This window comes from Lissotriton vulgaris, chromosome 10 (genome assembly GCF_964263255.1).
Source record: "Lissotriton vulgaris chromosome 10, aLisVul1.2, whole genome shotgun sequence".
NCBI classification, from domain to species: Eukaryota; Metazoa; Chordata; class Amphibia; order Caudata; family Salamandridae; genus Lissotriton; species Lissotriton vulgaris.
The window spans coordinates 451,718,325-452,744,454 of NC_141698.1; the positions used below are offsets into that span (position 1 = coordinate 451,718,325).

The window sequence follows — 1,026,130 nt, forward strand, 5'->3', positions numbered from 1 at the left end:
CTGTTGCACGTCCCCAATAAAGGATGAATGAATATGAAGAACGATAGAAGATGTGTAGAAGCCTGCGCATGGGCACATCAAACTGAGGTGACTGACATATAACAGGCCAGCAAGGTTAACCGGTTCAGAGTATAAAAGGAAAGCAAAATCATTGGAAATCTACGAGAGGCAGACCAACAGAACGGTGCAGGTTAAAGCCATGTGGTTAACGAATGTATGATGTTACAACGCGATCATTTTGATCGCGGTACATTACATCGCTGTTTTTGCAATGCAAGTCGTTACAACGACTTGCGCTGTAGGGCGCTGAACTTAGGAATAGTATGATTTACTATTCCAACTCCAGCCTACGTACAGTAGGGAAGGTGTTGCAATAGTAAATCACACTATTCCTTAGTCTAGAGTGCCCTCCAGTGCAAGTTGTGGTAACAACTTGAGTTGTAAAAGCAACAATGTAAATGTATTGCAGTGTTTTGACTGCATTGTTTAGGTCGTTTCCCATGGTTAACAAGTGTACTATCATGGTTGAAAGAATGATGTGGTATCGGTAATATGCAGCTTGTCTTATTCGGCGGGATTCGCCATGATCTAGCAGGAACTGGCGGCAGAAAAGCTGCACCGATATAACAGCTTCTAACTGAGCCCCAGAGTGTCAGTCGACTGGAGCCATGCCTTCCAGGATGGAGCTTGAGCCCTGTTCTTTTGGGCTAGGACTTGGGGAGGATTGGGAAGAGTCATTGGACCCTGAAGAATACCAGCCACTAGATCCAAACATGGACTGGTATGAGAACTTGGCAGAGGACAGTGGACTGGATACTTCCACAGATACTGCCATAGTTTTTCCCCTTACCATGGTCCTAGACCTTAGTTACTAGGCATAAAGGGTACCTCTTAAAGGACCTATATTGCTTTTACCAAAGGAATATATCCAAAAAACATTTACATATGAAGGATGATAAAGACAGGAGCCAAGACTTATAGATATTACTAAAACATATTTTTATTTATCTTTTTTTGGGGTTTTGATTTAAGCTAATACTTTATAGAGATTTATGCATCTGTACATCTTATTTTGTCACATAACATCACTGACAGAAATTCGTAAACATTCATTATACATTTTATGGATTTCAAACAGTGCAATTAAATAAAGTGCGATTAGGAAAATGTGGTGCCCCTAACAATATAGTATCTTACTAACATACATACACTCTCACATACCAGTCATACCCCTACATTCATTTAAAAATACATGACAACATATAAACAGAACTAAACAAAATAAGACAGTAACCCGAAGGTACAGTTGGTGGTTCACTGTTGGAACATAGATTTGAAAATTCCACCAATTAATCTTTGATCTGTGTGTTGTTGACCAATCTTTGATTCATTGTCCAGGTCTTATTTGGATGTACGGCCTACGTACGTTTCGGTGACAGTGTGTTATTGGATCACCTTCCTCAGGGCCAGGAAAATTAAACAATAAAAAACTAACATATATACTCGATCAATATATAAAGGTTAAAAAAGCAGGGGCAGTGCGATTTTTTCTTTTTTCTATTTTTAGTCACATATGTACAGATGACATGTACATATACAAAGGCGGAGGTTCTGTTACCCTCTTACTGCTACAGGTAGAATAATGTCTGCTATACAAAGTAGGTCGATATTACGCTGTGCGGACACGCCTGGGACCCATTGCTGCAGTGACTGGCTAAACACCAAAGGTGAAGAGGTCATTCTTCTTTTTCTGGCATCTGAATGTATAAAGCCAAATGTCCAGAACCACTTGAAGAAATAATACTACTAAAAAAGTACATTGTTCCATCCACAAAATACGGAGTTCCTTAACCCACAACCAACTCCTGGATCACTCTATAATATCGACCTACTTTGTATAGCAGACATTATTCTACCTGTAGCAGTAAGAGGGTAACAGAACCTCCGCCTTTGTATATGTACATGTCATCTGTACATATGTGACTAAAAAATGAAAAAAGAAAAAATCGCACTGCCCCTGCTTTTTTAACCTTTATATATTGATCGAGTATATATGTTAGTTTTTTATTGTTTAATTTTCCTGGCCCTGAGGAAGGTGATCCAATAACACACTATCACCGAAACGTACGTAGGCCGTACATCCAAATAAGACCTGGACAATGAATCAAAGATTGGTCAACAACACACAGATCAAAGATTAATTGGTGGAATTTTCAAATCTATGTTCCAACAGTGAACCACCAACTGTACCTTCGGGTTACTGTCTTATTTTGTTTAGTTCTGTTTATATGTTGTCATGTATTTTTAAATGAATGTAGAGGTATGACTGGTATGTGAGAGTGTATGTATGTTAGTAAGATACTATATTGTTAGGGGCACCACATTTTCCTAATCACACTTTATTCAATTGCACTGTTTGAAATCCATAAAATGTATAATGAATGTTTACGAATTTCTGTCAGTGATGTTATGTGACAAAATAAGATGTACAGATGCATAAATCTCTATAAAGTAATAGCTTAAATCAAAACCCAAAAAAAAGATAAATAAAATATGTTTTAGTAATATCTATAAGTCTTGGCTCCTGTCTTTAGCATCCTTCATATGTAAATGTTTTTTGGATATATTCCTTTGGTAAAAGTAATATATGTCCTTTAAGAGGTACCCTTTATGCCTAGTTCATTTTTGTCTCCCCCCTCTGGACCTTAAACTAACTGGGAGAACTTTCCTGGACCTTTCCTTACCTAGACCTTAGTTACCCCTCGGTGGCAGTCAAAACTAATGTCTTGGCATAGGTGCTTCAGCCATGAGTGACCCCCTCAGAACCGCTTCTCCAATTTAATGAAGCCCTCAAAGACGTCCTGCTTTGGACTTGGCCCAAGCCCAGCAAAGTGGCTCCTTTGAACAGAACTATTGCCCCAGTTCCTCACGCTACACCCTAACCCAGAGAGATTTGTCATCCTAGCCTCTACTACCTGTGAAAATCCTGGCATGTCCTCTACCACCCCAGCTGATGGGGAATCCAAGAGGCTGGACACCTTAGGTAAAAGACAAACGGTCTGGGCTTCTGCTTGCTCCGCCGAGATGTCGCCATTGGGTGTCGGAGTTCCTCAGGGCTCAGTATTGAGCCCAACTCTATTTAACATCTTCATGACCCCTCTGGCGGCTATGGCGGAGTCTTTCGGGGCTCAGATCGTTTCCTACGCCGATGACACCCAGCTCCTCTTCACCTGTGAGAGGGGTGCGGATTTCGATGGAGGTAGGATCCAGGGTTGCCTTGAGGCTGTGTTTCAGTGGTTCCAACATAACAGCCTCAAGTGCAACTCGGATAAATCCGAGGTCCTCTTTTTCGGGTGCAGTTCGGATCCGGACTGGAAAGTGTGGTGGCCTGAGAACATGTTTCCACCAGCAAGTTCGTCCCAGGTGGCAAAAAACCTTGGGATTAAGATCGACAATGGCCTCACACTGCGCTCACAGGTAATCGGTCTCACTGGCACCTGCTTCGGCCTGCTCCGGATGCTGCGTAAGTTCCTTCCTCTGTTATCAGAGGAACACAGGAAGATCACAGTGCAGGCGATCATAGGCTCGAGAATTGACTACTCTAACATTCTATATCTCGGCCTGCCAGAATACCTGCTTCAACGGTTACAGGTGGTCCAAAATTCTGCAGCACGGGCCATCTTTGGGTTATCTCGCCGTGCCAGAGCCTCTGGCCTCCTGGAAGCACTGCACTGGCTACCTGTCCGGAAGCGGATAATTTTTAAGACCCTTACTCTGGCACACAAAGCCTTGCACGCCTCTGGAGCGAAATACCTCCAAAAAAGGCTGACCTTCTACCATCCAGCCAGGTCGCTAAGGTCAGAATCCCTTTTTCTTGCGGCGGTGCCTCGTGTGAAGAGAGCACGTATTGGAGGCCGCTCTTTTAAATTATTGGCGCCCCAGTTGTGGAATAAGCTGCCTGTGTCCCTGCGCAGCACTCCAAACCTGTTGGCCTTTAGGAAGGGGCTCAAAACCTGGCTTTTTACCTCTTAGTTCTCTGGCCTGTCTGGTTCCCTTTTTCTCTGCCTTTTATCTGTTTTTTCCTGTTATGTTATGAGTTTGGTGCGTAATGCAAAGCGTCGGGACACTCTTCCGAGTAGCCGTACGCTATATAAAACCCCGGTATAACATAACAAAAAGATGTTTTTATTCCACCACCCTGGCATTGCGGGCTGTGAACACTGCATGCCTTTTCCGTCTTTACTCCCATGCTCTATGGGATTCGGTTGCGCAGGGTATGCCCATGGTTTGGGAGGAGGCCCGGGTCACACATTCCTAAGGTGTTGCTGACGAGAGAGATGTAGCTGAGTTCACGATCAGCCTTCTGGAGCTGTGGGCGATCCGGTTAGAATTGTAAGCCTTTCTACCCTCCATCAAGGGAAAGCTAGTGTAGGTGTTCATGGACAACACCACCGTCATGCAGAATTGCAAAAAACAGGGCGGTGGAATCGTGGGCCCTTTGTCAAGAGGCCAGGTGTCTTTGGACAGGACTGGAACCTCTGGGCATATCCCTGGTGTTTCAACACCTGCTGCGCTTTCTGAATGCCAGGGCGGACAAACTCAGCCGCAGATGCCCAGTGGACCACGAATAGCTTCTCCATCTGGAGCTGGTGCAAGGTCTCTTTCAGCTGTGGGGACAGCCTTGGTTAGATCTGTTCACCACTGCCGATAGTGAGCAATGTCAGCAGATCTGAGTGCTGGAGTTTCCAAGGCAGCTCTCGCTCAGAGAGGCTTTTCATCGCAAGTGGAGCTCAGGCCTCCTATACACCTTTCTGCCCATACCACTCCTGTCCAGAGTTCTCAAGATGATCAGGAATGACCGAGCCCAAGTCATCCTTGTTGTTCCCGACTGGGCTTGGAAAGTTTGGTATCCCAATCTGTTGAGAATGGCTATTGGTTTCCCGATTAGTCTGCCCCTTCAGGAGGGTCTTCTGTCACAGTAGCAGGGGAAGGTTCTGTACCTGAACCTGTCAACACTCCACCTACTTGTGTTGAGATTGAGCAACGTCAATTGACAGCTTTTGACCTTTTGCCCTAAGCCTGCAATGTTATCTTGGCACCCAGGCGTCCCTCTACCAAGATGGTATACGCCTGCAGGGCAATTTTGTGGCGTGGTGTGCTGAGAAACAGGTTGATCCTATTTTTGCCTCCCTCTCTCAGGTCCTTCTCTCTATCCTTTCCCTTGCCCAGCACGGTTCTGCTCAGGGAACCTTAAAGGGCTACCTTTCTGCTATGTCATCCTTTCTGTAGTTGCCTGACCCTCCATCCCTCTTTAAATCGCCTATTTTATATCGGTTCTTGAAAGATTTGCAACATATGTTTCCTCCTTCACCCTTCATCTTGCCTCAGTGACACCATAATCTAGTCCTGACGTTCTTGATGTGTACTCCCTTTGAGCCCTTGCTCAACTGTCCTTACAGGCTCCTTTCCATCAGGACGGTCTTCCTGGTGGCAATAACATCTGACCAGAGGGTCAGTGAGCTTCAAGTTTTGGCATTCAAGCCTCCATACTTGAACATCTAACCAGACAAGCTGGTTCTACGAACTAGAGCTTCCTTCCTCCCGAGCCCTGACTACTTTTTGTACTCCCCCGCATCCATCTAAGGAAGAGGGCCGAATCCATAGACGGGGTGTTCTACCTTGACCGCATGAGAGAGTTCCGGAAGGATGACCAACTCACTGTGGGGTATGTTGGAGTGAAGAAGGGAAAGGGCTAGCAGAAGCGGACCATTTCCCCATGGATCGTGCTCTGCATTAAGGTCTGCTACGCATTGGCCAAGAAGTAACCCGCTGAGGGTTTGCACTCTCATTTCAACAGAGCTAAAGCTGCGACCACTGTGTTAGCATGCAGAGTTTCCTCCTGGATATCTATCAGGCAGCATTATGGGCTTCTTTACACACATTAATGAAGCATTACTGATTGGCGGTCAAGTTCATTGGAACGGTCATCATGCTTGTTCGATCCTGCAGGACTGTTTATAGTGAATTACTTTCGCAGACCCACCTCCGGGGAGCTATTGCTAGGATATCTATTCCAAGGTACAGAATCTGCGACTAAAAGTCTCAATCAGATGAACAAGTTACTTACCATTGGTAACACCTTACCTGATAAAAATTCTATCTAGCTGCAGATTCTTTAGTGATTCACCCATCCTCCCCACTCTGCAAACTGAATTCTAAGGACAGGGCTGTTACCCTTTCAGGGCCCCAGTTTTCCACACCAGTGGTCAGTGTTCTTCGTGGTGCCGCATGGAAAGTCATGAAAAGAAACTGCGTAGGGGTACTGCTCACAAAACATTTCCAGATCCACTCTGATGCCTGAAGTTCATAGTTATTAACGGAACCTAACAAGGGCACCTTCTTGGAATAAGTCATCCACCATTGCCTAATTCTGTTCAACAGCAAGGCTCTTTGTTGTGTGGGAAGACCTACAAGAGGTATGGTGGTAAGCATGGAGTCACCTTCTTTGTAAAGCTACGGCTTCTTTTCAGGCATGACAGTGCTACGCTTACTCCTCCCAGGAGGCCAAAAGATGTGTTCGAGTTAGGGAAGAAAATCATGTGCAAGGTCCCGTTATTAAGCTGAGACTGCATTAACCCAGTTTCCGAGACTGAATGGCCATCAGGCAGCTGAGCACCCAAATATAATTCAAAATCTAGTGATCCAGACCTCCCTGTTCCACATGTAATTATAATTTGGTTAAAGCCACTCAATGTCTCTTAGCTATATGCTAAGTTGTTCAGCGGCTAATTTCCTTGGTAGTAGTAGGGGCAGACTGACAAAGTTATAAAGTAGCCAGGGCAATACAATAGTTTTTGTTAACTCCATGCATCCTATACTGACAGGGGTGGCAAAGACCAGAATTTGATTCATGGTTTCAGAAATCTCACCAAAACCCCTGGGTTAATGACAATTATATCAAGTTTAGTATGAAAAATATTACCTTTTGTCAAATGTCAAAACATGTTGGGCTTCTATTATATGCAAATTTCTCATAGGTCATTCTCCCTTGGATGGAGAAGAGGGTTCATGGGAAATAAGCAGGATTTGGACAAATTAATTCTCAGGCCTGACAGATATGTTCCTCACAAAGCGAAACAACAATTGTTGCCAGTTAACAGGATCTCCCATTCCATTCCTTACTACTCGGTCTAACTGCCAATGGTTCAATTGCCAGAGCAAATAACAGAGGTGACGGGGTACATCCTTGGCACGCCCCTCACCATCTCCATATGCAGTTTATATATTTGGCCGCATTTCGATTCTAGACGTAGTACCAGTGTAAAGCACCTTGCATCCATTGTCTCATGTGCCTTGCATGATAATTTTATTAAAATTCTTTCAGCGTGAAGGGAAATCAAGGGCGTCAAATGTTTTTTGTGTTTCCATTGTAAGACAGCGGCTGGTGGCCAGCGGTGAGGAGCAGACTCAAGTATTCCAAACAGCCTTCTGATGCTTAACAACGAGCTGTGGCCAGGGAGGAACCCATTTTGGTCTGTGTATATCGGTTTTGAGAGTTCAGCAAACAATCTAGATACTAATATCTTGCTTAGGATTTAGTAATTTGCATTTAAGGTAGCTAAAGGCCTATTAGAAACCATATCCTGTGGTTCACAATCTGCTTGGGGCATTGAAATTATAATGGTTTTGCTACTATTGGGGGGAGGCTTCTATCCTCAAACACAGTTGCATATACTTTGATCAGTTTAGAGAATAACTGGGCTACAAATGCTAAATGAAATTGTGTGGGGATCTCATTTGAGCCTGGAGGTTTACCAGCAGCTCCATGAGGGCACATCTGACTTCTTGTTCAGTGATAGAGACTTCTATTTCTCAGACAGCTCTGTGGTCAATCTATTGAGCATTACTTTTTCCAGAAAAGTATATGTTGAGCTTGATCCCTGGGCCTTCTTGATTAGTATAAAATTTCTTGTAATAATTAAAGAAGGCTTTGGTATTCTCACCGGGTGTACACACCAATTTCCCCTGTTGTTCTCTCATTGATATGATTAAGCTCTCGCTGATCTGACCCGCCCAATTTACAGTTCGAGCAGTCCTCAACAGTAACAGTTCCCAGTAACTTGTCAATTTCTCCGCTGCTTCTAATAAAACCCTCAACCACCCAGTCCAAGCCAAAACAAATGAATGAGGACATCTTCTCAGCGGTAAGCAATTTAGGGTTATTGGATGGGAGTGTGATCCGATGAATGCACTATTCTGAGCTCTTACAGCCCACTTTATGTTCACTCTTAGGATTTGGATGTGTCATGCGTGTGACATCTAGGACATTCTTGTAACTCCAGCAATTCCCGACTAGAGGCATCAACACAATGTAGTGATGTTGGAGCGAAACTATTCGCACCCATCAGACATTGCCAATCGTACTGTTGACAGCGCTCTATGTAAGTCAGTACGCAGGTCACTCTGACTCCCAGCGTCTCTGAATTTACAACAGGTATCTAAATGCATTCAATTTTCTGTGTATTCCGACCCTTTTGAGTTAAGTCAGGTCATCTGCTGTTTGTGGGGGGACTGCTGTTGTCCCATCAGTGTCCATGTCTGATGAGGATTCCACCTCTTATGTCACACACTCCATGCTTACGGGTAAAAACAACCTGTATATGCCCCTGAAGGCAGCCGTTGCCACTATGGCTTCTTCGCTCCATGCAAGAAACCCTAGAGGGCCGCAGTCAGGTGACGTATCATTACCTGACCTCTCGACAATTCCTCTAGCAGCTTCAATATCCTCAGCCTAGTCCCAATGCTTATTCAGGCACCGTAAAGAAGTGTCAACACTAGTTGGCAACAAACTTAGTTATGCAGAGAATATCAATGTGTATTTAAGGACAAGAGGTTTCAGATTATTTTTCACATGCATGAAGGAAGATGTCTACTGTTGTACCGCAAGTGGGTAATCTGCGAAAATCAAGATGCTTGCTGTGAGAAGTTGGCCTGATATGTGATGTTTCCAATTCTGGAACCACCTTGTATCAGTCCAAACAATCCCTTATGGTGTCTGGTTGTGAGTCAACCTTATAGACAAGCTATCCTAGTGGTAGCATGGACTAAGCAGCCTTAAAGGCTAAACTCAAGAGGTTGTGTTAAGCGAGCTGTTTTACCAATCACAATACTTCAATACCAAATGAAAGGACACCACACAAGTATATATTATAAAAATATATGTATTTATTACTAAAATAATCCCCAGTACTCTTTAGAGCAAAGGGGCACAAGCGTTAAACAAAAGCACAGTTAAACATATAAAAGTTGCACAATTATGGATGAGGGCGGGTGGCCACTCAAACCATATATTAAGAAAGTGGTATAAGTGATACCAATCGAACAGTGGTTAGGCCTAGGGCCTAGGGAATCGCTGGGAGCAGTCGGGACTAGCAATGCTGAAGTCGGGAAAAGCCCGCGGGATTCGGGTGCAGCGCTTAAAGCACACGCATGCACCAATGCAAAGTCAAAGGGGCGTAAAAGTTATAGAGTTACTGTTTAAGGAGACTTCCGCTTAACCTAGAAGGACGAAATTCAAGACACATACACTAGAGGTGTGTACCAGTGTGGGAACACCGGCGTTGTTGAGTTACCTCACCCACAGGAAGCGGTGCATAGGGTCGAAGTTGAGTCGGGTTTCGTCACGCAGGTTGTTGGTGCTTGAAGCTGAAGATGCTGCAGGCGATGTGAAGGAGAAGTGTCCGGTGTGATCCAAGGGTGGATCAGAGTTGTAGAGTACCTGAAAGCAGAGGGAACAGAGTCTGGGTCACTCAGTAGTGACCAGGGTGGAACCAGGACGGAACCAGGCAATGTCGGGCGGAATAAGGTGGTTGTCAAAGAGCTTCTCTCTGCTGCCACGTGGGCTCTAGGGCATCTGCGATGTCCAGGAGAGGATCACAAGCTGTCCCACAAAGGCTCTCACCGTCGGCGCTGTCGGCTTCAAGATCGGAGCAAACAACACTTGGCAAGAGCAATCCATGCAGGACTGGAAGATTGCTTCTCACTCAGACCAGGAGGGTCAGAGCGGGTGCTCCTTTTCAGAGAAGCGGGTGCAAGTCTGGAGCAACCAGAATCACAAGTCTGATTTCAAGTTTTGTCGGCACAGGGGCCACAAGCCAGCGGGCAAGTGACCGGGCCAACGCATTGAGCCAAAAGAAGCTGAAGGGTCCCATGCAGCACTCGGTGAGTGTAGAGGGGTGAGCTTCGGTGCAAAAGTGGCTCAGGGCTGGGGCTTCTCAAACCCCGGTGTACAGCTTCGAGGGTCACTCATGGGCTGCACGGTCAGCGTCTCGTGGTCTCTTCAAGATCGCGTGCCCCACGCTTCCGGTCGCCTCCACGGGTCTCAGCTCTGCAGGGACTGTGGATCGGGCTGGTAGAAGGCAGGCAAGCTTGATCTCGTCGATCTCTGTCGCTCGAGTTCCGGCGGGAACTGCAACAAAGCAGACGTCGAGGTGCTGGATGGTGCCTGTTTGCACAGGGTGGTCACTCCTTGACCACAAGGGAGATTCTTCAGTCTTCTACGTCGAGTAGGATGTCGAAGGGTCCAGAATTTTGTTTCAAATGTTTCATCAGGATAATCTGAGTGCGTTGGCACTGCTCCCATTCTTATACCAATCTAGGGGGCTAGATTACCTGCTAGGTCCCCTCCTATGGGTGGGACCCAGGAAGGGGGTGGATACACCCCTTTCCCTTTGATCCAGGCCGCGCTGGGACTGGGGCTGGTGTGCCCCAGAACCGGTTTGGCCGAATTATGCAAGGGGAAGCCTTGTGCTCCCCAGGCAGTGTCTGGATTCTTTCAAACCTCCCTGCTACAATCCACTATCTCCTGTCTGGTGTGGTGTAACACCTCCCTGCAACAGGAAAGCCTTTGTCCAGGCCTCCTCGGCTGAGTTTCAGTCAGCAGCAGGAGGTCAGACTAGTGTCTGTGGCAGAAGCATCCATTTTGTGGATCTGAGGCTCTTTTAAAAATCAACCGCGTTTCAGTAAAGTAACATGTCTTCTCCCTCTAGAAGGGTGGAATGCTATCCCCGTCGACAGGACTGTCGAGGGGATAGTATTCTAAATCGTATGACACCTTACACGACATGTTTTGATAAAGCCAAACCAAAGTTGACATATAACCGCGAGGATTATAATGCACTTAAGAGTATATGGTATGGCATTATCCCGGAACAGCTTAGGGAGTTGTTCCTGACAGCTGCAGACAGGCTCAGCTCATGCTCGAGCTCCATCTCACATTAAACCACGCACTCTGCCTCCAGGATTGATAAGGCCTTCCATAGGAGTGGCTCACAGGTTTATATGTGTCCAGATATAGGTTTAGATATAGGGATACTATATCTAAGCAAAGGGTGATTACACCAACTTGCCCCAGCTGAGTGATCAGCCAGTTGTGTCAATTTAAGAACCAGCCAGGGGTGGCAAAAGCTATGCTGCAGCCCCTGGTAGGCCTTGGTGGCACCTATACCCTGAGCACCTATAGTGCATGGTACAGGGGCTGACAAGGAGTCCAGTTCCAATTGGGTTATGTACCTATAGTACATGTATGTGAATTTAGAGAGAGAACAGCAGGCTGGGGGTCTGATTAGCAGGCCCACAGCCTCAGTAAGTCAAATAACAGTGAAGCAAAAAGCAAATATTGGGATGACCATAGGACAGCAGACCCTACTCTCCTACACAACCCCCCCCCCCACCCAAACGCAGGGACATTAAACTTAACCTTGACCAGATACGTCTTCATGTTCTAAGTGGAAGTACCTGGAGAGACCATCTGCATTACCATGGTCAGTCCCTGGGCGGTGCTCCACTGTAAAGTCCATCCCCTATAGGGAAATGGACCACCTGAGTAGTTTTGGGTTTTCACCCTTCATCTGATTTAGCCATAAGAGGGGCTTATGGTCTGTCAGAATTAGGAAGTGAGTTCCAAACAAGTATGGCCTCAACTTCTTCAGGGCCCAAACCACAGCAAAGGCCTCCCCCTCAATAGTTGACCAACGTTTCTCCCTGGGGGTCAGCCTTCTGCTAATAAAAGCAATGGGCTGGTCATGACCATCTGTATTCAGTTGTGAAAGCACAGCTCCCACCCCCAACTCAGAAGCATCTGTCTGTACAATTAACTGTTTGGAGTAGTCAGGACTCTACAGGATAGGTGCAGAGCACATGGCCTTCTTCAGGTCATCAAATGCCTTTTGACAGCTAACCGTCCACTGAACCTTTTTTGGCATCTTCTTGGATGTCAAGTAATTTAATGGTGTCACAATGGACCCATAGTTCTTCACAAACTTTCTGTAATACCCAGTCAGGCCCAAGAAGGCTCTGACTTGTGTCTGGGTAGTTGGAGGAGCCCAGTCCTGTATGGTCTGGATCTTGCTCTCCAATGGTTGAACCTGACCCCCACCTACTAGGTGGCCAAGGTACACAACCTTGCTCTGCCCTATCTGGCACTTAGTAGCCTTGATAGTCAGGCCTGCCTTTTGCAGGGCCTCCAGAACCTTCTTCAGGTGGATCAGGTGATCCTCCCAGGTGGAGCTAAAGACAGCAATATCATCTAGATATGCTGCACAAAAGTCATCCAACCCAGCAAGGACTTGATTTACCAGCCTTTGGAAGGTGGCAGGTGCATTCTTCAAACCAAAGGGCATTACCACAAACTGATAAGGTCCACTAGGGGTAGAGAATGCTGTCTTGGCTTTTGACTCTTCAGCTGACCTGATCTGCCAGTAGCCAGCTGTCAAATCAAATGTGCTCAGAAATTTGGCAGAAGCCAATTTATCAATGAGCTCATCTGCTCTTGGAATGGGATGTGCATCTGTCCTAGTGACAGCATTGAGACCTCTGTAGTCCACAAAAACCTAATTTCTTTCTTTCCATCTTTGGTATAAGGGTGTGGCACCAGGACTACTGGGCTGGCTCATGGGCTCTCTGATAGCTCAATCACTCCAAGCTCCAACATTTTTTGCACCTCAGCCTTTATACAATCCCTGACATGGTCAGGTTGCCTGTAGATTTTATTATTCACAGGCAGACTGTCACCAGTGTCCACCTCATGGGTGCACCAGTTATTTTGACTGGGTGTGAGTGAAAACATATGTCTGTGGGCCTGCAACACCTGTCTGCAGTCCACCTGTTGCTGCTCAGTGAGGCTGCCTACCAAGGCTACTCCATCAACTGAACCATCATCAGGGTTCTGGGAAAGCAGGTCTGGGAGAGGGTCACTCTCTTCCTCCTGATCCCCATCTGTGGCCATGAGGAGACTCATGTCCTCCCTGTCAACAAATTCTTTCAAACGATTTACATGGAGCACCCTGTGGGGGCTCCTAGGGGTTCCAAAGTCAACCACATAGGTGACTTCTCCCTTCTTTTCAACAATTGGGTAGGGTCCAGTCCATTTGTCCTGGAGTGCTGCTGGGGCAACTGGCTCCAACACCCACACCATCTGCCCTGGTTTGTACTCCACCAGAACAGCCTTTTGGTCATGCCAAGCTTTCTGTAATTCTTGACTGGCCTCCAGGTTTTTGGATGCTCTTTCCATATACTCAGCCATCCTGGAGCGGAGACCAAGTACATAGTCCACAACATCTAGCTTAGGCTTTTTGAGAGGTAACTCCCATCCTTCCTTCACCAAACATAGTGGACCCCTCACAGGGTGGCCAAACAAAAGTTCAAAAGGGCTGTAGCCAACCCCCTTCTGTGGGACCTCTCTGTAAGCAAAGAGCAAGCAGGGTAAAAGGGTGTCCCATTTCCGCCTAAGCTTCTCTGGTAATCCTTTTATCATTCCCTTGAGGGTCTTGTTGAATCTCTCCACAAGCCCATTGCACTGTGGGTGATAGGGTGTGGCAAACGTGTAGTTTACTCCACACTCCTTCCACATTGCCTTTTAGTATCCAGACATGAAGTTGGTACCTCTGTCTGAAAGAACCTCGTTTGGAAAACCCACTCTTGAGAAAACTGCAAGAAGGGCCTTTGCCACAACAGGTGCTGTTGTGGTCCTCAGGGGAATTGCCTCTGGATACCTGGTGGCATGATCCACTACCACCAGTATAAATCTGTGCCCAGATGCTGTTTAAGGATCCATGGGACCCACAATGTCTATTCCAACTTTTTCAAAGGGTACCTCCACCACAGGGGGGCCTTTGTTGTGCCACCTGACTTACCACTGGCTTGGCAAGTGACACAGGAGCGACAAAACTCCTTGACATTTTCTGACATATGAGGCCAGTGAAAGTGAGGGACAAGCCTGTCCCAAGTCTTGTTCTGGCCTAAGTGTCCTGCAAGGGGAATATCATGGGCCAAGGTAAGTATAAATCTGTGCCCAGATGCTGTTTAAGGATCCATGGGACCCACAATGTCTATTCCAACTTTTTCAAAGGGTACCTCCACCACAGGTAGTGGTATCAGGGGGGCCTTTGTTGTGCCACCTGACTTACCACTGGCTTGGCAAGTGACACAGGAGCGACAAAACTCCTTGACATTTTCTGACATATGAGGCCAGTGAAAGTGAGGGACAAGCAGTGGCGGTGCGTCCATTGGGGGCGTTGGGGCGTTGCCCCACTAGCCATGGACGACCGCCGCTGGTGCCACAACATGCATAAAACAAAGTTCAAAGTCAAACACATTTTATAAATCCGAGCGCACTGACTCAGCGCTACAGGGCCGGGACGAGCCCGACAGAATCGGGCATTGCCTATGGAAGTGGGCCGTGGGGGGCGGGGCTGCGGCAGAGAGTGAGTCACTGTGAGTGACAGCGCACAGGCAGGCCAGGCAGGCCAGGCAGCCAGAGAACGTAAGCAGCTGCAGCGGGGTCGGGGTGACTAGTACTACGCACGCATGCAACAGCCAGGAGTACTCATAATTGAGACTGGCCTGCGCATGCGTAGTACCTATTAGACCTCGCCCCCCCCCCCCCCTGTAGCACTGAGACACAATGGCAGGGACCCGGGGTCCCGGTCTCAATATGGGCAGATTTTCTCCTGCTCGTAGCCCAATCCTGGCGCAGTGGCGCTGTTAAGCCTGCGCCAGGATTGGCTGAGACAGCAGGATCATGGTGCCGCGCGTGGTGTTTGCTGTTCTTCAGTATGGCCAATCACATATGGCTATATCAAGCCATGTTGAGGTGATTGGTCATGAAAGCTGCAGACAGTGACGTTGTGACCGCGCGTGAAGTCGAAGGTTCTAGAACTGAACTGATTTCCAGACCAGACCAGCAGTACTGAGAGTCCAGTCCAGTAGTCGATCCAAGCGTGTGACTGTCACTGACTCCTCCTGACTCGTCGTCGTGTAAATGTAAGTAACGAGTCTGTGTTGTTAGAGTTTCAAATATGCCTCCCATCATTTAATTAGTAACCTTAGAGGAGATAGTGGGGTGGGCCTATAGCAGTATACGACGTTACGTTACCCAAACACTCCACTGCCCTAGTGTCGGATTATTATAGCCCACGTCTCACTCATACTTTCATATACGGTATATGAAAGTATGAGTGTGACGTGACGTGGGCTAATAATCCGACACTAGGGCAGTGGAGTGTTTGGGTAACGTAACGTTGCCTTGGCCCGTGGTCCGTCGTCCGTGGAATAGTTCTGCCTTGCACCGGGCCACTGAGAACAGTGATGATCAGGCCACAGTCAGATGTTTTCTATAGCCCTCCATGCGAGGCACACAGGACAGATCTGACTGTGGCGAGCCTGTGCTTTAACGAATCATGAAAGATATATAAATACATGAAAACCACATGAAAGTAAGTAGGGACAGACTTGCAACAAGGACGAATACACAAAGCCTCCTTGATTATGAAAATACCTTAAAAAAATAATTGTATGAGCCAGGTCAAATGGTTTCTATCTAACAGAGAGATGTGCGCCCTCATTGAAAGGTCTGTGTCGGGGTTTTCAGAGGCCCACGCAAAATTAGTTTTTGCTGTTTGAGTACTTTCCCTCTTCAAGCAGCAAGCCCATCGTTTGGCCATTTGTTGCATTTGTCTTGTAAATAACCAGGGACGCAGGGCAGTCTATGTAACATTAACAACATAAAATCTAAAAATACCGGCGACATAATTGTCTCATCCAGCCTATGCAGTGAAAACGAATGCACCGCCGTCCTAGTAAGGAAACAGAAGGGCATGTTCCCGTCCCTATAAAACAAGGGAGAAATCCGCCTATTTTCGCAAATTCCATTCGAGGTGAAACTCGCCGATCCGACAATAGTGCCGCCTGTGCCCTCAGGAAAGAGACAGGTGCATTAGAAAAGGGCAAACAGAGAAATGCGAGATCCGCCTCCTCATGCGAGAAGGCAAGAACTGAGAAATGTGAGCTACATTTTAAAAGCAAGAATCTGATGGCTGAATGGCCATGACCTTAGATACATGGGAGAGCTATTAAAAAAAAAAAAACTGAAATTCACGATAATGAACGAGAGTGATCGGTTCCAGGGTTTTGTCAAAGGACTCTAGCAAGTTTGCCATGGTGAGGTCACGCTGCTTTGTTTTTTATGTTTGTTGGCAGGCTAAGGCTTCCTTGCTTTTTCAGGATAGTGTGTATTTGTAATTAAATAATCATGCACATTTTGGGAATGTTCGCAATGTGGTGAATCGGGAGGCATGGAGAAAAACAGGTTCAGTCCATGGCTGTAGTAACATGCCTATATAATGCGCAATGTAAAACTTTCCAAGCCACATTCTACAAAGGGCGCAGAGAAGGTAGTTTCAGTGGGTACTTCTGTTCTGGTGAAGTTGACCCACATTGGGCTCTGCCTCTGCAGCTGCTGCTACGTTGCCTCTAAATCCCTGAGCAGTTCAGGATAAGGCTCTGAGCAGGGTAACTCTGAAGCAGAGGGAGAAGGCAGCCGGGCCCTCGGCATCTGGTTGAGGCAGAGTATTCCTCGAGGGAGCCGCCGCATTACTCTCTTGTTTCATACTGGCCTGCTGCTCCATGAGCTGGCGTCCGAGTGTGTGTGTGTGTCTGTTGTGGTCCCTGTGGCTAGTGTTCGAGACGAGTGCTGCCTGCACCAGTTATCAGCTTTCGAGTGCTGCACCTTGGCTTGTCGGCGCAGTAGGTAGGGTGCCTGGGCTTCTACGGTGATGTATGGATGGAGAATGAATGTATGAGTGTGGTATGCTTCCTGGCTCAGGTCTTTTGAAGTTCTCTGCATGTGGCATATTCCTGCTTATATGTTGTCAGTGTGTACAAGTGGCTACACGTATGCAGGGCTGGCCCCGTGTCTTTATACAAAGGTTGAGCTGGGGCCGTGCACTGCCTGTCTTCTGACTCTACAGTAGAGCTGTGTGCTCTGGTGTTGTGCTTTGTGCCTGCTGGTTGGAGCTGTATGCTTCTAACCCTATACCTGAAGTACACAGTGCACTTGTGTTCGAGGTATCTATAAATATTGCTGCACTGTGCATGAGTGAAGCTGCGCAGTATATTGCCTGCAAATGTATGCAAGGGAGAAGCAACTAAAATGAAATGCCCCCCACTTGGAACCAAATCGCACCACATAAATGAGCGACATATGCATTCCCGACCCTTTTAAGAATGATCCAGTGCATTTGTTCTACCAATTCGTCCTTTCTTCCCTTTGCTTCTTTCCATGTTTATTTCATTCTTTGCATTCTTTCAATCCTTTTTCCGCATTGGAAATCCATATGGCTCTTGGTTATTTTTTCTGTGCTCTTTCAGGTGGTTGCCTTGCTAAACCCTTGACTGTATGTAAGGTATTCATTGGCTTTGCAGATTTATCTCGGTTTTCCTAATCCTACACATGCATAATGGGAGCATTACATGCCGTAACCATGGTTATGGTTATACGTTATAAAAGTAAGAAATATCTTTCTGTGCTCTTTTCAATCAAAGTAAAAATGCCCTCATTAAGCGTCCCTGCATTCTCACACCCAGCATAATATTTCTTTCAGCTTTTTGGTGCATTTTCCCATAGTTTCATCAACATTTTTGCTTGTGCTATTAACCGGCAAGTTAGGCATACAAATAATTGTAGGAACGTTGGAAATCTGACCAAGAGTAATTAATAGTGCTATAGGACTCGAGCTGTGCCTCACTGATGAGACCCAACAAGGTTAAAATCAGTCTTGGTTTGCTTGAGTTCTTGATCAGAGAGGATGTTGCCTGGTAGTTTGGTCTAGACAGTTCCTAATGGAACAGGACCAACGCTAATTTGTGCATGGTTGGTTCCTGTTTGTAGTGGAGGAGCGAACAAAATTCATTTTGGGCTGAAATGTGGGACAGATTATTGACATTGGTTGAGATTAATACTAGAATTCCATCCAGCACTTTTTTTCTCAGCGAGATGCTCAAAATGTATTTGACAGGTATGTCTAGAAGTAGGTCTTTTAACTCACTGCATCATAAGAATTGAGCTGCTCTTCCCTGATGAAGCCTAAGAATGCTGTAAGTGTCTGGGGTTGCTTGTGTTTCAGTTAATATGGGACAAGGCACAGTCGTTCTGGCTGGAGTATTCATAATTGAGATGGACCAAAGCTGAGTTGTATATGTCTAATCCATATCTGTAGTGACACAGAGGTTTAGATTAACTGAAGCATTTCCTTTCCATAACTTTTTTTTCTCAGTGAGACATCCTTTGTGGGTCTGTGGATAGCTCACTGTGCTATAAGTCTTAAGCTTCACGCCACTGATGAGGCCCAACAATGCTGAAGGCTGTGAGTGTTGACTTTTTAGGGGGTCTGGCCTAACAATTTGGGCTAGACTGTTTCTGTTGGAGCAAGACCAAACCTGAAATGCATAAGATCTGATCCTGTCGGTAGTGGCACGTTGAACAAAAAAATTATGGACTGAAAAAGGGGCCGAGTAATTTGCCCAAAGAAATTACCAATGACTGAGATTCATTTAAGTATTCCATCCATTACTTTTTTCTCAGTGAGGTGGTGTAAGTGTGATTTAGTATGTCCAATCCTGGTCCCTGTACCTCTCTGCACTATAAGACTCGAGGAGCATCTTAATAATGAGGTCTATCAAGGCAGAAAGCAATTTCACTGCTCCATAGAACTCAAGATGTTCCTCACTGATGTAGCCTAACAAGTCTGAAAGTGGTCTGGGGTTCCTTTTCTTCCTGTTGAGAGTGGATGTGGCGTAGGTATCTTGGTTGGGCTTTTTTCAATTAAGCAGTGCTAACGTTGATTAAGCTCTGCTTAACACCCTGACTATAATTGCACAGTGAAAAAAAGCTGAGGCCTTGAATGTGGCCCAGACAGAGTAATTACTAGCACCAGTTTTGAGTGTGCCCAATGGAACAGGTCTAAAGCTGATGTGTATGTGTTTATTCCCTGTCTGTAGTGGTAGTCAGCAGCAAAGGCAGACTGTAATATGGGTGATAGTAATTGTCAGCAGAGATTGATGCAAGCATTCCACAGATAACCTTTTGCTTACTACAGTGAGATGCTCTTAAGTGCCATAGGTATACTGATATTTGTCTGGAAAAACTTGTAACACAGTGCACACCCTCTGGGAGAAAGTGGACCAATACATGCATTATATCTGCCCTGGCCTTGCCCATGAAAAGCTCCAACTGCTTCTCCTGGGTTGCTTCCAATTTCATTTCCACATTCAACGAGTGTTCCAGAGAGCTAGGCTCACAGCTCTACTTGACCGTCCTACCAGGTTACAATTGCATCAACTTGCAATCATGTGGTTTAAGGGCTAGAGTGGCCGACTTGGCAGCTGGCGAACTATCTTCGAGTCTGTCAACTCGCTGAAACAATTTCTGTGATTCTGGGCAAATCACTTAATCTCCCCCCCTACCTAACAAAAAAATATGAACCTGTCCGTCTGTAATGCAACTGGTGCTCATGTAAAGTTCTCTGAGTATGATACCTACTGGTCGAGGTCGCTCTGTGTAAAACGGCAAAAAAAGGCCATCCTAACTTCTGTAACAAGTATTTTATGCTCTATTAGTAGGTGTGTTGTGATTGGAGTGCCATGCCATATACAACCAACCCACCAATATCAGATCTCTAGCTGTTACCAGTGGCTGCCCTCCATTTATTGTGTTGATTCAATTACTCCTGGTATGTTAAGTGTACATTATTTATGCAATACTTTCTAATCTTTGGTATATTTCATATGATGGGAGTATTCACTGGAGGCCGGTAGATTAGTACGTACAGTAAAGCTGGGTTTTAGACTCCTCTGTAACATTATGCTTAGGATTCTCGCTGTTCTGTGGTCATTCTTTGGCAGTCCAAAGTGTAGTCACTGTCTGACCCATTCCTTCATTGGGTTCAGTGGATTGAATTTTAATTGATTTTGCTGTATGGGTGACATGGGTTCTTGTTACTGGCACAAGCAAATTAAATGTCCGATTTTTTCAGTTGTGGACTTAAGGCTGAGAATGTATTGCTATTACGTTAGTTTCTTGTGAGAAGTCTGCCATGATAAACATCTCGCGATTGTTCTAATATAGGGGGCTCTTCATTTATTAGCATCATAGTTATACTGAATAAGCAGCTACCTATGTTATATGACAGCTCTTTAATAATGTAATACCTGCACTTTCACAATTGCTTTATTAACCTTCCTGCTTCCTCAAATTTCCTTGAAAATGCACCATTTTTCCACTATTTTTTCAAAATTTTCTCGGGGGGAATTCCCCCCGAACCCTCCTTAGGGGGTTCGGGCTCGCTCGCTACGCTCGCTCGCTACGGTGCAGTATGCTGACGAGCTTCTGCCCCACCACTTTCAAATGTCACCAGCCGCCACTGGGGACAAGCCTGTCCCAAGTCTTGTTCTGGCCTAAGTGTCCTGCAAGGGGAATATCATGGGCCAAGGTAAGAAGGAAGCCCCTAAACTTCAAAGGTATAACCAACCTCCTGGTGGCACCAGGCTTGGGGTCTCTAGCCTCTGAGTAAAGGAGCCCATCATCCCAATAAACATTATGGGTACCTTGAGCATTCCCTGCAGCCTCAGCAGCAGCTTGCTGTCTGAGGGGGTTCAAGTGAAGGGCAATCTAATTGGGCCTGCCCCAGGTCTGCCCTTGAGGGTCCCCCTGTCCCCAGAAACTCAACCTGATCAGGTTCAAGTTCCTCAGAGACAGTCTCCTCTTGGAATGCAGAATCAGCTTCCTGTGAAGTCTGATCCTCAACCTGGGGCAAGTGGGAAGGCACAGCCTTAACCCTCTTGCTCTTTCTCTTGGGTTGTGGTTGGTCTATTGTTCCAAGATCCACCACTGGTTCAGGAAGGCACTTCTTAGACTGAGTCCTTGTCACTGCAAGGACATGTGCTGAAATCCCTAGCATTTCTGCATAAGTCCTGTACCCCACTTCTGACCAAACTGAGCTTTCAAGATCATTGCCTAGCAGACAGTCTACTGGGAGGTCTGCACTTACCACAACTTTCTTTAGGCCATTTACCCCTCCCCAGGAGAAGTTCACAACAGCCACACTATGTGTAGTAGTGGTGTTGCTTGCATTGGTCACTAGGTAATTTTCACCTAGTACAATCTGACCAGGGTCCACAAAGTCAGGTGTCACCATAGTGACACTGGCACAAGTGTCCCTGTAGGCCTGAGGCAGTTTCTCATTTATCAAAGGCATCTGCCTATACTTGCCCAGGTTACTGGGACTCACAGTAGTGGTCAAAGAGAAGTCCACATCATAAAGCAGAACTGCCTGAGTAGGGACTCTGACTAGGCCAGATTCCATCTCAGTACCCAGGGTTAACCCTACTATCCCCTTAGGTTGTGCACTACCACTGCTGACTGTACTAGGGGGTGCAGGTGCTTTAGGAGCTACAGTGGTAGGAACTGGATTTTTCTTGGTGCATTCACTGCCCCAGTGTGAAACTGATTTGCAGGTTTTACACCAAGGTTTCTTTGGGCCATCATTCTTCTTCTTTTTGTTACCATTTTGGGAACCACCCTCCTTGTTAGAATTTTGTGGGCCTGAAGAAGACTTCTGGTCTTTTTCTTTATCTTTCTTATCCCCACCCTTCTGGTCTGTTTTCTTCTGGTCACCACCATGGTTACGGGGTTTCTGCTTATTCCTTGTTCTGATCCATTTGTCCGCCTTCTTTCCCAATTCTTGGGGAGAGGTCAGATCAGAGTCAATAAGGTATTGATGCAACAGCTGGTTCTGACAGTTATTAAGGATCTGCTCTCTCATCATAAGATTGTACAATCCTGTACAGTCTGAGACTTTACTTCCCTGCAGCCAACCCTCCAGAGCCTTAGTGGCACAATCAACAAAATCAGTCCAGTCCTGAGTCTGTGCTTTTTGGGTGTCTCTGAACAACAACCTGTATTGCTCAGTGGTTAGGCCAAACCCTTCAATAAGAGCACTCCTCAGGACAGAGTAGTTTTTGGCATCCTCAGGTCTAACTGTGAGGAGCCTATCCCTCCCTTTCTCAGAAAAGGAGTACCATAAAATTGCAGCCTACTGATCCTGAGGAACCTGCTGTACCATGCAGGCTCTCTCAAGAGCAGTCATCCATTTGTGGATGTCATCCTTTTCCTTGTAGGGGGCACAATTTTTGTCAGATTTCTATTGTCATAGCCCCTGTCTTTCTCTCTAGGAATATTGCTGCCACCAGTGGCATCTAAGCCACACAACGTCTGTTCTCTTGCTAAAGAAAGTTAAGCTTGAGCCAAGGCTATCTCTTCCCTCTCTATCTGGAGTTGGACAGCCCTCATCCTGGCCCTATGCTCTTTCCTCTGGGGGGAAGTCATTCCCCTTTGAGATTCCCTTGAGACACTAGAAATATGAGAGTCCCCTGATGGGGATCTCACCGTTCTGTTGCCTGTGGAAATTGTGTTATAGGATCTGGGGAGGTGCTGGCCCTCTCCATTCCCATGTAGGTTTAAGTTGGTCTGGTTAAGCCTGCCAACTATAACCTGGTTACCCCTCTGATCCTGATCAGGTTCATCTACTTCTGAGCCATCCTCCTCCTCTTCCTCTTCTTCTTCCTCCTCCTCTGGAGTGTTCTCATTCTCAGGGGTGTTCACTCCATCTCCTGTGTCTAAGGGAGCTGCACTTGCCTTATCTAAGTCATCCTTTTCCAGGATAGCTATCAGGGAAGGAATGGTGGGGTTGCGACCCCTTTTTAGCCCTCTTGCAATGCATAAGGCACCCAAGTCTTTATGGCTAAGTTTGTCATAACTGGAAGTTGCCTTGGTAGGGTCAACTGTCACAGGGGCAGAGCCTGAAGCTTCCTCTGTGCCAGACATGACTGCTAGTGAGGTGCAAGTGGTGCACTTACCTACACTAAGTGTTTTCCTACTGTACCTTGCTAGTGAGTTGTAGGCAGGGTGTGCTAATCCCTTTGATCTACAACTACTAAGTTCAGTAGAAGTTAAATATGCTAAGCTTTTGTTTATATGTACCTAAGGTACTTGATGTGATCTTTCAATTTGATAAAAAGATTGCAATGGTAAAAACAATAGCAAACTCAAATCCGCACCGCTGCACTCCAATGTGAGAAGTTGGCCTGATATGTGATGTTTCCAATTCTGGAACCACCTTGTATCAGTCCAAACAATCCCTTATGGTGTCTGGTTGTAAGTCAACCTTATTAGACAAGCTATCCTAGTGGTAGCATGGACTAAGCAGCCTTAAAGGCTAAACTCAAGAGGTTGTGTTAAGCGAGCTGTTTTACCAATCACAATACTTCAATACCAAATGAAAGGACACCACACAAGTATATATTATAAAAATATATGTATTTATTACTAAAATAATCCCCAGTACTCTTTATGAGCAAAGGGGCACAAGCGTTAAACAAAAGCACAGTTAAACATATAAAAGTTGCACAATTATGGATGAAGGCGGGTGGCCAGTCAAACCATATATTAAGAAAGTGGTATAAGTGATACCAATCGAACAGTGGTTAGGCCTAGGGCCTAGGGAATCGCTGGGAGCAGTCGGGACTAGCAATGCTGAAGTCGGGAAAAGCCTGCGGGATTCGGGTGCAGCGCTTAAAGCACACGCATGCACCAATGCAAAGTCAATGGTGCGTAAAAGTTATAGAGTTACTATTTAAGGAGACTTCCGCTTAACCTAGAAGGACGAAATTCATAACACATACACTAGAGGTGTGTACCAGTGTGGGAACACCGGCGTTGTTGAGTTACCTCACCCACAGGAAGCAGGTGCATAGGGTCGAAGTTGAGTCGGGTTTCCTCACGCAGGTTGTTGGTGCTTGAAGCTGAAGATGCTGCAGGCGATGTCAAGGAGAAGTGTCCGGTGTGATGCAAGGGTGGATCAGAGTTGTAGAGTACCTGAAAGCAGAGGGGACAGAGTCTGGGTCACTCAGTAGTGACCAGGGTGGAACCAGGACGGAACCAGGCAATGTCGGGCGCAATCAGGTGGTTGTTGAGGAGCTTCTCTCCGCTACCACGTGGGCTCTAGGGCATCTGTGACGTCCAGGAGCGAGTCACGAGCTGTCCCACAAAGGCTCTCACCGTCAGCGCTGTCGGCTTAAAGATCAAAGCAAACAACACTTGGCAAGAGCAATCCACGCAGGACTGGAAGATTGCTTCTCACTCGGACCAGGAGGGTCAGAGCGGGTGCTCCTTTTCAGAGGAGCGGGTGCAAGTCTGGAGCAACCAGAATCACAAGTCGGATTTCAAGTTTCGTCGGCACAGGGGCCACAAGCCAGCGGGCAAGTGACCAGGCCAACGCGTTGAGCCTAAAGAAGCAGAAGGGCCCCAAGCAGCACTCGGTGAGTGTAGAGGGGTGAGCTTCGGTGCAAAAGTGGCTCAGGGCTGGGGCTTCTCAAACCCCGGTGTACAGCTTCGAGGGTCACTCGTGGGCTGCACGGTCAGCGTCTCGTGGTCTCTTCAAGATGGCGTGCCCCACGCTTCCGGTCGCCTCCACGGGTCTCAGCTCTGTAGGGACTGTGGATCGGGCTGGTAGAAGGCAGGCAAGCTTGATCTCGTTGATCTCTGTCGCTTGAGTTCCGGCGGGAACTGCAACAAAGCAGACGTCGAGGTGCTGGATGGTGCCTGTTTGCACAGGGTGGTCACTCCTTGACCACAAGGGAGATTCTTCAGTCTTCTACGTCGAGTAGGATGTCGAAGGGTCCAGAGTTTTGTTTCAAATGTTTCATCAGGATAATCTGAGTGCGTTGGCACTGCTCCCATTCTTATACCAATCTAGGGGGCTGGATTACCTGCTAGGTCTCCTCCTATGGGTGGGACCCAGGAAGGGGGTGGATACAGCCCTTTCGCTTTGATCCAGGCACGCTGGGACTGGGGTTGGTGTGCCCCAGAACTGGTTTGGCCGGATTATATAAGGGGAAGCCTTGTGCTCCCCAGGTAGTGTCGGGTTTCTTTCAAACCTCCCTGCTACAATCCACTATCTCCTGTCTGGGGTGGTGTAACACCTCCCTGCGACAGGAAAGCCTTTGTCCAGGCCTCCTCGGCTGAGTTTCGGTCAGCAGCAGGAGGTCAGACTTGTGCCTGTGGCAGAAGCATCCATTTTGTGGATCTGAGGCTCTTTTAAAAATCAACCATGTTTCAGTAAAGTAACATGTCTTATCCCTCTAGAAGGGTGGAATGCTATCCCCGTCGACAGGACTGTCGAGGGGATAGTTTCGGTCAGCAGCAGGAGGTCAGACTTGTGCCTGTGGCAGAAGCATCCATTTTGTGGATCTGAGGCTCTTTTAAAAATCAACCGTGTTTCAGTAAAGTAACATGTCGTATCCCTCTAGAAGGGTGGAATGCTATCCCCGTCGACAGGACTGTCGAGGGGATAGTATTCCAAATCGTATGACACCTTACACGACATGTTTTGATAAAGCCAAACCAAAGTTGACATATAACCGCGAGGATTATAATGCACTTAAGAGTATATGGTATGGCATTATCCCGGAACAGCTATGGGAGTTGTTCCCGACAGCTGCAGACAGGCTCAGTTCATGCTCGAGCTCCATCTCACATTAAACCACGCACTCTGCCTCCAGGATTGATAAGGCCTTCCATAGGAGCGGCTCACAGGTTTATATGTGTCCAGATATAGGTTTAGATATAGGGATACTATATCTAAGCAAGGGGTGATTACACCAACTTGCCCCAGCTGAGTGATCAGCCAGTTGTGTCAATTTAAGAACCAGCCAGGGGTGGCAAAAGCTATGCTGCAGCCCCTGGTAGGCCTTGGTGGCACCTATGCCCTGAGCACCTATAGTGCATGGTACAGGGGCTGACAAGGAGTCCAGTTCCAATTGGGTTATGTACCTATAGTACATGTATGTGAATTTAGAGAGAGAACAGCAGGCTGGGGGTCTGATTAGCAGGCCCACAGCCTCTGTAAGTCGAAAACCAGTGAAGCAAAAAGCAAAAATAGGATAGCAGACCCTACTCTCCTACACTTGCATTATCTATGGTGCAGAGGTCAACTTTCCTCACAGCTTGCAGTATTGTGTCCCTGTCTCAACAGTTGAGTATATCAGTCAATATGGCTTTTGGGCAGAATGAGAAAGAGGTCTCATGGTAGGCCCTCTGTGTGCTTGTTTTACTGTGAAGTGGGGAACAATCCCTGGGGAGGTAAAATTATGTGTACTCTGTTGTATTTCATCCTTTGATGCTTTTAGATAGTCCTACAATGCACAAGTTATTGCACCTTGCACATCCTTTTGCTTCCTCTGCTCTTCTTTCAAATAACACGATTCATTCTCTAGCTCTTGCATCTGACTTTTGAGATCTGCCATTTGGAGTTGTAGCTCTTCTATAGCCGTCTTGTTGCTGTCTATTCTTAAGGAGAGCGTGTGTTTATTTTCTCTAAGCAGTTTAAGTTCAATGCTACAGTGTCTACCTTATTTTCTCTTGTGACCAGCGTGTCAACTAATGCTGCTAGGATCATGGCCAACTTGTTACGACTTGGGACTTCTCCTTCGCATACATATGTGCACTTGATTTAGCTTGATACATCCTCACAAGGTTCAAGTCTTCAAAATTCCATCTCTCTCAGTTGCGGGCTCTTCTTTAATTGTTAATGTGCCCATTGGGGTAGCCAGTGGTTTGAGGGATTTCCATATAAAAGGGCCCAGTGATACAAAGAGGTGCGCTCTTCCCGCATGGGGTAGGTAGGGCCAGTTTTGCTAGGACCACCTCTATATATAACAATTGTTCATGCAAGAACAGTTGTCTCGAATGTGGCGAGTATAGGTGTCAGACCTGTGTTAAGTTGGTGCTGTGAAAGAGAGTGGGAGGGGGGACCCATTTTGCGCAGTTGGTACACTTCGGTAGGCGCTGCCGCAGTGTTTCTTCTGACAGGACTCAGAGTTGTGCCATTGGTTCTCTTTCTGCTGGCCCTTATTATTCCACTTTAGACTTGACCGGTTGGCAAAACTGTCCTTATAAAGTTAGTGCCTCATCGACAATCCTTTATCACCCATAACCTATTATTTTAATCTATCACTAAGAAAGGGTTTGGCCCAAAATCAGTAAGGCTAGGGCCATAAATACCAAACACCAAAGACAATGCTAGCACTGATTATCATTCAATCACTCATTCACAAACATGATCACACAAATCAATTGCTATGGTCAAATGAATTTATTTCAAGAATCAATTCTGAATAAAAAATATTTTCTTTGTGTATAAGAAATTTTTGATTGAATTTTGTAAGTTCATTGGTATTTTGATATACCAAGGGGATCACAAAATTGCAAATTTCAACAATGTGTACCCACCATACAAATTGCATGACGTATACACAATACATATACAAAACACAACACAAACAATTTTGAGCTCAAGTTCTGCACAGTTTAAACTACAATATTATCATAAATACCCCTGGTACCTACCTACCTAAGGGATTTGTACCTACTTTAACAGGGGCAATAGCCAAATAGTGACCCTACTGAGCTAATGGGAAATTCTTAGAAAGCAAACTTCTTGAAAACAATTTACGAGCAACAGTGTTTGTGCATATGTAGAACACTTATTCGACCAAAAAGAAAGGCTGTTGACGTGTTTCGAACCCTGAACAGTCTCTTTAAGGGTTCTCCTCAGGACACAGAACGCTGAAAGAGCTTCATCTGATGTCTTCTCTCATTGAATCACATGGACTAGATTGTCGATTCTTTGCGTCCTTATTTTCGTGTAGTTTTTGGAAAGCTCTCCTTCAGTCCAATGTATGGTTCTCAGAGTTCCTTTGTGAATGAATGAATGATAATCAGTACTGGCATTGTCTTTGGTGAGACGGGTATGCCCAGATGTGGATTCCATGCATTCTGTGCTACTAGAACCAAGCTATACCTCGTGTATGAGCGACACCGGTGCTGTGTCGCTTGTGTTCCAGTTCTGGGAACACCTACCTGGCAGTTCAGGCTTGACTGTTCCCACTAGAGCAAGGTCAAGACGGATTTGCATATGGCTGGGTCCAAACTGAGGTGGGATGGTGTGCAAAATAACGATGGAGTCGGATGCAGCCCGAGTAATTACCAGTGGCTGGGATTTATTCAAGCATTCCATCCCTCCCTTTTTGTATATTTCATGTTCTCATATATTTCAAATGAAATCTCTATGTGTGCAACTGAATGTTTGTTTTATTATTTTAAAACAATAAAAATATATATAAAAAAGAAAATACGATTTGGCAATCAGGTGTCTTTGACCTACAAATATCAAAATGTTGTTTATACTTCGCTGTAAGAAGCTTGAGAAACAAATGTTATGAGTTCCCATATGTACTGATGATGGTTCCATAAAGTATTGTAGAATCGATGGAAATGTTGACCTTTTTCACTGTACTATCTTATATCGTTGTAAGTTTTTAATCTGTCCTTATGTTCAATATAGTATAAACCTACAACATTTTAGTTCAGTTTGTATAAATGCTTGTTTATATTCTGTAACTTGATTTGTAATCTCTATTTTTATGTCTGTGGCTCCTTCCTCGTTATTGTATTTTTGCTGTGCATGATAAATGATATGACTATTTGACTTCCTCTGAAATAATAAAAAAAATATGTATCCAGTTCTTGTTGTGACACCCCCTAATTTGATTCACTCTAGTTTGCTGTATGCATTATCAAGTGAAGCCATGTAAATACAAAGTGCTCCCACTGGAGCTATTTTTTTGTATTGAGTGAATACCCAGGCTTCTTTAACATTAAAGACCGAATGCACTCTTTCGCTCTCAAATGAACAATCTTGCCCTCAAAATTCTTTTTTTTACTATATTAATTTTTGTGTTAATTGAGTTCACTTAGCAACAGCACTGCTATAACTACAAAATTCATTCCAAGAGGTTTTAATAAATGAGTCCCAAGGACCGACTGTCCTTCAATTGTATGAGTTACCCAGGTTCCTGTTGGGCATAAGGACAAGTTCTGTTACATTCCTGCTGATCAGACAAAAACTGTCCACAGGCATGTCAACTCGGGAGTATCTGCATCTGTGTTTTGAAGATGTTTAGGCTCTGGTAGTCCACGCAAAAGAGCAGTTCTGTGACTCTTGGCTTGAACAGGTATCAAAGGACTAACCAATTGACACAATCTAATCTGGTCCTACATGCATTCATCATCCGACTCCATGTGTGTCCTGCCCTTCACATCCTATCTATACCGCAAAGCTATTTCATGGACAAAAAAGGGTGTCAACTCTGCGGTGAGTGAATAAAGGTAGGCAAACTGGTCTAATACTGCCCACTCCCTCAGCACCCTGGCTCAACAAATCCCTCTTTGAAGAAAGGAAGCAGCTAAGATTCCTGGAGAAACAATGGAGGCAAGCGCCCACCACCGATAATTTGGCCACGCTTCGTTCAGCAAGATCCAAGTACCACAAGAACATCTTCCTTGGGAAAGCGTCACCTTCAGAACCCTCCTTGACTCAGCCAAAAATAGACCCAAAAAACCATTCGATCTCATCAAGATTCCTAACTGCTCTCCCCCAACATCCAAGCTGGAGGATTCTACAAAGAAAGCAGCGGATTTTGCTATATTCTTTGACGAAAAAGGGAAATCCCTTGTGGCTCAAGTCGCTCATCCTACCCCTCCAGAGGAGCGCAAATCCTTAGCCATTTGGCAGAACTTTGACCCCATCTCTGAAGATGTCCTCCTCAATTGCATCCTCGAAACAAAGCCCTCCAACCATTCTCTTGACCCCATCCCCAGTGCCATTGCTATTGACTTCTATTCCCATTCTCTTTCCTATTGGACCACTCTGGTCAACATCTCCCTCTGTCAAGGCTCCCTTCCTGTCTCCTTCAAAACTGGGCAGGTCACCCCTCTGCTTAAAAAACCCACTGCTGATGTGAATTACCTTAACAACTTCCGCCCCATCACTAACCTACCCTTTCTTGCAAAGATCACAGAAAGATGTGTTGCGAAACAACTCTCTTGTCATATCAAGGACAATGATCTTCTTGACAATTGTCAGTCTGGCTTCATCCAAAACTGCAGCACTGTAACAGCCCGATTGCAAGTGGTTGATGACGCGCTGAGGATACTCGACTCAGGGGGGGTCCTGTCTTCTAATTCTCCCTGACCTTTCTGCAGCCTTTGACACTGTCAATCACAACACTCTCCTCAACGCTCTGCAACAGAGAATGGGCATGGAGGGCACTGTGCTTAAATGGTTTGCTTCCTTCCTCTGTGATAGATCCCAAATGATCAAAATAGCGAACAGTCTTTCATCTCCTTTGGTGGTAGGTCAAGGTGTTCCTCAAGGCTCTATACTTGCACCCACATTGTTCAATCTCTATCTAGAACCACTGGGAAATCTCCTAAGTAAATCCTGGATCCACTATCCTCTCTACGTAGATGACACTCAAATCTACCTCTGGTTGCCTCCACTCACGATCTCTCCATCCTAAGCTCAACTCTTGACTCCATTCATAACTGGATGTCAACTCATCAACTGATTCTGAATCCCTCCAAAACTGAATTCCTCCTCCTCTCCTCCTCACTTTCTCCTCCCCGGTTCAATCATGGATGGATCAGATGAATCTACTTAACAATAAACCCATCATTGTCGACAGCGCAAAATCCCTTGGTGCCATGCTCGACAAAAACTCAATCTAATCCCCCACATCAATTCCATTGCAAAGTCTGCTCGATACCAACTGCGCCTTCTTTGGGGAATTCGTCGCTTTTTTCCAGAGCAAGACCGTAAAACCCTGGTGCTATCGCTGGTCCTCTCCAGACTGGACTACTGCAATTCTCTTCTTACTGGCCTCCTCAAATCCCACCTGTCCCCCCTTAAATCTGTCCTCCACTCAGCAGCCCGTTTCATTTGTGGGGCCAAAAGAAGCGGCCACATCACACCGTTGTTATCCACCCTTCGCTGGCTTCCCATCGAGGCTAGAGCTATCTACAAGACTGCCTGTATCACCCACAAAGCCTTGCACTCCTCCTCTCTACGCTACCTGGCGAATAAGCGGAAACTCTCTGGAGGCTCTAGACCATCTCGTAATGTGGAAAATTTACTGCTTGAACCCCCACTTTCAAGAAGGAAAGATCGATGGCCCAATCCTTTTTTAGGCAATGCAGTGAGAATCTGGAACTCACTTCCACCTCAGCTCCGGACCACCACTTCCTCCCAGGCCTTCCAAACGGACCTCAAAGTTCTCCTCCTCCAAAGACACCTCCAAATTTAATTCACGCCCTCTCTATTATCTGAAGGAAGTCCTCCTATTATTGAAAATTCTATTCTCCATGACTATGGAAGTGCCTTCCCAGTGTGTTCTTGTGGTTGGAGTGTTTAACATTTATTGCTGTATATCCTTGTCCGTGTTTGGTACCCTTTTGTAACTTGCACACGTCACTTTTCTCTTGTAACACACTGTTTGCTACCTCTCACATTTTGTTTGCTCTGGATACTTGCACAAGTGCCACCATTGCCTACGTAACGTTTGTTCTTGTGCTGGAGTGTCTGCCATTTATTGCAGTATTATACCTCTACTTGTACTTTGTAGGCTTTTGTAACCTGCACACACTTTTCCTCCTGTAATGTACCGATTGCTACCTCTTGTATTTTGGTTGCTCACTATTGTCACTTTTGTCTCATGTAACTTAACGTTTGCTTTTGTAATTTGTTCACTTGTAATTTTTTCCTCCTGTATCATTACTGTTCCTATTGTGAAGCGCACTGACACCTTCGGGTAAAGTCCGCGCTATATAAAATCGCATAAATAAATAAATAAATAATACACTCAACCTGCTGAGCAGGTGTAAGATGAGAGGTAATTTTGATCCTTGCCACCGAGCCAACTTTCTTTTCTACTTGTAGTAAGGAATGCAGATCTCACTGCTGCTGTTTTTGATCTCTTCGGTGACTGTTAGTATAACAACTTGGTACTCCCTCCGAAGGTACAGATTCAGCTAATTTACACAGAAGAGGCACTCAAGTCAACCATGTAGTTTGCATCTGAAACCTTATTGACAAGAGTGTGTAGGCCACACAGTTGGTCTTTTAGAACACATGGGCAAATAGGTTTAAAGATGTAAAGTTCCCGACTGAATTTTTACGGAGGCCCAGTGTGAGAAGTTGGCCTGGCATATGATGTCCACTATTAAAGTGGGCACCTTGCACCAGTCCAAACGACCCTTATTGTTGGTAGGTTTAGACAACCTTTATAGGAAGCTATCCTAGTGGTAGCTGTGGAGAGCAGCCTTCAGGCTAAGTCTTGAAGGAATGTAAAGCAGCGTGTTTTACCAGCCTATAATCTCTTGAATGATCAAATGAGAGAGCACCACACCAGGTATATATATAAAATACTAGCATCCCGTCCCGACATTGTCCGGGTATAAAAAAAGAATGTCAGGCTCTGCATTCAATAATGACGGCGCCAACGTTCAGCGTGTGTGGCCTCACAGTGTCCCAAAGTGGCACCGCTATGCTGTGCTGATGCAGATGCTGTGTGTGTCTGTAATCCCCCGCAATGACACAGTGCGGAAACGCGCCTTACCCGTTTTGGCCTGCACAATGTTCCCGGGTGCCTCTGTACGCGATGCTGTGTGTGTCCCGAATTTACCTCAATGACACAGTGTGCACACGCGCCTCATCCATCTTGGCCTGCACAATGTGCCCAGGTGCACTGAGACGCCGTTACCATCTACGTGATACGACGCTATCCGCACACACCATGGGATGCTCTGCCACGTCATAGGACGCTATTCTCACACCCCTGCACAGACGCTGTTCCCTGCACAGACGCTATTCCCACGCTGCAGGCGGCGTATGCTCCTCAGAGCCGGTGCTACTTCCAGTAGGACGCTATTCTCACACACCTGCACAGACGCTATTCCCTGCACAGACCCTATTCCCACGCTGCAGGTGGCGTATGCTCCTCAGTGCCGGTGCTACTTCCAGCGGACTACTTTGTCCCACAATGTGCTTTGTCCCTTGCAAAGTATATGTTGCGCTGGTGGTGCTTTGCCTCACCTTTCCAATGCTGCATGCGGTGTCCCGGTTGGCGCTGTGGTTCCTGAGCTTACCCGCCTCAAAGGTTTGGGCTCTCTCTTTATAATAGTAGTATAGATATGTATTTATTCTAAAGCACACCCCCTCTAGTCTCCTTATGAGGGTAGAGGCAAAATTACAATACAAGAACTTAAATAGCACACAGTAATCTAGCACAGTATACGTTTTGCCCTAAGGGCCTCACAAACTATATACTAAGAAAGTGGAATAAGTACCGCTGTAAGAATAGAGACAAAGCCTAGGGCCTGTAGAACCACTGGGGCAACCAGGAACCACCCAAGGTAGGGACACAGGAGACCGACGGGGGACGCGTGCAGTGTTTAAACACAGCTGTGAATCACTATTGACTTCTATGGAGAAAGTTTAAGTTACAGTTTTAAAGTTTAAGGACACTTAGGAGTGAAATGCGAGGAAACCTCTTCAGTACTGGACACTTCGAGAGTCAAGACCCATGGGAGCACCGAAGTACTCGTGTTACCTCACCCAGGGAAGCCGGGTGCATAGATGTCTTTTCGTGTCGGGTTTCGTTGTCGATTCCTATGGAGAGCTGCAAAGAAGTGCTGCAGGCGACCAGGAGAAATGTGTCCGGATGGATCCAAGGGTGGATCGGAGATCAGAAGAACCTGAAAGCAAAGGGGACAGGGTCTGGGTTACTAGCCAGTGACCAGGATGGCGACAAGGAGATGCCAGCCAATGTCGTGTGCTTTCAAGTGATGCAGATGAACCTTGACTCTTCAGCCACGAGGTCCAGGAGGCGTCAACGATGACCAGGAGCTGGATTCGAGCTGTCCCACAAAGGATGTCGAGTGCTGCAGCGTTGGTATCCGGATTGGACCCAACAAGCCTTGGCAACAGCAACCCACGCAAGATGACAAGATTGGCTTTGGTGCAGACCAGCAATGTCTGAGGGACTCACCCTTTGGAAGGAGGTCAGGGCACCTCTGGAGCAACCAGAAAAACCCAAGAAACAAAGGATTGTCCTTAGTGGGGACCCACCAGTCGACAGACTAGGGATCGAGAAGGAGCCTCAAGCTGAAATGCAGGAAGCATGCCCACGGGACACTCATGAAGTGTAGGCCTCTAAGCTTCGGTGCAAAAGGTTCTTGGGCGAGGGTCACAAATAGCCCAATGCACAACTGAGGAAACTTCGAGAAGTAGGTGCATTTGCAAAGTTGCAGGATGCCCAGGAGTTCTGGTCCCACAGCTCTCTTGATATCTACAGGTCTCAGCTCTGCTGGGGACTCGTGTCAGCCTCTGAGATGTCTGAAAGTCTGTATCCTGTGTCGCAGATTCTTCGGGATCCGTCGGGAGCTTTGAAAATGCAGACCGGCAAGATGCTTCTTTGGTGCCTGTTTGAAAAGGGGAGCCACTCCTTGACCCTAAGGGAGATTTCTTCTGTCTTCCAGTCGATATGGAATGTCGAAGGTCCAAGATTTCTGTATCAGAGTTTCGTCCAGGGTAATCTAAAGTCCTAGGGACTGGGTTCCTATACTTTTTTTTTGTTTAAATTTGTTTATTGGGTTTTGGCATTCATTATGACAGTTATGGTTCAGTACATTAGTGCAATGCTGTGAAAACACAAATACAATAAGAACCAGATATACATTTCCATACATGAGCATTGTGTTGTCGGACCGTTTTTGAACTGTTTGGTCCATGGTTACATACATCATGTTCCTGCAGCGTCAGTGTTGTGCACCTTATAAGAAATACCTGTTGGGGAAGTTGACACACCCCTCTCAGCGCAATAGCTACCCTGCGTCTCAATTAGGTGTAATATGTGGTTCTGGGTGTACCGGACGGGGTCGTCGTCATGTGCATCCCTTGGTGTAGCAGTGTCAATATTGGCTATATGCGTTCTCAATAAATGTCTTGGGCTGGGATACCACACCAGTTTGAACTTGCAAACTTTTCTAACCATTGGATCAAACCATAGGGAGGGAGGAACTAAAGGGTAGTGGGAGTTTTCCAACTGTGCTTGGTGGGATTTTCTCTTATCCCTGGAATCCTGCTTCGGTTAAGTGTGGAGATGCGGTAGGGTGTGCGGGGCGTAGGGGGCCGAGGGCTCAGGTCTTTGTGGTGATCCTTACACTGTCGAGGGGTGACCACTCTGTGCGGGACCACTCCAGAGTGGGCCCGGGGTGGCTGATTTTGTTGTGGCGCCTCTGAGGTAGGGGGCCAGAGCGGCCAGCTGGGTCTGGGACTGTGAGGCTGTGGGTGTCTCCGGTGGGTTTGTTGCCTGTGTAAATTTGTGCATTAATTGTGCCCATTCTAAGGGAATAGGGTGTTTGCGGATTCCCTTCAATTCTTTCTCCCGGAGTGTCTCTTCCTAAGCTTTTCCCCATTTGGTCATGGCGCCTATCCAGGCTGCTTCTGGGGGCCCCGTAGGGGACCTCCAGTACATGGCTATTCCCCTTTTTGCCAAGAGGATGGCTAGGGACATGAATCGATATTGTACTTTCTCGGTTTTCCGCCTGCGGAAGATTCCGAGCGCACATGCCTCCCATGTGGACATAGTCCTGATGTTGGTGACTACTTCATCTGATGAACCCGGTCCCAAAAACCATTAAGTGTGGGGCAGTCCCAAAACATGTGTCTGAAGTCTGCTGCTGGGGCTTGATAGCGGGGGCATGCAGTGTGTATCGGGGAAGAATTGATGGAGGGGGTGCAGTGTAAGGTAGGCTCTGTGGAGGATATTAAACTGTATGTTCCGTAATCGTGCATTCCTGGAGACTTTTTTGGGGTACTCCAGAGCTGTACTCCATTCTTTGTCATGGACTACCCTTCCTATGTCCGTTTCCCACTTTTGACGTAAGGGCTGAAGGGATTGGAGGATCAGCTCACGCACTGCCTTGTAAAGCCAAGTGACCAAATGACGCCCCACTCCCATGTGTAATATCGCGTGGATCACTTGATGCGTTGGAGGTTCCCCTGTGTTAGGATTCCAGTACCTACGGCTGCTGTCTAGAATCTGTCTGTGTATTAGAAATTGCCCGGGTGGGAGATCGTACTGCTCCATCATCTGGTCATATGTCTTCAACTGTCCCTCTTCAAATAATGATACCACCTCCGTAACTGCTAGATCTGTCCATACCTGGAGGGCACCCGTTGTTTAGTACGTGTCCCCTTTTGGAAAACCCACCAACGGTAGTAGGGGCGAGTACGGCGGCCGTGTTTTAGACATACAATGTATTCTCATCATTCAGGTGCGGGCTATGGACACCTGTAGTGGCCGCGTGCGTATGGATTTAGTACCGGGCAGTAGCATTCTGTGGATTGCCGGTTGTGGCATGAGACCCTCCATGGTGACAGTCTCCCCTATGTGGGCCCCGCCGTCCAATACGATAGCCATTGGAGCTGTGCCACTAAGAAGTATGCTTCGAATGCCGGCGCTCCCAAGCCTCCCTCAATTGTGGGTAGGTATAGTGTTGACAACGCGACCCGTCGCCTCCCTCCTCCCCATATAAGCTCAGTAAGGAGAGTGTCTATCTGTTTAAAGAATGGTCTCAATGGAACCACTGGGAGGTTGGTGAAATGGTACAATAGTCGGGGGACCATTATCATTTTTGCCAGTGCCACTCAGCCTATGGGGGCCAGAGGTAACGTTTTCCAAAATCCCACTGCCGACCTCCGTCCTGCCAGTGCTTTACAATGCTTCCCCTCATCCAGATCCTCAGGGGTGTGGTACAGTCGCACTCCCAGATATCTAGGGGCCTCTGCGTTCCATATGAGAGACTGGGCATCAATCTGGGCCTCGAATGGGGCCAAGTGGGGGCTCAGCGGGTAGAGCGAGGATTTCTCCTGTTCACCTTGAGGCCCAAGACTTCTGTGAAGTCTCCTAGTGATCTCCAGATGGCCGTCAGGTCTTTGGTGGCGTCCCGGACATATATTAATAGGTTGTCCGCATACAAGGACACACAGTGCATTGTACCTGCTAGGGGAATTCCCCAGTCTTCTCCCTCCCGTCGCAGGCGAATCGCCAGGGGTTCTACCGCTAGGGCGAACAGGAGGGGTGATAGTGGGCATCCCTGCCTGGTTCCCCTTTCCACTGCGAACTCTGGGGAGAGGTATTTGCCCATCCGGAAGCGAGAGGTGAGGCGCATGTGGAGGAGCGTTGTGTATGCTATTAGACCCGGGCCGATATTGTTTCTTTGAAGGACCTCAAATAAATACGGCCATAATAGGGTGCCAAATGCCTTTTCAAGATCTAAAATTAGGCATACCGCATTGGGAAACTGCCCCCTGTCCTGTACGTATATTTTGCGACGTGTTACGGCGTGGAACGAAACCACATTGGTCTGGGTGCACCAATGGGGTCAGGATTTGGGCAAATCTTTCTGCCAGAATTTTACCCAGGATTTTGCAGTCCGCATTGAGTAACGTTATCGGTCTGTAGGAAGACGTCAGTGTAGAGTCTCTGTGTGGTTTTAGAAAGGTAACTATAATCGATTCCCTAAGGGACCCTGGTTATTCCCCTCTATCAAGTGCATCGTTATACATGACAACCGTACGTGGGACCAGGTGGGCCGAAAAAGTGCTATAATATTCAAGTGGGAAGCCATCCAACCCTGGGGCCTTGTTCCGAGCCAATGCTCTTATCGCCTGTTTGACATCCTCCGGTCGTATCCTTTTCTCTAACAATTTCTTATCCGCTTGCGGGACCTGGGGGAGTGTCAGTGCATGGAAACATCTGTTGATTGCTTGGGGGTCTCCCTGTCTCGGGCCTGGTAAATACTGGAATAATATGTGTGGAAGACTTGTAATATCGCGGGTTGGGAGGTCTGGAGCCGTTCTGTCTGATCCCTCACTTCCGTGACTGGTTTCAGGTCGCGGTCTTGCCTAGCGAGCCAGGCCAGAAGTGTCCCTCCCCTGTTGCCCTCCCGGTGCACCCTGGCAGCGTATGCTCTAAAATTATATTTGCGGAGGTCCATCAGTGTTTCCGCGTATCTTGTTTTGGCTTCGGCTACTTATTCCGGGGTGGCCTCACCACAGTCCTCTTTTTTCAGTAGGGTTGCTAAGGTGCGTTCCATGTCTTGTAGCACCTTCTCAAGTATTTTGCACACACCCACTACTTGCTGTATACAGTGACCCCTCGCCACCACTTTGTGTGCATCCCACTCCAGGAGTCATGAAGATGCTGTTCCCGCGTTTATTGTGAAGTGTTCCTGCAAGTGTTCCCAATGGTCAAGCGGGAAGGCCTGATCCGTGAGGCATTCCCGTGGTAGTTTCCACGTGGGTACTGGGGGGTGAGGCGGTCTCCACCTAAGGGTCAGCGAGTGGGCGTCGCGATCTGATAGCACCCTCCCCAAATAATCTGTGTGTTGTACTTTGGGGTGTAAGGCTGCCGAGCATAAAAATCTGTCTAGGCGCACCCGTAGATTATGGGGAATGGAATGAAATGAGTATAGTTTAGTGGTGGAGTGTCATGCCCTCCATGTATCTATCAATGCCCAGTGTTTTACCCATACATTGAAGAGTTCTGTTTGCCTATAGATTGGTGAATGTGCCGGTGGGGGGCGGGAACGGTCCAGGTCGGTGTCTAAAACACAATTGTAATCTCCACCTAATATCCAGGAGGTGTGCGGATGTTGAGCTTATGTTTTCGTGAGGCGGCTCCAGAATACATCTTGCTCTACATTAGGGGCATATATACTGCCTATCAGTACCGATTGCCCATCCAATAATCCCTCCAGCAGCGCATACCGCCCTTCCTTATCCACCACCCTTGCCTGTTCTTAAAAAGGGGTACCTGGTCTGATCCAGGTTAATGTCCCTCTGGCGAATGCTGAGTACCCAGTGGCACAAACTGTGCCCCTCCATTTCCTCTGCAATCGTTCCACCTCTTGTGTCGTCAGATGGGTCTCTTGTAGGAGGGCTACGTGTGCCTGCTGTCTCTTTAGATAGGCATACACTGAGTAGCGTTTACTCTTTGTGCAGTCCCCTCACATTTAGTGTAACAAATGTAATGTCTGTGTTAGGGGTTCTCGTCATGTCTGTAACTACTTACATAAGCCACATTTCTTTTCCGCCCCATCATACAGTCAGGACCTCCACCACCCGCATAGCCACCCTCCACATGTCTGATAACATTCCAGTTGTTTGCTCCCGCAAGGTTCCCAGGAAAGTGATGGGGAAGGGGGAACTTAAAAACAACTTTCGGGAAACATTCCCAATGTTAGGGGCCCATTGCTCGATACAATAAGTCCAAACTGTACATCTCGTACTGTCTCCAGTTCGTTTCGTGCGGGGGGTGTTTTGGCGTCGCCACCGGTGGTCAGTGTTCTGGCTACCCACTTCATAGTGTATCTGTGAGTGTGCCCGCATCTGCCATTACCTGTCGTCTTTGGTTCGCGGTGCTTGGCGGTGTCCATCTTCATGAAATATCTTGCCCAGCAGTGTGTGGGGTCACCAGTGGTGGTGTGACTGAGCCCTCTCTGGAGGTGCGAGTGTCGCTGAGTTCCTCTTCTGACGTGAAGAGGTGTGGGCAACGTTCACCCTCCGAGCTATCTCCCGTGCGCCGGGCTCCCGCTGCCGCCTGCAAGGCCCTTCTTCAGTCCGCTATTATTTGTTCCAGATCTGGGGAGTTTCTGGTACCGGGGGCCGACGGACTACTCAGCTGTGTAAGGGTGACTCGTTTAGTGCGCAGTCGCCGCTTATTGGGGAGTCCATGATGTGGCATGGCTCTTCGTTCAGGCAGTTCATAACTGTGTTGCTCCAACCAATTTCTCGCCTCTGCTGGGTCTGTGAAAAAGTGCGTAGATCCTCCATGAATAATCTTAAGGCGGGCTGGGAAGAGGAGTGCATACTGCACGTTGTTTTGACGTAGGGTTTGTTTCACCGCGAGAAATGTGGCGCGTTGACGTTGTACTGCCTGGGAATAGTCTGGGAACAGCATTACATGTTTGTCTTCAACTCTGAGTGTTCTTGCTTGTCTGGCTGCTCGCAGTACCGCATCCCGGTCTTGAAAATGCAGCAGTTTGAGCAAAAACAGCCTGGGTGGGGAACCCGCAGGCGGCTTCCAGACTGGAACCCTGTGCGCTCTCTCTACCAAAAAGAATGGTGATAGGTCCTGGGTCTGGGTGAAGGTTTTAATCCAATTTTCTATATATCATATGGGGTCCGTCCCCTCCACACCTTCCGGCAAGTTGAGGACTCGTATGTTGCTCCAGCGAGAGCGGCCCTCCAAATCATCGGTTTTGCGCTCCAGGGATTTCACTTTGTTCTGTAGCTCTTTGATAGCCTCCTGGTGTGTCTGTACCTGCGGCCGCATTCCCTGTAGCGTTTTTTCCCCTTGGTTTACTTTTTCAGCCAGTTTCCTGTGATCGTCCCTCAATAGGTTGAGGTCCGTGGCTAACTCGCCGAATTTACTCTCCATAGACACCCGGGAATGTTCTATTGCTGCTAGTACTTTGTCCAACTTGGCCGACATATCGTCCGCTTGCGGTGGTTCTCCATTCGGTTTTCTCCCCGATGGCCCTGGCGAGGGCTGTCTCCTCGTTACCGGCGCTGGCGTCGTGGTCATTGTTCGTTGTTGTCTCCCCATTTCCACCCCGGCTAGGTAATGGACTCCAATGGCGAACCCTGCGTAGTCAGGTCGCGAGGATCTCACACGTGGGGGCGCGATCTGTCTTCTCCTCCCCACTTAGCAGATTTCCTGGTCCCGTGTAATGCAGAGGACCCCTGCGACTGCCCAGTAGTTGGTGGTCCCCACTATCACCGATGTCGGGGTGCGGTCCAGAGCCTCTGCACCTCTGGGGGTCCCGCGGCGAGAAGGGGATTCGAAGATCTACCAGGGGTTCTCTTGTGCCTGCTGTCCTTGTGCGTCTCTTGAGCCCGTCGTCGGCACGTGCAGCGGGGTCAGCCGCTGCACGTAGACCCCCCCTGAGTGGGATTCCCGCGACCGTGCCGGTCAGGTACTTCGGTGGGTTCCCTTTGCACGGTCTGGCCTCTGGTCTGCCTCGCTCCCTTTAGTATCGGCCACTGTGCACCGCCATTTTGTGCAGGTCCAGTGGTGTATATGCTCGACCCTTCAGCAATCCATCCCCCACAGCACCCCGGGTCTTGGTGTCCTGGTCCTCAGTGCTGATCACTATGGGGGAATCGGAGGGCTTTGGGACCACTCGCCGTTCACGGGACTGTCCCGCGGGGCCCACGTCCAGGCCGCGAGCCCACCCAGCTGCTGACATGTGTGGGGGTGGCAGGATCCCACCCAGATTACCCTCTGTGTCTCTCCCCACTGGTGGGGGGTGTTGTGTCAGCGTCTTCCGGTGATATGCGAGTCTATGGGGACCCTCTCCATCTGCCTCTGCCACAGCAACGAGTAGGACCCGTCTTATGAGATCGACTGCACGTCCTTCTTCTTGGCAGCTTGCAGGCACCGATGCGGACCCCCGCACTTGCCGTAGAGCCCTCTGTCTCAGTGCAGGCAGCCTCTGGGCACCCGGGGTCTCAACTCTCAGCGTTCACCACCCAGGAGATTGCAGCGGGACCCGGAGCAGGTAGGGCGCCAGTACTCCCTCTTTTGATGGGTGTAAGGGGGGGTTGTTCTCCTTGAAAGGGGGGCTACTGCCTCGTTCCCCACTCCGCTACCTCATGTTCGCTGCAAGGTACCCCTCCGACACACACCCCCGTGCCTCGAGTACCGGTGTTTCAGCTCCTGGCGCTCGCCGCCTCAGTCACCCAGGGCCCCTCTGGTCGGCAAGGATCTCCCACACCGTGAGCCCGCGGAACCTCCGGGGATCTCCTGGTGTACTCACGGTGGTGTCGGGATGACGTGGGCTTAGCTCCGGTGCAGCCTCCTCAGTGCCAGCGGGTCCCACGCGGCGGCGTGGTGCTTAGGGTCGCCGGGTTCCTCTCCCCCAGCCTCACTAGTAGCGGTCGATGGGCGCCGCCATTTTAGGTGGGCTCGGGCGCCGGTGGGCTGGTCCTGTAGCCCCGCTCCCGTGTTAGCTAGGCGAAAGTCTGGAGCACCGCTGACATCCTCGCGGGCTCCCTGCTTCACCGTGAAGCAATCTGGCACGGCTTTGGCATCCTGTGCATGGCAAGGGGATGTTCATGTGGGCAGGCGATCGAAGCACTAAGAGAGTGCGTCCGCCATCTTGGCTGGCTTGGCCACGCCCCCTGGGTTCCTACACTTACACTTAGTTTAGGGGTTGGACTAACTCTAGGGTCCCACCTATGGGAGGACCTGGGGAGGGGTGGTTACACCCCTTCCCCTTTGTCCAGTTTCGCTCCAGAGCTGGGGCTGAGTGCCCCAGCAACGGGTTTGAACTGGGAAATGCATGGGACACCTTTTGTGCCCCAGGCAGTGTCTGAAAAGCATTCACTGAATGCAACTCCCCATGCCCCAATACACTAAAGCCTGTCTGGGGAGGTGCTGGCACCTCCCTGTATTGTGTTTTTATCTAGGAACCTGAATCAATATTACCATTTTATGCCCTTGTACGGCTATAATCAATAATATCCCTATAATGGCATAAGAATCAGATCCATATTTCAGTAAATCGCCCTTGCAGTCCAAGGCACGGCAAAAGCTACTTCCTTAGATTCCTAGAAAGCACAAAGAGTTCTTTCAACACACCAAACCTCCAGCAACCTGGAAAATCCCCGCTTGCTTTGTTTTGATTTGTAATAGAACTCCTGCGAGCACTGTAAGAACTGCCAGTTCTTAGTGACATCTTTATTGATGTCTTATGTCCAAACCTTACGTCAAACTCGGCACCTTTCAGGTATAAATATACCAACGTTGCCTTAAGCAAACACACGGTGGTGGTTTTGGAGCAGAGCAGCTATCTACTTGCCGAGAGCCCAGCAGACGGGAAAAGCCCACGGACGCTGCCCCTCCTCTTTGACGCGCTGAGAAAGACGCTGACTTTTCGCCTGCCGAGAAAATCTAGCTCCGGCGTTTCCAGCCTACCCTTGCGGGTGACTGGGATATCGAGTCCTGAGAGAGAGATACCAGACCTCCTACATTCTATTCCCAAGGTACAGTGCTGACTAAACCCTTAGAGAGAATTCTTGAGTCAGATTCTTGGCAAACCCTACTTAACTTAAACTGCTACTTACTTACTCCTTCCCACGTATTAGGCTTAGGTCAGGTACACCGGGGTAGGCGTATTTTAGAAGCACCAGTTGAGCACGTTAATCTATGTATATATGTATATATATTTGATCCATTTTAAAGTGTCTTATGGCTAAGAAAGCATATCAATGCATTTACAGTATTATTTCATAATACTCCTTTTACTGTACGTACTTTACTTTACATTAAGTATTGCGATTGTGGCAATTCATTTCTCTTGCATGAGAAGGAAGACTGCTCAATAAATAATACCTTCTTTTTTTTTTTAAACCTTTATTATGATAAGTAGAGGTTAAACAGCTTTGTCGCCTACAACCTGTATGAGCAGGCCGGCAGCTTCCGCATCATTTTGGGAGTGTACTATACTTCAGGGGAAGATTAGATTGACACAGCAAGCCGCCTATAACCCATCAGGGCCGGCCGCGAAAAGGGCTAGTGGGAGCTGTATAAGGAAGCATTCGCAAGGTACATAGAATAACATTGGATACAGGAAGTCGAATGCCTGAGGTTTCACATTTTTTTCAATTTTTCTTCCCTTCCATGCTAACTAAAACTACATAACCGTAACCAAAAAATCCGACAAACTCAACGGCCTGTATTGGGTCGTTTTCCTGCCCGTAAACTATCCCATTAGCTGCATCCTAAACTGCTGTGTGAGAATGGGGATGGGTGGGTGCACCGAGTACTACTGTATGCAACGTGCATGTCAGGGGGGGTCACAGCGCGCGTGTATAATCAGCTAGGTGGTTCTGAATACTAGGACTGCCACGGAGGGTGCAACTCGCACGTGAGAGAGGACTGCAAGTACCAGATTGCACGGGTAGGCTACTCTACTGTGGAGGCGCGGGGCAGGAGCCTCAGTGTGTTTGGACATAGGAGGGGTTGTGTATTGAAGGTGCGGTACTTATAGTGGGGAGGGCAGTATCGTACATGGTCATTTAGGAGTGGTGTGTTGTGCCTGGTGCCGCAGGAATAGTCGCTCGTTCTGGTTCATCGTCTTCCGACTGAAAGTCGGCTTGCAGCCGTTGAAGGTACGCAACAAGCGGACCCCAGATGTCCTTGGGCCTCGACTTGTGTGGTAGTAATTCCGCGTAGTTGTGTAGCTGGTCTTGCCATGTAGTCATGACGGTAAGCCAGTCCTTGAACTTAGGTGCTCGACCGCGACCCCAGCGGCACGCCACATGGCGTTTTGCCAGGAGAAGGCCAAGTGCAAAGAATTTGCGATTTGTGGTCAGTGCGGGGCAAGCCTGCCCCTGCAGCGCAATCCTAGGGCAAGGTGACACAGGTACGCCAACCATATCGGACAAGGCACCAAATACTGCCTCCCGGAACTCAGTCACTGCCCGGCATGTCCACGCGAGGTGGAAAAAATCCGCGCCCTCGGCCTTGCAGCGGAGACACCTGTCATTGTCCCGGAGGTGAAAACGGTGCAGTTTGGCAGGAGTGTAATAGAGCCTGTGTAGGAACTTGTAATGTACCAGCCGGAGGCGCGCGTTTCCCGTAACCGCGGTAGTGTGCGCGCAGCTTGCCTCCCACTGGTCATCGGACATAGGGGATCCCAGATCGGTGTCCCAGTCCCTCCTGGTCCTAAGAAGAGGAGGGGACGAGGCGGCCTGTGTATGTTTATAGAGCATAGAGACCACATGCTTCGGAGTGTCAGATTGGAGTAGTAAGTGGAGAGGTTGGACTATATCAGGCTCATCTGGGAAGGCTGGTGTGACCTTCTTGATTCTCTGCCTCAGGCGCACGTATAGGAATGTATCCATGACAGAGGGAGTTCCGTCACCGAAGAATTGCGCCGATGTGCAGAAACTGCCCTGCATGTATAGATCCCCCCACGTGCGGTATGCTAATCGTGCGAGTAATTTACGGCCAATTTCCTCACAAGTGATACTAAGCCGTGGATCGTTCGCTAGGATCATGAATGGAGAGTATAAGAACTTCGTCCCCATGGCCGCCGCCAAGTGCCTCCAGGCCAGTACTGTACAGTCGACTGTAGAAGGGTCGCTGTCAGTAAGTTTAGCTTCTGAGTAGAGGTAACCCGATGGCTGCATCGGTCTCATGTAGCCATCTTCGACCGCAAATTGTGCCATGAAGGGGGAGGATGGAGCCAGTACGCGGCAAAGTGGCCTTGCGCACAGTCATAATAGCGTCTGAAGTTAGGGACGTCGAAACCTCCCTGATGGTACGGGAGCATTAGGGACCGTAAGCTCATTCGGGCCTGCTTCCCGCCCCAGATTAGTCGTGACAGTAGCGAGTCTAATGTACAAAAGAAATTCGCGCCTGGGTTGTATGGTATATTATTGAAGAGGTATAGTAGTTTTGGTAGAACTACCATTTTGATAAGTGAGATGCAGCCCGCCATGGACGATTGGGAGGTGTATCCATTTAGTGACATTGTCCGTCAGTTTGTCAATGACTGTCCCATAATTAGCTCTGATGAGCGTGTCGCGTTTTCTGGTCATTGTTATACCTAAATATTTAATCTCCTCTGCCTCCCAGACTAGGGGGTAATCTAGGGGAAACTGCGTGGTCTTGTCGGTGAGTGGGAAAAGAGCAGATTTCGACCAGTTGATTTGTACACCCGAAATCCCCCCGAATTTGGTAACCTCACGCAGCAGGGGGTTCAAGTTCTCTTGGGGTTTGTGTACATAAAGGGTCATGTCGTCAGCATAGAGGGCTATGAGTAACTGCCTGTCCGGGTAGATGAGAGAGCGGTGATTGTGGTGTTGGCGCAGTTTGGCCGCTAGTGGTCCGATAGCAATAGCGAATAGAACTGGGGACAATGGGCATCCCTGCCGTGTGCCACGCTGGATTTCGAAGGGAGCCGATCGCGATCCATTCAGCACCACGGAGGCCAGAGGTTGTCGGTATAATAACCGAATCCAATCCAGGAAGCTGAAGGGAAAGCCTATTCTTTCTAGGAGCGCCAACAGGTAGTCCCATTCTAGCGAATCGAACGCTTTCGTGGCCTCAAGAAAAATAGCGGCAGCTTCACAGTTGGGGGTTATGTCCTGTATCACCGCGTGAAGGGTACGTAAATTATGGGACGTCGCGCGGTTCGGGACAAAGCCCGCCTGGTCCGGCAGTACCAGTCTTTCCATTAACAAATTAAGGCGCGACGCCAGAACCTTAGCCAGAATCTTAGCGTCCGTGTTTAACAAAGAGAGGGGACGGTATGAATCGCAAGATTCAGGTGGCTTGCCCGGCTTTAGCAGTGACGTTATTAGGGCCTCCCGCATAGTAGTCGGTAGAATGTTTTCCTCAAGCGCAGCATAATACACCTGCTGCAGGATCGGGGCTAAAATATGCATGTATGCTTTATAAAAATCGATCGGTAATCCGTCGGAGCCCGGCGACTTACCCGACTGCATGGACATTATGGCGTCTGTTATTTCTTCCAGCTCAAGTATATGATGAAGGAATTTCTGCTGGGAGGGGCCTAACCAAGCGAGCGCAGTGTCTGCCAAGTATGTGTTGAGGTCTATCGGAGTGGATCTATGAGAGGAGTACAATGTAGAGTAATGTTCAGTGAGGACCTTGAGTAGATCCAGCAAATTTCTGTGTGGGATGCCGTGGTCATCCAGAAGGGTAGTGATGTAATTGTGATATCTAGGGGGATTAACAGCGGAGGCTAGCGCTCTGCCCGGTCTATCTCCCTCCCCATATATACGCGCAGCAAAGGGTTTCCCTCGGAACCTGCATTCCTTTTCTGAAAGTTCAGCATATTCATTGAGTTTTTCACGCATTGTGGCTTTTACAGAGTGTTCCCGCGCAGGGTCACCCACTTCCCTCTCTAGCTGCTTCAGTTCAGATTCCAATTTTCGCAGCTCATCGCGCAAGGATCGGAGGACTCCACCCCCCTTAGCAATACACCAGCCTCGCACCATGACCTTAAAGGCCTCCCAGACCGTGGTAATGCTGGACACAGATGATATGTTGCGGTCAAAGAAATCTTTTATGTCCTGTTCTAATTCCGCCCTGAAGGCCAAGTCTGTTAAATGCGCCGGGTTGAGGCGCCAGCTTAAATAGGGGGAGGCTTCAAGGGGGACGCGCAGGGACACTAACACTGGGGAGTGGTCTGAGAAAGTGCGTGCCAGGTGGGTAGCCTTAGCAAGCCAGGGGGAGAGCCCAGCCGTACAGAGGATGTAGTCCAACCGCGCCCAGGTAGAGTGCACGGCTGAGTGGTGCGTGCCCTGCGCTTGCGTGGGGTGGAGATGTCTCCAGGTGTCTATCAGGCGATGTTCCTCTACTATGTCTGATAGGGTACGCTGCGTCCGTGTGTAGTGCGTAGCCTGGGGGTGAGATCTATCTGCCGATGGTCGTAGTGTAGTATTAAAGTCCCCCCCCCCAGTATGACATGGGCAATCCCCAACGACTGAATTTTACCCCACAGCGTGAGAAGGAATGAGGGGTCATCTATGTTCGGCCCATAATAACACGCTAAAAGTATAGTGTGGGAATACAATCTGCCCCATACAAAGCAAAATCTGCCTCCCGCATCGGTCTCGGTACCCGCAGGGGTGAACTGTACACCTCGTTTAACAAGGATGGTGACCCCCCTGGCATAGTTGGAATATGATGAAAATACTCTGCTAGGTGCCCAGCGGGATGCAAACAGTGGGGAACCGCCTGGACTTAAATGTGTTTCCTGTAGCATAGCAATGGAGACCCCCTGTCTATCTAAGTAACCTAGAATCTGCCTCTTTTTCCTCGGGTCGTTTAGTCCTCTTACATTCCACGAAACCAGCTGTAGTTTTTGGATTGTCTGCGTATTTGTTACGTCCCCCATCCCAACCAACGGGAAAATGTGCTATACACAAGCCTGATAGTACAGTATATACCAGAATCAAGGGTAGCAGCGGACCTAGCAGTTTCAACAACCAGTGCCTTAATTACGATCCAAAAGTCTTCCGGAGCTGTTTGGGCCGTGAGTATTAAATGTCGGAATTCTCCCCACCCACACCGGCAGGCCCAACCCGCCGGGGAAGTAGCACCCACCCGCCCACCCCCCCCAACAAGAACATTAAGAAACAACATTGCCTTAACATAAAAAGCAGTGCACATATCACTACCCTCAAAGGAGCTGTGAAACGTAGGGGTTCGCCCATTGGGGGTCAGAACTAGGGGCACCAGACCTGCCCACCACCTCCCTTCTTGCACCCACGTAGGACCGGGTTCCCCCAGTCAGTACATGTGGGACGGAGGTGGGTGACCGAGCACATAGTGAGCCAGAAGTCCTACAGAGTTTTTAGGAGAGACCAGGGGGGGGTCTCTCGGTTGCTCTCGGGGGAAGTTGTACATTCCTGGCAATCAGGGAGCTGTGCCTTCCCAGGGCACAGAAGATCAATGCATTGAGTTAGTCTTGCTGTGATAGCGGTGATGGTGACCTAGAGCGATGGCGTGGAGATTCTTCCGAACGTCTGTCCTTCTTGTGCTGTTTTAGGAAATCCTCCACCTGTTGGGGGTTCTGAAACAGGTGTTGCTTGCCCTGATATGAGACTTTTAGTTTCGCTGGGTATAGCATGGCATAAGGGAGCTCTGGAGCTTGCAGCTTCTTTTTGACCCCGGTGAATTTGCGTCGGGCTTCTTGGACAGATGGGGTAAAGTCAGGAAAAAAGGACAATACTGCATTGCCATGTTGTATGGTCCCCAGCTCTCTCGCGCGTCGCGGTCCCTATAGTTCAAAAAGCGCGCGATGATGGGCCTTGGCTGGGATCTGGGAGGGGGTCGAGCCGCCAAGGATCTGTGGGCCCTTTCCACTATGAGGTGAGGGGAGAATGAGTCGTTTCCGAACAGATCGACGACAAGTTTTTCAACAAAGGGCTCCATTTTCCCGGTGTTGGTTGTTTCTGCCAGGCCTAAAATGCGAACGTTATTGCATCGAGACCTCGCCTCCAAATCCTCATTCTTGTCAGCAATTATTTTAAGCAACCTGTCCATCTGAGTGACCTGCTTGGAGGAGGAGGCAGCCCCGTCCTCCAGCGTTGAAATCCGGTCTTCTGCTTCTTTTATGCGCGTGTCGTGCTGCTCCAGTTTAGTTACCACACTGTCCATACGCGCATTAATGGTGTCAATCTTAGAATCTATGGTTGAGAGGCTCTGTTTCATGCCCAGCAAGAGGGTTTTCCAATCTTCCTCCGGCGGGGCCGGCGTGGTGGGGCTGCCGCCGTCCTCTGGCGCTGTTTTAGACGTTTTCCTGGTCTCGAACTGTATTTTAGACTGCGTCATTGCGGCCCATGTCTCTTCTTGGCGTCCGCGACGCAGTGGAGGCAGTTGCCGCCAGGTTCGAAGAGGGTTAGGCCGATGAGGGAGGGGGGGGAGCTGGCACCGGCAGAGCTACAGATCCAGGTGTGAGCCGCTGAGCAGTGCAGCCCTCCCAGCCACAGGCAAGCAGGTAGGCGAGGACAAGGGTCGAGTCCTACGGCCAGAGCAGAAGAGCTAGAGGTGGGCGCAATCTAGATGTAGATGACCAGGGTCATTTATGTATAAGGTTGGTGTGCAAGTCCTCTGCGTTCCACGGGAGAGCGTCGGCGGCAAGCCGCAAAGATCACGGGAGGTGGTCACCCCACGGACCGATGTCCCACACGGGGGCCACAAACCACGCTGGAGCTAAGTGCCTGGAGGTCGGAGCAGGGGAAGGCCCAAGACTGCAACAACAGTGGTCCGGCATGAGGGGGGATCAGCAGGCCCCCAGGAGCAACAGCAGCAAAGTTAAAGGAGGGCGGTGGCGTCCACACGCTCCGCCAAGAGTTAGCCCGCAAAGGTCGCAGCCTGTCCACATAGGCCCTATAGGCCGCGCCACGTGGGGGGCCGGGTAGGCGCACCGATAATGTATGTGTCCGCGGCCGCCCACGAGGTCCAGTCCCAAAAGCAGGGATCAGGAGCGCTGCAACAGCAGGCAGCAGGCCACGACTCCCACGTCCGCTCTCCCTACAGTTCAGGGCCCAGGCTCCCCCGGCCGCAGAGAACGCCCAGCAGCCACACGCGGGAGGCGCACACAAAGTCCAGCCGGACACCAAAGCAGAGCGCCCCCGCTCCCCTCCCGATACAGCTCACCACTACAGGGGGCCAGGCTGGTCCAGCGTCGGGTCCGATTCCGCTCCGTTGGCGCTCCGCGCCAGATGCACACAACGTCAGGAGGGAGAGGCAGGTCACGCTCCACCGCGCGAGTAGGCCCTCGATCCCCGGAGTCGCCTGGCGCAGCAGTCCGCCTCAGGATCTCAGGCACCTCCGGGCGCCGGTGCGGTGCGGACTCACCAGCAGATAATTCCGCCCCAGGAAGTCCGTCGGTCACAAGAGAGGTACCGCTGGGTGCAGCGCGGCGTCCCCGACACTTTGGGAAGGCGAGCGCCGTAGTCTAGCTGGTCAGGATGAATGTAGGAGCGTTATAGTGCCCGGTCAGGCAGGAGCTTCACTCCAGTGCGGCCATCTTGGTCTGGCACCACCTAGCCCCCCAATAAATAGTACCTTTTATTGAAAACGCCCGTGTCTCTATTCTCTGCACTCTGGTGAACCTAAGAATGCACATCTGACTGAGTGAAATAGCTGTCTATTGTTTTCACACGACTCTAGAGATTTACTCTTATTCTGAGGGAGCAAAGTTGTCATGTTTATGCGGTTGTCGGAAGCTGAATCCCTTCTTGTCTGAGCCAGAGAAGCTGATCCCTTCCTATTCAGTCAAGAAAGCTTCCAGTGACCTCTGAGCTAGCTGGCGCAAACCTAAATTAAGTCTAACATAGTCAGTAGAGACCTAGAAGACCTCAGTCTTACGTCCACACTGCTGTTTATGTTATTCCAATGCGCAGAGCCTATTGGGAAAATAGGAACTACACTACATGGCGCCCAACGTTTGGTAAGGCGATAAAACTAACGCAAGACGTTAGAGTAACTCAGTTGTGCTTTTTCACACAGACACTTTTTCCAGTAAATACTCCAATAGTGGGTGAAAGGTTAAAATCCACTGGAACTTAGTAGGAAGAGATTCCTATGTAGAGTTTTTGGTTTAGTCAACGTTGAAGGATACAGTGTTCCAAAATATTGTGCACCTAATCTTTTGTCTCCTTGAAACTTGATCTGCAACAAAAAAAACTTTCTGCCAGTAAAAATGCTAGAGAGTGAAGACGAAAGGGAAGCAGCTATATTAGCAGCCCGACTAATGGAGGGTGACACGAGTCTCCTACAGAATGACCAGAATGCTATACTCATTCCGGTCAGCATAAGAAAAACTATAACTTTAAAACTTATAGAAAACGGACTGACATCACGTGGTGGTACAGTCATTTTCGTGATAGAGGCACACGAATATCGGCAGACAGAGGGATTCTATTCATGGATAAACTTTCCAGCGGCAAACGCTACAACACACGAATTCCACTATTACAAAATAGAGGAACCTCCGGATGAATACACTCCTTTTGAGGATGTGGAAATTCCACTAAATTACCAAGAGCACCTGCTCTGGTTTAAAGGCGCCCTAAAACATAATGATCACATCACCAGGCTCGGTCCACTAGGTAGACCAGGAGCAACGTGGCCGGTCCTAGCCAGCTACACACCACATCCTGACATTGATAAAATGTCAGACAAGGAACTTTTAGCCCAGCTAAAATTACTAATTAAAATTCACAGACAGTTAGTCCAATATGTAATGCGGACTGCAACAGTCCAACCAGCTGTTAACATTCCACAGCTGACCCCTCATCAGGGGAACACAAATAAAATTACACCACAGAACATACAATCATGTCTTGTTAAAACACCTGCAAAACGGGAACAAATTCCATTCTGGCTAGCACAGAAAATAACTCAAATAGAGGCAGTATTCCCAAATACTACCCCTATTGAGAAACACAGGATTCTGACTATCTGCCTTCCAATGGGGGTCGCACCACATGTGGAGGACTGTGACACTTGGGGCACAGTCTTTGCTTCCATTTACACAAAAACACATGGTGTTCCGTCTCTGGCGGTAATACCAGATGTGCTAAGACAGATTCAAAATGAATACGGTCCAGAACCTGCTTTAACTCTTGGTATGAAATTACTGAAAGACTTCAAGCAGGTCTCAGCTATATTATTAGCCAACATAAAAGGAGAAGCAGCATCTGTGGCGATCCGCCAAAAATTGAAAGAAACAGATATAACAGACCAACCAATTGAACGTGCCAGAATCATATAAAAATCCTATGAAGAACTAGGTAGAGATAGTTTGGGTGGGAAACCTGTAAAACCCCAACTACTTGAAAATCCTGAAAAGATATTTAATAAAAATAATCTAAACACTCCAAAAAAGAGCTGGGATGGAAATAAACAATCCACTCCCAAAGAAAAAAGATTCCAGTCCAGAGGAAGGTCTCCTCAGCGGAGAGAAAAAGCTCTGAGCCGAGAACACCAGTCTCCACAAAGGGAGCCCTCTGAAAAAAGATACAACCTTAGAAATAGGGATAATTTGAAAAAGCCTGATAGATATCAAGATATTGATACACGTCCCTCTCGATCTTTTTCGCAGAAATCGGAAAGAAGAGGACGGTTAGAACACAGGGAAGAGCACGTCAAGTCCAAAGACAAGGAACCTGCTCAAAGTAAAAAATTACAATTTCCAAGAAAGAAGGTAGCCAGTATTAAAATAATCGACATGCCGAGGATACTGAGGACACAGCTGAAAAACAGAGAGTGGGCACAGACAATGCTAGACTGCGCAGCAGAAGTCATCATAGCTCGCAAGATCCTGATGAATCATCTGGAGACAGTGGACACGAATGAATACATTCAGGTGGAAACTGCAGATACCAGAGTTAGCGAACCTCATAAAATATACGAAATAACATTACGCATAGAGGGAGAGAAGACTTGGAAGGTAAGGGGTCTGTTTTGGGATAACCTCTCAAAAGGCTATGACATCCTGTTAGCTGAGAAAGACTGGCCACCAGAGTTTGTCAGGGAGTGCCCTCATGGCAAAGAAATGATTATGCCTGCCTTCTCAAATCATATTCCAATACATCGAAAATATATATATTTGCCAGAAAATGGGCAGTAGCTCAAGCACCTGCATTATATAAGAATCATGTAGGATGGGATGAGGACTCACCTCCTCACAAAATCCAGTTAAAAAGTCAACCAACTGCACAAAGGCAGTACCCAATTAAGCAAGAAGCTAAAAAACAGGTCAGGGAGATCTTAGATCAACTTGAATACCAAGGGGTGATTGAAACATGCACCTCTCAAATGAACAATCCTTTGTTTCCTGTCTCCAAACCAGACGATTCATATCGTCTAGTCTTGGATTACAGACACCTTAACTCATGTTGCAAGACATTTGCGGTACAAAATTCGCACAGTGCGGCACTAATGAATAACATAGTTCGCAAAAAATACAAAACAACATTAGACATCTCTAATGGATTCTTTTGTCAAAATATCGCACCGGAAAGCAGGTATTTAATTGCTTTCTCAATAATGGGGTCACAGAAAAATTTCTGTCGACTCCCACAGGGATTCAAGAATAGCCCAGGATTATTCTCAGCAAGAGTAACAGAGTTACTACAAATGTATGATGATGAGGCATTATCTTATGTCGATGACATCTATCTCAGAGACGACGACTTGGATACTCACTTGAAAAGAGTGAACACCATAATACTTGGGTTTGCAACAGAGGGTTACAAATTCAACTTTAAAAAGTCACGAATTGCCCATCTAACTGTCCTATTTTTAGGATACGAATTATCAAGTGAAGGCAAAAGCCTAGCAGACAACTTCTTAGAGAAGTGCGCTGTACTCCAAGCACCAAAAACGCTGAAGAACTTACAATCGATACTAGGCTTCCTGAATTTTGGAAGAACTTACATTCTAAATTATGCAGAGAGGGTTAAACCACTCTACGAATTAATAAAACCTGATTTCAAACCAATAAATTGGACTCAAAAACACACAGAAATTTTGAGAATACTGCAAACAGACATGTTAGCTAAAACAAAATTAGAAACTTGTGACAATACACGCAACCTTGTAATCCGAGTCATCCCAGGAAGATGCGGATTCACGTACCTGACCTCTAATGAGGGAGAAACGGTACCAATAGCATACAAATCACATTTGTACACAAAAGCAGAAAAAACGTTCAGTCTTACAGAAAATACTGTGAAGGCGGTTCAGACGGCTGTTGCAAAAGAAAGAGCCCTAGCCCAAGGCAAAAAAATAACTGTTTTTACAGCAGAATCAGCCTTTGAGGCATTATTCAGCCCAGTTAATCTGAAAACGGTGGCACTGGATCCAAAATGGACACAGTGGGAAAATTCTCTTGCTGCAGAAGACGTGACATACTATTTTGTCCCGAACATGAAAAAACTGAATGATTTGAAATATGAAGAAGAATATCCTCTGCCAATCGAAATTCTGCCTCTCCAACAGTACTCTTGTATAATTTATACGGACAGATTTGTACAGCATTACAATGTAGATGATAAATCCTACAATGCAGCATGCGCGATTGTTAAAGGTCGCTGGCGCTGTGGTAAATTCAGACCAAAAATAACAAAAACTGAATCACTGAGAAACTGTTCGGCTCAGAGAGCTGAAATCAGATCTTTGAAGATGGCGCTTGAAAATGCCGATCGTGAATTCCCGACACTAATAGTGTGCGATTCGCATTTCTGTGTCAAATCTTACAATAATGATTTGCAGAACTGGGTTCAAAACGATTACAAAGCTGACACAGGTGCCACAATCAAGCATAAAATGCTTTGGAAGCAGGTAGTTCTTTTGCAGAAAGAACTACAAAAGACTCACGTGATACACACTCTGAGTCATCAACGAGATGGCGTTCACGTTGCAGGGAATTCATTGGCTAATACAGCCACAGCGGAAGTAAACCGGCTTCGTAACGACACAAAAAAGCGTTCAGAAAAATACATAGACGGGGAAACCATGCTGGCGGTAAAAACGTCTTCAAAAGGCAACTGTGCAGCACTACCCATAAACTATCCACTCAATTATACATACGTAATTGACGCAAACTCCGTTCCTTTTGCTCAAATCCCTGGAGTGGGGGATAGAGTAATTCCAAACATGAACAGGTGAGTCTTATTAATAGCAGACGCACACATGGGTGAAGGTCCGAGGCATAAACAGATGAAGGAATCTCTGACAGAATTACAATCAGAATACTGGTGGCCGGGGATGAGCCTGCAACATTATAAATTTGCAAAAAGCTGTCCAGACTGCAACAGAGATTATAGGTAACGACCCAACCGGAGTATTGCCATGGCCATTTCTGTAGTTAGCATAAGGCTATCTATACGTAAAATCCAGCGTCCCATTAATTTCTTTTAAGACTAGATTCACTTAGAAATATGGCCCCAGCGCTCGGCTGAGGCCAGAACTGTTATAAAAGATTTGCGAGTCTTTATCGGCACATACGCAATTGCCATGCTTCATTCTGACCAGGGTCCTGCTTTTAGCTCTCGAGCATATAAAGAGGCCATGACCAGCATGGGCATTGGGTTGCGGTACTCTTGTCCCTTCCATCCTGAGGGAAACGGGATTGTGGAAAGAAAAAACCGAGACATAAAGCAATCTATAACGGCAAAGGTACTAGGTTCGGGTGATGGGTGGGTCCAGCATTTAATAAGTGTCCAACGTAGTCTTAACAATCTGCCAAGAAATTCTCTAAAAGGTTTCAGCCCGTACGAACTATTGTTCGGAACTAGAATGTATATTCAGGATTTAGATAGTCAGACTTCAGTGGTAGAAGATAAGAAAGAATGCTTTGACATCAAAGATCGTTTGGCTGTTTTACAGGACTTAAATGAAACAAGAAAAGCCCTGAGCAACATAAAGTTAAAACAACAGCCAACAACCACTGAAGATACACCACCTGTCCCAGCAAGACCTGTCTGGATTCCAAAGATTGGGGATCTGGTCAGAGAGAAAATAGCGGTGAAGAAGTAATTTGGGCCTTCTTACAGAAAAGCAGTACCTGTCTTAGCTGTCAACGGAACAAGATCAGTTGTACTACTGCCCCTTGCTGGTAAAAAGGAGAACCGAGTTGTATCCATCGACCTGGTAAAACCACAATCATGTGGCCAATAATAAGTAGCAGGCCCAGTGGACCCCCAAGAAATAGCAGAATACCAAAATTTGCTACAATCCAAGAGGTTCAAACTGAGAGACTAATCACATTTGATAAACCTGCAGTGAATACAAAAGGACTATGCAACAATGCCATGATGGAACTTGTGCCTCTTGAAACCCAAATTGAAACAGTTCGTCAAGAAACACCAGTCTACAACGATGTAGCCTCAGACTGTGCTAATGAAAGACAAATTGAAAAAGAAATCCCAACAATTGACAGACTGCATCTGGCTACTTCATCAATTTCGATAACTTTTCTGAAGATCAAAGCGACCCTGAAGTAACGCCAGCAACAAAAACTTTTAAAGACAAAGCAACAGACCTCTTTCATCAACTCAAAGAAACATATCTTATTTCTCCATGGATAGAATTTTGGATTGTGTTAGGTATACTTTTCCTCCTACTTTGGCTCATCATGGTACTTTGTTTTGGAAAATTCATTGAGGGAAAATACAGTACAATGGACACAGCAAGTCAGAACATCAACTTGGTCCTAAAGCCACACAAGTCATCTCACATTGAGAAAAGAGAACTGTCATCAGTGAATGTCACAGCCATTCCAATACCCGGCGGGGTAGTTTGGGACAAAACGGATTACGAAATATATGGCCCGGTCGAACTCTTGAAATATCCTCATCAGTTTAAGGTTTTATTAAGTGACTTTGTAAAACCAAGTACATTCTCTGATGATTGGGACTTTGAAAGCATAAATAATATGATGTCAGATTTAGTAATGTCAGCAAAATTTACAGAACATGATTATTTACAGGGTTCATTGAACTATGAACAGATGTATTGCTATAATCACTATGCACACCACTACTTGCATAAATCGGCTCAACCTAGAAATGTTTTTAAATATAATCAATGGGAACATTGTGCTACTCCACCTAAAAGCAGTTCGAAAACATTCTATGAGAAATTCCCATACTTCTCAGGGTTTAACACAAGTGATGCAGAAACATTTTATTACAAACTGGTAGATAAAACAGGGACAAAAAACATGCTGACAAATACTAAATTGATTTATTCGGAAACATTTTATGAAAAAATGATTACATTTGGTTTTGATTTCTGGAAAAACAATATTGAAACAAAAACCATCTGGGGTACAAAAGAATGGCAAGTACGAGGCCTAGAAGCATTATTTCAAGCCTGCATGATCCCAGAAAAATAATGTTCTTGAATGACACCATTCAACAGACTACCTGTCTTGGCCTAGCCAAGATCAAAGACTTAAACAACCCGTCTATTCCAAAGCCAATACCTGATAATACAACCACAGATATTGAGATAGACTTATCCCAAATTTTACATCAAAACAGAACACATCCTGATTGGAAAAAGTGGTTAATCTGGCCAACAGACACAAATAACTGTCAAGATAGATTTCTGAACAAAATACAGGGGTTAAAAATGACCAGACCAGACCCTAGATACTCCCAGAGACAACATCCAGGGATAGTAACAACATACAGTGTAGGGAAACTATGCCTTGAATGGCTACAAACATCCACACTGGCAGAAATTAAGCAACACTTGACTTTACTTAAAGACGGTGCTGACTTGCGCGATTTCATAATGGGACCACGCAAACAGCGTCAAAAACGTTTCATAGCGGCCAGTATATACGCTGCGTACAACGAAGCATGGAAAGTGACTCAAATTGAGACAGCTGAGAAAATACGAGAAATTGATTGTATTAATTTGGAAAAATCACTTTCTGTTGTGGACAATGGGTTAACGACTCCAGAATATATTCACTGGACAGTATTGTATCATCTGCTATAGTTGTAATAGATCAGGACTTGCTAATGTTACAACATGGTCAGTCCCAATTACGTTCTATTGTACAGTTAGGCTGGACGTTGCAAAATCTGCGTTCAGGCTATGTGCCTTGGCGTTTAATCAACACAACGTCATTGTTCTCTATCTTTAACCTTACTGATAAACAAATCAGTTTGGCACAAAAAGGAGCAGACTATACGATTCTGAGCATTGAAAAACTTGAGAGATTACCATTGACAATGTCAGAAAGACCTGTCATTGAATAGATAATACACAGAATAATCACAATTCCGATAACAACTTTCCAATTTAAAAAATGCCAAGAGTATATACCGGGGGGGGTAGGGGGGGGGGGGGGGGGAGCCAAGCAGGCATTCGAAATGGCCGCATAGTCGCTCGGCTCCACGAGCCCTTTCGCCCCACTCATCTATCCTGGCGTCTATCCTGAGCTGCGAAGGCATAATCTGATAGGAGAAGGAAACGAGCACCTACTGTTTGTTCCCGGAGCTCCGGTGTGCAGCGGATCCTGAGAACTGTCCCCGTCTGCTCCGCGGCCTACGCGGTAATGAGACCGGGGCGTTGACTCGGCGGGGCTTCCGGCCGCAGCTGTACCATCAACGGCCGTTGATGGCGGTGAGGGGCCTGCCGGTGGGTGCCGTTGACGTGAAAGACGTGAAAGACCGCTTCTGGCGGTGAAGACCCGGTCCGCTTGTCGGCGACCCTTGAGGAGCAGTGGGGTGGCACTGGATCGGAGGGGGCGCATGACTTCTGCCCCCCTCCCCAAACTTTGTCACCCGGGCATAGCCAAGGTCTGCCCCCGATATAGGGGCCGTTTGAGGACCGGGCTCCCGTGCCCGTGCGGGCCGACTCGATTGCTCGTCTGGATGTCTCCTTGGGACACTTGTTCAGCTGGCGGCTGGGGGTCGAGCGCTGTTTTTCCTCTTGGACTGGCCTGGTCGTGTCGCAGCGGTGGCTGGACTGTGTGACTTTTCTCTCCTTGATGGCGTTGTTGTTTGTGAGCTTTGGAAGGATCCCGGGACCGGCGTTGACATTGTCTGATCTTTGCTGTTTATACTTTGATGGGCTTGGATTATTGTACTCTTCCATTGCTGCGCCCCAGCCGGACCCGCTCATACTGTTTGGACCCTCAGGATTGTGCTCTAAATTAATTAACGAGAGGACTTCTGGCGGTGCCACTGCCAGACAGGGTCAGGGATGATGTGGTTAATGGTCTATTGGTAATATTATTGACAGACGATGTAGTGGGTATGTTCGATCGATATTTCATTGTGCTTCTACTCGGGGTTTGTTATTCTCCAATACAGTATTACTTCCATTCTGGGATTTCCGTGGTGTAGGGGTGAAGGGCGGGGCCGGGCAGCACGATGAGGGCCCTCCTCCGCTTACTTTCTTCGCTTTCTTCCTCTATCTTTCTAAATTTCGGGTCTCTATTAGGGCGACAGGCACGCTGCTGGGGGGGTAGGCCATGGCCTTCTGCGGGTGTGCAGGGTGGGGGTTGCGGGATGGGTGTTTCGATCGATATTTGTTTCTATGGCCCTTTAGTCTTTCTTTCCTTTTTAGTGTTGTCGTCGCTCATGCTCTTTGCGGTATGTTTGATGTTGAGGGGCGGGGGTTAGACTTGCTACCCGATGGGGCTGTGCCTACCTTTCTCCTGCTTTGCATATCTTGCCCCCCCGATGATTCCTTCATATCACTATTATTTGCTGATATCCTGATTTGCACATTATTGCGGGACTGTGTGCGATTGTGCGACACCTTTCCTTAGTTTTTAATTTGAAAAATGAACCTCTTGAATCCTGATTTTCTGCAGTTGTGTATGATTACAAGCTATGCACTGTTATTTTCTTATCCTGGATTTCGAACTGCTATAACTACGCATAGTGCTTGCTTTACTCCAGCTCCGTTTAGCGGTCGGCCGGGATGGTTGTAGGCCCATACCTGTAACTGCATGTACTACAAACAAAGGTTAAAAAAAAAAAAAGAGTATATACCAGCAGGCAAGTATGAAAGGTTGGGTAAAGGCTACATTAAGTCATCATGGGAATTACCTTATACACATACATGTTATAGCGACAAAAACCAGAATGTATTTCTTAGTGGTAATAATTGTAAACGATCACTAAGCGGTATACTTCTGTGCCAAGGTATTAATTTACATGGGGCCTGTGAGGGAACTTCAAATAACCTTTCATGCCACCAGCACGGCACACCTGCAGCACAAATAGAGCCATTCTTTAGACAACTTTCTAATGGGAGTTACGTTCTAATAACGGACCACAGCTGTTGTGGCATGGTGCCAGGGAAAGCATATCTCGTAAGCGTTAGTTCCATGGTCACTTGCTGTATGCAAGCATTGTATCCAAACGTCCCTACTGATACTGAGGCGACGATTTGGCCTCCCTTGAATATCTCTTCTATACGAATTGATACTTTAAGCAGAATGAAGTCTGTGCTTTTACAGACAACAGTGCCTATTACGTCATCAAAAGAAACGTATGATTTTCAAGTTGCAAGGACAACGGCAGAGATACATACACTTTTATCAACTAATTGCCCTGTGCATTTCGTAGAAATGCTAAGCCAAATCCTAAATATGTCAGATGCCAGTGGTATCGCACATGTATTTAAGACAATTTTTTCGGGACTGTTAACACCCTTCGAAGCAGTCCTGGGCATCTTTCCCAATTTTGTCCATTCGGTCTTTGGCGGCCTACCACTACTTTTGGGACTCGTAGCAGGAATTTTATTTTTGACCCTTCTGCTCCGATATGGCAAGCCAAAACGCAGACATGACTCCAGCAACAATGGAAGAAACGATCCTAGCAATACGCTACCGGGACCGCATAACTAAAGTCCTTGGATTAGCCCGGCTAAGAGATCTGAATATGACCTGGTTTCTTTCATTCAGACCTATATGGCAGAACTGCATCTTAGCTGTGCTTCGATGTATGCTCTGAGGAGAAGAATGCATGTTGGACACCTGTCTTACACTACAATCAGCAGTACCAATGGATATAGATACTTTGCTAAGTCCTGTAACGGCTCATGCATCGTGTAGTCCCCAGCGGTTACCAATCCTGATGACGGCATTCGTTGAAACTTCACCATTACGATTAGGTGGGAGTGAAGCAAGAAATGAGAGCAACATCACCCAGGTACGACCTTCTGTGAGCATTGCTGTTCCCGACACCGATGATAGCAATCATTCTCACGACTGCCCGGTTACAGCATTATCATCCTTGGTCGAACTTTCACCTGAAGCTGTAGACTGTTTTTTTTAACATCTGAAGTAATGTTCTCCCCTGAACCGAAAGAATAACTTTTAAGAAAACCGGCACACAGCGTTCCCCTGAACTCTGAATTCGGCCTTCAGCTTTGATAAACAAAAGCTACTGAAAACATTTGGAACTATTTTTTCCCCTGAAAACGAAATTATTTACCTTTTTTTGGCACATGTACTCTGCTTACAGTAGAACTATTCATAAAGAACAGAGCTTCTATTTTTAGTAATTCTAGAGACAAAATATTACCTCAGCCTCTAGCACACTTACAAGTAATTTCATTTATATGTGATGAAATAGTCTCAACCTTCTTTTCTGTAATTAAGAGACATTTCATGTGTAATTTTCGCAAATCGTTCAGCTAAATATATATGCATTTTTTTGAATGATTACACTGCTTAAAAACGTACAGTACCTATAATCGTTCGTGTATTTCGCATACACCATTTTGAATGCAAAAATGTATTTTGGGGTGGGTTGGAATACACATGCACCTTTATTGCTTAGTTTTTAGTAATTGATGGACATTAGATCGTGGAGTGGGTATTGTGTTTTTATCTAGGAACCTGAATCAATATTACCATTTTATGCCCTTGTACGGCTATAATCAATAATATCCCTATAATGGCATAAGAATCAGATCCATATTTCAGTAAATCGCCCTTGCAGTCCAAGGCACGGCAAAAGCTACTTCCTTAGATTCCTAGAAAGCACAACGAGTTCTTTCAACACACCAAACCTCCAGCAACTTGGGAAATCCCCGCTTGCTTTGTTTTGATTTGTAATAGAACTCCTGCGAGCACTGGAAGAACGGCCAGTTCTTAGGGACATCTTTATTGACGTCTTATGTCCAAACCTTACGTCAAACCCAGCACCTTTCAGGTATAAATATACCAACGTTGCCTTAAGCAAACACACGGTGGTGGTTTTGGAGCAGAGCAGCTAATCTACTTGCCGAGAGCCCAGCAGACGCGAAGAGCCCACGGACGCTGCCCCTCCTCTCTGACGCGCTGAGAAAGACGCTGTCTTTTCTCCTGCCGAGAAAATCCAGCTCTGGCGTTTCCAGCCTACCCTTGCGGATGACTGGGATATTGAGTCCTGAGAGAGAGCTACCAGACCTCCTACATTCTATTCCCTAGGTACAGTGCTGACTAAACCCTTAGAGAGAATTCTTGAGTCAGATTCTTGGCAAACCCTACTTAACTTAAACTGCTACTTACTTACTCCTTCCCACGTATTAGGCTTAGGTCAGGTACACCGGGGTAGGCGTATTTTAGAAGCACCAGTTGAGCACGTTAGCCTATGTATATATGTATATATATTTTATCCATTTTAAAGTGTCTTATGGCTAAGAAACCATATCAATGCTTTTACAGTATTATTTCATAATACTCCTTTTACTGTACGTACTTTACATTAAGTATTGCGATTGTGGCAATTCATTTCTCTTGTATGAGAAGGAAGACTGCTCAATAAATAATACCTTTTATTGAAAACGCCCGTCTCTCTCTATTCTCTGCACTCTGGTGAAACTAAGGATGCACATCTGACTGAGTGAAATAGCTGTCTATTGTTTTCACACAACTCTAGAGATTTACTCTTATTCTGAGGGAGCAAAGTTGTCATGTTTGTGCGGTTGTCGGAAGCTGAATCCCTTCTTGTCTGAGCCAGGGAAGCTGATCCCTTCCTATTCAGTCAAGAAAGTTTCCAGTGACCTCTGAGCTAGCTGGTGCAAACCTAAATTAAGTCTAACATAGTCAGTAGAGACCTAGAAGACCTCAGTCCTACGTCTACACTGCTGTTTATGTTATTCCAATGCGCAGAGCCTATTGGGAAAATAGGAACTACACTACACCTGGACAGGAAACCTATTGTCCAGGCCTCTCCTGACAGAGTTTCGTCCAGCAGCAGGAGATCAGACTTGTGTCTGTGGCAGCAGCATCCATTTTGTGATGCTGAGGCTCTTTTAAACATTTACCGGGTGTACCAGTGTGTACTTGGGGGGGTAGGATTCCAAAATGTTTGACACGAAACATGACATGTTTTGATGCAGCCAAACCAAGGTTAGCATTTACCGCAAGGTTATAATGCACTTAATATTATATGGTATGGCTGTATCATAGAACAGCTATAAGGAAGGGTTTCCAAAAGCTGCAGAGGGGCTCAGCTCATGCTAGGGTACCCTCTCACACAAAGCCAAACACTCTGCCTTCAGGATTGTCAAGGCCTGCCATAGGAGTGACTTATAGGTTTATATGTGTCTATATATATAGATAGATATAGGTATACTATATCTAAGTAAGGGGTGCTTACACCGCCTTACACAGGCTGCAAGTGCAGAGCTGTTGTGCCATTTTGGAAGGCTTCCCAGGGGTGGCATAGTACATGCTTTAGCCCCTGGTAGGCCTCAGGGGTACCTATGCCCTTGGTACCTAAGGTACCATATACTCGGGGCTCACAAGTGTGACCCAGTAACCAATCTGGTATGTACCTAATGTACATGTAATCAATTTAGAGAGAGAACAGCTAGGCTGTAGCCTGATTAGCAGGGCCACAGCCAGACTAAAGTCGATAAACCAGTGAAACACAGCAAAAAGTGGGGGTAACCATAGGACGCAGATCCTACTCTGCTACACCCAGTACATAATCCAACATAAAATGTTCTAGGGTTACCCTTTCAGCCCCTCCTTAGGAAAAAGTAAATAGTAAAATTACAGACATGGTACTACAAGAGAATATTTTACTTCATCTTGAAGCAGTTTTCTATCATCATACTCCTCAGGTTCTTGTGGAAGCACTTCACCAGCCCATTGGTCTGGGGTGGTAAACTGTGGAGATTTGGAAGTTCACACTAAAGTCTTCCCTGATTCCTTTCCTAAAGGATGATACAAAGTTGCTCCTTAATTTAAAAACAACAGTCTTCAAGAATGCTACCCTGGTCAAATAATACTAAGGGCAGTCCCCAGGTGTGGGAGTGCTCTACTGGGGCACCACCGCAAGGTATCTGGTTGCGTGAGCCACCCAAACAAAATGTTCCAGTTAGTGAGAGAAGGTGAAAGACAACACAAATGTTAATTGCTAGCCTCTCAAAGGGTTCGATGACTACTAGCAAGGGTCCCAGCAGTACCTTGGTTTAGCCTACAGCCTTGTTGCTGGCTTGAAAGGCCATGTAGCTCTGACATAGTCATAGTACTTAAAGTAGGCCTCTAGAAGACAGGTGACAACTCTTTTTTAGTGTTCTTGATGCCAAAGTGCCTGGCTAAGGGTATCTCTTGGGCTGAATGCATCAGGAAATGACTGGGCACCTGACTACCAGCTTCCTTATAACTCCTGGGTCAGGATCAACAGGCTCAGTGAGGACTGGTCATAAGTAAGGCTCCTGGTTTTCCATTTAAACAGATTTTTGCACATAAATGCAGATGGAAAACTTTTTTTCCTTCGACTGTGTTTATAAATATAAACGGAAAAATACTGACAAAGCAGACAAAGTGCTTCAGCTCAGGGTTCCCTAATCTGATGCATAGCGGAATGCAGGCTGCTCTCTGCACAAAAGTTTTCAGATGAATATATTGTGTTTACTTAATTTGATGTATATATAAATATATCTAAACCTATAACAACGTGTCCACAACTGGTCACTTAACAGGAATTAGCCATTGGAGAAGAGGCTGGAAAAGTTGGCAGCACAAAGTACATTTACCACACTTCCTCTTTTGGCTAGAAGATGTCCAATGGGACTGACTGGACTTCCCTTGGCCATTCACAAAAATGTCCTAGACTTTGTAGCACCAGCCCAAGAGGAGGGGAAACAGATCTTATCCCTGACATAGGGAAGAGACCTCATCTAAATAGGAGATTAGTTTAGGAAGAGCCAGAACCTATTCTGTTGGAAAAAGGAGTTCGTCATTTTGGATTTAGGGCTTTTGGGAATTTTTACCTGAAAGCTAAGATGAAGGGGTGCAAAAGAAGGTGGGCCCAGGGTGACACACTTGAGTGGGAACATTCTCCTTACAGTAGCTTGTGCATAGTATAAGACTAACACTTCACCACCTCTCCTCAAAATATTTCTGATTCTGAGAAGACTCTAGTTGAAGAAGCAAAGCACGGCTGGATCCCGACAGCACTCAGAAACTGGAACTACTCTCCAAGGGTCAGGTGACTGACCTCCTGTTTGGCTGGTGCAAGGACCAAAATGAAAAAGGACTCCTGACTCCAAGAGGAGCCACCTGACCACAGGGGCCCTGAATAGTTCGGGCTGGACTGTTCCCATGAGGCACAGGGTCAAGACTGATTTGCATATAGCTGGGTCTGAACTGAGGTGGCGAAGTGAGCTAAAGAACGATGATGGATTCAACCCAGATCTGTGTCTGGGGGTGAGTGTCTGAAAAGTTTCAGTGCTCCGTCCATCATCTCCTTGTGTTTGCTTTGTTCGCCTTAAGTTGGCAGGGTATGCCCAGACGTGGGTCCCTTGCTCACTTTGCCACTGGATTCAAGCTAGCCTGGCTGATGAAGGGTGTTACCCAGAAACCGGTCCCAGGATGCTTATTTCCAGTTGAGGAAAGACCTGGCGTGGCAGTTCGGGCTGGACTGGTCCCATGAGGCACAGGGTCAAGACGGATTTGCATATAGCTGGGTCTGAACTGAGGTGGTGAAGTGAGCTAAAGGATGACGATGGATTCAACCCAGATCTGTGACTGGGGTGAGTGTCTGAAAAGTTTCAGCGCTGCGTCCATCATCTCCTTGTGTTTGCTTTGTGTGCCCTAAGTTGGTAGGGTATTCCCAGACGTGGGTCCCTTGCTCACTTTGCCACTGGATTCAAGCTAGCGTGGCTGATGAAGGGTGTTACCCAGAAACCGGTCCCAGGATGCTTGTTTCCTGTGGAGGGAAGAACTGGCTTGGCAGTTCGGGCTGGACTGTTCCCATGAGGCACAGGGTCAAGACTGATTTGCAAATAGCTGGGTCTGAACTGAGGTGGCGAAGTGAGCTACAGAATGATGATGGATTCAACCCAGATCTGTGACTGGGGGTGAGTGTCTGAAAAGTTTCAGGGCTCCGTCCATCATCTCCTTGTGTTTGCAGTGCAATGGTTGAGGACAGTAATGCACGGTATCTCAGAGATACAACACATTCCTGCCCTTTTCTTTTGACATAGGGCAGCACAGCCAAGTGACATTTAGCACTGCCCTGTGTCCAATTGTTGTAAATGAGGCCCAAAGTTTTTACCTTCTAACTTAGTCGCTTTTTTACTTCTCTAAATTCAGTAGTAGGCCAGGTTGGAAACAATAGGTGGAAAAGCCTCCACAAGGTCAGATACCCTCACACCAACTTCCCACTGAACCAGAATCGGGTGTGGCAAAAAAGGTCTGAGCTGGCCTAATCTGGTTTTCTTGCCCAACTTGGTAACCCCTCCCTGGGCAAGCTTCAGAACCCTTTACTGGTCTTCGGCAAGTGGAAAATATGTATTTTCTCCAACTGCTGGTAAACTGCTTTATAGTCCCTCCTGCAGCCCTCAGGCCTACATGAAAGCCTTCTAGGCACCATGTTTTTCTCTATTTAGGGCCCCTGTGGTCAAGTGGGTCCTCTTCGAGTCAGGAGTCCTTTATCCTAGCTAAGAGAGTCTTAAAGGAACAAACTACACTTAATGCCTGGGACATCAAACTATGGCCTTTCGCAAAACCAAGGTATCCAGGCCCTTTATTGGCTAATTCAAAGAGGTGTGAAGAACAATATCCTAGTTCTGCACAACAAAGCACACAATTATTATCAGTACTGCGAGGGGCTTGCAGCAATAGCCTTGAGCACAAAGAAACCGGAGAACTCAATGAACAAAGGAAACACTCGACCAGAAGCAGAACTATACAATAGTGGGGCTGGTTATCCAGGACAATAAACACCAAACCTGAAAGACCGTGACATCCCAAGCTTGACGCACCCGCAACTAAAAACTCCCTAAAAGTCTGTTCCTGGAATATCAATGGGCTGGAAGAGGAGACCTCCAATCCGAAACGGCAATCTTATCTACAGAATTTTTATATTATTTTGCTCCAAGAAACATGGAGTGAAGTACCAACTGCACTGTATGGTTTCAATTTGCTCTACTTACCAGCAATAAAAAGCACCAAATTCGGCCACAATAAGGGAGGCCTTGTGGCTTACAGCTCTATCAAGAGTATCTACGCACAGAACTAATGCCATACAATCTAGCTCCACCTAACGCAATGCAAGCACTACAAATTACTTTACAGGGGACGACAAAAAAAGAGCATATAATACTCATAAACCTCTATCTGCAACCAAGCAACAAAACCAGAGATAATCAACAATTGAAGGAAGAACTGGTGAAAATAATAACGGAGGAGAAAGCAAATAGCTGGATTATCACAGGGGACTGTAACCTAAACATGCTTAATAATAGAGCTGAGGACAACTATTCAGAAGAGGATCCGTTTGCATGGGAGGAAATACTTCAAGATAACAACTCAAATAGAAGATCCACAAAAACTTTGCAAAAGCTTCTGGCGTTTTTAGAGCAACTGGGCTTTCGTGCATTAAACAGCAGATTTTCAGGTGATCGCCCACAGAGAGAAACATTTCACAACACAGTAGCTAGGTCCACAATCGACTACACATTTTGCTTGCACTGCATTTTCTTAAAAGTAAAGGACTTTTGCATAGGAATGTCAGATTACAGCGATCATCTGCCTCCGGAAATCACGATAGAAGAGCCATCAATATGCAAATTGCTCCCAGCAAATACACTCTGCCCAGAATTTACCAATAACGAGAAAAGAGTGAAATGTGGAACAAACGACCCAGAAGGCCTCTTTTCCCTTGCAAAACAACTCCTTGAAGAAGCGCAAGTAGCTGATCCCGATAGAAGGAAGCTGGGAGGCGTTCACAAAAACTCTATAGAATAGCTACAGAGACATAAAAGGACACTCTCGAAACAGGAGAACCGCTCACACTCAAAATCAACGTTTATGCCACAATTCATGGAGTAATGCTGAATTAAAAAAGCTAAAAGTGCAGATAAATCACACACTACGGAGGCTGAAGAAAGACCATGCGGCATTACAAGATTTGAGGCAGCTAAAAGCCACCCGCAAAAAACTAACTTGGCGAATTGAAAAAGAAGCTGAAGAGTCTCTTTGGGCCAGACTACTGCACAACATCAAAAAACAACAATAGCGCGTAATTCTGGCAGAAGATCAACACTCTGTCTAACCAGCGGAGCCAGGGCATCAATTCACATGTTACAGAAGAAGCATGGACAGCCTACCTCGAATCACATTTTAATAAAGAGCAGACTATTCAAACCTGCTAAACTAAGCTCTCGCCTACCCGGGAAACTCAAACGCCCCAGCTAAACCTCAACGCAATACTGGGACAGGATTTTACTATCACGAATATACAAATATGTAAAAGAATCCTTAAAGGCAGGCGTGAGGGAGCTCCTGGCTCAAGTGGGATCCTGCCCATACTATTTAAACAAGATCCAGAATTCTTGGCTTCAGTTCTAAAACCGATCTTCGAAACAATTTTGCAAACATCAACAGTATCATCATAATGAAGGGGCTCGATTATTTCACCCATTTACAAAAAAGGCAAGAGGAGTGATCCAAAGAGCTATCGGCTGGTAGCTCTTCTGGACAATGAAGCCAAATATTATGCAGGTGTACTTCTCCAAGAATTAACGACATGGGCCACAGAAATCGTAGCAATACCTTACAACCAAACCGGTTTTTGAAAGAACATGAGCACTGCTACCAATATTTCAGCCCTTTCACTAACAATAGAAGCTGCACTTGTATTAAAACAGCCCTTGTACCTGCGCTTCATCGATTATAGCTCGGCCTTTGACCATAAAAAAACAACTAATTATTTTGCATAGTACCACCTGGGTGCAAGTAAAGCTGGGGGCAGGAGACCATTTAACAAAAAATATAAACACAACCTCAGGATTAAAACAAGGCTGTGTGCTTGCCCTGACACTCTTCAATCTTTTTATGGCCGAGCTTTCAGTCCAACTCAACGGAAGCAATTAACACGCCCCCAAGCTAGGAAGCCATCAGTTATCCAACCTTCTATATGCAGACAACCTGGTGCTTATCAGGCGGACACCCATAGGTCTACAACGCTTGCTCGACATCACATCTCAATACTCCGAGACCAATAGTCTAAGCATCAATCAAGAAAAAACAAGTCATGTGTGTAAACTTCCGGAAGACAAAAACGAAACACAACTGGTTCCTGGCAAAATCCAAACTGGTAATCGTACAAGAATATAAATACCTGGGGGTCATCATTGATAATAAAGGCAACTATAAAGCGCACTGTGAGGCAATAAAAAAGAGGGGATTAATGACAGCAGCGGCATTAAGAAATCTGAAAAATAAGACCGTTGGACCAAGTTTTCTCCCCCTGACCAGGGTGACACCGGCTAAACTAATTCCACCAATCACCAATGGAAGAAAAGCCATGGGAGGGAGAGATGCTGAAACACTGAACGGCACAATTGCAAGAGCCTTGAGAATGATCTACGGATAGCCAGGATATACATCTCCGGCACAAATTATGCTCGAATTTGGGATGCAAAGACAAGAGCTGGTCCGCAAAGGAGCTTTAATTAAAACCTGGTACAATATCAAAAAGGGCAGTCTGAACCGTTAAACCCTTACTTGTGGAAGGAACTAGAAGCCTCAGAGACCTGCCCAGCTAGACATTTCATAGACACTGCTTTGGACCAGCTGGGGTTACGGCAACTTTGGGGATCATCAGGGTACCTGGCAAGCTAAAAATAAAAGTACATAACACTGTCAAGAATTAATGTATCATACAAGACAAAGCTGCTTTGTCAGAACGCACAAACGACTGCCTCACTGTACAGTCCTACAGTAAAGCGACCTCCCATAAGCTTACCTCCAATCTAATTTCTCTAAAATCACAAAAGAAAAGTTAATGAGATTCCGGTTAGGCATATTGCCATCTGCATATCACTTGCTTCCGTGGTTACGCCCTCCGAAGCCGGCAATTTGTCGTCTCTGCGGGAAAGGAGAGGAGGACATAGTGCACATCATAACTATATGCAGGGAATTAATGCAGGAGCGCTGGTCACTACTTAGACCATTCTTCAACAAGAAACAAATACGGTCCTGTAGGCAAGCGGTGCTAGCAAGTTTCTCTGGTGAAGATATTCAACTAAGCTGTTGCCTGGTAAAATTCTTAACTGCTGCTGACCTCAGACTAAAAAAGATACAACTAGGTTACCTGAGAAAGGGCACTAGAGCTGGGTTGGATCTGGCCTGCTGAAGCGCTAAGCAAAAGTCTCAGACAGCACCTTTATTACACGAAGTACTAAGCACTCTTGCACATCCAAGCCTTGAAGAAAAACATCACCAGGTCATTCTCGTCCACTTTGTACTGAGCCAAAAAGGTTGTTGCTGCACTACGCACTTTAATCTGCACTCAATCGTCTCCCTCACTTTGCTGCTAAGACTCTAAGACCAGGGAGGTTATCCTACTTTCTGAATTTGTGCTAAATCTCCGCTCTAAAAAAAAAATGAAGAATCTGGACTGTGGCTCACCAAGGCTGGGGGACTTGATCTCTTTGTAATTTTTTTTTACTGTGCTCTTAATTGTGGCTACTAGCCTTTTTAAATGGAAATTTTACAGTTTTATAAGAGGTGGTTGTTTTAGTAAAGATTTTAACTAACTGTACAATAAATATATTACTTACTTAGTCAGGGATAAGATCTGTTCCCCCCTCTTGGGCTGGTGCTACAAAGTCTAGGAGATGTTTGTGAATGGCTGGGAGCAGTCCAGTCAGTCCCTTTGGACATCTTCTGTCCAAAAGAGGTAGTGTGGTTAATGTACTTTGTGCTGCCAACTTTTCCAGCCTCTTCCCCAATGGCTAATTCCTGTTAAGTGCCCAATTGTGGACAACACCCCTCACTTCCTGGGCCCTGTGGCCAATCCATTACCCTCTGGATAACTTCAGCCAGGAATGTGTATTGAGCCTCTGGAAGTGAGATGAATGGCAAAAGGGGTTCTAACCCATTTTGTGCAGAGGCAGAACAAAGCACATTTTCAAGTTACTTTTCCTTTAAATGTATCAAAAATATCCTTCACCATGAAATTTGGTTTTTAAAATGGAGTGGGAAATAACTTTGAATCATTTTGCTAGAATTTTCAAGAAAATATATACATTAAGGATGTTAATAGTATCTATTCCTTTTCAATGAGAATCTGGATTAAGCTATCCTATGAAAACATTTTTTGAATACTAAGTAACTGTGAGGGCTCACTACTTTCAATATGTAGCAGGCAACTTTTTATACATTAATAATTCAGCCTATGAACTAACAAGGTACGCTTTAGGAGTGACATATTAAAATAGTTGTTTTACACATGGTAAAGACGCTTCTCCTTTCCATATGTTGTTGCAATGCTCTTAAACTGCAGCCCAACTACAGCATATTGGTGTTCTTGGTACCCATACAGGTTTGTCATGTATATGGGTGGTATAAATGCACACTGCAATTCCCACATGACATTTTACTCCTAAGTAATTGGTATATTTTTTGAACTGGCCCTTTCTGCAGGTTTATTCCCTTTTGCCTCCTATTTTTCTGAACTGTTTTTGTTGACTTTAAGGCTCTAAGAACTTTACCACTGCTGATAAGTGCTAAAATGCATATGCTGTCTGCTTAAATTGTAATTATGAGTGGCGCACTGGAGAGCTGTCCAACCTCCCTTGCAAATAGGCTGGCTACATAGGCTTTGGGCGATCCTGGGAATGGAGAAACTTTCACTGGCTAAAGAAGGGCGGGGGGTAGACTTTGCAGCACTTTGGCAGCCATTCCTGACCCTGCTGACAGGAGAATTTCGAGAGCTGAGCTGCCCTCAATACCTGCGACTGCTACGCCTTGCAGACACCCCACTCCCAGAACCTAAGGCACAATCGCGCAAGCGCAAATTCCCAAATAGCTCTGCACTCGATGGCACTGGTTAGACAGACGGTCCCATATGGTCTCTGCCTTTGCTCTGTGGACAAGGAGAGGGGTGGCTGTGGGAGGAGGGGGGGGGGTGGGGGTTTGTTGTTCCTTTCCCTTTTTTTCTTTCAGTTCTCTATTCTACCCATGCTCATTATTACCGCCGAATGCACTTACCTTTCAGCCTTAAAGACGCGGCCGGCCCGGATGGGTTGTAGGCGGTTTGCTGTGTTAACGCTGGCGACAGGAACATTTATTGGCGATGCTCACGCTATTGAAATGTACTTGACCGCTCTGTGCCCCGGCAGGAGTGCCTTGCTGTACAAGATGCTATGTTTCCTTTGTTGCTCAATAAAAAGATTTAATACTAAATTGTAATTATGATTTGTTATCCATGATTTGCATATTTGATTTACTGGTAAGACCCTAGTAAAGTACACCTTTTGTGCCCAAAACCAAATGCTACTAGTGAGCCTGCAGTACTGGTTGCGCCACCCAGATGAGTAGCCCTGTAAACTTGTCTCATGCCTGCCATTGCAGTGTTTGTGAGTGCAGTTTTAAACTGCCATGTCGGCCGAGCAATTGCACCCACTTGCCATGCCCAAACCTTCCCTTTTACTAAATATAAGGCACCCCTAAGGTAGGCCCAGTGTACCCCCATGGGCAGGGTGCAGTGTGTACAAAAGGTAGAACATGTACTGCTGTGTTTTACATGTCCTGATAGTGAAATACTGCCAATTTAGTGTCATTGTAACCAGGCAGACGACCGGAGCAGTTCAAATTGACAGATTAATTCCAAAGAGTAATACTATCCCCGTGGCACGATTGGTCCCGTAGCCGGTTCAATTAAATTGAAGAATCTGCTCCATCACTACTACACTAAGTGGGGGTCATGCACTTCTGCCATCTACCACGATTGAGCAACCTATGATTAGGACAGTTTTTCAGCCCACCAGTTTATCTCTCATACAGGGCACCTGACCGGGTCTCCGTGTGAGTATTCCCTTTTCCTCTCTCACTTTAACGGTGTCTCACTTATTTCACTGTCTCACGAGGCTGAACAATCGCCATCAGATTGCCCCCATATCCCTTGATTCTGAAGAGACCCTGCACTGTAAAGGGTTGAAACGCTGTCAACTGTGTTTGAAAGCGAACCAGTTTAACAGCTCTGACTATCGTACAGAGAAGCTGGAATCATTACTGAGTTAATCTTTGGTCGCCTTTTTAAAACATTGTGGAAGCCAAGCTGTACACGTTACATGTTTTTCACTGTCTGTTTTATGGTTCCATTTCACTTGGGGACACAAAAGCACTATTGTTTTTCTTGGTCTGTGTATGTATCAATTTGAATTTGACAAATCTGATAAAAAGAATTAATGTGAACATAAAGTCTGCAAGGCCCTCTTTTTTCCTGACATCACCTTAACCCGTTTTTGTGACTGCGATTGTGCATTTGATTATTATTATAGATTAGCCTAACTTTCCGCTGTTTCTGTTACACAAGACATACCCTGGTTCCTAGTGAGTAGGGGGCCCCTTGTTCTTGTTTTAATCCCAAATAGGGTGGCACTTCAGACACCATTTCCACCTGGGCCAGCTCTCCCAGAAGGGTTTTTCCAATGGTGAAGCAGGCCACATTCTGTAAATGAGGTGGGTGAATACATAGGAGGGTGGAAGGGACAGTCACCTTTCATTGGCGGATATCCTACTATTGCCCTCTTCTACATGAATCCCTTAATCAATAAATCTTAATGCTTTATATATTGCTTGGAATACATATATACCACCTTGCATTCTGTCTGTAGAATTACTTTAAGAAAGCACAATAGTAATTAAACAATTAAATCGGCACCTATTTTATGAACCTCAGAAGTGTGAAAAGCTGAGTAAAACTTGGTTAGGGATTGAACTCTACTTCCTGGTAACATCTGCTTCCAAAGTGAGGCCTTCTAGCCTAAAGGAAAACAGAAGAATTACTCAAAACGTCAGTATTTCTGAACGGCCAGGACCAATTGGGTTGGAATAGAGCCAGTCGGCAGCACATGTATGGCTGAATGCGTCCATTGAGCCTTTTCGTGGGATGCAAACAGTGAAGAAGCTATACATTGTTTACATTACTTGCATTCCAGTGCTCTAGCCTGCGGGTCCACATTACTTCACCTGACTCTGGGCTAGCAAGTGAATAGGTGACGTTACTTTGCATGCGTTTACAATGCATGCCTTTACAACGCGGTCAGTACAACGACCACGTTGTTACATCGGGTACCATTACAATGCAAGTCATTACAATGACTTGCTGTAGGGGGCCCTGGAGTTTTGAAAAGTATAATTTACTATTCCAAGTCAGTCTGTGCAACAGTAGGGAAGGTGTTGGATTTTAAATCCAACACCCAAAGACCCCTACAGCAAGTTGTTGTAATGAGTTGCGTTGTAATGATATGAGTGATAACAACGCAGTTGTTGTACTGACCATGTTGTAATGGCACTCCGTTGTACCAACAGTGTTGTAAACGCTGTTTTCCCTAGCAAGTGAGATAACCTACCAAATTAAACACTTGTAGGTTACATCTATATGCAGTAGCGGTTGGTGGTGGGAGTAGCTGCCGGGCGGTGATGTGGGAAGCGGAAGTGGCAGGGTGGGGGGTAATAATCTATGGATTACAGAGGATTTCAGGTAAGTAAACATATAAATAAATAAAACGAAGGGGGGCGTGGCTAGGGCGCCGATGGTGGAGGTCGCCTGAGCGCTCGGCTCCGCGATCGAGCCGCCATTAATCCTGTTTCCCGGGCGTGAAGGGCTCCCCAACACCCCGATTATTGAGTGAGGTGGGACGCTGAGCCGGGGGGCGACATTGGAGAGCCGCGGCGAGGCACGGTTGAGGAGAACGATGGCCGAACGAGTGCCTACGGACCGAGCGGCGCCAAGCTCAAAATGTCGCCCGCTCAGTCTTGGTAATCCTGAGGCGGCCCGTGGACCTAGGAGGCCGGAGAAACCGGCGAAACCAGCTTTCTCTTTCCCCTTAATGGTGGAACGACGTAGGTGCCAGCTGCCTGAGTGAACGACGGCGCTTTTGAACTCTTCGAGCGGTGCCCGTCGAGACCGCCGCTCGGCTGGACCCTTGGAACACTGCGTGGCGCGGAGCTGAGGAGAGAGGGGGGAGCTGACCAGAACCCCATCGAACTCGGGACGTCATCGGCCTCCGCCGCTTCGGATCTCGAGTACGCTGACTCGCGTGCCCATCCGGACCACGCTGGGAGGAAACCGAGCCCAGTGCAGGGAGTTGGAGGCTGAGAGAGTGGATGGAGAGTGATCGGCCTAGCCTTTGGGCCTTCGCGTACCGGTGACGGTGAAGGTGGAGGCCTGCAGTTTGAGACGGAGGTGGAAGTGGCTCGGGAGGATCGCTGCCTCTGGCCGTACACTACGAACTGGTGGTGACCCTTCTCCCCCCTCCCCATCTTTTTCTCCGAGGGAGTGTGCCGCCGTCCCCCGCTTGGCCCCCTGATACCGCACCCTGGCAAAGGGACGATTTGAGAGACCCACGCCACGTGGTACCTACAGCAGGCGCCATTGTTGCCTGATCCGAGCAACCTCGGCGAATCTACTAAAGACCCACCAACAAGTATCATTGGACTCTGATATTCACTACGAGCGGAGCGACCCGAATGGGCGAGCTCCTGGTTCCATGCTCCTGGACCGCGAGCGGTTGTGACCCACTCCGTCGCCACACCGGGGGCTGGCCGTCGGGCCGCGCTGATACACGGGCTGAGATGGGAGCTGACAGCGGCTTGATTGATGCTCCTCATCTGGGCGATTGCCCGATCCACCGCCGGGGACCACGGCCACCATGGTGAAGCCGAATGGCACTAAAGGTGGCGCGCAGGCCACCTCGGACGCAGAGATGCCGGACAAGGGAGACCAGCTGGACCCCGAGACGTCGAGGGACCCACACCTCCAGCACCAACTGGACAAGATCCTGGCGGCGATAACCGATACGAGATCAGTACTCCAACAAGACATTGCCCAGGTCGCGACGAGCCTGGGATTGCTCAGAGCTGACCATGGCAAGCTCTCGGACAGAGTCAAGGAGGTGGAGAGCTCGGTTAGAACCCTAGAGCCGGCGCAAAAAACATTAGCTGACGCCATGAAGGACGCCCTGACTCGGATCGATGCACTGGAGAGGAGGGCGGAGGACGCGGAAGGACGCAATAGAAGGAACAACATCCGCATAGTGGGGCTACCGGAAAAAATCGAAGGTGGGGACATGGTGGCCTACCTAGAGGACTGACTAAGGATGGTGGTGGCGGCCGAGGGGCTCTCCTCTTTTTACACCCTGGAGCGGGCCCATAGGGTTCCATCCAGGCCACCGCAACAAGGCCGACCTCCGCGTCCGGTCGTGGCGCAGTTGCTGCACTTCCGAGACAGAGACCTGCTCCTCAATAATGCCAGGATGAATGGACCCTTTCAGGTGGAGAACAGTAAAGTGAATATCTTTCCGGACTACACCTACGAGACCCAGCGCAAAAGAGCCTCCTTCTTAGCAATCAAGCGTGAACTGAGAAGTGAGAGTATTCAGTATTCATTGCTATTTCCAGCGAGGCTCCGAATCATACTAGATGGCACAACTACATTTTTTGATACCCCGGATGACGCGTGTAGCTGGCTGGAACTGTATAGAGCTGGCAAGGATGGCCCTGGGTCTTCTTTCTCGGCTACCTCGGAGGTCGGACTACAGCGGAGGTCTAAGAGGATCCGGAATCGCCAGGGCAGGCTTGGTCGGCCCTAGACTGTGGAGACCACGGCGGAACGGCGAGGTGTGTTGGAGATGGTATCCAGTATGTCAGGATCTCAAGGTGGGCCCATAATCGAGGACTCGGAGCCTGGCGGTGGTGAAGACCGCACAGACACGGAGGACTCCAAAACTGATAGTGTGCCCCTTCCTGTGATCACCCCAGAGACGGCAGAGGGACTACTTGATGGACAAGGGTGATTTCGGGTGAGCCGATTCCAACAAAGGAGTGGGTGGTGGGAAGGGGGGCGAGCCCTCGCGGGGAATGTTGGCTAATTGGATGATGGATGGGTTGGAGATAAGACCTATGTTTGCCCTCGATATTTATGGCTCCATCGCAACTAGGTATCTCGGACGTGGGGAGGCCCCCTGTCGGTGCTCGACCCCCATATTGCCCTTAAGGCCCGCCTACGGTGGCTACCTTCAGGATAGTCTTCGATTTTCTGGGTACAGTTTGGATGGGAACTAGATTGCGATCTTTGGGACCTGTTCGGGGGAGGGTGGGGGGGAGACATGGTTTGGGGTTGAACTGTTGTTGTTGGGGGGTGGGTACGCCATCGGTGCAGAGCAACTACTGTGTTTGATCTTACTGGAGCACGATTGGGGGAGAAATGGCAGGACGCAATGGGACAATGGCTGAACTATCCACTTTGAAATGCATTACCTGGAACGTGCGCGGGCTGCATTCCATGTCCAGGCGCCACAAGATACACGCTTACCTAGTGCGTAGGGGAGTACAGATTGCGCTATTGCAGGAAACGCACCTCACGAAAGCAGAGGGACTAGCCTTACAGCGCAGGTGGAGGGGACAGGTATACAACACCACATACTCGGCATATGCTAGAGGCGCGCTAATTTGGATACGAGCTGGGGTCCCCCTGCAGGTGACGAAACATACTGTGGACCTGGAAGGGAGGTTTGTGACCATAGCGGGTAAATTGGGGGGAAAAGACATAAATATTTGCAGCATTTATGCGCCAACGTGGACCAGCTGGGCCTTCTTCGCTGCGCTATCGGGTTCCTTGGCCCACTATCTGACAGGGCCACTCCTGATCGGAGGGGACTTCAACTCGGTGGTGGACATAGATCTTGATAGATCACACCCTCCTCTGGCGGACTCACCAACATGCCGGGTAGCCTGGGGTAGACAGGAATGGCAGACTAAATGGGGACTGACGGATATCTGGCGAGCCCAACACCCGTATACCCGGGACTACTCTCATTTCTCCGGTATGCATGAACTACATGTGAGGCTGGATGGGTTCTTGGGATCGACGGAATTGGAATCCTCGGCTGCGAGATCCGAGTATTTAGCGAGGACTTTTTCCGACCACAACCCTCTTCTGGCCAGCTTCAGGTGGTTCCCGGGTACCCCCTGTGTCCCAACTTGGAGGTTGCGCCCCGAAATGCTAGAGGAATTATTGTTTCGGAGCGAACTGGAAGACAGAATCACCGCCTACTTCGCGGAGAATGAGAACACGACTGGGGCAAGGGCCACAGAGTGGGACGCCTTTAAGGTGGTAGTGAGAGGCTATTGCATAACTAAGAAAGTGGGGATGCGACGAGTCCTTTTAGAGGACCTCGGAAAGGCAGATCAGAAACTTCAGAGTTGGAGCAGACCGCAGCGGCGAAAGAAGCCGTAGCTGTTGAAGTTGAAAGACTACGCAGTTTTGATTATACAACTTACCTGACCAGATCACTAGTAGAGGGTGACAAATCGGGGGCGCTCCTGGCTTGGCTAGCTAACCCCACGAGGCGCACCTCTCCCACGGTTTCTATGCGGGACGCTGAGGGAGTAGAGGTTTATACCCAGCCCGAAATCCTCAGTTGTTTTATGAACTACTACGAAGACCTGTATCAAAGTAGGATGATAGCGGACACTACCCCCATTGATAACTTCTTACGGGATTTGCCCATCCCTACTCTGGAACCCGAACAGGCAAAGGACTTGGGGAAAGACATAGAACTAGGGGAGATCCGCAGAGCCATAAAACGTATGGCACGCAACAAAACTCCGGGATTAGACTTGCTTCCAGTAGAGTTCTACGCCACCTATGTCGACCTCCTGGCCCCGCGGCTGTTGATAGTATACAAGGAGGCGAAACGCCTGGGGCGCCTCCCAGGCTCGATGCGTGAGACCCTAGTAGTCCCCCTGCTTAAGCCCGACAGGGAGAGTGGCGACCCGGCGTCTTATAGGCCGCTTTCGATGCTCACGGTAGATTACAAAATATTAAGCAGCATCCTAGCGTCGAGACTACTGGGACACATGGGCTCCCTGGTACACAAGGACCAAGCGGGGTTCATCCCCAAGCGAAACACTACAATGAACATCGGTCGCCTACTCCGCCAGTTGGAAGAGGGCCACGACCAGGCTCCCCAACCCATGATACTTTCGATTGACCTGGAGAAGGCTTTCGATAGTCTAGAGTGGGAGTACCTCCGTAGAGTGCTTAGTTGTTATGGGGTAGGAGAGGGATTCTTGCGCTGGACAACAGTGCTCTATGCCTCTGCAATGGCGAGGGTAAGATCAGGACCGCTGATCTCCCAGCAATATCCGGTGGAGGGAGGTACGAGGCAGGGCTGCTCGTTATCCCTGCTGCTCTTTGCGCTGGCGGTGGAGCCCCTGGTGTTGTCGATTCGCACCGGGGCCCACTACGGAGGACTGAGGACCTTATCGGGGCAACAGTTTATTTCCCTTTATGTCGACGACCTGTTGCTTTTCCTGGAGGATGCTGAGGGGGCCTTGGCTGGTGCCGACGCTGTACTCACTTCTTTTGGTGAATTATCGGGCCTCAGGGTAAACTGGTCGAAAACTTGCTTATTCCCAGTTCGTAAAGGAGAACCCTAGCCCGACACACCCAGGGCAATCAGATGGGCACCCAGCTACCTGAAATATTTGGGGGTTTATATTTACCACTGCCCTGCTGACGTTCTGGCCGGCAATATATCCTGTAGCGTTAGGGCACTAAAGGGTAGCATGTCCTTTTGCGATACCCTGCCGTTGTCGGTGGCAGGACGTATAGCGCTGCTAAAGATGGTGGCGCTTCCCCGGCTACTCTATTACTTCAGGACGCTTCCGATCTTGATCCCACCTGCCGTATTCCGGAACCTGAGATCACTAATTGTAGCTTTCCTTTGGAGACCGGGCCGCCGTAGAGTTGGGCTTAAGACCATGATGAGACCTAAAGCGGAGGGTGGGCTAGCTGTCCCTGATTTTGAAACATACTACTTACCTGCTCAGCTGCAGATCTACACTCAGGAGGTAGCACTGGAGTTTCGAGGTCCAGAGGAGGAGCGGGGGCTGGGAATACCCAGACACGTTCTCTCTTATATCGCACTGCAGCAGAGGCTAGCAATAAGGGACCTCACGCAGGAGGAACGCACTATCAGATCGTGCTGGAACCGCATGCAGCACAAGACAAGAATGAACCACCCCTACCCCCCCGAAATCCCATTGGGAATGCTTACAGTGTTACCATATGGTGGGGATTGGTCGCAATTACAAGCTTGGGAGGACACGGGCATACAAGTTATTGGCGACCTGTACGAAGACGGAGCGCTATTGCCCTTCCAAGCAATCTTGGACCGCTTCGACATACCCAGGGGCGATTTCCTGTTACACGCGGCGATCACGAGGGCACTTCAGGCACACTGGCAGAGCGGTCTTGAAGAACCACAGACGTCTATGGCATGTCAGTATGTCATGATGGCAGCGGGAACGGTTAAAGCTGTAACGTGTTTATACTCCAGGATGGTTAACGAGAGGCTGCCTCCATTGGAGACACTCAAGGCCAAATGGGAGGCAGATATAGGGAGGGACATCCCGGAGACCACGTGGGCCCAATTTATGCGCCGAGCTTGGAAGAGCACGCGCAACGCTCGGTTCCAATTGGTCCCCTTTTATATATTACACCGAGCATACCTGACCCCGGAGAAAATACAAAAGTACTTCGCTTCTGACACTGCGGCCTGCCCTAAATGCCGGACGATCGGAGCAGACCTAATCCACATGTTATGGACCTGCCCCGCTTTGTCCTCCTACTGGACAATGATAGGGGACACCCTTAATAGGGTTACAGAGCGGACCCTGCAATTTGACATGGCAGTGGGGATCCTACATTGGTTTCCGCATACCCCCAAAACGAAAATTACCAGCAAATTCATTGACATGGGATTGCTCTTGGCAAAACGGGAAATAATGCGACACTGGAAGGCACGAGTTGGTCCAACGGGCACTAAATGGCGCAATAAGTCCCTTAAATGGGCTGAGGGTGAGAGCACCTTGAGATATCAACTAGCGAGGCGTCAGCAGAATGAGAGGGCGTTGGAATCAGCGCAAGCATGGGAAGCATTGGTGCAGGCCTTTCGCGATCATAGCACGCCGAGCGACACGGACAGTGATGCCAACGAGCAGCCTACGTCCCCGTAATACAACAGGTATAATGCACTTCCCCCAGACTGCGAAAAGTTTCCTGCCGTATGCTTTCTGATAATCTAACTATGCACCGATGGCGTGGGGGGAGGGGGTGGGGGTGGAAAGACGGAGGAGGGAGCACTTTCAAGCTTCTTAATAAGCTCTTGATAATTCGAACCTGTTGTCCAGCCACTAGACCTCTGGGAGTGTTTTGTTGGGTTGGGGGAGGGGGGTTTCTTTCTTTTAGAAAAGCAGGTGTGGAATTTTACTCCATAACTGGTCGTGACTGGTTGACCACAGGACCCACGTTCATCTTTAAATTGAAAATTGCCGCCCGACCCCCGGGTTGTGGCCTGAATGGCCGTGTAACAGTACTACCTTAACCTTGGTGCTACCATCACCAATTGCATTATTGTTGACCTATGTACAACTGTGAATTTTATCTGCAATAAAAATATATTTACAAATAAATAAATAAATAAATAAATAAAACGAATTTCGTTGCGTGGACTGCATCGCATTTGGGGATGCAGTGCGTGCAACCAAATTTGTTTTATTTATTTATGTTTACTTACCTGTAATCCTCCATAATCCATAGATTACTACCGCCCGGCAGCTACTCCCACCACCGACTGCTACTGTCTATATGTAATCTGCAAAACACAGGTTCAAATCCTAGCATGGCCAATTCAGCCTGTTATGTTTTTAAGAGCACCAAAAAAAGTACACCTGAGTTTGGTATTAGGAGCCCATGTCATTTTTAGAGCTATCAAAATAAAAAAGAAGTCAGGATTGTAATTGTAATTGTAAAAATATTTGTTAAGCGCGGTTGCTGCCCATAGGCGTCCAAACGCTGAGTTGAAGCAGAGAAGTGACGAGAAGAGGAGCTAAGGTACACAGGATTTGGCAAACAGCAGTGTCTTTTGGTTTTTACGGAATAAGAGAAGGTCTGGGTTGGACCGGAGTGAGAGGGGGAGAGCATTCCAGAGCCTGGCGGTATTCAAAGAGAACAGCCTACCCCCAGCCCTGGCTCGCTTCACTCTGGGAACAACGGCGAGGAACGCCTCCGTCGACCGAAGGTTCCTGTTAGGGTGGTAGGGGATGACAAGGTCGTTGTTAATGGCTGGGCCCGTTTTCCAGAAGGCGCGGTGTGCCACGCACAGCGCCTTGAAGGCCACTCTCTGCCTCACTGGCAACCAGTGGAGACTTTTTAGAGCAGGTCTGGCAGACTGGGTGCGCGGAATTTTCAGCAGGGAACGTGCTGCACAGTTTTGTACAACCTGCAATTTTCGGAGGGTCATCTCAGGTGCCCCCACGTATAGGGCGTTGTTCGAATCCAGGCGAGACTGGATGAGACCTTGTACCGCCACCTTTTTGGCCTCTAGGGGAAGTAGCGGGAGAACCTTCCTCAAGATTCTAAGTAGGCCAAAGCATGTGGCAGACAGTTTTGTGGCCTGGGTGGAGAAGGAGAGTTTGTTGTCCAGCCACACTCCCAGGCTTTTAACACTTTCCTTAGGGGTGGGGGGGGGGCCAGTGCACTGGGCCACAAGGAGGTGAAAGGCACAGGATCGAGTGCAATATATAGTTACATTTTACTTTTTCTGTTCTCAGTAGATTTGGTAATGCAGGTGATATGGTCCTTTTGTTAGGCTAGGTAGAGCCAATGCCTTCTCTTTGATGTATTTACCTTTCTCAGACAGTGATGTTTTATATGCTGTTTTATGACGTTTTGGTTTAGGAAGTGCTTGCTGTTTGGATGCCTTAGCCATAAAGGCACAGTGCTATTTATCAGTAGCCCTTGCACATTTATTTATTTCACTTTGCTGTCCTAATAATGTTTGATTTACAACTATTCTTGTTAACAAAGTGGACATGTATGCACATAGTCTTCCTTAAATATGCAATACAAATACTGGCCCTTTATCAAAATTATCCTTTATGCTAGATGTCGCTGTTTATGCCTTGTGTAGTAAGAGTTAACACCACTTAAAGTTATAACTAGGGCTTCCTGTTTTCCATTTTTACTGATTTTTACAGATAAATAGAGACAGAACCCCATTTTTTTCCTGTCTGTGTTTATTTTTAAAAGTGGATAAAAAAGGTAATTCAGTTGTTTTTTGAGTGATTCTAAATGCAGTCACTCTTGGTTGCCAAGTAAATAGCTATGCGGATTGACAGGCAAGGGGGATTGAATTTTTTTTTTTTTTAGTAAAGAGGCTTAAAAAGAATTTGATGTGCACACGGTTGATATAAACATTTGTATGTTTTCAGATAAGTGCGTTGATTTATTATTTGTGGGTTTTCATATCATTGAAACCTCTTGGGCATTTAAGAATGAGTGCACATTTATCAGTTAAATAAATATGGAAATATACAAGTTACAGCTTTTTTTTCACACAACCCCAATTAAATCTGGATAAATACAGATACAATTCGTTAAAAAAAATATGGATAAACACAGATGGAAAAGGTTTTTTTTTAAATACCATAAAACCGTAAGTTCTACTTATAACACAAGCTTCATCTTGCTACTCAATTTCAGAACACTCTTTGTTGGAGGTAGACCTTAACTCTGCTAATGCAGTCTGTTCAGGAAAGGTATCCTACTGAGCTGTGGGCACCATAAACAAAATCACCCAACTATTAGCCAACACTTTCCCTAAAAAAAAGCAAGCCCTATTGGCTTTTTCAATGCTTGTGTTGCAAAGGAGATTCCCTCACTTTGATATGTCCATAGTTCGGGGAAGACGCCTCAGTTAGGGAAATATTAACTTCGCCACAGGGAAGAGCTCATCGGGTTGAGAGACGTGTTCTACATTTGGGGAAGACATAGACATTTTGGGCATGATGGAAAAGTACTCCTATTTTGGGAAAACTTCCTAATCTAGAAGACAATACCTTCCTTTTGGGCAGGCGCCTTTGGTGTAAGAAGACACACTCCTTTTGAAGGAAGTCTTTGTTTATTTGGAATCCTTTACAGTTTGGGAAAAGACTCTTCCAATTTAAGTGGAAATCCCATTGGTAAAAGAAGGAGTCACCCTCAATTTGAAGGACTTATGTGTTTGGGGTACTTTGTTCTGTATGGGTACAGAGACTTTCTGCCTTCAGCAAAATACTCCCCCAAGTTGAGAAGATTGTTGCATTTTGTTGGCATTGAGGCCCGCGAGTTGGTGAAGATGCCCCAGGTTATAGGGAAATTCATTTAGTTGTAGGTGCCCTTTTGGTTTTCGGGTACAACATTCACAAACAGCGGGCAGTAAACTCGGTCATCTTGCAAGACAATGCCTTGGTTGGATGTAGTACTCTAACTATGAGGGAAACTCTCTGTCTGGCATGAGAAGCTCTCACTTGAGAGGAAGACCTGCAGTCTGGGACAGATGTCTTCACTTCGGTGAAAATTCTTTCACTTTGGGGGTGACTTGTGTTAAGCGGGTACTTTCCGAATGTGTGAGGCCTTCCAAATGAAGAGGCACACTTATTTGGGAGCAATGACTCAGTTTGGCAGAGTTGAAATGCAACACCACCAGCTACGGGGAAGCACCTACATTTTGGGGGAGGCCTCACTTTGGTAACACCTTCAGTTTGGGGAAGGCACACTCAATTTTTGAAGACTCCTTCAATTACACCTATGCTGCCTCACTAAGGATCAGATTCCCTCAGTTTGAGGGAGACTCAGTTACTAAAAAGCTTCATCATTTCAGGAGAGTCACCAATGGCCCTTGGAGTGATGCCCTCAATTTAGAGACAAATGTCATTGTTTTGAAGGAGACACTCTCAGACAGTGGGGATTTATTATAGTAAAAATGTTTAGTCATGCATGGAATACCCCTTACTTTTGGCAGACTCCCCAGCTTGGGGGAGGATACTTCAGCTTGGGGGTGACAGCCTCAAGTGTGGTGAAGCCTTATTAGTTTAGAGAGTAGGTGTCTTCAGTTTAGAGAGGTGATCTCAGTTTGGGGGAACTGCTCTCGGTTTAAGGAGGAGGGTAAATACCCTCATATTGTGGAGAGATACTCTTAGGTTAATGGGAGGCTATTCCAGCTTGGGGGAGACACCATCAGTTTGCTGGTAGTTGCCATGGATTTTGAGGGTAGGCCTTTACTTAGGTGGCGATGTTTGTAGTAAGACTCACTCCTATGAAGATGCCCTCAAGTTGAGGCAGGACTACCTGCTGTTAACGGGTTCAGAGACTCCGACAGTTTTGGGGAGAAGGCCTTCGGGATAACTTCAGTTTACCTGTGTTTTTGTATGTTCTGCTATATTTCTAACATGTAATTGTTTCCTCTTTCCCCCTAGCACAAAAAAACCTATCTTTTCATTGGTCGCAAAAGAAAGATACCTCTTCAGCGGCCTCCAAATCTGCCTTCTACAAATCCAAAAGGGGGTTTGGTCTTGGAGGGGGTGCTGATATCAAACTGAGATATGTTTGAGTGAGACTTAATTTACGCTTTTGACCAATGGGGCCCTATCAGTGATGCTGGCCCTGTGTGAATCACATTCAAAGACAAAAAGAAGTTTAGACAGTTTTTGCCTACTCACACGGTGCCACCCTGTGACACACGATATCGGCTCCCATCACACGGACTCGCCCAGCAGGGAGCCGATATCACACCATGGCAGGGAAAACGAGCTGAAACCCACTGTAAATAGTGGTTTCCCAGCTCGTTTTCCGAGGCTTCGAACTGCTGACGTCTACTAATGGGGTGAAAACACCACACGATGTCCATTAAGGGGTGTGAAAAACACACCAGGACGTCGCCACCATCCTCATAGTTACTCGGCACAGAGTGCCCGCCCCTCCCCACACGGTGAGATTGTTCTTCACGTTGGCAGGTTTGAGACTGGTGACGGTGACGGGGCGCGATGCGATGTTACCTTCACTCCAGCTTCGGGCCTCAGGCCTCGCCGCTCAGCTTTCCACGATGTCCGAGTCCCTCGCAACCGCAAACTCACGCCTCGCCTCTGCTCCGGGGTCAACGGCCGCGGGGGGCAGCGTTCCAAGCCCGGTTTGAAGGAGCACACGCGGAGGATTTAGCGGACTAGAGGGTCGACGGGGAGGGGAGGCGGGTAGGGGTATCATATGACCTAACCATGCCAGGGTCATATTACTCCAGTCGTGGGACGTTATTTAAAAACCTCGTGTATTGTGGCCCTTGTAGTTATGACCACGTTTAAACCAGCTGTGCTAAACTATCGGACTACAATGGCGTATAAAAGGTTCGTCCAGGACTCCTGTATGGAGTTAACTGGTGACCTTGGTGGGGGAGTGGGTTAAAATCTAAGCAACACAGTCTCAAGCATCTTTCATGAAAAAAAAAACCACGAGAGCCCCATTCCCAGCACCAATTTTCACAGGCCATGCATACGTACATAGCTGTCTACATGCCTTATGTTTACTTCTTTTTTTCAAACGCCTCCCTTGCGACAGTCTTGCTGTTAGGTAGCCCTCCAACTAGAAAATGTTATTCTTTCTGACCTCTCCTACTGGTGCGATCGGCCTTCGAAGGGTGGAGGGTTATACTGACCTAAATACATCACGAGACCAGGACCTTCAGATTATCTGCAGATTTCCATAGTAAGTACATGAACACACTGAGCTGTCTTAATGAATATATCTCTGCGAGTAAGATGACTGACTGAACTACCTTCATTGGTACATCTCAACTAGTAAGATAGCTCAGTGGGTAAGACAACCCGTGCGGAAATGGGCACCGTCAGCAAGTATCGCATTTTGGTGAAGTAGTTCAGGTGGTTAACTTGCCAGTTGCAATGCACTTGTGCCTAGGTCCCGGGGTTTCAATCCTACACTGCGTCACAGGGGGCTCGGTCGTTTGTTGAGCTGCAGGTACGACCTTGCTCAGAAGTCTCAAAGCTGCTACAATAAGTAACCCCGTTAGTTGTGTACGCGATCAGGGGTGGCTCTAGGCTCATGGCGGCCCTGGGCAGGGAGCGTTGGTAGGGGGGCCTGGACGAGGGGGTCCGGGCAAAGCCCCCCAGAGCTCAGGAACTAGGAGGAATGCAGGTGCAGAGGACAGTGAAGAGGGGGGGACTGGGGTCAGGGTGTTTGGAAGTGGAACAGAGCCGGAGGCTGCCAAATCCCAGCATGTGACCACTTCGCAAATATGTATCCATCCTCAGAGGATTATTATATTAAGGATATATATTGGTGTGGAGGCCCCTAGGATTTGGTGGCCCTGTACAGGTGCACAGCTTGCACATGCCTAAAGCCGCCCCTGACGCCATGCAAAGACCAGCACGTCATGTGCAGCACACAAGTTCGACCTTGTGTGCCTTTTCATTTGGAAGATAATTAACAACTGTTTTAGGCACCTGTACGCAATTGTTGGTGTTGTAGTGCGTCGCATACATTGTGCATTCAGGAGTGTCATGTTAGGTACCGTGCTTGCCCTGATGACAGACAGGCTGTCTCTCCTTCTGGGAGTGAGCTCATTTACCACTTCTTACAGCCTGTGAGAACATGCCTTCCTTTCATTCTCTAGTCAGTTCAGCCAGGCTCGCAACACCCATCGGGCTCACTGGGCTTCAGCCCCTCCCTCCCCCCCCCCCCCCCCTGTTGTGTATGGCAGCGCCATCCCGGGCACACACAGAGCCGCACCCGAACGTTTCACAGGTCTTTAAAAGACCATTTGAATGTCAATTAGGCCTTGCTGTTGTTTCACCCCTTCTAAGACCCCCTGCAGCTCCACTCTGCCTACTGATTAAAGGTTCAGTCCCCCACCCACATTTTTTCTTAGCCCCCCCCCCCCCGAAATTTGGCTCTAGTTGCGCCTCTGAGTTCAGCTCTTTGCTAACTTGTGACTTGGAGTATACTGCTGTGCTCCTGCCCTCTGATCGCTCACACATCCCCCAAAGCCAGAGCACTTAACCCAAAATAGAGGTGACACATGATGTTATGTTATTGTTATCACGTGAGAGATTACAGAGGTGACCCACGGCCCTCTGTCATTATGTACACTTGAAGGTCAATAGCTGTGCCTTGTAGACAGTGATAGGCTGACAAGGGCAACCTCCTACATTCATGGACTTCCTTTGACGTTGAGCCTTCAGCCATTGGCGAGCGATCTTGGATCAGCTCTGAGGAGTATTTTCAGGTTTGACATGTTCTGTACAATATTCAGTACTTTAGAGAGCTTTATTTCAGCCTTTTTTAAGACATTGACTTGTTGGGCCATAGCTATTGGCTTGCCACACTGTCTATCAATCAATCAATCAATCAAATAACTTTATTCGCATTTGGTATGTGTATAAAAGTACAGATTACAATTTTCATAGTGCAATTTGATCGAAGAGGAATTTAAAATCAATGGATAATTAATTTTAGGTTTTAACCTTTTAAAAAAGCAATATTTGCAAGTAACCTAGTTACTAAAACTAACAACTATTCATTATAAAAAGAATGTATTACAACCGGCAGTTAAGATGACACCACCCCCATAAAAATTCCAGTTAACATATTTAAAACCTAACAGCAATTCATTTCAAAGAATTGGAGGAATGGCAGCAATTAGTAAAAATGGTCAAATAAAACAACTCGGCTATCTGTAGTTTCCAGGGAATTGATAACTGCAAAAGCTGAAGAGTGAGAATATAGTCTCAATTTTGTTATCAAGGGGAGGATATACTTGTTCCTTTTCGTTTTATAAAAATAAAAGCAGAATAAAATATGGGACATAGTTTGAGTAGACAATCCATCACAAGGACATGGCGCCAAATTATTTAATGAATGCTCATATGCTGGGTATCCTACCATCAAGGGAAACAAAATTAAACTCATTTTTTTTTAAAAGGTATTGGCGCATATTATTAGTAGCAAAGGAGAGATAAGAGACATGGCCCATGGGCACTCTGGGCAGGGTATGGTAGTAGATAACTGTAACTTTTCCTTAGTCTTGGAAAAAGCCAAACATTTATGGGGTGTTGTATGCTAACAAGCTAAGCTCAAATCTGTGAGGTTAATTAATTCTTTTATTATATTTTGATTTAACCCAACCGTGTCCCTTTTCCAGATGCACAACCATAAAAGGAGTGGGGCCAGTTTAATTGCGTCAGTAATAAAAGGAAGGGCGAGTTCTTTACGAGCGATCAGATTCAAACAGGCTGGTTGACCTGATAGCAATTTTTTAGCAAACTTATCCTCCATTTTCTGAAGAGCACCCACATCAACTGTGCCGCATATTTCTGCACCATAGGTGGCTATGGCTTCTAATTTTGCCACATATATTTCTAACATTTCTCTGATTGATTTTTTCACCCAGTTTCAGTTAAAAAGCTTTTATTCGATTTGTACAACAAACCATACAAGCAGAACAAACAAATACATATATTACATTAGTTCCTAAAATTTCATCAGAATGCTAAATCTAAAAAACCAAAATAAACATGATGTTTATAAAAACTTAAACTGACCATTAAAAATTAGGATTTGGATGATGCCCAGTCTGTATCCTGATATAGACAAAGTTCATTTAAGGTGCATACAGATATACAAATCAATCCACAGACAGGAAGCCATGATTAATAACAAAACACGATCAAATGTATCAGAGAACTATGGCTTTCCTGGCAGCTGTACATTTTAGTATATATGATGCTACGAAAAAACAGATATCCAGATCCTTTAGGGAGCATAAAAGTTGTAAAGCGTTCTTCGTAGAACGAACATTATTTTTTAAAAAGATGGGTTTTAAATATAATACCCTGTAAGAATGATAAAATTTACAAAATAGTAAAAAATGACAACAGCTCTGGCGTGAAATGTTATCGCAAGGGCATGCGGTATCAGATCTGGCTTTCATTATAGGGAATAAAACGAGGTGATGTACGATTCCCAACCTTAGCCGCGTTAGAACAAACCGATGAGAGTTGCGTGTAACACCAGAAAGGTAATGTTGGAAACCGGGGATTTAAATTGCAGTCCCGATAAAACATAACAGATTGTAGCGTTCCAGACACCCTGTCGTGGCACTCCTTCTTATAGCTTAGAAACCGTTTTTTTATGTCTTTTTTGGAAATAGAAACAACAGATTTAGGGTCGAGGGGTATATCAATCTGGAATAAAAGATGGAACCAGTAGTGTATGTACTTGATCCACTTGATACTTGGGGAGTGGTCCAGCCTGAGGCAATCAAGGATTATCTCCTGGGTAAATAATGTTTCAGTTTTGGCCCAGATTGAGCGCCATAACAGCAGGGGACGTAATGCAGCTAGGTCCGAGATGCGATTGATTCCGACTTCTTCATGAATCAGTTCTACTGATGACGAAGTCAGTACACATAGCAATTTTCTCAAAAACTTATTTTCATCTCTCTGTATGGAAGAACCAATGCAATGTCCCCAATTTAGAGGCTAATTTCCACAGGGCGGCAATGCTTCTTTGAAATTAATTAATTCTGTTTGCAACCATGGCCGCCCAGTAAAGTTTGGAATCAAAGTAGAGGCCTAAATACATGAAGGACTGTACTCTACTCGCTCCAGCCCTGTCTAAATGAAATGAAATATACTTTTTCTTTCTCATTCCCGCTATCATAATATAGGTTTTCGATCTTTTAACTAGCAAACCCAGTTCAGCTATAAACTTTGAATAGGAAATAATTAGGCTCTGTAAGGGTAGGGATGTCCTGGCTAATAGAATCGCATAATCTGCATAGAAGAGAGTGGGCAGCAGTAAGCCGCCCGCTGATGGAACATCTATGCAAGGTGCGGTCAGAACTTCGTTACATTTGTTGGTGTCTATCACATCTTGCATCAGCCCACTGGAATATTTTTAGGTTTGACGTCTACAGTGCTTGTCCACTTAATGGGAACTGTATATTCTATACGTACTATAAAGGTCTTTACATCCGTCTCATTCAGCTTTTGCCTTCTTTTGCTTTAGAACCTTCAGTCATTGTCTTGTGACATTGTCAAACACATCTTGGATCAGCAAAAAGGAGTATTTTGTTGTCATTTTTTTCCATTGACTATTTAGGTGTGTCCAGTCGACAGTGGAATGCATGAGGGACCATGCTACAGTCTGTGCGCCGTCCTGTGGAGACTTGCTGCTCGACTGTGATTATAAACATGTCGGCCATCTTGGAATTATACCCCTTTCTATAACAATTTATACCCTCATACTGTCTGTGTCATCTCACAATCTGTTGCCACAGGCTATAATATACATGTGTTACATTTATCTGTAATGGTAGTAAAAGTAAAGTTTCTAAAGAAACATAAGTTCAGATAAACATCATAGCAACAACAATAAACCAGAAGCACAATAATTAAAACAGGCATTGATAAAAATATCTCATAAAACACAAACTCCGAGTGCATGCATAAAACATCATTTCAAGACCTCTACCACAGTTGTAATCTTTTTCTGTTTAAACAGAGGTTTCACATAGATTTTATGCTCTTGAAGATATGACAGAGTAAAAATATACAAAGGAAGGCATCTGCACTGCTCCTTTTTTCCCGCTGTTCCCGCCCCTGCTCCCGCCTCCCAGCTTCACGTCCCTCTCCCCCCCCTACTTAATGGTGACCGCAGGCATGCCAAAGGTAAGCCTGTCTGCCCCCGCCCGTGACCCAACTGCGACCAGCGCCAGCAACCCTGGATCTCCGACCATCCGCCTCTACGACGCCATAACTCTCCTCGCACTCAACCCTGGAAGACTCAGAGACTGCCAACAGGCCTCACCGGACACGACCCAATGCTAGTTCTCCTGCCTCCACTGTCGCAAGACCTTCACCTCCACCCTTGCCCCCAACATCTTCAACGCCAGCACCAGCGACACCATAAGATGCATCCTCCTCAACGTAGGCTCCGTACACAGACACAGCGTGGAAATCTGGAACCTCCTCAACTCACTCTCTCCCGACATCGCCTTCTTTACGAAAACTTTGACCGACGCCTCCTCTGCCCCGACATCAACAACGCCATCCCAAATGGATACAAAACCCAGAGGAAGGAATGCTCAAACCATCCAGGAGGGGGGCTCGCCATCGCCCACAATAGCACCCTAGGACTTACCACCTCCAGCGATACTTTCCTTGCCTCCGAACACCTGCACTTCCAGATCCAGACCAGCCCCAACACCACTCTCAGAGGGATCCTCATCTACAGGCCACCTGGCCCCAAACACCCTTCGCCACCATCATCACCCATTTCATCGCACCCCACGCCATCGCCTCAATGAACTACATACTCATCAGTGATCTGAAATTCCACCTCGAAAGCCCCAGCGACCACCATTCCACCACCCTCCAGAAAAACCTCACTGACATTGGACTCAAACAACTCGCCAACACACCAACCCACAAAGCAGGGCACACCCTCGACCCAATCTTCGCTGCAGGAAACCACGCCCAGTTTAACCACACAAAACACAACCACCATGAACCAACCACCACTGCATTCACTTCACTGACGACAAACCGAAAGCACCCAAACCCGCCCTACGCCCGCCATGAACAAACTGGAGCAAAGTCACAGACGAGCAATTCAGCTCCACCCTCACCCATGACACACACACCAGGACATCCGACACAAACAACACAGCCAGTGGGCTCCACACCTGGATCTCCAACTGCGCAGACGAGCTCACCCGCTACACAAACCCGACAAACAGCGGCCCAGGAAAGCCGCTTGGTTCACATCCGACCTCCAAAAAAAACCAGACAATTCTGTAGAAGCTTGGAGCAGAACTGGAGAAACATCAAGACACCCGAAAGCTACTCCACCTAATAGGACGCCATGACAGACTACCACAACCAAATCAGAACAGCCAAGAAGAATTTCATCCACAACAAAATCCGGACCAACTCCACCAACTCCAAGGAACTCTTCAATGTCATCCAGGAATTCACAAATCCTCGCAGCAGGACCACAGACATCACCTCATCCCAGGACCTCTGCGACAAACCCAGAACCTACTTCCACCTCAAAATGAAAAACCTCTACAAAAACTTCACAGACCACCCTCCAGATGCCACAGATGTACCCCGCCCCCTAGAGACACTAGCCATCCCACCATCGCAAACTGGACACCGACCACAACCGAAGACATCGTCTCGACAATGAAAGGCATCCACTCCGGGGCCCCCACTGACCCCTGCCCTTCGCACATCTACCACAGAGCCGCAGCCACCATCGCACCTGAACTACAGCACACCATTAACACCACCTTCAAAACAGGCACCTTCCCCGATGACCGGAAACGCGCAGAAGTCAGGCCCCTCTTCAAGAAACCCACAGCCTACCCCACCAACCTCAAGAACTACCGTCCCATCTCGTTACTCCCCTTCGCAGCCAAAGTTGCAGAGAAGACAGTCAACAGAAAACTCACACAATACATCGAAGAGAACTCTGTCCTTTACCTGTCCCAATCTGGATTCCGAAGCATCCACAGCACAGAGACCGCCCTACCCGCTGCCACAGACAACATCCGTACCCTCCTGGACCAAGGCCAATCCGCAGGCCTCTTCCTACTCGACCTATCAGCAGCCTTTGACACCGTCTCCCACCGCACACTACTCGCAAGACTACACGACGCCGGCATATAAGGAACAGCCCTGGACTGGATCCGATCTTTCCTCACCGGAAGAAACCAGAGGATCAGACTGACACCCTTCCTTTCCGATCCCACGAAAATCACCTGCAGAGTTGCACAATGGTCATCCCTGAGGCCGACCCTCTTCAACATCTACATGGCCCCCCCTTGCTGCCATCGTCCGACAACACGGCCTCAACATCGTATTCTACGCTGACCACACCCAGCTCATCCTCTCCCTCACTAAAGACCCCACCACCGCCAAACTCAATTTTCAAAAAGCAATGCAGGATGTTGCAGTCTGGATTACCAACAGCTGCCTGAAGCTCGACGCAGAGAAAACAGAGGTCCTCGTCCTCGGAACCACCCCCACGGCATGGGACAGCACCTGGTGGCTTAGCGTCCTCGGAAACCCACCTACCTCCTCGGACCACACCAAAAACCTAGGCATTGCACTCGACTCATCACTCACAATGAACCAACAGATTAACGCCGTCACCTCCAGCTGTTTCAACACACGCCGCATCCTCCGTAAGACCTTCAAGTGGATCCCCCAAGAATCAAGGAAGACAGTCACCCACGCACTCATCACCAACAGACTGCGCTACGGGAACACACTCTACGCCAGCATCAACAGGTCCTTACTTTGCAAACTCCACACCATACAGAACACCGCCGCCAGACTCATCCTTGGCCTCCCCGACATGAACACACCAGCCAACACCTACGTGGACTCCACTGGCTCCCCGTGGAAAAAAAGAGTCACCATCAAGATCCTCACTCACGCTTACAAATGCCTCCACAACAACAGACTCAAATACCTCAACGACAGGATCAACTTCCAGGTACCCAAAAGAAACCTCTGATCTGCCTACCTCGCACTTGCCGAAACCTTGCGCATCCACAGAGCCAGAACAGGCGGAAGATCCTTCTCCCACATTGCAGCCAAGACATGGAACGAGCTTCAAGCAGACATCAGACGTGCCCCCTCCCTGAGCACCTTCAGGAAGACCCTTAAGAACTGGCTATTCGGCTAAGCGGATCTGCTGACCCCTCCCCCAGTGCCTTGAGACCCTCGCGGGTGAGTACAGCGCTTACAATTCCCTGATTGATTGATTGATTGATTTATACAAAAACAAAACGACCTGTGCAGGCCATGATTCATCAATAAGTGTAACAAAGGAGAAGGCCGGTACAAAACAGTTACATGTAGTAATTGCAACATACAAGCTTTGATATTCTGTAATGTATCAAGACCTTTTGTGGCCAGGAACTGGTACCTACAACTCGTCTCTGATGTGATGGAAATCGCGATGGGGGAACAAACAATACATAACAAGGTGGATAGGGGGATGAACGTATCAGAACGTGTCAGCTTTGGTGGTGTGAATAATGTTAAGGACAGCCAAGTGGTAGGCTTGTGTCAGGGGGAGGAGCGCATTCGCACAGGTGGGCAGGGGAGGATGAGTATTGGATATCATGCCTAAGATGGCCCATTTCATGTATGAGGGGGATTTCGACTTGTAGAGTAGTGTGTGTCAGGGCACGAGTCGGGGGTACATGCAGGTACATGGTGTCCACCCACTATTTTCACAGGGTGGATGCCATCCCCTTGCCAGGTAGTTGGGTCCCACAGAAATATGTTTATTTTGTCCCAGAATAAGACACCGGGACACATTCAGCAGCAGGCAGCAGGTGGCGAGGGGGCTTTTTTTCCACCTCCAGCTAGGTCTAAGTGAAAGGGCCATCAGGCCTCCTTTTTAGGTTTCGCCTGGGGCCGGAACTCCTAGCTCCGCCTAGGAGAAAACTATTGTCCCTACAGTGTGGGGCTTAGTCTCGCCCTCTGTTCTATTGGCTAGCTCCATAAATGGAGGCTAGCCATTGGAACAGAGATCTGTCCGTCGAGGCCGGACCAGATTCGGGGGCGTTCCCGCGATTTTTTCCCTCTCCACCCACTTCTGATCGTCATCGCGGCGGTGGGTGTGTGTTATTTTATTTTTTTGAGTCGGCCTGTTTTCTTCTTTTTACAAGTGTTTGTTGTTGGAGTTGGCTGCAAGATTCGAGTTCCCACGAGGCGATCAGGTAAGGAGCATTTTGTTCATAAATGTGTTTTCACTTTGTAAGTGTACGTATTTTGTCCTGTGCCCATTCCCGGCCCCCCCCCTCCCGCTGTCCGTGCGCCGTTCCCGCCCCCCCTCCCGCTGTCCGTGCGCCGTTCCCGCCCCCCCCACTCCCGCTGTCCTGTGCCCGTTCCTGCCCCCCTCCCGCTGTCCGTGTGCTCGTGGTGCTTGTTGGCATTCCTGGAGGCTGAGCAGGACATCCGGGAAGGAGGAGAAGAAGGGGGACAGTTCAGGAAACGGGGGCAAGAGGAAGAAGAGGCGAAGCCGGGATAAGGGTCAGGAAGAGGAAAAGCAGGGTTAAAGGGGAGAGGACAAGCCAGGACTCAGAGACAGGAAGAAGGAAAACAACGAATGGGAAAGGGGCAGAAGAGGAACAGTTGAGTATTAGGGTAGAGGGGGGAATATGGTGGGATAGCCGAGGTGGGGGAGGGTGTCACAGGAAAGGACCACGATTGACAGGTAGAGTCCAGGTAGGAGAGGAAAACCCTAGACGTGAAAGGGGCTAACTACTGCAGAGAGGGCAGCTGCTGCGTGGGGAGTGGGTACCCCAGAGGGTAGCTGGTGCAGGGGGCCTGGCTAGCGTAGACTGTATTATCTGGTGCACAAAGGGGAGGGGGGCCATGCAGAGGTGCCCGCAGCAGTTCATTTAAGAGTGTAGTCGGTGCGTGCAGAAGTGGCGGCAGCTGGTGAAGGGGGTGCCTGTGAGTGTGGTGAGGCACTGGTGTCCCGGCACAATGACAAGCCCAGGCAAAATGTTCACCAGATAGAGGAAGCCTTGGCGCACAGGCTTCCTTTCTGTCCGAATCCCTGAAATTGAGGAAGTGCCGAAAATCAAGCCTTGGTTCGGAGAGGACCGGAAGAAATCCCCCTCAGCCCCCCTCAACCTCGGATCCGTGATGGACGACGACGCCCCTGAGGAAGACTTGTGCACCGTGGAACTGGAGCTGACTAACAGTACTGAGGGGGCGGGTGTCCCACCTGGCCGAGGCACGGAGCACGGGACAAGATGCTTTTTTGTGGGGGGGGGCAACTTAGTTGGTGGCGTCGGGAGAGTGTGATTTGTGCACCTAGTTATGAAATGGCTTCTTATCATAGGGGTTACTTTAAGCCAGCTTGGATTCAGTTGCCAGCCCATGTGCATGCTGGGACTTGTAGGCTACAAGTACCAGCATGACAGGTGCTGTTCAGTGAAAAACCGTGGATGGCTGAAGTCTTCTCTCCTGCCCCCCCCCCTCCTCCCTCGACAGCTGCGCCATTACAAGAGTTTTAACTCTGAAAAGCCCTCTGTGGTAAGCAGGCGGTGTAAATCACAGCTGACACTATTACTCAACTGTTCATTTTCATTTTATCCACCTCTTGAGTCAGCCAGTCACGATTTAATAGCGCGCAGGAGGGAGGCGTGTGCTGGTAACACACGTCCAGGGGCCCACACAGCGCGTGGGTGGGATGTCATTACAGCGACCCTCCTCGGCAGAATCGCTCCAAATGTAAAGTTACCAGATAACCCCATGTCACCAGGGCAGCATTTAGAGCCCTTAGAGTAACCGGATGCATTTTAGGATGTGTAGTGTCTCTCGGTTCATGTAATGCTGTATCGAGAGAACATGCATGAAAACATGATATGCAAAATGAAAGCCCAGGGCTAGAACATGTTGTCCCTGATGACAGTCTCTTGGTAACCTAACCTAAATTAAATCGCTGCCCTTTTCGCCACTCCGTCTCTATGCTACTTTGACAATATTTTACATGGGATTCATGGGATTCAATGTCTAGAACAGAAGATACATGTTTGCAAACCAACTCCGTCAGGGTGACAGAGTGCCAGAAAGAGAGGTACACAGCTCTGTGTCGGTCGTTCTCTGTAGTGGTGTGCCTGACTGCGCCTGCAAAGCCTGTCAGATGTCAGACCGTGAAGACCAGTTTCCAGGAAAGCTTTTCCAAAATTGCCTTTCCCCAGAAAGCCATCGCCCATACAAGAACACAGGGCCTTGCCAGTCGAAAGATATACTTTAGCGTGCCCATTGTAACCTGCTTTTATATAGCCCTTACCACCTCTGACCAGGCGCTGAAGCGCTTTGTGAAAAGTAGCACCCTACTTCGGAACCCAAGATTAGTGTTAAATAGTTAGTTGATCAGTAATATGCGCTTACTTTTTTCCTTGTGGATTGGTTGTGGTAGGTTTGTGTCTCATGCGTTTAGTGGTGTTTTGAGTAGAGATTGAGGAAGGGAAGTGGATTAGAAAAGGAAGTTGTGAATTGTTATTGGGAGTACGGGAGACGTGCACCTGCTAGCTGTGTGAATTGGATAAAATGGGGGTGGATGTTTGAGAAGGATGATTGGTACTTCAAAGTAATCCGAAAGGTTTGGTAGGAGTCGGAGACGGGAGGGATGGGACAAAGGTAGAAGGGATTTTATTTTTTTCTCAATAAAGATCTAAAATTAACATATACGAGAGACACGCCTACACATATAAATATGTAGTGGTATGCATGTACAGACATACATATTACATGACATCTAGTAAAGTTCTATTACCAGGTGTAAGTTCCTCTATATATTTACCTAGAAGCAACAATATTTACATGGTCTGGTATGTTCATGTACGTTGTGGTTAAATGTGCAATTCCTCATAGATTTTTATGAGATCATAAAGGGAAGCGTAGTTCCATGTACCAGACACATGTATGACAACCTCTTCTCCATACTTTGACATCCATATTGTTTGATATATATCTCCATCTCCTACTGGCAATCACCAGTAGGTAGTTGTAGTTAGCAGCTAGTTTTATAGGAAAAGTGTTTTTGTTTTGCGAAAAACATTGGTGCCTTTTGACAAATCTTACCTACATTTTTAAGACAGTTTGCCACTCACTTCAGCTGCTGTCTGTAATATTTTGGGGTAATTTATCAAGCTGGGGCTGAGAAAAAAGTTGGGGTCCCAAAACATGTTTCCCCATGGCATTTTAGACACAACTAATATTTAGGTGTACACTTGCACCGTCAGTTTGATACCAGTTTTGTGTTTGTTGCGTGCTCCTTGGGTGTGCACTCCGTCGTGCACTTAATTATATTATTGAAAAGTGTACCCCTGGATTGGGGAACGTCCCCTGGTCACTGCTGTGTCCCCAGTTGGCGTTCTTTAGTTCAATCCTTAGTTTCTACTAGAAAAATTAAGATAGTCACCCGCTATTTCATTGCTCTAAATCAGTGGTTTTATTCACTTGTTTTCATAATTCGAGTTGACATTCACTCCAATTCTAAATTATTTCATTATCCAAATACATGTTGTTACTTGGTCCAATGTAAAAAGAAGCACCAAATGAAGCACCAAATGTAATGTCACCAGGGAGAAAACGACAATTATAAAGCACAACAATCAATTAAAAAGCACAACATTTTGTTTATTATTAAGTATATATACTCAGGATAAAAACATTTAAATTCAGACACATAATAAAAATAAGACACATAACCTATTCTAGGTAATCAATGGAATACAAAGTAAAACTGTTAATAACACCATTAATTCCAAATTCATAAAACAGTGGCGGACAATTATAGTCTTCGACGCGCGTTTCGGCATTTTCACAAGAACGCCTTCTTCAGGAGCCACATACACAAACTGAAAAACATATAGAGCAAATTAAAAATCATACTTAGGGGAGTTATACTCGCCTATCATACATACCTCAATACAAGTACATATAGATATATTTCAAAACTGCTTTATATATCGAAAACTCCCTAGCCAAACTGTAGAGCTACACAAGGTACAAACTATATAATGTTATATTTGAGCAGTGGTGTAGTCTATACCTGGAAGAGCCTCATAAGGTAGTTGGACCCTTAACTCAAATGTATGGCAAACTCAAAGAGCTTGATAAGCTAGAGTCATATTACTAAAGGTGGCAGATTTGTAGATTTTTCTTCATATAAACAGATATATTCTCCTAATTGAACAATGATAGCCTTAGACAGTTTATTAACCTAGTTATCTTTGTTCTTATAGCTGAACTAAGTGAAAGAGTAGTCTTATAAACACATCTCCTGAAAATAGAAACAGGTCTCACTGAACACTACTTGCAAAATGCAGTGATACACATATGCCTAGTAGGAGTATATAGTTGTTATTAGTTCAGCTAAAAGGGGTAGTCAAACTGTAAAGTAGCTGCCTATGGATGCTTATGTTGATCAGATATTGCAGCTATGCAATAAATTATATGCGTAATTTCCTTACCCGAAACTGGATATTCTGTATACTTCCAAATGGTAAATAGAATACAGGAGGGAGGCCTGTTCTCAGTTGTGGGAGTGGTTGAAAGGACCCAGATTCTTATAATTGTACCCAACCATCAGGCCGAATTACTAAACAATAAGGTGATATAAAACATTTTAAGCCCTTTTAATTATAGATTCAACTTATTTATGAGTGCGACAATATTGTATCAGGCTGTAGATGTATCCATTCTTACCTAGTGTTTAACAAGTCGATACATCTAGCTTAGTACTCGGAAGAACCTCCAATCGATTCCAGTACTATAGGTCAAAAAACATAAACATAGACCGGATAATTTATTTAACAAATGTCGAGTGGCCTAGAACCGCCAAAACATTATTAACGATAGTTCCACGACTCTTACCTAATGTGCGAGACAAGGTAGTTGCTGATATCGAAACGGGACAGCTGCTCATGGGTATAGCGCTCGTTTCTGCTGATAAATTGTTCTCGACTGCGGGCGTAAAAAAATGGAGAAGCCTACTGTTACTCATTTGCTGGATAGGATTGGGACTGGGGGCGGATGTAAGAGGTAACAGACACATACGGAATGAGCGGGACAAAGGCATTTGGCAACTGTCTCCACAATAAGGTTGGTTCTAGTGTTATCAACTATAGGTGTCGACTTACGTGAATTTTATTCAGTTGAATCAATAATTTTGAAGTAACCAGGGACCGCAGTCAGTATATGTGCTCCCTTAGCCTTGTCTTTAATACTGGGGGACAAAAGAAAGGTACAATGACCTTTACTTAAAAGAGCCGAAATAAAATAAATGAACTAAGTTAATCTAAGACAGGATACCGAGAAAAGGGTGGGGGTTTTTTTCTGTTCGCTTACCGGTAATTAAAATGAAATATGCAGGAACATCAACCTGCGGGCGTCACGATCGATGAATCTAAAGGCGTCCCGCAGCCGTTGGGAAAGGTGATCAACTTGTAAGTGCAACCACCCTTTCTTAAAAAGACACAACCTGATTGCCTGTGTTCAATGATTGGTTGACCGTGGATACTATTACACGGAGGGAGGTCCCGGAACAGGGCAAGCCGATGACGCACTCCAAGGCGCGTGTAACAAAGTTGCTAGCGCCAAATACAAAAAACGGACTGCACGTCGCGAGTAATAAAGTAACGTTGTCACTTACGCGAAGATTCAGAGTCCTTGTTTGGAGAAGGGATTCATATCACGAGCTGCAATTCACTTAACGTAGCATAAGTAAAGGAGCAACATATTTACGTGTGCAGGGTAGGCGGGGTTACCGATAGCTCAATACGGATAAGCAATGTTGTTGCATAAAGATTAATAATAATTACAGCACTCCTCCCAATATGTTTGAAGGTATTTTTGGATATTCAAAGGTGCACTATAATGGTTTGTGTACAAAACCGTGCATTATTATCTTTGACCAGATATTAAAACTGAGAGGGATTCTGACACTTAGGAATGGATCAATGACGGTACTACCCAGTGGGCAGCACTACCATTAAGGACAGATGGCGTTCTCCCAAGGGATTTCATTATTTAGTCCTTTTTTATGTGTGTCCAAAACGAAAATCCAAAAAACTTCACGTTTTTTTCTTATGGCGCATCCTCCTTTGCTATCTGGGGTCTTGATTCTTTCAAGGATGCGCCAGTGTATATCGTCTGGTTTGTGATTTAAATCCAGAAAATGTTTCACTAGTGGTGCGTTCAGTTTCTGGGTTTTAATGGCTGATCTATGATCGGTGAGACGTGTTTGGATGGACCTACACGTCTCACCAACATAGCCCATACCACACGGGCAACCAATGAAATAAACCACATTCGTGGTTTTGCAATTCCACAGATCATGTGCCTTAAATGTAAAGCCATTGTGGGTGAACGTCTCGCCACCCAAAATGTTCTTGCAAGATTTGCAGGAGGAGCATGGTACTGTGCCCCGTACCGGTAGATTCGTTAATAGTGATCTTTGATTTTGATCACCATTCTGTTGTTTGGAGCAGAATTTTGAATGAACTATTTTGTCTTTCAAGTTCCTATTTCTCCTGTGGGCAAATAGGGGTTTAGTTAGGGCAGAAGTGGACGATGGATTGCAGTTCAAGATGTGCCAGTTGGCATTGATGATTTGCCTAATCCGTTCGTTCATGGCCGAATGGGTAGTGACACACACGATTCGATCATTTTCCTGTTTTTCTCTAGGGGTGAGTAACGCGTCACGATCAAAGAATCTAGCACGTTTGTATGAATTCCTTATTAGTCTATGCGGGTATCCGCGTTCACAGAATTTTGTGCGCATAATTGCTGCTTGCTTGTCATGATCTTGCAGATTAGTGCAATTCCTGCGGACCCTGAGGAATTGCGAGAAAGGGATACTTTCTCTTTGGCATTTTGGATGGAAGCTACTAAAATGTAATAGGGTATTTCGTGCTGTTTTCTTTACGAATAAATCCACCTCCAATTTATTAACATTGACTCTAATGAGAAGGTCCAAAAATTCGACTTGGTTCTCATTGTAATGTGCAGTGAATTTCAAATTGCTATCTGTTAAATTAATCCACTCCAAGAACTCTAGAAGAGCGTCTTTCCCATTGGTCCAGATAAAAAAGATGTCATCAATGTATCTGGACCAATGGGAAATGGACTCGAAAAAGGGTGCTTCTTCGTTGTCTATGAAGCGTTCTTCAAACCTCGACATGTATATATTCGCTATCGATGGGGCAACTGAGGCACCCATACTGACGCCTCTCAATTGGCGGTAGATATTCTCACCAAATTCAAAAAAGTTGTCTGTTAGAACAATGAAGAGACAATCTATTAGGAATTTTTTGGGGCATGCGATATTGTGTTTCTCTATAAACCAATCTGTAGCCCTAATGGCTTTGTCAATGGGAATGTTACTGTAGAGGGATTCTATGTCAAGGGTTACAAGAATATCCCTCCCTGGGGTGATTTCTAGATTTTCAACTGTGTTAATCATGTGACAGGTGTCCTTAACATAAGATTTGATTTTTGGCATGTGGGGTCGTAAGAAATGATCTACAAGTTTTGATAAGGGTTCTGTGGGGGTACCTAAGGTGGACACTATTGGTCTGTATGGGGGATTTGCCGGGTTCCTATGAATTTTGGGTAGACCATAAATACAGGCAGTCTTAAATTTATTTGTATTTAGAAATTCATGGTCTTTAACGCTGATTTCACCATCGGATAGAGCGCCATTAGTTAGAGTAATGATTTTTAGGTTTCGCCTATTACCATTCGCTTGCGAATGGAATAGGCGAAAATTCATGGGCTCGATCGAATAGTGAAACCACTGCCGTTTCCACTGCGGTTTCTTTACAGTGCATGTGAGGTCACGTGACCACAAAAGCGGGTCACGTGACCACACACGCACGAGCATCTCCCTAATCCGCCTGCCCCCACCAGGCTCTCCCGCCCCCATCCGGCTTCCCTCCGCGCATCTGCCTATCACACTTCTCCCCTCGCACGCATTCCCGCCCTCCCCATCAGGTTCTCCCGCCCCCATCCGGCCCATCTGCCTATCACACTTCTCCCCTCGCACGCATTCCCGCCCCCCAACCAGGCTCTCCCGCCCCCATCCGGCCATTTGCTTTTTCGAGCCGAGCATGGCGGAATAGTCTTGCTTTCATTTACCAAAAACATACATTGAACTGGTGAGACAGCGTGACTGTAACACGCTGTTAGCACCCGCTGTATAAGGCGAAGTCGCCCATCACTCTTTTTTCTAAAATATTGACATATGCGAGGCGGAGCTATTTATTGTATAGGAGGCTCGAACCTTCGTTTACATCACCAAGTCGGCAGCGCTAGCCGTCAGACCATATCCTCTCCATGTCATCAAGGCTGTAATTATAAGATATGTAGCCTGTTATGGCATCCCTGTAAATATTTACACAACTTTATTAAAAAATGTGGACTTGTAGGCTTGTTGTCCTAAAATGGTACGTGAATTCCATGTAAAGCAGCAACTTTATTCAAAGTGGACGGAATGTAATTTCAGCACATGAATGCGCATGGACTTCTTGTCCTGTCATCCATCTCTCTTTTATGAAAAGATGTCATATTTACACCAAAGATGTCGTCCAACATGGACTTGCCGGATTGTTGTCCTAAAATGGTGCGTGAATTCCAGGTCAAACCGAGCATCTATTTACACGTTGGCATCGCTAGTCACCCATCACTCTTTATGCTAGCGCGATGTAATCGCTAGCGATGTACATGTGAATGCGATGTAGTAGCATGCGTCTGGATAGCATGCGTTGTGAAGCCGGTCGCGATGTAATAGTCGCGTTGCGCTGGCATCATGATGCGGTACATCCGTTGTAACGGTTGTTTCCCATGACTTCCAGCGCATGCTCTGCTCACCCACAGACTGGGCTTTTGCCCATTTCTGGTGAGACAGCGTGACTGTAACACGCTGTTAGCACCCGCTGGCCAGTCCTGCCTTCTGCTGTCATGACAGTTACCGAGTCCATAAACATGCCCGATGTCCCCCACCTCCTGACCGACAAGCAGTCCTGCTTTCTTTCTAAAACCGCATAAAGGCAGTATGCTTTCCCCGCCTGGACCGAGCGTTAGGAATTCATGAAATATGCTGCTGCTTCGGGTGATTCACAAAAGATAACAATTTGTTTGTTTGTGTTGTCCTGCTTTTGTTTGATCTCAAAGATGCGGCTGGTGGGTTTGAAACGGGGTAAATTACCAGAGGCCATGTGAGGTTTGAGCTACCCCGCCCCCTCATCCACCCAACACGACTTTGCCGTGTTATGCAGCACAACACCTCTTTCTGTGCGCAAGGCTTCCGGTGATATGTTGATTTCTGGTGATAAGCAAATGCCCCACCCTCTTCAAAATAGTGTTTGGTTTAAGGCAATCCATATGCTGCCCAGTCCTGCCAGGTACCATGCACCATGGATTAGGGTAGCTAATTTTAGTGTTGGTTCCCGCATTACCTCACTAAAATGTAACTTCACGCTTTTTGAAGCTCCCCTCTGACAGAATCGCTCTGGCACTTCAGCTTGCTCTTAGCTGTACACCCAGAGTCTTCTCTGCTGTGTTCCCCAGGCAGTGTGAGCCACAGCCCATGGTGGGGGAGAGGTCACTGGTTGCCATACTTACCAATCATTTTTGGCCGCTTTTGTAAAAAACAAAAAAACACCTTTGTGTTAGCATTATAGTTTATCTGTATTTTGAATCAAATGTGCTCAAACGCATTCCTTCGCCCCGTAGAACTGTCTCCCAGTTTAAATGTATTAACTCATTCACACACATGCACTAATCACAGGAATTTAAATCTAATCAATGACACCTGATCCTCCTTTGGACATGCACCTTTGTTGTTTGCTACTTACATTGGAAAACACCTCTCTAGCTTTATGGGAACGGATAACATATTTTCCTTCTAGAATTTTCTGTTTTGTCAGCTATGCTAGTTTCAGTAGTGCAATAACTATATACTGGCATATAACATTTTTAAATGGAATTGCAATAAGTTCAAGTTGTTTTTCTTGTTTGACATTTTCGTCTGTGTTGCCACCATGCATCTGTGAGCCACTTTGTGCGCCAGCCGGCTCCTCTCCGCCCCCTTCCTTTCATGGCCTTTTGTTCTGCATCGGTGAGCCACTTGTGCACCAGCCGGCTCCTCTACGCCCCCTTCCTTTCATGGGCCTCTGCATTTCGATCTTTATCTTTGATGAGTCTTCCTTCCTGTGCTCCGTCACCGCCACAAATGCCTGCAGTCTCTTCCACCACTCCACAGAGCCACATTAAACTATAAAACAGCCCGAAATACCCACAGTGAAAAAAACGCGTGCCACAATTAAATACACACAGTGAAAACAAGCACTGGCGTTGCCAATAGGTTTCGCATTTGGAAAGTTGGAGCTATTGGTTTTGTAAATGACATTTTATATTTATATATCGTTATTGGCATTGTCGATAACAATATATAAATATAAAATGTCATTTACAAAACCAATAGCTCCAACTTTCCAAATGCGAAACCTATTGGCAACGCCAGTGCTTGTTTTAATAGTGGTATTGATGGGATTGCATTTAATCTGTAAATAGGTGGAACTGTCACTTAACATTCTTTTCATATTGTGTTCGTAATCATTGGAGTTAAGTACCACAATGCCTCCTCCCTTATCTGCACTTTTGATTGTCAGTTCTTTATTATCAGAGAAGTCCTTGAGGGCACGAGATTCATTCATGGTAAGGTTGTATTTGGGTTTGGGTATATATTTTAACGTTTTCTCCAATTTTTTCATTACAACTAGTTCGAAAGCTGCGACTTCTGGTCCCAATTGATCTAACCCTGGTGTAAATGTGGAGGGTAAAGAGATAGCAACCTGTCTATGAGTTGTAGAGTTATCCACATCGTCCTCTTTATTAGAAAAGAATTTTTTTAGTCTAATTTTCCAAAAGAGAGCAATTATGTCTTTGTGTAGCTCAAAGGTATTAACAAACGAATGGGGGACAAAGGAAGGTCCTTTCGATAGCAAATTTTCACTATAACCATCCAATTTTTTAGAGGACAAATTGAAGATGGGGATTACATCCCCTGTCCCCAATATTGCCTGTTGCGAGTTTCTCTGATAAACTGCGGTTCCTGTTGTTGATGTTGTTGGTGTTGGACTTGTTGGTGTGTGGTTTGTTGCTGGTGTTGGTTCAAATGGAAGTTCCCTCGGGTTTGTCCCTGATTCTGGAATCTTACCCTGGGACGACCCCGGCGAGGCCCCCTGTTCGATAAAAAAGGGCGTCTTTGAGGTCTGGAGTTTGAATATGCATTAAAGCCACCATCTGATTCGTAATAGGCATTACTAGTGCCTTCTCCTTCTGAATCTGAAGAGTCAGTAAAGTTATTAATTCTTTGTTGTACATTTCTGGACTCATCAGTATAATGATTCTGTTGATAAAAATCTTTATGTAAAAAAGGATAAGCAACTTCCTCTGAGTAGAATCTTTTATCTTTATTTAGTTTATCTGTCTTACGTTTAATGAGATAGTTGCTGAATGATTCTAAATCCTTATTATATTCTTCTATTTTTTTGATGGCGTCATCAACTCCAGTCAATTGTTTTAATTTCTCTTCCAATTCATCTATTTCTTTTTTTATTTCTAAGGCTAGTTCCTTTGATGTTGCCACAATTAATATCATCAGATCCCGAGAGCAACGATTTGCTATTTGACTCCATTTTTCTAAAAATGGTCTATGGTGCACAAAAAGACCCGGTATGTTTCGCACACGCAGCCCATTGGGGATAATTCCTGTTTTCAAATATGCCAACATGAATTCCCCATGGGCTTCCATACGGATCAGTTTCTTTTTGAGATCTGATAATTTCTTACCTTCATCTTGGCCTCTACTAGATATATTAGTGTTAGTGGTTGGAATTGTTGTACCAACTAAGGTTTCGAATTCCTCGTCGGTGAATCCGAAGGTTTTCATATTGGCCATGACTATAGGAAGTAGATGAAATTATAGAGAGAGAAAAGAGGTTACTACACACTGCTCAAATATAGTACAATCAATAACAGTCACGTAGATAGGAGGTAAAGCCCTGCACAGACAAGCTGTGGGAAAATTGGCGCAAATAACAAGGACCCCCTGTTAGAGCAACAGAATATGTTTTACAGGGACAATTAGACAATGTAAAAAGAAGCACCAAATGAAGCACCAAATGTAATGTCACCAGGGAGAAAACGACAATTATAAAGCACAACAATCAATTAAAAAGTACAAAATTTTGTTTAATATTAAGTATATATACTCAGGATAAAAACATTTAAATTCAGACACATAATAAAAATAAGACACATAACCTATTCTAGGTAATCAACGGAATACAAAGTAAAACTGTTAATAACACCATTAATTCCAAATTCATAAAACAGTGGCGGACAATTATAGTCTTCGACGAGCGTTTCGGCGTTTTCACAAGAACGCCTTCTTCAGGAGCCACATACACAATCTGAAAAACATATAGAGCAAATTAAAAATCATACTTAGGGGAGTTATACTCGCCTATCATACATACCTCAATACAAGTACATATAGATATATTTCAAAACTGCTTTATATATCGAAAACTCCCTACTTGTGTAGCCAAACTGTAGAGCTACACAAGGTACAAACTATATAATGTTATATTTGAGCAGTGGTGTAGTCTATACCTGGAAGAGCCTCATAAGGTAGTTGGACCCTTAACTCAAATGTATGGCAAACTCAAAGAGCTTGATAAGCTAGAGTCATATTACTAAAGGTGGCAGATTGGTAGATTTTTCTTCATATAAACAGATATATTCTCCTAATTGAACAATGATAGCCTTAGATAGTTTATTAACCTAGTTATCTTTGTTCTTATAGCTGAACTAAGTGAAAGAGTAGTCTTATAAACACATCTCCTGAAAATAGAAACAGGTCTCACTGAACACTACTTGCAAAATGCAGTGATACACATATGCCTAGTAGGAGTATATAGTTGTTATTAGTTCAGCTTAAAGGGGTAGTCAAACTGTAAAGTAGCTGCCTATGGATGCTTATGTTGATCAGATATTGCAGCTATGCAATAAATTATATGCGTAATTTCCTTACCCAAAACTGGATATTCTGTATACTTCCAAATGGTAAATAGAATACAGGAGGGAGGCCTGTTCTCAGTTGTGGGAGTGGTTGAAAGGACCCAGATTCTTATAATTGTACCCAACCATCAGGCCGAATTACTAAACAATAAAGTGATATAAAACATTTTAAGCTCTTTTAATTATAGATTCAACTTATTTATGAGTGCGACAATATTGTATCAGGCTGTAGATGTATCCATTCTTACCTAGTGTTTAACAAGTCGATACATCTAGCTTAGTACTCGGAAGAACCTCCAATCGATTCCAGTACTATAGGTCAAAAAACATAAACATAGACCGGATAATTTATTTAACGAATGTCGAGTGGCCTAGAACCGCCAAAACATTATTAACGATAGTTCCACAACTCTTACCTAATGTGCGAGACAAGGTAGTTGCTGATATCGAAACGGGACAGCTGCTCATGGGTATAGCGCTCGTTTCTGCTGATAAATTGTTCTCGACTGCGGGCGTAAAAAAATGGAGAAGCCTACTGTTACTCATTTGCTGGATAGGATTGGGACTGGGGGCGGATGTAAGAGGAAACAGACACAGACGGAATGAGCGGGACAAAGGCATTTGGCAACTGTCTCCACAATAAGGTTGGTTCTAGTGTTATCAACTATAGGTGTCTACTTACGTGAATTTTATTCAGTTGAATCAATAATTTTGAAGTCCAATGTATTTCGGCTATTTAAAGCCTTCATCAGGGAACATGTGTTTGGAAAAGTTTTCTGTTTCAGGTCCCATTCACCATGTGCGTGAAGGAGAATACTCTATTTTAGACACAACTACAATACGGACCGCTTAATGGAATTACACCAAATTTGGCAGATAGGTAGATCTTGGTCCAGAAAGAGAGCTTTTTAGGTTTCGGCTACCGTCGCACTGCGTAAGCAGTGGGCGGAGCCAAAATCGTATGTGTGTAGTATGGGGGCCTGAACACGCCCCTCTTCTCCATTGGCTGGCCTCGTAAATGCTGGCCAGCCATTGGAGAAGAGGAGCGTCACTCAGTTCAGGGCCCGCCTTGACGCGATTCAGGGGCGTTTCTGGGTCTTCTTTTAAGTCCCGCCCTCTCCTCTTCCCATTGGCTGGAATTTTACCTTCCAGCCAATGGGAAGGGGAGAGGGCGAAAAACACGCCCCAAATCTCAAATTGACCTTGTTTCTTAATGTACAGCGCAAAAAAATCTGTAAACCCAACAATTGTATTCTAAAAAAATCCTCGGATGTTTTAAATTATCACTCATGAAAAAGCCTATGTGTGCCTCAATTCGGTCAACATTTGTTTGCGGAATTCTTTGTACCACTATAAAACATTTTTAGAAGTGGGTGTGTCATTTTTATAAACAGGTGCGCTATTTCCATGGACGTGAGGAGCACACACTTAAGGAAGTTTCCCACCAAGACGCAGGCTGAGGATCTGTACCCCTGCAACCAGCTACATGCATTGAAAGTGAAAAAGTACCAGTGTAGTAAGCGTCAGAGGCGCTAGGTGGCACTACTCTTCCGCACTTGCAGGCCGTGGGAATGAGTGCACCACTCCTCTTTTCCTGGCAGGGACAAAAGCATTGGAGCTGTTGCCGGGAGAACATGGCCGTGCGGTCGCCGGCTCAGTAGCGAGCAGCGGCAGGGAGCGGGCCCTTTGCAGGTAAGCGCTTCCGACGTTTCACGTGTGTCTGAATTATGTCCGTTTTGGGTAGGCGTCGTTGGTGACTTCTGTCCGCCATGGCTCCCGGGTCAGATTCATCCAGCAGCATTTCCAAGTGCCCTATCAGCAGCCGGCCGCGGTTTGTTTTGATTTTTCACATCATGTTTATGAAGGCGCAAGACGAAAATTGCTGCGGTTTTTCACGAAGCCTCAGACTATAGAAACACCACAGTGCATGGGCTCTTGCCTGCGCACCCGGGAAGCCCGGCTCCCCTTTCTGTTTTCATCGCCCTGGCTCACAGCTGTGCTGCTCATATGGGATTATGCACTGATGTAATCACGTTGGCGAAGCAAGTGTCCGCCATGGGGGATGCGCTTAAATTTGGAGTGGAAAAGTTGAGTCGTTTCAGGGAATAGGGCATGTGAAGAGTGTCCTGTGTATGTGTTGAGAAGTTTGGGTTCAGGGAAGTGAGCAGCGTGTGGTAACAGTTTCTATGCCTCTGCTGGTAAAAGCTCCAATTGACCAGTTACAAAGAGGCTCTTTGTGATCACAGTGGCATTTGCTGTTTGAGCGTGTAATGAACTGTTTTTTATTCAGTGCTCTGTGATCGTGGTGGCTCTGGGTGGGTGTGTGTGTTGCTCTGGGTGTGTGTGTGTGGCTCTGGGTGTGGCTGGGTCTGTGTGTGTGGGTCTGTGTGTGTGTGGGTCTGTGTGTGTGTGGGTCTGTGTGGCTCTGTGTGTGTGTGGCTCTGTGTGTGTGTGGGGGGGGGGCTCTGTTGGTGTGTGTGGGTCTATGTGTGGGTCTGTGTGTGTGTGTGTGGGTCTGTGTGTTTTTGTGTGGTGAAGGACTGGGTTATTTAAGACCCAGCGGTGCCAGGGGACAACACCTGAAACCTTCGTGGGTAACCTGTTCCGGCGTACAAATGACAGAGACACGGGACACTTCCTTCGGCGTCAAAGATTCGAGGTTTATTTACTGCAGGGAACACAGAAGTCACGTGAAGTACACAGCATGTAAGTTTGCGGGATCTGATTCAATTTGCTACTGTGGATCGCTCCTTTTATACACATTTCTCTCATAGGCTAACATGGTACACAAAGGTTTACAACTTGGTTCCCATCATTATCCCCGAGAGGGGTTGCTTTGATGTATTCAAGGTCCGGAACATAAGTACAGAAACATTTGGCGGTTCCCAACTGTAAAAACCCATCTTCCCACCATTAGTACATTCCAATCGGCAGTAAACAGATCGAAGAAGGAACAAGGACAGGTGCAGAGGAAGACGGAAACAGTGGGGAGATCGGAAAGGGTGTAAAAGGGGTGGTATCGGGAAACACGAGCTACAGGCATCAAAGGGACGTGCCTAATGAGATGCACGGCTAAGACAATAGACCGGCACGGCAAGATGAGCCTCGAGCGGGGCCATCTGCCTTACAGTGTCATCCCCCTCATCATAAAGACACTTTCAAAGGAAATGTGTCTTCCGCAAATGTCTTGGGAATCCCAGGGTCGCGAAGCGGACAGCGTCCGTTCGCTGGCTACTTGAGGGCAAGAGACAAAATGGATGCCGTATCTAAGATGGAACCCGTGGGTACAGATAGATAAACCCACGAAACAGACGAGCGGTTCGGGCTAGTACAGCGAAACTGCGTACACCCACTAAACTCGTCATTTGCGGTTCATAGATACCAGACTCGACCATATTCGTGCGAGTCGAAAACACCACTTACAATCGTCACGGAACCTCAGAGGCATTTGCCAGAGATTAAACTATTGGCATTGTAAATGGCAATGCCATTTATTTATCTGTTTTCAAAACCAACACATAAATACAAATGTTGTCATTTACAATCCCAATAGCTCAAACTTTTCAAAAGGCGAAACAATTGCATTATAAATGCTTCTTTTTAAATATCTTGACTGGAGGCAACTGGAACCGCACACTAAAAGGAAGTGCCACAGAGGGGAACCAAAGGCACACAGCTTGCTATTTCTTCACAGGTATTTAAGAGATGCAGCTTTTGTCTTTGTTCTGTCACTGTATATAAGTGCAGGCACTGTAAGACTGTCAGAGGGGTTGGTGTGTCCCAGTATTTACACAAATAATTTAAATAGCACTAGTTTATTTCTTTTATAGCGCTACGTTGTAACATCATGTGCTGTAAAGGCACGTGTCATGATGTCAGATGTATAGTGTCTAACTTGGTCAGTTCCCCCACTTCATTTTACAGGACTTGTGCACTGGTGTGTGTGATGGGGTTTACGGGGGAAAACTGTCACTGCCGGCTAGCCATCGGAAAGGGGCAAGGAGAGCTGGCCACAACTGGGAGATAGGCTGCTGGCGGATTCAGCAAACCTCTTCATTGCGCAAGGGGATCCTCCTCTGCAGGGTCCCATTTACGGAGCGCATCTCTCCTTGCCTCTGTTGGAGCGGCTATCGGTGAGCGCTAGTGGAGTGTAAAGTATGCTTAGCCAAAAGTAGTGCAAGGGCTGCGAACCGCACATGTGCTTTATGCTGCCTTCTCCTTTTGATTATGCTGATGGAACATGCCTCCCATGTGCTGATATGAGAGAGTCCAGTGACTTCGTGCAGCACAGCATGTATGAAACGCCAATGCTCCTGGAGAGCTGGACACAGCCACAACATGTGCATAAGCGCGCCATCCGTGTCCTGACAGCAGGGGCACACACACTGTGTTTCCGGGAAGTAATGATGCGGTTGTGTGGGCGTGAGGTAGGTTCATGGCACTATAAAGAACTGTATATTCTTGAACCATGAATTGTGGGAGACCTTTTTCGGAAACTCAAGCGCTCGTTCCCATTCCTTATCATACAGTTCTCTTCCAAACTCATCCTCCCATTTGTGGCGGAGTGAAGTGAGTGTGGTAGCTGTCAGCCCCCGAATGGCTTTATACAGCAAAGTAATAAGGCGATGACCTGGTCTCATAGTCGGAATGGCCTGAAGGACTGCGTGTGTCTCAGGTTTCCTGCTAGGAAGATCCCACAGGGTGCCGCATACTTGAACAAGCTGTCTGTGCAGGAAGAACTGTTTCGGTGGGAGTCCACCCTCCTCAGCTAATCAGTCAAAAGGGAAAAGGTGTACCTCCACTTAAAGGTCCCCCCCCTCGAGGAATGAATGGTCAGGCCAGACCCGCAGTTCTCTCAGAGTGTAGTAGTCTTATCCATGGGGAAGGAGAATTAGGGTGAGGTTTGGGGCGTAGAGCATGATCGCTCGGGAGAGGAGATGTATCCTAGTCATGCATGTTCTGACCACCGCCACTTGTAAGGGCCAAGAGGATGCGAGTTGGGCAGGAGGAGCAATCTTCGGAGGGCATGTATCAATCAATCAGTCATAGAATTTGTAAAGCGCACCACTTACCCGCGAGGGTCTCACGGCGGTAGGGGAAAAAAAGGGGGGGCGCTACTGGTCGAACAGCCAGGTCTTGAGTAGCCTCCTGAAGGTCAGCAGGTCTTAGGTCTGTCGTAGGCTGAGTGGGATGGTGTTCCAGGTCTTGGCGGCAAGGTGGGAGAAGGTTCTGCCACCCAAAGTTGTTCCACGAATGCGCTGGACGGTGGCGAGGGAGAGGTCGCTGGAGTGGAGCTGGCGGTTAGGGACGTAGAAGAGGAGTCGTCTGTTGAGGTAGGCTAGGCAGGTCTTGTGGAGTGCCTTGTGTGCGTGGATGAGGAGTTTGAAGGAGATTCTCCTGTCGACAAGGAGCCAGTGCAGGCTTCTCAGGTGGGGGGTGATGTGGCTGTGGTGTGGTACGTCGAGGATGAGGCGTGCAGAGGGGTTTTGAATGCATTGCAGTCATTTGCTGAGCTTTGCCGGGGCTCCAGCGTAGAGGGCGTTTCCATAGTCGAGTCTGCTGCTGACGAGGGCCTGGGTGACTGTTCTTCTTGTATCTGTTGGGATCCATCTGTAGATCCTGCGGAGCATGTGGAGGGTGTTGAAGCAGGAGGAGGAGACTCATTGGCCCCTTCAATCAACTGGTAGCTGCAACTTGGTCAGGGCCAGACATCAACGGTCAGACCCCCAAATGAATGCACGAGAAGTACATCTAGTTCCTTAAAAAGGAACAGAGGGTTTAACTGAGAGGTTCGTTAAAGCGGTAAAGGAGGCGCGGCAGGGCCACCCATTTTAGCTTAAGCGATCTTGCTGTAGGGGGTCGGGGGAGGGTGTGCCAGAATTGTATTGGGACTGGATACCCGCCAGGACCCTGCAGAGGTTCCCCTCATATAGATCCAGACTAGAATGATGGAGATGAATCCCCATGTATCGGGGGCCTGGTTTTGCCTACAAAGGTGGGTTGCGCCAAAGTACACCTCACAAGGTTTTGCCTGGGGTGGTGTGGGTTGATGACCGACTTAGCCCAATTGACTTGAAAGCCAATTATGGAGGCAAACTCTGCCAGTGTATCCCCAAAGGGTGGAAGGTCAGCTGGAATGTTGCAAACATAGAGGAGTAAGTTGCCTGCATACATAGACACTGCGTGTGTCCTGTCCACTAGTGGGATGCCCCATCCCAGGCCTTCCTCTCTCAGTCGTATCGCAAGGGGCTCCTTAGCGAGCGCAAATAATAGGGGAATAAGGCATGGTGCCTGTGAGAATCACCCTGTTATTTGATCTTGCACATGAAAGAGGTGGCAGAGGTTCTGTTAGGTGCTTCGGCCTGCGATGAAGCCATTCTGATCAGAGTTTACTAATCCCGGGAGGATCTGGGGGTAACAGACAGCTAGAGTCTTGCCCAAGATCTTGTAGTCATCCCTGGGTATAGCAAGGGTCTGAACAAGGCTAATTGCATGGGCTCCTTGTCTGGATTTAGGATGGAGACCAGAAGGTACTTGCGCAGGGAATGAGGGAGTTCACCACTGCTCAGCGCGCTTTGTACATTGCAGCTAACCTGGGCATTAAAAGGAACAAGAAAGTGTGGTAATATTCCAGGGGTAGACCATCTAACCAGGAGACTTATTATGAGCAAGGTTGCGGATCACCTATTTTACGTCTGCAGGGGTGACATCCACTTCCAGGGCAGTTTTGGTAGAGGCTGGGATCCGGGGGAGCGTGATACCAGCCAGGAATCCATCTAGGGATTCCATTTGTGAGTCTTGCGGCATGCGGTATACAACCAAGAAATGATCTTAGCAGACCTGCAGGATATCAGCCTGAGCGCGAAATGTGATGCCCGCGACTGTGAGGACCTCAGTTATAGGGTGAGTCATCGAGTCCTGTCGGGCAAACCACGCCAGGAGTTGACTGGGTCTACCACCCTATCAGTGAACTCTAGTGGCGTAGGGTACAAAATTGTAGCATCACAAGTTCTCCAGAAGGCCTGCGTGGGTGAGTCAGGTGTCTTCCAGTTTCAAGGCGAGTGTGGGATCGACATCTGCTGCTTTACTAAGGCCTGCCAGGAAGCGTTCAGTTCTCTCTATATCCCTCTCATGATTCCTGCGGACTCAGGCAATCTGTTAGATGCATGTTCCTCGTAGAACCACTTTAAAAGCATCCCATTCCAGCATCCTGGTGGTTGCTGTGTTGTGATTATCAGTGAAGTATTGCCTGGTGCAGACCTCCTGCTCCTTCCAGAACACTTGATCTTCGAGGCAGTCCTGTGGCAGTCTCTAGGCGGGTGTTGGGGCTAAGGGAGGCACCCATTTAAGATCCATTGAGTGCTCATCATGATCCGAGATTATACTGCCCAGGGAGTCTGCATGTTGAAGGAAGAGCACTAGTGCCGGAGAGCAGAGAAAGTGGTCCAGGTGAACACAGAGGTTTTATGGGTAGAGCCGGGACATAGGGTGGCGAGAGTGCCACATGTCTGTGAGTGCCCAGTGATGTACCCAAGTTCAAAGGTGTTCTTTCTGGGTATGTGTGGGGGTCCGAGGCAAAGGAGAATGGGACCTGTCTAATGTAAGTTTTAATATGCAATTATAGTCTCCACCTAGAATCCACAGTGATGCTGTGCTATGGGCAAGTGAGGTCGAGAGGGTGTCCCAGAATGGTCATTGGTCAGTGTTGGGTGCATAAATGCAGTCCAGATGGACGGGCCGTCCATTTAGACAGCCCTTCAAAAGGGCATAGCGTCCATCTTTGTCAGTCTCTTTGTGGATTTCTTGAAAGTGGACACCAGGACGAACCCATACAAGTGCATCACGTGCGTACGATTAGTATGTTGTGGAACAAATTATACGCCCCTTCGCTGTAATATGTGGCTCTTGTAAAAAGGCTATCTGTGCCTTCTGCTTGTGTTGGGGCTTCAGAGGGGGGGTCATCATCGATGAGGGCCACCAGCCCCCCCAGTCACTCCCTACCACGCGGCTTCTCCAAGCCGCTTTTACCAGGTGCTGAGGAGCGGGCCACCTCTCTCGGGTCACCGGCATCAAGTGCTCCACTGTCCCCTTGATGTGAGAGCCTTGGGATCATTTGATCTCGACCACAGCACAGTACTATGGTGTACCTGTCAGAGCGTAGGGCTCGCGCCGCTAAGCGTCCTTCCATATAACTTGAGGGTGGCCTCCTCTCAGTCCAGGATCATGAGGTTTCCGCCATGCCACTAACCCCTGCACCGCTCTTGGGTCTACAGCCAATCTGGGGCAGTTGCAGCCACTCCTGGAGCACCGTAGCATAGGCGGGGTCCTGACGGGTGCCACCGCTTCATTATGCCTTCATTCTGCTGTTCTTTAGGCTGCAGAATGTCAGGCTGCGTGGCGGAGCACTACTGAGTTACGTCCGCCATCTTGGCTGACTTAGCCGTGCCCTGACCTACCTGCATTGGTGTAATCATTCTATGATTGATAGGTTAGAAAGGATGTAGCAAAAATTTGACATATCAGTGCACACTTTAAATGTAACCTGGTACTGCCATGTTTATATTGGTACAAACATAGCTTTTATCAAGAGAAAATTATGGAAGTCTTACTCTCTCTTTTAGTGTCTCTTTCTTTTGGAACACAGAAAGATTTGCAGGAGTTTGCTTGTATAAGTCAGTGGTTCTTAACCGGTAACCTGAGGATCCCTAGGGGTCCGCAAGGCCTACTCAGGGGGTCCACAACTGTTTTACAAAATTAAATGATATTAAAATGAATACGTTTCAATTAATAAAGTCTATAAAAATAAAGAAACAAACCTAAAAATTCGAACACTTTTTAAATATTTGACTGTGAAATAATCAAAATATTTTAATATATGAGCATTTGTTCGGTGTATACTTGTTTTTGTATTTTTTCGAGGTTTAAATCATAAAAATTGCTTACATTTGGCAAACAAGTTAATCAACCGGCTTCACCAGTCATTTTCTTTTCAGATTGAAGGAGGCCATTCTAGCACAATAACGCAAACAAATAGTCCTCACTTTAAACTAAAATATTAACACACTTGAAGTTCAAAATTCAGCATCCACATTTACTCCCTGTAAGCCAGACTCCAGTATTAAGGCCTCAAGTGGAAGTTTGGATGGCATTTATTAACAAATTTAAAATAAAAAATCCACTTTCAGTTTTTTAGAAATGAACCTTCAATTCACAGATTAAGACAGGCGCATCATATAATCCAATGTTATTACTTTGTTGAAGATACACATTCATTATTGGTTGAAGTGTAAATCCATCAAACAGTTGGTTGTGTCTTCACAAGCCCTTTGTGCTGCTAAGGTATTTTTGGTCTTCACACTATAATGCACAGATCTATTAAGGCAGATTCACATGGAACCCTCATATACTTAGAACTCTTCTTTTTTCTGTCTTTTACCACCTACCATCAACACAATGTATTTCTTTTTTGAGGTTCATTAACATAGTCAGCTTATTCATGTCACAATAAGACTCTAACGTCACTTGCTGACTTTAGAAACCAATGGACGCGCAGTCCATTAAGACCAGGTCAGCAGCATACATAAAACACTGACGGCACATCAATCGATTCTGGGCGGATTTTTAAAAAAAATTTTTAAAGAAATTTTTATTAGTCTTTTTTTAAAAAGAGAAACAATACACAAGCCATATAGATAGAGATGAACTACAAAAGTACATGGAATATATGACAAATGTAATAATATTGAAGTAAATGTAGAAAAGAAGAAGGAAAAGGGGGAGATGAGGAGGGGAAAGAAGAGTTGAAAGAAAAGGGGAAAGAAGAAAGGAAAGGAGAAGGAAGAGAAAGTAAAGTTGAACATGTGGGAAGAAAAACCAAGCGATCAACTAGGAGAGTTGTGAGAAAGATAGGCAGTAAAAGGAAGCCAAAGGAGATCAGATTTAATTTTTAGGGAAACAGAGGAGGATGAAGCGACAGAAATCCTGTGTTCATCACAAATGAAATTCCACCATGTATGTACAGAAGGTTTAGAATTATCCTTCCAACACGATAAAATTACTTTAAAGGCAAGAGCAATAAATAGATCTAATAATCTAGCAGAAGAGGATACAATATCAATTTCAGTTGATAAAGAACCTAAAAAAACATTCAATAATGATAATGAAGTAGAACAGCGAAACATTGGCTGCTAATATTCCAAACAGAATTCCAAAAGGATAAAACAGAGGGACATTCGTATAATTGATGTTTAAGCGTGCCTGTTTCTATAGAACACGACTAACATAGTGGAGAGGAAGTCTGAGAAAACTTATGAATACTAACAGGTGTAATTATAACTCTATGATATATAAAAAAACAAAGATTGAGTAATACCTGCAGCAATAGATTCTTTAAATAGTTTAGACCACAAACGATCCCACAACGTAACAGGTAGGGAACAGAGAGGTCAGTTTCCCAAGCAGTCTCTATCGTTGTTTTAGGACGATCAATAACATTTGATAGCAAAATTGTATAAACAAGAGCAGCTTTAGGTTGGTATGTTGAAAATAAAGGATAAAGTTGAGTAGTTGGAATGAAAGAAGGTAAGACATCAGGGATTGAAAGAGTAGACAGAGGTGATTGAATGGCAGACGTTATGATGGTGTATTCATTAAGACAAGATGAAGGCAAATTATATAAATTTTGCAACACATGAAAAGGAATAATAGAATTGTCACTAAGAAACTGATGGACAAACAAAATATCCTTTTCCTTCCAATATTTGAAGTAAAACGATTTGCCTTTGTATTTAAGGAATTTGTTATACCACACAACAGATGATAAAAAACATTGAAGGGGGAGAAGTTTGAGGAAAAAACATTGTGAAGCAATGTTTGGGAGTATTTTAACACAGGATATTTGGCCAAAAAGAACAGTTTGACATAAAAACAGTATGTTGGAATGAAAAATCTTTTAAGAGGGAGCCTTCAAGAACAACCCATCTGGGCACAGGATTGTCTAAAAAATCATAGGCTAAAGAAAAGGATTGCTTAATCAGGAAGGCAGAGTGGTACTTTTTAAAATTAGGGAAACAAACGCCACCTTCATTTTTAGGACAAGTCAATTTGTTTAAGGCAATGCGAGGGTGTTTATCATTCCACAAGAATTTGGTACAAATAGAATTTATGCGAGAAAAGTATGAATTAGGAATTTTTAGAGGCAGCATAGATACAGTGTAAAGGACATGAGGAGTAATCATCATTTTAATCGTGTCCAGTCTACACCACCAGGACAGAAATAAGGGAGACCAAAGTTGGAGGAGGGATTGGATTTTCTTCAAAAGGGAGTCAAAAGTAAATTTAAGTGTATCAACTAGGGATGACGAAAGCCAGATACCAAGGTATTTAATTTTGGAAGGACACCATGCAAACTCGGTATTACTAAACATATGTTGGTAACAAACCGAATTTAGGGGCAAAACTTCAGTTTTGGATAAATTGAGTTTATAACCCGAGACAGAGGAGTACAACCGCACTTCATCCAAAAAATATGGAAGGGATGCAATAGGATCGGCCATATAAACCAATATGCCATCCGCATAAGCAGATAATTTAGTTTCAATAGATGAGATTTTGAAGCCAGCAATCTTGGGGTTGGAGCGAATCCGTTCTATAAAAGGTTCAAGGCACAGGATAAATAATAAAGGAGAAAGAGGGCATCCTTGACGTGTACCCCTAGATAAAGAAAAAATCCTGGAAAATTGATTATTAACAAACATACTGGCTCGGGGAGAAGAATAAAGGAGTTTAACCAATGAAATAAAAGAGGGACCAAAACCAAACCATTGGAGGGTATTAAACATAAATTGCCAATTAATGCGGTCAAAGGCTTTCTCAGCATCTAAAGACAGAGCCGCCAACGGGACTTTAACATTTTTACTATGCGCAATAATATTAGAGAACATACAAGCATTATCTGCAGCTAGTCTACCTTTCACAAACCCCACTTGGTCCATTTTAATTAGAAGGGGGATAATGGAAGCAAGACGTGAAGCCAGAATTTTAGCAAAGATTTTGCAGTCATAATTGATTAATAATATAGGACGGTAAGTTTTACATTGCGAGTGATCTTTGTCAGGTTTGGGAATTATGATAATAATGCATCCAAAAAGGACCCAGAAGCTTTGACATTTGCAATAAAGGAATTCAAAAGTTGTAGGAGGTTTGGTGCAAAAAGAGCATGAAAAGTAGAGTAAAATTCAACAGGTAGTCTGTCAGGGCCTGGTGCTTTCAATTTTTTAAGGGAATTAATGGCCCGAGTAACTTCCTGAAGGGTAATATCTTTCTCTAATAGTGCTAATTCATCCGGAAGAGACGGCTGAGGGGAGACCGCCAAAAAAAGAAGCTAGATTCTAATCAGAGGGGTGTGTGTCATAAGTGTATAAGGATTGGTAATAATTATGAAACACTTCTGCAATTTCTTCATCAGATGAAACTAGTTTATTAATAGAGTCATTAACGATAGGGCCCACATTTTTACGTCCAGATTTGATTTTTAGATAATTTGCCAACATTTTACCCGCTTTATTTTGACCACCATGGAATTTGGATTTGACTTTAAGTAGGGTGTTACACGCTTCATTGGTGATAATTTTATTAAGATCAGTTTTTGCTAGGATTAAGTCCTGAAGGTAAGAGGTAGATTTAGAGGTAAAATAAGAATGTTCGAGCCGTTTAATTTTCTGATGTTGGTCTTCATATTTACTTCTATTAAATTTCTTTTTTTTAGAGACATAAGATATAGTAAAGGCCCGTAGGGCAGCCTTAAAAGCATCCCAATTATTAGGGATAGAGGTATCTGATGGATTGTTAAATGTGAAAAATTCAGCAAAAAACCCTTCAATTTCTTTCATGAAAACAGTATCAGACAAAAGGAATGTGTTAAATTTCCAACAACTAAATTTAGAAGAGGCAAGGGAGAGGTCAAGGGTAGTATAAACAGGAGCATGATCAGATATAAAAATGGAACCAATTACAGATTTCTGAATAGATGGGAGTAAAGATTTGCTAACCATAATATAATCGATCCTTGAGTCAAGTCAAGTCAAGTCAGGAAATTTATATAGCGCGCTACATACCCATAGGGTCTCAAGGCGCTAGAGCATGGGTACTCACAAACTTTCTCTCGGGGGCCAAATTTACACTGTGAATTGTGTACGAGGGCCGCACCAGTGGGGGCGGGGTCAGTGGGGGAGGGGGCGGGGCTAGAGCAATAAAAAAAAAACTGACCATGAGGTTGATCACCGGTCCCTGCAGCGGACACTTTCATGCACTGAGCCACCAGACCCGGCATACACACATCTCTCTCTCTTGCTCTCTCTGTCTCCCTCCCTCCCTCTCACTCTCCCTTGCTCTGTCCCCCTCCCTCTGTCTCCCTTTCCCTCTCTCACTCCCTCACTCTGTCTCCCTTTCCCTCTCTCACTCCCTCACTCTGTCACTCCCTTCCTTTCCCTCCCTCCCTCCCTTTCCCTCTCTCACTCCCTTTCCCTCCCTTCCTTTCTCTCCCTCCCTTTCCCTCTCTCACTCCCTCATTCACTCTGTTTCCCTTTCCCGCCCTCACTCTGTCTCTCTTTCCCTACCTCACTCCCTCACTCTGTCTCCCTTTCCCTCCCTCACTCCCTCACTCTGTCACTCCCTTTCTCTCCCTCCCTTTCCCTCCCTCCCTTTCCCTCCATCCCTTACCCTCCCTCCCTTTCCCTGCATCCATTTCCCTCTCTCACTCCCTCACTCTGTCTCCCTTTCCCTCCCTCGCTCTGTCTCCCTTTCCCTCCCTCACTCTGTCTCCCTTTCCCTCCCTCTCTCCGTCTCCCTTTCCCTCCCTCACTCCCTCACTGTCTCCCTTTCCCTCCGTCGCTCGGTCTCCCTTTCCCTCCCTTACTCTCTTACTCCATTACTCCCTCACTCTGTGACTCCCTTTCCCTTCCTCACTCTGTCTCCCTTTCCCTCCCTCACTCGGTCTCCGTTTCCCTCCCTCACCCGGTCTTCCTTTCCCTCCCTCACTGTCACTCCCTTTCCCTCCCCCTCCCTTTCCCTTCCTCCCTCTCCCCCCTACCCTTTCACTCTCTCGCTCCCTCACCCGATCTCCATTCCCCTCCCTCACTCTCTCTCTGTCACTCCCTTCCCCCCCCCTTACCCTCCCTTTCCCTTCCACCCAGGGCACAAGTCCTAAAAAAAGAAGTGGGGGGACGCTGACGTCACAACAAGAAGTGATGTCACGAAAGGTGGCTTGCACCTTCAGATTCATTGCCTCCTCTTGCTCGCCCCTTAGATGCGATTGCATCAGAGAAGCCAGTGCGTGAGCAGCATTCTGAATGAGCTCCAATCTCACCCCAGAGAGGCCAAATAGTGAATGTGCTGCTCCATGTGCTCCAGTTATCGAGCTCCCGGTAAAATAAGTGGGGGGACCTTGACTTGAGCCCTGCTTCCACCCTCCCTTTCCCTCCTTCCCTCTCTTAATTCCTCACCCGTTCTCCCTTTCCCTTTCTCACTTAGTCTCCTTTTCTTTCCCTCTCCCTCTTTTCTCACCCTGCCTCTGTGTCAGCCCGGGCTGAGACAGCTTCGGAGCACACACACACACAGATGCACCGAGCGCATTAACAGGTCTTTAAAAGACCATTAGCATGTAAATGAGGCTGTGTTGTTCACCTCTGCCCCTGCAGCTCCACTCCAACTTTGGCAGGAATCCCCCGGCCCCCACAGAGCAGCAGAGTCTAGGAGTCGCGCTGCTGTAACTTAGTTTGCAGACACTCTTTAAAAAAAAAAAAAATTCAAACACTGGTATGTTATATACGAAATTTTATTGTTCGGAGGAGCTAAACTATCGTGGAATGATTCTTGGTGGCCACCGGCTCTGGGAACAGCCCCCGCCCCGAAACAATATGCCAGGAATCTGGGCATCATGATGGATGACGCACTATCCATGAAGGACCACGTGCGCACACTTTGGGGTAAGGGATTTGCAATCCTGAAACTCCTCGCTAAGATCTTCACATGGATCCCACTTGACTGTCGTCGTACGATCACCCAGGCCCTCCTAGTCAGCCGCCTGGATTATGGCAATGCTCTATTCGAAGGAATGAACGAGCAGTTGTTCTCCTGCCTTCAGGTCCTGCAAAACCAGGCTGCCAAGCTGGTATGCAACAAAGGCAAACGAGACTCTGCATCGGCATGTCTAAAACAACTCCACTGGCTGCCGATGCGCCAGCGCGCCACATTCAAACTACTTTGTCATGCGCACAAAGCCCTCCATAAAACAGGCCCTACAATCCTGCAAGGGAAAATCGAATTTTACATTCCAAACAGGAACTTAAGATCCATTAACTCAGCCCTAGCAAAACCCAAGCGTATCTACAAAACAAGAACAGGAGGACGAGCCTTCTCGCATTTGGCGGCCAAACGATGGAATGAACTACCGATGGATCTGAGACACACTGTGAACCTTCTTTCATTCCGGCAAAAACTCAAAACACATCTCTTCCCCAAATAATAACCCCCCCTGCTCAACCTCAGCAGCCCTTTCTTATTTAGCACCTTGATATCCCCTGGGATGAATGCTGCGCTCTACAAATACCACAAATAAATAAATGTGTGCAAGGTCCGCGGGCCGCCAGGGAAGGCTTGCCGGGCCGCCACCGGCCCGCGGGCCGTACTATGAGTACCCCTGCGCTAGAGGGAGGGTGGGGAATTATTTGTCGAATATCCAAGTTTTAGGTTGCTTTCTGAATGCTAGGTGGTTCTGAGTAAGGCGAAGGTGAGTGGGAAGTGAGTTCCAGGTTTTAGCTGCCAGGTAGGAGAAGGATCTACCTCTCATAGTGGTTTTGTTGATGCGAGGTACCGTGGCAAGGGCTTGGTTGGAGGATCGCAGCTGACGGGAGGGGGTGTAGAAGGACAATCGTGTGTTGAGGCATTCGGGCCCAAGTTCGTAAAGTGCTTTGTGTGCGTGGGTTAGGAGGCGGAAAGTAATCCTCTTATTTACGGGGAGCCAGTGGAGGCTTTTCAGGTGACCAGAGATGTGTTCTTTACGCGGGATGTCTAGTATGAGCCTGGCTTAAGCGTTCTGGATGCGTTGGAGTTTATTCTGGAGTTTTGCGGTGGTACCGGCGTATAGTGTGTTTCCGTAGTCCAGGCGGCTCATGACCAGTGCGTGGGTGACCGTTCTTCTAGTTTCGGTGGGGATCCAGCGAAATGTTTTTTTGAGCATGCGAAGAATGTTGAAGCAAGATGATGAAACGGCGTTGACTTGTCTGGTCATCGAGAGTGAGGAGTCCAGGATGACGCCCAGGTTCCGTGCGTGGTCCGTCGGGATGGGGGCTTTTCCAAGGGCTTCTGGCCACCAAGAGTCATCCCAGGCGGAGGGGGAGGTGCCTAAGATGAGGACTTCTGTTTTGTCTGAGTTCAGTTTCAGACGGCTGTGCTTCATCCACTTGGCTACTTCTTTCATTCCTTCATGTAAGTTGGTTTTGGCGGTGTTAGGGTCTTTGGTGAGTGAGAGGATCAGTTGAGTGTCATCCGCGTAGGAGATGATGTTGAGATTGTGTTGGCGAGCGATGGCCGCAAGGGGGCTCATGTATACGTTGAAGAGGGTGGGGCTGAGTGACGATCCTTGTGGCACGCCGCAGATGACTTCAGAGGACTTTGACTTGAATGGTGGGAGGCGGACTCTCTGTGTTCTTCCGGTGAGGAACGAGGTGATCCATTCCAGTGCTTTTCCTTGGATTCCTACGTCTCTGAGGTGCTGTAGAAGGGTGCTGTGACAGACTGTGTCGAAGGCAGCGGAGAGGTCGAGGAGGATGAGGGCGACTGTGTCTCCATTGTCCAGTAGAGTTCGAATGTCGTCTGTTGCTGCGATGAGGGCGGTCTCAGTGCTGTGTTTGGCTCGGAATCCGGACTGTGAGGAGTCAAGGGATTTGTTGGTTTCGAGGAAGGCGGCGAGCTGGTTGTTGACAGCTTTCTCAATGACTTTGGCCGGGAACGGAAAAAGCGAGATGGGGCGGTAGTTTTTGAGTTCGGTGGGGTCAGCTGTGGGTTTTTTCAGAAGGACGCTGAGTTCTGCGTGTTTCCAGCTTTCCGGGAAGGTGGCGGAGTTGAGGGAGCAGTTGATGACATCTCGGAGGTGTGGTGCTATGATGGAGTCTGCTTTGTTGAAGATGTGGTGAGGGCAAGGGTCAGTTGGGGATCCTGAGTGGATGGAGTTCATCAGGCGGATGGTGTCCTCAGTGGAGATTGGGTTCCAGTCATTAAGGATGTTCAGGGGGGGTGAGGGTCCTGCAGAAGATTGGGTGGATTGGTCTTCGGGTCGGTTGTCGAAGCTGTTGTGGATGTCTGCGATTTTGTTGTGGAAGAAGGAAGCTAGGGAGTCGCAGAGGGCTTGGGAGGGGGTGATGTCGTTGGAGTTGGCTGATGGGTTGGTAAATTCTTTGACGATGTTGAATAATTCCTTGCTGTTGTGGGCGTTGTTATCTAGACGGTCTTTGAATGCGGCTTTCTTGGCAGACCGGATTAGTTGGTGGTGTATGCGGGTGGCGTTTTTGAAGGCGTCCCTGGTGCTGGTGTTAGGATCTTTTTTCCAGGCCTTTTCGAGGGAGCGACAGTGTTTCTTCGATTTCTTAAGATCATCGTTGAACCAGGATGCGTTTTTGCTGCCTAGCTTGATTTGGTGTTTTTTCAACGGTGCTAGGATGTCGGCGCTGTTGGCTAGCCATTGGGTGAGGTTGATGGCTGCTTGGTCGGGGTTTGAGGTGTGGGCGGGGGGGTTTAGTAGAAGCGATGAGGAGATCTGGTCGCTGGTGATTTTGTTCCAGTTTCTTTGCAGGGTGGGTTGAGGATGGTTGTGGATTGTGGTCTTATTGTAGGTGAAGTGAACGCAGCTGTGGTCCGTCCAGTGATGAGCTGTGGTGTGACTGAATGAGACATGTTTGCTGGAGGTGAAGATAGGGTCGAGAGTGTGACCTGCAATGTGGGTGGGGGTAGTGACGAGTTGTTTGAGTCCGAGGTTGGCGAGATTGTCCAGAAGGGTGGTGGCGTTGCTGTCGTTGTTCTTTTCCAGGTGGAAGTTGAGGTCTCCCAAAAGAATGTATTCCTTGGAGGGGAGGGCGTGTGGGGTGATAAAGTCAGTGATGTCGTCACTGAATTGTGTACGGGGTCCTGGAGGCCGGTAGAGGAGGGTGCCTCTGAGTGTGGTCTTGGGGTCGGTGTGGATCTGGAAGTGAAGGTGTTCGGCGCTAGCGAGGTTGACGTCTGAGCTGGTTGAGATGGGGATGGAGTTCTTATGGACGATAGCGATGCCTCCTCCTGTATGCTTGATGCGGTCCTTTCGGATGATCTTGTATCCTTCCGGGATGGCAATGGTGATGTCTGGGGCAGAAGAAGCATTCATCCATGTTTCTGTTAGGAAGGCTACGTCCGGTGAAAAGGTGTCTAGTAGATTCCAGAGGTCGATGGCGTGCCTGTGGACCGAGCGGGTGTTGAGCAGGATGCATTTAAGGTGGTTGGTGTCCGGTCTCTGTATGGTGTTGGTGGATGAGGAGTTGTTCTTGGTGCCGTCGAACTTGCAGGAGTTGCAAGAGAAGGGGCCATGGGTGTGTCCAGGAGCGGCTTGGACGCAGTTGGGGGAGCGGCCGGGGTTAAGGGCTAGGAGGGTGGTGGCATCGTAAGTGATGCGAGTGGGCTGGGCATTACGGGGAACAGGGGGTCTGGCGCTGGGCGCGGTCCAGGCGCGGACGGGCGTAGACGGGCTTACCTTTGGCGCACCTTCGGCGCGAATGGGGCGCGATCGCTGCGCGTGAACGCTGCGCGCGGGGGCAATGGTCATAAATGGATGGTGGAGGGGGCGGAGCGTGGGAGGGGCAGCAGCTGGGAGGCGGTAGCGGGGAGGAGGGGCGGCCCAGGGAGCACAAACACAAACAAAATGGAGGGTCAAAGTAAAAGTGAGGCAGGGGCAGCAAATGGCATCAAAGCGCCTACAACAATGCGGAGCGGAGCGAGCAGCGCCAAAGGCCAATCCAGGTCAGTTAAAGTCTCTTCAAAACGAGCCACAATGTGATGCACAACACTGCGCCACCACAGACAAACACAGCGCTACACAGAGCGAGTTAGGGTGAAATGCACACACAGCGCTATCACAGTAGTACACAGCGCTAAACAGAGCGAGCTAGGGTGAAATGCACACACAGCGCTATCACAGTAATACACAGCGCTATACAGAGCGAGCTAGGGTGAAATGCACACACAGCGCTATCACAGTAATACACAGCGCTATACAGAGCGAGCTAGGGTGAAATGCACACACAGCGCTATCACAGTAATACACAGCGCTATGCAGAGCGAGCTAGGGTGAAATGCACACACAGCGCTATCACAGTAATACACAGCGCTAGCAACGATACCCAAATGCGGTCAGTAGCAGTCTCAAAGCGTGGGACCAGGGAGTGGGAGAGGGAGCGACCGTTCTGGAGCAAGTCCGGGCGGTCACAGTTGGTCAGGAGAGGTGGAGAGCCCTCTGTTCGTGTGTGGGAGGGGCAGCAGCTGGGAGGCGGTAGCGGGGAGGTGAGGTAATTTGAATTTTTGGTCAATTGTGTCCCCTAACGTAGACCCCAACGGCTCCATGTACGTGCTTCAAGTACATGTAATTTCCCTCCATGACCAGCTATGAAGACGCAAATACATTTGCGTCCAACGTTAACATGTCCTCTTTCAGATCCACCATGAATGGATCGATAATTCAGTTCCTAAGTATGCCTTGCCACCGTCTTTACATGGTGCACTTTCACGTTTTCCTGGCTCTGTTGAGTTAGGCCCTGATTTCTGCCATCGAGCCCTTTCTGCCTTCTGCCTCCTGTGAGCTGCAGCCTGGATCCGCATCCCTGACCTTTACCTTACTCCCTGCGCGGTGAGCGGTGCCCGGCTCGGCCTGCTAGCCTGCCAAAGACAGTGTTTTGCTTTCAAGTTATCTGCTCCGCTCCTCGAAAATACATTCCTGTCTAGTGATTTAGGTAAACATTTCCCCAGCTGCAGAGCAAAGGGCCCGGCCTTTCTGTCTCCATGCAAGTAATTCATTGCTCCTGTTACCATGGTAGGCCCATGGCCCCTCGTCCTACACGCAGACACGTAGACGCATATGCACGCACTAGCAGTCAGTATAGAATAGCCTTTACCCAAGAGACCTTTCCTTCTAGATAATACAGTTCCTCAAACACAAGATATCAGATATGATTGGGTTTAGATTGTTCTGACACGCCAGACTTCTGTCTCCTCTTTCGGAGCTAAATGTCAAGTCCCCTTCACCCTCCAGTTCCACGTCAATCACACGTCATGTTGCCTGCGCGCGCATCCAGCCATATATTTCTGCTGACACTGCAAGATTCCTCTATGAATCCACCCACTTGTGACACTTTCATGTGACGTCTCAAGCACACACCTACGTGTACGCCCTCGTGCACGCCTTCTGTTACGTACATGTGTTCTTATCTCGTTTCTTTCAGCTGTTACGCCTTCTGTATTCCATCACCATTGTATGCATTTACTATATTTATTTTATTTATTTATTTATGCATTTTTATATAGCGCGGACTTTACCCGAGGGCGTCAGAGCGCTTCACATTAGGAACAGAAATGAAACATAATGAGAAACATTACAAAAGAGCAGATTACAAAAGCATACGTTACGTTACATAAGGTAATAGTGACAATTGTGAGCAAACAAAAACATGAGGTAGTAAAAATTGTGAGCAACCAAAAATACATGAGGTAGTAAGGGTAATAATGACAATCGTGAGCAAACAAAATACTTGAGGTAGTAAAAATTGTGAGCAACCAAAAATACATGAGGTAGTAACGGTAATAGTGACAATTGTGAGCAAACAAAATACTTGAGGTAGTAAAAATTGTGAAAAACAAAAAAAATACATGAGGTAGTCAAAAGTGCACAAGAGGAAAAGTGACAAGTGTGCAGTTAAAAGAGAAAACTGAGTATAATTTGAGGTATAATACTGCAATAAGTGCTAGGCACAAGAACAGGCGTTACGTAGGCAAGGTGGCACTTGTGCAAGTATCAAAGGTAAAAACATGTGAGAGGTAGCAACCGTGTGTTATAAGGGCAAAGTGTTATGTGCACGTTACAAAAGGGCACCGAACACAAGTACATGGAGAATACTGCAAAAAGGCAGACACTCCCACCACAGGAAAACACTGGGAAGGCACTCCCATGGTCATGGAAAGTAGAAAATATCAGTAGTGGGAAGTCTTCCTCCGAATAGCAAGAGGACGTGAATTACTTTTGGAGGTGTCTCTGGAGGAGGAGAACTTTGAGGTCCCTTTTGAAGGCCTGGGAGGAGGCGGTGGTCCGGAGCTCAGGCGGAAACGAGTTCCAGATTCTCACTGCGTTGCCTGAAAAGGATTGGGCCATTGTTCTTTCCTTCTTGAAAGTGGGAGGTTCAAGCAGTAGATTCTCGGCATTGCGTGAAGGTCTAGAGCCTCCAGAGAGTTTCAGTTTATTCACCAGGTAGCGGTACACTGTTAATAAAGCATTGTCTATCCCTTCCTGAACCTTCGCGGTGATGGAACATGATACCATGGTTCGAACCATTCCATTACATGGAATAAAACCCTTATAAACTCAGATTCCACGGACTCTGCCTCTCATTTTGATTGAGCTATTTTATTGAACTTATACCGCATAGAAATTAAGCATACGGTAAATCTTTATTTACCACAGAGGAGGGGCGGCCCAGGGAGCACAAACACAAACAAAATGGAGGGTCAAAGTGAAAGTGAGGCAGGGGCAGCAAATGGCATCAAAGCGCCTACAACAATGCGGAGCGGAGCGAGCAGCGCCAAAGGCCAATCCAGGTCGGTTAAAGTCTCTTCAAAACGAGCCACAATGTGATGCACAACACTGCGCCACCACAGACAAACACAGCGCTACACAGAGCGAGTTAGGGTGAAATGCACACACAGCGCTATCACAGTAATACACAGCGCTAGACAGAGCGAGCTAGGGTGAAATGCACACACAGCGCTATCACAGTAATACACAGCGCTATACAGAGCGAGCTAGGGTGAAATGCACCCAGAGCGCTATCACAGTAATAAACAGCGCTATACAGAGCGAGCTAGGGTGAAATGCACACACAGCGCTATCACAGTAATACACAGCGCTATGCAGAGCGAGCTAGGGTGAAATGCACACACAGCGCTATCACAGTAATACACAGCGCTAGCAACGATACCCAAATGCGGTCAGTAGCAGTCTCAAAGCGTGGGACCAGGGAGTGGGAGAGGGAGCGACCGTTCTGGAGCAAGTCCGGGCGAGTGTGGTGTACATTTGAAAAAAAAGTATATTCAAGCGAATCAAGGTTACACATTTTCCACGAGTCATATAATGGACGAGAGGCAATGGCAGATTGAAAACTCTTATGGGATTTGTCGGGTTGAAATTTACTTGAGGAGAGTCTATACGAAAATGGGTCAATCCAATGGTTAAAATCACCAGCAATTACAATATCCGGACAGTCAATGGAAGAAATAAGGAGTTTAATATCTTTCCAAAATTTTGGATCAGGTCTTACCGGACCATAAATGTTTAGCAAGACCAATGGCTTATTCTGTATTACAACCTTAGCCATTGCCCAACGACCTTCATCATCATTCTGAGAAGAAAGAATTTGAACATCTAGAGCTTTATGAAACAAAATTTAGATGATTCAACATCCAAACAATGTGTTTCTTAGAGAAAAACAACTTGTGAATTAAGCTTAGATAAATGGGACAGTACCTTTTGACGCTTGACTGGGTGTCCAAGACCTCGAACGTTCCACGAGACAAAATTACACATGATGAGAGGGAGGAAGGATGGGCGACACATGGAGTAGACACACTTCAAGGAGACAACTACAAAAAGGGATACAGCAAACAAATAGATTACGTGAGGAGAAAACTCCCAACACACTCATAGTACTAAAATATACTGCACCTAGAACTAGAAAGGGTAACAACATGAAGTACAAAAAGAGAAGAAGAGACCGTTCAGGAAGAGAATAACACAGGAGTAAGCAGGACAAGCAAGAAGAACAGATAGAGAAAGAGCAAGAGATAGAGAAAAAAGGACGGATATAGAGGAAGACAGCAGGAGTGAAGAGATGCCAAAGAGGGGACGGATCCCAGCGAGCAGCCGAAGAAAGGACATAAAAAGAAAAGGATGGAAAAACAGAACCTCAAAAAAAAAAAAGAATCGTAACTAGAAGGAAAATTCAAAAGAAGCCAAAGTGAAGACAGGAAAAGCTACAATGAAGGCCAAAAGGAAGAAAGGCATCAAGTATTAGTGTCCATGCTAGAAGAGGAGACACTCAGCAAATAAGTGGGTACGACCATTATGCGTGATCTTGCAAAAACAAGGATGGAGGATACCATATTGAATGTTCAGCTGTCTCATTAGGGGACGAAGATTCAAAAATTCCTTGTGTCGGGCATTTGTGGTGGACGAAAGATCCTGTGAGATAAAGATATTATGCCCAGACCACTGGAGACGTTGTTTAAGCCTAGCAGCCTTCAGGACATTCATTAACTCTGTGAACTCAAGAAACAGCATAATAATGCCGCAAGGCTTGGTAGCATTGAAATTAATACGACCTAGACGATGAGCTCTCTGAATGTTGAGAGGATGAGACGAAGGTTGAAGATCCAAAAGTTCATGTAGGAATTTCCGTAGGAAAGACACATGTCCAGGCCCTCAACATTTTCCGGAATCCCATAAATACGTAGATTGTTCCTATGATTGCGTTTTTCAAGGTCCTCAGTGAGTAATTTCAGTTTGTGTATCTCCTGTTCCAACACAGGGATTTTAGCGGAGACATCCTGGATATCACTCACGCGTTGCTCCAAATTCAGAACCTTACCTTCCATAACAACCCAGTGCTCTTCAATTTGTTTGAGTTTTTCATTAGTGGCAGACATGAACGGTTGGAGACCACGAACCTCCTCTAAAATGGAGTCTAGAACAGGATTTGAGGAGGAAAGAATGGGAGAAGGCGGGTCATTTTTAGGTCTCTTAGGCTTGGCTCCAGTATAGGACGTTTTTGGTTTGTTTGAGTCATGAGCCATGTTGGAAGCGTGGAAGTGCGCCATAAAACAATGTATTAATAGGTATGATGAGGTGTACACTTCACAAAGCTATGAAGGCAAATAACAGCTGGCACGACCTTCACGGGCTCAAAAAATATATAAAAGAACGGATGAGCTCAGTCCAAAAATACAGGGCAGCATAATACAGGACAAAAGCACGAGCAGTACTGGAGCAGACGTTAAAACTGTAGCAGAGGAACAGAAACCATCAGAGGAACAGCCTTCATGAGTTAGCGTCATCCATAGCAAAAAATTATAGCAACCCTCACTCTGGATATTATACTCGCAGAAATAGCGGAGGTAGAATAAACCTTCTCTTCATTTCATGCACACCTAAAATGGCGTCCGTTTTCCTCACAGAAACTGGGAAAAGGAGGCATTAAGCTAGGAGACAGCATGAAGCATATGAAAAGCATTGCGATTTATGCCATAGTGTGCAGTAACAAGGCAACGCGATCAATGTGGGGTGAAGAGGAGACATTTAACAGCGGAAGGGGTAAAATGCAGATTGGAGATAGATAAGACGCGGGCTCGGCGGCACAAAATGGCGGCCGCCCGCGTCTAAAAGAGGAAAAAATTACCGCTGTCCGAAAAAGCTTATGACCGGAAGGAAAGCATAATTCAATGGTCCTCACTCGTTCCAGACACCTTCCGCCGGTAGCACGGTTATAAAATTCACATGAATAGGTGCTGGAAGAGGTTCTCGCGGCATCAGCGGGTCCGAACCTCCACGGAGCTCACGGAGAAGCCGTCCTCGCTCCTCGGCGTGCAAGCCACGCCCACCGGGCGGATTTGTTTTAACATTAATAAAATCGGAAGGAAGTTCCTCTAAAAATAGCGTAAATAACAATGGAGCTAAAACACAGCTTTTCCTAAGTCCATTTCTAGTCTCAAACTTATCGATTACCACCCCCACGAGGTCTATTTAAAGTGTAGCCCACATTTTATTATAGAGACCTCGAATATTAGCTAATATTCCTGATGATATCCTCAAACCGTGAAGCTTCTCTGGCACAAATTTGCGAATTATGCGGCAAGAGCCACACTGGAGCCCACAAAACAAACAAAACTATTTCCCTTAGCAGAGAAGATCTGCACGGTATAATTCATGGGAAAGAATTGATGCTTCCTACCAGGGCCAGGTCTAAAATCTCAATTTATTCCACCAATAATATAAAACTGAAGTATTTAGAGCAGTGACAGTCTAAATTTAGTTCATTATTTTAGACATCATTGACTAGACCTCGCCTAGGATACTGTGTCCATTTCTGGGTGTTGCATCGGCCAAACCTTACAAATAGATCAGTGACTTCCAGAAGTTAATAGCCAAGTGGGCATTAGCACTGCACCAGAAATGTTATGTTATGTTATGTTATGTATAAAAACTTATAAAGCGCACTTTCACCATGCGGTTTCTTGGCGCTGGTAAGCATCCAGAGAACAAAACGCTTTGAGAAACAAAAGGTGAAGGCAGCCAAAAGGAAAGGCTAATCATGGGCCTTGCGAAACAAGAGGGTCTAAACTGAGTATAGGAAGATGTGAGCCTGAACTTAGCTGAAAGTGTATTTCAAAATGAAGGTGCAAGGAAAGAAAATCATAGCCCCCCATGTTTCTAGCGTTTGAAGGAAGGGATAGTGAGCAGGGCCAGGCTGGAAGACCTGAGGTTGCGGGAGGGGACATAGCTGCACAAGAGAGAAGAAATAAAAGCAGGGCCGAGGCCAGCCAGTGCCTTGAAGACGATGCAGCCCAGTTTGAAATAACAGCGCTCGGCCACCGGAAGCCAATGTAAGGATTTTAGCAAGGGACGGACGTGCTGATGTCTGGGCTGGTGAAAGATCAGTCGGGCCGCCTGGTTCTGGACCCTCTGGAGCCGGTTCAGTTGGTAGGCCGGGATCCCGACATATAGGGAGTTTGCGTAGTCAACTCTGGACATGACCAGGGCCAGGAGGGCCAGGGTAAGTGCCTCAGTCGTGAGAAAGTGGGCAATCTTCCGAATAGTTCGAAGATGGAAAAAACTGGAAGACACCACAGAATTATTCTGCGCCTTCATTGACAGGTCTTTAGAAATAATCACTCCGAGGCTTTTGGCAGAGTTGACAGGGCAAGGGGGACTGCCGAGGTCAGAGGGCCAGAAATTGGAATGCCATGGATAGGAGGCCCCCCGATAAGAACCAGCTCAGTCTTATCGGGGTTCAGTTTCAGGTGGTTTGCTCCCATCCAGTCGCTGATGTGGCGCAGAGTCTACTGAAAATTATCAACTGATTGGACCGAGGGGTCGATATTAAAAATAAGCTGGATGTCATCTGCATAATTGAAAGCAGTGACATGGCTTCCTCGCAGGGACCGAATCAGAAGGGTAAGGTAAAGGTTAAAGAGGAGGGGGGAGAGGGAAGAGCCCTGAGGGACGCCACATGACAGCCCAACCTGGCCCGCGGTAAATTGAGAGAGGCGGACGGCCTGGTGACGATTGCTCAAACATGAGCGGACCCAGTTGAGGGCTGTCCCCTGGATACCGGCCTCCCGACACGGCCGACCAAAATATCATGGTCAACCGTATCAAAGGCCGCCGATAAATCCAGGAGCACCAGAGCCTGACTGATGTTAAAGTCCGCTCCTCTCCGCAGCTCCTCCATCACCGAGAGAATGACCGACTCGGTGGAATGGGCGGGACTAAAACCGGCCTGTTGGGGGTTGAGGTACTGCAAGTGCTCGATGAAAGGGGTCAGGACAGCGGTGACTTGAGCCTCTAGGACCTTGCTCAGGTAGGGGAGTAAGGCGATAGGGCGGAAATTACTCCTTAGCGAGGGATCAGCGTTAGGCTTTTTAAGGATGGGGACTACTTCGGCGGTTTTAAAGGAATTAGGGACCAGGCCTTCTCTGAGAGAGTTATTGAGAAGGGTCAGAGGTGGGGCAGGACAAGCAGAGAACACCTCTCAAAAGACGTGAGGAGGGCAGCAGTCAGTGGGGGAGCCAAAGGCGACCTTATTTAATAAGGGGGTATCTGAGTGATGCTTTGAGGATTAGATTTAGCAGATGTGGTAGTGGGGGTGGTTGGGACCGGGAGGGGGGTGCAGGAGATACTATTTTTAATTTTTATTATTTTGTCAATAAAAAAAGAATTCAAGGAATCACTGAGGGATTGGGTAGGGAGAGGCTTAAGAGTGACCCTGTCTGGGTTAGAAAGTTCAGTGACAATGGAAAAGTTATCTTTAGCCTTGGAGGCCGAGTCTAAGATTTTTTTAGAAAAGTAAAGTGTTTTGGCTTGTAAGATGGCTGATTTGTAGTCCTTGAGCAGGGAGGTGAATGTCAGCTTTATGTCGGCGGCGTAATCGCGCCGCCAACACCGCTCTGCCTGTCTAAGTTTGAGCTTCCGATCTTTGAGCTCCCCCGAAAACCACCTCTGCGCGTCGTGGAGGCGTTTAAGCCTAACTCGCTTAAGAGGAGCCACGATGTCACTGGCGGATTCGAGCCAACACCGCAGGTTGGATGCCTGGGTGTCCAGGGAATCACACCCTATGGGGGGGGGGGGCTTTGAGAAGGGAGACAAGTTCTCCAAGGTCAGCCCTATTCCAATTTCTGGCAGGAAGGTCGCCCTCTAAAGTGCGGTAAACATGGGAAGGAATAGAGAAGGAGAAGGAAATAATAAAGTGGTCTGACCAAGTGCACGGAACAATGCAAGGTGTGGTGATGTCCAGGTTGGACGTCCAGACCTGGTCAAGAGTGTGGCCCTTAATGTGCGTGGCTGAGTTGATATGTTGGGCACAGTTCATGCCGGTCAGAAGATCAGAGAAGGTGGAAGAGCAAACAGTTTCTCTGTCATCAGACGGCCAGTAGTTGAAATCTCCAAGGATCAAAATTTTGGAGTTGTTGATGACCAGTTGAGATAGTAGGTCACCAAACAAAGAAGGGAAATTGGGCATGGTCTGAGGGGGCCTGTAAACCAAGATGCACAGAAGAGGGGCCACAGGGGAATCCAGCCTAATTATAAGACAATCAACTAAGGGAATACAAATCCCTTCTAGGGCAGAGAATCTAAGGGGATGTTTAATGAAGGCTGCGACCCCCCCGCCTGGCTTACCAGAGGCTCTGTTGGTTTGCAAGACATAGTAGCCGGGCGGAACCGCAGCTAGTATGTCCGGAGAGGACTCTTCATTAAGCAAGGTTTCACTGATAAAAAGAATATCAGGGTGTTCTACGTGAGGCAACTGAAAGATCTCTAACTGGTGCTTGACCAGCGACCGTGTGTTGAGGTAGCTCACTAGGAGTTTGGGGCTAGTAGGTCTAATGTTAGGTGCCAGGGGAGCAGCTACCAAAGGCCAGCTACCAAAGGCCGGGCAGCCGGAGTATAAGGGGGCGCTGGCAAGGGTTCGAACTCAGGAAAAGAGTCACGAGGGCAATAAAGTCCAAGCGAGTCTAATCTAGGGGCGATCATCGTGGGGATGGGCCACCGGGCATGCATGCTAAGTAGATCAGAGGCGGCAAAGGTGGTAGAATGAGCAGCATGGCCGGCCCCTAGTCCCGGCCGGTCGCGGACGGGCGCAGACGGGCTAACCTTAGGCGTACCTTCGGCGCCTCCGTCGCGTTCGCTGCGCTTGTCCGCTGCACTTCCGGCCGGTCATTGCAATTTATGGTTGGGCCCCACCCCCAGCTAGACAGCAGGCAGGCAAGCGGCACCGCCAAGATCCAGGCCCTCACTCAAGATGGCGCCTACCCTCCACAACAAGCGGCACGTCAGCAGTGATGGACTGGGGCAGGGAGGCACATCCAGGGGAGGGGGCGGGTATTAGATCACCCGCGCTGCACCCGGAGTAGTCAGGCCAGAGATGAGGTAGGTGCAATGAGTTTTAAAAAGATGTGCAAAGCGCAACAAAATTGATCGTAATTATTTAAAATCACAAAAATAAAAAGAGGCAGAGGAGGAGCTGCGCGTTGCTTCCCAATCGCAGTCTGACTCGTGAGTGCTCAAGCGGGTCTTCAGGAGTGCTGCCACCACCCTCTCCGATACCGCAAGGCACCCCGCGCTCTGTGGACAATTTATGGATGAGCCCCACCCCCAGCTAGATCGCAGGCAGGCAAGCGGCACTGACAAGATCCAGGCCCTCACTCAAGATGGCGCCTACCCTCCACAACAAGCGGCACGTCAGCCGTGATGGACCGGGGCAGGGAGGCACATTTAGGGGAGGGGGGCGGGTATTAGATCACCTGCGCTGCACCCGGAGTAGTCAGGCCAGAGATGAGGTAGGTGCAATGAGTTTTAAAAAGATGTGCAAAGCGCGACAAAATTGATCGTAATTATTTAAAATCACAAAAATAAAAAGAGGCAGAGGAGGAGCTGCGCGTTGCTTCCCAATCGCAGTCTGACTCGTGAGTGCTCAAGCGGGTCTTCAGGAGTGCTGCCACCACCCTCTCTGATATAAAGAGAGAGACCATGTATTCCCTTGGAGCAAACAGATTGTCACTGCTCAGTGTCTATATTAGGATTGGTGCAGGTGGGACACACTAGGCACCAATTTGTAGCCTCGGTCCTATCCACCGGAGCCTGTAGGGTTGTGTGCACTCTTTCAGATGTTTGTCAGAGATTAGAAGGTAATGCTATTTTGTGCCCGCAGGGAGAGGCAAGCAAAAAACAGTTCCACTCACACTTCAGCAACCACACCCTTTGCAAAGAGGCTGTGATTTAGATGTTCTGCTTTCTCAAGCCCTCTACAAAGATTAGTCTTTGTATCTTCATATCAAAGCCAGCAGACGTATCAACAACATTTAGTGCATTCCTGCCTAAAGATTAGGGAAGGGAAACAACCTGCCTGGTCAATGCACGTTATATGTGAAGTCTATAATTTCAGGAATGTCGTGAGGCATGAGCCAACGGCTCTTCCCAAGAACCCCATACTAGTATGAGTTCTCTTGTTAAGATCTTGTCACTTGCAGGTCTGGCTCTAATATATTCTACGGTCATTTGTGCCCAAAGAGCACACATGCTAGGAGACCGCAGATGTTTTTCAATTGCCTTAGATGTTTTTCAAATGCTTTTCCATGTGTCTGTAGAGAGAGGCCTCAAGTTGCACACCTAACAGGCAAGCTTGTTAGTTTGGAATGGTTCTTAACAATGCAATGTTAACAAAAATACCTTTACTGAAGCACGATGAAACATGTCGCGGAGGTGTGCAGGGCAAAGGTGTTCCGAAGATTGCACCAAACTCCTCTTCTAGGGATAGTCTGGTCCCAGCGAGGGATTGATGTCCAGGGTGTGGGGTTATCAAAGGTAAGTGGCTCACTGGTGGTCAAAGTTGGAACTTTTGAGGCCAGGTCTCAAAGGGCTGTGGAACGTAAGTGCACCCAGGAAAATCCTTGTAAAAAATATTGCTGTTGTCCCTGAGCTCACAGCAGTCTCTGCAAGCTCAGTGAATCACCAAAGCTTTAGTCTTTTACTTTCAAGGGATACGGATAGGAAGGTCAAACAAAAAAGGTGTACTCTTGAACGTTGGTTATGAGGTAGAACTTTAGCTTCAGTCAGCACACATATCTGGCATAATAACTTAAGTGTCCAGGCACAATTGTTAACTTGGTGATCATCATGAGCCTCAGTTTCAGTGGAAGGATTCCTATAGGAGTCAAATACTCCTGTGTCTTCAGGCTCAGTCACTCACAAGGACATAGAAGTCCACAAGAGTGAGGAATGATAAGTTGTCTGCACAGGTGAAGGCACGGTCACAGGGTGCCCTTGCAGGTGACAACTGGGCTAGGCCGGTCACAGACCTTAGGGGAATTTACCACCGAGCATGACTCTGTGGACGACACTTGGGCTTGAGATGAAGCCAGGAGAGAAGAAAGGCCTTGGGCAATCCACTCCATGGTCAGCAATCTGCCATGATGGCTTCTCGACTCTAACTGCATTCGCTGCAGGGTCAGGCCGTGATGCAGCAGTCATTAGTCTTGGATCTTCACAGTGGCTTCAGGTCAGAACTACATGCAGGTTATCTACACACAGAATGATCCACCTCCTCCCCCTTTCTAGCTTTAGCAACAACATGCCTTTCACTCAGTCTTGAGGTATATTCTTTACTCCCTGAGGAGTGGCAACCTAAGTAGCCTATCCTCTGGCCCAGTCCTTTCTCTGTAGTGTTATGCAAATATTTTCAAGTGAAATGGTGAACTCTCAACTTATCTACAGGACAAACCTAAATCCAGAAACACGGGCAAATAGGCGCATGCCATACGTTTTTCCCAAACACTAGGAGAGGACCTATCAGCCATATGTGCATTTTGTAGGGGCTGTACACGTTCATGGTATCCAGTTAACTAGGGTGCATTGTCACTATGATTCGAGGATGTGTGAATCCCATAATGCTCACTCGCTTGTTTATTGGTGCCAGACAAACTTCTTGTCTATCAGGAGCTGTTGAGGGCTTTCTTCTCAAGCAAATGAGGACACAGGATGTTGAGGATGGGCAAGCAGTCTGCATTCTTTGTGTAGTGCTGCATCAGTGGCGGCAATGGCCTTGGATACGATCCGTTGTTCATATTTCTCGTCTCTCTGGCCACAGAGAGGTGAACACACAAAGAAACCTTCTGAATCTATTGAATATTAAGCAAATCCAGGCCAGTTACTAGCTTGGCTTTACAATGGCTGCATCAGGAAGGAAGAGCACAAGAAGAGCAATGCAAGGGGACATCAGAGCAATTAGAGGGAGCAGACTTATGACCACAACTAAAACTACAAAGTACCCTAAAATATTTGAGCCTTCGTACCTATGCCGGGACCCCACGTGGGTGCCCCACTCCTCATGCATCAAAGCCTAACTTCATATACTGTGAGGGTATTGGTGGGCAGTACTGCCAGACTGCAACTAGGCAGCCTCCCAACTGATATACAGGTAAAAAGCATGGATCGCCGACTATAGATTAGCTTTCACCGACCATTAGTCATGTCATGGCCTGGATTATGGGGGAAAATAGTTACTCATGATAACAGAAGTACCTTATGGGATGTAACCGTATAGTGTCAGTCTATAACCCTATTGGTGAACAGTAACTAAACACTTGTAGAGCACCTACCAAGGGGGTTTCTGAAATGAGTCTTTTAATTAAAAAAATGTGGAAAGTTGATGAAAACAATTAATTGAGGAGCACAATAGCAATTTTATTGTGTCCGACACCTACTACCCTGCAGAGCCCTTGTAGAGACTTATAGTGTCCCTTATTTATCTGGTGTATCTTAGGTAGGTTATACAGTTTAGGACTAACTGCAGTGTCCAAGTCTCTGGAAGGCTGTCGGAAGCAAAGGGAGCGTCTTGGTCCTCCGACTGTTTAGAATGTGCAACCAGTGTGAATAGAGGGGGTCATAAATGTGGCAGAAGTAAGTCCCAATGAATTAATGAGAAATGGTTGTGAGAAAGTGCCCTCTTTCTGCATGGTTGCTCACACTTTTTGCTGAATTGCTTATGTGCTTTGACTGCGTGTGCCCTGGGCTCCTGCTAATCAGGTGCACAGGGCCTATGTTATTTCCCTAAAACTGCATTGAAGCCTAAACCCAATTGGCATCTCTGGCCACAGGTCAGCCCCTGGCATATGGTACCACAGGGACCCAGGGCACTATGGCCAGAGAAGGCCTCTAAAGGCTGCAGCACTGATTGTGCCACCCTTAGAGGCCCTGTACCTTCACATTCACACACTGCCTTTGCAGGCTGCGTGTCTTGGTGCAGAACAAAGTGAAGAGTCGACATGGCACATATCTGTGCCATGTCTACAACCCACTGCCCTGGGATATATCAGTCCCCCTCTAGCTGGGTGCACTATACCAGAGGTGAGGGTAAAGTTGCATGCACCCTGTACCCCTACAGTGTCTAAGTCCATTCTTAGACATTGTAAGTGTAGTGTTGTCATTAAGAGTATATGGTGCTGGGAGTTTGTCTTTATAAACTCCACAGCACCGTAATGGCTACACTGAAAACTAAGAAGTTTGGTATCAAACTTCTCAGCACATTAAACCCACACGGATGCCAGTGTGGGATTTAATTAAACATTTGCACAGAGGGCATCTTAGAGATGCCCCCTGGAAACTAACCTACTACTAGGGTCCAGACTGAGTGGCTGCTTTCAACCCTGAGGAAGGGCTTATAGCAGCCCGAAATGCAGTGGGAAAAATACGATGAATCACTTATAAAGATCAACCATTAAGGATAAATTATGTATGGCTCATGTGACAGAAAAAAGCCTGGATGGGCATATCTGCCGGATTAGAAACCGTTTATACATAATGTGACTCACATGTAACAGACATAAAGAAGATGAACTTTGGACAATTTGTAAAAAAAATAAATTAAACATGAATAAATTGGTGGTATTTTTGGGAGGAAATTTCGAGGATCTGTGGGTCCGGTCTTCGAGTGAAACTTCGCTTCAGCTTTGTTGTGTGCTTTCAGCTGCCACCACCAGATATGTTATTGGACACCTGGGTCGAGAGCCTGCTGCTCTCAGGGGCTTGAGACAATGAACATCCTGGGACGAGGTGCCAAGCCTCATCCTCCAGGATGGGCAGGGTCCACAAAGGGGAAGCTTCCAAGGCTTGCGCCTTTGTGAGATTCCCCAGGCCAATTGCTGCTTTCAGCAACTGGTCCCACTGGTTCTGACCTCCCACTTTGGGTGGGAGAACCAGCAGGAAAAACAAGTGAGGAAGAGAGGTGTGCGCGCCTCTGCCAACTCCACCTCTCAGGTGGGGGAGGCAAGATGAAGCACAACTCTCAGTCCCTGCCATCTTGCAGATGGAGGGACTCAGCCAACCAGGGAAAGGCTTATGCCCCCTCCCACAGGAGGGTGGCATAACAGGAAGTGTACCCACCCCAGGGAAGGGACCCATTGGTCCCAACCTCTTACCTACCTGTAACACCCCTAAATCTAGTATTTAGGGGCACCCCTAAACCTTGCTTCCTCAGACCGGAAGAAACTACAAGAAAAGAAGAAGAAGGACCGAACAGCCGTGCCGAAGCTAACAAGAGGAAGACGCCCACTGGCTTGGCCCCAGCACTACCGGCCTGTCTCCACCTCAAACTTTCTCCTGCGAAATCCCGGTGTGTCCTGCAGCCAGAAAACTCAAAAACCCAGGAGGACCTGCCTGCCTTCAACTACAAAGACTGTGTCTCCCGTGAACACCGGATTTGTTCATCTACAACCTCTAGCCATAGCCAGAAACCGCAAATTCGCACCACTCTACACCTGCCGTCTGGGGCCAGAGCTCAAGTGGGCAAACACCAAGCGGAGGGCTCTCCGGCAATCCTGACCAGAGATCCGGGCACCCCTGACCTGCCTCCAGCCGACGCCTGCCGCCAAATCCGGAAGATCCCCCCAACCGTGCCCTGGAGCTGTTAAGAATATCCAACCTTAACAGGCACCCCTGCACCTGGAGCCCCACGGCCTTGTGTGGCCAAACAGATGGTGCCTAACCAACCACCACCATCCCAACTTGCCTCTGGAAGTGGTGGTCACACCCAGAAGACCTTCGTCCCCGAGCCTGCAGAGCCTTTGCAAACCGGTCATTCCCCATTACAAACAACAGGGCGACGGACGTCGAAACAGCACCCTGCACCCCTGAAGGTGTACCTTTGGTGCTACTTTGTTTCCCCATTTGTCCAAAGCTAAAGTGGCCTTCTCGTCAGCAGCCACCAACGGGAGGCCCCCTATCCCTCATTGGATAACATTGGGCCTCAGCACTATTTACCCGGGTGACCTAGTGCCGCTAAAGGTGTAACGAGAGTGCATCCCTGGGGGACCCCTGAGTCTACCCCCAGAACCTCAACTCCCACTACTGAATACTTAGCCTAAAACCGATAACACTATATTCCTCCGTAGGATAACACAGACTGTTTTTCCTGGAAAGGTTTCTAAGTGTTGAGTTTGAAAACCTAAAGAAATTCTTTAAAATTGTATACTAACAAAAATGATTTTACTTACCCGTTTACAGGAAATGTCCCAGTGTAGTATCCTAGTATACTACACTGTGTAAGAAAAGTGATCTCAAAAGTAGCTTACCCGTATTTTTACTCAAAATCCCATACAAAGCATATGTACTGTTTTCTAGAAAGCATTGCATTATCACTAATACTAGTGTAATAAAATCATAGTACATTTACAATTGCAATCCAAACTGTGTTACAATCTGTATATTTACTGCAAAGTACTTATCACTTACCTGTGCTAGGCTTGCTTGGTTCTTGGGAATAAAATAACTAAAAGAATATTTTTATACAAAAACAATTGGTCTGAAGTTCAGTCTTTGAGTGTGTGAAATCATTTGCTGATTGAGTGTGTACAACAAATGCTTAACACTGTCCTCTGATAAATGGTTAGTGCTCGACCACACTACCACAACTAGAGAGTAAGGTGCTATCTAACTTTACCTCTGACTACCTTTGGGGTTTCACTCGACTCTGTGCACATTATACCTCACTTTGGTATAGTATATACAGAGCCAGCTTCCTACAATGGTTCAAGGTGTGGGTTCCTCAGCCGACTAAGGATGAGAATACAGGAGATGCTGTAGAAGTAGAGGTGAAGGAAGTGACCCGACTAGGGTCACCCGGGCCACTCTCGACCTCCTCTTGCCTTCCAATGATGAAGAGTCGATGGCGCAGTAGAGAATATAAGCAAAACTAGTTTATTCACAAAGTACACTGCCGCAGAGTCTAGTCTGACCAGCCTCCTATGATGGCTGACTAGAGACTGAATCTTTCCAGCATAAAGGGAACAATTATACATTTGAGCTCAGCACAAGACACACCCATCCAGTAACTTTCCACAGAGAGCACAGAAGAACAAAGGGCACACAGAGATGAGTTAAGAGTCTGAGACCGGGCACACACTATCTCTTGGGCAAGGTCATACAGTCTCCCTTGCAGCTGGAATAGTGGGAGCACCCTCTATCCCAGGGAAAGGTATGCGTTAACAAGCAACCTTTTCATGCTTCATTGAGGCCTAACCTTGGAGTTGCAAATGCATCCCAGCAGCTTTCTGCGGAGGCAAGTAACACAAGACAGAAGCTCGATCCCAGTTACAGAACAAGATGGCGCCAATAAAGATTGCACCATGGTTGCTAACTTAACAGAGTTTGAGAATAGCAAATGGAGCATTTCGATTTGGTGCATTACGGAAATTACATTTCAAATCTAACAGGCCTTCCTTTTGGCATACATTTATTGGAGCCATTAGGTAAGGGTCTTTACAATTCTAAAAGAAAAGGCGGGAAAACTCTTCAATCACAGGCTACTGTTGTTAACCTATGGACTATCTGTCAGAACTAAATACTCTATGAGGCTAGACACACGTGATGTCCGCATTGATACACAGCAAGCACAACAGGCAGGGAGACCGTATATACACAGAATGATACTTGCTATGGCAACCAAGAAATTGATACTCCTTCAACCCCAAAATACGAATAGGCCTCAAACCCACCCGTGAGTGACCATGTGAATCTTATATTTTGTATCGTATGGATGTCCTTTCTTAGGGGTCAGGGTACTTACACAGCAGGCAAACGAACTAGGAACCAAGAAGTATCTTCCAACCTCAGGTCACAAACAAAATCCAAACTCACCCTGATAATGTCCATGTACCTGTTCCTTTGTACATTTTGGCTGTTAGAAAGCATTTTAAATATAGGACAATCTGGGCTTATGCAGGGCCTACATCACAAAAACATGTTCAGACTGTGAGGTTGTTGCACCAACCAAATGATGAACAGACTATTTTCTGTTTTTGAACCAGCCCGCTCTAGACGCAGTGCTGCAAATGGCTGTTCTTCTTCAATAATGGGGCGACCAAAAGGATACATGGGGATTGGGAGAGAAATGCAATGCAATGGAATTGGTGACCAGGGAACAAAAGGATGGGCAAAACTCTTCTTTCCAGTGTCCTTCAGAGAGCCTTCACTGGCAGGCTTCTAGAGTTTATCAAAGTGATTCCAAAGGGGATGATGGACGGAGAGTTTGAGCAGATCAAACACTCACCCCCAGTCAACTGATCTGGGTTTAACCCATAATCATTCTTTAGCTCACTCCACCACCCCAGTTCAGACATGCCCACATGCAAATCAGTCTGACCCTGTGCCTCATGGGAACAACACAGCCCAAACTGCCAAGCCATGTCTTCCCTGGACCGGAAGATTAAACCCAGATGAGTTGACTGGGGTGAGTGTTTGATTTGCTTACGCACTCCGTCCATCATCCCCTTTGTTACCCTATAGTTTATCAGGTGTAGGCGATGTTGAGCACCGGCAGTGGAGCTGCCCGTCCAACTCTGATCCATATCCCACATTGCAGGGCAAGGTATTTCTTTATTTAGAATCACAGTCTATTTGCCCTGTTCATCGACTGTCCAAACACTGCACCAATCTCCCTTTCTCTAAACTATCTTTGGTACCACAGGCAGGGTACATGCATCCTATTCTTCAGCAATACAGTCCATCCCTACTAATCTGACTTTCCCTTTGGTGCACTGTTCCTCATTCGGGGCATAGACTGTACCTTAACACTCCAGGCACAGAGGGGTCAGGAAAAAAGGGGCCAGACTCAAAGGGACCAAGGGGCAAAAGACTCAAACACAGGCGAGCCCACAGACCAGGGCTCAATGGGCTGGGACTCAAGCACAGGTGGACCTACAGACTAGGGCTCCTGGAAAGCCCCTCTTTCTTTCCCTTCTTTTGGTGGCCCTGCCTCGTCCAGCACTTCTTTGCTCTGCAGCTCTGCCTCAATCTTATTCAAGTGGGTGGTCCATAACGAGCTGCCAGGCTGTGCATCGCGCCTGGACCCCTCTGATGTGACTGCAGGGCGTCTCAGACCTCTTAGTGAATAGAATGCAAACTTTCAGTTAACTGGCAAAGATAAAACTTTATATAATTTTTGTTTGTTGTCTCTTAACACTAAACAGTGGGGTAAGCCTCAATCCCTTTGCCAAACTCTTGAAGAACAATCAAGACATCCTTTGAATTACTTTATCTGTCTGTTCCTATATTATTCATCTGAAGAACTTCAAAAGGCAAAATGTGTGGTGCAGAATTACCGGGGGCATCTGGATACCCCTTCCAGAATTGTGCGTCAAGCGCACCATACAGTACACTGGCTGAACAATGTCTCATCATAACCACAGGAAATAAGTTTGTATCTGGCAACATTCTTCTTTCTTCCCTGGCCTATTAATTCACCATCCCTTATCCCTTCAAATGTGCCATACTTTCAACTTAGACATCGTGACTTCCGGGACCCACCCAGCAGGGCCTGTGACAAACATTCTTTTTATTTAATCCTCGTCATTTTCCTTAGCTGTCTGATCTGCAAACACATTAATCCTTTCCACATCATCTGTTACTTTCTATTGTGCACTACACTTACTTACAATTCACAACCCAATTACTCTGGCTAACTCATAAGGGACTTGTGATGTCTCTGCGACTGTATGTAGTATTGCAGTAACATGAGCAATAGTGGTGGTGTTACCTGGGAATTTAAACAAGAGCCATCAACCTATAGTTCCCCTGAAGGTCAGATAAGGGAACATCAGTGTAGTCTACCTGTCCTTTCATCTCTTTTTCCTTTCCAATTCCATCAGTTAACAGAAGGGAGGGGCAGTAACATACCTGACTTCAAGGTGACACAGCTTTTAATCATGACATTTTTGGCGAACAATGCTAATTTATAACCTGTTAGACGTGCACTGGTGAGGTGCTGTGTCTCTGTTTATTCAAGAGCATGTTCACAGCATGGTGTACCATAACTGTAAGATCAGTGGCCAAAACGAGCCCCATCGATTGTCTTATGGAGACGGCCATCGTCATGACCACCCCCTAAACAGCTCAGGAGCTCTCTTGTGGTAGCATCAAAGACAGAAAGCACACAACAAGTTGTCTTGTGTACTTACAATACAAAACAACACGCAAAAATATATCTACCAAGCACAGAAGCCAAAGAAAGCACAGTTTGTTAGCTGTTTGTTAGACTGTTTCAGGCATTCAGGGTAAAGGCTCATGCAACTCTTTTGATGTGTTAGTTCGCCAAGCAGCTAATCTCCTATTACCCCCCTTTGACAGTAGGTGACCTAAATGGGAAACCTCCTGTCGACAATACTTGCCCCTTTGAAAAGCATATTCCCTGGCCATTCAAAGTTAAATGCAAAGCCTATTTGTTGGAAATGGGGTCTCTAGTTGGCAGAGGTAGGCACTTTCGTCCAAATAGGGACCCCTCCTTCCAGGCAGGGTAAGGAGGATGCACACTTTAGATAACTCCCGCTCACCCCCTTGGTAGCTTGGCATGAGCAGACAGGCTTATCCCAAAGGCAATGTGTAAAGTATTTGTACCAACACTCACAGTAACACAATGAAAACACCACAAAAGAACACCACCCCAAATGCACATCCTTGGTCTCTTTCACACTGAATCCACACAGTCAATCCATAATCAGGCAGAGGCACACAGAAATGTTGAACAAGAAAATAGCCACTTACTAAAAGTGCTATTTCCAAACACAGACTTTAAAACCATCCTTACTAAAACAATGTTATCAAATTTTGGGTTCAGGGATACCAGACCCCAATTTTCCATTATCCCTATGGGAAGATATGCTTGTTAAATGTTACAAAGCATCCCCCATTCTGTCCTATGGGCAAGATAGCCTTTCAATAGTGAAAAAAATGAAATTGGCAATATTTCGCTATCAGGACATGTTACTCACACAGTACACATCTTACTTTTCACATATACTGCATCCTGCCCAGGAGGGTACCTTGGGCCTACCATAGGGTGTGCTACGTATAATCTGCACGCAAGCACTGTGGTGGCAGGCCTGAGACATCTTTTCCGGGCTACTCATGTGGATGGGACAATCAGCACTGCAAGCCTACTAGTAGCAATTTTATTTAACAGCCGTGGCACACTCAGTGCACTTAACTAGGGATCTACTGGTAAAACAAATATGCCAATCTGAGAGAACCAAGCACGATATCAACTTACACAGAGACCACTTCCACTGTGCCACTGATCAGTAGCTGGAAAGTTCCCAAAGCAACTAAGCCAGCGAAAAACTAAATCCAGCACAACATCGAGCACATAGGAGGTAGAGGCAATAAGTCAGGGAAAACCACACCAAGAATGCCAGGTCTAACACTATTGAACTGTACTGTCCCTACAACTTTGCTGTGTGTCTGAAACAATAAGCTGAAACAATAAGCAAGTAACTACCCGTTAATTTTTTTTTAATGGATGCTCTGACTTTCTGCATAGTCCTAATAAGCGCAAAGGAGCCTATGACTCCTAACAGTTAATATGAATCCAGACAAAGACCTATTATTGAAATAAAAATTACCGCCAAAGAATGTATGGTAGATGAGTGATAGGAAAATATTGAGCAGCAGAAAGAACCAGAAGCATAGCAATGGCTAGAATAGCAGGATGTTGGAAAATCAAATTTTCATGAGCGGCACACTTATCAGTCACAGAATTGTAAACACAATAAAATAATGGGTATATTACTATTTAACAACCATCTCCTCACCAACACCTTTCTCAACCACATCTTGTATCATACCCAACAAGGCTCGCTGCCACGCCCATTGTATCTGACAGTAAGGGATACAAGGCAAGACAGCATTGTCTATAGCTGAGATCAAAACCTGGGATATCTGTAACAATCCCACCTCTGCATCGCCTGTTGCCTATAAAGTGAATGCGCATCTGCAAAACCCAAGGGGGGGCAAACACTATGTACTGCTTACATTAAGATCCAGCATCAGACATTCACTTGCTGAAAGGCAATAATAGTAAGATACCAAACCCATCACAGTCTCGCCACAATTAGACATGAGCGCAAACGGAAAACTCACGGTAAAAAGGACCAATAATCAGAACAAGAGGGCGCAAAACATGTGCTACAACTAATACGTCTGAAACACCCACCAAGACACTCATAACACTGTGCTATGTTAAATACGTAACAGAGAGAGGCAATGCAGACTGAATACTTCCAAATGCCTTCAACTAAGTCGCTATTGCAAAAAACACAGTAAAACCGAATCTGCAAACAAACAATCAAATCCCCCTTTTAAGACACACATCCTGCACACTAAAATCTAGAAACACCTTCACTCTCTCATCTTTCCCCTGTGGGCAGCAACTGAAATAGCTTGTTCCCTCTTTACTGCATTTCCCAACTCAGATCACACACGTTCTTCCATTTGCATCCAGTCTTAATCCTCAAATCCACATACCTGTGTCCCAGTACACACTAATATCGGGGGATGAAAAACCACAGTGGAAATAGCACAGAAATAACAGACATTAACATCGCTGCTGGCTGTGTCGCATAAGAGTATAAGAGTTAGCAAAACTGGATGCTGAGGCAATAGGTGTGCCAGGGGCACTTAACAGTCATAATGGCTGCAGGTGGCAGAGACAAAGAAAGAGCAAGATGTGCCATAGCCAACGCAGCCTGAGCGACATAGCAGGAGCAGAAACAGCAGAAATAGAAAGAACAGCTGAATATTTAAAGAAATAAAATCAGATGGTAATGTGTCAACTGTCATTTATGAAAACAATGCTACAGCTGTCTCTTGTTGGGCCATTTTAGACTGTACATCCTCATCAGGAATCTGATATTTAACATCATCTGGTGTACAGTAATCTGTGCTTTATAATTCGCATAACAAATCTTTTCCTGTCAGGCCTGAGTCACAAAAACAAATTGGTAACCTTTCTCAAATGAACCTATTGTTGCTGCAACCCTCTCTAAAACTGACTTTGCAATGTCTCTTTTAAAACTCCTACAACTTATATATTCTTTCCTAAGTGGGGAAATCTGGACCTTCCACCGTTGCCACAGTGGACTTGGTAATGCCAGAAATGTTTGAACCAGAAACCTCATCTTCAAATACAGTAACCTGTTGAAACATGTTTTTATTTTCTATCTGAAAAGAATTCACATTTGCTCTGAACAACTTATTAGAAATAAATGTAGCATTATCCATATTTTGAGGGAGCATCTGAGCTTGAAAAGCTCCTGAGCACCTTTTATTTCTGCTTGTGAAACAACAGATTGTAACTCGCTGTCATTCTCTGCAAACAACTGTTCTTGGCAAACTCCATCTGTACCATCATATATATATATTTTTTAATCTGCCTGCCTTTCAAGCTCATTTCCTTCTTTTCTCACTTCTCTGTCTGCTGCTCTGCATGTCCCACAGAAACTGCCCAAATTAGCCCCTCTTTTTCCTTCTGCAGCTAAGACTGTGTATTTCTACATGAGTCCTTTTCATGAAAGGTCAAAACAGAAACCGCTAGAGAAATTCCATCCTTATCTCAAGGCCAAAGCCCCGAGTAAGCCTGCCAAAACAAACTGAATCACAAACTGTGTTTTTCAACTTTGAAAATCCTTTTCATTCAGCATAAATACATGCTGCCTGAAATGCTTGAAACACCTCTTCCAAAATAAATACAGGTTATAGTGCGAGGTCAAATCTAAATTAAACACACTCACTCAAATCAATCATCAATTAATTATTTGAGCATTCCTTATACTACCCATCAAACTAAAAACATCAGTATCTGAGCAGGGCTCATTCATTCATTTTTCCTTGCATGCCACTCTCCAAATGCAACTTCATGTCTGTAGCTCAAAACAGATTTTGTCATTTTGCAATGTGCGAAGCCAAATGTGAGATCTGGGCGCCATCAACGCACCCCTGCTTTTCTCTTTTTTAATTTTTTTTATCACAGCATGCTCTTTAACTGTCTTATTTCACATTCTCCTCCATTACACATTCCTTCGTCCTTTCTCAAACCATTCATCCTATGCAAAAAACAAACATATATATATATATATATATATATATATATATATATATATATATATATTTACAACATTCCCTTGTTTTTACTCAGACCGTACCAAAAACAAACTGATGGTGCACCATGTTCACAAAAAAACCCAAACATTTCAAGCGCTTGTTCCAAAAACGATCATCAAATCAAGACAGTCTTCAGAGTATACCAAAACAAGACAGTCCGGAGACTGCACCTGACAGTCCGAAAACTGTTCCAAGACAAGGATACAGGCTCTAGCCCCAGGCCTTTTCAAGAGTAAATCGAATTCTATTGGTGGCTGGCAGAGCTTTTGCAAACACTCTGCGTCTCAAGGGTCCACAGACCCGCCAAGTTAACCAAGACAGTGCTGCACTTACCAAAAATCAAGATGAACTCACCTGGTGCATACAGGTCAAACAAGATTATTCTCCACTACTGACTCTTCGGACCAAACTGTCAGATCCCTTGGTTTCGCCTTTTCAGGACACCAGCCGAGTTGACTACTAGGAGCCGCCCGATCAGACAGGTGAGGCATTCGCGAGAACAAAGCTCTATCAAATGGGGATCCCCGATCCAACCGGACGCAACCTCGACCTCCTCGACCCGATTACGGGTGGGATGGGTCACCTGGTAGAGTCAGTGTTCGGGCGCCAACTGAAGGAAGTGACTTAACTTGGGTCACCCGGGTCACTCTCGATCTCCTCTTGCCTTCCAATAATGAAGAGTCGATGACGCAGTAGACAACACAAGTAAAACTAGTTTATTCACTAAGTACACTGCCACGGAGTCCAGTCTGACCAGATTCCTATGATGGCTGACGAGGTACTGACTTTTTCCAGCATAAAGGGAATAATTATACATTTGAGCATCAGCACAAGACACACCCACCCAGTAACTTTCCACAGAGAGTACAGAAGAACAAAGGGGCACACAGAGATGAGCTAAGAGTCTGAGACTGGGCACACACTATCTCTTTGGCAAGGTCATACAGTCTGTACTTGCAGCTGCATTAGTGGGAGCACCCTCTATCCCAGGTAAAGGAATGCGTTAACAAGCAACCTTCTCATGCTTTAGTGAGGCCTAAACCTGGAGATGCAAATGTTGTAAGCAAACCTCAGCTAGGCCTACTTAGTGCAAGGGTTCGCCATTCTCTGCACAGAGTCCTCAGACATTAGGAAGAAGTTGGCAATGAAACTGGAAAATACAAAAGCAAAGTTTATTAAACCTTTAAAGGTGGTACTACAGTCCACACAACACCCTTCGGTATTGTATCGAGTAGCACACCGAACTAAAGCACATGGCCCCTTTTATACACAATGAAGGGGCTCAAGAGAAGGCGGTACAAAAGACAAGAGCAGTTTTATGACCATACAAGGACATATTGGAAGGCACAATCGATGAGTGGGCGGAGTTAACAGTCTTCAGTAACTGGTAAACACATTCCTATCTGGAACCAATTAGTAATGGTCATTGACCCTACTGCGCATGTCTGGACATGCTGGAAGCGGGGAATACTAAAAATAGTCTGTTGCCGGGCAAACTTCAGGCGCGGTGAACAAGAAGGTAGGACTAGGCACATGACGAGCACATGGCAATGCATGGCATACAAAATGGCCGCAGCAAATACAAAATGGAGTCGGCACATTTGTTACAATAATGGTCAAAACGAAGCATGTCTTCTGCTAATGCTTAACCTAATCGCCGTTGATTTACAACAGATGACCCTTTCAGCATTAGCTGAAGACATTCGACTTCCTGGGAAAAGCCAGATACTCATCTCTTACATCAATGGCCATCATACTAGCTATTTCCTTTTTCAGATCATTCTGCACTTTGACTTCTGCAATATTACTTTTAGTTGGTATACAAGCAGTGACACACATAGAACAAATCGTCGGGCCGCATTGAATACATACACAGCAGTTGAAAATTATTACAATTATTATACATCGGGCTGTTAATACTTTCCAGCCCCAGGCAGAAATCAGAGTCCAAAGCCACCCTGTAAAAGTCCATGTACCATTTTCTGTGTGAAGGTCTGCAGCGATTTTATGAAGTTTATTAATCGCTTTATATACTGATGGGGTGTGGTCAGGTATGAACATGCAGCAGCTACTACCTATAACACGACATGCACCACCTCTATCTGCTAGCATGACATCTAATACCATCCTATTCTGCAAAGCCACAATTCTAGCAATTTGCAATTCTTCAGTAATATTTCCTAAGACTACAGCTGTTTGATCGGTAACAGCTTCTACTACTCTAGTCAATCGTCGCACTTTTCTGCTGTTTAATGCAGCACCTACAAAAAAGAACAATCCTAAATTAAAATCTATATATTGTTGTAGGCTAGTGTCAGTCTGATCAACATTATCAGTAGTCAATGTTCTTTTATATCTATTTAGAGTAATATTGTTGAACAATTTAAGATTTCGGTGATACAATGGAGGTGCCAGAAACACAGGGGGCAACAAAAATGATACATAACAAATGCCGGTACAACCGGCTGGTAATCGATAATATCCACGATTTCCGCACACAAAATAAGTGTTGTGTGAAGCTAAAAAGGTACTGTTATTTAGACCGTCTATATTCAATACAATCACTGACCCCCACAGGGATATGTCCAATGCTCTGTACACATAGTTCTGCTTGCGTTTGAGTAACAGAAATGACAAAATGTTCGGCATCAGATGAGTCTCTCGTGTTGGTGAAGATATATGGCATTGAAATATTGTCCGGTCGGTATTCCTCCCACTCCCATTTAGTTCCATTCGCTTGGGGATACCCATCTTTATCTTGATGGCACTCTTTATTTAACCGGAAAAGCAGTCTGCCCACTGTAGGCTTCCTAGTCACAAAGAGCAAAGTATACCAGGCCCGACAAGAGCCATTTTGCGAAAAAGGGAGAGGTATAAACGGTGTACCTCCTTTCTTTTGATGTGCAGGCATCATCCCACAAATCCAACAGTTTGTAGCGTTCGTAGCGATGTGGGTGTGATGCAACATTTGAATGAAGATATTATTAAGATAAGATTGTCGATGTTTCAATTCTTGATATGGGAGCGTAAAGAAATAATGCTCCTCTTGTGTAGCTGTAGTAACAACAAACAACTCACGAGCAGGAGTTGTCTCCTCAACAGACCATGTTATTGTTGCCACAATCACCAAGGCAACAACAAACCCTACAGCACAAAAAATCTTCTTCTTCTTTTCCATTTCAGTCACAACACAAAACATATCTTCCTGAAACTAAAGTAGTTGTCAGAGCTCTTACCCCTGGGTAGCCGTTGATTTCTTCACCACGGGCCAAGACGGGTGTCACTACTCTAATGCAGGGCTGACCCCCCCCCCATTGCCACATCGGCTCTCTGTTTCACTGACCCAGGGAATGCTCAGACAACTTTCATAATGCTGCAGATTTCTCTCTCGGTCTCAAATTATATCTTGTTGCTCCAGAGACTGTTTGGTCCGGGAAGAACTCCTCAGATCCGCCAGGCATCACAGCACAACCTCTCTTTGCAGTCAGAACCTCTCGTGGTCGGTCAACACAGCAGGCTCCACCAAAGTAGGGAGTACTCGGCGACAATGGGTACCATGGACCCAATTCTTCCGATTCGTGACTCGAACTGCTGTTCTTGTAGCAAGTAGCACTTGCTCTGGCCCACGCCACCTTGGCTCTAAACTGCTCAACCTCTCGAAGGATTTTAGAAGGACGAAGTCACCAGGCCGGAGGTTATGGCCCTCACCTGTGGATCTGTCAGGAAGTGCTTCTCGAACCTGTTGATGAATAGAAACCAAGTTATCAGTTAATTGTGCCAAATAGTCAGTCATTAAGACACAAGGTACATCATACACAGAACTTGGTTTAGGAATTCCCCAGATATTCATTGGCCTGCCGAACAGAATCTCATAAGGTGTGAGACCTGTTCGAGAATGAGGCACTGATCTAATTGACAACAATGCCAGTGGCAACGCATCTGGCCAATTCAAAGAAGTAGAAGCCTGTATCTTAGCTAATTTCAGTTTCAGAGTAGCATTGTATCTTTCCACCAAACCTGCTGATTGTGGGTGGAACACAGCATGAAAATTCTGTTTAATCCCTAATCCTTTCAGGACATACTTTATAACGTCCCCTACAAAATGAGGTCCGTTGTCGCTCCACAAAAATCTACAAACACCATAGCGAGGAAAGAATTCCTTCAAAAGCACCTTTGCTGTAGTAATTGCATTATTGTCTTTGGTGGGGTACGCCTCAATCCATTTACTGAAGGCACATACTACCACCAAGACATACTTAAAATTATTACAGCGTTCAAGCTGAATATAATCCATCTGCAAAACTTCAAAAGGCGCAGTCGGTGTAACAAATCCTCCTGCTGGAGTTCATGTCCCTTTTCCAGGATTAAATCGTAGACAAATCATACAGAACTGTACTACTCTCTTACCTGTGCTAGCAATTTCTGGATGCTCCCAAACTTGTGTAAGCAATTTCACTATTGCTGAAGCTCCAACATCTGCTAGCCCATGTGCCATCTTTACCATAGGTTGTACAAAAGCTATAGGCAACTTCCATCTATCCATCTGTTTATTTCTCCAACAACCTTCATCATCCAACTCTCCATCCTTGGACCATTGTTCCCGTTCTTTGTCAGAAGCGGTCCTCTGTATCTCTAGTACTTCCTTCCTGGCATCATGCCACCGCTCAGCTTGTGATTTCACTACATACATAGAAGTAGTATCAGGCTGCATTGCAGTCTCACGTGCCACTCGATCTACAAAAGCATTTCCTTGTCCCACCTTATCAGTCACTTTCTTGTGCGCACTACATTTCACTATAGCTATTTTCTTTGGATATGTTAATGCAGTCAAAAGATTATGCACTAGTTCTCCATGCATTATTTGCATCCCGTGTGATGTCAGAAAGCCTCTTTCCTTCCAGAGCAGGCCAAAATCATGCGCCACTCCAAAAGCATAGCGGCTATCTGTATACATGTTCACACACAAACCTGTACTAAGCTCACACGCTTGTGTCAAAGCTATCAGTTCTGCTGCTTGAGCTGATTTCTGTGGTATGCAAGCTGTCTCCACTATTGTGTGAAGCGTAGTAATTGCATATGCGGCTGAAGTTGTACCATCCGGTAACTTCAGACAAGACCCATCAACCCACAGTTCTCAATCCACATCTGGAAGGGGCATATCTTGCAAATCAATACAACCCTTTGTCTGTTCCTCAGTCAGAAAAATACAATTGTGTGTTTCCTGCGCCTCAGGCTGAGTCGCCGGAAATGGCAACAACGTGGCTGGGTTTAGTGTTGCACTTCTCTTCAATGTAATATGAGGAGCTAACAACGTCAGCTCACATTTATTTATTTATTTATTTATTTATTGGCATTTGTAAAGCGCAGCATATACCCTGGGGTGTCTTGGCGCTGAATAATTTGCCGGCTGGGTGAAACTGCCTTGCTCTGATGATTATTCTATACCTGGAGTCATTTAGAAGTTTATTTATTAAACAGCCAAGTTTTTAATTTCTTGCGAAATTGGAGTAGCGTGGGACATGCCCTAATGTCCTGGGGTAGGGTATTCCAAAGTTTGGAAGCCGCCACTACAAACCGTCGGTCTCCCCACATCACAGTTTTGGTTCGAGGTACCATAAGTTGGTTACTGTTAGTAGAGCGCAGTTGGCGTGTGGGTTGGTATGGTCGCAGATGGTCTTTAAGGAACTGTGGACCCTGTTTGTTTAGGACTTTGTATACAATGCACTGGGATTTGAATCTGGCTCTATTCTGAATCGTCAACCAGTGTAGTTTGGGGATGGCATTGGATAAAGGAGCAAATTTTGGAATTCCCAGAATGAGACGTGCTGCTGCATTCTGTATAGTCTGCAGTTTTTTTAGGACTCTTGCTTGGGCGTTGATAAAGAGCCCATTGCAATAGTCTAAGGATGTCAGGACTAATGAGCTCACCAGAGTTTTAATGGCGGTGGTTGGAAGATAGGGACTTATCTTTCGGATCATGCGCAGTTTATGGTGGGCAACTGATGCCACTTTGCTGGCATGGTCCATAAAATTAAGATGATTGTCAAAAATTATTCCTAAGTTCCTTACTTTGGTCACTGGATTAGGGGGGGCGCCAAAGGTTTGGGGCCACCACGAGGTAGGCCATTCTGGTGAGAGTTGCCCAAAAATCATAACTTCGGTTTTTTCCGAGTTTAGTTTTAGGCAGTTTGCTGCCATCCAATCCCCCAGTTCTGTCAGTCCCCTCTGGAATGTTTTAGCTACTTCCTCGCCATCACCCCTTATAGCCAACACTAGTTGTGTGTCGTCCGCGTAGGAGGTAAGGCTCATCCCGTGTGCCTTGATGACATTGGCCAGGTCCGACACATATATGTTAAAGAGTGTCGGACTCAGGGATGAGCCTTGAGGAACCCCACACGGTTGTGACAATTTGGCAGATTGATAAGGGCCCAAAGAGACAGCCTGCGTTCTCTCCGAGAGAAAGGAGGCGAGGAGATCTCTTGCCGTGGAGGAGATGCCTGTTTTTCCAACACGGCCGACCAGAGTGCCATGGTCGACCGTGTCGAAAGCTGCTGAGAGATCCAGCAGTACCAACACCGCTGTTCCGCCTTGGTCTCTTATTGTTCGTATGTCTTCGGTTGCTTTGATAAGGGCAGTTTCAGTCCCATGGTATTTCCTAAATCCATACTGAGTATCGTCTAGCTTCTTGTGGGTTTCTATATACTCAGTTAATTGTTGGTTCATGGCCTTTTCCACCACTTTGGCCATGAACGGAAGACTGGCAATGGGTCGGTAATTTTTTAGTTCTGACTTATCAGCTCCTGGTTTTTTCAGCAGAGGTTTGAGCAGTGTGGTTTTTAGACTAAGGGGGTATGTCCCAGAAAGCAGAATGGAGTTACAAACTTGAGTCAAGACTGGTATAATCGACTCCATTACCGGTAAGAGAGCCGATAGTGGGCATGGATCTAGCTTGGATCCAGCTTTGATTGTCGATACAATTTGTAGTACTTGATCTTCTGTCAGTGGTTGAAACTCTGTAAAGGATGGAGTCCCTGTAGGTGTTGAGTTTTCCTGACTAATATCGGTTTCGTTCGAATGCGTGATTTTTGCCAGAAATGGTTGATAAATATCATCCACCTTCTTAAAAAAGAAGTCGGCTATGGCGTCACACATGTCTTGGGTTTGGGGTGGGGTCAAGTCAGGAATATTACCCGAAAGCACTTTAGTTATATCATACAATTTTTTGCTCGAGTTCTTCGCCTGCTCAATTTGAAGCATATAGTACTCTTTTTTAGCCTTTGTAATCATGGCTTTGTATATTGTCAGAGCCTCCTTATATTTAGTTTTGCTTGTAGGATCATAAGATTTTCTCCATTGTCTTTCCCAATATCTGTTCTGTAATTTTTGTGTTTTTAATTCGTCCGAGTACCATGGTGCGGTGGGGGTAGTCCTATTTGTGGATATTTTCTTTGTGGGGGCTAATGAGTTCATAGCATGCCCCAACCAGTCATTGAGTTGTTGTATAGCCAGGTTGGGATTAGCGGAGATTGATGGGCGAGAATCGTCCAGAAAGGTTTTTAGATCCTGCTGATTAACATTGTGCCAGGCTTTAAAGGTTGTAGGCTGGCGAGGGGGGATGTCAGTGATGGATTTTTGTCCATAGCCAATGTGCAAAAAACTGCATAGTGGTCTGTCCAAGGTAATGGGCGAATGTCATTTACTTGAAGCCCTTGGGCACTTGAGAAGATGGCGTCCAAAATATGTCCCGCTTGGTGAGTGGGGGAGGTAACCAGTTGATGTAACCCCAAGACTTCCATATCTGCAATGAGAGCTTGGGTGTCTTTGTTGTTGTTATCGTCTAGGTGAAAATTCAGATCACCTAAAACTGTGATCGATTCTTCTAAGGCTAGAGATTCCAACTGAGTACTAATACTTGTTAAAAAGTCCGCTCTAGCTCCTGGGGGCCTGTATATGAGAAGCCCTTTAAAGTTAAATTGTTGGCTAAGTTTAATGGAAAACATCATGGCCTCACACGAGGTGTCTTGTATTTGAGTCACTGATACCTCCATGTTTTCTCTAGCTATAATGGCGATCCCTCCGCCTCTCTGTCTAGGTTTATCATTCTGTTGTGATCTATCTTGTCTATGTACTTTGTAGCCTATAGGAGTAGCAGATACCAAGTCCGGGCCAGATGATTCATCTGTCCAAGTCTCCGTGATGAAGAGTATATCTAGCTTAGAATCTGTGATTAAGTCAGCAATTTCTTGGCTATGTTTGCATAGGGACCGTGCATTAATAAGGGCTAAGGATGCTGTATTAAATGTTGCTATTTGTTTTAAGGGATTCTTTACCCCTTGCGGCAGGGTTGTAAAAAGACAGTGAGGACAACAAAGTTGGATTTCTGTCTGCATTTTGCCAAGGTTAAATGTGGCACAGTCATGGTTCCTTAGAGTTCTAAGGTTAAGGAGAGCATCCTTGGGGTAGACCAAGCTTGCACCTGTCAGAATCGGGCCAGGGGTCGTGGCCCTCGGCCCGGTCCCGGCGCGGACGGGCGCAGACGGGCTTGCCTTAGGCGCGCCTTTGGCGCGCCGTCGGCGCGCCCGCTGCGCCCGCCCGCTGCGCGGGCGGGATGGTGCTATGTTAATATTCATGATTGGGCGGAGGAGGGTGGGAGGGTTCTATCGACTGCAGCGCTGACCTTCCCTCACCAAGATGGCGCCTCGGGAGGGTCAGGTGAGGTCAGGGCGCCTTCTAGCAGCGCGCTCTGCCTGGCAGCTGAACGGCGACCTCTGGTGAATTAATCTTACCCACGAGGTATTGTAAAGTTAAAAGTTGCGCTTTTTAAAATATGGTACAATTTTTAAAATACGTTCTATAGATTAGCGAGGATATGTGATAAATGTCGTTCTGATAGGTAAAGAAAGATTCCCCCGGCTTCCGCCTCAGGGGAGAGCAAATTGCAAATTACCTTGCCAACCCGGTCCTGCCTTAAGTATCCTGGGAGGGCGGGAGGGTTCTATCGACTGCAGCGCTGACCTTCCCTCACCAAGATGGCGCCTCGGGAGGGTCAGGTGAGGTCAGGGCGCCTTCTAGCAGCGCGCTCTGCCTGGCAGCTGAACGGCGACCTCTGGTGAATTAATCTCACCCACGAGGTATTGTAAAGTTAAAAGTTGCGCTTTTTAAAATATGGTACAATTTTTAAAATACGTTCTATAGATTAGCGAGGATATGTGATAAATGTCGTTCTGATAGGTAAAGAAAGATTCCCCCGGCTTCCGCCTCAGGGGAGAGCTAATTGCAAATTACCTTGCCAACCCGGTCCTGCCTTAAGTATCCTGGGAGGGCGGGAGGGTTCTATCGACTGCAGCGCTGACCTTCCCTCACCAAGATGGCGCCTCGGGAGGGTCAGGTGAGGTCAGGGCGCCTTCTAGCAGCGCGCTCTGCCTGGCAGCTGAACGGCGACCTCTGGTGAATTAATCTTACCCACGAGGTATTGTAAAGTTAAAAGTTGCGCTTTTTAAAATATGGTACAATTTTTAAAATACGTTCTATAGATTAGCGAGGATATGTGATAAATGTCGTTCTGATAGGTAAAGAAAGATTCCCCCGGCTTCCGCCTCAGGGGAGAGCAAATTGCAAATTACCTTGCCAACCCGGTCCTGCCTTAAGTATCCTGGGAGGGCGGGAGGGTTCTATCGACTGCAGCGCTGACCTTCCCTCACCAAGATGGCGCCTCGGGAGGGTCAGGTGAGGTCAGGGCGCCTTCTAGCAGCGCGCTCTGCCTGGCAGCTGAACGGCGACCTCTGGTGAATTATTCTCACCCACGAGGTATTGTAAAGTTAAAAGTTGCGCTTTTTAAAATATGGTACAATTTTTAAAATACGTTCTATAGATTAGCGAGGATATGTGATAAATGTCGTTCTGATAGGTAAAGAAAGATTCCCCCGGCTTCCGCCTCAGGGGAGAGCAAATTGCATCCTGTCAGACGAGCACTAGTTAAATGCTGCGTCTTTGTTTGAGTCAAAAGAGCATCAACAGCATGAGGCACCAGCACCAACAACTTATGTGACAAGACTATCCCTTCACTCTGGCGTATTGACACAGCTGTTGCTGCTACTGAGCGAAAACAACCAGGCAACGCTCGAGCAACAGGATCAAACACTGCTGAAAAATATGCACAAGGGCGTTGCTTATCACCGTGTGTCTGTACCAAGACTGACAATGCACATCTATCCCTCTCGTGTACGTACAATGTAAAGAGATTCGTGTAATTTGGAGTACCTAACACTGGTGCTGAAGAAAGGGCTTGTCTTAACTGTCGAAAAGCACTCTCACATTCATCTGTTCAAGGGAGGGGTATTAGAGTATCTTTTGTCAAGAGTGCTAACAAAGGTTTAGCGATATATGAAAATCCTAATATCCATTGCCTCCAAAAAGAAGTAAGACCTAAAAATGCTCGAACCTCTTTCTGTGTGGAAGGTACTGGTGTGTCTAGAATTGCTTGAATGCGATCTGATGTGAGTGCACGCCCCTCCTTAGACAAAAGGTGACCTAAGTAGGTTACCCAGCTGCCCCGCCCACCCGCGCACTTGGCCTTATATGGCGACCGTGCGACGCAGGTGAGTTTGACCCACTTGTGGGACACCCCCGCGCCGCACGGCCACCAGCTGCTGCGTGTGCCCCTTTGCCTGCCCTCTGCCTCGCTGCCTGCCTCGTTGCCGGCTGCCGGCTGACTCCGCTGTTGTTGTTTTTGCCTTGTTTTGCCTTTCATTTGTGCCTGTTTTTTCATCTGTGCCCGTGTTAGCGTCTTATTCCCCTTTTACTCTGTTATTGTTTTTGTTGCAGTTTCCGCGTTTTGCTTCCTGTTTGCCCGCCTACCTCGCCGCCCTCCGTCTTCCCTCCCCGCTCCCCGCTTCCCGCCACCTCCGCAGACCCCGCCCCATTTTTACTTCTGTTCCCTCCCCGCTCCCGCCTCCCAGCTGCCCCGCCCACCTGCGCACTTCGCCTTATATGGCGACCGTGCGAACGCGCAGCGGGTGCGCCGATTGTGCGCCGAAGGCGCGCCAAAGGTAAGCCCGTCTGCGCCCGTCCGCGACCGGATCGCGCCCAGCGCCAGGACCCCTGGCCCACGAAGACCCCGACCTACCCACCTGACGTACTCCGCCGCCACCCTCATCGCACTCAACACCGGCCGACTCCCAGAATGCCACCAAGCCACACCACGACGCACCCACGGACCCTTCAGCTGCCACGCCTGCAAATTCACCTGCATCCGGACCTGCCTCGCACCAGCACCCGCCAAGTCGAACACCACCAGCACCCACCTCAAGTGCATCCTCCTCAACACCCGCTCCGTCCACAGACACGCCATCGAACTCTGGAACCTCCTAGACGCCACAGCCCCAGACGTTGCCTTCCTCACAGAGACCTGGATGAACGCCTCTTCAGCTCCCGACATCGCCATCGCTATCCCAGAGGGCTACAAGATCGTCCGGAGGGACCGCAACGCCAACCAGATGGGAGGAGGCATCGCCATCATCCACAGGAACACCATCTGTCTCACGACCAGCACCGACAACACCCTGACCACCGCCGAACACCTGCATTTCCAGATCCACACCGACCCGAACACCACCCTCAGAGGCACCCTGATCTACCGACCCCCGGGACCACGCACACAATTCAGCGAGGACATCGCCGACTTCGTCAGCCCGCATGCCCTCCCCTCCGCCGACTACATCCTCCTGGGGGACCTCAACTTCCACCTGGAGAACAACAACGACCGCAACACCAGCACCCTGCTCGACAACCTCGCCAATCTTGGACTCAAGCAGCTGGTGTCCACCCCCACCCACCTCGCCGGACACACACTCGACGCAGTCTTCTCTTCCAGCACAGACATCGACTTCAGCCACGCCACAGAGCTTCAATGGACGGACCACAGCTGCGTCCACTTCACCTTCAAGAGAACGACGACCCACCACCACCAGCAACAGGCCGCCCGCAGAAGCTGGAACAAGATCACAGCAGACCAGCTCGCCACCTCCCTGAGCCAGCACCCTCCTGCCAGCTCAGCGAACCCCAGCCAGGCCGCCGACAACCTCACAAAGTGGATCAGCAACTGCGCGGACGAACTCGCCCCGCTGAGGACCCCGCCCAGCAGACCCGGCAGCAAGAAAGCCCCGTGGTTCACCGACGAACTCAAGAGCTCCAAGAAGAACTGTCGAGCCCTCGAGAAAGTCTGGAGAAGGGAACCTACACCGGACAACAGGACCACCCTCAAGCTGGCCACCCGGAAGCACCACCAGCTGATCCGCGCCGCCAAGAAAACAGCATTCAAGGACCGGCTGGACAACAACGCACACAACTGCAAGGAACTCTTCAACATCGTGAAAGAGCTATCCAACCCCAGCGCAGGAAACAACGACATCACCCCATCGCAAGACCTCTGCAACTCCCTCGCTTCATACTTCCACAACAAGATCGCGGACATACACAACAGCTTCAACAACCAACCAACGCACACCAAGACCGAACAACCACCCCCCACCACCACCCTCCACGCCTGGACCCCGATCAGCACCGAAGACACCATCCGCACGATGAACTCCATCCACTCCGGATCACCGACCGACCCCTGCCCTCACCACGTCTTCAACAAGGCTGACGCTGTCATCGCACCCCACCTGCGAGACATCATCAACACATCCTTCGACACCGCCACCTTCCCTGAGAGCTGGAAGCACGCCGAACTCAGCGCTCTACTCAAGAAACCCACAGCGGACCCCACCAAACTCAAGAATTACCGCCCCATCTCGCTCCTCCCGTTTCCAGCCAAAGTCATCGAGAAGACCGTCAACAAGCAGATGGCCGCCTTCCTCAAGTCGAATGGATCCCTCGACCCCTCACAGTCCGGCTTTCGAGCCAATCACAGCACCGAGACCGCCCTCATCGCCGCCACCGATGACATCCGAGCCCTGATGGACAACGGAGAAACAGCGGCCCTCATCCTCCTAGACCTCTCCGCGGCATTCGACACTGTCTGCCACCGCACCCTAGTACAGCGCCTCAGCAACGTTGGAATCCAGGACAAGGCGCTGGAATGGGTCATCTCCTTCCTCGACGGAAGAACACAGAGAGTCCGCCTACCACCGTACAAGTCAGAAGCCACCAAAGTCATCTGCGGCGTCCCTCAAGGATCCTCTCTGAGCCCCACCCTCTTCAACGTCTACATGAGCCCCCTCGCGGCCATCGCACGCCAACACAACCTCAACATAATCTCCTATGCCGACGACACCCAGCTGATCCTCTCCCTGACCAACGACCCCGCCACCGCCAGAGCCAACCTGCACGAAGGGATGAAAGAGGTAGCCGAGTGGATGACGACCAGCCGCCTGAAACTGAACTCGGACAAGACGGAGGTCCTCATCCTGGACCCTCACCCTCCGCCTGGGACGACTCCTGGTGGCCTCCCGCCCTGGGCACCGCACCCAAACCGACAGACCATGCACGCAACCTGGGCTTCATCCTGGACTCCTCCCTCTCCATGACCAGGCAAGTCAACAACGTTTCCTCGGCGTGCTTCAACATCCTACGCATGCTACGGAAGATCTTCTGGTGGATCCCCACCGAGACCAGGAAGACCGTCACCCAGGCCCTCGTCACTAGCCGACTGGACTACGGCAACGCCCTCTACGCCGGTACCACCGCCAAGCTCCAGAAGAGACTCCAGCGGATCCAGAACGCCTCAGCCAGACTCATCCTCGACGTCCCACGAACCAGCCACATCTCCGGACACCTGAGAGACCTTCACTGGCTCCCCGTCAACAAAAGAATCACCTTCCGCCTCCTCACCCACGCACACAAAGCCCTACACGACCAAGGCCCGAGCTACCTCAACAGCCGAATCAACTTCTACGCTCCCAAACGCCACCTCCGATCAGCCAACCACGCCCTCGCCGCCGTCCCCCGCATCCGAAGAGCGACTACAGGAGGAAGGTCCTTCTCCTACCTGGCCACCAAGACCTGGAACTCCCTCCCGACCGACCTGCGCCTGACCCAAGACCACCTCTCCTTCAGGAAGAAGCTGAAGACCTGGCTGTTCGAGCAGTAGCGGCACCCCCCCCCCCACCCCCAGCGCCTTGAGACCCTACGGGTATGTAGTGCGCTTTATAAATGTCATTGATTGATTGATTGATTGATTACCTTTGGTCTACAATACTGCAGTTTCTTTCTTGATACCTTATGGTGATGTGAGGCAAGGAAAGAAAGCGAAGACAGCGTGCATTTCTCACATTGTTCAGGGGTATCGGCTGCTAACAAAATATCATCAACATACTGAATGAGCGCTACACCCTCGGGTAGAACAAAGGAATCAAGTTGTCTTTTCAATGCTTGGCTGTAAATACTAGGACTCTCAGTATAGCCTTGAGGAACTCTGCAAAATCTATATGATCGATTATTCAAAGTGAAACCGAACAAATATCGGCTATCAGGATGAATAGGGATCAAAAAGAAAGCGTTCTTCAAGTCTATAACAGAGAACGTGGTTGCAGTAGGTGGAACTAGGGTAAGAAGTGTCGTAATATCAGAAACCACTGGATATTGCGGTACCACTATCTTATTGACCTCCCGTAAATCAATAATAAATCTGTAGATCCTAGTATCAGTGTCTTTCTTCAAAATTGGGAGGATCGGACTATTACAAATGTTAAAGAGAACTTCCTCAGCAACTCCAACTTCAATAAGATCCTGCACAATTCGTATGAGTGCTTCCTCACCCTCCTGTGAAATTCGATTTTGAGGCAGGCGTGGCAACACAGCTCCCTCCTTTACACTAATATGCACTGGTGGAATAACCATCTGACCCACATCGGTATCTGAAGTAGCCCACAGAGTGTTAGGTAGGGAAGCTAATGCAATATCTTCTTGAACAATACAAACTACTATTACTGTATAATTGTCATTCAAAATCACATGCACTCCTTCAGTGGAACATCTTATTGTGGCTCTAAAATACTTGAGCATATCAATACCCACAATATTATCTGGAGTGTTTGGTGAAAAGCAAAAACGGGCATGGAGCAGCAAACTTATCAACATGAAATGCAAGTGGTTGTGACAATGGGCTAAGGGAAGGTGTTCCATCGAACCCTATCGATGTAATCGTTAAGCCAGACAGGGGAGCCCTCGGAACCAATTGTTTAGACAAAGCGCTACAAGTAGCTCCTGTATCAACCAGGAACTGATCAGTAGAACCCAAAACATGTGCTGTAACATAAGAACCCCTCTGACCTACTGGAACTTCAACTGGTTCCTTACCCCATCCTACGCAATCCTATGTATAAGCAGAATCATGCGACTCAGGTTGCACATAATCAGACATCTGATATTGATTGCACCGATCAAAAGTATTGAACCCATTTTGTACCCGCACAATAGAATCAAACCTAGCATGATCATTCATAGCACCTCTAGGTCCTGAGCTCCCTGAGCGGTTCCGCATGGATCCTCAGCCACTGACATAGTGCTGTGAGCGCAACAATGGACACTCTTCTGCCCAATGACCAAATTTTCTACAATACGCGCATTGATCAATAGCCAAAGAGAAACGAGTAGAATAGGAATTAGAAAAGCCGCGCCCGCCTCTATCGTTACCTCGAAGAGGTGGACCATAAACCTGAGATAACATAACTTTTGTTTTTAATTCTTTAGATTTTTTATCCTCATTGCTCTTCGCTTCTAGTTTCTGACGCTCGCAATATTGAGCCATTGTCAGGACGGATGCCGGAGAAGAGGTGGTCCAAGAGCTTTCGCTAGCTTTCAAGCGGCTAGCCACTCCCGGTAATAGATTCGTAGCATACTTATCTACAAACAAGTGACGGCCCATATCGTCCGTTAGCGACTGGCCACTAAAATCATGAAAAGCTTCCTCAAAACGTGTGAAGAAATCTAAAACCGATTCATCTGTCTTTTGTTTACAAGATGCTAAAATAGTCCAATCAATCTTTTTAGGGGGAATAATCGTTTAGCTAATATTGCACAGGGAAGATCTAAAATCAATTGACATGGCTTTTTCGCTGGTTCCCTGTCCACATCTTCCCTCTCTATCTCCTTCCACAATGACCCATACGCTGTGCTATCATCTATTTTACACACGGATCTCCACATATCGGGCGGCAATATGAGCCCGAAAAATAAATCAATATCAGCCAGCGTCATGGTACAAGAATTTAAGGCTCCGTCGACTTCCTCATAAAAAGCAGCAGGATTTTTACACGGATCAGGCAATGCAGCTTTAAGCGCCATAACATCTGCTCTATTCCAGGGAGTATACACCCAATTATAAATAAAATACCCTTTTGCATCTTCAGAATATTTATCGTCACTGGTACCCACTCCTTTAGAAGGAACATATAAAGGCGCGGCCTCTCGCATAGGCTTTGTATGCACTATCACGGTCTTATCTGTTTCTAAAATAGATGATTGTTTCCCGTCGACCAATCCCGCTCGTTCATCTGTTTTAGCTTTCCGTTTCTCCTCCCGTAGCCGAAGTGCCTCATTTCGAAGTTTAACCAGCCGCCTGATCGTATCAGTCACCTGGGAAAGAGGAAAAGGACCTTTACGTAATTGCTTACAATCGATTGCCACATCATCAGGTTCGAGAACATCAGATACTTTTCGAAACATATCAACAACTTCTTCTGCAAAATGTTCAGTAAAATATATCTGCTCTCTATCTTGCCATCCCTTAAAAGTCTCTAAAATATCCGAAACAGCAACAGTATCCTTAATTCACTGCCGAGCCCTTTTTCTAAGTTCAGCCGCACGATCGACCGGAATCATGGAGCGGATATCTGGTTTCGTTCGATCTTCACCGGAATCCTCATCTTCGCCGGATGGAGCGGACGGAACGATATACGGAGGCGGAGGACGATCTAACAAAGAAAAATCATCTTGCGATTTATTAAGGACATGATAAAGAGGTTGTCGAACAGCATATTGGCCAGATATCTGTAATCTGCGCTCCTTCTCCTGTCTCTCTTCCAACTCAATCTCCTCCTTCTTTCTTAGTTCTTGCGCTTTTTCTTACACATTCTTCCGTTGCTCTTTCTCAATCAGCGCTTGCTCACGTTTCTCAAGCTCACGTACTTCTTTCACCCACATTTGCACACTCTCAAACATATCTTGTCTAGATTTTTGCTTAAGCATACACTGTTCCACATACTCAATTTTCCGCATATGAAACGACCCATACTTCGGCCAACGTAACTCAGGATCCTTTCGCGTGTATTTCCTCCACAATGTGCTGTACATTATAGAAGAAAGACCATATTTAACATACATCTCTCTATGAGGCGTCCCCTCTGGGGGAGCCGGCTGCGATTCCTCAAAACTTAACCGGTTATTTCCACAAAAGAAGCACATCCTACGAAGTGCGCTAAAAACAGGCATGCCAAAAATAGTACAGAATATGCAGTATTATAATCAAAGTAGCACTTAAGGTATCTGTAATACGTTGTGCCGTTCAAATCAAAATCGCATTATGGAGAAAAATCTCATTACCTGCCTATATGTGTTGCAACACATATATTACACATACACATACACATACACATCATTGACTAATCATTCCAAAATTGCCACAGAAAGCGTATCCTAAAACTGCCTTGCCACTCCCAGGCTTCCAAAACCCACAGCAAGTACCGTACAACGGTTCTTACCACTCACAGGGTGTCCAGATTCCTACTGCCAAGTTCTAAATTCGACCAAACGGCCACTGCACGGCAAGCCAACAGAAGAGATCTCAGTCGAGGACCGGCACCACCTGGATGGTCAGATTGGAAAGAAAGGAAAAAGCGCCTTGGATGCCAAGACTCGGGTCTCCACTGGCATGCGTACCCGTCCGCAGCGAGATTCCAATCCTTGTCACGACCGCTCCTTTCGGGCATCAGAGTCGCCGATAAGCCCCACGTGTCGGGCGCCAATTTGTTGTAAGCAAACCTCAGCTAGGCCTACTTGGTGCAAGGGTTCGTCCTTCTCTGCACAGAGTCCTCAGACCTTAGGAAGAAGTTGGCAATGAAACTGGAAAATACAAAAGCAAAGTTTATTAAACCTTTTAAGGTGGTACTACAGTCCACACAACACCCTTCGGTATTGTACCGAGTAGCACACCGAACTAAAGCACATGGCCCCTTTTATACACAACTAGCCCGTCCCGACGTTGTCCGGGTATGAATTGCTGCTGGACAGTAGTATATCGTTTTGTAGGATTTCGTTTTGATAGCATTTCTTATCTGTGACAGGCCTGTGAAATGCTCCGATTCACAGTGCACTGCTGATGCACTTAAGAGTGCGCGTACAGTAGTGTGTGAACTTGAGTTTCCCTACTTTATTTTTCCTTGCAAAATGATATAGCGCGAACTCGACAACATGGCATGAGCACAATTTACTTTACAGAAGAACACATTCATTTGTGGTAGTCACGGGGAGAGAAAGCGATTTGCCTGGAATCACAGGATGTTGAGCTGATGCCGAGATTCGAACGTAGCTCCCCAGCTCTAAAGTTCGCAATTCTAGAACTTCTGGCGGGAGGTGTGTCTAAAAGTGTATGTCGGTGCTGGCCATCAATGAGAGAGACCTGTGCATTTTTAAAATCGGTGGTGAACATATATGAGTATGTTGCTGGAGATGTGGGCCGCCGTGCCACCAATGTACTTACCGGGGAGGGTAAACACTCATTATTCCGCAACTTTCTTTCCGCATACCATCACTCCACATACTTTCATTACGAAAGTACCATGACTCCGCAATGCCATTATAACGCATGGCATTGCATTTTATATACTTTCAACACGCATACATTTACAACAAAATTCGTTGTAAATGCATGAATGGTAAAAGCATGTTTTTTTTGTAATGTTTGGATAAGGTAAGTATGGGTATAGGGGTATATGTTTTGGGGTACTGAGGTATATGTTTTATGGTGTTTGGGTATTTTAAGGGTTCAGATATAGTTTTGGGTTATGGGGTACGGGGTAGTTTTAGGGTTTAGGGATAGGTATGGGTTTTGGGGTACAGGGGTATTTTTAGGGTTCAGGGCTAGGTTTGTGTTTTGGGGTATAGGGGTATTTTTAGGGTTCTGGGGTAGGTTTGGGTTTGGGGTACAGGGGTATTTTAAAGGTTCAGGGCTAGGTTTGGGTTTTGGGGTACAGGGGTATTTTTAGGGTTCAGGGCTAGGTTTGGGTTTTGGGGTATAGGGGTATTTTAGGGTTCAGGGGGTAGGTTTGGGTTTTGGGGTACAGGGTTATTTTTAGTGTTCATGGCTAGGTTTGGGATTTGGGGTTCAGGGGTATTTTTAGGGTTCAGGGGTAGGTTTGGGTTTTGGGGTACAGGGGTATTTTAAGGGTTCAGGGCTAGGTTTGATTTTTGGGGTACAGGGGTATTTTAGGGTTCAGGGGTAGGTTTGGGTTTTGGGGTACAGTGGTATTTTTAGGATTCAGGGCTAGGTTTGTGTTTTGGGGGTTCAGGGGTATTTTAGCGTTCAGGGGTAGGTTTGGGTTTTGAGGTACAGGGGTATTTATAGGGTTCAGGGCTAGGTTTGTGTTTTGAGGTACCGGGGTATTTTTAGGGTTTAGGGATAGGTTTGGATTTTGGGGTACAGGGTATATTTATAGGGTTAAGATGGGTTAGTGTTTAAGGGTGTTGGGGTATTTTAAGGAGTAAGGGTGGGTTATGATTATGGGGTGCAGGGGTATTCAAAGGGAGCAGGGTGGGATTAGCACTCAATATGAGACCTGGCATGAAGGGCGGAACGTACCACACGCCCCCAGCACACGCCCACAGCACAATACAGACACGCCCACGAGGACTACTTTGCTGGCAAGGTTCTTTTACCTTTTAAATGTATATGGTGGGTGTCTGCATAGCCTATGTCCTTCTGCTGCAACTGCCCTTTCCAACGCTGTATTGGGTGTTGTGATTGGTCCTGTGGTTCCTGAGATTACCCGCCTCAAAGGTTTGGGCTCTCTCTTTATTATATTAGTATGGATATGGATGAAGGGGCTCAAGAGAAGGCGGTACAAAAGACAAGAGCAGTTTTATGACCATACAAGGACATATTGGAAGGCACAATCGATGAGTGGGCGGTGTTAACAGTCTTCAGTAACTGGTAAACACATTCCTATCTGGAACCAATTAGTAACGGTCATTGACCCTACTGCACATGTCTGGACATGCTGGAAGCGGGGAATACTAAAAATAGTCTGTTGCTGGGCAAACTTCAGGCGCGGTGAACAAGAAGGTAGAACTAAGCACATGACGAGCACATGGCAATATATGGCATACAAAATGGCCGCAGCAAATACAAAATGAAGTCGGCACATTTGTTACGATAATGGTCAAAACGAAGCATGTCTTCTGCTAATGCTTAACTTAATCGCCATTGATTTACAACACAAATGCATCCCAGCAGCTTTCTGCTGAGGCAAGCACCACGAGACAGAAGCTTGATCCCAGTTACTGAACACGATGGTGCCAATAAAGATGGGGCCATGGATGCTAACTTAACAGAGTTTGAGCAGAGCAAAGGGAGCATTTCGATATGGTGCATTACGGAAATAACATTTCAAATCTAACAGAGGGCCCCTTACCCCTGCCAAAGACTGAAGAGGTACAAAATGTTTTTGTGTAAGTGCAAAGGGTGTACTGGAGCTATGTCCATTCAAATATAGTCACTAGGTCCTGGAGTGAGGGAGTCTTTGAGGTTGGGGACAATTTGGAAAAGGCTCACATCTAGAATTGTGTTGTTTTGGGAAATCTGCATCATGTGGATAGCCAATCTCCATTGGCTATGGTACGATTTTCTAGGATCCCACCTGTCCTCTATGGTGGCGATGGGAAAGCAGAACAGTCTTAATTGTGCATTAGGTAAGCTGTCCCCTGCTAAGATGATGGAATTGACGATTTGCAGATTCTCACCACTAAGATTATGTGGATATATTGAGAAATGGGCTGCTCCCAAAGCCTGGGCTGCCTGTGTCTCTCCCCTCCATGATGTGGGTTGCTGATAAAGGTGGGCCTAAGCAAACTATATTGACAGAGAAGCAACAGCTCTTGTCCGATCACATATTGGAAATTGTGAATATTACTTAACGTAGTTGTAATACATGACAACGCTTATTACAATGTGGATGTTCTAAGATCTGATGTCTAGATGCACTGCATCCCGTAGGACTCAATGAGAGTCTTGACTTAATCTGTTTCTTGTAATTGAATTCTTAAAACTATGGCAGAAACTGTGGAAAGACATTTGATCACCTGTAGGATCGTGTACTTAAAGGGATTGTGGGACATGACAGAAACAGTGTTGGCTTCGAGGAAAAATGATGAAAGCATGTGAAAATGGCGTTTCTTAAAACAGGCAATAATATACTTAGGGTAAGACCTCTCTAGTTAACATAACTGTAAGTTAAGGTATGCATTGTTCATAGAAATTGTAAGGTTTTTTCTTGGGCCATTCAAGAGTACATTTGGAATTTAGAGACTGCGTACCACCTGAAAAAGTGCTTTTGAGTGGCAGAAAATGAGTGGAAAATATATTTCTTGCAATCACTGATTTTTCTTTTGTGGAGTGAATTTGTAGGTTTACCAGTCTTGATGAATCAGTGGTGAAATTACCAAAGCCTACAACTCTAAATTTGGACAACACTTTGTAACAATTCTGTTGATTTTTTAAAGTTTGAAATAAAAAAAATACAATTGAAGAAAGTGATCTTGTGGCAGTCTGGTTCTCATATTCGTTATTCTCTCCTCAGGGATGACTGTCGGCAGTAACAGCTAGTCAGAGGGGAAATTCAGATTTTCAAAGATTTTGCAGTTGGTAGATTAGTACCACACTCAGCTTCCTCATCCCTTCCAGATTTTCAGATGACTGTCCCCGTAGCAGAGCATCTGACTCTGAAGTGTGGTGATCATCCTCTGTTCCTAAGGAATTCCATGAATACATCATTAAATATTGGAACAGTGGAACAACACTACCTAGAGTAAAATATATTCTCCTGAATCCTGACAAATTTGACCAATTTAGAACACAAGCAGCCTGTATATGAGTTAGGCACAGTTCTCACTCCTGGTTTATGAAGTCGCGGAAGACTTACCTGATTTTGCGATCGACTGAGCGAAAGGTACTGATACTGTTTCCATGATCCCTGAAGGATCAAAGGTTGTCATGTTCGATGGTTGCCAAAAAACGTTTCGCTCCTTGGTAAAATTAGGGGGTAAAATTAGGAGGCTTATGGTGGCACTGTGAGCTAGCTGGTCTATAGGTTGACATATCCTTTGACGGTGTCCGGAATCAGTCGAGACCCCTATCACTTAGTTTATGTCACCTACAAACATGCAGATCCTATGTATTTTTAGGTACTACACAATACTACAAACTTTTAGTGATTCGGAACAGCAACCAGTCTGGTGTACAACATTGCTAAAACATATTGGCAAAGCCAGTAGCTCTTGCTTAGGCGAGATCTAGTGGCTTTGCAATGTTCTTTTAGAGTGTGAACATAGCCCAATGGCATTAGAGTGCTTTACGTGACTCGAGGTCAGATTTATTTTTTCAAAGGCCAGGAAGATTAAGTGATTTGCACAGAATCACAGTATGTTCACCAGGTGCCAGGACATATAGTGCCAACTTGGCCCAAGGGCATTGGAGTGATTTACATGAGCGATCAGATTTTTTTTTCTATAGGGTCAGATAACATTTTTAGGTCGAAGCTACCAGACAGTGCAGTTGTCTGGTTTGCTGACAAATTCTTGGGGACATTCAGAAGTTTTCCTTGGGAATGCATTCCACCTATTGCTTACCGTTTGGCTTTTTCGTTTGTAACTCACATCTTCTTGCTTTCTATTTGCTGAATTTATTTGTTTAAGGCTATCCATGTTCAGTTAATCCCTTCCCTTGCTCAAACCTTATTTATCGTATCCTTTCAAGTGCTCACTTTCTGTGAACCAGCCTTCAAATCTTGTTCTTATCTTGTCACATTTGCTGTGTGTTCAAAAATAGAGATCGAATGTCGGGCTCTGTCTTCCGAGGGAGCTTGGTGTTTACTTTTCTTTCTCTGGCTTCAAAGTGAGAGGATTTAATGACAATCATGTTGGCTACTGGGGTTAATTCTAAAGTGTGCTGGAAAGACATTTTTGAATACCATCAAAACAGATCAATACACTAGGTGATGACATTTCCACACATTATCGTTTGTGCGCTGTATGCGTTTATCAGTAAAACTATATGTCTGTGCAAATGTAATGGTCATTTCAATTGAAAATGTGTTGTCTGTAATGACAGTGCACTACCACATCATGCTTACTCCACTGTACCCCATTGCACTCTACTCTGCACCACTCACACTACGCTACTCCACACTGTCATTGCATTCATTCTGCACCATTCCCCTTTACGCCACTTCAGTCTACGCCTCTCTACTCTGCGTCACTAAATGTCAATGCACTGTACCCCACTCTACTCTACTATGCAACTCTGCACACTATGCCACTGCAGTCTACGCAAATGCACTCTACTCTGTGCCACTCCACTCTGCACCAGTGCACACTATGCCATCCACTCTACTCCACTCTGCACTACTGCACTCTATGCCATCACCACTCCAATCTACTGTCCACCATTCCACTCTATGCCACTTCACTCTACTCTGAAACAATCTACTCCGCACCATTCAAATCTACACCACTGCAATCTAGGCTGCAACAGTCTGCTCTGCACCACTGTACTCTGTCACTGTGTGGAAATGTGTGTGTTGGACTTGGCCCATTTTCCCCCAAATGTTTTCGCTTTTCACCCCCTGTTTGAGGATGTGTCTCCCCCATGGTAGAAAGTCGTATTGGCCATGTGTGGTGTGAGATGCCCTAGTAAATGTAATGCAATGGTGTGCACACTTGTTAAACCCCATTGTAGGAATGTACCCTGGTAACATGCTGCGGTTAAAATGGATGCCATGGCTGTGTGTGGTGCCACCTGACTACAGTGGGTTAGCAGTCTAGATGTTCGGTTCCCAGCCATCCCAGCTTTTGGAGGGAAAGCCTGGCACCCAGGGTGCTGTACTCCTCCCCCTGAGCCAGTTAGAACCAGTTTCCCCAGAGGCTTATAGAAGCATCTGGCACTGTCTAGTAGGTGGGGTGAGGGGCGTACAAGTAGGGGGGCTGGGCCACCATGTGCCCAGACAGAGCAGGGACATGAACGTGAGGGGACCTGCTACCAGGGGATACCGCCACTTGGGCCTTTGTGCTGGACCCTGCACCCAACTGAAACCCCTCCGCTGTCCACAGGGCTAGTGAAAGCCCCACCGTAGGAGTAAAGGCTGCTATACAGGAGGAGTGCCACTCTACAGTGGAGGATGGTTTGTAAAGCCTACCGCCCTGTCTTGATGAGTGCCCAATGACCTTGCCCAGTAGTGCCTGCTGCTTTGCTACCTGGCCCCTGAAGAAGGAAGGAGCGCTACTAAAAGTGCCAGGAGAAGAGGAGTGTCTGTCCTCTGCAGCATGGGCTGAGAAAGTGCTAAATTGCACTGGACTGCGCTCCCTGGAGGTGAGGAACTAGCACCTACCGTGCTGTGCTGCGAGAGCGCAAACATTCCAGTGACTGTGCCCTGCTGCCGGCTCCCTAGTACCTCGGGAGGGCTATCTGTCATTGCCCTAAAGAAAAGCATTGTGTCTGTGCTGGCCAGAAGAAGAGGAACACTGCCTTTGGCCCCTGAAGCTGGTGGGGCTGCCTAGCGCCTGGTAAGCGCTATACTCCACGACCCCAAAGGAGGTGAGAAGTGTGCCGCCAGGGAGAGCTGTGTATTTGAAGAAAACAGTGGAAGCCTACCCCGCATTATTGCTGCCATCACAGGTGCCCACCCCGCGTGTGGAGACTGCCTGCTTACTTGGAACCAGCGGGAGCCTACCCTGTGGTTTTGATGTTGATTTAACGGGAGCCCATGCTGTAATGGCGGCGCCTGTGCCGATTTAGAACTAGCGGGAGCCTATCCCGCGTTGACACACTTAATTAACCCAGGGGGGGCCCACCCCGCATAATTGCCGCCTGGAATCACCACCGGCCTGGTAGCGCCGCGCGGGCTTTCCTATGATGCCACGGGAGCCGCGCTGGGATTGGCGCAAGCCGGGAGCCACCCCAGGAAGTCCCACCTCGCGGAAGCAGGAAGAAGCCGGGACCTCGAAACAGGAAGCCGGGCGTGAATTGTGGCGTTGTGGGGCTCCCGTAGTGACGAGGGAGCCCCGGGTTAGCAGAGAGACCAGGTGGGAGCCTACCCCGCGTTGGCCCAGCAGCACACCGAAAACGTCGGACGCCTAGCGGAGGCCGTATCGAAGTCCCTGGTCCCAGGAGGGGGCTCGGGCGAAGCCTGGAGATGTGCTGATCTTCGCAGGGCTCTCATGGGGCAAGGGAGAGCCCCCGGGTGCTCCCCGCTCCTGTCGCCGCCTGGGAAGAGCCAAATACAGAAGAGGAGCCCAGTGATTGGGGCTAAGTGGTACACCGGTTGGGGGGGTGTCGGGGCACGTATCGACGGACCGAATATCGAGTACAAAAATTATCGACGTAATTTTATCGAGTACAAAAATATCGACTCCCAATACTTAAACAAAAAACTACTAAAATATCGACTCAAAAATATCGCAACAAAAAAACATCGAAAACAACATTATCGACCCTAAAAAATATCGCAATTAAAATATATCGACTTTCAATACACATAAAGACATAATCAAAAATATCGAAAACAAAAATATAGACCACTAAAATATCGATAAATCAAATTATCGACTGCACTATACATAATAAATATACGAATATATCTGTAAAAAACACTTTAATCGTAACATAAATCAGCATACTTATATAAAATATAACATACTACAATTAAACAATAAACAGCAACATTTATAACATATAAAAAAATTTATAATACAATAAGTTCACATGATATAATCATATAAAACATTATACAGCTCACATTACAAAACAATATTAAATAAAAAATATGAAAAATAAATGCACCACAATATAAAACCATTACCTACCATCTACAAAACGAATCACTGAACTACCAAAAAAAATCAAAATATCTCAAACAACCAATAAAAAACACCAAACAATTAAATCGACCAATCAAATCAACCAACACATAATTCAAACACTATATAAAGAAAGAAATCACACAATTAGATACCACTTGGTGCTACAAAACGTGAAGAAGGGGAAACTCTGCCAAATTTTCACCAGAACAGAAAACTGTTACCATCAAACAAAGGATAAAGAAAACCAAAGTAAGTACCTGACATTAACTATTAGGCTTAGCACTACAAACTACAAATAATAAATTAAACAATAAACTAATCTTTTTTTTTCATTTTTACAATATATTGCAGATATACCACAATCAAAGAAAAAAAGGCCAACATTTACAAACCTATCAACTCTAAAAACAAAGTAAGTATACAACCTGAAATAACAGAGACAAGTGATAAAACGAAACTTAGAAAGAAAACGTCCAAGTGAAAAGGAATACAATACTTGTAAACAAAACATATACAATAAATTATTTTTCTTTTACCAACAGACCCATCAACAAAAGAAACAGAGAAGAAAACCATCAAAACACAGAGCACAGCCCTCCAAACAACTGAAAAACTGGTAAATATACTGTGAAAATGTGATAAATGTTATGATAAACGTAAAACAAATCTAAATTTCTCTATTTAACATTTATTTACTGTAGAAAGAAACCAGAACAATGACAGAAGAAGCTAAATTTGTAACTTCACAGAAAGGCAAAATGCTTCTTTGTTATATGGGCTACACATATACCCAAGAAAAACAACATCAATTGAAAGTGTTTTGGAAATGCAGCAAATATTACAGTAATAAATATTATGGTCATGCTATAACTCAGGAAACAACTCTAACTAACACAACAGAACATAACCACCCTCCCAACGTTACAGAAATAGAAATTAGACAAATGCTTGACTCACTAAAAGAAGCAAGCACTAACACAGACCGCCCATCTACAACTATTCTTAAAGACCATCTAAGAACTATCCCCCAACATGCATCAAGTCAAGTCCCTTCTATAGATTCTCTAAAAAGGACAATAGCTAGGCAAAAAAGAATAACTACAGCTACACCACCTGCCCCAAAAACATTTGAGGAAGTCCAAATACCCCTTGAACTAACAACAACCCATAATAACGAACCTTTAATCATATATGACAATGCATGTAGAGAAAAAAGAATTATAATGTTTGCTACAGCTGACAATATGGTGAAATTGCACCAATGCGAAACATAGATGATGGACGGCACATTCTCAGTGTGCCCAAAACCATTCTACCAATTATACACCATCCATGGACACTATTAAAACTGCAATATCTCCTTCATATATGCCCTACTACCCAACAAACAGAAAACAACCTATACTGAGGTACTAAATAAAATAAAAGACCTAACAAATAATTACTTCCTCCAAAAAAGTATCATTGACTTTGAGAAAGCAATGATAAATACAATTCTAAAAACCTACCCTCACACAGCAATCCAAGGTTGCTACTACCACTTTAACAACTGTATATGGAAACATATACAAAAATCTGCCCTAAGCACCCAATACAGCACTGACAGTACTTTTGCCTACCAGGTAAAAAAATTAATTGCACTGGCCAACGTTCCAGTTACAGACATAGCGGAACATTACAACTTATTAATAGACATTCCCTATTATAAAAAAAATTAAACTAAACTAAGCCCTCTCTTAGATTATTTTGAAGATACATGGGTAGGGAGACTACACAGATCTGGACACATAAGGCAACCAAAATTCCAAATCCCCTGGTGGCACGTCTACCTAAGTACACTAAATAAACAAGCTAAAAGCAACAACGCTGTCGAAGGATGGCACAATGCTTTTCAAGCAGGTACAGGCAGAGGTTCCCTAACCATACATAAACACCTTCAAGCATTACAAAAGGAGCAAAGCTACCAAGAACTCCGAATGGAGCAATCTATAACACAAATAGGCCTGAAACTAACTAAAGAAATGAAATAAATGTACAACACCTTACAAAGCCAAGTAACCCTTTACCCAACTAACAGAGATCTACCATACCTATCTCCCATAGCTAAAACAATTCTTTAAACATAAGTCACATACCTACAATATTCAAATAGTAAACATAAAATATAGATATTAAACACATGTTAGAAACTGTAACAAAATTATTGAAATATATTTAATATATTTATTTAAATATATCTAAATAATTTCCTTACAATTTCTAACATATACCATAAAATTACATAAAAAATAACATAACAATCCCACCCAATAAAAAAAAGAAAAATACTTACTTTTTTGACTTTGTTGCAGAAGAGAAACCTTTGTAACCAAATAAGTCATTCCTTCGAAGTAATCCACCCAAACAATCCAAACGAGAACATCCAAAAATAACACGAAATCAAAAAAATTCTGCTCCAACACAATCCACTCGGAAACCCTTAAAAAACCCGAAAATAGTTCACAAAAACAGAAAAAGCGCTCCATGGAAATGTAATAGAAATAAAATTAAAAAACAGATCCATAACGATTCTTCTCCATAATGGATTCAACGATAAGCCATTAAAGACCCGAAAATAGTGTAAAAGATAAAAAACGCTCCAGGAAAAACCGAAAATGTTAGAAAGTGTGTATCTAATGTATTAAAAAATAATAGAGACCCTTCTTACGAAAACAAAAACGCAATCTTCTCCCAAAAACGACATCCACATAAAGTACCTGTAAAATAGAAAAAATACATACCCACCCGCACACAATACACCCAACATAAAATATAAAACATTATTAAACACAATACAAAACATTACGTTACATTTCTAACCCTATTCCTACCTCATCAACATACTAACCGAAAACTAGTAAACCGGAACCAAAACGATAACCGTACCTACCGCCTAAAACACACACATCCTACAACTACCAAACAATAGAAAACTTACACACACTCCACAAACATTCAAACTAAACATATAACTTATATAAAGTACTTAAAATTAAACTTACCCTTCCACACACGAAGCAGGCTCCAACCGCGAGCTCTTCCAAATCGAAATGAGCCAAAATAACATGGCGCGGTTACAAAATAGGCCCAAACAAACAAATAGTCCCATTTATATTAACATTAAATAACATTGTAAAATTATTTTATACATGTTACAATATACATTATGTAACTATTGTATTTTTTTCAATTAAACAAAAATGTAACATTGTTATAAAAATTATTCTAATGTACTATGTTATTTTCAATGACTTTAGATTAAATAAACAAACATTTACCTTATTAAAAATTACTTACATGACTGTATGAATATACAATACTGTTATTATTATTACTATTATGTACTGTTTGTATAAACCAATATTTTACCTAAAAACATTAGCAATGTATCTGTAAAAATTATTATTAATATTTTATATATTAATAATAAAAATGTATTTAAAAAAACACAAATGTTAATATTATAATAATGTTAACAAAACCTACCTTTTTGTATTAATGTTTATAAATATGTGTACTACAAAAAATGTTTAAAAATACTACCACAATGTTAAAAAATGATAAAAAAAAGTTGTTGTATATGACTTGTCAAATACATTTTTATTTTTACATTAAAAACTGTGAAATAAACAAAGAAAATGTATACTTAATAAATATTACTTTACTTCAAAATAATTGTAATACATTATGTTTGCAATAATAATTTTTGAGACAAATGTACAACTGTGATGAAAATGTAAATATTTTTAATGTATTTAATGAAAATAAAAATGTACAGATAACATTGAAAAATGTCAATAAAATTATTTTCTGATTTCTTATTTTACAACCTACTTTTTGAAAATAATAAAATATTTAAAACATGATGTGACTAATTCATTTTTTAAAAATTACTAACAATTACAATAATTAATTAAAATTGTTATAATCATTTTACCATACAACATGAGTTCAACATAGTTAATATCATTATATTTACTCTCACAAAATACTAAACATTCATATATTATAATTTACTATTCCCACTGCATCAACTATATATTCTACCAAAATGCTGAACAGTCAAGCAAAATAATTTATCATTCCCACTCCACCAAGTATAAACTCATAGAAGGTGCTAAACCCTTAACCCAAATAAATTACTATTCCAACTCCACCAAGTATAAACTCAAGGAAGATGCTGGACACAAAACCCATATAATTTACTATTCCAACTCCACCAACTATAAACTCAGGGAAGGTGCTGGACAGTCAAACAATATAATTTACTATTCCAACTCCACCAAGTACAAACTCAGGGAAGGTGCAGGACCCAAAACCCATATAATTTACTATTCCCACTCCACCAAGTACAACGTCAGGAAAGGTGCTGGACACTCAAACAATATAATATACTATTCCCACTCCACAAAGTACTAACTCAGGGAAGGTGCTGGATACCAAACCCATATAATTTACTATTCCCACTCCACCAAGTACAAACTCAAAGAAGGTGCTGGACACAAAACCCATATAATATACTATTCCCACTCCATCAAGTACAAAGTCAGGGAAGGTGTCAGGGAAGGTACTGGACACAAAACCCATATAATTTACAATTACCACTCCACCAAGTACAAAGTCAGGGAAGATACTGGACACTCAAATTCAAATTCAAAAAGAACTTTATTCGGTTTTCATTATGAAAGCCATAAAAGTACAAATATACACAATAAGAAATAAGAAAAGTTATTAATAACATTAGGTTCAAAAAATATAAAAGATTAATCTCTCACAGAGAGCACTATACTGTCTCTAAAGTCCGTATTTAATGCAGCTATATGATTTTCATAAGTTCGTGCGATGCCTGAGGCACAGTTTTAAATAGTGTACAACAGATTTAGTTGCTAAGGTGTTTTCCAAAAACTGCAGCGCCAGGTACGCTGGGCGGCATCTGCGGATCTTCATGACTTTTAAAATTGGTATAATCCACCTTTTGCGAAGTGGCGTGTAAAATCTGCAAAAGAAGAGAACATGTATCGTGGACTGAGATGAGATAGAGTCACAGGGGCACGGTGTTGTGTTGGGTGACCATATGTTCTGTGACGGAAATGAGACCATAATATGAAAGAGATTAAACCTGAAGCGGGTGAGAAGAAATTTTTCAAATTGCGTCAGGTCGTACTGCAGATACGGTTGAATAGATGGAATCAATTGTATCAGAAGGCAGTGTTGGACTGAGGGCTTTCCTATTTCGGACATCAGTCGCAGTTGTGTTAGATGGGACAGGCATAACTTTTTTAGGTCTTTCTTTGGTAAGTCTGTTACTGACAGAGGTTCTTCGAAGAACCTCGAGAGACCGATATCCTCAAGGAAGGATTTTACGTAACTTAGCCACTTAATCTTGTTCATACAGTCTAGTTTCATACAGTCCTCGATGATTGCTCTTGTCAGGTGGCATTCATCTGTTGCCCATATTCTGCGCCACAGCATGATGGGTTGGATCTTAATGAGGTCTGAAATATGATCCAATCCAAGTTCCAAGTGGCAACCGAAAGTAGTTGTGGATTTGGGGACTGCTAGTAAGAATTTTAAAAAGAGGTTTTCAATTTTCTGTATTTGTTCAGCGTTAGCTGTTCCCCAAACTCCTGCCCCAAAAATGGCAGTACTGATGCATTTTACGTTATAAATTTTTAGCATCTCTGTTATAGGTCTTTTTCCCAGACGGAGGGAGAACGCTTTTAACGCTCCAATTGTTCTTGAGAGAGACAGCTTACGTGAGATGATTGCTTGCTTCCAGTTAAACTCTTCGTCAATGGTGATGCCGAGGTATGAGTACGTTTTAGTTCTTTCGAGAGGGATTTTGTCCACAAATATTGACTTTACTTTTTTCCTTTTGGTACCTGCGTGCATCACGAAGGTTTTTTTTATGTTGACTTTTAGATTGAGGCTTGCCATGAATGTACAGTAGTTGTTTAGTGCTTTTTGTAACTGGATCGGAGTTCGTGCCAGGATCACCGCATCCTCAGCGTATAACAATGCTGGGATTGGTCGCCGACCCACTTCTGGCAGATCTTTTACGCCCTGTAGCATGGCAGCTTCTAGTCCGTTTGTGTATAGCGTAAATAGGAAGGGGGCCAGTTCACACCCTTGCCTGACCCCCTTCTGTACTGGAAAGCTGTCGGTGAGTTGGCCCTCCAGTCCGTATCGAACCTTTCCCGTGGCTCCACAGTATAACTCACGCAGGAAGTCTATGATTGCAGGCTCGATCCCCATTTGTAGCATTATTGCCCAAAGTTTTGAATGTTCTACACAGTCAAACGCTGCCATAAGGTCAACGTAGACCATGTGTAGAATTGATTTTTTTGCTGAGGTGTATTTTCCAGCCAGTAGTGTTAAATTCAAAACTTGGTCCACAGTGCTCAGGCCTGACCTGAACCCATATTGAAGATCTGATAGTACATTTTTATTTTTACATTAAAAACTGTGAAATAAACAAAGAAAATGGATACTTAATAAATATTACTTTACTTCAAAATAATTGTAATACATTATGTTTGCAATAATAATTTTGAGACAAATGTACAACTGTGATGAAAATGTAAATATTTTTAATTTATTTAATGAAAATAAAAATGTACAGATAACATTGAAAAATGTCAATAAAATTATTTTCTGATTTCTTATTTTACAACCTACTTTTTGAAAATAATAAAATATTTAAAACATGATGTGACTAATTCATTTTTTTAAAATTACTAACAATTACAATAATTAATTAAAATTGTTATAATCATTTTACCATACAACATGAGTTCAACATAGTTAATATCATTATATTTACTCTCACAAAATACTAAACATTCATATATTATAATTTACTATTCCCACTGCATCAACTATATATTCTACCAAATGCTGAACAGTCAAGCAAAATAATTTATCATTCCCACTCCACCAAGTATAAACTCATAGAAGGTGCTAAACCCTTAACCCAAATAAATTACTATTCCAACTCCACCAAGTATAAACTCAAGGAAGATGCTGGACACAAAACCCATATAATTTACTATTCCAACTCCACCAACTATAAACTCAGGGAAGGTGCTGGACAGTCAAACAATATAATTTACTATTCCAACTCCACCAAGTACAAACTCAGGGAAGGTGCAGGACCCAAAACCCATATAATTTACTATTCCCACTCCACCAAGTACAACGTCAGGAAAGGTGCTGGACACTCAAACAATATAATATACTATTCCCACTCCACAAAGTACTAACTCAGGGAAGGTGCTGGATACCAAACCCATATAATTTACTATTCCCACTCCACCAAGTACAAACTCAAAGAAGGTGCTGGACACAAAACCCATATAATATACTATTCCCACTCCATCAAGTACAAAGTCAGGGAAGGTGTCAGGGAAGGTACTGGACACAAAACCCATATAATTTACAATTACCACTCCACCAAGTACAAAGTCAGGGAAGATACTGGACACTCAAAAAATATAATGTAGTATTCCCACTCCACCAAGTACTATCTCAGGGAAGGTGCTGGATACCAAACCCATATAATTTACTATTCCCACTCCACCAAGTACAACGTCAGGAAAGGTGCTGGACACTCAAACAATATAATATACTATTCCCACTCCACCAAGTACTAACTCAGGGAAGGTGCTGGATACCAAACCCATATAATTTACTATTCCCACTCCACCAAGTACAAACTCAAAGAAGGTGCTGGACACAAAACCCATATAATATACTATTCCCAATCCACCAAGTACAAAGTCAGGGAAGGTGCTGGACACAAAACCCATATAATTTACTATTACCACTCCACCAAGTACAAAGTCAGGGAAGGTGCTCGACACAAAACCCATATAATTTACTATTTCAACTCCACCAACTATAAACTCAGAGAAGGTGCTGGACACTCAAACAATATAAATTACTATTCCCACTCCACCAAGTACAAAGTCAGGGAAGGTGCTTGCCACAAAACCCATATAATTTACTATTCCAACTCCACCATGTATAATCTCAGAGAAGGTGCTGGACACTCAAACAATATAATTTACTATTCCCACTCCACCAAGTACTAACTCAGGGAATGTGCTGGATACCAAACCCATATAATTTACTATTCCCACTCCACAAAATACAAACTCAAGGAAGATGCTGGACAGAAAACCCATATAATTTACTATTCCCACTCCACCAAGTAGAAAGTCAGGGAAGGTGCTGGACACAACACCCATATAATTTACTATTCCCACTCCACCGAGTACAAAGCCAGGGAAGGTGCTGGACACAAAACCCATATAATTTACTATTCCAACTCCACCAACTATAAACTCAGTGAAGTTGCTGGACACTCAAACAATATCATTTACTATTCCCACTCCACCAAGTAGTAACTCAGGGAAGGTGCTGGATACCAAACCTATATAATTTACTATTCCCACTCCACTAAGTACAAACTCCGGGAAGGTGCTGGACACAAAACCCATATAATTTACTATTCCCACTCCACCAAGTACAAAGTCAGGGAAGGTGCTGGACATAAAACCCATATAATTTACTATTACCACTCCACCAAGTAGTAACTCCAGAAAAGTGCTAGACAATCAACCTATATAAATTACTATTCCCACTCCACCAAGTATAAACTCAGGGAAGATGCTGGACAATCAAACAATATTAATAAGTAATCCCACTCCACCAACAACAAACTCAGGTAATGTAGTGTACACAAAACCAATATATTTGACTATTATTATTATTTTTTTAATTTTATTTTAATTGTAACATTTTAGTAATACATTTTACAAATTCAAATTTTTAAAACACTTCACACCCTGTACCCATAAAAACCCACATCCCACTCTTACATTTTAATTTTAATTTTTTAAATTTTTATAAACAAATTAAATTGTAAAAAATGTATAAAAAATTAAATTTATGATTACAAATTTTAACAAAACTACCCACCCTATTCCCATAAAAACACAAATCCCATTCCTAAATTTAAGTATACATTTTTTTTTATTTTTTTATTTTTAATATTTTTTTTAATTTAAAAAAAATATTACTAATTTAAAATTTTACAATCCCCACCCTATTCCCCTAAAAACCCACATCCCACTCCTAAATATTTTTCTAATTTTTTAAAAAAAAATTGTAAAGTTTTTTTTTATAAAATAAAATTTAAACTTTAAAAATTCACATTTTTTAAACAATCTCAACCCTATTCCCTTAAAAACCCACATCCCACTCCTAAATTTGTTTCTAATTTAATTTGTTTTTTTTAAATAAAAAAAATAATTAATTTCACTTTTTTAAAACACTCCCCACCCTATTCCCCTAAAAACCCACATCCCGCTCCTAAATTGTATTATATATTTATTTAAATATTTTTTTAATTTATAATTTTTTATAAAAAAAAATCTAAAATTACTTTTTTAACACTCCCCACCTTATTCCCCTAAAAACCCACATCCCGCGTCTAAATTTTATTATACATTTATTTAAATATTTTTAATAATTTTTAATTTTTTTAAAAAAAAAATCTAAAATTACTTTTTTAACATTCCCCACCTTATTCCCCTAAAAACCCACATCCCGCTCCTAAATGTTATTATACTTTTTTTTAAATAAATATTTTTTTTAATTATTTAGTAAAATTATATAACATATATATTTTTTAATAACTTACATTTCATATTTAACAATCTAAAAAACAAATATAAATATTCTTACACTCTATATTTATAATTTCGATATTTTAACTTTCTATATTTTTACATTCGATATTTCAACACTATATTTTTACATTCGATATTCTGACACTCTATATTTTTACATTCGATATTCTGACACTCTATATTTTTACTTTCGATATTAGTTAATTACTAACATAAACAATATTTTACACACTCGATATTAACAACTCGATATTACTACCTTCGATATATTTTTTTTAATATTAAAATCGATATTGCTTACCTCGATATTGTTGCAGACTCGATATTCCTGACACGATATTATGTCCATTCGATAAAAAAAAACACGATATTTAGACTGCATACCGATACTTTGGGTTGCGAATTCTGCAAAATCGTGTCCACTGAACAATGGTCAATTATCTGTGTTTATGACTTTGGGGATGCCCTATGTGTCAAATGGTTTATTTAGGGTGACACTACCACAGATGCACTGGTCGATGACAGCTGTCTGACCATCTGGAATTGTGAGTACTCGTTCATTACTACTATAAGGTATTTGCTTGACATTGGTTGTCTGAAAAAGTCAACTATCATTTGACTTCAAATGCTGGCAGATAGCTCCGAAAATTATTATGGGGGTAGTTTTTCTTTGGGCCAGTCACTTAACAGGCGTGCCACTCTTTTAGGGTCTCCTCCACTGTTTGGTTCAGTATTGGGAACTACACTTATACTCTTAGTGCTCTTTTAGTAGCCACAAGCCCTCCATGACTCTCATGTGCTAGGTCAACAACCTACAAGTGTGAACACTTCAGGATGATAACCCATCCCCCTTTCAACAAGGTTCTGCAGCTTGTTACTGCTATCTTCTCGCTCACATGCTTGAAGGCTGCCAGTTCTTTGTGATTTATTTCTGTATCGTATGTCAGGCTGTCTTTCTGTTGCCGTTTGTGTTGTCATCCCCTTAGGGTCCCTTCATGTAGTGGGGCAACTGTTAGTGTTCCCTCAATAATGGAGGCGACAGGCAGTGATGGAGGTGGAGCCTGTTCCTCCAGCAAGTTGATTGTTGGTGTCAGTAGGTGTTGAGACATATAGTTGGCTGGGCTTTTATCCTTGCCGAATTTGTGCTTTATAACATAGGTATATTGCTGCAGTCAAATTCCTCCCCATTCGATTCATGGTGGCATCTATGCTCTGGGGTTGCCAAATATTTCAAGTAACACTTTTTTCTTTTTTTTTGGAGTTCAAAATCTGCTTTATTGCATAAGAGTAAACTTAGTACACAGCTTTTTGCGCCTACAACCCGGAGGCCGGCAGCATATTAAGGTGACTATAACACAGCCTCGAGGCCGGCATCCCTGAGGTCCGGCGGCGAAACACATGTGTAAGCGAAGGTGGTGACACAGCCGGTGTTGTGGTGCGTTGAAGGATGAGCAGCAGCAGAACAGTGTTTTTAATTATTGTTCATTTTCGTAACAGTTAAAAGAACTTCCCAACAGTGAAAAAAAAAACTAAGAGGCATTTCATTCTCGTTCAGAAAAAAGGTATCAAGCCGGTATGGCAACCCAGATAGGCAGAAACATGCATGTCGCAGTAGCCGCAACCCATTAATCCCTACAGCTAATCATCAGTGCCATAAATAGCGACGTGTGTGGTGTCATGGAATGTCATTTAATAGAAGAAAGTGCGAGTATATGTCGGGTGTGGCTTAGGGGATCCCCGAATAACATAGGGGGGGGATAGACGATATCAGGAGGGAGGTCTTCGGTGTTGGGTACTGTGTGGGGTATGTCAGGCAGGCCGAATCGTCGTGGCCTGAGGATATTAGGTCCAGTTGAGGGCTTCCCGAAAGGAGATGTGGACGTATGAGTGGGAATAATGGTCTGAGTCTGAGTTCTAGCCGTATCATGAAACAGCAGCAGGACTCTCTTCAGGCGTATCTACGTCATCTGAACGTGCGAGCAGATAGCACACTAGAGGACCCCAAATGTCGCTGGGCCGGCTTGAGATGGGTAATAGTTCAGCAAATGTGGTATGTTGTTCCTGACAGTAGGTCAAGTCCGCCAGCCAGTCCTTAAATTTGGGCGCCCTGCCTCGACCCCAACGGCACGCCACACACCTCTTGGCCAAGAGTAGTGCGGTATCGACGAATTTCCGACAATATCTAGGGATCTGCAAAGTATATCCGAGGAGTGACACCAAGGGGTCTATGGGCACGGCTTCCCTCTTCATCTCTGCAAGGGCGCCTGTTACCTGTTGCCAGTAGCGCGATATCTGAGGGCATTCCCATGTCAGGTGCAGGAAGTCCGCATGTTCTGCACGGCAGCGTCCGCAGCGTTCATCTTCCGCCAAGCCAAATCTATGTTTTCTCACCGGCGTATAGTACATCCGTTGTAGGAATTTATAATGTGTGATTTTCAATCTGCTGCTAGCGGAGATGCGAGAGGTGAGAGCACAGCAGTAGTGCCATTGCTGGTCAGTAACGTCAGTAGCCAGTTCAGTAGTCCAACGCGCCCGAGCATTAGATTCTGGCATCGGAGCTGCGCCCCTGAGCTGACGGTAAAGGCCGGAGACCAGATGGGCCCCATCCTGTGAGCATAACAGGAAATGGAGCGGAAGTAGGACTTCAGGTTTGTCAGGGAAGTCGGGTAGAATGTTTCTCATCCCCGCTCGCAGGCATATGTAATAAAAAAGCTCGAGAGGGGTGTGGCTGTGTGACCAAAGAAAAGTTCCGCAGATTTAAACTGACCGTTAGAGAACAAGTCACCCCAGCAAGTGACATGAATCCTAGCACAAAGGCTGCGAAATCCTTGTTCCCATAGTAGGGTGAGATTAGGATGATAGGTTAGCGGCAACCTGGGCGAGTAAGGTATGTGACATGACAAGCTACTGGCTATGCGGCGCCACGCATCTAATGTGCATGAGACCGAAGTGTTCGGCGTGGTGATGGACGATTCCGGGCAGTGGAGCAACCCATTGAGCGGAAGGGGGTGCACTATCTAGTCTTCCACCGCAATATGAGGCATGAAAGGTGTAGGAGCCATCCAGTGGTAGGCGAAATGTGCCTGTGCGCATTGATAATATGCCTCAAAGTCAGGGACATCGAAGCCTCCTTTGTCATAGGGAAGGGTAAGCGTGGACCATTTGAGCCGTGGGTTCTTGCCTCCCCAGAACAACCTGCGCAGCTCCATCCTCAGGGTTTTGAAGAAAAAAGCGCCGGGGAAATAGGGAATGTTGAGGAAAAGGTAAAGGAAATGGGGGAAGATTACAATTTTTTTGAGGGAAGCCCTCCCGGCCATGGAGAGCGGTAGGGTGATCCAGCGATCCACTGAAGCGGTCAGCTTGGTGATTGCCACTCCATAATTGGATCGCAATCTCTCTTCCCTATCCCGGGAGATACGGATCCCCAGGTATCGGAGGTCGGTCCGGCACAACTCCAGTGGATAGTCAAGGGGAAAGTCAGCAATCGCATCCGTTAGAGGGAAGAATTGCGACTTGGACCAATTAATATGTACACCTGACATCCAGCCAAACGTAACAAACTCCCTGAGTAAGGGATTGAGGTGCGTCTCGGGGTGCTTAACATATAACGTGATGTCGTCCGCATAAAGGGACACATCTATTTGTCGCTGTAAGCATTGCACCGCCCCGTCCCGTAGTTGACGCAGGCGACAAGCAATAGGTTTGACAGCTATAGCAAACAATAGGGGAGAAAGTGGGCATCCCTGGCGCGTGCCTCTGGTAATGTCAATAGGTTGCGATAGGCGACCATTGATCAGTACTCTCGCCGTGGGACGAGTATAAAGCAGGCGGACCCAGGATATGAACAATTTCGGGAATCCCATGCTAGCTAACACAGAGAATAAGTAAGGCCATTCGACTGAGTCGAAAGCCTTGGATGCATCAAGGAAGACGGCTGCGACAGGTACGTCGGGATGTATTGTGCGAAGCAGAGAGAATAGGCTACGGAGGTTATGTGAAGTAGACCGGCCAGCCACAAACCCAGACTGATCGGGCAATACAATTCTAGTCATATGCAGCGACAGACGAGTGGCCAGTACCTTAGCGAGTATTTTAACATCGCAGTTTAGGAGGGAGAGCGGGCGGTAAGAGTTGCAGGAGCTGGGATCTTTGTCAGGCTTCAAGAGAGAGGTGATTACCACCTCGCGCATGGAGCAGGGAAGAGCACCGTCACATAGTGATTCCGAGTAGACCTCACAAAGGACAGGAGCCATGATATCAATGGATGTTTGGTAAAACTCGGCAGGGATGCCATCGAGGCCGGGGGATTTGCCGTTCTTGAGGGACATGATGGCCTCACGAATCTCGTCTAACTCGAAAGGTGACGCTAGGAACGCCCTGCCTCCATTGCTGAGCCAGCATCGCGCCACATCTTTCAGATAATCAGCATAAGACGTGCCGGACCCGGTGTTGGAAGTATAAAGCAAGTGGTAGTGTGCCGTGAATGCAGTAAGTATCTCATCCGAGTCCCTAATTGTGGCTCCGTATGTGTCTATAAGTTCAAGTATGACATTATGCTCTCGTGGAGTCTGTGTGAGCGTGGCGAGCACCTTTCCGGGCCGATCTCCCTCGCAGTATTTCCTGGCTTGCCAGTGTTTTCCACGGAACTTAGTCTCCCTAGCAGCCTCCTCCTCATACCTCGGCAGCGTATCTCTAAAAGCAGCGTGCGGTTCAGGGCCAGTCTCCGCCACCAGACAGAGTTCCAGAGCTCGCAGCTCCTTCTCTAGTGTGCTAATAGTGTGTAGGATGTCACGCAGAACACCATAGCTCTTGGAGATGCAATAGCCCCTAATGGTTACCGTGAATGCCTCCCAGATGTGTTCGACCGAGTCCACTGACCCCTTATTTCTGGGGAAAAAGGCAGCTATCTCTTCCCCCAGCTCAGTGCCAAACAGATTATCCAACAAGATCTCAGGGCGGAGTCTCCAGTGTGGTCTTGGGCTATCCCACCCAGGTGTGCGAAGGTGAAGTAGAATGGGACTGTGATCAGAGTATGTTCTCGGCAGGTGCGCCACCCTTACCATCTCCATGGCGATCCCTCTGGTGACTAGAAAGTAGTCTAAGCGTGCCCATGATCCCGTGTGTGAGGTAAAATGTGTGCCTTCCCTCCCATGTGGATGCGAGTATCTCCAGGCATCTATCAGCTCGCCCTCTGCAATCACCCCCTCCAGCGCCTCGCGCGCTCTAGGCTTATAGGAGCATACTCCGTCTGCCCTATCCAGCGGAGGTACCAGCGCCAGGTTGAAATCACCACCCCAGATAACGTGTCGTGAGCCAGCAGTCATGATCTTGCCCCACAAAGTGGTGAAAAAAGCAGGTGTATCTACATTTGGTGCATAGGTGACAACAAATGTGTATGTGTCTCGACCCAGTCTACCCCACAGCAATGCATAGCACCCCTCCTTATCAACCAGCTCCCCATATCTATGAAACGGTACACTGCGGGCTATAAGGATGGCAACCCCCCTCGCATAGGTGGAGTATGAGGAGAAGGTGCGGACCCCAGCCCATCTACTCGCGAAGTTGGTCCTACCATGCGGTGACAAATGGATTTCTTGTAACATGGCCACCTTAACGTGGTGTCTATCGAGATAGGCAATGACATTTCAACACTTTTTAGCATTATTCAGCCCTCGAACATTCCATGACAGGTAAGTCAATTGTGTGTTAGCATTCAGAGCAGCCATAAGTAGGTCAACAGCAAATGCAGCAGTGCCAGCCTATGTAATGAAGTAAGGCCCGCTCCGCCCCGCCAACATAGGTGCACATACCAGTGTAGTGTTTGCATATACATTCCAAGCGATAGAAGCCTCTTCATAAAACAGCCCAGCCCCCCTCCCACCCCAGCATCCCAATCATGCCAGTAGCCATTGAACCCCACACAGTGTCCCTACCCCCACCCCTTCCCCCCAACCCCTGCAACAACTTCAAAAACAGTAGCAGTCTTAAGGGGAATACCCTGTAGGGGTATAGCATAAAGTACGCACAGCCACTTCCCGGTCCATAGCTCCAATTCTGTACCGCCCTTGGTGGAGACTAGGGCCAAGAGAGTGGTCCTTGCTTTACGTTACCACAGGAATGATGAGGCAGTGCAGGTCCATCACGCGTAGCCATCTCAGTATCTGCGCTCAGAGCAAGAGTCAGCATTTAAACAGTGCAGGTAAAACATGTAGTTCAGCTGGTGCCAGCAATCAGTGATCGTTTAGTGCCGGAGACAGGTCCCCGTCCTCCAGTTCCTCTGCAGCATCGCGCTCTTCCCGACGTGCTCTCCGGAGCGATTTCAGGAAATCCTCCACTTTCTGCGGGTTTGTAAAGAAACGTTGCTTTCCCTGATGTGTGATCCGCAGCTTTGCCGGGTAAAGGAGAGCATAGTCCAATTGGGCTTCTCGCAGCTTCTTTTTCATCGGGAGAAATTTGCGTCGTTCTTCTTGTACCAGCGGTGTGAAGTCCGGGTATATGGAGAAGGTGACGCCATTGTACTGCAATGTCTGTTGAGACCGGGCCGCCCTCAATGCAGTGTTGCGGTCCCGATAGTTTAATAATTTAGCAATAATTGGCCTAGGCGGTAGTCCGGGCTTGGGCACAGGTGCTAAGGAACGGTGCGCTCTCTCTACAATGAATTGGGGAGAGAAAGCGTCCTCCCCAATTGAGCCTTTAAGCAGTTTGTCGATATAAAGTTCCACCCTGCCTGTGTCTGCGGATTCTGGCACATTCGTGACGCGTATATTGTTCCGGCGGCTACGGGCTTCTAAGTCTTCATTCTTAGCCGCTATGACTCTGAGCAGGTTGTCCATTCTAGCTAATTGCGTCGTGTGAGTCGAGGCAACATCTGCGTTGTCAGATACGCCTGGTCTATCGCATGCAGCCTCTACGGGGTATAGTAACAATATGCCACAACTTTTGTGAGTGTCTCCGTGAGTCCCATATGGTACGCAGTGTCGAGCCCTATAGTATATCCCCTCCCATTCTTTGTGGCTGAGCGTCCGACCAAGTTCCCTCTCCCACCGCTCTCTGCCCGGGTTATATGTGTTCACTCTAACCGTGGTCGTAGGGAATTTGTAGCAATTGAAGATGAAGGTATGGAACTTCTCCCCCATCCCCACCCTCTCCAGCACCAACTCCAAATAAGTACCAATAAACCCGATCAAACGCCTTTTCGGCGTCTGTAGCCAGCATCATATATTCCCTGGGTACCCGGGTAACCTTCTCTATTAGGTGGAGGAGCTGCTTGGTGTTATCTGACGTCTGGCACTCAGGAATAAAGCCCGCTTGCTCCGGGTCTAAAAGACCGGGCATATGAGGGGCCAATGGCGCAGCGAGAATCCCCGTATACAGTCTTAGTTCAACATTGAGAAGGGATATCGGGCGATACGCCCCGCATTTGGTTCTGTCCTTCCCTGGTTTAGGGGAAGATCACTTGGTATTGCTCCCTGTTCTGCAAAGGAATTGAACTGCCGTGTAAGGAGCGGGGCAAGCACAGCACAAAACTTTTTGTAGAAGAGAGCGGGAAAACCGTCCGGTCCCGGGGCTTTCGCCAGCTTGAGGCGAGATATGGCGGCTATAACTTCCTCCAACTGGATGTTTTTATCTAGGTGTTCACCTGAGCCGCTGTCAGAGATGGCAGGGAGACCGAGTCCAGAAAAGCACCTCCTGCAGACCTGTCCGACAGGACCCCAGCGTATAGAGTGGCATAAAAATTGTGAAATGTTTCTGCTATAGCAGCATCTTCAGATACACTAGTGCCATCAGGCCGGACAATCTCCCGGACCCCTTGGTGTTGGCAGCCTTCCCGCAGCCTATTGGCCAAAAGGCGCCCGGACCTATCTCCCCCAGTATAGTAAGCGTGTCACAATCGTAGCGCCGCAAACTCTTGATCAAGTGCCGCTAGTTGGTGACGCACAGTCTTAAGCTGTCTCCACACCCTCGGGGCGCCCGTCCTCTGGTACATCTGCTCCAACTCACGGACACGTTGCGTGAACTCATCCCGTTTGCGTTGAAGTTCCCTATTGTCGGCAGTCGAGGCCGCGATGAACTCCCCCCGAACTACGGCTTTTTTTATCGCTGCCCATTGAGTTGTGAGGGTTGTATCCGAGTTCGCATTAAGGGAAAGATAGTCAGTGATGGAACTGTGTATGCATTTTACTATATCAGCTCTGTTCAAGAGAGTGTCCCTGAGGCGCCATATCCTTGTGGGCCTAGATGTAGGTGACAAGGTAAGAGTAGCAGATACCGGAGCATAGTCTGATAACGAGGCCACCCCTATCTCGGCGGTGGTTGTAAGCGCGCGCACCGGGGCAGAAATCAGTAAATGATCCAGCCTTGCGTAGGTCTTATGTGCATTGGAGTAGTAAGAGTATTCCCTATCTAGAGGATGGAGGCTGCGCCAGAGGTCATGGAGTCCTAGGTCATTCAACTGCTCGAGTCCCTCCGCAGAGAGGGCACCCACCTGGTGAGTGCGTTGACTAGACCTGTCTAGAATGTTGTAAAAAACTAAGTTGAAGTCGCCCCCTAAAATGAAATGACGGTCTGGCGTGCTGTGGCCTCAGTAAAGGCAGTGTGTAGGAACCTCTCCTGTCCTTCATTCGGGGCGTATATGGAGCCAACAGTAAACAACATCCCTCTCAAGGCACATCGGTAGGTCAGAAGTCTCCCCTTAATCTCAGCACCTTTATGCAACACCTCCCCCTGAAACCGTTGGGCCACCAGAATCGCCACCCCGCCGTTTTAGTAGCGCATGAGGAGAAAAACTGGGTCGGGAATTTACGAGACCACATCCTATGACAGTCGCGCACCAGCAGATGAGTCTCCTGAAGTAAGCAGAAATCGGCCTGCGAAGCCTCTAAACACGACAATACTGCTTTGCGTTTCACCGGATTGTTAAGAACCCTCACATTGAGGGTTAAAATCCTAAGGGTGGTAGCAGGCATGGGTAGTATCCGGCAGGGAAGGGCCTATATGTAGGAAACTGCGTGAGATGTTGCTCGCGCGCATGATCACTAGACAAGGAAGGGTAGCGAGGACTTGCAGGCCTACACTAGCACAGAAGAAAGGTCTGACTCAGAGCACTAGATATCCCCCTCCAACCCCCCCCCCCCCCCCAACAATCCCCAAACTAGGTAACCAGCACAGGCATTGCTGGCAACCAGGACCTCAGTGAAGGCGGAAGCCCTGAGATGAATTGTGTACCCCTGCCACTGTCTTGGGCGAAAGACGGGGTCACAAATCAGAAAGGAGAAATCATTGATCAAGTTTTTGATGCCCAGCTGAGAGTCACAGAGCGACCAGAATGGCGAGGAGGCTTTGCTTGAGGTGACCCCTTTTGAAACAAGGGTTGCTTCAGAGATCCTAGCATCAGGCCTCTGAATCCTGGTACGTGAATGCAAGTTTGCTCCTTTGTATGTTGGTCAAGAGATACGTGGGCACACTGGATGCAATTGTGTGGCCCCAACGAATGAGCAGTGCGCCAGCAGAGCAATACAAGAGTTAGGGAAGGACTTGAGTTTAGGGTACAGGTGCTGTGTCTCTGGTGCCTGTTAGATTGAAGTGAATAAAACTGGTGCACTGCCTGAGACACTGGACAGGATAGTTGAGAGCATTTGCCCGGTGGGTGACTGCCCTAACCTGAAAGAAGAGACTTTTTCCTTGAAACTGGGCTGTGATTCTTGAGTTGCGAGCTGTGCAGCTCCACCGTGGAAACAACAAGAGCCTGCCTGTGAGGCTCAAACGGACACAGGGAGAAGACTCCCCTCTGGTTGGTTGTACAGCGGCTTCAATCTCTCCAAGGACTTCTTCTTTTTCTTGTTAATAATGTACCCCTTTAGTCGTCCCGTTTTTGAGGAGTAGCCCTTTGCAGCTCTTTGTCCTAATTCCTATGGCTCTGTGTGGTCCTCCTGGTCCCAAATATGATTAATGTTCTAGCCCTCATAAAGGGAACAATGGAAAAGTTTACTAAAAATGTTTTTATTAGATATGTCCTGTTAGCTATTCTGAAACAGAAATGGATGGTCACTGAAATGCATAGGAGCCCTGAAAATGTTTTTACTAGACTGTTTTAGGATTTCCTTAGGACTAGGAGAACTGATAATTATGTTTGTAATAGTGGTCATTACTCTCTCCTGCAATCTGAATGTTAATTAGGACCCAATGCTTTGTTCCCTTTGTATTTGTGCTTATACCTCATATATACCTGCTTAATTAAATGTTTAGAATGGAAAATCCCCACTTAGCAATGAATTAGGATATTGATAAATTTATGAAATTAAATGTGCAAATATTTTTCTGTGTTCCTACTGGATCATAGAAATGTATTTAGCTCATGCTAAACGACCATCTGTTAAAGATTGGGAGGATTTGTTAGCATGAGCTGAAAGCCATTTTGTATTTTGGCAGCCATTTTAGTTAGCCATGTGCAGTTTCCCTCTTCAGAGCCTTGCACGTGCTCAGAAGGGCCTAGCTAGTAGAATGCACCTGCTTCTCTTTTACAACTGTCAGGCTATTATTGCTGCTGTATGGAGAAGTAACTCTCCTCCCAATTTGTTGAGCAAGCAGATCTTGCATGCCCATATTAGGCATTTTGCATGCTTACATGTGCCAGGACCTCCCCTTGGTCTTATGCGGACTATGTAACCCTAAGCATATATATTGCGCCCCAGTTTTCTGTACTCCTTAGACTGCCTCATTCATTTGCTAAGGCTTCTGTGTGACGTAGTCTCCCTCATCTGAGGTGAATAAATGCATTCTTTTTATATTTCAGCTTCTGTGCCAATTTCTTCTTTGTTGGTTTAAAAGGACCAAGTGTCAGTGAGACCACTGAGAAGGTTTCTATGTTCTTCAACCGTCCCCTGCTGCTGCGAAAGAAGATCCTCCTGAAGAGGCAGATGGATCAGGGGATCGATGCTTATACTGAGCAGCTCGGGATACCATACTCTTCAAGCCCAGTCCAGAGCCACAAGGATGACTTGGGCCCGGTCGCGCCTGATCTTCTTCAGCACTCTGGACAGAAGTGGTATAGGCGGAAAGGCGTACAACAGAACGCCACTCCACTAGTGACGAAAAACATCACACGCTAGTGCTGCCTTGGAAATTCCAACACGCAGAAGTGATGGCATTGCGCGTTCTCTTCGGTGGCCAATAGATCTAACCAGGCTCCCCCCATTGCTGCAAGAGACTTTGCTCCATGTCCGAGTTCAGACACCATTAGTGATACTTCATGCACCCGCGGCTGAGTCCATCCGCCCTGGCGTTCAGAGAGCCTGCCAGGTCAGTCATGATGTGGAATTCCTTCGGCCGTGAGAAGTGACAAGAGTATAAGAATAGCTGTTAAAAGATGGCTGCCAACCTAGTATTAGGTACCTTTACAAGATGGCCTCTGTTGAAGTTATGAGCTGAGAAAAGAGGAGGCTGTAAGAGTGTTCGTAGCCGTTCCAAGTTGGCCACCGGTGTTGGGGTAGTCCTTACCTAAGCACATTGTAGATAGGTAAGAGTCAGAAAATCAGCCATTTTTAGGTAGAAGTGAGGTAGTGAGGGTTAGAAGCTTGGGGTAAAATGGCTCTCCTCAGTTATGGCAAAAAAAGGAGTCTGTGAGAGTGTTCGTAGCAGTTCCAAGATGGCCACCGTGTTGGGGTAGTCCTCACCTACGCATACTGTAGATAGCCGAGAGACAGAAAATCAGCCATTTTAAGGTTGAAGTGAGGTAGCGAGGGTTAGAAGCTTGGGGTACGATGGCTATCCTCAGTTAAGGCACTATCCTTAAAGACACGTTTTCCCCAGAAATGATTCCAGAAGTAGCAATCAGCGAGCTGTGCTCAGAAATAATCCCCTAGCATATGGTTACTCACAGTTTTGCCTGGGTCCAAGGATCTTTGCGTGATGTTTGTTCCTCCTCCGAGTATTAGGAACTTGCCCGGGGGAGTTAAAGCCTTCCAAGGCCAGCCTTCGTGTTACGTGGCGTAGGGGAAGAGTGCAGAGGGGCCGATCCTTTGTTGTTCAGCACCTGGCCGGGTGACGAAAAGTTAACAGACTCTCAGGTCCAGCCTCTGCGTTCGGTTGTATCTGTCTATCGCTATCTATCTATCTATCTATCTATCTATCTATCTATCTATCTATCTATCTATGTATCTCCATCTATCTATCTATCGACCTCTATCTATCACCATCTATCTATCTATCACCATCTATCTATCTCCCTCTATCTAACTATCTATCGCCCTCACTCTATCTATCTATTGTCCTCTATCTATCTATTGCCCTCTATCTATCGCCCTCTATCATCATCTATCTATCTATCACCATCTATCTATCTCCCTCTATCTATCTATCTATCTATCTATCTATCTATCTATCTATCTATCGCCCTCACTTTATCTATCTATTGCCCTCTATCTATCTATCGCCCTCTATCACCATCTATCTATCTATCGCCCTCTATCTACTATTGTATCGCCCTCTATCTATCGCCATCTATCGCCCTCTATCTATGTATCGCCCTCACTCTATCTGTCTATCTATCGCACTCGCTCTATCGCCATCACTCTATCGCCATCACTCTATCACCCTCACTCTATCCTATCTATCTATCTATCTATCTATCTATCACCATCTATCTACCTATCGCCCTCTATCTATAGCCCTCACTCTATCTATCTATCGCCCTCCATCTATCTATAGCCCACCCTCTATCTATCTATCGCCCTCACTCTATCTATCTATCTTATCTATCTATCTATATCTATCCATCACCCTCCCTCTATCTATCCATCGCCCTCCCTCTATCTATTTATTGCATCACCACAGAATCACTCAGCACCAACCACAGCATCACTCAGGGGCACCACAACATCACTCAGCGCCACCACAGCATCAATCTGTGCAACTATTCAACAACAACTGGTTCAAATATATTCTCTCAATGTTTCAAGCTTTATTACAAATGTCACAAAAAGATGTTAATATTTCACTTCTGTTCTTGGATTTTCGTCACAATATAATACACTGAACATAATCTTCACAAAAGTTATTTACAAAAGTTTAAGCTATTGCCATTATAAATTACAATAACTTTTATTTAAGTATTAATTATTAAAAAAAATTAAAAGCCATTGTTATTTGTAATATCAATACATCTAAGTCACGTAAATACAACACATATTGCATTACAAATGCTATAGGTGTCACATTTGCGAAAGTTAAAAATATTGGCATTGTAAATGACAAAGCTATTAATTTTGCTATTTTCAAAACCAACACATAAATAAAAAATGTGTAATTTACAATACCAATAGCTCAAACTTTCCAAATGCGAAACCTAGTGCATTGCAAATGCTTGTTTCTTTGCCAATCTACTCATAATAATTTCTTTCCCCCCATTCTTACCTCTTTATTACTTTCCCTCCCCCACTCACTTTCTCAGTTTCCTACGGTCTCTTTCATCCCTCATTTTCATAAGGTCTGTTTCTTCTCACTCATTTGCCAGCCCTAGGTCCACACCCCTCATCTCAGACATGGGTTCCCCGACTGTGTCATTTGTTAACATTGTTTAGCAGACCGGAGAAACCTGTTAAGAACTAGTCAACAGTTTACCAGGACAGAGCTTACCAGCCTGTGAAGCCCCGGACTAATCCCTTCACCCCTTCTCAAGCTGCTGGGCAGGGGTTCCTGCCTCCACAACCTTCCTGGTAGCAGGCACCCGGTCCGCCAAGTCACTTCTGGGTGGAACGAGGCGATAGATGGCACTGCGCTGCACTCCTATACATGGGCAAGACCCTGTCCCTCATAAGCCGAGATGGGCCTTGCAAAGGATGTCCCCTGGAGCTGGCATGTTTTCCTAGCCCCCCTCAAGATGCCAGTTTGTGCCTGGCATGCGGTGGATTCTGCCTAAGCCCTAATGTCCTTCCAGATGCACCTGTGGGCATTCTTTCATTTACTTGAAGTGCCAGCTATGAAGTATGGATTGCATGAAATGGAGAGTCATGGTTGATCAATTAAATACACATTTGTCAATTTTACTCACTTAAAAAAACTCCCCTTCGGAATGAGGTTTGAGGTATTTAATTCTGAAGAAAACATTTTACCGTCCGTTTCAAAAAGTAAGGGATACAATCCTCCCCATTCAAAGCCTTATCTGCAGCCTTGCACAGAGGCCTTTAATTCTAGTGTTTAGCTTGGCATAGCATGCGGCGGGACAGGTGCTTGAAAGCATGAACTGGAGGCGCTGGACACGGGCCTTTCCTCCTCTCCCCCCCCCCACAACCCCCCCCCATGTGAGTGCATTTCTTCCGGGGTTGATGAGGGGCTCCCAGAGTGTTTTTTAGGTCAAGGACCGTCGCACTGCGAAGCAGTGGTCTGAGTCCGAAGATTTTAAGTTTTTGAGTTAGGGGGCTTGAACCCGCCCCTCTTCTCCATTGGCTGGCTTCCTAAACGGAGGCTTGGACGCTGTTTTGTCGTCCTGGGGTCGCCACGTTCTTGGTCTGGTGTAGGGGTTACGGTGAGTGTTGGGCACTGTAGCCAGGGTCTCTTCCTTTCGGTCTGCGGGAGTAGGTTGCCTGGCTGTGGGGTGGGGGCTGTGGATGCCCGCGAGACAGTTGGCCTGGGGTGTGTGGCAGAGGAAATAGCTTGGTATTGTTCGGCATGTTGGTGACTGTTTAAAACGCCTGTGTCCCCAGCAGCTCTTTTGTGGCATTTGGTGTGGCAGTGAAAGCAGCTTAGTATTGTGCGGCGTGTTGGTGACTGTTTAAAACGCCCGTATCCCCAGCAGCGCTTTTGTGGCATTTGGTCCTGCCCCAAAAGTTGTAGTGGCTCGCCGGGGCTAGTGAGGAGTGGGATGGGGACCCTCGTGTAGTATGCAGGTTTATCGGTATAGCGTTCCGATATCTTTGGCGCTTTATAAACCTAGACCTGGCCGCAACGTGGTTTGGTGTGTAATTGGTGTAGTGGGCGTAAGGTTGTGGTCTAGACGGGGGAGCGTCGCATGCCCGGTCACGGGGGCACACAGGAATGGTGGTTGGTACCGGCGGCGCTATTCGCAATATTTTAAGCCGAGGGTTAGGTCGCAGTTGCGCTCATCCTGTATCAGGGAGAGACTGCTGCAGATCTATCTTGGGTCTCCTGGCCAGCTGCTCACTGTGATTAAGGAAGCGGTGTGTACATGGATTTAGGGTATATATTTTGAGCGGTCATATCATTGAGGCGATTTTGTTCTGGATTGGTGCCAGCCTTGTGATGTCTTACTAGCCTCTAGACTTTGGACGCTTCAGGAGTTTCGGTTAGCATGGGGGGTGGCAGCCATTTTCTAGGGGTTCCTCTACACGTTAGAGGTATTTATTTATTTATGCGTTTTCATTAGCGCGGACTTTACCCGATGGTGTCAGAGCGCTTCACAATAGGACAGAACTGAAACATGAGAACATTACAACATTACTGGTGAACAAATTACAAAAGCAAAAGTTACATTACATGAGACAAAAGTGACAATCGTGAGCAAACAGTGCATTACAGGACGATAAAGTGGCAAGTGTGCAGGTTACAAAAGCGAACAAAGTACACGTAGAGGTATAATACTGCAATAAATGGAGGACACTCAAACACAAGAACAAACGTAACGTAGGCAATGGTGGCACTTGTGCAAGTATCGAAAGCAAAAAAATGTAAGAGGTAGCAAACAGTGTGTTACAAGTTGTCGGTTGTGCTGGCACACGTAGGTCTAGTGTCGCAACAATCGAGGGATGGGTGAGACCGCATCTCGTGGGTTACCGCATCTCGTGGGTAGCAACAACTAATATGTCCCACTGAGCCATTTTCAAGAGATTCAACAACATGGAAAGGGGCATCCCCAACATATAAAAAAGGAAAAAAGAATTCCAAATATAAAGCCAACCAAAAGCACCCACAGAACAGCTGTTTTAATTTTCAAAATGTATTTTTATAGTCATTTTAAATAATACTCACATTATGATAAGCACAGAAAAATTCATTTTGATCATCTCATTACATTTAAAATTTTAATTTGTTTGAACAATACAAAAATAAAAGAGCATCAGCCTGGAACCATATTTAGCAATAAAAAAATGACGCACAATTCAATCATTCCATCAATCAACCACCAACTCACTACCACACAATACATACACTCAAACTCAAACGGAGCATCATTTCATCATACATGTGAAGAAAAGCGCTGACGCGCGTTTCGGAAAAAAGTCATTAGGGAATTCCTTCATCAGGGCGCTTATCATGAATCAATTAATCAGCACGGTCTCTTGAGATCCAAAATGTAATTTAAGACCAATTCATCAAGAAAATCATAGTCTCCATCGGGGCTGATGAAGCATATCTATGAGCATAATATTACTCGGTACTCCTCAAGGATTAACGGAAGTACACAAAACAGTGGGACTCATAAAAACGCGGCTGTAGCAGGAGTAGAATTGACAAACAGAAATCTCCGCAACTCTGTCAATAGTATCAAGCAGAGCTAGTGAAAACGGTCTCAGTCCAGCGCACAACGCTTTCTGAGTATTCGCTTTGCTCAATAGTATATTCAGAAGCTAGAGTCCAGGTGCATCGTCCCTGGTAAAGTCTGGAGGGACATAAAGTATTCTTTAAAAATGCCGATCAGGACCAGCATATCGATGCTCCCTAATATGTAGAATCCTGTTTAGGGTTTCGGCACGTATCCCAAATATACCATGTGGCGTGCACCCCCCGTGGGCTCGGAGGCAGAAATGCAGCGAGATATATTGGGGATGCCCCTTTTGATGTTGTTGAATATCTAATTCTCCCTGGTGGGTTGTTCCCCTTGCCTTTATCAATTTTAGGTTTTCAGGGTCCCTCTACTGTTTTTTCCATTTTCAAGAGATTACTTTTATAACATAATCGATCAGGCTATATTACATGTCATTTCTTGCAAACATAGAACCGATTTAGTAGTAGTAGTGGGGGCAATCATGCATTCCCTGTGACAAAAACAACTTGTATCTGGGCATATCAGGCATCCCCATGTGCAATAAGGGAATGTGTTCTGTGTGTGTGGCTCTGTGTGTGTGTGTGGCTCTGTGTGGATAGCTTTTTTTGTTGGTGGCTCTATGTTTGGGTGGCTCTGTCTGTGTGAGGGTGGCTCTGTGTAGGGGTGTAGCTATTGGCATTGTAAATGACAATGCCATTTATTTAACGATTAAGCTATTGGCAATGTATATAACAATGCCATTTATTTATGATTAAAAAAAAAAATGTCATGAGCAATGCCAATAGCTCTACCTTTAATGATGCCGAGACCATTGCATAGTAAATGCTTGTCTGACGTGCGCCCGAGGGTTTCTTGGCACAGTAGAACATATGTTTATTACACCACCATCACTAATTGCTAGTGCGTGCCTACATTGGCTAAATAATACAATCATGCCATGATCTGTCTCTCCCAAACCACCATTACAGTGCCTGAAAGAGTCCAGTTTGAAAACAAACTTGGTACTGTTTCAGCACTTCCAAACATTTACACTACACAATGTTGGGTATTACAAATAGCAAAGATCGCTAGTCTTGATTTTGTCTCATGGTTCTTCCATCCACCATCCAAAACTCCCTGTCCCTTTATTTCGCTCTTATACAGTTTTTCTCCTCCCTGTTTTTTGACTTAGTCATTGAGTTTCCAAATTTCTCTTCCTCCTTCCTCCTTCTTTCCCCCTATGTGTTTTCTTTACTCTTGCTCGAAGATGGATGAGCAATAACAAGGGCCGGTCCAGAAAAAAAAGCATTGAAAATGCAATAGGTCTCGGCTTTGATTAAGTTAAATCCATTTGCTTTGCTAATGGTATTGTACAGCAAAGCAAATGGCTTTAACTTAATAAAAGGCGAGACCTAATGCATGTTCTTCTCTGTTGCTCAAACATTTCAATAAAATATTTTGAATAAAAAAAGAAAATCACCATAATTACATGGAGATGAAGAGCATTCAAAAGACAAGCCCACAGAGAGCAGGGTTAGGAATAGTACAAGTAGTAATATGAATAATCTCAACCAGAAAGAAATAAAAATCCCCATGGGTGGGGACTTTCCAACAAGGGGCTATTTACAAGGTTATGACAAATATGAATTGTAAAGAGCAAAACAGTTATGTAGGGAACAGATTAGAATAAATTGTGCGTGCATAAGATCAATTAAACCATTATGCTATGTTTTCAATAGCACACCAGAGGGCGGGATGGAGAAGCACTAAAAACAATGTGTGGAAAAATGAATGATTGATTATAAACATGAAGAAAACAGGTTACTTACCTGTAACTTTAGTTATCCAGTATTGGAACCTTGCATAGATTCACATGCTTGAATCATTCCCCGCCGTCGCGATGGGAGCCCCCGGTGTATATATATATATAAAATAGCAATGCAAAGCCATTACAAACTAGAAACCAGCCTAGGCCCATTCCACTTTTGTAACATATCCACCTCTTTTTGTAGAAGAGACCAAATAAAATCAACAACCAATCAGATTAGCCTCACCCTCTAGAACCCTCCTGAGAGAACCTCAGACCTTCAGATTTTCGTGTCCACAGTGTCACAGGATAACCATAAAGATGCCGAAGGTCGAGCTTGCCCAGGGGAGGAGGGTGGGTCGCATGTGAATCTATGAAAGTTTCCAATACTGGAGAACTAAAGGTACAGGTACCTTGTTTTCTTACTCCAGTATTGGAACTGTCATAGATTCACATGCTTGAATCAGAGTAGCTAGCAGTCATGAGCACAATTTTTGTTTTCGATATCTTAAACAATTATTAACAATGCCCATACCAGATTTGGGAAATAAAATCATCATCAACATTATATGCAAGTAACATATTTAAGTATGCATACCAAATAGCCAAAAGCAATAAACAGTATCAAAGACTGTGCGAGGAACTAATGAAGAAAAAGGAAGGAGGGATGAAAGGGAAAGCTCACTGCTTACTGAAACAGGTTCCTCAGGACTGCTTGGCCCACTGCAGCGTTGCTGCGTGTCGAAGAATCAAAGCAGTAATGTCTGGTGAAGGTATGGATACTTTTCCAGGTCGCTGCCCTGCAGATGTCCCGGATAGGTACCCCAGCAAAGAGGGCTATCAAAGTGGATACTTTTCCAGGTCGCTGCCCTGCAGATGTCCCGGATAGGTACCCCAGCAAAGAGGGCTTTCAAAGAAGGCATTGCCCTCGTGGAGTGAGCATGGACCTTCCCCTAGAGGGGCTTTCCAGCTAACTGATGACAATATTGAATAGAGCTGGAAATCCAACGTGCAATCACCTGTTTGGAAAGGGAAAAAACGTTTCAAGGAGCGCTGTAAGTCACAAAGAGCTGAGGTGAATTCCTGAAATCTTTAGTTCTTTGATGATAGAATTTCAGGCAACGCTGAATGTCAAGTGAGTGAAGTGATCTCTCAGCCGGAGTCTTTGGTTGAGGGAAAAAAAGTCTTCAGGACCACAGGTTCATTTAAGTGAAAATCCGAAGGTACCTTCAAGATGAACTTAGGGTTGGTACGAAGTACTACTGTCTCATTTTTTTTAAATGAAGAAAAGGCTCCTGGATAGTGAGTGCCTGCAATTCACTAACCCTCTCGATGATATTAAAGCAAGAAGAAGGGCAAACTTCCACAACAGAATTTTAGGTCCGCTTTATGTATCCGCTCAACGGGATGTTTCATGAGCTGAGGCAAGACCACATTAAGATGCCACGGCGGTGGAGGAGGCTTCACCGGCGGGAAGGCCCGAAATAGTCCTTTCATGAATTGCTTAACAGTTCTTGCTGACCAGAGCGAAGGGCCTGCAGATCTCTTTCTGAAGCGAGAGATGGCCGCGAAATGTACTTTAATAGATGAGTGAGCGAGGCCAGCCTTAGCCAAGGAAAGGATGTAAGGTAGGATTTCCTGTGCACCAGAGACAAAACCTCTTCTACTTCATCCTGTAGATTTTGTTAGTACTTGGAGCACGAGCCTGAGAAAGGATTTCTCAACATTCCGTGTAGAGCTTCAAGTTGAGTACTTCTCTGTCCTCAGGAGTCACGCTGATAATTGCAGGGATCGGGGATCCGGATGTAGTACTTGGCCCTAGGACATAGTCAGTAAGGACGGAATAGAATTCAAGGGAACCAGTTGCTCCAAGGATAGGACAAGAAGCTCTGTGTACCAGTACGGGCGAGGCCAGGATGGTGCCATTAGTATCAACTTACAGGGTTCTGTTCTCAGCTTACTGAGAAGCCTCTGGATCAGAGGAATGGAGGGAAAAGCATAAACAAAGGTGCCTGAATATGTCATTGAAAACGCATTCCCTGAGGATCCCAGATTCTGATGCCAGCTCGCAAAGAACCAACATTTCTTGTTCTCCGGTGTAGCGAAGAGATCCATGGACAGTTTGCCCCATAGATGGAAAATGTCCTTTAGTGTCTTTTGGTCCAACTCCCACTGGTGGCTGACTGACTTCAGTCTGCTTAGTGTGTCCCCTAACTTGTTGAGATTCCCTGGGAGTTGCTCCGCCTTCAGCGAGACCCCATGTAAGATCGCCCATTCCCAGATAGCTTGAGCTTCCGCCGACAGCAGATAGAACCTTGTGCCGCCTTGCTTGTTGATATCATGCATGGCCCTAGTATTGTCTTTCCTAACTAGAACCGACAAAACCTTTATCCTTGGGAGAAAAGTTTGTAAGGCCAGGCGAATCACTCTGAGTTCCAGCAGATTGATGTGCTAAAGATGATGATGGTGCAGCCATCGACCACTTATTTGGAGGTCCAGCAAAACTGCTGCCCAGCCCTCCAGAGATGCATCTGTTGTAATTATCTGAGGAGCTGGGCTGACCATGAAGGACAGACCCTGGGAAATGTTCTCCTTGCGAATCCACCATGAAGCGGTGTCTTTCATGGGCACAGTGATCTTGATCATGTCCTCAAAAGATCTTTCCACTTGATGCCACTGTAAGTCCAGCTGCTCCTCAAGAAGATGCATACGTAGCCTGAAAGTGAGCGATTAGAGGAATGCAGGATGAAATGGATCCCTGAAGGGACTTGTAGAGGCAAACTGAAAGTTACCTTTTTAGGACTAGATGGGATATCGACATCAGTTTGGTTTGTTAAGGGACGTGTCCAGTATGGCTCTCTGAAATTTTGAGTTTTGGATGGGCACAAATTTGACTTTTCTCTGTTGAGGGTAAGACCCAGACTCTGGAACAGTGTTGTTCAAGCTTCCACTGACTTGTCAGTTCCCGACTTTGTAGGAGCCTTTAAGAGCCAGTTGTCCCGGTAGGGGAAAATCTGGTGCTGTTGTTTTCTTAGGAACGCTGCTACGGGAGCTAGCATCTTCGTAAAGATCCTTGGTTCTGACCTGAGGCCGAAGGGGAGAACCTTGAATTGAAAGTGGCTCCTGCTACTGTTAAGCGAAGGAACTTCCTGTGCGATAGATGAATGGGAACATGAAGATATGCGTCCTCCAGGTCCAAAGAGCCCATGAAATCTCCTGAATTTAAAAGTCGAAGTATGTCCTGCAAGGCAATCATTCTGAAAGAATATTTGATGAGACAGGTATTGAGCCCCCCTCAGATTTAGAATAGGGCGCTACTTTGACAGTTTTTCGAACTAGAAAGAACCAGGAGTAAAAGCCCTCTTCTATTTGGGAGAAAGGGACCGTTTCCATTGCCCCTTTCTGCAGCATTTGTTGGAATTCTAGACGCAGGAGACGGAGATGTTTTGTTAAGCTGGAGCGAGGGGATTTGGTTGGGGCAGGAAGAACAAACTCCAACGCGTGGTCGAATTGGACTATTTTGAGAACCCAACGATCGATGTTATTTGTTACCAATTTTGGAAGTATAGGGATATCCTGCCCCCCACAGGTGTTTGATGAGGGGGAGGAACAGTAGTCAAAGCCAGCAGGCCGCTATTGACGCCTAGAGGAATCCTTCCCCTGACATCCTTCTCCTCTGGGTGCCGATTCTGAATATGTTGTGGACTGACCATGTCGCTGGTTGTATTTGGACGGTAAGACTGTGAGGTAGGTGTATACGAGAAGTACCGATATTGGTGGTAGCCTCCTCTTTATGAGGGAAAACCTCTACCCCTTGCTCCCTGAAATGGGACCTTGCAGTATGGAAGCGTCCCTAAAGACCTCACTGTGTCTGTGTCTTTCTTGATGTCTTGGAGCGCATCATCTATGTGCTTACCAAAGAACGCCTCTCCCTCAAATGGAAGGTCCAAAAGTTTGTTCTGAAACTCAGGTCTAAACGAGGTTGCTCAAAGCCATCCCTGGCGATGAAGGACCGCTGCTCCAGCCAGGGAACGGAACGCAGTTGTTGCAATATCCAATATCCATTGCGCAATCAATCACCTCAGAGGAGGTCCTCTCTCCTTCCGCCTTGCTGTCTTTATGCAGTTGGTCTAAGTAGGGAGAGAGGTCATGCCACATCTGGTGGCCGTAGCGCCTCAAAATGGCTAAAGCGTTAGCCGCTTTAACGAGTAGGCTTGACATAGGTGAACATCTTTTGCTAGCATTGTCCAAGCGTCGGCTTCTTTTTCCAGAGGCGTTGTTAAGAGGAGCTGCTGGATTTTTTTACGAGTCCGGTTTTGGCTGACTCACAAGGCAAGCCAGGCTATTCTCCGGGTCTTTACATTTTTTCTCCAAACAAGGAAGCCCTGTGTGCAGAGTTCTTCATGACTTTCAGCCCCTCTTCTCATACATGACTGACAATGGGAATTGTTCTAACCGACTTCTTAAAGGGCTCCTTAAAGTTGTATAAGAAGCACTCGGATTGCATAGAAGGCATAGGCAGACCGAACCTTTTGGCTGCCCTTTCTAGCAGATTGTGGAACCCACCTATGTCCCCAGGTGGAGAATCTACTGGAACCGGTGAAGGGAAAGCCAGTGTAGAAATAATATAATCATCCTATTTGTTAGAACCGGCTGTTTCTAGTTGGCAGAGGTATACACTTCTGACAAATAGGGACACACCTTTTCCAGTCAGGGCAAGGGGATCACAACCTTTGATAACCCTTGCTCACCCCCTCGGTAGCTTGGCAGAGCAGATAGGCTTATCTCGGAGGCTGTGCGTTAAGCATTTATGACCACATACAGTAATAAAGTGAATACACTACAAACGGACACGATACAGTAGTATTATAAAAATAGGTATTTTTGTATAAGGCTTAGCACAAGACCAAATAACGACAAAAATGTACACAATCTTAATAAATACTCTGGGAAGGGAATAATGGTTCAAGGTAGTTTCTTCGTTAGCACAAAGTCTTTAGTATCAAAGCAAATCTTCTTCTTGGCAACACAGTTCTTAGCAATGAGGTAACTCACACGGGAGCTACACGACGTCGAGGCAAAGTTAATCCAAAGGTTCGGCGTCGACCGCGAGGAGCGCTATGTCGAGCCCGGAGTCACACGGACCCCCAACAACACAGTACCTTGGAAAAGGAAGCACACGATGATCAGCGGCGTCGAGCAATTCGGCGTCGCGTCTTCGGTGTCGATCAGGCCTCAGCAGGCGTCGTCGTCGGTGATGCTGTTGCAAAGAGTGAGCAGCGCTCACGGCGTCGAGAGGGCACGCAGTTGATGCGATCAGCAGCGGTGCAGACACGAGGTCCCTTGGAGCTGGAGCCGAACTCACTACTCACTGGCGTTGCTGCTGGCGTCGGTCGGGCCCTGCGGCCGGCGTCGAGGAAGCGGGACGCTTGAGCCGTCACTCACGGTGTCGAGCTGGATTCGGCGACGTCCATCGGCGTCGAGATTGCTGGCTCTTTCAGAGGTGCTGGATTCACAGGTTCCAGCAAATAGCACTTTAGCAGATGAAGTCCTTTAGCCCTGTGACTTCAGCAGGAGACTGGCACTCTTCCAGTCCTTGGAGATTTTCTTAGCAAGCGTGAGAGTACACACACAGTTCCTCTCTCCTGGTTCCTAGGCAAAAATAAAGAAGCACTGCAGGATTACCCCCAGCAAACAGCACACTGGCAGAAGGGGTAGGCAAGTCCTTAGACCAGCAGGCCTCTCGTCCTTGGTACAGGGTTCCTTGTCAGAAGTGATCTGATTTCTTGGTTCAGGGGTCCTTCTCTTATACCCCTTTTCGGCTTTGATCCCTTTGTCCATGCAGGGGAATTCCCCAACATCCTGGGTCTGTTGTGGGTGGAGCCAGGCAGAAGCACCTGGCTTATTCACTGAGCAGGGCTGAATCCTCAGACGCCCAGCAGGAGGTGGAGCCAGCATTGACACTGGCAGGAGCAGAGTTATCGGCCTCCTGGCAGGAGGTGGGGCTAGGATCGTCCATGGCAGGCACAGAGCCATCAGCCGCTTGGCAGGAGGTGGAGCCAGCATTGTATCAGGTATGGCAGGCTATCAACAACTACTCTCCCCCCTACTCTCAACGCAAATGTCCCACTCATCCCACACTGACTCATCCAGACCTGTGGAGCCACCCAGCTCCTGTCACACACACGCAAGACCAGCAGAAACCAGAAATGGTTAGACAAGAAAATAGACACTTTCTAAAAGTGCTATTTTCAAACCCAGAGTCCAAAAACCATCCACACCAACGGATGCGTAATTAAACCCCGAGTTCAGGGATACCAAACTCGACATTGCACCATGCTCCCCGAGCCAGCTAGGATCATAGCCTTAATAATCCCGGCGGCCCATTCTAACTAATGGAGAGCAGGCTACCTCGCAATAGTGAAGAACGAAGATGGCTGTAATTCACTATTAGGACATGCCAACTTGGTCAGGCGTGTCCTACCTTATACTTACAATGCACCATGCCCGTGGGCCTACCATAGGGGTGACTAACATGAAGTTAAGGGAAGGTTTGAGGGGCTGGCAAGTAGGTATACTTGCGCAGCCTGCGTGACAGCACTAGGCTGCACGTGGGTCTCGCAATGACCGACCCGTAGACATTCTTTTACGAGGCCGCTCCTGTGGGTGGCACAACACGTGCTGCAAGCCCACGAGCGGCATTTGTATTTACAAGCCCCGGCACTCCTGGTGCACTAGACTAGGGACTGATAGTAAACCAAATAAGCCAAACATGGATACAATCGATACATCAATTTAACATAGGGAGCACTTGCGCTGTGGCACTGATCAGCAGCGGCACAGCGCCCAAAGCATATACCAGCAAAAACATCGTAAAACAGTGGAGGCAAACAGAAAAAATGGAGGAGAGACTCAAGCCAATGATGTCAGGTCTAACACGTGTCCCCTCCAGCTGAAATGTGGGGAGAACTACCCTTGACCTAGGGAGTCCTCTTCACTAAGGCGGAAAAATCTGAACAGACCATCAGCATTGTCGTGATCTGTATCAGGGCGGTGTTCCACCGTAAAGTCCATCCCCTGTAGAGAAATGGACCACCTCAACAGTTTTGGATTCTCACCCCTCATCTGCATCAACCATCTGAGGGGCCTGTGGTCTGTCTGAACCCGGAAGTGAGTCCCAAACAGGTAGGGTCTTAGCTTCTTCAGCGCCCAGACCACAGCAAATTCTTCTCTCTCTATCGCACTCCACCTCGTTTCCCTGGGAAGTAACCTCCTACTGATGAAGGCTACAGGCAAGTCTCGGCCCTCTTCATTCACCTGAGCTAGAACAGCCCCCACGCCATGCTCTGAAGCGTCTGTCTGGACAATAAATTCTTTTGAGAAGTCGGGTGCCTGGAGTATAGGTGCTGTGCACATTGCAGTTTTCAGGGTGTCGAAGGCCGTTTGACAGGCATCAGTCCAGATCACGTTTCGTGGCTGCTTCCTGGAAGTCAGCGAAGTCAAGGGGTGCACAATGTTACCGTAATCCTTGACGAACCTCCTGTAATAACCCGTGAGTCCTAAGAAGGCTCTCACCTGAGTTTGGGTTTTGGGCGGCGCCCAAGCCAAGATGGTATCAATCTTGGGTTGCAGGGGGGCAACCTTGCCGCTCCCTACTTGGTGCCCCAAGTACACCACCGAACCCTGCCCAATCTGGCACTTACTGGCTTTGATTGTGAGGCCTGCTCTGCGCAGGGCCAACAACACTTCCTGGAGGTGGCGCAAGTGTTCCTCCCAGCTGGCGTTGAACACTGCGATGTCGTCCAGGTAGGCGGCACTGAAATCCTCCAGTCCAGCCAAGACCTGGTTGACCAACCTCTGGAAGGTGGCAGGGGCATTCTTCATCCCAAAGGGCATCACCCGGAACTGGTATAGCCCATCTGGTGTGGAGAATGCGGACCTCTCCTTTGCCCCATCAGTCAAGGCGATCTGCCAGTACGCAGACGCTAGATCAAACGTACTAAGGTACCGGGCAGCCCCCAACCGATCTATGAGCTCATCAGCTCTGGGGATGGGGTGCGCGTCAGTCTTCGTGACCGAATTGAGTCCTCGGTAATCCACACAGAACCGGAGTTCTGGTGAAGCACCAGGCGCTGCAGCCTTCGGGACCACGACCACTGGGCTGGCCCAAGGACTGCTAGAGGACTCAACCACCCCTAACGCAAACATTTTGGAGACCTCCTCCTTAATGTATGCTCGAACCTTGTCAGTCACCCTGTAAGCCTTATGCTTTACAGGAGGGCTGTCTCCGGTGTCAACGTCATGGACACACCAATGAGTGACACCCGAAACCAAGGAAAACAGATCCGGGAATTGTCCCAACAGGTGGCGACAGTCCTGTTTCTGCTCAAGGGTCAGTGTGTCAGAGAGGACCACACCATCCACTGACCCGTCTTGCTCTTTAGCACACAGGAGGTCAGGAAGAGGCTAACTCTCCTCCTCCATTCCAGCATCTGTAGCTAGGAGCATGCCCACTTCGGACCTTTCTAAGTGGGGCTTCAAACGGTTGACATGCAGGACCCGCAAGGGGTTCCTGGGAGATTTCAAGTCCACCAGGTAGGTGACATCGCTCTTCTTCTCCACAACCTTAAACGGTCCAGTCCACCTGTCCTTGAGCGCACAAGGTTCCACAGGGGACATGACCCACACTTCTTGACCAGGCTGAAGCTCTACCAGAGTGGCATTCCAGTCGTACCATCGCTTCATCTCCTCCTGGCTGGCCTCCAGATTTGCCTGAGCAAGTTCTCTGAAGCGCCGAGTCTGGTTCCGAAAGGCCAGCATGTAGCTGTATACATCCTGGGGAGGTTTCCTGGGAGATTGCTCCCAGCCTTCTTTGACCAGACTCAAAGGCCCTCTTACCGGGTACCCGTACAAAAGTTCAAAGGGGCTGAACCCTAGAGACTTCTGCGGCACCTCTCGGTAAGCAAACAACAGGCATGGCAAGAGGACGTCCCATTTCCGCCTCATTGGTTCTTCAAGACCCATGATCATGCCCTTAAGGGTCTGGTTGAATCTCTCAACCAGCCCATTTCCTTGAGGGTGGTAAGGAGTGGTGAACTTGTAGGTTACCCCACACTCCTTCCACAGAGACTTCACATAGTTCGAAATGAAGTTGGTGCCCCGGTCTGACACCACCTCTCTGGGGAACCCCATCCGGGAGAAAACACCCATCAGTGCCCGTCCCACCACGGGGGCCGTCACTGTTCGGAGAGGGATGGCTTCCGGGTACCATGTGGCATGGTCCACCAAGACCAGGATGAACCTGTTGCTCAGGGCTGTCTTGGGGTCCAGGGGCCCAACAATGTCAATACCCACCCGGTCAAAGGGGGTACTGACCACCGGAAAAGGTAGGAGGGGAGCCTTCTGCTTCCTTCCGCTTTTCCCACTTGCCTGGCAAGTGTGACAAGTCTTACAATGGATGTCTACATCCCTGCTCATCTGAGGCCAATAAAAATGGGTGACAAGCCTGTCATAGGTCTTGTCCTGCCCGAGATGTCCAGCTAACGGAACGTCATGAGCCAAACCCAGTAGGAAGGCTCTGAAGCGCTGGGGTACCACCAGCACACGGGCTGACCCAGGCTCAGCAGCCTTAGGCTCGCTATACAGGAGGTCGTTCTCCCAGTACACAAAATGTGACCCTGACTGATCACCTGAGGATTGGGCTGAGGCCTGCTGCCTCATACCCACAAGAGAAGGGCACACCTTCTGTTCGGCACAGAATTCCTCCCTGGAGGGACCACCATCCTGCTGCCAATGGGTCAGCTCGGGCAGGTCTCCCAGTTCGGCAATTTGTTCCCCTGTGGGCTCCAGGGCATCCCCCTCAGGGTCTACCTCCTCCTGGACCACGGGAACTATGGGGGCCGGCTTCCCGCACCTCCTGCCTCTTCTCTTCACAGCTGGGTCCTGGGCCGTACTTTCAGGCTCCGGGACCCCATCAACACCCTTACTCGCTGTCATCGATCGAGTGGTTGCACACACCCACTCTGGCACGCCCAACATTCTCAAATGTGTCTCCCTCTCCACCTTAGCCCAAGGGGAGTCTTCTAAATCATTGCCCAGGAGACAATCGACAGGCATGGTGGGCCTCACAGCAACTTGAAGAGTACCTGAAACTCCCCCCCATTCAAAGGAAACCTGAGCTACCTCACACTCTTTCTGGGAGTTGTCAGCAGCTATCACAGGGTAGAATGCGTGGGGAACCACCTGCTCTCTGGGCACCAAGTGACACTTGACAGCTGTCACACTCGCTCCGGTGTCTCTGAGAGCTTCCACTCTATGGCCATTAATGGCCACCCACTGCCTATATTTACTAATGTTACTAGGCAGAGGGGGTGGAGGGACCATTTCCATGTCTCCTAGCGAGACCAGGGACATTTCTGCGGGACCCCTCCCACCAGGGACAACCATCTCCTCCCCTCCCAGGGCTACCCTCGCCAACTGACGGGGGGCTGCACGCGGCGGTGCATTTGAATCCTTCTTGGGACACTGGGGGTCATAAAACCAGTGTCCCACCTGCCCACAACCGTAGCAGGTTAGGGGGCCCCTATGAACAGGTTTACCCGTCGGGGCCCCTGGCTTCTTCTCAGGGGGAGGCTGGGAACCTTTCCCTTGGTTCCCTTGGGGATTACTTTGGGGCCCTTTCTGAGACTCCTTCTGTTTACCCTTGTCCCCCCCACTCTTCTGCTGGGGACCCTGCCCACCTTTGGCTGAGTCTCCCACTGGACCCTTGTGGACCCTGGTACTGACCCAGCGGTCCGCCTCCTCAGCAAGTTTTCTAGGGTTAGATATCTTGCTATCAATAAGGTGCTGGCGCAGCTCTGGAAAACAGTTATTAGACAAATGCTCCCAAGCAAACAAATCATAAAGAGCTTCATAACTTTCCACTTTGCTGCCCTTTACCCAACCATCCATGGCTCTGCAAAAATAAAACACATATTCAACCCACGTCGTACCAGGCAATTTCTTACATTCTCTAAAAGCTTGTCTGTACTTCTCGGGGGTTAGGCCATACCGCAACATTAAATCATCTTTCATATGAGCATACGACATCCTATCCGCAACAGGCATGTCTAACAGGGTATCTCTCCCCTCATTCACAAAGCGACCCCACAACCCCGCTCCCCAATTCTTCTCAGGGACCTGGTGGGCCAACAATGCTAGCTCATATGCTTTAAACCACTGACCAATATCTTCGTTCCTATGATAATCTTTTATCACATCTTTGGGAAAATAAAACCTACTTTCTGCAGGCTCGGATGGGATGCTGCCACCAGAGGGATTCAATTCTAACTTCTTAGCTTGGATGTCCAACTCCCTCAACTTGGTATCACGCTCCAAAGCTAACTTTTCTCTTTCAAAATCTAACCTTTTGGTCTCCAAATCAGCTTCTCTTCTACCTCTTGCATTTTCTAACTCCAACTGCCCATTTATCTTTAGTCTTGCCATTTCCATGTTGTATGCACGCTCCTTCGCCCTTTCTTCTCGTTCTTCAGGGGAAAGACCTTTGGAGGAAACACTGCTTCCGGGAGAGGACTCAGGCCCATTCGCTGGCGCCTCCTCTTCCCCTTCCACTGGCGGTACCACCACCGGATCAGTGGGATCTCTGGACTCTAACCAGGCCTGCAATGCTTTGACATATCCATCCTTTCTTGAGAGGCCTGTGGTAGGAACTTGGAACTGCTCGCAAAAGTATTGCAGCTGCTTCTTCCCGTATGTCTTCAGCTTCTTCCTATCAAACTGCTCCACAACAACAACAACAGGGGTAGTGACTCCGTTGTCACTCATGGTCAAAACTGGCAGTGTTCAAAAAATCAAGCTTCAGAAAAGCGGAGAACCAAAAATAGGATCCTTCCAAGTGGATTGTGACTGCGCTATGGTCTGCTTTCACTATGTAGCGCACACTAATCACTGCACATGGGTCATAAATGCAAAGTTCAAATCCTCACCGTTGACCCACCAATGTTAGAACCGGCTGTCTCTAGTTGGCAGAGGTATACACTTCTGACAAATAGGGACACACCTTTTCCAGTCAGGGCAAGGGGATCACACCCTTTGATAACCCCTGCTCACCCCCTCGGTAGCTTGGCAGAGCAGATAGGCTTATCTCGGAGGCTGTGCGTTAAGCATTTATGACCACATACAGTAATAAAGTGAATACACTACAAACGGACACGACACAGTAGTATTATAAAAATAGGTATTTTTATATAAGGCTTAGCACAAGACCAAATAACGACAAAAATGTACACAATCTTAATAAATACTCTGGGAAGGGAATAATGGTTCAAGGTAGTTTCTTCCTTAGCACAAAGTCTTTAGTATCAAAGCAAATCTTCTTCTTGGCAACACAGTTCTTAGCAACGAGGTAACTCACACGGGAGCTATACGACGTCGAGGCAAAGTTAATCCAAAGGTTCGGCGTCGACCGCGAGGAGTGCTACGTCGAGCCCGGAGTCACACGGACCCCCAACAACACAGTACCTTGGAAAAGGAAGCACACGATGATCAGCGGCGTCGAGCAATCCGGCGTCGCGTCTTCGGTGTCGATCAGGCCTCAGCAGGCGTCGGCGTCGGTGATGCTGTTGCAAAGAGTGAGCAGCGCTCACGGCGTCGAGAGGGCACGCAGTTGATGCGATCAGCAGCGGTGCAGACACGAGGTCCCTTGGAGCTGGAGCCGAACTCACTACTCACTGGCGTTGCTGCTGGCGTCGGTCGGGCCCTGCGGCCGGCGTCGAGGAAGCGGGACGCTTGAGCCGTCACTCACGGTGTCGATCTGGATTCGGCGACGTCCGTCGGCGTCGAGATTGCTGGCTCTTTCAGAGGTGCTGGATTCACAGGTTCCAGCAAATAGCACTTTAGCAGATGAAGTCCTTTAGCCCTGTGACTTCAGCAGGAGACTGGCACTCTTCCAGTCCTTGGAGATTTTCTTAGCAAGCGTGAGAGTACACACACAGTTCCTCTCTCCTGGTTCCTAGGCAAAAATAAAGAAGCACTGCAGGATTCCCCCCAGCAAACAGCACACTGGCAGAAGGGGTAGGCAAGTCCTTAGATGAGCAGGCCTCTTGTCCTTGGTTACAGGGTTCCTTGTCAGTAGTGATATGATTTCTTGGTTCAGGGGTCCTTCTCTTATACCCCTTTTTGGCTTTGATCCCTTTGTCCATGCAGGGGAATTCCCCAACATCCTGGGTCTGTTGTGGGTGGAGCCAGGCAGAAGCACCTGGCTTATTCACTGAGCAGGGCTGGGTCCTCAGACGCCCAGCAGGAGGTGGAGCCAGCATTGACACTGGCAGGAGCAGAGTTACCGGCTTCCTGGCAGGAGGTGGGGCTAGGATCGACCATGGCAGGCACAGAGCCATCAGCCGCTTGGCAGGAGGTGGAGCCAGCATTGTATCAGGCATGGCAGGCTATCAACAACTACTCTCCCCCCTACTCTCAACGCAAATGTCCCACTCATCCCACACTGACTCATCCAGACCTGTGGAGCCACCCAGCTCCTGTCACACACGCAAGACCAGCAGAAACCAGAAATGGTTAGACAAGAAAATAGACACTTTCTAAAAGTGCTATTTTCAAACCCAGAGTCCAAAAACCATCCACACCAACGGATGCGTAATTAAACCCCGAGTTCAGGGATTCCAAACTCGACATTGCACCATGCTCCCCGAGCCAGCTAGGATCCTAGCCTTAATAATCCCGGCGGCCCATTCTAACTAATGGAGAGCAGGCTACCTCGCAATAGTGAAGAACGAAGATGGCTGTAATTCACTATTAGGACATGCCAACTTGGTCAGGCGTGTCCTACCTTATACTTACAATGCACCCTGCCAGTGGGCCTACCATAGGGGTGACTAACATGAAGTTAAGGGAAGGTTTGAGGGGCTGGCAAGTAGGTATACTTGCGCAGCCTGCGTGACAGCACTAGGCTGCACGTGGGTCTCGCAATGACCGACCCGTAGACATTCTTTTACGAGGCCGCTCCTGTGGATGGCACAACACGTGCTGCAAGCCCACGAGCGGCATTTGTATTTACAAGCCCCGGCACTCCTGGTGCACTAGACTAGGGACTGATAGTAAACCAAATAAGCCAAACATGGATACAATCGATACATCAATTTAACATAGGGAGCACTTGCGCTGTGGCACTGATCAGCAGCGGCACAGCGCCCAAAGCATATACCAGCAAAAACATCGTAAAACAGTGGAGGCAAACAGAAAAAATGGAGGAGAGACTCAAGCCAATGATGTCAGGTCTAACACTATTGAATGGGATGATTATATTATTCCTACATAATAGGATCTATGCCCTATAATAGGACCTATATAATAGGACCTATTCCCTATGTGGGTACGGGAGATCCGTGTCTCTCAGGTCGTCAACAGAGGTATCATCCTGGATAAGGGAAGCAGCCGGTGGTGGATCCACTATCAATTGCAGTGGCGTTAATGGCAGCAGAGTGGTGGAAGGCCCTGCAGATGGACCAGCGGAAACTGATACATGTTCCTGAGCAGAAGATGGTGTCAGAAATCTCCTTTTATTGTCGGAGAGCATGAATTGCAAGTCTGAAATGAAGGAGGAAGGCATGCAGACCATCTCCTCCTGATAACCTCTATGCTAGTCCTGGGGAGGATTATATTCTTGTTCTTCACCATATCAGTCTTCAGAATCCAGATCTTGGCATGCAATTCTGGAGAGCTATGTGCGTACCCAAAAGGACTTTATTCCTCTGAATCTTCCTCCTTTAGGAGGTGAGTAGGTAACAGAGGTGTCACTTTGCTAGGAGAAGTGAGCTCAGGAGTTATGCAACACTTCCTGATAATCTCCCCAGGAATGTTTTTCTCTTGTCCAAGAGGTGGTAGACTGTGTTGTTGACAATGTAGATGTTGCCATCGTCGGGGACGTCGCTGATACCGTCGTCATTACCATCGACACGGTTGCCAATGTTGTAGTCGCCGTAGTCACCATTGCCGTCGTCATTCTAGTCGACAACGTCGACATCTTTGCCGTCACTGCTAACCCCGTATCCGTCGTCGACGACGATGGCTGCTGCACAGTGGTCGATGAATGCAATGAATAGGAGCCGGAGCAGACTGAGGAGACTGTACCTTATCACTGCACGTCGACGATGATAGTTTCTTCATCAACAGCTTTGCTGACGGTGGGACATTTTTTGCTTGCTTTCCCTAAGAAGGAACAGAGGAGGACTTTTTGAAGGCTTTATTTCCCCCGGAGGAGAAGACAGAGGTACCGAGCTCGATTTCCTCACTGTAGTCTCTCCTGCAGTCAGTCCTTCCCTCTCCTATACACCTCGGTGAGGAGATTTGCTTGGACTTGGCCTGTCAGACCCATGAGATGTCTTTTTAGAGACTTTCCCAGGACAGTCTTCTGAAGAAGGGAGGGGGTCAGATCTACCCCTTTTCATTAATCTACTTGAAGACGAAGCTGATGAGGCCTCATCACTATCGTCACTGGAGACTGGCTCTCTCCTGAACTTTAGCTTCTGCAGCCAGGTCAGGAGGCGTCCCTCGCGGTCTCTCAAGGTTTTGGTATAAAAGGTAAGGCATACTGTGCAATCTCTGGCCTTATGATCTGGATACAGGCAATAGATGCAGTTCTTGTGAGGATCATCCAAGTCAAGACTCTTTTTAGAGCAAGTGGCACAAGCCCTAAAAAGGCCTTTCTTCTCTTTATCAGTCATGTTGAATTTGAAGTTGAAGAGGTTGTGGAAGAAAACAGTTGAAAAACTCTCAAGAGTAATATAACAAGAAAAAAACTGAGCAAAGCCCAGGGGAGACTCCCTAGTACAACCAGCGGTAGACAATCTGAAGGTCTGAAGTTCTCTCAGGAGGGTTCCAGAGGGTGAGGCTAATCTGAAATAGGCCTATGCTGAATCACTGGAAATTAAGAGGGCGTTGTTGCACAAGTTACTTACCTTCGGTAACAATATATCTGTAAGAAACATTAGTAGTGATAGATTCATTACCTTAGAATTACCCCCAGGCGTCAGACTGGATCCGGAAAGTTCTTCGTCAGCAGTACCCCTGCACGTCGGTAGGCCCCGCGGGCGTCGTTGGCACCGAGATGACGTTGCCGGAGCTACTTGGACGACTTGGACGACCACTGGTGCCATGAAACAAGGGCCCTGAAAGGGATAACCTTAACCCTAGAAATCGGTTCGCATAATGGGGAGGATGGGTGGGGCAGTAAGGAATCTATCACTACTAATGTTTCTTACAGATATATCGTTACCGAAGCTAACGAGCATCTGAAAGAAACACGTAATGATCGATTCCTTACCTTAGAATAGATACCCAAGCAATACCAACCCCGGTGGTGGGTCTGCAAACCAAGATCACATCAGAAAGCCCTGGAGAACAGAACGGCGAAAGAAGCTGTCTCTCCGGACTTGGCTGTCCAGGCAGTAGTGCTTGGTAAAAGTGTGCAGCGAGGCCCACGTAGCTACCTGACAGATGTCATGCACGGTAACTCCCCGCCCCAGAGTAGTAGTGGCTTCCAGCGCCCTGGTAGAGTAGGCACGCAACCGCCCCGGAGGCTCCTTTGTAGTCAAGGAGTAACAAGCCTTTATGTACATAACCCACCGAAAGATGGTCCGCTTGTGCACAGCCCAACCTTTCTTGGCACCCACGTAGCCAACAAAGAGCTCGTCATCCACCCGGAACTGTTATGTGCGGTCCAGATAGAAAGAGAGCGCACGTTTTGGGTCCAGGCGGTGGAGCCTCTCTTCCTCTATTGAGGGATGCAGAGGCAGAAAGAAAGTGGGTAAAGTGATGGTATGCCCGATGCGAAAGGCAGTGACAACCTTTGGCAGAAAAGAAGGACGAGTCAGTAGAAAAACTCTGTCCGGATGGACAGAGAGAAAAGGAGGATTAGAAGAGAGAGCCTGGAGATCACTGACCCTTCTGGCAGAGGTGATGGCAACCAGGAAAGTAGTCTTTAGAGTGAGGAGACTAAGAGCGCAATTGTGAAGTGGCTCAAAGGGAGACACATCAGAAAAGTAAGAACTAGATTCAAGTCCCACTGAGGCATCATGAAAGGAACAGGAGGAAACATGTGCGTGATGCCTTTCAAGAATCTATTTACCAGAGGGGACATGAAAAGGGAAGGCTGATCTGGAAGCCTTAAAAAGGCAAAAATGGTCGAGAGATAGCCCTTGATAGTGCCCAAAGCATAGAGCCCTGCTGGGCCAAAGAGAGAAGAAAAAGAAGAACCTCTGAAAGATGGGCAGAAAGGGGATCCACAGCCTTTGCTGTGCACTATGCCACAAACTTATTCCACCTGCCCGTCTTAGTGGAGGGACACTTGGCTGCCAAGATAACATTATAGACTTCGGGAAGCAGGTCGAAAGAAGTCAACTGCCGCCGCTCAATCTCCATGCAAGGAGGTGGAGACTGGACAGGTTCAGGTGGAAGACTGTGTTAAAGATTGGAGGGATTTGTTAGCATGAGCTGAAAGCCATTTTGTATTTTGGCAGCCATTTTAGTTAGCCATGTGCTGTTTCCCTCTTCAGAGCCTTGCACATGCTCAGAAGGGCCTAGCTAGTTGAATGCACCTGCATCTCTTTTACAACTGTCAGGCTATTTTTGCTGCTGTATGGAGAAGTAACTCTCCTCCCACTTTGTTGAGAAAGCAAATCTTGCATGCCCATATTAGGCATTTTGCATGCTTACATGTGCCAAGACCTCCCCTTGTTCTTATGCGGACTATGTAACCCTAAGCATATAGAAGGCCCCAGTTGTATGTACTCCTTAGACTGCCTCATTCATTTGCTAAGGCTTCTCTGTGACGTAGTCTCCCTCATCTGAGGTGAAAAAATGCATTCTTTTTATATTTCAGCTTCTGTGCCAATTTCTTCTTTGTTGGTTTAAAAGGACCAAGTATCAGTGAGACCCCTGAGAAGGTTGCTATGTTCTTCAAATGGCGCTCCAACGTGGACCTCATCAGAGAAGTGGCTATCTAAGGGAGTGTTCTTGTCAGGAGACAAAAATCTACTGAGGACAGGATTCTACTAAGGATGTGCTCTGTGCACGGAGATTCTGGAGATTCTTTGTCTCTGCAGCCCAGTATATTTCTGATCTTCCTAATTTTGATCCTCCACGTTTACCACTCCTGACTGAGAACCTTTTTGGCGTGAGTATTCAAAAAACGACTGTTAGGTCATTCAGAACTTGGCAGTTAGAATCTGGACAACCAAGGGATTGGTAAGATCGTTTGATGCGGCTTACTGTTGGTTTTGATGCCTGGGACTGGTAGGGTAGTTTAGTAACACTTACTGTGGCTTTTGAATTTTGGGATTTGAGTTGGCCAACTTGTAATTGTAATTTATATTTATATAGCGCATTATCACCAACGGTCTCTAAGCGCTTGCTTTGGGAACCCGTCCTGGTCTTTCCCTGTGAGATTACCCGTACTGGGCACCTCCAAGGTGAAAGCCAGACATCCCGCCGCGGGGGGCCATAGTGGAGATTAAGCAAGCTATTGCCCGGAGTTGCAGAGTGTGAACCCGTGATTCGAGCAGGCACCGAAGCAAGAATTATCGAGTCCGTGGACATTTTGGGCCCAAGACCCTGCCGCGTTGGGAATTGAACCCTGGTCCCGGGTCTGACCTCTGCTTCATGGTCAGCTTCTTCTAACCATTGAGCCACACTTCTCCAACTTGGATTTGTATGGGATGAATATATGAATTGCAATTTGTATAGGCAGGTAATGAGGAGAATTTTCTCTGTTTTGAATTGATTTGAACGGCACACAGTACAAGAGTACCGTAAGTGCTACTTTGGTTATAATATTTGCATATGTTGCAATATTTTTGGCATGCCTGTTTCAAGTACACATCGAAGAATGTGCTGCTTTTTGGAGATACCATAGTGAGATGTGAAGTGAATTAGCCGGCTCCCCTAGAGGGAATACCTAAATAGGTTTAGGTATAAAAACATGTTTTTTCCTTGATGATTCTGTATCCCCATGGAATTCAAATATGGACATAAAACAAACAAGGATCCTTTTCTGCGCACTTTTATAAATGGAGATATGCAGAGCGATATTTAGTTGTTCTGCCAGCCAAAGCTAGTGAATTGAGTGTATTTTGGCTTCTTGAAAATGAAACAGTCTGTTGGGCTGTTTTTTGCAGTCTTTTGTAATACTATTGAGAAGCTCTTCTTGTAAATATGACTTACTAGTATTTACAAATGGTTTGGTTTAAGCACAGTCTGTGGGCTGTACTTTGTTTCTGTCTTAAGTGTTGATCTGTGGGTTAATAGTGTGTTTAAATGTCTATGTGGTTTGTGGTTTTCCCATTAGTGATACTTCTGTGAGTAAATAGCGATTGCGCACTTTTGTGTACAAATGGCTAGCCTTAAGCGCGCTGTATTGTGTGTTCTGAGTGTTTGACCCCCCTTCTGTATATGTCTGGAATGAGCTCAATGTGTTTGTATTTTTTCTTGCTGTCATCAGTCTGTTATGCAAAATGTCATTTAATTAATATTAAATAAATATTAAATAAAAATCCAGAAATGAACCATATGATATGCTAAATAACTGCATGCTACTATTAAATTGATAGAGTAGCCAACTATGCACATGTAAAAACTGCTAATGCTTAAAAGATGAAATTAGAATTCACATTGAATAGGAATAAAATAGGCCTAAAATACGAAATTGTGTGTTTTGCAATAAATAAACAATTATAAAATGTTACAACATTTTCCTTAGATGCATTGTGTTAGATATAAACAGGCAAACACATCATCTGAGTAAATTGGATGTTTCTGAACTAAACACATTATAGAACATGCATTGAAATGCCTCAGTTTTAAATAGACTGCCACCATGCTTACATTTCAACACTAAAAAAGCTTTCCAACAGCTGTGTTTTTACTGCCGCTGAGAAACAGCTGTTTAGATTGTAGGCCACGGAGAGACAGGAATGTTGACTCAGCTAGAATTTTGTCAGTTAAACACAGGGTAAAATCCTGCATTTCAGACTGCTGTTTTAAAAAGTTACAAAAATGAGGTTCATTATTTTGGATAACAGGAAAACATTTAAAGTAGGGATTTCCTTGCTTAAGGCCTTTTTACATAACCACATTCTTGGTTCTGACGTTAAATAATGATTGCCCTTTTAAAAAAGTGGCGCAAAACTTTTCATGTTTCAAGTTAGGCTTCTGTACTTAGGCTTATGAATGAATGTGTCTAAATATGATAGGTAAGGAATGAAGCTTGCTTTTCCTATGTGGAATTATCAAAATGATTGGTTTTATTAAAAACAAAAAATATGGAAAATACACTATTAAAAAAATAAGTGCTTTTTAATTCGTTTTTTAATATTTATAAAGTTTAATAATCATACTGTGACCTCCTAGCATTAAAATTTTATTTAAGTTGTGTTGTTCCGCATAATGAGGAAATTTGCATATGAAATATCACTCTGCGCAGGCGTAAAAAACTTATTTTTATAAGGGTATAAATGAGATATTTCTAATGTCCAATCTCTGGAATTTGTAGAGAACATTCTGAGGATGACTATTATTCAAATAAATTATAGGATATTCATTTTTAAGTGCCCCAAATATCAAAGTCGAAATTGGGCAAAATTCACTAATTTAAAAACAAATTCTGCATTCAGAGCAGCTTTTAAACTGCCTTAGGCTTCAGCAAATGCATACATTTAGGTATAATACAAATAGCTGACTTCTATATTGTTAGACAAGTCTATTGCACACAGCTTACAATTGAAAATAAATATAAAAAAACAGCAGAAGTTATTCTTTTAACTCTAAACTGACAAACAGGGGGATAAGTGCTTTCCAGCTTTCTGTCTCTAGGGTGACTTTGAATTGGGCAAGCCACATGGAACCCCTTTGCACACAGAATAGGACAGCTGGGAAGAGGTAAAAGTCAGTTCTATATTTAGAAGCCTGGCAGGTCTCCCAGACCAAGGTCTGCTTTGACATTTTGACATCTGAAACTTTTTGAAAGACAAGATGGCAGCGTAGGGAAAAAAGGAGGAGTTGTACTTATTTTTTGTTGGCAAAAGCAAGTTTTTATGCACTCATATGAATGTACCACAAAACAATTGTATATGTGAGCTTGGCCATATATACACAGCACTAATGCTTTTAGTTTGGCGCTTACTAGGGCTGAGGCAATGAAATTTAGTTTGACTTCATGTGCCCTCATGTTACACTTGTACATTTACTAAAAGGATTGGGGTATTCATTTTTTTTTAGCTCTTTCAAAAGTGCTATGTACCTCCTATAACTTTGTTTATGCCCTGTTGCTACAAATCGGGGTTGATAGTGTTGACAAAAGTGAAACCTTTTTCAGGTTTCCTACTGTCAAAATGGGGAAGGAGGCTAGCTCCTTTACAAATTAAGGCTAGGTAAAATGTATGTTGCTCTCTCTTTTTCTCAATTTTTGTTTTTAGCCTGTTTAAGCTGTCTGTGAAATAGCAATGAGACATTTAATTGGCTATTCAGTAATACTGTTTCAAACATTGTTAGCATTAATAAAATGAATAAGTATATATGTTATGTTACTGGCCATCCTGTTTGTTGAAATTATGACAGGATAAATAGTCTAGATTGTTGTTCCCTTATTTGACGTTTAAGGGAACTAGATGTGGGTAGTTTTTGTTCTACAAGTCTTAGGTGATAACACCATTATTGTATGTTATTCTCATGCTACATAGTTTTGCAAGGGCATTGCTAGTTTTTATTAGCTAGTCTGTGTAAATAAACTGACAGTCCTTATTAGAGCTGATGTTGCATAGTTTGGATCATGAAAAGTTGAACTCAGGGAAGATACCCATGTGATCCTTAGCAAAAAATGTTTTGAAGGAAATGTTTTATAGATAAGAAACCCTGTTAAATTAGCAGTTTTAAATTTTCCTGTTACTCCTATAACATGAAAGCATGGTCCTAAGCGTACAATGTAGGTGCTTTTATTAAGAAGAATCATTTTAGAAGTATCTGCAGTTCTGTACAAGTAATGTAAAGTTTATGAGCAAAAGTGTAGAACATTTCCTTTTTTTTAGGGTTTTCAGATTAGTACACAGGAATACACCAATGTAAGGATTTAGGGTATGTCTGTGTTGTTTTTGTCTTTTCCTCTGAGTTTAATAAATGAACACATACTTCCTTGGCTGCTTGGGATTGGGTGATGTATTACTCTTGTCAGTTCACCAAAGAGTCCCTTTTATACTTGCCAATCGGTCTAGGCTGTTGTTTTTTTTACTCTCACATAGATAGATGGAAGTGGTTCTTGGGTGCCTTGCTAATATATGGGGTGTCCCAAGACTAGGACGTATTCTGAGACTATGCTCTCTGTTGACAGACTGTTTTTGTGCCTTGTCTAAAGACCTTTTGTTCTAACCACCAATAGATATTTGCTGCCTTACAACCATTGCCAGAGGGGCCTGGACATCAGATTCAGCCTGGGGATTCAGTTCAGTTTTTTTTTTGTTTTTTTCTTTTCAGTTCACAAGATGTTTATTTAGACCATGGTCTTTTAAACAATACAAAACAAAGCACAATCAGAGTCCAAAAAGTACGAACAGACAACATTTCTACTACATCATAAATAATTAAAATTCAATACCGGTTTAAAAAGAAGGTTAAAAGAGGGTGACTCCCTCAAGCACACAGTTCATTAAACCCCAATTTTTTGGGATGTTCTCGCATATCTAGAGGAATAAAAAACAAACAGATTTAAATTTTATAAAAAGGCTTAAAAGGACTTAAAATCAGTGTCCCTCCTTCGATAGCTCCCTTCCAAAATATTTTATGGCCTTCAGGAATTTACCCAATCCAATTGCAATTTCTAACGAATGCATATCGGTAAGTAAGCATATAGTCTGGGCACGTGAAATTATCTCATGTGATAGGAATATAGGACGTAGAAACAGTTTCCTTAAATCATGTACAAATGTGCATCAAGCAATATGTGCAACATGTCGTTTCTTAGTCCACGCCCACAATTACAGTTACCTTCTGGGCCAATCAGTACGAACTTTAATTTCCCATCTATCTTCCAGGGGTTAATCCCCACCCGGAACCTTAATATTTCATATCTTAGCCCTTGGTTAGGCAGTATATCCAGATATGGGACCAACCTTCATTTACCCAGGAGTTCTTTAACCACTGGACCAATTTTTTTCTCCAGCATGTAATCCAGGTCCTGTGCCCTTGAAAACGACTGGCCTTGTTCCCTAAGTGTTCTCTTCGTAAAGTCGACTATCTGAGCGTTCTGGGTAAATCTCACATTAAGGCGCCCAGATACTTTCTGGAGTGTTTTTCTCACATCCTTTGCCCAGCCGCGATTACTTGTTTGGATTTCCTCTCCACACCATTGTGTGACTTAGGTGTCAATCCTGGGTCTTGGCGCTTCCAAAATCTCACCAGGGCCATTTGGGATTGTACACTCCAAGAAGTTAACCCTAGTTCCATTCTAATTGCTTGAACCATTGTACAATTAGGTAAATACAATAACATTTTTAAAATGTTTCCCTCTTCCTGATCCCACTCATGTTTACCGCTCAAGTATAACACTTCTGCCCCATACAATACTTGGAGGGGGATCATTGCTTCAAATGCCTTTATCATTGGTTTGTGTCTCATGTCTCAATATTCTTTATTAAACTTTTTTAGGCCGCATGTGGATGAAAAAGCTTTTGCTTTTTGAGCCTCCAGATGGGTACGCCATTTTAGTGCACTATCAAACCAGAGGCCTAAGTATCTATATTCCTTGACTGCCTCTAGTTTGTCATCAGCTAAAAACCAATTGAAATTCTTCTTACTCTTTCCAAAACACAAAACCTTGTTTTTTTCCATATTTACAGTCAGTATTTTCCTATCACAATAGTGTTTAAAAGCAGTTAATTTCCTTTGGAGTCCTATTTCAGTTTGGTCCAGGATCACTAGGTCGTCAGGATATAAAAGGCAAGGCACTTTATGCCCATTCATTCTTGGACTTGTGCTTCTTTCCACTTCAAGTGCCGTGGGAAGATCTGCCAAAAAGATTGAAAATAACAGGGGTGCCAAGACGCACCCCTGTCTAAGACCATTCCCTACTTATATCTTATGAGTTAAAGTCCCATGCAAATCTCTAATGACCTGGGCCCAATTCCCACTATGGAGCTCTTTTAGGATCATCAGCAAGCCATCCGGTAATCCATATTTTAGCATATCTTCCCAAAGTTTATTACGATCCACAGAATCGAACGCAGCCAGAAAATCAACAAACAACAATGTAGCTTCCCATTTTGTTCTATTGATTTCCGAGCCAGGGCCCATAGGGCGAAGCAATGATCTATTGTGGAGTGGCCTTCTTTGAAGCCACCTTGTTCCACTGGGATAATTGCTCTCTCTTCTGCCCAAATCTTTAATCTACCTAGTATTATCTTGGCAAAAAAAAATTCTCCAATATCGAGTAGATTAATTAATCTATAATTACTTGGTGCGTTGGCGTCCCCTTTTTAATGGATAGGTCTGATTATCACACCCTTCCAATTACTAGGTATTGTCCCTAGTTCTAGGATTATTGCAAACATGTTGGAGAAAAAAATTCAGCCCACCAAGGTGTACATGACTTAATTATCAGGGCTGGCAGGTTATCCTGGCCAGCAGCTCTTGTTAAGTTAAGGGTCTTTAGCGTATTAAATACATTTTCAACTGAGAAGTCTGGTTTTAGATCTTCTACTAGACCTCTCCAGTCCCCCTACACTTCCTCTTCAATTTCTCTCCCCGCTGGGTATAGTTCTTTCAGGTAAACCTCCCAAGCACCCTCTTCTACCAAACAGATCATTGAAGCGGCTGAGGTCTCCGATACTGATCGGACTAGATTCCAGAACAGCCGTATGTTCTTGGATTCTATTGCCTCCAGCAATTTCCCCCAACAAATATCCTTATGGGCTCTTCTTGTGCTATTAAGAAGCATGATATAGTCTTTCTTTAATTTGGCGAGGTTCTCTCCTCAATTCTCTTTTCTTATTTAGACAGTCTGTATTAAACCAGTTACCTTTCTTGGCCTGTGTGTTTTGGTTACTCTTGCTGGCCTTTACGTCCGTTATAAGTTCAACCTTTAATACTTTGTACCACTTTGTTTATCTTATCTATATACCAGGCCAGATCTGAACCAGCTGCACATCCTAAAGGTATGTTTTGTTGGAGCCTGGTTAACTTTTCTATATATTCTTCAATTAGCCGTGTTGAAATTCGCCGAGGATAGTCCATCTGTTGTATAATTACTTTCTCGGCGACAATTTCATGGGAATGTACCAGCTCCAATTCTAAAATAGTGTGGTCCCTATCTTCTATATGATTGACCTTGAAGCCCTTTATTAAGTTGAAATTCCATGCTGGCATAAAAACATAATCTGTGGGACAATTTTGTGATCCTTGTTTATAAATTTTCTTTGCCGGGCGGTCTTGTGGAAACCTGCCATTCAAACAGAAAAAACTCTTGGTCGCTAAATAGTTACCCAAACTTACGTCATGCGGAGAGCATGAGCTTTCGGGAAACTCTGCTTGGATTATATCGTTGGATTCTAAAATTTCCAGATACATGAGATCATACTGCTTAGGGTTGAGTTTATGATTAAAATCTCCTACTAACAAAATCCAATCTAAATCGTACTTTTCACACAAAAGATCTACATCATTCTTAAAATTTCCCATTTCAGCTCCATATTCCTCCTGGGCACCCCATTGAATGTACACATTTAAAAGCAACACATTTTCTTTCTTATTACCAACAGCAATTAGGGTTATTCTACTGCAGAGCAGCCATTTACATGTTATAGTGAGCTGGGATACATTTTCCACCGATTTTGTAGATAACGTCAATAAACCCCCTGCCGGGTGCCCTGATCTAGATTTTACTGACTGAACCCTTCCACTATATGGGGCTCGCCACATAGCCAGGTCTCCTGGATACAAAGGATCACATTGTTTTCTGCAAGTTCTTTTAACCGTTGAAGCTTTATTTGATTTCCTAACCCATTTATATTCCAGGAGACTACTTAGGCCAAATGGCTGCCCTGATACCTATTCCACATCGCTAAGGGGCCCGTACCTATTTGATACCTCTAAGTACAGCCTGGAAGGTCCTGGAGGGCCGGTACTACTAAGGCTCCAATTGTTCCATGAGTCCTCAGGGGCAGAGTTATTTATTATAATATTAAGGTTTCCCGAGCCTAGCCCTACACCACTTTCTAACAATCTTACTTGCCTTTTTCCTAGCCCTGCGTGATGCTTTAAGAAAGCTTTGCCTTGCAGTACCCTTTCTTCTGCTCCTACTTCTTCGATAGGTACTAACCAAATCCCTGCTTTTAGTATCTCACTTTCTGCTCTCTCGATGGCGATTTTTACCAGGTCAGAATAAACTTGGACTTTGGTAAACTCTTTTCCATCGGAGGTTGCTTGAAAACCCACCTGGCGGAGATCCTCTGTGCCGATCCTTTTCAAATTAGGGCAGTGGGCGAATGAGTGAAGAAGTGATCTATTTAAATACAAGCTCTTCTTCATTTTTTTCCCGCCCCTTCCCATTTTTACTTGCTAAAAATACAGCCATTGGTTTCCTTTAAGAGCCATTCCTTTTGATTTTGGCCCCCTAAGTAGTTGTTGTGTATTAGTTCTAACTTCGATAGCTTTCTCGTTATATTGCTTCCCCTTATTATTTTGTTCTCTCTTACCCATACCTTTTATTGCTTGCTTCCTTGCCGGATTCTCTGAACTTCCTATTCTTACTCTACTCGTTCTCTCTCTTATTTTTTGGGGACTTTAGTTTTAACACATGTTCCGTTAGACTTATTGATTCCTCCAACTCACTCGTTTTTCCCATTACTCTACTTTTGCCCTTTCTTTGCACTCTTTTCCTAATGGGTCTCCCCTGTCCTAATAGAGTATGTCTCTTATACGCGCCCCTTCTTTTTACAAGGGTAGTCCATTTTGAAATGTAAACTTCATGGTTTACAACGGGGGGTTCTATATTCCAAACCTCTTCCCCCAATCCTCCCCCCCCACAGTTGGTGTTACATGCTCAAGGGCAGGAACTGGTCTTATCATTGAGGGTATTTGGCCCCCGATTCACTCTGAATTTTTGAGAGGTGCGAATTCTGTGTTTTTAAGATATCATGATTTAACATGGTCACTTCCAAGATTCCCTGGAGTGTTTTTTGCAACATTAATATCCGATCCAACATAGAGGAGACCGGGTTTGTTGAAGTTTCTGGATTAAGCTGTAGAGATTGATTACAGTCTTTGGTACCCTTGGACCCTGTAGTGTGCTCATCATACACCTCAAGTCCCTTCGAGATTCCATTCTGGACAGAACAGTCATCAACTCCATTTCCTTGATTTTCACTATTTGTTCCCTTTGAATCGAGGAGTATAGATAATTTTGGGGACGAGGATAGTCGGGGTGACATTATAGGTCCATTAAGAGCAGTTTAAGACTGTAAAGATTGGTTAATTAAGTTTTCAGAGTCCACCATTTGTTCATCAAATATAATAGAGGTGCCGTCCTTCCAGGATTCCTTCCCGGCTGTTTCCCGATACATCGCAAGGGACTTAACTGGTGAGAAACCCCTTTTAAAGTGTTTTCCCACAAAGTCTTTCAGGGAGTTTGAAGCTATACCCCCTTACGTCCCCCTTGCGACGATTCCTTGAGGGATTTCTCTTTTTTCTTTAGAGTGCGTTTGGACCTTGGTTTTGGTTTTGGTCCCAGGTCGTCAGGGCTCCAACCCCCCCCCCCCCCCCTCCCCGAGATGCTTGGATCCATTGGGGGGATTTTAAAAGTTTTTGCCTGTACCAACGCACTTTTATTCTTCCTCGGTGCCATCAAAGGAGCTTTTTCAATAAGAATTGAGTCTGCCCGTAAACCCCAGCTGTTTCCGCCCCTTAATCCTAGATACTGTCCTCAGGACTGGGGTGGTCGGTTTTTAGGGTAGATAGGGGTAGTAAGAGAAAGGGGGGAGGGGTAAAACACCCTTCACCCCACTTACCTCTGTTGTGCTTTTTATAGATACGCCTGCGCCGTACCCGTGCTTGTGCCCTTTACAGCATTACACTCGAGAGGCCCTTGCCTCTCCTTGCTTATCTCTGCCCCGAACCTTGTTTTCACGTCTCTTGCTCGGGGCTTGTCCTTGTCAGCGTCAGCACCAGTCCAGCTTGAAGTCAAAGTGAAGGTAACCAGCACAAGCATAGCTGGCAACCAGGACCTCAGTGAAGGCGGAAGCCCTGAGATGAATTGTGTACCCCTGCCACTGTCTTGGGCGAAAGACGGGGTCACAAATCAGAAAGGAGAAATCGTTGATCACGTTTTTGATGCCCAGCTGAGAGTCACAGAGTGACCAGAATGGCGAGGAGGCTTTGCTTGAGGTGACCCCTTTTGAAACAAGGGTTGCTTCAGAGATCCTAGCATCAGGCCTCTGAATCCTGGTACGTGAATGCAAGTTTGCTCCTTTGTATGTTGGTCAAGAGATACGTGGGCACACTGGATGCAATTGTGTGGCCCGAACGAATGAGCAGTGTGCCAGCAGAGCAATACAAGTGTTAGGGAAGGACTTGAGTTTAGGGTACAGGTGCTGTGTCTCTGGTGCCTGTTAGATTGAAGTGAATAAAACTGGTGCACTGCCTGAGACACTGGACAGGATCGTTGAGAGCATTTGCCCGGTGGGTGACTGCCCTAACCTGAAAGAAGAGACTTTTTCCTTGAAACTGGGCTGTGATTCTTGAGTTGCGAGTTGTGCAGCTCCACAGTGGAAACAACAAGAGCCTGCCTGTGAGGCTCAAACGGACACAGGGAGAAGACTCCCCTCTGGTTGGTTGTACAGCGGCTTCAATCTCCCCAAGGACTTCTTCTTTTTCTTGTTAATAATGTACCCCTTTAGTCGTCCCGTTTTTGAGGAGTAGCCCTTTGCAGCTCTTCGTCCTAATTCCTATTGCTCTGTGTGGTCCTCCTGGTCCCAAATATGATTAATGTTGTAGCCCTCATAAAGGGAACAATGGTAAAGTTTACTAAAAATGTTTTTATTAGATATGTCCTGTTAGCTATTCTGAAACTGAAATGGATGGTCACTGAAATGCATAGGAGCCCTGAAAATGTTTTTACTAGACTGTTTTAGGATTTATTAGGACTAGGAGAACTGATAATTATGTTTGTAATAGTGGTCATTGCTCTCTCCTGCAATCTGAATGTTAATTATGACCGGATGCTTTGTTCCCTTTGTATTTGTGCTTATACCTCATATATACCTGCTTAATTAAATGTTTAGAATGGAAAATGCCCACTTAGCAATGAATTAGGATATTGATAAATTTATGAAAATGAATGTGCAAATATTTTCTGTGTTCCTACTAGATCATAGGAATGTCTTTAGCTCATGCTAAACGGACCATCTGTTAAAGATTGGGGGGATTTGTTAGCATGAGCGGAAAGCCATTTTGTATTTTGGCAGCCATTTTAGGTATTTTTCAACAAAAAGAGAGGTAGGTAGAGGTGCGAACACTCTTAGTCCCCAAAGGATTAACAGAAAATAACAACAAAAGAGTGTTCTGGTGCAGATGGGGAGGGGGTCTGCACAGAGCACAAGGAGTCAAACACAAGCCCACTTGGTTTGTTATTAAAGCCCTCACTCACCGACCTTGTCGGTGACTTGCTTCATCATCGGGCCCCACCGGGTGTGACCGAATGTCACCCCGGTGTGCTGCAACGCCAGAGTTACTGCGGAGCTGGTCTTGTGAGGATGGAGGGGCTATGTGATAAGTAACGTGTGAAGTGAAGAGTGGTGGTTTAAAATGGCCTTGTATGTATCAAAAATTATTTAATAGGTGATCATCAAGGACAAAGTAAAAAATGTGTTGGTAAACAAGGCCAACTAATTGGATGGTCTTGTTCCAGTAGCATTAAGTGAAAGTGTGGTTGGTCAACATGTTTCTGCCCAAGCGGTATAGTTAACCTGGCATTCGTCAGGACCTAGAGTGTAAACCCCGGCGGTATGAGCACGCTAAGGCCCACCCGACCGTAGGCCTTGAAAGTGAAAAATCGTGTCTGTGAAGTAAAAAAGAGGAGGGCTCCAACAACCAAAAGGCGGGAAGCACACAGCCTCAAGTCTCCAGAAATATAGAGACAAAAATTAAAACTTCTCGCCGATGACCCGGTTCCGAGGGCTGATCAGGTGTATCAACGGGAGACTGGCATAGTGGGCGATGTGCCAAAAAACGCTGTCCCCCCCCCTCCCGAGGTCTATGGGGTGTAGTATCATCCCCTGTGAAGTTTTAATTTTTGTCTCTATATTTCTGGAGACTTGAGGCTGTGTGCTTCCCGCCTTTTGGTTGTTGGAGCCCTCCTCTTTTTTACTTCACAGACACGATTTTTCACTTTCAAGGCCTACGGTCGGGTGGGCCTTAGCGTGCTCATACCGCCGGGGTTTACACTCTAGGTCCTGACGAATGCCAGGTTAACTATACCGCTTGGGCAGAAACATGTTGACCAACCACACTTTCACTTAATGCTACTGGAACAAGACCATCCAATTAGTTGGCCTTGTTTACCAACACATTTTTTACTTTGTCCTTGATGATCACCAATAAATAATTTTTGATACATACAAGGCCATTTTAAACCACCACTCTTCACACTTCACACGTTACTTATCACATAGCCCCTCCATCCTCACAAGACCAGCTCCGCAGTAACTCTGGCGTTGCAGAACACCGGGGTGACATTCGGTCACACCCGGTGGGGCCCGATGATGAAGCAAGTCACCGACCAGGTCGGTGAGTGAGGGCTTTAATAACAAACCAAGTGGGCTTGTGTTTGACTCCTTGTGCTCTGTGCAGACCCCCTCCCCATCTGCACCAGAACACTCTTTTGTTGTTATTTTCAGTCATTTTAGTTAGCCATGTGCTGTTTCCCTCTTCAGAGCCTTGCACATGCTCAGAAGGGCGTAGCTAGTAGAATGCACCTGCTTCTCTTTTACAACTGTCAGGCTATTTTTGCTGCTGTATGGAGAAGTAACTCTCCTCCCAATTTGTTGAGCAAGCAGATCTTGCATGCCCATATTAGGCATTTTGCATGATTACATGTACCAGGACCTCCCCTTGGTCTTATGCGGACTATGTAACCCTAAGCATATATATATATAGCGCCCCAGTTTTCTGTACTCCTTAGACTGCCTCATTCATTTGCTAAGGCTTCTGTGTGACGTAGTCTCCCTCATCTGAGGTGAATAAATGCATTCTTTTTATATTTCAGCTTCTTTGCCAATTTCTTCTTTGTTGGTTTAAAAGGACCAAGTATCAGTGAGACCACTGAGAAGGTTTCTATGTTCTTCAACCGTCCCCTGCTGCTGCGAAAGAAGATCCTCCTGAAGAGGCAGATGGATCAGGGGATCGATGCTTATAGTGAGTAGCTCGGGATACCATACACTTCAAGCCCAGACGAGAGCCACAAGGATGACTTGGGCCCGGTCGCGCCTGATCTTCAGCACTCTGGACAGAAGTGTTATATGCGAAAAGGCGTACAACAGAACGCAATTCCACTTGTGACGAAAAGCATCACAAGCGAGTGCCGCCTTGGAAATTCCAACACGCAGAAGTGATGGCATTGCGCGTTCTCTTCGGTGGCGAATAGATCTAACCAGGCTCTCCCCATTGCTGCAAGAGACTTTGCTCCATGTCCGAGTTCAGACACCATTCCTGATCCATCATGCACCCGCGGCTGAGTTAATCCGCCCTGGCGTTCAGAGAACCTGCCAGGTGTTGAACCACCAGGGACATGCCCTGATGTTTCAGCCAAGCCCAGAGGCGCAGAGCCTCTTGGCAAAGGGTCCACAACCCCACCCTGCCCTGTTTGTTGCAGAATCACATGTCGGTGAACACCTGCACTACTCTCCCCATGACAAAAGGAAGGAATGCCTTCAGTGCAAGTCGGATCGCCCGAAGCTCTATAAGGTTGATGTGGCCGCCCCATCCCAGAATGGACGCATTTGTCACAACAGTGTGTTCCGGTTGGGGAAGAGAGAGGGATCTGCCATTGATCCAATCCTAAATCGTGAGCCACCACTACAATTGCCGTACCCTCCGAGATCTGGACATGATCGGACAGGTTGCCCTGGTGCTGTGCCCACTGGAACTTTAGGTCCAACTGCAGAGCCCGCATATGCCATCTGGCATGATCCACCACAGGATGCAGGAGGCCATTAGACCCAGTAGTCGAAAGGTCATCCTGAACGAAACCCGGGACAGAGGCTGAAAGATCAGAATCATAGCCTGAATGTCCCAGACTCGCTGCTCGGGAGCATAAACCAGAAACTGCACAGAGTCCAGAACCGTCCCAATGAAAAGTAGCTTCTGTGAGGGAATCAGGTGCGACTTCGGCACGCTGATGGAGATGCCCAGCAAATGCAGGAGGTCGGCCGTAGTCTAGAGGTGGGAAGACAACTGCCTGGGGCAAGCCCGCCTTCAACAGCCAGTCGTCGAGATAGAGGAAGACTGAAACCCCTGATCTGCACAAATGAGCTGCAACCACTGACATAACTTTCGTGAACACAACCGAGGGCGCTGGTAAGGCCAAAGGGGAGCACAGTGAACTAAAAGTGCTCGTGGCCTACCGTGAATCGCAGGTAGCGCCTGTGGGCAGGCAGGACGGGAATATGGAAATAGGCGTCCTGCATGTCCAACACCACCATCCAGTCTTGCGGGTCTGGGGCAGAAAAGACCGGAGCAAGTGTAAGCATCTTGAACTTCTCCTTTCGGGGGAAGTGATTGACGTTTCGAAGGTCTAAGATAGGAAGCAGGCCCTTTTCCTTCTTTGGAACCAGAACGTAGTGGGAATAACAACCATGACCTACTTCCGGCATCAGAACACGCTCGATGGCTCCCTTGGCCAAGAGGGCCGCAACTTCCTGCTGGAGAAGCGCAAAGTGATCCCCTGACATGCGGCGGTGCTGAGGTGGCATGGCTGGAGGGGTTGTCTCGAAGGAGAGGGAGTAGTCATTTCGGACAATTTGCAGCACCCACTTGTCCAAAGTGATGTTGCGCCAGTGGTGGAGATGATGGCGTATTCGCCCACCCACTGGTGTCTTATGGGCCTGAATGGTTGGACTAGGAAGGCTTGGAAGTGGATGCAGCGGGGTGGAGGTGGACTGACGAGCCCGCTGGCCGCCTGAACCGCCTCAGCGGTTCCCATGTCCACGACCATGCTAAGGTTGTTGCTGCTGTGGTCTGTGGCTTTGTGAACGCTGTGAGACGCTCCATCCGTGGCCACGAAAAAAACGAAAAGCAGAAGGCGGAGGAGGCCGAACAGCCGACAGGCCCAAGGACTTGGCCTTAGCCCGGAAGTCCTTGAAGCGCTCCAACGCACTATCTGCCTTATGGCCAAAAAGACAAATGCCATCAAAGTAAACTGTGTGATCGAAGAACACTCGCACTCCTTAGTTAAGGTTGTGGGTAAAAAGTTGATTGATTTGTATGTTGGTGCTATTTGGTACTCCTTTCTGAGGCAAAAGGATTCAAGATACACTAAGTAGAGTTATTCCAAACGTGGGTAATGTCTCCAAATACACACAAAGAAGAAAAGTTCCAAGAGGGTGTTATCTGTTTTTGTCAATAATGGTTTTATTGATAAAGTTTTTGTTGAACTGTTTCTTTATTTTATATTCATTGACGTTGTTTTCACATCAATATCTTTTCAAACATAAATTTTCATTGCCCAATGCATTTCGGGCACTTGTCCCTTCGTCAGGGGATCTATGTACTGTCAAAAAAGGATAATACACAACCATTAATTCATATAGTCTGAATTGTGATACCCACAAAATATTCTACAAGAACATGGTATCCATTGTCCACCAGTGGGACAGATTCACCTTATATACCTCAATTTGCATAATGCATTCACATATTATATACATTATAACAGTAATATAGCATAACCGTGTAACAAATCGTGTGAAAAAATTGTCATGTGTATACCGTATACAGACTTATGAATTGAGTGATCATAGTGACGTGCGGAATGCACCGTCCCAAATGCAGAGTGAACCCCTTAGTGATCAGAAAAAAGTGTCAAACATAGGTGAGCTAGAAAAGGTACACGTCAGTCATAGGGTCCTACCTTGGGACCTGTTCATAAAAACGAGGTCCTATTCCGTTTTTTTGGTGTCTTAATCGTGGTAACCTGAACGCGGTAGTAAAAAATGAGAACAGCGTGAGGGACTGTACGCATGTTTTCAAACGGTCACACAAAGCGCCCAAGGCGCGTAACTCTTTAAAGTATGGCTACATGCGAACAATGATGCGAGTGCGTGAAAGTCGTACCTGGTAATTGGTGGGTCGCGGAGTTTGCGGTATTAAGGTTCACCCATCTGAAAACAATTAATAGAAAAATAATCTTAGCCCCAGGGAGCCAAGGGTCGTTTCAGAGGTAAAAAACGAGGAAAGCTCAACAATAATCATGATCTGTTTCTTACCGAAAAGTGAAGTCCGATTTGCCGGCGGAATTCCGTGGGGTTCTGTCGGCGTGACGGAGGTGAACGCAAAGCCGTAACTAAAGTGTACGGAACGGGTCACGTGATCGGAAAAAATCAACGAAATACTATAGGAAAAAAGACTAGGAGTAAACAAAAGGTGATACGTCTGTAAATTAATCTAGCATTCCAATGAGTACCGTATAAATACCGAACGGTTATGGTGGCATAAAAAATGCCGACAAAGGATTGTTGGGGATCCGGTGGTAGAATATTCAGTTGAGTATTCAAGGATACCAAACAGAGGAATTAAATTCCCTGGGTACTTGTCAAAGAAGAGTATAGCATTGAATAGGGGGGTGGCGTACATGTAAATATGAGGTGAATATTGTCGATCAAACTGTGGTGCTCATGGTCATATGTGTATATCACGTATGCTGGAAATTAGAGATGAAAGTCTTCACATAAAAACCTGACGTAAGAGATTAGGTAAATCTGCATATGAGACACGTGCAACAACATTTATAAAAAACAATTTAGATCAAAACGGTCATTGAGTCCCTTAGGTTGGATCGTGTTCAGATAGTTGATCCAGAAGTTTTCCCGTCTCAATAAGTGTTGACTGTTTTCTCTACCGGGTAAAATGCTGGGTTGCTCAAGGACAAGGAACCTTAGTTGACTGGGGGTGTGATTACAGGCGTTAAAATGCGTTGCAAAGGGTGATTTCTGGCTTTTAGTCCGGATATTGCTCTTGTGCTCTGTCAATCTTGTCTTTATTTTTCTTTCGATTTTGCCCACGTAGGCTAAGCAACAAGCGTAATTTGTGTGCATTTGGAGACATTACCCACGTTTGGAATAACGCTACTCAGTGAATGCCATCAAAGGGCATGTTCATCAGTGTGTTCTGGAAATCCCCTGAGAAGCCAGTTGTCCTCAACCTGGCATGGTGCCGAAGCCCCACAGTAGTGGAAATAGACCTGCCCTGTGAGTCGGCTTTGTCCAGCCCACACCGTATGGTGAACTTTGCTGCGTCTCTCTCGGCCGCAATCGCATGGGAAAGAACTACCTGGGCATCCTCCGGGTAGTTAGGCAGCACCTGCGCAACAGTGTCCCACAGAGAGTGGGTATGACGGATGGCCCAAGAAGCATGCGGTGTTCACTGACCGCAGACCTAAACTGGCAGATGAAAACACTTTCTTACCAAACTGATCCAGCTTCTTCGATTAACTATCCGGAGGTGCGTTAGGGAACATGCTCTGGGATGTAGAAGCTTGGACAACAAAGCTCTCCGGGGTGGGGTGTTGGGTAAGAAAGAGGGGGGTCGCCCGGAATCGGGCGATGGCGTCGGGCCACATTCCTATCCACAGGAGCCCCTGTGTTGGGCCTGGACCAGGTGCCCATAAGAACGTCAGATATTGCTTCATTAAAGGGCAGCAAAGGCTCCGAAGAGCTAGCCGCCGGTTGGAGCACATCTGTCAGGAGGTTAGTCCTGATGGCCACCGTAGGGAGTTTGAGGTGGAGAGCCTCGGCCGCCCTACGCCACACCACTGCATAACTGGCTCCCTCCTCTATAGTCACGGTGGGAGGAGACAGCAAGTCAAGGTCAGGTGAGGTGTCAAGACCACTGGCCTCTTCCAAATCCTCTGCCCGGTCCTGATCATAAGCACAGTCCTGTGCCAGAGGGTCCTCAGACCCCTCCCAGTCCTCCCCTTCCTCCGAAGTCTGTGGAACAGGCTCAAAATAAGGAGGAGGGACATAGGGCACATAAGGGCCCATCGGCATGAATATCGGGGTTGGGCGACGTTGATCCGGCACAGTGTCTGGGTCAGGGCTGAACCTGGGGACGATGTCGTCCCGAGGAGTGGGCAATGTCGGGAGCGTTGCCGGGGAGATCGGCACCAGTGGAGATGTCACTAGGTCAACCAGAGTCGATCGGGATCCGATCCTGGATCCTTGGGGTCCTGCAGCGCCAGAGCCATAAGAGATGGCAAGGCAAGACCCCCAGTCGGGCCCTGGGGGCCCGCAAGCGCATCAGCGGGCCAGACTGCCCAAAGAGTCAGGCCTTGGCAGCAAGAAACTCTTGCACCTGAGCAGGCGTCGCCCGCGCACACGGGAAGGGGGGTAGACTGGGGGGCGACGTTGCAGGCTCTGCCGGAGCCACAGGGGTGGCACCGCTCTCAGCCGTGACATGCGAGGGGAAGTCGAAGAGCGACAATGCTTCTTCGACTTCTTCTTGGAATGCTTCGACTTACCTGTCCCAGAGTGGGAAGACTTAAATCCAGAAGAATGATGGTGACGACTCTGCAACCGGTCCCTCGACCTCCCAAGGGACTGGGACCTCGAGCGGCGCGGAGCAGACTGCCGGACTTCAAGCTACTTTCGGGACCGCTCCCACAAAGTCTTCGGCGCCATGGCCCGGCAGTCAGGGCACGACTTGGAGTCATGATCGAGCCCCAGGCAGTAGAGACACACACGGTTTGGGTCCGTCACCGACATCATGAAGGGACAGTCTCCACAGTTCTTGAATCCGGGCATCCCTACGACACCAGGAGTCGATCAACTTGAAAAGATGAGGTAAAAGGCCTAAAAAAACTCAGCCAAAAAGTGACTGGGGTTACTTGCTCTTCCCGGATCTGCGCTTGCTAGTGCGGAAAAAGAAAGAACTGACGTCAGCGTGCTTGGGCACGTCTAAGTAGCTCCCGAGACGTCCTCCGGGCGCCAACGACACACACGGAGCCGCAAGACGATGCCTAGAGACGCGCAGGGGTACTGCTGACGAAAAACTTTCCGCATCCAGTCTGACTCCTGGGGTAATTCCAAGGTAAGGAATCTATCACTAAGTGTTTCTATCAGAATACTGTGACTACTTGAACATGAAATACCTCAACAAAACAAGAGGCGTTTGGCAAAACAGGAACAGTTTGCTTAATTAAACAGAGCGGCCAGGAGAAGTTAAAGGTGCAAGGTCAGAGGAATGTCTCCATTTACAATCGGTCTGCGGCCTACTTTTATACAGTTTATCTTAAGTAATAAAGAATTTTGAGGGGGCGTGGCTTGGCCGGCTGCAAGATGGCCGCACTCTGAGTGGGCTCTGCCGGCTAAGCTCCTAATCCGATAAGATCCTGCAGCCTGCGCTGTCCTCGTTACCCTACGCTATCTCCTACCCGCTTGCAGGGGAGAGGGGATCTGCCTGCTTCCCTTCCGGCGGATTTTGGATCTGCCGGTGCGGAGATCAGGACCTCTGGGCTGGCGCTGGACCCACGCCCCGTGACTACCTGCATTCCTCTTGAGGCTCCCGACCGCGGACCGCAATGCTGGGGAGGTGTCCGCGGTGGAACATCGGCCGTCCTGCGGTGAGTGGAGCCCTGCGGGGGGTGGGGGGAGAGCGGGCTGGGGGCTTCTTGCCGCCTGACCCGTTCTTGCGGGGCTGCAACCTAGTTGGGGCCTGGCTCTCACCTCGGCCGCGGCCTGGTGTGCGGCCGGGTTCCGCGAGTCCACTAGGGTTGGGGTGGCGGCGTGGTGGCTCTCCTCGCCCCCCTCCGGGTGTGTCTCTTCCTTGTGGGGAGCTGTCACCCGTACCTTGCTGGGGGGTCCGCCATCATGCTGATTTGGCGGTGGGGGCGACGTGATCCCCGCTGTTGTGCTGCGTCACCCAGAGGGGTACCCGGCCCTGCTTAAGAGTGTTCCTGAATCGCGGAGAGGCCCCATTCTGACGGCAGTGTGTTGCGCTGGGCAGCGCCTGACAGCATCTCCCTTCCTGCCGCCACACGCCTTGGGGGACGTCTGCCGGATACCCTGGCCTGGTTGCGGTCCGGGCCTGGTGCTTCAGTTGTTGGCTTTCTGCTGCTGCCTGCCCTGTTGACGGCCGACGTCTGCCACTAGTGACTTTTACACCTCGTCATCTACCGCCTGGACCTCCTGCTCTGCTGCTGTGCTTGTCATCGCCGTCCGCGACTTATACCTAGAGGCCCTTCAACTGTGGCATCTTTCCTCTGCTCTGTGGCTTCGACTTCACTACAGGTGCACCCTCCGTGAAGCCGGGGGTGGGGACGCCTTTGTAAGTTCACTCTCGATACCGCATCCTCTTGTCGCGCCTGCTGCTGCTTTCCTGTTGAGGTCTGGCCGGGTCCCGGGGCTGGCGTCCTGGGTGCTGGGCCTCCTGCGGTCGGCGGTGACATTGGCCTGGTATGCATATCCGCCCCCACACAGACTGCCATTGTGCCCTCTATTTTCACCCACTGCCCCGACCCGGGGTCCCCGGCGCTGTGGTGCGCCCCCCTGAAGCGGCTGGCCGTGCGTGAACGGCTTCGCTGGATTGGTACATCTCCTACTTACCTACACTGATGCACTGCGTGACGAGGGTTGTTGCTCTGCTGGTGTGCTCGTTTCCCGGACCTCTCAGTCACTGGTGTGATGCTCCTGCACTTCCCCTTCCACCGTGGGCCTGGTTGTCCCCTCTTTGCCTGCTGGACCTACGGCGATTTGCTCCGCTATGGGGAAGTCAGACCCCAAACAGCCCAAGATCGCCTTTGAACTTCGCAGGTCTTCCAGTCAGGATAGCGCAGGCTCGGAGGGGGCGGACTCTGCTGGGGTTCCAGACGCTCTCCCCGGCCGCAATGATGATCTTAAGGCTATTATGCTGGAGGTGAAGACGGCCGTCACCGATATCGCCTGTCAACTGGAACAGCTCTCCGCTCGCCTCGAACAAGGCCCGGGTTGATTCCCACGACAACAGGCTCCTCCCTGTCGAGACTAGGATCTCTGATGCTGAAGATGCGGCCACCCAGGATAGACAGAAGCTGATCCAAATGGACAAAATCCTTGCTATCATCCTTCGAGAAAAACGAGGACTTGGAGGCGCTCTCCCGTCTGAGCAACCTCCGCCTTACGGGCCTTCCTGAGTCCACCAATATTTCTAAGATGGAAGACTTCATGGAAAACCTCCTACGGGAGATGTTTGGGGACGTCCTTTCGCCTTTTTTGTGGTGGAGCGAGCTCACCGTTCCCTTGGCCCGCATCTCCGTCCTGGTATGCCCCCACGCCCCATAGTGGCTAAAATTCTGAACTTTCGCGACCGAGATGCCATCCTCCGGGCCGCAAAAGACAGGGGCACCATCACACACCAAGGCAATACCCTCTCATTTTATCCTGACTACACTATGACTGTCCAGGCCGCGAAGAGGGAATTTCTACCAGCCAAGTGAATCCTCCAGAAACACGACATATCTTACTCCCTGGCCTTTCCAGAGAAGTTGAGGGTCCGCCAGGGCTCCAAGACGCTGGTCTTCCCCGACCTGAGAGAGGCTTTCGCCAAACGCCTGCCTGGACAAGGAATCCAGAAACTCCCCCTCTGGATCCTCACAATGATTGATTGGTCTGTCTGGGCACTACTGTGTTTCCTTTGTGAATTGGTACCGGCCATGGACTCCAGGTTTTTTTTTCTTTTCCTCCTGCCGTCTGTGGGGGCCTCCATTATTGCGTATTGTACAATGAATGTTCTGTGATTTAGTACCGATCCCAAGGGTTGTCCTTTCGCAATTCTCTCTCCTCTACACAGTTGGTATCTGTCCTTGCTTATTTCCAGGATTGCTGTGTAGTGTAGACACATTGTTTGTACTTTACTCTTTTTCAGGAGGCTGTCGTTAATTTTGAGCTTGGCCACCATGCCTTACCGTAGGAGTGTCAGCTGAGTCCTGCCATGCCCCACCTGGGATGATTCCCGCTCCTTTTGTTTGGTTGCCCTGTCCAAGTTCTGGGTTCCCTGGGTGGGATGGGGAGTCGTCTCAGCCTGATTTGGGGGGTTGGAGTGGGTGGGTGGGGGTGTGACACTGTGGTTTTTTTTGATCGTTCTGTTTTGTGCCAACCTTGGTCTGCGAGCTGTGGGGGGTGGGTGTTTGGTTCTGTTCCTCAAACGAAATGGAGGTTTGGCTGTATTGTTTTTTATTGATGTTTTGTGTCATTGCACCCTTCAATGCTAATGATGTGCCATGTTTGAGATTCTGTATTCCTGTGCTGCGCAACAATTGGGTTGGTAAGAGAGGGGGGTTGGTGGGGTGGGTTTGTTTTCTTAGCGGGGTGGTGGCTTTGTCTTGCTGCATATCTATTGAATTTGATTGTCTATGTATGCTCCTTTATAGACGCTTTGCTATGCCTGAAGCTTTGTTTTTTTAACTTTTGCGCAAGGTGCTCCACTATACGTCTTGGCGTATGCTCACTGCTGTCGCCATATGGCCTTCTCAATTTGTCAGCTGCATTACGATGGCACATTTGTTGCATCATTAGACCTCCTGATCCTTGGTGCGCGAGTCCAAATTCCCTAGGCTGGCTTTTGCTCCCCTGGGCTGCTGCCTGTCATACACCCTCCATTAGGTCTCCCGACCGCCCCGTTGTGACCGGGTGTTGGGCACGGCTGGGTCCCCTGCAGCGTCCCCCGCGCCTCGCTGCCTTTTATTTCCCCTCTTATGGCTATCTAACGTGCTAGACATATAATGTCCGTGGCCTGAATGATTACCGCAAAGCTCGCCTGACCCATGCCCATTTACAGCGCTACTGAGGGGACATTTGTCTTCTACAAGAAACCCATTTGACACCCAGCTCCGTCTCCATGCTCCATGCGTGTCATTGGGGGGAATCCCACTCTTCCACTTATTCCTCCTATGACAGGGGGGTTTCAATTCTGCTGCGCAGTGGTCTCCCTTGGCAGACTTTCAATGCCCTCACAGACCCGGAGGGTAGATACGTGATCTTGCATGGTCACCTGTTGGCACAGTCGGTCACCATTGCCGCGGTGTATGGCCCGAACTACGACGATACAGATTTTTTCCACCACGTCTGGCATCTGATTTCCTCCTGCGGTCCCGCTGCCGTGCTCTGGGGTCATGGGTGCGAGAGGCTGCTGGTCGAGAATCGATCTTTGGATCGCCTCGCCAGACGTCCTGTCCTGGACCATTGATGCCACCCATATGGCCCGCACCCTTTCCATTCATGCGACGGTTCGGCTTCTCATTCGGCCCACCTGTTCTCAGCGACTGGCCTTTTCTTGGCGTCTTTCTCTTAACGCCCTCAGGGATTCTGTATTTTTTGACGAAATCCAGGACGCCATCACAAACTACTTCGAGCTTAACGTGGGATCTGTTGACTCTGCCTCCACCCTCTGGGAGAGCTTTAAAAAATGTATTCAGGGTGAGTGCATCTCTAAGCAATCGGGTGTTCTCTGGTCTATTCGCCCCGCGCTTTGCAGGTTGGAGAGAGAGGTTTGTGATTTGGATGCTGCTCTACTGATTAGTCCTAGCCCTGACGCGTTGGCGCTCCTGCGCCAAAAACACACCGAATTCTCGGACGAAGCTGGCCGTGAGATGTCCTTTCTGGGCAGGGAAGGCCGAGCCCTCCGTTTCGGGGAGGGGGATCGCCCGGGTCGTACACTTGCTAATTTTTTGCACCCTCCGCGGGCTACTTCTTACATCACTGCCCTCAGTGATGGGGGCCCGGATCGCACCACATCCTCGGAGATCAGGGCCCGTTTTGTTGCCTTCTACTCCAGGCTCTACTCCGCGGGTTCTCCTCCCCCTTCGGTGGAGTTTGAACAATACTTTGAGTCCATTGCCCTGGTCTGGCTGGCAGATTATCATCGTAAATTCCTCGACGAGCCCTTCTCAAAGGAGGAGATACTGGCAGCAATCAGCAGCCTCCCGAGCGACAAGGCACCGGGCCTGGACGGCCTACCTGCCTCCTTTTATAAAATGTTTGCCTCTCTCCTGGTTCCGCATCTAGCTGCCATGTTCAACGAATCCTTCGATACGGGCACTCTTCCGCCATCTCTCCGCGAGGCCTCGATGATCCTCCTTCTTAAGCCTGAAAAACCTGCTGATCGTTGTGATTCCTATCGCCCCCTCTACCTTATTAATATAGATAACAAGATCTTCGCTAAGCTGATTGAATCTCGCCTTTTATTACTAATGCCCACCATTGCCCTCCCCGATCAATCTGGCTTTATCCCTGGTAGGGCTACCTCCCATAATCTCTGCACCATTTTCTCTGTATTACACCTAATTAACCCTGATCTTCCAGCCGTGGCGGCATTGCTTGATGCCACAAAAGCGTTTGACACCCTGGAATGGCCCTTCCTATTTTATGTCCTGTCTCGAATGGGTTTTAGCGACCATTGTTAGCAGAACATTCGACTCCTGTATACTGAACCCACAGCTCGGCTTCGCATAAACAGACTGGTGTCTGATCCCATTGCCATTTCTCGTGGAACCAGGCAGTGGTGTCCATTATCGCCCATGCTTTTCGCCATCGCTATGGAACCCCTAGCTGCCCGGCTGCGGCAACACCACACTCACAGGAGTATTGGTTTTTCATCCCGCTCCCTCCTGGTCTCCATGTATGCGGATGACGTGACTCTTTATGTTCGTCATCCCCAGGACAATCTCACCCCCCTGGTGCGGGAGGTTATTCGGTTTGGCGGGCTCTCGGGCATCCAGATCAACTGGAGTAAGTCTGTGCTCTTTCCCTTGACAGATGCCACTCACCCGTTTGCGCCTGACTTTCCTTTTGAGTGGGTGTCTAGCCCCACGCGTTACTTGGGTATTTCGTTGAGCAGAGACCCGGACGAGCTCTGGTGATCCAATTTTGGCGCGTGGTGGAACGGTTTGAGTCTAGAATCCCCCAGTGGAGCCGATTGCTGCTATCCCTGGCGGGTCGTGCTGCTATAGCCAAGATGGTGGTCCTCCCCAAATTCCTTTATCTTTTCTCTAACATACCTATCCCTGTCACATCTCATTTTTTCCGTCGGCTTTGCTCGCTGGTGGTATCGGTGGTCTGGGCCGGGCGACAACCCAGGATTGCTTACGACATCCTAACCCAGCCTATGTCGGCCGGCGGGTTGGGTGCCCCAGATATTCGATTGTACGCTCTTTGTGCTCAAGCAAGTTTTCTTCATTTTTGGCTGCATCCCACCCCTTACCAACCCCACGTCGCTGTGGCATCGGATGTTGCCTCCCCCTGGCCCTTGTCCACAGCATTATTCGCTCATGCGGTGCGGCCCCGGGCGAAGTAAATACTGTGGAGATGCTGCGATGGGCGTGGTCATATCTGCGCCGCCTTTCAGGTCTCTTTTTTGTCCGCTAACGCCGTACCCATTGTAGAGCACCCGGATTTTCCACCCCTGCAGTCCTTTAGCATGTCTCGGCATGCGGCATTACGGGGCCTCGAGACCGTTGCGGATCTGTACCCGGATAACTCCTTTTACTCCCTTCCTGAGTCTTATTCCCTGATGGAGACACTCCTTTTTTAGGTTTTGCCTGCAAGTGCGCACGTAGTGCGCATGCGCTAAAAAACCTTATGAGTCTTACTTGGGATCGATGACCCGCCCCCGGCTCCCATTGGCTAGCTCCATAAATGGAGGCTAGCCATTGGGAGCCGGATCTGTCCGTCAAGGCCGGACCAGATTTTCCCTCTCCGCCTCTGCGATGTCATCGCAGCGGTGGGCGGAGTTTCATTTTTTTTCTGTGTTTGTTTTTGTCATTGATGTCCCGCTCTCCGTTTCCACCCCACCTCCCGCTGTCCGTGTGCCCGTTCACCTCAGGGCTCTGAGTGACATCAGAGACGACTCGAGGTTTGAGGTATTGAAACAAAAGCCAGGATGTAAGAGGTGACATTTGTGTAACTTGGTCAAATCTCACAGAAGAGGCCGCCTTGCCATAGGCGCGTTTGTTTACTATGAGTAGTAATTGCTAGACGCAATCTGTGCATTAGTACAGCTGCTGCATATAAGGTGTGATTGCGCCTCGTTTATTTTCCGTGACATTTCATAAACTACCAATATATCAGAGAGGACTTTAAAAAAATAATTAAACAAAGCATTGGCTGAAGCAAAAGTCAAGACACGACTTTAGAAAAATGTTACTGAAACGAACTTAGCAAGGGCCTTTTCACAAGACTTGAGTTTGGTAACGTTAAACAGAGATCACAGCGGGGTCTCAAGTGTGTTTCTAGGAGGCCTTTGGCCGAGGCTGCTTGGAGGGGCCCCTCCGATGGCACATGGAGGGCCCCTGGTCGGAGATCTACGCTTCTGCCCTCCTTTCAGTCAGACCTGTGGCGTGTCCTCTCCAGCTGCCCCCACCCCCGACCACCCCCGGCGCAGGAAGTATCTTGAGATTACAAACTCACGCCACCGGGGTCGTGCCCCACGGTCGTGCACAGGTGTTTCACGGCCGTGGTGCAAGCGCCGTTTGACCACTGGACGGTTAAGCCCGTTGCTCAACCTTTCAACAGAAGCTGTGGTGGGACTCGTGCCCGCCGCCCCTCTTGCCACACTGGCTGGGGTCGTGCCCAGGGGCGTGCACAGGTGTTTCACGGCCGTGGTGCAAGCACCGTTTGACCACTGGACGGTTGAGGCCATTGCTCAACCTTTCAACAGATGCTTGGGGTGGGACTCGCGCCCGCGGCCCCTCTTGCGACACTGGCCAGGCCGTGCAGCGGGGTCGTGCATAGGGGTCGTGCCCCGGGGCGTGCACTGGTGGTTAACGGCCGTGGTGCAAGCGCCGTTTGACCACCGGACGGTTGAGGCTGTTGCTCAACCTTTCAACAGATCCTTGGGGTGGGACTCGCGCCCGCGGCCCCTTCTTGCGACACTGGCCGGGGTCGTGCAAGGAGAAGAGGGGTCTGTTGTGCAACACCAACCGCCCAAGAGTGGTGGAGCGCCCAGCAGGAGGGCCAGCAGCGCTTCTGGGCTCTATGTGTCGCCTCGGTTCTGTTCATGCTCCAGTGCGCGGACCAGGTCTGTCTCGGGCCCCCCGTGAGCAGTGAGGGGCTCGGAGGGCCACACTCTGCTGGTACCGGGGTCTGCCGGTGTCCCATCCAGAGTGAACGCGAGGGCCCCAGTTCCTCCCGGCAGCTGGCATCGGCCCTTTCCTGTGTAGCAACGTCCTCTCTGCCCCTTTGCCTCAACGTCTGCACCCTGGCACCAGAGCAGCCGGGTCTGGCGGCTCAGTGGACTAATGCGCGCCCTGCAGCTGCACGGGGCCGGTGCTCGACCTCATGGTCACAGTTCAAACTTCGTCAGGCGGGTCCAATCAGCTTTTTATCCTTCTGAGGTCGATAAAGTCCGTTATTCAAGCGGCTCAGTGGACTAATGCGCGCACTGCAGGGGCCTGTGTTCGACCCCATGATCACTGGTTCAGCCTCCGGCGGGTCAACTCAGCTTTTTATCCTTCTGAGGTCGATAAGGTCTGTTGGCCAGCAGCGCTTCTGGGCGCTATGTGTCGCCTCTGTTCTGTTCATGCTCCAGTGCGCGGACCAGGTCTGTCTCGGGCCCCCCGTGAGCAGTGAGGGGCTCGGAGGGCCACACTCTGCTGGTACCGGGGTCTGCCGGTGCCCCATCCGGAGTGAACGCGAGGGCCCCAGTGCCTCCCGGCAGCTGGCATCGGCCCTTTCCTGTGTAGCAACGTCCTCTCTGCCCCTTTGCCTCAACGTCTGCACCCTGGCACCAGAGCCGCCGGGTCTGGCGGATCAGTGGACTAATGCGCGCCCTGCAGCTGCACGGGCCGGTGCTCGACCTCATGGTCACAGTTCAAACTTCGTCAGGCGGGTCCACTCGGCTTTTTATCCTTCTGAGGTCGATAAAAGTCCGTTATTCAAGCGGCTCAGTGGACTAATGCGCGCACAGCAGGGGCCTGTGTTCGACCCCATGATCACAAGTTCAGCCTCCAGCGGGTCCACTCAGCTTTTTTATCCTTCTGAGGTCGATAAGGTCTGTTATTCAGTCCAAGATACCCTTCTGAGTGAACGCGTGCTTTAAAAATACAGGTTATGTAAAAGAAGTACCCCTCAACTTGTACCCTGTTTATAAAGGAGCGAATGGACCGCACGCATTTTAATTCACTTAACTACGAGAGAGGTGAGAGTAAGTTGAGCCTGCGGTAACGCTCTCTCCTGCTCGCAGCGCTGGGAAGCCAGCCCTTGGACAGCTATGCTCTTTACAAAACATATCAACATAAGTTTGAAGCAAAACCAGCCTGCTTTTTTTTCTATAAAACATGCACAGTAAATACAGACTTAAGGTGCCTCCTTTTGTGAAAACAACCTGACTAATGAAACGTTTGTTGAGTCGTGATATTGATATGAATATGGCCGTCCATTTTTTGGAGCAGTTTCCCACTCTGTTTCCTCGCTTCGTGCTCTGGAACAACTAGTTTGTCTCTTTCCCTGTCATAAAAAGTGCAAAAATTTGCTGGATTTTTGCACCAGCGTTTTATTCTATGTTTTATTCTTGCCCGGGCATTGTTTGGTGTCACCAAAGGAGCTTTGCAGGCACTTAGAAAAAGAGGGCGTGAATCCCTGTATATCAGGGTCACTGTGCGGCCAGTCACTCCCTGTCTGAACAGCACTAGAGACTGTAATCAACGCACCCCCACCTTGGAGAGGCCTGTAGGGCTGGGGCAGAGCCAGTCATGTACTATCCACCTGTCGGGCACTGCAGAGTGATGGGAGAGCAGGGTGACTTTGACCCGGACCTGCTGGCCTCTCAGAGGCCCTGGCCTGTCAGCCCCCCTGCCCCCGGTGCGTGGGCAGCGATGACCCACGTGTCCATGCACCCCACCTTGGAGAGGCCTGCAGGCCTGGGGCAGAGGCAGTCATGCCCGATTCACCCGCCGGGCAGTGTAGAGTGATGGGCCGGACCTGCTGGCCTCTCAGAGGCCCTGGCCTGTCAGCCCCCCGCCTGCCCCCAGTGCGTGGGCAGCGATGACGCACGTGGCTCGTAAGACTGTCCATATACTCCACGCTGAACCGTCTCTTGTCACGTGAATAATCACTGGTGTCTTTGTTGGCTCTGAAATGATGAACGCCTGGCTCGACCCCTGCAGACTCCATACCTGCCTAAAAAGGGGGCGCCTCCCCAACACGCCCGAGGGCATTGAGTGGCCACAATAAACCTTCCCAGAATGCTCCAGCCGGCCATGCTGTTGCTTCAAAGCTGCTGTGGTCACTTCTTTGTAACTTTAACTGCTGAAAGTTCAAACTTGGCAGCAGCATCGCCCGGGTCCTTCCTGTTCTGAATTTATTTCAAGTGGGAGCACCTGTCCTGTTCTGTCCTGCCCCATTCTTTCCTGCTCTGCACTGTCCTGCTCTACCCCGTCCTGCCCTGTTCTGTCCTTCCCTGACCTGCTCTGTCCAGCCTTGTCCTGTCTTTCCACACTCTGTCCTGCCCTGTCCTACCCTGTCTTGCCCTATCCTACCCTGTTCTTTCCTACCCTGTCCTGCCCTTTACTGTCCTGCCCTGTCCTACCCTGTCTTCCCCTGTCCTGACCTTTCCTGCCAAGCCCTGTCCTCCTCTGTCCTGTCCAGTCTTTTCCTGCCCTGCTCTGTTCTGCCCTTTTCTGCCGTCTTACCCTATCCTGCCCTTTCCTACCATGCCCTGTCCTGCCCAGTCTTGTCCTTCCCTCCCTGCCCTGTCCTGCCCTTTGCTGTCCTGTCCAGTCTTGCTCTGCCCTGCCCTGTCCTGCCCTTTCCAGCCCTGTCTTACCCTATCCTATCCTGTCCAGCCTTATCCTGCCCTGTCCTGCACTGTTTCTCAGTAGAGCACACTGTCTACTCATTTTTAGGTTTCGCCTCGCCGAAAGCTGCGCAGCAGACTTTCGCGCAGGGCGAAATGTTATGTATAGAGATGTGTACTCATGTCACGCCCCTCTGTTCCATTGGCTAGCTCCATAAATGGAGGCTAGCCATTGGAACAGAGATCTGTCCGTCATGGCCGGAGCAGATTCGTGGGCGTTCGACATTTTTACTCATCCCGCCCTCTTGCGATCGTCATGCGGCGGTGGGCGGTGTTTATTTATTATTTTTTTACAGCTTTGTTTTCCACCATTTCGGAAGTGTACTTTGCAGGGGTGGGTTGCGCGATGTCCCGCTGTCCGTTCCCACCCCCCTCCCGCTGTCCGTGTGCCTGTTCCTGCCCCCCCATCCGCTGTCCATGTGCCCGTTCCTGCCCCCCCTCCTGCTGTCCGTGTGCCCGTAGGTGCTTGTTATGCTGCTCTGGCAAAAACAAATCCCTGATGCCTTGGTAATCTGGTGCCGTCAACAGCCCTCGAGGTAAAAAGTCGGGTTGGCACAAAATCAAAGAAGTGAAGCAAAACCAGGGCGCTATTTGTTTAGGGGTGTGGGAAGTTTTTACTCAATCCTGTAAAGCTTCCTTAAAAATTACGCAACCTTTCTGAGGCTGGTAAGTGATAAATTGCTGAAAATAAAAATCTTAAATAGCAGGGTTTGTAGGATAAAAACAAACCGAAGCAAGCATTTAGTGAGAGATTTTTTGTAAAATGCATTTTGTTGCAAAATAATTCTTCTGCGAGCAAGGTTATGCAAACTTTGCACAACGTTGTAACTTTAACGATGTGCAAAGTTTGTAGACCCTGGGGCAACGTAAGTATCGCCCGCCCCTGGATTGTGACGAAGCGAAGGCAAAGTACAGACAGTTGGTGATCTGAAGTCAGAAAGGCAAATCTCTGCGTGAGCTCGAGCGCCGAGAGCACCTTCAGTGAGCACGTGGCTGGTGAAAGGGAGAAACTAGCAACGTGAGGCAGGCAGTTGGTGCAGAAATGTGGGTCTGCTCGTAGGTCTAGACTCTAGAATCTACTCTAGACCGACCATGTGTTTATTCAAAATAAGGAACTTTGAATTGACCGTAGGCTAGACGTCTGAAACTGACCCCATGTTTAGGCAGTAACTAATCTACGCCTTTAACGAATGTGCTTCAGATGCCTGTGTAATCAGTATATTATACGTCATATTGTTATTGTGCACGCGAAGTTGCCACTTCATCTGATGCGAGCCATAACGTGTAGGTTGGAAGTTTTTGTTATGTCACTTGTTTTTCCATATTATTAATTAAATGCAATGGCTGCCATGGATACTGTCCTAAGCTAGCAGAGCAGATTGTGTCTCCGCATCGTGGGTTTCCTTGGGTGAGAGAGAGAGATAGAGCCTTGTGAGCCGTGGGGTTTGCACCCTTCCCCAGCACGCGCACCCTTCTTTAACTATATACTAAACGTGACCTCTGAAACATGTTGGAGCACTGATCAAATGCATAATGGTCGATCACGTGCCGACAGCGGCACTATCCAACACGACACCCCTTTCCCCAGCACGCAGTGGCACACGACAAGACAGGCCGACTACCTGGCTACCAATGCACGGAGCAGCACTTGCTACCACCCTCTGCTACAATGCACAGGCCTCAATAAATTGAACAAACATTCGCTTTGTGCCAGAACTGCAATGGAAAAGTTTGGAAACTTATAGCCCGGACTGCCTAAATGTGCAGTAAATACCATACTAATTGCAATGGTGCCCTATAAACAGTGATACCAGGGCCAGACTGGCCGTAGCGGGCATCAGGCGTTTTCTCGGGAGGCTGGAAGGGTGGGGACCGCTTTGGTGGGAGGTGGGGGCTGGTTTCGCATCAGTGCTGCAATTATGGGCGCCCAGTAACAAAAGCAGAAGTGTTGGGTGACTGCATAGTGCTAGGGAGTGCAGAGTGCTAGGGAGTGCAGAGTGACTGCAGAGTGCTAGGGAGTGCGGAGTGGCTTGGGAGTGCAGAGTGACTAGGGAGTGCAGAGTGACTAGGGAGTGCTAGGGAGTACAGAGTGACTAGGGAGTGCAGAGTGCTAGGGAGTGCAGAGTGACTAAGGAGTGCTATGGAGTGCTAGGGGGTGCAGAGTGACTGCAGAGATTAAGCTAATGGCAATGTAAATGACAATGCCATTTATTTTTCTGTTTTCAAAACCATCACATAAATACAAATTTTGTCATTTACAATGCTAATAGCTCTAACTTTTCCAAAGGCGAAACCATTGCATTGTAAATGCTTGTTTATCATCTGCGTGCCACCTGTCGGAAGTTGCACCCGACCTTTCCGCACCCTACGCCTACTTTCCCGGCACTGGATTTCGTGTACACTTAGGCGTCCCCACACAAGCTCGTCACCAGATTGTATGCCTTTGCTTTGGTGGCCTCTCCCATCTCCTCGACTAGGGCATGCGAGGCGTGGAGTGCGGATCTCGGCATGGATATCTCGGACGCCGACTGGCTTTACTGCTGCAATCAAACTACCAAGCTCTCCTCGAACTATCGGCTCCGCTTGATTCATTTCAAGTTTTTGCACAGGTTCTATCGCACTCTGGTGCATCTTCATCGCTTGGGGCTTAGTCCGGAGAACTCCTGTAGGCGATGCTTGGCACCAGCTGCAGACTTTGCTCATCTGTCCTGGCTCTGCCCTAGGGTGCAGGTGTTCTGGCTAGAAGTCTGTTCCATTATCTCAAATTACTGGTGCAGCTGTGCGCCCGGACCCCTTTCTCTGTCTCCTTGGCTTTGTCAAGCCGTGTCCCGACCCTTCCAGCTGGCTAGTCGCTATGCTCCTGGTGCTGGCAAGACGCAGGGTTGCTATGTGCTGGGGCCGTCGACCCGCCCCTGTGGTCGCAAGCTGGGTGTAAGGATGCCTCAAGTTGACAAACGCTCCTTTCTGAGTTTTGGAACTTGATGCCTTCTAGATCTCAGCCTGTCGATATTTGGGGCCCCTGGTTGCTTACCTTCTTTCCCGCTCCTCTCCTAGCGGAGCTGCCTCCCCTGCGCTCCCCGCCGGCCCTGGGCCCGCGGCGGCCATGGTAATCAGGCCGCCGCGGCGGCCTGATTACCCACCTGATTACCCATTTAGCTCCCGCCCTATGACTGCGCTACCTGTAGATTCCTCCCGGTGTTGCCTCCCCCGCAGGCCCTTGGCCCGCAGCGGGCGCTGGTGCTGGTTTCTGCTAAGCCCCCGACTATCTTATTCCTGACTGTTTCTGCGCCTTTGCTCCTGGGGCTCCCGCCTCCCATGCTAGCCAGCCCAGGTGACTTTCTTTCCAGGGAGCACAGCGCTGCCACATCAATAGTTCAGGACTTGTCTGCTGCTTTTTCGCCACCTACTGTACTGAACATGGCTATGTTAAGATGTGACCTGCTACTTTGCACAGTGTCTTAATATGGAGCTTATATCTTGCAATGTGTTGTTGTATTGCACCTTCTTTAACCCCTTCACTGCGGCGGCTATTCCGCCGCAGCGCTAAAGGGGCGGGGGGGCCGTGTGGCGGCCGCATGCTGGTGACAGAACCGCTCCGTCACCAGCCGCGGTTGAGCTATGCTGGTGACGGAGCGGTTCCGTCATGACCCGCCCCGCTCATTAGAACGCCCGCGCAGGCGCGAAATCAGCGCCGCGCAGGCGCGGCGGCTGGGCCATGACGGAACCGCTCCGTCATCAGCACAGCCCAACTGTAGCTGATGACGGAGCGGTTCCGTCATCAGCAGGGGAGGGGTTAAGAAAAATGATAAATAAAAATAAATAAAAAATAAAAAGTAATAAAGAATTTCCGGTGATCCATGTATGGTAAAGAATGTAAGTTGCTGCCTTCAGAGCCATAAAGTGTCTAATGGAAAGTACAGGTGGGTCTCGACCATGCATGGACACCATGTGGCCAGTGGATAAAGTGCCTAGATGTCTGGCATGGGGAGCGCATGATCACTCCATGTGTTGTGTCCTAATTGGCTATATGTTCCTAACTCATGTAGCATCAGACTTTACGGTGCTTAGGAAGTGCGCATACCCCTCCAGCCATGTGCGCTTTATTGGGGCCAATATCGCTGGACCATTGTAGTTTGCGCCTATCTGTGAGAGCGAACTAAGGTTTCCTGTTCTTGCGTTTTTCTACCGGCTACGTGCCACCCCACCTATGTCCTATCAATCAGTGACCTTGGGCATAGGTCTCAGAGTGTGCCTGACTACTTATTTGTGAGTCAGGGTTGATAACGGAGTTCACAAAGGGTGAATTTGTTAATAAAGACGCAATTATTTTCTCATAAATTAATGCTTCCTTTTTCATAGTATCAACTTTTTCCATATAAACATTGTGATGAATATAATTTTAAGAGACTACAGATCTTTAAGCCCGTGGTAGATTTTTGACTTACATAAGTGTTCACATGACTCAATCACTATGGTGAAAAGATAGTGTTAATGGACTACATACTAATTATGACCAAGACCCTTCGTGGTTGAAATGCGTTGGCAGTTTGTTGTGCATGGTGTGTTAAATCGATTTTACATTCATTTTCAAGTTCACCCTAGCTAAGCTATGATCTGGGTCCAAATATAAACCTAAAATACCCTTAAATGTGCCAGTTATGGCAATGCAAACTTAAAATACAGTGAGATTTGCCAGTTATGGACTGCTTTGCATACCATAACTAATTTAAAGATATAATATTCAAGCAAAGAAATGATACTGTGTCGAAATTGATGTAATATTGTTTATGGTAATATGATATGCATTATGACCAGTGATTACATCTGCCTCAATATGACATTTTGGGGGTGGTGAGGTGGTCTGAGTTATGCTTTGCGTAGGGGGACCATAAAGAGCAACATTCTGGGGTTTATGGGGTTTGATTTGGTACCACAGGATCACCAAGTCTATTTTCATTTTTTGCTTATTCAACTATTCCTAACCTAGCTTGACTGCATAGTTATTTTATTAGTGTATCGACATGTTAGCTATACAACCAGTCCTCCCTTCACACGTCTCAAATACGCCTATTGCGGTGCAGGTGGCAACAGGGGGCAAATCTCTTATCACACCAAATTAAAGGTTCTCTCAGAGATTAATAAAAAGTCAATGCCAGAAACGATGTAGAATTTTTGGGGAAATGGTGCCTTATTTTAAGCATTCCCCACAACCCACCGCCCAGTGCCATGAAAGTAACATTATTTAAAGTCAGTGAAGCAAGACACTACATTTACTTTTTTAAGTGCAAGTAGACTGTGGTGCACTTGTTTTATTTTACAAACTGAAAACTGCGTAAGACAGACGTACATATGGAAAACAACAAATATATATTTAACCGAATAAACACAGGTACAGAGCTTGCTGTTGCCCACACAGCTCCAGCATTATAATTTTAAAACATACGGTTAAGAAGATATAGCGTACATCGATGAATTAGACGGGCATTAATATATGATGTGTTTTGGAGCTCTCGTGTTTTAATGCATGCGAACTGACAGATCCAATTCTCGGGTAACAAAAGCAGACAAATTAGTCTATATCACACAAAAAGAGGTCAATAAAAGATTTAAAAACCTGGACTGGGGAAATTATATCGATTTCATTGTTGACATCAACGTAGCAATCATGATTAGTAGGAACAGAGTGAGGTAACATTTACTTTCAGTTTAACTCAAATGGTAGTTAGTGGTTCGACATCTTTGTTCTAGAAAGGACTTGGACCAACTCCCAAAAGTAGGACAACTTGAACAGTATTCATTTGATTATTGAATGCAATTTTAGAAACCAGTTCTAGCCAGGCAATTAAAATGAGTGTGAGAACAAACGGATACTAGACCGAATCAGGCTTGTAAGCGGTTCCATACACTTTCATTTATGAGTTACAAGAGGTGTTGTACAGGGTCCTACGTGAAATGCTCTCACTGATAATACCAACGGTTCCCAAACTGGGTCTACATTTATTGGAACAGTATCAGTAATAATTATTTCACAAGATACTTTATAATAGGCCTGAGCATCTGCCACAAAGATGCTAAGGCAGTCTAGTTACGGGGAGAACACTCGTACTTTTGATGGATTCCCAAGTTAATTTGATAAGATGATGTCCATAAGATATCGAGACGCTTCTTCCGACATTTGCATATCAAGCTACGGGATGGGTGAAACACAAGCATGTGGATTCATGTAACTATCAGTACATCTGTACTACAAGCACGTAGGGTGTTGAACACAGGTGCCTTGAATCTGCTCCTTTCCTTACTCAGGAAGCGAATAGTAACGGAAACGCCACGTTCTCATCAACATGTTCCAAGTTGATTCAAACAGCTTTAATTGGCAACTTAAATATTTAGACAACAATGTTATTTATGTCAAGGTACAAATCGTGCTCGCTGAGACACCGTTCATTATATTTACGGACATGAGGTCATCGAAAACATACGCACACACGTTTGCAGTTAATGAAGTCATTTCTTAATTGTGCAGCAAGCAATGCTGCAATATAGGATAGTGGCAGGAGAGCTAAAATGAGCAAACGGTATCTAACCAAGGAACATGCTTGACAGTATTGTACACTAGAGGCTCTTGCCACTCACTCCCCGGGCAGCAGACAGGGGAGTTAAGCACCCATGAGTACAAAGCTGCAGCAGCCTCTCGAGGAGCCATATTCCACCAGTATAGCGTCTACACATGCAGAGGGTGCATGACAGAAAGGAGAGTAGCTGTGAACATCCAAGAAACTTTTCGAAACAAAATAACATAACGCAATTGAAGGGGTGTGATAGTACTGAAAACTACAACTGCAGTTATATTGTCAAGGGAAGGAAGCAGCTGGAAGAGTCCGCTTTTAGGGATTTGTTGCAGAAGGTGTCCACATGCACGGAGAACCTGGAAACCCAACCGGCACATCATTACATTGCAATGCGTGATGTAGGCCTTATTCATGACTGTTTCCCCGGTCTGAGCGAGCCCTGCACATGGCTCCTTGATATGGATTATGCCGCAGTCGTACAAGATGATGGCCTTCACTCTTGGAAGCAGTATTAGGTTATAAAATATTCCTCTCAGCAACCGCTTTGCAATGGAAGGGGATGAGCCCATTACTGGTTTCACAACTAATATTTGGCCGCCGCCAGTTTAAAAAAGAAACATCCAGCACTCACCCATGAGGTTTTTACAGAAGAACATTCATTTGGGTGCCCCGTGAACGGCCAAGTGTGGTGTAAGGACATGACAGTGAGGCCAAGCACATTTGTAGATTCAGAAGACAGAGTGGCAGAAGTACTTCTATGTAGTGATGTGTCCAGACAGGACATAGTTGTGGAGTAGGGAAAAAAATCTCTAGCAACAGAAAATGGGTAACTCCTCCAAAATGCTATCACTTTGAATGCAAATGTAATCCTATTCCAGCCTTGAACAGCTTCCTGTGTCTTACGTGCTCTCTGCACATTCGGTTTCTTTCAATGTCACGTTCTTCAGCTGCAGGAGACGCAATCTTTAGAAACCTAGACAGAGGACTAGGGAAGCTCATGGCCAGCACAAGCAAGAGCCGGAGATGAACATGTAAGGCATGGTACAGGCCGGGGGCTCACTGAGAATGTCTCTGGTACAGGGAGCCCTAGCCTGCCACAACTGGTGCAGCTGTGCTAAAGTGCTATGCGAGACAGAGGGACTCAAGGCTGTTAGTAATCCTCTACCCAGCCGTTCTCTGATATGAAGGCATCTATCACTTCTTTCATGGCCAGATTGGGGATCAGCTGGTCCTGAGTCAAAGGGCTCCGCGTCACAGGATCAAAGTGGCCAACTCGCTGCAAGATTAGAAAAAAAAATGGTGAGGGGGACAAACACAAAAAGCATCAACCAAACACATAAGAAAAGCTAGATGAGAATACACCCTTAAGGAACACACAGACAAATTAAGCTTCTATATATGTGCTACATGGATAAGTTACTTACCTGTAATCCTAGTTCTCTTCCAGGGGTATCCTCATCAAAGTCGTAAGCACTGAATATTCCCGCCCATGTGCGGGACCCCGGAAACAATATAAAAATATATATGTATAAAACACATATATCTCGCTCCACATATATGTATGTACATATATCATTTTTCTCACATCAATGCAGCCCCAAAACTGAGGCTAAACAATGCAAACACATATACACGAACTGCAATTAGTAAGGAATCAAAAAACACATTAGGTCAAAAAACCCTTGAACTTTGTGTTTTAATGAGTCAAACCACTCATAAATCCTGAAAATTGCTTATAAATAGACATTGTTAGCCCTCAGGCTGCACTGCAAAACAATATCATAGAAAATGAAACCATTTTCACAATAACTGGCACTGTGCCTTTAAGGCAGCCATGACCCCAGGCTTCCCATCATGCCTCAGGGGTGACAGTTAGGTCAGTTGTTCTTTTCATAACCCTGAAGACAGGGCTCAACCACAAGATTGAAAACAGTACCCAATCTCATTTACCTGGGGAGGCGAGTGGGTTGCTTATGACTTTGATGAGGATACCCCTGGAAGAGAACTAGGATTACAGGTAAGTAACTTATCCTTCTCTTCCAGGGGATCCTCATCAATAGTCATAAGCACTGAATAGAATAGCAAGCCCATCAACCACCTGCAGGTAAATGAGAAGTACATGACCCAACCAATCATAACAGCCAAAAGAAACTTTAGCTGTTAAACAGATTCCTCAGGGAGGCCTGGCCCACCTGGGTATCTGCTCTCGTGTCAGAATCTAGACAGTAATGTCTGGTAAATGTATGGACAGACCTCCAGGTCGCCGCTTTACAAATCTCAGACATGGGCACATCCTGCAGGTAAGCCGCCGTGGCTGCTCTACCTCTAGTAGAATGCACCTTAGGGGAACCCCCTAAAGTCTTCTGTGCCAATTGGTAAGCAAGCTTGATACACGAAACGATCCACCTGGAGATAGAACGTTTCGAGGCTGCATGACCAGTCCTGATCGAACCGTAGTTAACAAACAATTGATCAGAATGTCGAATAGACTTGGACCTGTCCAGATAGAACTTTAAAACCCTTTTCAGGTCCAGAGAGTGTAACGCCCTCTCAGCTGGAGTAGAGGGATTAGGAAAGAAAGTGGGTAAAGAGATAGACTGATTGACATGAAAATCAGATACCACTTTAGGCAGGAAAGAAGGATGCGTTCTAAGCACCACTCTGTTCTGATGAAAAAACCGTATACGGTTCTTTAGTACATAGGGCCTGAATTTCGCTCACCCCACGGGCTGACGTAATCGCTATCAAAAAAGCCGCTTTCCAGGAAATATGCTGTAAAGAAGCTTTATGAATAGGCTCAAAAGGTGAACCCATCAATTTTGATAGGACTAGGTTCAGCTCCCAAGGCGGAGCAGGAGGCCGAACAGGAGGGTACACTTTCTTTAGACCCTGCAGGAAATCTTTTACTGCAGGAAGCTGAAAAAAAAAAGTTTGTGAAGGTGATCGCCTATAAGCTGTAATAGCGGCTAAATGCACCTTAATGGAGCTAAACTTCAAACCTGCTTTAGTCAGGTACAACAAGTATGGGAGAACTGCTTCATCCTGACTTTTTACCGGATTGTGACCATTCTGCATGCACCACATATAGAATCTCTTCCACTTGCATGCATACGAATGTCTAGTGGAAGGGCGTCGTGCTTCTTTCAGAATGGCCATGCAGTCCTGTGGCAGCCCTAGATGGCCGTACTGTATGACCTCAGGAGCCATGCTGCCAAGTTCAGTGACGGAAGGTTGGGATGGTGAATCCTCCCGTTCATCTTCGACAACAGGTCCTGCCTGCATGGAAGCCTCTTGTGAGGAGACACTGATAGGTGAAGTAGGTCTGTGTACCACCATTGTCTCGGCCAGTCGGGGGCAATCAGGATCATCGTTGTGCACGAGTGGTTCAGCTTGCTCACCACCTTCGGGATCAGCGGAAGGGGTGGGAAGGCGTACACAAACTGCCCCGACCAGTCCATTAACAGAGCATTCCCTCTCGTTCCTGGTCGATAGAACCTGGAGGCGAAGCTTGGGCATTTGGTGTTTGTCGTCTGCGAAGAGATCTATTGAAGGACGACCCCAAGACTGGAAAATGTCGTCTAGCACTTCGTCGTTGAGAACCCAGTCTTCTCTGTCTTCGAAGTGCCGACTTAGAGCGTCCGCCCTCACGTTCTGCTCTCCTGGGAGGTGGACTGCCTGAACAGACAACTTGCGAGCTAGAAGCCAATGCCAGATGCGCTGAGCTTCCAGAGACAGAGTCCTTGAGCGTGTTCCTCCCTGCTTGTTTAAATAGTACATCGTGGTGGTGTTGTCCGTCTGTACTAGAATCATTTTCTCTTGAAGCGAGGGAAGGAACGCTTTGAGAGCCAGGTCAACCGCTCTCAACTCCAGCAAGTTGATATGATAAGTGCTTTCCTTGGGAGACCACAGACCCTGCACTTGTAGGGGTCCCATGTGCGCTCCCCATCCTTGCAATGATGCATCTGTGATGATCGTTTGTGTTGGAGGCGGCTGATGGAAGAGAACTCCCATCTGCATGTTCTGTCTCTTTGTCCACCACTGGAGGGAAGATTGAGCAACCTCCGACAAAGTGATCCGATCGTCCCACTGATCTGAGTGTTGGTCCCATTTGTCCTCCAGATCCTGCTGAAGAGGACGCATCCGAAGTCTGGCGTTCGGTACTAGGAAGATGCAGGAAGCCATCGACCCCAAGAGCGAGGCTATCTTCCGCACCTTCTGGGACCTGTGGAGAAGAACTTGCTGGCACTTGAGGGCTATCGAAAACTGTCTCTCCTCTGAAGGAAACACTTTTCCTACTTCGGAGTCTAGCAGAGCTCCTAGGAAGTGGATCCTCTGAGTTGGTTGCGAGACAGACTTGTTGAAATTGACATGCAGACCTAGACGTTGACAAAGTTCTATGCATGTCTTGAATTGATTGCTTACATTGCCTGGAGTTGGACCTTTCAACAGCCAATCGTCTAAGTATGGGTATACGAAGACTCCCCTGCAGCGTAGAGCTGCCGCCACCACTGCGACACACTTGGTGAACACTCTGGGACCCGACTTCAACCCAAACGGGAGGACTTTGAACTGGTAGTGAGAGGTCCCCATCCGGAACCGAAGGAATCTTCTGTGATCTTGCCTTATTGGAATATGGAAGTACGCATCTTGAAGGTCCATCGAACACATCCAATCCCCCTGCCTGAGATGTGGAAATATCTGATGAAGCGCCAACATGCAAAACTTTTCTTTTCGTACATGCAGATTGAGTGTTCTCAAGTCCAGAATGGGCCTGTATTCTTCCTTCTGGCCCTTTTTTCTGACCAGAAAATACCTCGAGTACACTCCTTTCCCCCTCTGGGACACCGGAACTCTCTCAATGGCTTCTTTCTCGAGGAGTGTAGCTACTTCTGCTTTTAACCTTTGTAGCTGGTGACTTGATGTTGACATCGGGGAAACGTGCGGAGGTAGACGATGGAAACGAAGACAGTACCCATTCTGCAGCGTAGACAACACCCATTGATCTTTGGTGATGGCCTGCCACTCTGTCCTGTGATGCGCAATGCTTCCCCCCACTGGAGTGGGTAACGGCGCTGGGGGAAGTGAAGACTCATTGCTTCTGCTGCGCTTTATTGAAGTTGTTGCCTTGGCGCTGATTTCCATTTCCCTTGGAATTGCCCTTGCCTTTGTACTGTGTCTTTTGTTGGCCTTGTTGGTTCTGGCCTTTCTGCCATTGAGGGGTTTGAACCCTCTGCTTCGAATAACCCTTGTTGTTCGAACGGAATTTCTTCTTAAATTCCTTTTTCTTCTCGAGTCCCACCGCTTTGAGAGTGTCCAACTCGGTCTTCATCCGCTGCATTTCTTCATCCGCACTCGCTCCAAAGAGAGATGTGCCTGAAAAAGGAAGGTTCAGGATTCTTGCTTGAGCCTCCGGTTTTAATGCTGTGAGGCGTAACCAAGATGTTCTTCTTGCTGTTACTCCGTGCACATAGCCATGTGCCGCCAGAGTTGCCCCATCTGCTGCCGATCCTATAATCTGGTTGGAGACTTGACTGCCCTCCATCAGAACCTCCTCAAAGGCCTTTCTGTCTTCTTCAGGGAGCTTTGCGGTAAATCTCTGAAGAGAGTCCCACAGAGACCTGTCATACCTGCCGAGCAGGGCCTCCGCGTTAGAAACCTTGAGGAAAGAGGCTGAGGTGTTACACACCCTTCTCCCCCATGAGTCCTGCACCTTGCTGTCCTTATCCGGAGGTACCGTGGATGAGGAAGACACCGCATTGGATTTCCTTGCCGCCGTAATGATCACTGAATCTGGCGGGGGATCAGCTTTGAGGAACAGAGGATCCTCTTCCGGAGGACGATACTTTTTGAGAATCCTCGCTGGAACGGACTTCACCGTTGCCGGAGTGAGGAAGACTTCATTCACATGTTCCATTATACCCGGAACCAGCGGCAACAACGGTTTGGGTGCTGATCTGTGTTGCAGGGTTTTGAATATGACAGTCGTCTTGACTTGTGGAGCTGTCATCGGTACTCCCAGTTTCAGGGCTCCCCTGCCCAAGATATCTTGGAACGAGAAAATATCCTCAGTTGGAGACACTCTTGAGCGTGGACTGTTTGTAAGAGTCGGGGAGTAATGCCTGTGAGATCGTGTTCTCGACGAACTTGAAGAACTACTTGCCCTCCTGGACCTAGTTCTTCTGCTAGAACGCGTCTTGGAACGAGATCTCTCTCTGTGACAAGAATGTCTCTTGCTTGAGTGTTTAGAACGAGACCTTTCTCTGCGGGGAAGAGGTTGGTCTCGATATCGCTTTAGGCGCTCTGCCGTCTCCTTGTCCTTTGCCCAGTGGTGAAGAGGTCTATTCCACCTTGGGGAAAGATGAACAGAAGGAGACTTGTGGACGGGATTCTTCTCAGGTGTACGCGACCGTTGAGGTCGTTCCGTTCGATCCTGTTGCGATCTTGCAGGGGATTCGGACCTCCCCCTATTAGATGCGCCGCTCTGTCCATCTGAGGATCTGCCACTCCGAGATGATGAGGATGATGAGGAAAGACTCACCAGAGATCCAGAAGGAGACCTTGAGCGAGATCTTTCTTCTGCAAGTCTCCGTCTCTTGGCGGGGGGATCCTGCACTGGAGATTGTTCCACCTCCGCAGCCGATGCTGAACCTGGAGAACCCAAATGTGGCTCTAGGGCATGAGTCTGGACTAACAAGTCACTTCCCTGGTCTCGAACCACCTCCTTTGATTTTGTAGGAGTAACGTTCTTTGTTTGCGAAGAACTTCTCTCCCTGGATCTTTGCTGATCCCTCGACTGTGGTTGTATCGACGCCGAGCGCCGAGCAGGAAGACGCTCCCTCGACGTCGACCGTGATTTCTCCGTCGACCTCGGGTGGCGATGGCTGTCCTTCGACGTTGAAGGCTGTCTGCTCGACGTCGATGGAGGCTGTTTCGACGCCGATCGCCGTTGATTTGACGGCGACTGGGCGTGCCTCGACTCCAAATGCCACTCCGACGTCGAACGCTCTCGTCCAGGCGTCGACGTTGGCTGCATCGACGTCGACCGATGATGTGTCGACAGAGGCTCCCTCGACGTCGAACGACCATGGCTAGTTGTCGACGGAGGATGGCTCGACGTCGATGGACCGACGTCGACGGAGAATGCCTCGACGTCACAGCATGACGATGCTGTTTCGACGTCATACGGCTCGCCGTCGAGCTCTTCCGCTGCGACGGCGACCTGTCCCTCGACGCTGACTGAAGCGGAGGTACCTTCAATGTAGACGCTGAAGACATCTTCTTCGTCGCCGTCGACTGCTTCTCCAACGCCGATCCCGACGTCGAATGTGAACCAGTCGGGGCTCCTCTCGACGTCGACCGCGTCTTCCGACTTTTCTGCTTCTTGGGAGATCTTCCTCTCTCAGAAAGCCCATAAGCTCTAATCCTCTCTCGATCCTTAAGAGTCCTGGAAGATAAAACCTGGCAGTGTTCACAGGTTTTAGAGGAATGAGAGTCTGGTAGACACAGGATACAGACTGAATGAGAGTCCGTCTTTGCCTTTTTCCTTACACATGAAGGACAGTTGTTGAAGAGAGAAGGCATCTTTGACAGGAAAAATACCCTTTTTAAGCACAAAAAGTGTTCAAACAGCACTCTATGTCTAAAAGACGTCGAGTGAAGTCAAAAATTCTAGTAAAAGCTGAATATTTTTTGACAGAAAGTCAAAAAGAAAGGGAGCTGTTTCACCAGGGTCCTGACTGAAGGAGCCGGAAAGAACAACTGACCTAACTGTCACCCCTGAGGCATGATGGGAAGCCTGGGGTCATGGCTGCCTTAAAGGCACAGTGCCAGTTATTGTGAAAATGGTTTCATTTTCTATGATATTGTTTTGCAATGCAGCCTGAGGGCTAACAATGTCTATTTATAAGCAATTTTCAGGATTTATGAGTGGTTTGACTCATTAAAACACAAAGTTCAAGGGTTTTTTGACCTAATGTGTTTTTTGATTCCTTACTAATTGCAGTTCGTGTATATGTGTTTGCATTGTTTAGCCTCAGTTTTGGGGCTGCATTGCTGTGAGAAAAATGATATATGTACATACATATATGTGGAGCGAGATATATGTGTTTTATACATATATATTTTTATATTGTTTCCGGGGTCCCGCACATGGGCGGGAATATTCAGTGCTTATGACTATTGATGAGGATCCCCTGGAAGAGAATTTACTCTAGCCAAACTCTGCAAATCAGGATATACCCGTAGCTGGTGAACCATTTTTATTACTTTTTAGTTTTCTTTACTTGCCAATACCGTAGCTTGTACTCTTAGGATGTCTACATGTGGAATAGGTCAACTGTGGGTCTGTAAACTGGAATTGTGCCAAGACTAACAAAGGGAGAATCCCTGGCCTACCATATCAATCCATAGCTAATTTCTTATTTGCATATCTCATCCTTGGCCTATTAATAAACATTGAGCCCTTAGCCCTCCACACCAATTTCTCTGGATGAACCCAACAATGATGAAGATCAGGAAATGCACAAACCGGTGTTCCTATCAAAGTGAATACATTTCCCCCAGTCTTAAATACAATTCTCTTGATTACCAACTCGTGGGAAAACATTTCATATTATTCTAAATGCAAACCACAGTGAAATTTTCGAGCACAAATGACAGTGTATGGCCTCTAAACTGAAAAATGAGTGTCTTGAAAGTATAATAGAATTGTGTTTTTTTCCTTTCTTTGATTCTGAAGTGCAGTGAGCTCACACATCAGTACATATATTCTTGTAATATTGAATAATGCAAAATTCCAGAATAATATATATTGTGAATATAAATTATAAATAGAACTGGTCTGATTTATGGTCCTTATTAATGTTTTTGGAATTTTCTCTCTTGAATTGATGGGAGAAGCTAACATCGAGTTCTATTTTTAATGTTGTTTCCTCTGGGTTGCTTCTCCTTTATTTTATATGGGGACCACTTTTGTTGAGCACTGATCTTTTGGGCAGCCTGCTCGCTCCCTTCAGTAGTCTAAGACTACTTTCCTTTCAGGCTACAGTGTCCTTTCTCAGCCAATCTGTTGGCTCGAGAAAGGTTTCAGGCCCCCATATCACCCTGGGATAGTGCTCGGTCCTCCCTTGGAAGACCATGACAGTCTGCAGAAAACTGCAGTTAAATGTATTTACTCCATTTTCAAGGCTTCCTTTGCTTATCCGAACCTAAAGGTATTCCTCTCCTTTGCTGGGGTTATCGCTCTCTGCACTTCTCCTGCTGTCTGCTGATCTCTTGTGGCATCTTCTGCCTTCCTACCGCTACTCAAGCAGTTACCAGACCCAGACCCCCATCTTGTAAGGATGCATGCATGCGCTTTTTACCCAATAAGTCCCGTCACAGTTATACCTTTTCCTGCACACGCAGTACAATTCATGCCCATTTACATAAGTCTCAGAAGGACTGCTTTCTAGAATCTGCAAGGATCAATTATGAGATTTACCAACAACTTACCTGTAGATGCTCTTCAATATCCTTTCGGTCATAGGTGATACCACTTGGAGTGATGCAGGGCTCTCTCATCAGCTCAAAGCTTATCTTGCCACATAGGTAATCTGGAATATCACGCCTCTGAAACCAATAGCGCCTGTGTTAGTAATATCTTAACCTCTCTCTTGCAGCAGAATATTCCACCTTATATTAAACATGGTCTACATTCTACTAACGTCCCTCTGCTAATCCCCCAACCCATCAGGAACAAATAATCAACACACAAGAAGGCAGTGCCGGGATTCGATACCCCTCTCACCATCTCAAAATACTCGGAGCAGCTATGAAAACGCAGCTCGTACAGCAAGAAATTCTCTTCGCTCTTTCCACTGGAAGCAGCAGTCCAATACGCACTCCATATCTGACCCTCAAAATTCCCTCCGTCCCACCTTCCATGCTACTTTTGACTTTTTTACGTCTGGCCTAGAAATAGCCAGCTTCATGTTTTCCAAATAAATAAAAAATATATATATACTCATTTATAAATGCATACAGGAACTTCCGCTCAGGCTTCTCAATTCACTGAGGTATACCGCTGTCATTCAGGTGGGTCAGTCTAGTTCAGTCATTGGCTCTTTTCAATGTGAATGAAGACATTTTACTTGTTCACCTACGCCTGAAATGTAGTCCATTTAAACACCAATGCTGGCGGGCCACTCTATTAATTTTTTTAATTTTTTTTACCATGGGTCATTTTTTTAAAATCTTTTTTTGGCAAACATAAGCACTACTGCTTCAGACTGCTACAGTTTTTAAATACGATTGCATTTGTCTGCAAAAAATACAAAAAAAATAAACTTGGCAGGCTTGAACAGGCTAGAGCTATAGGATTTTGTCATGTTTATTTTACATGTTAGCGTCTTACCTTTCGCTTCTCATCCACCTGCGAGAACAGCTCATCCATTTCCGCAAGGTGTTTGTCCTGTAGGTCAAAATAAGAAACAAGTGTAAATATCTCAACATTTGTTTTATTAGTGCTAAACCTGTACTGCAATTGTCATACCGGACTTTTAGAAGAACAAAATTACAGTAGTCCTAGATGTCACGATTACAAAAAATTAGGTCCACATAGCAATATCAAAGCTGGGGCTCCATAATAGCCAGTTTGTCTGCCTTTTCTAAAAAGCAAAAGAAATTAGGGTGTTGAGAAAGGAATGTTCCATGTCTCTCTAGACAGCATACATCATCATTTATTTTTAGAATCAGAGCAGATGACCATTATGCATTTACGTTGGGGGTCCACTCTCATAAGAGTTGCGATCAAAAGCTGAACTCTGGTCTGTAGAGGCAGTCTTCCTTTACAGAGTAGGACTACTGTCAGTTTACCGGGCGGCAGCGACGGATTACCATAGCAGCATAGTTCTTTTTTTTACCAGTGCTTGCACAGGGAGGGTTGATAACTTAGTCTCTGCGCCTGGGTATCTCAATTCATTCCATTTGTGCATGAATGTCGCATTCAATGTGTGTACAGTGTTTAAAGATAGAAGGGCAAGGGCCCCCCCGATGTCTAAGCTTACTCTCCGAACCTGTCCTGCTCCTTTGTTTCCCCAGGTGTCCACCACCCCCTTCCACCCCCCAAACAACGTAAGAGGTAGCAGAAGGACTCTGAATCCAGTGTGCCTTTGTCCTGGGTCTTTGTTTTTTTAACAGGAAATTCCCAAAGCTCCTCACTAAAGGACAACATCTGTGGTTGGACCAGTCTTGAAGGAATACACAAAAGGTCAGGAGCTACATGCAACTAGTCCCAGAGGGGAGCTGGAGTACCCCGCAACCTCTGCCTGAACATAGAGTACATGTATGGGGATGAGATCCCAAGTCAGTGTTCTAAGAATTCACACTGCCTGGTTCCCCTGGCGACACCCCAAAGGATACTGGAAGAGATTTTTGTGATACAGAGCTGGTGTCTAACAGCATCATAACCAGATTAGGACACATAACTTGGAATCGAAGGACTATACCGGAAGTTCTAAAGAGAGAAGCCTGCCATTGTCTACTGAAATAGAAGTACTGGAGTTACCTATGTGGAAGGAAGTTTCCTGGAAGAGACTCCAGCCCAGCTGTCTGAAAGCAGAGGAGCTGATCACTGTGAAGCCTAAGGGGAGATAAACAAGGAGAGATGCAAGGTGAAATCTTACGAACTTGCTTCTAAAGTGTGTTCAACGTTGCTCCCAATATAGCCTTGAATTTGACTTGGCTCTCCTCACTGGCCTTACAGTTCTGCGGGGTTGCCAGAGCTGCCAGAAGCTATTGAACCTATCTCCTTCTATGTTCTGCATTTCCTGATAGCTGGAGAGGACTGCTTGTGTGGATGCTAACCTGTGGAACGTGCTGTGAGACTAGTTCCACAAAACTCCTCCGAAGTGCAATAAGCTATTGAAATTGAAACCATGGCTGAACAGTTTCCTTGATTCTGTGCATGCAGCAGGGCAAAGTGAGACTTCAATGTATTATTCATTTAAAAGGGTTCTGGTGATGTTTACAACCTATAAGGCAGAGTGGTTTACTAATGTCACCTGAACCTAGAGAATGAAATGCATTACCATATTGCATGTAACTCGTTATGTATTTCATTTATATTCCATGATATATTAACTGCTTTTAGTACACTGAGCACATCCTTTTAGTATTCATTGTTTGACTGAGACCGAAGATGCATCGGTCACCGTATTTTTAGGGATGGTAATGTGCTAATATTTAAAATTTGTTTATGCAACAATGCGTATTCCTGTAAATAAAATGTTAAATGCAAAGCGCATTGTAAGGGAATTAAAAACATTCATTTTTAAAAGTGCTTTTCTTTAATAGCAGGTGGACTATATAAAGTAGGTTTAACAAGACGAATAAAGAAAGAAAAAGTACAACATGGGAGAGTGCAACTTTTTTGATGACTGGGTCCTGTATTTAAAATGTTCTTCACAAACTGTAGAGGATTTGCTAGAAGACGCATGTTAAGGATGGACTTCCAATGGTAAGCTTGTCACGTACACTGTCTAATGGTCTACCAGTGATAAAAAGAAAACAATGCAGGTCAACTTTTTATTTATTTATGCAGGTTAAATATCCTGCAAATGAATTAAAAACTGTGAATTATATCCCATAATCAATAGTCAGACTGATCTCTGTGAAATACAAGCTTTACGACCACTGGTACACATTCAATAAGAAGGCTTACAGTGTGTTGTGGCGTGTGTGTGTGGTAGTCTAAATACAGAAATACGAAATCTGAGACTGCCAATATCCTCTCCCTCCTTCGAATATCTCAATCATCTGAGATCATTGAGAAATAGCTATTACAAATGCATTAGATGCTCTAAAGCTAGTTACTTCAGAAACCAACTAGTGCAAGCCAAAAAACGACCGAAAAAAACCTAGTTTGAACTCATACAGCTTCAATCAAATAGTCAACCTAACCTTCTCTCAGTGGGATTCTGTCCTAAGCATAACTGTGAGGAATTTGCTGCCTACTTTCGTGAAACAGACAACAAAGATTGACTCTGATTTGCGGTCTGCTTTGGGGCACCTACTGATCTCACTATCACCATCCCTCCTCGATTTGGTGTGCCCCCGCCGCTCCAGTTCTCACCCCACACCACAAAGCTTCTTGGATCCTATTCTTTGGATGAAAGCACTATTCTCAAACCTCTTGCTGCACCGAAATTCTACAACCACTTTAGTGACCCCCTTGCCATTGAACTTCTTCAGTGGGATCAGATCATCCATACTCCCACTTTGTACTAAGATAGTTAATGCCTCACTATTTCAAGCCTCTATGCCGGTTTGCCTAAAGCCGGGGAAGGTCACCCCAAATCCAAAGAAAAACTAACTGCACATCACACAGACCTACACAATTTCTGTCCAATTTCCAAGATTCCCACTCTGTCAAAGCTCCTCGAGAAATGTGCCCATGTCCAGCTATGAAACCACATAAAACAATTCTGACTGCTAGAACAATTCCAATCCGGCTTGTCAAGGTCATAGCACTGACTCTGCTCTCACTCACATTGCAGTTGATGCTCTAAGAATGATTGATCAGAATGAATCCTGCTTTTTGACCCTCCTCGATTTATCATCAGCTTTTGATATGGTTAAACGTTACAGTCTAATCGACGTATTGGAACACAGAATGGGGCTTTCTAGGCCTGTTCTAAACTGGTTCTCCTCATTAATACACAACAGAACCCAAAGATTCAATGTGAACCAGGGGCTGTCTAATCCCTCAACGCTCACTCTGGGGGTACCACAGGGGTCCACACTTTCACCTATTCTCTTCAACTTGTAAATGGAGCCTTTAACAGAAATTCTGAAACTATCCAGCATTCACGGTCACATGTATGCAGATGACACCCAACTGTACCTGAAAGTCTCCCCTGAGGACATTAGGTCCCTCAACTCAGCATTACAGAAAACCCAAATTTGTTTGACCATTAATCACCGGAAATTACACGCTCTTAAAACAGAATTCCTCCTAATCACCCCATCCAAACAGTCATCAGCCATCGAAGAATCGATGAATTAACTAACAGCTCATCACTGCATGCCAAACATCATTGATTCCACAAGGTCATTCATTGGGAATAATGCTAGATAAGAGTTTGAACATGCAGAAGCACATCAGTGCTCTCCCCAAAGGAGCACATTTCCAATTGAGCAAATATTGTGCTGAAAGCTGAAGATAGGGTTTGAAAATAAAGCCACTCTCTAAAGGCTCAGTATGTAGTAGAACCTCGTTGAAGGTGGCAGCTCTGCCCATCAAGTCATGGTAGTTAGTGGTGGCATCTGGGGGAGACGGTTTAGCAGGATACAGACCTGGGTCTGTATCAGCAGGTTGCTCCGCATCCTAGGAGTCCTACAGGTCATCCTGTGGTACCCTGGAGTAATATTCTGCATCTCTATCTCAGAAACTGAGCAGTTGTCAAGAAAGAAGGTGCCCTCACCAGTGGCCGATGGGTGGGCTTGTACGTCCTGTTGAGGGTCTTTGGAACAAAAGAGATCTGGTGTGTCTTCGGCAGAACATCTTGAGGCATCATGCTCTAATGTCAACCAGAGTCTTCTTCGATCTAAAAGACCTGCAGCCTAACAGGTCGCTTCCTCCTGTTCGGGGAGAGGCACAAGTTACACATCTGATGAAGATCAGTGCATGGGAACTTGGCATAGCAACAAGGATAGAAGCGGAAAGGCGTTAGTGCCATCACTGGGTGGACATGGCATGAAAGGAACTTCGAAGATAAAGACCACCCCGAAGGGGGAGGGTCCACACAGGCCACAGCGACTCGAGCCTCCCAGAAATCAGCCTCGATGTACAGACTAGGGAGACAGAGAACTGCTGTGATTGAAAACAATACAGATGGTAGCATTTGGAAAGAGTAAACAATGAGTGTCTCGAACCAGAGGAGTCCTAACTAGACGGTGGTAGAAAACAATCTAACAATAGAGTTGATGATCATCCACATTACCAGGAAGAGGAGGACTCACTATACTTCGTGACTTGAACAACTTGCACACATCCTAGCCCAACACTAGATGGTGGGATTGTGCTAAGCATGTGTATCTACAGCCACACATGCCTCAAACAAAAGGTTACCATATTCTGGTCACAAAACTTTCTGCTTTTTCATTTTCTTATGAGGAAGATAAGTCATTGTGCCATACTTTGCAGGATAAATTATGATGGGTAAAACAAACAAAAAAACACACCTTTTCCACTGTGTAGTAATAGTATTGCTAGTAGCCTGGGTTCAACGCGTCACTCTTGGCTAGGAATACAATGGGACTGCAGGCCACCCTGTTTCCTCAGTCCAGATACCATTTGCAGACATCTACACAGGAATTTTCCAAGTGGTCAGAGTAGTCTCTCTGCTACAGTTCTTCCCCCTAGTTCTGTTCAGTCTTATGCTCAGTTTAGCAAATTTGCAGTCACACATTATCATCCCACACAAACACGACTGCCATACTGTTTATTCTGCATCCCCTCCAAGCTTGCACAGCATTCTACTTAATAATTTTGTCTCTTGAACAGACTTCCAGGTTTGTTTCTACTAGGATAACTATTTCTGTGATGTATTATCTCTTCTATTTGGTAAGTGTCTTTACTAACATGAGCGCTAGGGTTTCCCAAACCCAAATTAGTATTGCTCAGAAACAACAATTAAACACTCTTTCCTTCCATGCATCTCCTAGTTTTGCCTCATGTCAAACCTCAGGGGGTCCCAGACTGTTTCATCAAGGCCTGCTTTTTTGTGACAAAGCTGTTCCTGTCTCCAATTTACAACTGGAAATCATCCTGACCATTGCCAGCAAAGCAACAAACAAAATTATAAATATCCTAGCCCAGTTGAACGGAAATTAATGACATGAAGCAGTCTGCTTAAGTCTGGCAGCAGCTGAAGCTCTTCTATCTTTAGTCATTTCTGTATTTCCCCCTTTATGATGGCAACGGTTATGCTCCTACAGCCAGGACCCATCCAACCCTATTTATTGTTTCACCTTACCTGACTACTTTATTGGCTCTTGGTTGATTCTGATTCTCCTGTTACACTAATGTAAGACTGGCATACATTACTGGCTGTCCTTTACTTTGATTTAAAGTTACTCTCTTGATAATGCTTGAGTAATGTTCATTACATGAAACTGCAGCAATGGTCCTGCCTGTCCTTCATACACGAAACAGTAGCTTATCATTTTAGGAATATTATATTGCTTTAATATAAAGTCTTTTTTAACCCAGTGCAAACCAAGGCATAATGGCTTGTATAGATGGTGATTAATATTTTCATGTTTTAAAGTCAATATTTGTAATAATGTTATGATAAAAATGATGTATTAAATGCAATATAAATGCTATGGTTTTAAATACTATGCATAAATATATTGACTTGCTTTTAATTCAACTTTTTAAATAAAAATGATTTTTTTTATACTCCTGTAAAGTCACAAAACAGCATACATGAAAATTATACATTCAAAACATTAGGGAATGACCTTCAGTACAAGATAATGCACCAAATATTCTAAAGAGAACTGTTTTTATATTCGCTGTACATATTGTAATTAAAAGAAACATTGAATACATTGTGGTCATTGTGCAGACATTTTTAATTTCATTAGAGAGAACTCTTCATCTCAATTAAAGGTGCTCTGGGATTCTGCACCTGGGGATGTGTGTATCTTTATTAAAATGTTACACCCTAAATAAGAGAACTGAGGTCACAGGTAAGGGGAACCTTTTGCTTCTATCATCTCATGACCACCTAAGTGATAGTCACAAGTCAATCTGATCAGCAGCTACATAAACAAGCATTTGCAATGCAATAGGTTCTCATTTGCAAATGTTTGAGCTATTGGCATTGTAAATGACAAACCTTTTATTCATGTGTTAGTTTTGAAGACAGAAATAAATGGCTTTGTCATTTACAATGCCAATAGCTTACACCCTCGCAATGCAATAGGTCTCGTATTTAGGCAAGTTTGAGCTATTGACATTGCGAATAACAATGACTTGTATTTTTGGTTTGGTTTTTAAAACATAAATAAAAGGCATTGTGATTTACAATGCCAATAGCTTAAACTTGTGTAACTGCGAGACCTATTGCATTACAAATGCTAGTTTTATAGGAAAGCGGAAGTTTTTTGAGTAATCCGTATTGTTTTCTGTGGAGAACATACCGCTCTTCTATAGGGTTAGGGGGCATAGTTTCATCCCTTTTTAGGGAGTGGAAAACCCCGCTTTCCAATTGTAGATTAGGCACCACTTTCTTGAGGATGGAAGCAGAGGTTGCATTTTGATGCCAATGTTGGGGGTCGGCCCTTGTTTTCCATAGGTATCGGTGTGCGTTCAGGATTTCCTCAAATGAGAGCTGCTTTCAATGCATAGTCTCATTTTACTTTGAATGGGGGGCTAGCTAGACATTGCTGTGTATTTTAGGCAGACTGATACATTGATGCAAAGGGAAGTTTAATGACACCAACTGGTCACTTTGAAAGCCTGCCTCCACCATATATTTCTAAAATGAGAATTGTTACTAGTATAATATCTGAGCATTATTTTTAATGCAAATGTAAAGATTATACACGATTAATTGGGGATGTGCAACACTACTATATAGACAGGTGGTACTGGCCACGAAAAGAAATACCCAATACCCATTGACAAACCTTTTTATTTTGTACTGGGGTGAGAAGGGGAAAGGGTTATTGTTCCCTGCAGACAGATCTATCGAAACAGACTTCCAGTTTCAATCGATACCCAGTATACAATACAAGTAACCAAACAAGGGATGGAGACGCACAGACGCCCAAGCTGCTTCAATGAGAACGGTGAGATTTTATTTCAATAGTCTTTTTCATGCTGGCAGATTTGAGCAGTTTCACGGTTAAAAAATACAATTCTAAATCCAAGGAGAGTGACGTTTTTGCAAAAATACACAAATAAAAGCACCATAGTCATCCGCCCACCACACAGGACTGAACAAAAATAAAAACAGAAAAACAGCACAGCGTGACACTTAAAAACAAAACCATGTGTTACACATGCCTACCTGTGTTTATGTTATAGGTCTTAATAGTCTGCGTGGTTGTGTAATTTTACTCTAGCAAGCAGTGTTTTGTTGTCAGTGCCTATTACCTAACCACTTTGTAACATGAATTAGGTACCTGCTCGTTTACCAATATTTACCCTCGAAAGAAAAGGTATGGCCCAAGCACTATAATGCCAGATGATTAGAGGTCACGTTAGTAACCACATGAAAGTAGATTGCAACCACTTCTCAAGACTCAATATCATGTGCACATATTCTCTAGTGAGAGACGGACAAAATAATCTTCTACCCACCCACCCTAGTGACTCCATCACATACTTCCACTCAACAAAAGCACAACAAATCAGAGCATCGCATCTGGGGGTGACCATAGCATCACCAGCCGACACCCATGGACCCTTCAGCTGTCACCGCTGCCGGCACACCTGCAGCACCGCCAAGAACACGGATCCAGCACAACCCGTCCACAAGAACACAACCGAACCGAAGACCCTGCAATGCATCCTCCTCAACGTCCGATCCCTCCACAAACACGCCACAGAAATCTGGGACCTCCTCGACAGCACCACCCCAGATGTAGCATTCTTCACCCCGGCCTCAATCCCAGGCTCCACTTTCATCTCTGTAGCCAATCCCTTTTACTAGCGCCAAGAAACCGTTCGGTGCACGCTGCGCTTTATAAATGTTTTAAATTAGAAATTAGAAATTAGAAACCTGGACCAACACCACCTCGGGACCGGACATCGCCATCGCCATCCCCCAAGGATACAAGATCTCCAGGAAGGACCGCCCCACCCACCCAGGAGGAGGAATCGCCATCGTCTACAAATCCAGCCTCCGCCTGAGCACACTCCCTGACGAGTCCACAAAACTGATGGAACACCTCCACTTCAAGATACTGGCCAGCCCCACTGCCGCCCTCCGAGGAACCCTCATCTACCGACCCCCTGGACCCTTCGCCAACTCCATCACGGACATTATCTCCCGGCAGGCCATCGCATCCACCAACTACACCTTGCTGGGAGACCTCAACTTCCACCTCGACAATCAACTGGACCCCAACACCACATGCCTCCTGGACAACCTCCACAACATTGGACTCCGCCAGATCGTGACCGAGCCCACGCACTCAGCAGGACACACCCTCGACCCCCTCTTCACTACAGGAAACTCCATCACCTTCAGCCACACCCCGAACTCCCATGGACCGACCATCGTTGCGTCCACTTCACCTTCAGAACACCCACCATCCACAGACACCAGCACCTGCTTCCACAAAGAAACTGGACCAAAATCACCGATGACCAGCTCACCTCCTCACCCAACAACTCCACCCCAACACCGCAGCCCGAAGCCTGCATAGATAGATCTCGGACAGCACCAACACCATAGCCCCCCTCAAGAAAAACAACAAAACCCGTGCCAAGAAAGCCAGATGGTTTACCACCGAACTTCGAGAGTCCAGGCGCACATGCCGCCACCTCGAAAAGACCTGGAGAAACACCAAATCCACAGAAGCCCACAACAACTTCAGAGCCGCCACCAATGCCCACCATCAACTCATCAGAGAAACGAGGAAAAAAGCGATTGAAGACAGAATCTGCACCCACGCACACAACAGCAAGGAACTCTTCAGCATCATCAAGGAGTTCGCCCAACCCACCAGCGAGTCTACCGACATCCCTCCCTCACAAGACCTCTGCGACAAACTCAGCATCTTTTTCCACCACAAAATCAAGAGCATCTACGACAACTTCGATGAAGACAACCAACACACTGAACCCTCACCAACCACCCCCGACACCCGGAAACCAGCGATTGATGACTGGACAGCCCTCACCACCGAAGACACACTGAAGACAACAAAGTCAATCCACTCAGGGGCCCCCACGGACCCCTGCCCCCACCACATCTTCAACAGAGCCGCCAACACCATCGCACCCATGCTCTGCCACACCATCAACCGCTCCCTGGAGACCGCCTCGTTCCCCGACGACTGGAAACACGCCGAGGTCAACCCCCTCCTGAAGAAACCCTCAGCGGACCCCACCGACCTCAAAAACTACAGACCCATCTCCCTGCTCCCGTTCCCAGCGAAAGTCATCGAGAAAGCCATCAACAGCCAACTTGCCACATTCATTGAAGAACACAACATCCTCGACTCCTCCAATCTGGCTTCAGAAAAAACCACAGTACGGAAACCGCCCTCCTCGCCGCAACAGACGACATCCGCACCTTACTGGACAAAGGAGAAACAGTAGCCCTCATCCTCCTCGACCTATCAGCGGCGTTCGACACAGTCTCCCACCGCACCCTAATACGCAGACTCTACGATGCAGGAGTCCAGGACAAGGCCCTTGACTGGATCTGCTCCTTCCTTTCCGGCAGGACGCAGCGGGTCAGACTCCCCCCTTTCCTCCCGGACCCCACACCTACCACCTGCGGAGTCCCCCAGGGCTCCTCCCTCAGCCCAATGCTCTTCAACGTCTACATGGCTCCACTTGCCCCCATCGTCGGAACCTACGGACTCAACATCGTGTCATACGCAGACGACACCCAGCTCATCCTCTCCCTATCCAACGAGCCCAACACCGCCAGACGCAACTTTCGAGAAGGCATGGAAGCCGTCGCCAAATGGATGAAAAACAGCTGCCTACAACTAAACACCAACAAAACAGAAGTACTCATCATGGGCCCAAACCCCGACGCCTGCAGCGACACCTGGTGGCCCACCGCCCTCGGAAACCCGCCAACCCCTACAGACCACGCACGCAACCTGGGAATCATCCTGGACTCCGAGCTCAAAATGGACCGCCAGATCAACTCTGTCTCATCTTCCTGCTTCCACACCCCCCGCCTCCTTCGTAAGACCTTCAAATGGATCCCCCTCGAACACCGAAAGACAGTCACTCACGCCCTGGTCACCAGCAGACTCGACTACGGCAACACACTCTACGCCGGAATAAACAAAAACCTCATCCGCAAGCTACAGAACATCCAGAACGGCGCCGCAAGACTGGTCCTCAACCTGCCAAAACACTGCCACATCTCCCAGCACCTGCGCACACTCCACTGGCTCCCCGTCGAGGCGAGAATCACCTTCAAGATGCTCACCCATGCACACAAGGCCCTCCACGGCACCGGACCAGCATACCTGAACAGTCGACTCAAATTCCACGCACCCCAAAGAACCCTACGATCAGCCCAGCTTTCCTACGCCGTGGTCCCTCGCACCAGAAAGACCAGATTGGGAGGCCGCTCCTTCTCCTTCCTCGTGGCCAAAGCATGGAACGCCCTTCCGCTCCACCTCAGACAGACAACATCGCTCCCCATCTTCGCAAGAAACCTCAAAACCTGGCTCTTCGACAGACCCCCTCCTTGATGGAATGGAACCTGGACCCCCCTCACCCCTAGCGCCTTGAGACCCTCACGGGTGAGTAGTCGCGCTTTAACAAACTCCTGATTGATTGATAGCTGCCAAGAGGCCCAAGACACACAAAACTTCCTCATTCAGGCAGCCCTTGATTTTTAAACCACCTCCACTTTTCACGCTGCGACAAGTAAAACTACAAGTCACACAATGCAACATTTTCTACAGTACAAAAAACAGTTACTTTCTGATGCCACGCATGAACCGTGGCACAGATATTGCCCACTTTGAAAGCACCACACTCAGTTTTAAATGAGAATAACATGCTCCCCCCCTGTCCATCTAAATCCATTTTCTCCTCCCACAAGCACGCCCCTCGCTTTGCAGCATCCTCTTGTGCCTCCTGCCGTAGTTCTCCTTTATCTCCTCGTGTCGCCGGGTCAGGCGCTCTCACTCGGTCGGGTCTCGGTGGAGAGCAGCAGGTAGACCCGCCACTTTGCCGAGTCGAAGCCTCAGTGGCAGGTGCGGTTCTCCTGGGCTTGGTGCGACTGAGTCACGAAGCGCTGCGGTGGGAAGACCAAGCACTGCACACAGGCGCCCCCTGGGGGCCCGGTACAGCTTGTGCACCAGCAGCCTGCGCGCCCGAAACACTTGTGGTACACGCAGAAGCTGCGCTCGTTCACTTCCAACTCGAGGCCAGGTGTCCCGCCGGCAGTGCCATCCGTTCAGTTTTTCTTGGGGCACCTTTCCGATTCTTCATTTAGAACTCTCTTTTCCACACACACCGCACTCTTCTTTGGTAACAACTCTTCTGTTTATTCCTATTCTGCTAGCTTTTCTCCTGTGCCAGACGTCAAGAACAATTCAGTAAAAGCTGCTCTTTCCATTGAATCCGGACAATTCAGTAAAAGCTGCTCTTTCCCTTGAATCCTCTGACCGATGGTTGTAAACTGCGCTCTTGTACTAATTTCCTGTTCAAACAAGCACGCAAGTGGTGCGCGCTCGACACACACACCTAGACATCTGTTTAGCATTATCGGCCACAATAATACAAAACCGATGTCAGCCGTGCGGGTAACAGACACCAATAGGCCGTGGGTGGGGCAAATGCGGGACATGCGCCCGCATTTGCCCAATTGCGTGCTGTCTTTGATAGAAAGACACACGCAACGCCCAATAGCCTGCAAGGATAACAAAACCACACGCTCGTTTCCAAAGCCCTTTTACTGTTTACATAAAGTCTTGTGCTGCGCACTGCAACGCTATGCGCGAGACCTAAAAAACACAATGTCAAAAAAGCATTTACTCGATCCTTTTGGGAAGCAGAGTGAGGTACGTTTTGCAGAGTTTAAGCAGTGAATGCAAGTATATGGATGAGCAGCGGAAGGTTCTTACTGTAATGCAATGCTGTGCTTGCATAAAAGGCTCCCTATCTTCCTTCAGCTTTGGGACTCACCTTCTTGAGGACCTTTTTAGGAATATTTTTAATACACCTAAAAGGGGGAGGATGCATGAAGCAATCGGTCGCAAAAGTCATTTAAAACTCCTAAGTCACAGTAGCAAACCTATGCAGATGTCACACATAACATAGTAAAGTTCTGTGCATAGCATGTGTTGCTGTAGATGCACATACTCTGCATACTCCTGCAATCTAGTGTTTGGTTCAGAAATTTGCAAGTTATTTTTCTTCAAAGAAAGACTTGAGTCATGCGATGCACTGTGACTCCACCCTTAGAAGGCAATGCACATGGACACCAACTCCATATTAGTTTTTTTTCTTTCCACAGTCCGATTCGGACGTGTACCGACTGGGGTCCTGAACTCAACATATTCTTCAAGTTTTTTTCTGGCCCACACAGTAAATCTTTGATGTCCACACTTGCAAAAACCTTTGTCGCCTGCGTTTCTTCTCTTAAAGACAATATCCAGAGACCAACACCATTGATCGAATGCAGAAAGTCGCATGCTGCTTCGCATTGGAAAATGTCTGCACCGGCGAATGCAGACCACCACAAGGTAATGGAAAGAACGCCCAACCTGTTTCCGGTGCCACGTGAAGTACCTATGGTCAGATCACAGTGAGATTTGTAACCGCTGTATCTCCCCCAACCAGAACAACACCTTGTGTGAAGCTTGCCTTGCCTTCCGGTCCTAGAAAACTCTATAGTACTGAAGGAAAAGGTGCTAAGTGCATTGAAAAGTGCTTCAGCAGTCTACTGCAGACACACTTGACAACTTCAGCAAATCCCTCCAGCGCAGAGGAATGTGAGGGTGCCTGCCGTCCATTCAGGCATTCTGCCCGATCACCTATCAACTGGCCTAAAGGCCATCCTTTTCAGAAGCTCTGACTGGAAGAAGTAAAAGGGGGCTTCCACGATCTCCTAGACCAGTAGCCCTTGAATGAAGAGCTCTGCCAGGGGTGTAAGGACAATCAGTTCAAACAGCCACTCCAAACCTCCCAAGAGACCTCACACAGAGGCAGAGACCCTTTGTCAAGGGAGTCTGTGGTGGAGCCCCATGCACAAGAGCACCACAGCCTCCAGGGCCTCCACAGCCTTCGGCTTCAGTAGGACCAAACAAAGGCCTCTGACCCAGAAAAGAATCTACCCAAGAGCATCAATCCCTCTTGGCTGTCAAGCTCAAAGACTACAGAGACACCTCATTTACACTCAAAGACAAAGGCCCTTTCAATGTCATTGTTGCCGCCGAAGCTATTGACAAAGTAGAGTTTATACTCAACAACCGGCTCCAAAGATCAAGACAGCAGATTTTCTAAAGAATCCAGGAGAAGTTCAATGTGAGGAAGAAGTGCCTCTATACCCATTTCCTTAATAAAAAGATTTTGGCAAAGCCTGGAGTTCACTATGTTACCATATCCCACCACAAATTCCTCCAGGTTCAACCCTTCCTGCGGCCTGTACTCGATGCAGACACAGGAAAGCTTACCCCAGCCAGCAGAGGCTTTCCACAGTTCTTGCCTCTTTTTTCAACTCACAGCCAGAACTTTCAACCATCTCCTAGAGATAATAGAGCACTGTATCACCAGAGTACCTCATGCCGAGCTCCACATGCAACTGTTGCAGGGATGCCTCGTAGGTCACTGGCCACAAGAGGAGGGTCACTGAGAAGATCTAGTGTTGGTAAAGAACCAAATCCATTGCGCTCTGCAATGGTGGAACAGCAACAACCTGTGGCAGAGCAAGCCTCTCTCAGACCCCCATTATGCAAGTCCTCATTACCATGAATGTTTCTGTCACCAGCAAGGAGACAGTTCTCGACCATATGATAATATAGGGGGTGCAGAGCTACTAGACAGCGCATACACCTTACGACGAAATACCTTTTGGGCGTGGACAATGACTTGGCAGACATGCTTGGCAGGACACACCAGCAAGTCCATGAGTGGGACCACCACCGCAACTTTAGAAGTTCCAGCAGTGGGGCACCCAGAGATAAACAGGTTTGCCACTACTGAAAACGCAAAATGCCCAAACTTCCCCTTGGGGTACTGTTAGAAGGGGCGATCCCAGAGGTCGGGTTAAGCCTACCCAGCTCCTCCGTGACCTACCTCTCCCACCAATAATGCCGAGCCTTGTGAGGGATCTCCACCGGGGAAGACCTCAAGTAGCGAAACGTACACACGAGGACCACACCACACTTATGAACAGACACAACACCGAAGGATAAGTTATCAACTTCTTTATAATCACGAAGAAAAGTAATATCACACTTATGTACAACGATCGAGGGATCGCAGAGAGTATCAAGTCTTTCAGGGATGGGGGTAGCGGGACAGTCTTAGGTTCGTAACCCAGCACGTGGCGTAACCTGCACACAGCTCTCAATCCTCGAGCCGGGGGGATACGGAAGATGGTAGTCGCACTGGTGATCCTACTCACTTGAGGATAGTCTCTTTGGGATGGTGACTTCGATAGTCCAGCCAGACTAGAATGTTCCTCGAGCCGCGACAGCGTCAGCAGGGCTCGCTCTGTAGGAAGTTCAGGAGGAGCCGCGACCACGTCAGCAGGGCTCAGAGAGTTTCGTAGATGTCTTCAAGATTCAAGCTCGAGCCGCGACGAGGTCAGCAGGGCTCCGATGTTTCAGTTCCCAGAACGAGCCACGACAGCGTCAGCAGGGCTCAAGAGTTCACGAGGTTCAGTCAGCCGCGATCAGATCAGCAGGGCTTCCTTGTCCAAGATACAACTGCCCGCTAGTTCAGGGGCGACCCTTGATATAGTTTAGTGACCCTTTGATGTCCGGACCTTGGCAGGCGGGGGTCCGAGGCTGTGGGAGCGGTCCGTGGGTGAGGTCCGGCGGTTAGTTCTTTGATCCTTTCAAGGATGCGTCCGGGAATTCCCAGACGCCCAGCAGGTCTGGAGCCAGCACTCGGGGAGCCAGAGGTGACATCGAAACTGGCCCTCAGGGGAGGATCAGAGGTGTGATCGAAACCGGTCTCTCAGGGGAGGCCGGAGGTGCCATCGAAACTCCTCGCCTTCTCTCACTAGGGTAGCCCTCACCCTCCCAACGGGGGCTTGCGCGTCTGGAGCCTACGCTACGCTGGGGCTGGGGTCGTGCTAAGCCCACGGCATCAGGGATCTCGGGAAGGGAAAATGGCTGCCGATGGGCCTAGGGGGCCTTGCGGGTCTGGGGCGTGCGGCTGAAAGGGTGGCCGGGAACAGGCCGATGCGGGCAATGGGCATTTGATCAGATATGGTAGGGCAGCTAGGGAGTCCCTATGTACGGATAAGGGCTGACGGGGAGCTGTTTCAGGGGGGGGGGGGGGGGGGGGGGACACCACGCCACGAGGCCGGGTCCAACAGGTACCCAGACCAACAGTCATGGGCCATGCACAGCAATGTATGCTATGAACAGATGCTTATAGGGTAAGTAAACCTTTCCTTTCTGCATGTGATCAATCAAGAGAGGAAACCATGTCAAACGCAACCACTGCAGACAAACAGAAAGCAAGGATTTAACTGTCATGGGGAAATGAGCCACTCTCTTACCCAGAAAAGACTAGTTCTAGTAGTGTCCGTTGTCACCTTAGTCTAGAGGCCCTGGGCTGCCCCATTGACTAGCTATCTCCTGACTTTCAATTATTATTCCAATAGAACAGTTGTTTCTGGGATAAACGAGTGGAGCATCCCTATTGAAAATGCCCAGGGACGTTTTAGCAGGGAAGGTATGAGTGGGATCAAACTGTACAGTCACTGACACGTCTCTTTTACAGTTAACAGTTATGTGAGCTCCAGACCTTTGCAAGTACATTCTGTATGCACGCTGAATACATATATGCACAGTGAGCGTGTGGCACATGCAGAGTAATAGGACTGTGTGATGTCTGAGCACTGGTACCACTAGAATCCATTTTGAAATGTCATTCGTTTAGCATGGCACCGAATGAAGTGTGAATACAGCCTCCCCAGACAGAGGAAGTGTACTGACTACACTCATAGCTGTAGGGTGGAGACCCAGCCACAGAGAGGGAAGATGGAGACAGGGCTCCCCGTAGACTTTGTTAGCAAAGAGCTGCAAATTAGTTTCCACGAAGGGCAGCCGTTTAGTAGGTGGTCGGATTGAGAGGAGCGACGATAGTTTCAGTTGATCATGGTCATGGCGTTTCTTGGCAGGACTATTCTTTTGTTTGTCCTTGAATATTGCTCAGGAAGATAGATGGCAGCCAGTTACAGATAGCTAGAACTTCCTTGTGGTCTTGTTTTGGATACTTCTGATTGAAATTATTATTACCAACAACAAGAGAGTGTTAATGCAAACCTTTCATTAGTCCAGGAAAATTATCACGTTTTCCAAAACACTGTTTTTAATAGAGTTAGAGCTACCCTCCTATTAAAATAATTTCGAGGAGTAGCCCACACTCTTTTTAATTCACCGTCACTTTCCTTAGCTAACAAAGAGAGCCCAATGAAGACAACTGGCTACCAGTGTTCCACTGGGGCCTGAGGGTTCTTTTTAGCTAGGTCTTTGAGCACGTGCACTCTATCTTTTCCTACTGTTAATAATTTTCTTTTCTTACAGTTCAGTAGTGCCTGTTTAATTCATTGCTTGCCTACTGTGTTGGATGTTTGCATTAACACTCTCTTGTTGTTGGTAATATTGATTTTTATGAGGGGCATGGGAGTGTTTATTCCGACCCTTACTCTCTTGTTGATTGAATCATCTTACTTCTGATTGAAGCCAGGATCACTGCTGCCTGCTGTGAGTGCATTCCTCTTGTACAAATTACTGTGTCTTGTACAGAGGCAGACACAGCCGGAAATGACAAAAGTGAACCAACTCAAACCTGTATCGACAGCTTGGACAGTAGATCCACATCCCTCCTTTGGAAAACTTATATAAAAGTGGGATCCAAACCATTCCACTTTGATCTAGTTCCTTCATGACCGAAGGAAGGGACTGCTCTGCAGGGTACTCAAAGGACTTCTGTAAAACTAAGGCTGATGTATGCATGGCAGCCATTCTCAGATGTGTGTGGACATCACCTGAGGTATGTACTTACTGCTGGAGAAGTGGAAGGTTTTCCTCATTTCCTGTCTGCTGGGAGCAGGAAGGAGTGTGCCTGACCCTGCAGGAGGAGAGGCTGTCCACGAGAAGAAGACTGCCTCATTCCCAGTAGGGAGAATAGCCAGAGAAATATGAGTGAGTATGAGACAGTTAAGTTACTAAATATGAGCTTGTAGGATTAAGGAACTGAATAATATTAACAGAATACATTGTTCTCTAACAACAAGGCCTCCCGGCCTTCTACTGGAGCTAGTCATCTTGTTTCAGCCATAAATAACAGCCTCTTCTAAATCCTTCACAATAAGCTGTTGATGTTTGTAGAATAATGTGGACAATCTTGCATGCATATCACTGTTCGCTCATTCTTCTGAGATAGATATATATATATATATAGATATATATATATATCTCTATCTATCAGCTCCCAAGTTGCCCAAAGCAAGAACAGCACTCAAACACCAGCAAGAGGCTGTAAGCCTTTATTCAGGTACGCACAGTGTCCAGTCTGCCAATTCCTATCGACAGCGATTCCATCATGTTAGGCCTGACGCATTTCAAAGGTTAATCCCTCCTTCCTCAGAGGCTGTAACTTGAAAGGTTTGCACGTTTGTTGTCGGTCTCAATTTCACCTTAGTTATGCTCGATTCCACACCCCGTGATGCGGCAGGGAATTAGTGCAGCCATCTGTGGCAAAAGTGGTTTCCGGGACTACATTCCCCATAATGCCCCACAGACTTCAACAAGCAGCCCAATCAATATATATATTACAGCTCTGCAAGGACAACACTGTGCTAGTCCTATGCTTAAAGACTTTGTCCTTTTCTATCTCGGCGTGGATAGCACTGTGCTAATCCTATGCTTAGAAACTTTGATAGAAAAACAGACATTTGAGGTGAGCAGATCTAGAGTGTCGCTGGTGTTGAGAGTGCTCTAACAGGAGCGGCTTTCCACCAAAACTTGAGAACTACCCAGAGTGCTCTCCTTCTTTTTTGCATAATTTATGCATCACTCTATGTCTGAAAGGGTTTTGTTTTGATATATATATATTCATTCCCCCTAGGCAATCTAGCATTTCCTGATCCAGAAGTTCCCAAACGTTTAGCTGCCACATGACCACCCCGGTGAATGAACAATACCAATAATTATGAGGAACAGGAAGTGGTCAAGAGTTCTCACTAGTCATGACGTTTTTGTGTAATACTAGGAATGTACTACATTGTTATGAAAAGTAATTAATCTAGAATAGGGGAAATGACCCTTGAATAAATGGAGGCATTTTGTTTAATGCCACGCGTCTCGCCATACATCGGTCTGTCCCAATGGCATGGCAAATTTAGCTAGACCAGTGGTACAGATCAGCACTATGTATCTACCATGTTTTACATTCATAACCTCATTAAAGTCACCATCCATAATAATAGTGGAGTCCTCCGTTTCTGTCAAAGGGTACCTTATTTCTCTCAACATTTCTGTCTGATTTTTAGGGAAGGCATGCAAGCACAGCCACATTATCACAACCTTGTTAAACCAGGACTATGACAATATGATCATAAGGGGCTATCAAATTATTTTTCATAATTAAAGGAAGAATAGATAGACATCTGCACCCCCACCGCTCACCACATAAACCCATTCTGAGCCAGTTGTTTATATGTAGCGCTCCCTAAAAATTGGGTGTTATTGGGGCACCATCTAGTATATCGTGGAGCCTATTTCATATTGCTCTAGGGTATGAATGTCTGTGATTCAACAAGAGAGAAATTCACAGAACTATGCCTAATTTCATACCTTCCGGCTCCCAGACATCACCCACCTTGGATATTCCAATCAGATTCCACCTTTGAAAGCCGTAATACATACATTTTTTATTAAAAATATAAAACCTGATTTTTTAGTTGGGGTGTGTTTACTGTTCCTTTTTAAAGTGTTCAGTAATCCAGCACAAACGGAAATCATACTGTGTAGCAAGATCTCCAACCTATTAAAGAGATTACCTTGAGCATGGACAGTTGCTTCCAACTGTCTTACCTCCACTGCAGACACAAAAAAATCCTTAGGATGGGCAATAGAAAACCACATTTACCTGGTCACTAAAAAGATAATCTGACCCTTTTAACAGCACAGAGAGAATTGGTGTGCAAACAAGATATGGAGAAAAAAACAATTTGTAAACGCAAACAATTCAGGACAGAATGGTTTGTGCTGTTCCACTACTAGGAGGGGGATGTACAATCAAATTATAACTTATAGGTAGAGCAACATTGCAGTTTATGTGCATTCAGTGGAATCTATGTGTGATCATTTCTACTACGCAGAGCCTTAGACACCGACTCTCAATAGGAAACAGACAATGTTAACCACCAGCGTGATGGCCAGTAATCGAAGCCTTATAAATCAGTTGGGAATGACAGCACCTCACAGAGTGTAGGGTGCACTTCAGGTTGTATGAACGTATACAGTACATTCATATGTGGTTCACAATAGAGTTCAGATATGTCAAAATTCAAACATCACCAGGTGGCACTTATGTGGAATGCACTGGCTGAAAACCCTCTTCTTTCCCAGCAACACAAGCTGCAGAGAAAATCAGGATGCCTCACATGTTTGCCTTCGATGCTGGCGAGTTCAAGACGGCTTCTGGTCTCTTCTATCTTCTCCTCATTCTGTTTTCTCTTACACTGCTCGATCTCTCTATGAGAGAATCAGAAAGGAAAAGTTACTCACTGAATTAATTCCAGAAGCCTGCCTCTATGGAACTGAGAACAAGTTTGCTACTACACTCCCTCATCCCTCCCCTGCTTGAGACGGTGCATGTACTGGAGACATGAGCAACCCAGGTCCACCTCATCCACTCCACACACACCTACTCTGCCTCCTCACATCTACAAGGTATGCATGTGCATATGTAGATAAACAACATGTTCGACAGGGTGCATGAAGGAAAAGGAGATGAAAAGCTAAGAAACAAAACGGTTACAAGAGCAGGCACTGAATCAGAATCAACACCACAATCATTCTGTCAGCAGAATGTGGAAACCTCTGAAAGGCCTACAAAGCTCCTCTTAGTTACTATAGTGCACCTTCAATCATCTTTCTCTAAGCTAATGTTTCTGCAGACCTCAATCAAAGTACCCACGAGCCTAGTTTCATCAAGTTTACGCCTTATTTCTAGATGGCGTAGCATTCGCTCTTTCACTCATTATCAGAGGACTGTCAAAATAGTACTAGTTCTTCACTATAGTCCTATTGTCCAGGCTAACTGTCAATCGCCCGTAATTAAGCCACACTGTATGCCATTCTCACTGTTTATACTGTTTAAATGAATTTGGTCTGCTTCACTAGTTTCGTGATAACGCTCGAGAGCAATTCATAATTGGCGCCTGCATCACTGCGCATTGTGTAAATTCTCAGGCGTTTTTTTTGGGGGGGGGGGGGGGGGGATGTCTGTCTACTAATAAAATGTTGGGGCATTATTTTAGACAGAACTTGCACTTTCATAAAAGGAGGGCTGCACCGCGAGTCAGTTCAGACTCCCTTCTGCAAGTTTGGCTGCTATTTTAGGGACAATTAGCGGTCTAATTGTGGGCGGGGGATATCCCTACCCATTTATAGGAAATCTGGTGCACGGTCACGCGCTGCAGGCGTGCTCAAGGCAAGTCAAGTCAAGTCATAAAATTTGTATAGCGCACTACATACCCAGAGGGTTTCAAGGCGCTTAGGAAGAGGAGGAGGATTATTTGTCAAATATCCACGTTTTAAGCTGCTTTCTGAACTCTAGGTGGTTCTGGGTGAGGCGGAGGTAAGCGGGGAGTGAGTTCCATGTTTTAGCAGCCAGGTAAGAAAAGGATCTGCCTCCCATGGTGGTCTTGTTGATGCGAGGTACAGTGGCGAGGGCTTGGTCGGAAGAGCGTAGTTGGCGGGAGGGGGTGTAGAAGGACAGTCGAGAGTTGAGGCAGTCTGGTCCGATGTCGTAAAGTGATTTGTGTGCGTGGGTGAGCAGTCGGAAAGTGATCCTCTTATTGACGGGTAGCCAGTGGAGGTCTTTAAGGTGACCAGAGATGTGTTCGTTGCGTGGGATGTCTAATATGAGCCTGGCTGAGGCGTTTTGGATTCGTTGGAGTTTCTTCTGGAGTTTAGCGGTGGTACCTGCGTAGAGGGTGTTTCCGTAGTCCAGTCGGCTCGTGACCAGGGCGTGGGTGACTGTTTTCCTTGTTTCGGAGGGGATCCAGCGAAATGTTTTTCTGAGCATGCGAAGAATGTTGAAGCAGGAAGAGGATACGGCGCTGACTTGTTTGTTCATTGAGAGTGAAGAGTCCAGGATGACGCCAAGGTTCCGTGCGTGGTCTGTCGGGATGGATGCTTTTCCGAGGGCTTCCGGCCACCAGGAGTCGTCCCAAGCAGAGGGGGATGTGCCTAGGATGAGGACTTCTGTTTTGTCTGAGTTCAGTTTCAGACGGCTTTGATTCATCCATTCGGCGACTTCTTTCATTCCTTCGTGCAGGTTAGTTTTGGCGGCGCCGGGGTCATTGGTGAGAGAAAGGATCAGTTGAGTGTCGTCCGCGTAAGAGATGATGTTGAGGTTGTGTTGGCGTGCGATGGCCGCGAGGGGGCTCATGTATACGTTGAAGAGGGTGGGACTGAGTGAGGATCCTTGAGGTACGCCGCAGATGACTTCAGAGGCCTCGGACTTGAATGGAGGAAGGCGGACTCTCTGGGTTCTTCCGGTGAGGAACGAGGTGATCCATTCCAGTGCTTTTCCTTGGATTCCGATGTTATTGAGGCGTTGTAGAAGGGTGCTGTGGCAGACTGTATCGAATGCTGCAGAGAGGTCGAGGAGGATGAGGGCGACTGTGTCTCCATTGTCCAGTAGAGTTCGAATGTCATCTGTTGCTGCGATGAGGGCGGTCTCAGTACTATGTTTTGCTCGGAAGCCAGATTGTGAGGGGTCGAGGGATTTGTTGGCTTCGAGGAAGGGGGCGAGCTGGCAGTTGACGGCTTTCTCGATGACTTTGGCCGGGAATGGAAGAAGCGAGATGGGGCGGTAATTTTTGAGTTCGGTGGGGTCCGCTGTTGGTTTTTTCAGAAGGGCGGTGAGTTCAGCGTGTTTCCAGTCTTCAGGGAAGGTAGCGGAGTTGAAGGAGCAGTTGATGACGTCTCGAAGGTGCGGTGCTATGACGGAGTCTGCTTTGTTGAAGATGTAGTGAGGACATGGGTCTGTGGGGGATCCTGAGTGGATGGAGTTCATCAGGCGGATGGTGTCCTCAGTGGAGATTGGCTTCCAGTCGTTAAGGGTGTTCACGGGGGGAGGATGGACAGCAGACGGCAGGGTGGGTTGGTTTCCGGGTTGGTTGTCAAAGCTGTTGTGGATGTCTGCAATCTTGTTGTGGAAAAAAGAGGCTAGGGAGTCGCAGAGGGTTTGAGAGGGGGTGATGTCGTTGGAGTTGGCCGAGGGATTGGAAAATTCCTTGACGATGTTGAAAAGTTCCTTGCTGTTGTGAGCGTTGTTGTCGAGTCGATCCTTGAATGCTGCTTTCTTGGCTTTTCGGATTAGTTGGTGGTGAGTGCGGGTGGCGTTTTTGAAGGCGTCCTTGGTGCTGGTGGTTGGGTCTTTTTTCCAGGCCTTTTCAAGGGAGCGGCAGAGTTTCTTGGACTTCTTGAGATCATCGTTGAACCATGAGGCCTTCTTGCTGCCAGGTTTGTTTTGACGTTTTTTCAGAGGTGCTAAGGTGTCAGCGGTGTTGGATAACCATAGGGTGAGATTAGTGGCGGCTTCGTTAGCGTTGGAGGAGGGGGCTGGGGTGTGTTGAAGGAGCGATGCGGAGATTTGGTCCGTGGTGATTTTGTTCCAGTTCCTTTTCAAGGTAGGTTGGAGGTGGATGCTGGGTTTTGGTTTGTTGTAGGTGAAGTGAACGCATTTGTGGTCAGTCCAGATGAGGTCCGTGGTGTGGCTGAAGGAGACATGGTTGCTGGAGGTGAAGATGGGGTCGAGTGTGTGACCTGCGATGTGGGTGGGGGAAGTGACCAGTTGTTTAAGTCCGAGGTTGGTGAGGTTGTCCACGAGGGTGGCGGTGTTGCGGTCGTTGATCTTATCGAGGTGAAAGTTGAGGTCTCCCAGAAGGATGTAGTCTTTGGAGGGGAGCGCGTGAGGAGTGATGAAGTCTGTGATGTCTTCACTGAATTTTGCGCGGGGTCCTGGTGGTCTGTAGAGGAGGGTGCCTCTGAGTGTGGTCTTGGGGTCGATGTGGATCTGGAAGTGAAGGTGTTCGGAATTGGCGAGGTTGGCGTCAGAGCTGGTTGAGATGCGGATAGATTTCTTATGGACTATAGCGATTCCTCCTCCTGTGTGGCTGGTGCGGTCCTTGCGTGTGATCTTATATTCATCAGGGATGGCAATGGTGATGTCTGGTGCTGAGGAAGCATTCATCCATGTTTCTGTAAGGAAGGCGATGTCCGGAGAGATGGTGTCTAGTAGGTTCCATAGGTCGATGGCGTGCCTGTGGACTGATCGGGTGTTGAGAAGGATGCAATGTAGGTGGTTGGGGTCGGGTATCTGTGGTGAGGTTGTAGCGGAGATGTTGTCGGTGCTGATGAATTTGCAGGAGTAGCAGGAGAAAGGTCCATGGGTGCGACCAGGAGCGGCTTGGACGCAGTTGGGAGCGCGACCGGGGTTAAGGGCTAGGAGGGTGGCGGCATCGTAGGTAATGCGGGAGGGCTGGGTAGCGCGAGGGGCAGGGGGTCTGGCGCTGGGCGCGGTCCAGGCGCGGACGGGCGTAGACGGGCTTACCTTTGGCGCACCTTCGGCGCGGGTTGGGCGCGGTCGCTGCGCGTGGACGCTGCGCGCAAAAGCCACTGTCATAAGTGGATAGTGAAGGGGGGAGGGGCGAGGTCGGCTCAGCTGGGAGGCGGGGCGGGCTGCTTACGACAACAACAAACAAAATGGAGGAGGGGGGAGCACAACAGAGCGCTTGGGGAGAACGCGCTAATGCAGTAAACAATAAATCACGTTAAGGTTAAAGCGCCTACTGAACAAAGCGGCAGCCAGGCACAGAACGCTAATGCAGCATAAAAAGTATCACGTTAAAGCGCATACACGGCAAGGCGGCAGCCAGGCACAGCTGAGGCTGAAATTATAAAGCACAAATCTGTAAGAGCGCTGTTAACGATACCACAGAGGGGCTGGGGGCGCTGGGAGCGACCACTCCGGCCAAAGCGTAGTCTGTCGGCACCCGTACCCAGAGCCAGCCATGCGGCCCGATCTCCTCCCAAGTCAGGGTAGGTGTTTAGTCTTCTCCTAGTCAGAGGTCCATTCTCTACATTCTGGTTCCCACTGCCCAGGTCTGTGCTCTACTCCGATTTCTTCCCTCTTCCTGGTCTGGACATATTGTTCCTGTGTCCTGCCATGTACACACAGCCGGAGAATCCCATCCATTTGCCTCCCGGATCTACCATGAAATCTGTTATTGCTTTAGAGGTCCGGGCAGTGCTACCTAATGTTCACTCCCTCCATAAAAATGCACATCTTTATGATTTACTTAGGGAGGAACAGCTAAACATCCTCTTTCTCACTGAAACCTGGATGTTGTATAGTTCAGCACCAGATATCGCATTAGCGTTTCCCAGAGGGTACTCAACATATCATTGTGAAAAAGCAGACAAAAGAGGTGGGGTGTAGCTATAATTTTAAAACAATGCTTTAAGCGTACTTCCTTCAAACTAACAGAACTCCAGGGAGCAGAATCACTTGGCTTCTGCCTCACACATCAGTTAAAACATTGTTTAGCAGAAGTTTTAGTGTATTGCCGACAAGCCTATGCCTGGGAATTTTTGTCACCTCTGGACGACTGTTTAACTAGATACCACCTTAAATACTCTAACTTCTGTGTTTTGGCAGATTTGTACCTCCATCTTGACAATGCTGATGGCCAACATGTACGCCTTCTCCTTGACAGCATGGAATCTGATGCAGTTTGTTGATCAACCCACCCATTCCGCAGGTCACATTCTGAACGCAATCTTTGCTATTTGTATGGTTGACGTGTCTGATGTCATAAGGAACGATTGGTCAGATCATGCAAAGGTATATTTCACTTGCAAGTTGGAGCAGGGTCCTTCAGGTAAAAGGACTACTCCTTTTCTACCATATCAAAACTGGGCAAAAAAAACAACTTCAGAGATTGATTCAATTCTCCTGAAAAAATACAGTCTCCGAGTGGAGACGTTGAGGCTGACTCTCAGATGTGACTAATGGCTGATGGTATCGCTTCCGTAAAAGAGAGGTCTGGTCTTTCTATACACAGGTGCCCGTCTGCTCCTTATTTGACAAAGAGGCCAGGCAATTGAGTCAGTATAAAAAACTAGAAATGATTTGCAGAAAGCATTACCTGCCCCCTGACAAGGAAGGATAAGGAATATGCTACTCACCAGTATGCATCTGTTCTTGGTATGTAGGGCTGCTGACATTCATATCTTGTGCATAGATCACCGCCTAGTGTTGGGTCCGGATGATTGCACTTATTGTCTTGGAAGAGTTTTCGAAGTATCGCGAGATAGGTAACTCCTCCCCTGGACTACAGTGCGCATGGGCATCCTCTCCATCCTCAGATTGTTTTTCGCCATTGTGGCAGAGATGGAGATAGCAAAGTAAGAGATGGCCATGCCAGAGAGAATGCTGCAGCTGCTACAGGCACCGGGGAGGAGGGCGGGCGATATGAATGTCAGCAGCCCTACATGCCAAGAACAGATGCATACTGGTAAGTAGCATATTCCGTTCGAGGCATGTGGGCTGCTGAATTCATATCTTGTGCATAGACTGTACAGCAGTATCTCCTCTAGCGGTGGCTACCTGTGCCAGCTGCAGCAGTTTGAAAAAGAGTTTTGAGAACAGCCTGGCCTACAGCAGCTTGCTGTTTTGGTTGTACATCTACACAGTAATGTTTTGTGAAAGTGTTTATGGTGGACCATGTGGCTGCCTTACAGATGTCTTCAAGAGGAATATTTCCTAGGAAAGCCATGGATGCCTCCATTTTCCTAGTGGAGTGTGCTCTTGGGGGGGACGGTTAAAGTGCGTTTTGCGTTTTGATAGCATATCTGAATGCATTTAACTATCCATCTGGCTATTCCTGATTTTGAAATTGGATTCCCCTTGTGCCGTGGTGCAAATGCAACAAACAGTTGCTTTGTTTTACAAAAGGATTTAGTTCTGTCCACATAGTAGAGTAGAGCTCTCTTTACGTCTAGTGTGTGCAGCGCTCTCTCAGCTACTCACTGTGGATTTTGAGAGAACACTGGCAGTTCTATTGAATGGTTGTTATGGAAATTGGATACAACCTTAGGCATGAATTTAGGGTTTGTTCTAAGAACCACCCTGTTGGCGTGTACCTGCATGAAAGGTTCTTGAATTGTAAGCGCTTGTAATTCACTCACTCGTTTGAGTGAGGTGATGGCCACTAGAAAAGCAACTTTCCACGTTTGGAATTGTATTTTGCAAGAATGTAAAGGTTCTAAAGGAGGGCCCATGAGTCTGGTAATCACTATATTGAGATTCCAGACTGGGGAAGGGGGAGTCCTAGGAGGAATCACCGTTTTTAGACCCTCCATGAAAGCTTTGATTGCTGGTATTCTAAACAGTGAAAGGTGTCTGTTTTGAAGGTATGCTGCAATGGCAGCAAGGTGTAGCCGTATTGAAGAGTATGCTAAGTTACATCTTTGTAGGTGCAGCAGGTAACATATAATGTTTTGTATTGATGCGTCTAATGGATTGATTTGGTTATTGTTGCAGTAAATAACAAATCTTTTCCATTTAGCTGCATAGCAGGCTCGTGTGGTTGGTCTTCTTGCCTCCCTAATGATATTCATGCAATCTGGGGGCAAGTTAAGATATCCAAACTCTAAGACCTCAGGAGCCAGATCGCTAGGTTCATTTGGTTGGGATCTGGGTGTCAGATTTCTCCATGGTTCTGAGTTAGAAGATGAGGCACAAGGTGTAGTCTTTGATGGGGAACTACTGAGAGTTCTAGGAACGTTGTGTACCAGGGTTGTCTTACCCATGTGGGAGCAACTAGGATCAGTGTGAGGGAGTGTTGCCGCAGTTTGCGTGCCACCAGCGGGATCAGTGGTGCTGGGGGAAAAGCGTACGCAAATCTGCCTGACCAGTTCATCCATGTCGCATTGACCTGTGACAATGGATGTGGGAACCTGGTGGCAAAGTATTGGCATTTGGAGTTTTCTTTTGTGGCGAACAGGTCGATTTCTGGGTGACCCCACTACTGGAAGAATGGTTGGAGGACTTGGGGGTGAATCTACCATTCGTGTAATTGCTGGCTGTGCCTGCTGAGCAGGTCGGCAACTTGGTTGTCCTTCCCTGGGAGGTGTTCTGCTAGGAGAAAAATGTTTTTGGGAATCGCCCACTTTCAGATGCTCTGTGCCAGATGGGACAGCTGTGGAGAGTGCGTTCCTCCCTGTTTCTGGATATAGTACATTGCGGTCATGTTGTCCGTCCGGATCAACACCGGCTTGCTGTACAAGTAGTTTGGAAATGCTTTCAGGGCTAGGAATATCGCTAGCAACTCTAGTTGGCTGATATGCAGCCTTTTCTGCTTGTTTGTCCAGAGCCCCTGTACCGTGTATTGAAGGAGATGGGCTCCCCAGCCTGTCAGGGATGCGTCCGCTGTGAGTACTAGTTGTGGAACCGGCTCTTGGAACAGTCGCCCCTTGGAAAGGTTTTGTGTGTTCCACCACTGCAGAGAGTTGTGAGTGCGACTGTCTATCAACACTAGGTCTTTTAGTTGTCCTTGAGCCTGGCTCCATTGCCATGCTAGGCATTCCTGTAATGGGCGCATTTGTAGTCTGGCATGGGGGACAATGAATATGCAGGAGGCCATCATGCCTATGAGCTGCATAAAGACTTGAGCTGGAAGAGAGTGTTGTGGCTGGAATTTTCGAATGAGCGTCTGCATACTGGCTATCCTTGCTGGGTTTGGATACGCCTTTGCCACTGAGGTGTTTATGGTAGCTCCCAGGTACTGCTGTATGTGGGATAGTTGCAGCTGTGATTTTGTGTAGTTGATTGAGAATCCCAAGCTGTGTAACAGCTGGATTGTTTGAGACATGTGTTGTGCGCATTGTTGGTACGATTTTTCTTGTATAAGCCAATCATCCAGGTAAGGGTACACACGGATGTGCTGCCTCCTGAGATGTGCTGCCACCGTCGCTAAGCATTTTGTAAACACTCATGGAGCCGTGGTAACCCCGAAGGGCAAAACCTTGACTTGGTAGTGTTGACCTTCTATTGTGAACCTGAGGTATTGTCTGTGGGCTGGATGGATGGGTATGTGGAAATACGCATCTTTGAGGTCCAGTGTTGCTAGGAAATCCCCCTGTTGTAGCAACGGGAGCACTTGTTGTAATGTGATCATATGAAAGTGCTTCGACAGTATGTATTGATTTAGGGGTCTGAGGTCCAATATTGGCCTGAGAGAGCCGTCCTTCTTGGGAATAAGGAAATATAGGGAGTACACTCCCTTCCCTTGCTGTTGGAAAGGGACTTGCCCTATGGCCCCCTTTTGCAGCATGCAGTTCACCTCTTGTTGTAATAGGTTGATGTGTTCTCTGGACATTGGACGAGGTCTTGGTGGTATGTTTGGTGGTGTAGAAGTCAGTTCTAGGCAGTAGCCAGGCTGGATAATTTCTCTCACCCACCTGTCTGTGGTGATAGTCTTCCAGACAGGTAGGAACTGTTGTAGTCTGCCTCCGACTGGTGTTATGTGGTCTGGAGGTAGTGTGATAGAGTCACTGTTTTGAGGCAGCGGAGGCTCTGGTGTTATTGCCTCCACGTCCTCTTCCCTTGCCCCTGTAGCCTCCTCTGGTGGTATTCTTAGCAAAGGAACTTTGTGCGTTACCTTTATACGAGGCCATTGTTTGTGAGGTATATCCTTGTGTGTTTGCCCTATATGAGGAACAACGAAAGGAGCCCCTTTGTAGCTGAAATTACAATGCCCCCATAGATTTTGCTGTCTCCGTGTCCTTTTTCATTTGATCCAAAATGGTATCGACAGCAGGGCCAAACAAAGTCCTGGTTAACAGGCTGTAGGAAGGTGGCTACCTGACTATGGTTACCCCAGATTTTTTGCCCTGTGTTTAGCTGGTTTTCGACTTAGTTGGCCTGGTTCCCTGCTAATCAGGGCCCCAGGCTATCTGCTCTCTCTGTAAAATGGATTCCATGTACCCTAGGTGCATAACTAGATTGGCTTGGGTCACCTTATCAGCCCCTGTACAGAGCACTATAGGTGCCCAGGGCATAGGTGCATCCAAGGCCTACCAGGGGCTGCAGCATATCTTTTGCCACCCCTGGCTGGCTATCTAAATTGACACAACTGGCTGATCACTCAGCTGGGGCAAGTGGGTGTAATCACCCCTTGCTTAGATATAGTATACCTATATCTAAACCTATATCTGGACACATATATAGCCTGTAAGCCACTCCTATGGAAGGCCTCATCAATCCTGGAGGCAGAGTGCGTGGTTTAATGTGAGATGGTGCTCTAGCATGAGCTGAGCCTGTCTGCAGCGGTCGGGACCAATTCCCTTAGCTGTTCCGGGATAATGCCAAACCATATACTCTTAAGCGCCTTATAATCCTCGCGGTTATATAGCAACTTTGGTGTGGCTTTATCAAAACATGTCGTGTAAGGTGTCATACGAATTGGAATACTACCCCCTCGCCAGTTCTGGCGACGGGGGTAGCATTCCACCCTTCTAGAGGGAGAAGACATGTTACTTTACTGAAACGCGGTTGATTTAAAATGAGCCTCAGATCCACAAAATGGATGCCCCTGCCACAGACACGGGTCTGACCTCCTGCTGCTGACCGAAACCCGGCAGAGGAGGCCTGGACAAAGAGTTTCCTGTCACAGGGCGGTGTCAAACCACCCCAGACAGGAGATAGTGGATTGGAGTAGGGAGGTTTCAATGAAACCAGACACTGCCTGGGGAGCACAAGGCTGCCCCTTGCAGGATCCGGCCAAACCGGTTCTGGGGCCTCCCAGCCCCTGTCCCAGCGCGGCCAGGATCAAAGGAGAGGGGTGTAACCACCCCCTTCCTGGGTCCCACCCATAGGAGGGGACCTAGCAGGATGTCCAACCCCCGAGATTCGAATAAGAGGGGGAGCAGTCCCAACGGACCTCAGATCATCCTGAAGAAACATAAGAAACGAAATCTGGACCCTTCGACTTTCTACACGACGTGAGAAGACTGAAGAATCTCCCTTGTGGTCAAGGAGTGACCACCCTGTGCAAACAGGCACCATCCAGCCCTCGACCCTTGCTTTGTTGCAGTTCCCGCCGGAACTCGAGCGACAGAGATCGACGAGATCAAGCTTGCCTGCCTTCTACCTGCCCGATCCACAGTCCCTGCAGAGCTGAGACCCGTGGAGGCGACCGGAAGCGTGGGGCACGCCATCTTGAAAAGGCCACGAGACGCTGACCGTGCGGCCCACGAGTGACCCTCGAAGCTGTACACCGGGGTTTGAGAAGCCCCAGCCCCGAGCTCCACTTGCACCAAAGCTCACCCCTCCACACTCGACGAGTGCTGCGTGGGGCCCTTCTGCTTGTGTGCGCTCGACGCGTTGGCCCGGTCCCTTGCCAGCTGGCTTGTGGCCCCTGTGCCGACGAACTTTGAAATACGACTTGCTTTTCTGGTTGCTCCAGATCTGCACCAGCTCCTGTGAAAAGGAGCACCCACTCTGACCCTCCTGGTTCGAGTGATAAGCAATCTCCCGGTTCCGCGTGGATTGCTTTTGCCAAGTGCTGTTTGCTACAATCTTCAAGCCGACGGTGCTGACGGCGAGAGCCTACGTGGGACAGATCGTGACCCGCTCCTGGACGTCGCAGATGCCCCAGAGCCCACGTGACAGCGGAGAGAAGCCTATCGACAACCGCCTGATTGCGCCCGACATTGCCTGGTTCCGTCCTGGTTCCACCCTGGTCACTGCTGAGTGACCCAGACTCTGTCCCCTCTGCTTTCAGGTACTTTTCTACATCGATCCACCCTTGGATCGCACCGGACACTTCTGCTTCACAGCGCCTGCAGCTGCAACAGCTCCAAGCACCAAGAACCTGCGTGACAGAACCCGACGCCACTTCGACCCTGTGCACCCACGGCCTGTGGGTGAGGTAACTTTGCAACGCCGGTGTCTTTACACTGGTACACACCTCTAGGGTCTGTGTCTAAAGTTTTGTGTTCCTAGGTTCAGCGGAAGTATCTTTTTATTCACTTTAATTGACTTTTACGCACCATTGACAGTGCATTGGTGCGCGCTGCACTTTCCGTGCTGCACCCGTCTCCTGTGGGCTACTCCCGACTTCTTCATTGCTTGTCCTGACTGCTCCCAGCGAATCTCTAGGCCCTAGGCCTAACCATTGTTCGTAAAGTGTTACTTATACCACTTTTTTGATATATGGTCTGAGTGGCCACCCGCCCTCATCCATAAACGTGCAACTTTATATGTGTAACAGTGCTTTTTGATTTAACGCTTGTGCCCCTTTCCTCATAAAGAGTACTGGGGAGTAATTTAGAAATAAATACATATATTTTTATAATATATACTTGTGTGGTGTCCTTTCATTTGATTACAGGATTGTATGTGGTAAAACAGCTCGCTTAACACGACCTCTTAAGTTAAGCCTTTAAGGCTGCTTAGTCCATGCTACCACTAGGATAGCTTGTCTACAAGGTTGACTTACAACCTGACATCTTTGGGGTTTGTTTGGACTGATAACCAGTGGTTCCAGAATTGGAAACACTACCTATCAGGCCAACTTCTCACACAGGCTGGTTAAGGATAGTGGACTGTATCTCATTTTTAAAACCAGAAATACGCAGCCATGCATGTCTGCGGAGTAGAACACTAGTGTTGATTGACCTAGCTGCAGTGTCTGCTGCGTCAAGCGCGCATTTGATGGAGGCGTTTGTTATGAATTTTCCCTCCTGTATGAGATCTTGGGCTTGTGCTTTGAAAGGCTCAGGTAGGTGTTGCATTAGGGTCTCTAGCTGGTCGTAATGTGCCCTGTCGTACCGACCCAGTAGAGCTTGTGTATTAGCTATCCTCCACGAGTTGGAGGCTTGTGCCGCTACTCTTTTCCCTGATGCCTCTAGTATTGTTGACTCTTTGTCTGGGGGAGGTGCTTCTCCGGTTGTTTGGGAGTTGGCCCTTTTACGTTCGTTGGCCACTACCAGTGAATCAAGTGGTAACTGCCCTTTGATGTAAGTAGGGTCTATAGGGGCCGCCCTATACTTTTTCTCTATTCTGGGGTTGATTACCCGTGCCCTGGCTGTGTCCTTAAATATGTCAGGTGCATGTTTCAGAACTCCCTTTAACATGGGAAGTGTTTTGACACTTTTTTCAGATGTAGGGAAGGTGTCAAACAAGAAGTCTTCTTCAACGGGGTCATTATGCATATCCACGTTGTGGAACTGTGCAGCCCTATCTATGAGCTGATTAAAAACTACTGTGTCGTTAGTAGGAGACGGTTTAGTAGGATAATAGGACATGTCAGGGATGGGATGGGTGTTATAGGGGTCAGTTGGCTCTTCCCATGGCTCCTGAGGGTCAGTGTCCTGTAGGAAGTCCTATTCAGGCTGTGGCTCATCCCCCGTGTTACCCTTGTCGTCCCCGTGATGAGAGGAAGCGTAAGGAATATAAGGATTGAAAGGAGTAGTAGGTATAATAGGTTGAAAAGGAATGAAGGGTCTAGAAGGAGAAGTCCCAAAGTCTTTTTTCTTCATTGGAATAGGGGACTGAGGTTCAAAGTCCAAAGGCCTCTTTTTCCTATGCAGGATGGTAACTTTACCAGTCTGTGGATCAATAAAAAAAAATTCTTAGTCATCTGAGGGATCTGGGTGGAACAGTTCTGCCTCAACAGTCCTGGGTTGAACCGTAGGCTTTGGTTTGTAGACGACTTTAGGTTTAGGAACCGGCTTTTTCGGCTCGGGCCTTTTTTCGGGTCGACTGTGTCTTTCGGGTCAATGCGTTTTTTGTGGTCCAAAGGCTTCTTCGGAGAAGTGGTATCTCCCGAGTCGATGTTTTTGGTGGTATCCACTGGAGTTTTTAGTTTTTTTGGCTGAGCATCTTTCCCGGAGTCGATTGTCCTTTTTGGATCGACTGGCGTCTTCGGATCCGGTGCTTTTGGTCCGAGAGGACGTTCTGGCTTGGACGCGTGCTTCGGTACAGCGCCTTTTGTAGGGTCGACATTTTTCAGTGCCGAAGGCATGTTCGGGTCGGCGACCTTCTTTGCTTCGGCGCCCTTGGGTTGCGTGGCCTTGTTCTGGTCACCAGCGTGTTTCGGCTCGACAGTGTGGGGTGTGCGGCCTTTTTGGGGTCAACAGTCTTTTTCGGCTCAACGCTCTTTGGCTGTACGGCCGCTTTCGGATCGACGCCCTTCGGGTCGGCGACGTTCTTTGGCTCTGGAACCTTCTTCGGGACGATGTTACTGGGCCCTGGGGTTTCTGAAGGTTTCGGTGCCGAGCCGGATGGCGGGGCAATCTAAACCTTTTTATGATCTTGGCTAAGGCCTTTTGGCGATGCCTTGACCGGAGCCATTGTTATTAGGGTAGATGGTGTCGGGGGCAGGGTACTCACGATTTGCCCGGGCGGGATCTCGTCATCGGAGTCCGAGTAGTCCTCTACGGTGACGATCTCTAGGTCAGAGTCCGGCGCCTCTTGTAGTTCCTGGTCGTCATCGAAGATGTTGTCCGGGTCTGGTGCCTGTCGCTGCATTTCTTGCCTGGCTGTACGTCGGTTCCGAATAGTTTTCTTGGATCGAAACTGTGCACAGGCTGGACAGCTTTCTTCTTTATGGTCTGGGGAAAGAAACTTGTTGCATACTGAGTGCTTATCAGTATGTGGGAACTTGGCGTGGCATTGCGGGCACCTTTTAAATGGGCTTCTTTCCATCGGCGGTCGGCTCACGTGGCGTCGAAAAGGCCCAAAGGCCCGCGTCGACGACCGCTTGGAGATGGAAGGCTGGATCGAGTAAAGAGGTACCGATCGAGAACAATACCGAACCGAAGGCCTTTTGGCCTTTAGAAAAGTTTTGTTTTCGCTTCCGAAGTTGGAGTATAGGAGTTTGCATCCGAACCCAAAGGCGGAAAAAAACAATCTGAGGGTGGAGAGGATGCCCATGCGCACTGTAGTCCAGGGGAGGAGTCACCTATCTCGTGATACTTCGAAAACTTTTCCAAGACAACAAGTGCAATCATCCGCACCAAACACTAGGCGGCGATCTATGCACAAGATATGAATTCAGCGGCCCACATACCTCGAACATTACTTATCTGTAATCCTAGTTCTCTTCCAGGGGTACACTCATCAAAACCATAAGCACTGAATAATCCCCACCCATGTGCGGGACCCCGGAGCATATACAAAAATACATATATATGTATGTTTAGAACCTATAGTACTTCCAAATAACATATATATATATATACACACACACACACACACACAGATATGCAGCCTATAATATGTCCAATACACTGAACAGCCAAAATTACATGGATTTCTGCTGTAAGAAAATAATATCACATGTAAATAAAGTAACATAGAACATACCCTGCAGTAGTGTTCAACAGAAACCCTTTATTTTCATAAAGAAAAACAGGTAATTGCAGGCAATTTGTTCTTAGGCTGCATAGATAAAGAATTATCCCTGTATAACAAAAAATTGTCACCTTGCCTTTAAGGCTCCAGAGAACCTAGATACCGTGCCTTTAAGACCTCCAGGAGCCCCCTGCTCCCATCATGCTCCACAGGTGACAGTTAGGTCAATTCTTTTTGTACGGCGTACTAACCTGTATGAACCAGGATATCAGATGCAAATAACACATCATACTGCTGATGCTCATCTGGGGAGGCGGGAGGGTTGCTTATGATTTTGATGACTATACCCCTGGAAGAGAACTAGGATTACAGGTAAGTAACTTTCTTCCAGGGGATACTCATCAATAGTCGTAAGCACTGAATAGGTAGCAAGCCCATAACCACTCGCGGATTAGCAGACAGTTACAATAATTTTAAAAACATAGCATCTAACACGTAATTATCCAAACAGATTTTTGAGTGAGGCTTGCCCGAATTGGGCATCCACCTGTGTATCAGAGTCCAAACATTAATGGCGTGTGAAAGAATGCACTGAGCGCATTGTGGCTGCTTTACAAATCTCTGCCATAGGAATGTTTCTAAGGAGAGCTGTGGTAGAAGCCTTTCCCCTGGTAGAATGGGCTTTAGGCTTGCCAGGAAGGACTCTATTGGCCAATTGCTATGACAAGGATATACAAGACACAATCCACCTAGAGATAGATCTCTTTTAAGCGGCAGAACCAGTATTTATGGACCCATAGTTTATAAACAGACGGTCAGTTTTTCTCAAGCTTTTAGTTATGTTTAAGTAAAATTTCAAAACCCTCTTAAGATCCAAAGAGTGGAGGGACCTTTCCGGAGGGTTTGAAGGATTCGGAAAGAAAGTGGGGAGAGCGATTGTCAGGTTAATATGAAAATCCGAGACTACCTTTGGTAGAAAACTGGGATGCGTTCTTAGAACCACTCTGTTTGCATGAAAAAAAATGTAGGGCTCTTTGCAGCATAATGCTTCAATTTCACATACTCTGCGAGCAGGGGTGATAGCCACTAAAAAAGCAGCTTTCCATGTCAAATGTTGTAAAGAAGCTCTATGAATAGGCTCGAAAGGAGCACTCATCAGTTTTGTTAATACAATGTTGAACTCCCAAGGTGGTGATGGAGCTCTAACTGGAGGGTAAACCTTGTTTAATCCCTTGAGAAATTACTTAACCACAGGGATTTTAAAGAAAGAAATTTGATTAGGTGATTTTCTATACATTGTAATAGCTGCAAGATGCACCTTAATAGATGAAAACTTCAAACCAGATTTGGCCAAATACAATAAATATGGTAAAAGCACCTCTTCCTGATCCTGGAGGGGATCATGTCCATTGTTCGCATACCATAAGTAAAACCTCTTCCAATTAAAAGCATAGGATTGTCTTGTGGAAGGCCTCTCAGCCTCTTTTAGAATGTTCATATATTCTGGGGTTAAGTCTAAATGTCCGTATTGAAGGACTTCAGGAGCCATGCCGTCAACCGTAGGGATGATAGATTGGGGTGGAATACCTTCCCTCCGTTCTTAGTTAGTAGATCAGGCCGGCATGGTAACCTCCTGTGTGGGACTTCTGATAGCTGAAGGAGATCCGGATACCACCACTGACGCTTCAATGAGCCATTTGATCTTCAAAAAAATAGTAACAAAATCGACTAAGATTATATCTGCTATCGAGGACAAGAAATCAGTATCCAAGAGAGCTCATGGCTGGATCGTGCTTAACAACTATGAAGACTTAAAACCTCAGCCCTATCTCGAGGCTGGAATCAAGCTGGTGACCAAAGAAAAATGTTTTAAGGCTACGGCTGGGTGTCGGCCCGATCAACCCGTTTTTGCCACCGTGGGAAAGAAGAGGGGCTGATCACTCTTGACGTCTGTGCGCGAATGACATTGAGACTTTGATTCATATTATATGAATATGCAAGAAGTTAGATGACATACGAAGAAGTCTGTTAAAACCACTATTTAAGCTGCATTGAGTAAGGTCCTGTAGGCAGGCAGTGATGCTGTGTTTTAATCCCTCCCTAGTGCAGCTAAACTGTCGCCTAACAAAATTCTTTGATCTGATAGCACTGAGACTGAAAAACTCTAGCTCTTCTCAGTAGAGATACACTAAAGACTACAGTAGATACTGAACTGGACCACTCTGTCAGTTTAAAAATATGCAGCTTATTAATAACTTGAAACAGGCCTGCAAACCGGAGTCAGCAGTGCTATTATAATTGGACAAATTTTACGTCTCAAGATTCCAAAACAAAGTTTGTTTTATCCTGTATCTATTTTTTAACTGTTTTATCTAATGCTATTCTTTTTGATAACAGCCTGCAATGTTTTGAATGCAACGGTTTTAATTAATCATGCTTAATAAATGACTTACTTACTTACACGGCCTTTCAGGAGCTATCAAAATCATTCTCAAATTGGTTCTGTAAAACTTGTTGATCACTGTGGGAATCAATGGAATTGGTGGAAAGGCGTACAGTAATGACTGATACCAGTTTATCAAAAGGGCATTGCCCCGAGATCCCGGTTGGGGAAACATGGATGCGGAGACGGGGCATTTTGCGTTTACCGCGTCTGCAAACAGGTCGATGTCTGGCGTTCCCCATTCCTGGAAGATGCTTTGAATGACTTTGTCCTTGAGAGACAAGTCATGCGCTTCAACTTATTCTCTGCTCAGGGCATCCGCTTGGACATTGAGAGTCCCTGGAAGATGCATTGCTAGAATGCTCAAGTCTCTTGCAAGAAGCCACTTCCAGATACTTTGTGACTCTAGAGAAAGAGACCTTGATCGGTTACTTCCCTGTTTGTTTAAGTAATGCATTGTGGTTGTGTTGTCCGTTTGAATCAGAAGGTACGGAGATTGAAGTGACGGGTATAATGATTTGAGAGCTAGGTGCACTGCTCTCAACTCCAAGAGATTGATATGATTAGTTTGTTCCATCTCTGACCATAGGCCTTGAACTTGAAAACCCCCATGTGAGCACCCCATCCCTGGAGTGAGGCATCTGTGACTATTGCTTGTGCAAGAGGGTCCAGGAGAAAAAGAACTCCTTTCATGAGGTTGGATCTCTTCATCCACCATTTGATGGAATCCTTGGCCGATTGAGAGAGAAGCACCCGATCGTCCCAGCGTCCTGGCACTTGCATCCATTGATCTTCCAGTGATTGCTGCAACAGACGCATGTTCAGCCTGGCATTTGGAACGATGAAGATGCAGGATGCATGATGCCATCGATCCCAGCAGTGATGACACCTGCCTGACTGCGGGATACTGTGTGAGAAGGCAGTTGCAGCATTTCTCCTGAATTGAGGACAACCTCTCCTCCGAAAGATACACGCTTGCTTCTGCGGTATCCAGTAAGGCACCCAGATAATGGATCTTCTGAGATGGATTGAAGATTGATTTCTTGTAGTTTACACGGAGGCCCGATCTTTTTAGCAACTGCAGACAGTACGAGAGATGACTGAAGAAGAGCCGGTGACAAGCTCTTCAGAAGCCAGTCGTCCAGATAGGGGTATATGAATATCCTTTGTTTGAGAAAAAAGCTGCCACTACTGCCGTGCACTTAGAAAATGTTCGGGGGGCTGAGTTGAGCCCGAATGGGAGAACTTTGTTTTATGGACAATGGAATGTGAAAGTATGTGTCCTGCAGGTCTATTGCACACAACCAATCTCCCTGATGAAGCCAAAATTTGATGTAAAGCGAAGATTTCAAAATTTCTCTTTGCGAATGTACTTGTTCAGCAGCCTTAAGTCGAGTATTGGTCTGTATTATCTGGTGGGACCTCTTTTCTGAAGAAGAAAATAGCGCGAGTAAATCCCTTGATCTCGTTGTGGAATAGGGACCCTTTCTATGGCATGTTTTTGTAGGAGCACTCTTACTTCTGCTTGTACTAGGTGGTGTCTTTGAAGAAGGTTTTGCTGTGGAGGAACTGATTGTGGTGGGGATTTGAACCTGAGCAGATAGCCATTCTGCACAATATTCAAAACCCACCTGTCCTTTGTTAACTTCTCCCACTCCTCCAGGTGTAACATAATACTTCCTCCCACCGGAGTGGTCAACTGGCATGGAGGAAGCCATCCCTCATTACTTTGCTGATGGTTTAGGAGCGTTGAGTTGCTGCTTCGTAGATACTCTGCCTCGTCCAGGTCGTCTCTGTTGATAATTGGTCCTGGATTGACCTTGACCCTGATTTTGTGTGTTCCAATGAGGGGTTTGAACCCTATGTTGAGAGGAACGTCGATCATAAGGACGGAATCTACGCCTAAACTATTTTCTCTTTTCTAAGCGAACAGCGTTCAGAGTGTCCAAATCGCTCTTCATCTTGGACATTTCGTCGTCCGCATGTGCACCGAACAGAGGGGATCCGTTAAATGGGAGGTTTGTGATCCTTCTTTCTGCATCAGGTTTTAGCCCCGTAAAGCTAATCCTTGATCTCCTTGAGCAGATGCCAAGCGAATATCCATGGGCTGCCCAAGTCCAATGCATCTGCCGCTGCACTTATAACCTGGTTGGCTACCAGTTCGCCTTCTTGTAATATTTCTTGGAAGTCTTGTTGATCTTCCTTCAGGAGTTTGCTTGAAAATCTCGCCAAGGAATCCGAGAAGGACCTATCGTACCAACCCTGCAAGGCGGAAGCACTAGCCACCTTCATCATTGATGCCGAAGTATTGCACATTTGTATCCCCAGAGAGTCCATATTCTTACTGTCCTTCTCTGGTGGTGCAGTAGAAGAAGATGTTGTAAATGTGCCTTCCTGGCTGCAGCTACAATCACTGAGCCTGGAGGAGGTACTACACGAAGAAAAAACTGATCTTGTTAGGGGCCTTATATTTCTTGGAAATCCTGGTGGGAACTGAACCCACAGTGGCCAGGGTAAGGAAGGTCTGCACTGCAGGTTTCAACAGACCTGGAACCAAAGGAAGCAGAGGCTTTGCAGAATACTTGTGATGCAAAGTTTCAAAGATCACTTATATAGAAACTAGTGGAGTATACATAGTGATATTGAGCTTGTTGGCACCCAGTTCCAAGATTGTCTATCGGAGACACCCTAGATGGGGGTCTAGTGGACAGAGTGGGTGAATAATCTCTAATTGAAGATCTCGTTGACGCAGTTGTTGTTGGAAATCTACGTCTTCTTTTAGGTGTAGGAGAGCGGCGAGAAGTTGAACGCCCTCTTGACCTTGAACCCCTTCTCACAGGTGATCGAGACCTTCTTGGGGAGCTGTGTGGAAAGGATCGCCTGAGGTTCTGGATGGTGATAGAGATTTGGAGAATCCTGCTCCAGGAACTGTAGGTGGCACTTACCAGTGCCAAATACTCTCCCGCCATTGTGGCGATAAGTTAGTAGGAGATTTCTTTATTTGAGCCGGCGATTTCTCAGGTGTGACTTGAATAATGTGAAGTCCAGGAGAAGATGACACTTCACTCGACGTCAACCAATGAGTCCTCAATGTCGACCTTGGTTTTTCTGGTTGCCGTAGAAGTGGTAACAATTCTCTCCCTCGATGGCGACAGTTGCCTCGACATCGAGCCAGGTAACGCCACCACCTGTAGTGTACCTCCTATATTCCGAATAGGCTTTGCGCATTGGAATAATATATCCTATAGATATGACGTAGGACTCCGGTCAGTAGGTCTCTATCGACTATACTAAACTTAATTGTGAGTGCCAGCTAGCTCAGAGGTCACTAGAAACTTTCTCGAATTCACAAGAAGGGATTAGTTTCTGACAACCACATAAACATGACAACTTTGTTTCCCTAGGACTGGAAAATATCTTCAGTCGTAGAAACAATAGATAACTATTTTTACTCAGTCAATCATGCATGCTTCGTTCCTACAGAGTTTGCAGAGAAATAGTGAGACGGGCGTTTTCAATAAAAGGGTTTATTGAACAGTCTTATTTCTCAAACAAGCGATATGAACTGCTACAATCGTTAAGACAGAATACAAAGTATAATGCGTACAGCGAGAGTAGTATTATTAAATAATACTTTAACAGCAAGGTATGATTTCTAAGCCATAAAAATACATACATAAATAACACAGGCTAAAATACTCAACTGGTGCTTCTAAAATCCGCCTACCCCAATGTACCTAACCTAGGTCTAGTACGAGGGAAGAAGTAAGAGTTTGTTTAGCATAGGTTTTAGTTCTTGCTAAGAATCTACCAAAGGTTTCTCTAGGTTCTAATCAGCTCCATACCTTAGAATGAAGGAGGTCTGGTATCTCTGTCTAGGGACTCTATTTCCTCAACACCCTGCAAGGGAGTCAGAAACACTGGAGCTGGATTTCTCAGCAGAGGAGGGCAGCATCCTGATCAGTGCGTCAACTGGAGAGTCAGCTTCTTTCGGCACTTGCTATAGCGAGCTGCGTCGGGCAAGTAGGTTGTCGATCTGCTCCGAACCACCGTGCTTTGCAATAGCAGGTGCAGTTATATTTATACCTTGAAGGTGTTTAGGAATGCCATGTTTGACGTAAAGTCGGGCATATGAAAATCATGAATGAACCCTTAAGGAATAGATGTTTATTGAAAAACTGAGTTCTTGGATAGATCAATATTCAAGCAAGGGAAAGTCCCTTACGGCTTAAGCTAGTTTTCCAAGAAATCGTTGTGACGTTTGGTGAACGGATGGAAGTAGCCATGCCTGTATTTGGGTTGCTTGGGCTATGCCAAAATAAGGGCTTGATTTCTATGCCTATATAAGGGCAACGTGAATTGTACATATATAAGGGCATGAATCGGGAAAAATTTAACGGAACCTAAAACGCCACACAACACACCGACTTTGAACGCTGTGGAGACATACTGGAAGAGTCATGTCTCTGATGATATTCTCAACGTCGGTCTCTTCGATGGTGATCGTGACTGTCTTCTTGACGTCGAACATCGATGGGTGTATGGTACCTTCGACATTGATTTCCTCGTCGTCGATGGTGCCCTCAACGTCGACCGTCTACAGGTTGGAGAGGAGTTTCTAGTCATCAAACTTCTCGACGCTCAACTTCGAGAAGGAGGCGGCGATCTTGACATCGATCTGTGTCTTGTCGTCGACTGATGTTTCGACTTCGACCTGTCTTCGTTCACATGCTTCGAGTCCGAAGCATGCCTCGACATCAACTTACTTTTTGTCGACGTCAGTTCTTGTCTCCTCGACGGCTATCTGTCCCGACGTTCTAGAGTGGCTCCCCCGCTTTACTGACGCCGATTTTGACACAGACGGCAAGCACTCAGGAATCTGCTTTCTTCTGGAAGCAGGTGAAGGAGATCTGTTCTTATGCTGTCCATAAGGGGAGGGCCTCGTATAATGAGACGGATATATGTTGATACCACGCATACTTTTAGCACGCATACCATTACCACGCATTTTTTACAACGCAGGACCCTTTACCACGAATACCTTTACAACGCATTACACTACAACGCAGGTACTATTACAACCCATACCATTACAACGTAAGTATAGGTAAGTATATAATATTTTAAAATAATGTAATTAATAATAAATTAAATATTTTAATTAATTAATAATTATTTTATTATTAAATAATTTAATTAATTATATCAATTATTATTTATTAATTTGTAAATATATATGTTAAAAATACCCTGTACCCCAAAACCCAAACCCAACCCTGAAACCTAAAAATACCCCTGTACCCCAAAACCCAAACCCAACCCTAAAACCTAAAAATACCCCTGTACCTCAAAACCCAAACCCAACCCTGAAACCTAAAAATACCCCTGTACCCCAAAACCCAAACCCAGCCCTGAAACCTAAAAATACCCCTGTACCCCAAAACCAGCCCTGAAACCTAAAAATACCCCTGTACCCCAAAACCCAAACCCAACCCTGAAACCTAAAAATACCCCTGTACCCCAAAACCCAAACCCAGCCCTGAAACCTAAAAATACCCCTGTACCCCAAAACCCAAACCCAGCCCTGAAACCTAAAAATACCCCTGTACCCCAAAACCCAAACCCAGCCCTGAAACCTAAAAATACCCCTGTACCCCAAAACCCAAACCTGAAACCTAAAAATACCCCTGTACCCCAAAATCCAAATCTAACCCTGAAACCTAAAAATACCCCTGTACCCCAAAACCCAAACCTGAAACCTAAAAATACCCCTGTACCCCAAAACCCAAACCCAGCCCTGAAACCTAAAAATACCCCGTACCCCGTACCCCAAAACCCAAACCCAGCCCTGAAACCTAAAAATACCCCTGTACCCCAAAACCCAAACCCAGCCCTGAAACCTAAAAATACCCCTGTACCCCAAAACCCAAACCCAGCCCTGAAACCTAAAAATACCCCTGTACCCCAAAACCCAAACCTGAAACCTAAAAATACCCCTGTACCCCAAAATCCAAATCTAACCCTGAAACCTAAAAATACCCCTGTACCCCAAAACCCAAACCTGAAACCTAAAAATACCCCTGTACCCCAAAACCCAAACCCAGCCCTGAAACCTAAAAATACCCCGTACCCCGTACCCCAAAACCCAAACCCAGCCCTGAAACCTAAAAATACCCCTGTACCCCAAAACCCAAACCCAACCCTGAAACCTAAAAATACCCCTGTACCCCAAAACACAAACCCAACCCTGAAACCTAAAAATACCCCTGTACCCCAAAACCCAAACCCAATACCCCTCATAAATGTTTTTAAAAAAAGATAAACTTACCTATACTTACGTTGTAACAGTATGCGTTGTAATAGTATCTGTCTTGCAGTGTAATGAGTTGTAAAGGTATTCGTGGTAAAGGGTCCTGCGTTGTAAAAAATGCGTGGTAATGGTATGCGTGCTAAAAGTTGCGTGGTAACAGTTACATACCAATGAGACTCAAGGCCACTTATGGTTCTTCGTCTCTCCATCGACATTTCATGCAGAGTTCTTTTAGAAAATTGTTGGCAGTAGTAACACTTCTGTGGATTGTGTGAGGATGGTAAACACACAATACACACAGAGTGAGGGTCGGACTTCGCCATCTTCTTCCCACAGGAAGGACATTTGTTAAACAAAGCTGGCATTTCTGACATAAAAAGATAGTAAAAATGTCAGAAAATAGTTAAAACTAATACCAGCTAAGAAAAATGTCTAATGAAGTTGTAGAAAATCATCATCAATTAAGCTTTATTCAACAGTTTGTCATAAAAGCATAAACCATAACATCAGCTCCCAATAAAACAGATAAAATTAGGTAAAATGAGTAGCATCTTTCAGTTAAAAAACATCTATAAAAAAAATTATAAAACAGTGCAACTAGAGCAATAAACACACATGGAAACCCAGCTCATAGTAACAATAGAAAAGGAGCAGTACAATGTTGCTAATTTGGGATCTGTGATCATGTATAAGTTCATATATATACACAAGTCTCTATAACAATTAAAGACATGTTCACTAAGCACATTAATCATGATGCCACAGTAGCTTTGGCTCATATAGTCCAATCCCAGCCTAAATATTTGGCTGCAGCGATATTAAGTGGCAGCCATGTTTCAGAGCGAAGCAATCTTAGCGCCTCATCGCATTTCCTTGTCCCCAGATCTTGACAAATAGGGGCCAGTCATATTCGTCTTGGGCGACTATAGGCAGGACAGGCAAATAGCAAATGAGCCAAAGACTCAGAGGTTTCCTTGCAACTAGGGCAAAGAGTGTCCATTGAGGCCTCCCACCTTGAGATAAACAGTTTGACTGGGAGAGTACCTACTCTCAATTGAAACAGGAGCTTTTGATCTTGTTGCTTTGTGATAGCATCCCAGTAAGGTTTTAAGTTTTGGACTGGTTTAACCATGAGGAATTGGCCCGTCAAAGTCAAAGGGTTACTGTTCCTATATGTATTGGTATCCACCCATCCCCAGTATATTTCCTTATTTTGTTCTCTGGATGGGAACTGGGCGTTCTCAGGGTTTTCCCACAGGGCCACCAAACCAATGTTTAGCATAAGTGATCTGTAGAAAATCAATTTCTGACTGAAAAATGCAAAAAAAGACCAAGCTCCAGGATCCTCACAGAAGGAGCCGGAAAAATAGCTGACCTAACTGTCACCTGTGGTCAGGGCCAGACAGAACAGAAACCGGCCCTGGCAAACTGCTCAGCTGGCCCCCCTGGGGTCAGGGGGAGTGCAGGAGAGCAGTTTGCGACTTCCGGTTTCGGACAATTTTGTTACCGGGGTCCGACATTGCCGACCCTCGGTAACAAAAACGGCCTCCAGGGGCCCAAAACCGCCCCCCACCCTAGCAGCCTACCGGGGAAACGCCCAGTGCCCGCTATGGCTAGTCCGGCCCTGCCTTTGGTGCATGATGGGAGCAGGGGGCTCCTGGAGGTCTTAAAAGCACTGTATCCAGGTTCCTTGGAGCCTTAAAGGCAAGGTGCCAAAGTTTTGTTATATGGGGATAATTATTCATCTATGCAGCCTAAGAACAAATTGCCGGCAATTACCTGTTTTTCTTTATGAAAATAAAGGATTGCTGTTGAACACTACTGCAGTGTATGTTCTATGTTACTTTATTTACATTTGATATTTTTTTCTTACAGCAGAAATCCATGTAATTTTTGCTGTTCAGTCTATTGGACATATTATAGGCGGCATATCTATGTGTCTATACATGTATATATGTATGTTTTTTGGAAGTACTATGTACTTGGGGTTCTAAACATACATATATATGTATTTTTGTATATGCTCCGGGGTCCCGCACATAGGCCAGGATTATTCAGTGCTTATGAATATTAACGAGTGTCCCCTGGAAGAGAACTCTATAAAATAGAGTTGAATATCTACCATCAAGGAATTAAGAGGGCTAAAGTGGATTAAGTTGCCAACCAAATTGAGGAATCTGACGACAAACCAAGAAAGAGTTTTAAGATTGTGAAAAAGTTCTTTCATCCGAATGCTTTATTACAGCTTCTTGAGGCCTTCCCTAAATTATGTACACAGTTCTCTGACTTTTACAATAATAAAATGAACACTGTGGATGCTCTTAACCTTTCTGGACCAGACAGTCCCTTGGGCACAAGCTGATCAGTGGATCAGCTGCCCTCTACCTCATTATTCATGTCTTTTTCTTTTATCTGATTTTTCTCCTATCTAATTGGACGAATCGGGGAGAGCCCTAAAAACTTTTAAATCCGGCTTATCTGATGAACCATGCCCCCCTGATATTCTGACTGCAAACTAAGCGGCCATCAACTCAACTGTCTTATAAAAAAATCCATTCTCCAGGCTACAATCCCAATGTGTTAGAGGCGAGCTATATTAATCCCCCTCTTGAAAAAGCAATCAGCTGCTAAATCTATTTTGATTCATTATAGGCTCATCTCCTTGCTGCCTGAGTAAAGATTTTGGAGAAACTAATTAATGACCAACTATCCAGGTATTTAAAATCTCACCAGCTGTTTCATTCTTCCCAATTGGGCTTTCGCCCTGGTCACAGCACAGAATCTACTCTGGTGGAAGTCTCGATCATCATCAAGCTGGCAGCTGACCAAGGGAAACTTAGTGGTACTGCTTTTGGATTTATCACCATATTTTTCAGCAATGATTGGAAAAGATAGAGATAGGATAGAGATAGGAGAAGCCGCCTGGTACTGGTCCGTTCGGCCTGACAGAAGCCAGGCAGTCTTGATGGCAGCCTACGCATCGGACCCTAAGCCTTTTAAGTTTGGTGTTCTTCAGGGCTTCACCCTGAATCCAACACTGTTTAATGTCTACATGACTTCACTAGCAGATTTGGTGAAATCTTTTGGCGTGAAGATGGTGTCCAACGCTGATGATCCACAGATTCTTCCTATTTGGGACAGCTATATCCCAAATGCCCCAAGTAGATTTGAGGCTTGCCTGACTGCAGTATTTCAGTGGATGTGTTGGAAGCAATTTGCAATGTAATGCGAGCATAACTGAAATACTAGTATTTGACACTCCCTCTCCCACTTGGGATGGAGAATACTCGCCCAGTTCTGTTCCGTTCCCACCAACCCCTGCCACTGTCAGTCGTAAGTTGGGATAATATTTGACACTAGATAGTCCTTTGGCCCTAAGGTGGACAGTGTAGTGGGTGTTTGTTTCGGTCTATTGAGATCTTTAAAGACGTTGTTGTTCCTGCTAACTATGTAGTGCAGAAGTTGGTAGTGCACGCCCTTATCACTTCTTGGATGCACTATGCTAATTCTCTGCATTGGGGCCTATCAACTTAGAAGACTCTAACTGGTGCAGAATGCCGCAGGACGTCTCCTATTAAATCTATAGAGAAGTCACCAATATCCAACATCATCACAGAGAGCTGTATTGACTGCCAGTGAGAGAGATAGAGAGCTTGGTTCAAGGGCCTCATGCCGGCCCACAGAGCCTTTCATCAGACCGGGGCACCGTATCTGGCTAACAGGCTTACACCCTACCTTCCTGCAAGAACCTTGCGGTCATCAGATGCCATGTTGGTGGTTTTTCCTAAAAACAAAAACAAAAAAATGAGGCGGCTCATCCTTCCCGTTTCCTGCCATCTCTGCATGAATTCGCTCTCCTTTCATATACAGGCTATGAAGGACGAGGGCTCTTTCAAATGCAGCCTCAAAACTTGGTTGTTTGGCCTGGCATGTCAGTCATTTCTTTGATCTGATGGTCAATTAGCTTTAGTGCCAGGACACTCCAAGTAGCCGTGTGCTCTATAAAAACCTAATTGTAGTTGTGACTCATGTATTTGTCCATTACACGGCTGATATGATGGTGCGTCCACATGACATTGTGAAGTAACATGTTATAAAACATTTTTAGCATAGCAAAAAAGTTGAGCCTGAAAATGTGTGGAAGGGTCAGGCCCATATGAACTTAACAGCTCTCTTGACCATGTTTCTCTCAGTCTGTCCATGAAGAAGAAATCAAAAACACTTAAAAGCTAGAAACAGATTCCAGGAGCACACAATCTAGTAGCTTAGGGTTAGGTTAATAGCTCTGCATTTCTAGAGCATGTCATCTTAGTTTAAAGCCAGCCCCTTAGGACCCATTGGAAGAGGTCTCCCTTAAACCTTAATACATCTGTCGCCCAAGAATCTATAGGCACCATGGCAAATAACAAGAAGCGCACCTGTTCCTTGCTCAACCATCACTTATCTCTATGGTTGAGGGATCTACAGAAAATCGATTATCAATAGAAGGAGCAGAAGGTTCTGTCTGCAGACACTGTGTGGTGTGGTTGGAGGGGGAGCGACAGAGCTCAACCAACTACTCTTTTCAAACCTCTATCAGGCATGATATACCCAGCCCCCACAAGAATTGCTGCCTTAGTTTTTTTTAACTGTCTGGTTCTAATCCCTCTCACTGCTCTACATGCCTTTTTAGGTCTCTGACTACGAAGGCTGCGCTTGTGCAGTCTCGCTCCGAGACTTTATGTCTACAGTATGGGGGCTTGAAACCGCCACTCTTCTCCATTGGCTGGCTTCCTAAACGGAGGCCAGCCAGGGGAGGAGAGGGGTATCACTCCTTTGAAGACAGGATTCGGGGGGGGGGGGGGGTGTTTTTTACTTTTTCTGTTTTCTTCTCTCCTTCTTCCCATTGGCTGGAATTTTACCTTCCAGCCAATGGGAAGAGGAGAGAAAGAAAACCACGCCCCCCGAATCCGAAAATGACGGTAGTTTCTCCGAGGCATTTCTGCCTCGCCTCGGAGAAACATGGTGGTGTCATGGCTGGTCCGCTTTTAAACCTTGGCACTATGGTAGCTTTTCAAAGCTTTTTTGAATTAATTAGAAAAATAACATTTGGTCGGAGCTAAGGCCCTCTCTCAGTAGTGTTTCAATAGCCTTTACTTGTTGATCGCATAAAGATAAGTATATGCCCTGTAACATCAGAACGAGCACGTAGAAAGCATGGAGGCTTCAACTGCCTAACATGAGGCGCATGCTCTGCAAGAGACCAATCAGGAGAATCGTAAGAAGCGTGTATCGGAAGTACAGTCCTTCCTACTACTGAGTCGTGTGCGAGTCTGCGACTATATCGTCACTGAAATTCATTTTGACCTTTGTTGTTAATAATTATGTCCAGTTCCGTCAATTGGTTTGTGTGTTGTCCCAAACTGAGGACGAGAAAAGAACAGAGGCGGCGGGCGGTATGGTCGGGCCTGGCGCCTGGCAGTGGGAACCTGTGCCCACATATAGACTTGGGCGCAGCGGTGGAGCCAGCAATAACAGTGGAGGGCATCTGTGGACTGGTGCACGCCTTTGCGGCTGCTCCCGGGAAGGCACAGGAGCGATTGCTGCAAGAAGAAGGTGCTTAAGCTGCTTGTAACATCGCTGCTGTCAGGGCTGAAGATCGGAGGACTGCCGGCACTGCGTTGGGAGGTGGGGGGGGCTTTGAGGTGACGCTGTGGCCCGCCGGGATGATGTGCACTGAGCTGCGGCGGTATGGAGCAATTAATGAGTGGCTGGATAATGTTGTAGAGGGTTGTGCTCCAACAGGTAGCAGCTTACTGTGAAGATCACGGACAAGACGCCTCTAGCAGAGCCCTGCATTGCATACCGGTCCTGGAACTGACATTGCTCCTCTTTTAAACCTTGCCTGCGGGAACAGTGCACAGCACATGGGGTGGGGGGGGTGGTATTACAGAAGTTTGTCCATTCTAATGCTAAACTTGCTTTGGTCCTCTTGAAACAGGCAGCATCGGAAGCTCGTTAGCCGCATTATAATGCGGGGTTGGGGACGGAAAGAGACTACCCCGCCTCTGAAGTCTGATCGCTCCCCACTTCTGATGTGTGGCTGGTAAACATGCAGCCGGGCTGCCCTGAGCCGCAGCCCTGCCTTTTCCCCAGGGGGGATGGTCTGCCAGACTGGGAAACGATGGCTGTAAAATGGCGGCCGATCCTGTGTGGGAAACATCTTGGGGTGTGGATTCTGCTTTCACTGCCCGCTGCAGTAGAACCTGCAACAGCCCATACAACCTGGGGCAAATGCTTATTTTCGATTTCTGGTAGGCATGCTCTGCCCTTAGTACTTCTACAGGGCTCAAGCGTGTGCCCACCGCCTGCTTATCAGAGCGAGCGAGGGCCTGGCTACCCTGGGGCCTTGTTGGGACTGCCATAGCACTTTAGTAATATTTCTTTTACACTGTGCCTGGTACGGGTTCGCCAGTTGCTGGCAATGGAGCCTTCTACTTTCCATATATGTCCGAAGTTGCCACGTTACTGTTGCTTGGAGTTCAATCAATCAATTAACAAAATTTGTATAGCGCGCTACACACCCGTGAGGGTCTCAAGGCGCTCGGGGGGGGGTGTCGCTACTGTTCGAACAGCTAGGTCTTGAGTTTCCGGAAGGAGAGATGGTCTTGGGTCAGCCGTAGGGGAGTAGGGAGGGAGTTCCATGTCTTGGCTGCCAGGTAGGAGAAGGATCTTCCTCCGACGGTAGATTTCCGAGCTCGTGGGACGAGGGCGAGGCTGGCGGATCGGAGCTGGCGGGCGGGTGTGTAGAATGTGAGGCGGCTGTTGAGGTACTTTGGGCGCATGTTGTGGAGAGCCTTGTGTGCGTGGGTGAGGAGTCTGAACGTGATCCTCTTGTTGACGGGGAGCCAGTGAAGGTCTTTCAGGTGGGCGGATATGTGGCTGCGGCGAGGGATGTCCAGGATGAGTCGTGCTGAGGCGTTCTGAATGCGCTGGAGTCTCTTCTGGAGTTTGGCTGTGGTTCCAGCGTATAGGGTGTTCCCGTAGTCCAGACGGCTGGTGACGAGGGCCTGTGTGACCGTTTTCCCGGTTTCGGTGGGGATCCATCGGAAGATATTTCGGAGCATGCGCAAGGTGTTGAAACAGGATGATGTGACGGCGTTCACTTGCTTGGTCATCGTGAGGGAGGAGTCCAGAATGAAGCCCAGGTTGCGTGCGTGGTCCGTTGGTTTGTATGCGCTGCCCAGGGCAGGGGGGAACCAGGAGTAGTCCCAGGCGGAGGGAGATGGTCCGAGGATGAGGACTTCCATCTTGTCTGAGTTCAGTTTCAGACGGCTGATCTTCGTCCATTCTGCGAGGTCTCTCATTCCTTCCTGGAGGTTGGCTTTGGCGGTGGCGGGGTTGTTGGTGAGGGAGAGGATGAGCTGGGTGTTGTCGGCGTAGGAGATGATGTTGAGGTTGTGTTGACGGGCGATGGCTGCGAGAGGGCTCATGTAGATGTTGAAGAGTGTGGGGCTGATCGATGATCCTTGCGGAACGACCCAGATGACTTCGGTGGCCGCGGAGCGGAACGGGGGTAGGCGGACTCTCTGGGTTCTTCCGGCGAGGAACGAGATGATCCACTCCAGGGCCGCTCCTTGGATTCCGGTGTTGCTGAGGCGTTGTATCTGGGTGCGGTGGCACACGGTGTCGAAGGCTGCTGAGAGGACCAGGAGTATGAGGGCAGCAGTTTCTCCGTTGTCGAGCAGGGACCTGATGTCGTCGGTGGCTGCGATGAGGGCGGTCTCGGTGCTGTGGTTTGCTCGGAAGCCAGACTGTGAGGGGTCGAGGGATCCGTTGGTCTCGAGGAAGGTGGTGAGTTGTCTGTTAGCGGTCTTCTCGATGACTTTGGCTGGAAAGGGGAGAAGCGAGATGGGGCGGAAGGTCTTGAGGTCCGTGGGATCCGCAGTGGGTTTCTTCAGGAGGGCGCTCAGCTCGGCGTGTTTCCAGCTCTCCGGGAAGGTGGCGGATGCAATGGAGCTGTTGATGATGTTCCGGAGTTGGGGTGCGATGATGGAGTCGACTTTGTTGAAGATGTTGTGTGGGCAGGGGTCGGTAGGGGAGCTGTGAAGAGCTCAGATTAGAAATGCACCTCAGTGTATATTCACTTTTCCAAACATGGATATGGACCTACAAGTGTGTACACTGTTGGATTAAAACAAACTCTTAAGGCGAGGCTGACGGGAAGTGGCCATTTGGCGGTTCTGTCGCTGGATATCCGTTAATCTCACAGAACACACAATGTATCATCTGCGGATAGCAACTCACTCTTGCAGGCCACTGACTTTGATGAGACGGATTCATGGGGCTGCTTCCAACGATCTCACTTTCAGACCGAATTTGGTGTAATTTGAACCATTCTGGGGGGGCAGGAGAGGTACCCCGCATCAAAATATGAATGTGAAAAATGTGCTGTTAACTAATTTCAAAGCGCGTCAATGTCTCGCCTCCTCAGCGGTAGTAAGCACTAGATAAATGACATTGCAATACCATAATGTCCTTCCGAGGAGAGTTGGGGGTAGGGTGGAGCAGAAGGAGGTAGGGGAGGACAGGAAAGCCTTTCGGGGGTAGGCATGGGTGGAGGCCGGATTTACCCAGTGGGCGCAGACTGCACCGGAAATGGGCTGTGAGACAGCGAACGGGGTAGCGGCCGGGAGTGCCAGGGCTGGAGTGCACTCAGGCAGGCAGGGCGGGGTCGTTGCTGTCGTAGGGCACCCCAGGCTTGGGCTCTTTTGTTGTGCACGGCACGCGCGACTAACTGACGAGCTTCCCTGTTTTCTTAAGACTCGCATTATAGGAACCACCTGGGCAGAGGGCACGCTGTTGTTCCCAGGGTACCCCGGAGCAGCAAACAACTGGCGACGAGGGCGCGCAGTGAATGCACGTTCCATCTGCTGCTTCTAGGGGCCCCCGGCCTGGACCCATAGAAGGGGTGTCGGGATCTGAAGCACTGTGACCCAGTGATGACCCTGGATCAGTGGGCACAACAAAGATCCTGAGTGGAGGCCCTAGGTGATACCTGATCTCGACGACACCCTGCAGACCTTTTACAGGGACCCCTCCTGAATTGGGTCATGTAGCTTCCAAGTGCCGATTTCTATTCAAAGGTGAACCCCCAGCCAATTAGGCCATTTCCGTTTTCGTGAGTGTAGTATTGTATTTCGATGTTCCCGGTTTTCGTGCCTCTGTTCCCGGTTTTCGTGCCTCTGTTCCCTGCTTGTGATCCGGTTTTCGTGCCTCTGTTCCCTGCTTGTGATCCGGTTTTCGTGTCTCTGTTCCCTGTTCGTGCCTCTGTTCCCTGCTTGTGATCTAGTGTTCGTGCCTCTGTTCCCTGCTTGTGATCTAGTGTTCGTGCCTCTGTTCCCTGCTTGTGAGCTAGTGTTCGTGCCTCTGTGTGCGTGGCTCAGTCTGTGCGTCTGTGTGCGTGGCTCAGTCTGTGCGTCTGTGTGAGTGGCTCAGTCTGTGCGTCTGTGTGAGTTGCTCAGTCTGTGCGTCTGTGTGAGTTGCTCAGTCTGTGCGTCTGTGTGAGTTGCTCAGTCTGTGCATCTGTGTGTGTGGCTCAGTCTGTGCGTCTGTGTGCGTGGCTCAGTCTGTGCGTGTGTGCGTGGCTCAGTCTGTGCGTCTGTGTGCGTGGCCCGGTCTGTCTGTGTGCGTGGCCCTGTCTGTCTGTGTGCGTGGCCCTGTCTGTCTGTGTGCGTGGCCCGGTCTGTCTGTGTGCGTGGCCCTGTCTGTCTGTGTGCGTGGCCCTGTCTGTCTGTGTGCGTGGCCCTGTCTGTCTGTGTGCGTGGCCCTGTCTGTCTGTGTGCGTGGCCCTGTCTGTCTGTGTGCGTGGCCCTGTCTGTCTGTGTGCGTGGCCCTGTCTGTCTGTGTGCGTGGCCCTGTCTGTCTGTGTGCGTGGCCCTGTCTGTCTGTGTGCGTGGCCCTGTCTGTCTGTGTGCGTGGCCCTGTCTGTCTGTGTGCGTGGCCCTGTCTGTCTGTGTGCGTGGCCCTGTCTGTCTGTGTGCGTGGCCCTGTCTGTCTGTGTGCGTGGCCCTGTCTGTCTGTGTGCGTGGCCCTGTCTGTCTGTGTGCGTGGCCCTGTCTGTCTGTGTGCGTGGCCCTGTCTGTCTGTGTGCGTGGCCCTGTCTGTCTGTGTGCGTGGCCCTGTCTGTCTGTGTGCGTGGCCCTGTCTGTCTGTGTGCGTGGCCCTGTCTGTCTGTGTGCGTGGCCCTGTCTGTCTGTGTGCGTGGCCCTGTCTGTCTGTGTGCGTGGCCCTGTCTGTCTGTGTGCGTGGCCCTGTCTGTCTGTGTGCGTGGCCCTGTCTGTCTGTGTGCTTGGCCCTGTCTGTGTGTGCGTGGCCCTGTCTCTCTGTGTGCGTGGCCCTGTCTCTCTGTGTGCGTGACCCTGTCTGTCTGTGTGCGTGGCCCTGTCTGTGTGTGTGCGTGGCCCTGTCTGTGTGTGTGCGTGGCTCTGTGTATGTTTGTGTCACTCTGTGTGTGTGCGTCTCTGTGTGTGTGTGTGTCTCTCTCTCTGTGTGTGTGTCTCTGTGTGTGTGTCTCTCTCTGTGTGTGTGGCTCTGTGTCTGCTAATACTCTCTACTACTCTCTAAGGCTCACCTATTGCCATTGTAAATGACAATACCATTTATTTATGTTTAAAAAAAATGCCATTTGCAATGCCAATAGCTCTACCTTTAACAAAGCCGAGACCATTGCATTGTAAATGCTTGTTTTTTTAGTTGCCAGACACCCCAAAGTACATTAGATCAAAACTGTTGGGTTTCATAAGAGGAAAGACGTCCTAAGTACCAGTAGCTGAGTCCCTATGGGGAGTAACTTATACTTTGTTTGCATCAAATGCATCTTTTTTCATTTTAAAGCACCCCGTTGATACACAAGTTAGGGAAAGAAAGTGCCCTTAACATGTGGGCAGCTATTTCATTATATTGCTTTTGCTTCACTATCTTGTGGTTTATTCTCAATGAACGTGAAAACCTAGGTTTTTAGAGGTTCTGTCAATAGATTACAATGCTGCTCTGCTAGCAAAAGGTTACACATTGTTTCCTACCAACAAAGGATAAGTATTAGGCCCTCAGACTGTAAGGAGTCTAATGGTATGCAGCTGAGATTTTAATGAAAGGCACAGGCTTTTTATCCATAACTCAGAGAAGAATCTACCTTTTTTCTAGAGGAACTTACCTATCCATTCACTGTAAAATCAGTCCACTCCACTGTAAGGAATATGCTACTTACCAGTATGCATCTGTTCTTGATATGTAGGGCTGCTGACATTCATATCTGTGCATAGATCGCCGCCTAGTGTTGGGTCCGGATGATTGCACCTTGTTGTCCTGGAAGAGTCTTCGAAGTATCACGAGATAGGTGGCTCCTCCCTTGGACTATAGTGCGCATGGGCATCCTCTCCATCTTCAGATTGTTTTTCGCCATTGTGGCAGAGATGGAGTATAGTACCGTAAGAAATGTCCATGCAAAAGAGAGAATGCTACAGCTGTAACAGGTACAGGGGAGGAGGGTGGGCGATATGAATGTCAGCAGCCCTACATGCCAAGAACAGATGCATACTGGTAAGTAGCATATTCCGTTCGAGGCATGTGGGCTGCTGAATTCATATCTGTGCATAGACTGTATAGCAGTATCTCCTCTAGCGGTGGTCACCTGTGCCAGCTGTAGCAGTTTGAAAAAGAGTTTGAAGAACAGCCTGTCCTACAGCAGCTTGCTGTTTGGAATGTACGTCTACACAATAATGTTTTGTGAAAGTGTGTATGGTAGACCATGTGGCTGCTCTACAGATATCCTCAAGGGGAATATTCCCTAGGAAAGCCATGGATGCCCCCATTTTGCGTGTGGAGTGTGCTCTTGTGGGGACTGTTAAAGTGTGTTTAGCTTTTTGATAGCATATTTGAATGCATTTAACTATCCATCTGGCTATTCCTGACTTTGATATGGGATTTCCTTTATGTTGTGGTGCGAACGCAACAAACAATTGTTTTGTTTTTCTGAATGCCTTTGTCCTGTCAACATAATATAGCAGAGCTCTTTTGACATCTAGGGTGTGTAGGGCTCTTTAAGATACTGACTGTGGATTTTGGAAGAACACTGGCAGTTCTATAGATTGGTTGATGTGGAAATTGGATATGACTTTTGGCATAAACTTAGGGTTTGTTCTAAGTACTACCCTGTTTGCGTGTATTTGCATAAAGGGTTCTTGAATAGTTAGTGCTTGTAGTTTGCTAACTCTTCTAAGTGAGGTAATAGCAATAAGGAAAGCCACCTTCCATGTGAGAAATTGCAGTTCACATGAATGTAGGGGTTCAAAAGGAGGCCCCATAAGTCTGGTGAGTACAACATTTAGATTACAGACTGGTGAAGGTGTTTTTTTTGGAGGAATTACTCTTTTGAGGCTCCCCATGAACGCTTTTATTGCTGGTACTCTAATCAGTGAAAGGTGCTGTCTGTTTTGGAGGTATGCTGCTATAGCAGCTAAGTGTAGTCTTATAGAATAATAAGCTAGGTTGTACCTTTGAAGGTGCAATAGGTAGCATATGATGTTTTTAGAAGCATCTAATGGATTGATTTGGTTATTGTTACAGTAAATAACAAATCTTTTCCATTTAGCTGCATAATATGCCCTAGTAGTTGGCCTTCTTGCCTGTAATGTAATGTAATGTAATGTAAAAAGGATTTGTATAGCGCTGCGTTCACCGGACGGTTTCTTGGCGCTGCCTCCTTAATGTTCATGCAGTCTGGAGGCAAGTTAAGGTATCCGAACTCTAGGACTTCAGGAGCCAGATCGCTAGGTTTAACTGATTGGGATCTGGGTGTTCGATTTCTCCATGGCTCCGAGTCAAAAGATTGGGTGTGAGTTTTAGTCTTTGATGAGGCACTACTGAGAGTTCTAGGAACGTTGTGTACCATGGCTGCCTTGCCCATGTTGGAGCAACTAGGATCATTGTGATTGACTGTTGCCTGACTTTGCGTGCCACTAGTGGAATTCGTGGAGCTGGGGGAAAAGCGTACGCAAATATGCCAGGCCAGTTCATCCATATCGCATTGCCCTGTGACAACGGATATGGGAACCTGGCGGCAAAGTACTGGAATTTTGAGTTTTCTTTTGTGGCAAACAGGTCTATTTCTGGGTGCCCACATTTTTGAAATAATGGTTGGAGGGCTTGAGGGTGAATCTCCCATTCGTGTAGTTGCTGGCTGTGTCTGCTGAGTAGACCCGCTATCTGATTGTCCTTCCCTGGGAGGTGTTCTGCCAGGAGAAAGATGTTTTTTGGAATTGCCCACATCCATATGCTTTGCGCTAAGTGAGACAGTTGTAGAGAGTGCGTTCCTCCCTGTTTCTGTATGTAGTACATGGCTGTCATGTCCGTCCGGATCAACACAGTCTTTTTGTACAGGTGTTTCTGGAATGCTTTTAGAGCTAGAAATATTGCTAGCAACTCCAAATGGTTGATATGCAATTTTTTCTGCTGGGTTGTTCAAAGCCCTTGCACTGTGTATTGGAGTACGTGGGCTCCCCAACCTAACAGTGATGCGTCCGCTGTTATCACTATTTGTGGAACCTGCTCTTGGAACAGTCGTCCTTTGGAAAGGTTTTGTGGGTTCCACCACTGCAGAGAGTTGTATGCACGACTGTTTACCAACACTAGGTTCTTTAATAGTCCTTGAGCTTGGTTCCACTGTTTTGCTAGGCATTCCTGCATTGGACGCATGTGAAGTCGGGCATGAGGGACAATGAAAATGCAGGAGGCCATCATGCCTATGAGCTGCATGAACACTCGAGCTGACAGGGAGTGTTGCGGTTGGAATTTGCGAATCAAGTCAAGTCAAGTCAATATTTATATAGCGCGCTACATACCCAGAGGGTCTCAAGGCGCTTGAAGAGGGGTGGGGAATTACTTCTCGAATATCCAGGTTTTAAGTTGCTTTCTGAATGCTAGGTGGTTTTGAGTGAGGCGAAGGTGCATGGGAAGTGAGTTCCAGGTTTTGGCCGCTAGGTAGGAGAATGATCTTCCTCCCATGGTGGTTTTGTGGACGCGGGGAACAGAAGCGAGGGCTTGGTTGGAAGAGCGCAGCTGGCGGGGTGGGCGGGGGGGGGGGGGGGGGTGTAGAAGGAAAGACGTGTATGGAGGCATTCGGGTCCAAGTTTGTAAAGAGCTTTGTGTGCGTGGGTGAGGAGGCGGAAAGTTATCCTCTTATTGACGGGGAGCCAGTGGAGGTTTTTCAGGTGACCAGAAATGTGTTCTTTACGCTGGATGTCTAAAATGAGTCTGGCTGATGCGTTCTGGATGCGTTGGAGTTTTTTCTGAAGTTTTGCGGTGGTACCGGCGTAGAGGGTGTTTCCGTAGTCCAGGCGGCTTGTAACCAGTGCGTGGGTGACCGTTTTTCTAGTTTCGGTGGGGATCCAGCGAAATGTTTTTTTGAGCATGCGAAGAGTGTTGAAGCAAGATGAAGAGACGGCGTTGACTTGTCTGGTCATCGAGAGTGAGGAATCAAGGATGACGCCTAGATTCCGTGCGTGATCTGTCGGGATGGGTGCTTTTCCAAGGGCCTCTGGCCACCAAGTGTTGTCCCAGGCGGAGGGGGAGGTACCTAAGATAAGGACTTCTGTTTTGTCTGAATTCAGTTTCAGACGGCTATGCTTCATCCATTCGGCTACCTCTTTCATTCCTTCATGTAGGTTGGTTTTGGCGATGTTTGGGTCTTTGGTGAGTGAGAGGATCAGTTGAGTGTCATCAGTGTAGGAGATGTTGTGTTGGCGTGCGATGGTCGCGAGGGGGCTCATGTATACGTTGAAGAGGGTGGGGCTGAGAGAAGATCCTTGTGGCACGCCACAAATGACTTCAGTGGCCTCTGACTTGAATGGTGGGAGGCGTACTCTCTGAGTTCTTCCGGCAAGGAATGAGGTGATCCATTCCAGTGCTTTTCCTTGGATTCCGATGTTTCTGAGTCGTTGTAACAGGGTGTTATGATAGACTGTGTCGAAGGCTGCGGAGAGGTCGAGGAGGATGAGGGCGACTGTGTCTCCATTGTCCAGTAGAGTTCGGATGTCGTCTGTTGCTGCGATGAGTGCGGTCTCAGTACTGTGTTTGGCTCGGAAGCCAGACTGTGAGGAGTCGAGGGATTTGTTGGCTTCGAGAAACGCGGCGAGCTGGTTGTTGACAGCTTTCTCGATGACTAAGGCCGGGAATGGAAGGAGCGAGATGGGGCGGTAGTTTTTGAGTTCGGTGGGGTCAGCTGTGGGTTTTTTCAGAAGGGCGCTGAGTTCGGCGTGTTTCCAGCTTTCTGGGAAGGTGCCGGAGTTGAGGGAGCGGTTGATGACGTCTCAGAGGTGTGGTGCTATGATGGAGTCTGCTTTGTTGAAGATGTGGTGAGGACATGGGTCTGTGGGGGATCCTGAGTGGATGGAGTTCATTAGGCGGATGGTGTCCTCAGTGGTGATTGGGTTCCAGTCATTAAGGATATTCAAGGGGGGTGAAGGTACGGCAGAGGGTTGGGTGGGTTGGTCTTCGGGTTGGTTGTCGAAGCTGTTGTGGATGTCTGCGATTTTGTCGTGGAAGAATGAAGCTAGTGAGTCGCAAAGGGTTTGAGAGGGGGTGATGTCGTTGGAGTTGGCAGTGGGATTGGTAAACTCTTTGACGATGTTGAATAATTCCTTGCTGTTGTGGGCGTTTTTGTCTAGTCGGTCTTTGAATGCGGTTTTCCTGGCAGTCCGGATCAATTGGTGGTGTATGCGGGTGGCGTTTTTGAAGGCGTCCCTGGTGTTGGTGTTTGGGTCTTTTTTTCAGGCCTTCTCAAGGGAGCGACAGAGTTTCTTGGATTTCTTAAGATCCTCGTTGAACCAGGGGACGTTTTTGCTGCCTAGCCATTGAGTGAGGTTAATGGCTGCTTGGTTGGGGTTCGATGAGTAGGCAGGGGGGTTTTGAAGAAGCGATGTGGAGATCTGGTCGATGGTGATTTTGTTCCAGTTTCTTCGCAGGGTAGGTTGAGGATGGTTGTGGGTTGTGGTCTTATTGTAAACGAAGTGAACGCAGCTGTGGTCCGTCCATTGGAGAACTGTGGTGTGACTGAAGGAAATATGTTTGCTGGAGGTGAAGATAGGGTCGAGAGTATGTCCTGCGTGGTGTGTGGGGGTATTAACAAGTTGTTTGAGTCCGAAGTTGGCGAAATTGTCCAGAAGGGTGGTGGTGGTGTTGTCGTTGCTCTTTTCCAGGTGAAAATTGAGGTCTCCCAATAGGATGTAGTCCTCGGAGGAGAGGGCGTGTTGGGTGATAAAATCAGTGATGTCTTCAGTGAATTGTGCACGGGTTCCTGGTGGCCTGTAGAGGAGGGTGCCTCTGAGTGTGGTCTTGGGGTCGGTGTGGATCTGGAAGTGAAGGTGTTCGGCGCTAGAGAGGTTGACGTCCGAGCTGGTTGAGATGTGGATGGAGTTCTTATGAACGATGGCGATGCCTCCTCCTGTTTGGATGGTGCGATCTTTTCGGATGACCTTGTAGCTTTCCGGGATGGCTATGGTGATGTCTGGGGCTGAAGAGGCGTTCATCCAAGTTTCTGTTAGGAAGGCGACGTCTGGAGAGATGGTGTCTAGTAGATTCCAGAGGTCGATGGCGTGGCTGTGGACCGATCGGGTGTTGAGTAGGATGCATTTTAGGTGGTTGGTGACAGATCTATGTTTTGTGTTAGTGGGTGAGGAATTGGTTTTTGTGCCGTCAAACTTGCAGGAGTTGCATGTGAAGGGTCCATGGGTGTGTCCAGGTGCGGCTTGGGCGCAGTTGGGGAGTCGGCCGGGGTTTAGTGCAAGGAGGGAGGAGGAACTGTATGTAATGCGGGTGGGCTGGGACTTAAGGGAACCAGGGGTCTGGCGCTGGGCGCGGTCCGGGCGTAGACGGGCTTACCTTTGGCGCACCTTCGGCGCAACTGGGGCGCGACCGCTGCGCGTGAACGCTGCGCGAAAATGCATCTGTCATATATGGTTGGGGGAGGGGCGAGGGAGGGTCAGCATGGAGGCGGGGCGGGCTGTGGGGGTCAGGCTCTGAGGCACCAACAACAAACAACAACACGCGTAAGATGGCGGCAGCGTGGGGAGAAAAGCAACTGGAGGTAGGCTGGGGCTCAGGTGACTGACTGTGCTAGCAGTAGGGTCGCGCTATGTCAATTAGCGTTAGAAAATCGAGCGCCGTACAAACAATGCCCTCAAAGCTTTCCTTTCTGTGCAACAGTGAGCGCCGTGTCAGCAGTCCCCCAGAGGCTTTAGAAATGTCCCAAAAGGAGTAAATATCCCTCGCGCTGCAGCGTTAACCAGAGTAGTGGGTTAAATAAATATCAATGGCAAAGGCAAATCACACAACAATGCGGCTCTGAGCAACGATACCAGGCAGGAGCAGGCAGCAGGGTAAAGGGAGCGACCGCTTCTGAGCTCTTCAGGAGTATTTGCATACTGGCTATTTTCGCTGCATTTGGATATGCCTTTGCCAGCGAGGTGTTCATAGTAGCTCCCAGATATTGCTGTATGTGGGATGGTTGTAGGTTGGATTTTGGTAGTTTATGGAAAAGCCTAAGCTGTGTAGCAGCTGAAATGTTTGAGGCATGTGGCTTTTGCACTGTTTGTACGATTTTGCTTGTATCAGCAAATCGTCCAGGTATGGATAAACATGAATGTGTTGTCTTCTTAGATGTGCAGCTACTGTCGCTAGACATTTTGTGAACACTCTCGGAGCTGTGGTCACCCCAAAGGGGAGAACTTCGAATTGATACTGCTGGTTTTGGATTGTGAACCTGAGATACTTCCTGTGAGAAGGATGTATAGGTATGTGGAAGTATGCATGTTTGAGGTCTAAGGTTGCTAGGAAGTCTCCTTGCCTTAGCAAAGGGAGGACTTGCTGTAGAGCGATCATGTGGAAGTGCTCCGAAAGTATATACTGATTTAGGGGTCTGAGGTCCAGTATTGGTCTGAGGGACCCGTCCTTCTTGGGAATGAGGAAGTATAGTGAGTATACTCCTGTTCCTTGGTGCTGAAAAGGGACTGGTTCTATGGGCCCCTTTTCCAGCACACTTTTCACCTCTTGTTGTAACAGAGCGATGTGTTCCGTGGACATTGGACGGTGTCTGGGTGGTGTGTTGGGTGGAGTAGAATTCAGTTCTAGACAGTAGCCATACTGGATAAGTTGTCTTAACCACCTGTCTGTGGTAATGTTGTTCCAGACTGGTAGGAACTGTTGTATTCTTCCTCCGACCGGTGTTTTGTGGTCTGGAGGTAGTGTATTGAAGTCACTGTTTTGTGGCAGTGAAGGTTCTGTTATTGCCTCCACGTCCTCTCCCCTTATTGCCATTTCCTCTGTATCCACCTCGATTGGGATCTTTATTGAAGGTGGACTGAATATTGGCTTTATATGCCGAGGCACCTTGTGACGTGTTGCATCGTGCAGCTCCTATGTATGATGAGCGCCGAAAGGAGCTTTTATGCTGTTGGAACTGCAGCGCACCAATTTATTTTGCAGTCTCAGTGTCTTTTTTCATTTTATCCAGAATATTATCTACTGCTGGTCCAAAGAGGAAGTCTGGATTGACCGGCTGGTTTAGAATAGTAGATTGCACCTCGCTTTTAAAGCCTGAGATGCATAGCCATGCGTGTCGTCTTAGCAAGACACTTGTGTTAACGGATCTTGCTGCGGTATCGGCTGCGTCTAATGCACATTTAATGGAAGCATTTGTGATGAGCTTCCCCCTCCTGAATAAGAGCATCGGCTTGTTCTTTGAAAGGCTCAGGTAGATGTTGCAGTATGCTCTCTAGTCTATCGTAGTGTGCCCTATCGTAGCAAACTAGTAGAGCCTGCGTGTTAGCTATTCTCCATGAATTGGCTGCCTGTGCAGCTACTCTTTTTCCTGAGGCTTCAAGGATTTTTGATTCTTTATCGGGACGGAAGTGGTGCTTCTCCAGTTGTTTGGGAGTTAGCCCTTTTACGTGCATTAGCTACAACTAGTGAATCAAGTGGTAGTTGACCTCTAATGTATGTGGGGTCTGTAGGGGCACGCCTATATTTTTTCTCAACCCTAGGGTTGATAACACGTGCTCTAGCTGTATCCCTAAAGATATCAGTGGCGTGTTTTAGTACACCCTTTAACATAGGGAGTGTTTTAACTGTGCTCTCAGAAGAGGCAAATTGTCAAAAAGGAAATCCTCCTCTATTGGGTCACTATGCAGATCAACATTGTGGTATAGTGCGGCCCTGTCCACTAGTAGGTTAAATGCTACTGTATCATCTGTGGGTGATGGTTTAACTGGGTAGGAGGAGGTGTCAGGGATGGGATGTGTATCATATGGGTCTTGTTGGTTGTCCCATGTGCCTGTGTCTCTTGGTCCTGTGGATAGTTATAATCCTGGTCAGGATCCTCTTCTTCATAATCTACATTATACTCTGACTGTGTTGGAGAGTAAGGGGCATAAGGCGTGGTAGGCATAGTAGGAGAGACAGGTTCGAAAGGTCTAAGTGGAGAAGTGGCAGAGTCTTTCTTTTTCTTTAGAGGAATTGGTGAAGAAGGTTCAGTGTCCACTGGTCTCTTCTTTTTGCGGTAAACTGTTACCTTGCCAGTCTCAGGGTCTATACACAGTTTTGATTGTTCCTCTTCTATAGGATCAGGGTGAAAGAGTTCTTCTTCAACTGTCCTTGGTTTTGGAGTCGAATCCTTGGGTTTTGTCTTTTTTGGTTCGACTTTTGTTTTTGGATCGACAGGTTTTGTCTATTTGATAGGCTTAGGTGTCTTTACAGCCTTCTTCGGGTCGAGGCTTGGTTTCGGATCGACCGGGCTTGTAGGTCTGTCGGTTTTTTTAGGAGTTTCGACCTTCTTTGGTTGTTTGTCCTTTGTCGAATCGATTGGTTTGTTTGGTTCGACTGGGTTCTTTGGAGCAGTTGTGATCGGCTTTGGTGCAACCTTCTTTGGTTGGACTGCTTTCGGTTTGTCGACTTTCGGTTTCGGTTCGACCGGCTTTTTCGGTTAGACGTTCGAGTCGACACCCCTTTTTGGGTCGACGACCTTTGGTTGTAAAGGCTTACGCGGTACGTCGAGTCTCGGCTCGGCGGCCTTTGTGTCTGCGACTTTCGGTACGATGACCTTTGGTCCGACAGCCTTCGGATCGACAACCTTTTAGTTTTTTGAGAACGTGACTTGGGCCTGGAGTGTCAAAAGGCTTTTTCTTGGTATTCGTAGCCGAGCTTAAATGCGGGGCTATTGAATCAGTGTCTTGATCTTGGCTAAGGCCTGTTGGCGATGCCTCGACGGGAGCCTTTGTTCTCTGTAGAGTTGGTTTCAGGGGCAGTGTACTCACGGTTCGGCCGTGCGGGATCTGTTCGTCTTCCGATTCGTCCTCGACGGCCACGATCTCTAGATCAGAGTCTTGTACGTCGACGAGCTCTTGGTCGTTGTCGAAAATGTTTTCCTGGTCTGGTGCTGGTCTTTGCATCTCTTGCCTAGCGGCCCCTCGATTCCGGATCATCTTTTTGGAACGGAATTGGGCACAAGCCAGGCAATCTTCTTCTTTATGGTCCGATGACAAGCACTTGTTGCATACTGGATGTCTGTCAGTATGCGGGTACTTGGAATGGCATTGTGGGCAGAATTTAAATGGACTCCGTTCCATCGACGATAGGCCCACGTGGCGTTGATAGGCCCAATGGGCAGCGTCGACGACCGGAGATAAGAAAAAAGTTTATCAGAGGTAATAGGCACAGAGCGGAAACAATACCGTCGATTCCGAAGGCCTTTTGGCCTTTAAAAAACTTTTGTTTCGATCCCGAACTTTGAGTGTAGGAAAAACATCCGAACCCAATGGCGGAAAAAACAATCTGAAGATAGAGAGGGTGCCCATGCGCACTGTAGTCCAAGGGAGGAGCCACCTATCTTGTGATACTTCAAAGACTCTTCCATGACAACAAGGTGCAATCATCCGGACCCAACACTAGGCGGCGATCTATGCACAGATATGAATTCAGCAGCCTACATGCCTCAAACCTGGTGTTCTTAATGCTTCACTTCATTGTATGTGGTCAACTTTAAAACATATGTGCGTCACATTCACCTCTACTGCCGAAGAAAGGACTGACCAAAACTGTCACAGGAGCTCAGCAAACAAATGCCTAGCAACAAGCTACTCTTGATTGTAGCACTGAGCCGTCACTCATCGAAGCCACATTACGAATTCATCTGTTGCGCCTGCCTGCCCTCCTGCATTGGGATGTGCCTGAAAATGTGTGAGACTCCACTCCCCACTTAGGAAATATGTAGTGCCCCTTTCGCTCTGGAATATACATTCTAGAGACTAAGTGGGACGAGTCAACACACTTCCTTTGTTGAGACCACAAATGGAGGTTGTACCTTGTCACAAATGGGCTCGGGGTTTGATCAAGGTACATCATAATGGCCCTGGCTTCATGACAGTGCAATGCCTGATCCCAATCCCTCAGGAACAGTAAATTGTATTAACGTGCAAAGCTGGCGAAGTACTATTGCACCAGTAGATTGAGGCATTTGTCCATGAACAGAAATCTAGGCCGCTGATCAGATCATTCCACTTCCTCAAAACTCGCCCTTAAAGACGGAGAACAAGCTTAGGACCCCAAAGGAAGCCCTGCTGCTGCAATGTGTCCCAGAAAAGGAGGAAGCTGCACTGTCTGATTTGGAGAGTAGCCAACATTTAAAAAAATGTCAAAATCAAGGTCAGTGGGCTGAAGCTTCAATGGAGCTGTAGTGATCTGCTATGCAAGAGGGCTGAGGACCATTAGGAGATAAACAAGGTTGAAATGTGGGGGCGAGTGTGTAATGCTCTGATCCACCTTGTACAACCACAGGCTTAATGGAGCCCATTCTTCATTTTACCAACCAACAGGAAGCTAGGGATTTTTTCTACCATTCAGCCTAGTTCTTCAAATGGTGTTTTTTTAGTTAAGTCTGTTTTTCAGATGAACACAGCATGCAGGTCACCTCTGTCAGCAGGTCTATCAATCCAAGAAGAGGGAGAAAAAACAGGTGGGATTTTGCTTGCAAGTCCACTGAACTCAAGTTTGCCCTGGGCATTGCACACTGCCAAGTTTCATGCGTCTCAGAGATCATTGTTACCAACAATCTGCTGGATTGTTTCGGTGGCCCTAGGAGGGACAAAAGCGTTTTAGGACCGGACATTGGCTCAACTCACTTTCCCACTGACACTTTCGTCTGCAACCCATGGAAACCCTATTCTTACATAGGCTAGATGAAGGAATCCCTCAACCGCTTGAGAGAGTGAGTGAGTATACACAAGTTCCAGTAGGGAGGAGAAAATTAGGGCAAATAGAGGTAACAATAAACAGTGATGGATATATGGCCTCAGCCGGAGTGCTACACTCAACTGCAGAAGGCCATAGTTCAATCCTTCAGTTACACAGAGCAAATTAGCATGTTCATTCAGTGACACAGCTTGTGCCTCATTGTATTGCACTTTGTAGTAGTGTGGATAGATGACCAGGTAGCTGACCTGTTAACTTTTACTAAAGAAATACTTCCAAAGAAGTATTCATTTGCCTAGTGGAATGTCCTCTTTATCTTGCACATTATCTTTACCGCTTAAGAGTAACACAACTAAACTGCTGGTTGTATCAGTCTTGCAATTGTTTCTTTGTTGACAGATGTACCCAATACAATGGATGCACTACAGTGAAGGGCCTCTGATAGAAGTCTGGCAACTGATTTGTCTCGGAGGCAAATGAAAATGTGTAATCACCTTTGGTGTAAAATCTGGATGTGTTCTCATCCTCACCTTATCACAACGTAACATTTAAATATGGCTGTTTAAATATTAGTGTCTGAATTTCAGTAACCCCGTACAAAATGTTAATAGCTACTAAAAACAACTGTTCATACATTTTCAGTTTCTTTAAGCTATGGTTTAACAGGTGGGAAGATTAACCCACATAAAACTGTGTTACAGTTTCACATTGGATGATATGTATGATATGGTGAATAATTCACTCGCATAGTAAAGAGGGATTTCCTTGGGGATCCTTCTCATACAGATACGGCTGCCAGGTTGACTGGGAGTGGTGTAATTAAAGTGAGTATCAAGGAGATGACATTTTAAAATAATAATACCTTCATGAACCTCTTACAATCTACTGACTTCCTGGAGAGTATGTGTTAGTGTCAAACGTCTAGGGCTTCAGGAGCTACTCTAAGGTTCAGTGACTTCGGGGGTATGAGTATTTGGAAGCAGAGTCCTGGCATTTTGCAATTAGCACTGTGACATGTAAGTCTAAGACCCACGATTCTCAAACATCAAGACATCTTCTATGAACAACAGATGTAGCTCCCATTCCCGGGACATCTATCTGTTTGCTTAGTGTGTATGCAATGGCATTCATCTCTTGCGGTAGGTGGACCCACTACAAAATCTTCAGTGTCAGCTTCAAGAGAGCATATGATATTAACTTTCACTGCTTCTTTAGAGAACGTATAGTTTCTTACCTGTCGGTGTAGTTTTGTGGCTTAAAGACTTTTCAGGATTCACTATGCTGTGCATTATTCCGCCATCTAGTGGTTGGGTCCGGAATTGTAGTATTGCTTCTTTTTTTTTCTGTGACCTGATGGGAGTCGACATAACGCACAAGTCACTACTTGTGTAATGATATATTTATTTATTTAATGCCATTTGTAGAGCGCGTACAATTACCCTTAGGCGTCTCGGCGCTGAAATTGCATTGAAGTCTCACCCTAAACAGGAAGTGCAGAGATGTGGGTTACTGATTGAAAAGCCATGTTTTCAGTTTTTTTCTGAACTGAAGAAGAGTAGGGCTAGTTCTTATGTGATTAGGTAGGGTGTTCCAGAGTCTAGGGGTCGCGATTGAGAAGCGGCGATCGCCCCAGGAAGCTGTTCGGCTGCGTAGAACCACTAGTTGGTTAAGAGAGGTGGATCTGAGCATTCTCGGGGGGTTATAAGGAATCAGTTGCTTTTTGAGAAATCGGGATCCTAGATCCTGTAATGATTTGAAGACTGTGCACAGAGATTTGAATTTGACCCTGTTGTGGATGGACAGCCAGTGGTATTTTTTAAGCGTGTCCGAGATGGGTGCAAATCTAGGTTTTTTTGAGAGTACGCGGGCGGCGGCATTCTGCACGGTCTGTAATTTTTTGATGACTCTGTTCTGGGCATTGAGCAACAGACCGTTGCAGTAGTCTAGTGAGGAAAGCACTAGAGAGGAAACTAGTGTTTTTGCTGCTGACTCTGGTAGGTAAGGTGTAATTTTTCTTACCATCCGTAGCTTAAAATGAGCGTTGGCAGCCACCTTGTTTACATGGGCCATGAAGTTAAGCTGGTCGTCGAAGGTGACACCTAGGTTTCTAACTTTGACCGTGGGGCAGGGAGGAGTGCCCATGGCCGCTGGCCACCAGGTTGCCGACCAGGCTGGGGAGAGATTGCCGAAGATAACCACCTCCGTTTTATCGGAGTTAAGTTTCAAGCAATTCCTTGCCATCCACTCACCGATAGCAATCATCCCGTCTTGGAATCTCGCCGCCATCCTCTGTCCATCGCCCTTTATGGCCAGAACCAACTGAGTGTCGTCGGCGTATGAGGTCAGGCCCATCCCGTGGGCTTTGATGACACTAGCGAGGTCCGACACGTATATATTAAATAGTGTCGGACTTAAGGATGAGCCTTGGGGGACCCCACACGGTAACGACAGGTCAGCCGACTGGAAAGGGCCCAGTGTAACCGCCTGGGTTCTGTTGGCCATCTGTAAGAGACATTAGTTAGTGATAGATTCCTTACCTTAGAATATCCCCAGGCGTCAGACTGGATCCGGAAAATTTTGTGTAGCAATACCCCTGCGCACCGGCAGGCGTCGTCCGCGGCTCCACGTCAGTCGTCGGCGTCATTAGCGCCGGAATGACGTCTGAGTACTTAGACGCCGTCCATGCGCGCTGACGTTAGTTCTGATACACAGCTTTTCCGCGCCAGATACGCAGAGCCATGATAGAACTAACACTGGTGCCATATAACTAGGGCCCTGAAAGGGGATGACCTAAACCCTAGATATTGGTTCGCAGAACGGTGAGGATGGGTGGGTCGGTAAGGAACCTATCTCTAACTAATATCTCTTACAGATATAACGTTACACAAGTAAAAAATTGTGCATCTGAAAGAGACACGTTAGTGATAGATTCCTTACCTTAGAATAGATACCCCAGCAAAACCAACCCCGGTGGTGGGTCTGCGAACCAATAATAACACCAGAAAGTCCTCGAGGACAGAATGACCAAAGAAGCCATCCCTCCGGACTTGGCTGTCCAGGCAATAGTGTCTTGCAAACATGTGCAGCGAGGCCCACATAGCTGCCTGGCAAATGTCCTGCAAGAGCACTCCTCGGCCAAGGGCAGTGGTCGTCGCCGTGGCCCGAGAGGATTGAGCCCCTAGTCCAACAGGAGGTTCCTTCTTAGCCAAGGAGTAACACGCCTGGATACACAAGATGATCCACCGCAAGATGGTCTGCTTGTGCACCGCCTTTCCCTTCTTAGCGCCCACGTAACCAACAAAGAGTTGGTCATCCACCCGGAACTGGCGTGTGCGATCCAGATAGTAAGAGAGCGCATGTTTTGGGTCCAGACGGTGGAGCCTCTCTTCCTCTTTCGAGGGATGCGGAGGCGGAAAGAAGGTGAGCAAGGTAATGGACTGCCCGATGTGGAAGGCCGTGACAACCTTAGGCAGGAAAGAGGGTCTCGTCCACAACACAACCTTGTCCGGATGGACAGAGAGGAAAGTAGGTGTGGAAGAAAGAGCCTGGAGCTCACTCACTCTCCTGGCAGATGTGATGGCAACCGGGAAAGCAGTCTTCAAGGTAAGAAGACGGAGAGGACAGTTATGGAGCGGCTCAAAGGGAGCACACATTAGGTAGGTAAGTACAAGATTCAAGTCCCACTGGGGCATCACAAAAGGAACAGGAGGAAACGTGTGTGATGCCCTTCAAAAATCTATATACAATCGGGGACTTGAACAAGGAAGGCTGATCAGGGAGCCTTAAGAAGGCGGAAAGAGCAGAAAGGTAGCCCTTGATAGTGCCCAGAGTAGAGCCCTGCTGGGCAAGAGAAAGAAGGAAGAGAAGAACCTCGGAAAGAGGGGCAGCGAGAGGATCCACAGCCTTTGCTGTGCGGCATGCCACAAATCTGTTCCACCTGCAGGCGTATACCGACTTCGTGGAGGGACGCCTGGCTGCCAGAATGACATTACAGACTTCGGGAGGCAAGTCAAATGGCCTAAACTGCCGCCGCTCAATCTCCAAGCTTGTAGGTGGAGACTGGACAGGTTCGGGTGGAGGACCATCCCCTGCTGCTGCGACAGAAGGTCCTCCCGAAGAGGCAGACGAATCGGAGATCGACTGACATGCTGAGTAGCTAGGGATACCAGTATCTTTGTGCCCAGTCCGGAGCCACAAGGATAACCTGGGCCCAGTCGCGCCTGATCTTCTTCAGCACTCTGGGCAGAAGTGGTATAGGCGGAAAGGCGTACAATAGACCGCAATTCAACTCGCGACGAAAAGCGTATCCGAGCGAGTGCCGCCTTGAAAATTCCAACGCGCAGAACTGATGACATTGAGCGTTCTCTTCTGTGGCGAATAGATCTAACCAAGGCTCTCCCCACTGCTGAAAGAGGCCTTGCGCCACGTCCGAGTTCAGACACCATTCGTGATCCATCATGCCCCGACGGCTGAGTTCGTCCGCCCTGGCGTTCAGGGAACCTGCCTGGTGTTGAACCACCAGGGTCACGCCCTGATGTTCCAGAGCCTCCAGGCATAGGGTCCACGATCCCACCCAGCCCTGTTTGTTGCAGTACCACATGGCGGTGGTGTTGTCCGTGAACACCTGCACTACACTCCCCCGGACAGAGGGGATGAATGCCTTCAGTGCAAGTCGGATCGCCCGCAGCTCTAGAAGGTTGATGTGGAGAATGGGACTCCGCCGGAGACCAGAGACCTCTGATCTCCGCCTCTCCCATGTGGCCCCTCCAGCCCAGGAGGGACGCGTCCGTCACAACTACGTGCTCCAGGTGGGGTAGGGAGAGGGATCTGCCACTGACCCAATCGCAGTCCGTGAGCCACCACTGCAACTGTCTTGCAGTGCCCTGCGAGACCAAGACATGGTCGAACAAGTTGCCCTGATGCAGGGCCCACTGAAACTTCAGGTCCAACTGCAGAGCCTGCATCCGCCACCGGGCGTGATGCACCAGAAGGATACAGGAGGCCATCAGCCCCAGAAGCCGCAGCGTCAACCTGACCGAGACTCGGGATAAAGGCTGAAAGATCGGAATCAGAGCCTGAATATCCCGAACCCGCTGTTCGGGAGGATAAACCCGAAACTACGCCGAGTCCAGAACCGCTCCGATGAAGAGGAGCTTCTGAGAGGGACACAGGTGTGACTTCAGCACGTTGATGGAGAACCCCAGCAGATGCAGGAGATTGGCCGTAGTCTGGAGGTGGCTGACGACTGTCTGGGGCGAGCCCGCCTTCAACAACCAGTCGTCGAGGTAGGTGAAGACTGACACCCCTAACCTGCGCAGATGGGCTGCGACCACCGCCATCACTTTGGTGAACACCCGTGGGGCGCTGGTAAGGCCGAAGGGTAGCATGGTAAATTGAAAGTGCTCGTGGCCTACCGTGAACCAGAGGTAATGCCGGTGGGCCGGCAGGACGGGGATGTGAAAATAAGCGTCCTGCAAGTCCAACGCTATCATCCAGTCTCCGGGGTCCAGGGCAGCTAGGACCTGAACCAGAGTCAGCATCTTGAACTTCTCCTTTCGGAGGAAGCCGTTGACGTTCCGTAGGTCCAAGATAGGGCGTAGGCCCCCTTTGCCCTTCTTGGGTAGCAGAAAGTAGTGGGAGTAACAACCACACCCTACGTTTGGCCCAGGAACACGCTCGATGGCCCCCTTGGCCAAGAGGGCCGTGACCTCCTCTTGCAGAAGTTGCAAGTGATCCCCCGACACGCGGTGGAATTGCGGTGGCATTGCGGTGGCATGGCTGGAGGGGTCGCCTCGAAGGAGAGGGAGTAGCCCCTTCGGACGATTTGCAGCACCCACCTGTCCGACATGACAGTGCGCCAGTGGAAGAGGTGATGGAGAACCCTGCCCCCCACTTGCGTCACATGGGCCTGAAAGCACGGACTAGGAGGGTTTTGAGGCCGGTGCTGCGGGGGAAGGTGTGGACTGGCCTCGCCGTTGTCCCCGACCGCCGCCACTGCGGTTTTCACGGCCGCCACCGCACAGTTGAGCATTCTGCGGCGCGTGGCTGGCAGCACGTTTGGGGACGCACCATCCGTGGCCACGAAAGGAGCAAAAGGCACCCGTTTGCTGGCGTGGGGCCGAGAGGCCCAAGGACTCGGCCGTAGCCCTGGAGTCCTTAAATCGCTCAAGCGAATGGTCTGCCTTGTCGTCAAAGAGACGACGGCCATCAAACAGCATGTCCAGGAGAGTGGCCTGGACATCGGCCGAAAAGTGGGCGGACCTCAACCAGGCGTGGCGTAGAACCGCCACCGTCGTTGCCATTGCCCTGCCCAGTGAGTCCGTGGTATCCAGCCCACACCGGATGGAATACCGCGCAGCATCTCGACCCTCTGCAAGGGTTTGGGTGAATTTTGCCAGGACCTCCTCCGGACATTGTGGCAGCAGGTCCGCAACGGCGTCCCACAGGGTGTGGGTGTAGCGGCCCAAGAGGCATGCAGTATTGACTGACCGCAGTCTCAAACTCAGGGACAAGAACACCTTCTTCCCGAACTGTTCGTACCTCTTGGAGTCCTGATCGGGCGGAGCCGTCGGGAATGCGGTCTGGGAAGTGGAGCCTGGCTGACCAGGCTCTCGGGGGTGGGCGGGTGGACAAAAAGCAAGGGTCGCCCGGGGCCGGGCGGTAGCGTCTGGCCACGTTCCTATCCACAGGCGGATCTGTGACGGGCTTGGACCAAGTGCCCACAAGAACGTCACACAAAGCCTCATTAAACGGCAGCAGAGGCTCATTGGAGCTTGCCTGCGGTTTAAGGACCTCAGTGAGGAGGTTAGACCTCACGGCCGCGACAGGGAGCTCAAGGTTTAAGGCCTTGGCCGCCCGCGTCAACACTACACTAGAAGCAGCCCCCTCCTCCGTAGCCACAGTGGGAGGGGAGACAAATCCAGTGTCTGGCGAAGTGCCAAGTCCACTGGCCTCCCAAAGTTCATATGTCCAGTCCTGTAGAGACCGGCACTCCCGTGCCAGAGGGTCCTCAGACCCCTCCCAATCAACCTTGTCACCCTTCTCCTGTAGTTCAGGGTCAACAGATGGGTCCTGTTCATGGAAATAGAAATCTCCAAAGGCCGTCGGGAGCGGCCGCTCCGGCACCAGAACCGGACCGAGGGTAGGATCAGGGCGCCCATAGCAGGAGGGACGAAGTCGCCGGCGGCGCTGGAGCTGAAGCACCCCATGGCGTCGGAGCCGAAGCACCCGACCCGCTAGGCCCTCCAGCCGGGGCCGTTGGGCCCGGAGGCGCCACGGAACCCGGCTGAGGAGGGAGGGACCTCATGGCCATGAGGTACCGCTCGATCTCCTCAGGCGTCGTGTCTTGCCCAGGGACCCGAAGGTGTGGGGCAGGCGGCGACGACTGCGACTCCGTCGGAGCCGCGTGGTTGGTGTCTCCCGGACGCATTGCGCAAGCGTCGGGGTGGGTCGGAGGAACGATGATGTCTCTCCGACCTCTCATGCCTCTTACCTGAGGACTTGGATCCTGACGACCAATGTCCACTCCCTGAGCTGCGAGGGCTCTGACCCCGCAACCGGTCCCTCGACCTCCCGTGGGACCGGGACCTGGAGAGGCGCGGGGCCGACTGCCGGAGTTCCAGTCGCTTGCGGGACCGCTCCCGCCTAGCTTTAGAGGCACCGGCGATGGGTGTCGGTAACCGACATCAGTCGGTCGCACTTGGAACAGGGTTTAAACCCGGGCATCCCTACCGGCACCGTTGGAGTCGAAGACTCGAGTAGAGAAATTATCAAAAGATCAAAAGGTTTAGTCAAAAAAGACTAAGGGGTAGAGCTTCTCCGGATCTGCGCTAGCTGCCGCGGAAAAAAGAAGAACTGACGTCAGCGCGCATGGGCGGCGTCTAAGTACTCCGATGATGTCATTCCGGCGCCAACGATGCCGACGACGGACGATGCCTGCCGGCGCGCAGGGATATTGCTACGCAAACTTTACCAGATCCAGTCTGACGCCTGGGGATATTCTAAGGTAAGGAATCTATCACTAACATGTCTCTTTCAGATACCATTTGGTGTCCTTCTGTGATGTCAACGTGCTTCCTCCGGAAGCCCCCACCTTTGGTTGCCATCTTCGAATTTTTTGCTTTCTTCTTTTTTCTGGGTCCGTTTGCTTATTCCTCCTGTGTCATCTTCTTGGTGGAGGTGGGTGGGTTCGCTAGTAAATCTAGAAAAGTCTTCAAGCTGCAAAACTACACCTACAGGTAAAAATCTATACGTTTTGCAGTGTGAATCTTCTCTGGATTTATTATGCTGTGCATAGACTTGTTAGCGGATTGCTAGTCCAGTGGTGGCTGGGTGGAAGATGAACGCTGGTTTGTGAATAAATGTTGCAAGACCTTCTGTCCCACTTGGGCTTCTTTTTCCATCTGAATGTCCACACAGTAGTGCTTTGTGAACATGTGCACTGAAGACCATGTTGCTGCTTGGCATATGTCCTGAATTGGTGTGTTTGCTAGGAAAGCCACTGTTGCTCCTTTTTTCCTTATTGAGTGAACGTGCTGTGCTCCTTGCAAGGTTTGACCTGACTGTTTGTGGCACAACTGTATGGCTTGTACAATCCATTTTGCAATGGTATTCTTTGTGACTAGTCGTCTCAGAAAGCGGTCTGGAAATGAAACAAAGAATTGCTTTGTTTTTCTGCATTCCCTTGTTCTTTCAATTACCGCCCTTCTGGCGTCTAGGGTGTGCAATGCTCTTTCTGCTTGTGTCTTTGGGTTTTGGAAAAAGCGTGGTATTTGAATGTTTTGGTTAATATAGAATTTTGAAACCACCTTTGGCAGAAAGTGTGGACCTGTTCTCATGAGGATTCTGTCACTATGTATTTGGAAGTAGGGCTCTTTTGGAGTTAGAGCCTGCAACTCACTCAACGTAGTGATGTTACTGCCACTAAAAACGCTGTCTTTAGCGTGAGCATGTGTAAAGTTGCCTTGTGTAAAGATTCGAATGGCGCCTTCATCATTTGAGCGAGTACCACGTTGAGGTTCCATGTGGGTGGTGGCATCCTCTTTGGTGGTGCTATCCTCTTTGCTCCTTCAAGGAATCTCTTGACCACTTGTGATGTGAAGAAACTTTTCCCTGTTTGTTCTCTTGTGTAAGCTACGATTGCTGCCAAATGTACCCTTATTGATGCGTAGCTTAGTTTCTCCTGTAGCAAATATGTCAAATATTTTAGTACAGTTGACTCCCTTGTGATATTCCTTGACCGTTTTTCCCTATGGCACCAAAGTGAAAAGCATTTCCATTTTGTAGTGTAACACTTTCTTGTTGTAGGCCTTCTTGCCTCTGTGAGTACTGCCATTGTGCTCTCTGGTAGTTTGAGGTGAGAAAATTCTAAGCCCTCAGGAGCCATGCCGCCAGGCTTAGGTTTTCTGGTTCTGGGTGTAGCACCTGTCTGTTTTGCAGAGTTAGAAGGTCCTTCCTGTTGGGGAGCTTGTGCGTTGTGCTTTGCGACATTTCCATTATCAGTGAGAACCAGGTTTGCCTGGCCTTCTGTGATGCTATGAGGATTAGTGTCATGCGGCTGGTCCTGTACTTGTTGAGTACCCTGTGTAGCAGTGGTATTGGGGGAGACGCGTAAGCAAATGTCCTCGACCAGTCTATTCATAGCGCATTCACTAGGGACTGTGCGCATGGTTGTCTGGATGCGCAGTGTTGGCATTCTGGGGAGTTGCAAATAGGTCGATTTGCTGAGTCCCCTATTTCTTGAAGATTTTTAGATTTTCGGATTGATTCATCTCCCATTCGTGGGATGCTGGTGTTTGTCTGCCTATACATTGTCCTTCCCCGGAAGACGGATTGCTAATAGGTCTATATTCCTTAGGATAGCCCATCTCCATAGCTCTTGGGCTAGGGTTGACCGTGTTACTGACTGTGTTCCTCCTTGTTTGTTGATGTAAAACATTGTGGTTGTATTGTCCGTTTGAATCGACAACCTTTTTCAGTAAAGCTCCTTCTGAAAGGCCTTTAAGGCTAGGAACACAGTTTTTAACTCTAGGAAGTTGATGTGCTTTATTGCATCCTGCTGTGTCCATAGACACCTCACCTTGAGGTTGTTCATGTGGGCTCCCCACCCCAGTTGGGAAGCGTCTGTTGTAATGGTCTCTGTCGGAGTTGGTTGTGTCAAAGGTCTCCCCTGTGTTATGTTCTTCCGGTTCAACCATGTCATCTCCTGAATAACTGTGTGACAACCAATGGAACCTCCCAACTCTGTTGCCTGTGACCATTGTTCCTAAATCCATTCCTGGATGTGCAGTCGAATGTTTGGGACTAGATGAATGCATAAAGCCATCATCCCTAGTAGTTTACCCACTGTCAGAGCTTGCCCCTTGCGGTAAAGCGGAGTACCCTTCAGAATTGCTACTGTCCTTTTTGAGCTTGGAATACCTTTCCTACTCTTGTGTTGATTTCGGCCTCTAAGAAAATCTTCACTTGCTCTGGTGTTATTTATGGTTTCTCCCAATGTATTGAGAAACCTAGTTCGAACAAGGTCCTTATGACCCTTTCTATGTGCTAATTGCAAAGGTTATATGTGCTTGCACTTACTAACCAGTCTAGGTATGAGTAAACCTGTATTCCTTGCCTTCTTAGGGGGGCTGCTACTGCTGCTAGACATTTTGTGAACACTCTTGGTGCTGACTTGAGCCCGAACTGTAGCACTGTGAATATGTTGTGCACCTTGTTGATTACGAATCTGAGTAGGTTTAAGTGTCTGTTGTTCATGGGGATGTGCAAGTAAGTATCCTTTAGGTCTATAGTAGCAGGGTAGTCTCCTACCTGTATCCGATGTATCACCTCTTGTAAGGATGTTGTTGTACCTGTCAGCCCTTTGGGTGGTCCATCCTATCTTTCCTTTTGCCTCCTAATTTTTCTTTTTATTATTTTTTGTGTCCACTACAAATTTCTGGTGTTGTTCTTAGAGCTCTGGGTGCCTCATTATTTTTTAACTTCAAAAGGGGGCACATGTTCTTATAAAATGGAGGTGGTAGTGAGGTGAGTCTTCACACAATAGTGGCTGCCAACTGACAGAGAATTTTACCTCAGGGACTGGCCCATAAACTTATATGTGGGATCTAGAACCTTATGGCCTGTTCTGGACACTTGGGACTAGGGGTATAAAAGGCCAACTTGAGGGCGGCCATTTTGTCATACTGAGAGCCAGTCGGAGTACAGGCTGTGGCGCCAGGGGGTTAGGACACTCAGAGGGTTGACTTCTTTTTAAGGGTTGACTTCCGACCCCCTTCCTGCAGACCCGGCCCTGCTTAGATTGCGCTCCTGATGTCCCTGGACAAAAGGTCCTCACGAGTCAAGAAGGACTAACCCCTAGCCTGGGGTGAACTTGAGAGGCCATAGGGGAGTTGAGCTGAGTGGAAGTTTAGTCCTGCTGTTCAGTGTATGAGAACTGACTAAGAACCGTAAGAAGCTCTGCAGGGGTAGAGGAAGGACTGAGAGAACTAGTCACCCCCCTCCAATACATATACCGCCTGCGCTTGACCCATCTGTCCTCCCCTCACCTATGCTTAGAAGCGCTGCTGTATAGACGTCTTCCACACTTAGAAAACTTGTTGATAAGTAGTGTGGCCACCGTGGTGTGAACCGCCTGTCCCGCCGCCCCATTTCTGATAGAGTAACCAGGGACAGTGGGGTTCTGGGTTGTGGAGGTAGGAAAGAAGCTGGTGACGGAGATGCCCGGAAGCTGCTCAGGTAAGGGCGGAGTAGGTGGCAGGGTGAAGCTGTGGAGGCGCGATTCTGCGCAGGCCCGGTGGAGCGATAGCTAACCTCAAAAGGGGGGGCGGAGTGGCATCGGGAAAATAGCTGCGAACACGCAGGTCCGGAGGAGGGCCACTAGCTGACTGAGGAGAAGGGGGCAGCATCAGTCTAGAGCCGCTAATCTCCCGCGTCTGCCCAGTGGCGCAGCTTGCCAAGGAGACGACGGAAGCGCCCCGCAGAGAAGCGGTGCTGAGGTGAATTCAGCAGAACCACTAAACCAGTGCGACCTCCCCTCGGTGCCGGCTCTGTTGTAGATCGGCCTGGCCTGCGAGGGAGGCGTAGCTGGGAAGAGAGAGACTGGAGGAGAGCTCCGGTCTTCCTCAACTGCCCAGGAGACGGCTGAAATGGACATAAACACTATTGGCCGCAAGTAAGGAGGGATCTGGGGGCTGGTGTGGGTCCCGGGATCATAAGCTAAAGGTCCTAGAAGGGAGACCCCCCCCCCCATTAGGATACTGGTATCACGGTCGTGCTGGCCAGAGAAGCCGATCTGGCAAGACAAATAAACAGACTGGGAATCCACCTGATCTCGAACTAATGCTGAACAGTAAAGTAAAATAGGGTGCCAGAGCAAAACAAGACAACTAAACCAATATAATCCTGATACTGACTGAGATTGATGCCTACTCTTTTCCTTACAGAGGGGGAAGGGGAAAAATAACTCAGGCATTTACTCGTCAATTACCTAATTCGATTTAACTAAGCTGGTTGTAGTAAGTGATCTTCCATCTGTTTGAATGCTTGAGGTTTCTTCCCTGTTCCTATGAAAGTGAAAGATTCTTTCTTCCTAGGGTGCCATATCAGATCAACCAAGAAATTGCCTTTAATATAAAGTACATAATGCTCTTGTTGAACCCATTGAGTTTAAGGAACGATGTATTGCTGAATTAACTGTGGGAGAGGTGCTCAATGTGAGTAACTTTAAACCAACTGATGGAATAAGAAAGCTCAACTTTATAAAAGTGAACCGTATTTTTCTAAACTGGTGTAGTGCCATTTTTAAGTGGATGGGCGCTGGGTTCCTGTGAGGGTGTGACGCAAGCTTTACACAAATTTTGCCTTCGGGAAAGACCTTCCTACTCTGTGTCAGGCTACCCTATGTGGACTGGTAACCCCAGGTCTAACAGATGTCATTTTGAATTTGAGTTTTTACAAATTTGTTTAGGAACCACTAGTCTAGTATAGGTCTTAATGTTCCGTCTACCTTTTATATGAGGAAGTATGTTGAGTACACCCCTTTGTTCCTTTCTTTGTAAGGCACCCTCTCTATGGCACCCTTGTGTAGAAGTTCTTGTGCCTCTTTGAACAGTTTTCTCTTTGAATGAACTTTGTTCTTTGTTTTTTTGCATGGTGGTTGTTATGCCAGTTCTATGCAGTATCCGTATTGAATTAAGTTTAATATCCACGTGTCGGATGTAATCTTCTTCCACTCGTGGAAGAAGTTTCCTTTTCTGCCTCCTACCGGTGTTGCATGTTGGAGATGTTACTTGTTGTTTGTGATTTGATGTTTTTTTAATCTTTATTGGCTGTTGCGCACTCTGTGATGTTTTTAGAGTGTGAGCCCAAGTTGTAGTGCAGTCACTTAGAGGTGGGCTGCTGTCCCCCTGTCTGTTGGCCTCTTCCTCGAGCACGCCCTTGAAAGGATTACCTCCCCTGTTGGTATTGCCAACCTTGCTCTTGTTGAGCCTGGTGTTGACCCTGGTTGCCTCCTTGGTAACCTTGTTGAAATGTCTAGTGTGAGGTTACCAGCTGGTGGTTACCCCTGCTTGTTGGTTTCTGCGATGGTGTACCCTTACGCATACTTCTGACTTGTAGAGCCCACATGGACCTGGCGGTTTCGTTTTCTTTCTTCAGCTGAGCAAGCTTGTCGTCCACAGCTGTTCCGAACAGTTGTATCCCATTGAATGGAGTGTGCAAGATGTTACTTTGAACCTCTGGCTTGAACCCTGAGATTCGTAGCCAGGCATGTCTTCTTTCCGTAACTTCGATCATCATTTGCCTGCTTGCTGTCTCGGCAGCATCTAGGGCTGATTTTAAACATGTATTGGCCATGTTTTTCCCCTCTTCCACCAAGTGGCTTGCCCTTCTCTGGAACTGTTCTGGCAGATTTCGGAGCAGTTCGCCTACCTCCTCCCTGTGCTATGCGCCACTGAATCGCGGCACTTCGATCCATTCTCTCTCCTTGTCTGGTGGTGGGCCCACATTAGTGGGTACATTAGCCCTCTTTCTGGCTGTGGAAGCTGTTATTGAGTCAGTAAGAACTGAAACCTTGGTGTACATTAGATGCTTGTATTTTTTCTCTCCCTTTGGTGTTACTGCCTTGCATGTGGCAGGTTCTTTGAAAGCTTTTTTTCTCTGGTCCAGCACACTTGGAAGCATGGGCAGGAATTGGCTTCTTGTTTGTGTGGCAGCAAGGTTTCTAGAAGAAAGCATGACTGACTTCTCCTCCTCTAGCTGTACTCCATAGGTGTCAGCAGCCTTTTTTGTTACCTGATACTTCGGGGGGTGAGGGCCTCGAAGGCTATGTGTCTGCCCCTTCTTCTGGCGAGTCAGCGTTGAGATCTTGCCACTAGGTGTCTTGTGTCTCTGAGGTCGCCAAACCGCGATAGGTTTGGTCCTCATCCGCTCCCTTGGCTACGAAGTAGTATTCCTCTTTCTCCTCTTCGTCAGCCCGTTCAGGGGTTGTAGGAACCTTTAGTTCCTCGAGGTCTCTTTTCGGGGAGTGTTGAGATTTTCTGCTGGACCTTGAATTGCTTAATTGTGTCTTCGAAATCTTTCTTGCGCTGCAAGATGCTTGCTATTTCAGTCTTCTCCTTTTCTTCTCGAGCTCAGACGCTTGTGCTTCGGCGTCGAAATCTTCTGTCTTTCTCTTGACATTGAAGTCGAAGGTAAAAACAACAATTTATGGACAGACTGCAGAACAATGTCATACATTCCCCCCAGTACAGAGATCTGGGCCTAAATCCATCGTTTTTTTGCACTCCACACCACCCCAGTTCAGACATGGCCATATGCAAATCAGCCCTGACCCTGTGCCTCATGGGAACAGTCCAGACTGCCAAGCCATGTCTTTCCTGGACTGGAATCAAGCATCCTAGGACCGGTTTCTGGCTATCAGCCGTCTTCAGCCAGGATAGCTTGACTCCAGTGGTGTGGAGAGCATGGGACTCACGGCTGAGCATACCCATCCTACTCGGGGTGACAAATGCAAAAACAACAATTTATGGACAGAATGCAGAACAATGTCATACATTCACCCCAGTACAGAGATCTGAGCCTAAATCCATTGTTTTTTTGCACTCCACACCACCCAAAGGTTACTTCACCCTCTCTTTCTTCGACGTCGGGGAGTCTTCCTCGTGACGCTCTTTGACGACTTAGCCGTATCAAGTGTTTTCGACGTCTGGGAGTCCTTGTCAAAGGAACAGACAGACTGTTTGTTTGTCCTTGGACGAGCTCGTGGTCATCGAAATGTTCGGCGCCAGTGCGGTTTTTGAGGACTTAAAGTCACTCCTTCAGGGTTCGGTCAATTGTCTCGGAATCGCTGTCTCTCTTTCCTCCTTCGGAGCTCTTTTTTTTACGTCATTGGGCTGGACATGCGAGTCCTCGTCGTCCTCGGGCCTTTCGGCGATGTTGTCTTCTTCCTTGATAGACAGGCCCAGGTCTCGAAGCAATGGTGGTGGTATTTGACCCTGCATGTTATAATTAGCCCTCCTTTGCCTTTCCCTCACCCTCAAGGACTTCGGGGTGAACGCCGAGCACGCGTTGCGGTCTTCGGGGCGGTGGTCGAGCGGCAGCCAAAGGTTACAACACGGGTGCTGGTTGTTCTGCGCGTACTTGTGGTGGCAACTGTCACAGATCTTGAATGGTGTCTTGTCCAATACTGTTACCAGGGAGCCCCCTGTGTGCGCATTCTCTGTTGGACGTCAACGTTTTGGTGTTTTATCCTCTTCTCTGCGTCCCGGTTTGCTGGTTCGAAGCCTGATGTGTTAAAAGTGGTTTCCCTCTTCATCTAGTCAATTTTCGTGGATTCTTCTCTTCAAAGTTCTAGAGCTCCTCCCATCTCGATCCAGAACCAACCGCGGAAAAAAATAACTAAGATGGCGCCCAAAGGTGAGAGCTTCCGGAGGAAGCACGTCGATGTCACAGAAGGACACCAAATGGTGGTATGTCGTCGCCCACCAGGCGACAAAAAAAAAAAAAGAAGAAATACTACAATTCCGGACTCAACCACTAGATGGCGGAATAATGCACAGCCTAGTGAATACAGAAAAGAAAACATTCCACTGGAGTGGTCGGTTAGAACCCTGAACAAAGCTCACTGAACTTGAGTGACAAAATCCTTTAAGGCTATATGTATGTTCTTGAACTACACACACTGATGAGTTGTTCAGCTTAGTCTGGAGCCCATATCTCAGTGAGTATTTAAACATACTGTAAGCCCATGAGAGAGGAATCTGCGGCAATTGTCACTTGGTAACATTCTGTAAAAGATCTACTTCTTGCCACATTCGGATTATTCTACCTTTGTCAAAAGTGAAAATAACTGCAACTTCCCAGTCCCCCTATGACTGAGCAAATTCATTCGAGAGCTTTTCCTGACTTGGTCCCATGTGTAGGCAAACCTTAGGCATGAGAAATAAAAGATTCCTAGCAACTTCTTCACAGTTCTCAAGTCAGATCTAGTAAAACAGTGTGTTATTAAAAGCCATTAATCTCTTCAAAGTAGAAATTGCTAAAACTTTCAGTGTCCATTTCGTCTCCGAGAAACTTCCTCAAGATAGTAATGGTGAACATGAGTAGTACACTGAAGGCGTTGACTATGTGTACACGGGCAGAATTTGTTTGGGTAGTAAATGTCCTTACAGCTTGTTCCTTATGTTGACCACCAGGCTATAGGAAAGGAGGTCAACACCTGCCACATAGCTGGCATTGTACTAGATATCTTTGATGCCAAAGCTTTCCTTAGCATCAGCCCTCTGCGAAATCGGAATCCTGGTATTGTGGTACGGTCTGTAATTTCTTTGAGTTAAGGGCCAGGTGGTCTCAGACAGTCGTGCAATTGAGGAAGAAGCTCCAATACGCTTTTTAATGGGATGAAAACAAAACAGCAGAGTCTCAGGGAATGCATACCTTCTGGATTATCTTCCCCTCTTTTGACATTTGGGTACGAAATAGGTAGGAAGAAGGTATAAAATACAATAAGATAGTTAATAGGTCTCCTCCAGATTATCTAAGTCATTTGCTGATGGTGTGCAGCATAGGCAAAAAAAAGTTATGAGTGATCAAGAGTGATTTGGGGCATCTTTATTTGGGTGTACTTTCGTCCATATTTGCTGTAGATGACGAGGCACCGTTTTGTCAATGCCCATTCAGACTCTGAAAGAGCACGAAAAACACCTCAGCATCACTTTCCTCATTTCATAATTTCTCACCGACTTATACAACTGTACTTGGGGTAATTTTCAAACCCAATTTAAAGTTGTGCACACTGTCTATTGCTCTTTCATCATCGCGCTCACGGTCCCCAGGAATTTCAAACACAGAGAAAAAAGATGCTAGAACAAAAGTAATCAAGGTAAGGGGCAAGAGACAGGAGAAGAGTTATCACATCCCATCCATGGTTCCAAGACATCAGCAGGGATTGCAGCCCAGTTGTACAGAAACCAGGTGTGGATCCCTTAGAGAAAGCTTTTTCCTCACCAGTATCTGATTATTGCTGTCTGGTGTCAGAAGTGCGAGTCCTTCACATCAATTGAATTATATTGCTATGGGAGTGCAGCAGTGGAGGTTTCTTCCCAGCACTGGTCTGAAATCACTATAAGGCACTAGCAGTGTGAGATACCTGCCAGCTACTGTTTAACAAAAGTTAATATGCAATACTGCCAGTCCATCTGTACCTTTCTTTTTCAGCCAAGATGAGCTTGGTGAGATAGGCATGCAGTTCATTCTCCTGGTTGATTCGTTTCTCCTCGATATTGCTCCATCTTTTCTTCTTTGCAATTCTTAGGGCACTAGGGATATCGTCACCAAAGTTCAGTCGCTGTTCTCTTGCAAGGTTGTACGCTAAAGAAAAATTAAAGCATTTTCAAAAAACGCACAAAGAGGGAGATGTATGACTGAATAAAGGCTGTTTTCATCAACATCATTTTGGGACGAAAGCTTGCATTCATTCTAGCTCACAGTCTGAGCAGTTTATGGTTATTAAAGAACCCTTAAAGTAAAATCAAGAGGGGCATGGAAACAGATGTTTTTGGTTTTTTCTAAAGGAAAAGTATATGATAAATAGTACAACCAGAAAATGGTGATTCCACATCCAACTCAACTACATTAAAAAACACTGAATGAATAGGAAAGGTCTGTGCAAAGCTCCTATGGTTTCAATGGTACAATGCAAGAAATGTAAAAGCGGAAGGGGGCAAACACCACATACTTTTCAGTTTTGTGCACAACTATAGGTTTGGAAGAGTTGTTATTTCTGTTAGGTACACTCGCACAATGACTTATGTGGGATCTACGTTTTCAACCCCAGTGAACCATTTGTACATTTACTTAGTGGTAAGCCAAAATCTGAAGTGTCTGTCTGTAAGTTACTAGCACGGTACCTTAGAACAAGGCAAACTCAGTACCTTTAGAAAGTCAATTTCAGGGCACTGAAAGAGGAGTTCCATACTCCAAGATTCATTTTAGTTCACTTTTTTTCGTTTGCTCGAGTGTTGCTAGGTTTTTCCAGTGATTTTTGAGGTTTGTCCAGGCAGATTTTTGAGGTTATAAAAATAGTTTAAGGGGATGTGGCCAACCATCAGGGTCGCGTTGACATGATCCGCTGTATTCCCAGCTGAATTCTTGGGAGACTGGCACAGTTAGCCAGCCAACGAGCAGTGCGGACATCGGAAGCGCTGCTAGGGCTGCCTTTTCTTTGTGGCAGGAGCCAAGAGACCCGAGTGGAAGCAGGGGCAGCTATGAGCCAGGTGGAGCCAGTTTTTTTTAAAACTTATTTTTTTGCAAAAGAGAATAGAATTGACATAGGCATACAAAGATGATAATATCGAAAACCAAGACGAGTTGATAATGGCCATTTGGTCACAATGTACAAATGTAACAAAAAGGGATAATTACAGCCAATGTATGCCATTCAGATTGTAACAAAGTTGCTGATGCCAATGGATACGCAATAAACGTGTAGAGCGAATAACTCACGCTCATGCAAGAGGTGTCATAACTTGTAGGGGAGACAAAAGTCTAGGAGTTGTGAACTGGAAAAGAGGGGGAGGGGCAGAGGGGATAAAGATACCTATGAAGGTCTTCTGTATAAAGCAAGATGAGCAGAGGGCCTGGCTTGAATTGAAGGCCACGGTGTAAGCGCCTCATGTGGAGGTGGCGGACAAGGGGGTCCAGTGCAACCATGAAAATTAACTGGGACAGTAGGCATCCCTGATGCATGCCTTCCGTTATAGAGAAAGGAGCTGTGAGTGAGCCACTGACTTCGAGTCACGCAGTGGATTGTGTATATAGAAGGTCGATCAGGGAGAAGAAACCAGGAAGGTATGCCCAGTTTCCGAATAAGGAGTGAGGTTAGGACCTTTCTAAGACTGCAATTGCACCAGGTGTATCTGGAGAGATTGTATGGAGTACTGAGAACACTGCCCTCAGATTTAGTGATGTGGAGCGGTTGGGGACAAATCTAGACTGCGCAAGTATTATGATTTGGTCCATCAGTAATGAAAGATGTTTGGAGAGAACTTATGCCAAATATTTTATTGTCTATATTAAGTGAGAACGGCCTGTAAAAAACACAGTGTAGGGGACTTTGCCAGTTAGGAAGGAGGGTTATAACGGCCTTACGCTTGGATAAGGGCAAAGTTCCAGTTTGGAGGGATTCTTCATAAACCACAAGCACTTTCGGTGCAAGGATATGTTTAACAAGTTTATAGAACTCCCTAGAGTAGCCATCGAGACCAGGTGCTTTACAGCCATCAATGGAGAGACTATGGCCTGTGTTATTTCCTCACAGGTTATGGGTTCACTGAGACACTGATGTTGAGGATTAGAGGATCAGACTTTGGCCACCTCCTCCGGTCATGTTGCCTGGGCCGCAGTATCACCAGTAAGGCGGGAGGTGTAAAGTTGAATGTAGGGGCGTGGCCAAGTAGCATGGCCGTCAGGACGTGAGCTCCCTTAGCTCCCGGCCGGCCGAGCTTACAAATCCTGAAATAACCTATATCCTGGGGAGCTCGGACTGCCAAACTGCGGTCCGGGAGATCTGTCCGCCTTGGGTTCCCACTGGCGCCGGAGGGTGGAGCGGCGGACCTCAGCTGACTGGGCTGCGGTAAGCCGGAGTAGTGGTCTACGCGAGGCCGGTGCTGCGGCCCTCTCATGGCCACCGGCCGAGGCTCCTAGCGGCCGCACCAACCAACTGCGGGGGCTAGAGGAGGAGCCCGGACACAGCTGGACTCTCCAGAACAGCTCGGATCCGGCCCGGGGTGCCCACCGACCGAACTGGGGGCTGCGGCGGCGCCTTGAAGGGGAGCGGAGAACCGGGACGGGATGCTGGGGCCTCCGAGATCTGCCGCTTGCAGGAGCTGCCGCGTGGGGGGCACCTAGTGCGTTCCGGGGCCTCTGACGCTGGGGAGCCCCGGGAGACCCTGGGTGCTGAAGATTGCAGAGAAGCGGGGCGGCCGCCAGCCGGAGGACGTGGCCGAGTTGAGTCCTGACGGAGCCAAAATCCACGTGAGCCCGGTGCTGCGGCCTAGTCGCGGCCTATCGGCCGAGGTCTCTCAAGGCCGCAGCAATAGACTGAGGACTGGAGGAGGAACCAGCGAGCATCCGGATCCCCAAGAGTGGCTTTGGTCCTGCCTGGGTGCTTGTCGGCCGGGCCGTGTGACTGCGGCGGCGCCCTGCGGTGGAGCGGGGGCCTGACTAAGGCACTGGAATCCCGAGGGATCTGCGGCCGCCGACCGGGGGCCCTGGTGACTGGTCCTTGGACCTGGCGGTTGTGGGGGTCCCTGTTGCCATTGGGGGCCTCCCGCCGCTGTGGAACCCTAGTGTTTGCCCACTGCAGAGGAAGAGTCGTGCCTGTGGCGGTGGTCACGATTGCATCGGGGGAGGCGGCCTGTGGACCAGACGCCGCTGCCTGAGCAAGGAGGGTGATCCGTGTGAGACCGGGGGGGGCCTCTACACCCGACGGGGACCCCCGGCATAACTACTTAGCGCCAGTGGCGGTTTTGCGGAAGAGCGGCGGATGGAGCGATCCGGGGCCCCATCTGCCCGGTCCTCTGGGTGAGCCTGCTGCCATGGAGGGACCACCGTCTCGAGGGGCTCCCGGGGCTTGCCTGGCCCTACAGTGTCCGGATACCATCACCACAGCATCACTCGTCGTCACGACAGCATCGCTCGTCGTCACCACAGCATCGCTCGTCGTCACCACAGCCTCACTCGTCTTTACCACAGCCTCACTCGTCTTTACCACAGCCTCACTCGTCTTTACCACAGCCTCACTCGTCGTCACCACAGCCTCACTCGTCGTCACCACAGCCTCACTCGTCGTCACCACAGCCTCACTCGTCGTCACCACAGCCTCACTCGTCGTCACCAAAGCCTCACTCGTCGTCACCAAAGCCTCACTCGTCGTCACCACAGCATCACTCGTCGTCACCACAGCATCACTCGTCGTCACCACAGGATCACTCGTCGTCACCACAGCATCACCTGTCGCCACCACAACATCAATCTGTGGAACCATTCAACAACTGGTTCAAATATGTTCTCTCAATGTTTCAAGCTTTATTACAAATGTCACAAAATAAAAATTAATATTTCACTTCTGTTCTTGGATTTTCGTCACAATAAAATACACTGAACATAATCTTCGCAAAAGGTATTTACAAAAGTTTAAGCTATTGCCATTATAAATTACAATAACTTTTATTTAAGTATTTTAAAAAAAAAAGCCATTGTTATTTGTAATATCAATACATATTGCATTACTAAGGCTATAGGTGTCACATTTGCGAAAGTTATAACTATTGGCATTGTAAACGACAAAGCTATTAATTTCGCTATTTTCAAAACCAACACATAAATAAAAAAATTGTCATTTACAATACCAATAGCTCAAACTTTCATAATGCGAGACCTATTGCATTGCAAATGCTTGTTTCTTATGGGTATTGTATTTCTTTTTTCTCTTGTACATTGTTTGCACTGGAGATTCCTTAGTTGAACATGTATTATGAAAAACTGCTTGTTACCCAACCTTTACGTGTTCACCCACTACCCTATGCTTATTCTGTGGTCCACTTCAGAGTCCAACCCATATATAACATTCAAAATAGAATTGTATACATGAAGAGATACTCACAAGATGCACTGATGTTTGAGTTCACCACACTAAGTCTCTCATGGTGTAATACGACATTGGATACTTATGTGTTTCTTGCATTGCGGACTTAAGAAAAACTGGTTGTGAATGGTAATGAGATGTTGAACGTGAAACTTATTTACAATAAACAGATTCCAATATTAATAAAACAGTTGATTACTGGAACGCGGTTGGCAATACTCTATAGCAAGTACTGAATGCCAAATCACACTGATGCCAAAAAGCGCTCTACTAGGACTCCTAGATGGCTTGGGTTACACCAGAGGTGACAAAAAAGTGGTGGGCAAGGCTATCCTGGTGGCAAAGAGACACATGGCCAGAGTATGAAATCGCCCACCTACACTGACCATGTGGCGTAAGGGGGTGGACCAGTGTGCCCAAATAGGAAGTCTATGAAAATGATGGGATACTATGGTCTACACTTGAAAATGCAGACTTTCTTGATATCTAGCACTGATGGCTCTAATTGGATTACTGCATGATGCTTGGTGTGGCAGGCGCCTTTTCTATTTATATTTTTTCAGCTTACTGGCCTTACTTGTAAAGAAACCAAATAAAACTGGTTATTTTTTTTAAACCAGTTTGGGAACCAGTGATCCAGACAATGTTGAAGTCTCCTGCTGTTCTTGGGAATGAGGAAGTAAACTTAATATTCCAAGTCGCCACCTGGGTGTCTGTTAAAGAAGCAAACTCTTCTAGGTGTAAAGGAGGATGCTATTACTTTATTAAGTCTTAGGTGGAAGTAAAGGTAACTATTCAATTTAGAGAAAGGACACTTCCACTACAGTCAAAAGTACCCATCTCAATTAATTCCATCCACTTGTGTGGACACCTCTGCAGTTTTCTTCAAGTAAGAGTAATATGAGCGGGCTGGGGGAAGGGCTAGGAGAAGCAGGGTCTGGTTTTACCATATCGTGCCCCAAGCCCATTCTGCTCTCATCTGAAGCATGAGTCTACAGAGGCAGTAGGCGACTCCCCTTACTGTAACTTCAGATGTATCTATCCTATGAAGGCCAATAACCTCACGTTACTATCTTTCTGATGAAGAAGTAGATGAGCCCCTGTCCTCTACGTGTACATCTTTCTGAACATCAAGAAGATGTAGCATTAACAGGATGTATCTGTCATCTGGAAGAACAAAATGGGCTAAGAGTAGGAGTGGGGGCCAACTGGGATTTTCCGCAGCTTTGGAAACTAAAATAGCAACATGGCTTAAAATAAACAATAGCTTTATACGGAGATTCCACCTTAAAGCTTCCTAGAGGTGACACAAAGCGTTTTTGATAAAAAGTACACCCTTTTGTTATGTTCTGCGGTCAAGCATCTGCCAAAATGAGATCTTGCGGTCAATAGTTCCTCATTAAAACTGTATAAAAGAACTGCTTACTCTCCAATTCGTCGACCACCTCTCACAGTGTACTATTTTCATAACAGAGGTGCTCCCGGTTAACCATTTTAGTTAGCATTTTGATTGAGGTTCTAATGCTTCATTGTACTTTGATATACATTTTCTCTCTCTGTTTGGATTACTGTGATTTTAAACTTACTAAAATGCATGTTTTGTTCCTGATCTGGGATGTGTCTTGGACACTAGTTAATTGCTGGATTGCATGGTGTTAGTTTTGATTAATGATGTGTGACATTTATTGTCTTAATTGTTTGAATCAATAATGCCACTTGACTCAGTTCCTGCATTTCGCACGTGTGCCTTATTTTAGATAGCATATTTCTGCGCTAAATTATGTGGTCAACAACCACACTCTAACGGGGCAAAGGCGGGGAGGAGCAAACTGAGTCCCTTATTTTCGCGGTAGGGCACAATTAATCAAGGACCTCAAGCAGTGTCCGGCAAATTCCCAATAGTATATTTATTAAGCTACATGAATTGTTGCTACTCAAATTGTAGGTATGCCTGAAGGGCATGATAGGGTTTTGTGTCAGGTCAGTAGCCTCCATATCTAGCCCTTCTACAGATGTAGCACCTGTAGTTATATTATATATATATATATATATATATATATTTTTTTTTATTTCATTGATTTTGGTCAGAATAAATACTTGCCATCAAAAGGCATACTTAGGTGTTTTTGAAGCTCTGGTCTGAAGCCAGAAATCCTAAGCCTTACATGGCTTCATATCAATGAACACAGTATTTGTCTATAGGCTTTATCTGAAGCACAGAATGTGCAGTATATTCCTGCACTTGAATGTATTTTTACTCTACACCTTCCTGTGATGTGGGCCATGGGGAAGGTTGACAAATTTCCTCGAACTGCATACCATCACAGCAGCTCAACAGTGCCTGTGAGTTCGCACTGCCCAAGTCAATGACAGGCATCACTGCTTCTCTTTTCCCTGTTTCATTACTACTCCTTATATCTTTTGCTAGGGGGATTTCCATGCCCTGCATGCTCTTATGAATATATTAAACTTTTATGAGAGGTAATGTGGGCAATATGTAAACCTCCTTTGTTCTACTCTTCATGTCACAGTTCTGATACTAACAGGATTTTAACTTCTTCCATACGGATTGCAGAGTACTTACAATTTTGTATTTATTTATTTATATCTTTTCTTTTTAAGTCAGCAGTTATTGGTTGACTTTCTCTGTGCTTGACCGTTTTAATCAAGAAAGCACCAGCCTCTTCTTCTTTGTGCATGGTCAACACTGGATGGAAGGTTGCCCTCCATCATGGGATTCATCTGGTACTTATTACAGGTATGAGCCTGATTTCATTCTACATCTTCCTGCTCTGACTCAAAAGGAGCTACTGGTGACTGCGACCGGACCATCGTTGGCTGTAGTAAGGGAACTGTACTTTCTTTTCCTGCACTCACTTTTTTAGGGATTGATCTGTTCAGAGATATTCTATCACCTCTTTAAAAGTCAGCTTTATCTTTCTCACCTATGCCAATACATATACTCAACTGTCTTCCTGGAGATTGGGCAATAAAACGCCCCGTTTCCTGGTTGAATAAATCCAATTTTGGCATATATAAAGTAGATTTTCCTCATCTATGCGGTGTACCATAGAACTTGACATTTCTTTTTTTCAGCGTCCAATTCCATTTCGGAGTCCATTTGTCAGGAGGATATCAAAGTTTCAAGATCGACACAGAATATAGTTTCTCATGCCTCTTTTCAGATTCAGAAGTATTCAAACCCTGATCTGGTGCTTCAAAGCCAATGGCCCTTTTGTAGACTATCTAACTTTTCAGTTGTCTAACTCCCTTTTTAGTTCAGTCCTAATTTTGAGGTAGACTCTTGTCTTGTGGAGTCAAGACTCCTTTTCTGGATGATTTCTTGAGGTAGGTCTCCACACTGTCTTAGAGTAACACTTTCAACCCAATGATGCATTACATGGAGTTCTGGCTCCTTAAATGAACGGTCCTGTTCTGGTCGGTGAAAACTTCTGTTGGTGTTCTAAATAACAACATTTTCCTGCAAGGGAATCTTCAGCTTCGGAATGGAATCAACTCAAATCATCACAGCCTAAATCTAGAATTCTGGACCGTTCCATGGTTACACTCTTTACCGCTCCTGTATTCTTCCATGAATGTTCCTTAAGGTCTTTCTGGAGAGCCCCATACTTGCATTAAACAATGGCGCACCCACCATTTCCGGAATATGGTTAAAATTTGGAAAGTTTTTTTCTTTATTACTCTTAGCGTGCGGGCCGAGGGGAGTGGTAGGGTTCCCCCATGGCACCAATTGCAGTGCATGAGGAGGGTCAGATTAGCCCCCTGTCTTCCATTTGTCTAAATCCAAACAGAAGGTACATATAGAAAATGGACTAGTAAACGGATTGGAGGATCTGGTTCTGTTACATTCTGACGGAAGAATTATGGATAAACTTTCAATTGGAATGACGGTTGAATCATTTACAAATAATTGGTTGTTTGATAACTGCTTACTTAATTGAATTCTCTACTACTGTGCTCCGAAGAAGTTCATCTGTATATCGACGAAACGCGGTGGCTGTTTTCCGCTATATAATAAATATGAAGCACTTTAATGGAAAAAGAATAAATGGAAGATTCATAGTGCTTATTGAATGTTGTGGAAATATCTCTAGAATCTCGTAATTGTTGTAAAATTGGTGCACCTCTGCAAATTTATTTTTTACAGATTTTCCCTAAGGTTAGGGTGGCACATTGGCAGCGGGTGTCTACAGGGAGTGCACACAATCAAATATTCAATTGCATGATCTTCGGATTTTAATTTGTTGTGATCTTTTGGAAAACATTAAGCTACAGATATGATGTTTAGCACAAGGTAACGGGGCACCAAACTTTGAAGAACATTTACAGGGCATACTATCAATGACCCCCCCCCCTTAAAAAAAACAAAAAAACGCAGGGCATTATCGTACAGCTACTATAACTATGCGATGTCTCTGGGAGAAAAAAGCTCTACTACTGCTCCAGTACAGTTGTCTGATTCTCTTTACTGTGTGGTGGGCAGTTTATTCATGAAGCCCCAATAAACACCTCTGACCCAAATGGTGAAAAAATACTCTAAGGTGGGCTTAGTGTCTTTGCGAATTTGGAGTTCCAGTGGTTGTGATCATAAGCAATTTGATGTATGTCTGAAAATGAAATCGGAGTTGTAATATTCCAACCCTGACACTAGTCTGCAAGAGAGGGGGGGGGGGGCAGTGTGATTTCTTTAAAGAGACACAAAATATTTTAAACTGAAGTTATGATTCATAAAGTAAGCAATGGTGCCTCTTGAGGGTTACATCTGTACCATCACATTTCCTAGAATGGCTATTAAACAGAATGACTTAACAGGGGATGGGGGTCTTACTAATATGTCACTACTCAAATCTCCCTACGACAAAATCTCAGACGCCTGTGTAATGTCCACTTCTGGTATGAGAAGTTAAAAGTTCAATATTTAGCGCAGTGGTAATTTGCAAACATGAGGATTCAATGTGTTTTATTGTGTATTTTTAACTGGGCAAAGATACACTGACCTGGATAGCGTGCAACTGCGTAGGTTAAGAAAAACATTTGTAAAGTAGGTTTGGAAATAATGTAAAGGCAATTTCAGGAGCATGCCTGCCTACTTCATTCACAATCCAGGTTATTCCAGATTAATGATGGGCTGGTTGAATGAGCTTTATTGGAGAGTGGGAGCTTAGAAGAAATGGTGAGGGCTTGAGGTCAAATTTATTTCAATTTGTAAACACCTTCCCAAAACTGGTAGAGAGCTTTTTACTTAGAAGGGGCTTAAGTTTCACAAAGAACACATACATCGCAATTCCTAATGAAACAGGGTGAAGAACTTTATAATAGGCACCCATCTCTACTGATGAATGTGCCACAGACTGCCCCATCGTGATTTTTCCTTGGGAAATGAAGTCCCACATAAGATACCCATTCTACGGATTTTGGTGGAAAGAGAGTGGCCACCAATGCCATGGGAAAAAGTGACAAAGCCAACCGACTGTCTTCTAGATGTTAATAATGGCATAAGTCACTATAAATGCTGGGTAAACATAGCAAACCTACAAGCTAAAGGTCTTGCAGATATCTGACAAACCTAATTCATGAGTAGCATGTACCCTAACAGTGTATACCCATAATGGCAACCTTGGTACAAATCTCAAGTGACTAGTTCAACACAATCTCAGTAGTCACCAGCGACCAGAGAAGAGAATAATACCTTAAACAGAAATGCATATTCCAAAATATGTATTTTGAATTACCTCTCTGAAGGTTAGCTATGGCTTCATCATAGTTCTCGAGCTCGAGCTGGCACTGCCCCAGGAAAAAGTGTGCTTTAACAGACTGGCTATCCAGCTCCAGGGCATGCTTGCAGTCTGCCAATGCCTTATCATGCTGCTGCATCTTCAGGTGGCAGAGGGCCCGGTTGGTGTAGTACACAGCCACAGATGGGTTTCGGTTCTGCAAGACAATGATACAAATTATTAATGAATGGGTTTCACATTAAACCGGAAGCCCTGTTACATCCAGATGCAATTCCCTAAAAAGCCCCTTTCCTTATTCCATCTATATTTCAGATTGCCACACATCAAGGTGAAAATTTTCCAGAAAGCACTTACAGGAACGTTAGCTAATGTCAGAACTGCATTTTGGATAAAGTTCAAGGCAGAGATTAAATGCCCTGTGTGAATTGTGCAAGATTAATTAGCATTTCCATGTCTCAGCTTTCAGCATACAAAACCAAACATATATCCTAAAGCTCAAGTCACAAAGGAGGCAGAAATGAGTTTTAAAAATCTGTTAGTACGTTCTGGAATGTTCTGTTCAAGAGCTTGCATGGAGCCTTTTGACTTGCACAGCCCTTCAGTCGTAGTTCACATGTAAGAATGACTAACTTTCTAAGCAACCAATAAACAAATCATCTTTGAACTAGGAATGAGATTACTGAACACAAAAATAACTACTGACCACAGCATGCCAATCCAGAGGTTTATAAAAGCTATCCTGCCACTACCCCTGCACAGTAGCTGTTTTCTGGTGCTATACCGTACCTTTATGGCCAACCCAAATGTTGCTTTATTTTATTTGGTGGTTTCTATAATGCTTTACCCTGATTAGTCTCTTTGAAGGGGCACCTGCTTTCGCATCAAACTATACAAATAAAAGTGATTTACTCCTGAAGACTGGGCAAAAGCTGATGCATCACTATTAAAAGCTTATACTAAACTAACGAAAGATGGTCCAACGCCACAAAACCACTTGTGTTACTAAGTCATCACCCTCACTTCTAACATCTCTGGAAAAAGCAAGGTCTTTCTCCATCAGGCTTACGTGAAATCACAGGGACGACTTATCACAATATTGCTTTCCCACTGAGGTCAAGTCAAACTTACCGACTCTTGAACCTACCAGCTAACTGAGTACCATTCTGGTGCAGTTGTTGGGAAATACAGTGGATAAAAGTTTGGAGAGAGCTATTGAAATAAATGGGCCAGAAGATAGCAAGACTATAAATTAAAACAGTTCATGACAGAGAAAGACTTCTTGAGAATACTGGGTAGGATTTGAGAGGGAAAGCTTTCGCACTATCCTGTACAAACATAATAAATACACAAAAAATACAGTGCAAACACTCATCCGTTTCATACTCTATACCTGGTCAACCGATACCACTGTGAATGCTCTAAATGTACTACAAATCATAATATTCCGGTTTTGGAGCATAAAAACTGAAACACGTCGATAGCCTCCCCAACCTACTCATACTCCAAGCCAAATCAATCTACCAATGAGCCATAAAAACAACACACACTAAAATTAACAGCCCTCATACATAAAAAAAGCTCTGTCCAAACATTCTCTACAAGGCTTTCCAGAATTCACCCTCTCAATTCACATCACGCCCAGGTAACCTTTGATGAACTATAACTTAGTGCTACTACAGTAACTTCAGAATTACATCCCCATCAACATTTACTTAACACCTTCGCCGCAATGCTAATTCGCCCGCAGCGCTGGGGTTAAGGGGGTGGAGCGCGCAGCGCCACGGTGCTCGTGACGAGTTCGGCTCGTCACGCTGCACGGTGGCGCTGTGCTCATGACGAGCTGAGCTAGTCATGACCACGCCAGTTTTCAAGAACGTCCAGTACAGTGGGGGAATTAGCCCGCGTGTGAGCGCTGCACGTGACATGACTAGCTCAGCTCGTCATGAGCACACAGCTACCAGGTGAGTGTTAGGGATGAGGGCATGGTTGAACTATTGAAAATCACCTGGGCCACCTGTGTCTTCTGTAGTCTGGTAGTGTAGAGTAGGGGTGAGTCTTCTTGGGAGTTGTGAAAATGCAGACGAGGGGAACATGCAAGAGAACTAAAGGTGCACAGGATTTGTTCAATGAGAAGCAGCTAGATGGATGGTACAAGGGATCAGTTATGTGTTTGGTATGTTAACTGTAGGGGGTTTAACAGGACAAAGACACCAAAGCAATCTGGGTGCAGGACCAATAACTGCAGTGTGCTATCTACATCAGGACGAGAAGTTGACTAATATACCGGTCACTCCCTATCTTAGTAAAAGAAGCAAAGAGTGGTATTTGTGACGGACCAAAGTCAGCCCTCTGCACCTGACAATGTGTGGGGGAAAATAGGGAGTAAGGATTAGGGCACTTGAGACATCAGCAGTAAGCCCTGTGCAGATGTTCCTTGTGTATTATTTACAAACTTTTATAAAGGCACTAATTAATGCTTCTGTGCTGGTAGAAGAAATGATAAATCTTTACTAGAAAAGCATTGAAATCCTGAAGATTATAGAAAAGAAAATGCACATTGGAATTGTATTTATAAAGGGCGTACTACCCCCAACGAGTTGTTGAAGCGCTTTTCTGCAAGAAGAACGTTACTCCGGAGTCCTAAGTATTAAAGGGAAATGCGAGCTGAAATTCACCGTTCACTATCCAAGAATTACTGTGTGTAGATGTTGAGAAGCATGGGTGGGATGATCGAGCCTTCAGGGTCCCCCTCTTTTGTCAAGTATAGTCTGGATGAGAAAGGGGGGGAGTATGGGTGACATTTGTCCTGTTTTGAAAGTAGGATGTGATCCAGTCGAGAGCAGTCCTCTCTATGCCGGCTTCATAGTGTATTTGGAGTAGGGTGTTATGGTCAACTGTAGATGTCATGAGGCAACTGAAAGGTCCAAAAGAAAAAGTGCAGCAACTCCTTTCCAGTCTGCTGAGTTTTTAAGGAAATGAGGGAAGATTCTGTACCTCTTCCTGGATGAAATACTGTTTGGAAATCGGATATTATGCAGTTATCTTCAATGAATTGTGACATCTGTGCAAATGCTGCTCTTAATCGGTTTCTCCAAGAAAAGGTCAATTTTTAATCAGTCTGGAGTTGTTTGGGTCATGCGGGTCCAGGTTTGTTTTCTTTAATAATGGGCGTATGTATGCTATTTTCAAGTCTTCTGGAAAGATTCCAGTAGTTAAAGAATTATTGAGGATTTTTCTTTCTAGTGTGGCAGCAGAGGTAGTTAAAATACTGTTCATGATGATTTGCCGTGGACAGGGGTCAGAAGGGCAGCCAACTGGCCTTCTTGCTTTGACCAGATACATAAATACACTTTGTGATAGTTGATTGAAGGAATGCAGAGGCTGGATTAGCCTACCCTTGGAAGGGATTGTTGGAAATGGGTTAACGTTTGTGGTTGTTCTTAGTTTTAATTTGGAGTTCAACATATCTGCTTTGGTTGTGTAATGATTTGCTAGTTTGTTAGTAAATTCTTGAGTAATGAGAGGAGTTTCTTCTGTGCATTTAGGTATAAGAAATTCAGTGAGAATTCTATAAAATTCTTTATTAGCATTCAATCTGAACAGGACCTTTTTTAATAGCTTTTTTGATTGTTTGCTTGTATATTCTGTTAATTTCGTGTAGGTGAAGTTTGTCTTAGATTACTATTTGTTTTGAGCCAGATGAATTGCAGCTTTGAAATATGTTGTTTTATCTTTTTTAGTCCAGCATTCCCCAGAGGTGCTTGCTTTATGTTTGTCCTTTTTTGTTGTTTTAAGTGATATTAGGATATCGAGCGCTTCTTGGAGCCACTCAAAGTTTTTTAATGGAATTTATTGTGGCTAGATCTGTGTTGGAAGTTAGTCTGTTTCTAAATGCTCAAAACCGAGTTTGATCCATGGTCGATAATTAAATAGATGAATGTAAGGTGGACTTAGGTATGTTGCTTTTTGTAGTGCTTTGTTTTGGAAAGCTACCAGATTGGGGTCGGACCATGTGACTGGAGTAAACTTATGAAAAGTAACAAGTTATGGATTTGCGAAAATGGCATCTAGGATGTATCCAGCGATATGTGTTTGTGGACAATCTCATGTACGCTCATTGTGCCTAGGCCAGTGATAATAGTACTTGGATATGGCATATTAGGTTTGTCAAACCATATGTTTAAATCACCAAGGATGCAAGGTGTCCTAACATTTGAAACTGGGTCTAGAACCGTGACTGGGAATTTTGCGTAGCTGCTTGGTGGTCTGTAAAGAAGCAGAAAGTTATAGGAGGAAGTTGGTGTAGTGTTAGCATCTCCTCTCGAGGGCCTCACAACCTTTGTTGAGATTTGTTGTTTCCTTAAATATGACATCTGTTTCACCTCCTCTTTTGTCTATGCAATTTTGCGTGATCTTTTGATACCCTGAAGGAACAATTTCATGCCAACCCCGATTCAATTATGAAGAGTAAGTCCGGTCATGTGTTAGTTAGTAGGTCGTAGATGTGGTGCTTGTTTTGAGAGAGTGATTGAGCATTTATTAGTAGGCAGTCTAGAGATTGTGCTTTGGTAGTGATGTGACTGTTAAAAAAGCGAGTAGTACTCTTTGAGCTTGTAGCATGTACATTATTAGTACTGATATGCCATAAGGATGTTTGTTTAGATTGTAATCCTTGTCCAGCAGGCTTATAAGTTACTTTGTTAAGTAAGCATGTGTAGGGGGTGGAGATGGTGGTTGAGTGGGTTGGTGAGCTATGTTTTTGTAGAGTAGCCTTGTTGTGTAATAGACATGGAGATGCAAAGTTGTGAAGAGTGCAGTTTATTTTGTTGCGTCTGCATAGGTAGACGCTGTAGGGTTAGGGGTGGTGGTGGCGGAGCATGTGGGTCATGTTTTAACATTCTAAACTGTGTAACAGATGAGAGGTGGTGAATGACTGTTGTAGTGTGTGTTGGTAAAGAAATAAGATTTGGGAGCAAAATGGGTAAAGATCCGAATTATTTGTGTAGTCACTGGGGTGGCAGTGGTTGTTTCTATTTTGCAACTGAATACAGAATAATTTTTTATTTTTGTTGTTGTCATTTTGTATGTGTACAAACAATGTGACAGTCATGGGCATCCAGTTACACAGTTACGGTCTGCGCTCTCTTCCTCCCAATATGTGGGCCCCTGTCTTGTTGAGAACCAGCAATATGGTGCTCCGATAACAGGGCTTGCCCGCTTCACACACAATCCAAGGAGAGAAAAATAGGAAAGCTACCTGTTTGCATGTCCCTGACTGCCAAGACAGGCCCAACTCTTTTCAGTCCATCAGCTCCCGGTGCAGCAATGCATCCCAACATTCCAATAGGATCTGGAAGCCTTTATTCCACCGGTATGCAGCTTGCAGCAGTGACCTCAAGGTCCAACCCCCATCACGTGCATGGGAGGCTAGCACCGCTCCAATTTCTCAGCGATAGGCTAGGTCACCCAGGAGAGTCACGCTGGGGCAGTACAGACAACCAGCAGTCTGCTCCCTAAGGCCACACCACAACGAGTGCCACATCCAGCTTTGGCTCGCAATCACTGCCGCAGAGAGGGGCACAAAGCGAGATAACGGCACGGCCCAGCTGGCGGAACCCAGCGGCCAGCACAAGAGCATCTAACACAGCCCAAGAAGCCGGTCCAGCAGCCCCGCCAGGCCCAAGGTAGGCCCCACTTTGCCCTTCTCTGAGCAGTGAGCCCGGAAACAATCCGCTGAACAGAGTGCCCGCCGCAGCACCCCACTCACTTGCCAGCTCAAAGTCCTCGCTCCACCTGTCTCCGGCCTCCCCCTGAGCAGCACGATCCACACCACCAGTGTCGCTGCCCGAGCAGGCCTCATGGGCCACCCAGACAGCCAGAATTAAAAGCGGCTCACGGGGATGGTTGTCAACGAAACCAACACGTCTCTTGGGTAGCCCAAAACCTGTAGAGTTCAGTGCAGCCCTCCAAGTCCTTATATTCGTTGCGATATGGAGGGATTCTGTAGCAGGGATGGGGATTCCTTTAGCCCGACTCCCGGGTCATATTGTTTGGGGTCAAGGGCAACAAGTTATGTGTATTTTGTCCTTGGGACAAGTAGGCCAACCCCCTACAGCACAAACCCTCTGGCTGCCAGTTTACAGAACCACATTATTAATCAGGAAAAGACATTGCTTGCAGTTAAGGTAATAGTTTTGTCCATGTCTTAATGCTGTTTAAACTTTTATTCAGGTTCATTAATGCAAACCGTTAATTAATAGGGTGAGCGCACTAAATAAATGTTATAAACTCAGACTGCATTACTGACAGTGGTTCCAGTATAACAAGCATTGGCATAGCCAATACGTCTCGCCTATGGGACCTTATAAGTATTTATTTATGGAGCACAGTAGCCTTGGTGCAATATCATCAACTGTTTCATTGCTTAACACTTATAAGGTCCGTAAGGCGAGACCTATTGGCTATGTCAATGCTTGTTTTTTTATTAGACTTGTTATTAACAGATAGTAATACAAATAAGCCCCACCCTTAAAATCAGGTAGTGATGCACTTCCTGTGCACTGGAAGGTGGGGGGAGGCTTAATGTTTTTGTCTATATATGCGAGCTAAGGGATTGCTCATCTTGCCTGGAATGTAGCGAGGAAAGGATGGCTCTGAGCAATGAAGATTACCGGTAAGTAACTCGGTAATTTCTCTACCATAGCAAAATATCAATTAAACGTGTGTATACCTTTTCCTTGGTAAAACTATGCATGAGTTTCAAAAATACATGCACTGTGAACATTTTGAAATAAGAAGGAGTACTTGTGGATCTGAGGAGTACGAGGATATTGACTAGAGTAGATATTTTCCAATTTCATTGGTGGCGTTCCTATTCGCTGGCATAGTTCAAAGCAGAGCCGTCCATAAGTAGTAGCGAAAGAGTGCAGGAATGCATTTCCGTTAGAAAAACTGAGATACCTGGAAGCGCGCGTTATGAGGCCAACCACACCTCAGATAACAATGAAGATAAAAGCAGCCAGGGATGTGCACAATATGGCTGTGAGCTTCCCCACCTGTCACCCGGGATCTCATTTACTTTCTGCAGATATAGTGGTACGCAGCACCTCTCGCCGTAGAAAAAAAGATTGTTCCTCTTCTGTCAGGTTTTGAGCGATCTCTCAGTTGTTTGAAGAGCGCACGTCTTTATGTAAAATGGTCCTCCGAGGCCTGCATTTTTCAACACACAGCATTTCATGCATGAAATCAATCAGAGTACTTGTAAAGCGTGCTACGTACCCGTGAGGGTCTCAAGGCGCTGAGGGGAGGGGGTGCCGCTATTGCTCGAAGAGCCAGGTCTTGAGGAGTCTTCTGAAGGTGAGTAGGTCTTGGGTCTGCGGTAGGTGGGTAGGGAGGGTGTTCCAGGTCTTGGCGGCGAGGTAGGAGAAGGATCTGCCACCAGAGGTTGTTCGTTGGATGCGGGGAACAGCGGCAAGGGCGAGGCTGGCGGAGTGGAGCTGGCGGGTGGGGGTGTAGAAGAGGAGTCTGCTGTTCAGGTAGGCTGGTCCGGCGTTGTGGAGTGCTTTGGGTGCGTGGGAGAGGAGCTTGAAGGTGATCCTCTTGTCGACGGGGAGCCAGTGTAGGTCTCTCAGGTGGGGGGTGATGTGGCTGTGGCGGGGGACGTTAACGATCAGTCGGGCTGAGGCGTTTTGGATGTGTGGTAGTCGGCGTGGTTGTTTGGCTGGGATTCCTGCGTAGAGTGCGTTGCCGTAGTCCAGTCTGCTTGTGACCATGGCCTGTGTCACCGTTCTTCTTGTTTCGGTCAGGATCCACTTGTAGATCCTGCGGAGCATGCGGAGGGTGTTGTAGCAGGAGGAGGAGATGGCGTTGACCTGTTTAGACATGGAGAGGGAAGAGTCGAGGATGAATCCTAGGTTGCGTGCATGGTCGGTGGGTGTCGGTGCTGTTCCCAGTGTGATCGGCCACCAGGAGTCGTCCCAGGCTGAGGGGGTGGGTCCGAGGAGGAGTACCTCCGTCTCGTCCGAGTTCAGCTTCAGACGGCTGTGAAAAGAGCGTTCCCGAGCCGGCAGAGCGAGGAGTTTTCTGTGGTACATGTAGAAAGGCCTAGGATGGTTTAGCAGATATGAGGCGAATAGAAGATGCACTTGTTAAACATGTAAGGATCTCACATATTTGCAGTATTAAAGTGAAGTTTTAAACATCGCTTGCTGCTACAGTCTTGCGACATCAAGGCACTACTGCAAATGAGATGTGCTGCATTTGCATGCATATAGCGTTTCACAGAGAAGATGAGACATCAATGTGCATTTACGGACTGGAAGCACATGTTAAACCTTGGAGATGTACTTGGTTCAAGGAGAGCAAAATGGAAATGTGGCCTGTTTTGGAAGCGTTTTGGTGTCACGTGTTTTGACTAGAATCACTTGCCTGGGGTAGCAGCGCCTACGCTTTTAGTGGAGGGGAGATCAGTGAAGAATTTAACATATGTGATTCACTTTCACTTACAGCTCCATCTGGTTGAAATGGTGTGGGTTGTGAGTATGGCCTATGCTCTACAGTTGTGGTGTCACGCATGATGCGCAGGTCTTGTTATTTGCTAAGTGAAAGGTGCACACTTTGTCGACATGGGACGGATGACAGGCTGAGTTGACCACATTAGATTGTGAACTGTGTGCACTATCGATTGTACAACCTAAATGTGGAGCTGAGCCTCTAAGCCTCCAAGATATTGTGCAAATTTGTTTAGTCTCAGAGGTCTGCATTCTGTGTCTGCTAGCCCTGAAGCTAAATGATTACAACCCTATGGGTTAATAATGCTTGTCGTACTTAAATAGCTCCATGAGCACTGAATTAATATTGATGATGTATAGGAAGGAAAAGGCCTAATTTGTCAACTGTGTTTGTAATAATAACCTATAGACTGCATTGAGCACCCACAGTCCTCTTGACAGACAGAAATGCCTTTGAGAACTAGTCTTATTTGAACAAATGTGCACACGGAAAACCCCGCCCAGCAGGCAATTTTGCCATACTTTCTCATTCTTTGCATTTCATTAAAATAGATGAATACCTTTGTGAAATTGGAAAAGCAGGTCCCAGAGAAGGAGTCCCGCCAGATGACTGTATTGCAATCTAAGCAGCAATGACAGGGAGGCAAGTGCAGTCCGTGAAATTATATCGGCGTTGCGGCTTCCTGGGCCGGTGCTGGAGGTAACATGCGGACAGCTCTGACCACGGCTGTAAAAAGACTGAATATCTTTCGGGCCTTATTAAGTCCAGACTGCATTGGTGCAAAATAATGAGCACATCCTTTTTGAGCTTCTGCTCTCCTTTTATATCACTATGATAATATATATATATATATATATATATATATATATATATATATATATATATATATATATATATATATATATATATATATATATATATATATACACACCTAAATACTGGAAGTATTTCTACCTCACCAGACAAATACTCCGGTGCCTTCCTTCTATTTGCACATATGAGAACCCTACAGCCATAACAAAAACAAGCATTGGCCGCGCGGCCGTAAAAGTAACGCCGCACGGCCACGAAATGAAATAATAAAAAAAATGATGACGCGAGTTGTGCGCAAGCGCGTGACGGATAAAGTGTTGTGCACGTCGCGCGCGCTTGTGCGCGTAATAGCAAGCTGGTGGCGGGCCTGAGTAGCACTTTTAAACCACCTACAACATTTCTCGCAAGAGCAGCACATGAGCTGACTCTAGCGAGACCTAAAAATGTGTACACATGTTTTTAAATTTAGCAATACAAGGCTATGTATAATGCTCCCATAATGCTCTCAGATGCAAATATTTGCAGAAGCTTGAAAGCAAGATTGATGATTCTTTGCTTTAAAAATAAAATGTTTACAAAAAAATGCAAAAACATTTCACTAAACTACAGTAAACTGTTGGTTAACGTTCCTTTGCAGAATCATTTAGTAAAACGTGTTGATGTATGCTAGTATTTCCCAAAAACATTCATGATGGAAAATCAGTGTAACCAGTTTTAATAACATTATGGAAAACATAAAAATAAATAAGCATCAGTAAAGCCAGTAGGTTGAAATTGCTGGTGAGCCTTTTGGCTTTGTCAATGCTTGACTTGTTTTGGCTTAGTTTTAGTAAACCCTTAGTGGTGTGGGAGCTGCCGGGCTTTCACCATTATAACAAACATTGGCAAAAGCACAAAAACAAATGTGGCTCAAAAAGCACACACTGCCACAGTAGTTCCTGGCACTGAACAAAACAACTGTGTTGATCTGCTCTTTGTGAAAGAACAGAATGCTGTCACTCACAGTGAAGCTAGCAAAATGAGAGAGAGACAGACAGAATTTTAATAAACACAAACGGCCATGGTTAAAGCCGGACCCAATAAGGGGCTAAATTATTAAATGAAGTCTCAAAGGTGTACCCATGTCCTTGCATTGAGTGCAGATATACAGCTTTCAAAGTTCACAATACGTTACAGAAGTAGGCCAATAAATAGTACTCCTAGAAAATATTTATGAACTGCATTTTAGCATTAGCTAATGTGCAGGTGTATATTTGCTCATGTGAAAATTTGAGTGTTTGCAATTTTGCTTTCCCTCCAACCACATTTTCCCCCAACCATGGAAGAAGTTTCATGCCTGCCATTGCCAGGATTACATTTCCAACCTCTCTCAATATGGTGCTCTAAATTTAAAGGAGAGATGGTGACAACCCTTAAAACATGCAAGGTAGTAGGTTTGCACAGACTCAAAAGGGCATTCCAATCCTGGAAATGTTGCTTATTATTACATTCAGCCCCAGTATTTAGAGCTGCAGAACTTGGCAACATACGAAAATTGCTAGTATTCAAACCCTACTAAGGTATGAGCCCTGGCATATTCAGAGAGGCGATTTCAGAGCTCTTATATAATGAGATTGCTGACATAATGTATTGCCGTATTACACTGCACAAACAGCACAAGTGGATTTTGTAACAGGATAAGTAGATTTATGAAGCAACCTGCTCCATGGACAAGTAGATATTTTATTACATTTCACACCCTTGTGTAGAATAGTGCTGACAGACTCAGGAGCTCGCCTATATATCATCTGCCATCTTGCAGTGTCGGCCATTCCCCACAGGGCAAGATAATTGTTTTTACATCCATTCCATTGGTAATTTGAGACTGGTCAACCGCTCCACCTATTTAACAAAGTAGGAAAGGCAGATAGGAACAGATTTGCAGGAGCAAACTTATAGTACAAATCACACATTCCAAACTATGCGATGAATAACAGATGCTGAAGCACCTGAGAGAAAACTTGTGTTTTGTGAAGTTGTGATGGGATGGGATTTCCAATAATATTTTTAGTGGGTTTGCTTTTCTTCACAACCTTTAAAACATGCAGAATTTATTTTGCAGTTTAAAAAATAAAAAGGAGCTTGGAAGAAACTTAGTAACTCATTTTGTAGCCCCAGCTTCTCTGAGCCGTAAATAGCCCAGTGAGCATAGACAAAGAAGGTGGTTCAAAAACAGACTTTGTGCTGTGTATTTTAATACTTTAAAACTGTTTTCTTCTACCCGTGACTGTTTAAAGTTCTCTACTGGTTTTCCCCCTATACTGTGCTAAGGCCTCTAGAACACAATCACCTGCCCCCATGTAGTGTCTTGTGATTTATAGAGCGCAGGACCCATATGTTCCCTAATGGACTCTGTAGTCTAGTCACGGAAGTGTCTGGGTGTGGTATATAAAATTCATGACGCAGTACTTGGCAGTTACACTCTAGAGAGTAACAAGCATTTGCAATGCAATAGGTCTCGCAGCATTAAAGTTTGAGTTTTTGGCATTGTATATGACAATGGGTTGCATTAAATTTTTAGCAAAGTCTGTATTGGTGTTACTAATAGCAGAAGGATTGGGCCAATCAGTATTATACGTTAATATGGTTTCAAAAGAATGTCTTTGTTGAGGAGATTTGGAAATCAGGTGAGTTTCCCTTGAAGAGGGTAGGACCGGATAGTGGTGGGTAAGGGTGAGGCCCTCAATAAATGGTCGGAAGTCCTCTTTCCCTGCTTTGTTTTTGTGCTTGTGTTTGTGGCCCCTGAGATGCTATATTCTTTTGGATGATGTCACTGAGGTTCAAGACCCTAAAGAGTGAGGCAAAAATCTAACCTCTGTTGATGTACCAAAGTCTAAGAATGTACCATTGAAGTATGGGTGGTGAGCAGAGATGGAGGCTCAGGAGACCAGGCTGAGGGCAGTTGTATCTGAAGGGGAAAGGGACGTCAGGACAGAACTTTCCATGGAGAGAGGCTGGGGTGGGAGCAGAAGCAGGGGGTTTTGAGGATTTGATCGACTCTTCTGCCTGTGCCTTGGGTGTTTCCCAGTTTGCTCAAGCCTGTATTAGCTTTGCCAATTGCCTTTGGTGGGGCTGCAAAGCATTGAGATGCTGCCCACAATCATCAAAATAAAAATGTATAACAAAATGCCCACACAATGGCTGTGCAGTTATTCCACTGTCAAAAGCATGCATCAGAATGTATGCGCACTTCGCTGACATTACATAGGTGTGTTTTGCTCCAGTTTTCTTTTTTTTCCAATTCAGTTTGGAAGACGGCAAATAGAAAAATAAATATTTTTTAGCACAAAAGCTCCAATTAAAATAAATAAATAAAAAAGCTGGTGTGAGGTAGAGCGGTCGTAATGTAGGAGCGGGTGGGAAACGGAAACAAGTCAGCCCAGCACCATGTGACTCTGGGCAATAAATTGCGTAATATTCCTGACGGCCCCCAACGCCGGGATGCCTCCGGGTAACTGTTCGTGCTTTACAAATACTGGATTTACAACCCCCCTTGACTGTCTTCAGCTTGGGGACAGGGGAGAAGGGAAAAGTATGTAAAAGGAAGATGTGGAAAGACCGCGAAGAGAAGGTTAGGTGTGGTAAGGGGCAAAGAGAAGGTGGGGTGAGGGGAAAGTAGAACAGAAAAGGGAGAACACTGAAGGAGCAGAAAGGTGGAACACGGATACAAGCACTGTGGAGAGAGAGGAAAAAAACAAACGAGAAACCACACAAACCCGGGAGGAGCACATGAGACAGGAGGCATAGAGAAAGAAGAGGTTGAAATGGAGAAGAAGAGAAGACAACTGGGCAAAGAATGGGATGAGAGGAAGAGCGTGACTGAGTGACGCTGTGTGCACACGCCTAGGTGCCTTGAAGCGAGCAGCAGCGCAGTGCCTGGTGACTCTCCTTGATGGCGGCAGTGTGTTTGTAAGCTGGCAGGGCACACTGCACTTAATTACTACCTCTAGGCGCGGTCTAGTGTGTGTTGCGGCTTCCAATGCACACTGAGGTAGTGACGCTTTGTGCAGCGCCGAGAGTGCATCTGCCATTACTGCAAGGCGCTGTCCATACCACGGGGCCTGCGTGAGGGTGCTACGAAGGCAGAACTGTCACTGATGTCAGCACAGCGCTCTCTGCTGCTGCCAGGCACTTTATCGCACATGACCTCCACTCTGCTTCTCTCCAAAAGTCATCCTCTGTAAATTACATGCCCCGCCCACATGCATTAGACACCCCCAAAAAGTAAGTCACGTAGAACTTGCCGCTCCCTTACCGTGTAGTACGACAAGAGACCCGCGTTGTAATCCAGCACGAACCAGCGGTACTGCCAACTTTTCATAACGTTCGTCCATTTGCTTAGCGGACCTTCCATGATAGACGCCATATTGGGACAGAATAACAACACCACCAGCGACGTCACGTGGCACGTTTTCTGTCGGGCGAAGTGATGACGTGATGACGTGGACTGTGGCGCGCGAGGAGAGGGGATGCATAAACTGGTGTCCTGCGCAGCTTGTGCACGAGATGAGGGGAAAGACCGGACTGGCGGTAAGTGGGATGGGGGGCGGTGCGCTTGTGTGTGCGAGCGTGTGTGTGTGTGTGCAACGGAGGAGCGTGTGTGTGTGCGCGACGGGGGTCTCTGTATGTGTGCGTGCGTGTATGTGTGCTTGTGTGTGTGTCTGTGTGTGCGCATGCGTGCAGAGGGTGCCTGTGTATGTATGCTTTCCAGGAGACAGACACGGCGAGCGCGTTCGCGCGCGCGCGGCCGGCGGAAAAGGCAAAGCGCGCGACCCAGACTGTCTCCTGGGAAGCATGCTCCCTGACATAAGATCTCGGCGAGTACAGCGCTGACGCGCTGTATCGCTACGAGACCTAAAAACGTGTAACACTGAGAACTGTGTATGGCATAATTCATTTGCATACTATCAGGCTGGGGAGGATGCTACACCCCCTTTTTTAAAAAAAAAAAAAGGTGAAAAACGCTTCATAGCCTATCCAGATGGTTTTTAAGAGACTGCTTATCTGTTTTGGGGTTAGTGTTTAGAAACTGTATCCAGCATGTGTTTTTGGCTAGAAAAATATATGTTTCAGTGTGCGAAGAGCAGTATTTTATTGGCTTTAGATTTGGGCCATACCTGCAGAGTTGTACAGTAATTACAAAGTCTGAATTGAGGTTGTCTGTATACAAGGAGAGTGACTTCAGGAGCACCTCACAAGTTTGTCTTTAAGGTCATACCCCTTTTGTATAACTCTCTTAGTGGTTATTGTGTCTGTGCTCTGACTGGTTTCAAGTGCTAAAGTTTCTATTGGACTTGGGGCTAGAATTCGGATTGGCTTGTAGGGCTAGGGTTCTAATTGGTCCCTAGGGCTGGGCTAGGGTTTATGTTGGACCTAGGGCTCTTTGTTTGGCTTTAGATTGGTTGATAGGGCTGTGATTGGTTCAAAGAGGTAGGTCTCCCATAAATTCTAGGGTTTAGGGCTAGGGTTCCCATTGGCCAAAAGTCACCTGACCGAGGGCTGTTTAATTCTAGGGCTCAGTGTGTCTCAACCTGGGCATCAAGCTAGGGGCAGTAGCATATTTGGACCTAGGGCCAGAGATGCTGCCCTTTTTACCATTCACCAGCCACCATGCTAACACATTTATAAACATAACACACTCAGCAGATGCACACTAATCATTTGAAACCAATAAACCCTATCCACACTTCAGTGTCTCAACATTAACAAAACAAAAAAACCCATAAAGCACATTTATACACCCTTCTACCCTAAGTGCCACACAATGGCACCTTCACTCTCACACAAACCACCACTCTGTCCTATACCACTTTCAAATCCACACATCACCAACACAACCCAAACCCACATAACCTTGATCCCTACAAACACACACTTCCTGCTCTTACCAAAACACCAGCTCTACCGTTTACTTACTCCCAATAGACCCCTTTCCTTCACCTATACTCAACCCGCTCTCAAATCATCCACCAACATCCTCCTCTTTTTACAAAAACATGCAACTAAACAATCCTTACACTCTACCACACACATTACCTCAACCTGCTACCAAATGTAGCACACACAGATACACACATTCTCTCTCACACACACAACCCTTGTCCACCCCTTCACAAACCACATACGCTCCGCTACAATGCACATCACTACCCCTTTAGCACTCAACTTCAACTCACCAACAATACTTTACCTTCATATCATTCACAGAAATTCACTACATTAAACAAACCCCAACACATCAAAATCTCCCACACCATTTTGTACTTTTGAGGGGCGCCCAAAATCGTCCACTATGTTGCCTCTGTTGTCCAATGGAGCTCGAGAAAGCCATGTGTGTAAGCTGGCTGGGGCTTCCTGGCTGCAGCGGTGTGGCACCAGGCGTTTAGTATGCTGAGGGAGGTGTGGAGGCTGCACTGATACCTCAGCCACACTAGATTGCCAGTCCCACAATATGGCCACTAGGCCTGGGCGTTAAATTCCGTTCCGCTTGCGGAATTTGGGTAATTTCGTGTTCCGCGGAGAACGCGAAATTGATCAAAATTCAGCGTTCTGCCACAATTTTTTGCTTGTTCGCGTTCTCCAATGCATGTTCGCAAGATATTCCCCCCCTGAGCACGCAAACAGAAATTGCGAACAGTAAAAACGCATCGCAAACAAGCAATTCAGCGTGTTCGCGGAATTTCTGAGTGTTCGCGGAGATTTTTTTACCATTTCGCGGACATTTGCGTACTGCGATTGTGCAAAGCGATTGCGCAAATTCCGCCCACCCCTAATGGCCGCCTTCCAGTGGTGGGCCAAGGCTTGGTGGGTTATGCTATGGTCATCCTGTGCCTGGTGAATTGCTGGCTGTCAGTGAGGTGGTAGGGTGTAGAACAACGATCTGACACCAAAATGATGGCTGTGCAACTAGGGGTCCTATCGGGCAGCCTTGCTGATTTGCCATGGGGGACAATCTGCAGTGCATAGCGGAAGACGCTCTGTGTGGCTTCTATGCCTGACCACGACGGCCGTGGATTTTTATCACCCAGGTGTATGACATACTCCCCCCGAAGCAGAGACACATCTAAATGTGTGGTGGCTCAAGGAGAAGTTTTTTTTTTTTCAGAACAAAATTTTATTCAAGTACTGACATAACACAGAATGGAGGGACATCGTCCCGCATCACAACGCAGGACCAATGAGCTTAAGCATGAAAAGGGTATGCATTCAGTACAAGCAGTATTGTATTAATTACCCGACCCCCCCCAACCCCCAACTCCCTACCCCCCCCCGGCCCCACCCCGCCCCCCACACAGTGTCTGTTAATCTCAAGGCATAAAGTATGATAATACCAAGTGTGTGCACTCCCTGTCGCCCAGGATACAGCTGTTAAAGATCCTCTCCAGTGTCCTGGGCCATCGGTGGTTCCAGCCACAATCCCCTGTAATCCGACCACCTTTTCCATATCTTGAAATGTTTCCGGGGGCATCCCCTGGCCTCAAAGATCGGGCGCTCAAGTCCCATGCAAAAGTCCAACCCCCGTCTCCAAACTTCCAACAAAGGGGCCCTGGGGTCCTTCCAGGCCCTGGCTATATCCCGCTTGGCTACAGTAAGGCCTAGGACCAGTAGGTGACGCTTGTATATGTTACCTCCCACCTGTTCCATAACATGGAGCAAGCCGAGTTGCGGTGATCGGGAAAGGTCCCAGCCCAGAACCTCCGCCAAGCAGTCCCAGACACCCACCCAGTACCTGGCCAGTTCGCACACGACCACACAGTATGGACAAACGTCCCAACCTCCCGGCCACACCTCAAGCCCTCGGGGGAGGCAATCAAACCTGCTTTCCACAGCTGCTCTCTGGTAAAGTAGGCCCTATGTAAGTATTTAAACTGAATAAAGCGGAGGCGCATCGCAATGGCCGGCCCCCTAGGGGCCTCCAGGGCCTCCCTCCAGTCCTCCTCTTCGAGAGCACCAATATCTCTCTCCCATGCAGCACGCAATCCATCGAGGGAGGAGGAGCAGTGCGTGACCAGGGTCTGGTAGATATTGGAGATCTTCTTTTCCTCCAGTTCCCCCATAAACACCTTGGCCTCCAGGGGGCTAAACTCGGGCAGAGATTCCAAGCCCACCAGAGAGGGAGATAGTGCATGACGCAGCTGCAAATATTTAAAGACTTGGGTTTTGGGCATGGCATATTCCTCCCTCAACATCTGGAAAGACTTAAGGGTGGTGCCCCTCATGACGTGGCCGAGCGTGGAGATGCCAATATCATCCCAGCCCTTGAATCCCTGTAGGGACGCCAGCGCCGGGAGACGGCCGTTCTGCCACAGCGGGGTCTCCCTCGTCAATTTGTTCCACCAACCCATGCGACGCAAGGCAGCGCGCCACACCCGGAAGACCACCTGAGTGACCATGGGGAGCCGTTTCCTGATAGCCGCCGAATAAAGAATGGTGTGGATTGTGTCCGGGTCCATCAAGTACCGTTCCAGGGCATAGGTCGGGTCACCCCGATCCCCATACCACCAGTCGTTAAGCACCAGCAGGTGCGCCGCCTGATAGTAAGATAAAATGTCTGAGGTGGCCAGGCCCCCGCAGTATGTAGAGAGGAAGCAAGTGCGGAGAGCCACTCTCGCCACTCCCCCAGCCCAAAGGAACTGACTTAGTGCGGCGTTCACCTGACGAAACCACTGTAGTGCTATAGGGTATGGGTGGTTCTGCAACTGGTATAGAAGGCGCGGCAGGGCCACCATTTTAAAGATCGCCGAGCGGCCATATATATTTAGTGGCATTCTGGACCAGGTTTTTATGTCCGAACGCACTCTGTCCCACACGGGCACCACATTGCGCTCCCATGCCAAGTCCGGAGCATCCGTAATAAAGACGCCCAGGTACTTGAGGCCACCCGCCGCGCTCTGTAACGGCGAGGCCCAATCGCCCAGCTCCTTACCGCCGCCTAGGACCCACAGCTTAGATTTCCGCACATTCAGATGCAATCCTGCAACCTCCCCGAAAATTCTCATTATCTCCAGAACCCTGGGTCCGGACCTATCGAGGGCCGTGAGGAAGAATAGGACATCGTCGGCGTAGAGCGCAATACGGTCGGAGGGGCCCATTTCCCATTCCAGCCCCCAGAGTTGCGCATCCATCCTCACCCACGCCGCCAGAGGCTCCATGGCCAGGGCGAATAGATAGGGGGAGAGAGGGCATCCCTGCCTGGTGCCCCGTCCGATGGGGAAGGGCTCGGACGCCGCTCCCGCCACCCGCACCGACGCGGTCAGGTCCGTATAGAGCAGGCTCAAGTACGAGAGGAAGACCGGCCCAAGATTGAGGCGGGACAGTAGTGCCCTAAGGTACACCCAACTGAGAGAGTCAAATGCCCGGTCGATATCGGCCAGAAGGAGCGCCGTTGGGATCCCGGCGGCCCGGGCCGTCTCCACCACTACCTGTGCCCGGCGAATGTTGTGTCGAGTTGCTCTATGGGGCATGAACCCCGCCTGATCAGGGTGTACCAAATCAGTTATATACGGGAGAAGGCGGTTGGCCAAGGCCTTGGCCAATATCTTCGCCTCAAAATTTAAAAGGGAAATCGGCCTGTACGAGGAATGCTGTTCCGGGGGCCTCCCGGGCTTACAGAAAACAACAATTTCCGCGTGTCGCCAGTCCGCTGGTAGGCGACCACCCTCTCTGGCTGCCTCCAGTGCCAACCGATAGCGCCCCTCCAGCTGGAGGTGAAAGGTCTTCATAAATTCACACGGAAACCCGTTTGGTCCCGGGGCTTTGCCAGTGTTCAATTCCCCAAGTGCCGTGCCTAGTTCCTCCAATGAAAGGGGAAGGTTCAGCTGATCCCTGGCCTCATCCGGGAGCGCGCGCGGCGGGATGTCCGCCAAAAATTTTTCTACTTCCTCCGCAGGGAGGACCTCCCGGGGGGCATAGAGATCCGCATAATACCGTGCAAAGCTGGCAGCTATGTCTTCAGGGGCCGCCAACTGGTCAACTTGGCCATCTCGAATGCCCGGTAGAGCCTGAGGCCGGAAAGTGTGCTGGCAGAGTCTATATAGCATGGTGCTGGATTTATCCCCCCACTGATAGATTCTGCTCTGGGTGGCCAGCCAAAGCTGGCGCGCCTCATTGTGTAGTAGGGAGGAATATGACTGCTGTGCCTGCAGGAGCGGTCCCACCGCCTCGTCCGTGTCACCCACGGCACAGTCCCTCTCCAGGTCCCGAACACGCCCCGCCCCGCCCCGCCGCCACATCCACCTCGCGCAGACGGGTCCTGCGGGCCTCCGCACACCAGGCAATGTCCACCCCCCTGAGCACCGACTTCATCGCCTCCCACTGGGTGACGGTGTCAACCTCTGGCCCGTCGTTCTCAGTCCAATAATTGGAAATAGACTCGCGCAAACGTGAACGATAGCCATCCTGCTGTAGGTGCCACGCGGACTGGCGCCATCGAAAGGGCTGTCGTCTCTTGTCCAACAGCAGATCAAGGGACACGGGGGAATGGTCCGAGATGCCACGGGGGAGTACGGCCGTGGAAGCGACCCTCGCCAGCCAGGGAGACGGTACGAACAGGTAATCCAGCCTAGAGAAGGACTTGTGCACAGCCGACACATAAGAGTATTCTCGGCTAAAGGCATGCTGGTAGCGCCATGTATCGATCCAACCCATGCCCTGCGCCAGGCCATGAAGCCTCGTCGGCACCGCGGTCTGGGGTTCCCTACCGGGTCTGTAGCGGTCTATCCGTCCATCCATCACATCATTCCAGTCCCCCCCCACAATCGCCAGTACATCCGGGATATCAGTCCACACTTCGAACAGCTTCTCGATAAGGGCATCTTGCAACGGGGGCGGAGCATACACACTACCAAAGACCATCGGCTCATCTCCAACCATACCTTTAACAAACACGTATCTACCATGAGCATCGACCCAGTTTGTCTCGTGTACATAGGAGAGCCTACGGTGTATCAGGACCGCCACCCCCCGGGACACCCTCGCAAACCCGGCATGGAACACTTGTTGATAGCCATATCTTTGTAAACTGAGGGTCTTGGCGCCTTGAAGGTGCGTCTCCTGGAGGAGAACATCCGCCCCTTCCCTCTTCCCCAGCTGTAGCACCGCCCCTCGCTTAATTTTATCCAGCATCCCCGGACATTCCAGCTCACCACTCGTATCTTTGCCCTTGGTAGGCCTGACCGTTGGGGATCAACCATAGTCAATGGGGAGGAGATGAAAAGTCCTGGGCTCCTGGAGCCACACACATACACAAGAAAGTCGCCTAAGTAACGCAGACACTGTGCCACCCTCCCCCGCCCCCCCCCTACCATCTCTCCCCCCAACCCCCGTCCCCAATCCCACCCAGCCATTCCAACCACCCCGCTAACCCCAACTCCTGCCCCAACCTGTCCCCCAACCAAACCCCCCAACTGCCCCCCTCCCCCCTATACCTCATAGAACATTGAAGTATCTGTCGCGATATGGGCGGCCTCGGGCCCAAAACAGAGCGCCCAAAGCCTACCATACCAATGGATCCCGAACACCCACTTACGCTAAAGCTTCACCCCTCCCCCTAACCACTCCCAACCATGTAGGAGGCTAGTAGCCCCTGTATCGGAGCACCCCGAACCCGTCCCATAGTCTGAACCTGTAGTGGGACAGTCAACAAACGTAACAGTTAACACAGTGTGTAGTCGTCTGCTATGCAAGGCACCAGTGGATCCACCTCCACCGCTGGAGCAGCCGGTATCCGTAGGCGGGCAGGACCACCCATTGCACCTCAGCCACTTCCACCCGAGATGTCCGGATCAGCTGGCTCAGCAGTCTTACGCTCAGTGTTGGAGGCATTGCGGCGCCGGGACCTGGACTTCCTACTCCTTTGGCTTCGGGCGTGTTGGTCACTCTGGGTTTGCGATGAGTCACTCGTGTGACCTGGATCGAGGCCCGGCTGGGGATGCGGCCTGACCCTCACTGTCTCATCAGTCCATCTGAAAACGTCTTCCGGCGTCTCGAAAAAGTGAGTCCTGGACTGAAAGACCACTCGTAGGCGGGCCGGATAGAGTAAGGAGTACTGTATCTTTAGGCCCCGAAGTTTAGCCTTGGCGGCTAGGAAGGAGTGTCTCTGTTGTTGCACCATCTTGGTGTAGTCGGGGAAGATCATGATCTTGTGGTTTTCGAATGTAAGGGAGTCTTTGGCCCTCGCCTCCCACAGGATAATGTCTCGATCATGAAAATTTTGAATTCTGGCGATCACCGGCCTGGGTCGTTCACCTGCCGGCGGTTTCTGCGTCAGGGCCCGGTGCGCGCGTACAATCACGAAGCATCGGGACAGGGTATCCGGAGGGAGCCAGCTCTCCAGCCATTGAGAAAGGAAGCGTCCCATGTCCCTCTTCTCACAGTCCTCCGGAAAACCCACAAAGCGAAGGTTGTTCCTGCGCGCCCGTCCTTCGGCATCCTCCACCCGAAGTGCTAGACCTTTCTGGACACTCTCCATCGCCGCCATTTTCTTCTTCAGGGTCCCGACATCATCCTCCACTACAGAGATCCTGGACTCTGCCTCTGTTATGCGCGCCACTGCGTTGCGCAGGTCCTGTCTCAGGAGTGTCACATCAGCCCCAACAGCCCCAATCTTGGCATCCAGCATATCTCTCGATTGGGTGATAGCTGCCATCAGCGCCGCGTTGTCCGGCCCCGGTCCTTGGCCGCCCTGCGCTCCGGGGCCGCCATGTGGCTCTGTGAATTTGTTGATGGGCCCCTGCTTAGCGGGTCCACCCCCCCTCTGGTCATGGCCAAGGCTGAGTCCGGCGCAGCTGTCTTCAAAGCGCCGGCGGCTCCTTACGGCAGGGCAACCCTCACTCCAACGGCTACCAAGGGCAGGGCACCCTCACAAGCGATGGCCTCCTCACACACCCCGCCGCCGTTCACTCCAGAGGGTAAGGAGGGGGGGTCCCCAAACTCGTCTCTGCTGACCCTCGCAGGCCAAGTCTCAGCGCGTGCAAGCTCCGCCCGGGGCACCTCTCCCTATATGTCAGCCTGCTTCGGTGCACCCCGCGAGCCCCAACAACAGCCAGGGGATTCCTCTGGCCCGGCAGTCCAGGCAGGGCCCCCAATGACCCCGCCCGGGCACAGCGTCTCTCAGCAGTCACCGCAGCACGATTTGAGGGGGGGGGCCAACACTCACTGTTCGTCGGACCCCACCGCGGGTCGGCGCCAGGTCCACGCCGGGTCTCCCGGCACCCCCAATGCGGCACGGGCCACTCCAGTCCAGTCCACAGGCCCTCCGGCCACCGCTCCGGCGACCCCCGGAATGGGGAAGGCAGCAGACCAGGCAGGGCGCACGACTGGCCCCATAGCTCCCGGGGCTCCTTTGCGCCTGCACCTCCGGGCCAAGGATCTGCGTTGGTGACTCCGGGCGGGGGCCGCCAAACTCGAGGCCCCGGCTCCGCCAAGGCCAGGTAGGCCGCAGGTTCTCCGATGCGCTCTCCAGGCACAAGCCCTCCTCGCTTGCTCGACGAGGAAAGGCAGGGGAGCCCGTGGTGGCTCGCCCGCAGCAGGCAGCTCCGGATCGTGGTCAGAAAATGGCGCCGCAGACCGCAGACCCCAGGACGACCTCTCCGGTCCGGGTGCGCCAAAATTGAGGCCCCGGCTGCTCCAGCTCGCCACACCGCCTGGAAAGGTCACGGCGCGCCGGTCCCGGCACCGGATGTCTCCCAGAGTCGTCCGCTACCTTCGCCCCAGACGTGATGCGCTTTTCGGGTCCGGGGGCCAGGAGAAATTAAAGGATAATCGTCGGGCAGGCGGGAGCTTTAGCAAGCCACGTCCGCCATGATCGCCCGCTAAGCCACGCCCCCCAAGGAGAAGTCTTTTGAGGATCTTTTCTGAGAGGTTATGGGAGACTACGTTGAAATTAATCAGGCCTCTGTAGCATCCCCAGGGAGTATGTGGGAGGTCTTCAAGACAGTGGTCTGCGATACAGCTTTCACAGAGGTGCATTATGGGTGAGAGATTGCCACACTGGAGAGGCAGATTCTCAGACTGGAGCATGCAGCTCTGGGGCACCGACCGAGGAGACTAAACGACAACTGAAGGATCTCTCAGAAACAGTGAGGCATAGACTTGACACAGCTAGTATTGCTGGGTTCTTTCTCCAGTGTTGACTCAACAAACAGGCAACAAGGTGGGCAAACTGCTTTACTAGTTATTTCAAAAAGAGGAGTGGTCCTGAGCGTTTCCCTCAGTTCGTGCTTCAGATGGCCAACTGGTATTGGACAGCATGAGGAGCTTGACTAACCCTTGTCTTTAGCCTTCAATATCAGCCTCCCCTTCAGTAAAACTTCAGGGCATAATACGTCCACATCCATTTTTTTTTTTATTCTCCTCCCTCCTCCTTTTCAAGGAAGTTGGGTTCTTTGCCAGAGGAACTCTGATGTGCCACGATCTCAAATATTCTCAAACTCAATAAACCCTTTAGGTGTTCTGCACTTACAGACCTATTTTCCTTTTGAACGTAGAGGGTAACCTCTTTGCACAATTTATGGCTACGAGTCTGGCAAAGGTCACTGAAACGCTAGTTCACGAGGATAAAATTGGCACCATGGCCGGTAGAGGCACAACACCATGCTTGCAAAAATTGCAGGTAGCATTCTCAATGGTTGACGTCCTGCAGCTTTATTTTTGACAGATTATGAAAAGGCCTTAAACACCATCCCCTCGACCTTCCAGTTCCAGATGCTAAGCCAAATACATTTTTGCACGATATTTATAAACCTGGTGGAGGCCCTATATGATTCCCCGAGAGCAGGAGTGCAGATTAATGGGGTGCTCTCCTCTCCCTATTAAACCAGGCACACAGTAAGGCTGCCCTCTCGCTCCTTGCCTTAGTAACAGAACACTTAAAATAAAATTGTTATTGAGTTTTCAGTTTAAAAAACATACAATAACCACATTTGCTTGCCCGGCAGAATCAATATTAATACATCACAGATTTAACATTCCGACAGATCATGACATAATTTGGCAATACAGATGTTTTGCTATTCTCAAGCAAACTCTTATTACTGCGTAAGCGTCTGTCACACCCTTTTCGGCTACTTTCGCGACATCTTGGCCACACGCAGGCACATAACCCAGTGGATCCCGCAGAAATGCATTTAGTTTCCAGGGACCAAGGGCTAGCTGATGCAAACAGTTTTTACAATATCATTTCAGTGTTAATACAAACAGAAGTATGTTGTGCGGATCAAACATTCGCTATGACACATTGCTATTCAGTTAGCAGAGCCAGTGTGTGAATGGGGACCAGATGTCTTTTGGACGAGATCTGGCCGGCCTGAGATCCCAGTAGCATGTCAGTTGTTCTTTGCAATACGCAACATCTATTAACCAGGTTTTTATGTCGGGGGCAGTCGTCTTCCCCCAGTGTCTGGCCACCAGTTGTTCGGCCAGCAGGAGCAGCATCGCTACAAGCCACCGGCTCGATGTGGGGGCGTCTGGCACATAACCCAGGACCGCCATCAATGGCGATCTCGCCAGCCCCCGACCTGTTATGTGTTCATGTGTCTGAACACCGCCATCCAGAACCCGGCCACTCGTGGGCAGTCCCGAGCCAGATGTAGGAGGGTCGCTTTTGGTGTCCTGCAGCACCAACATTTAGCATCTGGCCGAATGCTCATGCAATGCATTTGCACTGGGGTACAGTATAATCTGTGCAAGAATTTGGAGTGTATTCATCTGAGGCGGTAGTTCGGTGAGAGCTGCTCAATTGGCTGCTGCAGAAATTCCATTGAGAATATAGGATGGGAGAACCCAGTTCTGTATCCCATACGCTGCGCGATTTAGAGAGAATAATTGGGTATGTGCGCTGTGTGATGGTGTAGATACGCGCAATTAATTTGCGTGCCAATGGCTCCTTATGCACATGCTCCAATCCTGGAAGCAGCAGTGGGGTGGCAGGGACTGAATCATGTATTGTTCTGAAAGCTGTCCGCAACTGGAGCATACATGGACACTATCAGTCCTCTGGTGGTGAAGCCCACACCCCTGTTCGCATGGTGCGGCTTCAGCAGCGTCGCCAGAGGCTCTGTGTCGATGGCAAAAAGCAAAGAGGCTAGAAGGCAGCTCTGGCGGGTGCCCCGTGAGATTGCAATAGGATCAGATATAAACCTGTTAACCTAGACTCTGGCGGTGGGCGAAGTATATAGCAGTTGGACTTGCTTTATGAATGTGCGGCTCAGCCCCAGCCGGGCCAGGAGCGTGAAAAGGAACTTACACTTTAAGGAATCAAATGCCTTAGTGATATCTAGTAGTGCGGCTACCACTGAACGTGTGAAGCGAAATAGCGCATCAGCGCAAACATGGTCCTGAGGTTGTGGGATGTGGAACGGCCTGGCACGAAGCCAGACTGGTCCAGCCGAACAATAAGTGGGAATAATGGTTGCTGCGTATTTGTCAATAATTTGGCAAATATTTTATTATCTATGTTTATTAGTGACAACGGACGATATGAGTCATAAGATGTGGTATCTTTGCCTGGTTTAGGCAATGTGATGATGACTGCCTCTCACATTGATGGTGGTAGTGACCCTCTTTGGAGCGCCTCCCAATAAATCTCCAGCAGAAGAGGAGCTGGGAGTGATGGATATTCTTTGTAGAATGTCAAAGTTAGCCCATCAGCCCCCGGGACCTTATCTCCTGGTAGGCGATGTATGACTAGCTGTATGTCCTCAGAAGTGAAAGGCTCGTCTAGGTAATCGCGGTGTGCCCTATCCAGCCACAGAAGCTCTATTGTGTCTAAGTATTCCAGCAATTCTGAGTCTGGAGGAGATTACATTGTGGTGTATAGTGGGTGTAAATGTTTTTCATAGTGTCTACTACGTCAGTTTGTGAGTGAACCGAGTCGGGTGTGTGTAGCTCAGTGATGTAGGTGTAGGCCCTGAAAGGGTTTAACAGATTCGCCAATGTCTTGTCAGGGCGGTCGCCCTCCCTGTAACTGCGGGCCTATGAGAATTTATGTAGGATATTGGTATCTCTTTCGGCTTCCTCCTGGAAGGCCGCAAGCTTTTCCAGTATTTGAGCCAGTAACTCGGGTTCCAGCAACTGAAAATGTTGACACACTAAGGCACGGATGTCTCTCTCTAGGTTTGTTGGGGTGTTGTCTCTACCTTTCAGAACCCCAGATTGTAGGGCTATGCAAGCCCCACGTATCACAACCTTGAAGGCCTCCCATAGAGTGCCCGCTGAATCCACGGGGTCTGCATTGAGCTCAAAGAATTCTGTAATATTTTTCCGTATCTCAGCTTTAAATACGGCATCCAGCAATGCATGTGGAGGAAGCTGCCACGCAAAAGGCTGCGCAAAGGGCTGTGGGATTTGAAGTTTAAGTAGCACTGGCGGGTGGTCCGACAGCATGTGTGGGAGATGTGTAGCCTCTATGGCCCAAGCGGGCATGTCTTTGGATGCGGGCCAAAAGTCTAATCTGGACCTCGCGCCGTGCCGCTGCAACACACAAGTGCCCTCTCTTACATCAGGTGCAGTAAACACCAGGTATCCACTAGGTAGTTGTCATCCATCAGGGTACGCAGCGTAGCAGCCGCCTTCGGATGATGACTTCAGGATGAACGTACCCTGTCTGTGTGTTCTGACAGGATCACATTAAAGTCACCTTCCCCAAAGTATGGCAGAGAGCCCAAGTGACTGGATCTCCGACCATACATGATTAAAAAAATTCTGGGTCATCACTATTAAGCCTGTATGTATTGGCTATCGTTACCTGTTTCCCATATAGCCCACCCTTCAGTAGAATGTATCTGCTTTCTGGGTCTGTTATGTCATCTGTATTCCACAGGAATCCTCTAAGAAGTAGGATCGCTACACCTCTTAATTAGTTAGAATAGGCTGATGCTAATATGTCCCACCCACCCATCTGCCAGCTTTCACCTTTGACTAGGAGGCGTTCTTCAGACGAGTCTCTTGTAAGAGACAAATGTCTACTTTATGTCTTGTCAGGTATGATTGTATCAGCCTCTGTAGTCGTTTAGGCCTCTAACATTCCAAGTGAAGCAGTTTAGAGACACCATGCTAGATGATTGGGGACTGCTTCTGTGACCCGATGGATGACACCCTATGCGATGGGCGGATCAGGCAAATATGTTTGCATTGTCGTTGAGCATCTGTATGAGTCGGCTTCTCATGTATTGTGACTCGGTTTGAACGTGCAGTGTGAGCAGCCACAAGAAGACAATTTGTGTAACAAGCAACAACAACTTAATCCCATCCAACCCCACACAAAGCCCCCAATTAGGTTGAGCAGTTGACCCCCCATATGAACCCAACAAAGCAATGAACTCAGATAGCCAAAAGATTACAGGAGAATCATCCCAGGGGTAAGTAGGAGTTACCAACGTACAACCCTGCCAATTAAGGATGGGTGGCAGAGCCATACTATATTTTGAGCAACGAAACTATCAGTGCAATAAGTACTGACACAGATTTGTGATGATCTAACGGCTTACCATGTGATAAATTTAGACTTTAAGGGAGACACAGTAGAGAACATGAGTTAACAGGGAGATGACCTGCAAAATGTGGTACATAGGAATCATGCAGTAATTGAGAAATGGTATGTGCAGTAATTGTAGCTCAAGTGACCTTCTGACGATGCTTTATCTTCCGACTGCGCAGATTTCTTTGAACACCCGCTTACTTGGCGAATTTCAACGCCGTCTTTGCGTCTGTGAAAAAGTCAGTCCTGCCCTCTAGTAGTATCTGCAGCTTTGCTGGGTATAGAAAGGGTACTTAGTTACTGACTGTTGGAGCAGTTTCTTGACTAGGGCAAATTCCGTGCGAGCCACCTGGACCAGTTGGGTAAAGTCCGGATAAAAGGACATTGTATTGCCTCAGTATTGGACGGAGCCACTTTCACGGGCTTGCCCGAGGACTGTATCGCGATCACAATTGTTTAAGAGGCGGGCGGTACCCCCACCGGTGGTCTGAGACCAACAGAACGGTGGACCTTTCGATCAGGAAATTGGTTGAGAGTTGGTTCCCAAAAAGTTAGAGCAGCATGGTTTCCACAAACTTCTCCATGTTTGGTATGTTGGTTGTTTCCGGTATTCTTGTGATTCTAAAATTATTACGCCTGAATCTAGCCTCCAAATCCTCATTTTTGGCTTTTATTAGGGAGAGTATTTTGTCCATCTAAAGAAGCTGCTCTTCAGAGTGTGTGTTGATCCTCTGAGTCAGAAACTCTATTTTCGAGGGCATAAATTCAGGTCTCTTGCTTTTCGACCCTCTGCTTCACCTAGTTCAGGAGGGTGGTGAGTGAGTTTAGTTTAGAGCCTGTAATGAGCAGGCTAGCTTAGAAATCCTTCAGCATGGTATGCAGATCCTCCTCCTGTGATACGCCAGTCTTGTCAACCCCCGTCGCAGCATCAGTCGTGGGACGGCTGTCAGTTTAGCGCGTGGGTCTTTTGCCAAATGTCAGATTTAGTTGCTTTGCGTCCTCTCCCCCATGGCTTTAGTCTCTAGCGAGGGGCGCGCAAGGCAGGTTAGTGTGCAAGAGCCACAAGTAGCAGTGTTCCTCAGGCTGTAGAACCGGTAAGCCCAAGGCGTATCACATCTGTTCCAGCCACGGCAAAAGGCCTAAAGTGAACTCTCAAGCTCCAGCCAACTCTGGCAGGAAAATCGTATGCACTCTTCGTTGTAGAACCTGGGCCGTGCGGTGCTCCTAGTTTACTCAGCGGTCGTGGGCTCGGATCTGCCGCAGCACCCGAGGTCAGCGCTTGGCTTGGACATATGCCTGTTCGTCTGCATTGGTTATGGGTCTCACTCCGCTTTGTTGCACGCTCGTGTAGTGGTTGGTCCCCCCCAAGAGGGCAATGCCTCCAGCTTTTTATGGGGATCAGCCTTCTTCACACACGCCCGATACCCAGTGTGCGCAGCACTCTTGTGGAGCACCGGCCCCTCCCACGGACCACGCCAGTCAGGTGGAGTGGCGATGAGAGCCCCCGCTCCTCCCTGGGTCGCGCCTCTCCATTGGAGACTTTCACCAGCGAGGTCGCCTGGCTAGTATCGGGAGGCCATGTCCGGGACTCACCGGAACGATGGACCCGGCTTGTCCTCCCAGCAGTCGCCACTGCCTCCGGCTCAGTCCGCCACCATCAGGGTCCTGGCGACACAGGGGCACACCAGGAGGAATCTCGATTGACGCTGCTGACCCTACGGCAAGACAAGCGGGACGCTGAGTAAGCAGCAGCGCCTGCCTGCCGTTCAGGATGTAAAAGTGCTTTGAGTCCTCCCGTAGCAGGCCGCAACAGGCCTGGATCGCCGCGCCTCGGGAGCAATGCAGGCAGTTTTCCCACGATCACAGATCGTGGGAAGGTTTAAAAACCTGGCTGTTTAATATGTAGAGCCTATCTTTCTTGTCCTTCCTCTGCCCTGACAGGCGGCGCCAGGCAACCCTTGGGTAGCTGTGCGCCTAATAAGACTAAATTAACAATAACAATAACAATGGCTTCGTAAACCCATGGCACAGACTCATTTATGGCCTAGGACATGGCTGAACAAGGATACCAACTTGCAGGATTTCAGGAGTAGGACGGGATTAGAATTTCAAAACTAGGAGATTAACTGGACTATGATTACATAGATTAAAGTTTTAAAAAAATATCGACATGGCGACATCACCCTGTCAACATAAGAAGGCCTTTGAGGAAGTGGCGGATTTTAATGCGCTCTAGGCCAAATTAACAATGGGCCTGCTGGGAGGTAATCGTATCACACAACTTTACAGGTCTCTCCTCTTTAATATCCCTAACCCACACAGAAGCTGTGATCCGATTGATAAAAGACATACTGACGACGACGACTGGCAGGAGGCAGCCTCCAGTATGCCCGATATTGCATCTAACCTCAGATTAGTGCAATTTAACTATTTCCACCAAATATACCCTAACGTCGCATACATGTGGCGATCCAGGAGGGGGCCTTTAATCACACTGATGTAAATAATTAATTTACTCTCTTAATTTCTATGCAGGTAAGTACTTAATCAATGATAACTCAATCAGAAGGAAAGAAAACAGAGTCCGTGGTGTTAGAGTTTCTAAGGGTTTTATTCCTCATAAAGGAATCAGGATATCATGTTCTGACCACCACAGGGGTGTCAGAAGGGATAGATGAGCGCGCTGTCGTTTATTGACAATACATAGCTTATATACTTGATTTACATCATAAGGTTCAATGTAAGAGGCGTAACAGCTGAGAGAAGACAAGATAACAGTATACACGTGGTACCAATACATCATCAAGAGGCGTAAACTAGGCGTGAACTAGAGGTGTGTGCTAGAAACGTCACTGATAGGTGACGCAAGTGGGTGGCACCAAGGGGTGGTGCTAACAGAATGTTGCAATGTCAGCAGAAATCGGAAGCTTGGATGCGCGCGCAGCTGCATGACGTGTGATTGACGGGGTGCAGGGGACTTGACATTTACACTGACGGAAAAGAGACAGAAGTCTGGCATGTCAGATCAACTTGTACTTCTATCATCTCTGATATCTGATGTTTAGGAACTATACTATCTGGGCGGAAAGGTCTCTAGGGCAGAAGCTATTCTATGCTAACTGTGGATGCGTGTATGAGCGCCTGAGTGTCTACATGTAGAGCGTGGGGGCACGGGGCCTTCCTTGGAAGCATGGCAACGGAGGCTATGAATTACTTGCATTGAGACGGGTCGGCCCTTTTGGCTCTGCAGCTGGAGAGGATGTTTACAGGATCTAGTAGGCAGGAATGTATTCTCGGGCAATGGAACAGATAACTCGAAGGTTATAGTCAGTCTTGGCAGAAAGCAGGCTTGAGCTGAGCGCGAGGGGCCGCGCTGAAAGTAGGACAGAGTTCATGAGTACAGAGGTAGCCTGGGCAGAGTCAGGAGCCACAAAAGAGGTTCAGATGGCAGGAATTCAGGGCCTACTCTGGCTAGAGCAGGAATACATGAAAAGCGTACTACAAAAAGACGGTGGCATAGCATACTTAGGAACGGACTATATAATCCATTCATGGTGGATCTGAAAGAGGACAAGTTAACGGTGGACGCAAATGTATTTGCGTCTTCATAGCTGTCACAGGAGGGAAGTTACATGCACTTTAAGCTGGTACATGGAGTCGGTGGGGTACGCGCTAGGGAACACATCATGACCAAAATTTAATTTTCCTCATTCCCTCCTTGTTCCCTACGGACCCTTCATGAAATATCGATCCTCATGAATCGATCAGTCTGTTCTTGTAACATCATTTGTTCTTCTTTCTTTCGGTTACGTTTTGAGTGGAAACTGGAATGCTCAATACAAGAGGTGGCACACAGTCCACAAATCGCTGGCCCACACTGTAGGCACAGGCAGCAACTGAATACTAGGACTAGGCCAATGCCTAGGAAGGATAGGATCTTCCATCCCCAAGCTGTTAACGTTGTCCAGAACCAACCGGACCAAGTCCAGGTGCCTGGAGTCTGATGTATCTGATTTGCAATCTTATGTAGACGTGTGATAGCTTGATATACAGAGGGTGCATTTTGTGGAATGAAAACACAGCAGCTTGACCCGATGACCTTACAGGCTCCACCTCTATCTGCCAAGATGACGTCAATTACAAGACGATTCTGAAGGACAACAACCCGCATAGCGGACTGCTCTTCTGTTAAGTTACCTAAGGCGGAGGTAGTTTCATTTACTACGGCTTCAAGTGTTCTAGTTAATCTGCGTATTAATTTACTATTCTGGACAGGGCCTAAAAAGAAAAAGAATCCTTTATTAAAGTCAGTGTACTGTTCCCATGCCGTTTCTGTGTAGTCGATAAGGGGGGCATCTCTTCTGGGTCTATTCTTTACTAGATTGCTATTTCTATGGTAATCAGAAGGAGCTAGAAAAACAGGTGGCAGAAGGAATGCAATGTAACAGGTACCATCCCAATCTGGAGGTAGACGAATGTATGCGGTATGACCACAAACAAAGTAAGAATGACTGATAGCTTTGAACGATGATTTTCCATCATCACTGAATTCGACCACAGCAGTGCATTTACTATGACCTAAGTGTACTGAACCTTTCTTCTTGATACATAATTCACCAGTGACTGGCAGTACTGACATAATGGGTAGAACTGGTGTGGCTTTGGATTCGACAGTAAGAATCATAAGGCTAATTGTGTAATTACCTAATCCATATACTTCATTTTCTAGATCAGTTCCTATTCTAATGGGGAGTCCCTCCTTATCTGGGTAACAGACGTCTAGTAGGACCAAGTTCAGGTTTCCCCAAACCCAACCCCCATCGAAAACAGCAATGTCGGGATCTAAAGAATTAATTATCTTAAACCATGCTCCACAGGAGCCATTGTGAGTGAACGGATACGGAAAGAGAGGCAGCGCTCCCTTGTAATTCTGGTAGGGAGGGAGTCGGCCACATATCCAGCAATTTGTAGCATTGTTAGTTTGATGAGAATGATGTAACATACTAATGAATGTATTGTTGCGCAGCGCAAGTCTGTAAGAAAGTTCATGAGGAGGTAACTCACTAAAAGTGTGTTCAGCAGAGACATTGTAAGCAGATTGTTCACTCTTGAAGATAGGATAGTATATAGGTAACAAGATGCTAGCAATAATAATTAATATACTGAGAATAAACATTATTATTAGTGTCACTATGCAGTGACTACGAAGTGATTTGCAGTATGTTCTTTTCTTTTCCTCTCTCTCTCTAACTCGATCTAGGGGATACATGTCAGAAACTATTTAACCGATTCACCTAGGGGAGGACTTAAACAATTAAACTGTCTGACTTGCTAGATCGTAACTTCATACGGTATTGTTCTTGAGGAGTCTTTTCTCTTTTAACTTCGGTAAAGTCTTTGGGATCACAGTCTCTGGTGGGGGTGGGTGTGTCTTGTTCCGGTTTCAGTCCTGGGAATGTTTTGATATGGCTTAGGTGAACCCACCCCTTTCTGCCTTCCAACTTGACTGCAGTCTTTGTTGTAAGAAGGACGGTCTTCGGAGACTTCCAGCGGGGCTCCAACGGACTTTTCCTGTCGAAGTTTCGGACTAAAACAACATCTCCGGGGCGGACGTCATGCTCCTTCACATCGGTGTTGTCAGGGAAGGCTGCGGCAACCTGTGAACGACATGATTGGAGTGCAGACATCAAGGAGGCAAGGTAATCTGTCAACATATTAGAATCAACATCGGTGATCTTTTTAGGAATGGGCGTCCCCCACATATTCGGTGGTCTTCCAAAAACCACTTCGTACGGAGATAGCCCTGATCTCGAATGGGCGACCATTCTCATATAGAATAGTGCCACTGGCAGGGCGACTATCCAGTCAACCCCTTTGTCCTGACATATTTTTGCAAGGCGGATCTTTAATGTCTGATTATGCCTTTCTACAAGGCCTGCTGCTTCTGGATGTCGGACACAATGGAACTTCCACTGGTATCCTAATAACAAGGAAACTTCTTTCATTAGGGCAGACGAGAATGGCTGACCGTTATCTGAGTACACGACACGAGGCAAGCCGTACCGTGGGAAAAATTCACGAACCAACTGTTTGGCAGTGGTCGGAGCAGTGTAATCTGGGACTGGGTATGCTTCGGTCCAGCGGGACAGAGCACAGACAACTACGAGAACATATTTGAATCCTCGACAACGGTCCATCTGGATATAATCCATCTGGAGGACTTCAAAAGGGTGATCGGGAGGATGGAATCCACCTTGCTCTACAGGGACGCTTTTACCTGGATTGAACTGACAACAGATCATGCAAGTACGCACTTTCTGTTTTGCGGCTGCTCGTAAGTGTTTATTGTACCAGAGATTTTGCAAACTGTCTAGCATGGCTTTCTCTCCCAGGTGGGCAGGACTATGTGCTGTATTTATCATGACTTGAACCATAGAGTCAGGGAGAAACCATGTAGATTTTCCCGTCATCCAACCTTGATCTGTCTGGATCCCTCCTAGTTCGATCCATTTCTTTATTTCTTCTGGAGTAGCATGTGTCTGAATGTCAATAACATCTAGTGTGGGATCTCTGACTGTCATGCAGTTTGTCGGATCTGTTGTCTTTATCGTGTCAGTTGTCTGAGTGTGAGTCAGTGCTGTATGTTTTGCTGTCTGATCTGCCAGGTCGTTACCCTGGGAAACAGAATCTGTGGCTTTAGTATGTGCTTTACACTTCATGACGGATATGGCTGAAGGCAGATGTATTGCTTCTAGCAGTGCTTGAATGAGAGGACCATGCTGTATTTTTGTACCATGAGAGGTCAGGAAACCTCGTTCCTGCCAGAGCATGCCGAAGTCGTGTACGACTCCGAACGCATAACGGGAATCAGTGTATATGTTAACATTTCTGTTCTTGGCTAGAATACAGGCTCGGGTCAGAGCGATGAGCTCTGCTGCTTGGGCAGACAGTGTATCAATACGATGTGTTTCCTTAACTTCAGTTTCAGTGGTCACGGCATACGCGGCCACTAACTCTCCTGTACTTGTTCTCATGCATGAACCATCCACATAAAGTGTCAGGTCTGGATTTGTCAATGGAACGTCTGTTAGATCTCGTCTGGGCTTTGTTACTGCATTAATAATTTCTATACAATCATGTGGAGCTGGATCTGTCATAACTGTAGGTAACAATGTTGCTGGATTCAAGATACTGCAGCGTCTGATTTCTATGTGTGGCTGGAATAATGTCAATTCGTAACCTGTCAGTCGTGCTATAGTCAAGTGTTGAGTCGGGGTTCTGTTTAACAGAACCTCTACAGAATGTGGAACTTGTACTGTTAACTGATGACCTAAAACAATTGAATCGCTTTGTCTGATTGCTAACGCTGTTGCTGCTACTGACTTTAAGCATGCAGGGAGTGCCTGTGCTACTGAATCCAAAGTACTTGAAAAATAAGCGCAAGGCTTATGTGAACCTGCTTGATCTTGAGTGAGGACAGACAATGCTGTGCCGTCACGTTCTGTAACAAAAAGTGTAAACGGTTTGCTGTAACATGGTGTTGCTAAAACTGGCGCTTGGCATAAAGCTTTCTTTAATTCCTCAAAGGCTCGTGTGTGTTCCTGAGTCCAAGGGAGGACAGTCGAAGTCGCTGCCTCCTGTGTCGTTAATTGAATAAGTGGTTTGGCTAGAAATGCATATTGAGGAATCCATTGTCTGCAGTACGAGGTGAGGCCTATGAAGGCCCGCACTTCCTTTTGCGTCTGGGGTCGTGGCATGTTTACAATTAACTGAATGCGATCGGGAGTGAGCTGTCTCCCCACTTTGGACAGCAAGTGACCCAAGTACACAACTTGCTGAACACAGAATTGTAGCTTCGAAGGAGACACCTTGTGTCCCTTGTCGGCCAGGAAATGCAAAGCTATCAGAGATGCTTGTTCACATTCGGGCTCACTTCGTGCGGTGATCAGCAGATCATCGACGTACTGTAGTAAAGCGGTATTAACTGGCATTTGAATACAATCTAGTTGTCTTTTCAGTGCTTGACTATAGATGCTGGGGCTTTCTGTAAATCCTTGAGGTGCGCGGGAAAATTTGAAACTTCGTCCATTTAAACTGAATCCGAAGAGATATTGGCTCTCCGGGTCAATAGGTACACTGAAGAAAGCGTTCTTGAGATCGATTACAGTGAAGAACGTTGCTTCTGAATCAATAGCAGTCAATAGGGAGGAGATATCGGGGACCACAGGATACTGTGGTACAATACATTTGTTCAGTTCTCGAAGATCAATCACCAGCCGATATACTGGCGGTGCATTGCGGTCTGTACGTTTAAGAATCGGAATGATGGGTGAATTACAGATATTGGAGTCGGTCTCTACGACCACTCCTTGGGCAATAAGCTCTTCAATGATTTTCAGTAAAGCCACTACAGCATCGGGTGGTAACTTGTATTGTCTGATTCTTGGTAGAACAACTCCAGTCTTGAGTGTTACACGGTATGGTGTGATATGCATACAACCTACATCAGCTGGGCCTTTTGCCCATAAATGATCTGGTACATTTTTCAATCTGCCATCAAAGTCACGTAGAACATAATGACCCTTGAAATCCCGTAGAAAGAGTCTGACTCCCTCCGGGGAACAGCAAATTATAGCTCCTAGAGCCTTCAATGTTTTAATTCCTAACAGATTTTCGGGACATGATTTCGTAAGTAACAGATCTGTAACTCGAGATAATGGACCCACAGCTAGTGGTACTGGTTCTGACACTTCATTTACAATAGGCTGTCCTGAAAAACCAAGGGAAACATTCTGTGAGCCTGAGAGGGGTGCCCCTGGAACTTCATTATGACTTATAGTAGTGCGACTTGCCCCTGTGTCAATTAAAAACTTTCTGTCTTTTCCTAATACGTGACTATGTACATAAGGACCTTCTTGATCTACAGGAATTTCAATAAGAGGCAAATCACTTTCCCTCCCTAGGCTATTTCATGTATATCGCTGATAATCTGGATATGCCGATTGGGCATACTGGTACATCTGCTGTGAGACTTGTCGTGTTGCGGCAGCGGGCTGTGTCTGAGCGTGCTGTGGCTGCGGTACTGCTACTGTCTGTACTGTATGGGACTGATCATGCATAGGCTGTGTATTCTGCATTGGCTGTTCGTTCTGTGAGGTCTGTTGTTGACCCTGTTCATGTCTAGGCGGACGCGGTCTTTCTTTAGTTTTACCTGTCTCGATGTTATGTTTCAGGACTGGACATTCATGTACATAGTGACCTGGCTGTTTACAATAATTACATGTCCCTTTAACGGGAGGGGCAGAATGATTGGTCTGGGCCCCACCTTTTCTGTGACCCTCGGCTGGAATCGTCTGTGCTACTAACATTTTCATTTTCGTGTCTTTCATACGTTTCTGTTCCTGGTCCTGTTCTTCCCTTATTCTGTTCTGGTGATATTGTAACATTTGTAACATCTGTGATGGCGTATTTGCCTGCCAAGTACTTTCAACCTTGTACACTCTATTTTTAACTAGTGGTAGGGCGTTCTCTACTAATTTTGTTACAAAAAGGTGTGGATATGACTCGCTACTAGTTTTTAGGCCACTATTGATAATGAAACATTTCTCGAATCTTGAATAAAAGTCACTAGTATCTTCATCTTGTTTCTGTTTACAGGACGATATTGCGTCCCAATCTTCCTTTCTAGTTGTCAATAATCTTGGCAGAACCTGTACTATTAAACCTGGTAATGCTTTAGTCAGATCCCCAAGGCCTAACCCTGGGACTCGTTTCTTTTCTTCGTCTTCTATTTCCGCCCATGCTATCTTTGACTCTCCCACTTCCCAATCCTTTTCCTTTAATTTCTCGTAAATGCCCGTGGGCAACAGTACTTTTAACATTTTCATAATATCATCATACGTATAATCTCCCATCAGTAACATGTCTTTAAGCTCTCTGTGAAAACCTGCAGGGTCTTTATCATGGCACGGAACTAATTTCTTCATTTCTAACAGTTCCAACTTAGTCAGTGGTGTGTGAACATACACACGTTTCAGGGTATTATCGGCACCCATAACTGGATGTACTTCTCGTAAGGGATTCTGGCTTTCAATGCCGCCACCGCATTGCATGTGGTACGTTTTTCTTTCTGGAGGCGGGGCGGGAACATATTCAGAGCTCTGGAAGTTGTTATACTTACGTCGTTGTTCTAGAATTATTTGTATTAATTTGGTACTAAAACCTCTCCATCTATCCATGATTAGCGCTTCTAATGTTTCGTGTAAGGGACCTGGATCAGAATGATGGTTTCTGAACTTGATAAGGAGGTGCTGAATCATGTATACACCTGCTATTTTCTGCTCTTCCGGGGAAAGGTTCAAGAATGTCTGCACTAACGTGTCATCATTATATATGTCTGCGTTTTCAGCCCACAATACGGCTGACCGGGCTAGTTCCTGTTCGTCCATAGAATTGAGTATATGGTACCCTACTCGATCTCGAAGCCTTTTATCAGTTTCCTGGAACTGATGCTCTGAAGAATTCGGATTTGTTAAAGCGGAGAAAAGAACTCTCTTGCTCTCCGGACGGACACCTTTCCTAAGGTAGTTTCCCCTACCTACATATGCTATTATATCTGTAGACTTTCCTGATGTTTCATCTTCATCTTCCTCCTCGGAGGAAGTTTTATCAGTTTCTTCCTGATGTGCAGTTAATACTGCCTTTCTAATTTTCTGGGACATAGTGGCTATGCAAGTCCCCTTGTCATGTCTTCCGTCTGCTATATTTTGACCCCACTTGTTTAATGCGTCTAACTCACTTTGATCTGTCCCGGGCCTGTCTCGTTCTCTTATCACACAATTTATGAAAAATCGTAATATCTGTGCTTGAATGTCAACTTTCTGTTTATGCATGGCAGCTTTAACGCTTTCGGGGTCTTTCCCTGTCAGTACGAACTTATATAGTCTGTCGAGAATTTCCTGCATTCCTACATAGCATAGCAAGTTATCGGTGGCAGATCTTAAGCGCAGTGATGCTAATACCATTAAATCGTCTTTTCCGGGTACCGGATCATATCTACAAACTGACATCCTATCTTTGAATGCGTCAAGCCGGGATGAGTAGGGGGACTGGAAAGGATTCTGCGTGTCCCTTAAATGCAATCTGTGTGTCGGTGGCGGGGTCTGTAGACCCGCTGTCGCACCTCCTGAGGCGGATGCTTGGGCATGGGCTTGGGCATTGTCTCTTCGCGGAGTCTGGATTTGGACTTGAATCTGTCTTTTAGTAAGATCAGGTAGTACTGGTTTCGGTAGATCCGTCTTCAGTGGGGGAAGTGGCGGAGGTATCGGAACAGGGGAGGTCTGTCGCGGTACCGGCGGAACTGGATCTGGGGGCGTAGCGCCACCCCCATCCCTGTCAGTAGGCAGGGCACGAACAGGCAGATTGGTGTAAGCTGGTGCTACATCCTCTAGATATGAATTCAGGAATATGTCTTTAGTAGTCTTGTGCATTACTTTAGTTGGAACTAATGGTGTCGGTAGGTTTTTCGGTATTTCTGATTCAGTTTCAGATGTGCCATCTGCTGCAAGATACATACCGTTTACAATATTATTTCGGGCACGGTTTATTTGTTCTGTTTTTACTCGGATCCCTTCAGTAACTAATTCGTTTTCTTGCTCTTTATCTGATTCTTTAAGTCTATCCTCTCTACGGAGTGCTTTGTCAGCACGCTTACGTGATTCCTTACGCCAAAATTCTATGGCGTCCTTCTGAGATTGTCTAGCTTTCTTTTTCCATAATGCTTCTTCTACCCTCATGATGCACTCGGCATCCCACGTTCCGGTAACAGGCCATCTGTGTCTCTCATCTAGGTGCTTGGTGTAATCGGCCCATAAATCTAGATATAATATGGCATCTATGCCATGTTTCTGATACATAAAATTGCCTGGAGTGTCCCTAGGGGGGATAGGAATTTCTTCCTCCAGTAACCCTTTCCTAGTTCCTATCTGTTTTAACTTGTTAAAGAACGGCATCTTGCTTACTTATTACTGAACACTAGATCTTTATTCCCTAATACGAGTTTACAGCTAGTTGATACAAGAAACACAATAATACACGTTTAAACAGTCCCATTCATACCACAACATTAATCACATAAAAACATTAAAGACATAGCTAACTACCCCCTACACTGAATGTACCGCTCAACGGTACGGATACACTGGTGTAACAGTGCAAAAATTCGGAATACTTTATATACTGCTAAACAGTACAGATACACTGCCTAAAAACAGTGCAGACCGGACTTGCGTACCCAAACCCGTCTAGATACGACCCAGCAATGGTACTCACCGGGAAGCACGGAAACAGAAGGCCTCGGAAAACTCGACTGGACTCGACTCGGAAACTTCGGAAAACTTCGGAAAACTTCGGAAAACTTCGGAAAACTGGTGGGCCTCTTCACACCTCGGACCTTGCTTCTTTCGGCTGGGCTCTGGTCGGGATCCTCCGCACTCCTCACCGCCTCGTCTGGGCACTGATCGCAGTCTTCGTCACCTCCGTGGGTCAGAGGGGGATGCAGGAAATCCTGTCAGTACACGTGTAGTCCGTCTAACTGATGGCAGGGGACACGGATTGCAACGCACCTTCCGGCGCGTGAGGTGGGGGAGGGGTCCCTGTTCGGGCGCCAAAATGATGTAAATAATTAATTTACTCTCTTAATTTCTATGCAGGTAAGTACTTAATCAATGATAACTCAATCAGAAGGAAAGAAAACAGAGTCCGTGGTGTTAGAGTTTCTAAGGGTTTTATTCCTCATAAAGGAATCAGGATATCATGTTCTGACCACCACAGGGGTGTCAGAAGGGATAGATGAGCGCGCTGTCGTTTATTGACAATACATAGCTTATATACTTGATTTACATCATAAGGTTCAATGTAAGAGGCGTAACAGCTGAGAGAAGACAAGATAACAGTATACACGTGGTACCAATACATCATCAAGAGGCGTAAACTAGGCGTGAACTAGAGGTGTGTGCTAGAAACGTCACTGATAGGTGACGCAAGTGGGTGGCACCAAGGGGTGGTGCTAACAGAATGTTGCAATGTCAGCAGAAATCGGAAGCTTGGATGCGCGCGCAGCTGCATGACGTGTGATTGACGGGGTGCAGGGGACTTGACATTTACACTGACGGAAAAGAGACAGAAGTCTGGCATGTCAGATCAACTTGTACTTCTATCATCTCTGATATCTGATGTTTAGGAACTATACTATCTGGGCGGAAAGGTCTCTAGGGCAGAAGCTATTCTATGCTAACTGTGGATGCGTGTATGAGCGCCTGAGTGTCTACATGTAGAGCGTGGGGGCACGGGGCCTTCCTTGGAAGCATGGCAACGGAGGCTATGAATTACTTGCATTGAGACGGGTCGGCCCTTTTGGCTCTGCAGCTGGAGAGGATGTTTACAGGATCTAGTAGGCAGGAATGTATTCTCGGGGAATGGAACAGATAACTCGAAGGTTATAGTCAGTCTTGGCAGAAAGCAGGCTTGAGCTGAGCGCGAGGGGCCGCGCTGAAAGTAGGACAGAGTTCATGAGTACAGAGGTAGCCTGGGCAGAGTCAGGAGCCACAAAAGAGGTTCAGATGGCAGGAATTCAGGGCCTACTCTGGCTAGAGCAGGAATACATGAAAAGCGTACTACAAAAAGACGGTGGCATAGCATACTTAGGAACGGACTATATAATCCATTCATGGTGGATCTGAAAGAGGACAAGTTAACGGTGGACGCAAATGTATTTGCGTCTTCATAGCTGTCACAGGAGGGAAGTTACATGCACTTTAAGCTGGTACATGGAGTCGGTGGGGTACGCGCTAGGGAACACATCATGACCAAAATTTAATTTTCCTCAACACTATTTGGTCATAAAGTCAGGAATTGCTTGACATTACTAAACAGACATGTGAACATATGATTACTACTACAGAGCAGTACAAATGATAAGAAGAGACAAAAAAGAACCACAATATAAAGAGGATAACGTGGTATAGTTGTCAAGCAAGATCAAAAATAATTCAAACTGAAATTTGTTGGACTTTAATATCCTCAAACTAATCACTGCAGTTAATTTTTGGTTGCAACTGCAGACATTTATGATAATACAGCTAGTGTTCCACACATCTCTCCTCCAACCTGTCGCAGATAAAGAATGTCCCCATCTACCCTGTTTTTGTCAGCGAGTCCCCAGAGTATCAAGTGAAGGGAAATAAGGACATGCGCTATGGTCAAATCTGGTATCAGGTGTCCTGGTCTGTGTGGTCCAGAGAACGACTCTTGGGAGCTGGACCATTCGATTAGAGCTTCTCATTTAATTCAGTGGATCTCTCCTGCCTGCAGAAGCTATCGTGTGGTAGAGGCTGGGGGAGAAATGGAGGTAGGTGGTTACTGTCAGTATATGTCCATCCCATGCTCCCGCATGTACGAGCGATGTCCTCTTTATGTGAAAAATACTATGCTTTAGGAGGCAGTCAGTGGTGGAAATACTGGGAGAATCGCAACCATCACTGATGCTGTGAATGCAACTTCACTATAAGATGGCTGCTGCGGTATACCCACAGTTAATGGAGCACGCTCCTGGGCATGGTGAAGTATGAGCCTGCTTGCTGATACAAGAAAGTCAGGAACGGTACAAGCGTCTACTCTTAGGACCTTGCAGAGTGAGCAAGATTCCGGAATTCCTTGTCACTGGCATCTCATGTCACTGTGCCTGGGCCGCATTCTATCAGCGGTTCTGCAGTGAGGGAAAAATTGCAGTTTGCAGCGCTTTCAATGAGCACGAGCCACCTGTATTACTTCAGACTGTGATCTTTCTGTAGCACGTTGCGTGCAGAGAAGGCATTGCGGGCTTTCCCATTATTTCCCTCTAGTGCACTGCACACTCGGCGCACTGTGTATTGTTGAGAGGGCTTTAACTGAGTTGCATAGTATTTAGTGGCGCCACTTTCAATAATCAAATGCTCATTTGAGGGGTGATTGAGAGTGGCATATTTATGAGACCACTATGTGGAATTTTTTTAGTTTGGGTTGAATTTGTTATTGCTCAAAGTCCTGTGTATGAGGAGCACATTTCTAGTTTGTGCAAAGAATGCACGGTGTTAAGTTGTGAGGAGGTGACAATTCTTGTAATTTCTTAGATTTGTGAAATGAATTTTAAGTGAAAATATGCCATAGTATTTTCATTGAATCATGGATGATGAAAACAGATCTACATGAGCTTGGGAGATTCAAAGCATTGGCTGGTTGGTAGCTTTTGTTTTGCAGGTCTCCTTCCTTGGTGCACCTTCCCCAATTTGTCTTTCCCTCGTCTAGCCACTCTGATCCTGTTCTTATATAATCAGAGCCGGTGCTGCTGGAGGGTGGGCCTCAGGGGAGTAATGTTCGCGAGGATCTCAGGCTGCGACATGCCTGGTTATCTTCACTTACTTGCAGAGGGCGCATGACACCAAAACACGCCTATTACATATACCTACGCCTTGGATCCTAAGACGATTCGGTTGGGGTCATGGAATGTTTGGGGAATTCAGGATACATATGCTTTTGGCTACCCGGTGGCCATTTAAGACATCGCTAGATATTGGAGGTCACCTGAAACCCCCTTTGCTGCCTGTTTGGATTCAAGAGATGGACTACTGCTTAAAAGTGGAGAAGGAAATATGCAAGTGGAGAGGTTATCCCATCAAACATCAGAAAAATGGGGCCTGTGGTTTTCCAGTTCTCTCTACTGCTGTACTTGAAATATTCAAGATTTACTCATGTAAACTAAACCCTCAGAAACAGAGTCCATCTGCTTTCTAACCCAGTCTGCACTAGGATTCTATCACCACGCTTTAATCCTAGCCAGTTATCATTTATTACACCAGCTGTGGGTGATAGGTTTAACAGACACATGCATATATAAAATATGGTCATCCAGACCCAAATCCAACAGAGGCTTATGAGAAATATGAAACGCTACATCCCTGAGAACAATTTCAAGACAAAGGTACAGGCCCTGGTATGGTCAAGATTACATTACAGAAAATATCACCTCACCCAGGATACTTATATTACATCTCGTTCACCTAGAAGCTGCTCTATATGCTTCAGCCTGTCTCATCTCAGGAAGCCATTGTTTTACCACATAACATTCTTCCTTGGTGCAATGGCTGCTGTCAGGGCCTTAATGAAGGCCCCTGGGGTAAGTGGGTGGGGCAGACTTCCAGGGGACCCAAACACTTCAAGGGCCCGTCTTCAGCCCAAAGTCAATTAATATCTGTGAGATATGGGGGACTCAGGGGTTCCTCGTCACACTTTGCAGGGGGCCCCTTCATTTTGCGCTGAGCCACAGACTGCTGATTAAAACACAGTGCATTTATACAAAAAGCTTACACAAGACTCTCCCCATTATCTGGCGTATGAATCGAAATTTGCCTAGCTTACGTAACGGTAAGTTTCAATTCTATTAAGGACACGGAGGCGAGGATTATGCTATATCTTCCTTCGCTTTATTAACATAAAGAAACCACAGCAGCTTAGGAAAAGATATAATAAGAACAAAAAATGCTTTAAACATAAAGCATTGACGTAATGTTCAACAAAAAATCAACAACAACTCCCAAGAGTCTCTTTGTTATAATCATAGTCCACAGTCCTTTGTCACTGTTCATCATCCCTATATAACCGGACTTCCCATCATCTTCCTCCTCTTTCTTCGCGCAGATCACGCTAAGCCTCATTGGTCCTGTTTAGCCCCGTCGTTTCCTGCCAAAAAAGGAACAGCATCAGCGAGGTGGCCCAGGAAAAGGTTACAACAAGGCGAGGAGCATTCAGTGAACAACACAGTACAGACAACGTAAAGGAAAACGCTTTACTTACTGCCATACGGGTGGGTAGAGACACCACCGTAGTCCGGGTGGGATAATCCTCGCCTCCGTGTCCTTAATAGAATTGAAACTTACCGTTACGTAAGCTAGGCAAATTTCGATTCTATGTCAGGACCGGAGGCTTCAGATTATGCTAGTTTAAAGCTTACTTACCACCAACTGAGCTAAATCCACCACCGGCTTAAAATAAAACCTCTTGAAGGCGGAATCCGAGGACCAGTCCGCCGCTCGCATAAGGTCCTCCAGACGAGCACCCACCGAGAATGCCTTAGAGGCCATGGCCCCCCTGGCGGAGTGTGCTCCAAAGAGAGAAGTATTGATGCCCGCTTCTTGCATGACCCAACGCACCCACCTAGCGATAGTGGGGGAGGAGACAGCTTTGTGTGGCTTCCGCAGGGCAATCAACAACTGACGCTCGCCCGGAGGGCGAAGATCTAATGTCAGGTCTTCATATGCTTTGAGGCATTGCACAACACACAACTTAGGAGTGTCAGTAAAGGCTGGATAAGAAATGGAACGCGACGACGTCTTAGTGCGTCGACCCACCGTAAAAGTAACCCCCTCCGGGGAAAAAATGCGTGCAGAAACATCCAGCGCGCGCACGTCCGAGACGCGCCTACAAGAGACCAGACATAACAACATGGCTAATTTCGCCGAAAGCTCCTTCAGAGACAGATAAGAATTCGCTGGCCACGATAGGAACAGGTTCAGGACCAAATTGACGTCCCAAAGGACGGAGTACCTGGGCTCTGGCGGCAGCGCGAGGCGAACCGCTCGCAGAAGCCGGCACACAAAAGGGTGTTCCCCTACCGGATGGCCATCGATGTTATCATGGCCCGCAGAAATCGCCGACCGGATAGCATTGATCGTTCTATACACCAAACCCTTGTCGGCCAAATGAGCCAGGAAATTCAGCACGGGAACAAGGCCGGCGACCATGGGATCCAAATCCCTTCGTAAACACCAACGCATCCACTTAAGCCAAGCGGATCTGTAACGCTTCGTCGTACTATCGGCCCATGCTTTGGAGAGCAAGTGCTCAGCCGACCCCGAAAGGCCCGGGAGCGTCCAGCGTCTCCTGAGAGCCTCCACGCCACGAGGCGGAGAGTGTTCTGCATGACGAGAGGGTGAGGTTCCCGATCCGGGCTCGTCAGGAGCAGAGGAAACAGGGGGAGTAGGGTTGGAAAATCCCAGGAAAGTTCCAGAAGAACCGGAAACCACACTTGAGACCTCCACAGCGGTGTAACCAACACCAGGTCCGCACCCTGGCGGCGTATTTGAGCCGCCGTTCGCATGATCATGGAGAACGGGGGAAACGCAAACGGCTGTTCCCGACTCCAATCCTGCAAGAACGCGTCCGTGGCCTCCGCCAGAGGGTCCGGCCTCCAGCTGTAAAACCGCGGCAGCTGGTGGTCGAGACGGGACGCGAAGAGGTCCACCGAGAAGGGGCCCCAAAGGGAGTGTAGCCACCGGAAGACTCCCGGATCCAGTTTCCACTGGCTGGCATCCCTGAGATGTCGAGAGTGCCAATCCGCTACTTGATTGGACTGGCCTGGCAGATACTCCGCCGTCACCGCAATGTGACGAGACAGGCAATAATCCCAGAAGTCCTTCGCTAAATCCGCCAAGGCGCGGGACCGAGGACCTCCCAGGTGGTTCACATATCGGACCGCCGAAACATTGTCCATCCGGAGCAGGACACAAGCCTTGACCGAATCCTTGGTCCAACAGCGAACCGCGAAGGAGCCCGCAAGGAGCTCCAAACAATTGATATGCAATTGTTGTTCTTCTGACGACCAGGCGCCGCCGGTGGAAAAATCCCCGCACCGGGCGCCCCAGCCCGACCTGCTGGCGTCGGACTCTATAATTAAGTCCGGAGCCGACCCGAAGATCGCTCGCCCATTCCATGCCTCCATGTGAGACAGCCACCATGACATCTCCTCCTTCACTTCGTCCGTGAGGGGAACCCACTGATCGTAACACATCCCACGGCGCAAATGCTGCGCTTTCAGGCGCTGAAGAGCCCTGTAGTGCAGCGGGCCCGGGAAAATCGCCTGGATGGAGGACGACAGAAGACCCACCACCTTGGCGACATGGCGCAGTGACGTCCGATCCCTCGCGATCGTCTGCCGAAGCAGGTGCCGTATCTTTGCGACCTTCCGGCTCGGTAGGCTCAAGACCGCCTGCACCGAGTCCACCACGAAACCTAAAAAGGTGATCTGCTGAGTGGGAACCAAGATCGACTTGGAGCCGTTGACGACGAACCCCAGTCTCTGAAGCAGGCCGACCGCTTGACGCAGTTGTCCTGCCAGCACCTCCGGGCACTGCCCCATGAGGAGGATGTCGTCTAAGTAAACTATCATACGGACCCCCTGGCTTCTGAGAAACTCCACCACCGGGTGAAGGACCTTCGTGAAGCACCACGGGGCCGAAGAAAGGCCGAACGGCAGGGCGGTGAATTCGAACACCTGGCCGTCCCACAGGAATTGTAGGAAGCGACGATGAGGGGGGTGGATGGGAACGACCAAGTAGGCATCCTTGAGATCCAGTCGCACCATCCAATCCCGAGGGAGGAGCACGTCCCGAAGGAGGTGGATCCCCTCCATCTTGAAGTGACGGTAGACCAACCACCCATTGAATTCCTTGAGGTTGATCACAGGCCTCTTGCCCCCATCCGTCTTGTCTACCAAGAAGACGTTGCTGAGGAACCCATGCGGGTGGCGCGTTGATAGGCGGATGGCTCCCTTGCGCAGCAAGTCCGAGACCTCCCCGTCTATCAATCGCGCGTCGGAATCTGAGAAAACCATTGGGCGCGGGGGCCTCACCTGAGTTGGCTGGTCGTGAAACTCTATATGGAAACCTCTCACAGTTTGCAAAACCCAAGCATCGGCAGTGAGCAACTCCCACTCCCCGTAAAAGCTTGCCAGCCGCCCCCCAATCGGAACTTGATCCAAGCAAAGTACACTTACCGGGGGCATTTCCTTGTCCGGACTTCTTTTGGAATCCTCTTCCACCATAGCGTTGTCCCCTTGTGGGGTAGAAATTGGTGTAGTTGGCCGAGGTCTGGTACTGACCTCTTCCGGAGCCTTGTCCACGGTTGTTGGTCTGCTGACCACGGCCGATCGCGCGGCCCCTGCCGCGACCGGCCCCTCCAGAAAAACGCTGGTGAAACACCCTCTTGATGCTGGACTGGGCCTTGTCCAGCGACGTGAACGTGTTCACGAACTTTCCAAGCTCGCGGATGAAAGGTTCACCGAAGAGGCCACCCTGGGCCACTGCACCTGCCTCCGACGAGGCCAGGTCCCCCAGCTTCGGGTCCAGTTTAATAAGGAGCGACCGCCGCCGCTCCGTGGACAGGGCACAGTTGGCGTTGCCCAAGACGATCACCCTCTGGGCCCAGTTGGAGAGCACCTCCGGTGAAATGGCGGTGCCATTCGCTCGAGCCTCCTCCGCCATATCGAGGATCTTCGTGGCGGGCCCGACCGCATCCAACAGCTTGTCCTGGCAGGCCCGCCAGGACCGATCGATCCCCTTCCTGGGGTCCTTCATGAATTTCGCCAGGAAGGTGGCCATTTTGGGGTCCAATTCTGGGGTCATAGCCACCTTTCCCTCCAAAGTAGGCCGAGGGCATTCCCCGCGCAGGCAACCCCTCGCCTCCTTCTCCAGGGGCTTGCGCAGCCGGCCCGCGACAAACTTCGCCACCGTCTCCCCCGGGGCCCAGGCCGCGGATCGGGGGTGGACGATCTCGTCCGGGTCCAGCATGCCCGACTCATCTCGGGGCATCTCCTTTCCCGAAGGCGCCGGGAGCCAAGACCGGGTCGACTCCCCGTCGTCATCCGTGTCCGGAGAGTCGTAGATCGGGGAAGCGGGCGCCGTTGACAGACCGCCCGAAGTGCCAGGGTCCACCAAGGGCGTCGGAGGCACCGCCGTCGCCTTGGCCAGGAAGGCGTCACGAAGACGCTCGAAGGCGCCCTTATCCACGCCTCGGGGCTCCGATGAAGGCCCCTCACCCCGGGGTCTCTTCGGAGCGGGCGGCAACCCGCCGGACGTCCCCGGGAGCTCGGGGGCGGCGGCACCTGCGCCGCTGCCAGCTTGGCACACTCCTCTACGATGCGGGCCGAAAGGCGGTCCTCCATGGGCCCTACCACCTCCGTCACACAACGATAGATGGAGCTGTCCACTGCCTGATAAAACTCATCATCCTGCAGATAGGGGCAGGCCTCCTCATCATACTCCCCTTCCATGTCGGAACCAAGGGCAAATGCGGGGCACCCAAGAGGGCGGCAACCGAGAAAGTTCTCGAATGTGGGCAGGCCCAGCGGCTGCGATCACGTTTTGGGCCAGCTGACGTGGCAGGTGGGCTGCACCAACCCCCAAGCGCGCAGACCCTCCTCGCCGGGACCGGGTCTACGTACCCCTCAAGCGCGCTAGGCCACACACGAATAAAGAGGTGCACAGATCTCGCCCGAAGGCGATTCACGCGGTCAAACCGCCATACAGACCCCAAAGGGCGTCAATTTGTGAAGTACAGACCCGGAGCACCAGGTGTCAGAGGGGTACGCGAGGGTCGGCCCCTGCGCAAGCAGACCCCACGGCGCGGCTCCTCGCACCGCGGAGGCGCGCCGGAGGGTCGGCGAGGCGACAGGCCGCCCCCTTGCGGTCTATGTACACACCGCACACAAGTGGGAAAAAAGTCGCGTAGGAACGGCAGAACGTTCCCGCAACTAGGGGACTCTGAAAGGAAATAAACCATGCAAGGAGTCCCCAAAGACCGCAAGACACAAGTACAATACAAGAAGACAAATAGAAAAGCACTTATCTGGCTGCGGGAGCAGCGAAGAAAGAGGAGGAAGATGATGGGAAGTCCGGTTATATAGGGATGATGAACAGTGACAAAGGACTGTGGACTATGATTATAACAAAGAGACTCTTGGGAGTTGTTGTTGATTTTTTGTTGAACATTACGTCAATGCTTTATGTTTAAAGCATTTTTTGTTCTTATTATATCTTTTCCTAAGCTGCTGTGGTTTCTTTATGTTAATAAAGCGAAGGAAGATATAGCATAATCTGAAGCCTCCGGTCCTGACATAGAATTGAATATCTGGGTGTCCCTTCCAGCATGCAGAACTCCGAGACACTTTTTCGATACCCTGACAAAATCTTCCGAGGGCTGACCCCGAGAATACGTCTCACCCTACCCCTTGACCTACAATAACTACTTCCTGAAAATCCTACTGCATAAGAACCGCTTCACCCATACACAATTTTACATATTGTTCCTCCATGCAGTCTTGTATATTAGGAGCCTGTAGAAAACTTGCACATTTACAGTGACACTAGTACTAGCATGTATTCCTGGGTTCTTTGCACAAGTTCATTTATTGATTGATTCATTATGGTAAAATTCATATAAGCATAACACCTCATTATTATGAACTGGAGGACATCCTAGATAAAACATCAAATTGTGACAATACAAGATATGTCTCTCCATCTTTCAAGGGTTATTAAATGTCTCACAAAGATGCTGTGGGGCAAAGAGAAGTAGAAAGTGACAGGCCATCATCTGTGTAACTAGGGGTTTTACTTATGAAGCTAAAGTTATATAAACTGATTCTTTGTGTGAAAGTATGTTTAACTAGGATGTGGGTTGATTCTTACAAACTCTCCTGTCGTGATATCATAAAGGGGACAGATTGTTTTTTAGGAAAAACAGTTTCTCTTAGAAAAAGGTACGTTTTGATTTAGAATAATCCAAAGATTGAATGCCATTTTAGCAGGAGGAAAAAGTATCCAGAGTTCAGTGCTAACAGTATCTATCAGTAGCAAGAAAAGCAATTCAACCAACGTCTACAGTATAAAAAGACGATCAATTCAACGAACATCTACAGTGTCTATTAAATGTAACCAATGTTGTTTACTTCCGGTACAATGTGCTACGTAGGCAGATGACAAGTGCAACTTTATAAGTATAACTTTACTGGACAATTGATACCTAAGCATCTTGTGTAGCACAAGACTTGTTTCATCATAACAGCCAGCCAAGGTATCTGTTACATGTCACTAAAGTAGTGACTAATGAAATTTACAGTCTTTCCAAATGTCAGATTGTAAAGGCTCTCTAAAAGAGCTTGCACTAGGATTTGAAAATAATCTAGGAGATCAAGGTTTTTGACAAATTGCATTGCACTGTAATATTTATATAGCTTGTACTACCCCTATGTAGGGTGAAAATGTGAGACCAATTTGGTAATTGAAATGGGAGTTAAGAGAATGTATTTCTGTGGTAAGACTACGCACAAGTCTGGGACAGAGATTAAACTTCACATACTTTCATAATTACGTGGTATGGAAATCTGAGCACAGTTAAAAACAAACCCTGCCACTCTTATCTATTCAGTACCATGAAAAGGGTAATAATACAAGTGAAGAATCAAAGGGTGCTCCTAGTTTAAAAATATTTTTTTACCCTTAGAACAGGGAGAAATTATTCAAAGGGCAGAAAAATGTTTTCCACTAAAAAGTATTACAAATCAGTGTAAAGAACATTGAAAGTCAGCACCTTCCGATACCAGTGGTCGTACATTTTGGGAAACATGGTAGCAACCCCGCTTGTATAAAGACGCAGACAACGTAATATGAGAGCCTTGGCTGTAAAGTGGGTAGCCTACTCTTTAATGCACAGATACCAGTACAAATATGAAGCACAATATCTAGGGCAACTCATTTTGATTCAGAAAAACTACAAACAAATAGAATCAAAAAAGCTGTAAGTAAAATGCTTGAATTACTTGCAACCACTGGTAATTAGTCAGACCACATTCCAATCAATCATTATTTGCCCACTATGCCCCTCCAGAAAGTGACTAGATGTATGCAAATAAGACTGTGAACTATTGAGCCTAAAACGGCTAAATGCCTTCTAGAAGGGAACACGGTCAACCCCAGACCACTTAATGCTTTGCTTAGCCTCTTCAATGGGGTGCAGCTTGAACACACTGGATTTATCATGGTCTACTTAGCTGTGGCATTTTTCATACATCTTAGCTTTCCATACCACTCAATGTACGTCCAATTTCCTAATTGTACAACATCAAGATTTTTCCTTTACCCAGCATTCTCCGTTCTTTTGGACCCCAAGATGTGTGTTTGCCTTCCAAAGATTGCCTTGCACACATTATTATTCTCCATTTAATATCTTTCTGCATGAGAAGAGAATAGTCCAAGTCTCCCTTTACTGACTAAAACATACCTGCAAAAAGCATCTGGACCATAATGGTCACGTATATTAGGGGTCGATTGAAGCAGGAGAAGGAGCACAATAATTTCAGGAAAAGTCTGAATATGCGAATATGTGAGGTTGCTAAGATGTCTCCATTTGAAAATAAGACAGTTTAAAACTCCCTTAGCCATTTTGGGATGGTGACGATATTGGTGTGCTAGACACCAAAGTCCACATTGATATTTGAAAGTGAACTGGGGCTATGTGTAGAATAATCTAAATGTGTATAGTATCACTGTAGCCTGCCTCTGCCAGGTTACCTTGACGTCAGTGGATATCCCCCTCGCCAAGCCTTAGATGTGCGGAGTCCTGGCACCCGAGATGAAAAAGCTTTTAAAGTAGGTTTCCCAGAAGAACTGTGTACATTTTGGTTACTTGTAAAGGCCATTCACTCATTTTCATGACCACAGGTAGGAACCAGCTTATTTCCTAGGTGGCAGCTTTGTCATGTGCTCAATACCAAAAGTGCATGTGTAGTATGGTACATATTTGAGCTCTGCCTTGCCTCATTCCGCAGAAGAGCCAGGTGAAAAAGTAACATGTTACAAACCGGTTATCACTGAGCCGGAGCTAGTAATCTAAAAACAAGCATTGGAAATGCAATAGGTCTCGCATTAGGAAAGTTTGAGCTATTGGTATTGTAAATGACACTTTTTTTATTTATGTGTTGGTTTTGAAAGTAGCAAAATTAATAGCTTTGTCAGTTACAATGTCAATAGTTTTAACTTTTGCAAATGTGACACCTATAGCATTTGTAATGCAATGTGTGTTGTATTTACGTGACTTAGATGTATTGATATTACAAATAACAATGGCTTTTAATTTTGTAAATAATTAATACTTAAATAAAAGTTATTGTAATTTATAATGGCAATAGCTTAAACGATTGTAAATAACTTTTGTGAAGATTATGTTCAGTGTATTTTATTGTGACGACAATCCAAGAACATTGCATTTGCACCTACACACACAGAGCCACACACATGTAGATGTGGTGGTGGTGGATCTGGGGGATATGGTGGTGGTGGTGGTGGTGGATGTGGTGGTGGTGGTGGTGATGGTGGTGGATGTGGGGGTGGTGGTGGGGGTGGTGGTGGATGTGGTGGTGGTCGATGTGGTGGTGATGTGGTGGATGTGGTGGATGTGGTGAAAGTGGTGGTGGTGGAAGTGATGGTGGTGGGTGTGGTAGATGCGGTGGTGGATGTGGTGGTGGTGGATGCGGTGGTGGATGAGGTGGTGGATGTGGTGGTGGTGGTGGATGCGGTGATGGATGTGGTGGTGGTGGTGGATGTGGTGGTGGTGGTGGAAGTGGTGGATGTGGTGATGGATGTGGTGGTGGATGTCATGGTGGATGTGGTGGTGATGGTGGATGTGGTGGTGATGGTGGATGTGGTGGTGATGGTGGATGTGGTGGTGGTGGATGCGTTGGTGGATGTGTTGGTGGATGTGTTGGTGGATGTGTTGGTGGATGTGTTGGTGGATGAGGTGGTGGATGAGGTGGTGGATGAGGTGGTGGATGAGGTGGTGGATGTGGTGGTGGTGGATGCAGTGGATGTGGTGGTGGATGTGGTGGTGGATGCGGTGGTGGATGCGGTGGTGGTGGTGGATGTGGCGGTGGTGAAGTGGTGGTGGATGTGGTGGTGGTGGATGTGGTGGTGGTGGTGGATGTGATGGTGGATGTGGATGTGATGGTGGATGTGGTGGTGGATGTGATGGTGGATGTGATGGTGGATGTGATGGTGGATGTGATGGTGGATGTGATGGTGGATGTGGTGGTGGTGGATGTGGTGGATGCGGCGGTGGTGGTGGATGCGGTGGTGGTGGTAGTGGTGGATGGGGTAGTGGATGTGGTGGTGGATGTAGTGGTGGTGGTGTATGCGGTAGTGGTGGATGTGGTGGTGGATGTGGTGGTGGATGTGGTGGTGGCTGTGGCGGTGGATGTGGAGGTGATGGTGGATGTGTTGGTGGATGTGTTGGTGGATGTAGTGGTGGTGGATGTGGTGGTGGATGTGGTGGTGGATGTGGTGGTGGATGTGGTGGTGGATGTGGTGGTGGATGTGGTGGTGGATGTGGTGGTGGATGTGGTGGTGGATGTGGTGGTGGATGCGGTGGTGGTGGATGTGGTGGATGGGGTGGTGGTTGTAGTGGATGTAGTGGTGGTGGGTGTGGTGGTGGATGTGGTGGGTGTGGTGGGTGTGGTGGTGGATGCGGTGGTGGTGGATGCGGTGGTGGTGGATGCGGTGGTGGTGGATGTGGTGGTGGCTGTGGATGTCATGGTGGATGTGGAGGTGATGGTGGATGTGTTGGTGGATGTGGTGGTGGATGTGATGGTGGTGGTGGTGGATGTGGTGTTGATGGTGGATGTGGTGGTGGATGCGGTGGTGGTGGTAGTGGTGGATGCGGTGGTGGTGGTAGTGTTGGATGGGGTGGTGGTGGTAGTGGTGGATGAGGTGGTGGTTGTAGTGGATGTGGTGGTGGATGTAGTGGTGGTGGGTGTGGTGGTGGTGGTGGATGCGGTGGTGGTGGATGTGGTGGTGGTGGATGTGGTGGTGGATGCGTTGGTGGATGAGGCGGTGGATGAGGCGGTGGATGAGGCGGTGGATGAGGCGGTGGATGAGGCGGTGGATGAGGCGGTGGATGAGGCGGTGGATGTGGTGGTGGTGGATGCAGTGGTGGATGTGGTGGTGGTGGATGTGGTGGTGGTGGATGCAGTGGAAGTGGTGGATGTGGTGGTGGATGCGGTGGATGGGGTGGTGGTGGTGGATGTGGTGGTGGTGGATGCGGTGGTGAAGTGGTGGTGGATGTGGTGGTGGTGGATGTGGTGGTGGTGGATGTGGTGGTGGTGGATGTGGTGGTGGTGGATGTGGAGGTGGATGTGGCGGTGGATGTGGCGGTGGATGTGGATGTGATGGTGGATGTGGTGGTGGATTTGATGGTGGATGTGGTGGTGGATGTGGTGGTGATGGTGGATGTGGTGGTGGATGTGGTGGATGTGGTGGATGTGGTGGATGTGGTGGATGCGGCGGTGGTGGTGGATGCGGTGGTGGTGGTAGTGCTGGATGGGGTGGTGGTTGTAGTGGATGTGGTGGTGGATGTAGTGGTGGTGGGTGTGGTGGTGGTGGTGGGTGTGGTGGATGCGGTGGTGGTGGATGTGGTGGTGGTGGATGTGGTGGTGGATGTGGCAGTGGATGTCATGGTGGATGTGGAGGTGATGGTTGATGTGTTGGTGGATGTGGTGGTGGTGGTGGATGTGGTGGTGGATGTAGTGGCGGTGGGTGTGGTGGTGGTGGTGGATGCGGTGGTGGTGGATGCGGTGGTGGATGTGGCGGTGGATGTGGAGGTGATAGTGGATGTGGTGGTGGTGGGTGTGGTGGATGTGGTGGTGGTGATGGTGGTGGTGATGGTGGATGCGGTGGTGGTGGATGTGGTGATGGTGGATGCGGTGGTGGTGGTGGATGCGGCATTCCAACCCGTCACACAGCTAGTACTTGTTGTTTAGAACAACAGACATATGAACTTCGATTATTTCAAAAGCCAATTTCCAACATGAAAATATTACCTTGTCTGACACCGACTCTTCTCACTGTGGTAAGTGTAATGCCAATAGTTAAGCAGCGCGCAGGCTCCTGTGATTATTGTTGAGCACGTTTGGCCCACACCTTATCAATAAAATACACCAAGAGTGTCGTGGCTGACCAACTGCCCGACACAACAGTAAGGGCACATAGTTAACTGAATATCTTAAAGTGAATAGATTATCATCAGCGTAAATATGTTAGCCCAGATTGAAGCTATTGATCATGTTTAAGACTGGTATAATGTAGGCATTTAAGAGAGTGGGGTTACATCACGGTGCCCGCGGAGGCAGCACACACAGCCTGGTGACACGAGAGACAAGGAGAAACACGAGAGACGGCCTGCGGCCGTCAAAGTGAAAGTACGGCCGGCTGAGGGCATTGCTGTGGGGAGGGGGGATGAGAAATGCGACACGGCGGGCAGGGGAGGGGGCGGAGCGGGGAGAGCAACATGAGGGTGTGAAGCAGCAGGGGAGGAGTGCTGCTGGCGATTGACTGGCGATTTGATGATGTGCACGCGCATTTTAGGTCAATGCGCTTGCGCATTGACCTAAAAGCGCACGGGCACAGCATCAAATCGCCAGTCAATCGCCAGTCTAGGTAAAGCTTATTTAAGCTCCTATATATCTTCGCTCCCGCTCAATGCGCATGCGCATTGAGATAGGTCGCTCGATCTAATAATGCGGCACCATAGCTGTAACCACAGCTTCCAAATGGCAATTAGAATTACTACTGTACTGTCCACTCACAATTTGATGCTCTTCACTAAGGACTCCCCCGCTATTCTGCTTAGTCTGGAGAAAATCCTGACGAGTTTTGGGAGGGATTTTTGGGTACTTAATTAATGCCCAAAAAACAAATTATGTTGTGGAATACACAATCAAGTAAGGTAACACTTAAACAGCAAATCAGATATCAAGGCATACAAATTAAACAAAACATCACTAAATTAGCCCAAGTAAATCTCGACTTGAAAAGGAAAGAGGTGGTCGCATTATTAAGATCTTGGAGCGGTCTTCCATTGTCTATCCTGGGCCGCTCTAATCTGATCAAAATGTCAATTTGGCCGAAGTTCACATTTATCGTCGATACGATGCCCTTATCCTTTGATCACTTATATTTCAAAGATTTGCAAGGGGTCATAGCTAGTTTTCTCTGGTCCAACAACGGGGTGAGGATTGCATGGAGGAAGTTGCAATGTGCAAAGTTAGAGGGGGTATAGCTAGCCCTGACATTTGTTTCTATTGTTATGCCTATCAATTAAAGCATATATGGTCCCTCTTGGTTAACTCCACTTGCTTTCCTCCCCTGTTCCTAGCGATGTTCAAAAATACTCCTCAGGGCGGCGATAGCTGTTTGTTTTAGTTTGGGAACCCAGAATATTTAAAAAAAATCAAACTTACAGTCCTAAGATCTGCTTGTGATGTTTGGTACTATGCCAGGAAAATTCTTAAGATTCCATACTATAGCCCGGGTGCTCCTATTTTGAACTCTCCAGGCACTCCTGTGTGCCTTAAAGATAGTTTTTCGATTCTTTTATTGGAAGAAGGTATCCTGAAATGGGGGAAACTGCTTCTAGATAATAAACTTCTTCCATGGGACAAGGAAGTGGAATTCCTATAGCCCGACGCCCAGGACATATTGTTTGGGGTCAAGGGCAACAAGTTTTCATGTATATTTTGTCCTTGGGACAAGTAGGCCCCACCCCATGTAGCACAAACCCTTTAGCTGTTAGTTTGCAGTACCACATTTTGGATCAGGAAAGGGCACTGTCTGCAGTTAAGTCATCTTTTTTCCCGTATGTTAATTCTGTACAAACTTGTATTTATGGTTCATTAATTGAAAGCCTTTATTATTAGGGTGAGCGCTGTAAGTAAATGTTGGAAGTTCTGACTGCACTACGGACAGTGGTTTCAGTATAAAAATGTGTACACACATTTTCAATGTTTAGCAATATAAGGCTATGTATAATACTCCCAGAATGCTCTTAGATTTGATAAAAATATTTGCAGAAGCTTGAAAGTAAATAAAATGTTCATACAAAAATGAAAGCAGGAAAAAAACATTTTGCTAAACCAGTGTAAAATGTTAGGTACTTTGTCTTTGCAGTATCATTTAGTAACATGTTGATGTGTGCTAGTATTTTTCAAAAATATTCATAACCGAAAATCAGAGTATCTAGTTTCAATAAGATTATGGGAAACAGAAATTAAACAAGCATTGGTAAAGCCAGAAGGTCTCAAATTGGTGGTCAGCTTTATAGTTTTGTCAATGTGCCTTTTTTTGGCATGGTTTTTGTAAAACCTTACTGGTGCAGGAGCTGCCGCACCCTCACCATTATAACAAACATTGGTAAAAGCAAAAGCTGTTTTTTTGTCTCAGAAAGCACACACCTCCACAATTACTGGCACTAAACAAAATTACTTGGTGTGCCGATAGGCTCCTTCCATCAATTGTGTGTCTTTTGCTTTCTCGCCCTAAGTGCGCCAGTTATGCCCAGACGTGGGTCCTGGGCTCACTGTACCACTAGAATCAAGCTATCCTGGCTGATGAGGGGTGAAACCCCGAAACCGGTCCTAGGATGCTTGTTTCCGGTCCAGGGAGGACCTGGCTTGGAAGTTCGGGCTGGACTGTTCCCATGATGCACAGGGTCAAAACGGGACTGGGGGTGACTGTTTTGATTTTTTCTGCATTCGGTCCATCAATTGTGTGCCTTGTGAAAGAGCAGAATGCGGTCACTCAGTGAAGCTAGACTATACAGAGAGAGAGACTGAATTGTAATATACTCAAAAGCTCACGGTCAACGCCAGGCCAAATTAAGTACCTAACTATTAAAGTCTCAAAAGTGCACCCATTGTATGTGTCCTTGCATTAAGTGCAGCTATACAGCTTTCGTGAATTTTCAAGCATGGATGCACAGGGTCAAAACGGGACTGGGGGTGACTGTTGATTTTTTCTGCATTCGGTCCATCAATTGTGTGCCTTGTGAAAGAGCAGAATGCGGTCACTCAGTGAAGCTAGACTATACAGAGAGAGAGACTGAATTGTAATATACTCAAAAGGTCACGGTCAACGCCAGGCCAAATTAGGTCCCTAACTATTAAAGTCTCAAAAGTGCACCCATTGTATGTGTCCTTGCATTAAGTGCAGCTATACAGCTTTCGTGAATTTTCAAGCATTTACAGAAGTAGGACAAGAAATAGTACTCCTAGAAAATATTTGTGAAGTGCATTTTAGCATGAGCAAATATGCACGAGTAGATTTGCTCATGCGGAAATCTGACAGTTTGCAAGTTCACTTTCCCTCTAACCACTTTTTTCCTAACTCTGGAAGAAGGTTTACGTCTGCCATTGTCAGGAGTAAATTGCCACCAGTTCTCAGTATGGGAACAGATTAGAGAATAATAATAATAATAAAGAAATTTGTAAAGCGCACAGCTAGCCCGGATGGGGTGTCCCGGAGCTAGCACGGACATTGACAGAGATAGTGGTCAGTATACCTTAGTCATTACGACTAAAGAGCCAAGTTTTCAGGGTCTTTCTAAATTCTTGTTCGGACTGCAATGCGAGCAGTCGAAGAGGGAGATTATTCCAGCATTTAGAGGTCCCCACCTCGAAAGTCCTTCCACCCCACCCCATTCTGGCTTTCGCGAAACGTGGGGTGGTAAGGTATCGTTTGTGGTTAGACCCAAGAGATCTGTTCTGCTGGTAAGGACGAAGTCTCTTCCTCAAATAGTTGGGCCCCCTTCCTTGAAATGCCAAAAAAGCAAACATAAGGACCTTAAATTTGATGCGCTTGGCCACAGGTAGCCAAGAGTTGTTGAAAACCCTAAAAACATGCACGTTAGTAGGTTTGCACAGAATCAAAAGGGCATTCTAACCCTGGAACTATTGCTCATCACTACCTTCAGCTCCAGTATGTAGATCTGTGGAAATGTGGCAAAATATGGGGATTGCAAGTATTCAAACAATACTATGGTATGAACCCAGGCATATTCAGAGAGGCTGTATCAGAGCTCTCATATAATGAGATTGCTCCCATAATTTGTCGCCAAACTACATGGCACCAAAGGGACAATTGGATTTTGTTACAGGACAAGTAGATTTATAAAGCAACCTGCCCCATGGACAAGTAGATATTTTATTAAATTCCACACCCCTGATGGGATGTACTCTGTAACACCATGAATCAAAGACTCTCAACATTTAAGTTTTATCACCTATCCAGTTGGGCCGCGAAGTTGGATAAGGAGGGAGAGGTAAAGAAAGAACATATTCTACGAGGCCCCCTCCATCAACGTAAAGAAGTTTCCAAATGGTATTGGCTTTTGGTTAAGGGAGAGTCACCACTAGTACTAGAGAAGAGACCTGCCATCGTTCAACGTAACACACTTAACGCAAGTATTGATGCGCACTTTATGTAATGTGGTTGAAGCTGCCCATCTCAGGAGAAATCCTATGTTTACACTCCATAGGGCATGCTGGACCCCGAAGAAACTTTCAAAATTGGGAGGTGAAGGGCAGAAGGTCTGCCTGAAGTGTGCCTCGGGTGATGCGGCCGACTAGTGAGTGAGTGTACACTTGTAAAGTGCATGGCTACCAAAGACCTCCCAGCGCTAAAGACAAGCCGACTCAGGGGAACAGCATAGTCTTTAGAAGTTTGCGGAACCACAAGTGGTTGGTCTCAAGCCTGATGTGATTCGGCAATAGGTTCCAGCATCTTGCAGCAATGGCGGTGAATTGCCTGCCCCCACTCTGCACTCGGTTCACTCTGGAAATGATGGCAAGATGTTTCTTCTCAGAGCGCAGTGACCTCGGGGGAGATACCGGGGGATGATGGAACGAAGGATCGGAGGAGCAGTATCCGAGAGAGATTTGTGAGCAATACACAGTGCCTTGAATTGAATCCTTTCGGCAACTGGCAACCAGTGCAGAGAAGAGATGTGTGGTTTAGCAGATTCCCTGTTGTGGACCTGCATCAGAAGACGAGCTGCACAATTTTGGACTATTTGGAGTTTGCTGATGGTCGTCGCCAGGGCGCCGAGGTAGATCACATTGGCGTAGTCCAGCCGAGAAAGAATCAAGGCTTGTACCAGCAGTTTCCTGGCACTGAAAGGCAGAAGAGGTAAAACCTTTCTTATCATTTTGAGGATATCATAGCAGGTGCCTGCTACTTTACTCACCTGTATCCCAAAATTCAAGTTGTTGTCCAACCAAACCCTGATACTTTTGATATGGTCTTTGGGGGGAGGCATAGAGCCTGGGACGTTTGGCGGCCAAAAGGCGTCGGGGTCCAAGTTAATATGTTACCCCAAGAACATAAGCTCAGTTTTAGCCGCATTCAGTTTTAAAAAGGAGCTATCCATCCATGCGTACACTCTTTCCAGGCAATTTGCCAGGCTGGCAAAATTATTGTTTGACTAGCACATGTTCTGGCAGTGTTCTCCTATCCAGGGCTTCTGTCACAATGTTGGTAAGACTGTTTCAGAGGTCTTGGGGCGAAAGATTAAGGTAAGCCTGATTTTGGTTATTTATGGGGTCCTCCCAGAGGAGAGTACCAGCCATAAGCTTTCTAACTTTCAAGCATCACTACTATTTCTTTTTTTTTATTGGAGTTCTCATTTTATGCAAGAAGAACAGAACACAAATAGGAACAGAAAACAAGCACTGGCGTTGCCAATAGGTCTCGCAGTAGGAGAGTACGAGCTATTGGTTTTGTAAATGACAAAGCCCTTTATGTTTTTAAAATGAAAACAAAAATAAAAGGCATTGTTATTTGCAATTGTAATAGCTCCAACTTTCCTACTGCGAGACCTATTGGCAACGCCAGTGCTTGTTTCTTCTTCTGTTTTTATATATGGGTTAAATCTGTATAAATGGAAAATAAGGAGCCTTATCCTGGTAATTAATGCAACTCAAGGTTGCTCTCTTTCACCCCTATGATGTATAGTGCTTTAACATCCACTTAGATAATATCCGCGCTATATAAAAATATATAAAGCAATACATATGAACAGAGAAGCATGGAGTGATAATGTAATGCTTCATGCTTCTTTAGAGTTTAGTGGATGAAAATGGTGGTAAATATGCTTAGAAAGGCATAGTGTCAGTATGTGACGCGCCCGGTGTCACAAAAGCACTCAGTGCATGTCTTGGTGCTTGTGGTGAGTGAGGCGTGGTGCAAGCCTGGGACACACCACTTGTCGCAGTGTCACTGACATGCACGGGGCGTGTCTTGGTGAAGTGTTCAGTAAGACGTGGTCAGTGCTTCATTTGAGCCGGTGGTTTCGGAGCTCAGCGCCGGAACTCAATTGGCAGCACATATGACAGTCTGCCACATGGTGAGCTGTTTGCCTGATTTACGATGAGCACAATAAAAGTTGTTTACTAATTCAATACATGTTAAAAATGACTAATATCGGACGTCCTTGCTAATCTTGTAGCTTTGGGGGGCTGGAATAGTCTGAATTGTCACACTTGTAGGAGTGTGATGGTTAGGTGCTGGTTTGGTACTCTCATTGGCAGTGCTAGTAGGGGCAATGGCTGGTGTAGGCTGCATTGGCCTCCTAGGAGGGCCCTGGCACTTTTTTTTTTTTTTTACAAATTAAGCCCTGCGTGGTGCAAGCATGTGGCACACACCTGTGTCAGTGTCACAGACGTACTCGGCGCATGTCTTGGTGGACGTCCTCAGAGAGGCGTGGGGCAAGTATGTTACATACACCACCTGTCGCAGTGTCGCTGACATTCTCGGGGCACGTCTTGGGGATCGTGGTCAGAGAGGCGTGGTGCAAGTATGTGACACGCCACCTGTTGCAGTGTCACACTCACAGACGTGCTCGGGGCATGTCATGGCGAGCGTGGTCAGAGATGCGTGGTGGTGCAAACTGTGTAATGCTTCCGGAGTCTCCAGATGTGCTGTCAATGAATTAGGTCACAGAAACATTGCGTAAGTCCGTGATGCTCCAGACGTGTGAACATTCACTTCAGCGCAAATCTGACTCACCAGGACGGTGAAATGCTCTCGGTGACTCTGAAATGTGACTGGCACCCCTATTCTTTTACACCCTGAAGTCTGCCAATCAGCAGGTACGTGGGGAACGCTGGACTCCCAAAGGCTTAGATCCTCTTTGGGTGTAATAATTGAGAGTGGGAAATAGTAGAAGAAAAACAACATGCTGGGGCAGAAGCTCGCAGTAAAATTCCAGCCAATAAGGTGGCCAAGGCTATCCAGTTAAGACATTTCCTGCCGGCTCTTTACTGGTAGACTGCCATGGTCTCTGCCCTTGCTCTGGACCCTCGACACAATTCTTTCCATATTTCCATTGATACAAAAAAGTGTTCTACCTAACCCTGTGTTAAATCCCTGTCCTGTGTGTTCTGGACAGGCTTATTGACGGTCACTAATTGCACGAAGGAAGTTCTGACATATGTGCCCCGGCGATTCCTAATATTGGACATTTTAAAAATATCCCAGAAAATGTGCGTGAATCACGACCTGCAGATTCTGTTGTAATTGATGCAGGGGTAGGGGGGGGGGTATGTGAAGGGGACGTAGTAACTGGTTAAGGGCTGAGCTGCCGACTGACACTGGGTAAGCAGGTCCGAGTTCCCGGCGTCGGCTCACCAGCCCGTGATTCTGGGCAGGTCAATCAATCTCCCCGTGCCTAAGTACAGGTCAATGTGTCTTTGCGTAAACGGAACTGGTGGTCATGTAAAGCGAATATATTCGGGGAGGGTGTCAAGTTCGCGCAATGTGAACCTGCAAAATCCCTACTCTGTTATTTGCATTTCTGCCGAAATATTGCCCGAGTGGGCACACTGCCTACCCGTGAGTTCAATGCCACAAACACTCGCGAGAGTAAGGAGTGGTTCTCCATACCTCAGTCATGTCTGCTTGGATCTAGTTTAGAAGTTTGTCTATTTGTTTGAATTAATCGTGGACGATTCCAAAGAGTGTGAACCCTAGTTACAGGTAGAAACCCTCCAGCGTGACCTGCTCTGCATAAACACACCCTCTGTGGTACATAACAGCAACACATCACAAAGTCCTCCTGATGCCTTCCCTTGATTTCACTCTAAAATCAAGGCACTGTCGACTTTGGAATTGGGACCCCAGGTTCTAGTCTCGGCGTCGGCTCCACAAAGCTCAACATCTTGTGATTCTGGGCAAATCACTTAACTTTGGGTCCAGATCGGGCAATATAAAAATGCAAAAAGAAACAAAGGGATAAAAAACGAGTCAATGACATGAAGCGGTAGGGAGAGTATGTCGGTGGAAGAAAGAGGCAAAGGTGAAATATGGACTTACTATTCGGCAACCCCGACATTCTGTATCGCAGTAGTGGGATTCTGAGAACATTTGGGCCCCGGCATAGATGATTCTTCTAAAACAAGACGGAGGGAAGGCAGAGAAGGGGAGGGGGGAGGAGAAATGCGACACGGTGTGAAGCAGCAGGGGCCTTTGAAGTGAAGCTAAGCTTCACTTCAAAGGTGTGGGAGGAGTGCTGCTACGGCCTGGGGGAAGCTGGCTGGGGAGGAGAAATGCAAGTAAGGCTGTGTTTGCGGGGAGAGAGAGGGGAGGTGCTGGAGCTGGAAAACAGAGTTTATGGCCCAAAAGCGTGTGCCTGTGGCCACGTGAACTTAATGAAAACCGCAGGAACTAAACCCTCGGTTTGACGAGCATTTCGAGAACTTGAATTCTCGCTCTGCTCAATGCGCTTGCGCGCATTGATGGGTCGCGAGACCTAAAAACCATGTCATCACAAAAAAGACAGAGGTCAGATCTACGCAGAAAATAGCATCATGGAGTAACATTATTCAAATTCAGGTGAAGGAAATAAACAAACCAACAAAAGAAGATTTATCATGTATCACAAAAATAATATAAGAGCAAACTAAATAAAGCGACCTGGAAAATCCATATAATTAATCCAGCTCCCCTTGAATCCAGTGCATTACCGGTGCCCAGATCTTCATACCTAAAGCTCTTTTTTTCCGGCCCTTCGTTCTATATATGGAAGATTCTATATTGTATGTAGCTAAAAGGCGGGGTCTCCATGTGTCAAAGGCCGGGGGAACTGGATTAATCCAATCTTGCGTAATGCATGCCCGTATTAATGCCATACAGATAAATAGTTGATTTTTTTTCTCTTCTGCTAAGGTGTCGGAGGTTACCCCTATTAAAACTAATTCCCCTGTCAGTATAACTGTCAAGCCAAACAGTACTGCCAAAAACTTCTGAACTGCAGAAAAAAATAGAGTTAATTGAGGACAAAGAAAAAACATGTAGTGCATCAGCTGCAAAAGCCCCACATCTACTGCACGATATGCCTGGAGACGTCCCCCCTTTGGAAATTTTTGAAGGCGTATAATATAAATCAAATATGGCCATATAATGCTGTGAGCGTGATCTGCCAGTGATCAAAATGCTTTTCGCCAGAGCAATTGATTCCTGTAGATGAATAACATCCCTAACCAACTTTTCAGCCCATTTCTTTTCATGAGCCTCTATGTCATCTGGACAAGAAGAAATAAGCAAATTCTAATAATGCCCAATCGATTTTTTGCTGAACATACTATCAATAAGAGGAATCCTCCGTAAACCAGAGCGCAACTGTACACCTAAGGTATTGAAAAAACTGTGGATCTGTAGATACTTAAAATAATCATTAGTAGTTAAATTATATTTGCCTTGAAGATCCACAAAAGAAACCAGCTGCTCGTTCTGCCACAGATCACCCACATAATGAATTCCATAATTACGCCATTTATTCATAACGTGATCTTGAAAAATCGGGGGGAGAGTCCCTGATGCTGAGAGAGGAGTATACACCGAAATTCTCCGAATACCTAATTAACGCTTAATTATTCTCCAAACCCCGTACGTTGCTTTCCAGGTCTTAAACTTAGTTTTTTTAAGTAACTGGGCTCTATGGTTTTATTCAAGCATCCACTGCACTCTTCTCCCAATGCAAATTTATATATTGATGGTGAATGTTTCACTGGGAATCCGTGCCTTTTCCCCAATTATCAGTGGACTAATAAACTGTAATACAGATGCCAGATAATAATACAGAAAATGGGGAATACCCCAGCCTCCCCTATGCTTTGAGAGTATCATCTTTTTTATATGCCCTTCGGTGGCGTTTATATCCCCACAAGAATCTGGTGGCCATCCTTTCTAATTGTTTAAAACAACTAAGGGGAAATTCGAGAGGGATAGCTCTGAACATATATAAAAACTTAGGGAGTATCATCATTTTTAGAACATTAGCCCGCCCATGTAAGGATAGGTGAAGATGATCTATACGCTCAAGCGATGAATTTGCGGTTTTCAAAACCATATTTTAATTTAACTCTGGGATAACAGACACTGGAGATGTAATTTTGCTACCCAGATATGTGGCTACGGACACTGTTTTAATCTGAGCAGGCGGATTCTGACCAACAAATAATATTTGAGTTTTTAAAATGTTCAGTTTGTATCCTGAGAAGGCTTCAAACTGGATCGCTAAATCCTCTATTATTGGCAATGCCCTCTAGATGTCTGTTGTAGCCACTACAATATCATCCGCGTAAGCGAGAGCTCTATAATTCATGTGTGCCACTTGCACTGGATCAATATCCTCCGCTTGATTCAATTTATTTTTTAAAATGTCAATATAAAGAGCAAACAAAAGCGGTCGGGTACCCCGTGAAATAGGAAAGGACGCATAATTTTGCCCTGCAAGTTTAACAGATGACATTGGGAAACATAAAGAGCTTTTAAAGCTGATATCATGTGAGGACCAAAGCCCTTCAACATAAGCAAATCCCATAGATAAAGCCAAGCTACCCTGCCGAATGCCTTCTCGGCATCCAACAGGGTAATACTAAGTGCCGTGTTGGTCTCATGAGCCTAGTCCATTAAAGCAATCACAGGTCGAACATGGTCTGTGGTATCCCGATTAGGGATAAAACCATGTTGCCAATGTGAAACAATTGATGAGATTATACCTAACAATCGGGAGGCTAAGATTTTTGAGAATATATTGCTGTCAGCGTTGATTAAAGATATAGGTCTATAGGAGGATGGCAAAAGGGGGGACTTGTCTTTTTTCAGGAAGGCCATGATGATCGATTGCCGCCAGGATTCTGGTGCAATCCCTTTCTGAGCTTCTAAAAAAGTTAGAAGCAAGTCTTTTTTTAACAAGTGCCGAAATACCCTGAAAAGCTCCAACGGAATGCCGTCCGGGCCCATAGCCTTACCAACCGTGAGAGAGGATAGCCGTTTCTATTTCTCCCCATGTAATGTCTTTATCTATCACTGCCGCCTGTGCTGGAGTTAGTTTAGAGATATTTCCAGTTCCACAAAAGTTCAGGTGAATAAGTTGTTACTTCCTCCTAGTACAATTTGCAATAAAATAGACGAAAAACCTCTAACACTTCAACCAGTTGTTCATGAACTTGTCCCATCTCATCCTGTATAGTATTAATGCTATTGTATACTTCTTTTTGCCTGATCTTTTTAGCTAGGATAAGTCCTCTATTTTCACCTACCTCGTACACTTGTAAACGAGAAACTGCAACCTGTTCAGCTAATTTCTTAGCAAAGATCTCGTAAAGCCTAGATTTATGTATAGCAAGACTTTATTTTATGTGTTCAGTATCTTGCGAAGAATTAATAGCTGGTACTAATTTGGCTTCCCATTCCTGTACTTTCATATAATAAGAAGCCAATTTATCCTGGGATATTTTTTGCTTATTTATTGAATAGGATAGAGTCTCCCCGCGTATTCCTGCTTTAAAAGCATCCCATACCATTTGGGTTGATGCAGAACCTTGATTAAACTCAAGAAATTCCGGTATCCATTTTCCCATATGCTCAATATATGATCAATCTGCCAGCAATATACGCTCAAATGTCCATGAGCTCCCTTTGGACGAGGGATTCACATCTATTTTAGTCTCTATCACTATTGGATTATGGTCAAATATTATTTTAGGAAATATCTAATAAGTAATATCCCCAGCGAGCCGGGAAGTAACAAAGAAATAGTCCAAGCGGACAAATTTCTGATAAGGGGCTGAAAAAAAAGTATAGCCCGGAACCGCAGTACGTTTAACAAACCCAATATCACATAACCCAAATTCCTTTACTAGACCTCTTATGGCTTTATAAATCATCTTCTTTGAACCAGCATATGTCAGATCACTCCTTATATCAAAGTATCCCTCGAGATGAATATTGAAATCTCCGCATAGTTTTAAGGGAGCAGGCCAGCCAGCTAACTCTATGCTAAGAAAATTCAGCATTTCAGGATCATCCAGATGTGGGCCATAAATCGAGCAGATAGTCCAGAAATTACCCGCTATACAGATTTAAATTATTACCCACCTACCATATTGATCAGTTTTAGTACGTTTACAGCACCCCACTCCTCTTTTAATCAGAATTGCCACTCCCCTTGTGGTAGTGCCTTGACGAGTACACCCCAATACTTGCATACCTAAATCGTTAAGCCATCGTCTATCATTCCATGTCAAATGTGTTTCCTATAAACAAAGTATATCTATCCTCATGCTCTAAATTATCTGTGAGCATATCCCTCTTTTGTTTCCTGTTGTTAAGCCCACAGATATACTAGAAGTGTAGGGTAGAGCACAGCTGTTTGAACTGAAAGGTAAATGTAGTTTTCGTGCCTCCGGAGCTCTCTCCCCGTCTGGAGAGATATGTTTGCAACCTATGATAGCAGCTATACCTGGCTCGGTATAGCTGTCCCTCCGGGCACCGATATGTGCTAACACAGCTCTGAGTTTCCTGTTATTTAAGTGTTAAGTTCATTCAGGATCAATGTTTCAAAATAAAATGGTTACTCCTTGTTCTTGTGTATTTCATTTATTTTTCATGAAATTATTTTTCGCAAAAATCGTTTTCCATTATTTCACATGAAATCCAATGCATTTCGGCAGTATCATTCTGCCTTCATCAGGGAAATAGTAAATCTACAAATTAAAATTAAAAAAACACAGTTTTAATCCATTTGCTTGTATGGTTTATATCATCTATTTAAACTAAACATTTCAAGATTTACCAGCATTTCATAATAACTGAATCAACAAGCTATCTGTGTAAACTCATAGAGCCTTTAAATTCTCCTTAGCGTTATGGGAATCGTTCGACCTTAATATATGCTGTGTCTAACGGCGGTTAGTTCATTGCTCGCAATTGCTGGTTGTTGCTTTCTGCCGTTCGTGCGGCGCTTTGTTACAAAGTGTCTAGAAAAGCCTCGCGTTACGCGCTGGCAGGATCTTTCCACACCGTACTGAAAGTTATGATACGTAAATAAACTACTGCTAAGCAGAATGTCATGGCTAAAATAATAAAAGTTTTACGCGCTTAATCGCCTAAGTTAGTGGTCTGCTTACTTTCTCGGCGTTTCTGTTGCTCGCGCCATTCCTCTGCGGACTGATTGAGGTTACTTCCGGTATTACGCCCCTGGCGCCTGCGCTCTATTATGCTCGCTCTGATCCGTTTTTTTAAATACTTGTTTGGTTTCCCTAGCTTTATTCGTGTTCTAGTCTAGGGGATCTACGCCAGTGCTCGTTGCCACTATGTTAAAGTGCCGCAACTGTGCTTGCACTATGCAAATATGCTCAACTGTTACCTATACGTTGAGAATGATTTACTCAATATAGGTGATTCAAATGTTTATAAACAGCAAAGAAATTCTGTTCTTTCGTTGAGTCCCCCGGGCTTCAAACTGCCCAGGTTGTAAATCCAGTAATTCTCCTGTTTTAACAGCTTGGTTTTATTCATGGATCCTTCCAATTTGGGCAGTATTTCGAGTACGCATACTCGTAATTGGCTGACATTATGTTGCTTTTGTGTGAAATGTTCCGCCACACTGGTTTTCTGGGATTTGAGTCTGATGGTGCTCTTATGTTCATTTATGCGGACTTTAAGTTTTCGTTCTGTATGTCCTACGTAAACGTCTCCACAAGGACATTTGATCATGTAGATTAAGTTGCTTGAATCACATGTTGCGTTCACTTTTAATGGTATGGGGTGCCCCCTTTGTGGATGTGTTATGCTTGCTCCTTTAATGATGTTGTTGCATGTGTTACAGTTATAACACGGGACTGTACCCCGAAATGATTTTGCAGTGTGCTTTTCTTCCTGTGGTTTTAAAAAATCCGCTAAATTTTTTGCACGGGTATGTGCAAAGATTGGTTCCTCTGAAAAAATTCCTTTAAAGTCTGGTTCCATTGTGAGCATTGGCCAATGCTTCTTGATTATTTGTTTAAATTGGGTGCTGACTGTAGAGAATTTACTGACGCATGTTATGCGATTGCTGGATGCGGATGTTTTCCGGACTAATAACTCTTGTCTGGATTTCTGTTGAGCTCGTATTGCTGCAGTTTGTGTGATGTCTGGAGGATATCCCCTTTCGATGAATCTTTGTTTCATTTCGTTCATTTGTTCTTTACATTTGGAAGCTTCTGAGACCACTCTCTTCACCCGTAGCATCTGAGAGTATGGAAGGTGTTTCTTGAGGGCTGGGGGATGGTGACTGTTGTATTGCAATAGGTTATTCCTATCTGTTTGTTTGCGAAATAGGTTTGTGGAAAATTCCTCCATTTCTTTCGTTATTTCCACATCAAGATATTGAATTTTAGATTCTTGGATGTCCCATGTGAATCCGATTTGGTCAATTTGTCTGTCCATGATTTGTAGTTGTTGTTGAAGTATGTTCTGGGAACCTTTCCATATCAAAAAGATATCGTCTATGAATCGTACATACGTGACTATGTTGCTGTTCCAAATCGTGTCTTGAAACACGTGTGTTTCTTCGAATGCTGCCATGAACAGATTTGCGTACGCCGGGGCGGCGCAATTTCCCATGGATGTTCCGCTTTGTTGCATGAACCATTTCTTATTATGTTCAAAGTAACTGTTATGCAGTGTGAACTGCATGAGTTCTAAAAGGAAAACTTGTTGTTCTTGTGAATATTCGCTTCTCAGGAGGGCGCTTTCAATAGCTTCCAGACCTTGTTGATGCGGTATTGATGTGTAAAGAGCTTTTACATCGATGGTAGCCATTATCATGCTTTCATCTGGTCGAATGGAGGATAATTTGATGAGGAAATCTGTGGTGTCTTTCAAATATGATCTGGTTGAGCATATTTGCATAGTGCAAGCACAGTTGCGGCACTTTAACATAGTGGCAACGAGCACTGGCGTAGATCCCCTAGACTAGAACACCAATAAAGCTAGGGAAACCAAACAAGTATTTAAAAAAACGGATCAGAGCGAGCATAATAGAGCGCAGGCGCCAGGGGCGTAATACCGGAAGTAACCTCAATCAGTCCGCAGAGGAATGGCGCGAGCAACAGAAACGCCGAGAAAGTAAGCAGACCACTAACTTAGGCGATTAAGCGCGTAAAACTTTTATTATTTTAGCCATGACATTCTGCTTAGCAGTAGTTTATTTACGTATCATAACTTTCAGTACGGTGTGGAAAGATCCTGCCAGCGCGTAACGCGAGGCTTTTCTAGACACTTTGTAACAAAGCGCCGCACGAACGGCAGAAAGCAACAACCAGCAATTGCGAGCAATGAACTAACCGCCGTTAGACACAGCATATATTAAGGTCGAACGATTCCCATAACGCTAAGGAGAATTTAAAGGCTCTATGAGTTTACACAGATAGCTTGTTGATTCAGTTATTATGAAATGCTGGTAAATCTTGAAATGTTTAGTTTAAATAGATGATATAAACCATACAAGCAAATGGATTAAAACTGTGTTTTTTTAATTTTAATTTGTAGATTTACTATTTCCCTGATGAAGGCAGAATGATACTGCCGAAATGCATTGGATTTCATGTGAAATAATGGAAAACGATTTTTGCGAAAAATAATTTCATGAAAAATAAATGAAATACACAAGAACAAGGAGTAACCATTTTATTTTGAAACATTGATCCTGAATGAACTTAACACTTAAATAACAGGAAACTCAGAGCTGTGTTAGCACATATCGGTGCCCGGAGGGACAGCTATACCGAGCCAGGTATAGCTGCTATCATAGGTTGCAAACATATCTCTCCAGACGGGGAGAGAGCTCCGGAGGCACGAAAACTACATTTACCTTTCAGTTCAAACAGCTGTGCTCTACCCTACACTTCTAGTATATTACTTTACCCGCCGCCAAGGATAGAAGCACGCACACAAAACCATTGAAGAACAAACTAAGAATGCAATACGAAGAAATCACAGCCTCCACAGACAGGAGGGCAGAAACATTTGCATATGCAACAGACGCAAGTGAAAAAATGTATTCATTAATTCAACCATCAAATAAAGAACCAGTTTACTCTAAAAATAAGGAACAGCAATTAAGACATCTACTATACTTAACTCGCAAGGAGATCAACCAGAGAATGCACGCATCCACTATGATTAAATACCACAAAGCCCAAAGGATACCTAGAGGCCTCAGGATAGCTCTCAAACCCAGTTTATGTAAAAATTCCAAAACTTTCACGGAAAAATGGTTCGCAATTTTGAACAAATGCAGCTTAGACCTTATTCTACTAATCATAGAAGAGCTGGCATTAATATTAGAAGAACTTACCCACGAAATAGAACAAACCAAAGCAGAAATGGCCAAACTATGTACACCAGAAGAACTAGCAGCAACCTTAGAGGACATTAACACCCAATTAATAAAGCACACCCAAGAAATCAATGAGCGCAAGTTACGCAAGTATAAACGAGATACTTTGGATTACAAATTACAAGAAGTCTACACATGGGCTGAAGTGTATGCAAGAAAACGACAATCCAAAGGATATACTTCCCACACCGACACATCTTCCACGGATAGCGAAAGAATAACCCAGACGAAAAACATTCCTCAAAAAACCACACAAACCAAGGAACAAGCCTCAACATCAACAGCGGTACCTTTTTTAGAGGAAGGCCGGATAGAAACAGAAGACTCCGGAGGGGACGCAGAAAGAGAAACAGGATCCAACCAACCACAAACACGGTCCACACTAACCAAGAAAGAGAGAAAGAAACAACAACAGACCAACAAAGCTTAGTGCTGAACATATCGGATTATAACTTCAGTAAAATCCAAATAGCAACTCTTCAAAAAGGACTATCTTTCGTTCCAACAGCCCACACAAATACTTTAGAGTTGGAAGTAAGTCTATTCAAACTCACAAGAAAACTTCGTCTCAGACATTTCTTCGAAAACATTGTGGAAAAACAACCCACAATGGAAACAGATGAACTAAAGGGATTAAAGGTCAAAAGTACATACATGCCCCCCATTAGCCACAAAACTATAGATTTATATGAACAACTATGCAGTAAGGACCTAAAACAACTGAGCACCAAACAAAAACCGCACAAAATGAATACTTCCAAGAAAGAATTTGGAATCCTGAAATCCATAGCTGAGAATCAAAACATCGTATGCCAAAAGGCGGATAAAGGGGGTGCAACAGTTATCCTCAACAAAACCTATTATCAAGACTCAATGAATGAACACCTAAGTGACACAAACTTATACATGGAGATTGGAAGTAATCCAACAACAGAAATCAAAAAAGTCTTGTTGAGCATAGTTCAAAAAGCCCATGATCAGGGAACCATCACGGATAAAACACTCAAATATCTTACTCAAGAACATCAAAAAACTCCAACCATCTACCTAGTGCCCAAGGTACATAAAGACTTATTGAAACCACCATGCAGACCAATCGTGTCCACCAAACTAAGCATCCATGAACCAATAGGGAAGTACTTGGACAGATATCTACAACCTTTAGTGTTGAAAACCAGATCATATTTGAAAGACACCACAGATTTCCTCATCAAATTATCCTCCATTCGACCAGATGAAAGCATGATAATGGCTACCATCGATGTAAAAGCTCTTTACACATCAATACCGCATCAACAAGGTCTGGAAGCTATTGAAAGCGCCCTCCTGAGAAGCGAATATTCACAAGAACAACAAGTTTTCCTTTTAGAACTCATGCAGTTCACACTGCATAACAGTTACTTTGAACATAATAAGAAATGGTTCATGCAACAAAGCGGAACATCCATGGGAAATTGCGCCGCCCCGGCGTACGCAAATCTGTTCATGGCAGCATTCGAAGAAACACACGTGTTTCAAGACACGATTTGGAACAGCAACATAGTCACGTATGTACGATTCATAGACGATATCTTTTTGATATGGAAAGGTTCCCAGAACATACTTCAACAACAACTACAAATCATGGACAGACAAATTGACCAAATCGGATTCACATGGGACATCCAAGAATCTAAAATTCAATATCTTGATGTGGAAATAACGAAAGAAATGGAGGAATTTTCCACAAACCTATTTCGCAAACAAACAGATAGGAATAACCTATTGCAATACAACAGTCACCATCCCCCAGCCCTCAAGAAACACCTTCCATACTCTCAGATGCTACGGGTGAAGAGAGTGGTCTCAGAAGCTTCCAAATGTAAAGAACAAATGAACGAAATGAAACAAAGATTCATCGAAAGGGGATATCCTCCAGACATCACACAAACTGCAGCAATACGAGCTCAACAGAAATCCAGACAAGAGTTATTAGTCCGGAAAACATCCGCATCCAGCAATCGCATAACATGCGTCAGTAAATTCTCTACAGTCAGCACCCAATTTAAACAAATAATCAAGAAGCATTGGCCAATGCTCACAATGGAACCAGACTTTAAAGGAATTTTTTCAGAGGAACCAATCTTTGCACATACCCGTGCAAAAAATTTAGCGGATTTTTTAAAACCACAGGAAGAAAAGCACACTGCAAAATCATTTCGGGGTACAGTCCCGTGTTATAACTGTAACACATGCAACAACATCATTAAAGGAGCAAGCATAACACATCCACAAAGGGGGCACCCCATACCATTAAAAGTGAACGCAACATGTGATTCAAGCAACTTAATCTACATGATCAAATGTCCTTGTGGAGACGTTTACGTAGGACATACAGAACGAAAACTTAAAGTCCGCATAAATGAACATAAGAGCACCATCAGACTCAAATCCCAGAAAACCAGTGTGGCGGAACATTTCACACAAAAGCAACATAATGTCAGCCAATTACGAGTATGCGTACTCGAAATACTGCCCAAATTGGAAGGATCCATGAATAAAACCAAGCTGTTAAAACAGGAGAATTACTGGATTTACAACCTGGGCAGTTTGAAGCCCGGGGGACTCAACGAAAGAACAGAATTTCTTTGCTATTTATAAACATTTGAATCACCTATATTGAGTAAATCATTCTCAACGTATAGGTAACAGTTGAGCATATTTGCATAGTGCAAGCACAGTTGCGGCACTTTAACATAGTGGCAACGAGCACTGGCGTAGATCCCCTAGACTAGAACACCAATAAAGCTAGGGAAACCAAACAAGTATTTAAAAAAACGGATCAGAGCGAGCATAATAGAGCGCAGGCGCCAGGGGCGTAATACCGGAAGTAACCTCAATCAGTCCGCAGAGGAATGGCGCGAGCAACAGAAACGCCGAGAAAGTAAGCAGACCACTAACTTAGGCGATTAAGCGCGTAAAACTTTTATTATTTTAGCCATGACATTCTGCTTAGCAGTAGTTTATTTACGTATCATAACTTTCAGTACGGTGTGGAAAGATCCTGCCAGCGCGTAACGCGAGGCTTTTCTAGACACTTTGTAACAAAGCGCCGCACGAACGGCAGAAAGCAACAACCAGCAATTGCGAGCAATGAACTAACCGCCGTTAGACACAGCATATATTAAGGTCGAACGATTCCCATAACGCTAAGGAGAATTTAAAGGCTCTATGAGTTTACACAGATAGCTTGTTGATTCAGTTATTATGAAATGCTGGTAAATCTTGAAATGTTTAGTTTAAATAGATGATATAAACCATACAAGCAAATGGATTAAAACTGTGTTTTTTTAATTTTAATTTGTAGATTTACTATTTCCCTGATGAAGGCAGAATGATACTGCCGAAATGCATTGGATTTCATGTGAAATAATGGAAAACGATTTTTGCGAAAAATAATTTCATGAAAAATAAATGAAATACACAAGAACAAGGAGTAACCATTTTATTTTGAAACATTGATCCTGAATGAACTTAACACTTAAATAACAGGAAACTCAGAGCTGTGTTAGCACATATCGGTGCCCGGAGGGACAGCTATACCGAGCCAGGTATAGCTGCTATCATAAGCCCACAGATATTCCATGAGCATATCCTTAATTTACCCATGTTGATATTTTGATTGATTAGTCAACAGTAAAGCAAAAACAGCAGCTTTCACTCTATTAACCGCTACCGTCCTCACAGCAGAAAAATATTTACAAAGCAAATTATAGCAAATGCTTAACTTAAAACAAACAGTTCTGTCCTTACTTGCCCCACCACCATTCCACCCCCACCCCCTCTAGTGCCCCCCCTCTTCCCACCCACAACCACCCTGAACCCCACCCAAAAAAGGCAAAGGGATTGAAAAGTCCCTAAAGATGATGGAAAGAGAAGCATAGTGCATCTCGCTGTTCGCTACCCATCTCCTTAATATATCACCCTACGCATATTATCATAGAGAAAAGACGAAAAAATGAAAACTAACAATAATGCATTAGACAATTACATCTAAGTTGAGAATATCAGTTCATGAATTATGATATAGTATCTGATTAAATAGCCGCTAGTAGTTCTTTCGCTGCACTCTCCACAGTCAAATAGTATGTTTTCTCTTTCTGAATTATTTTAAGTTTTGAGGGGTTGAGAAGGAAGGCCTGAGCTCCTTTAGCTTGAAAAGATGGAATAAGTTGACGAAACTGCCAGCGCTGTTGTACCGTAGCATGGCAATAGTCCGGGCGGACAAAGAATTCGACTCCCCTTTCGGTCAGGCCTAGCCAAATTATACAATGCCTCACGACCCAGGAAGTTGTTTAAGCAGATTAGTATGGCTCTTGGCTTGAAATTTGAGGCTGCCCTAGCGTTGTTTTGTTGAAAGAGGAATCTATGAGCTCTTTGCAGCTCCATATCCCACTGCCACTGGGTTAGTTCGGGAAAAGCTTCCGTGAAGAGCTCGGTAACAAATTGTCCGATGTTAGACCCCTCAGTCCCTTCTGGTATGCCCAAAATTTGCAGATTATTCCGCCTGGATCTATTCTCTAGATCAACCAACTTCCAGTTGACGTCTTCCCGTAGTGTTTCCAAGGAGGAGATCTGAGATTTTTGTTGCGTCATTTCGTCTTCGATTGCGGCGATCCTTCCTTCTGCCTCTAGTACTCTAGTTACCATTTCGTTGCAGGTTTTAACAACTCGCCGCACATTATTTTGAAGCCTTCGCAGCTCCTTGCGTGCGCAAGTTCTCAGCTTTTGTTTCTTCGCGATGTTGGAGCATAACTTGGTAGAGAGTGCTTAGAGTAATTTCGGGCACGTGAGGTTGACCTCCCGCACTTGACTCACCGGAACAGATCAGCACTGGAGAACCTTGACTGTTACCTCCACCTGGATTTGAAGGAGTGGGTCTGCCAATACCCACTGGAATTTTACGGACTGTGTTCTCTTCAGCCCCACACTCCATTCTAGCGGGAGGAAATGTCTCATTCTCCCCATTCTCTCCATCTACTGGATTCTCGTCATCCTCTAGCTCCGCCGAACTAGTTAAACTGGTTACACTTACGTCATCTCTCCGTTCCCCTTCCAGACTCTCCGACTCCAGAGCATTGGACAGGTCCGACATCGAATAAAAATTGCCTGCTGAATCAATCGACTCTGTATCCCTAATTACTTCAAGTGTCTCTTGATTTATAGTAGCAGCAGAGCTAGGTAGATCAGCTGGAGCTTCCAGAACAGTCGACATATTAGCAAGATTAGGTGCAATATTAGGTGCATATTCTAATAAATCCTGCCCTGGTTCAGTCACCGGTAATAAAGCAACACCACCCGATTGGCTGCTCCATGCGCTTTACCCATACAATTTCGAGTTTCATTTCCATTACTGGTGCCAGCATTAGCAGCATTAACAACAGTAGCCTGTGAGGAATTCATGCCTGCAAGAGAGCATTGCCCGACATTAATTACATTTAGATTCTTTTTTTTTAACATACCAGGTATTTTCAGGATAGCCCCAGTCCTACAATTCCTAGCATTCAGTATTGATGTAGGTGTTGCCGCGGCTGCTAGTAGACTGCTACTGGCATTAACCAAATCAGAATCAGGCACCGTGTTCGAAATTACAATCATACCGGTATTTTGAAGTCCTTCAGTCTCTGCATTCCCCTCCATAGCCGCTCGTATCTTTGGTTTTGATCCCTTCGCCACCGTAGTGGCATTCAGGTTCTTCGGCGCCATCCCCGAACAGCGTCTCCTGCCCGTCCGTCTGTTCCACAAGGTCAATCTGCAGTCAGGCGCAGCCTCCGTCCGAGGTTTTCGAGCAGTCCTGCACAGTCCCCTGGCCTAGCCCACAAGCCGGTCCGAGGTAATAACTGGGGAATGCCAAACAATGTACAGCAACCGGCGATAATTACGGTGTAAGTCCAACAGCATTTCCCAAACGTAACAACTGGCACCGTTATCCGGATTCAAGGTACAGGCATCCCTTCCAGCAAACGAACAAGGTAAGGACTACCCGGCAGGTGATGGGAAGCGAAGCATTAGCGAGGCACAGTTCAGCTGCTCACTCGGATGCAGACGCATCCGCCATCTTGCCTCACTACTATTTCTGTTAATTATTCTTGCAAGGAGGGAAATTTGGTTAAAATGGATTTCCTCTCACCCCCAGCATTACTAGATTGGGTTGCTTCGGTAAAACAAATTCATAGATTGGATCTTGCTGGTTACTCGAGAAAAAGAATCAGAATGTGGAGGGCCTGGGATGGGTGGGTTATTGATCTTGATAATACAATATACTGAAAATTCACAACACTCACAAGTCCAATGATTATGAAATATGTAAGATTAGAGGAAGGGGCACTATCTTGGGAAGGTCATCATTCCGCTCCACTAAATACCTTCCCTAGGTTCTTTGCAGCTGGTTGGGACAGGTCCCTGGAGGTGCCCAAGTAATCAAACGGTACCGTTACCCTCCTCCAATGAAGCAAGAAGCAAATGCTGGTCTGTTTAAAGATTATCCACTTATTTATAAATGAGGACACATTTTCTTTTTTTTTACAAAAAAAACCCACAGTTTTGGGGTTTGGTCTTGCTGCACAGTCAAAAAGGGGCAATTAACTATTTTGACTGATACGTGAGACCAAGATTTGTTTTCAAGACAGAACGGGCAGAATACAAACTCATCCCTAGGCAGGAGAAACAGAGTTAAGTTGAGGCAAAAGAGCCAGGAAAAGACATCCATTTCATAACCTTGCAACAGCCTTTTAAATTGTCCAGGTCAACCCACCAGACCCAGCTCAATTACCTTCACACCCTTCAACTCCCCCATCCATTGGACCACTTACCCTGCACCTCCCCCCGAATTTCGTGTCCTGCTACCCCCCTCCGCACCCAACTTCCTCTCAGATACAATCTGTTCTACCGTGTGATGAGGGTCGTTTCTCATTTATACTAGGCACACGCCTATATTTTCACTTAAAAGACAGTAACTTCATTGTTTTTTTTTTAGACTAGGTTAAAAAGTTGAGGGGGGGGGCAACAGTTCAAGGGAGGCTTTAGTCAAAGGTCCAGTGGTTTCTGCATACTTACAAACCCAATCAACTTAGGCGCAGGATTAAAATCTATTCTGCAGCCCTACTGCCTACCAATTTAAGTGGTCATTCTACTACCTTTTGTGAGGTAATGGAAGACCTTGGCAATCGAACTGTACAAAGCTAATAAATAAGACAAGGGGCTAAAACAAATTACCAAACGGCTAGCACTACATTATGCGCGGGAGTGTTTGGTTGTAATATGTTGTCTTCCAGTGTGGTCTATGTGGGAAGTATTTTGGTGTTGTGTACGAGTAAACAGAACAGTGCTCATATCCTACATAGGGTCAAAGAGCGCCATAGCATAGTGGTGGGAATATGAGTGAAAGATAAAGCATATGCAGTTCACAATCATCAGTTGATGGAAATTAGCATGACAAGTGGATCTCTTTTTGCGCTGGATGTAGGATCCCTTAGCAAATGATAGAAGCATGGTTACATGAATAACTAGGTGCTTCACCCTGGCCTGATTAATGGTTGTATTGATAATATTCTACAGGCCAGCAAAAACTAAGCTCTGTTTGCACTGGTTACAGGCAGCTAGGACAAGGTCTTATCAGACCGTACTGGTGTACTGCACATTTAGTCTATAACACGCTCGCTATAGTCAGCCATGACTGTGCACTATTTCTGTCATGTCTGTACATATCTTTTAAGGAGCCCCATATGCTCAATTGTTCTGGTGCCCATGTGTCAGTTAGTTCTGCACACTTAGTTTGAAGAAAAAAAAAAGAATTCTTCACTGTATCCTTTAACTTGCGGTGAATGTGTATATTTCATATTGTGGCTGGCAAGAAATTCCTAAGTTTTGCTGCCTGAACTGACAAACATTTTCCCACAAATTCTCTTGTTCTTACTGGTGGGGGGGGGAGGGGGGCAAGGTGGGTAGTTCGTTTTGAACTGAGTACTTTGACGTTGGGCTATCTATGGAAGTTAGCTTGGAGGAAGAACTAACCTTTCCCTTGGATAGAACTAAGCAGGATGCAGAGTGCCCTGAAGACAAATCATACAGTTATATATACCCAGCAGAGTACAGGTATGATTCAATTCCAGTTTATTTATCACGTGTTAGCTAATTAAACCCATACATACAGCTATAATAATTTACTAGAACAATTTGAGGAGTTTCAGATATTTCTCCAAGTGGGATGCAATAAAATTCTACAGGCGAAGTAAGAAAAAGCAAACAAACATTTTACAAATATTTTAAAAGAAGATTTCTCAGAGATAGAAAAATTCCCCCCCCCCCCGTGAATCTTTTTTTTAGGTTTTGCCTCGCCAAAAAGATGCGCTCTGCGCATCTTTTTCGCGCAGGCGAAAACCTGATGAGAACTGTAGTGTGGCTTTGGGTCGGCCCTCGTCATTCATTGGCTGGCTCCATAAATGGAGCCTAGCCATTGGATGAGGGGCCTGTCCGTCAATGCCGGACCAGACACGGGGGCGTTCCCGACATTCTTTGGCTTTTGCCGACGTCACGCGACGTCAGCCGAAAGCCGGGAACGCCCCCGAATCCGGTCCGGCATTGAAGGCACCCGGAAGAAGTCCAGGTGAGTGCTTGCTTTAATTTCCCGCTGTTCCCACCCCCTCTCCTGCTCGCAGCGTCTCCCGTCCCCGTTCCTGCCCCCCTCCCGCTGGTGACCGTGCTTTCCTGTTGTCTCAGCCAGGCCCGCTCCCCGCAGACTCCCCTCCCCCTGGTCTCCGTTGTTCCCACCCCCTCTCCTGCTCGCAGCGTCTCCCGTCCCCGTTCCCGCCCCCCTCCCACTGGTGACCAGTAAACATATGGCAATTGCAGATAGTTGGTCACCATAATGGTGGGGACTTCAGCAGCATCCATTCCTTTTCCAACATGGCTGCCACACTGCAAAGCACAGATCTGTGATACAACCAATACTTTCTGCCTCGCAGCCCTTGTCTACACTTACCCAGTAGTGTTGTCCTAGCGGATCCTAGGCCCTACTAACCCAAAACAAAACAAAAAAACCCTGTTTATTTATATGTAGCGTGAACGAAGCAGATCAGAAGTCAAATGATGCATTCTCTGATTTTAAACTCAATGGATTCTGCTCCGAACAAGCATCTTCTAAACCGTCCACGGCGAGGTTGAAAACCAGAGTTCCTGCTTGAGGCACGCACGGGAGGGAGGCTCGTGCGTTGCCTCTTAACGGATTGTTTTGGATAACAGCCCCTGACAGCACAGCGCTAATTCCTTCTGCTTTAAACGGGCGCTTTAGCTGGGCTGACATTTTATGCCGTCTCGGGAGATTCCATTTGACATTTTAAAGGGCTTCCAAGCATTTTATAATACCCTAAAATCTGGTTTTCATAAACCATTCTGCAGAAATTGTTAACATAAGGAATCGCCTTTTTACTGTTTTGGCCCCAGAACAGCCTGATAGGGGGACATCTTTTTCCGATTAAATGTACAGTAGTTCGACCGCAATGTGCAAATTCACTGCAGATCTGGCGGAGGTGACAGACAGTGCAGCTCGGCCCTAAACCCAGGAAGCTGATACAGTGAGTGCAGATAGTGCTTACTCTGTGAGAAGAGGTGCTGAGCCTCTGAATACTGTTTTTGAGAACCGAAGGGCTAGTTGGGGTTATGTGCCTTAGCTCCTGACATCTTCCTTAACCTGGTTCACGTTGTTGTATGTGATCCCCTGTCACATAATTTGTTGCTCCACTGTCACATAATTCTTTGCTCCCCTGTGATGCTGTGTGTGTGTGTGTGATGCTGTGTGTGTGTGATGCTGTGTGTGTGATGCTGTGTGTGTGTGTGTGATGCTGTGTGTGTGTGTGATGCTGTGTGTGTGTGTGTGTGATGCTGTGTGTGTGTGTGTGATGCTGTGTGTGTGTGATGCTGTGTGTGTGTGTGTGATGCTGTGTGTGTGTGATGCTGTGTGTGTGTGATGCTGTGTGTGTGTGTGATGCTGTGTGTGTGTGATGCTGTGTGTGTGTGATGCTGTGTGTGTGTGATGCTGTGTGTGTGTGATGCTGTGTGTGTGTGATGCTGTGTGTGTGTTGTGTGTGTGTTGCTGTGTGTGTGTGTGTGTGATGCTGTGTGTGTGTGTGTGTGTGTGTGATGCTGTGTGTGTGTTGCGGTGTGTGTGTGTGTTGCTGTGTGTGTGTGTGTGATGCTGTGTGTGTGTGTGATTGTGTGTGTGTGTGTGTGTGATGCTGTTTGTGTGTAGGGCTGTGTGTGTGTGGGGGTGGGCTCTGTGTGTGGCTCTGTGTGCGTGTGGCTGTGTGTGTGTGTGGGGGTGTGGGTGCAAATGCAATAGGTCTCGCATTTGCAAAAGATTAAGCTATTGGCATTGTAAATGACCATGCCATTTATTTATCTGTTTTCAAAACTAACACATAAATAAACAATTTGTCATTTAAAGTGCCAATAGCTCTAACTTTGTCAAAGGGAAAACCGTTGCATTGTACTTGGTATCGAATCCAACAGCGGCCATGATGCTATGGAAAGAAAGGACAAAGCATATTGACCCACTGTTGACACTATGGAAAGAATGGAGGAAGTATCAAAAAAAGACAGGTGGAGCATAAGAACCGAGCTAGGGGATGCTCATCCATGAAAAAGGAGACTGCTGTTCTTTCCATGCCCTCAGAAAGTTCTCTTAAGGCCACAGCCCCCTAGATTTGAAATGGCTTGCTACCTAACATTTTCAGAACAAAGAAAGGGGTGTGGCAGTTATTTTGATGAGGAGAAAAGATAATGGGCCAGAAGGTGTGTGTGTGGGGGGGCTCTGTGTGTGTGTGTGTGGGGGGGGCTCTGTGTGGGTGTGTGTGTGGGGGGGGGGGGTTTGTGTGTGTTGGGGGGGCTCTCTGTGGGTGTTGGTGTGTGTCATTTGCGAGAGATAAAGCTAGTGGCATTGTAAATGACAATGCCATTTATTTATGTTAAAAAAAAACATAAATAAAAATAATGTCAAGAGCAATGCCAATCGCTCTAACTTTAACAAAGGCAAAACCATTGCATTGTAAATGCTTGTTATATAAACCCTTTCAAATCCATTGACGGCATTCATAGAACAAACTGGTTGTTTGAATAGTTAGTAAAAAAACTGCACCAGTTGCGTATTCAGCATAGAATTGTTTGGGTTTTGGGCCTGTACGGTCAGTTTCCTGCAGGACCTAGCACATAAAGCTAAGAACTCCTTATGCAACTATGAACTCCAATGTACTAGCAGGTTATGTAGTTTTATCATCCAACCTGCTTTTCTGTTGCATGCATTTATTCACAAGTTTCTTAAATGTATCATCGCTGGTGTCAGTTGCCATAACTCTAGGATGCCAAGATTCTTTATAATATGTAGTTGGGGAATTATTGATCAATATCCCAGAGCCACCTAAGAATTAATTAAAGGGTTAGAAGATCATGAGGAATAGCCCATTTAGGCTCACCGTTAGATGCTCTGATTGCACATCAAAAGATACGTTTACACAGATGGAAAGAATGCTATCTTTGCACAACCGCATTAATATTTACACCCAAGACCCAAGCCTATCAGGCAGATAGGGTTGTGTTAACAAGTTTGCCTTTTTGCACAGTTACGCCAAATGCTGTCACCAAGCACTTTGACAATCCTATTTTACACAATTGCATTACATGTGTTATGCTGTACAATTGCTCCAAGCTTGTTGCACTATGCACGCTTGACAAACCATAGTGCGCATAAACATGCATTTGCATTGTGCTGGTTTTATGTTTATGGTTTTATTAAATAAAAAACTACATTTTGATTGATTGTTTTATCAAATCTATATTGACAGTCCATTTAATTGAACAAATTCATGGAGTGTGTGTAAAATACACCGGAGCCTGATTCTGGACATTAAAAGTGCATTGTCAGCATACAGAAAACCTGTAATAGGCTAGGTACCAAGCTTGGAAGAGTGTACATTGACCTTCCCTAGTTCCTTTATTAGGTCTGCAATAAAGATATTAAAAAGTGCTGAGGCCAAACACAGCCCTATTTTAAGCCAGTTGTGGTGTTTATTTTACGAGTAAGGGTACTGGCATTTCCGATATTAACTTCAAGCCAGGTGTCCACATATAAAGCCCGACTACATTTTTAAAGATTGGGCGCAATACCTCAATTAATTTCTGTGGTGTACTTGTGGGTTGCGTACATGGATAAAGGTGAATCCTTTGAAATTTGCAAAGTAGGAAAAGGGGCACGTTGTTACAGGCCACTTGCATAATTTACCTGTTACATCAAAGAATGACAATGACATCCAGTTTCTGTGGGTATTCTCGTGTGGGAAGATGGGTTGCAGTGTTTCCATTGTGTGAAAGGACTTCTTGCGACTCCATTCACATGTGGAAACAGGGATACGTTGGAGTACGTAGTCACTCCAAGAATTCTTACCTCACTTGATGTAGAGCAGGTGAGGTCTCTTTTGCTTTGGGACAGAGTGTGGGTTAGCATATTTATTAAAATTTTAACAGGTAATAAACCCAGTTTTGGGACTGCTTAATTTAAAGATGATGGAACACTCATTGAGTCTAGACAAGTCTTAGCATTTAGGATTTTACAGTTTCAGAATAATGTGTTTATCTGGTGTAGTTGTAGCCAGTTAGGTTTAATTAACGGATTAGGTGTTAGAAAGGAGTCAAATGCTGAATAGTGTTACTGATACAATAATTTGCCGACCTTTGAGATAGCAGATGGCCTAGTTTTGTTGTGTACCATTTTAGGACCCTATTGTAATTTTCCCGATTCATGACTTTATATAGGTATATATCAACCTTATCCTTATATAGGCATAGAAATCATAACCATATTTAGACATAGCTCATGCAGTCCAAATACGGCAGGGCTACTTCCACTAGTTCCGAAAATCTACAACGATTTCTTGGTAAACTGCTTCAGCAGCTAGGGACTTCCCTTGCTTGAATATTGATTTATCCAAGAACTCATGGAGTTTTCAAAGAACTGAGACTCTTTGATGGCGTTATTATGTCCACCTTTACATCAAACTCTGTACCCTCAAGGTATAAATATGCCCACACTTGCCATAGCAAACACCCGGGGGTTTGGAGCAGTTAAACTATCTACTTGCCCGACGCATCCTGCTACAGCAAGTGCCAAAGGAAGCCGACCATCCAGCAGCCGCACTGAGAGAGACGCTGTCTTTTCTCCTGCCGAGAAATCCAGCTCCAGTGTTTCCATGCTACCCTTGCGGGTTGGTGGGAAATCGAGTCCTGAGCCTGACCTTCTTCATTCCAATTCAAGGTACGGAGTTGATTAGACGCTAAGAGAAATCTTGGACAGATTCTTGGCAATGAATAGTACATTTCTGCTACACCTCACTTACTTCTTCCCTCGGACTGAGCTTAGATTAGGTACATCGGGGTAGGCGTATTTTAGAAGCACCAGTTGAGTACTTTTAGTCTCTGTTATTTATATGTTTATCTATGGTTTAGGAACCATACAATGCTCTTACAGTATTATTTTATTCTACTCTTTCTACTGTATGCATTATATTTTGCAACCATTTTTACGATTGTAGCAGTTCATTTCTTATGCTTGAGAAAGAATACTGTTCAATAAATCCTTTATTTGAAAACGCCTGTCTATCTATTTCTCGGCACCTCTGTTGAAACGAAGCAGGCACGAGTGACTGGGGGAAATATCTATCTATTGTTTCCACGACTATGAAGATCAGTTTTATCTTGGGGAAACAAAGTTATCATGTTTATGCGGTTGTCAGAAACTAAATCCCTTCTTGTTAACTCGAGAAAGTTTCTAGTGACCTCTGAGCTAGCTGGCACTCACAATTAAGTCTAATATATTCGATAGAGACCCAGTAGAAATAAGTCCCACGTCACATCTATAGGATGTATTATTCCAATGCGCAAAGCCTATTGGGAATATAGGAACTACACTACATGGCGCCCAACGTTTGGGAAGGCACTAATTTAACGCTAGATACTAGAGTAACTCAGTCGTGCTTTTCGCAGAGACCCCTTTACCCCGTAAAATACTCCAATAAACGTCTGGAGTGAGTTGAAGGATACAAAATCTGTCATAACGGAGTAGGACGAAAAATCCTACGTATTGGTTTTTGGTTAAATCAACGTTGAAGGATACAGTGTTCCAAAATATTGTGCACCTTATCTTTGTTTCCTTGAAACTTGCTCTGCAACTTTCATTAAACAATGTTGCTTAACAGCGACAACGCAACCGGTACAGCTCCAATAAATGCAAATCAACCGGGCTTTGACGTTACAGGGTTTAATGAAGATGACGATGATGTTATGTTATGTTAAATTAAATTTATTGAGCGCACGTACGCCCGTAGGCTTCATGGCGCTGTGGAAGACTGGCAAAACATAACATGTAACAGAAAGAAACGGAGTTAACTAAGGGTAAGCTTGCTTAAAGAGCCAAGTTTTAAAAGCCTGTCCAAAGGCTAACAGGTCTTCATGAAGCCTTAACATCAGTGGCAGAGAGTTCCACAGGGAGGAGGCCAAGAAGTGGAAAGATCCGCCTCCCTGGCGTTGTTTTCTGATCCGAGGCACCACTAACAAGTTCTTTTGACCTGAGCGGAGAGCACGAGAGGGGGTGTAACTGACAAGCAGGCTGCTAATGAATTCAGGGCCCTTACCTTGTAGAGCCTTGAAGATAATGCATCCCGCTTTAAATGCTGCTCTCTGCGCTACTGGCAGCCAGTGGAGACTGGCCAGTCCCGGTCTGATGGACTGCCACTTGGGAATCTTACAAATCAGCCTGGCCGCTTGGTTCTGAACCAGTTGAAGTCTCTTGAGCTGCCCCGCTGGAAGACCCAAATACAAGCTATTGGAATAATCCAGGCGGGACAGCACAAGAGCAATGATGACCTGAATCAGAGCAGGGTGGGTTAATAGGTGGGCGATCTTCTTAATCTTACGAAGTTGGAAGAAACTTGCAGATACCACGGTCCCTACCTGACTTAAGCGAAAGATCTTCGTTGAAAGTGATTCCTAGGCTTTTTACTGTTTGGGACTTAGCTGGAGGGTTTCCCATTTCAGGAGGCCAAAAATGTGGCCCCCAGTACAGTTCACTCTTCCCAGGCAAAATCAATTCAGTTTTGCCTGGGTTGAGTTTCAGGTGATTTAGGCCCATCCATCTTTGAATGTGGACCATGGCCTCCCGAAATTCGGTGGCCGCACCAGGGGAGTCCAAACAGAAGATCAGTTGCAGATCATCTGCATAATTGAAAATTAAGGCTCTAAACTTTTTTAATGAAAATAGCAGGGGACGTAAGTACAAATTAAATATAAGTGGGGACAGGGACGAACCCTGAGGGACTCCGCATTCGTTTTTGATTTTGGGGGCTGTAAAGGTTCCTAGTCTCACTGCCTGGGTGCGTTCCGAGATAAATGACTTCAGCCATCTCAGTGCCGAGCCTCTCAGGCCTGCCTGTTCGACACGGTCGACCAAGATGGTATGGTCGACCGTGTCGAATGCGGCCGACAGGTCAAGAAGTACCAGTGCTTGGTGAATGTCCTTGTCTGCATTGCATCTTAGTACATTCTGGACCGCCAGTGTCACCATCTCAGTAGAATGCCCCGGTCGAAACCCTGCTTGATTGGGCTCTAGGTATCCAGTGGTTTCAACGAAGCTAGAGAGACAGCTAGCAACGTGTGCCTCCAGAATTTTTGAAAGGAATGGCAACAAGGATATCGGGCGATAGTTAGATGGATCGTGAGGATCAAGACCGGGTTTTTTAATCAAGGGAATCAGTAGAGCATGTTTAAACCCTGCAGGTACCTTTCCCTGATCAAGTGAGTCATTAACCAGAGGAAGGATCCCATGAGGGATGGAGTGCCCTATCTCTGTAAAAATGTAGGGTGGGCAGATGTCGTCGGGTGAGCCAGACTTGACCCGTGCCAGGAGAGTGGAAAAGGTTTTAGGGTCTATAGCAGGAAGGGCATCTAATGTAGTAGGGTTATTAAAAATATCATCCAAAGGAGAAAATTTAGGAGAACTAGCAATGTTGCGTTTTATAGTTACAATTTTCTCTCTGAAGTATTCATTCAGAGAGTTACACAACTTCTGGGTGGGGGCTATTGAGGGAGCTGTCCTATCATCGTCGCAGAGCGACAATTGACTATGTTAAAAACATCTTTAGTTTTGTAGGAAGAGGTTAACATTTTTTGGGAAAAGTAGTTGGTTTTATGTTGGAGCAAGATTTTTTGGAACTCCTTTCTTGCGGTACAGTACACTTTCCTGGCTTGAGGGGAGTAACTTTGTCTCCATTTCCGTTCCTTTTGTCGAACCCCCAGTTTAAGTTCTTTCAGTTCTTGGGAAAACCATTTGTGGGCTTCATTCCCTCTAATACTAGGGACCAGTACCGGGGGGCTGAGAGGTCAGCTGCGTGGCGTAGCCAATTAGACAGCGCTCTCTCGCCAGTGTTCAGGTCATCGTGCGGCGGTGGTACGGTTTTACTTAAAACATCAATGAATCCCGGAAGGTCCATAGATTTCCATTTGCGGAATTCTTTGCTCTTGCATGGTCTGGACTTGGCATTTCCTCGTATTTCTAATGTGAAGTAAATGATAAAATGATCCGACCATATACATGGACTGATGACAGGGTTGGGTAGTGATAAGTTATGCGTCCAGATCTGGTCAAGGCTGTGGCCTTTCTGGTGGGTAGGTGCATGAATGTGCTGGTTTAAATTAAGATCTGTAAGCAGGTCTTTTAGTTCAGCAGCTTGAGTATCTGTGTCTGTGCTGTCGAACCAATAGTTTAGGTCCCCAATAAGGATGATTTTAGAGTAGCTGACTACGTATGAAGCCAGCTGCTCCGCCAGAAGAGATGGATACTTGGCCATGTATTGGGGAGGCCGGTATATCAGGACCAGGATGAGGGACCCACTTTCAGTGTCAAGATTAATCACCAGGTTCTCGGTGTCCGGAAGGATCAGAGAAGGTAGTTCCCTAACATGAAGGGATTTCAAAATTATAGCTGCTACAGCGCCTCCCGCCTTCCCGGATGTACGGTTAGCTGTCAAAATATAATATTCTGAGGGAAGTGCTACAAGTATATCAGGGAGGGAGTGAGGGGTTAGCCAAGTTTCAGCCAGTAAGAGGATGTCAGGTTTTGCCTCCTTCAGGAAAAGAAAAATGTCTATCTGGTTTTTAACCAGGGACCGAGTGTTGAGGTAATAACAGCACAAGCTGTGCATTACAGAGGGTACAGTTTGAAGCTCAGAGATAGATGGTAGGAGAGGCTGAGCATGAGGCACAGGGTTGAGGAAGGGAGAAAGTCCTAGACGTTGAATGCAAGTCAATGTACGTGGAGCTAATGAGTGCTTGCAGGGACCATGGGGAGTGTGAGGACGTAGATTTAAAAGTTCCAGAAACGAGTACTTAATAAAATGACATGGGGGGGTAGGCCCGGGTCCCGGTCGGCCGCGGACGGGCGCAGACGGGCTTAACTCAGGCGCAACTCCGGCGCGCTTCCGTCACGCCCGCTGCGCTGACACATATTGGCCCGTTTAAGTAGGGGCGGTACTCAGGGGGGGGGGTGTGGCGAAGATGACCGTGGCCTCGCCTCACCCGAGCAGCCCAGTCCAAGATGGCGCCCCCAGCCGCTGCGAGCCCGCCGCTGCGATCAGCGCTGAGCCGTGCCGGTGCACTCAGGAGGAGTGAGGAGGTAAGCGTCCAGGATTCCGGGTGAAAAGAAATAAACAAAGAGTTTTAAAAGCGTGCCTCTGCGCTTTGTGCAGGAGCGCTATCTAAAATCAGCGTCTCTTCCTGGATGTCACGGAAGAGACGCTGGATGCTATAATCATCCCGGAAAACTTAAGGAAAGCCATAGCTATAAAGCTTATAGAAAATGGCCGATCAGCAAGAGGTGGTAGAGTCATATTTGTCATAGAGGCACACGAATATGGGCAGACAGAAGTATTCTATTCATGGATTATCTTTCCGCAAGCAAATCCAACAACACGTGTTCCACTTCTACAAGATAGAGGAACCTTCAGCGGAATACGTTCCTTTCGAGGACGTTGAAATCTCACTAACTTACCAAGAGCATCAGCTCTGGTTTAAAGGCGCCCTGGACCATCAAAATCACATTACCAGGCTCGGTCCATTAGGTAGACCAGGAGCAACATGGCCAGTACTAGCCAGCTATACACCACATCCTGCCATTGAACAAATGACAGGTCTAAAACTATTAGCTCAGCTAAAACAATTAATAAAAATACATAGACAATTGGTACAATATGTCATGCTATAAGAATTCCACAGCAAACCCCTTATCAGGTGAACACAAACAAAATTACACTACAGACTATACAATCAGACATTGGTAAATTGCCTGAAACAAGGGAACAAATTCCATTCTGGTTAGCTAAAAAAAATGACTAAACAGAGGCAGTATTTCCCGATAGTACATCTCATGAGAAACACAGGATTCGAACAATCTGTTTACCAATGGGGATAGCACCACGCGTGGAGGGCTGTGACACTTGTGGTACAGTCTTTGCTTCAATCTACACAAAAACACATGGTGTTCCATCAATTGCGGTAGTACCGGACGTCCTGAAACCGATTCAAAATGAATATGGACCAGAACCTGCCTTGAATCTTGGTATGAAATTACTAAAAGATTACAAACAGGTCTCGCTATATTATTAGCTAACTTTAAAGGTGAAGCAGCATCCGTGGCAATCCGCCAAAAACTAAAAGAACTTGATGTAACTGAGCAACCATATGAACTTGCCAGAATAATAGAAAAATTCTATGAAGAACTAGGTAGAGATAGTTTGAGAAGGAAACCAGTAAAGCCCGAACTAACAGAAAATCCTGAAAAGGTTTTTATTAAAAACAATCTCACCACTCCTAAAAATAAATGGGAAAATAGTAGACGCTCACTTCCTAAAGAGAAGCGTTCTCAGTCCAGAGGTAGATCTTCTCAAAAGGAGCAATCTGAAAAGAGGTATAACCTCAGAAACAGGGATAATTTGAGAAAATCTGATAGATATCAAGATACTGATACACGTTCCTCCCGTACCTTTCAAACTTCCTCGTAGAAATCCGAAAGAAGAGGACGATCAGTACACAAAGAAGAACGCGTGAAGTCCGAAGACGATCAACACGTTCCAATAAAATAAGAAAACTCAATTCACCAAAAAGAAGGTAGCAAGTATTAAAATCAGACATGCCGAGGATCTTGAGGACACAACTCAAGAACGGGGAGTGGGCCCAGACAATGCTGGACAGTGCAGCAGAGGTCACCATAGCTCACAGGATCCTGAAGGATCATCTGGAGACAGTGGATCTGAATGAATGCATTCAAGTTGAAACTGCAGATACCAGGGTTAGTGTACCACACAAGTTATATGAAGTCACACTCCGAATAGAGGGAGACCTAGCTAGGAAAATAAAAGCACTCTTTTGGGAAAAACTATCAAAGGGTTATGACATCCTTCTGGTTGAAAAAGACTGGCCACCTGAATTTGTCAGGGAGTGCCCACATGGCGAAGAGATCATTATGCCAGCTTTCTCAGTCATATTCCTATTCATAAAAAATACACCTATGCCAGAAAATGGGCTGTGGCCCAGGCTCCAGCATTATATAAAAAAATCATGTGGGATGAGGATTCTCCTCACCATAAGATCCAGTTTAAAAATCAACCAACTGCTCAGAAGCAGTATCCGGTTAAACATGAATCTAAAAACCAAGTCAGGGAGATCTTAGATCAACTTGAATACCAAGGGGTGATTGAAACATCCACCTCGTCCATGAACAATCCTTTGTTTCCTGTCTCCAAACCAGACAATACATATCGCCTAGTCTTGGATTAACTTGTGAAACTGGTGAAGGCCGAGCTCACGAACAGCATCATTATCTCAGGGGATTTTAACCTAAATTTGCTGAGCGAAGCAGTCACGGGCACCAAATACGGCGAGGACCCATTCGCTAGGGATCCCAATCGGCAAGACTGCACCTCGGGGGGCAGAAGCACAAAAACCACAAGGACCCTGCTGGCTACACTAGAGGAGCTAGGACTCAGGGCACTTAACGGAAGATTTCCAGGGGATCAACCGCAGTCAGCAACATTTCATAGTACCCAGGCAAGTTCCACCATTGACTTTACCTTTGTACCTCGCAGCCTATACTATAGAGTTACAGACTTTAGAATCAGTCTCACTGACTGTAGTGATCACCTGCCTCAGGAAACAGTAATGCACATATCAGCGATACTAAAGCCTTCCAGCTCGAACAACGTAGGTACAGACTTGACATCAAATGAAAGACGGGTACAATGCAAAGTCTCCAACCCAGAAAAATTACTAGAGCAAGCGATACGCTCTCTCAAAGAAGCTCAACGCATTACGCATAACCCGATAACAAGCTGGGAAGCGTTCGTAAAACAAATGAGACATCGCGCAGAGAAAAAAACTTGTAACACGAACAAGATACAGCTGTACCTGGAAACAGAAAAGATGCAACAACTTCCGAAACACCAGTAGGCTAAAAACACTGAAGACAATGATTAACCGAACTCTACGCAGAGTAAAAACAGATCCGTCCCTCCTCCAAGAGCTCAGACAGCTAAAAGGAGAGCGCAAGAAATTAATATGGCAGCAAAAAAGGGAAGAGGAAGAGGCATTTTGGGGAAAACTCCTACATGACGCCAAAACAAATCGCAGTGCTCAGTTCTGGCAAAAGATCAATGCTCAGATCCATGGGAAGAACCGAGGGATTGATTCCCAGGTGACAGAAGACGACTGGATAATCTACTTCAGCACTCACTTTAGTGAGACTAAAGAATGGGGGAAAGAAACAGGCACTGACAATGGAAAGATGGACGAATACCCGTCCCTACATCAAGAATACCTGAGAATGAATAAATCTGTAATAATCACGACGGAACAAATAATTAAAAGGATCACAAAAGGTAGAAGAGACGGAGCCCCTGGTCCTAATGGTATACCACCAATAATATTTAAGCAGGACCCAAAATACTGGGCAACTAACCTCAAACCAATGTTCGAAAAAATCTGGCAATCATCTACAATCCCACAATATTGGAGGGGGGCAATAATATCCCCAATCTATAAAAAAGGAGACAGAAAAGATCCCAAAAGCTATCGGCTAATAGCCCTTCTAGACAACGAGGCCAAGTACTATGCTGGCCTCCTACTTCAGGAATTAACTCTATGGGTAGCCGAAACTTCAACAATCCCGTTTAACCAAACCGGTTTCAGGAAAAACATGGGGACATCTACCAATATCCTAGCCCTGTCACTACTGATCGACTCAGCGCAAGAGGGAAATTATCCCTTGTACCTGTGCTTCATAGACTATAGCGCTGCATTCGACCGGGTAGACAGAAACCTGTTGTGGAAAAAACTGAAAAGAATGAACATCCCAGACGATCTACTGAACCAGCTAATTCTCCTGCACAGCGTCACGTGGGTCCAGGTCAAACTAGGCCCCGGAGAGTTCTTAACTAAGAAAATTCGAACCTATACAGGAGTAAAACAAGGCTGTGTGTTAGCGCCAACCCTATTCAACCTCTTTATGGCCGAACTATCCACAAAACTAAACGCAAACAACTCACATGCTCCAAAATTAGGGGGCAAACAGCTTTCTTGCCTATTTTACGCCGATGACCTGGTGCTGATCAGTCGTACACAGATTGGGCTACAACGGCTCCTCGACATCACTGCGGAATTCTCCAAAGCTAACAAACTCTGTATTAACTACAGTAAAACAAAAATCATGCCCCTTAATTTCCGCAAGAAAAAAAATCACCATTTAGATGGTACTTGGACTCGAACAAACTGGAGACCACAAACAAATATTGTTACCTGGGAGTGATTATAGACGAAAGGGGTAGCTTTAAACCACAACTGGAGGAGATTAAGAGGAGAGGCCTAATGATAGCAGCATCACTTAGGAACCTCAAAAATAAAATCGTTGGCCTAAACCTCGCTCCCCTCCTACAAGTGATCCAAGCCAAGCTGATTCCATCTATCACATATGGAAGTGAAGCAATGAGAGGGAGGGACACAGGAACTCTGAACAGAGTAGTCTCAAAAGCAATGTGGATCATGTTCGGTCTTCTGAAATACATCTGACCGGCGCAGATCCGCCTAGAATTTGGGTTGGCCAAAGAAGAACTTGCACGAAAGGGAACCTACCTTAAGACCTGGCACAAAATAAGCAGATGAGAGGAAAACACGCTTAACGCACTCCTCTGGAAAGATCTACAAAGTAAAAGTGAATGTCCAGCAAGACATTTCCTGGAGGATGCCATCAACCACCTTGGGGCAAGGCAGCTATGGGACCTTCAAGGGAGCCCGACTGGTTTCAAAAAACCATAAACAAAATCGTCAAGAAAGAATCCCTCCTGCAAGACAAAGCTTCATTAGCTAAGAGAGCACATGGCTGGCTGACTGTGCAAACATACAACAAACTTACTCCACAGGCGTACCTGGTGAATAGTTTCTCCAAAACAACAAAATAATTGTTTTTAAAACTACGACTTGGAGTGCTACCAGCAGCGGGCCATATGGCCCCATGGCTGCGGCCATCAAAACCAGCAAAATGCCGCCTGTGCGGAATGCACGAGGAAAACATCACACACCTCATAACCATCTGCAAAGAGCTGCAGCAAGACCGGAAGAACTTACTGAGACCCTTATTCTTAAACAAAGGAATCAGGTCCTGCAGAGAAGCAGTCTTGAGCTGCTTTAGAGGAGATGACGTGCAAATGGCCTGCCGACTTGTAAAATATCTCGGAGTGGCAGAATCCAGGCTCAAAACGACGAGAGCACAAGTGGACACCAACATCACCTATACAACATCATCTGCCTCTAGTCCTCAGACCGGGCAAGAGACCCACACTGACCAAGAACATTAAAGTACTTTTCCCAAGAGGCACGAACACTCTGGGAGATAACCGGTCCGTCCCCGGAGGGGAAAGAACAACCCACTTGCCGGAAGCAAGCGCTTGGACAGATACACAAATCTTTACCTAAAACAGAAATTTACTTGTACTTAACGCTGGATGAACATCGTCCCACTTTTTATGATTTTAGACCGACCTTTTTAACCGTTTTTTTTTCTTTTATTAACTGACCATTTTCTTTTATTGCTAAAAGCTATTTGTAATGGTTTTTATTAACTGTACAATAAAGCATTTACCCTAGTCTTGGATTACAGACATTTAAACTCAGGCTGCAAAACATTTGCAGTACAAAATGCACACAGTGCAGCACTGATGAATAATATTGTGCGCAAAAAATATAAAACAACATAAGATATTTCAAACGGTTTCTTCTGTCAAAACATTGCACCTGAAAGCCGGTATTTGACCACTTTCTCGATAATGGGGACACAACAACATTTTTGTCGTCCCCCCAAGGGATTCAAGAACAGTCCTGAATTATTTTCAGCCAGAGTAACAGAGTTACTACAAACATATGATGATGAGGCATTATCTTATGTCAATGACATTTATCTTACAGATGATGACTTGGACAGGCACTTGAACAGGGTGAACACCATAATACTTTGTTTCGCCTCTGAGGGGTACAAATTAAATTTTAAAAAAATCAAGAATTGCCCACCTCAATGTCCTATTCTTGGTATATGAACTTTCAAGTGAAGGCAAAAGCCTGGCAGCAAACTTATTAGAAAAATGTGCGCTGCTCCAACCTCCAAAAACACAGATAAATTTACTATCAGTTTTAGGATTCCTGAATTTCGGAAGAACTTACATTCTAAACCACACAGAAAGGGTTAAACCTCTACGAACTAATAAAACATGATTTCAAACCTACTAATTGGGCTCAAAAACACACAGAAATTTTGCGTTCAGTGCAAACAGACCTGTAAGCAACAACACATTTACAGACATGCGTAAACAAACTCAACCTTGTAATCCAAATCATCCCAGGGAGATGCGGATTCACATACCTAACCTTTAATGAAGGTGAAAACGTACCAACAGCTTACAAGTCACACTTGTACACAAAAGCTGAAATGAAATTCACTTCAACAGAAAAAATTCTGACAGCGGTTCAAACTGCAGTAGCATAAGAGAGCCCTTGCACAGGGAAAACGTATAAAAGTGGTTACGCCTGTACCTGCCTTAGAGGCAGTCACAAAGGCAAGCATTCCAAATGCAAAAGCTTTACATCCAAGATGGATATAATGTTTTAATTCTCTTGCTGCGACAGACGTTGAATACGTTTTTAATACTTACTTGAAGACACAAGAATTTCTCTAATACGAACAAGAATGTCCTCTGCCCACTGAAACTCTGCCTCTAGAACAATACGGCTGTATAATTTATACAGACGGATCAGCATAGCCCGCAATTGGGGGAACACAAGCTTATAGTGCTGCGTGCGTGATTGTTAAAAGGTCGCTGGCGCGATGGTAAATTCAGACCCATGGTAAAAAAAAAACTCAATCCCAACGAGCTGAACTACAGGCTTTCAAGATGGCGCTTGAAAACACCGTTCGCGAGTTCCCCACACTCAGTGCGCGATTCGTATTATTGCGTCCAGTCTTATAATGAAAATCTGCAGAACTGGGTTCAAAATGGTTTTAAAGACGCAAAAGGTGGCACAATCAAGCATACATTGCTTTGGGAACAAGTAGTTCTTTTACAGAAAGAACTACAAAAGACTCACGTGATCCATACACGGAGTCATTAGAGTGATGGTGTTCACGTTGAAGGGAATTCATTGGCTGATGAAGCCGTGAAGGCAGCTGTGCAAACGGCTTCCGTAGTTGCAATCACTCATTCAAAAACAAAAATAGACGGTGAAACCATGCTCGCTGTCAATGCCATGAGCAAAGGCAGCGGAGCTGTGTTACCTCTAAATTATCCACTCGAATATACATACATAATTGATGCAAACTCTGTTCCTTTTGCTCGAATCCCTGGGTTGGGGGATAGGGTAATTCAAAACAGGAACCGGAGAGGTGCTCTGATTCACGAAGCACATATGGGAGAGGGTCTGATACATCAAGGGATCTCAAAATCTCTATTAGAATTAGAAAAGATGTACTGGTGGCCAGGGATGAAAGCTCACATATACAAATTTGGAATTAATTGCGATGACTGTTACAGAGATCACATCTTTCAGCGCCACCAGATTCCTGACTACAGTGTATCCAGCCCAGTACAGACACCATTGTTAGATAGCATTAGACTATCCACGCTCAGACGTCCCCATGGACAAAAGCGGACCCACAAATATTCGGACGAGATACATTTGGTTATGGCCTCAGCGCTCGGCTGACGCCCGAACTGTTATAAAAGATTTGCGAGTCTTTATCGGCACATAGGCAATCAGCACGCTACATTCTGACCAGGGTTCTGCGTTTAGCTCTAGGGCTTACAAAGAGGCCATGGCCAGTTCGGGCGTTGCATTGCAATTTGAGTCCATTCCATCCTGAGGGAAATTCGGTTGTGGAGAGAAAAAAAACATGACAAAACAATCTACGCGTAACAAGAAGAGAGGTAGGGAGAGTAGGCAGACACTCTTGTTCCCCGGTCAGTAATCAATAATCAAACAAGCATTGGAAATGCAATAGGTCTCGCAGTAGGAAAGTTTGAGCTATAGGTGTTAATTATTTTTTTGTTTTTTATTTATGTGTTGTTTTTTCTAAATAGCTAAATTAATAGCTTTCTTCTTTACAAAGCCAATAGTTATAATTTTTCTAAATGTGACACCTCTAGCATTTGTAAAGCAACATGTTTTGTATTAACGGGACTTATATGTGACATATGTATTGATATAAAAAAAATCAATGGCTTTAAAAAACAATAATTAATACGTAAATAAAATGGATTTTATTTTATATTGCCAATAGCTTAAAGTGTATTAAATATATTTAGTGAAGATGCTGTGGTTGCGCTGAGTGAGGGTGAGGGGTTGAGGGTGAGGGTGGGTGAGGATGAGTGAGGGGTTGAGGGTGAGTGAGGGTGAGTGAGGGTGAGTGAGGGTGAGGGGGTGAGGGGGTGAGGGGTTGAAGGTGAGTGAGGGTGAGGGGTTGAGGGTGAGTGAGGGTGAGGGTGAGGGGTTGAGGGTGAGTGAGGGTGAGGGTGAGGGGTTGAGGGTGAGTGAGGGTGAGGGGTTGAGGGTGAGTGAGGGTGAGTGAGGGTGAGTGAGGGTGAGGGTGAGTGAGGGGTTGAGGGTGAGTGAGGGGTTGAAGGTGAGTGAGGGTGAGGGGTTGAGGGTGAGTGAGGGTGAGGGGTTGAGGGTGAGTGAGGGTGAGGGGTTGAGGGTGAGTGAGGGCGAGGGGTTGAGGGTGAGTGAGGGTGAGGGTGAGTGAGGGTGAGGGGTTGAGGGTGAGTGAGGGTGAGGGTGAGTGAGGGTGAGGGGTTGAGGGTGAGTGAGGGTGAGGGGTTGAGGTTGAGGGTGAGGGGTTGAGGGTGAGTGAGGGTGAGGGGTTGAGGGTGAGTGAGGGTGAGGGGTTGAGGGTGAGTGAGGGTGAGGGGTTGAGGGTGAGTGAGGGTGAGGGGTTGAGGGTGAGTGAGGGTGAGGGGTTGAGGGTGAGTGAGGGTGAGGGGTTGAGGGTGAGTGAGGGTGAGTGAGGGTGAGGGGTTGAGGGTGAGTGAGGGTGAGGGTGAGTGAGGGTGAGTGAGGGTGAGTGAGGGTGAGTGAGGGTGAGTGAGGGTGAGGGGTTGAGGGTGAGGGGTTGAGGGTGAGGGGTTGAGGGTGAGGGGTTGAGGGTGAGTGAGAGTGAGGGTGAGTGAGGGTGAGTGAGGGGTTAAGGGTGAGGGGTTGAGGGTGAGTGAGGGTGAGGGGTTGAGGGTGGGTGAGGGTGAGGGGTTGAGGGTGGGTGAGGGTGAGGGTGAGTGAGGGTGAGGGGTTGAGGGTGAGTGAGGGTGAGTGGTTGAGGGTGAGTGAGAGTGAGGGTGAGTGAGGTGTTGAGGGTGAGGGGTTGAGGGTGAGTGAGGGTGAGGGGTTGAGGGTGAGTGAGGGTGAGGGGTTGAGGGTGAGTGAGGGTGAGGGGTTGAGGGTGAGGGGTTGAGGGTGAGGGGTTGAGGGTGAGGGGTTGAGGGTGAGGGGTTGAGGGTGAGGGGTTGAGGGTGAGGGGTTGAGGGTGAGGGGTTGAGGGTGAGGGGTTGAGGGTGAGGGGTTGAGGGTGAGTGAGGGTGAGGGGTTGAGGGTGAGTGAGGGTGAGGGGTTGAGGGTGAGTGAGGGTGAGGGGTTGAGGGTGGGTGAAGGGTTGAGGGTGAGTGAGGGTGAGGGGTTGAGGGTGAGGGGTTGAGGGTGAGGGGCTGAGGGTGAGGGGTTGAGGGTGAGGGGTTGAGGGTGAGTGAGGGTGAGTGAGGGTGAGGGTGAGTGAGGGTGAGTGAGGGTGAGTGAGTGTGAGTGAGGGTGAGGGGTTGAGGGTGAGTGAGGGTGAGGGGTTGAGGGTGAGTGAGGGTGAGGGTGAGTGAGGGTGAGTGAGGGTGAGGGGTTGAGGGTGAGTGAGAGTGAGGGTGAGTGAGGGGTTGAGGGTGAGGGGTTGAGGGTGAGTGAGGGTGAGGGGTTGAGGGTGAGGGGTTGAGGGTGAGTGAGGGTGAGGGGTTGAGGGTGAGGGGTTGAGGGTGAGTGAGGGTGAGGGTGGGTGAGGGGTTGCGGGTGAGTGAGGGTGAGGGGTTGAGGGTGAGTGAGGGTGAGGGGTTGAGGGTGAGTGAGGGTGAGGGTGAGTGAGGGTGAGGGGTTGAGGGTGAGTGAGGGTGAGGGTGAGTGAGGGTGAGTGAGGGTGAGTGAGGGTGAGTGAGGGTGAGTGAGGGTGAGTGAGGGTGAGGGTGGGTGAGGGTGAGTGAGGGGTTGAGGGTTAGGGGTTGAGGGTGAGTGAGGGTGAGGGTGAGGGGTTGAGGGTGAGTGAGGGTGAGGGGTTGAGGGTGAGGGTGAGTGAGGGTGAGGGGTTGAGGGTGAGTGAGGGTGAGGGGTTGAGGGTGAGTGAGGGTGAGGGTGAGGGGTTGAGGGTGAGTGAGGGTGAGTGAGGGTGAGGGGTTGAGGGTGAGGGGTTGAGGGTGAGTGAGGGTGAGGGGTTGAGGGTGAGTGAGGGTGAGGGGTTGAGGGTGGGTGAGGGTGAGTGAGGGTGAGGGGTTGAGGGTGAGTGAGGGTGAGTGAGGGTGAGGGTGAGGGGTTGAGGGTGAGTGAGAGTGAGGGTGAGTGAGGGGTTGAGGGTGAGTGAGGGTGAGGGGTTGAGGGTGAGTGAGGGTGAGGGGTTGAGGGTGAGTGAGGGTGAGGGGTTGAGGGTGAGTGAGGGTGAGTGAGGGTGAGGGGTTGAGGGTGAGTGAGGGTGAGGGTGAGTGAGGGTGAGTGAGGATGAGGGTGAGTGAGGGTGAGGGGTTGAGGGTGAGGGGTTGAGGGTGAGTGAGGGTGAGGGTGAGTGAGGGTGAGGGGTCGAGGGTGAGTATTTATCTAAGGCTGTGTGGGGCACTCTAGTGTTGTAGCGAATCAGAGCGTAGTTAGGTAACGCTGTACTTTTTGGTGATTTGTTAAGCAATACACTGCGATTACTGCTCCGTTTCTATGCAGTTTGGATATGGGGAGACGGAAAGGCCGTGATAGTTAACCTACTTGGTACACATATAATGCGCGTTCTTAAAACGGAAAACACATGAAATACATCAAAACACTGGCAGGGAAATGCACTTCAGGGCACAGTTCTTTAAAGCGCCAAGAACAGGTTTGAGGAATGCAATATTTGATGAGTGTGTACACAGTGGCGCTAATGTAATGCCTTAAACAATATAAAAGAGGGACGTTGATTGATGGGATAAAGTCAAATAAAAGCAGTAAAAGGGGGAGAAGGTGCCCGCAGGTCTCAAACTCTACAGAACCGGCGGGGGCGCGGCAGGGGTTAAACATTTCGGTTTCATTAAGATGCTTGATGATCAATGGATCGGCCCCTCAGGGAAAGCCACTTGGGTGCGGGACTCGCATAACATTTATTCCTTAATAAAATATTCATTAGACAGGGCTTGAAATAAACAGTGCGCGCTGCCTGTTCGCGCGCTGCATGTCCACGCGCAGCGCGACCCGCCGCGGCAATGCGCTCTGTAGCCACGAGCCAGTTCCGAGGGAGCGCAGCACTGCGGATGCAGGAACTGCACGGAATTACAGGACAGGGAGGGGCTAACGGGGAGACGGTGTGTGACAGATGGAGAAGGGAGGGCATAAGTGTGCGGTGCAGGCAATGCTGAGCGCGCATCCTGCCACCAGAGGCCTGGGCTAGGATTGGAAACCACTGCACGAAGCATAAGACGACGAGATACTCGCTTACAAGTTGTAACAGAAAACTAAACAAGCGAAAGGATCGGAGACACGGCGGGTAAAATAAACAAAAAAGAAGCCGGAGGGAAGAGAGGGGAGGGGGGAGGAGAAATGCGACACGGCGGGAAGGGGAGGGGGCGGAGCGGGTCAAATAAAGAAACAAGCCGGAGGGAAGAGAGGGGAGGGGGGAGGAGAAATGCGACACGGCGGGAAGGGGAGGGGGCGGAGCGGGTAAACAAAGACGGACGTGCACGCGCTTTTAAGCTCAATGCGCATGCGCATTGAGCTTAAAAGTCACGGGCACTGCAAGGAATCGCCACGATTCCTTGCAGTGTGGATAAAGAGCGGATAAGTCCCAATACTCTCGCCTTGCTCGATGCGCATGCGCATCGACAGGCGAGACCTAAAAAAGAGTGTCTATAGGACAGGCTAAGCCGTTCTAGGGAGCACAAACACAACCACACTGGGATGTAGAAGAAAGCCCTCACTCACCACCTAGTGATGACATGCTTCATCATCGGGCCCCACTAAAGAGACCTAGTGTCTCTTTGGTGTGCTGCAACGCCAGAATTACTGCGGAGCGGGATAGTGAGTTTAGGGCGTGTTGAGTGCAATTAGGACTAGTGAGTGTTGGGGGTATTAAAAATAGTCAGTAGTGTATCAGAGATAATGACTTTATTAAATGATCACTAAAGACTTTGGAGTTAAAATATGTGAGGAAACAGTCCACTTTAATTGAGTGGTGGGTTGCTAAAAGTTAGTCGACATGTTTCTTGCCATCGAAACGGTGTTAATTTACCCGGCAATTCATCAGGACTGTGTGTGGTAAAACCCTGGCGGTATGGGCACGCTAAGGCCCACCCTTACCTAGGGGCGTGAGAGTGAAGAAATGTATTGTTTTAATCATTTTGGTCATCATTGTTTGCACAATCTGCAAACCCTAGAAATGTTTTAACTTATAATCAATGGGAACATTGTCCAACACCTCCAAAAGGTAGCTCTAAAACATTCTATTGAAAATGTCCATACTTTACAGGTTTTAATGTCACAAATCCAGAAAGCTTTTACTTTAAAAATGTTAATAAGAAAGGCATGAAAATTATGTTGACAAATACTAACAGATTTATTCTGCAGCCTTTTATGTTCAATTGTCCACATTAGGCTTTGACTTTTGGAAAGACAACATTGAGACAAAAACTGTTTGGGGCAAAAAATACTGGAAGGTACAAGGTTTAGAAGCATTGTTCAGAGCCTGCCTCATCCCAGAACAAATACCGTTCTTAAATGAGACTGTACAACAGTTATCTTGTCTTGGCCTGGCTAAGATAAAAGATTTAAACAAACAGTCCATACCTAAGCCCACACCTGATAGTAATAGAACTACAGATGAGGAGGTAGACGTAAATTACATTTTACAACGAAACAGAACTAATCCTGAAGGGAAACAATGGTTAATCTGGCCCACAGACACGAATAACTGTCAAGATAGATTCCTAAACAAGACACAAGGGTTTACAGTAACTAGGCCAGATCCAAGATATGTCCAGAGACAACATCCAGGGATAATAACAACTTACAGTGTAGGAAAACTGTGCCTTGAATGTCTACAAAAATCCACACTCCCAGATATAAAACAACACTTAACTTTACTTAAAGATGGCGTTGACTTGCGAGAATTCTTACTTGGACCTCGTAAACCACGTCATAAACGTTTCATATACGCCGGTATTTACGCTGCTTACAATGAAGCTTGGAAAGTCATGCAAATGGAAACAGCTGAACGAATACGAGAAATTGATTGTATTAATTTAGAGAAAGCTCTCTCTGTAGTTGATAATGGGTTAAAAACTCTGTCGTCCAGAATTTATTCTTCGGACAGCATTGTATTCTTTGCCATATACATAATGGAACGGGACTTCCTAATGTTACAACATGGCCAGTCTCAATTACGTTCTATAATGCTGTTAGGCTGGACGTTACAAAACATTCGTTCTGGCTATGTGCCTTGGCGTCTAATCAACACCACGTCATTGTTTACTGGATTTAACCTTACAGATAAACAAATCTGTTTGACACAGAGGGGAGCAGACTATACGGTGCCGAGCATAGAAAAACTGGAGAGATTACCATTGACTGTTTCAGAGAAACCATCAGTTGAATGGATAATACATGGCACAATCACGATACCAGTGACGATTTTCCAGTTTCAATATTGCTTAAAACACATACCAGCAGGCCTGTATGAAAGGTTGGGTAAGGAATACATAAGGTGGACCTGGGATTTACCATACACACACAAATGTTGGAGTGGGGAAAAGGAGGTATTTCTTAGTAGTAGAAACTGGAAAACCACATTAAGCGGCACACTTCTGTGTCAAGGCATTAATTTACATGGAGCCTGCAAGGGTTCTTCAAACAACTTATCATGCCACCTGCAGGGTTCCCCAGCAGTGATGATAGATCCAATTTTAGGCCGCTTTCCAATGGTAGCTACATAATGTTGAATGATCACAGCTGTTGTGGAATGATGCCAGGGACAGCCTATCTGGTTAGTGTGTCAGCCAGGGTCACTTGTTGTATGCAAGTATGGTTTCCAAAAACTAAGACAGATGGGGAGTCGCCACTATGGCCTTCACTGAACATCTCTTGTATACGAATTGATAATTTAAGCAAAATGAAAGCCATTCTTTTACAAAAAACTGTGCAACTGACCTCGTCCAGAGAGACGTATGATCTGCAAGTTGCAAGGTCCTCTGCAGAGATACATGCATTATTATCAACAAACTGCCCCATACATTTCGTAGAAATGTTAGGTCAGATCTTAAACAAACATGTCTGATTCCAGCGGCATTGTAAATGTATTTAAGACGATTTTTTCTGGACTGTTAGCACCCTTTGAAGCAGTACTAGGTATTTTTAATAACTTCGTGCACTATGTGTTCGGCGGCGGCCTGCCTCTCATCTTGGGACTCGTAACAGGGATCCTATTTTTATTCCTCCTGCTCCGTTATGGAAAGTCCGGCCACCAGCGATACCCAAATGACCATGGAGAATGCTCTCCTGGCAATGCAGTATCGTGAAAGAATAACACAGATCCTTGGCTTGGCTCGTTTAAGAGATCTGAATACCACATGGTTCTTGTCATTCAGACCGATCTGGCAAGATTGCATCTTACCTGTTCTACGATGCCTGCTTTGTGGAGAGGAATGCGTGTTAGATATCTGTCTAACACTTCCATCAGCAATGCCAACGGATGTTGACGCTTTACTGAGTCCGGTAACGGCTTATGTATTGTGTTGCCCCAACGGCTACCAATCCGGATGACGGCATTCGTTGAGATCTCACCGGCAATTCCAGCTGAAGGTGTGATACGCGGACAAACAGTCACACAGGTACCATCTACTACGAACATGGCTGACGGTGATACTTCACATCTGTGTACAATTGATGTTCTTAATGAAGTGGTTCAACTCTCATCTACTGTGGTAGACTATTTCTTTGCCAGCCTTGACGACTTAATGTTTTCTCCCGACACCGAGAATAACTTTTGAAGTTAGCACACAGCGTTCTTTTGAAATCTGAAGTTCGACCTTCACTTTTTTCAACACAGAAAACTTTGAACTCTATTTTTTTTTCTCATTCTACGATTTGATTTGACTTTTTCCAAAACACAATGAACTTTGGTACAAAGTAATCTGCTTAAAGTAGAACTATTCTTAGAGAACAAGAATTCTTTGAATACTTCCTGGGAACAATATTGACCTAATAAGCATACCAAACCCGAAAATTTTTGTATATTCTGCTATGGAATGACCTAGACTTTTTCTTTTGTAACTAAGAGCCATTTCATAAATATAACTAGCAGCCCGTCCCGACCTTGTCCGGGAGCAATCAGGCTTCAGGGCCCCCGCCCGCCCCGACATGGTCTGTGGGTCCCCCGGAGCCTTACCCCATCCGCCGCACCTCCCCGCGCTCCTGAGTTCACCGGTCCGCCGCTCCTCACCACCGCTCCTCTCAGCCTGTCCGCCTCTCCTCTCCGCTCCTCCCAGCCTGTCCGCCGCTCCTCCCAGAGTGTCCGCCGCTCCTCCCCACCTGTCCGCCGCTCCTCGCCGCGCTCATGTCCGCCGCTCCTCCCCGCGCTCCTGGACGCCGCTCCTCCCCGCGCTCCTGATGTCAGCACGCACGTCACGGCCGGCGCTACTTCCATGGGACTACTTTTTTTTCTCATAAATTTTTTAAATAACTTATATTTTTTTAATTTATATAGCCTATGTCCATCTGCATACCCTGACAATTACAATGATGTAACGGGTGTGTGGATTGGCTCTGTGGTTCCCGAGTTTACCCACCTCAAATGTTTATTTATTTATTGATTGACATTTGTAGAGCGCGGCGAATACCCGTGGGCGTCTCGGCGCTAGTTAAGGGATGGATCAGCAACTGGGGTAAAGAAGATATACAAGGCTATTGGTCAAATAACCACGTCTTTAGCTGTTTGCGGAATGTGAACAGGGAGGGACTTGCTCGGATATGTGCAGGAAGGGTGTTCCAGAGTCTAGGGGCGGCAACCAGGAAACGCCTGTCGCCCCAGGTGACTGTTCTAGTGCAAGGCACAGCCAAAAAGTTCTGAATAGAGGAACGAAGAGATCGGGTTGGGACATGATGGAGAAAATTCTGTTTGAGAAAGTGGGGACCTTGATTATTGAGTGACTTGTAAACAATACACAGCGATTTGAATTTGATACGGCTGCGTATCGGGAGCCAATGGAGATCCCTAATGATGTTTGTAACTGGTGCGAACTTGGGGATCCCAGCCAGCATTCGTGCGGCTGCATTTTGGATTGACTGCATCTTATTTGTCACTCGGACTTGGGCATTTAAGAATAGAGCGTTACAATAGTCCAAGGAGGACAGGACTAGTGAGCTGACCAGTGTTTTCCCGGCCGTGTTCGGTAGGAAAGGTAGTATTTTCCTAATCATTCTCAATTTCATATGAGCTGAAGCCGCAGTTTTATTCGCATGTGCCATAAAATTGAGGCCAGCATCGAAGATGACGCCTAGATTTCTCACTTTGCTAGCTGGACTCGGCGGGGGACCGAAAGATGGTTCAAAGTTCTTCCTTTATAATAGTAGTAAAGATATAGATAGATAGATTTTCGTGATTCATTCAGTTAGCATTGCTAATATCATATCATATGCTTACAATGAAATCATTGCTTTTAAATGCGATCAGTACAAATGCGCATTTTTCGTGTACACCCATTTTCAAATACATTTTATGTGTTTTTGGGTGGGATTGTAAACACATGCTCTATATTATATGTTTTAGTGCTTCATCTTAGATGAACATGATAACTTAGAGTGGGTGTTGTGTACCATTTTAGGACCCTATTGTAAAGTTCCAGATTCATGCCTTTATATAGGTATAAATAACCATATCCTTATATAGGCATAGAAATCATAACCATATTTAGACATAGCTCATGCAGTCCAAATACGGCAGGGCTACTTCCACTAGTTCCGAAAATCTACAACGATTTCTTGGAAAACTCTGCTTCAGCAGCTAGGGACTTTACCTTGCTCGAAAACTGACTTGTCCAAGAACTCATGGAGTTTTCAAAGAACGGAGACTCTTTGATGACGTTATTATGTCCACCTTTATGTCAAACTCGGTACCTTCAAGGTATAAATATGCCCACACCTGCCATAGCAAACACACGGTGGTTTGGAGCAGTTCGACTATCTATTTGCCCGACGCATCCTGCTACAGCAAATGCCGAAGGAAGCCGACCATCCAGCAGCCGCACTGAGAGAGACGCTGTCTTTTCTCCTGCCGAGAAATCCAGCTCCAGTGTTTCCAAGCTACCCTTGCGGGTTGGTGGGAAATCGAGTCCTGAGCTGGACCTTCTTCATTCCAAATCAGGGTACGGAGCTGATTAGACCCTAAGAGAAACCTTCTTGGCAAAGAATAGTACATTTATGCTACACCTCACTTACTTCTTCCCTCGTACTAAGTTTAGGTTAGGTACATCGGGGTAGGCATATTTTAGAAGCACCAATTGAGTACTTTTAGCCTCTGTTATTTATATATGTATTTATCTATGGTTTAGGAACCATACAATGCTCTTACAGTATTATTTTATTCTACTCTTTCTACTGTATGCATTATATTTTGCAACCAGTTTTATGATTGTAGCAGTTCATTTCTTATGCTTGAGAAAGAAGACTGTTCAATAAATCCTTTTATTGAAAACGCCCGTCTATCTATTTCTTTGCACCTCTGGTGAAACGAAGCATGCACGAGTGACTGAGTGAAATATCTATCTATTTTTTCCACGACTCTGAAGATCAGTTTTATCTTGGGGAAACAAAGGTGTCATGTTTATGCGGTTGTCAGAAACTAAATCCATTCTTGTGAACTCGAGAAAGTTTCTAGTGACCTGAGCTAGCTGGCACTCACAATTAAGTCTAATATATTCGATAGAGACCTAGTAGACATAAGTCCTACGTCACACCTATAGGATATATTATTCCAATGCGCAGAGCCTATTGGGAATATAGGAACTACACTACAGTTTAGGATACGCTGTCATAGCTTTTACTGCCTCAATAAATGTGGTGATCGAGTTTAGGATGCTTCCTTCTAGCTTTTCTTGTCTCTGTAATGTGGCTTTGTGGTGGTGGTGGTGGTGGGGGGGGGGTCGAAATCCAAGCACTACTGCAAAAGTTATATTGGTGTCCACAACTATTTTTCAATGCCTATTTCAGAGCAGCCCAAGTGGATACCAAAGTGGACCTATGCCTCTGCCTGGAAGTAAGACAGATTCCCAGTCAGGGAGTATACCACCTACTCTCTTCAACAAAGGTAGAGATCTAGGAGCAGGCAACATTCCTCCCCAAGAATGGGGAATTAGAGGGTAGCTTGTATTGGCAGAGTCAGAAAAGGTAGATGGGAATCCTTCACCTGCATGAATAAAAATATTTTTGCATCACCTTTAACTATCTCTACGGTCTTTCTTTGCGTGTCAGTACGTTTGGTTAAGAGGACATTTTCCAAACACATTGAGTTAGCTCAATGGTTTCATAACTAATAACACTTAAGCTCCAAGAAGATAATCAGTCTGTGATGTATGCTATACAAAGGGCTACTACAACTGAGCCTGTGTACATAGGGGGCCACTTGATGCCAATGAAGAATCTTGGGGTGCACCCCGCTGCATACTTAAAGAGACCCCAGTCCAATGCATTTTCTGTTTTCTAGACTAGACAAGTCTCCTACCTATTGTAGCCTCCTGCTCTCTGGGTTGCAATTGTTTCCTCTAAAATACAACCTTGTGCTCTAAGAAGCTGACCCCCACTGACATAGTATTTTGCTGCATTGTTCCACAACTATATACATAAGGTTCAGCGATTTAGCGACATGTCTGGGGGAGAGGGGGTTCATTGTTTGATGTTAATTGAGGATTGGCAATCCGAGGAATCTCTTATCTATTTGTGTGCTTCAAGCAGCACGGCAGAGAGAAGAACCGAGGGCCAGACTGGACATTTGCCGCTTTGCTATTAAAGTGATCCTGGCGATCGTAGGGGGATAATATCCTTGAACTATCATGTTTAAATGCACTATGATGTATAATGAGACTCGCATGTACTTATGACAACATAAGTGAGATGTACTCTTATGGTTTTCTTTGTTTTTAAAAGCAATAAAAATCTGTTTTAAAAAACCACACACTTGTGCTCTAGTTGGCTCCGTAATACCGTCCTGCTCTTCAGGTTGTGGTGAGGACTCTCCACTGTATACTTTACTCTTCCGACTATATTGAAATTCTCTTAGATGTGTAGTCATTGCCTTAGCAGGTTGCACATGTCTCTGGTGACTTGAAAATAAAAGTGGCAAAAAAATAATACGCGCTAGTTTAGCAAAGCGGTGTCTCATGAAAACTATTTCATGAATGTGGAATGGTAGGGCAGCCAATACCGTTCACTCAAGATGCATATACTACTGCTCTTTTGACAACACAAAGGCAATTACTGAACTGCTTGTGTGTGTGAATGCTAAAGACTGAACCTGTTAAAAAGGTGCAATTTACCGCATGAGCAGGTTCTTAAAGGTGCGTGGAGGTCTGAAATGATGGCCTCGCAGCTGCTGATCGGACTAACTGAAAACACTACAGTGCACAGCTAATGTATCCTGGAACAGAGATGCGTTAGCAGGGAAATAACTAACCAGACTGTACAAGGGTCACTACTTTATGTCATGGGCTTTATATATCATTAACTCTGAATCAAGTCCCTAAGTATGTGACAGCTCACAATAAGAGAGGCAATATACTACTGATTGAGGTATGCAGGACACCTGAAAAAGACTATACCGCCAACTAGGCAAGAACAACATGGACTCGTGATGATTAAGGTACTTAGGCGTTACCGAAATCGAACTATTTGAGTTGTCGGTTGAAATTGGTGAACACTGCAAAATCGTTGTGTGGCACTAACATGATGGATCTTCTAGTACAAAACACTGTGCACGTATATACCCATACGATCCAAAGCAAAAAACCATATCACACTCACAAAGCTCTTTTTCTGCATTTGCATTGGCTGTTAATTCAGATGTTCAGGATGTCGACTACAGGAAAAAAATGTACTTATATGGGTACAACCTTAAAAGATGTTCTTGTGGACTGGTAGTCAAGTCAATTTTATTGTATAAAAGTATTAAAAATGATTACAAAAACATTTCTAAAAAGTTAAAAACACATATGTAACTATTACTTAAATTAGAGTCTGTTGATCATATGAAGAATAAAATGAAATATATTTCAGTTTTTTGCTATAATTCCCTGTTCGGCTTGCTGTAGGAGGGATTGGGTTTTCATCATATATTAAACCCCCCTACATGCCAACATAGGAGATGAACCATCTAGCCATCGAATTACTGCTTGCCTACATGTCCAAATGTTCAATTTGTTAAAAATGTCCTGAACTGGTAGAAAAAGTGTGATACAAAATTGGACAGTAAGTGCATTTTCTTTCTATACTGCTGTCCTGTTAGTGTGCTGTTGTTCGTTTGGACTGTGGACATGAAGATGGGCCATTCTTGAGCAACTCAGTGGGAACTGGCTGGAAAATGGGTAAACTAAGCTTGAATGCCAGCTGTTGCCAGATTAATTTAACAAAACATGAGCCAGTGCGGGATGACACCACCATGCTAATTTGTGTCATCAATCCTGCTGTTGTGGTCGCGCAATCCTTGGCAACCATGACTCCTCCAATAGACTTAGAGGACTCCCCGCAGTACCACTCTACAACAGAGAACAACTTCACTCACAATTGCTCTGCCATAACAGGCAGCCGCCTCTTGGTACTTGCGGGTGGTGAAGAGCCGGTTGCCTTGCTCTTTCAACTCCTGCGCACTCGGGCTTTTTTCGGGTCCGACCCCGACCTCCTTCTCCTCTTTTCCCTTCATCCTGGGACCGCCGCAGCACAAACCGGAACCTTCCCCTAGTCAACTTCCGGCTACGTCAACGGATTTCGTCATATTATAATAGGTCCATTTTCACTGTGGCTGCAATGCGCACAGCCGAATTGACAGCCATAACGTAGTCAGGCTTATTTTTTTGCTATTTCCGACATCAGCACGATGACTGGTACTCCTCGTCATACAAGTTAAAACACGCGTTTTTTTCCATTCATGTTTCTTCCAAATTTTCTAGTCCCCTGAACAGCGTCTCGCCGCTATACAGAACCGGAATGGAAGACAGACGTTCTAGAAAACTGTCTCTTCGTGGCGGCCATATTGCAATCACAATGATTTTAATTCGAACGATTACGGTTAAATTATTATTGAAGGAGTGGGGTATATTAAGAATATAAACTATTTTGAGATTTTCACCTTGATCGTTAAACCCCAATTTAAAACCTGGGGGTAGTTGGGGCTGCCCCTTTTGTATATGTAATACACCGTAAACTTGACTGCAAGAAAGCAATCAACAGGCTAACAACAGCTCTAATTATAAACACTAGACCGCGCAAGTTTGATGACAGCGGCCTCCAGTGTTGGTAAGCCAATTACAATCCCATGTGTTTCTTTGGTGGCTTCCCTAGGAGGAGCAATTGCCACTTGTGCGAGAGGCATAGATTCCCGCGCGCAGTATTTGGTTTGTAACGCCAGCCTCTCAGCTTGTCGTTCTCACTCCCTTGAAACTACCTCCACATTGACGCTGGTGTTTGTTGAGTCCTCTGTTGCTACACCCAACGCTCCTTTTTGTAGGCAACAACACTGGAACGCGTTGGTTGGTCACTAACGTCACAAGGCCATGTCAGAGGTTACTGTGGTGAGTGGCATTATCACAGATATGAGGTTCTCTGGAAATATGATATACTTTACTTAAATTTGCTTGTTATAACAAGAAATATGAGCTTAACTTTCCGAACCGGCTATTAATACGTTGTATTTTTGCCATATCCCTCTACCTGCCTTTCTTTTATTTTGTTATGTCTCAATTCTTTATTGTTTCTTCAAAAAGTTATACATGTAACATATACAGAAAGTTTTCAGAAAATAATTCAGCGATCTCTCCGGTACTTGCCGTTCGTCGACAACCTGCCTTTTGTTTCAGATTCGTTTTCTTTGTGAGTAGTTTAAACTTAATTTCAACAAGCATTGGAAATGCAATAGGTCTCGCATTAGAAGAGTTGGAGTTATTGGTCTTGTAAATGACATATTTTATTTATTTGTTGGTTTTTAAAATTGCTAAATTGATGGCATTTACAATGCCAATAGTTATAACTTTCGCAAATGTGACACCTATAGCATTTGGAATGCAACATGTTTTGTATTTACGTGACTTAGATGGCAGCTCTGGTCGTTAGGCCACATCTCTAGAGAGCAGGAGAGTGCAGCAGGGGAGAGAAGCACAGCAATGCAATAGGTCTCGCATTAGGAAAGTTTGAGCTATTAGTATTGTAAAGGAGACATTTGTTATTTATGTGCTTGTTTTGAAAATAGCGAATTAATAGCTTTGTTATTTACAATGCCAATATTTTTATCTTTCGCAAATGTGACACCTATTGTAACACAATATGTGTTGTGAGGGTGAGGGGTTGAGGGTGAGGGGTTGAGTGAGGGTGAGTGAGGGTGAGAGGTTGAGGGGGAGGGGTCGAGGGTGAGGGGTTGAGGGTGAGTGAGGGTGAGGGGGTGAGGGTGAGGGGTTGAGGGTGAGTGAGGGTGGGTGAGGGGTTGAGGGTGAGTGAGGGTGAGGGTGAGTGAGGGTGAGGCTGAGGGGTTGAGGGTGAGTGAGGGGTTGAGGGGGAGGGGTTGAGGGTGAGTGAGGGTGGGTGAGGGGTTGAGGGTGAGTGAGGGTGAGTGAGGGTGGGTGAGGGTGAGTGAGGGTGAGGGGTTGAGGGTGAGGGGTTGAGGGTGAGGGGTTGAGGGTGAGTGAGGGTGTTGGCTATTGTGCGCCGGGGTTTACACTACTTCAGTTAGGGCCGCACACTGCATGTCAGAGAAGAGAGAGAAGGGGAGGGGGGAGGAGAAATGCGACACGGCGGGCAGGGGAGGGGGCTGTGTTATCTCAGCAGAGTCGAATCAACAAACGGAACAGTGCACCGCCGTTAACATTCTAGAAGTGGACATCCAGAAAAAATACAGGGATGGTTGGAAAAGGTTAATTAGCTCGTAGCCCACACGCTGGAGTCAGAGCAAAGTCTTCAATGTTTATCCAGGCGTACTTGACATTAACATACCGTATGATGTTTAATATCCGCTCCCCTTTTTAAAAAAAAATTCAGCCACAAAACAGCACTTGGCGCTTATGATATATCAGTGGGTTGGAAACATTACCGGCGCGCTGGAGCACCGCTGCGGCGCGCAGCGAAGCACTTGCCCCACTAGGTTTGGGGGAGAGATTGAAGCATTGGACAAGCTGTCAAAGATGCATTTTGGGAATGCTACAAAACGTGCAATTACCCAGCAGCTCACGGCTGCCAAGAGGCACTTCCGGAACTGAGCTCTGAAATGGGTTGGGGAATGAGAGGGGGTGAGGGGAGGGAGAGAGAGGGGGGAGGAGAAATGCGACACGGCGGGCAGGGGAGGGGGCTGTGTTATCTCAGCAGAGTCCAATCAACAAACGGAACAGTGCACCGCCGTTAACATTCTAGAAGTGGACATCCAGAAAAAATACAGGGATGGTTGGAAAAGGTTAATTAGCTCGTAGCCCACAGGCTGGAGTCAGAGCAAAGTCTTCAATGTGTATCCAGGCGTACTTGACATTAACATACCGTATGATGTTTAATATCCGCTCCCCTTTTTAAAAAAAAATTCAGCCACAAAACAGCACATGGCGCTTATGATATATCAGTGGGTTGGAAACATTACCGGCGCGCTGGAGCGCCGCTGCGGCGCGCAGCGTAGCACTTGCCCCACTAGGTTTGGGGGAGAGATTGAAGCATTGGACAAGCTGTCAAAGATGCATTTTGGGAATGCTACAAAACGCGCAATTACCCAGCAGCTCACGGCTGCCAAGAGGCACTTCCCGAACTGAGCTCTAAAATGGGTTGGGGAATGAGAGGGGGTGAGGGGAGGGAGAGAGCGTGGGATTCGAAAGACAAAAGGGGGAGAAAAGACAGGGTAAGGGAAAAGAATAGGAGGAGAGGAGGGGAGAAAGAGACGAAAAGCGAGTGAATAAAAGGGTTTTTTGTGACAAAGAGGGAAAGTGGTAGTAAAAGGAAGGAGGGGGGAATTTAAAGGGAGCGACAGGAGAGGGAATGGAGGGGGTGAAAGGCAAATGGTGTACACGGTTTAAGGAGGATGGATTTGTTGCAAACTACAGTGGGAAGGAGGGGAGCCCGCAGAAGAGTTGGATGAGAGAAGAAATATGTCAAACAGCACAAAATGAAGGAGTCCAGAGTGGAGTGGTAAAGGAGAATAGAAAGGGAGAGTGGGCAGGGGAGGGGGCGGAGCGGGGAGAGGGAACAGACGGAGCGAAGGCAGATAAGGGGAGGGGGGAGGAGAAATGCGACACGGCGGGCAGGGGAGGGGGCGGAGCGGGGAGAGGGAACAGACGGAGGGAAGGCAGATAAGGGGAGGGGGGAGGAGAAATGCGACACGGCGGGCAGGGGAGGGGGCGGAGCGGGGGCCTGGAGTGCGGCTGAGGGAACTGATGTGCACGCGCTTTTAAGCTCAATGCGCATGCGTATTGAGCTTAAAAGTCACGGGCACTGCAAGGAATCGCCACGATTCCTTGCAAGTTGGTTAAAGAGTGGATAAGCCCCCATAGTCTCGCTTGCTCGATGCGCATGCGCATCGACAGGCGAGACCTAAAAAGGAATATCAACGTCACATTTAAAAATGCTTTTAAGATTTTGGCAGTTTAATTTCCTCTGAGCTGTGTGTCCTGAGATATGGACTAGAACCACCACTTGTTTCTTTATAGAATTTGTGAACAAAAATGTTCAGTTCTATTAAGGAAACGGAGGCGAAGATTATGCTTTATCATCTTTGCTTTATTTGTAAACAGTAGCCATGTAAACAAATTATGAATCAAAGAGATGTATAAGTATAATCACAAATCCCAGAAAGCCAATAACTGCATATGTCATAATAGAATGTCCAGTAACCAATCAGCACTCCTATCATATTTAAACTGCTGGATGAACATAATTAACTCTGCCCATTTCTGCTGCTAGGATTCATTTCTTGGGTATATAGCGTTATCGGCCAGTCTTCCTTCTGGTCTGAAACAGAAAAAAAGGACTAATCTGTCTTATAACCTGGTTGGGGTTCAAACTTTACATAACTTGGAGATGCCGTACACAGCAACATCAGCATAGACAGGACAATTGTTATTTTAATTCACAATTCCGTGTGGGATAATATCCATCCATCCATTCATACTTAATTTCGGCCTCTAGGGCCATAAAAGTGCAAACAATAAAACAGTTAATATACAGTTATGGTTAAAGACGGGAGAGACTGCCAACCATCTTCATATACAATAATCATCTCACGAGTACAAGAAACACAGTGCATGAGTACAGCAGGGATGTAAAGAAATGCATACTACTAACATATGCCGGTTAAAAAACAAGTAGAAACAACCATCCTCAGATAAAAACTCTAAAATGTATACAAGAATAAAATTGTGGGATGACGATGCAAAGCCCAGGGCATGGGTAAAAATATGCTCAACCTACGCAAGTTCATACCTTCAATCATCCCCATACAATCTGCTTTAGGTAAGCCCGGCGCATGTGCCACATGCAGTTTAGAAAACGTGATACAGCAAAGACAATTGGTGGGTGAGTGTCATACTTTAAAACCCTGTAAGCCTCAACGCAGCGCACAAAGCCTAGATTCTTACATAGTTGGATTAACCAACGCTTGTGCGACAGCCAATAGGCAGGACAGAGGAGCAGGACGTGTAATTCAGACTCCTCCTTATATTTACATGCAGGGCATTCAACTGTTTGATCTCTTACCCATTTGCTAGTATGTGCTGCTAGTGGAAGGGTCGCCAATCTCAGTTGCACATACAATTTCCTAGCCAATGGGGGTTGAATGAAGTCTGAAAAAGTTTCCTTGCTGTATACGTCTTTTACTAGTAGAAATTCTCCTGTTAGACTACCTGATGAGGCACTTTCTCGGATGGCCGTTAACTTAGCTATTCTATACAAATTGACTAGGTCCAACCTAGAGATCTTGGCACATGCTATCTCAGGTGTTCTCCAGCGGTCCAGCTTGCCCAGCTGAAAGGCAAGATCCCTTATATGACACAGCCAGTGGATTTTCTTTGAGGTACAAATGGATAAGAGCTCGGTTAGCTCGGCCCTGTAAACAGACAGCTCTGGGGTCACCCACATCCTCCGCCAAAAAATTAAAGGTCTCAGGGTTATTTCTTCATCTAAGGGCCTCATTTCCAAGGGGTGTAGGGGGGGGGGGGTGCTGCGGGGTAGGCCTAAGAGCTGCTGCATGAATTTATTCTCCACCTTTATCAAATTAGTGGTGAGGCAGTGCCTCCATAGCTCCACCCCGTATAGTGTGGCACCCCTCGCTTGGGCTTTATAAATTTCCACCACAGGGGCGGCTGGTTTAAAAACTGAGGTTCTATACAATTTCATTTTGGCGTCCACTGACCGTGTTAACCTGAGCCTTGCTTTATCCAACTGTGGAACCCATTCACAGTTCTCTGACAGGGTAACTCCCAAATAATCAAATATCTGGACTCTTTCCAAGGGGGTGCCTTGCAAAGAAGGGTTCGGTCGGGTCATGTGAGGAGGGTTGAAGACCATATATTTAGTTTTTGCTAAATTGATCCACAGCCCTCGTAACTTGCAGAAATTTGCGAAACCATCTAAAATGCGCTGGATGCTCATAGGCGATTTTGAAAGTAGCAGGGTATCTGCAAATATCAGCGCAGGGACCTACCCAGAGGCTAACTTGGGGGCATCGTTGTCCTCGTTTTTTTTTTAAGATGGTCGATAAGACAATTAATAAAAAGGCAAAATTAAGTAGTGGCTAAAACACATCCCTGCTGTACCCCCTTTTGGACAGGAAAGCAGTAAGTAAGTTCCCCCTGCTTTCCACAGCGTACTTGTGCGAAATTCTCCAAGTGGAGCCTCTCTATGACATTTAGAAGGTATGGAGGGATCCCAAGGTCGCTCGACACCTTCCAAAGTTTTTCCCTGGGTACGAGGTCAAAGGCAGACTTCAGATCAACAAATATTAAATAGAGGCTGCCACCCTCTATAGTCACCGTTTTTCAGTAGAGTAGTTGTAGTCTAAATATCTGGTCTACGATTGCCATGTTTGCTCTGAAGCCGGCCTGGTAAGGAATTAGTATTTACTCTTCTTCCAGCCAGCCCTGAAGGCGGTCCAGAAGCAGCCGACCAAAGAGTTTATGGGCAATATCAATTAAACTGATCGGCCGATAGTTGGAGGGTGAGAGGGGACCGCCTTTTTTGAATATGAGTACAATCTCAGCCCTGCGCCAAGTATCGGGGGGATTCATGCCCTTCAGTACCGCGTTAAATAAGGCACACAGGTATGGAACCCATATTGTGGGTTCTTCACGAAAAAGATCCCCCGGTAGTTTGTCTAGACCTGGGGCTTTGTTTCGGTGGAGCATGTTGATAGCGTTTCTCACTTCGATCATGGTGATCTCTGTGTCCCCCTCCAAGTGGAACTCCAGTGCTGTGCTACTGCTGGGTAGGTTGGCAGGACCAGTATCCCTGAGCGAATACAATGACTCAAAACAAGTCTCCCAGGCTTCGGGGGCTATGTTTGGCTCGATTGCCGGTCTCCCTTTCCCTATCACCCGAGCTCACTATTGCCCTAAAGGTTTTCAGGTCATTGTCATTCCTTCAATCCTGAGCATTTCCCACCTCTCAAGTTCCCAGTTTTCCCCCCTGATGGGTGAACCATTTGTACCTAACGCTAGCAAGTTTGATTTGCGGCCTGTCATTGGCCTTGACCGCATCCAATAGACCCTGCTTGGCCTTACAACACTTGGCGTTAAACCAGGGCATTTATTGTGGCTGTTTTCGCTAGCACCCACCACAGGGGAAAAAAACATCCGCCAGCTTCAAGCAGAGCTCTGAGTGTGTTTTCCCTACCTTGTCTAGATCCATGGTGGGGCCCTCCACTTGGGCTGCCTCCCACATTTTGGCTATGGATGGAGTTGCCAACTGGTAGACTTTAGCCACTGTTGGATGTGACCCAATCTAACATTTCTTCTATTGTTTGTCACTATTAGTGCACTATGGAGATTAGGGAGCATAGGGGATGATTTGTAGATGCCAAGATCCCATGATTTTAGGATCAAAATCAGGGCGTTATGGTCGCTATCCTGCCTTTGTGTGATGTGAAAGTCAAGAATGTTATCCCCAAGTCTTGCTTTCACCAAAATATAATCCATAAAGGAAGCTTGTCCTACTCTATTGAATGTGGTCTGCCCTGGCTGGTCGGATTTAGTCTGGCTATTAAATGCCCTTAGCGAGAAAGTTAGGGTAAGTGAATTTAGCTGGATAGCCAGTGGGGACCAAACTTTGATAGGAGTAGTGAGGGGACTGGGAATAGACCAGTAAATATCTTCTTCCGTTGGGGCCGAGTGTGAAGGATCAGTAAGGGGTTCAAAGTTGCAGTTAAAATCCCCCCCTACAATCAGCTGTGTCTCTGGATCCAAAGTGGGAATAAACTGTCCCAGATGGGCAATGGTGGCAGATTCTTGGCTAATGTTAACAGGGCGAGAATACACGTCGATTAGGGCAATGTTCGTCTTTGTTGGGAAGGAGAACAGGACGCACTGGATGTCGTTTTTGGGTGTGGTTATCTGCACCGCCCTACAGCCAAGGTGGGAGCCTACCCAGATGGATAAGTCACCAGAGGGACTCCCCTCCCCGTGGTAGCTGAGATGTTATAGGTGGCAAACCCCACCCTTTAAAGATCTTCCCTGGCCCAGGTCTCTTGGAAAATACAGATGTCGTGTTTGTTGACAAAATCAACCAATTCAGGGCAGGGCAATTTATTTTCAAGGCCTGCCACTTTCCATGAGAGTATCCTCATCCCGCTCTCCCCATTCATGACCCCTATGGCTGTAGCGCCTTGTGTTGGAAAGGCACCAGGGTCGACCACACAACACACATCTTGTTTCCTCCTCTCTGCACCTTCTCTGCTTATGTCTCCCAAAAGGGCAAGGGATTGCACAGCAAGGACCTCACGTGGTGTGGTTTGGTTTTATCGCCTTTCTGGATAGTCAGGTGGGAGTGGCATAGACCAACAACCTCAGGGGTTCGTTTCGAGCCACACCTTGCTGCTCCCTTGGGGTCGTGTCTTGCAATTTGTGAGTGCCCAACCCCGGATGGTCCCTCTCCCAGTTCAATTCACCTCCTCCAAAGCATCATATCTGTTGTTCACCGGGATGTTGAATGGGGGAAGCCTATTGTGGGGAGCCCAACTACCCTCGTGTGGGGGCCCTGGGCGAACGACTGGAATTAAGGGGGGAACACAGCTTCTGGGAAATGGCCATTGTTGTGCATAAAAGAAATTCAGGGGATGCAGACTCATGACTGTTGTAGCACTATGGCAGTTAATGGGGGATTTAAATAAATTGGTCACCGTATGGGGATTTTTACAATTTATAACTACACACTCACCTCATTGCTTTTTCTGCAGTTTCCCACCCACCCTACTCTTCAAACCATTATATTCTCTCCTGCCCTGGCATAGTCGAAGTGCTTGTGTCTTGAAAGCCAGAACAGGCATTTATTTCTCAGCCCCAGGTGAGTTTCCTTGGTGTTGGGTTTGATGGGCGGGACGGCTGTCAGAATGGCTACATACGGGGAGCAAGCAGGCGGGAGGTTTATGTCTGGAAGGTTTGGGCTTGGGCGAACGTTCTTCCCCTCGCTATCACACTGTGCTGGTTGTCTGCTCTCTTTTCTGTTAGTGGCTCGAGCTAAGTGCATCTCAGTGACTTGGTCGAGGTGACCTGTTGTTAACTCTATTTTCTAGGCCAATGCTCCTATCCCTCTGAGGCCTATGAACACTTTGGTTCCCTATCTCATACCTAGTCGCGGGGCCCTTGTGTGCTTGCCCCTCCAACCCAAACGTGGGGCTAAAACCCATGCTCTCCGACTGGCAACATGCATCGATCCCTCTTTTAGGCTTGGAGGTGCGATCGTTAGGTGGGTAGGTTAATCTGGCCTCCCCTGTCGCCAGACTAACAAGGGGTGCCAGTTCTTCTTTGATGATAGCCCTCAGATTATTCTGCAAATCTACCATTAAGTTTAGTGCCCACGATGGATATGTCTTGTCTGTGCTAGCTGGTAGCAGCCTACCCGCACTGAGTTCTCCCTCATCACCCCCCTCTATACGAGCAGTGTTGCCCTCACAAGGTTTCTTTTTTTTAGGTCCAGCCACGGATGTTAATTTGCGCTTTCCATTCTTGGGGATTCTCGTAGTGTTTCTACTCTTACACAGTGCTTTTTTGTGGGTTTCTACCTCGGAAGGTGGAGGAGGGTGAACTTCTGGCTGGATTTGGAGTGAGTTTGGCTGCGTAATCAGATAAACAAATCGGGGGTGAGTGATAACCGCCTTTGTTAACTCGATCTCAGAATCCACCACCCCTATAGCCCTCTGAAACATTTTGTCTATTGATGTTGGGGGGAGTGGGGGAGTACTTGCCGTTTTGGCTCGAGCTAGGCCTGCCCTCCTCCCCATTTTGTTGCCTAGTGTCAGTTTAGTTCCCTATCTTACTGCGCTCTAAGTTACAGTGACACTCAACTATCGCCTTGCAGCTCTATGCCTCTATTAGCTGAGAGGGCAACCAGAAATTATACGCTAGGACAAGGTACTAGCCCCCTCGTAAACACCCCCACTATAGCACAACCAGCCCGTTTTGCAAACGGTAACAGTCACTACAGTCTACAGATCCTTAGTGCTCCTCGAATCACCGGCGGAGGCAGTCAGTGGCAATGGTGACCCAGAGGAGTGAGCTGGGTGCAGTAGTAGTGAAGGGAAGCAGTTAAGATGATAAAAGTCTTGCCAACTGATGTTTCTGGAATGTTGGTCAGTGTTAGACGGACCGGGAGGGTCGGCCGAGATTACGGGGAGAGGTCTCCAGGGAGAGCCGTCTCCAACGACTGTACAGATAAGTAACTTCCCCCCCACAGACGGACACCACACAAGATTGAAGGTTAACGAGACTTTATATGCACTTCTTAGGTTACGTTGATAAAATACAAGGAGGTCTGGACTCAGGGGTCCCCTCGGTTCTGATCTCTGGTTGAGGAAAAGGGTAGCGGGACAGTCTTAGTTACCAATGAGTTCAATAGCTCTCAATCCTCGAGCTCGGCGTGGTTGCTGATCGGGCCGTGGAGGAGCCAAGCAGGTCCCGAGATGGATGAAGGGTGGTCGACGGGCCGTGGAGAAGCCAAGCAGGTCCCGAGATGGATGAAGGATGGTCGACGGGCCGTGGAGAAGCCAAGCAGGTCCCGATGCAGATGACAGTTACAACGGTCCGCGGCCTCGCCAGCAGATCCGGACGACGGTGAAGGATGAAGGTTACGACGGCTGTGGCAGCGCCAACAGGCAGGACGATGGTGCACAGGACAGAGCTACGGCAGCGCCAGTAGTCCGTCCAGGATGAGTTCCTCTTTACGTCTCTCGACTCCAAGATACAACTGCCTTCCTGTTCTGGAGCTGCCCCAGTTATAGGGCTGGCGTGCTTTGATGTCCGGACCCTCGCACTTGGAGGTCGGGAGGTCCGGGATGAGGGAGTCCAGACACCCAGCAGGGGGGTGGAGCCAGCGCCCGGGGAGGCGATGGGCGAGCGGCACTGGCCGGGGGAGAACCATCGACACCTCTTTCTCCCATTGACTGGCCAAGTAGCTCGCTCACCTCCTGGGTGGAGGGTGGTGCCGGAATGTCTGAGGCCGGGCTAGGCCCAGGGTTGAGGTCGATCGGGGGCCAGGCGGCCTCGTGGCGAAGTGTCCAAGATGGCGGCCCGGGCTGGGCGCGTGGGTCGGCCGTGGATCGGACCCACGAGGTTATCATGCTCGGGGGCAGGTGTCCCTGAGGGGACGTAGGACGTGCAATGGTGGTGTGTGGTGCTTGTATGACTGGCTCGGGCTTGGTCGAGCCGGGGGAGAGCGGCCCGTCACGTGGCCTGTCCAACATGCGTCCCCCCCAGCTGAAGGCGGGGAGAGTTACCCATCCTCTTGGGGACTCTCTTCGTCGAGGCGGAAAAACCGGGACAGGCCATCCGCGTTGGCGTGGTCAGACCCAGGCCGGTGTTCAACGGTAAAGTCCATACCTTGCAAGGAGATGGACCAGCGTAGCAGTTTTGGGTTTTCCCCCCGCATATGCATCAACCACTGCAGGGGTCGGTGGTCAGTCTGCACCCGGAAGTGGGTGCCAAAAAGGTAGGGTCGGAGCTTCTTGAGGGCCCATACCACAGCGAAGGCTTCCCTCTCTATGGTGCTCCAGCGTTGCTCCCGTGGTAGGAGTCTCCGGCTGATGAAGGCCACCGGTTGATCAAGGCCTTCGGTGTTCACCTGGGACAGGACCGCCCCAATGCCCTGGTCGGAGGCGTCCGTCTGGACGACGAACTCCCGGCTGTAGTCTGGGGCCTGGAGTACAGGAGCGGAACACATGGCGGCCTTTAGCTGTTCGAAGGCCGCTTGACACTCTGGGGTCCAGTTCACCTTCTTGGGCTGATTTTTCGACGTGAGTTCGGTGAGAGGCCCCACGATGGTACCATAGTCTTTCACGAACCTTCGGTAGTAGCCCGTGAGGCCCAGGAAGGCTCGCACCTCAGTTTGAGTGTTAGGGGGTTGCCAGTTCTGGATGGCGGCAATTTTCAGTTGAAGAGGGGCCACTAGACCGCTTCCCACTTGGTGTCCGAGGTAGGTCACTGACCCTTGTCCAATTTGACATTTGCTGGCCTTGATCGTGAGGCCAGCTCGCTGAAGGGCTTGCAACACTGCTTGGAGGTGGTGGAGGTGCTCGGTCCAGTGGTGGCTGTACACAGCGATGTCATCCAGGTAGGCGGCGCTGAACTCTTCGAGCCCCGCCAGGACCTGATTGACGAGCCGTTGGAAAGTCGCTGGGGCATTTTTCATGCCGAAGGGCATGACCGTGAAGTGATAGTGGCCATCGGGGGTGGAGAAGGCAGAACGTTCTTGTGCTCGGGGTGTGAGGCCGATCTGCCAATAGCCTGCCGTTAGATCGAAGATGCTGAGGTAGCGGGCAGCGCCCATTCGGTCGACCAGTTCATCTGCCCGGGGGATGGGGTGTGCGTCCGTTCTGGTGACTTCATTCAGGCCCCGGTAGTCGACACAGAACCGGAGTTCGGGTGTGGTTCCGGGGGCGGCTGCTTTGGGGACCAGTACGACCGGGCTGGCCCATGGACTGTCGGAGGGCTCGATGACCCCGAGCGTGAGCATCTTAGTTACTTCCGCCTGGATGCAGGCCCGTACCCGATCAGGTACGCGGTAGGCCCGGTGGCGGATAGGAGGGCTGTCTCCGGTGTCCACATCGTGCACACACCAAGAAGTGACACCTGGGGTGAGGGAGAACAGGCTGGCAAATCGTGATAGGAGGGCTTGGCACTCTTGGCGTTGTTCCTGGGTGAGGGTCTCCGAGAGTCGGACCCCATCCACGGAGCCGTCTTGCTCCTGGGTCCGCAAGAGGTCAGGGAGAGGCTCGGAGTCGTCCTCAACCCCGTTGTCTGTGGCCATCAAGAGGCTGAGTTCTGTTCGTGCAAAGTGGGGTTTCAGTCTGTTGGTGTGGAGGACTCGGAGCGGATTCCGGGCAGACTCCATATCGATCAGATAGGTGGCGGGTCCCTTGCGCTCGATTACCTTGAAGGGTCCCGTCCATTTGTCTTGGAGAGCGCACGGTTCTGTGGGGGACATTACCCAGACCTGTTGCCCCGGCTCGAATTCAATAGATGAGGCGTTCTGGTCATACCATCTCTTCATGTCCTCTTGACTGGCCTCTAGGTTGGCTTTCGCTAGGTCTCTGAACCGCTGGGACTGGTTGCGGAGGGTGAGGAGGTACCGGAAGACATCTGGAGGACTCTTGGCCGGAGGCAACTCCCAGCCTTCTTTGATCAGGCTGAGTGGCCCCCGTACTGGGTGCCCATAGAGCAGCTCGAATGGGCTGAAGCCTAGGGACTTCTGTGGGACCTCCCGGTAGGCGAAGAGGAGGCACGGCAGCAGCACGTCCCACTGGCGACGGAGGGGTTCTTCCAATCCCCCGATCATCCCTTTTAGTGTGCGATTGAACCGCTCAACAAGTCCGTTTCCTTGGGGGTGATAGGGGGTCGTGAAGCGGTAGGTGACCCCACACTGTTGCCAGAGGGACTTCATGTATTTGGAAATAAAGTTCGTGCCTCTGTCACTGACGACTTCTCGGGGGAACCCCACACGGGAGAAGATCCCCATCAGGGCCCTGCCGACCACTGGGGCTGTGACGGTCCGGAGAGGAATAGCCTCAGGGTAGCGGGTGGCGTGGTCCACTAGTACTAGGATGAAGCGATGGCCTTGTCTTGTACGTGGGTCTAGGGGTCCCACAATGTCTATTCCGACCCTCTCAAATGGGGTCGTGACTACGGGAAAGGGTTGCAGGGGGGCCTTTAATTTGCGGCCGCTCTTCCCACTGGCTTGGCACGTGGGGCAAGATCGGCAATGCTGGTGCACATCGTTTCTCATTTTTGGCCAGAAGAAGTGGGTCACTAGGCGGCTGTAGGTTTTATCTTGTCCCAGGTGCCCTGCCAGGGGGACATCGTGGGCCAGATTTAGCAGGAAGTCTCTAAAGCGGAGTGGCACCACTAGTACTCGGTTGGCCCCCAGCTCGGCGATTCGTTGCTCGCTGTACAGTAGGTCATTGTCCCAGTAGACCCAATGAGTTCCGGAGGTATCCCCTGCGCTTTGGGCGAGCGCTTGTTGTCGGAGTCCCTCAAGGGAGGGACAGGTCTTCTGCTCCTGACGAAATTGTTCTTGTGTGGGCCCCCCTTCTTGAGCCCACTGGTCGAGATTAGCAAGGTCGGAAGGTTGAGCAGGTTCGAGGGGGATGCCCTGGTCGGGGGTCTCGGCGGGGGCGACCGGAGGCGGAGGCGCCGGCCATTCTGGTTCTTCCGGGTGATGGTTGGCACGGGCGGCCATAGACCGGGTGGTGACGCACGCCCAGTCTGGGACGCCCAACATCCCCAAGTGTTCTTTTCGCTCCACGGCTGCCCACGGGGAGCTTTCCAGGTCATTTCCGAGGAGGCAGTCCACGGGGGCGTCGTCTCGGACCGTTACTTTCAACATGCCGGAGACCCCTCCCCACTCAAAGGGGACGCAGGCCATCCGACACAGACTCTCCGAGTTGTCGGCTGATCGTACGGGGCAGAGAATGTTCGGTAGATATTGCTCTGGGGTCACCAGATGACAGCGGACGGCTGTCACACTGGCCCCGGTGTCTCGAAGGGCTTCGGCCCGTTGTCCATTGATGCTCACCCATTGGCCGTACTTTTGGGTGTTAGCGGGTAGGGGGACCCGCGGGACCATGTCTCTTCCTCCTAAGCACGCGAGAGTCATGGCGGCTGGCTCCCACCCTTGATACTCTTGCTCGTCTGTTTCTTGTTCCTCGGAGATCTGTTCTTCCCCTAGTGCCGCGGCGGCCACCTGGCGGGGTCTTGGGCTCTGATACTGCGGGCAGCTTGGGTCATTTGCATAGTGGCCGACTCGTTGGCATCGGTGACATGTAACATTGGCTCTGTATCCCGGTCGCGCCGGGGTGCTGCCCCGGTTGGCCGGGGGGGTGGTGCTGGTAGTGGGGGCGGCCGGAGTGTTGTCTCTTCCTCGTCCTTGGCCCCCTCCTCCTCCTCTGGATCGGTGGTGACCATTGTTGTTCCTGTTCTGCTCGTAGGACCCATTCCGGCCCACTCGGGTGATCTCCCACCGGTCAGCTTCGGCTGCGAGCTGCCGGGGATCGGTTAACTTGCTGTCGAGGAGGTGTTGGCGTAGTTCAATGAAGCAGTTGTTGGACAGATGCTCCCATACCATCAGATTGAACAACTGCTCGTAGGTCGTGACGTTGTTCCCTCTGATCCAGCCTTCGAAGGCTCGGCTAAAGTACGTTACATAGTCCACCCAAGTTGTACCTGGAATGCGTGTGCAGTCTCGGAACCTCTGACGGTACATCTCGGGCGTGAGGCCATAGCGAGTGAGGAGGGCCGCTTTCATATGGTCGTAGGAGGTCATCTGGTGGTCTGGGAGCTGTAACAGAGTATCGCGGCCCTCATTGAGGAATTTGCCCCATAGGCCGGCTCCCCAGTCGGCTCTATCGATCCGGTGCGCAGTCATCGCGATTTCATATGCTTTAAACCATTGCTGGATGTCGTCTTCTCGAAAATATTCTCGGACCACATCCTTGGGGATGTGCACTTTTTTGTCCGTGGTCCCGGGGGTGGACGGTCTGTCGGGCACCCCTAATTCTTTATTCTGTTTGCGCAGGTTGATCTCGGCTAGGTTCCGCTCGTGCTCGTACGTTAGTCTTTTTTCCTCGAGCTCCCTTTGCCTCTGTTTCTCCTCTCTTTCTTCTCGGAGGCGAAGGTGCTCTAAGTTTATTTTTTGCTCGGCCAACTTGAGTTCTATGTCCATCTTGAGTCGGGCCATTTCAAGTTCGTGTAGTCGGGCTTTTTCTCTTTCTTGGATCTCGTCTTGCGAGAGACCCGTTCTTTGCTCTTCAGGGGCCGTGTTGGTCTTTTTCGCGGTGCTTTGCTCCGGGGCTTCGACATCCCCGGTCTCTGCCCAAGATTCTAGGGCATGCTTAAAATCGTCCTTGGTACTTAGTCCGGTGGTAGCGATACCTAGTTCGATGCAGAACTGCTTTAGTTCACGATGGCTGTATTCCTCTAGCTTTTCCATTTGGAACTTCTCAGTTGATCCGCTCTCTTTAGTCGACATTGTTGTTCGTTGTGGGGTGAGCTACTCTCTGTACGTTATGCGGTGATTCGGATCGCGCCGCTGGCCACCAATGTTAGACGGACCGGGAGGGTCGGCCGAGATTACGGGGAGAGGTCTCCAGGGAGAGCCGTCTCCAACGACTGTACAGATAAGTAACTTCCCCCCCACAGACGGACACCACACAAGATTGAAGGTTAACGAGACTTTATATGCACTTCTTAGGTTACGTTGATAAAATACAAGGAGGTCTGGACTCAGGGGTCCCCTCGGTTCTGATCTCTGGTTGAGGAAAAGGGTAGCGGGACAGTCTTAGTTACCAATGAGTTCAATAGCTCTCAATCCTCGAGCTCGGCGTGGTTGCTGATCGGGCCGTGGAGGAGCCAAGCAGGTCCCGAGATGGATGAAGGGTGGTCGACGGGCCGTGGAGAAGCCAAGCAGGTCCCGAGATGGATGAAGGATGGTCGACGGGCCGTGGAGAAGCCAAGCAGGTCCCGATGCAGATGACAGTTACAACGGTCCGCGGCCTCGCCAGCAGATCCGGACGACGGTGAAGGATGAAGGTTACGACGGCTGTGGCAGCGCCAACAGGCAGGACGATGGTGCACAGGACAGAGCTACGGCAGCGCCAGTAGTCCGTCCAGGATGAGTTCCTCTTTACGTCTCTCGACTCCAAGATACAACTGCCTTCCTGTTCTGGAGCTGCCCCAGTTATAGGGCTGGCGTGCTTTGATGTCCGGACCCTCGCACTTGGAGGTCGGGAGGTCCGGGATGAGGGAGTCCAGACACCCAGCAGGGGGGTGGAGCCAGCGCCCGGGGAGGCGATGGGCGAGCGGCACTGGCCGGGGGAGAACCATCGACACCTCTTTCTCCCATTGACTGGCCAAGTAGCTCGCTCACCTCCTGGGTGGAGGGTGGTGCCGGAATGTCTGAGGCCGGGCTAGGCCCAGGGTTGAGGTCGATCGGGGGCCAGGCGGCCTCGTGGCGAAGTGTCCAAGATGGCGGCCCGGGCTGGGCGCGTGGGTCGGCCGTGGATCGGACCCACGAGGTTATCATGCTCGGGGGCAGGTGTCCCTGAGGGGACGTAGGACGTGCAATGGTGGTGTGTGGTGCTTGTATGACTGGCTCGGGCTTGGTCGAGCCGGGGGAGAGCGGCCCGTCACGTGGCCTGTCCAACAGTCAGAACAACCAAAGGGGGTGGCCCTGCCCTGCCTCTTCCTGGCGATGACGGGCCCGCCCTTGGCCCGGGCGCGGCCTGGGCACACCTGCGCGCGTCCCGCTCTGTGGGAGGTGGCCGAGTCTTTTGTCCTGCCCCAAGGCGCGAGTGCAGCATCAGTGGCGCAGGGGCTGCTGGGGCATGAAGTTCTGCCATTGCCCTCATGGCGCGATTTGCAGCGTGCTGGCCGTTTCCCTCACGGCGCGATCTAGAGTATGCTGGCCGTTTCCCTCACAGCGTGTGCTGATGCTGGAAAGCCGTTTCCCTCACGGCAGGAAGGTAAGGCCAATATAGTCCTGGAGCATCCCGCGCTGCGGGAGGTGGCCAAGCCTTTTGTCCTGCCCCCGGGCACGAGTGCAGTTTCACTGGTGCAGGGGCTGCTGGGGGAGGGAGTTCTGCCGTTGCCCTCACGGCGCGATTTGCAGTATGCTGGCCATTTCCCTCACAGCGCAATCTGGAGTATGCTGGCCGTTTTCCTCATGGCGTGTGTCAATGCTGGAAAGCCATTCCCCTCACGGCAGGAAGGTAAGGCCGATATAGCCCTAGAGCGTCCCGCGCTGCGGGAGGTGGCCAAACCTTTTGTCCTGCCCCCAGGCGCGAGTGCAGCGTCACTGGCGCAGGGGTTGCTGTGGGATGGAGTTCTGCCGTTGCCCACACCGCGCGATCTGCAGCGTGCTGGCCGTTTCCCTCACGGCACGATCTGGAGTATGCTGGCTGTTTCCCTCACGGTGTGTGCTGATGCTGGAAAGCCGTTTCCCTCACGGCAGGAATGTAAGGCCGATATAGCCCTGGAGCGTCCCCAGGGCTATATCGGCCCTGTGGGATAATAATAAAATCTGTGTCCTTAATAGAATTGAAGTTTCTTGTTCATGAATGGTATACAATTTTCAATTCTGTATCCGGACTATAGGCTTTAGATGATAGACTATGCAAGATTAAAGCATATCAATCAATTAAACTTTTATTTGATTTTGTAAAAAATCATAAAAGAGTGGGAAAACCACTGTTGTACATAATAATTTGGAAAGACGTTTATAATAGCTAAAGATAAAAATACAACACGGTCCTATCCTCAGAGAGTCATCAGCTAATTAGACTAAGGAACTATCTTAAAAAGTATAATCAGTGCAATTGAAAAATGTGCGAACAATTCAGTAGAAAATATTTAAAAATGTAGACTGCAATCGGCAAGTGTGCAAACAGTTCAACTCAAGGATACTCATGTTAGATCGTTTTTTTGGCCAGTTCTTTTGCCGGAATTTTCCAGAATTTTATAGCTCTGCAGGACAATTGGATCGACAAGCCTCCAAGACATTTTATGACCGCTGCTCTACATGTCCTTATTTGTTCTCTGCTTAATGACTCACGAAGGACAATTTTTCGAATTTCCAGTAATGAAGTGCAAGTGCATAGGAGATATCTATCACCCTGACAGCAGAGGCAGCATTCTTTTGTTGGCCAGGTATGCTTCCATTTCGGGGTCAGATCCTTCATCGGGAATGACCCCAGCCGCAGCATTGTCAAATAATGCTTTTTTTTCATATGAGAGGTGTTCAGATAAGTACGGTTGAGGTTTCAGTGTCTGGTAAGATTGTGCTCACTCTGCCACTGGATTCAAATTAGCCTGGCTGATGAGGGTTATAGACCTGAAACCTGTCCCAGGATGCTTGTTTCCGGTCCAGGGAAGACATGGCCTGGCAGTTCGAGCTGGACTGTTCCCATGAGGCACAGGGTCAACTGATTTGCATATGGCCATGTCTGAACTGGGGTGGTGGAGTGAGCTAAAGAATGATGGTGGATTAAACCCAGATCAGTTGACTGGGGGTGAGTGGTTGATTTGCTCAAATGCTCCGTCCATCATCCTCTTTGGTATCGCCAAGATTTTATCACTGCCCATGCATGATGTTTCTTTGAAAAGACTGTTTTATCCATTAATAACAAGATCCGTTTGATTGCATTATTGACAACAGTTTTAAATCCGGAGTATGTGGTAATAGTGAGCCAGGCCTCCTCTAGCTGTAATGCAGAGAGAGATTCTTTTAATACTGTTAAATAGAATTGTTTAGCAGGGATGTGGAATTCCTATAGCCCGACTCCCGGGACATATTGTTTGGGGTCAAGGGCAACAAGTTTTCACGTGTATTTTGGCCTTGGGACAAGTAGGCCCAACCCCGCCAGTTTACAGTATCACTTTATGGATCAGGATAGGGCAATGCCTGCAGTTAAGGTAATATTTGTGTCCATGTGTTAAATGCTGTTCAAGGTTGTATTTATGGTTCAGTAATGCAAAGCCTTTATTATAAGGGTGAGCACTAAAAGTAAACGCTGTAAGCTCGACCTGCACTACTGGCGGTGGTTTCAGTATAAATGTGTATACACGTTTTCAAAGTTTAGTAATATGTATAATGCTCCCAGAATGCTCTCTGATTATATGCAAATATTTGCCGAAGCTTCAAAGCAAGAGTGATGATTCTTTGCTTTCAAAATAAAATGTTTAAAAAAAAAATAAGCACTGGGGGGGCGTGGCCAAGATGGCGGCGGAGTAGGACGCCTTTTCGTGCCGCTCCGGCGCTGATCCGACAAAGCTTCTAATAGCACGAATCTGAGGGAGCGCACCCGCCTCAAAAGTGGTGGGGAAGTCCGCCTGACGGAGCGGTCGGCCCTGGTGTGGTCGCTAGAGCGGTGTAGCCCCGAGCTTGCCCCTGGGATCGAGCGCACTCCGCGGCCTGCGAGACCCCGGGCTTTCCTGACATCGGAGCCCGGCACAGGTGGTGGGCGGGGCCCTGAGGCTCGCTTGGAGGGGTCGGAGCTGGCGGAAGGTGGAGGGTCGCTGTGAGCCGACGATCAGGAAAACTGGCGGCAGTTATAATATCGACTTCACTGGCCCTCGGGGCGTTGCCGAGGGGGACATCCGAGACATCTGCACTCCGAGGGTGTAGACCTTGAGCGGGGGCGCTCTCCCTGCCCTGGCTTGGAGTAGGTGAACGGTATCGGCCCAACGGATTCCGGCGCAACTTGCATCGCGCGGAGGGCTGGAAGGAGCTTGGGGGCAGACGGCGGCACCTAGACTTCGTCCTGCCTAAACGCCGGTGGGGCCCACGGATCGTACTGCTGTACACGTGGAGCTAGACGCAGCTGTGGACTACAGAGCGAGATCTGGTGTGTATTTGAACTGAACGACGCGGCCCGACATTGTACTTGGCCACGTGGCGCTGGGCGGGAGCGCTGTGAGCCGCCATGTCTACTGTGCAGCGCAAGCGGGGCCAGGGGAAGGATAATGCCCCGAAATCTTCCCAGCAGCCGGCTTCCCCTGGAGCCAGTGGGTCAGCGAAGCAGTCGGATGATGAGGCTCCAGCGACAAAAGCCTTTATGTCCGAACTCTTTGCCTCCATTAAGGAGGACATCTCTGAACTCAGAGCGCAGCTAGCCTCCGACTTGCGGGAGGTGCGGAGAGATGTGGATGGCCTAGGCGAGAGGGTGGCAACCCTGGAAGATCGGGATCTGAGTGTGGCCACCGACGTCCACCTGCTACAGCAGGATATCATTCGCCTCACAGAGCAAAACCTGGATCTGCAGTTGCACACGGAGGACTTGGAAAACCGCTCCCGTAGAAACAACATCCGAATATGGGCGGTGCCAACGGACGGTGAGGCTGGGGACCTGCCGGGATATGTCCAGGACCTGTTCCTTCACATATTGGATGAAGAGGATACGAAGGAGATCCAGATGGACAGAGTACACAGGGTTGGGCTGCCTCGGCGCGGAGGGGGCCCTCCCCCCGACATCCTAGTGTGCGCCCATGATTTCCAGCTTAAGGAACGGATCCTACGCAAGGCCAGAACCCTCACGTCGCTGCAGTTCCGGAATCATCGCCCCCAGCTATACCAGGACTTGGCGGCCTCTACCCTGCAAAAGCGGCGGGAGTTCCGCCCGGTGACTACATTCCTGAGGGAGAGAGGCATCGCCTATTCCTGGGGGCACCCTTTCAGGATCATTTTCAGGTGGCAGAATTGTCTTGCTCAAATCCGCACGCTTCAAGCAGCAAAAGAGCTTCTAGGCCTTGAGGATGTGCCGCCTTCGCAGGCTGCAACTGCTTCTCCGTCTCGGAGGCGCCGCCGTTCATCTTCATGGCAAAGGGTGGGTGATTCGCCTATCCGACAGCGGCCGGATCTCTCTGCCAGTTTGCAAGAACGGGGCGAAGCAGTGGCATCGGTGGCGTCGGCCACGTTGGCCGACACGCAGCACAGCTCCGGAGCGGCGTGACCTCGAGGGATTGATGGATCGGCGCCGGAGGGGCCCGGGCCTTCTGGTTGGGGGGTATGAAAGTACTCTTGGAGGAGACACCCTCGACTGTGGCCATGGGGGATAGTGTGTTAGTCCCCCCGGCCTGCTTCCTGTACGGGAGGCTTCCTACGGACTTCGGCCTTCTGGACATGATGAGTACTGTTTTTGCACTTTTTTTAGGTCTCGCCTGTCGATGCGCATGCGCATCGAGCAAGCGAGACTATGGGGGCTTATCCACTCTTTATCCACTGCAAGGAATCGTGGCGATTCCTTGCAGTGCCCGTGACTTTTAAGCTCAATGCGCACGCGCATTGAGCTTAAAAGCGCGTGCACGTCCGTCTTGTTTTACCCGCTCCGCCCCCTCCCCTTCCCGCCGTGTCGCATTTCTCCTCCCCCCTACCCTCTCTTCCCTCCGTCTTCTTTGTTTATTTTACCCGCTCCGCCCCCTCCCCTTCCCGCCGTGTCGCATTTCTCCTCCCCCCTCCCCTCTCTTCCCTCCGTCTTGTTTTTTTTGTTTATTTTACCCGCTCCGCCCACTCCCCTTCCCGCCGTGTCGCATTTCTCCTCCCCCCTCCCCTCTCTTCCCTCCGTCTTGTCTTGCCAGTAGCCAAGATCACACAGTACACCGAGTGAAAAGTGCGGCGTTCCCAGGATACGGGGCCTTAGCTTTTGTAACCTCTGTCAACAATATTGCATTCCCAAAGCCTCCGTGTATCCAGGACCCCCCTCAAACTAGATAGGCTCTGGCCCAAGGCCATCTCTTGCTCTTAGCTGGCAATAAATGTGCATATATATATTCTCCCCGCTTTAGAGGGCTTCTTGGAGCTGAAGCCTACCCCCGGAGTTCCTCGCAGCGCTGGAGAGATACATCGAGGGTGTCCATCATCAGAAACGTCACCAACTCGCCACCGGGGTCCCGAAGCCCACTCTCGATCCGCACGTCTGCTTTGCAGCCCAAACTTTGCCCGAGGTCCCTAGAAGTCTTGGAGCACCGGCCACCGAGCAGGCGCCTCTGCTTCCAAGGACTTATTTTGATACTAAACTTCTCCCCTGGCCCCCTCGCCCCTCCCCTCTGCTCGCTATCTTCCCACAGCCCTTCTCTTTAATAATCTGCACTCCTTCCCTTGTGCCTCTCCCTATCGCCTCCTTCCTTCCCTCCCTCCCTCACCTCTCCTTTTCCCTTTCCTCAACACACCCACCACAACCCCATCCCCATCCCCCCTTTATTTAGACGAACATCTCCAGTGTTTTATTTTCAAGTGTAGGATCTCGGTGCAACAGCTCGATGTTTAGGAAACCTTGCGCAAAATGCCAAGTAGTGTCAGAGTTGATTTTAAGAGGTCTTGTTTTTTTTGGCGTAAATGTTCGTCTGATGTCATTGGGGGCGTGGCTTCAATGTTTTTACTTATGCGACATCTCGACCACCATCCTGGACCTTCTGGGCTTACGTCCTGTGGAAGCTGCTGCACAGCACGCATTGGATGGTTGGAGGGTCCATCTGTAACTGCCTTTCTTTAATTAACTGTATTGGTATTTGTAATGTTAACACGTGATGGTTCGTGAACGAGACACTTATCTCAAGAGTTAAAAAAAAAAAAACTTTATTACCGTGCACTTTTGTAATGCCACGTCGAATTATACTGTATTCGGTCAGGCAAACACAAAGTATCCAAGGGGGTCACACGAGCGATACAATCTTTTGGTAAACTTTTACCACAGCTCTTAAAGAGTAGCTCACCCACTTAAAACTTTGCAAATGTCGAGCCACATGGAAGAATGTAGCACGTTCCTACCAGACTTCATATATTTAATGCGCCCTCGTTGCATTTCATTCAACCTTGGAAATACAAAAGTTAAAGCGGCAAAATGTGCTTTTTACATCTCTTTATAGCTGTATATTTACACACTCGCGCGTTTATAAGCATTCTGCGTGAAATGGATATGCATGGTGGTTTGATCATTTATAAACATTATCCTTTAAAGCTTTTTTTTTTACATACCATTACATTTTTTAGAGGCTGTATAAAAAAAAACTTTGCAGTGCATCTAAAAGACCCTCAACCCCTCACCCTCACTCAGTTAGAGCTTTTAGAAATGTTTATGGCTTTTTGTTTTAATTTTTTAGCATTGGCTACAGGAAACAAAAATGCTAAAGATTTACAAAAAAAACCATAAACAATTCTAAAAGCACTAACTCTAATGCTGCGAGACCTATTGCATTTCTAATGCTTGTTTCTGTTTCTGCCCCGGTTTTTGATTGCATATCATTTGGGGCGGGGTTGGGAGTTGGGGTGTTCGGGATGTTGGGGGGGGACCCGTGACGGTGGGCCAAGGGGGTTGTTTGTTGTGTGTCTGCTGCTGTGTGTGTACTTCACTGTTGGGGATGTCATTCCGCGGATGTTCTGGAGACTACTGGTCATCTATTGCATATGGGCTAGGCTGGATGTGGAGTTGGGGGCGCTTGGCGTACTGAGAGCAGTTTCTGGGATTTATACTCGCTATGCCGCTTAGCGTAGGAACGTGGAATGTTAAGGGCATGAATTCGCCACAGAAGCGGCAGAGGGTTCTGAAATATGTAACGGATCACCACCTTGATGTAGTTGGATTGCAGGAAACACACTTGGCACGGAAGGATGAGTTGAGGCTCCGCCATAGGGCATACCCCATTGTTTACAGGTCCTTTGCTGTCACGAAACACAGGGGGGTGGCACTCCTCTTCAGGGCTGCGTTGCACTTTCAACCGGTGGAAGTTCGCCAAGGCAGGGAGGGCCGTTGGCTGATGGTTAAAGGGCATATACAGGGTCGATTGTGCACATTTGTGGTGGTGTATTTGCCCAATGCGGGCCAGAACAAGTATTTGCAGGACCTGTTGGTAAAGGTGGGGGACTTTGCGGAAGGGCTCTTGTTCCTGTTGGGGGATTTCAATTTGGTGTGGGACAGGGATTTGGACAGCTCGGGGGGGCGCAGGGCGGATACAGGGGTTTTTTCTGGTTCCACACAGCAAGGGGTGGGGGAGCTGGGTCTAGTAGATGGCTGGCGATTTTTTCACCCTACCACGAAGGATTACACATTCTTCTCACACGTGCATCACTCCTACTCTCGCTTGGATCACATCTTCCTTAGTCAGTCCCTCAGAGGGAACATACTGGATGCAGCCATTCTTCCGATCTCGGTGTCGGACCACAGTCTCTTGGTGCTTACTCTCCGTTGGTCGCCACCTGACACCGCGAATCGAAAATGGTACTTTCCGGCGTCGGTGGTTAGGGACGAGGTTTCCAACCAAGCCTTGCGCCTGGCCATCCGTGAATTCTTTGACCTCAACCTCCCGTCGGATACTTCTTTGACGAACACGTGGGACGCATTTAAGGCTACAATAAGGGGGACGTGCCTGGGCCTCAATTCGCAGCTTAACACCCTGCGTAGGAAGGAACGTGAAGCCCTGGAGGCTGAGGTGCTCGAGCTCGAGAGGGCTCACAAGCTTAACCCCTCGAGAGTGACCCTCCGCCCGTTGACGGCGGTCAGGGGTAAGCTGAAGGCACACTATGCCAACAGAGCCGAGCTTACTCTCCTGAGGCTGGGGCGGCATTCATACTCTAGTGGCAATAAGATTGGCAGACACTTGGCCCGACAGTTGCGGGACAAGAGGGAACGAGAATACATAGGGGGGATCAGGGACCCCGCGGGAGTGCTCCACCATCGCGACGGGGCGGAGGCAGACATCTTTGGCCGCTTCTACGCCGATCTGTACACGGGCGACACGCTGGATGCTGCGTCGCAGCGGGCGTTCCTGCAGCGTTTGTCGCTCCCGCGGGTCTCTAGTGCGTGGAACACCCTGTTGGAAGTGCCGATCTCGAGGGAGGAAGTTCTCTCCGCCATCAAAAATTTGAAATTACATAAAGCCCCCGGCCCGGACGGGTACACTGCGGTCTTCTACAAGACATATGCGAATGAGGTGTGCGACTTTTTGGTTGCTCTCTTTAATGACATGGCGATGTCCGGTGTGAACGCAGGGACCCTGGCGAAGGCGGTGATTACGGTCCTGCCGAGACCGGGGAAGGACCCGGAGCAATGTGCTTCATTCCGTCCCATAGCCTTACTTAACATTGATGCGAAGCTGTATTCGGCGATTCTGGCAAGCCGTCTCCAGGACCTGCTTCCGGCGATTATACATCCGGATCAGTCCGGTTTTATTAAAGGCCGCCAGACACACGACAATACCCGTAGGGTGGTTCATCTTATTGAGAAGGCAGACCGGTTCCACATTCCAGCTGTGCTGGTGGGCCTAGACGCGGAGAAGGCCTTCGACCGTGTGGACTGGGGCTTTCTCTTTCACACATTGCAAGCATTCGGTTTCTCCGATAGGTTCATCACCATGGTGAAGGCAAACTTCTGTAGCCCGCACTCGAGAGTGGCGGTGAACGGCCACCTGTCGGCCTTTTTTCAACACTCGCGAGGCACCAGACAAGGGTGCCCCCTCTCCCCCTTGCTATTCGGGCTCAGCATTGAGCCCTTGGCAATGGCAGTGAGGGAACATGAAGGGGTGAAGGGGATACCGTTCACGGGGGAGCAACACAAAATCTCTCTTTGCGGACGACGTCCTGCTTTCGGTGGCTGATCCCGCTAGCTCTCTTCCTTGTGTTCGGGATATTCTGCTAGAATTCGAGGGGGTGGCTGGCTTCAAGGTTAATTATGGCAAGTCTTATGTTCTGAACTTAACCTTATCACAGGCCGAAGTTGCTCAGGCGAGGGCATCGACACCATTGGCTTGGGCCTCGGGCTCGATTCTTTATCTAGGAGTCCACCTGACCCCCACGGTAGATAGGTTATTCGCGGCCAACTTTCCGCCCCTGCTGGCTAAGACGCGGGCTGAATTGGAGAAGTGGAAGCCCAAATTCCTGTCCTGGCTCGGTAGGGTGCACGCCATTAAGATGGTCCTTCTCCCCAAATACTTGTATCTCTTCCAGGCCCTACCCATTCCACTGGGTACTTCATTCTTTCGACAGCTCAAAACTTGATCCTGAACTATGTCTGGCAGGGTGGTCGGGCGCGTCTCTCGTTTGCACTCCTGCGACGGCTGCGATCTGACGGGGGGGTCGGCCTCCCGGACCTACACCTCTATTATAAGGCTGCCCAACTCAGAGTCATGGTGGAATGGTCGCAGCAACTATCCGAGAAACACTGGCTGCATATGGACCGAAGCGTGGCAGGTCGGTCCATCTGGGATTTGGCCTGGAAGCCGAAGCGAGATCGCCCAGTGAATGCGTACATCAGTACGCCCACGGGGACTACGCTGAAAGTGTGGGACACTTTGGTAGGGGATGAGCGGTGGACGACCTTCCCATCTCCGTTCACCCCATTGCATTTCAACCCGGCGTTCCCGCCGGCTCTCGCCGAGGGCCCCTTTGACGCTTGGAGAGAGGGAGGATGCCGGGCGCTGCTCCATCTGTTTCACGGCCCTGATACCCTGACCTTCGAGAATTGCATGCGGGACTACCAGGTGCCGCAAACTGATAAATACAGGCATTTACAACTGCTTCATTGGGCCACATCGCCGGGAATACGGGAGGCGGCCACGAGGCCTCCCTCCAAATTCGAGGCTTTCCTGCTGAAAACATCCACCATGAAGGGAGCCATCTCCTTCTTATACCAACTGCTGCTTCAATCCGCCTTATCCCCTAGACCGCGTTACATAGAGCAGTGGGAGGAGATGGTGGGGAGGGATATCACCGATGGTGAATGGTCGGCACTATGGAGGGATCTGACTCAATTTAATCACTCGATCCTCCTGAGGGAGGCGCATTTGAAAACTCTCACACAGTGGTATATGGTACCGGCCCGGCTTCATCGTATATACCCGGCTGTCTCGGATAAGTGTTGGAGGGGCTGTGGCCTTCTGGGGGACTTCCGCCACATCTGGTGGGACTGCCCAATCATCAAACCATTCTGGGATGAGATTCTCTCACATATTAAAGATATTTTGCGGTATCCTATTGACAACTCTTTGGCATTCGTACTGCTGGGCCTGAGGGACCCCGGCCTTGAGCACCAAACACGCGCGGACAAGAAGATTCTATGGCTTTGCTTGGGCGCTGCCAAGCTCACGCTGGCTGCAGCCTGGAAGCGGAAGGAGGCATCGGCGATTTCACTCTGGCACGCGAGACTGTGGAGGCTCCTGAGTCTAGAGAGAATGGCGGACATCTTCCTCGGCAATTACAAAAACTTTAGGCACATATGGGGTCCCTTGGTGTCCTTTCTTTCTACTGGTTTGCCCTCGGCAGTATGCCCAGCATCATTGAGGACCTTACATCTCTTTCAGCTTTAAGTATGCGTGATGGATGAATGGGGAGTGAGTGTGGCGCCGTCACGGGGGGTAGAGGGTGGGACGTGGGAAGTTATGTTTTGTTCTCTTCGGGCTGCAATCGGGATACCTATGCTTAACGGACGAGGCCCCTTTTTCATTTTTGTGCCTCTTGGCCTATTCCCAGCTTGATTTGCAGAAACTACCAGCTATGGAGCTACATATAAGACTGCCCCTATCCTGCGACTGTTTGGGCCCATTGTCTGCTCTTTCTTTTAGCATTGTATCACTGCCTCGTCCTGATCTACTGTTTTTCCCACTGTGTGGGATCATCTGTGCGCCCGATGTGGTATAATTTGTTTATTGTTCTTTTTGTGCACTGCAAAATAAAAATTTTACAAAAAAAAAAAATAAATAAGCACTGGCGTTGCCAATAGGTTTCGCATTTGGAAAGTTGGAGCTATTGGTTTTGTAAATGACATTTTATATTTATATATCGTTATTGGCATTGTCAATAACAACATATAAATATAAAATGTCATTTACAAAACCAATAGCTCCAACTATCCAAATGCGAAACCTATTAGCAACACCAGTGCTTGTTTTTATGCCTAGTGACAAGATGCATTTTCAGTGAGTATTGTGCTGTTCCACAGATGTCACACCCACTCACTTGTACTGCCTCCCCCCCCCCACACTTGCTCGAAGTGACGGGTGAACGCCGTTCTCGTGCCCCGTGTGACACAACACCTTCCATTTACTTTTCAGCCAACAGCACTTTGCTTCGGGAGTAAGGTAGAACAAAAAACGTTACACACTACAAGTCACATGAATGCAAAGTGTGGTTGGCTGCACACACGGTTCTCTGGGGTGAGGTTAGCTATACACAGGGTCCTCTGGGGGAGAATTCTCCAGTTAGCTGATGCGTCGTGTGTCAAAGGGGGGCAGCCATTTATCAGCTGTGCTAGATGCGCGTGGCATAAGTTCTCGGGAATGTCTGCTTGTCTACTCTATCCGATGTACAAGGCAGGTGACTACACAAAATGGATGCTGTTGAGGTTCCGTGACGATCGTAAGTGGTGTTTTCGACTCGCACGAATATGGTCGAGTCTGGTATCTATGAACCGCAAATGACGAGTTTAGTGGGTGTGCGCAGTTTCGCTGTGCTAGCCTGAACCGGTCGTTTGTTTCGTGGGTTTCTATCTGTACCCACGGGTTCCATCTTAGATACGGCATCCATTTTGTCTCTTGCCCTCAAGTAGCCAGCGAACGGACGCTGTCCGCTTCGCGACCCTGGGATTCCCAAGACTCTTGCGGAAGACACGTTTCCTTTGAAAGTGTCTTTATGATGAGGGGGATGATACTGTAAGGCAGATGTCCCCGCTCGAGGCACATCTTGCCGTGCCGGTCTATTGTCTCAGCCGTGCATCTCATTAGGCACGTCCCTTTGATGCCTGCAGTTCGTGTTTTCCGATACCACCCCTTTTACACCCTTTCCGATCTCCCCACTGTTTCTGCCTTCCTTTGCACCTGTCCTTGTTCCTTCTTCGATCTGTTTATTGTCGATTGGAATGTACTAATGATGGGAAGATGGGTTTTTACAGTTGGGAACCACCGAATGTTTCTGCACTTATGTTCCGGACCTTGAATACATCAAAGCGACCCCTCTTGGGGATAATGATGGGAACCAAGTTGTAAACCTTTGTGTACCATGTTAACGTATGGGAGAAAACTGTATAAAAGGAGCGATCCACAGTGGCAATTTGAATCAGATCCCGCGAACTTACATGCTGTGTACTTCACGTGACTTCTGTGTTCCCTGCAGTAAATAAACCTCGAATCTTTGACGCCGAAGGAAGTGTCCCGTGTCTCTGTCATTTGTACGCCGGAACAGGTTACCGACGAAGGTTTCAGGTGTTGTCCCCTGGCACCGCTGGGTCTTAAATAACCCAGTCCTTCAGTTGGCGCCCAACGTGGGGCTGCATCAGTGGTACCGGTCCAAGCCCGACGATCGTGAGGAACTTCGTGTGAAATCTCCGAGGGAAGGTGCACCCCGCTTCATCGATCCTGTTGTCGAAATAAGTGGCCTGACGACTTTTCCCGCGAAGATTCCCGCCTCCTGGCGGCTGCGACGGACTGCTGCCCTGACTGTAGACCTGTTTTGGCGCCCGGCGTAGACCTTGGTACAGCGAGATGATTGACGGGCCTTCCTGGTGACGCCATCGATCTTTGAGTTAAGTATTTGTGGGTCGCTCCCAGAATCCTTGGTTGTGGTTGCTTAGTTGTTGCATGGTTCCATTGCATTTGTGGTTCTTCGTATTTGGTTCTTTGTTGTAATATTTGACGACTGTAGCCGCCAAAAACCGAGGGTTTTTGCTCTTTGCAGGGACTTGGTAAATCCCGTAACCCTTGAAGTTTGTGAAACTCGGCTAGTGTGCAAGATGCCTGGTCGTAGTACTTTGTTCAGTTGTTTCAGACGTTGTGGTACGGATTCCCGACTGGAGGACTCGTGTCCGATACCTCCGGTTGGAACTCCCACTTATGAGCTTTACAGCAAACATGGGTTAGGTCCGATTACCTTTAATGAATATTGGATTCGATACACCAAAAAAGATGGTGTCCTTAGTTGGCCACCTCATGGTAGTTTCGAGACCCCGATTTTAGATAATCTTGAGGCTAAATTGTTTAAGAAAAAGTCATGTTTGATGCCTTTCGGTTATGGCGCAAAGAAGCCAGACAGAAAGAGATCAGACAGACAAAACGTAATCAGAGAGATGGTGTTGCTACCATTGTAAAGAAAGCAGAGCAGTTCCAGCGTGATAAGGAGGAAAAGGAAAAGGAAGTTTTTGATAGACTTCAGCGTATGACTATAGATAAATGTTATCCCGTTTTGCCAACGGAGTCGGATAAGAAGGAGGAATTAGTTGAGGATCCCTTAATGTCCGATCTTATGAAGTCACCACCTCCGTATGCACAGGGTACCGCAACTCCTGTGGTTCCTCCTGTACCTGCTCCTGTACCTGCTCCTCAGCCTGCTCCTCCGACTGTTCCTATTCCTTTGCCTACTTCTGTTCCTACTGCTCCTCCGCTTGTACTTCCTCATACTCCTGCTCCCGCTACTGCTCCTATTCTACTTACTCCTGCTGCTTCTTCTGTCCCCGATTCTTCTCTTGTTACTACTCTATCGTATACTTCTCCATCTACCAGACATCGTACCCCTTTAGTTGCTGCCAACTTTGTTAATTCTCTTGGACCTATTCCTGAGTCCGCTGGTTCGGACGGTCCACAAAGACGTAGTCAGCTTCCTGGTAATAGGGAACGTGCTGCGCTGTACAATATGGCGATGGCATGGATGCTGCACCCCTATAGGAATCCTCCACGTTCGGTATTAAATACGTTTAGTCAATTCAACATACCGACACAAAGATATGTTTTTGAAGAAATGTGCAAGGCTTTACGTGATCAAATATCGGCTGATGCATCGGAGGATGTATTAACTGCTTTGACCAATCTACAACTCCAGTTTTCGAGCGGAATGATAGTGGGTACTAATGTTCGACGTGCTGTCGAGCAATAATTGGCTCTTCGCCCCTCTATGATGCCTCTAGCATTGTTTGTCGAGGATGTTGAGAGACAGTTAGATGCGTCTGGTCAGTATCCCATGCGCGAAGTTCCACCAGTGTGGATGCCAGGTGATGCTGCTCAAGTTCCACCGATCCTGCCACATTTCCAGAGAGTATGGATACATCTCCCATGGAAACGATCGGAAGTTTTACAGGTGAAGCAATCTTTGCCTGACCCTCGCAAAAATCCTGCAGGGTATTATAAGGAATTGTCGCAGCTTGTAGATGCTACGATAATGAATCTTGCCGATATCGATATGCTGTTCGGCAATGTCGTACCGCAACCGGTATGGGCCAAGATTCGTCAGGAAGATCATGCAAACGAATTAGGTGCTGATTGGGCTGCTCTTACTGCAGCAGATACACGACAAATTGGTGGGGCTAAGCCTGAACAGATTATTGCCGCTCTCCCTCAGAGAATTATTACCCTAATGAAAACGCTTATGCCTGCTATGCGGGTGAACTGGGACAAATTGTCAGCCTGTAGACAGAAGAAGGACGAGAGTGTCTCCGACTTCTTTACGAGATTTGAGGAGGCATTTATCGATCACAGTGGTCAGGATATGAGTACCGAGGGTGGTCAGCGGTTGTTTGTGGATAAATTTGTCTCTAACTTATTGCCCGACTTGAGCAACAAATTGAAAAATTCTGAGAGTGCGTGGGCTGTCTCTACTTCTGCCCAAATATTGGCTACGGCACAGTATTATGAAAATAGGGAGAAAGAAGAGAATGACCGCGCTGATAAAAAGACGAAAGAACTTAAAACTAAAGTGTTGTTGCAGCAGGCGTATCCTCCGCGTTCGAACCAGAATGAGTCGCAACAATGAAATCGATCGCAGTCGCAATCTAATAGGTCGCAATCGCGAAATGACTCCTCTTCGCAGAGATCTTCGTTAGGGTACAATCAGTGTGCCTATTGTAGACAGGAGGGTCATTTAAAATTCAACTGTCCAGTCCTCAATGAGCGTAACAGTGGTAACATATCTAGAGGAGGTCATGGTGGTTCTCAGCAGACGTCACGTGGTAGGGGTCGTGGTGCTCAAAATGATCGTTCAGACAATTCGTTAAATTCCAATAATTGTTTTGATCAACGTGGATCGTCGCAAGGACGATCTGCGCAGTACAACGTAGATGACTATTACGTCGATCAGGGAACTGACGACAGTAATTACTAGGACAGCCATAGACAAGGAGAGGGAGTAGTATCAGTTCTGTTTGATCAGAGAGGGCCTTACGTCGCAGTTGCCACATCGGGCGTCGTTGAGCCTTTTCTGTTGGACACTGGTGCAGCGAAAAGTTCCATCATGCATTCGAAACTCCCTGGCGCACCTTTGTCTGGCTTAACAAATGTTTCCGTTGGATTCTCTGGCGCCCCTGTTAGCAATCCGGTTTCGTGCCCTTTGTCACTTACAATTGGGCCTCGGGAGCTGAAAGCTCCGTTGATTTTGACCACTGGCTGTGGTGAAAATCTTTTGGGCCTGGATTTGCTAAAACGTTTGTATGCGACTTTGTACTGTTCTCCTGCGGGAGTGAAGCTTACTTTGGGTGAGAGAGTGATCTCTCCAATGTACTTGTCTCTCGATAAGCTTCCACCGGAATTGAGTTCTCTTCCTGCATCTTTGTGGGCAACAGGTCCCAATGACGTGGGCCTGCTTGACATCTCCCAAGATGTTGTTCACTTGAAATCTAATGTGCGACTGCCGCGTATTCCCCAGTATCGAATCTCTCTTGACGGTGAACGGGCGCTGTTGGCGATCATTTATGATCTGATCGAGAAAGATGTTATTGAGGAGACCCGGGGAAACGTGTGCAACAGCCCTGTACTGCCTATTTTGAAACGTACCGATCCTTCCAAACCACCTGTTTATCGTTTTGTTATCGATTTACGGGAGGTAAATAAAATTGTGATTCCTCAGTTCCCTGTTGTGCCTGACATCACGGCGTTACTGACTCTGATTCCAGCCTCGGCTTCATGGTTTTCAGTGATCGATCTGAAGAATGCGTTCTTCAGTATTCCGATTGCTGAAGAAAGCAGAGACCTTTTCGGTTTCTCTCTTGGTGGTCGTAGCTTCCGGTTTAAACGTGCTCCTCAGGGCTACTGTGAGAGTCCATCGATATACAGTCAAGCCTTGAAGGGCCAACTAGATGCATTTGTGTTGCCGGCTGGTGCAGCCTTAATCCAATACGTCGACGACTTATTGGTGGCCGCAGATACTCAGGACATTTGCAAAATTGCCACGGTGTCGTTGTTGCAACATCTCTGTGACTTACATCACAAGGTGTCACCTTCTAAACTTCAATATTGTTGTCAAGAAGTAACCTATCTAGGTCACTTATTGTCAAAGGAGGGAAGGAGGTTGACCCCAGAGAGAATTGCAGCCATTGCGCGAATATCTGTGCCAACAACCCAAAGAGATGTGCGTGCCTTTCTAGGTATCCCGTCATACTGCAGACAGTGGATTCCGAATTTTTCATTGTTAGCGAAACCATTGGTGGCTCTTACGTGCAAGGATGTTCCAACTCCTTTACCATGGACGGAAGAATGTCAGAAAAGTTTTTCTGAACTGCGTGACGCATTGTGTTCGGCTCCTGTGTTAGGTACTCCTGACTACAGCAAGCCGTTTACACTATACGTTCACGAGAGGGAAGGTTGTGCGTTGAGCGTCTTAACGCAACCCTTCGGTGATAAGCAGCGTCCATGTGCATATTTTTCCTCAACCTTGGACCCGGTAGCTAGAGCATTGCCGAGTTGTTTGAGAGCAACAGCGGCAGCTGCGGTGTCCATCCGACAATCAGCAGGATTGGTCATGGATAATATGCTTACGGTGATGGTTCCGCATGCAGTTGACACTCTTTTGAATCGTACGAAAACCCAACACTTGACGAGTGCGAGGTTGGCTGGGTACGAGTTGACGCTGTTGGCAAGTCATATTCAGATAAAACGTTGTAATGTCCTAAACCCGGCGACCTTATTGCCAATTAGTGCAGAGTCAGATGAAGTAGCAGCGCATGACTGTTACTTAAGGACTGAGGAGGAAACAAAAGGTCGAGTGGACCTTAAAAACACTCCTTTGGAAGATCCCGATGGAACTTTGTATGTGGATGGTTCATGATTTAAATTGCCAGATGGTGATGTGACGACTGCGTATGCTGTGGTAACATTGAATACTGTTGTGGAAGCTGCGAGATTGAATCAGAACTCTGCCCAGGCTGCAGAGCTGATTGCTTTAACTAGAGCGTGTGTGTTGGCGAAAGGGAAACGAGTGAATGTGTTTACCGACAGCCAATACGCTTTTGGCGTCGCCCATAGCTTTGGACGGTTGTGGAGAGAGAGAGGTTTTATGACGTCGCATGGTACAAAGATTCAGCATGGACCGCTTGTGAATGATCTTTTGGATGCACTTACGTTGCCTAAGCAGGTAGCGATTGTTAAATGTAGTGCGCATCGTAAGGTGACGGATGATGTTGGCCGTGGTAATGCGTTTGCGGATGAGACTGCTAAGGAGACTGCCCGGAACCTTAGCACTAGAATGTATGTGATGAGTTCGGTTAGGTGGCCTACAGAGACTGGTATGTGTGAGGATACTATCCAAAGTGTGAAAACGATTCAGAATGAGGCCACTGATACTGAAAAGACGAAGTGGAAAGAGAGTACGGGAAAGTTGGATGCGAATGGTTGTTGGGTTGATTTGTCGGAGCATAAGAGATGGATGTTGCCAGATGCGTATGTGCTGGCTGTTGTGACGATGGCACACGGGCTAGCACATATTAGTGCGAAAGGTATTTGTAAGTTGTTGTCCCCTGTGTGGAAGAATGATGGTATTACGAAATGTGCTGAGAGATTGGTTAAGAATTGCATGATATGTATGTTGTACAATCCTGGTAAGGGAACCCCTACACCTCCTGGCCATTTTGCTCCCCCTTCATATCCCTTTGAAGTGATACAGCTAGACTTCATCCATATGGAGCGATGCAATAACCTGAAATACGTTTTAGTTGTGGTTTGCGCATTCTCCCGATGGATTGAAGCCTACCCTCTCAAAGACAATACTGCCCTGTCTACTGCGAAAATCTTACTGAATAAATACTTTCCTCGGTATGGAATGCCCCGAATTGTATGGTCTGATAACGGAAGTGAGTTTGTAGGGAGTGTGAGGAAGAGTGTGTGTAAGGGCCTTGGAATTAATCAAAAATTCCATAGCGCCAATCATCCCCAGTCAGCAGGTTTGGTTGAAGGGTATAATGGCACCCTTAAACTCAAACTAGCGAAGATTCAGGCTACGACTGGTCTTTCGTGGCCTGACGCTTTGCGCCTTGCTTTGTTGTCAACAAGGGCGACCGTACACTCCCGAGTAGGGCTCAGTCCCTATGAAATAGTGTTCGGCCGTCCTGCGAATGTTTGGGGGGTCCCTAGACCAAGTGTGTTTTCTGATCTTGAGTACCCAATGTTGATTGATTATCTTCATGATCTGACTGCTAAACTGAGGTTAATTCACCAACAGGTTTACGAAGCATTGCCGACGCAGACGGAGGGTCCAGGCCACCAGCTCCAACCAGGAGATTGGGTGGTTACTCGAAACTTCGCTCGCAAGAAGAATCTTGAACCCTGCTTCACTGGCCCCTTTCAAGTCCTCCTCGCCACGAGAACTGCTGTCCGTTTGGAAGGACGCAAAAACTGGGTGCACGCCACCCATACGAAAAAGGTACCTATACCTTTACCGGCGGACTCGTGGGTGAGGAAAGGCATTGCTTCGTCTGAAACGGAGAAATTCCAGACCTTTGTACCTTTTAGTGACGCTGAACCTGCTGGAGAATCCTCAGTGCAGCAGAACGACATTGTTGAACATTTGTCATCAAAAGACTCAAGATCTGAACAATTGACTGATCAACAGAACTCTGTTCCTTCATCGGATCCATTGTTTGATGAACAGACACGTCCTGGGAAAACTCGATACTTTTTGCGATCCAGCACCAAAGACTAATACATTTTCGTTTTGTCCCTCGACATCTACATTATCCCATTTTGCCACGATCAGTCTAAAACACCCGTATAACTGTGATTATTTTTGTAAATATTGAGTTTCGTTCCATATATGTGTTTTTACTTCCACAGCTAAGAGACTTTGTACATATTTGTAAATAAGATACCTTGCATCCAGGTGTACTGTAGGGCCGCGCGTGTACTTCCTTCTGGTTAGTAGGTCTTGACACTAGGTCAAAGGCCGTCGGTTCCTGGGAACTCCTAGGGATTGACTACTGCTACACAGAACGAAGTGCGTCAAGAAACGTTGCAGACGGTTTTAGGGGATGGCGTTTTCGAAGCTGATGGATTTGGAAGAAGCTCAGGCGCAAAGATTCAAACTACAGCAGATAACTCGTACCAAATGTTTTATGTTTCAAGTGTTCCTTCTGTTTCTGGTTCTTTCTTCGTTATTGGCGGGTGGGGTGTATTACATGATACTGTACTTCCTACCCTCTGCCATACCTACTCCTACTTCTGAACCTAAATCTACCTCCACTGCATCCCCTCATTCTTTCCATATCTTACCCGAACACGAACAGGCTAGACGTGCGGAATTCAGAAATAATTCCTTTATTCAGCTCCTTCATCAGCATCAGTTAGTGGTTAACACTACTAATTGTTGGGTGTGTAGGTTAATGCCACATACCACGGATAAGGGAATTCCATATCTGGTCCTTCCTTATAGTTCCCAGGGTTCAGCTCGAGCATTTCAGACAATGTTTCGAAGTGCACTAGATTCTTACCCCAATCGAGAGCCACATCCTTCCCACTCTGGTCCTGGTTCGTACCAAAAGCCTTTGACTATAGCGATAGATGATTTAGATAGGGATATCTATGAACCGTCGCTCATCCCAGAGGAAGAGGTACAAGCCTATAGGGTCCTGAGTAAGGTCGAGTATAGTGCGCTTACTGATGAAAAACAGCTTAGAAGCTCGCCTCCGATATGGGTCGTACCCCACCTTGGTAATTTCTGTTTACTGGGTCGTGGCCGAAGATCGAGAGCTCGTCTTGGAGAGAGTGCTTGCTCCGAGACTTATATCCTGCCGATGCTCTCTTCCCCTGTGTTTTTGGCTGCCAAGGGTACATACTTTGTCTGCCACGATCGTGCGTATACATGGTTGCCCTCCAATTTTGTGGGCTCATGTTATATCGCAAATCTGTTGCCTCCGACGTTCACTGTTGATGCAGACTATCACAAGACTAGAGTTGTGAGAGGCGTGATTAGCGAAGAGGACACTGCCGGTCAAGAGGCAGGAGACTTTTTCAAGGGTTTCCTCCCGTTTTGGGGACCTATGGTCAATAGTAGGAACCTGAGACAATTGACTCGAGTGGTGGAATCGACAGCTAATGTCACTGCCAGTGCCCTTGGTAATATCACCACAGAACTTCAGGCGGATAGGCTTATGACGTTACAAAACCGTATGGTTTTAGACGTGGTCTTAGCAGATCGAGGTGGAGTATGTAAAGTGATCCATTCGAGCTGCTGTATTTTCATTCCAGACAACGCTCCGACTGTCTATCAAGCCATCTCAAAGTTGCATAAGATCTCTGAGTCCATACACGTGGACGTAGGGGATTGGACGTTACTTGGGTGGTTTTGGGGCCTGATGACGACTTGGGGTTGGAAGATTCTGATGATCATCGGAGTTGTTGTAGCGTTTCTGTTCACGTGTTGCCTTTGTGTGCAGTGTGGTCCTGCCTTATGTGGCCTCTGTGCTACGACGTGTATAAGACAGCCGCCTGTTACCAAAGGAGCTCAGTTGGACAGAGTTATGTTGCAGCAACATCTAGATGGTCTGATGAATATCGAGTATGATTCTGACTAGTGCTTGCCTACATGAGGGCAAAAGGAGCGTCTGAGGTTCCGTGACGATCGCAAGTGGTGTTTTCGACTCGCACGAATATGGTCGAGTCTGGTATCTATGAACCGCAAATGACGAGTTTAGTGGGTGTGCGCAGTTTCGCTGTGCTAGCCTGAACCGGTCGTTTGTTTCGTGGGTTTCTATCTGTACCCACGGGTTCCATCTTAGATACGGCATCCATTTTGTCTCTTGCCCTCAAGTAGCCAGCGAACGGACGCTGTCCGCTTCGCGACCCTGGGATTCCCAAGACTCTTGCGGAAGACACGTTTCCTTTGAAAGTGTCTTTATGATGAGGGGGATGATACTGTAAGGCAGATGTCCCCGCTCGAGGCACATCTTGCCGTGCCGGTCTATTGTCTCAGCCGTGCATCTCATTAGGCACGTCCCTTTGATGCCTGCAGTTCGTGTTTTCCGATACCACCCCTTTTACACCCTTTCCGATCTCCCCACTGTTTCTGCCTTCCTTTGCACCTGTCCTTGTTCCTTCTTCGATCTGTTTATTGTCGATTGGAATGTACTAATGATGGGAAGATGGGTTTTTACAGTTGGGAACCACCGAATGTTTCTGCACTTATGTTCCGGACCTTGAATACATCAAAGCGACCCCTCTTGGGGATAATGATGGGAACCAAGTTGTAAACCTTTGTGTACCATGTTAACGTATGGGAGAAAACTGTATAAAAGGAGCGATCCACAGTAGCAATTTGAATCAGATCCCGCGAACTTACATGCTGTGTACTTCACGTGACTTCTGTGTTCCCTGCAGTAAATAAACCTCGAATCTTTGACGCCGAAGGAAGTGTCCCGTGTCTCTGTCATTTGTACGCCGGAACAGGTTACCCACGAAGGTTTCAGGTGTTGTCCCCTGGCACCGCTGGGTCTTAAATAACCCAGTCCTTCACTGTTTAGACTGTAGCTACAAGGGCCTGATCTTTAATCTACTTTTATTTATCAAGTAATAGTTCGACGATGTTACATTAGATTGTATAGATTGCACAGGGTTTACGAAACTAAAGCACCATTATATCGTAGGTATTTACATTTTACTATTCACCATCTTTATCCCTATAACTACGGTTGCCCTATGGCATCTATGTGTTGCTCATTTAAGCTTGCTCTGTGTTTTGCGTTCTGGGAGTTGTAGCTATGAAATTCTTGTTAGACAACAGTGCATTAAACTGACATATATATACTTCGCATGCTGCGGGCTGGGGAGTGGGGGTGTCTGTACTTTTCAATTATTCCGAATAGTGAGTACCTGTACTACTGCAGTCCTTGTGCACGCACTGTACAAGTACCAGAATGCAAAGAGCATAACAACGCATTGTTCACCCACATGGAACAACCTGTGCTCCAATTTCTGTAAACTCATTACTAAATATTAAGGCATAACATTTGCAATCGTCGACTTTATTTTACAGCCCGATGCAATCGAATATTTAACTGCAACGTATTCAGTTAAAGTGCACCGAGACTGTAACTCCCAGAATGCATCAGCAAGTTAAAGTCCAAACCTGTCCCCATGATATACACCTGGTGACGTGAATCTAATGCCAACTACAGTAATTATAATAAAAAAAATCGGGCATGAGCCTGATTGCGATGCAAAGGTGCTGTGTACATCCAACAAATAACCACAGTAAAAAAGCTGATCAAATTCTCACTTCAAAATACATGCATACCAGGAAGGCCGATTGTGAAGTCAGCTCTGGCGCTGGGAAAATGAGGGAGAGGAGATGTACATATAGTCAACTCACCAAGGAACAGACAGAATCCGTTTCGGAAAACCAGGCCGATTTAGTTCATGAATCGCTTCTTGAGTTACTTCCAAACGTTTGACAGCAATCACATGGCTCCTGGGTTTAACCTGTTAAGTGCCATCCCGCCGGCAGCTTGGGTTACTGGTTTGTTGTTTCCATGGACTTGAAACAGACAACAACGTGAAGGAAAACAAGGGGTTGGAGATATAAAAGGAGGCGTCGGGGATGGGTCAGTCTTGTGCAGGACAGAGTTTAAGGGAAGCCGGATGGGGGCGGGAGAGCCTGGTGGGGGGCGGGAATAGAAGTGTGGCAGGCAGATGCACGGAGGGAAGCCGGATGGGGACGGGAGAGCCTGGTGGGGGGGCGGGAATAGAAGTGTGGCAGGCATATGCGCGGAGGGAAGCCGGATGGGGGCGGGAGAGCCTGGTGGGGGGGCGGGAATGCGAGCTGCAGGCGGATTAGGGAGATGCGCGGGCTTGTGTGGTCACGTGACCCGCTTTTGTGGTCACGTGACTCGCATGCACCGTGGAAAAACCGCAGTGGTTTGACGAGTCGAATCGAGCACTTGAATTTTCGCCTATTACATTCGCAATCGAATGATAATAGGCGAAACCTAAAAAATGCAAGTAGGAAAAAAACATTTTGCTACTGTAAGATTTTAGGTACCATATCTTTGCAGCATCATTTAGCAACATGTTGATGTATGCTTGTATTTCCCAAAAAATATTCATAATGGAAAATCAGTGTAACCAGTCTAAATACGATTACCGAAAACAAAAATAAACAAGCAGTGGCAAAGCCAGTGGGTCTGAAATTGGTGGTCAGCCTTTTGGTTTTCTCAATGCGTCACTTGTTCAGGCATGGTTTTTGTAAAACCGTATCCGTGTGGGAGCTGCTGGACCCTCCCCATTCTAACAAGCATTGGCAAAAGCAAAAATTGTTTTTGGTCTCAAAAAGCACACATTGCCACAGCAGTTCCGGGCACTGAACAAAACTATTTTGTGTGCCAATATGTTCCTTGTCAAAGAGCAGAGTACTGTCACTGACAGTGAAGCCATTTGATAGACAAAGAGAAAAAGAGAGCGAGAGAGAGACCGAATGTTATTAAATACAATAGGTCATGGTTAACGGCAGGCCTAATTAGAAGCCCAATTATTAACGAAAGTCTCAAAAGTGCATCCATGGTATATATCCCTGCATTAAGTGCATATATACAGTTTCCATTAATTCACAACAATTTACAGAAGTAGGCCAAGAAATAGTACTCCTAGAAATTATTTGTGTACTGCATTTTAGCATGAGCACATGTGCATGTGTAGATTGGTTCATGTGAAGATCTTAATGTTTCAAGTTCACTTTTCCTCTAACCACTTTTTTCCCAACCCTGGAAGAAGTTTTACGTCTGCGACTGTCAGGAGTAAATTTCCAACCTTTTTCAGAACGGAAAAATATTAGAAAAGAGTTGGTGCAAACCCAAAACGCACGTTAGTAGGTTTGCACAGACTCAAAAGGGCATTCCAACCCTTGAACTATTTCTTACCAATACCTTCAGCCCAGTATGTAGACCTGCAGCTACGTGGCAGCATAAGGGAATTGCTAGTATGCAACCGTACTATGGTACGAGCCCTGGCATAATTAGAGAGGTTATATCAGAACTCCTATATAATGAGATTTCTGGTGTAATTTGTCGCCGCATTACATGGCACAAAAGGGACAAGTGGATTTTGTTACAGGGCAAGTAGATTTATGAAGCAACCTGCCCCATGGACAAGTAGATATTTTATTAAATTCCACACCCCTGTTTAGCCTGGCTTGATTTTGAATCTCTCCCCAGCAATAATGTGCTACGGTAGTATCCACTGCTGCCCTCATCCTCCAGTAGATTAAAGCATATCAAATACCATAGAAAAAGGATTAGTTACTGTCTTATAATAGAATTCTTTAAATATGGAGTCTGATGACCAATCCGCCATACATATAATTTCTTCCAGTCGTGCTCCCTCTGCAAACAAGTTTGAAGCCATATCTCCTTGGACTGAATGAGCTCCAAAAATAGAATTGTCTATCCCTGCTTCCGAAATAATCAATTAAATCCAGCATGCTAAAGGAAGGCAAGACACAGGGGCATTAGGTTATACCAAAGAAATTAGTAAGGGCTCCAGAGGGTAATCTTTGTAAGGTGTCGATAACCTTCTCATATTCTTGTAAACATTGAACACCACAGAGTTTCTTGTCTGATGGAAGGGCTGGAAATGCCACCTGTCTGGTTGCTGATTTGATCTATCTGAAAATAAGGAAAGTAACACCTTCAGGGGTGAAGGATTTACCCACAAGATCAAGGGACCGAACATCAGAGCATCGTTCACAAGATATAGCAAGGGCATCAGTTTTGCATAAAGCGGTTTCCTGGAAAGGAGGGAACTGTCTGGCCAAAAGTGCAGATACTTAAGGACTACTAAGATACCCCAGAGTACTTTGGTTGATAAGGAACATAATAACGGACCCCTCTGCAAAGTTTAGAAACCAATGGCGGCTAACCTACAGATTTGTTAGCAACTGGGAGGTGAACAGCAGAAATTACTGATCTGTAAGAATTTATAGCACGATTGGAAAGGCTCTCCGGAACCATGGATACCCAAATATTTGTGACCTGGGTCACACCTGCTTCCACAGGATCCAAACTCCGTTCCAAGCACCAGCCATACCAACAATTTAATGCTGTTTGATAGTGTTTATGCATGGAATCCACCTAGGCCTTGTCAAAGAGGTAGTATCTCCGGAAAGCCTCCATGCTATTAACCTCAATTGTTTTGTTGTGACCAAAGGATATTGACACCCAAGAGGGTCCATGAAGACAATTGGGAGACAAATGAGCAGAAGATGGCAATTGCAAGACAGTTCCAGTAAGGTCCAGTAAGGTCGGAAACCAACTTTGGGTCCTCCAGAAGGGCGAGATCAGGATCAATTCTGCTGTCTGACACCTAACTGGTAAGTCCAATTGCTTGTGCCGTGTGGCACACTATGTTGGTGAGGAACAACTTAAAATGTGTCAGTTATGTTTAAATTAGTTTTTTTGAATCAAATTACCCTTTTGGAAGTGTATAACGATTGCTTAAGCATGCTTTGCGTTGAAAAGGTACTAGTCGTGGAAGGGTCTACCTCCTGGATTAATGCGTAAATGCGATTTATTTCTTCGGATGGAAATCCAAAAGTGTCTGCCCGGTTCTGCGTAATGTTGTCTATTTCTTCATACGACATCTTTCTTCAAAACTGAGATGTAGGTGCTCACAGTTGAATGTGGTCAGTGCTTGAAAATCCAATTTCTTGTGACGTAGTGCACAATATGTTGATGAGGAACAACTTAAAATGTGTCCGTTATGTTTAAATCCGTGTTTTGAATCAACTTGGGTGCTTGTGGGTTCCTCCCTCTGACCCCCCGGAGTTGAACTTGAACTCGATGAGGTATGCACTTTTAATTTAATGACAGTGTACCCATCCAGCACTCCTTTTTGAGACGTAGTCTTCTTCATATTTCTTCAATTAAACCAAATTCTTTCAAATAAATATAGCAAACCAATCTTGACTTGTAAATTCTTGTATTTATTTTTTCACTTCATTGTTTTCATTGTTACTTCACAATGATCCTGTTTACTGCGGGTGATACCGCTTACATTGCTTGTGAAATCAGTTTGTACATTGAAATCCATTCAGAACTGTGAATCCCTGTGCATTTCGGGACTGAGCCCTTCAATGAAGTGAAAAAATAAATACAAGAATTTATAAGTCAAGATTGGTTTGCTATATTTATTGGAAAGAATTTGGTTTAATTGAAGAAATATAAAGAACACTACGTCTCAAAAAGGAGTGCTGGATGGGCACACTGTCATTAAATTAACAGTGCATACCTCTTTGAGTTCAAGTTCAACTCCCGGGGGTCAGAGGGAGGAACCCACTAGCACCCAAGTTGATTCAAAAAACGGATTTAAACATAACGGACACATTTTAAGTTGTTCCTCATCAACATATTGTGCACTACGTCACAAGAAATTGGATTTTCAAGCACTGACCACATTCAACTGTGAGCACCTACATCTCAGTTTTGAAGAAAGATGTCGTATGAAGAAATAGACAACATTACGCAGAACCGGGCAGACACTTTTGGATTTCCATCCGAAGAAACAAATCGCATTTACGCATTAATCCAGGAGGTAGACCCTTCCACGACTAGTACCTTTTCAACGCAAAGCATGCTTAAGCAATCGTTATACACTTCCAAAAGGGTAATCAATCAGCGCTTACACGCCGGTACCCTGATCAGGTACCATAAAGACCAAAGGATTCCAAGAGGACTACGCATCGCACTGAAACCTACACTTTGCAGGAACAACCCCAAGTTCACAGAGCGCTGGTCTGTGATCCTTAATAAGTGCTCGTTGGACTTCATATTGTTAATAGTTGAAGAACTGTCCAAAATAATTGAGGATCTGGACAGAGAAATTAAACAGATACAAAGCAACTTGAGTAGCAATTTATCCAAGGATGAGTTGGACAAAGAAGTAAATGATATTAACACACAACTAGTCAAATACGCTAGAGAAATCAACGAAAGAAAGATCAGAAAGTATAAACACAACACTATTGATTATAAGCTGGGTGAAGTTTATAATTGGGCGGAAGTATATGCCCAATGCAGGCAACAAAGACCTTTCAACAATCTGTCATCAGATGATGATAGTACAACATCGAATGGCTCATCACATAGAAGCGGTCCAAGAAATAACAGAACGAGAGTGAATACCCAAGTGAACAGGGGAAACATAGCAGGTACACCTACAGAAGACATTACAGAGTCTTCTTTTTTAGGGATAGGCCGAATCACAAACGTCGACCCAGGAGGGGCAGAGGCTCCCAGAGATCAAAGCTCTTCGATCGCCCAGTCGACACAGTGAAAAATTACTTAATTATTAATATATCCAAGGAGACACTAACCAACTGTCAAATGGCCACTTTACAACGTGGTTCATAATTTGCACCCACCTACCAGTCAAATGAGCTTGAAATCGAAGTCAGTTTATACAAGTTCATGAGGAACCTTAGGCTGAAACTTTTCTTTAACAATGTGGTCCCCCAGACCATGGTTGAAACCGAAGACACACTTATGGGTTTAACGAGTAAAAGTTCATTTCTGGCACCAGTCAGTCATAAAATACTAGATTCCTACAAGACTATCACCATGAACGAAATCAAGGAACTATTTAGGAAACCAACTTAAAAAATACCAATTTCACCATCAGAGAAAGACCAGCAGTAAACCAAATTGTCAACAACTAAAATATAATTTGTTGTAAAGCTGACAAAGGGGGTACACTTGTGATAATGGATTCAGACTTCTACCAGCAGAGTGTCAATGAACATGTACACAATGTGGAACTATACACAAAACTACCCCAGGATCCAACAGGGGAATTTGCAAAAACTTTAATAACTATTATTGACAACGCCTGCAAAATTAAGGGGGGGGTCACCGAGAAGGATAAAAAATACTTAATACAAGAACATCCAAGGAGCCCCAGTTTACACATGTTACCGAAAATCCACAAGGACCCCAAAAAACCACTTTTTCGCCCAATTGTCTATGAAGGGATCCATTCATGAACTAACTGGTAAATCTATAGACAGACACAACCATTAGTGATGCAAATGACAACATACATACTGTTGGACTTGGCCCTTCTGGCAGGTTCACCCCTAATCTTTTTGCTTTTAATATGTAATTTTTTTTAGTGATTTTTGGTCTCTGCGCACTTTTTTCCTGTGTCCCAGAGTAAAGTACGTGCGTGTAGTGAGGGTGGCCTGCCCTCCCATAGGAATGCATGGGAAATGTGTGTGTCCATGTTAATTCCTGATGTGTGGGGAGTGCAGGCTTGAGTTTGGTATGTGCGAACTCGTGAGATTGAATGCTGTGCAATGATTTATGCGGCGTGCATGTGTCTAGTGGGGAAGTGCCACTTCTAGACATTGGTGTGTGTGTGCAGTGAGTGTGCTGGCGTGTGATTGGCTGGAGCTGGCTGGTGAGCTTGGCTCCAGGAGTCTGGATGGGTCTGCCCGGTGGTGTGTGGAGAGATTAGCATGAGTGATGTGAGGGAGGGGTGCACCTGGGTCCTGAATAGGGCTGGGCTTTCTCCACACAATGCAAGCTCGACCCACTGTGGTGCGTTTAATGTCCCTAGCCCTGCCAGTGAATAGAGTGAGGGGCTGAGCACATCAAGAGTGCTCACAAACCAGCTGCGACTGTTTTTTTTCCCTCACCCTGAGCAAAGTCAAAGGATTTACTTGTATAAAAAGGGGCTGTGTCCCCTTGCAATGGGTTCTCTTCCAGGATCCTTTTGCTGAGGGGGGCTGTTGCTGCTGGGCACCAGGAGGACCGCCACTTGGACTGCCTTCCTGCCTGGAGGCCCAGTGAGCTGGCTCTGGGCCCAGTCTTGCCCCGCTGCCTGCCTCCAGAACTTTGCTGGAGCTTTATTTTGCCCATAGCGCTGGGAGCGCATTATTCTTGCCCCTAGCGCCTGGGAGCGCTCTAGTTTGCTAATAGCGCTGGGAGCTCTGTCTTTTACTTATAGTGCCTGGGAGCACTCTTTATTTGGTCCCTGGCGCTTCATAGCGCTTTATTTTTCTTATAGCGCTGGGGAGCGCTTTATCTGCCTTTAGCGCCTGGGAGCGTTCATTGTGTTAGCGAGTGCCTACCTCGCGTTATATTTAAAATTGAGAGGGAGCCTACCCCTCATTTGCCCGGTAGATCACCGCCGCAAGCCCGAGTTTCCCTGGCCCCCGAGAAGCCTGCCCGCAGCGTCACGAGCCGCGCCGGGATTGGACCCAGCGCCAGCGCCGCGCTCTGATTGGCTGGGGACAAGCGAAGAAGCAGGAAGCAGCCTGCAGTGTCCTGCCCGAGGCTCCAGAGCGAAAGGAGAGCCCCGGGAAGAGAGACGAGTCCGGCCGCAGCATCGGAGAGTCTCTCCTTCCACGGCTGCCGCCAGAGCCGGTGAGTGCAGGAGGGCTGGGGCCTCCCAATTGAAAGCAGAGCGGCCCCGGTTGATAGCGGGCCGCTCCACCGACAGGGGCAATGTTTCGGTAGAGCCCACGAGAGGCTCCAATCCCGGGGCATTGTTGGTCTCGAGCCCACGAGAAGGCTCTGGGGGCCATTTGTATTTAGAGGGGGCGGCGGGCACATTGCCGGTGCCCGCCCCCTCCTGCCTGTGATATGTTAATGTTATATGTTATATGAGCTTGTATAGCGCACAGCTGCCCCAGCCAAGGGGCGTCCCGGCGCTTGCTGTATGAGGAGTGGACAGATGGTAGGATCGGGGAGGTAGGAAGGGAGAGAGAAAGTTTAGCAGAAGAGGTGTGTTTTTATTGCTTTCCTAAAGGTCTGCAGATCTTGTATCCCTCTGATCGGATCCGGGAGGTCATTCCAGAGTTTGGCGGCCAAGTATTTGAAGGAACGGCCACCCATCCTGGATAGTTTAATACGGGGTACCGTTGTGAGATTTTGTCCTTCTGAGCGTAGGGTACGTCGAGGGACGTATGTTGACAAGAGTGGGCAGAGCATGGGGGGGGGGAAGCCATCTTTAGGATTTTAAATGCTAAGCATAGCGTTTTGAAATGAATCCTTTTCTCCATTGGGAGCCAGTGGAGTTTGGTAAGAACATTAGCTACGGACGCCTGGCGGGGGATTCCTACCAGCGCCCTAGCGGCGGCGTTCTGGACTCGCTGGATATGTTGGTCCCAGAGCCCTGAGTCTCCACCGAGGGCATCAGTTGTTACGAGCCTAGAGAGGCTCACAGCCCACCTTGTTGGTGAAGAGCTCAGCGAGGCTCCAAGGGGCAAGTCCTTTGTTTAGAGCCCAGCGAGGCTCTTGAGAGCCACATTCATTTGTTCGAGAGCCCTGGAAGAGGCTTGTGAGGGCCATTCTGTTTATCCAGAGCCTGTGAGGCTCCTACGTTGTGGTTGGCCCTCCTTGTTGCTTTTGATTGCCATTCTGTTTGTTTAGAGCTCAGCGAGGCTCTTGGGGTCACGAGTGCTGTGGCCCCAGTGATGTTCTTGAGCCCACGAGGCTTCAACGTTGGCCCAATCAGTGTTTACAGCTGCCCAGCACTTAGTGGGCAGTTGCCACGTTTAGGTTTGTGTTCTTGGCTGCCTGCGCAGCCTGCCCTGACATTTTGGACTAAGGGCATTTGAGCCCTTGAGAGGCCAGTTGGCCTAGGGACAGTTCTGGTGTTTGTGTCTATGTGCACCTTACGCAATTTGTGATTTACTTGCCTAATGTGATTTCTGTGCAATTGTTATTACCTGCACCTCTGAATGTTTTAATGCAACATGTGTTTTGCTTCTTTCCCTTGGATATGTGTTTGATGCTTAGGTGATTGTTTTTCCTTCCTAGGTCCTGCTAGTAAGGTCCTAGGTCCCTGCGTGATTTCCCTAAGGTGGTTAGGGTGGCGTAGGAGGTACTTACCCTTTACCAGTAATTACTGGTGTTGTGCTACATGTACTATTTTGATGCTACAGTTATTATAGGTTCTATGTGCTAGTGTTATACCTACAAGTATTATTACTCCTAAAAGTGCTAATTACAACAGGTGCTAGTTCTAAAAGTGCATACCCCTGACAGTGGTCCAGGTGGACCTGTCCTGTACATCAGTGGTTCCCAAACTTTTTTGACCTGTGGCTCCCCTGACCTAATCGGCAGTTGGCCGTGGCTCCCCACCATTTTTTTACCGGTGGGTGGGTGGGTGGTGTGTACCTCCTGTTATCTTCCTTAAAGTATATGGGACGCAATGAAGGTATTATATTGGTTGGAATGCTTGAATTATTACTCTCATCCACTGGCTGCATCCCAATCCATCGTTTTTTTCCCCAACAGAGTACCTGGTCCCAAACCCTTATTTATGCCAGCTGCTGCTTTCAGTACCTTTTGGTACTGAGACCCGCTCTGAGAAAATGGAACATTGAGTTTGGTCTGTCGTAATCAGTATCCCCAGCCTTATTTTTACCCTATAAAGGTCTGTCCTTCCTTCTGTGTGCCCATCTATATCCAAACATATTCAACCATTTGCACACCTATCCACCATATATCCTTCCGTCCATCATTTCACTCATCCATCCCTCCATCCACCCTTTCACTCATCCATCCATCATTCATCTACCCACCCTTTCACCCCATCCATCTGTACAATCATCCATGCATCCACTCTTCCACCCAGCCATCCATTCACTTACTCATCCATTCACCCAGTCATTTATCCTTCCACCCTTTCAGTCATTCATCCTCCCTTTCTCTTTCCATCCCCCTTTCACTTGTCCATCCATCTACCCACCCATTTACTCATCCATTCATGAATCCATCCATTGATCCTATTACTCATCCATTCTTTCACTCATCCAACCATCCGTTCACTCATCCAGCCATCCGTTCTCTCATCCATCCACCCTTTTACTTCACTCATCTATCCATCCTTTTGTCCATCTACCCCCTTTCACTAACTCATCAATCCTTACATCCTTCCTTTCACTCATCCATCCATTCACCATTTCACTTATCAATTCATCCATCCACCCATTCACTTGCCCATCATCTACCCTTTCATTCATCCACCCATCCATCCTTTCACACACCCATCCACCAATTCACTCGCCCATCAGCTGCCCTTTCACTCATCCATCCATCCTTTCACACACCCATCCACACTTTTACCCATCCATCTACCCTTCCACCCATAGATCTACCCTTCCACCCATACATCCATCTATTTACATTTTCTCTCATCCATACTACCATTCATTCACTCATCCGCCCATCCTTTCTTTCATTATCTATCCATTCCCCCTTTCATTCATGCATTCATCCTTTCAGTAATCCATCCAGCCATTCAGACATTCCTTCACTTATTTACTCACCCACCTTTTCACATTATGAGCTGAGCCTTTGTTTGCAGAGTGGCAGGCAGAAGAGTCCCATCAAGAATTAACTAAAGCAAGGGGTGGGCTGGTGGAGAGTTCACTATGCCCCTGCACATAGGCAGACTGAAAACGTAGAAGTCATGCATGATGCACAGTGCCAGGATGTGAGTTTACTGTAACATGGTGTTGTTTCCAGGGCTTAAAGTGGTGTAAAAAAACTGGGGGGGTCTCTTCAAAGGGGTGTTTGACGTAATTAAGAGCGCAGCTTAAAACACCTAGGCTAAAAATATGCGCTTAGCATAGTGTTCTGCCTCACTGGTATTATGTTGTCTTTGTCATTGCATCCAGATATATAATACAGCAAGTATCATTACACCCCAACAAGCCAGGACTATTGGCTTTGTCATTGGTTGCTAGTTCCTTAAAAAAAAAAAAAAGGAGCAACCATGGCTTTGTTGAATACAATATTGAAAATACTTCAGTTCTAAAATGACAGGACGGTGTTCTTTTAAACTTATTTTACAGGCTTCTTTGAATAAAGTGTTTTCTAACGTTGCAGCATGGGCATTTTACTTTTTATCGTACAGAATGCCCTTCTGTACTCTGAGGCAGGAGAGGCCGCCACATGGTGTCACACCCCCAGACTGCCCCATTGTCATTCAGTAAGTGGCAATCAGCGGCATACTGACTGACAATGGGCGGGAGGGGCTGCTCGTGCTCCTGGAGGAGTGCGAGGCGCCTCCAGCAGCAGGGGTGAGGCCTCTCACAGGGGAGCAGCGCTGCTCCCTGTGATGGCCAAAATTACAGATAGTGTGCGCGGCGCCCCTGGCACCTCATTACGGCGCACCGGGGCGCCGCGGCGCACAGTTTGGGAACCACAGCTGTACATAATCCCCTGTAAATTCTGCACGTGCCTGTTGGCACATTGTAAAGTGTGTTTTCATCTAATGTGTTTTGCTATACTACAAAGGCTATTTTTGATATAACCTTGTGTGGAGTTTCCTTTGTGGTGGGCCTTGAGTGTTGTTGCTGGGTGCGCGCGCAAACGCTTTACACATCGCCTCCGAGATTAGCCTTGCTGCTCGCGTCACGTTACCTAGAGGGTGAGCAGGGGTTATCTTGGTGTGTAACTCCCCTGCCCTGACTTGGGAATGGTGATCTCTGACTGACTTTGGCGCGAGCCCTGGCCAGCCAGGGGTCCAGTTTCTAACACATACACGATACTACAGACTTCCTAATCAGAATAAACAACACCACCTTTGATCCAAACATGGCAATAACTTTATGTACCATTGATGTATGCGCTCTCTATACATCCATTCCACACAACAAAGGCATAGAAGCCATTGAATCCATTTTAATCAACCACAACATCAGACAAGACTTAAAGGTTTTTCTTTTAGAGCTACTCCAGTACACTTTGTACCACAGTTATTTTGAATGGAACAATGATTTCTTCCTACAACTTGCTGTAACATCTATGGGCAATTGTGCGGCTCCCAGCTATGCAAATTTGTTTATGCATCGTTTGAAACTGGATAACATCCTAACCAACCCGAGATGGAACGAGAACATTTTGAGATTCTGGCGTTACATAGATTACATTTTCCTTGTATGGAAAGGACCTCCGGATGAGATTGAGGACTTTATTACATTTATCAACAACATAGATGATCACATACAATTTACACACTCTGTTAGCACAGAAAGCATCGCGTTTCACACTCTGTTAGCACAGAAAGCATCGCGTTTCTGGATGTATTAGTAACATGTGTAAACAACAAAATTGAAACAAACGTATACACAAAAAGTACTGACAGAAATAATTCTTCGACAGTTGTCACCCAATGTCCCTGAAAAGACATCTACCATCTTCCCAACTACTAAGAATGAAGAGAGTTTCCTCAGCAGCCAAAACGCACACCGAGAACCAGATAAAAATGCTTACAATATTAAAAGACAGAAAATACCCAGAAACAGTTTTGACCAGTGGGAAGGAAAGGGCAGTAGCCATTAATCGATCAGAGTTACTAAGACCAAAACAAAGGGAGAAAACCAACAACAGACCAGTATTTGTATTCAAATTTTCAACCAGGAGCTATCTGGTGAAAAGGATTATTTTGAAAAATTGGCCTATGATAGAGAACGAACAAGATTTCAACGGAATTTTCAATTTCAAACCGCTATTTGCAAACCAACGTTCAAGGAACCTTAAAGATTTACTTGAGACTAAACCAACACGCAAGAACATTACATACAGTGGAACTAAACCATGCTTAAATTGCAGTCATATCAATAATATCATCCAGGGTAACACCATAAACCATCCCACCACTGGAAAACCATTACATTGTTTACCAACGCAACTTGCAATATAAAAAAATTGGTGTACTTGCTTAAATGTCCTTGCGGTCTTCCTTACGTTGGAAAAATAGAGAGAAAAATGAAAGTACGGATGACGGAACATAAAGGCACCATTAGAAACAAAGTAATGAAGGCGCCAGTAGCTGCACATTTCTCTATGTATAACCACAATATTAGTCAATTAAGATTTTTGATCTTGAAGGTTGTCCCTGTAAAACCAGGTACTGCTAACAGGAAACAAGCACTGGCGTTGCCAATAGGTCTCGCAGTAGGAAAGTTGGAGCTATTGGTTTTGTAAATGACATTTTATATTTATGTTTTGTGATTTACAATGCCAATACTTTTAACTTTAGCAAATGTGACACTTTTAGCATTTGTAATGCCACATGTTTTGTATTGACGTGACTTAGATGTATTGATATTACAAATAACAATGGCTTTTAATTTTTTTAATTATTGAAGGGTGTTTGTTTTATTGCCCATCCTGCTATGATGTTTGTTTCATTGCCCACCCTGCTCCCTAATAAACAGCCTTTTTACACCCTTCTAGAAAGGGAGAAAGTAAACTGAGCTGGGCGGGAGAGAGAGATAGGGAAGGAGTGCAAGAGAGAAGTATAATGAAGTGCAAGGGTGATGAGGAAAGGTGATGAGTGCAAAAAAGTATGAGCGTGACACGAAGATATAAAAGTCGAGAGGGTGTGTTAGTGAGAGATAAAAACGGGAGGAAGGGAGTCTGGAGACAGATGCGGGCAGCATGGAAGACGGGGAATGCAGTGAAGCAGAGAGGATAGAGAGCAAGGCAGAGAGGAAGGCACAGTGATGGAGAATCGGAGAGCATGGAAGTGAGGAGTGTGGGCGGAGAGAAGAGGAGAGAAGTAGAGAGAGAGATAGAGAAAGCAAAGGAGACAGAGAGAGAGGGAGAGCGAAAGGAGGAGAGAGGGAGAGAGAACGAAAAAAGTGGAGCGAGGGAGAGAGGAGAGAAGGGGGAAAAGGATGGATGGGAGAAAGAGAGAAAGAAGGAGAGAAGAGAAGAGAAGAGGATGAGAGAGAAGTGCAGAGAGGGAGACAGGAGAGAAGGGGATAGAGGGAAGGGATAGAGGGAAGGAGAGAGAGAGAGAAAGAGAGAGAGAGTGAATAGGAGAGAGGAGAGAGGGAGAGGGAGATAAGGAGAACAGTGAAGAGAAGGATACACCCTGAGTTAGAAGGTGAGGGGAGGGGTGCTACAGAAAGAAGTCTTCCAAGTTCTGTTCATATTAGAGGTCCTACTGGGACATGCCAAGAACATAGCAGTAGGACTATTTTTTTGTAGCGACGGTGGGACACCGTGAATTGACTTGACAGGACTCACCAACATACAAAACACATGGCAATGTGTCACTAGGAGGAAATTAAATGCAGCTTTGACACATTATCATTTGTGTTACTGAAACTGCTTTCTGGTCCGGATTCCATACCAATCCCGCACCGCTACATAAGGATATGTATCACCTTTTGTGTGTTTCACTTTCACCAAAAATGCCAAATATTTTCCAGGGCAGTCGTTGACTATTCAGGGCTCTCCTGGTAAACCCGGGACGTTTGCAGCGCTATATAATCCCTGTTCATTCATTGTCCAGGCTCTTACCACCAATTATTGTTGGTGTCACTTGTTCCCACAACTAACATCTCGTCACAAACCTTACGCATTCTTTGGTTTGTATTTTGGAGTGAGACGAGACTCCGGGGTATAAACTATATGTTGTGATCATTTTTGGGAGCCAACAAAGGGCAGTATTGTTTAATTAAATGTCAACGCGAAATGTCGAAACAGGTTCAGATTATCAAGATTAAGAACAGTGGTACAGATTGTTAGGTTTTGGGGCCACGAGTTTTGAGGGGCTAGCGCTGTACCTGCAGTTTAAGATCCTATTGTAGGCGTTACGTGCATTCCACTCAGCATTTGGCCTTATAATCTTTATGGCATTGCAGCCCGGGGTACCGAGAAAAGGTAAACAGTCACACCTACCCCACAGCCGCGCTTTCCTCTGCGGTGTCAGTGACAAAGGCACAGCCGGGGGAGACACATATGCAAGAGGAGAGGCAGGGGGTGCCCAGTCCCGCGAGCCCCCACCTCTATCCCCTCTCAGAGAAAGCTTTGTAAACACAAAGTACTGTGTGATATGCAGAGCCCCCCAGGGCGCAAACAAAGAGGCAGAAGGGGGGCATTTGAAGCGATAAAGGGATAAATGTTCATGGAGAGGCAGGATGAAGCGGAGGGAAAAGTTTGAAATGTTAAGAGGATTAAAAGGGGCCTCCTCTCTCTCATCCGAGCCCCACCTCCCCTCCAGAGAAAACAAACCTTCAAAAGAGCTCTATGCCTGCTCGGCGGACCTCTTAAAATGGGCGGGAAACCTGGCCAGATAAAGGAAAGCACACACAGATGAGATATTAGGGGGGGGGGCAAGAGAGGGAAGCTGAGGAAAAAACAGGAGAGGGAGGGTGAACAAATGGCTCAGATATATTACAGAAAAGCTTGAGATGGTGAGAAAAGAGGCAGACCAGTAAGTGTGTGAGAGCCCGGGCTCACGTATGCCAGAAATCGGGGGGAAAAAGGGGTCACTCCAAGCAGGGGCAAGGATGGAAAATTTGTAAAAAAATAATAATAATAAAAAAAAAAATGGGAGATGGTGCTAAGGAGCACACGTATGACAGTTACTAGAAAAAATGGAAAAGGCTGAGAATCAAATAGTTCTGAGCTCAGAAAGAAGATAGAAAATGGGAAGGGGGGAGAACTAGATACGAGAGAAAATGTTGAGAAAAGAGAGGGGACCAACAGATACAGAAAGAAAGTTACAGTGATTTGAACCTTTTTCTAGCGCACACCACACTTCAGTTCACTCGTGGCGCTTTATTTGCAGACTTCATTATCTTAATCGAGGGTCCAATTTTTAACGACCGCAAAATGATAAAAGATGTAATCTATCATTTTACGAGGGCAGGCACTTAGTCCGTTGAGCTACCTCAAACGAAAATGTTTTGCAAGCGTGGGCGAAGGTTATTATTTTTTTTTATTATACCAGCGTGCCACAAAACAACAAGTTAAACAAAACACAAACTGACAACTAAACATGGTAGTCAAATGTGTGCAATAAAAAATAGCAATTTTAAAAATGAACCATGGCTTATTGCTATAAAAGAACATAGTATGGGTTACCTGCAGGCAGGTGCACTTAGAACGGATATAGAACATTTTTGGTTTTAATGCAATCACAAACAAGTTGTGAATGAAAGAAGGGACAGAGAGGAGGAAAGGTGGGAGAGAACACGGCCTGGGGGAAGCTGGCTGGGGAGGGGGAGGAGAAATCCAAGTAAGGCTGTGTGCGGGGAGAGAGAGGGGAGGTGCTGGAGCTGGGGAAAAGATGGCCGTGAAAGTTTATGACCCAAAAGCGCGTGCCTGTGGCCATGTGAACTCGAAAAAAACTGCACCAAAAAACCCTTGGTTTGACGAGTATTTTTTGACGAGTATTTTGAGCACTTGAATTCTCTCCATTTTCCATTCCTTCGGAATGGAAAAGGCAAGACCTAAAAACTGCTACAACGTGAAATGCACTGGATCAAGAGATTGAACTTCTTGTACCCCAAAGGGTCTTAATGAACGCATTGAATACCGTTGCTTCCTATAACAACATGTATACCATTGTAGTATGCTTATAGGAGTATTTATGTTTCTTTGTTGAATAATTATCATGTACATATAACCCTCGGGGTTTGCTATTTTTCAACACATTAGACAATATGTCACTTTTTATACTTTCCACCTTTTTCACATCAGTTAGACACACACCTCTCTTATACCTTTTTTATATAATTTACGCACATTTTCACCGACATTCATTCGTATTATTGGAGAAGATTAGGCTTTTAACCACTCTAAGATGGCCGCCACGATAATAGTCCATCTTCAGTTTCCATGAGAAACTCCAACACTTAACGCGTTCGCACAGACATCACTCGGAACCGACTAGGATTTCAGAGAAGCCGGTAATTGAGTTACGGGTGAAATCCATCAACGGAAAAGAGCCCGACTACAGTCGCACACGCGTTAAGACCCCACGAGCACCGTTTGTTGTGCATTTGAATGTACGCGGTACTTAAAACACTTATAGAGTCATACTTCCTCGGCTAATATCACGCCCTATGAAATTAATATAGAGCACCAGTGTACTGCATGAAATCTTTGCCGAATAGAGTTTGGAGTGGCGTTCACCGTGCGGTTTCTTTAATTTTCTCACGTCCGATAACACAGAGCACCTTAATGCGCACTCTGGAATCAGTTTATTAACTTAGCCGATTTCATGGTTTACCTTCCAGCGAGAGCACTAGTTACCATAATTAATTACAGCGCGAGATGTAACACACCAACTCAAGTTGTTTCAACCACAACACCATTTAACTTGCACCAGCATCTGAATGTATTTTTTAACACCATTGTTTTCACCAACATAAACTTGTGCCAGAATGTGGGAGCATATGCAGTCCTGGATTACAACCATATGCTTTTTTATTTATAGATTAAATACATTTCCCCTGAAGAAGGGCTCAGTCCCGAAACGCATAGGGATTCACAGTTCTGAATGGATTTTAATGTATGAATTGTGATTTCACAAGCAATGTAAGCGGTATCACCCGCAGTGAACAGGATCATTGTGAAGTAACAATGAAAACAATGAAGTGAAAAAATAAATACAAGAATTTACAAGTCACGATTGGTTTGCTCCATTTATTGGAAATAATTTGGTTTAGTTGAAGAAATATAAAGAAGTCTATGTCTAAAAAAGGAGCACTGGATGGGCACACTGTCATTAAATTAACAGTGCATACCTCATTGGGACCTAACTGGTAAGCCCACTCTGCAGCATAGAGAGGGGGGACAGACCTAATTCAGCAAAAATGCAACCATTGCTCGAGCTATCAGGTCTGGTCTCCAACTGAAGAACAATGGTAATTGGAATGTTAGTCAAGTGGCAAGTTGGCCCATCTGGCATGGGCGCCACTTCTGCATAATCCTGAAGAACCAACTTAGGTCCAGTTTTCACGCTTGGTGTCCCTCAGGTGATTCAAGTTCCAATCTGCCACTGAATTCTGCGTGCCTGAAAGGGGAAGGTCTATGACAAAAACTGATTTTGGAGGTAGTAGTGACAGAATGTGGCAGTAGTGAGAGAAGTATTTCGCGATCTCCACAAGGAGAATATGGTTCATGTGCCTTCCAAGCAATTGCATATTGGACTGCAGACAAGGTGCCCCTCTTTAGCAGAATTCAACAATGAGCCTGTTAGGGGTAAAAAGCTGATCACATAGGAACCGGCAAACCGCTCTAGACAGTTCATGTGCAGGTAGAGTTCTGCCCTGGACCAACGACCAACTGTTATGTTGCAGCAACAAGGGCCCCAACCCCAAAGGCTGCCATCTGATTCCACCACCATGTCCGGAACAAAAACTGCCTTTTTATTCCAGACATCCATGTGGTCGAGCCAACATTGCAGTCTGTGATATACTTCTTAAGGGGGGAGGGCAGTCTGATCTGAATAAGAGAGGCCTCTGCATAAACAAGCAATCTTCAGATGCTACAGAGCACGATGATGCAGGGGCCCAGGTAAACAAAATTGGATAGATGATGCCAATAGGCCAACTAGTCTTGAGAACCAGCCAAGTGTGAGTGTTGTCGGTGCCAGAGTCTTTTTTTATTGCTCTTAACCTTTGTGCCAGAAGAGCAAAACTGGCTGAGACAGAATCCATGCCGAAACTTAGAAAGGTAATTTGTTGTGCTGGAAACGGTCAAACTTGTCGTGGTTAATGACAAACCCTAGAAGCGCGCTGCACACAGCTTGTGTCTGCCCTCAAAGAAAAATCACCTAAATTGGTGGCGGCGCGGGCTGGAAGGTGCTCACTAGTCTGGGACAACGAGGGAAAGGGACGCAACCACCGACAAAGGTCCGCGTGGTAAGAAGAGCGAACTAATGCTACAAATTGAAACACTTGACAAGAAATAACCTTCACAATAATAAAAATGTTCTAAAAGGAGAAATAATGAGTAGAATACTGAACATCACAGCTGAGCAGCAAAGTAGAGATGGAGTTCAGCTGGTTTATAGATTAATATGAGTGCTGATTGGTTACTGGACATTGTACTATGACATATGTATATAATGGAGTTCTGGGATTTGTAGTGTTTCCTTCTGCATCAGTTTGTTTACGTGGCTGCTGTTTAAAATAAAGCAAAAAGGAGAATGCATAATCTGAAGTCTCCAGTCCTGATATAGAATTGAAACAAATTGAGATATGCTGAGTTTGGATCGATTCAGACTTCTACCATGGGTTTCAGTCTTGCACACTTCTTTTTTTTTTTTTTACCAGTGACTCTTTGTTCTTCTATTACAGTTCACAGCTCATTCATATTATGGTGGGTGAAGTTATCCTAGTTTCTTTAGCTGGTGCAATGTGTCACATGATCTGTGCATGACAACATATGGCAACACATGCACCCACACATCCTAATGCTATGCACTGCTTTAGGAGAGGGCTTTAATAAAGAGCAGGGCTGCGACATGCACAGATGCTGGCTCTCTACAATTCTCAAACGCAGTGTCTGTCTCCTTATTGGCAGCTGGCACAGAGGTGCCCATCGCCCAAGTTGGAGCTGGCTTTAGGCGAGTGTGAGCTGGACCCAGGCCTATAGTGTCAGTCGTCAGAGGGGTGAAAACATCTGTGTACATAAAAGTTCTGCACACAGCAACACCCTTCTCCATTGTCTCCAGGGATTTAGTTGAAAGTGCTTCTAATGTTTTTTTACTGTTCTGGAGTTACATTTTTTGCACCCATTCAGCCCCCTATCCTACCCTCTGATCTACCTCTCACCCCCGCCACCACACATCAACAACTATTCCCCTCTAATCAACTTGGAACCAGCCTGTTGGGGCTAAGGTGATTCGGATGAGCTGTGAGAGGTGTGGAAATGTGTGATTAGAGGCAAGTCACCACTTTGATGTAGCCAGCCAGTAAATGGCTTGTGAAAAGGGACTGCTATCTCATTTTATTCAGTAGCAGTCAGGGTAGCACATTTCTTTCCACGTTGTGTTATAAGCCTGGGTTAGGCCCAAGTAACGAAGCTACACATTTTCTTACATTGCCCTAATTTTGCACAATAACCTTTCTGCTGTGATCATCATAACATCATAATAAACTTAATTCGGTTTTAAATAAAACAATAAAAGTTGCACAACACTAATACAATTTAAAACAAATCCGTGCTTGATCAATAGAAGAGCGCCATAATTACAGTAGAGAATAATAAATAGTTAAAAAAAGGCCAGAAGAAAACATACATTATTGATCCATATTGTTCCTGTAATTAACAGAAGCTTTTAAAAAACCCAGTATAAAAGGTAAACGGTCTTCTTTCAATAATTGCAAATACTTCATTGCGGGCCGAGCCTATTTAAAATCCATTCTTTTTAAAATTGGGACCAGGAATTGTTTTTGAGGGAAAGCATAAGTTACATAAAAACATAAAATGCAGCTTATCCTGCGGAGACTGATTGTCGCAGTCGCAGGACGCTGCCACCATGCCTCTAGTAACACATTTGGGTCTGGCAAGTAGGAGGTGAAAAAGGTTCAACCGAAACCTTGTTAATAAAAATTTATCATGCGTAGGCAGAGACCCCATAAGGTACTGCTCTGTCCTAGGGGTTGTTTTAAGCATAATGTGTGTTCGCGCACTAGATTTCTCAACCTCTTTGGCTTCCCTCTACATATTCCTCTCTAATAAAAAGGCTGCCTTAATTGCTTCCACAGCCTTCTTTACAATGGAGTCAGGATTAATAAATAAATCCCCCCAACCCAGCCTTTCTAGACTTCTCTTCACAAAATTCAGCCACGGGATAGTGCTGAATTATCAAGAGCCATACAATCTCTTAAGATCAAATGGGTGAGAGAGAGATCTGTATTCAGCCAACTTTTTAACCAGCAGGAGTGGACGCAAAGATAGTTTATCATTTAAGTAAGAAACCCCTAATTCCCCATGAGCCACCATATTGGAAGTGCCCCGGGGAACACATAATAAGCGCTTCAGAAAATCATTTTCCCATATTTGAAGGGTCTGTCCAGCGTTATAGCCCAATAGTTCGCTGCCATACGAGGCTATGGACAGACTTTTTGCCTTGTACACTTGCAACATAGCCCCTGTAGGCTTCTTCCCTATCTTAGAAGCAAAATTAAAGATTGCCGAGTTCGCCCTCACCATGTTCCCTTTTGTTTTCTGCAATAGTTGGCCCCAATTCCTCTTATCGTTAAAAAGGACCCCTAGATATGAGAACACGTTGGTACATGGTATTTTTGTGTCTCCCACTCAAATTTGATCATTCTGCTTAACCCTCTGCCCCACCAGCATGACATACGATTTAGATTTATTAATCAGCAAATCCCTGTCTAAGATAAAGCTTGCAAAAGCAAATAAAAGTGTTTGTAGCCCATTTTCAGTCCTGGATATGAGAACGGCGTCGTCCACACAAAGCAGGACAGGAATTCAGCGCCGTCCTACACTCTGGTAATCTGCACCAGTAGCCCTTAAAACCTTATTCAGGTCATTAATATAAAAATTAAATAAGATGGGGGCCAATATACAACCTTGCCGGACACCCTTTTTAATGTTAAAATCCCTTGTGACCCGCAAACCCTGGGAAAACCTAACATTGGCTTTGGTGGACTTGTGCATGTCCTCCAGGAAGTTAACAATACCATTATCCACTCCCATAGCCCTCATGGACTACCATAGCATCCTCCTGTTAACACAGTTGAAGGCCGATGACAGATCCATGAAGGCCCGATGGATGGTCCCAGAGCGTGCAACAGTATGCTCAATATCGAGAACAAATTGAGACATTGAGTTATAGTGGACCGACCACGCACAAAACAGTATTGAACTTCCGACAAGATCATATGTTCCTCAGCCCACTATGTCAGTCTCTGAAGAAGTCAAGTCAAGTCAAATAATTTATATAGCGCGCTACATACCCAGAGGGTCTCAAGGCGCTTGAAGAAGGGTGGGGAATTACATGTCGAAAATCCAGGTTTTAATTTGCTTTCTGAATGCAAGGTGGTTCTGAGTGAGGCGAAGGTGAATGGGAAGTGAGTTCCAGGTTTTAGCCGCCAGGTAGGAGAAGGATCTTCCTCCCATGGTGGTTTTGTTGATTCGAGGTACAGCAGCAAGGGCTTGGTTGGAAGAGCGTAGCTGGCGGGAGGGGGTGTAGAAGGAAAGTCGTGTGTTGAGGCATTCGGGTCCAAGTTCGTAAAGTGCTTTGTGTGCGTGGGTTAGGAGGCGGAATGTTATCCTCTTATTGACTGGGAGCCAGTGGAGGTTTTTCAGGTGACCAGAAATGTGGTCTTTACGCGGGATGTCTAGTATGAGTCTGGCTGATGCGTTCTGGATGCGTTGGAGTTTTTTCTGAAGTTTTGCGGTGGTACCGGTGTATAGGGTGTTTCCGTAGTCCAGGCGGCTTGTAACCAGAGCGGGGGTGACCGTTTTTCTAGTTTCGGTGGGGGTCCAGCGAAATGTTTTTTTGAGCACGCGAAGAATGTTGAAGCAAGATGATGAAACGGCGTTGACTTGTCTGGTCATCGAGAGTGAGGAGTCCAGGATGACGCCCAGGTTCCGTGCGTGGTCCGTCGGGATGGGTGCTTTTCCAAGGGCCTCTGGCCACCAAGAGTCGTCCCAGGCGGAGGGGGAGGTACCTAAGATAAGGACTTCTGTTTTGTCTGAATTCAGTTTCAGGCGGCTGTGCTTCATCCACTCGGCTACTTCTTTCATTCCTTCATGAAGGTTGCTTTTGGCGGTGTTAGGGTCTTTGGTGAGTGAGAGGATCAGTTGAGTGTCATCAGCGTAGGAGATGATGTTGAGGTTGTGTTGGCGTGCGATGGCTGCGAGGGGGCTCATGTATACGTTGAAGAGGGTGGGGCTGAGTGAAGATCCTTGTGGCACGCCGCAAATGACTTCAGTGGCCTCTGACTTGAATGGTGGGAGGCGGACTCTCTGGGTTCTGCCGGCAAGGAACGAGGTGATCCATTCCAGTGCTTTTCCTTGGATTCCGATGTTACTGAGGCGTTGTAACAGGGTGCTATGACAGACTGTGTCGAAGGCTGCTGAGGTCGAGGAGGGTGAGGGCGACTGTGTCTCCATTGTCCAGTAGAGTTCGAATGTCGTCTGTTGCTGCGATGAGTTCGGTCTCAGTGCTGTGTTTGGCTCGGAAGCCGGACTGTGAGGAGTCGAGGGATTTGTTGGTTTCGAGGAAGGCGGCGAGCTGGTTGTTGACAGCTTTCTCGATGACTTTGGCCGGGAATGAAAGGAGCGAGATGGGGCGGTAGTTTTTGAGTTCGGTGGGGTCAGCTGTGGGTTTTTTCAGAAGGGCGCTGAGTTCGGCGTGTTTCCAGATATCCGGGAAGTTGGCGGAGTTGAGGGAGCAGTTTATGACGTCTCGGAGGTGTAGTGCTATGATGGAGTCTGCTTTGTTAAAGATGTGGTGAGGGCATGGGTCTGTTGGGGATCCTGAGTGGATGGAGTTCATCAGGCGGATGGTGTCCTCAGTAGAGATTGGGTTCCAGTCATTAAGGATGTTCAAGGGGGCTGAAGGTACGACAGATGGTTGGGTGGGTTGGTCTCCGGGTTGGTTGTCGAAGCTGTTGTGGATGTCAGCGATTTTGTTGTGGAAGATCGAAGCTAGGGAGTCGCAAAGGGTTTGAGAGGGAGTGATGTCGTTGGAGTTGGCAGTAGGGTTGGTAAACTCTTTGACGATGTTGAATAATTCCTTGCTGTTGTGGGCGTTGTTGTCAAGTCGGTCTTTGAATGCGGCTTTCTTGGCAGTCCGGATCAGTTGGTGGTGTATGCGGGTGGCGTTTTTAAAGGCGTCCCTGGTGCTGGTGTTTGGGTCTTTTCTCCAGGCCTTCTCAAGGGAGCGACAGAGTTTCTTGGATTTCTTAAGATCATCGTTGAACCAGGGGGCATTTTTGCTGCCTAGTCATGGCTTAATGATTCCTCCAACCCGGACATAGTGGCTGCCATTCCCACTGACTACACCATCCATCGACAGGATAGAGACAAGGGCAGGGGAGGTGGAGTTGCCCTGGTTGTGAAGAATTCTCTCCCGTGCACGGTCACGCACACACATACCATCGAAGGGGCTGATTCATTAGCCTTCACCATCTCCTTATCGCCGCAACAAGCACTGAAGGGTATGATTGTTTACAGACCCCCGGGCCCTGTGGGCTCCTTTCTCGAGGACCTTCAACAGGCCATGTCGGTCCTTGCCCTGAGATCGGAGCAATGCTTACTGGCGGGAGATTTCAACTTTCATATGGACGACCACAATGACCAAAATGCCATCAAATTGTTGGATATTACATCTACCCTGGGTCTTTCCCCTTATCTTTTTGGTCCAACCCACGATAAAGGCCACACACTTGATCAGGTTTTTTCCACCATACCTATCATGAATGTTACACTTTTGCCAATCGTTTGGTCCGACCATCTTCTGGCCCACTTCGAAATACATTCTATCTCGGCCTCCCCTGCTTGCACCACGAGACAGCAGGGCAGCAGCTATAGGACACTTCACCGGGTGACCTCAGATATGCTCACACATGCTCTGATTGATCACCCTGTGGTCTGCACTGGGGATCTGGAGAAAGATCTGGAGAGCTTGCAATCCTGGCTTCTTGCCAGACTCAATGAGTTCGCTCCCCTCCAGCCACCCAGGACCGTTGCTCGACGGGCTTCTGCCCCCTGGTTCACGGAGGAACTAGCCCTTGCCCGTAGGCAATGCAAAGTGGTAGAGCGTGCGTGGAGAGCCCAGTATGAGCCCGAGGCTAAACAACGATATAAAACAACGATGAAGGCATACCATGAACTTGTCCTTCAGAGCAAGAAACGGTATCTCGCCAAAAGGATTGACGATGCTGCCAACTCCTGTAAGGAGATCTTCTCAATCGTGCGTGAATTCACTAGCCCCCGGTCTATCTCTACTCAGAGTGCCCCGACAGAGACCTGGACCAACACTATTGCCAATTTTTTTACCACCAAAATTAGGCAAATCCAGGCCTCTTTCCCGCAGAGAGACCCAGATAATGTGTCTGTGAGGCCGATTGAGGCAGCGTCTCTGTCTCCCTCGGGCCCAGTTCTGCTCGATTTTCCTCCTCTCTCGGCTGTTACATCTTTAACCCTGATGAGGAACCTCAAGTCGGGTTCACCATTAGATCCTTGCCCGGCAAAATTTCTGGCCAGAGTGGCAGATGCCATAAACCCAATAGCCAATCCCATCCTTAATCTATCTTTGAGCGAGGGCTTTCTGCCTCTGACCTGGAAGCAAGCCATGGTCATTCCTCTGATCAAGAAACCCAATCTTGACCCAGAGGCACCCTCCAACTACAGACCAATCTCGCTCCTCCCAGCACTGACCAAGATCTTGGAAAAACACGTGCATGGCGTGCTTTCCAACTTTTTGGAGTCTAATGATCTGCTCCATGAATCCCAATCGGGATTCCGCTCCAACTTAAGCACCGAGACGGCGCTCTTGGAAGTCTCGGAGATCATCAGAGAGGTGCTGGATATGGGAGGCAGGGTGTTGTTAGTTATGCTAGACCTGTCGGCGGCGTTTGACACCGTCCCCCATGAGGATCTCCTCACTAGGCTCCATGACATCGGGCTAGGGGGGACGGTGCTCAATTGGTTTTCTTCCTTTTTGGCCAACCGCCGCCAGACGGTCTGGGTTCCACCCGGATCCGCCGAGATGCCGCCACTGGGAGTCGGAGTGCCTCAGGGCTCTATCCTGAGCCCCACTCTTTTCAACATCTTGATGACCCCTCTGGCGACATTGGCGGAGTCCTATGGGGCCCGGATCGTCTCTTATGCTGACGACACTCAGCTCCTCTTCACCTGTCGCAAGGGTGAAGAGTTTGATGGCGAAGGGATTCGCGAGTGCCTTGGGGCTGTTTTTAGCTGGTTTTCACAAAACAGCCTCAAGTGCAACTCGGATAAGTCCGAAATACTATTCTTCGGATGCCCTTCTGAACCAGATTGGCGAGGATGGTGGCCTGCTGACAAGTTCCCTCCCACACAGTCCTCTAAGTGGGCCAAGAACCTGGGAGTCAAAATTGATAACGAGCTGTCGCTCAAATCCCAGGTTTCTACCCTTACGGGAACCTGTTTTGGGATCCTCAGAATGTTGCGCAAGTTTTTCCCCCTACTCTCGGAGCAACATCGGAGGATCACTGTTCAGGCCCTCATAGGGTCCAGATTGGACTATGCCAATGTTCTATATCTGGGCCTGCCTGAATATCTCCTCCAACGCCTGCAGATCACCCAGAACGCTGCTGCGCGTGCCATTTTTGGCCTTCACCGTCGCACTAGTGCCTCTAATCTTCTTGCATCCCTCCACTGGCTCCCGGTGCGGAAGAGGATACTGTTTAAGACCATGACTCTTGCCCACAAGGCCTTATATGGCACTGGCGCCAAGTATCTTCAGAGGAGGCTTGACTTTTATCGACCGGCACGCTCCCTCAGGTCAGAAACCTTGGCCTTGGCTCGGGTTCCACGCATTAAAAAGGCTCGGCTAGGCGGCCGGTCTTTCAGCTTCCTTGCTCCTAAGCTTTGGAACTCGCTGCCGCTGTCCCTGCGAAACACCTCTAATCTGCTTGTCTTCAGGAAAGACCTGAAAACTTGGTTGTTTGCTGGATAATTCTCCCCTCTGGGGCCCCTTTTTCTGTTATTGTTATGTTTCTTGCTCTTTTTCATGGTCTGGAGCTCAAAGCGCCGGGACACTCCTTTGGAGTAGCCGTTGCGCTATAAAAGTCCCATTTTAACATTTTAACATAGTTTGATTTGACGTTTTTTCAAAGGTGCTAGGTTGTCGGCGCTGTTGGTTAGCCATTGAGTGAGGTTAATGGCTGCTTGGTTGGGGTTCGAAGAGTGGGCAGGGGGATTTTGAAGAAGCGATGAGGAGATCTGGTCGATGGTGATTTTGTTCCAATTTCTTCGCAGAGTAGGTTGAGGATGGTTGTGGGTTGTGGTCTTTTTGTAGACAAAGTGAACGCAGCTGTGGTCTGTCCAATGGAGAACTGTGGTGTGACTGAAGGAGATATGTTTGCTGGAAGTGAAGATAGGGTTGAGTGTGTGACCTGCGTAGTAAGTGGGGGTATTAACAAGTTGTTTGAGTCCGAGGTTGGCGAGATTGTCCAGAAGGGTGGTGGTGTTGCTGTCGTTGCTCTTTTCCAGGTGAAAATTGAGGTCTCCCAATAGAATGTAGTTCTCGGAGGGGAGGGCGTGTGGGGTGATAAAGTCGGTGATGTCTTCACTGAATTGTGTGCGGGGTCCTGGTGGCCTGTAGAGGAGGGTGCCTCTGAGTGTGGTCTTGGGGTCGGTGTGGATCTGGAAGTGAAGGTGTTGGGCGCTAGCGAGGTTGACGTCTGAGCTGGCTGAGATACGGATGGAATTCTTATGGACGATAGTGATGCCTCCTCCTGTTTGGTGGGTGTGGTCTTTTCGGATGATCTTGTAGCCTTCCGGGATGGCAATGGTGATGTCTGGGGCTGAGGAGGCGTTCATCCATGTTTCTGTTAGGAAGGCGATGTCCGGAGAGATGGTGTCTAGTAGATTCCAAAGGTCGATGGCGCGTCTGTGGACCGAGCGGGTGTTGAGCAGGATGCATTTTAGGTGGTTGGTGTCAGATCTCTGTTTGGTGTTAGTGGATGAAGAGTTGGTCTTGGTGCCGTCATACTTGCAGGAGTTGCATGTGAAGGGTCCATGGTTGTGTCCAGGAGCGGCTTGGGCGCAGTTGGGGAGTCGACCGGGGTTTAGGGCTAAGAGGGTGGAGGCGTCGTATGTAATGCGGGTGGGGTGGGTGGGACGGGGGCCAGGGGGTCTGGCGCTAGGCGCGGGCTTGGCGCGGACGGGCGTAGACGGGCTTACCTTTGGCGCACCTTCGGCGCGGCCGAAGCGCGTGGACGCTGCACGTAAGTCCATCTGTCCATAAATGGATAGTGGGGGGGGCAGAGCGTGGGAGGGTCAGCTGGGAGGCGGGGAGGAGACACGGGGACAGGTAAACACCAACAACAACAGCAAAATGGCGGTAGGGTAGCGCGATCCAAAGCAGGGGCACAGTCGACCTTCAAATTGCCTAAATACAGTACACGCGCTATTGAATAAATAATAAATAATGTTACCACTATGCAGGAGCACTGAGCACAAATTAATAAATTAATTAATCAGATGAAACGATACCAGGCGCTATACAGGAGCACTGAGCACAAGCGATACCAGGCGCGATGCAGGAGCACTGAGCACAAACGATACCAGGCGCTATGGAGCTGCACTTTCTCTGGACAGGCAGGGCTTGAAGAGGAGCGAGTGGGAGCGACCGCTGAGTGCGAGAACCAAACGGTCACAGAGGCAGGGGGGGACGGGGACTGCAGAGGAACTATTGTAGTTGTTGCCCATGACTCAGGACAGTGCTGTGCTGCCGCATTGAATACCTGTTCTAATAACGGGGCCGAAAAGGAAGTGTCTGATTTAAAAAGATCTGGGGGGATCCCATCCGGCCCAGGTGCTTTACCCACCGTTAATCCCATTATACCTTCCAGGATTTCCCCCATCTCAAATTTTATTACTGCCTCATATGTGTCATGATGCTCCCTATCACTATGTCCATTCCTGATATCGAACATAGATTCAAAGTGTAATATCCACTCCTCCTCGGTTATGTAGGATTCAAGGCCCTCCCCCCATCCTGCGTAAACAGAGGCCTTTTCACAACACCCCAAAACTTCGAGCTATTTCTAAGGGCTAGATTCTAGCAATTCCCTCCATGCTTCTTCTTTTAGTGTTTCCTTTCTAATGGTGAGGGCCGCCTTATACCCCCTACAACAGTTAAGAACATCCGTTTTATTTCTGTTTTTTTTTACAAGGCCTCCCTCAACGTTTTTGCAGCTTTGGAGCAGTGGGGGTCAAATCATCTAGGTCTGACCTAACATTTCCTTTCGCTAGGGTAGATAGAAGCATGGACACCTAAGTGAAATGATGTGGTAGGCATTTAAATTATCTATTGGCATAGATCGCTCCTTTAAAACAGATGGACAATTCATTGCTACATACAGATTGAACCACATTGTAAAATATTTCTGGAGTAACTGGGGACCATTTTAATATACGCCTACCATCAACTAAGCGTAGTACACCCTTATTCATTCCTCTATACCCTTATCTGACAGTAAACCTGACAGGTACAGTGTTAGGGGATTATGGTCACTGAATTCACTCCATGAGATTTTAAAATTCCTCACAGAAGACTGTAAAGAGGGTGAAATTAAGATATAATCTATAAAAGATCCCTTTTCCTGGCTCTTAAATGTAGGGACAGTATATTTAGGGCAAGGGGCAGCTAGAGACAATGTGGCCGTCAGATCTAGTTTATTCATCATATCGTTTAGCATCTCACCTTGAGCCGAATGCTCAAAGTGAAACCCGTGTATTCGTGGGCAACCTAATTCCGACAAACAGGCCGTGAGAGGGTCAACACATGGGTGTACATTAAAATCACCGGCTACCAGGAGGCTATGGAGACTAGCACTCAAAGATTGTTTTATAGCATCTCCCAGTGCAGATAGATTACTACACTCTGTTGAGGGCAAAAAAGAATTATAAAAATTAACAATACCCCACCTCATACCTTCCTTACAGGCCATTATCACCTGAATATCAGGATGAGAGATAGGCATCGGCTGTAATTTACAGTTAATCACCACAGAAATATAAGTAGCCAAACCGCCTTTGTGTCTCCCACTCCTGGAGGGTCTAGCTGGAACAAAGAAAACCTTATAGCCATCCAGGAGTAGGTCATCATCTAGAGACCACGTCTCCTGTAGGCAGATTACCTGAAATTGTTTAATAAAAGCTACCCATCTGGGATCCTGTAGTTTCACTGGTAGCCCGCTATATTCCATGATATGAAGTTGTTGGGGAGGTCCCTTGTTGGTCTTAAGGTTACATCACCTTGATCCTGGGTTAATATCACCTGATCTGGCCCTATTAAGTTATGACCCCCCAGTCAATCACATTCTTCCATGCCGGATAGGGTATCAAACCTATTCTGTAGAACTATACTGCAAGTAGTGTCAACCGTCCTATCCACGGGTATCAGTGGATAGGCCTGAGGAATAGAATGGAGACTGGGATATGGTCTTACACGGCCACCCCTTACTATTAAATCCTCCCTGCCATCCATTGGCAACTCTCTACTAATGGGAGGCATATAGAAAAACCCAGGGGTAGTATCTTGATGACAGAGTCCACCAGCGGGGTCAAACTGATATCCCTAACAAGTAGCCTACCGGCTATATGGCGATTATCAAAGTTTATAATAATACAGTCACCCATCCCTTGTTTACGTGAGCCCCCTATCCAATTAACCCTGCGTACCATAAGTATGTTATTAAGTATACGCAGGCCAGTCGTGGTATTTTGTGTGAACCAGTGATTTATTTTATTCAGAAGCTGGTCATAGTCTTCCCTCTTCCCTGATGGTAAAGCATGGACATTTTGCAGAATCACTACATACCGGGTTAATTCTGGAGGAAGGTCAATAGTAGGGAGAGCTACCACATGCAGGGACTTATCTTCTTTTTTCTGATCTCTCTGCATGGTAGGGGGCCGTGTTGGTGTAGATGGAAAATGTCTAGAAGCAACAGGGTCGATACAAACAGACTTTTGGTTATTAGTGCCATTCACTACAGGAGCACTACTAATAGCAGGTGGCCTAGCAACAAAATGTCCTCCATCCCTATCATGTCCTGCTCTTCCCCCTTCCATAGAAACTGGAACTGCAGGCATGGTCGAAGGTGCCCTTAAGTTCATTGGGTGGCAGATACCACCATCTTCTCTAGACTAAACAACATGTTCTCAACAGAGCTTATTTTCTGCATGATGGGATCTATAATTATTGTATGTAACATAGATTCTAACTTGCCCCAAAAATCACCCTCTGATCTAGTTCCCAATCCTGGTCCATCCTTATCTTGATGTATAGTGGGATTATTACCCTCAAGACTAATAGTTAATGAAGGCTCTACATCCTTAGTTCTCTTTGTAGGTTTTGTCACAGGTTTCTTTATTTTCGATGCACCACGAGTTTTCCTTACTACCTCAGGTGGATTATTTGCGTGATTAGTTTTCCTCGTAGCTTTCTGCCCTTTGGTTCTCACTTTATTTTTATTTGGGCTAAAATTCTGCTCTACAAGCACGGGTGAAACAGAAATTCCAATGGAGGATTGGCTTCGCTGATCTTGCTCCAAAGCCTGATTTAAGGCTGGAGAGACTGCGGGAAACACAGGGGTAAGAGCTACTAGAGGCTCCAAGGATAACCTACGTTCTGTCATCAGGATTTCATTGTTGAGAACGGATTCAGCCCTCGTTAAAAAGGCATCTAGCGTTCCCACCATGCTTTTCCCTGGTATAATTTTACGCCTACTCATTCTTAACCAAGGAAATAGCTTTCAGTAATTCCTCCCTGCAGTTTTAACAATGGCAATTACAATATGATCAACAAGTGCATTAAGAGAGTATTGTTAATGCGTAAGTCTGTATATACTGCAATGATATAACATTTCTCCTGACTACAATTTATGCTATAAACAAATTATTAACATCCAGCACTTCTTCAAGACAGTCAAGCACATTAAAATTCTCTAATGCCTATAACTAGCAAAAGTACATACTAGCTACGACCTCAAAGTCAGTTCTTCAGGGATTGTAATTAATCAGCCACTGCCAGGAGCATATCCTAAAAAAATAGAACCTATTCACACTGAGCCGATACCGGGTAATTTCCAGAATTGCCAGTACCTCCACTAGAGTCCTTCCTACTGCAGGTAGCTCCCAGGAGCTGGCTTCAGTCACACCTCTCTGGATAATAACAGCCTAGTTCCACATCTGCGCCCGAAAGAATCCTTTGCTTCACACCTACACAAGGTACACACAGAATGGGGTTTGCATAGTAGGAGTACGCCTGCTTATTGCCTTGTTTATATGCCTGCATATATACACTATTTTAGCACCATGGTAGAACTATATTTTCTATTTACTCTTAAGGTGCTGGTAATCACTTTCATCTGCTTCTGTCTACTGATTATTGCAGCACATGTATTCTATACATGAGTAACATTGGTTCCATAAATTTATTGAAAACGCCCCACTGTGTATTCTCTATATATTTCTCTGAGCACAAGTAAGCTTGAGTGGCTGAGCGAAAAGGTTCTGATCTGTTACCACGATCCATGAGGTGTCAGGTTGCTACAGATGCTAAGTCATTGGTTACCAGAAGCTATTGACTCCCTGGTTAAGTTGGGAAGGCTTATGGTGGCACTGAGAGCTAGCTGGTCTCAAGGCCAATATATCCTGCGGGGGTGCTCGGAATCAGTCTAGACATCTCACTCCAAGTTTATGTTGGCCAACAAGTGTGCAGGTCCTATAGATGAGTAGGGACTATATGACAATTGGGTGCTAAAGGAGCAAGGGCCAGCTCTGGCCCACTACACTAATGATGAAGTGGTTGATTCCAACACACCCATCGCCATTGCTTGAGGTGTACAATGCCTTGCGCATCCTATTTTATACAAGAAAAGTGAAAGGAAGACCAAGGAATCATGCACTCCAGTCCACAGCCATCTTCCTGAGTACAACAGTGAGCCTGAAACTGAGGGACACGTGAGCAATATGCACTGATGTACTCAGTCCACCATGGGGCAACACCAGATGATGATCCACACCCTGTGAGCAGACGTGTACTAAGGGCCTGGTAGTTGCCCAACTACGCCGGTTTCTTGCCAGCACAGGCTTCCTCCCAGAGACACGTCATCACCCACACCCACATCTTGTGCCATAATTTGACACAGCACATTCCAAGCTGCTACTCCAGAACACCACTATGAAATGGAGCCGAATTGGTGGTGGTGGATGATCATCACCCCACCCACCCAGGTGCTCTCACGGCTTATCGCTCACAGAACCACAATAAGCCCTTTTCACTACGACAATGAGTAACATTAAGTCAGAAAGGACGGACAAAGCTCTTCCCTCCCAGCAAGTTGTGCCACTTGGTGCTCTAGCCCCAATTCTCCGGAATTGTAACAAACCATTACACCCAATGGGCGATGTCGCAAACTTTCTTCCAGTGACTTAGCATCTGTAGCACCCCTTGCCACACCCGGGTGGCACGCATTATGAACTATTTTAAAGCCACTGAAGTAACAGATTTGTTAATCAAAGAAATAATTTCTGCTCCACTACGCCGGAGAGGAAATCCTCAAACTCTTCTGAAATCTACCCAAAATAAGTAATAAAAAAATTGACACTGCAGTTCCTGCGTTGAACTTATACTTTGAATGCAGATTTTGAGCGCCTCACACTCCACCAGACTCGCCAATGAGCAGGTAAATCCATTGACATATTCTATGCGTGACCGCACAAATGTGCTAGTACATGCACAGATGATGATCCTTAGAAATAAGTGTGAGCACAGCTCATCCAAGGCTGTAGGTTGTCTGCCCTTGAGTGTCACATACTGTGGAAACCTGGAATGTCCCTTCAGACCTTAACACTTGCTTCTCACACAAATGTTTGAATGACCAAGCAGAGCAGATGGAACTAGCACTTGGCAACCTCACAACAAAGCACAATGTCAGACACAAGCAGATCACATTTGTATCCGTGAATGCCGTCACGAAGAACCCGGATATATTTACAGCAACAAGGGGCCCCAATTAAGTCAACAAGGAACATCGGGGAACTAACTTTTTTCAAACAGCGGTCCCATGCATTCATTAATTAAAGAAACAATAAATATAGACAGAATCAGTTCTACATTCCGAGTGACATGTCCAGCCGGACAGAGGTCTTCAAGTTTACTCAATAAACAGTTCAATTCAAACAGGATACCTTCAACTGATCACCAGTGTGGTACACAAGCCTGTGCCCAACACTAGCGGATCCGTTAGTGTTGGGCACAGGCTTGTCACTCGGAATGTAGAACTGATTCTGTCTATATTTATTGTTTCTTTAATTAATGAATGCATGGGACCTCTGTTGTTTGAAAAAAAAAGAACGAAGAACCCGGAGCCATGAACGCACCAGAGGGGCAGTTGGCAGCGAGCAGACAAGGGAAGCACAAGTGTGGTTACTGTGGTTTCTCAACTCCTCTACTGCTAGACAGCCCAGCTTCCCAACCACTTCTGGAAAGTCTGCTGGGACGGCCACCGCGTACCAGCCACACACACCATGAACGGGGGGGGGGGGGGGTTTGGGGGGGAGCGTGGCATCAAGGTGTCGGCTCCATTTTTTAGACCAAAGAAGCAACAAAATCAATGTGAAATGTATGATCACCTCACACAAAAATGGCTCTTCCCCGACTGGAGACGGAATTCTAAGCTACATCTTCTCCAGTGACTGATTTGGGTTGATTCAGCAAATAGACCAGAGACTAGACATCAGGGGTGCCAAAACCCCAGTATTCCAATCTGAATTTAGAAGTTTTCTTGGGGTAGCAACATATCGCAGATGATTTATCGCCAAACTAGCTACCATTGCTGGGCTGATGCCCAACCTTACAAAATCATCACTGCTGTTGATCTAGAGACCGGTGGAAAAGACAGCATTCCAGGGCATTAAAAAACTGTGGTACAAGACGCAGTTATGTCCTACTATGACCCTGCTAAGAGTATGAACTTATTGTGGGCGCAAGTCCTATTGAGAATGGCACTGTGCTTATTCAAGGAATGCAGGCCTCGAAAATTTAGAAAAATGTCACCAGATTTGCAGTCTAGTGACTTGAATAATCTACTCTACTGAACTGTAATGCTCTTGACCTATAAACTGGTCTTAAATTGTATGACACTGTATAAATATTTTATTTCACTGAAACTCCTTTTTTTCATTACCACAAATGAGAGAACCTTCAGTTATGTGAGTTCAGCATGTCTGATGTGCAAAAGACTCTTGTTTGCTTAGCAGAATAAACATTTGCTCCATGTATAATAGGAATCTAGCCATTTATGGGCTACACATGACCCCCTGACTTGTCTCTTAGTTCACTAACAGTATTGTCATCCGGGCGGTGACAGGAATTCTTTCTATTTTATTTTTTGAAATTCTCACTTTTAATAACTACAATGAAAAAGAATGATGTGGTAGCACACTGTCATTTAAAGACAGAATATTTTCCTTTGAAATGACCACAACATTTTCACCGACCTGCAGTTTTACTGATTAAACTATATAGTAGAAAAACTATAATGTGTGAAAATTAGGTTTCTGTGAATATTTATCATTTCCACATCACTAAGTAAAGTGTTCTGATTTGTTTTGATCCTAATAAAATGTTGCTTCCATCACAATAGATTAAAAAACAGGTGCTTTCCTAGCTGCTGATGTATTTTTTATATACTGGCAGCACTTTGTAAGGAGACATTAGCTGACATTTGACCTGTGCTTTTGAATGCACTGCAAATGTGACAAGATTAATTAATATATATATGTGTGTGTGTGTGTGTGTGTGTGTGTGTGTATGTATTTGTATATGTAATAATAATAATAATAAAAGGGGCTTGTAAAGCGCATGGTTACGCCATCCCGGCGTGTCCCCGCGCTGTGGAGAAGAGAGTCAGGCCAGGAGAGGGAGTTAGAGGGAAAACAGATAGGTTTTCAGACGTTTTCTAAACAAGGTCTCTGAATCCGCTAATCTGATGTTTACGGGGAGGGAGTTCCATTCCTTGGCAGCCATTACGCGAAAGGAACGGCCTCCCATTCTGGCTGTCTTGGTGCGGGGAATTTTAAGCAATCCAGTTCCCCCGGAGCGGAGAGTTCTGTTAGGCTCGTAGGGGATAGCCAGATCAGTCAAGTAGAAGGGAGCCTTGCGAGAGATGATCCTGTAGCACATAAGGAGTGCTTTAAATAGGACTCTCTTTTTTATTGGGAGCCAATGCAGGGTGGCTAGGGCTGGTTTGGAGGCTGCTCTTTTAGGGAGTCTAAGGACTAGGCGTGCTGCCGTATTTTGGAGTACTTGGAGTCTCCTGATGTTTTTTTGTGTTGTTCCGAGCAAAAGCACATTTCCATAGTCAATCCTCGAGGTCACCAGGGCTTGGGTCATGGTGCGCCTGGCTTCAAGAGGAAGGAGGTCTAGGGTGCGATTCAAGGCCTTCATCACCCCGAAACATTTCCCAACCACTTTGTGAACATGGCTGTCATAGGAGAGCCTGGGATCAACCCAGATCCCCAGGTTCTTAGCTGCTTTACAGGGAGTGGGTAACGGTCCCAAACAAGATGGCCACCACTCCTTGGTCCAACTAGTATCTCTGCCTCCAATTACCAGCACCTCCGTTTTTGAACCGTTTAACTTCAAACAGTGCTGGGTCATCCAGCCTGCCAGAGTCTGCATGCAGGTTTTAAAATTATCTGCAGCAAAGGAGGGGGCTTGGGACAGAGAGATGAGAAGTTGGGTGTCGTCGGCATATGAAACTAATTCAATGCCGAACGATTGAACCACTTCAGCCAAGGGGGCCATGTACAGGTTGAACAGGGTAGGGCTCAGGGCCGAGCCCTGAGGTACCCCCTGTTCTAAGGCTATGCTATCAGATAGGTACATGCCTCTCTGAACCTGGAAGCAGCGGTTGGCAAGGAAGGCTTTAAGCCAGCCCAGTGCTTCCTGGGTGACCCCGGCTTTGTTCAGACACTGCAGCAGGATGGAGTGTGCCACAGTGTCGAACGCGGCACTAAGGTCAAGCATGATTAGTGCCATAGTCTGGCCCTCATCAGCACCTGCCCTTAAGGTTTCGGTCGCTCTCAGAAGGGCGGTTTCGGTGGAGTATCCTGCCCTAAACCCTGATTGGGAGCTGTGGAAACCGTTATTTGACTCAAGATGGGCCATGAGTTGGCAGTTAGCTATTTTCTCGGCCACCTTCGCCAGATAAGGTAACAGCGAGATGGGCCGCAGATTTTCAAGGATATCCTGACTTATGTTAGGTTTTTTCTTAATAGGAAGTACAATGGCTTTTTTCCACTCCGCAGGAAGGGTGGCCGTAGAGAAGGAGAGTTGGAGAATGTGCCTAAAATGTTGTTCTAAGACTTTAAGGCTGGCTGCTAGTATCTTGGGAGGAGCAGGATCACGAGGGGAGCCTGATTTAATGCTTTTGCAGATACTATTAAAACTGGTTGTGGGAGGGACAGAGAAGCAGTTTAGACAAGTCTTAGTGTGAGTGATCTCCAAGTTCTCTGTGAAGTCAGATCCCAGAGGCACATCATTAGCAAAGTTCGCATAGATGTTGGTGATTTTGCTGGCAAAGTATTTAGCAATATTATTGCATGTTCCAACCGAGTCCTTCTGAGAAATGCTCTCATTAGTAACCACCGAGATTTCTTTGAAGATTTTAAAAAGCTCCTTAGAGGAGTTTTCAGCCTCTCCAATGCGGGTTTTGTAATGAAGTGCTTTAGCGGCACGGATGAGTTTGTAGTAGCTCGCGTGCGCTTTTTTATAGTGGTCTTTAGCTATGGGGCAGAACTTAATGCGCCACTCACGTTCTAGTTTCTTGCAAGCAGATTTTGCTACCTGAAGGTCTGAGGTAAACCACGGGGAGGGTTTCCTTCTCTTCGTATTGATTTTTGACCCACGAATTGGAGCCTTCTTGTCAAGGGCAGTTAGTACACAATTCTTAAGGCAGGTATAGGCAGTCTCACAGTCAGACCCTCCAGGAGAACCTGCTGCTTCAAGATTGTCAATGAAGGTGTCTAAATTAAAATTTTTCCACTTTCGACTTTGATACATCTGCGTGCTATCACTCCTGGTTGTAGACTCGGACACCCATATTTGTAGGGGAATAACAAAATGGTCAGACCAGGGAACGGGTATTGGGGGAAGAGCTTCAACTCCATTCCAGTTACCAAAGACAGGGTCGAGCAAGTGACCGTGTCTGTGCGTAGGGTCCTGGTTTTTTAGAGCTAGCTGTAAAGAGAGAAATTCTGCTTTTATATAGGAGGCATCCTTGTCTTGGGCATCGTCAAAATGAATATTCATGTCGCCAAGCACCAGGAGTCTGGATTTCCCCAAGGCGAGATGAGCTGTCGCCTCTATTAGGCTAGCTGTAAAATCAAACAGTCTGCCAGGGGGTCTGTATATAAGAATACCTGATAGGGAGTGTTGGGGCCCCAGTATGATCGTGAATGAAGCAGCTTCGCTGTGATCAATTGTCAGGGGGGATAGGGAGCATTCCAGAGGGGTTCTAACAGCAATCGCTATTCCTCCACCCCTGCCGTCTTGCCTATCAAGTCTGGAGAGTGAGTAGCCTGGAGGCAACGCCTCTATGACATCTGGGTCAGAATTTTCACCAAGCCAGGTTTCGGTTAGTAACAGAATATCGAGTGCTTCATCCTCGAGAAGGTTATACACTTGAATGCAGTGTTTACTGAGAGATCTACAGTTCAGCAATGCAGCTTTTATCAGATTTTGAGAGGGGCGTTTTATGTATTTTATATATATAATATATATATATATATATATATATATATATATATATATATATATATATCAGATTTATTGTGATCTTTATTGGTCATTCACTTTTCGAATTAACAGAACTCCTGTTCTTTGCTAGCCCGAACTCGCTCTCCAGAATCGGCCAGTAGGCCCTAAAAATAGCTCGCCCTTATAAAATCTGACTTTCTAAAGCGAGTGAACAAGGAGAATGTTATAGGCCTGGAATGTATTACGAGAGGTGGCCACTGATCGCTTTCCCTAGCAGGGCCCTCACAGATAAAAGAAAAAAGTACGCCCACAAAGAAAAAGAGGCACTTACAATTAAATGTGGTTACACCCATTTTAATTTTTACTTGTACAGACAGATGTTTAGAGGTACCATGGACTCACAAGCCCCTCATCTCTCTATTCACAGGCACTGCACTGTACCCCCTTTTTGGGTAGCTGGCACGCAATATAATTTTAATAAATAATAATAATAATATAAAAGGAGGGTTATTGCATACTGGTGGACAGCCGCCTTGACGGCTCTAGTATACAGCTTCTAAACACCAAAAGCCGATCAGTTGGCCTTTTGGTCAGCGCTCTTGGGGACCTTAGTGTTTTGGACCCAAACAACAAGGGTATTAGGCGGGGTCTATAACTGTGAGCTAGACCCACAACTAGACCGCTGCCACCCACTGCTTCCCTGGTCTGTCCCATGTAGTACGAACGATTCGCAGGCTGGGTGTGCCAGTGGGCGCTCTTAGACGCCTGGAGAACCTTGCTCCCACAACTCTACTTTTACTCATTCCATTCTGCACTGCATGGTCAGTATGTTCATCTCGATAGGTTTTGTGTTCTGCCTCAGTCCTAGATATGGTAGAGCACATGGCATACCTCGGGCGCACAGTCTCAGACCATGACGCGCGTATTGTTGATGTGAGATGGATGCCCTGTCCCCCAGGGCCCATGTATCCTCATCTACTGTAGCACCTGGAAGACACAGCGTTCTGTGAGTCTCAGAAATCACTTATCAGGTAGAGTATTTTACAGCGGAGTAGGCCACTGCATCCACCAGGGAACTGGAATGTGACGCTTTTAATGTAGTCACCTGGGGGGCTTGCCTGCACAACTCGGCAGGGATTCGTAGCCTGCTGGAGGTGGAGCTCTAGGATGCTAAAAACATATTCCCATTCTGAAGAGAGCTCCTGCTCTCCGCGACTGCCGATGTGATCCCGCAGAAGAAACCAGCCTCACGCTCCCGTCTGCTCCTCCGTTCCGACCTGCAGAGGAGGAAAATAAAGTAGCCCGACGTCCTTTCCTCCGCGCCGACGCGATCCAGAAACAGGGGAGACAAGGTGATAATGGCCCACAGCAGGGGAGTGGGACATTGCTTCTAGGTGTCTGCGCCGGCCCCAGGGGAGGCCAAGATAAAGTCTGCAGCAGACAAGAACAAAATTAGTTTAGCGACGCCCCTGAAAGCAAACCCCTCAGAGCCCCCTTGCTCATGATGCGCCCCCTTACAGTGGCCTGGTGGGGAAGACCATAAGACTCTGTGGGTCAGTTGAAAAAAATCCGTCCCACCGGTGACCCTTGGGCATCGGCCAATGCCCGACTGCCCGCCTTCCCAAACCGGTGCTGCCTGCAGGTCTGAATCTCTACTTCCCTTCTCTGGTTATGGATTGACTCCTTGTTTGCCAAACAAGCTAATCAGTAGACATCAATACAATGCCTCTTCACCAGTCACGCACCACTGAGATGTCTTGACAGTTAGCTCCCATACCCCTGTTCAGCACACATGTTACTGCTTGTTCTCTGAGATGTGATTGTATATGTCTTTGAATGCCAAAACAGCCTTGCAACACTGTCTTGTAATTGAATGAAAAACTCGAATAAAAACAGTTTGTAGGGAAAAAAAAGGGACGTCAACGCTCCTTTTAGTGCTAAAAGCTGTGCATGGTGTAAGCTGCGCAGATTAAAATGAATTACCAGGTACTTCATGTTATTCTTGCTCTAATTTCACCTGGTCTAAGTAAAATCTGGTCTTATTGATAATTGTATTTTCTTGGTAATTAATGTGTACGCCGGAGGCTTTGCCGGAAGGGAGGCGATCTGAGACTGTTGATCACCTAGACAGTTTTTTAGAGAATCGGAGGGCAGGGTGTAATTTGACAATTATGGGAGATTTTATTTGCACCTTTGAACCGTTGGATACTGAGGATGGTAAGTTAAGGTCGGATGAGGACATGCAGTGGGGTATTCTGAGCTTAGATTTGTGCCCAGTTAAAAAATGGACAGAAGCCGCCCTCCAACTCAAAGGTCTGTGTCTGGAAAGGGGTGTGCGAGCCATAAATGAGAGGACTGACTTGGACAGGAAGGGTGCTTACACTTTTAATAACGGCGGGAGGAGTAGCCGCATTGACTATATTCTCCTAAATGTTGAATTATGGAACTCTTTAATTGGCATGAGGGTCCAGGAACGCCTGGAAAGCGACCATGATCCATTGATTCTGTTAATAAAGGCTTTGACATCACATGACCCCCGTATAAAGCAGGTAGGCAAATCCCCTCCCGCAGTTATCTATCCAACGATATGAGCAGAGTAAGATGGTCCAGGCTTATTGATAATGAATGGGGATCTTGCGGCAATGAAGGATTTGGTTGTCCAATCAATCTCCTGCCTTCAAAGTTACCCTACACAGGCGGATATTGACTTAATCTCCCCGCAGGTTCATTGTGACCTGTTCTCTAATCTTAAAACCTTTTTTCATCAAGACCAGTAAAAAGAAAGCAGAGGTAAGGGCAATAAAGGCCGCCTGGTATGATAAAAAGTGCAGAGAGGCGTATCGCTTGTTGTCCAGGGCCACCAGATCCAAAGACATGGGAGAAGTGAAGTCTGCAAGGGCTAATTATAAGTAGGGCTCCTGGTTTTCCATTTAAACGGATTTTTACATATAAATACAGACGGAAAACAAGTTTTCCTTTGTCTGTATTTATATCTAAAAACGGGAAAATACTAGCACATTTTGCAGCGCTGCCCTGCTCCAGCAGAGAGTTGCAAAACAGGTATGGTGATTGCTCACAGAGTAAGTATCGCCTCTGGATTGGTGTTATCAGCATTTATGGGGTGAGAAAAAACCATTCAAGAAACTACAAGGCCTCGTTAAGAAGTGAATGGTCTTTTAAAGACCAGTGAAGTACTCTGGTGTTTTTAACAAAGAAAATGATTAATTAGTATGTCGCATCCAGTTCCTGTGTGGGAAGAGTCAGTGCGGAGCGGAGCAGAGTCACAGCTCAGAGCCCCCGAAGCCTCCAAAGGCCGAGAGCCTTCGGAAAATTGCTGAGTGCATCGGGGCACGGGCTGTTTGTAAAATTATAGGCATGAACTAGGGCACATTATGTGTATGTTACCATAACAACTTTCGTGCTGTCCCAATAAATAAAGCATTAACAAACGCCCACTAACTGTATTTTTGTCAATGCCTTCAATACAATGTATGTAAGGGGAGAGTAGTGAAATAATATAGATTTCAATGTTAGAAAAGGCTCAGTCCTAAACTATGATGCCCAATAGCGTGACTTATTTTAAATCCGGTCTGGGAAAGACATGGCTTGGTAGTTCGGACTGGACTGTTCCATGAGGCACAGGGTCAGAGGTGATTTGCATATAGCCAGTGTCTAACCCAGGGTGGTGTGGAGTGCAAAAAAACGATGGATTTAGGCCCAGATCCTTGTACTGGGGTGAATGTATGACATTGTTCTACATTCTGTCCATCAACTGTTTTTTTTGCAATTTTCAACACGAGTGGGCTGGGTATGCTCAGACGTGAGTCCCAGGCTCTCCACACCACTGGAGTCAAGCTATCAAGGCTGATAGCCAGAAACCGGTCCTTGGATGCTTGATTCCGGTCTGGGAAAGACATGGCTTAGTAGTTCGGACTGGACTGTTCCCATGAGGCACAGGGTCAGAGCTGATTTGCATATAGCCAGTGTCTAACCCAGGGTGGTGTGGAGTGCAAAAAAACGATGGATTTAGGCCCAGATCCTTGTACTGGGGTGAATGTATGACATTGTTCTACATTCTGTCCATCAACTGTGTTTTTTGCAATTTTCACCCCGAGTGGGCTGGGTATGCTCAGACATGAGTCCCAGGCTCTCCACACCACTGGAGTCAAGCTATCCAGGCTGATGAAGGCTGATAGCCAGAAATCGGTCTTTGGATGCTAGATTCCGGTCTGGGAAAGACATGGCTTGATAGTTCGGACTGGACTGTTCCCATGAGGCACAGGGTCAGAGCTGATTTGCATATAGCCAGTGTCTAACCCAGGGTGGTGTGGAGTGCAAAGAAACAATGGATTTAGGCCCAGATCCTTGTACTGGGGTGAATGTATGACATTGTTCTACATTCTGTCCATCAACTGTGTTTTTTGCAATTTTCACCCCGAGTGGGCTGGGTATGCTCAGACGTGAGTCCCAGGCTCTCCACACCCCTGGAGTCAAGCTATCCAGGCTGATGAAGGCTGATAGCCAGAAACCGGTCCTTGGATGCTTGATTCCGGTCTGGGAAAGACATGGCTTGGTAGCTCGGACTGGACTGTTCCCATGAGGCACGGGGTCAGATCTGATTTGCATATAACCAGTGTCTAACCCAGAGTGGTGTGGAGTGCAAACAACGATAGATTTAGACCCAGATCCTTGTACTGGGGTGAATGTATGACATTGTTCTACATTCTGTCCATCAACTGTGTTTTTTTGCAATTTTCACCCCGAGTGGGCTGGGTATGCTCAGACGTGAGTCCCAGGCTCTCCACACCACTGGAGTCAAGCTATCCAGGCTGATGAAGGCTGATAGCCAGAAACCGGTCCTTGGATGCTTGATTCCGGTCTGGAAAAGACATGGCTTGGTAGTTCGGAGTGAACTGTTCCCATGAGGCACAGGGTCAGAGCTGATTTGCATATAGCCAGTGTCTAACCCAGGGTGGTGTGGAGTGCAAAAAAATGATGGATTTAGGCCCAGATCCTTTACTGGGGTGAATGTATGACATTGTTCTACATTCTGTCCATCAACTGTGTTTTTTGTTATTTTAAATCACAGCATAATTATATTTTAATGATAACGGGCCTTTCCATTCGCTGTATATTTAAGAAAGATTGAATGTGAACAATCAATTGGGGCATGGTCCAGTCGTGCATGTATGATAAGATTTGATCATTGCGACGGGGTTAATGGCCAGTTATTCATCCATCCTTGAAGGATTATCATGAGTTCTGTTGTCTCTTCTGCAGGCGTTCCCTTAGTCCATTTTATTCAAGGTAAACCACTTGCACTTTCCTGATCACCAATTGTTTTTATTATTTCGCTTAATCTGGGTGCGATCGTAGAGAGCGTGCGGATCAAAATTGCATAATAACTAATCAGACTAGGCTGCTCTTGAAACTTGCTCACCTGTTTGTAATATTGATTAGAAACCCAAATATAATCAAGTATTGACAAACCTGTTTGTGTGATATACGTGCAGATGGACGGTTTGTCTAAGGCATTTCTGCCATTCAAATTCTGAAGCCATACTGATTAAGAGTGGTGACAAACATTTGCCCTGCATTGTCCTTCTTATCGTTCCCAATAAATGTCTTGAGATCTACCATGCAATGTCTTCCTCTTGCTGCCATATTAGGCAGACCCCCCAGGATATAGCGGCATGGATTAGCAAATTTAGCGGCACAAAAATGGAAATTTAGCGGCACAAAAATGGAAATTTAGCGGCAATTTTGCGGCATTTTATTTGGCCCTGGACCTTGATAAAGCGGCCTCCAGTGACCCCATCCGTCACCCGTCCTTCCTTACACTCTTTCTGCCTCCCAATTCTCCCTCTCTTAGTTGTGTTTTGCCGCTTTTAGCTCCTCTATCTTCCTTCCTGTTACACTCTTTCCACTGTCCCATTCAGCTTTCTGTTTCTCATGCCGCTTCCTTTCTGTACCTCATTCACTCATCCTCTCTCACACACACACATCTTTCTCTCCTTATCGATATCTCTCTCATCAGCCCAGTCTCTTATCCCCTGTCCCTCTCTCTTTCCATCTTCGGATCTCTCTAGCACCCTGCCTCTCTAGTTCTCTCTTGTCTCCCTCTCTGCCTTCCTCGCCCTCTCTTCTCTCTATAACTCTCTTTTTTTTTTTTTTTAAATCTCTTTATTAACAAGTTTTTACAATTACTTTTCCCCCTCTGGAACAGAGAGGGGGTGAGGAACAGATTCCAAAAGTAACTCAACAATGCTTCCACCATGGGAGTAATAAAAAACAAATATATAAACTTAAAGTATACACATCATATGACACATTATATCTTATATTACACCTAAAAACTCCTCCTTCATACCTTAATATTCACACAATCCATACTGGGCTCAAAGTCAACCAATCCGTTTGAACTTACATATTTACATATAAACAAATTATACATCACTTTATTTCGTATTGATACCAGTGCCCCTCCCTTATATCCCTATATCCTTTTGGACATTATATACATGTTATATACACTTTATATACATTTTATACTTCTTCCTTCCAATTCGTTATTGGCTCCCATATTTTCAATCCTAGTTTCCTTGCATTCTTTCCTCTTCTAGAATATATTGCTTTTTCAAGATTATATATACTTAGGAGCTTGGCTAACCATTGTTGGAATACTGGTGGAGATTGTTCTAGCCAGGCTGAGGCAATACATAATCTAAAGACTGCCATGGCAACAAAGATGAAGTAGTTGCCCTCTTCGTATTCATTATCCGAGTCTACCCCCAATAAAATAATTGCAGGTGTTAGATTGATAGATAATTTCAATGCCCTTTGAAAAAATGTTTCTATCTCTTTCAATATTGTCACAAGACATGGGCATGTTGCGAAAATATGAATAACATCTGCCTCTAAGCTTCTGCATCTAGGACAATTTATGCCAGTAGTCGCTCCCCATTGTGCAAGTTTTGCTGGAGTGTAATATAACCGAAAAATCGTTTTATAGTGCTGAGCCTGCAGCGACGCAGAGCACAAAATATTCTTTCCTAATTCTACTGATATATTAAAGCACTCCTGCTCTATGCCCAACTTCACCGACCAATTTTGCCCCCATTTAACCATGTCATCTGTTTTGGATTCGAGTAGCTCTGCGTAGAACCTTCTGATTGTACAGTCTGCTCCATTATGTATTACCTCCAGTATACAATTTTTCTCAAATCCTCTCCCTCCCCCCCTTTTATTTTGAAGGAAACTTCTTACTTGTAGATATTTAAAAAAGTGTCTTGTTGACAAATCATATTCCGCCTGTAAGTTTGTAAATTGTTTCATCCCCTGTGGGGCCATCAGATCCCCCACTTTTATTATCCCTTTTCGATACCATTCTGTATACACTAAGTCAGAAAATATATCTTCAGGGAATAGTGTATTCTCTCTTATCCTAGTGTATCTATTAAATTTCCCCAGTCCAAATTTCTTCACAAACCCCTTCCAAATATTATGTGCGCCCAAAATGGTCTTGAATCGTGTTCTTTTGAAATAAGCAGTGTCAAAATGTTTCAAAAATATATTTTTAACTTCTTCTCCCATCAGTATACCATATATAGCTAATGAACCCAAGTCATCTTCTCCTTCCGCTTCTGCGCCACCTATTAACCCTGTCATATATTGTAAGGCTGCAGCCCAATAGTAGAGTTTTAGGTCCGGTAGAGCCCATCCTCCTCTGTCCCGTGGAAGTGCCATAAATCTTGCAGCTCTCCTAGTTTTGCCTTTAGACCAGATGAATCTATTAATCATTCGTTCAGTTTTTTTAAACCAAAGGTTATCAAACCACAGCGGAATTGTCCTAAACAGATATAGAAATTTCGGCAGTATTAACATTTTAATGATATTTACTCTGCCAACCAGTGTAAGGTGTAGGTTATTAAGTCTATCTAGCTCTTTCCCTACTTTACGTATAATGGGGTCTATATTTAACTCTACTAGCTTTCCTAATTCTGTAGTTATAATTATACCCAGATACGTTCCTGTTTGTACCACCCGTGGGTCCTCACATACAGCCTTATTATTTTTTATAATTTGTGTTTTTCCAGTGTTCAGAGAGTATCCTGACACTTTCCCAAATTCTTTAGCCTCCAGCTCCACATGTCTAATAGCCTCTGTGGGTAATGGTGTTACAACAGCCACGTCATCGGCGTAGGCTAGTATCTTAAGGTCCCCCCTAGGTGTCGCCACTGGAGGTATACTCATATTTGCTTCTAATCTACGTATCAACGGATCTAAATATACTGCGAATAGTAACGGGGAACACGGGCATCCCTGTCTAGTACCCCTATTTATTTTTACTTGTTCCGTTGTTCCCGAATTTATTCTGATCGTGGCTACTGGGTCCCTGTACAAGGTCTTTATTGCTGTAAGAAAACCTATTCCAAACCCCATTCTTTTCAATACACTCCACAAATATACCCAGGATACACGATCGAATGCTTTTTCAGCGTCTAGCAATAAAACCGAAAACGGCTCCCCGCTAGCCTCCATTTTATCCATAAGAGTTATTAGTTTTCGTGTATGATGCGTAGTCCCTCGTCCAGGTATAAATCCGTGTTGGGTAACAGTGACTAATGGTGTTATTACACTGGCGAATCTTATTGCCAGCGCTTTTGAATAGACCTTAGTGTCAGTGTTCATAAGCGTAATTGGTCTATACGATCCCGGTTCGGTGGGTGTCTTTCCTTTCTTTAAAATAACGACTATTTCAGCCCCGGACCAGGAGTTTGGTATTGACATTCCTTTCTGTGCTTGTGTCATAGTACGTACCATATCTTCCCCTAACTCCTCCCAGAACACCTTGTAAAACTCTAGTGGAATCTTGTCTGGCCCTGCCGCTTTTCCAGATGGTAAACTCTTCAAAGCACCTTTTATTTCCTCTTGGTCTAGTGGGTTATCTATCCTGTTCTTCTCTATTTCATCCAGCTCAACCCCTTCATAGTGATTCAAATATTCCATTATATCTTTGGGATCTTTTACATCTGTTTCATTCTATAAATTTGCATAAAAATTCCTAAAGACTTCTCTTATTTGTTTCACATTTGTTACAATTCCTCCTGCGCCGTCCTTTATTGCTTTTATCTCTCCGAGTGATACCTTCTGCCTTACTCTAATGGCTAACATTTTACCAACCCTATCACTCATCTCATAGGAGTACTCTCTGTTGACCACATATTGTTTTGCCGCCTTCACTGCTATATATTCTTCTGCTTCCATTCGCAGTTTCGCGAGCTTCATACGAACAGGATCTGATACACCTCCATTACTACTCTCGTCTGGTCTATTACTTAGTTCTTCCTCCACTAATAATAATTCCCTCTTTAATCCATCATTTCTCTCCCTCTCCTGTTTCCTTCTCCTAGCCCCGAAGCTAATAGTCTCCCCCCTCACCCCTGCCTTAAACAATCCCATACTATCCCTACGGCTGCTGTATCTCTATTTGTTGTCATAAACTCATTTATCCAGCTCTTCATGTGCTTAATATATGCCTCATCCTCCAACAGTGCCTTTTCAAATGTCCACTCTGAAACCCTCCTTGCCACTACCAAACCCTTTAAGGTGACAATTAGGGGATTATGATCCGCGAGTAATCTTGGTAATCTCTCAATTCCTGCACCATCTATGCCTTGACTACTAATTAAAAAATAATCTAATCTTACACTAACTTTATGTGGTGCTGAGTAGTACGTGTAGCCGTCTTGTCCTGGATTCAGAGTATCCCAAACATCCAATAGCCCGTTATTCCTAGCTAAGGAACAAACTGCTTGGAACACTCTTTTCTTCCTTCCTTTATACCTAACCGGAGGTCCCAGCCCCAGACCCAATCCCCCTGCGCCGTTAATATTAAAATCCCCTCCTATCACTACATATGGGGCCCAAGTCGCCAGCTCAATATCAATTTCTTCAAAGATTTCCGAATCATCTCCTGTGGACCCATAGATAGAACCTAGGGTTACCCACCGTTCTCCTATCAAACATTCTATTAAAGCCCACCTTCCCCAAGCATCCTCCCATTTTTTCCTGGTAGTAATGTCTCTTTGTCTTGCCATTACAGCCACCCCCCTGTTTCTGGCCCCCTGCCTGGAGTGTGCTATAACAGTAAGACCTAGCTGGTCAAGCAGTTGAATTTCGGACGCCTGTATATGCGTCTCTTGGAGTATTAAAAAATCTAGTCTTAGGCTTTTAATCAAGACAGCCACCTTCTGCCTTTTTAGTTTATCATTTAAACCGCAGACATTCCACGTCATTATTCGAGTACTCATCCTGGTTTTCTGGGTAATCTATCCTTAGTTTTACCTATACTAAAATGATTCCTTAAACAAATTGGGCTAACAGCCAGATACAACTCACATATTTTCTCTGTTTTATTGATCCTTATATTCCAAGTCACTTTACCTCTGCAAAAATACCAGTTTTTTTGTTGTTGTTCCTCTCCCCCCCCCTTTCCCCCCCCCTGAACCCCCACCCTGACTGTCCCACCCCCCCTACGGGCAAATAGGTCCATAAGACCTATGTGTGACAGCTGTGACTGTGCGGGGCCACCGTGACCCCTCCCCCCCTTCCTTTACCAAACTATACAAACAAGGTGAAATCTTCTTACAGCGTGCATATATACATTTTCCATACAGTGCATTTCTCTATTCTTTGTTCTTCTTCTCAATTTTTATACAGACATATACATATTCTAACTTCTATTTTCCTTTGGGAACCAGAGCTACCGCTCGCTCTCTTTCAGCCTGCGTGTGAGACTGTGATTGATTCTGAGAATTCCTTTCCTTTAGCCATGTCAGAAACTCAGCTGCTTTAATTTCGGAGTAGAAAATTTTGAACTGACCATCCCTTACCACTTTCAATCTGCTGGGGAACATTAGATATGCCTCGCATCCAATCTTTTGAAATGGTGATATCAGTTCCCGCAGCCTCCACCTCCGTTCTACCGTTACATGGCAGAAGTCTGGCCTAGCGAAAAATTCAATATCCTTATACCTACATTTAGCCTGTGGTTTCGCCTTCGCCATTATCTCCTCTCTCAAGAGATAGTTTCCTACGTAAATAAGTATCGCTCTAGGCTTATTTGAAGCATCCCCCTTACGCTGTGTGAAAGGGAACCTATGAGCACGCTGAATCTCTGACTCCCAGTCCCAACCTTTTATATCAGGAATTGCACCCTTGAGAAGCTCTATAACAAAGGCTCTAACATCCTGCCCTTCTCTTCCTTCCGCAATACCCAAAAGTCTGATGTTGTTTCTGCGCTGCCTATTCTCAAAATCTTCCATCTTCCATAACATATCGGTAGTGGTCTTCTCTTGTTCCTGCCTAAATTCCTTCCAACCCTTTATTTCATCTTCCAGCCCCCCTGTTCTTTCTTCTACCTCTGCGACTCTCCCTGCCAGATCTACATATAATTTATTTACTTTACGGAGAGAACCTTGTATCTTTTTGCTCTCTTGCCTGGCTCTACGGCTTTCCACTCTCGCCTCAGTTTGTATTTGCTTCAACATTGTAAACATCATTTCAAACCCTTTTTGTGGTGTTTCCCCCTGGGGTTGGCTCTGGCTCTGGCGCTGGTTCTGACTTCCCCTATTTCTAGATCCTTGTTCCATACTTTGCTCATGTACCCCTAAAGTGTCCATATTTTTATCTGCTGACCCCCCGGCAGACTCTTGGTACAGCTGTGACGTAGCCGAATAGTCCCAATCAAGTCTCTTTGCAACATCAAGATTCATAGAACTCGCAATGTCTTTTACTTTACTTCGTTTTTTAGTCAGAATTTTTGATCTACGCTTTGCAGATAATTCTTGGACTAAAGCCTCTCCAGACTCTGATGTGGCTACAGTTTCTGTCACTAACCCCGACATTGTTTGGTCGCTCTCCGTCTCTTCAACGCTAGAGGAGTCCTCTGAATCCACCTCCTCTTCTCCAACCACCTCCTCATCCTCATCACCCTCTCCCTCGTTTACGGAAAAAAAGCATTCATCAGCTGGGGAACCTGGTATTACCACTGTGCCATCAGTAGTTAAAGTAGCCGTATTCTTTCCTACTGCCCCTGTGACTGGGCTATTCATATTAAGTGCGGAGTTCATCTCTCCTTCAATAACTGCCAGATTTTTAGTGCTTACTTCATCCAGGGTAGCAGCTCTGGATCTCTCTGTTAAAGCTTCTGACAGTACCTCTGTTAGTGCAGGGATCCTATTGGCAGCAGCAGCGAGCATAGTATTCCCCTCAACCTGGTGGGTAACACTACCGACATTGTCTACCGCTTCTTTTTCTATCTCCTGCGGAGCCAGCATTTCTTCATCACAAGTGTCTTTAACCATTTGCTCCGCTTGGGTATCACTCTCTCTAGTGTTCCCTTGCTCCTGCCCCTGCCCCTGCCTCTGTGTCATTACCCCTTCTGGCAATGCAGCAGCCTCCTCACCCATTCCTTGCACATTCACAACATCAGTTACCTCTATGGTTGTCTTGGGGCAGTGAGGATCCGTTATTGTTGTGAGCCCGCCTTCAATCGAGTGCTGAGCTGTGGGGGCACTCGGTAAACTTGCAGCAGGCTCTGCTGGGATTGACTCGGCAGCTAATGTCCCCTCCGATATCCCACACGCACTGACAGTACCAGCTGGCAAGAATGCTTCATATACTGAAGGTTGTCTCATGGTTGCCTGTGCTGAGGTTTTTCCCTTATTAAATGCCGCCTTGGTCTTCTCCTTCTTCTTCTTCTTTTCTCCCGCCATGATGTCAGTCTCGATAATCCTGCCGGCGCTTTTACCCTGCTCAGCAGCAGTGCGTAACTCCTCCCGCTTTTCATGCGACCGCATCAGCTTCTTCGCTCGGAGGTTAGCTGCCGGAGCGTCTGACTCGCTCCAGGCAGCTTTCTCTTTCTCGTCTCTCAGGCTCTTGGCAATCTTCGGAGCCATTGTCCGCCACAAGCTGAATACGGCGTCTACCGCCCTTCGATACCGCTTCTGTCTCCAAACAGAAGCCTTCACCATCAGCTGACTTGCTACATCCAATGACCGCACCAACACTGATCCCGTCGTTAAGGAGGCTGTAGTCTTCGTGTACGGAGTGTATTCCGTTACATTACCAGTCGAGAAAATCACTTTCAAACTGTGCAGCATGTCTTCTTGTCCTTCTTTTCCACATGCATGGGTCTATGCTTCCGAAAAAAAGCGCAGTCCGCTGGTCCGGAAAACGCGCATCGCCTTTCACCTTTCACTCGGTAAACTGTCTCATGGGGAGAAGGGAGAACACGTCCTCTCCCTACAGCCTGTCAGCGGCCATCTTGCCCCTCCTATCCAGCTCTCCTCCTTCTCCTTCTCCTTCTCTCTATAACTCTCATACTTTCGTTTTTCCAGACACTGTCTTTCTTCCCCTTCCTCTCTCGCCCTCTTTCTCGCGCATTCACCCTCCCTCTTTCTCTCCTGCTCACTCCTCTCTACTTTTCTCCACCTTTCAGTTTCATTCGCCCAGTTTCTCTCACCCCCTACTACCCTTTCCTTCTTTCCCACCTCTATGACTTCTTTGCTCACCCCCCCTCTCTTTCACCCCTTCTTTCTCGTCTCACCTGCCCCATACCCTCAGTTTTCATTCTTGCTCCCCCTCTTTACCTTTACGCTCCACCTTTCACCTTTATCCTCCCATTTTCTTTTACCCCTGCCCTTTCCTTCTAAACGCCCCACTCTCCCTTGCTTTCACCCCTTTCCTCTCCTCACACATGTGACCCCAGCCACTCTTCCTTTCTTTCACCCCTTTCTTCTCCTCACACGTACCTCCAACCCCTCTTTCTCTCTCCCTCCTGTCTGTGATCCTCCGTGCAGGAAGCCGTTGGTAACTGTCGCTCGCATCCTCCGGAGAGAAACCCCGGGGTCTCGCAGTACTAGAGCAAGAAAAAAGAAAAACAGATTTTTTTTCTAATTTAGAAAAAAAATCTGCTCTCCCTCTCCGTTTAGCAGGAACAATAATCACAAGCGTTATCTGGTCATTTGTAATGCTGTCTGAAAACTTGACCCCCAAGGAACTCTGCCACAAGTATTCTTAACTCATAAGTTATTTCTAAATACAGCGCCCCTTCCCTGAGGTAAGCACCCAGTGCGTTAGCACCAGTTGCACTGCCCTAAAGCTAGCTCTGACGAAATGTAAAATCTAAGTGAAGAAGTTCTAACTTTCGACAGCTATAATTCAAGCATCATTAGCGCGAGACAGCACTATGTTTATATGCAAAAAACCTTGGGAGATTGTGCCCCTGAGTTTCCCTATATTTTCTGCCACTCAGTGCATTACACAATGCAACTTGAATAAAATGAGATTTAATAGTTTCTGATGACAGCTACACTTTTACATGCGCTGGGGTAGCAGGTGCTAAGTAACCAACATCTCCCACTTGTCAGATAAAAACATCTGAATGTTCTGCAGGCTCTTGCGAGGCTGCAAATGACGAGAAGCTTGCACTTAAGTTGCTCATCTAGTCCAAAGAAAGACTCGATTGAATGAACCTGGGAAACTCCAGAGCTCAGCTGTGTCTAAGGAAAAGAATAAGCTTGCAGTGACAAAGCCTTAGCTGCACCTTTTGTCTGCGTGTGAGAAGCGTGCAGAACTCTTGACCATTCTCCCTCTCATATCTGTAATGAACTTTACACATTTGCTGCTTGTTCTGTATTTGTACTGTCTGATGAAAGCTTGCACCACCGCAAGCCCCTGACACCTGCCAGAGCCGAGGATAACAGGCGGGGGCGTGAAAAACTAAGCCCCATTAACAAGTGCAAGGTCTTTAAATGACCTGTGAAGTACTCGGGTGCGGCTGGCAGCTTCGAACTGCCAGCCGCACCCGAGTACTTCACAGGTCATTTAAAGACCTTTCACTTGTTAATGAGGCTTAGTCTGACTGTCTGTGTGTGTCCCAGGAAGCTGCTGACACACACGAGTGGGGGGGAGGGCGGTGCGCACAGCCAGGCATTGTTTGTTTTGCTGTCTCACTTGTAAATATCGCGGCCAATATGGTTATTTTCGCGGCCATCGCGGTAATCTGCCGATTTCGCGATTTTTTCGTGAATCGCGAAATCGCGATAAACTGGAGGGTCTGATTAGGGCTCTTCCATTACTAGCGGGTGCATGTTAAAGTCCCCCGCTATCATCCATGTGGCGTCTTGATACTGTTATTTTAATGCTTTTATAACTCTCAAGACTAGTACAGTTGTTGTTCTTTTCTTTGGTTGCTTTGAATTTATATTGATACTTCCGACAACGATTGTTGTTCCTTCCTTATGATGATTTTTATTTATGGCTTTCAATTTTACAAATGCATGGGCACCAAGACCACTTGCCAGCTCAGTTCCTTCCACCACCATCACTGACTGACTCCCTCACTCCCACTGACTGACTGACTCTCTCACTCTCTCTCGATCTCTCTCACTGACTGACTCTCTCACTGACTGACTCTCTCACTCTCACTGACTGACTCTCCCACTCCCACTGACTGACTCTCTCACTTCCACTGACTGACTCTCTCACTTCCACTGACTGACTCACTCACACTGACTGACTCTCTCACTCTGACTGGTTGACTCTCTCACTCTGACTGGCTGACTCTCTCACTCTGACTGGCTGACTCTCTCACGCTGACTCTCTCACTCTGACTGGCTGACTCTCTCTCTCTGACTGGCTGACTCTCTCACTCTGACTGGCTGACTCTCACTGACTGGCTGACTCTCACTGACTGGCTGACTTTCTCACTGACTGGCTGACTTTCTCACTGACTGGCTGACTCGCTCACTGACTGGCTGACTCGCTCACTGACTGGCTGACTCGCTCACTGACTGGCTGACTCGCTCACTGACTGGCTGACTCGCTCACTGACTGACTGGCTGACTCGCTCACTGACTGGCTGACTCGCTCACTGACTGGCTGACTCTCTCGCACTGACTGACTGATTCTATCACTCTGACTGACTGATTCTCTCACTCTCACTGACTGGCTCTCTCACTCTCACTGACTCACTCTCTCACTGACTCACTCAACTGACTGATTGACTGACTCTCTCACTCCGACTGACTCTCTCACTCCGACTGACTCTCTCACTCCGACTGACTCTCTCACTCCGACTGACTCTCTCACTCCGACTGACTCTCTCACTCCGACTGACTCTCTCACTCCGACTGAGTCTCTCACTCCGACTGACTCTCTCACTCCGACTGACTGTCTCACTCCGACTGACTTTCTCACTCCGACTGACTTTCTCACTCCGACTGACTTTCTCACTCCGACTGACTCTCTCACTCCGACTGACTCTCTCACTCCGACTGACTCTCTCACTCCGACTGACTCTCTCACTCCGACTGACTCTCTCACTCCGACTGACTCTCTCACTCCGACTGACTCTCTCACTCCGACTGACTCTCTCACTCCGACTGACTCTCTCACTCCGACTGACTCTCTCACTCCGACTGACTCTCTCACTCCGACTGACTCTCTCACTCCGACTGACTCTCTCACTCCGACTGACTCTCTCACTCCTACCGACTGACTGACTCTCTCTCACTGACTGACTCTTACTCTCTCTCACTGACTACCTGACTCTCACTGACTGACTGACTCTCACTCTCTCTCACTGACTGACTGACTCTCACTCTCTCTCACTGACTGACTGACTCTCACTCTCTCTCACTGACTGACTGACTCTCACTCTCTCTCACTGACTGACTGACTCTCACTCTCTCTCACTGACTGACTGACTCTCACTCTCTCTCACTGACTGACTCTCACTCTCTCTCACTGACTGACTGACTCTCACTCTCTCTCACTGACTGACTGACTCTCACTCTCTCTCACTGACTGACTGACTCTCACTCTCTCTCACTGACTGACTCTCATTCTCTCTCTCTCTGACTGACTCTCACTCTCTCTCACTGACTGACTCTCACTCTCTCTCACTGACTGACTCTCACTCACTGACTGACTCTCACTCTCTCTCACTCACTGACTCTCACTCTCTCTCACTGACTGACTCTCACTCACTGACTGACTCTCACTCTCTCTCACTGACCGACTGACACTCTCACTCTCACTGACTGACTAACTGACTGACCTTCACCCCTCTGTTATTTATGCCCCCCCATAACAAAAAAAACCATAACAAGCAACAACTGGGACAGGTAGTTAGAAGTTACCAGCATTAAAAGGATAAAAAAAAACCTCAAGACAATATTCGTTCTTTTTTAATATGGTTGTCCAGTTGTACATAATGCTTTCTTGGTCCTATATAAGGTAACAAAAATGCTTCTGACACTTCTTTAGTATAACTTTTCAGCATGCTGCAGACTTCTGTACAGCATAGCTTAAAGACTTAGGCAAAGTCAATATCTCTGGCTAAACACTTACAAGCTTCCAAAGGTGAGACCTATTGGCTATGCCAATGCTTGTTAACCCAGCCAATGGGACCACTAAAACGTAGGTAGTTTTAAGACACACTTCACTACACATTACCCCATCCCCACATACCCTTATTCATCATCACATTTGAAAGAAAACATCTCCACTAAAGAGCCCTCTTGGGGGGCCCATAGGACATTGCAGCGCTGGCCCCACAAGGAGCAAAGCCTGAATTTTTTTTGTCCTTGTATATCTTTAAATATGCTTTGAATTCAAGGATGGAAGTTTTTCGCCTATCACAGGTAGCTGGGTATTTTGGGGGGCTTCCGGTCACTTCTTACGGAAAGGTGAAATGTCCTGAGACTACGGAAGAACTTGCCTTCGGCTTTGTTGTGAGAGGGCCAACCCCAGTCTTGATTCTTGAAAGGTGCTTGTGCCACTAGTATCCCCGATCCTTGGGGTCTATTTACAGCATATTTTGTAATCATTGGACCAGACAACACTAAATAATCTAAACCCGTGCCCCCCCCCCCCCCACAAACCCAAAAAACGTGTATAGGATCACCGTGTATCTATATTTCAGACTTTTATCATACCTTAACTAGTGTAAAAACCCCTGACCAGGAAATTTCTAACTAAGTCCCAAAACTATCCCAGATTTCCCAAATAGTAGTTTTCTTTCGCTTTGTAACAGCTTGGTCCAGTTTTGCTACCTTTTGGATGGAATGTATCCATTCATCTTCAGTCGGAGGACATGCTAAAATCCACTTAATGCACAATTCTCTTTGTGCCAGAAGTATAAGAGTGAAAAACAATGCTCTATGTTTTTTTGTTAAAAAAAAACACAGTTAGATCCCTAGGAGCTAAGCCTGATGATGAAGTGTAGGAAAGTAGGATCTGCTTCTATGGATATCCCCACTTTTTGCCTAATGCTAAGCTGTATTTGACTAGTCTGATTGGGATCTGTTAATCAGGTCCCCAGTCTATCTGCTTTCTCTCTAAATTGTGTTGTTCAGTACTTAGGTACACCACATATTGGATACTGGAGTGCCTTTATAAGTACCTAGTATATGGTGCCCATGTACCCAGGGCATAGGTACCCCAGAGGTCTCCCCTGGACTGCAGCATGCATTATTCCAACCATGAGAGGCCATTCAAAATGGAACTACAGGCCTGCCATTGCAAAACCTTTGCCGATTTCGGCGTCCGGAATCCTATGAAACTTCCAATATCATGCTCCCCGATGAAGGGCGGTTGCCCGAAATGCATTGGAGCTGGATGCAATAACATGTATCTTTGAACTTGGATTGTTTTTGGAAAAACTTTGCAAATGGATATGAAATGAATACCATTTTCTGAAGTGAAAATAAATAACGGTTGAAACGTATTTACTTCTTTGTGACTAATTTAGGAGGAATACACCAGATTGAGTGCCTAAGGGATGTCATCAATGTTTCATTGATCACACTGTTTGTGGATTGTTAACTACTCGCCCGAGGGTGATGGGCGACACCTAAGAGCACCTACAAAGTTCAAATTTTCGTTTGATACTATATCAACAGCCAGTGCACGGACCAATGTACTTTATGTTTACAATTATTCCTGGAAGGGCAGATATATTCCCTAACAGCTGGGAGCAATAACACGAGTCAGAGACTTTTTCAGTAAACCGTGCTTTAATAATCAGTGTGTTTAACTTGTCCAAGCGGGTATCAATATTTCCTACACATGTTGCTAATAATTGTAAAATTACTTTTCGCATCTCTGATTTGTCCGCATGCATTAACGCAGCTTGATCAGTAGTTGTTAGAGATTTTTCCATCGCCTCCCACCAACTTAGTCCGTTTCTAACAAAGTTGTGACCATTATTATTCTGTGCACTTAAATTGTGCTGTTTTATTTTCTGTAGACTTTCTAGAGTTTTTCGCGATGAATACATTTTAGGTTTCTAAAGTCCGTAATCGTTTTCTTCTATAATCATTTTGTGGTACCCACTTTTAGTTTCTGGCTCTTGTGGAATAATTACCATAGTGGGCAAATGTATTGGGTCATGTTTTGTCGGGCTCGAAGGATCTAGTGCTCCGAGAATCTCCTCATCCCCAATGTATTGGTTCTCTAATTTTACTGGTAAGACATTAATAGCTATACATTTACTTGTAGAATTGCTTGCACCCCCTTTATTCTTTGAGTTTAGTTTAGGGGAGTGTAATAATTGACAATTATTGACCATTCCTTTATTTACTGAAATTACCTTTTGGGTGCCCTTCGGCCAGGATGATCTAATTTCTTAGAGGCTCTGTCCCAGCCAGCTCTGCTATCTATATTATTAACGTTTTGTGCTAGTAGTGGATAATACCACCCTGAGCATATAAGGCACTTTACAGATGTCAGATGCCAGGTGGCTCGAGGGCTAAATTCGCCAATTACCTGCGGCTCCTGAGAACTCCCACTGAAGAACTTACATTTTATGTCTGGAAAGCTGCTCATTCAAAAGTGCATATTAAGCGCAAACTCAAGTGGGGCAGCTGGGTTTAAGAAAAGCTCACAGCTCCAGTTTAAATAGTCATTTTGCTGTACCACGTTTTGTGTGATTGTTATTCACTGGAACTGGCTCAGAGCGTGATTAGACTGAAATTCCTGTGATTGTTTTAGTACAGCCAGCATAACACCATGACCTTCATCTTCAAGTTTTTGACACTGACAGGGTGCAAGGTAATTAGACCGAGGCATGGCTTGTATTCCTCTGATTGGTCAGCTATTCCAAGATGTGTTTCACGCCAGTGCATTGTTGCATTTCAACAATTTACACGTTATCCAGCAGCTCGGCTGGATAGGGCAGTGAGAAAGTAGCCCCAGTAGGAGCATATGATACACTGCAGACTTAATGCCTTTATTAATTAATTTAAAGGGCTGATGTGCAGGATCGGGGATATGTAAGTCCCTGTTAGACCTGGCATCATTGGCTTGAGTCTCTCCTCCATTTTTTCTGTTTGCCTCCTCTGTTTACGATGTTTTTGCTGGTATATCGCTTTGGGCACTGTGCCACTGCTGATCAGTGCCACAGTGCAAGTGCCCCCTATGTAAAATTGCTGTATTGATTGAATTCCATGTTTGGCTTATTTGGTTTACTGTCAGTCCCTAGTCTAGTGCACCAGGAGTGCCAGGGCTTGTAAATACAAATGCTGCTCGTGGGCTTGCAGCACATGTTGTGCCACCCACAAGAGCGGCCTAGTAAAAGTATGTCTAAAGGTCTGCCATTACTAGACCTACGTGCAGTCTAGTGCTGTCACGCTGACTGCGCAAGTACACCTACTTACCAGTCCCTAAACCTTCCCTTAACTTCATGTTAGTCACCCCTATGGTAGGCCCACGGGCAGGGTGCATTGTAAGTATAAGGTAGGACAAGCCTGACCAAGTTGGCATGTCCTAATAGTGAATTACAGCCATATTCGTTTTTCACTATTGCGAGGTAACCTGCTCTCCATTAGTTAGAATGGGCCACCAGGATTATTAATGCTATGATCCTAACTGGCTCGGGGAGCATGGTGCAATGTCGAGTTTGGTATCCCTGAACTCTGGGTTTAATAACGCATCCGTTTGTGTGGATGGTTTTTGGACTCTGGGTTTGAAAATAGCACTTTTAGAAAGTGGCTATTTTCTTGTCTAACTATTTCTGGTTTCTGCTGGTTTGGTGTGTGTGTGACAGGAGCTGGGTGGCTCCAGAGGTCTGAGTGAGTCAGTGTGGGATGAGTGGGACATTTGCATTGAGAGTAGGGGGAGAGTAGTTCCTGATAGCCTGCCCTGCCTGATACAATGCTGGCTCCACCTCCTGCCAGGCGACTGATGGCTCTGTGCCTGCCATGGACGATCTTGGCCCCACCTCCTACCAGGAGGCCGATAGCTCTGCTCCTGCCAGTGACTATGCTGGCTCCACCTCCTGCTGGGTGTCTGAGGACCCAGCCCTGCTCAGTGAATAGGCCAGGTGCCTCTGCCTGGCTATACCCACAACAGACCCAGGATGTTGGGACATTCCCCTGCATGGACAAAGGGATCAAAGCCAAAAAGGGGTATAAGAGAAGGACCCCTGAACCAAGACTTTAGATCACTTCTGACAAGGAAACCTGAACCAAGGACAAGAAGCCTGCTGATCCAAGGACTTGCCTACTCCTTCTGCCAGTGTGCTGTTTGTTGGGGATATCCTGCAGTGCTTCTTTATTTTTGCCAAGGAACCAGGAGAGAGGAACTGTGTGTGTACTCTCAAGCTTTGCTAAAGAAAATCTCCAAGGGCTGGAAGAGTGCCAGCCTCCTGTTGAAGTCACAGGGCTAAAGGACTTCATCTGCTAAAAAGTGCTTGTTGCTGGAACCTGAAAGTCCAGCACCTCTGAAAGAAACCAGCAATCTCGACGCCGATGGACGTCGCCGAATCCAGCTCGACATCGTGAGTAACGGCTCCAGTGTCCTGCTTCCTCGACGCCGGCCGCCTGGCCCGATCGACGCCAGCAGCAACGCCAGTGAGTAGTGAGTTCGGCTCCAGCTCCAAGTGACCTCGTGTCTGCACCGCTGCTGATCGCATCGACTTCGTGCCCTCTCGCCGCCGTGAGCGCTGCTCGCTCTTGCAACTTCATCATCGACATCGACGCCGAAGAGGCGACGCCGGACATCCCAACGCCGCTGATCATCGTGTGTTTCACTTTTCCAAGGTACTGTGTTGTGGGGTTCTGTGCGACTCCGGGCTCGACGTAACGCTCCTCGCGGTCGACGCCGAACCCTTTGGATTAACTTTGCCTCGACGTTGTGTGACTCCAGTGTGGGTTACATTGTTGCCAAGAACTGTGTTTTACTGAAGAAGAGTTGCTTTTGATACCAAAGACTTTGTGCTAAGAAGAAACTACACTTGAACTATTATTTTTCCTTCCAAGAGTATTTATAAGATTGTGGTATATTTTTGTCGTTATTTGGTCTTGTGCTAAGCCTTATATAAAAATCCTTATTTTTATAATTCTACTGTGTCGTGTCCATTTGTAGTGTATTCACGTTATTACTGTATGTGGTCATAAATGCTTAACACAGAGCCTCTGAGATAAGCCTGTCTGCTCTGCCAAGCTACCAAGGGAGTGAGCAGGGGTTATCAAAGGGTGTGATCCCCTTGCCCTGACTAGAAAAGGTGTGTCCCTATTTGTCAGAAGTGCATACCTCTGCCAACCAGAGACAGCCGGTTCTAACAGTCCCAAAAGACAGAGGCCCTTGAACAAACAAATACATTTGTAAATGTTGATTCATAATTAAGAATAATTCCAATAGGCAAAAATGGAGTTAGATTTCAATTCCGCATCAATGATGGCTAAAATCATATTAAGTCGAGAGAGGTCAGAATATAATAGAATAAGCGATAAACAAATATAGTTATGTAATTAATTAACTTAAATCTACTCTGTTCCTAAGTCAAATGAGAGTAATTAGCAAGACCACCAACATGTAGTCTGCCTCCAATGAAAGTGATAAATCAGCAGACATTGTAAAATTTCCTAACTATCGTAACAGAAAGTTTACATTCTATTAAGGACGCAGAGGCAAGGATTAGGCTGTAACTTTCTCCATTTATTACTCCAGCAGCGTCATCAACAAACATAATTACAATAAACTACATTTCCCAAGATGCACTGGGAAAGTAGAAACTGAAAAAATTCCAACAGCAATGTTCAATCCTGACGCAGGGTGTCCCATAACTTTCCCTTAGGATGCTCTATCCTCCTCTTTCTTCCTGCGACCATATCCAGCAAGATTTCGGGTTATTCTTGTTCACTGGCGTCCGTACCTAGATCAGAAAAAATGACATAGATGTAAAATCTGTACCAGGGAATCAATACATTCGATTTCAGATGACTGTAACGTTAACACTTGAATGAGGTTCAAAATAACCATCCTACGTAATGAGCATAAAAGAGGTTGTAAACATTTTACTCACCGCATTAACGGCGATGTTCTGGGAGGCATTTCAAACTGAACGGGTGGGCTAATCCTCCCCTCCGCGTCCTTAACAGAATTGAAACTTTCCGTTACTATAGAACATTTTTCATTCTATGGCAGGACTAGAGGCTTCGGATTAGGCTAGTTTAAAGCTTGTCCACCACCAAAGATGCAAATGACACAACTGGCTTAAAGTAAAACCTTTTAAAGGTGGCGTCCGAGGACCAGTCTGCGGTGTTCAGGATATCCTCCAGCCATGCCCTCAGGGAAAAAGCCTTTGATGCCATAGCGCCTCAAACCGAATGAGCCCCAAAAAGAGACGTGTCTATCCCTGCCTCCTGCATCGCCCAACGGACCCTTCCCAGCTGTAAACAATTGTCTGGCGCCTTGTGGGCATATGTCCACTGTCGCCACCTCGTAGGCCTTGAGAGCTCTGCCCACACATAGTTAAGGGACATCAGAAAAAGCCGGATAGGACACTGACTTCCAATTACACTTGGTCCTTCTAGATATTAAAGTTAACTCCCTCTGGAGTGAAAACTCGGCCTGTGAGGTCTAACGCTTTTACGTCTGAGACTCTGCGGCAGGATATCAAACAAAGAAGGGTTGCTAGTTTTGCCGACATTTGTTTCCTGGACAGTTACTTGTTGGCTGGACATGTTCGGAATAAGTTTAGAACTTTATTAACATCCCAGAGAGTTGAATACCGAGATTCTGGGAGCACAGGGAGTCTGATAACCTCAGAAGCTTAAATACGAGCGGGCGCTCACCAATAGGGTGCGCGTCAACTGGGATATGACCCGCTATCGCTGACCGAAAGGTATTGACTGACCTATATTAAAGATCTATTGTTGTCTACGCCAGGACTATATGAATGGATGAATGGAAGTTGAATGTTTCAACCATAGCTAGAAAATCCCTGTGTGAATGAGTGTGGTAGTTTTGTTTGAAGTGTGGTCAGTACTGGGCGGACCTCAAACCCTGAAAAGAATCTTTGCTATGTGCTTCGTAGAATATCACTGACTATCTAATTTATACATGTATGTCTTTTGAATATATTTAAAAAGAGAAAAATAAAAAATATGTATTTTTTCAACATATGTTGTTGAGTCTGTTTGGATTGACCTGGTTTTGCCTTGTGCAGTCTCAGCCTCTGGGCTAACCACCCCCTCCTTTTATCACATTGGGATCCTTCAGCTAGGACCTTTATAAATATCAGGCAGGGTGCCTTCTCTCTTTCTTTACATAATTGACTGACCTATAAGCCAGGCCCTCTTCGCCAAAGAAGCTAGGAATTAAGGACATGGACAACATCTGCCCCCAACGGATTCACCTGTTGTCGAAGACACCAACTCCCCCATCTGGACCAGGCAGAGCGGTATCGCTTGTTAGTGCTCTCTGCCCAGGACTTCACGAGTAGTGAGGCAGTGTCTGCTGAAATGCCCGGCACCTTCCAACGTTGCCTGTAACCCTCCAGGCCATCAGAAGAAGACTGCCTGAAAGCAGGAGGTGATGGCGTTTCCTCTCAGGGTCTTTGAGGAGATCATGAAACTGGGGTAGACAGATTGGAAAATTCCAGGAAAGTTTCATCCGAACTGGAAACCAGGCTTGCGACCTTCATGTTGGGGTGATCACCACCAAATCCGCCTGCTGCCTCCTCACCTGGTTTGACATCCTCATAATCATTGCAAACGGGGGAAAGGCATAACCCTGCTCTGCATTCCAATCTTGAAGGAATGCATCCACTGCTAACGCCTCTGGGTCTGGGCACCAACGGTAGTACCTTTCCAGTTGGGCTTCCAGCCGAGAGGCAAAGAGGTCTACCAAGAAGGGGCCCCAGTAGGACCGGTGTTCTTGAAATACTTTGGGATGGAGTTTCCACGAACTGGTGTCCTTCCAATTGCAGGATAACCAGTCTGCAACCTGAGTGGAGGTTCCCGAAGATGTTCTGCCGATAGTGATATTTAGTTGGATAGACAATACTCCTATAGATCTCGTGCCAGGTCAGAGAGAGCCTTGGGTCTTGCCCCGCCTAGCTGATTGATGTACCCGATCGCAGCAACATTGTCCATCTTGAGCAGGACACGACATTGTGCCTTGTCACTGGTCCAGCATTTCATCGCAAAGGAGCTTGCCCTCAACTCTAGGCAATTGACGTGAAGGCTCTTCTCGGAGGGTGACAGTTTTCCGCGGGTAGAAATATCGCCGCACTGGGCACCCCATCCTGAACCACTGATGTCGGATTAGATTACTAGATCGGGTTGGGAACCGAAGATAGCCCGTCCGTTCCAGGCTTCCATCTGGGAAATCAACCATTGTAAGTCGTCTTTGCTTCCTCCGAGAGGGGCACAAATTGGGAATAGATGAGACCTTTCTGGAGGTGTGAACACTTGAGACGTTGAAGGGCCCTGAGGTGGAGAGGTCCTGGGAAAATGCCCTGAATTGATGAGGACAGAAGACCCACCACCCCGACTAGGTGGCGTAAGGACATTGTGGGCTTTGCTAGCATACGCCGCAGCTCGTGTCTGATTTTGGACAGCTTGCGAGAAGGCAGAGATAGAGTCGCCTTGAAGGAGTCTATCATAAAGCCCAAGAATTGCATCCTTTGAGAAGGAACAAGGTCGGACTTGGGCTAGTTCATCTCGAAGCCCAGATATTCCAGAAGGGATACTGCTTGCTGTAGATGGGCTAGCAGCCGATGGGGACACTGACTCATAATGAGTATATCATCCAAGTATATACTCGGTCTGACCCCATCCAATCTAAGTTGCTCCACCACTGGTCTCATCCCTTTGGTGAAACACCACGGAACGGAGGATAGACCGAAAGGAAGGGAGGTGAACTCGAATACCTGGGATCTCCACTGGAACTGAACAAAACGTCTGTGTGGGGAAAGACTGGAATTGTAAGATACACATATTTGAGATCCAGACGGACCATCCAATCCAGAGATTGCAATAGGTCCCTGAGGAGGTGAATACCCTCAATTTTGAAGAGACAGTAAATTAGTCACCCGTTGAATTCTTTGAGATTTATTACTGGGCGGTAGCCCCCATCCCGTTTCTCCACAAGAAAAATGTTGCAGAGGAAGCCTCGCTGGTGAAGGGTCGAGGGTACAATCGCCTCTTTCCGCAACAGATCTAAGATCTCCCCGTCTATTAGTTCCATCATCTGTTCGCTCGAGAAGACTATTGGTTTGGGAAAAGTCAGTTGAATCGGGAACTTGAAAAATTCTATCTGAAAACCACGAACGGTCTGGAAAACCCAGGCGTCTAAGGTTAGCAGAAGCCAATTTTGTAGAAAAGTCTGCATCTGCCCCCTATTTTTATACTCCCAGAATCCTGCACTCTCACCTTGTTGGTTGTTGTAGGAACCATTGCCTCTGCCACCTCTTCGGCGTGGATATGACTTGGTAGGGTAAAAGTTTCCAAATTTCTCAGGGTCCTGCCACTGTCCTTGACGAGGTTCCGTGGACTTGTAGGAGGCTTGTCTGTAGGAACGGCCGGTTGAGCGCCCCCTGGCACAACCGGCTGCACCAAAAACACGCGGGTGAATATGCACTTAATCGATGTTTGGGCCTTGTCCAGAGAGTTAAATGTGTTTACAAATGTACCTAATTCTTTGACGAAGGGGTCTCCAAAGAGATTACCCTCCGCTACTGGTCCAGCTTTCAACTTAGGGTCTATCTTTATCAATAAAGATCTGCAGCGTTCTGTAGAAATCACTGCATTTGCGTTGCCAAGAAAAATGATAGCCCTCTGTGCCCAGTTAGAGAGGATTTCAGGGGAGATGACTACCAGAGGCCTTGTCCTCCTCCGCCATGTCCAGAATCTTAGCCAGGGGGCCAACCGTGTCCAGGAGTTTATCCTGGCACGCCCGCCAAGAACGGTCAATTCCTTTCTTAGGGTCATGAATAAACTTGGCTTAGAATGTGGCCATCTTAGGGTGCGACTGTGACCTTTCCCTCCAAAACTGGTCTTGGACATTCCGCCCTGAGGCAGCTTCGAACCTCCTTAACCAGAGGCTTACACAGTCTAGACGCCATATAGGCTGCTACTTTAGGGGCGGAAACCCATTCAGCCGACCTTGGGTACAAAAAGTCATCGGGGTTCAACATATCGCTATCGGCTTAGGGAACTGCTGTCGAGTCTGATCTTACTGGGCGCCATGGGCAGCCCGGGTCACCGTCTCCATCCGAGGTCTACAGGGACTCATCCGGGTCCCCAGTGGGCAACCAGTCAGAATACCCTGAGGGTCCCGCCAGAAGCCTTCTTTAAGCGAGAAAAGGCGTCAGTATGTACCCCTGTGTCGTCAGTGCGCTTTCTCTTAGGGTCTAGGGCGGTAATGGAGGGCTGTCCTGGAGGTAGGGGATTATTAGCCCCAGATAAGTCTTCCCTCGCGTAGAGGGGTAGAAGGCACTGGGCCTGAAGCTGATTTACCTTCTTCTCCAGGAGCGCCACCACTTGTGAAACCGCCTTGAGGATGGAGGTGTCCATGACCTGACAAAAATGGTCATCAATGGGCTGATAGGTTAACTCTTCCTCCTTCTCTTCATAATAATCCTCAAGGTTTTCCATAACTCTGTACCTTGGAAGACTCTGAGATAATCAGGGGTTAATTGTAGGTGAAAACCTATAATATGAGCACTTAGGCTGATGTGGGCTGGGACCACTGCTCCCTACTGGTACTGAGGGTAGTGTCAGGGTACAACACCCAAAGACCCCGGAGTTCCACCTGCCTTGGTGCACAAATGAACAGAAACACGGGCTTCTCGATGGTGGCGTCAAAGACCAAAGGTTTATTACTGCAGGGACACAGAAGTCATAGATACTACACACAGGCAGTAACCAGGAGCCTGTTCGATTTGTACAAAGTGGGTTGCTCCTTATATACGAAATTTTAAGCTGGGGGCAAATTCTTTACATGTAATACATTCCCAAAACCTTTGTGTCTAAAACAATAAATATTTGGTGTTACACAGGAACCGTCGATAATATCTGAGGCCAAACATTGCGAAGAGAGGGGTTCCCACTAGTTTGTCACAATTCCCTGTCAATATTGCATTCAGGACCCGGACCGCCTCATCGTAAAGTTCGTTACCTCCCCCTAATAAAGATTCAGAAAGAAAGAAACAGAGCCAGGTGTGGAAGATAGAAAAGTGGGATAAGGGATGTTTGTGGGTTGTAAATGGGCAAGGCTACCGGCTTCGGCCGTCTAATCATGATCAGGTACAATGGACACGAAGACCAGTTTGGCAGGGCTGGCCTCGGGCAGAGGAGGTAGCCTTGGTCGAGTCATGCAGCTACAGCGTGATCTGGTTTAAGGTGCACGTGTCATGAAAAGAGGTGAATCTCCGGCTAAGGTTACGTGTCCTTAATCGAAATGAAGTGATCAGAGGCTATTGCATATGTGAGGGCAAGAATCACAAAATGGCGGCCATGATCTAAGATGGATGCCGTGGGTAGATTAGAAATATGTCAATAGAAGGAGTGCTCTTGCTCGTAGCGTAGCGAAAACACCAGGATATACTAAATGGATCATTTGCGGTTCACTGATACCAATATTATGTATATCCGTCAAACTTGAAAACACGGGTTCAAATTGTCACGGAACCGTCACGGAACCTCAGACCCTCCTTTTGCCCTTACATAGGCAATTACTCAGTCTATGTCAGAATCTAGTTCTATGCTCATCAGGTCAGTGACATGCTGTTGTATCATCATCCTTTCTCGTGTCCTTTCTCCAAACGCAGGTGGTTCTCTGAGACAAGTTGTAGCACAAAGACTACACAGAGCAGGACCACACTGGATAATCAGACAACATGAGAATAGGAATACTAAGATGACACCAATGACCATCAGAACCTTCCATCCCCACGCTGATATCAGAGTCCAAAACCATTCCATGAAGGACCAGTTTCCCTTGTCTACATGTATAGAGTCGGAAATCTTGTGTAGCTTAGAGATCGCCTCATAGACTGTTGGAGCATTATTAGGAATAAAGACACAGCAGCTCGATTGGATCATTCTGCATACCCCACCTCGATCTGCAAGTATAACATCTAGAACCATACGGTTCTGCAACGTCATGAGCCTATCCGCCTGAAGCTCAGCTGTCAAATTGCTAAGGGCACCAGCAGTTTCGGTAATAGTAGATTCAACTACCCGTGTTAGCTGACGTATGTTTCTACTATTGGCCATAGGCCCCCAGAACGGAAGGAAACCTTTGAAGAAGTCTCCAGCTTCCTGACCAGCGGTATCTTCCTTGCTGAAGACACCTCTCGCTACTCTGGTTCTGTGGTAATCAGATGAAGCAGTGTATGTCGGAGGCAACAACCGAGCAATGTAACATGATCCTGAAAAGTCGGCAGGCAACCATGTATAAGCTCTGTCTCGACAAATGAAGTAGGTACCCCTAGCAGTGAGAAAGGCAGGGGAAGAGTTAGCCGGAAACACATAAGTCTCTACGCACTCACTCCTCCCTAGCTGAGCTCTCGGATTTCTCCCATTACCTTGCAGACAGACCTGACCTCGGTGAGGTACGACCCAGATTGGAGTTGAGCTTTTACGCTTGCTTTCTCCTAAACTAAGGCGATACTCTGAAGTATTCCAACTTAAATATACTCGCAATTCGTCTCTAGGGTAAGATGGAGTATTATTGACGTCCTTGACCATGTCAATAATTCCCTGGACTAAGGCTTTGTTGGCAGAGTTATATTTAGTGGAACGCGGTGGACGTGGAGGATAGGTTTCAAGGGCATAAGCAAAGATTGTTTGGAAGGCCTGAAATGATCCATTATAGCTGTAAGGCAAAACCAGATAGGGAATACCTTTATCCATAGTGTGGGGTATCAAGCCACACACCCAGCAGTCTGTAGTGTTAACTACCAGTTGGTGTTGATGCAAGAGCTGTACAAACGTGTTGTTAATGAACTCTGAGCGTCGGGCTTGCTCATGTTCCGGAAATGAGTGAAAAGAGTGTATAGAGGAAACAGTAGAAATAGCAGGATCAAGGGGAGGTACTGTAGAAACTGGCACAAAAATCAAATTTATGCTAAAGACGATTCCACCCACCAATGTTGCTAAAATAATCAAAAATGTAATGGCACATTGCATCAGAAAACATTTGCTATGAAGGATTCTATTAAGTCTGTTTCTGCGAACATAAATCACATTTTCTCGTTGCAGCGCAGGAAGCTCCATCTTCTACAATCCGCTCGCGACCACTGATGATGTGTACGTAGATGAAAATGCCTCTATCAGCCCTGGGAGTTCCCAGAACCAACAGAAAGATCGACCTTGTGTCAGACCCCTGCAAATTCAAACTAGGCACACAGCCACGACCCTACGGCTACCCAGACGGCAAGGCAATTTTAAAAACAATAAACAATAGCAAACTTCCTGGCTGAAGGCAAAAGTTCAATATATATATATCAAAAATCACAATATGCAGTTGCCTGCTTTATTTGTCCATTTTATGGCTTCTTAGGTTGTATCTCTTCTTTGCTGGTACTGTCTGATCGGAAAATAGTGTATCACTAGCAGCTGTTGCAGAGTTTAAGTTCGCAGATAGCAAAGTTTCTTCTGATGCTGGAGGCAAATGTTCAATGTTCAAAGGAGTTTTTTCAGGAGGAGAGTCAGGTTTCAAAGTATCAGTAATCAATTCGGCATCGCTGAAAGAGATGAACTTCGGTGTGATTTCAGATTCGGAGGCACCAATTCCCTTCTTCACCCAGTCGTCGTAAGGGAGCGGCAACGGAACACGCTTTACGTGAGAAGCGTGAATCCAGTGTTTACGGCCAGCGACACGTACGGCTGTCCTCGTTGCCAGTAAGATCTGATAAGGCCCCACAAATCTTGGTTGAAGGTTCTTCGTCCTCGCGAAGTTCTTTATTACGATGAAGTCACCCGGTTTCAGCTGGTGTCCTGGACTCTCCGGAGGTTTTGGCAAGGCATCGAAAACCTGTTGATGAATAAGACTCAATTTAGCAGTCAAGTCGTAAAGGTAGTCTATCAACATAGGATATTCAATGGAGCAAAATTGCTTAGGCCTTGGCACACCCCAGATATTTGCCGGGCGGCCAAACACAATCTCGTATGGACTAAGCCCTATTCTAGAATGTACTGTTGCTCTCGTTGATAACAAGGCCAAAGGAAGTGCGTCTGGCCAAGCTAAACCTGTGGATGCTTGTATTTTAGCTAGTTTCAGCTTGAGGGTGCCATTGTAACCCTCAACTAAACCAGCAGACTGGGGATGGTTTGCACTGTGAAATTTTTGTTTCAGTCCTAGACCGGCACACACACTCTGCATAACTTTCCCTATAAACTCACTTCCGTTATCTGACCATACAATCCGTGGCATTCCATACCTAGGGAAAAATTCCTTGAGAAGAATTTTGGCAGTAGATAGGGCAGTATTGTCCTTTAATGGATATGCTTCTATCCACCTGGAAAAAGCACAAACTACCACCAGGACGTACTTTAGATTGTTGCAGCGTTCCATGTGAATGAAGTCTAACTGAATCACTTCAAAGGGACAGGAAGGAGGAGCGAAATGACCAGCTGGAGTTGGAGTTCCCTTGCCAGGATTATGCATCAAGCACACCATACAATTTTTCACCACTCTCTCTGCACACTTACTTATTCCCCCATTCTTCCAGACCGGGGCTAACATCTTACATATCCCTTTAGAACTTATATGCGCTACTCCATGCGCCATCGTCACTACTGCAAGCACATACGCATCGGGCAACATCCAACGCTGTTGTTCTGTCAAATCAATCCAACATCCATTCGAGTCCAACTTGCCCGTACTTTCTCTCCATACACGTTTCTCTTCCTCAGTCGCTTCTTTCTGAATCTCTTTCACACTTTCCATAGTATCCTCACACATTCCAGACTCAGCAATCCATCTTGCAGACGTAGCAACATACATTCTACTCATCGTGTCTCTAGCTGTCTGTTTAGCAATTTCATCAGCGAAGGCATTCCCACGACCAACATCATCCGTGATTGCTTTATGAGCACTGCACTTTACAATTGCAACTTCAGTCGGCAAGGTTAGCGATTCCAACAAGTCGTTAACTAGCTGACCATGTTGGATCTTAGTCCCATGGGACGTAATGAACCCTCTTTCTCTCCACAACCGGCCAAAACTATGGGCCACGCCAAATGCGTACTGACTATCTGTAAACACATTCACTCTCTTTCCCTCAGCTAAAACACACGCTCTCGTTAGAGCTATTAATTCTGCAGCTTGGGCAGAATTCTGACTCACTCTTGCAGTCTCCACAATCGTCTTCAAAGTCGTTACTGCGTAAGCAGCAGTCACATCACCATTCTCCAATTTAAAACATGACCCATCCACATACAGTGTACCATCCGGATCTGATAGGGGAGTATCTTTCAAATCGATGCGTCCTTTTGTCTCTTCCTCCGTTTTGAAATAGCAGTCATGTGGCTCGGAATCACTCGACTCTTGATCAGTCGGCAACAATGTTGCTGGATTCAATACATTGCATCTTTTAATCTGAATATGACTCGCTAGTAATGTCAGCTCGTACCCAGATAATCTCGCACTAGTAAGGTGTTGAGTCTTCGTTCGGTTCATGAGTGTATCCACTGCATGAGGAACCATAACCACTAGCATATTGTTCATCACCAAACCAGCAGATTGTCGAATGGAAGCTGCAGCTGCCGCTGTAGCTCTCAAACAACTAGGTAACGCTCTAGCTACCGGATCTAATGTTGATGAAAAATACGCACAAGGGCGTTGTTTATCACCAAACTTCTGTGTCAGAACACTCAACGCGCAACCTTCTCTTTCGTGAACGTAGAGCGTGAATGGCTTACTGTAATCAGGTGTACCCAATACAGGAGCTGAACACAATGCTTTTCGTAATTCAGTAAAACTCTCTTGACATTCATCAGACCATGGCACCGGACTCGGAACATTTTTCCCAGTCAAAGCTACCAATGGTTTCGCTAACAGAGAAAAATTTGGAATCCACTGCCTACAGTAAGAGGTAATACCTAGGAAGGCACGTACTTCTCTCTGTGTGCGTGGAACACTCATCTGCGTAATTGCTTTTATTCTTTCTGGGGTCAACTTCCTTCCCTCCTTTGACAAGAGATGACCTAGATAGGTCACTTCTTGGCAACAGTATTGCATTTTGGAAGGAGACACTTTGTGATTCAAATTAGACAAATGTTGCAATAGGGAAATTGTAGCTGCTTTGCAAGTTTCCTTGTCATCGGCAGCCACTAGAAGATCGTCTACGTACTGTACTAAGGCAGAACCTGGAGGAAGGACAAAAGAATCTAACTGGCTTTTTAAAGCTTGACTGTAAATTGATGGGCTCTCACAATAGCCTTGTGGAGCGCGTTTAAATCTGAAACTGCGACCTCCTAGGCAGAAGCCGAAAATATCCCTACTTTCTTCGGCTATCGGAATGCTGAAAAAGGCATTCTTTAGGTCAATAACTGAGAACCATGTGGCTGTGGCAGGTATCAATGTTAACAAGGCAGTAATGTCTGGCACTACAGGAAACTGCGGGATTACAATCTTATTAACTTCTCTAAGGTCTATGACAAACCTATATACTGGAGGTTTTGTAGGGTCAGTTCGTTTCAGAATCGGCAATACAGGACTGTTACAGACATTTCCTCTAGTTTCTTCAACTACATCCTTCTTAATCAAGTCTTGCACGATCAATAAAAGTGCACGTTCACCTTCACTCGAGATTTTATATTGGGGAATTCTTGGAAATTTCACATTCGCTTTCAAAGTTACCACATACGGTGGAATTTCTAGGAGACCTACATCATTAGGACCAGTCGCCCAAAGAGAATCAGGGAGTGAATGTAGCTCCGGCGGGAGTGCATCCATTGACAAATACATCGGAGAGGTGATATTTTTACCCAACGTAAGTTGTACTCCTTCCGGAGAACAGTACAATGTCGCATATAGTCGTTTTAACAAATCTAAACCAAGCAGATTTTCATTACAACCTGTCGTCAAAATCAGGGGTGCTTTCAATTGGCACGGTCCAACAGAAATAGACAAAGGACCAGATATCGGGTTGTAAACAGGGGCGCCTGAAAAACCTACGGAAACATTTGTTGAGCCAGACAAAGGTGCGCCAGGGAGTTTCGCATGAATGATAGAACTTTTTGCGGCACCAGTATCCAACAGAAACGGTTCGACTACACCTGATGTTGCTACTGCGACATAAGGCCCACTCTGATCCACTGGAACTGATACTACTCCCTCTCTCTGTCCATGGCTGTCCTAGTACCCATTTTGTTGAAAACCCTCATCTACTTCATTATAGTCCTCGACAAGATATTGTTGAGACCTATTTGGCTGAGCAGATTGCCCATTTCGTTGATCAAAGTGATTAGAGGGACGATCATTCGTTTGTGGAGGCATAGCACCTCGTCCTCGTCCTCTAGAATTCTGCACAAAACCACCACGACCTCTCTGAGCTGCTGCTGCATTATTTTGCGCTAAGATCGGACATTCATTTTTATAGTGACCCTCTTTCTTGCAGTACGCACACTGATTCCACTGGTATTGAGGTCTTGATGAACCATAATCTGTCCTTTGGTATGAACCTTGCTGCGTATTAGTTTGATTCGTGCGAGGCGGATACGCCTGCTGCAAAAGAACTTTAGTTTTTAAATCTTTCGTTTTCTTCTCTGATTTCTCCTTTTCCTCTTTATCTCTATTTTCGTAGTACTGTGCAGTTGCAAGTATTTGCGCTGTCGTAGATACAGCCCACGCACTTTCTGAGTCTTTTAATTTATTGCATAATTCAGGTAACAAATTATGCACAAATTTATCGACAAACAGTCTCTGTCCTCCTTCTGTACTCATGTCCTGACCACTATGATCTACAAAAGTCTCTTCAAACCTCGTGAAGAAGTCAGAGACACTTTCGTCTTTCTTCTGCCTGCATGCTGACAACTTGTCCCAATTTACACGCAATGCGGGCATCAGAGTCTTCATTAAGTCAATTATCCTACCTGGAAGATTAGCAATCAGAGGTTCGGGTTTCGCACCACCTATTTGCTGACCATCTGCTGCAGTGATAGCTGCCCAATCACCACCTAAAGCAGCTTGATGATCCTCTCTACGAATTTTAGCCCACACTGGTTGCGGGACTACATTACCAAACAACATATCGATGTCGGCTAAGTTCATTATACAAGCCTCAACTGTCTGTGTTAATTCCTTGTAATATCCGGCTGGATTCTTACGTGGATCAGGCAAGGCCTGTTTCACCGCTAATACTTCAGCTCGCTTCCATGGAATGTGTATCCACACTCGTTGGAACTGTGCTGGAGCAGCTACAATACCATTCGGTGCGTCAGCTTGCACAGCTTCGCGCCAAATTGGAGGAACCTCCCTCATTGGATATTGGCGACTTAGCTTCACTTTACCTTTTTCTAAATCTCTCGGTGAACGAAGAGATGGATCACTCCTAAAACTTAAAATAAGTTCCATCGCTTCCTTTATATTCTCACCCACTATCATTCCAGCAGCGAACTCCTTTTGAACCCTAATTAAATCTTCCAAATCTGATTCGACATCGTCTTCTTCTATCTCCTCACGTAACAACGAGCACATCTCATCAAAGACGTACCGTTGCGTCGGTTCCCCCCACTGCATAAATGTGTCTAGCACATCTCTCGTACTATATCTTCTACCCTTTGAAATCCATCTGAGAGCCGTGGAATCTAAAACTCCCCGTTCCTCAGTACTTGGAAGCTGACTCCGTCTCTGTACAGAGTCAGGAGTAGGAGTCTTAATCAAAGTTTTATATATAGGAGACAGCATATTAGTAACAGAATCAGTGATTCTTCGACGAACAGAAAGTGGAGTTAGTACACTCGCAGACGTAGAAAATGCAGTAGAGGTAGGAATAGATAACGGAACAGTAGAAGTATCAAGAAAAATAGTTTGAGGAACAGTGGGTACAGAAGTAGGTGTAGAGGCTGGCAGTGTAGGAAGGGGAGGAGCTGTAGGGACATTTACATTCACCACAGGAAGTACAGGAACTTGATTCTGAGGGACAGGAGCACCAGGTTGTCCAGCAACCGGCAATTGAACATTCGGGGCGAGTGGAGCCGCAGCACCTTGTGCATACGGTGGAGGTGACCGTAACAGATAAGATAACAGAGGATCGTTTTCGGAATCCTCCAATATCTTAGCCATTTTCGATGGCAAGGCAGGATAGCACTTGTCAATCGCTAGATTATGCTCTCTAATGGCTACATCTATAGCCTTCTCACACTCGTTAGCCTGCAACTGTTTAGTCGCTTGCTCTAGAGTTAACTCTTCTTGTTCTTTCTGTTCTTTCTTCAACCTTTTCATTTCTCTCTGTTTGGATTCTTTTCGCCAGTAACGGAAAGAATCAAACATTGCCGGCCGGGCTTTCTTCTTAAACAATTTCGCTTCTAAGTTGTCGAGAATCTCTGGTTCAAAACTACCATGCAGTGGCCAACTAAGGACACCATCCTTCTTACAATAACGGACCCATATCTCATTATAAGATATAGGACCCACGCCATACTTGCAATATAAATCATATAGGGGAGTCCCAATCGGAGGAACCAGACAAGAGTCCTCCAATTGTGAGTCACTGTTGCAACTAAAACAAGACAACATTTTCCGACTTACCATTTTCAGTCCGGAACACAAAACAAACAAACACGGAACAAATATGTGCACTCGAACCAAGAACTTAGGCCTACCAAAACGAACTGATGTATCGATACCCAAACTAAACCAAATAGATTATTGTAACTAGAACAACCAATGATAATCTGATAAAACAAAACCAAACCAAGAACCGATCAAGGATTTTTAACAATCCTCACAAAGTAACCAGCTAGCTATCACTAAATACTTAACTGAGTCACTGAAGACGTCACCAAGGAGAAACCCGTCACGTTTCGCCGTACTAAGGACTGCACCACTTCGGGTCCAAGACAGGGCGACGGTCAAGGCAACGGCCCACTGCAGCCGTCCTGAACGGGAAACCCTCGTGGAAGAGAACTTCGGGCCACTTTTGCGATATGCCGGGATCGATGAAGTGGGGCGCCTCCCTCAGGAATCTTCACACGAAGCTTCTCGAACTCTTCAGGCTTTTGGACCGGTACCGAATGACGTCGCCCCACGTTGGGCGCCAATTGGAGTTCTGGACTTTTTGGTTCCGTCCAGAGGTGTCAGGGTACAACACCCAAAGACCCCGGAGTTCCACCTGCCTTGGTGCACAAATGAACAGAAACACGGGCTTCTCGATGGTGGCGTCAAAGACCAAAGGTTTATTACTGCAGGGACACAGAAGTCATAGATACTACACACGGGCAGTAACCAGGAGCCTGTTCGATTTGTACAAAGTGGGTTGCTCCTTATATACGAAATTTTAAGCTGGGGGCAAATTCTTTACATGTAATACATTCCCAAAACCTTTGTGTCTAAAACAATAAATATTTGGTGTTACACAGGAACCGTCGATAATATCTGAGGCCAAACATTGCGAAGAGAGGGGTTCCCACTAGTTTGTCACAATTCCCTGTCAATATTGCATTCAGGACCCGGACCGCCTCATCGTAAAGTTCGTTACCTCCCCCTAATAAAGATTCAGAAAGAAAGAAACAGAGCCAGGTGTGGAAGATAGAAAAGTGGGATAAGGGATGTTTGTGGGTTGTAAATGGGCAAGGCTACCGGCTTCGGCCGTCTAATCATGATCAGGTACAATGGACACGAAGACCAGTTTGGCAGGGCTGGCCTCGGGCAGAGGAGGTAGCCTTGGTCGAGTCATGCAGCTACAGCGTGATCTGGTTTAAGGTGCACGTGTCATGAAAAGAGGTGAATCTCCGGCTAAGGTTACGTGTCCTTAATCGAAATGAAGTGATCAGAGGCTATTGCATATGTGAGGGCAAGAATCACAAAATGGCGGCCATGATCTAAGATGGATGCCGTGGGTAGATTAGAAATATGTCAATAGAAGGAGTGCTCTTGCTCGTAGCGTAGCGAAAACACCAGGATATACTAAATGGATCATTTGCGGTTCACTGATACCAATATTATGTATATCCGTCAAACTTGAAAACACGGGTTCAAATTGTCACGGAACCGTCACGGAACCTCAAGTCTTACCTGGTTTGTGGGTGTTCAGGCTCCAGGCAAGGGCTCTCTTGAAAACTGGCCCAAGCGTCACTTGAACGCTACTTCTAAATTGCCCCAAAAAACCCACACAAAACTGGCAATCTTCCCCAGCGTGTGAAAGGAAGCGCACGCGCAGCTGTGAGAGTCTCTCCGCAACTGGCACAGTGGAAGACGCGACTCGCTGGCCCGTGGGGTTTGAGTTGTGCTAAGCGCACAAAATGGGCAAGAGCGCAGCCCCTAGCGGCGGGAGGGCCGCCCGCGCAGAGAGCCTTGAAGTAACGGATTATCTGCGAAGGAGCGAGAGACACTCCCGCGGCAGTAATTACCAAAATTAAACCGCCATGCATGTCAAGACAAGCAGACAGCAAGGTATATACGCGCATAAGCCAGAAATAACACGTAAAGACCGTTAAGTAAACTCTAAACAAAGAAAACCTGAGAAGAGAAAAACCCTCATCTTGGTGCTGCTGGAGCAGCGAAGAAAGAGGAGGATAGAGCGTCCTCAGGGGAAGTTATGGGACACCCTGTTTCCGGATTGGACAATGCTGTTGGACTCTCTTCGGTTTCTACTTTCCCTGTGCATCATGGGAAACGTAGTTTATTGTTATTGGGTTTGTTGATGACGCTGCTGGAGTAATAAATGGAGAAAGTTACAGCCTAATCCGAAGCCTCTGGTCATGTCATAGAATCTAACTTAGAGACTGTTCTGTTCAAAAGTTTAATTATAAAATCAAATAACATTCCAACATGGGGACTACTCAGTATGAAAACAAGGAAAAGTCGTTAGACATGAATATAATATAAACCGACCCAGAGTCTGCCTTTGTCGAAAAGAGAAAAGGGTCTCTGGCACACATCACAAGAAGGGCACGGTTTTATAGTTTCAGAGAAGTGAAAAAAAATAACACAGTCCACGTAGCATGAAGTGGTCATCGTAGGCTTGTCCTAAGGAAGATGTACAACATGAACCGATCAACATTGTAGAAATAGTGCTAAATAAAATACGGTACTTTAGAAAAAACCTTTGTCATGAATAAGTGTTGAATACCCTTTATCCTCAAACAAGGGAAATGACATTGCACTATTGAAGTAACCTAAACATTAAGCCATTTTAAAGTGAAGGAAATACAGCAATTGCTTGTGCAGCAAATGCCTTGTATATTGCAACGAGAACATCTCAACATCTCAACATGGCTTTCTCCTAAAGCACAGAGATAAATACATTTAATTCAGTACAAGAAAACAACACCATGAAATTAATCCCACTTTGTCTTTTATTATGAAAAGGAAAAATGCAAAAGACAAATATACACGTAGGAAACCTGTTCTTGCCATTTTAAAAGCCAGATTTTGTTCTGCATCTTAAAAATGGAAGTCGCTGCAAGCAGAGGCCTCGTCAATTAAATGTGCAGCCTAGTTGTGCTAACATGAACACATAAATAAACACTATTTTCTGATCAATAAGCAATCTAAAAATATTCAAGATCTACTACATGCAAGGTCCGAACATTTGAGTAATGCCCGTGATTGCTCAATTGGGTAACGGTTCTTTATTTTTATTGCATATAAATCCACATGCATTATTATTCCAGTATGTTGAAACAGTGGATGATTTGCAACATGTTGCTAGTTTTTCTCCTAAAGCAACTTTTATTTTATATGAGAAACATTCAACTGCATATCAAACTGAGATAACAGCCAACCATCTGTTCATTATTTCATCTATTTTTAGGGCTCGGCCTCTGCCAATGCGCAAGCATTGCAGATGTCGAGACATATTGGGGCTTATCCAGAGCTTAACTAAACGGGCGATTTGATGCTGTGCCCATGAAAAAGCACGTGCACAGCATCAAAGCCACCAGCCTCCCTCCACAACCTTACCCCAGCATGCGCTCTGGCATTTCTCCTCCCCTAATTATTCACTGCCCACGGCCGGCCGGCACATCAAAGGCTGCTTCTCCCCGTGCGTCTCGTCACCCTTATTCTCCCCTATTCTTCACTTCTTGCCTCTCCCCGCCCCCTCCCCACCACAGCAATGCCGAGGGCTTGTCTGCCTTCTCCCAGACTCGTTAACTTAACGTTCCCTGGCCTGCACACTAAATTTTCCCTAGCTCTGATGCCTGGGACTTCATTCCTCTTTTTTTACAATGCATTTACCAATGCTTGGCGAAAATGATTGCATTTACCAGTGCTTGTTATGTCTGCGTGTCCCTGCGCTGTGTAGGCTCCCAGTAGTCAGCGGAGCATATCTGTGGGGGTCCCTTCTTCTCCTCCTCGCTCCCAGAGTCCAGAATCAATAAACAACAAGCTGGTTCTAATCTCCACCCTCAGAGTACGGCATCTCACCCAGGACTAAACACAGCAAACTACAACCCCCGACAGGCAGGACGCAAGCGTTGCACATCATGGCAGATGAAAATTCAATATAGTGTCATGTGCTGTCCAACTAATGAGCAACATGGTACGGTATAATGTTCAGCATTATTCTTAAACGTCACATGGTGCCTTATGTTATTTCTAACTATTCAGTCACGCGCATGTCTCGTGGTAACCAACGTTGCTGTGTTGGTGAACTGAGTCAAAAGCAGGCGTGGCACATTGGGCACCTCTCTTAGAAAATAACACTGGTCGTTTATTTACATTCTGATTTAGGAGAAATCTATTTTTTACACCGATGCACCCACCACACAGCTCCACTGATACTCCAACTAAGCTCCACCAATGCACCCACCACACAGCTCCACCAATGCACCAACTAAGCTTCACTGAGGCACCCACCACAGAGCTCCACCGAGGCACCCACCACACAGCTCCACCGATGCACCCACCACACAGCTCCACCGACACAGCTCCACCGATGCACCCACCACACAGCTCCACTGATGCACCCACCACACAGCTCCACTGATGCACCCACCACACAGCTCCACCGATGCACCCACCACACAGCTCCACCGATGCTCCAACTAAGCTCCACCAACGCACCCACCACACAGCTCCACCAATGCACCCACTAAGCTCCACCGATGTACCCACCACACAGCTCCACTGAGGCACCCACCACACAGCTCTACCGATACACCCACCACACAGTTCCACCGATGCACCCACCACACAGCTCCACCGATGCACCCACCACACAGCTCCACCGATGCACCCACCACACAGCTCCACAGATGCACCCACCACACAGCTCCACCGATGCACCCACCACACAGCTCCACTGACACAGCTCCACCGTTACACCCACCACACAGCTCCACGAGACACCCACCACACAGCTCCACGAGACACCCACCACACAGCTCCACCGAGGCACCCACCACACAGCTCCACCGAGGCACCCACCACACAGATCCACCGAGGCACCCACCACACAGCTCCACTGAGGCACCCACCACACAGCTCCACCGATGCACCCACCACACAGCTCCACCGATGCACCCACCACCCAGCTCCACTGATGCACCCACCACACAGTTCCACCGATGCACCCACCACACAGCTCCACCGACACAGCTCCACTGATGCACCCACCACACCGCTCCACCGATGCACCCACCACACAGCTCCACCGATGCACCCACCACACAGCTCCACCGATGCACCCACCACACAGCTCCACCGATGCAGCCACCACACAGCTCCACCGATGCACCCACCACCGAGCTCCACCGATGTACCCACCACACAGCTCCACCGTCACAGCTCCACCAATGCACCCACCCCACAGCTCCCCCAATGCACCCACCACACAGCTCTACCGATGCACCCACCACACAGCTCCACCTACACAGCTCCCCCGATGCACCCACCACACAGCTCCACCGAGGCACCCACCACACAGCTCCACAGATGCACCCACCACACAGCTCCACCGATGCACCCACCACACAGCTCCACCGATGCACCCACCACACAGCTCCACCGATGCACCCACCACACAGCTCCACTGATGCACCCACCACCCAGCTCCACCGATGCAATCACCACACAGCTCCACCGACACAGCTCCACCGATGCACCCACCACACAGCTCCACCGATGCACCCACCACACAGCTCCACCGAGGCACCCACCACACAGCTCCACAGATGCACCCACCACACAGCTCCACAGATGCACCCACCACACAGCTCCACAGATGCACCCACCACACAGCTCCACCGATGCACCCACCACACAGCTCCGCCGATGCACCCACCACACAGCTCCACCGATGCTCCAACTAAGCTCCACCAATGCACCCACCACACAGATCCACCAATGCACCCACTAAGCTCCACTGATGCACACACCACTCAGCGCAACCACAGCATCACTCAGCGCAACCACAGCATCACTCAGCACCACCAGAGCATCACTCAGCGCAACCACAGCACCACTCAGCGCAAACACAGCATCACTGGTTTAAATATGTTCTTTCAATGTTTCAAACTGTTTTCAAGCTTTCACGCTTTATTACAAATCACAAAAATATGTTAATATTTCACTTCTGTTCTTGGATTTTCGTCACAATAAAAAACACTGAACATAATCTTCACAAAGGTTATGTACAAAAGTTTAAGATATTGCCATTACAAATTAAATAAATTATTTAAGTATTAATTATTTAAAAAAATTAAAAGCCATTGTTATTTGTAATATCAATACATCTAAGTCACGTAAATACAAAACATGTTGCATTACAAATGCTATAGGTGTCACATTTGCGAAAGTTATAACTATTGGCATTGTACATGACAAAGCTATTAATTTAGCTATTTTAAAAAATAACACATAAATAAAAAAAATGTCATTTATAAGACCAATAGCTCAAACTTTCCTAATGCGAGCCCTATTGCATTTTCAATGCTTGTTGTATTTGGTCCCTGTTATTAACAATGAAGTCTTTGGAGAGTGTCATCTTTTTTGCATTCAGTGCTATGATATTTCCTACCGGCTTCCTCATAGGTGTTAAGAAGGATATATGAGCACATATCCCCGTCTCTCTCATGTCTCCCATTGTTACTGAGCAGCAAAAGGGTGGTTATTTTGTCAATTTTCATCCCACATTAACTTGTCCTTTTGTCCCCAGATGTTGCCATTGCGTGGTGGCCTCTATGCCTGCGAAGATGCCAACCTTTGGACAAAAGTCTTTGATATTTATCATGATGTTATCAAAGCGAAAGCACAGAAGCAGAAGAAGCTCCTTGCTCTGGATCAATGGTAGGTGTCGAACCAATCACTGCGCTTCCTAATTTGATGTGCCCAGAAGATCTAGGAATGGAGATGTCCTTAAGACATGGCCACTGCTAGAGCTGTAGTACTCTTGACTTCCTCCAGTTTTGCCTTCTCAGTGGTAAAGAATGCGACAATTTGTGCTTCCCGGAGTGCCCTGGGGGTGCTGTAGGGTAAAAGCATTGAGTGTTTCCGCCAGACATTTTTAGGTCGAGCCTAGAGCAGCGCATGCGCTGCTTGCTCGACTTTCAGTAAGGGACTGCAGAAATCGCTACCAGAGGCTTTTTGCTGGCCTTAAGCTTGCGTTCAGAAGCGCGTGCACGCGCGCTTTCTGAACTCCGCCCCGCCGCGCCTCGCCTTAATTGTAAACATATGTGCTTTTATGAGCTTTCCCTTTTGCCGCGGCGGGCGCCCGCACCACTTTCGAATCCCGGGTTGTCTTGTTTCATATACCTCTCTTCAGTGAAAAAGCTTTACAGCGCCTTTTCTCGGTCATGCTGCATTCGCTTGTTACTAAGTCATGGAACGACTTTGCCACCTAGCGTCACAGTCACCTAGAGCATATAGTGGAGGAATTTTTGACTAAGTGTTTTGCGCTCCACTTATATTTTTCATTTTCCACATGTAACCTTCACGATGGTGATTAGAACATACATCTTGACTGCATCCAACTTTCAAGAATCGTTGGCGATTCCTTTTTTTTCTGCAACAGTGGAATCTGCCCACACATTTTTCACAGACACTAATTTAAGGTAAGCCACAAGTATTTGTAGCAGCATTATTGCCACATTTGCTTTTTTTGAGCTTTTTCGGGGTGGGGTGAGAGGGTTGGCATTTTTTTTAACTCGTTACATACCTTTTAGTCAATGCAGCCATTTTCACAACATATTTTTAGACCTTTCAGAGGAATGAGAGTTACTCAATTTATACATTTTGGACATCTTTTCAAACCCCCATTTTGGTATTTTCTTTTCTTTCTCCGCTTTGTTTTTCAGTGGCTTCAGATGCTTTTAGTATTGTTTGTGGTCCCGATGATGATCTCCTGAGTTATACATTGGGGTCGAAACACCAACATCTGATAAGAGGCATTGTTAGGACAACTGAACCTCAAGCAATGTGTGGATCAAAGACTTGGGGCAGAATATGCGTTTCACCATTTATTCTCTACATTTTATAGTCCCACTCACAACATCCCCCCAAAAAAAATACGAATACCCCCCAAAAAATAATTACAACAAAAAAAACGCAATGTCTAGTCCCTCTTTTTGTGAATGCAGCAACTTTTTCATAGCACAGTGTTATTTATGCACCTTTCGTACGATATCTGACTATATACCAAACTAAAGAATTGCATCACTGGAATATGTTTGTGTCCTTCTTATATGTAATATGTTATCTCTCGGGGGCGCAGGTCAATGTGCAACCTTGCGGTCCTATTCTAAATACACTCCTTTTCTCTGAGGCTGAAAGAGAGCATTTGGCAGGGAGGCGTGGCTTGGGCACATATTCAGGCTGCACTCCTGAGCCACCTGTGTGTCTTCCGGAAGCTCGTTATCCAAGACTTTTTGCTTTGCCCTAATTCTATCCCACCAAGTGTCCCCAGAGTGCAATGTACTGCAGGCAGCACTAGCTAATAGAATGGATACAGAAAACAAAGTCCATTTAACTTTCACTTGGCACTTCCCGAAAACCAAGTGGCAGTTCTGTTGGAATGGAGTCTTCCTCAATTTAGTTTTATTTGATGCTGGGAGCAAGCCAACCAGAGATTGCTCTGGGAACGCTCCTAAACTGCCAGGTAACGGTGTAGACCCTCCTGCGTCTCTAACAAGCATTGGAATAGCCAATAGGTCTCGCCTTTGGGACCTTATAAGTGTTTAGTCATGCAACACTTGATGTTTTTGCACCAAGGATATTGTGCTGGATAACTAAACACTTATAAGTTCCCAAAGGCAAGACCTATTGGCTATGCCAATGCTTGTTTACCTCTTCTAACAGTACAGTGTTAAAACTGACGGACTTTCAACACTGTCACTGCTGTTAAACACTAGCACAATAAACTTTACCCCCCCCACCCCCGTATCTGTTAGTGCGAGAACACTCCAGAAATGTAAATTTCCCCCAAGCCCTGCCTCTTGTGAAACTCTTCTTTCCCCCCAGATGAATTTATTAATTACCTTAATCATTGCGTTATCTATGCATGACACATGAGCGTACATAATGCACGGCATTGCGTCTTATTAGCTACCTATGCTAATAACTTTTAGGCATAAGACTGCAGAGCCTAACTGTTTGTTGTGTGCTTATTGTCATGTCAACATGATGCAACTAGTGCAGTGCTTTCGTGCTCAAAAGTGCCTTCCCAAATGGCACACAACCATAACAGTAGGATTGATTACAAATGTGGAATTCACTAACGGTTTCAGTGCAGAGTTCTTATGCTGAAGGGTTACAAAGCCATCCTGCTGAGCAGCAGGTGGCTAAGCACCCGAACGCAGTACCTCGTCACTATGCACCGACACACAGCGATGATTGGCAGTGCCATCGTTGGCTGGCAGCCATCACATTCACACCCAAAATTATGTAAGTCTGTCTACCCTACGAGAGAGAAAGATCGTTCTCTTGACTGGGGGGCATGTTCATCACAAGGCAGTACATCATTTGCACCAAAAAAAAGGTTGGGTCCCTCGTCAAGAGGTCACTGCAGCTTGCACCACCTATTGCCGCTGCCAATTACAGTACTGCACAACTACTGCCATCACACACCTACAGGTGTAACAACTGAGACGATTCCAGGCCCCCAAAGCTATAAGAACGGCTTTGGCGGCAGTTAGCAGTCCTTTTGAATGCCTAATGGATCAACAAACAACTGTTGTTGTGCTAATCTCTAAATTCGATAAGCTGCGACCCCATGTGGCAGACTATCTTAAGTGCCAGTGTTGGCAAATAATTTCCAGTGCCAAACCCCGGAACCCACCCACCGGCTCAAATTAAGCACTGCCGTAAGGACATTTCCCGCTGCCCATGTACGTCTGGTTGTACCAAGTTACACGTGGAAGGTGCTACATAGCTCCGCCGATCTCAGAATAAATGTAGGCTAGCACTTTCAATCATTTTTTATGTTTATACTTTTAATCCTAATTGTGTTTGCATTTCCTAGTATTTGCTTTATAATCACAATAATTGATGTCTATATTTTCTACAGTAAGTTAGAGTGTAGTACACGTCCACAAATATAGCTGTCCCCTCTGTGCATACTGGTTTAGCGGTCCGAAACTGGGTAGTCTCTTACTCCCTGTGAATCATCTGGAAGTTCTGTTATCCTCCCACCTCCCCCCTTCCAAATGGGTATAGCTCAGAGGGCGGGGTGTAAAACATTTGCCCATTTTTAGGTCTTGTGGCGTTAACCGCGCTTTCGCGCGATCTCTCCAGAGACCTATTGTTACTGGCTTCGCTTTCGAGGAGACAAGACCTGGCCGCGCGCATCTGCCAGAATGGGATCGGAGCGGGTGGCGCGCACAACCACGCGCTCCGATTCCTGCAGGCTAGTCACACACACACCCCCACAGAGACTCCCGCGCACCCACACACGCAGAGACATACACGCATGCGCACACACACTAGCGCACATACACACACGCATACACACGAGCGCACACATACAGAGACACACACCACCACCGCGCCGCACACACACAAGAGCACGCGCACACACACACACACGAGCGCACACAGACACCCCCCCCCCTCCCCGCTACAACTAAGCCCCACTCACCTCATTGGTGCAACTCCGGACTTCAGCCGCCACCGCGGGGCTCTCCATCGGGCATGGGAGCCCTGCGTCACCACTGCTCCTCTCCTGGCCAGCCACTCCGTGGGCGCGAGCTTCCAGCAGGAAACGGAAGTCCCGCCCCACGGTAGTTTTCGTCACGCGCACCACAGCACCAGCGGTAAGCGGGCTTCAGGGGCTTCCGTTTTTTTAGGTCTCGGCTAGTTTTGGGAGGGCAGGGGGTGGATGGATTTGGGAGAGCAGTTAAATGGGGCTGTGGTCCGTGATCGTGCTGAAGTCTTTAGCAGTTGTGACGTTTGTGGGAAGCATAGTAATAACTGTATATTATGTTAGGATCACAAACTTTTAGCTACTGTGCGTTGGGATTACTAGGGACGCGGGGAACAAAGGTGGATGCGGGCACCGTCATGGGCATGCTACGTAACTGCTGACCTGACAGCTTGCTTGCGCTCTTACCATAGGTGCTATTTAGGGGTGGGCATATATATATATATATATATATATATATATATATATATATATATATATATATATATATATATATATATATATATATACATACACACACTGGGTGGTGATATTCAGTTGAATGAAAAAAAATATATATATGTATATTTTTGTTATATAGGGGGAAAAGTGTGAACATATTAACTTTTTACATTTTTTATAGTTTTTGGAGCAAATCTTATTTCCTCCTGTGTTGGGGCTCTGAAAGTCTTCAATTCTGGGACCTCTTCCCTCAGTCCCTGGCGTTTGTTGTGCAATGTTTTCATTCAACATTTCCACCGGGATTGTAGCACTACTGATTGGATGGGGTGTGAGGGGGAGTGGTTAGCTTCATTGTCCAACTCCTGTGGCTGAAGGTAGACTTAAACCATTTCTTCACCCCTATTCTCCCTTGACTCTACTCTGACTTCTGTTGTACGTTACCCTACGTCAGGGGTCTTCAAAGTGTGGGGCGCGACCCCCAGGGGGGCCGTGGAGTGATGGAAAGGGGGTCGCGCATTCCCGATCACACTTCTGCCCGGGCCCATCTGACTACAGGGATTCAGCCCCCCTCCTCCCCCGTAGTGTGTCTCAGCTCGAGCTGCTGTGAGCTCCGCTGGGCTGTGTCTGCAGTCTTATCTCCAGCACAGCCCGGCACCCTTGAGTTTCTCACAGGTCGTTAACGACCATTTGCATATTTACATACCTTTTGAAAACTGGTTACTGAGGCTTAGTTTTTTTTATAGTTCCAGTACCCCCTGGGCCCCAACTCAGCCTTTGCCTTACATTTGTATTTTACATTTACTGCAATAGTGTAAGAATGCATTTCATGAAAAGAAATAAAAAGTAGGGTTGCCAGAAGAAAAAAATACCAGCCATTTCTCTTGTAACACACTGTTTGCTACCTCTCACATTTTGTTTGCTTTATATACTTGCACAAATGCCACCATTGCCTACGTAACGTTTGTTCTTTTGTTTGAGTGTCTGCCGTTAAGTGCAGTATTATACCTCTACTTGTACTTTGTACGCTTTTGTAACCTGCACACATATCACTTTTTCCTCCTGTACTGTACCATTTGCTACCTCTTCTATTTTGGTTGCTCACTATTGTCACTTTTGCCTCATGTAACTTAATGTTTGCTTTTGTAATTTGTTCACTTGTAATTTTCTCCTCATGTAACATTACTGTTCCTATTTGCAGCGCTCTGGCACCTTCGGGTAAAGTCTGCGCTATATAAAAACGCATAAATCAATACATTTGTAATGTGACTTTTCTGTCTTTGTTCCCTTTAATTATCAGTCATGGATCATTGAGGCAGCCCTAGAACACAATTAAAAGTGCTTTCTATTTAGATTTGCTGTTCCAAGTATGCACAGATGAGTGCTGAAATATACAGCATTAGGTGACTGCTTATTTTTGTATCGTCTGGGACATCAAAATAATGAGCAGGCAACCCTAACCATAGGACTGGAAGTATGTTGCAAGATCAGCATATTATTTATTTCCTCCACCCTCGTTCCCTGATTAATGTCATAATAGCAATAGTTTAACTTGTATCTCAAATCCTACGCGCCGTCAATAATATGTTGAGTTACTTCAAGTGTCTGGAAATGCACCCTGCATTCAGAGAACTCACTTCTCATTCTCGCACTTCACTTTCATGCTCACCCTGCACTCACAGCGATCACAATGCACTCACACTGATCACCATGCACTCACATCATTCACCCTCTCACCCTGCACTCACAGTGATCACTCTGCAATCACAATGCACTTGCGTTGTTCACCCTCTACCTCAGCCTGCAGTCACACTACTCATCTGCACTCATCCTGCACTCATGTGACACCTCATTCACCTGCCCCCTCACTGCTCAATTTGCAACTCGCTCAAACAAGCCCATCATTAACCATGCATTCATTCATCCCACTCTGCACTTATGTCCACACCCAAATTAATATGGCCACCTCACTCACCCTGCAGTCACTCCTCTTTCCCTACTCTCATACTATTGCATCGCTCACCATGCACTCACATGGGCACTCTTCTCATCCACAGAGTGCAGAGGGTTAATGTGCCTGCTACAAAGAATATGTACTATGTAGATCACAAAACTGAGTGTGAGTAAACTGTGCGTAGCACTATAAACAAATGTTTGGAAGAAAGGTGCTACAGAGAGATGAGGTGCATTGTTGGTGCAACTGCAAATTTAACCACCCACCCCTTGCCTTGCCTGTGCGGCCAATGACAATACCTATGCAACTACCAACCATAACACTGTACAAGTGTGACTATTTCAAGCCCCAAAGCTATAAGAATGACATGGATGTGGGGAGTTTATCGTTTTTAATGTATATGGAATTAATAAACAGCTGTTCTGCTCATTTCTAAATTACACAGACAGAGCCACCATGTGGCAGACGGTCATAGTGCCTGTGTGCACAATTAGGTGCCAGTGCGGAGCACCGGAAACCAAATTAAGCACTGGTGCTGAGGTAACAGGGGAGAGGGACATTTGTTCAAGAAGGTGTGAACGAACAAAGTAGAGATGTGAAAGATGGATAGGGGGACTAGAGAGGTGTAATATACAAATAGACAACAATTTGAATGGAGAGCCTTGAGGTGAATGAGAAGTGCAGATGGGCACGGGAGGTGACGGGGCCAGAGAGGCCATGAGATAAATGCAAGAAACTGTTAGAGATGAGGGCAGTGAAAATACAGAATGGCAAGAGGTGATTAAGTGTGAAGTGAGAAGTTGAATGGGGAGAGTTCAGAAGTTGTAAAAAGGGGTGAAATAAAATGCCGGCAATATGAGAGAGGGATACGGGGTTGGGAGAGGAGAGAGGGATGGAAGGGAGGGGGTGAGAGGAAAGCGGCATTGGTAAATTGCTTAACTCTGCACAAGACCGCCACGGTTTTAGGGACCCCTGCTGCTCCCGGCCAGAGCCAGGTGAGCCTCTAATGTGGCAGCACGTATTCCTGCGGAGTGGAAAGCCCATCACAACAGTTGACTAGACACCTTTCTGATGTTAATTGCTGTATTTTGGTACTGATGGGGTAAAATCTTTCCTCTGTGTTATTGCGTGCAAAAAATGTCAAAATAATGAAGCGATTCTATCCCAAAATAACGTGGCATCACAGAACATTATTTACATTTTCCTCTCACACAATTTAGTCAAGCCTTTCGTGTAATTTGGTCCTCACCTGCCTCGTAATTCCAGAAGCCCTGCCTACAGGTTTAGAAATGTTTGTCAGGAAGGGGGTTCTTACGACTGAAAATGTTGACAGGGGGGTCTCTGCACCCAAAAGTTTGAAGACCTCTGCCCTACGTGAATTGTTGCTCTACGTCCTGTCTCCCAAGTATTGGGTTGTCTATTTCATCTGAGCACCCAATGCATGTGCGGTGAAGCAGTTCCATTTAATCGGGTGTTATGACAGCTACGTTAACATGACTTCCAGAATGTGCTGCTTATTATGGTCATGAGTGGCGATATTGGCACCCTTACTAAAATAAAAGTTGGCCATTGATTGAGTGCACGATAGAAACGCATGATGCATACCAAAGTGTACGACCATCTTTTCACTGTCACTTTTGCTGAATTCCTGTTTGCTTGCCTCTTATTTCCTTTTTTCCCCCTCAGTTTTCATGCATATGGATTGGAAAGACAAATGTTGCTACTGCATAATAAACTGCAATATTTACAACAAGGGGTGGTGAGGGACAGAGTCTCTGAATTAAGCAGAAAGCTCTCACCCAGTCAAGAGATCAGGGCTAGATCCAACACCGTTTTTTAGCTCACTGCACCATCCCAGTTTCAGAACCTGGCTGTATGCAAATTAGTCTGTTCCTGTCCCAGTGCATGATGGGAACAGGGCAAACCAAACTACAAAAGCCAATTCTTACACTGGGAAGGAGACAAGCTCCCGGGGACCGGTTTCTGGCATTACAGCCGTCTTCGGCCCGGTTTGCTTGAATCCTGATGGTGCAATGAGCAAGGGTCTCACATCTGAGAATACCCTTCCACGCTTAGGGTGGACAAAAATATTTACAACAAGGGGTGGTGAGGGACAGAGTCTCTGAATTAAGCAGAAAGCTCTCACCCAGTCAAGAGATCAGGGCTAGATCCAACACCGTTTTTTAGCTCACTGCACCATCCCAGTTTCAGAACCTGGCTGTATGCAAATTAGTCTGTTCCTGTCCCAGTGCATGATGGGAACAGGGCAAACCAAACTACAAAAGCCAATTCTTACACTGGGAAGGAGACAAGCTCCCGGGGACCGGTTTCTGGCATTACAGCCGTCTTCGGCCCGGTTTGCTTGAATCCTGATGGTGCAATTGGCTTGGTAGTTTAGTCTGCCCTGTTCCCATGATGCACTGGGCCAGGGACAGACTGATTTGCATATAGCCAGGTTCTGAGCTGGGATGGGGCAGTGAGATAAATAACGGTGATGGATCAAGCCCTGATCTTTGGACTGGGTAAGAGTGGTCTGTTTAACTCAGACACTCTGTTCATCACCACCCCCTTTTCTAAATCGTTTTTGGCCACTATAGGTGTGGCAGGGTATACTCAGACATGAGTCCCTTTCTCACTGCTCCATCAGGATTCAAGCAAGCCGGGCCGAAGAAGGCTGAAATGCCAGAAACCGGTCCCCGGTAGCTTGTCTCCTTTCCGGTGAAGAATTGGCTTGGTAGTTTAGTCTGCCCTGTTCCCATGATGCACTGGGCCAGGGACAGACTGATTTGCATATAGCCAGGTTCTGAGCTGGGATGGGGCAGTGAGATAAATAACGGTGATGGATCAAGCCCTGATCTTTGGACTGGGTAAGAGTGGTCTGTTTAACTCAGACACTCTGTTCATCACCACCCCCTTTTCTAAATCGTTTTTGGCCACTATAGGTGTGGCAGGGTATACTCAGACATGAGTCCCTTTCTCACTGCTCCATCAGGATTCAAGCAAGCCGGGCCGAAGAAGGCTGAAATGCCAGAAACCGGTCCCCGGTAGCTTGTCTCCTTTCCGGTGAAGAATTGGCTTGGTAGTTTAGTCTGCCCTGTTCCCATGATGCACTGGGCCAGGGACAGACTGATTTGCATATAGCCAGGTTCTGAGCTGGGATGGGGCAGTGAGATAAATAACGGTGATGGATCAAGCCCTGATCTTTGGACTGGGTAAGAGTGGTCTGTTGAACTCAGACACTCTGTTCATCACCACCCCCTTTTCTAAAGCATAATAAACTGCAGCTTCATAACTCAGTAGGATTCTGAGAAAATTGTATTTTACTGACATCTTAAAGTTCTGGTCCTCGCCTAGATCTTCATGCTGGGCATATCTTCTACATTTGGAGAGCTCTATCTCCACATTACAGTTTGTTGTTACCTTCTCAAAAGGTCTATTGGCTTTGAAAATAACTATGGTATTCCGAGCTACTGTGGCTCAAGTACCATGTTTGAACCTTTAAATATGATGGGAGAGTTGAGCATTTTAGTTCAATGTACTGATTCCCTGTGTGCGACCCTTGACCCTCAGTCCAGGCAGGTCGCTCCCTCTGCCACTGTACAGACCCCCGGATTCCCGCTGCTGCTGGCCCGTGTCATCTGCCTCCCTGCAGACTGATCTACCACACACTGACCCCTTCTCTGAGGGCTGCTCTCCGTGGTTTTTCGCCTCCGCTCTACGCCTAACCCTCTGGTTGCTTCCCGGTTTTGCCTCCTGTTTCCACTACTATGGTGCTGTCTGTCTGTGTCTCTTTCCCTTCTGATTTCCGTTCTGTGCCCCTGTTGCCTTCCGTGCCCCTCGCTCTCTTCTGTGTCCCTGTCTCCTCCTGTACCCCTCGTTCTGCCTCCATATCCCTGACTCCTCCTGTACCCCTCGTTTCTTTCCCTCTGTGCCCCTGACCCCTCCTGTACCCCTCGTTCTTCCTCTGCACCTGCTCCCCCCCTCCCGCCCGTAGTTCCCGCCGCTCGCGCCCCACGCGGCCCGCCCCCTCACTACCCATTGACCCTCCCTGCTGCCCCTCCCTCCCTCGCCCCCTCTTATGTAGGCCGCACAGCGGATGCAGAACAGCGGCGCGCCGCTGGCGCACCGAAGGCAAGCCCGTCTGCGCCTGTCCGCGCCTGGATCGAGCCCAGTGCCAGGACCCATGGCGCTCGATGATGCCAGCCCACCCGACTGAGTTACGACGCCCCACCCTCCACGCACTCAATACAGGCCGGACCCCTGCCTGCCACCGCGCCACCCCGCAATGCACCCACCGACCCTTCGCCTGCCAAGCCTGCAAATTCACCTGCCTCAGGACCTACGACATACCCACCAGGCCAGACACCAGCGACAACTACCTCAAGTGCATCCTGCTCAACACCCGATCCTTCCACAGGCACGCCGTCGAACTCTGGAACCTCCTCGACACTACAACGCCGGACGTCGCCTTCCTCACAGAAACCTGGATGAACGCCTCCTCAGCCCCCGACATAGCCATAGCCATCCCTGATGGCTACAAGATCATCAGGAGGGACTGCGTCAACCAGACAGGAGGAGGCCATGTCCACAGAAACACCATCCGCATCACGACCAACACCGACGATACCCTCACCGCCGCCGAGCACCTTCACTTCCAGATACACACCGACCCCAAGACCACCCTCAGAGGCACCCTCAACTACAGACCCCCAGGATCACGCACACAATTCAGCGAAGCCATCGCCGACTTCATCAGCCCGCACGCCCTCACCTCCCCAGACTACATCCTCCTAGGAGACCTCAATTTTCACCTAGAAAACAACAATGACAACAGCACCACCACCCTGCTGGACAACCTCGCCAACAAGCAACTGGTGAACACCCCCACCCACTACGCCAGCCACACACTCGACCCAGTCTTCTTCTCCAGCAACCACATCTCCTTCAGCCACTCCACCGGACTACACTGGACAGATCACAGCTGCGTCCACTTCAACTTCAGGAAAACGACGACCCACCACCACCCGAAACAGGCCCCCCGAAGATTCTGGAACAAGATCACCACTGACCAGCTCACCGACTCCCAGCAGACCCGGCAGCAAGAAAGCCTCATGGTTCACCATCTACCTCAAAATCTCCAAGCAATCCTGCCGTACCCTCGAGAAAGCCTGGCGCAACGACCAATCAGCAGAAAACATGACAACCCTCAAGAATGCCATCCGCAAACACCACCAACTGATCTGCACCACCAAAAGGACTGTATTCAGAGAACGACTGGGCAACAACCACCACAACAGCAAGGAACTCTTCAGCATAGTCAAAGAGCTCTCCAACCCCAGCGCCAACAACAACGACTTCACGCCCTCGCAAGACCTCTGCGTCTCACTCGCCTCATTCTTCCACCGCAAGATCGTCGACATACACAACAGCTTCGGCGCCCAGACCACGCACCCAACCACCGAACAAACGCCCCCCACCACCACCCTCCGCACCTGGACCCCCGTCAGCACCGAAGACACCACCCTCGTGATGAACACCATCCACTCCGGCTCTCCGGCTGACCCCTGTCCACACCACATCTTTAACAAAGCCAACTCCATCATCGCACCCCATCTCCGGAACGCCATCAACAACTCCTTCGCATTGGCCACCTTTCCGGAGAGCTGGAAACATGCGGAGCTCAGCGCCCTCCTCAAGAAACCCACCGCTGACCCCACGGACCTCAAGAACGTCCGCCCAATCTCGCTCCTCCCTTTCCCCGCCAAAGTCATCGAGAAGACCGTCAACAAACAGCTAACCGCCTTCCTCGAGACTAACGGTTCCCTTGACCCATCGCAGTCTGGCTTCCGAGCAAACCACAGCACCGAGACCGCCCCCATCGCAGCTACCGACGACATCAGGACCCTGCTTGACAACGGGGAAACTGCTGCCCTCATCCTCCTCGACCTCAGCCGCATTTGACACAGTCTGCCACCGCACCCTAACAACTTGCCTCCACCACGCCGGGATCCAAAGAAATGCTCTGGAATGGATCACCTCCTTCCTCTCCGACAGAACTCAGAGAGTCCGCCTCCCCCCTTTCCGCTCAGCGGCCACCAAGATCATCTGCAGCGTTTCTCAAGGCTCCTCGCTCAGCCCCACCCTCTTCAACGTCTACATGAGCCCCCTCGTAGCCATCGGACGCCAACACAACCTTAACACCATCTCCTACGCTGACGACACCCAGCTGATCCTCTCCTTCACCAACGACCCTGCCACCGCCAGAGCCAGCCTCCATGAAGGAATGAAAGACGTCGCAGATTGGATGAAGCTCAGCCATCTGAAACTTAACTCAGACAAGATGGAAGTCCTCATCCTCGGATCATCGCCCTCTGCCTGGGACGACTCCTGGTGGGCCCCCGCACTCAGCACCGCCCCCAAGCCCACGAACCACGCTCGCAACCTGGGCTTCATCCTGGACTCCTCCCTCACGATGACCAAGCAAGTCAATGCCGTCTCATCATCCTGTTTCAACACCCTGCGCATGCTCCAAAAGATCTTCCGTTGGATCCCCACTGAAACCAGAAAGACGGTCACCCAGGCCCTCGTCACCAGCCGACTGGACTACGGGAACGCCCTCTACGCTGGAATCATAGCCAAAATACAGAAAAGATTGCAGCGAATACAGAATGCCTCTGCACGACTCATCCTGGACATCCCCCGTCACGGCCGCATCTCTGCCCACCTGAGAGACCTGCACTGGCACCCCGTCAGCAAGAGGATCACGTTCAGGCTCCTCACCCATGCACACAAGGCTCTCCACGACATGGGCCCCAAATACCTCAACAACCGCCTCACGTTCTACACACCCACCCGCCAGCTCCGATCCGCCAGCCTCGCCCTCGCCACCGTCCCTCGGATTCGCAGAACCACCACCGGAAGATCCTTCTCCTACCTGGCTGCCAAGACATGGAACACCCTCCCCTCCCACCTGCGGCTGACCCGGGACCATCTCTCCTTCAGGAAGCAACTCAAGACCTGGCTCTTTGAGCAGTAGCAGCACCCCTCCCCCTAGCGCCTTGAGACCCTAGCAGGTGAGTAGCGCGCTTTATAAATGCAAGGATTGATTGTGGCATTTTTTTAAAAATTTTGACATTTAGCGCAAGGCGCGCGCACGTCCGCACCACTCGCATGCTTGTTTGGACTGTGCCTCGTGACAGAAGAGAAAAGGCACTTGTCTGCATCAGACATGCCCATCAAATATTTATACTCTGCTCAGCAGTCTCAATACATTTATTTTGTACAGCTTCTGTAACACCTGTTTTAACACTGCAATCAAAATAAAATAAAACTGAACAGGACCGTAGATGACGTGTGACGTACACTGTACGCAAACTGAGCATTCATGCGTGTATGTGTCTATACACTCCGGCACCCGTGCACACATACAGTGGTACGCACACAGCAGAGCACGCACACTAACACACGTATAGATAGATACACAAACACAGTGGCTCACACACGCACACACACAGTAGGCCACATACACTAACTTGCTGTATTTGTGCCTTATTTCTGCCCATTTTCCCTTTCTCTCCCTCTGCTCCTTCACTCGTTTTCACTCGTTTTTTTACCCTTTCTATCTTTCACCTTTCTGCTCTTTTCTGCATCTCTGCTGTTTTGTGCCTTATTTCTGCGTATTTTCCCTTTTTTCTTTATCCCTTCTTTCCTCCCTTTACCTTTCCCCGCTGCTGCTGAACCCGCGGCCGCTCCCCCCCCCCAGCACGACCGGCCCAATCCAGCTCCCCTCCCCGCCTCCCAGCTGTCCAGCCCTCCCCGACCCCTACTTAATGGCGGCCACTGCGCGGCCGCGGGCGCCGCTGGTGCACCGAAGGCGCGTCAAAGGCAAGCACGTCTGCACCCGTCTGCGACCCGTCCGCAACCAGCACCAGGAACCCAGGACCTCCGCCCCGCCAACGCTACGACCCAGCAGCACTCCACGCACTCAACCCAGGCTGCAACAACAACTGCAAGCTAGCATCACCAGCCGACACCCATGGACCCTTCAGCTGTCACCACTGCCGGCACACCTGCAGCACCGCCAAGAACACGGATCCAGCACAACCCGCCCACAAGAACACAACCGAACCGAAGACCCTGCAATGCATCCTCCTCAACGTCCGATCCCTCCACAAACACGCAACAGAAATCTGGGACCTCCTCGACAGCACCACCCCAGACGTAGCATTCTTCACCGAAACCTGGACCAACACCACCTTGGGACCGGACATCGCCATCGCCATCCCCCAAGGATACAAGATCTCCAGGAAGAACCGCCCCATCCACCCAGGAGGAGGAATCGCCATCGTCCACAAATCCAGCCTCTGCCTGAGCACACTCCCTGACGAGTCCACAGAACTGATGGAACACCTTAATTTCAAGATACTGGCCAGCCCCACCGCCGCCCTCCGAGGAACCCTCATCTACCGACCCCTCGGACCCCGCGGACCCTTCGCCAACTCCATCACGGACATTATCTCCCTGCAGGCCATCGCATCCACCAACTACACCCTGCTGGGAGACCTCAACTTCTACCTCGACAATCAACTGGACCCCAACACCACATCCCTCCTGGACAACCTCCACAACATTGGACTCCGCCAGATCGTGACCGAGCCCACGCACTCAGCAGGACACACCCTCGACCCCCTCTTCACTACAGGAAACTCCATCACCTTCAGCCACACCACCAAACTCCCATGGACCGACCATCGTTGCGTCCACTTCACCTTCAGAACACCCACCATCCACAGACACCAGCACCTGCTTCCACAAAGAAACTGGACCAAAATCACCGATGACCAGCTCACCTCCTCACTCAACAACTCCACCGCAACTACGCGGAAAACGACGACCCCAACACCGCAGCCCGAACCCTGCATAGATGGATCTCGGACAGCACCAACACCATAGCCCCCCTCAAGAAAATCAATACCCGTGCCAAGAAAGCCAGATGGTTTACCACCGAACTTCGAGAGTCCAGGCGCACATGCCGCCGCCTTGAAAAGGCCTGGAGAAACACCAAATCCACAGAAGCCCACAACAACTTCAGAGCCGCCACCAACGCCCACCATCAACTCATCAGAGAAACAAGGAAAAAAGCGATTGAAGACAGAATCTCCACCCACGCACACAACAGCAAGGAACTCTTCAGCATCATCAAGGAGTTCGCCCAACCCACCAGCGAGTCTACCGACATCCCTCCCTCACAAGACCTCTGCGACAAACTCTGCATCTTTTTCCACCACAAAATCAAGAGCTTCTACGACAACTTCGACGAAGACAACCAACACACTGAACCCTCACCAACCACCCCCGACACCCGGAAACCAGCGATTGATGACTGGACAGCCCTCACCACCGAAGACACACTGAAGACAGTGAAGTCAATCCACTCAGGGGCCCCCAAGGACCCCTGCCCCCACCACATCTTCAACAGAGCCGCCAACACCATCGCACCCATGCTCCGCCAAACCATCAACCACTCCCTGGCGACCGCCTCGTTCCCCGACGACTGGAAACACGCCGAGGTCAACCCCCTCCTAAAGAAACCCTCAGCGGACCCCACCGACCTCAAAAACTACAGACCCATCTCCCTGCTCCCGTTCCCAGCGAAAGTCATCGAGAAAGCCATCAACAGCCAACTCGCCACATTCATTGAAGAACACAACATCCTCGACTCCTCCCAATCCGGCTTCAGAAAAAACCACAGTACGGAAACCGCCCTCCTCGCCGCTACAGACGACATCCGCACCTTACTGGACAAAGGATAAACAGTAGCCCTCATCCTCCTCGACCTATCAGCGGCGTTCGACACAGTCTCCCACCGCACTCTAATACGCAGACTCTACGATGCAGGAATCCAGGACACGGCCCTCGACTGGATCTGCTCCTTCCTCTCCGGCAGGACGCAGCGGGTCATACTCCCCCCCCCCCCCCCCCCCTTTCCTCTCGGACCCCACACCGATCACCTGCGGAGCCCCCCAGGGCTCCTCCCTCAGCCCGACGCTCTTCAACGTCTACATCGCTCCACTTGCCCCCATCGTCAGAACCTACGGACTCAACATTGTGTCATATGCAGACGACACCCAGCTCATCCTCTCCCTATCCAACGAGCCCAACACCGCCAGACGCAACTTTCGAGAAGGCATGGAAGCCGTCGCCAAATGGATGAAAAACAGCTGCCTTCAACTAAACACCAACAAAACAGAAGTACTCATCATGGGCCCAAACCCCGACGCCTGGAGCGACACCTGGTGGCCCACCGCCCTCGGAAACCCGCCAACCCCCACAGACCACGCACGCAACCTGGGAATCATCCTGGACTCCGAGCTCAAAATGGACCGCCAGATCAACTCTGTCTCATCTTCCTGCTTCCACACCCTCCGCCTCCTTCGTAACACCTTCAAATGGATCCCCCTCGAACACTGAAAGACAGTCACTCACGCCCTGGTCACCAGCAGACTCGACTACGGCAACGCACTCTACGCCGGAATAAACAAAAACCTCATCCGCAAGCTACAGAACATCCAGAACGCCGCCGCAAGACTGGTCCTCAACCTGCCAAAACACTGCCACATCTCCCAGCACCTGTGCACACTCCACTGGCTCCCCGTCGAGGCGAGAATCACCTTTAAGATGCTCACCCACGCACACAAGGCCCTCCACGGCACCGGACCAGCATACCTGAACAGCCGGCTCAAATTCCACGCACCCCAAAGGACCCTTATCAGCCCAGCTTTCCTACGCCGTGGTCCCCCGCACCAGAAAGACCAGATCGGGAGGCCACTCCTTCTCCTTCCTTGCGGCCAAAGCATGGAACGCCCTTCCCCTCCACCTCAGACAGACAACATCGCTCCCCATCTTCGCAAGAAACCTCAAAACCTGGCTCTTCGACAGACCCCTCCTTGATGGAATGGAACCTGCACCTGTAGTTCTACATGGCAATTATAATTTGACATACTTTTCGGAAGTTAGCTATGTGTAAAATGGTCAGGGTCTATTGATTACCAACAAGCATTCATCTAAAGAAACTATATATAAATGAATTATTTCAGGATTCCTTCAAAGTAGTACATGGAGAGTATTTATTTACTCCGACTTTATAGCAATCAAGTTATTTAAAAAGGAAACAAACAAGTGCCACAAGTGATATATAAAGCTAGCGACCAATTACTTCATTGGAACAAGCAACACCAACACGGGCATGAATCTCCATAGCTTTGGTATCAACATTATCTTGTGGATTCAATTGACATATATTATCAATGCAATTAACATTTTGTATGCGCTCAAAAGGTGATCAGAGAAGGAGACAGTTTAGGTAGGATGGGTGTGGTTGGGTAGAGGTGAGGACTGGGTAAAGGGTGTTGTGACTGTATTCAATCACAGTGAAATTTAATGCAACCTTTACAGACTAATTGTTGTTCATTAGTTCCAATAAATTCTTTAACATAGGATCTGAATGTATCCACGGGTTGCTTCCTATGTTAAGAGGGTAAAATATAATCCGGTCTACGTTTCGACCCCTGGATTAAGGGTTGATTGAAGCCTCATTCTGGGGTCTTCTTCAGGACTTGGAGAACTACAGGAGCGCCTGAAAGTTATATAAATGTAAAGAGCAATGTATCAAAACTCGCGTTCGGGGTAATGATGTACTACTGTTGCTTAAGTGTAAACATGGACTTCTTACTTGATGTTGGGCCGTCAAGTGGCCTGTTAGAGTTGGACCATCCTTGGTTCCTCTGCGATTATAATTGACCTGGAAGTGTATTACAAAAAGGGGTATGTATATCAATGCCGGGTCACTACTGTAACCCTATCCATAGTGTGTTTGACAGGCGACCAAAGGGGAACTTACTAGGACATCCGGGGCTTTCCAGTCTGTCCATTTTCATCCGTATGTGATTCTTCAGACGTGTTATTTCTGAAGATTTAAAAGGAGGAGTTGAAATTGTTGTAGGAACGGGTCAGATTGTTACACTGAATCATCAAAAGAGTGCAAATTACGCGCCACTTTAGAAAGGAAGAGAGGAACTGTTACATCACAATATGGTACTGTTCGACAAGCAAAAGCTGTGTCTAAGGTCAAAAATGGGCTTTTAATAAAGCCGGGTCTATTCTTGTCATGAGTTCTTGTAGAAACTGACACTCGTTTAAGCAAGCAAAAGTAAAAGCTATGTCTAAGGTCAAAAATGGGCTTTTAATAGAGCCGGGTCTATTCTTGTCATGGGTTCTTGAAGAAACTGACACTCGTTTAAGCAAGCAAAAGCAAGAGCTGTGTCTAAGGTCAAAAATGGGCTTTTAATAAAGCCGGGTCTATTCTTGTCATGAATTCTTGAAGAAACTGACACTCGTTTAAAAATGGAACCGTGCCAATCGGGATTTTTAAGCAAATCCGTTTTCAGATCTTTAGACGCTAACGCAAAGCCGCATCTCAGAGTTTTGGCTGGGCGCCGAATTTGGTTGTCCCACGATCAAGAACGCTTACCTCCTATGCTTCGTCAAGGCACGTCTACTCTGCAGCGCTGCCCAGCCGCTAGTGAAACAGCCGCGAGGTGCAGGCGCTGGATACTAACCGAGGGCTCGTCAGAGACAGCCAATCGGGTGGCAGTAGCTACGTCTTGTTAGGGGAGTATGTCTAAAGTGTATTCTAAGATTTAGTAGATTCTAGACATATTGAAAATTTCAACATACACATCTCTACGGTTATAAATGAACAATATATGCAGACATGACATATAAATATATAATTACATTTACACTGAAAAAAGGTTTCTCGTGTTTAACAGCGAACAAATGTGATAATGCTTGAAATTCAACCATTTTCAATATGCACATTGTGTGATAGCCTTCTGTGTTTTTTAAGACATGTAGAACCATATTGAGCCAGTGGTTCTTGGCATGTAAATGCAGTGGTAAACAGTGCATATAATCATAAACAGTTCACAAATGATTCGTCATAATGTTGCAGAAATATTTTGCAAAACACATTAAGGGTTGTTATTCCTAATAAAATCATAGTACACCTGACATGCCAAATCATGGATAAATTGGACTAACTTTGAACCACTGGCTCAATATGGTTCTACATGTCTTAAAAAACACAGAAGGCTATCACACAATGTGCATATTGAAAATGGTTGAATTTGAGGCATTATCACATTTGTTCGCTGTTAAACACGAGAAACCTTTTTTCAGCGTAAATGTAATTATATATTTATATGTCATGTCTGCATATATTGTTCACTTATAACCGTAGAGATGTGTATGTTGAAATTTTCCATATGTCTAGAATCTACTAAATCTTAGAATACACTTTAGACATACTCCCCTAACAAGACGTAGCTACTGCCACCCGATTGGCTGTCTCTGACGAGCCCTCGGTTAGTATCCAGCGCCTGCACCTCGCGGCTGTTTCACTAGCGGCTGGGCAGCGCTGCAGAGTAGACGTGCCTTGACGAAGCATAGGAGGTAAGCGTTCTTGATCGTGGGACAACCAAATTCGGCGCCCAGCCAAAACTCTGAGATGCGGCTTTGCGTTAGCGTCTAAAGATCTGAAAACGGATTTGCTTAAAAATCCCGATTGGCACGGTTCCATTTTTAAACGAGTGTCAGTTTCTTCAAGAATTCATGACAAGAATAGACCCGGCTTTATTAAAAGCCCATTTTTGACCTTAGACACAGCTCTTGCTTTTGCTTGCTTAAACGAGTGTCAGTTTCTTCAAGAACCCATGACAAGAATAGACCCGGCTCTATTAAAAGCCCATTTTTGACCTTAGACATAGCTTTTACTTTTGCTTGCTTAAACGAGTGTCAGTTTCTACAAGAACTCATGACAAGAATAGACCCGGCTTTATTAAAAGCCCATTTTTGACCTTAGACACAGCTTTTGCTTGTCGAACAGTACCATATTGTGATGTAACAGTTCCTCTCTTCCTTTCTAAAGTGGCGCGTAATTTGCACTCTTTTGATGATTCAGTGTAACAATCTGACCCGTTCCTACAACAATTTCAACTCCTCCTTTTAAATCTTCAGAAATAACACGTCTGAAGAATCACATACGGATGAAAATGGACAGACTGGAAAGCCCCGGATGTCCTAGTAAGTTCCCCTTTGGTCGCCTGTCAAACACACTATGGATAGGGTTACAGTAGTGACCCGGCATTGATATACATACCCCTTTTTGTAATACACTTCCAGGTCAATTATAATCGCAGAGGAACCAAGGATGGTCCAACTCTAACAGGCCACTTGACGGCCCAACATCAAGTAAGAAGTCCATGTTTACACTTAAGCAACAGTAGTACATCATTACCCCGAACGCGAGTTTTGATACATTGCTCTTTACATTTATATAACTTTCAGGCGCTCCTGTAGTTCTCCAAGTCCTGAAGAAGACCCCAGAATGAGGCTTCAATCAACCCTTAATCCAGGGGTCGAAACGTAGACCGGATTATATTTTACCCTCTTAACATAGGAAGCAACCCGTGGATACATTCAGATCCTATGTTAAAGAATTTATTGGAACTAATGAACAACAATTAGTCTGTAAAGGTTGCATTCAATTTCACTGTGATTGAATACAGTCACAACACCCTTTACCCAGTCCTCACCTCTACCCAACCACACCCATCCTACCTAAACTGTCTCCTTCTCTGATCACCTTTTGAGCGCATACAAAATGTTAATTGCATTGATAATATATGTCAATTGAATCCACAAGATAATGTTGATACCAAAGCTATGGAGATTCATGCCCGTGTTGGTGTTGCTTGTTCCAATGAAGTAATTGGTCGCTAGCTTTATATATCACTTGTGGCACTTGTTTGTTTCCTTTTTAAATAACTTGATTGCTATAAAGTCGGAGTAAATAAATACTCTCCATGTACTACTTTGAAGGAATCCTGAAATAATTCATTTATATATAGTTTCTTTAGATGAATGCTTGTTGGTAATCAATAGACCCTGACCATTTTACACATACCTACCTTTACTGACCCAGGTCAAGGAGTTCTTAGGGTATACCCCATTGTAAACTCATTACTCTATGTGCAAGAGCTGTCTTGCGAGGGTGTTTTCTTTTAAAGTATATTGGCATTAACGCATGAGACCTATATTGAGGGTATTACCATGTTTGAGTCGGAAACCCTCTCTTACAGTGAAGAACATATCAGAGGCCTTATAGGGGACGAAACTGGGACCGCTTTCCTTTCAACCAACACCACTTCAGTCGATTTCTCACTCAATGAGAAAATTAACAAGCTCGAACGCCTGGAGAAAAAATTAGTACGTACTAAACTGCATGGTCATCTCCTAACTGGCTACCTTAGAGCGAATGTAATACCGACAGGTTTACAGGTCCGCAACGAACCAGCGATTTTTGTGGACAACCCCAAATTTAAGGAGGGATTCAGCTTTGTGGCGAACAATTGTTCTCGCCACTGGATGGTCCTTGGAGTAGAAACTGCTCGAGACCAGGTGGAACAATTGACCAAAGAGATAACCGACCTTAAGGCTGAGATCACTAGCCATTCAGCCTTCGCCAGTGCCAAGTCAACTCTTGAACGTTTGGACAAAACTCTCAAAGACTTTGATGTAGAATCACAGAACAAAAAACTTGAGAAACTGGCAAAAGACATACAATATTATAACAAGAAGAGGACGTATCCATACCTGGCGGAGGATTATTTCAAACAGGACAACCAGGGCCGTTTCTTCAATAGAGGGAGAGGTGGTTACAGGGGTGGCCAACGAGGAGGTAGAAGATACACAAACTTCTCCGACTCTTCCTATAGTGGAAGCAGCGACAACGAGGGAGCAGGAAGTAGCAGCAACTATCAAAACCAAGAACAATGGTACCAACCACCCCAAGATCCCCAGAGCAGACAACAGCAGCCTTTTTCAGAGGACAGCAATTGGAGACCCCCCCGTGGCAGGGGTGGGGGTTGGAACAAACGACCCACCAGGGGCCAGAACCCACAGAGCTGGGAAGATCCGAGACAACAGGGATACGGCAACAAGCAGGTACGCTTCCAACAGGACAATCACGGCGAGATCAATACCAGGAGGAAAACTTACCGCTGGTAGGAGAAGAAGGCCCAATCATGAATCTATCAAACCAAACGCTAACAAAGGATGAAATCCAGATTCTTGGCAAAGGCCTTTCTTTTGTGCCTACATCCCATGTGAATGTGTTTAACATCAAGACGGAGCTTACCAAATTCTTCCGCAAGATTCGCCTAAAGAGTTTTTTCCAACACAAGACCCCAGGTTTGACGAGAGCATTCACAAATCTGCGACCCCCTTCCACCTTCACTCCCCAGACTGCTATGACCAACCACCGTATACTGACTTATGAAAGTTTAGTGTTGAAAGATGTACTGAAGTTATGCAATACTAAACGGTATGTCAGATACAACATTACGAAGAACGAACGCACTGCCCTGGACACCCTACAGAAAAATAAGGGCCTAGTCATCAAACCAGCGGACAAGGGCGGAGCAATAGTCATTATGGACATAAATGACTATAAACAAGAGACCTATTCTCATTCCTCAAGCACCGGCCTTAACAACTATACGGAGAGCCTTAGAAACCAGACCACAGCCAGTGGGAGTACCAACGGAATTTTTGGTGGATCTACTTGAGATCGCAATGACAAGGAATTTTTTCATATTCCAGAACAAGTTTTTCATACAACAGAAAGGTGTGGCGATGGGGGCAGCCTTTGCCCCGGACTTAGCAATACTGTATATGAATGACTTTGAGCAACATCATATTCTCACACCCAACAATCCCTTTACTAATAACATATCAGAATACCATAGGTACATCGATGATATCTTGATGATTTGGACGGGACAGAAACAAGAACTTGAGTCCTTCATCCAATGGCTCAACACTTGCTCAGAAGATATCAAATTCACCATGAGTAGTAGCAATGAATCCATTGACTTTCTGGACATTAGCATTAGAGAGCAAGAAGGACTATTGTACACTACTTTGTATAGAAAACCTAGTGAGAGGAACACTCTACTTAGATACACTAGCCACCATAATCGAGCTTTACGAGATAATCTACCCTTTGGGCAGTTTCTACGTATTCGGAGAAACTGCACCATGAAAGACGATTATTTTGCTGAGTCTGATGAACTCATCAGTAGACTGTTGGAAAGAGGCTACCCTAAAAGATTGGTCAAAAGAGCACGTAAGAGAGCATGGTTCAGCGATAGGGAACATCTGCTGACACCAAGGAATCGACAACTACCGGAAGACAGAATGGTTTGCGTCACCACATTTTGCAGCCAGAGCAATGACATCCGTAGAATAATTAACAAGCACTGGAACATTATAGCAGATGTAATTGAAACACCAAACCCCCCTATGCATGCCTTTAAAAAGGCCAAAAGCTTAAGAGACCTTGTGGTCCGCTCTATGCTAGACACCCCACCTACACCAACGATACAGACAATGTGGAATTTACCCAACATAATTGGTAATTACAAATGCAGTACATGTAAAGCTTGTGCACTGTGTATAGAAACAAAAGCTATTACACACAACAACATTACCATCGATCTGAAAACACACACGAACTGTAACAGCAACGAAGTAATCTATGCGATCTTCTGCCCATGCGGGCTGATTTACATAGGCCAAACTAGACAGAAGGTTAAAAATAGAATTCTGCAACATTGCAGCAGGATCAGATGCCAGACACTGGGAGCACCTTTAGTTGACCATTTTCTTGAAAACACACACACACCAGAATCCTTAAAATGGGTGGTCATTGAAAAAATAACACTGGGACCTAGGGGTGGCGACCTAGACTCCGTCCTTAACACAAGAGAATGCAAATGGATGCAAAGATTTGACTCTGTACATAATGGATTGAATGAAATGGATGCAACTTTTTCCCAGATGGCTATGATCAGCTGTGACTGAAATCTCTTTCAGAATACTCTGCACAAGCTGTTTACTAATGTGTACTCGTGTTGTCAATGTTAGTCCAATTTATCCATGATTTGGCATGTCAGGTGTACTATGATTTTATTAGGAATAACAACCCTTAATGTGTTTTGCAAAATATTTCTGCAACATTATGACGAATCATTTGTGAACTGTTTATGATTATATGCACTGTTTACCACTGCATTTACATGCCAAGAACCACTGGCTCAATATGGTTCTACATGTCTTAAAAAACACAGAAGGCTATCACACAATGTGCATATTGAAAATGGTTGAATTTCAAGCATTATCACATTTGTTCGCTGTTAAACACGAGAAACCTTTTTTCAGCGTAAATGTAATTATATATTTATATGTCATGTCTGCATATATTGTTCACTTATAACCGTAGAGATGTGTATGTTGAAATTTTCCATATGTCTAGAATCTACTAAATCTTAGAATACACTTTAGACATACTCCCCTAACAAGACGTAGCTACTGCCACCCGATTGGCTGTCTCTGACGAGCCCTCGGTTAGTATCCAGCGCCTGCACCTCGCGGCTGTTTCACTAGCGGCTGGGCAGCGCTGCAGAGTAGACGTGCCTTGACGAAGCATAGGAGGTAAGCGTTCTTGATCGTGGGACAACCAAATTCGGTGCCCAGCCAAAACTCTGAGATGCGGCTTTGCGTTAGCGTCTAAAGATCTGAAAACGGATTTGCTTAAAAATCCCGATTGGCACGGTTCCATTTTTAAACGAGTGTCAGTTTCATCAAGAATTCATGACAAGAATAGACCCGGCTTTATTAAAAGCCCATTTTTGACCTTAGACACAGCTCTTGCTTTTGCTTGCTTAAACGAGTGTCAGTTTCTTCAAGAACCCATGACAAGAATAGACCCGGCTCTATTAAAAGCCCATTTTTGACCTTAGACATAGCTTTTACTTTTGCTTGCTTAAACGAGTGTCAGTTTCTACAAGAACTCATGACAAGAATAGACCCGGCTTTATTAAAAGCCCATTTTTGACCTTAGACACAGCTTTTGCTTGTCGAACAGTACCATATTGTGATGTAACAGTTCCTCTCTTCCTTTCTAAAGTGGCGCGTAATTTGCACTCTTTTGATGATTCAGTGTAACAATCTGACCCGTTCCTACAACAATTTCAACTCCTCCTTTTAAATCTTCAGAAATAACACGTCTGAAGAATCACATACGGATGAAAATGGACAGACTGGAAAGTCCCGGATGTCCTAGTAAGTTCCCCTTTGGTCGCCTGTCAAACACACTATGGATAGGGTTACAGTAGTGACCCGGCATTGATATACATACCCCTTTTTGTAATACACTTCCAGGTCAATTATAATCGCAGAGGAACCAAGGATGGTCCAACTCTAACAGGCCACTTGACGGCCCAACATCAAGTAAGAAGTCCATGTTTACACTTAAGCAACAGTAGTACATCATTACCCCGAACGCGAGTTTTGATACATTGCTCTTTACATTTATATAACTTTCAGGCGCTCCTGTAGTTCTCCAAGTCCTGAAGAAGACCCCAGAATGAGGCTTCAATCAACCCTTAATCCAGGGGTCGAAACGTAGACCGGATTATATTTTACCCTCTTAACATAGGAAGCAACCCGTGGATACATTCAGATCCTATGTTAAAGAATTTATTGGAACTAATGAACAACAATTAGTCTGTAAAGGTTGCATTAAATTTCACTGTGATTGAATACAGTCACAACACCCTTTACCCAGTCCTCACCTCTACCCAACCACACCCATCCTACCTAAACTGTCTCCTTCTCTGATCACCTTTTGAGCGCATACAAAATGTTAATTGCATTGATAATATATGTCAATTGAATCCACAAGATAATGTTGATACCAAAGCTATGGAGATTCATGCCCGTGTTGGTGTTGCTTGTTCCAATGAAGTAATTGGTCGCTAGCTTTATATATCACTTGTGGCACTTGTTTGTTTCCTTTTTAAATAACTTGATTGCTATAAAGTCGGAGTAAATAAATACTCTCCATGTACTACTTTGAAGGAATCCTGAAATAATTCATTTATATATAGTTTCTTTAGATGAATGCTTGTTGGTAATCAATAGACCCTGACCATTTTACACATACCTACCTTTACTGACCCAGGTCAAGGAGTTCTTAGGGTATACCCCATTGTAAACTCATTATACTTTTCGGAAGGGACAAAAGGTAGCGAAAAAAATTATTTTCAATAATCTGGAGCATCGTCACATCATGATATCCCCATATCCCTGCCCCATACAGGGCGATGCTTCTACATTTGGCCACATATATGTTAAGCATTATACCAGGCTGTTTTCTGCCCAATTTACTGGCAAAATGCTTTATCGCCGCAACTGAGCGTTTAAATGCTAGCGCTCTGTTTTTTACCTCGGGGCCCCATCCCCCTGTTGCCTCGATTGTGACCCCTAAATATGGAAATGTTTTTGTGGCTTGCAGTAGGGTGCCTGCCGCCTTAAGTTGTTTACATCTGGCTCCTCCTTTGCCAGAAGCCATCACATAGGACTTTTTTGCATTCAGGTTGAGGCCCCTCTCTTCCATGTATGTTATATATCTATGCAATACTTTTTGCGCGCCGACCTTTGTTCTTGCCATCAACACAGCGTCATCCGCATACAAAAGGGAGCTGATCTGCGTATTCCCGGCCTTAGGAGAGTCAATGTTGCTGGCACCCAATTCCCTCTCCAAGCTGTTAGTGTAAAGAGAGAAAAGGAATGGGGCCAGCACACACCCTTGCCTCACCCCCTTCTGTATGCGGAAAGACCCTGTGCATTCTCCTCCCAGCCCATACCTTACTCTGGCAGAGGCATTCGAATATAATTGTCTTAGGAAGAGGACTATCGAAGAATCCACTTTCATCTCTTCTAATGTCAACCACAGTTTATCATGTATAACACAATCAAACGCCGACGAAAGGTCGACGAAGATTGCGTAGAAACACCCCTCTTTTGCACTGGTATATTTCCCCTGCAAAAGAACAAAGTTTAGCACTTGTTCCACAGTACCCATCCCTAGTCGGAAACTATATTGTACTGGGGTCAAGATATTTTGATCTTCAGCCCAGTCCTGGAGCCTAGTCAGGATTACTCTTCGTGCAATTTTTACTATTGAGTCCAGTAGTGATATTGGTCTATAATTTGATGGGCTTTCCCTATCCCCCTTTTTGTATATAGGGATAATCAGTGATTCTGCCCAGGTTTTAATGAAACCAATATCACAACATGCCCCCATTACACGTAAACATACAGGTGCCCAGAGATCTATGTTCATTTTGTAAAGATCACTTGGGATCCCATCTGGGCCCGGGGCTTTATTGTTTTGAGAAGATTTAATCGCAACCTTGATCTCCTCTAATTCGAACTCTAGTGGGATCGGGTGATGCTTACTTGGTAATTGTGGCTCGGTTAGCGTGTCACAATACAATTTAGAGAAAAACTCTACCCATGCATTTTCATCGATAGCTATATCTATTTTAGCTGTCGCCTTGTTATTAATAAATGGTGAGTTAACTACCTGCCAAAATAGCTTAGGGTCTCTACTTTCCGCTGCCTCCAATAAATCTTGCCAAGCCTTCTCCTTGATTGCTCACTCATGCAGTGGCACAGGCAGAGTGGGTCACATACAACAGCAAGGTCCGTAACTGTCCGGTACAAACCCACTCGCAAACAGCGTGACTCACAAGCGCAGTAGTGTATACCCTCACACTGTTACATGCTTAAAGTAGCACACTGTATACGATGCAGTGACACATAGACAAATACTTTGAAGCACACACACTTAGACAGACACGAGCACACCTGATTCCTGATGTGGACATAGCAATCTCTGCGTTCTGTAGTCTGAGCGGCATTTGACACACACAACCACCCGCCTTTAGCTCATACACACAGTACGTGCAAGCGCTGGCCTCCCTCCTATATCTGCCTTAATGCGCTCTTGTTCTGCCAATTACTCTCCAAGGGTGGGGGCGGTCGCACTTGTGATCCCCCCCTCTGCCCCGCCTGCCTGGAGGCTCGGGCACATTACACACGGATCAGCAGAGGTCCCCAGCCCTCCAGCTGCCTAATAACAGAGCTGCCTGCAGGCCGGCAGGGAACAAATGGGACCTGCCCCGCCGAGCTCGGCACCAACAGCCCCCTTAATCAGCAAGTCGCTCTTTAGTGGTCAGAAATATTGCATGCCCCACCTGTGTAAACTATACACCCCTGTTTTCAAGTGGAGGCTGGAGGGCATCTTACTCATCCTAGAGACTAATTACTACTCTGATCTCTAGCGGTGAGCCACCAGTGTACTCCGCTCTCTCTGGTTAACCATTCATTCTTTCGCTACCCACTGGCGAAGCTTGAGACAGGAGCCCCTCAACCTTTAAAGGTGCCCCTATTAAGCCCAAGGAATATCCATAAGATATGGGAGAGACGGGGTGGTGCCGGGGCTCATTACATTTTTATAGAGGGAGGCGTCGTTTTATTTTACACCACTGGCTTGGGGGCTACCTGGCGTATCCCACGCTTGTTCTGGAGCTGCTGGTGCCCTGTCTGAGAAGTACCACATAAGCCACAATTGTTCACCCGTGCATAAAAGGAGACACCTCACGAATTCAAGGGTGCAATGAACACGTCATACAGTTCCCCGCGCTTTACTTCATCTGAGTGTTCCTCTGTGTGAGGGTAAGCAGGCGAAAGGGGCAGGATATGTGCTAGTTAGGGAATGTTGTATATGAAGGAGTGCGAGTAAGTTGCCGTCTCCTAGTTTGTCAACTGTTGCATCAGTCAGTTTGCTGGATCTCACTACCTAAGATGGGATAAGGCTGCCCCTTTCGCTTGTTCCTTTCTCCACAGAGGGATGGCTAGATTCAGAACTGGGGTCTATTGAACTCTATCCTTCCTCCGAAGAAGGTAGGGGAGGGAACTCTTACAGTGCTTTAGTGCTCAACTTTGGGAGCGTTTTCCAGCAGAGCTATATAGATTTCCAGCCATGCCTACTTGCTTGCTGCAGCGCCATGTAATCATTCTGCTGACTGTCATTCATGTTCCCCTCATTGCATTAGCAAGGAGGGTAAGGTGTGTGTTTGGAAGGTGTGGATAGGAGTGAGGTAGTATCTTCTCGTAGCCATGGTAACTGTCTGCTTTCCCTTGGTAGGTATCAGAAAGAGCTGCCCGCCTCTGTGCTCTCAAGGACGGACAAACACCTGACGCATGATGAGCTGGTGAAACTAATGGAGTGGAAATTGACTGTGAGTATTTTAGGTTCTCCAGAGCAGCTCCCTGTTTTAATAAATAATTGTAATTTCTGTTATTTTCGTGTTTTGTTTTCTGGACAGTAGTAGATGCAATGTGCATTGATTTACCACATAGAGTGCCCATTGCGCAGACCCTTCCCTTCCTTTTCTGCTCAAATGACTGTCAGATTTGTAGGTAAATCTGGAGATTGAATAGGACGGGCTGGTGCTGAAATGAGTAGACAAATGGCGCGCCTCAGACCCACACTAACCCGGAATTTTTGATGCAGCCATTTAAAAAACCTACAATAGAAAAACTCAACTGGAATGTAAAGTAGCTAGAAAATGTCTCCAAGGACCGAAGTTTTAGTTGAACATGGATATATGGCACCTGCAATGTATCCCTATGGCAAAGTAGTGAGATGGATTCTGAAAGAAAATACTGCCTGGAAGGATAGTAAAATATGACACACACTCCACCTTGGTCACATGAATTCAACAGTGGGATGTGGTGTTTCAAAATATGGTTCATGGGCTACATTGATGAACCTTGTACATCCTAACGCCAGCTCGAAAGAAGACTAAAATGTGCGATGGTGGCAAATTGCCTTATCTCTCTGTGCCTCATATTGTAAATGTGTGTAATTAATTTCTTTCAATCGCTGCATCCTGGTTGGCCTATCCGTTAACTTCACTTCCTTCTTATGCCTCAGATTCATGTCTTGACTTTATTTTTTCGTCACTTTCTTCCTACATATTGGTTTCTTTTCTATTTGCCCCTCTTACTGACCATTCTATTTTTGTTTTTCATGTTTCTGTTCCTTCTCTTCTTTAATGCGTTTCATTTCTTAGTTAAGGCTTCCACTGTTATGTGCACTCTACACTTGCTTATCTCCCTTCCAGAGAATCTTTAAACTCTGTTGATTCTTATTAAGCCACCTCTGTTTTCTTCCGAGCCTTACAGCGTGCGTTGGTTCTGTTTTATCGTGTACCTCCATTCACTTCTTATCAGCCACCCCTGCTTTTGTTTCGCACTGTTCTTATCCATTTTGAAAGACTTTAGAAGTAGTCTTGTACCCCTTCTGAACTCGAATGTCTTCTCTTCATTCTTCCTTTGACTCTGCTACAAAAGCAATGTTGCCAAGACCTCATTACTGAGTTCTCCTATCATTATTGTTGTCTTTTTTTTTCGAGATTCTGCACTTGATCAGAGTTCTCCTGTCATTATTGTTGTTTTTTTTCTAAATTCGGCATTTGATCCGCATCTTCTCTGGTCTTATCACCTGCTTCTCCTTGCTTCCTTTGTGCTGAAGAGTTTGCAGTGATTTCCAGCTTGAAAATGAATACACTTTGGACTATGTTTTCAGTGTTTTTCTATTGCCCTACGTTTCCTTGTCACTCTCAACCTTTGCTCCTGTTTCAGAGTTTATCTGCAAAGCTTTGGCGATTGTCTCACTGACAGTCAAAGTCTGGATACAGCATCGGTGTTGATCTCATTTCATTCTCCTTTTAGATGTCAAGTATTTCTCTACTTTGTAGTTGGTATTACACCCTAAGGGTTCCTTCCTGCCGTTTGTCCTAGAAGAAAAATACTTTCTGTAAGAAAGGCTATTCCACCGATTTTGCTGTGGGTCATTCACAGTTCTTTACAGTTTGTTTCTGTTCTAATCAATTTAAACAAGCAATCCTCCATCCATTATTAAAAACCATCTCTTGCACCGATTGATCTAGCCAACCTTCGTCTGATCTCCAGCCTTACCTTTCTCCTGAAATTATTCATCAGAGTAGTAACTGCACACTTTCAGAACTTTGTGGTGGCTACTTATCTTCTCTATGCTTCACAAGCCGAGTTTCACCCTTGTTTGGGTACCAAAGTGGCAGTTTAGTTTGGCTTTCTATGATTTTCTGGTGGATGTCAGGGTCTTGAGATCATTATATCTTTCTTCTGCATTTGAAATTGTGTGCTCTGAACACTTGTCCAATATGCTGGTATATTTTTGAGCAGAAGGTTTTTCATACAGATTCTCATATTCAAGTGTATATATGAAATAAACTTTCTAGGTATAAAGGGACAATTCAGTGAGTGTTGGTCTCTGAATTATTTTGGGGACAGTAATCAAAACATAGTGTATGGCATAGAATTTTAGATCATATTAAAAAAAAGTATTTAAAAACATGTAAATATTAAGGGTGGGTGCAAAATCCGCTCCGCTCGCGGATTTTGCGGATTTTTCAGCAAATCCGCTCGCGTTTTTTTTTTTGCAGCATCTTCGTGGATAATGCAGGCAGGATTCATTCTGGCATGATGCTCCTGTAACAAAAATTAAACCTCAACAGGAAGCACTTCCAGAATGATATAAATAAAGCAGGTGCCCGAGTTGAAGCTCAAATTCAGTCACGCATTTTAATCAGCCCAAACAAGTGAGCACGGTTGAGGCTAGGCAGGTGTGCTTCCTCCCCATATCTCTACCGCCTACAATTAGATGTAATCCTTGATGGAGGTCTTTGCATCCACAAGTTTTTCTAGCACAATCCCCGTGTACTTCCTGTGACCAGGAGACTGCTTCCTTCTCATCTCTGCTCTGATTGGTCTCTGACCATTAAAGAGGCATGTGAACTCGCATGGAAGCCCCGCCCGTTTGGCCCCGCCACACACACTAGGGTATGCAACGTCTTCAAGCCCTTTCCTCACAATTATGAACAGCTCACTCGAGGGACCTCGGCGCCCAAACAACTAGTGAGCACGGTCGAGGCTAGGCAGTGGTGCTTCTTCCCCATATCTCTACCGCCTACAATTAGATGTAAACCTTGATGAAGGTCTTTGCATCCATGAGTTTCTCTAGCACAATCCCAGTGTACTTCCTGAAACCAGGAGGCTGCATCCTTCTCATCTCTGCTCTGATCGGTCTCTGACCCTTAAAGAGGCATGTGAACTTGCATGGAAGCCCCGCCCGTTTGGCCCCGCCACACACACACTAGGGTATGCAACGTATTCGCGCTCTTTCCTCACAATGATGGATAGCTCACTCGAGGGACCTCGGCACCTTTCGGCACGGTGGCAAAGTTACAGACACACGTGTGACAAATGGCAAAAAAATCTGCGAGTTCGCGGGAAAATCCGCAAACTCACTGATTTTTTTGCCATTTCGCGCAAATTCGCGGACCCCGAATCCATAAAATTCGCCCATACTTAGTAAATATACAAATCATGACTTAACGTTGCCCTAAGTACTGTAGAAGTCTCTCCTCAACAGGACTGCGGGCTCACCCTACATCAATCTTGGACCCTTCCTCCAATGTTGCTAAGATCAAAAGTCAAATGGCCTCACTGCCTGAGATATAAATCTACAACCAGTACTTATTATTGCCGCAGGCAGCGGTGGCAACCAGTCTCGACACACCAGAACGTATCTCCTAGATATTACATCATTTTATATAAGGGTTAAACAATCCCATTAACAGAAGGGAATGTAAGAATAGTAGGAAAGCGCAATATCAATATTACCCAAAATGTATTTCATATTATCCATAGTTACATTATTTTCTAAATCTACAAATGGTTCGATTTGCACCCAAGATAAGTTGCAAAAACCCCACCAAACTCTCCCCATTTAAAAAGACCTTAACACACAGCAATATCACAAATGTAAAAGATTCAAAATTGAGCCACAGAGGTGAAAATAGGAGGGAGGAGCTAGAGAGCAACAACGATTGTATGCAGAAAAAGTGCATCAATGTTTCTAGATTTGCCAGCACCACTATCAAATATTTCGGTAATTGCCCTACACGGTTCCCATACGTCAACGTTTCGGTTTTACACTTCTAACTTTACAAGAACATCTTCAGGGCCAGGTGTGGGTTATATGTTTAAGGGTACTGTAAACAAAAAAATACGATATCACATTAATATTCTTTGTCTCTTGATATCTAAGTATCCTCCAATTTGCTTTAGTATACTTAGCGTTAACAAATATGAGTCCTTTCAATAAGACTAACCTTCTCAAAATATGTTTAGTACCAATCTTGTACAAATTCAAATCGATGTAATCAAAACATTTTTGAAGAATGCTTCAGTCTTACTATTGAGAAATATTTAATTAATCATAAAAATACATTTATACCCCACCTAACATACATCTTAAGGTTGCCTCCACTTATCATTTCTTTACATCAAAGAGCAAATCGTATTTTTGTTATATCTCTGAGGATGTATATAAGGAACCAATAAGAATTACATTTACATTTATTTTCCAAAATACTATGTTTGAGGCATGTGTGCTGTAGATACACATGCTTTGCATACTTCTGCCATCTAGTGTTGTGTCCGGATGTTTGCAAGTTGTTTTTCTTCGAAGAAGTCTTTCACGAGGTAAGGTGACTCCTTCTTTCGGTGATAGTGCATATGAGCATCAACTCCATTGTTAGATTGTTTATTTCCACCATTGGGTTTGGTCGTGTATTGTTGCGCTCTGGTTCGAAACCATTCTTCGGGTTTCCCTCAACGCTCAATCCTCTCTACCCTCGACGGTATTGCTTCTGTACGCTTTCACATTTCTCTGCGTATTGTTTCGACAGCAGAATCGACTTTCTGATCAAAAAGATTTGTGGACAGCCTTTGGGCCGAACCGCGCTGAGTCAGCTCTCCGTTGATGGATTGGACTCCATTTAAATTCTGTCCTCGGTGCCACGTGAAGTATCCACGCACCAACTCACATGAAGTGTGCAACTTGTGCTTGTCTCACGAGCACAAAGAAGAAACCTGCGACGCTTGCAGATCATTCCAATGAAAAAAAACTCTTTGCAATCGTCGGGCTCGACGTCAAGAGATGCAGTGTCATAGCATCGAAGATCCGCCGAACATCTTTGGCCAAGATTCCCAGCAAGAAGACATCGATGCATCAGCGGCAGAGGAGGAGGAAGCCTTCTCCGAACAAGACTCTGAATCGGAGCTCGAAATAGACCTCGAAGTCGAAGAACTGCCGCAGGGACAAGGTGACGTGAGTACAGAAGACCCCTTTCCACCACAAAGTTCGGCCCCACCTCTACCTCCTGGCCAAGATCGGCACAGTGACCACGTTTCCAACACCCCGCCTCCAGGCCAGTCTCCGAAACCGCCAATTAAGACTTCCAGCTCGGTAAGGAGTCATCAAAAGTCCTCTTCGGAACCGAAGCCCTCCAGTTCCAAACCCAAGTCTGGCTCGGAGCCGAAATCCTTCGTGTCGAAAACAAACACCCTTCAGAGCCGAAACTTTTCGCGCCGAAAGGGCAGCTTCCTCCGTCATCAAGACGCCAGCACCGAAAACTTCAACGCCAAAACAGAAAGAGACCCCTTCGGATCCGAAAGTGGTCATTCTTGCATTAACACCAGATCCTAAGAAAAAGAAGCTGTATATTCACCCCGAGACCGGCCATATTCACACAGTCGCCTCAAAAACGCAAGCTTCAGGATGAGGACACTTCTTACAAAATCCCTTTAAAGAAAAAATCTCTGGCTACAAGTCCTTTTAATCTACCATCTCCACCACCACCACCTCCTCCTTCTCCACCTGAGAATCCCTTGCAAATTACAATTCAGGATTCCCCACAATCTCACCATGGGGATGATGATGACGATACTGATGATGGGGGGGATAGATCTCCTAATGGATCCATGGACAGATTATACAATTGATCCCCTGGGTGATAATGATTCTGATCTTTACCCGGCCAAAGCATCTCCTCCTGACGACAATGAATCCCATCAAGAACTCATTGCCAGGGCTGGACAATATCATGGGGTGGCACTGAACAAAGAATCACTGGCACTGGAGAGAGATTTTTTGTTTGAAACTTTAGCATCCACACACAGGTCATCACAAAGACTTCCCATTCTTAAATGCATGATGCGTCACACTGATGAGATTTTTAAAGACCCAGTCAGAGCATGCATCTTAACTCCTAGAGTAGGTAAAAAATATAAGCCTTCCCTACATACCCTATGTTTGTCAAAAACCAGTTACCATTAGGTTCCCTAGTAGTGTCAAATGCTCGTAAGCGGGCAAATTCTCAGATATTACTAGATGCTCCTTCACCAGATAAAGAGTCCAAGTTAATTGACGCTTCTGTCAAGCGCTTAGCTGCTTAAGCTGCGAATCAACGGCTCATTGCGAATATACAGGGTCTTTTAGCCAGATACGTCCGGGCTCACTGGGATGAGTTCGAGTAATTGATTTAATATCTCCCAGATGAGCGTAAAGTTAAGGCACAGCATTTAGTAAATGAAGGGAAACGCATTTCTAAATCCTCTATACGATGTACTCTAGATGGTGCAGACACAGCAGCTAGAGAGATTAATACCAGCATCCTGGTCAGGAGACACGCTTGGTTAAGGATTTCAGGGTTAAAGCCAGAGGTCCAACAATCAATCCTTAACACACCTTTTGATAAAGAACATCTGTTTGGTTCTAACGTAGATCAAGCATTCGAGAAAATGAAAAAGGACACTGAGGTGGCCAAATCTATGGGAGCGCTCCAGGCCCCATCCAACAGAGGCTGCTTTTGTCGCTCCTTTTACAGAGGAGGGTCTAAAACACCGTCCCCAGATCAAAATACCTCAACTTACAAAGGTAACAGCTAGTCCTCTCCCTCCAGAGGAATTTTTCGAGGAGGTTATAGAGGCCACAACTTCAATGGTAGAAGTAAGGGCAACACACCTCGAAACTCCCCTTTCCCCATCAAACAGTGACGCTTCCCCCTGATTACACCACACCTGTAGGGGGGAAGACTTAAACAATGTCTCCCCATTTAGCGGTCTATAACAACAGACAAATGGGTGATTGGAATTATCCAACATGGTTCTTGCCTGGAGCTTACCAGCAATACCTCAAATATTCCACCTCGGTCTCACAAGTTGTGTCCAGACACATACACTTGCTAGAACAAGAGGTCAAGTTGCTCTTACTAAAAGGGGCTATGGAGCCAGTTTCAATACAGTACCATGGCTCAGGGGATTACTCTCTGTATTTTCTCATTCTGAAAAAGGACGGTTCCCTAAGACCTATTTTGGATCTCAGAGAATTAAACCGTTATATACTGTCAGAACACTTTCACATTGGGATGCTTCAACAGGTACTTCCACTTTTACAAAGAACCGATTTTATGTCTAATCTAGATTTAAAAGAAGCATATTTTCATGTTCCAATTCACCGGGCTCATCTCAAATACCTCAGATTTGGGATAGCAGGCAAGCATTGTGGAGAGGATGTAGCCTTACCATTAGAGTGGTCGACTTCGAAGCTGGGAAACCGGATTCGTGTCTCGGCACCAATGCTCAACATCCTGTGATTCTGGGCAAATCACTTAATCGCCCGTGCCTAGCAAAAAAAAAGGAATGTGTCCATCTGTAACAAAACTGGTGCTCATGTAAAGTGCTCTGATACCCGTTTTCTCGGGTCTAGTTCATGCTATATAAAACTAAAAAAATATGTATATATTACCAGTTCAAGGTGCTGCCCTTCAGAGTGACTACAGCGCCCAGAGTTTCTACCGAATGTCTGGCGGTAGTCGCAGCTTATCTCAGAAGACAGCAGATTCATGTCTTCCCCATCTTGCTGGAGTGGAGTGGAGTGGTGTGGCTCACTGGTTAGAGGCGGCAGACCCGAGAGCAGAGGACGGCCCAGGACCAGGGTTCAATTCCCGACGCGGCAGGGTCGTGGACCAGGGTCAGCGGACTCGATAATTCTCATCTCGGTGCCTACTCTAACCAGGGATCACACTCGGTAACTCTGGGCATTAGCTTGCCTCATCTCCACAACGGCCCCCCACATACGCCGGGGATGCCTGGTTTCACCTTGGAGATACTCCGGAGGGACCATCTCACAGGGACAGCCAGGACGGGTTCCCCAGCGGTCTACTGCACAGAGATACTCCTTCGGGAGTCGATTCTAGCGCATTACAAACCCACAATTAATTAATCTTGACAACTGGCTTATTAAAGTCTGCACTCACCAGAACCGCCTACAGCACACACATCACAATAAATCTATTTAATCAACTGGGCTTCACCATCAATGCACAGAATTCTGGCCTGCATCCGTCCCAGATGCAGTCTTATCTAGGAGCCAGTCTAGACACAGTCAACGCTCTAGCCTCTTCCAGTATAGCCAGAATACACAATATTCAAGCTATTATTCTACAATTTCAACCCAACCAAGCTATACCGGCCAGGGTGTTCATGCAACTGCTAGGAATGATGGCATCTTGCATTGCAATTGTACTCCATGCAAGGCTTCACATGCGCCCACTACAAGAGTGCTTAGGACATCAGTGGAATCAATCACAGGGTCTATTAACCGATCTAGTGTTAGTAGACGGCTGTACCCATCACTCTCTGCAGTGGTGGAACCCAAAAAACTTATCAGCAGGCTGGCCTTTCATCAACCCTATTCCACAGATCGTGCTCACAGTAGACGCATCTCTAGCAGGTTGGGGAGCTCATCTCAAAGATTACACAAACAAGGCCTATGGAGCAACAAGCACAAGACTCTCTAAATCAACTAGCTGGAGCTTTTAGCAGTTTTTCTAGCACTTAAAGCTTTTCAAACTCTCAAACTCACCTCATAGCCAAGACTGTCCTAGTCTGAACGGACAACATGACAGCAATGTATTATGTAAAGAAGCATGGGGAGACACACTGTCAACACTCGCTCAAGCCATTTGGAATTGGGCAATCCTTCACAAGATCTATCTTCTGGCAGATCATCTCCCATGAGAAAACAATCAAGTTTCCGATCTCCTCAACAAAACGAGGCAGCAAATTCACGAGTGGGAACTTCATCCCCAGGTTCTCCTTCCATACTTTCAACAATTGAGATTTCCGCAAATAGACCTGTTTGGACAGCTGAAAACGCAAAATGCCCAAACTTCGGCTCCAGGTTTCCACACCCGCTCTCAAAGGGCAATGCCCTATGGATGAACTGGTCAGGAATATTTGCCTCCTCTTTTCTGCCTCTACCGCTCATTCCGTGTGTGGTTCGGAAACTCAGGCAAACATCCCTCACACTAATTCTAGTAGCTCCCACATGGTCCTGTCAACCATGGTACACCACCCTGTTGCAGCTGGCAGCATCAAAAGCTGCACCTCACCTCCAGTCTCCTCACACAAAACCATGGAGAAATCAGACATCCAAATCCCAAAGTCAGAGTTTGGTTATTTAAATGTACCGCCAGACTGTATGAATATCTGAAAACGGGCAAGAAGGCCTCCCACCAGAGCTTGCTATGCAGCAAAATGGAAAAGATTTGTTGTATACTCCAATAACAACAACATCAATCCTTTAGATGTGTAACAGAGCCCAGGTCAGCAGAGGGGAGTGTATCCGGAGAGAATGGTGGGTCTTTAACACGAGTGCGCCTCCCTCTTTACACCCTCAGAACGAGTGGTCATCGGACGGAGAAGAATTGTGGCACCGTTACAGAGAGGAAGAAATCGAGGATGGCCCCTTTAAGTTTTCCAGCATGAACTACAGGTTCACGCCCCCAGATGACGCAGGTATCCCTGGATTGGAGAAAAAGCCGGAAGAAGCAGCATCGGCGTGTGATGTCATCGAGGAGCGTTTTGTTTGCCTCGGAGAGCCTGTGAGACAACGAGGATAAGGAGAAGGACTGTTTTGAGACCCCGCAGAGCCGAAGACGGAGGTTCCGGTGCCTGGAGGCCGACGTTTCCATGCTTCGCTCAGCCACACTCAACAAGGAGGAGTGTGGCTCTCGCAGGTGCGTAGGCATGTTTCGGGTTGGTTGGGGAGGCGGGGAGAGGCTGTGACCGAGACCTCCGAGTGAAGCCAGAGGGCGCTTGTAAATTAGTTGTACATATCCTGTTCACTGGATTTACCCCTCCCCACACTATCCTCACATTCCCTCACAGACACCACCCTGTGATTGAGTGTAACCTAGTTGTAAATACACTCGCGCACTGGTGCTTTATTCCCCCCCCCCCCCGCACTACCCAGGTCCTTACAGTGGGAATAAGAAAGTCAGAACCAAAACCCTGACCCCGGTGTTTCTTTTCTTTTTCGCATGTCCCACGGAGGAGAGCCTTCCCATCTTCCCCGGAGAACTAAAGGCATACCAGAAGAATCAGCCAACACGGATCCCGCTTCATTGGCCCGGGAAAGACTGACCCTAAGAAAGAAAAAGACCCTTGGAAAAATATAACCATATATCCCCGGGCCTAGTCTCCGTGCCCTTCCTTCTACCCCTCCACAACTGGTGTCAGAAGTAGGATTTTCCCCTTCTACCCCTTCCCCAGAGATGGAGCAGCTTATTCAGCATTTGATTGAAGGGCAGGAGAAACTGGAGTGGGCCATTGAGCGACAAATTTCCTCCGCTCAAGCCGACCGAGAGGTGTTCAAGAGTACCATGGATGCGCAGATAGAAGGTCTCCAAACTGCCTTAAAAGATCCAAGAAGTACGCCGCTGATTGAAAGAAGAGCCCCAGTACCCCACCCTTCCGGGTATCATTGCAGAAATATATAAGTGGCGATGATTGTGAGTGTTGGTCTCTGAATTATTTTGGGGACAGTAATTAAAACATAGTGTATGGCATAGAATTTTAGATCATATTAAAAAAAAAGTATTTAAAAACATGTAAATATTAAGGGTGGGTGCAAAATCCGCTCCGCTCGCGGATTTTGCGGATTTTTCAGCAAATCCGCTCGCGTTTTTTTTTTTTAAGCATCTTCGTGGATAATGCAGGCAGGATTCATTCTGGCATGATGCTCCTGTAACAAAAATTAAACCTCAACAGGAAGCACTTCCAGAATGATATAAATAAAGCAGGTGCCCGAGTTGAAGCTCAAATTCAGTCACGCATTTTAATCAGCCCAAACAAGTGAGCACGGTTGAGGCTAGGCAGGTGTGCTTCCTCCCCATATCTCTACCGCCTACAATTAGATGTAATCCTTGATGGAGGTCTTTGCATCCACAAGTTTTTCTAGCACAATCCCCGTGTACTTCCTGTGACCAGGAGACTGCTTCCTTCTCATCTCTGCTCTGATTGGTCTCTGACCATTAAAGAGGCATGTGAACTCGCATGGAAGCCCCGCCCGTTTGGCCCCGCCACACACACTAGGGTATGCAACGTCTTCAAGCCCTTTCCTCACAATTATGAACAGCTCACTCGAGGGACCTCGGCGCCCAAACAACTAGTGAGCACGGTCGAGGCTAGGCAGTTGTGCTTCTTCCCCATATCTCTACCGCCTACAATTAGATGTAAACCTTGATGAAGGTCTTTGCATCCATGAGTTTCTCTAGCACAATCCCAGTGTACTTCCTGAAACCAGGAGGCTGCATCCTTCTCAACTCTGCTCTGATCGGTCTCTGACCCTTAAAGAGGCATGTGAACTCGCATGGAAGCCCCGCCCGTTTGGCCCCGCCACACACACACACTAGGGTATGCAACGTATTCGCGCTCTTTCCTCACAATGATGGATAGCTCACTCGAGGGACCTCGGCACCTTTCGGCACGGTGGCAAAGTTACAGACACACGTGTGACAAATGGCAAAAAAATCTGCGAGTTCGCTGGAAAATCCGCAAACTCACTGATTTTTTTGCCATTTCGCGCAAATTCGCGGACCCCGAATCCATAAAATTCGCCCATACTTAGTAAATATACAAATCATGACTTAACGTTGCCCTAAGTACTGTAGAAGTCTCTCCTCAACAGGACTGCGGGCTCACCCTACATCAATCTTGGACCCTTCCTCCAATGTTGCTAAGATCAAAAGTCAAATGGCCTCACTGCCTGAGATATAAATCTACAACCAGTACTTATTATTGCCGCAGGCAGCGGTGGCAACCAGTCTCGACACACCAGAACGTATCTCCTAGATATTACATCATTTTATATAAGGGTTAAACAATCCTATTAACAGAAGGGAATGTAAGAATAGTAGGAAAGCGCAATATCAATATTACCCAAAATGTATTTCATATTATCCATAGTTACATTATTTTCTAAATCTACAAATGGTTCTATTTGCACCCAAGAGAAGTTGCAAAAACCCCACCAAACTCTCCCCGTTTAAAAAGACCTTAACACACAGCAATATCACAAATGTAAAAGATTCAAAATTGAGCCACAGAGGTGAAAATAGGAGGGAGGAGCTAGAGAGCAACAACGATTGTATGCAGAAAAAGTGCATCAATGTTCCTAGATTTGCCAGCACCACTATCAAATATTTCGGTAATTGCCCTACACGGTTCCCATACGTCAACGTTTCGGTTTTACACTTCTAACTTTACAAGAACATCTTCAGGGCCAGGTGTGGGTTATATGTTTAAGGGTACTGTAAACGAAAAAATACGATATCACATTAATATTCTTTGTCTCTTGATATCTAAGTATCCTCCAATTTGCTTTAGTATACTTAGCGTTAACAAATATGGGTCCTTTCAATAAGACTAACCTTCTCAAAATATGTTTAGTACCAATCTTGTACAAATTCAAATCGATGTAATCAAAACATTTTTGAAGAATGCTTCAGTCTTACTATTGAGAAATATTTAATTAATCATAAAAATACATTTATACCCCACCTAACATACATCTTAAGGTTGCCTCCACTTATCATTTCTTTACATCAAAGAGCAAATCGTATTTTTGTTATATCTCTGAGGATGTATATAAGGAACCAATAAGAATTACATTTACATTTATTTTCCAAAATACTATGTTTGAGGCATGTGTGCTGTAGATACACATGCTTTGCATACTCCTGCCATCTAGTGTTGTGTCCGGATGTTTGCAAGTTGTTTTTCTTCGAAGAAGTCTTTCACGAGGTAAGGTGACTCCTTCTTTCGGTGATAGTGCATATGAGCATCAACTCCATTGTTAGATTGTTTATTTCCACCATTGGGTTTGGTCGTGTATTGTTGCGCTCTGGTTCGAAACCATTCTTCGGGTTTCCCTCAACGCTCAATCCTCTCTACCCTCGACGGTATTGCTTCTGTACGCTTTCACATTTCTCTGCGTATTGTTTCGACAGCAGAATCGACTTTCGGATCAAAAAGATTTGTGGACAGCCTTTGGGTCGAACCGCGCTGAGTCAGCTCTCCGTTGATGGATTGGACTCCATTTAAATTCTGTCCTCGGTGCCACGTGAAGTATCCACGCACCAACTCACATGAAGTGTGCAACTTGTGCTTGTCTCACGAGCACAAAGAAGAAACCTGCGACGCTTGCAGATCATGCCAATGAAAGAAAACTCTTTGCAATCGTCGGGCTCGACGTCAAGAGATGCAGTGTCATAGCATCGAAGATACGCCGAACATCTTTGGCCAAGATTCCCAGCAAGAAGACATCGATGCATCTGCGGCAGAGGAGGAGGAAGCCTTCTCCGAACAAGACTCTGAATCGGAGCTCGAAATAGACCTCGAAGTCGAAGAACTGCCGCAGGGACAAGGTGACGTGAGTACAGAAGACCCCTTTCCACCACAAAGTTCGGCCCCACCTCTACCTCCTGGCCAAGATCGGCACAGTGACCACGTTTCCAACACCCCGCCTCCAGGCCAGTCTCCGAAACAGCCAATTAAGACTTCCAGCTCGGTATGGAGTCATCAAAAGTCCTCTTCGGAACCGAAGCCCTCCAGTTCCAAACCCAAGTCTGGCTCGGAGCCGAAATCCTTCGTGTCGAAAACAAACACCCTTCAGAGCCGAAACTTTTCGCGCCGAAAGGGCAGCTTCCTCCGTCATCAAGACGCCAGCACCGAAAACTTCAACGCCAAAACAGAAAGAGACCCCTTCGGATCCGAAAGTGGTCATTCTTGCATTAACACCAGATCCTAAGAAAAAGAAGCTGTATATTCACCCCGAGACCGGCCATATTCACACAGTCGCCTCAAAAACGCAAGCTTCAGGATGAGGACACTTCTTACAAAATCCCTTTAAAGAAAAAATCTCTGGCTACAAGTCCTTTTAATCTACCATCTCCACCAACACCACCACCTCCTCCTTCTCCACCTGTGAATCCCTTGCAAATTACAATTCAGAATTCCCCACAATCTCACCATGGGGATGATGATGACGATGCTGATGATGGGGGGGATAGATCTCCTAATGGATCCATGGGCAGATTATACAATTGATCCCCTGGGTGATAATGATTCTGATCTTTACCCGGCCAAAGCATCTCCTCCTGACGACAATGAATCCCATCAAGAACTCATTGCCAGGGCTGGACAATATCATGGGGTGGCACTGAACAAAGAATCACTGGCACTGGAGAGAGATTTTTTGTTTGAAACTTTAGCATCCAAACACATGTCATCACAAAGACTTCCCATTCTTAAATGCATGATGCGTCACACTGATGAGATTTTTAAAGACCCAGTCAGAGCATGCATCTTAACTCCTAGAGTAGGTAAAAAATATAAGCCTTCCCTACATACCCTATATTTGTCAAAAACCAGTTACCATTAGGTTCCCTAGTAGTGTCAAATGCTCGTAAGCGGGCAAATTCTCAGATATTACTAGATGCTCCTTCACCAGATAAAGAGTCCAAGTTAATTGACGCTTCTGTCAAGCGCTTAGCTGCTTAAGCTGCGAATCAACGGCTCATTGCGAATATACAGGGTCTTTTAGCCAGATACGTCCGGGCTCACTGGGATGAGTTCGAGTAATTGATTTAATATCTCCCAGATGAGCGTAAAGTTAAGGCACAGCATTTAGTAAATGAAGGGAAACGCATTTCTAAATCCTCTATACGATGTACTCTAGATGGTGCAGACACAGCAGCTAGAGAGATTAATACCAGCATCCTGGTCAGGAGACACGCTTGGTTAAGGATGTCAGGGTTAAAGCCAGAGGTCCAACAATCAATCCTTAACACACCTTTTGATAAAGAACATCTGTTTGGTTCTAACGTAGATCAAGCATTCGAGAAAATGAAAAAGGACACTGAGGTGGCCAAATCTATGGGAGCGCTCCAGGCCCCATCCAACAGAGGCTGCTTTTGTCGCTCCTTTTACAGAGGAGGGTCTAAAACACCGTCCCCAGATCAAAATACCTCAACTTACAAAGGTAACAGCTAGTCCTCTCCCTCCAGAGGAATTTTTCGAGGAGGTTATAGAGGCCACAACTTCAATGGTAGAAGTAAGGGCAACACACCTCGAAACTCCCCTTTCCCCATCAAACAGTGACGCTTCCCCCTGATTACACCACACCTGTAGGGGGGAAGACTTAAACAATGTCTCCCCATTTAGCGGTCTATAACAACAGACAAATAGGTGATTGGAATTATCCAACATGGTTCTTGCCTGGAGCTTACCAGCAATACCTCAAATATTCCACCTCGGTCTCACAAGTTGTGTCCAGACACATACACTTGCTAGAGCAAGAGGTCAAGTTGCTCTTACTAAAAGGGGCTATGGAGCCAGTTTCAATACAGTACCATGGCTCAGGGGATTACTCTCTGTATTTTCTCATTCTGAAAAAGGACGGTTCCCTAAGACCTATTTTGGATCTCAGAGAATTAAACCGTTATATACTGTCAGAACACTTTCACATGGGGATGCTTCAACAGGTACTTCCACTTTTACAAAGAACCGATTTTATGTCTAATCTAGATTTAAAAGAAGTATATTTTCATGTTCCAATTCACCGGGCTCATCTCAAATACCTCAGATTTGGGATAGCAGGCAAGCATTGTGGAGAGGATGTAGCCTTACCATTAGAGTGGTCGACTTCGAAGCTGGGGAACCGGATTCGTGTCTCGGCACCAATGCTCAACATCCTGTGATTCTGGGCAAATCACTTAATCGCCCGTGCCTAGCAAAAAAAAAGGAATGTGTCCATCTGTAACAAAACTGGTGCTCATGTAAAGTGCTCTGATACCCGTTTTCTCGGGTCTAGTTCATGCTATATAAAACTAAAAAAATATGTATATATTACCAGTTCAAGGTGCTGCCCTTCAGAGTGACTACAGCGCCCAGAGTTTCTACCGAATGTCTGGCGGTAGTCGCAGCTTATCTCAGAAGACAGCAGATTCATGTCTTCCCCATCTTGCTGGAGTGGAGTGGAGTGGTGTGGCTCACTGGTTAGAGGCGGCAGACCCGAGAGCAGAGGACGGCCCAGGACCAGGGTTCAATTCCCGACGCGGCAGGGTCGTGGACCAGGGTCAGCGGACTCGATAATTCTCATCTCGGTGCCTACTCTAACCAGGGATCACACTCGGTAACTCTGGGCATTAGCTTGCCTCATCTCCACAACGGCCCCCCACATACGCCGGGGATGCCTGGTTTCACCTTGGAGATACTCCGGAGGGACCATCTCACAGGGACAGCCAGGACGGGTTCCCCAGCGGTCTACTGCACAGAGATACTCCTTCGGGAGTCGATTCTAGCGCATTACAAACCCACAATTAATTAATCTTGACAACTGGCTTATTAAAGTCTGCACTCACCAGAACCGCCTACAGCACACACATCACAATAAATCTATTTAATCAACTGGGCTTCACCATCAATGCACAGAATTCTGGCCTGCATCCGTCCCAGATGCAGTCTTATCTAGGAGCCAGTCTAGACACAGTCAACGCTCTAGCCTCTTCCAGTATAGCCAGAATACACAATATTCAAGCTATTATTCTACAATTTCAACCCAACCAAGCTATACCGGCCAGGGTGTTCATGCAACTGCTAGGAATGATGGCATCTTGCATTGCAATTGTACTCCATGCAAGGCTTCACATGCGCCCACTACAAGAGTGCTTAGGACATCAGTGGAATCAATCACAGGGTCTATTAACCGATCTAGTGTTAGTAGACGGCTGTACCCATCACTCTCTGCAGTGGTGGAACCCAAAAAACTTATCAGCAGGCTGGCCTTTCATCAACCCTATTCCACAGATCGTGCTCACAGTAGACGCATCTCTAGCAGGTTGGGGAGCTCATCTCAAAGATTACACAAACAAGGCCTATGGAGCAACAAGCACAAGACTCTCTAAATCAACTAGCTGGAGCTTTTAGCAGTTTTTCTAGCACTTAAAGCTTTTCAAACTCTCAAACTCACCTCATAGCCAAGACTGTCCTAGTCTGAACGGACAACATGACAGCAATGTATTATGTAAAGAAGCATGGGGAGACACACTGTCAACACTCGCTCAAGCCATTTGGAATTGGGCAATCCTTCACAAGATCTATCTTCTGGTAGATCATCTCCCATGAGAAAACAATCAAGTTTCCGATCTCCTCAACAAAACGAGGCAGCAAATTCACGAGTGGGAACTTCATCCCCAGGTTCTCCTTCCATACTTTCAACAATTGAGATTTCCGCAAATAGACCTGTTTGGACAGCTGAAAACGCAAAATGCCCAAACTTCGGCTCCAGGTTTCCACACCCGCTCTCAAAGGGCAATGCCCTATGGATGAACTGGTCAGGAATATTTGCCTCCTCTTTTCTGCCTCTACCGCTCATTCCGTGTGTGGTTCGGAAACTCAGGCAAACATCCCTCACACTAATTCTAGTAGCTCCCACATGGTCCTGTCAACCATGGTACACCACCCTGTTGCAGCTGGCAGCATCAAAAGCTGCACCTCACCTCCAGTCTCCTCACACAAAACCATGGAGAAATCAGACATCCAAATCCCAAAGTCAGAGTTTGGTTATTTAAATGTACCGCCAGACTGTATGAATATCTGAAAACGGGCAAGAAGGCCTCCCACCAGAGCTTGCTATGCAGCAAAATGGAAAAGATTTGTTGTATACTCCAATAACAACAACATCAATCCTTTAGATGTGTAACAGAGCCCAGGTCAGCAGAGGGGAGTGTATCCGGAGAGAATGGTGGGTCTTTAACACGAGTGCGCCTCCCTCTTTACACCCTCAGAACGAGTGGTCATCGGACGGAGAAGAATTGTGGCACCGTTACAGAGAGGAAGAAATCGAGGATGGCCCCTTTAAGTTTTCCAGCATGAACTACAGGTTCACGCCCCCAGATGACGCAGGTATCCCTGGATTGGAGAAAAAGCCGGAAGAAGCAGCATCGGCGTGTGATGTCATCGAGGAGCGTTTTGTTTGCCTCGGAGAGCCTGTGAGACAACGAGGATAAGGAGAAGGACTGTTTTGAGACCCCGCAGAGCCGAAGACGGAGGTTCCGGTGCCTGGAGGCCGACGTTTCCATGCTTCGCTCAGCCACACTCAACAAGGAGGAGTGTGGCTCTCGCAGGTGCGTAGGCATGTTTCGGGTTGGTTGGGGAGGCGGGGAGAGGCTGTGACCGAGACCTCCGAGTGAAGCCAGAGGGCGCTTGTAAATTAGTTGTACCTATCCTGTTCACTGGATTTACCCCTCCCCACACTATCCTCACATTCCCTCACAGACACCACCCTGTGATTGAGTGTAACCTAGTTGTAAATACACTCGCGCACTGGTGCTTTATTCCCCCCCCCCCCCCCCCCACCCCCCCGCACTACCCAGGTCCTTACAGTGGGAATAAGAAAGTCAGAACCAAAACCCTGACCCCGGTGTTTCTTTTCTTTTTCGCATGTCCCACGGAGGGGAGCCTTCCCATCTTCCCCGGAGAACTAAAGGCATACCAGAAGAATCAGCCAACACGGATCCCGCTTCATTGGCCCGGGAAAGACTGACCCTAAGAAAGAAAAAGACCCTTGGAAAAATATAACCATATATCCCCGGGCCTAGTCTCCGTGCCCTTCCTTCTACCCCTCCACAACTGGTGTCAGAAGTAGGATTTTCCCCTTCTACCCCTTCCCCAGAGATGGAGCAGCTTATTCAGCATTTGATTGAAGGGCAGGAGAAACTGGAGTGGGCCATTGAGCGACAAATTTCCTCAGCTCAAGCCGACCGAGAGGTGTTCAAGAGTACCATGGATGCGCAGATAGAAGGTCTCCAAACTGCCTTAAAAGATCCAAGAAGTACGCCGCTGATTGAAAGAAGAGCCCCAGTACCCCACCCTTCCGGGTATCATTGCAGAAATATATAAGTGGCGATGATTGTGAGTGTTGGTCTCTGAATTATTTTGGGGACAGTAATCAAAACATAGTGTATGGCATAGAATTTTAGATCATATTAAAAAAAAAGTATTTAAAAACATGTAAATATTAAGGGTGGGTGCAAAATCCGCTCCGCTCGCGGATTTTGCGGATTTTTCAGCAAATCCGCTCGCGTTTTTTTTTTAAGCATCTTCGTGGATAATGCAGGCAGGATTCATTCTGGCATGATGCTCCTGTAACAAAAATTAAACCTCAACAGGAAGCACTTCCAGAATGATATAAATAAAGCAGGTGCCCGAGTTGAAGCTCAAATTAGTCACGCATTTTAATCAGCCCAAACAAGTGAGCACGGTTGAGGCTAGGCAGGTGTGCTTCCTCCCCATATCTCTACCGCCTACAATTAGATGTAATCCTTGATGGAGGTCTTTGCATCCACAAGTTTTTCTAGCACAATCCCCGTGTACTTCCTGTGACCAGGAGACTGCTTCCTTCTCATCTCTGCTCTGATTGGTCTCTGACCATTAAAGAGGCATGTGAACTCGCATGGAAGCCCCGCCCGTTTGGCCCCGCCACACACACTAGGGTATGCAACGTCTTCAAGCCCTTTCCTCACAATTATGAACAGCTCACTCGAGGGACCTCGGCGCCCAAACAACTAGTGAGCACGGTCGAGGCTAGGCAGTTGTGCTTCTTCCCCATATCTCTACCGCCTACAATTAGATGTAAACCTTGATGAAGGTCTTTGCATCCATGAGTTTCTCTAGCACAATCCCAGTGTACTTCCTGAAACCAGGAGGCTGCATCCTTCTCATCTCTGCTCTGATCGGTCTCTGACCCTTAAAGAGGCATGTGAACTCGCATGGAAGCCCCGCCCGTTTGGCCCCGCCACACACACACTAGGGTATGCAACGTATTCGCGCTCTTTCCTCACAATGATGGATAGCTCACTCGAGGGACCTCGGCACCTTTCGGCACGGTGGCAAAGTTACAGACACACGTGTGACAAATGGCAAAAAAATCTGCGAGTTCGCGGGAAAATCCGCAAACTCACTGATTTTTTTGCCATTTCGCGCAAATTCGCGGACCCCGAATCCATAAAATTCGCCCATACTTAGTAAATATACAAATCATGACTTAACGTTGCCCTAAGTACTGTAGAAGTCTCTCCTCAACAGGACTGCGGGCTCACCCTACATCAATCTTGGACCCTTCCTCCAATGTTGCTAAGATCAAAAGTCAAATGGCCTCACTGCCTGAGATATAAATCTACAACCAGTACTTATTATTGCCGCAGGCAGCGGTGGCAACCAGTCTCGACACACCAGAACGTATCTCCTAGATATTACATCATTTTATATAAGGGTTAAACAATCCCATTAACAGAAGGGAATGTAAGAATAGTAGGAAAGCGCAATATCAATATTACCCAAAATGTATTTCATATTATCCATAGTTACATTATTTTCTAAATCTACAAATGGTTCTATTTGCACCCAAGATAAGTTGCAAAAACCCCACCAAACTCTCCCCGTTTAAAAAGACCTTAACACACAGCAATATCACAAATGTAAAAGATTCAAAATTTAGCCACAGAGGTGAAAATAGGAGGGAGGAGCTAGAGAGCAACAACGATTGTATGCAGAAAAAGTGCATCAATGTTCCTAGATTTGCCAGCACCACTATCAATTATTTCGGTAATTGCCCTACACGGTTCCCATACGTCAACGTTTCGGTTTTACACTTCTAACTTTACAAGAACATCTTCAGGGCCAGGTGTGGGTTATATGTTTAAGGGTACTGTAAACGAAAAAATACGATATCACATTAATATTCTTTGTCTCTTGATATCTAAGTATCCTCCAATTTGCTTTAGTATACTTAGCGTTAACAAATATGGGTCCTTTCAATAAGACTAACCTTCTCAAAATATGTTTAGTACCAATCTTGTACAAATTCAAATCGATGTAATCAAAACATTTTTGAAGAATGCTTCAGTCTTACTATTGAGAAATATTTAATTAATCATAAAAATACATTTATACCCCACCTAACATACATCTTAAGGTTGCCTCCACTTATCATTTCTTTACATCAAAGAGCAAATCGTATTTTTGTTATATCTCTGAGGATGTATATAAGGAACCAATAAGAATTACATTTACATTTATTTTCCAAAATACTATGTTTGAGGCATGTGTGCTGTAGATACACATGCTTTGCATACTCCTGCCATCTAGTGTTGTGTCCGGATGTTTGCAAGTTGTTTTTCTTCGAAGAAGTCTTTCACGAGATAAGGTGACTCCTTCTTTCGGTGATAGTGCATATGAGCATCAACTCCATTGTTAGATTGTTTATTTCCACCATTGGGTTTGGTCGTGTATTGTTGCGCTCTGGTTCGAAACCATTCTTCGGGTTTCCCTCAACGCTCAATCCTCTCTACCCTCGACGGTATTGCTTCTGTACGCTTTCACATTTCTCTGCGTATTGTTTCGACAGCAGAATCGACTTTCGGATCAAAAAGATTTGTGGACAGCCTTTGGGCCGAACCGCGCTGAGTCAGCTCTCCGTTGATGGATTGGACTCCATTTAAATTCTGTCCTTTGTGCCACGTGAAGTATCCACGCACCAACTCACATGAAGTGTGCAACTTGTGCTTGTCTCACGAGCACAAAGAAGAAACCTGCGACGCTTGCAGATCATGCCAATGAAAGAAAACTCTTTGCAATCGTCGGGCTCGACGTCAAGAGATGCAGTGTCATAGCATCGAAGATACGCCGAACATCTTTGGCCAAGATTCCCAGCAAGAAGACATCGATGCATCAGCGGCAGAGGAGGAGGAAGCCTTCTCCGAACAAGACTCTGAATCGGAACTCGAAATAGACCTCGAAGTCGAAGAACTGCCGCAGGGACAAGGTGACGTGAGTACAGAAGACCCCTTTCCACCACAAAGTTCGGCCCCACCTCTACCTCCTGGCCAAGATCGGCACAGTGACCACGTTTCCAACACCCCGCCTCCAGGCCAGTCTCCGAAACAGCCAATTAAGACTTCCAGCTCGGTATGGAGTCATCAAAAGTCCTCTTCGGAACCGAAGCCCTCCAGTTCCAAACCCAAGTCTGGCTCGGAGCCGAAATCCTTCGTGTCGAAAACAAACACCCTTCAGAGCCGAAACTTTTCGCGCCGAAAGGGCAGCTTCCTCCGTCATCAAGACGCCAGCACCGAAAACTTCAACGCCAAAACAGAAAGAGACCCCTTCGGATCCGAAAGTGGTCATTCTTGCATTAACACCAGATCCTAGGAAAAAGAAGCTGTATATTCACCCCGAGACCGGCCATATTCACACAGTCGCCTCAAAAACGCAAGCTTCAGGATGAGGACACTTCTTACAAAATCCCTTTAAAGAAAAAATCTCTGGCTACAAGTCCTTTTAATCTACCATCTCCACCACCACCACCACCTCCTCCTTCTCCACCTGAGAATCCCTTGCAAATTACAATTCAGGATTCCCCACAATCTCACCATGGGGATGATGATGACGATGCTGATGATGGGGGGGATAGATCTCCTAATGGATCCATGGACAGATTATACAATTGATCCCCTGGGTGATAATGATTCTGATCTTTACCCGGCCAAAGCATCTCCTCCTGACGACAATGAATCCCATCAAGAACTCATTGCCAGGGCTGGACAATATCATGGGGTGGCACTGAACAAAGAATCACTGGCACTGGAGAGAGATTTTTTGTTTGAAACTTTAGCATCCACACACAGGTCATCACAAAGACTTCCCATTCTTAAATGCATGATGCGTCACACTGATGAGATTTTTAAAGACCCAGTCAGAGCATGCATCTTAACTCCTAGAGTAGGTAAAAAATATAAGCCTTCCCTACATACCCTATATTTGTCAAAAACCAGTTACCATTAGGTTCCCTAGTAGTGTCAAATGCTCGTAAGCGGGCAAATTCTCAGATATTACTAGATGCTCCTTCACCAGATAAAGAGTCCAAGTTAATTGACGCTTCTGTCAAGCGCTTAGCTGCTTAAGCTGCGAACCAACGGCTCATTGCGAATATACAGGGTCTTTTAGCCAGATACGTCCGGGCTCACTGGGATGAGTTCGAGTAATTGATTTAATATCTCCCAGATGAGCGTAAAGTTAAGGCACAGCATTTAGTAAATGAAGGGAAACGCATTTCTAAATCCTCTATACGATGTACTCTAGATGGTGCAGACACAGCAGCTAGAGAGATTAATACCAGCATCCTGGTCAGGAGACACGCTTGGTTAAGGATTTCAGGGTTAAAGCCAGAGGTCCAACAATCAATCCTTAACACACCTTTTGATAAAGAACATCTGTTTGGTTCTAACGTAGATCAAGCATTCGAGAAAATGAAAAAGGACACTGAGGTGGCCAAATCTATGGGAGCGCTCCAGGCCCCATCCAACAGAGGCTGCTTTTGTCGCTCCTTTTACAGAGGAGGGTCTAAAACACCGTCCCCAGATCAAAATACCTCAACTTACAAAGGTAACAGCTAGTCCTCTCCCTCCAGAGGAATTTTTCGAGGAGGTTATAGAGGCCACAACTTCAATGGTAGAAGTAAGGGCAACACACCTCGAAACTCCCCTTTCCCCATCAAACAGTGACGCTTCCCCCTGATTACACCACACCTGTAGGGGGGAAGACTTAAACAATGTCTCCCCATTTAGCGGTCTATAACAACAGACAAATAGGTGATTGGAATTATCCAACATGGTTCTTGCCTGGAGCTTACCAGCAATACCTCAAATATTCCACCTCGGTCTCACAAGTTGTGTCCAGACACATACACTTGCTAGAGCAAGAGGTCAAGTTGCTCTTACTAAAAGGGGCTATGGAGCCAGTTTCAATACAGTACCATGGCTCAGGGGATTACTCTCTGTATTTTCTCATTCTGAAAAAGGACGGTTCCCTAAGACCTATTTTGGATCTCAGAGAATTAAACCGTTATATACTGTCAGAACACTTTCACATGGGGATGCTTCAACAGGTACTTCCACTTTTACAAAGAACCGATTTTATGTCTAATCTAGATTTAAAAGAAGCATATTTTCATGTTCCAATTCACCGGGCTCATCTCAAATACCTCAGATTTGGGATAGCAGGCAAGCATTGTGGAGAGGATGTAGCCTTACCATTAGAGTGGTCGACTTCGAAGCTGGGGAACCGGATTCGTGTCTCGGCACCAATGCTCAACATCCTGTGATTCTGGGCAAATCACTTAATCGCCCGTGCCTAGCAAAAAAAAAGGAATGTGTCCATCTGTAACAAAACTGGTGCTCATGTAAAGTGCTCTGATACCCGTTTTCTCGGGTCTAGTTCATGCTATATAAAACTAAAAAAATATGTATATATTACCAGTTCAAGGTGCTGCCCTTCAGAGTGACTACAGCGCCCAGAGTTTCTACCGAATGTCTGGCGGTAGTCGCAGCTTATCTCAGAAGACAGCAGATTCATGTCTTCCCCATCTTGCTGGAGTGGAGTGGAGTGGAGTGGTGTGGCTCACTGGTTAGAGGCGGCAGACCCGAGAGCAGAGGACGGCCCAGGACCAGGGTTCAATTCCCGACGCGGCAGGGTCGTGGACCAGGGTCAGCGGACTCGATAATTCTCATCTCTGTGCCTACTCTAACCAGGGATCACACTCGGTAACTCTGGGCATTAGCTTGCCTCATCTCCACAACGGCCCCCCACATACGCCGGGGATGCCTGGTTTCACCTTGGAGATACTCCGGAGGGACCATCTCACAGGGACAGCCAGGACGGGTTCCCCAGCGGTCTACTGCACAGAGATACTCCTTCGGGAGTCGATTCTAGCGCATTACAAACCCACAATTAATTAATCTTGACAACTGGCTTATTAAAGTCTGCACTCACCAGAACCGCCTACAGCACACACATCACAATAAATCTATTTAATCAACTGGGCTTCACCATCAATGCACAGAATTCTGGCCTGCATCCGTCCCAGATGCAGTCTTATCTAGGAGCCAGTCTAGACACAGTCAACGCTCTAGCCTCTCCCAGTATAGCCAGAATACACAATATTCAAGCTATTATTCTACAATTTCAACCCAACCAAGCTATACCGGCCAGGGTGTTCATGCAACTGCTAGGAATGATGGCATCTTGCATTGCAATTGTACTCCATGCAAGGCTTCACATGCGCCCACTACAAGAGTGCTTAGGACATCAGTGGAATCAATCACAGGGTCTATTAACCGATCTAGTGTTAGTAGACGGCTGTACCCATCACTCTCTGCAGTGGTGGAACCCAAAAAACTTATCAGCAGGCTGGCCTTTCATCAACCCTATTCCACAGATCGTGCTCACAGTAGACGCATCTCTAGCAGGTTGGGGAGCTCATCTCAAAGATTACACAAACAAGGCCTATGGAGCAACAAGCACAAGACTCTCTAAATCAACTAGCTGGAGCTTTTAGCAGTTTTTCTAGCACTTAAAGCTTTTCAAACTCTCAAACTCACCTCATAGCCAAGACTGTCCTAGTCTGAACGGACAACATGACAGCAATGTATTATGTAAAGAAGCATGGGGAGACACACTGTCAACACTTGCTCAAGCCATTTGGAATTGGGCAATCCTTCACAAGATCTATCTTCTGGTAGATCATCTCCCATGAGAAAACAATCAAGTTTCCGATCTCCTCAACAAAACGAGGCAGCAAATTCACGAGTGGGAACTTCATCCCCAGGTTCTCCTTCCATACTTTCAACAATTGAGATTTCCGCAAATAGACCTGTTTGGACAGCTGAAAACGCAAAATGCCCAAACTTCGGCTCCAGGTTTCCACACCCGCTCTCAAAGGGCAATGCCCTATGGATGAACTGGTCAGGAATATTTGCCTCCTCTTTTCTGCCTCTACCGCTCATTCCGTGTGTGGTTCGGAAACTCAGGCAAACATCCCTCACACTAATTCTAGTAGCTCCCACATGGTCCTGTCAACCATGGTACACCACCCTGTTGCAGCTGGCAGCATCAAAAGCTGCACCTCACCTCCAGTCTCCTCACACAAAACCATGGAGAAATCAGACATCCAAATCCCAAAGTCAGAGTTTGGTTATTTAAATGTACCGCCAGACTGTATGAATATCTGAAAACGGGCAAGAAGGCCTCCCACCAGAGCTTGCTATGCAGCAAAATGGAAAAGATTTGTTGTATACTCCAATAACAACAACATCAATCCTTTAGATGTGTAACAGAGCCCAGGTCAGCAGAGGGGAGTGTATCCGGAGAGAATGGTGGGTCTTTAACACGAGTGCGCCTCCCTCTTTACACCCTCAGAACGAGTGGTCATCGGACGGAGAAGAATTGTGGCACCGTTACAGAGAGGAAGAAATCGAGGATGGCCCCTTTAAGTTTTCCAGCATGAACTACAGGTTCACGCCCCCAGATGACGCAGGTATCCCTGGATTGGAGAAAAAGCCGGAAGAAGCAGCATCGGCGTGTGATGTCATCGAGGAGCGTTTTGTTTGCCTCGGAGAGCCTGTGAGACAACGAGGATAAGGAGAAGGACTGTTTTGAGACCCCGCAGAGCCGAAGACGGAAGTTCCGGTGCCTGGAGGCCGACGTTTCCATGCTTCGCTCAGCCACACTCAGGTGCGTAGGCATGTTTCGGGTTGGTTGGGGAGGCGGGGAGAGGCTGTGACCGAGACCTCCGAGTGAAGCGCAGAGGGCGCTTGTAAATTAGTTGTACATATCCTGTTCACTGGATTTACCCCTCCCCACACTATCCTCACATTCCCTCACAGACACCACCCTGTGATTGAGTGTAACCTAGTTGTAAATACACTCGCGCACTGGTGCTTTATTCCCCCCCCCCCGCACTACCCAGGTCCTTACAGTGGGAATAAGAAAGTCAGAACCAAAACCCTGACCCCGGTGTTTCTTTTCTTTTTCGCATGTCCCACGGAGGAGAGCCTTCCCATCTTCCCCGGAGAACTAAAGGCATACCAGAAGAATCAGCCAACACGGATCCCGCTTCATTGTCCCGGGAAAGACTGACCCTAAGAAAGAAAAAGACCCTTGGAAAAATATAACCATATATCCCCGGGCCTAGTCTCCGTGCCCTTCCTTCTACCCCTCCACAACTGGTGTCAGAAGTAGGATTTTCCCCTTCTACCCCTTCCCCAGAGATGGAGCAGCTTATTCAGCATTTGATTGAAGGGCAGGAGAAACTGGAGTGGGCCATTGAGCGACAAATTTCCTCAGCTCAAGCCGACCGAGAGGTGTTCAAGAGTACCATGGATGCGCAGATAGAAGGTCTCCAAACTGCCTTAAAAGATCCAAGAAGTACGCCGCTGATTGAAAGAAGAGCCCCAGTACCCCACCCTTCCGGGGTATCATTGCAGAAATATATAAGTGGCGATGATCCGGATGCCTTTTTGACCAACTTTGAAAGGGCTGCAAGGGCCTGTGGATGGCCCGAAGAGAAATGGCCCTTCTTTTTGGCACCCTTGCTATCAGGAGAGGCACAAGCTGCCTATCAGGTAGCGAATGCCACAGGAGTTACTCCCTACCCAGAGATAAAATCGATTTTACTGGACCATTTAGGATTGGACGCAGAAGCCTACAGGGTCAGGTTTCGTAAAGAAAAAGGACCACCTGGGGAAAACCCAAAGACGTTGTATTTCCGTTTAAAGGCCGCAGCAGATAAATGGATACAACCTGAAGGCAAGTCCAAACAAGAGATAATGGAATGCATATATTTAGAGCAATTTATGGAAGCCCTACCATATGGGACACAAAGATGGCTCAAACAGCACTCGGGTTTAACACCAGCCCAGGCTATTGAAATGGCCTCTACCTTTGCACGTGGACAACCTAGAGCCTTGACATGGGACACCGACAAGACCGCAAAGATTCCACCAATGACAAAAGGCGATAAAAAAATCTAAGGAGGTATTGAACTACCTAAGCAAAACCAATAAAAATGGAGTTGCCTGTAATGAAGGGACCACAATGCTTTGCTTGTGGGGATTTGGGCATATTGCCAGTCTGTGTCCCCGGAAAAAGCAGACAGAATAACCCATGGAGGTGGGCTACGCGCCAAAGGCAGTCATGCACACAGTGGAGATGGGTCCTTCCTTCTACGTACGTGTATTGGTCAATCAGAAGTGGGTCAGAGCACTCTTAGATTCAGGGTGCCGCCAAACGGTTATTCAGAAAGCCTTAGTGTACAAATCCCAGATGCTCCCCGAGACTCTAGTACACATCAGGTGCATACACGGAGATGTGAAACCTTATCCCTTAGCGGAATTGACCCTACACCCAGCGGGAAGGTCACCTTGTACTGTAAGGGTAGGGGCGGTAGACTCACTACCCGAGGATTTGATATTAGGGGTAGACAACCCAGACTTCCTGGCTCTTTTTCATACAGAAGTGAAGAAGACAGAAAAGAAGAAGGTCGATCCTACTACAGCTTTATTAGCCGCAGAACCCTGGGCGTTAGACCGCAACTTTCGTTTTGCCTAAGCAAATGACAACACGCTATTTAATGCATGGGAAATGGCCCATGCACATCAAAACCATCCAAATACGCCCTACCCAAAGTTTATTATAGAAAATTATCTATTTTATAGGGAGGGGAAAGCAGGAGAGGGACATCAGCTGTTGATACCAAAGATATTCAGAGACCAAATACTTTTTTATGCTCATACCCATTTAACAGAAGGCCATTCTGGGTCAGAGAAAACCATCCAGAATATAGTGAAGTGGTTCTATTGGCCAGGCATATACAAGGAAGCCACTGAATACTGTAGAACCTGCGAGGTTTGCCAGAAACTTAACTTACACAAACCCGCAGCAGTGCCCCTACAACCATTACCCATTATTGGACAGCCGTTTGAAAGAGTAGGAATGGACCTTATAGGGCCCCTCCCTAGATCTTCAAAAGGAAACACCTATGCACTAGTGATTGTGGATTATGCCACACGTTTTCCTGAGGCTTTTTCTCTCCGAGCCCCCACAACTAAAAACATTGCAGAAATGTTTGTTGAGTTGTTCTCTAGGGTGGGATTTCCCAAGGAGGTGTTAACAGATCAGGGGACCCGATTTGTCTCTAGACTCATGAAAGAGGTTAGCAAAATGTTAGCTCTGAAACAAATACGTACCGTGGCGTATCATCCCCAGACCGATGGTCTGGTGGAAAGGTATAACCGCACCCTGAAGACAACACTAAGAAAGCTGCTCACTCTGGAAAACAAGGATTGGGACTCGCCTCTACCTTTGGCTCTATATGTGTTGAGAGCTCAGGTTCAAAGCAGTACGGGATACTCTGCTTTTGAACTATTGTATAGAAGGCAGCCCCAATCCTTGTTGGAGATTACTCGAGAGGCCTGGGAAAAGGAGGACGGTAGTGAAGCAAGAAGCCTCCTAGAATACACTCAACAGTTAAAGAGCAAGCTAGGGAAACTGAGAGATCTAGCCTATTCTAATATAGAGAAAAACCAGCAAAGACAAAAACAGTACTATGACAAGGGGAAGAAGTGGAGGAAACTGACTACTGGGGATTGGGTACTAGTTCTTCTACCCACCTCCTCACAAAAATTCCAAAGGGAATGGAAAGGTCCCTTCCCCGTTGTGGAAACAATAGGCAACACTACCTATCGTTTACAAATATCTCCCTCACGGAAGCAATGTTTCCATATCAATTTGTTGAAGAAATGGTTGGAACTACTTCCCAAAAGTAACCAATTCGGTTTACCTCCCCCCACTAATCCGACCACTGTGAACGAACTACCAATAAATGATGAATTGTCCCAAGTAATGAAGAACGAATTAATGTCTGTTCTTCATGAATTTTCTGAGATGTTCTCAGATTTACCAGGGCATACTACATTGACGAAGCATAGAATTGAGACAGAGCCAGGAAAACAAGTAACGATCAAACCCTATAGAATCCCAGCAGCTGGGCGACAGGACGTCAAGAGGGAGGTCCAAGAAATGTTAAGACTAGGGGTAATACGACCGTCACGAAGTAGTTGGTCTTCACCCATTGTAATGGTTCCGAAAACCTGATGGAACCACTAGGTTCTGTCTGGACTTCCGCGCCCTAAATGCCATTTCCTCATTCGACGCCTTCCCTATACCTAGAGTGGATGAGCTGATTGAGAAGATAGGGGAAGCTAGTTTCATTACAACCAGACCTAACAAAAGGTTACTGGCAGGTGCCACTTTGAGAAGAGGATCGGCATAAAATCGCGTTTTCTACAGAGGATGGCCTCTTCGAATTCAACGTCCTGCCGTTCGGGCTTCACGGTGCACCCGCCACGTTTCAAAGATTAATGAGCGAAGTCCTGAAATCGCATACTTCCTTCTGCTCAGTATATCTAGATGATATCGTTGTATTTAGTAATTCCTGGCCTGAGCACTTGTCACACCTTCAAACAGTCCTCACAGCCCTAAAGAATGCAGGTTTGCATATTAATGCAAAGAAATCAAGGGCCGCTTATTCCAAGGTAAAATACCTGGGCTTTATGCTTGGGGAGGGTGTCATTGCACCCCAGGAGGAGAAAATAAAAGCCATAATAGGTACTCCGTTTCCTACCTAAAAAAAAATCTAAGAGGTTTTTGGGGATTAATCGGTTATTACCGACGCTTTCTGCCCAATTTTGCTGAGATGGCCAGTCTCCTTACTGACCTGCTTAAGAAAGAGGTACATCCTAAAAGTCTACAGCAATCTCCACCCGAAGCCAGACAGGCCTTCGAAAAATTAAAACTGCAATAACCTCTAGCCCAGTTCTTATTGCACCAAATTTTAATGGCACCTTTTTTCTAGCTACTGACGCCTCAGATAGCGGCATAGGGGCAGTACTCTCACAGATAGGAAATTATAATATGGAACATCCCGTCCTCTTCATAAGCAGGAAACTACATCCTAGGGAGTCGAAGTACCCCACAATAGAGAGGGAGTGTTTGGCCATACGATGGGCCATAGAAAAGCTCAAATATTATCTGGAAGGAAAGGCATTTGTACTGTACACTGATCACGCTCCACTACAGTGGATGTACAGAAACAAGTCACAAAACTCTAGAATCCTGAGGTGGTTCCTGTTTTACAACCCTACTCCTTTATCATCAGACACAAGAAGGGTAGGGAGAACAACAATGCAGATTTCCTGTCCAGGAATTTTCCTCTCCCCGATCGGGAGAATCCGGGGAGGGAGGAGTGTAACAAAGAGCCCAGGTCAGCAGAGGGGAGTGTATCCGGAAGAGAATGGTGGGTCTCTAACACGAGGGCGCCTATCTCTTTACACCCTCAGAACGAGTGGTCATCGGACGGAGAAGAATTGTGGCACCGTTACAGAGAGGAAGAAATCGAGGATGGCCCCTTTAAGTTTTCCAGCAGGAACTACAGGTTCACGCCCCTGGATGACGCAGGTATCCCTGGATTGGAGAAAAAGCCGGAAGAAGAAGCATCAGCGTGTGATGTCACAGAGGAGCGTTTTGTTTGCCTCGGAGAGCCGGTGAGACGACAAGAAGAAGGACTGTTTCGAGACCCCCGCGGAGCCGAAGACGGAGGTTCCGGTGCCTGGAGGCCAACGTTTCCATGCTTCGCCCAGCCACACTCAACAAGGAGGAGTGTGGCTCTTGCAGGTGCGTAGGTGTGTGTCTGGTTGGTTGGGGAAGCGGGGAGAGGCTGTGACCGAGACCTCAGAGTGAAGCGCAGGGGGCGCTTGTAAATTAGTTGTACATATCGTGTTCACTGGCTTTACCCCTCCCCATACTACCCTCACCTTCCCTCACAGACACCACCCTGTGATTGAGTGTAACATAGTTGTAAATACACTCGCAGACTGGTGATTTATTCCCCCCCCCCGCACTACCCGGGTCCTTACAGTGGGAATAAGAAAGTCAGAACCAAAACCCTGACCCCGGTGTTTATTTTCTTTTTCGCATGTCCCACGGAGGAGAGCCTTCCTATCTTCCCCGGAGAACTAAAGGCACACCAGAAGAATCAGCCAACACGGATCCCGCTTCATTGGCCCGGGAAAGACTGACCCTAAGAAAGAGAAAGACCCTTGGAAAAATAAAACCATATATCCCCAGACCTAGTCTCCGTGCCCTTCCTTCTACCCCGCCACAGATGCTTCCATACAAAACATTATCTGTTACCTTTTACATTTACAGCAAACAGGACTGGCTTATACGTCTATTTGTTTGCACCTTGCAGCAGTTGTTGCCTACTTACAAAATAGGAACATCTGTCACTTTCAGAGTTTCAGTAATTAGAGCTTTCATTGAAGGATTAAAAAGAGTAATACCACCACAGATTCTTCCTGCCCCACTGTGGAACCTCAGCATTGTTCTCACAAGGCTTATGGGGCCACCTTTTGAACCATTTCACAAGTGCCCCGTGCAATTGCTCTCCTGGAAAGTTGCTTTCCTCATTGCCATGGTATCACTAGGGAGAGTTGGTGAGCTACAGACGTAAACTTTAGAAGAGCCCTTCTTTCAGCTACACAAAGATAGGATAGTTCTACGCACCAACCCAAAATTCCTTCCCAAAGTAGTTTCTGCTTTTCATATAAACCAATCGGTTGAGTTACCAGTTTTCTTTCCTCAGCCTGATTCTGTAGCAGAAAGTGCTCTACACACGCTTGAAGTTAAAGAAGCTTTACTGTACTACATAGATAGGACAAAAGACTTTAGCAAAACAAACCAACTGTTAGTTGCATTTGCTCCACCTCACAAAGGCAATCCTATCTCTAAATCTGGGATTACCAGATGGATTGTTAAATGCACTCAAACATGCTACGCTACAACTAAAAGAACTTTGATCATACCCCCTATAGCGCATTCCACTTGCATAATAGGGGCCTCTGTGGCCTTTTTATGTAACATTCTGTAGCTGGCATATGTAAGGCAGCTACATGGTCTACACCACATACATTTACCAAACACTATTGTGTAGATGTGTTGTCACGTCAATAGGCTAATGTAGGCCAAGCAGTACTTAAAACACTGTTCCAAACAACTGCAAAATCTACAGGTTAGCCGCCGCTTTGGGAGTATACAGTTTTTTTGTCTATGCAAAGCTTTTGTATTTACAGCACAAATGCCTCGAACGGATAATGTTACTTACCTAGTAAGCATCTGTTCTTGGCATGTAGAGCTGTAGATTCACATGCTCCGACCACCTCCCCGGGTACCTATAATTGCTGCAGTTCTTCATTACACATTTATACGCATGGTCATCTCTATACCTCACTTACTTACTCCATTCTCACCCTCTTACGGTAAAACAATCTAACAATGGAGTTGAAGCCCAAGCACACTATCACCGAAAGGTGAAGTCACCTTACCTCGTGACTTGGAAAGACTTTGAAGAAAAACAACTTGCAAACATCCGGACCCAACACTAAATGGCAGGAGTATGCAAAGCATGTAAATCTACAGCTTACTGGGTAAGTAACATTATCCTTTCCTCAGCAGCAGTTCACCACTTTCTCGTTTAGTTTAACACTGTACATTTGTGATTTTACTTTGTGATTTAAATCTTTGAGTTCAAAATGCGCTGGAGTCATTTGGATGCAACATGGCTTTGAAAAATATAGATAGCACTATGCACTTTATTTTTTAGTTTGTGCGATTGTATATACTAATGAATGTATCCTCATGTGATTTTTCTTAACATGGGTTTTATGTATTCCAGTGCTTGTGCCAAACTATGAATGTATTGTGTTTCAAATTCAGTTGTATTGACTATGCAGACCGGTTCCAAAAAACATGTTTAATGTATTTTCGCTATTTCTATTTTGTTGTGCTGCACTTTGAGCATGTAAATATTGCAACCAAGTTGGCGGCTCCTTGCTGTGATCAAGACTATAACAGGTAAAAATGCGTTTATTGGCAACTTCAATAAAGGTGCTTAAACTGAAACCTTCGAATGCTGGCATCCTTATCTACATTTGGTGTTTGAGATATATATATATATATATATATATATATATATATATATATATATATATATATATATATATATATATATATATATTCACTGAAAAAACCATAGGTTATAGACCATATATAGTTAGGAATTAGCATTTACAAAACCATATTTTACTCACACAAAACCATTGAAATTTCATATATAGTTAGTTGCCCTAACTATATATCGCGCACCCGCAATCCACTGCTGATGATGTCACATATTACATCATTCATGACATGGTCAGTGACATCACTGATGACATCACTGATGACATCTCAAATGACATCACTGATGACATCACTGATGACATCATCCAGTGACTGTATGTTGCAGTAAAGTAAAAATATGTCTTACATATTGAAGAATGAGTGGATGCTTAAGTGTCTGGATGAAGGATTTAGTAGGTGCATGACTGACTGTATGAGAGAGTGATTAAATGTGTGTCACTAAGTGCATGGGTTAGTGACTAAACTGTCTTATTTTGTGCATCATTATTTCTGTTGTTCTGTATACTGCTGCATGTGTTGATCAGTAGCTATATGAGTAACTATATGGGTTATTGATTATTTGCCCAAGTATTTGTATGGGAGACTGAGTATGTGTGTGTTGATGGAAGGTGTATGACTCTGTGCATAGATGTGTGAGCAGTTTATTCACTATATGTATGGGTTCAAAAGTGCATGTGGAAACAGCTGCATGGGCAGTTGACTGTGTGCATGAGTGTATTGCTGAGTGAATGGATATCTCAGTGCTACATGTCAAAGTAAGTACATATGTAAAACACAGTACATGTGAGAGTAGACATATATAAATAACTGTGCAGAAGAGCCAGTGAATGTGTGAGTGGCTGCATGGATCATTGAAAACTTGTATCAGTGATTGTATAAGAGAGTAAAAATATGTTAGAATATGTTTGAATTAGTAAGGTGTGTATAACTGTATAGTTGAGGAAATGGAGGTGTGATTGATTCTTTGCATGACTGAGTAGGTGCATGAGTAACTCCATGGATGAGTGACAATCTGTGAGTGTCTGTTTACACTGAGTGTATCTAAGGTTATATTAGAGTCTGAAGAGGTTCATCGTATTATCACATGAATGATGTTATCAGTGATGTCATCAGTGATGTCACTGACCATGTCATGAATGATGTAATATGTGACATCATCAGCAGTGGATTGCGGGTGCGCGATATATAGTTAGGGCAACTAACTATATATGAAATTTCAATGGTTTTGTGTGAGTAAAATATGGTTTTGCAAATGCTAATTCCTAACTATATATGGTCTATAACCTATGGTTTTTTCAGTGAATTTCAATGGTTTTTTAATAGCAAATATCAAAAGCTGTAAAATGTATTTTTATTCTAATTCAAAAATATATTTAAAATTTTTGTAATTTAATGTTTTTAATTATATATATTTTTTAATTATTTTTTTTTGTTTCGCTGCCGGTTCGCGAACCGGTAAGCTTTCCGTTAGCTCAATTTGATGCAGCGACCCGGTCTGCTAACCGGTAAATGTTCCGTTTGCGCAACTGCCGCATTAGAAATCAACATCGTGACGCGTCGCGGAAGCGCGACATATCACGTTGTCGCGTAATGCGTCTTATGACGCGCCGCGTTAGCGCTCCCGGAAGTGCTCCGGACCGCGAACCGGGAGCGATCCGGGGCACGGCGCGCAGCGCGTAACGTGAGCGGAACAGGTCATGTGACTTGTTTATAACACTTTTCATTGGTTCATTTCACTTTTGCTTTCCTAATGATGTAAGACTAGGTCATGTGACCTAAAAATAACACTTTTCATTGGTTTAGAACTATTTTTTTTCCCAAATGATGAAAGCCCCCACCTTTTTTCTCACTCTGACTTTCAACTTTGAGAAAGGAAGACCTATTTTGCTCTGTGAAAAAAATGGCTTCAGTAGTAGCTTCAGCTGCTGGACCCCCACCACCACCACCACCACCACCTCCTTATAAGAAGAGTGGACCACCTCCACAGTTCCTTGGAAACCCAGAGGAGGAAGAGGATCCAGAAGAGGAAGAGGAAGAAGAGGCACCACGATTTTTGAAAGAGTTACCCCGGGTATCTCATTACAAAAATAGTTTTATCTGGCAGTTTTTTTCTATTCCAGCAGGAAAGAAATAGTTAATGCTCGCTATGTTACGTGCCTTATATGCCAAGATGAATTATCCAGGGGCACTGAAAAAAAGTACAGTTATGGGAACCACACTATGCACCGTCATATGCAGAGGTGGCATCCACTAAATTATAACCGGGCAGAGATGCGTGACCTGCAAGAGAACCCTCCAACTTCTGTGGCGAGGACATCAGCTGATATTTCTCTGACGGTTGCAGAGGCACGAGAAACAGTGCCAAATATTAAAAAAAAAATTCTTCATATGAAGTTAACTTGTTTATATTGTGGCACTTTAATTTCATGTGCTAATATGAGTGTTAAATTAATAAATTTAGCATTTGAAAAACACCAATGCTCTAAACGCCCCAAGCAATAATTTTTTTTTTTGCTCCTGTTGAGCCCTTTTCAATGCCTGTTTTTTGTTCTTTCCCTTTCAAAAAAAACAAAAAATTGTTCAAAACATACAAAAAAAACAAATAATGTTCAAAAAAGAAAAAAAATATAAAACTACAAAAACATTAAAAAAAGTTCTTTTCAGAACTACCTCCCCTTTATACAAAAATTGCTAGAAAGTGTAACACTCTGGCAAGCTGTTTTTTTTTTTTTAGTTCGCTTTCCGGTTCGCTCGCCGGTACGCGAACCGGGAGCTAACCCCAAATTTTTTTTAAAAAAAATAAAGGAGTTAGTACAAGGGAAGTAAACAGAGAGTAATGTTAAAAGAAAGACAGCTATAGGGACTAAACCAGAGATGCTGTTTAATAGATTTATTTACAGAAGAAAAGATGGAAGAGGATATAATTGTGGAAAACAAAATAGATAAGGAAGTGAAAGAATCAAGCATTGAAAATGCAATAGGTCTCACAATAGAAGAGTTTGTCCTTTTGGTTTTGCAAATGGATGAGTGGCGTTGCGTGTGTGAGTGGCGTTACTGTGGGGGAGGGGGGGGACGAGAAATGCACACGGCGGACAGGGGAGGGGACGGAGCGGGGACAGCAGAATGAGGGTGTAAAGCAGCCGGGGCCTTTGAAGTGAAGCTAATCTTCACTTCAAAGGTGTGGGAGGAGTGCGCCTGAGGGAACAGATGGCGATTTGGTAATGTGCACACGCATTTTAGGTCAATGCACTTACGCATTGACCTAAAAGCCACGGGCACAGCTCCAAATTTCCACATTTAGTTAAACTTTGTTTAAAGCTCTATAGACTGAAGCCCTATAGTAGGTGAATGTGATAGAAATGTAACGAAAAGAGTAGAAAACATTTACCTTAAAATTCTTGATAACTTATTCAATTTTTTTTCATACTTTCAATCTGTGAAAGAGAGAAGAAACATTTGAAAAATATTAAAACATGTATTTAAAAATTAGAAAAGACAAGGGAAAAGGTTGAAGGACAAACAGTTTTTCAACAACTTTGACATTTACAGAAGCCTCTGCTTCTCTAGGCCCCCTACACAGTCCTAAAGATATATATTTTAAACTAACAGTATCTTGATGCTGATGAAGTGAGGCCTATTTTGGAACATGGTGCATCTTTTGCACTGCTGATGTCTCACAACAGTGATGCAATGGCAGCGCAAAAGAGATGTAAAGCCATCATAAAATTGTCCCTAACATTGTAAATGATTGTTTCAGGATGCAAATAAGATGTGTCCTTTCCAGAGGTTTGTTTGAGGTGAGGCCTATTCAGGTTTCAAAATAAAACAGTACCCAGAAGTGCAGCACTGTATGCATTAACTTTGACACTTACAGAAGCCTCAGTTTCTCCATGTCTACCTCACATTTCCAAATGTATATCATAAGTACAAAAAGTAGAGAATTAATTATGCATGTTAAATGGTTTATTTTTGCTGTTCTCAGAATGTATCAAATTTCACTAAAATCAGTGACTTGAAGGTATTCATCATGTAACAGCGGGGAAAAAAAAACACAATCAAAATGATTGTGTTTAAAAAACCCATACAACATAAGAAATCCGAATTCAAAACTCCTTAAAATTAACTTACTTTCCATGACGTCGAAGGATGTCCTATGAACAGCTTACACTCTGTTGTGCTATTAATATTTTCAGCCCGCCACTTTCTGAAAGAAAACCTCTATCGTTTTGAAAAATATGTTACATACGATAAAAGACTTCTCACATTCTACCACATGTTTCCACAAGGCCAAATCATGTTAGAGCGATTTACAACTCTTGGAATTCCGTCATTTTTAATTTTTGCAAGTTTCAGAAAGAAAACGTTTAAGATTACTTTCACAATCCTGGACTACTAATATCTTACCCTTCTTGCTCACTCATGTTCTACTTTTCCTATGACACCGATACTGCTTACTATGAAGCAGACTTACTTGCATCAGGTTTATATAGTTGGATTTTTAAAATGACATTGTAATCAAAAGTTTTGACCAATAATCTAGACAGCATTGCAGACTTACATTCCCTCTACTCCATGAACCTCTTGAAATTCCTCAGAGCACATCCCGAGATTCTTTCCCTAAAATGTTGGTTTTAAAAACACCAGGTAAGAATTTTTAAGGTCATACGGCAATTTTTTTTTGAAAGTTATAACAGAATCGTTGCAGAATGACCAGCCGTTTCTAGACTTTAAATAAGCTGTGTAATGTCCTGATGTTGTTGAAGGACCGTCATGATATATAATTGCTGCAGTTACAAAAGTCCTTCCTGATATTGACAACTGCGAAGCAACAACATTTTTTATTAAAGTTGTCAATTTTGTTCCATCAGGCCTACATCGTTGGAACATTAAAATGACATACTGGCCATATCTTCGTATAAATAATGTTGACATCATTTCAGATTTACATTGGCTACACTCCATGTTGTGATCAGCTGCTTTTACTAGCTTATTAAAGGACACTGATTTACTGTCTGGCAAAGTTAAATATATAAATCTTTCTGAGTCTACACTAGTAGTACTTGATACCCTACAGTTCTCGCAGTCATGCTGCCAATGATAAGAAAGTCCAAACAGGTGATCTACATCTACACCCTCATCTTGCAATACATCAAGCATATACATTAAAAACTCCTGACAATCCTGCTGAATATTTTCAGAGAATTCTGTTTGACCTGAACATTCATCTAACAGATAACGAACTTCAGACACACTTTCTACTTTTGTTCTATCAGTGCTACATTTCTCTAACACAGAATTCAACAAACAGGTTAAACTTTGTTCCGAATTGATCACAATCTGTTCTTTTAAAGTCTCTAATGAAAAGACAACATTAACAACTACATTAGCATAGCAGTTGACACCAGAACTGTTTTCAAATTGAAAACCGACAACATTTTCAACAGAATCCATTTTCTTTCTGCTTACAATTTTCGGTTCATCGACTTTTGGGCTTTTTGCTACAACCTCCCTACTATTACTGATATTTCTTCGTTTCCGGCCTACCACACGTTTCTCAAACAAAGGATATTGAGGCAAATGTGGCGCATACTCTCTTCTTAACCTATTGTATTCCTTTACACAATCTAGATCCGCACCAATGTTTGTGACATTACAGTCAATCAAGTACAATCCCGATAAACTTCTAACTCGTGACAATGCCACATATGCCATACCCTCCTTGAACACAGAACTGCCAATATTCACCAATGCACTGTCTACACTTAAAGCTTGCGATTTATGGATTGTCACCGCATATGCCAAGCAAACAGGAAACTGCTTACGGCGAACATATAAGTCTTTAACAAGCAAAAACCTAGCAGAGCAACGACCAATTAGCTGTACTTCCTCAATGCCATCAAATTTAATTTTTAAAAATTCAATTCCATCTCTGTAGGAGAGTAGGGTCTGCAATCCTATGATCACCCAGATTTTTTGCTTTTGTTTCACTGGTTTACGACTTTCTCTGGCTGTGGGCCTGCTAATCAGACCCACAGCCTGGCTGTTCTCTTTCTAAATTACGATATGTACCCTAGGTGCATTTACCAATTGGTACTGGGCCACCTTATCAGACCCCGTAACGCAGGGCATAGGTGTACCCAGGGCCGCCAGGGGCTGAAGCATGTATTATGCCACCCCTGGCTGGCCTCCTAAATTTGACACAACTGGCTGCACGACAGCTGGGGCGAAGACGTGTAACCACCCTTCGCTTTAGGTATAGTAGCTCTATATCTAACCATACAATGGACACCCGAGTTCCTATCAGTCTCTCCTATGGCAGGCCTTAATGATCCTGAAGGCAGAGTGCGTGGGCTCGTGTGAGCTAGGTTCAGGCCCGAGCCGAGCCCGGTTGCAGCTTGCGGAATCAAGACCCAATAGCTGTTCCATGATAACGCGTACCATATCGGTAACTCCGGTGTCGCGTTATCCAGGCATGTCGAGTAAGGTGTCATACGAATCGGGGTGCTGCCCTCTCACCAATGCTGGCGACGAGGTTAGCATCCCACCCTTCTAGAGGGACACGACATGTACGTAACTGTGAACCCCGGTTAAAGTTAACTGAAGCCTCAGCTCCACAAAATGGATGCTGCCACCACAGACACGAGTCTGACCTCCTGCTGCTGGGAGTCCTTCCAGCGAGGAGCACTTGGACAAAGGGTTTCCTGTCGAGGGCGGTGTTCGCACCGTCCCAGACAGGGTTTGTGTATTCTGGGTAGGTAGGGCTTTGGCGAGAAGGTGACTGCGGAGTGGCACCCCGGTGCTCACTACGCATCTGCCGGTTAGAACCAGTTCCAGGGGCGACAGCCCTGGCCTGGGGAAAGTCCGGCAGGGGAGAGGGGTGTAACTACCCCCCTTCCTGGTCCCACCCTTAGGGCAGGACCTAGTCATGTACCCACCCCTTTCTTTAGAATAAAGACCGGAGCGGGGACCCTTCCAAATTAGATCATCTTTGAATCAAGAATACTTTCTACGAAAGGACTTCAAGACTCTTCTCAAGATTTCTCCCTTGTGACTAAGGAGTAGTCACCCTGCATCAGCGGGCACCAACTAAGAACTCTGCGGTTTGCTGTAAGTCCTTCCTCAAGGAATCCGACGGCCCAGCTCGACGAGAACCGGCTTCCCTGGCACCTCTGACCTCTACCCACGTCATCAGCTCAGCTGTGATCTGTGGGTGCGACGAGACCTCGAGGGACCGGCCATCATCAGAACCTGCACGCTCTTAAAACCAGCACGACCATCGAGGTAACTCTCTGGTGAGTGCTCTGGGGTCCGAGAAGCCCCGACCCTGAGCCGCTCCAGCACCGAAGTGCAGCCTCCCAGCATCTCCACGATCTGCGTGGGGCCCTTCTGCTCGCTGCTCAGCACGTTGTCTGGTCACTAGCCGCTGGCTTGTGCCCTTCTGTGACGACATCCGAGAATCATCACTGCTGGTCTGGTTGCTCCAGACTGGCCCTTGCTTCCATCTTTGCGAGAAGCACCCCGGACCCTCCTGGTCCACTCAAGACGCCATCTTAGGCCCGCCACATGGCCCTGAGATCTGCCAAGGCTTGTTGCCCCATCCTGGGCCCAGCGACGCCGACAGCATCATCCTTCGTGGGACAGCTCGCACCTCCACCGTGGTCGCCGACAACGCCTCCTGGTCCGTGAGACTGCAGAGCCTAGCGTCGCCCACTCACCTGGTCGAGGTGACGGCCAACCGGTGCCTTCCTGGTACCCTCTGACTACTGGCTAGTAGTACGAACTTGGTCCCCTCTGCTTTCAGGTTTCATCAATCTCCGATCCAGGCTTGGATCTCTACGAACTATTCAGCACTGGTCGCCGGCCAGCAACTCCTTTTCTTCCGGCTCCTGGCTCGTCAGCGAAGACCCCGACGCCTGTAAGACTTGTGCAGCCGCAGCCCTCGTGGCTAGGTAACTCGGCATTTCGGTGCCTGCATAGCCTCCTTACTCTAGGGTCCTGAGTCCCTCGCTTCCGACTTGCCTTATCGGGTCCGCCCGAGACCTTAATCTTTCCGTGTCCTCGGACACTTGTTTTAATTGTGCACTTGAAGTATTTGCTAAAGAGATTTGGTTTGTGCTTAGTACCCTGTCCTCATAAAGAGTACAGGGCTGTTGTGATTCTTAATAAATATACTGTTTATTTTCATAACACTTGTGTGGTGTCTTTTCACTGGGTGTTCAAGGGGTACATGTGTGGTAAACAGCTGGCTTAACGCGCCCTCTCGAGTCTTTAGCCTTAGACTGCTCGTATCCACGCTACTAGGATAGCTGGTCTATAGGTTGACTTACAACCAAACACCATAAGGGTCGTTGGAACGATACATAGCGGTCGCTAGAATAGCGAACGTTGCATATCGGGCCAACTTCTCACATTGGTGAGCAGCGGTTGGGATTTGAGCTTGCTGTTGTTTTACCACACGTATCCTAAGAATATCTTGTTGAAAGATCGCACAAGTACTGTTAGTACATATAACTAAAAGCTTAGAATACTCTGAGTTCTACTGAACCAGCTGTTGTAGCTCCTCAAGGCTTAGCACACCTTGGCTACAACTCTTAGCAAGGGTACAGTAGGTAAACACGTAGTGTAGGTAGGTGCATCACTTACACCACACTAGAAACAGTATGTCGGACAAAGGAGGAAACTCTGGGTCTCCCCTTGTGTCAGTTGACCCTCCACAGGTCATCCCTTCAGGATATACTGTGCTGAGCTTCAAGGAGTTAAGACGACTGTGTCACTCCAGGAAGATTCAGCAGGGGTCTAACCCCACAACGTCCTTTCTGATTGGTCTCTTGGAGACTTATGATGCCAGAAGAGCTGAGAAACTTCGTAGCTCTTCTAATCCAGAAGGAGACATGCCTCCCCTCGAGGGAACCCGAGACGATCCTGACCTCATCCACCTCGCAACTGAGAACGAAGATGTGGAGGAGGATGAGGATGAGGATCTCTCTGGGGATGAGGCAGATAAGGGACAGGTAGAAGTCGTCAGACTAAGCAGGTCCAACTTAAGCAAACATGATAGCGGTACTGGGGGACCCCTGGGGCCACTATCAGGTCAGCTTAACATTGGGAATGGACGAGCCCGATCTCTGTCAAGAGGCTCTGGCAGATCCCTTCAAACCAATGGCTCTCACAACTCGTCTCAGAGAGGGATGACGTCCCCTCAGAGGAGAGTGTACGAAGCTAAGGAAAGGGCAGCCAATCTAAGGATTGAAAGGGAAGAACTTGCCCTGGCCAAAGAAAGGCTTGCCTTTGCTAGAGAGCAACAGTTAAGTGGGGCAGTCCCCACTGGTGGCAGCAATGTACCTAGTAATAGGGAAAAGAGTTTTGATACGAAACACCTTGGTAAGATAGTGCCCCCCTTTAAACAAGGGGACGACATCCACAAATGGATTACTGCTTTGGAGAGGGCCTGCACTGTGCAGGGTGTTCCCCAGAGTCAGTGGGCAGCTATCTTGTGGCTCTCCTTTGAAGGAAAAGGAAGAGACAAGCTCCTCACCACAAGGGTGGAGGATGCTAACAATTACCAAATCCTGAAAAATACACTCGTTGAAGGGTTCGGCCTAACCACTGAGCAGTACAGGGTGCTGTTCAGGGATACCCAGAAAACGCAGTCTCAAGATTGGTCTGATTTTGTCGATTGTGCCACTAAGGCTTTTGAGGGCTGGTTGCTGGGCAGTAAGGTTACTGATTATCAAGGATTGTATAATTTGATGATGAGAGAACAAATTTTAAACAATTGTCAGAACCAGTTGTTGCATCAGCATCTTGTCGACTCGGATCTGACCTCTCCCCAAGAATTGGGAAAGAAGGCAGACAGATGGGTTCGTACAAGAGTTAAACAGAACCAGGGCCAGAATCAGGGTGGTCAGAAGAAAGCAGACCAGAAGGGTAAAGATTCTAAAGGGGAACAAAATGACCAGAAGTCTTCGACAGGTCCCCAACAACCCAAAGAGGGTGGGGGTCAGGCTCCCCAAAAGAAGAAAGAAGGCCAATCCAAAAGATGGTGCCAGTACTGTAAAAGTAAATCTCACTGGTTTAGTGAGTGCACCAAGAAAGGAGGAGGGCAGACTCCTGCCACTGCAGCCCCTAAGGCACCTGTGCCCCCTAGTACAGTCAGCAGTGGTAGTGCGCCTCCCAAGGGTTTAGTAGGGTTAACCCTGGGTTCTGAGGGGCGTGACAACTTAGTTGGCACACTCACTCAGGCTGTCCTTGTCAGTACAGGGGACGCGGACGTATCCCCTGACGTAAGCCCCAATACTTTGGGTAAATACCGACAGACGCCTTTCATAAATGGAAAGATGGCTCAGGCCTATAGGGACACTTGTGTTGAAAAAGGTCTATAGCCAAGTACTCAAATCTTATAGAAACAGTGTGATACTTCTAATGGTAAGTTTCCAGTGTTATAAGTGAAAAGGTCTCCAACAGAGCCAATTTAGAAACAAATTATTTTATTTATTATAGAAATTAGTTCCAAAAATATATAAATCTTTTTTAGTAATATTTTTGTAGATTTTTTTTAAAAATTGATTTTTCTTGTTCTTTTATACAATTTGTTAAATCATTGATAATACATATACATTCATTCTGCAAATGCTTTTGAATACACAGTGAAATAGAAAAAGACAAAAGTTGTTAGCAATACGGCAAGGTGGATCACGACGCGCGTTTCGGCCAAGTAGCCTTCTTCAGGTGGCCGTGTATTGCTCTGAAATTTTAGAAAAAATATTACATATAAGACTCAGACACTAAAACACACTGGACCATGTATTACATACAGCTATTTACATTATCTCATTAATACCACGCAGTTTATATACATTTTTAAAAACAACAGAGAAATGAATAGATAGTTACATATTGTCCACAATAGGTGCATCTCATCATAACTATACCATCGTATGTACAATTGGAATTATTGTATTGATGTTCAGAGATATATATTCTATGTCACCATCCTAGATAGTACCGCAGATTAAGTTTATAAACATCATTTTTGACATCATTTTGGCACCATTTTATCATAGCACTTTTTTATGTAACAGCCTTATCTTCTTGTATCCAGATTTGTAAGTTTGGCATAGATTTTCCTTACTTTTACCCTTCTTTCACGTTTAATAGTAAGACAGGTACAAGCATAAATATAATTAATAATTAAAGATTTATACGAGCGAGGAAGACCGGGTGTTGGTACTAGTACTAGGAAGGGTTGTAAATATATACAAAAGCCACTTACTTGGAGGCTATTTTAACAGGTCTTGGAATAGCCACACTATATTGATTGATGCGTTTTCTATTTCTGGTTAAAATAAGGTACCTATTAGTAAAAGAATAACAATCGCCATGTAATGACTGGATCGTAAGAACTGTAAATAGAAATGGAGATGGGCCGCAGATCGTAGGAAATTTACCTATAGTATCATGATGCTGCCAGAAAATATGGACGTAGTCGTCCCAGCAGTGAGTGTCCAGGTAAAAAACTGCGGATAGATGTGGTGAGAATATGCATGAGTAACGTGTCTCAAAAAAGATGGATACACATTAATTAATGATATAGGTCATAAGTTTATACCTGATTATATCATTAGCTTTCTTCAGAGATAATCTTTGATCGTAGTTGGCTTCTCTTTGTAAGGAAGTTATTGGATAGGGTAGCTTTCATGTAGTTTCCACTTAGGGGTTGATTCCTTTAAAAAATATATATATTCGAGATGTAACATAAAGTAAAAATTATTAGAGGTTAGCTCGGCGGTATGGTAAACACAATTGGTACGACTTAATATAGTTAATCTAGTTTATAATGGCTGACTGGAAGCCAAAGATATATTCTGGTTTTGCAGTGAATACAAGGCGAGATATCTGTATATGCTAGGTGGTCAGTGATCCTGTTCTATGACAAGTATTTATGGATATTACTGTGTCAAGTTTCTTAAACGGATTAAACTAGGAAACAAAACAATCGGTGCAGTTATGTCAGCTAGTGGTTACAGTTACGAGTCGGCAGTAATAAGCGCTATGAAACAAGCGCATGTTTACCTAGACATTCAGGATTTCAGGCAGACAAGAGGCTCAGTTCTATCGATTTGAGGTCCGTTTCTTGGACTACGAAAAGGGGAAATAATTATGCAAAGCAAATGCGTTAATAAGTACTCGGCAAATGCGTTAATAAGCACTCGGCAGTTCTAAACGTGAGAGTGCATTAATAATTGCTCGACACTACTTGGATCAGTGTCCGTGGTCGCGGGTATGTAAACTTACCGATTCACAGCGTGGGAGACGGACAGGAGCCTCTCGGTGTTAGTGTTGCATCTCGGCTGGTCTGGCGTGATGTGGGATAGCTTGCTGGATGTAAACGTGTGTGTCTCCAGCGACGCCTATTATATATAGGTCGATTTGATTGGGTCTACCTGGGTGCATAATAAGAATAGAGAAAGGACTGGGGTCGCGTCGATATGACGTGGCTAAGATGCGCTCGCCTCGGTAGGGAATAACTAACCGATTGGTATGTTTATTGGAAAACTAGGCACGCCCAGTTTATGGAATTTGAGGGCGAACTAAGAGCGGGAGGTTAGTGTAAAATAACATAACAGTCCAGTGACTGTAGATGATATGCTCAATCTGTTGATTGGATCGGAACTCGACATGTCTAGGTAGGTAGACCCAATCAAATCGACCTATATATAATAGGCGTCGCTGGAGACACACACGTTTACATCCAGCAAGCTATCCCACATCACGCCAGACCAGCCGAGATGCAACACTAACACCGAGAGGCTCCTGTCCGTCTCCCACGCTGTGAATCGGTAAGTTTACATACCCGCGACCACGGACACTGATCCAAGTAGTGTCGAGCAATTATTAATGCACTCTCACGTTTAGAACTGCCGAGTGCTTATTAACGCATTTGCCGAGTACTTATTAACGCATTTGCTTTGCATAATTATTTCCCCTTTTCGTAGTCCAAGAAACGGACCTCAAATCGATAGAACTGAGCCTCTTGTCTGCCTGAAATCCTGAATGTCTAGGTAAACATGCGCTTGTTTCATAGCGCTTATTACTGCCGACTCGTAACTGTAACCACTAGCTGACATAACTGCACCGATTGTTTTGTTTCCTAGTTTAATCCGTTTAAGAAACTTGACACAGTAATATCCATAAATACTTGTCATAGAACAGGATCACTGACCACCTAGCATATACAGATATCTCGCCTTGTATTCACTGCAAAACCAGAATATATCTTTGGCTTCCAGTCAGCCATTATAAACTAGATTAACTATATTAAGTCGTACCAATTGTGTTTACCATACCGCCGAGCTAACCTCTAATAATTTTTACTTTATGTTACATCTCGAATATATATATTTTTTAAAGGAATCAACCCCTAAGTGGAAACTACATGAAAGCTACCCTATCCAATAACTTCCTTACAAAGAGAAGCCAACTACGATCAAAGATTATCTCTGAAGAAAGCTAATGATATAATCAGGTATAAACTTATGACCTATATCATTAATTAATGTGTATCCATCTTTTTTGAGACACGTTACTCATGCATATTCTCACCACATCTATCCGCAGTTTTTTACCTGGACACTCACTGCTGGGACGACTACGTCCATATTTTCTGGCAGCATCATGATACTATAGGTAAATTTCCTACGATCTGCGGCCCATCTCCATTTCTATTTACAGTTCTTACGATCCAGTCATTACATGGCGATTGTTATTCTTTTACTAATAGGTACCTTATTTTAACCAGAAATAGAAAACGCATCAATCAATATAGTGTGGCTATTCCAAGACCTGTTAAAATAGCCTCCAAGTAAGTGGCTTTTGTATATATTTACAACCCTTCCTAGTACTAGTACCAACACCCGGTCTTCCTCGCTCGTATAAATCTTTAATTATTAATTATATTTATGCTTGTACCTGTCTTACTATTAAACGTGAAAGAAGGGTAAAAGTAAGGAAAATCTATGCCAAACTTACAAATCTGGATACAAGAAGATAAGGCTGTTACATAAAAAAGTGCTATGATAAAATGGTGCCAAAATGATGTCAAAAATGATGTTTATAAACTTAATCTGCGGTACTATCTAGGATGGTGACATAGAATATATATCTCTGAACATCAATACAATAATTCCAATTGTACATACGATGGTATACAGTTATGATGAGATGCACCTATTGTGGACAATATGTAACTATCTATTCATTTCTCTGTTGTTTTTAAAAATGTATATAAACTGCGTGGTATTAATGAGATAATGTAAATAGCTGTATGTAATACATGGTCCAGTGTGTTTTAGTGTCTGAGTCTTATATGTAATATTTTTTCTAAAATTTCAGAGCAATACACGGCCACCTGAAGAAGGCTACTTGGCCGAAACGCGCGTCGTGATCCACCTTGCCGTATTGCTAACAACTTTTGTCTTTTTCTATTTCACTGTGTATTCAAAAGCATTTGCAGAATGAATGTATATGTATTATCAATGATTTAACAAATTGTATAAAAGAACAAGAAAAATCAATTTTTAAAAAAAATCTACAAAAATATTACTAAAAAAGATTTATATATTTTTGGAACTAATTTCTATAATAAATAAAATAATTTGTTTCTAAATTGGCTCTGTTGGAGACCTTTTCACTTATAACACTGGAAACTTACCATTAGAAGTATCACACTGTTTCTATAAGATTTGAGTACTTGGCTATAGACCTTTTTCAACCTAAGTTTCTTCCCTATGTATAGCAAGTAAAATTTGTCCAATATATAGGGGTCCCCTACTTTCAAAAATAACTATAGGGACACTTGTGCCAGCGTCACCATGGTGACGCCTAACTTTGTGGACCCTGGACAGATCATGCCAGGTACAGAATTCCTGGTGACCAATGCAAGCAATGTTACTACCAATCACAGTATGGCAATTGTAGCTTTCTCCTGGGGAGGGGTAACTGGCCAAAAGAAGGTTGTAGTTAGTCCAGACCTCCCAGTGGATTGTTTGTTGGGCAATGATTTGGAGTCGTCACAATGGTCAGAAGTGGAGCACCGGACTCACATGGAAATGTTAGGTTTGCCAGCACATGTGTTCGCTGTGACTAGGTCACAGGTCAGGAAATGCCCCACTGAACAGGTGCTGGATCCTGGAACAACGGACCAGACACCTCCCAAGAAAAAGAGCAGTAGGGTTAAGGCTGCGCCTTCCCCCTTGCCCCAGGTCGAGGATCAAGTCTCAGAGGAGGCTGACCTACAGGAATTGAGGGAAACTGAGCCTAGGGAATTCGAACTTGATCAAGTTGAATTCTTGGGTTCAGGGGGACCCTCAAGGGAAGACCTGGGGAAGGACCAGTTAGACTGCCCTTCTCTTGAACCCCTCAGACAGCAGGCTGCTGCTGAGGCTGCTGGGAACGCCACAGGTACCCACAAGGTATACTGGGAAGATGGACTCCTGTACACTGAGTCAAGAGACCCCAAGCCTGGCATGACCAGGAGGCTGGTTGTACCCTTGTCTCAGCGTGGTTTCCTACTTACCTTGGCCCACGAGATTCCCTTAGCAGGTCACTTAGGCCAGACGAAAACGTGGGACAGGCTTGTCTCACACTTTCACTGGCCTCACATGAACGAAGATACCAAGGAGTTTTGCCGCTCCTGTGTCACTTGCCAAGCCAGTGGTAAGTCAGGTGGCACGACAAAGGCCCCCCTTATACCAATGCCTGTGGTGGGGGTGCCCTTTGAACGGGTGGGGATCGACATCGTCGGTCCCATGGAACCACCTACAGCATCAGGGCACAAGTTTATACTGGTGGTAGTGGATCATGCCACCAGGTATCCTGAAGCTATTCCCCTTAGGACCACTACAGCACCTGTTGTGGCAAGAGCCCTAGTTGGAGTGTTCTCCAGAGTGGGCTTCCCTAAGGAGGTCGTCTCCGACAGAGGTGCAAACTTTATGTCGAGCTACTTAACTGCTATGTGGAAGGAATGTGGTGTCAACTACAAGTTCACTACACCCTATCATCCACAATGCAATGGGCTTGTTGAGAGATTCAACAGGACCCTAAAAGGGATGATTCATGGACTACCGGAAAAGCTTCGGCGTAGATGGGACGTCCTGATCCCCTGCCTCTTGTTCGCCTACAGAGAAGTCCCGCAGAAGGGGGTTGGCTACAGCCCTTTTGAACTTTTGTACGGGCATCCTGTAAGGGGACCCCTGTGTTTGGTGAAGGAAGGATGGGAGAGACCTCTCAAAAAGCCTGCAGCCAACATAGTGGACTATGTGCTTGGCCTCCGCTCGCGGATGGCTGAATACATGGAAAAGGCATCTGAAAACCTTAAGGCCAGCCAAGAACTCCAAAAAGCTTGGCATGACCAAAAGGCTGTCTTGCCTGTTTACCAGCCCGGACAGAAGGTGTGGGTGTTGGAGCCAGTGGCCCCAGCAGCACTCAAGGACAAATGGTCCGGGCCCTACACCATCCTGGAGAAAAAGGGAGAGGTCACCTACCTGGTCGACCTGGGAACTCCCCGGAGCCCCCACAGGGTGCTTCATGTCAACAGGCTAAAAGCATATGTCGACAGGAAGGACATGAGTTTGCTCATGGCTCTAGATGAGGGACAGGAAGAGGAGAGTGACCCTCTCCCCGACCTGCTCACTCAGAATCCTGACGATGGCTCGGTAGATGGTGTTGTCTTTTGTGGCAGCCTCTCCGAACATCAACAGAGCGACTGTAAACAGGTTCTTCAGTCGTTCAGACATATGTTTTCTCTAACACCCAGTCAGACCGATTGGTGCACCCATGAGGTTGACACTGGTGACAGCTTGCCCGTCAAGAGTAAAATCTACAGGCAGCCTGATCACGTTAGAGACTGCATCAAGAGTGAAGTGCAGAAAATGTTGGAGCTGGGAGTCATTGAACCCTCGGATAGCCCTTGGGCTAGTCCCGTAGTTCTAGTGCCGAAACCTCACACCCAGGGTGGTAAGAGAGAGATGAGGTTTTGCGTAGACTACAGGGGTCTCAATGCAGTCACTAAGACTGACGCCCACCCAATACCAAGGGCAGACGAGCTTTATCGATAGATTGGCTTCGGCCAACTACTTAAGTACGTTTGACCTGACAGCTGGGTATTGGCAAATCAGGTTAGCTGAGGACGCCAAGCCTAAAACCGCATTTTCAACCCCTGGTGGGCATTATCAGTTCGTGGTAATGCCCTTTGGTCTGAAAAATGCACCTGCCACCTTCCAACGGTTGGTGAATCAAGTCCTTACTGGGCTGGATGACTTCTGTGCGGCGTATCTTGACGATATCGCTGTCTTTAGCTCCACCTGGGAGGATCACCTGGTCCACCTGCGGAAGACGTTAGAGGCACTGCAAGCAGCAGGTCTCACTATCAAGGCCACCAAGTGCCAGATAGGGCAGACACAGGTTGTATACCTGGGCCACCTTGTAGGTGGAGGTCAGGTTCAGCCACTGGAGAGCAAGATACAGTCAATCAGGGACTGGGCTCCTCCAACCACCCAGACTCAGGTTCGAGCTTTCTTGGGCCTGACTGGTTACTATAGGAAGTTTGTCAGGAACTATGGTTCCATTGTGACACCATTAAACGAACTGACAAGTAAGAAAATGCCAAAAAAAGTTCAGTGGACAGCGAGCTGTCAAAAAGCATTCGATGACCTAAAGCAGGCCATGTGCACGGCGCCTATCCTCAAGAGTCCGGACTACTCCAAACCATTCATTGTCCAAACAGATGCTTCTGAGTTGGGTGTGGGAGCTGTTCTTTCTCAACTGAATTTTGATGGTCAAGACCAGCCCATTGCTTTTATAAGCAGAAGGCTGACCCCTAGAGAGAAGAATTGGTCAGCTATTGAGAGGGAGGCCTTTGCTGTGGTTTGGGCCCTGAAGAAGCTGAGGCCATACTTGTTTGGCACTCACTTCAAGATTCAGACCGACCATAAGCCCCTCTTGTGGCTAAATCAGATGAAGGGTGAAAACCCCAAACTGCTTAGGTGGTCCATTTCCCTACAGGGGATGGACTTTACAGTGGAACATAGACCTGGTACTGATCATGGCAATGCCGATGGGCTCTCCAGATATTTCCACTTAGAACAAGAAGACTCACCTGGTCAAGGTTAGCTTATTGTTCCGACGTTTGGGGGGGGGGTCATGTAGGAGAGTAGGGTCTGCAATCCTATGATCACCCAGATTTTTTGCTTTTGTTTCACTGGTTTACGACTTTCTCTGGCTGTGGGCCTGCTAATCAGACCCACAGCCTGGCTGTTCTCTTTCTAAATTACGATATGTACCCTAGGTGCATTTACCAATTGGTACTGGGCCACCTTATCAGACCCCGTAACGCAGGGCATAGGTGTACCCAGGGCCGCCAGGGGCTGAAGCATGTATTATGCCACCCCTGGCTGGCCTCCTAAATTTGACACAACTGGCTGCACGACAGCTGGGGCGAAGACGTGTAACCACCCTTCGCTTTAGGTATAGTAGCTCTATATCTAACCATACAATGGACACCCGAGTTCCTATCAGTCACTCCTATGGCAGGCCTTAATGATCCTGAAGGCAGAGTGCGTGGGCTCGTGTGAGCTAGGTTCAGGCCCGAGCCGAGCCCGGTTGCAGCTTGCGGAATCAAGACCCAATAGCTGTTCCATGATAACGCGTACCATATCGGTAACTCCGGTGTCGCGTTATCCAGGCATGTCGAGTAAGGTGTCATACGAATCGGGGTGCTGCCCTCTCACCAATGCTGGCGACGAGGTTAGCATCCCACCCTTCTAGAGGGACACGACATGTACGTAACTGTGAACCCCGGTTAAAGTTAACTGAAGCCTCAGCTCCACAAAATGGATGCTGCCACCACAGACACGAGTCTGACCTCCTGCTGCTGGGAGTCCTTCCAGCGAGGAGCACTTGGACAAAGGGTTTCCTGTCGAGGGCGGTGTTCGCACCGTCCCAGACAGGGTTTGTGTATTCTGGGTAGGTAGGGCTTTGGCGAGAAGGTGACTGCGGAGTGGCACCCCGGTGCTCACTACGCATCTGCCGGTTAGAACCAGTTCCAGGGGCGACAGCCCTGGCCTGGGGAAAGTCCGGCAGGGGAGATGGGTGTAACTACCCCCCTTCCTGGTCCCACCCTTAGGGCAGGACCTAGTCATGTACCCACCCCTTTCTTTAGAATAAAGACCGGAGCGGGGACCCTTCCAAATTAGATCATCTTTGAATCAAGAATACTTTCTACGAAAGGACTTCAAGACTCTTCTCAAGATTTCTCCCTTGTGACTAAGGAGTAGTCACCCTGCATCAGCGGGCACCAACTAAGAACTCTGCGGTTTGCTGTAAGTCCTTCCTCAAGGAATCCGACGGCCCAGCTCGACGAGAACCGGCTTCCCTGGCACCTCTGACCTCTACCCACGTCATCAGCTCAGCTGTGATCTGTGGGTGCGACGAGACCTCGAGGGACCGGCCATCATCAGAACCTGCACGCTCTTAAAACCAGCACGACCATCGAGGTAACTCTCTGGTGAGTGCTCTGGGGTCCGAGAAGCCCCGACCCTGAGCCGCTCCAGCACCGAAGTGCAGCCTCCCAGCATCTCCACGATCTGCGTGGGGCCCTTCTGCTCGCTGCTCAGCACGTTGTCTGGTCACTAGCCGCTGGCTTGTGCCCTTCTGTGACGACATCCGAGAATCATCACTGCTGGTCTGGTTGCTCCAGACTGGCCCTTGCTTCCATCTTTGCGAGAAGCACCCCGGACCCTCCTGGTCCACTCAAGACGCCATCTTAGGCCCGCCACGTGGCCCTGAGATCTGCCAAGGCTTGTTGCCCCATCCTGGGCCCAGCGACGCCGACAGCATCATCCTTCGTGGGACAGCTCGCACCTCCACCGTGGTCGCCGACAACGCCTCCTGGTCCGTGAGACTGCAGAGCCTAGCGTCGCCCACTCACCTGGTCGAGGTGACGGCCAACCGGTGCCTTCCTGGTACCCTCTGACTACTGGCTAGTAGTACGAACTTGGTCCCCTCTGCTTTCAGGTTTCATCAATCTCCGATCCAGGCTTGGATCTCTACGAACTATTCAGCACTGGTCGCCGGCCAGCAACTCCTTTTCTTCCGGCTCCTGGCTCGTCAGCGAAGACCCCGACGCCTGTAAGACTTGTGCAGCCGCAGCCCTCGTGGCTAGGTAACTCGGCATTTCGGTGCCTGCATAGCCTCCTTACTCTAGGGTCCTGAGTCCCTCGCTTCCGACTTGCCTTATCGGGTCCGCCCGAGACCTTAATCTTTCCGTGTCCTCGGACACTTGTTTTAATTGTGCACTTGAAGTATTTGCTAAAGAGATTTGGTTTGTGCTTAGTACCCTGTCCTCATAAAGAGTACAGGGCTGTTGTGATTCTTAATAAATATACTGTTTATTTTCATAACACTTGTGTGGTGTCCTTTCACTGGGTGTTCAAGGGGTACATGTGTGGTAAACAGCTGGCTTAACGCGCCCTCTCGAGTCTTTAGCCTTAGACTGCTCGTATCCACGCTACTAGGATAGCTGGTCTATAGGTTGACTTACAACCAAACACCATAAGGGTCGTTGGAACGATACATAGCGGTCGCTAGAATAGCGAACGTTGCATATCGGGCCAACTTCTCACAATCTCTACTTCTGTATTTCTCAAAATCAACAACATTACCCATTGATCCATTTACCAGACCTCTTTCAACATGTAAATTCCTTCTCAAAATGATTCGGCAATTTAAGCACACATTCAAAGTCTTTTCAAAACCCGCAGTTTCTAATGAATCCAATTTTGATTTCAAATTCTCAGACAAAATAATTGTTGATCCCATATGCTCTATTCTGTCAATAGCTTCCAGTTTCACAATCTCTTGCTTTTCTAAATGCAACATTTTGTTGTTGAAGATGGCACATTCTGCAAGAGTTGGCATCAAACATATTCCGGATTTCTTCTCAGTAATTTTCTGAAAAATATTCTCAGGCACAACGTCTTGTTCTGGATATAAATTTGACAGTAATCGTGCTTGTAAAGCTTCTTTCCCATGCTCGGTCACTTTTCCAATTCTAACATCTTGTAGAATATTCTTGTAATCTTCATCCTTCGCCTGACGCATATTTTCATGCAGTTCAGCATAATTGAAGTTTAACCATATATTGACGTTGCCAATGCTCCCTAGGCACTTCCTGGTATCTTCATGCGTGAGCATTTTGAACACAGGTTGTCCTTTCACTGGTGTCAGCTGCAGAAGATCTCCGAAAACAATGATGTGTTTGCCACCAAATAACACATCATACTCAGTTTTAAGAACTTCTTGCATTCTCAAATGCACAAAGGCAAGCATGACATTGGAAACCATGCTTACTTCGTCAATGATAAGAAGTTTCATTTTCCTCAAGACTCTTTAAACTTCACAACAAGCATCTCCAGATAACTTGTGGTATTGTAATTTGTTGTCATGCTCCACTGGCAGCATCAGTAGACGATGCAAAGTAATACCTTTAATGTTATGTGCTGCCAGTCCAGTTGGAGCGGTGACAACACAAGACAGCGATGACTCAGTCCTTTCCTGCAAATAACAAGAAATTGCTTTAATGAGGAAACTTTTTCCAGTTCCCGCTTCTCCACTCACGTACAGTCGGACAGGCTTCAACGACGTACACGAGCACTCTTTCTTCTCATGACTTAATCCATGATCAATTTGCTTGGTAACTTCGTCATATATTTTCCTCTGCTCAACGTTGAGTTGTTTTTCCAAGTCTTCTAAGTTAACCGCATCCTCCTGAGCATGTGCCATGGCTCTTTCCACTTCATTCATAGCAGTGGCAGCTTCATTTTCGATAACAGGTCCTCCTAGTGGATCCTGACTCAATGAAACAGAACTCTGACTGTCCTGAGAACTGTCTCTGGCAATCTCGGCTGCAATTGTTGCTTCCTGCTCAATTTCCAAAGTCAACGTTTCTTGATATTTGGGAAAAGCAGGACACTCTATGGTCTCCTTGGCGGCAGTGAAAGAGTCTTCGTAACAGAGGAAATCTCCAAGCAGTTCCTCTTCTGCACGCCAAGGCTTGAAAAGTTGCAAAAGTGCTAAATAGAAAAACTCCTTTTTTTCTGGAGATTCGCCACTCAATTTTCGATGGTTTACCAAGTGGCATTTTCTTTGCTTGACCAGACATCCCTCACTTCCAATTACAGCATACACTCCTTTCTCAATATCTTCTTTAATGTTCCTCTTGAATATGTAATTTTGTAGAACCTCATACAAACAAACATTCTCAAGGTGACTACTTCGATTTGGATAATATGTATCCAACATGTTGGTCTTCAAAATGTTGGTACTGTTTGGCTCCTTTTCCGCCAAATACTCAATTTCCCGCACAGGTTTCAGAACTCGATTACGCGTTGCAGCAAGACCAAGACTCGCCCAAACGATACTCCTGGATTTGGCATAGAGACTTGCTGAAGACAACCGGTCAGAACATTCGTAAGCTCCGATTTCTCGATGCGACAACATCTTCAGACTGAAACTGTACAACTTCTTGCTGAGGCTCTTTTCATGGGAAATGTCCTCCCACATATCCTTCAATTCTGTCTTTTTTTTTTTTGGTGATGTAAGATGTCACATACCGAGCCACAGCCATACAGTTATCAGCCACAAACTGTATATCCATGTTAGCATTCCACATGGACAAAATCACTGGGTTGTAGTCATTGATGTACTTGGACTCTTCGTTCCTTTTCAAATTGTATGTATTTTTGGGTGATTTCCTCGTCACATTATGTCGCAGAGAAGACATCAAACTGTTTACTCTTCCTTTAGTAATCACCGGTCGTGGAAAGTTGAAACGACATTTGGTGTAGAACTTGTCCTTGTTTCTGAATTTACGACGACAGTACTTTCCACAACGATGGCTTTGGAAACGTAGAACTTGTTCTCTTAGGCTTTTCTTCTCCTTTGCGTTTGGAACAGCACACGTAGAATACTAGGCAGAATACTGTTCTATGAAACTCATCACTAAGTCATCCGGATCTGTTCCAAATTTAGGTGCATCCTTGATCCACAGCAGCATATGTATATGAGGAGCACCTCTTGCTTGGTACTCCTTTCTCCAGAAGAAATCCAACACCTCTCCAAGAGGTGGATTCTTCTTATTCATGGTGAAAGACATCATAGCTTCAAATCTATGATTGAAGTACCTGCATACATTGACTGGATCCAAAGAGCACAGTTCTCCGGGTGTCTTGAATTCGATGTTTTCAATGTTTCCATTTGCCTCTCGTAGAAATTCAAGTAAGTCTTCCCAGCCATACTCGGCACAGCTCAGAGTGAGGAACCATGTCGGAGTTCCTAAGTTCCTCAGCATACATTTTAAATCACCATGACGACGGTACCAGTACTCATTAGTACCACGCTGACACGCCATGAGATTAATTAGGTGAGAATCCAAAATACTGTCTTGGACATTGACTTTATCCATAAAGTCACTTGCCGAGATGTTTCGCATCTGTATACCACTTTTCAAGATGTGGTTCACTGCATATGACAGTCCAGACAGATCGCTTTCAAACAGGAGATGAAACAAATAGGGAATGCATTGTCGAAACCTAGCATCTTCTGCATACAATCGTAAAGTCCGGTATTCAGAAGCAGGAATTTGATGAGGTCGCTCATCATATCTTCCTCCTTGACCTGTTGGAAATAGCTGTGGGAAACACCGAGCTTCCAAACTTTCCTCCCAAACACTAATGGGACTCCCTTTGGCTTGTTTCATTTGAAACAACTCAATAGCATTCCCCATGACTTCCTTGGAATGCAAAGGATGAACACTATAATGTTCATATATTTCTTCACTTTCAGAGGCTTCTACTTTCTCAATTTGGCCTGCACACAAATCGCTATCCTCTTCATCACTTACTTCCTCTTCTGCAACATATACATTCTTATAGTACTTATTATTTTTTTCAAATACAATGTTGCCTTTTTGACTTTCCTAACATCCACTAAATCTTGCCATATTTTCTTATTCTTTGTCGGAACCCATTAACTAAGATAACCAGAGGTTCCTCTTCCACTTTTTCTACTCCAATTGTGTTAATGTTTTTGTTCAAATCTAGAGGCAAATAAATAACTCTTCCCTTTAATCCTCTCTGTAAATCTGATGGAGGCAACTTCCCTGTCTTTGGCTCCATTCTTACAATAGCCTGAAAGAGATGGATACTTTGAATCAAAATAGATTCATAAGTATTTAAATCCTTCAATTCAGAAGGAATCTCAACCAATTCCAGATTATTATGAACCGCCCTAGCTGGCATCTGGTTTTGGTTTAATTTGTTACAACAATAAGTACACACACGTTGATCCGATCCCAAATCAAAACAATTTTCTACCATCAAGTATGTTGCGAAATCCTTCCATTCACTATTATTTTCCCTTTCAGTTTTTGCATATAAATCCACTAACTTAGTCTGATTCTTATAATAAGTCCGTCGACAACACACACAAGTGAAATTAGGCCTCTCACTTGATTTCACCTGAAACGTGGCAATTTCTTTCTGAAAATTATCTGTACTGGAAACCTGTACATTATCTTCAACATTACCCTCTACTTCTGGGTTAATTTGAACATTCTCATCTTTACTTCCAAAGTAACAAAACTCAATTTCTTCACAAATATTCTTCACATCTATTTCAGAACCATGGAAAAGAGCAGCACATAATTGTTTAAGCATAATTGCTGGACTCTTCGCATAATACAACATTCTCACTAATTTCCTCACTTTATTATGATGCACTGCTAGCATCCTTAAATGATGAAAAACACTCTGGCATACTCTCCTGGAAAGACAAGCCAGTGAATGACCATGCAAACCTGTCACTTCTCTCACTCTGCAAGGATCTAATTCTTGCAACAACTTCATTTTCTGCTTCAAACTTTTCTTATTAAATGTCCGTACAAAATCACAAAGCAAATTGATGGAATCCTGTCGCACACTGCAAATACTACTACACTTCCAAATGTACACAGGACCCTTAGGACGTCTTCCTAAAACCTCATTACCTAACACCTCTTCTGTCTCTGTTGTCACAAGTTTTTCTTTTTCAACTGGACAACCATCTTTCACTTCATAAGCTCGACCACTGGTGTCAACTGCAAGCACCAAATCATTATCCTGGAAATAACTCTCCTCATTAAAAAATGCCTCACAACTTGAACTGTGCATCCATTCTCCGGAAAAAACTTCACAAAAATTACTACGATTAACTACTCTCTTCCATCTACTATTTGATTTTAAATCAGAAATTACCTGGTTTAGTTTCCTAATTCTATTGATTACCAAAATAAATAACTTTCGCTTAATTTCGAAAGCCTGATCAATAATTTTCTCTACATTTTTCTTTTTCTTATAAAATGCCACTTTCTGTTGGCCTTTCTTAATATTTTTTAACAAATGGACTATTATCCTGTTGCGGATCATTAGTTTTCGAATGTCCCTAAACTGTTGTTTCCTTCTACTATCATGCACAGAGTTATCTCTTGCTCTAGCAGTAAAATTTTTGATTGGTCCTTCCTTTCCGTTTAAATTGCTTCTCTTTTTCTGGACTGAAACATTTTCTGTAGAAATACTTTTTTTACTACAAATATTTCTTATGAATGATTTTGTGGTCTTACCCGGAGCTTTCTTGGTGACTTGACACGTTTTTTTTGTAGAGGACTGCTGCAGTAATAGATGAACCTGCTGTCTTTGACGTTTTGTAGCCTTTCTAATTCGATTCTTAGTTGGCATTTTCAAATTTTGAAATGATCTGCAGTTGAATCTGTGGTAAAATATAATAAAAAATGTTATTAACCACTATTACCAAACAGTAAATCAATAACAATCATCAAAAACTTAACACCCTACTTATTATTTTAACATAGAACAATTTTTAGTGCATTGGCAAATTTAGCAAAGAAATTGAATGCTTCTACATTTTACCTGTGTTGTTTTATATGTGACAAAATCACAAAGCAACAAAACACCTATATGAAACCTGACGCAGGTTTCATGTGGCACAGGACTTTACAGCATGACACATCTGCCTAGATGCATCAAGTTGTAAATATGTCGCCACATAGCAAATCTTTTGCACCACCACTGCGTCACAAAAGTGACGCACAGTGGTACAAAACAGGCATACACCGATCATAAATCTGTCCCTAACATTTTAAATGATTGATTCAGGATGACCATAAGGTGTGGCCTATCCAGAGGTTTGTTTGGGCCCAGATCTTTGGACTGGGGTGAATGTGTGACATTGATCCACATTCGGTCCATCACCTGTTTTGTTTGTTTGAGGTGAGGCCTACTCACGGTTGCAGATGAGATTTACGCTTGTTGAAGAATACAGAGGAGATAATACATGTGAAGGCCTACCAATGAAGTAAGTCATGTCCACTTCACTCTTGAACAAAGGCCAGATCTCTTTTGTGTCCGTGGACAGACCTAAACTTCATCTGCACAATGTTATTCATAAACGTAGGAAACACAGGTGATGTAATTGAAAAATGTGGAGTTTCTTTTCCTCAATTCACAATTACATCACCTGTGTTTCCTCAGTGACTTAAAATGTCCTTAAGACACATGAAAGCGTTTTTTGATTGCCCTTGCACCATTTTTGGGTCATTTTTAACATGGCTATGTAACTCCAAGAATCAAAATCTAAATTTGCCAAGCACAGGTGGGAGCATATTTACAAGAAACTTGCCCCACGGAGAAAGCTCTTCAATTTAAATGGGAAAAAATAACATCATAGACACTCAAATGCCTTATAAATATGCCCCAAACAACCTATGAAGCTCTAGCAGTACATATCCAGAAATGTAATTGATTTAAAAAAACGTTTTTAAACACAACATATAAATCAATTGTATACCTACATTCAAGAGGAAATGACTTAAAATGTCCTTAAGACACATGAAAGCGTTTTTTGATTGCCCTTGCACCATTTTTGGGTCATTTTTAACATGGCTATGTAACTCCAAGAATCAAAATCTAAATTTGCCAAGCACAGGTGGGAGCATATTTACAAGAAACTTGCCCCACGGAGAAAGCTCTTCAATTTAAATGGGAAAAAATAACATCATAGACACTCAAATGCCTTATAAATATGCCCCAAACAACCTATGAAGCTCTAGCAGTACATATCCAGAAATATAATTGATTTCAAAAAACGTTTTTAAACACAATATATAAATCAATTGTATACCTACATTCAAGAGGAAATGACTTAAAATGTCCTTAAGACACATGAAAGCGTTTTTTGATAGCCCTTGCACCATTTTTGGGTCACTTTTAACATGGCTATGTAACTCAGAGAATCAAAATCTAAATTTGCCAAGCCCAGGTGGGAGCATTTTTACAAGGAACAAGCCCCACGGCGAAAGCTCTTAAATTAAAATGGGAAAAATAACATCAGAGATACTCAAATGCCTTATAAAGAAGCAGACACCATTTTTTCCTTGTGATAAATTTTAAAAGCATTCCTTTTCCTCAAAAACGATTTTCAAGTAATAATTTGAAAACACTGCACAGCTCCTATGTACAAAAACACCCTGACAGTGCTAATACTTCACATTACTTTCAATTACAATTTCTCAAACAAACAAAATCTATTTGTAAAACACTTTAGACAAAGCAACATTTTAAAAACACAGCTTTCTTCATAATTTTGTCCTTAAAGCATACTATAGTCTATCTAAATTAAATGAATCTTTTCTCACCTTAGCAAATTCTTTATGAGTTTCAAAACAGTCTCAGAAATACACCAAATTGGCTTCAGCAGAACAAAGAGTATGCACTCCAGAGGCTGCAGCTATAGAAAGCACAGAAATGCAGATATTCATTACACATATCTCTCATGTTAGCCAATCAAAACTCTTCCCTCACTTTTTTCAAATCATAACCCTTCCCCCCTCTGCCCTCTCTGCCTTTTTTGCATAGCAACCACCTCCTGAAAGACCTCTGATGTTTGCAAGTTCACACAACAATGTTTCAATTGAACTCTGAACTCTCAGTGCACCTGCGTATCCAGTGCAATCTTTCATTAAATGTTTTTTTCTTGACCATTCAAATTACATCTTTCAAAGAACACATCCATGCACCCTAACTTTCTGTTTTCAGAAATGGAAATCCACCAATCACTGCTAATGAATCATTAGCACTGAAACTCCACAGTTTTTTTTCTTTACAAACTCCTACTGTTTCAACTGCCCTTACATTACCACACTTCATCTGATTGTAGCACAACCTTCTCTCACCATGTTTTATGTCTGGATTGTTGGACATAGTTACATCTACTGGGCTCAAAGGTATGCTGAGAACAGAAATTTACCTAACCTCAATTTACAAGATGTGGAAATTAAGTGGTTGGGCCACAGAGGATTAAAATGTCACCAATTGATACCATTGGTGAAAACCTTTATGCATTTGCCAAAACCTGACCTGTTAATTGTGCACTGTGGAGGTAATGATTTGGGCACTTTGACTGGGGTAGGTCTGGAAATGCTTTTAAAGGACACCTTTGAGCAATTAATGGCACTTTTTCCTCAAACTGCCTTGGTATATTCAAATATATGCCAAAGACAGAAATGGAGGTGGTCGAACCAATTTTGTCCACAAATTGAGAAGTCGAGGAAGCATGTAAACAAATCTGTTTCAGCTTACATGAGAGACCATGGAATGGGCTCCATGTACAACAATAACTTGCGTTACTGCATGCAAGATATCTACAGAGGAGATGGAGTTCACTTCTCAGATGAGGGCAACAGAATTTTCATTTTGAATTTAAGACTGTGCATTGGTACCTACTTATAAGTACCTAAATGTACCATAAACCCAAAAGCTTTTCTCAGAGCTACCCTACATCTGATCACTCACAATTATTATTTTACTCTAACTTTTTTCTCTAATTTTCAACAAACTACGCTCCCCGGAGCGCTACCCGGTACGCGAACCGGAAGCTAACCGCGCAAAATTTCTAAAAAGAATGTTTTTTTCCCGCACATATGGGCCTCCTCAGCCACCCTCAGAAAACCTAGGGGGTCAAGATACGTCTACCGTGCCCCCTTCTACCCATTCTGAACATTATTTGCCCTCCATCTTATATCTTGATTCGTCTGAAACACAAAATGGTGGACTCCCGTAACGCTGCTGGTTCGCGTACCGGGGAGCTCCCCGGGAAGCGGTCCGTCAAAAAATGTGGGAAAGTAATTTACAGAAAAACGACTGGAAACACTTTCACCAAATATAGATTAGCTCATACTACATACCATTCCCTGCCATTTTCATAAATTTGTTTGGAATTCCATTTAGCCTGTATACCTATCTAAATACCCTGAGGTAAATTACTTTACAAAACACATCTGAAGTGTTGGAATTGACAACCAATGAAAATGTTACTTTCATTTTCAATTTTTTTTTTCCTGACATTTGATTGGTTATGTACCTGAATATATATAAGAGAAGGAAACACAGCCATTTTCACTACTACTTCCTGAACTACATTTCAAGAGCCTTTTCACCTCCCTGTAAAGTAAATTGATAATTTGTAAGTGACACTTTAAATTAATTTGTAAAAACGTTTTTTGATAATTATTTACTGTCCCCCTGCTATAGTTATAGATACAGATAGGCTCCTCTGTTATATTTATTGATTGACTTACACTTCTCTGCTATAATTATGGATTTACTTACTTTAACTTCACTGTTAAAAAAACAGAACTACCTGTCTGAACTTAAACCCAACAGTGCCCTAACTCTTCTAATATAATTATTTTTTTATGCAATTTACAGCAAAAAAATGGAAGGGGAGCACGAAAAAAATCAATGTTTCCTTCGACATTACAACAGAAGAGATTTTAACTGAAGAAATTTTGGATGAAGATTTTATGGATGAGTCTTTTGATGAACAATTTATTGAAAGCTTACAAGACATAGAAACATGCATGTTTGAGGAGATTCCAGATGATGTAATGCTGGAAGTTTTATTGAACTATGAAAATTCTGACCAATACATTTTTATTCAATCAAAATAAATAAATAAATAAAAAAAACAACAAAACGAACAATCAATTAACATACAATATTTGAAAAGTCTATAATTCTTTTTCCCTCATAGTACACTCCCCGGGCCGCTTACCGGTTCGCGAACCGGGAGCTTCCCACGCAAAAAAATAAAAAAATAAAAAAAAATTTAATGCCCCGCGGGGCCCTTTTAAAACCTCCTCATCAAACCTAGGGGGTCAGGGAGGATCTACTATGCCCCCTTATGGTCATTTCCCCCTTTGTTTTGGCCTCCTCTTGTCTCTCGATCCTACCGAGAGACAAGATGGCGGCCGCTACGGACTGTTTAGAATGTTTACAGACACCGGAGAGCCAATCAGCTTCGCTTCGCAAAGTTCCGTTACGCGAAAAGTACGCGAACCGGAGCGCTGCCCAGAGCGCTGTCATAGATATATATCTTTTTTTGAACGTTAATTTCTCAAAATCCACTGGAGCACATATATTGAGACCTAGCAAAGGCACATCGGGCTAACAGTCCCTACAATTTTGCCAAGTTTCGTGCAAATCCATTCAGCCATTCGGGCTAAAAGTGAGGCCAACCGCCCTATGGCAATTAACATGGGAAAAACGCGTTTTGGGACCCCCCTTTTATCTCAGCCCCCCCTTGACGAACACCCCCCAAATTTTCAGGGGCTGCTCAGAAACGAAATGTGCCATTTTCCTGAAAATTTCAGCCAATTCCGTCCACAAACGCCAAAGTTATTAGACATAGAATTTTCAAAAGTCCCAGTAGGTAATATATATATATATATATATATATATATATATATATATATTCACTGAAAAATGTCACTGACCATGTCATGAATTATGTAATATGTGACATCATCAGCAGTGGATTGCGGGTGCGCGATATATAGTTAGTGCAACTAACTATATATGCGAATTTCAATGGTTTTGTGTGAGTAAAATAAGGTTTTGAAAATGCTAATCCCTAACTATATATGGTCTATAACCTATGGTTTTTTCAGTGAATTTTCAAGGTTTTGTAAATGCTAATTCCTAACTATATATGGTCTATAACCTATGGTTTTTTCAGTGAATTTCAATGGTTTTTTAATAGCAAGTATCAAATGGTGTAAAATATTTTCTTCTTTTAAAGGAAAAATATATTTTATATGTATCTAATTAAATTTTTTTCCGTCTTTAATTTTTTTAAAAAGTATTTTTGGTTGTTTCGCTACCGGTCCGCGCACCGGGTAGTTTCCCGTTAGCTCAATTTGGTGCCGCGACCCGGTTCGCGCACCGGGAAACGTTCCGTTAGCGCAACTACCGCGATCGAACACAACATTGTGTCGCGTAAGCGCGATGAACCGCGTTGCCGCATAAGGCGTCTTATGACGCGCCGCGTTAGCGCACCCGGAAGTGCTCCGGAGCGCGAACCGAGGCGCGAAGCGCAGCACCCCGGAAGCGCTCCGGGTGCGTAACGGGACGCGTAACGTAAGCGTAACAGGTCATGTGACCTGAAAATAACACTTTTCATTGGTTCATTACATTTTTTTTTCACAAATGATGAAAGCCCCCACCTTTTTTCCTCACTCTGACTTTCATCTTTGTGAGAGGAAGACTTACTTTTCATCTTTTGGAAAATGGCAAGTGTTGTAGCTGCAGCTGCTGGAGCCAATCCACCACCACCACCACCACCAAAAAAGGATGGACAACCTCCTCAGGTCCTACTCAATCAAGAGGAGGAAGAAGAGGAGCAAGTGAGGAGGGTGTTTTTGCCTGAAGAGCCAAGGAGGTCCCATGTGAAGAGTAATTACATCTGGCAATTTTTCACATTTCCCCGCGACCAAAAAAAAGTAAATGCCCGTTACGTCACATGTCTAATCTGTGACCATGTTCTGTCCCGAGGGACAGAAAAAAAGTACAGTTTTGGGAATTACACCATGCATCGCCACATGGAGAGGTGGCACCCTATTAATTATAGTGCTGCGCAGGTACGTGACCTGCAGGAAAACCCCCCTCCTGTGGCCAGTACATCAACTGAACAGGCAGTGACGGGACCAGAGTCGAGGGAGACGGTCCCAAACATTCAGATGAACTTCGGGAACATGAAGCATACCTGTATTTTTTGCGGCAAATTAATTTCCTATGGGGAGAAAAGTATAAGTCTAATCAACAGAGCTTATGAAAATCATAAATGTACAAAACGGCCCAGAAAGTAAATTATCTTTTTTTTTTTTTGCTCCTGTTGAGCCCTTTATAATGACTGATTTTCGTTACCCCCGCCCAAAAAAATTTTAAAAAATAAAACCGTTCTTAAAATACAAAAAAAGTAAAAAAATGTTCATAAAAATAATAAAAAAATTTAAAAACAACAAAAACAATTAAAAAAGTTATTTTCAGAACTACCTCCCATTTATAAAAAATAGCTAAAATGTTTAGCACTCTGGCAACCTCTTTTTCATTTCATTCGATTCCCGGTTCGCGCGCCGGTACGCGAACCGGAAGCGAAACAAAAAAAAAAAAAGGAAGAGTGAGTATAAGGGAAGGAAACGGAGAGTAATGTTAAAAGAAAGACAGCTAGAGGGAGTAACACAGAGATACTGTTTAATAGATCTATTTTCCAAAGAAAAGATATAAGAGGGTATAATTGAGAAAAACAAAATAGATAAGGAAGTGAAAGAAAAAAAGGAGAGTAAAAGAATAATAAACAAGAGTTACTTGGAGAATGTGAGTGAATGTTCAAACCGCGCGAAAAATTAAAAAAAAAAATTTCCGACATATATGAGCCTCCTCAGCCACCCTCACAAAACCTAGGGGGTCAGGATACGTCTCCCGTGCCCCCTTATACCCATTTCCCACATTGTTTTTCCTCCATCTTGTGATTAAATTCGAGCGAAACACAAAATGGCGAACTCCCGTTACGCTACCGGTAGGCTTCCCGGTTCGCGTACCGGGTAGCGCTTCTACAGCGAAAAATCGAAACTTTAATTTTTTTTATTTTTTGCCCCATGCGACCCTTTAATAGCCCCCACATCATTCCTAGGGGGTCAGAAGGGGTCTACCTTGCCCCCTTTCATTAATTTCCCCCTTCGTTTTTCTCCACCTCTTGTCTCTCGATCCTACCGAGAGACAAGATGGCGGCCGTTCCGGACTGTTTAGAATGACAGACACCGGAGAGCCAATCAGCTTCACTTCGCGAAGTTCCGTTACGCGTCAGGTACGCGAACCGGGGCGCTAACCGGGACGCTGTCACAGATATATATATTTTTTAAAACATCAATTTCTCAAAATCCACTGGAGCACATATATTGAGACATAGCAAAGGCACGTCTGGCAAACCATATCTACAATTTTGCCAAGTTTCGTGTAAATCCATTCAGCCGTTCGAGCTAAAAGTGAGTCCAACAGCCCTATGGAAAAATGAATGGGAAAAACGCGTTTTGGGACCCCCCTTTTTTCTCGGCCCCCCCTTGACGAAACCCCCCCAAATTTTCAGGGGCTGCTCAGAAACAAAGTGCCAATTCCGTCAACAAACCCCAAAGTTATTCGACATAGAATTTTCAGAAATCCCATAGGAAAAAAATCCTAACTATATATACCTACTGGCGATATATATATATATATATATATATATATTACCTACTGGCGGTCGCCAGTAGGTAGTTATAGTTAGGATAATTTTCAATGTTAAATCTCAACATTCTATTTTGAATAACTTTGGCGCCGGTTGACGAATCTGCCTGAAATTTTCAGGAAAATGGTCTCATGGCGGTCCGGTCCTTCCCTGAAAGTTTGGGGGGGATTCGTCAAGCGGGGGCCGAGATAAAAGGGGGGTCCCAAAACGCGTTTTCCCCATGTTAATTTCCATAGGGCGGTCGATTTCACTTTTAGCCCGAACGGCTGAATGGATTTCCACCAAACTTGGCAAAATTGTAGGGACTGGTAGCCCGATGTGCCTTTGCTATGTCTCAAGATATGTGCTCCAGTGGATTTTGAGTAATTTAGGTTCAAAAAAATATATATATCTATAGGCGCTCTCCCGTGCGCGCACCCGAGTGCGCTCCAGGCGCGGCACGCGACTTGCGCGCAGGAAGCTGATTGGCTCTCAGTTGTCTGTAAACATTCTAAACAGTCCGGAGCGGCCGCCATCTTGTGTCTCGGTAAAATCGAGACACAAGGGGTTTGAAAAAAAAAGGGGCAAATGACCATAAGGGGGAAGAGTAGACCCCCTCTGACCCCCTAGGTTTGATGTAGGGACTAAAATAGGGTCCTGCAGGGCATTAAAATTTTTTTTTCGTTTTGCGCGGGGGAAGCGCATGGTACGCGCACCGGCGAAGCACGGGGAAAATCCAGGACCATATTTATGAAGGCCTTGCGCTGTTAGTTTTGCGCTTCCTGTGCGTCAATTTTTGTGACGCACCAGCGGTGTAAAAAAATGCGCATTGTTATGCAATATTTAAAAAGTGACGCATCTATCTAGATGCATCACTTTTTAAATATAGTGCAACGAGGTACATTTTATTACACTGCTGGTGTTATGCGTCACTTTTCTGTGCGCACTCCTTATGACATTCCAGATGTGTCATATTTAATGTATGACGAATCATGTTGCAGATACAATATGGCGCAGAGTTTTAAAAAGTGACCCATGTACCTAGATGCGTCACTTTTTAAAAATAGCGTCAGGTATAATGCATGCAGAGGGGGTGTTCTCCCGCAAAAAGCTTTGTAATAGCGACGCAGTGAAATCTTTCAGATTTCACTGCGTCAGTTTTAGGATGCTGTTGCGTCAAAATCTTGTGCCTGCTTTACAGCAGGTGTTAGACTGAGGCAAGACCTTTCATATGCTGCTTTCCCCATTTGAAAGGACACATTACTGGAGTTGCGTCACTTTTGTGACGCACTCCAGCAATGCGTTACTTGGAATGTCATAAGGAGTGCGCACAGAAAAGTGACGCATTGCACCAGTAGTGTAAAAAAATGTGCCGCGTTGCGTTATATTTAAAAAGTGAGGTATCTAGGTAGATGGGTCACTTTTTAAAATCAAGCGCCACATTATATCTGCGTGAGGTATAATGCATGCAGAGGGGGTGTTCTCCCACTAAAAGCTTTGTAATAGCGACGCAGTGAAATGTTTGAGATTTCACTGCGTCACTTTTAGGATGCTGTTGCATCCTTTAAATATAGTGCAACGAGGCACATTTTATTACACTGCTGGTGTGATGCGTCACTTTTCTGTCCACAGTCCTTATGACATTCCAGATGTGTCATATTTAATGTATGACGAATCATGTTGCAAGGAGCTACAGATACGTCAGTATTTCTGACATATGTGTAAACATAAAAGTGATGCGAGGCCGGCGCAAAATTTTGACGCAATAGCATCCTAAAAGTGACGCAGGGAAATCTCATAGATTTCAGTACGTTGTTATTACCAAGCTTTTTGCGCGGGATTGCCCCTCTGCATACAATATACCTGATGCAGATACAATATGGCGCAGAGTTTTAAAAAGTGACCCATGTACCTAGATGCGTCACTTTTTAAAAAATAGTGTCAGGTATAATGCATGCAGAGGGGGTGTTCCTTGCAAAAAGCTTGGTAATAATGACGCAGTGCGTCACTTTTAGGATGCAGTTGCGCCAAAATCTTGCGCCTGCTTCACAGCAAACCTTTCACATGGTGCTTTTTCCATGTGAAAGGACACATTACTGGAGTTGCGTCACTTTTGTGACGCACTCCTGCAATGCGTTACTTTTGTGTTTACAGATATGTCAGAAATACTCCAGTTTATTCACTGTGTCATAACTTTCTTTTCTAACACTCACCTTCTTTCATTCCTCCTACTTCACTTCCTTTCACCTCTCATACCTTTCTGTTCTTTCTTACTCATTCTCCTTTCAATTATCAATGCACTATATTTCACTTACTCTTCATTTTTTAAGATTATAGCTCTTTGATGAGAATTGGAGGTAGTTCTGAAAAGAACTTTTGGTTTTCTTCTTTTAACTGAAGAGGAACAAAAACAGGGAATAGAAACTGCTCAACAGGAGCAAAAAGAAAAGAAAAAAATTAGGGGTGGGAAGGGCAGTGATGGTTCTCCAATGCCCGAACCATGAGCAGGACACTTTGCTCCCCATAGGTGAGGAGTTGATTGCAGTATCTGCATTTGACGACCCCATGGTTGAATGCAGGTTGAATGTTTGCTACCTGCCCCTGAGATTGTTCTCTTCCAGAAGAAGTTGCTCCTCCTGTTGATGTAGAGGCCCCATCTCTGGGAACCTCCTGTGCCAGAGCCCTGACACTTTCCCGGGCAAAATTCTGGGGGTGCCTCCTCTCCACATGTCGGATCATCGTAAAGTTCCCAAAAGAGTATTTTTTTTGGGGGTTACCCCGTGACAGGACCTGTTTGCAGATCCTGCACTCTACTTTTGGTGCATTCACCTTCTTCTGGCCTTCTGGAAACTTAAAAAATTTCCAAATGAAATGTTCCTTCACCTTTGGGGTAGGAGGCTCTTCATCAATGAAGTCATCTTCACTGCTGGATGGTCTGGCAGCCATGATGAATCCAGGAATATGGAGCAGCAAAAAAGGCAGGTCTTTCAGTCACAAAAGTGAAAGAAGAAGTGAAGGAAATGGGTGGGGATTTCATTCATTGTAAAAAAAAACTGTTAGCAACCAATGAAAAGTGTTATTTGAGGGTCACATGACCCGACGCGTTTACGCTGCGCGCTCCGGAGCACTTCCGGGTGCGTTTACGCAGCGCGATCGTAGGCGCTTCCGGGGCGCAAACGTGGCGCGATCGTAGGCGCTTTTCCGTGCGTTTATGCGCCGCGCACGTATGCGCTTCCGAGGGCACTTACGTTGCGCGCCGAAGTGACGTCATCAATCTTTTATAGAAATGCATAATCATTTTCCATATTAAAAAAAACTAATTTTATTTGTATGGTACGAAATGTTTTGCATTATTATTAACTTTTCATTCATATTTTTTTTTCACGAACGACAGTTGCGCTCTGGGTGCGCTTTCAGATGAGCTCTCGGAGAAGCTTACAGGAGAGCTTAGCTGAAAGCTTCCCGGAGCGCGCACCCAGAGCGCAAAAGAAAAAAATTATAAGAAAAAATGAATACTTAAAAAAAAACAGCAAATTGTAAAAAAAAAAAAGGTTAGAAACTCGATATACAAAGGAATTAGCATTTAAAAAACCTATGAAATTCACTGAAAAAACCATAGGTTTCACACCAGTTATAGTTAGGAATTAGCATTTAAAAAACCTATGAAATTCACTGAAAAAACCATAGGTTTCACACCAGTTATAGTTAGGAATTAGCATTTAAAAAACCTATTAAATTCACTGAAAAAACCATAGGTTTCACACCAGTTATAGTTAGCTGGAAATTTTACTGATATAAAACCATTGAAATTCCCACGTTATAGTTAGTCGGACTCACTATAACTTGCGCGTGCAATGCACTGCTGATGACATCACATATTACATCACTCATGACATGGTCAGTGACATCACTCATGACATCACTGATGACACCATCCTTGTGACACAGTGACAGACCTCCTTTCAGTGTAATGTAACCCATGAAACACATATTCAAAAATAGAAACTAATATTTTCAAAAAAGTGGATATACCCATACCAGTTACAACAACCAATTCAGTAATATCACCATCTAATACACATCCACTCATGTGTATGTATATGGGTTATTAGATATTTTTATTAGTATCAGTATGAGTGTCTATATGGTTTGGTGGGGGTATTACTTAGCACATAGATGCATGAGTGACTGACTCTTTGTTTGTATGTGTTTTGAAGACAGCATATGTACAGGACTGTATGGGTGGATGAGTGTCTATATGTGTTTGTTAGTGAGTGAATGACTGTCTCACTAGTGTCTTTATCAGTAACTACATATGTTTTAATCTAGTATATATGAATATTGATGTATATAAGTGAGTATATGTGAGAGTAAGAGATTGTAAGAGTTCCTGTTTAAATAAGTATGTGTTTCTATAAGTGATTGTTTAAGAGAATAAATATGTGTAATTTTAAATAGAAGTAAGGTGGAAGTGTGTGTATAACTCTATATTCAAATAAATGGATGTTCAATAGTTTATTTGCACGTGTGAATATGTGTGTGAGTAACTTTTGGATGAATGTCGGTGTGTAACAGGATGTATAGGTGTATCACTTCATATGATGAGTGAGTATATGTATGAGTGACTATATAGAACTGTTGGTGAATGAGTGGATGTGTATATAGATAGTGGAATTACTGAATTGCTTGTTGTAACTGATATAGGTATCTCCATTTTATTAAAAATTTCAGTTTCTATTTTTGAATATGTGTCTCAAGGGTTACATTATAGTGAAAGGAGGTCTGTCACTATGTCACAAGGATGGTGTCATGAGTGATGTCACTGACCATGTCATGAGTGATGTAATATGTGATGTCATCAGCAGTGCATTGCACGCGCAAGTTATAGTGAGTCCGACTAACTATAACGTGGGAATTTCAATGGTTTTATATCAGTAAAATTTCCAGCTAACTATAACTGGTGTGAAACCTATGGTTTTTTCAGTGAATTTAATAGGTTTTTTAAATGCTAATTCCTAACTATAACTGGTGTGAAACCTATGGTTTTTTCAGTGAATTTCATAGGTTTTTTAAATGCTAATTCCTAACTATAACTGGTGTGAAACCTATGGTTTTTTCAGTGAATATATATATATATATATCCTACTGATGAACGCCAGTAAGTGGTTATAGTTAGAATACCTAGTTTCCATAGGAAGAGCGTTTTTTGTTTTGCTGATATCTTTGGCGCTGTTTTGCTGATATCTTCATAAAATGTATTAAAAAAATATATAATGCTTACTTCAGCTGCTGTCTTGAAAGTTTGTTTGATCAGTCAAGCGAGGGCTGAGAAAAGGGGGGCCCCCAAAACGTGTTTCCCCATGATAATTCCCATAGGAAAATTAAACAGTGATAACGCAAAAACTGCTGAACCGAATTACACCAAATATGGCAGAAAGCTTGCTCTTGGTCCAGAATGGTGCCTTTTTATCATTTGGTTCAAATCCATTGAGCAGTTTTAAAGATATTAACCAAAATAAAAAAATGGATATATCTAGGAACGCGGACCCATCTGCAGAGGATCCTTGGGTTCACGCGTCAGGGCGGGGCCCTCATTGGCTGGCCTCAACCTGAGAGAAAAATTGCGGCTTCCATTTTATATCCCGGGGAAATGGTCCATGGGGCAGAAATGTTGCTTGACTTCTAATTGAAAGGGTCAAATTAAATGTTCCTGGACCAATTGTGTATGTTTAAAATGAAAGGCAAGCATGTATAGTTGAAAATACTTAAAAACAATTTTACCCCCACTCGTTAGATCCAGAGACCTATCACTGGGCAAAGCAAGGCCCCATGTAGCACCGCAGAGCTAGCTTGCCTAAAAAAAAACACAACTTTTACACCCACTCTTACTGTCATAGAGACACTCTCCCAGCTCTCTGATGTAACCATACAGGCACTCTCATCTCCACGCTTAAACATAAAGAAACATTCTAAAACCCACTCACAGACCTACTCAGACACTCACGCACCCTTTCACAGACCCATTCAGAGACACATGTGCCCACTCACTGAGACAGTTACACACTCACAACCCCACGCAAAAGCTCAAGCACCCACTCGCAGACTCACTCAGAGACTTGCACACTCACAGATCCAGTCTGACACTCATGCACCCACCCACTCGGAGACTAATGCACCCACTCGCAGACCCACTCAGAGACTCATGCACCCAGTCACATATCCACTCACAAACTGACATACACTCATGGAGGTACTCACAAACCCACTCGGTCACTCACAGACCCACTCACACACCTATGCACCCACTCTGACGGTCATGCAGTAACTCACAGATCCACTCAGACACTCACACACCCACTCACAGATCTATGCAGCCATTCACAAAACTGGTCACAGCTACGTATGCACCCACTCAAAGACCCATGCAGCCACTCGCACACCCAGTCATCGACCTATTCAGCTACTCACACACCCACTCACAGACCCATATGGCTACTCGCACAGCTCTGGCTCTATGGATCAGTGAGTGGGTGTGGGAGTACTTGTATGGGTCTTTGAATAGGGTGTGTGTGGTTTGTGGGAGTAGGCGTATGAGTGGTTCTATGTGGGTCTGAGTGGGTCTATGAGAGGCTGTATAGGTGAGTGATGGGTTGTATGAGTGTCTGTATGGGTGACTAAGTCGGTGCCTAAGTGATGTATGGGAGAGTGTGTGGGTGTGTGAGTGACTTTATGGGTTCGTGAGTAAATGTGAGGGTTGCAGTATGGGGCGTGCTTGTGTGAGTGAGTACCTGCGTATATGTATGAGTAATTGAATGGGTGTGTGAGTAACTATGGGTGAGTGAGTGGCTGTGTTAGTGGCTGTATGGAGTAGTGAGTAGGTGTGTGCGTAGCTGAATGGGTGTCTGACCCAATGTGTGATAGTCTGTATGGGTGTATGAGTCGGTGGGTAAGTGTCTGTATGACTGGATGTATGAATGGCTGTATTGGTGAGTGAGTGGGTGCATGAGTGGCTGTATAGTTGTTAAGGGTTGTCTGAGTGGCTATGTGTGGGACTGGGTGTATGAGAAGTCCTATGAGGCTGTCTGAGTGGGTGTATGAGGCTGTATTGGAGTATGATTGGCTGTGTGAGTGGCTGTATGGTTGACTAAGTGGGTGCATAAGTGATGTATGAGTGAGTGTGTGAGTGACTTTCTGGGTGAGTGAGTAAATGAAATGTGAGACTGGCTGTATGGGTTTGTGCTTGTATGAGTGAGTACATGTGTTAGTATATGTATGAGTAAGTGAGCGGGTGTGGGGGTAAGAGGCTCTAGGGGTTAGTGAGTAGGTGTGTGTAGCTGTATGCTTGACTGGCTCGATGTGTGATAGACTGTATGGGTGTATGAGTGGGTGATAGACTGTATGGGTGTATGAGTGGGTGTGTATGACTGGATGTGTGAGTGGCTGTATTGGTGATTGAGTGGGTGCATGAGTGGTTGTATGGTTGTGTTAGTGGTTGTCTGAGTGGCTTTATGGCTCAGAGAGTGGGTGTGTGAGTACTTGTTTTGGTCTGCGAATGGGTATGTGAGTAGTTGTGTGGGAGTGGGTGTATTAGAGGTTCTATGCCCCCTCCCCTTTTATATTGCATTTGGCCTCGGGTTGGGATCCCAGGCCTAATAAGACTTGGGGGGGGGGGGGCTGTGCTGTACACCCTCGTCCCTTTAATAATGTAATTCAGCCCCAGGGGATAGGGTCCTCGGGCCTATTGAGGCTCGGGAAAGGGACTGAGTGACCTCACATTACTGATGACATCTAAAATTAGATCATTGTCATTACCACTCTAACATGCAATGTGTTATCACAAAAGATTTGATTTGCAATGTTATAATTGTTCTTGTAAATACTATTGTTTTACATGGTATAAGTGAGATAATATAAAATGTTATAAGCAGTGCATGGAAAAGGCCAAGTTATTGTAAATGTAGTGTGGCTACCAAGTTGAATACTCGGTGTATGGAGGTGCTCGAGTTAAACAAATTTAAAGGTGCTGCCTAAATGATAAATTAAAGGTATAAGCTTAGAAATAAAAAATGTTTTATGTAGCTAAAGAATACATACATTAATATAATGGTGGTGCATACATTTTAAATTTAAGTTATAACTATCAGGTAAGGATTTCTAATGTTTGTGTATTTTAAGTTTGGTTTGTATAGATAGAATAAATACAGTTTTCCTAACTTTAAAAACGTTTAATATTTGTTTTTTAAATTGAATTACATATTTTTTATGTGTATATATATATATATATATTAAACACACGCTGAGATGGCGTGCTTCTGCCTCTTAGAACGTCGGGCTCCCGACGGGGTTCGCCAGCCCCTCAATATAAACACACTCCTGGTTTGCGTTCCTCATTTGATGAAAAAACCAGAGTCGGAGCCCCAATGCAGTGAACGGTGCTTCAGATTTTATTCGGCAAGAAAAAACAACCCAACGCGTTTCGAGATCAGCCGATCTCTTGCTCACGGGTGGAGCTTACCAGTACCATCCTTCTTTTAAAGTTACATACCATGTTTTAGATTTTACCACGTGATCAATAGACATAAAGAAATTATTCTGTTATCCCAAAGTCCATTACAATGTTTAAATAAAAGTTTCCTGTAAACATTAGTATCATGTTGATATCCAGGAAAGGAAAACATACAAAGTAGAAGTTACATTTCCAATGGCAACCGTATTAACAAGGCAACATTAAACTCAAGGCATATTTTATGTTCAAAAAAGTCCTTGTTGCAACAATGTGAAAATTTTACGATGCCGCCCTGATCGGACTATTAATTCCCTGGCAACATATTGCTAGTTAGTGTTTATGCACACAAACAGCCATTATGTATAGTCATTCGTTACAAATACCGCCCCAGTGGGCTTGTGCCGCATAGCTCAATCACGCCATTAACGGTAACTTCGATAACTTTTTCAACCTATCCAAACCTTGTTCATGTTGTATATTCGTATATAACGAAGTTACGTCTAGTGTCACCATTGTCATTGAGGGATCCCAGTTCACATCTGAAAGAATATTGAGAATGTGTTTTGTGTCCCTGATGTAGGAGGCCAGATTTACCACAAAAGGTTGCAGGTAAATGTCCACAAACTCTGCAATCCTTTCCATCGGGTCCCCTATACCAGACACAATTGGCCTACCCGGAGGCTTTTCCAAATCCTTGTGCACTTTTGGTAAAGTGTAAATACAAGGATAACAAGGTTTATCAATTTTTAAGTAGGCATATTCATCGTCATTAAGTAACCCACCAATATGCCAGATTTTCAATTCATTGTTAACAACACGTGTTATCTCGAAAATCGGATTGTTGGGAAGTTTCAGATAATTAACCTCATTAGATAATTGGTTCAGGATTTCTGCCTCATACATTGATTTTTGCATTATGACAATATTTCCGCCCTTATCGGCTTCACGTATGATAATATTGTCATTAGTTCCAAGTTGTTTTAAAGCAAACTGTTCTCCCTTTGTAAGATTATGCATATATACAATATTCTTACCATGTTTTCTCATTGACACCTCACATTTATCAAGTTCATCAGTTACAATTCGGTTGAAAACCTCAATATTGTTACCGGCAGGTAATTGCGGAGACCATCTAGATTTTGGTTTCAAGCCACTGTCTTCACTGGCATCTGAGCAATATTCCAAATCATCCAGAACCTGATGCAGAGTTAGTGGATCATGTTCATTTTCCGTAATAGACAGCAACAACATAGTATCATGGATATCTTGGATGGATTGACTTCCCACAATAGTTTGTTTGGTTTCTCTTTCTTTAATCGCAGAATTGGAAGAGAAATACTTTTTTAGTTTTAGATTACGAATAAACTTGTATAGGTCGATTTTAACATTAGACATATCCAATACTGGTGTAGGGCAAAAGCTTAGACCTTTACTTAGAACATATAGCATATCATCTGACAAAATTTCATTAGATAGATTGATCACCTGAATACCCAAGTCAGTAGAGGTTATTCGCGTTTGCCCTTGTTCCAGGAGCAAGTGTGCATTCCCTCCCTCACTCTTGGACCTGCCTCTCCCTCTGCACCCTCTTTTTGTCTTGGGCGTTCCTCTCTGGGTTTGGTAACGGGATCTTTGTTGCCCATTCGAATTCTGGTTATTTCTCGTAAAAAATTATTACCTGGGCTGCCTCCTGTTGCACCCTCTCCTGTTCCACCATCTCCAAGACTAGACACCGTACTAGTAGATGTCGAGCTGCGTTCACTCATAATGGAAGTTTTACTCGCAGTTCTCTGTAAATTTTGCTTCACCAAATGATCAAACCGTTTGGCGAAGGTAAATATCCTACCACTGCAGTAGTCTTTCTCGTCTCTTTTTAGTTTATGTGCCTTACTAGCTTTAATATCCTCTTCATATTTAGTCAATATATCCTCTAGTATAGAGTAATTCTTTTTGCTTACATCTTCCATGTTTAAGTCTTTGATTTCCTTTTCAAGCTTATCCACCTCCTCAACTGCCAAGGTGGCAGGAATTTATTGTTTATTTTGGTAGATACATAGATGATTGCTTTATAATTTGGACAGGTTCGGATGTGGAATTAATGAATTTCTTTGAGTATATGAATAACAACAAGTATAATATGTCATTCACTATGTCCTCAAGCAAAGAGAGAATTGTATTTCTTGACATTGAACTGTTTGTTGAGGAAGGAAAAATTAACAGTGTATTACATAGAAAAAGCACCTCGTGTAATTCGACACTCTTTGCCACAAGTGCTCACCCCAAGTCTCAGAAACAGGCAATACCCTATGGGGAATTATACAGAGCACGAAGAAATTGTAGTAAGGATGAAGATTTTTTGATTTGCACACAAGATATGGAATCTAGATTCTTGGCTAGGGGTTATGATCATGACATTATCAAAAAAGCTAGGGATAGATCATCTAAACTTAATAGGAAAGATACTTTGAAACCCAAAATAAGAACTACAGATAATGTACAACCAATCCGTATGGTGACCAATTATCATCCATGGTCTTACAGAATATACAATATCCTAAAAAAACATTGGCATCTGTTAACATCAGATCAGGCGATCAGCCAATATATTTCTAAACATCCCTGTATCACATACCGTAAGGGTACTACACTAAGGGGACTAATCAGCCCTAGTTATCCCACAACCAAGAGTAGGGATCGGAACTGGTTGAATAACTTGAACTGTGGCTCATTTAAATGTGGCAGATGTAGTATGTGTAGATTAGCGGAACAGGGAATTAAGGAATTTCAACATACCAACTTGCCAGTCTTTAAAATTTATCAACACATTGACTGTGGTACTAAGTATGTTGTGTATATTATCAAATGTAAGTGCTCCAAAATGTACGTAGGTAGTACAATTAAATGTCTCAGGGAACGTATAGCTGAGCACTTTGGAGCCTTAAAAAATGTGGATGGGCGTTACCCTTTAGCAACTCACGCATGTGAATGCCCTAGTCAGGGAAGTAGCAAATCATTTTCCTTTCATGGCATAGAAAGTATACCGATTGATGTCAGAGGAGGTAACAGAGAATTACGGTTGCGTCAATGCGAAGCACGTTGGATACTTAAATTACGTGCAGTTGAACAGGGAATTAACATCGATTCAGAACTGCAATACTTTTTGGGAAGATAATTTGATCTAATAATATTTCTCTTCAGTGCTAACTGTTATAACAAACTTATATTAGGAGATTTAGTATATTAATATCTTCCCGGTATTGTCAAAAATGAGGATCAAATGTGTACATATGTTGATGTTAAATCCACAAAAAATGCAAAATGCTGACATGTGTGGTCAGTATCATCTCACATAATTACAAATGTACATGATATGTAAAGTGTTAATTTTTGTGTTTATGTAACTTTGGTTATCTTACTCACATATTATTGTTAATTAATTTCTTCACTTTTGTCTATGGTGCTGCCTTTATGTTGTCCTTTTACTTTTCCTACTTTCTTCACACTTCCTATTAAGACTGTCTTAATTTATTCCTTGGTGTCTATATATTTTTTAGACCTTAGTTGAGAATTCTAACCGAGCAATTTATTTATATTCGGTGCACCACTGCCTAAAACTATAGCGTTTTTGTCAAAAACGATATATATGACTACATAGTGATTTAATATTAACTGAACCACTTCAAAATGGTGCCGGTGGTAGTGAGCAATTGGCCGGTGTAATGAAATGAAATGAAATGAATGAGACTTATATAGCGCACGACTTACCCTGGGGCATCTCAGCGCTTGCTTAGGGAACCCGTCCTGGTATTCCCCTGTGAGATAATCCTGGCAGGGTATCCACAAGGTGAAAGCCAGGCATCCCACCGCGAGGGGCCGTTGTGGAGATTAAGCAAGCTATTGCCCAGAGTCGCAGAGTGTGAACCCATGAGTTGAGAAGGCACCGGAGCGAGAATTAACGAGTCCGTGGAATTTTGAGCCCAAGACCCGCCGAGGCGGGGAATTGAACCCTGGTCCCGGGCCGAACTCAAGCTCCAGGTCTGCCGCCTCTAACCCCTGAGCCACACTTCTCCACTGTTTTACTATTAGGCTTCGATTTTATTTATTTTGTTTCTTATTTCTCGTTATAAAATAATTATAGGATTGTCAATATAGTATATTAGGTTTTAAGAATAACTTAAATTTACTGCCGCAGTTGATATCGGCCGGTTGACCTAAAGCGCTGGGACATCCTAATTCGCGTGCTTAGTCCGTTTTTTTTATCACTGAAGCTTCAGCATATAATACCTATCCAAGATGGCGCGGGCGCAGCACGGCGTATTGACAATGAGGATCGGTAACACGTTTTGGTACGGGAACCCGAGGTGAGTGTCATCTGAGGGTTGGCTGGCATTAATGAGATAGCGTATGCCCGCATGACTGGAGTTACGGTCTAAATTATGTCGGTTGCGGTTGATAGGCTCAACTTTTCTTTTACTCTGTACTTTATTTGTACTTGATTTGTACTTGATATTGGGCATAGCGAATAGACCTCCAGATTGTTAGCACAATTGGGGTTCTTGGTAATTTTTGTGGCGGTGAATATGTTCTAGTCACAAATATTTGGTTGTTGAAGACGTTATGATATTAGTGTGGACACGATTCGTTCCGGGTACATACTTTTAAATAAATTTCTTTGCTCGGTTTTCACCTTTCAGATACACTTGATGGTTCCAGAGAACGAAGGCTGATATTGCCTGTTCCTCTTAGACGAGAAGATTATAATTTTGAAGACACTAATTAGCGATATAGTTGCAAGTTCAATTGAAGGGTAAGAGAGTTTCCTACTGAATAGTATGTGGTGATTGTTTTTAGAATTTCGTTTTTTCAGTGACTTATAAGTATTAATATTGAGACTATTTCAAAAAATCTACTCCCCCCCCCACTTTTTCCCCTTATTTTATAGTGAATTATATAACAAAGGTCCTTGATACCATCCTGTCTGTTTTGCAACTACAAGTGATAATAGTTTCAGGGTGAGTTTTAGTTATCAGTTTGAGACAAGTACAAGGTTTTATTCTTGGGTATCTTATATACATCTCATTGAGGGTGCTCACCAGATATCTGGTTCCATAATAAACTAAATTGGATATTGTTTTTGGTTGAAATGGGTGCTTGTGTAATGGTTCCTCACCCTCTTTCCTTCCGGTCCTATCAGTATGTTTCTCTTCCCCTTTGTCACAGGGTGTCTCTTATACTGACACAGTTCTGGAATCGGGTATATACACTTTTGGTAATTTGTTCTTTCCTTTCCCATTTGCTTACTTAACCTCCTATTGTTTGGTTGAGGTGATTTTTATCTTTATTGGGCACACTTGGTGAGTGGTCGGTGGTGGTATTTTTGGTCATGACTTGGCTCCCCAGTGTATGGGGATTATAATGGGGTACAATTTATTGTTACAGCCCTGAGGAAATCATTGGGTGATGTCCCTTGACGAATCACGTGTTGGCGTTTGGCTGTTGTATACTGTACCAAGACTGTACTGCTGTACCTACAAGTCTTCGTGATCATCTGGACTGAGAAAATAAAAATAAGGACTTTTTCATAACTTGGATGCACAGATATGGACAATTATTGTTTGAATAGATATTATCTGTAAATCTCACAGATACGCTTATTTTTGTGCTCAGGGAATCCTACAATTTTTGTAAAGAAAAGGGGACCTCTATTAGTAATGGTCATTAAATGAAACTGTCAGAGGCTCAACAGCCACCTCTATACGGAGGTTTAACAACAAGTGATTAAATGTTTTTTTATGTGATGTGTTTTTTGTATATATCTCGTTGAAATATTTACAATGTGAAAAAATAAAATACAAAAAAGAATATCTAAAATAAAATAAAAAACTGACATATTGATTAAAAAAAGCAGACAATTCTCACATAGTGTTTTATTCATGTGTGAGCAAGATAAATAATTTAGGGAGTGACATTGGCAGCATTGGCATTTTCTTTTGTGATACATAATAGGCAGGGTTTGGCCTTGCTGCTTGGGAGCCGATACCCAGTGGTGTTTAGTTATTGTGATAGCAGGCAGTTGCCTGTGTGGTAGCCCCTCTCACAGAATTGTGGGTACTTTTTGTGTTGAATTAAGATTTCTCTTTTGAGAAACAGGAATTTGGTCCTACGTCGGTTTAGAGTGTTGTCTTGGTTAAACTTGAGTGAGTGCGTGAAGTGTACAAGCAAAATATGTCCGAGAATGAAGCTTTTGCCATATGGTGAGGGACATATAAAGAAACTGTTAGCAGCTCCACCCCTCTTTGCATCAGCTTCCCTGAGTGTGTCTGCACAAAATCAAAATGAAACAGAGAAACTTTTGAGACTAAAAAAAAAACAAGATTCGGACGGATCTACATGGTCACTTCTTACTCCAACATTTGAGAGCGGGTACTATCCCAGGAGGCTTACAGATAAAAAATATACCTGTAATTTTTACAGAGGACCCTATTTATAAGAAGGGCTACAGTTTCATTGAAACAAAGTATAGCCGGGACCTAATGGTTTTGACCATCGAGACAGCTCAAAGACTATCCAAAGTACAACTAGAGGAAATAGAGAACCTTCAATCCAGTATTGCTACAAATCAATTGATCACCGACGCCAAAGGATTATTAGAAAAAGTTGAAAAGGAAATCAGTGAATTCAAGGACTTTACCATAAATCAAAAAACTAACCAATTTGAGAAAGATCAAAAAAACTTCAATTTAGAAAAAGTATATCCATTCCTCCAACCAGATTTCTATTCCCGTCCTGAATCTCCAAGACACTTTCAAGAATATCAAGGAAGATCTTTTCAAAGATACATCACTTTTTCCGATACTTCATCCTCGGGCAGTAGCAGTGAAGGAGACAATATAGACCCTGGAAGAACTACCAACAGAAGAGGCTCTTTCCAACAAAATCAACAGGGCCCTACTTTTTTAGGGAGAGGCCAGACAAAACCCAGGGGAAAACTAAGATACAATCAACCATGGGAGATGTCGACCAGACGTCAGAATTACAAAAATTGACGCCTTCCTTAATCTTCAATATTTCCGATAAAATTCTAACAAAGGATGAAGAAAGTGTTCTCTAAAAAGGACTCACCTTTGTCCCTACAAAAAGAACAGATTTTGTCAAATTAAAAACCGAAACCATTGAGTTCTTTCGTAAAATTAGGCTAAAAACATACTTCGCAGAAAATCCTATGGAATCAAATGTAGAGACCACTGGACTACATAATAAATCTACATTCTGCCCTCCAAACCACAAAATACCAAAGGAACTAGTCACGTTCGAGTGAACTATCCTATCGGCAATTGCCGATATGGAAAAAAAGACCAAGTGGATCAAACACAATATCACCAAATCTGAATCATTGGCATTGGCAAATTTGAAAAAAGACACTTCTGTTATCATAAAACAAGCAGATAAAGGTGGGTCAATTGTGATATGGGACCGTCCACTATACATCAACGAGGTTAAAAAACAACTAAGTGACATCAACTGCTATCGAAAAATCAACAAAGACCCCACACTGGAATTAAAACATCAATTGCATTCCATCATCGATGAAGCATTCCAAAAAGGGAAAAAAGAATCAGAATATCTAAAAATTAAACATCCCAGAATTCCACTGTTTTACGTACTACCCAAAGTACACAAAAATGATAAGACCCCACCTGGACGGCCCATTGTGTCCGGTTGCGATTCATTGATGGAACCGATCTCCAAATTTGTGGACTTCTTTCTAAAGCCATTCATATCCAGTGTAAAATCCTACATTAGGGACACAACTGACTTCATTAACAAACTACAAGAAGTCAAATTTGATAGAACACAGGATTTGATGGTGACAATGGACATCACGTCCCTGTACACCCAGATACCGCAAGATGAGTTTACAGGTTTTGAAATCCATATTGGAAACAAGAGAACAACCACAAAAAGTACCAACAGAGTTTATCATACAACTGGCACAATTTGCTCTAAAACGGAACTATTTTTTCTTCGACGAAGACTATTATTTTCAAGTAGGTGGGGTGGCAATGGGCTGCCCTTTTGCCCCAGAGTTGGCCGTCCTCTATATGTCAAGCTACGAAGAAGAAAAATTTGTGTACAAAGACAACCCTTTTGGACCATGGGTGAGAAACTGAAATCGTTATATTGACAATATTTTCTTTGTGTGGTCTGGTCCTGCAGAGGAGCTAAAGAATTTCAACGATTGGCTTAATAGTAGAACTCAAGAAATGAAATTCAGTCTGGTGTACTCAAAAAACAAAAGTTCTTTCTTAGATGTGGAGATATACCCATCAGAGGAAGGAGGTCTGATGACTACCCTTTACAAAAAGGAAACCGATCGCAATAAATCATTGCACTTTACAAGTAATCACCCCCGAAGCCTGAAAGAAAACTTGCCGTATGGGCAATATTTAAGGATCCGTCGAAATTGCCATGACAAAGAAGAATATCTAAAACATGCTGACAAATTGACCACCAACTTAATTGAACGTGGATATTCGAAAAAACTACTCCGACGTTCAAAAAAACGAGCGTGGTGGACACCACGAGGGTGCTTACTGGAGAAAAAAGTGAAAAAGAAACTGGACAGAATAGTACTAGTTACTACATACTGCCCCGACTCTAACATGCTAAAAAAGGTGGTAAACAACAACTGGCATTTGGTAAAAAATGTGTGCACTGAATTAAAAAAGCCCCCCTTTTGGCGTTCAAAAAGGAATCCAGCATAGCCAATAGATTGGTAAGAGCAGCATTGCCAATGAAAGCACAACCCACTCTCAGGACTATGATAGGACTACCACCCGTTACGGGCTTACATAAATGTGGTGGATGCAACTGTTGCGATTCCACTGAGGAAGGGGCAAGTTTCAAGCATAACATGGAAACATGACATTTTCACTAATTGTAAATCACGTTATGTGGTATATGGAATCGGGTGTCCATGTAATCTTCTATACATTGGCAAAACCAATCCAGAGATCCGCACGAGAATTCAACAACATAAATCTCGAATCAAACGAAAAGTACAGAATGCCCCCTTGGTAAATCACTGGCAAATGGAAGGTCATGGAGACAATGACCTGAGATGGACAGTGATCACGAAAGTCGAACAGGATAAAAGAGGAGGAGATCTGGAAGCAAAACTTTCAAGGACAGAAGCAATGATGATCGTAAAATTCAACACAGCCGTAGAAGGATTAAATGAGCTTTCCAAAGTGTACAAACTGTAACTGATTAGAATGCCATCCCAACCGAACAATAAATATAGATATCATGACCACCTGACGGACCCTTATCCATAGTGACCCCCCATATCGGACCACAAAAGAACATTAAGTCTGAAGCTTCTGATACTCATACAATTATCAACATTCCACATCTAAAAGTATATGGTTAAATCTAAGACCACCTATAAGCGTGAGAACTAGACCACTAAAAGATGGCGTCTGAAAAAATCTCAAAAGGCATGTGACCCGGTTCACGAACAAGATTCGGAAGGGAAGAATGCATGGACCATTATACAATATATAGACCAAATCATTACATCTTCAATGACAGTATTACAATAAAAAACCATTAAAAAGCCCTCATCATCCAGTTTCATACGCACCCTGACTATTCAAAGATGGCGCCGCCAAACATCTCCAAAATCATGTGACCTGGCACACGAGCAAGAAACATAAGTGAAGGACGGCACAAAGCCGGAGATTGTGAGACAAACTATGGATTCAATCGGTACACGGAAAACGAAACAGATACAATGTGAGCAGGACTTAGCGAATAATCCCCCCTGATTCTGCCGAACTCGGAAAGCACGAATGACAACGTTTGATGCTTTGTTCCATTTCCCCAGGCGCTTGATACACATCGCCCGCAAACAGCCCCTGCCCGACCGGAGAACCATTAAAAAGAAAACAAACGATGTTTTGGTAAGACACGCAGTCCATGTACCAAGAACTTTGCAGCTACCAATACAATTAGCATCGCCTTAACTCAATTACACATCTGTTATCTCTTACAGAGAGAAACGCACAAGCACATAACTGTGAGTACAACTGAGATGTGGTGATATTGTTTTTGAATGTGTTAGAATGTATGCTTTAAGACCAGAAACAACAAGACTATGTTTATTCATCATATAGGTGGTCCCGCTTCGCGGTTTTCTGACAAAAGAAGGATTACAAATTTGTCTGACATTTAGAGAGGTAAGACGTAGAGAGGTGGCTGTTGAGCCTCTGACAGTTTCATTTAATGACCATTACTAATAGAGGTCCCCTTCTCTTTCATTTACAGTTTATGGTCCTGATGAGAACTCCGCACTAAAGAGAGTTCGAAAATCGTAGACCTTGACATATGATCTTGTTATGTCGAAACCATAAGAAAATCCAAACAATACTCGGATTATATTGATTTATTCTTAAAAGTTGTATCTATGGTTTCCATTTGCAAAAAATGTATATGGAATTGTACATAGTATAGCTTCTTTTGATATTGGTGTGTTAGAAGTATGAATGTGTGCGAAGTATGCTTGAAAAAGATCTTTAATGTGAGTGTGTATGATTGAAACAAAAGGGGAGGTTTAACAACAAGTGATTAAATGTTTGTTTATGTGATGTGTTTTTTTGATATGTCTCGTTGAAATATTTACAATGTGAAAAAATAAAATACAAAAAAGAATATCTAAAATAAAATAATAAACTGACAGATTGATAAAAAAAAAGCAGACAATTCTCACATAGTGTTTTATTCATGTTTGAGCAAGATAAATAATTTAGGGAGTGACATTGGCAGCATTGGCATTTTCTTTTGTGATACATAATCTGTAGAACCGAGGCAGAAGAAAGGAGAGAAACAAATGCGCAAAATACGCAAAGGGGGCAGGGTAGACACACCCTGAACCCCTAGGCCTGCTCAGTGATGTCACTGACCATGTTATGAGTGATGTAATATGTGATGTCATCAGCAGTGCATTGCGGGTGCGCGTGTTATAGTTAACTATAACTGGGGAATTTTAATGGTTTTGTATGAGTGAAATGTGCTGCTAACTATAACGTGTGTAAAACCTATGGTTTTTTCTGTGAATTTCTAAGGTTTTTTAAATGTTAATTTTTAACTATGACATGGGTGAAACCTATGCTTTTTTCAGTGAATATATATATATATATATTTATTTTTTTCACTGAAAAAACCATAGGTTTCAGAGACGTTATAGTTAGAAATTAGCATTTAAAAAACCTTAGAAATTCACAGAAAAAAAATAGGTTTCAGGGGTGTTATAGTTAGCTGGACATTTCACTCGTACAAAACCATAGAAATTCCTCCGGTATAGTTAGTTCTGCTAACTACAACTCGCGTGCCCGCAATACACTGCTGATGATGTCACATATTACATCATTCATGACATGGTCAGCGACATCACTGATGACATCTCAAGACATCACGGATGACATCACTGATGACATCATCCAGTGAATGTGGTTTAGTTTGAAATTTAATATATATATATATATATATATATATATATATATATATATATATATATATATATATATATTTATATAAAACAATCCTCTACCCACAGGCACATATATATATTCACTGAAAAAACCATAGGTTTCGCACCAATTATAGTTTCCTGGACATTTTACTGACATAAAACCATTGAAATTCCCACGTTATAGTTAGTTGGACTCACTATAACTTGCGCGTGTAATGCACTGCTGATGACATCACATATTACATCACTCATGACATGGTCAGTGACATCACTCATGACATCACTGATGACACCATCCTTGTGACAGAGTGACAGACCTCCTTTCACTGTAAAGTAACCCTTGAAACACATATTGAAAAATAGAAACTAACATTTTCAAAAAAGTGGAGATACCTATACCAGTTACAACAACCAATTCAGTAATTCCACCATTTATATACACATCCACTCATTCACCAACAGTTCTATATAGTCACTCATACATATACTCACTCATCATATGTAGTGAGACACCTATACATCCGTTAACACACCGACAGTCTTCCAAAAGTTGCTCACACACATACTCACACATGCAAATAAACTATTGAACATCCATTTATTTGCATATACAGTTATACATAAACTACCAGCTTACTTCTAAGGAAACTTACACATACTTACTTTCTTAAATAATCACTTATAGAAACACATAATTATTTAAACAGGAACTCTTTCAATATCTCACTCTCACATATACTCACTTATATACATCAATACTCACATATACTAGATTAAAACATATGTAGTTACTGATAAAGACACTAGTGAGACAGTCATTCACTCACTAACACACACATATACACACTCATCCACCCATACAGTCCTGCACATATGCTGTCTTCAAAACACATCCAAAGAGAGAGTTAGTCATTCATGCATCTATGTGATAAGTAAACCCCCACAAAACCATACAAACACTCATACTGATACTAAAAAAAACATCTAATAACCCATATACCTACACATGTACCTACTTACCAACACATGCAGCCACTTAGACACAAAGTGAAACACTAATACATATATATAAATATTTAAACATTACTCACTAATATATGTATTCACTAAGAAACAGTTAATAAGCCAGTTAACTAATCAAGTTTATTAAAAAAAACATCCATTTAGACCCTTATTTAAACATTTATTCTTCCATCAACTTTAACATATACATATATAAAACATATTTATTTTTCAGAAAGACACACATTCACTGGATGGTGTCATCAGTGATGTCATGAGTGATGTCACTGACCATGTCATGAGTGATGTAATATGTGATGTCATCAGCAGTGCATTACACGCGCAAGTTATAGTGAGTCCAACTAACTATAACGTGGGAATTTCAATGGTTTTATGTCAGTAAAATTTCCCGGTAACTATAACTGGTGTGAAACCTATGGTTTTTTCAGTGAATTTAATAGGTTTTTTGAATGCTAATTCCTAATTATAACTGGTGTGAAACCTATGGTTATTTCAGTGAATTTCATAGGTTTTTTAAATGCTAATTTCTAACTATAAGTCTCACTTTATAAGTAAGACTGTTAACGCTCTAGTTGTTCTTTTGAACACTCTGGTACATTCTATCATTGGGCTATAGTTGGGATACATATGGCTGATATTTGGGCTACATTTGTTTTTTTGTCTCTGGTGGCCATCTTTGGGCTACATTGGGCTACATTTGGGCTACATTTGGGCTCTAACATATATATAGCCCAATGTAGCACAATATATATTTTTTTCGAAGTTAAATTTCATAAAAACCACTTGAGTTTAGCAAAGGCAGATCGGGCTACCAGTCCCTACAATTTTCCCATTTAAAAAAAAAAAAAAAAATTGTAAAAATTTTTTTTGCCTCGGAGCGCTCCTGGTGCGCGCCCCGGAGAGCGTACTCGTTTGAAGCGCCCCGGTGCGCGAACCGGGAAGCGTCCCGTTAGCGCCAATGTCGCGAACGAAAACATGATCGTGACGTATCGCGTAGCCGCGTCCGCGTGATACGCACGGCGTAAACGCACCCGGAAGCATTCGACGCGCTTATGCGACGCGCCCCTGGGCGCACCCCGAGACGCGCCCCGGGGCGCGTAGCGTAAGCGCGTCGGGTCATGTGACCTGAAAATAACACTTTTGATTGGTCACAACAGTTTTCTTTTCCAAATGATGAAAGACCCCACCTTTTTTCCTCATTTTCACTTTGTTGTTTCAGTGAAGAGGACTGTGAAAAATGGCTTCAGTAGTAGCAGCTGCAGGTGCATCTGGACCACCACCATCTCCACCACCACTACAAAGACCACCACAAGACCACATTGGTGGTCATGAAGAAGAGGAGGGCGAAGAGGAACAGGAGGAGAGGCAATATCTGCCTGAGGACACTCCCCCATACAAACTCAAAGAACATTTTATTTGGGAGTTTTTCAAAATGCCAAGGGGTGCCAAAAAAGTAAATGCAAAAAAACGGAGTTTGGTCCTGGGACAGAGGGTCAACTGGACCGTATAATATTAGTGAAACAAAAACAACGCTGGCCCTCAGGATAATTTTATCTCACTATTTATGAGAATGCAAACAAGGGAAAACCTATTGTTTGTATGGGTTATTTTATTTAAACCCTTCTGTCAGTTTTGAATCATTTTGAAAAACATTTTGAGGTTGAGGAAAAACACTAATTACATACATTTACAATATTTACAGCTATCATACATGCGAATCTCATACACCGAACAATAACAAACATATATACAAATGAATCCACAGTTATATACAAGCTTCTTTTACAAGAGAAAACAACAATTTTGTCCACACAAATAATCAATCTTTGTGAAACTTCAAATCATTAGAATGCCCAACCAGGGTCAAACAACAGGAAAAGGCAACAATAAATTGAATTAGAACTCTTCAATCAGTTAAGGTTGACAAATAACTGTTAGCTTTGCTAGATCAAAGGTGCCTATTCGCCGTTTATGCCGACGCGTTTCGAATCTGGAAACAATCTCAGATTCTCTTCAGTGCTCTGTCAGTGTGGCTTTCTACAAAAAGAAAGGAAGCTTGTTTTAGCCACCAATTAAAAATTAGGGTCCCCCCAACAGGGCAAAAAGTCGCAGGGTTTTACCTTATCGTATGGTTAACGCGGTCCCGTGGTCCAATTAATCAAATGGGATAGGGCTTTTGGTTATGCAGAAGTTCTGTTAAAAGAATATGTGAATGGGAATTAATTACCAGGCCATTCAGAGACGCACCGATTAAGTGGTTTCACAACTATAAAGCACACAAGTCATACCTTAGGTTGTGAAAAACGGGGGCACTACTGTTTCCCTTCGCAATCTGAATTCTCCAATGTCAAATAAATCGCGCTGCCGCCTGAAATGCAACAGACATGAGCTGAACTTACTGGGCACAATTTGGCTATAAAGACATGTTTGCAGAGTGGCATTTGACTGCAAAGTAACATACCTGGGGGTCTAAGTAAGGGGCAGTAGATGGTTATTCTTTTGCCGGTCCCGAGGAACCTTTGCTGTCGGGCGGGGAACAGGCTGGGATTGCCTCCGCGGCGTGTCACAGGGCGTGCTTCAGTCGCGCTGCTGTCTAAAACAATTATCTTAAATTATTAAGCGCAAAAACGCAGTTTTTCTTTGCTGGAATCAAAGGACACGCTTGCACCCACCTCACTTTCCAACCATGGACCAGGAAATGCGAACTCATAGGTGGAAAACCACCATGTGAGGATCCTACTTCATAGCAAATCCGCCGCTCGGCATTGTGGACATTGTAGTTTATCAGGTATGCACATTGAAATTATAGGCGAGAAATCTCTGATAAGGAGTTGAGCCCCGTTTGGGTACTATTAAACTTGAGTATCAAATACGCTTCTTTCTTTAATAGCATTTGGTCACTATTTGTACTCGGGTTGGTTTGATTCAGATTGAACAGCACAGTCCACTTGAACTCGTTTTCCCCATGATTATGATCAATGAAGTGTTGGACAAGGAGCGCTGTAAGCACTTTGTTCTGAATGCGTGACCTATGTTGCGTCATGCGTGTGTTAGCTTGTTGGTTTGTCTTGCCTATGTAAATTTTAGGACAAGGACAAATGATGGCGTAAACCACATTTTTGGTTCTGCAGTTTGTGAAATTCAAGTGGGTCCACGTTGTGGTAGTGTGGCGGAAAATTTTCCCTTCAATGGTTGTATCGCATGCGATACAATTCCCACATCTGTGGTGACCCTCAATTGGTTTAAGTCCCCATTTAGACAATAGGTCGCTTTTTGGTTTTAGTGTTCTCACGTCTGCGCGAACTAATTGCTGGCCAATATTCTGTTTTTTTCTAAAAGCAAATATTGGACGGGGGAACGGCATTCCCAGTTCTTCTAACAAATGCCAGTGTTTCAGAACCATCTGTCTTATTTTGTGAGTTTCTGCACAAAATGTGGTGACGCAGACTAAACTTTCAAGTTCACGTTTCTTTTTTGTCTCAAAGAGACATTCTTTCGGTGTATAACGCACCCTCTTAAAAGAATGTTTCAGTAATTTTTTGGGGTAACCCCGTTTCACCAATTCATCACAGAAATGTTGGCCATGTTGCTCAAACTGTTCGATTTCTGAGCAATTTCTCCGAATTCGGAGGAGTTGTCCATATGGCAAGTTTGCCCTCAAATTTCTCGGATGCGAACTACCATAATGAAGGATGGTGTTTTTATCTGTTTTCTTCTTAAAGAGTGCTGATTTCAATGTGCCTCCCACATTACTTATTTCAACATCAAGAAAGGTCATTTTGACATTACTTGAGTCGAGTGAGAATTGTATGTCATGATGTCTCGAGTTTATCCAATGGTGAAAGTTACTCAATCTTTTCGTGTTGTGAGTTATTTTTGGCTCACTGCCTGGAAAGACATCTCTGTCTTTCCTAAGTAATGGGTGAGAAGGACACTTTGTCTTTTTCTGAAAACCACATTAAGAATTTGTTAGCCACATCCCCCTTTGCAGAAGTCACTCTGAGCTCTTCAGCTCAGCAGCAGAACGAAACCGAGAAATTAACTAGACTCCGTAAAAAACAGATTCGTACGGAACTCCACGGCCATTTTCTCCTGAAACACCTAAGGGGTGGGACCATCCCTTGGGGTCTCCAGGTGAAAAATGTCCCGGTCATTTTTACTGATGATGCAGATTATAAAAAGGGCTTTAGCTGCATAAACACCAAGTGCAGCAGGGACCTGATGGTCCATACTATAGAAACTGCCCAGAGACTATGCGCTAAGGAATTACAAGAAATTGAGGAACTTACTACAGCCATCAGAGACAACCAGGTGGTTTCAGACTCTAAAGCTCTCTTAGAGAAAATCGACAAAGAGATACAATCTTTCAAAGATAATACAATTAATAGTAAGACAGCACAGTACGAAAGGGACTCCAAATCCTTCACAATAGAAAGGGCTTATCCCTTCCTTAAAGACGATTTCTACTCCCAACCAGAATCTCGAGGAGCACTTTCCAATTTTCAAGGAAGATCTAGAAACCGGTATAAAACTTTTTCAGAAACCTCGTCCTCTGAGTCATCTGGTTCAGACTCAAGAGGAGGGAATAGTAAGAAACAAACTCCTTTTTTAGATAAAGGCCAGCAGTCAAAGGTAAGATTCAAACCACAATGGGAAATGCGAACCCGGAGGAATTACTACAAGTCATAGAAAATCCATCCACCGTAGTCAATCTATCAGCTCGGGCATTGTCAAAAGACGAAGAGTCAGTATTGAACTTGGGGCTAAAATTTGTTCCCACCAGACGGACAGACTTCACTAAAATAAAGCTTGAAACATTAGAATTCTGTCGTAAGATCCGTCTCAAAGCTTTCTTTGCTAACCAACCGCCAACTAGTAACATGGAGACTACGGGTCTCAGGAATAAATCCACTTTTGTACCCACCCAGAATATACCCAAGCAAGTACTTGCATTTGAACAAATCCTTTTGTCATCGATAAATAAATTAGAACATCAGCAGAAATTTGTGAAACCCAATATCACTAAGGGACAACGGACAGCATAAAAAAATCTCAAGGAAGATCCCTCACTGGTAATAAAGCAGGCTGACAAGGGTGGTGCCGTTGTCATTTGGCCAAGAGACAACTATTTAGCTGAAGGTTGTTCACATGTAAACAATCAGGAATGGTACCGTAAATTGACGGAAGACCCTTTACAGCAAATTCAATCTCTGATCGCTGATGCTGTACAAAATGGTAAAGATAGTGGCTTTTTAGGCCCAAAGGAAGCAGAATTTTTAATCAAAAAATTCCCTAGAACTCCGGTGGCATATTTTCTGCCTAAGATCCATAAGAACTTGTCCGATCCCCCCGGACGACCGATCGTTTCTGGGTGCGATTCGTGCCTCGAACCTTTGTCCAAATTTGTGGACTTCTTTTTGAAGCCGTTTGTGACTGAAGTTAAGGCTTATTTACGGGACACTACGGACTTTTCGTCAAAAGTAGAGGGCACTTTGTTTGATGACACATTACAACTAATGGTGACAATGGACGTGACGTCCCTCTACACGCAAATCCCGCAAGAGGAAGCGTTAGAGGTGATCGAACTTTACCTAGACTCCAGAGAGAGACCCCACCAAGTCCCCACATCCTTTATACTGCGACTGGCTGAGATAACTCTGAAAAAGAATTATTTCCGCTTCAATGACGACTTCTACATGCAGGTTAAGGGCACCGCGATGGGGTGCCCTTATGCTCCTGAAATGGCCGTACTCTATATGGCCGAATATGAAAAAAGATTCATAGAGACAAACAACCCCTATTCACAAAATATAATTCATTGGTATCGTTACATCGGCGACGTGTGGCTCCTATGGCAGGGGAGCCCCGCCGACTTGAGTAACTTTCACCATTGGATAAACTCGAGACATCATGACATACAATTCTCACTCGACTCAAGTAATGTCAAAATGACCTTTCTTGATGTTGAAATAAGTAATGTGGGAGGCACCTTGAAATCAGCACTCTTTAAGAAGAAAACAGATAAAAACACCATCCTTCATTATGGCAGTTCGCATCCGAGAAATTTGAGGGCGAACTTGCCATATGGACAACTCCTCCGAATTCGGAGAAATTGCTCAGAAATCGAACAGTTTGAGCAACATGGCCAACATTTCTGTGATGAATTGATGAAACGGGGTTACCCCAAAAAATTACTGAAACATTCTTTTAAGAGGGCGCGTTATACACCGAGAGAATGTCTCTTTGAGACAAAAAAGAAATGTGAACTTGCAAGTTTAGTCTGCGTCACCACATTTTGTGCAGAAACTCACAAAATAAGACAGATGGTTCTGAAACACTGGCATTTGTTAGAAGAACTGGGAATGCCGTTCCCCCGTCCAATATTTGCTTTTAGAAAAAAACAGAATATTGGCCAGCAATTAGTTCGCACAGACGTGAGAACACTGAAACCAAAAGGTGACCTATTGTCTAAATGGGGACTTAAACCAATTGAGGGTCACCACAGATGTGGGAATTGTATCGCATGCGATACAACCATTGAAGGGAAAATTTTCCGCCACACTACCGCAACGTGGACCCACTTGAATTTCACAAACTGCAGAACCAAAAATGTGGTTTACGCCATCATTTGTCCTTGTCCTAAAATTTACATAGGCAAGACAAACCAACAAGCTAACACACGCATGACGCAACATAGGTCACGCATTAAGAACAAAGTGCTTACAGTGCCCCTTGTCCAACACTTCATTGATCATAATCATGGGGAAAACGAGTTCAAGTGGACTGTGCTGTTCAATCTGAATCAAACCAACCCGAGTACAAATAGTGACCAAATGCTATTAAAGAAAGAAGCGTATTTGATACTCAAGTTTAATAGTACCCAAACGGGGCTCAACTCCTTATCAGAGATTTCTCGCCTATAATTTCAATGTGCATACCTGATAAACTACAATGTCCACAATGCCGAGCGGCGGATTTGCTATGAAGTAGGATCCTCACATGGTGGGTTTCCACCTATGAGTTCGCATTTCCTGATCCATGGTTGGAAAGTGAGGTGGGTGCAAGCGTGTCCTTTGATTCCAGCAAAGAAAAACAGCGTTTTTGTGCTTAATAATTTAAGATAATTGTTTTAGACAGCAGCGCGACTGAAGCACGCCCTGTGACACGCCGCGGAGGCAATCCCAGCCTGTTCCCCGCCCGACAGCAAAGGTTCCTCGGGACCGGCAAAAGAATAACCATCTACTGCCCCTTACTTAGACCCCTAGGTATGTTACTTTGCAGTCAAATGCCACTCTGCAAACATGTCTTTATAGCCAAATTGTGCCCAGTAAGTTCAGCTCATGTCTGTTGCATTTCAGGCGGCAGCGCAATTTATTTAACATTGGAGAATTCAGATTGCGAAGGGAAACAGTAGTGCCCCCGTTTTTCACAACCTAAGGTATGACTTGTGTGCTTTTTAGTTGTGAAACCACTTGATCGGTGCGTCTCTGAATGGCCTGGTAATTAATTCCCATTCACATATTCTTTTAACAGAACTTCTGCATAACCAAAAGCCCTATCCCATTTGATTAATTGGACCGCGGGACCGCGTTATCCATATGATAAGGTAAAACCCTGCGACTTTTTGCCCTGTTGGGGGGACCCTAATTTTTAATTGGTGGCTAAAACAAGCTTCCTTTCTTTTTGTAGAAAGCCACACTGACAGAGCCCTGAAGAGAATCTGAGATTGTTTCCAGATTCGAAACGCGTCGGCATAAACGGCGAATAGGCACCTTTGATCTAGCAAAGCTAACAGTTATTTGTCAACCTTAACTGATTGAAGAGTTCTAATTCAATTTATTGTTGCCTTTTCCTGTTGTTTGACCCTGGTTGGGCATTCTAATGATTTGAAGTTTCACAAAGATTGATTATTTGTGTGGACAAAATTGTTGTTTTCTCTTGTAAAAGAAGCTTGTATATAACTGTGGATTCATTTGTATATATGTTTGTTATTGTTCGGTGTATGAGATTCGCATGTATGATAGCTGTAAATATTGTAAATGTATGTAATTAGTGTTTTTTCTCAACCTTAAAATGTTTTTCAAAATGATTCAAAACTGACAAAAGGGTTTAAATAAAATAACCCATGCAAACAATAGGTTTTCCCTTGTTTGCATTCTCATAAATAGTGAGATAAAATTATCCTGAGGGCCAGCGTTGTTTTTGTTTCACTAAAAAGTAAATGCAGCACAGGTGACTTGCCTGATCTGTGACCAAGAACTGTCAAGAGGGAACCCAAACAGGAAATATTTGTTTGGGAACCACACGATGATAAGGCACATGCAGAGGAAGCACCCAAACAATTACTCAAGAGCAGAAGTCGGGCAACTGAGCAAGAACCCTCCCCACCCTCCCCAACCTTCAACTTCAGGCACCTCCAACCAACCCACTCCATCGGGTGCAGAGGCTAGGGAGATGGTCCCTAATGTTCAAACTAAGTTTTCCAAATTTAAATTTGTTTGCATATATTGCAACAAAACTATATCTTATGGTGAGCAGAGCATCACTTTACTTAATCGAGCTGCAGACAACCATCACTGCAGCAAGCAACCTTAATTTTTTTCTATCTTTTTGCTCCAGTTGAGCTGTTTGCAATTCCCTGTCTTTTGTTTCACCCCAGAAAAACTACAAAAAAAATATAAAATTGTTCTGAAAATCCCCCCAAAAAATGAAATGTTAAAAAAACGAAAAAATATATAAAAGAACAAAAAGAAAAAAAACAGTTCTTTTCAGAACTACCTCCCATTTAAATAAAATGACTTACATTTTTAAACTCTGCCATTCTCTTTTTTCCCTGGTGCGCTCCCCGGTGCGCGTACCGGGCGCTCCCCCGGCGCAAATCGATTTTTTTTTTTTTTTTTTTTTGCCCAGCGGGACCCTTTCATAGCCCCCACATCAAACCTAGGGGTCAGGGGGGGTCTACCCTGCCCCCTTATGGTCAATTCCCCCTTTGTTTTGGCCACCTCTTGTGTCTCGATCCTACCGAGACACAAGATGGCGGCCGCTCCGGACTGTTTCGAATGTTTACAGTCACCCAAGAACCAATCCGCTTTCTGCGCGCAAGTCGCGTGTCGCGCCCGGAGCGCGTACCGGGGCGCGCTTATAGATATATATATTTTTTTTAACCTAAATTACTCAAAATCCACTGTAGCACATATCTTGAGACATAGCAAAGGCACATCGAGCTACCAGTCCCTACAATTTTGCCAAATTTGGTGTAAATACATTCAGCCGTTCGGGCTAAAAGTGAGGTCGACCGCCCTATGGAAATTAACATGGGGAAAACGCGTTTTGGGACCCCCCTTTTATCTCGGCCCCCGCTTGACGCATCCCCCCAAAACTTTCAGGGAAGGACCGGAGCTCGACGAGGCCATTTTAAGGATATTTTCAGGCAGATTCGTCAACCGGCGCCAAAGTTATTCCAAATAGAATTTTGAGATTTAACATTGAAAAAAATCCTAACTATAACTACCTACTGGCGACCGCCAGTAGGTAATATATATATACCAATCTGTATCGAAGATTGAGTGGATATATAACTGTCTGGATGCAGGATTTAGTAGCTTTCTGACTGTCTGTTTAAGTGAGTAATTAAAAGTGTCTCACTTATTACATGGATTAGTAACTAAACTATGTGAATGTGTGCATCACTGTCTCTGTTGTATAACATGCTGCATCAGTTGGTCACTAACTACATGAGTGTGTATATTAGTTATTGATTAGTTGGGTGAGTATTTGTACAGGACACTGAGGTTGTGTGTGGTTGGATGGGGTGTGTGTAACTCTATGCATAGATGTGTGAATGGTTGATTGACTAGGTGTATAGGTTTAAGAGTGCATGTGGAAACAGTTGTTTGGGTGACTGAGTGAATTTATTTGTGTGTTGGTGAGCGAATATATGTTTTAGTTCTACATCTTCGACAAAGTAAAAAAATAAAAGGCACTGTATGTGAAAGTTGGTGTATATAAATAAGTATATCTAAGACCCTGTGTTTGTGAGAGTAACTATATGAATGAGTGTATAATTGTAATGGTGATTTTTAAACATATTAACTATGAGTTACTATGTATTTGAATAAATGAGGTGTTATGTGTATAATTGTGTAAGTGAGTAAATGTAAGTGTGTTTAATTTTTTTCATGAGTGGGATGACTGCATAACTGACTAAGATGACTGCTGTTGTGTCAATGTCTATATATGTGTATAAATGCATTTGATAGTGTTTTATTAATTAGTGACTGCATGTATAAGTGATTCCGTTGTTGAATGAGTAGTTGTGTGTGTAGACTCAGAAATCAGTGAATGGGTTTGTAATAACTGGTATTGGTGTGTCAGTGGTTTCGAATATGGTACTCTGTATTTTACAGTGAGTGATGAAAGGTTATACAAGTGTATGATGATATGTATCAGATTGTCACGTGGATGATTGTTATCAGTGATGTCATTTGAGATGTCATCAGTGATGTCACTGACCATGTCATGAATGATGCAATATGTGACATCATCAGTAGTGCATTGCGGGCGCACGAGTTATAGTTAGCAGAACTAACTATAACGGGGGAATTTCTATGGTTTTGTACGAGTGAAATGTCCAGCTAACTATAACACCCCTGAAACCTATGTTTTTTTCTGTGAATTTCCAAGGTTTTTTAAATGCTAATTTCTAACTATAACGTCTCTGAAACCTATGTTTTTTTCTGTGAATTTCCAAGGTTTTTTAAATGCTAATTTCTAACTATAACGTCTCTGAAACCTATGTTTTTGTCAGTGAATTTGAAAGGTTTTTTAAATGCTTTTTTTAGGTGTAATAATAGTTACGGCTGTTTTTTGTACTGATTTTCTACAGTTTTTTTTAACTCTTTAGTTATAAATATTCATTAAATAACATTATATATTCTGAAAATTGAAAAAAAATTCAAACTGAAATATTGTTCAATTTTTTTTCTTTTAATATATTTATATAATTTTCTTTCAAAAAATGTTTTTTCCCCAAACATTTTGAGTTGCGCACCCAAAGCGAATACCACGGTGGGTGCGCGGATTCCAGCCACCATTTTAGAAAAGTTGTGAAGGATCCGCGTACGGTGTGCGCGATTGGTATTTGACCAGTCCGCGGCTCCTGCTCCCCCGCATTCGCGACGCATGCGCATTACGGTAATGCGTCGATTGCTAAGTGGCGGGTCCCTCGTGACGTCATATACGTGCTGGGGTGCTCTGGGTGCATGACTCCCGCAAAAGTTTTTTATGTTCTAAAATGATATGTATGTGTCTTTAATATACATATTAGGGCAAGAGATTATTTAAGATATTCATAAAAATAATATATTTGTACTTATAATAAACTTATATTATTTTTAAATGTATTTTCGCGATGTCGCGTCGGGTGCGTGCTTCGTGAGCGCAGAGTGTGCGGATCCTATGTGACCAAAAAAAAAAAAGATTTCATTGGTTCATAACATTTCTCACTGTAACTATTGAAGGACCCCACCCATTTTAATCATTCTTGTTGGAGCATCTTTAGAGAGACATCTCTTTTCCTACAAGAACCTTTTTTGCTTGTTTTTTGGGGGGTGTTTTTAAAAAAATATCAAACAAATTGGCATCTGGACAGCAGCAGCAGCAGGAGGAAGTATCTTCTGATGAAGAATTCTTGCAGCATGCACCACATCCACAGAGTCCGGAAACTGTCATGTGGAAATTCTTCACTTTTCCACCTGGAGAGACTAAAGTAAATGCGAGAAAGGTGATTTGCAAAATTTGTGACTGAGTCCTGTCAAGAGGCAGTGAAAAGAAATACTCTTGTGGCACTCCTATGTACAAGCATCTCCAGACTACCTATCCTCTCAAACTTGCTCGGGAGCAAATGAGGCGAGCTGCTTTGAACCCCTCACCTGCTGTGGCAAATAAGTTTGGAGCGTCATCAGGAACACCTGCAATGGACATTAGGCAAGAATTCGGCTTTCTCGGGCAACACTGCGTGAAGTGTAAGAAACTTGTATGCTTCGGTGAGCAGTCGGTGGATGCAGTTTGTGCTGCGCAACGCAACCATTGTTGTTAATGTTTTTTGTTTGTTTTTGGAATGAAAAGAAATTCCAAAGGTTTCCTTTTTTATTCGTTCTTTTTTTTTTTTTTGTTCATTTTTTGAAAAAACACCCAAACAAATACAAAATTGTTAAAAGAAAAAAAAAATCTTATCAGAACTACCTTATCTGGTTAAAGAAAACTATAATTGCAAGGTAATAGTGTGAAAGTTTGGTTGAATATTTGTATACAGCATGATTGACTGAAAGAATGCATTAGTAGTGTATGGTGAATCTATAGGTGAAGATTTATGAGAAAGTACTGCAGCGTGACACTGCAAGCTCTTTAGCTGCACTGCACTGATGCACTTCCGAAGCACAGGGATGTGACATATGTACATGAATAGGTTGCAACTCTGTGCTTCCCTCTGCACTGCTGCACAAACTGCAGCCATGCGGTGACACAGGCATCCTTGCACTGTGGTGCAAGGATGTCTGCGTCATGCGAAGCTTGTTTTTGTGCAGGAAGGTGTCCCTTCCTGCACACAAACAATCAGTAAAGGCATTTTCCTCATTCAATGTATGCTGTGGAATGCAGCATGCATTAAAAGAGGAAAAAATGAGAAGAAATTAAAGTACGTTACAAAAAGTGACGTACTGGTGGCGCAGGGTGCTTGTAAATCTGCCCCATAGGTGCTTAGGTATTGGCAGACTGATACAATAAGAACTTAGTGCTGGATGGGTGATTGAAGAATTGCATGAGACTGACAGGAGGTATCCTACGCTGCATGGGTACTAATTCAGCATTTATTGGAGTAGACCAATAGTATGTATCTGCTTAGAGATTTGTAGGGTTTATGCACATAATATTTTATGTGTATTTGTGTTGGTGCCTCAGTCATTTTAGAAGAATACCATTAGTAACTGGAATGATGACAGTGCTGCAAACAGTGAACACTTACTTATAATTGCTTACGTATTGGTGGAATGATAGGATAAGTAGATAGTGGTAGATAAGTGATTAAAGAAGTGCATGGGACAGACTGGGCCATTCCTACGCCGCATGAGTACTAACTGGGTCATTTGAAGAGTGTATCAATAGTATGTTGCTATTTAGAGGTTTGCTTGGATAGTGCACAAAATATTATAGCTGTACTTGTGTTAGTAGCTAGGTCATTCCATAAGTTCATGACTAGTAACTAGAATAATTATAGTAATAAAAACAGAGTGTATAGTGAATTTAAAAGTGCTTAGGTATTGGTGGAGTAATAGGATACTTAGATGGTGCTGGTTGGGTGAATGGAGAAGTGCATGGGACAGACAGAAGGATTCCTAGACGGCATAGGTACTAACTGGGTATTTAGAAGAGCGTATCAATAGTATGTAGCTGGTTAGAGGTCTGCATGCATAGTGTACAAAATATTGTACCTGCACGTGTGTTTGTGACTAGACCATTCCTTAAGTATATGACTAATAACTGGAGTAATTTCAGTGCTGCAAAGAGAGTGCATGCTAAAATTATTAGTGCTTAGGTATTGGCAGAGTGATATAATACGTAGATGGTGCTAGATGGTTGACTGGAGAAGTGCATGGGACAGACAGAAGGATTCCTAGACTGCATAGGTACTAACCGAGTATTTAAAAGCCTGTATCAATGCTATGTAGCTGATTAGAGGTCTGCATGCATAGCGCACAGAATATTGTAGCTGTACTAGTTTTACTGGCTAGGCCATTCCTTAGGTACATGACTAGTAACTAGAATAATTTCAGTGCTGCAAAGAGAGTACATGTTGAATTTAATAAGTGCTTAGGTATTGCGGATTAATAGGATACGTAGATAGTGCTGGATGGGTGACTGAAGAAGTGCATGGGACAGGCAGGAGTATTCCAGGGTTGCATGGGTAGTACTTTACTAAGTAGCTGGTTAGAGGTTTATATATATATATATATATATATATATATATATATATATATATATATATATATATATATATATTGCACAGCTACATGTAGTTGTTTGGATTACTTAATCTTACCTTGACAGTAGTGCATATCAAAAAATGCTAAACATTCTTTCAGTTATGATAAGTACTTAGGTATGGGTGGAGTAATAGGATAAGTTAAGTAGCTGGATCTGAATGGGTGATTACAGAAATGCATGGGACAGGCAGGAGGATTCCTACACTGCATAGGTACTAACTGGATGTCTAGAAGAGTGTATCAATAGTATGTAGCTGGTTAGAGTTATGCATGCATAGTGTACAAAATATTGTACCTGCACTTGTATTAATGGCTAGGCCATTCTTCAAGTATTTGACTAATAATTGGAGTCTTTTTTTTTTAATAAACATTATTCATAAATCACATTTAGGAGTGCACCATAGCACCACTACCTAGGTGCATACATCACCTTCAGCATAAACACATTATGCAATCGCATTAGGCATCACCACAAAAATGACCCCCGGCCAACTGGCCTTCCTCTGGGCCCAAATGCCCTCTGTCCCAAAAGTCAGGGCTCTTAATGAGCACGTGGCCTCCACCAGCCCATGCTCTAATGGGGGGGAGAGGGGTGCAACTCACCCCTGTTTCCCTAAAGAAAGAATGCCCCTATGTGCAGCTGCCCGCGCAGTGCAGCTGTGGCCATCCACCTTGGCACCGCAATGCCCTTTGAGCCCCACTCCAGGACTCTGGCGACAAAATTGCCCCCACATTGCAGCTGCCTGCGCTCCTGCGGTTCAGCTGTGAAGACTGGCACCCCAAAGTGCCTTGGGAGCCCCTCCTATCGCAGGAGGCTCTTTTAGCAAATGAGGCCTCCCAACTGGCCAAACAGGGAGCACCCTCCGTTGCAGCTGCCCGTGCTCTTGCGGGGCAGCTGTGAAGAATCAGCACCGGCACCCTCTGTGCCTGCTGAGCCCCGTTCACCGGGCTTCTCCCGGTGTAATCAATCGGCTCAGTCATGAGCCCTCTCCCGCCCTACTCCACTCATCTCACCTCTGCAGTGACCACCAGAAGTACGGGTCGTCGTAGCAGGGAACCCAAAAGGCTCTTCTCCTTATGGGACTGAATGATTCCATTGATTGGAATAGAGTAGGCAAGCAGTAGAGCCAGTTGTGATCCTGAAAGGTCTGTGTAGGGGCTCCCCTAGAAAGAGGTGATGATCATCTGAAGTTCTGGTTTCCCCCCCTATGGACTTATGGCAGTCTGGAGGGTAAGGAGTATTGATGAAATAGGAGAATTAAAAGCACTCCCCCTTTTTTTTTTATATGAGAAGGGTTTTAATACTGCTCAATCTGAGAAATCATGACTAATATCCTTTTTTTATTTTTATTTATTATTTTTTTTCATTTTACCAGGTACAATACATTAGATCCGTAAATTCATAAACAGAAAACCAACATTTTAAGCATGGAATATTATAGTGAAATGTATTCCAAAACGTAGAAAACAAAATGAACAATACTAAGGTAATTAGAGTTAACAAGAGGATATGAAATAGGGATAAAAGATAGGGATCAAAGATAAGGGATAAAGCATAAATGATAGAAGATAGGTTAGACATTGGGGGAGATATTATTATCTATATACAGACACAGTAATAACCTATTAGGGGGTTTGTCTCCACAATGTGAGGGGAGCCAAAACGCAGAGCCCCCACAACCTCATCTTTTTTTCCCCTGTTTTTATAAAGAGCTGCTTCAATGTTATGGATACCTAGCAATCTAGTAAGCCAGATTTGAAAAGTAGGAGCAGCGTTATCCTTCCATCCTGCTGCCACCAGGATCCGAAGTACTGCTACACATATAAATAAGAAAGCCTCCTTATCCCATTCTAAATGATGATTGTTACCAATACCAGATATTATAAGGGTAGGGGACAGGTTTACCTGGATACCTAGCAGCCCCAGAAACTTCACAATTTCAGCACAGATAATTGGAGTCATTTCAGTGCTGCAAAGAGAGTGCATGCTCAATTTATGAGTGCTTAGGTATTGGTGAAGTGATAGGATACGTAGATAGTGCTGGATGTATGAATGGAGAACTGCATGGGACAGACAGAAGGATTCATAGACTGTATAGGTACTGCGTATCTTAAAGACTGTATCAATGCTATGTAGCTGATTATAGGTCTGCATGCATAGTGTACAGAATATTCTAGCTGTACTATTTTTTCTGGCTAGGCCATTCCTTAGGTACATATCTAGTAACTAGAATAATTTTAGTTCTGCAAAGAGAGTACATGTTGAATTTATAAGTGCTTCGGTATTGGCGGAGTGATGGAATACGTAGATAGTGCTGGATGGGTGATTGAAGAAATACATGGCACAGACAGAGGATTCTAACACTGTATAGGTATTAACTGGGTATTTAGAAGAGCGTATTAATAGTATGTAGCTGGTTAGAGATCTGCATGCATAGTGTACAAAACATTGTATCTGTCCTTGGGTAAGTGGCTAGGCCATTCCTTAAAGTATATGACTACTAATAACTGGAATAATTTCAGTGCTGCAAAGAGAGTGCATGCTAAATTTATACATGCTTAGGTATTGGCAGAGTGATAGGATACGTACATAGTGCCGGATGGGTGAATGGACAAGTGAATGGGCCAGACAGAAGGATTCCTAGACTGCATAGGTACTAACTGAGTATTTAAAAGACTGTATCAATGCTATATAGCTGATTAGAGGTCTGCATGCATAGTGCACAGAATATTGTAGCTGTACTAGTATTGGTGTGTCTATGGTTTAGAGAATGGTAGTCTGTATTTTAGGGTGTGAGGAGGGGCATCAGATGATCACGTGGATGATGTCATCAGTGATGTTACTGACCATGCCATGAGTGATGTAATAAGTGACGTCATAAGCAGTGCATTGCAGGGGACCGAGTTATCGTTAGCACAACTAACTATAACGGCTGAATTTCTCTTGTTTTGTACGAGTGAAATGTCCAACTAACTAGGATATCCATGAAACCTGTGGTTTTTCAGTGAATTTCTGAGGTTTTTTAAAGGCTAATTTCTAACTATAATTTCCCTGAAACTTGTGTTTTTTTCAGTGAATTTGATATATATATTCCAACCACACCCGATTTTTTTGCCACAAAAATCAGACACCGACACAGGAGCAGATTCAGCCATCCAGTTCAGGGTTTTTATGAAACAGCATGACACGTTTCGGCACACCTGCCTTGTTCACATGGGCAGCCATTAAAATTACACAGTTCTTATACCAGAGCATAGGTCACATGTTCATTATTCCTCATAGACATGGACAACAGACTATTTACATTTTACAATTTACGACATCTTCAATATAAAAAAAATGTATCTAAAAAAAACTTTTTCTATTGTGTTTATGGGCATACTGGACATATTTACAAAAGTCACGCATGATTTTTAATATCTCTTTGGACATAAGGAGAGAGCATTAATAAAAATGACAATAACACACTTATTTAGTCTTTAGCTCATTTTTCTAAAATTATATCAAGCATTACTTCATGCTAGACTATCAAACCCTTGATGCTCAATTCATTATGTATCATTGCGCCAAGCATAAATTTCATGCTAAATATTTCTTTTTTTGCACTCAAACACTCACAAACCAGCTTCACTGTAATTCAGGTGTTGCAGCACACCCTGGTGGCATTCGGTCATCAGGGTGGACCCCAATGATGAAGCATGTCACTACTAGGCTGGTGAGTGAGTGGTTTTTATAAAAGGAGAAATTCTTTCCTTTTTCCAATACACATCCCATTAAGAGTCCACGATTCTCTATGGCGCTACTCCTTCTTTGTTAACTACATACCTAACCAGGGGAATAGGAGTAATTCCCATTCACACTTGGTGGAAAAATTCTCTTACTCTCCCCTTTGTTCTTACTTATTCATAATAAACACACTTAGGATTGCAAACATAAACAATGGACTACACATGACTTTAAAGTGAAAGGCTATCGGACATATTAATTTGGGCATGTTGCATATTATAATGGTTCTTACACGAAAGAAAAGAAAAAAAAGGGTTGTTAATACACACACACTATCCCTAAATAAAGTTCTAGCGATTATAGTTCCATTCCGTTCACAGCTCATTTGAGATGTCATGAGTGATGTAACTGACCATGTCATGAATGCTGTAATGTCTAGGGTCTTAGCAGTTTAAGTTCTAGTTAGCTCAGGTAACAATAACTGCTGAATTTCAGATGCACACATTGTTTTTAGTTCCTGAGTCAGTAGTTTCTAGCAAGCAGTAGGAGGCAAGTATGGGGGAGCAGGATGTTTATTAATGTTAAGGAATGAATGATTCAGACACGTGGGTGCGTTGGGGGATATGCCAGGATGGAATGCTGGGTGTGTGCATGCCACGTTGTGGGGCTGGCTGATGACAGAAGTCGTTCACCACATTGAATCAATACATATTTCTGGTAAAAGAAAAATCATTTCTCGGATTTATTAAATTTCAAAGGAAATGTCGTGCTAGAGGAACATTCCCATAGCTAGGGCATCCTCCCAACCTCAGTATGTATACGACCACCTTTCAGTAGCTGGGATGTGTGTAGTTTGTTTTGAGAAAGGCTGAACCTGACCTGCTAGTGAGTGACTACTTCTTTCGTGGAGCTAGCTTCTTTGTTGGATGTTCACACTGTGCCTGGTCTGCTCTCCTTCCTACAGCGGGGGAAGTTTCGTCCACGCCTGCAACAAATGGTGACCTCTAACCCCAGTGAAACCGTGGAGGCATGCACCAGGAGGGCCTTTCAGCTTCTTCCCGATGTGGGAGCGGCCATCACCGAGCTCAGCCAGCTGAAGGCCATCGGGCCGGCAACAGCATCAGGTAATCAATCGTCCATTAGGAGAAAAGGCGTAAAGCCACCATGAGCCAAGCACAAATGAGTCGAAGGTTCTGTAAGGGAGCAGGGAGGAATCACTAGGGTGCATTAAATATAGACTGCTACATTTAAGAGTAGAAGAGGGAGAGAAACAAGAGCCGAAGAACAAACGAGTATTTTGGGGCAATTTATATCTTAGCACGGGGCGTAGAAGTCGGGTACAAAGGAGTGCATTGTTGAACTTCGGTATAAATAAAGACTCTTCCTATATAAGGCCAGGTCAGTGCAGCACCTAGAAGTACGCTGCCTGTTTTGGAGACACAATTTGTGAGCTGCCTAAATCATACAAACACCATACTTCCTAAATAAGGAAAAATAGGTGTACCGTCCTCAATGAGTACTAATTGATTACTTAAGTCTGGGGCAAGTGCGAATACATATATAAATGTTCTATGAAACAACAGTTAAAAACTAAGTTATGGGTCTGGCTTAAACGTACAAAACTACTGACATTCTCCTGTTCTGGTATGCAGCACACACAGATTTTGTCAGAACTAACGTTTCTCATCATGTTCAACTCCTGCTTGCCTACTTTTTTTTGTGCCATTGGCAGTGCTTAATTTGTGAAACAAAGAGTGCCAGTGCCCTAAGCTCTGCTAAGAAGCCGGCGGCCGGTGCAACTAAACATCAGCGTGCCGAATACCACGGCTGGTAGTGTTTATTGTACTACCAATTTTTACTACTACCACTACTTTATCTCGCTCTTGTAGGTTCCTACTGTCTCCCTTTGTGATTGTTTGCCGTCTTTCGCTTCCTCCGTATTTCCTCTTTGTTTGTTTTCTTTCTCCTGCACCTGATAACTTTACGATGCAGTGAAAAACGTTCAGCAGCAGCAGGACAGAAAGCATAAAATTATAATAACTTTGTTATCATCATTTTATGTTTCTACTTGGCACTGCTTAAAAGCAGTGAGGCGTCATTCCTCCGCCATAGCGGAGGAGCTGCCACTGACCCCATGCAGTTCAAAGGCCAAAATAACAATGAAGAAGTCCTCTGGGATTTGTTTAAAAACTTATGTGCACCCCTAATCACACATGACCAATCCAACTGCATACACACCAAACTATACAAACATACCAGGACGGATCGAGGGACCACCGGCATAAAGGATAATAGAGAGCTTAATTTGTTGATGGTCTAACAAGTATAAAAGTGGGAGGAATCGCATGAAGGCACACTATTTCCTCAAGGCAAAATATAGCCCGGCGTTGAAAGGTTAAAGCTAAAGTTAGGAGACCGCACCTTTTTAGGTCTCGCCTGAGCCAGCGCATCTGCTGCCTTGGCGAGACATTTAGTGAGTGGGCTTTAAAAAGCCAACCACAGTTTTTGGGTGGCATAGAGTGTGCGGTTACACGCACAGTTACAAGCAGAGGCACCATGTGGCTTTCCTCTCGCTCTCCCAAGAGCGCGCGCGCCTCGCTCTGCCTCGGTCTTGCTCGTGCTTCAACGCCCCTCCCTCACCACAGAGCGCGTCTTGCGGCTGCTACCAATCTGTTTAATGATGCCAGAGACCACTGTTTACTTGCAACCGCAGCCTATCACTGTTTCCTTCTGCCTCGCCAGTTATATTATTTACCCGACAACCTCTCGACTGAATAAACAGACCCACACCATCTGCCTACTCCACTAGGTATCTGTATCACTGATGGCTTTTGTTCAGGAGTGCCTGGAAGTTAAACTCAACATCGGACGAGTTGCCATGTTACGCTTCAATACTTCAAATGCTTCTCTTTCTGCCTGTGCCACGCTGTTCCACCCCTCTCCTCTCTTTTCCGCCAGATTCGGACTCTGGCTCCTCGGGCACATCTTCCTCCTCCCCAATAGTTCTGATCAAATCCAGATCTGCGAGCCGTGGCATCCTGAAAGCACAGTTTTGCCTCTCTTCACCTCTTGCCACTTCTCTACACTCTGGCTCTCTGCGACACGTGAGAATCTCAACAGCGGGACTGAGTGTTACATTGAACGTGCTCCGACCTGAAGTAGTCGCACGTGCAAGATAGGAGGTTTAAACGCATTACAGCCATGTTTGATACTAACCTGTGCAACAGCTGCTCAGCAGATTCTTGCACCTAATGGCGTAAAGTGTATTTGAGTTGTATTATATGTGAAATGCACACATGTAACTAAGTGCGTTCGCTTGCCTATTACTGAAGTACCTCTGGCCTTTTCCGTCCTTTAAGCTAAACATTGTAATTCTATTTATATAGCGATTACTACGCCTTAAAACGCTAGACGCTAGTATAGAAAGCTAACAGTGAATTATCGAGAAGACAAGTGTGTCTCTCTGTGCTCAACAGCAGGCAGAGTTGCTATCATTCCCAGACAAGAATTTGCAATGCAATAGGTCTCGCATTTAGGCTGGTATAAGTTATTGGCATTGTAAATGGCAATGCCTTTTATTTATGTTTTAAAAACCAAAACATAAAAAAATGCATTATCTTTTACAATGCAATTGCTCAAACTTGCGTAAATGCAAGACCTATTGCATTCGATAGCCAATAGGTCTCGCTTTTGGGACCTTATAAGTACTTAGTTACGCAGCACAATATCCTTAGTGCAACAATATTAACTGTTGCATGGTTAAACACTTATAAGGTCCCAAGGGAGAGACCTATTAGCTATGCCAATGCTTGTTAAATAAGAAATTGAAACAAAGGATAGAACAATAGAGAGCCAAAGCGAGTAGTGGGGTCATTCGACAACCACAAACCTCATCATTTTTCATAAGTGTGCAACAAAATCCATTGGATTATTTTAATTAGTAACAACGTCCTAGGATCACAATATTTTTTGCTAGAGAGGGATTTATCGTTCACCCACCCAAAAATTCACAAGGAACGAGAGGTTTTAATTTTCTTTCTTGATAAAGAAGGTGGAATAAGATGAAAATCTTCGAAACGCGTTGATGCACTTTTTTTGTTGCCATATACCCAGCTGTACGGACAAGCACCCTAGATATTGATGGTTACAAGATATCAGGGCATGTGCACATGATTATAATTCTAGGCTGTAGCCACTGAAGACAAAGATAACTGTCCGGGTTATCTCTCGTGTTTTTTGGTTTATTGATTTTAACTGTGATTTATGTGATTAATTGTCCTTGAATTTGCAATTAATTGTTTGTGATTATAGTCAAATACAAATGTTTTTAATAAAGTCTTTGCCTGTTTTTAACATTACCTATAATAAATGAACTTAGTAAATTGCAAACACTATTGACCTTGTATCAATATCTGTGCCAATATACTGTAGCCGCCAGATTGGCGGTGTCCTTTATGAATAATTGTGGTGTGCATGCAGTTGGATTGGTTGTGTGTGATTAGGGGTGCACATAAGTTTTTTTTTTTTAAATCCCAGATGGGTGATCAAGGGTTCCTCTCTTTAGGTCTCGCCTTTGCTGCGTGCATGCACTGCAAAGGCAAAAAGACCTTTTCCGATCGCTTTGGCTTTTCAGCCAAGCACGTGCACTCGCTCCATTGCCTTCAATGGCAACGCGTGCACGTCAGGAGATTCACTTGCAGGAGCGCGCGCCGCCAGCTGGCAGCAATTATCGCTCCCGCAAGTGAATTGAACCCGCCCCCCACGCCACGCGAGGCTCTCGTGTTTGTGCTAGTTTATTAGGGCTTAATCTTGTCAGTTTAACTGCTCGCCCCCGCATGCGCTCCAAGATGAAAGCGAAAATCCCCCAAAGTAAAAGCTTCCCTGCCCTGTCTCAACATTCCCTCAGAGGTCACCATTTTTTTTTTTTTAAATATATTTTTATTGCAGGAATTAGTAAATCGTTACAAAATCGACCAGCATTATATCACAAGCAATATCAGCGGAATACAACCCTCTGTCCCCACACCGTAAGTTCCGTACACAGCCATCCGGCCCACAACCCTGGGGTCGGGCGGCGAAATTCAATGGGGGCTCAGCAGGATGTCAGAGCTGGTCCGGATGATCCACTGTCCGTCATCTGCTTTTCCAAACAAGCCTATAAACCCAAAAGAAAAAAACCCCACCCTCAAAATACTACTAACCAAAGGAAACCCCACCCAACCCCGCCATCAGCGCCTGGGAGCAACCGCAACAGGATCTGCTATGGGACCCACGGGGAAAGCAACAGGACTAACAGTGCAAATGTTTATCGGGACTCGGGCGAGTCGCTTCTTCACCTTCAGAGTCGCTGGGGGCGCAATAATCCCTGAGGGCCTGCACTAACATTTCCCACTCCAACGCTGCCTCCTGCGCCTTCTCATTACGCTGCCTCCAAGCCAGTTGGTATCTCAGTGTGCTCTCCCCCGCCGCCCACTTCAAGAGCTCGCTGTGCCATCTGCTTCCTGTCGGACCAACTCGTGCCTTCCAGTTCCTGGTCACCTCTCGCTTAGCAAGGAGGAGCCCTAGGTCGATAAATTTGCTGGAAATTTTATTCTTGGGGGTATGAGGGAACCAGTGTAGGAGTCCCACCGCCGCATCAAATGATAAGGATCTCCCCGTCACCTCCTCCAGGGTCTTCTCCACTTCCACCCAGTAGGATGATAATCCCGGGCAGGCCCATAACATGTGTAGGAGGTCCGCCTCCTGAGCTGGGCACCTAGGGCATTCCGCCGAATTCGTGGCAAAATATCGCTTAATTTTCACTGGGGTCAGATATGCTCTATGGAGAACGTAATAGTGGACCAGCTGAAAACGGGCGTGGCGTGTGCCCTTCCAGGCTCGCCGCACCAACTGGGACCAGGTCGTCTCCGGGATCTCCCTGCCAATGTCCTCCTCCCAGCGGTTTCTCAGAGTAGTGAGAGGAGCCAACCCTTCGTTGATCAATCTACCGTAAAGGCAAGTGACCGCCTTCACCGTGCCCGCAGACATCATCACGTATTGGCACACCGGAGATAAGGCGGGTTCCTCCTGCCCGCTCTTCCAGTGTGCCTGGATCGCTCGGACAATGGCCGAGTGCAACAGAAAGTCACCACGGGGGATCTCGAAGCGGTCAATAAGATCCTGGAAGGGCAAGAGCGCCCCGTCCTCATACAGATCCCCAACTAGCTGTAAGCCGGCGTCCTCCCAGGCCGCCAATCGTGACCAATCGCCCCCATGGGGGAGGGCCGTCAGCATCCCCAATGGTATTTCGGGCGCATACGGTGTTCTCAGATGGCCTCGGGCGTGAGCCCGATTCCAACACAGGCGGACAGTCCGCTCCTCCAGCGATAAATCCCGCAGGGCCAAACGTTGTCGCAGCGCTATGAAGGAGAGAACATGCCTGGCCATGCCCGTCCCCCTTCTGTCTTCCGGGCCCCGGAATTCCCGGGCGATCTCCTGGGTGAAGGTCTGGAGCTGCGCCGCCAGATAATATTTTTCAAAGTCCGGCACCGCGAGCCCCCCCTCATCTTTCGGCCTCATCAGGGTTTTGAGGGCCACCCGACGGCGGCCCGAGCCCCAGAGGAATCCGACCATCATAGAACGTAATAGTCGAAACGTGGCCGGTGGGATCCAGATCGGTAGTGTCCGGAAATAATATAATAGTCGGGGAAGCGCTACCATTTTAAGCAGAGCGATCCGTCCCGCCACCGAGAGCGGCAGCGTGGCCCAAAAGTCCATGCAGCCTCGAAGTGCTCGAGTGCTGCGGGCAATGTTCCCATCCAGGAGGTCGGATGGGTCGTGATAGACGAATACCCCCAGGTACTTAAAGCAGTCGGGTTCCCATCTAATCTCCCTACTTAAAGTAGGGGCGGGGGCACCCTTACGAACCGGGAAAAGACAGGTCTTGGGCCAATTCACCCGGAGGCCCGAAACCTCCCCAAACTCCGTGAGCGCCGTCGCCGCTCCATGTAAAGCGTCGAGCGGGTCCTCTAGGAAGAGCAACAGGTCGTCTGCATACAGCGAAACGTAATGCGGGCCCGAAGGCGTCCACAGGCCCATATAGTGGGCTCCCGATCGAAGATGAAGCGCGAGTGGTTCCACCGCCAGCGCAAAGAGAAGTGGGGACAACGAACACCCTTGCCTCGTGCCTCGTTCTACCGGATATTGTGAGGAAATCAGTGGTCCCGCCCGGACCCTGGCCGATGCAGAGGCATAGAGAACCGCGGTCCATCTGATAAAGCCCTCACCGAGGCCGAATCTCCGCAGCACCGTGCAGAGGTAGTCCCACTCCAGGCTATCAAAAGCCTTCTCTAGGTCCACCGATAAGACAACCGGGGACGGGGCATCCACAAACGGTTCCCCTAGCAAACGGAATAACCTGCGAATGTTCATAGTCGTGTTACGCCTTGGGATAAAACCAGCTTGGTCCTCATGCACCAGGGAACTCATGTGTCCCAGCAGCCTCGAGGCCAAGATACTGCTCAGTATTTTATAGTCCACCGTCAGCATCGATAAGGGACGGTAAGACCCCGGGTCGGACGAGTCCCGTCCTGGTTTGAGGAGAGGAACCACCAACGCTTCACACATCGAGCTCGGGAGTCGCCCCAGCCTCTTCGCCTCCCTGTAGACCACCAATAACCTAGGGGCTAGGAGGTCAGCATAAGCTGCATAAAACTCCACGGGCAGGCCGTCCAGGCCCGGGGTCTTATTTCTCGCCATCCGTTTAATGGCACCGCGGATCTCCCCCAATTCAATGTCGGACCCCAGGGCTTTCGCCACTTCTTGCTCCACTGTTCGGAGCTCCAGTGGGCGTAGATAATTATCGAGCCGGTCAGGGTCTCGTGCGGAGCGACTGCGGTACAAACGTTCGTAATAATGCCGGAAGCAGCCGAGAATCTCCGGTTGAGTGTATATCTCGGTACCGTCTGCATTACGCATACTTGTCGTCAATGAGGACTGGCGCGTAGGGTTGGCTAACCATGCCAGCAACGCGCTCGATCTGTCCCCCTCCGCGATGGACCGGACCGTATAGGCCTTGTAGTCAAAACAGCGAAGCCGTTCGACCTCCGCCGCCACCTTCTCCCTCGCCTCCGCCGTGTGTATCTGTAATTCCGGGCGCCCGGGGCGGCGAATTTCCAGCTCGCGGAGTTTCCGGTCCGCTGCATCTAGGTCAGCTAGGATAACTCGCCTCATGCCCACCTTTTTAGAAATGCAGTAACCCCTCACCACTACCTTAAAAGCGTCCCACTCTAACGCTCTTGTACTCGCGGTGCCGCCGTTGGACGCAAAATATTCCGATACCTTATCCCCCAGGTCCGCCCTGAAAACACTGTCCTCAAGAATCTCGGGTCGCAACTTCCAGGTGGGCACCGCCGGCGTCCCGGGGAACCAGCGAAGGTCCAGCAGGAGGGGGTTATGGTCTGAAATGGTTCTGGACAAGTACTCAGATCGGACCGCTGCCGAAACCAGTTCGGGCGAGCCAAGAAAGCCATCCAGTCTGACATGCAACTCATGGAGGCTCGAGAAGTATGAATAGTCCCTAGATGTGGGGTGGTGCGCCCTCCAGATATCCGTCAGACCCCAGTGGGTCTGCCAATCCTTACGACCCTTAGCCGTGCGACGAACCGGAGAATCGGGAAGGGGTGGATGCGAGCGGTCAGTGTCTACGTCCACTACTGAGTTGAAGTCTCCCCCGAGCAGAAGGGGCCCGGAGAAGAAGTGGGCCAACGAGCCCGATAACCTGGAAAGGAAGGCAGTCTGGTCTATATTAGGAGCGTACACACAGCAAACGTTCAAGTCCCTCCCTCCTAAAGTGCTCGAAATGGCCACGTAACGCCCCTCTGGATCTATCACTGTTTTCGTGACCTGGAAGGGGACTCCAGCTCTAACCCATATTAGCGCCCCTCTGGCATACGCGGAGTACGATGTGTAAAAGACCTGCCCCCTCCATCTACGCTGTAGCGCCACCCCTTCCGCCTTGTTCAGATGAGTTTCCTGCAGCAGCGCCATTTGCACTCCCCTACGCACTAAATAAGCGTGGACTTTGTGGCGCCTGGACATAGTATGAAGCCCCCTCACGTTCCAAGTAACACATTTCAAGTTAGCAACATCAGCCATTGTCCCATATTGTTCTCGCACAGTCCCCCCATCCGGGTCCCCACAAAAAAAGGACATCATTCATCCCAGCACTGATGGCGGCCATTTTCCCCAACCAAAACCAAACAACCCAAGAACGAACCAGACCCCCACCCACCCTCCCCAGAACAGGACCCAAACAGCACCATCCAGATCCCATCCAAACCTTGCCCTCCAACAACCCAATAACCCCTACTAATCCTGCGGTCGCCACCGTAGGAAGGCCTTAAGGGCCAGGTGCGGGCCGGGCGGAGGCAGTGGGCCCTCGACGCTCAGGCTACCAGGACTAAAACAAGCCCAAAACAGTGCCAAAGACCCTCGGGGCAGAAACAGGGGCACCCCACCCTCCCCGCCCTCGTTGTTAGCATCAATTGACGGCAACCGCCTCCCCCCTGCCGGGCCCCCTCCCAAAATGAGGTAGCTCACCCCGTTACCCCTGTCCATCCAGAAGGTCTTCCACCGACTTCGGTGTGATCACCGGTGTATGGGCGCTATCAGTCACTGAGTCCTCTGAGTCCGATGGTGCCCCCTCGTCGCCCGGGTCTGCTTCCTCTTCAATGGCATCGTCCCGTGCGCCAGACAACTCAGATAACTCCTCCAGCACTCCCCTCCGCTCCGTCGACGTCTCTGCAGTTGAGGGCCCCCCCGAGCGGCCGCGGCGATTCCTAATCCTCCTGGATCGCCGTCTCTGTTCCGGCTCCTCCGCCTGTTGGGATGAGGAGCCGAAGCCATCTTTCCCTGCTCTGTAAAGCTCGAGCCAGGCACAGACATCCTCCGGGGTGTCGAAGAATTGAGTCTTGTCATCGACAATGATGCGGAGCCTTGCAGGATAGAGGAGCGAGTACTGGATGCCCTCGCTCCTGAGCTCGCGCTTGACCGCCAGGAAGGCGAACCGCCTGCGTTGAGTTTCGTAGGTGTAATCCGGGAAGATGTTCACCTGACTGTTCGCCACTTTGTATGGACCATTATGTCTGGCGGCATTGAGGATTAAGTCTCTGTCCCGAAAGTGCAATAACCGTGCCACCACTGGTCTCGGGGCACGTCCCTGCTGCGGTGGCCGCGCCGGGACTCTGTGGGCACGCTCCAAGGTGTAGAAGGAGGATAGCCCCTCCGGGGCCACCGTGTTACGGAGCCAGGCCTCCAAGTATGCCACCATGTCGCCATCCTCGATCTTTTCCGGAAGGCCCACCACACGGATGTTGTTCCTCCTGTTGCGGCCTTCCGCATCCTCCGCTCTCTGCTCTAGGGTCGCAATCCGGGATAAGGCATCCTTCATAGTCGCGGCCAAGGTTCGCTGCGCCGGCTCCAAGGTTTTCACCGAGCTCTCCACTTCCTTGACCCGGTCCGAAAGTTTGCCGTGGTCCGCTCTGAGGAGACCTAGGCTCGTCGCCACCTGGGCAATGTCCTGTTGGAGGGCCAATCGCGTGGTCGCTATCGCCTCCAGGACGCGGTCGAACTGCTGTTGCATCGATGCACCACCAGAACTCTTTGGGTCCCCATGTTCCTCTTTGTCCTGGGTCTCCGAGTCTGAGGCGGTTGGGGTAGTCCCCTTGGCTCCTCTAGGTTTCCCCATGTCGCCGGGGGCACTCCGTGATGGTCCAGGAGCAGGCGTCTCCGGGTGCAAATGCCGACCACGACCCTCCCGGTTGCTGGACCTCAAATCGAGTATCGGAGACCTCCTTCTCCAGGGCCTGTGGGAACTTCTCCGCTTCGGCTCGCGCCACCACCCCGGCGTCCGAGGGCACCGATGAGGGGGCGGAGACAACCGCCACCAAGTCGGGCAGGCCCGCACAGCCGCTAAAGACCCGGGGTGAGGGTCACCAACTCCACCGGACGATTTGTGGCGCCAGAGTGTCGCGCCTCCCATGGAAGTGGACTGGCCAGGAAAACGTAGCTAGGTGCGGTGTCGTGAGTTGGGCCACCGCCTGGTTCACAGGACGTCCGCTCACGGGATCCACTATAACGTGGGCATCCGCCCAGTCACCCAACCGAGTGCATTCTCGTTGTAGAAAGTCCGATCTGACCGATATCTAGTGCACAGATCAGCAGGGGATGGCAAAGCCGGGGGCGAGACGCCGCCCGCGACGCTCCTCCAATTCAATGGATCCGGCCAGGGGGACAATGAAGTCCGGGCGCCATGTTGGGTCGCACTCCGCAACTCCGCAAACTTCGGTGTTACGCCGGATCACCACTCGTCCGAGCCCCGCCAGGGGCCCTGGCAGGTCTTCGTCGGTCCGTTCAGCAGAATGCGGGGTCTGGGGTGCCCCGCAGCCTCCGATTTACAGGATAATCACGGGCTCAGTCCCGGAGCCGAGCTCTCAGGCGACCATCGCCATCGGCGCCCAAGCCACGCCCCTCTTCCCTCAGAGGTCACCATGAGGTAACTTTCATACGTGCCGCATCTCACCCTGGAGAGGCCTGCCCCGCGCCCCGGTGGGAAGGCGGGTCTCGCACTGTACTGTGTAAACACGGCATGCTGTGATTTAAGGGATATCGGCCGCAGGACAAAGGGACGTGCCGGGAAGATAAAAGGGGGCTGATCTGGGCCTGACCGGCATGAATGGGAACTGTAACCATTACAAGGCTGAGGGGAAACCAGAGTTGGTGTTCCATGAGGTCTGCAAATGCCAGTGTGGCCGCGTGCCAAGTCCCATAGAGCCAGATATACACACACATCCCTGGCAGAGGTTTAGGGCTCGTAACAAAGGTATGGGGGGGCGGGGCATTTTCACAGACATCTAAGACTGGTGCCTTCTAGAAATGGCCATCTCTACCTCCCTGGTCCATTATATTCGTGAACATAGCAGTTATCTGGACTACCACTGCAATTACGTCAAATAAAGTAGCTCAGTAGGTTAATGCACCTGCTACACAATTACCCAGCAATATAACGCAACGCCAGCTGCGAAAGTCTGTGTAATCTGCGTGTGTTTCCAGCCGGCCGCAGGTCTGCATCCACCTGGTTTGGTTTGTCTTTTATCATACATAGGTCGATGACGGGTTCATTCACTCTGTGGTCTTAAGCACCAGTTATGTGCAATCACTCCACACTATAAGACTAAGTAATTATGCAGCATGTTATTTGGGGTTCCGGGTGGGCGGAATGGATGCGCACAGCTGTAAGTGGACAAGGAGGTAAACACAGTGTTCGACCTTTTGAAAAAGGGGTCCTTCGTTCGTGAACCACCTTTAGAAAAAAAGAAAGAGGCACCCAGAGGCTCTTTTTTTCTTTGCAGTTTTATATAGCTCGAACTCGACCCAAAGGTATTGGAGCACTTTACAAGACCACCGGCTACGTTATTCAAGGACACCTATTTTTGACAGGTTACGTTACACAAGTACACTTATTTTTGGTAGGCACGGGGAGACTAAGTGATTGCCCTAGATCACAGGATGCAGAGCCCACGCCGAGGTGCGAACCTGATTCCCCAGCTCCAAAGTAGGCAGCTCTGGCCGTTAGGCCACATCCCGAGTGCACTACCTTATGGGGGAACTTGGGAAAATAAAGAAATAAAAAGTTGACCACGTTCACCAATTGTGAGTCGAGACTTTGATCAGTTCCTTGGCGTCACACTTCTGGTGAGATCTGCAGTGTGGGCAAGTCCCCATATTCCCTACTTCATGCCTACGAGCTACACAAGCCCCTGGCACTGAAGCCCCAGCAAGTGGTATTTTGATTTCCTTCAGTGGTCTTGGCTTGGATCTGTGACACCACCCTCCTAGAATAGCAGTCTCACATTTCTGGTATTCCCATGATCCATTTGCTTGGGCGGTTAATACCTTTTAGTACAATCAGGGATCATTTGTGCAATAATTATCACAAACCCCTGATTTTCACACACAGCCATAATGTGCCCTATAGAACTTGGCAAAATGAATCAAGGGAATAGGTCTGCTAAAAAGGTAATGCGGATTTCAGTGTGATATACACAGAATCCGCATGTTATGCCTCATTCCAAGATGAGGAACTCTGAAAAGGAGGCCCATCACATGGTATCGTAGTTACCAGGTGTGGTAAATACCACTCCTATTCCACAACACTCAGAATAAGGGACTTCGTGTATGAGACCCAGCTCACGTAATATTTAAGCAATCCTAGGCACATCAGTACACTTCTTATGCCTCACATTATTGGACTATTAAATACAAAAAGTGTAGTTTTCTGCATTCCTTATGTCTTCTATGGGTGGTGATCATGCGGATAGTTAAAAAGGGGGGAGCTGGTGGGGACTGTAAACGCTGAGCACTTAAGATAGGTCTCTCTGTAAATTTTACTGGGACGGAACTATTAATAAAATCAGGAAAATTACAATTTTACCCGACAGAAGTAGCCCTGAGAAAAGACCCCAAGGCAAATCTCATGCATGCAGCTGGACAACCCAAAAAGTCCTAGGGCGGGAAGTGAGCCCACAATCTGAGGAGATGTACATTCTGGCGTGTGAACCAGCAGAACAATTGCTGAAGCGGATAAGTTCCAGCCTCCAGGACTCGCGAAACCATATCCCTAACCTAAGAGGAGCTGACAGTATATCACTACAAAACACACCATGGCGTCCTCCTCAGAGACGAATGTGGGCCACTCTTGACAATTATTTCAGCGCTCGCAAACCACCATAAACTGCTTACACAGCACTTTCGCTCCCGGTTACCTTGGCTTTGCCCGAGCTCTCCACGACATTTAGCTGGTTATTCATACTGTCTAGAGTCGACAGCAGATACAATCACCTGTGGGCCAAGGCACTGATACTACTGTTCCTACTTATGCGACATGTAAGTTCACTCATATGATTTTTTTATTATGTTATGTTAAGTTTTGTTCCCGATTCTCTGATGCTTAATGTCACCCAGCATCCAATTGTCACCCTCACAGCCATTATTTTAAGCTAATGTACCTCAACTGTATTATTTCTTCTTTTATGTTGTTTTTTTTTTTGCACACAAAATTTCTGCTACCAGTCTTTTATTTGGCAAAGCAACCTACCTCCCTGCATTTAAAAAAAATCCTCTTTGACAGCACATCGAGAGTAGCAGGCAAATGTCCTCCTGACCACTTCCTGTTCTTCCCTGAGGCCGCCTGACACGATTCTTGAAGAGCAATGTGCCCTTCGTGATTCTTTTATATTTTTAATGTCTGTAAAGTCTTGCTTATGTGGAAACTACCAATAAAAAACTTTTGAACGGGGAACCATATCCCTTAGCTCCAGTTCAGATTTCACGTTAATGTTCCTGTTCAGTTATGGATTCTCTGGTTGCTCATGATCACACACTTGCCGCCATTTGAACCCAGTGCAAGCATATGGAACGCGTCCAATACACAAAGAAGGCCTGCAGAAAGGTAACGGATTCATGGGGTCAATACATCTGCACAGAGGTAGAAATGAAATGCATGGACTACGAAAAGGATCCACAACCGTGTTGAGGGGGGCGAGCCAACAAAATAAACACGGAAAGTAGAGGCAAGAGCCGGCTCTGGTTCCAGAAGCCCCTGCATAATCCAAGGCTTGAAAATATTCAACATGTAAATCATGCAACAAAGATGATGTTCGAATATGAAACGGTGCCTTCAAAATTAAATAAGTGCATTTCTTTAACACAAGGATGCGTTTTATTTGATTACATCCGATTATTTGAGAAGTACTTTAAAAGTGAGTTTTTGAAGATGAACTGATAATCATTCCTCCTGGCCGTGCCCTGATGTCAATGCTATTACTAAATTAAAAGGAAATCAGAGGTCACCGATACTCTGTATGAAGTCTAGATTGTCATTACAGATGGAACAACATTACAGGCTAAGTAAACCACACAAGAGGTTTTTTGACAGTGCACATCCTGAGCGTGCATATTTGAAGGTAATCGCTCGCGTGATCCTGAACAAAAAGAAGGCTAGATGGAATACGAGTATTTGCCTAGGATCACACAATTTGGTGAAGCAGGAAAGCTGGGATTGAGCCCAGATTTTCCAGGTTTCACAAAGTGCAGTTCTGCCACCAGATGGGTATCTCTTTCTGACATTAAAAGTTAATTTGTTTTAATTGTTGGCTTATGAGATTAGAGCTTGGGACACCTAGCGCAGTTTTACATAGCATGAACCTTGCGAAGAACATAATAGTGCTTCAAATGCTCACTTAAGTAAAAAAAAAAGGATCCCAGCACAGTAAAATTTGCCAGAATTCATGGATGCTGAGCCGAGGCCAGGATTCGAACCTGGTTCATCATGTTACATGATCAGCAGCTGTAGCAACTGAGCGACATCGCCTCCCCTGAAAACTCTGTTCTTTTTGGGCATGAGGTTCCAAGAGGACCTCAAGCTGAGCCGGGCATCTAGCTCGAGCCTGGCTCATGCTTTAAGAGTGGCTTGCTTACCCCTACAGCCTTGCTTAGGCTTTAAACAGCTCTTGAAAGAAATTCCCACTGGAAGCAGTAAAACGAAGCCAAGCCACATGAGTCCTATCAGGGGCGGCCACTAAAAGAGGTGCAAATTCAGGAGGTCGTTCTCTGGCTGCAAATTAAGGGAGCTCTTGCGACTGAAGGCAGGTCTCGTCTAAAGGAAATTAAATGTTTCCATTTCCCCTACTGTCAGAGACAAAGTCCAACGCTTCTCACCCTGTGCCCCCTTCCCCACCACAGTCCATCCCTACCATCTCATAAGCAGAAGAGCTTTAGAAACACAGGCATGAGAGACAATCAAGCAAATGCCGCACAACACTACCTACCAAGTGAGCCACCCTGATGCGCTATGTTACTGTAGGATGTAATGGATAGGTACAACATCAACAAATGTCTTCAAAAGGCACATTTTATGGAGGAGAAGAGCAAACCCAAAGTCTTGTTCATGACTCACTGTGTATCACTATCGTAAGAACAAATTGCTCACACACCTTATAGTACCTCCCCTGATCTGCTGATTTAGGGCAAAGGTCTCAATTGACAATCGATTCGTGAAATTCAGGAAAGAAAAAGAAAGCTCTACAGAGACCATCACTAGCTAGTCACATCTGTGGTTGCCTGGTGCAATGTCAGAGTCTGGCCCAAAAGATTTACTGGGTGCATAAATAGATGAAGAACATACATCTGTAGATGCAAGGGTAAACACTGCCTACATTGGTTACACCACTTCAGTCAGTTACAGAGTTGTACGCTGGCTATCGAGTCACCGATAAATTATTACCCGTTTGCTTGGTTCCAGGTTAGTGGCTGAAATTTGAATGAACAAGCAGACTTAAGAGATGACCCCCCCCCCCCCCAGCCTTGATAAAATCTGATTCTTCCTGATGTTTCAGTTGGCTATGGAACCTTTGATCAAGTGTCTTCCTGTAACCGCTACATAGTCGGAAGGAAGGCCCTTATTTAGTGATCAGTATGTTTTTTGTAAGGTTGAAAAACTTTAAATCGATTCCTAAGACTCATGGAAGCATCTCCCAACAAGAATCAGCATATAAAGGAAAGCTACAATGGTACTATACGCCTGAACACTTACCCACCATATTCCCTACATCCCCGGCTACTTGTTGATGTGGCAAACAAATCTGGGACTTTCAGCATATATGGTGGCCGTGTTCCTTCTTCACTTTATTCTGGAAAGTAACCCTAAGGCACATCAAGAAACCATTAGGGTTTCCCGTACCAGCAGATAACTGCACAATCATCCTAGGGGGTCAGGCCCATCACACATGAGGCAGTGACTGATGCAGACTGGTACCTTGTCTGTCACATGACTGGAGTAGCGTAACAACTTATAGCTTTGGCTTGGAAAACCATATCTGCTCCTTCAGCAGCGGCCTATTGGATACATTGTCTATGGAACTGTTCTTGCACAAAAGATAGTGCGTTCTGAAAAAAGATTATCTGGTCTCTAGCAGCCTTTGATTGACTATGTCCCGCATGAAATATCTGTACTTCTGGCCCCCAGGCTCCGCTCCATCTAGTCGACTAACAGTCTCCCTTGGCTCTAGGGTGCAGCCCTAGACATAGATGGGCACTAGTATGGATGGCCCTCACTCATGGGTCCCCTACCCCCTTCATGGGCTCCAACCCAACACTCTCGGCCAAGAATGGTAAGCTGGATGATTCCCTCTTCCCTTCCTTTTAGTCCTGGCTTTCCCCCCTTGGTTGGGCTCATTGGCGTCTGGTCCTTTTTAGGTCTTGTGGCGTAACAGCGCGTTAGCGCTGTGTCCGCCAGGAGATCTTTTGTTACTGAGTCTGCTTCCCAGGAGACAGCACCTGGCCGCGCGCATCTCGCAAAAGGCGATCGGCGCAGGCCACGCACGCGCGAACGCGCTCGCCGTGGCTGTCTCCTGGGAAGCGCAAACATACACAGGCACACCTCCCCCTGCACGCATGCGCACACAGACACACACACGAGCACACCTACACACACGCACGCACACACACATACAGAGACCCCTCGCCGCCGCATACATACATACATACATACAAGCGCACCCCCCCAAACCCCACTTACCGCCATTCTACACTTCTGCAGCCTCCGCGGGGCTCTCCCTCGGGCATGGGAGCCCCGCGTCACCAGCACTGCCTCTCTCCGTGGGCACGTGCGCGGGCTTCCGAAGACGGAAGTCCCGCCCCACGGAAGTCCCGCCCCACGCAAGGTTTCGGTTCGGTTTAAGCTCGGGACAAGAAAGGACACTTGTTGAAAAATAGGTTGTGCCCGAGTGTTAGTATTAAGATGCCACTATTTTATTGGTGGTGAATTATCTTTAAAAGTAAAATTATAGAGGGAGGAGCCAAGATGGCGGCGGAGACGGACGTGTAGTCGCCCGGCTCCCCAAGCCTGTGATCCCTGCGCCACTATCCTGACCTTAATCCTGCCACGGAGTGATCGCAGGAGGACGAGAGAAACGCGCTGATCCCGGGGGTGTTTCCCCGGTGTCCCTACCTGCCCTCTAGCTGACGAAATCGCGGTGCTGCTGCGATCGCCATTACCGAGCCCTGTGACCGGACCCTGTGTTGCTTTGTTCTGCCGGGGACGGCGGACCCCTTGAGGGTCGACGGTGGAGCAGCTTTGATATCCCTCTCCCGCCGGCCTGGCGGTTGTGCTGGCGCCTGCTTTGACCCCCCTCTACTGGACGGTGAGCCTCGACTGATTGTGGGTCTGCATTGACGTCCCTCCTCGGTGCGGCGCCGGGGTGAGTCGCGCTTCTCCTTTCCTGTCCGGAACGGATCTGGCCGCCTCGGATTGCCCTGCGCTTCTCCCTCTTGGAGCCCGCACGAGGGGGGCTCCTGTGTGTCGTTACCTGTCGGTGGCTGACCCGCTTTCCGCTGGGGCCGCATCTGCGCTGTCCGTGTGTGCTGGCCGGGGGGACCGGTGAGCTCCTCGGGATGCTTAATATGGCGGCTGCTCCCCCTACAGAGCTGGCGGACGACATCTTGGCTCCTGACTGGACTGCCCCGCACAGTCTCCAGGGAAAGGTGGATTGTTTTTCTGAACCCAGGATTGTGGAGACAGTAGAACGCCAGCCTGTTTTCACCTATGCCTCTGTTCTTGCCGCGATCTCCGACTTGAGGGCGGACTGGCGCAAATGTTCCCAAGCGCCTGGGGCAAAATTGGATGGAGTCGCTACTGGATTGGGGAGTGTTCTGGATATCGGTTCTTCTTGCTGCACCGAGCGCCCCCCCCCTGCATGGACGACGCTACATTGATTCCGCTGCCTTGTACAATGGAGCAGCTTCCACACGGTGCTTACTCCAGCGGACCGTCGTCAGCTTCGCCTGTGGAGGCTACATTGTTTCCCATCCTGCCACGGTTCCCGCACTCGGATACTGTGTTGCTGTGTTTGTGCAAGGCTCTGCTGGCAAGGCAACTGTCTTCGTTGACTGTAATTGTCACGCACGATGCACCCTCACTGAATTATTTTTTGCTACTGCGGGCTGACATTGGGACGGTTTGTTTCTGGTATGCCATCAATGTGTGGGATGGGAGAGGTCCATTTTGTGCTTGGGGAACTTTGTTTTATCGAGGGCGGCCATCTTACCCCTTTGTCCATGCGGGGGCGGGACTGACTCCGATGCCATGCTCAGGGGGACGATTGAGATCCGGCCAGGGTTAGGGAGGCCCTCCCTGGTGTATTGTGACTGAGGGCGGAGTGGGGACCCGGGTTGGGACGCTTCCTCGGCGCGTGCTGTTGCGCTGTGTGATTTACTCTCCTTATTTCTATAGACTATGACGATCCTGTTTTTCTCGTGCTGTGAAAGGTGGGGGGTATTTAATGGAGGGGGGTCACGGGAGTCTCTGTGCTTGGCCCTCACCGGAATTTTTTTTTTTTTGCTGATTGTGATAATTCCTAACGTATGGTGGGGGTGGGCACGATCTGTCGTATGCTTCACTGAAGGGGTGGTCGCTCATGTGTTGACCCGGTTACTTGGCCGTGAATACTCCTGTTTCCCCCCCCCCCCAACCCCCCCCCCTCTGTTATTGACTGTATGTTTATTGCTCTGACTGCTCCGCATGGCGTAGGGTTACGTGGACTGGAGGGCCCGGGTGATTCGTGGAAGTGGTACACACTTGTTCAAGTCGCACAAGTTATAATGTCTTTCCCTAACTGATGTTGTATTGATGTCTGGTTCTCAGTGGTCGCAACTTATGTGGGGATTGTGTTTCTGACTGGGGTACTGGGAATGTTTTGATTGGCTCCTCCTCCCGCTTCATTTGTAGTTTTTGAGAGTCGTAGATTAGAATGGTCTATTCTCACTCTCTATATTTCATGGTAATATTTTTATTATTTTTCTTCCTTTTTCCTTTCTTCTTTTCCTTTGCTTGAACTACCTTTCGGGTTCTTTATGGGGCGACAGGCACACTGTCGGGGGGGGGGGTAGGCCGTAGCCTCCGCGTTGGTGCAGGGTGGGGGGGTAGATTTTATTTTCCTTATTTAGTTTCTATGGGCCTTTTCTCTTACTTTTCTGCGCTTTCTCATACTGTTTTCCTTTCTGGGTCTGTGATAGAGGATGGTTGGGAGTGGGTGGCGCTGGGAGTGGCACGAGCGTGGTTCCTGTTGTCCGCTTTGTTTTTCTACCGTATTGCCACTCTGATGGAGTGCTCCACGTAATTGCTGTTGTTTCTCCTGCTGCCTACTCATGTGGAACTAATGTATGGACTCGGATCTCCTTTACACCTATCCTTCATAGACTTTTATTTAATCGGAAAAAACTTTAAAATTTAACCTTTACTGATCCTTCTCCCTGGCGACATGTCTTTTCCAGCGTAATTGTTGTTAATTGTTGTTGTATCACCTGATACCGTTGGGGAACCGTATTGCTGGCACTTGTGCTCAAAAGTATTGTGGCCGGCCGGATGGTTGTAGGCCCGTATTTGTTTTTCTGCACCATGAGCAATAAAGGTTTTCAAAAAATTAAAAAAAAAAAAAGTAAAATTATACCAGCATGCACGTGTCTGCTTTAACGCTGTCCAAGCGTATACATGTCCAAATATAAATTCATAAAGGTACCGGAAATGAAAAAACATGTCAGTGCACTGTGCGTCCGTACTTGTCCTCCGCCTCCCAAAGAATGTGATTGAGTAGGCCCGAAAGAATACGTTTGCGGAGTCATAGATAGGAGACATTGATACGCCCCTAAGAGAAACGTATTCTACAACATGCCTGTAGGTGTCAGTGTTGGGCTGTGTTTGATATCAGAGGATCTCACGAAGCCTGGGAAATTCAGCTCTTGGTAGGTAATTCACACTCCCTCGATAAAAAGTGCCAACTTGACCAGAGCTGGACTGTAAAATATTAAACTGCACGCGAAGCAGTCTATACCGCATGTGTACCGGTCCACTAATGACAGCTGGTTTAAATAGGAATTAAAATGGCGCTCAACGCTCTGACCTTTCAATATGACTTTCAAGCTGCCAGCTGTACAAGGCGCCTAACCTCTCAAGTATGTCCTGATTCTTGGCGCTGTTTGGCTATATATTTATTATCTTTGCGTTTTGACTTGCATTGGTTTTGTTTTCAGACATGTTGCCTTGAGGTCGAATGCCCAATAACAGCCTAGCTCCGTGTTTACGACCCTGGGGCACCTAGTTGTGTTGATAAATGCACTTTAAAACTTGCCTCAGATACATGAGAGGGTGATTCGGAACACCTAGGATTCGAGTCCATAACTGGCTCCTAAAATTGTCAGCCATTTTAGCGATGTTTGTTCTGACTATAGTATTTTCTTCGTGCCTGTTTTGGGGAGGTGTATGCTCTGGGGGACATGTCATTGGTTTCCCTCTTGCACCTGCCACACTATTGTGGTATGTAGTGATTTTGTAAAGCAGTTTAGACCCAAGCATGAATAAAATTCCACTTAATTACGAACTATCACCAAAATAGTTTTATCAGATACCGATTGTCTTTTAGTGATCATTTTAGTATATTTGCTTACTGTTTTTTTTTTGTAACGCTTCTTATCACATTTTTGATTTGCTAAGATCTGTGAACAAAGGCCGTTAATATTATCACATTTACCGCACTCCGAAGGATGTTTGCGAGGATTTGAATTTGTGATCCGCATATCACCTCCGATGTCAGTGGTGAGCGTTTAACTCGTAAAAAAGAGGGCTACGTATAGCAATGTATATATAGTAAGCTCATCTAACCCAACCACATGAACATAAAGTATAAAACATAAAGAACGTACTTCACCCTCCTTTCTCTCCACTACAACTTGCTGCCCCACCCACTTCACCCTTCCACCGACTCAATTACAATAACTTTTATTCAAGTATTAATTATTTTAAAAAAATAAAAGCCATTGTTATTTGTAATATTAATACATATAAGTCACATAAATACAACACATATTGCATTACAAATGCTATAGGTGTTATATTTGCAAAAGCTATAACTATTGGCATTGTCATACACAATGCAAATAACTCAAACTTTAATGCTGCGAGACCTATTGCATTGTAAATGCTTGTTCTTAATCTGGCCGAGTGGGTCTCGCTCACGCATCTTGGGATGCTCCCTCACATCCACTGCCCACTGATAACCCGGTGAAGGGATATATTTCATAGCAGGCCGGTCCAAAGGCCCCTATCGGGGCCGGTATCGACATGGGGCTCCAACCCCGCCCCCGATTCTGGGCTCGATCTTTACCTCGTGTCCCTTGGCTTGCCTGGTCAACCCTTTTTCGGCCTATTACATTTGTGCCCAAGGTGGCAACCAATGTTATTCTAATGAGCGAGAGTATGCCTTCAACCTGTTCATGCAATGACACTGACATTGAGTCCTTTACTGCTTTGTTCCTGTAATTTGCTGTTTGTTGATTATTTATTAAACAGATTCTGAGTAAAAACTTTAAATCTTATTTTGTCCGTTTGGAAAAAATGGAAAAGTTGCAAATACTTTTTGGTTACATTTCTAGATTTAGGACAGAGAGTGAATGCTGTTGGTCAACAATGCCATTATCCAGTAACTGTTTTCAGTACAGAGCCATCATCAGCCTCCTCTCAGTGCTCCTCCTTGTGCATCTGTGGTCTCATTGCAATTTCAGTACAGAGCCAGCATCAGCCTCCTCTCAATGCTCCTCCCTGTGCATCTTTGGTCTCATTGCAAGTCTAAAATCTACTGAGCTCCTTTGAAAGTAGAAGAGAGGTCTTCCCTGAAATTGAAAATGCAATAATAAATATTTTAAGATTAATTGCGTTTATTAGTTTGCAAGGACTACACACACACCTGACTACCTCACTAGGCAATAATAACACTATTGCAAAGAAATAACAAGTGCCATCAGCTGACATAATGAAAGGAAATAGCCATTGTGGGTGTCTTCAAAAGCAAAACAGCATGAACTATGTTAATCAATCAATCAATCAGACATTTATAGAGCGCACTACTTACCCGGATGGTCTCAAGGCGGTTGGGGGGGGGGGGGGCTGCTACTGCTCGAACAGCCAGGTCTTGAGCTTCTTCCTGAAGGAGAGGTGGTCTTGGGTCAGGCGCAGGTCGGGAGGGAGGGAGTTCCAGGTCTTGGCGGCCAGGTAGGAGGAGGACCTTCCTCCTGTTGTCGTTCTTCGGATGCGGGGAACGGCGGCGAGGGCGTGACTGGCTGATCGGAGGTGGCGTTTGGGAGCGTAGAAGTTGATGCGGTTGTTGAGGTAGCTCGGGCCTTGATCGTGTAGGGCTTTGTGTGCGTGGGTGAGGAGACGGAAGGTGATTCTTTTGTTGACGGGGAGCCAATGTAGGTCTCTCAGATGTCCGGAGATGTGGCTGTTTCGTGGGATGTCGAGGATGAGTCTGGCTGAGGTGTTCTGGATCCGCTGGAGTCTCTTCTGGAGCTTGGCGGTGGTTCCGGCGTAGAGGGCGTTGCCGTAGTCCAGTCGGCTGGTGACGAGGGCCTGGGTGACCGTCTTCCTGGTCTCGGTGGGGATCCACCGGAAGATCTTCCGTAGCATGCGCAGGATGTTGAAGCACGACGAGGAGACGACGTTAACAACCCCTAACCCCCCACTTCAAGAAACTTTTCATTATGGTCATGCTAGTACTATTTAGTCATGCTTTATGCTTCCTTGTGCCTCTATCTTTAGACTATACATTGTGAAACATGGACTGAGTCCCAATATTGACTCATTGAGCAGGCTGATATGTAAAAGTCAGGTATCTGGGACAAGTTACCGTCAACAACGCAGACAAGCGTTCAAGTGGTCATTCTTACCCATTAATCCTAGTGATATATGTTCCATTGAGCATTTTTAACACTTGTTATATCCGTGGTTTTGTGTTTTGGTATTTTGCCCCTACCCAAAAAAGCCAAATGCGGTCTGTTTAGCTGCACAAAATAATACGGAGATCTATTACCCTTTAAGCAATTTAAAGGGATATGAAAGGCGGTCTGCCAGTCCGAGGATAATATATGCTTGGGCATTGATCATTTTCACCCCATAAATTTGATCAATTTCATCCAGGATTATCTTCCAGTATCTTTTAAGTTTGGGGCATTTCCTGTGCAAATGAAAGAGGGACTCAGGGTTACCATAATTTCTCCCGCAGAGATCATTCTTGCTGGTGTTCCATAATGTAATCTGCTGGGGCTATAATACCAATATGTTGTAATTATTGTGAACGCTCCACTATTGTTGGCCCCTTTTTTTGGGAGGGACCCTAGCTACTGTGCATGCTCTTTTCTGGACCTTCACGCCACCCTACCGCCGCCAGCGATGAGACCGTCCCGCTGGTGAAGACCCGGGCAGTCTCAGACTACAAGTCCCAACATCCTTGGCAGGCGCTCTCCCACAACGTCTTCCTCAAGCGCCGAGAGGTGCTTAAAAACATGCTGAGCTTCCCGCAGCGCGGGACGCTCCACTACTGTTGGCCACTTGCTTTGTGAGGGACCCTAGCTACTGGGTGCTCTTTTCTGGACCTTCATGCCACCCTACCGCCGCCACCGACGAGACCGACCCGCTGGTGAAGACGCTCGCGCGTCTCAGACTACAATTCCCGACATCTGTGGCAGGTGCTCTCACGCGACGTCATCCTCAAGCGCCCGGAGGCGCTTAAAAACACACTGAGCTTCCCGCAGCGCGGTACGCTCCACTACTGTTGGCCACTTGCTTTGTGAGGGACTCTAGCTACTGGGTATGCTCATTTCTGGACCTTCACGCCGCCCTACCGCCGCCACCCACGATACCGTTCCGCTGGTGAAGACGCGGGAGGTCTCAGACTACAAGTCCCGACAACCTTGGAGGCGCTCTCCCACAACGTCATCCTCAAGCGTCAGGTGGCACTTAAAAACACGCTGAGCTTCCCGCAGCAGGGACGCACGCGGGTGTGCCCGGGCAAAGCCTGGGCCTAGGGCGGGCCCATCCGCGCCCGTCATAGCCAGGAGTAGGCAGGGCCGGGCCACCCCACTTTAATTCGGACTCTCAGCTCTCCCACGGACTCGGTTAGTAGCATTTGTTTGGACTTTAATTGATACTTATCTAGTAATTTACTGTTTGGTGTATTTTGTGTTAGTAATGGCCGCTAAACGTAATTATGCTGGGTCAAAAGTGGAGGGGGGGGTGACAGTCACGTTAGATGCTTTTCTATCAAGTTCTGAATCTGTTCTTCAGCGTGAAATCCAGTTAACAGAGAAAAGACTCTCTTTGGGGTCATATGTGGGTCAAAAAAGTTCATCCCTGGAGGCTATTAAAACAGTCAAATCACCAGTAGCTGCCCCGCAAATTATGTTGATCGCTAGTACAGAGACAGCCGAAGCAGGCGCGGCATGTATGTCTGGTATGGTCTTAACTCCTGATTTAGGGTCCCTAGAGGTGGTGAGTTCGAATGCTGTGGATATTACACACTCCCCAAAATCTAGTGCCTGTGGAGGTAATCCAGACTATTGGAAGCGTCTGGAGACCCTAATTATTGTTCTCTTAGCTCCCTTTTGGAATAAACTAGGGGCAGTTGAGGAAAAACTATCTCTCTTCTCACAGGGTGCACAAACGATGGCTACTTCAGAGGCGACTAGGGCCCGTAGCAATGCTGTAGGGGGTGGTCTAGGTTTTGTGGTGCTTGACATGCCTTATACTAGTGGCCTTGCTGAATCTCGAAATAGGGATATGGTGTATGGGGTGGTGGAAAACTGTCCTGGCAATGTGTGCACAGATAGTCTGTCTGTGCCGTGTGCTTTATCAGGCCCAGGGGAGGGCAATCCTGCAATTTTGTTCAGGTCTCCAAGGAAAGGTCGGCCGGAAAATACGGTTCGATTAGGCGATCAGACTTTGCCCATGCCAGAGGTTCCACAAAAGGTACCAATGGCCGAATCAGCCCAACATAGAGATGGCTCTAGACCAATAAATCATGTGGCTACAAAGACAGCATGTGATATTTTAAATCTGCCACCGGCGCCTTGCCCCCTTGTTGAGGTTCTGGCTGGCGTTCCATCGCTAAGACCTGTTCAAACCGAATCTTGGACCCAGTTGAGGAATAAAACTGTTGATTAGCTTTCTAGACACAAAGGCTTTAGAGTAGCCATGACTAATAATATCTTAATGGTGCGTAGAGTAGCGTGGGTGGGGCAGTCCCCAAAGAATATAGGGAGGGACTGCGTGGTTGTCAACTTTCGAAGCCCAGCACTTGCCCTTTATCTGCAACCTCTATTTGGGCTTTCCCACTTGGTTATTTTTATAAACCCCCATTGAGAACCCCGAGGGAGAGAGCTTCATTTTTCCCGATCGTAAATAGGTTTGAGGCCTTGTCTGGTCTAGACACCCAAGACTGACTGATTTCCACCAACACAGCCACAGCAGATTTACTAAACTTAGGGAAAAGGGCCAATGAAGTAACATCAACATCAATTCCTGTGCCCAACTTTTCAACGGTAATTACTCCTCCGGCTGTAGAGCCTTGTCCCACTTTATCTAGCTCCCCTAATTTTAATATTAACTCCACTTGGTGTTCACCCATGGGAGCTTTTTAAAAAGTTTTATAGTGAAATATAGCTGGGCTTAGGGCCAAAAGGGGAGACAGTAATTAGGAGCAGTAACTTGCTAGTTTTCATATTATAGCCCTACAGGAAACATGGGATTCCAAGGAATCGTATTTCTTAGATGGATTTTTTTTTTCATAACCAATTTTATTATGAGTTCAAGCATAGCTCAACACAGCCCTCCACAGTCAGGAGGAGACTGTCAAAGACAGATAAAAAAGAGACATATCATTAGTACAGCATCGAACCCATCGTTATACAGTAAATGGCATCGAACTACCCCACCCACCCAACCCCAAAAACACCAACCAGCCCCGCCCACAGCTACCCACCCCTTATCCCACCCTAACCCAGTGCACGCGATCACAGTCCAGCAACTTGGGACAATCTACAAAGGTGGAGCCGGCCAGCGGCCTAGAGTGCGGGATCCACATCCAGCTGTAATGCATCATCAATGTCCACAGGGGGGTCAAGGAGCAGGCCCCGGTAATCCGCCCACCGTTTCCAGATTTTGTAATGTTTGCGGGGACATCCCCGGGCTTCAAAAACAGGCTGTTCTAGACCCATGAGGAAATCCAGTCCCGCCCTCCAAGCCCCGAGGGGGGGGGCGCGCTCGCTCTTCCAGGCCTGCGCCAGGTCTCTCTTCGCCACCACCAGCCCCAGCAACAGCAAATGGCGCTTGTAAATATTGCCTCCAACATTCTCTAGAACATGAAGAAGGCCCAGCCTGGGGGTACGGGGCAGGTCCCAACCCAACACCTCTGATAGGCAGTCCCACACCCCAGCCCAGAATCGAGTCAGTCTCTCACAGGACCATACTGTATGAAACAGGGTGCCCTCTTCAGAACCACACCGCAGACATTCGGGAGACGCGACAAGGCCTGCCCGCCATAGACGGTGTCTAGTATAATACGCCCGGTGGAGGTATTTGAACTGGATGAAGCGAAGGCGGATGGCTATAGCAGCACCTCTGGGAGATTCCAAGGCCTCACGCCAGTCGTCATCATCCAGTGGACCTACATCAGCCTCCCAAGAGGCCCGCAGTGCTGCGAGTGAAGGGGAACAGTGAGTGACCAGAGAGCGATATATCTGCGAGACCTTCTTGTCACCCAGGTCTCCCATAAACAGTTTAGCTTCGATAGGACTAAAATCAGGGAGCTGTTCCAGGCCCGCCAGATTTGGGGTAAGTGCGTGGCGGAATTGAAGGTAGCGGAAAAACTGGGTCTTGGGCATGCTAAATTCGGAGCTAAGCTCCCGAAAGGACTTCAGGGTAGTACCAGAGAGGACATGACCTAGGGACGAGATCCCAATCGCATCCCAGCCGTCAAATCCGGACAGAGACGCCAGCGCCGGTAACAGACCATTTCGCCACAACGGGGTTTCGGCTGTAAGCCGACCCCACCAGCCCACCCGATGCAAGGCCCGCCGCCAGACAGTGAAGACCACTTGGGTGACTTGCGGAAGCAGTCGCCTCCGCCTAGCCGAGTACCACAGGGTGTGAAGGGAGGCGCCACCCATCAGGGAATGCTCAAGGGCATAAGCCGGGTCACTACGGTCGCCATACCACCACTCGTTGAGTACAAGGAGATGGGAGGCCTGATAGTAAGATAAAATATCCGCGGCCGCCAAGCCGCCGCAGTAGGTAGAGAGGAAGCATGTGCGCAGCGCCACCCTGGCGGCACCGCCAGCCCACAGAAACCGGCCCAGCACAGAATCAACAGTACGGAACCACTGCGGGTCAACCTGGAAGGGATGATTCTGCAGTTGATATAGCAGACGGGGCAAAGCCACCATCTTGAAGATGGCCGACCGGCCGTAGATATTAAGTGGCATGCGCGACCATGTCTTGACGTCCAGTTGGACCCGATCCCATACAGGCAGAATGTTCCGGTCCCATGCCACTGCAGGCGAGGCAGAGAGGAAGACATCCAGGTACTTCACACCCTCAACCGCCATCTGAAGGGATGCAGCCCACGGGCAGTCCACTGCGGCACCCCCCAGCACCCACATGGTCGACTTGCGCGGGTTAAGGAAGAGCCCCGATGCCCGACCAAACTCCTGCATCAACTCCAGGACACGAGGACCCGTACGCTGCAGGTCGGTCATGAAAAATAGCACATCATCCGCATATAAGGCTATGCGGTCCGAGTGATCCGCACCCCAGACGAAGCCACGGTAGAGCTCATCGCGGCGCACCCTGGCGGCCAGCGGCTCCATGGCCAGTGCGAAGAGGTAAGGGGAGAGCGGACACCCCTGACGCGTGCCCCTGGACACCGGAAAACGAGCAGCCGTCGTTCCCGAGATACGCACCGAGGCCGTGATCTCAGTGTAGAGCAGCCTGATATAGGAGAGGAACACCGGGCCGAGATTCAGCAGCGGCAACAGGGTAAAAAGAAAGGTCCAGCTGACCGAATCGAAGGCACTATCAATATCAGCCAGCAGGAGCGCCGCCGGGTCCTCCGAAGACTCAATCGCCTGTATCGCGGCCTGCGCCCGTCGTATATTGTGTCTCGTTGCCCTGCGCGGCATAAAACCCGCCTGATCTGGGTGGACAAGGGCCGAAATGTGTGGGAGTAAACGGTTCGCCAGCGCCTTTGCCAGGAGCTTGGCCTCGAAGTTGATGAGGGATATGGGGCGATAAGAGTCATGGCGATCGGGGGGCCTACCTGGCTTCAGAAACACCACGATTTCGGCATGACGCCAGTCCGGTGGGAGGCGGCCACGCTCTCGTGCCTTTTCCAGGGCCCGCAAGTAGTGCGGCCCGAGCTGCAGATGGAACTTCTTATAAAATTCGCTGGGGAAACCGCTCGGCCCCGGCGCCTTGCCTACATTTAACTGACCCAGTGCATCACCCAGCTCCTCAGCCGACAGGGGAAGGTCTAGGGCCTCGCGTACCTCATCAGATACAGCAGATGGGGGAACCGAAGCAATATAGTCTGCGATAATGGCAGGGGAGAGAGTCTCCCGAGAGGCATACTGGTGCCCATAATAGCGTGCAAAACTCGTTGCAAGAGCCGCCGGATCTGTGATTGCCACTCCTGCACCATCAACAAGGCCCGGCAGCGTAAGAGGCTGTAGGTTCTGTTGGCACAGCCTATGGAGCATGGTGCAAGACTTGTCGCCCCACTGATAGACCCGACTACGGGTGGCTAGCCACGCCTGACGAGCCTCATCCAACAGGACCGAGGAATAAGACTGTTGCGCCTGCAGGAGTAGCCGCAGTGCCACATCATCGGGTGCCTCGCCGTGCCGAGCCTCGAGCTCCTCCACCCGCTCCGCGGCCGCAGCAATGCCTCCCAGTCGAGTCCGGCGAGCAGCTGCACACCAAGCAATATCTGTGCCCCGCAGGGTGGGTTTCATAGCCTCCCAAACTGTCACCGCATCCATCCCTTCGGTAAGGTTGTCCCGCCAATAATGGGCGATCGCTTAGATGGATTTTTAATGTTCTGCAAACATGCCATACCGTCTTGTATTGGGAGAGCTAGTGGATGGCTTTTGCTGTTACTTAATCTCAAATTATCATACAAGGCTAAGCAAATAGACTCACGCTCTCCCAACATTTTAGCAGTAGAACTAACAGGGAGGAATGTACCGACCCTTTTAGTGGTTAATTTTTATAATTATTTTACTAGAAGTGATGATTTAGAGCATTTAAGATCTTTAACCGCCCTTTTGACTGATTATGAAACAAATGTTGATACGTAATATTATATATTAGTCCTGGGAGATTTTAATACCCATGTTTGCCCCCTTAATTGTTTTTTAAAAATTGATGAGGTGTATGGCCCGCTGGGTCAGACGCACTTTGAACATACTCCCTCTGGGACCTTTCTAGATAGTCTTTTATCAAACCATAATTTGGTCTGCCCATCTCAGCCGGACACGTCTCCCCCCATACCCACATATATTGGACAGGGCTGTCAGAGCACCATATCTTGTAGCATTAAAAACATTAGGATCATCAGCATTTATCTTAATGAGTGTTTATAACCCAACTCACCTAAAGGTCAATTTTTAAATGTAACAGCAGAACCTGGCGGGATGAACATCGGTGAGTCAAGCCTCTGTAGCTAAGGCTGGAATATAGACAGGGAAGGAATGGTAACAACATGCATGATGATGTCAAAAATGGTGCATAAACCCATTTAGATTATCTATTCCTGATGTTCCTTGGTCGTCTGAGTATATAACAATTGTGGCCATTAAGGGTCTGTTGTTTATGCACGTTACAGTTCCCCCTTAGCGTTGTTTTAGTCCCATTAAATAGCGAGTGAGACAGCCCAAAATGGCTTGTACATAGAGTGCAATTAGTCTATACAAGTTTTGGGTGTTGCGTCTTGTATTGATCAACATTACTTAGATTGGGTAAGTACAGAAGGGGCAGTTGTGTTCCCCCAGCACGGGCGTGGCCGCCGACATTCGACCGGTTTGGAGTATGTTGTGTTGGCGCATAGGTCCCTGTCAAGGGAAGGTGTTGATTAGAGCCATATAGTTCCCCATTCCGTTGTGCCATACAGTGACGGGTCGGGATGCCCGAAGGGGGTTGCGCATGAATTACAGTTAAGAGTAGATAAGTCTAGAGTGGGCAGTTTATTTAAACTTTAATCAGCAGGGGTGTTACCTCCGGGTAGATTAGTATTGTGCTGGTAAGTTGTTACCTCTTCGTGACAAAATACCCCCTTCGAAGTGTGCTAAAGTCACTTCGTTTGCATTAACTTCGGCATATTGTGTGTGTGGTCACTTACTTCGTGCTCCCGTGTCCACGTTCCTCTGCCTAACCCTCTCCGCCAGGACCGGATAGTAACGGTTGGTATGGCGGTTCCGTTTTTATTTTCATTCAGGGCGGGAAAAGTCTGGAGAGCTTCCCGGGAACCAACAGGTCATGTGATAGACACAGTTATGTTGTGGCCATTTTGTAGTGGTGTAAAGAGGGCCCATCTATTATCTCAGGCGCATGAATCTGCACGGGCGGTGGCTAAATGTAGCCTCATGCGTATTGTACTTGGTGTTGGGATAAATATTCGCATGTTCAGAGTGGCTGCATGACATGAGGCCCGGTAATGGACCGGTTAATCGTATCGAAATATTAACTCAGCCTGGTCATGTGATTGTCGTGGTTGTTATAGTGGCCATTTTGTAGTGGTGCTCGGGTGGCGAATATCTTGATTGTGTCGGACACATAAACCGGGACAGCCATATTATCCTGTATGCTGTAGTAAGTATACGCATGGATAGCGTTGCTGACTAATATTGGGTTCAGTATCATGTCGGTCATTCCTATGCCAATTGTTATCTCGTCAGAGTCCCGCTAGTCATACGGCAATTGGAGTATCATCCATGGGAAGTTGTATAGTGTGTAGAACAGCGTGGGCACAGTGCCTGTGTTATTATAGAGAACTCCAAGGGATGTCCTCATTTAATCCCTTCCTGTCTGAGGCCAGACGATGAATCCGTCTTTGCTCCCTAAAGAAGAGGCTCTGTTTCGATATGTTTGGGCTTGCTTCTATTATCAGCCATTTTAAGGAGTCTGCTGTATGGTTAGTCTGTAATAGTGCCACGTGAAAGACTCTGTGAGTTGGACAGTCTTGTGTATTGTAGTGAATGGGCACGTGCTGCATAATCCACAGGGATAGTGTCCTTTCACGGGTGGTAATTGCCACAGGGTAGTCTGGGCGGCTGAACTTTGTTTTTTGGGTCTTGTATTTATAAGTATGTCCTTCACATTTTTAGATCTCTTGAAGGCAAACCTGGGAGGCTCAAGAGAGAGATTGCCTGTACTTAGAATTTTCCAGTGGCGCATAAAGATTTTCATAACCTCCTTTGAGGCCGGCGTGAAGGTGGTGACGCATGTCATAGGTTCATTTATTTTAGGGATAGGGACCCTGTGTTCAAGGAGTGCTCCTCTGTGGTTGTTCTGTGCTCTTTTCTGCGCTCTTGCTATTTCCCTACATGGGTACCCCCTATCAATCAGATTCCTGGATAGAATACTAGACTGGGTTCTGTACTCAGATAAGCTGCTACAATTGCGCCTTACTCTCAAAAACTGCCCAAAGGGTAGGTTAGCTTGCAGCGCTTTTGGATGGTGGCTGTTGTAGTGGAGTAGGCTATTGCGGTCAGTTGGTTTTCTGAACATGGTTGTATTTAATTGCCCTTCCGTTAGCCTGATTGTCAGGTCCAGGAAGGAAATCTGTGTGGCCGAGGCCTTCATTGTGAAGTGTAGGTATGCATTCAGCGTATTGACCCATCCAAAGAATTAATTGAAGCAGTCCCTGGTGCCAGCCCAGAAGATTAGAATGTCATCGATGAATTTCCTCCACAATTTGATGTTGTTGTGGTAGGGATTCGTTGGGGGGTGGATGTGTCTATTTTCAAAATCGGCCATGTAGAGACAAGCCACCGATGGGGCAAAAGTACTCCCCATTGATGTGCCTTTGAGTTTGACGGTAATACTTTCCTTTGAACTCAAAGAAGTTTTCTGTCAGTGCTAGATTGGCACATTCCATGACAAAGGCTGATGGTGTGGGTGAGCTCCATATCTCAGCATTTAGAATGTCTTCTATCACCTCTAGTGAGGCCCTCTGTGGGATGTTGGTGTAGAGGGCCTCTACGTCAAGGGTGATGAGAAAATCAATTTGAAAGTTACCCTGGGAGGTGTCCAAGAGGCGCAGAACATCAGTTGTGTCCTGTATATAGGATGGAATGCGTTTGACCAAGGGTTGGAGGAAGTGGTCACAAAATTGTGATAACGGCTCAAGTACTGAATCGACGCCCGAAACAATTGGGCGCCCAAGTATAGGGGTATTCTCCTTGTGGATTTTGGGGAGGGTATAGAAGTACGGAACCCTAGGGTCTTTCTTAGTCAGGAATTTCACCTCCTTTTTACTAATCCAGTCCTCACTTAGAGCAGACTCGACTAGGCCCGTAATGGTGCGTTTAAGGCGCTCCGTGGAGTTAAACGGGATGGGTGTATAATACCGTACATCCCCCAGTTGTCTGAGGCATTCAGTCTCGTAATCAGTTGTGTTCATGAGGACGGTTGCACCCCCCTTGTCAGCCTGCTTGATAGTTATCGCAGGGTCATTGGCTAGAGAGTTGAGAGTCTGCAACTCAAGTTTTGACATGTTGTGATGGTTATTGTGATAGTTAAGTGTCGCAATTTCCTTTAGCACGGCTTGTTCGTATGGTAGGACCTCATTGGGAACCATCCCGCTGTGGGGAGTAAAGGTGGAAGGAATGTGAAGGCCGGAGTCTTCAATTGTCTCACTTTGTCTCCCGTCAAAAAAGGCTCTAAGTCTAATCTTGGGAAAAAACTTTTGTAATTGGCAAAGCTGTTGAAGTGGTCTATTTTCGGAGTTGGAACAAAGCAAAGTCCCTTCTGTAAGACCTTCTCCTCTTGTTGGGTGAGTTGGTGCGCGGAGAGATTGACCACCAGACTCACTTTCGTGTGGTCTTGCTCCTGGTGTCCATCCCCTGGGCCGGTGGGTCTTCCCATTGTACCCTCTTGTCGGGCACGTTTCCTCGCTTGCGCCCGCGCCCTCTGCCCCAGCCTCTGCCTAAAAAAGGCTGGTTGTTACCTTGTGGGGCAAATTGAGGTGGGTATTGGGGGGCATAAGGAGGTAGTGCATGTGGGAATTGTGGGTACTGCCAGAATGGAGGACTCTGGTAAAGGATGCGCGGGTGGTAATGTTGTCCACGTCTTCCACCACGCTTGCCCCTTCGTTGTTGTCGTTGCGATTGCCAGTCGTCTCCACTGGAGTCGCTGCCACTGTGGAACCCCTTCTTGAGGAGCCAGCACTAGAATCGGAGAGGTAGCCTGTTCCAGGTGGGACATAGTTGTCTTTTAAGTAGGAATAGACCTTCTCTTTAGAGAAGCGTTTAATGTCCTTTTGTAACTTGGTGATTTTTTGGTTTATAAGGTATTCCTTATGTTCAGCCAGCTCTTTATTCAGCTCGGCTAGTTTAGTTTTGAACCCCGGGTTAGGGACAGTGTTCTTTAGTGCGCTCTCAGCGGCTTGGATCCGAATGAGTAGCTCATCCACTAAACGTTTCGCTGTGTTCACAATGAGGATAAGGAGGTCATGGGTACATTTCCAAGATATCTGGGACCATTCGATCTTGAATTAGCCATCCTCCCAAAAAGTCCTTGGAAAGTTTTTTACAATAAGACCGTTGGGTGCAATTTTGGCCTTAAAGTACTCAGCCATCAATGCTCCATGGAGGGTGATCCTCACCCATTCCCTTTTCAGATCCGAAAGTGCTTGCCAATCAGCTGTGTTGCTTCCTGTAGCTGTCTCTAGGCCGAGGATTGAAGGTGTTCTTAAAATAGCTGCTGCATCCTCTTCTCCGAAGCTCAAACCCTGGCCATCCATCTTGTGGTGACTAGGTGGAGTATGGAGGCGAGGTCAGTTATTAAGGGGTTTCTATGTGAAAATGTAAAAACTAGGGATAGAGAGTGAGACCACCCATGTCGGGATGGTGCAAATACCTCCTCGAGGGTAGTCAAAGGTATTGTGTAGGGGATAGAGCTAGTCTCACCCACCAAGGACACCCACAGTGGTTAGCCGTGCTGGGAACTGTATACAAATGAAGGGAGGAGAGGTCTGTTTGATCTAAAGGGCAAGATTACCACTCGGGACGAGTGGAAAGTCTAGGCACAGCATGCGACCGAAGATAATATCTGTTACAACAAAAGAACTGGGCTGTTCCTGGGGTTTGTGTGCAGGTCACTGGAGTGTGGATATGGAATGGTGGTTAAATGGTAACCTACCACTGGGTATCCATTTTGCTGGATATAATGGCCTCACACACCTTTGCAGTTGTCATGCTTCATCATAGGCAATGCTCCTCGTTGGGTTGGCGGTGCAATTTCCAATGGGCAACACCTCAAAGAGGGGCTCTTTGGCGGAGATCTTTTTATCCAAATGCCTATGGGTGAAGTGCGGGTGAGGCACTATTTAGAAGTAACACATTATTTCTGATTCAGGAGTGATGTAGTCCAATTTTAATTGTTCAAACAATGTATGCACTTCCACATAAAAATATCCGCCCACTCTTTTACAATTAGCTGTTCGCCATAACAAGTGCTGGCATTGGTCAATTCCAGAGGAGAAATCAGGAGTCCAAATAAAGGGGAGCGAGGGAATGGGTACCTGAATAGCTCTTTCTTAAGCAATACTGTATCCCAAACGGAGTGCGTAGACCTTGTCATGGGCAAGGAGTAGAGGCATCAGTGACCAAGCAAAATACCTCAAGAGATCCCACAGAAATCTTTCACTAATTATTTGGGTGACCTGAGTATGATTATAAAAAAGGTGTGGTTATTAGATCATATCTAATGCTTCATACTCACATGTTTAGATCTGGATCCTTGTCTCCATCCAGTACCATTTATTAAGAACTCACAGAATACGGTTGAGTCCACCTTGGTGGTACTGCTACTACCCATGGAATGGTAGGTCACCTATGATGAAGCATGCCACAACACCAATGGGTGAGGTGATCTATCCAAATATCTTTGGATACCTTTAAACCATTGGAAGGGGCCTAAGAAGTTACATAGTTGAAGTTGATATATAGATCAAGGGAGCTTGACTCCCGAAACGCGTTGATGACATTGCTGCAAACTAAATAAAAGAAGCCTATGAAACGATGTTCGTGAGTGCCTGGATGATTTCAACCAGAGCGTAACTGGAATTGACAACCTATTTTCAATAGAGAGCGACGTGGCCGATTGTCGCAGAACCTGGCACCGCCGGCGCTTTGGAAGCACGCCAGAGTGAATCGCCGAAAAGAAAATAAACAAAGACAGGCGCGCCCCCGTAACGACCCAGCGGACCGGCGAATTGTTTGCGTGTGGTGTAGCTGAGGAAAGGCGGTCTTCTGCAGCCCGGGGATCGGAGGGTCCTAGCGGTTCGGTAAGTCAGCCCGACTCACAAACACACACTCGCTTTTCTTTCAGGGTCTAGTAACTGGGCAAACGGGAGCCGGCTTTCGGTATCATCCCCTTCAATTGTGTTCGACGGAGAACCAATTTCTCCACTGGTTATCCAGCGGAACGTAATTAAACAAAGGGGAATACCTAACGAATATCTTAAGGCAAAAACATGAGCGATGAAGAATATGCAGCTAGGGAGCTTGAGGCAGTTAAACTTTTCGAAGATTCTTTGCAACCGAGATGGGACAAAGGAGGGGCGGCTGCCCCTACTGGAAACCCGGATCTAACTAAAAACTTACAAATTTATGAGAAATTGAAAAAAAGAGAAATATCCCGTTGGTGGGAGGTGGCCTCATTACGGCGCTATCTTAAAGTAAGCAGGACTCCACATAATGATCTCCCCCTCCTCTGAAAACCCGGATATAGGAATGCTTGAGGAATGGGCTGAGAATAGTGCTGGGAGTTCAAAAAACATGATGCAAATACTCCTAAAATATGCTGAAAAAGAACGACTGGAAGTAATCGATAAATTGAAAGATCTAAATGAAGTATTGAACAAACATGATGATAAATCAAGAATTGATAAATTTAAATCTGATCTTAAGCCCAAACTGGAGAAATATGAGAAACGTATTAAAGACAGAAAGTCCACGAAATTTATAAGAGATCGCATAGACTATGAAACAGGTCGAATTTATACATTCGCAAAGAAATTCGATATGGCAAGGCGCCAAAAAATCTTTAGTGGACAAACTATCCAGCAGACACCATTGCAAAGTGATGCAAGTTCTGAAACGGGCTCGGAACAGGAATCTGATGATGGCAGCCGGAAAGGACCGAATGATGTACGGCTGCCAGTTGCGGTGAATTCCGTTTCATGATCATGGAACAACAGTCAGACCATCGCACGGGGAAAGGAAGAGGATGGGGAAGGGGTCGCGGAAAAGAAGACAAAGACGAGGGGGCGAAGGGTACAGGAGGAGCACAAGGTTGGCAAACAAAAAGATCTCTGCGCTCGAACAGCAAGAAGTAGCTATTATTGCCAACAAAGACACCACAATTATCAATTTGAGTTCAGTACAATTGACTAGCGAAGAGGAGATAATCCTAAAACTGGGTCTTTCCTACTGTGACACTAATGAGTTTAATTACCCGAACAGCAGGATGGACCTTTACGGATATATTAGGAAATTCAAACTCACAAAGATGCATGCAACTAAAAATAGCAATTTTGGACTGAGCTCGGAAATAGAATCAGATACCACGCAGCCATTCCTCACTGTCAATGAATTACCTGCTCTAACTGATATGATGGCACTAATGGATGACACCTCCGATGAGGAGAATTTTGACAATATCGATTGTGGAAACAACTTACTAGCTGGTGATCACACACCATTCAGAGCTGCATCTAAATTCCTTCCACAAACTTTGAAAGACAATGTAGACCTTTTTGGTGAAAATGTAACTAAAGATCTAAAAAATGTATATTTCCAAGAGAATCAAAAGAAATGTAAAATGAATCCCAGGAAAGCTCTTTTCCACAAAACAGTAAAGAAACTACAGATGGAAGATGGCCTCTTAGTGAAACCTTCGGACAAAGGAGGGAACGTAGTTCTCTGGGGAAAAGAACAATACAAAAAAGAAGCGATGGGACAATTATCCGACCGCAGCTATTATAAACGAATAAGCCCCAGCGAATATGAAAACGTAATTGGGGAGTTTTATGGGAGACTGGATCACTGGAAGGAAACTGGTTTACTAAGTTGGGATGAACACAAATACATCAAACAAGACAATCCAGTGATTCCAGTCTTTTACATGCTACCGAAAATCCATAAAAACCCCACTAGTCCACCAGGGAGGCCCATCATTTCATCATGTGGCAGTCTATTTGAGAAAGCTTCGAGATATATAGACTATTTTTTAAATCCTATTGTCAGAACACTTCCATCTTATCTAAAAGACTCTACCGATTTTTTAAAGTGTATTTTTGATATCTGTTGGGACCCTACAACTATGGTTCTAATGACATTGGACATTTCAACCTTATACACTAGTATAAGACACACAGATGGTCTTAGAGCGTCTTGCATCCCAGAATAGAATGATTCTTGAAATCATGGAATGGTGTCTAACAAAAAACATCTTTCTCTTTGGTAATGATTTGTATATCCAGGAGCGGGGGAACGCGATGGACACCTGCTTTGCTCTCAGTTATGCCAACCTACATCTCGGCTACTGGGAGGAGCAGGTGCTCAAAGGGGGCCCTCTGGACCATTGGTCGGAACATATCCTACTATGGGTAAGATATATTGATGATGTCTTCGTGCTGTGGCAGGGCACGGAGGCATCAATCAACCTGTTTATCGAGGAAATAAAACAGAACTCGCTGAATTTGGAATTCGTGGGGAATTCCAGTAAACTTTCAATTGATTTTCTTGATATCAGGATTACCCCCCAGAACAATAAACTAGAGACTACTGTGTTCCGAAAAAATACTGCTGGGAACTCAATCTTGCACGCCAAGAGCGCTCACCCTACGGCGTTAATAAGGAGTATTCCGTTCGGGGAATACTATAGGGCAAGGCGTACCTGCAGTAGTGATGAGCAGTTTGACACCATAGAAACCGGAATGACTCAGAGGTTCTTAGAAAGGGGATATAGCAAGACGATCCTTAAAGGTGCTTCGAGAAAGGCCAGGAGGTTAACTAGAAACAACTTACTCTTTGAGCCCTCTAGAACCCAAAAATTGAATAGAGGTCAGCAAGATCAAGGGAGCTCGAGATTCATCACCACATATAATACCAAGCATAAGGAAGTGAGATCTATCCTTAGAAAACACTGGTATCTGATTAAAAACGATCCGGTGTTAGGTCTAAAGGTGAAGAAGAACCCTGAAATCACTTACAAAAAGTCCAAGTCATTTAAAGATTTGATTGTACAAAGTGAGTTCTTGGACAAGAAAAAGAGTAATGCAGACTGGCTGAAACCTAAACCCGGTTTTAAAAGGTGTTTTAATGTAAAGCGTGCCTGCATGGAATGAATTGCACGTAATTTAAAACATCTTTTAATAAGATCGTGAAAGTGAGAAGTACCATTACGTACAAGAGTGAGTACGTAGTCTATCTATTACAGTGCCCATGCCCAAAGATTTATATCGGTAGTACGATCTTACCTGTACACCAGCGGATCCTGCAGCACAGAAGAGCAATTGTCAATCAGGATAGGTCTTACCCAGTGGCCCGAATTACACCATCAAAGTAACCCCGGAGCCTGCAGTATTCATGCATTGCAGAGGTCCCAAAGAAGAAGAGAGGGGGAGATAGGAAAAGTGAACTTAGAAAATTAGAGACCTATTTCATACTAGAATTTAACTGTAAGGAGCCACAGGGATTAAACGGTGATGAAGACCTTTATACATGTTTAAACTGATTGACTGTACATATAATGAATTGTTTTTTCTAACCTCGAGTATACCGAAACTTCAATTGAAAACCTTTTGTTAATGATTTTAATTGACAGAAATTTTCAATTTTAAGAGTCTTATTCTGAGTTCCTCTCCTTTTTAAATTGCATGGTTGGTAGTATGTTGTTCTGGAATAGAACTGGCTCAGGGACGGTTATATTGTGAGGAGTAATGCTGTTTTTCTTTGATATGCACTGACACTTTAGAAAAATATCTGCCGAAGTGCAATATGAGTGGATTGTTTACATATATGAGGTAGTGTTGTTGACATTGAAGCATTAGCACTTTATTGAAATTGAAATGCACTTTTAGCACTGGCATTTTATAATTCTTACGTGCAATATCTAGATAAAAGTTTATAGTAAAAGAATACTAGTTTACAAAAGCACTTGCACTTTATGATTAAGGAATAAAGTTGACGTGATCGATCAGCATTACCATCCATATAAGTCCCATTGGGATCTGTGAGATATACATGATCAGTAGAGCCAGAGGTGAATCCACATAAGATACAGTTGTGTTAAGTTGAATACATTATGGCAAATCTCTAATAAAAGAGAGAGGGACCCCTAAACCAAAGGGATAGGGTACCACAATAGACACAAGTCAGAAAAGTAAATTCCCTTTGGGCTAGTGAACATCAATACAAAGGTACTTACAGACAATAGACTCACTAGTACATAAGCATAACAAGGAAGCAATGAAAAATGGAAAACTCAAACACGTGAAAACACTATAATAGGATCAAAACATTAGTACAATTTTTTGACATACATTATGTTGATTAAAAATTGGGAAACAAACACAGGACGTAACAATGATAAATAAAAACATTCCAATAAAAAAGGAGCTACAGGAAAAAGGACTAAATTCAAATAACAAAATTATTTCGAATTTTCCTTAGTTTCGTAATCCACATTCACTCCTTGAGCATCGACGCGTTTCGGCGGTATGAACAAAGTATAACCGCCTTCATCAGGGTATATGTATACCTGTTTCTCAATAGTTCTGTAAATTTAAATAAGATTGGTCTAAATTATAATAGGCAAAACAAATCAAATTTAATTTTAAAGATACACTTTTCTAAAAAAACACAATGAAATGTCCTACTCTGTCTTTGAACACACATTATAGCATTGCTTCCAACATTATACGACACATAAATACAAAAAACATTACATTAAACGATTTCATAAGCATTAACAGCATATTGACTAGATAACAAAGTAGGTCCACAGATTTAAGCAGTACCTTACATTTCATTGCATATACACTTTTAAACATCAAGTATCTTAAACCGGCCTAAGACATTTAGCCCAAGATACAGAGTAATCGAAAAGGATTTACACAAGTAGCTAACCCTACACAGTAAAGGTGGCAATGGTGAGGAGCATGATACATCACCTACCTCAGGGATAAAATATGTAAGTCAGTGCATCATAAGGGGTATATGTCCTCCTTATCCTTTTCTTGGGATATTCGGCCTGCGAATTATCCTATAGTTCGCCTAAACATGAGGATGAATAGATATCTTATTTATTTGTAACACGGTTCAATGCTTAGATCAACAAAGCTACTTGAGTTGATGCATTTTAAGACAACGACCGGACAACGGGCATATTTACTCTACCCAGTATCTATGGCTGAGCCTCTCATTCTCTTTATTCACATGGATATTGTATTCCGCAAAAAGTGTACATTTCCGTTGACATTTAATCCAGCAAATGCCCACATTAGAATTGACATATTTTATCATAAGATTCAACCACACTAAAGAAAAATCGAGTCTAATGAAAAAATTATTAGCTAATCATACTTCGTGCCGTCTTTCAAATGCACCCATAAGCAAGCCTACAGCCTATTGTGATCGGCTCTATAGGTGATAAATAGCCTGATTGCACATATCGCTCTATATTTGATTAAATGGCCAAAAACTAATTTCTATGGCTTATTCACACTAAGAATATTGAGCACGAACTGCTCCTTAAAATAGATTCCCACTGAGTGCAACTTACTGATATAAAAATATAGTTGCTGAGATAAGTTCAACTTTCAAAATATGTCCACCGCTATACCTGAAGGCTGTAAATAAGCAGACAAAACGGGAATACCATTAGTTTCTATGGCTTATTCACAATAAGAATATTGAACACAAACTACTCCTTAAAATAGATTTCCACTGAGTGCAACTTACTGATATAAAAATATAGTTGCTGCGATAAAGTCCAACTTTCAAAGTACGTCCAGCACTATAGCTGAAGGCTGTAAATCAACAGAAAAAACGAAATATTAAGTAGTGTAAGCCCGGAACGCGGTACAGTCTTAATTAATTTTCTTCTTGGTAGGGACACAACGTGACTCCTGATACACTTCAATTTAGCGACTCAACATCGGTCTCTGTCCTGAAAGTTAAGCAGATACAGAGCACCACCAGATCAAAAAACGTCCTGGAACCGAGTTAGATAAAAGAGTTGACGCGTTGCACACATGACCAGCCCTTCTTACCTCCAAAGCTAGCTTAGCCGACGTCCCGCGTCCTCACGTACGTTTGAGTTTTCCATTTTTCATTGCTTCCATGTTATGCTTATGTACTAGTGAGTCTATTGTCTGTAAGTACATTATGTCAAATACTTAAAAAATATTGAGATGTAAGTAAGTAATGATTTTCAATTGCTAAGAAGGTCCCATCTGTTGAAAAAGGCACTGGCCTTGAAAAATTGTGAAACCTTGTGTTTACGTTTTCAATATGTAAAAATGCACTTGCACTTTAATTATTGAACTGGTCTTCATGAGTGACATCATTATTTCCTGTTCACTCTTATTTGGGGATTTTAACGTTTGTTTAAGTGTATATCTGTTTTAAAGCAGAACAACAAATGTTTTTACCTATAAAATACCAATTTTTTGATGTATTTGAAAGTGCTAAAATGGCCGCCGTATTTACAAACAACTGCATTTCTTACTGTAAGTCCTTTCACTGTTTTTACTACGTTTACATGCATTAAAGGGAGGTCTCTAGACAACGCAAAAACATCGTGATCAAGGGAGCTTGACTCCCGAAACGCGTTGATGACATTGCTGCAAACTAAATAAAAGAAGCCTATGAAACGATGTTCGTGAGTGCCTGGATGATTTCAACCAGAGCGTAACTGGAATTGAAACCATATATATATATATATATTACCTACTGGCGGTCGCCAGTAGGTATATATAGTTAGGATTTTTTCCCTATGGGATTTCTGAAAATTCTATGCCTAATAACTTTGGCGTTTGTGGACGGAATCGGTTGAAATTTTCAGGAAAATGGCACATTTTGTTTCTGAGCAGCTCCTGGAAATTTGGGGGGGGTTCGTCAAGGGGGGGCTGAGAAAAAAGGGGGGTCCCAAAACGCGTTTTTCCCATGTTAATTTCCATAGGGCGGTTGGACTCACTTTTAGCCCGAACGGCTGAATGGATTTACACGAAACTTGGCAAAATTGTAGGGACTGTTAGCCCGATGTGCCTTTGCTAGGTCTCAATATATGTGCTTCAGTGGATTTTGAGAAATTAACGTTTAAATCAAGATATATATCTGTAACAGCGCTCCGGGCAGCGATCTGGTTCGCGTACTTTTCGCGTAACGGAACTTTGCGCACGGAAAGCTGATTGGCTCTTCGGTGTCTGTCAACATTCTAAACAGTCCGGTGCAGCCGCCATCTTGTCTCTCGGTAGGATCGAGAGACAAGAGGAGGCCAAAAGAAAGGGGGAAATTTCCATAAGGGGGCATAGTAGATCCTCCCTGACCCCCTAGGTTTTATGTGGAGGTTTTAAAAGGGCCCAGCAGGGTTCAAAAAAATGTTTTCTTTTTTTTTTTCGCGATGAGCGCCTAGTACGCGAACCGGAAAGCGTTCTAGGCAGCGTACTATAAGGATAATAGAATGATATACTTTTCAAAGACTAAATGTTAATTGTTTGTTGTTTTGTTTGTTGTTTTTGTTGTTTTTTTTTGTTTTCTTTATTTTCAACTTTTTTTTTTATTTTGATTGTTTTTCATAATTTATTAAACTTTCTAACATTTCAGTGTCTGAAATGTCATTATTTTCTTGAAATATTGTTTGCAATCTGTGAGGTTGTAAAATGTCCTCATTTGCAAGGAGGGCATCTACTGCTTGGACACATTGCAGCAGTTCATTATCCAAGCTTTGATCCATAAATTCCATGTCAATTTGTTCAATCAATTCCTGGCTGCTCTCTTGCAGGTCCATTTCAAAAGAAACTTCGTTTTCGCCTTCCATTTTGCCTGAAATTTGGATTAAAAAAATATATATTAGTAGAGATAGGGCACTGTTGGGATTAATTTTAGATAGTCATTTTTTATCAGTGAATTTATCTTTTGGCAGTGTATAGTATCAGAGTGGAAATAGGACTATAAAAAAGTGTATGTGATTTAACCACGACAAGCCTAACTCCATTCATAACTATAACAGAGAAGTCTATCTAAATACATTCCTAGTACAGAGGTGTATATCTAGCAGAAAAAGTCTACTATATTAAGTTATAGTGCACAATATATTTCATTTTTAAAAATTATAACTTACCTTCACAAAGAAGTTGAAGTTTTTGGAAGCTATTGAAATGTGATGTACAACAAGAAGTAGTAGTCAAAATGGCTGTGTTTTCTTCTCTTCCTTTATATATTCAAGTATATAACCAATCAAATGTCAGGTAATAAAAGTAGAAAATGAAAGTAACATTTTCATTGGTTGTCAATTCCAACACTTCAGATGTGTTTTGTGAAGTAATTTACCTCACGGTACTTGGAGAGGTCTACAGGCTAAATGGCTAAATTAAATTTCAATCAAATTTGTGAGAATGAAAGGGATTGTTATGTAGTATGAGCTAATTTATATTTGGTGAGAGTGTCTCTAGTCGTTTTTCTGTAAATTACTTTCCCACCTTTTTTTGGACCGTTTCCCGGAAAGCGGTCCGGTCCGCGAACTAGGAGCGTAACGGGAGTCCACCATTTTGTGTTTCGGTCGAATCAAGGTATAAAATGGCGGGTAAATAATGTTCTGAATGGGTAGAAGGGGGCATGGTGCAAGTATTTTGCCCCCCTATGTTTTCTGAGGGTGGCTGAGGAGGACTATATGTGCGAGGAAAAACTTTTTTTTTGAAATTTTGCGCGGTTAGCTTCCAGTTCGCGTACCGGATAGCGCTCTTTGAGCGTAGTTTGTTGAAAATTACAGAAAAAAGTTAGAAAAAAAATGATAAAAGTGTGTGATCAGATGAAGGGTAGCTCTGAGAAGAGCTTTTGGGTTTATGGTACATTTAGGTACTTATAAGTAGGTACCAATGCACAGTCTTAAATTCAGAATGAAAATTCTGTTGCCCTCATCTGAGAAGTGAACTCCATCTCCTCTGTAGATATCTTGCATGTAGTAACGCAAGTTATTGTTGTACAGAGAGCCCATTCCATGGTCTCTCATGAAAGCTGAAACAGATTTGTTTACATGCTTCCTCGCTTTCTCAATTTGTGGAGAAAATTGGTTGGACCACCTCCATTTCTGTCTTTGGCATATATTGGAATATACCAAAGCAGTTTGAGGAAAAAGTGCCATTAATTGCTCAAAGGTGTCCTTTAAAAGCATTTCCAGACCTACCCCTGTCAAAGTGCCCAAATCATTACCTCCACAGTGCACTATTAACAGGTCAGGTTTTGGCAAATGCATAAAGGTTTTCACCAATGGTATCAATTGGTGACATTTTAATCCTCTTTGGCCCAACCACTTAATTTCCACATCCTGTAAATTGAGGTTGTGTAAATTTCTGTTCTCAGCATACCTTTGAGCCCAGTGGATGTAACTATGTCCAACAATCCAGACCTTAAACATGGTGGGAGAAGGTTGTTCTGCAGTCAGATGAAGTGTGGTAATGAAAGGGCAGTTGAAACAGTAGGAGTTTGTAAAGAAAAAAAACTGTGGATTTCCAATGCTAATGAATCATTAGCAGTGATTGGTGCATTTCCATTTCTGAAAACAGAAAGTTAGGGTGCATGGATGTGTTCTATGAAAGATGTAATTTGAATGGTCAAGGAAGAAACATTTAATGAAAGATTGCACTGGATACGCAGGTGCACTGAGAGTTCAGAGTTCAATTGAAACATTGTTGTGTGAATTTGCAAACATGAGAGGTCTTCCAGGAGGTGGTTGCTATGGAAAAAAGGAAGAGAGGGCAGAGGGGGGAAGGGTTTTGATTTGAAAAAAGTGAGGGAAGAGTTATGATTGGCTAATATGAGAGATATGTGAAATGAATATCTGTATTTCTGTGCTTTCAATAGCTGCAGCCTCTGGAGTGCATCGTTTTTCTTCTGCTGAAGACAATTTGGTGTATTTCTGAGACTGTTTTCAAAACTCAAAAAGTATTTGCTAAGGTGAGAAAAGATTTATTTATTTTAGATAGAGAATAGTATGAATTAAGGAGAAAATGATGAAGAAAGCTGTGTTTTAAAACTGTGGCTTTGTCTGTAGTGATATAGAAATAGATTTTGTTACTTTGAGAAATTGTAATTGCATATTCGGTGTAGCATTCTGGCATTCAGTAACACAAGTTATTGTGGTACATGGAGCCCATTCCATGGTTTGTTATGTAAGCTGAAACAGATATGTTGTTTTTAAAAACGATTTTAGAAATCAATTACATTTCTGGATATGTACTGCTAGAGCTTCATAGGTTGTTTTGGGCCATATTTATAAGGCATTTGAGTGTCTATTATGCTATTTTACGTTCTTCATGGTGCAAATTTCTTGTAAATACGCTCCCACTTGTGCTTTGCAAATTTAGATTTTGATTATGGGAGTTACATAGCCATGTTAATAATGTCCAAACAATGGTGGTAGGGCATTCAAGAAAACGCTTTCCTGTGTCTCTAGGACATTTTCAGTCCTTTCCTCTTGAAAACAGGTATACAATTGATTTATATGCTGTGTTTAAAAACGAATTTTGAAATCAATTACATTTCTGGATATGTACTGTTAGAGCTTCATAGGTTGTTTTGGGCCATATTTATAAGGCATTTGAGCAGCGACGGCTCGTGGAGGGAGTTACGGTGGGGCAGGAGGGTGGGGAGGGGGAGGGGCAGGGTGGAGGTTGCTAAAAACCGGCATATGGATAATTGCAGGTAAGTAAACAATTTAATTAATAAAACGAATTTCGTAGTGCGCCTTGCATCGCAAAATGCAATGCAGTGCGAGCTACGAAATTCGTTTTATTAATTAAATTGTTTACTTACCTGCAATTATCCATATGCCGGTTTTTAGCAACCTCCACCCTGCCCCTCCCCCTCCTCGCCCTCCTGCCCCACCGTAACTCCCTCCACGAGCCGTCGCTGCATTTGAGTGTCTTTGATGTTATGTTTTCCTTTTAAAATGGATAGTGTTCCTCATGGGGCCCTGAGCAGTTCTTAGCCATGTTATTTAATGGGAAGTGGATAACATGGCTAAGAGCATTTGCTGGAAAATGCATGAATATCGCTGACTGTTCAGCGATATTCATGCATTGCGGCAGTTTTTTTTTGCATTTGCGAGCAGTTCTTAGCCATGTTATCCAATGGAAGGTGGATAACATGGCTAAGAGCATTTGCTGGATAATGCATGAATATCGCTGACTTTTCAGCGATATTGATGCATTGCGGCCGTTTTTTATCGCATTTGCGAGCAGTTCTTAGCCATGTTATCCAATGGGAGGTGGATAAAATGGCTAAGAGCATTTGCTGATATTCATGCATTGCGGCCGTTTTTTTTTTTTGCATTTGCGAGCAGTTCTTAGCCATGTTATCCAATGGAAGGTGGATAACATGGCTAAGAGCATTTGCTCGATAATAGGTTGTTTGGGGTCATACACCTTTTTTAGGGAGAGATTTATGACTGTTGTATGCCTGTTTTGTACCACTGTGTGTCATTTTTGTGATGCAGTGCTGGTGCAAAAGATTTGCTATGTTAAATAATAAGTAGGGCATTAAGTTTTTGATGACTGTTATTCATTTACTGTTTGGTAATAGTGGTTAATAACATTTTTTATTATATTTTTCCACAGATTCAACTGCAGATTCTTTCATAGTTTGGAAAATGCCTACAAAAAATAGAATTAGAAAGGCTAGAAAACGTCAAAGACAGCAGGATGATGTTTTATTGCAGCAGTCCTCTTCCCCAAATACTTGTCAAAACACCAAGAAAGCTCCGGGTAAGAGCACGAAATCATTCTTAAGAAATATTTGTAGTAAAAAAAGTATTTCTCCAAAAAATGTTTCAGTCCACAAAAAGAAAAGCAATTTAAATGGAAAGGAGAGACCCATCAAAAATGTTACTGGTAGAGGAAGAGATAACTCTGTGCATGATAGTAGAAGGAAACAACAGTTTAGGGACATTCGACATCGAATGTTCCGTAACAGGATAATAGTTAATTTATTGAAAAATATTTAAAAAAAAGGCCAACAGAAAGCGGCATTTTATAAGAAGAAGAAAAATGTAGAGAAAATTATTGATCATGCTTTTGAAATTAAGCGAAAGTTGTTTATTTTGGTAATCAATAGAATTAGGAAACTAAGCAAGGTAATTTCTGATTTCAAAACAAAAAGTAGATGGAAGAGAGTAGTAAATCGTACTAACTTTTGTGAAGTTTTTTCCGGAGAATGGATGCATAGTTCAAGTTGTGAGGCATTTTTTAATGAGGAGAGTTATTTTCAGGATAATGATTTGGTGTTTGCAGTTGACACCAGTGGTCGAGCTTATGAAGTGAAGGATGGTTGTCCAGTTGAAAAAGAACAACTTGTGACAACAGAGACAGAAGAGGCGCTAAGTGATGAGGTTTTAGGAAGACGTCCTAAGGGTCCTGTGTACATTTGGAAGTGTAGTTCTATTTGCAGTGTGCGACAGGTTTCCATCAATTTGCTTTGTGATTTTATACGGACATTTAATAAGAAAAGTTTGAAGCAGAAAATGAAGTTGTTGCAAGATTTAGATCCTTGCAGAGTGAGACAAATGACAGGTTTGCGTGGTCATTCACTGGCTTGTCTTTCCAGGAGAGTATGCCAGAGTGTTTTTCATCATTTCAGGATGCTAGCAGTGCATCATAATAAAGTGAAAATTAGTGAGAATGTTGTATTATGCTAAGAGTCCAGCAATTATGCTTAAACAATTATGTGCTGCTCTTTTGCATGGGTCTGAAATAGATGTGAAGAATATTTGTGAAGAAATTGAGTTTTGTTACTTTGGTAGTAGAGATGAGAATGTTCAAATTGACCCAGAAGTAGAGGGTTATGTTGAAGATAATGTACAGGTTTCCAGTACAGATAATTTTCAGAAGGAAATTGCCACTTTTCAGATGAAATCAAGTGAGAGGCCTAATTTCACTTGTGTATGTTGTCGGCGCACTTATTATAAGAATCAGACTAAGTTAGTGGATTTATATGCAAAAACTGAAAGGGAAAATAATAGTGAATGGAAGGATTTTGCCACATACTTGATGGTAGAAAATTGTTTTGATTTGGGAGTGGACCAACGTGTGTGTACTTATTGTTGTAATAAATTAAATCAAAACCAGATGCCTGCTAGGGCAGTTCATAATAATCTGGAATTGGTTGAGATTCCTTCAGAATTGAAGGATTTAAATACTTATGAATCTATTTTGATTCAAAGTATCCATCCCTTTCAGGCTATTGTAAGAATGGAGCCAAAGACAGGGAAGTTGCCTCCAGCAGATTTACAGAGAGGATTAAAGGGAAGAGTTGTTTATTTGCCTCTAGATTTGAACAAAAACATTAACACAATTGGAGTCGAGAAAGTGGAAGAGGAACCTCTGGTTATCTTGGTTAATGGGGTTCCGACAAAGAATAAGAAAATATGGCAAGATTTAGTGGATGTTAGGAAAGTGAAAAATGCAACTTTGTATTTGAAGAAAAATAATAAGTACTATAAGAATGTATATGTTGCAGAAGAGGAAGTAAGTGATGAAGAGGATAGCGTTTTGTGTGCTGGCCAAATTGAGAAAGTAGAGGTGTCTAATAGTGAAGAAATATATGAACATTATAGTGTTCATCCTTTGCATTCCAAGGAAGTCATGGGGAATGCTATTGAGTTGTTTCAAATGAAACAAGCCAAAGGGAGTCCCATTAGTGTTTGGGAGGAAAGTTTGGAAGCTCGGTGTTTCCCACAGCTATTTCCCACAGGTCAAGGAGGAAGATATGATGAGCGACCTCATCAAATTCCTGCGTCTGAATACCGGACTTTACGATTGTATGCAGAAGATCCTAGGTTTCGTCAATGCATACCCTATTTGTTTCATCTCCTGTTTGAAAGCGATCTGTCAGGACTGTCATATGCAGTGAACCACATTTTAAAAAGTGGTATACAGATGCGAAACATCTCGGCAAGTGACTTTATGCATAAAGTCAATGTCCAAGACAGTATTTTGGATTCTCACTTAATTAATCTCATGGCGTGTCAGCGTGGTACTAATGAGTACTGCTACCGTCGTCATGGTGATTTAAAATGTATGCTGAGGAACTTAGGAACTCCAACATGGTTCCTCACTCTGAGCTGTGCCGAGTATGGCTGGGAAGACTTACTTGAATTTCTACGAGAGGCAAATGGAAATATTGAAAACATTGAATTCAAGACACCTGGAGAACTGTGTTCTTTGGATCCAGTGAATGTATGCAGGTACTTCAATCATAGATTTGAAGCTATGATGTCTTTCATCACTAATAAAAAGAATCCACCTCTTGGAGAGGTGTTGGATTTCTTCTGGAGAAAGGAGTACCAAGCAAGAGGTGCCCCTCATATACATATGTTGTTGTGGATCAAGGATGCACCTAAATTTGGAACAGATCCGGATGACTTAGTGATGAATTTCATAGAACAGTATTCTACGTGTGCTGTTCCAAACGCAACGGAGAAGAAAAGCCTAAGAGAACAAGTTCTACGTTTCCAAAGCCATCGTTGTGGAAAGTACTGTTGTCGTAAATTCAGAAACAAGGACAAGTTCTACACCAAATGTCGTTTCAACTTTCCACGACCGGTGATTTCTAAAGGAAGAGTGAACAGTTTGATGTCTTCGCTGCGACATAATGTGACGAGGAAATCACCCAAGAATACATACAATTTGAAAAGGAACGAAGAGTCCAAGTACATCAATGACTACAACCCAGTGATTTTGTCAATGTGGAATGCTAACATGGATATACAGTTTGTGGCTGACAACTGTATGGCTGTGGCTCGGTATGTGACATCTTACATCACCAAAAAAGAAAAGACAGAACTGAAGGATATGTGGGAGGACATTTCCCATGAAAAGAGCCTCAGCAAGAAGTTGTACAGTTTCAGTCTGAAGATGTTGTCGCATCGAGAAATCGGAGCTTACGAATGTTCTGATCGATTGTCTTCAGCAAGTCTCTATGCCAAATCCAGGAGTATCGTTTGGGCGAGTCTTGGTCTTGCTGCAACGCGAAATCGAGTTCTAAAACCTGTCCGGGAAATTGAGTATTTGGCAGAAAAGGAACCAAACAGTACCGACATTTTGAAGAGCAACATGTTGGATACATATTATCCAAATCGAAGCAGTCACCTTGAGAATGTTTGTCTATATGAGGTTCTCCAAAATTATATATTCAAGAGGAACATCAAAGAAGATATTGAGAAAGGAGTGTATGCTGTAATTGGAAGTGAGGGATGCCTGGTCAAGCAAAGAAAATGCCAATTAGTAAACCATCGAAAATTGAGTGGTGAATCTCCAGAAAAAAAGGAGTTTTTCTATTTAGCACTTTTGCAACTTTTCAAGCCTTGGCGTGCAGAAGAGGAACTGCTTGGAGATTTCCTCTGTTACGAAGACTCTTTCAATGCAGCCAAGGAGTCCATAGAATGTCCTGCTTTTCCTAAATATCAAGAAATGCTAACTTTGGAAATTGAGCAGGAAGCAACGATTGCAGCCGAGATTGCCAGAGACAGTTCTCAGGACAGTCAGAGTTCTGTTTCATTGAGTCAAGATCCACTTGGAGGACCTATTATCGAAAATGAAGCTGCCACTGCTATGAATGAAGTAGAAAGAGCCATGGCACATGCTCAGGAGGATTCAGTTAACTTAGAAGACTTGGAAAAACAACTCAACGTTGAGCAGAGGAAAATATATGATGAAGTTACCAAGGAAATTGAGCACGGATTAAGTCATGAGAAGAACGAGTGCTCATGTACATCGTTGAAGCCTGTCCGACTGTACGTGAGTGGAGAAGCGGGAACTGGAAAAAGTTTCCTCATTAAAGCAATTTCTTGTTATTTGCAAGAAAGGACTGAGTCATCGCTGTCTTGTGTTGTCACCGCTCCTACTGGACTGGCAGCACATAACATTAAAGGTATTACTTTGCATCGTCTACTGATGCTGCCGGTGGAGCATGACAACAAATTACAATACAACAAGTTATCTGGGGATGCTTGCTGTGAAGTTTCAAGAGTCTTGAGGAAAATGAAACTACTTATCATTGACGAAGTAAGCATGGTTTCTAATGTCATGCTTGCCTTTGTGCATTTGAGAATGCAAGAAGTACTTAAAACTGAATATGATGTGTTATTTGGTGGCAAACACATCATTGTTTTCGGAGATCTTCTGCAGCTGACACCAGTAAAAGGTCAACCTGTGTTCAAAATACTCACGCTTGAAGATACCAGGAAGTGCCTAGGGAGCATTGGCAACGTCAATATATGGTTAAACTTCAATTATGCTGAACTGCATGAAAATATGCGTCAGGCAAAGGATGAAGATTACAAGAATATTCTACAAGATATTAGAATTGGAAAAGTGACCGAGCATGGGAAAGAAGCTTTAAATGCACGATTACTGTCAAATTTATATCCCAAACAAGAGATTGTGCCTGAGAATATTTTTCAGAAAATTACTGAGAAGAAATCCGGGATATGTTTGATGCCAACTCTTGCAGAATGTGCCATCTTCAACAACAAAATGTTGAATTTAGAAAAGCAAGAGATTGTGAAACTTGAAGCTATCGACAAAATAGAGCATATGGGATCAACAATTATTTTGTCAGACAATTTGAAATCAAAATTGGATTCATTAGAGAAGACTATATCTAAAACAGCGGGTTTTGAAAAGACTTTGAATGTGTGTTTAAATTGCCGAATCATTTTGAGAAGGAATTTACATGTAGAAAGAGGTCTGGTAAATGGATCAATGGGTAATGTTGTTGATTTTGAGAAATACAGAAATAGAGATGGAATAGAATTTTTAAGAATTAAATTTGATGGCATTGAGGAAGTACAGCAAATTGGTCGTTGTTCTGCTAGGTTTTTGCTTGTTAAAGACTTATATGTTCGCCGTAAACAGTTTCCTGTTTGCTTGGCATATGCGGTGACAATCCATAAATCGCAAGGTTTAAGTGTAGACAGTGCATTGGTGAATATTGGCAGTTCTGTGTTCAAGGAGGGTATGGCATATGTGGCATTGTCACGAGTTAGAACTTTATCGGGATTGTACTTGATTGACTGTGATGTCACAAACATTTGTGCGGATCTAGATTGTGTTAAGGAATACAATAGGTTAAGAAGAGAGTATGCGCCACATTTGCCTCAATATACTTTGTTTGAGAAACGTGTGGTAGGCCGGAAACGTAGAAATATCAGTAATAGTAGGGAGGTTGTTGCAAAAAGACTAAAAGTCAATGAACCGAAAATTGTTAGCAGAAAGAAAGTGGATTCTGTTGAAGATGTTGTCGGTTTTCAATTTGAAAACAGTTCTGGTGTCAACTGCTATGCAAATGTAGTGGTTAATGTTCTCTTTTCACTAGAGAGTTTAAGAGAACAGATTCTGTTGAATTCAGAACAAATTTTATGCTGTGTGTTGAATTCTGTTTTCGAGAAATGTAGCACTGATCGAACAAAAGTAGAAAGTGTGTCTGAAGTTCGTTATCTGTTAGATGAATGTTCAGGTCAAACAGACTTCTCTGAAAATAATCAGCAAGATTGTCAGGAGTTTTTAATGTATATGCTTGATGTATTGCAAGATGAGGGTGTAGATGTAGATCACCTGTTTGGGCTTTCTTATCAATGGCAGCATGACTGCGAGAACTGTATGGTATCAAGTACTACTAGTGTAGACTCAGAAAGATTTATATATTTAACTTTGCCAGACAGTAAATCAGTGTCCTTTAATAAGCTAGTAAATGCAGCGGATCACAACATGGAGTGTAGCCAATGTAAATGTGATATGATGTCAACATTATTTATACGTAGATATGGCCAGTATGTCATTTTAATGATCCAACGATGTAGGCCTGATGGATCAAAATTGTCAACTTTAATGAAAAAATTTGTAGCTTCTCAGCTGTCAATATCAGGGAGGACTTTTGTAACTGTAGCAATTATCTATCACGATGGTCCATCAACAACATCAGGACATTATACAGCTTACTTAAAGTCTCGAAACGGCTGGTCATTCTGCAATGATTCTGTTGTAACTTTCAAAAAAAAATTGCCGTTTGACCTTAAAAATTCTTACCTGGTGTTTTTAAAACCAAAATTTTAAGTAGAGGGAATGTAAGTCTGCAATGCTGTCTAGATTAAAAATCCAACTATATAAACCTGATGCAAGTAAGTCTGCTTCATAGTAAGCAGTATCAGTGTCATAGGAAAAGGAGAACATGAGTGACAAAGAAGAGTAAGATATTAGTAGTCCAGGATTGTGAAAATAATCTCAAATGTTTTCTTTTTGAAAGTTGCGAAAATAGAAAATGTCGGGATTTGATTGGAAGAATTACAAGACTTGCGAATCGCGGCAACATGATTTGGCCTAGTGGAAACATGTGATAGAATGAGAGAAGTCTTTTTTTCTATGTAACATATTTTTCGTATCGATGGAGGTTTTCTTTCAGAAAGTGGCGGGCTGAAAATATTTATAGCACAACAGAGTGGATGCTGTTCATAGGAGATTCTTCGACATCATTGAAAGTAAGTTAATTTTAAGGAGTTTTGAAATCAGATTTCTTAGGTTGTATGGGTTTTTTAAACACAGTCATTTTGATTGTGTTTTTTTTTCCCCGCTGTTACATGATGAATATCTTCAAGTCACTGATTTAAGTGAAATTTGATACATTCTGAGAACAGCAAAAATAAACCATTTAACATGTATAATTAATGTTATGCTTTTTGTACTTATGATATACATTTAGAAATGTGAGGTAGATATGGAGAAGCTGAGTTTTCTGTAAGTGTCAATTTTAATGCTTACAGTGCTGTACTTCTGGGTACTGTTTTTTTTTTAAAAAAAAAAGAAATAGGCCTCACCTCAAAGAAAGCTCTTGAAAGCACACATCTTATTTGCATCCTAAAACAATCATTTAAAATGTTAGACACAATTTTATGATGGTTTTACATCTCTTTTGCGCTGTTATTGCATCACTATTGTGAGACATAAGCAATGCAAAAGAAGCATCATATTTCAAAGTAGGCCTCATTTCATCAGCATGAAGATACTGTTTGTTTAAAATAAAGATTGTGTAGGGGTCGTAGAGAAGTAGAGGTTTCTGTAAGTGTCAAAGTTGTTTAAAAACTGTTTCTTCTTGAACCTTTTCCCTTCTTTTTTCTAATTTTTAAATACATGTTTTAATATTTTTGGAAATATTTGTTCTCTCTTTTACAGATTGAATGTATGAAAAATTTTCTTGAAAAGTTAACAAGAATTATAAGGTAAATGTTTTCTACTTTTTTAACCTGCATTGCACTGCTGATGATGTCACTGATTATGTTATGAATGATGTAATGAGTGGGCATGTTTTACTGCAATGGTAGGTCTTCACATCTATTATCTCGTCTGTATTCTTCAACAAGCATAAATTTGATATGCAACCCAGAGTACGGTTCACCTTAAACAAACTTTTAGAGAGGAAACACCTTATCGTCACCCTCACTCAATCATTTAATCTATCACATTTAACATCTATTAGTTCTACTGCTTCATTTCTTTAATCTTTACTTTCCTGTGTTTGCTACTTCTCTCCTTCCTTTCTCTATTACTTAATTTTTCTACTCCTTCCAGTATTTTTCTCACTCCCTCTCTTCTCATACTTCTTCATTATTATTCACTAATTCTGTCTCTATTAATGTTACTGTTTCTGAATGATCTCCAAAAAATTTTAAAACAAGAACAGTAAGTATAAGGATAGGAAAAGACATTTATGTTACAAGAAAGACAGCTATAGGAAGTAAACAAAAAAAAATGTTACTCGCAATCCACTGCTGATGATGTCACTGACCATGTCAAAAATTATGTAATATATGACATGATCAGAAGTGAATTGTGGGTAACAGTATCTTTTCTTTACTCCCTATAGCTGTCTTTTTTGTGACATAACTGTCTGTTTCCTTTCCTTATACTTACTGTTCCTTTTTTTAAAAAAAAATTTTTTGGTTCGCTTAAAGTTCGCGTACCGGAGTTCGAACTGGGAGCGAACTAATAGAAATAGAGCTTGGCAGAGTTCAAAGAATTCTACCAATTTTTTTTAATAATGGAGAGGTAGTTCTGAAAAGAACTTTTTTTTTTGTTTTTGTTGTTTTAAATTTTTTTAATTAGTTTTCTGAACATTTTTTATATTTTTTAGTTTTTTTCTGAACATTTTGTATTTTTTTTAATTTTTTGGGGGGAGGGGGGAAACAAAAATGATTCATCGAAGACGGCTCAACAGGAGCAACAAAAAAAAGAAGAATTTATTTTTTGGGGCGTTTTGGGCACACATGATTGTTGATGGCTCTCATTATAAGGGTAATGCTACTTTCGCGGTAGCAAAGTGTCTGGTTGCACCACACACAGACTTGCTTCACTTCCCCCATGTTGATTTGGATGTTCGGGATCACCTCCCTCGCCTCCGGTCCCGATACCTCCTGAACAACAGATCTTCTTGCCATTTCTGGGGGATTTTGTTGTTGGTCGCGAAGCTGGGCATTACTGTAATTGTTAGGGTGCCACCGACTCATGTGCCTGTGCATTGTATAATTCCCATAGCTGTACTTTTTGTCAGTGCCCCTTGAAAGACGTTCGCCGCAAATACGGCAAAAGACGTATTTGGCATTGACTTTTTTTTGGTCAGCTACAAATTAAAAAAATTGCCAGATGTAATTTTCTTTCCTGTTATATCTCCTGGGCTCTTCTGGCAAAAACTCTCTAACTGTCACTAACCATGTCATGAATGATGTAATATGTGACATCATCAGCAGTGGATTGCGGGTGCGCGATATATAGTTAGCGCTTATAACTATATATGGAATTTCAATGGTTTTATGCGAGTAAAATAAGGTTTTGTAAATGCAAATCCCTAACTATATATGGCCTAAAACCAATGGTTTTTTCATTGAATATATATATATATATATATATATATATATATATATATATATATATATATATATATATATATATATATATATATATATATATTACACAAAGCCAGTCCCACCTCTCATAGAACATTAAAAAACCTGGCAGACGCGTTTCAGTGAATGCCTTCTTCATTGTCAGCTTCGTGTTTTACCAGTTGGATTTACGTGGGGCTTTAACATACTGGTTGTTGTGATCCTATTGGAGCTCATTCGTCCAAACAAGAGCGCCGCTCGTAAAGTCTCTTTCCCAGTATGGTTGTTAATATTGCTGGTGATTTGAAAGCCCCCATTATCAAGTGAAGTATATATATTTCCACCAACACGTTCCATAATAAAGATCAGGCTCCGGCACAGCACGTGAACCTTTATAACACTATAATTTTATTCCAGTGTGACTTGCCCTGAACACGTTTCAGCCACGTATTCCAACCTTTTTCAACATAAAGAGCACCATTTGAAGTCCGTATTTATAAAATCATGCAGGGACATGGAAACACACTCCTGATGTTTCTATTCACTACAAATCAGTCTTTGCAACTCATTATAAGTTTTACCAACAATTTCAATTCAAAAGTCCATTTTTTATCAGTCCAAAATGTAAGTTGACATTTGATTTATTGAGGATTTTTGGTAAGTTACCGGACAAGTGTTGAATCCTCAAATAATAAGATACACCAATGAGGATAAACTGAGCAATGCACCTATGCAATACAGTGTCTAAAAATGATAACACATCAAATGCAATGCAGTATAAAATCTGCTATAAACACTGAAATAATTAAAGAGCAAGCTAGTCACATGATCATAATGCGAAGTCCAAATGGGCTATGAGTAAAGTTCTAATAGCGCATACAAATATCCCAAATGGATCATGTGTGCATGCACCCATCCCAAAAAAGCTTTTGGATGAGAATTTGACATTTATTATAGAATAAACACCGATATTAACATTGTGCCACCTTGCCCCTTCAAAAGCATGATTATTACACAACAGTAATTAGGTGAAAGTAGCCTTTCATAATTACTTTCATGTAGCTGAACTGTATTGAAATTCAAGCTGATTATTATGATGCCCAAATCTACATCTGAATATGAATTGACAGTTGAAAGGGTGGGAAGAATAAGATTGCTTGCTAAAATTCAACCCTAAAGACATGTTGTTGAACTGTTAAGATTGATTGTGCGAACGGGTTCAGGGCACCCCAGCTGCTGTTGTCTATTGCTGACCCCAGTGTTGACAGGCACAAAATCACTCATCAATGCAGATAAAATACATAATCCTCAAAGTAAGCCACCTACTCCAATTAATATTGTAATAAACTGGCTCTAGTCTCTTTGATTGGGTACGCATAATCATTAGCTGATTAAATGTCCCTACTGCAGAGCGCTGTCCGGCTCGACCCACTTATCACAACACAGTTACAGCATTTAGTCCCTCTCTTTCAGTGTGTGGGAGCCACTTCACTATGAATTAAAAAAAGGTGCTTGCGGTCCCATCATTACAGCTTCAATGCTGTAACTGACCATGTCATGAGTAGTGCCATTTTTTAGGTCATAAGCAGGGCATTACTAGGGCATAAGTTATAGTTAGCTCAGGTAACTATAACTACTGAATTTCTATGGTTTTGTGCGTGTGAAATCTGAGCCCAACTTTAACGTTCCTGTAGCCTTTGTTTTTTTCAGTGAATATATATATATATATATATATATATATATATATATGTGTATATATATATATATATTTCCTAACTATAATGTCCCTGTAACCTTTGCTGTGAACAAGGGCAACTGCCCGAAACGCGTCAGTCTCGTATGCTGCCTCTGCCTTAAGAAAATAAAAAGAACTTGCCTTGACTTTGGGACTCGTGTCGTTTTCTGGGTCTGGGGCTCCAGATTTCAGTCTTCGTGCTTTGCCTGCATATATATATATATATATATATATATATATATATATATATATATATATATATATATATATATATATATATATATATATATATATATATATATATATATATATATATATATATTCCTAACTATAATGTCCCTGTAACCTTTGCTTTTTCAGTGTGTATACCAAAGTTTACAGGGATGTTATAGTTAGGAAATGTTATAGATTACATCATCCAATGATTGTGAGTGTTTTCTAAAGGTTTGGGTGTTAAGCATATATACTAGGGTACTGCAAAGGTTAAATTGCTATACTTTGTGTACTACCAATGAGTGATACTATTTCTAACGTATATTATGTGATTGGCTGTGTGACTGCATGTATACATGTGTGAGTGACTGTGTGTATCCATGTGTGAGTGAATGTCTGAGTAGCTGTATAGGTGTGTGAGTGGGTGTGTGAGAGGCTGTATAGGTGACTAAGTGGGTGTGTGAGTAACTGTATGGGTGTGAAAGTGGCTGTGTGATGGCTATTTTGGTGAGTGAGTGGCTGTATGGGTGAGTGAGTGGATATGTGTGTGGCTATATAAAATGTGTATGTCTGTCTTGGTGAGTGAGTGGGTGTATGAGTAGCTGTATGGGTGAGTGAGTGGCTGTATGGGTCTGAGTGGCTGTATCGGTGACCAGATGGCTGTGTGAATGATTGTATGGGTGACTGAGTGGCTGTGTGAATGGGTGTTTGGTTAACTGATTAGTTGTGTGAGTGGCTGTATTGGGGAGTGATGCCTATGTGAATGACTGTATATCTGAGTGAGTACACATGTGAGTGGTTGTATGGGTGAGTGAGTGGTTCTGTTGAGAGGCGGTTTGGGTCGGTTACCAGGTGTGCAAGTACGTATATGGGTGAATAAGTGGGTGTGTTAGTGTGTGTAAGTAGCTATATGGGTGACTGAGTGTCTGTGTGAGTGACTGTATGGGTGAATGAGTATATGTATGGGAAGTGAGTGGCTCTACTTATCAGTGAGTGGGTGTGTGAGTGGTGCATGGGTAGATAAATGGTTGGGCGTGTGAGCGGATGTGTGAGTGGTTCTGCAGATGACATCATCCATGGATTGTGTTTTCTAAAAGTTTGAGTGTAAAAACATAAATACTAAGATGCTACAAAATTAAATTAGTATACTTTGTATACTACTGAGTGATACTATTTATAACATATATTATGTAAGTGACTGTGTGTGAGTGATTGGTTGAGTAAGTGTGTGAGTGGTTGCATGAGTTAATAAGTGGGTGTGTGAGTAGCTGAATGGGTGGATAAGTGAGTGTGTGAGTAGCTGTATGGGTGAGTGAATAGTGTGTAAGAAGCTGTATTGGTGAGTGAGTGGCTGTTTGAGTGGGTGTTTGGTTAACTGAGTTAGTGTATGAGTGGCTGTATTGGAGAGTGACCATATAAGTGGCTATTTCGGTGATTGAGTAGATGTGTGTGCGTGTATGAATATGTGAATGGGTAAATAAGTGGTTGTGTGTGTGGCTCTGTTGAAAGGCTGTATGGGTGAGGGGCTGGGGGTGTGAGTACCTACATTGGTGAGTGAATGGGTGTGTAAGTGGCTGTATGGAGGAGTGAGTGGCCGTGAGAGTGAGTAGCTTTGTGAGTCGGTGAATGGGTGAGTGGCTATATGTGTGAGCTGCTCTGTGGATGAGTTTGTGAGGGGTTTTATGGGTGTGTCAATGGGTGTATGAGAGGTTGTGTAGGTGTGTGAGTGGTTCTGTAGATGATGTCATCAGTGATGTCACCGACCATTTCATGAGTAATCTAATATGTGAGGTCATAAGCAGTACATTGCTAGGGCGTAAGTTATAGTTGACTTAGGTAACTATAGCTGCTGAATTTCACTGGTTTTGTACAAGTGAAACCTGAGCCTAACTAGAACGTCCCCGTCACCTTTTTTTCTTCAGTGAATTTCTAAGGTTTTTATTAAATCTATTTCCTAACTATAACGTCCCTGTAATCTTTATTTTGTTCAGTGAATTTCTAAGAGTTTTTTAATGTTATTTCCTAACTATAAAGTATGTGTAACCTTTGTTTTTTTGTGAATTTATATGTTTTTTAACGTTATTTCCCAGTTCTAACATCCCTGTAACCTCTGGCTTTTATGTGAATTTCTCTTTTTTTTTAAATGTTATTTCTAGACTGTAATCTGTAACCTTTGAGAGTGAGTTTGTGAGTGAGTATATGAATGAATGAATGCATAATTAATACATTTTATTGTGTCAATTAATAAAAATGGTTGCAAAAGAGATCAAGCAAAGTGTTTCCACCGCTTACTTTCTTCAATCTAAATGATACATATTTAACAGATCTAACATTCATAACTAAAACATAGATAAGATAGATCTAAAAGCGCAGCACTTAGGAGGTGCGAAACAGATAAAATCGGTGTAAGACATATTTTAAACCCGTAAACTGGTCCTAGTCCATGACTAAGGCTTTGCCTAAAAGTTATTTCACCTTGTATGCAAATTTCGCCAATCTGGCCAGTTCCACTGGGATCTCCAAGTTAAAAAGAAGTTTAATGGCATCTGCACAAGCATGTGTGCCATATTTTAAAAATGAAGGTTTCAGTAAAGTGCGACGTGCGTGGATCAAACAATGACATGTGCAAACCAGGTGAACCATAGATTCCTCATCCTGATGACCGCCTCTAAAGGTTTTCAGCGTGTGTTGAATCTTTTATCGTCAATTCCATGAGTCTCATGATAAGATTCGTTTTAAAATTGCCTTGTTTAGGGTGGCATCAAGGGATGGCTACCTTAGTCGATCTTGGTAGGAGCCTGCTAGTATCCTTATATTACTGCTGGAGAACTCCAGTTCCTTAATGTCATCTTCCATGGATAGTTGTCTGACTTTTTTTTTAGGAAATATTTTAAAGTGGCAGGTTGAATAATGAAATCTTGCCATTTGGTCATGTCAAGGTGCAGTTCAGTGCAGGCGGTGTGCAGGCCGTTGGTCCACGAGTTATTGCCTTTCATAAAAATGACTTTCAAAATTGCTTCCATTGTGTGCAGAGGGGTCGCACAAACCCCTCGATAGTACCGAACGATCGATGCCCAATGTTCATATTTTGTTTGCTTAGCCTGAATTCCAGTCGGACCAAAGCATTCTGGGCATGGGCTGGAATATGGAAGATCTGATTAAATGCTCGACAATTGACGCGTTCAATGATATTAATGAATGCTGCTGGAAATGCTAATTGGCCATAAGTAACTGAGGGGGGTAGCTTAGCACTAATAACCTTCCAAATGGGTTTGGTTGTCGGGCTGCTTAGTTTAGAATTCAATTTACCTTGGGCGTACGTCACTGACTTAGCTTTTGTTTCGATGGAAGCAGTGTGTGCTGTGGACTTCCCGTTACTCATGATCCAAACCCCCACGTAGTTATATTTCGTTGTTGCTATTTTCAAGTTGCCCATTCTCCATTGTTGTTCAAGTTTGTTGGCATACTTCCTGATTATTACTACCTTAGTCTTTCCTGCGTTTGCTCTTAAATCACTTTCGGTATTATAAGTGATTAGTGCTGTGAGAAGCTGGCCTGGTATATGATGTTCACTATTCTAGTGGGCACCTTGCACCAGTCCAAACGACCCTTATTGATGGTAGGTTATAAAGTCAACCTTATAGAAAGCTACCCTAGTTGTAACTGTGGAGAGCAGCCTTCAGGCTCAGACTTGGAGACGAGTTAAGCAAGTTGTTTTACCAATTATAATCTCTTGAATGATCAAATGAAAGCACACCACACAAGTTACATATCAAATATATATGTATCTATTCTAAACACAACCCCTCTGCACTCTTTATGAGGTCAGAGGTAAAAGTACAATACAAGGAACTTAATTAGCATACGATAAGTTGCACAGTATACCTTATGACCTAGGGGCCTCACAAACCTTATACTAAAATAGTGGTATAAGAGCCACGTGAGCGTTAGAAAGCAGGCCTAGGGCCTGTGGAATCGCTGGAGCTACCTAGAACCACCAAAGGTTAGGATGTAGGAGGCCCACGGGCGAGGCGTGCAGTGTGTAAACACAACCGCGGGTTACCATTGACTTTCTATGGAGAACGAACAAGTTATAAAGTTACAGTTTAAGGGTACTTATAGATGAACTACGATGGAACCCTTTTAGACTAGGACACTTCGAGAGTCAAGACCCACGGGAGCACCAGAGTACTCGTGTTACCTCATCCAGGGAAGCCGGGTGCCTAGGCGCCTTTTGGTGTCGGGTTTCGTCATCAATTCCAATGTAGAGCTGTGAAGAAGTGCTGCAGGCGACCAGAGGAAATGTGTCCGGGTGGATCCAAGGGTGGATCGGAGATGTGAAGAACCTGGAAGCAGAGGAGACAGAGTCTGGGTCACTGGCCAGTGACCAGGATGGCGATAGGAAGATGCCAGCCGATGTCGGGTGATTTCAGGTGAGAAGGTGAAGCGTGTCTCTTCAGCCACGAGGACCAGGAGGCGTCGACGATGACCAGGAGCTGGATTCGAACTGTCCCACGAAGGATCTAGTTGACTGTGGTGTCGATATCCGGATTGGACCCAACAAGCCTTGGCAAACGCAATCCACGCAGGATATCGAGATGGGCTTGGGTGCAGACCAGCAAGGTCTGAGGAACTCCCCCTTTGGAGAGTTGGAGCGAGCCTGGAGCAACCAAGAAAGCTGAAGAAAGGGAAGATTGGTCTTCGTGGGGGCTCACTAGCCAATGGACTAGGAACCGCGAAGATGGGTCGAGCTGAAATGCACAAAGCGGGCCAACGGGACACTCGCGGAGTGTGGGCCTCTGAGCTTCAGTGCCAAAGGTGCTCGGGCTGGGGCTTCAAGCACCCCAATGCAAAACTTCGGGATACCTCGGGAAGTAGGTGCAGGTTGCAAAATGCAGGATGTCCAGGAGTTACGGTCCCACATCTCTCGTGTCCGCTACAGGTCTCAGCTTTGCTGGGAGTTAAGGTCAGGATCAGAGATGTCTGGAAGTCCGTGTCCTGTGTCGCAGATTCTTCGGGATCCGGCGGGAGCCTCAAAAATGCAGACCGGCAAAGATGCAGTTGGTGCCTGTTTGAACAGGGTGGTCACTCCTTGACCACAAGGGAGATTTCATCCGAGTTCCAGTCGATATGGAATGTAGAAGGTCCAAGATATATGTTGCAGAGTTTCGTCCAGGGTAATCTAAAGTCCTAGGGACTGGGGTTCTATACTTATAGTAAGTTTAGGGGTTGGACTAACTCTAAGGTTCATCCTTTGGGAGGACCTGGGTAGGTGGTGGTTGCACCCCTTCCCCTTTGTCCAGTTTCGCGCCAGAGCTGGGGCTGAGTGCCCCAGCAACCGGTGTGAACTGGAAAATGCATGGAGCATCTTGTGTGCCCCAGGCAGTGTCTTAAAAGCATTCACTGAATGCAACCCTCCCTGCCCCAATACACTAAAGCCTGTCTGGCGAGGTGCTAGCACCTCCCTGGACAGGAAACCTATTGTCCAGGCCTCCCTTGCCGGAGTTTCGTCCAGCAGCAGGAGGTCAGACTTGTGTCTGTGGCAGCAGCATCCATTTTGTGATGCTGGGGCTCTGTTTAACTTTAACCGGGTAAAGCAGTAACTACATGTCTTCTCCCTCTAAAAGGGTGGAATGCTACTCCCTCCACCAGAATTGGCTGTGGGGGGTAGTATTCCAAAGTGTTTGACACCTTACAAGAAAAGTTTTGATAAAGCCAAACCAAAGTTAGCATTGACTGCAAGGATTATAATGCACTTAAGAGTATATGGTATGGCTGTATCATAGAACAGCTATAAGGAGATGGTTCTGAAAGCTGCAGAGGGGCTCAGCTCATGCTATGGCACCCTCTAACACAAAACCCAGCACTCCGCCTCCATGTTTGTCAAGGCCTGCCATAGGAGTGACTTATAGGTTACTATGTGTCTATAAGGTAGATATAGATATGCTTTACCTAAGTAAGGGGTGATTACACCACCTTACCCAGGCTGTAAGTACATACCTGTGGTGTCAGTTTGGAAGGCTAACTAGGGGTGGCACAATACATGCTGCAGCCCCTGGTAGGCCTAGGTTGCACCTATGCCCTGGGTACCTAAGGTACCATATACAGGGCCTCACAAGTGTGACCCAGTAACCAATCTGGTATGTTCCTAAAGTACATAGAGTCCATTTCATAGAGAAAGCTGATAGACTGGGGCCCTGAATAGCAGGGTCCCAGTCCAACTAAGTTGTCGAAAACCAGCAAAACACCAGGCAAAAAGTGAGGGTAACCATATAGTCAGATATCCACCTTCCTACAAGTGCATCCAATGTTCTTTACATGCCTGTTTAGGTGTGATCCAGAAGCACCATGTCATCTGCATAATGCATTAAAAAGAGTCTGGTTGGCCCAATTTTAGTGGGTAACAGATTGGCATTGGATATTGTTTTGCCGAGGTCCGCAGTGTATAGGTGGACTGTTCTACCAGATAAGTGAGAGCTAAGATGTTATCCAATGTTGATGCTCCTGGCCTGAAGCCGGATTGGTAGGCTGGTAGTATCTCATTGTCTTTGGTGGCCAATCTTGCAGGTCTTGCAAAAGGAGGCTTGCTTATCCTTATGCCTTGATGTCCAAGAGGGCAATCAGCCTATATTTCGATGGGTCTCCGGTGTCACTCTTTTTGTAAATGGGTTGCAGCAGAGAGCCTTTCCAGGTTTCCGGGATCGTTGAGTTGGCCAGGAAATACTGATAGAGCGGCGTGAGTATGGTTCTTCAAAATTCACAATCTTCTTTGAAGAGGTGTCCCAGTAAGCTATTGAGACCCGGAGCCCCGTCCTTTCTGATGTTTTTTAACATTGTTGTCACACGATTCCCTGCAACAGTAGGTTTGGTTGTTTCTTCAGTGGTTGGAGTAGAGGTATTGGGCAGGCCAGTGCTAATGGAGAGAAGTTGATGGTGCAGTGGGGTCTGATTTGGAGCTCTACAATACAATTTATGCACATGGGTGATCCATGTATGACTGGCGACTCTCTTGCGCCGATCCTTGCCATGCCCTGAGAGCCTATTAATGTATGACCAGAATTCCGCCTGTTTGCTTGGAGTCAACAGGCTGAAAATATAGAGCCATTAGGAATCTTGCTGTTGTCTTTTAGAATCCCATACGTTTTTCCTACATGTTTTCCTTGCTAGGAGTTGATTTTGGAATGTTTTGTCATTTCCCTCTCGCTTGTGAATGCGGATGGCTGTTCTCAAGGTCTACTTACTTTGCTCCACTTTTCCACACCGGGGTTGAAGGTGGCAGCAAACCCTTTCTCCGGAAGCTTGGTGGTTTGTTTTGTTGCCTAGCAAAAGGTGGTACACCTCCGGCACCAGTTTGGTCCAGTTCTCAGAGATATTGCCTGCTGTGAAATATTTTGCAAGTCTGGACCAGTTGCTTTTCCAATTAAGTAGGTCTGATGTGTCTATTTTATTCCATTTTAGTTTCCTCAGTATTGCGTGAATTTCATCCCCATTTGAGTGGCCCAGGAGGGCAATGAGCGGAAGGCAGGCCATTTGTTATGTAATGACTATGTCCAGGGGGAGATGGTCACTAGCCTGGAGCGCAGGTTTTTGGAATTCTGTCACTTGTCCATGCAGGCGATTGCACATAAAGATATAGTCAATAGAGGATGCATTTTTTCCCTGTAGGTCTTTATTCATGGCTGCCTTGGGAGGTTGAGGCGTTTGTATTGATTTTAATCTGTATGTGTTTAGAAATGTGTTCATTAGCGTTCTGGCTCGGTCCTTAGGCAATGCTGCATCTGGTGCAGTCCCTATGTTTTTGGTGTTAAAATCCCCAGACCATATGATACCACAGTTTGGCTGACTGCTTAACAACTCTTCAAGTGTATCCACTAGAACCCTCATCTCGCTGTATCTAGGTGACTCCTTCATGTTGAAGTAGACATTCATAAGTACAAACTTTAATGGGCAGCCATTCAATGTCAGGCCTTGGAGAAGAATGGCTTGGACCATGTCAGTGTTTAATAGGGGTTTGGCTTTTATAATGCTGCTGATTCTTGTGTGTATATAGATAAACCCCCAGACGGCCTTCTGAATATGTTGTATTGTTTTGCTAACTGCTGAAATTCCGTGAAATCTGGTGAAGGACTGGGTTATTTAAGACCCAGCGGTGCCAGAGGACAACACCTGAAACCTTCGTGGGTAACCTGCTCCGGCGTACAAATGACAGAGACACGGGACACTTCCTTGGGCGTCAAAGATTCGAGGTTTATTTACTGCAGGGAACACAGAAATCACAGGAAGTACAACAAGTGTAGGTTCGAGGAGACTGCTTCAAATTGCTACTGAGGATCGCTCCTTTTATACAAATTTCTCCCATAGGGTTGCATGGTACACAAAAGTTTACAACTCGGTTCCCATAATTATCCCCGAGAGGGGTCACTTTGGTCACTTTGATACATCCAAGGTCCAGGGCATAAGTGCGGAAACATTTGGCGGTTCCCAACTGTAAAAACCCATCTTCCCACCATTAGTACATTCCAATCGGCAGTAAAACAGATCGAAGAAGGAACAAGGACAGGTGCAGAGGAAGATGGAAACAGTGGGGAGATTGGAAAGGGTGTAAAAGGGGAGGTATCGGGAAACACGAGCTACAGGCATCAAAGGGACGTGCCTAATGAGATGCACGGTGAGACAATAGACCGGCACGGCAAGATGAGCCTCGAGCGGGGCCATCTGCCTTACAGTATTATCCCCCTCGTCATAAAGACACTTTCAAAGGACATGTGTCTTCCGCGGATGTCTTGGGAATCCCAGGGTCGCGAAACGGACAACGTCCGTTCGCTGGCTACTTGAGGGCAAGAAACAAAATGGATGCCGTATCTAAGATGGAACCCGTGGGTACAGATGAAAAACCCACGTAACAAACGAACGGTTTAAGTTAGCACAGCGAAACTGCGCACACTTACTAAACTCGTCATTTGCGGTTCGTAGATACCAGACTCGACCATATTCGTACGAGTCGAAAACACCACTTACATTTGCCACGGAACCTCAGACGCTCCTTTTGCCCTCATGTAGGCAAGCACTAGTCGGAATCATACTCGATATTCATCAGACCATCTAGATGTTGCTGTAACATAACTCTGTCCAACCGAGTCCCCTTGGTAACAGGTGGCTGTCTTATACACGTTGTAGCACAGAGGCCACATAAGGCAGGACCACACTGCACACAAAGGCAACACGTGAACAGGAACGCCACAACAACTCCGATAATCATCAGAATCTTCCAACCCCAAGTCGACATCAGGCCCCAAAACCACCCAAGTAGCGTCCAATCCCCTACATCCACGTGTATGGATTCAGAGATCTTATGCAACTTTGAGATGGCTTGATAGACGGTCGAAGCGTTATCTGGAATGAAAATACAGCAGCTCGAATGGATCACCTTACATACCCCACCTCGATCTGCTAAGATCACGTCTAAAACCATACGGTTTTGTAACGTCATAAGTCTATCCGCCTGAAGTTCTGTGGTGATATTACCAAGGGCACTGGCAGTAATATTAGCTGTCGATTCCACCACTCGAGTCAACTGTCTCAGGTTCCTACTATTAACCATAGGCCCCCAAAACGGGAGGAAACCCTTGAAAAAGTCTCCTGCCTCTTGACCGGCAGTGTCCTCTTCGCTAATTACGCCTCTCACAACTCTAGTTTTGTGATAGTCTGCGTCTACAGTGAACGTCGGAGGCAACAGATTTGCGATAAAACATGAGCCCACAAAGTCGGAGGGCAACCATGCATACGCACGATCATGGCAAACAAAGTATGTACCCTTGGCAGCCAAAAACACAGGGGATGAGACCATCGGCAGAATGTAATTTTCAGTGCAAGCACTCTCTCCGAGTCGAGCTTTCGATCTTCGGCCACGACCCATTAGACAAAAATTACCAATGTGGGGTACGACCCATATCGGAGGCGAGCTTTTAAGCTGTTTTTCACTCGTGAGCGCACTATACTCGACCTCACTCAGGACCCTATAGGCTTGTACCTCTTCCTCTGGGATGAGCGACGGCTCATAGATATCTCTATCTAAATCTTCTATCGCTATAGACAAAGGCTTATGATACGAGCCAGAGCCAAAGTAGGGAGAACGTGGCTCTCGACTGGGATAAGAATCTAGTGCGCTTCGAAACATTGTTTGAAATGCTCGAGCTGAACCCTGGGAACTATACGGTAAGACCAGATATGGAATTCCCTTACCCGTGGTATGTGGCATCAGTCCACACACCCAACAATTAGTAGTATTAACCACTAACTGGTGCTGATGAAGGAGCTGAATAAAGGAATTATTTCGGAATTCTGCACGTCTAGCCTGCTCGTGTTCAGGTAGGATATGGAAAGAATGAGGGGATGCAGTGGAGGTAAGTGTAGGGTCAGAAGTAGGAGTAGGTATAGCAGAAGGTAAGAAGTACGACATCATGTAATACACCCCACCCGCCAATAGTGCAGAAACAGTCAAAAGCAATGCAAACATCTGAAACGTAAAACATTTGGTACGAGTAAGTTGTTGTAGCTTGAACCTTTGCGCCTGAGCTTCTTCCAAATCCATCAGCTTTGAAAACGCCATCCCCTATGACCGTCCGCAACGTTTCTTGACGCACTTTGTTCTGTGTAGCAGTAGTCAATCCCTAGGAGTTCCCAGGAACCGACGGTCTTTAACCTAGCGTCAAGACCTGCTAACCAGAAGGAAGTACACGCGCGGCCCTACGGCCTTTATTCACAATGTATACGTAAAATGTCTCTCAGCTGTGGAAGCAAAAATACATATGGAACGAAACTCAATATATACAGAAATAATTACAATGATGCAGGTGTTCAGACTGATCGTGGAAAACGGGATAATGCAATTGTCAAGGGACAAAACAAAATCTTTTTATTAGTCCTTAGTGCTAGATCGCAAAAAGTATCGAGTTTTCCCAGGACGTGTATGTTCATCAAACAAGGGATCCGATGAGGGAACAGAGTCCTGTTGATCAGTCGAATATTCTGGTCTTGAATCTTTCGATGACAAATGTTCAACAGTGTCTTTCTGCTGCATTGAGGATTCTCCGACAGGTTGTGCGTCGCTAAAAGGTACAAAAGCCGGCAATCCTTCGGATTCAGCTGAAGCAATGCCCCTCCTCACCCACGAGTCTGCCGGCAAAGGTATAGGAACTTTCTTTGTATGGATGGCATGCACCCAATTTTTTCGACCCTCTAAACGGACGGCAGTTCTCGTGGCAAGGAGGGCCTGGTAGGGTCCAGTAAACCGGGGTTCCAAATTCTTCTTGCGGGCAAAATTTCTGGTTACCACCCAGTCTCCGGGCTGGAGCTGGTGGCCTGAACCCTCCGTCTGCGTCGGCAATGCTTCGTAAACCTGTTGGTGAATTAACCTCAGTTTAGCAGTCAGATCATGAAGATAGTCAATCAACATTGGATATTCAAGACTGGAGAACACACCCGGTCTAGGGACCCCCCAGACATTCGCAGGGCGACCGAACACTATTTCATAGGGACTAAGCCCTACTCGGGAGTGTACGGTTGCCCTGGTTGACAATAAAGCTAAGGGTAGAGCGTCAGGCCACGAAAGACCAGTCGTAGCCTGAATCTTCGCTAACTTCAGTTTAAGGGTGCCGTTATACCCTTCAACCAAACCAGCTGACTGGGGATGATTGGCGCTATGGAATTTTTGGTTAATTCCAAGGCCCTTACACACACTCTTCATCACACTTCCTACAAACTCACTTCCGTTATCAGACCATACAATTCGAGGCATTCCATACCGAGGAAAGTATTCCTTCAGTAGGATTTTCGCAGTCGACAGGGCAGTATTGTCTTTAAGAGGGTAGGCTTCAATCCATCGGGAGAACGCGCAAACCACAACTAAAACGTATTTCAGGTTGTTGCATCGCTCCATATGGATGAAGTCTAATTGGATCACCTCAAAAGGACATGAAGGGGGAGCAAAGTGGCCAGGAGGAGTTGGGGTCCCCTTACCAGGATTGTACAACATACATACCATACAATTCTTAACCAACCGTTCAGCACATTTCATGATACCATCATTCTTCCACACATGGGACAGCAACTTACAAATACCTTTCACGCTAATATGTGCTAACCCATGCGCCATTGTCACAACAGCTAGCACATACGCATCCGGTAACATCCATCTCTTATGTTCCGACAAATCAACCCAACAACCATTCGCATCCAACTTTCCCGTACTTTCTTTCCACTTCATCTTTTCAGTCTCGGTGGCCTCATCTTGAATCGCTTTCACACTCTCGATAGTGTCCTCACACATACTAGTCTCTGTAGGCCACCTAACCGAACTCGTCACATACATCCTAGTGCTAAGGTTCCGGGCAGTCTCCTTAGCAATCTCATCCGCAAATGCATTACCCCGACCAACATCATCCGTCACCTTACGATGTGCACTACATTTAACAATCGCTACCTGCTTAGGCAACGTAAGTGCATCCAAAAGATCATTCACAAGTTGTCCATGCTGAATCTTCGTACCATGCGATGTCATAAAACCTCTCTCTCTCCACAACCGTCCAAAGCTATGCGCGACGCCAAATGCATATTGGCTGTCGGTAAACACATTCACACGTTTCCCTTTCGCCAACACACACGCCCTTGTTAGAGCGATCAGCTCTGCAGCCTGGGCAGAGTTCTGATTCAATCTTGCAGTTTCCACAACAGTATTCAAAGTCACAACAGCATACGCAGTAGTCACATCACCATTCGGCAATTTAAAACATGAACCATCCACATACAAAGTTCCGTCTGGATTTTCCAAAGGAGTGTTTTTAAGGTCCACTCGACCTTTTGTTTCCTCTTCAGTCCTCAAATAGCAGTCATGGGCTGCTATTTCATCTGACTCTGTGCTAATTGGTAACAAGGTCGCCGGATTCAGAACATTGCAACGTTTTATCTGAATATGACTTGCCAACAGCGTCAACTCGTACCCAGACAACCTCGCACTCGTCAAGTGCTGAGTTTTCGTATGATTCAAAAGAGTATCGACCGCATGCGGAACCATCACCGTAAGCATATTATCCATGACCAATCCAGCTGATTGTCGGATGGACACCGCAGTTGCCGCTGTTGCTCTCAAGCAACTCGGCAATGCTCTAGCTACCGGGTCCAAGGTCGAGGAAAAATATGCACATGGACGTTGCTTACCACCAAAAGGTTGGGTTAAGACACTCAAAGCACAACCTTCCCTCTCGTGAACATATAATGTAAACGGCTTACTGTAGTCAGGGGTACCTAACACAGGAGCCGAACACAATGAATCACGCAATTCAGAAAAACTTTTTTGACATTCTTCCGTCCATGGTAAAGGAGTTGAAACATCCTTGCACGTAAGAGCCACCAATGGTTTCGCTAGCAATGAAAAATTTGGAATCCATTGCCTGCAATACGACGTAATACCTAGAAAGGCACGCACATCTCTTTGGGTTGTTGGCACAGTCATTCGCGCAATTGCTGCAATTCTCTCTGGGGTCAACCGTCTTCCCTCCTTTGACAATAAGTGACCTAGATAGGTTACTTCTTGACAACAATATTGGAGTTTAGAAGGTGACACCTTGTGATGTAAGTCACAGAGATGTTGCAGCAACGACACCGTAGCAATTTTGCAAATGTCCTGAGTATCTGCAGCCACCAATAAGTCATCGACATATTGGATTAAGGCCGCACCAGCCGGTAACGAAAACGCATCCAGCTGACCCTTCAAGGCTTGACTGTAAATCGATGGACTCTCACAGTAGCCCTGAGGAGCGCGTTTAAACCGGAAGCTGCGACCACCAAGAGAGAAACCGAAAAGGTCTCTGCTTTCTTCGGCAATCGGAATGCTAAAGAAAGCATTCTTCAAATCGATCACCGAAAACCAAGATGCAGAGGCTGGAATCCGAGTCAGTAGCGCCGTGATGTCAGTCACAACAGGGAACTGAGGAATCACAATTTTATTCACCTCCCGTAAATCGATAACAAAACGATAAACAGGCGGTTTTGAAGGATCAGTACGTTTTAGAATAGGCAGTACAGGGCTGTTGCACACGTTTCCCCGCGTCTCTTCAATAACATCTTTCTCGATCAGATCATAAATGATCGCTAACAGTGCTCGTTCACCATCAAGGGAGATACGATATTGGGGAATACGTGGCAACCGTACATTAGATTTCAGCTGAACAACATAAGGGGAGATGTCAAGCAGGCCCACATCATTGGGACCTGTTGCCCACAAAGATGCAGGAAGAGAACTCAATTCCGGTGGAAGCTTATCGAGAAACAAGTACATAGGAGAGACAACCCTCTCTCCTAACGTAAGTTTTACACCCGCAGGAGAACAATACAAAGTTGCATACAAACGTTTTAGCAAATCCAGGCCCAAAAGATTTTCACCACAACCAGTAGTTAAAATCAACGGAGCTTGAAGCTCACGAGACCCAATTGTAAGGGGCAAAGGGCGTGAAACTGGATTGCTAACGGGGGCGCCAGAGAATCCAACGGAAACATTAGTTAAGCCAGACAAAGGTGAGCCAGGGAGTTTCGAATGCATTATGGAACTTTTCGCTGCACCAGTGTCCAACAGAAAAGGCTCAACGACGCCCGATGTAGCAACTGCGACGTAAGGCCCTCTCTGATCAACCGGAACTGATACCACTCCCTCTCCTTGTCTATGGCTGTCCTAGTAATTACTGTCGTCATTTTCCTGATTGACGTAATAATCATCTACATTGTACTGCGCAGATCGTCCTTGCGATGATCCACGTTGATCAAAACAGTTATTGGAATTTGATGAACTATCTGAACGATCATTTTGGACACCACGACCCCTACCACGTGATTTTTGCTGAGAACCACCACGACCTCCTCTAGATGAGTTACCACTGTTACGATCGTTTAAAACGGGACAGTTGAATTTTAAATGACCCTCCTGTCTACAATAGGCACACTGATTGTACCCTAACGAAGATCTTTGGGAAGAGGAGTCATTTCGAGGTTGTGACCTATTCGATTGCGACTGCGATCTATTTTGCTGAGGAGCGTTCTGATTTGAACGCGGAGGATAAGCCTGCTGCAACAACACTTTTGTTTTAAGTTCTTTCGTCTTTTTATCAGCGCGGTCAGTCTCTTCTTTTTCTCTGTTTTCGTAATACTGTGCCGTAGCCAATATTTGAGCAGATGTAGAGACGGCCCACGCACTCTCCGAATTTTTTAATTTATTGCTCAAATCGGGCAACAAATTAGAAACAAATTTGTCCACAAACAACCGTTGACCACCCTCAGTGCCCATATCCTGACCACTATGATCGATGAATGCCTCCTCAAATCTCGTAAAGGAATCAGAGACACTCTCGTCCTTCTTCTGTCTACAAGCTGACAATTTATCCCAGTTCACTCTCATAGCTGGCATAAGTGTTTTCATTAGCGCAATTATTCTCTGAGGGAGAGCGGCAATCAACTGCTCGGGTTTAGCACCACCAGTTTGCAACCCATCCGCCGCTATAATGGCAGCCCAATCACCACCTAATTCGTTGGCATGATTTTCCTGACGAATCTTAGCCCATACCGGCTGCGGTACGACATTTCCAAACAGCATATCAATATCGGCAAGATTCATTATCGTAGCGTCTACAAGCTGCGACAATTCTTTATAGTACCCTGCAGGATTTTTGCGAGGGTCAGGCAAAGATTGCTTCACCTGTAACACTTCCGATCGTTTCCATGGGAGATGTATCCATACTCTCTGGAAATGCGGCGGAATAATAGGAACAGCGGCATTATCACCGGGCATCCACACGGGTGGAACTTCCCGCATGGGGAACTGACCAGACGCCTCTAACTGTCTCTCAACATCCTCAACGAACAAGGCTTGAGGTATAGGAGTGGGACGGAAAGACAACAGCCGCTCAACGGCGCGTCGAACGTTAGTATCCACTATCAGTCCGTTCGAGAACTGAAGCTGTAGATCAGACAAAGCGGTCAACACATCGTCAGGCGCATCGGCCGATATCTGATCACGCAGAACCTTGCACATTTCTTCGAACACGTACCTTTGTGTTGGGATATTGAATTGACAGAACGTATTAAGTACGGCACTTGGAGGATTTCTAAGAGGGTGCGTCATCCAACCCATTGCCATAATATATAGCGCAGCACGTTCCCTGTTACCGGGAAGCTGACTACGTCTCTGAGGACCGTCCGAACCAGCGGACCCAAGAACAGGACCAAGAGAATGGAAAAAACTAGCCGCAACCGGAGGGGTACGGCATCTAGTAGAAGGAGAAGTATAACATAAGGGACTAACAAGAGAAGGGGTAAAAACAGAAGAAGCAACAGGAGTAAGTAGAGCAGGAGCAGTAGCGGGAGCAGGAGTATGTGGAAGCGGAGGAGCAGTGGGAATAGCAGTAGGCAAAGGAGCGGGAACAGTCGGAAGAACAGGTGCAGGTTGAGGAACAGGTTGAGGAACGGGTACGGGGGGAACCACAGGAGCTGCGGTACCCTGTACGTACGGAGGTGGCGACTTCATAAGATAAGACATTAAAGGATCCTCAACTGATTCTTCCTTCTTATCCGACTCCGTTGGCAAAGCAGGATAGCATTTGTCTATGGACATACGCTGTAACCTATCAAACACTTCCTTTTCCTTATCTTCCTTATCACGCTGAAACTGCTCTGCTTTCTTTAAAATAGTAGCAACACCATCTCTCTGATTACGTTTAGTCTGTCTAATCTCTTTCTGTCGGGCTTCTTTACGCCACAACCGAAAGGCATCAAACATGGCCGGCCTTGACTTTTTCTCAAACAATTTAGCCTCAAGATTATCTAAAATCGTGGTCTCGAAACTACCATGTGGTGGCCAACTAAGGGCACCATCTTTTTTGGTATAACGGATCCAGTAATCATTAAAAGTAATCGGGCCTAGCCCGTGCTTACTGTAGAGCTCATAAGTGGGAGTTCCAACCGGAGGTATCGGACACGAGTCCTCCAATCGGGAATCCGTACCACAACGTCTGAAACAACTAAACAAAGTACTGCGACCAGGCATCTTGCACACTAGCCGAGTTTCACAAACGTCAAGGGTTACGGGATTTACCAAGTCCCTGCAAAGAGCAAAAACCCTCGGTTTTTGGCGACTGCAGACGTCAAACAACACAACAAAGTACCAAGAACTACAAATGCAATGGAACCATGCAACAACTAAGCAACCACAACCAAGGACTCTGGGAGCGACCCACAAATACTTAAGTCAAAGATCGATGGCGTCACCAGGAAGGCCCGTCAATCGTCTCGCTATACCAAGGTCTACGCCAGGCGCCAAAACAGGTCTACAGTCAGGGCAGCAGTCCGTCGCAGCCGTCAGGAGGCGGGAATCTTCGCGGGAAAAGTCTTCGGGCCACTTGTTTCGACAACAGGATCGATGAAGCCGAGTGCACCTTCCCTCGGAGATTTCACACGAAGTTCCTCACGATCGTCGGGCTTGGACCGGTACCACTGATGCAGCCCCACGTTGGGCGCCAACTGAAGGACTGGGTTATTTAAGACCCAGCGGTGCCAGGGGACAACACCTGAAACCTTCGTGGGTAACCTGCTCCGGCGTACAAATGACAGAGACACGGGACACTTCCTTGGGCGTCAAAGATTCGAGGTTTATTTACTGCAGGGAACACAGAAATCACAGGAAGTACAACGAGTGTAGGTTCGAGGAGACTGCTTCAAATTGCTACTGAGGATCGCTCCTTTTATACAAATTTCTCCCATAGGGTTGCATGGTACACAAAAGTTTACAACTCGGTTCCCATAATTATCCCCGAGAGGGGTCACTTTGGTCACTTTGATACATCCAAGGTCCGGGGCATAAGTGCGGAAACATTTGGCGGTTTCCAACTGTAAAAACCCATCTTCCCACCATTAGTACATTCCAATCGGCAGTAAAACAGATCGAAGAAGGAACAAGGACAGGTGCAGAGGAAGATGGAAACAGTGGGGAGATTGGAAAGGGTGTAAAAGGGGAGGTATCGGGAAACACGAGCTACAGGCATCAAAGGGACGTGCCTAATGAGATGCACGGCTGAGACAATAGACCGGCACGGCAAGATGAGCCTCGAGCGGGGCCATCTGCCTTACAGTATCATCCCCCTCGTCATAAAGACACTTTCAAAGGACATGTGTCTTCCGCGGATGTCTTGGGAATCCCAGGGTCGCGAAACGGACAACGTCCGTTCGCTGGCTACTTGAGGGCAAGAAACAAAATGGATGCCGTATCTAAGATGGAACCCGTGGGTACAGATGAAAAACCCACGTAACAAACGAACGGTTTAAGTTAGCACAGCGAAACTGCGCACACTTACTAAACTCGTCATTTGCGGTTCGTAGATACCAGACTCGACCATATTCGTACGAGTCGAAAACACCACTTACATTTGCCACGGAACCTCACTGGAATGACCGCTGGAGCATGCAACCAAGTTTCTTGAAGACATAATCGGTCCCCAGACTGTAAAAATTCAAATGCTGCCATGTTCTGCAATGTAGTTTTTAGCCCGTAAACATTCCATGAGATTACTTTCACAGTGTTGTTCAATCCGCTGCTGGGGCAGCCATTTAGCCATTTCTTTTTGTGCTAGGAGCAGTTTTGTTTTGAGGATGTTAGTCATTGCTGTTCCCTCTCCGGTGTTTCTATGTTGAATTTGTCACTCTTAGGATGGACTTTCGTAGGATCTTTGACTTTTTTGTATTGGATCCACTTTTTAGCATAAATGGGTATCTCTCCTCTTTTGGGTTGTGTACCACAATCTCCCAATCTGAAATCGGTCTCTTTCTATCATCAATTTTTGGGGTATCAAGTTTTTTTTCCATTTGAATATTGATGACCCTCTTTTTGTGTTGTTACCCAATACCTTAAATTGTACTTGGATAAGGTCTGCGGTCGCGATGGAGAAGAGCTCTGGGATGTGTTGGAAAATTTGTAAGATGTTAGACCTGTTTAGTATGTCGGAGCTCCCCCGTAATATATATTCAGGTGGGAAAATTGTGGTGTTGTTCTCCACATCCCTTTGCCCTTGCACCCTTTGACTTGCGATGGGGAAGTGCATGTCCAGGCTTTGTGCATTTCTTGTGGTTGCTACGATGTCTTTATGAGCGGACTTGATCTCCCGAGACTCGTTGTTCAATAGGGGGAGGAATATCCTTTCTCTGTCCTCTGTCCATGACGTATGACCGAGCTTCCCGCTTTTGACTTTCTTGATGTTGCTCTACCGAGAGGCTGCCTATGCTGCCTATGTGTCATGTCGCTTCTTGTTGATCAGTCTGTCCTCATAGAGCAAAATTATAGTTGATTTGGGTGTTTGTTTGTTTGGTTGGCCTTTTCCTGGCCTAGCACTAGGTCTTTCCATTTGAAAAATTGGGTAAAGTTTCTGTGGCTCCAGACTATTTTGTGTGAGGACATTCTTTGAGTGTGTTTTTTTACTCTGGATTCCATCTAGTGCACTCAGGTTCAGCTGTAGTTCCTTTGCCCAGCTTGATGTTTTTAGCTCGTTTTTCAAGCGTTTTTTGCTCTCCTAGATAGTGTTTTACAGGGCTCTATGGTATGTTGCAGGTTAATTTCCCTGATGGTGTTACTGTGCAGGGTCTCGCCCATTGCCACTTCCTCATGTTTGGATGTGCTTTGGCACATCACTGATACCAACTGCGAAGATGACTGAGGTGTATCCATCCTCAAAATCGGTTTGTTGACTTGAATTTTAGTCTGCGTGGAGATATTTTCTTCTGAGCATGTATTAACCGCGAAGTGATTTACACTCCACGTTGTGATTTGCGATAACTTGTTGGAGGGGCTTTCAACGCCAGCTAAATCAATAGTTCCATTTTGTTTTGCCTCATTTAATGTTCTTTCAAATGTTCTTTCTGGACTATGGTATTATGATGTCTTTGCTTGAGTTCTGTAATAATTGATGTTAAAACTTCTGGTAGTGAGCTGAGCTTCTCCACAGTTGGGAGACATGAGCACCTGGCAGTTGGCAGCGACCTCAGCAATTCCAGATTTCCTGCTAAGGTGTCAATTTAGCTTTGATGTTGATCATGGCTATTGTGATTGCCTGCATTGTGTCCTTTTGAATTTCCCATTTTTGTGTTTGCCAGGTAAGCACATTGATGGCTGTTGTTAATATGGAATTTATTGAAGATAACAGACAATTTTGATTATGGCATCTGCGTTAAAGTGTGCTCTTTGTTTCGGCAGTGGAGTGAAGGAGATTCTGCTCTCCCGAGAGGCTATTCTCTTTCCGTCCTGCTCCCATCAAGGGTGAGCTTTGATTAAAGGTGAATATTTTAGTTGCAATAGACTCTGTGACTGGGACAGATCGTGCTGGTTGTTTCGGCCCTCTGCTTGTGGGATTGTCATGATCTCCCCATACATATGTTGGTTGTCTTTGTTTGGTGGCTCCAGTGCTGAGGATATTTCTAGGACTTCCAGATTTCCTAGTGCAGGTGCGTCTTGCCTTATTCCCCGGGATTCCAGATACTCCGATGCTGATGAGATTTCAAGAACTTCTGGGTCTCCTTGCCCCAGTACATCTTGCTCCATTTCCTGGGGAAGAATCAAGCCTGGTGCATCTTGCCTCCTCTTTTGGGGCTCTTGGTGCTCTAACGGTGATGAGATTTCGAAAACTTCCTAATCACCCTGCCCCAGTCCATCTTGCTCCTTTTCCCGGGGTGGGTCCAAGACTGCACCGATGTTCCCAAGGGGGCTGGGTCTCATCAGCCAGTTTTTCGATGCCCTGGCTTCTCGTTTCCAGGCTCGGACACTGGCTCTAGCCATTTTTAGGTCTCGCCTACGCAGCGCGCATGCATCGCATAGGCAAAAAGAGCTTTTGCAATCGCTTTGGCATTTCAGCCAAAAATGTGCACGTGTTCCAGTGCCTTCAATGGCAACCTGTGCACGTGTGGCGATTCACTTTCGCGAGCGCGCCATATGGTAGCAATTATTGCTCCTGGCGCTGCTCACTCTCGCAAGTGAAACGCTTTCACTCGCCCCTCCCCCTGCTGCCTCCTTTTAGCGAGAGGAACGTGCTTGTTTTTCAGTGCTACGAAGGCAGCAGCCCCTACAGAAAGCACACATCAATACCATTGTTTTGAAGGTATTGTTGCGTTACGGGGGTCCCTTTTCAGACCCTGTCTTGAACAGAGACCTTCAAAGCCATGACTTTAATGCCTAGCCAGCCTGGAGATTGTTAAATAAATGTGTAACTTGAGGGGGTCATCCGCTGTCTCTGGTGCGCCCCCTCTCACACACAGAAAATTCGAAGTAGTATGCTGATTCCCCCCCACAAAGCAGAGATGCAGAGGGCATGGAAAAAAGGCCCCCATGCCTTCTCCACCATTATGCCATCCTTTCAGAATAAAATAAAATGGTGGTTTCTTTGAGGTGCTTCTCTCTGCCAGAGTGAAAGGGGTGGCAGTGGGGAGAGGCGGGTGGGAGCGGGGTCTTTTCTTTTCTGATTTCTCAGCTGGTCTGGAGAACGAGGGGGCTACCTTTGAGCTTGAGGGGTTCTTCCAGGAACAATTTTGGAGTTTTGTTTCAAGCCAAAGCTATAAAACCATGCTTCTTTATTCAGCTCCGCCCCTCACCCCCTGTAGTGCTTCATCACAGACCACAGCCTTTTCTTTGGCAGAAACGAGGGCCGGGGCTTCCCTCAGGCAGAGACTGCAACAGGTGGACAAAGTCCGCTGCTGAGATCAGAGGGAGATGCATTAGTTTCACTACCAAAATCTAACACATCCCCCAGTGGAAGCCACAGAAAAAGTAAGCATTCCATGGGTCTGACTGGCACATATGCCTTGTGTGCAATTTACACAGTTATCAGCACGACTAACTTATACATGAATGCAGGACTTTAAGTGGGATGAAAAAATTGGGTGGTCTCTCAAAGGGGTGTGGCCGATATGATTAAGGGTGTGGCTTAAAAACATGTAAGCTAAAAATCTGTGGTTAACATAGTGTGTCGCCGACTAGATTTTTGCTATTTCTAGCCCTGCATCCAGATATATGATACAACAAGTAACATCATACCGAAAAGTCAGGACTATTGGCTTTGTCAATGGTTGTTAGTTGCATAAGATAACTAAGCAGCAACTATGGCTTGTGTATAATATTGAAAAATCTTCCTCTTAAAGCCCTGGTGACACCACAACAATGTTGCTGCTCCTGAGTTACAACAAGCATTTGCAATGCGATAGGTCTCGCATTTACACGAGTTTGAGCTATTGACATTGCAAATGACAATGCCTTTTATTTTTGTTTTCGTTTTTTATGCTGATAGCTTAAACTTGCGTAAATGCGAGACCTATTGCATTACAAATGCTTGTTAGTTTGTTGCGTTGGGTGCTTTAATACGCTGCTATAGGACTCTCTCTTTCCTATTTTTTGCATGTCCAGGCATTGTTGGCATAAAGTTTTGCAGATTGTCATGCTGTTTGGTTTGGAGTTTGAGTTTGTATTTGGTTGTGCAATGGGGGTAGACTCCAGCCGCACTTGACCCTTCGTTACCGGCTTTGTTCTACTGCCGGTGCCTGTACTAGTTGATTTGCCAATTTTGATATTCGGCTTACTCTTTGCCATTTTCCTCCCTTGCTGTGAATGAGCTTGTTTATGATTACCCTTCACAGCTCTGTCCTCTAGTTTGTAGAGACGTTTGTGGGGTAATTCATAAGTTAGTTTCCAGCTCTGTGTCCAGGGATTGCACACTGCCTGACTGGTTGAGATTCCTTCAATGGTGCCGTTCTCCCTATTTTCCCTGCTATCCAGAGTATTGTTTGATGTAATTTAGAGATAAATGAAGGGGGCAAGTGGACAAGTGAGGCCTGTAGCGTTTTTTCCGGGGCCGGACCTGGTTCGAAGCCCACTCTCAGCGTGTGCTGACAGACAGCAGCTGGGCTCAGCAGGCTTGCTTGTAGGACCTACCAGTGTTCCTTCTCAACCAGTCCTTCAGCAATTCCTTGCCTGGAGGCAATGGGGGGTGATTGGTGGTGAGGAGTAGTAGTAGGGATTGCTGGGAGCTGGGGGGGGGGGGGGTCTAGACCCGGAGAGGTTCCTCTGGTGTACACTGGCAGAGCCTCCCTCCCTCGCCTCCCGTGGACTACCCTCACCCTCACTCACCAGATGCCTTTGGGTACCTTGAGTGCCTTGGAGTGCCTTGGGGGTGCCCTGGGCTGGGCTGCGGCACCAGGAACCAGAGACTGTGGCGGGAAGCACCAGCAACCTCCAACTTCCACTGGTCCGCTCTACGCAGTAGAATGCATGAGTGTCTCAGTGTGTCTGGGAGTAGGTACATAAGCGTGCCTCTGGGCATGTGATTGTCTTCAGTGGATTTGTGAGTGGGTGCATGAGTCACTGAGTGGGTTTGTGAGTGGATGTGTAAATCTCTGAGTGGGTGTGAGAGAGTGTGAGTGGTTCTGTAAGTGGGTGCATATGTGTCTGAGGGTGTCTACATGTCAGTGCATCTGTGAGTGGATGCACAAGTGTCTGAGTGGGTCTTTGAGTGTAGGTGAGTGTCTGAGTAGGTCTGTGAGTGGGGGGTGCGAGTGCTTCTTTTACTTTCTGAGTGAGTATGCGAGTGACTGTGGGTCTGAGAGTGGCTATGTGGGTCTGTGAGTGGGTGTGCAGTGCGTGAGTGGCAGTGTAAGTGTGTGTGAGTGGCTCTGCCAGTTTGTGAGTGTGTAAGTGGTTTGGGTGAGTGAGTTACTGTATGAGGGAGTGTGTGTGTAGCTGAATGGGCATGTGAGTGGCTGTGTGAGTGGCTGTATAGGTCTGTAAGTGGTTTTGTGAGTAGTTTTGTGGATCTGTGAATGGGTGTGTGAGTGGCTGAATAGGTGTATGAGTGGGTGTGTGAAGGGCTGTGTGGGTCTGTAAGTAGGTGTGTGAGAAACTGGATCTTTCTGTGGCTGTGTGATAGGCTGTGTGGGTCTGTGAGTAGATATGTGATTATGTCAGTGGGTGTGAGTCTCTGAATGTGTGTTTGTCTGCTGCATTTGGGTATCCATTATGGATTTACGTGGAGGGCTGCACTGAGCACCACTGTGGATCTGCAGATCCTCCCATGCCCCATGAAAACCATGAGGTTGATTGATGCAGCTGTTGGTGGGTCTAAACTCAAGAGAAGGGAGCTGCAAGTCAATATTTTGATTAATTCGCAGTTCGCATATTACAGGATTGGAATAGCAGGATGTTTTACACGTGACACTAGGAATCCAGGGCTTTTGCAAGGCATGTGTGATTATCGGTACTGGAACCACAGCAGTTGTGCAGGCCATGGTGGAGGTGCATTAGCAGATCGCAGTTCAAAAGAAAGCAGTGTGTCTACGGGTTGAGTGTCTGTTCTGCTGTTCACGGATCTACTCCTCCTCTCCTTATGTTTGAGTGCTTCAAATGGCGAGTGCACATGGGTGGAAGTGGGGTGCTTGACTGAACCTTCTAATAATATAGGGAGCATGCCAACTCTGCTATGGCTAGTGTACCTGAATCTAACATGAAGAGATTTCACAGCAGTGGCTGCCACAGGAATGGCCTGTCTGTGCCCTATCCGAAGTGCATGAGTCCTGTATGTCCTATCAGGTGTGCACAAGCCCTGTATGCCCTATTCGGGGTGCATGAGCCCTTGATTCCTGGCACCTCTCGGGGGGGCAGGGGTTTGTTGTGTCATAGGGTTTGCTCGACAACCGCAGAAGGGAGTGCACGCATAGAGGAGACATGTACGGGATGTGCCTGTACATTGCTGTTCGAGTGCACAATGGGCCCTCTCCAAGGTTGCACAAGTGTATGAAGTGCCTGTACCTGAGCTGCATGTTCTGCATGAGGTGTCTAGACCTGGGCAGCATTAGTGCACAAGGTGCCTATACTAAGGCTACTCATGTCCATGAGGTGTCTGTAATTGAGCTGCATGTCCTGCACAAGGAGCACGTACGTGTGTTGCACGAGGTGCCTGTACCAGGGATGCACGAGTGCTTGAGGTGGCTATACCAGTTTTCATAAGTGCATGAGATACCTCTACCAGGAATGCACGAGGCGCCTGTCCCAGCCTGCACGAGGGCTCTGTACCTGGGCTACGTGAATGCACAAGGCGCCTGCACCATGGCTGCATGAAAGCACCATCTGTACATGAAGTGCATGTTACCCAGGGTGCGTGCTCTATCTAAGCCGACACAGGTGCTCCAACGAGGCTTCGCGTGCTGGCTAGTGAGGGGGGTTGAGAGGATGGGAGCAGGTATTTACATGGAGTTCAGGGGTTGGGCATGACCGTCCTGGGTGCATGTTGTTTACCTGCATCAAGTCCGGCGTGCAAGTTTTTCCTGTTCACATGTTCTTTCTGGCATACATGTGGTTCCTGGAGGGCACCTTCTTTCTTGTTACTTGGAAGTTTCATATTGCTCTCGGAATGCATGTTCAAGCGGACCAATGTGGGGTCCCTGTTTTTCGGGTGAATGTGTAAACCAGGGGGCTTGGAAGTCATGGTACAAAGAGATTGGTACTGGATAAATCACACACCCTGTACAGGGTTCATGGTGCACATCCCCTGTAGGGATGGTAATATCAGGGATGGGGTGCCTGCTTGGTAAATCACACAGGTATTTCAGGGGTTCAAGGTGTACGGTTCCTGAACAGATGGAATACTCCTTATACGGGTGCACATATCTAGCGTACGATATGGGTACCTGCAAACTTGCACAGCATATATAGGAGATCGGGGTACATAGCTCCTGAAGGGATTCCCCACTGAGATTGGGGTACCTGCTGGCTCATACAGACACTACAGTGTTTCATAGCTCACACCCTGCTGTGGGATGGTATGCTCAGAGATCGGGGTGCACACCTCTAGCGGATGAAAGGAGTGCCTGCTAACTCACGCAGTTTGTATAAGGGTTCAGGTGCACAGCTCCTCTATGGATAGTACATTGGGAGTTCTGGTGCCTGGAGCTTACACAGCATTTGAGCACGCAGTTCTCGAAGGGATAGTATACTGGGAGATCGAGGTGAGCAGCTCTAGCGGATTATAGTTATAATTTTGTGATGATTCGACAACCACCGCCAAATATGTAGCCAAGTCCAAAAACACTTTTCCTATGGAAACATGGTCCTAACTATGACTACCCACTGTTGCCCCAGTATTGGAACTTTCATAGATTCCCATGCTTTTGTATCATTCCCCGTCGTCGGAATGGGAGTCTTGGTAACAAAAATACCATAGTAGTAGGTACAAAAGAGAAAGGAAAGGCCTAGGTCTCATTCCCTTTTGTAGCATATCAGCCTCATTTTGTAAAAGAGACCAAATTCTAGGCATCAGCCAATCAGAAGCGCCTCACCCCTGGAACCTTCTTGAAGGACCCTCAGAGCCTCAGATTTTCGTAGCCGTTGTGTACTAGACACCATACTTGCTGAAGGCTGATCTTTCCCCGGGGAGGTGGTTGGCGCATGGGAATCTATGAAAGTTACCAATACTGGGGAACCAAAGTTACAGGTAAGTAACTTGTTTTCTTGCCCCCGTATTGGAACTTTCATAGATTCCCATGCTTTTGTATCAGAATAGCAAGCAGTAAACCATCCTAAGCACATTTTGTAAATAAGTACCTTATAACATTACAAATGAAATTACAAAATGTGTACCAATGGAAGGTGGGATAGAAAGGAAAGCTCACCAATCACTTGAAGAGGTTCATCAAGACAGCTTGGCCCACCGCCGCCTCATCCTGCTGCAATGACTCTAAGCAGTAATGCTTAGTGAAAGTGTGCACGCTGCTCCAGGTAGCAGCCCTGCAAATGTCCTTTATATGTACCCCCGCAAAGAGGGCTGTTGAGGATGCCACTGATCTCGTTGAGTGAGCACGGATCCTGCCCACCAGAGGTTTTCCTGCTATGTTGTGGCAATGCAGAATAGCACTCGAAATCCATCTTGAGATCCCCTGCTTGGACAGAGGGAGACCTTTGCTTGGACCACCAAAGGCAATGAACAATTGCGAAGTCTTTCTAAATTCCTTGGTACGGTCTAAGTAGAATTTTAGACATTGTTGTAAATCCAGAGTGTGCAATGTCTTCTCCGCTGGAGTGACTGGGTTTGGAAAAAATGTCTTTAGAATTACTGGTTCATTTAAGTGAAAGTCTGTAGGAACTTTAGGAATGAATTTTGGGTTCGTCCGCAAGATGACTGTGTTCCTTTTGAATTGTAAAAACGGCTCTTGGATAGTAAGGGCCTGCAACTCCCCCACTCGCCTAGCCGAGGTTAGGGCTAAGAGTAGGGCCAATTTCCATGACAAGTATTTTAAGTCTGAGCGGTGAATCGGCTCAAATGGTTCCTTCATCAGTTGAGCCAGGACCAAGTTTAAATGCCAAGTTGGAGGAGGAGGTCTCACTGGCGGATAGACCCTGAACAGGCCTTTGAGGAATTGCTTGACAATTCGCGAACACCATAATGAAGGACCAGAGTCAGATCTCCTGAATCTTGAAATTGCCGCCAAATGGACCTTGATCGTAGAATGGGTCAGATTAGACTTTGCTAGCGAGAGTAGATAAGGCAGGAGTTGATGAGGTTTTGAAGTACACACGGGAGCAATTCATTAAAGTATCCAATACTTTATTAGTGCAGATCCCCCCTGTCAGACTTGTTTTGCCGTAGGGGGTCTGCACTAATAAAATATTGGATACTTTAATGAATTGCTCCCGAGTGTGCTTTTCACTCGGTACTGAAGATTTTCCGATACCTGTTGTTGCAATATATATATATATATATATATATATATATATATATATTACCTACTGGCGATAGCCAGTAGGTATATATAGTTAGGATTTTTTCTCTATGGAACTTTTGAAAATTCTATGTCTAATAACTTTGGCGTTTGTGGACGGAACCCGGCTGAAATTTTCAGGAAAATGGCACATTTTGTTTCTGAGCAGCCCCTGAAAATTTGGGGGGGTTCCGTTAAGGGGGGGCCGAGAAAAAAGGGGGGTCCCAAAACGCGTTTTTCCCATTCATTTTTCCATAGGGCCTTTGGCCTCACTTTTAGCTCGAACGGCTGAATGGATTTACACGAAACTTGGCAAAATTATAGGGACTGTTAGCCCGATGTGCCTTTGCTGGGTCTCAATATATGTGCTCCAGTGGATTTTGAGAAATTAACGTTTAAAAAAACAGATATATCTGTGACAGCGTCCCAGATAGCGCTCCAGATCGCGTACTTTTCGCGTAACGGAGCTTTGCGTAGCGAAGCTGATTGGCTCTCCGGTGTCTGTCAACATTCTAAACAGTCCGGTGCGGCCGCCATCTTGTCTCTCGGTAGGATCGAGAGACAAGAGGAGGAGAAAAACTAAGGGGGAATTTAATGAAAGGGGGCAAGGTAGACCCCTCTTGACCCCCTAGGAATGATGTTGTGGTTATTAAACGGTCCCGTGGGGCAAATAATAAAAATTTGATTTTTCGCGGTAGAAGCGCTTCTCGGTTTGCGAACCGGGTCGCAAACTGGTAGCGAAACGTGAATTCGCCATTTTGTGTTTAGATTTAATTAAATTACTAGATGGAGGAAAAGCAATGTGAGTATTGGGTATAAGGGGGTATGGGAGACGTATCCTGACCCCCTATGTTTTCTGAGGGTGGTTGAGGAGGCTCATATATGTTGATACTTGTCTTCCAGCGGTTGCGCGTGAGCGTTTTTTTTTTTTTTGCCGCTTGACTTCTGTTAACGTTCGATTCGAAGGAAATTAGGAAGTGTTGATCGCCATTTTGACACTGCGAGTAAATATATTGTTAAAAATAATTGTTATAAATTAATCCGTATTGATAAACATTGTGTGCGCCATCTTGCTTTTTTTCCAATGCCACACTTTTGTCGTGCACGGCGGCCATTTTAGATGCCTTGACCAGACTCACTCTCTGCATGCCGCCGATCCTCAGCATGGCTCCCCACCCTCGCAAGCATCTCCCCCACGCACTGGTCACCCCTGCTCTCTCTCATATGCATGGGCCATAAACCTCCCCCATCTGCGCTGCTCTTCCCTGAGTATCCCACCCTGTGCCCGCCCGACCCCTCCTTTTCACCCTATTCACTACCGCACCCTCTAACACTCCTCTTCCTCTGTGTCCGATTGTCCAGGCCGGTCCCAGGCTATCACCTAGCCCTGCAGATGTAGTTTATGGCCCCAGCTGTAGAGAATCACTCCTCTTCAAAGGAGTTACAGTAGATCAAGGCCCCCACCCGATGAGATCCGTCACACCACACGCGTTCCTACTATCTGATAACCATCCTGTAATGTGCTTGGGGAGGGGATTCTCACTGTGAGGGTGTGTGGGTCCGAGCCTGAAGCGGAAGATTCCAGGGATGCCTCTTTGTACATCAAAGTTTTTACAATTATGTGTCACATTAAAAATATATAGCACTCGGGGGAGGAGCTACGCCGTGATCCAAGATGGCCGCATAAGCTCCCGGCTCCGCCGACCTCCGCCGGCGGCCCGACTATCCTGTCGACTATCCTCTACCCACGCCCCGCGTCCGGCTGTACGAAGATTGCCTGATGCCAATGGTGCTTTCCTGGATTTTCTATCCTCTTTAGCGACGAAGTTATGTCGTGTTCCATTTTCGGCCTACTCCCGGGCTGCCGCCGGGTCCTCGATTTCTGAAGCACCCGAGAGGGACCTGATCAACATCGGCTGTGGGACCGCGATTGTGGCCGGTCCTCCAGGTCTGGAAATTTTTTTTGTTGCTCTTGACTCTTGTCCTTGTTGATGGATGGTGAAGAGACACTGCTGAGATCCTCCTGCACCACGGCTGTGGGTTGTGTGCCTGCCCCGGTTCACGGTCCCGGGGCCGACGGGCTGCACCCACGGCCGGTGTCTGCCCTGAGTGCGCCAATTCGGGACGCCCTTGCTGTTGCGATCGCCAAGTGTGTGCCCGGAGCCCGGTGCTGTGTGCTGGAGTTTGTGTTCCCCTCCGTCCTCTGAGCCCCGGGATGGAGGGGATGGATGGCGCACATTCATTGAGGTCCGTAATGGCGGCGATTGGGGCGCTCCGCTCTCAATTCACCGGCGCTTGTGTCTCCCTGGCGAAACTGGACGGTGTTTGCTCGCGGCCGGCCACGATTGCTGCAGTGCCTGCACAGAAATCTGCGATCCAGACGACCGATTTGACCCTCCATCTGCGGGGGCCCGAGCGGCAGCCCGATTTTGTTCCTTTGAGAGTCGGCCCCACCTTTCCCTCATCTACTGCAGCGCATGGTCTTCCCTCTACATCTCCTCTTCGATGGTGTGTCGTCGTTGGAAATCCTGTTCCCCATTGCCGAGTCTCACGGTCCCGTCGGAGAAGATCGCCATTTTCCTTTGTCCTGGCCAGTATGCGCAACGGATGCCGCCATTTTGAAACCGACCCGTGCTCTGCCTGCACTGCCCTGGTCCACCATGGACGCTTTGATTGCTTCTGGTCTGATGCGGCTTGGTTGAGATGTGCCCCGGAACGGATTCGCACTGGTCAGGGCTGACTTTGACTTTGGAATTTTCTTGCTACTTGCCACTGCTTTGAACTTTGCGACGCTTCCTCGGTTTGCAACTGTTACGACTTTGGCAATATGACTCCTTGTGACGCTTGCAGGGTTGACTTCTAATTCCCCGGGGTTGCTCTGTTTACTCTTGCCGGGATTGCACCGAATACCTCACCGGGCAGAGGGTTGGGGGGGGTTTCTGGTAACTGTCCTCCCCGTGCTAATGCTGACTGATTCTGCTCATTGATGATGATTGTGCTATGAGGGGGGATACAGCCGGCGGGAGGTATTAGGTGTCCGGGGGCTAGTTTGATTTCTCCTCCTCCACTTCTTTTTAATACTTTCCCTTCTGTGGGACAGTTCCGGGGCGACAGGCACGCTGTTAGTGGGTTAGGCCGTAGCCATTACAGGGGTGCAGGGTGGCGGGTGTGGGGGGGGGTTTGTTATTTTAGTTTGTTATGTTCTATGGTCTCTATCGCTCTTTTCTGGCTTTGGGAGGGTTCTTTCCCCTTTCGTAGGGTTGGCTGTCTCTTGGTCTTGCACCTTTCTTTTTCTTTATTCGGCTTCTCGACAAGCCTCTGTTTTTCAGTTCTTGGGGGGTAGGCTTTTTGGGGTGATTTTTAGAAATGTGGATCATTGTAATGTGGTTTCCCGTCCAGTATTATCGCCGTGGCTGCTTGGATTGTATAGTTGCTTCGGTTATAGCCTATCTCCGACTGTGATTGGGGTTGGTCCCAATCGTCTCCTTTGTGCTCCTATCCTGTGAGGTGTGATGCCCTTATTGTTGCAGCCCCTACTCTTCTTCTAAAATTTAAAAATGAAAACCTCATATCCTGTTTGCGAGCCCCACAACCGTATTTGATGTTCTTTTATATATCCTGGTTCCTGATTGGCTTCAGTTTCTCCTGTTTTATTGATTGCTTTTGCGGCCGGCCATGATGGTTGTGGGCCTGCGCATGTATCTCCTTCTTTTCTGAATAAAGGTTTTAAAAAAAAAAAATATATATATATAGCACTCCAACAAAGTAGTAGGATTATAACACTTTAATAACTTATAAATATATACAACGCAACAAAAACAGTAAATACATTTAAACATTTTTTTGAAAAAAGCAGCAACAATGGTCAGTAGCTGTGTTTTGTGCGAATAGTCCCAAGGCAGCACAACGTGCTGAGTTCTGGACGGCACCCAGGTGATGTTACCTGGGTGCCGCACTGGTTTTGGTATCCTACAATGCTGCTCCGAAAAACGGCGTGGGGCGCCCCGTGGGGGGGGGGGGGGGGGTGGAGGCGGCGTGAACGGGCCTCCCCAGGTGGAGGCTCGTCTGCTGTAGTGGGCGTTTCAGTTGCCATTCCGCCCGCTTTTGCTACACTGTGCCTCTTCCGCCATTCAGCTGTTTACCGCCCGCTCTTGCGAGTACAGCGTCTTGCTCACCATGTAGTTGAGTTGCTCCCGCTCTTGCGATGCAGAGATAGGCGGCTGCCACAGGACTCTCAAAATGGCGGCCGGCTCTTCGGATTTGGGCCTGGTCCAATAAAATGGCCCTGGAACACCTTGGAACTCGGACGCTCGTCTGCTAGGTCTTTGACCCCATTCTCGAAAGTGTCCCCTGAGCCTTGAAGATTCTACAAAAGTCTTGGGGGCCCCCGACTCCTGCAGGCTTCCGGTTGGGAGCGGCTGCCATGATTGCTCGCGGAATGACCACGACGGAGCCACGAGATGGTGGTGCTCTCATGCTGACGCCAGCTTCAGTCTAAAACATCCAGAAACAAGGTGGGGCTTTCATCGTTTGGGAAAAAAAAATGTTTTAATCCAATGAAAGGTGTTATTTTTAGGTCATATGATCAAGCCTTCCATCATTAGGAAACCAAAAGTAAAATTAACCAATGAAAAGTTTTATAAACAAATCACATGACCTGTTATGCGGCATAGGGCTATAAAAAGCGTAGAAAATCCGTTGGCACGTGAGGCGGCGTCAGTAGCGGACCGATGTGCGAATAGGCCGAAGGCAGCACAACGCGCCAAGATCCGGATGGCACCGAGGTGGTGTCCAGCAAGTTGCCGCACTGGTGTGGTCATCCTACAATGCTGCGCCGAAAGTCGGCGTGGGGCGCCCCGTTGGCCTGTGAGGTCGCATCAGTCAGTGGGGGCTGTTTGAGGATCTGACTGCATTGGAAAGCAATGTGATGCTGTGCGTCGCCCCCAAGATGGAGGCTCCTCGGCTGCAGTGGGGCGCCCCTTGGTGTTTCACTCGCTATCCAGCTGAGTTGCGTCCGCACTTGCGGCTGCAGTAGGCCGAAGGAAGCACAACGCGCCGAGCTCTGGATGGCACCGAGGTGGTGTGCGTCGCCCCCAAGATGGAGGCTCCTCGGCTGCAGTGGGGCGCCACTTGGTGTTTCACTCGCTATCCAGCTGAGTTGCGTCTGCACTTGCGGCTACAGTAGGCCGAAGGCAGCACAACGCGCCGAGATCTGGATGGCACCTAGGTGGTGTCCAGCAAGTTGCCGCACTGGTGTGGCCATCCTACAATGCTGCGCTGAAAGTCGGCGTGGGGTTCCCCGTTGGCCTGTGAGGTGGTGTCAGTAGCGGACCGATGTGTGACTAGGCCGGAACCAGCACAAGGCGCCAAGATACGGATGGCACCAAGGTGGTGTCATAGTTGAGAGTTCTGAGCAGCGCTTGTAACACTGTCTGAAGCTTATTTGCACCTGCTGCAGTTTCACTATTGCCCTGGTGTGGCCAAAGATCGCCCATGACATAGGCGGCCGGCTCCCGGGGTCCGGCGGAACTTTTTTCCTTTTCCTTTCTGCATCTTGTCCCACAATCCGTTTGACCTGAAGACACGACCAGGTCCCTGAATGTGTGCAGGGGGACGCTATTGATTGAATCAAAATGGCGGCTTCACACAAAGCTGACTCAAGCGTTGCTGCTGATGCTATACAGACAAAAACTGGTTTTCAGTTTGTACATTCTTCAGGATTTTTCCATCCAAGGCTGGTTGAGAGTTTGTAGAACAATGGCTTCAGATCTTGCCCTCCCCTCTTTTGACTGATGGTTCTTGTTGCCTATCTCTTCTGTTGTCATTTAACTGAACCTTTTTTGACTGCCGAAAGGGGTTCTGGTCTGACCGCTGGTTGGTGGAGACATTTTGACTATATCCTGGACCTGCCCGGCCTCGCCCAAAATGGCGCCGGTATAAATGGGACTCGTAACTCCTTGTTGTGTACTGGTTGCACAACCTTGATATCACGAGATACGTATGCAGTTTTGAAGCACATGGCGGGCGGGGACGAGAATTGATTGAATATTTCGACATCCCTATTGATATTAAGTTCTGATGTGTTATTGATTACTGTACTATTGAAAGTTTGAATTAACCTCACCCATGGTACTTGCCCGCAAATGTATATCTAGATAATTTTATTGTAAGTGGCCCTGTCGTATTTTAATTACAAAATGTACGTCCACCGATTCCGCAACTGTTAGACACCTTAGTTCTTGCAACCTAATGGCCCGCTCGTTATGTTCCTCTACAGTGTAAATGTCTCCTCATCATATACGATTCCAGTTTGCTCCGTGATCGGCCCACGTGGTTATAGGCCCGTATTTGTATACTGACATTTTCACAATAAAGGTTTTTAAAACAAAACATGGTAGTAGTATTTACATTGGTAAAGTTTTTAATTTTAGTCACTGTTTTCAAATCAGTAAAAGGCAAGTGAAATAAAGCAGTCCAATTACATGACTGATAAAAGGTATAATACGCAGGAACGCAGTAAAGATAAATGCTCAAGGGCTGTTGTGTTTTCTACTCCTGCAGCATAAAGTGATCGATAAGAATCTGATATTCAGGCGTATCGGCGACTAAGACAGCAGGCCGAGCCTCTTTTGCTCAACGGCTCCGTCATGGGACGAAGAAACGCCCTTTTTCTAGAAAAAGGAATATATTTGACTTGCAGGACAGTTGTAAATTTTCCGGGAAAGTACATTAGCCTGGAACATTATAACATATATGTTTAAGAAAAAATAATGTTCGAAAGCAATAAAAAGCGTAATTTTTAGGTCATATGACCAAGCCTTTCATCATTAGAATAACAAAAGTAAAATGAACCAATGAAAAGTTTTAATAACGAGTCACATGACCTGTTATGCTTACGTTACGCGCTGCGCGCCGCGCCCCGATCGCTTCCGGGAAGCTGCGCTTCGCGCACCTGAGCACTTCCGGGTGCGCTAACGCGGCGTGTCATATAACGCATTACGCGACAACGTAGGTCCAGAATATAGTCAAAATGTCTCCACCAACCATCGGTCGGAACACAACCCCTTTCAGCAGTCTAAAAAGTTCTGTTAAATGACAACAGAAAGGACAGGCAACAAGAACCATCAGTCAAAGAGGGGAGGGCAAGTTCTTCTCTACCGGGTCACGTTGGGGCGCTACCGGAACTGATCGAATTGGTAGTCTACAGTGTTTCTGGATGTTTCAGACTGAAGCTGGCGTCAGCATGAGAGCACCACCATCTCGTAGCTCAGTCGTGGCCATTCCACAAGCAATCATGGCAGCCGCTCCCCACCAGAAGCCTGCGGGAGTCGGGGGCCCCCAAGACTTTTGTAGAATCTTCAAGGCTGAGGGGACGCTTTCGAGAATGGGGCCTAAGCCCTAGCAGACAAGCGTCCGAGTTCCAAGGTGTCCCAGGGCCATTTTAGTGGACCACTCCCAAATCTGAAGAGCCGGCCGCCATTTTGAGAGTCCTGTGGCAGCCGCCTATCTCTGCATCGCAAGAGCGGGAGCAACTCAACTACATGGTGAGCGAGACGCTGTAGTCGCAAGAGCGGGCGGTAAACAGCTGAATGGCGGAAGAGGCACAGTGTAGCAAAAGCGGGCGGAATGGCAACTGAAACGGTAAAGGGGCGCCCCACTACAGCGTGTCTTCAGGTCAAACGGACTGTGGGACAAGGTCCAGAATGGAAGAGTCATCAAAAGGCAAAAAGTTCCGCCGGACCCCGGGAGCCGGCCGCCTATGTCGGGGGCGATCTTAGGCCACACCAGGGCAACACGACTTGGGGAGGGGGCAGGAGCCAAGTGCCCCCTCCCAGTCCGCGCCACCACACCGTATGTTGAAAATCTGAAGCCATCGTTCTACAAACTCTCAACCAGCCTTGGATGGAAAAATCTTGAAGAATGTGCAAACTGAAAACCAGTTTTTGTCTGCATAGCATCAGCAGCAGCGCTTGCTATCAGAGTGCATGAGTTTCATGCTCGATCGATTGAGCTAGCCGGATCAGGCAACAAAAAGTATAAAATAGTTATGTAAATAGTTATTTAATAAAATGTTTTACCCTGTTACTTTGCTGGTGTGTTGTATATATTTATAATATTTGCATAGAGTTTATCGTTATTTTGGGCGGGGTGGGTGGCGGAGCCGAGCTGTCTTGCAGCCATCATGGTGTGGAGCTCAGTTCATCTCACTAGTTTCGTATTTCTCATGAAGGGTTGTTCCTAATGTTTCTATTTTAGCGAGGTCAAAAAGAGATCCCATTAGTGGCCTCCTGATTTTGCTCGATTACTTTTGTTTTTTTACACGATTTTTCACTATCTGCAAAGACTAAACAGAGTATTGCGACTCTGTGCTTGTTTGTAAATAGAGAATGAACCAAAGAGAATCAATTCTAAAACAGTAAATGCTTGGATAACAATCAATCCAATGGAGAGACAAGCAGGCACGACGGATTACAACGGGGGCAAAGGCCTGCGTTAACTACCCTTCACTATCTGCAAAGAGAGAGTACTACTAAGAGAAAAGAGGGGGGGCAGCGTTCAAAGCACATCAGCGTGCATAAACACGAAAATGTTTTTACCTATCACGTACTTCACATTTGACAGCTTTTGATATTTGCTATTAAAAAACCATTGAAATTCACTGAAAAAACTATAGGTTATAGACCATATATAGTTAGGAATTAGCATTTACAAAACCTTGAAAATTCACTGAAAAAACCATAGGTTTTAGGCCATATATAGTTAGGGATTAGCATTTACAAAACCTTAATTTACTCGCACAAAACCATAGAAATTCGCATATATAGTTAGATGCAATAACTAAATATCGCGCACCCGCAACCCACTGCTGATGATGTCACATATTACATCATTCATGACATGGTCAGTGACATCACTGATGACATCACTGATGACATCTCAAATGACATCACTGATGACATCTCAAATGACATCACTGATGACATCACTGATGATATCTCAAATGACATTACTGATGACATCACTGATGACATCTCAATTGACATCACTGATCCCATACAATCACTCATACATACAGTCACTCATTACAACACTATCATATGCACTCATACACCTATGCAGATACTCAAACACTGCCACTCATCCATAGATTTACTCACACACCTAGTCAGTCCTGTAAATAATCAATCACACTTCGATTTCCTCATCTATACAGTTAAACACAGAACACCTTATTTATTCAAACATATACTAACACATACTTACTCTCTTATACAATTACTGATACAAGTACACATTGATGTGCACAGAGTCACACACCTCCCAGCCAGCCACACACACACTCATTCGTCCATACAAATACTTGGGCAATCAATCAATACCCCATATAGCCACTCATATAGCTACTGATCAAACCATGCAGCAGTTTGCACAACAACAGACATATTGATGCACACTTTCAGACAGTTTAGTCACTAATCCATGCATTCAGTAAGACACATTTATTCACTCACTCAGTCAGGTACGCACCTACTAAATCCTTCATCCAGACACTTATACATCCACTCATTCTTCAATATGTAAGACATATTTTAATTTTACAGAAAGATACAGTCACTGGATGTTGTCATCAGTGATGTCATCAGTGATGTCATTTGAGATGTCAGCAGTGATGTCATGAGTGATGTCACTGACCATGTCATGAATGATGTAATATGTGACATCATCAGCAGTGGGTTGCGGGTGCGCGATATATAGTTATTGCATCTAACTATATATGCGAATTTCTATGGTTTTGTGCGAGTAAATTAAGGTTTTGTAAATGCTAATCCCTAACTATTTATGGCCTAAAACCTATGGTGGCGGGAGAGGCCCGGTTGTGCTGCCTTCGGCCTATTCGCACAACGGACCGCTACTGACGCCACCTCACAGGCCGACGGATTTTGCCGACTAAAAGACAGACCATAGCAGCCCATTGTTGCTTTGAGATGTATGTTGCAGCAGGCTGCCATGTAAATAGTTGTTTAATTTTTTTTTTTTTAACGTGTTTACTTTGTTGGAGCGTTGTATATATTTATAAGTTATTAAAATGTTATAATCCTACTACTTTGTTGGAGTGCTATATATTTTTAATGTGACACATAATTGTGAAGACTTTGATGTACAAAAAGGCATCCCTGGAATCTTCTGCTTCAGGCTCGGTCCCACACACCCTTACAGTGAGAATCCCTTCCCCAATCACAATACAGGATCGTTATCAGATAGTAGGAACGTGTGTGGTGTGACGGATCTCATGGGGTGGGGGCCTTGATCTACTGTAACTCCTTTGAAGAGGGGTGATTCTTTACAGTTGGGGCCATAAACTACATCTGCACGGCTAGGCGATAGCCTGGGACCGGCCTGGACAATCAGACACAGAGGAAGAGGAGTGTCAGAGGGTGCGGTAGTGAATAGGGTGAAAGGGAGGTGTCGGGCGGGCACAAGGTGTGATTCTAAGGGAAGAGCAGCGCAGATGGGGGGAGGTTTATGGCCCATGCATGAGAGAGAGAGCGGGGGTGACCAGTGCGTGGGGGAGATGCTTGCGAGGGTGGGGAGCCATGCTGAGGATCGGCGGCGTGCAGAGAGTGGGTCTGGTCAAGGCATCTAAAATGGCTGCCGTGCACGACAAAAGTGTGGCGTTGGAAAAAAGGCAAGATGGCGCGGACAATGTTTATCAATACGGATTAATTTATAACAATTATTTTTAACAATATATTTACTCGCAGTGACAAAATGGCGGTCAACACTTCCTGATTTCCTTCGAATCGAACGTTAACAGACGTCACGCAGCCAAAAAAAAAAGACATGTATCAACATGTATGAGCATCCTCAGCCACCCTCAGAAAACATAGGGGGTCAGGATGCATCTCCCGTACCCCCTTATACCCATTTCTCACATTGTTTTTCCTCCATCTTGTAATTTAATTAAAACGAAACACAAAATGGCGAATTCCCGTATCGCGACCCGGTTCGCGAACCGGGAAGCGCTTCTACCGCGAAAAATCAAATTTTTTTTATTTGCCCCACGGGACCCTTTAATAACCCCAACATCATTCCTAGGGGGTCAAGAGGGGTCTACCTTTCCCCCTTTCATTAAATTCCCCCTTCGTTTTTCTCCTCCTCTTGTCTCTCGATCCTACCGAGAGACAAGATGGCGGCCGTTCCGGACTGTTTAGAATGTTGACAGACACCGGAGAGCCAATCAGCTTCGCTTTGCAAAGTTCCGTAACGCAAAAAGTACGCGAGCCGGAGCGCTACCCGGGACGCTGTCACAGCTATATCTGTTTTTTAAAACGTTAATTTCTCAAAATCCACTGGAGCACATATATTGAGACCCAGCAAAGGCAAATCGGGCTAACAGTCCCTACAATTTTGCCAAGTTTCGTGCAAATCCATTCAGCCGTTCGAGCTAAAAGTGAGGCCAAACGCCCTATGGAAAAATGAATGGGAAAAACGCGTTTTGGAACCCCCCTTTTTTCTCGGCCCCCCTTGACGAACCCCCCCCCCCCCCCCTCCCCAAATTTTCAGGGGCTGCTCAGAAACAAAATGTGCCATTTACCTGAAAATTTCAGCCAATTCCGTCCACAAACGCCAAAGTTATTAGACATAGAATTTTCAAAAGTCCCATAGAGAAAAAATCCTAACTATATATACCTACTGGCGACCGCCAGTAGGTAATATATATATATATATTTTTTTTTATATATGTATATACAGAATACCACACTTGGTAAATACTACAAATAAATGCATTAATAATAATGTGAGATAAAAGACAAGAATACAAGCAATACTGAACATCCTGCAAGAAATCAGAAAGATATATATACACTAAATACGTCAGATGATTACTTTGGATGTGCACTCTGACTCACTCACTCATCACAAAGTCAATACTCAAAAACAAATCACCTCACCGGTTGCAAACACTTCATCTAAACCCACTCCAGACTGGGGAATTCGCAGCCGGGGTTAAGAGCCTCAGCAAACCGGGTTCTGCTGTACTGAAGTAGATGCGTCCATCCCCATTCAGATTCCAAATGTAAATGTAAATGTTGTAAATGTAAAAGATTGGATCTTTTATACCAAATCCCGGTCTTTAAGTCAACAATCCTCCGCTTTATAGTTTCAAAACACATTAGAAGGTTCATGAGACCTTCCCTCTGCTCCAAGGAAACTTACTGACATTGGCCACCTTCCATGCAAGCATTCCATAGGCAAAAGGAGTTCCCACATTCCCAGTGCATTCTCACATGTTCCAGCCTTTATCTTAACGAAGCTTATGAAAGCCTCTTTCAGTACATTCAACAATCTCCTCTCCAAAAACAAAGCAACCTTGAACGTGAATAACCCAAACAACTTGAGCATTCTGGAGGCCTGCCTGTGCGTGCAAAAAGCTCAAAGAAGACAGAGTCAGAATTCTTGATGACATGAGGGCATGTCAAAGCCAATAGTAGGAATTTCATAATACCTCCTAATGTACAATACAATGCACATTTGTACACCACTGCCTATAGCATCACACACTTTACACAATGCACATTTGTGCACCACTGCTCAAGATACTGCACTTCGGGACCAGAAAGTACATTCCACACCTCTCACTCTTTCAAATGCACATCCCACACGTTCTGTTCTTGGCAAGCAGTTCTACTCTGTGACAGCTCCCAATTCAAAACTACGAGATTACACGAGAGAAATCTTCAAGGGAAACAAGGCATATTCAGGACGTACATTCATGCTAGGGTAAAATGTAACACCAAAGTCAATTAAAATGATGGTAGTCAAAGGCCATCAGGTGGTGTCAAACCAAAGCAGTGCCTCTACCACTACATGCCCTCACAGCACAGCTGGTGCTGTGGTAGTTCCAGTGGGCTTGCAAATGGAACATCTAATGTGGAGGAGCAGAAATAGAACCAAAATGCCACAAATGAGGAATAACAGCAGTGAGGACCCCAGAAACACTCTAGAAAAAAGAGAATGAAAAAAATCTGGTATTGCTCCAGAGATTGTCTTGAATTAACTGACTGAGACAGAGACCACAATATTAAAAAACAAATGAGCAATGCCGGCAGTTTTGGATGCATTAAAAATACGATGAACTAATTTGCTGAAATGTAATAGAAGGTTTGTGTTTAACAAGGACTGTATCTCACTGGATTTCCTTGCAACATGTAATTCTAAAGTTTCTCGAGGTAGATGTTAGTGCAACTTCTTTTTCAAATAATAGTGCTTTGAATCTGATTAGCTTGTTGTACTACAACCGGACTAGAGAAATCCAGAACAGGTGGATCTGTATACACAACATCAGCTGCATAGGTCCCGGTAGTACCAGCAGTACACAATTCAGTCATGTTGCTGGATTTATCGTAGTGCATTCTCCACCCCCTCCCCCAGCTGGGAAGAAACTGCTTTGATGGTGCTCAATTGTTGCAGAGGAATTTCATGTATAGTATTGAGAGGAGTTGGGGAACTACCAAGGACTTCTTGTAGCCTACTGTTCAGAATTGTCCACATGATGCAACTTGACATGTTCAATGGAGACAAAACGATTATCTTTGGAACCAGAAAGCCGTGGCAAGATAGCGGTTCTTGTACCTTGAACACCAAGGACTAATACCGGTGCTCGGTATGATGGGCCAAACTTCTTTTTCCCCGCCACCTTCTCTTGCATGAAATCTCCAACTTTTGAAATCCTGCCAGAACGTTCTGGTTTCAGCTTGATTCCCGCAGAGGCAGACTTCTTCAACTTGTTGAATTGGGTGTCACAGACATTTTGTAGATCGTGTAAGACAGCACAACGATTATCTAAGTCAAATGGCGTTTGCTGCGGCCACAATGTCTGGACTCTCAAGGTCTGAAACAAACATTTCTGTGCCAATAAGGACCTCGTATTTGGTCCTACCGCCCAGGGATCTTTTAGGGAGGTTATTAAGTGCCCATTGTACCCTGTGTAGATGGTGGATCCAGCTGTGCCCAGTGAGAAATACTCTAGCTGTTAAGGACTGCTTTAAGTCGAGGTTCATCCTCTCCACAACAGAATTGCCCTCGGACTAGTATGGAGAGGAATAGTGCACCTGTACGCCCAGGGAAGCCATAGTGCCCGACATGCTTTAAAAGCAAAGGCCCGGGTCTGGTCTCAGTAGAGTGTACTGCATGCATGTGTCCTTATAAAGACTTGTATACCTTAAATAACAGTTCAAGCATCAGCCCAGAGGAACCTGGGGCAAGAATCAACTGCAACTAAGATTAAATGTATATGCAGTATTCAAAAACAGTAACCACAGTGCTCCAAATAAATGCAGCCAGAAGGCTTGTTGGAAATTAAGAGGTGTGTCTGCAGTGGGGGAGCCACGGTAGAAGCATTAATTTGTTGACAAATGTCACAACGCATAATATATTTTTGGCCTGTTGGTATAAGCCTTGCCACCAATAACGTTGCTGAAGGAGCACAATTGTGGCCGCCACACCTGCATGTACAGAAGCAACAGCTTCATGCGCAGCTATCTGTAAAGCTAGTCTGCGGTCTCGGTTGGGAATCAAACAAACACCAACCCGTGGAATAGTAACAATAGGAATGTTTTGTGCACTTGAGTGGTAGGTATATTTAGAGAAAGCCTTAGGTAAAGGGGTGCCTCTTTATTAGCATTAACGGCTGTCAAGATATCAAAATCTATTCTAGTTTTAGAACTAATATTTGCAGCAACTGTAGCTGTCACAACTGCAGATTGTGCTGCCTCATCAGCCAGAGAATTCCCTACATGTGCTCCCACACGCTGATGACTCAAAGTAAGAATAACATGAGCCTGTGGCAATATGTCTTTGAGGTCTGCCACTTTAACCCAAAACGTTTTATGCATGATTGTGGTGCCTTTCGGATATTCAAATTCATTTGGCGCTAATAATGTGAATTATCATTAAATGACTTTACACAGTAATAAGAATCACACACGATAAGTGTGGGGAATTCAGGATCCGTATGTTCTGTTTCAAAAAGCAAAGCTTTCAGTTCAGCCAACAGCACAGTGCAGTCCCCTAGGGACTGTGCGCATTTTTTTTGTGGTTGGAAGTTCCCTTCCAATATAAACCCAACAACAGTGATGCATGCCACCTAATTTTGCTGTTTAGACTCAGGTTGCAGGTTGGGCCGAAACATCAATGTAAACAATATATATATACTGTTCAAGAGGTAAGACAGAAGTGGGCATGGGGTAAACATGTTCATACTGTAGAAATTCTTGTGTCTGTGAAGAGTGGTCAAAGACAAAGCTTGCATCAACAGCTGTTAAGGATGTTTCCCATTTTATCCATCTAGTATGGAGTGCTTTAGCATTAGGAATCCTGGCTTTTGCGACATCCTGTAAGGCTGGAACTGGAGTGATAACAATAATGCATTTCCCCTGTGAAAGTTCCCCTTTGTTAAGGTTAGCCATCTGCACTGCAGTCAGTATTTTTTCAGTGGAAGCAAAACACATTTCCACACTGTAATATAAATGTGATTTATATGCCATATGCACTGTTTCACCTTTATTAATGGTGATATAGGTATATCCGATGGCACCCAGTAAAACACGGATGACTAGGTTCGTAGTATTTACACAAATATTTAAGTGACGTTTGGCAAGTCAGTCAGATTGATATGATCTGAGTGCATCTGTGGGTCCTGATGTTCAACGTGAAGTGGAAAGGCCTGAGTGAATTAGTTCATATATATTGGTTTGATGCGTTGTGCATAATCAGGACTGTAAATTCTGCCGAAATTAAGAAATCCTAACAAGGATTGTAATTTCTTTTATATAGTCGGAGGTTGAATTGTGCACGCCTCTACAAAAAATGCAAAACTCTTTCCTTCATGTGTAAGTTCATATCCTAGGAAAATGACACTCGGAAAAGCTATATTAGATTTCTTAATGTTGAACTTGTAGCCATGGTCAGCAAATCCCAATACTATGGGATTTACTCCGCCCAAATGTGGGTTTAATTCATTGTCTGTGAGGTAGATATCATCTACATAGGAAAATGCCCCAGGGTCAGTGTTGTCTAGAACTGACATTATAGCCCATTGGGAGCATTGCGTATCTCCTTTGAAAGCTAAGCACTGAGAAGGCTGTCCAGTATCTGCTTTCAAGCGCTAGATTGTGGCTGAAAAAACTGTTGGAAATATCCATGGTCGTTTTGTCTTTTTTACATGCTATATTGTTTGACGGCCGTACTGTGTGTATTTTGTTTTGCAAAAGTGCGTGTATGACTGTTTAAATGTCGGTCGTCTAAAAACAATACGGTATAAAAGATCCGGTTTCAAAACAGGATAAAGGGGATTATTCATCCGAGACCCAGGGTTCAATTACTCCCTGATACTCCAGTCGGGTGAGTATTTCCCTAACGGGTGCTTTAGCATCCTGTTTTATCGGGTATTGCGATTGCACTTGCTAGCTGGACCATATAGGTATATCATGATAAGGAGAGTATTTATCCCAGCGGACATGATTGCGATATAGCGCAGGGGCTAGTGCAAGAACCCATTCTGCCGCAAAAGCTTGTTTAACTTGTTCAGGTACAAGGGCAGAAAAAGAAGGAAGCATTGCATCCTCACCCTACGGGGATGTCTTTACAGACTGGGGGGGCCAATCAACCTCTGCAAAAAGCATGTCATAAGACAGAGTAAAAATTTCCCACATTATTGCTCTAATGGTGTGCTGCATGTCTCCTTCAATTTGAATGTCTAGATCATATCTATCCTGAGGGGCAACATGCCTATCTGGGATCTCAGCTCTAATACAAGTATCAGTTGCTATCGCTGCTCGAAATTTGTGGAGATTTTTGCGCACTATTGTGAATTCTGCAGCGCTGTCGAGGAGAGTCACCTCCCAACCCCTGTTCAGTCGGAGGGTTCTCAGTGTCTGTGGCATATTTATTGGTGATAGCCACAACTTTCTTTTTCTGAAAAGGGGCTTTATATTGAGGAGGTCTTTCCTCCTTCGTTATCTTCACGACAGATGAGCTTTGTGTCTTCCTCTTTGGGTTCACGTACTCTTCTTACCCGTGTTCAGATTGTCGTACTGCTTATCAGACGATTCCTGAAATAAACGCGCTCCCCTCCAAAGATTGCATCCTTCTGGGAGACCTCAATTTTCACCTTGAAAAGAACAACGACCGCAACTCCACCACCCTTTTGGACAACCTCGCCAACCTCGGACTTAAACAACTGGTCACTTCCCCCACCCACATCGCAGGTCACACTCTTGACCCTATCTTCACCTCCAGCAATCATGTCTCCTTCAGCCACACTACGGCTCTCCTCTGGACTGACCACAGCTGCGTTCACTTTACCTACAACAAGCCCAAACACAACAACCACCCCCAACCAACTCTGCAAAGAAACTGGAACAAAATCACCATCGACCAGATCTCCTCATCGCTTCTTCTAAATCCCCCAGCCCACTCCTCAAACCCCGACCAAGCCGCCACCAACCTCACCCTATGGTTATCCAACAGCGCCGACATCCTAGCACCACTGAAAAAACGACAAAGCAAACTTGGCAGCAAGAAGGCCTCATGGTTCAACGATGATCTTAAGAAATCCAAGAAACTCTGCCGCTCCCTTGAGAAGGCCTGGAAAAAAGCCCCAACCACCAGCACCAAGGACGCCTTCAAAAACGCCACCCGCATACACCACCAACTGATCCGAAAGGCCAAAAAAACCACCTTCAAGGACCGACTAGATAACAACGCCCACAACAGCAAGGAACTTTTCAACATCGTCAAGGAATTTACCAATCCCTCGGCCAACTCTAACGACATCACCCCCTCTCAAGCCCTCTGCGACTCCCTAGCTTCATTCTTCCACAACAAAATTGCAGACATCCACAACAGCTTCGACAACCAACCCGGAGACCAACCCACCCAACCATCTGCTGGACCTTCACCCCCCTCGAACATCCTTAATGACTGGAACCCAATCTCCACTGAGGACACCATCCGCCTTATGAACTCCATCCACTCAGGATCCCCCACAGACCCATGCCCTCACCACATCTTCAACAAAGCAGACTCCATCATAGCACCGCACCTCCGAGACGTCATCAACTGCTCCTTCAACTCCGCCACCTTCCCGGAAAGCTGGAAACACGCTGAACTCAGCGCCCTTCTGAAAAAACCCACAGCGGACCCCACCGAACTCAAAAATTACCGCCCCATCTCGCTCCTTCCATTCCCGGCCAAAGTCACTGAGAAAGCTGTCAACAACCAGCTCGCCGCCTTCCTCGAAGCCAACAAATCCCTCGACTCCTCACAGTCCGGCTTCCGAGCAAAACACAGCACTGAGACCGCCCTCATCGCAGCAACAGACGACATTCGAACTCTACTGGACAATGAAGACACAGTCGCCCACATCCTCCTCGACCTCTCCGCAGCCTTCGACACAGTCTGCCATAGCACCCTTCTACAGCGCCTCAGAAACATCGGAATCCAAGGAAAAGCACTGGAATGGATCACCTCGTTCCTCACCGGAAGAACCCAGAGAGTCCGCCTTCCACCATTCAAGTCAGAAGCCACTGAAGTCATCTGCGGCGTACCACAAGGATCTTCACTCAGCCCCACCCTTTTCAACGTATACATGAGCCCCCTCGCGGCCATCGCCCGCCAACACAACCTCAACATCATCTCCTACGCGGACGACACTCAACTGATCCTATCACTCACCAAGGACCCTAGCACCGCCAAAACTAACCTACACGAAGGAATGAAAGAAGTAGCCGAATGGATGAAACACAGCCGTCTGAAACTGAACTCAGATAAAACAGAAGTCCTCATCTTAGGTACCTCCCACTCCGCATGGGACAACTCTTGGTGGCCAGAAGCCCTTGGAAAAGCACCCATCCCGACAGACCACGCACGGAACCTGGGCGTCATCCTGGATTCCACACTTTCAATGAACAGACAAGTCAACGCCGTCTCCTCATCCTGCTTCAACATTCTTCGCATGCTCAAAAAAACATTTCGTTGGATCCCCACCGAAACTAGGAAAACGGTCACCCACGCTCTGGTCACGAGCCGACTGGACTATGGAAACACCCTCTACGCCGGTACTACCGCTTAACTCCAGAAAAAACTCCAACGAATCCAAAACGCCTCAGCCAGGCTCATATTAGACATCCCGCGTAAAGAACATATCTCTGGTCACCTGAAAAACCTCCACTGGCTTCCCGTCAATAAGAGGATCACTTTCCGGCTCCTAACCCACGCACACAAAGCACTCTACGAAATCGGACCAGAATGCCTCAACACACGACTGTCCTTCTACACCCCTTACCGCCAGCTACGATCTTCCAACCAAGCCCTTGCCACTGTACCTCGCATCAACAAAACCACCATGGGAGGTAGATCCTTCTCCTACCTGGCAGCTAAAACCTGGAACTCACTTCCCACTTACCTTCGCCTTACCCAGAACCACCTAGCATTCAGAAAGCAACTTAAAACGTGGATATTTGACAAGTAATTCCCCACCCCTCCTTAAGCGCCTTGAGACCCTCCGGGTATGTAGTGCGCTATATAAATTCTCTGACTTGACTTGACTTGACTAACCTGATACCTGTCTGAAGTCTTGTTAAGTGCAATCACAAAAATCATAGCACCTCTCAGAGTACTTCTTGGGGTTGGAGAACCTCAGCAAGATTTACGTTTCTGTGGTTGTTTAGATTTATCCCATTTTTTTAAACAAATTCACAGGTCTGCTTGGCTTCATTATATGTGCTAGGTTTGCAAATAAGTCGTTTTGTTTGTCTGGTTCCCAAATAATTGTGTACTAAGGATGTGTACACATATGTAATAATTATAGGCAGCTCACGTTCATGGTAGACCGCTGTGAGCAGCTGGCGTATATCCAGAGATGATGGTTCCCCTTTAAAGTTAGAAGGAATCATTGCAGATACCACAGGAAAATTACCCTTCGTTTCATCCCCATATCCAGGGCAGCAGTTGCCCTGTGTTTGTTTTGTGTTTGCTGTAATAAATCTGGTAAGACTGACATCGAGGTGGTGCGTGACTGATAGTATAGACAGCTGCAAAAACTGTACTTGCAAGTATTTCAGTCTCCTATAGGGGGAACCATCAGATGGGGCAAGCACATAATTAAAATACTGTGCTTCTTTTGTGGTCCAGTAAGGGGAAACACACCTTCAATTTGTTGGTGCTTTTTTTTTTTTTTTGAGCAACCCAAAATTGAATTTTCTCACCATTAGTGGATATGTTGCCCATAAATGAATGAACAATTACAGGGTTTATTGTAGGAACTGCATGCAACTGGGTTTGCCCCAGGAGACCAACTCTTGCTGGTTCAGACAACAAGGTGCGCAAAACATATTGAGTCAAGCGTCTGTATAATGTAACCAGAGCATTGTATAAGGCTTGTGTTTGCAAAAGATTTTGATTCCCCATATCGTGTTATGGCGTGTATCTAGCTAATGCTGTCCATGTCGCCCCATCATTACTAAGTGGACCTAAGCATACAGGTGTAGGTACATGTGGGAGGGTGCCTAGGAACCAAGTTTGTTGTTCCCAATAGGATAAAGGTATTTCAGTGATTGCAGAGGCTTTGTATTGTGCCTGTGCTGCAGGAGTTTTGTATGTATGAAATGTTTGTATTAGCATCAACAGCTGGAAAACCGATCCAAGAATAAAAAACTTCAAGGCGATAAGCGGCGTCCGCTTCAACCACAAAGATAAAGGCTCCACCTCCATTAGTACGTCCATGATGTTTTACATGTGTATGGACATCACATCTGCCCCCTTCCCCAGTACCTTGAGACCCTCTGGGTGAGTAGTGCGCTCTACAAAATGCCTGATTGATTGATTTATTGATTGAAGCGGTATGGAAAGCAATGTGCAAAGTAAAAACGGCTTATGTCCTTTTAAACTTTCAAGCTTGAAAAACCAACAGAATTAGGTGCTTCCTAAACACTGTGGAGGATTAATCCCCAACCCCCGGATGTCTCTGGTGATAGGTGGGAGGGTATTGTGGACACAGAACAACCCTGTTTAAGCCAGTTGCCCCAGCCCTTGAGATCTATGGGGCGCAAGCTAGACCAGCTGTGATGTATGGTGCAGAACTCTGGGGCCATAAGAGTACACCAAGCCTTCTTAAGGTGGAACAGGCCTTTATGCGGAACCTGATAGGCCTCCCCCAGAGCACCCCGCTCACACCCCCTGAGACTAGATCTAGGCCTAGAGTCCATCTCAGAACTGCTAGCCACTCGACCTCTCCTGTATTGGAGAAGGCTCTGGACAGTGCCTGAGCTCGTGGATTATAGAGCTGAATTTGCTGCAGTCTGGGGGCACCTAAAGATCAAGAATATCCCCTGGCTAGCCCATATCAAGGCCCTTGCACATCAAATTGGTATGCCCCAATTATGGGAGACCCCGGAGGTGAGCTGCACGAGAGTGAAGAGAACGGAGCTTTTGGCCTCCCTGAGACATTACAACCTAAGCCTTCTGCATAGCTCGACAACGCTTGGCAGTCTGTCTGCAGAATTTTTGCAGGTAAAACTCGTGTCTAAGAGGGAGGAGTTTTTGGACTTAATACAGCCTCCCCTTGCAAGAAAACTTTACACACAATTAAGACATGGTTGCCTACCTATTGGGCATTTACTTGCAAATGGAATGGACGAGAAGAGGGAATTTGTCCACTCTGTAATAACACCAAAGAGGATATTGTCCACGTCTTATTCCTCTGCCCAGCCTATAGTACAATAAGGAGATGCTGGTTGGCACCGTTATGTAGAAATCTTGGTTTAAGGCAATGTTCACAAGCAGACAGAATTTTAAAATATGACAACTCCCCCTCTATTGTGTTTGCGGTATCCCGTTTTTTATATGGTATGTGGCGCAGAAGGCTTACTTTAATGAATCGCGATAATCTGTGATTAATTGGGATGTTTTGATACCATACTTTGATAACTTACTGTTTAATAACTTTTTAACCATGTATTTTTTAATTATTTATGTATTTTATTCTGTGTATGTTTATATTTTACCTGTGCTTTTATGGTCTATGACCGCAATAAAGTTATCAAATGAAATGGTATTGTGGACACCCATAAGTACTACTGAGAAGACCTGTGAATAAGTAACTGACCGAACTCTGATAACGCTATGCTGCAGGGATTCTGTTTAGAAACTGAACTATACCGGAGATCACAAAACATCAGCATGTAGGGACTTCATCACCATAACACATCAATACCCATGGGCCCAAATCCAGACTAATTCATAGTGCCTTACATTTCCTACTAACTTTCCAGAGTAACATTTAAGTTAGGACCCCAGAGCACAACACTCTGAACCCTCTCGGGGCACGTGGTAACAGGTCATCACCTTTCATTCGCTCACTCATGGCCACAATAAACTGAAAAGAGACACGAAGAACGCTTACATTATTTATTGAAACTATTGTGCTCTATCATGAAGCAACTGTGCAGTAATTAGAAAACATATGCAAGTCTCAGCAATGTGATTAGCAGGATCAGTAAACTGTACACAATAAAAAGCCCTGACATAGTGAATTGCAAATCTGCCTAAGCCTGCCCTGAATATGGGAACACTGTGATATATTAGAGATCTCTGGTGCCAGACCCCCTTTCTGGCACATATTCAGCTGGTCTACATCTCAGATGGCACTGCTCTCTCGTCTCAGGACCTTTTCTCTGCAAGAATCTTTCCTCTCTATTTTTTTTAAACAAGTCTCTGCCTATATGATAAGAATTGCCTTGCTCGAAAACCACTGCTGGATCTCTCTTATGTCTAGGTGTTAGTGTCCGACCACAGAGAAAAACAGGGCACAATGTTGTTTGGCCCTGTGCAAAATGTTCAGCCTGAATCCCCGCATACAAGCTGAATAACAAAACATTTGCAGCCTATTTCTAAAACAGTGTGGCACAAATACAGCGTGTTACATCGTAATGTGTGCAAAGCAAAAGCAGCCTACTACATGTTTAGTCAAGCTAACAAAGGGGAAAAGCTACAGTGGGCCTTATAGAAAAACTCATGACAGCGCTGGGCTGGAATCAATGGTGGGATGTGTCACTCTGCATCAAGATGTGTTAACATCGAAGAAGCCTATTATGTTCCTGTGGTTTTTGAACAGGGGGCCAGACAATTGACCCGTAGAGATATACATGAGTTCTGGGTACACACAGACATGCTGGATTCAGCAGGGCCGGTTATAGCACAGAAGATTCCTGGTACAGCAACAGCAGTCCTTGGTCAGCAAGCCGGACAGACTTCACAGTTGGGCTGTCCTTCTTCGTGGCACTCTTCAGGTCCAGAAGGGATCTGGAGAGTGTGGTAGGTGACCGCTCTTCCCCTCTATCAAGTCAGAGATGACACATCCTGCAAACATATATCCCCCTTTTTGTCTCATTGTTTAGAAGTAACACACAAAGACCAACTGCCAGCTACACCTAGTCATGTGACCATGAATACAGGCTGCTGACACCAAATGGTTGGGACAAGAAATGCTAACTTTCTAATATTCTTTAGACACCAAACTTGAAATTCCTACCTGCTCCCGATTGAAATTATCACGTTTTAAATGCAATAAGGTAACACAATATTATCCTATGGGAGAGATAGGCCTTGCAATACTGAAAAACGATTTTAAGAGTTTTTTACTACCAAGACATGTAAAACTTAGAAGTACGTGTTCAACTTTTTTAATACACTTCACCCCGCCCTACGGGCTATTTAAGGCCTACCCTAGGGATGACTAATATGTATTAAAAAGGAAGGTCTAGGTCTGGCAAAAATGTATTTTGCCAAGTTGAAATGGCACGTTAAAACTGCACACACAGGCTGCAATGGCAGGCCTGAGACAAGTTTGACAGGCTACTGAACTGGGTGGCACAATTAGTGCTGCAGGCCCACTAATAGCATTTGATTTACATGCCCTTGGTAAAGGTATTACCACTTTTCTAAGGACTTATAAGTAAATTAAATGTGCCTGTTGGGAGTAAGCTCATTTTACCAGTGGTAAACTGCACAGAGTCCCGAGGCCAACAGAAACAAGATCAGCAAAAATGGAGGAGTAAGGTAAAACGTTTGGGGGAAGACCACTATAAGGCTGACACGTCTAGCAATAAATTTCTTTAATTATAAACAAATTCAACACAGTAATCTAACAGTTTGAAATAAATAACCTTGAACAAATGTTTTTATAGTCATGACACTTCCCCGTGGTGAGTGATTCTGAATAAAAGAATATATTCTTGCTTGTAATGTGCAGGGTGAGCATCCTCTGAGCATCATGAGTATCTAATGGGCATTTTGAACATCCAGATGGCAGATTCTGCTGGCAACAGGTATAGTAAGCACTAGATGAACATGGTGAACACCCTGTGGACAGGCTTAGATTTCCGTGGGAAGAATGACCATCTGTAAGACTGAAATTTATTCTGTAGATTTCTCCCTCTTAAGATAGTGTTCTTTGCTTTGCAGCGGTGCTGGCTGCAGGCTCTCCAGAAACGACAGCATTTATGGCAGATGAGGCACTTCAGTCCATTCCTGGGCTGACTCCGATTCAGTATACCCTAAAACACTACCTGCTATACCTGGACAAGATTAACAGCTGTTGTCGTAAACTGAACAAAGGTAAGTGGCAAAACATGAGCATGGTCCAGTGGTGTATTGTCTGAAGGAGGCATAGCTGAACAGTCTACAGGTAGAATTGTTGTTCAACACAGTCAGTTACAGTTATCTCCAGATGGATATTTCTGGCCATACCTGTGCACCACAGATTTGACATTCATACCTGCTAAGTTTAAAATCTCACCTGAAGGAGCTAAGCTCCGCATCCTCGGGGCACCCCTAAAGACTCTGAAAGAAGCTCCTTAAGGGGATTTCAATAGCTTGGAAAGTTGAACAAAGACAGACGTGTGGATGATGGAATAAGTCTAGAAACGGGACGGTCTTTTTTATCTTACTCTAGGGATATTTATTGTATTGTATTGTAATTGCATTTTTATAGTGCTTACTACCCCTGACGAGGTATTGAATTGCTTTTTCGTCGAGTAGCACGCTACTCCGTAACCCATAAAGGATTAGTGGTGAATTAGTATAGTGAAATATGAAAGTAATATATCCTCATGTTTTATGTTTTTGGCTGACTATGGAAGTGTGGAAGGGTTGCCCCAGTTAGCAACCCTTATATGGAGTGTTGTCACTGCTTCTCAGTGACAGAAAGTGCATCTGCAATGTATCTGGACTGAAACTAAGGTGATTGACAGTGTTGCAAAACACAGAGATCCACCCTTAGATAGTATTCAGAATAATGTACTCACAGGTCACATGTGTCTTCTACTATGGTTGGAAGCACACAGTGTTTATTTAAATACCCCTCAAACACCAAAAGGGCCCTTAGTGTCATGCTTCATCATGGGGGTTTTCCCGCCCCGCTGCGGGACGAGGCGTGCTACGACGTACCACTACTTAGGAGCACTGATTTTCAGAACAATGTGTAGTATACGACAAGGTGAGTGGAAGGGTCAGGGGTGAGTGAGAGAAGTGAGTTAAGAAATACCTGGCTCCTATGAACTATAAACTTTAATATTCCTTAGAGCTGGTCCTGGTAAAAGAGTGGGTCAGAGGTATACTGCTTTAATGAGCGATCCCTCCTGAGTATGTCAACATGTTTAGAAGCTCACATGCTTCTTCATCAGGGTAAAGAGATATCCCTTCTGTTCTCACTAGTCTATCAAAACAATGTCGATTGAGTAGGACTACATGCGTGAATATGAAAAAAGGTGATATATGTCCAGTAGTGTAACTACTTTAAAATGCAAATAACCATGCACAAGATACAATACCCACTAGGTATTCTGTATGTTAGTTTGTTTTTTGTGGAAACAATGCCCCATGAGCCTTGGAACGGGTTGGGAAGGGTGCCTATAGTCACACTTACATCAAGTACACTGCCTCGCTTCGGTATCGCCTCCCCGTGGCTCCGTTGAACGCCGCAGGGAGGCGATACCCATCAGTGCTCCCACGAGATCGTAGGTCGTAGCACGCCCCGTCCCGCAGTGGGGCGGGAAGATCCCCATGATGAAGCATGACACCAAGGGCCTTTTTGGTGTGTGAGGGGTATTCAAATAAACACTGCGTGCTTCCAACCATAGTAGGAGACACATGCTACCTGTGAGTACATTATTCTGAATACTATCTAAGGGTAGATTTCTGTGTTTTTGCAGCATTCCAAGAGGAGAACGTATCCACCTCCAGTGCTCCTTTTGTACACTACCTCTTCACTCCCTCTTTTGTTTTTGTGGTGATTGACAGTGCCCCAGGTGTTTGATTGGGAATGCGCCCTTTCTGAAGATTCGGGGTAGCGAGAGAGAGACAGGGTTGTCCAGCTCTGCTGGGATTTAGCCATGTGTCCACAAAGGGGTCTTGTGTGGCAGTGAGCACAATTCCTTCTGGTGGGACGTTTGCCTTGGAAGGGAGTAGCAAAGCAAATGGGCAGTGTTGGAAATGGCACTTCTCATGGGATTTCCCTCACACGTTTTTTCTGTTTCTTTTTTTCCTCCTGTTTTTTGCTGACTCTCTTTGCATGGCCTTAGGACTCTGGGCACTTTCCCACTGTAATGCAGTGTGAAAGTGTGCGCCCTTCCTGTACATACTAGGCAGTGGGGTGTACTTGATTGCTTTAGGTGCTGTACCTTTGAGGGCCCTGTAAAAAGGTACACCACATAACCAGGGCGGGTACTGATTGTGCCACCCACCAGAATAGCCTGTCAAATATGTATCAGGCCTGCCATTGCATGCCTGTGGGTATGCAGAAATTCCAGTTAACAACTCTCTTTATCACTGTTAAGGTCCCCATCCTAACCCTTTCGAGTCCCCCAGGTGTCATATGCTCTTTCTTTAAAACCAGGACAGAGTTTTCTAATCAATAGCACCCAATAATCATCTCATCATCGAAGGAAACTTTAACCTGGACATCCAACTTTCAACTACAGCACAGCCTATGCTCATAGCTTCGCTGATGACTCCCTACTTAAAACTGTCACTGTAACCATGCATAAACTGGGGAAACCATAATACTAAATACTTTTTTCTAACACTTTGTCACACCTTCTACCTCATATTGATCCTTCTCCCTCTGAGCATGCCATTGTTGACCTATCAGTTGATGTCCCACACCCCCCCTTCATTTCTACCCCACTTGTCTAAATGAAATTAGCCCACCACCTCTCTCCCTGCTTTCCTAGACTAAATTCCTAAACCAAATTACACAGATCCACTCCCCTACAACAGAATATATCATTCACAAAATTCAAACCGGTCCTCCAACAAGCTTTTCACTATCACTATTGTATGTACACATTCTCTCCAAAAGCATCGTGATCCCAACCACTAACTGCACTGCACATTTGATCCTCCAAAACACTTATTTGCACAGTTTATAAATGGCACAAAAGCCTTCTGAAAACCTGTGTATATACAAACAAGCCTTAGACTCGACATTTACTGCACTTGAGAATGTTAAATATGTCTGCTTCCTAAACCTTCATCACCTCTTTATCCAGGCTTACAACTACTGGCATGCACAATTATAAAGTGCTACCCTTTCCTACAACAACTATTTCTGCTTCTTCTCCCTCCACATCAAACGTTGCCACCAAATTGTCTTGAAAATGTCAGACAAACCCTGGAGACCCTATTAATCTCTCCACTACCCTACTGCCCTGCTACTCCCTCTTCTGCTCTTGCCAACTTTTCCCCCTACACCCCCTTGGAACTTTCTGTGTGCTTCTTTCAGTCCTCAAACCATAAACCTCTTGCTCTGACAGTCTGTCCTGTACAACAACTCCCTCCTACCTGGTAAGTTTCCCACATGATTTAAAACTACAGTGGTGCTACCCTTAATTAAAAAACATACAGGTTTAGCCTGTGTCTCTGCTCCCGTCCTTCACTAAAATACTTGAACTTATTGTCTTCAACCACCTGACCGGGTCCCACGTCCAACAATCTGCTCAGTAGCTTCCAGTCTGCTGAAACAACCCTCACATACACAGCTAACTTCATAGCATGTGCCTGCCACAGCCACCTACCACTAAACCATTCTTCTATAAAGATTTGCTGCATTTGACACCATTAAACATCCTACCTTACTTCACACCCTGTGGGCCCCTGGCATTACATGCCCTGTGGTGAGCTGCCTTTCCTCCTTCTTCTCTCTTATTGTGGACATCATGAGTCTTTCCTACCACCTTCCTGGGCCCATTCACTGGAATGCTCACCCACTGACCATCAGGGCAAGCCCACCAGTGCTGGATTTCAAAACAAAACGAAACTTCATGTGGCTTTGTATTGGAGCAGCTGAGATTACTTTGGCAGCCGCCTGGAAAAGGAGAGAAGCGCCGGCCATCTCCCTCTGGCACGCCGGCCTATGGAAATTACTCAGCCTGGAACACATGTCCGACATTTCAGAGATAACTATAAGAACTTTGAGTTCAAGTAGGGTCCTCTGGTCTCCTTTCTCTCACGAGGCCTCCCATCAGCCGTCTGCCCTTCCACCATTAGGGCCCTTCTTCTTTTTCAATTTTGAGTAGACTCTAATATCGTAGGTTAATACAACTGCCTGAATGTTGCCGCTACCACGGTAGGGGAGGCGGGTGGGAACAAGGGAGGGTTTTGGTTTTTGGTTGTTGTTGTTTTTTTTTAGTTTTCATTAAGTTCACTCTGAGGGGGAGGGTTATGTTATGACAGTATATCCACTGTGGGTAGTGCCTCCCAGCAGGGAGGCGTAGAAAAATGAATCTGGCAGAAAGAAGATGAATCTCATCTAGAGCTACTGTTAGTACTCTTTACTTAACAGTTTGAACTCCAAGCCCCGTTAGTATTAGAAGCTGTACCTTTCCAGTTAAGCCACTCTCAGTAACAGGGGTTGACTCTAAACTGGATAATATATCATGTGAATCATCTGTTGTTCTGCCACAGAATGCTTCTCCCCTGCAAGGGTTGTAGTGCGGGTATTGTTTCAGATTACTTGTTGAAAAATAAATAAAAATATCTTTGGAAAAAAAAAAAACGAAACTTTCATCTCTTGAAACTTTGAAGTCATGATAGTTAAACTTTGTCAAGGAGGGGCCTTACAGTGAATGACCTATTCTTATTTTCTTGTATACCACATGCTCTGAGGCAGCTGCTGTCTAAGCTGATATTTTGTAGATTCCTTTTTGAAGTACAGTATGAAGTAGTCTGTTTGCCATTAGTGTTTTCTGTTTTGTCAATAGCTTATGTAATATTTTCCAGAAACAACCTCATTGGTCTTGTATAACTTCAGTCAATCCATCCATTGTCCTGTGTAACGTAAGATGCACTTTGCGTAATGTACATCATTTCTGCTAGAAATACTCCTCACTGCCCAAATAAATAAACGGAATGGCAGTGCAGATTTTGTCCCAGTGTCTGCTCATTCAGGCCTAGATTGTTCAGCACTCTCCAGGGTCTGATCGGTGTGCCAGTGACATCTTGAGAAATTGCCACCCTAGCATTCTCTAAATATGATAGGAAAACATGCAGTGGCAAAGAATAAGAGAGAATCATAAATAACATGAAATATCAGAAAAAGTAGTATGATTCGTCGCTGTGGCTACATTTTATGTTTACTAAATATTTTTATTTTTGATCTTGCTCAGCAGGCGCAGGAGTGGCGTGGACCCCACACCGTGTGGAATTATGCCTCTGGGCTTGGGCGGTGGCTGAGAAGCTGTGCCCTGATGTTCTGGAGACCCTGGAGTCAAAGGCTGTTGAATGTGGTAATCACAATAGCACAGAGAAGCGCCCAGCAAAAAAAATAAGAACCAAGTGAAGAACACCTGTTTATCAGTGGTCAAACGCAGAATTGACTGTCTGAGTGGATGAAAACCACTCTGAAGCATCTAGTGCCTTCCTATGTCCTTCAGCATTTTAGCAGGCTCTACTGACGCATACTCTGAGTTTCTTTCATGGAGGATTCCCCTCTTCCTATGTTATACCCTAAACCCTTATACCTGCAACTCTATTATCTGGTACTTCATTCCACTGTTAAACCTAAATATTGGGAGAATAATGTGACTCGCTTACTTCTTCTTTTGTATATCATATTCACACTACTGGGTATATTGTACTGGCCAAAGTTAAATAATAGAATTTAAAGAACCTCCTGCACCATAAGGCTAGGATTGTGTTATTCTTTATACAACTTCTAGTTTGCCCCTTTTCTGGTTTTTAGATGCTATGATCCTCTTTTACCTTGCAGACAACGGATGCTTTCTAAGAGATTTAAAACCTAAGATTCAGAGCGGGCTGCCAAAAATAAGCAAGGAATGAATTGATCCTCTGCAACTTCCTTTAGTACTGTTTTTGTGACACTTTTTCTTAATAAAACAAGTTGAACACCTCTTCCTCTTCAGTGGTTAGTAATGTGAGAAGCTAATAGAGAATATCTAGCTGTTTGTATTGTGGAAGTGGATATTTTTTAAAGACACTGGTTTTGATCCCTATCGTTGATTGGTTTATGTGCTGAAATGAGTTTATATCAGACCTTGGTATGCTATTCCTTTGTGTGTTTTGACTTTATAGTTTTCTTATTATACGTGTCTGCCCTTTTTCCTTTTCACTGTCATTATTTTTTTTTGCATTTGATCAAGCACAACCTCGGCACCAAAATAGGTACCAGAGTTCTGTATGTAAAGTAAATTCCTTTATTTGCCATTGACGGTTCTCTTATATTGTTGGATTGTGCCACCACTATTCTGAGCTCAAACTTGTGAACAGATTGCTGTGGTGTCTGCTTACTATACCAAGGCCTCGCTTTGTGCAGCATTTGGAATGACATGCATTCCCTCCACTGTTGTGTGTACTGTATTGCTCGATTAGACATCAGACCATCACATTAAATAATCAGAGGCTCTTCCAAAATTCACAGTCGACAAAACTGTTATCCCTGCATGCTGTGAACCTGCCCTCCGGACTCAATCATTGCCACTTTCAATTAAAAACACCAGTCATTGACCCAATTCCAGTGTTTCTCTTGTTGCTGAGCTTCTGCTGTTCCAAATAGATTCACCTTTCCTAATTAAAATACAGCAACATCCACAGACTTCCACCTAACATCCTTCCTCAGACTTCCACCTAACATCCTTCCTCAGACTTCCACCTAACATCCTTCCTCAGACCTCCACCTAACATCCTTCCTCAGACCTCCACCTAACATCCTTCCTCAGACCTCCACCTGACATCCTTCCACAGACCTCCACTTAACATCCTTCCTCAGACCTCCACCTAACATCCTTCCTCAGACCTCCACCTAACATCCTTCCTCAGACCTCCACCTAACATCCTTCCTCAGACCTCCACCTAACATCCTTCCTCAGACCTCCACCTAACATCCTTCCTCAGACTTCCACCTAACATCCTTCCTCTGACCTTCACCTAACATCCTTCCTCTGACCTCCACCTAACATCCTTCCTCTGACCTCCACCTAACATTCTTCCTCAGACTTCCACCTAACATTCTTCCTCAGACCTCCACCTAACATCCTTCCTCAGACCTCCACCTAACATCCTTCCTCAGACCTCCACCTAACATCCTTCCTCAGACTTCCACCTAACATCCTTCCTCAGACCTCCACCTAACATCCTTCCTCAGACCTCCACCTAACATCCTTCCTTAGACTTCCACCTAACATCCTTCCTTAGACTTTCACCTAACATCCTTCCTTAGACTTCCACCTAACATCCTTCCTCAGACCTCCACCTAACATCCTTCCTCAGACCTCCACCTAACATCCTTCCTCCGACTTCCACCTAATATCCTTCCTCTGACTTCCACCTAACATCCTTCCACCTAACATCTAAGTGATTCTGAAGCTGAGATTAGGCTGTCACATAGTTAAACAAGCATTTGCAATGCAATCTGTCTCGCATTATTAAAGTTTGAGCTATTGGCATTTTAAGTAATGCAACACCAATATCTCAAACTTTAATAATGCGAGACCTATTGCATTGCAAATGCTTGTTTTTTATGGTTTTGGAGCTCCTGTCGGCCTTCATTATCCTTGCAACCAATGGAGCTGAAGTATTTCTTTTTTGTCAAATTCAAATAAGCTTTATTCGATTTATCAGAAAATCATAAAAGCGTGGAAGTACAATTTATACAGGAAATTTAAGAACAGTTTTCACATGAACAAAGTTACAAAAATAGATAAAACATTTCTCCAAAAATTAAAATCTACTGCAGTCATTTGGACGAAGGACCTCGTGTTACACTGATCAGTCGATATTGACATGTGTTACTTAACTCATTGAGTTTCTAAATTTCATCACTGACATTAAAAAGCGAGAAACAGCAAAGATAACATCCTCATCTTCTAACAGCAATAATTTCGAATATGCAGGTTTACATGTTCTTATCCCCCAGCGTTTAAGTAAGGGTAGAAGGAATAGTTTCCTCGGGCTGGTATACAGGTTACAAAAGAACATGATATGAATGTTACTTTGTGTTGAATGGTCATCGCATGGACATATTAGTTTCAATGAGGCCCAGTCATTCTGTTTCGGCAAAGTGACCATGCGGAAGAAAATCCCTAGGCGCAGCCTAGTCAAAAGCATGCGCGGGTAGGGTGCTATTTCAATCCCAAGGTAAAATTGTAGGCCTTCAGTAGGGGTAATTTGCTGATAACTCAGGGTTGTGCCTTTAAGTTTCTCTATGTCCCATCTTGCACTTTCTAGGTGTGTGATTAATAGTCAAGGTTTGTAGGGTCTCTGGTTCATCATAAAATTCAGGATATCCAATGTTAGAGAACATCGTTTGTACATATCGCAGCCACTTGACTTTTGCTGCACCATCCAAAGCCATGCAGTCTTTAATGAGGTTTCTATTCAATTTGCACTCCTCTGTGGTCCAAATCTTATGCCAAAGCAAACAGGGTGATATTTTTATAATGTCACTAAGGTATTTAACGCCGGTTTCAATGTGAGTCATAAAAGTTGACGTGGTTTTGAACACACCTAGTAAGTAACAAATGAAAATGTTCTTGCAAGTTTGTAATGAGGACACATTCTCGAAACCCCAAAGACCTGCGCCATATGTGACCGTGGCTATACACTTTGCCCGGTAGATCTGTAACATTTCTCTAATGGGTTTACCCCCAATTTTGCCTGCAAAGGTTCGTAGAGCACCTATGGCACGGCTGAAGGCGAGTTTCCTGGCTGACACTGCATGTTTCCACCTTCCCCACCTGTCAAAAACAATGCCCAGGTAGCAAAAAGTGTCTGTAATGGCAATCTTTTGCTGCTCCAGATATATTGAGCATGGTGGTCTGTTGTTCTTTTGGGAGCAGGACATAGAGAAAGTTTTAGAAATGTTCACCTTCAAGTTTCTTTTGCCCATGTGGGATGAAAATTCATTTACTGCTCTCTGCAAGCCTACTTTTGTCCTAGACATGATTGCCGCGTCATCGGCATATAAAAGAATGGGTACAGGCCTACCATTGACAGCCGGGTAATCGCTTGACAGAGTTATTAAGCTCTCAGCGATAGAATTTATGTAAAATGTGAAAAGCAAGGGCGCAAGTATGCAGCCTTGCCTCACCCCTCTGTTTATGGCGAATTTTTCTGAACATTGCCCCTGGGTCCCAAATCTTACTCTAGCCCCTGCATCTCTGTATAGTTCTTTAATAAATGTGAGAATAGTTGAGTCCACCCCGATGTCTTCCAATGTCGACCAGAGCAGCGCGTGGTCCACACAATCGAATGCGGAGCTGAGGTCGACAAAGGTAACAAATAGGTCCCCTTTTTTGGCCTGCGTGTACTTAGAGACTAATAGGGACAAGTTTAGACATTGCTCCAGTGTCCCTAGTCCCTTTCGGAACCCATATTGGAACTCCGAGATAACCTTTTTCTCTTCTTCCCAGTGTTGTATCCTCTTAAGGACAATCCTCCCTGCAACTTTCATAAGTCCGTCCAATAGCGATATTGGACGGTAACAAGCAGGGTCGTCCCTGTCCCCTTTTTTAAATATGGGGACTACGATCGCGTCCGACCAGGTGTTAATGAAACCGCATTTATTTCCCATATTCAATACATTGGTTAACAAAGGAACCCAGAAATCCGGTTTTGATTTATAGACGTCCACTGGGGTGTGGTCAGGGCCGGGGGCTTTGCCTAACGAACTTTCCCTAAGGGCATCTTCCACTTCTAGAGTGGTAAATACCAGTTCAATCGGGTAAGGGGGTGCTGGAGAGACAGTTAGCTGGTTATCCTGAATTATACTATCTGTAGGTGAAGTCACCTTGCGTGGGTTCGGGGCATTACCCTGGGTGTTGTTGGAATAAAGATTACCATAATGTTCTACCCAGAGCTCGGCCGTTATGGCTACTTCTACAGAATTATCTCTATCTTTTGAATTATAAACAGATCTTATGACTTTCCAAAAGGCATTACTGTCCTTGTTCCTAGCGGCTTCCCCCAGAGCTTCCCAGGCCTCCTTCTTCAGTGTCGCCCTCCACTGTTTAATTGCCAGCTTATAATCTTGTCTCGCCTGACGAATTTGAACCCTATCTTTTGGGTCAGCGGATAAAGCTTTCTTTAAGTTTTTCAGTGTAGATGTACATCTAGAGTCAAACCACCCACGAGTATGCCTCCCATTGTCCTTGCAGTTCCTAGTCAGTGCATTTTTTATGTGACGCTGAATGTTAGAAAATGCAGCCATGATGCTCTTTGGGTCAGTATCTTCCTCTAAGCAAGCAAGAATGTCCGTGGAGCAAGAGGATAGAAAGTTTTGAAAGAAGGATGTTGGGTTCATTTTCTCCCATTTAATTACATACCCGTTAGTCTTAGTTAGGGTAACCTCATATGGGTATAAAACCCTACTAGGTTCCTTTACTTTGCCCTCCATAAGTTTTACCCCGAAGGTGATGGGATAATGATCGCTCATAGGGTCGTCCCCAATTTCCCAGAAGGTTATAAAATCAGGATGAGTGGGTGATATCAAGGCAAAATCAATAGTCGATTTACAACCTCTTCCATTATACTTTGGGGCAAAGGGAACCGGGGGGGAGCATGCCTGGTTGATAAAAGTGAGGTCAAAGGTGAATATAACGTTGTTAAGAAGAGACCCCATGTTGGTGTGGGAGAAGTGCAGAGGACCGTCCTCCCCGAGATCTGACAGGCCGCACAAACCTAGCTCAGAAGACGGACAGATGGAACAATTGAAGTCACCCACCCACAGCATTATGTGATCCCCCGTACCTTGATCTCTCAGTTTGTGGATATGATGGATCATAATGTTCAAATTTGATTCCACTTCACTAATTGGCAAATTATTATAAAAGTTCACAAGAATCACCTTTTGCGAAGTGCCCCATTTAAGTAGTATGATTTGGAAATACTGATTGGAATGAAAATTGCAAACTTTTACATCCCCTACGTTCGAGATGTATATGCACAAGCCCCCCTTGTTGCGACCCTGGGCTGATGGCACAGCAGGAGAGTGAAAGGTTCGGTAGCCCAACATGTGGGCTTCCTCTAAAAGCCAGGTTTCTTGAAGACATAGGATGCCATACTTCTGCACAATCTCCAGCCAAGGTTTGTGGGTGATCTTACTACCAAGGCCTGCTACATTCCAGGAAAGGAGAGAGTGCATAGGGTTTCCAATTTCCTGTGGATGATGACCTTCATTCCCCGTTGTGCCTTTCAGATCTTGCAAGTGTGCAAGCTCTGCCTGTCGTGTAACCTGTGCAGTAAGAGCGTGCTGTTCAGGGGGGTTTAAGTCTATCCCAATGTGACTTGGATCTTGGGGTGTAGGCGTTAATTTTTCGCTCGAAACAGACTCCATTTGGGGATTATGGGCATTGGTAGGGATTGAAGCAACACTAGTTCCCAGTCAATCCACCTGATCCAGTCACTCAAACCTGTTCATAGTGGGTGCTCCTTCCCACCAGTTATTAATGGGTTGCCAGCCATCCCCATGTCCTTTCCATCTGCGATTGTGGGCTATTGACCAAGCCCCAGGTAGCTCAACAGTCTGGTTTGGGGGATAGAAGAAAGTGAGGGGTCTGGTGAAAATATATTGGTCAGTATCACGTGAATCCCATATAGTGATAAGTTGGGCTGTGTGGGGATCTGCAAATGAAACCACTATGCAGTCTCCAGGGATGGATTTATGTGTACGACCCACCCATGGCACTCTCCTAACCATTAGAACCCTACTCCTGACAGTGTTAGGAAGCTGCCTATTGACGTTAAGCCAGTGAATCACCTTATTCTTTAGGGACCACTGGGTCTCCATAGAATGCGGGTCAAGCGGTGGTACACCTGCCAGTATAACGACATAGGGCCCGGCGTCAGGAGGGAGATCAATATAGCCCCCACGAAAGTTCTGGCGACCATGGTGCTGGTTGGTTATACGCGCAGTAGGGGGATATTAGTCTTATTGGGCTTGTGGGCAGCCTTAGGGATAGGTTTGGGTAGGGTCTGGTTCTCGGGGCCTTTTGTCACTGGTATTGGGAGTTTTGGTATGAGAGGATCGGGAACATTTGGGTTGGACCGGGGTTTGGGTATTGGAGTCGGTTTTGGTGGGGGTGGGAGCAAGACCGGGGGCAACATTTCAGGGGCAGGGGAAATAACGTTAGTTTCTGGGGCCGGTTGGATACCATCATCACCATCCTGGGGAGTACCCTCAGCGATACGAGGATAACTTGCTTCCAGTTGTTAAAGGCTAAGAGTGGCCAGGGAGACTAAGGTCTTATCCATCTCGAGAAGATTATTCTCAATACGTGAAAGTCTGAGTTCCAGAGGTGACAGTAACTGTTTTAAAGTGACCCAGACTGTCTTAAGAAAATCTTCGTCATCACCCCCCTTGTCTCTATCCCTCCCTGGCTCACTTTGCCCTCCCTCTTTGAGTTTCTCGCCGTATGTGGGGAAAGGCCCTGAAATAGGGCCAAGGACCACGTTAAGGTTGCTGTGTTCCCTATCCCCCCCTATTAGGTGGTTGTCCAAGTTTGGCACTTGTGTGGTCTCCCCCGTAGTGGGTAGTGTTCGCCTGTTGTTAAAAAACTGCAACCTTGCAATTTTTGCTTTTTTACGGGCGTAGGCAGATCTTGCGTTGCTTTTCTTTTTTAGAGTTGGGCCATCTTTATTTTTATTTTTAACTACAGGGGGAGGGGGGTCAGGACTGTCCGGCAAGATAATGGCAGTTCCAGGTCCAATGGGCACGATTCCCTCAAAAGTTTTAGGGGGCACAGTAGTTAAGGTGGATATGGGCTCTAATGGAAGGGAAAGAGATGGGGGAACATGGTGAACGTCGGCATGAATTATCAGCGGGGGAGGGCAAGAAGCTTGTTGTGGAGATGCAGCAGACGCGATTTTCCCTAGAGAAGATTTTTTAGAATGGGCAAAGGTCTGAGAAAGCCTATGTGCAGCGTCAAGCTCAACTGACACCCTCTTCTGCATTTTGGTAATTTCGGCGTCAATTGCCAGGTTAGTCTTCACAAGGAAATCATCCAATGTCCCGCTGGGTTTACTCAGCCCCATTGCAGTTTTACTGCGACTGCCCCGAATACTCATGATATATTTAAATTACAGTACCGACAATGTGCTTGCTGGTAGCAATGGGCAGGCCAGATGACACGAACCAAGGGGGGTGGGCCAGGCCAGTCCTCTTTGTCCTCGAACGGCCTCAATCAGCCCGCTCTTAGCCCGGTCGTCGCTCGCTTCTCCGTCCGCGCGCGTCCCGCGTACGCGTTCTGGGCGGAGCTAATATAGAGGGGGAAAGGAGGGGGAGGGAAGAGGAACGAGTTGCGGGCGATGGACGGCGCAAGCACTTCTGGTCCTCGCAGTCCCGCTCCCTGTGCTGGTGGCCTTTGTCTCTCTCCCTCAGGGTTTGTAACCGAGCCGATTGCTCCCAGGTTACTCAGCAGGATTGTTGGAGGGCTCCGTCCGTAGAGAAGAAATCCCAGGAATGGCCAGAAACAGAATCCGCAGTCTCGTTTACAACACGAGCGGCACCCGCGCCAGCGGGGGCCGCGAGGAGTTTATCAGCCCACAAGAAGGTCAGAGGGAGACGGGGGCGGGCAGAGGAACCAGGTGCGCGCGATGGACGGCGCAAGCACTTCTGGTCCTCGCAGTCCCGCTCCCTGTGCTGGTGGCCTTTGTCTCTCTCCCTCAGGGTTTGTAACCGAGCCGATTGCTCCCAGGTTACTCAGCAGGATTGTTGGAGGGCTCCGTCAGTAGAGAAGAAATCCCAGGAATGGCCAGAAACAGAATCCGCAGTCTCGTTTACATCTGGCCAGCTGTGCCCAGTAGCAGGCAGGGTATTTATTCAGAAATCGGGCTTCGGCCACATTCTGGCCTTGCTGCTGTTTGACTTCCTCTCTGCCCCTGCAGATTGGCATCACGAAGTCCTAGAACTTGCAAATAGTCTTATCCAAGGAGTTGGCAGTGTGTAGGGTATTGGGGACGGGTAGCAGAAGGGTTGGGGTCTGGTTGTTTCAAACGATGGAGCTGAGTTTTGCTTTTTCATCAATGTTTTTCCCAAATATTTGTAAAGAGATTTTAGAAACCATTTAAAAGGGCAATTCATGACATAATCCAGTACTTAGTCTTTTTGTCTAGTGCTTTGAGACCGGCCAAAGCACACAATCTCATTGCTTTACATTTAGAGTCTCAGAAGCAATCTTCATATCCAGCTAATGAGCCATCCGAACCCTTTCCAGTACTTGTAAGCACCACGCTGGTTGCAAAAATGAAAATCGGGCACTTTCCCAGAATCTTGCCGTGCATACATTTAAAATAATCCCTGATCAATGACTCGCAGGCTCGTCACTGCACCCTGGCACAGGGTGATTTAAGGGTGGGGCACGGCGGACTTGGCAGGAAATTTAATAACCTGTGTAACGCTTATGACCCAGTAGCTATGATTGATACGGGCGAGAATGTCTGTCCTTTTTATAGACTGACTGGCTGTTCCTTCACCTGATCTCGGGGCCGACTGATTGGGTTTCCCCTTGGTGCAAGTGGCACACGGCCCTCCAAAACCGCAGTCTGTCACATTAGGTTCATATCAAGGCTGAGCCTCGTCGACACCACTTACATAGAGGGTGGGTGAGCCAACAGATTTACAGGGAGCGCCGCGCCAAAAGTCTGACTCGGCTCTTGGGGCCCGTGCACGAGCCGAGCTCTGAAAATGCTTGTTATGCAAACCACACAACAAACATCACGTGAAATGTGATAAAGTCATTTCAAAGTTCAAACAAGTAAATGGTGTTTTACAAATCTATTAAATACTCCTGCAAGGCTGCAGTTATGTCATTAGTGAACGCGCGCATTGTACCTGCATGTATATCAATGCTCCTACATTTGTACTTCACTGTGCAGGCAGGCAAGTAGAGGTACATTGCGAGGGGTTGATAGCCTTTCTTTAGAGGGAGACTAATTCTAACAACGATATACAGAGTGCCTGTGAGAAGGACTGAAAACATAACAAAAGCCTAAGTTTCAAACAAATGGTGATTTAAAAAACTGTGAAGTACTCCTGCACGGCTAAAACTACGTAATTGGAAAACGCGCGCACTCTTACTGCTCCTACGTTTGTACTTCTCTTTACAGGCAGACAGACAATTTCGAAGGAGACATCGCATTAGTTTGCAATGGCTTCAAGCACGCCATTCAACAAAACAAAAAAACGCGCACGCGCAACAGCAAGGCGTGTCATTTACCATGCCCGTCGCTCTGTTGCTCTTCTCTCTTGCTTAAAGCATGCCACACGGGAAGAAAAAAAAATACCCGTAATTGGTAACATGCATGCACACGCACAACAGCAAGGCGTGACATTTCTATTAACAAGCCCATCGCTCTGTTGCTCCCCCCACGGCCTATTGGTGTCTGTTACGAGCTTCATGTGCGTAATAGACACCAATAGGCCATGGGAGGAGCAATGCGCGAGACACAAGCCAATAGTGGGAAGTCTTTTGTTATCGGAAGAACGCCTAGACCAATGACGTTACACCAAACAAAAAAGCACACGCACAAGCTTCCAAAGTGACTGCTGAAACCCCGTTTTTTGACTACAAAATGCCTCGCGCTGCGCGAAGCACTGCTACGCAGTGCAACGCTAGGCGCGAGACCTAAAAATAACATAAAATTAGAGACCACATTTCCCTCGAGACTACTGAAGTTTCCCTAACTTTTGTAAATATCTGTGGCCATATTGATGATATTGAGTATAAGTTCTGTGTGGGCCAGAACATTGTTTCTAGTTTATTCAGATAATTTGTTGGTGCTGCCAGGACCCTACCATCAGACATTTGTTAGAAGGCGTGTGAAAGGAAGCTTGAAAGGAGGCTCAGAGAAGTATTTCAAGTGATTAAATTGTATTTGGAAAGTGACCTTAAGTGAGTTAGAAGTACTTTTAGAGAAAACCCTTTATGGATTATAAACCTTAAATTTTATTGTCCTTCTTGGATTTTAAGGTACTTGTGGATCAGACAGGATCCGCAGCATATTCAGAGACAGTTGATATTTCATGAAGTATGTATATTTATATCTAAGAAAGTGGTGTATGTTGATTCATACGTGTAAATATGATTTAAAAAATTCTGATGAATGTTTGCTCATGTTATAGTTTTGAGAAACAACCTGACTGCACATGACAAACCTAACCAAATGTAAATCAAGAACTGTTGTGAAGTTCCTATAAACCTATATAGGATCTGTGCGTTTAAACGACATAGACTGTGGGATTTGTGTCCAGACTGATTCCAGAAACCCCCACTGGGTATGTTCGTCTGTATACTAGATAGCTCACAGTGCCACTAGAAACCTCTCTTACCAAGGAGAGAATAGTTTTTGGCAACTATCGAACATGACAACTCTGTCCCATCAGGGATCGTGGATACAGTACTTTTCGCTCAGTCACTCAGGCTCACTTTGTCTCAGAAAGCTACAAAGAATTAACGGTAGGGACGATTTCAATAAGCATTTATTGAATCTGCGTCATTCTAGTGTAAAATAGGTGCGCTGAAACAACCATGAGACAGAAACAGATATAATGATTATAAGCACCAACAGAGTAAAAGGATGGTAGATTTCTACAATAGTGCTAAAACGATAAATACAGGCAGGTATAAAAATACATGACAGTAATAATGCATATTCCGATGATGAGACCCTAACTAGATGTACCTTAGTGTACCTAGCATGTAGTGTAGAGCCAATAATCCCTCTAGGATAAAATCCACCCCGTTACCTGAAGTGAGAGACTGTGGGACCCCATCTTGGTCTCGAGATGGACACCCCGCGAAGGATGTCAGATCACTGTCAGTTGGAATGTCTGCGTGCTGGAACCTCACTGTCTCATGCCAGTGTGTCAGCATGGAGGTCCATTTTCTCCTCATCTGCCTCATCAAAGATATGGTGTTTATATACCCAAAGAGGTACCTTCAGGGGATCTACCTTGCTGTGTCATGTCGGACTTAGGGTGACGGAAGGAATGACCTTTATACATAGTTATTATATAGGAGATGGTAGTCCTGCTGAGTTTCCAAGAATGGTCATGCATAATGAATGAGGCTAGTTTTCAGGGAAAACACCACATCCATAACTAGGTAAAAGGTCCGTCCCAAGAACAGTTATGTAGTGTAATGGCAGGGGAAATATAGGTGAAAGGTTTGGTTACTACCTGAGCCTATATTTGTGTACCATAACACCCACTCCTCATCCGACTGGACTACGTGCTAACATTTGTAATGCACTTTTAGGCATTGTACGCAAACAACTAATTAGTCCATAAAATAGTGTGTAAAAAATGTAAAAAAAAATAAAATGTTAAAATTGTATTTAAAGCAGTGGAAATCTTACTAAAATATGCTCATATAAATAGTTCGAACACCTAGGAGTGTCTGAAAACCAAGCTGTTCAGTAAAAAGAACAATGTTAGTTGCTTAAAATTCCAAATTTAGTTGTTTTGAAGAAGGCAAAATTTTTCCCAGCACACGATGAGCCAATAGTTTGTGTCATGGCTGGGAAACGCAACATCACTGTTGCTTTCCATTGCAAAAGACTGTGCCTGCAACACCTCACAGATCAGGTCAATTGAGCATAGATTATCTTCTGTATTGCCCACAGCTGATGCTGGGGAAGCCTGTATGCCATCCAAGGCCTGAGTGTTTGTAGAGGAGCCGGTATCTGTTCCAACAGTAGCTGAAGCATCCTGTGGTGGCTCTGAGAATGCAGACAACAACATGGGAATACGCTGAGGACACAGCAGTACATGGGCCGTTATTGGGTCCAGTAAAGCCTCCACGTCCAGTGGCACAACCGATGGAAGTGTTAAACAGAGATCCAACACTCATTCTTGTCCACAAAACAGGCATCAGTGGAAAGGCAAAACACAGTCAATCTAGACTGGTCGAAACGATAGGAACCAAGAATCACTTTGTTCTCGGAGGTGAGGTGTGCCCAGATGGAGTACCATGCGATCACCGTTTTGGCGCTCTAGGAGTGTTTTTCCCATCTCCTTAGTGACTGGGACGTCCATTGCGTAGCAGAAAAATTGCAATCAAGATTCCTGCTATTAGTAACGGGATTAGCGGAAGTCCTCCAAAAATACTTCAGAATATGGAGTTGTGAGGAGGTCACTCCCATAGACACCCTACCTCTCCTTCCTTCCTATCAGCATCAGAGTAAAGACGAGCCGCGAGGACAGGGAGAGAAAGGGTTAACCTCTTCCACTGCCTCTTCCGTTCAGGGAGGACTCCCGCCGGAGGAAGAGATTAGCCAATGGGAAGACGGGGTGGGGGGGCATGTGTCGTATGTAAGGAACCCTGAAAAGCAACAGCGGCGTCTTGGACCGGAGGAGCACAGAGAACAGCCCAGGAGCGAGGAGAAGAGCAACAAGGAGAAGAGCGACAAGGAGGTAGACTCTGTATCCACCAGCGGACATCCCTAGAGCACAAGTCCAGAGGCTGCCCATGGTGTGACCCTCGAACCAGACGACGAAGCACAGAGCTGGTCCAAAGAGTGGTGGATGCCCCGGAGAATACCCTACGAGCCGTCTCAACTCCGGAGAGTTGCGGCTGACGCGGTACGTGGTAAGGGAATGGGGTGGGCATACAGGGAGGGCAGTGAGGGGTACAACCCTGCACTAAGCGCTAAGCAAAAGCGTTCCATGGGTGTTTGATAATCACGCTGATTGTGCCTCCGTCATACGCTATTGTTTTCCGTGTAATCCCTGAGCACCTCTGATACCATCCTTGTTCCCTCACATACTGTCTTGGCAACCGGAAAGCTTTATGTTGAAGACACAGGAGCAAAATGCTGTTTCCTTGGTGCACTGCCCCACGGCTATCCCATTTTCCACCCCTCTCGGTGGTCACTCCTTAAACGATCCAGGAAAGCCAGAAAAACTTATATTTCGTTCCCTCCTTCTTTTTCACACGAAGGGTGTGTTTCTACAAAATCTAGTGAAGGGTTCTCACTCAATAGGATGGTAGAAATAAAAAAAGGACTTACTGCCTTTTTTTCTCCCTCTCTTTTCCGAGCCTGCCGGAGTGCCTTCCCACACCAAGAACCACGGGACAAGCAGGAAGAAGCTCACCACTACCTTAGGAAGGAGAAGATTCGGCCACGATACTCTTCACCTTGTCTTATTGAATAACTTCTTGTGCACCTTGTAATAAACCCCTTCAAAATTGATCCACGAAATCGGCCTCTTTGTTTCTCCTTCCGCCCATCCCTCTCACAGGAGTGTATGAAGTTTGGAATCACTCCAAAAACTGAAAGGTGCTTAACAGTCCAGAACCTATGGTCTTAAATAGGTTTACTATGCCCGTTTTATCAGACATGTTAAAGATACGTCGTACCATTTCTGTGAAATGGAAAAGGCAGTTTGTTTGTACATGTGCCTGTATCTCAGCTTAGGACCTTGCGACCTGGAGATCAAAAATCTCTTGGGCGGAGGTTAAGGACACACTTTTCTGTAAAAGCGTGGCTTTCATTCAGCTCAGATTATCAAACCGTATAAAGGAAACATTCAACGAAGGACATAACGGTGCCTCCCTGACTGTGTGTGTCGGTGGAAACAATACTTGCATACAACAAGTAACCCTGAAGTTAACAGTGACAAGTTTTGCGATGCCCGGAAGCTTCCCACAGCAATCTTGATCATTCAGCATAGAGTAACTCCCATTTGAAAGCAACTTCAACACGGGATTAGTCATGGCAGCAGGGGCACCTTTCAAATGACAGGATAAGCTTACAACTGAACAGTTACAGTCCCCGTGAAGTATGATATCCAGGCATATGAGAGATCCACTTAAATAGTTCTTGCTGTTTGTACCGCTTAGAATCACTCCTGTGTCCCCACTCCTGCATCGGAATCTGTATGGCAATTCCCAAGATTCCATGATGAATTCCCTACCCATTGCTTCATATCTGCCTGCCTGTTTTTCTTGGCAATACTGAAACTGGAAAGTTGTGACCGGTAGTGTTATGTGGCCATGGATTAACCATTCTGTGGATGGTGACTGCCACAGTGAATGGTAATTAGTCCAGTTTTTCCATATGCAGCATTTTATATTTTGCTCCCCTTTGTGTCATTGATAGCTGACTCTTAGTTAGATTGTATGTAAAGAATAAGGTTGTACTGTTGATAAATGGCCAAGGCACATAACTGGAACGTAATGATTGTAGCGTCCAGCTTAACAACATAATAGAACGTAGCTGAGACTGTCTATGGACAAATCCTGTTCTAGTATATTTATAGCAGAAGATACAATGTTGCCCAGTAAATAAATCCTGGATGTTAATGTAGTCATACCATTATCAACTATAGCTAACGTTTTTCTAAGTTAATTCTATTAATTTCTCTGAGTCTCTCCGCGACTTCTTCTTGAGAGATTTTCCGAATTTCATTATAAACAGTGTATAAGGGGTGGCTTTCAAGGGCCCAATAAAAAGTCCTTTAGATCCATGTCTTCTGATAGTAAGGATACGCTTTGTTTCACCTGGGTCAGTGTCAAGGTTTTTAACCAATCGAGGCATAACTTCCCAACACTTTATGATGTCACCGCCCCCGGATATTCTCTTTGTACATAGCTTTGGTCTGACCTATGCATACTAAACCCTTTGGTGATACCTCTGAATCTTGATCTACATCGATTTGTGTCTGAAGGTCAAACTAACCATCCCTTCCAACTGCTGTCTGATGAATTATAATGTATGATGCCATCTATTGTATCCCCACCATGTGTTGTAAAGTTTTGCCACCCCTCAAAGTTTGATGGTGAGGAAATCCGAGGTGTGTTCAAATCCTTGTTCTTCGCTAATCCAAGACAGGAAGTCTGTTGCACAGTGTTCTTCAGAAATATTATCTGCTGTGGAATGAGGCATGCTCAAAATAGTGTTTCTGTTCCCTGAACTTGCCATTCCTTTGAACCCCAGACTGATTTTATGTCTGTAGTGTCCTTCCATAAGTCCAAACACTGTTCAGACAGTTGGGAAATAAAGGATGCAGAGTAAATGTTTGGTGTTAGTTATCATATTTTTCTGTGCAGTTGTAGGTGCACACTTATAGTAATATGAGGTTGGGTCAGAAGTGTTAAACCCTGAAAAAAAGGAAAATGTCTGTGCAAAAGTTCTCAAACTACTTTTTGGTGGTGTTGGGCAATGCTCCAATTGGTGGTATGTAAAAATATTTTGTGTGATACTGGATTTATGTAAAAAGTGTTGACCATAATGTTGGTAAATACATCGTGTCATAATCAGTTGTGTCCTCTAACATTTCAATACTTGAAAATGCAACAGATTGTTCTAAATCGGACAACATATTATTTACAGTTTTAAAATCCCAATCTTCGGAAAATGTACTGGAGGTAATATAATATAAAGACATTTTAAATACATGAGGTATTTTCAAATGTTCAGCGGGACCAAATACATCATATGAAACCTTGTCCCAAACTATACCATCAGGAGTTGGGACAGCTGTAATGTTCACGAAGGGCAGGTCTCTTGGTTCACGATGAGATGATGCATGAGGTTTCAGGACCAAGTTCACATTTGAGACTGGAGAGCATTCTGGCAGATAGCTTCCATTCATGAGTAAGCAAAAGACAGTCACTAGGCCAATCCAGAATAGAAAAAACAGTATTCCAGTTATTATCCAGAGTTGTAGCCATGGTGAGACCAGGTAAGTCTTTTTCAGAAAAATTTAGAATTCATGAAGTGGTTTATGGGAAACTTGAGCTGGCGTTGTTTCAGGTTCACTGGGATCCAGAGAGAAGGTATCAAAATCGATGAAGTAGCCACATGCACTTCGCTCTTTTTTTGATAGTTCAGCAGGTTAATTTGAACTGGCAGACATCTCTTGTAGAGGCATATTTATGTAGATATCGGTGCTAGGCCGAATTGATATTTGTCTTTAATTTGTATTTTGAAATTCTGTATCAACAGGAACGAGTTCCATTTCATTGTTGGAAAGTTCATTACTTGGTATTGGTGACTCTTCAAATCTTATAAGTCTTTCTGTCTGAACCTCCTGTATGGTAGCGAGAGGAGATCGTCGGCTACCCAGGAGCCCATGAGGCCTACTATTCAGTATCAGCCACATAGTGTGGTTTGATAAGATCGATGGAGACCAATCTCTTTTCTTTTTTGCCAGCAAGAGACGGAAGAAGTACTGTTCTTTTTCCTTTGACAGCCAAGACAGGTACAGGCTTTCAGTATGATGGCCAAAATATTTTTTTGTCCACAATCTTTTCTCTGACCAGATCCCCGACTTTGCGATCCAGGCAGGTCTTGCCGTGACGGATTTGACATCCCCAGTGGCGGTGCGTTTTACTTGCACATTGCTTTGTAGTACCCAGAATTAATTGAAATCCTGTAAAACAGCCAAACGTTTATTGATGTCAAAAGGTTTTTCATCTGCAACTGTAATTTCATAGTCTAGATCAGGTACCCACATTCTTGTCCCAAATAGGACTTTGTAAGGAGTGATACCTCCTAGGGAACTTCTTGGCATATGTTGAGAGCCCTCTGAACCCCATATAAGTGATTGACCCAACTACCACCCGAACCGAATACCCTTGCTGTTAAAGATTGCTTTAAGTCCCAGTTTTTCCTCTCCACAACCGAATTTCCCTCTGGATGGTACGGATAACAGTATCGCAGTGCAATACCCAAACTTCCCATGGTTTCCTTGTAAGCCCTAGAGCTAAACGCGGGAACACGGTCAGAATGCAATGTGCCTACTGTGTATGTCCTTATAAAGACTCGCAAATCTTTTACAACAGTTCGAGCGTCAGCCGAGCGCTGAGGCCAAACTCACAGGAATCTAAAGTATCAATCCACTGCCACCAGATATACTTGTAAGCCCCAACTGATTGTAGTTGGCCTTAGTAGTCCAAATAGACACAGTTAAAGGGTCTGTTTGATATTAGTAATGGTGTCTGCGCTGGACGCGCCATGGCGGTACCCTTCATCTGCAGACAGATGTCGCACTTTAAGTCAAAATTCTTCGTCTGTTTAGTTACTCTTGGCCACCAATAGCGTTATTTCTGTAAAGAACCCATCGCTGTAATCCCTGTGTCTGTAGGACCTAGACCTTTCGTGTGCAGCAAGTATTAAGCCTAATCTGCGATCCATGTTTGGTATTACTCTCTACCCCACTCCTGGAATTTGAGCATACTTAATATTTTTTGCATCTAACTTGTAGGAGTACTTGAGTTGAAAACCTTTCGGTAAGGCTGTGCTGTTTTGCGTGCAGCAATGCCAGCTACCATTATCTGCCCGTCTATTTACGTTTTGGAACAAGTGATTGCAGCTACAGCTGTAGTTCGTACTGCCCCCTTTGCGGCTACATTAGCCAATGAATTCCCTTCAACGTGAACGTCATCATGTTGATGACTCCGTGTGTGTATCAATTGACCTCTTGGTAGTTCGTTTTTCAACTCAGCTACCTGTTCCCATAGCATTTATTCTTAATTGTGCCACCTTTTGAGTCTTTAAACCCATGTTGACCCCAGTAATAAATATATTCATTGTATGACTGGACACAGTAAATAGAATCACACACAATCAGTGTGAAAAAATTCTCAGTCCGTATTTATTAGTGCCAGTAACAGGGCTTTTAATTCTGCCAGCTGTGTTGTGCAGTCTCGTAGAGACTGTACTGTGTCTTCGTACTGCTAGGATGGAACTTGCCTTCTGCCGTACGACCTTTCACAATCGCACATACGGTGCTGTATTGTTGTTTACTTCCTACGGCCGGCTGAGCAGATCCGTCAGTGTGAATGGTATATTTATACTGATCTAGAGGCATTATTTAATTCGGGAAACAACGGCGGCTCTAGGCTCATGGCGGCCCGGGGCAGGGAGCATAGGTAGGGGGCCCCGGAAGAGGGGGTCCGTGTAGGGCGGAGCGTGGAGGCCAGTGAAGAGAGGGGTGGAAGGGGGGGGTCAGGGTGTTTAGAAGTGGAACAGAGCCGGAGGCCGCCAAATCCCTGCCAGGGGCCGCCACGCAAATATGTATCCATCCTCAGAGGAATATTGTATTAAAGATATATATTGGCGTGGTGGCCCTTGGGGTTTGGCGGCCCTGTGCAGGTGCACAGCTTGCACATGCCTAAGGCCGCCCCTGCGGGAGAGGATATTCTTGTTCGTATTGCAGGAATGCTTGCGTTCCAAGTGTAGAGTCAAATGTGTAATCTACATCTGTCGCAGTGAGGGAATTAGCCCATTGTATCCATCTTGTATGTAAAGCTTTTAGCATTTGGAACGCTTTCCCTTGTGACAGCCTCGAAGGCTGGTACCGAGTCACAACAATTATTCGTTTCCACTGAGCCAGTGCTCTTTCTCTCACTACAGCAGTCGGAAGCAAAACAAATTTCTGCCTTTGTGTACAGTGGTGATTTCTATGCTACAGGTACTGTTTCGCCTTCATTGAAGGTCAGGTAAGTATACCCAGATTGACCAGCTATAACATTATCACCAAATTTGTGGTATTTACACGTGTGTGTAGGTGTTTTGAAGCTTTCATGTCGGCTTGTATGGAATGAAGAATATCTGTGTGTTCCTGTGTCCAATGTCTTGCTGAAAAATTAGGTCGTAGAAAGGTTTTACTTTTTCTGCATAATCTAAAATGTAAGTTCTTCCAAAATCCAAGAATCCCAATATGGATTGTACGTTTTTCAACGATTTGGGAGGTTGGAGCAGGGTACGCTTTTCTAAAAAGTTAGTTGGCAGGCTTTTCCCTTCACTTGAAAGCTCATATCCCAAAAATAGGACATTGAAGTGGGCTATTTTCGATTTTTTTAAGTTAAATTTTTAGCCCTCATAGGCGAACCCCAAAATGATGTTGCTCACCCTGGTCAAGTGATCCTTCAAATCTTCATCCATCAGATCAATATCATCTACATAGGATGATGCCTCTTCATCCAAATTCTGAAGTAACTCTGTTACCCTAGCGGAGAACAACCCAAGGCTATTCTTATACCCTTAGGGGAGTCGACAAAAGTGACGATGAGAAGCGAGCGCTGAGAATGCTGTCAAATATCTGCTTTTGGGCGCTATATTTTGGCAAAAAAATATATTCGAGATATCTAGTGTCGTTTTGTATTTTTTTCCACACAATGTTATTCATTAATGCAGTACTGCAAATATTTTAGTGCATGTGTTCAAATGTCTGTGGTCTAAAACTAGATGGTATGAATTATCGGGTTTCATTACCGGAAACAAAGGATTATTCATTGAAGAGGTGCAAGTTTCAATTACACCCTGGTATTCAAGTTGATATAAGATATCCCTTGTCGCTTCTTGTTATATTGGGTACTGTCTCTATGGAGTTGGATTAGTTTTTACTGGGATAACATGTTGAGGTGACTCAGCATCCCACCCAACATGATTTTGTGATCTAATGCTGCAGCAAGTGCTATTGCCCACTCCTGTGCCTCTGTATATTTTAAGGATATTAGAACGAGGTCGGAAAAGGCCGATAAAATTACTGTTTTCCCCTTTGGGCAATCCATAACAATTTCAGGCGCCCTGTCTTTTTTCAGCAAAAAAGATGTCATATCCATGAGTCATGACCTTTAATTTTTCTGGGTTTGTCCCCCTCCATTTGGAGTGTTATTTCATGTAACGTATGAGGGACACTTACCCTCGTATCGGGTGTCTCCACTGTGTCATGTTCATTCATCTCCTCTGTCACCAAAAATTCCATCAGGTTCTGCCGAGCTATTGTTACTTCTGCAGTGCTGTCTAGCATCGTCAGAGCCCATTCCCAGTTCAACATTCTGTGCATGTCTAACTTTAAGACCTGCTATCTAAGCTAGATCCACCTGAGTGGGCAATATTCATCCAAGGATATGATCTATGCCTATTCCAGGAGACATGGGCATTGGAGGAAGTGCATTTCCCTGGCTATCTAAATTATAGTATTCACGCAGTTAAGGAAGGAAGGGGAAGACCATCTGGTGGGCTAACTATCTGGTTACGACAGGACTTGAGGGTAGTAGTAAATACTATTCCCACTAACCATAGAGATCTTCAGGTTCTAAAACTCAAGTTCCCGAATCTTACTCCAGTCTATGTTTATAATATGTATGTGAGGAGTACGGGGGTGGAAAATCAGAGGTCCTTGTACTCTTGGAAGATTTACTGGAAAGTCATTATTCACCTTTTAATGTTATTGTTGGGGGGGATTTTTATGTAAATTTTGAGCCACTTATGAAGGGAAACTGGAATGTGTCAGAGGAGGAGGACAGATAATGGGGAGTTCCCAAACTGGATCTTGAACCGGTTTGTAAATTGTCAGACATAGTGGTCCAAATGAATTCTATTTGCCTAAATAAAGGTCTAAGAGCAGCAAATGGAAGGACCCTAGGCGATAAGATTGGGGCACATACTTTAAAAAGTGGTACACGCAAGAGCAGAATAGATTATATTCTGCTCAACTTGGGCCTGTGGAAACACCTCCTAGACATGACGATCATTGACAGGCTCGAGAGTGACCACAATCCCCTGTCTATGAACCTTACTTATTGAGAACCTCTTGCTCAGCCAGGGATCATAACGGCTCCTATCCCCACCCATGATACTCTGATATCAAATGATTTACGCCACGTCCGATGGCCTAAAGTTTCCCTTCTTAAAGAGAATAGGGATTTTATAACTAGTAAGCTTGGTCAGGCGAAGTTAGATTTATTGTCAATATCGGAAGGGGATAATAACATTTTGAGCGTGCAGGAAGGAACTAGGATCCATGAGACCCTTTTTGATGAATTAAAGATTCTATTTGTTAAACCCTGTAAGCACAAAGGTCCACGCGTAATGGAACCGCCACAGTGGTATTCTGGGGATTGCAGGAAGGCCCGTTTAGATTTGGGAAGGGCAATTAAATCTGATTCCGCCGAGAACGTCAGAGGAGCCAGGCTGAGGTATAGAAATGCCGTTCTGAAAGCCAAGCGTGTCTGGGATGAGAAAAGATGGACAGACCTCAAGGAAGCAGGTTCCTGTAAAGACACGTGCAGATTTTGGAATGTCTACAAGTGGGGTGTGGAGGGAAACCCTGATAAGCCACAGAACTGGGTTCCCCAAGAAAAGTGGGTAGAACACTTCCAACCCCAATATGCTAAAAGCCAGGATACCCAACCATCAGTGGAAGTCCTTTTTGAGCCCCAAACTAAAGATCTTTTCACACTGAAGGATGTTCAGTGTGCCCTAGATCTGGTGGTCCCTGGTAGAGCGCCAGGTATTGACGGAATACCTGCAGATCTTTTCTTGCATGATCAGAATTCCTGGGGTTGCTATATACTTCTTCTGGCCAATATGGTCGCTAAGGGAGCCCCTATACCGAGTTCCTGGAATGGGGCGGAGATTATACCTGTTTTTAAAAAAGGAGACAAGTCGCTGCCAGGTAACTATCGCCCAATCAGCCTGATAGACACTTACCAAAAAATATTCGACAGGCTGGTTTTAAATAAAATTCTTGTCTGGGAACGCAGTAATAAGATCTTATCTCACTTACAGGCGGGGTTCAGAACTTCAATCAGCACGGTGGACCAGGTGCTGCATTTCGCTATGATGTACTGGAAGACCGTGCTGATTGGACGTGGAAGTTTATATGCGGCTTTTATAGATCTAAGAGCGGCATTTGACCTGGTTCCCCGCTCCACATTATGGAGTGTCCTTAGTGGCATGGGACTGCCGGGGCCCCTCTTATCGCTGGTTAAAAAACTCCACGAACAAAACTACGCACAGATTAGGTGGGGGAGCCCCGGGAATGTTACTCCGCAATTCCCAGTGGAAACTGGAGTACGCCAGGGCTGTGTCCTGGCGCCAACTCTCTTTTCCTTATACATTAATGACGTGGCAAAGATTTAAATCAACTCCAGCATTGATGCTCCGATCATTGCTGGAGCAAAAGTTCTGATTTTAGTGTTTGCCGCCAATTGTCTTAGTATCAAAAACTCCTAGCGGCTCCAAAAGGGCTTGAAGCTCTTTGAAGATGTTTGTGCCGCTTGGGGTCTAGAAGTAAACGTACAGAAATCAAAGTTTATGACTTTTAATGCTTCTAAATCTTTTAAGGGTACGGTGAATATGAACCAGCGTCCACTGGAAAGGGTCCAAGCATTTACCTACTTGGGTGTTTGTATAGACCGTAATTTGTCTTGGAAAGATCATATTGAATTGGCCACCTTAAGACACAGACAGCTAACTGGAGCCTTGTCCACAGAACATCAGAAGTCACTCACTAAGCCAATAGCTCCGGTATTGGCGGTCTACAATGGCAAAGTAGTCAGCTCCGCCTTGTACGGAGTCGAAGTGTGGGGATGCGAAAGCCTGAGAGGGATCTCAGTCTCTGAAAATTCATTTTTAAGGAATTTAATAAAATTACAGCAGAGTACCCCCATGAAACCCCTCTATTATGATTTAGGGCTATCCCCAATAGCGCTCATAGCATCCTTTCGTCCTGTTTTATACTGGAGGAGAATCTGGACTACGCCGGAATTAGAAATTTTCGCAAGGGGCCTGCTTGACATCATTAGTAGTGACACCTTTCACAAGGTCAAGTGGTTAAAACACATCTGGGGCCTCCTAACTAGTATGGGTTTGGGGAACCTGTGGGAGGACCCTACAAACTCAAGGTTCCCGCCAAAAAAGATTCTAAAAACTCTATATTGGCAATTTGTGGCCTCAGGGACTTATAGGTCTGTCGACCCTGGGTCCCTGACCGGAATGTTTTTGGATATTAAGGATGTTCCAAAATTGGAAGCCTTTTGGGACACTATCTTAAAACCTCTTGATCGTAAATTATATTTTCAGTTGAGGATTGGGAGTCTCCCGGTTGGGGCATTCACTAGTAGGTGGTCTTTTGGGGTCAAGGACGTTTGTCCGGTATGCTTGGCCCGCTCAGAGACCATTGGCCACCTGCTATTTGAATGCCCAGTGTACACTGAGCCAAGGAGAATGTGGCTACGCCCAATGTGCAGGATAATGAGTCCCGTTAGTGGGACAATGGCAATTCGCATTATCCGTTCCTGTACAGATATGATAGTTTGCATAGCTGTGGCAAAATATTTGGGATGGGCTTGGGCTATTAGAAGTAGAATGCTCAAAGTTTAAAATGTATTCACTCTACCGAAATCACATTTTAATGTTCATTTACCTATTTAATTACATTGTTCTAATGAACCTAGTCGTATGATGAATTTATGGAACTCGCATGTATATATTTGTAAATTTTAATGAAAATCTTTTTTATAATTTTTAATTTGGTAATCATATATGTCATAAACCTTATATGTATGTACTGTTTGCTTTTATGACTATCGTCGAATAAAGCTTGTCTGACTTGACTTGACCTGCTACTTTCTTTTTTTTAAATTGAGGTTTTGATTTTGGTTTCTCTTCTTTTTTGGGAAGTATAGTCTGAAGCGCGTTGCATGTTTCTGGACTTTGGACGCTCTCTTTGTCTGCCATTATCCTGATACCTGTTAGGTTTTTTAATGTTATCACGATCACTAAGGTTGTACCTCTTGTTGAGGAGACCCACCCCTGGATTGTGATCTATTCTCTCTATTATTTTGTTTTTTTATTGTTATCCCATTTCTTCTTGGAAGAATCAGATGTTTGCATGGTGTTCTCTTTTTCAAGACCACCCATCAGTTGAGGTTTTGTTGCTCTAGCTCCAAAACTATCTCTACTTAATTCGGCATAGGTGTCTTCAATAATTTTAGATAATTCACGTTCCTGTTCTAAAGGAGTGAAATTCCTCAGGCATTGGCGTATTGCCTCTACTGCTGCCACCAGTTATGTTAGGTAATCCAATAGTTGATACTCTGGCAAAATGTCCTAACAATTTCAGCCCTAAGCTCAGAGCAGGTTCTGCTCCATACTCACTCTGTATTTGTCTTAATACATCTGGAATTACTGCTAATGGAGGGATACCATGAGTTCTGGTGTATATATGGCAGCGAATACTGTACCCCAAGAGGTACAATCCTCTATCTGGGGAACTATCCCCATTGGCAAGCAGATTGTTAGCGTTCTGTGCTTTTTTTGACGGCTTGTGTGTGGAATTACTGCCTTTAACTGTGTTATTTTTTGAGCTATCCAGAATGGCATTTCCTCACGTTTTGCCCATAACTGCATGTAACGTTTGTGGTGTTCTTTAGTTGTAGATCTCGGAATTTGTCCTGTAGGTGTAGCCCTTGCTGGCTGAAGTGTGAGTGTTGTCATCACGAACTGTGTCAGGTTTCTATAAAGTTTTATTATTTCTTTATGAAGTGGACGTAAGTCTGCTACTGGCATTGTGTCAATGTCTGGATGTGGTGTGTAAGCCACTTGGACTGGCCAAGTTGCTCCATCGCTTCAGAGCGGACCAAGTCTTAATTTTTCTTTTGTGTGTGGGAGGGCACCTTTAAACCAGTTTATGTGCTTCTGGTAGTTGAGCGGAATTTCAATGTCCTCAGACTGGCAGTATTCATCTGGTGTTTCATCTTAAGTGTAAGAATGAAATGTATGTGTTTGTGCATCTGCTTGTGAGAATGTAACCCTTTAATAGAATACCTCTGTCCTGTATGATTTGTGTGCCTCAATCACAAATTTGACTGTCCCACCACTAGCTGTGACTCTACAGTCTGTTAGTTTTAAAGTAAGGGCAGTTCTCACAATTTCTGAAATGTTTTTCACCTTCTTGTTCTTCCTTCCTTGCTGCAGTCACACGTTGTGTTGGCGCAGCGGTGTCTTTATCGGCATTATTGGAAAAAAGAGCAAGTTTCAAGGAAACTGTGATAGGGTTTTATCCACAACAGGGAATGATTTGTCCTTCAAGCTTGATAAACCTACAGCCACACCCACACCCTTACCACTCAAGATGTCTCTGGAAAAATGTGAGTAGGGGTCTCTGAGAATAGCACGACTGAACTACTCCAATTTGATTGGTAAATAAGTACCAAACCAACGTTGCTGGCGCAATGTTGTGTAGTTCCTATAAACCTATATAGGATCTACACGTTTAGACAACATAGACTCTGGGAATGGTGTCCAGACGGATTCCAGACACCCCCACCAGGTATGTTCGCCTTTATACCAGCTAGCTCACAGTGGCACTAGAAACCCCTCTTACCAAGGAGTGAATAGGTCTTGGCAACTATCGAACATGACAACTCTGTCCCATCAGGGGTCGTGGAAACAGTACAGTACTTTTCGCTTACTACCTCATGCTCACTTTTTCTCAGAGAGATACACAGAATAAACGTTGGGGACGTTTTCTGTAAGCATTTATTGAACCAGCGTCATTCTAGTGTAAATCAGGTGTGCTGAAACAACCATAAGACAGAAACAGATATAAATAATTATAAGCACCAACCGTGTAAAAGGATGGTAGATTTCTACCATAGTGCTAAAACAATGAATACAGGCAGGTATAAAAATACACGACATAACAGTTTTTGATATCTAGCAGTTTGAATCTATACTGCCTACTGCACTGCTTTTTAGGGCTCGGGCCTACGTCACACTGCGTAGCAGTGTAGGCGGAGCCTAAGAGTCCTTGTGTGAGGGTCTCTGAAATCTTACCTAACACATTCCTGGCTGCTCGTGAATTTGTGTCTTTTTTTTTGCCAGCTGCATGGCAATTGGGCTTCGCATGCGTGTGTTTTTCAAAGAGAGCACGCAATAGGCCATAGGCGGTAGAGTAGCTCCGCCTATGGCATATTGTGTGCGGTCACGCGCACCAGAAGGCCATATATCTTCAATTATCTCGGCGTCACGGCCGAGATAATTGAAAACATATGCCTGCAGTGGCGCGCGCGAGGCCGAGTTTTTTATTTTTATTTTGTGCCTTTTTCGACAAATATTCCCCTTCAAAGTAAAGCTTTCTTAAGCAGATTACCGTCTGGTGGCATTATGAGAAACACATGAATATTAGGATTCTGTCAAAAAGAAGGCGCGGCCTCTCAATCCTGAGTATGCCTCCCGTGGGTGTATTTTGCCCGCAGTCCTGCGTGCGCGCCTGGCGGGCGGACCTGCTTGTGTTTGGGCCTGTTTGGTGCAGCCTTGGAGATCAGTGTAATCCGAAGAGGCGCTCCCGTGAAGTCTCTGCTGGGACGGCCCCTTTCCCTGCCCTCTGACTGAAAGACAGCGAAATAAACACAGCGGCCGGGTTAGGAAGACGAGAGAGAGAGAGGGCGAAGCTCAGTTACAGGGAAGTCCCGACCGGACCGCTGCCCTTAAGCACAAAGTGAAAGCAAGTGGCAGAGTGGAGGAAGAGGCGATGGGCTCCCTGGGATAATTCCTTCCAGAGCTGACTGCTGCTGCGCGACTTTCCGTCACATCTGGAGTCCGGGAGAGAATGCCCCAGCCTGTAAGTTACTTTTCTTCTGTGTTTTCGCCTCATCTTTGCCCATCCTCCCCTTCTTGCTGGGTAGGAGTGGGTTAATGCTGGGAAAGTGTTATGCCCACACAGAGGCTTCCCTTGTTTTCTTTGTTATGGAAGAGGGTAGGCTCTCTCGCTCGCTCTCTCGCCTCTTGCTCCCACATACAGGCTCATTCACTGTACTGAAAGTATCCACCATAGTTCCACTACTGCATTCCCCATCTCATTGTGTGCCATAAGCCGCTCGGCTCAACGCTGCAACCCTCGTGGTAAGGTGGCGTAGTGGGTTAATGCAATTGTGGCACCAATGCCCCGAATCCAGCGGGACTGACTTGGCGTTTCACCCTTGTGATGTTGATAATGCCTGTGTTATTGATATTCAGAGTTCGAAACAAACGTCTACCGGGGAGGAGGAGTTGTGCTGTCAAGTACATGTAGAAAAAGCTTGCGTGAATTGTATGGGATGGGACATCTTAGGAAATAATTCACATGACAGGCTCTTTAAAACACCACCCAACTGATAACTGCTTTTTTTTAGGAGAGCGGGTTCATTATTTATTGTCTGGTTCTTGACAGCACATCTTTGTGAGTGCAGAGTGCGTACCAGAGTGACTGGGAGTGCAGAGTGAGTGCGAGAGGGACTGTGAGTGCAGAGTGAGTGCGAGAGTGACTATGAGTGCACAGTGAGTGCAGAGTGATAGTGACTGCGGAGTGACAGTGACTGCAGTGTATGAGTGTGCAGGGTGAACACATGGATAAAACACATTGCCATTTACAATGCCATTACCTCTAACTCAAAAAAATCTGAGACCTATTGCATTTCTAATGCCTGTTAACCCTACCGGTGCGAGCAAGTGAATAAAGAGTTTTTGCCCCCACTAGGTAGTTTTAAACTCACCATTTCAATTCACTTATCTATCTTTTTGCGCTGCGTCCTCACTACACCAGAAACTCACATATGGGAATTTAGCATCCTTAACAGTATATTAACATCTCAAAAACATCCCAGAGCTCCTGCCTCACAGTGAGGGAGTTGTAGCCCTCAGTGGGACAAGGTGTTCCCACTGGGAGGAGAAGCCCATATGATGAAGCACGCCACCTATGGTGGGTGAGGGCATTCGTCCTAAAAGGGATTGCTCCCCTGTGGGCTTTTTCTGTGAGACACTAATCCAGGGGTCTCCAACCAGTAGCTCGGGAGCTACTGGTATCTCACCAGCACCCTCAAAGTAGCTTTCAGAGGTGAAGCCAAACCAAGCCATTCTCAGAGAATCTGTGTATATTAAAGAAGGCAGCACTGCTCATTTCACTACCTTTAAGAGTTACAGGCAGCCAAACCAATGGCAGGACCTGTTGATAACACTCAAACACACACTGTGGTGGCCTATCAATCAATTAATCAGGGATTTATAGAGCGCACTACTCACCTGTGAGGGTCTCAAGGCGCTGGGGGAGTGTGTGTGTGGGGGGGGGGGGATTTGGCCAGCTCTGGTCATTCGAAAAGCCAGGTCTTGAGGCTCTTCCTGAATGCTTTCAGTGTGGGGCTTCATCTGATGCTGAGGGGGAGTTCGTTCCAGGTCTTGGCCATGATGTAGGAGAAGGGTGTGTCGCCTGTTCTAGTTATGTGGATGCAGGGGATTTCGACCCAGGGCTGGTAAGCGGAGCAGAGGTTTCTTTTGGGGGTGCAGAAGGAGATTCTTTTGTTGAGGTATTGGAATCCAGTGTTGTGGAGGACTTTATAGGTGTGTGTGAGCAGCTTGAAGGTCACTCTTTTTTTGACGGGCAGCCAGTGGAGTGCTCGTATATGCTGGGTAATGTGGTCTTGTCGTGGGATGCTGAGGATGAGTCTGGCTGCGACATTCTGGACAGTCTGAAGTTTGTGGAGTAGAGATTTGTTGATTCTGGCATACAGGGTGTTCCCGTAGTCCAGCCTGCTGGTGATGAGTGCATGGGTGACGGTCTTCCTGGATTCAGGGGTGGGTCCATTTGAAGATCTTGCTGAGTATGGGGAGGGTGTTGAAGCATGTGGAAGCTGTAGAGTTGGCCTATGGGTCTGCCACATGAACCATCTTTATCCACTTCAAATCTGCCTAAGAAGGAGATTGGCCATGTTATCCGCCCTGCTCTATCAGTCGCACTGTCTGTGACATCAAAGGATAGTAGCAGCAGTAACCAGGGCTGACTCACCAAAGGGTGTGACTACAAGAACTAGAGTGAAAATGTGTTAGTTGGGAGCATGATAAACCAAAGAGCTGAGGAGAAGAGAGTATGCATCCAGAGCACAGAAAATTAAAAGCATCTCCAAATATGTATGCTGGTCTCCATCATAAGAGTATTATCTCTGACTCAATTGTGCCCATTCATGGTATAAATGTGCCATAGCCATAATATTTTCGTCCTTGACTATTTTGGGCATACAAGTCTAGTAATTACATACTTGCTGACATATTAAGAGCATGGGAATGTCAAGTTTAGGCCTGGGTGAAGTAAGAGGATATGCAGTCCAGTAGGAATGAATGTGACAAAAATGTACAGGGAACTACATCTCCCAGAACACCTAAAGAAGAATTCTGTCCTCTCTATTCACTTCCCTTTTTTATTTCTATTTCCGATATATGCACCTCCTTCACTAAGCGTGGTGCTTGTCACCTGTGATTCCTGGGAGAAATCAGCCTTGGGTAGAGTTGCTGCCTCTGTGGTGTTTTAATACAACAATTCCTGTGTATTCCGGACAGCATTCGGTCGCCGCATCTTTGATTACTGCACGCGTTCATGCTGGTGTGCGAACGCGACCTTTCAACTTCCCGCTGACAGCCACCGACAAAGACCGGGATCCCGCGACGTGCCATGCTTTGATCTCTGGAAGAGATCATTACCGGAAGTTCTCTCGAAACGCCAGTCCTCGCGAGAATTAGTGCTTTCTGGGGCCTCCTGGCAGGATCTGATTAATCTTGCCGTAAATCATAAGCACTGGAGGGCTCTCAAGAAGACGAGCTCTTTCAAAGAATTCCCTTGCTGTTCCCATGTGCATGAAGAGATAGCAGCAGACCCCTTTGGATTGCCTTTTTTTTGTAATTTGTATGGTTGAACCGTTGAGAGGCTCTGATTAGTTTCTTCAAAACGGGGATGCTACCAGTTTGTTTTCAACATTTTGCTGATTGAATCAAGACGTCTATATCCTCCTTGAAGGAAATACTGGTGATACAAGACACCCTAAGCAGATAAGTACATTTCTTCTGTGACTTATTTCAGAAGGTTATTTCTGCTGAGTTTTGCTGTGCCCTGGATTATTAGAGGCAAAGAACATTTTTCATTTCTTTTCTTTACTTTTACCTTTTGTGCCTTTTTGTTCTTAGGATGATTATGGCAGACATTAGGTAAGTTTAGACACACAGTGTGTATATATATATATATATATATATATATATATATATATATATATTACCTACTGGCGGTTGCCAGTAGGTATAGTTAGGATTGTTTTCCATAGGAAATCCGTAACATTCTATTGGGAATAACTTTGGCGCCGGTTGAGGAATCTGCCTGTAATTTTCCTTAAATTTGCCTTGCTGCGCTCCGCTCCTTCCCTAATAGTTTGGGGGGGATTCGTCAAGCGGGGGCCGAGATAAAAGGGGGTCCCAAAACATGTTTTCCCCATGTTAATTTCCATAGGGCGGTTGGACTCACTTTTAGCCCGAACGGCTGGATGGATTTCCACCAAACTTGGCAAAATTGTAGGGACTGGTAGCCCGATGTGCCTTTGCTATGTCTCAAGATATGTGCTCCAGTGGATTTTGAGTAATTTAGGTTAAAAAATATATATATATCTATAAGCGCGCCCCGGTACGCACACCGGGGCGCGCTCCAGCGCGCTACGCGAGTTTGCGAGCGGAAAGCTGATTGGCTCTCGGGCGTCTGTCAACATTCCAAACAGTCCGGAGCGGCCGCCATCTTGTGTCTCGGTAGGATCGAGACACAAGAGGTGGCAAAAACAAAGGGGGAAATGACCAAAAGGGGGCAGGGTAGACCCCCCCCACGACCCCCTAGGTTTGATGTGGGGGTCATAAAAGGGCCCCGCGGGGCAAAAAAAATTATTTTTTTCGATTTGCGTGGGAGGAGCGCCCGGTACGCGCACCGCAGAGCGTACCGGGGAGCGTACCATGGGGAAAAAAGAATGACAGTTTTTTAAAAATGTAGCATTTTTTTATAAATTGGAGGTAGTTCTAAAAAGAACTGTTTTTTTATTCTTTTTGTTGTTTTATATTTTTTATTGTTTTTTGGAACATTTTTTACTTTTTTTGGCTTTTATGAACAATTATATATTTTTTTGTAATTTTTTATGGGGACAAACAAAAAACAGGGAATTGTAAACGGCTCAACTGGAGCAAAAAAAAACAGGAAAAAATTAAGGTTTGTTTTTGCACTTGTGGTTGTCTCCAGCACGGTTAATTAGTTTAATACTTTGCTCTCCATAGCAAATTGTAGTCCTGCAAAATTTACAAATTATTTTAAAATCTCCAAACTGGGTTTGGATATTTGGGACCATCTCCCTTGTCTCTGGACCCGATGGAGTGGGTTGTTTACTTTGGGAGGTGCTGGGAGAAGATTGGGGAGGGTTTCTGGTCCGTTCTCGGACCTCTGCCGCAGCATAGTTGTTTGGGTGCCGGCGTTGCATGTGGCGAATCATAGTGTTGTTGCCAAAAGAATACTTTTTGGCAGGTTTCCCCCTGGAAAGTACAGTGCCACAGATCAGACAAGTAACCTTTGGCGCATTAACTTTCTTGAGGCCCCTTGGGATTTAAAAAAACTCCCAGACAATGTGCTCCTTTGGCTTATAGGGGGTAGTATCTTCAGGCAGGAACCTCCTCCTCCTCCTCCTCCTCCTCTTCTTCTTCTCCACCACTGTGGTGTTGTGGTGGTCCTTGTGGTGGTGGTGGTGGTTGAAATGCTCCTGCTGCTGCTGCTACTGTAGCCATTTCTCAGTACAAAGAGGTACAAATAGGTCTGCAAACAGGTCTTCCTCAGTCAAAGTATAAAGTGAGAATGAGGAAAAAAGTGGGGGCTTTCATCGTTTGGAAAACAAAACTGTCCTGAACCAATGAAAAGTGTTATTTTCAGGTCACATGACCCGACGCGCTTACGCTACGCGCCCCGGGGCGTGCCCCGGGTCGCTTACGTAGCGCGATCGTAAGCGCTCGGGTGCTTCCGGGTGCGCTTACGCCGGTCGTATCACGCGGACGCGGCTACGCGATACGTCACGATGATGTTTTCGTTCGTGGCAATAGCGCAAACGGGACGCTCACCGGGGCGCGCCGCAAGACTGCGCTTTCCGGTGCGCACACCGGTACGCCCACCGGGAGCGCTCCAAAGCAAAAAAATTAAAAAAACAGGAACAATATACATAAAAAAATAGTATTACATAAATATACAATATAGGATTCATTATAAAAAATATTATATTTCATAGCTATAGAAATTTGCTATTAAAAAACCTTTGAAATTCACTGAAAAAACATAGGTTTGAGGCCCTATATATAGTTAGGAATTAGCCTTTTAAAAACCTATGAAATTCACTGAAAAACCATAGGTTTCACACCAGTTATAGTTAGGAATTAGCATTTAAAAAACCTATTAAATTCACTGTAAAAACCATAGGTTTGACACCAGTTATAGTTAGCTGGAAATTTTACTGATATAAAACCATTGAAATTCCCACGTTATAGTTAGTTGGACTCACTATAACTTGCGCGCCTGCAATGCACTGCTGATGACGTCACATATTACATCACTCATGACATGGTCAGTGACATCACTCATGACATCACTGATGACACCATCCTTGTGACAGAGTGACAGACCTCCTTTCAGTGTAATGTAACCCTTGAAACACATATTCAAAATTAGAAACTAACATTTTCAAAAAAATGGAGATACCCATACCAGTTACAACAACCAATTCAGTAATTCCACCATCTATATACACATCCACTCATTCACCAACAGTTCTATATAGTCACTCATACATATACTCACTCATCATATGTAGTGATACACCTATACATCCTGTTACACACCGACAGTCATCCAAAAGTTACTCACACACATACTCACACAGGCAAATAAACTATTGAACATCCATTTATTTGCATATACAGCTATACACACACTACCACCTTTCTTTTTAAGGAAACGTACACATACTTACTCTCTTAAACAATCACTTATAGAAACACATACTTATTTAAACAGGAACTCTTACAATCTCTCACTCTCACATATGCTCACTTATATACATCAATACTTACATATACTAGATTAAAACATATGTAGTTACTGATAAAGACACTAGTGAGACAGTCATTCACTCACTAACACACACATATACACACTCATCCACCCATACAGTCCTGCACATATGCTGTCTTCAAAACACATACAAACAGTGAGTCAGTCATTGATGCATCTATGTGCTAAGTAATACCCCCACCAAACCATACAGACACTCATACTGATACTAAAAAACATCTAATAACCCATATACACACACATGTAGCTACTCACCAACCCATGCAGCCACTTATACACAAAGTGAAACACTGATACATATATTTAAACATTACTCGCTAATATATGTATTCACTAAAATACACTTAATAAGCCAGTTAACCAATCAATTTTTTAAAAAACATCCATTTAGACACTTATTTAAACATTTATTCTTCCATCGACCTTTACATATACATATATAAAACATATTTATTTTTCAGAAAGACACACATTCACTGGATGGTGTCATCAGTGATGTCATGAGTAATATCAACAATGAGTCACCAAGGGTTAGGGTCATCCTTACGTTTAAAAAACAGCATAGAGCCATTAGAAGTATCTTTAAACGTAATTGGAGTTTGATTTTAAAGGACCCAGTCATAGGTGCGGAATTGGTACACCACAACTGAATTTCAGAAAAGCCAGATCTATGGGTGACTGCCTTGTAAAAAGTAGCCCTGAAATAAAGTTACCATCAAATTGGTTATCGAAACAAAAAGGCTTTTTCAAGTGCATTACCTGTAAGGCGTGCAAACATGCAAAAAACAAAAAAGACTACAGTACCCATTTTCTGCCTCGACCAGTATATATTAAAAGAAGAATTACCTGCAAGACAGAATATGTTGTGTATGTTTTGGAATGCCTGTGTGCACTACGCTATGTGGGGAGCACTAAGCTGCCCGTGCATAAAAGAATCCTTCAACATATACAGGCAATTGCCAATAAGGATCAGGCATATCCCGTAGCGAGACACTTTGAGGCAGCACATGTCAGTGACCCTATACATCTTAGTTACTTTGCCATAGACTGCATACCTCAGTCCCGTAGAGGGGGTGATAGGGAAAGTGCTCTTCGCTTGCTTGAAACAAAATATATACTGGAACTTAACACAAAATCCCCGTCCGGTTTGAACACAACAGAGGACCTGCATACTTGTCTATAAACTCCACTTTTATGAAAGTTATTGAATGAATTCTTTGGCTCTAACACGATTATGATTGACTGTATAACAAAACCTTTTTTCTGAACAATGATTGTTGAACAACTATGCGCTATTTATCTTATGATATTTTTTCATATTTATTTAAAGTATTGTATCACTTGGTTTCTGTAATGATTGAAATCAGCGCAAGAAATCGCAGGCGCCACTAACCTGAATCCTATGCCCTGCAGGGACGACGGGATGACAGTCCTTGCCACTTCCCACTGCACGTCACCCAACAATGGGACAATCACCGCTATTGGAGTGCGCACAGCCAGAGGCCGCAAGGAAAATGAGTGGAAGGAGGTGGGGGTCACGGATCTCTTCGGTTTGGTTTCTGGGTTCAGCGGCTTATTAGGGAGTTCTCCCTGAAGGTGGGCGAGAAGACAGAGAGAAGATACTGTAACTCTGTACTGACTCACACAGTCCCACTCCCCCAATGTTCCAAGGCTTACCACTTTCGTGAATGTATATTCCGTGAATGAAGTCTGTCTCATCTAAGAGTTGAATGTATGTTTCCCCCACAGGCGTCGAAAAGTTAACTCACTTTTCAACCTGGATCCGGCAAGGAATTCCAAGTAATTCTTCCTCTCCACGATAAGTGATATAATCAAGGTAGGTTTAGTATAAGGACCCAAAATACCTCTTTTGGGTAATTTATTCTCTACGTGGATCTGCCGGTTCAAACAAGTTTGAAGAACTACGGCTCCGATAGTTAAGAACAAAAACAAAGGGGGTGCCTCCTGCACCGTTAACGATTCAAGGTTTAACACTAACAAAACGAAAAGGTATCTGAAGAGAGCGAGCCCGCTCTCCCCGAGGTTTCCCAACAACCGCAGCTCTGTTGTACTCACAGGGACGCGCGGTTGTCTGCAGCTCTGACCACGCGGGCACTTCGTCGTCGCGGCGGTTGTCTGCAGCTCTGACCACACGGGCACTTCGTCGTCGCGGCGGTTGTCTGCAGCTCTGACCACGCGGGCACTTCGTCGTCGCGGCGGTTGTCTGCAGCTCTGACCACGCGGGCACTTTGTCGTCGCGGCGGGAGTCTGGTAGGCTAGTCACTGATTCTCCAGGCAACACTCAGATGATCAACATACAAAGAACTAACCAGGAACAGGATTGACAAGCCCCGTTTTGTTCCAGGGGTGGAGCTTAAGTAAGGTCTTCCCATTTTCCCAGATCCCAGTGCCGCTTGGCCTTCTGGGACTTGTAGTATTTCCATAGGTGACCTACAACATGATGTCTGCGGCAATCTGCCGCTCTGCCAAGGGCGATCGCTACAGAACCCCCTCTCGAGGACTGCCGTCCCGGCGGTCGTCCTGGCTTACCGGGATAGCGTTCGTGGAATAGTGCAACCAAATCAGGACAATGCAAGTGATCCAAAGGCTCCCATGTGCGGTCTTCGGAGCCGTAGCCTTTCCACGCGACTAAATACTGGACCCGTCCCCGTAGTATACGGGAGTCCAAGATGGACTCCACTTCATATTCCTCCTGCCCTTCCACTTCCACAGGGCCCGGGCGCTCTGGCAAGCGTACACCAGGTAGGCAAGGTCGTAGAAGCGATACGTGAAATACCGGATGGATGGACCAAGACACGGGCAAAGAAAGTTTCATGGCCACTGCATTTATCACCTCGCAAACGCCATACGGACCGATATATTTAGGTTTCAGTCTGTTCGCTCCTTTGAGGTGTAAGTTACGAGTAGAAAGCCAGACTTTGTCTCCTACCTTGTATTCAGGTTCCTGTGATCTTCTTTTGTCAGCGAAGGTTTTCTGGGAGTCTTGCGCTTTTTTCAAATTGTTCCGAGCCTCTATCAAGATAGCCCGGAGGTGAGCATGGTGTTCATGGATGGCGGGCACCGGGGACTCAACAGGCCACTCAAAGGGAAGCACGTTGGGGTGGAATCCGTTTAGACAGAAAAAAGGAGAACAGCCCAGTGTGGAATGCACTGCATTATTGTACGCAAATTCTGCCAACCATAAAAGGGTGGTCCAGTCGGTGGCGTTCTGTAAGGTGAAACAGCGAAGGTATTGTTCTAGGGTTTGGTTCAACCTTTCTGTCTTACCATCGGTCTGAGGATGGTAACTAGACGATAGGCGAGCGTCAATCTGGAGGATGGTACATAGTGCTTTCCAGAATCGAGAGGTAAATTGCGTACCCCGGTCGGTTATTACCACACTCGGTAGCCCATGCAGACGTACAATGTTTTGCAAGAACACTTTTGCTAATTCACCGGAGGTAGGCAAGCCCGGTAGGGAGATGAAGTGTCCCATCTTGGTGAGATGATCTATCACCACTAAGATGACTGTTTGTTTCTCACAGGGAGGCATTTCTACAATAAAATCCATGGACAAGGTATGCCAGGGTTTGGTTGGAATAGGTAACGGATGCAACAAACCCGCTGGTTTAGCATGACAAGATTTTCCTTGTGCACAAACCGCACAGTTTTTAACATATTCCGTCACATCAGTTCGTATACTGGGCCACCAGAAGGACCGTTCCACATTAGCGATTGTTTTGTATATTCCCATATGACCTCCCAATACTGAGTCATGGGCCCATTCCATCACCTTGTTTTGCAGCTCGATTCGAGGAATGTATAAGGCATGATTATGATATGCTAAATGATTCGTTTCACTGCGATGTTCCGGATCCTCAAGAACCCATGCAGGGATATCAAAGTCAGTGAGGGCGATTCTGACGTCCTCAAGAAAGTCGTCCGAAGTGATCAATGCTATGGAGGCTTCGGAGTTCTCAATGCCCTGAAGTATAGAAGGAGTCTCAACTGGTTTCAATGTGTCATCCTCCCCCAACCGAGATAGGGCATCGGCCTTACCATTTCGAGTTCCAGGTCGATATCGAATAACGAAATCGAAGTCAGAGAAGAAAAGGGTCCACCTCAACTGACGAGGCGTCAATGCCTTTGCTGTCTTCAGAAACAGGAGATTACGGTGATCCGTAATGATCTCCACGGTGTGCACAGCTCCTAGGAGATAGTGTCTCCACTCCTCACACGCTCTTTTAATGGCCAGAAGCTCCTTGTCCGTAATAGTATAGTTTATTTCACAAGGAGAGAGCTTCTTAGAATAAAAAGCCACTGGATGGAGCTGGCCGGTGGTAGGGTGACACTGTGACAGTATCCCACCAAGAGCATATTGGGAGGCATCCGTTTCTAGAATGAAAGGCAGTTGAGGGTCAGGATGCCGAAGAATAGGTGCTTGTGTGAACTTCTCCTTGAGAGTTTGAAAAGCCTCCTCCGCTTCTGGCCCCCAGTTAAACAAGACATTTTTCTTCAAGAGGGATGTGATTGGATGGATTATCTTGGAGAAATCCTGAACAAAGCGTCGATAATAATTGGCAAAGCCAAGAAAGCTCTGAACGGATTTGACAGTCTGTGGTGTTTTCCGAGTAAGGATGGCCTCGACCTTCCTCATATCCATCTTAAATCCTTGTGCATCGATCACATAGCCCAGAAACGCCACCTGTTGGACGTGAAAAAGACATTTCTCAAGTTTGGCATACAAAGAGTTTCTTTTCAGCCTCCCCAATACTTCCTTGACATGTGTGATGTGCTCCGGGAGAGTGGCAGAATACACCAGAATATCGTCGATATAAACGATACAAAAGGACTCCAAACACCCCCGCAACACCTCATCCATGAAAAACTGGAAGGCGGCAGGGGCGTTACATAGGCCAAACGGCATCACTCGGTATTCATAAAGGCCAAATTTTGTTCGGAATGCCGTTTTCCACTCATCCCCTGTTTTTACTCTCACAAGATGGTAGGCCCCTCGAAGGTCGAGTTTGGTGAAGTACTGTGCACCTTTGAGTTGGTCCATTAAAACGGGAATCAAGGGCAAGGGGTAACGATTTTTAATCGTCACCCTGTTGATGGCTCGGTAGTCTATGCATGGACGCAACTCTTCACAGTCCTTCTTGGGGATAAAAAACATAGGGGAAGACACAGGGGAAGTAGAGTGTCTAATAAACCCCGTGGCCAAATTGTCGTCGATATAAGTTTTGAGATACTGCGTCTCTTTTTCAGTCAAGGCATATACTCTGCTGCAGGGGAGATCAGCACCCGGAACAAGATCCACACGGCAATCATATGCTCGATGTGGAGGCAGATGAGTAGCTTTTTTCTTGTCGAACAAAGAAACAAATTCGTGGTATTCATCAGGTAAGACCGTGGCACAGCAGAATCTGTCGACTGAGCAGGCCCCTGCTAAGTAAGAGGCAGGCGATGGTTCGGAGGAACCGTGAAGATTTTCCCTGTTCTGGCAATGTTCATGGCAATATTTGGATGTCATCTTTACCGTGCGAGTTGACCAGCATACTGAGGGGTCATGTAGGGTAAGCCAGGGCATGCCTAGAATGAGCCGAAATTGAGGGGCATCTATAAGGTCGAATTGGATGTACTCATAGTGATTAACTCCGTACTCCATTAATAATGCAAGGGTGTGCTGAACGACAGGTCCCGACGACAGAACGGTGCCATCTACTGCCTTTACTGTCTCGAGCGTGGTTTTCTTAATGCAGGGGATACCCATTTTACCTGCATAGGCTTGATCAATATAGTTCCCTGTGGCCCCCGAATCCAGCAGTGCGTCAACCTGAAAAGGATTCTGGTTTCTCACCTGTAGAGACACATTAATATTCATGTGCGCAACAGCGGGGTGAAGGGTGTTAGCTACATAGGGGGAGACCGGAGTGAACGGGAGTCTTGAATCAGAGGTCTCTTCCTGATCCAAGACCTTCAGTTTTCCGACGGCTCCTCCATCCTCAAGGTTGCCTGTGCTCTGGGAAAGGTGTTCTTCCCTGATGCGGAAGCCCGAGCTCTACATTCATTGATGAAATGTCCACTCTTTCCACAATACATGCACAACTTGAGTCTTCTTCTCCGGTCTCTTTCTTCTTTGGTAAGGGGGCCCCGGATTCCCCCAATTTGCATGGGTTCGGGTCCTTCTTGGGGCTTGGCTTTTTCTTCCCCCGTTTGTCGAGGTCTGATCATAGGATAGGAGTACCTCACGTCCCCTCTGCTCCTATCCCCTCTCCGTTCCAACAATCTGTGATCCAGTTGTACCGTTAAATCGATAAGTTCTTCGCACGTAGAGGGCAATTGGACCACCTGCGCTAATACGTCCTTCAATTCCCCCCGAAGGCCTTGATAGAACAGAGAGATCCGCTTCTGAGCGGGCCAGTCTGTTTCTACTATGAGACGATTGAATGTCGTAATATATGATAATAGATCCTGTGATCCTTGACGTAATGTCATCAACTCTCGGTCTAGGGATAACATATGGGACTTTCTGTCGAACAGTTTTCGCAGTTCAAGACAGAAATCGGCAAAATTGTGAAGTACAGGATCATTCCTTTCCAACAAAGGTATGGTCCAACTGGATGCATTTCCCCCCATATAGGACATGACGAAGGCTGTCTTGGATGATTCATCCTGAAAAATCTGGGGCTTACAGAGAAAGTGAAGGCGACACTGGTTTAGGAAAGTCTCAAACTTACGGGGGTCTCCGTAAAACCGTTCGGGTGGAGCTAGTGGTATTCCATGGGTTTGTAGTATGTGTACCGTGGGGGCAGCGTCAGTGGACGTGGAAGGGGCTGCAAACGTTCCTCCAGGTTGAAATGAAGGAGGAGGGGGCAAGGTTGCAGGCCGAATCAAAGGTTTGACACTCGGCTCCTTATGAGTAAGATCGGACATTTCTCTGCGCAAGTCCGACACCTCTTTATATAAAGCTTGATTTTCAGCACGTGATGTCTGTACCTCGGTTTGTAGCTCTGTGAAGCTTTCCAACAAAGAGGTGAGGACGGCATTGGTATCCATCGTCCGGGCTGGTTAGCGTTCTTGGGCTTGTCAATCTGTAATGATTGAAAGCAGCGCAAGAAATCGCAGGCGCCACTAACCTGAATCCTATGCCCAGCAGGGACGACGGGATGACAGTCCTTGCCACTTCCCACTGCACGTCACCCAACAATGGGACAATCACCGCTATTGGAGTGCGCACAGCCAGAGGCCGCAAGGAAAATGAGTGGAAGGAGGTGGGGGTCACGGATCTCTTCGGTTTGGTTTCTGGGTTCAGCGGCTTATTAGGGAGTTCTCCCTGAAGGTGGGCGAGAAGACAGAGAGAAGATACTGTAACTCTGTACTGACTCACACAGTCCCACTCCCCCAATGTTCCAAGGCTTACCACTTTCGTGAATGTATATTCCGTGAATGAAGTCTGTCTCATCTAAGAGTTGAATGTATGTTTCCCCCACAGGCGTCGAAAAGTTAACTCACTTTTCAACCTGGATCCGGCAAGGAATTCCAAGTAATTCTTCCTCTCCACGATAAGTGATATAATCAAGGTAGGTTTAGTATAAGGACCCAAAATACCTCTTTTGGGTAATTTATTCTCTACGTGGATCTGCCGGTTCAAACAAGTTTGAAGAACTACGGCTCCGATAGTTAAGAACAAAAACAAAGGGGGTGCCTCCTGCACCGTTAACGATTCAAGGTTTAACACTAACAAAACGAAAAGGTATCTGAAGAGAGCGAGCCCGCTCTCCTCGAGGTTTCCCAACAACCGCAGCTCTGTTGTACTCACAGGGACGCGGCGGGTGTCTGCAGCTCTGACCACGCGGGCACTTCGTCGTCGCGGCGGTTGTCTGCAGCTCTGACCACGCGGGCACTTCGTCGTCGCGGCGGTTGTCTGCAGCTCTGACCATGCGGGCACTTCGTCGTCGCGGCGGTTGTCTGCAGCTCTGACCACGCGGGCACTTCGTCGTCGCGGCGGGAGTCTGGTAGGCTAGTCACTGATTCTCCAGGCAACACTCAGATGATCAACATACAAAGAACTAACCAGGAACAGGATTGACAAGCCCCGTTTTGTTCCACGGGTGGAGCTTAAGTAAGGTCTTCCCATTTTCCCAGATCCCAGTGCCGCTTGGCCTTCTGGGACTTGTAGTATTTCCATAGGTGACCTACAACATGATGTCTGCGGCAATCTGCCGCTCTGCCAAGGGCGATCGCTACAGTTTCCACTTTTATTTTCTTTACACTCCGTCCTTCTCTCTTTTCTGTTTGGTTAAGAGTTTTTAGGAGGGTTCTGCCAATTTTTGGGGAAAGTCAGCCATTAACTGCTGTGCACGCCCACAGGGGCTTTATTTTGGCATTTGGGAATTGTGCTGATATATTAATTTCCAATATTAGGCAGACAATGTTGTGTGACATATGTACTACATTTGGGCATGTGACTGTGTACTTGTTGAGAGTATCAGGGGTTATGTTAGTTGGATGTTTTCCATATTGAAGCATCCCTTTTGGGGCCTATCTCATTATAAAATGAATAACTGTTTGAGAAATTAGCCCTGTGGACATCACCCTACAAATTGCACTTTATATTACATGTGATACGGTGTATATATATGATTATTTAACTATATTGATATATTTATATTTTTAACGATTTTTCACCCATGTCCATACCACAAATATGTAATGCATTTATGTAGCTATTTTATGTTAAACTATGTCGCACTATACCAATGTATGAAATCCAGCATTTATGCCTTTATTTTTAAGCATTGATAGTCTGTCTACAGTATCTATACTTGCACAGCACAGCTGAATCGAATTTCTAATGCACTTGCACTTTAAAAATGTATTTCCCCATACGTAACGCGTCATGTGATCAAGGCCCAGGTGGGGCTGAAACGCGTCATGGCGGTATTGATGCAGGGTGTCTAAATAAATATATGGCACAGAGAAATTTTGGGGCCGCAATTCATCTTTTCCCACTTCATTGGATTTCTTGGATGGCAACTGCAATATATATATATATATATATATATATATATATATATATATATATATATATATATATATACACACACACACACAGAGTGGGTGAGGCTAGGAAACTCATGTATGTTGTATTGTGTCTCTCATACAGGGAACACTGGGCTCTCCTGCATCCACGCCATTGAGTGTTCTTGCTGCTACAGCTTTATTGGTTTGTCTGTCCCTTTTTTTCCCCTTCCCCCTGCTGGGGTAATATCTGTAGAGTGAGTTTATACCAGCTCGCAGGTAGTGCTGCTTAAAGGGAAGGGGTTAACTAGCATCCTCATCGCTCCTGCTGCACCCGGCTTTTTAAGGTTAGTCAACCAGACTCTGTTGTGACAGAGTGACAAGCCCATGGTCACCTACGGCCCGAGCGATGGACACCAACACTGTACTTACTTCAGTGTTGGAAACCTTGACCGCCTTACGGATGGAGGTGGATGCCTTTGGGGGGAAAACTTGGAATTGAGGCCTGATCATGAAGAGGTCTTTCACGCTGTGGCTAATACAGTGCAAACTTCGGTGCCCCATATGAACGTGTGTGTTACTGTGGAGTGCCCAGGAGTGGAGCCCGTAATTGTGCATGCATTATTGGATTCCGGGGTACGGGTAATTTCATCGACTAGCAATATGCACAGGAATTGGGAGTACCGTGCATAAGAAAGAAGATTCCAGAACCTATAAAGGCAGTGGATGGACCTGCGTTAACATCAGGTCCAGTGCGCTTTCATATCCGTCAAATGCAGGTCGGGATGAACCACTATGAACATATACAATTCGACCTCATAGACGCCCCACAATTTAAACTTAATTTGGGAATGCCATGGCTTTCGCAACATGATCCCTTAGTTTAATAGGAAGCTCGCACGGTTACATTGAATTCCGTGTACTGTTTCGAACACTGTACCTAGGACAGAGTACACATGCACTGCCAGGTGGGAAATCCTGCTACCTTGCTGGCCGGTGGATGCCTTGAGTCAAGTGTTTGCCTTGTTTCCACGCTTCCGGAGGACTACATACAATATAAAGATGTGTTCAGCGAACAAGAAGCCAACAAGTTACCCCCACATAGGGATTATGATTGTGTGATAGAATTGGAGCCTGGTGCCAGCATTCCCTGTAGTCGGATATATGCCCTCACTGAGGCAGAAACAATATTTGAAGAATATGCTGTCCTCTGGTTTCATTCGTCCATTATCCTCACCTGCTTCCGCACCTCTGTTTTTTTTAATCATGAAACTTGAAGGGGGCTTGAGGGCTTGCATCAATTATAGGGAAATCAACAGGGTGACTAAAAAGAACAGGTACCCCCTTCCTCTGATACCAGTACTACTGGACCAGCTAAAAGGAGCAAAGGTTTTCACCAAACTGGATCTTAGGGGTCCGTATCATCTGGTGCGAGTGCGGCGGGGGACAAGTGGAAAACGGCTTTTCTCACAAAATTTGGGCTATATGAATATCAGGTTATGCCCTTTGGCATAACCTGATATTCATATTTGGATCCAAGGCGCCGGGAAACCCTCAGGGTAGCTGTTGCGCCATACAAGTATAATAAATAAAATAAATAAGTAATAAATGGCCTCTGCAACGCCCCCGCCGCATTCCAGTATTTCATGGATGAAGTGCTCAGAGGATTGTTGGATGTGTCATGCATCGTTTACATAGAAAACATCCTTATATACTCCGCTTCGCAGAAGGAACATGTCCACCACGTATCAGCAGAGTTAGAGCGCCTGCAGAGGTACGCTCTGTATGCCAAACATGAGAAATGCCTGTTACACACCACAGAAGTAGAGTTCCTGGGGTATGTCATTGGACCAAATAGTCTTCATATGGATCAAAAGAAAATACAAGCTATCATCCATTGTGAGTCTCCTTCTTGTGTGAAAGCCTTGCAGAGTTTCCTGGGCTTTGCAAACTTTTATAGGAGATTTATCAAGGAGTTCTCCAAAATCATTCAACCCTTGACACACCTCCTTCGAAAAGGAGCCGCCTTTTTATGGACTGACTCAGCAGAACAGGCGTTTGTGGTGGAAACAGATGCCTCACATTACGCCATTGGAGGCGTTCAGTCCCAAACACATCCCGAAACTGGACAGTTACATCCTGTTGCCTACTTCTCTCGGAAATTGTCGACTTGTGAGGTGAATACCAGCATCCCAGACAAGGAATTATTGGCAATAAAGAGGGCGTGTGAAGAATGGAGACTTCATTTAATGGGAGCCAGGCACACGGTGGAAATATACACTGATCACAGGAATCTGCTCTTTCAAAAGAGTGCTAGAGCGGGGGGCGTGGCTTGGCGGGCGAAGATGGCGGTCGCAGCCTTGTAGAGCTCCCGCCGGCCCGGACACAATTTGCTCATTTATCCTGGCCCCGAGCCCGCAGTTGGTACCACGTGAGTGGCATCGGTTCCAGGGAGTGCTCTGACCCCTCCGGTGTGCTGGTCCCGTGATTCCATCTCTCCCGGGGACCGGAGGCGCAGGCAGCGAAGTGCGGCCTAGTGACTGGCGGTGGACCCAGGACCTCGATTTTCAGGACGCCAGGTGGCGGTTGGTGGCAGACTGCCGGAGGTCGCATCAACTGGGCGGGTCCCGGCCCGACTTTGCAGCTCCAGTTGCATACGAGTCGCAGAGGTGCCCTGTGTTCCGGCGCTGTACCTTGGAGACCCTTTACAGGCGACACGGCGTGGTGGAGGCCTACACCGCCCTTGTGAGACCGGGGCCTCGAGTTTCGCGACATTGGGACTGGCCTAGACTGGAAGCGGTATTGTCACTCTTCACTCCGAAGACACTTGCGGCGGCGTCCCGGCCCGGGGCCCGAGGCTTCCTGCGCCCACCGCTGTGGGGATTTGCTGAGACTTGTCGCGGAAGGTGTCCGCCCTGATCTCGAGGTGTACGGCCTGGCTGAGTGGAGGTGTCCGGTGACGGGGCCACAGGCGGCTGCCCAAGGAGTGGCTACGTTGAGACTACCAGCAGCCATGACCAGGGGTGGTGTAGGAGGCCCGCCTAAGCAAGGCCCTATCGACAAATTTACGGGGCCCAGTGGCGGATCAGGGGCGCCCAGCGGTGGCAGCGGGACAGGGCCGGACAATGCGACGATCCTGGCGGCCATCACCCAGTCCCGGGACATGCTCGATGCCAAGATCGGGGCTGTGGGTGCGGACGTTACGCTGCTGCGCCAAGATCTCCGCAATGCGGTGGAGCGGATTACTGAGACCGAATCTCGGTGGCGGAGAAGGACATTGGCGCGCTGAAGCAGAGAATGGCGGAGATGGAGCGTACCCAAAAGACTCTCGCTGCCCGAGTGGAAGATGCCGAAGGGCGCGCACGGAGGAACAACCTTCGCTTTATAGGTTTTCCGGAGAGGTGTGAGAAGGATGATATGGAGCAGTTTTTGACCCGATGGCTGGAGGGCTGGCTCCCGGACGGGGGCACTGTCCACTTGTTTCGTGATCGAGCGGGCACACAGGGCCTTGACACAGCGGCCGCCGGAGGGTGAGCGTCCTCGGCCTATTATTGCAAGACTCTTGAATTACCACGACCGCGATGTCATATTGCGAGAGGCGAGGAACAAGGGTCCGCTCTCCTATGAAAATCACACTATCATGATCTTCCCTGATTATACGAAACTGGTGCAGCAGCAGAGACAGTCGTTTGTGGCCGCCAAAGCCAAGTTGCGGGGCCTGAAGCTCCAGTACTCCCTTCTGTACCCGGCCCGCCTGCGGGTGGTGTACCAGTCCCGGACACACTTCTTTGATTCACCCGAGGAGGTCTTTAGGTGGACGGACGAAGCAGTGAGGATCAGGCCGCATGCCCAGCCGGGGCTGGACCCGGGCGGGTCGAGGGGATCATCGCAGGAGCGGACGAACCGGCAAAACCGAAAAGGACGACATCGGAGGTCCAGATCACGCAAACGGTCAGCCTCCGCTAGTGCGACACAGACCAGTGGCACAATGGACTCTGAACACTCAGATGCTGGCAGTTGAACTCTGGTGGGGCCTGGACCCTGGTCCTATCCGGTAATGTGTTGCCTTACTTTGTGATGGATCAGCTGATGGGGCTGTTGTATGGGGGTTTCATTCATGCCGGACTGTATACGTTCGAGACATTTTGAGGCTACCTGTGGGAATGCTGTGGGGCTCGGGAGGCGACTTCCAAGGGCCTTAGACCCTCACGAGCTGTGGGTGTTGTCGGGGGGGGTGAGTGTGTGGTGACCGGGGTGTTGGGATCCTTTGGTATGGCTGGCCCGGGGTCCTCTGTTTTGGACCCGGGTCTATCCATGCCGCGACAGATACTTCAGTGTTCTGTGAGGTATAGGGGTGGGGGAGTGGGGATGGGGGGAGAGTTGGTTTGTTGCTGCTGGGGTGGGGCGGGGAGGCTTGGGGTTGGGGGGGTGGAACCGCACGTGTATGTTGATGTTGGATCGAGTGAATGGTGGGGTGCGCTGGGGTGGCGCGGGGGGCCTAGTGGGGGGGACTGCCTAGATGATGGCTGATCAAACTGCTGTGCTTCCTAATAAGGCCATTCGTGTTGTAACATCAAATGTGAGGGGGATGCTCCATAAAATCAAACGTGGAGCAGTATTGCGCTGGGGGAAGAGGGAGGCGGTGGATGTGCTGTTGCTCCAAGAAACTCATATGCTGGGCTCCAAGGTCCTTAGCCTCCAGAGATTCGGCTTCCAGCAAGTTTACCATGCCGGCTTTACAAGGGGGTCGAGGGGGGTGGCTATTTTGGTTCATCGCAGGGTGGCGTACGTTCATGAAAAGCAGTGGATTGACCCTCAGGACCGCTTTGTTTTTATCAAGGGACAGATGGGTGCTGAACCAGTGGTTTTTGGTAGTGTCTATGCCCCTCCTCCTATGCAGTGGGCCCTGTCGGAGAGACTGTTTGCGGTGTGGGATGAAATGCTGGATGTGTTGACGGTGGTTGGGGCGATTGGAATGAAGTTATGGATGTGGGCTCGGACCGCCAGAGACGTTTGCCTGTGGCTGTTGATCCCTCCTCCCCTACCCCGCATACTAGACTGCGTGCGACAGCGGACAGCTTGGGTTGGGTCGATGTGTGGCGCCATTTTAATCCTGCTGCGTGTGAGTTCACGTATGTGTCGGCGGTGCATGGTTCCTTCTCGAGACTCGACTACATCTTTATGCCTGGTGCCTGTCTGAGCCGTGTGAGTGACGCTGCTATCCTGCCCAGGGGTCTGTCTGATCACTCCCCCGTTGTGGCTACCATAGACCTTCCCACGAAACGACAGCCGTTCCGTTGGCGGATGTCTTCGTGGCACCTTCAGCAACCTGAATATGTGCATCACTTGCGCGAAGCGGTTGATAATTATTGGCGCGATAATCTTGTGGGAGACGTTGACGCAGTGATGGTATGGGAGGCGCTGAAGCCCACGATACGGGGAGTTGATATCGCTTGGTGTGCAGCCGCCCGACGGAAGCATCGGGAGGCCATTACGGCCGCTGCCGCTCGCGTGGAGATCTTGGAACAACGTGGCCAAGATGGGGGGGGGGGGTGAGGCTGTGATACGGCAGCTCTTGCAGGCGCAGCAATCCTACACCTCGGTCCTGCATGATGAGGCCAGACAGGCGTGGCTCGCCACGCGTAGCAGGGTATATCAATGGGGCGACAAGTCCTGCACGATGCTCCACAGACTGTGTTAGGCTACCTTCCAGCCTCTCACGTTGCCAGGCCTCACGGCGGAGGATGGCTCGGTGGGGACAGACCCGGCCCGCCTCACGGCTAGCTTCGCCCATTACTTTGAGGCACAATACGCCCACCAGGACTCCCTGGAGACGGGGGAGATATCCACATATCTTGATAACCTGCTGCCACAGGCCGTCTCCGATGACACTAGAACTGCGCTAGATGTCCCGCTCACGGCTGAGGAACTCGGGGAGGCGCTGGGACAGCTCAATACAGGGAAGGCGCCGGGCCCGAGTGGTTACCCGTGCGAATTCTACAAAAAGTTTCACCTCCAGCTGGGGCCTCAGTATAGACCCGCGCTTGAGGCAGCACGGGCCCAGGGGGAGTTACTGCCAGATTGGCGCCATGCTGAGATCGTGGTTTTTCTGAAACCAGGCAGGGCCCCGGACAGGCACGACTCGTACCGGCCCATTTCGCTTTTAAACATAGAGGCCAAAATCTTGGCAAAGGCCTTGGCGAACCGCCTGCTGCCCTATATTACGGACCTGGTCCACCCTGACCAGGCCGGGTTCATGCCCCGTAGGGCAACTCGCCATAATATCCGGCGGGCGCAGGCGGCGGTTGACGCCATGGGTGCTCGGGATGAGCAGGCGGCACTCCTACTTCGCGGATATGGACAAGGCCTTTGACTCTGGTCCAGTGTTCCTATCGTATCTGAAACTACTATACACCAATGTCACGGCCTCGGTTCGGGTGGCCGGGGCCACGTCCGGGCGCTTTCGGATTGGTCGGGGTACCCGACAGGGTTGCCCACTGTCCCCATACCTGTTTGCCCTGGCGATGGAGCCCCTGGCATCTCGGGTGCGTGCTGATGCCCAGATACGCGGGTTTGTGTGGAGTGGTGAATTGGTAGATAGAATCGCATTATATGCGGATGATATCCTCTTTTTCCTCACCGACCCGCAACACTCGGGTCCCCGGGTTCTGGAGGTCATGCGCGTATTTGGCGAGATCTCCGGCCTTCGGCTCAACCTTCACAAATCGACTTTATGGGTGCTGGGTGGCAGGGTCGAGGTAGACCCCTGGGCTGCAGGACTGCGAGTTGCAACGGGTGGGCTGAAATACCTTGGCGTCTTTCTCTCGGAGTCGCGCGCCGTGACTTGGGATCGTGGCATCCTGCCGGTATGGGAACGGGTCCAGGCCGATGTCAAGACTTGGTCCAGAATGCCCCTCACTATATTTGGAAGATCGGCCATCTTCAAAATGGTGGGTCTTCCACGCCTGTTGTACCAGCTGCAGAACTTCCCTTACCCTATCGGCCTACAGTGGTTTCGCCAGGTTAACTCGACGCTGGGTCGTTTTCTGTGGGCTGGTGGAGCGGCCAGAGTGGCGTTGAAAACATGCTTCCTGTCTACCTATTGCGGGGGCCTGGCCACCTCTGATCTCCTATCTTACTACCAGGCTTCCCAACTGCTTGTTCTTAACGAGTGGTGGTACAGTGACAGGGGGGACCCGGCGTATGCATTGGAGCGGTCGCTTATGGGCGATAACACACTGCACACCATTCTGTACTCAGCCCGTCTGCGTCGTGCACTACCGTCGGTTACCAGAGTGGTATTTGCAGTGTGGAGACAGGCCCTACGCCGCATGGGCTGGTGGGGCAAGTTGACGGCTGAGACGCCGCTCTGGCATAATGGCCTGCTCCCGGAGCTTTCGGCCCTGGCCGGTTTTGAGGGCTGGGAGGCGATAGGTGTCTCGCTACTGGGCCAGGTCATGTCCGGCAGTACCCTCAAATCATTCGAGGAACTTCGCACGGAGTTCCAAATGCCTCAGTCCCAGTTTTTACGTTATCTGCAGCTGCACCATGCCCTCACCCCGAGCATTGCCAACCTGGACTCCCTACCGGAGTTCAGCCCAGTCGAGGCGAAGGTCTTTATGGGAGACCTGGGGGATAGGAAGGTATCCGGGATATACCAGGCGCTAGTTATCCATTGCTCCTCTACTCTGCACTCTCTTCGGGCGGCTTGGGAGGTGGACGTAGGCCCCCTAGATGAGGACGATTGGAGAGAGGCGTTAGAATCCCCGCGTGGGACCGCCATTGCTGTACGACTCCGGCTCATCCAATTTAAGTACCTGCACTGGGCCTACTACACCCGTGAACGATTGTGGAGAGCTGGGTTGATTGAATCCCCGGAATGTCTGCGCTGTGGGGCGGTGCCTGGATCCTTGTTACATACTGTATGGTCGTGTGGTCGGTTGTCTGGCTTTTGGAGAGGCGTGTGGAGCTGTCTATCTGAGGTCCTGGGCTGGGACCTTCCCCACACCCATCGGCTGTGGTTGCTGCATGTTATGGCGGGCATTGGTGGGAACATCTATAAACGTCATCTGCTGCTTTTGGGGCTTGTTGTTGCCAAGCGGGACCTAGCGCGGGCGTGGAAGGGAGTAAGGGCCCCTCCCCTGTCTGCGTGGAAAGCTGGATTGGACTATTACATGGGCCTTGAAAAGCCGATCTTTGAGGCGAGGGGCTGCCCACGCAAACACTACAAAATTTGGAAGCGATGGGCCGACTACCGGGGTCTGTCACTGGATCCCCCAGTGGAGCGAGAAGAGGACATTTGATTGTACAGACATTGTTGGCCTGATTCTGCGACACTCCTGTCGCACTACACCTACACCCTTTATCTGCTGCTATATGTACACGTGCGTGGGGGGGAGGAGTGGGGGGGAGTTTCTGGGAGTTGGGGGGGATGGGGGTTGTGGGGTAGGGTGGGTTGGGGGGTTATTCATATTGAGCCTATTTTAGATGCCTGCTTGAACATTTGCTACTCATTTGATATACTGTACCTGTACTGTTGGTGGTGATCTCCGAACTGTGGGGCGCCACAATTTTATTGCCTACTTGCTCAATAAAATTGGTTGTGAAAAAAAAAAAGAGTGCTAGAGCGCTGACGCCTCAGCAGCTTTGCTGGTCATTATTTTTCTCTGACTTTGATTTTGTGATCAGATATAGACCAGGACCCCAGAATGGTAAAGCCAACGCGCTCTCAAGACCCCTGCCTGTCCCAGAAACCAGCCTAGCACTAGCTGAAGAAACTCCTATTATTCTCCAAAAGGCTTCATTTACAACAGAAATTATGGTATTAACAACATCCACAGAATTCCTGGAAGAGGTACAAAAGCAAGTTGGTTCATTGGACGAAAATGCCTGGGTGGCCAAAGAACCACTACACTGATCAATAAAGAACCATTTCCTGTTTTATGACAAACGGCTTTTTGTACCCAATGGGCCTCTGCAAAGGCAAGTCCTGCAATGGATGCACAATTCTACCTTGGGTGGCCATTTGGGAAAACAGAAGACCCTACAAAACATATCTAGATACTTCTGGTGGGAAACATTGCGGAAAGACAAGGAAGACTATGTATCAGAATGTTCTATTAGTAGGCAGGCCAAGGCTCAGCATCAACAACCCAGTGGATTACTGAGACCGATACCACCCCCCCCCCCCCCCCCCCCCCCCAGCCCCTTGGCATACTGTGTCTATGGACTTTATAGTAGAAATGCCTCTCAGGTTCGGTAACAACACCATTCTTGTGGTCATTGACCATTTATCCCAAATGGGTCAATTTGTAGCGCTAACCAAGTTACCCACATAAGGGGAATTGGCTATTGTCTTTTTGCAACATGTAGTACGCTTGCATGGTGTTCCCTCTGTTATCACTGACAGAGGGACCCAATTTACGTCCATGTTTTGGAAAGCTCTGTGTGTCATAATGAAAATCGATGCCCGATTGTCTACGAGTTACCATCCTCGGACAGACGGCAAAACAGAAAGGCTAAATCAAACACTGGAGCAATACCTGAGGTGTTTCGCATTACAACATGGCTAGGAATGGAGAACGCTTCTACGGACTGCGGAATTCGCTTTTAAAAATGCAGACCATTCCTTGTTGGGTTGTTTGCCCTTCTTTTGCCTTAATGGTTATCATCCTAAGATACTGCCATTCGAGCAACCAGGGATGTCCAACCATCCCACAATCCGGGATCATCATGCACATCTCAGAGCTGTGTTACAGAACGCCAAAACACACTTAGAAGCAGCCAGAGCCCGAGACAAGCTGCACGCAGACAGAACGAGAACCCCTGAACCATCCTATAAGGTAGGAGATAAGGTGTGGCTTAACACAAAACATCTGAAGTTCAAGGGGAACACACAGTTACAACCTAAGTTTGTGGGTCCTTATCCGATCATTCCTGTGATCAATCCTGTGGCCATGAAGCTAATGCTCCCTTTTAAATGGCACAGCCACCCAGTATTTCATGTATCTTTTTGAAACCCTGTCTTCCTGGTACTAGATTGCCTGAGAGACCTAAACCAGTGGAGATTGAAGGGGAGGATGAGTATGAAGTCCAGACCATTCTTGATTCCAAGTGCATAAGGGGACGGGTACATTACCTCATTGAATGGTAAGGGTATGGCCCGAGGAGCTCTTGGGAACCCAGTACCCACCTTCATTGCCCTGGGCTCCTTCGGCGTTTCCATACATTGTACCCCACTAAGCCTGGTGGACCGCCGAGACGTCGGTCGTTGAGGGGGGGTTCTGTCACGTTTAGGCCTGGGTGAAGTAGGAGGATATGCAGTCCAGTGCGAATGAATGTGACAAAAATGTACAGGGAACTACATCTCCCAGAACACCTAAAGGAGACTTCTGTCCTCTCTCTTCGCTTTCCTTTTTTATTTCTATTTCCGATATATGCGCCTCCTTCACTAAGCCTGGTGCTTGTTACCTGTGATTCCTGGGAGAAGTCAGCCTTGTGTAGAGTCGCTGCCTCAGTGGTGTTTTAACACAACGATTCCTGTGTATTCCGGACAGCATTCGGCCGCCGCCTCTTTGATTAATGCACGCGTTCGCGCTTGAGCGCAAACGTGACCCTTTAACTTCCCACTGACAGCCACCTACAAAGGCCGGGTCCCCGCAACGTGCCATGCTTTGAACTCTGGAAGAGATTATTAACTGGTGTTATCTCGAACCGCCAGTCCTCGCGTTCGTGCTGAAGTGCGACAAAGAATTCGTGCTTTCTGGGGCCTCCTGGCAGGGTCTGATTAATCTTGCCGTAAATCATAAGCACTGGAGCGCTCGCAAGAAGACAAGCTCTTTCAAAGAGTTCCCTTGCTGTTCCCATGCGCATGAAGAGATAGCAGCATACCCCTTTGGATTGCCTTTTTTTTTGTATTTTGTATGGTTGAGCCGTTGAGAGGCTCGGATTAGTTTCTTCAAAACGGGGATGCTACCAGTTTGTTTTCAACATTTTGCTGATTGAACCAAGACGTCTATTTCCGACTTTAAGGAAATACTGATGATACAAGACACCCTAAGCAGATAAGTACATTTCTTCTGTGACTTATTTCAGAAGGTTATTTCTGCTGAGTTTTGCTGTGCCCTGGATTGTTAGAGGCAAAGAAAATTTTTCATTTCTTTTCTTTATTTTTACCTTTTGTGCCTTTTTGTACTTAGGATGATTGTGGCAGACATTACGTAAGTTTAGACACACAGTGTGTATATATATATATATATATATATATATATATATATATATATATATATATACATGTTCGCTCCAACAACACCAGAAGTACGAGTCACTCTGAAAGCGGGTGCTAACAACGCGATGGTGTTCGCGTCATATAAATCCAAGCTCCAATTCCCTCGAACATACCCAGCCGGGTTAGAAGGAAAGTCAGCACTCACAAAAACAGCAGCAGCAATTTCAGCAGAAAAGTTTTATTTTTCGAACAAACGCGTTTCGGGAATGAGATCCCTTCGTCAGTGTTAACATCGGAATGCACTGCGCGGCACCATTATCTATGTTTGCAACTCTTATTGACACAAACAACGGACTTAGGTGGTTACACACAGAATGCGCGCCATCTTGAAATGTGTTAAGATTTCACAAATGACCATAGAAACATCTCGCGTTTCTTAAGCTTCAACATGTATGACATTTCTTACCATTCACTGTTACTTCGACATAATGCATATTAAGGCAACATCTGTCATAAGAACGGTTATTAGATAAACAATTATGCCGTGAATCGGCTACCCATAACTGTATCATATGAAAAATCATATCTCACCTATATAGTAGATACAATTGATCATAGAACATCTCTCTGAGCAAGGTGGCATTGCACAAGACAATGCTCATTCAATATTGGATGTATCATGTTTATATTACTATATTAAACAAAATCTAGCCGTGGATCGGCAATTGCGGCCTTTGTGGCCGCTAACATCTCAGAGTTATGTTAAGAGAAATGTCAGACTTTACATATAGTTTTTTGGTCATCAAAAATTACATTGGAGTACATCCTCAAGTTAAAAATCAGAATTTGCATCACTATTGTGTTTAGAATATGAAACAAACTACGTACATTCCAAACATCTATTATTCAACCCAAGTGAGATGACAATTCTTCCCCAATATTCAGTCCCTTCGGAGCCCTAGTTTCAAGATCAATAATGAAACGGGATTCCAACCTTCTCAGTGTCTGTAATCTGTTACCCCCTCTGGGATTTTCTACAACTTGATCTAAACAGAAGTATCTGAGGAGATTCCTGTCACTATTATGTTTGATAGCAAAATATCTGGCTACCGGGTACGTGAAATCCTTATTCGTTATAGCCCGCATATGCTCCAACACCCGAAGTTTGACAGGATTGATGGTACTTCCCACATATCTATACGAACAGGGGCACATCAGGCAATATACTGCGTGATCCGTATGGCAGGACATAAATTTGGTGATTTTTCTCCCACCTTTACAGCCTGTAACTTCATACGACAGAGTTCTTTTGCTAGCAGAACAGGCTTTACATTTTCCGCAGGGAAAAAAGCCCTTAACATCCTTTAGTGTCCCTATCTGTTTCTCCTGAGGTTGTAAAAAACTGTGAACCATCTCATCATGCAGGGAGCGTGCCTTCCTGAAGGTTATCAAGGGTTTCTCAGGAATATCAGACCCTACTATTGGGTCAGATTTGAGAATATGCCAGTGCCTTGATAAAATAGATCTTAATTTAAAGGAATCCGCAGAAAAAGGTGTGATCATGCGGAAGTTCGTTTCTTCAGGGGATTCAATTGTCTTATTTTCGAAAAGGGTCCTGCAAAGTATCTTTCTAACTTTCTTCAAAGTGTCTTGAAGGAGGTTCAAGTGATATCCTCTATTACAGAATCTCTCTATACTGTCAGCTGCTGCTGTCTCAAAATCCTCATCCTGTGTGCAGTTGCGCTTGAGTTGCATAAACTCCCCGTAAGGAATATTCTTAATGAGTTTACGGGGATGACCGCTAGAAGCGTGTAAAACGCTGGTGCCAGCGGTCGGCTTACGATAAAGTTGGGTGCAAATGTGCCCATTTCTCACAGTCACTTGGAGGTCAAGGTAATTCACCCTTTCTTTATGTATTTCTCCTGTGAATTTAAGATTGCACTCATTTTCGTTCAACACTTCTATGTACCGTTTAGCCTCATCAATAGACCCATCCCACACTAGGAACAGGTCATCGATATACCTGCTCCATAGCACCACCTTATTGTTCCAGGTGGCGTTCCTGGGGGCCCAGGCTACCTGCTCCTCCCACCAGCCTACGAATAAATCCGCATAGCTGGGGGAGAAGCAGGAGCCCATTGCCGTACCAGAGCATTGTTGATACAGTACATCCTGAAAAAGAAAGATATTATTGTATAGACAGAATCTTATGAGTTCCAATAACATCTTATTATGAGTGGCAAATTTCAATTCTCTTTGATTCAGGAAAAATTCAACAGCTCTAAGGCCTTGTTCGTGGTCTATGCAGGTATAAAGACTTGTTATGTCTAGGGTAATTAGTACATATGAGGGCTGCCAGACAAGAGGTTCCACTTTCTTTATGAAGTCCGTAGTATCTCTGATGTAAGATTTCAGAGATAATACGAAGTTGAACAAAAAGTGTTCCAAGAATTTTGAGAGATTCTCTGTGAGGCCTCCAATGGAGGAAATGATGGGTCTGCCAGGAGGGGCTTCAATGTTTTTATGCACCTTGGGCAAATGATAGAAACAAGGACCTCATCATCATCAGGTCCCTGATGACTACATCCGAAAAGATGTCGATAGCATCCATGGCGGTTTGGGGGACAAATCTAGAAGCAAGTTTATAGTCAGTCTTAGGTGCTTCTTGAACAATGTTCACACCAACCAATCTTTGAGTTAAGGATTTGCTTGTTGTATATGGTTCCATGTCAGCTTCTCGTCTTAGGTTCTGTAGAACCTCAAAAGCAGTCAGATCATTCACACATAGTAGATCAGTGTCTTTTTTGTTGTTTCTGAGATGTTTCGCTTCTTTAGCAGTAGGTTTTGTTTTAAAGAATTTGTGTAATTTGACTTTTCGAACAAATTTATACAGATCAATTCTTGTCTGTGTATATTCCAAGTTTTTTTGAGGACAAAGCGTGAGGCCCAATTTTAGAACGGACTCCTCTGTGGTTGTTAATTGTCTCTGTGATAGATTTACAATGGTTAGCTGGTCCGGGGCATTTACCATCTGCCTCTCCTTTGACTTCTGGTAACCCTTGCGTTCGTTTTTGTTTGTCCTCTGCCTCTTCCCTTTCCAGCCCCCCCTTCTGGTTTGTCTACCTTTTCTGGGGGCTTCTTCTTGCCGTCTCGGAGCCAGCTCTCTTGGATGACTGTGAACTCCTCTTGAAAAGGGGTCTTGGTGGTTGAAGTCGAAGGTGCTGCAGTGCTGTTTGCCATCTCATCTTCCGATAACTCACTTGCAGTAACTTCTGAATCGGAGGTCTCAACTCTTGTTTCCATGTTGCCTTTCGGTATGAGGTTTTTTCTCGCGACCTCTTTCCGTGGCTGATCATATTTCTTGGAAAAAGTCAAAACCCTCCCCATTGCATAGTCCCGTTCATCACGGTCAAATTTTTCTTGTTTTCTCTGCTTAATTTTAGTTTCATACTTTTGTAGTCTCTTTTTCATATTAGCCCTGAGTTGTTCTTGTTCTTCCTTGTTTGTATCCTGTGCGATCAGTTCTTCCAACTCCTCTATTTCTTTCACGACCTTGTCACGGTCGCTCCACGCAAATTGGACCAAAATCTCCAGCATACCTTTGCAGGAGTTGGCTATATGCGCCGCCCATGTTTCTAACAGTAGGGGGTCAGGGTTCTCATATGCGGGTACGGTAAAGATCCGAAGACCTCGAGGCACCCTCTGTAGCTCTATGTACCCCTGCAAAGATGTACCCTCCCACCATTTGCGGAGTTCGCGTTCATATAATTTCTCCAATTTTTGAAATTGTGTTGCTAGAGTGTTGGAGACTGCCACATTAGTTGTTGGTGGGGGTTTAGTGATTATAAAATTATATCTATTATATGAACGCGAACTCCGCAAATGGTGGGAGGGTACATCTTTGCAGGGGTACATAGAGGTACAGAGGGTGCCTCGAGGTCTTCGGATCTTTACCGTACCCGCATATGAGAACCCTGACCCCCTACTGTTAGAAACATGGGCGGCGCATATAGCCAACTCCTGCAAAGGTATGCTGGAGATTTTGGTCCAATTTGCGTGGAGCGACCGTGACAAGGTCGTGAAAGAAATAGAGGAGTTGGAAGAACTGATCGCACAGGATACCAACAAGGAAGAACAAGAACAACTCAGGGCTAATATGAAAAAGAGACTACAAAAGTATGAAACTAAAATTAAGCAGAGAAAACAAGAAAAATTTGACCGTGATGGACGGGACTATGCAATGGGGAGGGTTTTGACTTTTTCCAAGAAATATGATCAGCCACGGAAAGAGGTCGTGAGAAAAAACCTCATACCGAAAGGCAACATGGAAACAAGAGTTGAGACCTCCGATTCAGAAGTTACTGCAAGTGAGTTATCGGAAGATGAGATGGCAAACACCACTGCAGCACCTTCGACTTCAACCACCAAGACCCCTTTTCAAGAGGAGTTCACAGTCATCCAAGAGAGCTGGCTCCGAGACGGCAAGAAGAAGCCCCCAGAAAAGGTAGACAAACCAGAAGGGGGGGCTGGAAAGGGAAGAGGCAGAGGACAAACAAAAACGAACGCAAGGGTTACCAGAAGTCAAAGGAGAGGCAGATGGTAAATGCCCCGGACCAGCTAACCATTGTAAATCTATCACAGAGACAATTAACAACCACAGAGGAGTCCGTTCTAAAATTGGGCCTCACGCTTTGTCCTCAAAAAAACTTGGAATATACACAGACAAGAATTGATCTGTATAAATTTGTTCGAAAAGTCAAATTACACAAATTCTTTAAAACAAAACCTACTGCTAAAGAAGCGAAACATCTCAGAAACAACAAAAAAGACACTGATCTACTATGTGTAAATGATCTGACTGCTTTTGAGGTTCTACAGAACCTAAGATGAGAAGCTGACATGGAACCATATACAACAAGCAAATCCTTAACTCAAAGATTGGTTGGTGTGAACATTGTTCAAGAAGCACCTAAGACTGACTATAAACTTGCTTCTAGATTTGTCCCCCAAACCGCCATGGATGCTATCGACATCTTTTCGGATGTAGTCATCAGGGACCTGATGATGATGAGGACTGAACCTAACCATCGGAATAAACATCATAACATCACGAAGGACCAACAAATGGCGATCAAGGGTTTAACAGAGGACAAAACGATTGTATGTAAACCCTCTGATAAAGGGGGCAACATTGTCATCATGTCCAGACCACAATACGTTGCAGAAGCCATGCGCCAGCTCCAAGATGCGTCGTGCTATGTTACCATCACAAAAAAGGAATATTGTGCAAGTATCGACGAACTACATAACTTGCTCAAGAAATGGCAGTTATGTATGTAGAAATTAACCTTGATGAATACCTTTTTCTAAAAACAATGAACCCTACTCTTCCTTGTTTCTATCATTTGCCCAAGGTGCATAAAAACATTGAAGCCCCTCCTGGCAGACCCATCATTTCCTCCATTGGAGGCCTCACAGAGAATCTCTCAAAATTCTTGGACCACTTTTTGTTCAACTTCGTATTATCTCTGAAATCTTACATCAAAGATACTACGGACTTCATAAAGAAAGTGGAACCTCTTGTCTGGCAGCCCTCATATGTACTAATTACCCTAGACATAACAAGTCTTTATACCTGCATAGACCACGAACAAGGCCTTAGAGCTGTTGAATTTTTCCTGAATCAAAGAGAATTGAAATTTGCCACTCATAATAAGATGTTATTGGAACTCATAAGATTCTGTCTATACAATAATATCTTTCTTTTTCAGGATGTACTGTATCAACAATGCTCTGGTACGGCAATGGGCTCCTGCTTCGCCCCCAGCTATGCGAATTTATTCGTAGGCTGGTGGGAGGAGCAGGTAGCCTGGGCCCCCAGGAACGCCACCTGGAACAATAAGGTGGTGCTATGGAGCAGGTATATCGATGACCTGTTCCTAGTGTGGGATGGGTCTATTGATGAGCCTAAACGGTACATAGAAGTGTTGAACGAAAATGAGTGCAATCTTAAATTCACAGGAGAAATACATAAAGAAAGGGTGAATTACCTTGACCTCCAAGTGACTGTGAGAAATGGGCACATTTGCACCCAACTTTATCGTAAGCCGACAGCTGGCAACAGCGTTTTACACGCTTCTAGCGGTCATCCCCGTAAACTCATTAAGAATATTCCTTACGGGGAGTTTATGCGACTCAAGCGCAACTGCACACAGGATGAGGATTTTGAGACAGCAGCAGCTGACAGTATAGAGAGATTCTGTAATAGAGGATATCACTTGAACCTCCTTCAAGACACTTTGAAGAAAGTTAGAAAGATACCTCGCAGGACCCTTTTCGAAAATAAGACAATTGAATCCCCTGAAGAAACGAACTTCCGCATGATCACACCTTTTTCTGCGGATTACTTTAAATTAAGATCTATTTTATCAAGGCACTGGTATATTCTCAAATCTGACCCAATAGTAGTGTTTGATATTCCTGAGAAACCCTTGATAACCTTCAGAAAGGCACGCTCCCTGCGTGATGAGATGGTTCACAGTTTTTTACAACCTCAGGAGAAACAGATAGGGACACTAAAGGATGTTAAGGGCTTTTTTCCCTGCGGAAAATGTAAAGCCTGTTCTGCTAGCAAAAGAACTCTGTCGTATGAAGTTACAGGCTGTAAAGGTGGGAGAAAAATCACCAAATGTATGTCCCGCCATACGGATCACGCAGTATATTGCCTGATGTGCCCCTGTTGTTATAGATATGTGGGAAGTACCATCAATCCTGTCAAACTTCGGGTGTTGGAGCATATGCGGGCTATAACGAATAAGGATTTCACGTACCCGGTAGCCAGACATTTTGCTATCAAACATAATAGTGACAGGAATCTCCTCAGATACTTCTGTTTAGATCAAGTTGTAGAAAATCCCAGAGGGGGTAACAGATTACAGACATTGAGAAGATTGGAATCCCGTTTCATTATTGATCTCGAAACTAGGGCTCCGAAGGGACTGAATATTGGGGAAGAATTGTCAACTCACTTGGGTTGAATAATAGATGTTTGGAATGTACGTAGTTTGTTTCATATTCTAAACACAATAGTGATGCAAATTCTGATTTTTAACTTGAGGATGTACTCCAATGTAATTTTTTTTTTTTTTTTTTTTTGAAAACCTTTATTGTGCAGTAGTAATAGGACAAATACGGGCCCACAACCATCAGGCCGGCCACGGATACTGTTGAGCACCAGAGCATGCAATACGGCGACACAGTAACACATTATTACCATAAGCAAGCATTTAAAAGTTACACTGTAGATCATCGTGCTACCATGTCTCAGGAGCAATGAAGGTTAATTTTAAATGTTTTTTGTTGCAACTGTTAAAGTTCGACTTTTCCGTTTTTAAATTAAAATTATAAACTATAGACTAAGAAAGCAGAGTCCGTGCAGGCGTAACATAACATTAGCGACAAATTCACCACATAGTCCAACAACCCAAAAGTCAAGTCCCCCCAGGCGGCATGGCGGCTCAAAGTGTGTGCAGCAGGGGTATCAGAACCAACGTCCTAGCCAATGTCCACCGCCACCCGCCCGCTAGCAGTCCCAAACACGGACCCAAGATAGAATAAAGAAGAAGAAACAAAACGAAGAAAAAACAAGGCACCATAGAAACTGAAACCAGGAAACTAAAAACCCAACCCCCCACCCTACACGCATGCAGAGGCTACGGCATACCCCCCCCCCTCCACTCCCCCCCCAGCAGTGTGTCTGTCGCCCAATAAACCCGAAATATAGAACAAGGAAAGAAAGAAGAGAAAAAGAAAAAAAGAATTACAGTAATACCTGAAATATAGAGAGTAAGAAAAGAGTATCCTAATCTAAAACTCCCATAGAACACATAAGACCGGAGGAGGGCCAGAACCACTTAATCCCGGACTCCACAGCCCGCACAGAACCTCCACCCCATCAACAAGGATCAACAAAAGAACATAGCAATTGCAACCTTAAGTGGGGAAAGACATCACAAATAGAGCCTCTAAATGTATCAGAAAAGCGTTCCAGTCCAGGTCTCCGCCAGCCGAGCAGACAAAAACAACGAAATCACCACCAACAGCACTTACCCCCGGACTCTCAGCCCGCAGAAACCTCCACCCCACCAACAAGGATCAACAACAGGACATATCAATTGCAACCTTAAGTGGGGAAAAACATTGCAAATAGCGCATTCAAATGTATCAGGAAAGCGTTCCAGTCCGGGTCTCCGCCAGCCAAGCAGACAAAATCAGCGAGAAGAACACCATCAGCCCTGGCCTGAACGTTGAAAGCCCTCCAAACATGGCCACCGCTGGAAGCCCACCGAAGACAGAACAAAGGGACAAGATGGCCGCCCCCGACAAAGAAGAAGCATAAAAAGATGAAATGAATGTCTCCAGTTACCAATAAGTCCAGTGTACAAAAAGACAAGCGTCCCCTCGAGCACAGGATGAAACACACTCCAGCAATGTAGGAAAGAGGCTCCGGAGGCAAAGGCAGCAAGGAGGGCCAACAACTGGGAAGTCGGCAAGCGAAGCAGTAGTAGCGATTGCATTGGCAGAGTCTCAGTTCTCGGAGTGGGGGGAGACATTGTAGCTGCAGCTCCGTCGATAGGTAGACACAAACCATGATGACCAGGGATAGTCCGCTTCACTGTACTCGCATGCTGAAACATAGTATCCACTCCAGGAGTAATTGGAGGCAGCAGGGAGCCAGAACGCCTCAGTCGCCCCAGTTCAGATGTAGCATCTTCAATCTTCCGACCCAGCTCTCGGGTGTTTTGCCGCCGTGTAACTCTTAAGTCAGTAAGAGCTACCAGGATGTCGCCGCATGTCAGGACCCGCTGCAGTTCCAGCCGGTCCGCACTTTGAGTCGACGCCGTCGGACCGTCATACTGCTCAAGGCCAGGCAGGACAGCACGCCCTGGGGACAAGGAAGCACTCATCTCCCCGTCCTGGAAGACCGGCGCCATCACCACCCCGTCAATGAGACCACAATGGAGGGAGGGGGGCGACATCGACACCGGGAAACATCAGGCCGGGTCGCCGGTAGGTGCACGGCTCATAATCCAGAGCGGCGCACAGTGAGAGCCCCTTCGCATCCAGTCGATGAGGGTGGCCCACGGCAGAGAAGGCGCTCCAAGATGGGGTCAGCTCAGCCCGTCAGCAGCGTAACAAAGGGAAGCGGTGCGAGAAGGGATCCCGCCTTGCCAGTACACACTACATCCAAGTAGGGAATCTCGCCACATCGGAAAGGGTCTACATCATCTCCCTCTGCAGTCAGCAACGCTACCTTAAGCGTCGGCACCTCCCCAGATCGTCCTACCGACACCGGTACATCTGCGTCCAGCGGCGGCGGTCGGCACAGGGTCCAGGGGCAGCCACGGAGGACGGCTAGCGCAGCGAGTTCTCCGTCAAATCAGCAGGCAGAGACCTCGGAAGAACGCGATTGGAAACAGCGCGTTTAAATCGCCGTTTCACCGCAACATAGGCACAGGATAGGTAGCAGGATGTCGATGCGGGAGTGGAAGGCTCGCGGAGCCGGGAGCCTACACGTCCGTCCTGTCGGCCATCTTGGCTCCTCCCCCCTCCAATGTAATTTTTGATGACCAAAAAACTATATGTAAAGTCTGACATTTCTCTTAACATAACTCTGAGATGTTAGCGGCCACAAAGGCCGCAATTTTCGATCCACGGCTAGATTTTGTTTAATATAGTAATATAAACATGATACATCCAGTATTGAATGAGCATTGTCTTGTGCAATGCCACCTTGCTCAGAGAGATGTTCTATGATCAATTGTATCTACTATATAGGTGAGATATGATTTTTCATATGATGCAGTTATGGGTAGCCGATTCACGGCATAATTGTTTATCTAATAACCGTTCTTATGACAGATGTTGCCTTAATATGCATTATGTCGAAGTAACAGTGAATGGTTAGAAATGTCATACATGTTGAAGCTTAAGAAACGCAAGATGTTTCTATGGTCATTTGTGAAATCTTAACACATTTCAAGATGGCGCGCATTCTGTGTGTAACCACCTAAGTCCGTTGTTTGTGTCAATAAGAGTTGCAAACATAGATAATGGTGCCGCGCAGTGCATTCTGATGTTAAGACTGACGAAGGGATCTCATTCCCGAAACGAGTTTGTTCGAAAAATAAAACTTTTCTGCTGAAACCGCTGCTGCTGTTTTCGTGAGTGCTGACTTTCCTTCTAACCCGGCTGGGTATGTTAGAGGGAATTGGAGCTTGGATATATATATACATATACAGAATGGGTGAGGCTAGGAAACTCATGTATGTTGTATTGAGTCTCTCATACAGGGAACACTGGGCTCTCATAGGAGTGAAGCCTACAACTCCTGCATCCACGCCATTGAGTGTTCTTGCTGCTACAGCTTTATTGTTTCGTTTGTCCCTTTTTTCCCCTTCCCCTGCTGGGGTAATATCTGTAGAGTGAGTTTATACCAGCTAACAGGTAGTGCCACTTAAAGTGAAGGGGTTAACTAGCATCCTCATTGCTCCTACTGTACCCAGCTTATTAAGGTTAGTCAACCAGACTCTGTTGTGACAATGACTGGCCTGCTTTTAGGCATTTCTGACAGAGTGGCAACCGCTTCTCCCACAACAATGGCCATAACTGATATGTGTTGTGCATCCAGCTGTGGCAGAGTGATAGCCCTGGTTTAATAGTGGGCATTATTGGCATAACAGAGGCATTCTTAGTGTTATGGTGAGGAAGCATGGCCTATGATTCCAATACCTGGGTATTTGAAGAATAATTTGTCCATGAGAGGCATTTTTACATGGCGGTACTCAATGAAAACTAAAAGCTGATGTTTAGGGACTGTGTATTTTCTAAGGATGAAAACTGATTTCATTTTTAAAGGAAAAAATGATGCTTTTTCAGAAAAGGGGTTTCTTCTGGAAAATTGAGTTTAATTGCTCAAAGTGGAAAGAGATCTTGATAGAAAATGTGTGTATTTTCAAAAACTAATATGCTAATGACGACACAATTTTGCAATTCTAAAACATTTAAAGTTGTAGCTGAATGATAATTCAATTTGAGTTGGGGAGACTTACTGCTGTCGTAATACACTTTGTGGCACACTGCATGTGATGATTTGAATTTTACATGATTACAAGCACTTAATATTGATAAACCTTTTCCTAGCATTCTGCTGATAACTTCACCTGGAATTTTTGGGTGGTTACTACTGATAATTGTGCTTAGGGTGGTCAAAGTGTAATGTTAATACATATCATCAGCATTTTACAGTGATAAAATATGCTAGTAGCTCAGCAGAACTTTCCTTGAGCAGAATTAGCTCTCACTACAAAAAAGGTTGGAGACCCCTACACTAATCCATCATTTCTGAAACTGTATTCATGCTAGCACAGACCCAAGGAGTTTTTGTGGTATAAATGTTCACCTGTATACCAGCCTACTCACAGTGCCACTAGAAACCCCTCTTACCAAGGAGTGAATAGTTCTTGCAACTATCGAACATGAGAACTCTGTCCCTGAAACAGTACAGTACTTTTCGCTCAGTACCTCACGCTCACTTTGTCTCAGAGAGATACACCTAATAAACGTTGGGGACGTTTTCAATAAGCATTTATTGAACTAGCGTCATTGTAGTGTAAAATAGGTGTGCTGAAACAACCATAAGACAGAAACAGATATAAATGATTATAAGCACCAACCGAGTAAAAGGATGGTAGATTTCTACTATAATGCTAAAACAATGACTACAGGCAGATATAAAAATACACAACAGTAATAATGCGAACTCCTACGATGCAACCCTAACTAGATGTACCTAAGGGTACCTAGCATGTATGTAGGAGTAGAGCCAAGAAACCCTCTAGGATAAAGGCAACCCTGTTACCTGAAGTGAGACTGGGACCCTGTCTTGGTCTCGAGATGGACACCTCGCAATGGATGTCAGACCACTGCGAGTTGGAAAGTCTGCCTGCAGGAACCTTAGCATCTCGTGTCAGTGTGTCAGCATGGAAGTCCTTTTTCTACTCTCCTGCCGCAGCAAAGTTATGGTGTTTACATACCCAAAGTGGTACCCTCAGGGGATCTAACTTGCTGTGTCATGTCAGACTTAGGATGACGGAAGGAATGACCCTTATACATAGTTATTGTGCAGGAGATGGTAGTCCTGCTGAGTTTCCAAGAATCCTCATGCATAATGAATGAGGCTTGTTTCCAGGGAAAACCCCACGTTCTGTAAGCAGTAGCGTAACTAGGTAAAAGGTCAGTCCCAAGAACCGTTATGTAGTGTAACAGCAGAGGAAATATAGGTGAAAGGTTTGGTTGCTACCTGAGCTTATATTGGGGTACCTATATAACACATAACAGAACCTATGGTAGAGAATAGAAAGGTTATTAATGAAACACCGATTATACTAACCTATTAGTAGTATGTTTCATTGGACGTTATGACTGGTTCACCAGTATTCTGGAGAGCCTCCGCTTTAAGTAGTCTGAAGGGAACATTTTGTGGGTGTTATAGGAGAATTCATGTTTTTAGGTGGTGCATTATGGCCAAAGTAGATGATTGGATCCAGCAGAGTGACAAGAATGGTGATATCTAGAGTCTGTTTTTTGTGTCACCCCATTACCATTTCCCTGGGTCTACGTCCAGCCTTCACGCTCTTAGTATGAATGGTTGGTTGTGGATATGGTGAAGTGTGACACTATTCATCACTCATGTTAGATCCAGAATTCAGATTAGTGCTTTCAGACAGTCTGCTGCCCTTCAACAGGAAACAGCTGTTGCATCCTCCCCAGCTCTGGAACATGCAAATGACCACGCCACAGATGGAGCTTTGTAGCACAAGTCGTTATTCTTCTGCATACAACCGTTAACTGAACGCACTACTTCATAAGTTTGATTGAGCACTCTCCTACACCTTCCAACTGATTATGTAACTTTGTAAGGAGTCCGCCGAGGACCACAAGGGTCCTACTGCACCTGATCTCACAACACTACATCTCCTCCTTTGTTAAATGAAAAGTACGGGCATCATATATACATTAGAGTTACTCAATGAGTCGTGAGGTGCTTGCACCAGTCTTCCAGATCGAGTCGTACGAGGTGAAGGAGTTGCTCTGTCATCTGGAATTGCAGATGTAGACTCAAATGCTTGACTTGGGCACTCCGGTGGACTTGTCTCACTTGTGATGTCTGGAGCTGACGAACATTGAGGTTTATGCTTGAAATGTGACAAGTCTCTCGTAATGGACTTTCCAGGATGTTGAGTTGTCACCATATGTCCTTACTTGTTATGACTTTCAATGGATCAGCATCAAATGGAGCTTCAGTTTTGCACTTCTGTTTTTGTTTCACTAGGACTAGGTTTCCTTTTCCGAAAACATGGTCCCGAGCGTATCAGCACTTAACTGCATAGATCTTCGTCTTGCTTTTGCGAGAAGTGTCTGTGACACAAATATCATCAGTGCCTATTACTCGGCTTGTGGTCCATTGTTTTTAGCTTTGTCCTAGTAGTCTCCCAAACAGCAAGGTAGCTGGGCTTTCATCTGTTGTAGAATGGGGAGTTGAATGATTGGCTTGAAGGGGTGGACATAAGGCTGACTTGAGATGGATTCCTTCTAGCACAGTGCGCTGAACCACTTTCTTCAGGATGTCCATAAATCGTTCAAGAATGCCATTTGCCTGTGCCCAGAGTGGTGTGCTTTTCTGATAATTGATGTTCAAACGACTAAGAAAGTCTTTAAAATCTCTGATGTTGAAGGGTGGACCATTGTCAGATTTAAGAGTCGAGGGAACACCCCATGCAGCAAAAATATCATCCAGCCTCTCGATGACTTGGTCATGGATGGTTGATGATAAATGTTCCACTAAGGGAAAACATGAGTACTCATCAATGACTGCGATGAGATGATGTACATTTTTTAGGGGTCCAAAGAAATCAAGTGTCATTTTCTCCCATGCTTGTTTAGGGAGGTCCGACAGATTTAGCGAATGCTATGTTGTCTTGGGAGATACGCAGTTACACAAGTGACATGCTTTCAGTTCCTTCTCAACTCGTTCATTAAGAGGAGAAAACCACACTCTGTCTCTGAAAGCAAGTTGGTGGCTACGATGCCACGATGTCCTTCGTGTGCCAGTTCAATGATTTGTTGCCTCAAGCTCTCAGGTATGACAATTCTAGAGCCTCTTAGTACAATACTTTCTTGAGTGCCGGAAAGTTCTTCCTGTACATTTTTGAATGTTTGATATTCAATATCATCTGTTAGAGTTTGAGTATGTTTTCTCAATGATTGCTTTGCAATGATATCCTTGAGTGTGAGCATGTCTTTATCTATGTTGGTAGCAGCAATGATCTACTCAATGGATAGAGCTGCAGGGGTGGTAGACTTCTTTTTTTATCCTTCCCCGGCCTATGGACAATAGTGTAATCATTCTCTTGCAATCGCAACTGCCGCGCCTCGATGTGAGGGGCATATTGGCTTTCAGACTTCTTAAAATGATGTGCAGCGGCTGGTGGTCAGTAGCAAGGGTGAAATGCCTACTGTACAGAAACACATGAAAATGCTCACAAGCCCACACTACAGCCAGGCTCTTTTTTTCTGGCTGAGAATTGGCGTGTTCAGTCTGAGACAGACTTCTGTTAGCATAGGCCACAATGTGTCTCTGAGCATTTGGATGACCATTGTGTTGAGCAAAGATCACCCCCAACCCCACCGGTATTGCGTCTTCTATGAGCTCAGTATGAAACTTTTGGATCAAAATAAGCCCTTTCAGTTGCATTTTCAATTTTATGTTAGATTTTCTTGAAACTTCAGGCACATTCAGATGACCACTGGAAGGGAATATTCCTCTTTGTCAACTCTCTTAAAAGGGCACTCACTGTGGCAAAGTCATGAATGTATCTGGAGCAATAGCTGGCCATGCATAAGAAGGATTGCTGCATTGTGGGGGACAAGTGTAGGAAAATGCTTGCACTTTTAGAGGGTCAGCAGTCACATCCCCTTCAAAGACAATATGGCCAAAGAATTTGAGTTTGGTTTTGTGAAATTCACACTTTTCTGCTGCATTTAAAGTGAGATCTGCATCAGCGAACAGACACCATGCTTGTGTAAGAGTTTTGTCATGCTCCTTTCGTGTGGCCCCAAACACCAATAAATCACTGTAGTTAAAAGCTTGTTGACGGATTGAATTACTCTGCGAATTACATCCTGAAAGATTTTTGCAGCCGATGACACGCCAAAGCTGAGTCTTTTGTATCTGAACAAACCAACATGAGTTGAAAAGTAGTAATGCACCTACAGTTCTCTTCTAACTCAAGACGGGAAAAGACTTTGCTGCCATTCAGCTGTGTACACATGTCCACTATGTGGGGACCTGGATGTCTTTCTCTCGCGTATGATTTGTTGGTCTTGCGCATATCAACACAAAGGTGCACTGCACCTCCCCTGTCCTTTTTTGGGATCACCATTAAGGGTGAAACCAATGGTGTCAGACCAGTAGAGATACTCAATGTCATGCTTTAATAATGTTCCTAGTTCTTTCTCAGTGGCCTCCTGTGAATTAAAAGCAATCAGACCGTGTCGCTGAGCAACAGGATGAATGTCCTCAAAAATGTGAAGTTGCACCTTCATTGTCTTAAGTTTCCCTAGTCCATGAAAAACTGACAGGAATTGGCATACTATTTTCAGAATGTGTATTGAGGGTGTAGTTGATCGATATCAGTCCCATGTCAACAGCAGTGCTGAAACTGATAGTTATGCATGCACTTGAGGACATGAATTGGAGCTTGTACTGTGTTTTCTTGTGCCACATGGTAGCTACGAATGACCCTTGACTTTGCAGTGGCATAGAAGCAGCCCATATGTACACCTTTGTTTTTGACAGTGTTAGACGTGGTAGAGGAGACAGTTCTATGTATTTTTCTGACAGCATGATATTGATTGATGCACCACTGTCTATAATAAAAGTAGTAAGACAGCCATTCACCTTTAGTGTGCTCTTGGGGCACTGTTCAAATGAGTTTGGTTTCTTCACGTGGCTATCTCTCTTTGATTTGTGTTCTTATTTGCAAGCAGCCAATCCTACATGTGAATGTCATTCAGCCGTCAACATCACCATTGCACATCCATCTTCTTCAGTGCCGCTCTATTATGACGTTTAAAGACCTTTGAAAGATGAATATGCTGACGATCAACTTAGTTTAATCTCTACTTGCCTCAATTGATGTTGCTGTTTGACCTTGTGGGCATGGCTAGGATGCTTCTGGAACTTTCTAGCGTCCATTTCCTCTTCTTGTTGTGACACAATTACTTTCTCTTTTGCTTTGCAGACCGTTTTGAAATGGTTTTGTTTTCCACAGTCTTTGCCAAATCTGGTCAATGGCAGGACGTTTACCTTCGTGTGGAAACGAGAATTCACATTGGAAACACAATTTTTGTTTTCTTCGTAGATCTTGACTTACGGACTTCCACTCTGCGTTACTGCCTACTTTTCATGATCAATGCTGATTCATTCTGGGATGTTACAGCTTCCATAACAGCAGCCTGTTGATCTGCACTTTCCTTCGCTTTCACAGCCATGAGTATCTTTTCTAAACTTAGTGTCTCATTCAGCATGCGTTGTCTGAATGAATTAGAGAGGCAATCATCAATGACTCTAAGATGCATGGCTTTGTCGTCATTGAACTCACTGAACTTGCAGTGCTTGATGAGAGCATAAAGTCTTTAGAGAAACTCATTCATCTTTTCACCAGCTTGCTGTCTTGCCTAGTTGAAAATGCACCTATCTGAAAGAGACAATTAGTTATAGATTCCTTACCATAGAATTACCCCCAGGCATCAGACTGGATCCGGAAAGTTTTTTCGTCAGCAGTACCCCTGCGCGTCCAAAGGTGGCGTCGGTTGGCACCACGTCTGTCATTGGCATCAGGGTCACCGGGATGATGTCACAGTAGCTTCTTAGATGCCGCCCTCGCGCTCTGACATCAGTTCTTTCTTTTTCCACGCTTGCCAGCGTAGATCCAGAGAGAGCAGTACCTCCAGTCACTTTTTGACTAACTTTTTGGCGACTTTTGTCAACACAGTTTTTGAGGCTTCGACTCAAGGTGCACAGGGATGCCCGGTTTCAAGGCTTGAGGCTCCTGCAGCCGGCTTATGTCGGTGACCGATCTGCACTGAGTGTGCCTGTTCTGCTTAGAGCTTGACCACGATCCCAAGTCGTGCTCTGACTGCCGGACCATGAATCCAAAGTCTTTGCCGGATCTGTCACGAAAGCTTCTCGAGGCCTGGCACTTGGCTCTGCGACGTTCGAGGTCCTGCTCACGTGGGAGGTCGAGGGACCGGTCGGAGAGCCACCACCACCAGTCTTATTCAAAGTCTTCGCACTTCTCAGGTAAGCCGAAGCAAAAGAAGAAGTCGAAGAAGCATCGTCGCTCTTTGTCTTCTCCCCGTCGGTCAGCAGACACGACGAGGGATGCGGGTGGTGCCCCTCCTGCGGCTCCACGTGGGGAGCCCAAAGGTTCGACTCAGAGTTTAACTCCTTTCCCGGGACCCGGAGCGACTCTTGCCCAGCTTCGCACTTTTAAGGAATCGATGCATGCCATCTTTGGCCAGCCCGACTCCACCGGCGCACCTTCGGGCCCTGGGACTCTGCTGGGGGCCCTGGGCCTTCGATGCCGGTGGCTCCGGCCCCAGCACCGCAGGGTCCCCTTGGATCCAGGCCTGTATCCGGATCAGCGCCTGTCGACCTGATCACACCTCCCCCGGTGCAAATTACACCAGCACCACATCCACAGCAGATGTCGGTTGTGTCCCCAGACGGCATCGACTCCGGTCTCCGCCCTGCACTGAACACGGAGCCAGACGATCCGGCGCCGATGGGTACTTTTGTGCCCTTGTTCTACCCTGGTGCTCCAAACAGGCCAGATTGGCAACCAGAGGAGGGTGAGGAAGACTGGGAGGAGTCTGGAGACCCTCTAACTGACCAGTTGGAGTATGGACCCGACTGGAGAGAGGAACTGGGGGAAGCCAGTGGTCTAGATACTTCCCCAGACCTTGGCATGTTGTCTCTTGCTACCGTGGCTACAGAGGAGGGGGCTTCTTATGCGGTGGTGTTGCTTAGGGCGGCCAAGGCTCTCAACCTCAAGCTTCCTACGGCGGCAGTCAGGACTAACCTCCTGACAGAGGTGCTTCAACCAGCAGCGAGCTCTTCGGAGCCCCTGCTGCCGTTCAAGGAAGCCCTAACCGCCATCCTTTTGGGCACCTAGTCCAGGCCCAACACAGGGACTCCTGTGGATAGGATGATTGCCCCACACCACTGCCCTGCCCCGGGTGACCCCGCTTTCCTCTCCCAACACCCCACCACTGAGAGCTTGGTGGTCCAAGCCTCCACATCCAAAGGCACTTTCCCTAACGAACCACCTGATAGGGAATCCAAACCATGGACCATCTTGGGAAGAAGATATTTTCTTCCTCCAGCCTGGAATTGCGGTCGGCAAACACTGCATGTCTGTTGGGCCGTTATACCCACTCTATGTGAGATACGGTGGGCAGGTGCTGCCCCAGTGCCCGGAGGATGCCCGGGCCCTACTCTCCCGTGCAGTTGCCGAGGGGAGAGACGCAGCAAAGTTTACCGTACGCTGTGGACTGGACACAGCCAACTCGCTAGGTATGACAATTTCAATGTCGGTAGCCTTCGATGCTATGCCTGACTGAGGTCAACTGTTTTTTTTGGGGATGTCCAAGCTACCCTTATGGACATGCCCTTTGATGGCCGTCGCCTGTTCGGCGATAAGGCATACAGCACACTAGAGCGCTTCAAGGACTCACGGGCTACAGCCAAATCCTTGGGCCTCTCCACCACTCACCGTGCGCAGTCTGTTTTTCTCCCCTTTAGTGGCTACGGAAGGGGTGCCCCACCTTGTTACACCTAGGGCCAAAGGCCAGCGCAAGCTGCACATCCCCTGGTCGGCCGGGTACATGGGAACCATCGTTGTGGGTCCGGGGGCCAGCGAGCAGGCCAATCCACCAGCACCCACTCTGCAGGAACCTCCAAATCCTCCTAGTCCGACCTTCCAGGGCCACCAATCGCCAGTTTGCGTCAGGATTCACCATCACCTCCCCCGCTGGCACACCATGACGTCGGACAGGTGGGTTTTGCAGATATAAAGAAGCAAAGCTCTCGCAACCACAAATCAGTGTAATCAGGGAAAGAAAAACATTTCAACAAAGTATTTGGCAGTTCTGTAATAAGCAACAGCAGATCCTTGTATCTTTATCCTTAGGAAGGTTGTTTATTTGTTCCACATTCAGCCGACACGTGTTTCGTCGTGTTTGAAGTTGAGTCAACACGACTCTTCAGGGCTAGTGGTGTGACCCACTGGTCAGTAGGTCGGACTTAATGGACACTTTAGCTTCAGGTGGATAGTTCAGTATGTAAAGTTAATGACACTCAGAAAATAAACAAAGATTTTCTGCTCTGGGTTTAGAGCAATCGAATTTTCATCTGTTTAAAGGTTCTCCAAACCAAGTATGGTGGATGAAAGCAAAGATAAACTGGATACGTGTGTGTATCTAGCCGTACCGGGAGGGGATCCAATTAAAGTTTCATAAAAGTGGATTAGGTTCGATCCCTCTGTGGATTGCGAACAATGTTGTGGTATCCCTCCTCTGTGTGTTCCCGGTCGCCGTGTTTCGAAAGATAGTCCAAAGGGGCTACTCCCTCCCCTTCGAGACTTCTCCCCCAGCCATGCCACCTCAGTACCATCGCATGTCGGAGGATCATCTGGCCCTCCTCCAACAGGAAGTTATGGCTCTCTTGTCCAAAGGAGCCATTGAGCAAGTTCCTGCCCCAGAAGTAGGTTATGGTTGCTATGCCCAAGAAGGATGAAGGCCTTCGTCCTATCTTGGATCTCAGAGACATCAACCGCTTCCTCCGGAAGGAGAAGTTCAAAGTGGTGATGCTAGCTCAGGTCTTTTCTGCTCTTGACCACCGAGAATGAATGGTAGCGTTGGACTCGCAGGACGCTTACTTTCACGTCCCCGTCCTGCCTACCCACCGGCACTACTTGCGGTTCACGGTGAGCCACAAGCACTTTCAGTTTATCATGCTCGCCTTTGGCCTTACCAGCGTCCCTCGGGTGTTTACAAAAGTGATGGTGGTGGTCCGGCTCATCTGCGCAGATCAGGGGTTCCAGTCTTCCCTTATCTCAATGACTGGCTGATGAAGGCGGGCTCGCCCAAGGCTGTCATCTCCCAGCTCCAGACTATGGCCGACCTCCTGCATTCACTGGGATTTTCTGTCAACATGCCTCTCAGAATCTCCTCTTCATCAGAATGATTCTGGACACAACGCATTTTAGGGTCTATCCCCCCATGCAGCGAGTCTGGGATATTCGGGCAATGATTCTGAACTTTCAGCCTCTGTCCCGGATTTCAGTCAGGGTGACTCTGCAGCTGCTGGGTCTGATGGCCTCCTGCATCCTGCTGGTGGATCATGCCAGATGGCATATGCAGGCTCTGCAGTGGGACCTGAAGTTCCAGTGGGCACAGCATCAGGGGAACCTGTTGATTGTGTACAGATCACGGAGGGCACTGCACCCCAATTGCAGTTGTGGCTAACAAGCCAGGATTGGGTCAACGGCAGATCCCTCTCCCTTCCACAACCAGAGCTCATAGTGGTAGCGGATTCATCACTGCTGGGGTGGGGTGGCCATATGGGAGAGGTGGCGATCAGATGATTCTGGTCTCCGGCGGAGTCCGGGTTCCACATCATTCTTCTGGAGCTTCAGGTAATTCGTCTTGCACTGAAGGCATTCCTTCCCTCTGTCCGGGGAAGAGTAGTGCCGGTGTTCACAAACAACATCACCGGCATGTAGAACAGCAACAAACAGGGCAGGGTGGGGTCGTGGACCCTATGTCAAGAGGCTGTCCATTACTGGACATGGCTGGAACATCAAGGCATATCCCTGGTGGTTCAACACCTGGCAGGTTCCCTGAATGCCAGGGCGGCCGAACTCAGCCGCAGGTGCATGATGGATCATAAATGGCATCTTCACTCCGAGGTGGTGCGAGGTCTCTTTCAGCGGTGGGGTTAGATCTATTCACCACCGAAGAGATTACTCAGTGTCAGCAATTCTGAACGTTGTGATTTCCAAGGCGGCTCTTGCTCGGCGATGCTTTTCATCACGTGTGGAGTTGCGGTCTTCTATACGCCTTTCCACCTATATCACTTTTGCCCAGAGTGCTGAAGATCAGGTGCGACCAGGCCCAAGTCATTCTTGTGGCTCCAGATTGGGCACAAGAGTTTGGTATCCCGAGCTATTACACATGGTCTTCGATCTTCTGATCCGACTGCTCCTTCAGGAGGATCTTCTGTCGCAGCAGCAGGGGATGGTCCTCCACCAGAACCTGTCCAACCTTCACCTCCCTACATGGAGATTGAGCGGTGACAGTTGACATTTGTCGACCTTCCTCCCGAGGTATATGATGTTATCTTTTAAAAACTGCCTTTCTGGTGGCCATCACCTCTGCGGGCAGGGTGAGTTAGCTCTTTCTTCTAAACCTCTTTTTCTGACTGTTCATCCAGACAAGGTTGTCCTTCGAACTCTTCCTTCCCAAAGGGGTTACTTCTTTTCTCATTGGACAGACCATCACTTTGCCCACCTTCTGTCCTCTTCCTCATTCTTCCAAAGAAAAGGAGAGGCTCCACCATCTGGATCCAAAAAGTGCACTTTCATTTTATTTGGATCACACAAAGCGATTCCGGGTGGATGACCAGCTCTTTGTTGGCTACGTGGACGCCAAAAAAGGTTGGGCCGTGCACAAACTGACTATTTCCAGAGGGGTCGTTTTGTGCATCAAAGCTTGCTATTCCTTGGAAAAGAAGGAGCCTCCAGTGGGGTTCCGTGCCCATTCCACCAGGGCGATGGCAGCTACCACTGCTTTGGGATGTGGAGTCCCCCTTAATGACATCTGTCAGGCAGCTACATGGGCATAGCTGCACACGTTCACAAAACACTACTGCCTGGACAGCCAAGTCCGGAGAGACGGCTTCTTTGGCCGTTTTGTTCTCCAGGATTTTCTGGTGTGAACTTCGTTCGCAGACCCACCTCCGGGGTTGGTATTGCTGGGGTATCTATTCTAAGGTATGGAATCTATAACTAATTTTCTCTTTCAGATGAACAAGTTACTTACCTTCCCTAACAATATATCCGTTAGAGACCTAGATTAATTATAGATTCCTTACCGCCCCACCCATCCTCCCCATTCTGCAAACTAATTTCTAGGGTTAAGAACTCCCTTTCAGGGCCCTAGCTTTGTGCACCAGTGGTCAGTGTTTTGTATGGCTCTGCGCTTCTGGCGTGGAAAGTCGTCTACAGAACTGACGTCAGTGTGGGAGGGGGGTATCTACCGCAAAGTCATCCCGGCGACCACGATGCCAGCTATGATCGCGGAGCCGACCAACGCCACCTTTCAACGCGCAGGGGTACTGCTGATGAAAAAACTTTCCGAATCCAGTCTGACGCCTGGGGGTAATTCTAAATTAAGGAATCTAAAGCTAATCTATCTTTTTTTACAGATATATCGTTACCAAAGGGAAGTAACTTGTTCTTCATGGTCCACATTCAACATTGGATTAAACTTGGCTTCCAACGTTTCTTTGGTATGATACTTCATAAGCTTGTGGTATTTTCTTTAGCACTTCTTTCACTTCACCACCTGCAAGTTTCTTTAAGTATTTTGACATGTGCTTCTTCTAAAGCATCTTTGAAGTGTCATGTTGTGCCACAAGATTACTTGTTTCTTAAAGAGAGATCTCGCCGAGACGACATGAGCTATCGCCCCCACGCCCACCTTACCCCACTCTAGATCTGATAACAAGCTAGGATGAAGATGGGAATGGGGAAGGTAACTAAAAATGGCGGGATGATGTCAGGTAGTTAGGGACGTCCCTCTGTTCAGATGAACCGTGGACACCAGCTGGACAGGGTGACATGGGAATACCTGTTACTGATTTGCACAGACAAACTTTCTACCAGTCACTAACATACACTCATGCGGTAGTCAGCGGTTACCTCATTCCTGGACATCATAGATCAATAGCCATCTTGAGAATAGAACAGAAAAGCGTGCCACAGTAACTAGCGCTCCTGTGCAGTGTACAAATATTCAAATGTCTACTAGTTCTAGTGGGCACCTTGCACCAGTCTAATCGACCCTTATTGATGGTGGTTGTAAAGTCAACCTTATAGAAAGCTATCCTAGGGGTAGCAATGGTGAGCAGTCTTCAGGCTAAGACTTCAGTGAGCGAATTAAGCTAATTGTTTTACCAATTAGAATCCCTTGAGTAACACATGTAAGCACACCACACAAGGTATATATCAAATATATATGTATTTAATCTAAACACAACCCCTCTGCACTCTGTATGAGGTCAGAGGTAATAGTACAATACAAGGAACTTAATTAGCATGCGATAAGGTGCACAGTATACATTTTGCCCCTCATATACTAAAATAGTGGTATAAGAACCACGTGAGAAATAGAAAGCAGGCCAGGGGCCTGTGGAATTGCTGGGGCTACTCAGGAAAACCAAAGGTTAGGATGTAGGAGGCCCACTGGAGACGCGGGTTACCATTGACTTTATATGGGCAAGCTACAATTTTACAATTTAAGGACACTTCTAAATGAATTACGATGGAACCCTTTTAGACTTAGACACTAGGAGGGCCAGTACCCTTGAGACTACCAGAGTACTCGTGTTACCTCACCCACGGAAGCTGAGTGCATAGGTCTCTCTTGGTGTTGGGTTTCGTCGTTGATTTCAATGGAGTTCTGCAAAGAAGTGCTGCAGGTGACCAGAGGAAAAGTGTCCGGGTGGATCCAAGGGTGGATCAAAGATCTGAAGAACCTGAAAGCAGAGGAGACCGTGTGGGACACTTGCCAGTGACCAGGGCGATGATAGAATGATGCCACCAGATATCGGGTGATTTCAGGTGAAAAGGTGAAGTTTGTCTCTTCAGCCACGAGGACCAGTAGGCGTCGACAATGACCAGGAGCTGGATTCAAGCTGTCCCCTAAAGGATGTAGTTTGACTGCGGTATCGGTATCCGGATTGGACCTAACAAGCCTTGGCAAACGCAACCCACGCAGGATGTTGCGATTGGCTTCGGTGCAGACAAGCAAGGTCTGTGGAACTTCTCCTTTGCAGGGAAGTTGGAGCAAGCCTGGAGCAATCAGGAAAGCAAGTTGAAACAAAGGATTGTCTTCTTGGGGGCTCACTAGCCAGACTAGGAACTGCAAAGACGCGTTGAGCGGAAATGCACAAAGTGGGCCCACGGGCCACTCGCGGAGTGTGGGGCGCTGAGCTTCAGTGCAAAAGGTGCCCTGGTCTAAGGCTTCAAACACCACAATGCACAACTTCAGGATACCTCGGAAAGTTGATGCAGGTAGCCAAATGCAGGATGTCCAGGAGTTCCGGTCCCACATCTCTCCTATCTGCCACGGGTCTCAGCTTTGCTGTGAGCGAAGGTCGGGGTCAGAGATGTCTGGAAGTCTGTGTCCTGTGTCACAGATTCTTCGGGATCCAGTGGGAGCCTCAAAAATGCAGACCGGCAAAGATGCTGTTGGTGCCTGTTTGAACAGGGTGGTCACTCCTTGACAACAAGGGAGATTTCTTATATCTTCTAGTCGATATGGAATGTCGAAGGTGCAGGATATATGTTGGAGAGTTTCGTCCAGGGTAACCCAAAGTCCTAGGGATTGGGGTTCTATACTTAAAGTAAGTTTAGTTGGACTAACTCTGAGGTCCCTCCTATGGGTGGACCAGGGGTGGGGATGGTTACACCCTTCCCCTTTGTCCAGTTTCACGCCAGAGCTGGGGCTGAGTGCCCCAGCAACTGGTTTGAACTGGGAAATTCATGGAGCACCTAGTGTGCCCCAGGCAGTGTCTGAAAAGCATTCACTGAATGCGACCCTCCCTGCCCCAGTAAACTAAAGCCTGTCTGGGGAGGTGCCAGCACCTCCCTGGACAGGAAACCTATTGTCCAGGCCTCCAATGCCAGAGTTTCGTCCAGCAGCAGGAGGGCAGACTCATGCCTATGGCAGCAGCATCCATTTTGTGATGCTGAGGCTCTGTTTAACTTTAACCAGATAAACTAGTAACTGCATGTCTTCTCCCTCTAGAAGGGTGGAATGCTACCCCCGCTGCCAGGATTGGTGGGGGGAGGTAGTATTCCAAAGTGTTTGACACCTTACACAACATGTTTTGATAAAGCCAAACCAAAGTTAGCATTAACCGCGAGGATTATAATGCACTTAAGAGTATATGGTATGGCTATATCATAGAACAGCTATAAGGAGATGGTTCAGAAAACTGCAGAGGGGCTCAACTCATGCTAGGGCACCCTCTCACATAAAACCACGCACTCTGCCTCCAGGATTGTCAAGGCCTGCCATAGGAGTGACTTATAGGTGTATATGTGTCTATATATGTATATAGATATAGGTATGCAAAAACAACAGTTGATGGACAGAATGCAGAACAATGTCATACATTCACGCCAGTACAGAGATCTGGGCCTAAATCCATCGTTTTTTTGCACTCCACACCACCCCAGTTCAGACATGGCCATATGCAAATCAGCATTGACCCTGTGCCTCATGGGAACAGTCCAGCCCGAACTGCCAAGCCATGTCTTTCCTGGACCGGAATCAAACATCCTAGGACCGGTTTCTGGCTATCAGCCGTCTTCAGCCAGGATAGCTCGACTCCAGTGGTGTGGAGAGCATGGGACTCACGTCTGAGCATACCCATTCCACTCGGGGTGACAAATACAAAAACAACAGTTGATGGACAGAATGCAGAACAATGTCATACATTCACCCCAGTACAGAGACCTGGGCATAAATCCATCATTTTTTTGCACTCCACACCACCCCAGTTCAGACATGGCCATATGCAAATCAGCCTTGACCCTGTGCCTCATGGGAACAGTCCAGCCCGAACTGCCAAGCCATGTCTTTCCTGGACCGGAATCAAGCATCCTAGGACCGGTTTCTGGCTATCAGCCGTCTTCAGCCAGGATAGCTTGACTCCAGTGGTGTGGAGAGCATGGGACTCACGTCTGAGCATACCCATCCCACTCGGGGTGACAAATGCAAAAACAACAGTTGATGGACAGAATGCAGAACAATGTCATACATTCACCCCTGTACAGAGATCTGGGCCTAAATCCATCGTTTTTTTGCACTCCACACAACCCCAGTTCAGACATGGCCATATGCAAATCAGCCTTGACCCTGTGCCTCATGGGAACAGTCCAGCCCGAACTGCCAAGCCATGTCTTTCCTGGACCAGAATCAAACATCCTAGGACCGGTTTCTGGCTATCAGCTGTCTTCAGCCAGGATAGCTTGACTCCAGAGGTGTGGAGAGCATGGGACTCACGTCTGAGCATACCCATCCCACTCGGGGTGACAAATGCAAAAACAACAGTTGATGGACAGAATGCAGAACAATGTCGTACATTCACCCCAGTACAGAGATCTGGGCCTAAATCCATCGTTTTATTGCACTCCACACCTCCCCGGTTCAGACATGGCCATATGCAAATCAGCCTTGACCCTGTGCCTCATGGGAACAGTCCAGCCCGAACTGCCAAGCCATGTCTTTCCTGGACCGGATTCACGAATCCTAGGACCGGTTTCTGGCTATCAGCCGTCTTCAGCCAGGATAGCTTGACTCCAGAGGTGTGGAGAGCATGGGACTCACGTCTGAGCATACCCATCCCACTCGGGTGACAAATGCAAAAACAACAGTTGATGGACAGAATGCAGAACAAGTTTGAACTGGGGTGGCTTGGTGAGCAACATAACGATGGATTAAACCCAGATCTGTGACTGGGGGTGAATATTTTGCCATTGTGCAACATTCTGTCTATCATCTTGTGTGTTTAGCTGTTCACCGTATGTGGGAAGGGTATGCCCAGACGTGGGTCCTGTGCTCACTAAGCCACTGGAGTCAAGCTATCCTGGCTGAAGACGGCTGATGGCCAGAAACCGGTCCTAGGATGCTTGATTCCTGTCCAGGGAAGACATGGCTTGGCAATTCGGGCTGGACTGTTCCCATGAGGCACAGGGTCAAGACTGATTTGCATATGGCCAGGTCTGAACTGGGGTGGCTTGGTGAGTAAAATAACGATGGATTAAACCCAGATCTGTGACTGGGGGTGAATGTTTTGCCATTGTGCAACATTCCATCCATCATCTTGTGTGTTATAGATATAGGTATGCCTTATCTATGTAATTGGTGATTACACCACCTTACCCAGGCTGTGCGAACAGACCTGTAGTATCAGTTTGGAAGGCAAACCAGGGGGGGGAACAATACATGCTGCAGCCCCTGGATGGCCTAGGGTGCACCTATGCCCTGGGTACCTATGGTACGCAATACAGGGGCTCACAAGGGTGACCCAGTAACCAATCTTGTATGTACCTAGAGTACATGGTATCAATTTAGAGAGAGAACAGCTGGGCTGTGGACCTGATTAGCAGGTCCACAGCCACACTGTGCCAGGGATGTGGAGGAACAGGAATGGGATGTAACAGCCCAACGGATGGCCCAGTTATGTTCTTTCCCTGGGCACACATTGCACAACGCGCAATATGAGCTCTGGTGTCATCTTCCAATGTGGGCAACCAGAAATGTCTCTGTAACAGATCAACTAACACTAACATGGAAAACCGACAGTAAAGCAAAGCGAAGCACTACTAACTCTGCACACAACCTGCACACAACCTTGGTCTCTCTTGGCTGACTATTGTGTATTAGGCTTGTTGAATAGGTGATATAGTAGCATTCATCCGGTGAGATCTTCTAAACAAAGTGATGACGTTACAGTGAGAAGCCCTCCGGCACAGAAAAGAGAAGTTATCCAATCTGCCAAAACACGGGGGATTTTGCTACCAAATGTATGCAGATGACAATCCATTCCTAGTTGGCCTAAATAACAACTCTAACAAAACAGCTCTATGTGATTGCCTACCGGCCATCAGTGGCATTTGTTTAAACAACAATATAACTGAGATCCTTTTAATAAATAATAACCCTAACAGTTCTTTATCCAACTATTGGTCTGCCAAATTAAACTAACCACCAGCTCTTGCAGATGTGGTTTGAGATTTAGGAGTCCTCTTTTGTTTGTTTAAATCTGCTTTACTGATTTCCAGCGCATCACACACAATACAATATAACAAATCAGGGCCCCGAAGGCAACCCTGGAAGCCCTGGCTGTACCCCCCTCTTGCACCAATAAGCGAATTGTGCGAGCTTCCGGATGATATTATGTGTCCATGAAAGCAAGTATCGGGAAGCCCTCTGTCAGGTGTGCGTTCAGATGCTCCGTAAACAAACAAACTCCCCCCCGGTACCCCCCCCCCCTACCCTCCGGTGTGTCGCTTATCTCCTCTAGATGGTGAATATGTATCGTGCTGGTGTGGGCCCTAGCTTTGGGGGGCGTCTTTCTTGGATGGCTCATCTGTGAGTCGTAGCAACCTGAGGTATTTCGGGCATGTTAGGTCCCTGAACTCCCCAGCTAGTAATGCAATGAAGGGCTGCCAAACGGTAGTAAAGGAGTCTGAGGTTTGAGTTAAAGTCGCCTGTATTTGCTCCATACCCCGGATATTCCAAAGCCTGTGAAGCCAGCCTGTGTGTGTAGGTCTCCTTGAGGTGCCCCAGAACGAAAGAAAATGATGTGCCGCCGCCCCCACCGCTAACCCCATCTGTCGCCCCTATTCGATTTAAGTGAAAACATCAAGGCGTTTGGGAGGCCCAGTAATGTATAGGCTGAGAAACGGGGGATCTCTGTCGCAAAATGTTGGTCAATGTCATCTAGTACTTCCTTCCAATAGTCCGCTACCTCTGCACAGTGACAACAAGTGTGTCAGCATCCCCACTTTACCGCAACTCCTCCAGCATGCGGAGCTACGCGTCGGATTGCCCTGATGCAGCCTAGCTGTCGTCAGATACCAGTAGTATGCGATCTTAACTGCCAACTCCCTACTTGCCACATTTCTGGCGGTGCAATGAGCTCTATGTTAGATATCGTGCCACTCTTTATCTGAGAGGGTTCTTCCGATCTCCAATTCCCAGCGCTTCTGGCCGGCAGAGCGTAAGGTAGGCAAGGGCAGGCTTAACATTTTATATAAATCGTAATCGCCTGCCTGTCGGTCTTTTTCGTGATGAGCCATTTCTCATACGCTGTAAGTCGTCGGCTCACGTGGGGCAGCATGTCTTTTTGCGTTAGCCAATGACGAATCTGGAAATATTGGAATCGGTGCGGCGCCACCAGAGTGTAAATCTCCTTTAAGGTGTCAAGCTGTTTTAAGCCCTCCAGGTCAAATAGATGACCAGCTGATTTACATTCCGAGACTCGCCAGAGGCCAAACGCTTGAGGTTCCATCGCGGGAGGAAATGCCGGATTGTCAAACAGGGGAGTAATAGGCGACTTTTTGAGATAAGTCAGCCTGTCAGAACGCTTCAGGAAGGGGACCTTCCAGAGCGACATTTGGGCCATCGCACGGTCCTGGAAAAGCCACAATTTTTCCGACTCAGGCGATTCCACTCCAGAAGGTACCGGAGCTGCGTCGCTTGGAAGTAGCGGAAAAGGTCAGGGACGCTCAAACCACCCTTCATAGGAGCCCATCTAGCCAAATCTCTGCGAGCCGCGGATGCCTACCCGCCCAAACAAACTGCTGTGTGGCGTCCTGCATTTTCTGCAGCAGTCCTATCGGTGGAGTCACTGGAATAGTTTGGAACACATAGAGGGCCTTGGGCAGCAGGGATATTTTAATCGCCGCCATCTCGCCCCAACCAGGATAATGACAACTGCTGCCATCTCTTTAGGTCCCCCTGAATTTGAGCAAAGAGTGTCGCGTAGTTTTGATCTACCGTTTGTGCTGTGCTAGGCGTCAAGACAATCCCCAGATAAGGCAGTGACATCCAGGATAAAAGACCCCCAAATTATCGCTGGCCTTCAGTGGATCTGCGGGCATTATGGCCCAGAGGAAGAATCAGAGATTTCCCTACATTCATTTTAAACCCCAAGACCTTCCCAAAGGCCTCCATTTCAGCAAGGAATGCCGGCACGGAATGCTTGGGGTCGTCAACCGCCACCAGTATGTCATCGGCATAGAGCCTGATGGTATGGGGCTTCCCTCCAAATGTGATACCAGCGATATCCGGGTTATCTCAAATTTTTTGCGCAAATGGTTCAATGTAAAGCGGAAACAAAAGATGTGAGAGTGGGCACCCTTTACTGGTGCCCCGTCGGATATCAAAGGGCTGCGAGCGGATGCCGTTAACCCGAATTGCTGCTTTAGGGGAGTCATACCAACTGGCTACCCATGCGTGGAATTGCTCCCCAATGCCAAAGCGCACCAATGTCCTATTCAGGTAACCCCAGTCCACCCTGTCGAACGTCTTCTCGGCGTCGACAGATAAGAGAGCTGCAACTGAATCATTAAAGTGGGCTTTATCTATGAGGTGTTATATACGCTTAGTATTATCGCTTCACTACCGAGTGGGAATGAAACCCGATTGATTGGGTTCTAGTATGCCCGGCAGGCATGGTCCAAACCTCGCCACCAGAATCCCCGTGAAGATTTTAAGATCCTGGTTGAGCAGGGAAATGGGCCGGTATGCGACGCACTGCGTAGTGTCTTTGCCTGGTTAAGGCAGAACTATAATATCCGCAGCCAGCATATCAGGTGGAATGGAGCCCGGCCCCTGGAAGGAATTACACAGTTTAGTGAGAACTGGCACCAATAATAAGCCGAAGGCTTTATAAAAATCGTCGGAGAAGCTGTCGGGCCCTGGAGCTTTCAACGGCTCAAGGCGTGCTATCGCAGATACCACTTCCTCCGTCCGGATCGGGGCGTCCAGGGAGAGCGCGCCTGCCCTGTTAAGTGCTGTAACCGCCACCTCACGGATGTAAGCCTCCCCCTCCTTGAGGACTGAAGTGGGGTCCGCATCATAAAGTGCGGCATAAAATGCCCGAAAGGCGTCTGCTATCTGAACATCTTCAGTGAGCATTTGCCCCCCTTGACTCTGTATGCTGGAGATTTTAGATCTTTGGACCCAAGCCCTAAGTTTACTGTCCAGCAGGCGCCCCGTCTTATTCCCTCCCACATAATATGTATGTCTTAAGCGAAGGGCTGCGTATTCTGCGCAATCAATGTCGAGGCCCCAGAGCTGCGTCCTAGCGGCCTTTAGCTGTCGCCAGATCCTAGGGGCCCCGGTACGGCTATATACCCGTTCCAGTTCTAACACCTGCGCCGTCAGAGCCTGTCACTTGTCCTTGCGTTCTTTAGCCTCCGCTGCAGCAATTGCTATGAGATCCCTGCGCACTACCACTTTAAGCGCCCCCCAAACCACCCCCCCCCACTGGGACCTCTGCGGTGTCGTTAAGACTCAAGTAATCCAAGATGCTTTTTTGTATTTGCTGTGTGACCCCTTTGCGCTGCAGCAAGGTCTCTCGGAGGCGCCACCTGATTCTTTGTGCTGTTGTGCAAGGGACCGACATCTGAAGTGTGACCACGTCATGTTCGGAGAGTGCCACCGGGGTGATGTCTTTGTCTGTGACTAATGCGGCTAGGTCGGGGGCTCCCAGGAAGTGATCCAATCTAGCATAGGTGTGGTGCACATGAGAGTAGATTGTGTACCCCGTGGAGTTGGGATGAGCCTCCCGCCAAAGATCCATAAATCCTCTACTAGTCAACTAACTGCCTACCCTCTAGTGAGAGTGCCCCCGTGGCGCCAAAGCGATGGCCCGATCTATCCCTACCCTGGTCCATCACCAGATTAAGATTGCCTACCACCAATGTGTGTCTCGACTGAGCTGCCAGGACATCTGCCAGTGGCCCCTTAAGAAAACCTTTTGCTTAGTGTTGGGAGTGTATCTCGACCCTATGACCAATGATCTGCCCCCCACTTGCACACTGTGCGCCAATAACCTGCCCTTGATTTGGGCCACCTTGTCCCCCACCTGACCCTTAAAGTGTCTGGCAAAGAGAAGAGCGACCCCCGCCTTTCTTCTCCGTAGTGGAAGAGTAGTATTGCTGGGGGAAAGCCCTGGAGCGCATACAGTGCCAGTCCCTGGAGAGCATGTGTGCTTCTTGCAACAGGCAAATCGAGGCACCCGAATTCTCTAAGAACGATATGACGGCCCTCCTTTTAATAGGGTTGTTAAGCCCTTTCACGTTCAGGGTGATAATTTTCAGGACATCATAAGCCATTATCGGATCTTATGTAGAAAAAACAGCAATGGACCGCACACCGCTAGCCCCTCCTCCGGGTCGCCCCTAAGCACTCTGGTATGTGAAGTGCCTGAAGTTCGAAGAATTACTGAAAGTTCGTAAGTGGTTCACCTATGTAGGTGCAAGTAGATACATGTCATTCCCCCGATCTCTAGACCCGGGACATGGCCCAGGTTTCGGGATATCTTCCCTCATCAGTAGAGAAAGTCAATAGGGGTGGAAGAGAAGGCCGCCTCGTAACCGTCACGGGCCTCGTTGCCCAGCACGCAGGTGCGTCGTCCAGAAGCTCATCAGCTTGGGAGGCTCATGGGAGCCCTTATGTAGAAAAAACAGCAATGGACCGCACACCGCTAGCCCCTCCTCCGGGTCGCCCCTAAGCACTCTGGTATGTGAAGTGCCTGATGTTCGAAGAATTACTGAAAGTTCGTAAGTGGTTCACCTATATAGGTGCAAGTAAATACTTGTCATTCCCCCGATCTCTAGACCCGGGACATGGCCCGGGTTTCGGGATATCTTCCCTCATCTTTAGAGAAAGTCAATAGGGGTGGAAGAGAAGTCTGCCTCGTAACCGTCAGGGGCCTCGTTGCCCAGCACGCAGGTGCTTCGTCCAGAAGCTCGTCAGCTTTGGAGGCTCATGGGAGCCCTTATGTAGAAAAAACAGCAATGGACCGCACACCGCTAGCCCCTCCTCCGGGGCGCCCCTAAGCACTCTGGTATGTGAAGTGCCTGAAGTTCGAAGAATTACTGAAAGTTCGTAAGTGGTTCACCTATGTAGGAGCAAGTAGATACTTGTCATTCCCCCGATCTCTAGACCCGGGACATGGCCCGGGTTTCGGGATATCTTCCCTCATCAGTAGAGAAAGTCAATAGGGGTGGAAGAGAAGGCCGCCTCGTAACCGTCACGGGCCTCGTTGCCGAGCACGCAGGTGCGTCGTCCAGAAGCTCGTCAGCTTGGGAGGCTCATGGGAGCCCTTATGTAGAAAAAACAACAATGGACCGCACACCGCTAGCCCCTCCTCCGGGTCGCCCCTAAGCACTCTGGTTTGTGAAGTGCCTGAAGTTCGAAGAATTACTGAAAGTTTGTAAGTGGTTCACCTATGTAGGTACAAGTAGATACTTGTCATTCCCCCGATCTCTAGACCCGGGACATGGCCCGGGTTTCGGGATATATTCCCTCATCAGTAGAGAAAGTCAATAGGGGTGGAAGAGAAGGCCACCTCGTAACCGTCACGGGCCTCGTTGCCGAGCACGCAGGTGTGTCGTCCAAAAGCTCATCAGCTTGGGAGGCTCATGGGAGCCCTTATGTAGAAAAAACAACAATGGACCGCACACCGCTAGCCCCTCCTCCGGGTCGCCCCTAAGCACTCTGGTATGTGAAGTGCCTGAAGTTCGAAGAATTACTGAAAGTTCGTGAGTGGTTCACCTATGTAGGTGCAAGTAGATACTTGTCATTCCCCCGATCTCTAGACCCGGAACATGGCCCGGGTTTCGGGATATCTTCCCTCATCAGTAGAGAAAGTCAATAGGGGTGGAAGAGAAGGCCGCCTCGTAACCGTCAGGGGCCTCGTTGCCCAGCACGCAGGTGCGTCGTCCAGAAGCTCGTCTGCTTGGGAGGCTGATGGGAGCCCTTCTATTCCACCCCAACTACGTTCTCTACTGATGAGGGAAGATATCCCGAAACCCGGGCCATGTCCCGGGTCTAGAGATCTTCAGAACAACAAGTACTTACTTGCACCTACTTAGGTGAACTACTTACGAACAATATGTACCAGAATCCTTAGGGGCGATCCGGAGGAGGGGCTAGCGGTGTGCGATCCATTGCGGTTGATTCTACAAATGGGCTCCCTTGAGCCTTTAAGCTGACAAGCTTCTGGATGACGCACCTGCGTGCCGGTTGGGCATCGAGGCCTGTGACTGTTACTTGGCGGCCTTCTCTTCCACCCCAACTACGTTCTCTACTGATGAGGAAAGACATCCCGAAACCGGGCCATGTCCCGGGTCTAGAGATCTTCAGAACAACAAGTACTTACTTGCACCTACTTAGGTGAACCACTTATGAACTATTTGTACCAGAATCCTTAGGGGCGATCCGGAGGAGGGGCTAGCGGAGTGCGATCCATTGCGGTTGATTCTACAAATGGGCTCCCTTGAGCCTTTAAGCTGACAAGCTTCTGGATGACGCACCTGCGTGCCGGTTAGGCATCGAGGCCTGTGACGGTTACTTGGCGGCCTTCTCTTCCACCCCAACTACGTTCTCTACTGATGAGGGAAGATATTCCGAAGAGATCTTCAGAACAACAAGTACTTACTTGCACCTACTTAGGTGAACCACTTACGAATTATATGTACCAGAATCCTTAGGGGCGATTCAGAGGAGGGGCTAGCTGTGTGCGATCCATTGTGGTTGATTCTAAAAATGGGCTCCCTTGAGCCTTTAAGCTGACGAGCTTCTGGATGACGCACCTGCGTGCCGGTTAGGCATCGAGGCCTGTGACGGTTACTTGGCGGCCTTCTCTTCCACCCCAACTACGTTCTCTACTCATGAGGGAAGATATCCCGAAACCCGGGCCATGTCCAGAGTCTAGAGATCTTCAGAACAACAAGTACTTACTTGCACCTACTTAGGTAAACCACTTACGAACTATACGTACCAGAATCCTTAGGGGCGATCCGGAGGAGGGGCTAGCGGTGTGCGATCCATTGCGGTTGATTCTACAAATGGGCTCCCTTGAGCGTTTAAGCTGACGAGCTTCTGGATGACGCACCTGCGTGCCGGTTAGGCATCGAGGCCTGTGACGGTTTCTTAGCGGCCTTCTCTTCCACCCCAACTACGTTCTCTACTGATGAGGGAAGATATCCCGAAACCCGGGCCATGTCCAGGGTCTAGAGATCTTCAGAACAACAAGTACTTACTTGCACCTACTTAGGTGAACCACTTATGAACTATATGTACCAGAATCCTTAGGGGCGATCCGGAGGAGGGGATAGCGGTGTGCGATCCATTGCGGTTGATTCTACAAATGGGCTCCCTTGAGCCTTTAAGCTGACGAGCTTCTGGATGACGCACCTGCGTCCCGGTTAGGCATCGAGGCCTGTGACGGTTACTTGGCGGCCTTCTTTTCCACCCCAACTACGTTCTCTACTGATGAGGGAAGATATCCCGAAACCCGGGCCATGTCCCGGTTCTAGAGATCTTCAGAACAACAAGTACGTACTTGCACCTACTTAGGTGAACCACTTACGAACTATATGTACCAGAATCCTTAGGGGCGATCCGAAGGAGGGGCTAGCGGTGTGCGATCCATTGAGGTTGATTCTACAAATGGGCTCCCTTGAGCCTTTAAGCTGACAAGCTTCTGGATGACGCACCTGCGTGCCGATTAGGCATCGAGGCCTGTGACGGTTACTTGGCGGCCTTCTCTTCCACCCCAACTACGTTCTCTACTGATGAGGAAAGATATCCCAAAACCCGGGCCATGTCCCGGGTCCAGAGATCTTCAGAACAACAAGTACTTACTTGCACCTACTTAGGTGAACCACTTACGTACTATATGTACCAGAATCCTTAGGGGCGATCCGGAGGAGGGGCTAGCGGTGTGCGATCCATTGCGGTTGATTCTACAAATGGGCTCCCTTGAGCCTTTAAGCTGACGAGCTTCTGGATGACGCACCTGCGTGCCGGTTAGGCACAGAGGCCTGTGACGGTTACTTGGCGGCCTTCTCTTCCACCCCAACTACATTCTCTACTGATGAGGGAAGATATCCCGAAACCCGGGCCATGTCCCGGGTCTAGAGATCTTCAGAACAACAAGTACTTACTTGCACCTACTTAGGTGAACCACTTACGAACAATATGTACCAGAATCCTTAGGGGCGATCCGGAGGAGGGGCTAGCGGTGTGCGATCCATTGCGGTTGATTCAACAAATGGGCTCCCTTGAGCCTTTAAGCTGACAAGCTTCTGGATGACGCACCTGCGTGCCGGTTGGGCATCGAGGCCTGTGACTGTTACTTCGCGGCCTTCTCTTCCACCCCAACTACGTTCTCTACTGATGAGGAAAGACATCCCGAAACCGGGCCATGTCCCGGGTCTAGAGATCTTCAGAACAACAAGTACTTACTTGCACCTACTTAGGTGAACCACTTACGAACTATTTGTACCAGAATCCTTAGGGGCGATCCGGAGGAGGGGCTAGCGGAGTGCGATCCATTGCGGTTGATTCTACAAATGGGCTCCCTTGAGCCTTTAAGCTGACAAGCTTCTGGATGACACACCTGCGTGCCGGTTAGGCATCGAGGCCTGTGACGGTTACTTGGCGGCCTTCTCTTCCACCCAAACTACGTTCTCTACTGATGAGGGAAGATATTCCGAAGAGATCTTCAGAACAACAAGTACTTACTTGCACCTACTTAGGTGAACCACTTACGAATTATATGTACCAGAATCCTTAGGGGCGATTCAGAGGAGGGGCTAGCGGTGTGCGATCCATTGTGGTTGATTCTACAAATGGGCTCCCTTGAGCCTTTAAGCTGACGAGCTTCTGGATGACGCACCTGCGTGCCGGTTAGGCATCGAGGCCTGTGACGGTTACTTGGCGGCCTTCTCTTCCACTCCAACTACGTTCTCTACTGATGAGGGAAGATATCCCGAAACCCGGGCCATGTCCAGAGTCTAGAGATCTTCAGAACAACAAGTACTTACTTGCACCTACTTAGGTAAACCACTTACGAACTATACGTACCAGAATCCTTAGGGGCGATCCGGAGGAGGGGCTAGCGGTGTGCGATCCATTGCGGTTGATTCTACAAATGGGCTCCCTTGAGCCTTTAAGCTGACGAGCTTCTGGATGACGCACCTGCGTGCCGGTTAGGCATCGAGGCCTGTGACGGTTTCTTAGCGGCCTTCTCTTCCACCCCAACTACGTTCTCTACTGATGAGGGAAGATATCCCGAAACCCTGGCCATGTCCCGGGTCTAGAGATCTTCAGAACAACAAGTACTTACTTGCACCTACTTAGGTGAACCACTTATGAACTATATGTACCAGAATCCTTAGGGGCGATCCGGAGGAGGGGATAGCGGTGTGCGATCCATTGCGGTTGATTCTACAAATGGGCTCCCTTGAGCCTTTAGGCTGACGAGCTTCTGGATGATGCACCAGCGTGCCGGTTAGGCATCGAGGCCTGTGACGGTTACTTGGCAGCCTTCTCTTCCACCCCAACTACGTTCTCTACTGATGACGGAAGATATCCCGAAACCCGGGCCATGTCCCGGGTCTAGAGATCTTCAGAACAACAAGTACTTACTTACACCTACTTAGGTGAACCACTTACGAACTATATGTACCAGAATCCTTAGGGGCGATCCGGAGGAGGGGCTAGCGGTGTGCGATCCATTGCGGTTGATTCTACAAATGGGCTCCCTTGAGCCTTTAAGCTGACGAGCTTCTGGATGACGCACCTGCGTCCCGGTTAGGCATCGAGGCCTGTGACGGTTACTTGGCGGCCTTCTTTTCCACCCCAACTACGTTCTCTACTGATGAGGGAAGATATCCCGAAACCCGGGCCATGTCCCGGGTCTAGAGATCTTCAGAACAACAAGTACTTACTTGCACCTACTTAGGTGAAACACTTACGAACTATATGTACCAGAATCCTTAGGGGCGATCCGGAGAAGGGGCTAGCGGTGTGCGATCCATTGCGGTTGATTCTACAAATGGGATCCCTTGAGCCTTTAAGGTGACGAGCTTCTGGATGACGCACCTGCGTGCCGGTTAGACATCGAGGCCTGTGACGGTTACTTGGCGGCCTTCTCTTCCACCCGAACTACGTTCTCTACTGATGAGGGAAGATATCCCTAAACCCAGGCCATGTCCTGGGTCTAGAGATCTTCAGAACAACAAGTACTTACTTGCACCTACTTAGGTGAACCACTTACGAACTATATGTACCAGAATCCTTAGGGGCGATCGGGAGGAGGGGCTAGCAGTGTGCGATCCACTGCAGTTGATTCTACAAATGGGCTCCCTTGAGCCTTTAAGCGGACGAGCTTCTGGATGATGCACCTGCATGCCGGTGAGGCATCGAGTCCTGTGACGGTTACTTGGCGGCCTTCTCTTCCACCCCAACTACGTTCTCTACTGATGAGGGAAGATATCCCGAAACCCGGGCCATGTCCCGGGTCTAGAGATCTTCAGAACAACAAGTACTTACTTGCACCTACTTAGGCGAACCACTTACGAACTATATGTACCAGAATCCTTAGGGGCGATCCGGAGGAGGGGCTAGCGGTGTGCGATCCATTGTAGTTGATTCTAATTATGGGATCTTAGTTGGGCTGCCCAAATGGTGAGTGGAGCCAAAAACTCCCATTGCCCACCCGCACTGTTCTCTAGAGCGACACACCGGTGCCCACCCTTCCTGCCCAGGACCACCCCATCCACCAACCTTCCCCCTCCAACCCTGCCACTCAACCCCCCCACACGCCCTGCCCTCCCCGACTCCCAACCCCCCTCCCTAGCCCTAACCCCACTACCCCAACCTGTCTCCCGGCCCCTCCCCCTCCCCTCCTTAACTGGAACTCCCGCACCCACCCCCCCTCCACCCCCTCCCTAACCCCAACTTCATTGCCCCAACCCAAATGTATAGTCCCGGGCCTGGCATTCCGTATCATCGGCCTGTGGTGAATGTACCTAGTGGAGCGAGTTGCTGTGACAACCCCCGTGGCCCGCCGCTCGCCCTCCCCCCCCCCCTGTAAGCTGTGCAGAGGTACTTTAGCATCCCCCTCCCTGAAATAAATAAACGCATCGGTGAAGTGTTCTTGGCAATTTTTCGGATGGGTAAGGCCCTTTCCTGCGTGATGGTGTGAGGGTCCGGTTTCAGGTCCATAGCCAGAGAGCGTCTGCGATGGACCATCTGCCAACCTCCTTTGGTGGCGTGCTGCGACAGCCCTGGGGAAGGAGGCCCCTCTGACTGCTCAATGCCCAGCATGGTGCAAGTGTCCTTAAGTGATCGCATCTGTTGTAAGGCACCGTTCCACTTGAAAATTAGGCAAAAAGGGTGTCCCCACGAGTATGGGATCCCTTTGTCACGTAGACAGTCTGTGGTGACTTTGAATGCCTTTCGTTTCTGGAACGTGATGATAGATAAGTCCTGGAATAAGGCCACTGGATTGCCCTGATATTGGAGAGACTGTTTCAGATGCGCTTCCCGCAGGATTCGCTTTTTAAGTGGGAAGTCCGGAAGAAAGGCTAGAATATCTGGAGGGGGCGCGGGCGCTATCCTCGCCAACTCTACGTGATGTGCCCTGTCAATTCTGATGTTGAAGTCCGCAGCCTCTCCCAGAACATCTCAGAGAAGGCCTTGCAGGTAGCTTGTGATATTCACCCCCTCCACTTTGAGTAGAACGCCCCGGACTCCTATGTTATTGCACCATGATCTATTTTCCAAGTCTTCTGCATGCGCTTGCAAATCGACCTGTTGATCCTTGAGTCTGATAATTTCTTGATTGAGTTGTTCCACCTCTTCACTCCGGGCTCGGTCCGCCTCTTCCACAGCCGTCACTCTCTCACCAAGGCCGTCCATGTCCCGACGGATCTCCCGGACTTTCCCCGCTACCTCTTGCTTCAGTGCATGAAAATCTTCACAAAGAGAGTTGAACAGAGCCTCCAGAAAGGATTTCATAATGGGCACCTCGCCCTCGCAAGTTTCATTTTGCAGTTTCGACGTTGCAGGGGAAGGGGGCCTCTTGTCCCCTTTGGCTGGGTCCATACTGAGCATCTCAGCAAGTGGTATGCGCTCTCCTTTCCTCCGCTGGCCTGCCATGTGCGCCGTTGACCATGTGACCCTTACTCTGTTGGCGGTGGTGCACCCCCCACACTGTTAGGGCTTCACCACTCCGTTCTCCTCGAAGCCCAGTTAATCCTTTGCCGTCCCCCTTGCCCAACAATCAGGATGGGAATGTCTGTTGGGCCCTAGTGTGTCTTGCACAGTGTTCCCTGATGCCTTCACCTCGGTCCCCCGTCGCTCCAGCCCTGCCCTCCATACCTCCTTGATAACCTTCCTCAGACCGTTGCTACGGAGGCTGCGCCACCCGGTCCGGCCTCCGTGAAATCAACCCCTAACGAAGGTCGCTGGTGCAGGTCCGTCCATGTGATCCTCTCGATGGTCCCCACAGTCTCTGCGCCTCCCCCAAACACAGAGTCAGGGCTGGTATGGTATGCGCCTCGGTGACCAGCTATCATGCCGGAAGGGCCCCAGGTTGGGACCCCAGGAGCCAGGCCCCTCCGTTGCACCCGAACGGCTCAGAGATGGTGTGTCGGTTCACAGCTTGTCCTTTCCAGCCAGCTGGGCCTGCTAATTTGTTTGTGGAGGCCCACAGTCCACTTCAAGGACCCTCTTAGTGCTTGCGAGGCCCCCTAATAACGGGACGCACACACCGCACTTGACTCCTCATTGGGGGGGCCCCCCGTAGTCCCCCCCTCCGCTACCGCTGCCACCGGTGGTTCTGTCCATTGTGGGGTGAGCCCACCGGCCCCCTTCTCCCCCTTTAGCCGTCGCTCTGAACGATGGGTCAAAGTCTCCCCCACAAAATGGCGCCTGGGGTCTTCTCAGCACCCGGTCTTCCCTGAGCTGCAGCCCCTGATCCGCTCACCTCGGTGCTTGCCGGTGTCACCGCCACTATCGGGGGGCCGCCCGACCTCCACCTCTGCAGTAGGGGGTTGCTAGGCGTCCCCGTAGACCGTCGGGAGCGCCAGGGCCCGGCAGGGCCCGCTCCGCCCTGGCAAGGCCTCCATGCCCTAGGCTCGAGTTTCGTGCTGCCGGCGCCCTCTCCACCTTGCTGTCCTCAGGGCGCCGCTCCGCGCTTCTCCTCTGATGTCGGGCTGCCGCCAGCCGCCGCCTGCCGATGTGGGTTTCGCATCTCCACCACTCGAGGCAAATGAACTGCCAACTCGTCCCAAGAAGGCCTGAGGGACCCCAGGAGCACCGAGCTGCCACCAACTCCACACAGCTCACTCCAGGCCGGGATGCTGCCACCCGGACACCATTATCGATGACGGGACCTCTTGGTCCCCCGCCCGACACTCGTGCCTGCTGGGCCACCCCATGTCGGCTCCAGGTAATGCTCCCCCACTTCCACCGCCTGTGTTGCTCTGTGGGGGGGGGAATTAAGCCGTTATTAGCCCCCGGGGAGGGATGGACACGGGGAAAACTCAGGATCTGCTGCCCACTAGGTTGCCATCTTGGCCACGCCCCCTAGGTGTCCTCTTTAAATCTCAATTATCTTTTACCGTACAATCAATTTAGGCCCACCATCAAATCGACCAAATTCCACTTATACGCTCTATCAAAATTCTGTCCCCCACTTCAGTCAAACATCACAAAATGCTAACCCAATTATTTGTGATAGTCAGACTACAATACTGCATGTCTGTTTACTTGCCAAGCAACCGAATCCAAAAACACCTGCAGGTCCATCATCTTTTGACTGAGAACGAATGACCATGTATCATCCTTCAAATCCCAACTCACCTGGAAATATGATCATTCTACCCTTATCTCAGGGTTTCACACACCTGATTATAATCTCTCAGACTCCAGTTTGTTCTCCTCCTCGATATGCTGGATGTTCATGGCCTCATTTGACTGTTGTGTCTTTACATGTCTATGGATGTGTTTTGCACCTGTACTCATTGCAAATAATAACTAAATATTCAGCGAGGGCAGCTAGATGCACCTTGAGAGCCTGGGCCCCGGGTAGAATGGGCTTGGAACACTGGAATAACTATCCCCAGAATACGAACACCTGGCTGTCTCCAGGATAACACTAAATACTTAGGGTGCACGCCCCTACCTGTACTAACCGTTATATAGCAAGGTGAGATGTCGATATGCTGTTACCGCGCGATCCCCTTTTGGAACCGGCATTCAGTTTCAAGGTGAGTGAAACACACCACAGTAGTAATGCCCGCCAAGAAACGCCAGTGAAGGGAAGGCAGGAAGGTGGGATTTGTTCTGTAAACAATAACATTTTGTTTATATATATATATATATATATATATATATATATATATATATATATATATATATATATATATATATATATATATATATATATATATATATTCAGCATAGATGGTGAAAACATGTTGCTAGATTAGTAGTCAAGTCAAGTCAGAGAATTTATATAGCGCACTACATACCCAGAGGGTCTCAAGGCGCTTAGAGAGGGGAGGAGGATTACTTGTCAAATATCCACGTTTTAAGTTGCTTTCTGAATGCTAGGTGGTTCTGGGTAAGGCGAAGGTAAGCGGGGAGTGAGTTCCATGTTTTAGCAGCCAGGTATGAGAAGGATCTGCCTCCCATGGTGGTCTTGTTGATGCGAGGTTCAGTGGCGAGGGCTTGGCTGGAAGAACGCAGTTGGCGGGAGGGGGTGTAGAAGGACAGTCGTGAGTTGAGGCATTCTGGTCCGATGTCATAGAGTGACTTGTGTGCGTGGGTTAGTAGTCGGAAAGTGATTCTCTTATTGACGGGTAGCCAGTGGAGGTCTTTCAGATGACTAGAGATGTGTTCGTTGCGCGGGATGTCCAATATGATCCTGGCTGAGGCGTTTTGGATTCGTTGGAGTTTCTTCTGGAGTTTAGCGGTAGTACCTGCGTAGAGGGTGTTTCCGTAGTCCAGTCGGCTCGTAACCAGAGCATGGGTGACTGTTTTCCTTGTTTCGGTGGGGATCCAGCGAAATGTTTTTTTGAGCATGCGAAGAATGTTGAAGCAGGAAGAGGATATGGCGCTGACTTGTCTGTTCATTGAGAGTGAAGAATCCAGGATGACGCCTAGGTTCCGTGCGTGGCCTGTCGGGATGGGTGCTTTTCCAAGGGCTTCCGGCCACCAAGAGTCGTCCCATGCAGAGGGGGATGTACCTAGGATGAGGAATTCTGTTTTGTCTGAGTTCAGTTTCAGACGGCTTTGTTTCATCCATTCGGCAACTTCTTTCATTCCTTCGTGTAGGTTAGTTTTGGCGGTGCTGGGGTCATTGGTGAGAGAAAGGATTAGTTGAGTGTCATCCGCGTAAGAGATGATGTTGAGGTTGTGTTGGCGGGCGATGGCCGCGAGGGGGCTCATGTATACGTTGAATAGGGTGGGGCTGAGTGAGGATCCTTGTGGAACACCACAGATGACTTCAGTAGCCTCGGACTTGAATGGTGGAAGGCGGACTCTCTGGGTTCTTCCGGTGAGGAACGAGGTGATCCATTCAAGTGCTTTTCCTTGTATTCCGATGTTGTTGAGGCGTTGTAGAAGGGTGCTGTGGCAGACTGTGTCGAATGCTGCAGAGAGGTCGAGGAGGATGAGGGCGACTGTGTCTCCATTGTCCAGTAGAGTTCGAATGTCGTCTGTTGCTGCGATGAGGGCGGTCTCAGTGCTGTGTTTTGCTCGGAAGCCAGATTGTGAGGAGTCGAGGGATTTGTTGGCTTCGAGGAAAGCGGCGAGCTGGTTGTTGACAGCTTTCTCGATGACTTTGGCCGGGAATGGAAGGAGCCAAATGGGTTCGGTGGGGTCCGCTGTGGGTTTTTTCAGCAGGGCGGTGAGTTCAGCGTGTTTCCAGTCTTCCGGGAAGGTGGCGGAGTTGAAGGAGCAGTTGATGAGGTCTCGGAGGTGCGGTGCTATGACGGAGTCTGCTTTGTTGAAGATGTGGTGAGGACATGGGTCTGTGGGGGATCCTGAGTGGATGGAGTTCATCAGGCGGATGGTGTCCTCAGTGGAGATTGGGTTCCAGTCGTTAAGGGTGTTCAAGGGGGGAGAATGTTCATGATATGGTTGGGTGGGTTGGTCTCCGGGTTGGTTGTCGAAGCTGTTGTGGATGTCTGCAATCTTGTTGTGGAAGAATGAGGCTAGGGAGTCGCAGAGGGCTTGAGAGGGGGTGATGTCGTTGGAGTTGGCCGAGGGATTGGAAAATTCCTTGACGATGTTGAAAAGTTCTTTGCTGTTGTGGGCGTTGTTGTCAAGTCGATCCTTGAATGCTGTTTTCTTGGCCTTTCGGATTAGTTGGTGGTGAGTGCGGGTGGCGTTTTTGAAGGCGTCCTTGGTGCTAGTGGTTGGGTCTTTTTTCCAGGCCTTTTCAAGGGAGCGGCAGAGTTTCTTGGACTTCTTAAGGTCATCGTTGAACCATGAGGCCTTCTTGCTGCCAGGTTTGCTTTGACGTTTTTTCAGTGGTGCTAGGGTGTCGGCGGTGTTGGATAGCCATAGGGTGAGGTTGGCGGCGGCTTGGTTTGGGTTAGAAGAGTGGGCTGGGGTGTTTAGAAGAAGTGATGCGGAGATTTGGTCGGTGGTGATTTTGCTCCAGTTTCTTTGCAGAGTTGGTTGGAGGTGGTTGGTGGGTTTCGGCTTGTTGTAGGTGAAGTGAACGCAGCTGTGGTCAGTCCAGAGGAGCTCCGTAGTGTGGCTGAAGGAGACATGCTTGCTGGAGGTGAAGATGGGGTCGAGTGTGTGACCTGCGATGTGGGTGGGGGAAGTGACCAGTTGTTTAAGTCCGAGGTTGGCGAGGTTGTCCAAGAGGGTGGTGGTGTTGCGGTCGTTGATCTTTTCGAGGTGAAAGTTGAGGTCTCCCAGAAGGATGTAGTCTTTGGAGGGGAGCGCGTGTGGAGTGATGAAGTCCGTGATGTCTTCACTGAATTTTGCGCGGGGCCCTGGTGGTCTGTAGAGGAGGGTGCCTCTGAGTGTGGTCTTGGGGTCGATATGGATTTGGAAGTGAAGGTGTTCAGAGTTGCCGAGATTGACGTCAGAGCTGGTTGAGATGCGGATTGATTTCTTATGGACGATAGCGATTCCTCCTCCTGTGTGGCCGGTACGGTCCTTGCGTGTGATCTTATAGTCTTCAGGGATGGCAATGGTGATGTCTGGGGTGGAGGAAGCGTTCATCCATGTTTCTGTTAGGAAGGCGACGTCTGGAGAGATGTTGTCTAGTAGATTCCAGAGGTCGATGGCGTGTCTGTGGACCGAGCGGGTGTTGAGAAGGATGCATTGTAGGTGGTTGGGGTCGGGAGTCGGTGGAGTGGTCGTAGCGGAGTGGTTGTCGGTGCCGCAGAATTTGCAGGAGTAGCAAGAGAAAGGTCCATGAGTGTGTCCGGGAGCTGCTTGGACGCAGTTGGGGGCGCGACCGGGGTTAAGGGCTAGGAGGGTGGCGGCATCGTAGGTAAAGCGGGAGGGCTGGGCAGCGCGAGGGGCAGGGGGTCTGGCGCTGGGCGCGGTCCGGGCGCGGACGGGCGTAGACGGGCTTACCTTTGGCGCACCTTCGGCGCGGATTGGGCGCGGTCGCTGCGCGTAAACGCTGCGCGCGGGAACAGCTGTCATATATAGTGTTACTGTTCACAATGATTTTGGTAAAAATAAATAACAATTGGAATTCGAATGCAGCTATGCTAGATTAAACTGGCCTATAAAAATCTTATTGGGTCCTGACATTGGAGAGCACAACCATACATTAAACAAATACAGTGTGTGCATTCTGGGTATTCCATGGCTGTTTGGTTTGCACCACTTCTACTGGTGGCATAGGAAGTAAAAGTCCTTTTGTAGCAGCATAGCAGCCTTGCAAGAAAAATATGCATGTATATTCCTCTGAGGATCAGTATAGATTGTGAAGCATGTATATGAACGTTCCTGCCGTCTTCAGTTTTAAAACTCCTGTACGTGTTTACGTCAGTCATGTGAGAGTCTAAATGACTACTTAAGACAATGTTAACTTTCTGTAATCTGCGTAATGCCTCTTCGCATTACAGCTTTCTTTGTTTCTATAACAAACTATTCCCTTGATAAAACCGTCAAAGCCCTCTCTTCAGTTTCCTTGAGCTCAGTGTCTGCAATATTTCTGGTCTGAGCATGTGGGGAGGTCTCTACTTGAAGGAGATGTGAGGGATGTGCTGTGGCTGTAGCAAATCAGTGTTAGGAGAGACAGGGTGTGAAATTCTAATAGTCCTGCCTATCAAATATTGTTTTTAGGGTCAAGGACAACAATTGTTCATGTTTTTTTGTCCTTGGGACAAGTAGGACTAACCCACTACAGCACAAACCCTTTAGCTGCCAGTTTACAGTACCACACTATGGATCAGGTAAGGGCATTGTCTGCAGTTAGGAATTGTAATAATATCTTACTTTACAATAAACAAAACCTTAGAAATTCACTGACAAAACAATGGTTAAAGGGATGTTATAGGTAGGTAAAACATACCATTTTAAACTACCAAAACCACTGAAATTCACCAATTATAGTTATAGCAAATAACTATAACTTGCTCCTCTGACATCCACATTGTTGTTATCAATGGTGACATTTCAGATGTTGCAGTGATGTTATCAATAACATCATAGAGCACTTAATCAGTGATGCAATATCTGAGGTATTTAGCAGTGCATGGCAAGGGCACGAGTTAAAAGTTACTTTTAGGGCATGAGTTGTAGTTACTTGAAATCATTTTAACTAGTGAATTTTAGTGGTTTTGTTTGTTTAAAGTGATATGATTTAACTGAAATGTTCACCTAACTCTAACATCACTTTAATGTTTGTTTTTTTCAGTGAAGTTATAGTTTTTTTTAATGTAAAGTAATTTTTTATTACCATATGTAACGTCAACTCCACACGGTACACATCTTTTGGCCCTGTGCAGCATGGGATGGCTGAAGAGCCTGGTCTATGTAACATTTACCTGTATAGTAAAGTATTGCAAGTACTGTTTTGTAAGGGTATAAAAACGTTATACCGTGGATACCTTGTAATTATCTCAGTGTTGTGTTATTAAAAATATTTAATTTTATTAGAGATTACTTTAATGTATTCACCAAACTGGGCTAGCTCTATTACATTACAGGGACTGAAAGGAAATTTTAATGCCTTCATGCAAGTGAATATTCAGTCTTTATTCAGGTGTGCTGTGGATTCTCTTCTATAATTATAAAACCTACATTGTAGAATGGCAAAAGCTTTATTCTACCAATTTAATCTATAGTCATTGATGGGCAGGAACATGAACTTTGTTCTCAAAATGGCTCTCCTGCAGGCCCTATTTAATGACTCCTTAAAGTAGTACTGCATATAACTGGTTTCATATGATGAAGGAATCAGTTGAAAGAGCCCATAGATTCTAATTTTGCTAAGTCTGTTCTCAATATTGTAAATACCTGCTTTTCTTAGAGACACTTTGGTTGCGTGAGGGAGAGCAAATTGCCTGGAGGTTTATCCTTATTGAGTTCTAAATCTCGATTGACTGAGACTCAATATTTTGACCACAGGTTATTGTTTACTTTGTAGATCTCTTGGACTGCTGTTTTAAGTGAGCCAGGTTTCACATGGATAACATAATGATGATATCTAATGATTTGTACACAAAATCCTGCCTGAGCAATCCAAACTCTAGCCTTATCGGAGAGTTGTGGGTGCATTGTGGTAATTGAAAGATCCTTCTATATGCAGTGCATTGCAGTTGGTCTAGATCTGCTGAAATGTTAGCTTGATAAGCTTGTTGGCCATATGAGATTGTTGGTATCAGCTTTGCTTTTATAACTCATTTTTTGGGGGGGGGTTTGTTTTATTAAACTTACAGATGTACATCACTACAGCAGATTTGAATGACAAACAAATATCATTTACAGTCTTCGAGGATTTAACTGCTAACAACTTCCAACATATGAGGTTCTCATTGGATCAGGATCTCTCAAGTAACATATATAGCACCTGGCAGTTCCTGTCCCACTATACCTCACACTCCTCGTATAACTTATTACATTTAACATTTCAGTTCAATTCAACAGCTCCCTCTATGTTCCGTCCACTTAGCCCATACTTTACCCCATTTCATATTGCCACCCTACTTTGGTAAATTACCTTCTCTGCAGCACTACATCAGTCAAGGTGTTTTTCCCAGTCGGCTACCTTGGGAGGGAGTGATGACCCCCCAATTCCTTGCTATATTTCTCTTTGCTATTACCGCTGCTAGTGTCAGCCATAGCTTGTTGTATTTTGACCAATTGGTTTTCCTCGTCACACACAGAATAAGCCATCTTGCATCTAAAGGAATTAGCTGTCCCATTACTGCTGTCATCACCTGTGTAACTTGGCTCCAGTATCTCTGTAGCACTGGGCAGCTCCATAGCACATGGAACGATGTACTGCATCCCCTCACACAGCTATCTGAATCACCTTTGCCCATGCGGAGTAGCTTAGTTTGAGGCATGTAAGATCTATGCAGAATTCGATGCTGTATGAGGCGGAATCTCACTTTTATGGCCAATTCTCTACGGTTCTGTATGGCTTCCTCCCAATCGTCATCCTCCAGGATTCCGATATCCCCTTCCCATGCCTTCCGTAGTTTCTTGAGTGAGACGGGGGTGTTGTTCATTATCTTTTTTTATATGAGAGAGGTGGTTTTCCCCACCATTGGGTCTATCAGTATTCTATCTTCTAAAGGTGTGTATTCTGGTAATTGCCCTCCTGTCGTATGGGTGCCTTTAATGCGTGTTTCAGTTGTAGATACAGATATTGTTCAGTGTTTGCCATTTGGTAGTCAGCTTGTATATCCTGGCAGTCCACCATTCGTTGCCCCTTCCAGGTATCCCCCCAGATAGTCAATGCCCAATAGGGCCCGTGCACGGAACCCCTTGAATCCACGCACCTCACTTAGAACGTCACTATTCCACAAGGGCGTACACTCTGTTCGTTTGTCCTCCCATCCCAGGAACTTAGTTGCCTCCCTCCAGACTCTAATAATCACCTTTGGGTGTTCTGGTAGGCCATTTGTGAGCCCTTTACTATATAGCGCATCTAGGTATCCTTTCTGGCCCATTGCTTGATGGTCTATCCGGTATGCTGCTTCCTCTCTGTCTGCAAATACCCAACCATTGAGCAAGACCAGTTGCGCAGTCCAGTAATATTTCCGAATATCTGGGACTGCTATACCTTCCTCGTATACTCCCTGTTGCAATATATGCAGTGCAATTCAGGAGTGTCCCCCGTCCCACAGTAGCTGCCTTACTTCAGAATCTACGTTGCAAAATAATTTAGCTGGTATCCTGCATGGCGTGTTCTGCAGGACATATAGTAGGCGTGGCAGCGCCATCATTTTTAGGAGGGCAGCTCTTCCAAGTAGCGAAAGTGGCCACTTCCTCCAATGCACCACATCCTGCTGTAATCTATACAATTGAAGAAATAGCTTATCATTTAAGAAGTCCCCCTCATTACGTGATATTACTATTAACAAGTATTTGAATTTGTCCCTGATTAATATCATGTTTCCACTGGGTGGCACAGTCGGCACATCTTCTGCTAAAATGAATGCAAGGGAGTTGTCTCAGTTTATCTGGTAGCCAGAGTAGCTTCCAAACATGTGAAATATGTGAAGTCTGCGGTGTATCTTCGATCGGGATTTTGTAGCATGTTGAGGTATTTCATCTGCATATAATGAGATTTTCCCCTCCCATTCACCACCCACCGATTCAAGTGTGAGCGCAAAGAGCATGGTTGAGAGCGGGTATCCCTGCCTTGTACCCTTGTGTAGTGTCACTTTCTTTGATATTAATGCATTCACTCTCACTCGGGCCAGGGGACTCGTACATAGTAACCACACCCAGAGCAGAACTTGGGTCCTAGGCATTCCAGTGTCTCAAAGAGGTAGTGCCATTCTATACTATCGAACGCCATACGTGCATCTAGGGAGAGCAACACTGTGTTTTCTGTTGATTCGTTCTCAGTCACATGTAGGATCCCGTATAGGTACTGTAGATTCAGTCTGGTGCTCCGCTGCGGTATAAACCCTGATTGATTGGGGTGGACTAGTTTTGGTATTACTGTAGCCAGTCTAGCCGCTAAGACCTTGACCAATATTTTAACCTCTGCAATTTATTTAATTAATTCATTTATTTTGAAAGTTTTATATAGCGCGAACTTGACCACCAAGGGTATCAGAGCGCTTTACAGATTATGCATCACAAGGTAAAAAGCATACAAAACAGAATAACCACAACAACAAATTTAAAGTCAAAATTGTCCAGCAATCTTGTGAAGGTAGAGCAAAACACATCATAAACGACAGAGGGAGCAAAAAGATCACAGTCTAGAATTGTCCGACCGACTCATGAACAAGGTGGCTGGGGAACAGAACAACTGGTGTGGACCCAGAATCAGAGGAAGGTGCCAGGCTAAGCCAGAAATTTCTTCATCAGTAACCCTTTGACTTCTTTTTTGAAAAAAACAGTAGACGGGTTCACCCTGACTTCAGGGGGAAGGGAGTTCCAGATCCTCTGAGCCATTTCGGTTATAGGTCTTTATTTTTAAAAATTTTTGAGGTTTAAGCAAAAGGGAGCTGGCGCTTCTGGAGGCTCTAGAATCACAGGAGAGTTCCAGTTTCGGCGCCAGGTTCAACAGCGTGGATGGCTTTGTGATCCATATATGCAATTTTTTGCTGTATCCGAGCTTCATATGACAGCCAATTCAGTGTCCGCAAGTACGGGGAGATGTGGTGGTTTTTTTTGTGCCAGTTAAGAGCATCGCAGCGGAGTTGAGGGTAGCCCTAAGAGGAGCCGTCCTAACTCTGGACAGCCACAAAGTGTTGCACTACCATAGTCCAGCTTTGAGATCACTAATGCTTGTACTGCAACTTTTAGGTCATGAGCGGGGAGGAAGGGTTTGATCTTCATAAGTAAGCTGAGTTGGAAGTTCGCTCCTTTGGTGAGGGAACTGATGTGCTTCTGCATGTTCAGGCATTTGTCTAGAATGATGCCCATAGATGATGCTGAATCTACAAGGTGCGGTCTGCAGTTAAGGGCAGTCAGGCGATTCAATCATTGCTCCATGACAAGGGATTGGTTGTGGGGTGAGATCAGTAGGAATTCCGTTTAAGACCATTTAGCTTCAAGTGATTGCATGTCAGCCATCTTTGTGTTTCCAGCAGGACTGAATTGAGGGACTGGATGTCTTCAAGGGCGGCGATCTTCAGGTATAGTTGGGTATTGTCTGCATACATATGATGGCGAATGCTGGATGATTTTAAGATTTCTGTCAGAGGATCCATAAACAGGTTAAAGAGCGTGGGGGACAATGCTGACCCTTGTGGCACCCCTAATGTGAGTGGAGCAGGGTGGGACAAGGATTTGGTTCACCTTGAAGCTTTGGGATCTGTTCTGAAGGAAGGACGAGAACCAGCTTAATACCGGCCCAGATAGCCCATCCTGTGCTCTAGAAGGTCAATTAGGTGATCATGTTTGACAGTATCATATGCTGACGAAAGTTCCAGAAGGATCAGTAAGCACGACTCATTAGATCCAACATTCTAAGCGTATCATCCACGACGTGCGTTAACGCCGACTTTGTACTATGACCTGGGCAGAAACTAGATTGGCATTAATCCAGGAGTTGGAATTGGTCAATGTGATGGCAAAGTTGGGCAAGCACACATTTCTCTAAGAGTTTTGCCAAGGTGGGGATGTTAGCGATTGGGCAAAAGTTAACGAGGTCCGTGGGATCCGCATTTGGTTTCTTTAGGATCGGGGTAACTTGACCTGCTTTAAGGCAATCTGGAATAGCCCCTTGCATAAGAGAAGCATTGACGATTGTCGTCCAAAGAGTTAGTTAGGCGGATCTCACTTCCGGGAACAAGTTCGATGGCAGGGGGTCATTGTAATAATTAGAAGGTTTCAAGGTCACCAGCATTTTGTGTATAGTCTATTTATCCATGGTTCGGAACAGATTCCAGGATGCATTGTATTTGAGGTGACAGGGCTGTGAGAGTTCAGTGATAATCGACTCTGAGGAACAAAGGGTGATCAGCAGCCTGCTTGAGATGTGATCATGGGCCGAGCATAGTTCGGATTCTCTGTGAAGAAAACAGCGAATTCTTCACAGTTCGGCAATGTCCCTTGACCCGGGGCCGAGAGGTTAGGATGATTATTAGGTTGGGACTTGATGATTTCGAACAGTTTTTTCTGACTTTTTTTGCTTGGTCTAGTTGAGTTTTGAAGGCGGTAGCCTTCGAGCATCTGATGCGTTTGTTGTATATGCTTCGTAAGGATCTCAGGTGACTAAGATGTTCAAGGGAGGGATACGATCGCCATTTCCTTTCTACAAGTCTTAAATTCCTTTTTGCTGCATTAAGACTATCATTGAACCATGGTTTGGAGAGCTTAGCAGACACTCTTTTAAGCTGAAGTGGCGCCACTGAGCCAAGTACATTAAGCATTGCATGGTTATAGTGGGCCGTCAGGCCATGCACATCATACATGTTCAAAGGGGGGGACAAGATGTTATCACAGATCGCTGTCAGGTCTTGCGCGTTGATGTACCGTAAACATCTTTTTAACTGTTTTGGGTTCTTAGGTTGGGATCTGCTTGCTCTTACCGATTCAAGAACGAGGAAGGTGAGGCAATAGTGGTCAGTCCAGTCACAAGGGAGGATCGCCTCCAAGCTGAAGGATTTGGGCTTACCAGTGACAAGATCTAACGTGGCTCCTTTAATATGTGTAGGGCTGTCACATATTTGGATAAGGTTAAGGTCAAGTATGAAGGATTTGAGGCTATTGACCAGCACATTGTTTACATCATTCCAGTGGAGTTTGAAATCACCCAGGAAGATCTGAGTGCCCTGGAAATCCGCGTTGGCCGAAATAATATGCATGATCTGTTCTGTGAAGGGAAGGTAGTTGTGAGGGGGTGGTAGAACGTGTGCAGTTTAAAAGAGTGATTGTACATTAATAATGAGATTGCCCTGCTTTGGAATAACCACTATAGTGGCTAGTCTTTGGCCTTCCGGTAGTTTGCACTGTTCCAGTGAGTCAGTGAACATGTCTAGCATGTGTGGGGTCACTAATGTTGCCAATCCTTTGTATAGTTCTATCTGTAGACCGTTGGGACCTGTCACCATACCTGACTGCAATGCTCTAATCGCGCCACAAATTTCTTCCACGGTCATATTTACGTCCTTGGTCTTCATGTTCCTCCTGATTTATTGTGGGGAGGTTTGCACCTTTCAGGATTTTTATAGCCTATTTTAGTTTTGGTTGAAGAGGATTGATATACCTGATCATAATAATTTGCGAATGCTTCCGCTATGGCCTCATTCGTCACACATATGTCACCCTCGATGGGTCAGAGTTCAAGCACCCAGTTTCTTGCTTTATCCCTTCTTTGCAGCCATGCTGTCAATTTAGTGGCCTTGTCTCCTATATCATACAGTTTCCTCTGCATTGCTCTAGCATACTCCTTCGCTTTACCTTCCACAATATCCCGTGGTTCCTGCTTCTTGATGCAGATTAGATTCCTAGTCGGGGGGTTAGATTCTCCAGAGTCTACCACAGTCAATTCTGGCTGGGCCAGATCTTCATCTAGAGTTTTGCATTGAAGTTTCCGCTCTTTTCTCTGTCCTCCCGCCAAGGCCTGTGTATATCCCCTTAATACAGTTTTATAGGCTTCCCATAATATACCAGGCGCGCCCACTGTCCCCTGGTTGTCCTGTAACTATTGTGCAGCCCGTTCTAGAATTTTGCCTAGCATTGTTTTGTCTCTGAGTAGCCATGGGTCTATACGGGGTGGTAAAGTATGCGTTCTGGCAGGTCCAAGCATTTGCCCCTCAACCAGTGAATGGTTCAATATACCCCTCGCCTTGTATATTGCCCCTCAGGAAACTATCCGCTGTGTCAGTGTGCAATAATATATAATCCGATTGGGAGTGTCACTGTGTGGTATTAAGAAATAGGTGTATTGCTTAGTTAGAGGATTATGCTCCTGCCACAGGCCTATTAGTCCAAGGGCTTCTGCAAATGCCTTCAGTGCCTCCACTCCCCGTCCCTTCCCAAGCTCAAAAATCTATCTTTCGAGGGGTCCATTATAGGGATTAGGTCTCCACTCAGTACCAATACTCCCCGTTGGGAGTTCCAGGAGTAGCGCTCAGGGTTCCCGCATGCATTCTAGGTGGTACGTATACCGAACGAAGGTTGACGACCCGACCCTTCCATACCCCAGTAAGGGCAGAATATCTACGTAGTCTATCTTGCCATGTCCTATGAGGTGTGAAGGGTAGTGTCGTTTCTAATAGTATTCCCACCCCCGTGATTCGGTGGAAAACCCTGCATGCGCTACCATCTGGTACCCAAATCTGTCCAGGGATTTACAATTGTTACCCATACGGTGTGTTTCTTGCAACATAACTATGTCTGGGGCATGCCGCCAAATGTATTGCATCACCATCGTTCATTTGATTTTATTCCCAGGTCCATTGGCATTCCAAGTCATTATCGTTGTCTCATCGTGTAGGGTCTACCACCATGGGCGGTGTTGGAAGATACATCTCAAAGTTCTGTGTGGACATCTATTTAGCTTAGTGAGATTTCCATCTGGGCTATTGTTGCTGCCTTCAATGTGCATTGGAGTGCAATACCAACCTCTTCCCCTTCTCGATTTTGTCTCCCTTTGTGCTTTTGATCTGTACATCTGTTATTCCTTAAAAATAAACACACAAATTACATTCCCGCAACTATAAAACTCCCCCCTCCCTGCTACCCTGCATGGTTGGCCTAGTACCCCCCCCCCTTGAACTTGCAGAGCGCCTGTTGTCCTATAACTATATTGTCAAACATTGGGTGAGCTTAAGCCATATGCACGGCCACCTGAGTGCCACCCTCGCCCCCTTTTAGTAGGACCACGAATATCACATTACTAAATACAGATATAATACTCTCATGACTACCTCTAAGAAATACGGAATATAAGGCATTGTCTTATCTGCACTGTTTTGAAGTCAGTTCATATCTCAGGTGCCCTTCGTTTTTTTAAGAGTTTTCTCGCTTCTGATCTCTTTGGCTGATGCTTTCGCCACCTCTTCAGTCATCCAGGGTGGTTGGTGAGTTTCCGCTCCATTGTGATTCTCGACTCGCCTCCACTGCTGCTGTTGGCACGTTCTGCGCCTCATTTCCTCTTCCTCTCCCTAGACCTCGTGGCTTACCTGCGTTTCGCCATCCCTCGAGCCAATCCCAGGCTTGAGCAGTGGTAGTAAATCTCCATATTTTATTTTGTGCCATTACCCGAAGCATTGATGGAAAGAGCATGGAATATTTATTCTCTTTCATTTGTAGGGCTCTCTTTACTTCCAGGAAGGTTTGTCTTGCTTGTTGCACCTTTATAGTAAAGTCTGGGAAAAGGGTGACAATTGCATTCTCTACCCTGAATGGTGCAGCAATGCATGCTTCTTGTAAGATCACATCTTTGTCCCGGAAGTTACAAATTCTGACAATAATGGGTCTGGGGTGGCCCCAGTCTTTGGACGGGCACCTGGCACTCTATGGGCCCTTTCCACCAAGAAGAACTTAGACAATCCACTCGGTTGAGGCATTTTCAGTATGAGGTCCTCCACAAAGAGTTCCACCGATGGCCCCTCCGCTCTCTCCGGGACCCTATGACACAGACATTGTTGCGGCCGGATCTGCCTTCTTGATCTTCCAGCTTGGCTTCCAGCACTTTTGTGACAGTGGTGAGTTCCTACACTTTTTGCTGTAATGTCTTTGTATCCACTGTCAGTGAGTTTGTAGTCACCTCTATTTCTTTCACTCTGGTGCCTAGGTTTCTGAGATCTGCTCTTATCAATGATACTTCTGTGGTTACGGTATCAATCTTTCCCACTAAATCCAAGCGCACTCCTTGTAGCACTATCATTAAATCCTTCAGTGTAGGATCTGCATCCACTGATGGGGGGTGTTGGTATGATTCCGAATCCACCTCTGTTGTGTGATTGCCCACCATCTCTCTCAGCTATGTGTACTTATCTAGTTTTTTTTTATGTCCGCTGCGGATTCCTGTTTCCTGCCAAGCTACGTTGTGATTCACCAGTCTTTACCCTGCCAATCCCTGTAGGTTTTGTCTGTAGGGACGGTGGAGGGGTCGGAATTTTGATTCCCGTATAATTCCCCTAGGGGACCAAGGCAGTACTCCCGCTGCCTGCCCAGGAACACACACTGCTCCTGGTGGCCTGTCAAGGTTCCTGCCCACGGACTCATCATCTCCACCACGCTTCTCGGTGCACAGGTCCCTGGATCGCCATATATCAAGCACCTCCCAGCTGTTCCGTTATACTCTCCCCCAACTCTCCAATAGTCTGTGGGTTCCCCCAGTTCTCTGGGAAGGGGGACCTTCCCTTTAGTTCAACTGGGGAGAGGGGCACCTGTCCATCCGGTATTTATGGGGAACTAGCTTTTCCGCCCCTGTCCACAAGGCAGACTCCTTGGACCTCGTTATGTATGGTCCTTGTATCCTCACCTCCGCGCTGTTTTGAGGCGGTAACTGTAGCCCCTCAGCTTACTTTCCCTTGCGTTTCCTTTCTTCAGGCACGTCTCTAGCCCTCTACTGCACTGATCAGCCAAAGGCCCCCCTCCTGAACTCCGGTCTCGTGGGTCAGCTGCCTCTCTTCACCAGCCCACTCCGGGCAGCGCTCCCCGCTCACTGTTGTTGCACTGCCTTCTCGCTCTGACAAAGTTCATCACCAGAGATCGCAGCTTCTCAGGCCTCAGCTCGCCGCATCTCATTCACCGCGGCAGCACATCGAAGTCCATCTCGATCTTTAATTCAGAACGTCGGCTGTTAGCGGGCAGCGATACCCACATCCTGGTGCCCTAATGTCGGAAAGGTTAAGTTGATGGATTTTATTTTTTAAACTGCATTAATTGAGTTTTTGGCAATGAAATAACAATGGTGACCACTTTCTCCTATTTAGGGGTATTGTTTGATGAAAGGGACACTTGGGTACTGCAAACAAAAGCAAAAAGAAATGCTATGGTGAGAGCGACAGAAGTGGTCCTTGATTTAGCATGCAGGCTGGGGGCTAAACCTATCCAAGCTATGCTAAATATATACAGAGCCAAGTGTACCACTATTGCTAATTATGGGTCGGATATCTGGGGATATAAGGAGGTTGAAGAACTCCAAAGAGTGGAGAACAAGTTCTTCTTTCGGTTCCGCAATCAACACATTTTTATATTATCCATCAGGAACTGGGTGTTGGGTTTGGATCAGAATTGATTGGCATGGCTCCTCTTTTTTTTTGCGGATCATGATCGGGACTAACCCAGAACTGGAATTGAATTGTAAGATTGCTTGGGATTGTTTGTCTCTAGATAAAGCAAGTAACATCCCCTGGCTAGATTACATCAAGAGCTTAGCAGTGAAATTAGAGCGGCCTGCATTATTTGACTCCCCCAACAAGCTGGTAAGAGAGGACTTGTTCTGGGTGAAAACCCATTTTGTGTGTGTGATGCAAGCGGAGAGAGAGAGAGGCTAGAGAGCTCCTGAAACCCACACTAAGAGCCCATATACTATTGAAAATTGCTCCAGCAATAGAAATGAAATTACATGAAATAACAAAGCCTTACCATCGCTTCCTTTTAAACACAATTTAACCTTTTGCACTTTGTTTTGGACGAATCCCATGGGTATTGCATGATGAAAGACTTGGGTACTTGCTCTTGTGATAATTTTTCTCTTCAAGACACTTTGCACTTTATAATGTTGTACGACTATTATCAAATTTGCAAATGTTTTTTAATACCTATATGTCATGATTCCTTGTAGAATTTTCTGGAAACCATCACCCTGATTTAGTTGACATTTGCCACCCTTTTGTTGCTTAAATTATATTTATTTCATTCATCCAGTGCCTGCTGCAAGCCTATTTTTGTGTGATCTATAATAACTAGACCACCAGCTTAGTGGAGGATCTGACTCTTGTGAAAGCCTATCCTGAGTAGAAATTACTTGATCTTAGCAAATGTCTCACCAAGGTCAGCAGTATAATGATTGAATAATAGAGGAGCCATAACACACACTCGTTTAAGTCCCCTATTCGTACAAATCTCTGAGGCTTGATCTCCCCGACTAATGTTAATATGCACCCATGTGTCAGAGTAAAGGGTGACAATTGGTCTAAATAGAACTTGAGGTATACCCCATTTCATTAATTTACCTCATGATGATTGATGGTCCACCCCATCAAAGGCTGCTGAATAGTGCACAGAGCAAGTGAAGCAGAGGTGGTTGGGAGGGCCAAGAGGTGCAATCTGCCATATAGGACAGTGGTACAATATTGTCTATAGTTGATGACTTCTGTCTAAACTCTGTCTGATCGAAGAGAATTGGGTTTGTATTTTTAATCCATTCCTTTAGCTCGCTTAATAGAAATCTAGCCCATGTTTTTGCTTCCACGTTTAACGAAGCAATAAATAATTTGTTTGCTAGATCCATATGGTTATCATCACAATTGTGCCACCTGTACATTCAGGAATGATGTTTGATATAGCGGCACTAGCATGTTTTTTTATAACACATGTTATTAGGCTTTTATTTTTCTTCAGCAATTAACATCCATTACCAAATAAACAAATCTATTAGGTACATTAAATGTCGCAGTACAGTCTGAATTAGAAAGGCTGCTAAGGTTACAATAGTAGCCCCATGTGTATACAGTAGCATTACATGTCCTATTGTATCCGTGCTTGATTATCTGTATTGTTCAGATGCAGCTCTAAGAGGTCCATTTCTGGCTGTACTGCAGCACTGCTGCAATGTGTTAAGATTCATGCAATGAGTTAATTAAACTATCCCGTCCCTCCCTTCTACAACTTTGTCTGGCCCATCCCACATCAACTTTTATGTCAGATTGCTCCAGTAGCTGCACCTGCTCTTCCCGCAAACATTCCAATATAAGTACTATACAGTGTTAGATCAGCAGGACACATGAACCGTTACAGTGTAGGCTGAAAAGGGCCTGGATAGCAAAGCTTCTACTAATCCTGCGCTGCGGGGACTGGTGGCGGTGCAAGGGCCTTGAAAGCTTCTAGTATGGTATCCCAATCCAGGGAGATTATCTTTTTGCAGAGTCCACGGGCTTCCTCCTGTTGGATTGCAGCACTTTCCGCGCTAACGCACCTCATCACCTCCCCGTACCATCCGTAGAGTGGTGGGAGTGTAACCGTCTTCCACCGCATCATAATGGAGCGTTTGGCCATAAGTAATGCTAGGTCTATAAAGCGAAGCTGTACCCTCTGCGCCTTAGGGTGTCAAGACAACGCCAACCGACAGACAGCAGACGTGCTCGGAACAGGGATCCCAACCACAGAGTTGACCATTGTGACCACTTCCGACCAGTAAGATGCGAGCACAGGGCACAGCCAGAGCATGTGAAGCAAGTCAGCGTCTTCTAACCTACATCTGGGGCATAAATGTTCTGTAGTGGGGAATATGCGCTGCAGCCGATGCAGGGTGAGATATGCCTTGTGTAGGATCATATATTGAATACGCTTAAATTTGGCGTTACGTGGGATTTTCTTGGGGTACTCTAAGATCATACACCATTCTTTGTCTGTCAGTTCGGTGCCAAGATCTGTGGACCATCTATTACGCAAATCCGTCATTGGGATTCTATTGTGTGCTGTAATGCCTTTGTAGAGCCATTTAGTGAGGTGGCGACCTTCTTCCATCAAGTAGGTCATATAGACCAGTTCATGCCACGTGGGTGCCTCCCTGTGTGGGGCCCAGTACTTCTCACTGCAGTGTGTGTAAGATATAATGTGTCTGAGACCCCATGATGGCTGATGAAGTTACCATGGTCCATGAGGGTGCCCTCATCAAACAAAGCTCCCACTGTGGTGACACCGCCCTCAGTCCAGGCAAGAAGTCATTGTTTGGTGAGCAAGCCAGTGGGGGTGGGGATGCCTAAGAGCGGAGTGTTATCTGAGTATGGAGGGCAGCTACGCGTGTAAGGAGTGGATTTTTTCCAGCATACAAGCTTAGTGGGCAGGAGTGTCGGGGCACAGGTCGGTATCCTAGCTGTCGGTAGAAGTAGTATGTGCAGCCCCCCTCTGTCTATGTGAGCAGGAGTATAATCTATCTCATGCAGGTTACGCCCTGCCAGCCAATACGAAAACCACTGCAGTTGACTCGTGTAACAGTATACGCGGAAGTCTGGGGCACCCAGTCCACCCTTGTCTATATCCATTTGCAGTTTGGCCAGGCCCACCCTACAGCGGCCATTGCCCAAAATGAGATCAGATAGCATTGTGGTCAGCGAATTGAGAAGCGGAGTCGGGATCACTACCAGTAAGTTAGTAAAGAAATATAACAAATGAGGTAGGACCATTATTTTTGAGATCGTTACTCGGCCCATCACAGAGAGCGGTAGGGAAGACCAGAATGTGACCTGTGACCGGAGTGATCTGATAGCCTTACCTAAGTTACCCTCTATGAGATCCTGCGTGGTTCTGTACACTTGTATGCCTAGATACTTGAACATGTGTGTAGTGACCTTTAAGGAGTGGGGACCAAACTGAATCGCCTCTGGGCGCTCCTCATGCTGAAAAAATAAGGCATTTGACTTACTTTTATTTATGCTAAGGTCTGAGAGCCGTGCAAAGGAGGTGAAAATGTCTGAGATAGGTGTGAGATCTGCAGTCAGGTTGTTGGCGTACAATATTATATAATCTGCATATGCAGAAATTACATGTGTAGCTTGTCCCAAAAGTATACCTGTTTGCGCGGCTGATTGCCGCACCTTAAGGGCCAATGGTTCCAGGGCCAGCACAAACAACAGCGGAGACAGGGGGCAGCCCTGGCATGTGCCTTTGCCAATCGGGTATTCCCGTGAGATATGGCTCCCAGTGCGAGCCCTCGCGTGGGGGCTGAATACAGCAGTTTAACCCACTTCTGATATTCTGGAGGTATTCCCAATCTCCAGAGTATCTGAAACATGTAGTCCCATCTAATCTTGTCTAATGACTGCCTCAAATCTAGAGTAATACATCCTGCGTTACAGCTTTCCGGGGGAGTTGTAGTCATAACGTGGTACAATCTCCTAATGTTGTGTGAAGTGCTACACGTGGGTACAAACCCGCATTGGTCTGGGTGGATTAACTTATGCAGAAAAGGGAGTAAGTGATTTGAGAGGACTTTGCTCAGTATTTTGTATTCAGTCGTGTGCAGGGACAAGGGTCTGTAACCCGATAGGTCCGTCGACCTGGTTTGAGGAGAGATACCACCAATACCTGCCAGGTGGTGGGGGCTTTGTTCCTGTGTCTATCGCAGTTATACAGGCGCTCTACCTGTGGTACCAGGGAGTCTGAGAATGCAGCGAAGAATTCGGGCAGGGGCCTTGTTTCGAGGGAGGTCCCTGATGGCCCCTTTGATTTCTGCCCTGGTGATGGGGCCGGAGAGGTCATCTTGTGCTGCTTTGTTCAGTTGAGGGAATGGTACATCACTTAGGAGAGCATCAAGGGCATCTTCCGCCAGTGGGGGGGGGGGTTGGTATAGTGTCTGGTAATACTCGCAGAAAGCTTAGTTTATGCCATGCTGTGTGGCTACTATGTCCCTGGCCATCATAGTTATCTTGTGTATCGGGGTATGCGGGGGGTCATCCCGGAGTATGCGCACCAGGAGTGGGCCAGCTCTGTCCGCTTCACCGTGTTTCACATGTGTGTAGGCAATGTAATCGATGTGTCTTAGCATTTCTAGTAGTTCCGGATGCTTTATTCAGGTGTCCTGTAAGAGTGCTCCCTTAGTGGGGTCACTCGGCGCTTGCTGCTCAAGTTTATTCAGGGAATTTTTGACATCCCTGAGGTTGTTGTGTGTTTCCTGTCACACCCCTGCTGTAGTGCTGATGGCTATCCCACTGACCACCATCTTAAATGCGTCCCACTCCACTTGCGGAGTGGAGGCAGTGCGTGTGTTTTCTGCTAAGTAATGGTTGATGCCTGTGGACAGGGCCTGCCGGAAGACGGAGTCCTCAAGCATTTGGGGACACAGCTTCCAAGTGGGAACTGGAGTGGGGATTCTGCCCCAAGCTAGGGTAATCTCCAAGGGGTTGTGGTCGGAGAGTATCTTACCTAGGTATGCGTGATCTGAGTGGTGATGAGATTTGAGCAGAAGATCCTATCTATGCGAGTGTGAAGTTGATGTGGCTGAGAGAAAAATGAATATTCTCTGCTGGTAGGATACTTCATGCGCCAGACGTCCCTCAACCCCCACCCCTCTGCCCATCTGCATAGTGCCTCTGCCTGTCATATAGAGCCGGCTCCACCAAAAGGGGGGTGTGATCTGTCAAGGGTGAGATCCATCACAGCATTGTAATCTCCGCCCAGTATCCATGGGCACGTAGCCTAGGACGCCAGGACATGGTTATGGCTCAGGAGGAATTTGTCCTGCTCAAAGTTAGGAGCATATATGCTGCCCAAGATTATTGGTTTGCAGTCTAGTGTGCCTCTCACCAGAATGTATCTACTCAGAGGGTCCGCTTGTTGTTCCAGTGCCTTGAAAGGGACCCCACTTTTAACCCATATTGATGCACCTCTGGAAAAGGCGGAATATGATGTGGAGAATACCTGACCCCTCCATTTCTTACGTACTTTAGCCACCTCATCTGTAGTTAGGTGGGACTCCTGTAGGCATACTATGTGTGCTCGTAGCCTGTTTAATTGCACATAAATTCTGTGTCTCTTATGAATAGACCCCAGTCCCCGAACGTTCCAGGTTATCACTTTGTAACTATCCTGCATGTATACGCAAGTTGTACTAATTGTGGATATATGTTCTGTGTGAGGGGAGCAGCGGTACATGGAGCAACAGGGTGGATGGCCCGGCCGCAAAAACTACTAAACTACAACTTTCAATACTCGGGCCAGCAGCAAGAACTACGCTGGCCCAAACCATGTGCACAAAGGTCTAACAAGTAACAGTAAATGTGTTGCTTTAGCTGCAGGGGGTGCATTCCTGCAGGCTGCCCAGTTAGATGAGAGTGTTGCGAGCTTTACGCAGCCCGGACCGCACTTAGCAGCATTCATCACGAAATCAGAACTTTGGGGATAACTATGCAGTGCTAATATAGGAATATTACATATTCACGACATTTTGACCCACATACGTTATGCCCCATCATTGACAAAGAACTATCCTAGAAAGCCATCAGCGGTTTGAGGCGTAATAGTGCTGAATAATGTTATACTAGTCTCTGAATCAGAGTGGACCGAGATGTCCTATTAGTCTGAGGGTATTGGATGAGTTTCTTCCCAGTACCTGCTGGCCCCCTCAAGTGCCTCTGTCTGGTCCCATAAGGCCTGTTCCGGTGTCGGATTCCCAGTCTTAGCTGTATGACCTAGTTTGAGGCGTCTCGATTTACGGACCCGTTTTGGCTTCGGGATGCAGCGACAGTTTGCGAAGAGGGACCGGACCCTCCCAGGGGAAACATAATTTCAATCCATTCTTCCACCTCATCTGGTGTGTCGAAAAAATGTGTCTTTTGGTCGTGGATTACTTTCAACTTGGCTGGGAACAGCAACGCATATTTAATGTTCAGTGCCCTGAGTTTTTTCTTTGCGCCTTGATAGAGGGAGCGCTTGGGTTGTACCAGGGCAGTGTAATCCGGGTATAAGGACACCCGCTGGTTCTCATATTGTATTTGGGACAGTTCTCTCGCCTTCTGCAGCAGAGTGTCTCGATCTCTGAAGTTCAGGTTTTTGACAATCAGGGGACAGGGTTGGCCCCCCGCCATCGGCTTGGCAGATAGAATTCTATGCGCCCTCTCCACACAGAAAAAGTCAGATAAGCCCTCCGGGTCCACAGGTCTCTGAACCATCGTTCCATGAATCTGGTAGCATCCGATCCCTCACAGCTTTCCGGGTGACCTATGACTCGGATTTTATTGCGTTGTGCCCTCCCTTCCGCATCGTCCACCCTCTCCTGCAGCCCAGTGACATGATTTTGGAGTTGCACGAGCTGTGTTCCGTGTTCCTTGTGCTGTGGCAGCTGCTCCATCAGTGCAAGCTTATTTTCTTTAACAACGGTGGCAAGTTTGTTGTGGTCGGCCTTGAGAATGGTGAACCCCGTCGTCAGGGAGCTGAGTTGTTGTTTAATTGCCTTCCTCAAGTCTCGCACTACTTTTAGTATAAGGTCCAGTTTATGCAGGGGGCCTCCAGGTTAGTAGACAGGATACTGTTTGTCATTTGTGAAGTGGGCTCCCTGTCCTCAGTCAACTGGGTGTTTGCAGTGCCGGCTGCCAGCACCTTGCCCCTGGGGCGCCCCATTGCAGTGATATCAGAGGGTTTCAGCCATGGGCCCAAGAGGGAACCTCCAACCCAACTGTGGGGGTGGTAGTGATGTGTGCAACTATTGGTGAGGCCTCTCTCGCACCATCAGAGTTATGTTATGAGCCGGTGAGGGTCTAGCCGCCAAACGGCTACGGGTGAAATGGGAGTGTCCTCTGCGCCTCCCGCAGTGGGTCCTCTCCAGGCCCACGCTGAGCAACTAAGTCAGCGCTCAACCGGCGTCCCGCCTCAAGTGTCTCACGGGGGAAGAGTCAGGCGGGGGTTGTATTGCCGCTGTGCGCGTTCCTCAAGAGAGGTAATGCACCTCTACAATGGTGCCCTAGGGTCGAGACTCTGAGGGGTTGCTCCCTCCACACACACCGTCCAGTGCTGCAATGAGGTCATCTGCGGCTTTGTTAGGCTTTCCAGGGCAGGGAGGGCAGCCGCGTGTGTACTGCCAGAATGACTATGATGTCCCCAGTAACTATCAAGTGGAGGTACCGCCATGGGCCTACGCAGGATCACCGGCCATCCCAGCGGCAGTGCAGAAAACCTGGGTCAGCGCCCGTCAAGTTGCTGCGGTCCTCAATCGCGCAGTACAGGTCCGCACTCCAGCATCAGTGCCCCGTGTGGCCTCCCGGTTCATGTAATTTCTGGGGAATCAGCACTACAGTGTAACAACCCAATAGGCCTCACCTCCTTCGTGACCAGCCGTGACACGATCCTCTGTGTCTCGTCGTCCGCTCAGCCCTGTGGTCATCAGCGACAGGTAGAGCGCCCAGCACAGTCACAAAGCAGACACAGGGGGTGCCGCACAGGGCGCAGAGCAGTGGTCACAGCCGCCACTCGGCTCGAACATCACCGCCAAGAGTGGTACCCACCGCTCGATCCAGGGCCGGGTCTGTATAGGGCAAGCTGCAGGCGATGTCTCCGTAGGTGCCTCAGTGGCGCGGCAATGATGGGAGGGGGGCCTCAGGAGCAATCCCCGATCGCTCCTTGCATGGCACGGATGCAATCAGTGCTGTCATTGGAGTCGGCCCCCCCGCTGTCATCACCAGCCGTCTCTTCGGATGGGACTGATCACCGGAGGTGCTGGCCTCTACAGGCTCTGCATATGGCTCCACTTCCTCTCCGGCTCAGCAGGGCCACGGGCTCTCGACAGGTTCAACCGGCAGCAGTCGATTACGCGTCCGCCCTCTGCATCGTTCACACCTCCTCGGTGCCCCCGTATGGCCGTAGGGTGGTGGCTGGGGGTATGCTGTGCTATGGTGTTCAGTCCCCTGCCTCAGTGCTCTCGATGACACTAGCATCAGTCTACCTCCTCCTCCAGGGCAGGCCACGGCTCATGCGGCCTACACACAGCTCCCGGGTCAACGTGCCGGTCGGGCGGAACAGCTGGGTCCCGGCGCCGAATTTAATAGCAAATGCCCCTCGATCTTTCAGCAAGGTTCATAGCAGGGGATTCAATGGCCGATTTGTCAGGATTTTGGCAGGATTTCACAGGTCGGGACGCGGAGCTCGCTCCTCATGCATCCTCCATGCTCGGCAGTTGGCCACGCCCACGAGAGCGCGGCACTAGCAAGTTAGTCCAAATTTCTGTATTGGCTTTGAAGCCAGTCCCAGGCAGTCCATTGGGTCCTCCAGCCCCATATTCTCTGATCGATTTTAAAGCCATATTAATGACATACTGGTTAACCATGTCTTCCTTTGTCATTTGATTGCTAATGCCATGCTTAGTTGGATTTACCGCTTCTTGAACTTATTTCCTGCTGTTGAGTAAATTCCTTGTATATGTGCTACCCATTTTACTTGCAGTACACCATAACCTTTGCTATCTGTGTTTTTATTCGGCAAATTAATATGTTGCCCTTAATCAGTGTATGTAGCCATTGCCACTGATTCTCATGAAATGTAGATTTCCGCCCAAATGGTGGTTTGATGCACATTTCTGCCTTAGTTAAGAAAAGCTCCGAAGCCTTGTTTGTTTTATCTTTCCTGTAAATTCTTATTGCAGTTCTAAATGCAGATTTGCTTTTTATTACTGCTGGATTATGCCAAGAGGAGGACCAACAGACCGTGTATTCATTCTTTTAGTTTATTGAGTTTATAATCCATATTATATTTGCTATTACCGAGCGATTGCATCAGGTCTACTGAAACTTCAATGTGTGTGATTTCCACATTAGACCGTTGTATTAATAGAAGTTAATAAAGTATCTGCTGATGGGTTTCGAATGCAGTTGTTCACTTATGGCTGAATGCCTCTCTCTTGACTGAGTCTGTGCAACTTCATCCACGAGTCTGACATCCGTGTCATTTAATGGGAAGTTTATTTAATGAACTGGGTTACTTTCTTTGTCCCTGAGTGAGGGTGAAATAAGGGTGATAGTTGAAGAAAGCTCAGTGATTGATGTGTTAACTAGTGGTTCCCTCTTTTCGTGGCTACGATGTTCTTGGGCAATTGTTTCAACTGCACAACATTGAGAAGAATCTTTTTATCAACATTGAAGCCTGCAATCCATTTGAAGCGAGTGAAGGTTGCTCATTATGGTCAACTATGTCGCTATATTTCCAATCAGTGAAATAATATTAATTTTTTTTAGATATGTTTTCTCTAATGGCGAATTTTCTCCGCCGTTCCCTGGCCTTAGCTGTTACATATTATTTGTCTCGCTCCCAGCCTGGTTAGATGACGTTGATCCTATCACTGAACCTTTTTCTTGTTTGCTTTGGGTACCCTTCCTCGTTCTTGCGTTATTGTGCCTCATTAATAGAGAGTGCCCTGTTAAATTCAGTAAAATAAAGATGAAGGGTCCTTGTTGTAATGTTCATGTAGTATATTTATTCTTGAGATTAGATAGAAGGTACAGCATTCAGGTAGGAATGTAATATGGTAAGAAACCACCGGGAGTAGATAACTTCCTGCTCAGCCTCCAGGTAACTGATAAATCCCTTGAATAGCAACAGGTGGAATCATGGATGACATCACAGAGACATGACATAGACAAGCAGACACTAACACTAAGGAGGGACAAAGAGAGAGGAAGAGCAGGATATAACATGCCCTCTGTCATAACTTCCAAATTAATGGAAGGCTGTTATGGTCCGGATGTCTCTTCCACAATTTCTCCTTACGCTGGTATAATGTCTCTCTATCATGAGCATAGAGGATTCAAGAACAAGTTTATTTTTAGTTAAACATTGTGTTAACTTATGTGTGCCTGTTGGATAGCTTAGAGACTGTGGAAAGGACTAGTGATAGCTATATGTTGGACAGTACACCACTTTAAAGGCATGATAGTTTTGATGGTTTTAGTTTCTTTATTTCTAACCCTTCTCTTGCCCTTTCTACAGCGCATGCTACTTCTCCCCCTTCTCTTATTCCTACTGCCTAGTCAAGCATGTAGCCCAGGTAGTTTTGTGTTCCACTAGGTTCCCCAGGATGCTCAAAGCTCCAGATTCTGTGTGTCACTGGTACTGTAAACAAAACACTGTGTGGTCGGAAACACTTAGAAGCTCCTTTCCCTTCAGATGTTTTTGTGAAAGTACCAAACGTCAAGTACCATGTGCCAGCAGTGTATCAGATGCCTGGGGTAATCCAGCCATAACTTGAATCATGAAAATAAAGGCGATATACAGAAGAGATGAAACGCCAGTCTTACCTCCTCCCTTTGATCACACCACAGCCTCCACCGCCCACAGCTCTATGTGTTGCCAAAATCCAAGGTCCAAGATCCATGAGATTTCTCGGAGGGACATGGGAAGCGGGATCGGTGGAAGAAAGTCCGCTGAAGACCATTGAGAGGAAGGGGTACAGTACAAAACAAGCATTTGCAATGTAATTGGTCTCGCCTTTGGGACCTTATATGTATTTAGCTATGCAGCAGGAGTCCCAGGGAGGCCAGACATGGCGGGGCGGTGTCCCAGGAGTAATTGCAACTACAGGCACCCCTCCCACCCGTAAAAGGCTCATGGGGCATTTTCTCATTTACAATCAAATAACGATGTCAGATACCTATTTTGGTATTGTATAAATGTGCATGGTTAAATTAACATGCACTTCCCATAGTCATTATGTGTACATGCACATATCATAGATAAGTTTAACAATTACGCACCACATTAGAGAGTGAATGTAGAAGGGATCCTTTTGGTCCTTAAGAAGAAGCCAGGGGAGGGCTTCGAAACATGTTGACAGACATAGGAGGCACTGCTCATTGAGACAACATACCTGCTTCCCCATATTTTAATACCAGCTCAAAGGTATATTCGAGCCAGGTATTTTTTAACTTCACTTTCCCATTCACTCCTGACCCTTCCACTCACACTCCTACACAATACATAGTCTTCTCACAACAACAGTGCTCCTGGGTAGCCGTTGGTCGCAGCACGCCCCGCCCAGACCCCTATGATGAAGCATGACACCAAGGGCCCTTTTGGTGTGTGAGGGGTATTTAAACAAACTATGTGTTTTTCTCACCACTGTAGGAAATACATCAAATCTGGGAGGACATTGCTTTTACATCTATCTGAGGGTGGATCTTTTTGTTTTGTACCTGAACCTGGAAGTGACCAAATGTCCTAAACTAAACCTTGAACTATTGCCTACCCTCCCCTTGCACAAGGTTCCCCAACTCCTGCCAAACTTTTTATGGCTCGCAACCCAGACAAGGGGGGTTGGGACCTACCCCCCTTTTCTGCCCCACCTCTGTATAATGGATGGGCAGATCGCCTGCCGCCTAACATTCAAAACTTTTGCCAACACCTCTCTGATCTCAGCAGGTACAAGTCCATTACCATCTGAGACAAATGTACCATGTACCCCTAAAAAACACTCTGTGGTCTCAAATGAAATATTCGAGTGACACATTTTACGAAATCTGATCTCCTTACAAAAAATTTACATCTTACTGTTAGTTTCCTCCCGGCACTGTCTATGGCCGCTGGCTTGCACACCCCTCTCCAAGACCACTGCAGCATAAACTCTGTCCATAAAACATAACATCCTGCACAACGTTGTTTTATTACCATCAAGTCTCTTCTCCTAGTCCTCAACAACACAACCCTTTTTTCTTCCAACACTTCATTCTCCCCAAGGTGAATAAACAACACATCTCAGCACCTTGCCCTGACCATCATGCCATTCAATGTGTGTAAAATATCCTTCAAAGCATTACCCCTTACCCTCCTAAGTAACCCTAAACAGACGATCATTGAAACCCAAATTATTCCCCACACCCCTCGTGCCTGCATCGATAGCTGCCCACTTGATGAAGGAGTGCCCACCACCCAGATAACCAATTCTTTGGCCGCTGGTCCGGCTACTGCACCGAGAAGTAAATAAAAAAGCATTAAGCAATTCACCTATGCAGCACCTGCCACACACCCCTCATCCTCCAGCACCTGCACATAGTGCCTATAGCACTCACACAACCAGCACACCAGCTGGTTGATATCCTTGCACCCAACCCCAATTTCCAGTTTCCGACGCTGCCTCGATGCGGAAAGAGTGCATGGCGTACTCTGCTGCCGGCACTCACAGCCGAACCAATGCCTTTTGCAACAGCGCTAGTAACTGATAGGCCGTTACTTTGCCTCCAGTGATGTACCGAAAGACCAGACCACAGTCTGCCCTACAACAAGCCGCCCAGCACTCTCCCAATGCCACCGGACATGGGTCAGTTGAATCCACTGAGTTTAAAATGACCCTCTTCATCTGCATGCTTTGACCTGTTTTGGAGTGGCTAAGCCATGTCTCTCATTACCCGACGCCCTGTCAACATTCTCCCAACTGATTCCCCCGTGCCCTTTCCCCCCAATAATTCAGACACTCTTACAGCCCCCAAAAATATCAACACCATCAGTGTTGAATATGAGTGAGTCTCTCCTGCGTCCTGCACACCTCAGGCAGTTGCTGTAGCACTTTACCCAGTACATTCCAGAACAAGGGCTTTCTAGCCTGCCCCCTCTGGCCCTGATCCCAAAATCTCAACCTTCTAGTATCCTGCATCCCAGCTTGCCCGCCGATGGAGGGTATCCCCATAACATTTTCCCATAAAGGCCAGTCCTGCCAACTACCCTGCAATGGTCACCCATGATGAACCCTTTTCTATTAGGTCCAAGATTTATTGGATCACATGATCCTCCTGTAGATGACCTTCCTCTCAGCACTGTGTACCTGATGCTAGGAATTCGTTCCATGCCTGAACATATGCACTGCTCGTTGATTCTGCATGGGACCCTAGCACCAAATGTACCATCCTGGCTTGCCTCCGGACCACAACTGCTCTGGCAACCCACGAAATCTTCTACTTAGTGAACGAGACAAAGCATCTGCAATGTCATTGTCCACCCCAGGCACGTGCTGCACCCTGAAAGAGATGTCATAGAGCAAGAGGCCCACAACAAAAACATGCAACAGCTTCAGGACCTGCGTATCTTTAGCGGACTGTCTGTACACCACCTCTAGTACTGACATTGTTGACTCGAGAAATGACTTACTTGTGTGCTAATTCCACTTGCCATAGCTACCACCAAAGGGAACTATTCCAAAGAGGTTATACTCCTGCCACCGTTGCTTTACTGTGCAGGCCATGGCTCTGTTCACCATCTACCCTGCCAATACCTTGCCAATAGTCCAAAACTCCACCCCCCTGCTGCATAGGAAAAGATTTGCACGTCCCATTCTATGTCCTCGCTTGTTGCCAAAGGAATGCCATTGAAAGCATGCAGTAAAAAACAACACATTCTCAAGCCCTCCGTGACCCCTGCCGAAAGGTGGAAATGGTGATGAGGCAGTGACAACCTGAATAACACCCACCCCAACCTCCTGCAGAGCGTCCTCCCTGCCCTTAGTGCCGTGTGCACAAATTTGAGGTGACCAAACGTGACCTGAATCTCCCTCACTTTCACCTTCTCCCTTCCCAGCAGACACATTAGCAATGTCAGCATTTCTCTGTTTTGCCCTGCTTTAACCTGGCCTCCATTTGCATGGAATCAATCTCAGTGCCCAGGAACTATAACACTGTTTGCAGGCTCCCTGTTTTCTCCGGTGCCAATGGCACCCCTAGGGCACGCATGAGCTCTTGGAACCTTACCAGGACAGCCTGGCAGTGCGCAGAACCGGTTGTTCCCACAATGAAGAAATCACCCAGGTAGTGGGTCACCAGCTGATTGCAAGATGCCATGTGAACAACAATTACAAAAAGGAACTGAAACACTCAAACAGAGCGCATGAAATGGAGCAACTTATTGGTAATGCTTTGTCTATGTACTATTTTCCTTCGAATTGCAAGCCCAGTAGCAGGAAGTCCTAAAAGGGTATCGGAGGCAGCCTAAAAGCTGACTTCACATTGCATTTCACCAGTAACGATCCCGGGTACACCGTTACCACTAGTGACATGGCCACATCTACCGACGAGTAGGAAACCGAAACCACTTCCTCCTTAATAAAATGATTCACTGACCCACCCTCGGGCCAAGACAAGGTCTGTGTCAAATAAAATTGGCCATTCTCTTTCTTTGACACCACTCCAAATGGAGACGCAATTAGATTCGCCATTGCCCGATCATGAAATGGTCCAGCCATCCTCCCCTCTGAGACCCCTTTCTACAATTTCTCCTGCACCACCTGTCTGTGCTGAACACAAATTGTCCACCCACTGCTGCTTCCGAGGATCCCATACCCCAAGTTAAAACCCCAGCGAAACCCCTCCCGCAACTACCTTGCCTCCATTGCCCAACTGTGAAACCCTAGCTAGTACTCCAACCCCTTGAGATTAATCAGAGTACGAGGCTTTTGTACCAGATCCCTGGCCCCCTCCAGCTTCGGAGACATAAAATTGCTACTGATGCCCTTATTGGCTACTCCCAAACTGCTGCCCCTATCCTGTGCCTTGGCCATGAGTAAGCACTCCCTGTCCCATAACAGTTGACAAGGGTATGCCGCCCTGCACATTTAGAACACTCGTGCTGGATGTTGCAATATTCCTGCATGCACATTCCTTTATTAGGTCTTGTCTATGCAGCCCGCATGTGCTGCATGGGAGACCTTTAGTGATCAATTCTGTTTTGGCCCCAAAACGGGCACGCGTTGCATTGCTTTCAATGGCAACGCGTGCACGTTTGCGATTTCCTTGCGGGAGCGAGCCTTGAAACCATATGGTTTCTGCTCGCTCCCGCAAGGGAAACAGGCGCAGGCCCCCTCCTCTCTTCCCTCCCCCTGCTGCCAGCGCGAGGCGCGCACGCTTGTCTTTTTTTGATCCATTTCACAGGGAAGCAACTAAATGAAAGAAGGAAAGAGAGGTTGTGAACTGTTTCTTCAAGTCACGGTTTTCAGTAAGTGAGGAGCAAGACAGAAAGAGAGGGAATGATAGGAAGAGAGAGGGGGTGGGGCAGCTGCCAGCACCTAAAGAAGAGGACATTGTCCGTGTCTGCTCTGGGCAGTAAGGAAGAGACAGAGTCCTTTTCATTCCCTGCCCGTCCCGAACGTCACGAAAGCAAGCAGAGCCTTTTCTGAATGCCTTTGCTATCTCTGCCGTCTTGGGACACAGTTTTGAAAAGAAAAAGTAGGGTAACGGAATCTTTTTAATAAAAGAAGTAGGGGCACGCCATGCCCTTCCGATCCTGCCCACTTCGACCATTGGTTCTGGTGGAACTAATTAAGAACAATCATGATTAAACCGTATATAAAGGGAGACCGGCAATGTGCAGCGTTAATATATCTCATTAACAGACTATGCTGCCAGTTTATGAACAGGAGGTAAGATATCAGACGGACACTTTTGTTTGGTTTTAGTAACACCGTAGGGCACTTTAGTTGAGGATGTTTTCTCTTTTGTTTTTGTTTTCTCGTTTGTTTTTGTTTTCTCATAACAAGCCTTACACATATTACAGAGGGACAACATACTATTTCTCTTTTGATAGACACAACGTATACTAGCTACTCAGCTGAGCATATTCGTAGTATTTTGGCGAGGTTATGCTATTTGCTGATCTTGCTCCCCAAAAGATGTCTGCCTCAAGTCCATTATGACCCCAGTCCATATCTAATGCGCCTTCTCAGTGTTGCCCCTTTGTGCATCTCTAAGAACTCCGCATAGTATTGCCTCTTCAGCTCCAGTCCTGAGCTGTAACATGACGTGCACGTGTAGTTTCAACGCATTTTCTCATGGGATTTGTAGTTCACAAATGGTTGCTTTCACCAGCCTTCCTGAGCCGGCTTCCCGGCATGTTGTTGCTTCTTTAGAATCTCGCTGCATTCTTAGGCACTGGGACGCACATGCTTTAACCTACACACAATCAGCGCCTTGGTTTCCTGTGCACAATAGAGGTAAACACCCCTTGACGTGGTTTTGTGCATAACTATACATTTTGATGTTTCCTTCACTGCAGAACACTGGTGCAAAGAAGGACCGATCCAAGTGTATAACATTTTAGGTAATGGCGTATACTCTATTTGCACAAGTGCAGGACGTCTGCACATTCGCTTGTGGGCAGTGCACTGAGCTGTGCGGTTGTTCAGTTGTTTTTAAAAAAAATGTTTTTATTGAACAAAGAAAACATGATTCAACAATCTGTGCAAGCCGGGTGAGTCACATAGCTTGGGGGTTTTCGTAGCATCACAGGATACAATACAGTAATAATCACATTTAGGATACAGGGGAATCAGACGTTTCTAATGTAGATACAGGAGCAGGCGGTTCACAAAGGTGACCCCTGTATGTATTCCAGAGCTCCCAGACCTTCCCCCATTTGCCCGGACAACCCCTACCTACATATACATTCTTTTCACGCATCATGCACCAATCTAGGTCCTCGGACCATTTGGAGAGGTTTGGGGCTCGGGCGGCTCCCCACAGTTGTGCAATGTTCCGCTTTGCCACCGTACATGCCAGGGTCACCCACTGCTTCTGCGAGGCATTCAGATCAGTCAGCTCCCACACATTCAACAAGCACTGACGGGCCTCCAACGGAACCTCTATCCCCATCACCTCTTTCATTACCTCGTGGATCTTGCGCCAGTACACACTAACATATTCACAATGCCTCAATACATGTAGGAAGGTTCCCAGCTCACCACAAACTCTCTTACAATCACCACTCACTCCCCCTCCCATCTTAACCAGACGAGGCCCAGTTATGTAGATCCGATGCAGGATTTTTAATTGAACCAGTCTGAGTCTTATCTGGATAGCAACTACCCTTGGGGAGGAGACTGCTTCGACCCAATCTTCGTCATCCAATATCAGACCATCCTCACTCCACTTTTCACGCAGCCTCTTTAAGGGATCATCCATATGGTTAACAAGCTTCCTATATATTAGGGAGATAGTTTTTTCAGGGAGGTGGCCATCGAGCACTCGGTCTTCGAGAGGCGATGCCTCTGGGAGCATTTCACCCCTTGAGATGCGAGCCATCAAAGCATGTCTGACCTGGCGGTAGCGGAAGTGCTCACTATCTTTCAGTTCATATTTCGCTTTCAGTGACTCAAACGTGTGCATCTCCGTCCCATTCCATACATCCTTCACCTGGGAGATACCAATCAATTCCCATTTATCAAATCCTTTTGATTTCCAAAAGCTTCCCAGTTGTTCTGAGTTGATCAATGGCGTTGCTAGTGTCAGTTTACCCTCCCAACCCAAAGACTTATTCGCAATATGCCAGATTGTTACCTCATGGGCGGTTGGACCCGTCAAATGAAATCTTCCCATCCTAGCGTATAACGCTCTACCGATATCTCCCCCTGGTGCCTGTTCCCTATCCATAGCATATCCCGGGTCTCCTGGGAGTCCGTATACAATTTGATTAATGGCTGCCAATTGGGAAGCCCAATAGTATTTCCTCAGATCAGGGAGTCCGATGCCTCCATCGTACCAGGGAAGGGTCAACTTCATAAAAGCGATCCTTGGTCTAACTTCCCATAGAAGCTCCCTCTGCCATCCTTCCACTTCTTTAAAGTAAGATACGGGGACCGGGTCCATCGCGTTTTGCAGGGCATACAGAAATCTAGGAAGGGACATCATTTTGAACAATGTCGCTCTTCCGAGCAATGAGAGTGGAAGAGCCCTCCAGCGAACCACATCGTTTTTCAGTCGGCTCAGAGGGGAACCCAAATTACGTTCAAATCTAAGCTTTGCATCAAACGTTATGTATATGCCTAAGTAAGTAAACTCCACCTTTTTTTATCTGAAGAAGACACGACTGCGGGATTACTGGTGGCTCCCCGGACAAGACAAAGAGCACAGATTTTGACCAGTTGATCATAAATCCGGAGTACCGACTAATGATTGCCAGAACGTCTAAAAAACACTTCAGGAATGCTCTTGGCCTGGTGAGGTAGAGCATAATATCATATCAAAGTGAGATCTTGTCTTCCCACTCCCGCGTCCACCTCAGACCTCATATTATTAAGTCCCAACGGACCCAAGCCGCCAAAGGCTCCAGCGCCAGTGCGAAGAGTAATGGGGATAAGGGACACCCCTGTCTCGTCCCTCTCTGCAATACAAAGTCAGCCGATTTACGGTTGTTGACCGTCACTCTTGCCAAGGGCTTAGCATAAAGGAGTCTCACCCACCCTACGAATTCCTCTCCGAAACCCAACTTTGCTAGCACCGCAAACAAATAAGACCACTCAACTCGGTCAAACGCCATGGTGGCATCAAGTGACACCAGAGCCGCAGCATCCTGCAGGGTCGACGAACGACCGAGGATCCCATGCAGTCGACGCAGGTTGAGCGCTGTGTTGTGGCGCAGCATAAATCCCGACTGATCCAGATGTATCAGGGTGGAGACCACCTTAACCAACCTCACCGCCAGCAATTTAGCGAGGACTTTCGGCTCCGCATTAAGGAGGGAGATGGGCCTGTATGAGGAGCAGGGTGTCTTAGGTTTCCCAGGCTTATGAATGACGACTATGTTGGCTACTCGTTGGTCATAGGGTAGTTCACCCTTTTCCCTACTCTCCAGAAACATTGTGCACATGTAGGGCGCGAGTCTCTGGGCGTGTAGTTTGTACAGCTCGATCTGTATCCCGTAAGGGCCGGTGGCTTTTACGGACTTCGTGCCTCTTATGGCCTGCACAACTTCGTTGTCAGTAAAAGGGGAATCCAAATACTTTCTATCTTCATCAGACAAAGTCGGCATAGCAATATCCTTAATCATAGCACTATTTTCGTCTTCGGTGTAAGAGGCCGCCGAGGTGTATACCCCTTTGTAATATGTGGCAAACTCCTCCGCCACCTCCTGCGGGTCAGCAACACTGCACGCTTCACTAAGAGACAACTCAGGCACCAATCTGGAGGCTCTCTCCCCCCTCTCGAGCCAAGCTATCAATTTCCCCGCCTTATCACCATGTTCATAGATCCTGCTCTGTATATCGTTGTATTGGGCAACTGCCTTCTCTCGTGCCATACTCTTATACTCATCCTGACGGAGTTTCAAGCGGTGGAGACCGCTCTGTGTCGGCGACTCCGATATTTCTTTCTCTAAGGACATCACCTCCGTCTCTAGTCTAACAATATCAGCCTGATGTTTCCTTTTATTTCTCGCAACCAGGGGCAGAACCTCACCTCTAATAACAGTTTTGTAGGCCTCCCAAATTATCCCTGCAGAGCTTACACTACCGACATTTTCACTGAAATATTGATCTGTGGGGCGTATAGTCTCCTTTTTCACACACGGGTCCTTGAGATACCATGCATTAATGGGGGCAGGTTTACCCGCCGTCGGACCACCACGGTCTAGCCTCAACCACACGGGGGAATGATCAGATATACCTCTGCTCATGTACCCGGTTTCTCTGATGTTCACCGCTTCCGAGGCAGGTATAAGAATATAATCTAACTGTGACATGCTACTATGCGTGGCAGAGACGTGGGTGAATTGTTTCTGTGTGGGGTGTCACATCCGCCAGCTATCTACTAGACCCAATGTTTCTAGAAATTCAGGGATCCACCGCTGAGACGGACGGAGAACCCTCCCTGGGTGTCTATACAACTCTCCATCTAACACTGCATTGAAGTCCTCTCCTACTACGAGGGAGCCCAGGGGGAGCGTGAGAAAGACCGCGTCCAGGTCTGGAAGGTATCAGATTGCATGCCAGGCGGTACATATGCCGACAAAAATGCGACTGTCCTACCCTCCAACTGTCCGGATACACCCACATATCTGCCCCTCTGGTTCACCCATGTCGATCGAATCTCAAAGGGGAAGGAGTTTTTGACCAGTATTCCAACACCCTTTGAACCTGGGGTAAACCCTGCATGTGCCACCAACTTATATCCTCCCTTGTCCAACGCCATACATCTATTGCCAATCAGGTGTGTTTCTTGCAACAACACCACATCTGGGGAGTGCATTCGTATGAACTGATTCACCATCCCCCGCTTGATCCTGTCACCCAGTCCATTAACATTCCATCTCAGTATCTTCATCCTAAATCCTTTCGATTCTTGCGACATTTACTCAATTCCCATGACCGTAAACACCCGACGTGAACATGCAACATTATTCAATGGAGTCAGAAAAATTGAACGAAAACCAAAAACAATAACCACCAACCCCCAACCCCACCCCACCACCCTGCACCCCTGCATCAGGCCTGAGCCCCAATCCAACTCGCAGTGTGCCTGTCGTCCCCGCACTAATCTAAGGAACTAAAGGTAGTAACGGGGATGAACCCGATGCCCAGCCCCTCCCTCCCCCTCCTCATTCTAATTCCCGAAGTATACACATCTGCCAAGTCCCCCTGAGCGCTACATTAGTCCGCTACCCAAGTCCATAAATAAAACACAATTAACGGCGACACCGTCCTCATCCCTGTCCATCTTCCTCCGCTGCTTGCCGGTGCTCTTCGGGATGTTCCGAGGCAATGCTGTCCACCCAATCCGCTGCCACCTCCAGATTATGAAAGAACCAGGCCTTGCCATCCACTTCCACTCGCAGTTTCGCCGGAAAGAGCATTGATTACCTCAGTCCCTTGTCCCTTAGTGTCCTCTTTACCGGAAGAAAACTCTGTCTCATTTTCTGCACGGCCTGTGTAAAGTCTGGAAAGAAGGATAGCGTAGTGTTTTCATAATGCAACGGGCCCGTGGAGCGGGATGATTGCAGAATCGCATCCCTGTCTCGAAAGTTCAGTACCCTGGCGATCATCGGGCGGGGCGGTGCTCCCGGTTTTGGCCGACCTCCTGGCACCCAGTGTGCCCGCTCGATTGTGAAAAAGTTGCTGAGGCCCCTTGGCTTCAGATGGTTGAGCACAATATCTTCCACAAAAAGATCAGGTGTTTGGCCTTCCACTTTCTCCGGTACTCCAAAGATGCGTACGTTATTTCGCCGATTACGCCCTTCGTAGTCATCCAGTTTTTGGCGGGTATCTTCCCGTGCCGCCTGCAGATCACGCACTTCTCTTTGCAACTCCGCCACATCATTCACCAAGCTGGAAATTTTAATGTCCAGGGCTTTGACCTTTTCGCTGGTTTTAGCGTGGTCAGTCCTCAGCAGGTTGACTTCCAACATAACAGAATCCAATTTGGCGTCAAGTGCGTCCATTTTACCGACCATGGCGGCCAGGATGTTATTTATCGCCGCCAAGAGGTCTGTCCTTGTCGGCTCGTTCGGTTCGCTTAGTGGGTCCCCTCCGTGTGGCGGGGTCCTCCTTTGCTCCGAGCGCGACCCCTTGGGCTGAACATATCGGTCTATCTAGTGGGTCTGCACATTTTTCAGCCCACGTCCTGATCTCGATGCAGGTTTTTCGGCTTCCGGCTTCGACGCCATTATAGTATTCACACCTCGCCAAGTGAATCACTTTAGTACCCCAGGGCACCACAGTATCTTCACTACTGGCTCTCAAGCCCAGCACGGAGGGCAGCTTTCAATTATGTTCGCCAGACTTCTAGCCAAAGTCATCGCATCTTCAGCGAATGAGTTTCGGTTTCGGTTGTGGCCGCAACTTCCGGTTGGACTATCCGCTGTTGTTCAACTAGAGTCCGGGTGCACAAAGCACCGTGGTCCCCGGAGGAGGTGGGGTGTAGGCCTCAAAACTCACGACGGCGTTTCAATGGGTAGGAATGCTCGATTCAGTCCCAGGTTTCAACAGGGGGATCAGCGTTTTTTCTTCTACCGATTGTAGGGTTCGGGCGTCAGGATCAATTCAGGATATGCTCGACGGAGGCTCCAGAGCTAAGCCTTCACGCGGCCATCTTGGTCACGCGCTTGGCTCCTCCAGTTGTTCAGTTTTAAAGGCACGATGCAGCTGCCTTCTCTGAGGGAGGCAGATGTTGATTTGTTGGCCGTACGTGACTCACCTGCGCACATCATGAACAAGGGCCTTTGTTTTGTATGTGATAATGTTGGGAACAGTACTTTAGGAGACTGTCAGATTCACGTCATATATGTTATATCGTTTACTGTGAAACGTACTGACTGATGTGCAGTTTTATGTTTTTAGTCTATGGAGAAAGAGTTGTGCCACTCATAGTAATAATGCATGTATGAGGATGCTATCTGTGCGTTTGAGTTTACATCTATGCACGCGTGTATGTGTAGACACAATTACCACATTTGTGACATACATACCGTGTATGCGTGTGTGAGAGAGAGCTCGTTGGTATTTTGATTGGCCAGGGAATTGAACACTAGGTAAATATGCTGCTAAAACATTTCTGTTATTACCAATGTTGTAAAGGACAATTTACAAATTATTTTCGAACTATCTTGTTAATCAATACACATCTAACCTAAATCACTACATTTTGTCAGAATCAAGGGATATCCGGGATATGTTTTGGGAAATCCAGTCAAGTTGTCCATTCCCCTGTTCTACCCTTGTCAAAACGGCCCTGGCCCTTAGGGAAAACTTCAGTAGTGTGCTATTTAGACAGAAATTGGCCTTTGATCTGTTCAGAGACTGCCTTTTTCTACCAAATCTATGGAAAATATGTAGATGGAGCCGGTAAGCTGATTTTAAATCAGATGCCTATTTCTGTTCCAACAGGAATGCGGTGCCTGCGCTGACCACCCAGTGAACTCCTAGCTGGAGTCACCATCACACTGATAGAAGACCAGGGACAGAGAAACGCGCTGGCCATGGCTGATCCAGTGTACCTACCTGCGCATGTACAGACCTTTGCATGCACTGCGGCCAACACCTACGAGATCAGGTGCAAAAAAGAACCTGCCGCAGTCTCTACTTTCCTATTTAGCTGCCTGCGACTTTACAGCTCGAAAGAAGGCAAACACAAATGCAGATAACTGCAGGGCTGTTTATAAGTTACCAAGGACAGACTCATGTTCCTGCGCAGGTATGATTAGAAAGGCCCTGTCTCTGTATTGACGTACCGAACAATTAAAAATCAATTGAAAGCTCGCTGGGGAGAGGTAAAGTAAACAAGCATTGGCATAGCCAATAGGTCTCTCCTTTGGGACCTTACAAGTGTTTAGCCATGCAACAATTGATGTTGTTGCACAAAGGATATTGTGCTGGATAACTAAACACTTATAAGGTCCCAAAGGCGAGACCTATTGTCTAAGCCAATGCTTGTTAAAATACCAGCATGTGCCCCCTGTCCCTGGTTGCGCCTTTGGTGTCCCCACCCCTCCTCAGGTGAGACATCCCTGAAAGGGACAATACAGTATAGATAGACCATTTGCTGTGAAGATGGTCTTCCCCAGTTTTGCAGCTCCCATGGCTTGCTGCCAGAGATCAGAGTCCGTTTCCCCTCACTTTGCCTCTGGATCCTAAGGCAGCCACACCCTAAATTCCTTGTCATAGTGCGCCTAGGAGCATCCCCCTCCTGTGAGTTGGGCTTTCCGTACCACAACCATGTACTTGAACAGGGGTACGCATATCACCGGATATTTCTCACAGTATACACTGGCATAAATCAGAAATGCTGCGGTCAAATTTCTCTTTGTACAGCCCCCCCTCAACAGGCCGATGGCATCCACGCCTGTGAAGACCATCTTTGGTGCATCTTATCTGGCACCAAGGTCAGTGCCAGTGCCCTTGCATTCCCCTTTGCCAGGGATCTCTCCTCTTCTGAACTCTTATACCCCCATTCCTTGTTCATCTGTAACTCACTGGGCAACTGATTAGTGGATCCCTCCCCTATACTAAGGTCCGGCTCATCATCTCACATGTCCCCTTCTTCCATGCTATCCTCCTCGTAGTTCAATATTGTTACCTCCTGTGCATAATCCGATCCAAAAGCCACATTCGTAGTGCGGCGCGCAGCACCTGGGGAGGCTGAATTGTCCTGGCCCTGTCCCTCCACCTGCACCAATTGATTGTTTGATGTTGCCCGTGGGCCAGAGTCCGTTTGAGACCTACCACCACTGGGCCCAACAAGACCGTTTAGGACCTTTGTACGTTGGCCTCATCGGATCCCCCGCAGATGTCAGGTGACATGCTGCTGGGCAAAGCCCTGGCTTGCACTCTGTGTTGACAACCCACAACAATGCCGCACCACTCTTGCACCTTAAAGAAAGATGACAGCGCTTGACCCACTGATACGGCGCGCTGTCAGGATCTAACAAGCTCCAGACTAACTTTCACTGTGAGAGATTTATGAAGCACTTGAATTAAAAACCCCTAGACGCCCCCACACCGCTCCTCCACACAGCGGTGCTGGGAAACGTTCCCATTTCCTGATGGATCTACAGGATTGACTATTCACTGTACCTTGGAGGAAAGCTTTTGTTACTCACCAGACTTATAATATTGATACCCCCTACCCCCGTCCTGAGGAAGACCCGCTGCTGAGGACCACACTCACCCTTACGCAATAGGGTCGAAACGTCGACACCCTTGAATAGGCATACACCCTACATCTGCCACCTACACCTGACTCACAGATGAAGTTACACTGTGAAGAAGAACAGTTTAACAAATGTACTGTACGCAACTGTGGTTATAGGGGTAGGCCTGAAAATCCAAAGGGAGACCATCTCAACCTATGCCGGATTCCGAATGTCTTAAATATTTGAATTTCCGAATGTAACTACAATTGCTTCTTCTTTTCCTTTTCTATTTTTTCACATGAGCACTAAACTTTTACACACCTCTTTCTCCCTGATGATAACCGTGTGGATATATCACTGTACATCATTTTTGAAAAATAACTCAAGTGTGTGTTTTTTTTAAATAACTCAATGTGTGACTGAATAAGTTTAAGTTATCAGTCTTTTGGCAGTGGCCTTGCTATTTCTTTGTGTACTTATGACCTTATGTGCCTAAATGACTATACTCATTCAATGATACTGTTTTGAACTTAAGCCACACCAGTTTAGGATCATTGTCTTTCTGTACTGACCAATACCCCGGTCCTTTTGACTTGATAGGGTAAACCCATTTGTAAAAAGGGCTGATGTGCTGGCACCCTGTGCCTAACCGAACACTGTGTCTGTACCCCAACTATCCTCCAAACACAACTAATGTCCCATCCCTTGTGATTTCTGCACTTCCCCTATCCTTTCGCACCCCTCAGTTTCTGGAGCTGCCCACCATGACCCCGAAATCCTCATCCTCCAAGCCGAGCTCTTCTAAGGTGGTCCTCATCCCCACTCTATTCCAGCATATCTGCCACTAACGCAGTCCCGACCTGCCCCCACCTCCTCAGGGAAAATCTCCCCTCCTCCCTGCTGCCCAGTAGCCTCCCATTGTAGGGAACCTCCATACCTATGTAAGCACCCACTTTGGCCACCCTGTCCCACTCTCCCTCCCCTGCTGTTCCTCCCAGTGTTCAAATATGTCCAAAACCCCCAGTAAGCCCTGTCCCCAACAGTGCTGTTTCACTCCCAATGTGCTGCTCCCAGCCCCTCCCACCTCTAAAACCAAGCCTTCAGCTGGCTTCGTGCACTCAAATAGCTCACTAAGCAGCGCTCTCTGAGCCTCTGTGAGGGACTCCCCCTACCTCTCCACCCTTTTCCTCTCAGATCTTCCCTCCTTACCTTCTGATGCATCACAGTGGCTCGAACTAGTGGCTTGTATTTGGCCTCCCTTCCCCCTACACGTGCCATCAAATGCAGGCAGTATGGATGATGCCGCCTTCTTCCACACTCCTCTTTTATTTGCAGCCCCCTACAGGCGCATTCCACGTGGCGGGGCTGCTTTGCCCCTGCCTTTGAGTGCGGCCCCCAGCGGTAACGTGCTTCACGGCGCTGACCTAATCAAGAACTCCCCTCAGTACACTCCTGCCCCTCCCACCTGTGGCCTCCATTCTCGTACGGGCCATGGCCAGGCTGACGCCAGAGGGTTTCCTTCCTCTTTCTCCTGGGCCCTGAGGGGGTGCTCCTCTGTTCAGGGAGCGGCCTTTTGCAATCACCTCCTCCACTGCAGCTCCTGCTGTCCACCATTTCCTAGACGGGGAGCATGCAATGACAGCTGCTGCCACACCAGCAGACGCCCGGCAAGTGTGCGGGCTGGAATGGCCCCCTCTCGCAGCACGAGATCTAACCTCTTGGCCTTCCTTAACAGCCGATTCGTCTCTGCAATGCGAGCATTGTTGGACAGCATTCTCCTGTAAGTCTCTTGAACATATTAATCTAAATATGGAACAACAACCTAAGCCAAACTACCTCACAAAATTTTAATTGCTCTAGAAATTTCGCAAATGCTAAGCTCCCTTCTACCAGCCACAGGTCACCTGACCCTTAAATGGTGGCTGGTAGCCCAATCGGCCCCCTAAATATATGTTGGGCTACAAATGTAGCCCAATACAAAATGACAGTCGCTGGACTGCACCACCATCCCAATCTGCACATTGGGTCAACTTCCCTCTAGTCAGCTGGCCCGCAAACCCCCTTTCACCGCCAACCGGGAGACTTATTGGAATCTACGTAAGCTTATCAAAGTCCTAGACACTGAGCACTTACTCTACACTCCTTCACTCTATTCCCCTCCACTCTAGGACACTTCACTCTTTGACACTCCACACACATATCCACTACTCTCTTCTACACCACTCCACTGTATCCTCTCTATGCCACTCCACTCTGAAACTCTACGCCACTCCACTATACGCCACTCAATGCTACTCTACTCCACTCCACTCTACGCCGTTCCCCCATCCCACTCCACTTCACTTTCTTTCCACTTTACGCCACTCCAATCTGTGACAATACAGTCTACGACACTCCTCTCCACTCTACAACAATCTATGCCACTCAACTCTTCGAAACTCTACTCCACTGTACCCTACTCCAAGCCACTATACAACACTCTATGCCCCTCCACTCTACCTCCTTCCACTCTACACTCCACTATACCTCACTCCACTCTTGAAACACGCAACGCCACTTCAGACCACTCAACTTTACGACACTATACTCCACTCTACTCTATGCTACTCCACTCTACGCTACTCTACAACACACTACTCACACTATCCTCTTCCACTCTATGCCCTATCACTCAACTCCACTCTACTCTATAACACTCCACGCCACTCTTTGCTACGCCACGCCACGCCACTCTCCTCCACTAAGTTTTAGCCATGTTGAACACTGGTGTACTACATGGTTAAAATACATTGACAAAGCCAATAGCTCTTGCAAGAGCGATTGGATTTGCTAATGCTTGTTTTACCTAGGAGGCCAACAGCTTTAGCTGGAAATAATTCTATGAAAGTTCTCGAACCCTTTTGGTATCTTATTGGATAGTGATCATAGTTGGAGAGTTGCTATACAGTTTGCCACTTTGATCGTTCAGAGAAGCTCCGCCTCACCTGCTTTGCAACAAAAGGTAAAATTATTGACTAAGTTCAAATTAATGTCAACACTAAGAAGGACAGGACACTCAGGGGAATCCTCAAGTGGTCAAGGGGCACACATTGTCTGTGACCTCATCCCCAGGCCAGTCCTCTTGAAGGTAATGATAAGGACTCCACTGTTATAGTTGGTCATACAGTAAAAAGGAGCAAACAGATACAATACACAAATAACATTGGAGAACAACCCAAGTCCAAAGATCCTCCTCCGTAAAAATCTTTAGTAAAACAGGCAGCATTCCTCACCCACCCGACTGCTTGTTTGACGCAGAGAAACGCAGATGAGCCAATCCTTTGCATGGACTGTAGTAAGGAGCGCATCCGTGTGCTTCGTGCACTCAAATAGCTGCCTGCATGTGGCTCCACATAATACTACTGTATGGATTCTGGTTGATGAAGCCCCGGCTTATACTGTCTCCTTCTTTCTCTGAGAGGTACATGCATCGCTCTGCACAAGTACCAGCTAGACATTTTAACAATTTTAACTATTCATTGTTGCTGTTTTATTTAATTGCCATTTTTAACTTTGCTGCTACTGCACTTTGCACTGTTGTTTCATAACTAATTGTTCATGCAAAACCTTGTGAGCACAAGGTGGTTAACCTGAGCACTCCTATGTGCTAAATGAGCAAAGAGGTAATCCAAGTGTTATGATCAAAAGTTTTATTCACTTTTTCACATTTGGTGAAGTGTATATTCACAAGTTATACTCCAAAGTGTTCCTCATATAGAGACAACTGAGGCAATAGACTTTTTTTGGCTTTTCAAAGTATTCAAAATTTCCAAAATTTCAATAAGGTGGCGTCAATAGCATAAACAGCATAAATCCTCTCCCCAATGCATTTCGAACCAGATGGCTCTTCGCCAGGGGGTATAAGCTGTAAACAAGTAAATAGAAGATGTATAAGTCAGGAGCCGAGAGTGTTAAATAATAGATTAATAACTAGCAATCTACGGTGAAAAAACGATGAAACCGAAAGAAGTGTATCCGCGTGCATGTGACAGATTCAAAAGTGAAATAATGCCCAAACAGAACTCGAGGGCGTATAGAAAAAGAAAATCGTGAATTCTACTAACATTGATTGTGCAAGCGGATTAGACAAGAGACGTATTGAAGTGAAAATACATGCAGGTGTACACCCGATTTTCAAAGAGATAATCAAGACGTTAGAAACGATAACAGCAGTCACAGTGCTTCTAAACGATGATTGAAATTGGCCAACCACCATGTGTCAAAATTACTGGGTGTGCAATGGAGCGTCTAATCCCCGTGAAGTTCACAACGGGACTATGTGGACTTTAAATGCAACTTTTAAGAGGCGAATGCCAAAGTGTGCATGTACTTTTACGTTCTGCCCTTCCTGGACAGGAAGGGCAGCATCCTGAGCACCCTAAAAGACTTTAATCTTTCTTGGGATACCTTACAGAAGAATTTGGTTAACCCTAGGAGTGCAGCGGATTTTTCCAAATTTGCGATAGTCATAACTAATTGTTGCCACGTTTAAACAGAGACACAGACTTTCATTTTGAGTCAGTGTCCTTGGGGGAAATTTTTCCTTCTTGCTGCCACTTCTTTCGATTCTCCTCGGGCTTCTATAGCTGATTGTGGGAAGGGACACTCATCTACCCGGAATACTCACTTCCGGTAGGCTGCTAGACCGCCGTCATTATTAGAGAGTAGCCAGTCTAGTGCTCGGCTTCGGACCTCCTGGGTCAGGATTTAAGACCGGGATGGCGCCGACGCGCAGCAGATGCACGCAGCGGGCGCGCGCTGTCTCACCAAATGCGTGCCTAAGGCAAGACCGGCCGCGCCCGGATGGAACCAGGGGCCAGGAACTCTGCTCAAATTGTACGAGCTCCTGCCAACTTGATTGAATACTCTAACAAGTGGGGCTGGAGACACAGACAGCGGGAGGGGGGGCGGGAACGGGCACACGGACAGCGAGAGGGGTCGGGAACGGGCACACGGACAGCGGGAGCGGGGGCGGGAACGGATACTTACCTGCATTAAGTTGAAAAATAGCAACTCGGAACACGGCCTGCAGTGCCACGGATTTTAGATCAGAATCGGATAACTCTAAGATTGCGGGCAGTGGGAGAGAAGGACGAAAATGTTGAATTTAAACTTTTATGAGCCAATGATGCTCAGCTGGCGAAGTGTCCTACACGAAGCGATGCCTCGCCTTGATAAATATGGGAACAACCGATGCACAAAGAAATCTGGCACGGCTGGTGGACACACACTGTTTTGCTCTCTTCTTTCGGAAACCATTCAAGCATTTTTCAGATCATTGGCAGATGTTTCACGTTTTGTCTGTGTTCCCCGCACTGTGTCAAAAAAATGTGATACCAGATCTTACGTAATCTTGTAAAGAAGCAGATTATATTTACAAGAGTCCTCTAATACTTCCCAAAGTTCTATCCAGATTTCTTAGTGGTATTTACCGCGCGCACGGCTGTCTTTACTGTTTGAAGATGCCCTCCAGGTACCAGACGGTAGAAACAATTTCTATCCAAGAACTTGTTAAACAAGTGGGGCCGGAGACACGGACAGCGGGAGGGGGGGCGGAAATGGGCACACGGACAGCGGGAGGGGGGGCGGGAACGGGCACATGGACAGCGGGAGGGGGGGCGGGAACGGGCACACGGACAGCGGGAGGGGGGGGCGGGAACGGGATAAAAAAAGTAGTAAAAAATGCCACTTACCTGCAAGTCAAGGAAAGTGAAATCGCGCAGCCCACCCCTGCAAAGCACACGTTGGAAATGAAACAAACATGCCGAGACAAAAAAAACCAAACAACCGCGAACATTGGCAGATGTTTCATGTTTTGTCTGTGTTCCCGCACTGTGTCAAATAAAAATGTCATACCAGATCTTACGTAATCTTGTAAAGAAGCAGATAATATTTACAAGAGTCCTCTAATACTTCCCAAAGTTCTATCCAGATTTCTTAGTGGTATTTACCACACACACGGCTGCCTTTACTGTTTGAAGATGCCCTCCAGGTACCAGACGGTAGAAACAATTTCTATCCAAGAACTTGGTGAACAAGTGGGGCCGGAGACACGGACAGTGGGGGGGGGTGGGAACGGGCACATGGACAGCGGGAGGGGGGGCGGGAACAGGCACACGGACAGCGGGAGGGGGGCGGGAATGGGCACACGGACAGCGGGAGGGGGGGCGGGAACGGGATAAAAAAAAGTAGTAAAAAATGCTGCTTACCTGCAAATCAAGGAAAGTGAAATGGCGCAGCCCACCCCTGCAAAGCACACGTTGGAAATGAAAAAAACAACCGCCCACCACCACATGACGTTGTTAAAGGGGCGGAGAGCAAAAAAAATCGCCGGAACGCCCACGAATCTGCTCGGGCAATGACTGACAGATCTCTCTTCCAATGGCTAGGCTCCATTTATGGAGCTAGCCAATGGAAGAGAGAGGCGGGACAAAGCCCGTACTGTCTAACATAAGATTTCGCCTGCGCGAACACTGCTGCGCAGTGGACGCCAGGCGAAACCTAAAAGGAACTCGAAGCCCTAAAGGGAGCAGCTCACCCTTCCTGTCTGCACTCACTGGCTGCCAATGAATCGCTGAACTGCCACATTTGTGACTTCACATCAGAGACATTGGCCCAGCAAACAAATCATACAGGTTGGGGAAAGACTACACAAAACACTAAGATGGGGCTTATCAACTGTAGATCCCTCCCAAAACACTCAACGGAGATCAAGCTATTGAGGAAGACTTGGAGGTATTGTTCCTTATGGAGACCTGGCTTCGAGAAAGCTCTATCCCTGAGATTGTAAGCACTCTCCCCCATGACTTTGAGACACACCAGCTTGACAGAGTCAGAAAAATAGGAGGTGGCATTGCCATCATTTGTAAAGCACATCTGGCTTGCACCATCACCCCTCTCAAAATCATCGATTGCAAAGCCTTTGGATGTCGATTGTCCCTTACCCCGACCTCCTCTTTTTCAGACATTCTCATCTACAGGCCTCCAGGGGCTTGTACGCCGTTCATAGAGGCGATCCCGGACATCTTGGCTGGCATGATGATAGAGAAAACACCTTTACTGTGTTAGGTGACTTTAATATTCATCTGGACGATCAGTACAATCCGTCAACCAAAAGATGTATAGCTGATCTCGAGGCCCTACAACTAACACAACTCATGCTTCAGGCCACTCATGAAAAGGGCCATACTTTGGATCCCATTTTTTCCAATGATTCCAGACCAGAGGCGCTTGCTCCCATACGGATACCCTGGTCAGATCATTTATTCATCCCCATTTGGTACCTAAAACCCAATATAGTAGGGCGCAAAAGGCCACGGTTTGCCCCTGCAGCTTGGCTCACAGATCTTGAGGCGAATGCCCCATTAGAAACTAATGACCTAGAGCAAGCACAAAAAAATTGGTCAACCTGGATAAATGGAACTGTGGATAGGAATTTTAGGAAACCAGGTCCAATAAAACCTAATAGCTCCAACAGGTCTTCTGGTTCAGCCCTCAGTTGGTTGCCCAAAAGAAAAGCTGTAAAAAGCTAGAGAGGAGATGGAGGAAGACGTATGCCCCCGAGCTCAAAATAGCATACAAGGCAGCTATCCAGCAAAACAATAAGAACATTAGAAAAGCACAAGCAGCTTTTTTGAAGAAAACATAGAGAGGTCCTCAAACAGCTTGAAGGAGCTGTTCAAGATTGTAAAATCACTCGCAACAGTTGAGTTAGGCACCCACATCTCTTAACACTCAAAAGAAAGATGTAATGAATTGGCCACGTTTTTCAAGAATAAGGTGGAAAAGATCTAGAATTCCCTTAATTCAAACCTGAGCCTGATGCCATCAGCAACCATAGTCCCTAAGAGCATTTAGGTAGTCCCTATTAACACAGAGCAGCCCACAACCCTCTCTCCTCCAGCTATCATCTCTCTTCCCAAACTAAGCGAAGAACAGGCCAGTTTCCTTCTACGGAACATCAAATCAGGGTCTCTTATAGACCTTGCACCGCCTCACATTCTTGCCCAGGGGGGAAACTGTGTCTTAACTCAGCTCGCCAGCCTTATTCCCTATCTTTTGAAAAAGGGAGAGTACCTAGAGTGGAACCTTGCTACTGTAAAAGCCGTTGTTAAAAAACCTCAACTAGACCCCGTGGTTATGGCAAATTATCGCCCGATTCCATTATTGCCCATTTTGGGAAAGATCGCGGAGAGACATGTGAACAGTGCTATTTCACAGTTTATAAAAGATAATGGCATTTTACTCCAGACCCAGATAGGCTTTCGGCCAGAGCATAGTACGGAGTCAGCTCTACTTTGTGTCACTGAAAAATTAAAAAGTATACTAGATCAGGAAAGGGCCGCTGCAATTGTATTATTAGATCTAAGTGCGGCCTTCAACACAGTAGACCGCAAAATTCTTGTCAATAGGCTCAAAAATATTGGGATAAGAGGTACAGCCAATCAATGTGTGGCCTCGTTTCTGAGCGACATATCCTGTCAGTGCATGGAGGCTGGCATTTTGTCAGACACTTTTTCAGCCCCTTCGGGAGTACCTCAGGGATCGTCTGAGTCCAACTCTCTTTAATGTCTATATGAGCCCATTGGCCTATATGGTACAGGAGTTTGGACTCTCCATTGTGTCATATGCAGATGACACCCAGTTAGTGGTGTCAATTGCAGACTCCCTGAACTCCAACCATAGGCAATGGCCCCATGTTTGGAAAAAATTGGAACATGGAAGGCGGAATGCAGTTTTAAGCTGAACGGGGAGAAAACCAAGCTTATGATCCTGGGCAGCAATTTTAACCCTTGTTTAGAGATCCCCTGGTCAGCAAACTGGGGTCCCCCCCCACCCCTAATTGCTCCATAAAAAACCTGTGTATGTGGCTCAACCAGAATTTAACTATGGAGATGCAAGTCAAGAGACTGGCGGGTACATGCTTTGGTATACTCCAGATGCTCAAAAAATTCTTAGCCTTCTCCCAGAGAACTCAAGAAGGACAGTGGTACAAGCCTTGGTGGTCTCAAGACTCAATTATGGAAACTCGCTATACCTTGGGTCACCTAAATACGTCACTGATAGGTTACAGGTTGTACAGAACACAGCAGTTAGACTGCTTCTTAAGATACTCCAGAATCAGTCAGCTAGAGGGTCATTGAAAGAGTTACATTGGCTGCCCGTTCAGCCCAGGATTACATTTCTGACCCTCTACTTGGCACACAGAGCCATGTATGGTAGAGGCCCAGCCATGCTACGAACTTTGATCTCTCCCTATTCACCCCGCCGCTGTCTTAGATCAGGGTCGAATTTTTTGTTGAAAACTACCAGAATAAAGAGGTCAAGGTGGGGTGGAAGGTCGTTCGCACACCTGGTGCCAAAACTCTGGAACAGCATGGACCCCAAGTTGCGACTGATCGGAAATGAACAGTCTTTTAAAAAGAAACTTAAAACTTGGCTGTTCCCCTAATTCTCACTTGAGATAGCTGTTCTTACCTGTTATAGCGCTAGGATTCCCCACGGGTAGCCATGCGCTCTATAAATCCCTAAACCTAAACCTCAACCTAAACCTGAGAGGCAGCGGTCGTCCAGTGCATTTAAATAGCTGCAGCCATGATTTGGTGGTTTTCACTAGGCGCTACCATTAAATGCATTGTAGGTGAGGAAGTCCCAGCTTTAACTGTCTCCTCCTTCCTCTTCAAGAGTTTGTTTGTTAATTCCAAATTTGCTTAATAGTTCATTTCAAAGAATTAATGCTCCAGGGATTACCATTTCATGATATTACCACTGTGAGAAGGTGGCCTGATATGCAGTGCTCACTATTCTAGTGAACACTATGTATCAGTCCAGCAACCCTTATTGATGATTGGTTGTAAGTCAACCTTATAGACCAGCTATCCTAGTAGCATGGATACGAGCAGTCTAAGGCTAAAGACTCGAGAGGGCGTCTTAAGCCAGCTGTTTACCACACATATACCCCTTGAATACCCAGTGAAAGGACACCACACAAGTGTTATGAAAATAAACAAGATATTTATTAAGAATCACAACAGCCCTGTACTCTTTATGAGGACAGGGTACTAAGCACAAAACAAAACTCTTACGAAAATACTTAAGTTAGCACAGTATATACAAATGCCCGAGGGGCAAGGAAAACCATATACTCTGAAAGTGGAATGCGAAATTACTAGCAGGTAAGTACAGTACTAATAGGCTTTGGAATCGCTAGATCTTGACTATAGAATCTTCAGATTACTCCTAGGAGACCCAGGGGACTCGGGTGCAGAGTGTGCACTCTTACGCGTGATGCGGGACAAAGTCTATGGTAGCTAGTAAAGACAAAGTTAGTGTTCTCGGGCGAACCCGACCTGGTAGGAGGAAAACGAAAGTGGATTCTGACCCTTGGATAGTGAGGCTATGCTGGGGCACCGAAATGCCGAAGTTACCTAGCCCAGGGGCTGCAGCTGCATAGGTATCAAAAGACCTCGGGAATCCTCGTTGCCGGACCAGGAGCCTGGAAGAAAGAAGTTGCTGGCAGGCGACCAGTGAAGAAAGTTCGATGGATCCACGCCTGGATCGAAGGAAGATGACACCTGAAAGCAGAGGGGACCAAGTTCGAGACTACTAGCCAGTAGTCAGTGGGCACCAGGAGGGCACCGGATGGTAGTCACCTCGACTAGGTGAGTGGGTGACGCTGTGTTCGCAGATCTCACGGACCAGGAGGCGTTGTCGGCGACCAGGATGGAGGAGCGAGCTGTCCCACGAAGATGGAAGCTGTCGGCGTCGCTGGACCCAGGATTGGGCAACAAAGCCTTGGCAAATTCAAGCCCACGCGGTGGACTCAAAATGGCGTCTGGAGTGGACCAGGAGGGTCCGGGGTGCCTCTCTTGAAGAAGGAAGCAAGGGCCAGTCTGGAGCAACCAGACCAGCAGCAGTGATGTCGTCGGGCGTCGTGTAGAAGGCCACAAGCCAGCCGGCTAGTAGCCACACAGCGCGGTGAGCACGCAAAAGCAGAAGGGCCCCACGCAGATCGTGGAGATGCTGGAGGGCTGATCTTCGGTGCTGGAGCTGCGCAGGGTTGGGGCTTCTCGGACCCCAAAGCACTCACCAGTGGAGCACACAGTGGGCTTGTTGCAAAGAAGTCGTGCAGTTTTGGCGATCGTCGGTCCCTCGAGGTCTCGTCGCACTCACAGTTCTCAGCTTTGCTGTAGAGGTGAGTAGAGGTCAGAGGTGCCAGGGAAGCCGGGTCTCGTCGAGCTGGGTCGTCGGATTTGTGAAGAAGGACTTGCAGCAGACCGCAGTGTTCTTAGAATGGTGCCCGCTTGATGCAGGGTGACTACTCCTTAGCCACAAGGGAGAATCTTGAAGAAGGAAATCTTGATGCCTTTCGCAGAAAGTCGGGTCTTGATTCCAAAGATGATCTAATTTGAACAGGGGGCCCGCTCCCATCTTTATACTAAAAAAGGGGGCTGACCCGGTGACTAGGTCCTGCCTATGGGTGGGACTAGGAGGGGGTGGTTACACCCCTCTGCCATGCCGGACTTTCCCCAGGCCAGGGGCTGGTGTGCCCCTGGAACTGGTTCTGACCGGCCTCTGCGTAGTGAGCACCGGGGTGCCACTCAGCAGTCACCTTCCTGTAAAGCCCTGCCTACCCAGGATACACAAAACCATGTCTGGGACGGTGCTAGCACCGCCCCTGACAGGAAACCCTTTGTCCAGGCTCCCCTCGCTGGAAGGACTCCCAGCTGCAGGGGGTCAGACTCGTGTCTGTGGTGGCAGCATCCATTTTGTGGAGCTGAGGCTTCGTTTAACTTTAACCGGGGTTCACAGTTACATCCATGTCGTGTCCCTCTAGAAGGGTGGAATGCTAACCCCGTCGCCAGAATTGGCGAGGGGTTAGTATTCCAATTCGTATGACACCTTACTCGACATGTTTTGATAAAGCAATACCAAAGATAGCATTTAACCGCGAGGATTATAATGCACTTAAGAGTATATGGTATGCGATATCATGGAACAGCTATTAGGACTTGGTTCCGCAAGCTGCAGACAGGCTCAGCTCATGCCAGAGCACCATCTCACACGATTCCAAGCACTCTGCCTTCAGGATTGTCAAGGCCTGCCATAGGAGTGACTGATAGGAATCTGTGTGTCCATTTTAGGGTTAGGTATAGGTATACTACACCTACAGCAAAGGGTGATTACACGACTTTGCCCCAGCTGTCATGCAGCCAGTTGTGTCAAATTTAGGAGGCCAGCCAGGGGTGGCATAATACATGCTGCAGCCCCTGGCAGCCCTGGGTACACCTATGCCCTGAGTTACAGGGTCTGATAAGGTGGCCCAGTACCAATTGGTAAATGCACCTAGGGTACATGTTGTAATTTAGAAAGAGAACAGCCAGGCTGTGGGTCTGATTGGCAGGCCCACAGCCAGAGAAAGTCGTAAACCAGTGAAACAAAAGCAAAAAATCTGGGTGATCATAGGATTGCAGACCCTACTCTCCTACATGACCCCCCCCCCCCCAAACTTTGGGACAATAAGCTAACCTTGACCAGGTGAGTCTTCTTGTTCTAAGTGGAAATATCTGGAGAGCCCATCGGCATTGCCATGATCAGTACCAGGTCTATGTTCCACTGTAAAGTCCATCCCCTGTAGGGAAATGGACCACCTAAGCAGTTTGGGGTTTTCACCCTTCATCTGATTTAGCCACAAGAGGGGCTTATGGTCGGTCTGAATCTTGAAGTGAGTGCCAAACAAGTATGGCCTCAGCTTCTTCAGGGCCCAAACCACAGCAAAGGCCTCCCTCTCAATAGCTGACCAATTCTTCTCTCTGGGGGTCAGCCTTCTGCTTATAAAAGCAATGGGCTGGTCTTGACCATCAAAATTCAGTTGAGATAGAACAGCTCCCACAACCAACTCAGAAGCATCTGTTTGGACAATGAATGGTTTGGAGTAGTCTGGACTCTTAAGGATAGGTGCTGTGCACATGGCCTGCTTTAGGTCATCGAATGCTTTTTGACAGCCTGCAGTCCACTGAACCTTTTTTGGCATTTTCTTACTTGTCAGTTCATTTAATGGAGTCACAATTGATCCATAGTTCCTGACAAACTTCCTATAGTAACCAGTCAGGCCCAAGAAAGCTCGAACCTGAGTCTGGGTGGTTGGAGGAGCCCAGTCCCTGATTGACTGTATTTTGCTCTCCAGTGGCTGAACCTGGCCTCCACCTACAAGGTGGCCCAGGTATACAACCTGTGTCTGTCCTATCTGGCACTTGGTGGCCTTGATAGTGAGGCCTGCTGCTTGCAGAGCCTCTAACACTTTCCTCAGGTGGACCAGGTGATCCTCCCAGGTGGAGCTAAAGACAGCAATATCATCTAGATATGCTGCACAGAAGTCATCCAGCCCAGTGAGGACTTGATTCACCAACCTTTGGAAGGTGGCAGGTGCATTTTTCAGACCAAAGGGCATTACCACAAATTGATAATGCCCACCAGGGGTTGAACATGCTGTCTTGGGCTTGGCATCCTCAGCTAACCTGATTTGCCAATACCCAGCTGTCAGGTCAAATGTACTTAAGTAGTTGGCAGAAGCCAATCTATCTATAAGCTCATCTGCCCTTGGTATTGGGTGGGCATCAGTCTTAGTGACTGCATTGAGACCCCTGTAGTCTACGCAGAACCTCATCTCTCTCTTACCATCCTGGGTGTGAGGTTTTGGCACTAGAACTACTGGACTAGCCCAAGGGCTATCTGAGGGTTCAATGACTCCCAACTCCAACATTTTCTGCACTTCAGTTTTTATGCAGTCTCTAACATGATCAGGCTGCCTGTAGATTTTACTCTTGACTAGCAGGCTGTCACCAGTGTCAACCTCATGGGTACACCAATTGGTCTGACTGGGTGTCAGAGAAAACATATGTCTGAAAGACTGAAGAACCTGTTTACAGTCTTTCTGTTGATGCTCAGAGAGGCTGCCACAAAAGACAACACCATCTACTGACCCATCATCAGGATTCTGAGTGAGCAGGTCTGGGAAAGGGTCACTCTCTTCCTCCTGTCCCTCATCTATGGCCATGAGCAAGCTCATGTCCTTCCTGTCGACATATGCTTTGAGCCTGTTGACATGGAGCACCCTGTGGGGGCTCTTGGGAGTTCCAAGGTCCACCAGGTAGGTGACCTCTCCCTTTTGCTCAAGAATTGTGTGGGGCCCAGACCATTTGTCTTTGAGTGCTGCTGGGGCCACTGGCTCCAACACCCACACTTTCTGTCCAGGCTGATAAACAGTCAGGACAGCCTTTTGGTCATGTCAAGCTTTTTGAAGTTCTTGACTGGCCTTAAGGTTTTCAGATGCCTTCTCCATATACTCAGCCATCCTGGAGCGGAGACCAAGTACATAGTCCACTATGCTGGTTGCAGGCTTTTTGAGAGGTCTCTCCCATCCTTCCTTCACCAAACACAGGGGGCCTCTCACAGGATGCCCATACAAAAGTTCAAAAGGGCTGTAGCCAACCCCCTTTTGTGGGACCTCTCTGTAAGCAAACAGAAGGCAGGGAATCAGGACATCCCATCTACGCCTGAGCTTTTCAGGTAGTCCATGAATCATCCCTTTTAGGGTCCTGTTGAACCTTTCAACAAGCCCATTGTATTGTGGATGATAGGGTGTAGTGAACTTGTAGTTGACACCACATTCCTTCCACATAGCAGTTAAGTAGCTTGACATGAAGTTTGCACCTCTGTCAGAGACAACCTCCTTAGGGAAGCCCACTCTGGAGAACACTCCAACTAGGGCCCTTGCCACCACAGGTGCTGTGGTGGTCCTAAGTGGAATAGCTTCAGGATACCTGGTGGCATGATCCATTACCACCAGTATAAACTTGTGCCCTGATGCTGTCTGGGGTTCTATTGGACCAACAATGTCAATCCCCACTCTTTCAAAGGGCACCCCCACCACAGGCATTGGTATAAGGGGGGCCTTTGTTGTGCCACCTGACTTACCACTGGCTTGGCAAGTGACACAGGAGCGACAAAACTCCTTGGTATCCTCATTCATGTGAGGCCAGTGAAAGTGTGAGACAAGCCTGTCCCAAGTCTTTGTCTGGCCTAAGTGACCTGCTAAGGGAATCTCATGGGCCAAGGTAAGTAGGAAACCTCTCTGAGACAAGGGTACAACCAGCCTCCTGGTCATGCCAGGCTTGGGGTCTCTTGACTCAGTGTACAGGAGTCCATCTTCCCAGTATACCTTGTGGGTACCTGTGGCGTTCCCAGCAGCCTCAGCAGCAGCCTGCTGTCTGAGGGGTTCAAGAGAAGGGCAGTCTAACTGGTCCTTCCCCAGGTCTTCCCTTGAGGGTCCCCCTGAACCCAAGAATTCAACTTGATCAAGTTCAAACTCTCTGGGCTCAGTTTCCCTCAATTCCTGTAGGTCAGCCTCCTCTGAGACGTGATCCTCAACCTGGGGCAAGGGGGAAGGCACAGCCTTAACCCTACTGCTCTTCGTCTTGGGAGGTGCCTGGTCCATTGTTCCAGGATCCAGCACCTGTTCAGTGGGGCATTTCCTGACCTGTGACCTGGTCACAGCAAACACATGTGCTGGCAAGCCTAACATTTCCATGTGAGTCCTCTGCTCCACTTCTGACCATTGTGATGACTCCAAATCATTGCCCAACAAACAATCCACTGGGAGGTCTGAACTAACTACAACCTTCTTTTGGCCAGTTACCCCTCCCCAGGAGAAATCTACAATTGCCATACTGTGATTGGTAGTGACATTGCTTGCATTGGTCACCAGGAATTCTGTACCTGGCATGATCTGTCCAGGGTCCACAAAGTTAGGTGTCACCATTGTGACACTGGCACAAGTGTCCCTATAGGCCTGAGCCATTTTTCCATTAATGAAAGGTGTCTGTCTGTATTTGCCCAAAGTATTGGGACTTATATCAGGGGACATATCCACATCCCCTGTACAAACAAGGACAGCCTGAGTGAGTGTGCCAACTAAGTTGTCACTCCCCTCAGAACCCAGGGTTAACCCTACTAAACCCTTGGGAGGTGCACTACCACTGCTGACTGTACTAGGGGGCACAGGTGCCTTAGGGGCTGCAGTGGCAGGAGTCTGCCCTCCTCCTTTCTTGGTGCACTCACTAAGCCAGTGAGTTTTACTTTTGCAGTATTGGCACCACCTTTTAGATTGGCCTTCTTGGTTTTTCTCCTTCTGGGGAGCCTGACCCCCACCCTCTTTGGGTTGTTGGGGACCTGTCGAAGACTTCTGGTCATTTTGTTCCCCCTTAGAATCTTTACCCTTCTGGTCTGCTTTCTTCTGACCACCTTGATTCTGGCCCTGGTTCTGTTTAACTCTTGTTCTAACCCATCTGTCTGCCTTCTTTCCCAATTCTTGGGGAGAGGTCAGATCTGAGTCAACAAGATGCTGATGCAACAACTGGTTCTGACAATTGTTTAAAATTTGTTCTCTCATCATCAAATTGTACAATCCTTTATAATCAGTAACCTTACTGCCCAGCAACCAGCCCTCAAAAGCCTTAGTGGCACAATCTACAAAGTCAGACCAATCTTGAGACTGAGTTTTCTGGGTATCCCTGAACAGCACCCTGTACTGCTCAGTGGTTAGGCCAAACCCATCAACCAGTGTATTTTTCAAGACTTGGTAATTGTTAGCATCCTCCACTCTTGTAGTGAGGAGCTTATCTCTACCTTTACCTTCAAAGGAGAGCCACAAGATAGCTGCCCACTGACTCTGGGGAACACCCTGCACAGTGCAGGCCCTCTCCAAAGCAGTAATCCATTTGTGGATGTCATCCCCTTGTTTAAAGGGGGGCACTATCTTACCCAGGTGTTTGGTATCAAAACTCCTTTCCCTATTGCTAGGTACAATGCTGCCACCAGTGGGGACTACCCCACTTAACTGTTGCTCTCTAGCAAAGGCAAGCCTCTCTTTGGCCAGGGCAAGTTCTTCCCTTTCAATCCTCAGATTGGCTGCCCTTTCTTTAGCTTCATACACTCTCCTCTGAGGGGATGTCATCCCCTTCTGAGAGGAGTGTTGAGAGCCATTGGTTTGAAGGGATCTGCCAGAGCCTCTGGATAGAGACCTAGCTCGTCCATTCCCAATGTTAAGCTGACCTGAGAGTGGCCCCAGGGGTCCCCCAGTACTCATCTCATGGCTGCTTAAGTTGGACCTGGTTAGTCTGCTGACTTCTACCTGTCCCTTGTCTGCCTCATCCCCAGAGGGCTCCTCATCCTCATGCCCCTCTTCAGTCTCAGCTGAGAGGTGGATTAGGTCAGGGTCTCCTCTGGTTCCCTCAAGGGGAGGCATGTTCCCATCTGGATTAGAAGAGCTAAGAAGTTTCTCAGCTTTTCTGGCATAATAAGTCTCTAAGAGACCAATCAGAAAGGAAGTTGTGGGGTTAGACCCCTTCTTAATCTTCCTAGAGGTACACACCTGTCGTAACTCATGGAAGCTAAGCACAGTATATCTGGAAGGAAGGACCTGTGGAGGGTCCACTGACACAAGGGGAGACCCAGAGTTTCCTCCTTTGTCTGACATACTGTTTCTAGTGTGGTGTAAGTGATGCACCTACCTACACTATGTGTTTACCTACTGATCCCTTGCTAAGAGTTGCAGCCAAGGTGTGCTAAGCCTTGAGGAGCTGCAACAGCTGGTTCAGTAGAACTCAGAGTATTCTAAGCTTAGTTATATGTACTAACAGTACTTATGTGATCTTTCAACAAGATATTCTTAGGATACGTGTGGTAAAACAACAGCAAGCTCAAATCCCAATCGCTGCTCACCAATGTGAGAAGGTGGCCTGATATGCAGTGCTCACTATTCTAGTGAACACTATGTATCAGTCCAGTAACCCTTATTGATGATTGGTTGTAAGTCAACCTTATAGACCAGCTATCCTAGTAGCATGGATACGAGCAGTCTAAGGCTAAAGACTCGAGAGGGCGTGTTAAGCCAGCTGTTTACCACACATATACCCCTTGAATACCCAGTGAAAGGACACCACACAAGTGTTATGAAAATAAACAAGATATTTATTAAGAATCACAACAGCCCTGTACTCTTTATGAGGACAGGGTACTAAGCACAAAACAAAACTCTTACGAAAATACTTAAGTTAGCACAGTATATACAAATGCCCGAGGGGCACGGAAAACCATATACTCTGAAAGTGGAATGCGAAATTACTAGCAGGTAAGTACAGTACTAATAGGCTTTGGAATAGCTAGATCTTCACTATAGAATCTTCAGATTACTCCTAGGAGACCCAGGGGACTCGGGTGCAGAGTGTGCACTCTCACGCGTGATGCGGGACAAAGTCTATGGTAGCTAGTAAAGACAAAGTTAGTGTTCTCGGGCGAACCCGACCTGGTAGGAGGAAAACGAAAGTGGATTCTGACCCTTGGATAGTGAGGCTATGCTGGGGCACCGAAATGCCGAAGTTACCTAGCCCAGGGGCTGCAGCTGCATAGGTCTCAAAAGACGTCGGGAATCCTCGTTGCCGGACCAGGAGCCTGGAAGAAAGAAGTTGCTGGCAGGCGACCAGTGAAGAAAGTTCGATGGATCCAAGCCTGGATCGAAGGAAGATGACACCTGAAAGCAGAGGGGACCAAGTTCGAGACTACTAGCCAGTAGTCAGTGGGCACCAGGAGGGCACCGGATGGTAGCCACCTCGACTAGGTGAGTGGGTGACGCTGTGTTCGCAGATCTCACGGACCAGGAGGCGTTGTCGGCGACCAGGATGGAGGAGCGAGCTGTCCCACGAAGATGGAAGCTGTCGGCGTCGCTGGACCCAGGATTGGGCAACAAAGCCTTGGCAAATTCAAGCCCACGCGGTGGACTCAAAACGGCGTCTGGAGTGGACCAGGAGGGTCCGGGGTGCCTCTCTTGAAGAAGGAAGCAAGGGCCAGTCTGGAGCAACCAGACCAGCAGCAGTGATGTCGTCGGGCGTCGTGTAGAAGGCCACAAGCCAGCCGGCTAGTAGCCACACAGCGCGGTGAGCACGCAAAAGCAGAAGGGCCCCACGCAGATCGTGGAGATGCTGGAGGGCTGATCTTCGGTGCTGGAGCTGCTCAGGGTTGGGGCTTCTCGGACCCCAAAGCACTCACCAGTGGAGCACACGGTGGGCTTGTTGCAAAGAAGTCGTGCAGTTTTGGCGATCGTCGGTCCCTCGAGGTCTCGTCGCACTCACAGTTCTCAGCTTTGCTGTAGAGGTGAGTAGAGGTCAGAGGTGCCAGGGAAGCCGGGTCTCGTCGAGCTGGGTCGTCGGATTCGTGAAGAAGGACTTGCAGCAGACCGCAGTGTTCTTAGGATGGTGCCCGCTTGATGCAGGGTGACTACTCCTTAGCCACAAGGGAGAATCTTGAAGAAGGAAATCTTGATGCCTTTCGCAGAAAGTCGGGTCTTGATTCCAAAGATGATCTAATTTGAATAGGGGGCCCGCTCCCATCTTTATACTAAAAAAGGGGGCTGACCGGGTGACTAGGTCCTGCCTATGGGTGGGACTAGGAGGGGGTGGTTACACCCCTCTGCCATGCCGGACTTTCCCCAGGCCAGGGGCTGGTGTGCCCCTGGAACTGGTTCTGACCGACCTATGAGTAGTGAGCACCGGGGTGCCACTCAGCAGTCACCTTCCTGTAAAGCCCTGCCTACCCAGGATACACAAAACCATGTCTGGGACGGTGCTAGCACCGCCCCTGACAGGAAACCCTTTGTCCAGGCTCCCCTCGCTGGAAGGACTCCCAGCTGCAGGGGGTCAGACTCGTGTCTGTGGTGGCAGCATCCATTTTGTGGAGCTGAGGCTTCGTTTAACTTTAACCGGGGTTCACAGTTACATCCATGTTGTGTCCCTCTAGAAGGGTGGAATGCTAACCCCATCGCCAGAATTGGCGAGGGGTTAGTATTCCAATTCGTATGACACCTTACTCGACATGTTTTGATAAAGCAATACCAAAGATAGCATTTAACCGCGAGGATTATAATGCACTTAAGAGTATATGGTATGCGATATCATGGAACAGCTATTAGGACTTGGTTCCGCAAGCTGCAGACAGGCTCAGCTCATGCCAGAGCACCATCTCACACGATTCCAAGCACTCTGCCTTCAGGATTGTCAAGGCCTGCCATAGGAGTGACTGATAGGAATCTGTGTGTCCATTTTAGGGTTAGGTATAGGTATACTACACCTACAGCAAAGGGTGATTACACGACTTTGCCCCAGCTGTCATGCAGCCAGTTGTGTCAAATTTAGGAGGCCAGCCAGGGGTGGCATAATACATGCTGCAGCCCCTGGCAGCCCTGGGTACACCTATGCCCTGAGTTACAGGGTCTGATAAGGTGGCCCAGTACCAATTGGTAAATGCACCTAGGGTACATGTTGTAATTAGAAAGAGAACAGCCAGGCTGTGGGTCTGATTGGCAGGCCCACAGCCAGAGAAAGTCGTAAACCAGTAAAACAAAAGCAAAAAATCTGGGTGATCATAGGATTGCAGACCCTACTCTCCTACAACCACTACCAATTGTATTTAAAAAAACATCGATTTAAGATCAGTCCTCATTTTGTGAGTTCATCATGTGGCATTATTATGCACCAAAAGTTGTAATTAATGTTTACCATGATTTGATTTTTTTCACTAACATTTTAGGACCCATCGATTGGTCTTGGAATCATCAAACCCTGCAATTGCTGAATGCATTCTTTGAACATTTTAGATGTAAAATGGTCTCGGTTTGAGTTATGGAAGGTTTATATTGAAAAGGTTTTTTTGAAATTTGAAATGTGTTTTTCCAGGAACTTGATTGTTGATGCCAACATCAATCGTGAAATGTATTGCACTTAATTTAAATGTCTAGTTATCATGTCTTAGGGCCTGATTAGGATGGCAGTGAGACTGCGACAGACAGCCCATTGGTAGCGGTCTCACCGCCATCCTAAGTAAGTTTCCCGCCCGGCACATTAGGAGGTCGGCGGTTTGTTGGCGGTTGGAAAGACCAACTGCTACACATCAGGCATGCTAATTGGTCCCGCCGGTGCGTCCAAGGAGAATCCTATCCCTACAACAGTGGCAGAGCCTGCCAGGCACTGCCGTAGGGATAATAATGTTCCTTTCCGCCCACCTTTTCATGGCGGTTAACCTGCCATGAAAAGGCAGTCGGAAAGGGTCTTTGGGGGCCCCTCTTCCCCCCTGGCCCTCAGACATGGGCCTTGGGGGGCACCCATGTTGCCCCCCCTACACATACCTGCACCATGTGGCAGGCACTGCATGGTGCCTGCAGCGTAGTGCAGTGATATGTGCAGTGACCCCTTTGTGTCTTGCGGTTTGTGCTGCAGCCAGCAGCACCCGCCACAATACAAAATGTAGGCATCGCGACCCCCTGGTGGGGGTCACATTGTTAGGACTGCCTACAGCCTGTCGGGCGGTCCCGTTTTCATTACTGCCCACCATCCTAATCAACCCCTATGTACTCAATTTAGTGAATGTATTTAATTCTATGGAAAATAAATGTTTTCATTTCATGCAGATTTCGATATAGATTTAGGTGAAATCTATATTTGTGAAAAGATTGATGGGTCTCACTCCTGTGGCATTTATTTCACTGTATTGTACTCCTTCTCTTTTGCACTTTCGTGCCCAATGGACTATTACATCCACAGTGATTATATTAATCGTTTATTTATTACTTTTTATTAAAGGATCAAAGATTCTTCATTTATGAACACTCCGTAGAATCCCAGATAGTGTTGTGGGAGGCCTTCAAAACAGTATTGAGAGACAGAGCCCAAAATCTGGGTGCCTGAAAAAAATGGCGAAGGTAGGCAGAGCTGGAAGCTCTAGAGGAGAAGATCTTACAGCTTAAAAAATACAGTTTTGGATCAGTTAAAAATGCAGCAACTTGCAGTGTACCAGGCATAACTGTGGGATTGCACCATTTATATGGAATAGGCGACAAGGATAGCAAACTTCTGGCTTGGCTTAACCGCCAAAAAAGGAAGACGAGTCCAGTCCATCAGTAGGCAGTCAGGGGAACTTTTCGACACTGACATTGCAATAGCGGTGGAGTTTCCACAGTATTATAAACAGTTTCTATGCCACAAGATCACTCCCTGAACCCCCTGACATTCCACCTACTTGGTGCCCATCATTATGCCCTCCCTTGGAGAGGAAGACTGGGAACTCCTTGAGGCAGACTTGATTCTAGCTGAGGCACAATAGACTATAGCTTGACTGCAGACAGGGAAAACACTTGGCCCAAAAATTATCCCAGCGGAGTGTTCTAAGCTAAACTCCAGCCTGCTGGACTTCACCTTCTGAACCTGTTCAAGGATGGGAAGGAAAAAGGGTAACTGTTGTTGTCTCTCGTAAGGCAATAATAATGGTGCTCCCCAAAAAGGTAAACCCAAAGATAGGTGCGAGTCATATTGCCCTATTTCTTTGTTAAAAGTGGAGACCACAATCCTGGCCACTATCCTAATGTTGACTCCATTCTGTCAGTATTCCCTTAATACATCATGACCAGTCTGGTTCTATGCCCGGTAAAGCAACTCACCACAATCTATGCAGAAAGCACATATGAATGAAAAATGTGCAGACCCTCCAATACCCTCTTGCAATTAGATGCTGAAAAGACAATCAATGCAGTCCATTGGCCCTTCTTGAAGCAGACGCTCAGCAAAGTTTGATTTGGTCCATGTTTCAAGGGATGTTTGTGGCTCTCCTATACAAGAATCTGATAGCTGTGGTCAGAGTGAATGGGTTGACATCCGAAAATTATTTGCCCTCACAATAGAATCCCTAGCCTGTATGATCAGACAGCACCCCCACATACATGGGTTCCATATAACACAGCAGGAGGAATCCAAAGAGAAATGATCACTTTATGCTGATGATGTGCTTCTTTATGTATCAATGCCTAACATCGCTATCCCGGTTCTCTTCGAAGTAGCGGAAGAATATGGGGCCCATTCCAGCTATACCATCAATTGGGCCAAGTCAGTGTCTTATGTCACGCAGGACCTTGTACTGGAGTTGCGACTTCCTCGAGGTCTGTCTACGGAAGGTTTCCAATAGGGCCATCTTGAGCTTGTACCTACGTATTGGATATTTTGTGCTGGTATAATATCTGGGTCAGAAGTCTTTCACCGGAGTGTTTTTTTTGGGGGGTACTACCAGAGTATATGTTTGTAATGCCATGCTGGTTGTATGCTGCGTTTGTATTCCAGTTGTGAGATATTAGCATTATTATCAGTATTTACTGTGTTTTGTGTTACCCCTTGTCCTGTTTCGATGCTGAAGTGGGGGGGAGTGGATATTTTTGGTCCTGTAGTGATAACGTGTTTTGACCATCCTTCTTAGGGGTCAAGGATAAAGGGGCAGTGTGTTAAGCCCGGAGTTGTAGAGTTGTAGAGTTGACCACCAGTGTTAAGGGATTTAGGATGTAAGGGCAGTGTGTTAAACCCCAATGTTTTAGGGGATGTGTGTTATACCCCAGCAATATATATGTCTATCCTTCATAAGTGGTTAAGGATATGGGGCAGTGTATAAAGCCCAATGTTTTTAGGGGTAGGTTGTAACACCCCATTGCAGTAGAAGTTAGATGAAGCCCTAGTCCTGCCCAAGTGAATGGTGAAGGGGACAGTGTGTTAAGCCCTATTTCTGTAGTAGAGGATTTCTGTGTATAGTCATAATCTAGTGAATAGTCCCGCCCATGTGCGTGGACCCTGGAGCAATCAAAAATAATCTCTTAAAGTGTCCAAAACATGCAGAAATGCACAGACACTTAAGAGAGAATTTAAAGACATATAACGCAGCCTAAAAAAGGCTACACTGTCCAGTACTTCAGCTAGAAATTCCACCAAAAATCCACAAAACAGCAAAGTCTGTCTAGATTTCCCTTGCCTTCAGCACAAATCCCTCTGGAAGATAGAGAGGAAGACATGGACAGACAAGCCCCATAGGCTGCCATTATGTGGCTCAGAATAGGATACTGTGCCTTTAAGAGAACTTTCCAGAACTTCACAGTATCCCAGAATGCCCTGCAGGTCTCTCTTACTTTCAGTTCTTTTTTCCGGCTCCTGCAAGCAGGACCCTGGAGCATTGAGCTCTCCCTTTTTAAGGGTTTTTGTTGGTGTTTTTTCACTAAATTCGATTTTGGGTACTTTTAAGTACTTTGGTGACTTTCTTCTTGGTTTTTTGCACCCTTTTGTTGTCCATAATGCCTGCATTATTTGACAAATGCCCGGAGTGCTCCAGGAAGAAGGCCAAGTCAGACCCCCATGAGGTCTGTATCCTCTGCCTTCCCTCTTCCCCCATCCCTGAGGAGTGTGAGATCTGCCAAGGCTTCTCTGGCAGGACCCTGAAGGACAGACTGAAGATCAGGCTTCAGGGACTTGAAGAAAGAAGACTGAAGGTGCAAGGTGGGTCTGGAGGGGCTTCATCTGCCCATGCTGAGGCCTCTGGGGGGCTCCCCAGGGGCAGGAAGTCCTGCACACGTCCCCATTCTCCGTCTGGGTCGGTGGCACCCACCACGACGTCGAGAGGGAAGTCCAAGGCCGGCTCCCCGTCGCCCCAGGGCTCTGGGTCAAGAAAACGTCGCCCGTCGACGTCGAGGGACTTGCATAGGCCGCCGTCGACTCCAGGGACGTTGTCTTCGTCGTTGTCTTCGACGTCGACGGGCCCGGCGTAGGCGCTCGCCGTCGTGGCGATACCGTCGATCGCCGTCTAGAGACAAGACATCATCGTCGCCGAGGAGATCTTCGTCGTCGAGACCTCCGTCGAAGCGGAAGCGGTCGCCGGCGAGACAGAAGTGTTCGCCCTCGAGGCGGAAGAGGTCGCCGTCAAGGCGGAAGAGATCGCCGTCGGAGCGGTCGAGGTCGACGGCGAGGCAGACAAAGTCGACGTCGAGACATTCGAAGGCGACGTCGAGGCGGTCGCGGTCGCCGTCGAGGCGCAAGAGATCGCCGTCGAGACACAGAGGATCGTCGTCAAGATGGTCCGGGTCGATGTCGAGACATGGCAGGCGTTCGACGCCGAAGCAGAGGAGACGGTCGACGCCGAAGGGACGCTCGACGTCGAGGGACCGAAGTTCGACGTCTGATCACCGTTCGTCGGCGTCGAGGGATTGTACTGCGCGGCCTAGGGCTGTGGGGGGCTCCCCTCAGTACGGGAAGGATGGTGGGTCACCGGGATCGGTGCACTCGGAGGTGTATACTGTGAAGAAGTCTGTTTCACCTCCTCCTCCTTTACCTAGAGGTCCGCGTCCGAGGGCTCCTACCCCTCCTCCGTTGCCTCTGCTGCCTGAAAAGCCTCCACCGGTCCACCGAGGTCGGTCTCGTTGCCCAGGCTCCCGACCCCTCCCAAGAAGACTCCTAAATCTAAGGAATCGCATAAGCCCAAGTCGACCGTCCCAGAGACTCCGGCTGACCGTCCGAGGCCCAGGAGATCGAGATCGCACTCTAGACGGAGAGAATGATCGAGGAGCAGGCACAGGTCCTCCACCCGTTCCAGACGGCGCCATAGGAAGCATAGATCCAGGTCCAATACGACTTCTAGGACATGCTCCTATTCACCTACTTTGTCCAATTCCCCGGAGACTAGGGTGTCTCCGATCGACGACATCGGTACGTTCCAGGAGGTTCTCCTGAGGGGGGCTGCGAAGTTGGGTATCACGGTGACGGCTCCTACACCTACGATGTCCATGATATTCGAGACTTTGCACAAGAAGCACCTGTCTCGCCCTCTTTTGCCTTTGGTGCCAGGACTGGTTGAACCGGCACAAGAGCTGTTTCTTACACCTGCGGTGGTGAAGGCTGCCCCGTCCAGACTTTTGAAAAAATACAGGGCACCGGACTCAGACCCTGCCTTCTTAAGGATGGACCCAGTGCCCGACTCAGTGATAGTGACGGCGGCCAGGAAGCAGCATTCTACCTCCCCGTCCTCCACCGTGCCTCCATGCAAGGAGAGCCGCTGGATTGATTCGGCAGGAAGGAAGGCATGTGGGACTTCTTCCACCACGATGAAGGCTTCCAGCGACTCGGCATTACTAGGACGATATGACCAGGCGCTTTGGGATTCCATGGAACAGTTCGCGGACCTGGTGCCGCGTGACAGGAAGGAGGACTTCATGGAAATCGTCAAGGAGGGGATGCTGGTCTCGAACCAGGCCATCAGTGCCACGGCAGATATCTCCTTGTTGGCTGCACATGGCTACTGCCACGGTATCAACCAACGCCGCCATGCGTGGCTCAGGCTTACGTCGCTCAAGCCTGAGGCGCAACAGCGAGTGGCCAATCTGCCGTTTTCCGGGGACACGCTCTTCGGTAAACATGCAGATGACGAAATGGCCCGGATGAAGGCCGAGGCAGAAACCCTGATGGCTGTGGGCTTGGAGAAGCCCAAAGACAAGAAACCCTACCGCCAGTTCCAACGGCGGTTCGGCTCGCAAGGGAAAGGAAGAGGACAGTCTTCGGGACAACAGCAGCAGCAACAATAGCAGCAGTTCCGAAGACCTTTCCAGAAACGCCAGAGGGGTAGAGGTGGACAGCAGTCCTCTACCGCGAACAAGGGCCCGGCCAGGTCTCGACCCTGAGCGGTTACTTCCCCGTCATCCGTTACCCGCTCCGGTGGGGGAAAGCGTTCAATTTTTTCTGGCAGAGTGGAGAAAAATTACTCAGGACAAGTGGGTGCTGAATATTGTTTGCAATGGATACAGTCTTCGATTCATCAGCCCTCCTCCAGCGATCCCTCCGGTCAGCTCGCAGTATTACCTGTGCGAGCTCCAGGCGGAGGCCGATATCCTGTTAAGGAAAAGGGCGATAGAAGACGTACCTCTGTCTCAAAGAGGAAGAGGTCTGTACTCCCGGTTCTTTCTGGTTCGCAAGAAGGACAAGAACGAGTTCAGGCCCATTCTGGACTTGCGGCAGGCAAACAAGTGGATTTGCAGAGAAAAATTTCGCATGCTGTTGTTGCATCAGATTTATCCTCAGTTGCAACAGGGGGACTGGCTTTGTGCCATAGACCTACAGGATGCGTACTTCCACGTGCCCATCGCATACAAACACAGGAAGTTTCTGCGATTTCAAGTCGGCACCAACCATTACCAATACACAGTGCTGCCTTTCGGGCTGAAATCTGCACCCAGGACATTCTCGAAGTGCATGGCAGTGGTAGCCGCACACCTCAGGAAAAACAAGGTGTTTGTCTACCCGTACCTGGACGATTGGTTGATCAAGGCCTCCTCCTTCTCAGAAGCTCAAGCAGACTTCCAGAAGACGTGCGTTCTCTTGAACAAATTGGGGTTGCACATCAACACGTCCAAGTCTGTCCCGATCCCGGTCCAATGCATTCAATACTTGGGAGCCACCATCGATACGCTGTCAGCAAGCGTGTCTCCTTCGGAGGAGCGACGGCGATCGATCCTTCGGAAGGCTCAGACTCTTATGACCGCTCCATCTACAACAGTGAGGATGGTGTCTTCTCTACTGGGGTCGATGGCCTCTTGTATCTTCCTCACTCCTCATGCACGACTACACATGAGACCTCTGCAGGAGTGCTTGGAGGACCATTGGGACCAGAGGAGAGGATCTTGGGACGACAAGAAACGGCTGTCTCTGCATGCTCTTCAGTCTCTGAAGTGGTGGTGTTCAGCGGAGAATCTCCTCAGAGGGGTTCCCTTCCACAAGGACATTCCTACTCAGACTATCGTGACGGATGCTTCTCTCCAGGGCTGGGGAGCGCATTCGGGAGACTTACAGATCCAAGGCACGTGGTCTCAGACGGAGTCCACGTATCACATCAATTTCCTGGAACTCAGAGCTGTTCACTTGGCGCTGAAGGCCTTTCATCCATCCTTCCAGACTAACTCTCTGCTTGTACAGACGGACAATACGACCACGATGTATTACCTCAGCAAGCAGGGGGAGTCGAGATCGGCACCCTGTCTCGGGAGGCGCAGACGAACTGGCACTGGCTTCTGGCCAGAGGATTGACGATAACGGCTACCCATCTGCCAGGTGTGCAGAATGTTCAGGCGGACGCACTGAGCAGATTGATTCAGGAAAACCACGAGTGGGTCTTAAACGACGACGTACTAGGAGAAGTCTTCGCAAGGTGGGGGACTCCAGACGTAGATCTGTTCGCCAGCGCCGAAAACAGCAAATGCCGAGACTTCGCCTCCAGGTACTACCAGCAAGGGACGCTGGGGAATGCACTCTAGATCAACTGGTCGAACAGCTTTGTTTACGCTTTTCCGCCCATTCCCCTGATTCCAGCGGTGCTCATCAAGCTGTCCCGGTCCAGGGCACGGATGATCCTGATTGCCCCGGAATGGCCCAGACAGTGGTGGTTCACGGACCTTCTGCACCGGTCCCTTCTTCCACACATACGGTTGCCGTGCAGGCCGGACCTTCTCACGAAGTTCGGGGGGCAGATGTTGCACCCCAACCTCTCGTCCTTGAGTTTGGCGGCATGGCTCCTGAGATAGTACAATATGGCCATTTAAATCTACCCGATGATTGCATGGACGTACTGAAGGAGTCTAAGAGGCCTTCCACTCGGATGTCCTACGCTTACAAGTGGAAGAGGTTTTGTATCTGGTGTGTGTCCAGGAACTTTGACCCTACGACGTGCAAGGAAGATGTCATCCTTCCCTATCTTCTACATTTGGCGTGGTCTGGCCTTAATGTTCATTCCATTAAGGTTCATCTCGCTGCATTGACTGCCTACAGGAAAAGCCCTTCACAGACTTCCTTCTTCCAGATCCCTGTGATCAAAGACTTTTTGGAAGGCTTGAAGAAAGTGTTCCCTCCTGTCAGGCTTCCTTCGCCTTCATGGGAATTGAATGTTTTGCTGTCCAGTTTGATGAAGGAGCCTGTTGAACCCATTCATAAGGCTTCGTTGCAGCACCTGTCCTGGAAGGCGGCGTTCCTCGTGGCCATTACATCGGCCCGCAGGGTGAGTGAAATTCAGGCGTTGTGTTGTAATGAACCTTATACTGTATTTCATGCTGCTAAGGTTGTTATGCGTACTCAAGCTAAATTTCTTCCCAAGGTTATTTCTGACTTTCATGTCAACCAAACTATAACTTTGCCTACGTTTTTTCAGAATCCTTCATCTCCAGCGGAAAGGTCTTTACATTCCCTGGATGTTAGGAGGGTGTTGAAATTTTATCTGGATAAGACCAAAGGTATTCATAGGTCAGACCAATTGTTTATCAATTATGGATCGGTCAGGACGGGTCTTGCGACCTCTAAGCAGTCCATCTCTAGGTGGATTGTGTCCTGCATACAACTATGTTACCAGAAAGCTAATAAGACCTTAGGAGGTAAGCCTAAGGCTCATTCCACCAGGGGCAAAGCTGCCACGACAGCCTTGCTCCGTAATGTGCCGATTGTAGAAATTTGCAAGGCCGCCACTTGGAAGTCGGTTCATACCTTTGCTAAGCATTACTGTCTGGACGCTGATGCCAGGGCGGATGCTCAGGTTGGACAGGCTTCGCTGGGGAATTTGTTCGCACAATAGTGGTTTGGTTTCTTTTCTCCACCGCCGCTTGGTGTGGGGATGGGCTTGCCATTCTATTCACTAGATTATGACTATACACAGAGATCCCCTACTACAGAAGGAGTAGTTTCTTTTCTGTAACTCCAGTTCTGTAGTAGGGGTATCTCTGTCATAGTCATAAGCGCCCGCCCTCCTCCCCGGTGGAGAGATATTCATGTAAGGAATGCTACAGGTCTGGCGTGTTACGCCTTCAAAAAGAACTGAAAGTAAGAGAGACCTGCAGGGCATTCTGGGATACTGTGAAGTTCTGGAAAGTTCTCTTAAAGGCACAGTATCCTATTCTGAGCCACATAATGGCAGCCTATGGGGCTTGTCTGTCCATGTCTTCCTCTCTATCTTCCAGAGGGATTTGTGCTGAAGGCAAGGGAAATCTAGACAGACTTTGCTGTTTTGTGGATTTTTGGTGGAATTTCTAGCTGAAGTACTGGACAGTGTAGCCTTTTTTAGGCTGCATTATATGTCTTTAAATTCTCTCTTAAGTGTCTGTGCATTTCTGCATGTTTTGGACACTTTAAGAGATTATTTTTGATTGCTCCAGGGTCCACGCACATGGGCGGGACTATTCACTAGATTATGACTATAACAGAGATACCCCTACTACAGAACTGGAGTTACAGAAAAGAAACTACTCCTTTTAGTGGGTATGTTGTTACACCCCAATGGAGTAGAGGGAAGAGGAAAACCTACTCCTCCTTAATTGAATGGTTCAGGGGCTACATGGCTGCACCCCACTGCTGGAGATTCTGGAAGAAGCCTTGGTCCTGTTTGTTTGTGTTGTGGAAGGTAACGGGCTGCTCCGCTTGAGTGTATGTGTTGTGGAGGGGAACGGATGGGTGACAAAAGAAGAGAAGTTTGGGGTTATCTGTACATTTGTATTGTACATTCGTGGGACACATTTATTACTTGCATCTTACATCCCATTGGATTTCTATTGTCTCCATAAGGGGGGGGAGATGTGTTGTAATCTAGTGTTGAGTATAATGCATCCTCCCCATTGATGTTCATTGATGTTCCCTTCCCTGCTGCTCAGCCAGTGTGTGATGTCATTGGAATGTTGACAGTGTTTGTGTTTGGATGAGTTGATTTGGAGTGGATGGGGTGAGCTGCTACTGGTGGGGCTTTACCTGTAACCTGTATCTCAGTTATCTATAGTTATAACCTGCAATATAGGTTATTTTATCTTCATTGTAACAGTATCATTACTCTATCGTCCTTCATCCCACTTAGCAGTTAACCCTACTTGGGTATTAATTCGTTTTGAGACATCCATATCATTTCGGGTGCTCTACCTTCCTGTGATGTTTGCCAGCAAACACAGGGGAAGACTGGGCGCCAAGCGTTTCGGTGGGCTGGCAAGGTTTGGGCTTTTTTTTATTGCTGGGATCCTGCTGGCCATGTTTCTAACTTTCAGCACTTTTAACAATACAAAAACAAATAGTGTTAAAGTACGATTTAAAACCATTTGTTGTTTCACTATTTATTTAGAAGCTCTCCAAATGGGAATGTGGCTGGTAGGACCATGGGGAGAAAAGGGGCCTCGCTGCAGTGAAACCAGCCCCACTGGACCCCATCCTGTCATCCTACCAAATCTCCAGCCCCACTGACCCCACCCTGCCGTCCCACCAAATATCCAGCCCCACCGACCCCACCCTGCCATCCCACCAAATCTCCAGCCCCACTGACCCCACCCTGCCGTCCAACCAAATCTCCAGCCCCACGGACCCCACCCTGCCATCCCACCGAATCTCCAGCCCCACTGACCCCCACCCTGCCATCCCACTGAATCTCCAGCCCCACTGCCATCCCACCGAATCTCCAGCCCCACTGGCCCCCACCCTGCCATCCCACCGAATCTCCCGGTAGCCTGTCTGACCCTGCGCAAATGCTTAGCTACAGGGCCGCTAAAATCTGGATTGGCAACAGCCAGCATATGCTGTTGGAGTTCGTGCTACCAACGTATTATAAGGAGCAATGAAAGTTAAACACACAATCAGATCTCTGTAGGTCAGTTAATAACATCTGTGAGGTTCCACTCGTTCTCTTTTCCCCAATGTTGCTGAATCCATTCGGAGCAGCATGGTTGCAGACTCTGGTGTTTGTGCTGTGGGGCCTCGGGCTTTTCACATTTGTCGATCTCTCATTGCAGCATTCATTTTAAAGGCCCTTGTGACTGTGCTCTGTGCAGTGGCCTAGTAGAAAGTCAAAAAAGACCTTCTGTTGTAGCTGCTTTCGGGGTTTAATTCAGGCCTCACTCTGACACATGAGGCAGCGCGGGGGCAGGTCGCGCAACAGCAATCAACCCACATCGACACAGTGCTGCAGTCGGAAGTGACGTCCTCGAGCGGGCGTCCTCCTTTTATTCAACCCCGCAGGCCACGCCTGGCCTGCGGATGTGTGGATGCGTGTAGGCGTGCGACCACTAGACCGCTGGGGATATTACATCCCTATCCAACTATACATATTTTTTTCCTTTTATTTACAAAACAAGCAACACAGTAACGGACTATAACATTTGAAAACAAAACGCCTGAGTACTTGCGTGTCCCTTGGTAACAGCTTCAGGGTCTCAGCAGACAGGCATAGTCTCTCAGTCTCTGGCTTGGTGGCGGGTTGGGCCACAGGTTGTACCGTTGTGGGTTGGCCCTACCACTTTCGGAATCTTGGCAAACACTACTGGTCGTGATGGCTGGTGTCAGAGACATAGACGCATTCTCGGGTCCCTCTGCCTGTCTTTCCATCAACGCGTCTTCTTCTACTCCTTCGGGGCCGTCGTCACACTAGATTCGGGGCTCCCTCCGTCTAGTTTTGGGCTTTGTCTGTTTCCCGACGATACAGCCTTGAATCAGGAGGCATTCCTTGACACTTCCTCCTCTCCCTTCCGTGCCGTGACCATGGTGCCTCTCGTGGACGTAACCGTCCAGGTGCCGGGCTCATATTGAGTTTGGAATTTTCCCCCTGGGCGTCTGTTCCGTATGATCACCCGGGTCCCCGGGCTCATTCTCCTAGGGGTGGCCTTTCTGCGACGACTAGGTCGTTGGTTCCCCTGACGCCTCCGTTCCTGGGCCTCACTGATTTGAGCCGGGGGTGGTGTCCACCCCGGGGCATTGGGGAGAAGGTCTCTTCATGGTCCTTGAAACATGAGGGTCCACGGACTGCTCTGGGTGGTGCAGTGGGGGGTGCCCCGATACTCACGCAGGAATTCATGTAGCCTCTGCTTCGGGTCGGCCTGTTCTACCATTGCTATCCGGAATACTTTGTTTAGGGTCCGCATAAATCTTTCTACATCTCCATTGGCCTGGGGCCATTGGGGCGTGATGCGACGATGTTGAATTCCCCTTTGTCGTAGAAACGTGGCGAACTCAGCTCCTTGGAACGGTGGCCCATTGTCACTTCGAATCTCCGACGGGTATCCAAACATGGAGAACATTTTTTCTAGGGCCGGCCCTACATGGGTGAACGCAGTGGAAGCTACTTTATCTACTAGTGGATATTTTGAGTGGGAGTCAATGACCACCAGCGTGTGTCCTTCTCCCGGAAAACTTCCAAAGTCTATGCTCACCTTGGTCCAGGGAGATGTACAGGCTTCTTCAGTGATCACGGGTAGGGGTCTTTCAGGGTCACTTGTCAGCTGACAGGCCATGCATATCTTCACGTGTTCCTCCACCATGCTCTCTAGTTCCGGGAACCATACTTTTTCCCTCATGCACGCCTTCATCTTCCTGGTGCCTTGGTGCCCCCCGTGGGCAAGTTGTACCGCTCGTCCCTCAGGCTCTGAGGGATGACCAGACGCGACCCTCTCAGTAGCACTCCATCTTCAGTAGCGCTTAGATCATGTCTGACTCTCCACATCTTCGTGAGGGACTCTCTGTCCTCGGCTGACCAGGAGTTGGAGGGGCGGAGGTACTCAGCCCACGAACCTTCTTGAACCGCCTTCAACGACCTCAGGTATATGTTGTCGGTGGCCGCTGCTTCTTTAACTTCTTCTAGCGTCATGCTCTGGGGGCATGATGTGAGTGCCACCCACTGGGCATACTCCTCACACTCGTCATCCACCGACTCTGGTTCAGGTAGAGATGGATGGCGTGAAAGAAAATCCGCGGGGTTTTTGACTCCCGGTCAATATATGACTTCCATCTCGTATGGTTGGAGTTGAATTACCCATCGTTCTATGCGGGGTGGCAGATGTGGAGCAGTCCCCTTGAAGAGGGACACCAGGGGTTGGTGATCGGTGACCATGACGAAGGGATGTCCTCGCAAGTATAGATGGAAATGGCCACAGGCCCACTTGATGGCTAGGGCCTCTCTTTCCACCTGGGTGTACCTGGTCTCGGTTGGGGTAAGGGCTTTACTGGTGAATGCTAGCGCTGTCCATTGGCCGGGTTTATGTTCCTGGGTCAACACCGCGCCGAGGCCCACCGGGCTGGCGTCCACTAGCACCTCCGTACGCTTCTTGGGGTCAAAATACGACAGGGTGGCTTTCTCTAGGAGAGCGTCCTTGATCCCCTGGAATGCTTCGTCTTCTTTCGGACCCCACTGCCAGACGGCATCCGCCTTGGTCAGCGCCCTTAGTGGTTCACTCCAGGTGGCTAGGCCCGGTATGAATCGGCCACAGTAAGTGGCCATTCCAAGGAAGCTTCTTATTTCTGTTGGGGATTTTGGCGCTACGGCGTCTTTGATGGCCTTGGATTTCCTCGGGTCTACCTGGATACCTTCCTGATTGAAAATGTACCCGAAGAATTCTATGGAGGGCTGGAAAAATTGACATTTCTCCTTGTGGAGTGTTGCTCCATGGGCACTCAGTCTCCTCAGGACATCCCGGAGGTGTTTGTGATGGTCCGAAGCGGTGGCAGAGTGGATCAGGATGTCATCGCTGACATCGATTACCCCAGGCAGCCCGGACAGAAGTTCTCTAATGATGTTTTGAAACACCTCAGCTGCTGAGGAGATGCCAAAGTTTAACCGCTTGTATCGTCGTAGACCCAGATGGGTACTGAAAGTGGTGATAAAACGACTCTCCTCCGCCAATGGTAGCTGGTGGTATCCAGCGTTCAGGTCAATCTTCGAAAACCACTTCGACCTATTTACGTCCGCAATAATATCGTCCATAGTGGGGGTCAGGTGTCTCTCCCTTTGGATCGCGGTGTTCGGTAGTCGCATATCAATGCACAAACGGATTTCACCCGGTTGTTTAGATTTTTCCACAATAACCATTGGTGAAACCCACGGAGTGGGTCACGTGACCTTTTCGATGACGCCTAAGCTTTCTAGCTTCCCAAGTTCTTTCTTCACCAGTGGGCGTAAGTGGAACGGAATCCGACGGTGTCGCAGGGCGGTGGGGGTGACGGACCTATCGATGTGTAGTCTGATCGGTTCACACTTTATGCACCCCAGGCCCCTGAAGAGTTCGGGGAATCGTCCCAGTAGCTCATCCACCTGGTGTGCTCTGATGCGATTGGCAAACGCTATTAACTTCAGGTCTTTGGCCGTGTGGCTGCTTAGCAGGGTGTCAGCCTCTCTGTCGATTATGTGGATCGTCCCCACCACCTCCGATTCATCAGCCTTGATGGGTATTGTAATTTTGCCTTTGAGGGGTAGTGGTGTATCCGCTCCATATGCGTATATCCTCGTTTTGGACGGTAGCACCTGGGGACGCGGGCGTAGTTTCCTGAACTGCTGCAGGCCCTTGACATTTACGGTAGCCCCGGTGTCAATTATGGCCTTAACTTCGTTTCCGCCATCTGCACAACACACGTCGGCTGTGGTCGCCGCCGCTGTTTTAGTTCCCGCGCAAAAGAGACGATGTATGCCTCTTCGTCCTCGGACTCCGAGTCTTCATCCATCCTGGGTAGATATTTCTCTGTTTTTCGTGATGGTGGCTCAGCTAACGACAACTGCTGAACTGCTTTGGTAGGTGTGCGTGATTTCTTGAAAGTCTTTGATGTGTTCCTCCTTCAGCACACCGTAGCAAAATGGTTTGGAATTTCACAGTTCGAGCAGGTTTTGCCCTGGGCGGGCAGTCTTTACTCTTTGGGCGTGTGGGTCTCATGCCCGCAATATCCACACCGTGATCGGGACTGGTCTTTCCGGTATTCCTTTTGGGGTGGTCCACGTGGCTGGGTCCTCACCGCGTCTGCCCTTTCACTCTTGATGGCCTCGGGTTTACCTTGGGGTTTGTGGAGTGCTTGTTCCATGGCGGTGGCCTTGACGTTCGAGAGGTCATGGGACCTGGCCAACACTAGAATATCCTTGAGTGAGATCCCTGGCTTGCGTAGTATCGATCCTCTCAGTGCCTTGTCTCGACACCCTTGGATGATCTGTCTCCGTATGGCTTTCGGTTGATCCTAGTCAGTACAGGAACTTGCTAGCTCCCTTACACGAGCATAGAAACGGTCCATAGTCTCGCCTTCTCTCTGACGTGCCTGTACCAGTTTGAAAACTTCAAAGTCTAGGTTCAGCTGTGGGTCAAAATGACCGTTGAGGGCAGTGTCAGCAGCGTCGTAATTATCTGCCGCCCCCGTATTGGGCAAGTGTTTGAATAGTCTAAATATCTCATCCCCTGCATAGTGTAGTAATAGAGACCTCTTCACTGCTTTGTCTGTCTCTCTTGTGACCACAACATTTTTTTCCAATCTCTCGAGCCATACCTTCCAGCATGGGGACGCTGTATATGGATCTTCCATTTCGCTGAATGGTGGTAGGACCCCAGATGCAGCGTGTTGGAACAGAATGTTAATGGCAGCTGCTGGCGCATCTTCATCCCCCATGGTGGTAGCTCATCGGGATGATTACTCCTTGTCTGTTATCGGGGTGGTGCGTGTCCTCACTGAGCGTTCCCGCCTTCTCACCAGATCCGCGACGCCACGTGGCAGCTGGGCGGCCTACCTCAGCTCCGTCTGGGTGTGCAGAGATGTTGGAGTCCTTCCCCAGGCCAGAATGCTGCTTACACTCCCTCCCGGGTGCAGAAAGGAACACCAGGAGCCACTTGCAGCGTCGCACGCGAGATGCGTGAGCATGGACAGGGTACGCCGCGTACCCGTGACTCACTCGAGAAGCGTGAGGTACAGCACCAGGCCGCACCGCTGGTCCGGTTCCTCTCTCCGATGCGCCGACTCCCGGGGCAGTCACAGGGCCTCCAGTGACCCCAGGGTGAAGCAACAGGGGTGGCCCGGTGGAGGTCAGACCGGGTCAGAAGCGCAGGCAGGCACGCGGTAGGGCCGCGTAAGGAAGCAGGGTTCTCCGCTTCACTCTCCGGGGCACGGGCGAGGGTTGGGCCCCCTCTGCTCGGCGCCAATGTTATGTGCTGCTTTCGGGGTTTAATTCAGGCCTCACTCTGACACATGAGGCAGCGCGGGGGCAGGTCGCGCAGCAGCAATCAACCCACATCGACACAGTGCTGCAGTCGGAAGTGACGTCCTCGAGCGGGCGTCCTCCTTTTATTCAACCCCACAGGCCACGCCTGGCCTGCGGATGTGTGGATGCGTGTAGGCGTGCGACCACTAGACCGCTGGGGATATTACACCTTCCTATGAAATGCATTTCCACACCTCATAACCCTGCTCCTGACTGCTTTTTGGGACTGTTAGATGAAAAGAAACCAGGGAGAAACTGGCTGGTTCCCCTGAATTTCCCTCCACTAACAATAGTTTAGGGTGTCCCATACGAAAGAATAATGAAATATAAAATGTATATCTTTATTTGGGCTTTCCAGCAATATACTGTTTTTTTTCTTATTGGAGGTTAGATCCATCCACAAATTTAAGGCTGGGTACCTTGAATGGGAAGAAGTTCTCCCGCCTTTATTTCCTCAAGGAGGCGCGTTTTCTGTCTTGATGAGTACCAGTTTCAATCACGACCCTTTGTTGAAATTCACCAGTGTTTCTTTCAAATCTGCCTGTCCTATTTTCCTTCCCAGCTGTATTTTGTGTCCATCCTAATTTGTGTAGGTTTGTCGCACACAAGACTTGCTGTGGTTGAGTTTACCTCTTCTTGAACACTTTCTCAGGATCTTTGATGATCCAACTTTGGGTGTACTCCTCGGTAGGAATCACTTCGATCGCTCTGTGTTGGTGCTCTCGTCACCCCCAGTGCTTTGGACGGTGGGTGAGTGGATGAGCTCGTGTGCGTAGGTGGTACATAATCTACACCCCACCAGTCCACCATCATAAAATGGAAATGCATCTGAAGTGACTTGCATACATACCCTTGCAGAGGGTCCATGCCTAACTGTTTAGCCTATTGTTTTTAAGGCGGGGTGTTTACATGTGGTTGGCTTCTGTGAGCAAAATAAAATATTGAATGGAATGCTGCCAGAGCAGTCACTGGTGCTTGACGCCGTCTCAAGCATTCTAGTCATAACTTTTTTGACTTTTCTCAGTGAGTCACAAGCATGCACAGGTGGGTGTCTCGTAGCTCACTGTGCCATAGGAATTCAAGCTCCAGCTCCCACGTAAAGGCCAGTTAGGCTCAAACACATCTGGGCTGAAGTTGTGACAGCAGATATCTTCTCTCTAAAAGGGGGCTGGATTGTCGTTTTTGGCATAGGATCAGGATCTATTTGTATATGGTCGATCCTTGTACAAAATAGCACAGTGAGCACAAAATACAAAGGTGTGCTACACAAGGTAACTGCCAGCAGTTGTGATTATTTCACGCATTCCCTCCAGCTGGTCATCCCTTTTCTATCCCTGTAAATGTGGGGTTTGAACCTCCTGGTGGTGGGGGTGGAGTTTGGCTGCGACATCAAAAGGTTTGTACTTGTATCTTGGTACTGGTGATGTTTTTCACACAAGAAGCCAGACTGCCAGTGCGATGCACTCAGGAGATCACTGATGGCTTCCATGTTTCCCATCTTTCTCTTTCCGCCAACCATTTGGCCCACCGAAGTGATTCTGTATTTTCCGTATCAGTGATGCCATCAGCAGCCTGTGGTCCAATAATGGTATTCCTTCTTCCCTGGCTTGTTGATGAAGAGCTTCCATTTTAGAAGTCCTCTGCTATAGTAAAGGGATGTATGTCGTTACAACGCATACTTTTACAACGCATACCTTTACAACGCATTTTTTATAACGCAACACCCATTACAATGCATTCCATTACAATGCATGCCATTACAACGCATCTCTAAAAACTACCTTTACAACGCATTCCACTACAACGCATACTACCTTTACAACGCATACCATTACATTGCATGTATGGTAAGTATTGGATAGTGTAGGGGTAACATTTACTATTCTAACTCCAGGGGTGCAACAGTAGGGTAAGTGTTGG

At 46.4% G+C, this 1,026,130-nt stretch overlaps 2 protein-coding genes across 5 annotated transcripts; one reads left to right on the forward strand and one right to left on the reverse strand.

Annotated features, from left to right (window-relative positions):
• Positions 1–259,912: 259,912 nt before the first annotated feature.
• STUB1 (STIP1 homology and U-box containing protein 1) lies at positions 259,913–476,821 on the reverse strand. Its single transcript, XM_086941306.1, has 7 exons — positions 476,627–476,821; positions 365,691–365,889; positions 355,496–355,661; positions 291,767–291,857; positions 271,606–271,662; positions 270,705–270,821; positions 259,913–262,488 (listed from the first exon to the last, which is right to left on the reverse strand). Exons 1-7 carry the CDS (start codon positions 476,762–476,764, stop codon positions 262,363–262,365), a joined length of 894 nt encoding a protein of 297 aa, XP_086797432.1. The 5' UTR covers positions 476,765–476,821; the 3' UTR covers positions 259,913–262,362.
• Positions 476,822–477,118: 297 nt separating this feature from the next.
• On the forward strand, positions 477,119–852,073 carry LOC147685394 (uncharacterized). Of its 4 annotated transcripts, none has more exons than XM_086941307.1 (6): positions 477,119–477,632; positions 598,342–598,472; positions 627,891–627,984; positions 735,452–735,611; positions 846,129–846,281; positions 851,330–852,073. In XM_086941307.1, the coding sequence occupies exons 1-6, from the start codon at positions 477,615–477,617 to the stop codon at positions 851,500–851,502; spliced, it is 729 nt and encodes a 242-aa protein (XP_086797433.1). In that variant the 5' UTR covers positions 477,119–477,614; the 3' UTR covers positions 851,503–852,073. The 4 variants fall into 4 exon arrangements, with proteins under 4 accessions (XP_086797433.1, XP_086797434.1, XP_086797436.1 ...); XM_086941308.1 differs by having other exon boundaries at positions 477,479–477,632; positions 851,333–852,073; XM_086941310.1 differs by lacking the exon at positions 477,119–477,632 and adding an exon at positions 485,555–485,574.
• The last annotated feature ends 174,057 nt before the right edge of the window (positions 852,074–1,026,130 follow it).

Excerpts from the sequence above, each read along its gene's own strand:
- LOC147685394 (XM_086941307.1), top strand. Across the intron at positions 598,473-627,890 it reads CTCCTTGCTCTGGATCAATG|GTATCAGAAAGAGCTGCCCG; the intron begins GTAGGTGTCGAA and ends TTCCCTTGGTAG. Across the intron at positions 735,612-846,128 it reads CGGGCCGGCAACAGCATCAG|CGGTGCTGGCTGCAGGCTCT; the intron begins GTAATCAATCGT and ends TTTGCTTTGCAG.
- STUB1 (XM_086941306.1), bottom strand. The coding sequence starts at position 476,764 with ATGAAGGGAAAAGAGGAGAAGGAGGTCGGGGTCGGACCCGAAAAAAGC. Across the intron at positions 355,662-365,690 it reads CATAGCTAACCTTCAGAGAG|CGTACAACCTTGCAAGAGAA; the intron begins GTAATTCAAAAT and ends ATTTTTCTTTAG. Across the intron at positions 271,663-291,766 it reads CCAGCATCGAAGGCAAACAT|GACAAACACCTTGCGGAAAT; the intron begins GTGAGGCATCCT and ends TTTGACCTACAG.